The sequence below is a fragment of the Ambystoma mexicanum genome, chromosome 5q (genome assembly GCF_040938575.1).
Source record: "Ambystoma mexicanum isolate Mex_15411 chromosome 5q, UKY_AmexF1_1, whole genome shotgun sequence".
Taxonomy (NCBI): Eukaryota; Metazoa; Chordata; class Amphibia; order Caudata; family Ambystomatidae; genus Ambystoma; species Ambystoma mexicanum.
In genome coordinates, this window is record NC_090933.1 from 1,315,379,726 (window position 1) to 1,316,430,752 (window position 1,051,027).

A 1,051,027-nucleotide genomic window follows, 5' to 3' on the forward strand; every position below is an offset into this window, starting at 1 on the left:
AGAGATTCTCTGCACATGCGCAGAGTGTCTTCAGCAACTAGCTAGGCCGGATGCAGGGAAACGGCTTATCTGCACATGCGCGTTGCAACACACTTCCTACTAGCCATGTCATTTTCTGCATCCCCTCATGATCTTCCGAGGAAGTAATGCGCATTGTGTACCTTCAGCCAGGCTTCCTGCAGTAAACTGCTTCTCTGCACATGCATACTGTAACCCTACAGACTACTAAACACACTCACTGCAGAAACGCGAACAGAACAATCTACTGTCCCGGCTCATTTCTCTAATTTGCTTGTCTGCACATGCGCACTGTGCTTCTATAGCTACTTACCAGGCTCACTTCTCAAACACTGCTTCTTTGCAAATGCGCACTGTGCTTCTATAGCTACACTGCTTCTTTGCACATGCGCACTGTGCTTCTATAGCTACTTGCCAGGCTCACTTCTAAAGCACTGCTTCTCTGCACATGCGCACTTTACTTCCATAGCTACTTGCCAGGCTTCCTGCAGATAGACTGCTTCTCTGCACATGCGCAGTATGAACTCTTACCCGCGCTGTATTTGCAGGTCATCAGATTGAAGACCCAGGGCCATCTTGTTTGTTTCGAGACCTCTTCTTCGGCTCTGGAGTTTTTCCCGCCTTTGGACCTCGTGGTGCCATGAGAGAGGTGAGAGGTTTATCCCTGACTGTAGCCTGGGTCCTTTAGAACGAGGACGTGGCAAATGATCCTACACCACGCTCGGCATTTGTCATGGCATTTCTTCTAGCAGTGGGCTCAGAGGCAGTACTGAGAACTGGTGCAGGAGCCTTGCAATCATTAGGCACAGGAGCATTACAATCATTAGGTATGGCATTTGGCATGGCAATTGTGCTAGCAGTGGGCTCGCAGGCAGTACTGAGAACTGGTGCAGGAGCCTTGCCATCATTAGATATGGCATTCGGCATGGCAATTGTACTAGCAGTGGGCTCTCAGGCAGTACTGAGAACTGGTGCAGGAGCTTTGCAATCATTCGGTATGTCATTTGTACTAGCAGTGGACTCACAACCAGTACTGAGAACTGGTGCAGGAGCATTGCAATCATTAGGTATGTCATTTGACATGGCAATTGTACTAGTGTAAGTGAGAGGCCCCCAGAAATACAGTTAATTCTCCCAATGGAGTCAGTAAAAACGCATCCCAAGAGGGAATGAGACGAAGACCAAGTGCTGGTGGTATCAAAGGCTTTATCTAAAAGAGGGCAAGCAGAATCTGCTCTGCTTACGCCGAGAGCGCTCTGCAGAAAACATGTTACAATTCAATTTTATACAACAAAATCATCATCAAGCTGAGGGAAGGCCTAGGGGGCACATGAACAGTTGGGATTGGTTGCTAAGAGCGGGCACCTATAGGTGCCATAGGGATGGCGGCATTTGGTTGGCTTGAGGGCACGTGGTGAGACGATGACGTATCCTAGGTCAATCGGTCAGCTGGGATCATCAGATTGGCATGTGGAGTGGCGAGTTGTTGCGGTGTTGCATATTAAATAACCATTTAACATTTGCCCTGGTGGCCACACATTCCCATTCATTCACTACCATAATCAGCTTGTCCTGCAAGCTCAAAGACCTGTGATTTAAACACTTATACAAGCGTGGTTCAAATGCAGGTTAATTTACTATTGGGCCTAGGTTAAGATTCTTCCATTGAATACAGCGCTTAACCCAGGGGTCTCCAACCTTTGGCGTGAGCTACTTTCAGTGGAGGACCAACAGTGGAGAGCTAATTGCGGGCGATCAGGGGTGGGGATGTTCATAAACATTGGAACTTGTACACATTTTTTTTTTAGCGGTTCATGTTCTCTTTATAAATGGAGGGAATAACATATGCCTTCAGGATTATGTTAATAAAGGTCAAGCCCTGGTCATTTCCAAAGTGTTGCAGGCTAAATCAGTGCACGTGTGCAAGACAGTCACATGGACACCATTTCAGCTTGACACACTTAGGAAACGAGCAGATAGTCACTTGTTCAGGCTATGGCACAGCTGCGCTATAGCCAAATATTCCAAGTGCAGTAATTTTCATTTGCAATTGCGCGCCACTTTTTCTTTGGTGCATGTGTCGATTTTGGGCCTGATTCATGGAATATTTGCCCAGTTGAAAGTGAATTTGCACTGCTGACAAGTGCCTTTGCACTGCCAACACAAACCCTGATTCATGGAACTGCAGAGATTGTATTTTTGCAGCGCAAAGTCAGGGCAAAGTTATTTTGTACTGCAAAAATGATTATGCGCCGACTTTGCCCGGACTTGCACTGCAAAAATATATTTTGCACGGTGGCAAGAATCATGGTTTGCAGTGCAAAGTCACTTTTCAGCAGTGCAAATTCACATTGAAACTTGTGCCCTGCTGGTGGGAGACTTCAAAGTACAGCCACTGCTCATGTCAGTGAAGAGACACAGATGAGTGATAAGAAAGGCAGGTAAAATATGCTTTCTGGAATCTTGAAATGAAATAACAGGTTGACAGCGCTGAGTAGCATCAAAGTGGAATTTCATAAATATGTGAATAATGCCATGCTATGCGCCTCTTACATAGTATTACGCCAGCAGAAATGTGTGAATCTTTGGGATACCAGAAAGTTGATGGAAAACTTTTAGGATGATAGTAAAAACTCTCAAGGGAGCACATGCCTTATTTGCGAGGAATGAGTTTTGAAGAAAATAGTGAAAATAAAAGAAAAAGTAAAAGTAACTTGCTGGAGAATGCGGGCATCGATCCCACTACCTCTCGCATGCTAAGCGAGCACTCTATCATGTGAGCTAATCATCCTCCTGTTCAAACGTCCGTGACAGCTCCAGAGCTAAAGCACAGTAGACACTTGCTTGGCTGTCCAGGCACCCGTAGTGCATAAAGTCGCTTCCCCGTCTGCCGCAGGGGAAATCTCAATCGCACCCTTTTGCCCGAAACAAAATACCCATTACCTTGTTTTCAAAAGTCCAAATGGGGCTTCTGTAATACAAAATGAGCCCCGGGTCGAAACAGCGGCATCCAGCTATCATGCTGAATGTCTCTGCTTAGGTCTGGGTTTATTTGCAATCATATGAGTTACTATTAGAAACGGCAGGGCTCTGGCGAGGAAGTCCCGAGGGGACTTGCTCGGCCGGGACTTCCTCGCCAGAGCCCTGTCATCTAAAAATAGCTTACATGGTTGCTAATGAGCCCAGGGTGAGCGGAGACAGTAAGCATCATAGCTAAATGCTCCGTTTCACCCTGGGCTCTCTGCCGAGCTGACCACTCCTCCTCTGATGGCACAAACAGATGTGTACACATGAGAGGAGGGGCCGCAGTAAGGCACACAGATGCACAATAAAAACAATAAATCACAATCACCACCTCACCCGACCCACCCGACCTCAAATTCTGCTTCAGGCAGCTTACGTCCACACTTCAAAGCCCCAGGGCAGCTCCAACATGGGGAAAAGAAAATGTGCGCCGGTGCTTTTAAAAGAGAACGCCCGGGCTTACCAACACAGCACAAAAGGAAACAACTGTGGCCAATGGCAGAACAGCTTGCAGTAGCAAGGAACTTGCTCTGGCCAATCACAGGATGCATTCCATATGCTTACATATTTGCAGACCTGTGATTGGTCAGAGCACTTCCTTGCATTATTTTTTTTTCTTTTTGAAAGTCGAACGCAAGCGACTTCAGAGGCTCCAGCGAGCTACCAGTCGCTCGCGATCGACTGTTTGGAGACCCCTGGCTTAACCTGTTCAGACAATTTAAGAATATACTGGCTACGGGGCAGAGCTCTTGTGGTCATGGTATGGTCTGGGATGTCCATCTGACAAACAACACAGAGGGCTCTAAATCTATGACTGAAACAAATGGGTCACAGGAGGCACATACCATCATGGGCATATATTTCATTGTGGGGGTTTAGTGGCTGCTTGTCCAAACATCATTAAATCTCTGCTAACCTGTCTTGACACCATCAAGGGTAGCGGAAAATCGAAACCTCTTTGCAGTATAGTTCCTCGTTGTACATAGAAACAAGGCCTTCAGAAACAGATCTTACCTACAGGCCTTTACATGTGGCTTACTATATCACATTTAGGTTATACTGATTTAGAAGATACTAGGGGCCTCATTACGACCCTGGTGCTGACGGAATGAAGGGGGCCGGTACGGGACCGGCCCCCTTCATTCTGTCGGGGGCGATTACGAGGTTCCCTTTGCGGGACCCGGATCAGACGTCTGGTAAGGTCCCGCGAGGGGAAGAGGGAGCTAACAATGGGTCACTTGTAATGTGCCTGTTGTTACCTCCCTCCCCATTCCCATTGTGCCCTATGGGTGCTAAAATAGGAATGGGGAATGGTTCCTGCAAGGAGGAATTACCGGGTCCTCCTATGTCGGAATGGCCCGGTTATTCCTCATTGCAAGAACCCGGTAATGAGCCCGGTTTGGAGGCAGCCATGGAGCTAATAATGATGCCCTATGTTTTCTATCTGGCTAAATATTCTCATCGTAACAAAGAACTCCTCAAGAAATTAGAAACGTGTGTTTGAATCAGTGTTCATCTTTCATTAAGCGCAGTTCATGGCTCCGGGTCTGTGCATGCAGCCTCAGCAGATGTAACTTGGCGAGAGTGATTATCTGCTGTATTACGTTTACACGATATCGTACATATATTTACATTGGAACTTATGAAAATGAGGTAGCTTAGCGCTGGCGTGTACAGTATTATACTGGTTATGCATTGTTCTGTTGCAATCTATTTCTATGAGCATTTTTGTACCATATGTTAATATACATCACACTTTCATTATTAAGCTTAACATAAGAACTTCTGGTCACACATTTATGCTATATTGTTCACTTGTACACACATTGCCCCATTATTGAGTTTACATGATTTCACATGCAAAAAAGCACGTTGGCTCTGTCCTCATTAAGGCGTGAACAATCAAACGGACTCAAGGGTCACTTATTGCTGTTGACTCTGTTTTAAGGGGTATGGGGATTACATTCTTTATGGCCAGGGTCTGTTGGCTGTGGGGGCAGGTTTATAGAGACGGATAGCTTTTGCCCTGGACCCTGCTCAGGGCTGTATCTGGATCAGTGAAGTGAGACAGAAGACAGAAGATACAGTATGAATTTTGTTGCATTCTCGCAGCTAGTCTCTCATGGGAAACGTACCACTGCAGAGACGGCAATGGGAGGAGGTGGGGGAGGAACTTGCTCACTGTGCACGCGTGGCTGGGAGAGCTGCAGGCCTACGTTGAAACCTGACAACTATCCTACCATTACAAAATGGAGTCGGTGGCTTACAAAATGGAGTCTCGTTCAACTCTGGTCTTACACTGTTACAAGGGGGGGTCACAGTGCCTGAGGGTATTCCCGCACGAGTGCTCCGAGGCCGGGGCCCTGGAACCAAAGCAACCACAACTGGGTCTACCCAGTAAGTGTAGGAATGGGGTGAAGGGGGTTCAGAATGCCCTCTCCTTCCACTCATTCCCCCTTTCGTTACTTAAGTAACGAATATCGTAACTGCACCAATCTTTTACGTTCTTCTTCTTCTGCCACTGCTTCATCCCATGCAGGTGTCCCCTTTATTGGCATCCATACTCTGTATATCGCTCGGGGCCTTTCCCCCTTCTAGCATACTCATCTGGGGTACAGGTCATATAAATACACCCTCCCTCATTCTCCAAGTCCGCTCATACTTCCTTGTACCATTGTAACTCTCTAGGCTCCTTTATGGTTATGTGATATAAATTATCCACTCTGTGCCCTGTGTTGTATATAGCTGTCATTCTATATTTGGGCTCTGAATTATCTATTGTACTTCTGCCTCCTGTTTGATTTGCGCCACTCCATTTGCACGGCCCATTGTTACCATCACCAGCGCACCATTAGGTGCTGCATTTGCGCAGTATCAGAGTCCTAATTGGCACACAAAAAATGAGGAGCAAAAAGACGATGAGTGGTATGAGAAGTTTCATGGTCATTCCTAGCCAGGAAGGTACCCAGGAGAAACCATTATCAAACCAAGTGCTGGGCTGTGCCCCTCCTTCGTCCTTCATACGCTCTCCGAGCTCATGCACTGCTGCTATCTCATGTGAGAGGTACCCGTTCACCGCATCTGCAGAAGGTACAAATGTGCAACATGCGCCCCCCATTTTTCGGCAAACACCTCCATCGATTGCTGTTAACAGGTCTAGCACTTACCTGTTCTGCATGGTCATTAATCGCAGGGCTCGAAGTTCCACTTTGATGTCATTAAACCCTTCTTCAGTGTCGTTGGCCAATTGGATGAGCTCCCACCATGTGATATGGAGCCACTTGGCATTCGCTCTTGCCTGAATGCTAGGAATGAGGGACGCAAAGAATGTCTCGACAGAGCTGAACAGCCGGAATCGATCTGGTATTTGGGCCAGGAGCTCTAATGATTTGGCAGAGATATAATTTGATGATCGTTTCTTCCTCTGCATTGGATTTTGTGCACCTTCCTCGTATTTGGTATACACGGGAGCTGTTTCATGCGGCGTGTGTGACATTTTGTTTGGGGCCACCACGTGTGTGCTTCCTCCGTGGATGTGGCTTTCTGGGATCACCATTAGGGCGGAATGCAGCGTTGCCAATGAGCATGTGCCTCTCCATGATTGCGGGAGATGCAGGTATGCCATGTTGCCGCAAACCCAGTATGTATCCATCATTGCAGCAGTTCCTTTCTTCATGTCCTGTATTATGAGAGTTTTGCTGCAGTTTTTATTTTCCCCCATATCCTTTTTCCCTTCCCCACGGAAACAAAGTTCGTAAGAAATGTCTTTTTGTAGTTTAAAGGGTTTCTCGATGGCGGTGACCCAAGTGAGCTTTTTTATGTGTTCAGTGCATGTAGGAGCGCATGTTCTCTATACCCATGACAGCTTTTCTTCAGAGAACCCTCACAGCGCTTCCGCTTTGCATAGTACTTCTTCGTTTTGCCATTTATTGTCTGCATGAAATGTCCCTTTTATCACCAGGAAAGGCTCTTTTACACAAACTATTCCTTGCAGTCGGGAATAACATGTCTGCTCGTTCAGCAATAGTTCAAATGAAACTGTGTGCACTTGAAAAGTGTTTTTGATTCGACATAGTGCAATATGTAGGAGACACTGAGCCTCTGCAAATGGTACTTCTTGGGGCAATAGAACCTTTGGGGTACCTGAGGCATGAGGTGTAAGTGAGCATACGTAGCAACTTTCGTTAGTTGCTTGCTTTGCCGTGTTGCTCATGTCAGCATACCATTTGTTTGTCTGGTGTGGGTTGCTGGCGATCATCAACTGTGTCTAAGCCGAATTTATAATGCTCTTTCCATTTTCCTGTTGTGTTTCCCTCTTCTTCCTTCTGAGCCCACCTCCCCCGTTTCCCTGGGCTCGCTTGCCACCCTCCTCGCCTTCCCATCTTGTATATACATTATAGTAGGTGATGGTCATGCGTTTGTTATCACTTCTCCCTTCTCTGATGGTTGTGTTTCCTGATGTTGCAGTTTCTGAAACTGGCATGGTCGTTGGGTATGGGTGATTCTGTACCCACGTGAGTTCTGAAGGAGTTCTGTCATTCATTGTGTAGACATTAAAATCAGATTCATTTACGTATGAGGTCAGTGGGGTGACTTGCATTGTTGTGGTGTTTGTGATATTGGTGGTGCTGTTATATTCATCCCCATGGTTCTCGTGGGCCCATATTAACTTGACACATCCCAAATTGGATGGGTCCCTATCTTGATTGTTTTTATACCCACGCCCCCCTGGCTCACACCGATTGAAATATACGTGATAGTCCAATACAGGAACAGGCCAATTAACATTGAAAAGAATACCAATGCACACACAAACAGCACGCATTCATATGAATAACTAGGATAAGCATATCTCCTTCGTCTATTCCTATCTACACTATAATTTGCTGCTGCTGGGGCGTCGTCCATGCCCATTGTAGCTCCTGATAAATGAAATATAAGCATTTGTTAATCATGCACGTTACTCTTCCATCTTTTACACATCGTTTACTAGTGAATTAATTTCAGTTTTACTTTTTCATTTCTCATATGGTTAAGTATTATTATTATTTTTTTTTTCTCGCATCCTTCCGTTTCCCTACCCCACACCTCAAGTCTGGGGGAAGGGAACTGAGGGAGACAATTCACTGTCAGTTGGAGTCGTCAACGAGGAAGGAAAACATTATTGTCACGTATATTTTCAATTACATAATCAAAGAGGAAAAACAGAGAGCGAGAGAGAAGACATTTTATATTTATCTCATCTTGTCACACACATTACTAGTACTTGTTGACACTATAGATTTATTTACAAATCTTTATTTATTCTTTGTTTACTCTTAGTTCGTTCCTGGCACCTGTACTGTATTTCCACGTTTCCCACCCTCTATATTTTTGCACTCTGCTCCTTCCTGTTACTTTCGTTCTCTATGCAGTCTGTGCTCCCATGAGCCCTACGAACATCTGTTAAGTGCACCCAATATTTCAGGCCCTGTACCTTGACAGCTGTAGGCGGGCAGTATATTGCCTTGTATGAACCATGGAACCTTGGCCCTTTCCACCTACGAACAAAACTCCTCACGTATACCATGTCACCTGTCATCAACTGGCAATCTGGACTATCAGTGGCTGGGGTCATTGTATCAGTGGCGTTTTCCTGTGTGAATGGTGGTGCTATTTGTTTGGCTATGGCTCGTGCGGCTCTTGTCAAGTTCCTAAGATACTCATGGAATTCTTCTCCTAGAACTCCTGCACTTTGGTGTGCGTCTGATTGCATGCGCAAGGGTGAGTGGGCTGTGTGCATCCTCCTACCTGTCACAATTTCATGGGGTGACAGGTGGTGGTCCTTGCTAGGTTGGTTTCTCATTTCAAAAAGTGCAAGGGGTAAACAATGCATGTTCTTATTTAAATTGGAATTGCAAGTTAATGCTGGGTACTTGCACGAGGAGTCCATATCCTTGTATTTTTATCTTTTTTAGCTTCTTCTATATTCTTTGGCATATATTAAGATGTTTATTTTTCGAGAGGATGGAAACATTTGTACTTTTTATCAAAATTGTTTTGTTTTATTTTTCTCTTTCCTTTTTATGCAGTTGAGCAAGTTCTATGTAGTTATTTAATTTCTTCATTTGTCTTCAATTCTACAATTTAATATTACATGGTTTTATGCTATTTGTATTCTGTTTAAAAAGTCGAAATTTGTTTTGGCTAAGATGCACAATACAATAAAAAATAAATAAGTTAAATGCTCTGTTTATGGTGCAATGTATTTGTAATGTGTTTTTAAAGAATAGGTAAACTGGCCTAGTGGTAATGAAATGGCAGATTGTAGTTGGAGCAGTGTTTGGTGTCTAGCAGTAGTGGTTGGGAAGGAACAGTTCTTTATATGTAAGGTGAAGTGATCTATATAGACACTTGGCCAGTATACACACGTGTGAGCAGGTGGGAATGGTGGCACTGTAAGAGGTGCAATGAGAAAGCTTAGAAAGTATGATGTTTTATATGGACTGAAAAAGGAAAAGTGCATATGTGCATTTACAGCAGCACTGTGTCTAACCTTTTTCTAAAAAAGATAAAGCAGTGGCACTTGGTGTGTGGAAGTTTAATATGTTGACTGTACATGTAAGTAACTGGCCGTCTTCTCTGGGCCAGTTTTCTCAGCCGGTTTCCATGGTTAAGGACCTGGGGTTTAAACGTACCTCATCTTTGTCCATGAAGGCACAGGTTGGCACGGCCACTTCCAGCTCAGGCTCCTGCGACGGGTCATTCCCTATATTCCAGTGCGCCTATGTACTGGATCGTTTGCAAGTTCTTCAGAACTTTGCCACGCGGTTGTCACATTTATCCGTAAACTCAGTTGGCTGCCGGTTGCCAAACGTGTTCAGTTGAAGGCCCTTTGCCTGGTCCACCAGGCTTTTTATGGCCTGGGGCAGAATACCTTACGGCTAAATGTCTGCCTTATATTCCGAGTCGTGCCTTGGGGTTGAAAATAGTTTCCTTTGAGAATTAATTAAAATATGGCCATAAGTAACAGAGATATAGAAGATTTGATGAACTTTGTGTCCATCCTTGAAGACATCATCAGTACTACATGCCACACAGCAAGTGACGTTGTGGAAAGTATTCCTCCATAGCTAGTTTCTGATGATATGACACCTGCCTCACATTTTCCTCACTAAAACTACCACATAGTATATATGTTGTGCATATGATCTACACTACACATGCCACAACTGGAGCCAGTAATTTTTAGATGTCACCTGGAATTTTCAATAACCTGAGTTGGTCAGGGACTACATGATGTATCTGACCCCTTCATAACCAGCCCCGGCTTTCTTCGGTTTTTTCTGGAATGCATTGTATCTAAGGGGTGCCAGAAAAATCTCCTCTAGTCATTGATCTCTGACTCAATGCCTCAATCTAGACATCCAGATACTGCACTGGCTGTAGGTACAATTCTATTACAGCAGACACAAATGAAGTTCTACCATGATTAGGGACATGCATAACAAGGTGATTGTCATAAATGTCATCTTATTTGTGTCTCACATGCGTTTAGCTGAATGCATAAATATTTGCTGTTATGAAGGGAAAACTGCATATACATTAGAAAAAGAATATCCATATCAAAGGTGCTCCATGGTGTATAGGACAGGTCTACTGTGATGTTTCTTCGTCTCCAAGATTTAGGTAGCATAAACAGCACCTTCCTCGTATCCTTAAGCATGGCTGCATTCCTTAGACAGTATGTACCTTTAAATGGAGCCCTCCTGGTCTCAAGGTCTTTGTCCTCAGAAGTGCTGGGGAGTTCACTAGCTAAGGTGGTTGGTGGCTGATCTTTCTCACTTCAGGAAAGTTGTTTCCTCAAATCAGAAGACAGACACTCATGGTTGCTTCTCATACTGCACCGGCTCTCATGGACGACTTTCAGAGCTTGTGAAAGAAGATTGAGGAGGGTTTAGACTTAACTGCACATGTGGAGATAATGTTGCTATGAGGGCAGTTTCGTGATTCTATCCTGTAATGCACCGGATTCCAAATCGGCTCCCTTTTTTTAAGCATAACCTTGCGCTGATTATGCGATAGATCAGCAGGGGCTATTGCATCCCTCAAACCTCTTTGTTTCATTAGAGTTATCCCGCTGTTATATCACATCTTATAATCTTTGCTGTCAAAACACAGGTATACTCCTAGTGCAATAGTGATGTTTGGATTTGTAGGGATGCCAAGATGGGTATTCAAGACACATTTCAAAAGCCTTTTCTGGACCCGGATGGTTCTACTGATAAGCCCCAATTCATGTTGCAACCCATCACCCGGGGAACTAGTTGAGGGGGAACCCCTGACCCTCAAAAGCCCTGAGTTTTGGAGGCTTTCCAAGCATCCACATGGAGATGCCGCCAAACCATAGAGGATAACCATGTTCATTTTGGACTCCATCACTTGGAGACACTTATCCATGAGTTTTCCCAAATTGATGATAAAACTGAGAAAGCACTCTTAACCCATGGTTGCTTGCTTTGCCACCACATCTGCAGCCCCCCTCATGAGGAAAGGCCAAACCCAAATACCTGTATTCATCCACAACCCCAATTAATGAGTTATCCAGGATCCATTAAAAGGTTGACTTTAATTTGTTTTAAGAAGATTTGGTTTAAGACCATGCTTCAAAAAGTACTTATGAGAGTATTCTAAACTCTGTTGTCAAATAAATCACCTCGATACCCACGATCATATCCAAGGCCTTCTGCACTTCCTTTGACAAGCCCCTCTTTACGATAAAATAGAAAAGTGGTATTGACTGATCCCACGGCCCTCCCGTTTCAGCTCTACACATGTCTTGCATTTTAAGAATAAATCTAGCTGGGTCCTCATCATCACCCATAGTATACTGCATCAGGGACTGTAGATTGGGTATCTGGGATGGCCCTCCGTAGTGCATCCCATACCTGTGCTCTTACTCCATTGAACGCTGCTCCATCATGTGCATCTTCCCCAGGGTTACTCCCAGGTATCCGGCCTTAACCCACATATCCCCAGCCTGGTCCCCAATTATAGCAACCATCAAGCTATTAAAATTCCCTATTGCCAGTGGCACCCCTGCTGCTTGCTTTTTCTAATTCATATATCCACTTGCCCGCCACTGCTGTAAGCTGCGGGAGGGCCTTAATTACATTATTCGTATCCGTTTGGGGGAAGGGGACATACTGTGTCCTCCCTGCCCCCTTATGTGGGTCATCTGCATGAGGGTCATCTGCATCTTTGCCCTACTTCCTACACCCTTCTTCACAACTCCTCTTCTACTCTTTAGCAACGCCATGCGGCCGGCCGTGTTCCTCAACCTGTCCCCGGCCCACAGACATTCTACTTGAGGGGTATTCTCACCTGCCTCTTCACCCCTTCCTTCTCCTTTGCTCTGACCCTCTGCAAATGTATCATTGTCCTATTCCTCCACATTCTCTCCAAACACTGTATTTTCCTCTCCCAAGATTATCCACCCACCCGGGATTCTTCCTTTCTCAAGACCTACATGTCTTATTTCTTCAATGTCCATCCTAAGCAGCACTTCCCCTGATTTCCATTCTCCCGACACTTTTCTCGATGCCCCTATTTCCCTTACTGCTCTTGGGATCTATATCCTTCTTAGTTCTGTTAGCAAACCTGTCAGTCTATCCTCGAACTCCCTTGACCTGTAACCCACTGATGCCAGTTTTCCTCAGGCGGGTGAATATACAGAGGTGGGGGAGCGGTAGCCAGCATTGTTGCTGGTGCTGCAGAGGACCCTACCACAGCAGAAGGGTTCCCTATTGCAACGGGTACATAGCTTGGATTGGTGCACCCTTCTCTGGGATATGTTGTCAAGGGATATAATCCCCCACACACCAATGGCATCACGCCCTCTCCTTCTCGCTTCCTGCACTTTCCATCTTTGTCTTTCTGCCTCTACTCTGTTCCCTTGATCTTCTGCGTCTTCAAACATACGCCAGAGATCTAAATTTTATTTTCTATTCTGTAGCTGCTTTCCCTTATATTTTGCTAATAAAAATATGGACATGTGTTCCAAGATGATGCTGCTGTTGTGTGAGCCCGACCCTGGCCATGGGCAGAGCATCCCCCCCATGTCTCTGCAATCCACTGCTTATATTTTTCCACCCTGTCATGATACAGTGGCAGGGTTTATACATATGTTCTATTGGTGTTCCAGCCCCCCATGCTAGTGGTGTCTATCGCTTACTGACCCTGCAAAGTCGCACTAAGGCACCACGCACGCTGCCGCTTGCTTATAACAAGAAACACAAAGAAAATCAGCTTCAACCTTTTTCTATCCCCCTTCCTTACACAGATACACCACTCCACAAAACCATCCGATAACATACCATACCACACCGCGATGCACACACTTACCACCCCTTCTTGGGCCTACTCTTTATTCAATACAACAATAATACAATAAAATAAGCTAACAGGACGAACACTACTTCCAGGCCTATTATGAGACCACTGGTTTTATTTTTTTATTCCTCCTCTAAATAATATAATGTCTTGTGGTTCCACCTTCCCTCCCCTTCCGAGGAGGGGCTCCCTGCCTTACCTTTGCCTTACCGAGCACTCTCTTCATAGTACACATTTTAATCACAAATAACTCTGGCCTCATCCATGTCACATCGATGACCTCGCTCTCCATGTACTCAGGCCTTTCACACTTCCCCCATGCATCTGTCCACAATTTGTTTTCTCTTACAAGAGTCTACTCACGTGTGGCTCACCCAAACTCCTCAACAGGGTTCCAACACCGGCCTGCACTCTCCTCGGAGCCACGCCGCACTTCAAAGAACAGAGAGGACTTCTCTTAAAATGGCTCCTGCTAAACCGCTCGGAAGATGTGTTTTTTCGGGACCGGTCTCTGTAGGTAGACACAGCTCCTTCTGGAGAAGCGACATGGAAGCCTCTGCAGGTACCAGGGCACTGGGATCACGTCGAAGGTCATCAATTGAAGGCACGCTCACACCAGAGAGAATACAACCCACTAGGGAAGAAAGGCCCAAGTCGATCTTGTAAGGATAATACGTTTTAATCTCACAAGCAGATGAGAGCAAAAGCAAAGAACTCTGCTGCTAAGAACGTTCTACTGAAAGGTAGTACAAGCAGAATCTTATAAAGCAACACACCTATATAACACACTTAAGTAGGGTAAAATACTGCACAGCGGTTGGTGTGTGCCTATACAGAATCTCCCGACCCCATAAGGGATGGCAGGCTTTTGGTTCCAGCCCAGCCCAGACCGTCCGTCTTCCATCACGTGGGTGCTACGGTGAGCATCTTCTTCTCACGTCGAAGGTCAGAAAACATATTATACTCCTACCATACAACTATTTTATCACTCATACTGTGCACTTGACAGGTCTTAAGACGAGCACAAAGGAGGTTCTGGGGCACTCTAACATTCACACACACACATTTCACTCACTCCCATCCGTCTCCAAGCTCGCCACCCTCGTTTTAACCTATAATGTATCACTCCCAGCACCTCACAACATAAATCACACAATTGTCGCTCAATGATGTGCCCTGTCCGTCCTCTTTGAACATTTCAGGACTTGTTACTTTGGGGTTGGTGGTCAACGGGCACCTGGTGCCATGGAATTCAGGAATCTTAAGGTTTAGTCAGTTATGTGGGCTATAACGTATGGTCGCCTGAGGAAGGGCTGGGTCATGCTTTAGCCAGTGTGAGATAACATGCACGCCAGTTGCCAGTCTGTGATCACGGCCTTGTAGGACACATTCATCCCGAACATCTTTGCAACACTATTAGAACAATGAAGAGGCGTTGTGGTGATTGGGGGTGTGGGCTGTCCTCAGCAGAGCTCGGGCATGGCTGGAGATTTCTCTTGACTTGTGATTTTAGGCCTAGTGCATGCATTTCTGCATCTACTGTGTGGCTGTTCCTTCTACCTATAATTACTAATATCTACACAAAATAGCAATGCGCCTTATGCTGTTCTATGTGGATAGACTACATTTGGTTATATTGGAATATGGTCCTGTTAAACTGGTAGGTGTCCGCCCTCCCCCCTGGCCTATCATAGTGCTTTGAATGCTCGCCTCACTCTAAAGCGCCTAGGGGTTGTGGGATCGGGCTGTCCCCTTCCCAACACAACTGAGTGGCGCTTTAAGTCAAGTGCTGCTGTCGCTTTTGCTGCATGGTGCTTTCTTTTCTTTTCTTTTTTTCACTAGGCGCACGTTGCAATTGTTTTTTTGTGTATTTGTGCACCCTGACTACTGAGCACGCATTGCCATTTCCTTCTATGCCAGGTTTCCACATCCTGTGACACAGGACTGGGAGCCGGATGGCCATTCTGGCCGGATCACAACAACACCAAGCAGGAGCAGCTTGTATTGCCTTGTCCGGAAGCTCAAGATGACCATAACTACAGGCTAGCCAAGGTAAGCGCAAATGCTTACATTCACATCGATTTGGCAATATGACATTTTTATCATATTACAGTGATATCATAACCATATTTTTCTTAGTGTACTGATGAACCGTGCTTAATGCCAGTTCCTGTTTTGTCAAGGGGTGAAAGGTTGTGTACCATCACTTTCTGTGATTCCACTTGGGGGCGGGGTCAGATGACATCACTTCCTGTGATATTATCACAGGTCAACGTTCATGCGATGTCACTTCCGCTACCCCAATCATTTCGGTGAAATGACATCCCTTTACACGAAATATAGTAAAGTGCTCACACAAATATATAAATCCTTATAGAAATATGCTATGCAAAATGTTTACAATTGTCTCATTATTCCCCCGCCTTGAATGGAAGACTACAAATACCAGAATGCAATTTACCAGGAGGCACAAAATGGCCTATGTATTTTGAAAATGCACTTCAAGACTTAGGGCCTCATTACGAGTATGGAGATAGCCATGCCGCTTTTACCGGGTCCGGGTTCCTTGAATGGGGAAATACCGGGCCATTCCGACCTTGGAGGGCCCGGTATTTCCCCATTCAAGGAACCCGGACCTGGTACATCCCCCATTCTCATTTGAGCCCACATAGGGCTCAATGAGAATGGGGAGGATGCTAACAACGGGCCCGTTAATGACGGGGCCGTTGTTAGCATCCTGGTCTGCTCACGGGACCCACTAAGGATGCCTGGTTTTACCAGACGTCCTTAGCGGGTCCAGCGAACAGACCTCGTAATGAGGTGGGTAGAGGGTTAACGGTACCGGCAACTCTACCGGCGCCGTTAACCCTCTACCGCCTTCCTCGTAATGAGGCCCTTAGACTCCTAATAAAAGCTAATGTGTGAAAAGCTTACCTGTTTGTATTTCAATGTTCGAAAAGGACATGCTACATTAATGTCAGGCAAACGCCACATTCCACCTAAATTTTTTTTTTTGATGTGTTGAATATGAACATGTGAAAATAAGGCAGATAGTTTTAAACTGTTTTGTGTGTGCAATTGTCCTGGAGGATGGCATAGATTTAGGCTGCTCCACTGTCAGGCTTCATTGCAGCTTGGAATCCTGTTGGTTTTCATGCAGATAAAAAAGACTGAAATATGCACTTTACACTTGAGCCGAGCATGTGTGTCGCAGGAGGGAGCGAGCTCGGTTCCCAGGGGCAGTGGGCTCCTTCCTTTGGTGGGACTTAATGGAGGCCCTCAGCCCGTGCCGCGCCTGGCTCTCACACCTCTAGTAATGAGCACTCGAGGGAATGCTTCGTACACTCTCATATACAAAATACAGATTTGAATTAGAAGAAAAAGTAATAAAGAAACATTGCAACCATTATGGACACTATACACAATAAACTTAAAATGCAGAGAGTAATGAATGAATAAGCAGCTTTCCCTGCTATTGCCTCTATGCCTACTCGGGACTAAGACAGGTCAACCTTCTTTAAGATAGCCTAGTCACCTCCAAAACAACTGCCTGCTTTACCAGGCCTTGCTTGGCTTTCCTTATAGAGGCATCTGCCCTTCAGTATCTCAGTGCCTTTCTCAATATGATATCAATAATGGGCAAAACCTTCCGTACTCATGATCTGTTATCGGCAGTGTGAAAAACCTGAGGGCCTTTCCCTTCCCACTTCTGTGGGCTCCTCTAAACTGGTGGCCAGGGGAGGGCCATCGCTTTTGGATCCCGACCATGGGGGCGGACTAGCGAGGGAGGATCACCTGGGTAGAGGGTCCTATGGAATTGGGGAGGGAATACCCAAAAGCAAGACATGGTATCCCCCCCTTTTCAAATAGATCCCCTACCCGACATTCCCTCAGCCTGCATGGATTACGGTTTACCTGTTGCCCACTTAGAACAGAGAAACTACATTCAGAGGCACTCTACTATTTTCATGAATGTCCCACTAACGAGGTCAGGCGAAGTCAAGCAATGGGCGAAGATTGTATCCACCGGAGACCTTTTAATACTTCACAGGTGTAGAAAAAAGGAGTAGCGGCAACACACAGAATGAACGAGTTGGACGCCAGGAAGGAACCAGATTCAGAGAACAAGCTAACAGGCAAGTTGGAAAGCCTGAGCACACCGAGATCTGCTGTCAGAGAATGGAACGCTGAGACCCTGTGCTTTGAGAAGGGTAGAAAAAATGTGACAAGGGAGCCGTGTTTCTAAAGCGCCAGAAGGGGATTGCGTGGTATGCTAATCTCTGAAGAGAAGTCCTTGAAAAGGTGCTTGTTCACCTGAGCCAGCGTGGCAGCCCAGGAGTGTCTGAGAGGCAGTTTAGGAGCCCCTGACCTCTACACGACATAACCAAAAAAGCTAGGCTGAAGTAATCACAACTGGTGAGTTCAAAGTGAGATGGGAGCCTGGTTGGTGAAAGATGCGAAGCGTGAAAGATAATTTGTTGCAAGAGAAGGACAACCGTAGGATGAGAGACACACTGAAGAGAAAGCTTCAATTGTCCATTGTGAATTGTAATGTGTAAATTATAATTGTGAAAGCGAAGGAAACAAAGTGTACGTTTACACATTGTTGAAAGACGCTGTTGAAATCGACACACTCTCAAAGTGCAGGGGAGCTGTGCGAAGCTTGAGGTTTGAGCAAATTAGAGAGCATGAGAGGGGAGCTGCGCAAGACTGGAAGAGTTTGCTGAAACCATGAGAAGAAATAATGGTGGAAGTAAAAGTTAAGAGTGCCTGGGGCACAACCCAAATGGATAAAAGTTGAAGAGTTCCAGGGCCATGTCACCCAAAGTGTCAGAATGGTCCTGCACAGGGCTAAGTAAAACTGTACGCTCTCAAAAGTCTCTGATACGAAGATTTGTTGAAACTGTTGGGGAAGGGAACCCTGTTTTTGAACAAGAGAACCTAACGTGAAGAGTAATTATTGAACTGTCAAGTTGTTGGAATTGTAAGGGAAGGAAACCCCTATTGAAACCAGAGCAAGAGTCTTGTGAAAAAGAAATATTGTAAACTATGAACTTCCTGAGAGAAGGTGACAAGAAGGGCTTCTAACTCTGTGGAAAAAGTAAGCCCTTAGAAACCTTAAGGAACTTTGTGTGTACTACTTGAACCCAAGAAATGCTGCTGAAACTCAAGTGACTTAGCTTGGGGAAGGGAGCTATGGGACAGCTCCAGTGCCATCCTGATATTATTTTGACTCACTATTTTATTTTGATCCAATCCTGTACACATGAATGTTCTATAAGAAAGTGAGGGCAAGCATAGGTACAACACAGACATCTTTATTGTTCTGACTGACAGACACTGGGCGACCTTTTGACTTAGTTTAATGGTTGCGACTACTCCCATTTAGAAATAGGGCCAGTTAGAATGTGTAAACCCCTTCTCAAGTTAATAAAGGTTTTTTTCTTAAACTTTGGTTTTATTGGCATTTTTATCAAACAACATTCCCCCGCCCCCTTCCCCTCACCCTAACCCAATCCCCCCACCCCCCACTAGGGTTTCTTCAAACTGAAACCCTGAATGAGTGCTCTACAAACATGAACTGGTGTTAAGACGTTCACGGAAGGTTCTTCATCCGAGGCTGAGGACTTGGCCGTAAATAGGTCTTTTCGTGGTCTGTAAATCAATCACTGTATGCCGGGCAGTGGGCCCCTCACATGCTGTACTTTCAACCCAGACTCTGCATTCCAATCCATTCTATTCCATTCTCTGCGGCTCTCCTCCTCATTTCTCGTGACCTGGTAGGCCTTCATGCTTCAGTGTACTTCCCATCCTCACGCTTGCCTCACTCCCTCACAGTTTAGTTGAAACGTGCTGGAGTCATCATTAATCATAGCAGTAAGTTTATCCATGAGAAACATGTTCTTTCATTTCCTCTGCCAGTCCTCCTTGGAGGGGGGTACCGGGCTCTTCCACTTTTGCGTCAGAGCAACCTTCCCCGCCCTCAGCATTGTTTCCCATATTCTGGGGTTCTGGGGTATCTGTATACTTCCGAGTCTCTTGGGGGAAGGCCCAGGACGATCATCAGTGGGTCTTGCGGTAGAGGTTCCCCGGTGACTTCAGTAATCCATCCTCTCATGCTCGCCAAATATCTCTGAACCTGCTTGCACTGCCACCACATGTGTGCCCTCGTACCCACCAAACCGCAACCTACTCCATGCTTCTTCCGAGAGGACCTCCTCCGCCAATTTATTCCAGTAGTTACGAAACCCTCTCCTTTCCGGTAGGTTAAAGGTGTTCAATAATTTGTATACCTTAGATACCATCCCTCGTCTCGAATCTGCTGAGTCCAGCATTTTCTCAAAGGGGGTCAGGGATCTCTTGAACTTTTGCCCCCAGGTCTGTGCGCCCAGAATGCCTTTCAGCCTAATATATTCAAATATGGAGATTGTACCCTGTCCCAGAGTCTCCCTCATTTCCTCGTATGTTAGGAATACTCCCTCTTTAAACAATTGGCCTGCCCATTCCATGCCCTTATCCGACCAAACCTGAGCATTTTTGAATCCCTTGTTGCCCAATCCAAGTGGAAGACCCCAAAATGAAGTGAATGGGCAAGGCCACGTAGTCAAATGGTTGGTTTGGGTCCCCTCTTTCCAAATGGACCACAGCACCCCCAATGTCAGATGATTCCGTAACTTAAAGGTTTTTCATCTTGATTCTTTGTATCTTTTGATACCATGCTGCCTCACAACAGGTAGATGAGTGCTGGAGGAGCTTGAAGCCTGAAATGGTTTACACAATCCAAGAAATATGCCTAACATATCAATCATCAATACAAATCACTAGCCACTTCATCAAAAAAGCATAACAGAGATAAAATGATTCAAAAGGAGTTGATGCCAATTTGGGTTTGAGCATAGTGCCAGCATGTAGCCAATTAAAATTGAGGGTGTGAGCTCTTGTGCCTTGGGTGGAAAAGTAAAACATATTCCCCATACAGCTTAATCAAAATCAATAGTTCTGCTCAAAAGTCAATAGACTCTGGGGACTCCAATGTCTCAGAAAAGCCAAAAATCCAGTTTAGTGGCATTAAAATCCAGCCAGGAATTAGGAGGGACTTTTACCCCTCCCACCTGATCCAATGCTTTCTCTTCCAGCCTTCTGTTTTCTTGCCAGCCTACAGCAACATCTCCTCTGGCTTCCAAACTCAACGTTTTTCTATAGACTCTGTTCTCCTAAAGTTAACAACCACTATTAGCATAGCTATCAGACAGAAGCCAAAAGCTGCTCTGAACTCAAAAGCAGCTGATCACCAAAAGGCTGATGAGCTCACTTGTCTAGTATCAGTGATTAGCATCTTTCCTGTAAGTCAAAAAGTTTGTTGAAACTTACAAGCAAGGCTAACACATCTTTCGCCCACGTCCAAAAGCTGGTCGCCACCTAAAAACCCTTGTAGGAAGTTCTGTAGTTTTTCCATAGTTTTGTATTTCTTTCATGTCGCTATCTCGCTTTTATTTACCATTTATCGGAACACTTGGTGCTTGTCCCAGAAAGCCTAGGGACTGTTTACTCTAAGCGTGCATGGTGTAAACAGTCCATTTCCAGATACATTCTGGTTTCACCATCACCGTCTTGTGGCCAATGCAGGATTTGACTTTTATGGACTTCATTGATTCACGGTGCGTCACCCTTTCTCAACTCTCATGCTGGACTTCCTTTGTATCTTGTACTCATGTTGGCCCTGAATCATGCTGTTCCCAACTTCATTTTGTATCCTGGCTTGCAACATTATGTCTTACTACTGAACTCTGCACTTGTATTCGCTCTCTCCTCTTGCTTCTCTCTTTTTGACGGCTTACTCTCTGTTCTCCTCTCCTCCCTTACTTTCTTCTAGGCATTTACTCTAGCAGAATTGTCCCTGGACCTAGTATGCTAGCAACCTCGTCTGTCTCTTCCCCACTCCCCTTACTTGCCCTTCCCCTCCAGCACTATTTGAAATGTCATCAGGCCTGGTACGATAGTAGCTTGTTTCGTTCCTCCCCTCCCTTTCTGCGCCCCTCTCCCTCACCTTTTGTTTTTCTTCCGACTCTACCAGAATTGTCATCAGACCTAGTACGGTAGTCGCCTGACTGTTTCCATTTCCTTCCCACTCTCCCCCTCACTTCCTTATTTATGTCTTAGGTTTTGCACGAGTACGATTGTTAATTTCACATTCTTACTGTTCATGGGCTGTTCCCTCCCTTGCCTTGAAGCGCTTTTAAACACATTGGGCCTCATTACAACCCTGGCGGCCGCGGTATGAACAGTGCCGGTAAGGTACCGGCACCGTTTATGCCGGGCCGCCACAATACGAGTTTGCTCGCGGGTGGCGGTATGCACGTCTGGTCATTAACTGGTCCGTTGTTAGCATCCTCCCCATTCCCATTGAGCCCTATGGGGGCTCAAGTGGGAATGGGGACGTACCGGGGCCGGGTCCCGAAAATGGGAATTACCGGGCCCGCAAAAGTCAGAATGGCCCGGTAATTCCCTTTTTTCGGGACCCGGACACGAGTTTGGAGGTAGCCATGCCGGTAATGACGACATGGCTACCTCCAAACTTGTAATGAGGCCCATTGTGCATAGGCGCTATATAAATAAACTATCATATCAAGGTCACTTGGCGCCTGTCTCATATTTCTTGAATAAACATAGTTCTCGGGTCTTAATTGTGCATTCATGCACATTGCGTGGGCTCATTCCCATGTACAATATTGCTTGCTTTTTAAGCGATGTGTCGACACTATTTTGAACTATGCTCAATTAGTATCTACCCCCAGCATTTGCTGAATCCTGGTTTTCTTGAATATACATGACCAGAGTAAGGAGTCGGACAAAGGAGTGTGACATTTCAAGGTTTTATATTTATTGAAATAATAAAGAAAAGCCCTAAATCTCCCCTAGATAACCAAATAATAATTGGAATGCTTGTGGTCAGGGTGGAAGTCCTTCTTACAATGTCAGTCCTCTTTCCAGATCTCCTAACATAGCCCAGCCCCTAACAAAATACATAAACCTAAATAACACCTGGACAATTACTAGTTTCTTCTGGTCAAAAGGGGATCAGCCCAGGGGCAACTGCCAGTAGTGTTTAGCAACAGTTCCTCTTCATGGATAAGAGAAAACCAGGATAATGGGCTTAATTACGACCCTGGCACTGACGGAATGAAGGGGGCCGGTACGGGACCGGCCCCTTCATTCCATCAGGGCCGATTACGAGGTTCCCTTTGCGGGACCTGGATCAGACGTCTGGTAAAACCAGGCGTCTTTTCCGGGACCCGCGAGGGGAAGAGGGAGCTAATAACGGGCCAGATGTAATCTGCCTGTTATTACCCCCCTCCCCATTCCCATTGAGCCCTGTGGGGGCTCAAATGGGAATGGGGAATGACCCCTGCAAGGAGGAATTACTGGGTCCTCCTATGTCGGAATGACCCGATAAATCCCCATTGCAGGAACCCGGTAAAGGAGCCCGGTTTGGAGACAGCCATGGCTGCCTCCAAACTCGTAATGAGGCCCAATGCCTCTCTTCTCCTGGTTCAACACCAATTCAAGATTAAGAAACTTCGTCTCTTGATCAACTATATCAGCCTCCCGGGTGTGACATGACAACCTTTTACTTCAGCTTCTGATTCAACAAAGAAAACCAAGCAAATGACTTCCTTCTTCTTGCATTTCCCCCCAGTCTTCTCTTAGGGTTCCTTTTGAATGTTTTACAATTGTTCTTTCTCAGCTCATGAAAGTACAGAGGGAAGTTACTCGCAATATCTTCTTCCCTTTTCATATCTTGGGTATTACCACTGAGATGAGGAAGATCGCTCCTGAGGTAGTCTTCCTCCTTTGCATTTCGTAGCAGTACTGAGACGAGGGAAATTACTCCAGAAGCTCTGGTCACTTTTATTATTCTTGAGGCAATTACTGGGATGAGGGAGGTCACTCCAGTTATGTGCTGCATACAGCCCAAAACCACTACCAGGTCTACCAGGTCTCCCGTAGCTTCCATTAACTTAGTGCTGGTCTGGGTATGTTACCGGTTCATCCAAGGGTATTGGGTCATTGCATTTCCCGTGACATTCTTTTGACTTCTTTCTGTTCACCGCTATTTTGCTTTGACTCTGTGGATCATCCGGCCACTCTGTTTCAGCACCTCTCTTGGTTCGAACTTCCTGGGTCTGCCAGGCTCCACACCTGCTGCTCATCTTGTTGTATCCTTCTTCCATGTTCATATTGTTTTGCTGGGACCTCCCCAGCGGAGTGATATAGTCCTTCATTTGGCTCAACTGTGTAATTGTTATACCTCCTCTGGGCCACATCTTCCCGGTATCTGCTACACTTAAAGGGGGTGCAAGATGGCATAAGGCCTGCGCCTGGGAGGGTGATGCATTGGGGTGAAAGGGTACCCTGGGCTCTGCAGGGTTTCCTGGGGGTGCAAGATGGCGTAAGGCCTGCTTCTGGGAGGGCGGAGGCAAGGGTACCCTGGGCTCTGCAGGGGTTGCTGCGCCTGGGAGGGTGATGCATTGGGAGGCAAGGGTACCCTGGGCTCTGCAGGGGTTGCTGCGCCTGGGAGGGTGATGCATTGGGAGGCCAGGGTACCCTGGCCTCTGCAGGGGTTGCTGCGCCTGGGAGGGCGGATGCGAGAGTACCCTGGGGTCTGCAGGGGTTCCTGGGGGTGGGAGTGCAAGATGGCGAAAAAGGCCTGCTCCTAGGAGGGCGTAGGCAAGGGTACCCTGGGGTCTGCTGGGGTTCCTGGGGATGGGGGTGCAAGAAGGCGTAAGGCCTGTGCCTGGGAGGGCGGAGGCAAGGGTACCCTGGGCTCTGCAAGGGTTTCTGGGGGTGCAAGGTGGCGTAAGGCCCGCTCCAGGGAGGGCGGAGGCAAGTGTACCCTGGGCTCTGCAGGGGTTGCTGCGCTTGGAAGGGTGATGCATTGGGAGGCGAGGGTACCGTGGGCTCTGCAGGGGTTGTTGCTCCTGGGAGGGTGATGCAATGGGAGGCAAGGGGACCCTGGGGTCTGCAGGGGTTGCTGCTCCTTGGAGGATGATGCATTGGGAGGCCAGGGTACCCTGGGGTCTGGAAGGCAAGGGTACCCTGGGGTCTGCATGGGTTGCTGCGCCTGGGAGGGGTGATGCATTGGGTAGTAAGGGTACCCTGGGATCTGCAGGGGTTGCTGCTCCTCGGAGGGTGATGCATTGGGAGGCCAGAGTACCCAGATCTCTGCAGGGTTTGCTGCTCATGGGAGGGTGATGCATTGGGAGGCCAGGGTACCCTGGGGTCTGGAAGGCAAGGGTACCCTGGGGTCTGCATGGGTTGCTGTGCCTAGGAGGGGTGATGCATTGGGTAGTAAGGGTACCCTGGGGTCTGCAGGGGTTGGTGGTGGTGGTGTATCTGACAAGGGGTCCCTTAGGACTGGAGGGGGGAGCGCAAGTGGGAAGAAAAGTGGCAAGGGTGATGGCGGGAAAGGGAAATTGGCTGCGGGTGGTGGTTGCCAGTCTCTAGCAGAGTGTATGGTGGGAGGAGAAAGGGGGGGTCGCATGAGGATGTCAGGGGGGAGCTGCTTTGTAGTAGATCCTCCCCATCCTCACGTGTGGATCGGAGGGTGGAGGGCAGTGTGTGGGTGGGTGTGAGGCCGTGGTTGAATCCATAGAGGCAGAGTCGGGGTGGCAGGTGGTCATAAAGTCGGCGAAGCCCGATCAGGATCTTAATGGAGTTGGCCCTTTTGTGATGTCAGAGTAGGTTTGGAAAGGGATTGGTGCTGTGCACTCTGTCCAGGTATCAGTGGGGGGAGGGCATTTGTTGGTTAAGGGTATGGGTGAGCTGACCAGGAACAAGGCATTGGATTTGGGAAGTCTTGGGAAACATCCTGTTTCTGTGTCAGAACAGAGTGGTGCAGTGTGTAAGGGAGTGATTTATGGTGTAGCTCCTTTGTGTGCATGACAGGGACATTGTGAGTTTGTTGCAGTTGGGAGTTTTGGAGGTGTGACGGTTGGGTAGGAAAGATACTGATGGCGGTATAATTTCTACGACTGTGGCTATTCGGTTTAGGGGGAGTGAGGTGCCGGAGCATGTGTTTTTGGGGTTTCAGAGGTTTTGGGTGAAGCCTTATGTCCTAGCCCCCCTTAGGTGATCTAAGTGTCGGGAGTATGCTCACCTGGCGCGATCTTGTAGGAAGGAGAGAAGGTGTGGTAAGTGTGGTGGTCCCCATGATATTAAGGATTGTGTCTCTGTATGTACACCAAAGTTTTGTAATTGTGGTGGGGATCATGTTGCTTATTTTAGGGGGTGTGTTGCACAGGTGGAGGCCTGTAAGGTTTTGAGCACTAAGGTGAATCATAACATCAGCTGCAGCAGTTCAGAAGGTGCGGGCGGAGCGGGTGGATGTGGTGGTTAGTCCTGCTGTAGTGGTGAAGCGACTGGAGGTCGGGGAGGTTCAATCTTTGGCGGTTGAGAGGGTGATTGGAGGGGGTGTCACTATCAGAATGGCGGATTTGTTGTTTTATTATCGCAACTATTAATATGTTGGCAGAGTATCAGTCGAAATCGGACAGGTTACAAGCGGTGGTGAAGGCAGCGAAGATGTATTTAAGGATGTACATAGGATGATGAGTGGTGGTGTTTTTGTTCTCCCCTGACGTGCTCTGAAACACCTGGGTACGAGCGCGATACAAATAAAATATCAATATAAAAGTGGACCATAGTTGCAAAATGCAATTCATTCCTTTTGTGGCAGGCTATTTGAATAGTACCCAAATGAGGGGTGGGAGGTGTTGATCAAATGTATTGCAAATTGTGTACAATTTAAAGGATATTTATTCAGCAACAATGTTAAAAACTACTAGTTGCACAGTGAAGCAACTCATCAAAGTGTCGCACTTGGACTGAAAAAACTCCCACACTAGAATTTTGCATTTTTGCAAAGTTCTTGACTCGCAATGTAATAAAACCTGTTTTATTTGAATAGCAGTGATTTATTGTTATTGGGTAGGAGTTACTTAACTGTGGGGTGTAGTTTGGGAGTGGCGCGCATGCAGAGCACAGGGGGCGCATAGCAGCGTTTTGCCCTGAGCACCAACTGGGCTAGCAACTGTCCTGGGTGGATGGGCTCCTTTTGATCACCCTGGGACCTCAAATGCTACGTTTTTTAACGTGAAATATGTTTTAAAGAATCATTGGGGAATAATTTGCTGTGGGTGAGAGACCAGCGACTATTCACTACTCTTTTAGTGAGAAAGTGATCATCTGTTTTGGCCAAGTGTTATTTACGTTGCTTGTTCTTCATAAACCTCCAGTTAATCCTGTCTTCTGTATATGTGATGGAGGGTGCATTCCTGGGCGGGGAGAGAACGGAAACTCCTCTTTGGATGTTTCGATTCTATATTGTTATAGGATGTCTTGCATTTGTAGTATTTAATAATGTAATAATGTCTTCCATTTCTAGATCTAAACACAATATTGTGTCATCCTACTCTGCAAAGCGTAAGAAACACAGGCACCAAAAGGTAAATAACTGCTGTAGTTTTTGTCTGCACAGGTTGTTCTATGCTTCTGAGATAGCCGGTCTCCCACCCTGCGTTCCTGTACCCTTCATGTCTCCTTCTCTCCTGTCTTGTCTCCATACCTGCCTCTTCCTGAAACTGGTGTCCAGATCCAGGTTTAGCATCCAGGTCTGTGGCTCAGTGGATTAGTGCATTCTCTGCTAGGATCCATGGTTGTGTGATCTCATAGTCACTAGTTTGAATCCTGCAGGTCCACCCAGCCCTTCATCCATCCATCCAAGATTGACAGAATGAGCCTCTGAGTTTTGTAACAATGAAAATCTGTTACCTTCTGTCTAGGACACCAAAATACATCAGTGTGTGTGTGGGGGAGCGGGGTGCACTCTACAAATACACGTAGTATGTTATGTTAATCCTTTCCTCTGTGCCGTCCTATTAAACTCAATTGGTAATTCGCTATTGGACCTGTATGGTGGATCTCAGCACTTTTCTATGGGGGTGGAGGAGTGGAGTTGTAAAAGTGAGTTAAATAAGCACATTGGTAGCTACAACTAGTGTTGGTTGTCCTCTTTGCTGATCACCTGGGGAGCAAGGGATTGATGGTAAAACCTTAATCGGGAGGGGCTGAATGAAACAGAATACCAGATCTGCACTTTAGTGGGTGTTTTTGTGTTTCTAGGCATGAATGAGTGAGCGTTCTGGAGGGGAATTGAGGGCATGCTGTAGAGTCAATGGAACAGATGGTATGGAGTGCAGAGGTATCACAGACACACTCGCTCTCCTTGCCTGCCCACCCGCTAGAGGGGCCACAACATGAGGTGATTGAAACGGTCGCCCTCGTGATTGTGAAGGAAGCTGAGTCAAAGACAGTGACATGCCCACTTTCACACGTTTGTTAACTGTTAGCAAGTCAGGTGATCAGTATTGCAGGCTCCTGAAATCATCTGCATCCCTTATTTATTAACTTATTGTCGCCAGTTGTGGGATAAATGACGGCCTGTTCCTGTATGCGTTCCCTCCGTTGCTGTTGCTTCTACGACTAGTCAATCAACTCAGACGGTCCCGGTGCAGGATGATCCTCGTCTCACCGGGGTGGCCGAGACAGATATAGTGCCCGGACCTTCTGGACTTGTCAGCGTCCCCTCAAGTCAAGCTTCCAGCGGCTGCAGATCTTCTTGCCAGAAAAGTAGACCCGATTCTGCACCACGACCCAGGGTCGCTGAACTTGCAGGCCTGGCTCCTGCAGCACTAGAGTTTGGTGGATACGATCTTGCGCCGGACTGCAACGATGTGGTTGCCAATGACAGGGCTAAGTCTACACTGAAAGGCTACGGCCATAAGCGGAAGATGTTTGCCGTCTGGTGCCGTGCACAGAAGATCAACCCTCTACAAGTTACGGCCCCGCAGGTGCTGCCGTATTTGCTGTCGCTGGCCAAAGCGGGACTGGCTCATGCTTCCATCAAGGTTCATCTGGCATCTATCTCCCACTACACCAGAGCTCCGGGATGGTCATCATTGTGGTCACGCTGTCTGGTCAAGGAGTTTGTCAAAGGACTTCTCCGTTTGTTCCCGCCAGTGAAGGCCCCGGCGTGGGAACTCAATGTGGTTCTGACTAGGCTCATGGGTCCTCCATGCGAGCCTTTGCATTCAGCACCACTGAAGCTTTTATTGTGGAAGACAGCGTTCCTCATGGCCATCACCTCTGCATGACGAGTGGGAGGGAATAATGCCCTGTCCTGTAAGTCACCTTACTTGACTTTTCACGACATGAAGGTTGTGCTGAGGACGCACCCCTCCTTCATGCCCAAGGTGCCGTCGGACTTTCATCTCAACGAGCCCTTGGTGTTACCTGTGTTTTTTTTCCGACGCCTTTGTCGTTGGCTGAAAGTACTTTGCACTCGCTGGATGTGCCTAGAGCGCTGAAGTTCTTTGTGGAACGCACAAAGAGTTTCCGGAAGACGTCATAACTTTTTGTGAACTTTGGCCCTGTGAATACTGGGAAGGCCCTCTCCAAGGCTTCCATTTCCAGGTGGCTCTCCGGCTGCATCACTCATTGTCACTGGTTGGCAAAACGACAGTTGCCTGGTTTCCCGAGAGCCCATTCGACCAGAGCGATCGCTGCTACTACGGTGTTCCTGTCTGTTGTTCCCCTGCTGGACATCTGCAAGGCTGCTACGTGGAGGTCGATGCACACCTTCACAAGACTCTACTGCGTCAACTGGGATTCCAGGGAGGAGTCCAGAGTCGGCCAAGCAGTGCTGCGCAACCTGAAGGTTGTCCCCTGAGGTCAGGTAGAGGCTCCTCATGCTCCTGAGCAGAGGCTAGAAGCAAAGCTCCCAGTTCTGGTCTAGTGACATATGCCTTTAGTCGGTTGGTGTGAGACACTGGGGGCCTCCTTAGGGTTGCCCAAGTCCACCAAATAATAGACCTCTCCAAGTTTTCCCACAACCTTGAAGGGTCCAATCCATTTGTCCTGTAAGGCCCTCTACCTTGTAGGTACCATAACTAGAAGTAGCTGGTCTTGATTAAGCTCAACCATGATGGCCTTCTGTCATGCCAATGCTTCACCAGAGCCTGACCTCCTTTCAAGTTATCAGAAGCTTCTGTCATCATGTGTGTCATTCTCCTTTCGGAGACCTAACACATAGTCAGTGACTATCACTGGCTTAGGGGAAGGAGCACTCTCGAACCCCTCCTTGATTAGGGCCAATGGACCTCTAACTGGATGACCATAGAGATGCTCAAAAGGGCTGAAGCCAACCCCTTCTTGAGGGACTTCTCTATAAGCAAAGAGAAGGCATGGCACTAGAAGGTCCCACTTTCTTCTAAGAGGTTCTTGATTTCTCATTCCTTCAAAGGAGCTCACTCTGTAACCCTTAACCCAACTATCTTAACCCAACTATCTAAGTTTTTCAAACATTCACACGCCCAGGTAGCCCAAGGGGTACCATCAGTCTTTCTGAAGGTCCTGGGAGGGCTCTGGGATGTAAACATTTTCAAGAGACAATTTCTTAATTTCAAGAGCATGTTTCATTTCCATGTCCCTTAGTTTGATGTCCTGATGTTTGGTTTCAGCTTTGATTTGTAATCTTTTTTGAATTTTAACTCGAGTCTCAATTTCTCAAGAGACACACATTCAGGACTCAGTGATGGACCTTGTGGGGTGCCAGTGGCTAAAGGTTGAGACAAAGAGGGACTCAAGTTGGTGAAATAATTTTTGGATCTACACTTCAGCAGATCAACTTCAGCCATGTCAGGCGCCATGCACTTAAAGATGTCATCTAGCCGCTGAAGAAAATCCCATCAATCAGTGTCATAGGAATTGCAATATGATTCACAATTGATGGAGAAAATACCATTATTGTTGACAATGTTTTTCTGTGACTATGTACTGTGCTTTCTTATTATGGTGCTAGGTTCTCACTGAGAGGTGAATTGTCTTGTGATTGTTACATTAATATGATTCATCATTTGGTAAATTAGATGGATATGTAATGTTTTGCCATTTGATGGATTTATACGTTTTTGCATTTATTAAAATATAGCAATTTGCAAGTGCCTGCAGGTATATTTGTTTTCCTAAGACACCACTAGAAGTAAGGGTTACCAAAGTGTGTTTTCTGTGAATATTACGGTAACATTTCTAAAGTAATGGCTGTTGGATATATTATTCATGTTTGGGCCAAAACACATTTGCCCAAATGCAAAGAAGTCATCAGTGATTAATTACATAATAGACTGGTCAAACATGTGTCTGATTGGTGGCAAACTGCTGACCTAGTGTCAATCCCCTGCCTTTATTATTTGTATATGGAAATCGGGAGCTTCGATGTACTAATGTAGACATTGCTGAATAAATAAAATGTTAGAACGTATACACATATTCCTGATGATTAAAATATCCATTTAACATGTTTTTAACCCAGCCTGTTTTTTTTCCTAATGTTTTGGATGCTAACATTTTCTAAATAAAAATTAATCACACTATTCCTGCTGCATGTTACTTCTGTCCCGTTAAACTTTCTTATTGGAGCAACACTACTCTGCCATCTATTAGGAGTTAACATCAATACTAAGTAGAGTCTTCTTGTTACACGTGATGCCTGCAAATGTGAACGTGTTCAAACTAATCATGTGCATCTCCTTTTATGTTAATAGGTGGCTGATGCCCCAGAAATTCAACAACAGTGATTGTTATATTCTCTGGACTAATGCAGTGAAAAGCTTCATTGTTGGAATATGCAATTTCCAAGCATCAAAGAAGTGTGCACGTTTGGGGTCCAGTTGCCTTTTCAGAGTATTCAGGAACTGGGATTGTGAAACCTGTTGATACATGATGGCTTCCATCCATGCAACCACTTCATGGTAGCATCCAGTAACCAAGCATGTTCATTGTGTAAATCCTGGGGGAGAGGTATATCTAGCACCAAAATGACAATATGTTATGTGTAGTAAGAAAAGCATTTTTATTTGTGCTCTGAATTTGGAAAAGGTTCACTGAAAAGGGTTGTCTCATTAAGCACCTGTCAAGAAACTTTTACACATGCACAGAATGTGTGAACAATTGCCAACTCAAGAACATCCTTATTGGTCACATGAGGACATGGGTGAAAAACCTTATCAGTGCACTGAATTTGTGAATAGCGTCCATCTGTATGATACACTTATCTGCCACCAGCAAATGCATGCAGGCGATAAACCACATGTCTGCCTGCAATGTGGGAAAGGGTTTGCTGAGAAGGGAGATGATGTTAGCCTCCAGAGAAGACATACAGGTGAGCAACATTGAGTGCAGTGAATGTAGGAATGAGTTTGCACAGAAGCAATATCTTATTCGCCACCAGACAACACATACAGGTGAGATATTACATGCCTGCACTGAATGTGGGAAAGGTTTTGCTTGGAAACAACGTCTTATTAACCACCAGAGAACACATACAGGTGAGAAACCTTATGAGTGTACTGAATGTGGGAAAGGGTTTGCTCAGAAGGGATATCTTATTAGGCACCAGAGAACACATGCAGGTGTAAAATTACATGTCTGCAGTGAATGTGGGAAAGGATTTTCTACAAAGCGATATCTTATTATCCACCAGAGAGCACATACAGGTGAGAATCATTATGAGTGCACTGAATGTGGGAAAGGTTTTGCTTGGAAACAACTCCTTATTAACCACCAGAGAACACATACAGGTGAGAAACCTTATGAGTGCACTGAATGTGGGAAAGGGTTTGCTCAGAAGCAAACTCTTATTAGCCACCAGAGAACATATGCAGGCGAGAAATTACATGTCTGCAGTGAATGTGGGAAGGGATTTGCTACAAAGCAATATCTTATTAGCCACCAGAGAAAACATACAGGTGAGAATCATTATGAGTGCACTGAATGTGGGAAATGGTTTGCTTGGAAACAACTCCTTATTAACCACCAGAGAACACATACAGGCGAGAAACCTTATGAGTGCACTGAATGTGGGAAACGTTTTGCTTGGAAACACCACCTTATTAGCCACCAGAGAAATCATACAGGTGAGAAATCTTATGAGTGCACTGAATGTGGGAAAGGTTTTGCACAGAAGGGATATCTTATTAGCCACCAGAGAACACATACAGGTGAGAAACCTTATGAGTGCACTGAATGTGGGAAAGGGTTTGCTCAGAAGCCAAATCTTATTAGCCACCAGAGAACACATACTGGTGATACACCTTATGAGTGCACTGAATGTGGGAAAGGATTTGCACAGAAGCGAGATCTTGCTATCCACTACAGAACACATACAGGTGAGAAACCTTATGAGTGCACTGAATGTGGGAAAGGGTTTGCTCAGAAGCCAAATCTTATTAGCCACCAAAGAACACACGCTGGTGATAAATTCCATGCCTGCAGTGAATGTGGGAATGGATTTGCTACAAAGGCAAATCTTATTAGCCACCAGAGAACACATACGGGTTAGAAACCTTATGAGTGCACTGAATGTGGGAAAGGTTTTACACAGAAGCAAGCTCTTGCTATCCACTAGAGAAAGCGTACAGGTGAGAAAGCTTATGAATGCACTGAATGTGGGAAAGGGTTTGCTGCTCAAAATGGAGATTGTACTGTCCACCAGAAAACCCATACAGGTGAGACACCTTATGAGTGCATTGAATGTTAATGTTAAAAGTATTTATATAGCGCACCGTCACCAATGGAGTTGGTCTCCAGGTGCTCTGGCGGATCTGGAAACAAGAAGGAGGGTGGGTACATTAGTTGGGAGGTGGGGGGTAGGAGATTGGGAGAAGTGGTGTGCCGTTGGCGGCTTCAGTTCGGTATACACAGTACGCTGAGCTTTTGTTGTGGTTAGCGAACTGGGGAAGTTCACATGTGCTGTAGGTGCTGTTTGTGTGTTGTTGATGCAGTGTGGTAAAGTGTGTGTGGTTTGCTGTGCGAGAGATGGTTGTGTGACATTTTGTGTGGGATGGGTATGCAGAATTTTGGGAAGATTGGGTTAGTGGGGTCAGTATCCTGGTTCAAGTGCATCATCCTTGATTGGAGTTGTATTGCTGTGGGTGGGGGTTGTTGTTGAGGTGCAGGCCAGGGTGCTGTTAATGGAAGTCCCGGAACCTGGCTCTAGGTCTGTCTGTGTATTTAATGCGATCCTCCTATCTTGGCTCCCTCTCAGTCGGTCGTTTGGTATGTCGTGGAGAATCTACCTCGAGTTCTATGGTATAGTGGGAAAGGTTTTGCTTGGAAAAAACAACTTATTAACCACCAGAGAAGGCACACAGGTGGGAAACCTTATTGGGTCACTGAATGTAGAAAATGCTTGTCAGAACAGTCTGCTTATTAGGCACCAGAAAAAAACATGTATGCCTGGGTCTATTTCAGCGTAGTGAATATGGGAAATACTTACATAGGATGTTCACATCTGACAAGAGAGAGGGCATATTGGTGGTCTGCAATCGAAGGTGTTTCAGAAGTGCTTCTACAATGCTACCGAGTTTGGCATGGCTGACTAACACTGTGAAGAACCTGCTCCACAGCTGTTGTCCGTTTCCTTTGGCACACAAACGATGGCTGATTATGATTGTTTTCACAAAACAGAACGGCTTCAGGGAGAGAGGCATAATAATATGCATTACATAAGTGTTATCAATTATCATTTCACTATACCAACCACCGCATTTAAGGGTTGGCCCAATCATGAGTTCAGCAGTAAGTGGGAGTTTTACCTCCAGCATTTTGCCGGAGGTAACAATTTCCCTTACTGCCTGTTTTCGGCACTATTACCGCTGGCGCAATTACCGCTTGGTGGTAATAGCACCCCTAATCCCATTGGACCCAATGGGAACTTACCGCTGAACCGATACTTGTGCTACAGTGCTAATAGCGCTGGACCAAGTAGCGGTACCGCTATTTGCGCTGGCGGTATCCCGCCAGAATTACTGCCGGGATACCGCCAGACTCGTGATGAGGTCCTTCAGCATCAAGTTTCTTCTTCTATAATCAAATCAATCTACATCACGTCTTTAGTCAAGGGCATTCAAATGCATGTCAAGCATATAAAGCCTTGTCCAACCCCACCTTGGGTTTACATCACCTTTCTTCAGCATGGGATCTGGCATGGATTCACATGCTCATGAATATTCCCCGTCGTCAGGCTGGGATTCCTCGGTAAAGAACAAATCAGTTTCAGTTTGATTTCTGAACTGTCTTGCTCCTAACAACCAATCACTGAACTATGGGTCATACTGCCCACAGCCAATGACTGCCCTCTACCTAAACCCCTCCTCTGGCAGCCATCTTCAGATTTCTACAGCACATTCATGTCTTGGGAGTCATCGAGTTTAGCGTGCGAGCTTCACTGTGTTTTTTGGAATAGTTTTACTCTATTTTTCGGTCAATCGAGCCTTGTGCTCCATCGATCAACCCTCCGATTAACAGGGACCCGTTTTTCGGATTCTTCAGCACCCCTCAAGGGCAGATTACATCGAGTTTCTTTGTGGAGTATTCCAGAAGATTCTTCAGGCCTACGCCGTGTGGACCATGTCAGAGGAGAAGAAGGATTCAGCCCCGCTTTTCAAGCTTTGCTCCAACTGCAGCCAACGGAAATGCCTTTTCGGATGACAGGCATTCCCAGTGCTTTTACTAACTGTACTGGGTGCACAAGGAGGAGTATTGTGCGTTTTGCCAGGAGATGCTGCCTCGTACGCTGAAGGATCAACATAGGTGTTGAAGGAGTGGCTACAGGCCAAGGCCCCTGCTCTGGGTGGGTCTCAGCAGCATGCCTCTCCCGGTTCCAAGAAAGCTGAGCGGTCTTCTAAGACCTTTGAGGGTGCTCCTCCCACGGGGTCCAACAGAAGGCTAAGCACTGTGAGTCCACTGCCCCGGGAGCGCTGTTGCGGCAGGCTCCTCGGTGGCCAGGGCACATTCGATATCTCCAGCGACCTCAGTCGCCAGCCATGTTCAGGATCGTCAGCCAAGAGGAAGTCAGACCATCCGGGCAAACTCATGGAGAGGCCCTAGACCGACCTGCCGGAGAAGGCCAAGGGGGATCGGGGCTCGGACCCTCTCCCTAGGGAAAAGGCCAAGCAGAACAATGTGTCCGGAATGCCCAAGGCCAAACAGGACAAGGGGCCGGCCCTGACTGTGAAGGTCCAGGTACACCCGGTGAAGGCCCAGCCTTCCATCGAGGGGGGGAGCGTCTCTTGCGAAGACCGCCAAGGCGGCTCAGCAGGGCGCAACCCCGAAGGTGAGGGTATCCCTTCCTCTCAGGAGGAAGACTGTGTTCCGCCCCATATAGAACTCATCTGCCTTCAAACATCCAGGAGGAGGAAAACGTAGGGAGCCGGCCCTACGATGAGCGCGCTGACAAAGGCGACGACGGAGAGGATACCGTCAAGGAAGAGCAGCAAGGGGACGAGGACCTGGGCGCCCTACCGGTGCCCCAGCTGTCTTTTCCGCTTCCCCCTCAGCTGCCACCCCTGCCTCAGCTGCCACCTAGGGACCTCTCGGGGGACATTCTTTCGGCACTGCATACTCTGATCTCTGAGATACAGACAAGGATGCCTATCGGCCAAGAAGACTAAGATGAACCCTCCGCCTCCTTGCTACCCATCGCCACCCTCTCTCCCTCCGAGGGATGAGACGGACCCGGATAGATTTGCTCGTTTCACTCTACGATCTCCAGAGCTTCGGAGCTCTTCCAGCTCGCTACAGAGGAGAAGAAGGAGGGCTTCTTAAACCAGCACCACGAGGTGAAGAGAAAGACCATCCTCTCCGTCCCACTTCTGGATGATACTTGGGATGAAGACTTGTCCCTTATGAAGAACCCTTCTACAGCCCTAGCGAAGATGGATCCCCTTGAGAAGAAGTACAGGGTGTCGGACTCTACGTCCAAGTGCTTACGGGCCCAACCTTCGCTGGACTCCATTGTATCGGTAGCAGCCAAGAAGAAGTCATCTGGCACTTCTTCCTCTGCAGCGTCCACCCCTCTGGACAGTGAGGGGAAGAAGTTAGATGCCCTGGGATGACAGGTTATCTATTCTGCGGCCACTACCATCATGGCCACCAATGCTCTCACCATCATAGCACGCTACGACCAAGAGCTATGGTTCAAGATCCCTCCCATCCTGGACTTCCTTCCTGATGACAAGAGGTCAGAGGCGTTGGAGATTCTGCACGATGGTGGTGGCGTCGGAACCATGCCCTAACAGTGGCGACGGACATCGCCAACACAGGGTTCCGCCAGATGGGCAACAGCATTTGCTTTCGTCATGGTGGATGGCTCAGGACCACCAACTTTCGTCAGGATGTTCAGACGAGGGTGTTGGACATGCCCTTTAAAGGAGACAACCTCTTCAGGAAGGCCATAGATGAATCTCTAGAGACCATAGATGGGCACTCTTCAACAGCGGCGGCCATCCTTTCGACCCTCAGGAGGCAAGTCCCAAGGATCTTCCAAAGGTTTCGGCGGGAGCTCTTCTTCCTATCGCCAGCCCTCCCACTGCATGGCCCAGGAAACCAACAGGGGTCGTTCCAAGATCGGAGGAGGACGTCATCGTCGACAGGGACCCCAGGGCCGCCCTTCGACATCCAAGCAGGATGGAACCAGCCGTGGCGTCGGGCCCCCACCCCTGCACCCTGGTGGGATGCCGGCTGGCAAACTTCGTCAGCGTGTGGGAGTCCATCTCCACTGACCGTTGGGTGCTGGACGCTCTCGCCCACGGACACACCCTGGAATTTCAATGGAAGTGTCCTCGAATACCACCTGTGGCCCGGCAAGAAAACCAGGTCCCTCAGCCGCTGCTGGAGGTGTGTGCCATGCTCAACAAGAGCGCAATAGAGCTTGTTCCAAAGAGGCTCCGGAGTGTACTCAAGGTACTTCCTCATGAGAAAGAAGACCGGGGGCTGGAGGCCCATCCTGGACCTCTGGCGACTAAACAAGTACTTCAGGTCCCAAAAGTTCTGCATGTTCACTCTTCAGCATGTCCTCGGACAGCTCGAAGAGAGAGACATTCTGTCATCGCAGGAGTTGGATAATGCTTACTTTCACATTCCAATCCTCAAGGAACACTGCAAGTTTCTGCACTTCGTCGTTCATGGGAAACATTACCAATTCAAGACCCTTCCCTTCGGAATGAAGTCGGCGCCAAGGGTCTTCACCAAGTGCCTGGCGCCGGTGGTGTTGCATTTGCGACTACAAGGCAGTCGTGTCTACCCTTACTTGGATGACTGGCTCATCTGGGCCAATTCGAAGGACATCGCCGTCGACCACACGTCCTCCTACTGCCGGATCTGGGGTTCTGGTGAACTATGCAAAGTCTTGCTTGACTCCATCGCAGGACACACTGTTTCTGGGTTCCTGGTTCAACACAGTGACGTACCTGGCGTCACTGTCGGAATGAAATCATATGGATGTGTCCCAATTTTTTGTTTTAGAGGGGTCGGACTTCTGAGGGAGAGAGAGCAAACAGTGAGTTTAAGACCAACTACCCCCTTCTCAATCCGCTTGTATGTGTGGCAGACTTTCACAATTGAACTGTTTGCTCATTTTAGTCACAGTACATTTATCATTTCAATGCAGGAAGACTACTACAATTTCAACAAATTTTATTCAAAAGTCTCATATTTCAAAAATCAAAACCTGTTTAAGAACTTGTGTGCGCTTTCCACAAGGCACAGCAACATAAAACAAATTAGTAAATGACTTTTTGCAAAACTATATTTTGACCAGACTGAGGACGGGGAATATTCATGAGCATGTGAATCCATGCCAGATCCATGCTGGATCCATGCAGGTAACTTGTTTGTTCCATTGACAAAGAGACAAAAGTCCTGTCCAGCCTTATCCCTTCTGCTTCAGTCCAAATACTTACTCTATCACTGAAGCAATATTTATAAAATGGCATTGCATTTCTTAAGGCAAATCACAAAGGTTTAACCTCTAAAGTTATAGCTTGCATAGGCGTGTCAAACCTATTCTATGGCAAATCGTAATATACCAAGCAATGCATATCATAATGTTCAAATGCATAGCAAAATATCACTGCATCATCCGAAAAGACCAAATCTGGAGCACATTATTCAGTCAAACAATCCCATTGCAATTCTATCCCAATCATGACTGAAAGGGACAGCTTAAGACGTGCACCCCCTGCTCCTCTGACCAGATCTCAGCATAGCATTGCCTCAGCAAGTCAGCCAGCCCCTGTATAGATGCTGCAATGGTATTTAGAGAGTCTTCTATCTTGGAATAACCATGCTGTCATTCGGTGGGCAGAATTTCATCTTCTGTCCCTAACCTGTATAACATTGTAAGTCCCCCCCTTCATCTGTGATGTATTTAAGCAATCTGAGGGGTGCCTCCTCTTTAGCATGATTTATCAGTCCTTAGCAAGTTATTTATCAGCTCTTAGCACAATGCTAACTTATCAGTTCTTAGCTAGATGCTCCGAAGCCTCTTGGTGAAATATCTATGTAGGTCCTAAGTCGAGGACTCTACGTCATACTTGTTTTTGTCCTGGCCTAAGCAACCTGCTGCTTATTCACTTAGCACGGAAAATAAAATGGAGTTGACTTCACAGCCTGTGAGGTGAATGCATTTGAGGTTCATGCACTGCTCTTCTCAAAACGACATGTATAAACAAGTTTGCATGCCGGTATGAATGCATGCACTGTTTTAACTTGCTAAGCGCTTTTCTATAATAAATGGTTACCCATACAAGGTCACATCTTGCTGTGTAGCTACTTTTGCAATACAAGGCTATTATAGGCCTCTAGGAGCATAATGCATTTTAAGTATGCCCTGCTGGTTCATAGCGCTACTATAGTATAGACTGTTCTTTCTTCAAGGCACTACCTTTTACTTAGCTTTATCAAGCTAATGTTGGTGTACTGTTATGAGGGGAACTCTGACATGAAATGGTACCTCATGTGTTGCTCCTATCCTGCAGAGCAGAATGGGTGAAGTCCCATGGCGGGGGGGAACTGGTTTATGAATATTTGCCAAGACTGCCTACCACTTATGAATAATCGTGTGTATATGGTGCCAGAGAACATGTACAGATGTAAAACCGCATAAGCATAGTGAATGTGAAAAGCTTTTAGTATTCTCTTGGTTACCTGTGACAAAATTGACCATTCTATCCAACTTAGTCTAAGAGATGCCTGCATCAGGGACTCGGCCATTGACCATTAAATCCTACTTAGTCGAGAGGTCTGCATCAGGGTTCAGCCATTGACCATTAGATCTTCCTTGGTCTAAGCGATGCCTGCATCAGGAACTCAGCCATTAACCATTAGATCTTCCTTAGTCTAAGAGATGTCTGCATCAGGGACTCTGACTAATTAGGATCTAATGGTCAATGGCTAAGATATGGCTGCAACAGGAACTTCGGCATGGACCATTAAATCCTACTCAGTTGAGGAGATGTCTGCATCAGGGACTCGGCCGTGGACCATGAGCTCTTCTTTGGTCTAAGAGATCAGGGACTCGGGCATGGACCATTATTTCTTCATTGGTCTGAGAGATTCCTGCATCAGGGACTCGGCCTTTGACCATTAGAATTTCCTTGGTCTAAGAGATGCCGGCATCAGGGACTCCACCTTCTCCTTTTTACAATCCTTCCAGGCTAATGGTACATAAGCAGGAAAAATGCCTCATTTCATATCAGAGTCCCCGATTAACAGGGTGTGGCGTGCCCTAGGGTTCGGCCTGATCTCTCCTTAACATTGTATGTACTGCCTCTGGCCTGACTAATCTACTCCTACAGATTCCGATTCTACAGTTGCAACCCTCTGGTCATCTTGCACTTATTTGGGAGTGTAATATTTGAAATGTAGTACTCTTTCAAGGGCAACCGCTTCCAAATACCAGCTCAGTTGTTCCTTGTACGTTTTGATTTTTCCAGTACTAGTATCTTTGTTTTTGACCATTAAGATCATGTCATCTGCATACAACAAACGTGTTATTTTCTGCACGCCCATAGACAGTGGAAAGGAACGGATGGTCGATTCGGAGTCCTTGAAATCGCCGATATAAGTGATAAAAAAGGGCCGGGGCTAATGGACAGCCCTGCTTAACACCTCTGCCAGCTGGGATTTCATCAGAAAGTAAGCCACTTTGGTTATGTCTCACTCGCAGCCTGGTGTTTTTAAGAAGAGCGCGGATGGGTTGTACTATGTTGCTGGGGCAGTTCCAATGGCTCAGTTTTTCCCAAAGGGTCTCTCTATTGACCTGGTCAAAGGCTTGAGTCAGGTCAATGAAGGCCACAAAGAACGAGGGCCCCCGTCAATGACTTTGCTCTTCAGCGCGCTCAAATACATGATGTTGGTCGGCGTCCCATTATTTTTGGTGAATCCCGTTTGGAACGGGTTGGCACATGGGGCGTTTTTTGCCCATCGCTGGAAATGGAGTAGCAGTAGGGCCTCAAAGACCTTACCAATAGTGTCCAAGAGTGCGATGGGATGATAGTTCCTTGGCTCCTCTCTGCAGCCCTTTTTGAATATGGGGACCATGATGGAGGTGGTCCAAGAAGATGGGATTGACTTGGACTCTGTGCAGCGTTTGAAAATTGCACTGATCAACATCGACCATTCCTGCTGATTTTTTTTAAGGTCCAGATTGGTAATTCCATCAGGGCCGGGCGCTGTGGAGGGTTTGAGTCTGCGGAGAACCTTCCAGATCGCTACTTCTTTGCTCATATCTATCCAAGGTTTCAGCTGAATGTTTTCCTCTGTAATAGGGGACGCAGAAGGTGCCTGGAAGAGTTGCTTAAAAAAGTTTGTCCAGACTTCCTCACCAATGTTGTTTAAGGGAGCTTCCTCCGGGAATGTGGCCGTAGATCTGATAAGTGCCCAAAATTCTCGCAGATGGTGGCCACACACAAGCTTCAACATAGATTCCGTGTCCTGTTGGTATAGGTTTAGGCGATGATGCCTGATCCAGGACTTATAAGTTGTTTGTGCTGTACGGAAACGGTCTTGGGATTCTAACGAGGGCTGTACCAGCGCTAGCCGCTTCAATTTCCTCAGTTCTCGACGTTTCTCCACCAGTTTCGTGCAATATACATGGCTGTGAGGTCTGAGACTACGTCTGGCCTTGTTAACAGACGAGAAATACGGGACCAGGAGAGGTTGATAATCCGGGGGTGGTTTGACGTTCTTTAAGCGATTCTCTTCCCTGCCCCTTTGATAATGTTGGGTAATCTTTGCCAGTGCTTCCACAGATAGTTTGAGGCAATTTTATTGACTGTTGCTCTCCACTTGCGCTGGCATAAGGAATTTTCTAGCTGAACGTGAGTTCCACTTCAAAGCCAGCAAGTTGTGCTCGCTAGCCGTGCAATTGACTACTCCGAAATAGGTTGCTAGTGCTGCAAGATGACTGCTCACAAAAATGTGGTCAATGTTGGCACAAGAGCTGCCCCTCTCCCAGGTGGGGGCTTGGTTCTGCCTTTGGAAGAGGTCGCCTGCATTGAGTAAGGCTCTTGAGGCCATAAGAGCGAGCCACTTGTTGCCTCTCTCTTCTCTCGGGGAAGAGAGTGGTGGAAGCACGCTCATTTCGTTGTGTGAGTGACATATGGCGTTGAGGTCGCCACAAATGATCATGTGGACAGCCGGAGACTCCACAAGAGCGTCGTCGATGGCTTGCTCGATCGCTGAAAGAAAGGTATTGTCATTCATAGCTAGAGGGTTCCATTAGACGTTGATGATGATTAACGTCCAGATTGTTAATGGACCATTTTCTCCGGATTGCTTGTCCCAGCGAAGCTTGATTGCGAGCAAATAAGTGGATGATAGCAGCGTTTTCTTGAGGTGCAACCCGCTGCCGGAGCGAATAGCTGTTATGAGACCGGAGAATGGGCGGCCCAGTGCCCCTTTTTTTGCTGTTGCAAAAGTTATTACGTATCTGTCCATTGTTGGTTTCTCCACCAGCCAGGATTCCTGAACTCTTAAATACAAACTATATCGAAACGCCCTAGGTTTAGGTCCCCCTCCTTGGTCAAGTGATAGAAACCCCTTGTGTTCCAGGACCCCAGCAGCAGCGCTTCCTTCATTGGCATAGATCTTATGATGAGAGGGGACGGAGCGTGCCTAGCGCATTGCCATTGCTTCCTGTTGATGGTAAGGGCCTTCGGAATCCAGGACCATAGTTGGGCTAGAGGAGCTTGCTTGATGATTTGTTGCAGCTCAGGTTCCTTCATTGTTGGAGTTTGTGTAATGGTTTGCTGGATTTTGACCAGTGGACCTGCCGGGAATCGCCCTGTACCTAGTGGATCTTTGTAGACACGTTCACCCATGGGCTTTCCTTGCAGACATAGTTGGTTAGTTGTCACCTTGCGTAAGTACTGGGTGGGGCAGCGAGTAGGGCTTTCAGAATGATTGAGTCCTGTTTCTTTTGGTCCAGTGCTTGAATGGGTGGTCTCATTTGTCGCCCGTGAGGGCGGATCTTGACCGGGTGGTTTACGGGCAACACAATTTAGAGATTTTAGTTAGAAGTTACATAAAGGTATGCAGTCGCTGTTTTCCGCTCGTGAAAAGGCTCTACCAAGGCGATATTGTCGGTCCTCAGACGTCTGATCGACGGAACACATTTGAATAGGTTGAGCACGACACCCCGGTTCAAGACTACGTACTTTTTATTGTCCGGGAGTTGTTCCAGCTTGTATGTGCTCTCAGATTTGGCTCACATGGAAGGGATCCGGTGAGCCGACTTTGGGCTAGGTCTTGGGCGGCGGGGGCTTGTTTTCTCAAAATGAAAGGCTTTGGGATGACTCGTCTAGTCAGAGAGCCTGCGGTACAGAGTGGCATGGACCCATCAATTTTTGGTGGAGTTACGAGCCAGGGAGGGGGGGTAGGCTGTCACCTCCTCCTTTCTATGGGCTGTATGTGTGTGACATGAGTATTCTCCACCAGCCGATTTTCCGCCGGGCCCCAGGTGGGCCGCCTGATGAGCTTCTTACAATGATTTTCCAGAGTCTGGAAGTATGGGTCCTCCGCTTCCACAATTGTATGCGAGGCACTTTCCTCTTGGGTCTCAGGCGACGTGTACACACTTAAATTTAGTAACTCCTCATCGACATCAGCTTCTGCCGCCCTGGGTTGAGAAGAGCAGGCTGAAGAGCTTGCCCCGCCGGCTGATTTGGGGTTTGCAGGCCAACCTCTGGCTGCAACAGTTTTGGTACTTGAAACACTTCCTTCGCTCGCAGGCTTCGCAATCCAGATGGAAGGTCCTCCCTCTTTGTTTGACATGGCCTCGGCGCACGACCAGGACTGTGTGGTAGCTGAAAGAAGGTTTAATTTCAGGCTGTTAAAAATTGCGAATTCTTTGTTTAGGGATACTTTTGGCGGCCATTCAGGTTCGAGGATGTCCGCAAGGTCGGGAAGATTGAGAATCACCTCATTGTTGAAGGCCCCATTGATACTTTGGCCGCCTGGCTTGCTCTTGTTGCTTGCAAGCCCTGACCCTTTGGGCCCGGGCATGGACTTTTCGGTAGGAACCTTTGGTTTGATGGTTAACCAAGACTGTGGAGTCTGGGTACTCGATTCGGCGATCGTTGCTTGGGTAGAGGCGGAGGGAAGAGAAGTATTTTCCCGTGTTCCATGGCAAGGGTCTTTCGTCGACTCCTCTGCATCCCAAGGGCATTTTTCCACATGATTGTTTAGAGCATTTATGTACCCTTCAAGAAAGATCAAACGGTTGTTCATCATGGCCGAGACGGAAGTGTGATCTTTTAGAGTTTCGTTGATGGACAATTTGCAAAACAGAGCAAGGGCTATTAACACCGCTGACATAATTGACATTAAATCCACCTTTTCCCCGGCGAATCTTTAGGGATGTTTCCAGGTAGCTCGCTCAGTCGCCGGTTCCTAGGAGGGCTGTGCTGAGCCCGAAGGCCTTTGCTCTGGTCGGGAGGCAAAACGGTTCTTGGGCCAGTGGTTGCTTCAAATTGTGGAGCACAGCTTATGCCATGCGGCGGCGTGGCACTGGTATCAAGAGCCGACAAAGCAGAATTTGATCTAGAGTCCACTTCAGCATTCCCACCCGATTGAGAACCCCTCGTATCCCTCATCAAGGGGGGGGGACCGATGTGGGGCCAAAGGAGCAGGGAACTTCAGGTGTGCCGGCGATGCTGGCGAGGGCAGTGCTGTTATTTGCGGCTCTCCCTTTCCTTCTTTGCCGGTCTGTGATGCGTAAAGCTCCGTGAGTGTGCCGTTCACAGTTGAAATGTCTGAGGATTGCAGAGCGGCAGCAGATGGAAGGAAGGTGAAAGACGTCTCAGCGGCTAATGATGGTTTCGATGAGTTAAGGGCAGCCGCCGTAGGACCAAAAGGCAGCCCTGAGCTAGGCAGTGGTCTTTTCTCCACCTCTGACCGAAGGATGGAGGTGAACTGCCGCTGGAAAGGCGAAGAAACAGGACTTAGTGAGCCGAAAAGCCATCTAACTCTAGCAGTCGGCGAAGCACAGGTTTTAGGGCCTCCAGCCGGATCCGACACAAGAAGCCCCCCAACACACGAAGGGCCAGCCAGGATTTTACTCGATGGTGCTTGTTCAAGGACTGCTTTCAAAATCTCTGCATCAGAAAGCTCCTCAGAGACAATAGGTTTCCTTGTTAGGAATTTGGCAAAGAAGTTGTTATTAGTCAGAGTTAGTGCAGGCATTGTCAGTTCCCCCTTTGAAGGAGATCTTGTAGATTTGGTGGACGAATTCAGCAATCTGGGTCGTTGACTCAGCTGTGTTTTATTGCCCGATTTTTGTCTTAGGTGGGCACAGCGTTTTCTGCGAGCCGGTGCTGCCTTTATTTTCTGGTGGCACTGGTTTGTAGAGGCGTATTGTGCTTTTAGTTGGGTACCGTATGACGAGTCCTTAATAGCACTGATAGAGGAGGAGGCCTCGGAGCTTGCCAGCTCGTCCAATACTTCCAGCTGTGCCGCGGCCTCTGGCGGCAGGCACACAGTCGCGCCTGGCAGCGCCTCTGAAGATGTTGGACGGGGATGATGCAAGATGTGGACCACGGATTGATTGGAAGGCGTCAGGCAATGAGAAAAGGAGCTTGCAGACTCCCGTGGCGCTTCCCCAACCCCGTCCAAGCTGGTAGGCGGGGTTGATGGCAAGTGGGGAAGTACTACACCTCCGGTAGATGCGCTCACAGGCGACAGTAGCGCAGGCGGCGCCGGAGCCCGTTGCCCGACACCCACATTTCCCCACCCTCCCAGTCCGTCCCCTCACCTTGGACGGCCGACGTTGGACCCACTTCACTGTGCAAACTGACCATAAGCCCTTAAAGTGGCTAATGAACATGAAGGGAGAGAATCCAAAGTTGCCTCGGTGGTCCATAAGTCTGCAAGGCTTTGACTTCACTATTGAGCATAGGCCAGGTGTCCAACATAGCAATGCTGATGGGTTGTCCAGAATGTTTAACTGACCTGAACAAGAAACTCATCCAGGGGTGGATTAGTTCCCCCTGTCCTTAATCTGCGAGGGGCGAGTGTTAGGAAAGATCTCATAATTATATGTAATTCTCCCTCCATGTGTCAACCCCCAAACGTTTGCTGCTGTTTAGATACCATTGACTGAATTTGCCAGAGAAGCACAGCCTTCAGCTGCACTCCTCTGGGCTTTTGTTCGCTTCTTAAGGGGAAAATGGCATGCCCTTAAGACAGTCAGTACTGGGAGACTTTTTTTTTCCCTTAGTCCTTTCCTCATGTTGCAACTTTTGTGCAACATGTAACAAGCGTGCAATGTATCTTCCCATACAGCACAATTGGGTCTATACTAATTTCCAATTTCCCTAGATACTCTCGCTGGACTTTTTATGAACTGTGCAGATGTGTCATGGACAGGACTGGTGGCAGCTATATTTTTGCATGATTTTTAACCCTTTCCTGCCAAGTTGACCGCGTTAAACGCGTTTGGCACAAATATGTGGCCTGGCTCAAAAACAGCCATGCTGCAAGGTTTTTTGTCCTGTCCTTTGGCCATCTTGCCCCTTCACTTTACCCAGGTCGAGTCAACCAGGGACACTCCTTATTTGGTCATGCACTTTCCCACGAATTCCAATGCTTTCGAGGCCTTCTGCATGCGCCTCCAAGATGTGGGCCGGAACGTCTGGTTCCAATACACATCCTGGGTGCCAGAGAGTCTGTAATGCCATGAATGCATGGGACCACCGTGGTCCGTCATTGGTCCATGTATGGAGTGTGTGTTTGTGAGCAGATCTCCCATTGGGTCCTCTCCGTTTTGGCACGAAGGGACCTTTGGATAAGAGAAGGCTGAAAACACCACTACCATGTCGATCTCCTGAGTTCTCACTGAACAAAGGATAGGATCCAAGTATCCTGCAACACGATGCCGAGTAGAGGAACCGCTGGTGACCCACTGGAAGGTTTGGCATCCTGAGTCTGCTGTCGTCCCTTGGGACCCCTCTGCATCTGGTCGTCCTAGAAGGTCTGAGAAGATGCTTCGACCCATTGGAACAGTGGGACCAACTTTTCTCGGCATCTTCATCAAACTCTGCAAGTAAGCTTTCTCGGAAGTGTTCCTGGGCCAACCAGTGGACTGACCAGCTTACCCAGTTGCTTTGCTCTGTCACCTCTGCCGTTTTGAGGAGGCCCTCGAAACGTTTTATACTGCTAGCTCTGTGTCCCCGGCACACTCACATCGAATTTCGTACACTTGGCGTTCCCAGGTCTGAAGTGAGACGAGTGCGCCAGGACCCGAGTAAACACGGTTACCGTGTTGCCCTGCCACGGCAACGTCCTTTGCAAGTCCGCTGCATTTGTGACCCTCTTGCCCCTGAAGCCTGCTGCAGTGAAACTGGGTCGATTCATCCACCCGGAGAGGAGAAATCACCACTGTCCCGCTTGGGAATCATCGCTGTATCCCAGGAACTAAAAGGTGCCGAGATGGCCTTTTTGCCGCATTCGAACCTGCAAGCGAAGTGGACTGACCTGCTGAAGTTTGGGTCCGCTTGCCTCGGGGACCAGTGAGTACTCAATACCCCAACCAGTGGCCCCTAGAGCAAGAGCCCATTTTTATGCACGAGTGGCCCCTGAGACCCCTCTCCTTTACACTGCTATTGCGAAATAGTGACTCCATCCCGAACTCTTGAACTGCCTCTGCCTTCAAGTGGAGGTCCTTCTTGAATAGTGGGAACTTTTTCTGCATCGCCTCATCCACCTTCCTGAGCTGCTAGAGACCCCTGAAGAGATCCTATTCTGCCCTTTGGAGGCATGTACTATTGAGCACAAGGCTCCTCTCTTCTTAGGAGTTGGACTGCCTCTTAGTTAGGTGTATTTGCGATGTCGAATTGGGCCTAAAGATTATCTGCACTGCCTGTTTCCTTCCCATCTAGGTTGTTGACATATTTTGTGCATTTAACCCTTTGGACCACAATGGTCTTGTATATACATTGTATTGATAGTGATGTTTTGGTTTACTTAGTGTTACTGTGATTCTTTTGCTATGGTCTATGTTACAAAGGCCTTGTAATGTGTATATATTTTTGATATAACATCTGTCTGGAATAATTTGTAAGTGTCCTTGCTCTGTGTGCTCATTGAGGTCCTTCAGTCACCCACACCCCTCCTGAGAAAAGGGGGTCATTCCGAGGTTGGAGGTAGCCATGGTGCTATTTGCACCATGGCTAGCCCCATACCGCATACCGGGTCCGGGTTCCCTGAATGGGGAAATACTGGGCTATTCCAACCTTGGAGGACCGGTATTTCCCCATTCAGGGAACCCATCCCCATTCCCATTCGAGCCCCCATAGGGCTCAATGGGAATGGGGAGGGAGCTAACAATGGGCCTGTTAATAAGGGGCCCGTTGTTAGCTCCCTGGTCTGCTAGCAGGACCTGCTAAGGGCACCTGGTTTTACCAGGCGTTCTTTGCGGGTCCCGCGTGCAGACCTGTAATAGGGCGGTAAGGGGTTAACGATGCCAGCACCATTACCAGTGCCGTTAACCCCTTACCGCCCAGATCGGAATGAGGCCCTTAGTCTTGACCGCCTGCCATAGCTACCCTGATTGGTCTGGCTTGTCCAGAGGTTACCCTGTTCCAAGAAACTAGGCTGGCCTTCTGAACCTCTGCTCCTCCAGGATAGAGTTCAGAAATCCATCTTAACACTCTTTCTTTTGAACTCCAGCATGATGCTAGAGTGGATAGGGTCAATATGGTGGTGGTGACACTCAAATACGCTCCCGGTTTTGTGGTTATTTATTCCCTTTGTTTTGGTTGCATGTGCCACTTTGTATACATTTCCTCTGTGTGCATGACACTCTCAAACTATACTGAGATTGTTTTATTATATTCTTTAGGGTCCTTTAGTGGTTTGTCGGTCCTGAAGAAGGTGGCATAAAATCATCATATGTGCCGAAACACTAATGTGCATTCTGGTTACGCCTTAATTACTATGCAAATGTTTGTAAGCCTCATTCTCCTTTGGCGTATATGGCATTGACCTTAAGCATTACAATCAGTTTATTGTGACTAAGTGCAGTGCCACTTTTGTTCATCTACGATCAAATCAATTTGATTCATGCTATGTCTGCAACTACTTGACAGATGTTTTGAGAATGAATTAACTCAAATTAAGTCATTTGGTTTTGTAATCTAGTTACCTAGGTAAAGAACCTACTAGTGGTTTATCTTGTTTTTTTCATTCATTTTTTTCCTCTGTCAGTTTGCGTAACTTTGTTGTAGGGAATGTTCATCATTTTATTACTTTTGGAACCTTGTTCCCCCTACCAACCTTTGTTTAGCATTAATTTGTATATAGGCACTCTATTTTTCTGTGTTATTTTTGTGCGTAGATTAGTTCAATCAAACTTTTACACATATTACAAAAGCAGAAATCAAGCAATACAATACTAAGCATACTTTTAAAAAGAATATATGAATGAGATAAAACTTCAAATAACATTTCAATTAGACACCATGTAATACATATTACTCACCAGATAGCAGACAAAGTACCATCATAAAGGATAACAAAATCAAAGGGAAGATATAAAGATGAGAATGAATAACAGACATATCATCCTAGCTACTGTCTAGGCCAGTGGTCTTCATACTTTTTTGGCCGAGGCCCCCCTGAGCAAAATCTGGGCAGATCGGGACCTCCCAGAAATGCTAAATGGACAGTATGTATTGCGCGCCGTCACCTGCTCCCATCACAGTCGCTGGGCTCCCTCATCCCACTCCTACCCAGTCCCTGGTCTCTCCCCACCCCATCACACACCCTGGGCTCTCCCCACTCTGCTCCCACCACTATCCCATGGTTCCCACCCATTGTGCTCCCACCATAGTCCCTGGGTTCCCCCATCCCGTTCCCAACACAGTCTGTGGGCCAGTGGCGGCTGGTGATTTTTTTAAGTGGTGCGGCATAACTATTTCCCCCAAAAATGCCATAGCAACCAAGCATAGTGAGGGACCCTGAGCCAATAAACTGGGGCTCGGGGGGGTTCCCGGGATTTTTTTTAAAATAATGGGTTAAAATGTTGCATTGTAAATGGGTAAATAGCCAAACAGTTTGCAATTGGTGCTGGGGGGCCCAAGGGCAGGCATTACATTTTTTACTGGACATCTATGGTAGATGTCCAGTAAAAAGATACCATCCCTGTCCCCTGGGCCCCTCTGGGCCTTACACAATCAACATGATTATGTCTGTATGCAAGGCGCTGCACATTCATACAGCAATCACTCTATCATTCACACGAGCATCCATCACCATACACTCACTCGTAACATAAGCATACACGCATCCATACACATGTTTAAATAGAAACAATGAACATAAACGTACCTTCTGCATTGGCCTGCGTGTGGGTGCTGAAACGCCCTGCTCCAGGCTGCTCTGTCCGTATGTGCGAGGAGGCGCAGCAGCTCCCCCTCGGACATACGTACATGCAGTGCCCCAGCCAGCATTTCCAATGAGCATGCAATGCTGGCGAAGCAAAACGCCCCAGTACTTGCATGGCTCAGTGAGCATGTGCGGCTGGGGAATTGAACTGAACTGTCAAAGGGAAACAGTGTTTCCCTTTGACAGTTCAGCCAGCCCAGGAGCACTCCATCAGCTGGAAAAAGCAGCTGCGTGAGTGCTCACTGTTTCACTGGGCTGGCTCCTTAGTTCCTCCATAATGGGTTAGGGGCCACTGGGTGGGCGCCCCCTCACCATTATGGATGAGCCGCCATGCTCAGACTGGCCTATAAGGCAATGGCTGTACCAAAAATGTAAAATGCTAATGTGGGCCAGTCAAAATGACCCATTTTGGCCAATGTGGACCAGTTTGATGAGTTATTTAACTATGCAGTTAGTAATTTTGACCATTGTTGCTGAATATATCACAATTTACTTACATTTTAAAACAAAGCACCCCCTTTGGGTACTATTGAAACAGTGGGGTCTCATTACAAACCTGGCGGTAGCTATGCCTGTAAAACTGGTATGGCTGCCGCCGGAGTTGCATACGGGTCCGGCACCCGCGAATGGGCAATTACCGGGTCATGCTGAGTTAGGCGGACCTGATAATTGCCCTTTCGCGGGTGCCGGTACCGGTAGATCCCCATTCCCACTTGATGCCCATGGGGAGCTCAGATGCACCGGCATCGTTAATAACGGTGCCGGTGCATCCAACGAGCCCGCGAGCACAACTCGTACTATGGCGGTACGGTAGCAACGGTGCCGGTAGCTTACCATCACCGTAGTTACCATACCGCCATAGTTGTAATGAGGCCCAGTCTGTGACTAAAGGAATGAATATCCATTTACAACTGCGGGCCACTTTTTCATTGTTGCCGGAGACAGTTTCATGCTTCAGCCCGACGCCACCCCAGCCCATTTCTTCCAATCTAAATTTTTTTTTTATATTTCATGTTGAGCTCTCAGGGCCCCCCAGGGATGCACCCGCGGACCCCTCAGGGGTCACGACCCACAGTTTGAATACCGCTGGTCTAGGCCTACGTTAGAGATTTGCCACAAGTTTTACATCCTCAGCAAATGCTTTCTTACACTTTTCCATACCTGTGTGATTGCAATAGTTAGTCCATGAATATGACATGAGACACATCTGAGCCAAAATATTTCACTAGTAAGGGCTTCAGGATTCTTCACATAATGACTGAAATTGCACTCATAGTGGGCCCTCATAGTAGGACAAGAGGTAAGGACATGCCTAGATGACTCAATAGCTTGTGTGTCATTCCACATTCTACAGGTCCGCTTTGCCACCGCTAAGCCTGACCAAGCTCCCCGAACCTCAAGGACCTCCAATCTATTTAGACGTATATTCATACATATCCTCCGTGTATCCAGAGAGGGTAGAAGCCTGGGATAAACCTGGGGCTGTTTATAGGCAAATAACATCCGAGAGAATGTACTTGGAGACTGCATACTCGGAACCTTTTCATGACTCATCACCCAATCCCATTTTTCTGCACTGTTTTTCATTGCTTTTAGAGCAGCACCTTTGCCATATTCCCAGTGCGGTTGCCATCCAATCTTGACAAAAAACTTCTCATTTTTTATTTCACATTTCTGCAAGGTATCACACTTATTTTCATGCATAGCAGATTTCAGAATGGACAATAAAGCATTAGGATTGGCAAACATGATTCCCTATAGTTTTAAAAAGACTGAGGTTCCTCAAAGGGTTTGTAGGTCATATAGCTTGCAAAGGAAAACCTTTGATTTGACCATAGAACATAGGTCAGGGTGTCACCACTAAAATACTGATGGTCTCTCTAGGATGTATGTCATCGACTAGAGGTATGAGATTCATCCAGGAGTGGATTAAATCCTCCTGTCCCTTAGTCTGGTGGGAGGCGAGTGTTAGGGAGAATTCTCTGTTAAGTCTAATTTCCCAAACCTAGTGAGTCCCCCAGCAGCTTTGCTGGATTTTTGGGGTTTATTTTTTTCTCCTGCTAAGAATGAGACTCTTTTACTCCCACTCTTAGACATGATTTGAGATGTTCCTTTGACTTTTGCATGTGTTTTATGGCCTATGGGGTCTTTTACTCCATAGAGTTTCATGTGTTTTTGGTATGGGTGTTACACAGCACCCTCAGTGCAGGAACACAGGGGTGTCATAGTGACCCCCAAACATAGACTTCATACCCTGGGACTGACTATTGTCTCCCAGGGCATGAAAAATCACCAATGGCTTTACTAGTCATAAATTGTGAACGGAACCAGTACAAGCCATCATATTGTGGAAGTACTGGTAGGGGTAATTCGATTACCCCTGGGTCTGTGTTTCAAGGGGGCACTGCCCCGTCCCCCCTTGTCGAGTTTCTGGCTGGTGGCAGTGGTTACCACGCGAAATATTCCCTCGGAATATTTCCAATGGGGTTTTCCCATTGATTTTAAACGCACCACTTTTTGGTGCAATGTTAAAGATACCGCCGGTTTATTTATTTAATATTTATTTACTGGTTGAGATTTTTTGCCAGAACTCGGTTCCAAAATGGGGATAGTGTTCGCTTCTGTGACTCCAACCCAAGTCGAGCCCTTTGTTCCACTTTTGGCGGGCTTCTGCAGAGAAACCCTCCAAAGTGGTGCCACTCTGTCTGGGTCTACAGGATGTGTGGGAGGGGGGTTTAGGCACCCTGGACTGCGTTGCCTTGGCAACTCATGTCGCACTCTTGTGTGATTGGCCCAGTGGTGAGCCGTCCGGCTCACCACTTAGCATGTTTGAGTGACAGCTGGGACTGATGAATGGGGGTTTTCTGCATAAAAGCAGGGCTTTGGGGACTGGAACTTTAGAAGTCACCACAGGACCAAAGAATCCGAAGAGGGAGAAGCTGAGCCGACCTACCATGACGACACCACCGGTGGAGCCCTGCAGAATCGCCTCACCACTTCCCGACGACAGAGAAGATCTCCAGTCCAGAGAGTCTTCTTCCTTTGACTGGTGGGGATAACCAGTCTGCCTTCTTTTTTCGCCTTCCCAGATCATCTCGTGGCCGCCTTGCCTGTGCCAAGCACCCTGGCACTGGAATACCATGGTTTACCACTAACGCAAATAAAAGGGTAGTACCTTTTAACCGGAGAACTCTGCGGCTGGTTTCTTCCCTGGCAGTGCAACAACCTTCATCTTTCCTCCACGTCGAGACCTCCTCTTCCTCTGGACGAAACACCGACTTGCACCCGCTGCCAGGAACAACTGCCCCCGCTGGAGCGTTCTCACCATTTCAGGTACTGGGTCCCGCCTGGCTTCCCTTGCGACAGATTGCTCGGGGCACTATCTACAAAGACTCTTTGGGCATAACCCCACTGTGTGATCCTGGACACATTTTTTCCTTGCTCTCTCTAGAAGTGGGCCTGGCATTTGAACTTCCTTGCTCTCCAGTAGACTCTGCCTATCCTGCCTGACTGTGGTTATTCTAAAAGTATTGGTATGACATGTTTCCATAACTTCTGCCTTCTTTTCCCTCCCTGTTTATGAAACTTATTAGAGTGCCATCTTTAGTTAAGCGGTCACCTCTGTCTGAAAATAAGTGGTGCTTCTCACGAAGACTTGTCTAATAAGTAATCAGGGTTGTATATATAATAGTGACTGTGTGTTGAATTTACTTACCTTTTTGTGCTAGTGTAATTTACATGTGTGTCTTTAAATAAATAATTATATACTTTTACACCAAAGCTCTGGTCAGTGTTTGCTTGAGCTACTGTGTCCCTGTACCTATTGTGTATGCACTATATACTGCCTAACTCTTCTTGAGAGAAGTCTGACTGCTCAGCCACAGCTACCAAGTTAACTGGGTGGTACAGACTGCTACCAATTGGGTTTACTGCCAACCATCTGTAGTCCTAAATCTTTTGCAGTGGTCCCTAAGGGAACTGCACAGGTTTCTGCCTAACAGTTTGCCTCTGTTCATATAGTTGCGCTACTAAAAACCTATGAAATTCAGTAAAAAAACGTTGTTAAAGGGACGTTATGGTTCAAAGTAAAACCGAAAAACCCCTGAAATTCGGCAGTTATGGTAAGATAATCAACCATAACTTGCGCCACCGTGCAATGCTAACACTAACACCCAGGACATCAAAGAGGACATCACAAATGTCATTGATGACATCACTGATGACATCACATGTGCATTTACTTTTCATGAAAACTCTGTAGAAGGGATTCTTATAATGTTGACCAAAAAGTGTCAAGGATCATTTGAATAAATATCATGTGCTAATTAGTGCATTAAGCAAAGCATTGATATAAATAGCATTCTATTATGAAGTTCTATCCAGTATACTAAGCTACTCATGCAAAAACTTAGGCAGTGTGTGCAGTATACGTGATGAAGGTGCAATATTCATAATCTTGCCATGTTGTATAATGAAATAACTGCTTTCTTATTAGAGTTTTGCGTACTGTGAAACATGTAATAAGTAGCTAATAAATCCACTTAATACATAATTACATTATTACAGACAAAACACAAAGAGACAACAACACATACAAATATGAGTATATACAGGGAAAGTGAAGTAAGCAAAAAAGTAGATGTAGTAGCAGAAAGAGGTCATAACCTAAGTGATTGTCTTTATGCAGAGAAATGATTGCTCTGCTTTAAAGCTGATACTTACTGTTTGTATGTGTATCAAATGATGTCAGTGAACCCTAAGGAAAGGAGTGTGAGTACAATTTATAGAAATATGAGGTTATACAGGGAAAGTACAGTAGTAACCCTCATCATCTTCATGCACAGAAAGGACTGCTCTCTTTCAAGCCTGTGTCTTCCGCTATGTATATATTTCATATGATGTGACTTGACCCTAAGGGAATCACTGTAAGAACATACTTGAAGGATAAGTCTACAAATATAGTACCATTTCAATTTTGTTTTGTTCCTGACTGTTACTGAAGAAAACTATGTGGCCTACATATGTCAGTAAAGGGAAAAAAGGGCGAGCCAGACATGTGATGTCATCAGTGATGTCATCAATGACATTTGTGATGTCATCTTTGATGTCCTGGGTGTTAGTGTTAGCATTGCACGGTGGCGCGAGTTATGGTTGCTTATCTTACCCTAACTGCCGAAATTCAGGGGTTTTTCGGTTTTACTTTGAACCATAACGTCCCTTTAACAAAGTTTTTTTTACTGAATTTCATAGGTTTTTCGTAGCGCAACTTAACCATAACGTCCCTTTAACAATTTGTATATATATATATATATATATATATATATAATATGCTTGCAGTAGTTATGGTTAAATTGCTCAACCCATAGTAAGAGCAGTTTGACCTTTGACAAATCCTCTCCAAACTTTGCAAAAAAGTATATGGCGGTTTCATCAAGGGATGGCAAAGTTAGAGGTGGGGTCCCAAAACCTTTGAAATCCTCAGGCATAATGGCAGGAAATGCCTACAGCCCAAACTGCTGGACGGATTTGCACCAAACTTGTAGAAGAAGTGACAGCTTGGTCCCGAAAGCGTGCTTTTGCAAATTTGGTATACATCCGTCCAGTAGATAATATTAGAATGGACAAAAAGTAGGTAAAGTAAAATGTGTGATATCTGCATCCGGTCCTGCAGACTCGCTTCCTGATTCTGTGTCCACTGACACCTCTGGGCCAATCAGGACATCTGGTAACATTCTTGGACATCATACTCACCCACTGATTAATCAATTAAAAACATGATGCGTGTAAAAACAGATCGGTGTTGTTTTACAGAGGCTGAGTTGTTTGATGTTAGGCAGAATCCTGTGCAGTGCCCTTAGGGACCACTACACACAATTAAGACCACAGGTGGCAATACAAGTTTTACCTTTGGTACAAACCTGTACTACTAAGTTATAGTGGTAGCAGTAGCAGAGCAGCCAGGCTTATCTCAAGAGTATATGAGCAGTAGCAGAGATTACACAAAAGGACCACAATTACTGTGACTCAAGCAAACACTGACTCATGGTTTTAGGTAAAAAATATAAGTACATTTATTTTTAAACCGTCAGTTATAAACACAACACTTCTATTAAACTTTAAACAAAACCACACGTTAAATATACTACAACTAACCAATTCACTTTGTACAGTATGTCTCAAGGTAAGTACCTTGTGTTGGAATGAACTGGTGTTATGAACAAAACACGGTACCGCAGATATGGTTGCAATCACTTTTTGACAGTTCGGTCTACTAAATAAACGTGTATCCGTGACATGAAATGCTACCGGGGCAAAAACACACTTAGCACCTGAGATACCCAGAGGGAGTTGGAGGCAAAAATCACAGGCAATATTTTGGTTAGGCAGACATGATCGAGAAACACTCAGAAACAGGAGTTCAAAGGTCAAAGGGCCGGAGCCAGGGTTAAGTGACAGCGGAGACCTGTTGTCGAAGATCACACCATTAGACAGTTCATGATTCAGCAGAGCCAAGAGTACTTTGATATTGTCAATATTCGTAAGCAAAAGTTATAAGAAGGAGGGAAGACAAGGGCAAGCCTTGAAGGTGGAAAAAAAGGGATTCACCCAGTTTCCTCGAGCAGAACACAGTACCTTATTCCAATGGTGCAGCTGGTGCCCTGGCAGTTGTTCCTGTTGGTTTCCCACAGACCCACGATTCCTGGAGCTTCGTTGTGAAGGAGGACGTCTGAAGGGGGTCTGCACCACACAGGGATGAAGCCGGCAGCAGCGACAACAAATTAAAGGTGTGCTCCTTAAAAACAGGAGAGGCTCTTCAGGTGGCTATCTGGACCACTACAGCAGTGTGCAGCGATTTCGACCACGAAGGCGACCTCTGGCTGAATAAGATGAGCTGGTTATCCCCACTAGGCTCAAGGGAAGAAGACTCCGGACTGGATCTCCTCTTAGTCGTTGAAGGGTAGATAGCTCAGGACTGCAGCAGGGCTTCACCGGGATGGGGTAGTTGCAGCAGCCGTCATTCTCTCCGCTTCTCTTCGGTTCCTTGTAGTTCCAGAGGCGACTCTGACTTCTAGCCCAAGAGACCGGCCTTTTATGCGCAAAACCCCCATTCACACAGCATGGCTGTCAATCACGCAGCAGGGGGGTTGTCCCGCCGGGACAACCACCTCAGCCAATCATGGCAAAGTGAGACTTGGGTTTCCTAGGATATCCTGTGCAGGTGGTGACTACTCCCCTTCCCCACATTCAGTCTACCTAGACACCCAGGTGCCAAGAGGGGGGCTTCTCTGCAGAAGCCCGCCAAAAGATGGTGAACAAAGAAGGCGCACCTAGTTTACCGCGTAAGTAAAACACAAGAAGGATTTTAACAAAAAGAAATGGCGGATAAACCCAACTGGAGCCAAAAGAAAGACGATTTGGTCAAGCGGGTTTATGCTTAAGGCTGCTAAAATAGCCAAAAGTATTACCACGTTTATCTAATATAATCGCAGTAGAAAAGTTAGGGTAGATAACACTGCCACCAGCCAAGTCTAAATGTTAAAAGAGCAAAACAATGCTCAGGGAGGTACAGACAGAAAAGGGGTACAGATTAGCCCTTTCCAGTACTCCATGTAAGATGGTGTGTACTGGGTCTGTGGTAAAAAGTGACTATGTAAATGGCAACTTTACCTTTCTCTGGGGGACAGTAGTCAGCCCCAGCGAAATGGAGTCAGAGGGAAGTCTGAAAGACAACCCTGGGGTACTACACTAAAGGTGCTGTGTAACCCCTGCAAGAACATGGGGCACCTGGAGTGGTGTGCTCCAGTCCCCAGGATCACACAATGAGTAAAAACACATAAGCCAAAACACATGTAAGAGTGGAAAAAGATGTACACTCTTACCAGGTGGAAACAAATAAACTCCAGAAATCCAGCAAAGCTGCTGGGGTACTCACTAGGGGAGGGAAATTAGCCCTAGAAGGAGAATTCTCCCAAGCACTCGCCCTCCCCCCCCCCCAGACTAAGGGACAGGAGGATTTAATCCACTCCTGGATGGATCTCATACCTCTAGTCGGTTACCAACATCCTAGAGAGACCATTGGCATGTTGGTGGTGACCTCCTGCTCTGTGCTCAATAGGAAAATCAAATCCTTGCAGGCAGATTGACCATCTGAGTAATTTTGGCTTTTCCCCTTTCATTTGCATCAGCCATCTCAAGGGTTGGTGGTCAGTCTGAATGATGAAGGTAGTTCCAAACATGTATGGTCTAAACCTCTTCAGTGACCACACAAAAGCAAATCATTCTCTTTCTATTGTTTGCCACCTTGTTTCAGGATCCTTTAACTTCCTGCTGATGAAACAAATGGGGTGTTCCCTACCTTTCTCATCCAGTTGACTAAGGACTGCACCTATACCTACATTAAAAGCATCAGTTTGTACAATGAAGGGTTGGTGATAGTCGAGATCTTAGGACTGGAGCTTGACAAAGGGCTTTCTTTAGACCTTCAAAGGCTTGATGGCACTCCTCATTCCATCTGACCTTTTTAGGAAATGTTGGAGAGGATATGACATTCAAGGGAGAAGCTATGGTCCCATAGTTCTCTATGAAGTTCCTATAGTACCCAGTAAGACTTTTTTTTTCAAACATATTTTATTGGTATTTGGTGATAAAACACGTGCAGTACAAACTTGTGAATTGAACAGTGAGGTAAACAAGGGAGGAAGTAGTGAGGGGGGGAGGACAGAAGAAGGGGGGAAGAACAACAAAAAAAACCAAAAAAAAACAACAACAGTCTTCATGTAATAGCGAACGTTTCGGTGGGTGGATGGGTCGAGGGCCACGCCCCAGCGCCTCAGGAAGCAGGGGGGGTGGTCTCATACAGGGTCCTTCAGTTCAGGCCAGGTGCAGGGAGTTAGTGTCAGTGTGATGGCATGGTTATCAGGGGGGCTTGTGGTCAGCGCTGAAGCGAATGTCTCTCAGGAGGACCCTCCAAGAGTCCAAGGTGCCGCTCTCTATTTCACCGCTTGATGTTATTCCTTCTTGCCAGGCTCTAGTTTCAGCTGCCGTCCATCTCTCCATCTCTTTCAGCCAGCGTTCGTGCCTGGGGCCCGATGGTGTCTTCCAAGCCATCGCAATGGTTCTCTTGGCCAGAATGCATGAGATGTCCATTAACCTAACGGCATGCTTGAATTTGCTGGGTCTGGGGTAAATTCCCAGTAGGCATTCGCCGGGAGTCCATTCGTACCTCCGCATTCCGGCGTTCATGCAAGTCTGTTTAGCTTTGGACCATAGTGTCATTGCTCTAGTGCAAGTCCAGAACATGTGGATCATGTCCGCTTTATCGTTCCCACACCATGGGCATGCTGGGGAGGATGTCTTGTTGAAGGAGGCGACCCTATGTGGGGTCATGTATGTCCTGTACAGGACGTTGAACTGAATCTGGCCGAATCTAGCCAGACACTTTTTGGGGAATATTAACACTCTTTCCCATTCTTTGTCAGTGATTGGGGTCTCGAGGTCTTCCTCCCATCTTGACCTCAGAGCTTTGCCTTTAGGGTTGGGTTTGTCATATAGTCTGTTATAGAGTCTGGAGACTGGTCTCCAACCATCCGTAAGGTCGTGCATCTCTTGTAGTAGAGGGTCTGGGGTGGGTTCCTCTGGCTAGTTGTTCCATTGTTTCTTGGCGGTCTGCTTAAGGCGGTGGTACCAGAGAAACGGGCCTGGGGGTATTCCTTCGATGGCCTTTAGTGCCTCAAAGTCCCTGAATTCCCCTTCCTCAAACATGTCTCCCCACGTGTATACACTGGCTTCTTCCCACCTCCTTGCTGTGGATAGGTCTGCCTCCGTTCTGCAAGTGTCTGCCAAGATAGGATTATCCGGAGAGTACGGGTGTTTCACTCGCTTGATGTAACAGGACCTGGCCCATATCGTCCCTCCTAGCTCAATTACCTGTGGGGTGGCCGGGGATAGCCGCATGGGGTGCCATAGGGTTTCCTTGGGGGTTACGTTGATCGAGGATTGCCTCAGTAGTTCCGATTCAGCCGAAGGTTCGTCCGAGAGCCATTTCGTTATGTGGCTTAACTGGGCAGCCAGGTAGTATAACTGGAGATCTGGTAGCTTAATCCCCCCCCTCCTTATGTGGCAGGGATAGGATGGCTAGCGATAGTTTGTTTCCGTGGGGTCCCCACAATGAAGTCCTTGATGATTGCCTCCAGTCTCTTGAAGAAGGGCGGACGGACATAGTGACAAATGTTCAAGAAAAAGTATAGGAATCTGGGGAGTATGATCATCTTGACTATCGCTGCTCTGCCTACCATTGCCAGCGGGAGCTTGGACCAGAATTTTATAGAGCGTCGAAGACTTGTGGTTGCGACTTCTGTGTTGTGTTTGTGCGTGAGTAGCGGGGTGTGGCTCACGTTGATCCCTAGGTATCGGAACTTAACCAGTTGCCAACTTATTCCAACAGCCGGGAGATCATTTTCTGGTTTGCCGCGTAGGCCCGCCAGGGGGAACGCAGAGGACTTACTTCTGCTGAATCTGATCCCAGAGTATTTTGCGTAATTGTCGAGTACCTCTAGCGCAGTTGGTGCGTTGACCTCAGGGTTTCTCAAGGTGTAGAAGAACGTCGTCCGCGTATAGGGATATTATGTGGTGTACATTGCCCACCTTGATGCCAGCGTCGAAGAGCTGTTGCCTGAAATATAGTGCGATCGGCTCCAGGCCCAGAATGTACAGCATGGGCGATAGCGGGCACCCCTGTCTCGTTCCCCTTTGTATCTCCCAGGCAGCTGATACCATTCTTCCCGTTTTCACTCTTGCCATTGGGGAGTTATAGAGGACCTTGATCCACCTGATGAAGCCCCCTCCGAAGCTGAATCTCCTCAAGACCTCCCTAATCCACTCCTAATATATGGAGTCGAAATCCTTGATAGCGTCAAGCGACAATACTGCCAGGTCCTCATCTCTCTCGTATGTTTCGGCCATTATGTGTTGTAGCCTCTTAGGTTAGCTGTGGTGTTGCGCCCAGGCACAAATCCGTTCTGATCTTCGTGTATTATGGATCCCACCACTCTGGCCAGCTTGCTGGCTAGTATGGATGTGAGAATCTTAGTGTCATAATTTAGCATGGACAGGGGGCGATAGGATTCGCAATTGGTGGGTGATTTGTGTGGCTTGAGCATGGGAATGATTATGGTCTCTTTCATGGGTAGGACCCCGTTTGTGTATACCTCTTGGTAGACTTCATGGAGTACTGGGGTAAGGATGGGCTCGTACGTTTTGTAGAACTCAGGTGGGAGCCCGTCGCTGCCGGGGGCCTTGCTGTTGGAGAGGGACCTGATTGCCCCTTGCACGTCTTCAGGAGTGATCTCCATCTCCAGTTCTTCTCTCTGCTCGGCTGATATTCGGGGGAGGTCTATCTCCTCGAGTGTTTCTATGATGTCTTCCGTGGGAATTTGTGCCTCGTGGGCATACAATTTGGAATAGAATTTGGCAAATGCGTCATTGATCCCCCCGTTGTGTCATGTGGGATATCCCATCGGCATCCCGTATCTCCGTCGGGAGATGCTTGGGGTGTTCTCGCTTACAGAGCCAGGCTAGTAATCTCCCCGGTTTGTCCGATTCCTTGTGGGATCTGGCAGTGTATGTGGTGAAATCGAATTCATCCAGTCTTTCCCACGCTTGCTGACATTCCACGCGAGCTTCCTTCAATTTGCTCTCGGTCTCTGTGGAGTTGTCGAGGGCGGACTCTAGTCGCGAGATCTCCGATTCTTGTGCTTCGAGTGTTGTCTTCAATTGCCTGTGAATTCCGCCGGCTTTTGATATAATTTCTCCTCTGGTCACCAACTTCATGGCTTCCCATAATGTGCTCCAAGAGGATACCGAACCCTTGTTGATTTCCAGATATTCTTCCAGTCTTCCGGCGAGGTCTTCCCTGAACTCCGGGTCTTCGAGTGCCGCAGTCGGCATCCTCCACATAGGGATCGGGGGTCTGGGTCCCTTCTGTTGCCATAACATGGTTAGTGGGGAATGGTCGGAGATCGTCCTCCCCAGGTATTCTGTAGCAGCGGCTCTTGGGGCAAGCTCCTTGTCTATGAACAGATAAGCAATTCTTGTATGGACTCCGTGCGGGGCTGAGTAGCGGGTGTAGGTCCTCTCGGATGGGTGGTGCTCCCTCAAGATGTCCACCAAGTTGAGCTGCTCTAGTGTTTCCTTCAGGGCACGGGTTGTGAGGTTGCTCGAGTGGGGAGAAGGCAATGATCTGTCCATGCTTGCGTCAGCGACGCAATTGAAGTCGCCACCCCATATAAAGGTGCGGTCCCTGTGTTGAGTCAGCTTTGCGATCATTGTGGTGAGGTATGCCGGTATTCCGTGATGAGGGAAATATGAGTTGGCCAACTAAATCGGGGTCTGTTCCATTGTGCCCCAAATCACTACATATCTCCCTTCTTTGTCTAGTTCACACCCCTCCAGTTGGAAGGGCACATTCGGGCTTATCCATGTCAGCACGCCTCTCGCGTATTTGGAATAGGGGGACCCTCTCACAGTCCCGGCCCATCGGTCTGCAATCTTGGACATGGCCTCCGTCGTGAGGTGAGTTTCCTGTAGCAGTGCAATCGAGACTTTCTTCCTTTTGAGATAGGATTGTATGCGATTCCGTCTGAGGTATGAGCCCATACCCCTCACGTTCCACGTCATCACAGTAGGTTGTGCCGCCATCGGGTCCGAGTTTCAGGTCTGGCGCGGGACTCCGTCCCTGGGGTTTGGCTCTGCTTTAATCCGTGATGAGCAGAATGCAGGAGAGACACCGCCGTCTCCCGAGCTCCAGGGCCACGTCCCGGGCCAATCCCGGTCTTTATTAGCGAGAGAAATTTGAAGACTGTGTAACTAATGAAACTAATAAAACTCAAACTGGTGCGCCCAGCGACTACAACATTGTCGCGGTGCTCAGGCGCTTTCGAGCCGTCGAAGCCCATCCGGGAGTCAGGCGCGAGCTGGGTCAGGCGGGTGCCTGGCCTAACTGAATTCTACGCTGCGGGTAGGACTAGGGTCTGGCGGCGGAGCCGAACGAGGCTGTTTCCTTGTGGCAAACTGAGATTGGATTCCCTTCTGGTTTCCGGCGTCTTATTTACTGGTTCTTGACGGTTAAATGTGGTTACTTGTGAAATCTAAGAGAGTTAGGCCTCTGTCCGTGGATTGTCCTTGCCGTCGGCAAGATTATTGTCCTCTAGCCACATGTTGGCTGCATCTGGATTGTCAAGGAATACCACTCTCTCCTTATAAATGACCCTGAGGCGCGACGGGTAAAGTAGCCTCTATTTTAGGTTCAATTGGCGGAGCCTAGCTTTTATCGGGACAAATGAATTTCTCTCTCTTTGCACCTTCTGCGTATAGTCCGGGTAGATGGCGATTTTGGAGCCCCCCTTTCGATGGGGCCGCCCTCCCTAGAGTGTTTTAAGATAGTTTCTCTGTCCTGAAAGTTCAGTATCTTGGCTATTATTGGTCTAGGGTGCGAGCCCGGGGGGGGGGGGCGCTTCTGGAGGGACCTGTGGGCCCTTTCGACCGAAAATCCCTATGTCAGCTTGCCGGCCCCAATTTCTTGCAGCAGAAGGGTTTCGACGAAGGATGTGGTGTTTGCCCCTTCGCTTCCCTCAGGGACTCCCAGGATCCTGATGTTGCCCCGTCTGGCCCAGCCTTCGGCCTCTTCCGCCCTCTCTTCTAGGAAGGCTACTTTCCTCTTCAGGTGGGCGACCTCAGACTGTAGAGCTGAAGTGGCCCCAGATGTTTCCTCTGTTGATTGTTCGATGGTCGTTACCCTCTCCGCCAAGTTGCGTGCGTCTTGGCGAATGAGTTGAATGTCTATTTTAAATTCGTCGATCTTGGAAACTATGTCCGTTTTTAATGAGGCTATGGCTTCCAGTATTTGAGAGTGATTCTCAGCAGCTACCCCTTCGCTTGTCTGGGCGGTTTCTGGGGGGCTGGCCTTAGCTTGAGTAGGGGTCTTTACCTTGGTGGAGACAAAGGAGTCCATGGTGGCAGCTCTGGTTTTGTTCTTGGTGGCCATCATGAGGTGGTAGTTGTGGATGCCCTGGGCCTCAGGAGCTAGATAGCGTGCAGGGTTGTGATCGAATCGCCCTTCCGATACTGGGGTGGGGGGCCCAGGTCAATGTTTTGCTCGCCCTCAGTCTTAAGCATGCAGGCCCCTCAGGGTAGATGCAAGTAGAATCGGGGGCGCAGGGGTACCCTTACGCAGGTGTTGCGAGTTCTCACACACCTTGTCTTGTGGGTCCGTGCCGATGGGGTGTACCGCGGGGCGTCTATCTTCTCCTCCTGCGTACCGGGGTGCTGGGCAATCCGTGCCGGAATCGGGTCTGGCGTCGTCCCGGTGAGGTGAGCCGCAGTGCAGTCGGTTGCGGCCCAGGAAAACCCAGGATTGGGTATATCGTTGTGTCCTTGTCCACGCTCATCCAGCCGCAGAGGAGCTTGGGTCACCCCAACGTGTGTGATCCGGCCCAGGAGCCCCCACACTGTGCAACGGGGAGCGTTCAGGCCTAGCGTTCATACCAACTGGGCGACCCCCGTTGGGGGAGGGGTTGCCCTTGGAGGCTCCGCTATGTAGTACGAGGCGCCATCTTGGATTCAATCGGAGCGGAGGGGGGGAGAGCAGTCTTAGTGCTCCGGTAGTGTCTAGGAGGTCCGATTCAATGGGCCCGCCGGCAGTTCGGGTACGGGTCCGCTTCCCCCAACAGCACGTTCTACTCCTAGGGCTGGTGCTTCACATGAGCCAGAGAAAAGGATCAGGAAACGGCGTCTCGGCTGGAGCTCGGCAGATCAGCTACCGCTCGCCATCGGCGCCAAGCCACGCCCCTACCCAGTAAGACCTAGGAAGGCTCTTACTTGGGTCTGAGTAGTAGGGGTGGCCCACTTTTGTACAGCTTGTACTTTGCTAGGCAAGGGCCTTATTTCACCTCCTCCTACCTCATGTCCAAGGTAGACCACTGAACTCTGACCAATTTGACATTTGCTTGCCTTTATGGTCAGATGGGCCTGTTCCAGAGCCTGCAATTACATAACCTAGATGTTCAATATGTTCTTTCCATGTAGGCTGAACACTACAATGTCATCCAAGTATGCCATGCAGAAGTCCTCCATCCCATTCAGAACTTGATTGACCATCCTCTGAAATGTAGCAGGTGCATTCTTTAACACAAAAGGCATCACCTTGAATTGGTAGAGGCCAGCTGGAGTGGAGAATGCAGTTTTCTCCTTGGCATGGTCTGTCAGGGCTATTTGCCAATAGCCTGACGTTAGGTCAAATGTGCTGAGGTACTTGGCTGCACCAAGTTTGTCCACCAGCTCATCTGTCCTAGGCAAAGGATGGGCATCAGACGTGGTGACTGCATTTAGAGCTCTGTAGTCCACGCAGAATCTCAACTCCTTGGATCCTGCCTTTGGTACAAGCACAACTGGGCTAGACCATGGACTAGTAGAGGGCTCTATAACCCCGAGTTCAAGCATCTTGTTGACCTTATTCCTTATGTGGGATCTGGTATTGTCTGACATTCTGTACCCCTGCTTTTGACAGGTAAACAGTCACCAGTGAGTATGTCATGCTGGCCCCAAGTGGTCAAGCATGGTGAAAGTGAGAACAGTGAGGCAAACTGATTTAACAGCAACTTGCACTCATCCTGCTGGTCAGATGTGAGACAGGAAGAGAGATTGACTCCTTCCACTTGCTCATCTAAAGGTAGGCCTCTGAGGAGATCAGGCAGAGGTTCACTCTCCTCCTCCTCCTCCTGAGCTGAAGCTAGAAGCAGAGCTCCTACGTCAGGTCTAGAGACATAAGCCTTTAAACAGTTGGTGTGAAAGACTCTGGGAGCCTCCTTAGGGTTGCCTAAGTCCACCAGATAGTTCACCTCTCCCAGTTTACCCACAACCTTGAAGGGTTCTATCCATTTGTCATGCAAGACCCTCTGCCTTGTGGGGACCATAACAAGAACAAGCTGGTCTTGAGTAAACTCAACCATGTTAGCCTTCTGGTCATGCCAATGCTTGACCAGAGCTTGACCAGCCCTCAAGTTATCACTGGCTTCTGCCATCATGTGTGACATTCTCCTCCGGAGACCTATCACATAGTCAGTCACCCTGACTGGCTTGGGGGAAGGAGCACTCTCCAACCCCTCCTTAATCAGGACCTCTGACGGGATGGCCATAGAGAAGTTCGAAGGGACTAAATCCTACTCCCTCCTGAGGGACTTCTCTATAAGCAAAGAAAAGGCATGCAGTAGAAGATCCCAATTTCTTCTATGGGGTTCCTCTAAAGCACCTATCATGCTCTTCATAGTTCTGTTAAACCTCTCTACCAGCCCATTGGTTTGGGGTGGTAGGCAGTTGAGAACTTGTAGTTAACTCCACAGGTTTTCCACATGGTTTGCATGTAGTTGGACATAACATTTTATCCCCTGTCAGATATCACCTCCTTAGGAAAACCTACTCTGGTAAAAATACCAAGTAGGGCCTTAGCCACAGCCGGAGCTGTAACAGTCCTCATAGGTATGGCTTCAGGAAATCTAGTGGCATGGTCCACTACAACCAGGATAAACCTGTTGCCTGAAGATGTGGGAGGGTCAAGAGGACCAGCAATGTCAATCCCCACCCTCTCAAAAGGAATTCCCACCACTGGGAGAGGCACCAAGGGTGCCACATTCTTGGACCCACTCTTGCCAGAGGTTTGGCAAGTGTGGCAGCTTCTGCAGAATGTGTCTACTTCTGTACCTATCTTAGGCCTGTAGAAGTGCAGAGATAGCCTTTCTTTGGTCTTCTTAAAACTTAAGTGACCAGCCAAAGGTACCTCATGGGCTAACTGCAGAAACTGGAGTCGGTTCACTAGAGGTACTACAAGTCTTTTGTAGTCTCCAGGGGTTGACTCAGTTGGTTCACTGTAGAAGAGGCCATCTTCCCAGTGCAACCTATACTTACCAGGCTCAGTCCCATTGAGCTGAGAAGTGGCATGTTGGTGAAGACCTTCCAAGGTAGGACACTCTCTTTGTCCCTTGCTGAAATCTTCCCTGTTGGGTCCACCTTCTGCCAGTAAAGACTGCAGCTCAGGATGGTCAACAGGGTAAAGATCTCCTACCAAGGTAAGAACCTCTTCTAGATCTGATTCCTCAGTATTTAGTTTAACCATACAGGGTTGAACCTCACACTCAGCCTCAGCTGGTGTGGGAGTCACAGGTGTGACTTTGGACAGTCTCGGAGATGTCCTCCTGGGCACAGGCATGCTTGCTGGTTTCTTGCTGGGAGACTTAGGTTTCCCTTTTGTCTTTTCTTGCCCTGCAATGGCAGTAAGTAAGTCCTGTGAACTTGGGGTGATAGCTTCTTCTATCATGTCCCCAGGAGAGCCTCTTAAAGTTCTCTCCCTTGCAGACCTTGTGAGCTCCTGCTTCCTTCTACTGGGGGGACTGGGGGTACTAGACACAACTCCAAGAGTTTTCAGGTCATTACCCAACAGGACCCTCCCAGGTACGTTATTTTGCACACTTACAGGTATCTTGACAGTCATGTCATTACACTGGATGAGAGCTGGTAACTGGGGAACCATTTGCACAGGGCCTCCAGCTAACTTGGTTAGGTGTTTGGGTGCCTTAGCAGCATTCTCCACCTTGAAAAAACATTCATCAACCACAGTTATGCTGGCTCCAGTGTCTCTGATATGTTGTATGGAGATTGGGTTGCTTGTGGCTTTGGATAATCACCATAAACTATCAAGAAATGTACAAACATTACCAAGCCGTCGACTTGGGGCTATTGCATTTCACACAGATGGTGATATACAGTTGATGGATTAATGTATAAATGTGTATTAGATACAGACTGTGGTTTTCGACCGGAGAGCTTTACAAAACTGATGATATTTCCTTTGTATTCTTTACATTATAGTTTGTTTGTATGATTTATGGCTCATGAAGAAGAGAATTGGTATCACGAAACGCGTCAGCCATCAACAATGAACTCAACTTTCTCTACTATTTGCGTTTTGGAACAAATAACACTTGTTACTTACAGATTCTATTTCATCATTTAGAAAGGGCCAAACACACCTTCATATTGTAAAGTTTTTCTTTGAACTATGCATAAATTGTTTTGAACTAACATTTAGGCGTCATATCAAAGCAATTTAAAGGTGTGCAGGGGACGGGAGGGTTCCAGTCTGGATCCTCTTTTTCCCACTTTTCCAGTGTCTCTGATGGCAGGGGTCTCCTGACCATTCACAAGAACACTATCTTTGTAATACTCTTTAGTATTATCTGGGATTGAGTTATAGATATCTAAGTTTGGTTGTTCCCAAAGACCCAAGGACACTAAAAAAACACTAGCTGAGACTCGCATGGGCTCATCAGCTAGCAGCTGAATGTTTCCACTTGTCATAGGTACTTCATCCACCTGGGAGAAGGCTAAGGAGACAGTGTTGATTCCTGAAGGTTTACCCTTACACTTGGGATCTCCTTTCACATGGCCAGGCAATCCACAAACAAAGCATTTCCCAAATGCTCTCTGGAATGGGGGCTTGCTCTGACCTCCATCTGGTTTGGAACCAAGTGGTACACTAGCCTGATTCGGTTTACCTTTTGGCTTACCCTGGTTTTGTTTTTGGCCCTCTTTTGTATTGGAATTATTGGAATTCTCCTTGTTGTCCTTCTTGGACTGCTTTCCCTCTTCCTTCTTCTGAGTTGCCCCAGAATTCTTGTGAGTAGCCCTGCTGGCAACCCACTGGTCAGCAGCCTTAGCTAACTTCTTAGGATCTATCTCCTTTGAATCAGCCAAGTGCTGTCTAAGCTCAGGAGAGCAGGCATCAAAAATAGACTCCAACATTACAAGATTCCTCAAACCTTCATAAGTGTCCACTTTGTAACCCTTAACCCAACCATCTAAGTGTTTCAAACAGTCACACACCCAGGTAGCCAAAGGGGTACCATCATGCTTTATGAGGGTTCTAAACCTCTTAAGATACTGGGAAGGGGTTTTCTCAAACCTCGCTATTAATGCTAGTTTCACACACTCATAATCCTGCTTATCCTCCTCCCCCAACTCCATTACAGCATCATTTGCAACAGGGGGAAGCCTAGAGAAAACCCAAGGAATCAACTGATTCCATGAGATACCCTGAATCTCATGATTTTACTCAAACAGTGCTAACCAATCCAAAACATCAAGTTTAGTCTCATACATACCAATCATTTCTTTTGGCATACGGGGTCTCTTAGGGCTGGACGACCTAGAAGACTCTGGGAGAGAAGCATTTTCTAGAGACAGTTTCTTCATTTCCAGTTCATGATTCAGCTCCATTTCTCTGAGCCTTAATTCTTGATGTTTCATGGAAGTTTGTGCATCAATACGTTTCACTTCTAACTGAAGTCTCATTTTCTCAAGTGCAATAAATTCAGGAGTAAGTGTAGGACCTGTTGGGGGTCCCTGTGGACAGAGGTTGTGCATTCTGAGCAGGCAAAGAAGTTGTAGGGTTTCCTAACAAGGACTCATCTACTTCTTCTAAATTAGCACTCTCAGAATCAGAGACATCAAAATCCACATTGGCTTGAGTGATAGGCCCTTCTGACCCACTCTCCAGACTTTTTCCCATTAACTTTGCAACCAGTTCAGATTTCTTTCCTTTACCAGAGAGTTTCTCATCTTTATACTGCTGAGGTTCTCAGAACCATGTGTAGAGTAAAAGACTCTCTTCAGTGTAGTTTTCCATATTTGACATGATTTCTCAGTTAAATAGAATTAGTGGTGTTAGCCTTGTGGTTAGCTGAACCCAAGCAACAGCAGTACTCTAAGTGTAATCACTCTACTTCCAAATCCTCACCACTGTACACCAGTGTAAGGCAGAATCCTGTGCAGTGCCCTTAGGGACCACCACACACAATTAAGACCACAGGTGGCAATACAAGTTTTACCTTTGGTACAAGCCTGTACAAAGAGGTTATAGTGGTAGCAGTAGCAGAGCAGCCAGGCTTATCTCAAGAGTATATGAGCAGTAGCAGAGATTACACAAAGGGACCACAATTACTGTGACTCAAGCAAACACTGACTCAAGGTTTTAGGTAAAAAATATAAGTACATTTATTTTTAAACCGTCAGTTATAAACACAACACTTCTATTAAACTTTAAACAAAACCACACATTAAATATACTACAACTAACCAATTCACTTTGTACAGTATGTCTCAAGGTAAGTACCCTGTGTTGGAATGAACTGGTGTTATGAACAAAACACGATACCACGGATACGGTTGCAAACACTTTCTGACAGTTCGGTCTACTAAATAAACGTGTATCCGTGACATTAAATGCTACCGGGGCAAAAACACACTTAGCACCTGAGATACCCAGAGGGAGTTGGAAGCAAAAATCACAGACAATATTTAGGTTAGGCAGACAGGATCGAGAAACACTCAGAAACAGGCGTTCAAAAGTGCCGGAGCCAGGGTTAAGTGACACCGGAGACTTGTTGTCGAAGATCACACCGTTAGACAGTTTGCGATTCAGCGGAGCCAAGGGTACTTTGATATTGTCAATATTCGGAAGCAAAAGTTATAAGAAGGAGGGAAGACAAGGGCAAGCCTTGAAGGTGAAGAAAAGGGATTCACCCAGTTTCCTCGAGCAGAACACAGTACCTTATTCCAATGGTGCAGCTGGTGCTCTGGCAGTTGTTCCTGTTGGTTTCCCACAGACCCACGATTCCGGAGCTTCGTTGTGAAGGAGGACGTCTGAAGGTGGTCTGCACCACACAGGGATGAAGCCGGCAGCAGCGACAATGAATTAAAGGTGTGCTCCTTAAAAACAGGAGAGGCTCTTCAGGTGGCTATCCGGACCACTACAGCAGTGTGCAGCGATTTCGACCACGAAGGCGACCTCTAGCTGAAGAAGATGAGCTGGTTATCCTCACCAGGCTCAAGGGAAGAAGACTCCGGACTGGATCTCCTCTTAGTCATTGAAGGGTAGATCGCTCAGGACTGCAGCAGGGCTTCACCGGGATGGGGTAGTTGCAGCAGCTGTCATTCTCTCCGCTTCTCTTCGGTTCCTTGTAGTTCCAGAGGCGACTCTGACCTCTAGCCCAAGAGATCTGCCTTTTATGCGCAAAACCCCCATTCACACAGCATGGCTGTCAATCACGAAGCAGGTAGGTTGTCCCGCCGGGACAACCACCTCAGCCAATCATGGCAAAGTGCGACTTGGGTTTCCTAGGATACCCTGTGCAGGGGGTGACTACACCCCTTCCCCACATTCAGTCTACCTAGACACCCAGGCGCCAAGAGGGGGGCTTCTTTGCAGAAGCCCACCAAAAGACGGTGAACCAAGAAGGCAAACCTAGTTTGCAGCGCAAAGTAAAACACAAGAAGGATTTTAAAGAAAGAAATGGCAAATAAACCCAACCAGAGCCAAAAGAAAGACGATTTGGTCAAGCGGGTTTATGCTTAAGGCTGATAAAATAGCCAAAAGTATTACCACGTTAATCTAATATAATCGCGGTAGAAAAGCTAGGGTAGATACCACTGCCACCAGCCAAGTCTAAATGTTAAAAGAGCAAAACAATGCTCAGGGAGGTACAGACAGAAAATGGGTACAGATTAGCCCTTTCCAGCACTCCATATAAGATGGTGTGTACTGGGTCTGTGGTAAAAAGTGACTATGTAAAGTAAATGGCAACTTTACCTTTCTCTGGGGGACAGTAGTCAGCCCCAGCGAAATGGAGTCAGAGGGAAGTCTGAAAGACAACCCTGGGGTACTATACTAAAGGTGCTGTGTAACCCCACACATGAACAGGGGCACCTGGAGTGGTGTGCTCCAGTGCCCAAGATCACACAATGAGTAAATACACATAGGCCAAAACACATGTAAGAGTGAAAAAAGATGTACACTCTTACCAGGTGGAAATAAATAAACTCCAGAAATCCAGCAAAGCTGCTGGGGGACTCGCTAGGTGAGGGAAATTAGCCCTAGAAGGAGAATTCTCCCTAACACTTGAGACGGAAAAGACCACAGATTAACTGTTCGAAACAGCAATTAGTCACATTGAAGTAAATAATATGGTATTTGCCATATTACAAAGTAGAAAACAATCGGAGGTTTATATAATGAGTGTATATATTCTTATTAGCTAAATAAAGAGAAGACAAATAGCATTCGCAATGACTTCCTGAAACACGAGAAAACAGATGAGAACTGATTGGTATCTGCCATTTATTCTTTAATTTTATTGAATACCTCTCAGTAGCTTTTCTCTGTTCTGCGAGACATTAGGATGTTTACAAGTGGAAAAAACTCATATTCTATTTCTGCATGAATGCTGGATAATTGTGTGAATGGTTTTGGACAGCTTTTTAAAGGTGCCATCCATCATTCACTGTTCCCTTATTATCAGCCTTTGCAGATTTTGTTCACTAACGAACATCCGGTATTTGTCGTCAATGTTTTCACTTTCGTGATGTAAAAACGTTTCACCTTGTAGTGTAATTTTCCAGGTTACGTGGAAACTGCCTTTGATTGTTTTTTTTTGTGGCCCGCTCTGAGCAATACGGGAGCTTCCGTAGTCCTAAAACTCTCTGGTGCTCGCCTGCCTTACTTGGGCGGGAAGGCTTCTTGGCTTCATACTTGCCGCCGTGCTACCTCTGCAACCATGATCTTCAGGGGGAAAGCTTGTACTTGTAACACTTCCTGCTGCACGATCTCTGCACCTCAGGCCTCTGAAGGTAAAGACCCTCTCAAAATCGGCATTCGCAGTCCAAGCAACAGCATCTCTACGCTTCTTCAGCTGCAACCCCTGTAATGTGGAGTTCCCGCAGTCACTCCACCTTCCATTGCTACTCTTTTCTGTATGGTCTGCACCGGAGGGGACCGTTTATGCCTCCTAGCTTCCCTCAGGTGTGGGTCATTAACCCTATCAACTTGCAACTGGTAACCTAGGGCCTCTACATTCCTCTTCTTCATCCCAGTACTTTTAGCATTATGGGACTTGAAGTTCCCAATGTCAAATTGCTCCTTTTTAATGGGAAATGTATTCACACCTTTGACTGTATTCTTAATTATCCCTTTAAAATGAGTTTCACGGAATTCAACAGAATGGTTTGTTTCTCTAGGGGAATTAAGACTCTAAGGGCCTCATTACACGGTAGGCGGTAAGGGTTTACCGGTACCGGTATTTTACCGGTACCGGTAAATCCTTACCGCCTTACTACAAGGTCCCTTTGTGGGTTGGGGTATTTAATGCCTGCTTTTTGCAGGCATTAAAAACCAAACCACAAAGGGACCCAGGGAGCTAATTACGGTACCGCAATTTGCGGTGCCGTAATTAGCGCCTTACCCATTCCCATTATGCCCTATGGAGCAAAAATGGGAATGGGGAAGGGCAATGGGGGAAGGGGGAATTACCGCCCCGCCAACCTTGGAATAGGGCGGTAATTCCCCTTTCCTCCAAGGCGGTACCGGTAAATTACCGGCATGAACCATGGCGCTAATAGCGCCATGGTTTACCACCTACCGTGTAATGAGGCCCTAAGAATTTAATAAGGTAACATTTAAAGATTGAACTTTAATATTCCTCTGTTGGACATGGGAGCTTTAATCTTTACATTTGTGTTTAACTCTGGGAAGAAGATTTTTACTCTCAATACAGCTTTGGTGAGAACAGATTTTACCATCCCCAGGGTAATTAGTGTTGGGAAAGTGACTGTCCCTCTGACAGCAAGCCTTTAAAGATTTCAGGCATTACAGGTCCTTCCTCCTCTGAGGAAGAAGAATACTGCGTCTCTCCCAATGAAGTCCTCCAGTTCCCTTGGGGACCTTCTCCTCCCAGGTGATCCTCCCAGCTGATACCACCCCCAGGGTCAGGATCAGGTCACGGCTGCCTTCCCCATGCCACCTGAGAGGAGACTTAATTGGGTTTTTGCGAGGACTGCACAGGATTCATCACAAAACACATCATGAAAGAGGAGTCTCGCGAAGGATAAATGAGGACTAGTAAAAAGGCCTGTGTGAAGAGTGAAAACCTGGCAGGAGAGTCCACCAGGTATTCTCGCAAGAAAAAGTCAAAGAGCCAAGTTATTTTGTATATCATTTGTGTTATAGAACAAGAGAAGTTCAAAGACAAAGAGACAAGTTGATTTGTGTATCAGTTGTGTTGTGGAATAAGAGAAACCTAAGGAATTGATATCTTTGAATGTGAGGCCAGAATAGTGCTTTGAACACGGGGCATTTTTGCTTTGGACATTCTGACCATTGACCGATGCTTAGTTTTGGTTTTAGGTAGGGATATACACCACTAGGGCAGGGACAGAGAGGCATTTCCCCACCCATAAGTCTTACACAAAACCATAAACCCTTTGTGTCGGAGTCTCAATCCTGTTTCATCACAGCAGTCAAGAATGAGACAAGGGAGCATAGAAGTCAAATTGATTGTTATAGACTTTTATTGAAACACAAAGAGGTTGGAAAATGTCTCACTATCACTAATCTCGGAACCAATGCTTGACTCACGCATTGGTGTCTTTGCGAAGGCTAATCCAGATTAATGTAGAATGATCAGTGATTAATCTAAACATTCTGCCCTGAGATAGTATTTTCAGTACAAAACTGGCCATTTCATGATTAGGGACTCAAGATCAATTATGGCATAGGGGGTCATTTCGAGTTCGGAGGTAAGTAACGTCCCTTACCGGCATGGCGTAAATAGCATGTCCGTGCTGGCATCAGTCCGCTAATAGAGGACTATTACGACTTTGCGAGCACGAGCTTTATGCCATGCCGGTAAGGTATCTAGAGCCATGCCGCAAAAGGCTCCCAAAAAGCCCTTACCCCGGCATCAAGCGTAGCCCAGGTAACACTACCAACATTGTTCAATGCGTCATTAGCGGTGACCATAAATAGCAGTGACCGTAATTAGCAGTCACCGCTATTTACATTCACCACTAATAAGCGGAACCAGAAGTAGTGTCATCGCACAGGAACGGGAAGGAGCACAGCGGCCATCTTTAAAAACACAATCCATTGCCATCCTCAGCACACAGGACCCCTTGGACACGGATTGTCGTAAAACTTCCTCCTACAAGACCAGAATGCCTAAAGCCCTGAAGAAGGGAGCTGCCCGCCTGAGAAAGGAACGATTTAATGAGGACGAGCTCCAGATGCTTGTGGACACATTGCGTGAGCATGCAGGCACAGTCTTCTCCAGCAACATGAGGAAAGGGGCAGTGCTATGGAAAAAAGAGATCTGGGCACTTGTTGCCCAGAAGGTTAGTGCTGTGGGCAACACATCACGCATAGTGAAAGACTGCCGTAAGCGATGGCACGACCTGCGCCTAAGGGTGCGCAACATACTTTCCGTCAATCGCAGCCAGGCCATGGGAACAGGAGGAGGTCCTAGTTCCCCTATAAAGCTCACCACATGGGAGGACATATGCGCAAGCATGATTGGGACGGAATCCATTGAAGGTGTAGGCGAGATGGAGTGTGGCGCCACGATATCGGGCGATGGAGGTGAGTGTCCAAAGTAAACACTGTTATGCCAAATCTGATGAAAGTCAACCCAATGCCAGTCCGAAGAGTCACGCCATGGTCGCCCACACACACACACACACACACACACACACACACACACACACTCTCCCCATAAAGTAGGCTGAAGCATCACAGACACATGCTGATGCCTGGTGCAAGGCAATATCGTACATGACACATACCACACAAAGTAGGAAATTCCACGAGACACACAGCGTGCATGAGCAAAATAGTATGCATGTCAGACAGCACTGCTCCTGGCCAACATGAGTGACGCCGACATATGCCTGCATTTACCACCCATGTATCAAATGACGTGCCTTTCCAAACACAAATGCCTATTACCCCCAATTGTGTGGATGAGCAATTGTCCCAATGTATGTATGCCTATCAAAACATCACTCATGCAGTCCCTCTCTTCCACCCCCACAGGCAGTGACCATGACAGCGATGGGCAGGATGCTACCCCTGCACAGGCCACACCCCGGAAGAGGTCCCAGGAGGACAGCAACCGGCCGTCAACCTCCAGGGGGCGCCGTGTACCAGCATCCAAGCCAATGCAGGTACACATTGCACCTGTGCCATCAAGGCCCATGGAGGGCACAGCACCACCACCACCTCCACCCACTGGTCAGCCTGAAGACACATGTGAGACACCACATTCGGAGGAGTCGAGTTTGGCTGGGGAAGTGGCAGCCACAGCACCCCTGACTGTGGATGACACCCAGGAGCACATCTGGGGCACCATGGAGGATGATCTAATGAATGTGGTCCATACCCCAACCCAACTAGCATCCCCCCAAGTATCATCGTTCGATACCGGGGACGCCACCACCCCAGAGCAGTCCGGCCATGACCACACAGATGGACATCTCAGTCCAGTTTTCAGTGTTGGAGAGGCTAAGCAGGCTGGGCATGACAGCCAGGCGCCCAACACATCCACAGGTACACCCGCAGGGCCGTAGCGGGCTGACCTGCTCACTGCACTCTTTCATGAGTTTGTAAAGGACAACCATCAGGCCAGGGAGGAGTGGTGTACGGAGTTAGCTGCACTAGGCCGGTCCATTACAGACAACACTGCCTCCATGGTGAGATCCTTCTCGGACAACACCAGTCGCCTCTGCGAGGAGGTCTCAGCCCTCCGGTAGGTGCTAGGGCGTATTGCGGATGCCATGGAGCCAGGGCATCCCGCCACACAACCTCAGCAGGCGGCCACACCGTCATCCTGCAGTTCCACACAAACGAGCACGCTCAGCAGGTCGGCCCGTACACGGCACAGACAGGAGAAGCCGACCCCTGGGTCAGAGAGTGGCGAGTAATTGTTATGGCAGCCTCATGTAGGCTTCGGGGACCCAATGGGACTTGTGTTGGGGAGTTGTGGGGGGAGGCGGAGGGGGGAGGGTGTGTGAGGGAGTTGTGGGGGTGGGGGAGGGGTGGAGTGTTTGTGGGGGGTGACGGAGGGGGGTGAGGGTGGTTGAGGGTTTTGTCACTTAAGTTTACTTTGTTACATTTAATACACCGGTTGTTTAAAAAAAATACCTGAGTGGACATTCATCAATGCGCATGTGTCAATTATTCAGTTACAGTGCATGATGTAGATGTACCCCCACACCAGTGCCCTCTGTCCAACCATCATGTCACCCTCTGCTGCCATGTGTGTCACAAATATTGTGCAATCACAGATTTGCACACAGTACGGGCCTCCTGTGCATCGCCAACGCTATGTCCAGCCACTTGTTCTTCCTCCCGTTCATCATCACCAGGTGGTAGCAGTTCAATGTCAGGGGGCAGGGGCACGTTCTGGCGGATGCACATATCGTGCAGCTCCACACATGCCATGTTGATCTTGGTCACCTTCTCATGCCTGTAGCGGAGTGCCCCACCCGACCGGCTGAGGCAGTGAAATCGTGCCTTCAACAGGCCAAAGATATGCTCGATGTCCACACGGGTACAGGAATGGGAACAATTGTAGTCCTCGGCGTGCCTGTTATGTGGGTTACGGACAGGGGTGAGGAGCAACGGCTTCAAGGGATAGCCACTGTCACCTGAATGCGAGGCAATTATAGGTAAATGTCATGAGAATAGTGATGGACAGCTGTACTAGTCACACATGCCGGCAGATTATCGTTGGTCACATGCACATGTCCCTGGTTGTATGCAAGCATTTTTTGGTCCCTCAATGTGTCCTGTGCCATGGAATATTGGTGTGAGTAGCATCTTCAAGATGATACACAGTGTGTTCTGTCGTATTGTAGCTCATGCATTGTGTGCGCATATTGCTTTGTTTGTGTGACTTTGCTGATTTGCTGTGTTGTGTAGGATATTGTGATGCTGAGCGTTGGCAGTAGCCTCTGAAATTTTTGGCATTCTGTGCTGATTTTTCCCATGGTGAGATGCAGCATTCCTGTGGTTGATGCGGGATGATGTGCGCTACAATGTGTGATGATCGTGCTTGCATCCCCTTCCATCTCCACCTGTTTGTGTTGGTATATTTTGTGATTGTGTTAAACCACCTCCATGGCCACCTTTTGTTTCTAGTATGTCCTGGGAAGTCCGTGGTAGAGATATGTATTCCGTTGTGTGCTTGAGGTGGAGTACCGACAGTACCTTCAGTTGAGGGGGGCTGGCGGTGCATATTTCAATGAGACTGACAGTCATATACTGCTGTTGTCGTTGGTGTTGTTACTGGTGTTGCAATGCATGCATGTCCTCCAGCTGAAGTGTTGATGATGCTGTTGTATTGATCTTGGTGTGGTAAGGGGTGTGGTGTGTGCTCATTTTGTAGTGGGGCAAACTCCATTGCTTCCATCTGTGCTGATTGTGTGCACCTGTGGCATTTTGGATCACTGAACATGGCATTTTACAGTTGGTCTGTGATGCTGGTATTTACGGCATGCCGGTGGGCACTTTTAATGCCTTCATGAGGCCGTAATTTGCATGTCCGTTTACCTTGTGATCTACTCCACTTTACAGCATGCCGTTATTGCCGGCACGGTGGGTCGCGTGCCCATGCCCAGACCGCTATTTACGGCATCATACTTTACGATGCCGTTTATAGCGGTCAGGAAGGTCAGAATAGCCTGTAGCGGTATTCGATGCCAGTTACCGGCATTGTTCTTCCCTTAGCACCAACCTCGGAATGACCCCCATAGTTCCTTTCTCTAGGGTATAATTTCCTACTGCTATAAAGAATTGGATTTTTGATGCCATCGTGATCTTGGAAAAGAACAGCTCCTAACCTTACATGTGAGGCGTCTGTTTGTAAGATAAATTCTTTTTTTAAATTAGCTATTTTTAACATTAGTTCACGACACAGGATTTGTTTGTGTTTTGGTCTTCTGGGCTTCACTTTATCTTTTGCGGTCTGCATTTTTAAACTTGTCAGTGAGACAGGAAGCAATAGAGGAATAACTGGGGATGAATCACCTATAATACCCAACCAGTCCTAAAAAGGCTCCCGGATCTTTCTTTGTCTTAGGTACCAGGGTTTCTTGCACAGCTTTTACCTTTGTGGTTTGGGTTTGTACAAGTCAATTTCCCACAAAGAAACCGAGGTACTTGAATGCTGACTGTGCTAAGTGACATATTTGGGGGTTTGCGGTAAGTCCAGCTTCCCTCAAGTCTCTGATGACTAAATATAGATGGTGCAAACGTTCTTCCCATGTTCCACTATGAATGATTATATCATCGATATAACCGCCACAGTAAGAGGAGTATGGCCAAAAAACCTGGCCCATTCACCTTTGAAATAGGGCTGGTGCCCTGTGAAGCCCAGAGCATAATACTTTAAACTGGAATAGTCCAATAAGGGTTGAGAGGCAGTCTTCTCCTTGTCCTCTAGATTAATAGGAACTTGCCAGTAATCCTTTGTCAGATCAATCATGGAGAGGAAAACAGCAGCTTCCAATCAATCAATCAATCAATCAATCAGATCATCTATCCTTAGCATAGGGTCACTGTTGAATTGGGATACTGTGTTCACCTTTCCGAAGTCAATACAGAATCTCGATGACTGATCTGGCTTGGCAACGAGTACTATTGGGGAGCACCAAGGACTCTGGGATTGCTCAATAATGTCAGACTATAACATCTTCTCCACTTTCTCTGACTATTTCTTTTCTGACCTCATGGATTCAATATGGTTGTAAATGAACAACCTTCCCTGGGGGTGTGCGAATGTAATGAAAAACCCATTTTACTCTCCCTGGTTTGTTTTTGAAAATATCAGGAAATTGTTCTAACAAGTCTTGTAGATTTTGTTTCTAAGTGGGAAGGAATAAAGTTAAGTTCATCTGATTCTTCTGTTAAAAAAATTAGTTAGCACCGTGGTGGAGGTCTCTACTGGATCCTCTCTCCACTCCTTAAGGAGATTAATGTGATAGATAAGGATCTTGATTCACCTATGTGGTTGAGAAACACAATAGTTGTATGGACCAGTTTGTTCAATTACCTCATATGGCACATGCCATTTCGACAACATCTTATTGACAGGCATTGGCAAAAGAACCAGAACTTTCTGCCCAATTGAAAAAGACGAAAGTTAAGCTTTCTTATGAGAGGTTTTCTGGTTTTCTTGGGCTTTTGCTTGGTATGTCTGAGCTATCACTCTCACGGTACCCATGTGCTCTCTCAACTGCTAGGCGGTTTGTGAAAGTGGTAAAAGGACTACCTCTCTCTCCTCCCAAGTCTCCCTTAACATGTCAAGGACATCCCTTAGTTACCTTCCATATAATAATTCAAATGATGAAAACCCTGTTGAGGACTGGGGGGGGTTTCTGGATGGCAAAAAGGGCCCAAGGTTTCATAACATCCCAATTGTTGCCGTCAGCCTCAACCAATTTCCGAATTACATTTTTAAAGATTTTGTTGAAATGCTCTACTAATCTGTCTGTTTGCGGGTGGCAAACAGAGGTTCTAAGGGTAGTAACGTGTTGGATCTCCTTTACCTCTGCCATTAACCGACTCATGAAGATAGTCCCTTATTCCGTTAGGATCTCCTTAAGGGAACTAACTCATGAAAAAAATGATTAGGTGCTTCAAAGTCTGTTGGGACATATTACATAAGGGAAAATCCTCAGGATATCGAGTTGTGTATTCTACAGTAACCAAGATGTAACGATTCCCTAACCTGGCAGGCACAAGGGGCCCAATGATGTCATACCTATACAGGAAAAGGCCACATGAATGATTGGCAAAGGTTGGAGTGGAGCTGCAGGAGGTATTTGGGAGCTGGTCTTTTAACACAGAGCACAAGTAAGCACAATGTTGTTTACATCTGCATAGTTTCCTGGCCAGTAGAAGCAGCAAATAATATGTGCCTGTGTCTTGGTTGTTTTGTGTCTTGGTGATCGCTTTTAAGGGAGAGTGGGCAATCTCCACTACCATCCTCTTGTGACTTATAGTGACCATAATCTGAGATCTAGGAGTGGCATCAGGGCTAGTATCGCCCCTGTAGAATACTACATGTCTTAGAAAGCTTCTGCTAGCAAGGGGCCATTCTGGAGCAAATGCCAGATCAGGAATGATTTCAGCTTCTTCACCAATGGCTTTTAGTTGTAACACCTCAGATGTTATTGGGGAATCCTCATCTGCCACCCAAAGCCTTTTACCCCTCTCTGTTTGATCTGCTCCCCGTATTACTTCCATTTTGGGAAACAATGCCCTTTCCAGAATTCCCTGAGCTATCTTCTCTCCTGTGTTTATTTGATTTGCCGCTTTCCTACTGTTTTGAATTAAGACCTTCACATCACCTCTGTAGTCAGAGTCTATGATGCCTGCTTGGATGTCTAGAGCATATTGCCATGCTAAACCTGATTTGGAGGCTAACCTAATGTAAATCCCTGGGGGAGTTATCAGAACCAGGTCAGTGGGTATTAACATTCTGTCTCCCGGTTGTACCAACTCTACTCTGCTACTGCACAGGTCAAACCCATCAAAATATTCTGTGGCCACTGATGGATCAGAAGCTCGATTGCTCCGTTTTTCAAAACTTAAGGGTTCCCCAGTTTGTGTCAACTAAGCCCCGATCCCACCTCTGACACCATGTGTGAGGAGTAAGGGTTAGGGGATTGTGGCATGGACACATAGCGGTCATATTGATTGCTATAGACTTGTATTGAAACACAAAGGGACTGGAAAATGCCAGTCCCTAATCGATAAACTTGTTCCTTAGTGAAAGACACTCTAAAAATCTGTTGGGGGTACTGCATGCTCTAAGACAGTCCCAATTAAATATGGAGTTCCACACGGTGCCTGCATCTCTCCAGTCCTCTTCAAGTTATACATAAAGCCTTTGTATGACCAACACGAATCCAGGGGCCTGCAATTTACTAACTATGCAGATGATTTCCAGCTTCTAATTGACCTTAGCGGGGACTATGATACTGATTTAGCAAACTTAAACCTCCATTTATTCATCCATCCAGAAGTGGATGGTAAAAAAACTGGATGTGCCTTATTGGGTCAAAAAAGAAACAATGATTTTTTTGTTTAAAAATCTTGCAAGAAACAAGCTGGGTCCAGCATACTCCGAGTTCCAGATTGATAGCACTCATATCCCAGTGGTAAAAAAAGTGAAATCCCTGGGTACAGTGGTAGAAGCATTTATGAGTGCTGATGTGCACTTAAACATCGTTCGAAATGCTCAGTACCATCTAAAAATACTCTGCCAAATAAACCCACTAGTTTCCTGCTAAAATTGTGAAACCCTGGTTTGCGCAATCATCATGCCTCGGCTGGACTATTGTAATGCCCTCCTTAGGGGCAAATAAGGAGAGTATAAAAAGACTCCAGATTGTTCAAAATAACGCGGTAAGAGTAGTTTGTAAAATCCCCAAGAAAGAACATGTCTCCAGTTATAGGAGAGAACTCTACTGGCTGTCCAGGCTCTGAAAGGATCCGGTTTAAGATCCTTGCACTAACTCGGCAAGGCTCCAACATACCTTACACAAATGCTAACTAGGCATGTGGCGAGCAGAACATTGCGCACTAGCACAATGAACCGGCTCGCAGTCCCTCAGTGAGAACAGCAAGAGGCAAAGGCATTTCCTTCTCCGTTAAAGCATCCATGGCTTGGAACGCCGTCCTGGCGTTCCTCTACAAGGAAGACAATCTCGCCCCATTTAGAAGGAAGTTAAAAACGTTGTTGTTTAACTAATTGTGTTTGCACAGCTTTATGTTCTTGTAGGTGTTCTCTGTGGATTGCGTCCTGATGCCTGCGGTTTTCATTACAAATAAATAAATACAAATAATCTAAGAGGTATTTCCCTACATTAACCAAAACTAAGTGTCTGTCAAGCATCGGGCTGTCCAAAGCAAAAAATGTCCTGTGTACGTAAACCTATTCAGACCCTCACATTCTACAACAGAGTCTAAAATGTGTAGGGACAATGGGCCTCATTACAACTTTTACGGAATGGGTTAATGGGCTCCGTTAATGGAGGCGGACCCATTAAACCCATTCCGCAAGATTACGAGGTTCCCTCGTGGGACCCGGTAAGGACGCCTGGTAAAACCAGGTGTCCTTACCGGGTCCCGCGAGGGGTCCAGGGAGCTAACAACGGGCCCGTCGTAATCGGCCCGTTGTTAGCTCCCGCTCCCATTCCCATTGAGCCCTATGGGGGCTGAAATGAGAATGGGGAAGGTCCGGGCCCGGGTTCCCAGTAGGAGGAATTACCGGGCCCTCTGAACTCGGAATGGCCCGGTAATTCCCAATTCAGGGAACCCAGACCCGGACCCGATTTTGGAGGCAGCCATGGCGCTACTAGCGCCATGGCTGCCTCCAAAGTCGCAATGAGGCCCAATGTCTTTTTGCTCCAAAAGAAAGTGCACAAATGTTTACTATGATGTTGCGACCTACCACAAATAACCATGCTGACTCTTTGAATAAAATCAAAGGGTGTTTATTCAAATGCATTGTCAGAAAATCCATTTCTTGATTCCCTTTTGGGGTGTAAGGGACTGAGGATGGTTTACGCTTGGGCCGTCCCTTTCCTCTCTCGACTTTCCCGGGCTTGGGACCCACCTCCCAGCCACGGGGGTCCCTACTAGGTTGTTGGTGTCTATAGATAGGTAACCCCTAGCAGTCTCTCCACTCACTACAACTAATGGTGCTCTCCCTAAGTCATTGGCTAGCTGACTTCCTAGGGAACTTCTAACTCTCCCTCTCCTATCATTGGTTAGTTGTTGGGAAAATAGCAAATGGTGCCTTTGTTCACCTAGCATCACACTCGCACCTTTCACAGCCTCTCACTCCTGACCCTTTACTATAATGAACCTTTTATTTACTGTTCTCCTCCCACCACGTCACTAGCACTCCAATCTCACACTGCACCTTTCCACCTCCACCTCCACCCTTCGATCTTACTTTCTTTCCAACTCCTGTTGTTACCTCAAATGACATCTCCCACTAATTCTCTGTCTGTTCTGCCTTCTCCCTCCTTCCTCTCACCTCACTTTTCTGCTTCATACTATTCCTCTAATCCTTACTATTGTTCAACTCTAGATCAATAGCTAATCTTATCCTCCCACTCACTGTCACCCTTCTTGCTACTACCGATACCACTCTCTGTCTCTACTATTCTAAGGTAAGGTGCGCTGCGCACCACTCATACAGTTATAGACCCCAGGGATATGGTGCCTAGCTCACCCTCTGTACTAGCCCCTGTTTGACCCTCAGGTCACCCTTCTACTACTAACCTCACTCTACCACTAATGTCTTACATTGGCTACTCCCAACCACTACTACCCCTGTCAGTAGCACTACCTCACTCCACTACTCACTCTCCTCTCTCTCTCTCACACAAGCACTCCACAGACCCCCTCCTTAACAATATCCTCTGCACTCCAATTGCTCTCAACACCACTGGCCGCTCAGACGTCCCCCACTTTCTCCTGTCCTCACCCAACTATATATATATATATATATATATATATATATATATATATATATATAGAATCAACACCCCCCCCCCAGAGAAGGCTTAAAAGGGCTAGTAAGATAAGACGCGCCCCTCTTCCAACAGGTACCAAAATAATACTCCTTGGTGATGTGGTGGGTAAAGGTCTCAGTGGGGCCTTTATTCCATTGAACCCTGTTCCACAGACCCCCCCTCCTTAACAAGATCCTCTGCCCTCCAACGGTCTCTCACCTTCACTAGTCTCTCGGACGTCCTCCACCTCCTGTCCTCACTCAACTAACCCATACTTGCACACTCACACAATTTCCTTAAATACCAAACCCCCTCCCGGGGTTGGCTACTTACCCTGTCCAATTACTTATATGGATTCAGGGTTGTGACAGGGGATGGCCAGGCGAGGGCTTAAAAGGGCTAGTAAGCCTTGCCCTTTTTCTAACATGGACCCTGATGGGGTCCCGGGACACTGGAACATACAAGACCCTTCATGGGGCCTGTATTTATTAATTAAATCTCCCAGGTGGGTGTCATAATGCCTACCCCCGGGCATCCAGACCAAGTCCATCAACCCCGGAAGCAGGCATCATGTCATCTGGAACAACCCCAACAACCCCTGTTGGGGGCTATCTGGGTACAGTCCTGGTGCCTATGACGCCAGGCTCATATGGGACATCAGTCCTGGCGCCATAGGCGCCAGGCTCATATGTTAAAACTTACCTGATGCAGACCATGCTGCAAGGAATCCAAGCCCTAGGGAACTATTTTGTTACTTGGGTGTGGTTGTGGAGGAATACTTACCTGGGACTACTTTGGAGGCTATTTAAACCACGCCCGAAGAGCAGCACATGCTTCGCGTTATTCTGCATCTAGCAGCGTAACGCTCACCGTTTCTGCAGTCAGCATCCCGCATCCTGCCACGGCCACCTTGAGTCCAGAGCGCCTAGAAAGAAGGAAAAGAAGAACAAAGGTTAGAACAAGAACATTACTGGATTTCTTACCTGATTTTGGATCCAGCGCATCTTTGAACCGGAAAGCAGACTTCATTTGAAATGCGTCGCATCGCCTGCAGCAGCGCCGCGCCATACTCACCATTCCTCGCAGCACCTCTACGATCCGGTGCTGTCTCCATCACCAGGTTGCAGCATTCCAGCATCTAAGGGGAACAAGAAAAATAACAAGGTGAGCCAAGGGAACAAACAGGGACAATCTCTTGCCACCATCTGCTTACCTGACTTTACCGCAGGAGGTATTATCCACCAGCATGCCAATTCTTCATACGCTGCACCTGCAAGAAAAGGGAAAGCAGCGAGTTAAACCTCGGCATCATTTATCGGACAGTGTTAGAAAACACAGACTCTTACCTGAATGCTTTCAGCTGCCACAAGACGATCTTCGTTTGGGTCTAAGCTGCAAAAGAAACAAAGGAATTGAACAAGAGTGATTATTCGGACATTTTTGAACTCTTTAGAACTTTATACTTACGGCCTTTCGCCCGGAGGTTTGGAGTCAAGATTTGTCCAGAGCTCTTCCAATATCTTCAAGCCAGTGAAGTAACTGGCCATCAATGCGCCCCTGCATTCTTCGCAGGATGGAGCACTCATCATACAAAACTATAAGGTGAGCTTGGTGAAAGGGAACGTCAGAAGGGATAAGTGGGGACGCAGTGAGGGGTTACTACTCAAATCCACGGGTGGTTAATTCCATTTCCCCGTCTTTAGGAGACTACTTCTACGGGTCAAGCAGACGAAGCTAGGTGGGCCAGTCCAGTCAGTCATCTCTGCGCTACGCATCACGTTTGTGGAGACCGTGGCTGTCCAGTTCCAATCGACACCCCTGTGGGAGCCAGGTGAGCATAACAGAACGCAAAGCCTTCCTACAAATCCTCACCCAGGTGTGCTTGGAGACCTCAGAGACTGACCAATTGGCCCAATCATTAGGAGAACTTAGGGTAGAAGTACATGCCGCTCGCCAAGAAACTAATACCCTCACGAGAGAGTTGATTGATTCTAAGGAACGCATTGATGACCTTACTAGACAATTACTGCAAAACCAAGCGGGGCAAACCCCTCTACCGGGACTCGGGGGGGATGCCAACCCCTGTTACATCAAGAACCCCTGTGCAAGTGATTCTACCAGGAAATTTCCCTTTAGTCCCGCCAGAATGTTTTGCGGGGGATCCGAAAAGATTCGCCGTGTTTATGAACCAATGCCGTTTGCACTTTTTATGCAGACCCGGAGCCTTTCCAAACGATCAAGCCAAAGTAGCCTTCGTATTATCATATCTCAGCGGCAGTGCAGCGGATTGGTCAATCCCACTAGTCAATCAGGATGACCCAATTCTTCGGGATTTTCAGGGTTTTCAAATGAGCATGGAAAGACTATTTGCCCGACACTACCAAGGGCAGGCCCTGGATAACGAACTTTTGTCCCTACGACAGGGTAACCAGGATCTGCTAACCTACATCGCAACCTTTAATAGGCTGGTGGTGGAAACTGGATGGCCCGAGGAAAAAAAGAGTTACATTATTTCATTGTGGCCTTCGAGGAGAACTTAAAGATGTTTTGGCTCAAGTCGTGAACCCACCGCAAGACTGTGCTGAATACATAGACTTAGTGGTCCAGTTAGATCACAGACTTCAAAATCGAAAGGCTGATCGAGCCAAGTTCGAGAACCGGGTGTTGGTTAAACCCAATGCTAACCCCAAAGGAACAGAGGCCTCTGAACCCATGCAAATCGGAGGAGTTAAAGGACCCTTGATGCAAAAGGAAAGAGAAAAGAGGCGGCAAATGCAATTATGTCTATACTGTGGAAATTCAGGACATTTTCTACGGGATTGCCCTGTAAAACCACCCAAGAAATCGGTAGGAACGGCTGATAAAAACTACGAGGAGCCTGACTCGGGAAACAACCACACCCGACAAGCGTAGAGGTCCGCTTGCCGAGCTTGAAGAAGGATACTCAGACCTGGCATTTCATCATACCAATGGTCATTATGGATCCAAGGCAGCCATCACGTATGCACGCAGTAAGGGCATACATTGATAGCGGGGCCATAGGAAACTATTTGGACCACAAATTGGCTTCTGGGATGAATCTACCTCTATGCAAAAAGATCACTTCGGATTTCATCACCACAGTCGATGGAACTGAAATTGCCTCTGGGCCTGTAACCCATTCCACCGCTGAGATTACACTATTGGGTCAGGATGGGCACCGAGAGACGATTGTGTTTGTTTTAATCAAATCCCCGCAGTTTCAAATAATACTGGGGATACCTTGGTTGGAAACACATAATCCTTGTATTGATTGGCGCAAAAAGAGAATAACCTTCCCAGATTGTGCAAATACCTGTTATCTAAAACAAACCTTCAACAAGGACCTGGCCACCGTCGCTACTCCAGTCATGCAGTTACCTCACGAATATCTGGAATTTCAGGATGTTTTCCAAAAGGAGCAGGCAAACACCTTACCACCTCACAGGTCATACGACTGTCAAATTGATCTCATCCCTGGTGCACAACCTCCATGCAGTAGGATCTACGCCCTTACGGAACCCGAGAACCTTCACCTATGACAATACTTGGACCAATACCTTGCCAATGGCTTCATTCATCCATCCACGTCCCCTGCATCTTCAGCTTTGTTCTAAGTGCCAAAAAAGGAAGATGACCTTAGAACGTGCATAGACTACCGTGCATTAAATCAGATCCCGGTTAAAAACCGATACCCATTGCCTCTGATCCCCGAGTTACTGGACCAAGTAAAGGACGCTTGCATCTACAGAAAATTAGGTCTCCGAGGGGCATATCATCTGGTACGTATAAAGAAAGCCGACAAATGGAAGACTGCTTTTCGCATGAAGTACGGGTTATTCGAATACCAGGTGATGCCCTTCGGGTTGTGCAATGCACCAGCAGACTTCCAGTACTTTATGAACGATGCTGTGTTGTTGTATACATAGACAATATCCTAGTGTACTCCTCTTCAGAATCAGACCATGTGAAGCATGTTCGTGCAGTCCTCGAGAAACTACGCCAGCACAAGTTATATGCAAAATTGGAAAAATGCATTTTTCATACTACAGAAGTTGAATTTCTTGGATTTATCTTGACTCCAAAAGGAGTTCGAATGGACTCTCGAAAGGTGGACGCCATTCTCAAGTGGCCATCACCCAATTCAGTTAAAGGAGTACAAAGCATGCTCTGGTTTGCTAATTTCTACCGCAGATTTATTCCAGATTTCTCGCACGTTGTACATCCTATCGCAGGACTTTTGCAAAAAAACAAACGCTTCTTGTGGACTGAAGAAGCTGAGAATGCCTTCCAAGAACTGAAAACTAAATTCATGTCTGTACCTGTATTAAAGCATCCTCGCCCTGACCTTCCATACATAGTTGAAACCGACGCATCCAGTCTAGTCATGGGAGCAGTTCTGTCCCAGAAGGATCCTGAAACCGGTCAACTTCACCCAGTAGCATCTTGGTCCAGAAAGTTCTCGGCACCCGAGTTAAACTATGCGGTTACCGATAAGGAGTTATTAGCCATCAAATCTGCCTTCAAGGCTTGGCGGCACTATCTTCTCGGCGCCAGGCATACCATTACTGTAATCACTGATCGCCGGAACTTGCAGTATTTAAAGACAGCCAAGGCCCAATCGACTCGCCAACTTCGATGGGCATTGTTCTTTGCCGAGTTCGATTTTGTGATCACTTATCGACCAGGCAGTAGAAATGGCAAGGCAGATGCCTTATCCCGAATAGGAATGGGAGAAGCATATTCAAACCCAGAACCGGTGCCTATAATTTCAGAACAAAGAACTCTTGGCATAACTACTTCTCAAACACTAGAGGATATTCAGGTCAAGATTCAACAACTCTTCGATCCGACAGCCCTGCAGGACTGGGTAAAGAAAGGCTCAGACTACTCAGTCATCAATGACCTACCTTATTATCAAGGACAACTATTCCTACCACTCCAGGAACTACAAGAACTAGTCATCTCCAATTATCATGACACCCTGATGGAAGGGCACACAGGTATCGCAAAAACTGAAGCTAAAATTAAGAGACAATTCTGGTGGCCTACCTGGCGAAAAGACGTAAAGTCATTTGTACTGTTGTGTGGCATTTGCGCTCAAAACAAAAGTCAGAAGAAAAAGCCAGCTAGCCTTTTACAACCTTTGGATATTCCACCTACACCATGGCACACCTTATCGTTAGACTTTATTACAGATCTACCTCCATGTAATGGATTTAACACCATTCTGGTTATTGTGGATCTTTTTTCCAAGATGGCCCACTTTATTCCTTTAAAAGGATTACCTTCTGCTTCAATTTTGGCCAAGGAGTTTCTCGAAAACATTGTTAGAATACATGGATTTCCCTCCGTATTGGTCTCTGACCGAGGTAGTCAATTCATTTCACATTTTTGGAAGAAATATTGTCAATTGGCGCAAATCGACGTGAGATTGTCAACCAGTCACCATCTCCAGACCGATGGTCAAACAGAGAGGACCAGCCAGACTTGAACAGTACCTGCATTGTATGTTACACCAGACTGAAAGTAATTGGAAGGACATTCTATGGATTGCCGAATATGCATACAATAACTCTGTACATTCTGGAACTGGACAAAGCCCCTTTTATACCATATGCGGGCACCATCCTCGAACCTCAGCACTTAGAAATGCCCGCTGTGAACCATCTCCACGCTACTATTACACAAGCCTTCAAGGAAGCAACTGAACATTTGAAACAAGCAAAAGAAAAGTACAAGAAAAATGCTGATCAGCATGGAAGTGATGCTCCACAATACCAAATTGGGGATCAAGTTTGGTTGGCCACAAGACACATACCTCTAAAGGGAAAGCGGACCTTTAACCCTAGATATTTGGGACCTTACCCTATTAAGGCCATTATCAACCCGGTGGCCGTCAAATTGGAATTACCTGCTAGTATGCAAATTCACCTTGTCTTCCATGTGTCACTTCTGAAGCCAGTACAACCAGGGACAAAACTAACCAAGCCACCCAAGCCCGTCCTGATAGACGGGGAACCCGAATTCAAAGTGAAAAGTATCCTGGACTCCAAAATGGTTAAGTCAAGACTTTATTTAATTGACTGTAAAGGTGACAGACCACAAGAAAGGTCATGGGAACCCAGTGACCACGTTCATGCACCTAGGTTGGTGAGAAGATTCCACCGGAATTTCCCAGACAAACCAAGGCCAAGGGGAGGAACGACTCTAGGAGGGGCCTTGGGGGGGGGCGGGGGAGTGCTGTCATGATGCCTACCCCCGGCAACCGGACCAAGTCCATCAACCCCGGAAGCAGTCATCATGTCATCTGGAACAAGCCCAACAACCCCTGTTAGGGGCTATCTGGGTACAGTCCTGGTGCCTATGGCGCCAGGCCCATATGGGACATCAGTCCTGGCGCCATAGGCGCAGGCTCATATGTTAAAACTTACCTGATGCAGACCATGCTGCAAGGAATCCAAGCCCTTGTGAGGCTTGGAAGGGACTACTTTACCTAGGGAACTATTTTGTTACTTGGGTGTGCTTGTGGAGGAATACTTACCTGGGACTACTTTGGAGGCTATTTAAAACCACGCCCAAAGAGCAGCACATGCTTCGCGTTATTCTGCATCTAGCAGCGTAACGCTCACCGTTTCTGCAGTCAGCATCCAGCATCCTGCCACGCCCGCCTCGAGTCCAGAGCGCCTAGAAAGAAGGAAAAGATGAAGAAAGGTTAGAACAAGAACATTACTGGATTTCTTACCTGATTTTGGATACAGCGCATCTTCGAACCGGAAAACAGACTTAATTTGAAACGCGTCGCATCGCCTGCAGCAGCGCTGCGCCATACTCACCGTTCCTCGCAGCACCTCTACGATCCGGTGCTGTCTCCATCACCAGGTTGCAGCATTCCAGCATCTAAGGGGAACAAGAAAAACACCAAGGTGAACCAAGGGAACAAACGAGGACAATCTCTTGCCACCATCTGCTTACCTGATTTCACCGCAGGAGGTATTATCCACCAGCACTCCAATTCTTCATATGCTGCACCTGCAAGAAAAGGGAAAGCAGCGAGTTAAACCTCGGCATCATTTATCGGACAGTGTTAGAAAACACACTCTTACCTGAATGCTTTCAGCTGCCACAAGACGATCTTCGTTTGGGTCTAAGCTGCAAAAGAAACAAAGGAATTGAACAAGAGTGATTATTCAGACATTTTTGAACTCTTTAGAACTTTATACTTACGGCCTTTCGCCCGGAGGTTTGGAGTCAAGATTTGTCCAGAGCTCTTCCAATATCTTCAAGCCAGTGAAGTAACTGGCCATCAACGCGCCCCTGCATTCTTCGCAGGATGGAGAGCTCATCATACAAAACTATAAGGTGAGCTTGGTGAAAGGGAACGTCAGAAGGGATAAGTGGGGACGCAGTGAGGGGTTACTACTCAAATCCATGGGTGGCTAATTCCATTTCCCCGTCTTTAGGAGACTACTTCTATGGGTCAAGCACACGAAGCTAGGTGGGCCAGTCCAGTCAGTCATCTCTGCGCTACGCATCACGTTTGTGGAGACCGTGGCTGTCCAGTTCCGATCGACACCCCTGTGGGAGCCAGGTGAGCGTAACAGTGGGTTAGTGGTGGCTCTCTAGGGCTGCAGACTCCAGCAGACAGTCTGCTGGAGCCTGCCAGTGTTGTGAAGGATGTGGTACCCCTTGGTGCCATTTCTGCTCTTGCTGCTTCCTGCAGCCGGTGTTGTGATGTTCGCATCATCACATAGAAGGGATGCCATTGCTGCCTCGCGTCTTCCAGTGTTCTGCTGCTTTGTGTTTTCTGGTGCAGCTGTCTCGTCGGTGGTTCAGAGGCCACCTTAAATGTAGGTAAGAAGGGGTGTGGATGGGGTCTGCCTTCACTCAGGCACCCGTGGGTACTCCCCTCCCCCCTCACAGGGAAGCAATGCTGACCCTGTCACATAACGTTCAATCAAGATATAACTCCCAAAAAAGTTCCAATGCTCTATGTTCACAGTTCCAAAGGGGACGACTCGCTTGCCCAGGATTCTCTCCACACAATAAAAGTTCACAGAATAAGCAAGTTCTGAGGTTCAATAGGATATTTCTCCCCTCCTGTATTGCAATTCACTCCAGGGGAAATTACTCTGTTCCCCAGGATTTCACATTCAATACAGTTCCACTCTTAAGGGCATGTTTCATCCTTAGAATTCTCCTTTTCATAGACACATACTCTCAGACGACCTGGTATACTCTCCTGCCAGGAATTTATAACACAATCTCTCTCAGTCAGTACAAGTGACTTTGACAATTCTTGATGGGTGTGAAACCCAGATTCACTCTTCGCCTGGTATACTCGCCTGCCAGGACTTTATAATGCAACGTCTCTCCCTCCCTCTTTCTCTCTCATTCAGCACAAGGGACATGTGTCTTCCCTTAGTTACTTTATCAACAAGTAGTGGGATGATTGGGATGATGAAGATGGCACTGATTTCAGTGAGGATTATGTGACTCCCGCCCCAAATCTGGCAAGTAATTCCCCATTTCAGGGTCTCTTCGGCGTTCCCTTTTCCTAATTGAGTTGTCTGATAACTGCTGCGCTCTTTTTGACCATTTGTACTCGTTCGGGTACTTGCCTTGATGTCTGTTGTTGTTGAACGGCTTTCCCTCGTCAGTACAGAGCGTTCTTGCTCCGGCTGCTGGAACGCAGCCTGGCCTGGATTCCCATTCCTGCCACAACTTCTCTCTCTTGAAAGTTTCTCTTGTAGACTGGCATCCAGGGGTGTTGCTAGGTCAGGAAATGATCTGGGCCTACTCTAATAGCGTGTCTGTCAGGACTCTGGGCTAGCTGGTCTTTTGGTTGTAGTCCCTGAGATTCTATCTGTAGCTACACCCAACACATCCCACTACCCAGCAACACATCTGCCAGCACAGCTTTACTATGTGTTTGGTATGCATATCACATCTTCATGTCTTCACCTGTTGCTGACAGCACTCGGTAGCCATGATTCTCACTTCTTCCTGCTCCTAGATTTCCCTGGCTGGTGCAGTGTGCTGTGGTTGGCTCCCTTTCTCAGTATTCAATGAAAATACTGTATCTAAAATCCTGCATCACCCAAAGTCCCGCATTTTGTGACTACAAAATTCATGATATGATATGGCATTTGTAACGCGCCTATACACAAGTGTTTCAAGGCGCGACAAGGAAGGGGAGGGGAACAAAGGGGAGACAAGACAACAATCCTACTAGGCCAGGTGTCATTCATATCGCGCAAGTGCAAGGGTAGAGGGGAAGGGAAAAGTGCAAGGGGGAAGGGAGAGGGGAAAGTGCAGTACAGGGTTAGTAGAATAACAAGATAAATACTAAGGGCCTGCTGGTGGCAAGTGCAAGGTAAGTGCAGACAAGTGCTGGGAAGGGGGGGCTGTACGGATACAGAGACAGTCCCGCAGTGCAGGGGTTGCCAGGGAGGCAGTGCAGGGGGGAGTGGCTGGGCCAAGGACCGAGATCGGTGAGTGGCCCAGTTGCAGATTCAGTGCAGTTTCAGTAATTTTAGCAGGGGAGAGAGGGAGAGAAAGCGGAGGCAAAGAGGAAGGTTTTGAGGTGCTTCTGGAACCGGAGATGGTTCTCCTCAAGTTTCAGGGAGGCAGGAAGGCTGTTCCAGAGGGAGGCCCCTGCTACGGAGAGAGATCTACCCCCAACTCGTTACTTGGAGAAGCGGCTGACCCTGAGGGAGTTGGAGGCGTGTGAGCGAAGAACTCGAGAAGGAAGATATTTAGGAAGAGAGAGTTGAAGGTATTTTGGCCCAAGGTCCCAGAAGGCCCTGTGGACAATGCAGAGGGTTTTGAACTTAATCCTCGCAGCCACTGGGAGCCAGTGTAGCGATTGCAGTCCTGGAGAGATACGGTCCCTGGGCTTGAGGCCAAGGACAAGTCTCGCAGTCCTGTTCTGGATGAGTTGCAAAGGGCGGACAGTAGAGGCAGGCAGATTTAGATAGAGGCTGTTACAGTAGTCCAGCTTCGAGAGAACCAGGGCTCTAGAGACAGTGAGCTTCTGGGGGAAGGAGAGGAAAGGTAGGAACCTCTAAGGAGGTGTAGCTAGTAGTGTGACATCTTAGAGACGTCAGAAATGTGAGGAGAGAAAGAGAGTGTGGAGTCGAAGATGACCCTGAGGTTTTGTGCTTTACAGGTAGGAGCAGGAAGAGGGCCAAGAGAGGCCGGCCAGAGAGCTGCAGGTAAGGAGGGAGTGAGTGTGCCGATGAGTAGAATCTCAGTCTTACTGGCATTAAGGCAGAGGTCATTTGCGGCACACCATTCCTGGATAGCAGAAAGACAGTCGGAGATGAGGGAAGGAGAAGAGGAGGCTGAGGGTAGCCTAAAAATGAGCTGGGTATCATCCACATAGCACTGAAAGTTGGGGCAGAGAGCGGCGATGTGGTGGGCAAGAAGTGCCAGATACTGGTTGAACAGCCAGGGAGAGAGGTTAGATCCATAGAGGACACCACAGGTAGAGAAAAAGATGTCAGAGAGGAAGGACCCCAGTTGGACCTTGGAGGTTCGATCAGAGAGGAAAGAGGTCAGCCGCGCCAGAGCCTGACCAGTGATACCCAGGTTATCACAGAGACGGTTGAGCAGGATGGTATGGTTGACAGTATCAAAGGCATAAGAGAGATCAAAATGAGAGCACATGGAGTGTTAGAGTCAAGGTTCGAGAGCAGGTCCTCACGGATGTTCAGGAGAGCAGTTTCCGTGCTTCTGGCAGCTCTGAAGCCTGACTGATGGTTATGAAGACTACCAACAGATTCGGTATGGAGATTGTGCTGGGAGATGGCCAGTTTCTCCAGGAGCTTGCCCAGGAAGGGAGTGATAGAGATTGGACGATAGTTAGCCGGGCAGGAGGGGTCGGAAGAGGGTTTCTTAAGAAGGGGGTGCACAAGGGAAGACTCCAGAGGCGAAGGAGTGATTGCAGAAGTCAGCCAGGGCAGGACCCAAGGATGTGGTCCTTGATAGTTTTGGAGGAACAGGTGTGGTCCTGTTTTGATGAGACTTTCATAGATCGGTCTTGTCTCAAAACCTCATCAGCAGAAAAAAGAGGAAAGGCAGAGAAGGAGGGAGGAGTGGGGGCTGCAGAAGGGCCAGAGGAAGAGCAGGGAATAGAGTGGGGGTAGGTGGTAGGAGGAGAGTGAGGACAGGATGTCCTGAGTTTTTGAAATGAAGTGAGAGGCCAGTGCCGTGCAGAGGGCCTGGGAGGGGACAGGAGAAGTAGAGACAGCAGCAGGGTTGGCCAGCTACTTGCAGATTTTAGAGTTCAGCCGAATTGTTAGATGCCGCAGAGATGCGGGCTTGGATAAGAGCTCTCTTCTTGGTGAGAACGGAGAGCCGGTATTGCCTTTGGAGCAGGCGGCAGACCAGTTTGTCAGAGGATGAACATGAAGCACGCCATTTCCTCTCTGCCAGCCTGCACTTGCGTTTAAGGGTGACGAGATCCGAGTCATACCAGGAGTTACATTTGGCTTTGGGCTTCAGGCGGATTCTCATGACAGGGGCAAGGATATCAAGAGTATCAGATATAGCAGAGTGGAGCGCGGTGAGGGCTGTATCAGGGTGGGAGTCAGCCGAAGGGGGAGGGGGGGTGAGAAGATGGCAGCGAAAACCTCAACTGACACGCGCTTCATGGGTCGGATGACCGAGAAGGAGGGTCGCAGTGATGACGGTGGCTTTGCCTGTGGGGTAGGGAAGGTGAGGTGGGAGGATAGGAGAAAGTGATCACTCCAGGAGAGAGGAGTGGAGAGAGGGACAGAGAGGGGAAGGTCAGAAGAGATCATGTATTCCAAAATACCTAATTAAGGGAGCGGGGGTGTCCCCTGCTCCCTTAATTTGGTATTTTGGTCTGCGGGGGTCGCGTGGGTGTCCCCTGCATACACAACATGTGTTGTGGGGGGATAAATAAAAAAATCTCGAATTACAAAATGCAAACATATTGTGTTTGTGATTTTGTAGTTCGAGATTCTGGTTTTCGTGATATTAACGTACATCTCACCACCTCCTCTCGTCTGCCCTCTGGGTTCGCCTCCAGGTTGGGACACCGTCTGCTCTGCCCTGTACGCTGCGTCTCCTCTCGACTCCCAAACCGATGCTTGGAAAAGAACGCACACTCCATTTTCCTATGGCAGCTGATTTTAATCTCCGGCCTCCAAACAGGAAGGTCTTTAGGACCAGTTACATTCTTTCAAACACTGTTGTGGTTATCACTGCTGTTCATTACAGTCCTCTTCTTCATCTCAGTATATGTGGTTTCAGAAGATGATAAATATTCATGAATATTTATCATCAGCTATGGCAGGATATTGAAGGGACTTACCACAATATGCAATGAAGGCATTGGGAATGGAGGGGGCATTCCTGAATGGAAAGGGCAATACCATGTCTCCCCTGATGATGTCCAAGTCCCCGCCCCTGAGAGCTCCTCCCTCATATAGCCGCTGCAAGGGTCAGGATCAGGTAGTAGCTGCTGTCCCTGGCCTCATGAGGAGAGGCCACCTACGGGAAAGGAGTGATGACCTCATCAGATGTGTCCCATGACCTTCCCTTAATGCTGCTGGTTCTCTCAGCATCTATTGGGAAATGAGAAAGGAAGTCTACATTCCCCTGATCTCCTCCTTGTTGGATTTATCACAATATGCAATGAAGGCATTGGGAATGGACGGGGCATCCCTGAATGGAAAGGGCAATACCATGTCTCGTCTGATGATGTCCGAGTCCCCCCCTGAGAGATCCTCCCTCATATAGATACTGCAAGGGGCAGCATCAGGTAGTAGCTGCCGTCCACGGCCTCATGAGGAGAGGCCACCTACGGGAAAGGAGTGATGACCTCATCAGATTCGTCCCATGCCCTTCCCTTAATGCTGCTTAATGGTGTTCTCAGCATCTATTGGGAAATGAGAAAGGAAGTCTACATTCCCGTGATCTCCTCCTTGTTGGACTTATCACAATATGCAACGAAGGCATTGGGAATGGAGGGGGTTTCCCTGAATGGAAAGGGCTGTCTTGTCTGATGATGTCCGAGTCCCCGCCCCTGAGAGATCCTCCCGCATATAGCCGCTGCAAGGGTCAGCATCAGGTACTAGCTGCCGTCCCCTGGCCACACGAGGAGAGGCAACCTTCTGGAAAGGAGTGATGACCTCATCAGATTCATCACAACACACATAATGCCGTAATAAACTTGACAGCATTGGGAATGTAAATCTGTGATGGCATTTTCGCTACAGAGAACCAACTCATCTGCCCAAGTCTTTTCAGATTCTGCCTGTGCCTCCCCCACCCCCCGTACACTGCGGAATCCCACAGGGCTCGTGCACGGCCCCACGCTGTATAATATTTTCACCCACCCGCTCTTCAATTATCTGGACTGTCGTGACATAGCATGCACCAACTACGCTGATGACACTCAGGTACTACTCCCTCTAACCGGCATATACAAACAAGACACTGCAGCCATAACCAAAATGTACTCAGCTTTTCAAATTTGGATGGCGCCCAACGGCCTTTGCCTAAATGGGGACCAAACGTAGATCCTCATAGTAAGCACTAGGGAAACGCTCAACAAGCTCCCACCACAAAACAAAAACTTCACCATAGACAACTCCACCATCACAGACTCAGTAGCAGTAAAAACCCTAGGAGTATACCTTGACGCATCACAGTCCATGACACGCCAGGTCAATGCTATAGCCTCCTCTGCCGCACTAACCACCAAGGTGATCAATGCTGTGAAGCCCTTCCTCTCTACTAAAAACTGTATCTATTGCCAGAGCCACAGTAGGTACTAAACTGGACTACTGCAATGCATTATTCCTGGGCACCTCAGCAAAAAACCTTAACAAACTTCAAGTCACATAGACCGATGCCCTCATGGCAGCCCTGAGTATTCCTAAAAGGGACCACATCTCACAGGCCATGAAAGATGCACACTGGCTACCGGTAAAAGAATGCATACTTTTCAAAACATTGCCCATTACACACAGGTGCCTTTCCTCTGATGCCCCACCCTACCTATCAGAAAGAATCACCCTTAACCCATCCAAAATACCCATCAGATCTCATCTGACCAACCAGATCTATGGCACAGCCTTCAAAAGAACCAAAGCTGAAGGGTCCATTTTCCAACACCTGACACCCAAAAACTGGAACGCACTGCCCACAACCCTAAGAAACGAAAGATCCTATACTGCCTTCCGCAAAATGTTGAAACCCATACTGTTCCGCTAGAACTAACCAATATGTACAGTCACGCTGCTCAACTGTATCCTTAGTGACAGCTTAACATGCCACTCTCTGTACTATGGTGCTTGTTTCATATACACCGTCAGTTCTGCTTTATGATATCCTACTGCCAAGTGAATATGCTGTAACAGCGCCACGATGCCCCAGGGCTGATGTGTGCTTTATAAATGCAAATAAATAAATAAATAAAATACTGCAAGCCTCCATTCACTATTTTTATAAGGACAAGGTGGTCCTTAAGGTGAAACCCACCTTTTTACCCATAATTGTATCTGAATACCATCTGACTCGGAAAATAACATTATCATAATGTTACCCTCCTCCGCACCCTGAGAAGGAAGAGGAGAGGCGACAGGGGCTTGATCTTAAACATGCACTAAGCTTCTATATCACCAGAACGGCAAAAATAAGACAAGATGACCAACTGTTTGTTGGCAACTCAGGCCACTAGTTGGGTATGGTAATCACTGAACAGACATTATCCAGATGGATAATACTGGCAATATCTGAATGCTACTGACTCGTGGGAAAAGATCCTCCAGAGGGCCTTCCGGCACATTCGACCAGAAGCATGGTGACTTCCTCTGCATTACAGAGGGGAGTACCAGAAGAAGAAATGTGTGTGGCTGCCACATGATCGTCTGTACATATTTTCACCAAACATTACAGTTTGAACTCTTCTTCAGGCTGGGAAGGCTTATTTGGTAAGTCAGTGTTGCATTCTGTGCACACAGGCCCATGATAACTATTACATTGTCCTGAAGAATACTGACTCCCTCATCCAGAAATACTAGAAACTGCTTTGGGAGTCCATCATAGATAAGGCATACGTGGGAGGACACAATCCATTCGAAGAACAAGTTACTTACCCTTCTAACGTTCTTTCGACTGGATGTTCCTTCCACATATTCCCTATTGACCCTCCCAACCTACCCCACATAAGAATTTCCTTTGCTATTGCAGTCTGCGCTCTCTCAGGAGGAGTAACTGTCAGGTATGGGATAGATCCTACATTCGAAAAATGGAACTAAAGCCAAAGGACACTGGGCGCACTATATATGCCTTTGGTGACACTGACATCGAGACAGAGGCCTCCGAGGGACATCGAGTTGCCAGGCATTGACGCGCAGCGCCCTCTGCTGAAAATTCTTTTTTCCGAAGCAGCTAAACTGGATATTGGGATACAAGTACTAGAAACAAAGAACAGCCCTATAAATAAAATCTTCCAGATTTAATGCACATGGAAGCATACATGCACTCTCTGCAACCATGTTTCACAAGAGCACATGCCTAAGGAAGGATTTGTGTATGTATCCATACCAAACTGTGATTCCACTCCATTGCAACATCTTCTGCAGAATGCAAATCATGGCATGTTATGCTCTTTTTGCAATTGAGACAATCAATCCAGCATACAAATACATTTGCATGGCCAATATGTCATACTAATGCTACAATGCAGATGGTACAAAAATAACTGTAAACTTACAGGCTTCACACACGGTCAAGTACCTCTTAGCAAGAAAACCTTCACAACAATAGGCATACTCTACCACACTGATGCCACAACCACTTCAGGCCACTATGCTGCAAATGTGGCTGGTCTGAATGTAACACTTCCATTACTCAAAAACATAGGTTACCAGCAAATCTAACAAACGCCTACTTAATATTCCTTCCACCCAAATGTTCTCATTAAACTACACTAACAAATCTTAATGCCTACAATACACAGTTAGAATATGCCAATGGTTATCTAACTAATGTAAACATACCCTTAATTTCAATAAACTTAAAACATGCCTTCACACTTATAATTACATAATAGTACAATACTACTTTTAAAATCCAATATAGTTAGAATATGCCAATGAACATCTAACTGGTTCAAACACACACAAATACAATACAAATATTATTTTTTCATTGAACAAATCACCATAAAAGACAACATATGATACAGTCATAAAAACACAAAAGGACAATAAGTTGAAAGTGGCAATTACACCATTTGCTCTATAATTCACACCAAGGAACAGCTTATGAATATCATTACATGTTAGAAAGAATTCCTCTTTTCGTAAAATCGAGTTTAAAAAATGTCACGACTGCCACAGAAACTGCATGAATAGGACATTGCTTCATCACATCCAGCGCAGCACAGATAGTTCCTACATTGAGCTGAATCCACACTGTTCTGAGCAAGTAGGGCATCGCTTCATCACATCCAGCGCAGCACAGATAGTTCCTACATTGAGCTGAATCCACACTGGTCTGAGCGAGTAGGGCATCGCTTCATCACATCCAGCGCAGCACAGATAGTTCCTACATTGAGCTGAATCCACACTGGTCTGAGCGAGTAGGGCATCGCTTCATCACATCCAGCGCAGCACAGATAGTTCCTACATTGAGCTGAATCCACACTGTTCTGAGCGAGTAGGACATCGCTTCATCACATCCAGCGCAGCACAGATAGTTCCTACATTGAGCTGAATCCACACTGTTCTGAGCGAGTAGGACATCGCTTCATCACATCCAGCGCAGCACAGATAGTTCTTACATTGAGCTGAATCCACACTGGTCTGAGCGAGTAGGGCATTGCTTTATCACATCCAGCGCAGCACAGAGAGTTCCTACATTGAGCTGAATCCACACTGTTCTGAGCGAGTAGGGCATCGCTTCATCACATCCAGCGCAGCACAGATAGTTCCTACATTGAGCTGAATCCACACTGTTCTGAGCAAGTAGGGCATCGCTTCATCACATCCAGCGCAGCACAGATAGTTCCTACATTGAGCTGAATCCACACTGGTCTGAGCGAGTAGGGCATCGCTTCATCACATCCAGCGCAGCACAGATAGTTCCTACATTGAGCTGAATCCACACTGGTCTGAGCGAGTAGGGCATCGCTTCATCACATCCAGCACAGCACATATAGTTCCTACATTGATCTGCATCCACACTGGTCTGAGCGAGTAGGACATCCCTTCATCACATCCAGCGCAGCACAGATAGTTCCTACATTGAGCTGAATCCACACGCTGAATCCACAATGGTCTGAGCGAGTAGGGCATCGCTTCATCACATCCAGCGCAGCACAGATAGTTCCTACATTGAGCTGACTCCACACTGTTCTGAGCGAGTAGGGCATCGCTTCATCACATCCAGCGCAGCACAGATAGTTCCTACATTGAGCTGAATCCACACTGTTCTGAGCGAGTAGGGCATCGCTTCATCACATCCAGCGCAGCACAGATAGTTCCTACATTGATCTGAATCCACACTGGTCTGAGCGAGTAGGACATCCCTTCATCACATCCAGCGCAGCACAGATAGTTCCTACATTGAGCTGAATCCACACGCTGAATCCACACTGTTCTGAGCGAGTAGGGCATCGCTTCATCACATCCAGCGCAGCACAGATAGTTCCTACATTGAGCTGAATCCACACTGTTCTGAGCGAGTAGGGCATCGCTTCATCACATCCAGCGCAGCACAGATAGTTCCTACATTGAGCTGAATCCACACTGTTCTGAGCGAGTAGGACATCGCTTCATCACATCCAGCGCAGCACAGATAGTTCCTACATTGAGCTGAATCCACACTGGTCTGAGCGAGTAGGGCATCCCTTCATCACATCCAGCGCAGCACAGATAGTTCCTACATTGAGCTGAATCCACACTGGTCTGAGCGAGTAGGGCATCGCTTCATCACATCCAGCGCAGCACAGATAGTTCCTACATTGAGCTGAATCCACACTGTTCTGAGCGAGTAGGACATCGCTTCATCACATCCAGCGCAGCACAGATAGTTCCTACATTGAGCTGAATCCACACTGTTCTGAGCGAGTAGGACATCGCTTCATCACATCCAGCGCAGCACAGATGGTTCCTACATTGAGCTGAATCCACACTGGTCTCAGCGAGTAGGGCATCCCTTCATCACATCCAGCGCAGCACAGATAGTTCCTACATTGAGCTGAATCCACACTGGTCTGAGCGAGTAGGGCATCGCTTCATCACATCCAGTGCAGCACAGATAGTTCCTACATTGAGCTGAATCCACACTGTTCTGAGCGAGTAGGGCATCGCTTCATCACATCCAGCGCAGCACAGATAGTTCCTACATTGAGCTGAATCCACACTGGTCTGAGCGAGTAGGGCATCGCTTCATCACATCCAGCGCAGCACAGATAGTTCCTACATTGAGCTGAATCCACACTGGTCTGAGCGAGGAGGGCATCGCTTCATCACATCCAGCGCAGCACAGATAGTTCCTACATTGAGCTGAATCCACACTGTTCTGAGCGAGTAGGGAATCGCTTCATCACATCCAGCGCAGCACAGATAGTTCCTACATTGAGCTGAATCCACACTGGTCTGAGCGAGTAGGGCATCGCTTCATCACATCCAGCGCAGCACAGATAGTTCCTACATTGAGCTGAATCCACACTGGTCTGAGCGAGGAGGGCATCGCTTCATCACATCCAGCGCAGCACAGATAGTTCCTACATTGAGCTGAATCCACACTGTTCTGAGCGAGTAGGGAATCGCTTCATCACATCCAGCGCAGCACAGATAGTTCCTACATTGAGCTGAATCCACACTGGTCTGAGCGAGTAGGGCATCGCTTCATCACATCCAGCGCAGCACAGATAGTTCCTACATTGATCTGCATCGACACTGGTCTGAGCGAATAGGACATCGCTTCATCAAATCCAGCGCAGCACAGATAGTTCTTACATTGGTCTGCATCGACACTGGTCTGAGCAAATAGGACATCGCTTCATCAAATCCAGCGCAGCACAGATAGTTCCTACATTGATCTGAATCCACATTGGTCTGAGCCATTTGGACCTATCAGATAAATATGTGGGACAATGAAAAACAAAATGCACTCCCACCCTCGATCTTGCTGGGACAGAAAGGACATAAGGATGAGGATAAATAATTCTTGTCCAGTTTGGCAGTAAACTGAGCAGGTGGCAAGATTCCGAGGTGAAACTTGGTGAAAATGCTTTTCGACTTGAGTGATAATCAAGATACGATTCCAGGCCCCAATTTGTCTTGACTAACAAATAGTTTGTTTCCATGCTTCCTTCATAACAAGTGTCCATCATCTGTCCCCAAACCCAGCCATTGAAATGGTTCTTGACCCTACACACGTTCATGATGCCTGAGTAGCCAAGATCCGAAACTGCCATTAGCGATTCACTGGCATGAAGAACATCAGATGGGAAATAAGGCGGATATCCAATTCATTGGCCTTCAAAGAGCAAACTGGAACAGATGAGGTGGCGATCAATGGCATCGCCTGAGACAACTCGAATCATGGATGATATGTAGACTCAGATGCACATCTCGAGGCCTAAACAAAGAGCATGAAATGCATGTTCTTTTGTGACTTTAACACGTCTATCCAGTATTGACATGGCGATATGTGTATATTGCATGATTACTAGTCTCCCTAACTCATTATTGCATAGATTGTATCTTTTGTGACACTTCATCATAGTTTAGACAGAATGATGGTCCTTCATATTCACCAAAATATTTTATTTTACAAATGACTTAACACACAGGTTGAACCTGTGAGCAACATGAAGATTACATGTTGTAATTTAATCTGATGAGCGGTCTGATCTGAATGCAGGATCGTTCTTTAACCACATTTCCAAAATTAAATGCAAATGTTTCAGAGGAGGGCTGTTTACTACATGGCCATTCCTATATGGGTGGCCGAGGTTGACTGTATGCGCATGTCTTCATGCAGTAATTCATGGTGACAACCAGTCTTCTCACCACATTTTAAGAGCATTACTTATGCACTCACCACTTTCTAATAAAATGGCTAAACCAACCGCATTTCGAATGGAGTGGTTCCTCCAATGTATTGCTGCTTCGGAAGTTTTTTTGGTAGAGAGTGTCCTGCGTCGATGTCCCTCTAGGGCTTCTGTCAAAGGTGACGTCATCGGATGTTATAAGTAGGACGCAAGGCGCCCGTAGCCTCAGTGCTGTTTTTTCTGCAAACGTGTTTGCTTCGTGAAACTTGGCACGCCTCGAGTACTTACTTCGAGATGTCTTCATCTTCTACCCCTTCGACCCCGTGGTTGGGCTTTAAGCGGTGCAAGGACTGTACGTCCAAGATGTCCCTCACGGACCTGCAATGTGTCTGCTTGTGGTGTCTGGGTGAGAGCCACGACACCGACGACTGCGCGAAGTGCCAGTCGTTGACTGCTAAGGCCTTGCAGGAGCAGAAGGGGAAGTTGCAGGTAGGTCGGGCTCCCAAGCCCCGTAAATCTATTTCCAAAACAGGTCTTTCCACCGATGACTTGAGGGATGAATCTCCCCGTCGGTGGGAGTCCCGGGGATCTTGGTCCTGGAATGGGTCTCATCACTCATCCGCCTCGTCGCGGCATGCCCGGAAGCGGCGTCATCAGTCGCCTTCCCCTTTCTCGACGGATGATGGCTCCACGAGGAAGGTAGCTTTCCCAACGAAATCCTTCACCCCGGAGGAATGGAAGCGTTCAGGGAGCAGATGTTGGGCACTGCCCCGTCTGCGCCTTCGAAAGATCCAAAGTTCGTACGCCTTTAGGCTCGAGCGGTAGGCACGATAAGCATCGGGAACCATCTTGGTCCCCTTTGGAATAGGAACCCATTGATCTCCAGAGACGTGCCAGATTCAGGTCGCAGTCCTCGTCCCCGGCGAGACCGTCGAAGCCTGTGAAGGTGTTTAGAAAGGCGTCGGATCCATCTGGGGCTCCTGTTGGGGCGGTGCCCTCGGACCGGCCCTCGGTGCCGTTGTGAACGCCAAAACCCTTGTCGCCATTGTCGATGCCATCAGGGCCTGCAGGCCTGGCTTTGCTGGCAGAGGCTCCCAAGGCTGTGGAACCTGCGAGGAAGGCTCTGTCCAAGTCTATGAGGCCCTCTGTCGACTCCAAACCTACTGCCAGGCCCCAGAGAGAGTTCTTTCACTCTCTTCATGACATCTTTGAGGATGAGGAGAGGTGTGAGGTGAGGTTGGAGCCTTTTGAGGATCCTGATGTCATTCCTGAGGCTACTGATGTGGGTTCTCGGTGGACAGTCACTTGGAAGATCTGCGTCAGTCCTTGCATGACGCCAGTGGCCTGGATACGTCTCCAGAGATGGATTTTGGTAGGCCTGAGCCTGGAGCTGATGCAGAGTCCTCCTATTGGAGGTTGATGTCGAGGGTCACTGAGTACCTTGGGTGGTCATGCCCTCCAGTTGAGTTTGTTCAAGGCGACCTGACTGATATTTTGGATCAGGGTCCATCCTCTGACCTAGTTTTGCCTTTCCATGCTGCCTTTCAGAAGAGAGTGGCGGCGGCTTGGACCGCCCCGGTGTCTCTTTCGCCGGTGAATAAGTCGCTGGCTAAGAAATACCGCCCATCCAGTGGCGACCCCAGCTACCTATCCACTCACACCACTCCTGAGAGTTTGTGGGTTCAGGCAGCCACGGCCACCTCGAGGCAGGCTGTGTACCCTACCATCCTTCCGGATAGGGACGACAAGCGCTTTGATGGATGGGCACGCAAGGTGTTTTCTGCGGGGAGTATGGCCCTTAAATCGGCCAACTCCACATGTGCCTTAGCCAAGTTTACCCACACTCTGTGGAATTGTGTCTCTCTTTCGGCTGAGCATATTCCCAAGGGATGGCTTCCTTGCCCTTGTTCAAGATGGCAAGGATGCTATGTGTGAGTCCCTTCAGTCTGGGTTGGACACAGCAGATAGTGTGAGCCGGTCCATGGCTGCGAGCACCGCGATACGCAGGTTTGCGTGGTTGCGGAAGTCGGGGTTTGCACCGGATGTGCAGTCCCGTCTCCTCAACATGCCCTTTGACGGCTCTCATTTGTTTGGCAGCAAGGTTGACGAGAGCTTTGAGAGGTTGCAGACCTCCAAAGCAGCTGCTAAGTCTTTGGGCACTGCTGGGCGTCAATCTCCGCCTTTTCGTCCTAGGGGACAGCAGTGGAGGGGTTCCTTTCGTTACTACTCCTCTTTTGATAGAGCGAGAGGGGCAGCCGCTCAAAGGGGCCAACGTAAAGGTCCTCAAGGTGGAAAAGGACGTGGTGCCAAAGCTGCTCCAGCAGTTGCCTCTTTCCCCTCAGGTGCTGCCGCAGCCGCTCCAAAACTGCTATCAGGCCTTTTGCCATTGTTCGCCCGTTGGGGGCAGACTGGTACAGCATCTGACAGAATGGAGAGCCATTACTTCAGATGCATGGGTCCTGGAGACAGTTGCCCATGGATACTGCCTACCCTTCCAAACTTGGCCTCACACAATCCACCAGGGAAACTTTCTTTGAAGGTTCCCGACCCACTCCTTGTGCAGGAGATATTAACTCTGCTAGAGAAAGGCACTATAGAGGAAGGAGAGGGACAAGGGATGGTATTCCCCATATTTTTTGATTCCCAAGAAATACAGGGCACTGAGACCCATCTTGGACTTGCGTTTCTTGTACAAGTTCCTAAGGAAGGACAAGTTCAAGATGGTCACTCTTTCTCAGGTCCGTCAGGCCCTTCGACTACAGGGTTGGTTGGTGTCACTGGACCTCCAGGATGCTTATTTACATGTGCCGATCCATCTGAAGCACAGGAAATACCTGATGTTCGCCGTTGCCGACTCGCACTTTCAGTTTCTGGTTCTGCCGTTCAGATTGACCTCCGCACCGAGGGTCTTCACCAAGCTGATGGTGGTGGTGGCAGCATACCTCAGGAGGGGCGGGGGGGATTTAAGTCTACCCCTACCTGGACGATTGGCTGAACAGGGCGCGTTCTCCCTTGGATCATCTCAACGTCACCTGCCATTCCCTTCACAGGCTGGGTTTCTCCCTCAATTTCAAGATGTTGCACCTGACACCTTCCCAACAGCTCCAGTACATCAGGGCTGTGTTGGACACGTCCTTGGGGAAGTGCTCACCACCCAAGGTGAGGGCTCATCACATTGTACAGACGGTCCACAAGTTTTAACATGCCCAGAGTCTCGCGGCTTTCGAATTCTTAAGGTTGCTCGGCCTCATGGCATCCTGCATTTTCCTGATGCCAGAGGCGACTGCGGATGAGATCCCTTCAATGGGCGCTCCGGACGCAGTGGTCCCATGTCGGATTTCCTGCAGATTCGGTTGGCAGTCTCACAGTATCTTCTGTGGTGGGCCAGCGAAGTGAATCTGATGAAAGTGGAGCCGTTTTGGCAACCTTGGCCGGAGGGAACAGTGGTGACGGATGCTTCCCTCACAGGATGGGGGCCTCACACCAACAGGCTGACTGCTTGCGGTCACTGGTCTTCGTCAGAGTCCAGACTTCACATAAATATCTTGGAGCTGCGGGCAGTCAGGTTAGCCCTGCAGGTTTTTATGCCCTCGGTACGCGGGAAAAGTGTCCTGATCACGACGGACAACACAGTGTCCATGCATTACCTCAACAAGAAGGGGAGTGTAGGGTCTCTGCTGCTGTGCAGAGAGGCGATGCAGCTCTGGTTCTGGGTGATACAGCACAGCATCTCGCTCTCAGCAGTTCATCTGGCGGGCGACAAGAATGCAGCGGCAGACGCTCTGAGCAGGCAGGGCGTGGTCTCCCACGAGTGGGAGCTAGCTCAGGAAGTTATTCAAGAGATCTTCGCCCTTTGGGGAACCCCTCAAGTAGATCTGTTCATGACCGGTGCGAACCAGAAGTGCGAAGCATATTGCTCGATGACATTTCCTTAAAGAGGAGCTTTAGGGGATGCGTTCGTCATGGATTGGTCCTTCCCACTGCTGTACGCATTCCCTCCTGTCCCCGTCATTGCTCCAGTTCTACGGAGGTTGCGGAGGTTCGGGTCTCACATGATTCTCATTGCTCCGGATTGGGCCCGGAGAGCATGGTACCCGGACCTTCTGGAAATGTCCATCTGTCCTCCACGCAGTCTTCCATACAGGGAGGATCTTCTCTCGCAGGAGGGGGGTCAGGTTCTCCATCCAGAAGTCAGGACTCTCCACCTTCATGCTTGCTTTATGAAAGGTTGAGGCATAAGGATCGGGACCTCCCGGATTACGTGATGGAGGTGCTGCTTTTGGCCCGGCGGCCGGCAACCAAATCTCTGTACCATTGGCGTAGGTTCTGCGACTGGTGCAAGGAACGCAATGTTGATGCTTTTCAGTGTCCCATTCCGATAGTTCCTTCTTTCTTGCTTTTGTTGGCCTACAAGGGGCTACAAGTGGGTACCATTAAAGGTTACCTGGCGGCGCTGTCTATTTTCAAGGGGTCGTCTGACGAATGTTCTTACTTTAAGATTCCTTTGGTTGCCCAGTTTCTCAAAGTTTCTCAAAAGGCTACTGAACTTGTTCGTTCGCAAGGGCCAGTTCAAAATGGTCACTCTAGCCAAGATCCGGCAAGCGCTCGAGCTGCAGGACTGGTTGGTTTCTCTGGATCTTCAGGACACCTACTTCCATTTGCTTATTCATATCAAGCACAGGAAGTGCTTGAATTTCGTGGTGGGTCAAGAACATTACCAATTCAGGGTCCTGTCATTAGATCTTTCACCAGCACCCAGGGTTTTCACCAAGATGCTGGCAGTGGCTCTACTCAGGCAGGAGGGCATGCGTGTCTTTCCCTACCTGGACAACTGGAGTTAGTGTCGGAACATATACTCTGTACATGCACACACTTACACAGTTTGGGCTTTTCCCTGAACTTCAAAAAGTCTCAGGTTCTGCAGTCCCAGTCTCTCCGATTTATCGGGCAAGTCTTGGACACTCACCTGGGTAGGGATTTCCTGCCTGAAGATTGAGTAGCAATAAGTTTCTAGATGATCAATCTACTTCAATTACAGACACAAGTCTGAACATCTGCCTTCCTACACTTCTGGGCCTCCTAGTGGTACCAGAGTCAAGGCTGAGCATGAGATTGCATCAGTGGTTTCTTTATTGCCAATGGTCGCAGTTCCAGAGCCATACATCGGACCTGGTGGTCTTGAGTCAGTGGCTCAGGACCTAGCATGGTGGGCCAGGTGAGACAATTTGCTGAAACACGCATTGTTTCAGCAACCTTGGCCCCAGGTGACGATGGACACAGACACATCTCTGACCGGATGGGGTGCTCACTTGTCAGATCCTATGGTGAGCGGACTGTCTTCTGTGGATTCTCGGAAGCACATCAACTTGCTTGAGTTGGGAGTGATCAGGCGGGCCTTGGTCACTTTCTTCCCCTATGTAAAACACAAGACTGTGTTGATCCTGATGGACAACACAGTGGCCATGTATTACCTCAACAAACGAGGTGGCTTCAGTGGCGCTCGGTAATCCCAACCCCATGCAAGTGCTGATACTGACCCCACCAGCGTAAGTAGAGCCTCCAGGCTCGGTGCCGAAGAAGTTGGCCCAGTCTTCAAAACCAGGACCTTCCCGTGAGCCACAGGCCTTGATCCTTCTCGAGGCACCCTCAGCTCTCAACGCTCGACCAGCATCGGCAGCCACTCCGACGTCAAAGGATAAGCAACCGACATGAGTATCAGCAATCAACCCTTTGTCCTGCTTGCCCAGACTGATTTCTTCAGCTCCATGGCGCAGATATTGACGGGGACGATCATGGCGACATCGACCCTATATATTCATGGGCTAGTGCAGTTGTTTATTTTGACGACCAGGCAGACCTCCTGTCATTGGTTCAAGGGCTGCATGATGCCATTGGGTTTGACAAATCCCTGGATGCTGAGTTACAACAGACTCAGCCATACACTCATGGCCATGCTAAATTCAGGTTTCTGGTAGACAGAATGATTGACACTTCCGCAGTGCCAGACCAGGGGTATCAGTTGACTGATATCTTGGAAGAAGGTGCCACTATGCCACTGAAACAGGCTATAGCCGAACCAGTCACCTCCTTGTTCCAGCTGCCCTGCTCTATCCCTGCAGCTAGCTCTACGTTGACTGGCAAGTACAGGCCAGCAAGAGGATATCCATCCTTTTTGTTCTCTCATCCTTCCCCAGAGGGATTAGTTGTACAGGCGGCCATGGTCTCCACCAGGGCACTTTAGTATACCTCAAATCTGCCTCCTGACAGTGAGGGCATGAGAGTGGATGCGGTTGCTAAGAAAATATTCACCTCTGGCAGCATGGCCTTAAGGCCACTAATGTTTCATGTGGGTTTCCCAAATACTCCTTTGGCCTCTGGAAGGCGATGGAGCACACAGCCCAGTATATCCCTGAGGGGGAGCTGCAAGATGGTTTTACACAGCTGGTGGATGATGGGAAGGAGGTGGCCAAGCAGTTGTTACAAGGAGGCCTGGTCATGGCAGACAGCATTGGCAGATCCATGGGGTCGGCAGTGGTACTTAGGAGCAGGCCTACCTGTGCTCCTCGTGGTTTTTCCCTAATATCCAGAATAGGTTGCTGGATCCTTTTGACAGGGATTTCCTCTTCGGTTCAAAGGCAGATGAACCCCGGGAGATGTTCAAGGAGTCGAAGCTTGCCACAAAATCGCTGGGCCTAGCTGCGCAGCCGGCCAATCCTGCCTTTTGGCTTTGTTTCTAGGGGCAGGGGCTACATACATTATGTCACTTATGGCAGGAGGCGCAGCTCCCACAAACCAGGCAGGGGCAAAAGTATTTCTCACCCACAGGGGCAGAGGGGCTTCCAGAGAGCTCCATTCTCAAAGCAGTTTTGTTTCCCCTCCCAAAACTCGGTGGTTGGAGGACGGCTGTCCGAGCATTGGCCCCAATGGTGGGAGATTACCTCCAATGCCTGCGCCCTGGAGCTGGTGCAGTGGGGCTGTCTGCCCTTCTTAAGAAAACCTCCATGCCAACCGGAACAGGATCTCCAGGAAGAACAGTGGGCCCTGTTGTTGAAGGGTGCCGTGAAAGAGGTACCGTCCGAGCAGAGATCGTCAGGCTGGTATTCCCGGTATTTTCCTTTGTTACCCAAAAAGGGAGGAGGTCTCCGTCCCATTTTGGACCTCAAGGCCTTCAAGAAGTTCCTGAGGAAAGACATTCAAGATAGTGAAATTATGCACACTCGCTAGTTGGCTGGTGTCCATAGATCTTCAGGACACTTATTTCCATGTGCCCATATATCAGAAGCACAGGTGGTTCATGAGGTTCCTCATAGGAGACAAGCACTATCAGTTCAAGGTGCTCCCCTTAGGGTTGACCTACGCACCAAGGGTTTTCACTAAGCTCATGGCAGTAATCGCAGCTCACCTTAGGAGATCCAGTGTCCACGTATTCCCGTACTTGGATGACTGGCTGATCTGAGGGAGGTTGGCTGAGCAGATCTAGTCTCACCTCAGGGACACCACTCCACAGGTAGGGCTTCTCCAGGAACTTGCAGAAGTCTGTGAGAAACCTGAAGGTGTCTCCCTGGCCAAACAGCCCTGGTTTGGTTTACCTCTTTCCTCTCGGACCAACCCTCCTAGAACCAACTTGGGTCCTTCTCTCCTCTTTCTCACTCTCTACCTGTGGTGTTCCCCAAGGATCTAACCTTTATTCCAGGCTGTTCAACCAATACCTGGCATCTCTCGCCCACTACATTGCTGCTCTCTGCTTCAACTTTCAGTGCTATGCGGATGACACTAAGCTCGTTTTCAGGCTCCCCTCTACCGCCTCTTCTGCCTCTCTCACCTTGGATTGATCTTCCTACTCAAGCTCTTCGCCCCTCCACCTCCAACTCCTTGAGGGTCAGTCGCTTCTCCAAACAATGAGTTGGGAGTAGATCTCTTTCTTCGGCAGGCGCCTCCCTCTGGAACAGCCTCCCTGCCTCTCTCAAACTTGAGCAGAACCATCTCCGGTTCTGGAAGCACCTCAAGTCCTTCCTCTTTGCTTCCGCCGTTCTCTCTTGCTCTCCCCTGCTGATCTCCTGTCTGACACTGGACTGGTCACCTGGCTACCCTCAGAATGAATTCCGACCCAAGTCCCTGCCCGCCCAGTTGCACACGTGCACTGCCTCCTGGCATCCCTTGCACAAACAGTCCCATTACCTGCACTTATTGGACACCTGCTGTCTGCAGTTTAACCCTCGCACTTGCCACCTGCTGGCTGCACTACTTGTTGGTATTGATCCCTTGTAAGGCACTCTCCTATCCTCTCCTTCCCCTGGCACTCCTCCGCCCCCTGCCTTGCACTTGTGCAATCTCAATGTCACTAGGCCAAGTAAGATCGTTGTCTTTGTCCTCCCTCTGCTTCCCCTCCTTTGCCTCGCCGCACCTTGTGACACTTGTGTATAGGCGTGTTATAAATATCATATCAATGCAGAAAGGGGGGACGTTGGCCATAAAAGGCACAATGTGCTAGACAACACCTTAGACCCAATGTGAGAGGTCACAGGCAGCCATTGTGGACTGTAATGAAACAGTGTGATGTGGCCACATTTCTCAACGCCTGAAAGAAGCAGGAGGTTGGCACTTTCTGTGCCACCTGAAGTTAGTCACATATGCCAGGGAACTCGGAAAAAATTGAATTGCCATAATCTAATCTGGAAATAATTAGCGTTATAGCAACTGACATCAGAGTATAAAGGTTAAGAAAAGGGACGTTATTCTACAACTTAATGTGGAAATAAACTGGTGACCAACCTGGGGCGTCCGAGAGGCAAGTGAGAGCACACAGTCAATTCTGACACCCAGGTAAATGGCATGAGCGCCAAGCTCGGAGGAAGGACAGGGAAGCATGTCAAGTGCCTGGTGCAAACCCAACACCCAATATACAGATTTGGAAGAGCTCAGCTTAGTCAGTGAGAAACCAGTCACCTGTTCAGTTATCAGACAGCTCTGAAAGTTAGTGATACCTTTGCTGAGCTCCCAAATAAGTGTAAGAGGATCAGAGGGTTGCGACTGCAGAGTCGGAATCTGTAGGAGTAGATTAGTCAGGCCACAGGCAGAAGAGAACATGTCAAGGAGAGAGGATAAGGCCGAACCCTAGGGCACACCACATCCTGTTAATCAGGGACTCTGATATCAAATGACGCATCATACCTGCTTATGTTCCATTAGCTTGGAAGGATTGTAAAAAGGAAAAGGCAGAGTCCCTGAGGCAGGCATCTCTTAGACCAAGTAAGATTAATGGTCAAAGGCTGAGTCCCTGATGCAAGCATATCTTAGTCATTGACCATTAGATCCTAATTAGTCTGAGTCCCTGATGCAGGCATCTCTTAGCCATTGACCATTAGATCTTCCTTGGTCTGAGTTCCTGATGCAGGCATCTCTTAGACCAAGGAAGATCTAATGGTCAGTGGCTGAGTTCCTGATGCAGGCATCTCTTAGACCAAGGAAGATCTAATGGTTAAAGGCTGAGTCCCTGATGCAGGCATATCTTAGTCATTGACCATTAGATCCTAATTAGTCTGAGTCCCTGATGCAGGCATCTCTTAGACCAAGGAAGATCTAATGGTCAATGGCTGAGTTCCTGATGCAGGCATCTCTTAGACCAAGGAAGATCTAATGGTCAAAGGCTGAGTCCCTGATGCAGGCATATCTTAGTCATTGACCATTAGATCCTAATTAGTCTGAGTCCCTGATGCAGGCATCTCTTAGACCAAGGAAGATCTAATGGTCAATGGCTGAGTTCCTGATGCAGGCATCTCTTAGACCAAGGAAGATCTAATGGTCAAAGGCTGAGTCCCTGATGCAGGCATATCTTAGTCATTGACCATTAGATCCTAATTAGTCTGAGTCCCTGATGCAGGCATCTCTTAAACCAAGGAAGATCTAATGGTCAATGGCTGAGTTCCTGATGCAGGCATCTCTTAGACCAAGGAAAATCTAATGGTCAATGGCTGAGTCCCTGATGCAGACATATCTTAGCCATTGACCATTAGATCCTAATTAGTCTGAGTCCCTGATGCAGGCATCTCTTAGACCAAGGACGATCTAATGGTCAATGGTTGAGTTCCTGATGCCGGCATCTCTTACACCAAGGAATATATAATGGTCAATGGATGAAGCCCTGATGCAGGCATCTTTTAGACCAAAGTAGATCTAATGGTCAATGGCCGAGTCCCAGATGCAGAGATATCTTAGGCATTGACCATTAGATCCTAATTAGTCCGTGTCCCTGATGCAGGCATCTCTTAGACCAAGGTAGATCTAATGGTCAACGGATGAAGCCCTGATGCAGGCCTCTCTTAGACTAAGGAAGATGTAATGGTCAATAGTGAATTCCCTGATGCAGACATCTCTTAGACCAAGGAAGATCTAATGGTCAATTTTGTCACAGGCAACCAAGGGCTCCAAGAGGATACTAAAAGCTTCCCACATTCACTCTGCTTATGCAGTTTCACATCTGAATATTTCCTGAGGCACCAGATATACACATGATTACTCATTAATGATAGGCAATGTTGGCAAATCATTCATAGAACAGTTTCCCCCTGTAATGGGACTTCACCAATTCTACCCTGCAGGATAGGAGCTACCATTTCATGCCAGAGTTCCCCTAATAATAGTAAACCAACATTAGCGTGACAAGGGCAAGTAAAAGGTAGTGCACTGAAGAAAGGACATTCTATATTCTATTTTTATTTATTTGTGTGATTTAGTTTACAAAAAAAGAACCTTTACACACATGTCCACATAAAACAGTAAGCATAATAAAACAGTATTCCTCTTAAAATGTCAAAAGACATGCATACAGTTCAGAAAACCCATTTTAGAACAAAGACATATCAGTTAAAGGCAAAAGCGACTTTAAAAAATGCATCACAGTAATTTCCAAATGATCCTTCGGGTTTAATAATAAGTTGCACCACAGCATTTCACAAGTGATTGAAGTGCGACTAATAAAATATAGCGTAAAGGCTTCTTCGCGTACAGCAGTAAGAGTCAAGCAATCAACAATTAAATGTTTCAGGGTTTTACTAGTAGATCTACAGAAACGACACAGACGGTCTTCTGTAGTGTCGTGGATACAGCAACAATGAACATGAGAACGGAGACTGATCACGAAAGGATTTATTACTTGAAAGTAAGTTACTACTACACATATAAGGGGATATGAATGGTGGTCGACCACTCCTTCCCTTCACTCGTCCCTCAACAGTCTCTCCTTGCTCCTGCTTCCATCCATCGAATCCCCAGGAACTCTAATTCTCCATTCCATAGTATTACGCAATATTACATCTTCACTAGACGTAGAAGACCAAGTACCTAAAACATCATTTGTTGGAACCAAATTTAGTTTTATGCGCAGCCAAAACTTTGAGATTTATCAAGGCATGTTTTAAGATGAATTTCTGGGTGGAATTAAAGGGTTTAACATCCAAAGGGAAATGCTCAAAGATCCTTGTAACAGAGAGCAGCCTTTGCCTGTTTTCAATCCGGTCGCTTTCAAATAATGTCTTTTTTACCTTAGCTGGATTATGCTCTAATTATTTAAGCAAAACTGCTCTCACATTCAACATGGACAACACACAACTCACCCAATCTTAAGAGGCACACAATTGCCCAGATTATACAGTGCATTCCGTTGCACAAATAAGGTAGAGGCCAGTGTAAATATTGTGGATCGCAGAAGTAAAGTTATTCGCTAAAGGACCTTAGCCTCTAATGATGTCTGGCCCAAAATGTGCGGAACCGCAGGAAATGGAGTACCCATTGGAAGGGCCAAAAGTTGCTTACAAATAAGGGGCTGCGTCTTGTCCCACTCCAAGCCGTCCTCATGTACCTTGGCCCCATAGGTCAGCCTTGGAACAAGCACCTGATTATACATTTTGAGTGCCGGCAGTAGTGAAAAACAGCCGTATTTTCTGTCAAGCACGCGAAGCTGAGAGGCGGCCAAAATCATGTTGAGCTTCAAGGCCTGATTAGCCAGAGACAGGGACAGGTTGGCTTTAATCACAACCCCAAGATACCTAAACTCGCAAACCTCCTCCAATCTCTTACCATTAATGTGCCATCCGAAGTTAGGCCTACCAAACAAAATCTTCCTACGATTAATAATCAGGAACTTAGACTTGGTCATATTAATTTCCAGGCCGAGGTCCCTGAAGGAATCATACGCCAGTGCCAAAGATTTTTGAAGGCCTATTGCAGTATAATCAAGCAATACAAGGTCGTTGGCATGAAGAAGATAATGGATTTTAACAAGACCCAACCCCGGAGGATTGACCACAATGCCTGCTAATGCTGCCCTTATTCCAAAAATGTTTAACTTAAACAGAAAAGGTGCTAACACACACCCCTGGTCTAAGCCGCGGTCCACAGAGATCCACCCCGAGTAAGTACCATTTTGATCCAGCCTCACTTTTAGTCTGATGTCTTTGCCAAAAGCTCCAGCATGAGAACCAGGGCCTCCGGACAACTCCAGGACATAAGCATTCCCCAGAGCCTAGAGTGATCAACGCAATCAAACGCCTTAGATATGTCGGGAAAAGAGAGAAACAAAGTACGCTGGGACTTAAAGGCCTGGTTCATCATAAGCTGTATCAAAAGGCAGTTCAAAGCTGTACTCGTTCCCTTATGAAAGCCTGATTGATTGAGGTCCAGCTTATCGGCATCAACTGCCCATCTTTCGAGCTTGCAATAGAAAGCCTGAAAAGATCTTGTAGGTGGCATCCAACAGGGAGATGGGGCAGTAATTCCCCAGACCCGCCCTGCCGCCTTTTTCTTTTTTTTTAAATATAACCACTACAATAGCCTCCTTCCAAGTCAAGGGGCACCTGGCCTGCCCAACAATATTCCCAAACAATTGAAACAACACCTCAGCCCATAGTAACGGGTCTGATGTTAATCTAAAGTTGGAAAGGCCTTCAAGGCCAGGGGCATTCGAAGACGTAGCGTTCCTAATAGCCAGCTAGATCCCCACAAGGTCAATAGCCATCAGCTCCCAAGTCGCTGCACCTGAAAATGCCCCCGTACACGCAGGCACACAGTGCACTGGGAGACTTACGGGAGCATTCAAGTTACTAAAATAGGTCTCCCACAAATAGCCAGAAATCTGCTGATGCTGCAATGAAGATTGCACATTACCCCCTCGTATCATTTGCCCTAGATTGGCCGAATCTCTTAAGGCCAGGACTGCTGGCATGTCCTCTGCATCTTTTTGTAATAATAGGCACGATGGCCCTTTGCCCAATTTCTGTAAACCTGCTTCAGCTTAGATAGGACCGATGTTCGAGCTTTCCTAATCTCCCCTCTCAGCTTTTTCTTCCTGGCCCACACCACCGCACTGAACCTGTGAGAAAAGTCCAGATGGTTACGATCCGAATGTAGGCTTCTCAACAGGATCCATCCTACAAGGACATCCTGCATGTGAGGGGTGACGGAATGAGGACACGTCAATAAATACCCCCCATTAGATCGTGATCTATCTTAGTGTTAAAACGGGCAGCTAACTTGGGTCACCAAATTACAGCAGGATTATGGGGGCTCATTTCAATAGAGGTAAAAGTCTGAGCCAAGTGGCCAGTTATACAAATTCCTACGTAGCCTGCCCTAATCATCGAATGATCTCTAGAAGTCTTGGGACTTGCATCAAAATGGTCAAAATTGGGAAGCATGTAAGCAGAAATAAATATAAAATTCAAAGTAGATCTATGGGAGCCAACAGTCCAAGCAGTTAGGGGGGACGTCACCCGAGATGTTCCCCTTCAAAGGGACAAGATCCAAGCTATCAAGAAAATCACAAATCAGTAGCCCTCAGATTTTTGCAGATGCTGAAAAACATCTGGTGGACCCAGGTGGCTACCAATGGGCATCCAAACATTCCGAGTTAAAATCACCCATAATCAATCAACCCACATTTGGTAATAAAGGATAAAAGTCAAATACATTAGTAATAGAAAAGTCTGCCAACAGAGTCGACACAGGATTGTAATACATATTTAACACAATAAGCACCCTTGTAGCCTCATCAGAAGGGTTCAACCATGTCACTTTACAACCTAAAATGTCAGGATGTCCCACAAGCACATTTTCGACTGGAGCCAGGGGACACACGCCAGGCACTAATTAAACCACCATATGGCCTCCCATCCACGAGTGGGGTGTCTAACATAAACCATTCTTAGATACGAATCAAGTCAGCCTCTTTCCATAGGTCCTTGTTAGAGAGGAGATGGCAGAACCCACGGTTATTCCAGGAGACAATCCTGGCAGGGGCAATTCATTCAGGACCCCTTTGTGGTGGGTTATGCTCATGCAAAGAATGTATAATATGTGACCAATCATACATCACAACATGATTGTGTGACTGAGAAGAGCCAACATTGGATGCAGTTATGAGGGCCAATTTTACATTTATAGTTAGAGGTTCACGTGGATTAAGTTCAGGTCCACCATCTCGTCCCTGGGTAAGCCCCTTAGGAGTAGCGTATGACCAGTCCTCGCACAAGGAGTAGCCCATGTTTAACAAATATTCAGCTTCAGCCACAACAAGTTTTTTAATAAGCTTAGAGTAAAAGCCAATTTTTACCATGTCCACACGCCTAAAATCCAGAAAGGAAACTCTAGCAATGTCCTTTGAAGTCAGCGATTGTAGGCTTGTTATCTCACCAAACAGAGCTAAAATATACTGCCGATTCAACGGATAGAGCTCTTTGACCTTAAATGTGCGTTTCAGGCATGAGTGTAACAGCCGTCCTCAACCAATGGCACCAACCATAACGGCAGTCTAAAGAGAGAACCCCCAGATGGACCCTTAGGCGCCCTATCAAGCCCCATTGGCAAGCCTCTGGACCCGAACGGCTGCAACAAGAATACTCTCCTCGCTTCCATGGTAGAGAAATGTGCAGGTACCCCAGACAATAACTTGGAAGTTTCCATGGGTGGCTCAAAGGAGGGAGCAGTCGGCTGCAATCTAACAAGGACAGGTTTTAGGGACATCTACCTGTGGCCCTTACACTCTCCTTTTCTGATACCAAAGTCTGAGCCAGAGGCTCACATTCCTCCAGAATGAAGGAAAGCAGGGCCTACTCATCAGACTCAATTGACTATGTGGAAAAGGAGACAACATCCAACCTTCAAAGGCCACTGCTGCAGTTTTCGGTTTAAGATAAGATGTGTTCAGCGATTTTCTATTCACATCAGGGTTAGGAGGACAGGACTGGCCAGCAACAGCCTCCCGACCCTGAACATGGACCATACCTTTGCTTGCGCTTACCCTACACCTCAAGGGGGGATACATATGCCAAAGAATTTGAGGGCGTGCACAAGACCCTCTAGGGGACTCAAAATCATCAGAGAAGACTTCAGTCTGGGCCTTAATTGATCATAAGAACTTAAGAGAGCCTTTATTATTTAAAGGGGGCACTAGGCTAGATCTTTTAGTAGTCTTGGATTTCTTTTTTATTTTCCGACAAACCTCAACAGACGCTACTGGCTCACCAACATTAGCTACCATGGCAGAAGACAACAAGCCCCCTCACCCCCGATCTCTGGCAGAGGTGGCTGAACTAGTGCTTAAAACCCACAGGAGCTTGAGTTTCAATGAACTTGTGTGCTGGGCCTTGTGTGCTCGTGACCTCCACCTCAAACACAATTGGTGGCTCCCCCAACATTACCAAAGATGGACTAAGATCGGCCAGAGAGGTTTGAGCGGCAACAGAAACCAAGTTAGAAACTGTAAGAGCTCCTCCAATGAAGGAATTCTTACAAATAACTCTGGGGGCGCTTAAGCCTTAAGGCCAAAATAAAACCTTCAATAAAATTGACCTTTGCAAGTAAGACTTTTAAGGATGACCGCGCTTCTCTCAATTCATACATATTTAAATTGTGACCTTGGTCAATATTATCCAATATCTTGAAAGAACAGAAAAAGAAAAAGCATCGACTACTGGCTCCTCTTGAGCCTGATGATCATGTCTCAGAGTTAAACAATTTTTGAGGTCCTAGTTCAGCATCACATCAGAGGAAGGTGATGAACAGCGTGAGGTAGGGCCAGGCTGATTTTAAGGGTTATGGGCATCAGTCAAGTTAGGCGATTCATGACATATCGTAGGAAAAACATCACCCTCAGGCAGTAAGGACACACACTGTGGAGGGGGGCGCTTACAGAGCTGAATCTCATCAATTCCTTGTCTGGAGAGAAAGGGGCTTCCCAAATGAGGCTGCACTGAACGACCCCCCAGGGATAAGTGCACACTTTTAGTGAGCTCGGAAGAAACAACCGGAGGAAAAATTGAAACATCCGACACAAAGTTCGTACTCATGTGGTCTAATAGATCCTCTGGGTCCACGTGGGTAAATGAGCACGACCCATCAGCACTCTTTAGCCCGGTAGTATTACCAGCCGTCACAGATGCCCTGCGTGGGGCACACATGTGAGGGGAGTTCACAGCTGGCAAAGGATGGTCCCCTATAGGCATATTGCCCACCCTTATACATAATTTGAACATCCAACAGGGGGGACATTAGCTTTTCTGAGCTCAAAACGCCGTCCCCCAAAGACGCCCCAACTGCACTGAATTAAACCCTGTTAGTTTGCCGCTGAGTAGACCCTGCATAATGTACAGCAAGCAGCAAGCAGCGATAGAGCGGCCCCAGATTTAGCAGTCACTGAGCACTGTACCTTCAGCCAACAGGGCCTGTAAACCAGGCTAGGATCAATTTACGTCCCTCAACGTCCTCTGGCGGACCACGGCAGACCACTTCAACATGCAGCTTGACCGCCTATATTAAAGTAGTGCTAAGAACCAGTAGAGAGTAAACTTAAAATGCTTTATGCTCTAGTGGCCTATAATAGCCTTGTATTGCAAAAGTAGCTACACAGCAACATGTGAGCTTGTATGTGTAACCATTTATTATAGCAAAGCGCTTAGCAATTCAAAAGAGCTTATTCATTCATACATGCATGCAAACATGTTTATACATGTAGCTTTGAGAAGGGCAGTGCAGGAACCTCAAATGCATACACCCCACAGGCTGTGAAGTCAACTCCATTTTATTTTCTGTGTTAAAGGAATAAGCAGTAGGTTGCTTATGCCAGGACAAAAGCAAGTATGACGTAATAGAGTCCTTGACTTTGGACCTACATAGATATTTCAGCAAGTTGCTTCAGAGCATCTAGATAAGAACTGATAATTTAATTAACATCAAGTTAGGAACGAATAAATTATCATCTAGCTAAGAGCTGATAATTTAGTATCAAGCTAAGAACTGATAATTGAATTAACATCAAGTTAAGAATGGATAAGTTAGCATCTAGCTAAGAACTGATAATTTAGTATTGTGCTAAGAACTCATTATTCGAATGTCCTTGACTTAAGAAGTAGATAGATTGTTTTACAAACCTTTTTATTACAAACCTTTAAAAAAGAAAAGTCGATTGGTTTGATTAAATAAGATGAGACTTGATGCTTAACAGACAAACAAATGTGTTTGAATTCTACGTGAACTTGGAGAGTTGGAATATTGTGTTATTCTAGAGAGAATGCATGAGGGATTTTGATATGTGTAAATAAATACTTCCTTTTTTACATCGGTAGTCATTCTTGGCTTTAAGACGTTGGTACAATGAAATGTCAATCGATAACACTGTTATGTAATGCATATTATGCCTCTTTCACTGAAGCCTTTCTGTTTTGTGAAAACCTTCTATATCTCGATATATGTGCATTAGACGTGACAGGAACTGCCGTGGATGTGTTGTGAACCTGGGAGTAAGTAGTACGTTTTAAGGGTTGTACATTGATAGAGCTGTGCAATTAAGTTGGAAAAGGAAATGCACTCCGAGTCCCTCCGAATCCACGTTTAGAATCTATGTAGTAAGAGCATAATATTGGTACTGAAAGAGACGAGAGGAGACGTCCTCTGGGTTCCAGTTCAGTAGATGGGAGCTTCCCTGTCGCATAAGAAGGGCGCTAGACCTTAGCTAAGCCAAGAGCTTGGGGGGAGGGGGAATCATCACCTTAAGGTCAGAGCCCGGGTCCCAAGGGAAAGCCCATACATACAATGAGAGTCTATAGTTATTGACTCAACCAATAAGTCAATAAGCTTTTCCAAATGTTGGTGCCCATTAATTTGCAAGAGGTCCTCAGGCAAAGTGTTTCATAGATGGCTACCTTTGCACAGAAGGTAAAGTCTACCTTCTGAATATCCAGAAGAGAGTCATTTCAAACAGCAGTGATTCAACAATCATAATCAGCCAACATTGGTGTGCCAAAGGAAACTGAGAACAGCTGTGGAGGCAGGTTCTTCACAGTGTTCAGTGTAGTCAACAGCCATGCCAAACTCAGTAGCACTGTAGAAGCACTTCCTTCTCTCAGAAGTACCTTCAATTTCAGAAGAGATGTCACCATCTGCATGTCCTGTCTCATGGCAGATAACATCCTGTGCCACGATCACTACGCTGAAATAGACCCAGGCATGCATGTTTTGTCTGGTGCCTAATAAGGTGACTGTTCTGACTGAAGCATTTTCCACATTCAGTGCACCGATAAGGTTTCCCACCTGTATGTCTCCTATGGTGGTAAATAAGGTATTGTTTCCAAGCAAAACCTTTCCCACATTCAGTGCACTCATAAGGTTTCTCTCCTGTATGTGTTCTATGGTGGATAGTAAGCTCTCGCTTTGTAGCAGATCCTTTCCCACATTCACTGCAGACATGTAATTTCTCACCTGTATGTATTCTCTGGTGGTTAATAAGGAGCCCCTTCCGAACAAAACCTTTCCCACATTCAGTGCACTCGTAAGGCTTCCCACCTGTATGTGTTCTCCGGTGGATAGTAAGCTCTTGCTTTGTAGCAAACCCTTTTCCACATTCTGTTTCTCACCTGTATGTCTAATCTGGTGTCTAATAAGATACATCTTCCTAGTAAACCCCTTCACACATTCAATGCACCCATATGGTTTCTGACCTGTATGTGTTCTCTGGTGGTTAATAAGGACTTGTTTCCGAGCAAAACCTTTTCCACATTAAGTGCACTTATAAGGTTTGTCACCTGTAGGTGTTCTCTGATGGCTAATAAAATGTCCCTTATGAGTAAAATCTTTACCACATTCAGTGCACTCATAAGGTCTCTCACCTGTATGTGTTCTCTGGTGGATAGTAAGCTCTCCCTTTCTAGCAAAGCCTTTCCCACATTCACTGCAGGTATGTAATTTCTTGCATGTATGTGTTGTCTGGTGGCGGACAAGATGTGCCTTCCGAGCAAACCCTTTCCCACATTCAACACACTGTGTTCTTTGGTGGATAGTAAGGTGTGGTTTCTGAGCAAATCCTTTCCCACATTCAGTGCACTCATGAGGTTTCTCATCTGTATGCATTTGCTGCTGGCACATAGGTGGATTATGCAAATGGACGCTATTCTCTAATTCAGTGCACTGACAAGGTTTTTCACCTATGTCCTCATGTGGGCAATACGTAGGTTCTTGAGATGGCAATTGCTCCAACATTCTATGCATGTGTAAAGTTTTGTGCCAGTTTATTTTGTCAGGTGCTTAATGACAGGACCCTTTTAACTGAACCTTTTCCAAATTCAGAGCACAAATGAGAAATGCTTTTCTTACTGCACATAACACATTGTCATTTTAGTGCTAGCTATCCCTCTCCACAGGATTTACAGAATGATCTAGCTTGGTTACTGGATGTTACCACGAAGGGGTTGCATGGATGGAAGCCATCATGTATCCAACATGCTTCTCAATATCAATTCCTGAATACTCTGAAAAGACAACTGGACCACAAATTTGCACACTTCTAAGATGCCTGGAAATTGCATATTGTAACAATGAAGCTTTTCACTTAGATAGTCCAGGCAATCGAACAATCACTGTTGTATTTCTGGGGCATCAGTCACCTAATAACATAAAAGGAGATGCACATTATTAGTTTCAACACGTTCCCAATCGCAGGCATCACATGTAACAAGAAGACTACTCTGTAGCAGTGATGTTAACTTAATTAGTAAATTAAATGACTTTAAAGTGCCATCTATTCATTTTTATTTAGGACATTTTAGCATCCAAAACATTAGGAAAAAAACACAGGCTTGGTGAACAAACATTTTAAAATGGATATTCTAATCATCCGGAACATGTATATGTGTTCTACCATTTTATTCAGAAATGACTACATTAGTTACATGGAAGCTCCCGATTTCCATATACAAATGATAACGGCAGGGGTTTGACACTAGGTCAGCAGCTTGTCACCAATCAGACACATGCATGACCAGTCTATTATGTAATCACTGATGACTCCATTACATTTGGGCAAATCTGTTTTGGCCCAAACATGAATAATATATCCAACAGCCATTACTTTAGAAATGTGACCCGAGTATTCAGAGAGAACACCTTTTAGTAACCCTTACTCCTAGTGGTGTCTTAGGAAAACAAATGTACCTTCAGACACTTTTTTTTTCAATTGATTACAAAAAACCTAATGTAAAATATATTGTAATAAATGCAAAAATATATGAATCCATCAAATGGCAAAACAGGACATATCCATCTCATTTACCAAATGATAAATCACATTACTGTAACAATCACAAGACAATTCACCTCTCAGTGTGAAACCTAGCACCACAATAAGAAGGCACAGTACATAATCACAGAAACACATTGATTGTCAAAAATATAAATAGAAAAAAAGAAACTGTGGTAATTTTCCCCATCAATGGTGAATCATATTGCAATTCCTATGACACTGCTCGACATGTTTCAATCTCCAATCTGGTTGGGATTTTCTTCAGGGGCTAGATGAACTTTTAAAGTGCATGGTGCCTCACATCGCTGTCTTTATTTGTATTTATTTTATTTGTATAGCGCAAACCAGGCCCGTAGGCAACCGGGCACATAACTTTAGGATGACTTGTAAGTTGATCTGGTGAAGTGTAAATCCAAAATTTATTTCACCAACAGCCTTTCTTTTTCATTGGTGGGACACTCGTATGTATGTGGCAGCGATTCTACATATTACTACTGCAAGGTGAATATTTATTTTGCTGTCCTGTCTAGGTGACCCGAACCCCTAAAATGGGCAGGTGTGCTCCAATCGTTGAAGTGGTGTGCAATCCTGCAGAGCCTCTGGCGTCTTGTGAGAACACTGTCCATTTTCTCACACGAACAGTGTTCCCAAAAGCAACATTGAGGAAACAGGGACTGAATTGTGATTTAAAGGAAAAATGCCAATCGCTTCCCACAGTGAAACTGGCACCGGCCATGCTGTCACTACATTCAAATATTGACTTTAAACCTAGATAAACTCCAAACCCTTCCCTCTCCCCCAAAATTGACAGAAGAACAAGCTTATGTCAGAGACCAATAGGATGATATTCCTGGCAATGAGATAAAGCGTATAAGAGACTCCTCGAACTCCACAATATCGCCCCATTTGCCTTCCTAATTGCCAGGTCCTGAATTTAGTTTGCAAAAGGGCTTCCACTTCTGTTTCTCTGTTCAAAATATAACTTTAGTTCACAGGAGGGGGTACACACTCTGTTTTATTGCCAAGGAGTGTGTGTTACTCACCAGGCTCCCATAACCCGATCCAGACCCTCTTTTGAGGATTCTGATAATTGCACCCTAAGTTGAATCTCAGCATGCCCCTGTACCCTCTGTGCTGTGACCAGGAACTGCTTTCAACATTTCCCTAGTAACCAGTTGGGATGTTGCACCATCACTGCTAATATCCACAAATTGATTGCCACAATTAAGTGATAACACGCATGATTCCCATTGATCTACTGTGGAGATTCTTACCACCCTACTCCAGGGGAATCTGCTCAACAAATCTGAACGTGCGAGAATTTCATTGCCAGCATCTGTTGCAACCCATATGGCATCGACCCTGGAATAAGATGTATGTACGTGTGAATAGTATGCATAGTTAGTCACCCCAGGATGCGTGAGACACCATTCGTCCACCTGTTGGTCTGTCAGTCAGTCCTACCTTACATGTATTATGTAAGGGTTGGGTAGACCCTTTCTCGTGCTGGCTCCCAAACTGTGGAACAGCGTCCCTGAATCACTTAGGTCCGAAGCCAGTCTCCCAGTCTTCAGGAAGAGGCTGAAGACTTACCTCTTTAGATAAGAACCCGTGGGCGCAGGTCCTTAGTTAGAGTTCGTGAAGCTTATTAGCTAGCTGTACCGTTTGTTCGTCCCATACGTGTTGTCTGTCTTTGGTCTTGCAGTAGCAGTGTTTTATGTACAAGCGCCCTGATGCCTGCGGGCTACCGGCGCTATATAAAAACTAAATACATACATACATACATACATGTGTCTAGTGTAGGTAGCTATCACAACAGTATATGCAATAACTTTTGAACGTTTCAGTATGGGGGGCAAAACCAGTTTGCGGTGACCTGATTGAATCATGTTTTGTGAGTGCTGCATGTTCTGAGTGGATAATCCCTGGAAGGCAACCTCCGCCTCATCTGTCCTCAGCTGTGTCATCTGAGCAGCCACAACCTTAGGCTGTGTGAGCTTAACCACCCTTCAGAAGCAACACCTTTTAGGGTGTCGGGGTACACAATATTTAACAATCTTGGCATAACCATATCCCTGTGTGGCACGTATCAATCTCTAATCCCCTTTGAATCCATTTTCCGTGCTCCCCGAATGATGATCCATTTATCTGGCCACAATATACTATAATAAGCGATTGCAATAAAAAGTAGAATGCCCTGTTGTACCTCAACGCCCTCCATCCTAGTCTCTAAATGCATGCTTCTGAACTCACGAGTGAAAACTAATTAAAAACATCATTGAGGTTCTTTACTAAGAAGCAGAAGGAGCCAGATTCCTGCCCTTGACCCACTATCCCTCCCAACATACCAACTCCATTGGGTCATTCAAGAGATACTCATATCTTTGACATAAACTTCCTCTAACAAAAATGTAATTCACATTTTCCCAGATCCTTGCATTGTTCTATAGGTTGGTGAACTGCTTTCAGCAGGGCTTTCAGTATCCTACGGCTGAACACTCTCCCACAATTTGGAAATGTAATTCTAGCAGGGGTAAAGGCTGTGCTTGGCCCGGGCACTTTGCCTCGCTGCATCATTAATATCGCATCAGCCTGCAGTGATACTGTGAATGACTTTGCTTGCCAGTGCTTGGTTTATTAAACCACACCTTGCTGCCTTTGGCCATCCCCACCTCTCTGTACTCTAGGGCCTGGCTATCATCGTCAATGCTTCCCTTTCCCAGGTGGGCTGCCCAATGGACAATCCCACCATGGTAGGCCTGAACCTGCAGGAAGCCTGAGCAACTGGTTGGTGGGAGGACTCTGGAAAGCCTAGATATGGATATGGATTGCTCCTTACTTCTGTCCTCTGCCTCACAGGTGTTGTATTGTGCAGTTGACTTCCACAGCCTTCCTCCTCTACATGCGGTTGTTAGGGAGAATTCTCTGTTTAGGCTGAATTTCCCTACCTAGTGAGTCCCCCAGCAGCTTTGCTGGATTTCTGGGGTTTCTTTTTTTCTCCTGCCAAGAGTGGGACTCTTTTACCCCCACTCTTGGACATGTTGAAGTGTGTTTTCTTGGTTAAACCTTGTGTTGAATGGGCTATGGGGTCTTTTACTCCATAGGGCCTCATGTATTTTTGTGATGTGGGTTACACAGCACCCTCTGTGCCGTGACCCAGGGGTGTCCTAGGGACTCCCCAACATAGACTCCATACCCTGGGACTGACTACTGTCTCCCAGGGCATGTAAAGTCACCAAAGACTTTGCTAGTCTTGAATCCTGAACAGAACCAGTACAAACCATCATATTGTGGACGTACTGGCTGGGGCAATTCGATTGCCCCAGGGTCTGTTAGTCGAGGGGGCACGTCTCCGTCCCCCCTGATCGAGTTTTGGCTGGTGGCAGTGGAAACTACGTTTTATATTCAACCGCGAATATTTTCCTATGGGATTTCCCATTGTTTTAGGCTAACACATTTAATTATTTATTTACGGTAGCCTTAAACATACCGCCGGTTTATATATTTATTATTATGACTCCGGTTGGGACTTTTTGCAAAAACTTGATTCTAAAATGGCGTTGGCGTTCGCCTCTGTAACTCTGACCCAAAGTGGAGCCCTTTGTCCCACTTTTGGCGGGCTTCTCCACAGAAACCCTCCAAAGTGGTGCCACTCTGTCTGGGGTACTTAGGAGGGGTGGAGGGGGATTTAGGCACCCTGGACTGAGTTACCTTGGTAACTCAAGTCGCACTCCGTCCTGATTGGCCCAAGTGGTGAGCCGGCCGGCTCACCACTTAGCATGTTTGAGTGACAGCTAGGCTGGGTGAATGGGGGGTTTGCTGCATAAAAGCAGGGCTTTGGGGACTGGAACTTTAGAAGTCGCCACAGGACCAAGAATCCGACGAGGGAAGAGCTGAGCCGACCTGCTTCGACGACACCACCCGGTGGAGCCCTGCTGAACCGTCTCACCACTTTTCCCGACGACCGAGGAGAACTCTTAACGGAGTGGCTCCTTCCCTTGACTGGTGGGGACAACCAGTTTTCGCCTTCTTTTCGCTTCTCGAGGTATCTCGTGGCCGCCTTGCCAGTGCCAAGCACCCCGGCAACCGGAACCCCACCACTTTTTACCCCAACCACGAAAGTCGGTACAACCCTTTGACCAGGAGGACTCCGCGGCTGGTTTCTTCCCGGGCAGTGCAACGACCTCCTTCTTCTGCTCTTCTGCGAGAACTTCTTCTCCCCTGACCGACGTCGAGCCTTGCTGCCACTGCCTGGAACAACTGCCACCGCTGGAGGATCCTTTCCGCTTAAGGTACCGTGTTCCGCCTGGCCTCCCTTGCCACCGACTGTACGGGGTAGATTTAGCCCCCGGCTTTCGAACCTGGGAGTGCCTGGAATACCCTGGCTAAACTTCTAAGCCACTCTAAACTCTTTCTAACTCTTTGCAAGACTTTGAATCCCTAATAACAGTGTGATCTTGGGCACATTTTCGCTCCGGCTACTCTAAGAGTGGGCCCTGCCTAGTGACTTTTGCTCACCTGTGACTTTGTGCTTCTTTGAGCCTATTGCAAGTGTTCTGAACCTTAGAGTGGTGTGTTTAACCCATTTCTGTTTCTTTTTACCCCTTCCTTGAACCTACTAGAGTGTCATCTAACGTTAAGCGCTCACCTCTGTTTTAATTATGTGGAGTTAACTTAGAGTTGTCTAGATAGGAGTAAGGGTTGAAACTGCTTTCATTATAACTGTGTTTTAAGTGTTTTTACTATACTTTGCTAGAGTGTTTTCAACTTATGTGTTCTTAAAAAAATAAATAACTATATACTTTTGAAACCAAGCTCTGGTCAGTGTTTGCTTGTGCTATTGTGTCTGAGTACATACTGTGTATACTTTGCATACTGCCTAACTCTTCTTGAGGGAAGTCTGACTGCTCAGCCACAGCTACCAGGTAAATCTGGGTGGTGCAGACTGCTACCAAGTGGGTTTACTGCTATACCTGTAGTCTTAAATCTTTTGCAGTGCTCCCCAAGGGAACTGCACAGGTTTCTGCCTAACACTGGTGTACAGCGGTGGGATTTGTATTGAGTATACATTTTATTGTGCTTTAGATACCTTAGTGCAACTAACCACAAAGCTTAGCACTGTAAAAGTAATCCTCTAACATGTCAGTTATAGAAAGCTATAGTCAAGAGTCCCTTGCAGCCAAAACTGCTGATTGCTTAAGAGTGCTCTGTAAACATAAGGATCTCCTGACTAAGGGCAAGAAAATGGAGCTGATTGAAAGATTGTTAGCTAACCAAAGCCTGGGTGATGGTTCAGAGGAACCTACCACTCCAGTAACTGTAGATGACAGTATTGAAATTAACATGGAGCAAAATGTTGATGATTCTGAGGAAGAGTCAGAAGAGGAGGGTGAGGCTGTTGTGACTGTCCCCCCTAGGCCTCTGCCTGCTCTACCTGCTGTACCTACTGGACCTTTACCAGGTCCCACATTTAGTCCTCAATACTTCGAATTGGAGAAAATGAAACTAGAATTGGAGTATAAGAAACTTAATGCTCAAACTGACAAAGAACTAAGGCTAAGGGAAATGGAGCTCAAGTATGACTTAGAAATGAAGAAATTATCTGTTGAGAATGCTTCTCTCTCTGGCTCCTCTAGAAGTTCCAGTCCTAAAAGACCCCGGATGCCTAAAGAATTGGTTGGTATGTATGAGCCTAAGTTGGATGTGTTGGATTGGTTGTCTCTGTTTGAATATAATCATGGGCTCCAGAACATCACAGGAAATGACTTACTCACCTGGTTGTTCTCTAGGCTTCCCCCTGTTGCAACTGATGTGGTAATGGAGATGGGGGAGGAGGATAGGAAGGACTATGAATGTGTGAAACTAGCTTTGATAGCTAGGTTTGGGAAAACCCCTTCCCAGTATCTTAAGAGGTTTAGGAGCCTCAAAAAGCATGATGGTACCCCTTGGGCTACCTGGGTGAATGAATGTTTGAAAAACTTAGAGGGATGGATTAAGGGTTACAAGGTGAACACTTATGAAGGTATGAAGAATTTGTTTATGTTGGAGACTATTTATGATGCCTGCTCTCCTGAGCTCAGACAACACTTGGCTGATTCCAGGGAATTGGATTCCCGGAAACTAGCTAAGGCTGCTGACTTGTGGGTTGCCAACAGGGCCACTCACAAGGATTCTGGGGCCACTCAGAAGAAGGATGGGGAGAAACAGTCTAAAAAGGACTCTAAAGAGAATTCTAATACTACAAATTCCAAAGAGGGCCCCAAACAAAACTATAAGGGTAAGCCACCAGGGAAACCAAATCAGGCTAGTGTACCTCCTGGTCCCAGACCAGAAGGAGGTCAGAACAAGCCTCCATTCCAGCGAGCCTTTGGCTCATGCTTTGTTTGTAAGGCTACTGACCATGTGAAAGGAGATCCCAGATGTAAGGGTAAACCTTCAGGGGTCCAGCTTGCCTCCTTAGCCTTCGCTCCAGAAGAGGAAGTACATATGGCAAGTGGAAACATTCTATTACTAGCTGATGAACCCACTGGAGTCTCAGCTAGTGTTTCTTTAGTCTCTCTGGGGTTGTGGGAACAACAGAATTTAGATGTCTATAACTCTATCCCAGATAATACTAAAGAGTATTATAAGGACAGTGTCCAGGTGAATGGTCAGGAGACTCCTGCCATTAGGGACACTGGAGCCAGCATAACTGTGGTGGATGAATCATTTTTCAAGGCAGAGGATGTTGCTAAGGCACCCAAATGCCTCACCAGGTTAGCTGGTGGGCCTGTGCAGATGTGTCCCCAGTTACCAGTTCTCATCCAATGTAATGATATGGCTGTAAAAATACCTGTCAGTGTACAATGTGAAGTGCCAGGTAGGGTTCTGTTGGGTAATGACCTCAAAGCTCTTGGAGTTGTATCTCATACCCCCAGACCCCCTAGCAAAAGGTTACAGGAACTCACAAAACCTGCAAGAGAGAAAACCCTGAGAGGGTTATCTCAGGAGATGATGACAGAAATCACTCCTCTCCCACTGGAGCAACTTACTGCAGTAACTACCAGAGCAGGAGCAAAGGGGCAACCCAAGACTCCTAGGAAAAAGCCAGCAGCAAGCACCCCAGTGCTTCCAACAAGGACTTCCCCTAGGTTGTCCAAAGTTACACCTGTAACTCCACCTCCAGCTGAGGCTGAGAGGGAGGTACCACCCTGTGTGGTTGAGCTAGACTCTGAGGAAGAGCTAGAAGGAGGCCCCAACCTTATTGGAGATTTGGACCCTGAGGACCATCCTGAGCTGCAGTCTTTACTGGCAGAAGGTGGGCCTAGCAGGGCAGCTTTTCGTAAGGGGCAAAGAGAATGTCCAACTCTGGAGGGTCTCCGCCACCAGGCAGCTTCTCAAGCTGATGGGCAAGAGCCTGGGAAGTATAGGTTACACTGGGAAGATGGCCTCTTCTACAGTGAACCCACTGAGTCTGAACCTGGAGACTACAAACGCCTTGTAGTCCCACAAGAGAACAGACAACAGTTCTTACAACTAGCCCATGAGATACCTTTGGCTGGTCACTTGAGTTTCAAGAAGACCAAGGAAAGGCTCTCACTCTACTTTTATTGGCCAAAGATGGGGGCTGAAGTAGATAGATATTGTAAGAGCTGCCATACCTGCCAGACTTCTGGTAAGGTTGGTTCCAAGAATGTGGCACCTTTAGTGCCTCTCCCAGTTGTGGGAGTCCCATTTGAGAGGGTAGGGATTGATATTGTTGGTCCCCTTGATCCTCCAACCTCCTCAGGCAACAGGTTTATCCTTGTTGTAGTAGACCATGCTACTAGGTACCCTGAGGCAATTCCTATGAGGACTGTTACAGCTCCGGCTGTGGCTAAGGCCCTCCTCGGTATTTTTACCAGGGTTGGGTTTCCTAAGGAGGTAATCTCTGACAGAGGGTCAAACTTTATGTCCCACTACATGAAAGCCATGTGGAAAACCTGTGGAGTTACCTACAAGTTCTCAACCGCTTACCACCCTCAGACAAACGGGTTGGTTGAAAGGTTTAACAGAACCATGAAGAGCATGATAGGTGCTTTAGAAGAACCCCTTAAGAAAAAGTGGGACCTTCTACTGCCATGCCTTCTCTTTGCTTATAGAGAAGTCCCTCAGGAGGGAGTAGGTTATTCTCCCTTTGAGCTTCTCTATGGCCATCCAGTCAGAGGTCCATTGGCCCTGATTAAGGAGGGATTGGAAGGTGCTCCTCCCCTCAAGCCAGTCAGAGTGACTGACTATGTGATAGGTCTCCGGAGGAGAATGTCACACATGATGGCAGAAGCAAGTGACAACTTGAAAGCTGGTCAAGCTCTGGTCAAACATTGGCACGACCAGAAGGCTAACATGGTTGAGTTTACTCAAGACCAGCTAGTTCTAGTTATGCTCCCAACAAGGCAGAGGGCCTTGCAAGACAAATGGATGGGACCCTTCAAGATTGTGGGAAAACTTGGAGAGGTCAACTATCTGGTGGATCTGGGCAGACCCAGGGAAGCTCCTAGAGTCTTCCACACCAACCGACTAAAAGCATACATCTCCAGACCTGATGTAGGAGCCTTGCTTCTAGCTTCAGCTGCAGAGGAAGAAGAGAGTGAATCTCTCCCTGATCTCCTCAGAGGTGTGCCTTTAGACGAAAAAGTTGAAGGAGTCAATCTCTCTTCAGACCTGACACCTGAGCAACAAGAGGAGTGCAAATCTATGTTAAATCAGTTTGCCTCCCTGTTCTCACTGTCACCAGGCTTGACCCCTTGGGGTCAGCATGAGATACTCACTGGTGACTGTCTGCCAGTCAAAAGCAGAGGATACAGAATGTCAGAACATGTCAGAACCCACATCAAAGGAGAGGTCAAGAAGATGCTTGATCTCGGAGTAATAGAGCCCTCTACTAGTCCATGGTCTAGCCCAGTTGTGTTAGTACCAAAGGCAGGATCCAAAGACTTGAGATTCTGTGTGGACTATAGAGCTCTAAATGCAGTCACCAAGACTGATGCCCACCCTTTGCCCAGGACAGATGAGTTGGTGGATAAACTTGGTGCAGCCAAGTACCTCAGCACATTTGACCTGACGTCAGGCTATTGGCAAATAGCCCTGACAGACCATGCCAAGGAGAAAACTGCATTTTCAACCCCAGTTGGCTTGTACCAGTTTAAGGTCATGCCTTTTGGACTAAAAAATGCACCTGCCACATTCCAAAGGATGGTGAACCAGGTTCTGGCTGGGATGGAAGACTTCTGCATGGCATACTTGGATGACATTGCAGTCTTCAGCCACTCCTGGGAAGAACATGTGACCCACCTAGGACATGTGTTGCAGGCTCTGGAACAGGCCCATTTGACAATCAAAGCCAGTAAGTGCCAGATTGGTCAAAGTAAAGTGGTCTACCTTGGACATGAGGTAGGAGGTGGAGAAATAAGGCCTTTGCCCAGCAAGATTGAAGCTGTGCAAAATTGGACAACACCAACTACTCAAACCCAAGTGAGAGCTTTTCTAGGCCTCACTGGATATTACAGGAATTTCATTGAGAACTATGGGACCATAGCTTCTCCACTGAATGTAATCTCCTCTCCCAAATTCCCTAAAAAGGTAAAATGGAATGAGGAGTGCAATCAGGCCTTTGAAAAACTGAAGGGAGCTCTTTGCCAAGCTCCAGTCTTGAGAGCTCCTGACTACCACCAACCTTTCATTGTACAAACTGATGCTTCCAATGTAGGTATAGGTGCAGTTCTAAGCCAACTGGATGAGAAGGGTAGGGAGCACCCCATTTGCTTCATCAGTAGAAAACTGAAGGATCCTGAGACAAGGTGGGCAACTATCGAAAGAGAATGCTTTGCTATTGTGTGGGCACTGAAGAAGTTTAGGCCATACTTGTATGGTTCTACTTTTGTTATTCAGACTGACCACCAACCCTTGAGATGGTTAATGCAAATGAAAGGGGAAAATCCAAAACTATTGAGATGGTCAATCTGCCTGCAAGGGTTTGATTTCACCATTGAGCACAGGTCAGGGTGTCACCATCAAAATGCTGATGGACTCTCTAGGATGTATATCATCGACTAGAGGTATGAGGTTCATCCAGGAGTGGATTAAATCCTCCTGTCCCTTAGTCTGGGGGGGGCGAGTGTTAGGGAGAATTCTCTGTTTAGGCTGAATTTCCCTACCTAGTGAGTCCCCCAGCAGCTTTGCTGGATTTCTGGGGTTTCTTTTTTTCTCCTGCCAAGAGTGGGACTCTTTTACCCCCACTCTTGGACATGTTGAAGTGTGTTTTCTTGGTTAAACCTTGTGTTGAATGGGCTATGGGGTCTTTTACTCCATAGGGCCTCATGTATTTTTGTGATGTGGGTTACACAGCACCCTCTGTGCCGTGACCCAGGGGTGTCCTAGGGACTCCCCAACATAGACTCCATACCCTGGGACTGACTACTGTCTCCCAGGGCATGTAAAGTCACCAAAGACTTTGCTAGTCTTGAATCCTGAACAGAACCAGTACAAACCATCATATTGTGGACGTACTGGCTGGGGCAATTCGATTGCCCCAGGGTCTGTTAGTCGAGGGGGCACGTCTCCGTCCCCCCTGATCGAGTTTTGGCTGGTGGCAGTGGAAACTACGTTTTATATTCAACGTGAATATTTTCCTATGGGATTTCCCATTGTTTTAGGCTAACACATTTAATTATTTATTTACGGTAGCCTTAAACATACCGCCGGTTTATATATTTATTATTATGACTCCGGTTGGGACTTTTTGCCAAAACTTGATTCTAAAATGGCGTTGGCGTTCGCCTCTGTAACTCTGACCCAAAGTGGAGCCCTTTGTCCCACTTTTGGCGGGCTTCTCCACAGAAACCCTCCAAAGTGGTACCACTCTGTCTGGGGTACTTAGGAGGGGTGGAGGGGGATTTAGGCACCCTGGACTGAGTTACCTTGGTAACTCAAGTCGCACTCCGTCCTGATTGGCCCAAGTGGTGAGCCGGCCGGCTCACCACTTAGCATGTTTGAGTGACAGCTAGGCTGGGTGAATGGGGGGTTTGCTGCATAAAAGCAGGGCTTTGGGGACTGGAACTTTAGAAGTCGCCACAGGACCAAGAATCCGACGAGGGAAGAGCTGAGCCGACCTGCTTCGACGACACCACCCGGTGGAGCCCTGCTGAACCGTCTCACCACTTTTCCCGACGACCGAGGAGAACTCTTAACGGAGTGGCTCCTTCCCTTGACTGGTGGGGACAACCAGTTTTCGCCTTCTTTTCGCTTCTCGAGGTATCTCGTGGCCGCCTTGCCAGTGCCAAGCACCCCGGCAACCGGAACCCCACCACTTTTTACCCCAACCACGAAAGTCGGTACAACCCTTTGACCGGAGGACTCCGCGGCTGGTTTCTTCCCGGGCAGTGCAACGACCTCCTTCTTCTGCTCTTCTGCGAGAACTTCTTCTCCCCTGACCGACGTCGAGCCTTGCTGCCACTGCCTGGAACAACTGCCCCCGCTGGAGGATCCTTTCCGCTTAAGGTACCGTGTTCCGCCTGGCCTCCCTTGCCACCGACTGTACGGGGTAGATTTAGCCCCCGGCTTTCGAACCTGGGAGTGCCTGGAATACCCTGGCTAAACTTCTAAGCCACTCTAAACTCTTTCTAACTCTTTGCAAGACTTTGAATCCCTAATAACAGTGTGATCTTGGGCACATTTTCGCACCGGCTACTCTAAGAGTGGGCCCTGCCTAGTGACTTTTGCTCACCTGTGACTTTGTGCTTCTTTGAGCCTATTGCAAGTGTTCTGAACCTTAGAGTGGTGTGTTTAACCCATTTCTGTTTCTTTTTACCCCTTCCTTGAACCTACTAGAGTGTCATCTAACGTTAAGCGCTCACCTCTGTTTTAATTATGTGGAGTTAACTTAGAGCTGTCTAGATAGGAGTAAGGGTTGAAACTGCTTTCATTATAACTGTGTTTTAAGTGTTTTTACTATACTTTGCTAGAGTGTTTTCAACTTATGTGTTCTTAAAAAAATAAATAACTATATACTTTTGAAACCAAGCTCTGGTCAGTGTTTGCTTGTGCTATTGTGTCTGAGTACATACTGTGTATACTTTGCATACTGCCTAACTCTTCTTGAGGGAAGTCTGACTGCTCAGCCACAGCTACCAGGTAAATCTGGGTGGTGCAGACTGCTACCAAGTGGGTTTACTGCTATACCTGTAGTCTTAAATCTTTTGCAGTGCTCCCCAAGGGAACTGCACAGGTTTCTGCCTAACAGCGGTATGTGTGAGGAACGAAGCATACTACTCTCCAGTCCAGATGGTCCACGTCTGTTAAAATGGATTTCTAAACTCTGACCTGGTGGGCAGAAGTTTAGGAGGCCACCCTAGTTTAGTGGAACAAGTGAACCTTCTGGACAAACCAGACCAGCCTAAGGGGGTCATTACGAGGTAGGAGGTATCCATGCCGCTATTAGCGGCATGGCTACCCCCTTACCGGGTACCGGGTCCAGGTTCCTTGAATGAGGAATTACTGGGCCATTGCGACCTTGGCGGGCTCGGTAATTCCTCATTCAAGGAACCCATCCCCATTCCCATTCCCATTCCCATTTGAGCCCCCATAGGGCTCAATGGGAATGATGAGGGTGCTAACAACGGGCCCGTTGTTAGCACCCTGGTCTGCTCGCGGGAGCCGCTAAGGACGCCTGGTTTTACCCTTAGTGGGTCCTGAGAGCAGAACTCGTAATGAGGCAGTAAGGGGTTGACGGCTCTGGCACCTTTACTGGCACCGTTAACCCCTTACTGCCTACCTCATAATGACCCCTTAAGTCTCAGGTGGGGTGAGAGTGATCGGAAGCCCACAATGAGCACACACAGTAAAATTCCACAGATTACTCTTAGACAGATGTATATCAAAAAATACATGTATTATAGACCTTTATAACTAAACACAAATAAAGCACAGTAATAATAAAACAGTTACCATACACACTCTTCACTATGTATACAAGATGCATTTTCCTAATGCATATGAGGGGAGAAAATAACCACAATCTGCAACAGAAGAGGTAAGTTCCAACACAGATTGCATTAGGCCGTTCTTCAAAGTCAGTCCCTATCTCATGCAGTCCAGTTCTATGAAGTGAGGAGCCTTATGCTGAAAAGTACAGCAGTGTTTTAACAACACACAGTCGTGCGTAAAGCAAAAAGCAGGTTCTCTGCAGCTGTTCAGGAAGGGGGTTGGTGCGATGAAGAATAAAGCCATACTCCTTGAGGAGGATCTCCCCTTGCAGATAGAGTGACTTTCGTAGTTCGGGAATAGCTGGGGAGCGCAGGCTAGCCCAGTTAAGATGAGTATCTTTTCAGGGATTCTCGTACATAAACAATAAACAGATGGATGTGCTGGGGGACCACCGGTAAGTGATGCAAGTACTCACCGACCCTCGACACAGTCCGGGCCACACTTTGCCAGTCTAGTCCAAATCGCAAGTAGAGTTTACCACTACAGTTACAGGTCGCTCTGGCTCTCAGCGGCTGCTGGACGGGATGATCGTCCGTGGCGGGACAGTAGCCTTTTCTCAGCTCTTGAAGAAAGGAGAATTCAGGTGCAGCACATCTCAGGTCACGGAGGGGCAGCTCTGCAGGCAATTACAGCGACAGTCACCACAGTGGCGTGACACAGGGACTGCAAATGCTTGCTGTGTGGTGCAAGCTCATACATCGTGACCCAGAGGAGCTAGGACTACAAGCTTCGACGGGAGGGGGCCCAGGACCAAAAGTAAGCAATTCCTAAAGTGTCGAGTCTGAACGCGGGATGGCAGAGCTCCTATACGATAACCCATGTTCGAGCTGGTCAGTTCGCTGGATGGCCCAGGAACACTTCCGAAGAGGCTCTTTGCAAAGGTAAGCAGGAGGTGCCGAAATAAGTTAGTCCCACAACTCCAAAGGATTGAAGCACCCTTGCAGGCCTTCTTGGTACGATACAACAGCAGAGGTCAGGGTGCTAAACCTTCCTAGTACCTCTCCGGCAGTTCCACAGGTCTGTTTTTTCGTTCAGGATATATTTGGCTCCTTCTGTAGTGCAGTGTGAACTTCAGGTGATCGACCTGGAATGGATGCAGAGCCCCCTCTCTTATCCAAGATTCTTTTTGCGCTCAAATCTGGGTTAGCTAATTGAAGATCTACTCTCTTGCATGCACGCCAGGCATGGGCCAATTGTGGCCCACAGTGGTTCTGGTCATTCAGGCCTACCAGACATCCTGGCACCAGTGGTGTGGATTGGGACCAGACAGTCCCAACCCTCTTCCTGGGCACTAGCACACGTGATATGCAGGAGCCCACAAAAGATGCAGTTTTCATGGGAGGCTGCATGCTCAAATAAGGAATACCCGGGTCTCTTTACCTGGCAGAAGGCAAAGGGACAAAATGGCCAAAGGACAGAACAAAAGACTTAATGGCATGGCCATTTTTGTCACTGGCCACAGTCTTGGGCCAAACGTGGTAAACGTGCTATGGTCCCTAAAAACGAAGTAAAACTACATTAAAAGTAAACTGCTGCCACCAGTTCATCCTAGGCACACTTGCACACCAAAAAAATCCTTAGAGGGTATCTAGGGCCATAAAACAAAAGGACCCCTATGCACCGTACTGTAAGGTACTTGGCACATAGATAAAAAGTTACCAAGAAATGGCAACATAAATTAACATCGCGCACCGGCCAATCGGAGCAGCGTATAACTGGTACAGAAGATGGGCTGCGAGAGCTGCAGCACCAACTGGACGGAGTCAAATCGCGGCTAATAACAATGGAAGTAAGAGTGGACGAGAGTGAGGGTAGATCGACGTGCAACAACATCCGAATCCTCGGCCTGCCAGAAAACACAGAAGGTCCAAGCATGGAATTATTTCTGGAACCATGGATCACTGACATGTTTGAGCCCGACTCCTTCTCCAAGTTCTTCTCAATAGAAAGAGCCCACCGCATACCGTCAGGTTGTCCGGTGCCTGGCACTCCACCACGCACCGTGATCGCTAAACTCCTTAATTACAGGGACCGGGACCCACTACTCCAACGAGCACGGGCTAAAGGCACACTGACTTACAATGGTTCCAAAATCGCCTTCTTTCCAGACTATACCAGGGAGGTGCAAAAAGCGAGACAATCATTTGATCAACTTAAAAGACAACTGCAGACCCTGAATGTGAAGTATGGCCTGCTGTTCCTGGCCCAACTGAAAGTATACCACAAAGGCACCACTGTCCACTTCACAGACCCTAAGGAAGCTTGGAGATGGGTGTTAGGAAAGATTTCATAATTGTATGTAATTTTCCCTCCATCTGTCGACCCCCAAACTTTTTGCTGCTGTTTTACACCCTGATCTAGACTTTGCCAAAGAAGCACAGCCCTCAGCTGCACTCCTCTGGGCTTTCGCTCACTTTTTATGGGGGAAACTGAAGACAGTCAGCACTGGGAGACTTTGTTTCCCTTAGTCCTTTCCTCACGTTGCAACTTTGATGCAACATGTAACAAGAGTGCAATGTAACTTACTTTACAGCACCGTTGGGTCTTTAGTCTTTCCAAAGGCCCTAGAAACTCTCGCTGGACTTTTCCTGAACTGTGCAGATGTGTCATAGGCAGGACTGGTGGCAGCTATCGTTTTTATGTATTTTTCACCCTTTCTTGCCATGTTAACCGCGCTTACCGCGATTGGCACGAATAGGTGGCCTGGCTCCCAAAATGACCATGCCACAAGGTTCTTTGTCCTGTCTTTTGGCCATCTTGCCCCTTCACCTCCCCCAGGTCGAGCTGACCCGGGTAAGTCCTTATTTGGTCATGCACTTTCCCGCGAAACCCAAAGCTTTTGCGGGCTTCTGCATGCCTGGTGTGTGTGCCTCCCGGATGTGGGCTGGGATGTCTGGTCCCAATACACATCGTGGATGCCAGAGAGTCTGGAGTGTCCTGAATGCCTGGGACCACTGTGGTCAGTGATTGGTCCACGTATGGAGTGAGTGTTTTGGCGCGAAGGGAACTTTGGAAAAGAGGAGGCTGGAAACACCACTACCATGTCGATCTCCTGAGTTCACGCAAACAAAGGATAAGGAGCCAAGCATCCTGCAACAAGAAGCCGAGGAACCGCTGGTGACCCGCTGGAAGGTTTGGCACCCTGCGCCCACTGTCGTCCCATGGGACCCCTCTGCCTCTGATCGTCCTAGGTCTGCGAAGACGCTTCAACCCATTAGAATAGTGGGATCAACTATTCTCGGCACCTTCAACAAACCCTGCAAGCAAGCCTCTTCGGAAGTGTCTCTAGGCCAACCATTGGGCTGTCCAGCTTACACGGGACGTTTATGCTGATACGCCGCCGTTTTGAGGAGGCCCTCGAAACCTGGTATACTGCTTGTTCTGTGTCCATGGCACCCTCACACTGAATTTCGTGCACTTGGCATTCCCAGGTCTGAAGTGAGACGAGTGCGCCCAGACCAGAGTAAACCCGGTTACCGTGTTGCCCGGCTGTGGCAACGACCTGTGCATGTTCGCTGCCTTTGTGTGCTCATTGAGGTCTTTCAGTCACCCTCACCCCTCCTGGGACTTAGTCCTGACCGCCTGCCATAGCTACCCTGATTGGTCTGGCTTGTCCAGAGGTTACCCTGTTCCAAGAAACTAGGTTGGCCTTCTGAACCTCTGCCCCTCCTGGTCAGAGTTCAGAAATCCTTCTCAACAATGGGCAGAACAGCATATTGAGAAGGAACTGGAGAACAGCATGGAACCATAGGAATAGGAATCCCCGGGGCCCGTCCAGAACGAGAACCAATACCACCACAACCGTCACTGTGTGACCTAGAACCGCCACTCCGCGAGGCAGAGGGATGATAGTCAAAGGCGGACGATGGATATAATCTGGTACCTCCTCAAGCTGGAAAGGGAACAGCAAAAGAACGACAGGATGCGACATAAATAGAGAAACTGAGAATAGACAACAAATGTGCGGCTGTCGTCCACTGACCGCCCCTCCTCCTGGAGCACCCGTTAGAGATATTAATGGTTTTAGATCAGGAACTAACCTTACTCTGGGGTGCTTGGTGTGACCGGCACCCAGGAACTCTTACCCTCAGCAGGGACCATAAGTTGCGATAGAGCTGGGGTTGGGTACGTTTTGACTCTCAAGTTATGCTGATGCGGTAGTTTCAGATGTCAGCAGTTTTCGGGAGACAGATACTTCAAGTTGGGGTGGAGTATAGTGAGGGGGTGGTGTTAAGCAGACACCTGTGCAGTTCCCTTAGGGACCACTGCAAAAGATTTAGGACTACAGGTGTTGGCAGTAAACCCACTTGGTAGCAGTCTGTACCACCCAGATTTACCTGGTAGCTGTGGCTGAGCAGTCAGACTTCCCTCAAGAAGAGTTAGGCAGTATGTAAAGTATACACAATAGGCACTCAGACACAATAGCACAAGCACACACTGACCAGAGCTTTGGTATCAAGGTATATAATTATTTATTTAAAAACACACTTATTGAAACACTACAGCACTATTATTGTAAATCACCTCAAACACAGTTACTATTATTATATATACATCCCTTATTCCTTATCAGACAAGTCTTAGTTAACACCACTTATTTCCAGACAGAGGTGAGCGCTTAACTATAGATGGTACTCCAATCAGTTAATGAAAAAGGGAGGGAAAAAGGCAGAATGTAGGAAATGCACCACACTAATATTTAGGAACACTTAAGCAAGGCAGGAAAGTCAAAAGTTACTTGTGAGCCAGAGTTCATAGGACGGGCCCACTCTTGGAGAGAGCAGGGCACAAATGCACCCAAGATCACACAAATACAACAGGCTTGAAAAGTCTTGCAGAGAGTTCAGAAAGGGAATAGATAGGCTCAGAAAAGTTTAGCCAGGGTGTCCCAGGCTAACCCAGGTTCGAATGCCAGCGGCTAAATCTACTTCGTACAGTCGGTTGCAAGGGAAGCCAGACGGTAAACGGTACCTTATGTGGAAAGGATCCTCCAACGGGAGCAGTTGTTCCTGGCAGCGGGTGCAAGCCACGGCGTCGTCCAGAGGAAGAGAAGATCTCGATGTGGAGGAAAGATGAAGGTCGTTGCACTGCCAGGGAAGAAACCAGCCGCAGAGTTTTCCGGTTAAAGGTACCACCCTTTGTTTCGCGGTCGGGGTAAAACGTGGCATCCCGGTTGCCGGGGTGCTTGGCACAGGCAAGGTGGCCATGAGATGCTCCAGGAAGTGAAAAAGGAAGGCAGACTGGTTATCCCCACCAGTCGAAGGAAGAAGACTCTCCGGATTTGAGATCTCCTCTGTCGTTGGGAAGTGGTGAAACGGTTCAGCAGGGTTCCACCGGTGGTGTCGTCGTTGAAGGTCGGCTTAGCTTCTCCCTCTTCGGATTCTTAGGTCCTGTGGCGACTTCTGAAGATCCAGTCCCCAAGACCATGCTTTTATGCAGCAAACCCCCATTCATCAGTCCTAGCTGTCGCTCAAACATGCTAAGTGGTGAGCCGGGCGGCTCACCACTGGGCCAACCAGAGCAGAGTGCGACTTGCGTTGCGTGTGGAGTAAAAGACCCCATAGCCCATAGAACACATATAGATTCAAAGAAATACACTCAAATCATGTCCAAGAGTGAGGGTTAAAGAGTCTCACTCTTGACAGGACAAAAAAATAAACCCCAAAAATCCAGCAAAGCTGCTGGGGGACTCACTAGGTTTGGGAAATTAGCCTTTACAGAGAATTCTCCCTAACAGGTGGGGGTAGCGGGGGAAGGTTTAATGCTGTTTATGTACCGGCACAAGTTTAAAGGTCCACAAGATGTCGCCACCAGAGACATTTATCATGCATCGTTTTACATTAACATTAATCCACACTTAATGCCCGACATACTTACACATCTGACTCGATTCACTCACGCCTCTCAGGGACAGTCCAGAACCTCAATGCTATATGATAACCATGGCGCCAGTGGTAACCCTATTAATACCTGCAGATCGCCCTAGGTCCCTCAGGTTGATCACCTGGAATGTGAATGGAATGGACTCTGGAATCAAGCAACATGTTATCACTCAGTTCTTGAACAGACACTCCCTGGATGTAGCACTAATCACCGAAACACATCTAGCTTGATCGACTTGTACCCTGTTCCGTAGAACAAACTACCGCACTGCATTCCATGCAGGATACACAATGGGATCCCGAATTACCCTAATCTTGTTTCACTAGAGCATTCCTTTCACCCCGCTAACTGTGGAACAGGACCACAGGGGCTGCTACACGATGGTCCTTGGCACTCTCTGGGGGGGAAACCTTCAAATGGGTCACCATATACTCCCCACCGGGACTTGGTGATGAACTCCTAGACGATATTACCGCCCTTATAGCCAAACATCAGCCTGACATCTGGGTCCTTGGGGGGGGTTTTTAATGACATAAAATGTAACACCCTAGATCGTACCCACATTAGACATCGAAACCCGAATACCCCCACCAGATTGGCTACGTTTACCTCAGTGTTATGCCTTCGGGTTGTCTGGAGGGAGCTTCATCCCCAAAGCAGGGGTTACTCCTTTCATTCAGGGGCACATGGCTCCCTTTCTAGACTGGATCATTTTTTTCTCCCTGTCACAGATATTCACGGAGCATTTACCACAGTAATGCTGCCCCAGGGTATTTCGGATCACTCGCCAGTAATGATCGAGATACGAATGAATGGGCCAACCCCCCCCACCCCCTGTCATGGAGGCTAAATAGCTATTGTTTGGGTTTCCCGGATTTCATCGACCACCTCACAGAGATCTAATAAATATTTTGAAACTAACGCGGACACAGTCGACAGTTCCATCGTAGTATGGGAGGCTTATAAGGCAGTCCTTGGGTGGGTGGCGATCTCCTGGATCTCCAACAAAAAGAGAGAACATTTGAACGAACTGACAGAAGCCGAACAAGAAGTGGGGGAATGGGAAGCTAAATATATTACTGACACGACACCTGAAACCCACCGCTCCCTAGTTAAAGCCAGGGACCACCTCCGTACCGTCACATTGGATAATGCCAAACATGCACATAGGGAGTCCCGAGCCCGGATCTATGAATACGGGGATAAAGCAGGCAAGATGCTAGCTTGGCTAGAAAAGAGACGAGTCCCAGAGACACGTCAGGGAGATCTTAGACGAACATGGAAGGCTCACCCAATCAGACCAAGAAGTAGTAGAGGCCTTTGCCAGCTTTTATGCTGCCCTGTACCGTGGTCCTGTCTCCCCTCCGGACCTCGACTTCCTGGATAGCATTACTTTAGCAAGCCTCACAGAGCAGCAGTGGATGGACCTAGAGGCCGATATCACTGAGACCGAAATTGCCGAAGCCATAGCACAACTGCAATCGGGCAAAACGCTGGGCCCCAATGGGTTCCCAATCGAAACCTGGAAGAAACTGGATGGTGAGAGAATCATGACTCCCCTTCTGAAGATGTTCCTCTGGGCTCGAGAGGAAGGCATCCTCCCACCAGACCTACATAGTGTTAAGATCGTGGTCATCCCTAAACCGGCAAACCCCCCGAACAATGCACCTCATACAGGCCCATCTCCTTGATAAATGGGGAGGCGAAGATCCTCGCCAAACTCCTCGCCAATAGATAACAACGGGTCATCTCCACATTGGTCCATCCTGACCAATGTGGCTTTATGCCGCACAAATCAACGCAAATGAATATTCAATGGCTGTTACGCTCACCTGATATCCCCGGGGGCGTCTGGAAGGCTCTGAGATCTGGAACCCTGGATGAGTAGTTGCCCAGTGCTGAATAATGAATCTGCAATTACAGAAGGGAGGATTTGTGGTATCTGTCTCTAATGGGTGAATCTCCCACCTCCGTCTGGCCGATTCCCTTCCCACTGGGTTCTTTTCTCACCTTAGTTATTTGTAGGGTGAGCTATCTGTCCAGCATTTCTTGTGCAGGGGTGCCTGACATTTGTTGACGAGCTGCCCGAGACGCTTCACTGATGCAGTACGCCTTCCTTGGACCCAGGCCTGCTGTGACCCCGAATCTGCTGGTAGGCAGGTAGGTTTGTTAATTGTAAGTCTTTGTTCTGTTTATGGTGGGAATTTGTTAATGACTTTCTCTCCTTCTTTTCAGGTGCGAAGGTCTTGATGCTGGCGCGCCGGATGGAGAGGCAAGTTTCTAGGTAAGAGAAAGTGCGAAGAGTGGCACTTTTATTGTCTCTTAAAGCTAACCTGTGTTTTCTTCTTCTTCTCCTCACAGGCCGCTGTGGTGCTGCGATTGGATGAGAGCGCGATGAAAAACAGGCCCCTGGAATCCGTTAAGGTAAGTACAACCCTGTGCGGTTGTTTAATATTGAAAGCGAACCTGAATATGTCTCTTTTTGCTTTGCAGATGTTGCTGTGGTGCTCCAGATGGAAGCGTGGCGTAGCGCGGAAAGAGACAAGTCCCAGAGACACGTCAGGGAGATCTTAATTCAGGTAAGACTGATGGAATTTGATGTTTGTTGTTTTGGAAGCGCGCACGTTCTAATATTGTTTTTTCCTTTTCTCGTTATTTCAGGTCGTGATGTTCGAGCAGCAGCTGTGGTAGCTGTTCGCCGGATGTCCTTAAGCTAATATTCACAGTGATGTCTCTTCATCTCTCGGTTTCCACAGATTGCAGCCCAGTTGAGATGCTGAGTGCTGGATGGTGTTTTCTCAGGTAAAACAGAATAATCTTGTTCTTGTTCTTGCAGGACTACAGGAAGATGCTGAAGACCAGGAGCTGGACACGGTGAGTGCCACGCTGCTAGTTGCAGAATAATGCAAAGCGTGTTCTGCAGTCAGGGTGTGGTTTATATAGCCCAGGTAAAGTAGTACCAGGGAAAGTAGTTCCAGGCCTGCCACACCCAAAACACTAGACCGCATGGCTTGGTTCTTAGAACTAGGCTGTGTGGGTGCTTCCATGTTGGGTTTTAAGACTCATGTAGTCAATTGAAAGTAAGCCTGGTAAGTATCTCCTTACAGTATATGAGCCTGGTTCCAGATGTGCCAGGACTGGCTCCAGGAGCCTTTTTGCTGAAGTCTTGAGGCCCTTAGAGTAATTGTGGGAGCTTGCTTGTGGCACAGCTTGTGGCCCCCAACAGTGGTCATGGCAACGGCTCCACCTTTTGCTGGAGGGTGCCCCCATCATAGACAAGCCACTCGCATTGCTGGCAATCGATTTTGAAAAGGCATTTGACTCAGTATTGTGGGACAGCCTGTGGGAGACCATGAGATGGATGGGATTCGGTGAGGCTTTCCTTGGGTGGGTACAACTTCTATGTAAAGACCCACGTGCAGAAGTTAGAGTGAATGGTTGGCCCTCTAGCCCCTTCTCACTCAGGAGGGGCACTAGGCAGGGATGCCCCCTATCCCCTCTCCTATTTGCACTAGCAATTTAGTCTCTCTCTCTCTGCCAAAGCAGCGACTGGTCGGGATTTAAATGGCCGGATGGCACTAACGATAAAATTGCCCTATACGCCGATGATCTCCTGATATATTTGAGTGACCCGGTCCGAACTTGTCCAATAGTCACACAAATGCAGGCACACTTCACAAACTTCAGCGGACTCAGATTCAATTGAGGGAAATCAGTCCTTTTTCTGGTAAAGGGAGGGACGCAAGCCATCCCCCGACACTGCCCATATAAAATAGAAAATTAGGGCTTCCGATACTTGGGGATCTGGATTTCTGGAGACCTTTCAAAATACCTGGTCCACAACCTCCACCCGATCACAGACCGCTTTGCTGCTGATGTCCGACACTGGAGGCTCCTCCCCCTGACACTGATGGGAAGGGCCGCACTCTTCAAAATTATGACCCTACCGCGATATATATACATATTGCAGAATGCCCCGCTTAGTATCCCCGACTCGGAATTCAGCCCTACTGAACATCTCCTCAGAGAGCTGAAATGGGGTGTAGGACAGGCCCGAATTGCACTTGCAACACTGCAGGGATCAGTTTGGGAGGGGAGGATCAGGGTGCCGCGTCTCCAGACTTATTACTGGGCTAGCCAACTAGCAGTGGTTAATGACATACTTCCTGGGAATCGGGAATTGCCACATACCAGAGCCGAATTGGCCAACCTTCACGACACGCAGCCGGTCCACTTGCTCCATCAACCCCTTCCCATGTCACCGCCAAACACGATGAGTGTACACGTCACCTTAGTTTGGGGGCGAGCAAACGCCTTCACTGGGTGGAAACACAGGGTCACCATGGCACAACCCTTGTGGTCCAACAGTAACCTTACCGAGTTGGGCAAACTTAGGGCATGTCCTAAATGGACCGATGCAGGGATCACCAAGGTAGCTGACATTCTTGTCCATGGGGGCATTGCTCCGTTTGAAACCCTGCAACAGAAATTCCTACTCCCTGCTACCGAGAGATACCACTACACACAACTTACTCACGCCCTGAGGAAACATATCCCAGCTAATGGTACTGTGCCGGAATGTACTCCTTTAGAACATAATATGTTGGCAGTCGCCATCCCCACTAAGCTCATCTCTACTCTATGCAACGCTATGACGGCTTTTGCCACTCGGGAGCTAACTAATCTTAAGGAGAAATGGGAGACCGATGTGGGGACAATAGAACCGGAGGATTGGACACGAATACTAATGCACCCACGCGAAATAGCAATCTCCTCCAGACTCCGCCTGATCCAACTTAAAATATGACATTGTGTCTACTACCCCAGGAATTCGTTATATGGCTGGGGACGTGCCACAAACCCCAACTGTTTAAGATGTCGGGGGGAGGAGGGTTCCTTTATCCACATACTGTGGGAATGCCCCCGCATTAAAATCTTTTGGCGCAAATGCTGCAACAAACTGTCTGAAGTCCTCACCTGCACCATACCCATGGACCCCAAAATACATCTGTTGGGCGGTGCCTGGTGAAAACACTGCTAACAGATGGGAGGGACTGCTTCTGTCCACGGCCGCCGTCCTGATAAAGCGCAATATCACCCAAAAGTGGGGCATCTCGCAATGCCTGATGGTTGACCAATGGACGGCTGATATGGACATATGCGCCGCCATAGAGCATAGAGTATATGCAGCACGGGGCTGCCCGGCAAAAGCCGGGAAAATGGGAGGGGATGGATGAATAATGGACACAACAGAGTGGTGTATGAAAGGGCTTATGTGATATGTATGCTGTCAATTGAACGTCAAGCGACATCTATGAGACCAATATGTGCTGGGTAAGACGTAACCAATTGTATGTCTTTGTTCTTGTTTCTTTTTATTACTAAAACAATAAAACATTTAATTAAAAAAAAGTTTAGAAAAAAGAAATGGCAACGTAGTGAAAAACTAAGGGAAACAGATTCCCAATACTGACAGCTTGAAGGACCTGTCGGTTTCCCCATAACAAATGAGCAAAAGCCCAGAGGAGTGTAGCTGAAGGCTGTGCTCCACTGGAAAAAGGCATGTTAGGTAAGCCAAACAAAACCAAGAAGTTTGGGAGGTCCATCAATGGAGGGAAAATTGCACCTAAGGAAATCTTTCCTAGCACTGGCCACTTGCCTTTCTGACATTCATCTCCTCCTAGGAAGCGTTGGAAGGTGTGCGTCTGTGCAGGCTCACACATGATCTCCATTTTGGCAAGCATATAGTCTACTTTCAGCATAAAAAAATATATAAAGCTTTTAAGAGATGGTATATGCAGAACCGATCATAGTGTATAATAAGTGTTGTGAGAAACCTGAAAGTGTCTCACCCGCTAGTTCCCAGAGATCTGTCATCCAGGTGGCCAGGACATGGCCATCGCTATTGGATCCAGTTCCTGGGGGTGGACCAGTGGGGGAGGATCACCTGGATGGGGATCTTCGGGGAGTTGAAGTGAGACACCAATGGGTGAGACATGGTACCTCCTTGCTTATAACCTTTTCCCCATCCTACCCCATGGATATTTAGAAGCTCTACCCATCCCGTTTCCAAAATGAACACTTTCTTACACCGTGAAAGACAATGGACTAACACCAGAGCCATTAACCTGACGTGTCCCAACCCAACGGTCAGGCAGAGTCAGGCAATTGACATTAACTACACACACCCGACAGCAAATTACCTTCCCCACAGGGATAAAAGGCAGAGCATGAGAGCACACTTTGAGCAAGGACAAGCGCACAAGGAAGCAGTTATTCCAGGATGGCAATTCAAACAGAGAAGAAAGGCAGCAAGACTGGAAAAGACAACAAGGAGGGAAGTGCCCTTGCCCTTTTTCGACCCAAACCCGCAAAGCCTCTGTGAAAGGAATCATAAGACTGAGAAATACAACTGACGTGTGGTGTAACAGATGTCTACGGTGCACAAGACCCTCCCGCACAGATAACCAAGGCAGGGAGGCGCGCTTGCTTCCGTGGTACCGTCCCGAACTCCAGAAACAAGAAACGCCAAGGAGGTCAGCACAGCAGGTGAGTCGGAGAGAGAACCAATAGTAAACCGGACATCGCTGAGCGAAGGTTGCAAACAGCAACTTATTTTGAACAAAGAAACGTGTGTGCTATGTGAACTTTGAACACTAAATGGAAATACCAGCTGCAGAGTGGTCCGAAGCCACAGGGGCATCCATTTGAAAGACTCTGGCTGGTCCCCTTTTGTTAGGAATATTATATAACAAGAGGCAGTAGGAAAGGCTGGAATAAGGTTAAGGTTGTCATACAAGGGTTGAGCCAAAACCCGTTGTAAAATCGAAAGTCCTTAACCCATCACTAAAGTTTTGACATGGTGAAACAGGCATGTGTGCGCCAGGCTGAGGGAAACGCTGTACGTACAATAAATGTGGAAAATCAAACTAGGGGCTTAAGGAAAAGCCTGACTGGGGGCTAGAAAAAGCTAAAGGAAGTGAATCCCGCAAGATATTACAACTACGTGAACCATGTGAAACTGGCAAATGTGAACCCGACTGAAGGAAGCCAACGGTACAAAAAGCATTTGTTAGGCAGAAACCTGTGCAGTTCCCTTTGGGAACACTGCAAAAGATTTAGGACTACAGGTGTTAGCAGTAAACCCACTTGGTAGCAGTCTGTAACACCCAGATTTACCTGGTAGCTGTGACTGAGTAGTCAGACTTCCCTCAAGAAGAGTTAGGCAGTATGTAAAGTATACACAATAGGCACTCAGATACAATAGTACAAGCAAACACTGACCAGAGCTTTGGTATCAAGGTATATAATTATGTATTTAAAAACACACGTATTGAAACACTCCAGCACTACTATTGTTAATCACTTCAAAACACAGTTACTATTAATCTATATACATCCCTTATTCCTTATCAGACAAGTCTTAGTTAACACCATTTCTTTCCAGACAGAGGTGAGCGCTTAACTATACATGGCACTCCAATAAGTTAATGAAAAAGGGAGGGAAAAAGGCAGAATGTAGGCAAATACACCACACTAATATTTAGGAACACTTAAGCAAGGCAGGAAAGTCAAAAGTTACTTGTGAGCCAAAGTCCATAGGCCGGGCCCACTCTTAGAGAGAGCAGGGCACAAAGGCACCCAAGATGACACAATTACAAAAGGCCTAGGAAGTCTTGCAGGGAGTTCAAAAAGGATTTAGATAGGCTCAGAAAAGTTTAGCCAGGGTGTCCCAGGCTAACCCATGTTCGAAAGCCAGGGGCTGAATCTACCCCGTACAGTCGGTTGCAAGGGAAGCGAGGTGGAACACAGTACCTTAGGTGGAAAGGATCCTCCAGCGGGGGCAGTTGTTCCTGGCAGCGGGTGCAAGTTGAAGGTCGTTGCACTGCCAGGGAAGAAACCAGCCGCAGAGTTTTCCGGTTAAAGGTACTACCCTTGGTTTCGCGGTAGTAGAAAAACGTGGTATCCCGGTTGCCGGGGTGCTTGCCACAGGCAAGGCGGCCACGAAATGCTTCAGGAAGGCAAAAGGAAGGAGAAACTGGTTATCCCCTCTGTCGTCGGGAACAATGGTGAGACGGTTCAGCAGGGCTCCACCGGTGGTGTCGTCGTTGCAGGTCAGCTTGGCTTCTCCCCTCCTCGGATTCTTTAGGTCCTGTGGCGACTTCTGAAGTTCCAGTCCCCAAAGCCCTGCTTTTATGCAGAAAACCCCCATTCACTCAGCCTAGCTGTCACTCAAACATGCTAAGTGGTGAGCCGGCCGGCTCACCACTTGGGCCAATCAGGACGGAGTGTGACTTGAGTTGCCTAGGCAACTCAGTCCAGGGTGCCTATATCCCCCTCCATCCCTCCTAAATACCCCAGACAGAGTGGCATCACTCTGGAGGGCTTCTGTGGAGAAGCCCGACAAAATGTGGAACAAAGGGCTCGACTTGGGTTGGAGTCACAGAAGAGAACACAAACGCCATTTTAGAATCGAGTTCTGGCAAAAATTACCAACCAGTGAATTAATATTAAATAAATAAACCGGCAGTATGTTCGAGGCTATCAGAATTAACTAATTAAAGGTAGTAGCCTCGAACAATGGGAAAATCCCAAAGAGATATATTTGCGGTTGAATATAAAAAGTAGTATCCACTGCCACCAGCCAAAATTCGATCAGGGGGGACGGAGACGTGCCCCCCTTGACTAACAGACCCCGGGGCAATCGATTTGCCCCAGCCAGTACGTCCACAATATGATGGTTTGTACTGGTTTTGTTCAGAATTTGAGACTAGTAAAGTCAATGGTGACTTTAAATGCCCTGGGAGACGGTAGCCAGTCCCAGGGTATGGAGTCTATGTTGCTATGTTGGGGGGTCACCATGACACCCCTGTGATACTGCACTGAGGGTGCTGTGTAACACACATCACAAAAACACATGAAGCCCTATGGAGTAAAAGACCCCATAGACCATTAAACACATCTAGAGTCAAAGAAACACACTCAAATCATGTCAAGAGTGGGAGTAAAAGAGTCTCACTCTTGGCAGGAGAAAAAAATAAACCCCAAAAATCCGGCAAAGCTGCTGGGGGACTCACTAGGTTAGGAAATTCAGCCTAAACAGAGAATTCTCCCTAACAGCATTGGAGCCTTGTTGAGGGGGATCCACGGGTGAAGGGAAATCGCCCAATGGGAAGATTACTAAAGCACACTTTTTTGTGGTTTATAGCACATCAGGCTCTCTGATGCAAGAGACTTGGTGTAAAAGAGGCTTGGCCACAGAAGGCACTTGTAATTTGGAAACAAACTGTAAGCTTGTGCAGGAGAATCCCAGGAGTGTGCTGTGCTCGGGAGCCCCTCTTTGTCCCGTGCTAAAAACATGAGGAAGGGAGACCCCAATTATACTGTCCTGACTTATAATTTTGTGAACACTTCTTTCTTTTCTGGTGAACATTATCGCACACTATTTTGTAACTTAGCAGCAAGGTTTGGCAATATGTTTTTTAGTAAAGGTCCTTTTTATTTGACCCCGACGCCACTAGGACTGCCTTATTATTTGATGGTTGTAAGTTGCTTGCATCTTAGATTTAGATAAGGCATTTTTCTCACCCATTTATGCAGTTTATTAAACTCCCTTGAACTGTGATCACTTGTGTCTGTCTTTACTGTTGCCACCACAAGTTCCTTACAGTGGCGAGCACTAACGTTACTTGAGAAACTGTAAGATGTTAAACCAAACTGGGGTGACATCTGGAAAGCAAGTCTCATTAATGTTGGTCTCAGATGAATATATTGCTATGGGTCCAAAATCCTCCATTAATCCATCATTCGGGAATGAGCGAGATGAACCCTAATTTTCCAAAATAAAACACACACTTAATGCTAAGCAAATGACGCCAAATATGTCAGCACATCTCTAATACAAAAATATATATTTTATTTAGAACCAAACATTATGTTAAAATACAAAATCTCAACAATTCATATCGTTCAAATTCCATGTTTGCATCATCGTGACAGTTTAGCATAATATACTTCACTGCAAATTCAATATGGACACATTTGAGGACACCAATGAGATTGTCATATTTAATGTGACATAGATATCTAAGCTGTTGTCTGCTGACAGGCTGTGTTTCGGTCCATGATTAGATTAGTGCCTTATGGCTCTGGCTAGTAGGGGACCTTCATCAGGACAAAAAATGGAATATGTGACATAACAATGACCTCCCATTTGTGTTTTGTGAAGAATCACAGATTCCTGTCGGAATAATCAAAAATATATAATGTTTTAGAAAGTGTGCTGAACCATTATATTGATTAAAACATGAGAATGCACTTGATACTCCTCTTGAAAATACTCACCATTGGTGATTTCTTGTGGATTTCTTGTGGAAAATGTTTGTAAGTATACTTAGTCAGAAATTTTACCTACACGTAAATGTAAAAGCATTTTTTTTAGAATCCTATCTGATTTGTAATGTGACAATCATTCTAAATGTCACTTAAATACAAATGGTTTACTAACCTCCTCCGCTTAAAGCGACAAAACCCGGTGGGTTGTAGTTTCCCAGTGAACGCAGCTAAACTTTGGAACACCATGCCACTAGTAGTGAGATCAGATCCATCCCTCTGGTCCTTCCAGAAAGAACTCAAAACATGGCTTTTCAATCAAGGGAAATAGCTCTACCCGCTGACCACCCAACTGTACCTGCAATATGCAACGTCTACATATATTTGCTAAATGTATCCTAAGAACAACTGTTGATTAACTTGGTCCTCTGATGTAACCATGCTTTGAATGTAACCTAAGATAGTTAATATAACCACTACACTTGGTTGTCTGATGTAACCCTGCTTTGATTGTAACCTAAGATAATTAATGTAACCACCACGCTTAGTCGTCTGGTGTAACCCTGCTTCGATTGTGACCTAAGATAATTAATGTAACCACCATGCTTGGTCCTCTGATGTAACCCTGCTTTGAATGTAACCTAAGATAATTAATGTAGCCACCACGCTTGTTCGTCTGATGTAACCATGCTTTGATTGTGACCTAAGATAATTAATGTTGCCACCACGCTTAGTCGTCTGATGTAACCATTTTTTTATTGTTAGCTAGGATAATGAATGTAACCACCACGCTTGGTCCTCTGATGTAACCAGGCTCTAAATGTAACCTAAGATAATGAATATAACCACCATGCTTGGTCCTCTGATGTAACCCTGCTTTGAATCTAACCTAAGATAATTAATGTAGCCACCACGCTTGGTCGTCTGATGTAACCCTGCTTTGATTGTAACCTAAGATAACTACTGTAACCACTACACTTCTGTAACCAGCGCCTAGATTCCCCCGGGTTTAGTGCGCTTAGCAAATTTCAAAATAAATAAATAAATAAACCTTTGCCAAAAAGCTTTAGGTCAGCCAATTATGTCCTGTATTTCCACTAGTGACACAATTCAGTAGTATTACCCTCATGTCTGCAACATATAAGGATGTTTTCTGTGGCCCAAGATATCTATATACATTTTTTATTTTTTGGCTACCCCATGCTGGTATGGCAGTGGTGCTCAGTTGAAATCATTAACTCACACTTGTGTGTGCCCTCTCCGCTGTTCAGACGTGCAAAGAAATAAAAAAACTCAGAAACACCCCGGGCGGGGAATAAGGCACAGAGAGCCGGCTGCAAGTGTCCAAAAACAAAGGTTTTATAGATTAAATGCATTTAAAGATCTCTGAGAGCCCTCTGACAATGATAGAATTTCATCGTGTTATAGAGGGAATAGGGTGTTTAGCATATGACACTACGTTGGACCAGGATTGGTCACTTGAGGTGGTGCTGTTGGTGTGGGCATCATCTCTTCCTACTGGTTGGCTTGTTGGTTGGCGGGGAGGATGAACGTCAGCCATCTGTACCTTGGGCCGGGTGAAGGTCGGGGCACGATGATACATGATGATCCCTATCTAAGCTAAGACAATTCATTATTCTCAAACGTATACACTCTATTTTTGTAGTTCAACAAGGGCTTTGTTCAGACATTTAGTACATCGTTATACAAATCATTTACTCCTCTATGTTATCTAAGGTGTATGATTATACAAGTCATAGGTTACTGAAAAGTTATAGGTTCGGGGTCTTGACCACCATAATACAATAACCTGGGTTTAGGTGTGTGTTTACAAGACCCTTAGGTATGTGGCATTTGTTAGTGTTGTGCACGATATATTGCAGCAAGGGTCTGGTGTTAGTAGGGGGTCTACAAGGTGGTCATCCGAGCATGGTCAGCAATCTGGTACATGAAAGGAATATCTTACAGGGGCATGGGGTCGCAATGGCAGTAAGTTTCCACTGGCAAGGGTGTGGGGGCCAAGGCATGCTTTGTGGAGAAGGATGAGTTACAAGTTTAGTTTTATGCCGGTTCACATGCAGGACAATGATCTCAGAGGAAGAGTGATGTGATACATTTATTAGTTGTTGCGAATACCTCCGGCTTCAGCGTGAGAATGGTACTGCAAGGCTTTCCAGTCAAAGTGGGAACAAGGGTGGGGGCTATGTGTGTGTGTGTGTGTGTGCGCATTCTGGTTCTGCATGCAGCGGGGGAAAGCAATGGAGAGATGCATTTTGTACTATCGCAGTGAGGCCTGGTTACCAAGATGGAGTCGGAAAGGGGGCACAAAAATGGATGCCCTGTGTCCTGCTCAGTGGTCCCATCTACGCGAATGCCATCCAAGGTTGGCATCGCGTGAGGGCAAGGGGTGTACCCACTACTGGAGGCACCTGGTCCAAGTTTGTACTAGGAAGTAAAGGATGGGAGGGGTCTGAATGCCCCTCACTCCCTTACATTCCCCCCTTTTGTTACATCTAAAGTAACGAACAATCATTTTTTATTCTTTTCATTCTCCCTTTGGTAGTACTGAGCCTCTGCAACTGCCTCTTCCCAAGCGGGAGTTCCTTTTATTGGCATCCATGCCTTGAACACGCTTCTTAAGCTATTTCCCCTTCTAGCATACTCATCTGGTGTGCATGTCATGTATATTCCACCATCACCATCCAAGTCTACCCACACTTCCTTGTACCACTTTAGTTCTGTTGGCTCCTTAATAGTGGTGTGATATAAGTTATCCACTCTGCCCCCATACTGTCTATAGAGGGCAGTTAATCTATACTTGGGCGGTTTGTATTCCCCTGTTTGTATTTGTGCATCTATCATTGTTACTACCGTTGTCGGTCGGCCCATTGTTACCATCATCATCATGGTTGAGGTAGGAATGCTTTTTTCACAGCATCGAAGTCCGAGTTGGCACACACAGAAGTATAGGGGCATGAAGACAATGATGGGGATGAGTACTTTCATTGCTATACTCATCCAAGATGGTATCCAGCTGAGCATGTTATCGAACCAGGTGCTCTCTTTTGTTCCTGCTTCCGTTTTCATTCTTTCCCCCAGGCTGTGCACTGCTGTTATGACATGTGAGAGTGTACCGTTATCTGCATCTTCAGTTGTTATGAACGTGCAGCAAGCTCCTCCTATTTTTCGGCAAACACCACCGTCCATCGCTGTGAGGAGGTCTAGGACATATCTGTTTTGCATTGTCATTAGGCGTAATGCGCGGAGCTCTATTTTTATAACATTGAATCCTTCTTCAGTTTCGTTGGCCAGTTGGATGAGCTGCCAGTGCACTATTTGCAACCATTTGGCGTTCACTCGGGCTTGAAGTCCTGGAGCAAGCAGTGATGCGAAGAATGTCTCTGCAGATGAGAAGAGCTTATACTGCTGCGGAATTTCAGCAAGGAGGTTTGATGATTCGGATGAGATATAATTGGAGGACCTTTTATTTCGGGACAGTTTTTGTTGTAGTTCATTTCAGACATTATTTCATACGCAGGAGCTTCTGTGGTCATTGATGTGGGCGCTGTCGATGGTTCAGCCGATTGCCCTGCTGCCGATATGCCAGTCGATTTTCCTCCTGCTCCTTGGATGTGACTCTCTGGTATCACCATTAGCGCTGTGTGGAGAGTGGCTAAAGCGCATGTTCCTCTCCATGATGGGGGAAGGTGTAGGTAAGCCGCAAATCCAATATGTGTCCATGAGTGCAGCAGTACCTTTTTTCATGTCAGGTATTATTATTGTCTTGTTGCACTTTTACACCTCACCTAGGGTCACCTTCCCGTCTCCACGGAACCAAAGTTCATGTGGCATTTCTTTTTGCACTTTTATTGGTTTTTCTAATGCTGTTACCCAAGTCAGCTTTGTGATGTGCCGCAACCATACTGGGGCACATATTCTCTTTATCCATTGAAGAGAGTCCTCGGGCAAGCTTCGGTGTGCTTCTGCCTTGCATTCAATTGTCTCATCGTGCCATTCGTTTTCCGTATATCTCATCCCTCTGATCACTAGGAACGGCTCTTTGATGCATATTACTTGTCGTCGGCTTGTACACGTTTTCTCGTTTTCCAATTTTTCTAATGACACGGTGTGGGCTTAGAAAGTGTTCCTTATCCTGCACAGAACAAAATGAATTAAACACTGGGCCTCCGACAAGGGTACTTCCTGTGGTACTAACATTTTAGGTGTCCCTGATGCGTGTGGGATGAGTGAACACACGTAGCAACTCTCATTAGTTGCCTGCTTTGCTGTGGCGCTCATGTCAGAGTACCATTTGTTGGATTGTTCAGTGTGGCAGGGATCTTCTATCTCATCGAGCCCTAAATCGTGGTAAATGTCATAACTTTTTCACCCCGCCCCCCTTTTCCTCCTCCTCCTCCCTTTTTCGTTTGTACTCTTCACCTTCTGATAGTGTATTGGAAACATTCCAGCCCAGGCAGTATCACTGTTGTTAGTCATGGCATGCGTGTATTCATTAGCATCAAGATAATATGAGGTAGAATCTATGGTTGTCTGTGCATACATGCTAGTACCAGTTCGGTTGCTTGGCCAATAATAATTTCCATCATAGTCATTATTTTCATAATCAGCACTTATGGTTACATCATGGTGCATAAATGAGGCAATTGTTGTGTTCACAATATCATTTTCCAAGGGATATAGTGCATTTGTTCCATTAATGTCTCTGTAATATGTTTCAGCCCAGATTGTCTTGACACCAGTCCATATCAAATGAGAACCTTCTCGTATCATGTTAGCCCCACTCCCCCCCTTGTGCATGTCATTTACTAAGGATAAGAGTGTGTAGTACCAGACCGCAAATAATAACATTGCTGACATCAATACTGCAGTACATTTCAAAACACATTCAACATTACTAAACCTATTGGCCCTAATGGCATCCCTATTTCTATCTAACATTGCTTTATTTTTGACGATTGTTGGTATATCCGTCATCTTCACATGGGTGGGCGATATAAGAGTTGTTAAGTCACCATGTTATGTACATCAATTTGCATTTCCCAATCGACATTTCATAATATTTCTCTACTTTTTATCGAAACATATATAAATATTTTCTTTTTGTTTCAACTCTCATTTTCTTTGTGCAAAAAAGCAGTAAAGATAACTGAGGGAAATTTATTTGAAGGAGAAGAGGAAAAGGAAAGAAAGATAGGAAAAAACGAGAAAGTAAAAATAATGATAGGGGGAGAGTTGTCTTCAGCATAATCAGGCCATTATTTGCACGTTGCTTCCCAAGTCTTGCACTGCCCTTGTCATCTCTTTCAAACCTGGGTTATAGTATTGGTGGCAATTTCTTGCTCGCTTTGAAGAATTGCACTATCGCGTGCCCTTCTCACGTCAGAGAGGTGCACCCAATATTTCAATCCTTTTACCTTTACTGCGGTTGGTGTACTTTACACAACCTCATAGGGCCCGTGGAACCTGGGTGAATTCCACCTTCTCACAAAACTGCGCACATACACGTGTGTGCCAGGCATTAATGGACCATTCGGACTATCTGCAGCAGGCATGTTAGTATCAGTGGAAACGTTTTCTGTAAATGGTGGTGCCAATTGTCGCGATATGCTGCGAACTGCTCGCGTCCGCTGTGTTAAATAATCTCGAACCTTTTCCCCTAGTACTGTGGCAGCTCTGTGCGCATCCGATGCTCTCCTGATCGGAGATAAGGGTGTGTGTATTCGCCTCCCAGTCACAATTTCATGGGGGTTTAAATGATGATCCTTGCAAGGCTGCGTTCTGAGCTGGAACAGTGCCAGGGTCAGACAATACACCCAATTTTTCTTAAGGGTGTTACATAACTTCGACAGTTTGCTTTTAAGTAGGCCATTGATCCTCTCGACCACCCCGTTGGCCATCGGATGATAAATCGAACATAGTTTATGTTTCACCCCCAATAGTGCTGTTACTTCTTTGAAAAGGTCATTTACAAAATGGGTGCCGTTATCTGATCATATGACATCGCATATTCCCCATCGTGAAAAGACCTCTCTCATTAAGAATTTCACTGCGCATTTGGCATCTGGGTGGGAACAGGGGCCCGCTTCCACCCACCGTGAAAAGTGACATACTACCACAATGAGATATCGGGCTCCATTACATCTTTCTCCCATATCTGCATAATCAATATGCAGTTCTCTAAATGGTCCTGTTGGTCTTGGCAAGGTGCCGCGCAACGTCCTCAAAGTCATTCCTGAGTTGTATGTTTGGCATGTTATGCATTCGATAATGAACTTGGACAAGTGTTCTTGTAAATTAGGAACAAACCAATGTTCCTGATGTCTGCTGCAATGTGCTGTTTTGACACATGACTGGGAAAGTGTAATTGTTGAAATGCTATTTCAAGCAATGTTATGGGCATTACCACTTTTCCTGTTGTTTCTTGTCTGCAAATGAGATCGGTGGCGGATTGTTTACACCCTCGTTTGCTCCATAGTTCTTGTTCCTCCAGCGGAGTTTTCCGCTGTAGTTCAATTATCTGTGCCACTGCCGTGTTGCTGTATGCGTCTTCTGAGGGTTCTGTTGTTGCTGTTTTTACAACATACTCGGGTGTTGGCGTCATATTGAGATACGAGGCCTCCTTCACTTCCGCGTCGGCTGCTGCGTTCCCCAATGAGATTGCATCTGTTTTATTGGTATGGGCTTGGCATTTGACCACGGCCACCACTGAGGGTAATGCTAATGCATCTATCAGTTTGTTTAAAAGGTTTGCGTGTTGCACTGGGGAACCATCTGCTCTCCTGAACCCCCTTCTACGCCATCGGGACAACCCTGAATGTACTGTGGTGGTTGCTTATGCTGAGTCAGAGTAAATTGTTACTGCACACCCTTTAGCTGTGTATAACGCCTCGATCAAGGCTGTTAATTCTGCGGCCTGTGCAGAGTAATGGGATGGGAGACGTTTTTTAACAATTGTCTCATAGCCTTCTTCTTCCATGCGAACTACAGCAATCCCTACGTGTTTTTCCCCAGTCTCTGGATCTATCGATGCTGACCCATCTATGAAGTATATTTCTCCTTCCTTTAAGGCATTTTCGCTTGCCTTTGGTATGTCATCGCCCTCTCCCTCATATATGGTGCAATCACGTTCCTGTATGTCCTCTGTTGTGCATGGTTCTGTAATGAATGTTGCGGGGTTCACTGTTTTGCATCATACTACATGCACGTTGGGGCTTGAGATTATTATTTCATAAGCAGTTGCTCTCTGTGTGGTTAGGGTTGATTTTGTTAGCTCAAGGATGGCAAATAAGCAGTGTTCTGCATATAGTGTCACTGAGCATCCCATTATAATAGTGGCACTCTTTTCAATCGCGAAGGCAGCAGAAGCGAGAGCTTGTTCGCCTGCGAAATGCCCTTGCATTACTGCATCCAAGGTCCCACTGTAGTAGGCCAGGGGTTTATGGCCTAATGATGTTTTCTGCGTTAGCACTGCTGTCATTAGTGTTCCATTACAATCTGAAAACAGGAAAAATTCTCGTTCATAGTCTGGATTCGCGAGAACTGAGGCATCTGCAATTAAATTGTGCAGTTTGAAAAACTGCAACATCATCTCATGTGTCCGTTTTATGGGTGCTCTGGTTTTCTGGGCATCTTTTAATGCTTGCAATAGTGGTCTCGTGTATGTGGCATAATCTAGGATCCATGCTCAACAATAGTTACATATACCAAGAAACCTTTGCATGTCTTTCACTTTTTTTGGTATTATCATGTGGCGTATTGCTTCTGCTCTACCTGGGAGGATTCTTCTTCCATCTTTTGATATTAGTTGGCTTAGGTACAATACTTCGGCCAAGCAGTATTGCAGCTTTGCTTTGTCTACCTTGTATCCTTTTGCTGCTAGCACGTTCAGGAGTGTTATGGAGTCTTCTCTACACTTATCTTCGGTTTCACTGCAGATGAGTAAGTCGTCCACATATTGTATGATTGTGCTTTCTACATTTATATTTCCAATGTCTTCACGTAGCACCCTGTTGAATATGCTTGGGCTTTCACAGTACCTCTGTGGCAGTCTGCAGTGTTCATATCTGTTGTTCCCCAGTGTGAATGCAGTGAGGTATTGGGACTCTGGATCAAGTGGGATTAAAAAGAAGGCAGTCTTTAAATCAACCACAATGAAACCCGTGGATTCTTTTGGAATACTACACAATATTGCTGCTGGGTTCGGAACCAAAGGGAACTCTTTCTGAACTACGTCATTCAGTGGGCGGAGATCTTGGATCATCCTCCACGCCCCTCCCTTCGCTTTTTTGATAGGAAAGATAGCCGTATTACATGGAGAGGTTGATGGCGTACTGATTCCTTGTTTCAGTAATGCATTTATTGTCTCTTTGATTCCCTCTTCCGGCTCTCGGGATATTGGGTATTGCTTTACTCTTGGTGGGAGGGCTCCTGGTTTCAATTTTATCTTTATGGGTGTGACCTCATGTAATAATCCTACATTATGGGGACCAGTTGTCCAAATTTCTGGCGCTACCTTTGCTATGTCTTTGTGAAAAATGGTTGGGGGTGTGTTAACGCTAGCCATGAGGGGGTTATGTACTTCCCTGTACTGAATCATGATGTCACATGGTACGCTTATTTCCATTATTATTTCCCCATCCTCTTCATTATCAGTGAACAATTCTTCATCAGTTATTTCTCTCAACATTATCGTTGGGTCTATACATAAAACAGTTCTCCACTCGCACCCATGCGTGTCCATTCCTATGACCACAATGCGCTTGCCAGACACTTGTACTGCCTTGATGTCTATAGACATTATCGTGCCTGGCACAACATCTACGTTCGTTATGGGGCGGAATATAAAATCTGATGGTGTTCTCCACTCCTTCCTCGTAATTTCTGGCACTGCCCTCGCCAATAATTTTATGCCGTAAATGAACATGTCTACATCAATTGGCACCCCTCGCACTATGCTGTCATTAATGACTGTGGTGACCATTAGCATTGCTCGCACTGGGCACACTCCTGGGGTAGAACACACTATCCCTCTCTCTGTGAAGGAGATGGACATATTTAAATTGCTCATTAGGTCTCGGCCCAGTAAATTAATTGGTGTGTCTTCGTGGTACAGTAAGGGTGCGCGCACTGTTTTCCCTCCCACTGTTATGTCAAGATCTTTTGTATAAGGAACTTTTAAAATAGCCCCAGAGAACCCCTGCGTCTCCAAACTCCTGCCCGAGAGCAGAAACCGCCCTTCTGTAAGACACGATTTTGCTGCTCCTGAGTCTACCATGAAGATAAACTGCTTATTTCCTATCTCTGCCCCCACCAGTGATTCCTCATCTGCACATTGGGTAGTGGATAGGACTGGGCACGCAAGTGCTTCCTGTGGGCTGTCCTAATCTGAGTGTCTTTCCGGCCCTGGCACCGAAAAGACATTCTCACCCACCACGGTTACACCGCGGTATGGTGCGGGTGCACCATTGGCATCGTGTGCGAAACAATTACTGGCTGTATTTTGTCTTGCCATAGGCTGTGGTGGCAGTGGCTGTTGTCTCTGCTGTATCTGGGGTTCGTTACAACATTGTTCTTGTTGCCCTCCACTTCCCATTGGCAGTCCATAGGGGCTACCCGGGTGAGGACAACCCCATCCGTGTCCATTTTCTATAGGTGGTTGCCCCTGGAAATACCCTGAAGGCCGCATCCTGCAGTCCCTTGAATAATGTCCCCACCTCCCACAATTCCAGCATGACCCTTGCTGTCCCCCTCTCATACCCTGTCCACCAAATCCTCTATTTCCCATACCTCCAAAACCTCCTCTTTGGCCATGGTACCCACCTCTTCCTCTCGCTAGTCTCTCTTGCCACTGTTGCCCTCCGTATGGCTCGTCTTGATTCCACTGTGCTTGTCCTCCGATTGCTTGTAATGCTGCTATCGTGACTGGCCTGTTTCCTGCTCCTTCATCCCCCTCGCTGTTTCAGTCTGTAGCTACACTGGCGTTTATGGCGGCGACCTTCACTAATTTGTTCTGCACTAGCTTCGCTTCGTCTGCCAACCTTTTCTGTGCTATCTCCTTTTCCTTCTCTTTGATCCTCCTACAGTGATGCACAATTATGCTTTGAATCTCAGGCCAACCCTTGGCTTCTATCCCAGCTATTTTATCCAAGGCCTTCTGCACCTCCTTCGGGAGCCCTTTTTTGATAATAAAATAGAATAAGGCGGTGGACTGGTTCCACGCCGTGCCAGTTTCGCTTCTCCACAAATCTTGCACCCGTAATATGAACTGCGTAGGATCCTCGTTCTCCTCCATTGTGCACTGCATTACTAAATGTAAATCCGGGATATCTGGAAACGCTCGCTGCAACGCGTCCCACACTTGTGCTCGAACATTGTTAAAGGCTGACCCATCATGGCGGTCACAACTCGTTGTCACTCTGGGGAATCCTGCTTTTTCCCAAACTGAATCTGCTTGATCTCCAATTGCTGACACTAGTAAACTTTTTACATCCCCAATCGCTAATGGCACTCCTGCTGTGATCTTTTCAAAAGCATGTATCCATTTCCCGGCCCCTCCCGATAGTGGGGGGAGCACTTTCAGCAAATTGTTTTTGTCCATCTGTGCCCATGGGATGTAATGTGGCCTCCCTGCCCCTTTGTGTATTAATGGCATTTGTAACTTGTGTTTCTTTCCATTCTTACTTATTGTGCCCTTCCTTGCTCTGCTTACCATCATGTTCCCTCCTCTCTGTCTTAATCTTCCTTGCCATAAAGGTGGTGATGGATCGTCCGGGTATCGGCGTTTGGTAGTGGGGATCCCCTTTCTGCGGCTGCTTACTCATATTCATCTAAGTCACTCCATACTTCTTCAATCTCTGATTCTTGTTCATTATTCTCCTCATACCCTTCCCTTCTTTGGCTTTCCGGGGTGGGTGGGCGTATGATCCTTACGGGTTTATCGTTTAGATGGAACAGGAACTCCCCTGACTGCCACTCTTTTTCTTGTCTTTGTGTTATTCGTGTCCCCTGGCAGGATGTTGATCGTGCTGGTTCTGAGAGTGCTGGCGCCACCTCCCCTGTTATACTCACCGATGGTGTGAGGTCTGCCATGCTTAACGGTGATACTTCTCCTCCCCCAGGCAACATCTGGCCTCGATCGCATAATGCCCTTAATCGGGTTATCTCCATCTGAGCGTGTGCTAATTGGCGATCTAACTCTCCCGTTAGGTGTGCTAGGTTCATGGGGGGCGCACTTGTCGGGCCATACAAACCTCCTTTGTCATATGGTGGTGGTGCTGTCGCTATTGTGTTAGTTGGAGGAGTGAGGATGACGGATATGCAGGTACATATAAAGGTTCACAATATCCTACTGCTGGTCTCGACATTAGTGGGTATAATTTGGTGGTCTCACCTTCTGCTGTAGTGGTCGTACACTCTCCTTTGGGTGTTACATTCGCTTCCTCTCGTTTTTCTCGTGTATCATTTTGTTTTTCATTACCTACCTCTGCTGTGGGTATAACTTCCTTGAACATTCGCCATAGGTCTAATACTTCTCTTCTGTTCTGTAACTGTTTCCCCTTGTATTTCGCCAGTAGGTGGGTGGACACTAAATCTAGCACTCTTTTGTCGAACGACCCACCTTCTGGCCAAATTGGGGTTGCACTATCACTTTTTATCTCTGTCACCCACTGATCGTGGTCGTTTTTTATTTTTTCGCTGTATAGTGGAAGGTGCTGGCAAATGTGAGCTAAGGGCGTTATTCCTCCCATAGTTATACTTCTGCTTAAGTGCGTGTTTGTTTAACCTTATGTTTATACGTTTCCTTAACCTTGGGTATGTTATCTATTGTGCATCAAATACATTCAGTTATTCAAAGTTATTGTTTCATTGTGTGCGGTTGTACTTAAAACACTTTTAAAATTTGGGTACTCTTTCTTTACATATCTAAGCTATTATCAACAAGACGTTTCAATGCATTGATAAACAAACCAAAAACTGGAAACAAATGACAATTCACAAAATGCACACATATAACAAATATCATGCACATGCATTATCTGCGCGCGTTTCTCTTCGTTTTTTTGTTAAATGTCTTTCCTTATTTCACCTATTCTTCTCATTCACTCCCCCCCTCTTACACCCTGCTGTCTCAACCCAAGAATCCTCACTTATATGGAAAAAGAATATTCTAAATAACTACTCCGAGCCTACTAAATATACGAGACTCCTACTATTTTCTTTTTATCTCTATTCTGCACTTGGTCGGGACAAATGCTACGCGGCGCCGACTTCTACCCCATTCGGACTAGGATACCACTTCTCTTCTTCTTCTCACTTCTCACAATACCTAATGGCCATATAAAGGATAGATCAGGAAAGCCTCAACATCACTCACACAGGCCCTATTCTCCCCTTCATCTACTTCCCACCGGTTTCAAGTCCCCTTCCCTTTTTCCCCCCTTACCTTTCCTTAGGGACCTTCGCAACCGGCACTCACGTGTTCGAGCAGGTGCTCCGAGGGTCACCGTTCACGGTCTGACCCCAGTCAGGTTCTCACCCCAACCAATCTTTGGCCCGCCTTGGTGAGCAGTTCTTCTATTGGGTATTCGTCAACCGGGAACCCTGGACCCTTCTCTCGTGGTGCGCACAACTGGTCTGCCGTGGGGGCGATGGTTTTGCTGGGGAGTGTTCCGGATCTCGCCGTGCAGCGCGGCCTCAAGGCACCTCTCAATATCACGTCACAGGGGGTCACCAAATGTTTGTGCCCTCCCCGCTGTTCAGACGTGCAAAGAAATAAAGAACTCAGAAACTCCCCGGGCGGGGAATAAGGCACAGAGAGCCGGCTGCAAGTGTCCAAAAACAAAGGTTTTATAGATTAAATGCATTTAAAGATCTGTGAGAGGCCTCTGACAATGATAGAATTTCATTGTGTTATATAGGGAATAGGGTGTTTAGCATATGACACTATGTTGGACCAGGATTGGTCACTTGAGGTGGTGCTGTTGGTGTGGGCATCATCTCTTCCTCCTGGTTGGCTTGTTGGTTGGTGGGGAGGATGAACGTCAGCCATCTGTACCTTGGGCCGGGTGAAGGTCGGGGCACGATGATACATGATTATCCCTATCTAAGCTAAGACAATTCATTATTCTCAAACGTATACACTCTATTTTTGTAGTTCAACAAGGGCTTTGTTCAGACATTTAGTACATCGTTATACAAATCATTTACTCCTCTATGTTATCTAAGGTGTATGATTATACAAGTCATAGGTTACTGAAAAGTTATAGGTTCGGGGTCTTGACCACCATAATACAATAACCTGGGTTTAGGTGCGTGTTTACAAGACCCGTAGGTATGTGGCATTTGTTAGTGTTGTGCACGATATATTGCAGCGAGGGTCTGGTGTTAGTAGGGGGTCTACATGGTGGTCATCCGAGCATGGTCAGCAATCTGGTACATGAAAGGAATATCTAACAGGGGCATGGGGTCGCAATGGGCGTAAGTTTCCACTGGAAAGGGTGTGGGGGCCAAGGCATGCTTTGTGGAGAAGGATGAGTTACAAGTTTAGTTGTATGCCGGTTCACATGCAGGACAATGATCTCAGAGGAAGAGTGATGTGATACACTTATTAGTTGTTGCGAATACCTCCGGCTTCAGCGTGAGAATGGAACTGCGAGACTTTCCAGTCGAAGTGGGAACAAGGGGGGGTGGGGGGGGGGGGGGGTGGGGGGGGTGTGTGTGTGTGTGTGTGTGTGTGTGTGTGTGTGTGTGTGTGTGTGTGTGTGTGTGTGTGTGTGTGTGTGTGTGTGTGTGTGTGTGTGTGTGTGTGTGTGTGTGTGTGTGTGTGTGTGTGTGTGTGTGTGTGTGTGTGTGTGTGTGTGTGTGTGTGTGTGTGTGTGTGTGTGTGTGTGTGTGTGTGTGTGTGTGTGCGTGCGTGCGTGCGTGCGTGCGTGCGTGCGTGCGTGCGTGCGTGCGTGCGTGCGTGCGTGCGTGCGTGTGTGTGTGTGTGTGTTCGCTCTGGTTCTGCATGCAGCGGGGGAAAGCAATGGAGAGATGCATTTTGTACTATCGCAGTGAGGCCTGGTTACCAAGATGGAGTCGGAAAGGGGGCACAAAAATGGATGCCCTGTGTCCTGCTCAGTGGTCCCATCTACGCGAATGCCATCCAAGGCTGGCATTGTGTAAGGGCAAGGGGTGTACCCACTACTGGAGGCACCTGGTCCAAGTTTGTACTAGGAAGTAAAGGATGGGAGGGGTCTGAAGGCCCCTCACTCCCTTACACGCTCCAGCAAGCTACACCAGCAGGGTTCTGCAAGGCTGCACCATGCTTTTGTGGCACAGCAACCACTCATTTTGTGCCAGGAGCCCCCCTGTGCCCTTGGGTGGGGGTGCCAAATATATTTGTTTCTCAGGCGCTGCCAGGGCTAAGGCCGCCACTGTATGCAGGCGAAGGTGAGCAACTGTGCACGTACCCATGAACCCGGGGACCGCTGATTTGTCCGGATCAACCCACTCCTTCATAATCTCAGTCTTCATTTCAGAGAGAAGCAGGAGACCCTTCTTGAGAGTCCGTTCAAAAAAGTTGTAGATTTTGTCACAATTCAGATCTAGTCTCTGAAACATGTGATAATGGAATGTTCTGGAGTTAGGGCTCAGAGGGATCAACTATTGAAACCATTGATGAAAAACTTTCCCTCTATGTCTAATGGTCGGCACTGATGAACGGCGATAAAATCCCATGGATTATCGCCTTGCTGGCATTTATCAGAAAAGTGTAACCCCTGGAAAATCTTGAGACTTATAGTGACCAGATTTCCAGGGTTGGTTTAACTTGAAATGCTTTAATTTGAAATAGCGATTTGATGCTTTTGAAATTAAATATGGAGGAAATATGGAGGAATGGCCTCATGTTTTTTGTAAAAATTGCTTGCAATTAAATCAAATGAAAAATATATTTTTTTAAAAAGAGTTTGTTTTAAACTGGGTCAGAGGGGGCCAAACCCCTCCAGCCAGAGCAGACCGGGGTGCAGATTCCGGAAACCCCATATAATGGGACACCTGAAGAACAACATCCGCCGTGGCTTCTTTGTCCAGGTACTTGCCCTTGAAATCAGTCGACCTCGGGGAATCGCTCAGGCTGCAGGAAGAGCCGTCCAAGCATGAGAAAGAGGAAGGGGACACCCCCTGCCTCGAAGAAGCTGAATCCCCTCCTTGTGCAGGCTTCTCCGAAAAACATGCAGGAGTCGGACCTCTGGCACCCTACACCCACTCTGCCTCTTAGGAGGGGGATGGAAACAGGAAGAAGAGGAATAGGAAAGTGAAGGAGAGCGGGGCTCCACATGGCGAGACTTGGAGAAGCGCTTCCCCATAGCGCCAACAACCAGAAGCTGAGGCACGCAAGCAGAGAGGAGCAGCCACAGCGGAGAAAGGTAACAGAATCAACCGGAGGCCCCTGCACACAAATATACCACTGCAGCGCGGGAAAAAACAGGTGCTAGGCAACCACAAACCCAGCCCGGGAGGCTAGGTGCACACAATCACCAGCACAGAGCACGCCCTCCCTTGCTCCCACTTACCTCTGCCTGGGGTGTAGACCACCCCGGGCCATGCAGACATGGAGGGAGAGCCGCTCTGCGAAGCCCCACAGACCCCACCACCCTGACAGGGAAGGGCGACGTAGACCACCACCCCTGCCCGCACTCATGGGAGGTCCTGCTCAGCAGGAGCCCCCCTGGAGAACTCCTGCCAAACCGGACCCTCGAGGCGGCAGGAATGACAACAAAACCCCCCATGCCTTTGTCGAGGGGGGAGGCGGACAGAAGAAAACGGAGTCTCTGCCCACAGGCAGGAATAAACAAACTGTTAGGTCTTGGGGAAGGCAGGCTGTTATGCCTGGAGGCAGGAGGTGGAGGGGGCGGGGCCTGAGGAAATGAGAAGTAGAAAACTGGTTCCAGTATATAGGTGGGACACCTCATTGATAAGTGATGGGACGAGGAAGAGAAGGACTAGGAGTAATGAAGATTACCATTAAGTAATCTGAGCAGCATTTTTCCAGAATGCGACTCCTGTTTCTGTCGATCTAATATTCCTCAGGCGTCAGAGTTGCAACAATTAATGTCTCCTCAGGCTGGTGTAGCCGGGGCAAAATAGCAAAACGTATTTTATAGATTCCTCCAGGTTCCCACACACTTTACATTGTGCATCTGTTGCATTTGACCATCTTGCTGTAAAGTCAGCCACCTTAAGGGTATTATTGCGCAGTTGAATAAATAAGGCTCGGGCATATGCAGGGGCCACACAATCCAGATAAGGCTCCAAGCCATCTAGTTGCTTACACTATATATAGGGCACCCATTCTTAGTTCAGCACACGTCCTCTTCATTTCCCTAATGGTGGCTTCATGGCACTTTATCTTAACCATCACCTTGGAAATAAGTAATAGCCCCGCTGGGTTAGCCCATAGGCACGTCGAGTCCAGATCCTCAAAACACTTATGGACGAACCTAAACCATAGGACCGAGCCAAAAACCAGGTACAATCTGTAGACTTGTAAGCGCTGCTCTATACTTCACAGGTCCTGGCAGCGCTCCACAGTCTAATGCAATATTGTAGTGGCTTATTTGCTAATAGTTCGCTAATGGGCTTCAAATCTCAATGCCAGCGCAAGCTGGCCATAGGGGCAGCCTTGGATTGCATGAGTATACTGCGTAGAAAGTTAACTACACTTAACTCTGTAGTTTTACAATGTCCCCACAGCTCGGACCCATACAAAGAGGTTGCCGAACCTTGTGCTTTATACAGTGTTAGGGCTGGGTAAATAGCACCCCTTCCATGCCTAATATAAAAACTGGAAATTCCACCAATGTACTTTTCCAGGCTTGCCGTGGCCTTTGCAAGGTGGGCTGATCAAGTAAGATCATCCGTACCTGCTCTAATTCGTACTCATCTACCAAAATCCACAATTTAATCTTATTCCGACCCAATACCAGCCGCTTTGTTTTTTCTAGGTTGAGCCTCAACCCCATAGGGGTGGTGGGCACCAGCACAGCATCATCTGCATAAAGCAATACTGGGAATGTATTCTTGCCAAGCCGGGGGGAGTCTAGACCGGAGACCAACAGTTCCTCTATTATAGCGTTAATATACAGACAAAAAAGGAGGGGGGTGAGCACAAACCCATCTGGGACCCCCCTCACTACAACAAAGGAGTCTGTGATCTCACCGTCTAACCCCCATCTCACTGACACCCTAATGTCAGAGTAAAGGTTCTGAATGGCAGCCAGTAAAGACCCAGGAGCACCCTTCTCCCTCAGTACAGACCACAATTTGCAGCGAGAGACGCTGTCGAACACTATACAGAGATCTATGAATATTGCATAGACTCCAACTTGTTGCAGTGACACATATTTGGCCGGAAGTACGTTCAACCTAAAGCATTGGTCTACCATACTTATAGCAGGGAAGAGCCCCGCTTGGAGATGTTTGATAATACCATTCTCCAATGCCAAATCTTGTAGGTGGGTCAACAGCACTTTAGCATACACTTTGCCCACCGCATCCGAGAGCAAAGAGCGATATGGGTCTCTAGTTACCCAGGTTCCACTTTAGCATACACTTTGCCCACCGCATCCGAGAGCGAAGAGCGGTATGGGTCTCTAGTTACCCAGAATCCACTTTAGCATACACTTTGCCCACCGCATCCGAGAGCGAAGAGCGGTATGGGTCTCTAGTTACCCAGGTTCCACTTTAGCATACACTTTGCCCAGCGCATCCGAGAGCGAAGAGCGGTATGGGTCTCTAGTTACCCAGGTTCCACTTTAGCATACACTTTGCCCACCGCATCCGAGAGCGAAGAGCGGTATGGGTCTCTAGTTACCCAGGTTCCACTTTAGCATACACTTTGCCCACCGCATCTGAGAGTGAAGAGCGGTATGGGTCTCTAGTTACCCAGGTTCCACTTTAGCATACCCTTTGCCCACCGCATCCGAGTGTGAAGAGCGGTATGGGTCTCTAGTTACCCAGAATCCACTTTAGCATACACTTTGCCCACCGCATCCGAGTGTGAAGAGCGCTATGGGTCTCTAGTTACCCAGGTTCCACTTTAGCATACACTTTGCCCAGCGCATCCGAGAGCGAAGAGCGGTATGGGTCTCTAGTTACCCAGAATCCACTTTAGCATACACTTTGCCCACCGCATCCGAGAGCGAGGAGCGGTATGGGTCTCTAGTTACCCAGAATCCACTTTAGCATACACTTTGCCCACCGCATCCGAGAGCGAAGAGCGCTATGGGTCTCTAGTTACCCAGGTTCCACTTTAGCATACACTTTGCCCAGCGCATCCGAGAGCGAAGAGCGGTATGGGTCTCTAGTTACCCAGGTTCCACTTTAGCATACACTTTGCCCAGCGCATCCGAGTGTGAAGAGCGGTATGGGTCTCTAGTTACCCAGGTTCCACTTTAGCATACACTTTGCCCACCGCATCCGAGTGTGAAGAGCGGTATGGGTCTCTAGTTACCCAGGTTCTTGTTATCGCCCCTCTAATAGAAAGGAATAATTATGGCTTCACGCCAGGACTGTGGGACATGACCCTGTTCCTGCAACTAAATGAAACACACATTTCAACAGCGGGGACCAGACTCAGAGCTCATCTTTCAACAGGTATGTAGGAACGGCTCAGACCCGGGTGCCTTCCCACAACCTAATCCCTCAATGGCCTCTTCCAACTCGCCAAATGAAAAGGCTGCAGGAGTGCAGTGCACACTGTTGTATTGCTGAGGTGGTTATTGTTGTTTGCCCTGTTCCTTTTTATAGAGCATACTGAAATGTTTATACCATATACTGGGGGAGATGTTACATGAAATGGACCTCACTGACTTTGGTTTACCACCACTAACAACGTTCCAAAAGTTGACTTGGTCGCCCTTCTCACTGCAGGATAGCAGTTCCTCCCATTCATTAGCAGTGTACTGTCCCTTCTCACTACAGCATAGCAGTTCCTCCCATTCATTAGCAGTGTACTGTCCCTTCTCACTGCAGGAGAGCAGTTCCTCCCATTCATTAGCAGTGCACTGTCCCTTCTCACTGCAGGAGAGCAGTTCCTCCCATTTATTAGCAGCGTACTGTCCCTTCTCACTGCAGGAGAGCAGTCCCTCCCATTTATTAGCAGCGTACTGTCCCTTCTCACTGCAGGATAGCAGTACCTCCCATTCATTAGCAGTGCACTGTCCCTTCTCACTGCAGGATAGCAGTTCCTCTCATTCATTAGCAGTGCACTGTCCCTTCTCACTGCAGGAGAGCAGTTCCTCCCACTGTCCCTTCTCACTGCAGGATAGCAGTGTCTCCCATTTATTAGCAGCGTACTGTCCCTTCTCAATGCAGGATAGAAGTGCCTCCCATTTATTAGCAGCATACTGTCCTTTTTCACTGCAGGAGAGCAGTTCCTCCCATTTATTAGCAGCACACTGTCCCTTCTCACTGCAGGATAGCAGTGTCTCCCATTTATTAGCAGTGCACTGTCCCTTCTCACTGCAGGATAGCAGTGCCTCCCATTTATTAGCAGTGTACTGTCCCTTCTCACTGCAGAATAGCAGTTCCTCCCATTCATTAGCAATGCACTGTCCCTTCTCACAGCAGGATAGCAGTTCCTCCCATTTATTGGCAGTGCACTGTCCCTTCTCACTGCAGGATAGCAGTTCCTCCCATTCATTAGCAGTGCACTGTCCCTTCTCGCTGCAGGATAGCAGTTCCTCCCATTTATTAGCAGCACACTGTCCTTTCTCACTGCAGGAGAGCAGTTCCTCCCATTTATTAGCAGCATACTTTCCTTTCTCACTGCAGGAGAGCAGTTCCTCCCATTTATTAGCAGTGCACTGTCCCTTCTCACTGCAGGATAGCAGTTCCATTTATTAGCAGTGAACTGTCCCTTCTCGCTGCAGGATAGCAGTTCCTCCCATTTATTAGCAGCACACTGTCCTTTCTCACTGCAGGAGAGCAGTTCCTCCCATTTATTAGCAGCATACTTTCCTTTCTCACTGCAGGAGAGCAGTTCCTCCCATTTATTAGCAGTGCACTGTCCCTTCTCACTGCAGGATAGCAGTTCCATTTATTAGCAGTGAACTGTCCCTTCTCACTGCAGGATAGCAGTTCCTTCCATTTATTAGCAGTGCACTGTCCCTTCTCACTGCAGGATAGCAGTTCCTCCCATTTATTGGCAGTGCACTGTCCCTTCTCACTGCAGGATAGCAGTGTCTCCCATTTATTAGCAGCATACTGTCCCTTCACACTGCAGGATAGCAGTGCCTCCCATTTATTAGCAGCATACTGTCCTTTCTCACTGCAGGGGAGCCTTTCCTCTCATTTATTAGCAGTGCACTGTCCCTTCTCACTGCAGGATAGCAGTTCCATTTATTAGCAGTGAACTGTCCCTTCTCACTGCAGGATAGCAATTCCTCCCATTTATTAGCAGTGCACTGTCCCTTCTCACTGCAGGATAGCAGTTCCTCCCATTTATTGGCAGTGCACTGTCCCTTCTCACTGCAGGATAGCAGTGCCTCCCATTTGTTAGCAGCACACTGTTCCTTCTCATTGCAGGATAGCAGTGCCTCCCATTCATTAGCAGTGCACTGTCCCTTCTCACTGCAGGATAGCAGTTCCTCCCATTTATTATCAGCATACTGTCCTTTCTCACTGCAGGAGAGCAGTTCCTCCCATGTATTAGCAGTGCACTGTCCCTTCTCACTGCAGGATAGCAGTTCCATTTATTAGCAGTGAACTGTCCCTTCTCACTGCAGGATAGCGGTTCCTCCCATTTATTAGCAGTGCACTGTCCCTTCTCACTGCAGGATAGCAGTTCCTCCCATTTATTGGCAGTGCACTGTCCCTTCTCACTGCAGGATAGCAGTGTCTCCCATTTATTAGCAGCATACTGTCCCTTCACACTGCAGGATAGCAGTGCCTCCCATTTATTAGCAGCGTACTGTCCATTCTCACTGCAGGATAGCAGTGCCTCCCATTCATTAGCAGTGCACTGTCCCTTCTCACTGCAGGATAGCAGTTCCTCACATTCATTAGCAGTGCACTGTCCCTTCTCACTGCAGGATAGCAGTTCATCCCATTTATTAGCAGCGTACTGTCCCTTCTCACTACAGGAGAGCAGTTCCTCCCATTTATTAGCAGCGTACTGTCCCTTCTCACTGCAGGATAGCAGTTCTTCCCATTTATTGGCAGTGCACTGTCCCTTCTCACTGTAGGATAGCAGTGTCTCCCATTTATTAGCAGCATACTGTCCCGTCACACTGCAGGATAGCAGTGCCTCCCATTCATTAGCAGTGCACTGTCCCTTCTCACTGCAGGATAGTAGTTCCTCCCATTTATTAGCAGCGTACTGTCCCTTCTCACTGCAGGAGAGCAGTTCCTCCCATTTATTAGCAGCACACTGTCCTTTCTCACTGCAGGAGAGCAGTTCCTCCCATTTATTAGTAGCGCACTGTCCCTTCTCACTGCAGGATAGCAGTGCCTCCCCTTTATTAGCAGCCTACTGTCCCTTCTCACTGCAGGATAGCAGTGCCTCCCATTCATTAGCAGTGTACTGTCCCTTCTGACTGCAGGAGAGCAGTTCCTCCCATTTATTAGCAGCACACTGTCCTTTCTCACTGCAGGAGAGCAGTTCCTCCCATTTATTAGTAGCGCACTGTCCCTTCTCACTGCAGGATAGCAGTGCCTCCCCTTTATTATCAGTTCACTGTCCCTTCTCACTGCAGGATAGCAGTTCCTCCCATTTATTGGCAGAGCACTGCCCCTTCTCACTGCAGGATAGCAGTTCCTCCCATTCATTAGCAGTGCACTGTCCCTTCTCAATGCAGGATAGCAGTTCCTCCCATTTATTGGCAGTGCACTGTCCCTTCTCACTGCAGGATAGCAATTCCTCTCACTGTCCCTTCTCAAAGCAGGATAGCAGTGTCTTCCATTTATTAGCAGTTTACTGTCCCTTCTCACTGCAGGATAGCAGTGTCTCCCATTTATTAGCAGCGTACTGTCCCTTCTCACTGCTATCCATTTATTAGCAGCGCACTGTCCCTTCTCACTGCAGGATAGCAGTGTCTCCCATTTATTAGCAGCGTACTGTCCCTTCTCACTGCAGGATAGCAGTGCCTCCCATTTATTAGCAGCATACTGTCCCTTCTCACTGCAGGATAGCAGTTCATCCCAGTCATTAGCAGTGTACTGTCCCTTCTCACTGCAGGAGAGCAGTTCCTCCCATTCATTGGCAGTGCACTGTCCCTTCTCACTGCAGGATAGCAGTTCCTCCCATTTATTGGCAGTACACTGTCCCTTCTCACTGCAGAATAGCAGTTCCTCCCACTGTCCCTTCTCACTGCAGGATAGCAGTTCCTCCCATTCATTAGCAGGGCACTGTCCCTTCTCACTGCAGGATAGCAGTTCCTCCCACTTATTGGCAGTGCACTGTCCCTTCTCACTGCAGAATAGCAGTTCCTCCCACTGTCCCTTCTCACTGCAGGATAGCAGTTCCTCCCATTCATTAGCAGTGCACTGTCCCTTCTCACTGCAGGATAGCAGTTCCTCCCATTTATTAGCAGCGTACTGTCCCTTCTCACTGCAGGATAGCAGTTCCTCCCATTTATTAGCAGCGTACTGTCCCTTCTCACTGCAGGATAGCAGTTCCTCCCATTTATTGGCAGCGCACTATCGTTCTCACTGCAGGATAACAGTTCCTCCCACTGTCCCTTCTCACTGCAGGATAGCAGTGTCTTCCATTTATTAGCAGTTTACTGTCCATTCTCACTGCAGGATAGCAGTGTCTCCCATGTATTAGCAGCGTACTGTCCCTTCTCACTGCAGGATAGCAGTGTATCCCATTTATTAGCAGCGCACTGTCCCATCTCACTGCAGGATTGCAGTGTCTCCCATTTATTAGCAGTGCACTGTCCCTTCTCACTGCAGGATAGCAGTTCCTCCCATTTATTAGCAGCGTACTGTCCCTTCTCACTGCAGGATAGCAGTGCCCACAAAGTACTGTTTAAATTATTGTGTTATACGGTTTCTCTTCAGGACATTTCTTGCCATGGACGGATCATGTGTTAATCCCTTTTAAGATTGCTCTTCCTTCACCTATTAAAAGGCCGCCTCAGCCCAGAGTATTGCGGTGAGCTTGGCACCATATCCAACCGTTGGTGCTTGCACAACTGTTGACTTCAAATTACCACGTGGCAAAAATGATGGTCTACCCCAGCCACTACCATTGTCTCGGCCTATTACTGCTTGCTCAGCAGCTGCAAATGACTTGGCACCTTTAACATTGGCAAAGAAAGCTGCACGTTCCTCAGCTCCCTGGTTCTCATGGCGGGCAACTGTCCAAAGAGCTGAGCGGAAATGGCACATACATTTTGAAAATGCCTTGAAACTTTCTTTTAAGAAAGATGTAGCCTCATATAGCTTGGGATAAAGGCTGCAAAGAAAATCTTACTTTGGCAGCATTATTCAATCGGCTGTCAATACCCCAACACAACTTTTCCAGACAGTGAACAATCTTTCTGCTCCGGAACTGCCATTGGTAGCACTCGCTTCCCTGAACCTTTGCAACAATCGGTCTACAAATAAAATCCAGGTTATTAGGAATAACATCAGAAACCAAGTGTCCTCTACATCTGTGCTGTAGCCTCCTGCACCTCCTTCTGAGGTTCTGGTACTTTTAATGAGGTTTAAGTCTTTTCAGCTTATTATCCTCCCCTCTCCCTTACTGCAGTGAACTCTGTGCTTTGTCTAAAATTGGTCTCTCCTCTAAATGAGATCGCTCTTTCCATCTTTAAATCTATAACCAAGGAGATAGACAAGCTTCTGACTGAAGCCCTAAATTAACCTCTTGCGCATGGTTTCATTCCTACCACCCCAAAACATGCATTGGTTTTCCCACTATGGAAGAAACTATCTTTGGATCTCGGGAGGATAGCTCAGGGGCAAGTGCTCGCCTTGGGAGCAAGATGACACGGAGCAACACAGGTTCAATCCCCGGGTACTCACTTAGAAACCTCTGGGTATTAAGCATGTTAGAAATAAACTATCATACAATATCTACAGTGCTAGCAAAGTACAGCCCCATTTCTTTACTCCTTTTCTTAAAGAAATTGTTGGCAGTCAGTAGTCACTCCCCAGCTTAGGTGGATCCTGCAAAATTGGAGTTCAGCCCACTTATGAGCACTGAGTCTGTATTGGTCTCTGTCCTGGATGATCTAGCCAGAATTAAAAATCACAGCCTGGACCTGTCTGCTGCCTTCGATACCATTGATCGTGAAATCCTTTTAGCTAGACTCCGTTGCATCGGCATATCTGGTAATGTTTACGATTGATTAAAATCTTTGTTGAACTCCTGCAAACAGTCTGTCTCTCTGGCTTCCTGTAGGTAATCTCCAGTGGCTGTTTCTTGTGTGGTCCCTCATGGGTCTGCTCTTCTTCCCCTACTTTATAATATATATGTTCAACCTTTGGCTTCTCTGATCTGTTCTTTTGATTTGGATTTCTCGAGCGAGACAGCACTCATGACTGCTTAAAAACCTGTGTAACAACGGTCAGCAGCTGGATGGGCCAAAACTGGCTGAAGCCTAATGGAGGAACCAGAGATGCTAGTGGTGCCCCCTCCCCCTCAACCCAGTCATGAACATCAGACTTTTGGTCGTCTGATCTTGGCCCTCTGCCTTCTCCTGTGAAAGTTATTCAAAAACCAAGACATGAAGATCACAGCCTCCCTGTGGAGCACAACGGCCCAACCGTGCTGCCCGCATCCCGGGTAGCAGTGTGCGATGGTGCCGACTCTGTGCAGCGTGAGATGCAACTGGTACGCGGCGAATAGCATGGGTGGTACAGTGCAGCTTCCAAGGCAGCTCTTTTCTGGACTCCGGCCCTTGGGTCCTCCACAGAGATGCATTACATGTGTACAGACAATGAATATTACAAATTGAAACAATATACAAGAGATGACTCGTGTCAATGCAGGACGACCCCTTTACATTCTCTGGAGGCCGTATAGTAATATGTATGCTTAATCAAGCAGATAGTTCTAGAGTTTTGAAAATAGACTATGTTGGTATTGAGTTCAATACCAACACAGTGTCTATTTTCAACAGACATTACTATACAGCCCCCAGAAAATGTAAAGGGGTAGTCCTGCATTGACGCAAGTCATCTCTTGTAGATTGTATACATATAATGTATGTTATATATTTTCCTGTGCTATACTTTGGTTGTATTGTACCACATTCGTTGGTTGAAACTTCACGTTTACTTAAATGAAATTTAAAAAAAGGGTCACTTTATATTCAGGCTCGCCCGGATCCTTTCTCCGTTACATATATAGACTCGTCTACCTGGACAGATCAGGGAAGTGACAGGTGCCCCTTAATATAGTATCCCAAGAGGATGAACATTGAATTGAAAATTATGTGTTGCTACACTGAGCGGCAGATATTTGCAGTGGCCTGGGAAAGTCAGCATCATGTTGCCATGACATAGCAATTTAGGAGAGGGCTCTCTTAGAGGGTAACCATCCTGAATTTCTGGGATTTACACATTTTCTTGCAGGCGGTTGGTTCAACACTGGCCTTTTGGTTTGTCTTTATTGGGTACGTGGAAACCATGAGAAAATACCCCCTAATTACCAAGTGGCTAGGACTGCTTCTATTGCTCCTTTTTGTAGCAGCGTCTGGACCGCCTTGAGAAATGGTTGTGTAGAGGCAGGTCAAGTAATTCTCTGACCGTGCTTAACATCCACTTGTCTGACAATCCCCTCCCATTCGTGGGTGAATGTTGTTAATCGGTCCTAGGAACTGCCACTTAGCAGGACCCAATCCAGGGACTGAAAGTGACCACTGCATCTACGACACCTGGACCCTCTGCAACCGAAGCGATCCCAGTGAATTTATTAACCCTAGTGTTGGTTCTTAGCTTCATTGGAATAAGGGTGACAAGTGTGCACAGGAGTTTTACCACACACACCCACCCACAACAGAGCTTAAGCGGTGCCTGGAAATTAAGGGCACTGGGTCTACGTACTTTAACCGGGAAAGACTAAGTGATAGAGGGCTTATTGTATGATTGGGCATTAACGATGAATGGCTGAGCCCACAGAGTCTTCCCTGGCGAGTACACATGGTGCACCAGCACTAAAACCGCGACATTCAACTAGGTCTTTGTTAGCCACAATGCATTGCCTCTTGTATAAGGTTTAACGATCACCAAGAACAAGCATAGTGACCATTGCATCCTCAATCTAAGTATTGAGGGTTGGGGAGAGTCTAGCACACAGGATAGGATTGGCGACCTCGACATACATTGTGGTAGAAATAGGATTAGCTGGCGCACAGAAAACTTGGAGAAAGGACACAATCTTGTCAGTAATCTTAGCACCACTGATTTGGATCAGTTTGGCAGCTTTTCAGTGGATGGGACGGAAGATCGGTTAATAGAAACAGTGGGCGCGTTAGCAATACAAAAGGGTAGCTTCATAATATCATCCAAAGTCACTACTCAGTACTACTTCCAGAAGGAAGTCAGAGACGCGAAGAGGAAGACGCGAAAGGCCAATCAGGGCATTAAGCGCAATACTCCTATCAAAGTACACAGAGATCAAGGTGATCAGGTAGATCATCGTCATAAAAAGCTTTATTTTGACATACAAGCCATAAAAGCACATAGCAAAATTACAAACAATACAAAATGTAAAAAGAATAAAATAAAAGCACAATGAATCTCAACATTCATAAATATTACGCCCTATTGCATGGCATTGGTTTATTTTCTATTTATTGAGCATTTGTTAGGCACTTGTACAACAAGTAAATGATGTTTCAAAGCGCCCACAGGGCAACAGTGAGGGAACATGGGATAGAAAACAATACACTGGAGGATAAAGACAAACCTACTGGGCCTTGTGAGAATTCACAGCATGCAAGTGCAGAGAGGAGAGGGGAAGAGTGGGGTGGGGGATAAGTGTTGAAGTTCCAGTGCTCGTAAGTGAGCAGCAGGTGTAAAAGTGCAGGCCCACAGTGGCGAAGCCCGGTAAGTGTCAAGGCAAGTGCAGCGCCCCAGGGCCCCGAAGGACACCTAAGTGCCCTGAACACCAATCACAGCGACTGAAATTAGCAGAGGAGGGAAGAAGGGATGGAGGAGGTGAAAAGGAAAGTCTTGAGCAGCTTCCAGAATTAGAGGAGGTCTGACTCAAAACGAAGAGGAAGGGGAAGGCTATTGCATAAGAGGGAGCAGTTAGGTAAGAATTTCTGGTGTGGGACTACAAGACTTATCTTTTGGTATAAGGTAACCCACCTTTTCATATAGGCCTGTACTACACACGTTGGTAGAGTGACTGAGCAGCCAGGCTTATCTTAAGAGGGGTAATGTGATCTGTACTGTAGAACTGTACAATGAAATCAGTAAAAACAGATATCCAAGCAAGCAAACACTTACATACTTAAAGTTATAGTATAAATCTTTATTTGCACTTGGACCCCTACACCTCCCTTGCCCGGCCTTCACTTGCATGATCTGTATACAGCTCCGCCTGAAGATCGTTCTGTCTGTTCTCCCTTGTCTTCACCCCTTAATGTGCACTTGAGAAAAGAAAATGCAGAATCGCCGTCAGGCCTATTTGCTGTATCTAAACTTTTCAATGTATCATATTCATTTATTCTGCCTGTGCAGACCGCTATCGTCTCAGAAATTCATGGGCTCTAAGCGACTGTTGCTTTCCCCCCCCCCATGTTCCCACCCTCCTTGAGTGCTTTAAAACACTTGCCTGTGTATAGGCACTTTATAAATAAACATTACCATACCATTTATGTATACATACAAAAGGATAATTAGACAATCTTTAAAATGCAGCAACCAATAATAACATTAATCCCCAAGTTAGGATTCAATTCAACGAGCGCAATAAAGTAGGTGAGGAAACATTTCTTATGTCATGCATATTCCAGCACATTGAGTGAGGTCATTTGAGGTCAGTAATTACACTTATTTGTGATCACCATTACAATATTGAGTTTTAATGGGGGGGGGGGGGTTAAAGGCAGGTCAGTACTTACTTTGTAAATAGTAAAACTGATAGATTCTCCCAGAGGGATGTAGGCAGTATTTTATCCCAGCAAAAAGAGTGTTAAACAATTAAAACATGTAAGGAACAAGCCCTGCCAAAGCCAATATGTTGAGAGAGGGGGCTGTAGGGAGCCAGGACAGCCAAAGTCAACGGGCCACTTCAAGTTCTGATGCTCTCTCAGTAGTTCAGTAGAAAAATCACTGAAGCTCAAGGAGGAGCCACCTTGAAGCAGCACAAGCTGGGAGGCCAGTGTAGGTGAGTTGAGGTCAACTCAAAAAAGGTATAAGATTGTCTCCTACCCAAGCTAGGAGACAATGGGCAAAAAGTTGATGTACCCCACAGTTCACAGTACCTGTGAACTGAAGAATTTGCTCCAGCTGGGTACCTTCCTGTTGCAGTGCAGCAGACTCCTGTTCCTGGTCCTTGGTCATAGTGGCGAAAGGGAGGACGCCTGGCGGGCTCCTGCTGCAGCCCTCGAGAGAGGGACTCGGCAGCAATGGATTCTACGTGATTCATTGGCCTTTTGGGGTTTTGCCGCCTTTTTCTCGGCACCAAAGAACGACAAACAGCTCTGGTTGGAAGGTACTTGATCCATCGGTCCTGGATTCTGGTGAGAGGTCTCTGGATGAAGATGTCCTGCTTCTGTAGGTCCTCTGGATGCCCAAAAAGATTCAGGCCAGATTCGGACTTCCGAAGACAATGCACTCGATAATGGTCAGGGGTCCCCGGGCATGGGGATTTTGCAGCTTTGAAAGGTCACAGCAAGTCGTGCGTTGCACCAAAATTAAGCTTGTTTGGAGGCTAGTTGGTCCCACCAGCCCAAGGGATGAAGTCATCCATTGTGGGTCTTCCACATTGAAACAAAAATGGTGTCAGCACAGCTACAGGGCTTCAGCAGGCAATTTGCGATCCAGGGTGGTGCTGCTGGCATCTCTTCACGTCTTTATCAGATGTTGTCCTCCAGTGATCGGCTCTGCCTCTAGTCCCAAAACCCTCACCTTTTAAGCAAGTTCCCATTCATTCACAGCCCTAGGCTGTCAATCACCCAGCAGGGTTGCGTCCTCCCGGACAGCCAGCCGGCCAATCAGAACTGGTTTCACTCAGACACGCCTAGAGACAAAAGGACAGGGACGTTTCGGGACCCTCCCTCACTTACTGTCTCTCCAGACAGACTGGAGCCTGGGCGGACTTCAGGGGTAAAACCCGCTAAAGGCAAAATGCACAAATCACTCAAACCCGATTCAAACAACAGAGTTAAAAGCCTGGAAGAAATTAACTGACAAGAAATGGCGAAAAAATAAGACGGGCCATTTGGGGAAAAAGGTCTCCCTTGGGTGCTGTACTGCAGCTGAGGAATCAGCCTGCAGATACATGGCAGAAAGTAGTAAAAAAGGAAACCACTGCCACCAGACAGTCAAGTTAGTTAGTGTAACAGAATGTTGCATGAGAAGTGGGATAAAGGAGTTACTATGTAAACCCCCAGCACTCCACATAGGGTGGTGTGTGCTGGACCCACAAGAGAAAAGGTAAGTAAGAGAGGAGTCATCTTACTATTCTTGGGAACAGTGGTTCACCCAAGAAAGTGTATTTAAACATTAAGAGAAGTCTAAGGTACTTCCCAGTGCCACTGCACAAAAGGTGCTGTGCGTCAATGCAAAAAGCAGATGCCTATGGAGTTTACCAAACCCCATTAAACAGTAAGAAACACAAAAATCCTAGTCAGAAAAATACATGAGCGAGGGAGGAAAAGGTCCCCTCACTCAGGAGTTAAAAATAAAAAGCCCAGAGTCTAGCAAAAGAGCTGGGGTTCTTCAACGTTAAAGGGAATTAGCACATAAATGAAAATTCTCCCTAACAGGACCCAGCTGAGGAAAGAGATCGGCCTCCGGCATGCTGTTTAGCGTAACGCTTGATACACAGAGTTGGTACCCGAGGAACGTAGAGGTCGAGTATTTAGTAAGAGCAAGTTGCAGATAGCATGGTCACCAGACCCAATAGCCTTATGGGTGACGTAGAGGGATTTGAACTCGATCCTTGCAGCAACCAGGAGTCTGTGAAGAGTTTTTAGGGCAGGAGGGATGCAGTTCCTGGGCTTGAGGCCCAAGATAAGTCTCACTGCCCTATTCTGGATCAGCTGGAGGGGTCGTAGAGAGGAAGAGGGTAGATTCAAGAGAAGGCTGTTGCAGTAGTCTAGCCTACAGAGAACCAGAGCTCTTGTAACACTGAGCTTCTGTGGAAAAGGGAGAAAAGGGAGAATTCTTTTGAGAAGAAAGAGTTGAAAGTTGGACTTCTTGGCAATGTCCTGAATGTGAGGGAGGAAGGAAAGAGGAGTCGAGGATAACTCCAAGGTTTCTGGCTTTAGATGAAGTAGAAGGGGGAGAGCCCATAGAGGATGGCAGAGTGAGGGGAAGAAAGAGTGAGGATGGGTCCCAATAGGAAGGATCTCAGTCTTAGTGGCATTGAGGCAGAGATCGTTGGAAGTTCTCCAGGACTGGATGGAGGATGTTGGAAGATGAAAGAGGGTCAGCAGGAAGTTTGAAAAAAAGAGTTGTGCGACATCTGCGCATCACTGGAAGTTGGGGAAGGAGGAAATGAGGAGAGCCAGCTGAGCAAGGTAAGTGTTAAAGAGCCAGAGGGGAAGAGGTTGGAGCCCTGGGGGACACCACCGGTGGAGAAAGATAGGTGAAGAGAAGGTGCCCATAATAACCGCAGATGAACGATCAGTTATGAAGGAAATCAGCCAGTCCAGTGCCCGCTCAGAGATACCCAGGGTATCATGGAGCAGTTTTAGGAGGATGGAGTGGATGACTGTGTTCAAAGCAGAGGAGAGATTGAGTAGAATGAGGACAGCTCGAGAGTTAGAGTCAAGAAATGCGAGCAGTTCTTCACGGGTGTTCTGAAGAGCAGTTTCCGTGCCACTAGATGCTCGGAATCCAGATTGATGTTGTGGAAACCGCCAACAAGTTCAGTGTGTGAGGTAAGTTAGGGGAAGGCCAGCTTCTCCAGGAGTTTGCCCGAGGAATGGGGTGACATAAATAGGGAAGTAGTTGGCTGGACAGGTAGGGTCTGTTGAATATTTTTTCAGGAGGAGGCCCACAAGGGAGTGCTTGAGGGTGGAGGCGAAAGTACCAGTAGCAAAAGAGTGGTTGCAGAAATCAGCGAGAGTGCGGGCAAGAGAGCCAATGTTGTCCTTGATGTTTCTGAAGGAGCAAGGAGAAACCGGTTTGGATTAGACCTTCCTAGACCGGACAACTCTGGTGATCTCATCAGGTGTGACAGGGGAGAAGGAGCGAGAGAGGAAGAAGGAGGGGGGGAAGGGTTGGAGGAGAGGGCTGCAAGGGTGCTCAGGATGTCCAGAGTTTTAGTGGTGAAGTGTGCAGCCAGTGTGTTGCAGAGGGCCTGAGACGGAAGAGGGAAGGAGGAGACTGCAGAAGGCTTGGCTAGTTCCATGCAGATGTTAAAGAGTTCAGCCGTGTTGTTGGATGCCTGTGCCTGGATGTGGGCCCTTTTCTTGGCATGAGCGGAGAGTCTGTATTATCTATGTAGCAGGCAGCAGGCCATTTTGTCAGAGGGTGAGCCTAAGATTTGCCACTTCAGTTCCGCAGCTCTGCACTTGCGTTTCTGGGCTGCAAGTTGGGAGTCCTACCAGGTTTTCCGCTTGGAGGCAGATTTTAGGCGGATCCTCATGACTGGGGGCAAGAATGTCCAGAGTGTTAATAATGGCCAGATGGAGGTTGCTGAGAGCAGAGTCAGAGGTAGAGTCTGGGGTGGGGGAGACGGAGATGGAGGTGGAAGTGAAGACAGCAGCTGCCACTTGTTTTCATCGGACGGATGTTCGTGAACGGGATTGGCAGGGCTGGAGGAGGCACGGTCAGAGGGCCGGGGGGACCCAGGTAAGTAGAGAGGAGAGAGTGGCCTGACCAGGAAAGGGGTGTGATCAGTGCGGGGGGGAGATCAGAGTGGATGAGGGTGTCAAGAGTGTGTCCTGCTGTGTGGGTTATACCAGAAGGGAGAATGGAGAGGGACAGCGAGGTGCCGATGTCAAGTAAGAGAGTGAATGCTGTGATAGCGGTGTCCTAGTGGATGTTGAAGTCGTCCAAGAGAAGGAGCTTAAAGGAGGTTGAGAGGAGAGAGGAGCAGAAATCAGCCCATTCAGAGAGGACAGGATGGTCGGACGGGGGGCCTGCAGATTGTGGCAATGGTCAGAGAGGAGGAGAAGGGAGAGATGACCAACTTGCAAACAAGGCTCTCAAAGGAAGAGTAGAGCTGGATGGGCATGGGGGAAGATTAAGGCATCCCCACTGCCCGCACGGTTAGGTCATGGCTTGGAAATGATCTTGTAGCCATTAGCTGGTGAAATTCCCTCAGTCATAGCTGAGGGAATGCGCCAACGCTCACTCAAGCCAGGTACTCTCATTTCTACCTTAATATATATGAACCACGGCAGAGCCGCACCACCAGCCTGCGCCACACATCTTTCAATGCCTCTTTATACTTAACTAAAATTTAATTTGACCACAAGCAAACCCAGTAATAAATTGGCCAGTCGGCATGTAGATTCCAGACTTTGGATCCCTGTTTCCAACCAAACCGGTATATTCGGCATAGTCAAGGGGAGACCTAGCAGGTTTTTCAGATATTTATTTTCAATAGTAGTGAGCAGTTGGTATGCCCCCACACCTCTGCTCCGTAGATAGTAGCCTGCCTTGCTTGGGCTTTGTAGGCTTCCATAGATACCCGGACAGCATCATTGCCAAAGTCGCACGAAAACCTCGAGAGGGCCCCACTGTATGTAGCCAATGAGACCTGCTCCTTGGCCATGTGCAGATCCCAACGGTAGGACGATGCCACCCTCAAGCCTAGATAATCATAGTGGTTGACCCGATCTATGCAACCCTCTTCCAGTTCCAACCTTGGGGGATTTGGTTTCTTCTTTACCTCCACACTGAAGACCATGCTCTTAGTTGTTGAATCATTGATGGCTAGGCCATTTCCCCCACAGAAATCCTTGAAGAGCTCAAATTGTTTCTTGGTGCCTATCGGTTTAAGAGAGAGAAAGACTGCATCATCTGCGAACATTAAGACTGGGAAGTTATCACCAGCCAGTTTTGGGGCATCAGTACACGCAGACACCAAATAAGCAATAATCCCATTAATGGAAATGCAAAAGAGCTTGGGAGCCAGCACACAACCCTAGTGGACTCCCTTCTCAATACAAGTGGGTTGCGTTATGTTCCCATCAGTGCCCCAGCACCCCACAGCCGTGTTGCCTGATTAATGTATGTGAATGGCCGCAAGCAAATGCGATGGGATGTCTAAACTACGTAAAACTTCCCACAGACGGCTCCTTGGCACAGTATCAAAAGCCGTATGAAGGACTACAAAGATGGCATACATATTGATGTTCCTTGATACAGCGTACTTGTCACATATTAAGCGCAACCTCAAGCTTTGATCCACAGTGCTTAGTGCACTGCAGAAACCTGCCCGACGGTGACCAATAAGATTATTATCACTAATCCAAGATTCCAGGCGGCTCAATACTACTTTAGCATATATTTTGCCTCCTGAGGCGAGTAGAGATATGGGACAGTAGAACCCTATAGCCCTATTAAAAAAATAAAAATAATCAGCACAATCTCTGCCTGTATCCAAGAGACAGAAAAAACATGAGTTTGTACAACAGAGTTAAACAGCCTAGTCAAATATGGAACCCATATGCCAGGTTCTTAAAAATCAATAAGGACCCTTGGGCCCTGGGGCCTTGCCTAATTTCTGCTTCTGTAGAGCTCTTGTAACCTCCTCACAGGAGATGACAAGGATGTATCAGTGAGGTCAATCACGCATGGAGTGCCGGTCAGGGGACCTTGTGTATCCCGGACAAAAGATCTATTCTTGTATAGTTTAGAAAAATGATTGACCCACACAGATTCAGGAACACAGCCCTGCTGATTACTACTGATATTCTCGTGGCATAATCCCATGATTCCCGAGAAACCCTGTGAACCCCCCACCGCTGCTAATAGCTGTCAGCAGTTGGCTCCAAATATCTTCAACCAATGCTTGGTCTTTCTCTTTCAGGAGCAAATGGTAGGCTTTCCTGGTCTCTTGGATAATCGAGCTACCCACAGTGCGTTTGAGCCTAGGTTCTAGAATGAAAGCACTTTTTGCCACTCTGCAGTCAGCACCATACCAAGGGCGTCGAGCAATCGTAAGGAAAAGAACAGCTTTGCGATTTAGAGAAAAACGAGTCAGGGTTCCTCACCAGGTCTGCATTGACCTTCTGTCCCGTTAGATGTGCAGTACTCTCTAAAGTGGTGAAATGTTGTAAAAGAGGAAGAATGTCCCCATAATCCATTGGCGGGACCTGCCGTAGATGAACATTAGTCCACTTGACATTACACAGGGCATGGCCCACAAAAGCCAGCGGATCTCTCATGCCAGTAGAATCAGTCACTTTCAATGCCCAGAGCGGCTCTTAAGATTAACACCAGCGGATGATGTTCACTCTCGCTTCTGTGGTGTATGGAGAAATTAGCTACAGATAGCCACGCCTCTACATTTGCCAAGATATAGTCCATTCTACTGCGTCAGTGGACGTTATCGAATGTATCAATGACCAGCATATCCCCAGGAAAATTGCCATTACAGGCCCTGAGGTTAACTCCCACCCCCCTATCAGCACAATTGCAGCCTCCTCCACCAGCCTATACTGCATCCTGGGCTTGAATGAATTTAAAGCATTTATAACCCAATGGCGATCCTTCTCCTCCATTACCTCCACCATACTGTCTAAATGCTCATATTGCAGATGAAAATCCCCATTAAGATAGTTTGAAAGGAATTAGACCTCCAGGCATCAATTCTCTATATATCACTGCAGGGAAGATCAATACCTAGTCCCTGCAACTACCTAACATATAGGTATAGAAGAAGGATATTAGACCCATCAATGGATTTAAGACGTTGTTCCAGAAAGTCTATAGAGCCTGAATCCGTAACTCTAATTGACTTGCACATGGACACATTTACCATGTCAGCAACCCACCACTAGGGCGGTCATGTTGGCCCTGGTTGGTGGGAATCCCATACATGGCATATCCCTGGAAGTGGGGGCTTTAGCAGCCCACAGGTTTTGTAAGCTAATCACGTCAAAGGTGTGAATAAACCAAGCCATTTGTTGTCCACCAAATATTTGTTAACACCAGAAATATTCCAAGATGTGGTGCACACCCGATGCTCGTGTAGTACGATGGTTCCAATGAGTGACTCAACTACATCATCCTTCTGACACAGGATATCCTGTTTAACCAAAACATCAGCATTTGACAACACAACGATGGGGTGCCTGCCCCCTCAGTCTGCACGGTCCTGGGAGACACTCTTCCCCACGTCACCAGTGAGTCCCTCCAGTCTGAGCCCCAGTGTACCAACCATCCATCCATCCATCCCTCCCTCCCTTTCTGGTGCATGCCAGCAGCTCGCAAGGCACAAGGATCACCTGTCAAAGTGGGGTCAGTCTTGCACCCTCACCTTGTTGAAGTTGGGTGGAACCTCTAGATTGGGCATACCACAATGGGCATACCACAGTGTGTCCCACCCAATGGAACTCTTGCCCTCCCGTCTCCTCAACCAGTTGCTATTTTGGCGGTGAGAATATGATTGAGATTTCAAGATCATGCGGTCGTAGGGCTCTCTGCTCCATCAATAAAACATCTTGCACCATCCTGGGGTCACCTAGTTGGACTTTAATCATATCCCTCCCCGTCAACCCTGTCAACAGTTCACATACCACTATGTTGCTCCCAATTATGGAAAGGCATCCCTTTTGGGTCATACCCAGTGGATTACTTTATCCACAAGGCCATCTTTAGGTGGTCTCTGGCTCGGCAGCTTGGGCACATTCACCAAATAAAAGCAGTTCCAAGATGGTTTCAAGTCATTTCTGCTAGCCATATCAGAACCCCCAATCGTCAGGACACCGTGGGTCAGCCCCTGGATTACCTCCTCCGACCTCTGTGGTCCACCGGTCTATCAACAACACCATGCATGTTTCCCCTCAGTGCCGAAAAAACATGAACATTTGGTGGATTGGACAACATGCAGGGCAACTGTGCTTGCCCCCTCTAGAAGCTTGAAACTTGATCAGATCATCAACCACCTTATGCAAAGCTTTCAGTTTGAGTCTCATTATCCTTCCTTAAGTGTGCTACAGCAAACACAGCACTGATATAACCATCACATTGCCCAGACCCACGTGCCCCCCACTGCCCACCCCCAACCCCACGTTGCATACATTCTTACTGCTTCTTGGCACAAATATTATGGGGGAAACCGGTTACCAATGCTGACAGTATTAGGACCTGAAAGAGGTAGCCTGAAATAAAAAAAAAAGATGTGGATTGTGTAAACTATCCATTATGGGGGAAACAGCTCGGCATGCACTGGCAAAATGTAGGGAAAAGGGATCATTATACAGGTCTGTCCTGGGAGGATGTAGGGAAAATGGATCATTATACAGGTCTATCCTGGGAGGATGCAGGAAAAAGGGATCATTATACAGGTCTGTCCTGGGAGGATGTAGGGACAATTGATCATTACACAGGTCTGTCCTGGGAGGATGTAGGGAAAAGGGATCGTTATACAGGTCTGTCCTGGGAGGATGTAGGGAAAAGGGATCATTATACAGGTCTGTCCTTGGAGGATGTAGGGAAAAGGGATCATTATACAGGTCTTTCCTGGGAGGATGTAGGGAAAATGGATTATTATGCAGGTCTATCCTGGGAGGATGTAGGGAAAAGGGATCATTATACAGGTCTGTCCTGGGAGGATGTAGGGAAAGGGGATCATTATACAGGTCTGTCCTCGGAGGATGTAGGGAAAATCGATCATTATACAGGTCTATCCTGGGAGGATGTAGGGAAATGGGATCATTATACAGGTCTGTCCTGGGAGGATGTAGGGAAAAGGGATCATTATACAGGTCTGTCCTGGGAGGATGTAGGTAAAAGGGATCATTATACAGGTCTATCCTGGGAGGATGTAGGGAAAAGGGATCATTATACAGGTCTGTCCTGGGAGGATGTAGGGAAAGGGGATTATACAGGTCTGTAAAGGCAGAATGTAGGGAAAACGGATCATTATACAGGTCTGTCCTGGAAGGATTTGTTAATCGTTATGACAGTATCAGAGACGACAGTTTCTGGCAGCACTGCTTGAAAACCGAGAAGAAGGCACTGCACATTGCTTTACACTGTGAATGGAAGCTGATGATTTAGTAAGAGAACAGAATGACTTATCGTCTTGCTAATAATTAGCCTGCATCAATGGAAAAACAAATGTTAAGGTCAAAATGTTATGTTAGGAGCTCAAGTAGGAGCCATTAGGAATATTGCGGTAAGTTATGCTACATCATTAGTGATGAACTGCTTTTAGAATCGATGGAAATTAATGTTTATATTAGTTTACGATAAATTGTGTTATATGTTTTGTAATACATTTTTAATTGTGAAAAGTGTAATATGAACGCCTCACATTAATAAATAATTATTTCATAAGAAGGGTACAATTGTTTATTGCAGTTGTATTTCGTATTTGTAATTAATTTATTGAGCGTTTTCACCAAAGTGCTTTACAAACATTCGAAATGCAATGGTACAATGAAAATGAAGCACGATAAATCAGTGATCAAAGCTGATTAGAGGAAAGAGAAAGAAGGCGTTTTAATTGTGAACGAAAAAATCAGTTAGGTAGAGGGTGCACGGACAGAATGCGGAAGAGCGTTCCAATGCTTAGGTGCAAGAATAGGAAAAGAACGGCATCGAGAAGCACAGGGCGGCTGAGGAACAATGAGAGAGCAAAGCTCCCAAGATAGCAACACATTTTCCATAATAATCTGGATTTCGCCTGCTTGGAACGAGTAGGTTTATCTATCTTTGCTGCCCACTTTCACATGCAATTGAAGACATCATGATTTTACAGTGATGCGAGTGCAGGTATGTGTAAGAGAGGGAGATTATTCCCGAAAAGAAAATATCTCACTTCTAAAATATCTACGTTCCTCCTCAGCCGGTGATACCATAACACCAAAGGCAGGTTACTCTGGCCGAAAACCACAACCCTTAATGCTATATTTCACATAAAGGCTTCGTCACATCAGTGATTGAGGACTTAATGGATATGGTCCATTCCTCACCCGTCCTGCCAGGATGGTCCAATATCAGGATTTTAGATCCCTCACATAGCACGTCATGCAGAGCTCATTATGTGTTATGACTGAATCATGCTGCTGTTAGCAACAATATCTGCAGGGTGTGAGCTGTGAGGACTTGATGACGACCTAGGCCCAGTTGATGGAGCCACATCTTGGAGCTTCCCTCCCAGGGCAATGTGTGGGAGAGTGCTTCAAAGTGGGTCTTCTTCAGGAATGCACACGGGACGCTAGCCAATCGGGGGTCCCAACACCTAGCAATGCCAGTTGGTCATTATTTCCCATAATTGGCGACAGGAAGTTAATCAATAAGGGATACAGATGATTTCAGGAGCCTGCAATACTCAGATCACCTGACTTGCTAACCGTTCATGAACGGGTGCAAGCGGGCTTGTCACTGTCCTTGACTCACCTTCCTTCACAAGCATGAGGGCTTCCTTTTCAATCACCTCAGGTTGTGGCCCCTCTACTGGGTGGGCAGGCAAGGGGAGTGTGGGTCTGTCATACTTCTGCACACTATACCATCATTTCCATCCACTACCGCATGCTTTCACTTCCCCTCCAGAACGCTCACTCTTTCATGCCTAGACACAAAACTACACCCACCAAAGTGCAGATCTGGTGTTCTGTTTAATTCAGCCCCTCCCGATTAAGGCTTTACCATCAATCCCTTGCTCCCCAGGTGACCTGGAAAGATTACAACCAACACGAGGGGCCTCATTACGAGTTTGGAGGTAGCCATGGTGCTAATAGCGCCATGGCTGCCTCCAAAATCGTGTCCGGGTTCTGTGAATGAGGAATTACCTGGTCATTCTGAACTTGGAGGACCCGGTAATTCCCCATTCACAAAACCATTCCCCATTCCCATTTGAGCCACCATAGGGCTCAATGAGAATGGGGATGGAGCTAATAACGGGCCTGTTTATAACGGGCCTGTTATTAGCTCCTTGGTCCCCTTGCGGGACCCGAAAAGGACGTCTGGTCTGACCAGACGTTCTGAGCGGGTAACGCAAGGGAACCTCGTAATAGGGCGGAATGGGTTTACCAGCACCATTACCGTTGCCGGTAAACCCATTCCGCTAACCTCGTAATGAGGCCTTAGGTGTAGCGAATTGACAATTGAGTTTAATAGGACGGCACAGAGGAAAGGATTAACATAACATAATGGGCCTCATTAGGACTCCGCATGCCGGAGTCCGCCATGGCGGAATGGCGAATTAACACCCCATTCCGAGGTTGGTGGGGCGGTAATTCCCCATTCCCATTTTTGCCCCATAGGGCTCAATGGGAATGGGGAAGGCGGCAATAACGATACCGCAAATTGCGGTACCGTTATTGCCATCAAGGTCCCTTTGCGGTTAAGGTCGGGTCCCGCAATGGGACCTCATAATTAGGCGCAAAGTGTTTAACGGCGCCGCAGCCTTTTACGGCGCCGTTAAACACTTAGCGCCTGGGTCATAATGAGGCCCAATATGTTTATTTCTAGAGTGCACCCCGCTCCCCCACACACACTGGTGTATTTTGTTGTTATAAGCAGAAGGCAACAGATGTTCATTGTTACACAACTTAGCGGCTCATTCTGTCAATCTTGGATGGATGAAATGCTGGGTGGACCTTCAGGGATTCAAACCAGTGACTATGAGATCACACACACACACACACACAATTATTAAATCCATATCAATGATACACAGCATATAAAAACATTACATAGGTTGCATAAAACATTAATTGTATTTCCTGATTGTAACCTTCTGCAACTAAGCTTTTTATGTAACCAGCTCCCAGATGCCCCTGGGTTATCCTGAAACTGTGTATGAGCTGTACGAGACTGCCCATTTAACAAATGTCAAAATAAAATAAAAGGAATTACATAGAATGACATAAAATATTCTTCCAAATGTAATATGCTGCCCCTATATACACTTGAGAGTGTGCAGCATAAATAATAGCTCAGAATTGATCCGTAGTTCCCATTTCCAAATTGCATATCAGGTGAGAATATCCCTGGATATATAGCCCACCAGGTTTATTGCACCCACTGAGTAGATGTCTCAGTTTCTAGCCTCGACACCACAGTATCGACATGTCTTCAGTTCATACGGAACTGATCTCCAACCCTCAGTGTACTCTTTACAAGGAAGAATATTAAAACGTAAGAACATCATAAATCTCTTAAAATAAGCTTGTCCATGTTTTAACAGATAATCCCATGGCTCACCATTCCCAAATCCTTCTTTAATATAGGAGGCATATATTTTTTTGGTATTCAAGTACTACAGGCAATAGATCATATCCCAATCGGTAGCTTTCCTTTTCATTATATTATTAAAACGAAAGACCTCATTATTAAAATCAATATTGTTTAAGTTAATATTGAATAAAAAGGAATTTGGTCTTCTACAAAGTGCTCAGACGGTTATTCATGTGACCAGCGCAAATAGCATTTGCTATAATGCCAAAAAGGCTCACCGATTGAGATGGACGCATAATATTGTTATAAAGTTTGACACAGCGTGCTTTCCTCAATGAGGACAGTGAAACAATTTCTAGTTCACAACTAATTGCTTCTATCGGGGCAGCTCTGGCGGGTTTAAGAACTGGTTTCCAGAATTGCCATACAAGTTTATCGAGCCATTGCACATGTCATTTAGAACCTCCACTGCATACAGTACTCCAGGAATAATACTATATGTATATATTTCAATAAAGCCCTCAATGGAATAACCACGCCTTGCTGCGAGATATCTTCTGATAACATGCCAATGGTTAACCATCCTACCGGATATTTTATCATACATTTACAGAGCCGGATGGCTAACGACAGGCATGCCCAAATATGGGTAGTTATCCACAAGTTCCAGACATTTATTTATCTTACATAAATGTTCTTTTTTTTCCTGGATTGCACACCTACCATCATGACTCTAGTCTTTTGGGTGTTAATAATAAGATAATTGTTAGAGGCATATACACAGTGTCCAATAATCTTTGTAGGCCAATAGGGGTCTTATCCAAGACAACGGGTCATCCGCATAGGATAACAACCTTATTCCCACTTCACCTACCTTAGGAGGAAATTAACCAAGGACAAGGACTAGTATTCATGTCTGCAACGTACACATTATAAAATACAGGGGCGATAACACAGCCCTCCATTTGTGTGGACAGGGGGAGTGACAGTTCACTTCCATCAACACAAATTGTAACAGAAATTGCAGAATACATTGCTCTGATGAAATGCAGAAATGGGGCATTTGTCCGGCGGTGCTGCAACTTCACCCAAGGTTTTCCCCTATACACGCAATAAATGCTTCACTCAATGAAGCATAGGTAGAGATACTTTTTTGGAACCTTAGGGTGTCAGAGATGAGATCATTTAGTCCTGATCTAAAGCCAGTTCGCTGGTAGCGAATAATATTTTGCTCCACTATCCAAGTATTCATGGTTTTTGATTTTCATAGGTCGACAGGTGTTCTTACCTGCTTCTGTCCGCGCCCTGAGATCAACAGGGATCAGATCAGCACTCGCAGGCGCCCTTTGCCTCCACTCAGCGCGAGACAATGGGGCCCCGCCCGGGCTGCACGTGCACTGCGTAACGTACTTAAGAGGCAGCACCTGGAGCACCCACCGCTTGCGACCTCGGAGAGTGACTGCAGATTGCACGCCCAGGTCGCAAACCCAAAGAACAGACATGCACAGAGCTGAGATACTTCTCATCAGACAATGCGCGTGTGACACAAAACTAACTGCGAAGAGCTGAGATATGGCTTATCAAACAATGCGGATTGGAGCGAGTGCGTGGCACACAACAAACTGCGCACGCGCAGAGCTAAAATAGAGCTTATCAGAAAATACCCGGTAGAACGAGCGCGCGTGGGCACGCAACAAACTGCGCACGCGTACACCTGAGACTCGGTTGACACAACAAACTGCGCACGCGCAAAGGTAAGACACTGCTTCTCAGACAATGCGAGTGAGTGCGCGTCACACGCCTGCGCATGCGCAATGCTTACACCGGGAGGGTGGTGTCAGCTGTCTTCATTTCGAAATGCAAAACCCAGAGATCTGCATCCCGGAATGGCTCGACCACATGGACGCAAGGCCACACCGCTTCCGCGGGTCACATTCTCGCTGCTTTACTTCTTTATTTGCACCCACCTGGCAGGCAATATAAAATCCTCAAGCATAGCTCTCAACCATTTGTCTTGCAAAGGCGGGTGAAATCACCCGATTTTGTTTCTGGCGGGTGAGACGCCCATTGGAATGAATGGGCGTGCAGGAGGCCTGGCGGGTGAGTCAGCCCTTTGCAAGGCGGGTGACACCCGCCAAAAGCGGGTGAGTTGAGAGCTATGCCTCAAGACGTCTGCAACTGCTAAACCAGTGATGCAATCAGTGTCCGGCTGTGGTGATGCACGTCTCTTTCCTTGTGGCACTTTCTATGTTCCCATTGTTATGCAGGTCCTCTGAAACCACCAGGAACGACACCACATTGGCAATGAGTAGCGAAAAGGCCAAGAGTTCACCGTGGGCACCGGGCAGTGTGAGGGCCTCCCCCCTTTAACAAACTGCAATGGTCTATGATGGCGTCCTGCACAGAAGCGATCAATATGCAGCACGCCGAGACTCTTATCAGTGGAGCATGCGCAATGAAGGGCAAGAGGCATTCTCAGGGATAGCACAAGCGTAGACAGGAACACATTCACCAGAGCATGCGCAGTAAAGGACGGGAGGCATTCTCAGGGATAGTACTAGCCTAGACAGGAATGACAGCATGCGCAGTAAAGGACGAGAGGCATTCTCAGGGATAGCACAAGCCTAGACAGGAATACAATCACCAGAGCATGCGCAGTAAAGGACGGGAGGCATTCTCAGGGATAGTACTAGCCTAGACAGGAATTACAGCATGCGCAGTAAAGGACGAGAGGCATTCTCAGGGATAGCACAAGCGTAGACAGGAATACAATCACCAGAGCATGCGCAGTAAAGGACGGGAGGCATTCTCAGGGATAGTACTAGCCTAGACAGGAATTACAGCATGCGCAGTAAAGGACGAGAGGCATTCTCAGGGATAGCACAAACGTAGACAGGAATACAAATCACCAGAGCATGCGCAGTAAAGGACGGGAGGCATTCTCAGGGATAGTACTAGCCTAGACAGGAATGACAGCATGCGCAGTAAAGGACGAGAGGCATTCTCAGGGATAGCACAAGCATAGACAGGAATACAATCACCAGAGCATGCGCAGTAAAGGACGGGAGGCATTCTCAGGGATAGTACTAGCCTAGACAGGAATTACAGCATGCGCAGTAAAGGACGAGAGGCATTCTCAGGGATAGCACAAGCGTAGACAGGAATACAATCACCAGAGCATGCGCAGTAAAGGACGGGAGACATTCTCAGGGATAGCACTAGCCTAGACAGGAATTACAGCATGCGCAGTAAAGGACGAGAGGCATTCTCAGGGATAGCACAAACGTAGACAGGAATACAAATCACCAGAGCATGCGCAGTAAAGGACGGGAGGCATTCTCAGGGATAGTACTAGCCTAGACAGGAATTACAGCATGCGCAGTAAAGGACGAGAGGCATTCTCAGGGATAGCACAAGCATAGACAGGAATACAATCACCAGAGCATGCGCAGTAAAGGACGGGAGGCATTCTCAGGGATAGCACCAGCGTAGACAGGAACACATTCACCAGAGCATGCGCAGTAAAGGACGAGAGGCATTCTCAGGGATAGTACTAGCCTAGACAGGAATTACAGCATGCGCAGTAAAGGACGAGAGGCATTCTCAGGGATAGCACAAGCGTAGACAGGAATACAATCACCAGAGCATGCGCAGTAAAGGACGGGAGGTATTCTCAGGGATAGTACTAGCCTAGACAGGAATTACAGCATGCGCAGTAAAGGACGAGAGGCATTCTCAGGGATAGCACAAGCGTAGACAGGAATACAATCACCAGAGCATGCGCAGTAAAGGACGGGAGGCATTCTCAGGGATAGCACTAGCCTAGACAGGAATTACAGCATGCGCAGTAAAGGACGAGAGGCATTCTCAGGGATAGCACAAACGTAGACAGGAATACAAATCACCAGAGCATGCGCAGTAAAGGACGGGAGGCATTCTCAGGGATAGTACTAGCCTAGACAGGAATGACAGCATGCGCAGTAAAGGACGAGAGGCATTCTCAGGGATAGCACAAGCATAGACAGGAATACAATCACCAGAGCATGCGCAGTAAAGGACGGGAGGCATTCTCAGGGATAGTACTAGCCTAGACAGGAATTACAGCATGCGCAGTAAAGGACGAGAGGCATTCTCAGGGATAGCACAAGCGTAGACAGGAATACAATCACCAGAGCATGCGCAGTAAAGGACAGAGGCATTCTCAGGGATAGCACTAGCCTAGACAGGAATTACAGCATGCGCAGTAAAGGACGAGAGGCATTCTCAGGGATAGCACAAACGTAGACAGGAATACAAATCACCAGAGCATGCGCAGTAAAGGACGGGAGGCATTCTCAGGGATAGTACTAGCCTAGACAGGAATTACAGCATGCGCAGTAAAGGACGAGAGGCATTCTCAGGGATAGCACAAGCATAGACAGGAATACAATCACCAGAGCATGCGCAGTAAAGGACGGGAGGCATTCTCAGGGATAGCACCAGCGTAGACAGGAACACATTCACCAGAGCATGCGCAGTAAAGGACGAGAGGCATTCTCAGGGATAGTACTAGCCTAGACAGGAATTACAGCATGGGCAGTAAAGGACGAGAGGCATTCTCAGGGATAGCACAAGCGTAGACAGGAATACAATCACCAGAGCATGCGCAGTAAAGGACGGGAGGCATTCTCAGGGATAGCACCAGCATAGACATGAACACATTCACCAGAGCATGCGCAGTAAAGGACGAGAGGCATTCTCAGGGATAGCACAAGCGTAGACAGGAATACAATCACCAGAGCATGCACAGTAAAGGACGGGAGGCATTCTCAGGGATAGCACCAGCGTAAACAGGAATACAATCACCAGAGCATGCGCAGTAAAGGACGGGAGGCATTCTCAGGGATAGTACTAGCCTAGACAGGAATTACAGCATGCGCAGTAAAGGACAAGAGGCATTCTCAGGGATAGCATAAGCGTAGACAGGAATACAATCACCAGAGCATGCACAGTAAAGGACGGGAGGCATTCTCAGGGATAGCACTAGCCTAGACAGGAATTACAGCATGCGCAGTAAAGGACGAGAGGCATTCTCAGGGATTGCACAGACATAGACAGGAATACAAATCACCAGAGCATGCGCAGTAAAGGACGGGAGGCATTCTCAGGGATAGTACTAGCCTAGACAGGAATTACAGCATGCGCAGTAAAGGACGAGAGGCATTCTCAGGGATAGCACAAGCATAGACAGGAATACAATCACCAGAGCATGCGCAGTAAAGGACGGGAGGCATTCTCAGGGATAGCACCAGCGTAGACAGGAACACATTCACCAGAGCATGCGCAGTAAAGGACGAGAGGCATTCTCAGGGATAGTACTAGCCTAGACAGGAATTACAGCATGCGCAGTAAAGGACGAGAGGCATTCTCAGGGATAGCACCAGCGTAAACAGGAATACAATCACCAGAGCATGCGCAGTAAAGGACGGGAGGCATTCTCAGGGATAGTACTAGCCTAGACAGGAATTACAGCATGCGCAGTAAAGGACGAGAGGCATTCTCAGGGATAGCACAAGCGTAGACAGGAATACAATCACCAGAGCATGCGCAGTAAAGGACGGGAGGCATTCTCAGGGATAGCACCAGCGTAGACAGGAACACATTCACCAGAGCATGCGCAGTAAAGGACGAGAGGCATTCTCAGGGATAGCACAAGCGAAGACAGGATTACAATCACCAGAGCATGCGCAGGAAAAGGACGGGAGGCATTCTCAGGGATAGCACCAGCGTAAACAGGAACACAATCACCAGAGCATGCGCAGTAAAAGGATGGTCAGAATTAATGTTTTTTTTTTTAATACTTTTTTATTAATTTCAAATAAGAACACAATGATGTACAACAAATCGGTGAACTGAGAAAGTACATCAAATATTCAAAGAACATGTCAGAACCGAGTAAAACAGAGAGCTCCGAGACACTAATCAGTAGAGCATGCACAGGAAAGGAGAAGACGAATGCTCCAGAAGAACAACCAGCATAGACAGAAATAGGAATCACTGGAGCATGCACAGTAAAAGTATGTCAGGATTCATGTCTTACACAGAGGCGATAAACACGCAGAGCGCTGTTATACCAATCAATACAGCATGCACAGGAAAGGACGAGCGGCATGGTCCGGAATAGCCCCAGTATAGACAGAAATACTCAGATTACTTACTGGTAATCTTCATTACTCCTAGTCCTACTCTTCCTCACCACAGTACTTACCTCATGAGGATCCTGCCTCCGACACAGGACCTTCTTTTATTTCGTTTTATCCCTATAACTCCTCCCCCATAGCCATGTCACTCAGTTAAATTTTGGATTTTTTTTTCCCAGCATAGGGCGCTGGGGAGCGACGATTGCTGGACCCCTGGTGGGGCTGTGTGGCGGGGCCTTTGGCTTCCTCAGGTGCGACACCCCCCATAGCAACATTCACTGCACAGACATACAAATACAAACACCAATACAGACCAGACACCCCCCACCCCCGCATCTCAACATACACTGCAGACATATAAATACAAACACCCATACAAACCCGACACACACCCCACCCCCCATCTCAACATACACTGCACAGACATACAAATACAAACACCCATACAGACCCGACACCCCCCCCATAGCTTTCAACTCACACGCTTTTGGCGGGTGTCACCCGCCTTGTAAACAGCTGACTCACCCGCCAAGCCTCCTGCGCGCCCATTCATTTCAATGGGCCTCTCACCCACCAAAAATAAAATTGTGTGTTTTCACCCGCCTTTGCGACATAAATGGTTGAGAGCTATGCCCCCCATCTCAACATACACTGCACAGACATACATATACAAACACCCATACAGACCCCACACCCCCCCACTCCCGCATCTCAACATACACTGCAGACATATAAATACAAACACCCATACAGACCCGACACACACTCCACACCCCCCATAGCAACATTCACTGCACAGACATATAAATATAAACACCCATACAGACCCCACACCCCCGCATCTCAACATACACTGCAGACATATAAATACAAACACCCATACAGACCCCACACCCCCCCGCCCCCACATCTCAACATACACTGCAGACATATAAATACAAACCCCCATACAGACCCGACACACACTCCACTGCCCCCATAGCATCATTCACTGCACAGACATGTAAATACAAACACCCATACAGACCCGACACACACTCCACACCCCCCATAGCAACATTCACTGCACAGACATACAAATACAAACACCCATACAGACCCGACACACCCCCCATAGCTCTCAACTCACACGCTTTTGGCAGGTGTCACCCGCCTTGTAAACAGCTGACTCACCCACCAAGCCTCCTGCGCGCCCATTCATTTCAATGGGCCTCTCACCCGCCAAAAATAAAATTGTGTGTTTTCACCCGCCTTTGCGACATAAATGGTTGAGAGCTATGCCCCCATCTCAACATACACTGCACAGACATACAAATACAAACACCCATACAGAACCCACACCCCCACCACCCCCGCATCTCAACATACACTGCAGACATATAAATACAAACACCCATACAGACCCGACACACACTGAACACCCCCCATAGCAACATTCACTGCACAGACATATAAATACAAACACCCATACAGACCCGACACACACTCCACAACCCCCATAGCAACATTCACTGCACAGACATACAAATACAAACACCCATACAGACCCGACACACCCCCCATAGCTCTCAACTCACACGCTTTTGGCGGGTGTCACCCGCCTTGTAAACAGCTGACTCACCCGCCAAGCCTCCTGCGCGCCCATTCATTTCAATGGGCCTCTCACCCGCCAAAAATAAAATTGTGTGTTTTCACCCGCCTTTGCGACATAAATGGTTGAGAGCTATGCCCCCCCATCTCAACATACACTGCACAGACATACAAATACAAACACCCATACAGACCCGACACACCCCCACCCCCGCATCTCAACATACACTGCAGACATACAAATACAAACACCCATACAGGCCATATGACCCATAAGGCGACATGCTGTAAGGATAGCAGACTAGCAAAGCGATGCTATGGAAGGATAAGGCGACATGCTGCATGGATAACACACTAGCAAAGCAATGCTATGAAACGATAAGGTGATATGCTGTACGGATAGCACACTAGCAAAGCGATGCTATGAAAGGATAAGGCGACATGCTGCATGGATAGCACACTAGCAAAGCAATGCTATGAAAGGATAAGGCGAAATGCTGCATGGATAGCACACTAGCAAAGGGATGCTACGAAAGGATAAGGCGACATTCTGTACGGATAGCACACTAGCAAAGCAATGCTATGAAAGGATAAGGCGACATGCTGTAAGGATAGCACACTAGCAAAGCAGTGCTATGAAAGGATAAGGCGACATGCTGTATGGATAGCACACTAGCAAAGCGGTGCTATGAAAGGATAAGGCGACATGCAGTAAGGATGGCACACTAGCAAAGAAACACTCTGAAAGGATAAGGCAGCATGCTGTATAGATAGCACACTAGCAAAGCGATGCTATGAAAGGATAAGGCGACATGCTGTATGGATAGCACACTAGCAAAGCGATGCTATGAAAGGATAAGGCGACCTGCTGTATGGATAGCACACTAACAAAGTGATGCTATGAAAGGATACGGCGACATGCTGTACGGATAGCACACTAACAAAGTGATGCTATGAAAGGATATGGCGACATGCTGTATGGATAGCACACTAGCAAAGCAACACTATGGAAGGATAAGGCAACATGCTGTAAGGCTAGCAGGCTAGCAAAGCAATGCTATTAAAGGGTAAGGTGACATGCTGTATGGATAGCACACTAGCAAAGCGGTGCTATGAAAGGATAAGGCGACATGCAGTAAGGATGGCACACTAGCAAAGAAACACTCTGAAAGGATAAGGCAGCATGCTGTATAGATAGCACACTAGCAAAGCGATGCTATGAAAGGATAAGGCGACATGCTGTATGGATAGCACACTAACAAAGTGATGCTATGAAAGGATAAGTCGACATATGGTATGGATAGCACACTAGCAAAGCAGTGCTATGCAAGGATAAGGCGACATGCTGTATGGATAGCACACTAGCAAAGTGATGCTATGAAAGGATAAGGCGACATGCTGTGCGGATAGCACACTAACAAAGTGATGCTATGAAAGGATACGGCGACATGCTGTACGGATAGCACACTAACAAAGTGATGCTATGAAAGGATATGGCGACATGCTGTATGGATAGCACACTAGCAAAGCAACACTATGGAAGGATAAGGCAACATGCTGTAAGGCTAGCAGGCTAGCAAAGCAATGCTATTAAAGGGTAAGGTGACATGCTGTATGGATAGCACACTAGCAAAGCAACGCTATGAAAGGATAAGGTGACATCCTGTACGGATAGCACACTAGCAAAGCGATGCTACGAAAGGATAAGGTGACATGCTGTACGGATAGAAAACTAGCAAGGGGATGCTATGAAAATATAAGGCTACATTCTGTACAGATAGCACACTAGCAAAGCAACGCCATGAAAGGATAAGGCGACATGATGTACGGATAGCACACTAGCAAGGTGATGCTATGAAGGCATAAGGCAACATGCTGTACAGATAGCACACTAGCAAAACAGTGCTATGAAAGGATAAGGCGACATGTAGTACAGATAGCACACTAGAAAAGCAGTGCTATGAAAGGATAAGGTGACATGCTGTATGGATAGCACACTAGCAAAACAGTGCTATGAAAGGATAAGGCGACATGTAGTACAGATAGCACACTAGACAAGCACTGCTATGAAAGGATAAGGCGACATGCTGTATGGAGAGCACACTAGCAAAGCGTTGCTATGAATGGATAAGTCAACATACTGTACAGATAGCAAACTAGCAAAGCGATGCTATGAAAGGGTAAGTGACATGCTGTACAGATAGCCCACTAGCAAAGCGGTGCTATGAAAGGATAAAGTGGCATGCTGTACGGATAGCACACTAGCAAAGCGATGCTATGAAAGGATAAGGTGACATGTTGCATGGATAGCACACTAGCAAAGCGGTGCTATCAAAGGATAAAACGACATGCTGTAAGGCTAGCAGGCTAGCAAAGCAATGCTATTAAAGGATAAGACGACATGCTGCATGGATAGCACACTAACAAAGTGATACTATGAAAGGATAATGCGACATGCTGTATGGATAGCACACTAGCAAAGCAACGCTATGAAAGGATAAGGCGTCATGCTGTACGGATAGCACACTAGCAAAGCGATGCTATGAAAGGATAAGGTGACATGCTGTACAGATAGCACACTAGAAAAGCAGTGCTATGAAAGGATAAGGTGACATGCTGTACGAATAGCACACTAGCAAAGTGATGCTATGAAAGAATAAACGACATGCTACATGGATAGCACTCTAACAAAGTGATGCTATGAAAGGATAAGGCGACATGCTGTACGGAGAGCACACTACCAAAGTGATGCTATGAAGGGATAAGGCGACATGCTGTACGGAAAGCACACTAGCAAAGTGATGCTATGAAAGGATAAGGCGACATGCTGAACGGATAGCACACTAGCAAAGCGATGCTATAAAGGGATAAGGCGACATGCTGCATGGATATCACACTAACAAAGTGATGCTGTGAAAGGATAAACGACATGCTGCATGGATAGCACACTAACAAAGTGATGCTATGAAAGGATAAGGTGACATGCTGCACGGATAGCACACTAACAAAGTGATTCTATGAAAGGATAAGGCGACATAGTGCACGGATAGCACACTAACAAAGTGATGCTATGAAAGGATAAGGCGACATGCTGTACAGATAGGACACTAACAAAGTGATGCTATGAAAGGATAAGGCAACATGCTGTACAGATAGGACACTAACAAAGTGATGCTTGGAAAGGATAAGGCGACATGCTCTATGGATAGCACACTAACAAAGTGATGGCATGAAAGGATAAGGTGACATGCTGTACAGATAGCACACTAGCAAAGCAGTGCCATCAAAGGATAAGGTGACATGCTGTACGGATAGCACACTAGCAAAGTGATGCTATGAAAGGATAAACGACATGCTGCATGGATAGCACACTAACAAAGTGATGCTATGAAAGGATAAGGCGACATGCTGTACAGATAGGACACTAACAAAGTGATGCTATGAAAGGATAAGGCAACATGCTGTACAGATAGGACACTAACAAAGTGATGCTAGGAAAGGATAAGGCGACATGCTCTATGGATAGCACACTAACAAAGTGATGGCATGAAAGGATAAGGTGAGATGCTGTACAGATAGCACACTAGCAAAGCAGTGCCATTAAAGGATAAGGTGACATGCTGTACGGATAGCACACTAGCAAAGTGATGCTATGAAAGGATAAACGACATGCTGCATGGATAGCACACTAACAAAGTGATGCTATGAAAGGATAAGGCGACATGCTGTACGGATAGAACACTAACAAAGGGATGCTATGAAAGGATAAGGCGACATGCTGTACGGATAGCACACTAGCAAAGCGATGCTATGAAAGGATAAGGCGACATGCTGTATGGATAGCACACTAACTAACAAAGCGATTCTATGAAAGGATAAGGTGACATGCTGTACGGATAGCCCACTAGCAAAGCAATGCTATGAAAGGATAAGGCGCCATGCTGTACAGATAACACACTAGCAAAGTGATGCTATGAAAGGATAAGGCGACATGCTGTACGGATAGCACACTAGCAAAGCGATGCTATGAAAGGATATGGCGACATGCTGCATGGATAGCACACTAAGAAAGCGATGCTATGAAAGGATAAGGCGACATGCTGTATGGATAGCACACTAACTAACAAAGCGATTCTATGAAAGGATAAGGCGACATGCTGTACGGATAGCACACTAGCAAAGCAATGCTATGAAAGGATAAGGCGCCATGCTGTACAGATAACACACTAGCAAAGTGATGCTTTGAAAGGATAAGGTGACATGCTGTACGGATAGCACACTAGTAAAGCGATGCTTTGAAAGGATAAGGTGACATGATGTACGGATAGCACACTAACAAAGCAGTGCTATGAAAGGATAAGAAGACATGCAGTACATATAGCACACTAGCAAAGCATAGCTATGAAAGGATAAGGTGACATGCTGTATGGAAAGCACACGAGACAAGCGGTACTATGAAAGGATAAGGCGGCATGATGTATGGAGAGCACACTAGCAAAGTAATGCTATGAAAGGATAAGGTGACATTCTGTACAGATAGCACACTAGCAAAACAACGCTATGAAAGGATAAGGTAACATTCTGTACAGATAGCACACTAGCAAAAAACGCTATGAAAGGATAAAGTGACATGCTGTATGGATAGCACACTAGAAAAGCGATGCTATGAAAGGGTAAGGTGACATGCTGTACGGATAGCCCACTAGCAAAGCAGTGCTATGAAAGGATAAAGTGACATGCTGTACGGATAGCACACTAGCAAAGCGGTTCTATGAAAGGATAAGGCGACATGCTGTATGAAGAGCACACTAGCAAAGCAGTGCTATGAATGGATAAGTCAACATGCAGTACAGATAGCACACTAGAAAAGCGATGCTATGAAAGGGTAAGGTGACATGCTGTACAGATAGCACACTAGCAAAGGGATGCTACGAAAGGATAAGGCGACATTCTGTACGGATAGAACACTAGCCAAGCAATGCTATGAAAGTATAAGGTGACATGCTGTACGGATAGCACACTAGCAAAATTATGCTATGAAAGGATAAGGTGACATGCTGTACAGATAGCACACTAGCAAAGGGATGCTACGAAAGGATAAGGCGACATTCTGTACGGATAGAACACTAGCCAAGCAATGCTATGAAAGTATAAGGTGACATGCTGTACGGATAGCACACTAGCAAAATTATGCTATGAAAGGATAAGGTGACATTCTGTACGGATAGCACACTAGCAAAACAACGCTATGAAAGGATAAGCGACATGCTGTACAGATAGCCCACTAGCAAAGCGATGCTATGAAAGGATAAGGCGACATGCTGTATGGATAGCACACTAGCAAAGCGGTGCTATTAAAGGATAAAGTGACATGCTGTATGGATCGCACACTAGCAAAGCGGTGCTATGAAAGTATAAGGTGACATGCTGTACGGATAACACACTAGCAAAGCAACGCTATGAAAGGATAAGGCAGCATGCTGTATGGATAGCACACTAGCAAAGCAATGCTATGAAAGGATAAGGCGTCATGCTGTACAGATAGCACACTAGCAAAGCGATGTTATGAAAGGATAAGGCGACATGTTGCATGGATAGCAAACTAGCAAAGCGGTGCTATGAAAGGATAAAATAACATGCTGTATGGCTATGGCTAGCACACTAACAAAGTGATGCTATGAAAGGATAAGGCGACATGCTGTACGGATAGCACACTAGCAAAGTGATGCTATGAAAGGATAAACGACATGCTGCATGGATAGCACACTAACAAAGTGATGCCATGAAAGGATAAGGTAACATGCTGTACGGATAGTACACTAACAAAGTGATGTTATAAAAGGATAAGGCGACATGCTGTACGGATAGCACACTAGCAAAGCGATGCTAATAAAGGATAAGGCAACATGCTGCATGGATAGCACAATAAGAAAGTGGTGCTATGAAAGGATAAACGACATGCTGCATGGATAGCACACTAACAAAGTGATGCTATGAAAGGATAAGGCGACATGCTGCATGGATAGCACACTAACAAATTGATGCTATGAAAGGATAAGGCGACATAGTGTACGGATAGCAGACTAATAAAGTGATGCTATGAAAGGATAAGGCGACATGCTATACAGATAGCACACTAGCAAAGTGATGCTTTGAAAGTATAAGGCGACATGTTGTACGGATAGCACACTAGCAAAGTGATGCTATGAAAGGGTAAGGCGACATGCTGCATGGATAGCACACTAACAAAGCAATGATATGAAAGGATAAGACAACATGCTGTTTGGATAGCACACTAGTAAAGCGATGCTATGAAAGGATAAGGCGACATGCTGCATGGATAGCACACTAACAAAGTGATGCTATGAAAGGATAAGGTGACATGCTGTACAGATAGGACACTAACAAAGCAATACTATGAAAGGATAAGGCAACATGCTGTATGGATAGCACACTAGCAAAGCGATGCTATGAAAGGATAAGGCGACATGCTGCATGGATAGCACACTAACAAAGTGATGCTATAAAAGGATAAGGTGACATGCTGTACAGATAGCACACTAACAAAGTGATGCTTTGAAAGGATAAGGCGACATGCTGTATGGAGAGCACACTAACAAAGTGATGGTATGACAGGATAAGGTGACATGCTGTACAGATAGCACACTAGCAAAGCAGTGCTATGAAAGGATAAGGAGACATGCTGTATGGATAGCACACTAGCAAAGTGATGCTATGAAAGGATAAATGACATGCTGCATGGATAGCATACTAACAAAGTGATGCTATGAAAGGATAAGAAGACATGCTGTACGGATAGCACACTAACAAAGTGATGCTATGAAAGGATAAGGCGACATGCTGTACGGATAGCACACTAGCAGAGTGATGGTATGAAAGCATAAAGCGACATGCTGTATGGATAGCACACTAGCAAAGTGATGCTATGAAAGGATAAACAACATGCTGCATGGATAGCACACTACCAAAGTGATGCTATGAAAGGATAAGGTGACATGCTGTACGGATAGCACACTAACAAAGTGATGCTATGAAAGGATAAGACGACATGCTGTACGGATAGCACACTAGCAAAGTGATGCTATGAAAAGATAAGGCTACATGCTGTATGGATAGCACACTAGCAAAGCAATGCTATGAAAGGATAAGGCGACATGCTGTACGGATAGCACACTAGCAAAGCGGTGCTATGAAAGGATAAGGTGACATGCAGTACGGATCGCACACTAGCAAAGCGATGGTATGAAAGGATAAGGCGCCATGCTGTACAGATAACACACCAGCAAAGTGATGCTTTGAAAGTATAAGGCGACATGCTGTATGGATAGCACACTAGTAAAGTGATGCTATGAAAGGGTAAGGTGGTTTGGTGCGCAGAGACAAACTGTAGAAGGACCTTTCCAAAAAGAAATGGTGAAAAAAGCAGACCGGGACCTGCTTAAACAAAGGGGGCTCAGACGCCATCTTGAAAAACATGGCTCCCGTGATTTAACGCTACCGGTGCTACGAATAGTTCGCGATCGGGAAAAATCATGGTAGTTCGTTGTAAAACCACGGCCACCAGCCATTCTAAGAAGAAAGGGTAGCATTTGACTGCTACATGAGTATCTAGACACAGGGGATACTAAGTAACCCCTCCAGCATTCTATTTTAAGATAGGGTGTGCTGAGTCTGGGAATTTAAAAAGACTAGTAAAGTCAATTTCACTTTACTTTCTCTGGGAAACAGTAGTTTACCGAGAGAAGGTATTTAAACCTTGGGAAAGCCTGAAAGGCTTCCCTGTGCCACTGCACTGATGGTGCTGTGTGACACAAATGAAAAGATGATGCCTGTGGAGATTGTCTAAAACTCCATAATCAAGGAACACAAGAGTAAAACACACATCAGAATACATGAGAGCGTGGTAAAAGAAGGCTCACACTTTCCAGGTAAAATAATCAAGTCCTCAAAATCCAGCAAAGTTGCTGGGGGTCTCTAAGGTGAAGGGAATTAGCACATTTTTGAGAATTCTCCCTAACATGCCCATTGCTGCCGCCAACCTTCAAACCGTAGTGCAGGAGTCCCCGGACGTCCTCCCTCTTGTCCCCACGACTGAGGCCCAGGAACAACAGGATCTGCAGGACTACAACAGGAACAGAAGCCAGCTGGAACCTTTTCTTCAGACTCAAGGTACTGTGAACTAAGGAGTACTTACCTCTTGTTGTGTGCAGCTTCCTTGCTCTCACTGGAGACTTGCATTGGCTGCCCTTTGCAGAGTTGCTTACTGCTTACCCTTCACAAGCCTCCCAACTTGTGGCCCAACCAAGATTTCCTTTTACAACTAAACTCTCTTTAACATTGTGCAAGACTTTTGTGTTATCTTCATGAAGTGCCTCAGCTTCCCTAGACTTCGCTCAATTGATATTGTCCTGGCTCCCTGAAGACTCTTCTTACCCTCTGACGTTGTGTTGATCTGTCCCTCCAAAAAGTACATTTGTATAGCTGGGAAAGGGTTAACCTATACTCCATTGGGGGATTGAAAGGTGCTTTCCTGTTTGAAAAACTCGTTAACCTTTGTTTCCTTCCCTAACCTTTTGCTTTTTTCCACAACTTCAGTATTACCATTTAAGTGTGAAAAGTGATATATTAATGTCCACAGTGTCCTAACTATTGGAGTCACCTCAGGGTGTAGGAATATCTGTGTGACATCCCAAAAGGGTATCGACTTACTTTACTGAACTGGACAAGTGTATTGTTGAAGTATATTTAAGTGCTGCATATTGCTCCCTTCTAATGAAGGCTTATTTTAAAACTGACAGTTAAATTAATAAATATTTATTTTAATCAAGAAACCTTGCATATATATGTGTTATTTGAATACCTGTCACTGTGAATCTCTATGTTACAACCCTACAGCTCACATTGACCCCTCCTGAGATAGGCCTGGCTGTTCAGACACTCTATCAACTTGTGTAGTACAGGCCTATACCAAAGGTTGGATTACCTATTGCCAAGAGGACAATGCTGGCGTAGTCTCCCACAGGGTTGCTACATACAATCCTGCCTAACAATACCAATGTGGGGTTTGCCAGGTACAGTTTTACTGAATTAAAAGCAACTCCCTCCAGAAAGGAAGGAGTCAGTATCTACACCTCTCTCAACCCATACGACAGAGTGAAACCATGTTAGATTAAGATGACCGAGCAGCAGATATAGCAAAGAAAATTGCAAGTTAAAATGCTACATTCGAGTAGGGATTTTTTCTGCTTATTTAACCCTCCCTAGAGTGTGCAGCTAAATTGCAAAACAAAAATCAAACCACTGAATGATCTACTCATGTCGCCTTCATCTGGACCGTAGAATGACTGTCTTCATTCTTGGGTCTTATGAGCAACAAGCTCTTACGGTATAGGAATTCACAAGGGGACATACATAGAAAACAACACCATTTCTTATTGCCTCACTGTCATCAGTGCTTTCTGGGTCTCTTCAGGAAAAACAGCACTAGGTTTATTCAGAAATGCACACCTGCAGCACCATGGGAATATGTCACAGGTATGCTGTGGACGCCTTGTGTGTCCAAGACTATAATTTATAAGGGACGGGACGGAGGGTGGGGAGGGCGTTACCTGCAGCACCACGGGAATATGTCACAGGTATGCTGTGGATGTCTTGTGTGTCCAAGACTATAATTTATAAAGGGATGGGACTGGGGCGTTACCTGCATCATCCCAAACCAATTTTTGTATTAAAAAGGTAAGAACCACCAGATGTACATTTATTACTGCAGTTATCTCAGGTGTATAGCAGATAGTTAAAGGCTTTGCTACATGCTTCCTCCTGTGTTCTTTTTATAGTTTGTTGTTGCCTGGTTGATGTACGGATCACATGGCAGATGTCAAGAGTCCATATTGCGTAACTGCTATTCAATATATATATATATATATCAAATGCCTGTGTGACCTCCTCAAGTCTATGGGTGTGCAATTTGCCAACTATGCCGATGATACCCAGATAGTTGGTACACTATCTGGGATCTACGACGAGGACCTGGCTACTATCAATGAGATATTTGGGGCAATCCAGAAATGGATGGCCCTAAACTCTCTAGCTCTTAACGACAAGAAGACTGAGCTGCTTATCATTAGCACACCTTATAGAAAGAAGAACTTGGATACTCGATACAAAGCTTTCACACTATCCCGGTGTCCGACTATGTAAAAACTTTGGGAGTGTTTTTTGATGCCCATCTCTCTTTCCAGAAGGATGTGTCCAATCTTAAATCATCATGTGCCTTCTTTATACATCTCCTGTGGCAAATCCGTCCTTACTTGTCAGAACATAACAGAGCTTCAATTGCAGCAGATATAGTCAACACCAAGTTAGACCACTGCAATAGCCTCCTTATGGGAACAACCAAGGGCAATATTAGGAGACTGCAGGTCATATAAAACGGCGAGGTTCGGGCTGTCTGTGTGCTGAGTCGTCAAACATCACAGAATATAGGAAGAAACTACACTGGCTCTCCATAGAGCAACGACTTAACTTTAAAGGGTTAGTCATGGTTTTTAAATGCCTTTCAGGTGATGCACCGGATTACCTTAAAACTAGAATTTAAAAAAGTCACACCAAAGAGGACTCTGCGATCGAATAATCAGATGTTATTGACAACCTTGCACGACCCTGAAGAAATTGGGTGGAGGAAGCTTTACTGCATGGGTCCCTAAAAATTGGAATTTGATCCCGCTGCAAATAAAACAATGTTCGACCTAGCAGGAGTTCAGGAAACGTCTTAACACATTTCTCTTCAAAGCTTAAGTTAAAAAACAAACAACTAACAACCTCTGATACCTTGAAATGACTGTCAGTCACTACGTTTAGTGACTGTTTCCTACTCTCCTATCACCTCGGCCTGTTTATGTTTTCTGTTGTCTGTCTATGTGAGCGCCCCCAGACCTTCGGGTTAGTGTTGCACTATATAAGAATGTATTTAGTTAGTTACCCCGATCAGGTAGATACACAACAACATCAATAGCGTAACGCTATTACCGCTGCATTTAAGGGTCCGCCAAATCACAGGCTTGGGAGATTTTCCCCCAAGCTGAACTGGGGGCAAATCTGCCGTGATTTTGCTGAATTTCAGCGCTATTACTGCCGGCGGTAATAGCGCCGAACATTCCCCATTGGGAAAATTCCCGAATGTGCCCAATGGGGAATGGGGACTTACCAATCCGCCAAACCCATGATCTGGCGCTAATAGTGCCGGTGGGTTTGGCGGTAGGCTAATAGCCCCAGCGGTAATACCGCTGGGGTTAGCTCCCAACTCGTGATGAGGCCCTTTGTAAAGACTCTGGGTACCGACTTCAGTCTGGAGGAGAGCCTTGAACTGGTAGTGTTTCCTTTGTACGACGAATCGCAGGAACCTGCAATGTTTTTTGTGAATGGAGACATGGAAGTACGCGTCATGTAGATACAGTGACAACAGGAAGTCTCCCTCCTTCAGTAGGCCAAGCACATGCTGCAACGTGACCATCCTGAATTTTCGGAACTTGATGTACTTGTTGAGCCATCGTAGATCAAGGCTGGGCCTACAGCCCCCGGTCTCCTTTCTTATTAAGAAGTATCTGGAGTAAACTGCAGTGCCCCGGAGTCACTTCGGAACTAGCTCTATCGCCCCTTTTTAACATGGCCCGAACTTCCAGCCGCAGTTGAGGGATGTGGTGTTCCTGCCGGGCCACTGGTGCTATCCGAGGACACTTTCGCTGAAACTCCAAAGTGTGTCTGTGGGCGAGAGCATCCAGCACCCATCGATCGGTAGAGATGTTTTCCCACACGCTGATGAAGATCACCAGCCGGACTCCGACCGGGAAGCAGGGGTGGGGGCCCGACGTCTTGGCCAGTTCAGTCCTGCTTGGAGGCCGGTGCGCTGCCTTGGGAGCCATGACAACGCCGTCCTCCTCCAAAGGCCTAGGAACGGCCCCTCAAGGTCTGCTGGGTTGAGGAACGGGAGCGCTGGCAGTAAGAGGACGATCCTGTGCCGAAACCCTTCAAAGATCTGCCCGACTTCCCTCCTGAGGAACGAAAGGACGGACAGTGCTGTTGCAGTGTGCCCAGGGCACGGGCTGTCTCTGTTTCGGTCTTGATGGCCTGAAGAGATTCATTGACAGCCTTTCCGAAGAGATTGCCTCTGTCGAATGGCATGTCCAGGACCCTCGTCTGAACCTCTTGCCTAAAGTTGGTGGCCTTCAGCCAGCCACGACGACAGAGACAAACCCTGTTTCCGATCTGGCAGAACCCCATGTCTGCAATGTCCAGTGCCACAGTGATAACATGGTCTCACACCACCTCGCTGTCCTAAAGGATCTCAATCGCCTCGCTCTGTTTGTCCTCGGGGAGGAAATCCAGTATCAGGGCCATCTTGTACCATAACTCCCGGACGTACCTGGCCAGGATAACTAAAGCGTTCGCCACCTTGACCGTCGTTGCTGCTGAGTAGATGGCCTTTCTGCCTACGGCATCCAACTTCTTCCCCTCGTTGTCCGGGGGAACAGAGGCTGAGGAAGTCAAATTGGATGATTTCTTCCGTGCGGCCGCAGAGACCACCGAGTCCGGTGATGGCCGTGACCGCAGACACTTCGGGGCAGAATCCAGCATCTGGTATTTCTTCTCGAGCCGGTCTCTCTTCGCCAGGGCTGAGGTAGTGTTTGTCATGATCTCTGCTTCCAAAAGGTCAGGGTTTTCCCGACTCCCTTGGAAGCAGATCCATAACCCAGGTTCCGAGTGCCAACCAGTCCCAATTGGGACCTTTTGGACCCAGTCCTGGCGCCAGTGGCACCAGGCTCATAAATATGCCCAGTCCCAGTGCTGGAAGCGCCGGGCTCATAATGCTTGGGTGGACTTACCTGCAGCAGACCATGCTGCTTACTTGCCTGCCAGTTGAGCCTCTGATCCTCTTCTGTTTGGAACTACTTTTCCTGTTGGGTGGGGCAGGAGCCACTCCCTAGATTCAGAACACTGGAACTCTTCTGGAAAGCAGGAACTCTTTTCTTACCTAGGCGTGGCTGTGGAAGGAGACACCTAAGCACTACAGGAGGCTATTTAAACCACACCCGATGGATGAATCTTGCTTTGCGTTATTCTGCATCCTCTGCAGCAGAACGCTCATCGTGTCTTCTGCATCTGATCCTGGGCCTAAGGGAAAAGGCTTACCATCCTGAATCCAGTCTTCAGCAACACCTATAAAGACAAGAAAGAACAGGTTAGCATTACGGTTTTCAGTGACAGCTCTCCACTTACCTGGTCCATCGGCTGTCACCAACGCCTCGCGCTGCATTCCGGCATCTGAAAGACAAAGGCTTACCTAATCTTCGTGCGCTCCGGAGGTCTTCACTCTGCATTCCGGCATCTGAAAGACAAAACAAGGTGCGTTCAAAGACATTGGGGAACTTTAATACTCACGTGCCATTACTCCTTTCCACATCTAACCCAGTGGGTATTCCGGCACCCTGCAGTCGCTCCAAACTTGTACCTGCAAAATAAAAAGACAGTTAGAGCGCATCGGGAAGCAGGCAGCAAGCGCTTACTTACGTGCTTCCAGGCGCTTCTATTCATCACACGGGCTCCATTTTCAACTCACTTCAGCCATCGCCGGAACCCTGCAAAACAAAAGACATCATTATTAAAAACTTTAAAGACATTAGAATTACTCGAAACTTACCGTTCGTGCAGTAAACGACGGACAGCAGTCCTCTGAAGTCAAGAGGCCTGCTCCCCTTATCCAGTGAAGAAACTGGTTACAGCACCCTGCCCCGAGGCAGATGGAGAGCACGGCGTTCGCTTACCTAAGGTGAGAGCGTTAACCTTTGGGGTTCTACAGGAGAAGAGAAAGGGAAGAAGAGAGAGACATTCAATAACCCAGTTCCTTAATCCATATTTTCTATCTACAGACATCTTACCCTTCGAGTCAGACATACAGTGCACAGAGTTCCAGCCCAAAGAGCCAGCCGTGTGTTACACATCACCTTAGAAGATACGGTATACGCCCAGTCAAGACCGGCGCCTCTACGGGAATCAGGTGAGCGTTACAGGGTTCTTCAGCAGCGCCAGACCCTCTTCACAGACGTCGTCCAAGAGGGGCACCACTAGAATGGTCTTCCTTTTTGCCTCCCGGCGTTGATAAAGGAAGCCCTCCTTCGTCATCTCATCTGGCATGAGGTGGAAGAGTTCCAATGTGCGTGTGACCTTGAAGTGGAAGGAGCCCACTTCGTCCGGGGGAGAAGCCCTTGGAGGCGGAAAGATGCCGCTGTTGTCGTCGGTGTCTGTCGTCGCTGTGTCCGTCCCCGTACCACTAGGGGAGGGGAGGGCAATGGCAGCTGGAGCAGAGGTGTAGGCTGCCTCTTCCTTTTCTTCAGCGGTTCTGGCCCCAGTGTCAACAGGGTCATAGCTGGTGGTGCAGGTGGAGGTGCCGTCTGCATCCTCTTCTGTATCTCTGACATCAGTGTGTGGAGGGTCGAAAGAATGTCCTGCGACAGATCCCTGGGAGGTGCCTGGGGAGTAGAGAAGCTGGGCCCAGCGCCTATGTCATCATCCCCACGGTCGCCGTCAGCCTCTCTTGGGTGGACTACCTCCTTGACGTTCCATTCGTCATCCCCAACGTCTTCCAGGATGGTATGGATGGAAACCTCGTCGGCCTCGTAGGAAGAAGAAATATCCCTGCCCTGGAGCTCTTCTACCCCCCTTTTTTGGGTCCCGAGGTGTCAGTCTTGAGCTGAGCCTGCTTTGACTGGCCAGATCTGGATGAGGCATGCCCCTGTCAACCACAAGGGGTAGGGGCCTTGGATTTGAGCCACGCCGCCAGTCTGGTTTGCCGATTCTTCATAGTGTGCTTGGTAAAGCCATGATAGATCTTGCAATCTTCCTCCTTGTTTGTCGGGTGAAGACAATAAAGGCACTGGGAATGCTTGTCCTCCATGAAAACATTCCGGAAACCGCAGCTGGTGCAGAGCTTGAAGAGGGAAGCCCCGTCCTCCTCCACCGATATTACCCGGCATGCGGTGTAGGCCCGATGGGCTTCTGGAAACTTTGAAGAAGTAACATTCGATGATTCTGCCCTTGAGGGGCAATGAAATATGCCGACAAACGGAACCCCATTAGTCAGATGAAGAAACGATAGAGCAAATGGGCTCAATCGAACAAAAATAGGATTTTCCTAGCAAAAAAAACACGAAAAACGCAGAAAGCTTTAAGAGAGAAACACTAGGACTCCCAACACTTGGATGTGCAGTAAAAATCTGAAGATGGCTGCCAGAGGAGGAGCTTAGGGAGAGGGCAATCATTGGCTAGAGGCTGTATGACCCAGAGCTCAGTGATTGGTTTATAGGAGAAAGACAGTTTTTAAACGAAAGTGAAACTGTTTTTTAAGTTCCCGGCCTGACTACAGAGAATATTCATGAGCATGTGAATCCATGCCAGACCTGGAAAATATAAGGATGAACAAAAGAAAAAACATGGCAATGCAGGTCTAAATGAAGATGGGGGACAGAGGACAGCTTTCTGGTTGTAAGAAGTAGCCCTGGTGTCCTTTTGGTGGGCAGAGGCTTGGAAGCCTGAGTTCATTGCATGCTTAGGGAGAGCAGTGGCACTGTCTTGCTCTGCATTTCTCTTGCATACTTTCCTGAAACCAAGATGGAGAGTAGGTCCTTCGGATGAGTAAATGCATGCTACTTTGGCCTTGCAGTTCCTCCCCTTCAGGCATGCAGAATGCATTTAGGTTCAGCTTTTCTGCATGGGAATACCAGTGTAAGTACCTCCTCAAGTCATGCTACAGTGCTGAACATGGAGGGCGTCACAGGAACTGGAGGTGCAGAGGCGGGTGCCAGCAGCCAGGAGGCATGAGGTGAGTCAACCGCCCCCCGCATGTGCATGCATCAATGAAAGCCTAGCAGAAGATGCCCCAGTCAACAGAATCAGGAGCCAAGCATGGCAACAGGGTGCAGTGAGTGGGTACCACATCCACCACCTACCACAATAGCCATGCGAGTCTGAGAAGTGGGGAGGGGAGCGAAGGTACCCATCAAAGTGCCATGCAGTACATACCAATGCTGCCAGCACAGCAGTGCCATGTAGCAAGCCACCACCCTCACCCCCAATTTGAGTGGCACCCGTGGAGCGGGCCTGCGTGAATGGGGACCAGAAGCATGCATGCCAGACAACAGCTGCCCAGCACAGACTCCTTGCCATCCCCACACACAGGCCAACAACCAACTGCCCACGTGATACACACCCATATCCGCAGTCGTCCCCATCATTGTGAACACACATGTGTACACCCATGACCAACCATGCCCATCAGCCCAATTGTCTGGGGGTCCTACTCAGCACCATGTAATAAATGTCTTGTGTTAGGCAGAATCCAGTGTAGTTCCCCTAGGGAGCACTACACCAGATTAGGACTACGGGTGAGAGCAATAAATCCCCTTTGGTATCAGTCTGTACCACAACGATTTATTTGGTAGCTGTGGATGAGCAGTCAGACTTATCTCAAGAGGGAGGTGAGCAGTATTCAGGGTTTACACAATAGGCCTACTGTACTGTGGAACAAGCAAACACTGACCAAAGCTTTGTAGTTAAAAAGTAGATATATATTTATTTTATACACTTCTAAGCAAACACATGTATCACAAGTATCAAGCAAGTTAAATTAAGTCAATGGAAAAATATACACACTCCCTATATAAATTGTAGACCAAGTGAACCAGTGTGAAAACTGAGCAAAACGGCACAGTGACAACTACACATAAGGGATCCTCTAGCAATGTCTCACAAGGAAGGGAAAACACAAGTTATCTATAAATAGGTTGTTACAACCCCTAACAACGCTTCCCATCAGGTGTGAACCAGTTCAGTCAGACAGTACATCAGTATAGGCAATACTTTAAATGAAAACTGAGCAAAATGGCATTTCACAATGATTATGCAGTGGGAAGGAAAGGGTAGTTATAAGAGAGGGTTGCACCACACAGTTCGAATGGAGAATCAGTCTCGAGAAGGCAGGTCTAACAAATGTGACCAGAGTCAATAGGTCTGTGCCAGAGTTAATGGTACAGGGCAAGGGCCCAGGAGCAAAATGTTCTTGTAACTGCAGTCAAGTCTTTGGTTAACGATGTTGAAAACGTGGATGCAGAAAGCGAAAGACAATGTTAAGAGAGCGGGGCGGCCAACCCAACAGGTAGGCAAAGGATTTAAAACACCTTTAGCACTACCGCAAAGAAAGGGCGGCCTGGCAGAAAAATGTACCTTAAAAGTGGAGAAGTGGCTCCTGCGGTGGCGGTTGTTCCTGGTAGTTCCTGCAGTTCGGATGATCCAGCAGAGGAAGAGAGGCTCTCGTCATGGAGGAAGGTTCGAGGGACTGCCCTACCCAGGGATGAAACCAGCTGCCAAATGAAGTTAAAAGGCACGCTCCTTTTAATCGCGGTCTGGGTCGATAGCTGCTTGGCTATCTGGTCTCCAAGTGCAGGGCACTGGTGATTCGACGACCGCAGGTTCGGGAAGGCGATTGGCAAGCTGGTTGGCCCCACCAGCTCAAGGGAAGAAGGCTCTTTCAGATGAAAATCTCCTCTTGTTGTGTGGAGAAAAGTGGTGGGATGCTGCAGCAGGGCTTCACCGGTGGTGGTAGTCGTTGCAGGTGTTTTAGGATTCTCTCCTCTTCGGTTCCATAGTTCCAGTGGCAACATCTTACTCTTCCAGTCCTCAGGACCCTGCTTTTATGCAGAAAGAGACCCATTCATACAGCCTAACTGTCACTCACACAGTGGAGTGGTCTTCTTGGCGGGAGACCCTCCAGCCTATCAGGATAGAGTGCGACCTGAGTTGCTGCGGCAACTCTGTCCAGGGGTCCTACTCCCCCTCCCACACAATGGACCCACCCCAGACTCAGTGGCGCCGGAAGGAGGGCTTCTGGGCAGAAGCCCCCCAAACGGACTGTGATGCTGGAAATGCATCTGAGGGACAGGGCCTCTGAATCCTTGTCCTTTTTCTGTTTTTACCGTGTGTTCTGTCATGTTTTCTGCCCAGGAGTCCATGAGGGACTCCTGGCAGTGCAGCTCTCTTTTGGTTTGGTGAACAGACCCATGAGATACCCTTATGGCACCCATGGGTAGGGGTACAACCCTGTGCCCCTAGTGTATGTTTTTGGGCACCTGTGGGTGGCCCACAGAGCAGGGTATGGGCTGGTGGCAGCTCCATGCTGAACTTGACAGGTGCTCTGAGTGTCCTCCATTTTGGGATACCCAGGCCCTGCCATTGGGATCAGTTGATTCCTGATAGGAACAAGATGGCCCCTGTGGCCTCTTACTTTCTATTGCCTGTTGTCTTGTTTTTCCCAAAGTCCTGGGAAGCCCTGGCTCTGTCCCTTCCCCCTGACTGGCTGTTGGGTGGAAGTTCCATATATGGTGTTGTTGTGAAGGCCCAGCTAGACTGCCTGGAGCCTTCCCAGTGACTGTATGTTATGGGTACCTCCTGTGGGTGGGACCTGGGTGAATGGAGTGTGTGACCAATATACACTCCTTGTTGTGGTTGTCTGGTTTCTGGCATATGAGACAAAGACTGAGACAGCCCTGCCCGAAACTGGCCTGAATGCAGTGTGTAGTGTTGAATGGCTGGGTACTTGTCCCAATCCACATTCCTTGTTGTGAGTGTCTGAAAGGGAGGAGTGTGGCCTGAATGCACTGTGTGCCTGATTGGCTGACTGACTGCATGAATGCCCTTCTGTGTGATTGGCTGCTGTGTGTGTGCCAGCAGTGTGGATGAGAGACAGAATAGTATATCTGGGGACCTCTCACCACTGGAAATTGTTCAGAAGCATTCAGAAGCTGAGTCTCCACTCAAGAGTAACTGGATTTGCTGATCCTCGACGTCCAGCTGGAAGAAGAAGACTTGCTGTGGCATTCGCTTCGACGGAACTGAAGGTTGTCGAAATCGTCGAGGACAGACCCGAGAGAGGACCTGGCTAGGCGCCCTCTTCCCGTGCTCCGAGGGACCATCGAGCACCGCTGAATCTTCGCCGAAGCTCCCTGGACGCCAGACCATCGAAAGGCTGCCGACCGGAGAAGGGGACTGCCGAGGAGACCGAAGTAAAGCACCCGGACCTCGACGCTGTCGAAGTCCATTGCCGTCGACCAGGGTTCGCAGGTCTGTGCAACCGCTGGAGGCCCGTCGAAGTTGTGTTGCCCAGCCGTGGGAACCACTTGACGCCGAGCCGCCGACGACCGGAGCCGTCCGCTCCTTGCCTAAGAACATTTGACTCGAAGGACTCCCTCGTCCGCACCGTCGACCGCTTTTGTCCTGCCGGAGAAAGTCGAGGACGACCAACGCGCCGAGGAGAATCCGCCGGTGGGTTTCCCGCCACCCCACGACCCCAAAGACTCGAGCGACTCGACGCCCTTGTTGGGCTACCGTCATTCACAATCTTTGCGGTCCAGAACTAGTGTCGCCGAGGTGCCCCGAACGCCTCTTCCTCGCAGGACGCCGACGTCTCGACGCCGACGAGCACCGCTCGGATCGAAGCCTGCCGCCTCATCGACGCCGTTCTACCCTGTTTGTTGTCGGACGTTCGACGCCCCGTGTCTCCCGCTTGAAAGGGAAGGCATTCAAGAAGGGCCGTCGATTCCCCGACACCGAACACCGAGTTCCTCGACGCTTCTCGACGCCTCTCGACGATCCGTGACTCCTGCTTTAAAGGGGGTCATTCAAGAAGGATCTGTCGACGCCTCTTCGAAGAACTCGACTCCACCAGGTACATTGGGGGGGTAAAAACATTGTAGGAGAGAATAAGACTATTGAACAATATATGGACTGGGCTTGTGTTATATCTCTTTATTTTACAGGTTGCCCAGGTGGGGGGATCTCCACACAGAACTGTGTCCAGTGGTAGGGGCCAGTATTCTGCCTACTGTTTCAACCCTCTGTTATCTCTCCTCTCTCTATTGCTGGTTTCCTTCTTATTGATCTGTGTGCCATTTTAACAGTATTGTGAATGCACTTTAATGAGGTCTAATATTAGTGGTACCACTTTAGAATTGTAGATATTTACCATTATTGATTTTCCTGAGCACAAAGTGCGTTATTGTGATAAGTGTACATAACCTTTGAATATTAATTATATAAAGACTGTGTTTTCAGTAATACAGTGTGTGGACATTCCTTTGTGGGGGCTTGGGGGATACACTGTACTTAAGAACCAGCCTGCATCACCTCCTGAGAAGCTAGGCCTTGATTGCTCGTCCATCGCTACCGTAATAGAGAATCTTGGCTGGGGTCCTCTATGCCTCTCCTCTACCATATAGAGAGCGGAAGTACAGACCCCCCACCGGTCTAGACACGGACGAATAAAGGATCCCCAACCTGGGTTAGGATCGTAGAGAAAGACACGAGAAAGAAGTTATATTAAAGTTCTGGCAAATAAAACCTACTGGAGCAAAGTTAATTTTAAAATGCACCGGCGGTATGTTAGAGGCTGTCAGAGAAAGTGGTAGCCTCGAACAATCGGAAAATCCCATAGGGAAATATTCACGGTCCAATATTTATGGTAGTAACCACTGCCACCAGCCAGAAACTTTAGAGAGAGAGACTTTAAGGTACCCCCTCGAAAATGAACATAGGGGGAAAACTATTTACCCCTTCCAGTGCTTCCATAGTAAGATGGGTGGTACTGGTTAAGTTCATAAAAATCGACTAGTAAAGTCAATGGGGACTTTACATGCCCTGGGAGACAGTAGTCGGTCCCAGGGTATGGAGTCTATGTTTGGGGGTCGCTATGACACACCTGTGTCACTGCACTGAGGGTGCTGTGTAACACATGTGAATAAAGATTCCTATGGGGGAGAGGGAATCCCATAGGCATTAAACACAAAAATAGCATAGAACACACATAGCAAAAACGCCTAAGAGTGGGAAAAAGAGTCTCACTCCTAGCATGTAAAAAGAAACAAACCCTTCAAATCCAGCAAAGCTGCTGGGGGACTCTATAGGTAAGGGAAATTAGCCATAGAATGAGAATTCTCCCTAACACTCGCCCCCCCCCCCCCAGACTATGCGACAGGAGGATCTAATCCACTCCTGGATGAGTCTCTTACCTCTAGTCGGTTATAAACATCCTAGAGAGACCATGAGCATTTTGGTGGTGACATCCTGACCTGTGCTCAATGGTAAAATCAAACCCTTGGAGGCAGATTGACCATTTTAGCAGTTTTGGGTTTCCCCTTTCATTTGCATTAACCATCTCAAGGGTTGGTGGTCTGTTTGAATGATGAAAGTAGATCCATACAAGTATGGCCTAAACTTCTTCAACGCCCACACAATGGCAAACATTCTCTCTCTATAGTTGCCCACCTTGTTTCAGGTCCCTTCAGTTTCCTACTGATGAAGCAAATGGGGTGCTCCCTACCTTTCTCATCCAGTTGACTGAGTACTGCACCTATACCTATATTGGAAGCATCTGTCTGTACAATGAAGGGTTGGTGGTAGTCAGGAGCTCTGAGAACTGGAGCTTGACAAAGGGCTTTCTTCAGGCTTTCAAAGGCCTGATTGCACTCCTCATTCCATTTGACCTTTTTAGGGAACTTAGGAGAAGAGATTACATTCAGTGGAGAAGCTATGGATCCATGATCCATAGTTCTCAATGAAATTCCTGTAATACCCAGTGAGGCCTAGGAAGGCTCTCACTTGGGTTTGAGTAGAGGGGTTGTCCAATTTTGCACAGCTTCAATCCTGCTGAGCAAAGGCCTTATTTCACCACCTCCTACCTCATGCCCAAGGTAGACCACTTTACTCTGACCAATTTGACATTTGCTTGCCTTTATGGTCAGATGGGCCTGTTGCAGAGCCCGCAAAACATATACTAGGTGGTCAACATGTTCTTTCCAAGTAGGGCTGAACACTGCAATGTCATCCAAGTATGCCATGCAGAAGTCCTCCATCCCATTCAGAACCTGATTAACCATCCTTTGGAATGTAGCAGGTGCATTCTTTAATCCAAAAGCCATAACCTCAAATTGGTATAAGCCAACTGGGGTGGAGAATGCAGTTTTCTCCTTGGCATGGTCAGTCAGGGCTACTTGCCAATAGCCTGACGTGAGATCAAATGTGCTGAGGAACTTGGCTGAGCCAAGTCTATCCACCATCTCATCTGTCCTTGGCAAAGGATGGGCATCAGTCTTAGTGACTGCATTTAGGGCTCTATAGTCCACACAGAATCTCAACTCCTTGGGTCCTGCTTTTGGTACTAACACCACTGGGCTAGACCGTGGACTAGTAGAGGGCTCTATTACCCCGAGATCAAGCATCTTGTTCACCTCTCCTTTGATGTGGGTTCTTACATTTTCTGACATCCTGTAGCCCCTGCTGTTGACAGGTAAACAGTCACCAGTTTAAATATCATGCTGGTCCCAAGGGGTCAAGCTTGGTGTAGAGAAAACAGGGAGGCAAATTGATTCTACAAAACGTTGCACTCCTCTTGTTGCTCAGGTGTCAGATTAGAAGAGAGATTGACTCCTATTTTCTCATCTAAAGGTTTGCCTCTGAGGAGGTCAGGTAGAGGTTCGCTCTCCTCCTCCTCTTGAGCCGAAGCTAGAAGAAAAGCTCCCAGTTCTGGTCTCGAGATATAAGTTTTTAGACGGTTGATGTGAAAGACTCTAGGATCCTCCTTAGGATTGCCTAAGTCCACCAGATAGTTCACCTCTCCAAGTTTTCCCACAACCTTGAAGGGTCCCATCCATTTGTCCTGTAAGGCCCTCTGCCTTGTTGGGACCATAACAAGAACTAGCTGGTCTTGAGCGAAAACAAACATGTTGGCCTTCTGGTCATGCCAATGCTTGCCCAGAGCCTGACCTGCTTTCAAGTTATCACTTGCATCAGCCATCATGTGTGACATTCTCCTCCAGAGTCCGATCACATAGTCAGTGACTCTGACTGGGGTGGGGGAAGGAGCACTCTCCAACCCCTCCTTGATCAGGGCTAATGGACATCTGACCGGATGGCCATAGAGAAGTTCAAAGGGACTGTAACCCACTCCCTCCTGAGGGACTTCTCTATATGCAAAGAGAAGGCATGGCAGTAAAAGATCCCACTTTTTCTTAGGAGGGGCTTCTAAAGCTCCTATCATGCTCTTCATGGTTCTGTTAAAACTTTCTACCAACCCATTTGTCTGAGGGTGGTATGCTGTTGAGAACTTTTAGGTAACTCCACAGTTTTTCCACATGGGTTTCATGTAGTGGGACATAACATTTGATATTACCTCCTTAGGAAACCTAACCCTGGTAAAAATACCAAGGAGGGCCTTAGCTACAGCCGGAGCTGTAACAGTCCTTATAGGAATTGCTTCAGGGAACCTACTAGCATGGTCTACTACAACAACTAAAAACCTGTTGCCTGAAGAAGTTGGAGGATCAAGGGGACCAACAAAGTCGATTCCTACCCTGTCAAATGGTACTCCCACTACAGGGAGAGGCACTAAGGGTGCCACGTTCTTGGAGCCACTCTTACCAGAGGTCTGGCATGTGTGACAACTCTTGCAATACTTATCTACCTCAGCCCCCATTTTAGGCCAATAAAAGTAGAGAGAGAGAGCCCTTCCTTGGTCTTGTTGAAGCTCAAGTGACCAGCCAAAGGTATCTCATGGGCTAATTGCAAGAATTGGAGTCGGTTTGCTTGGGGTACTACAAGTCTCTTGTAGTCCCCAGGGAGTGACTCGGTTGGTTCACTATAGAAGAGGCCATCTTCCCAGTGTAAACTATACTTCCCAGGCTCTTCCCCTTCAAGCTGAGAAGCTGCCTGGTGGCGAAGACCTTCCCGAGTTGGACATTCTCTTTGTCCCTTACTGAAGTCTGCCCTTTGGGGTCCACCTTCTGCCAGTAAAGACTGCAGCTCAGGATGGTCCACAGGGTCAAGATCTCCAATGAGTTCATGGCCTCCTACTAGATCTGAATCTTCAGGTTCTAGTTCAACCACACAGGGTTGTACCTCACTCTCAGCCTCAGCTGGAGGGAGAATCACAGGTGTGATTTTTGACAAACTAAGAGATTTCCTGGTTGGCAGTACTGGAGTGCTTTCTGATAGTTTCTTCTTGGAAGTCTTGGGTTTCCCCTTTGCTTTTGGTTGCTTTGAAATAGCAGTTAGTAACTCCAATGGAGTAGGAGTGATTTCCTTTTCTATCATCTCCTCAGGAGAGCCCCTCAAGGTCCTCTCCCTTGCAGGTCTGGTAAGCTCCTGTAATCTCTTACTAGACTAGGAGGTCTGGGAGTACTTGACACTACTACCAGGTCTTTCAGATCATTGCCCAACAGCACCCTTCCTGGTACTTCAGATTGTACACTCACAGGTATCCTGACAGTCATTTCATTGCACTGGATGAGAGCTGGTAATTGGGGAAGCATCTGCACAGGCCCTCCAGCTAACTTGGTGAGGCGTTTGGGTGCCTTAGCAACATCCTCCACCTTGAAAAAAGATTTGTCCACCACAGTTATGCTGGCCCCAGTGTCTCTAATGGCAGGAGTCTCCTGACCATTGACTAGGACACTGTCTTTATAATACTCTTTAGTATTAGGAGGGATAGAATTATACACATCTAAATTCTGTTGTTCCCACAACCCTAGAGATACTAAAGATACACTAGCTGAGACGCCAATGGGATCATCAGCTAGTAGTTGAAAGTTTCCACTGGCCATATGTACTTCCTCCTCTGCAGCGAAGGCTAAGGAGACAGTGTGGACCCCTGAGGGTTTACCCTTACATCTGGGATCCCCTTTCACATGATCAGTAAAGCCACAAACATAACATTTTCCAAATGTCTTCATGAATGGTGGCTTGTTCTGACCTCCTGGTCTGGGACCAGCAGGTACACTAGCCTGATTAGGTTTCCCTTGTGGCTTACCCTTAGAATTGTGTTTGTGGCCCTCTTTGGAATTGGAATTATTTGAATTCTCTTTGTTGTCTTTCTTTGGCTTCTTTCCCTCATCCTTTTTCTGAGTTACCCCTGAATCCTTGTGAGTAGCCCTGTTGGCAACTCACAAGTCAGCAGCCTTAGCTAGTTTCTTAGAATCTAATTCTTTTGAATCCGCCAAGTGCTGTCTGAGCTCAGGAGAGCAGGCATCATAGATAGATTCCATCATAACAAGATTTCTAATTCCTTCATAAGTGTTAACTCTATAACCCATAATCCATCCCTCTAAGTTCTTCAAACACTCATTCACCCAAGTAGCCCAAGGGGTACTATAATGCTTTTTGAGGGTCTTAAACTTCTTAAGGTACTGGGAAGGAGTCTTCCCAAATATAGCTATTAAAGCTAGTTTTACACATTCATAATCCATCCTATCCACCTCCCCCAACTCCATTACCACATCAGATGCAACAGGGGGAGCCTAGAGAATAACCAGGGGATCATCTGATTCCCTGTAATAACCTGGAGCCCATGATTATACTCAAACATAGCAAGCCAATCTAATACATCCAATTTACCCACAATCTCTTTAGGCATCCGGGGTCTTTTTGGACTGAAAGATCTAGAGGATTCGGTGAGAAAAGCATTTTCCAGAGACAGTTTCTTCATCTCAAGCTCATGGTTGAGCTCCATTTTTTTGAGCCTTAGTTCTTGATGTCTCGGTTCAGTTTGGGCACATAATTATTTTGAATTCAAGTTCAAGTCTCATTTTTTCTAGAGAGATAAATTCAGGACTTAATGTGGGACCTGGTAAGGGTCCAGTAGCCAAAGTCTGAGGCCTTTGAGCAGGCAGAGGACCAGAGGGGGTGACATTGTTATCCTCCTCTTCCTTATCTGTCTCAACAATAACATCTTCAATATTATCCTCATTACTGTTTGCTACATTTGATGGAGTAGTGGACACTACAGCACCATTATCCAGACTTTGTTTCTCTAACAGTCTATCAATCATTTCTTGTTTCTTGCCTTTGACAGGAAGACCTTTCTGTCTACACAGATTCCTTAAATAATCAGCAGTATTAGTAAGGAGGGTCTCCTGGCTGTAACTTTCCATAATTTTCACTTTTGATAAAATAAACTTGTTGTGATAGTTAGCCTTGTGGTTATTTGAACCAAGGTACTAGCAGAACTCTAAAATGTAAATCCAATACTTTTATCCCACCGCTGTACACCAATGTTAGTCAGAATCCAGTGCAGTTCCCTTAGGGAGCACTACATCAGATTAGGACTACAGGTGAGAGCAATAAATCCCCTTTGGTATCAGTCTGTACCACAAAGATTTAGTTGGTAGCTGTGGCTGAGCAGTCAGACTTATCTCAAGAGGGAGGTGAGCAGTATTTAGAGTTTACACAATAGGCCTATTGTATTGTGGCACAAGGAAACACTGACCAAAGCTTTGTAGTTAAAAAGTATATATATATTTATTTTATACACTTCTAAGCAAACACATGTATCACAAGTATCAAGCAAGTTAAATTAAGTCAATGGAAAAATATACACACTCCTATATAAATTGTAGACCAAGGGAACCAGAGTGAAAACTGAGCAAAACGGCACAGTGACAACTACACATAAGGGATCCTCTAGCAATTTCTCACAAGGGAGGGAAAACACAAGTTATCTAGAAATAGGTTGTTACACCCCCTAGCAACGCTTCCCATCAAGTGTGAACCAGTTCAGCCAGACAGTACATCAGTATAGGCAATACTTCAAATGAAAACTGAGCACAATGGCATTTCACAATGATTATGCAGTGAGAAGGAAAGGGTAGTTATAAGAGAGGATTGCACCACACAGTTCAAATGGAGAATCAATCTCGAGAAAGTATGTCTAATAAATGTGACCAGAGTCAGTAGGCCTGTGCCAGAGTTAATGGTACAGGGCAAGGGCCCAGGAGCAAAATGTTCTTGTAACTGCAGTCAAGTCTTTGGTTAACGATGTTGAAAAGGTGGATGCAGAAAGCAAAAGACAATGTTAAGAGAACGGGGCGGCCAACCCAACAGGTAGGCAAAGGATTTAAAACACCTTTAGCTCTACCGCGAAGAAAGGGAGGCCTGGCGGAACAATGTACCTTAAAAGTGGAGAAGTGGCTCCTGCGGTGGCAGTTGTTCCTGGTAGTTCCTGCAGTTCGGGTGATCCAGCAGAGGAAGAGAGGCTCTCGCCATGGAGGAAGGTTCGAGGGACTGCACTACCCAGGGATGAAACCAGCCGCGGTGCTGCCAAACGAAGTTAAAAGGTACGCTCCTTTTAATCGTGGTCCGGGTCGATAGCTGCTTGGCTATCCGGTCTCCAAGTGCAGGGCATTGGCGATTCGACCACAGCAGGTTCAGGAAGGCGATTGGCAAGCAGGTTGGCCCCACCAGCTCAAGGGAAGAAGGCTCTTTCAGATGAAAATCTCCTCTCGTCGTGTGGAGAAAAGTGGTGGGACGATGCAGCAGGGCTTCACCGGTGGTGGTAGTCGTCGCAGGTGTCTTTGGCTTCTCTCCTCTTCGGTTCCGTAGTTCCAGTGGTGACGTCTTGCTCTTCCAGTCCTCAGGACCCTGCTTTTATGCAGAAAGAGACCCATTCATACAGCCTAGCTGTCACTCACACAATGGAGTGGTCTTCTTGGCGGGAGACCCTCCAGCCTATCAGGATAGAGTGTGACCTGAGTTGCTGCGGCAACTCTGTCCAGGGGTCCTACTCCCCCTCCCACACAATGGACCCACCCCAGACTCAGTGGCACCTGAAGGAGGGATACTGGGCAGAAGCCCACCAAACGGACAAACAAAGGATCCCCGACCTGGGTTAGGATCGTAGAGAAAGACACGAGAAAGAAGTTATATTAAAGTTCTGGCAAATAAAACCTACCGGAGCAAAGTTAATTTTAAAATGCACCGGCGGTATGTTAGAGGCTGTCAGAAAAAGTGGTAGCCTCGAACAATGGGAAAATCCCATAGGGAAATATTTGCGGCTGAATATTTATGGTAGTAACCACTGCCACCAGCCAGAAACTTTAGAGAGAGAGACTTTAAGGTACCCCCTCGAAAATGAACATAGGGGAAAACTATTAACCCCTTCCAGTACTTCCATAGTAAGATGGGTGGTACTGGTTAAGTTCATAAAAATCGACTAGTAAAGTCAATGGGGACTTTACATGCCCTGGGAGACAGTAGTCGGTCCCAGGGTATGGAGTCTATGTTTGGGGGTCGCTATGACACCCCTGTGTCACTGCACTGAGGGTGCTGTGTAACACATGTGAATAAAGATGGTTCCTATGGGGGAGAGGAAATCCCATAGGCATTAAACACAAAAATAGCCTAGAACACACATAGCAAAAATGCCTAAGAGTGTGAAAAAGAGTCTCACTCTTAGCAGGTAAAAAGAAACAAACCCTTCAAATCCAGCAAAGCTGCTGGGGGACTATAGGTAAGGAAAATTAGCCATAGTATGAGAATTCTCCCTAACATCTTGCATGCCAAAACACGTGGGGGAATGAAACCGGACGAAGTCTCCTATGTTCCCTACAGGCACACAAGCAATGCCAGAGGCATTCGAGGATGATGAGTTGACTGGTCCATCTGGGAGTGGGACGTCTCGACACTCAGGAACCGCCAATACTACCACCACCACCAACACCACCAGCAAAGGTGCATGTCCTGCCATGACACAACGCATCACAGCAGCACCAGGCCCACCCACAGCCCACCAGGAGCACAGTAATGCCAGCTGCACCTACTCCTGCAGCTATGGGCTCCGCCACAGATGCCACGTAACCTAGCGGAATGACTGTGGAAACATAGGGAGACAGCATCCTGGTCACAACACATGCGAAGTGCCACCAACTCCTGGATGCAGTCTCTGCCAGCCGCCTCCAACAACACCTGAGAGCTCACCCCGCCAGCAACAGTGTGGACAGACCCCATGAGAGCCCACCATGCCGGCAACAGCGTGGACAGATCCCTGAGTGCCCACCACACCATTGGAGCATGCATACACCCAAGCCGGACACTGACACACCATCATATGACTCCCCGGACAGATGCCCACGCCGATAGCGCACCCCCTCTCCAGCGCATCCTGCACCTACACTCAGCATGTTGCTGCAGAGGTTGGGGCACATGGAGCAGAGACAGAGGGAGATGGAGGCCATTGAGCATACCCACTCAGGACACCTGCAGGCCATACGCAACAGTATCCACGGGGACACATGCAGGATTGAGTGGGACAACGCAAGGAACCGGAGAGTGACACCTGCCAGTACGGCCACACTGTCGGCATTTGGCCAGAGGGTCAGGGAGATGACGCAAGGCATATAAGCACTTGCAGAGGCCATCCGCCAAAGGAATGAGTTGGTGCGCCAACATCTCCCGGGGCCTAGCTCCATCCCTTCAAGTTCCACTACCCCAACAGGGGACTCAAAGCAGAGCACACCGAGGCATCAGTCCCTGCGCCACCTCTCCTCCAGATCACCAGGTGCTGGGAGAGAGGGCCAGGGGGAGAGAGGCCACGGACATAATCAATGACGTGACACCAATTGCCCCTAGTGGCCATGCCGTGGAGTTGGTGGTGGGAGGGGGGATAGTTGGTGCACAATAATTCATTAAAACTGTTCAACTTCATAAATGCGAGGACATTCCTGATTGTGTTCATCTGCAATGTGTGTTGTTTGTTTGTTTATTTATTTATTTGGTAATGCGCACCAAACCCTAGGACAAGTATACTTAAAGCTTAGTTACAACCCATGCAGAGGGTACAGGCATACAATGATAACTTGCTACCACTTGCAGGTTACATTGGGGCATGGTGCAATGGTTACATATACATAACACGTGGTGTGTGGGCAATGGTTACAAATACATAATAGAGTTCTATAGACATAGATAGGGAGGCAGATAGCTGGAGCAGTGCTAGGGAGGTGAGGCGATTGTTAGCAGTCGTTAGTACGTAACCAGTTCAATATGTTACGTCTGAATTTAGGATAGGGTTGTTCAGTTCTAATGTCTAAAGGTAGTGCATTACAAGATATAGGTTCTTTGACCGGGAAGCTAGATCCGCCCGCTGTGGCTAACTTAAATCTTGGGATCTCTAGGAGATGGGCATTGGCAGATCTGGTTAGTCGTGTAGAGGTTCTCCTGATTATTCTTTCTGAAAGATATGGTGGTGCTATATTGTTCAGGCACTTAGATGTGAGTGAAGCTGTTTTGAGCAGGATTCTGTCCTTTATATTTAACCAGTGGGCATTTCTCCTGAAGTTAGTAATGTGCTCTCTATTGGGGATATTTAGGGCAGCTCTTATGGCATTGTTTTGCAGCCTTTGGATTTTATCAGTGATGTATTTGTTAGCACCCGAGTACAAGGCATTACAATAATCCAGACGTGACATTATAAGTGCGTTAGCCACGGTGATACAATTGGTTTCGGATAGAAAGGCTCTGCAGCCCCGGATAAGCGTACAAGTGTAGGCGGTTGAAGATACTAGTGTGTTGACTTGTTTCTTAAAGGTTAGTGTGGAATCAAGGTAGAAGCATAGCGTTTTCACTTCAGGCATCACCTTGATAGCATTACCGTCAATATTGAATGAGGCATAGCTAGGGCTGACATTTTTAGGTTCAACTCTGAGCCTAGGATCAGCATCTCAGTTTTATCGTCATTCAGGCAGATGCCATGTGATGCCATCCATGCCTGAATGAGGAGGTATATCCTGTTTACCAGAGCCGAAACCTCGAGAAAGTTGCCCGAAAGGGGAATAAGGATCTGGGTGTCATCTGCATAATTTGTGTAGGTGACACCCAGTCTGTCCAACTTGTTGAATAGGGGCCTAGTAAACATTGTATACCTACTAGGTTAGACACATGATCCCTGTGGCACACCGAAGAGTGTTTGTATAGGGTCAGCGGATGCTAAGGGGGAGAAGACTTTCATTGTACGGTTTGCTAGGAAGGACTGTACCCATAGTATGGCATCACTTGAGAATGGGCTGACGATCTGAGGTGATTGCATAAGACTGCATGATCCACCAGATCGAAGGCTGCCGATAGGTCAAGGAGGAGTAGCATAGCTGTCTTCCCATTATCCTTCAACTCGTCGATTTGATTCTATCATTAAAGGTGTTCTTTTTTGTGAGGATTATTTCTTTTTTTGTACAGCTTAGAGTGGTCAGTTAGCTTGGCTTTATTCTCAGAAGAACGGCGCAACCTGGATTGAAGCTTTCTTTTTTGGAGCCTTAGTTCTTTGAGGTGGGGTAAACCAGGCATTAAGGTGTGCTTTTTGTCTACCTTTGCGAAGTTTGGTAGGAGCAATAATGTCCAATGCATTGGTCATGGAATTGTTGAAGGCCTCCACTAAAAAGTTAGGGTCTGCATCACAGTGGTACTCATTCTGTTAATCTTGGAAGGATATAGGGCTGGGTGGCCCAGTGACTATGAGGACACAGACATAGATCCTTCTAGAGAATGCATTATTCCACTGAGCCACATGCATGGACCATAAACCTGGATCTGGACACCACTTCCAGGATGAGGCAGGAGGGAGGAATGCAGACAAGACAGGAGAGAAGGGGACATGAAGGGTCCAGGAACGCAGGGAGACAGGTTATCTCAGAAGCATCGAGCAACCTGTGCAGAGAAACAATCTACAACAGTTAGTTACCTTTTGGTGCCTGTGCTTCTCACGTTATGCAGAGTAGGATGACACAATAGTGTGTTTAGATCTAGAAATGGAAGAAATTCCATTATTAATTAAATACTACAAACACAAGACATCTCCACTCCCCACCAGTAATGCATCCTCCATCACATACACATAAGACAGGATTAACTGGAGGTTTATGAAGAACAAGCCGAGAAAACTTAACACATGGCCAAAAAAGATGATCGCTTTCTCACCAAGAGGAGGGAATAGTCGCAGGTCACGCACCTGCAGCAAATTATTCCCCAATTATTCCTTAAAAGATTGTGATGGATTCAGTGTCAAAATGTTTTTTAAAAGCGTGTGGAACTATGTTCCCTCACCCTGCCCCCATTTCTGCCCACTCCCCCATACTCATGGTTCCTTCCTGTCCTCCACTGCACCCTGCAACATTGTGTTTCACAACAGCTCTAGTAAAACTGAAGAAAACGGACGAAAATGGATTTAAATGACCACCATTAGTGTGTCATTGTCCCATTCAGCGTGCACCTTCATGCAGCCTCCCCTTCACTGGTCAAACCTCTTAAAAAACATGCCTAGCCACATGCATTCACACCCCCTCAACCCCCATTGCCTGCAAACAGGATCCTACAAGCATTCATACCCAGAACCAGATCACACTTGGCTTCTTGGCTGTTTGGGAATGGGTTTACATCCCAGTCTATTGAAATACATTATCCCTTTCAAACACGTGAGGGCTAGAGCAGTGCAATCTTGCACTGGCTTGATATCGGGAAGGCCAAGGTTCGAGTCGCCAGTAGGGATGAATTTAAAAACAAAGTATTCTTTAAAAAATAAGTTGCCGTCCTGGAACGGTATTCTGGGCTGCAGACAGTAAAGGGACGGCATACTCTCTAGTTCCCGCCCACTTTGACCGCTGGGTGTACTTCACATTTGAAAACGTATCATTTGATGTCCCAGGAAAACAAAAAGGAGACCATTCCGCACTCGGCCTGGCCGAGATAAAGATCTGCATTTGCAAAGCCGAGCCACGAACCCCGAAGAACAGACATGCGTACTGCCGAGATACTGATCACCTGAACGTGCTCATTGCTAAGATACTGATCACTTGAGCGCGCGCAGTGCTGCGACACGTATCCGGAGAGCATGCTCACTGCTGAGATACTGATCCCTAGAGCATGCGCTTGCGCATTGTGGAAATAGAGACCTACGGATTAAGGAGCTCCTCGGAGCATGCGTACTGATGAGCTACTGACCCCCGCGCATGCGCAGTAAACACATGATGAGATTGGCATGCGTACATTGTGGAACAGACTGTGCATGCTCAATGATCCAAATCTTTAAACAGACGTGTAAACATGCCGGGCGCTGAGACAGCAATAGCACGAGGGCGAATCAACAAAGTATTCGCAGGAAAAGGACCATGAGACGAGCTTGCCTAGTTACCATCAGAGAAAAGGACCATAGCAACGGCCCGCCCACTCTTCTCCACGTGACTTCCTACGCAGTCGTGGCTGGTGCCCATTAGAGAAAACGACCATAGCAACTGTCCGCCCACTCTTTTCCACGTGACTCAAAGTCATCAATGTGCTTTTCTGGAGTAATGAAGCGTTTCCGGGTTAATGTGAGTGAGCGCCTTTCGGGATTTGGGAAGCGGGACCGGGACTCTGGGTCCCTCTGGTTGTAGCTGGATCTCGTGAAGGCTCTGGGCGCCAGGCTGCAGGAGCAGCAGGAATCACGGGAAGGAAAGCTCTGGGCGCCAGGCTGCAGGAGCAGCAGGAATCGCGGGAAGGAAGGCTCTGGGCGCCAGGCTGCAGGAGCAGCAGGAATCGCGGGAAGGTAGGCGCTGGGCGCCAGGCTGCAGGAGCAGTAGGACTCGCGGGAAGGAAGGCTCTGGGCGCCAGGCTGCAGGAGCAGTAGGACTCGTGGGAAGGAAGGCTCTGGGCGCCAGGCTGCAGGAGCAGCAGGAAACAATCGCGGGAAGGAAGGCTCTGGGCGCCAGGCTGCAGGAGCGGCAGGAATCACGGGAAGGAAGGCTCTGGGCGCCAGGCTGCAGGAGCAGAAGGAATCACGGGAAGGAAGGCTCTGGGCGCCAGGCTGCAGGAGCAGCAGGAATCGCGGGACGGAAGGCTCTGGGCGCCAGGCTGCAGGAGCAGCAGGAATCGCGGGAAGGTAGGCGCTGGGCGCCAGGCTGCAGGAGCAGTAGGACTCGCGGGAAGGAAGGCTCTGGGCGCCAGGCTGCAGGAGCAGTAGGACTCGTGGGAAGGAAGGCTCTGGGCGCCAGGCTGCAGGAGCAGCAGGAAACAATCGCGGGAAGGAAGGCTCTGGGCGCCAGGCTGCAGGAGCGGCAGGAATCACGGGAAGGAAGGCTCTGGGCGCCAGGCTGCAGGAGCAGAAGGAATCACGGGAAGGAAGGCTCTGGGCGCCAGGCTGCAGGAGCAGCAGGAATCGCGGGACGGAAGGCTCTGGGCACCAGGCTGTAGGAGCAGAAGGAATCGTGGGAAGGAAGGCTCTGGGCGCCAGGCTGCAGGAGCAGAAGGAATCACGGGACGGAAGGCTCTGGGCACCAGGCTGCAGGAGCAGCAGGAATCGTGGGAAGGAAGACTCTGGGCGCCAGGCTGCAGGAGCAGCAGGAATTGCGGGAAGGAAGGCTCTGGGCGCCAGGCTGCAGGAGCAGCAGGAAACAATCGCGGGAAGGAAGGCTCTGGGTGCCAGGCTGCAGGAGCAGTAGGCCTCGTGGGAAGGAAGGCTCTGGGTGCGGCCAAAAGCAGGTAAGAAGCCACGTCTCACTGGATAGAATCAACATCCGGCGTGCGTTGCATTGTCCAGTGATAGGGTTCTACAGCTCTACATGGCGCTGTACTGTGGGCATCTGTACCCACCCACCTATGAGGTCCCTGGAAGCCTGAATGGGCTCGGCCAGGCCACTGCTCTGGCCTCTCCTGCTTCCTATCATCCGGCGTGCGTTGCATTGTCCTTTCATGGGGTCCTACAGCTCTACATGGGACTGTGCTGTTGGTGTCTTTCCCCACCCACCTGTGCGAGGTCCCCGGGAGGCCTGAATGGTGCCTGGGCCCGGCCAGGCCACTGCCCCGCCCTCTCCTGCTTCCTATCAGACATCCATGCGCTGCATTGCCCTTTCATAGGGTTCTCTAGCTCTACATGGGACTGTGCCATGGGCGACTGAACAGGGGGCTGAGAGATGGGCATATGTAGCTCCCACCTGTGAGGTCCCCTGGGGGCCTGAATGGTGCCTGGGCCCAGCCAGGCCACTGCCACGGCCTCTCCTGCTTCCTATCATACATCCATGCGTTGCATTGTCCTCTCACGGGGTACTACAGCTCTACATACAACTGTGCTCTGGGCGTCTGTTCCCATCCCCACCTGTGACTAGGTCCCCTGTCCCTGGAAGGCCTGAATGGTACCGGGGCCCAGCCAGGCCACTGCCCGGCCTCTCCTGCTTCCTATCATACATCCATGCGTTGCATTGTCCTTTAATAGGGTTCTACAGCTCTACATGGGACTATGCTGTGTACGTTTGTCCCCACCCACTTGTGAGGTCCCTGGGTGGCGTGGGTGGTGCCTGGACCAGGCCAGGCCATTGCCCCGGCCTCTCCTGCTTCCTATTAACCGACGTGCGTTGCATTGTCCTTTCATGGGGTTCGACAGCTCTAAATGGGACTGTGCTGTGGGCGTCTGTACCCACCCACTTGTAAGGTCCCCAGTAGGGTTGAAAGGTGCCTGGGCCTGCCTTTCTGGTCTATGGGAATAGCTACTGGTTCCAACCTATGTCTCGGGCTGTCCTAGTAGGACAGTAGATCGTCAGATGTAAAGTTGCCAGAATAATATGCATTGGACTGATTGTCAAAAATATTACCATCACTTGTGCTGTTTCGCTGTTGATTCTGATTCTGATTACCCTGGTTATTCTGAAACTGTGGCACTCTTTAGTTGCTATTTTGTCCTTGTATTCCCGACCTCTATTCTGTCTTCTCGGTAAAGTCCCATTTTGATTCTGTATATGCGGGCACTGTGCTCGCCAATGGCCTTCTTGTCTACAATATGCACACCGATTAATCCCTGTTGAATGCTAATCAAAATTGGACTCTGGATGGTGCATTCCCTTAGTTCCTTGTCCTTCTCTGAATTTACTCTATTCTCATAATACTGGGCCATATTTAATACTTCACTTTGTGTTTTTGCTTGCCATGCACTTTCAGATGTCATTATTAAACTTAAAATTTTCGGTAGCAACCCTTGCACAAATTTATCAACAAGCAATCTCTTCCCGGGTTCAGTACTTAAATCTTGTCCACTAAAATCTTAAATCTGCTAATACTACTTCAAATCGATTAAAATAATCTGTCGCTCCTTCCTCTTTGCCCTGCAAACAAGCAGTCAATTTATCCCAAACTATTCTCTTTTCGGGTACCTAAGTTTTCAATTTCTCTACTATTCGCGATGGTAACGCCAATATAACTTGCGGCGGCTTCTCTCCAGCCTTTCTCTCACTGTCAATTCTAGTCAAATTCTCCCATGTATCACCTAATATCGGCACGTCATTTATATTTCTAAACTGTTTCCATATGTCTACAGGAAGAATCACAGGAAACAATAAATCAATGTCACTCACTGTAAAAACAGACAAATTCGAAACAGATTCAATTTCTTTATAAAATCCTGGCAGGTTCTTCCTAATATCGGGGATCGTCTGCTTTATAGTATTTACCTCCTGCCTCGAAAATGAGACATGTACAATCTGTGCAATATAATGAGCTTCTATCGTTCGCGCTGGAGCTCCTCCAGAGGCAGCAACTTCTACCTTCGTGACAAATCTGGGAGGCACTTCCCTCATGGGTAATTGCAAACTAGGCAATTCTACATTTGTTCGCCTATTAAGCAACAAAGCTAAATCAAGAGAAAAAGCAGTCGTTCCCGGTGTAGGACGGAAAATCCTTTTCCAAGATGGCCACCATCGAAAGGGAAGGCGGGGTTCCATACAGGACCCCTCTTCGCTTTCCATGGAAGCCTGTTTCCAAAATGGCCACCATGGAAAGGGAAGGCGGGGTTCCATACAGGGCCCCTCTTCGCTTTGCATGGAAGCATGTGGAAGGTGAAAAGGGAACACTCTGACCTTATTACCACAAGCACACTTTTCTTCCCTTTCAAATCTATCCCAATTTCGAATAACTTCGCCACAAAGCCAGTCCCAGGTGGACATGGCTACTTTAACCCCATATGTTGTCCCTCGTGTCATGGCCAGTAGCCAGATTGTCCGGATAATGACCTTATTCCATGACCTGGACAATCTGGCCACTGCTCATGGCCACAGGCTACACCTCAGTCACCAGAGATATATCACTATTTTTTTGTACCTACATTATGACACTTGTCAAAAAATAAAACACGGTCACATTTGCAAAACCATGCTTTCAGGTCCTTGCCAATGCTCCTTACACAAGTTTGCTGGAAATCCACCCATGTTTTATTTTTTCAAAAGTGTCCAATGTATGCACATACAATTGTCATATAACCTAGCCACCACTTGACACAATCCATTCAGACTTTACGAGAACATTTATATCTAGATCTATAATCTTTTTGCAAACCTTTGTATAGATTTGTCAAATGGCACCACATTTATAAGCCTTTACAATATTTTGGGACCCCCTCTAATTTTGCCCCTCTTGACAAAATCCTACCAAACTTCACGAAAAAATGTATGTATCATCAGTTTGCCAAATTAGGTGTAGATTCGTCAAATGGCACCTCATTTATAAGCCTTTACATCATTTTGGGACCCCCCCCTCTACTTTTGCCCCCTCTTGACACAATTTCACCAAGCCTTGCAAACTCATCCAGGATCAGGTCAGGAATATAATTGCAAAATTTCATGCATTTTCATTAAGTAGTGCCAAAGTTATAAGCCATCCAAAAATTGGCCCCCAACATCTGAAGTGTCCCCGAACTTCTCAGGACTGTTCGCCAATATCCGAACTGTTCGCGGACTTTAAATTTGACAAGTGCAATGTTTTGTTTTTTAATCTGTTTTTACTGCGATGTCCGCGGACACCAGCCGATGTCTGCGAATTCAAGATGGCGGGCGTTTCCAAAACGCACCTCACGCTTCACGCCAACCAATCGGCGAACACGTTGTTTGTCTGCGGACATGACGCAAGTCTATCAGCCAATCGGGGTCCTGTCCACAGAGCGAACAGGGAAGTGTGTACGGGGAGCGGACATAAATATCACACATTTTTTTGCCTTACGTTTTGGTCATTTAAAAAAAACTACTGGGCGGATTTACACCAAATTAACAAAAGCACGCTTTTGGGACCAAGCCACCGCTCCTGTCACAAATTTGGTGAAAATCCGTCCAGCGGTTAGGGCTGTAGGCGTGGGCAACGTTTTTTCCCATTATGTCAATGGGAAAAAAATAAATTTTGGGACACCTCTATAACTTTGCCCCCCCTGGACCAAACCTCACCAAACTGCAAAACAATTCAGAGTGGGCCATATACATTTTTTGCAAAGTTTGGTGAGGATTCGTCCAGGGGGAGCGAAGCTATAAGCCACCCAAAAAGTGCTCTTCCTATGGGATTAGCAACTTAACCATAACTACATGGCCGCTACCGCAGGCCATGTAATAGATGGAGATATATATCTACACAAGCTAAAATAACAGAACATGACAAAGTACAAAGCACAAGACAAAGAACATGGATAAATCTGCTTTTAAATGTTCCTGAAGGCTTACAAAGAAGTTTACCCACCAACAGACAAAAAGCAACGATAGAAAACAGGAACGAGGTGCTTGGGAGAGGGGTCCAACCGCGGTTATGCAATATAGTGAACCAGAATGTGATTACCGGATGTGTGGGTATGTCCAAATGCAATGACGTATTCATGCTTAAATTATTGACCAATCGCTTAAATCAACGAGAAGATGCGCCTGCACATAGCCACGTCGAGGAAAGGCCCAATCACTTTAAAAGCTGCACTGACGCAGCTACGCGTCGGATTCTAACAATTAATCTGATCATGTAACAGTTTCTTGAATGTTTACATTTTTCAAATGTTATCCAAGTAGACGGTTTAAAGTACAATTAGTACCCATAACAAAGGGGGGGTCTGGGAATCTCTCTACCAGCACGAACACAGCCCAATGACCTGTTCTTGGGTGAGTAACCCCTAGGAGAGACTCTGCCAAGTCTTTAGCTCACACCTCACTGATGAAGCCCAACAAGGCTGACACGTGTATGGGGTTACTGTTGGTACTCTTATTCAGAGGAGAATTGCCTAGTATTTCGGTGCTGGACTGCCCCTGGGCAGGACAAAGACTGATATGCAGGGAAATGTCTTCTCTGTGAAAGGGACAGTGAGGTAAAGACTTGGTAGAGTCTCTCCCAGGGGTTATTCATGCAAGAACAGGTCATTGGGCTGTGTTCGTGCTGGTAGAGAGATTCCCAGACCCCCTTTGTTTTACAATTAGTATCCGACAAAGGATAATCAGATTGTTATAAACAATCTGATTAGCCCTTACCTAGTCCTTAGCATCCAGATAAGGCACCTGTCACCACTACATCCCTTGGTGTTTGTTCTGTGAGTGGCTGCTATGGAAAGATAGAAGAGACTACATATACTCCCTTCCCCCTTTCCACAGCAGCTATTTTCTTTGTTTTATTTCCTTCTATCATTTTATTTGCCATCATGGAAAGGGGAAAGAGACTATGTGTAGTCCCTTCTCCCGTGGGTGGAGGTTGATTCTGCACAACCAGTGCTCACAGCTACATTGAAGATATGAGACCACATATAAGCCAAAAAATGCTGTAGCCATGTATTGTCCAGACCATCTTATACAATTTCCAATACCCATCATCCACATCATCCCAGGAAACTTGCACCAAATGATTTATGATACTTGATGTTCCTAAGCTTCATATCCCATTCCATGGCAGACATCTTTTTTTTCTTTTTTCAGTTACGAAATGCCGGAGTGTCTTGAACCAAATAAAGACACTATTAGTATCCCAGGATGAAGTGGGTGAAGACTTCTGGCACGAGCATTGCATCAGGAGGAAAAGATCCTGGGAAGTCCACTCACTAATCCAAGTGGTACTGCTGGAGATAGGAGCAGCACATCTGTAGACACTTCATGAAAAGTCTCCTCTCTAAACCTCTGTAGCATTTCTAATAACTCTTCAAATAGAGTGTTCCAGTGCTACCAGCGTTTGAAGTCTCTGGCTGTTGCTAGCAGCACCTTTAATGGGTGAAGGTTGATTATGCACAACCACCGCTCACCTCTACAGTGAAGATGTAAGACCACATATAAGCCAAAAAATTATGCAGTGCAGTATGGTCCCGATCTTTTCATGCAATTTCCAAAACGCATATCCACATCATCACAATAAACTTGCACCAAATGGTTCATCATAATTGATGTTCCCAAGCATTCTGATGGAAAATTAGAAGGGGAACGTCTTACTGTTTCCTTGCACAATCTTAGACATGTTCAAATGTCAAACTGGTCAGCAAAACATAAAATAACAAAAATGGCATCTCTAAAAAGACAATGCCACAAAAAATGAAGCCTCCCCTCTGAACCTCTCTGGCATTTCTAATGAGTCTTCAAAAAGAGTGTTCCGGTGCTGCAGGTGTTTGAAGACTCTGGCTGCTGCTGGAAGCACCTTTAATCGGTGGAGGTTCATTCTGCACAACCACTGCTCACAGATACAGTAACGATATAGCACCACATATAAGCCAAAAAAGGCTACAGCCCAGTATGGTCTAGACCATCTCATGCAATTTCCAATACGCATCATGCACATCACCCCAGGAGACTCACACCAGATGATTTATCATCATTGATGTTCACAAGCTTTCTGACGGCCACATCTTAGTGTTTTCTTGGACAATGTTCGACATATTTAAATATCTAACTGGTGATGAAAATATAAAATAACATAAATTACAACTCTAAAAAGACAATGCCACAAAAAATGAAGCCTCCTCTCAGAACCTCTCTAGCATTTGTAATTACTCTTCACATAGAGTTTTCCAGTGCTGCCAGTGTTTGAAGACTCTGGCTGTTGCTAGCAGCATCTTTAATGGGTTGAGGTTGATTCTCCACAACCAGCAGTCATAGCAACAGTGAACCTGTAAGGCCACATATTTGTTTTGTTTTTTTATTTGTTATTGACTTTAGTTTGAGAAAATAAACTTTTTTTTGTCACAGTTTCATCATTACATTTCAAATTCCTAATTCCTTATGGGGGAGGAAAAAAAGGTACATTAATGGTGGGTAAGAAAAACAGCAAAACAAGAGCGGGTCCCTCAGATTGATCCTTTTTGGCTTTCCGCCATAGTTTATTTCTTCTTGTCGTCATCTTCCCACTCAATTTAAAATGTTAGAATTTTTGTTTTTCTTTTTTTTTCTCAAATTTCTTAGTCGATTTTCTTCTTCAGCTCCCCCTACTTAAATTTAGCGCTTCACATCTTGTTCTCGCTCAGCTTCTGTTGCCATGGAAGTATCATATCAACAAAATGGATGAGCGAGCATGTCAAGTCGGTGTTAATCCCTGATATAGCATAACTCCACCATTCAGCCATGTTTCCATTCTTTGGCGCAAAGCGCGACAGATGTAGTGAATGCTGGCTGGCAATCTTTGGGCATTTAATTATCAGATGTTTCAATGATTCGATCTCTATCAGACAATAGCGACAGATAGCACTTGTTGTCGCTGGATCGTTCCTTTTCATCAGGATCTCACGAGTGTGGTAAAGATTAAGCCGCAGTCTTAAGAATTGGTTTCTGTGGTATTGTGATGGAAATCTGGTAAGATACTTTGGTGGGTCTCCTACTTTAGTTGAAGACATACCTGGATCAATATTCATCGGCAATTCATCTTTCCTGTTGTTATTTATGATCCAGCTCCATTGGTTGAACTTGATTTTTGCCAATTGCGGAGTATTCATTACCATTTCCATTTTTATGTCTGCCACATCTAAAATGGCCAACAATTTCTCTTCCCGTTTGTTTAGCAATTCTGCGGACGGATCTTGACTCTTGTTATTTAAAATCAAATATTGTTTTGTTCCCGGTGTTAATCTCATTTTACGGAGCAAACATATTGACTTCCATAAAACTACTGAATACAAGGAGTTCAGTCCAAGCTCATTGTGGATTTTTACCATTGGGGTACATTGTGGTAGTTTGAGAACTTTATGCCAGAATTTGCCTTCCACTTGAGACCAAAAGCTTGCATTAATATTCCAACTTGTTTCGCTTCCAAAACATAGTATTGGGACCACTTTTTGGGCATAGAAAGTGATTAATGGTAATAATGAAAATTTCCCATAAGTCGCGTGTAATTTTGTTCCTTGTAGGGCTAAGATTTTCATTCTCGAAGTCACTTCATTTGTCCAGCTCCACTCCCTTATCGAGATATTGAACACAATTCCCAGATATCTGATTGTATCTGCCTTGCACAACACTTCATTATTTATTTTCCACGTGAATGTTTTAGCCTTGTTGTTTGTTTTTGGTCCCAGTGCAATGACTTGCGTCTTCTTTACATTTATTGTCATGTGATTTGCTGTTAGATAAGCTTGCAAGGACGATAACAGTCTTTGGAGTCCTATTTCCGTACTATCTAGTAGTACTATGTCATCAGCATATACTATATGGCTTATCTGATTTCCATTTACTTTTGGTGGAAAACATCTTGTTTGTCTTAGTACAGCTGGGAGATCGGCAATGAACAGTTTAAATAATAGGGCAGCTAGGGGACAGCCTTGTTTCACGCCCATTGAAGTTGATATTTCATCTGTTGGATCCCCTTCTCTATTTAAACGTACACAAATGCTAGTATTTGCATAAAGAGCCATTAGTGGAGCCAGTAGTTGATTTTGACATCCCGAATTTTTCAGTTTTTCCCAGAGGAGTTGGCGGTTGATACTGTCGAAAGCTTGTTTTAAATCGACAAATGCCAAAAAGAGCCTCTTTTTTTGTTTTAGCGCGTTCAGTTTGGCTATATTCAATATCACTAGATTCAATTCTACTCCAACGCCTTTGGTGAAACCTGTTTGTCTGTGGTCTGATATTAATGTGTTTTCCGCCCATTGGGTAATTTTCTTTTGAAGGAATGTGGCAAAGACTTTACCCATGGTGTCTAGCAGCGCAATGGGGCGGTTGTTCTCTGGATCACCACAATTTCCTTTTATGAAAATTGGAACTACCACCGCGCTTGTCCAAGATGTGGGTATCTTTTTTTGTCATTGCGATATGCTCAAATAGTATTTTAATAAATTTCGCCCAATTTTCTTTATGTGCTTTGAGCATTACATTTGAAATGCCATCTGGTCCGGCTGCTCGCGAGGTTGACAATTTTTGAATTGCTAATTCAATATCTTCTACGGTTTCGATGACGTTCCATGTTTCTGCTTCGACCCTTGGATCATTTAACTTCTCACTTTCCTGATCCTTAAATACTGTTGTAAAGTGATTTACCCAACTAGTTGCATTCACTCCATTGGCTAATATATCAGACTTCTTCAATTTCCAGTATTTATAATTTGCCAGATGTTACGGCTATCTTTTTGTATCAATAGACAGAGCATCAGTTTGGCTTATTCTTGAAATCGTATGTGATTAAATGACTTTAGCCAATTTCGATAGCGTTGTCGTCTTTTCTTCATAAGCGACTCTTTTTTTGATCCACCTTTTTTCTTATTTGCTTCAGATCTTTTTGGAGCTGTTTCTTTGCCTCATCTAAGGCAGGGCTGAATTGATGTATATTTGAGATGCATCCTGTTTTTGGATTATTTGTGTGGGAAAACTTTTTTAATAACGATATATATTCCACTTGCTTCTGCACTTTTTGCATTTGGGTATATCCTATTGTTTGTCAATTTGCTTGCTGTTAATTCGAATTCGATTTTGTGCATTATTTATTTCTAGTGGAATTATATATCTTTGCAACTGTTTTTTGTGCGGATCCTCCCATGACAATATTAGCGGATCATGGTCACTGTTTCCATTCTTCTTTATTACTAAAGTTGTGATATGCGAGTGAAGATTTTCGGAGGCCCAAATATAATCAAGGGTTTTTGACATGTCTCCTCGCTGCCACGTATCCGCTGCTGGGATGTCTCCCTCGATTTCACCATTCAACATTGTACATTGTTGCAGCATCAACTGGAATTCCCATTTTGTACTGCGATCGTCTGCTTCTGATGGACTTTTTAGTAATTTACCTGGTTTACGCATTTTGCTCTTATCAAACCATGTATAATTTAAATCTCCACATGCTATCACAAACGGGTCAGAGAAAATGCATAGCATTTATCTATTTCCATTGTGACAGCATCTAGAAAATCTTTTTCGGCAATCATCGCGGGATTCCAGTACAAGTTCAAAGTAATAGTTGTTGATTTTGAAATTTCTCATTCTGGGTTTCAGCTACTGTTTGCAATGTTAGAGCTTGAACAAACACATTTGGATTGTGAGTGTATAAAACTTCACAACCTGCCGAGTTCTTTACCATGGTTAGAAGGCCAGAGAAGGGTCATCCAAATATATTTTTTCCTGCTGTATTTAGAAATGTTGTGTATCCATCACTTGAAGGAAGTTCTCGCAGCCACGTTTCTTGCAGACAAATAAAGGTGCTTTTTAGATCTTGTATATTGAAGTCCTTAAATAAATGAGCAAAGCCACGGGTGTTCCAAGATGTTAGAAGTTGGGTCGCACCTCTTGACCCTACATGATCCTTCACATGGATCTTGTCGTCATGCGATCTAATTACATTAGACCCTTGCTGTTTCATTTGTTTCCATAAGTCATTTCTTTTGTTGTTATCTGAGGATCTGTTTTGCTTCTGCTCCTTTGCCTCATCTATTATTGACTGTTGGGTGTCACACACCGTCAGATCAAACCCAAAAACAAAAGGTCTTCTTTTGCCTCCAAAAGTGGTTTAGCTAAGTTCTTGGATTTCATATGGAGCACCACCCAATCTGTTCTGCTTTCAGATTTATATTCAACGATGGCAATGTCGTCTGATATTATGTTACGTAGTGCAGATACATAATGCAGTAATTTCATTACATTAGCCCTATTTAAATTTAAGTCACTGTTGTCGTCCAAAATGTTTTCCAATTCCAGTTTCCACCAACAGTTTTTTCCATGTGTATATACCGTCACCTTTTCATTTTGTGTTTTTTGCTCTTGTTTTTGCGCTTGCGCTGTGGTATGTTTAGGATTACACTTTAAGGGCGCATTTTGTAATGCTTCTTGCAAGTTCTTACTTGTTTTATCTCGGGCATCTGAGATGACTGAGTCTCTCTTGTTACTGTTTTGTGGTTGTTTCTTTGGGTGCAACTGCACATATCGGCTGTGCCACATCATTTTTCTTTTGAGATCTTTTCCGGTCTCATCTTCAGTCAGTGTTTCCTGGTCTTCATGCGACTTTATCATATTTTCTGAGTCAACTTCTTCATCAGTTGAGTAAGTCGATAAATCACATAAGTCTATTGAAATATTATCCACCTCTTCATCTTCAGATATTGTTTCTTCACGAGAACGTTTTGTTGCGAATTGTTGGATTTTCACTGTTTCCTTGGGTAGAATTAGGAGAGGATTAGACTCTTTGCCTGGATTCTTGCTTTGCACAGTTGATTTACTGCTTTTAGCACATTCCACTCGAGGAAGAGTTGTCAGATTTCGTATGAATTTTTTTGCGTCATTTGTGCGGGGACGTTTAGAGGCTGGCCCCTTGCCTTTTTTTGGTACAGTTTTTGCTGTTTTACTTTTTAGCGATTCTGACTTGGTAGCTACTAATTTAATAGATTTCGCGGTCCCCGAAAAGATTCCAAAGGAGGCTCATTGTTCCTCTACTAAGTCTGCACTCTTATGACTTAATTGTGGTATAATTACCACTTCAGTAGATGTACTACTCTGTTGCGGTTCAATTATCGTATTCTTACTTGCTTCTTGTGTGCCTGACGATTTAGAGTTCTCTACTTCTATGACCGCACTTTCATTAGTTTTTTGGATCTCCACCATGCGGCCATTCTTTTTTGCTGTTATTGTTAGCCTACTAGGCTCATTGTCTCTCGACTTCTCTTTGGGTGCCGCTACTTCTTTTGGTAAGACGTCCCTTGTGGATTCTGACATTGTGTTGCTTGTCTGCGTAAGAATCTCCAAGTCGTTAACATGTTACAGACTGCTACGTCTTGTTTCCTTGCAGCAGCCTATCGGCTGTACTGCCACATTGTGTCTGATCCACTTTGTACATTCTACAATGGCTTCCGTTAAATCAAACTTTTCATGGGCTTCACGCTTCGTTATTTCATTAATTCGCGAATGCCATTGACGCGAAGTCGCTGCTTCTGAGTCTAACCGTGAAATTAAATGCTCATTCAATTTCTCCATTGCCGAGATTTTGTTGTTTAAGGTTCCTAGAACAGAATTCTGGTCTCTCAGTGCATCGTTTAAAGATTCATATAGTTTCATGAACGGCATCATCGAGATGGATGTAGCCGCCAAAACGTTATTATGGATTTGGATCCCTGCGGCTATGGAGATGTTCGCCTTGGAGGATGCTGAATTTTCAAGTTGATGATTAGCTAGTTGCTGAGCATCATTCAAGCAATGTTTTTTTGTTTGACATCCTAACACTTGCTCTTCCTCCTCCTGATCCAAGGTCATTGCAGGGTTATTCTCACTTGTTTCTTGGTCCATATCTGTGGCTGATATCAAGGTTGATGGGGCATAATGTTATCAACGGGTTTTGCAGTGAGGATTCTTTCCCATTTCTGTATGTAATTTCCTTGGTCAGAGTGCTCACGTTTCGCTTAGCCCAAAGATGCTGCTCTTTTTTCTTAGGAAGGCTATCGTTGAGACGCTCTCTCATTTGGATTAAATCTGCTTTGAGCCGTTCGGTAAGGCGCGTTTCACGAGCCTCCACATCAAAGTTTGTTGTGGTATTTCCCACTGTTCTCGGATTGAGCCTTTGTGTCGGAGTATTTGCGGATTCTGCCTGAGCTGGTTTATTAATTTCTTTTTCCCTTGTCGGTTCGTTGTCTCCGCTGGATGCCTTTCCTTCAACCCATTTCTCCTTGGTCTTGGGGTCTGTATTTTCTTCCATATTAATGTGTACATCCTGTCTCACCTGCTTATTTGTAATTACCACTTCTGGGGTGGCAACAGCTTCTGCTATTTTACAAATTTTGTCAAATTCTATACAATGCTCGTTTTGTTGTTTATTAGAGCTTTCCTTGTGAAATAATATCAGGGGTACTTCCTCTGCTGGTGACCTGATCGCTAAAATATCTGCGTCTGTTATGTCAAACAGGAAGGTTGTCTCTGAGGCATCATGATATTCAGTAATTGGTGGAGGAGTATTCATTTCTGAAATTATTACAGGCTTAACTCGCAATGCTACATTCTCGCTTTGAATTATACATTGCTTTAATGAGTCATCATCTTGTCTCAATTTAGTATTCAACGGCAATAGATCAGCACCCGACTTAGAAAGAGCTAATGTTTTTTCTGATCCTGTGTTTCCCTCGTCTGTGATCTTTATATAGCTGCCTCTTTCGCTTTCAACATCTGCAATAGAATTCAACAACACTGCCTCTGAAGTGTCTCTGCCATTTACATTCAAATTGTTAATGTCAGTCAAGGCGGTGTTTGCGATAGACAGACTCTTTTGCGCCACATGGGGCTGATGTATCGCAGCTACCGCCATTACTGCAGCAGGAGTACACTCCGAGCTGCTTCTTAATTTAGGCGAGGAAACACACGTTTGTCCCGTCTCCCGCAGCTTACAGCTACCCGGGGGGGCCTAGATGACTTGCACGCCTCGCTTATCTTCGTTTTGTTGGATGCTTTAGTTTGAAGCCGCCGCAGTTGTTGTAGTAGACGGTTTCGCGTATGAAGACCGACTCCCGATGAGGATGCTTCTTGATCGTTGTAGGCATTCAGAACTGAGTCCATGGTGTCCCCTGCTTCAGACAGCGGCGGACTGAAAGTCTGCACCAAACTCCACCGAATTACTTGTTTATTCGAGGTGGTGAGTACAACCAGGCTCCTGTCTCCGCTCTGGATGAAAACACTGAGATGTTAGTTGTCCGCCAGCCAATTTCCTTTATATTGCGCTCCTCCAGTGCCAAAAAGCCACACAACAGCCAGTGGGGCTTGTCTCCACCGGGCTTAACGCCACAAGGGTGGTAGCATCGGACTCTTGAGGGAGTCCAAGATCACGTGACCACTACATGTGGTGGATTGCCCCGCCTCCTCCAGGAACACTGCTGCCGGCAAAATCCTTCACTCGCAATGAGTGAGTAAAAGTGAAGAGCAGCTTGCGCTGTAGAATAAATAAATGTTCTCCTGGTTAGAGCACAAACCAGACCACATATAAGCAAAACAATGCTGCAGCCCAGTATGGTCCAGACCATCTCATGCAATTTCTAATACGCATCACCACATCATCCCAGGAGACTCGCACCAGATGATTTATAATGATTGATGTTCTCAAGCTTTCTGACGGAACATTAGAAGGGCCACGTCTTAGTGTTTTCTTGTACAATGTTAGACATATTTAAATGTCCAAATGGTGACGAAAATATAAAATAACAAAAATTACAACTCCAAAAAGATAATGCAACAATGCCACAAAAAATGATGCTGCCTCTCTGAACTTCTCTAGCATTTCTAATAACCCTTCAAATACAGTGTTTCAATGCTGCAGATATTTGTAACAAACATTACAAGGGCCCCATCTTACTGTTGTCTTGCAAAAAGTGCACTGAACATACTGCGCCTCCCTTTTAAAGCATGGTGTATAATCTCTGCACAGAAATCTACTGTAAAAAAGCATCACTACTGCTGCTGTTCTCAACCAAATAAAGACACTATTACTACTCCAATATAATGAGCCACATTCCTAATAGAAATACGCCCAGAGCAAAGGGGGCATTCCTGTGTCCGGTAATGCCCAACAGCCTTTATTAAAGCCCTCACGTTGGTCAGACCTGTAACTATAAGCATGCTAAATATTCACCTCCATGGTAGAACCAGTGTGCCCGGTAAACTGGCTTTCTCAGCAGCCACTATTTCTGTATCAAGTAGCAGTAGAGTAACAATAACATTTAAAAAAATCAGTGTGTTTCCTATTTTAAACTGTTGCACATGAAAACCTCTAATAAACCATCCCAACACTTTACAACCTATAATTTGTGTAGTAAAAATTGGATTGCTAAGCACATACTGCACCTGCATTTATTAGAGCAATTTGCACCAGAAAATAGATACCATTTCTATTTTACACTAGCTGTCCCCGGCCACGCGTTGCTGTGGCTCAGTCTGGTTAAATGGAAAAGAAAGAAAAGAGAAAGTGCACGTTTGTAATATGTTTAATTTCACAATGCTTGTGCGTAGCTTTTAATGGCTCTGGCGGTTCTCCAAGTTGAGGAAGTTTAATTTTCCCGGTGGCGCAACACATTCCTTTCATTTATCCATTAAATTTCAGAGCCTTCCAATAAGGACACACTTCAGTCATGGTGCCGATGAGAACATCGCAGCTCAAACTATAATCATCAGCTGGGTTGTACCGGAATGCAAGGCAAATGTAATTGCGTGCTTGCTGAGCAAGGAGTCGTGTTTGACACTGACATGCTGTTTCTCGTTGACGTCTTTCAGCCACTCTCAGCCTGTCACATTCAAAGCAGATCTGAAGCTGCAGAACGTGATTGCCGTGCTCGCAACCGTGCATCCTAAAGTCTGGCTAGACGTCGCTCTGCTGCTTCCTCTGCACATATTTGATCCAGTATGTGTTGCTTTTACGTCCAACAGATGGTGCTGGTTTGCAGTAAAATGTTTAGTATAGCATGTGTTGCTTTTACGTCCAACAGATGGTGCTTTTTTTTCAGAAATAGCATGTTTTTACCTGTCACAGGTGTGACATCTATGTATAGTAGGTATATAAAAACGTGTGCCTATTAGAATGCAACGTTGTGTCAAAATTGGCAGGTATAGGTTTCCACCTCATATCATATTAGACCTGGTCACAGAGTGGGAAGATGACCTGACATCACCCACCCTGTGCTCCCAAGCACTGAGCCCCTTGGAAAAGGTGCTCAATGTACTGCATTTTTTGGCCACTGGGTCATTTCAGCGGACAACTGCCATAGTTTGGGGCATTTCACAGCCCATGCAGTCACGCTGCCTACACCAGGTGTTGGCAATAATTACTGCACGCCCCTCAGTCCGCAGGCACATATACATGCCCTGAAGACCTGCAGAAAGGCAGGATGTGGTCCAGGACTTTTATGGGGGTGGTGCACTGTTAGGGAGAATTCTCAGATGTGCTAATTCCCTCCACCTTGGAGACCCCCAGCATCTTTGCTGGATTTTGAGGACTTTATTTTTTAACCTGGAGAGAGTGTGACCTTTTTCCCACTCTCTCATGTGTTTTAATGTGATTTTTGTACACTCTGTTTCTTTTGGTTATGGAGTCTGACAAACTCCATAGGCATCATCTTTTACATTGTGTCACACAGCACCTTCAGTGCAGTGACACAGTGATGTCTTTCAGACCTGACAAAGGTTTAACTGCCTTCTCTGGGATAAACTACTGTTTCCCAGAGCAGTCAAGTGAAATTGACTTTACTTAGTGTGTATTGTAACTTGCTAGACCCAGCACACTCCATCTTACAATAGAGATCTGGAGGGGTTACTTAGTGTCCCGTTTGCCTAGCTCTCATGTAACATGTTTTGTTACCCTGTCCTCACCGAATGGCTGGTGGCAGTGGTTTTGTTTTAACTACCATGGTGTGTCTTTACCACAGGCTGCGTTCGCAGTTAAAGTAAAGCAACCGCGGGAGCCATCTTTGTCAAAATGGTGCCTGGTTGTATTTTTTCGCTATTTCTTTGTGGAAAGGTCCTTCTTGAGATTTTCTCTGCACGCCAAACCAGGTTTGGTCTCTTTGTTCAATTGTGCCTTTGGCAGGCTACAGGGATGAAACCTGCCTCTGGCTCCAGAATGTCAGGGGTAGGCAGGAAGTGAGGGAGGTGCCCGAAACTCACTGTGCTTAGTCTCCTAGGCGACCGAAATGCACTCTGCAGGGATTGATTGATTGATTGACTGGCTGACTATCCGGCAAGGACAGCCACCCTGCTAGGTGAGTGACAGCTAGGCTGGAATGAATGGGAGAGAACTGAATAAAAGGAGAGTCCTTTGGCTTGGAAGGCAGAGTTGAACACTGGACGAAGGAACCGAAGAAGAGCTTGAAGAGGACGCCTGCTGCAACTCCTGGACCGTTGGTTTGCCCAGTGAAGCACTGCTGCAGTGCTGAAACGCCAAGTTTGCATTGACAGAGAAGCCCCTGCAAGGACGACTTCTCCCCTTGAGTTGGTGGGACCAATCAACTCTAAAGTAAGCTACCTGGACGTCCATCTCTGAGCTGGTTGAATTTCCACAGAGTTGCTGCTGGAAACTTATAGCCAGAGAGAGGAACACCAGTTTGTGTGTTGCTTTTAAGCTGGCCTAGATCTTTTGGAAGATACTCCGGACTCCCAAGAAGCAGGACCGATCAAGCCTGAGCCCCCTCAGCCGAGTGTGGGACCCCAGAAGTGAGGAAAGTCCATCTCGACCGTCAGGAACAGTGGTGTTGTTAATTGTGGTAGACACGAGGAGCTGAAACACGAAACAGCCACTGCAAGTGAAGTTTGCCGGTTGCAGGCTTTGAGTGTCCCAGTGCATGGCAGGAGTCCTCTGACGTCCTCCCTCTTGTCCCCATGACTGAGGCCCAGGAACAGTGAGACCTGAAGAGCTGCACAGGAACAGAGGTCATCAGCTGCATCTTTTTCATCATTGCTAAGGTACTGTAACAAGTCTGAGAGAATTTACCTCTTAACTGTAGAGTGCTTGAAACTTCTACAAACTCACAAGCCTAATCAGCTTGTGGCCCTACATTTGATTCTTCTTTTTAGCAAAGACAAGAACTTGTGCCAAGACATTTCCATGTACTTATCAGAAGTGCTTTATCCTTTGGAAGACCTTTGCCTATTGACTGGCTTAGCCTACTGCATTTTATGACTCTTCGGGAGGGATCTGAAAGTATTTGCCTTCTTTTGGATATTTGTTGTCTCTTGTTGTTCTAATAACCTTTTCCTTTTACCAACTTCTAAATGCATTCTGAATGCCAACAGTAAGATATTATTGTCCCCAGCACCCTTGTTACTAAAGTCACCTGTGTGTAGGTTGTGTCTGTGGGCCATCTCAAAAGGGTCTTTACTGATTTGGAAACTAAGAGTATAAAGTATTGAAGTGTATTTGTGTGTTACTATTCTATTGCTCCCTTCTGTAGAAGGCTTTATAACTGACTGATCAATAATAATTGCTAATGCAAGAAACCTTGAGTATAAGAGTTTATTGTAAGTGTGAACCTCTGTGTAACTCCACTACTGCTCACATTTCCCCTCTTGAGATAAGCCTGGCTGCTCGACACGCTACCAAAACTGTGTAGTACAAGCTTATACCAAAGGTTGCTTTGCCTATACTTGTAGTCATAGTTGTGTGTTGTGTTCCCAGAGGGTACTGCATGCACTTCCCTAAAGTGCTTGGTGCCATCAATTGCACCCATGTGGCTCTATGTCCACCTAGGGCCACAGAGCACATATATCGCAAGCACTGGCATTCCATCAACGTGCAGGTTGTATGTGATGCCAAGGGTATCATTACCTCTGTATATGCAAACTATCCAGGGTCCACCCATGATAGTTTCATATTCAGAATGTCAGCCCTACACCGGGCCCTGGAAGCTGGGATGCATGGCAGCACATGGCGCATTGGTGAGTATTAATGCCTATGCGCATGCATGCATGTCACACACAGACAAATACACACCAATGACAAACAGGGGACAGTGCCTACCCTCTGAGCACCTACATGATGACGCCAATACGGAACCCTGCCACCCTACCCCAGGTAAGATACAACACAGCCCATATTGCAACTTGGGCCGTAGTGTAGCGCACACTAGGAGTGCTGAAGTCACGTTTTCACTCCCTTAACCACTCTGGTGGTGAGTTATTATATGCACCACAGCTAGTGTGCAGTATCATTGTGGCAGCATGTGTCCTGAACAATGTTGCAACATGGCGTGGCATACTGGTGGACATGGTGGTGCCCCCACATCCCCAACCACATGCACGCTGCTTATGTATGGTAGGGCAAAGGGTATGTGGCGAGGCTGCCCATACCCAGCTTGTGGCTACATTTTTCACCTAAAATCTAACCTCTGTGGAGTGCACACCGCCCTGGCACATGCCATGTGCCATTCAATGATGACAAAGGGCTAATCATCTGTGCCCATCAAACCACCCTGAGACTGTGTCCTTGGAAGTGCTACATTGTGTGCATTCCTTTGAACCAATTCAATCTGGTGTTTACAAAAGAAACACATAGAGGGAGTATGCTTTTACCACTATGCCAAAGTAGACATCAAATCGCCTGTGTGTCACATAAACCCTCCCATACGTCAAGTTAAAATATCACCACACCGTGCCATGGTATGTCAAATAAGATAGATAAGTGGGCAATACATAACACTAGTGTCTCAAAGCGCTCGACGATGTATGGAACAAGTAGAAAAATAACACCCGCTCATACATGACCATAATAATGTTGACAGAAACAGTAATTGCCTACTATACTATTATTTTATTTATTTCATTTTGTGTACACCCAAACCCTGGGGTATCACAGCGTATTTTGCGAGTATACCTAGTCTTAGTGGTCACACGCATTGCTTATACATAGGTTACATATACAGAAGGATATAATATTAACACTGGACCGAACAGTAAATCTGTCGGACAGTGAATCATCATATTTTCACAAGTGCCTCAAGGTGCCATCATGCAGGGAGCGAGGACAGGGTGGAACAGACAGAAACCGAACCTGCATGGTGCAATCGGAAGGAGCAAGTGCACAGATGTTTAGAGGGTGTGGTATTCTGAGGGTGGTAACAACTTCAGGGGTGGGTAAAGTGCAACCAGTTCAGTGGATGCCCGGGTAACTGCAGAGAGGTGCAACTCTCTCTGGTCATTCCCCAAGTCCACTACACTACTCCAGGTCACGGTAGGAAGAGCCCGACAAATTCCTGGGGTTGATGGGGGCGTGTGAGACCTTGAGGTACATCAAGCAGACAGTCATCAAGCACAAAAGGAATGGAGAGAGCAGAGGGAATGATTAGCAGGGAAGAAGGAGAGAGAAGAAAGAGTAGAAGATGAAACACATGGTAGTACATGTAAATTAAGGAAATGAGTCCCCAAACAGTGTATCCCAGAGGTTGGCCCCTACTGATGATAAAGATCCCCTTACAAAAATCTCCATCAATAACTGGCTCACCTGAAGAAGGTTGGAGGAACATGATGAAATGGCTTGTGAGGGACAGCAATCAGGAAAGAACATAAGCCTCACAAATCACAGTGCACAATGCATACTTCCTATGACTCGACACTGTCTGACATGGCTAGCCAGTGGAGGACAATCAGTGGCAGACAGATGTGGTGCCTGGCTTTGACGTCAAGCATAATACTTGGGTCTTGACCTGAATGAATAACGTAGAGTGTGGATTTTCAGAATAGAGTTTGTGCAATAGGCAGTAGCAGTACTGTAGCCTGGAGAGTACCACAGCATGCATAGGATTGCACTCCTTGAAGATGACCAGTGTTGGCCACCCTCCAACACTGGGGATTGAGGCACAGGCAAGTAAATCCAGAGTGAACACACACAGTTCCATGCACCCATGCAAACACCACCCAACTGTCAGCAAATGCCATGCAATCACCTGTACGTGGAACTCGTCTGCCTTGCATACGATGCACACCATCAGGAGACGCCTTACCTAAATGGAATGCAATGCAGAGTAACAGCACAAAGTACATGCACATACATAATCACAATTGACAACAGTTAAATAAATATGCATAACAGCGTGCAGGAGCAACACAGGGTGAATGGGCATTGATTATGATTTGAACAGGAATACAGTGTATCACACCAGGGAGAGGGGGACACAGAGTGAATAACAAGGAAGACCAATAAAGGAGTCCATGGCCTGGTTTACCAATGTAAAATGACCTGCTGCACAGCTCAGTCGGTGCCCCCATTGAGAAACCACATAGGTTGCTTACACAGTGGCACGAGCTCTAATCAAATCACAATGACAAACGACACATGCAGAAAAGATGCCCAACAATGAAGCATGCTCCACATACAAGACAGTACAAATGCTTAGCAAAAGACTGTCTGAATGTTGTAAATCTCACATGACCATCACCAATAATTGTGTTTCCTAATCCTTCAAAGGAAGGATAGTTTCTGGTGAAGGGCATGAGGAGTGTGGACTTTGAATCGTGCAGGATGTCTCACCCGGGACAGCAGTCACCGCAACATCACGGATTACTGGGAAGACATGGGAGAACATATTAAAACACTCATTGTGCACTATCATTGACACATCACACATGTGCCATGGAACAACAAACCTAATTACCTTCACATGCCATCATGTGCACCCCAATACAAGCATGCTAGTTTACTTAACTAGGCATGGCTGCACGTACAGCACTGCAAGTATAGCCCATGAGGAGTTAATGGCACACATCAAGTGCATTCAATACAAAAATTAACAAAGGGGGGTGTTCCACCCAGGAGGGGGAGAGGCAGGGTGCGCATCATGGGTAATGGGGGCTGGGTTCTCCCATGTGGAGGGCCCTGCCTGCCGGGTGGTGTCACGGGTGATTGGGGCGGGCTGGGTTCTCCCGTGCATGTGGAGGGAGCTGCCTGCAGGGAAGGTTCACAGGTGATGAGAGCTGCCTTCAGGGTGGTGTCACGGGGGGGCTGGGTCCACTGATGTGGAGGGGGCTGCCTGCAGGGTGGGGTGATTGAGGGCTCGGTTCTCCCATGTGGTTGGGGCTGCCTTCAGGGTGGTGTCACGGGGGATTGGGTTCTCCCTTCTGGAGGGAGCTGCATGCTGTGGATTGCGAGGTGTTCGGGCGCAATGTGGCTGGTGGTTGCCAGGCCTTGCATTGGAGGGCACAAGTTCCTATGAGGGGGTGGTGCATATGGGGATCGCGGAGTGGTTTTGCGCGATTACGCTGTTATGTTAAGAGAGTTTCTTGAGTGCATGGCCACCCTAAGGTATCTTGGCGCTAGAGAGTCAAGCATACATCCACAACCAGAAGACAACCAAGACCAGACCGCCAAGAAAAGGAGTCTTTACTGCCTTTCTAAAGGCCAGATGATTAGAGAGTGTCTTTATTGATAGTGGCAGCTTGTTCCATAGTATAGCAGCAGCAATGGAGAAAGCCCGACCTCCAATCCGCATGCATTGGTAAGAAGGCACGATCAGCAAATCAGCAGATGCGGAGCGCAACCAATGGTTAGGATGATTGCGTGCAAACTTAGCCCAAAGGAACTCGGCACCCCGATCATGCAGAGCCTAGGGGACTATACATGAAGCCTTAAACCTGATATGTTGTGTCACAGGCAGCCAATGAACGGATCGTAATACCGGAGATATGTGAGCTCCATAAGGGGTGCCGGTTGCCACCTGGGCTGCCAGGTTTTGCAGGCGTTGCAGTCGTTGAATGAGCCCCTTCAGTTGGGCCAGATAAAGAGAGTTGCAATAGTCCAGCCGGGATAGTACAAGAGCTGCTACCACCGCCGGATGAAGAGGTGCAGAGATCATAGGGAGCACCTTCTTCAGTACTTTCAACTGAAAGTGTCCTGCTTGACAAACGGCTGTAACTTGGCTATCCATAGATAGAGGCTGACAGTATTACACCCATGTTTTTCTCCTTCCCGGGTGGGGAGGGACCAAGAGAAGAAATAGAAAGTGAGGGAACAGGAGGGCACCCCACCACCAAGACCTCCGTCTTGTTTCCATTCAATTTGAGCCAATTGCGGATCGTCTGGTGTTTTCACGCAATTACGCTGGTTGCGGATGGGCATTGCGAGCTGTTTTTGCATGATTACGCTGGGGTGCGGACGGGGATCGTGGGGTGTTTAAGTGTGATTTTGCTGGGGGTGTGGGGACTGTGTGCTGGGCCAGGGATAGGGTGGAGGCTTGCACCGTGTTAGGCATTTCACTTTCTTTTTACTGTGCATGGGAGCGTTACTCATGCAGGTTGTTGTTACTTGCGCCAAGGCTACTGATGACTCTGGGATTCCATGAATACGCGTGCTGCGCAAAGATTTCTGTGTGCCGAGGCTGGCACGCACTCCTTCACAGTGCTTGTGCCTTTCCTGCGCCCAATTCTATGAATCGGGCCCTGAGATCGTGCACGTTCAGTAACCAGAAGTGCAGGAGGAGGTGTGAAGTGCTGGAACAGGGCAGTTGGGCCATTTAGGAGGCCAGGGCCCAGTAAGAGAAGGGGTAGGGGAAGGGGGAAAAAAGCTAAGTGCAATGGAGAGGGCGGGAATGGCTCTGGGCCATCCAGTCATGTGCAGGCAGAGTGACCCCGTGAGTGCAGAGGGAGGGGTTAGTCAGGTCAAGGGATACCAAGTGCAGGGGTAGACTGGACGGGGGTGGGTGGCGGAGGGCTGGTACCCTGTATGACTCTGAAGGAATCAGGCTGCCAACCAGGGCAGCTGGGTAAAATTGGCTGGGAAGAGGAGAAAAGGTAAGGTCTTGAGTCACTGTGGCAGGGGAGTGGGAGAGGGAGGGAAGAAGAACAGCAGGATCTGAGAAGCTTCTGGAACTTAAGGAGATATGGCTCATGCATGAGTGTGAGGCACCTGTGGAGGAGAGCTCTACCCCCTAGTGGGGTCCCAGGCCCCAGAAAACCTTGTGGGTGATGCAGAGAGGCTTGCATTTGATCCTTGAAGCAACCGAGAGCCAGTGGAGATTTTAGGGCTGTAGAGATGTTGGCCAAGGATCAATCTTGCAGTCCAATTCTGGTTTAGTTGAAGGGGGTGGAGGGCGCAGATTGAGAAAGAGGCTGTTAAAGTAGTCCAGCCAGGAAGGAACCAGAGCTCTGGAGACATTGAGTTTCTGGGGGAAGGTGAGGAAAGGGAGAATGCCTCTGAGAATGTGCAGTTGAAAGTGAGCCTTCTTAGCAAAGTCTGAGATGGAAAGGGAGGAGTCGAAGATTACACGAGGTGAGGTGAGGTGAGGGGGTCCGATGGATGGTGGCCAGAGTGTGGGAGAAATGGCCTGCCCGGCATTTCCTCTACAAAAGCCGAGGTGCTCTGTCATCTCCCTCACCCTCTGAGTGATGACAGTCAGGGTGGCAGATGTTACAGGTAACTGTCATCTGTCCCGGTCCCTGGCACTTGCTATCCTCCGTGTGGTGCCCTGAACACAGACACGGATGGCCTGAAGGTGTTGGACCTGTGTGTCTGCATGGGCCTCCAAGCGCACCTGGTGTTGCTCATTGCGTCCAGCCTCCTCCATATGGCAACCTGAAATGCATGGGTTGAGGGCTATGGGGAGTGCTGGGGCGGATGCAGCTTGAGCCGTACAACCTGCCATTGCTGTTACTTGGCCACAGTCACCCTGCAGCTGGGTGCCACACTCTGGTGACGAGGGGTATCGTGGGCCAGGTGCTTGGGTGCGTGTACAGTGACTTCTGTGTGACTGCCGTTCTCTGGCTCCCCTGTCATGACTGCAGTGGCTGGCTGTTGTTGTGGGATTGGGGGCAGGTGGTTGCAGGAGCCATACCTTCAGCTGTGTCATGATCGCTGCTCTCTGGTGCTGTGTCTGCGCTGGCATGTGCGGCTTGGCTGGGCCTTGCTGTCACAATTCTGCCAATTCCCTTCCCACCGAATGGCAGTACAGGGGTGGCGGCTTTTGGCGTTGCCCTGGACGCCTGTCCATGGGATGTAGATGAGCATGCATCTTCCTCCTCCTCCGTCACCTGTGAACCTGTTGGGTGAACAATGACATGTTAGTCATTTTGCGTACTTACACATCCGCTACATGGTGGGGGCATGTGGTTTGAATGGTATGGTTGATTGCAGGCCAATGCATATGGCCACAGCAAGGTGGTGCTAGTGTCTGCTGAGGCTGTACACCTCATTGGCATGTGCTGTTTGCCTCTGTGCTGCCAAGGTGGTCTGTATGTATGGGTGTGCTCGGTGGGGGCGAGGGGTGGTGGTAAGGTCCACTTTGGCACTTGTGCTTTCTCAGAGCACATGGGTGATGCATATAATTGCAAGTACTCCCATGCACATTCATGCTGCTGTTCATTGGTACCACCACCAAGGGAGGCACGTGGTCTTGGCACAATTTGTGGTTGCTGTGCCACAACTGCATAGGGCAGCCTTGCAGAGTCGTCCTGGTGTAGCTTGAGTGCCGTATTCCAGTGTAAAGCACCTAGCACCAATGCTGGAGCAGGAAGTTAATGATTTCAACTGAGCACCACTGTAATATCAGAAGGCTACCCCCATGCAGGTATGGCAGCGGTGCTCAGTTGCAATCAACTCCCCGCTCCAGCATGGGTTGTGGGTGCTTTCCATTGCAATTTGATGCCTTCACCACACCAGCAAGTGGTGCCTTGTGAGACCATGCCAATCTGTCGTGTTTGGTGCTGATGTGGTGCACCATGCGACTGCCCAGATCGCCCATGCCTGAACCCAGGTCTGCTTGAAAACGCATTGGATGGTGGTTCCTTTGGGAGCATTGCCATGTGGTGACAACTTTAACTGTCCATCAGGCCCATCTATGCTGAGAGCCGCGTGCTTGTTATGGTCGTTTGGCCAGTGTGTTGTGAGGGGAAGGGTTGGTGGGATGCATTCAAACTCATCAGATTTAACTTGGCTGCTGGCTGTAGGGTTTGGCACTCCCTTGATCCACTCAATGTGCAGGATGGAGCTGGCCTTCTCGCACGAGGGTCAGGTCAAGGGGATCCATGGTGCTGCCTCCGGTGTCTAATGATTACTGCTGGTGTTTGGACAGGAGGCTGTTGACGCTGCCCTTTAGGTCATTCTACTGCTTCCTGCAGTCCTCAGTGTCCTGTAGGACTGTGCACTCGGCTGTGACATTGTTGCAGATGCCTAACCAGATGGCTGCATTCCATTGCACTGATGGTTTTAAGGGGCCATCACCTTGTCAGCAAGGACCTGCAGCGCCACCTTTTAAAATGTTTGCTTTCTCAGCCTCTGATCAGGCACCTTCCCCTTGGACATGGTTTCTCTCTCCTGCTGGTCTAAATGGCTACAGGAACTGGTGAATTCGGAGCGGATCTAGTTTTTCAAAATGGCCACCGCTGTGCTTCCCGTTCTGGCAGTAATGGTAATTACACCAAATATGGGCCGAATTACTGCCATGGACTCGGTTTCGGCAATACTTCCGCTGGACGGAATTACTGTTACTGCCAATGGTGAGTGGACGCTCCCACCACTATTTAATGCAGCAGTGATCTGTTATGCAATGGACACAGCTTGTTAACAGGGCACGGTACTGTGCTGTTCTATTATAATTAATGGTGATGTTCTGTGAGGGTATAGAGCAGTGCTGTGAGGCAGTATCTTGTAGCGCTGTCAGTGCTTACCTGTGCCCACACTGTAGTTATGTCCCCAAGACTCTCCCTGATCAAAGCTCCCCCTAAGCTGTACCAGGTCATGCCAGTGCCCAGTAGAAGGCCGCCCACCAAGGGGGCCCTCTGCTCCAGGGCACTTTGGACTCTGGTGGCCCACATGCCAACTTGTGGCACGTGGGTACCAGCGCTCTCCAGCCTGCTGTTGCCATCTTCACGTGAGTTTTTGAGTTCTCGCGAGAAACAAATAATTGCTTATTCCTGACCCCTCAGGGCCATCCCATTCTCGTATCATGCCCCGCCTCTCAGCACTGGTGACCATGACTAGGTAAAGAGTGAGAGGCGTCCAAACGTGGTAATGAGTTTCAAGGCGCCAGCGAGAAAACGCATGCCAAATTGTGAGTACCTCGCACATAATAGCAATACCTGATAATGATATGAGTGCCTTCCATTTGCATGGACGCCTGATGTCTTTAACTTTCCATTTGATACCAATACCTGGAAAAAGAATTGTACTACCCAAAAGCAAAAGCTGTTGCCTTTTCTGTACTTTTCCCTATGCGGTTGACACACCAAGAATGTCACCCTGCCCTTTTATAGCACGCCTCCGTCACGTCTCGTGCAACAATCATCTTTGACAATTCAATAGTTGTACAACTGAACCAAACCTTAAAGGTTTAGCACCTCATTAGCAAACTATGGATACCACTTTAATTATTGACTAGCTCTCTCCTCTTAAGAAAAATATATCATTTCTCTTTCTTTACCTATATTGAATAATCATGAAGTGAAAACCGACCATCTTATTTCCCTTTATTGCTAAAGGAGGGAGACCAGATGATTGCATGTTATCTGTACACCCCTTCTTAGTTTTGGGAATTGGCTGCTGCTATAGGTCAAATGTTTTGCCTTTAGAATATCAATAAGACGGAGATCAGATGGAATAGAGGGACACACAGCTTGTCTGTGCTGTTTGGCATGTTACCGACCCAATTGACTGCCTATTGCCAGGCCAATCTCTATGGCCATTCCCACTCACTACCTACCCTTCCAAAACACATCCTTCTGAAACCTATTTGAGATGGCTGTGTCTAGCAGCAACATCAAACTTTGTGCTGTATATAGTGCTTGCCAGTGTTATTTTATTCTGAGAATGGCTAAGTTGCAGCTGCAAAGGAACCTTTGGTGTAATAAAGATATCATCACCTAGTGTGTCTTCAGCTGCTTGATTCATAAGCAATACGTCTTCTCACATCTGTTCCTTGCATTGACGTACTGTTAAAAAAAAAACACTGGCAAAGCCAACACTTTTGGCTTGTGTATAGGATAGACATTTGGCACACACTGACATGGTATGGCCAGGTACTCGCACCATTTTCCAGTGTTACCATCTTATGGCTTGGTACTAGTTTTATGGAAGGGCTTCGTAAATGCTGAGCCCTTGTCCACACAAAAGCCAAAACTATTGGCTTTGCCAGTGCTTGTTTTTGTCCTGATGATGGTTCCCCTACTAGCCAGAGCCATAAGACACTAAGCTCGAAGTGGACCGAAACACATCATGTCGACAGGCAGCCGATTATATTTCAATGTTACATTGAATATAATGATCTCATGAGTCTCCTCAAATGTGTCCATTGATTTACACTGAAGTCCATTATGGTGAACAGTTGGCACGATGATGATGATGATGATGATGATGATGATGCACACATAGGCACCCCTGGTATTTGAAGGATATTGATGAGATTTTGTATTTTTACATTGTTTTGTTCTAAATAAAATATGTATTTTTGTAATCAGGTGTGCTGACATATTAGGCATTATTTGATTAGCCTTAAGTGTGTGTCTTGTTTTTTTTTTGGGAAAGTTAGGGATGATCTAGCTCATCCCAGAATGATGGATTAAGGGAGGCTTTTGGGCCTGCTCTATTAAAGAAGGGTCATTTTGAATCGTTTCAGTGAAAATGTAGGTGTAGGCAAAATGGCAAATGTTACACGAGTTTACACAAGATGGACGCCCTATGGTTATGCTGACGAATCTGTGGTTGCAGCATTGGTTATGTGATGCGATTGGTTTATGGCCAACATAATATACTGTCTATACTTGGTTATGGTCGTTTTACAGATTTACATCTTGACTGTGTTTTACAAGTGGTTGGACCTGTGGCGTTGAGGTACTTCATTATCTTTGTTCTGAGTTTACCTTTTCTAGTGCGTATCAATTAGCAGGGATGATTTAGACAAAACACTGAGGTAATGTGGGTTTTTAGGTTATAGGAAATATTTGTATTAGTTATCTTGCATGCTTCTAACGTAAACACACAACAGTAATAAATTGTATGCAATAACCAGACAATTTGGGCTTAACAGAGCCAACGGAGAAGGTTTTGCATATGGGGTCCAAATAATTTTCATAAGAATACATACATTTGAGACAACATTAATAAGATTTGATTATCGTTTTTTAGTTAACGTTAGTTCTCGCCACTTATTGTATACTATGATCGGTTCTGCATATACACTGTCTCTTAGACTATATGCTTGCCAAAATGGCATCTCGTGTGAGTCTGCACAGACTCCCACATCTTCCAACACTACCCTGCAGATGAATGTCAGAAAGGCAAGTGGACATGAGAGGAGTATGCCTCGTTCCTCACGCATACCCCATGCATAGGAGGAGGGCGTGTGGAAGGCAACAGCACAATACATCACCTTCAAGGCAAAGGAGAGAACTAAGGAGCAATCCATATCTAGGCTTCCCAGAGTCCTCCCACCAATCAGTTGCTTGGGCCTCCTGCAGGTTCAGCCCTACCATGGTGCGATGGTCAGTCGGGCAGACCTCCTGGGAAAGGGAAGCATTGAGGATGATAGCCAGGTACTAGAGTACAGAGAGACGGGCATGGCTGAAGGCAGCAGCAAGGTGTGGTTTAATAGACCAAGCACTGGCAAAGTCATTCACACGATCATGGCAGGCTGATGTGATATTAATGATGCAGGGAGGCAGAGGGCCTGGGCCATGCACAGCCTTTACTCCTGCTAGAATTACATTGCCAACTTGTGGTAGTGTTCAGCTGTAGGTTCCTGACCGCCAAGCTGAAATCAGTTCACCAACGTGTGAAACAATGCAAGGATCTGGGAAAACATGTGCATTACATTTTTGGTAGAGGAAGATGATAAAGATATGTCTTGTGAATGCATCGATGGACTTTGCTATGTCGGGAGGGGTACTGGTCAAGGGCAGGACTCTGGCTCATTCTGCGTCTTAGTAAAGAACCTCAATGATGGAGTTTTTGATTAGTTTCAACTCAGCGAGTTCAGAAGCACGGATGTAGAGACTAGGATTGCGGGATTTGAGGTACGGCGGGATATTCTACGTTTTATTGCATTCGCTTATTGTAGCAAAATAAATGGATCAACTTTCGGGGAGCATGGACATTGGATTCAAAGGCGACTCTAGATTGATATGTGCCACACAAGGATATGGTTAGACCATGATTGCTAAATATTGTGGGCCTTGACATCCTAAATAAGAGTTGTCGCTTTTGGAGCGTTGTTAAGCTCACACAGCCTAAGGTGGTGGCTGCACAGACGACGCACCTGAGAACAGATGAGGGGGGATCTTGTCTTCTAAGGATTATCCACTCGGAACATGCCTAAAAAATTAGTTCATTGTGTCACCTCTAACTGGTGTTTGTCCCCCATACTGGACCGCTCAAAGGTTCTTGCATATATTGTTGTGACAGCTACCCACACAATAAATGTAGGACTTACAAACAGGTGGACAGTTGATGTCTTGCCCATTGTGGGGGTTAGGGGGGTACTATGCATACTATTCACATGTAAATGCATCTTTTTCCAGGGTTGCTGCGATATGGGTTGCAAGAGATGCTGGCAATGAAATTCTCACCCTTTCATATCATGGATCTGCAGGATTATGCTGAGCGGATTCCCCTGGAGTAGGGCGAGTAGAATCTCCACAGTAGATCATTGGGAATCATGTGTGGAATCACTAAATGGTGGCATCCATTTGTGGATATTGGCAGTGATTGGGCAACATCTCCATTGGTTCCTAGGGATGTGATGAAAGCAGTTCTTGGTCACATCACAGAGGGTACAGGGGCATGTTGAGATTCAACCTAAGGTGCAAGGACCAGAATCCACAAAAAGGGGTCTTGTTATGGGAGCTTGGTAAGTAACAGACCCATCTACACCCGTTCCTTAACAGTAAAACAGTTTGTGTACCACCTCCTGAAAACTACACTGGTATTTTGAACAGGGAAATAGAAGTGGGATCCTTCTGGCCAATTAAATTTAGTACCCAGCAATGGGCCATTTATGTGAACAATTAGGAAGACAAATGGGATGATATTGTGGAGTCTTTCATACAGTTTATTCTTTTGGTCTCTGATACAAACTCCAAACCATCCCTCATCTCCAGAAAAATAAGTTTATCTAGGTTTAAAGTCAATGTTTTAATGTAGTGGCAGCATGGCCTGTGCCATTCTCACCATGGGAAGAGATTGGCGCTTTCACTTTTAAATCACAGCTCTGTCCTGGTTTCCTCGATGGTGCTGTTGGTTATATCATTCATGTTTGGGCCAATACACAAGTCATCAGTGATTACACAATGGACTGGTCAAGCAGGCGTCCGATTGGTGGCAAACTCCTGCCTTTATCATTTGTGTCTGGAAATTGGGATCTTCCGTGTGCTAATGTAGCAATTTCAGAATAGATATATTGTTAGAACATATACATGTTCCTGTTGATGTGCATTTAAGATGTTTGTTCACCTAGCCTGCGTGTGTTTTGTCCCTAGCGTTGTGGATGCAAAACATTTCTAAATAAACACTAATCCCATTATTCCTGCTGCATGTTACCTCTGTTCCACTAAATGTTCCCATTGGAGCACCACTTCTCTGCCACCTATTAAGGCGCCTTTCCCCAATAGATGGCACTTAAAAGTCAAATAAGTTACTACATGAGGAGTTAACATCACTGCTACTGAGAACAGTCTTCTTGTTACATGTGATGCCTGCGATTGTGAACATGTTGAAACTAATAATGTGTGTCTCCTTTTATCTTAATAGGTGACTGATGCCCCAGAAATGCAACAGTGATTTAGATTCTCTGGACTATCGCAGTGAAAAGCTTCATTGTTAGAATATGCAATTTCGAAGCATGTTAGAAGAGTGCACGTTTGGAGTCCAGTTGCCTTTTCAGAGTATTCAGGAACTGGGATTGCGAAGCCTGTTAATTCATGATGGATTCCGTCCATGCAACCTCTTTGTGGTAGCAGCCAGTAACCAAGTGTGTTGATGCTGTAAATCCTGGGGGAGAGGGATATCTAGCACGACCATGACAATGTGTTATGTGCAGTAAGAAAAGCATTTCTCATTTGTGCTCTGAATTTGGGAAAAGGTTAATTGAAAAGGCTCTGCTTTAATCAAGGCACCTGACAAACTAAACTGGCAAGACACTTTGCAAGTGCACAAAATGTGGGAACAATTGCCATTTGAAGAAAATACTTATTGCCCGCATGAGGACATAGGTAAAAAATCTTATCAGTATACTGAATTAGATAATGGCGTCCATTTGCATGATACACTTAACAGCCAACACCAAATGAATAAAGGTGACAAACCTTATGAGTGCACTGAATGGGGAAAAGGGTTTGCTACAAAGCGAGTGCTTACTATCCACCACCAGCGAAAACATACAGGTGGGAAACCTTATGAGTGCACTGAATGTGGAAAAGGGTTTGCTACAAAGCGAGTGCTTACTATCCACCACCAGCGAAAACATACAGGTGAGAAACCTTATGAGTGCACTGAATGTGGGAAAGGGTTTGTTATAAAGGGAGAGCTTACTAGCCACCAGAGAAAACATACAGGTGAGATGTCTTATGAGTGCAGTGAATGCAGGAAAGGGTTTGCTACAAAAGGAGAGCTTACTAGCCACCAGAGAACACATACGGGGGAGAAACCTTATGTGTGCACTGAATGTGGGAAAGGGTTTGTTCAGAAGCAGCAGCTTATTAGTCACCAGAGAACACATACAGGTGAGAAACCGTATAGGTGCGCTGAATGTGGGAATGGGTTTGCTTCAAAGAGAGGCCTTACTAGCCACCAGAGAACACATACAGGTGAGAAACCTTATGAGTGCACTGAATGTGGGAATGGGTTTGCTACAAAGAAAGGCCTTACTAGCCACCAGAGAACACATACAGGTGAGAAACCTTATGGGTGCATTGAATGTGGGAAAGGGTTTGCCTGGAAGGGACATCTTATTAAACACCAGAGAACACATACAGGTGAGAAACCTTATGAGTGCATTGAATGTGGGAAAGGGTTTGTTACGAAGGGGTGTCTTACTATCCATCAGAGAACACATACAGGTGAGAAACCTTATGAGTGCACTGAATGTGGGAATGGGTTTGTTACAAAGGGGTGTCTTACTATCCATCAGAGAACACATACAGGTGAGAAACCTTATGGGTGCATTGAATGTGGGAAAGGGTTTGCTCAGAAGGGATGTCTTACTATTCACCAGAGAACACATACAGGTGAGAAACCTTATGGGTGCACTGAATGTGGGAATCGGTTTGCCCGGAAGGGACTTCTTATTAAACACCAGAGTACACATACAGGTGAGAAACCTTATGAGTGCATTGAATGTGGGAAAAAGTTTTCGTATAGGGCAAATCTTGTTGACCACCAGAGAACACATACGGGAGGGAAACCTTATTGGTGCACTGAATGTGGAAAATGCTTCACTCGGAAAAGTCACCTTATTAGGCACCAGACAAAACATGCATGTCTGGGTCTATTTCAGCATAGTGAATGTGGTGAATACTGCAGTACACAGGATGTTCTTATCTGCCATGAGACAGGACATGGAGGTGGTGAAATGTCTTCTACAATTGAAGGTGCTTCTGATATGAGGTGCTTCTACAATGCTACCGAATTTGGCATGGGTGACTAATGCTGTTAAGAACCTGCCTCCACAGTGGTTCTTGGTTTCCTTTGGCACACGAATGATGGCTGATTATGATTGTTGAATCACTGCTGTTTGAAATGATCCCTTCTGGAATATTCAGAAGGGAGACTGTACCTTCTGTATTAAGGTAACCATCCTATGAAACACTTTGCCTAAGGACCTCATGCAAATTTATGGGCACCAACGTTTTGGAAAAGCTTAAAGAGTCAGTGGTTGAATCAATAACTATAGACTCTCATAGGATATATGAGGTGTCGATTGGGACCCTGGCAGCTAGAAAGGGCTCTGACCTTAAGGGGAGGTCTCCCCCCATCTCTCGGCTTAGCTAAGGTCTAGCGCCCTCCTCATGCAACAGGGAAGCTCCCATCTACTGAAATGGAACCCAGAGGGCATCTTGTCTTTTTCAGTACTGATATTATGCTCATGCTACATAGATTCTAAAAGTGAATTCAGAGGGGCTCAGAGTGTATTTCCCTTCCCAACTCCATTGCGCAGCTCTATCAACGTACAACCCTTACAACGTACTCCCAGGTTCTGCAACACATCTGCGGCAGTTCCTGTTGCATCTCATGCACATATATAGGGATAGAGAAGGTTTTCACAAAACAGAAAGGCTTCAGGGAGAGAAGCATAATATGCATTACATAACTGTGTTATCAATTAGCATTTCACTGAACCACCTCTTAGAGCCAAGAATGTAAATAGGAAGTATTTGTTTACGCATATACAAATCCCCTCATACTTTCCCTCTAGAATAATACAATATTCCAACTTCCCACGTTCACGTAGAATTCAAACACATTTGTTTGTCTGATAAGAACTCTCATCTTCTCTAATCAAATCAATTTGCATCACGTCTTTAGTCAATGACATTCAAATACATGCCAAGCATATAAAACCCTGACCAACACCACCTGGGGTTTAAATGCCCTTTCCATTGACAAAGACACCAAAGTCCTGTCCAGCCTTATCCTTTCTGCTTCAGGATAATCATAGTCCCAATAGACCTGCACTATCACTGAATCAATATGTATAAACGGGCATTGCATTTCTAAAGGCAAAGCACAAAGTTTAAACCTAAAGTAATAGCTTGTATAGGCTCATCAAACCTATACAATGGCAAATCACCATATATCAAGCAATACATTTCAATTTATATCATAATGTTCAATGATTAGCGAAATTGGAGTACATTATTCAGTCAAGCAAACAACATTGCAATACTATCCCAATCATGACTCAAAAGGGCAGCTTAAGGCAAGCACCCTCAGCTCCCTCTGACAGGATCTCAGCGTAGCATCACCTCAGCAAGTCAGCCAGCCCTTGCATAGATGCTTCTCAACCATCATACTCTGATGTCAGTTGTTATAACACTAATTATTTCCCCATTTGACTATGGCAGTGGCTTTTTGTCTTGTGCTCCTTGGCAGAACATCTGATCTAAGGTCGTTTTATGGTTGAAAAGGTAGGCCTCAAACACCTCCAGCCTGCCATCTGTACATATTGTACTGCCTACTGCTTGTACGTACTGATGCCTATCTGTATATATGTATATAATCCTGAGATTACTTTTACTATGTGTATGCATATATTTTTTGTTGTTGTAACTAAGCTTTGCAATTTCATGTAAATGTTGCGCACTATTACCTGAGGGTATGCTCGCGCATTACAAATAATAAAACAAACACACACGTGTGACTAACTTCAGGTGGGGCAAAGTGCCAACCTGCTTTTTTCATCCATTAAGAAATGTGGATAAATCACTGTTTCATTACAATCCACACTGGCTTCCTGTGACCTCCTCTGATTGGGTTTAAGGTGCTTTGTCTAACTCATCCCTTTCTGCATTGGATCCTTCCACATTCCTAGATGAGGAGCTGGTGTCCTTTTTGTTTTGTTTTGTTTTTTGGCTTTTACTCTCTATATCTGCAATGCCCACCTGCTGTTAGAACCCATAAACCTTCAGGTGAATAAGTGCCATAGAGAAAGATTAAGGCAACTCTTAATGCCAACCCTACAGATAAGTGGTGTATTAAACATTTACTCCCCAAGATTTGGCAAACAATCCCTTCAAAAAAGTTGCCAATTCCCAACTGTAAAATTGGAAGCAATGGGCAAATTGGCACCAACCTTCCTGCTTTCTCCCACTCGGGTTCAAGAATATGTTCATCCCAGTGATACCAACCAGGCAGTACCAGTGGATGGTGGTTAACAGGGATTTCTGCTTGATATGTACACAAACTATAAAGTAATGTATATTTTATTTTACATGAATTGCTAGTCATAAAGAAGTGTGAATTAAAAAGTTGCAATTTCTTTCTACTTGAGTAAAAATAACAAATGACTTGCCTCTCTGTAATGCTTTTTTTTCTGATGGAAATACCTGCCATAGATTCCTCGTCTATGCTAACCATATCCTCGTACAGCTGTTCGCCAGAAACTTTTCTGCCGATAGGGGGTGCTGCACAAGCTCTGTATAGGTCCAACCCTCTTCGCACCTCGAACCAAAATTATGTCTGGGCCAGTATAAGTAGCGGTGCTGTGCCCCAGACCTCAGTTCCACCCTTCTTTCCTAGCACTCTTGATGCAGAGGGACTGTAGAACTGATGGTGTACTAGCTTCCCGCAAGAGGGGCAGGTAGGAAGTGCAATGAGGAATCCATGGCAGGAACATCCATCAGAAGGAACATTACTGAGATGAAAGTAATTTGTTGTACTAATGGATTCCTTCCTGCCACAGATTTCTCATCTTTGATGGACTCCCAATGCAGTACATAATCTGGAGGAGGGAGGAAAGCAAGGACACCACCTAAACCACAAAACTGAAGGACTGCCCTATCAAAATGGGCATCCTGACCCGCAAGGGAATCCAAGCAGTAATGCTTAGCGAGCGTGTGCAGAGATGCCCATGTTGCTGCCTGGCAAATGTCCAGGACAAGGGACCCCCCTCTGCAGGGCAAAGGTGGCAGGCCCTTCCTGGTAGACTGAGCCCAGAGACCATCGGCCACATCCTTCACCCCCAGATCATAGCATTCTGAGATGCAGAGAATGATCCATCTGGACAGAGTGCCCTGCCAGCATAGGCACCAGTGTAGCCAACAGAAATCTGGTCATCCTTCCTAGCCTCTCGAGTATGAGAGACATAGAAATGAAGGACCTGTATTGGGTCCAATCAATGTAATCTTTCCTCTGCCTTGGAAGGGTGAGGTGGAGGGAAGAACACAGGAAGAGGGATCTGAGAGACGGAAATCTGAGATCCCCTTTGGCATAATGGAGGGTCTCGCTCCCAGTCACCTTCTCTTTGGGAAAAAAAAAATGTGCAGGTAAAACAAAGCATGGAGCTCACTCGCCCATCTCGCGGACGTGATGACAATCAGGAAAACCACCCTTAAGGGTGAGCAATCTAACAGGAATGAAAGGGCCCAAATTGAAAGCTCATAAGAAAAGTTGAAACTAAATTCAAATCCCACACTGCAACTACAAACTGGCAGGGAGGTAACTGGTTACACCAACCCCACAAGAACTGCATAACAGTGTTGATTGTGAAAAACAAGCCCTTTTCTAGGGACCTCTTGAACACAGAAATAGTGGCAAGGTAACCTTCCAAGTGCCAATCTGCAGGCTCGCTTGGGCCAAGGAAAGCAGAAAATCCAACACATGGGGCAGAGGACAGGATAAAGGATCCAGGACCCTCTCCGGCACCAGTGAAAATGTATGCTGCCTGCAGGCATAAATGGATTTTGTAGCTGGCCTCAAAGTTGAAAGGAGCACTCCTTTTTATAATAGCACCTCAGTAATCCAGCATGAAAGTTAAGGCTGCTAAGGTTCAAGTGGAGAACCTGCCCTTCTGACTGGGAGAGCATGTCTTCTCATTGGCGCAAGGGATGGCAGATGGACCTGTCCAGCAACTCCGGCTACCACATTCTCTGGCCCAGTCCCGGCGATCAGGATCCAGTCTGTTCAAAACCACACAGATCTCCTGAGGGCCATCGGGATGACTGGGATCGGTCGGCACTCCATAAAGGAGGTCAAAAGTCTACTCGACGGTCAATGTGCCTCCTCCCCCCCAATAGCTCCCTACTGAGGAAATTCCCTGCAGTGGAACTCCCTTTCCGGTTGACACTGGAAGCGAAGAGGTCCACTTGATGAGTCACACCCCTAAAGAGAGATCTCCTGCAGAACTTCTTGACGGAGCTCCCATTTGTGGTAGGCCGAGGTCTGCCTGCTCAATGCATCTGCTGTGATGTTCTCCCATGTGGCCAGATGAGCCACCGTCGGGGACACCTGGCTCTCCAGAACCACAGTCTCCTTGCTTCTCTGCCCTCTGGAGCATGCTATGCCGCACCGACTACAGCCGACCAGAGGCCAAAGGAGAACTTCACCATGGCACAAGATGCATTCATGGCTTTCAGCACTAGGCTGCCTGATGCGAACACTTCCCTTGCCCCATGCGTCTAGCCTTTTGTTTTACCTGTCCAGTGTAAGGGAGGGAAAAGGTAGAGGTTTTTAGGCTCGCTGTAGTGGCCGTACCTCCAGGCTTTCAGGTAATGCGTGGGTGGGTCAGAAGGTGCAGGACAGTGCTTCCATGCTAGATCCGTGTCCATTGGGGGGGGCGACAGAGGTAGGTTTCTCCCACGCTCCCAACACTGGTGCCTCTACCACCACGTTGAAGGGCAGCAACGCCTCTTGGGTGCATTGTCCAGAATGTCACAGAGTTCGTATTGCACTCTGGACCTGGGCGGCACAGAGGAACCCAGGGTATGGGCCACCTTTTCCACGGGGCACTAAAAAGCAGCTTGAGTTTTACCTGGTGTTGGTGCTGGTAGAATGTCCAACTACAGGGAATTGTCCAGACCGCTTGCCCCAGGCAGGTTAGCTGCCAGGTCCAGCATGTCGCAACTCCCATAAAACTCCTCGGGAAGTGTCTCCTCTCTAGAATCCATGGGCTCCAAACCCAGGGGATCTCGTTGTAAATGTCATACTTTTTCGACATAAAAGTGTTGATGGGAAGTGAGACATATTCCTATGGAGATCATGGTGCGGTGTCGTTGAAGCGTGAATGCATGGAAAAAAGGAACTGAGATCATGTGGTGTGGCTCCACTACTTATATTGGCCTCAATGTTGTTTCTGGTGCATAGAGCATAGAGACTTTGGACGGACTCTACACAGAGCTGGGCCGAACCCCCTGACTGCAGAAATGTTTCTAGAGAACAGCTGTGCTAGAATATGTTAATGTTAAAGGATATTTGTACCGCACACTATCACCACCGGAGTGGTCCCCTGGCGGCTCTGAAAGAGGGGAAAAAAGAGAGGGTCAGTTAGTGGGAGGAAGTTGGAAAAGTGCAAGAGAGCAGTGATGTGGTGTTGGCGGCATCAGCCGGTGGGTTCGTTGGCTGGGCCTGGTGTGTATGTGGCCGGTAGTCGTCGTGTACTGTTGTGTGAGTCTGTGTGTTTTGTTTTGTTGTTGCAGTGAAGTTTGTGCAGTTTGTTGTTCTGTAGGTTTGTGGTTGTGTTTGGTTTAGTGTTTGAGAGCTGTATGCAGAGGGGGAAATTGTTAGTGGATTGGTTAGTTGTTATTTCTGTCTCGAAGTGAGGCGCTGGGTTTGCGTAATCTCCCCAGATGGGGTGTGGGAGCATTTCTGCGCCTCTATCCTGATCTGGATATGAATATCATAGATTAAGAATCCGTGGAAGGAAGGAATCCATTAGAAACAATTCTACTGGGAATTATTTTTGTACACCTTCATAAAGTAGTTTTACTTTAAACATCAACACATAGAGATTCTGGAGCCCTTATGTATACTAAAAATGGAGAAGTCCATATTCTCATATGGCAATTGGACTAAACTGGCACAACACATGTGCAAAGACTGTCTTGCAACGGTGAAAACATGGAGAGTGGCAGCCATAAAACTGCAATCTACAATATTACTCCAGAAGTCCGTTTCCAAGAAATGCATTCATCACCAGGAGTGCCATCCTCGCTGAATGCTGCAGTGTTGCGACTTTGTGTATCATGTTCTACAGCTCTAGTTTTCTTTTCTCCACAGTATCCTCTCTAGTGTATTACGCTATTGCCTATCTCTATTGGAACATTTAGGATTAGTAGATGGTTCCCTAGCCTGGGATCAACATGTGGAGGTGCAATTACACAAGGGAGGGTGCATGCCCACTATTAAAGCACTATTTTATAAGAAATTGGTTTGATGTGAAGGGCCCAGAGAAGATGTCAAGTGTTTGTTAAATTATGTGGACATGTATTTTAGAAAAGTGACATTTTGTGAATAGTCGAACGAGCAGGTGGAATAGAAATACCCTCTGTGGTGTGAGACGATAAAAGTCGTGCACATTTGGAAATGAAATGGTGCCTTTCTGTCTGAAATGAGAGTTGTGGGTGTAATGATATCAGAGCTGTTCTCTAAATTCCAAGAAGGAATAGTGGAATAAATGTTTACAAAATACAGCTGGTCTTGGATAAACTGACATGTCTAAAGTAAATGTCTCCCACCGGGATTCAAACGCTGAATGAAATGCTGATGAATTGAATATTGAGCTTCAGCCATTATGTCACTGTGTTAACATTAAAAATACATTGTTAGTAACTCCATTTGTGTTAAATCTTTTTTCCTGACTGCGTCCTGGAACAGAGGTGATTCATTTGTTTTAATTAGTGGGGTGACCACCTCTATTCCAGTTTTATGCTAGAATTCATGTTATTGTCCACTTTTTAAACTTTCCTGTCATGACCATGGATGGGGAGTGGGTAGAGACAGAGGAGGTGGGGTAGGAGGGGTGGGAAAGACGTTGTTAGGCAGAATCCTGTGCAGTTCCCTTAGGGAGCACTACAGAAGATTAAGACTACAGGTATGAGCAATAAATCCCCTTTGATATCAGTCTGTACCACAAAGATTTAGTTGGTAGCTGTGGCTAAGCAGTCGGATTTATCTCAAGAGGGAGATGAGCAGTATTCAGGGTTTACACAATAGGGCTATCATACTATGGCACAAGGAAACGCTGACCAACACTTTGTATTAAAAAGAATATATATATATATATATATATATATATATATATATATATATATATTTATTTATTACACCCTTCTAGTTCAACACATTAATCACAGTTATTAAAGCAAGTTAAAATCAGTCAAGAAAAGTATACACAACTCCCTAGTTAAATTGTAGACCAGTTTGAGTAAGAGTGAAAACTGAGCAAAACGGCACAGTGAAAATGAAACACAAATGGCACTCTAGCAATTTCTCACAAGGGAGGGGAAGCACAAGTTATACAGGAATATCTTCTAACACGTCCTAACAACACTTCCCGTAAATCTGTGAACAAGTTTAGGCAAGGCAGTACTTTAGCATGTACAATACTTAAATGAAAACCGAGCAAAATGGCACTTCACAAGTTTTAAAAATGGGAAGAAAAAGCTGATTATACGTAGTAGGTGCACCAACACAGTTCTAGTTGAGAAGCAATCTAGAGAAGGAAGTTCTAACAAATTTAGCTAGAGTCAATAGGCCTGTGCCAGAGTCAGTGGTACAGGGCAAACGGCTCAGGAGCAAAATGCTCTTGTAGCTGCAGTCAAGTCTTTGGTTAACAATTTGAAAAGGTGGGTGCAGAAGGTCAAAGACAATGTTAGAAGATAGGGACGGCCAACCCAACAGGTAAGTAAAGGATTTACAACACCTTTAGTGCTACCAATGAAAAAGGGCGGCCTGGCGGAACCAAGTACCTTAAAATGAAGAAGAGGCTCCTGCGGTGGCGGTTGTTCCTGGTAGTTCCTGCAGTTTGGGAGATCCAGCAGAGGAAGAGAGATTCTCGTCGTGGAGGAATGTTCGAGTCACTGCACTACCCAGGGATGAAACTAGCCGCGGTGCTGCCAAACTAAATAAAAGGTACGCTCCTTTAAATCACGGTCCTGGTGGACGGGTGCCTTGCTATCTGGTCTCCGAGTACAGGGTACTGGCGATTCGACCAAGGCCGGTCCAGGAAGGCGATTGGCAAACTGGTTGGCCCCACCAGTTCAAGGGAAGAAGGATCTTGCAGATGAAGATCGTCTCTCGTCGTGTGGAGAAAAGTAGTGAGACGCTGCAGCAGGGCTTCACCGGTGGTTTAGTCATTCCAGATGTCTTTGGCTTCTCTCCTCTTCGGCTTCTTAGTTCCAGTGGCAACGTCTTGCTCTTCCAGTACTCTGGACCCTGCTTTTATGCAAAAAGATCCCCATTCATACAGCCTAGCTGTCATTCACACCGTGGAGTGGTCATCCTGGCGGGAGACCCTCCAGCCTATCAGGACAGAGTGCGACATGGGTTGCTGAGGCAACCCTGTCCAGGGGTCCTACTCCCCCTCCCACACAATGGATCGACCCCAGACTCAGTGGCGCGGAAAGGAGGGCTTCTTGGCAGAAGCCCGCCAAAAGGACGAACAAAGGATCCCCGACCTGGGTTAGGAGTTTAGAGAAAGACACGAGAAAGAATTTATATCAAAGTTCTGGCAAATAAAACCTACTGGAGTAAAGTTAATATAAAAATAAACTGGCGGTATGTTAGAGGCTGTCAGTAAATGTGGTAGCCTCGAACAATGGGAAAATCCCATTGGTAAATATTCACGTTCGAATATTTTTGGTAGTAACCACTGCCACCTGCCATAAACATTTTAGACAGGGACTGTACGGTACCCTTTCGAAAAATGAACATAAGGGAAAAACTTTTAACCCTTGCCAGTACCGCCATAGTAAGATGGTTTGTACTGGTTTTGTTCACAAAGATTCACTAGTAAAGTCAATGGAGACTTTACATGCCCTGGGAGACAGTAGTCAGTCCTAGGGTATGGAATCTATGTTTGGGGGTCGCTACGACACCCCTGTGTCACTGCACCGAGGGTGCTGTGTAACAAATTTGGATAAAGATGGTTTCTATGGGGGTGAGATAAACCCCATAGACAATAAACACAAAACATAACCTAGAACACACATAGCAAATATGCCTAAGAGTGGGGAAAAAGTGTCACACTCTTAGCAAGAGAAAAAAACAAACCCTTCAAATCCAGCAAAGCTGCTGGGGGACTATATAGGTAAGGGAAATTAGCCATAAAATGAGAATTCTCCCTAACAGACGTGCACATGGAGGCAGCTGGTTGTGACTGGAGAGGTGGGGATAAAGAGAAAGAAGTAGTAATGGGTTCAGTAGATGGGTGGGAAAGGGGTTAACACGGTGGGAGGTGTTAGTGACAGAGGAGGTGGGGTAAAGAGAAGGAGGTTCTGGTGTTGAAATCTACAAAGAGTTCCCTTCCATACCTTAACCCTCAGCTAAATGGAATATGGCATTAAAGGAAAAATTGAGGAAATTAAGATGTGTTCATAAATTAATGGATTGATACAAAATTGAGTAATCGATCCAGTGAATTAAACCTACCTTCTACATTTCTTGTCTTTGTATAAACATTTGCTAGCATGACCTGTCACTTTTCTTATGACAAAAGTGATAGATGAACTTTCTTTTCCATAGGATTGTAATAACTGCAGGGTCAGGAATGATACTGGGACAAATGTTAGATAGGATTTTGCTGAAGAATTTTGTTTTAACACCAACTAAGTTTGGAAAAGGCCTCGCTGTCCCTGATCTAGTGTAGTTTTCCCTCCTAAACTCAGAACTAATGATCTGTCGGTGTCAGAAGTCCAAAACCAAACCATCCTATGTCCAAAGTACTATTCTGACCCTTGCACTCTAAACAAGTGAATTCTAAGGTGAAAAGGATAATGTGTTGTGGCCTTGAGTGTTTTATAAATGTTCAAAAGAAAGGAAAAATGGACAACCCCCAAAAAAAAGAAGCATTTCAAGTATGGACATCCTTGCTCCAGAGGGTTCTTCCCTTCCCTGGATTCTTCATCACTTTTTTGGGTTACACATATAGCTTTTACGCCCTGCCGCTAGGGCGGACGTGGCGTTTATGGCCCACCAGCCCGAGCTTTGTAGGCACAAGCTATGGGCCGTTAAACGGGGGTATGGATGGCCTTTTTTTTGCCTGACGGGAGATGCACTCTGAGGGAGCGCATTCCCTGAAGGAGAAAATAAAATGCCAGCCGGCCTTAAAATGGAAGATGGATTAGGTCCATTTTTGGATGGCGGCGGGCATTGAAAATATGTTAAAAAATGGCTGTGAGGCGAGAATCTCGCCCTGGCAAAAAAGGTGGATTCTGATTGGTCAGATAGTTTTTTCTGGGTGCGAAGAACAGTTCTTGGCGTTCCCTTGGGTCAACAACAAAAGTTCTCTTCAAACTGGTTGTCTCCTTTTTATGTCGGATTCGGATACCTGGTATGCTCTCCTGCTACGACTTTTCATATGTGAACTCCTGCCCACTCTCCCACCTTTTGATGGTTCCGCTTTTTAGCCTCCTTGGGTAATATAATTGATTCCTTATATATGATATTCTTGCAGCATGCATTGACAAACTTGAAAGTCTCTCCTCTTAGAAAACTGCCTGTTCAGTCTTTCTCTGGTTTTAGAAACCGTTCCTTTTCTCTCTTTCTTGTTTTCGCTATCAGTTAAGTTTGGTGCGGCCGCCAATACACCCCATTTTTCTCTGTCCCTTTATGGACACACCTGTTCTTGATGGCATCTCATTTCTTCTAAGGTCCGCTGTTGATGGTGGGTTGCTGCTTTCTGCTTGCAACCACAACCATTTCTCCACTGTTCTCATGCTTCCTGGCGCTTATGCTGGGCTTGTCTGCTTCGCATGGGATTCCGGCGAGCAAAGAGCTGTGTCTCATCCGCTTCTAGCAGCCTTCTCCCTTCAGGTTCCTGAGCAGGTTAGCTTCACCAACTTCCTTCCAGACCTCACTTTGCACGGAGATGATCAACTCTCTCCTGCCTGCAGCCTGCTTGCGTTTCTTGCTTCAGTGATTTAAATGTCCCGAACTGTGAGAAACCTGAAGGTGTCTCGCCTGCTATTCCCCTGGTATCTGTCTTCCACAGCCATCGCTATTGGATCCAGTTCCTGGGGGTGGACCAGTGCGGGAGAATCACCTGGATGGGGGGGGGGTCTTCATGGAGTGGAAGTGGGGCACTGAAGGGTGAGATGCGGTATCCCCTTCCTTATGACACCTTGTCTCCATCCTACCCCGTAGGATATGTTGAAGCTCTACCCCGCCCCCTCGTCCAACACAAACACTTTCAAACCCTGTGAAAGAAAACTAGACTAATACCGGAGCCGTTTACCTGACCTGTCCCAACACAAGGGTCTGGCAATTGCTGATAACTACACACACCTGACTGCCCTTTCCCTTCCCCACTGGGATAAAAGGCAGAGCACACTTGAGCAAGGTCGAACGCAGCCATTCCGGGACAGCAGTTAGAACGGAGGGGAAAGTCTTACAGATCTGAAAGGATGACCAGGACGGAGGAGAAAGGCTTACAGATCTGAAAGGATGACCAGGAGGGAATTACCCTTGCACTTTTCAACACAGACCTGCAAAGCCTTTGTGAAAGGAAACTTAAGACTGGGAATCACAGCTGGCGAGTGATGTCTGATGTCAGCGGTAGGTGGAAACCTCCCGCACTGTTTGCCAGGGTCGGGAGAAGTGGTTGCCATTGTGGAACCGTCCTTGACTCCAGTGGTGAAGGAAACCCCAACGAGTTCAGCACAGCCGGTGAGTCAGAAAAAGCTCATAGTAGACAGACTGTGTTCTGCTCAAGGTTGCAGTGGCAACAATGTATGTGAAGATAATAGACAGATGTCTTTTGTGTGTCCAATTGGTACCAGCAATAGAGTGGTCCGGTGCCACGTGGGTGCTCATTCGAAATACTCAAGCTGGTACCCCTCTCCTAAAAGAAAGAGAACGTATTGAACTAAGAACTTTTTTGGTTATTGAAACTACAGCGAACAGGTGGCCTAGGGGAGGCCAGCATGAAGTGTCAAAGTGGTCATACGAGGGTTGAGCCAAATCCCTCGTACAGTTGAAAGTCTTTGACACGTTTTGAAAACTAAGTGATCTGTTATAATTGGCAAACATGAACCCGACTGAGGGGTGCCTGGAATTGGGGTAAATAGTAAGATACCTGTGAAGCATCAACCCGACAAAGATGTTCACAGTGAGTTGATGGTCTCGGGCCGATCGAGGGAGGCTAATGTTGAGGAAAGGGTTTGGAGCCTGTGTGAGAGGGATCAAAGGGTGAAAAATAATCGCCCGACATGAAGATTAACAGAAGGAACTTTTGTTTTGTGTCTAACAGACCCTCTGAAGCAAGAGACTTTGTATGAGTGAGACTTGGATACAGAAGGTCCTGATAGTGTGGAAATGAATTGTAAGCTTGTGCCGGGGAAACCCTAAAGGAGGAAGAAAACTGGCATTTTAGTAAGTAGGTACCAATATAGGCTTGGGCACTGCCCTGCAATCTGTGGTGCAGCAGTGAAAAAGGAAGGTGGCAACAGTGCAGAAGGCATCAGAAAGCCAAGAGACTGGTGGGAGCGGTGAGGAGGTTTGAAGCATGGCCGAGTGCTGTTTCATTGTGGAATTCAAATGGGATTTGGGCGTTAATGTGCTGCTGAGTCCATGCATCACAATTTATGATGATGCAGCTGAGCACCTTGTGCTCATGAAATCTGAAATAGTTGAGAAGTGAGACACGACATGTTGAGCAGAGTTAATGGCATCAGCTGTTATATATTTACCCTTCCAACCCCCCCCAAATAGACCCCCATCAGAAGCATTAACAGATTAGAACAGCAGGCAACCTATTTTAGGTTAGGAAGATTTCAATGAACCGGAAGATGTTCAACACGTGAGAGCAGTAGGTGTAAGGCAGGGATGTCAGCACCTTACCTTAACTGATCCTAGTTTACAATGGATCGAAAGAAGCATGGGAAGTGTCAGCAGACCAAAGGACGAGTGCTGTTCCCGCTACAGTAGTGGGGGTAAAAAAGAGATTGGCAGAAATTAGAAGGGGGTGTGTAAGTGTGTTGGGGAGAGTGTGACTGATGTTTAGTAGAGTAGTAGACAATAATCGTGGGGAGGGGAGGGGAGGGGAGTAGAGAGCAGGCAATTGGGGTGGCAAAAATGGACTGGGGACCTTGATAACTTGCAAGGCTGGGAGAAAAGGGCTTGAAACACTTGTGTATAGGCTCGTTATTATATCATATTTCATATTATGTGGTAGTGCCTAACATACAAGCTGCATTTATCATACTGACTGTACCTAGCTGTGAAAAAATAACTCACGCTCTGCATGAGTACCGGCTAAACTGTCTACTCGGCCCGATATTGCTACTAAACCAGCAGTGATCCAAATGAAACAGGCACAGCCTTATAGGTATATCACCTTCACCTATTTTGTTAACGTGGCCTATAGATGGGCTTTATCTACAGGAGTGGTGTGAGCTGATGAAGTTGCAACACAAACAATATTACGATGGTGTCAAAATAAAAGAATGTAAATCAAGGGTCTGAAAATAGGAACTTTAGTAACAATGATCAATGGACACAACAAATTAAAACAGTTAGACCAGGGAGTGCTGCGAGTGGTTTACTGTTACTGTAGCTCTACACTGACAATCCAAACCAGAGTCTTTCTACAGTCTCCATCTCTGTTAAGGCGGAGCAACCACGCTAAAACCTGCAGCTACAGTGAAGCAGATTGCTGCCAGTGTGTTACCTGCTGGTTCCCTGATGTTGCCAGCCCTGCACTACGGAAAGGTTACATCACCCTAGGGGATATTTGAGCCAGTGTTGTCAAAGAGGCAGTGGACGGAAGCCAGGGGAGAGAAGGAGCGCTTGCTGGTGAGAAAAGTGAGTCACACGGGTACGCTGTGCCTGGTAAACGGTTCTTGTACTTGTAGCGTAGCGAGCACTCCTTGCATCGATATGAAGGTTGTAAACCAGAAGGGAGCGTTTATTTCTATTTTCTCCCTCTATATGGACTTGCTCAATCCACCCAGCATGTCACAAATGAGTATATACTCTTTAAGGGTGTCCAGTCATTTGGTCGACTACAAACTGGTCGACTGCAATTTGGTCGACGTCATTTGGTCGAAAACCAAATGGTCGAATTTTTTTTTTTTATTTATATATGTGTTTTGTGGGTTTTCGTGTTTAAAAAAAAAAAAAGGGGGTTGGGGGGGGACCCCCCCCAAAAAAAAAAAAAGGGTAAAAAAAAAAAAAAATTCGACCATTTGGTTTTCGACCAAATTGATTCGACCAGTTGTCCAGTCGACCAATTGATTTCGACCAAATGACTGGCAACCCTCTTTAAGTAGTGGTGCAAAGATCTCCCACACCAAAAACCTGGCTGCACTCATTGGGATAACCGATCAAGAGGCAGACTTTCAGAAACAAAGCCCCACTGTGTCTCCAGTGCTTCCCCCTTTTTACAGACACTGCGTTCCTACAACTATCTTGTATTATTACAAACGAAAATATGATAGAGACCCCCGCAGAGCCAGTGCAAGAAGGGATCAGCAGGAGAAAAAAAAAGCTTTGCTACATCAAGCTTTGCTCCAGAGCTGTCAGAGGCGCCCTCTGTTTGACAGAGACTAACTGAGAGGTGCGGCTTGACACTCCTTCACGTCACTCCTTCTCGTCACTCGGGAAGGCCTGCAGGAAGGCTCGCGGAAGGCTCAGTTGCGATTGCTTCCTGCTTCCTTTGCAGGAGTGCTGTGGGTCCGTTTCTCTAAACGCCGGCAGTGAGAGCGATAGGGAGAGCTCTTCGCTGTGCCGTGACCTGTTTCGGCGGCAGCAGGCATACTACTGCAGCGGCGACAAATGAATTACATCGAGCCATATTTCAATTTTAACAGCGAGCCCCTGACCTGGAGTCCGACACGGCTCGACAGCACGGCACCATAAGGTAGACATCGCTGAGTGAAGGTGGTGTGAGCTCACAGCAATCCCCCTGTAAAAATAGCAGTCAATGTTGTTTGCCCTTGTTGGCCATAATTGACTGACCTGGGCTGGTCACAAGGTTACCTAGGGATAAACCCTATTAAGGCATGGTATTATTTGACGGGGGTGATTTCCGGCTTTTTGCAGTTTACTTATTGCCTTTGTATTTCACCTTGTCTCCTGTTTATTGCCGTACTAGGCCGGTTGAAGCAGGTAGATGCACTTTTAAACTGATGTGCATGGGATAAAGTGTGCGAAACCACGGGGAGACTGTGGGAGATAGTCCTTTGATCCTCTGTGCTAATGAGTACAGTTGAACACGCTGCCTATCCCTTGCTACCTGTCCCTTACATGAGGCTGACTTAAGAACTGCGTTTAGCCAGTATAGCTTGTGTTCTTAACAGTTGAAGTCAACGGTACTATATAGTTAGAGGATATTCCTATTATCCTCTTGTGGACCATTTAAGGGAACTTTTGGAAAGATAATGAGTACCTGTTCTGCGGGGGCTGGTTATAATTTGCGTAAAACGAAAGAGATAGTACTGACAGTGGGAATGGACAATAAGATGGGCAAAGGTAAAAGCAAAAAACCTCTTCTTGTAACAACGGGAGCCGTTACTTCTTTCTTTCAACCCAACCCACAAGCAGAGGGCAACCTGACACAAGAACAGTTTGTGGTACCGCCCATCGATCTGGACAACCACTCCCTGGAGCAGACCATTAATGGAGAGATAGACAATAATTCCCTCCTGGATATGTGTCTCTCAATACAAAGGCAGATGACTCCAGCCGTGATGAGAATCCCGGAAGTTCATGTCTTGAATACCTTGTCCCTAATTCGACGCAACTATTGAATGTGGCAGCTAGGCTGTCTGCCTACCAAATTTGGAGGCACTTGTGGATCAGTCTGCAATGGACCCTACCAGTGACTCCTTTACCTCGTCGGGTGGGTTTAAGGAGTTACAAGCCTCAGTGGCGTCACTACAATTTGCGCTTAAAATATTATTAAAAATGTGTGGGCGTATTCTTGAAAATACCATTAATATGGCTGCGGCAAATGAGGCTAATTGCAACGTGACAGATGATGCGGAGAATAATCTTTCCATTGCTGCTGGTATGGTGGAGGCAGAGCCAGAGAATAAGGAGAACTCTGTTCAGGAAATCGAGGCTCCTACAAATTACGAGATTTTTTTTTCTCTCGTAAACAGAGGAGAATGGCTAGAAGGGCAACTATGAGGAAGAGACCGTGTGTTGAGGCCTCACTACTTCCATCAACTGCTGCACCTATCAAGACTGCAAAATAAGCTAAGAAAAAAGTGACACGAGCAAAGAAGCAAAAGTTGGTAAAAGAGGGGCGCTTAACCAGCTGGTTGATCAGTGAGAAGGTCAATGAAGTTAATAGTGCTGTGGAAAACTCGATTGCGCTCTCAGATTCATTTATGGAAGAAGACCCTGGCAATATCTCTTCCACTCACCGTAGTAGAAGTAAGACCTCCCCCACAAGAGACAATGTTAATTTAACTACGAAGGAGGCAGGTACGGGTCAGGTGGGGATTAAGAGGAATATATGTATTATTAAGAACCTATACCAAAAGAATGAATCTGACTGGCTCATAGGAACTGAACTCCTTACTAGATTGTATTCAATTCCTCAATTGAGAGTTTTAAGATCCAAGGAGTTTGAATTCATCGAACCTCTGACTTGTGTGAACACCATTGTCTCTGCTATCCATTGTAAATTTCAATCTACCATACAATTGATGAGATCATATAAAGACAATTTAGTTGAGGTGGACGTGCAATTGGATGCAGATCCTGAAAAGGAAGACCATATTTTCCCTAGGAAGAAGATTCCGGAGACCAAGAATAAGACTATGACGCCTTTGGTATCTAAAGAGAAATCTCCCCAGATAGAGGACTTTCAGAATGTTTTGAAGTGGCTGGTGGAAGCATTACCAGCGGTCTTCAATAAGGATTGAAATGTTGCTATTATGTCTTGGAACTGTAGGGGTTTTAACCATCTATTTCAAGCAGGATGTTCATTGTCTACAGTAACCAAGTACCCTTGTTTTTGTTTACAGGAAACATGGTTAACCTCTCAAGTTGTGCTAGATGGATACACAGTATATCAATCCATGGCTAATAAGGGACTTTGGGGAAGACCTTATGGGGGTCTGATTGTGGGAATCAAGCCTAATGTCAAATCTCGTCAGATTGAGACTAACTTAGACAAATTTTTTGTTGCAGTGGAATTTGAATTGTGGTCTGTGGATCACATAGAAAACATCTTGTTAATCACTCTCTACTCTCCACCTGGTGCGATCCATAATGAAGCAATCCAAGAATCTCTGCATGAGACTATGATAAAATGGTCCGTAAAGCAGGGAAACAAACTCATTGCGATTATGGGGGACTTTAATTGTCACATGTGGGGAGGGAAATGGCCTACAAGTGATCCTCTCTTAAGGGCCGAGGGTAACATGCGCCCAACGAGAACTGATATGGTGGACTACAATGGTTGAGTTTCTTCAAACTCTGGGACATGGAAATGATTAATGGAAGATCGTTGGGTGATAATCCTGGCAAAGAAACTTGGGTAAATGGTAAATGTAAGAGTACTCTTGATTATGCTTTTGCTACCCCAGAATTGGCTATCCTTGTTAGAGACTTTGTGGTGTTAGATAATAATTGGAGTGACCATACTTTACTCTCATTGACAGTTGCCCCGTACATTTCTAAACATGCTTGTAGTTCTCTGGGGACTCTGAGGGTAAATCATGCGGCCACACGTATCAGTTGGTCCGAGAAAAACATAGCTAAAGCGGCTCTGGATATAGCGAGACGTGTCATCCAGAGATAGGCATTTTCCAGGAAATGACAATAGATAACATTGAGAACTGGATATCTGCTTTTTCCATTGAACATGCTTCTTCCAGTATGGGACTAGCATGGACTGAGCAATTTAAGGTAAACAGGTATGATTTGGAAATTAGGGATGCTAAAAGATCACTTAGAACAGCAATCCGCAAAGCTAAGAAGTCTTGCCCCACTATACAGTCCTTCCATTCTCTGAGTAGATTGATTAAGAATAAGTACAAAACGTGGATTAAGCAAAAAAGATACCTAAATAAACTCAAGCAATGGCAGGACACGGTGCGTGTGTTATGCACTAAGAATACTCGTAATATATGGCAATGTTGGGGGATGCTTGGGGTAACAGGGAAACCCCCATTATCAATCCTATTGGTGCTCAGAAATGGGAAAGATTTCTGTCAGAACGTAATATCTATATGGGAGAGAAAAGCAGGTTCATAAGGAAGATTATTCCTCCTGTCCCTCCTTTCTTGATTACGGTTGACCAATTTATAAATAAAATAAAAAGAATTAAAATCATCCCGAGCACCGGGCCGAATAGTTTGGCTAATGTCACTCTGAAAAACAAGCCGAGGTTCTGGGCGGAGCTTCTGAAGATTCTGTTCGAAAAAGTCTTCTGTGAAGGGAAAATCCCAGACTCTTGGCGAAGGGCAATATTGATCCCTATACATAAAAAGGGAGACAAGTTAGAGCCTATTGTTATAAGTATCCCTTTTTGTAGCAGAATTTCTTCGTGTAGCTGGCTGTGATTTATGGAGGGGTTGTTTCTCCAGGATTTCTTGCATTTCTTTTTTCATTTCTTAAAGCTTTGAGTTTTGGGGTGAACCAAGAGTTCAGGTGTGCTTTAGGTTTGCATTTGCACATTTTTAAAGGAATAATGCTATCTAGCGCTGTAGTCAAGGTTTTGTTATAAAGGTCCACCAATTCTGATGGGTCAGAGGAGGCTAAGGAGGGCTTAAATAGGGGATGGAGGAAAGGCAAAAGTGTATTCGCTGTAATATTCTTTTTATTCCTGGTTGGCATGGAAGGGGCAGTAAGATTTTCTTTATTCAGTAGGGTACAGTCTTGAAGGTTAAAGGCCAGCAGGGCGTGGTCGGCCAGGGTTGTGGTTCAATAGAAGTTATGGTTGTGATACAGTTACGGTCTGCTATCCAATCAAGGATTCTTCCTTTGTTGTGGGTAGGGAGTAAGACTCTTTGAGTGAGGCCAAGTTCAGCTAAGGAATTGGCTACTGACACTGCAAGTTGGTTTGAGGGGTCATTGAGACCTAAGTTAAAATTGCCTCGTGTCAGGATTTGAGATGTAGGTTTTGTGTTTGTAGAAAGAAGTGTATCGATTTCTTCTTCGATGGAGCCTAAGGGTCCAGGGAGTCTGTACATTAGATGCATTTTTATGGTTCGAGAGTTTGTGAGGGGGGGTTTCAAAAATGATTATTAAATCATGCCTGTCCACATTGTTAGGAGCAATATGTAAATTTATTGATACCTCTTTGACAACCGGTATGGATCCCCAGGATCTAAAAAAGGCATGGCTGATGCCTATTATGAAAAAACCTGGATTGTCAACCAATTTGCCTAGTAGTTATCGGCCTATTGCTAATACAGCCTTTCCACTGAAAATCTTAGATTGTGTAGTGTACGAACAAATCTCAAACCATCTTAAAACCCATCCCTTCCTTAATGACCACCAATCGGGCTCTCGAGTGGGGTTTGGTACTGAGACTGCACTCTTTGAGCTTAAATCTAAGCTACTTACTCGTATGGACAGGAATGAAGCCTTATTACTAATGTTGCTGGTGGGCTATTCAATCATGTCTAACAGGTTAAAGGAAGTTGCAAACTTTTCACAACTTTCTATTCAATGGGTTTCCTCGTTTCTTGGCAATCGCGAAAGTAGGGTTTACTTTGGAGAAGCTGAATCAGTACCATTTAATGTTGGTTGTGGGGTCCTTCAAGGTGCATGTACCTCAACGTGTTTTTATAATATTTTCACTGTCCCACTGTTCGCTAGGCTGGTGCATGAGGGCATAGTTTTTACAAATTACTCTGACGAAACGCAATGTGTCGCCCCCCTTACCGGGAACCATGAATTGGATGAGACGGAAATTAACAAAGTATTTGACCTCATTGAGTCATGGATGATTCACAATAAATTAGCACTCAATAAGGACAAAACCGAGCTGATGGAAATTGGGTCTACTCGTATACTACAGAAACTAGGCATGGCATATGAAAGTTTTCATAGGGACAGAAATGATTGCTCCGCTGAAGAAAGTGAAAACTCTTGGAGTAGTACTTGACCAGCATTTTACCATGAGACCAAATGTCAGCAGCCTGGTGTTATCATGCACATATTATATAAAGTTGCTGGCTCACTTAAGACCCTTGATCTCCCAAGAGAATGTGGAAAGGATTGCGAGAGCAATCGTCGGGGCAAAAATTGATTACTGCTCCAGTTTACTCATAGGTATTGATAAAACTAGCCAGAACAAACTCCATGTTTGTCAGAATGGAGCTGTCAGAGTAGTGACAGGGCTCAAACGCAGGGACCATGTCACATCGACCATACGCTCTCTACACTGGCTACCGATTGAAGCGAGGCTACGTTTCCGAATCCTAACCATTGTTCAGAGGTGTAGATCCTATGACAGATTATTATGAGCTAACAATCTGAATCTTCTCACCACTCCCAAATGCTGTACTGTTAGAGTGTCTAACACAGCCTTCTCGGCAATTGCCCCAAAAGTATGTAATCATCTTCCTCCAGAGCTGAGATGCCTGGAATGCACTGAAACATTTAAAAAGAAACTGAAACCTCATCTGTTCACATAGGCAGCCTTTTTCGCCAGCTGAATATAGGATTCCCCAGGGCCTACCTGTTTTTATGTTTTATATGTCTTGTCACGCCCTCAAGCCCCCAGGGTCCATGGATCCGCGTAATAAATCTCTTAAAGTAAAAGTAAAGTAAAGAAGAAACAGCATGACAAGAGCAAAACACACACGATGTAGCGCAAGTGTAATGCAATGCCACAGATGTGACTCCCAGAAGACTAACAGCATACTCCTCTCACCCCAGCAGGCACAGCCTCTGACAGCGGTGCACCTGGCAGTCAATGTTAGGCTCAGCATGTGCAGGCAGGCCTGGGAAGGCCTCCCTGCCAGCACCACTGCCAGATGCCACCAGCATACCACCTGTGGTCAGTGGCTCCACTGTACCTCCTGTGCCCTCCACACCATCATGGGCACACCAGATACCAGGCCATTGTGGAAGGTACAACATGGAGCATGACCACCACACCCCCTACCCAACCCAGTTTCTTTAAGCCTGGCAACACTGCACAGCCCCCTCCTCCACCCATGCCCAGCATCCAGGACATGGATGTGTGACTATGTGCACTGGAGGACAGGTATGGGGCAATGACCACTCTCGCCCAGTAGCAGCTCACTGAGTTGAGGCTGCTGCGTGAGTGCACCCAGGCCAGCAGCCGCATGGGTGCACAGGCACAAGGCCGTACCACCTCTGCCCTAATCATCCTTCCACAAAGGGTCCATGAGGGAAATGAGGGGCTTTCAGCTATGTCTGAGTCCCTCGTGCACTCCCTGCAAGTTACTCTTGCACACTTGCGGGCCCAGGAGTTTGACCCACCATTGACCACCACTCCCCTGGGAGCTCGGAGCATGGAAGCCTAGGGCACCGCTCCCATCGGCTTTCATCAACATCTGGGCCAGCCAAGAACCATGTGCCAAAGAGGCAGCGCAAATGACACTTGGCCGAACACTCAAATTCACGTTATGCCTATGGGGTGTTTGGGGAGGGTGTGTGGGTGAACCTCCAATCTACTTGCTCAAAACAGACCCACCTCATAAGAAGCAAATGCACATTTGTCCATAAAGCAAGCTTATTCTAAAAATGGCTGGGAGAGGCTAGATGACGCTGTAGTCCACTAACCTGATTCTCTCTGAACCACACAAAGGTTGCACATTATATACATTTTGCAACATTTAACACACTCCGACATATTTTATTACAAAGTCATCCCTCCAAACATGATTGATCAAACCTGTACAAAAAACCTAATCCCCCCCAAGTTCCCATATTCTCATATTATAAATTCAACTTCTTTCAACACATGTTTGCATGAACTCATGAAAACAGCACACCCCTTTTTGGGATCTTTCTGTAGTCAGCAGGGACATCATTACATAGTTACATATTCACGAACAACAAACCTAATTTATTACAAGTTGCATCTTGTTGGGGACCTCTACCCCCGGTCTTGAAGCACATGGCTTGACAAGGACACTTCTAAAATATGAGGCGGGGGAGAAACAAACACTTTGAACTGATGGTAGCCATCTTGTCTGCCCAGACTTGCTGGCGTCCATGGGATCTCCTATTTCACGCTAATTTATTATGACTACCATTTCAGCACACATGGCCTCTGGCTACATCCTAGTAATTTCTAAGAACCTGATTGCCACCCATAAACAATTGACCAACTCTGCCCTAAGCACACCTTGCACCAGGTTTATTACCTGACTTCCATTGTCACTGAATACACAACTCCAATGTACTCAGGAAGATTACCTCTCCTCTCCAAAATAGCACCAAGTCGTTAACCCTTGCATGGCTGCAAGGGGCCATTTGATGTTCTCGCAAATGCCTCAATGCAGTTTGCCGCCTCCCCCCAGCCTTTGTACTTGATCAACCAGCATCCCAGATCACACAGAGTTTATCTCGCCACTCCAGGTTTCTGTGGCCTACACCAAATCCAATTATGGGGTAGTATACAAATTCATGCTTTCCCTATGTACCCCTTGTTTCCGCAACTGTCCCAATCTGTTCGCATATGAAGTTCCAAGCTTCCCATCTTTTAAGTTTTGCGTTTCACGCCACACTATTACATTATGTTGACATTGTATCAGCATACTTGTCATTATGTTGCTACATGCGGGTGAATCTAAAATGTATCATCTATATACAAAATAACACTAATAGTAGCACTCCTTTCATTCCAATTAAATACACTAGAAATGTGCCGCTAACATTGTGTCTACCCCAGTCACCAATATGGCATGTGCAATGCAAACCCTTCTTCCCTATTGAAACTTTATCGACCACCCCAACATTTACCCCATTAGTTAATTCATTAACTAACACACCAATCGCTTGCACTTCTAAAACATCTTCTTGGGGGAAACAAGACCCTACAAACATCTCTCATAATAGTCCCCCTATGGACATACTCCTCCACTGACCAAACCCAGCTCATCTCCTCCCCCCTGCGAGTTCCGCAATCTACACGCTGCTCGTGCCAATTTGTTAGAGGACTTAAGGCCGCTCCGGGAGTCCCAACCAACCCTGGGTCCATCTCAGACTCTGAGTACCCATGTGATATGGAATGGCAGTGGTCCTAGCCTTGCTCCTAGCCTTGGACAGTGTCACAGTCATAATGGCAGCTGTTGTTGTTATCTTAGCAGAGGAGCATCATAAGAGCATCTGCCAGGTATAAAAGATAATCAATAAAACAACAGAAATTGGCATGAGGATCTTCACAGCTATGCTCATCCATAATGGCGCCCAAGAGAAAAGAGAGTCCAATGAAGGGTAATGTGTGATTTCCGCTTCCTTCTCCATGACCCCCTTAGATAATGTAATGTAGCGATTGTCTATGTCTGAGATTTTCTGAATCGTTGGGAGACATGAAGGTACAGCACATGCTACCAATATTTTGGCACACCCCCCCCCTTCATAGCTGTGAGGAGGTCGAAGGTGTACCTGTTTTACAGAGCCATGAGCCTCAGGGCCCACAGTTCTTCTTTTATTGCACTGAAAGCTAATTCCAAAGAATTTACAAACAGTAAAAGTTGTAGCAGGTGACCTAAAGCCACTTTATATTTACAAATGATTGAACACCAAGAAAAGAACATCTCTGTTCTTCTGAATATTCGCCTCTTAGATGATACTGCTCAGGAATGTTCATCTCTTAGAGCGTTGCTGGAGAGATCAGCTCGACCGTGGGCCTGCAGATCAATCAGGTAGGAGCTGCGTCGGGCCCGGTGCCCTTATCTAAAATCTTCTGCTTATTTTATTTGTTTGCACTTTGAGCGTGTGTTGCTCCCTCCCCCACCCCCTACAGCCAGTTCCACACGCCCTCTCTATACCACCTCCCAGCCAGCCCTCCCTCCGCCCTGACTGGTTGTCCTCCTGCTCATTACTGACCATCCCTGGGCAGCTATCTTCCCGGCAGCCCCTGCGGCTAAGGGCCACTAGGCAAAAGGCAGCTCCCATCTGGCATCCCAGCCTGTGTCTGCAGGTGTCAGCAGGGGAAGCCCGTGGCCAGCTGTCCTCAGCCAGTTAGGAAGGTCCGGAGTGGCCCGGGTTGGGTAAAGACCCTCCACCACCCTGCAATCCTCTCCTCTCCTTCAGTCAACTCTCAATCCTTGGTGTATCTTTCTTCTGTTTAATATTGCACTGTCAAAGTGTTTAAAATATTGCATTGTGAAACCTAGGCCTTTTCCCCACTATTCAGGACTCTCAAACTTAGGTGTGTTGCTCTCCTTCTGAAAACTGCATTGTGTAAGTACTTAAATCTTAGTGCCAGTTCTCTTGTCCACTGTCAACTTTTCTCTTCCGCTTGACATTCTAGTCTGCGCTCTCTCTGTCCTTTCCCAGTGCTCTCCCGTTCCCACTCCCTCCCTTCTCTCTCTCTACCTATTCTATGGTGCTCTCTGTCTCTCCTATCTTTTCTAACTGCTTCTCTATCGACTATCCTGCTCTCCTCACTAAATCTGGTAGGAAGAAGTTTAAAAAGGACATCCTGGTCTCCAACCCAGGCCTCCCTAATGCGGACACCTATACCAGTGCCTCCTCCAGGAACTCTTTCACCGACATCCTCTTTGTTGTTCCCTCACCAGACTTATGGACTCTTCATATGGTCTCTGTGCTCTCTTCTTTCTCCTCCTCTTCCCCCATTAATGGTGGCACCCGTTGGGAGGCCCTCCTGGCCTCCTTCCTCTCTTCGAAGATCATCATTAATGTTTATGTGAATGGCACCGTCTTGGTCCAAGGCCCTTAGGCCAACCTTCTCCTCTTCGATAGACGCTTCCTGAATCTCAATTTTCTTTCTTCTTCTACTGTCCTCTCTCCCACCTCCATGGCCTCCTCACCTGCTCCCTCTTTCCTGGCTACCTTGCCATCTCCTCCTTCATTTTCTGCCCCCACTCAGGCATCCTCTACACCTCCGCAGGGGGTACCTCTAATTTGTGCCCCTCCTCGGAAGTCTTTCAAGCACGGCAACCTTCTCCACATTGCCACTCTTAACTCTTGCTCTGTTGTCAAACACTCCTCTGACATCTGCCACCTTCTGGAGGAACTTGTCCTCGGTCTCACAAGACATTGCTCACCGCCAGCTCTGTCACGTGCTTTGACACTCTCTGTCAAAGGTTTCCCCCCGGCTCACCTGAGTTCTCTTCTTGTGGCGTTCCGCGGAGGACTCCTTCTCCCGGCCGGACCGTGACTTGTATAAGTGCGCGCGAGTCGAGTCTGACTCCAGCGCGAGCGTTGAAAGTTCCAGGAAGTCGCGTGTTCCAGGGCGTCCAGGAAGAGGATCGAAGAAAGGTAAGAGATACTTAAAAGGGGGGAAAGAATAAGGGAGGTGGCCAGGAACTTGGAAGGGTAACGCCGAGCAGCACACACACGTCGAGACACTACCTAGAGATAGCATTGAGACGCGCGGAGGCGTGGTCCATTTATAGAACGTGCCGTGTCCGACGTACAGGCTAGTACAGAATACGGCAATGGGCACGGCCATGTTGGAAGTATCAAGGAGCACACTCTCCGTCTGGACCAGGACCAGGAAGACCAGAAGGGGCTATGTCCATGGTTCATGACAGCATGCCTCCTCCGAAACCCCGTCCCACCAGGCTTGCCAGGGTGTATGAGATGGAATCATCTCAGCAATCGAGGGGTGTTTAGGTTGGATAGTGGTTCCCATGTTCTCTCGCTAGGAGGATAGCCTTTCCACTCGACCAGGTATTGAAGCCGACCCTGTTTGTACCTGGAGTCACATATTCTGGATACTTCATATTCCAGCTGATTGTCCACAATCACAGGACTGGGTTTGCCGGTTTTCCGGGTGGAGTGGATGTAGGGTTTGAGTAGAGAAGTGTGAAAAACTGGATGTATTCTCTTCCAGGAGTCTGGTAGCTTGAGCCGATAAGAAACATGATTGATGATTTCTTTTATGGAAAATGAACCATAATATCGGGGGGCTAACTTGTTAGGGCGTAGATGTCGTGGTAATAGTTTCGAGGACAACCAGACCTGGTCACCAATAGAATAGGAGGGTGCTGGTCTTCTTTTGGAAATAGGCATATCGCTTAGTGCGAATCTGGGCCTTTCCCAATTGTTCCTTGGCTTCCTTGTGGATGTTGAGGAGAGTTTCAATCCAGGAATCAAGTGAAGGTACTGGAGTTGGATGTGGTAGAACTGAAGGTAACACAGAGGGATGAAAACCATGACTGCAATAGAAGGGGCTAACGTTGATCGCTGAGTGATCTGAATTGTTATAGGCAAATTGGGCCAAGGGTATAAGGAGGGACCAATCATCCTGTACCTTGGTTGCGAAACAACGAAGATATTGCTCCAGGGTTTGATTAACACGTTCTGTGGCCCCTTTGGTCTGTGGGTGATATCCAGATGAAAGAGCGCGTTGAATCCCTAGAACACGACAGAGATGTTTCCAGAATTGTGAAATATATTGCGGTCCTCGGTCCGATATGATCTTGGAAGGGAGTCCATGAAGACGGAAAATGTGTTCTAGGAAAATTCCTGCGAGCTCTGAAGAGGAAGGAAGTTTATAGAGAGGCGTGAAATGTGCCATATGAGTAAACAATTCTATGGTTACCATGATGGTCGGGTAACCCCAAGAAGGTGGTAATTCCACAATGAAGTCTGTAGCTATACATTCCCATGGTCTTGTTGGCAGTGTAGGTTGCAATAGAAGTCTCTTATTGTCGTGCTTATTCTGACTGCAGACAGTACAGGTCTTGATGTACTCTTGTACCTTGCATTTCATTTCCGGCCACCAAAACGGTCTTTGTATAAAACGGAGCGTGTTGGTTACACCACGATGTCCAGAATGAAAAGTATCATGGCAGAGAGTTATTATTTTATGTTGAAGTTTCGGTGTGGGAATGACCAAGGCATTGTCCTTGAATAAGTATCCTTCCTTGATTCTTAAGTTCCAGGGATTCTTCCTAGAGACGTCCTTCCAGAGGTCAGAGGACTGGGTTTTGGCTCGAATCTCTTCCAAGAGGTTGATCGCTTGAGCTATAAAGATTGTGTTGGGAAACATTGTAGGATAGGTCCTATCTTCAGTGGTTAAATAGTCAGGACAAGGCGTCCGCAATCACGTTTTGTGATCCAGAAACATAAGTGATTTGGAATTGGTACTGGGCGAAGAAGTAGGCCCAACGCGCCTGACGACTGTTCCTGCACTCCATAGATTGGAGAATTTGTAGATTTCGATGGTCCGTACGGACCTGGACTGGATATCTAGCACCCAGGAGTAAATGTCGCCATTCTGTGAAGGCTTGGCGGATTGCCAACAGCTCCTTTTCCAGGACGGAGTAATGGGTTTCGCTGGTTGTTAGGGTTCTAGAGAGGTAAGCCACTGGGTGGTCCATCTTGTCCTCAAGCACCTGTTTCAAGACTGCTCCTATGGCATGGTTGGAGGCATCCGTTTCCACTATGAAAGGGCGATCTAAGTCAGGCTGAGCCAGGACGGGGGCTTGCGTGAATCTTGTCTTCAAGCATTGAAAAGCCTTCTCTTGCGAGGAAGACCAGATGAAGGGAACATCCTTCTTCAGCAGAGCAACGATCGGTTGGACGAGCTCAGAAAAGGTAGGAATGAACTTTCGATAAAAGTTAGCAAGTCCCAAGAAAGACTGAACCTGTTTCACCGATGTAGGAGCAGGCCAGGCCAGTATGGCCTTTACCTTTGAAGGGTCCATTCCAACTCCTTCTGGGCTGAGGATGAATCCAAGGTAATGAACTGAAGTCACGTGAAAAAGACATTTCTCAGGTTAGACCAAGAGCTTGTTTTCACGGAGCCGTTGTAGTACCGCCATGACATGTTCTTCATGTTTCAAGGGATCATTGGAATAAATCAAAATGTCGTCTAAATAGACAATGACAAAGAGAAAAAGCATGTCAGAAAACACCCTATCCATGAAACGTTGAAAAACTGCAGGGGCATTAACTAATCCAAAGGGCATGACTAGATATTCAAAGTGACCAAAGGGCGTTCTAAAGGCGGTCTTCCATTCGTCCCCTTCCTGGATACGGATTAAGTGATAGGCACCCCGGAGGTCCAACTTCGTGAATATTACGGCGCCTCTGACAGCTTCCAGGATAACTGAAATCAGAGGCAGAGGGTACCGATCTTTGAGGGTGCATTGATTTAGGCCACGGTAGTCGAGGCAGGGTCTGAGTTCCTTGGAATCCTTCTTAGGAACGAAGAACAATGAGGCACCCGCTGGAGATTTTGAGGGTCTTATGGTGCCATTTTCCAAATTGATGTCCAGGTATTCTCGGAGGGCCTTTTTCTCAGGTTCTGAAAGGATAAACATTCTGCCAAAGGGAATTACTGCCGAGGGATCTGTCTCAATGGCACAATCTTCGGGTCTGTGAGGGGGTAAAGCCTGGAGTATGGCAGTCGAAAAGACATCAGTATATCCTTGGTAGACCTCTGGGACTTGTACAATGTTGGAAACCATGAGTGAGGTTTTTTGCTCTCCTCAATGTTCAATAGCTGGTGTTAAGGAGAGATCCAGGGATAAACAGTGGGACATATAAAACTCAGAGCCCAGAAACAATGACCCTGCTGTCCAATTAATGTGCGGATTATGTCTTTGAAGCCAGGGCATACCCAGAACCATTGGGTAATGGGCTGATTTGATGATGTCGAATGTAATCTGCTCTTGGTGGTGGTTTATGGAGAGACGGACCTCTTTTGTCTGTAGGGTTATGGGTCCTGAAGAGAGAGGTCTCCCATCAATTGCTTCTACCGGCTGTTTAATGTTCCGTGACTCATATGGTATTTTATGTCTGATAACCCAGTCTTGATCAATGAAAATTCCCATAGCTCCACAGTCCACCAGGGCCAGTAATGGGATAGGTCATGTGCTTGGAGGGCGATAGAAAGGCCTGTAGCACCACCAGGTTATTCTGTCCAGGATAGTTCAAGGATGTGATTGATGTGGAGCAGACATCTTTCTCCCGAAACCTCGCTCCATCTAGGGCCGGGAGCTGCCATTTCCCGAACGCCGTGGAGGGGCTAAAGGACATTCTCTAACAAGATGCTTGTCTGAGGCACAATACATACACAGGCCGGTGTGAATTCTTCTCATCCTTTCTTGTGGAGTAATTGGCCCACGAAAGGCGCCTATTTGCATTGGTTCGGAGTCGTGATCAGGGGTTGAGACAGGATCGGATTTCACAGTCGACTCCGGAGGGGTTCGTTGAAAGGCATTCTTAGCCTTTTTCCTTTCAGCCCTTCTTTCCTGGATACGAAAGTCTATTTGTAAGGCTAGATCTACCAAAGCCTGAAACGAACTGGGGCGAGCCACTCTGGCTAATTCATCCTTGATATCGTCATTTAGACCCCTGCGAAATAAGGTGAAACTCGCTTCAGGGCCCCAATCAGCCTCTTTACCAGCTGTTTGAATCTGGTAACGAACGTTAGCATATCCTGGGATCCTTGCCGAAAATCAAGTAGGCGTTCCTGGGCACTGAACACTTGTTCGGGGCGGTCAAACATAGACTTGAGCGCCTGGATAAATGCATCATAATCGTCCAGGAGGACGTCTCCAGAGTTCACTAGGGGAGTGGCCCAAGATAACGCATTCCCTGTAAGATGGGAGATTATGAAGCCCACCTTGGCCCTGGAAGTTGAAAAATAATAGGGCTTGAATGTAAAATGCACCAAGCAGGAATCCAGAAATCCACGTAAGGATTTTGGCGAGCCATCGTATTTGTCTACCACTCCACCCAGTATCACGCTTTCCTTATTGGCAGAGTCACGTGACAACACTTATTGTTTCAAGGCTGCGTTCTCTGCCTTTAAGTTCTGTACCTCGGTTGTTAGCTCCTGCATGCCGCGCATGAGGTCCTGGACCGCTTTCTCCATAGCGGTATCAGTGTTGATCGTTTGGGTGTCTCAATCTGTCAAAGGTTTCCCCCCGGCTCACCTGAGTTCTCTTCTTGTGGCGTTCCGCGGAGGACTCCTTCTTCCGGCCGGACCGGGACTTGTATAAGTGTCTGACTCCAGCGCGAGCGTTCAAAGTTCCAGGAAGTCGCGTGTTCCAGGACGTCCAGGAAGAGGATCGAAGAAAGGTAAGAGATACTGGAAACAGGGGAAAAGGGAAGAAAGAATAAGGGAGTTGGCCAGGAACTTGGAAGGGTAACGCCGAGCAGCACACACACGTCGAGACACTACCTAGAGATAGCGTTGAGACGCGCGGAGGTGCAGGGGCATGGCCCATTTATAGAACGTGCCGTGTCCGATGTACAGGCTAGTACGGAACACGTCACTGGGCACGGCCATGTTGGAAGTATCAAGGAGCACACTCTCTGTCTGGACCAGGACCAGGAAGACCAGAATGGGCTATGTCCATGGTTCATGACACTCTCCTCCCTGACAGCTACAAGATCCTCCCTGAGCCCAGGTCCAACTGTTCCGGAGGGGGTGTAGCCCTGATCTTCCCCAAGTGGATTCCTGCCTCTGTCATTTCTACGCAGGCCTACTCCTCTTCCGAATGCCTCGTCTGCAGGCTCTCTCTCTCTCTCCTAGCCATTCCCTTACTGTGGCTACTATCTATCGGCCACATGGTCAGATCTCCTCCTTCCTCTCTGAGCTGGCGGACCTCTTCTCCTCCCTCCTGGTCTCGACCACTCAACTCCTCCTTCTTGGAGATTTCAACATCCACCTGGATGCTTCCTGTCCCTCCTCTGGACTCTTTTGTGACATTTGCGACTCTCTCTCACACACTATTCTCCCCTCTGGCCCGACTCACTCTGCAGGGCACACTCTGGATGTTCTGATCTCCTCAGACCTTCCCCCTTTCTATCCCTCTCACCACACCGCTCTCCTGGAGTGATCACTTTCTAATTTCCTCCCATCTCACCCTCCCTACCCCCCATGCCAAGCCAACTCCAGCACTGCCACCCAACTACTCGGTTATCCGACCCATGAAGCATGTGTCAGTTGAGGCTTTCGCTGCTACCTTCTCTTGTCCCCCTCCCCCTTTGGCTGACTCACACCCTGACACAGCCCTCTTCATGCTACACTCTGCTATCTCTGATACCCTCAATGTTCTTGCCCCTGTCATGAGGATCCGCCTGATGCCCAAAGCCAAGTACAACTCTTGGAACGACTCAGACCTTGTCTCCCTTAAACACAAGTGCAGGGTGGCTGAGAGGAAATGGCGGGCTTCTGGTACATCCTCTGACAAACTGGCCTGCTGCCTGCTTCAAAGGCAATACCGTCTTTCTGTCCTCACCAAGAAGAGAGCTCTCATCCAAGCCCGTGTCTCTGTGGTATCCAACAACTTGGCTGAACTCTTCAAAATCTGCAAGGAACTGGCCAATCCTGCCGCAGTCTCTACCTCTCCTCTCCCTTCCCAAGCCTCTGCATGGCTCTGGCCGCTCACTTCATCTCTAAATCTCAAGACATCCTGTCCTCTCTCGCCCCCTCTACCCTTCCTCCCTCCGTGCCGTGCTCTTCCTCTGGCCCTTCTTCAGCCACCTCTCCTCCCTCCTTCTCTGCCTTTCCCCCGTTCTCCCCTGATGAAGTTTCCCGACAAATCTGATTGATGAAAATCTTGTCAAAAGAGGTTCACCCCTGCTCCTCCAAAACCATCAAGGACCACATTGACTCCCTGGCACCTGCCCTGGCCGACTTCTGCAACCATTCCTTTGCCACTGGAGTCTTCCCTTTCCCCCTGAAGCACTCCCTTGTGCACCCTCTTATTAATAAAACTTCTGCCGACCTATCTTGCCCGGCCAACTATCGCCCAATCTCCATCACTCCTTTCCTTGGCAAACGCCTGGAAAAGTTGCCCATCTCTCAGCTTAATCTCCACACTGAATCTGTTGTTTGCCTCCATGACCATCAGTCTGGCTTCAGAGCTGCCAGAAGCACGGAAACTGCTCTCCTGAACATCCGTGAAGACCTGCTCTCCAACCTTCACTCCAACACCCCCTGTGTCCTCATCTTACTTGATCTCTCTTCTGCCTTTGATACGGTCAACAATGCCATCCTGCTCAATCGTCTCCATGATAACCTGGGCATCACTGGGCAGGCCCTGGCGTGGCTGACTTCTTTCCTCTCTAATCGACCCTCCCAGGTTCAACTTGGGTCCTTCGTATCCTCTAGCTCTATCTCTACATGCTGCATTCTCCAGGGGTCTAACCTCTCTCCCTGGCTGTTCAACCAATACCTGGCATTTCTTGCCCACTGCATTGCCGCGCTCTGCCCCAATTTCCAGTGCTATGTGGATGACACTCAGCTCATTTTCAGGCTACCCTCAGCCACCTCTTCTCCCTCTCTCATCTCTGACTGTCTGTCCGCCATTCAGGAGTAGTGTGCTGCCAATGATCTCTGCTTTAATGCCAGTAAGACTGAGATTCTCCTCATCGGTACCCCCGCTCCCTCCTTTGCTGTCACTCTCTGGCCAGCCTCTCTTGGCCCTCTTCCTGCTCCCACCTGTGAGGCTAAAAACCTTGGGGTCATGTTCAACTCCACACTCTCCTTCTCTCGTCTCTAAGAAGTCACACTAGTAGCTGCACCTCCTCAGAGGTATTCTTCCTTTCCTCATTTCTACTATACATAAGGAAAGCAACAACCCCACTGAAAACCTAACTCTACGTCCGGGGCAAACCATAAGTATTTATACACAAAGAAAAAAAGGTACACAAAACCTAATCTGGTAAATAACTCATCTGTATAAAAGGAGGTGTTTTCAGAACCAATGGTTGTAGGTCATTTCTAAACACCTCCACCAACAGGCCCCACTAATACTAATAAGAAGAGGGTGCACTTTCGGAACACATCATATAGTTCCAGTGACGATAGAAGCACAGGCTCAAGTGGTCCAGGTAATCCACAGGGATCTAGTAGGGGTAGAGGACAACAATATCCCAATCGCCAGAGACAAGGTCGTCCTTTTTTAGGACAGGGGCCCAGCCGTGGAGACTGGGGAAATCAAATACAGACATGCAGCAGAGCAAGGAGTCAGTGATGATTAACCTCTCGTATTATATACTAAGTCAAAATGAAGAAAATGTGCTCAATAAGGGTCTACATTTTGTTACCACAAGGTTTCATGACCCTTTTGAATTTAGATCAGAGTTTCAAGCTTTATGCGTAAGCTACACCTCAACGAATTTTTTGAGACAGGGAATGACTATGTCAATCTCAACTGTACAGGTTTGAGGAATAAGTCCACCTTTAATGCTCCATCCCATAGTTTTTCCGCTGAATCACTTGTTTTTGAGAAACAGGTATTGTTGGAAGTGCACAAGTTGGAACAGTATAGTATTCCTAACCACTCCAACTTTAGTACCTCACAACGTACAGTGGTTTCTAGGTTAGCTAAAGATCACAATATTATTGTGAGACAGGCGGACAAAGGAGGCGCTATTGTGCTTCTTAATCGCTCTGACTATGTGAAAGAATGTTTACGACTTTTGAGTGACGAAACAAGCTATTGCCGTATCCCTAATGATCCATCTAAGGACCTTATTGAAGTCATAAAATCTAAAGTATCCAGAGCTCTTGAATTAGAAATGATCAGTAAACAAGAACATGATTATCTAATTCAAAACCGAGGTAGAGTTCCTGTCTTCTATATCTTGCCCAAAGTACATAAATGTCTCATTAATACCCCTGGAAGACTCATAGTATCGGGAGTTAGCTCTATTCTGGAACCACTATCCAAGTTTGTGGATTTCTACTTGAGACCTTTTGTCTTAAAGATGGACAGCTATGTAAGAGATACCACAGAGGCTATTAACAAGATGGAGAACCTTCCTTTTGTCCCTGGTGAAACTTTGTTGATTAGTTTGGATATTCAATCACTATACACAGTCATTCCGCAGAGAGCGACTCTGGCTGTTATTGAAGACATTTTGAACAGCAGAGAAGATGGCCATCTAGTTAGTAATGGTTTCATCATGTGGTGTGCAGAGTTTGCTATTACCAAAAACTTTTTTCAATTTCAGGGCACTTTTTATAAACAAACAGAGGGCACGGCCATGGGTGCTGCGATGCCACCTAACTTAGCCAATTTGTACGTTCAGTACTTTGAATTTATTTTTGTATATATTGACATAAATCCATTCAAATATTCAAATCAAATCTACTAAAGTGGTTTCGCTATATAGACAACATCTTTATTTTGTGGCATGGCACCAGAGAGGAGGCTAATTCTTTTGTTGATTGGCTGAACTCATGTAATCCTTTCTTAAAATTTACACGAGAAATTAGAGAGCAGGAAATACATTTTCTGGGTATTACCATTTTCCATCATATGGGGTCCTTGAAAGTTAAACCGTATAGTAAATGAACAGATAAGAATGCACTTTAGCATTATACTAGCCACCATGCCAATCACATTAACCTCCCCTTCGGCCAATTTCTTAGGATTAAATGGAACAGTAGTCGGAAGGAGGATTTCAGTGAAAGTGCTGTGATGCTGTCTAACACATTTTTGAATAAAGGTTATCCAGTGAAGCTAGTTAAACAATCACCTAAAAGAGCTTTCAATAACAATCGGGATGCTTTGTTAGAAAAGAAGGAAAGAGAAAGCAAAAAAACTGGCATTGTGTTTGTAAATACCTTTTCAAATTTGTCCTACAAAATAAAGGGAATTATAAAGAAAGTTTGGAAAAAGGTGTACAGAGATGGAGTCACTCCACCTCCTCTTATAGCTTTTAGAAAGATCCAAAATATAAGAAATATTCTCATTAGGAATGACATAATGGTGGAACAAACAACAGCATCTAGACAGACCGCTTTATGGGGCCTTCCATCTGTTAAAGGTCATTTTCCATGTGGTAATTGTTTGATGTGTGGCTACACAGAAGAGACCAAACAAATCAAGTTGAATCAATCTTGTACTTGGGTATTGAATGAAATGACCAATTGTAATTCAGAAAATGTGATTTATCTGATAACATGTCCTTGTGATTTGCAATATATTGGAAAACCAATAGGAAATGTAGGACACGAATGACAGAACATCAAATTTGTATCAAGAACCATGTCATTGCAGCCCCCATGGTAAAACATTTCTTAGAAATGAAATGCACACATGAAGAGTTTAGATGGGTCATTCTAAAAAAGATCCATGGTTCTACTAAACAGGAGACAGATCGCAGACTCTTACATTTTGAACAAAAGATGATTTTTAAATGCCAGAGTCACATTAGAGGTCTCAATGAGGAAGTGGAGTGGCATCATGTGAATTTATGAGTTGTTATCATGTGGTGCGAGCTCTAATTTGACTCTTGATAATCTTCCAAATACGAGCTCTTAGATACCCCTCGGATGTTCAGTGTCGTAACTGTATCAGTTGGTTATATTCATGTTAAACACCTTCGACACCAATTTGTTTGCTGGGATTAATATTTCAATGCATGGGATGCTAACATATATTGTTCTTTGCATTTGTGACATCCACTGACCTTGAGACGTGATGTTCTGATTTCAAGGCTTCTTGCAATTTTCATAAATTTTGTTTCCCAACGCATGTGTTTAAATTGCCATAATATCAATGTCCTAAATGAATTGTGATAACTATGTATTTTTGGGTGCACCAGTCTATATACATTTTTTTACCACCATGTAATCCATGCTCATTTTTCTACCGGTTCCTTGCACCAGTGATGTTTTTTCCTGTTCCAAAATGGTGCCCGTCTTGGTACGAGTTATTTTCCAACTGTTTCAGTGTGATTCTTTTTCCATTATCTTTGACTGGTGGCTGCGGCTATGTATACATTATCATCCTTTTGGATGCTAATAACCTTTTCAATAATAGGGTTATATAGCATTTCGTATTAGGTGAGCTAGTTAGTTAGTCTGTTGTTGGTGTTTACTTTTTCCACACGGCGTGTGTGCCCAATGGCGTTAGTCCATTGTTTGTGTTTATTTTCCTAATAATCACAGCGTGTGTGCCTAATGGCGCTGCCTCAGAATGCTCGCATTGATAGACATGAGATAGATCGGTGTCAGGAGAGTTCCACTCTGTGCACTTAAAGGTAATTAGATCATGTGGTTAAATGCTGGTGTCATCTACCGTGTGTTCAACTCAGACATTAGAAAACCTTTGTTCTTAGTAACGCTACATTTTGTGTTCTATACTTGCTCCCATAGAAACTATAGATTTCGTAGGATACCCTCCATGAACAAGTATTGTTAAGGTGCTGGTGTCAACTTAATAGTGAACATTGGAACTAGTTGTTCTTACGTGATTGAGGTAATTACACTTGGTGTGGTTACAGTATATATCACTAAAGGTGATGGCACTCGGTGTATGTTATAGACACTACACGGTGTGATATCGGGCTAATGTTGTTAATGGGCAACGGTTACATGTATAGGTGTATTAAAGGTGATGGGATTAATTCAGATCACTTCGATATAAGGGAGTGTTGGTATTTTCTACACGTTATACATCTTTTAACATGTTCTATTGTTGGATTTGTTTCCCTGTTTATTATTTTATTGTCTGTACAGATCTTGGAACCAGCAGGGCTACTTTGAGAACCCATATATAAATAGAAACTTGATTTAAGAAGTTTCTTGCTATTGTTTGGACTTTGACATTAGCGCTACTAAAGTCCCATTTAGAGGCATAGTAACTTTTCTTCCCAAGGACAGGGCTAGTTGACACCTGTACCTTAGTCCTTTAGACACCATTGTGGTGTAACCTCAAGGTTGTTTTTGGAGTTACTTTAAGAATGCGGCTCACTGTATTTTTTATTGGTGCTTGTTGTTGTTTTATGTAGGTGGCCCTATCGGTTGGATCGCCTCACCCTTAACCCGGGATTACATGGTGGTGAAAACTGGTGTGTAACGTTTTCCCCTGAAGAAAGTTCAAGCATTGAGAAGCTATAAAGAAATGAAACACGTCGGGATATGGTTTTATGAATCGACACTCTGTTTAAATGCATAGTGTATTGTAATTGTCATGTGTCTGTTGAATTTTATATGTTGTGAATTGTTGGTGTAATTTATCCCATTAGGTTGATGTTATACCCACCATGTGGGACATATCTTGGGTTATTCTGTATTTAAAAAAAATATTTTTAGTAGTGTTTTATTGATTTTGAGTATGATAATTAAAATGGTCAAATTTATGAAAGTTTGTTGTGCACCAAGTTCATTTTTTCAGGACCAATGGTTGTAGGTCATTTCTAAACACCTCCTTTTAGACAGATCAGTTATTTACCAGATTAGGTTTTGTGTACCTTTTCTCCTTTGTGTATAAATAATTCTTCCTTTCCTCTCCTTCCTTAGAAGCTCAGTCTCCAGAGCTCTGGTTCTCTCTAGGCTAGACTATTGCAACAGCCTCTTTCTAAATCTGCCTGCCTCTACTCTCCGCCCTCTACAACTTATCCAGGACAGGAGACTTGTCCTTGGCCTCAAGCCCATGGACAGTATCTCTCCAGGACTGAAATCTCTGCACTGGCTCCCAGGGGCTGCAAGGATTAAGTTCAAAACCCTCTGCATTGTCCACAAGGCCTCCTGGGTCCTGGAGCCTCAATACCTTCAACTCTCTCTCTTCCTAAATATCTACCTTCTCGAGCTCTTCGCGCCCCTGTCTCCAACTCCCTCAGGGTCAGCTGCTACTCCAAGCAACACGTGTGTGGTAGATCTCTTTCCTTGGGTGGGGCCTCCCTCTGGAACTGCCTCCCCGTCTCACTGAAACTTGATGAGAGCCATCTCCGGTTCCAGAAGTACCTCAAAGCCTTTCTCTTTGCTTCTACTTTTTCTCCTCTTCTCCCTTGCTGAATCCCTTGCTGAACCTGCCCTAGTTACCTGGCCACCCTCTGCTCTTGGGCCAGTTAGACTTCTGCACTGCCTTCCTGGCAACCCCCTGCACTCGGGAATGTCTCTATCTCCCTACAGTCCCATTACCAGCACTTGCCACCTGATTTCTGCACTTACCCTTGCACTTGCCACCTGCTTGCCGTACCTTACTTACTGTTATTATTCTTTATCCTATGTACTGCACTCCCCCCTCTCCCTCGCACTTTCCCCCTTCCCCATCCCATGCAATTGCGCGATCTTTGTGACTTGTGATTAAGAAGAGCATTCACTGACTATGACTTCGTACTATGGAGTTGTGAGCTGCCGGCCACAAGTAAGTCTGTTAACTTTGAGACTTTTTTGTCATTTTCTCCCATTTACGCTCCCAGTAAACTTTACTTTGACACTATTAGAGAGCCAGCCTATATTTTGTGACGAGAGACGATGGGACTATTTGTCCTGTATTTTGTTTATCTACAGGGCTTCATAAGGCGCTGACATTGAACATTCAAACAGCCTTTGAGGAGTGGTCTTACTGACACTAAGATACGGTAAGCATCTCCTAATACATCACAATATTGTTAATATTATTAATGTATTTTAGAGACCACATGTATTAATAAGGTGTGGTCTGTGTTTCTTTAAGGTTTGGTCTGGATATTCCCTTTGGGATTGAAACCATAAGGGTGAAGATAATTACGCATTAGAATTGCAATTTGGGAATCAACAAACCACCATCCGCACTGCTACGACAACGTCAACTTGTCAAGTTCTTCCTTAGAGATCACTGCAAGGCCGGTTTAAGGCGTTGTTACGCCCCGGTGTATCTATACCCCTGAAGAAGTTCCTTATAGTAATTCTAACCACTAGAGGAACGAAACATGTTGGGAAACTTGAGATACTAATATAAAGCATCAATAAAAGCTTAAGAATCTCGAATAGGTGAAACTCAGGTATTGACTAACCCAGACATCTAGACAGGAGGTACTCATTGTCAACAACACAGTATCACCTGTTGTAATATCAAGTGGTTCAATCCTATTGTAAAAATGGAGACTTGAATAACTGAAAGCTGTTCATATTTTTATGCACATTTGAATTGAGATCTCTAAAGGAGAGATACTGTGAAATTGCGTTTTTCGTACAATTGAAGCACATTTTGCACATTGGTATTGATGTGACGAACATCGCTATGCACTTTAGAGCACTGGACACTTTGTTATGTTTTATGTGATGATTTTAACAACTCTATTTATTAAAAACTGTTTATGTTATTATAATATTGTTCTATGAAGTCAGGTTGTATTTTGCTTGAACTTCTACTTGTCTTTGTTTGAATTGTCGTTCACTAATGTGTGGATCCCTAATTCATCCAGTGAACTACATGCCATAAACCTAATTTAGGTGTGGGAGCTTTGTTGTTCTAATTATATACAGGTCAGGTTTTCTCTCCCTTAGCCTATTATTATACCCGATTTCCCCCACTTTTTAAAGCGGTCTGAATGACACCTGGCCTAGTAAGATCGCTGTCTGTCTTCCCTCTGTTCCCCCTCCCTTGCCTCCTCGCACCTTGAAAAACTTGTGTATAGGCGTGTTATATCATATCATCAGAGCTTCTGTAGATGCTGGGGATATGTAATTTGATCTCTTAGTTTTAGTCAACAATTTCACTCCTCCACATTCAGGCAAAGTGAAAAAAGTGTCCATGTCTGGTGACGCAAGGGGTACAGGGGACAAAACAGGCACAGATGTAGCATTAGGGGTCGGGCGGGCAAGTGTCAGATTTTCGGAGGGAACAAAGGACAGGCACGTGTAATGTAGCGAGAATGCTCACCCCTCTCCAGGCTGGAGGTAATTGTTGATATGCAAACTGTAAATAAGACCAAAACACAACAAGGAGTGCTGATGTACCTCAAGCCAGATCAGCAATGCAAAGCGTGTGGCTGCAGTTCCCATTTTTAAAACAGATGTTTTATTGTGCATTAGTTACATGAGAGGACTTTTTACACATTCCTAAAACAAAACCAAGCATAAAACAAAAGATAAACCCTAGACAATTACGATCTTGTATGGCAAATGAAATGAAATCCAACAAAATAGGTTCACAAACAAGTTCAAGTTCCAACTTTCAATCACACAGACATACTGATGACATTCTGTTCATTAAGGAATTTTAGTAAAGCAATAGATAATGGAATCTTTTTGCCAGATGATATCCTGTACCAAAAATCTTGGGTAATAAGCCAGGTGGGGTCATGGACAAATTGTGCAAAGTATTTTACTCTCAGGGGGTAGGCGGCAGAGCAGGATATTGACAAATATCGAGAATCCTGTATCAACCCCTCAGAGCAGCGAGGGCATTCTGCAGCAGAAGGATCACATTTTTGCCAAATCCATTGCATTTTGTTGGTCTTAATCAAATTGAGTTGAAAACGTAACAATTCTGCTCGCCAAGCTGGATTTGGAAAGCGTCTGATGTAGGGGAGGACATATTTACTAGGTTTTTCACAGGGTGTGTATTGTTGGGTGTACTTCAGAGTGATGATTAGTGCTCTAGTATGAATCCAATCAGCACGCAGCAAGACGCGCTTCACCTTATCCAGATTTTCTGAGAGTGTCATGGGTACAATCACAGTTTTGGAGAATCATTTCGGCATTGTGTAAGGTTGTCCAATAAGTATTCTGATGTGTGAAAAGTTCCTCATGAATATTTGCATACAGAGAGCAGTCTTTTGGAATTAAGATGAGTCTATAAAGAGCGAGAATCTTCCAATAGTAATATGATTGCAGGGAGTGAAGACCCAACTCATATCTTAATTTTGCAATTGGTAAAGACATCGGTAGCAATAAAGAGTTCTTCCATATACAACCTTCTGGCCGATACCAATTGATTTGATTGGCACAGGGATTACATTCCATGCCGTTTAACATCGTGGGGAGCATCTTGCTATTGTAGAATCTAATAAGAGGCATTAAGGAGAATCTACAGAAGGATTTAAATAATTTCTTCATCTGACAAGTGAATTGTAAAACCTTACTCTCAAGTTCTCTAGTGAGGTCCAGCACAGAATGATTAGCTTGGATGTTAAATCCCAAATACTTAATGTGCTTCTCTATCGAGATTGTCTGGTGAATTGATGACCAGGGTAACTTGGGTGTCTTCTTACGAGGTTTGTCAAACACAAGTATGGCAGATTCGTTTGGATTAACACCAAGCTCGTTTTTAGTTGCTTACTCCTCGAGTGCATTAAGAAGATGTTGCAGCCATACAGGAGCATTATCAATGAGGGCAATATCATCGGCATATGCCAAGAAATGGATTTTGCATTAGACTATGATTGGGAACACAAAGGTGAGGTTTTGTAGAAAAGAAGCCAGATCAGATAGGAATAGATTGAAAAGAAGAGCAGCCAAAAGACATCCTTGCCCTACCCCTTTGGCTATGGGGATAGAGGAAGATAAATCAACCAGTTTTGATTTAGTAAGATCTTAATTGTGGTGTTCTCATGAAGGGCGCTTATGATTTGCAATAGAATGCCCCAAGATCATGATTTTCGCCAAAGTTTTGACCTATTGACCAGATCAAAGGCTTTCGATAAATCAGTGCGATGTATGTTGGTCGTGCATTTTTCATTTGGGACTGAGCTTTTAAGGTATTAGTTATTGTACCATTAAGCAGTGTGGAGAAGCCTTTCCGAAAACTGACTTGGTGTTTAGATAATATTCAAGCAATCGATCGCTAGTTTACAGGCTGTTCTAAGGCCCTTCTTATAGATAGGGATAATTATAGCTTGTTTCCAAGAAGTCAGGGATCGATGGGTCTCAACTAGCCGTCTAAAAAGATGACTAAGAATAAATGCCCAAATGGTTGGATCGGCTCGAAAGAAGACATTTGTGAGTCCGTTGGGACGCGCAGCGCGGGATTGAGATGAATGTATAATTATGCTCCTTATGTCTCCTTCTACAATCTTTAAGGACCACAGTTTTTTATGGTCATGGGTGATTTCGGAGGAGGAATCTGTGTATTATCAGTGAAATATGTCTCCCACATCTATGAGGAAATTATCGTTGTTTGGCGTGATCGTTGGGGCTCATATTTAGTATTAATCAGAGCCCAGAAATTCCTTGCATGCATGGGCAAAAGAGAAGTTAACATATTTTGCCCATCTTGGATATTATGTAATATTCTGTGGCCACGTGGCCACGTGACCAATGTTTGTAGTAGTTAGATAATTTAGACTTCTCAGAAAAATACATATTTTTATCATGCTTTGCAATTTTTAGGTCACACAGATTATTTTTCAAAGCTTTTTTTTATATGGGTCATTTCATCAAATGTGCGTATATGGGTTTTTACTGCACTAAATCTAGGTGGATTCAGGTGCCAAATAAAGTTCACAAAATCATCTGAGGAACACAACCTTTCCAAATCACATTCTTGCCTGTAATTTACAATGGAATCCAATTTGTCATTCAGCAACCAACCACATTTTATAAGACGAGCAACCCGATTCCCTTGCATATTCACAGATACTTTAGTATAATAAGATGTTAGAGGCTCATAAGGGTCAATCTAAAAAGCAGATTGCAAAGAAAAATGGTCACTGTATGAGATAGAAACCACATTTAACTGTTGGCAATGCTGAAACAGGTAATTGCAAACAATGATATAATCTATTGTGGACCAACTTTTAGAATTGGACCAAGTCCAAGCAGGAGGGCAATCAGAAGGAATGTTGCCATTAACAATGATCAAATTCCGTTCCTTAAACAAGTGGTCCCACATTTCTCCATTCATATTACTGAGCTTAGATTTAAATACACGCCTTACAGAAGGAACACAACCGGCATTAAAGTATCCTATAGAATTGCGAACAGCCATCAGAAGGGCGAGCACCATTAGGACAGATTGCTAAAAGAGAAAGAATAATACAGAGTCCCCAGAGTGTATTGTCAGAAACAATAAGATGTTGGAAAACCTCAGTAATAATGACCGGTAAAAAGGACATTAACTTGGGTTTATCGTTCTTTTCTGCCACTTTGTCTTTTACATGAGGACAAGCTGTTTCTATAACAGGAATCAGACTACCGGGGGGTACAGTTGATCTGCCTTTATCAAGCAAAGTGGTTGTACAAAGGAGATTTCCATTATGCGGCAAGAGTGGAAGAGTTGTAGATATCTCGATTCTTATTTTTTTAAGATCTATTGCTGCAGAAACTAGGGCTTGCACACCGACATTCAATTTTAAGATCAGTTCCACAATTTGTGTATTGTTCTCATTGTGGAATGACCGTCTGTCAATGTCATTTGAAGAGAACAAGTAAATATCTGACATCTGTTTGGTATGTGAAAATAGCACTTCGATTTAGTGCAGTCTGCCCTTTTTTCTGCTTACATTGTTTGAGCCATAATTTTGGGGAAGCAAATGGCGTTTCACACATTGATAGATCAGTTGTTTAGGAGTTTGTATGGGAGACAGTTTTGAGCTATTATTAGATACTTCAGGAAGAGAAGAGAAGAGATGAACGTTATTGCAGTGGACTCAGTTGTTGAATCAGATTTAACACATTTTTCTGTTGACTTCAAATGTTTTTTTGTACAAAGAAATTGAGCTACTTTCACAGGTTTAACAGGAGCTGGATCTTGAGGTGGGATTACATCATTCTGGGAAGCTGTTGTGGACTTAGCTCTTACGTTACTTGAATCAGATGCTGTAGGAAGACTAATACCCGGGTCAGACAACACAGGGGACTGTGCTTCCTTCGCCACTTGCTGGCTAACTTTCTTTACAGTCAATTTTGAACCTTTAGACTTTTTGATCTTTTTGACGGTTTCTTGAGAAATGTTACTAAGAGCTTTAAAAAAGGTTTTTTTGCAGCTTTCTTTTGTTTGCTATTTTTGAACTGACTTTGGGGATTTTGGTTTGATCCAAATCATCATTAATAGCTGATACTGGCTTGAGATTATTCATTTTCTTTTTTTTTTTTAATATTGGCAGTGAGAGAAGAGAAGGCTCGTCATCAACAAGTGCCAAATCAGATTGTAGGTTGGAACAGAATTTGATAAATCAGTACTTAACTGCCTGATTTTATCTTACGGTAGAGAAGAAGAAATCAAAATCTCTGATGACTTCATCTCAGGATCAGGACATGCCTCATCAGATAAAGCTTGCTCATCAACCGTCTGAGCCAAACGAATCAACTCTTCCATCACAGATGCAGATAACGGTGTGTCATCATTGAAAGATGACACCCGAGGAGGATGTGTCGAATGGACGTGAGAGCTGATGTCACAATTATTTTGGGCAAGAATTGTAGATTTAATTTCTGCCCATATAAAATCAGTGTTTAATTAGTAGGAATTGAAATCATTTGGCAGGTTGTTCATGCATTATGCGTGCACCTTTTCATCCACATAGACTTGCGACTCAATTTGCTGGAACTGGGTGAAAATAGCTCCTGAGATCTTGTCATGGCTCCACTAATGCCGAGCCCTCGAGGAACTCTTGCGGCTCCCCGCTGGGGTCCCCTGCTCCACGTCGGCTTCTGGACAGGATGCGGATCTTCTGCGTTGGAGATCACATACACCTGCTGCCTCCTTTTGGCTCGATTTGACAACTGGTCTAGTCCCTTGTCAACTTTATACCAAGATTGAAGTATTTCTTTGGCTTAAAGGGCAAGTCCTTCTTCTGTCGAGGCCAACTCATCTCTACAGCCACTTAAGTCTGGTATGTTCTTTTTCATCCCAGTACTTTCAAGATAGACAAGGGGCCTCGTTACGACCCTGGCGGAATGGGTTTAACGGCGCCGGTAAAGGTGCCGGTGCCATTAAACCCATTCCGCCCTATTATGAGGTCCTCTTGCGGGACCCGCTCTGGACGTCTGGTCAGACCAGACGTCCTTTGCGGGTCCTGCGAGGGGACTAGCATGTTAACAACGGGCCCGTCATTAACGGGCCCGTTGTTAACATGTTCCCCATTCCCATTGAGCTCTATGCAGGCTCAAATGGGAATGGGGATGGTCCGGGTTCCCTGAATGGGGAAATACCTGGCCATCCAAAGTCAGAATGGCCCAGTATTTCCCCATTCAGGGACCAGAGTCCCGGAACCGAGTTTGGAGGCAGCCAACCTCCAAACTCGTAATGAGGCCCAATGTCTTGAGTACTACAATAACATCTCTTTACTAGGTACAGATTTCTCAGGCGATAGAGAGGAGAGTGATGGTGTTTGGGTGTGTTGTGTTGTCCTGGGCCATACCCTAGATGGTTGTCCCTGTTGCCACGGGGGTTGCCCCATCCCATGAAATCCTCCCTCATTATACCACCCCCAGGTGGACTATTAGGTAGTGGCCTCACTACCCTGGCATCATGGGAAAGGAGTTCCAGTGACAACATTTAGGTATGCATGCAGAAATCCATGACATTGCCGACATTGCATTGCACTTATAATACAGAACTGCCAGGTGAGACTAATACTGCAATTTACCATTGAACAGGATCTGCTGGTTACATGTTCTGGGAGTCAGTTAAGGGAAACCATGGAAATAGCTCAACCCAAGTAAATGACACAACACCCTGGCAGTCTCAGCCTATCAGAAGGGGCAACACAATACCTGCATTGCTGAAACATTATGCAATAGGTTGGGTGATACTAGCAGTGGCAGCAGTAAACCAGGAAGGGGACAGCTGACACCTGTCGAGTTAGAGACTTGCTCACATGGTACAAGGAGGCCACTTTTCTGGAGATCAAACTTGCATCCTGGACCCTAAAACAAGGGTGTGACTACTGCCAGTGGTCTCGAAGAGACCCGACAAGTGAATGCTGACAAAGATGATGTCTACAGGAGACCTGCAAACTAAATACTTGGAAACCAGCAGTCTGGGAGAGACCCGAATACTACATTCTGAGAAACCAGAGACCATCCCTAAATGCTGATGATCCTGATATCTAAATAAAGACCCATATGGTATTCTGGTATTGTGAAGTGCAAGATGTTTGGGGAGTCCCAACAGTGCAACAAGAAGTGCTAGATGAATGCAGAGCTGTCGCAGATGCTGAAAGAGCGCTCTAACCCCTGGAGAAGGCTCAAGAATTTGTATTAAATGTTCAGGCAGAGCGCTAGGGCCATCCCTCACTCTCGTCTTGAGGAAGCCTTTTCCACCCTCACCCGGGCGTCCTTTTCCCCCAGGTTAGTATATAGAGTGTATTGCCCACCTACTGTCTAATTTCTACAGTAAGAGCCAAAAAGCAGTTGCCTCCTCTATCTAAGCCCCCTCCCGGGCTGGGCTATCTAAAGTGGCCCTACTCAATCCACGTAGCTAGTTGGATCTATCAGAATTCTCATAGTGAACTCTTCAAGGGGGGAATGATAATCCTCATAGGTATCACACCCTGGGTGCAATCAGAATCCTCATAGTGATCCCTTTCAGGGGGCAATGATAATCCTCACAGGGGCCCCACCCAGGGTGCAATCCCAATCTTCTCTTCTCAGGGAGCAATACTATTCTTCACAGGGATCCATCCTAGTGGGAGCAATCAAAATCATCACAGTGATAATTGCAAAGGGGCAATGATAATCCTCACAGATATACCACCTTGGGTACAATTGAATCCTCATTGTGATCCCTTTGAGTGGGCAATGATAATCCTCACAGGTATTCCTAGATATGCTATGCCGTGTAAATCACCAGCCCAGCCTTATCAAGGGAGGCACATCCCTATCAAGGCAAGCCCATCCCAATCACAGCACGCCCATCCCAATCACGGCAAGCCCATTCCAATCACGGCAAACCCATTCCAATCATGGCAAGCTCAGACCAATCAAGGCATGCTCACCCGTATAGAGGCGGGCTCAGGTTTATCAAGGTGAGCTTAGCACTATTAAAGAAAGCACAACCCGATTAAGGTAAATGTATGCCTATCCAGGCAATCTCAGCTCTATCAAGGCAAGCTCGGCCGTATAGAGGTAAGCCCATGCTTATCAAGGTGAGTTTAGCACTATTAAGGAAAGCACAACCCGATTAAGGTAAATGTATGCCTATCCAGGCAATCTCAGCTCTATCAAGGCAAGCTCGGCCGTATAGAGGTAAGCCCATGCTTATCAAGGTGAGTTTAGCACTATTAAGGAAAGCACAACCCAATTAAGGTAAGTCTATGCCTATCAAGGCAAGCTCAGCCCTATCAAGGCAAGCTCAACCCTATCAAGGCAAGTCCACCCCTATCAAGGCAAGCCCAAACTAATCAAGATAAACCCAGCCCTATCAAGGCCTGCCAGCCCTCTCAAGGCAACGTCATTAGAAGAAGACACTGAAAGTGCAGAGGGCTGAACACTGTAGGGGAAGGAAACCCCTAGAAACTAAACCAGTAAGAGAGGTGGCATGACCCGTTAATGATAGATTTGACAGTCTGTTAACAATGCCCAGACGGTTGTATCATTCATCCCGCTGAGCTGCGGATAGGAAGAAGAAACCAAAACGCAAGGAGAAGCAATCCTGATGAGGAGTAAAGCCCCTATCCTGAGAGCAGGTCCAGTGACGCCAATCTGTAGGAACAAAGGTAACGGGGACAGCAAAAGACCCGGGGTGGAAGCCTGAGAATAAAGAATACTATCAGTTTACCCATCCCAGTGACGCGGCAGTGATTAAGAAGGGTGGTAAGCACTGTGACCCTCAGCCTACTCATCCCACTGGAAAGAACACAATCCAAGAGAGTGGTCAGCATTTCAAACCTCAGCCAACTCATCCTAGTGGAAAGATCAGGGTGGTCAACACTCTGGCACTCAGCCTACTTATCCTATTGGAGAGATCTGGGTGGTCAAAACTCTGGGATTCAGCCTACTCGTCCCAGTGGAAAGAACAAGTTCCAAGAGAGTGGTCAGAGCTCTGGGACTCTGCCTACTCGTTCCAGTGAAAAGGTTGAAATTCAGAAAGCCATATACACTCTGGGACTCACCCTACTCGTCCCAGTAGAAAGTCTGAAAACTGAGAGAGTGATAAATGCTTGTGGAATCAGTCTATTCATCACAGTAATAAGAAAGAAAGCCAAGAAAGACATAGGTATTGGGAATTAAAATAAGAAGAGAAAGAGAGAACAAGAGAACCCCTCCTGTCTACCATAATAGTCCTGAGCAGAAAAATAGTATATCAAATTGGGTCTTCTGTTGTGAACTCAAGAACCAAAAGAATAAAGAGAAGATTCATTACGGAGAGATTTTCAGAGACACAGTAAAAAGATTGCAAGATGGATTACAAATACTAGAACCTGGAGGAGAAGAGGTTCATCAACAGACTTAAAAGGGGAGCCAACGTTGTGGGAAAATCCCCTAAATTAACTAAACCAACTGGCCCTAAAGTTAGCAGAAGACTATCTCAAGATTGTATACTGAGCCTGGGGAAGCCTATGCAGGAGTAGCAAGTCATTCTCCTGGACTTTATTTAATTCTATCTTAGTGGTAGGGTCAGGATAGATTTGTTTTCTTGGATGGAGGACAGACTATTTATTTGGACTTTCACCAAACGACAAGCACACCAGTGAGTTTTGGTTAGTTAGGGAAACCCATAGATTTCCTTAGTTAGGGAAACCCATAGATTAGGGATAGGTTTTGAATAAAACCTTGGTATGGATCAAGCATACTGGTCTGCCTCCGTCTTCTGACCTACCACACAAGTCAAGCTCAGCCCTATCAAGGCAACCTTAGCCCTATCAAGACAAGCTCAACCATGTTATGGCAGGTCTATCCCTATCAAGGCAGTCCCAGCCCTATCAAGGCGAGCCCAGCTCATTCAAGGTGTGCCCAGTACTATTAAGTCAAGCCCAGCATTAGCCAGGTGAGCCTATCCCTATCAAGGCAATCCCAGCCCTGTCAAGGCAGGCCCAGCCATATCAAGGCAGGCCCTGCCATATCAAGGCAAGCCTAGCCATATAAAGGCAAGCCCATCCCTATTAAGGCAAGGTCTGCTCTATTATGGCATGTCAAGTCATATCAAGGCAAGGCCATCCCTATCAATCTCAGCCAAGCCCTATCAAGGTGAGTCCACCCCTATTAAGTCAAGCCAATCAGGAAAAGCACAGCCATATCAAGGGAAGCCCAGACCTATTAATGGCAGCTCAGACCTATGAAAGCAAGCCCAATCTTATTAATGCAATCCAAGCTCATCCCTATCAAGAAAAGCACATCCCAATCAGGGAACGTCCATCCCTCCATCCCTCCATCCCTAACAATGCAAGCCCAGTCCCATTAAGTCAAGCTGAGTCCTATTAAGTCATGCTTGGTTCTATTAAGTCATGCTCTGCCCTATCAAGGAAATCCCAGCCTTATCAAGGCAAGCTCAGCCCTATTAAGTGAAGCTCAGGCCTGTTAAGGCAAGCTAAGACAAATTAAGGCATGCCTGGGCATGCCTGGGCCTACCAATGGCACCTCTTTTCGCTCCAAAAGTATTGTTGTGTCATCAACAAGTGGAAAATGCCCGCCCCTTCTTGAAATCTTCGGCACGCCACGTATTCAGCAATGGTGGAAGTTGTTGACGGAGAAGTAAAGCGACTGAAATAATTGATCACATTTTTGACTGGTTAATTCCTTAGCATTCTGTTTCTCTTAAAGATGAAAGGCACTTTTAGGGAAAATAATGGATTTATTTCCTATCCCCGGAGCGCACAGTATTTAAAAATGCTCTGGGCCAGAAATGGACCCCACTGGAACCATCCCAGTCCACCTGTTCTGGTGAGGCACGGAGCAACCTGCAAATAACAAGGATGTTAATTCAGGGGGGCGTGGCTAACCGCCATGTGAGGAAGACGTGTTTCAGACAGCTCCGTCGATACGTCCAATATTCTGCCGTAAATCTATAACTTTGCTCGACTAAATTCTCCTGGAAATCACCCCACATGTAGACGATAGCTGGCTACACCTTCGCCGGACGTTTCGGACAACTACAAAACACGCTGAGGCGGCACGTCGAGGATCGAGGCAGGGCGAGCCCTGGGGAAAATGGCACCCGCCATATAAACACACTGCCAGCCAGGCCCTGCAACCAGGAGTGACGGAGGCGCAAGTCCGGCACAACCCGCCGAGACTTCAAAGCCGCCTCTGTGGGGGAGCGGCCGTCAGGGCGGAGCACACCAAACAGCGGGAAGGAGAGAGTCTCGGCGAGCTACAGATCTGGATCCATGTGCCGGAGCCCTCCACAAGTGAGGATCCGTAAGATAGGAGCGAGAGGGAGGATCGAATGCCACTGAACCAACAGAGGAGTGGAAGTGGCTTGCCTCGCCGCAACTACTAGCGGAGCAGGTGGATACACACCCGCGTTGCGCTCGTGGGACGAGCATAAGTATACCAGGGAGTCGGAGAGCGCCCACTGACTGACACCGCCGCATCAAGATCCCAAGATCCGAGCCAAGATAACCCGGGGACGCGAGATAAGGAGCGGGAGGCGAGGGGGCCGGAGAACCTAGTCATCATAACACTGTACAGAAGCAGCGCCCCCCCATCTGCTCCCCCATTAACCCCTGTGAAGAATATTCAGCCTCCCGGGCCCGCACACAGAGCTTGACCCGCAGCAATCCACAACGGCTGGGCGCGCAGAAGGAGGGCTGGGCCGCCATGACACCCCCAGCTTGGTGCTAAAGTGGCGCTCTCCGACGGCACCCTTGGCTCCCCTGCACACGGCGGTGCTCGGCATCCCCTTGCTGGTGACCACAATCCTCCGGGCCCACTAAGCACTGGACAGCTTCCACGATAGCCACAACCCGTGAAACGCAGCTGCCTGACCCGGGCCCCAGACAACCGAGGGCCTGCCGAACCCAAAACGAGCACCGCAACACCAGTGCTAAGCCGACCACCACGGAAACTACATGGGCAGCCGGCGGGAAGATCTTGCAAGCCCACCTGCAAGCAAAGGGATGGCTACTAAAGGGGCCAGAAACAAACACAAGCAAAAGACAATGGAGACATACGTGGCCACAGGTGCCGCTAAGCCAGAGGCTACTTCCACCTCCACGACCGCTTTGGGTGCAGGTGCAAGTGGATCTAGGTCACCTGGCCTAAGCCCCGCCCACCTGGTGCCTTCCTGTTTGCCACTCTTATTCACCACTTAGCAAGCCCCGCCCACCTGGTGCCTTCCTGTTTGCCGCTCTTTTTCACCACTTAGCAAGCCCCGCCCACCTGGTGCCTTCCTGTTTGCCGCTCTTTTTCACCACTTAGCAAGCCCCGCCCACCTGGTGCCTTCCTGTTTGCCACTCCTTTTCCCTACTTAAGGAGCCCTCCAGCCTCTTTTCCTTTGCAGATGGGGAGCAGGTGCAAGTGGATCTAGGTCACCTGGCCTAAGCCCCGCCCACCTGGTACCTTCCTGTTTGCCGCTCTTTTTCACCACTTAGCAAGCACCACCCACATTCTTATCCCTGCCTCTTCCTTCCTGCTCTTAACTATTAGATCAAGGGTGTCTCTCGCCCGGGCATCCTAAGCGAAGGGCAGACGAAGAAAAGGGGAACTCCTGTTCGGACCAGGAGGACCCAGGGCCCCACCCCCTGCTCAGACAGCAGGTAGGCGTGCACCAACATGTGTTACTCCCTCTGGTCCCCCCGTGATGTTCCCTTGTGCCGCCCCATTCTTGCACACAGGTGTTGCCTGTTTTGCTTGATTCTTCTACCCTGCTCCCCCCTCACCCCACTCAAGCCTACTTCTGCAGGAGTCTGTCCTGATACATTCTGGTTTCACCATCACTGTCTTGTGGACAATGCTGGATTTGACTTTTATGGACTTCATTCATTCACGGTGCGTCACTCTTTCTCAACTCTCATGCTGAACTTCTTTTGGATCTTGTACTCATGGTGGCCCTGAATCATGCGGTTCCCATCTTCATCTTGTATCCTGGCTTGCAACATTATGCGTTACTACTGACTTCTGCAATTGTAGTCACTCTCCCCTCTTGCTTCTCCGCTCTTTTGACTGCTTACTCTCTGTTCTCTCCTCCTTTCCCTTCTTCCTTTTCCTATCTCCTCCCCTTACTTTCTGCTATGCACTTACTCTATCAGAATTGTCCCTGGACCTAGTATGATAGCAACCTCGTCTGTCTCCTCCTCCCTCCCCTTACTGGTTTTTCCTCCTCACCCCCCCTCCAGCACTATCTGATATGTTGTCAGGCCTAATATGATAGTCGCTTGTTTTGTTCCTCCCCTACCTATCTGCACCCCTCTCCCTCACCTCTTGTTTTTTTTCCGGCTCTACCAGAAATGTCATCAGGCCTAGCACGGTAGTCGCCCGTCTGTTTCCATTTCCTTCCCACTCTCCTCCTCCCTTCCTTATCTATGTTTTAGCTCTTGCACTATCTGAAATGTCGTCAGGCTGAGTACGATAGTTCATTTCACATCCTTACTGTTCATGGCCTGTAAGAATGTCATAGTTTTTTCCCTTGTTCCCTCCCTTGCCTTGAAGCGCTTTGAAACCCATTGTGTATAGGCGCTATATAAATTAACAATCATATCATATCATACCACACCTGGATGCACAATTAGCATAGACCCTTGAGGGACCTATCACCCCTAGGAGGTCATGGCTGTCATTAGATCACTGCCCTCCGGAAACACCAGGACCAGATGGACTCCCAGGAGAGTTCTATAAGACTTACGAAGATATACTCGCCCCACCATTAACCCAAGTATTTAATGAGGCATACAAACTAGGCCACCTCCCGGACACCATGAGGGAAGCCGTCATCATCCCATTACTAAAACCCAACAAAGACAGTACGGAGTGCGGCGCATACAGGCACTTGTCGTTGCTAAATGTGGATAACAAGATCCTGACAGCGCTGTTGGCAATGAGGCTGCGTAAAGCCATCCCTCTCCTAATCTACCATGACCAGACCGGATACGTGCCCGGTCGATCCATTACCGAAAATGTACGTAAGCTGCACCACGTTATATACAGTACAGAAATCAGACCGGAAGAGAGTGCAGTGGCGTCCTTAGACACCTCTAAAGCATTTGACTCGGTCCGGTCGAAATGGCTTCATGCCACTTTGATCAAGATTGGAATAGGGCCAAGCTTCATTAAATGGGTTATGCTCACCTACACCAACCCCGCTGCCAGAGTGCGCACCAACAACACCTTCTCTGACAAATGGAGTCTATTCCGGGGTACTCGGCAAGGATGCCCCCTATCCTCCATGTTATACATCATAGCTATAGAACCAGTAGCAGCATACCTCAGACAAGAGTACGGAGATGGAGGCATAGTAATAGACGGGGTAATTCACTTAGTCTCTATGTATGCCGATGACATGCTTCTATACCTTAGGGACCCCATGCACAAATTGCCCTACATATTGGAGACTTTAAGGGATTTTATAGGTATACTGGAATTCAGATCAACCACAATAAATCTTGCCTGTACCCCCTCCTGTACTCCCAACTCTAGACCTCAAATTGGAACCCATCTCTTTCAAATATCTAGGCATCACGATCCACCGAGACCTCAAGACAGAACACACGTTGAATACAGTAAGGGCAAAAGAAGGCTTAGAGAAATCAATGGACTTTTGGAGCAAACTACCGCTCTCTGTAGCAGGCAGAGCAAGTCTCCTCAAAATGGTTGCACTAGCTAGACTACTATATTTTTTCACGAATGTCCCTGTTAGGCAGAAACCTGTGCAGTTCCCTTAGGGAACACTGCAAAAAGTTTAAGACTACAGGTGTTGGCAGTAAACCCACTTGGTAGCAGTCTGCACCACCCAGATTTACCTGGTAGCTGTGGCTGAGCAGCCAGACTTCTCTCAAGAAGAGTTAGGCAGTATATAGAGCATACACAATAGGGCAAGAAACACAGTAGAACAAGCAAACACTGACCAGAGCTTTGGTATTAAAAGTATAGAGTTATTTATTTAAAACACACTTTGTAAAAATACACTGGCACTAATATGTCAAGCAAGTTCAAACACAGTCACTATAAGTATATACACCTCCCTGATTACTTATTCGACAAGTCTTAGAGAAAACACGCCACTTATTATTAAAACAGAGGTGAGCGCTTAACTAAGATGGCACTCCAATAATTTGGTTAAAAAGGGAGAGAAAAGGCAGAGTATGGAAATAACACAGTACCAACACTTTTAAGTAACCACAGATAGTTAGAAAGGCAGGGTCCACGGTAGAACCAAAGGTTCATAGGCCAGGCCTACTCTTGGAGAGAGCAAGGCGGAATGTGCCCAAGATCACACAGTGGAAATGCACTTTAAAAGTCTTTGTAGGAAGTTCAAAAAGGATTTGGATCAATTCAGAAAAGTTAGTTAACAGGTCTGGAGGCCAACCCAGTTGGAAGTCAAGGATTTACGGGACACGTTGGACAATCCGTTGCAAGGGAGGCCAGGCGGGACACAGTACCTTAAAGTGGTGAGAACGCTCAAGCGGGGGCAGTTGTGCCTGGCAGCAGGTACAAGTCATGGCTTCGGCTAGAGGAAGAGATGATCTCGACGTGGAGGAAAGCTGAAGGTCTTTGCACTGCCAGGGAAGAAACCAGCCGCAGAGTTCTCGGTATTAAAAGGTATGACCCTTTTATTCGCGGTCAGTGGTGAACGTGGCTATCCGGTTGCCGGGGTGCTTGGCACGGGCAATTCGACCACGAGACGTCCGGGAAGGCGAAAAAGGTGAACTGGTTGTGCCCACCAGTTCGAAGGGAAGATGACTCTCCTGGAAGAAGATCTCCTCTGTCGTTGGGGAAGCCCTGCTTTTATGCAGAAAACCCCCATTCATCAGTCCTAGTTGTCACTCAAACATGCTAAGTGGTGAGCCGGGCGGCTCACCACTGGGCCAATCACATAAGAGTGCGACTTGAGTTGCTGAGGCAACTAAGTCCAGGGTGCCTATTCCCCCTCCCACACATCCTGTAGACCCCAGACAGAGTGGCACCATTTGGAGGGCTTCTGGACAGATGCCCGCCAAAAAAGTGGAACAAAGGGCTCAACTTGGGTTAGAGCTACAGAGGCGAACACAAACGCCATTTTAAAACTGAGTTCTGGCAAAAAGACCCAACCGTGAATTTAATATTAAATAAATAAAGCAGCGGTAGCTTTAACATTGCACCAAAAAGTGGTGCTTTTAAAATCAATGGGCAAATCCCATAGTAAATATTCCGAAGGAATATTTCGCGTGGTAACCACTACCACAAGCCAGAAACTCGAAAAGGGGGGACTGCACAGTGCCCCCTCGACAAACAGACCCAGGGGCAATCTAATTACCCCTTTCCAGTACTTCCACAATATGATGGTTTGTACTGGTTCTGTTAATAATTTGAGACTAGTAAAGCCAATGGTGACTTTACATGCCCTGGAAGACAGTAATCGGTCCCAGGGTATGGAGTCTATGTTTGGGAGTCACTATGACCTCCCTGTGTTACTGCAGTGAGGGTGCTGTGTAACACACATACCAAAAACACATGAAGCCCTATGGAGTAAAAGACCCATAGCCCATATAACACATACAAAGTCAAAGGACATCCTCAAATCATGTCTAAGAGTGGGATAAAAAGAGTCTCACTCTTAGCAGGAGAAAAAAATAAACCCCAAAAATCCAGCTAAGCTGCTGGGGGACTCACTAGGTTTGGGAAATTAGCCTTTACAGAGAATTCTACCTAACAGTCCCATACACTATCCCACAACATTTCTTTAAGGACCTGAATAAGCTCTGCAGGAAATTCCTGTGGCAAGATGGAAGACACAGAGTTGCCTTGGAAACATTGCAAAGACCCTACGACAAAGGTGGCCTCAAGGTCCCCAACTTTGAACTCTACTATTTGGCTGGCCAATTGAAACATGTGATCCAGTGGATGGCTGATGACGCCTCATCTGACATTCGCCTACTACAGCCCACAAATGATACTCAGGGATCTGCTTTGGAGTGCACCCGGAACAAAACAACAATACATGCACCTAATCCAACTTGGAACCCAGATGTGGAAACGAGCCTGCAAAACTGTTAAATTGTCCGATCCCTACTCTCCACAGATCCCAATCGCAGCAATCATGCCTACCAGACTAGGAGACCAAAAGACGATCAGAGACATATGGGAGTCATTTGGCGTCGCTACCCTAGGAGATCTGGTGGATGCCCAGTGTATCCAAACGTTCACCGATCTCCAGGAGTCCTCGGGGATACCAACAGGACAGTTCCTACTGCACAATGCCGTAGTAAAGAAACTAGCAGGCCGCTGGCTCACAACAGAGAACCTTGACACAGGTCATGAGTGCATCGAGAACTTGCTGAGCACCGCAGAGGGGGGCCACGAACCCTCCATAATCGATGGAACACTGCTCGACTGCATCACCCAGCATGATCTGAAGTGCAAGGAGAATTGGGAACAGGAACTTAACCTGCAATTTGAAGACACAGAATGGGAAGCCATAATGTAGTACCATAATAAAATAACCAGAAATGCCCGGCTACAGCTTATACAATTCTACATAACCAATAGAGCATATCTCACCCCAGACATCATCTCCAGGTTCAGCGGAGCTGGAACCAAGGTGTGCCCCAAATGCTATGAACCCTGTGCTGGGATGACCCACATGTTCTGGGGATGCCCCGCAATACAAACATTTTGGACACAAATCAAAGCCAAGGTGGCTGAGGCGGACATCACCCTAGAAGTACAGACACCTAAAGCATGCATCCTGGGGAGATACCCTAGAAACAAAAAGAACAAGCCTTTAAACAAACTCAAGGACCTAATGTACATCCTTGCAAAAAGACGCATCGCCATGGCCTGGAAAAGCCCTAAAGCCCCAAGTGTAACACTATGGTGGGAAGACCTTCGGAGATGGTCGGCTGCCGAAACTGGGGCATGGGAGACCGCCCAACATCAACAAAAAACAGACACTTCTAACAACCTTCTCCAATGGGTGGCACTCACAGTGACTCTGTTCTGCCCGAAGGTGGATAGTTCCTCCTATGAGGATACAAATAGCCCATGAGAACCTTCGGGGCGCACAGTTTGCGGTGCAGTACCGTATGGTCTTGGAAAGATGGGGGGGAGGAGTGGAGGGGGTTATTTTGACTTGTTTGTTGTATTGTTAAGAAAATAATAAAGACATTTAAAAAATACAAAAAACAAGGATGTTAATTCAGGAGATGGGCCACGATCTCAAATAAGGCAACGTACACCAGAGAGGAGTTTTGGTGCCCTTACGGGCTTTCACATGAAACACGCCACTTCCCATCTTTCCTTCCCCATGTGAGTATGCCCCTTTCGTTTTCCCATTCAACTCGCTAGAAGATACCATGTGAAACCGCCCTCCAACATACGAATTTTGACCAGGTTCCTAATTATACATACCCTGGTCCTCACACCTCCATGCCAACCCTTCCATTAGCCCCTTGTCAACATGTCATGCATTTCCCCTTTTTTCACAAACCTGGCAGCTGCAGACTGCCATCACTTACATTAGAATCCCAGTCTTCGTGTCAGTCTGTATTAGTCAGTCACATAACGTAACAGCTCAATAGTGCGCAGTACCTTCTCGCAGCAGCATCCGTGCTGGGGTGGCTCCTGAGGTTTATCTCCAACCCCCACTGTGGGTGGCTGTCATGGGACATATGTCTGCACTTCCTGGGCTTTGGGAGCCCTGTCCCACATAGTGCTTTGGGAGCCCTGAGTCCTTATAGGGCTTCCGGAGCCCTGATTTCCTCTGTGGTGGTGGTGGTGTTGCCTCCAGGGCTTTGAAAGCCCCTCAGTCTGCTCCCCTCTGTGGTGGTGGCTTTAAACTGTTGCTTCCAGGGCTTTGAAAGACCCGGATTCTGCTTCCCTCTGTGGTGGTGGTTTTAAACCGTTGCTTCCAGTGCTTTGAAAGCCCCTCATTCTGCTCCCCTATGTGTTGGTGGCTTTAAACTGTTGTTCCAAGGGCTTTGAAAACCCCTCATTCTGCTTCCCTCTGTGGTGGTGGTTTTAAAACTGAAGGGGCTTGATGTGCCCCTTCGTCCTGTGGTGGCACCCTGCCACTTAATGCTGGCAGGGACGTTGCTTTCAGGCCCCTGGCAGCCAAGCGCGAGCCGTTGGGAGGAAACCTTGCTGCCATTTTTTCACCCAGGCCACACAGCACACGTTGCCCGGGGCTTTCACCTTCTCTGGTGTGCCCGGATTGGCGGCCGTGTACCCCATTCCCCTCAGGCAATGCTCCGGGTCGGGTCACAATGACCCGTGACCTCAGACTGGGGCATTCTCTTCACCCACGGCCCCAGGCACAGGCATTACTCTTCACCCAGGCCGCACCGCACACGCGGTCAGGGCTTTCACCTTCTCTGCTCTGGCCTGCAGCCCAGCTCGACCCCTTCAGGAGGCCCAGGGGTAGGGGAGCTCAAGGCTGTGACCCCCCCCCCCCCCCCCGGAGTACAGATTTTTCCTTTCTTTCTCTCCTTTTTACATTCGCCTTTGGTTTCTCTGCCTTTAAACTGTCACCTTCTAATGGTTCTTCCCTCTTCAGGAAATTCTAGTCCCTGTCTCTGGGCCTCATTACGACCCAGGCAGTAAGTTACCGCCTGGGCCGTGACTTTACCACCATGGCGTAAACTACGTTTACGCCATGGTGGTTGGCGGACTTACCGCCCCATTCCGACCTTGGCGGGGCGGTAAGTCCCCAATCCCCATTTACCCTTCCCCATTCCCATTTTTGCCCCATAGGGCATAATGGGAGTGGGGAAGGCGTTAATTACGCCACTGTAAATTACGGTGGCGTAATTAACACCAAGGTCCCTTAGCGCCATGGTTTTTTACACCTGCTAAAAGCAGGTGTAAAAACCGCCATGGCGCTAAGGGACCTCGTAATTGGCGGTAAGGGGTCGGCGCTGTTAACGCTGGCGCAGACCCCTTACCGCCAGGGTCGTAATGAGGCCCTCTGTCTGTTGGCAGGGGAGGCCTGCCCATTGTCCCTCAGCCTCAAGGTTCCATGTGTCTCCCATGGTGGGTAATGTGGTACAGTCAGGTAAATTCATGTTAAGCACATACACATTTAATAAAATACGCACATACACATTTAATAAAAGCTTTTGAACTTGTGGCTTGTCTTTTCTTATATATTTATTTATATATGTTTCCATAACCCCCTATCTGTAAGGGCCCCCTCTGGACCAGGGGTTACATTCATCTCATGTTTGCATTATTTTTAAATCCTTTTAAAGATGCACAAAATAAAAATGTAATTTGTCAAAGTTGGCATTTCCTACTGGAAAGAGTATTGCACACTTGCTATTTCCATGCAGAATGGGACTGAAATACCAGCTGTAACTGGCAAATCAATGTAATGACACTAGAGAAGGTTTTGCATGACAGAATGAAGCAATTGATGGATGCATTATGTGGCCATACATTGACACTGTTTAATACACTGCAGCACTCAAGATCCATGTCAGGGGTGGGCCGCTCATCCAGCCCTGGTTTTATTTGCATTCTAATTTTTAGGTTATCTGTACATGTTCTCCTCACTGCTTACTCCATGAGCCACCTGGGAATGGTGGGGTACTTTCCCCCCTTGAATGGATCTTCTGATGACGCCCAAAATCCCACCTCAGAGGCTTTTCTTATGTTCATACAAGTCATAGCTTGGAGAGGAACTTGTCTTCCATGTCATACGCTATCGAAGTTTCTCACTAGGAGTGATTGACAGCAGCACAGAGCAGACCTCTGAGCAAAGCTGTTCTTGCACTGTGTGCTCTGGTTCAGTTGCTCGCCAATGTGGACCTTTGATGTTTGTAGAGGTCGGAGCTTAGAGTGAAGCTTTGCATGCATGTTGTATGGTGTTTCAGTTTCTCTGCAGTATGTGATGCCTGTACAGATGGGAACTAGGACTGAAGCCGTTCTTGCACTGGTATGGTTTCACTCATGTATACAGCATCTGATTTGATAACAGTGAAGAGCTCATAGTGCAGCTTCTCTCACCCTTCGTACACTGTACGGTCACTCTCCAGTCTGCAGCTCTTATTGCATGGATAGATTAGAGCTGTAATTGAAGCTTTTCCTGCACTTTTTGCATTGGTATGGTCTCTATGGATCCTCTGATGTAATAACAGATTAGAGGTGCAAATGAAGGTTTTCTCAGACACTGTGCACTGGTGTGGTCTCCCCGCCCCCGGCACCCCTACTATGCAACATACGAGTCCTGGACAGAGAAGAGCTCTGAGTGAAGGTTTTTTCGCACTCGTTTTGGGGCAGACCCCTAATTGCCTCAGTCAAAACTGAGTTCACCACCTGAGGAACAAGTGCACGTTTTGTACGTAAAGCAAGGTTTATTGTACAAATATCCAGGGAGCACTTAGATGGTACTGTAGGACCAAACTAACCCCAGACTAAAAAAATTACATCAATTGATACATTTGTTTACATTTTAGAAACAGTTGAAACACGAAATCAAGATATTTTAGGACCACCCACCCCTCAAAGAGGATTCGACAAAACGTGTACAAAGAAGAACCATTGTTTGCCCAGTTCATTCTTTCTCATTGATCATTGACAATCTTTACTACCATCTTCTGATCGTTTTTGAAATCTGCCTTTACTGCGGATTGGTCTGTGGTAGGTCGTGACAGCATGGCACAATGAAACATTCACATATAACATTATTCATTATTCATTACTTGGTAACAACTGGCCTAGAGCCCTTTAACCTTAAGTGTGATTGCACATGGTCCATTTGGATATCTTAGCAATACGAGGATGGGCTCAACAAAGAGGTTCTCCTTGAACTACTGATTGCGATCTCATCTGCCCCAGCATCCCTGTTCCTCTTTAGACATTCTAATTTATGCAACTAATTCTCCAACATGTACACCCGCTAGTTTTACCCTGAGAAAACAATTGAACACTGGACACCCTGGCCTCGGGCCCTATCTATGTTGCTGGCCCAAACTCCTCTGCACGACTTCAATGCAATGGGCAAGATTGCATCTGTTACTTGTGGAACTGTTAAGCCAAAAACCATTATGTCCTGCTTGATGGTTGACTTTCTACTGGATTACTTATTCTTCCTCTGTCAACCCCCAAGCACAAGAAATTCAGCTGTGAGTCTTCATCCCAACTCCCCAGTTCTCATTTGTGCCAACAGGCACCGTGCTATCGCCTTTAAAACATGATCCCGTTGGGCTGTGGGTGGTAAATCGAGCACAACCTTTGCTTGAACTCTTTGAGCAAAGTAATTTCTACGAACGAAACATTAAAGAAGTGGGTTCCATTGTTGGATTGTAAGACCTCACAAATTCTCCACTGCGGAAACGCCTCTCTCACCAGAAATCTCGCTGCCAATTTAGCATCAGCATGTACACAGGGACCAACCTCCAGCCACCAGAAGAATGGACAAGCTACCATGATTAAATATCTGAAATGACTGCACCTCATATTCATGTCCACGATATTGATGTGGAACACCCTGAATGGACCAGAGGGCCTGGGCAAGTCCCCCCGTCTTTGACCCCATGGTATTTCTGCGATTGAACTCCTTGCACACTACACAATTCCCTATGAATCTAATTACCTGTTCTTGTAAGTTAGGGATAAACCAGTCCTCCGAGATCGCTACCGTGATTTGTTGGCGAAAAGTATGCAATGGGTAGTGCAGAGCCAAAAGAGGCAGCTCTACAGGCATTACTACCTTCCCCGTCACCCCCTGTCTCCACAGCAAATCCATGGGTGAGAGAACACATCTTTCCATTTTCCCGAGCTCCTGTTCTTCTATAGGGGCTTTCGCTTACATTTCTATAATCTAAAGCACTGGGATTGCAGTATATGGGGCTGGTAACCAAAAGTGTTGGGACACGGGTTCCATGTACTGGAAAAGGTAAATATGCCGCTTCCTTCACGGCCTTGTCTGCGGCATCATTCCCAAGAGCTATTCAACTAGTGAGGTTAGTATGGGCAGTGTATTTAACTAAATCTCGACTGGCAAAGTTATTGCTTCAATTAATCAGGATAGCAGCGCATCATGCTGGACAGGGAAGGTGTCACACCTCCTAAACCCTCTTCTCTGCAATCTTCATAACCGAGAATGGACAGTGGACGTGACATACTCGGAGTCAGGATAAACAGTGACTGCCTTCCCCTTACTAATTTCTAGTGCCTCAATGATTTCCACAAATTCCGCCACTTGCATAGAGTATGAGAAGGCAACCATCTTTTCAATCTGACCATGTGTTCCCCATCCACAAGACCCATGACAGCTGCACCCGTAAGCCTCTCACCCATCTCCTGGTTAATGGGTGAAGACCCAGCAACAAAAATCGAATCAAGCCCCTCCAGGAAATCCTCTTTCAGATTCACCCTCTCTTCCTCTTCTCCTTCATACATGGCAAAACTATGAACAATGTCTTCAGGCTGCAGTGGCTTGGCTACAAATGTTGCAGTATTTGGGATGAATCGATGCATTTGACAAATTAACTCATATCCTGAAACACGTTAAAGACGTTAACGTGGACTTAGACTTTTCAAAAATCACAAAAACTGCATGTTCCACTTACAATGTCACCGGCAACCATAGTAATGGTTGAAGACATTTGAATCGGAAAAGCCGCCGCTGCTTGAGCATGCTCACAATGGAAATGTCCCTGCATTACTGGATCTAGGAGTCTGCTGTAGTATGCTAAAGGTTTGTGGCTTAGCAATGTTTGCTGGGCCAGGACCACTGTCATCACCTGCCTGTTCGAATGCGAAAAAAGATCAAATGGCTTCGTGTAATTCAGGGTCACTAAAACCAGAGCATTGCTGATCGCAGCCTTGAGTTCCCACAAACTAGTCCCGTTTCTTCTGACCACTCTATCGGACCATTCTATTTTTTTTGGTATTATGTATGGTTCATTTCAAACCTTTCATACAGTATACATACACTTTAAAACTATTTTCATCATCTTCACAACCAAGAGTTTCAATGTTACTATTCTTTAACATCCACCCAAATAATGATACATTCTTTTTCAAACAAACAATTCACACAAAAAAGAAGAGGGGGTAAAACACAAACACAGGGGTGATTAGAAAATGAGCCTACGGATATCCTAAAGCAGATGTCGCAGATCCTCCAGCCAGTCCCTTTCAATGGAGGATCTGCAGCTCCTCTTCCACAAATTTCATTACCCCTATGATAGTTGATTTATTCTCCCCTATTAAAAACATAATCCACCATTCCATAGGTGACAATGACTTGCAGCCCTTGGTAATATCGCACATATATATTATCCTCATCATTTTTACAGAATTATATTCAGAGACCACATGCTCTAGAGATTCAATCATGGTCACATGGCCACAATCTCTACATTCTGGCCCCAGGTCACCCAGCAACCTTCCAGCGCCAAGAACCTCTCTTGTTGGTAAGATGTTGAATCTAAATCATAGTGTAGAATTAGGTTCTACTCGTATAGAGAGTGACTTGTCTTTGAAACAAGGTGCTACCAACCTTCTTTGAGTTTGGCTTCTATCTTCCATATTTTTATTCTTTGGTATTGGCGCCAGAGAGAACTTGTTGTTGACCTCACTAAGTCTTCTCTGCACTTCCATTGTTGTTTGGATATCTGCAATATCACGTGAAAGTCTGGCAGCGATAGCAGAGTGTTGCTTCTCCAGGCTACTTCGACTTGCACTTATAGACAACCCTACTCCTTGCATTACTGGATTTGCAGGAGAGTACATTCATGCATAATCTGGGGAGTCGGGATGAGTAAACACCTTCTCCAGAAATGTATAATCGTCCTCATAACCAGAAACTTCCTGCCACATTGGGAATGCTTGTTCGTTGTCTTCATTGTTGTCTTCATCTTCACGTTCATTAGAGCCCTCATTGGTGCCCTCGTTATCAGTGCGTATCTTCATCTGCTCTGAGATAAGCAGAAATTGTTAGGCAGAAACCTGTGCAGTTCCCTTAGGGAACACTGCAGAAAGTTTAAGACTACAGGAGTAAGCAGTAAACCCAATTGGTAGCAGTCTGTACCACCCAGATTTACCTGGTAGCTGTGGCTGAGCAGTGAGACTTCTCTCAAGAAGAGTTAGGCAGTATATAGAGCATACACAATAGGGCCAACAACACAGTAGAACAAGCAAACACTGACCAGAGCTTTGGTATTAAAAGTATAGAGTTATTTATTTAAAACACACTTTGTAAAAATACACTGGCACTAATATGGCAAGCAAGTTCAAAACACAGTCACTGAAAGTATATACACCTCCCTGATTAATTATTCGACAAGTCTTAGAGAAAACACCCCACTTATTATTAAAAAAGAGGTGAGCGCTTAACTAAGATGGCACTCCAATAATTTGATTAAAAAGGGGGAGAAAAGGCAGAGTATGAAAATAACACAGTACCAACACGTTTAAGTAACCACAGATAGTTAGAAAGGCAGGGTCTACTGTAGAGCAAAAAGTTAATAGGCCAGGCCCACTCTTGGAGAGAGCAAGGCGGAATGTGCCCAAGATCACACCGTTGAAGTACACTTTAAAGGTCTTTGCAGATAGTTCAAAAAGGAGTTGGCTCAGTTCAGAAAAGTTAGTTAACAGGTCTGGAGGCAACCCAGTTGGAGAGTCAAGGATTTACGGGACACCTTGAACAGTCAGTTGAAAGGGAGGCCAGGCGGGACACAGTACCTTAAAGTGGTGAGAAAGCTCCAGCGGAGGCAGTTGTTCCTGGCAGTTCTCGGTTAAAAGGTGCAACCCTTTTATTCGCGGTCAGTGGTGAGCGTGGCTATCCAGTTGCCGGGGTGCTTGGCATGGGCAATTCGACCACGAGACATCCTGGAAGGCGAATAAGGCGAACTGGTTGACCCCACCAGCTCAAAGGAAGAAGACTCTCCTGGTGGGAGATCCTCTCTGTCGTTGGGAAGTGGTGAGTTCGGTTCAGCAGGTCTCCACCGGTGGTGTCGTCATTGCAGGTCGGCTCAGCTTCTCCCTCTTCGGATTCTTTAGGTCCTGTGGCGACTTCTGAAGTTCCAGTCCCCAAAGCCCTGCTTTTATGCAGAAAACCCCCATTCATCAGTCCTAGCTGTCACTCAAACATGCTAATTAGTGAGCCGGGTGGCTCACCACTGGGCCCATCACACAAGAGTGCGACTTGAGTTGCCGAGGCAACTCAGTCCAGGGTGCCTAATCCCCCTCCCACACATCCTGTAGACCCCAGACAGAGTGGCACCATTTGGAAGGGCTTCTGTGCAGAAGACCGACAAAAAGTGGAACAAAGGGCTCAACTTGGGTTAGAGCTACAGAGGCGCACACAAATGGCATTTTGACACTGAGATCTGGCAAAAAGACCCAACCATGAATGTAATATTAAATAAATAAAGCAGCGGTATCTTTAACATTGCACCAAAAAGTGGCGCGTTTAAAATCAATGGGAAAATCCCATAGTAAATATTCCGAAGGAATATATCGCGTGGTAACCACTGCCACCAGCCACTCGACAAGGGGGGACTGCACAGTGCCCCCTCGAAAAACAGACCCAGGGGCAATCTCATTACCCCTGTCCAGTACTTCCACAATATGATGCTTTGTACTGGTTCTGTTAATAATATGACACTAGTAAAGTCAATGGTGACTTTACATGCCCTGGGAGACAGTAGTCAGTCCCAGGGTATGGAGTCTATGTTTGGAAGTCACTATGACATCCCTGTGTTACTGCACTGAGGGTGCTGTGTAACACACATACCAAAAACACATGAAGCCCTATGGAGTAAAAGACCCCATAGCCCATAGTCAAAAGGATATCTCAAATCATGTCTAAGAGTGGGAGAAAAAGAGTCTCACTCTTAGCAGGAGAAAAAAACAAACCCCAAAAATCCAGCAAAGCTGCTGGGGGACTCACTAGGTTTGGGAAATTAGCCTTAACCGAGAATTCTCCCTAACAGAAATGACTGAGGATCCCTTGTCATTCCCAAGGGAGTTTCTTCAAAAGCCATTGAGGTATAGCAAACCCTTATCCTCCCACATACCTCAGGTTCATTAGTCTCAAGTTTGAGTCTCCCATCACTGGGCGAGTTGAAATCAGGATGTAGGGTTGTATCTGTGGCACCCATTGTGTCAGGCGCCTCATGGGTGGGGGGGGCATAGGGTTCCGTGGCAGTGTTTGTGACCGACTCTATCGAGTCACTGGGCATATTCCCTGCGCTATCAAGGACAGTCAAATCAGCCGGGCCAGGACTGCCGAGGGAGGCGACGGGGGAAGTCTGGGCAGTAAGGTTTAAAGCTCTGAGGTAGAAGATGGCGCTTCCTCACGTTTTCTTCCCCGCTTGCGAGTGCACTGACCTTTTGGTGACATTTAAGTGTCAAATATTTATGGTAATGGCATATAGATAAAGGGAGATCGTATCCAGGTCGTACCTAGGGCAACAGAGACACAGATGGCACCAGTGAGCTTCCCATTCACACGAATGGTCTTCCGCTTCATTGGGTTTTGAAACCTGGTTAGACAGCTCACCGTGGCCCACATAGAGTACTGACAGTACTGGCCTTAACAGAGATAGTTTTTAGTGTCCTGGTATCTATATCGTCCAAATCCCGCCCTGAATGGAAGATTCCCATACAGCCACTGCCAGACTGCTCCACTCAGCACCACTCCATATCTCACTCCAAGAGGGGAATGCTGTTTTGAACCCTTTTTCTGCCTCCAAAGGATTAGAGAGAATGGACAGACTCTCAAACAGCAACTGCCAGACTGCTCCACTCAGCACCTTTCACCTTCTGCGCTTCCTTGAGTACTTGCAGTAAGGGCCTCAGATAACAAGAGTAATTGAAGAGCCATGAACTACAATAGTTACAGAGCCACAAAAACTGCTGCATCTGTTTCACTGTGACTTGCTGAGGCGTTTTCTGAACTGTGGTGGCCTTCTCCGGCATTACGTTCCTTCCTGCAGGCGATATTACTTGCCCGAAATATACAACCTCTGTCTATCAGTACTGCAATTTTTCTTTGCCCACTTTGTACCACTTACCCATAAGCAGGGTGAAGAGCGTTAATGAGTGTCCTCAACACTGCTCCTCTGAAGTGCTAAAGACTAATAAATCATCCACGTACTGAATTACGCAACTGGATACATGTAAATTCCCCAAATCCATCTGAACTACCCTGTTAAAGACACTCAGAGATTTGCAGTACCCTTGGAGCAACGTCGTGTGCTCAAATCTCTGACAATGATATGTGATGAATCAGCAATGATTCACCACATAAACCTATCCTGAGACCCGTCTCATGTGGCAAGTAAAGGCAGACGCTTCCTGATACCAACCCTGGAGGTGCTGTTCTGCAGGAGGATCACATGGGTGGGGGGAACAGGTCAGGAAGACTGGGAAATACCCCTGCTTAACTTTCACCGCAACTGCACCCTTTAAAAGAACACATGAGAAAACCTAATTTTGTTGTTAGGGACTACACGTCCCATAATCCCTGAAGTACTGGTACTAGGTAGAGGGCTCAAGAGCAATGTTGCAGGATTAGCCATCTAATTAAGCAAAATGACCCTAACCTGAGGGAAGCAGAGAGGCTTAAAAGGCACCCTCAGGTGTAGGCCATTGGATGGAGCTGTAGCTGGAGTGATTGCCGAAACAGAGCATAGTGTTGGCAATCCAAGCAGATGTGGGTGAAGAGAAGGGATGCCAGGACTTTGACCAAGCTGATTTTAGATTCCTGTCCTGAGAGGGTCCTGTTCCCCCAAAATCTGAGGTGCAGAGGTTGCGCAGCAGAAAGCACAAAGGAAGTCTGGTTATCCCCATGTGAACCTTATTGTGGAGATTGTGCAGCAGAAAGCGTGCCAGAGACCGTGACTGACAGAAGTTTTATGGCTGAGGGTCCTAGGAATCAGAGAGCTCCATAACGGCATGACAGGAATGAAGACACCTTCACAGAGGAGAAGGGTGTGTGCTCTTATGAAGCTAGAAGCCACTGAAGCCTGAAGCATGTAAAGGGAACAAGACAGAAGCCAGCGAGTGTTACTGAGCATTCTGATCCCTTGCACGAACAAAGGCAGGCAACTGCATCCAAGAAGAATCATTCACGTACGAGTGATAGCTATATTCAACCAACCATCGCTTGTCAGACAATGAGAAGTCTGAAAACTAGCACTCACGTATAATATATTTCATCCCTTTCACTCGTGTAACAGTTCAATGCTGTGAAATCAAGGCCCTCAGGCAAACCTTCTCTTTGACAGACACTTCCCACTCCTCATCTATTTCCTTTCCTCTCCTGCTGTCCTCTCTCTTCACCCCACAGCTTCCTTGTCTCACCCTACTGTCTCCTCCATGGCTACCTTACCCTCTCCTCCTTAATTCAGGCTTCTTTTATACCTCCGCAGGGTGGACCTCTGATTTGTACCCCTCCACGGAAGTCTTTCAAGGACAGCAACCTTCTCCATATTGCCACTCTCAACTTTCGCTTTGCTGTCAAACACTCATCTGACATCTGCGCCTCCTGGAAGAACTTGACCTTGATGTTATCGGCTTCAACGAGACATGGTTCACGGCCAATTCTGTCATGAGCTTCGACACTCTGCTCCCTGATGGCTACAAGATCACCTCAGTGCCCAGTTCCAACCATTCTGGTGGGAATGTAGCCCTGATCTTCCCTGAGTGTGTCCCTGCCTCTGTCATTCCTACTCAGGCCTACTCCTCTTTCGAATGCCTCATCTGCAGTCTCTCTCTCTCTCTCTATTGGCCATTCCCATACTGTGGCTACCATCTATCAGCCACTTGGTCAGATATCCTCCTTCCTCAATGAGTGGGTGGACCTCTCCTCCTTCCTCCTGGTCTCGACCACTCAACTCCTCTTTCTTGGAGACTTTAACATCCACCTGGATGCTTCCTGTCCTTCCTCTGGACTCTTTCGTGACCTTTGCAACTCTCTCTTACTCTCTATTCTCCTCTCTGGCCCGACTCACTCTGCAGGGCACATTCTGGATGTTCTGTTTCCTCCCAGCTCACCCTCTCTACCCCTCAGGCCAAGCCACTTCCAGCACTGCCACCTACCTTCTCAGTTATCTGACCCATGAAGCATGTGTCAGTTGAGAATTTCACTGCCACTTTCTCACCCTCCCCTGTTGGCTGACTCACGCCCTGACAGCCTTTTCCATGCTCCACTCGGCTATATCTGATCCTCTTGATGTTCTTGCCCCTGTCATGAGGATCTGTTTGCAGCCCAAAGTCAAGTGTAACTCCTGGTACGGCTCAGACATTGTCACCCTCAAATGCAAGTGCAGGGTGGCTGAAAGGAAATGGCGTGCTTCTGGTTCATCCTGTAACGATACCGGCTCTCTGTTCGCACCAAGAAGAGAGCTCACATCCAAGCCTGTGTCTGTGCAGCATCGAACAACTCGGCCGAACACTTTAAAACCTGCAAGCAACTGGCCAATCCTGCTGCAGTTTCTACCTCTCCTGTCCCCTCCCAGGCCCTCTGCATGGCCCTGGCTTCTCATTTCATCTCTAGAACTCAGGACATCCTCTCCTCTCTCTCTTCCTCTCCCACTCTCCCCTCTACTCCCTGCTCTTCTTCCGGCCCCTCTTCGGCCACTTCTCCTCCCTCCTTCTCTGCCTCTCCCATGTTCTCCCCAGACAAGGTTTCTAGACAAGTCCGATCTATGAAAGTCTCATCAAAACAGGTTCATCCCTGTTCCTCCAAAACCTTCAAGGACCACTTTGACACCCTGGCTCCTGCTCTGGCTGACTTCTGCAACCACTCCTTTGCCACTGGAGTCTACCCCCTTGTGCACCCTATTCTTAAGAAACCCTCTGCCGACCCTGCCCTGCCCAGCTAACTATTGCCCAATCTCCATCACTCCTTTCCTGGGCAAACTCCTGGAAAAGCTGGCCATATCCCTGCTTAATCTTCACACTGAATCTGTTGGTTGTCTCCATGACCATCAATCTGGTTTCAGAGCTACCAGAAGCACGGAAACTGCTCTCCGGCACATCCGTGAAGACCTGCTTGCTAACCTTGATTCCATCAAGTCCTTCCTGTCCCCTATCTCTATCTCTACCTGTGATGTTCCCCAGGGGTCTAACCTCTCTCCCTGGCTGTTCAACCAATAACTCGCACTTCTCGCTGCCCTAACTTTCAGTGCTATGCGCATGACACTAAGCTCATTTTCAGGCTCCTTTCAGCCACCTCTTCTCCTTAACTCATCTCTGACTGTCTGCTATCCAGGAATGGTGTGCCACCAATTATCTCTGTTGTAATGTCAGTAAGACTGAGATTCTCCTCATCGGCACACCCGCCCGCTCCTTTCCTGCCATGCTATGTTTTAGGGAAAATTCTCATAAATGGTTGATTTCCCTTACCTACTGAGTCCCTCAGCAGCTTTGCTGGATTTCTAGGATTATTTTTTTTCACCTGATAAGAGTGTGAGCCTTTTTTTCCACTCTTACGTGTGTTTTGCTATGTGTGTTTCTACTTTTTGTGTGATCTTGGGCACTGGAGCCCCACCTACTTTTTTCATGTGTGTTACACAGCACCTTCAGTGCAGTGACACAGGGTTGTCTTTTAGACTTCCCACCAACTCCATTTTCTGGGGCTGACTACAGTCCCCCAGACAAGGGTAAAGTTGCCATTAACTTTACCTTAGTCACTTTAAAAGACAGACCCAGTACACCCCATCTTCCATGGAGTATTGGAAAGGGTTAATTCTTATCTCTTGTTGTCTGTGTCTCTTGGAGCACTGTTTCACTCCCTTTACATTAAAACTTGGATGGTGGCAGTGGTATCTACCCTAATTTTTCTAGCTAGCTTTAATTGCTAGGTTTGGGAATACCCCTTCCCAGTACCTTAAGAGGTTTAGGACCCTCAAAAAGCATGATGGTACCCCTTGGGCTACCTGGGTATGTGACTGTTTGAAAAACTTAGATGGTTGGATTAAGGGTTACAAAGTAAACACTTATGAAGGAATGAGAAATCTTGTAATGTTGGAGTCTATTTTTGATGTCTGCTCTCCTGAGCTCAGACAGCACCTGGCTGATTCTAAGGAGATAGATCCAAAGAAGCTAGCTAAGGCTGCTGACTTGTGGGTCGCCAACATGGCTACTCACAAGGATTCTGGTGCTACTCAGAAAAAGGATGAGGGGAAAGAACCAAAGAAAGACAACTAAGAGAATTCTAGTACCTCCAATCCAAAAGATGACCACAAACAACAACATAAGGGTAAACCACAAGAGAAACCAAATCAGGCTAGTGCACCATCTGTACCCAAACCAGATGGAGGTCAGAACAAACCCCCATTCATTAAGACATTTGGGAAATGTTATGTTTGTGGGTCAACTGACCATGTGAAAGGGGATTCCAGGTGTAAGGGTAAACCTCCAGGGGTCCACACTGTCCCTTAGCCTTCTCCCCAGAGGAAGACGTACCTATGGCAAGTGGAAACTTTCACCTACTGGATGAAGAACCCATGAGAGTCTCAGCTAGTGTTTCTTTATTATCCCTGGGCTTGTGGGAACAACAGAATTTAGATGTCTATAATTCCATCCCAGATAATACTAAAGAGTATTATAAAGATAGTCTTCTTGTGAATGGTCAGGAAACCCCTGCCATCAGAGACACTGGACCCAGCATAACTGTGGTGGATGAAGCGTTTTTCAAGGTGGAGGATGTTGCTAATGCACCCAAACACCTCACCAAGCTAGCTGGAGGCCCTGTGCAAATGCTTCCCCAGTTACCAGCTCTCATCCGGTGTAATGATATGATTGTCAAAATACATGTTAGTGTGCTGAGTGAAGTACCTGGGAGAGTCCTTTTGGGTAATGACCTTAAAACTCTTGGAGTTGTGTCAAGCACCCCCAGGCCTCCCAGTAAGAGGAGACAGGAGCTCACTGGGTCTGCAAGGGAGAGAACCTTGAGAGGCTCTCCAGAGGAACTGATAGAGGAAACTATCACTCCCACTCCACAGGGGTTGCTCCCTGCTATTTCTAGAAAGAATGAGGCAAAGGGGAAACCCAAGACCTCAAGGAAAATGTCAGATAGCACCCCTGCGCTACCAACCCAGATATCTCCAAGATTGTCCAAAGTCACACCTGTGACTCCTACACCTGCTAAGGCAGAGTGTGAGGTGCAACCTTGTGTGGTTGAACTAGTATCTGCAGAGTCAGATCTGGAAGAAGACACTGTCTTAATGGAGATCTTGACCCTGTTGACCATCCTAAGCTACAGTCTTTACTGGCAGAAGGTGGACCCAACAGGGCAGACTTTAGCAAAGGACAGACAGAGTGTCCTACCCTTGAAAGTCTGTGACAACAGGCTGGTAACCAACTTGATGGGCAAGAAGTTGGGAAGCACAGGTTAAGCTGGGAAGATGGCCTCTTCTACAGTGAACCAACTGAGTCTACCCCTGGGGACTGCAAATGACTTGTAATGCCCCTTGCCAACAGACTGCAGTTTCTTCAGTTAGCCCACGAGATACCTTTGGCTGGTCATTTGAGTTTCAAAAAGACCAAGGAAAGGCTATCTCTTTACTTCTACTGGCCTAAGATGGGTTCAGAAGTTGACAAATTATGTAGGAGCTGTCACACTTGCCAAACCTCTGGCAAGAGTGGAACCAAGAATGTGGCACCCCTGGTGCCTCTCCCAGTGGTGGGAGTTCCTTATCAGAGCATGGGTATTGACATTGTTGGTCCCCTTGACCCTCCCACATCTTCAGGGAACAGGTTTATCCTGGTTGTAGTAGACCATTCTACAAGATACCCAGAAGCCCTACCTATGAGAACTGTTATGGCTCAGGCTGTGGCTAAGGCTCTACTTGGTAGGGTTTCCTAAGGAAGTGATATCCGACAGGGGATCCAATTTTATGTCCCACTACATGCAAACCATGTGTAAAAACTGTGGTGTCACAAGTTCTCTACAGCCTTTAATCCACAGACAAATGGACTGGTAGAGAGGTGTAATCGTACTAAGAAGAGCATGATAGGTGCTTTAGAGGAACCCCTTAAGAAAAAGTGGGACCTTCAACTGCCATGCCTTCTCTTTGCATATAGAGAAGTCCCTCAGGAGGGAGTTGGTTACAGTCACTTTGAACTTCTCTATGGCCATCCAGCAGGGGTCCATTGGCCCTGATCAAGGAGGGGTTGGAGAGTGCTCCTTCCCCCAAGCCAGTCAGAGTGACTGACTATGTGATAGGTCTCCAGAGGAGAATGTCACACATGATGGCAGAAGCAAGTGATAACTTGAAAGCAGGTCAGGATCTGGTCAAACATTGGCATGACCAGAAGGCCAACATGGTTGAGTTTGCTCAAGACCAGCATGTCCTAGTTATAGTGTCAACAAGGCAGAGGGCCTTGCAGGACAAATGGATAGGACCCTTCAAGGTTGTGGGCAAACTTGGAGAGGTGAACTATCTGGTGGACATAGGCAGACCTAAGGAGGCTCCTAGAGTCTTTCACACCAACCGTTTAAAGGCTTATGTCTCGAGACCAGAAGTAGGATCTTTGCTTCTAGCTTTAGCTCAAGAGGAAGAGGAGAGTGAACCTCTACCTGACCTCCTCAGAGGCCAACCTTTAGATGAGCAGATAGAAGGAGTTAATCTCTCTTCTCAGCTGACTTCTGAACAACAGGAGGAGTGCACAGTTCTGTTGAATCTGTATTCTCACTGGTGACTGTTCACCTGTAAAAAGCAGAGGTTTCAGAATGTCAGAACATGTGAGATCCCACATCAAAGGAGAGGTCAACAAGATTCTTGATCTCGGGGTTATATCTTGGGGTCCACCTAGGCTACTAGTGGCTCCGCCATTGACTGCATTCTCCTAGAAGATAGCCAATCATTAACCGGCTGGCGCAAGCCGGCATCAGCACGAAGGCGTGCACTAAGGTAAACTCCCTGTCCTTGCCTGTGTCTGATCACTCACACATGGACACCGAAGGACCAGGAGTCTCACCTTCACTGCAGGCGCAGTGCGTCATTGGGGAGTGAAGCTGGAGCTTCCTCTCTTACCAAGGTAGGCCCCTGGGCTTGCTGTACCTTTTCCTGAAGTAGGCGAATTTCCGTCTGAAACAGCGTGGTCGCATGCGTATTTTATCCCGTTTATTGATAATCACTACTGCTACCAGAAATTGCCCTCATTCTTCTGCGTTGCTCCTGAAGACACTCGTGTCCCCATTGTTTGAATATCGGGGCCGCCATTCCAAGATGGCCGCCCGCCGTGTCCAGGGATTGCCCTCCTCGGCTTGGTTCCACCTAGGCTACTAGTGGCTCTGCCATTGGCTGCATTCGCTTAGAAGATAGCCAATCATTAACCAGCTGGCGCAAGCCGGCATCAGCATGAAGGCGTGCACTAAGGTAAACTCCCTGTCCTTGCCTGTCACTGCCTGGCACCTGCCCCCTGCCCGAAACTTTGATCGTGATCCCCCCTGAAAACGTCCATAAGGTACTGTTGCCTCCGACTTTGCTCAAACTTGTCCTCCGCTCGCCCGCCATTACGTGCCCAGAACAGCTACAGGGCCATTCTGACACGTTTATTCTCACCGGCCTTAAGACATTCTAAAATTGTCTCAGAAAATTCCAATCCTGATAACCGTCACTTACTGCTTCTACTACGCATAACTGCTATGGTAAATGTAATGTGGCCTTGAAACATTATATGCACTTTAAACATGCTATGCTATATATCCGTATATATATACTGACATTGCACGCTATGACCCTAATCCGTGTAGCCTCTCTCGGAATCACCTTGCACCGCCCTATTAACTGTATGGCTCCTAAAGTTATACCTACCCAGGTTTAGTCCAAATGTATCTGTGTTGACTTGCCTAATTCCAATATACTAATATATTGCACAGTCTGCATTTGCCTATGACCATTTAGCTTCTAGCCTAAATTGTACTTGCCTAGTTTGCCTAACTACTAGCATACTGCCACTATCTGTCCATGTCTAAGCCTGCCTACCTAGGTCCTAGCCCAATTGTACTTGCCTAGTTTGCATAACTACTAGCACACTGCCACTATCTGTACATGTCTATACCTGCCTACCTAGGTCCTAGCCGAATTGTACTTGCCTAGTTTGCCTAACTACTAGCACACTGCCACTATCTGTAGATGTCTATGCCTGCCTACCTAGGTCCTAGCCCAATTGTACTTGCCTAGTTTGCCTAACTACTAGCACACTGCCACTATCTGTACATGTCTATGCCTGCCTACCTAGGTCCTAGCCCAATTATACCTGCCTAGTTTGCCTAACGACTAGCAATACTGCCACTATCTGTACATGTCTATGCCTGCCCATCTAGGCCCTAGCCCAACTGTACTTGCCTAGTTTGCCTAACTACTAGCATACTGCCACAATCTGTACGTGTCTATGCCCACCTAGCCCAATTGTATTTGCCTAGTCTGCCTAACTACTAGCATACTGCTACAACCCGTACATGTCTATGCCTGCCTAGGTCCTAGCACAACTGTACTTGCTTAGCCTGCCTAAAAACTAGCATACTGTTACATACTGTTACTAACTGCATTTGCTTACTACCTGAATTGCCACAACTAAAACACAGTTACTCGCCTTTGCACACGGCACTAGTCCATACCCATAGCCCAAACTTGGACTCGCCAATCACCAGCACCTCCCTGCCCATGACCATAATGAAAACCACTCAATACCAGACATTATACTTCGTATTGAGCCTCCTCACCACCATGGCACTTGCATCCGCTGCCTCATGCCCTTCTAAGGATAGAAATATGAGACTGAGGGCAAGACTGTCCCATCTCCATGAACCATCATCCTACCACACCTATAGAGGCTATATCAACCCAGCGAACAAACGCTCACAATACCTCAAGTCTAACCCTTTGCTTCCTGCCCTCACATCGACCAACCAGTCACCATCACAAAGAGTTACCCCAACTAAAAATAAACAACATCCCACTGCCATACCAACTAGCACCCTATCACTAGCTGGGTCACTCATCAATGCTAGATCCATGGTAGCCCACGCCACAGAGATCTCAGACACTCTAATTAACGAGAACTTGGACCTCTTGGTCGTAACCGAAACCTGGCTTCATGAGGCGGCTGGCCCCGCCATCATGCTAGCAATACCAGATGGCTACCAACTACTAAGAGTCGACAGCCCCAACACCAAAGGAGGTGGCCTAGCCATCATCCACAAATCCACCCTATCCATCAGACTAGCTACTACCCTGCTATTTCAATCCTGTGAACTCCTTACTGCTAAACTCCACCTTTCATGTAACCGCACCCTTACCATGTATGTCATCTATAGACCACCTGGACCACTAGGATCCTTCGAGGACGACCTAACTAGCATCCTAACTAATAACACGAAAGACCACGCTCAAATTCTACTACTGGGAGACTTTAACCTGGGCTTTAATGACTGTAATGACAAACATGCCCCATCTGTTGCCTCATTATTGAATGATTATGGCCTGATACAAAATGTCGCTACCCCTACTCACTCTAAAGGTAGGACCCTAGACTGGGTTGCTGATCTGAATTGCAACATCAGCATCACCAACATAATACCTCAATCATGGACGGACCACCACTTAATTTCATTCTCTGCCTCACTTGACCTTATCCGCCCTAAACCTATACTTATGGCCCCGCCACTCCCCACTAGAAATAAAAAAGACATCACAGCAGAACAACTCTTACCTCACCTCCTCCCCACTCTCGACAACTTAGACAATATTACAGACCCGACCCTACTCGTGGAAGCTTACAACAGCACCATGATTAAGGCACTTGACTCGATTGCCCCTACCAAAATCCGTAACAGCAAACAATTCTCTCATCTGAAAAATTGGTTCACACCACAACTGAAAGACCTCAGAATTCAAAAAAGAAAGTTGCAATCAATCTGGCGACATTCACCCACTGAGGAGAACAAAATAAAATTAGCCACTCTCTCCAAACGGTACGAAAAGGAAATCATTAGCACTAAAAAGAACACCTATAATGATAGAATATCTAAGGCTAAATCAGATACTAAGGAACTATTCTCCATCTTCCGTGAAATGGAATCACCCATACCTCTGATTGACAACATTCCTAAAAATAAGCTTTGGTGTACTAATATACAAAAAGCCCTGGTGGAAAAAATTAGCTCTCTCCAAACTAAAATTGCTAAAAAAAAAGCTTCCCTGATCTTGCCGGCGGAGCCCACACCTCAGTCACAGCTTTCTCTAAACCAGCCTAACAACACCCATCACCCCTTTAGCTTCAAACAAATAACCATATTAGAGACAGAAAAAATTATACTTTCTCTAAAGCCTTCTAACTCAAAGGAGACAATTGCCCTGCCCAAATAATAAAGGATGCAGCTAGAGATGTAGCTCCCTTTATCTCTAAGCTGATCAACGCGTCCTTTAAGTTTGACCTAGTGCCCAATAACCTAAAACAATCTTGGGTGCTTCCCTTGCTAAAAAAACAAACACTTGACCCCGCAATACCGACAAACTACAGACCTATTACCACCGTCCCATTCCTACTCAAAATCATTGACAGAGTAGCTTACTTGCAAATTCAGGACTACCTAGAAACCAACAACCTACTAGGCTCACATCTTTCCAGCTTCCGTCCCCTTCATGGTATTGAAACAGCCTTGATTGACCTAAAGACCCAAATTGACGAGTTGAAGGACAATGGCAAATCAGCTATGCTACTCTTCCTTGACCTATCAGCGGCCTTCGACCTGGTAGATCATGCAGTCTTATGCAATCATCTCAGCTCTGCTGCCCATTTTTCAAGTGATGCCATAACCTGGGTACAATCCTTCCTTGCAAACCGGACAATGAGAGTCTTCTCCCCCTTAGCAGCCGCCGATCCCATACAAGTTTCCTGCGGTGTCCCTGAATGGTCATGTGTATCTCCTACGATGTACAACATCTTTACTAAACCTTTGTTTGACAAGTTGGACAGACTGGGTGTCATCTACACCAATTACGCAGATGACACTCAGATCCTCATCCCCCTTTCGGGCAACTTCTTGGAAGACACAGCTTTAGTAAAAAAGATATATCTTCTCATTCAGGCATGGATGGTATCTCACGGCCTCTGCCTGAATGATGACAAAACGGACTTACTGATCCTTGGCTCAGAGATGGCGATTAAAAAACTTGACCCGAACTATGCCTCATTCAACATCGACAACAATGTCATCAAAGTGATCCCTGCAGTCAAAACCCTTGGGGTCTATCTCGCCTCAGCGCTCACCTTTAAGAAACAAACTAACTCCTTAGCATCCTCCACAGCATATACTTGCAAATTGATCCGAGCATGTAGACCATTCCTAACTGAGACTAGATGCATCACACTAGCCAACGCACTTATCATATCCAGGTTCGATTACTGTAATGCTCTATATGCGGGATCTAACAAGTACATTCTTGATAAACTCCAAACACATCCTAAATAACGCTCTTAGAGTAGCTTTAAATATTCCTAATAGAGCTCATATCTCCACCTCCAGAAGAAATATCCACTGGCTAAAAATTAAGGACAGGATTGCCCTTAAAACCCTCTCTCTCACTTCCAAATGTCTCAACAACATAGCTCCTCTCTACCTGGCAAATAGAGTCAACAAGAGAATCTCAAACCGTCCCACAAGAATGACCAATGCTTACACCTTAGTGGTGCCCAGACACAAAAAGAGCACAGCCGGAGGATCCAGCTTTCCGGTCATAGCTTCCCAAACTTGGAACAGACTCCCTTTTGATCTCAGAACGGACCAACCTTACCCTAGCTTCAGGCGGAAGGTCCTTGCCTGGATACGATCCAATGACACTTAACTCGACCACCTCTCCTTACTAGGACCCCTTGCCTTGCCACCTTTCTACCCGTTCCACTCTGCCCCAACCGAACTTACTTCTGGCATCCGCTGCTAGCATCTAGGAATGCCACTGGGTCCCACTTAGCCCTCGAGACCTCTGATGATTGTAACTATGTCACCTGGCTTCTGTTCAACCGGCTTTAACTGTATCTTCATATTCAGTTTGTACATGTACTCTGCTTCCTAATCATACTGCATGACCGTAACTGTGACTGTAACCAAGTTCTCAAATATCCTTGTAATGTCTGCGCCCAGCTACGCACGGGTTTGATCTTGCGCTATATCAAATAAACAAACAAACAAACAAACAAACAAACAAACATAGAGCCCTCTACATGTCCATGGTCTAGTCCAGTTGTTCTTGTATTAAAGGCAGGATCCAAGGAGTTGAGATTCTGTGTGGACTATAGAGCTCTAAATGCAGTCTCTAAGACGGATGCCCATCCTTTGCCAAGGACAGATGAACTGGTGGATAGACTTGGTTCAGCCAAGTACCTCAGTACATTTGACCTGACCTCAGGCTATTGGCAAATAGCCCTGACAGACCATGCCAAGGAGAAAACTGCATTCTCAACCCCAAAAGGACTCTACCAATTCAAGGTTATGCCTTTTGGACTAAAGAATGCACCTGCTACATTCCAAAGGATGGTTAATCAAGTTCTGAATGGGATGGAGGACCCCTGCATGGCATACTTGGATGACATTGCAGTGTTCAGCCTACATGGAAATAACATATTGACCACTTAGGATTTTTTTTGCAGGCTCTTGATCAGGCCCATCTGACCATAAAGGGAAGCAAATGTCAAATTGGTCAGAGCAAAGTGGTCTACCTTGGTCATGAGGTAGGAGGAGGTGAAATAAGGCCATTGCCTAGCAAGGTACTAGCTGTTCAAAACTGGGCCACCCCTACTACTCAAACCCAAGTGAGAGCTTTCCTAGGTCTCACTGGGTATTACAGGAATTTCATAGAGAACAATGGGACCCTTGAATGTGATCTCCTCTCCAAAATTCCCTAAAAAGTTTAGATGGAATGAGGAGTGCATTCAAGCCTTTGAAAACCTGAAGAAAGCCCTTTGTCAAGCTCCAGTCCTAAGAGCTCCTGATTATCACCAACCATTCATTGTGCAGTCAGATGCATCCAATACAGGTATAGGTGCAGTCATTAGTCAACTGGATGAGAAAGGTAGGGAGCACCCCATTTGCTTCATCAGTAGGAAACTGAAGGAACCAGAAACAAGGTGGGCAACCATAGAGCGTGAATGTTTTGCCATTGTGTGGTCTTTTAAGAAGTTTAGACCGTACTTGTATGGATCTACTTTTGTGATTCAAACTGACCACCAACCCCTGAATTGGTTAATGCAAATGAAAGGGGAGAACCCAAAACCTGTAAAATGGTCAATCTGCCTGCAAGGGTTTGATTTCACCATTGAGCACAGAGCAGGCTGTCACCACCAAAATGCTGATGGTCTCTTTAGGATGTTTTTAACCGCCTAGAGGTAGAGATTCATCCAGGAGTGGATTAAATCCTCCTGTCCCTTAGTCTGGGGCGGGGGGCGAGTGTTAGGGAGAATTCTCCAGAATGGCTAATTTCCCTTACCTACTGAGTCCCTCAGCAGCTTTGCTGGATTTCTGGGGTTTATTTTTTTCACCTGGTAAGAGTGTGAGCCTTTTACCCACTCTTACATGTGTTTTGCTGTGTGTATTCCTACTTTTTATGTGATCTTGGGCAATGGAGCCTCACCTACTCCATGGCATCATCTTTTTAATGTGTGTTACACAGTACCTTCAGTGCAGTGACACAGGGTTGTCTTTTAGACTTCCCACTGACTCCATTTTTCTGGGACTGACTACTGTCTCCCAGAAACATATAAAGTTACCATTAACTTTATTTTAGTCACTTTAAACCACAGACCCAGTACGCCCCATCTTACATGGAGTATTGGAAAGGGTTCAATCTTATTCCTTTTTATCTGTTTCTCTTGGAGAATTGTTTCGCTCCCTTTTCATCAAGACTTGGCTGGTGGCAGTGGTAACTACCCTATTTTTTATACTGCAGTTATCTTAAATAACCATGGTATTTTTTAGGCTATCTTGGTAGCCTCAAATTTAAATCCGCTTGACCATATACATTTGTACACGGCTCCGGCTGGGTTTATTCGCCAATTTCTTTTTGTAAAAGTCTTTCTCGTGTTTTACTCTGTGCGGCAAACCAGGTTTGGTCCCTTTGTTCGCCGTCTTTTTGCGGGCTTCTGCACAGAAGCCCTCCTTAAGGCACCTGAAAGTCTGGGTAGGCAGGATGTGAGGGAGGGGTCTTAGGACCCCTGCCATGGGTTGCCTTGGTAACCCAAGTCGTACTCCTGTTTGATTGGCTGGGTGACTGTCCTTGCCAGGACAGCCACCCTGCTCTGTGATTAACAGCCAGGCTGTATGAATGGGGGAAAACTGCATAAAAAGCAGGTATCTGGGTCTGGAAAGGCAGAGTCGCCACTGGAACGAAAGAACTGATGATGAGCTGACAGAAGAGGACCACTACCATGACTGAACCGCCTGGTGAAGCCCTGCTGCAGGTCAGAATCTTCAAACTCCAACGACAGAGATGATACTCCAGGAATATTTTTCCCTTGAGCTGGTGGGACCAACCAGTTCACCCAAACTTCAAGCTAGGACCCCTCCTCTGGTCGAATTTGCTATACAGAGCTACAGTGGGCTGGATAGCCAGGAAGGTCGGACCCTGCTTGGGTTTAAAGGAGTGCACCTTTTATTTGTTGTTTTGTTTTGCTGCTGGTTTCTTCCCTGGGTAGTGCAGGACCCTCCAGTCTTCCTACTTCTAGTCAGTTCGACAGTCGCTTCAAGAACCGTGAGCCTGCAGGAACTACCGTGAACGTCTGCCTCAGGTACAGCTCCCTCTCTGTTTTAAGGTACTGTGGAAATCCGGTTGTTCGTTTCATTCAGCCGCAGTGAAAGTGTGTAAAATCTTTCTCCAATCCGAGGGCTTGTCCTTCTCTTCTCTTAACACTAACTTTTCTGCCGACCAACTTCATCCGGAACTTGTGGCACAAACTTTACCGTGAACTACCCTGAACTGTGTGATCTTGAGCAAAAGACTTTTGACCTATTGACTTTGGCCCTAAGCTTTTTGTTACCTGATTCTATCACTGTAGTTCCTCTTGCTCAATTGCCTTGAGTAATTACCTGCTGGTGCGGTTCAATTTCTACTTAACTTTGTCTTTCCCTCCATTTTAAATTGCTGGAGTGCCATTTTGCTCCCACTTCATTTTGTGAGCTTAACTTGTCTGGAACTTATTGGGAGTTGTGTGGTGTATTAAGAGTGTGATTTTTAGACTGTTTTACTTTAGTGAAATGTTATACAACTGATGTGTAAATAAATGTATATTCTTTTACTCAGAAAACTTGAGTCAGTGTTTGTTTGAATCATAGTAATTGCTGTCCTTTGTGTAACTATTTGATACTGCTCACTTACTCTTGAGATAAGTCTGGCTGCTCAGCCATTGCTACCACTTTACTGTGTAGTACAGGTTTGTACCAAAGGGGAATTTGTACTGTCACTTGTAGTCTTAATTGTGTGTGGTGTTCCCAAAGGGTACTGCATATAATTCTGCCTAACACCCGTCAGCCAGGCTCAGAACCACTTTAACACAAAACCTTCTCGGGTGATTTACTGTTCACGCAGGGTCCCTCTCTGCTGGGCTCAGACCTACTTTAGCACAAAATCTTCAATTGGTCTCTCTCCGCCGGGCTCGGACCAAATTGATCTACTCTTCCAAACTTTCCTTATTCATCAAAATAGAGGACTTTTAACTGTGCGTGGGATTTTGCTCCACCCGTTGCAGGACAACTTTGATTCACAATTACTTGTTCTCTTCTTGATATAACCTTTTTCTCACTTATACTTTTGCCACTTCTCGGTTGGATACCTTACAAAGACCTTTGATTGAGCAACCATGTGGTGCCGGACCACTCTGTCAAAGGTATTATATCTTGCTTAGAAAGTTCAATCACTCATCAGCAGTTCAACTTTACTTGTATCTTTTATTACATGCATTTTAACAATGTTTGTTCCAGCGCTCGCCATACAATGTTGCTGCTTGCAAACTTGGCTTCAACACAGACCAGTCTTTTATCAGTCTCCCCAACTCACCGGCTCTGTTGTTTTCATTGATGCTGCTTTGATCTTGGAGCCAAGGACGATACCACGGCGGCTGGCACTTCTCCCCGCCTTGATTATTAATGCGGGAGGGCCCTGGGTATCTCCGACACACACTGTAGGATTCTTCAGGCTGGTTTCCTGGTCTTATACTTTATGTTCTCGAGGTTTCTGGAAAGTAACGGTTCCTTGTCAAAAAGTCACGGGAACTTCCCTTCTTGCGATCCCCTTCTGTTTTGCTTGCGATCCCCTTCTGTTTTGCCGTCTTTCTTCTCTCGTTAAACTGCTGTCTCGAAACTGATGTTTCCTTGTGTGCTTTGCCTCGCAGATAGTGTGCTTTCGTGCTCTGCCTATTATTCGTCTGGGGAAGCTTAATGGGAGTCAGGTGTGTGTGTGTGTGATGGCCAGTAGTTGACCTCGCCTGACCATTGTATTGGGACACGTCAGGTATACTGCTCTGTGTTAGTCTGTTTACTATCATAGCGGGCTGTCCGTGTGATAGTGTTCGTATTGTAAAACGGGGTGGGGGGAGTTCCTAAATATCCTACCTGGTAGGATGGGGTAAAGGTGTTATAGGGAAGGGGATACCGCGTCTCACCTTCCGGTGTCCCACTCCCATTCCCCGAAGACCCCTCACCCAGGTGATCCTCCCTCACTGGTCCACCCCCAGAAACTGGATCCAAAAGCAGTGACCGTGTCCTGGCCACCTGGATGACAGACCCCCGGAGACTAGTGGGTGAGACACCTTCTGGTTTCTCACATGCCCTTCCCCATGCGATGTAGCCACATCCGTTTCACAGGGAAACCGCAAAAGGAAATCAACATTCCTCATATCTTTTCATTTTCGGTGCTCCACAGTGAAATAGTAGTGTTGCGGGTCTAGGAACCATCGTATGACTCGAGGGTTGGAGTCCTTTCGCTGGCTTATCCACACTAATGGAGAATGATCTCTGATGAGTGTGAACTTCCTTCCAAGGAGATAGTATCTTAGATGGGTGATTTCCCATTTGATGGCAAGGGCCTCTAATTCTAACCTGGAGTCGTTTGTTTTCACGTGGGAAGAGTTTTCAATTAGTGAATAGGATAGGATGTTCTAATCCATGACAAACGTGTGACAAAACTACTCCTAACCCTGTAAGAGAAGCATCTGTCCTGTAGCCCTTACACCGGTGGGTCCTTTTTAAAAAAAAAAAGTTTTTTATTTACTATCCCCTGCTTCTCATAATGGTAAGCGGGAGACACCCCTGCAGCCCCTGACTCCTGTTAGTGCGGCCAAGGAGAGCGGGGCACACCCCCACAACCCCTGCTCCACTTGGAGGCAGTAATGGGAGTCAGTATTGTCCAAAATGCCGACAGTGCAGTAAAAGCGCAGTTGGCATTTTAGAGTCGCAGTGATAAGTCGGTTCTGGTAAAAGTGTGTACCAATGGGTGGGAATTTCTGTTAGACTTTGTAATGAGCTCCCATCGCTCCCTCCGGTCCCCAGAAGTTTGACTGCTGGACCTAGCAAGGAACACAAGGATAACACAGGCTGGGCTGGTATACCGTGGAGTGGTAGGGGTGCCGGGTACCCAAGATGCCATAAAGGAATACAGGGATGTAAGGGAGTAGTGCTTAATGGAGCCTGAGGTTCTGCATTCACTGGGACTGTAGCAAGGAGGGAGATGGGCTTGGGGGTTGGAGGGTTGTAGCAAAGAGAGCACTTGGCTCAGAGAATTGTAGCAAGGAGGAGGCTGGGTGCACCTGGATACTGTGAAAAAGACTGCTGGTACACTGGGATGTGACACGGTGTGCTGGGCATGGGGGTTCAAAGTAAAACCCTAATGCTGATAGTCAGACATGTAATTCATTCCCTGCCAGGCTCCTGCTGCCACACATTTTCCGGTGGGCGAGCGCAAAAATAACACCCCATCACCCTCTCCATGCAGTACAATAAATAATGGTCAGACACACAGACATACTTGCCAACCCTACAGATTTAGGCAGTAGGCTACTGCTTTTTAAGCAGTTCTACCGCCTACAGATTTGGGTGACAAATAGTACTGCTTTTTACAGTGGCAGGTAATTTATGTGACTCTAAGGCAGGCTTGTAAGTGATTACTTTGATTGGGCTCTGACCAATCCAGTGACCTGACAGCTACTTGACTCTGTTCTGCACACTTGCCGGTACAACCCATAGGTGAACCAGCAGTGAAGGCAAGTGGCAGAGTGTAACACCATCACACAACATCTGCCTGTCAGACTGAGGGGGGGGTATCCGTCGCCATGTCATTCAGGGTTCATCTTGCAATAAGTATGTATTGCCTGGGCTGCTGCTACAGAACAGTGGCAAACGTTGTCCACCAGCTCTGTGTGATTACCTTCTGTGTACTTGAATTTGGTGTTAATTTACCATTCAGAATTATACATTTTTAACATTTGAACAATATTCCATGTTGTGCTGTTTGATGGGATGAATATTTTAGAATGCTTCAATGGTGTCAACAATGTATGTTTTGTATTTTCCTGTGATGTCATTGCTACGCGAAGTATTATTTTTGAAACTTGAAAAATCCTACATCTTTTTGGTCAAAGAATGTTGGCAAGTATGCACAGATGGTTTTCTGGGTGCACAGTGATGCCATGGAGAGTCGCGACAGGGCTCTGCGACAGGGCTCTGCGACAGGGCTATAAGGGCTGTAGGGTACGTTAGGGGCAAAGATCACACAGGGGGATCTATAAGTAGGAAACTCTGCCTCTCTCCCTGAGGGTGAATGCCAGTCCTTACCTGCTGGGCACCTACCTAAGTCAAAAAGGAAGATCTTCCTGGAATCATTCTGCAGTCAAACAATGACTCCATCCTGGAGTCATCCATGGCTAATTCTGGGAGATCATCCGAAGCCAAGGGATAATTCATAAATACATATAAGTGCACATCTACACAACATCTACAGCATATGTGGTCATAAATAATAGACAACATGCTGCGTTTCCATCTCATGTGGAAGTTGGATTCGTGGAATGGTATGCACTAGCTCCTCGGTCTCTATTGGTAGCTCCTGACCACTGAGGAATGCTGGATACTCAGCCGCTGCTTTTAGCTCCTGCTTGTGCAATCTTAATTTTGAGCCCTGTTTGGCAAGCACACTCCTATTAATGAAAACCTATCCTTTATCAGGAAAAGGCCATATTGTCAGTACTCACCAAAATAAAACCCGGGGACCAACATAGCCTTCAGGATCAGCAGACTGGTAACTTGAGTCTAAGACCGGGTCCCCTCACTTGAGGGTGACCTTTCCCTTGATGTACCTTCTCGAATTGGCAATGTGTTACAAACAGAGATGTAGTTCAATTAAAAGAGCAGAATAACTACCACCAGGTAAACGCCAGACTGTGGATCAAAGAAAGATTTCACAACCCTTACTTCTGCTAGTTACTATAAACAGAGGCAGAGGGCAACACTAACATGATAGGTTATGATGGGCTGCCGGTATACCTAGGAGTCGGCCAGTGGCATAAAAAGCTCTTTTTACTCTTACGAGAAAAGAGTGAGGTTTGTGGCAGACGAGATCAAGGAAGTATCCAAGAGAACACAGAGGAATCCAAGAGGAGAGGAGGCATTAATAAGGTTAGTAGGGACCTACCCCCAGGCGGCACGAGGACACACTAAGGACTAGAGGATGCACAGAACAGTCTGCACTGCAGAGCATCCATGGATCATTGTAAGGAACTCAGGTTGGCAACAGTAAAGACAAACACAAGTGATCACAGTTCAAGGGTGTTTATTAAACTGTAAATACAGGGTGGAAATATGCCTATCCTAAACCTAAATCTATTATGGGAGCAAGATTTGACCATCAAATGAAAAAATAAGGCAGTCCTTGTGGTGTCTCTTCAAAGTAAAATGCCTATACTAAAAGAAACCTATTGCCAAATCCTTACAACTAATTACAGAAAGCGTGTGGGATAGGGTCTTTAATAAGGAAAGAAGTGTTCACAAATAATAAGTCAGGATGTGATTGCCAGTGGTCTCCCTTCCCCACGCTTTGAGCACGGGACAAAGTGGATCTCCCGAGCACAGAACACGCTCAGGATTTCCCAGCACGAGCCGGCAGTTCCGTACCAGCTATCAGGTTCTTCGATGGTTAAGTCTCTTTTTGATAAAAAAATGTCTCTTGCCTTCGAGGGCCTGATGTATTCAACAACAAAAAAACAAAGAGTTCCTTGGCAAATAGACTTTCGGTGATAACTTTTCACCCCTGAATCTCCCTCAGTTGGGCTCGGATCCACATGCCATGGGGGACAATCCACTTACCCTGGTCTTACAATCCTTCCTACATTCATAAATCTTAATGGGCCTCATTCCGAGGCTGGAGGTAAGGGTTAACGGTCACCGTTAATGGCAACGGTGACCGTTAACACTTACCTCCGTATTCCGAGTTCCCTTTGCGGGTCCCTCTTTACCTCCTGCTTTTAGCAGGAGTAAATAACGGGACCCGCAAAGTGACCTTGGAGTAAATTACGGCACTGTAATTTACGGTGCCGTAATTTACTCCTTCCCCATTCCCATTGAGCCCTATGGGGGCAGGAATGGGGATGGGGAACCGGTATGGTGAATGGGGACTTACCGGTCCCTCCAACCTTGGAATGGACCGGTAATTACTCCATTCACCATGCCGGATTTCCATGGAGTAAATAGCTCCATGGTTGCTTACCATGGAGCTATTTACTCCATGGTTACCTCCAACCTCGGAATGAGGCCCAATGTCTTTTCAAACAATTCACTGTGGACATCCCTTGGTCGTGTTCACTCCTGTCAACACACTGTTGATGCACTAATTTCACCAAGCGGGTTTCATTTCCCTTTGTTTCACAACCATCTGTCGGTCGAAGACTTTTGACGGTACAGAAGATTTTACAATACCGCTGTATAACCACTTTGACCTCTTTTTGCCTTTTTCCAAGATCTTTTGGTTACGGAAGCTTCTACCATCCAGTAATCACCCAGAGTTTCCTGAGTGAGCACCTACGTGGTGCCAGACTCCTCTGTTGCTGCTTTTCCCTGTTTCATCAATAGCTCTTTAGCCTTTCACAGTTCCAATTAGCCGTTTGCTACTTTTCGTTAAACACAGTTCGGTTTCTTATCGACTCTCTCCTCGACTCACCGGCTGTGATGAAACGCTTGGCTTTCTTTCTCCTTGGAGTCAGGGTTGGTACCACTGAGAGAAGCGTCTCACCCCAGCATGGTAATCAGCGGAGGGGGGTCTTGTGTACCGTTGACATCTGCTGGAACACATGCTAGTTCGGAAGAACGCTGTGACTGCTGGAAGCCAGTCAGAGCTTGTCATCCAGAAGTGGAGACACCTTGACGCTGTGCTGCTCGACACCTGGAGCTGAAAAGCTCCACTTTGCCTAAGATCATTTGCCATCACAGTTGACCAATTTGGCCCGCCGGAGAAAGTCTTGGTGGTCGGTCGCTGAGGAAAGGCCGCTGGTGGGTTTCCCACCACCTGAAGCTGACTAAGACATCCAAAAGACACTGATGGAGTGAAGATCCGAGATCCAGCTGGGGTTGAATCCCAATCGCCGAAGCTATCCCGAGGTACGTGCTGCGGTTGCAGCACAGACAGGCCAGAGGACCGCCAACCGTGACACTGACACCCGACGCCCAGGCCTGCATCCATCACAGAGACTTATTTGCAGCACCAAAACATTTTTCATCGAGGTTTACCGGACGCCTCATCTTCCCAGGACATCCAAGATCGATCTTCGAAGAACACCGCGAATGTCGAAGCTGCAACATCACCGCAAGTGTTCCACTTTTCTTCGAGGATCTCTATTCCCCGTGGCTCCCGCTTTAAAGGGAGTCCACCCTCGAGGGACACTGTCAATGAACCGGTGGGGGAAACTCTACCACTAGAGGTACATTGGGGTGGTTGAACTTTTGGACCAGGAAGCAAGACTTATTAAGCACTTATGTTATGTTACTTGGCATTTGTATAGCGCCTTATGTGTCATTAGTATGATCTCAAAGCGCTGACAGGTTGAACGGCCCTCGGGAACCATTGTTCAAGTCAGTAGAGAGAGAGAGAGTGTTGTACGGTGCATGGGTGCACCGGATATGTGTGCAGCTGGTGTAGTTGTTGGATGTTAGTGGCTTCCTAGCGATAGTTGTGGTGCAGAGGAAATCAGTTGGATGTGTTCAGCCTGGTGGGTGGACACCTAGACTGCGTTCTGGCTGTGTTAGGCCTGAGGGACACCTATGCGACCAACTGGCCGGAATGTGCTCAGCTAGCTGTGTTTTATTAGGGTGATGAGGTGATCATGGAGTCTTGTTTGTATGGGTACAGCTAGGCTGAATTAACAGGGGTATAGCTGTGTTCTGGTTGAATGATGGTGTATAGTAGAAAGTAGGCGTAGTGGTGTGACATGGTGGTTATCAGTATAAGCGCCTGAGACCAGGCACGTGAGCAGGACAGTGGGACGTACATAGCGCCATACAGATATATAGCGACAGGATGGATACAGGTTTGTCAATCAATCATTCAAAAAAGCCTATGTTCCCGCTGATCTTAAAGAAGCTTGGATCACGCCTCTTATAAAAAAAGAACATTTAGATTCGTCAATACCAGGTAATTATAAGCCTATAACTAATGTGACATTTTTACTTACAATTATTGATAAGTTTGCCTACTTGCAGTATCAGAAGTTTGTGGATGCAAATGAAATACTGGCAAATGAACAGTCCGGCTTCAGGGCCAATCACGGAATGGAGACTGCGCTCTGCGATCTTCAGGTTGAAAAAGGAAACCCTGCTCTACTTATGTTGCTCGACCTTTCCTCGGCATTTGATCTCATAGATCATGATCTCTTGGCCGAGAGACTAAGAACAACGGGCAAATGTTCCTCATCAGCCATAAACTGGTTTCAATCATTTTTGGGCCCAAGAATGGCTGCCATTGTGAAGGGTAATTTCAGCTCCCTGAAAACACTGTTGACATGTGGCGTCCCGCAGGGATCGTGCTTGTCACAGTTACTATTTAATATTTTTTCCATACTCTTATGTGACATGCTCAAAAATATTGGTGTACAGTTTACAAACTACGCTGATGACACCCAATTGGTTTTTGAACTGACAGGTTCTTACGAAAAGGATGTTCTGAGAGTAAACAAAGTGTTTAATGCCATACAAAAATGGATGGCCAACAACTCCCTTGCCCTAAACGAGGCCAAAACAGAATTGTTAATCCTTGGCACTCCTCAGAAAATAGGTAAGTTAAACCAGTACATTCAAAAACATTAATATTAATAATAGTTTTATTGAAGTGTCAGAGCATGTCAAGACCCTGGGGATCTTTATGGATTTTCATCTCTCCTATAAAAGACATGTCTCCCACCTAAAATCATCATGTGCATCTCACACCAATCTCATCCGGCTGATTCGACCTTACTTATCTGAGAAAAAATTAGCACTGATTGCAGGAGCAATAATTAATTCTAAATTAGATTATTGTAACAGCCTGTTAATGGGCACTTGCAAAAGTAACATCACTAAACTGCAGGCTATACAGAACGGTGTGGTTAGGGCGTATTTGGATTAAATAAACAAGAAAGAATCTCGGCAGCCATAAAAAAAACTTCACTGGCTACCAGTACGACAGAGAATAAAATTTAAGGGCTCGGTTAAGATCTATAAGTGCCTGGCTGGTTCGGCCCAAAACTATATGTCTAAGAGGCTAAACAAGGCCCCCGTATGAATACGTCTTCGATCAAACGGGAAACATAACTTACAACAACCATAGAAAATATTGACCAGAGTTGGCGGTACTAGCTTTGTTCACTGGGCCCCCACTATTTGGAACCATATGCCCCTTTGATTAAAAACAGTGCCTCTCTCACCTCCAAAAAACTACTCAAGATGCATCTATTTGATGAAGAGGACATTTAATAGCTCTGGATGCTGCATGGATGCTTGAGTCTTTCATGTTTCTTTTTTGTTGTCTGTTTCCGTGAACGCCTTGAGGCCTATGGGCAATAGGGTGCAATACAAGAATTAAAATAGATAGATAGATAGGTATATATGGGATACAGATATATATAGGTAGATATAGGTAGCTAGCATATATAGGGGATACAGATGTGTGGCAACATCATGGTGAACAGGTGTTGCCTCCATCCGCAACATCTGCACCATCTGTAACATCTGCACAATCCGCACCATCCGTATCATCCGCACCATCCGTAACATCCGCACCATCCGTATCATCCACACCATCCGCAACATCCGCACCATCCGTATCATCCACACCATCCTTAACATCCGTAACATCCTTGTATTGTTGTTTGTATTGTTTATTTATTTGTAGAGCGCGCTGGGCCATTAAGCAACTGGGCGCATGCAAGAAAATAGAATCTTAGGTTACAGGTACATAAATATTTTACATTTCTGATGTTACAAGATAGCATAGCAAGAATTTCTTATGTTACAGTATCACATAACTTACGAGTAGGATGTTACAATTTCAAATATTTACATTAAGTATACAGAATATTCAGTACAGTTGAGGCTTTAGCAGTCGTTGGTGTGCAGCCAGAGTTTGACATTAGCTTTGAACACATGGAAGGAAGGAGTAGCTCTAAGTGAGTCTGGGATGGAGTTCCAAAGATGAGCTGCTAGTACTGGGAAGCTGGACCCTCCAGTTCTTTTCAGTTTGATGCTATTTTATTGGGCCCTTCTGATGGGTCGTTCAGAGGTGTACTTTGTGAATTTCTCTGTGAGGTATGCAAGAGCTTTATTATTCAGACAGTTGTGTGTAATATTCAGAGTTTTAAGTTTGATACGGTCATTGATGGCCAGCCAGTTGACGGCTCTTCTTTGGTCAGATATGTGCTGTTCTTTGGGAATACCTAATGCTGTTCTAAGGGCATTGTTCTGCAGGGTTTGGAGTTTGTTGGTGTTGTGTTTACTTGTGCCTAGGTACAGTGCATTTCAGTAGTCTAATTTAGAGAGGATGAGGGCTCGTGCTATGGTGGTACAGCTGTCTGTGGACAGGTATGGTTTGCAGGTTTGAATAAGTTTGCAGGTATAGCTAGTTGCTGAGGCTGTAGCATTTACTTGCTTGTCGAGGGTGAGAGCTGAATCTAGGTAGAATCCTAGGGTTTTGACTTCCTTGGCTACCTTGATTTTGATGCCGTCAATAGTGATGGAATTGTAAAAATGGGATAATTTGTTAAGTTTACTGGTGGACCCGATGAGTAAGAGCTCGGTCTTGTCGTTGTTAAGACATAGGCCATGTGTGGCCATCCAGGTTTGGATGATTTGGTAGTTTTTATTTATGAGGTTGGTGTCATTGTCGTAGTCTCCTTGGATAGGGATAAGAATCTGGGTATCATCAGCGTAGTTGGTATATGAGACCCCTAGTTTGTGCAAGATATCAAAGAGAGGCTTTGTACAAAGTGGGGGAAACATATGACCCTTGAGGGACTCCACAGGTAATGGGGACTGGGTCCGCTGCTGACGTAGGTGAGAAGACTCTTATGGTTCTCTTTTCCAAGAATGAGTTTATCCATGCTGTGGCTTTTGTGGAGAAGTTGGCAGCCGATTTGAGGTGGTTACAGAGTACCTTGCAATCTACCAGGTGGAATGTGGCTGATAGGTCTAGGAGTAGGAGAATGGAAAGGTCTCCTCTATCTTTGCGCTCGTCTAGTTGGTTTTTGAGATAAAGGAGAGCCGTTTCGGTTCCATGTCTTGGTCTAAATCCTGTTTGTCTTGTCCCTAGTAGGTTGTTGATCGCCAAGTAAGATTGGATATGTAGATATGCAGCTTTATCTAAGATTTTGAGGAGGAACGGGACAGTTGTTATGGGCCTATAGTTCGTTGGGACATTAGGGTCCAGGTTTACTTTTTTTAGGAGAGGTAGTATCCAGGCATCTTTAAGGTTGGAAGGCACATAACATGATTTGAATGATGCGTTAATAAATGATGTGACAAAAGGGGCTAGTTCATGTGCAGCCTCTTTGATAATAGGGGCTGGACAGGTGTCACCAAGGCATTGAGAACATTTGAGAGACGTAATGATATTCTTTGTTTCCACAATAGAAATGGCTCTAAAACTGAATTGGTTAAGAGGTTTGGTTTGGTTGGTGGCAAGTTCCTGAAGGATGGTTTCTTGCGTAGAGAGGTGTTACGCTCACCTGGACCCCACAGGGGTGTCGATCGGACCCAGACAGCTGCGGTCTCCTTCAACGTGATGCGTAGTGCAGAGATGACTGTCTGGACTGGCCTGCCTAATCTTGTCTGCTGGACCCGAAGAAGTATTTCCCTGCAAGTGGAGACAGGGATTAACCACCTGTGGGTTTTAGTGATGGCCTCCCAACTGTTCTCACTCTCCCCCACTAATCACCTCCGATATCCCCTTAGAAACCTCACCTTATGTTTGTAAAAGATGAGCTCTCCATCCTGCGTGTCTTGCAGGGGCGCATAGATACCAGTTACTCCAATGTTTTGAAGGCGTTGGGAGAGTTCAGGTAAGTATTGACTCTGAAGTCTCTGGCGGGATCGGTAAGTATCAAGTTCAAAGAGTTCAATGTGCCCGATTTTCACTCTTGTCCCCTTCCTTCCTTAAGTTGCAACTGAGTTCGTGAGAAGAAGGTTTCGTAGCTGCTGCTGGCGGTCAGGTAAGAGTCTCTGTTACCCAACGCTGTCCGGTAACTATTGCATGCGTTAACGTGTTGTTTTTCTCCCTCTTTACAGATGCGGCATATGAAAATGTGGAGAGTTATGGAATAATACCGCCGGTGGTAAATCAGGTAAATCTATGGTGGTAAGAGGTTGTATTGGTTGATTCCCTTGGCTCACCTTGTTTTTTCTTGTGTCCCCTAGGTGCCGGATTATGGCGAAGAAATGATGGAGACAGTGCCGGATCGAAAGATGCTGTGAGAACTGGTGAGTATTGCGCCGTGCTGGAGCTGGCGAAGCGACACGTGCAGGACCGATGTACTTTCCAGGTCCGGAGATGAAATGGTTCCGGAATTAGGTGAGGAATTTGAAATAAGTTCATTTTCTAACCTTGTCCTTTTCTTCTTCTTTATTCTAGGAGCTCCGGATTCAAGGCAGGCGTGGCAGAAGACTGGATGCTGGCTGCAGGCACGCGGGTGTGGCAGAAGACTGGATGCTGCCTGCAGGCACGGTGAGCGTCACGCTGCTGGATGCAGGATAACGCGAAGCATGTGCTGCTGTTCGGGTGTGGTTTAAATAGCCTCCAAAGTAGTTCCAGGTAAGAAGTTCCCTGGAGCCACGCCCAAGTAAAAAATGGTGCCTGTAACAAAATAGTCCCATCCAGGCCTCATGTAGGCTTGGACTCTTTTGCAGCATGGTCTGCATCAGGTAAGTAAAGTCTATGAGCAGGCGCCAGGACTGATTTCTATGATGAGCCTAAGGCGCCAGGACTGAACCCAGACAGCCCCTAGCCGGGGCTGCTGAGGTTTAAACAAATGTCTGGATGCCTGCTCCCGGAGATGAGGGCCTTGTCCTGATGCCCGGGGGTAGGCATCATGACACGAGGGCAATGTTGTGGAGGGAGGATTTTTTGGCTGATATTTTATCTTGTAAAATTGTGATTTTGTTGCATAAGGCATTTTGAATGTTTGTGCACCAGGCTTTGTCTTTGGTACAAGAGTCTATGGGTGCAATTGGGGATTCTAATTCTCTCAGGATGGAGAAGATTTCCCTGGTATTAGAATTTGCTTTTTTGATTCTGACGTTGAAGGTCTCTTTTTTGCCTGAATGATTTGTTTTTTGTAACTGTAAGTGAGGGCTGTGAGGAGGTTTTTGTTGTGGGGAGAAGGTTTTTTTCATCAACATTCCTTAACATCCGGTACATCCTTAACATCCGTAACATCCGCACCATCTGTAACATCCGCACAATCCGTAACATCCTCAACATCTGTAACATCTGCAACATCCGCACCATCCGTAAAATCTGCACCGTCCGTAACATCTGCACCGTCTGTAACATCTGCACCATCCGTAACATCCGCATCGTCCGTAACATCCGCACCGTCCGTAACTTCCACACCATCTGTAACATCCGTCAAATCCGCACCTTCCGTAGGTAGATATATATAGGTAGATAGCATATATAGGGGATACAGATGTATGGCAACATCATGGTGAACAGGTGTTGCCTCCATCCGCACCATCTGTAACATCCGCACCATCCGTAACATCTGCACCATCCGTAACATCTGCAACATCCGTAACATCCGCACTTTCCGTAACATCCGCACCATCAGTAACATCCGTAACATCCGCACCATCTGGAATATCTGCACCATCCGTAACATCTGCACCATCTGTAACATCTGCACCGTCCATAACATCCGCACCGTCCGTAACATCCGCACCGTCCGTAACATCTGCATCGTCCATAACATTTGCACCGTCCGTAATAGCCGCGCCATCAGTTACATCCGCACCATCCTTGACATCCGCATAGAATGGTCTTGTTGCTACTTTTATTACAGGTTGCCCAGGTGGGGGGATCCTCACTCAGAATTGTGTCTCCATATCTAAAGAAACCATTCTGCCATTGCTTAACCTTAACCTGCCTTCCTTCCTACTATCTATGTTGATACACCTTGCTGTATTATTTGTATGCTCCATTATAACTGCCAGCGCTTGATGCATTTTAAAGGGATCTAAAGCCTAAGTGTGCTACTACATTGAAACTGTACATATTCGTCATTTTAGAATTACCAAAGTCTGGGGCGAGCGCCTAACTTGCTGACTTGCTGGGTGAGGGGTACCCCTAAGGAGGAAGTCAGGGGATGTGGTGCAATTGGCTAGAATGCAGGGAAAGTATGTTTGTTGTTTGGCAAATCTGTTTGGGGCCAAGTGACTGAATAAACCATGGTGGGTGAGAGCATTCAATGTCAGTCCTCCAATGTGTGCCTCTGGTTGTTTCACATATTGGGGGTACCACCTGCCCATTGCTTAGCACCCTTTGGGGGTAAGAGAGAAGTCTGGAAGCCGCCATTACAGGCAGAGTTATACTGCTTTCTCTGGTTCATCCGGTGCTAGTGCAGAGAACACAAGTGCTGGGGTGACCCTGCATCAGCCCCTGTGGGGTATAAACAGTGTGGTACTGTGCATCAGAGGGCAGGTCACACTGCTTGCTCTAGTTCTTAAACTGAGAAGTGCATTAGCAATGCGGTGCTGGTGACCCGCTCATCAGCAATCTCAGGTGTAAAGCAAGTGTAGACACAGCCATCAAAGGATAAGTTCGGCAGCTCCCCAGCTCATCTGCTGCTGGAGGTTCTACTCCAAAGTTCACCAGTGCTGCTGCTGCTGCTTTTAGAATAGGGTTATATATGATGAAGTGCCTAGTAGGCAAGAATGATGTGGATCGGCCCGAAACAGAGGAAGCTCACCTGCTGCTGGAGGTGGTTGTGCAGAGTTCATCAGTGATGCTGCTGGTGTGTTCATCATCTCTTTTAGCATAGGAGTATCGAGGGTGACGTGCCTAGTGTGCAGGAATGATGTGGATAGTCCTTGGGGGAGGAAGCTCACCTGCTGCTGGAGGTGGTTCTGCAGAGTTCACCAGTGCTGCTGCTGGTGTGTTCATCATCTCTTTTAGCATAAGAGTATCTAGGGTGGCGTGCCTAGTGGTCAGGAATCATGTTGATGGCCCTGGGGGAGGAAGCTCATGAGTGTTGTTAGAGGTGGAGGTGGTTCTGCAGAGTTGATCAGTGCTGCTGCTGATGTGTTTACCCTAGATACTCCTATTCTAAAATAGATTAAGTGCCTAGTGGGCAGGAATGATGTGGATGAGCCCAAAGGGAGGATTTTCACCTGCTGCTGCTGGTGTGTTTATCATCTCTTTTAGCATAGGAGTATCTAGGGTGAAGTGCCTAGTGGGCGGAAATGTGGATGGCCCCTGGGGGAGGAAGCTCACCTGCTGCTGGAGGGGGTTCTGCAGAGTTCACCTGCTGCTGCTGGTGTGTTCATCATCTCTTTTAGCATAGGAGTATCTAGGGTGAAGTGCCTAGTGGGTGGGAATGTGGATGGCCCCTGGGGGAGGAAGCTCACCTGCTGCTGGAGGGGGTTCTGCAGAGTTCTTCAGTGCTGCTGCTGCTGGTGTGCTAATCATCTCTTTTAGCATAGGTGTATCTAGGCTGACGTGCCTAGTGGGCAGGAATCATGTAGATGGCCCCTGGGAGAGGAAGGTCACCTGCTGCTGGAGGTGGTTATGCAGAGTTCATCAGTGCTGCTGGTGTGCTAATCTCTTTTAGCATAGGAGTATCCAAGGCAAAGTACCTTGTAAGCAGGATAGCTGTTGATAGTCCTTGGGGAGCGAGTGGATAGTTAATAGCCTTCCCTTAAGTTGCCATTAAGATTATTTGTTAAATAATAGTGGGGGTTTATCACCAGGTGATGAGGCCTGTGTCCTGCTCCACACTCCTGAGCCTCAGTATCCAGGATCCTCTGTACAGAACAGGTGAAATGCGCATACCTTATGTAAGGCACTCACAGTGGCAACAGTGAAGACAGACACAAGTGAACACAGTTCAAGGGTGTTTATTGAACTTTGTTATCTAAAGAATGCATTCTGCCATTGCTTAACCTGCCTTCCTTCCTTATTATCTATGTTGATACACCTTACTGCATGATTTGTATGCTCCATTATAACTGCCAGCAGTTGATGCAATGCATTTTAAAGGAATCTAAAGCCTAAGTATGGTACCACATCAAAACTGTAAAGTCCAAAGTGTGTTATGGAATTGTGTATATATCTCTGAACCTTATTTATATATAAAGAACTGTGTTAGCCCATAACACAGTGTGTGGACATTCCTTTGTGGGGGTTTGGGGACTCACTCTACTTACGTACCAGCCTGCATCACCTCCTGAGAGCTAACGCCTTGGTTGCTCGTCCATATCTACCATATAGAGAACCTTGGCTGGGGTGTTCTGTGCCTCTGCGCTCCCATATATAGGGCCAAAGTACAGATAACCCCTCCAGTCTTTACACCTGGGACCTCTGTGTTTACAGGTGAGGTATGTCTCACCCCTGAATGGATCTTCTGATGACGGCCTATATCCCACCTCAGAGGCTTGTCTGCTAGTGTTTGTAGAAGCCACAGCTCGGAGTGTCTCACTTGAATGGATCATCTGATGGCGCACAAAGCAGACTTCTGAGCAAAGCTTTTCTTGTGCACTGGTTCTGTTTCCCACCAGCGTGGCCCATATGAGATTTTTGCAGGTCAGAGGCCGGAGTGAAGCTCTGCATGCATTTTGTGCGCTGTTACAGTTTCGCCCCCAGTATGCTGCATCTGATGCCTGGAGAGAGAACTAGTAATGAAGCATTCCTCACACTTCATGCACGGGTACGGTCTCTTGCTAATATAGAACCTGTGAAGGCCAGAGCTCTGAGTGAAGCCTTCCTTGCACTGGTATGTTTTCAATCCAGTATGCACCCGCTGAGGCCTGGGCAGAAAAAAAAGAGTTCAGAGTGAAGCTTTCCTTGCAGTATTATGTTTTCACTCCAGTATGCAGCCACTGAGGCCTGACAGATAAGAGCTCAGAGTGAAGCTTTCCTTGCAGTGGTATGTTTTCATTCCAGTATGCAGCCGCTGTGGCCTGGCAGATAAGAGCTCAGAGTGAAGGTTTCCTTGCAGTGGTATGTTTTTAATCCAGTATGCAGCCACTGAGGCCTGGGCAGATGAGAGCTCAGAGTGAAGCTTTCCTTGCAGTGGTATGTTTTCATTCCAGTATGCAGCCGCTGTGGTCTGGCAGATAAGAGCTCAGAGTGAAGCTTTCCTTGCAGTGGTATGTTTTCATTCCAGTATGCAGCCGCTGTGGCCTGGCAGATAAGAGCTCAGAGTGAAGGTTTCCTTGCAGTGGTATGTTTTCAATCCAGTATGCAGCCACTGAGGCCTGGCAGATAAGAGCTCAGAGTGTAGCTTTCCTTGCAGTGGTATGTTTTCAATCCAGTATGCTGCCGCTGAGGCCTGGGGAGATAAGAGCTCAGAGTGACGCTTTCCTTGCAGTGGTATGTTTTCATTCCAGTATGCAGCCGCTGTGGCCTGGGCAGGTAAGAGTGAAGCTTTCCTTGCACTAGTATGTTTTCACTCCAGTATGCTGCCGCTAAGGCCTGGGGAGATAAGAGCTCAGAGTGAAGCTTTCCTTGCACTGGCATGTTTTCAATCCAGTATGCAGCCGCTGAGGCCTGGCAGATAAGAGCTCAGAGTGAAGCTTTCCTTGCAGTGGTAGGTGTTCAATCCAGTATGCAGCCACTGAGGCCTGGCAGATAAGAGCTCAGAGTGAAGCTTTCCTTGCAGTGGTATGTTTTCAATCCAGTATGCAGTCGCTGAGGCCTGGGCAGATAAGAGCTCAGAGTGAAGCTTTCCTTGCACTGGTATGTCTTCAATCCAGTATGCAGCCGATGAGGTCTGGGTAGATAAGAGCTCAGAATAAAGCTTTCCTTGCACTGGTATGTTTTCAATCCGGTATGCAGCCGCTGAGGCCTGGGCAGATAAGAGCTCAGAATGAAGCTTTCTTGCACTGGTATGTTTTCAATCCGGTATGCAGCTTCTGAGGCCTGGGCAGATAAGAGCTCAGAGTGAAGCTTTTCTCACACTTCCTGCACGGGCATGGCCTCTTGCTAATATAGAACCTGTGAAGGCCAGAGCTCCGAGTGAAGATTTCCTTCCACTCCATTCACTGGTATGGCTTCTCTCCAGTATGAATACTCTTATGTGATAACAGATGAGAGCTCTGGATGAAGCTTTTCTCGCACTCTCTGCACTGGTATGGCTTCTCTCCATTATGAATCCTCAGATGTAATAACAGATGAGAGCTCTGGATGAAGCTTTTCTCACACTCTCTGCACTGGTATGGCTTCTCTCCAGTATGAATCCTCTGATGTGATAACAAATGAGAGCTCTGGATGAAGCTTTTCTCGCACTCTCTGCACTGGTACGGTTTCACTCCAGTATGAATCCTCTGATGTGATAACAGTTGAGAGCTCTGGATGAAGCTTTTCTCGCACTCTCTGCACTGGTATGGCTTCCCTCCAGTATGAATCCTCTGATGTGATAACAGATGAGAGCTCTGGATGAAGCTTTTCTCGCACTCTCTTCACTGGTTTGGTTTCTCTCCGGTATGCAGCCTCTGATGCATAGACAGATTAGAGCTATGACTGAAGCTTTTCTTGCACTCCATGCACTGGTAAGGTTTCATTCCAGTATGGATCCTCTGATGTGATAACAGATTAGAGTTGTGGGTGAAGCTTTTCCCACACTCTGTGCACTGGTATGGTTTCTCCCCAGTATGGATCCTCTGATGTGATAACAGGTTAAAGTTGTGAGTAAAGCTTTTCCCACACTCCGTGCACTGGTGTGGTTTCTCCCCAGTGTGCAGCATCAGATGTTTGGACAGATCAGAACTATTACTGAAGCTTTTCTTGCACTCCGTGCACTGGTACGGTTTCTCTCCGGTATGCAGCCTCTGATGCATGGACAGATTAGAGCTCTGGGTAAAGCTTTTCTTGCACTCCGTGCACTGGTACGGTTTCTCTCCAGTATGGATCCTCTGATGTGCTAACAGATGAGAGCTTCGAGTGAAGCTTTTATTGCACTCCGTGCACTGGTATGGCCTCTCACCAGTATGGACCCTCTGGTGTAGTAACAGATTAGAGCTCTGGGTGAAGCTTTTCGCACACTCCGTGCACCGATATGGTTTCACCCCAGTATGGATCCTCTGATGTACTAACAGGTTAGAGTTGTGAGTAAAGCTTTTCCCACACACCATGCACTGGTATGGTTTCTCCCCAGTATGCAGCATTACATGTTTGGACAGATCAGTGCTATGACTGAAGCTTTTCTTGCACTCCGTGCACGGGTGTGGTTGCACCCCAGTCTGCAGCATCATATTCCTGGACAGGTGGGAGTTTGAATCAAGGTTTTCTCACACTCAGTATATTGCATAGTTTTCCCAGCAGGATGGTGTATTATTTGTACAAGTGTGAGCTTTGGGTGATGCCTTTTTGAACTCAACGCTCTTGTATTGGTTCTGTGTCTTTCTGTAAAGATCCTCTGATGGGATCACAGATGCAGGCTCAGAGCAAAGATGCTGTACAGAATGGATGCTCCAACAGATGTTTCATCACTTTCCAGCCGTCGACTCCTAGTGCTGTACTTCGCTGCGCGAGCTGCTGCAGTTATCGCTGCTGTGCACCTGTAAACGAGAAATAATTGCCAGTGAGTGCATGAATTAAGAAGGAGGGGCTTTCAGACTGTCAACCAAATCTTAGAAAAGGTGGTATATAAAAAATAAAATTGCTTTCACATTTCATATAGCGCTTAATGCCAGATTCCAAGTGCTGTAATAACAGATGGTATTTCACAATGTAAGGGTGCTCAATTGAATGAAACCAGGAAGGAAGAAATGCTGAGTCAGCACCACCGAGATTTGAGCCTGAGTCACGCAAGGTGAACACAGATGCCTGGGGCGAGCGCCTAACTTGCTGACTTGCAGGGTTAGGGTTACCCCGAAAGAGGAAGTCAGGGGATGTGGTGCAATTGGCTAGAATGCAGGGAAAGTATGTTTGTTGTTTGGCAAATCTGTTTGGGGCCAAGTGACTGAATAAACCATGGTGGGTGAGAGCATTCAATGTCAGTCCTCCAGTGTTTGCCTCTGGTTGTTTCACATATTGGGGGTACCGCCTGCCCATTGCTCACCACCCTTTGGGGGCAAGAGAGAAGTATGGAAGCTGCCATTACAGGCAGAGTTATACTGCTTTCTCTGGTTCATCGAACGCTAATGCGGAGATCACAAGTGCTGAGGTGCCCCTGTACTATCCCCCTGTGGGGTATAAACAGTGTGGTACTGTGCATCAGAGGGCAAGTCACACTGCTTGCTCTAGTTCTTAAACGGAAATGTGCATTAGCAATGAGGTGCTGGTGACCATTTTCCTCAGCAGCCTCAGGTGTAAAGCAAGTGTTGACACAGCCATCAAAAGCTACGTTAGGCAGATCCCCAGCTCACCTGCTGCTGGAGGTGGTTCTGCAGAGTTCACCAGTGCTGCTGCTGCTGGTGTGTTCATCATCTCTTTTAGCATAGGAGTATCAAGGGTGACGTGCCTAGTGTGCAAGAATGATGTGCATAGTCCTTGGGGGATGAAGCTCACCTGCTGCTGGAGGTGGTTCTGCAGAGTTCACCAGTGCTGCTGCTGCTGATGTGTTCATCTCTTTTAGAATATGAGTATATATAGTGATGTGCTTAGTGGGAAGGAATGATGTGGATTGTCCTTGGAGGAGGAAGCTCACCTGCTGCTGGAGGTGGTTCTGCAGAGTTCACCAGTGCTGCTGCTGCTGCTGGTGTGTTCATCATCTCTTTTAGCATAGGAGTATCTAGGGTGAAGTCCCTAATGTGCGGGAATCTGGATGGCCCCAGGCAGGAAGCTCACCTGCTGCTGGAGGTGGTTCTGCAGAGTTCACCAGCACTGCTGCTGCTGGTGTGTTCATCATCTCATTTAGCATAGAAGTATCTAGGGTGACATGCCTAGTGTGCAATAATGATGTGCATAGTCCTTGGGGGATGACGCTCACCTGCTGCTGGAGGTGGTTATGCAGAGTTCACCAGTGCTGCTGCTGCTGGTGTGTTCATCATCTCATTTAGCATAGAAGTATCTACAGTGATGTGCCTAGTGTGCAAGAATGATGTGGATAGTCCTTGGGAAAGGAATCTCACCTGCTTCTGGAGGTGGTTCTGAAGAGTTCACCAGTGCTGCTGCTGGTGTGCTCATCATCTCTTTTAGCATAGGAGTATCTAGGATGACGTGCCTAGTGGGCGGGAATTGGATGGCCCCTGGGGGAGGAAGATCACCTGCGGCTGTAGGTGGTTCTGCAGAGTTCATCAGTGATGCTGCTGGTGTGTTCATCATCTCTTTTTGCATTGGAGCATCTAGAGTGACGTGCCTAGTGTTCAGGAATGATGTGGATAGTCCTTAGGGGAGGAAGCTCACCTGCTGCTGGAGGTGGTTCTGCAGAGTTCACCAGCACTGCTGCTGCTGGTGTGTTCATCATCTCATTTAGCATAGATGTATCTAGGGTGACATGCCTAGTGTGCAATATGATGTGCATAGTCCTTGGGGGATGAAGCTCACCTGCTGCTGGAGGTGGTTATGCAGAGTTCACCAGTGCTGCTGCTGCTGGTGTGTTCATCATCTCATTTAGCATAGAAGTATCTACAGTGACGTGCCTAGTGTGCAAGAATGATGTGGATAGTCCTTGGGAAAGGAATCTCACCTGCTTCTGGAGGTGGTTCTGAAGAGTTCACCAGTGCTGCTGCTGGTGTGCTCATCATCTCTTTTAGCATAGGAGTATCTAGGATGACGTGCCTAGTGGGCGGGAATGTGGATGGCCCCTGGGGGAGGAAGATCACCTGCGGCAGTAGGTGGTTCTGCAGAGTTCATCAGTGATGCTGCTGGTGTGTTCATCATCTCTTTTAGCATAGTAGTATCTAGGGTGACGTGCCTAGTTGGAAGGAATGATGTGGATAGTTCTTGGGGGAGGAAGCTCACCTGCTGCTGGAGGTGGTTCTGCAGAGTTCACCTGTGCTGCTGCTGGTGTGTTCATCATCGCTTTTAGAATAGGAGTACCTAGGGTGAAGTGCCTAGTGGGTTGAACTGTGGATGGCCCCTGGGGGAGGAAGCTCACCTGCTGCTGGAGGTTGTTCTGCAGAGTTGATCAGTGCTGCTGCTGATGTGTTCATCTATTTTAGACTAGGGGTATCTAGGGTGAAGTCCTTAGTGGGCGGGAATTACGTGGATGGGCCCGAAGGGAGGATGTTCACCTGCTGCTGGGGGGTGGTTCTGCAGAGTTCACCTGCTGCTGCTGGTGGTGTGTTCATCATCTCTTTTAGCATAGGAGTATCTAGGGTGAAGTGCCTAGTGGGTTGAACTGTGGATGGCCCCTGGGGGAGGAAGCTCACCTGCTGCTGGAGGTTGTTCTGCAGAGTTGATCAGTGCTGCTGCTGATGTGTTCATCTATTTTAGACTAGGGGTATCTAGGGTGAAGTCCTTAGTGGGCGGGAATGTGGATGGCCCCTGGGGGAGGAAGCTCACCTGCTGCTGGAGGTGGTTCTGCAGAGTTCACCAGTGCTGCTGCTGGTGGTGAACGCACCCGTGCTGCTGCTGCTGGTGTGGTCATCATTTCTTTTAGCATAGGAGTATCTAGGGTGACGTGCCTAGTGTGCAAGAATGATGTGGATAGTCCTTGGGGGAGGAAGCTCACCTGCTGCTGGAGGTGGTTCTGCAGAGTTCATCAGTGATGCTGCTGGTGTGTTCATCATCTCTTTTAGCATAGGAGTATCTATGGTGAAATGCCTAGTGGGCGGGAATGTGGGTGGCCCATGGGGGAGGAAGCTCACCTGCTGCTGGAGGTGGTTCTGCAGAGTTCACCAGTGCTGCTGCTGGTGGTGAACGCACCCGTGCTGCTGCTGCTGGTGTGGTCATCATTTCTTTTAGCATAGGAGTATCTAGGGTGACGTGCCTAGTGTGCAAGAATGATGTGGATAGTCCTTGGGGGAGGAAGCTCACCTGCTGCTGGAGGTGGTTCTGCAGAGTTCATCAGTGATGCTGCTGGTGTGTTCATCATCTCTTTTAGCATAGGAGTATCTATGGTGAAATGCCTAGTGGGCGGGAATGTGGGTGGCCCATGGGGGAGGAAGCTCACCTGCTGCTGGAGGTGGTTCTGCAGAGTTGATCAGTGCTGCTGCTGATGTGTTCATCTATTTTAGAATAGGAGTATCTAGGGTGAAGTGCCTAGTGGGTGGGAATGTGGATGGCTCCTTGGGGAGGAAGCTCACCTGCTGCTGGAGGTGGTTCTGCAGAGTTCACCAGTGCTGCTGCTGGTGTGTTCATCATCTCTTTTAGCATAGGAGTATCTAGGGTGACATGCCTAGTGTGCAATAATGATGTGTATAGTCCTTGGGGGAGGAAGCACACCTGCTGCTGGAGGTGGTTCTGCATAATTCACCTGCTGCTGCTGGTGTGTTCATCATCTCTTTTAGCATAGAAGTATCTAGGGTGAAGTGCCTAGTGGGTGGGAATGTGGATAGCCCTTGGGGGAGGATGTTCACCTGCTGCTGGAGGTGGTTCTGCAGAGTTCACCAGTGCTGCTGTTGCCGTTTTCATCATCTCTTTTAGCATAGGAGCATCTAGGGTGAAGTGCCTAGTGGGCGGGAATGTGAATGGCCCCTGGGGGAGGATGTTCACCTGCTTCTGGAGGTGGTTCTGCAGAGTTCATCTGTGCTGCTGCTAGTGTGCTCATCATCTGTTTTAGCATAGGAGTATCAAAGGTGAAGACCCTATTGGCCGGGAATGTGGATGGCCCTTAGGGGAGGAAGCTCACCAGCTGCTGGAGGTGGTTCTGCAGAGTTCCCCAATGATGTTGCTGCTGGTGTGCTCATCGTCTCTTTTAGCAAAGGAACCTCAAAGGGAAAGTGGCTAGGGGCAGGAATGAGGTGATGGCCCATGGATGCCCCCTGGGGGAGGAAGCTCAGCTGCTGCTAGAGGTGGTTCTGCAGAGTTCATCAGTGCTGCTGCTGGTGTGTTCATCTCTTTTAGAATAGGAAAATCCAAGGCAAAGTGCCTTGTAGGCAGGATAGCTGTTGATAGTCCTTGGGGAGCGAGGGGATAGTTAATAGCCTTCCCTTAAGTTGCCATTAAGATTATTTGTTAAATAATAGTGGGGGTTTGTCACCAGGTGATAAGGCTTGTGTCCTGCTCCATACTCCTGAGCCTCAGTGTCCAAGATCCTCTGTACAGAACCGGTGAAATGCACATACCTTATGTAAGGCACTCATGGAGGTAACAGTAAAGACTAAGGGCCTCATTCCGAGGCTGGCGGTAAGGGTTAACGGTCACCGTTAATGGCAACGGTGACCGTTAACACTTACCACCATATTCCGAGTTCCCTTTTGCGGGTTGGCATTTAACGCCTGCTTTTAGCAGGCGTTAAAAATCCAACCCGCAAAGGGACCTTGGAGTAAATTACGGCACCGTAATTTACGGTGCCGTAATTTACTCCTTCCCCATTCCCATTGAGCCCTATGGGGGCAGGAATGGGGATGGGGAACCGGTATGGTGAATGGGGAATTACCGGTCCCTCCAACCTTGGAATGGACCGGTAATTACTCCATTCACCATGCCGGATTTCCATGGAGTAAATAGCTCCATGGTTGCTTACCATGGTGCTATTTACTCCATGGATAGCTCCAGCCTCGGAATGAGGCCCTAAGTCTCTTTCCTCAAAGTCTCTTGCCTTAGAAGGCCTGCTGGACCAAAAACAACAAGAGAAGGAGAACGGTTGTGCGATATGAACGAAAACGCAGAGGGTAGGAGAGGATCTAAAATAGTGATTGGAGAATTTCCAATATTTGGGGCTAAAAGTGGAAAGGATCGAAAGTGAGGTTGAGCGCATGGTGGTTTAGGGACTATGAGTAGGACCTTAGCTTGGGTGCAAATAGAAGAGAAAGAGACAGAGTAAGAAAGATGGAGCTAGACCGTGTTTAAAATGTTAAGACAACACATAGAAAGTGGAAGAGCAATCGAGATTCGAATGAACCCAAGAAAGGGAGAGGAGCAAAGGATATATAGAAGTGTGGGAGAAAGACAGCAGAGTGTGAATATAAGGGTTAAAGATAGAACATAGAAAGGCCAGGACGTAGGCAGGCCAATGACTAGTGCAGAATGGTAGTCCAGCTGAGAGAAGACTAGGGTCGAGATAAGCTAAACAGTATGAAAAGACAAGCCTTATTATAAAGTCGATGATGGCAACAGCGTGCAATGTTAGCAATGTGTGTAGAGAGAGAAGAGTCATGAATATGCCTAGATTATGTGCTGAAGTGGCGGGAGGGAGATCAGAAGGCAGAGGGAGATCAGAAGGGAGAGGAAGAGGTGAACTATAGATGTGGTCGGGAAGGGGAGCATCAAAGCTTTCGAGGCCTTGAGGAGTTGGAGATTGACGTGCATCCGAGAATGGATTGCAAGAAGACGTGCAGAGATGGTAGCGTGAAGGGAATCGGAAAACAAGGAAAAGAAAAACGTATCTGAGAATTGTCAGCATAGAAACAACTTTCATCAAAGATCCTAATCTACCAGCCAACGCGTTCTTTACGTTCTCTTGACCAACATGTGCTGGTGGTACCTCGTTCTAGATCAGTTTATTGGGTAACAGACGATTCTCTTCCAGGGGGGACCTCGGCTGTGGAATGACCTTCTTTTGGAACTCCGTCGAATAGACTCTTACAATTGTGTTAGAAAACATTTATAAACTAACTTGTTCAGCTGAGTTGGCTGTTGGTGGTGTTTTGTTATAACAGCTGCGTCCATATGCAGGTTCCCTGCTTGGTTCCCAGAGATATGCACTTCATAAATAATTAAATCAAATCAAATGAGTAGATAGCCCAAATGAAGAGGAAATATTAGCGTGACACAATTTAGTAGGGGAAAAGTGGAAGAACATTTCCTAGCCCAGGAAATTGAGAAAACATGATTAGATAGATAGAAGGAAGACCATTGCAGAAAGGACCCAAAGGAATCCTGCGACAATGAGTAAGAGTGGGAGTAGAGTGGTCAACAATATCAAATAGAGAAGAACGGTCAGGGAGAAAGTGAATAGAAGAAAGTTTGGAATGAGGAGCCGTTAGAAGTGAGTTAGATATGCTAAGGAGAGCAGTGTTAGTGAAGAGCAATGTTCAGTTGATGAGGTGTGGAAGAGTAGAGAAGGTGGGTCTCAGAGGAAGAGAGGGGAGGTGAATAGGTGTAACAGGACGTAAGGTTACCTTGTCAGCTTTGTTTGTTGGAAGGTTGTGGAAGAGATGGAGTAGTAGGAGGATCAGCAGGAGTGAACGCGTTATAGGTGTGTAGTACAGGGTGGAGAGACATAACAGTAATTAGGGAGTGTGGGGTACTCACAGATGCAACAGGGAGAAAGGCAAAGGCTCAAAGGCAAGGGCCTAGTTATGAGTCCGGCAGTAATCTGCTTGTGCTACCGGCAGGTTGCCAGTGGACTCATTACACAGTTTCCGCTGCCTGAGATCCCGGTGCCACTGTGACATTACAAGTCCCGGCGGCCGGGATATCAGGCAGCAGAAAGTGTAAGTCCCCATTCCCATGGAAACCGATAGGACTCCATGGGTCCTTGGGAATTTGGACACGGAAGCACCGGCACCGGTGCTAACGGTGCTGATGCTTCTGTAACAACTCTGCCTACCGCGACCGTTGTGCCCCGCAGGTCAGATCTGCCGGACGCAACAGCTCACGGAGGCAGAGTTGTAGTGTGGTGGTCCGGAAAGGGTGCTGGTACGGTGTGACTGGCACCCTTATTTCTGGACCACCTAATGAGGCCCAAATAGGCTGGTCAACAGCTGGTTTTCACCCTTCACGGTTCCCCCCTTAACTGGGACACCCATAGGTAGTTCAGAAGGGATGACACACACTCTTGTCCATCAGTGGCTGGTCTCTCTGATATTGTCCCTGCTGTTGCTGGGATGAGGCAATTTCTTCCTGATTGATGTTCCCAGAGGAGCCCCTTGTGGCCTTTAGCTTTTTTGCCAGTATTGCCAGTACAAAATGCAGGCCTAGAATGCAGTGCAATGGGAACCTAAAAATCTGGGACACTTCTGCCTCTCAAATGGGCTAACGAGAGATTTCTTTAAGAGATATGTGTGATAACATCACCTGATGTTAGTCATTGTTTGATAAAGAAGTGAGTGTTATTGTTGTGCATGGTGTGAAAACAAGTTGCATTCCCATATAAAACCTGAACATACAGTAAGTTACAGGAATCAAATGGTGTTTTCGACTTTTAGAATACGGTTTTACTTTGAGAGTTTAATTTAGGGAGAAATTAGAATTCTTTGTTATCAATACTGTAGATTGTTATTTTTGAAAAGCACATAAATAGCACAAGAACTTGAAGAAGAGTGAATACCTTTTATACACTGCAGTCCTCTTGAGATAAAAGTGTGTACCAATAGATGGGAATTTCACTTAGACTTGGTAATGAGCTCCCACTGCCATCTCCCCTCACCAGCAGTTGGACTGCTGGAGCTAGCTAGGAACACAAGGATAACACGTTCTGGGCTGGTATAATGTGGAGTGGTATTAGGTGCCGGGCACCCAGGGTGCCATAAAGGAATCCCGGCATCTAAGGGTGTAGTGCTGAGTAGAGCCTGAGGTGCTCCGTTCACTGGGACTGCAGCAAGGAGGGGGCTGGGCTCAGCAGGATTGCAGCAAGGAGGGGGCTGGGCTCCGCAGGATTGCAGCTAGGAGGGGGCTGGGCTCAGCAGGATTGCAGCAAGGAGGGTGCTGGACTCAGCAGGATTGCAGCAAGGAGGGGGCTGGGCTCAGCAGGACTACAGCTAGGAGCGGGCTGGGCTCAGCAGGATTGCAGCAAGGAGGGTGCTGGGCTCCGCAGGATTGCAGCTAGGAGGGGGCTGGGATCAGCAGGATTGCAGCAAGGAGGGGGCTGGGCTCCGCAGGATTGCAGCAAGGAGGGGGCTGGGCTCCGCAGGATTGCAGCTAGGAGGGGGCTGGGATCAGCAGGATTGCAGCAAGGAGGGTGCTGGACTCAGCAGGATTGCAGCAAGGAGTCGGCTGGGCTCAGCAGGACTGCAGCTAGGAGGGGGTTGGGCTCAACAGAATTACAGCTAGGAGGGGGCTGGGCTCAGCAGGATTGCAGCAAGGAGTGTGCTGGGCTAAGGATTGTAGCAAAGAGGGGGCTGGGCTCAGAGGATTGTAGCAAGGAGGGGACTGGGGTCAGAGGACTGTAGGTAGCAAGGAGGGTGCTGGGCTCAGGGGACTGAGCATGGAGGGGGCTGGACTCAGCGGGATTGTAGCAAGGAGGGTGCTGGGCTCAGCTGGATTGTAGCAAGGAGGAGACTGGGTGCACCTGGATACTGTGATAAGGCCTGCTGGCACACTCGGATGTGACAGGGTGCTGGGCATGGGGGAGTTAAGTCCTAATGACGCTCGTCAATACTGTATTTCATTCCCTGCCAGGCAAATGCTGCCAAAAAAATGTTTCAGGCCACAGCAAAATAAGGGCCAGACTCTTTAGTCATTTCAAAAATGTATATTTAACTTTGACTATCATGGCAATGCGGTTCACACAAGCATATGCTTTGTGAAAGAAACACTTAAAATACAAGTAAGAACATGTACATTTTGCCAGCACATGCACGGGGTGGGTCAGGGTGGGTGCATTGTAAAAATCTTTTTCTCCAAGAAAGTGCCTCTGCTAGTTAAAGCTCAATTTTTGGCTTTTCTGATGTATATTGTGTCAGTGGTGGAACATCCATCCCCCTGCAGGTCACCCAGCGGTTTAAGCATTCCAATGGATGTGTTGTCTTTTACATTTTGCTTTGTACATGCAGGTTGCTCCTCGTAGTTGGGGTCAGAGACCCAGAATTAATGTGTTTGAATTGAGCACTGCTGCAGGACCTTCACTCAAACCTTTAATGAAAGCATGCTCCGATGGTGCTGAGCTACCAATAGCGATGAGTATTCACTCGTCCCTTTAATGAAAGCGTGCTCCGATGGTGCTCAACTGCCAATAGCGATGAGTATTCACTCGTCCCTTTAATGAAAGCGTGCTCCGATGGTGCTGAGCTACCAATAGCCAGGATTATTCACTCGTCCCTTTAATGAAAGCGTGCTCCGATGGTGCTCAGCTACAAATAGCGATGAGTATTCACTCGTCCCTTTAATGAAAGCGTGCTCCGATGGTGCTGAGCTACCAATAGCGATGAGTATTCACTCGTCCCTTTAATGAAAGCGTGCTCCGATGGTGCTGAGCTACCAATAGCCATGATTATTCACTCGTCCCTTTAATGAAAGCGTGCTCCGATGGTGCTGAGCTACCAATAGCGATGAGTATTCACTCGTCCCTTTAATGAAAGCGTGCTCCGATGGTGCTCAGCTACCAATAGCGATGAGTATTCACTCGTCCCTTTAATGAAAGCGTGCTCCGATGGTGCTCAGCTACCAATAGCGACGAGTATTCACTCGTCCCTTTAATGAAAGCGTGCTCCGATGGTGCTCAGCTACAAATAGCGACGAGTATTCACTCGTCCCTTTAATGAAAGCGTGCTCCGATGATGCTCAGCTACCAATAGCGACGAGTATTCACTCGTCCCTTTAATGAAAGCATGCTCCGATGGTGCTCAGCTACCAATAGCCATGAGTATTCACTCGTCCCTTTAATGAATGCATGCTCCGGTGGTGCTCAGCTACCAATAGCCATGAGTATTCACTCGTCCCTTTAATGAAAGCCTGCTCCGATGGTGCTCAGCTACCAATTGCGATGAGTATTCATTCTTCTTGTGACACATTTATGCTGATTGTTTTAATTTGCAGAACGTTTTAAGTATTTGCAGCAAATTCAAATGTGTATCTTGTTCTCTTTTAAAGCACACTAGCTTTTATTCATCCGTTCCTTTGTGCCACTTAAAGTTGATCAATTCATTTGGATTTTATTTTGCGCAGACAGATAAATAATTTTCCTGATTGCATGTAGTTTGTGTCTGTTGCTGTACTGCCCAAGCCAACGTCGCCAGTGGCTGCTACAAAAAGTGGAAATGTGATTTGACCACGTATGTTCGGTGCAGCTGAACAACTTTACTTCAATACTTTGTGTTGTGGTATAATTTAACACGACACACATATGTGTCATGTTAAATTTACCGGCCAATAACGACAGTCCCCTTTCTACTCAAAATCATTGATAAAATAGCCTATAATCAAGTACAAACCCATTTAGAAAATAACCAACTTCTTGGCTCAAGACAATCCGGATTTAGGCCAAACCACAGCACCGAAACAGCTCTTCTGTACCTTCAAATCCAAATGGATACTATTAGAGACTCAGGCAAACTATGTATTCTCCTGCTATTAGACCTTTCTGCTGCCTTCGACTTAGTGGATCATGATAAACTCTGTGCTACCCTAGCTAATGACTTCAATTTTTCCACGGATGCGACCAGGTGGATTAAATCCTTCCTAGCTCACCGAACTTCTAGACTCACTATACGAAAGGAAGCAGCTGACCCAATCCCGTCCCCATTGGAGTGCCACAAGGCTCCTGCTGCTCACCCACACTTTACAATGCATACACTAAGCGCCTATTCTCAGCCTTAGATGATATGGGTGTCATCTACACCAACTTTGCGGATGACATCCAGATCATCATCCCTCTCTCAGGTACACCCACGACAATTTACTCATTAATAAAATATATGCTATCATCCAAAACTGGTTGGCTCTAAATAGCCTTTGTCTCAACGACGAGAAGAACAAAATTTGATAGTGGGCTCTCATTCCACCATTAGCACCCTCCACTCTGACTATGCATCCATCAACATTGATGGTACCAACAAAACAGTCTCAAAACAAGTAAAAACCCCAGGAGTTTACCTGGATGCCAATCTCTCCATGACTAAACCTATCAGTAATCTCTCGTCCACCACAGCATACACAGCGAAATTAATCTCACTAAGTAGACAATTCCTCACCCCTACCAACTGCGTCACCCTGGACAGAGCACTGATTCTTTCGCGACTCAACTATTGTAATGTTTTACTCTTAGATACCTCTAAATCTAACTTAAAGATCAGGAAATCACACCATATATCAAAGATCAGGAAAGACCACCACTGGCTTCCTGTTGCAGAAATAATCTTATTTAAGACACTCTGCATAACCTACAAATGCCAACCGGACACAGCTCCTAAGTACTTAAACCAGGGGTGCACAACTGATTTTGACAGAGGGCCGAAAGTACCTTACATGAGGGCTATAGTGGGCCGAAAAGTAAAAGTGGGCGGGGCGGTAGGCGGGGCGTGGCAGGAGGCTTTTTAAACCCCCAATTTGTACTAAACACATGGAAAAAGAATGTTTTTGAGGGGTAACGATTTTTATTTGCATTTCAAACTTACATTTTGTACTACACATTTTCCATTGTTATAATTTAGTTTAGTTTATTATTTGATAATGCGCTCCAAACCCAGGGGTAGCCGGGCGCAGCAGTTACAAGTATACTTGAGCTTGGTTACATACAATAATACAATAATACATAAAGAAAGTATAGTACAAGTGTTGTTAACGATTAACCAGCAGGTAAGAAGGTACAGGCCGACAGGCACTCTTATGCAGCGAAGGAGTAGGATCAGGGATCAGGAATATCATATCAGTTATTCACAGTGGTTAGTCAGTGGTAGGTCCAGGGAAGGAGAATTAGTGGTTAGTTGTCATTCGACCAGAGCCAGTTTTTCACGTGGCGTCTAAAGCTCGCGTATGGTAGATTAGCTCTAAATGCAGAGGGAAGGGCGTTCCATGCGCAGGCAGCTTTCACAGGGAAACTGGCTCCACCCGTTTTTTTTAGTTTAAATTTGGGAATTTCGAGTAAGAGGTGATTAGATGCTCTAGTGTTGTGGTAAGTAAAAGATTTTCTGGTTAGTCTAGCCGAAATGTATGGTGGTGCAGCGTTGTTCAGTCCTTTAGGAGTAAGGGATAATGTTTTGAGGAGGACTCTATCGCTGATTTTTAGCCAGTGGTGATCTTTCCTAGTGTTGGAGATGTGTGCTCTGTGGGGTATGTCCAGAGCTGCTCTAAGAGCATTGTTTTGTAGTGTTTGCAGTTTGTTTTCAGTAGTTTTGCTGGCGCCCGAGTAGAGGGCGTTACAGTAGTCTAATTTAGACATTACTAGGGCGTTGGCTAGCGTGATACAGTTGGTTTTGGAGAGGTAAGGTCTGCAGGCCCTGATTAATTTGCAAGTGTAGGCCGTGGAGGATGCAAGGGCATTGGTTTGTTTTTTGAGAAATAGTGTGGCATCCAGGTAGAAAGCTAGAGTTTTTACCTCGGTTGCCACTTTGATTACATTGCCATCTATGTTGAAGGCACGGTAATTAGGGCAGAGTTTTTTAAGGTTGGCATCGGAACCCAGGATCAGTATCTCAGTTTTGTCGTCATTCAGGCAGAGGCTGTGGGAGGCCATCCATGCCTGAATGAGGAGATAAATCTTGTTTACCAGAGCTGTGTCTTCGGCAAAGTTGCCAGAAAGTGGTATGAGGATCTGCGTATCGTCCGCATAGTTAGTGTATGTTATCCCCAGTCTGTCAAGTTTGTCGAAGAGGGGCTTAGTGAAGATATTGTTCATTGTGGGGGGGGGACACAAGAACCTTGTGGGACGCCACAGGTGATATGTATTGGGTCCGTGGAGGCTGAAGGGGAAAACACTCATCGTCCGGTTGGCAAGGAAGGATTGTACCCAGGCTATAGCTTCACTTGAGAAGTAGGCGGCAGATGCTAGGTGGTTGCATAACACTGCATGGTCCACCAAGTCAAAGGCCGCCGATAAGTCAAGGAGGAGGAGCATAGCTGTGTTGCCTTTATCCTTCAACTCGTCGATTTGAGTCTTGAGGTCAATTAGGGCCGTTTCAGTGCTGTGTAGTGGTCTGAATCCAGATTGGCGTGATCCTAGTAATTGGTTCGTCTCTAGTTTTGTATCTGGAGGTAGGCTACTCTGTCAATAATTTTGAGGAGGAATGGTACCGTGGTGATGGGCCAGTAATTGGTGGGGATGGCTGGGTCAAGGGGCTGTTTTTTTTAGGAGGGGTAGTACCCAGGATTCTTTAAGGTTGGTGGGTACCGTGTTAGTTCTAAAGGATGCGTTAATTAGCTTAGCTATGAAGGGTGCTAAGTCTCTGGCTGCATCCTTGATGACTTGGGCAGGGCAGCTGTCTCCTTGGCAATTGGTGGGTTACAGGGAGGATATCACCTTTTCAGTTTCCAATATGGATATGTTGTTAAATCTGAATGGTTCGCGATTGATTTGGGTAGCTATTCTAGGTGTATCAGACAGTTGGGTGGTCTGGGTTGCAGTAGCACTCAAGGATGCTTTTTTCTTGGCAATTTTGGATTGGAGAGTTATAATTTTGTTTGCTAGGGCATTTTGGATGATAGTGCACCATTGTTTGTCCTTGGGAACATTATCTATGGGATCGATCAGATTTTCCATTTCCCGAAGGATGGAAAAGAGTTATTTCGAATTATAATTCACTTTGCTGATTCTCTCGTTGAATGTGTCTTTTTTGGTTTGGATTATTTCCTTCTTGTATTGTTTAGCAAGGTTGTTGAGAAGAGTTTTATTCTCACCTGAAGGTGTGTGCCTCCAAATAGCTTGCAGTTTGCGTTTTTGGGTTTGTTATTCTTTGAGGTGGGGGTAAACCATGAGTTAAGGTGGGCTTTTCGTTTACTTTTGCGTTCTTTGATAGGAGCAATAGGATCCAAGGCTTTGGACATGGTATTGTTAAATGCCTCTACTAACGTATTTGGGTCAGGGTTAGTCGTGCTTGCTATGAGATCAGGTAGGAGAAGCAGAAGCAATTTTTCCCTCGTAATATCTTTTTTGTTTCTAGTAGGCATGGGTGGTACTGTTTCCAAATTGGCTGGTTTAGGTGGCTCTATAGTGGATGAGTAGCAGATGAGGTGGTGGTCTGTCCAGGTTTGTGGTAGTATATTAGTGATGGTAGTGGTGCAGTTTCTGTTAGCTATCCAGTCTAGTGTGCGTCCTTTCATGTGTGTGGGGGCTAAGACATTTTGGGTGAGGCCATGATCGGTTAGGATAGATTGGATGGAGTAGGCCTGTTTATCCTCATCATCATTGAAGCCCAGATTAAAGTCACCTAGTAGCAGGAGCTGGGTGGAGTCTTTGATGATATTGCTGAGGACGCTGGAAGGGTCTTCTTCGAAGCTGCCTAGTGGGCCTGGTGGTCTGTATATCAGCAGGACCGTTAGAGTGCTGTTATTTGAAATAGGAATTTTAGCTGAGAGGAGTTCACCTGAGGTGATTTCAGGGTGTGGGGAGAGTCTGGTAGCTAATTTAGTTTTGGCGATAATGGCGAAGTCACCTCCCCTAGAGTTGGGTCGATCGGCTCTTAGTATGTTGTAATTGTCAGGTATGCCAATCATGAGTGCGGGTCCTGCGGCATCATGGAGCCAGGTTTCAGTGATCGCAAGAAGATCTAGATTGTCTGAGGCAAGTATGTCCGCAATTTCCGTGTTGTGTGCTACGAGGGATCTCGCGTTGATGAGGGTTCCTAGCAAGGTGGAGGATGTAGTTTTTCCTTGTATTATTTCTATTTAGTTTTTGTATCTCGCCTGTTTAATTAACTTACATATATTTTATTGACCCTAGATTGGACATGCCGTTATTTTGGACTGCTACAGTTTGCTATTTGGGTTGCCCAAGAGGAGTATGGCCTTCGTTGAGTCAGGTTTCCTCAAAAAGCCAAAGATGAACATCTCCTAACTGTGCCTGTTTTAGCTTTATTATTGGGTTCACTCTTGGAGTGCAACACTATGCCCCATGGCCCCCTCACCCCCAACCAAACACTATGCCCCATGGCACCCTCACCCCAAACCAAACACTATGCCCCAGGGCCCCTTTACCCCCAACCAGACACTATGCCCCATGTCCCTCACATGTCCCTCACCCCCAACCAAACACTATGCCCCATGGCACCCTCACCCCCAACCAAACACTATGCCCCAAGCACCCATACAGACCCGAACCCCCACCCCACAACTCAGCACACACACAAATATGCACCCATACAGACCTGAACCCCCCACCCCCCAACTCTGCACACACACAAACATGCACCCAGACAGACCCGAACCCCCCACCCCCCAACTCAGCACACACACAAACAGGCACCCATAGAGACCCGAATCCCCCACCCCCCAACTCAGCACACAAAAAACATTCAAATCAAAACATTCATACACATCCGACACCCCCCCATCGCAACATACACATAAAATACATTCAAATCCAAACATTCATACACATCCAACACCCCCCCAGCCCCCATCGCAACATACACACACAAACATAAAGCAAAACAGACCCGACACACAAACACAAACAGACCACTTACCGTAGACGTGCTGGAAGGCAGGTAAGCTGGAATGCTGGAATCGTACTACGGCTGGCGTGGTCCAAGGCTGAAATGCCTTCCGGCATCAAGCCTTATGGACCACGCCAGCGGTAGTGCTGGCCCTCCATTGTTGCAGCACACACGCATTACGTGGCTCATAGGAGCGACGTGGTGCGTGTGTGTGCTGAGCCAATGAGGGCCAGTGTTTTGTCCAGCCCGGAAGACAACAAAGACTTTCCTAATGGAGGGCGGCCCCGGGCCGCCCTCCATTAGGAAAGTCTTTGTGCCTCGCGGGCCGGACAAAAGAGCATGGCGGGCCGCAACTGGCCCGCGGGCCGTATGTTGTTCACCCATGACTTAAACAAAGCCATTCAAAAAAATGTTTTCACTAGAATACTCAGTAATGACATAGATTTTGAGCGGGTTTAAAATATGCTTTATGTAATCTGTATCGTCCAATAGTGTGTAACTAAATGTAATCATGTTTTTTAATAACTGCACTGTGCAATATGTGACTTATTCTGTGTAATATGCTAAATTTGCGCTGTAACCTTGCCGTGATACCTACGGGTCTGGGCGTGTAAGAAATGTAATAAATAAAATAAATAAATATGTGACCACTGACTTAGACGTGTTATTCACACAGCCTTTTGCTCAGTTGAGTTGGGTAGGGTTGGTTGCTTTATGAAGCGTTTCGTGGTTTTGGATTTGTTACAGTGGCTGCGCATTAGAACATGACCAACTACTACCTAGTCCGGATCAAATCTAAGAACTGATTTACGTTGTTACTAAACTGCTGTGCATCGGTCTCTTGCGCTGTAAAAGCATGATTTCAGTACACCCCAAATGGCTCAAACAGCAGCTGCCTATCATTTCAGAAGATTAAAATGAGCACATTTATTACATCTGCAGACGGAAAGTCCCCCTGGGGCTGGACTCTGTTACTTTGAAGTGATCCGGCTGACTTGAATGCAGTGCACCCTCCATCGCTGAAGGATACATTGAACGTATTAAGTGAACAGAGGTAATTGGGCATGTTGTTTGTCCGTGTTTCAACAGGCCTTTTAAATTTGGTGTCTCCTGTTTGCCCTTTCTTGCTTTGCTGACTAAGCCAGGTTGGGTAACTTGGTAAATAGAGGTTGAAAGTTGGCCTCAGCCAAGTCTCTCCCCGGATTAAAAATTGTAACCCCAAGGTACTGTATTTTTTTCTGTCTCAACTTCCAACCCCAGGGCCAGCAGGATCTCCACCTCTCTTTGGCTTTCCCCCGCAAATATAAAGATAATGGATTTCCCCTTATTTACCATGAAGCTGGAATATCTTCTGTACTTTTCAAAAATGTCTAGGGCCGGCAGGACTGAGCTCGATGGATTCACCAGATGGAGCAGGACATCATCTGCAAATAGTCTTACCTTGAATTCCCTCTCCCCAACCCTAAACTCCTCCATCTGTGGGACCTGCTGGAGCTGCTCTTTGAGCAGTTACATTGACAGAGCGAAGGGAAGCAGTGATAGGGGACAGGCCTGCCTAGTGCCCCTCCACAATCTAATAGAATTAGATAGCCTTCCATTGGCTGCCACCCTCGCCACTGAGGAAGCATATAATGCTCTGATTCCCTTCAACAAATCCATATTTCTGCAGTACCCCATCAAGAAAGCCCCAATTCACCCGGTCGAAAGCCTTCTCGGTGTCAAGAGCCACCAGCACCGACTAACCTGTCCCCTTCCCCGCCTTCTCCATCAAGTGCCACGTTTTACGCAATGTGTGCCTCCTGCCTCCCCTGTATAAACCCCACCTGGTTAGAATGGACCAGGCGCAGCAAGTGTCATGATGCCTACCCCCGGGGACCCAGACCAAGTCCAGCAACCCCGGAAGCAGGCATCAAGTTATCCTAAGCAAGCCCAACAACCCCTGCTAGGGGCTATTTGGGTCCAGTCCTGGCACCTATGGCAGCAGGCTCATAGATTAAAACTTACCTGATGCAGACCATGCTGCAAACTTACCTGATGCAGACCATGCCGCAAGAGCTCCAAGCCAAAGGAGGCTTGGAAGGGACTACTTTACTTAGGGACTATTTTTTTACTCGGGCGGGGCTGGGGAGGAATACTTACCTGGGACTACTTTGGTGGCTATTTAAACCACGCCCGAAGAGCAGCACACGCTTCGTGTTATTCTGCATCCAGCAGCGTAACACTCACCGTGCCTGCAAGTTTGCATCCAGCCTTCTGCCACGCCCGCCTCGAATCCAGAGCTCCTAGAAAAAGGGAGAAAGAAGGAGAAAAGGTTAGAACAAGAGCAATACCTTTGATCCTTACCTGAATTCCCGATCCATCGCGCCTTCAAGCTGGAAGAAAGAAGTTATTTTATGCGCGTCTCCTCGCCTGCTGCAGCGCCGTGCTGAACCCTCCGGCCTTCACAGCATCTTCACATTCCACCGCATCCTCCTGCATGGTCCTGCCGCACTCCGGCACCTAAGGAAAAGACAAGAACAGCAAGGTGAGCCAAGGGAATACACAGAGGAATATTAGTTACCACCCCATAGACTTACCTGATTTTACCACCGGGGGTACTATTCCTCTTAACGGGTTGGCGCAGCTTCCACTGCATCTTCGCCAAACCCAGGCCCCTAAGGGGAAACAAAAGGACAGCAAGGTGAAACAAAGGGACTAACAAGGGGAACCCTCCTCAACACAATAGACTTACCTGATTTTACCGCCGGAGGTATTATTCCCCGAGACTTCATACTTTCTCTCAGCGCCTGAACAAGGGAGAAAGCAACAGGTTACATATTGACATTATTTTATCGAACTGTGTTGGAAAATACAAATCCTTACCAGAATACTACCGGTTGCCACGAGGAACTCTTCATTAGGGTCAAGCTGCAACCTGCAAGGAATCGGACAAGAGTGAAAGTCAGGCATTTGAACTCTTACGAACTTTATACTTACAGCGTCTTGCCGGGAATCTCTGAGTCAACATTGTTCTGGAACTCACCAATTCCTTCGAGCCAGTGAAGCAACTGGTTATCAACGCGCCCCTGCGCTCAAAGCAGGATGGAGAGCTAATCTTTTCAAACCATCAGGTGAGACTATAAGAGGGGACATCAAAGGTGATCTGTGGGGAGAACAGCGGGGTTGGGGGGATTTACGCTCAACTCTACGGGTGGGTAATTCCCTTTCTCCATTTGCAGAAGAATATTCCTATGGGCCAAGCAAACGAAGCTAGGTGGGCCAGTCCAGTCCGTCATCTCGGACCTACGCGTCACATTGGTGGAGACCGCAGCTGTCCAGTTCCGATCGATGCCTCCGTTGGAGCCAGGTGAGCGTAACAGCAAGTCCCCTTCCATCCGAGTGCCCAGTATTCTGGTGAAAATGTTGGCGTCCACATTTAAAAGCGATATTGGGTCTAGGGTCTTTCCCCTCCTTTGGTATAATTGTTTTCAACGCCCTACCAAAGGAGGCGGCCACCCTCCCTGTGAACAGGATTTGATTGAACAATCTAGTCATGCAGTACGCCAGGCTTGCTTAGAACACCTTATAAAATCCTGCTGTGTATTTGTCATCACCGGGGGCCTTCCCCACCTTCAACCAGTTTATTGCCTCAAGTACCTACTCCTGGGTGATAGGGGTCTCCATGTCTTCCAGCTCCTTCTCCCTCAATCGCGGAAGATAACTATTTCTTAAGAACCCCCCACCTCCTCCTCTTCCAAGCCCCCTTCTTTTCAGTATAACTGCTCATAGAATACCGCAAATCCGTACAAAACGGCCCCAACGCTTGTATGCAGGATCCCCCTTGCATCCTCAACAGCTGATACCCATCTGTCCACTTTCTGTCCCCGGAGCTTCCCTGCCAGATGGGCATCAGCTTTATCCCCTTCTCGTAATATCGCTGTCTCGATGATTGGAGGCCTAGGCCCACCCTCCCCACCTCGATTTCCCTCAACTCCTGCCATTTACCCCTGGCCACTTCCAGGTTCTCTCTGATGTTATCCCTCCACCCCTGGGTCTCCCGCCTCTGGGGTCCTGATTTCCCTCCTAAGTGTTTCCGCTCGATGTGTCTGGATTGTCTTTTTAGTTGAGCCCTCACGTATCAGAAGGCCCCGCCACGTGGCTTCAGCCGCATCTCAGACCATACCCAGATCCACTTCCCCTGTGTCATTGATTCTAAAGTATTCTCCTATGACAGCCTTCATTTCCTCGAGAAAGACTGCGTCTTTCAACAACATGTTTTTGCAGTGCCAGAGAGATTCCCTTGTTTGTAGGCCCAACAAAGACATTGACATGACGACTAATGGGGATATGTGTACTCATTACCACCCTCTGTCCCTGTGACCTTGGCATAAGCCAGTAACCAATCCGAGTCCTGGACCCATGAGATGAGGAAAAAAAGGTGTAGCTCCTGTCAGCCGTGTGACCTTCCCTCCACCCTCCACACATCCACCAAGTCCTGACGCCTCATAAGGTCCAGTAAGCTCTTCCATGCTCCCCCCATCCTCCCGCTCCCTTCGCTACCCCCCCCTGTGATCCATGCTCTGGTCCGCTCACATATTAGCCCCCAGTAGCAGTAACCCCACTGCCTGGCCCAGTATTTCGCCCATAACCTCCTGTAGAAACTGGGGCTGTCCCGTGTTCGGGCAATACATGGTAGCTAGAGACACTTGCACTCCTTCCAAGATCACCGAGACCACCATGGACCTTAGGTCCGCCCATTTCCACACCCGTGGCTCGCCCAAGCTGATTCTCGTATTGATGAGGATGCCCACTCCCCCTTTCTTAACCCCACTAGATGCCCAGAAGAACGGCCCGATCTGAGAACCTGGAATACGTCATTCTTCCCCCCGAACAGCCTCGTCTCCTGGACTACCAGCACATCCAACCCTCCATTACGGAATTCCCACCCAGTAATGGTGGTTTCCTTGGTGACTTCAGTCCTTTCACATTTAGGCTTCCCACCTTTAATACATCGGCCTGGCCACTGTTGTCATCCGTCACCATTCAAAGTTTCCTTCCAACCTTCCCAGCCCCTCCACTCCCTGCTGACCACTCACACAAAGCTGTTCACTATATTCTCTATTCTCCCCCCCCCTTCCAACTCCCTCCCCTTCCGCCCTCCCTTCCACACCTCCTCCTACCTCTGCCTCCTAACAGAGAACCACCTTCCTTTCAAGACGCCTACCTTGTGATAGGCCACCAGGGGTGACTATTTGCCTCGCCCCATCTCAACTAACCCCTCACTTCCCCCCAAAGTAACTTCAGTCTTTTCCGGCAAGATCTCTGCCCTTATGTGACTCAAAGTGTGGGTCCCCCCCTCTCAGGGGTCCATGTGCTTCATCTGTAGAGGGGAGTTAAGCTTTATTGAATTTTGTGCCACCCGGCATCTTCTTCTTTGTTCCCTGGGTTCCCTCCTGCCCTCGTTGCTCCACCACTCCAGCCACAGCCCCTTCCGGGCTTTCATTCGGGTCTTCTCGCTTTAGGACCTGCAGGACCTGCTGTGTCTCCTGGCCACCGGCCACCCGATTGTCCGCCTCACCTCTTTCGAAAGACAGGGAGAATGGAAAGGACCAAACGGTATCTGATACCCTTCTCCGTCAAACATTGCTTTAGGGGGCGACAAACTCTCCGGCGAGACATGGTGACGCCCGAAAGATCCTGGAAACCCCTGACCGTGTCCCCCTTGTATTGGAAGCTCCCCAGACGCATTGCCTTCTCCAGGACCTCCATATTTTCCCTATATTTTAGGAAGCGTACTACTTTTGACTTTGGCCCTCTTCCTCCACCACCTCTGCCTCTGTGTGCCCCCTCCAGTTGCACCTCCTTTCTGCCCTCCAGAACAAAAAACTAGTTGATCAGTCCTTGAACCTTTCTTCCCACCTCTTCCGCCATTTCTCCCTTCTGCTCTCTGACCCCAAAATGCGCAGATTATTCCGGTGCTCCCTGTTTTCCAAATCGTCCAATTTCAGCAGGGTTTCTTCTTCCCTTACATATGTGTCCGTCAGTCGTGCCTCGTATTTCAGGTCCAGGAGGTCCATCTGTAAGTGGTTATTCTCCATCCCCTCCATCTTATCCTCCAACTTATCCACTCGGCCCTTGAGATCACAAATTGACGCCTGGATGTCTGTCCGGATTGCCTTAATTTCTTGGAAGATGTCCTTTAAATCCTCCCTAGTCAGGGCTGGAGCCGGTGCGCCTTCGCCTGTCCCCATCTTGTTTTGGGGCGCGGGGGCTTCCCTTGGGCCACTGCCAGAGCTTCTCCTGAAGCGTGTGTAGGGACACGATCCCAGTCAATTCACTGCCTCTCAGTCTAAGGGGTCCCTGGGGCTTCTCCAGTGTGGTCGTGGGCAAAAGTCTGCTGGACACTGCCACCCCTAAAACACCTTCAAACTACCACAAAGTCACTCTTCAATCCCTCTTTTCCCCGTGGCCTACTGAGCACTTGCACCTCCTTTTCAGTTCAAACTCCGGGCCCTTCTGGATCCACTCCCACAGGCCTTTGTGTGGCCCCTTTAACCCCAATTTCTGTCCTCCTATTGCTCCTTCTGTATGTCCCTCAGCCCCTGTGTCCAATGCGCCTTGTCCTCCCTGGCTTGTTGACGCCGTCCGCTCCGTTCCTTCTCCCCTTTGTGACGGGGATCACCCATGTGATGTGGGCAAGCCTGTTGTTAGCCCGTCTGGTCTGCGCAAGCTCAGAGGGACCCCGGGCCTCCTGAGAACTGCTCCGGATCCCAGCTCTCTGGGCCCAACCGCTCACCTTCTCGCTTCTCTGTGGCCCGGCTCTCTGTGGCCCAGCACTGCTCCAGTGGAGGTACGGCCGGGTCTCCTCCTCTGCTTCACCCTTGTTTACAGGTCCGCTCCTTCCTCCCAGCACCATGCTGCTGGATTAGCTTGTCCGGGTACTCCTCTGCCCTCTCCAGCCTCCCCTGGGCGGCATGTCTTCTTGTCCAATCCGTGCCTTCCTCCAGTAGCCGGCTCGCCTCTTGCAGCTCTGCTGTGCTTCCCTGTCCTGGAATTCCTCTCACCACTCTGGCCTCGCCCGGCCCATAGTTCCTCTCCCGACGTCCGCTGCTCCCTCTCTGGCCCAGTGGGACCCGCTCAGCACTGCTGGGCTCCTCTGTCCGGGTGTGCTCACCACGACTCCTGCCTCACCTGTGCCGGGTCTCTACACCTCCCGTTGTGGGATGCAGCCAGCCACCACGGACCAAACATCTGCTGCACTGCGGCCTCGGACACTAGTACACCCCTCCGGGTGGCTCGGCAGGGACTGTGAGGAATCTAACTTTTTTAACTAACTAATCTAACTTTTCTCCCTGTGGACGGCCTGTGGCTGAGCACCGCCACTATGTGGCCATCTTGGTCCGCGCCCCCTGGTGGTCTCCAGTGTGTCTTTTTAATGTGGCTTTCTCAATGCACTCTAAAAACTTGCACTTTAAGTTCCAGAAAGCAGCATGGCTTTTCAGTGTGACTTTCTCAATGCCACACGCCATTTGTTTTTACATCATGTATTCCCCTCCGACGCCATGGGCCACCAGGTCTTTGCTCAGTCTCCTCTCCAGAGTAAATGCTAAGCCCAGGGACTCCGGGCGAGTTCTTGGTCTCAGCATTCATCCATGAGCCTTCCACCTTCCCTCGGTTCTCTCCTCCCCGTGCCCTCTTCTCCTTGTCCACATGTTAGGGCCCCCCTCTAGTGCCTCATACTTTTCCTTTACTCCCAGCTCTGGTCTTCTCTCTGAGTCACCATTATCTGCGCTGATCTGACAGGTGTTCTTGTCTCATCTTGAAATGTTGCTTAGGGACTCCCGGGAAGGCATTTGCCTACTCTATAGCACCTCAGCCCTTCTCCTTGGCCTCAGAGATGGAGTGTTTCCTGTTTACTGCCTAGAATACATCAGCGACAATGCCTCTCTTGCAGTTCCATGGGCCTTTACTGCTGGCCGCGGTGCCATGGCCTGGCTGGGCCTCCTGGTTACAGCAGTCAGGGAAGAGTGTGTGTACAAACACCACCATTACAACGACCATAAAGAAGCAGCAAATATTACACATATCATATATGTCAATGTGTTATGCGTGTTTTACACTGTGCCACTTTGCAGTAATTTTGGATGGTGGAAGAGCAGACCGCTTACGTCGACTCCTGAAAAAGTCATCATATAGGAATCTGTGCACCTCCGATGACCCTGGCTTGCCTCATGTTCTATAATGAGCTGGTAAATATGTCTTCAGTTTATCGTCCCACGGATGAAAGGACCCCTCTCGTCACATTTAGTAAACGCCAAACAAACTGTGACAAAAATGGCCTTTTGTATTTCAGAGTACCTTAACCAATGTCGTTTACTCCCATTTTTCCTCCAAAATGCTATCTCTGCTTTCATTTGTTTATGTTTGGGAGTTTGAATCGGATGACGCTGAAAGAATTGGGAAAGTTGATCTGTTTTTGGACGTTGAAAGTAATAGTCTGCCACCTGTGGATCATCTTTCCGTGGTCTGTGCTGCACACCCCAGTTCCCTGAGTCTTCAGTATGTGGTAACGCAGATAAAGATTCTACCGAATGACTAGTACCTGCCACTTCTTCTGGGGGCCAGGGGTGATGCCTCTATTCTTTCAGACAGACTGGTTTCTGCCATGTCGTCCTTGGGGGAATCTTCAATTGTTTGTGACAGCAGACTGGTCCCACTAACACCTGCCATTTTGTTAGGGATCATTTTTATTTCTGTGCAATTCCTCCGACCTTATAGACTCCCAGCTCTTTGGATGATATTAGGACTTTTTAATTTTAACTCCTGAGTGAGTGGGAACTTTTTATCACTCTCTCATGTGTTTTCCCTGATTTGGATTTTATGAGTTTGACAAACTCCATAGGCATCTGCTTTTTGTTTATTGACACACAGCACCTTCTGTGCAGTGTCACCGAGATGTCCTTTGGATTTCTCTTAAGGTGTAAATACCTTTTCTTGGGTAAACTACAGTTCCCAAGAATAGTAAAGTGACATTGATATTACTTACCTTTCTACTTTGCAGGTCCAGCACACACCACCGTATGTGGAATGCTGGGGGGTTACTTTGTAGCACCTTATCCTACTTTTTCCTGTAACATTTGTTGTTACCATCACTATTTTAAATGGCTGGTGGCAGTGGTTTAATTTTTACTCCCATTGTGCTTTTCTACCACAGACTGAATACTTGGCTGCAGTCCAGCACCCATGGGTGTCCATTTTGTCTTCATGGTTTGCCATTTTCTGTCTGTGAGGTCTTTTTTGGCTTTTACACTGTGCAGTGAAACAGATTTGAGTCCTTTGCGTGTTTTGCCTTTGGCGGGCTTCAGCCCTGAAGCCCGCCCCTGGCTCCAGTGTGTCTGGAAGGACAGGATGTGAGGGAGGATCCTGAAACTCAACTGTCATTTGTCTCTAGGAGAGCCAGAACAAAACCAGTCCTGATTGGCTGGCTGGCTGTCCTGAAAGGACAGTCACCCTACTGTGTGATTGACAGCCTAGGCTGTGCATGAATGGGAAAATGTGCTTAAAAGGCGAGGGTTTTGGGACTTGAGGCTGTTAAGGAGAATTCTCAGAAATTTGCTAATTCCTCTACCTTTGAGACCCCCAGCAACTTTTCTGGATTTTGTGAGACCCTTTTTCCCCACTCTCTCATGTATTTTAATGTGATTTCGTGCAGTGTGTTTCTTTTGGTAGTGGAGTCTGACAAACTATATAGGAATCATCTTTTACATTGTGTCACACAGCACCTTCAGTGCAGTGACACAGGGAAGTCTTTCAGATTTCCCCAAGGTTTAAATACCTTCTCTGGGATAAACTACTGTTTCCCAGAGCAGTACAGTGAAATTGACTTTACTTACATTTGTAACTGTCTAGGCCAAGCACACACTATTTTTCAATAGTAGCCACAGTAAAGCACTTATGGGTGTCATTTTTGTCAAAATGGCCCCAGTCTTCTTTTTACGCCATTTCTTTGTGGAAAGGTCCGTCTTGAGATTTACTCTGCGCACCAAACCAGGTTTGGTCCCTTTGTCCATTTTGCCTTTGGTGGGATTCCCGAGTGAAGCCTGCCTCTGGCTCCAGGGTGACTGGCGGGGGCAGGAAGCGAGGAAGGTGCCCGAAACTCCCTGTGCTTAGTCTCCTAGGAGACAGGTATGCACTCTTAGGTGATTGACCGGCTGGCTGTCCGGCAAGGACAGCCACCCTGCTGGGTGACTGACAGCTAGGCTGGAAAAGAATGTGAGAAACCGTCATAAAAGGCAAGGTTTCATGGCTTGGAAGGCAGAGTTGACCACTGGACGTAGGAATCTGAAGAAGAACTTGAAGAGGATGCCTGCTGCAACTCCTGGACCATTGGTTTGCCCGGTGAAGCCCTGCTGCTGTGCTGAAACTCCAAATTCGTATCGACAGAGAAGCCCCTGCATGGACGACTTCTCCCTTTGAGTTGGTGGAACCAATCAACTCCAAAGTAAGCCACCTGGACAGCCTCTCGGAGCTGGTTGAAATTCCACTGCAGTTGCTGCTGGAACCGAATAGCCAGGGAGAGGAACACCATATCGTTTGTGTTGCTTTTAAGCTGGCCAGAGCTCCAGGAAGATGCTCCGGACTCCCAGGAAGCAGGACTGACTGAGCCTGAGACCCCTCAACAGAGTGCGGGACCCCAGATGAAGGGAAAGCCCATCTGGATAGCCAGGAACCGCGGTGTTGCTATTTGCGGTAGACACGAGGAGCTGAAACACTGAAGTGCCACTGGTTTGAAGTTTGCCGGTTGCGTGTGGTGACCGCCCCATTGCAGTGCAGAAGTCCCCAGACGTCCTCCCGATTGTCCCCACGATTGAGGCCCAGGAACAACAGGATCTGCAGAGCTGCACAGGAACAGAAGTCATCTGCTGCATGTTTTCTTCAACCTAAAGGTACTGTAAAGTCTGAGAGAACTTACCTCTTGTTGTGCTACCTTGCTTGTCCTCACTGGAGACTTGTCTCGGTTGCTATTGTAGAGTTGCTTGCAGCTTCTCTACCTCTCACACCTAATCAGCTTGTGGCCCTACTTTGATTTCCTCTATTCTACAAAGACTTTTTAAACATTGTGAAAGACTTTCTCCTTACGTGCAAGAAGTGCTTCAGCTCACCTTGACTTTTGCTAACTTAACTTTGGCTGGCCTGGCTCCCTGAATGACTCTTCTCTCCCTTGCTTGTGTGTTTTGCCTTCCTTCCAGGAAAGCGTTAACTGACTTTGCATTGGGGGGTTATTTTGAAAGTACTTACTAGCTTAAGAATAACTGTGTGAATACTTGTTTTATTCTGAACTCTCTTTTCTTTGACACTCCTCTCAACCGTGATGCAGAGATGCTTCTACTGTTTCTGCTGTGTGGCCGCTGAACGCTTTCTTTTCTAAGTTCTGACTTTACATTTGCTCGCTGCACTATCACGCCTTCTGCGTTCTCTATTCCACATATCTTCATGTTCACTCTCTTTGCAGCTTATCTGTTTATCTTCCTCTCGCTATCTAGTTTTCTCTCTTACCCTTTCAAGGACTTATGTTGCTGCATCCTGAAGTATCGCTGTCTTCCGGAGCATCCAGATTGCCTTAGACCAACTCCAGATCCCTTATCGCATGCTCCATTAAGGATTTCCTGCTTCACCGTGTGCAGAGGTGAATTCGGACATCACTTCCCAGCGAAGCGACAAGCATTGACTGTTACTAATATACGATCTACATCTGGATGCAGACTTCAAGGCGAGCCTTCACTCTTCAAACTCCAGGGTTTTTTGGTGCCTCAGCACTTTTTCCCTGGTTGTTGGGCTAGCTCCTCAGGGTTCCCTTTGGCCTGGGTTTCGCTTCCTGCCAAGGTGGCCTCCGGGGGAGCTCGAACCTATTTATACGAGAAAAAGGAAAAGAAGGGCAAAGGCAAGCAGACCAAGGAGATGAGGAAGTCTCGAAGAAAGGAACAGTCTGAATCCCGAGACAGCTCTTCTGAGGACAGATGTGAGGAGGAGGCTCGGGAGGGTTCACCAATTCAGGACAGTATACAACACCAAGTGGAATCAACGGCTTCCCTAGAGCAGTACCATGAGTTGGTGGCCATTTACAGGGCTTTACGGCGGGATACAAACCCTCTGCTCAGAGAATGTCACCCTGTGTCAACATATGGTCACTCGAGAGGAAAACAGAGGGGATCTGCCCCCTTTACCACTTCCTCTTGGGAAGTACAACAGAAGCCCAAACTTATTGAAGGAATTCCTGGACGCCTGTCTGGTCTACTATGCTTTCAGGCCTCGGGCATATGAGACAGACAAGGTTTGGATCGGCTTCTTGATTTCTAATCTAGTAGGGAATGCCCTCGCCTGGGCACCAATAATGAACCGATGCTCAGTGACTTCGACCAGTTCATACAGTCGTTCAAAGCCCAGTTTGAGAGACCAGAGGTGATTTATTCTTCATACGAAGCTATGTTGGACCTAAGATAAGGGATGATGGACGTCCAATCCTATGTTTCCCGATTTCAGAAATTGGCAATCAATGCGGGATGGCCAGACTCCGCTCAACAGACTCTTTTCAGACATGGTCTTCATGAGGACCTTAAAGACGAGTTGGCAAGGATCGCACGACCCAACACTTTCTAGGAGCTGGTTACTCTGACTCTGCAGATAGACTACCGCTTGACAGAACTTCGCCTGTAAAAGAGACGCAATCGTTCATACCCTCCTTTGAGCGACCTCCCTCTAACGCCAAAGGATGACACCACCACTGAAGAACCTATGCAGATCAGAATAACCCGAGGACCATTGACTCCAGAAGAGCGTAAGAGGTGCTGTGACTTGGGATTATGTATGTACTCTGGATCCTCAAAACATACGTTGAAGAATTGCCCCGAATTGCCGCCTAGACGTAAGGGAAACGCTTCCCCTGTGTCCTCGTAGGGGAGATTTCGCGGGAAGCAGAACCAACCCCTGCAACTTTACACAAACAGTAGAAGAGACAGAAGACCCTTGGCTGATGGTTTTTCGGGTTCGGCTACAGTTCACCCCAGAGAAGACACTGGAGGTATTGGCGATGCTGGATTGTGGTGCAGCCGGCAATTTTGGCGACATAACCTGGGCAAATGAGAATAACGCACTATTTCAAGTTAAACAAAGACCCATCCCGGTGGAAGGGGTGGATGGAACGCCACTTTCTTCTGGTCCTATCATCAAGGAGACAGAGCCCATCCTTGTTCATTTAGATGGTCATCAAGAGACGATAGTGTTTGATATCATCAGAGCAGCACACTTCCCAGTGATATTTGGGATACCCTGGCTCCGTAAACATAATCCCAAGATCGATTGGAAGTTAAACACATTAAGCATTGAATCACCTTTCTGCCTTCAGAACTGCTTCCCACGGCCTGACGAAAGAGCACAGAAGGGAGAAGCAGTATATTTAGTTCAACAGACTATCTCCTCCATACCTCTCCAGGATTTTGAAGGATGTGCTACCCAGACTGATGCCTCCACACAGGCCAGAAGATTGCGCCATCAATGTGCAACTGGATAAGCCAGTTCCCTTTGGCCGCATGTTTCCTCTTTCGCTGCCAGAATGCCAGGCGCTCAAGGAATACCTAGAGGCAAATATGCAAAACGGGCTGGTCCAAGAATCGAAATCTTCAGGAGGGGCCTCACTATTTTTCATATCCAAGAAGGGGACATCCGAATTGCGTACGTGCATTGATTACCGTGGTCTCAACCACATCATGGTGCGCGATCGCTATCCCATGTCCTTAATACGGGACATTCTAGAAAGCGGTTCATGACTCCACGGTTTTCACTAAGCTCGACCTCAGGGGAGCGTACCACCGCCTAAGGATTAAAGAGGGGGATGAGTGGAAGACCGCCTTCAGAACCCCTCTGGGCCTTTACGAATATAGGGTAATGCCTTTTGGTCTGGTTAACACCCCAGCAATCTTTCAAGGGTTCATAGACAAGATCTTCTCTGACTTGTTGTATATCTCTGTAGTGGTATACCCAGATGACATTCTAGTATTTTCCCCCACTTTGTCTGAACATCGGAGACACGTCAGTGAAGTTCTCCGTCAGCTACAAGCCAACCAGTTGTATGCTAAGCCACAGAAATGTCAGTTTGAGAGGTCTTCAATCTCTTATTTGGGATATATACTGTTAAGGGATGGTGAACAGATTGATTCAGGGAAGGTGAAGGCAATCCTACAATGGCAGGAGCCCAAGAATGTGAAGGAAGTCCAAAGGTTTTTGGAACTAGCAAACTTCTATAGACGCTTCATACCAAACTTCTCAGAGATAGTTCTTCCCATTACTTCCCCTCTTAAGAAAGGGGTGAAGTTTGAGATGAACGATACAGCACAGCAAGCCTTTCGGCAATTGAAGACTGTTTTCACCACGGCTCCCATCCTCATTCAACCCAACCAGACCCAACAGTTTATCCTAGAGACTGATGCCTCTGATGGGGTCATAGGGGCGGTTCTCCTCCAAAAAAGCACCTGACCAACAGGAACATCCGGTGGCCTATTATTCACAAACTTTTACCTCAAGTGAACGCAACTACTCGGTACTCGAGAAAGAGCTGTTGGCAATCAAACAAACCTGTGGAGAATGGAGACACCTACTCCAAGGGGCAGCTCACCCGTTTTTGGTCCGCACTGACCATCAAAATCTAAAGGTTCTCCAACAAATGGAATGCACCAACTCCAGACATGCCCGTTGGGCTTATTTTTTCTTGCAGTACGATTTTGACATTACCTACATTCCGGGTTCGGCTAACATCCTCGCTGACACCGTTTCCAGAAGTCCGGAGCCAGATACCGAAACTCCTCACTGCAACGAGAAACTCCTTCCTTACAAGAGGTTTAGAGTCCTGCTTTCCACCTTCATTGAAACTTTGCGGAATGACATACAGAAGACAAGAACCTCTACTCTTCAGAGGTATCCGGTAAACCTGAAGAACGGTCTATACTACTACAGAGAGGCTATATACCTTCCCATGGAAGCACTACAAACTTAAGCCATCAATTGGTGTCATGACCTTCCTTTGGCAGGACATAAGGGACAGAAGGGCACACTAGAACTGGAAAAGACACTTCTGGTGGCTGTCTGTAAACAAGGACGTCAGACGCTATGTATCTTCTTGTCCGAAATGTGCTGCCAATAAGACTGCATCCGGTAAACCGATAGGTTTGCTTCAACAGGAGGTGTTACCCACTATTCCTTGGGAACACATGTCCACATATTTTATCATGGATCTTCCCCCTTCAAGAGGAATGTCGGCGATCATGTTGACCATGGACACTTATAGTACGATGGCCCACTTTTCGTTGCTTCCAGGACTTGAATCTGCTCCAGACACTGCCCCGCTGTTTATGAAGGACATCATCAGACTGCATGGTATTCCCAAGACCATAGTGTCAGACAGGGGTACCCAATTTACCTCTAAATTCTGGTCCTCTCTCTGTGCGCAGTTAGGCATTCAGAGAGCCTTATGATTTGGGTATCACCACCAGAGTAATGGCCAGACATAGCAACTCAATGCAACATTAGAAGAATACCTGAGATGTTACTGTAATAAGGAGCAAGATGACTGGGTGACTTTTCTCCCACTAGCGCAGTTCGCCTACAATAACACCCTTCACTCCGCAACCAAGATAAGCCCTTTCTTCTGTAACATGGATTTCATCCTTGACATCTCCTCTGGGCTGATTTCTCTCCTACCACTTCTCCTTCCATAGACAGCCACCTCTCTGATCTCAAGAGAATACAGATGGAAGCATTACAATCGATTGAAGACAGCCGCAAGGATATAAGAGGTGGGCAGACTCAAAGAGAGGACGGAATCCGGACTGGAAACCTGGAACTTTAGTGTGGTTATCCACCAAGTACCTGCCCCGATGGATACATATGGGAAAATGCATGCCCAGGTTTATTGGGCCTTATCCCATAACTGCACAGATAAACCTGGTAGCTTTCAGGCTACAGTTACCCAAGAACTTGAAGAAAATCCATCCAGTCTTCCATTCTTCATTATTGAAGGCATATGTCCAGGACCCTTTCCAGCGAAGACAGCCCAAACACCCAATACAAGCTACTCCGGAACCAGAGGAATATGAGGTGTCTCGCCTGGTGGACTCCCGGTACCGGAATGGTACTCTGCAATATCTGGTCCATTGGAAGGGGTACACAGAGGCAGAACGTACTTGGGAACCAAGGAACCATCTTAACGCACCCAAGCTGGTCTGGCGTGTCCATAGACTTCACCCAGGCAAGCCAGGGGGGGGATCCGCCGGGAAGGGGTCCTGCTGTCATGCGGCGACCCTGGAAACTTTGACAAAGATGGAGAAGTCAACACAGAGTATTGCATGCCCTCAGGTACACCCAAGAAGCGGTCCGATCCTTATCTAAGATGGCCGCTGCTGCAGTTTTCAGTCAACTACAGGACGCGCTCCAGACCTTCTCCAAGTTGGCCGCCGCTACTATAACAACACACTGGCCTATAGGAACGGTGCATTGTATCCATCCTTTTAGAGCTCGCTACTGTCTCGCACAGTAAACTACCTCTTGCTGGATTTGCTACTGCTGGCTCACCCGGTACTCTTCTGTCTTTCTCTTTGTACTTTCCCGCTTAGCCCTTGTGTCTGCTTCTCTTAGTAAACCTTCTCCTGGCGGGCTCGCTACTGTCAGCTTTCCCTTCCGCGTCACCGTGACACAGAGGTGCTTCTACTGTTTCTGCTGTGTGGCCGCTGAACGCTTTCTTTTCTAAGTTCTGACTTTACATTTTCTCACTGCACTATCGCGCCTTCTGCGTTCTCTATTCCACATATCTTCATGTTCACTCTACCTGCAAATTACCTGTTTATCTTCCTCTCGCTATCTAGTTTTCTCTCTTACCCTTTCAAGGACTTATGTTGCTGCGTCCTGAAGTATCGCTGTCTTCCAATACTTCCCGCTTGCCTTAGACGACTCCAGATCCCTTATCGCACGCTCTGTTAAGGATTTCCTGCTTCACCGGTGGCAGAGGTGTATTCGTACATCACTTACCAGCGAAGCGACAAGCATTGACTGTTACTCATATTCGATCTACATCTGGATACAGACTTCAAGGCGAGCCTTCACTCTTCAAACTCCAGGGTTTTTTGGTGCCTCAAAGCTTTTTCCCTGGTTGTAGGGCTAGCTCCTCGGGGTTCCCTTTGGCCTGAATTTTGCTCCCTGCCAAGATGGCCTCCGGGGGAGCTTGACCCTATTTACACAAGAAAAAAGAAAAGAAGGACAAAGACAAGAAGACCAAGGAGAAAAGGAAGTCTCGAAGAAGGGAACAGTCTGAATCCCGAGACAGCTCTTCTGAGGACAGAGGTGAGGAGGAGGCTCGGGAGGGTTCACCAATTCAGGACAGGGTTCTGGGTGACTGACAGCTAGGCTGGAATGAATGGGAGAAACCTGCATGAAAGGCGAGCCTTTTTGGCTTGGAATTCAGAGTCGACCACTGGACAAAGGAATCCAAAGAAGAACTTGAAGAGGACGCCTGCTGCAACTCCTGGACCATTGGTTTGCCCGGTGAAGCCCTGCTGCTGTGCTGAAACTCCAAATTCGTATCGACAGAGAAGCCCCTTCAAGGACGACTTCTCCCTTTGAGTTGGTGGGACCAATCAACTCCAAAGTAAGCCAACTGGCCATCCTCTTGGAGCTGGTTGAAATTCCACTGCAGTTGCTGCTGGAACTGAATAGCCAGGGAGAGGAACACTAGATCGTTTGCGTTGCTTTTAAGCTGGCCAAGAGCTCCAGGAAGATCCTCCAGACTCTCCGGATGCAGGACTGACCGTGCCTGAGCCTCCTCAACAGAGTTCGAGACCCCAGATGCAAGGAAAGCCCATCTCGACACCCAGGAACCGCAGTGTTGCTATTTGTGGTAGGCATAAGGAGCTGTAACACCGAAGTGCCACTTGTTTGAAGTTTGCCAGTTGCGAGCGATGACCGTCACATTACATTGCAGGAATCCCCAGACGTCCTCCCTCTTGTCCCCATGACCTAGGCCCAGGAACAACAGGATCTGCAGAGCTGCACAGGAACAGAAGTCATCTGCTGCACTTTTTCTTCAACCTAAAGGTACTGTAAAGTCTGAGAGAACTTACCTCTTGTTGTGCTACCTTGCTTGTCCTCGCTGGAGACTTGTCTCGGTTGCTATTGTAGAGTTGCTTGCAGCTTCACTACCTCACAAGCCTAATCAGCGTGTGGCCCTACTTTGATTTCCTCTGTTCTACAAAGGCTTTTTAAACATTGTGAAAGATTTTCTACTTACCTGCAAGAAGTGCTTCAGCTCACCTTGACTTTTGCTAACTTAACTTTGGCTGGCCTGGCTCCCTGAATGACTCTTCTCTCCCCTGCTTGTGTGTTTTGCCTTCCTTCCAGGAAAGGGTTAGCTGACTTATTTTGAAAGTACTTACTAGCTTAAGATAACTGTGTGAATACTTTTATTCTGAACTCTCTTTTCTTTGACACTCCTCTCAAGAATATTCTAAATGCAACAGTGATATATTAATGCCAACAGCACCCTAGCTATTGAAGTCACCTGAGGGTGTAGGTAGTGCCTGTATGCCATTCCAAATGGGTATTTGCTGATTTAGAAAACTAAGAGTGTGTATTTGGTGGAGTATATTTGGTTGTTGCTTTATATTGCTCTGTACTGACGAAGGCTTATTCAAACTGACTGATAAATAAATTAATACTTCTTTAATCAAGAAACCTTGTGTGTAAGAGTTTATTTGAATACTTGTCACTGTGATTCTCTGTGTAACTCCCCTACAGCTCACATCGACCCCTCTTGAGATAGGCCTGGCTACTCAACCACACTACCAACCTGTGTAGCACAGACTTATACCAAAGGTTGGGTTCCTACTGCCAGGAGGTCCGGGTTGTTGTAGTGAACCCAAAGGGTACTGCATACAATCTTGACTAACAGAGGCAGAGGGGACCACTGGAAGAAACATCCGAAGCAGAAATTGTGAAGAGAAGCATGCTGCAACTTCCTGGACCTCGAAGTACCAGTGAAGCGCTACTGTTGTGCGGACCTCCTTTTTCGAATCGACAGAGAAGCTCCGGAAGGGACGACTTCTTCTCTGTGCGTGGTAATGATGAAGCGAACTTGCGGCTTGTATTCAAGTGTCCATAACTTTGTGATGGATACTGAAAATGCACAATGCTGCCTGAAATTCCAGATTAGTAACTCTCTCGTTTTACCTCTTTTCCCTCCTTGCAGGTTGTCGGACCGCGGCTGGATGGTGGAGCAGTGCGAAAGAAGAAAGCCGACGTTCGAAAGGTTCACAGAAGCCAGCCCAGCTGCTCGAGCTGAAGAAGACACTGCTGCGGTACTGGTGAGTATTACTATGACTGTCTTTTGCTCAGAATAAAGTACTGACTTTGATTTTCCTCTCTTTTTCAGGACAGGACCGGGACTGTGGGTAAGCGTTGTACAGCGTACTGCTGGAAACAACGCGAAGCACGGGCTCAGTCTTGGGCGTGGCTCAAATAGGCAGCCACGCTCAATGACTAGAGCTTTCATTAGCAATGTCAGCAGCCAACTAGTCGGCCACCTTAGGAATACCAAGAAGTGCCTGATTCTCAATGTTAAAGGCCTTCTGAGACTAAAATAAATGCCAGGAGCACTAGGCTAACACCCAACTGGTCCCCATATTCTTGATCTGGTCCCCGATAAGACCCCGGTGGGAAGCATACCCTGGAAACTTGGTGGTGATCATGACAGTGCCCCCCACCCCCCAAAGCCCCTCCCAAAGATGAGTTACCTGAACCGGGTTTAGTTTGATGATTTCGATGGAATCATCTGAGAAATCGGGGGGGGGGGGGCATGAAAATTCTCGCTGGGTTCCCATGTTCTGTCTTGTGGCCCATACCCCTTCCAATCCACTAACTAAAACAGTTTTTTCCTCACTACCTTGGAGTCTAATATGTCTTTCACTTCGTATTCGGGTTGATCTCCTTCAACGGCTACTGGAGCTGGTGGTGTCTGCACTCGGGTATCTTCTGGGTGGACAGGTTTTAGTAGGGAGATGTGAAACACTGGGTGCATCTTCATATGGGCCAGTAACGCCAGTTTCATGGCCACCATAATGGCCACGGGATGGATCAACGCTACTATAGCGTATGGGCCCAAGAATTGTGGATGGAATTTCTGCTATCCTTTCAATGCAATGTGTTTCGAGGCTAACCAAACTGCATCACCCACTTGGTACCTCGGTGCTTCCCTGCGATTACGATCTGCAAACTTATTTTGTGTCTCTTTTGCTGCTGTAAAGTGTGCCCTGGCCTTCTGTACAGCTTGAGAAATGTCTTTGTGTAAGGTCTTCACTGCTGGCTTTTCCAGGGGTTTTGGAGGGTCATAGACTGAGGTTCATGGGTGTCATCCGTACAAGATATAGAAGGGGCTGAGTCCTGTAGATGCGTGCACTGAGTTGTTATAGGAGTACTCCGCCACCCATAGGATATACAACCACAAAGGTATTGCTCTAGCGTTTGATTGGTACGTTCTGTTTGCCCGTCCACCTAAGGATGATGACTCGTGGAGAGACGCACCTAAATCTTGGCCAGGTCACAGCATTTCCTCCAGAACCTTGATATGAACTGACTACCCCGATCCAACACCACAGCGGACTGGAAACCATGGAGCTTCACAATGCTTTCTAGGAAGGTTTTTGCCAGAATTGGGCCGTGGGGATTCCCTTCAGAGCCATGAAATGAGCCATTTTGGAAAACAAGTCTACCAAAATTAGGATGGTGTTAAATCCTGTGCAAGAGGGCAGATTGGTAATAAAATCCATGGAGACAGTGTGCCATGGTATCGGTGCCACCGTTAGAGGACGGAGTAGGCCTGCTGGTTTCTGTTTTTGGGCTTTGTTTTGGACGCAGATTCCGCATGTCTGAATTAAATGATTGAAGTCCTTGCGCCAGGTTGGCCACCAGTAAGACCGCTTGATCTTCTCCATTTTCTTTGCCACCCATGGGTGGCCTTCCATCAAGGCGCCATGATAATTGGCGATGACTCGCATCTGCCACCTTTTTGTGGGTAGGTACAGGCGCCCTTGATAATGCAGCAGATTGTCCTGAATAGAGCATTGGGTCTTCCTCGCAGCACAGGCTTGCTGTTCCACCGCTTGCATACTGTTTTTTCAATTCTTCTCTCAAGTCTTCAATGGGGGAGTCCATGGTTCCTAAGATTCAGAGCAAGTTTTTCCCCTGGAATTATGTCCACAGGGTCCAGTGTAACTTAAGCGTCTTCTCCTTTCCCGATGCGAGATAGCGCATCTGCCTCGCTTGTGTATCCCAGGCCAGAAGGTGATGACAAAGTCATGCTCTGCAAAGAATAATGCCCAGGGCAGCTACCGCGATGATTGGGCTTTCGCAGAACGTAGATACTGCCGATTCTGGTGGTCGGTGATGATCGTGATTGTGTGCAGGGCCCCCAACAAATAGTGTCTCCATTCCTTCAGCGCATTCTTAATTGCGAATATCTCCTCAGTTATAGTGTAGTTGAGGTCAGCTGCAGAACGTTTCCTTGACCAAAAGGCCACAGGGTGCAACAGATTGGTGTCCGGGTTTCTTTGTGACAACACTGCTCTCGTAGCGACACAAGATGCGTCATTCTCAACCACGAATGGGAGATCGGGCCGTGGATGCTGCAGAACAGGGGCCATGGTGAAGTTGCTTTTCAGTGCTTGGAACGCCCCTTCTGCTTCATTGGTCCATTCAAATTTTCGGTGTTTCCTAACCAGGGATGAGATGGGGTGCACTAACTGTGAAAATCCTGGCACAAATCGTCGATAGACGTTCGCGAAACCAAGGAAGCTTTGGACTCCTTTCACTGATGTGGGAGAAGGCCAGGTGAGAATGGCATCTACCTTACAGTGATCCATCTTTATGCCCTGAAGTGATAGTACGAACCCCAGGAACTCGAACCTCAGTGACATGACAGGAGCATTTTTTCAACTTAGCGTACAGATGGTTTTGCCGCAATTTTGTGACAAGGGCACGTATGTGGTCTATGTGCTCGTGGACCATAGCTGAATAGATCAGAAAGTCGTCAATGTAGACCACCGCACAAACATCCAACAACTTCTGCAACACGTTGTTCATGAAGCACTGAAATGCTGCAGGGGAATTGCACAGCCCGAAGGGCATCACTTGAAATTCGTAGAGTCCGTACCTGGTGTGAAAGGCGGTCTTCCAATCATCGCCCTCTTTTACGCGCACCAAATGGTACACCCCCTGAGGTCTCAATTGGTGAAGATTTGCGCCTGTTTGACTTGGCCCAGCAGAACCGGAATGAGTGGGAGCGGGTACCAGTTTACTCTGTCCAATCTGGCATTTACTTGCCTTTATGGTCAGATTGGCCTTTCCAAGAGCCTGCAAAACATATCTCAGGTGGTCCACATGTTCTTCCCAAGAATTGCTGAACACTGCTATGTCATCCAAGTATGCCATGCAGAAATCCTCCATCCCATTCAGAACCTGGTTTACCATCCTTTGAAAAGTAGCAGGTGCATTTTTCAATCCAAAAGGCATAACCTTAAACTGGTATAAACCAACTGGGGTAGAAAATGCAGTTGTATCCTTGGCATGGTCTGTCAGGGCTATTTGCCAATAGCCTGACATCAAGTCAAATGTGATGAGGAACTTGGCTGCACCAAGTCTATCCACCAACTCATCTGTCCTTGGCAAAGGGTGGGCATCAGTCTTAGTGACTGCATTAAGAGCTCTGTAATCCACACAGAATCTAAGTTCTTTAGATCCTGCCTTTGGTACTAACACAACTGGGCTAGACCATGGACTAGTAGAGGGCTCTATTACCCCGAGATCAAGCATCTTGTTGACCTCACCTTTGATGTGGGTTCTTACATTTTCTGACATTCGATATCCTCTGCTTTTGACTGGCAGACAGTCACCAGTGAGTATGTCATGCTGTCCCCAAGGGGTCAAGCCTAGTGAAAGTGAGAACAGAGAGGCAAACTGATTTAACATAGATTTGCACTCTTCCTGTTGTTCAGGTGTCAGATTTGAAGAGAGATTTACTCCTTCAATCTTTTCGTCTAAAGGTAAGCCTCTGAGGAGATCAGGAAGAACTTCACTCTCTTCTTCTTCCTCTGATGATGCTAGAAGCAGAGCTCCTACATCAGGTCTGGAGACATACGCTTTTAGTCTGTTGGTGTGGAAGACTGTTGGAGCCTCCTTGGGGTTGCCCTAGTCCACCAGATAGTTGACCTCTCCAAGTTTACCCACAACTTTGAAGGGTCCCATCCATTTGTCTTCCAAGGCCCTCTGCCTTGTGGGAATCATAACGACAACTAGCTGGTCCTGAGTAAACTCGAACATGTTAGCCTTTTGGTCATGCCAGTGCTTGACCAATGCTTGTCCAGCTTTCAAGTTATCACTTGCTTCTGCCATCATTTGTGACATTCTCCTTCGGAGACCTATCACATAGTCAGTCACTCTGACTGGCTTGGGGGAAGAAGCACTCTCCAACCCCTTCTTGATCAGGGCCAATGGACCTCTGACCGGATGACCATAAAGAAGTTCAAAGGGAGAATAACCTACTCCCTCCTGAGGGACTTCTCTATAAGCAAAGAGAAGGCATGGCAGTAGAAGGTCCCACTTTCTTTTAAGGGGGTCCTCTAAAGCACCTATCATGCTCTTCATGGTTCTGTTGAACCTTTCAACCATCCCATTTGTCTGAGGGTGGTATGCGGTTGAGAACTTGTAAGTAACTCCACAGGTTTTCCACATGGCTTTCATGTAGTGGGACATATAATTCGACCCCCTGTCAGAGATTACTTCCTGAGGAAACCCCACCCTGGTAAAAATACCAAGGAGGGCCTTAGCCACAGCCGGAGCTGTAACAGTCCTCATAGGAATTGCCTCAGGGTATCTAGTAGCATGGTCTACTACAACAAGTACACACCTGTTGCCTGAGGAAGTTGGAGGATCAAGGGGACCAACAATGTCAATCCTTACTCTCTCAAATGGGACTCCCACTACAGGGAGAGGCACTAAAGGTGCCACATTCTTGGAGCCAACCTTACCAGAAGTCTGGCAGGTGTGGCAGCTCCTGCAGTATTTGTCTACTTCAGCCCTCATCTTTGGCCAATAAAAGTAGAGTGATAGCCTTTCCTTAGTCTTCTTGAAACTCAAGTGACCAGCCAAAGGAATCTCATGGGCTAACTGCAAGAACTGTGGTCTGTTCTCTTGGGGTACTACAAGTTGTTTGTTGTCCCCAGGTGCAGACTCTGTTGGTTCACTGTAGAAGAGGCCATCTTCCCAGTGTAACCTATATATCCCAGGCGCTTGCCCTTCAGCCTGAGCATCTGCCTGGTGGCGAAGACCTTACTGAAGTCTGCCCTGTTGGGTCCACCTTCTGCCAGTAAAGACAGCAGCTCAGGATGGTCAACAGGATCCAGATCTCCAATGAGTTCCTGGCCTTCCACTAGCTCTTCTTCAGAGTCTAGTTCAACCACACAGGGTTGTACCTCCCTCTCAGCCTCAGCTGGAGGGGGAGTTACTGGTGTAACTTTGGAAAACCTAGGGGAAGTCCTTGTTGGCTGCACTGGAGTGCTGGCTGTGAGGTTCTTTGTAGAAGTTGTAGGTTTCCCTTTTTCTTCTAGTTTCTTAGAGACAGCAGCTGACATCACCAGTGGAGCAGGAGTGATCTCTTTCTTCATCATCTCCTTGGGAGTACCTCTCAGGGTTCTCTCCCTTGCAGGTCTGGTGAGCTCCTGTAACCTTTTACTAGGAGGTCTGGGGGTATGTGACACTACTCCAAGAGTTTTCAAGTCATTACCCAGCAGAACCCTTCCTGGCACCTCACTTTGTATGCTGACAGGTATCTTCACAGTCATGTCATTACACTGGATGAGAACTGGTAATTGGGGAAGCATCTGCACGGGCCCTCCAGCTAACTTGGTGAGGCGTTTGGGTGCCTTAGCAACATCCTCAGCCTGAAAAAATGATTTGTCCACCACAGTTATGCTGGCCCCAGTGTCCCTAATGGCAGGAGTCTCCTGATCGTTCACCTGGACACTGTCCTTATAATACTCTTTAGTATTATCTGGGATAGAATTATAGACATCTAAGTTCTGTTGTTCCCACAGACCCAGAGACACTAAATAAACACTGGCTGAGACTCCAATGGGTTCATCAGCCAGTAATAGAAGGTTTCCACTTGCCATTTGTACTTCCTCGTCTGGAGCGAAGGCTAAGGAGAAAAGCTGGACCCCTGAAGGTTTACCCTTACATCTGGGATCTCCTTTCACATGGTCGGTAGAGCCACAAACAAAGCATTTACCAAATGCTTTCTGGAATGGTGGCTTGTTCTGACCTCCTTCTGGTTTGGCACCAGGAGGTAAACTAGCCTGATTTGGTTTCCCTTTTGGCTTACCCTTTTGGTTTTGTTTGGGGCCCTCTTTGGAATTGGAATTATTAGAATTCTCTTTGGAGTCCTTTTTTGGCTGTTTTCCCTCATACTTTTTCTGAGTAGCCCCAGAACTTGTGAGTGGCCCTGTTGGCAACCCACAAGTCAGCAGCCTTAGCTAACTTCCTGGAATCTAATTCCTTTGAATCAGCCAAGTGCTGTCTGAGCTCAGGAGAGCAGGTATCATAAATTGACTCCAACATTACAAGATTCTTCATTCCTTCATAAGTGTTAACTCTGTGACCCTTAATCCATCCCTCTAAGTCTTTCAAACTTTCACTCACCCAGGTAGCCCAAGGGGTACCATCATGCATTTTGAGGGTCCTAAACCTCTTAAGGTACTGGGAAGGGGTCTTCCCAAATCTAACTATCAAAGCTAGTTTCACACATTCATAATCCTTCTTATCCACCTCCCCCAACTCCATTACCACATCAGTTGCAACAGGGGGAAGCCTAGAGAACAACCAGGGAAGTAACTCATTCCCTGTGATGTCCTGGAGCCCATGATTATACTCAAACATTTTCAACCAATCCAACACATCCAATCTAGGTGCATACATACCCACTAATTCCTTAGGCATCTGGGGTCTTTTGGGACTGGAACTCCTAGAGAAACCAGAGGAGAGAGAAGCATTTTCCACAGACAACTTTTTCATTTCTAGTTCATGATTAAGCTCTATTTCTCTGAGTCTTAACTCAGCTTGCTTCTGCTCAGCCTGGGCATTCATTCTTCTGAACTCTAGCTCTTGGTTTCTTTCAGATTGAGCAATAAAACGTTTGTACTCTAATTCAAACTTCATTTTTTCAAGTTCAAAATAAGCAGGGTTACATGTAGGACCTGGTATAGGCCCACTTGGTACAGTAGGTAAGGCAGACAGAGGCTCAGAGTGGCTAATTTCATTAGGTTTACTTTCCTCTTCTGTCTCATTATCAAGACTTTGATTCAGATCAATACAATCACGGTTTTCTACATTTGCTGGGGTGGGGGGGAGTAGATTCCTCTGTATCACCCAGACTTTGGTTTTCTAACAATCTTTTTATAAGTTCCATTTTCCTGCCCTTCTCAGAGAGATTCTTATGTCTACGCAATACTTTTAAGCAATCAGCAGTTTTGGCAGACAATGATTCTAGGGTATAACTCTCCATAGCAGACAGTTAGAAAATCAGCTTTTTAGTGCTAAGCTCTGTGGTTAGTTGTCCTAAAGTGTTCAAAAAGCACTCTAAAGTGTATACTCAATACAAATCCCACCGCTGTACACCAGTGTTAGGCAGAAACCTGTGCAGTTCCCTCTGGGACTACTGCAAAAGATTTAAGACTACAGGTGTTTGGCAGTAAACCCACTTGGTAGCAGTCTGTACCACACAGATTCACTTGGTAGCTGTGGCTGAGCAGTCAGACTTCCCTCAAGAAGAGTTAGGCAGTATACGGAGTATTCACAATAGGTCAAAAGAACACAGTAGAACAAGTAAACACTGACCAGGGCTTGGTGTAAAAGAGATATAATTATTTATTTAAAACCACATCTAGAAAAACACACAGGCACTAATAGTAAGCAATTCAAAAACACGGTCACTAAAAGATATACACTCCCTTAGAAGAATATTAGACAAGTCTTAAGTAAAGCCCCACTTATTTTCAGACAGCGGTGAGCGCTTAACGCAGATGGCACTCTAATAATTTGTTTTAAAAGGGAGAGAAAAACAGAGAATAAATTGAAACAGGTCCCAACACTTTTACAAGAACACAACAAGAGAGGAAGGCAAAGTAGAATTGTGAAGTTAGAGTTCAGTAGGCTGGATCCACTTTAAGAGAATCAAACTAAATGTGTCCAAGGTCACACGGTTGCAGTGCACAAAAGTCTTGAAAAGGTTGGACCAAAGAAAGGGACCAGTTAGAAGGTCAAGGCGGCCAGCCCAGTCCAGAAGGTTAAGGAGTTATTATTACCTTGTAGCAATCTTTAGAAAGGGAGGCCTGGCGGACATGGTCCCTTAAAGTGGTGAGAATACTCCAGCGGGGGCAGTTGTTCCTGGCAGCGGATGCAAGTCGGTGCTTCGTCCGGGGGAAGAGAGGATCTCGTCGGGGAGGAAGACAGGAGTCTGTTGCACTGCCAAGGAAGAAACCAGCCGCAGAGTTTCTCAGGTAAAAGGAGCGGTCCTTTGGTTCGCGGTCCAGTGGTAAGTGGCTATCCGGTTGCCGGGGTGCTTGGCAAGGGCAATTCGACCACAAGCCGGTCTGGGGTGCGAAGAGAAGAAGGTAAACTGGTTGTGCCCACCAGTCAGGGGAAGAAGCCTCTCCAGGTGGGAGATCTTCTCTGTCGTCGGGAAGTGGTGAGTCGGTTCCGCAGGGCTCCACCGGTGGTGTCGTCGTGTTAGGTCGGCTCAGCTTCTCCCTCGCCGGATTCTCAGGTCCTGTGGTGACTTCTGAAGTTCCAGTCCCCAAAGCCCTGTTTTTATGCAGCACACCCCCATTCACTCAGCCTAGCTGTCAATCAAACATGCTAAGTGGTGAGCCGGCCTTGGGCCAATCACACAAGAGTGCGACTTGAGTTACCAAGGTAACTCAGTCCAGGGTGCCTAAACCCCTCCCACACCCCCTGTGGTACCCAGACTGAGTGGCACCACTTTTGGAGGCTTCTGTGGAGAAGCCCGCCAAAAAGTGGAACAAAGGGCTCGACTTGGGTTGGAGTCACAGAAGAGAACACAAACGCCAATTTAGAATCGAGTCCTGGCAAAAAATACCAACCGGCAAATTAATATTAAATAAATAAACCGGCGGTATGTTCGAGGCTATGAGAATTAAATAATTAAAGTTGGTAGCCTCGAACAATGGGAAAATCCCATAGGGATATATTCGCGGTCGAATATAAAAAGTAGTATCCGCTGCCACCAGCCAAAACTCGATCAGGGGGGACGGAGACGTGCCCCCTCGACTAACAGACCCTGGGGCAATCGAATTGCCCCGACCAGTACGTCCACAATATGATGGTTTATACTGGTTTCTGTTAATAATTTGGGACTAGTAAAGCCAATGGTGACTTTACCTGCCCTGGGAGACAGTAGTCAGTCCCAGGGTATGGAGTCTATGGTGGGGTGTCACTATGCCACCCCTGTGTCACTGCACACAAACACATGAGACCCTATGCAGTAAAGGACCCCATAGCCCATAAAACACATTAACAGTCAAAGGAACACCATAAATTATGTCCAAGAGTGGGAGAAAAAAAGAGTCTCACTCTTGGCAGGAGAAAAAAACAAACTCCAGAAATCCAGCAAAGCTGCTGGGGGACTCACTAGGTTAGAAAATTCAGCCTAAAGAGAGAATTCTCCCTAACAGTGGCCACTTTCTCTTGGCTATCTTTAGAGAATCGTTCCACTGGCGGCCACTTCCTCTCGGCTATCCCAAGAGAATGGTACCACTGGCGGCCACTTCCCCTTGACTATCCTAAGAGAATGGTGCCACTGGCAGCCACTTTCTCTTGGCTATCCTAAGAGAATGGTGCCACTGGCGGCCACTTTCTCTTGGCTATCCTAAAAGAATGGTACCACTGGCGGCCACTTCCTCTTGGCTATCCCAAGAGAATATTGCCAGTGGTGGCCACTTCCTCGTAGCTATCCTAAGGGAATGGTACCACTGGTGGCCACTTCATCTTGCTTCCTCTTGGCTATCCTAAGAGAATGGTACCACTGGTGGTCATTTCCTCTTGGCTATCCTAAGGGAATGGTACCACGGGTGGCCACTTCCTCTTGGCTATCCTAAGGGAATGGTACCACTGGTGGCCACTTCCTCCTCGCTATCCCTCTGTTCTTTTTAACTGACTGGTATCTGCCTTTTGCTCTGTGGGGGAATGTTCATTTATTTGTTTTAAACTAGTATCACTGGTTCCCTTTTGATCTGGGGAGATGCCCTTGTTTGTTTGTGGCAGTCTGGTTTCTGCTGCTCCCTCTGTGGTGGGGGCATCTTCCAATCTTTCTAACAGACCAGTACCACTACATGACACTTCCTCTGGTGGAACGTTTAGTTTTTACCACTCCCTCTAAGGGGGCGCCTTCAATTATTTCTGACAGTTTAGTTGCTGCTGCATCTGCATCTGCTGAAATGTCCCCAATAACGGCAGAGACTCTGGCTTCTGTCCCCTCCTCTCTTCTCACATCTTGAGCTCTTGGTGATGGCTCCATTGAAGAACCAGGCTTAACACTTCTACCTGAAGAAGGTGCCTGGTCACCCTCCTCCACTGTTCTCCCAGCAATGCCACATGACATTTTGATGGTCTGAACTGTAAACAGATCTTCAGTTTTTGGGGTTTTGATGTACTTCCTCTTCAATCCGCTTTTTCTTCTTTTCTGCTCCTCCCTTTCTTTTTTTCTTTTAATCCATTTCTCTTCTAAAAAATATAATTACCTTAAATGGGCATTGGATTCCTGCCTTTATCACATTAGGTCTAAGTAACCTGGCTGGCAACATCCCAGATAGCATTACACTAAGAAGAAACAAGTGCTTTCCATTAGATCAATGTCAGCATTTTAGATTCGACTGGTCCCCAGCCTCACCGGAATCCCCCTCCCCAGAAATAGATCATTATCCAGTTGGGTCTATAACCTGCTCAGTGTTACAGTCATCCAGCACAATGGCATGGCACAGACCTGGATGCATGCATGTTATTTCTCCTGGCCAGTGGCCGGGACATTGTGTTATGGTCTGCCATCTCAGAAAAAATAGTAGCCAAAGAGGAAAGCTGCATTTTTATTATATTATGAAAAACACAAAGGGGCATGCAGCAATACATGCATGTATAGCAAGGGCATTCCTGCTGCATGCACACAAAGGGGCATACAGCATACATACATGTATAGCAAGGGAATTCCTGCTGCATGCACGCAAAGGGGCATGCAGCAATGCATACATGTATAGCAAGGGAATTCCTGCGCATGCAAACAAAGGGGCATGCAGCAATACATACATGTATAGCAAGAGAATTCCTGCCACATGCACACAAAGGGGCCTGCAGCGAAGCATACATGTATAGCAAGGGAATTCCTGTTGCATGCACACAAAGGGGCATGCAGCAATACATACATGTATAGCAAGGGAATTCCTGCTGCATGCACACAAAGGGGCATGCAGCAAAGCATACATGTATAGCAAGGGAATTCCTGCTGCATGCACACAAAGGGGCATGCAGCAAAGCATACATGTATAGCAAGGGAATTCCTGCTGCATGCACACAAAGGGGCATGCAGCAATACACACATGTATAGCAAGGGAATTCCTGCCGCATACACACAAAGGGGCATACAGCATACATACATGTATAGCAAGGGAATTCCTGCTGCATGCACGCAAAGGGGCATACAGCAAGGGAATTCCTGCCGCATACACACAAAGGGGCATACAGCATACATACATGTATAGTAAGCGAATTCCTGCCGCATGCACGCAAAGGGGCATGCAGCAATACATGCATGTATAGCAAGGGCATTCCTGCTGCATGCACACAAAGGGGCATACAGCATACATACATGTATAGCAAGGGAATTCCTGCTGCATGCACGCAAAGGGGCATACAGCATACATACATGTATAGCAAGGGAATTCCTGCCGCATGCACACAAAGGGGCATGCAGCAATACATACATGTATAGCAAGGGAATTCCTGCCGCATGCACACAAAGGGGCATGCAGCAAAGCATACATGTATAGCAAGGGAATTCCTGCTGCATGCACACAAAGGGGCATGCAGCAATGCATACATGTATAGCAAGGGAATTCCTGCCGCATGCACACAAAGGGGCATGCAGCAAAGCATACATGTATAGCAAGGGAATTCCTGCCGCATGCACGCAAAGGGGCATGCAGCAATACATACATGTATAGCAAGGGAATTCCTGCCGCATGCACGCAAAGGGGCATGCAGCAAAGCATACATGTATAGCAAGGGAATTCCTGCCGCATGCACGCAAAGGGGCATGCAGCAATGCATACATGTATAGCAAGGGAATTCCTGCCGCATGCACACAAAGGGGCATGCAGCAAAGCATACATGTATAGCAAGGGAATTCCTGCCGCATGCACACAAAGGGGCATGCAGCAAAGCATACATGTATAGCAAGGGAATTCCTGCTGCATGCACACAAAGGGGCATGCAGCAATACACACATGTATAGCAGGGGAATTCCTGCCGCATACACACAAAGGGGCATACAGCATACATACATGTATAGCAAGGGAATTCCTGCTGCATGCACGCAAAGGGGCATACAGCAAGGGAATTCCTGCCGCATACACACAAAGGGGCATACAGCATACATACATGTATAGCAAGGGAATTCCTGCTGCATGCACGCAAAGGGGCATGCAGCAATACATGCATGTATAGCAAGGGCATTCCTGCTGCATGCACACAAAGGGGCATACAGCATACATACATGTATAGCAAGGGAATTCCTGCCGCATGCACACAAAGGGGCATGCAGCAAAGCATACATGTACAGCAAGGGAATTCCTGCCGCATGCACGCAAAGGGGCATGCAGCAAAGCATACATGTACAGCAAGGGAATTCCTGCCGCATGCACGCAAAGGGGCATGCAGCAAAGCATACATGTATAGCAAGGGAATTCCTGCCGCATGCACGCAAAGGGGCCTGCAGCAATGCATACATGTATAGCAAGGGAATTCCTGCCGCATGCACGCAAAGGGGCCTGCAGCAAAGCATACATGTATAGCAAGGGAATTCCTGCCGCATGCACGCAAAGGGGCCTGCAGCAAAGCATACATGTATAGCAAGGGAATTCCTGCCGCATGCACGCAAAGGGGCCTGCAGCAAAGCATACATGTATAGCAAGGGAATTCCTGCCGCATGCACGCAAAGGGGCCTGCAGCAAAGCATACATGTATAGCAAGGGAATTCCTGCCGCATGCACGCAAAGGGGCATGCAGCAATGCATACATGTATAGCAAGGGAATTCCTGCCGCATGCACGCAAAGGGGCATGCAGCAAAGCATACATGTATAGCAAGGGAATTCCTGCCGCATGCACGCAAAGGGGCATGCAGCAATGCATACATGTATAGCAAGGGAATTCCTGCCGCATGCACGCAAAGGGGCATGCAGCAAAGCATACATGTATAGCAAGGGAATTCCTGCCGCATGCACGCAAAGGGGCATGCAGCAATACATACATGTATAGCAAGGGAATTCCTGCCGCATGCACGCAAAGGGGCATGCAGCAATACATACATGTATAGCAAGGGAATTCCTGCCGCATGCACGCAAAGGGGCATGCAGCAATACATACATGTATAGCAAGGGAATTCCTGCCGCATGCACGCAAAGGGGCATGCAGCAAAGCATACATGTATAGCAAGGGAATTCCTGCCGCATGCACGCAAAGGGGCATGCAGCAATGCATACATGTATAGCAAGGGAATTCCTGCCGCATGCACGCAAAGGGGCATGCAGCAATGCATACATGTATAGCAAGGGAATTCCTGCCGCATGCACGCAAAGGGGCATGCAGCAAAGCATACATGTATAGCAAGGGAATTCCTGCCGCATGCACGCAAAGGGGCATGCAGCAAAGCATACATGTATAGCAAGGGAATTCCTGCCGCATGCACGCAAAGGGGCATGCAGCAAAGCATACATGTATAGCAAGGGAATTCCTGCCGCATGCACGCAAAGGGGCATGCAGCAATGCATACATGTATAGCAAGGGAATTCCTGCCGCATGCACGCAAAGGGGAATGCAGCAAAGCATACATGTATAGCAAGGGAATTCCTGCCGCATGCACGCAAAGGGGCATGCAGCAATGCATACATGTATAGCAAGGGAATTCCTGCCGCATGCACGCAAAGGGGCCTGCAGCAAAGCATACATGTATAGCAAGGGAATTCCTGCCGCATGCACGCAAAGGGGCATGCAGCAAAGCATACATGTATAGCAAGGGAATTCCTGCCGCATGCACGCAAAGGGGCCTGCAGCAATGCATACATGTATAGCAAGGGAATTCCTGCTGCATGCACGCAAAGGGGCCTGCAGCAATGCATACATGTATAGCAAGGGAATTCCTGCCGCATGCACGCAAAGGGGCCTGCAGCAAAGCATACATGTATAGCAAGGGAATTCCTGCCGCATGCACGCAAAGGGGCATGCAGCAATACATACATGTATAGCAAGGGAATTCCTGCCGCATGCACGCAAAGGGGCATGCAGCAATACATACATGTATAGCAAGGGAATTCCTGCCGCATGCACGCAAAGGGGCATGCAGCAATACATACATGTATAGCAAGGGAATTCCTGCCGCATGCACGCAAAGGGGCATGCAGCAATGCATACATGTATAGCAAGGGAATTCCTGCCGCATGCACGCAAAGGGGCATGCAGCAAAGCATACATGTATAGCAAGGGAATTCCTGCCGCATGCACGCAAAGGGGCATGCAGCAAAGCATACATGTATAGCAAGGGAATTCCTGCCGCATGCACGCAAAGGGGCATGCAGCAATACATACATGTATAGCAAGGGAATTCCTGCCGCATGCACGCAAAGGGGCATGCAGCAATACATGTATAGCAAGGGAATTCCTGCCGCATGCACGCAAAGGGGCATGCAGCAATGCATACATGTATAGCAAGGGAATTCCTGCCGCATGCACGCAAAGGGGCATGCAGCAATGCATACATGTATAGCAAGGGAATTCCTGCCGCATGCACGCAAAGGGGCATGCAGCAATGCATACATGTATAGCAAGGGAATTCCTGCCGCATGCACGCAAAGGGGCATGCAGCAAAGCATACATGTATAGCAAGGGAATTCCTGCCGCATGCACGCAAAGGGGCATGCAGCAATGCATACATGTATAGCAAGGGAATTCCTGCCGCATGCACGCAAAGGGGCATGCAGCAATGCATACATGTATAGCAAGGGAATTCCTGCCGCATGCACGCAAAGGGGCATGCAGCAAAGCATACATGTATAGCAAGGGAATTCCTGCCGCATGCACGCAAAGGGGCATGCAGCAAAGCATACATGTATAGCAAGGGAATTCCTGCCGCATGCACGCAAAGGGGCCTGCAGCAATGCATACATGTATAGCAAGGGAATTCCTGCCGCATGCACGCAAAGGGGCCTGCAGCAATGCATACATGTATAGCAAGGGAATTCCTGCCGCATGCACGCAAAGGGGCATGCAGCAATGCATACATGTATAGCAAGGGAATTCCTGCCGCATGCACACAAAGGGGCATGCAGCAATACATACATGTATAGCAAGGGAATTCCTGCCGCATGCACACAAAGGGGCATGCAGCAATACATGCATGTATAGCAAGGGAATTCCTGCCGCATGCACACAAAGGGGCATGCAGCAATGCATGCATGTATAGCAAGGGAATTCCTGCCGCATGCACACAAAGGGGCATGCAGCAATGCATGCATGTATAGCAAGGGAATTCCTGCCGCATGCACACAAAGGGGCATGCAGCAATACACGCATGTATAGCAAGGGAATTCCTGCCGCATGCACACAAAGGGGCCTGCAGCAATACATACATGTATAGCAAGGGAATTCCTGCCGCATGCACACAAAGGGGCATGCAGCAAAGCATACATGTATAGCAAGGGAATTCCTGCTGCATGCACACAAAGGGGCTTGCAGCAATACACACATGTATAGCAAGACACAAAGGAGACATTTGTGTAATCATTCTACCCTCCACCCCAGTGTGTGCTCTGCAACAGGGCCTTTGAGAGAGGTATCATCCAGGTTTTTCTTCTGCCCTGGCACACATTAAGCCTGGATGCAAATTCCCAATAACAAAACAGATTAAAAGAGGAGAGAGACTCATCCTCTAACTCTAATGTGGGTGTGGAGGAATAGGATAGGAGTTCTGCCTAGTTACTGCTGCTTATAGACTGGACTGGAGCCTAGGGTGGCCGGGCTCCTGGGGGGAAGACAGAAGGTGTGCAAAATAAAGGCTGCCAAAGTGGCTGAAGTGTGCTATACAGGACCACCTTACATTACACTGCATTGAAGATTTGCAATTACTAGTGGTTACTTACCCACAGTGATGGCTTGTCTTGCTGGCTGTTGGTAGCTCTGCTAAAGCCTGGCTGGAGTGGATACTTGAACAGCAGCCTGCCTGCAAAAACAAACCAACTAAAGATGACGAAAACCCGATAAGCAGAGTATATATCACATAAATACAGTGCAGGGCGTGTAACAAAGATATGATGAGCACCACCTGGATATCAAGCATCACCCAATAACTAGGGCTAGCCATTTGGCTGCGGACCGGAGAACTACTCGAGCACAGCATGCAGGAAATCTAACTTCCACACAAGATGGAAACTCTTTTGCACTTTTAAATGAGCCTCAATGCTGCAACATTCCTGGGCTCGGCCATTTTACAGCTGCTACCATCGATGGCCAGTTAATAGCACTACAGCAGTGCCTGGCAAGTGCCTTTCCTGTGCCTTCTAGAACCAAAACTGTTGGCATTGCCAAAGCTTGCTGATATTACAACTAGAGGCTGTGATCTGCAGGCTAAAAGCAAACCTCTACAGCAGAGGTGCATTAACTCCAACCAAGCTCTATTGTTCCCCATATTACAACTAGAGGCTGTGATCTGCAGGCTGAATGCAAACCTCTACAGGAGAGGTGCATTAACTCCAACCCGCCAAGGCATTTCTGTGAATATTGAGGTATTTGATCACAGACCCTTCATTCTAACGAATAATAAAGCAATGCCTGCATGTGTGTTTTTATTCTCGTTCTTGTGTATGAATTATTCTTACAGCTGCTAGAGGATGATGGGCCAAAGAAACGTGAGCTTATGATGCACCCTTAGTTGGCTATTTGTTCAAGATGTTGTGCGTCCTGTGTGAGAACAAGGCATCTACTTATTCCTTAGATTTGAGATTTTCAGGCCATGTTCTGACTGGATATATACCGCTAAGAGCAGCGGACGAAGTGGGTGGGAGCAGTGCTCCTCTAATTTTTTTATTATATGTGACTAGGCAGGAAACAGGAAACACTCTGGGCCTCATTCCGAGTAGGGCGTAAAGGGATACCGGGCACCGTTAAGGACATCGGTGCCGGTAACCCCTTTGCGCCCTACTATGAGGTCCCTTTGCGGCCCCGTCCTTAACGCCTGCTTTTAACAGGAGGCGCTATAGAATAGGCAAATGTCTGCCCGGGAGTCCCTAAGCAACATTTCAAGATGAGACAAGAACACCTGTTGGAGCAGCGCAGATAATGGTGATGCAGAGAGAAGACCTGAGCAGGGAGCAAAGATAAGGTGTGAGGCACTAGAGGGGGGCTCTGTCATGTGGACAAGGAGAAGAGGGAGGGTGGCAAGGAGCTGGTGGAGGACAGAACTGAGGGAAGGTGGGAGGCTCATGGATAAATGCTGAAACTCGGCTGCGTCCCTGGGCTCAGCATTCACTCGGGAGAGGAGACTGAGCAAAGACCTGGTGACCCATGGTATAGGAAGGGAATACGTGAGGTAAAAACATATGGCATGTGGCATTGAGAAAGTCACACTGAAAAGCCATGATGCTTTCTGGAACTTAAAGTGCATGTTTTAGAGTAAATTAAAAGACACACTGCACGCTGGAACTTAGAACCAGGCTCTGACTGGCCTATAGGGCAACAGGGCAATACCCAAACTGTCACAAAAGGAATGAATTGCCATTTGCAACTGTGGGCCACTTTTTTTATTGGTGCCAGAGAGACAATTTTATACCCGGCCCAGTCCGACCCTGTCCACATCCATACTGTGTGAACGCTGACATTATTATTATTTTTTGAGTTTTACAAGGAAACGTCATAGATACTATTAAGCATTAAAAACTAACTGATTGAAATATAAACATTTGGCAATTAAATAGTTTGTTATAGTGACTTTGCCATTGCCATCATATAAGCATGCCAGGTTACCAAACCTGGCTTAAATCGGCAAAGCAAGAAAGGGCAAACAGGAGACACGGAATTTAGAAGGCCTGTTGAAACAAGGACTAAAAACATGCCCAATGACCTCTGTTCGCTTAATATATTTAATGTATCCTTCAGAGGGCAAAGCCAGTGCAAACCTCCCAGCGATGGAGGGTACGCTGCATTGAAGACAGCCGGATCACTTCAAAGTAACAGCATACAGCCCCAGCGGGACTTTCCGTCTGCAGATGTAATACATGTGCTCATTTTAATCATCTGAAACGATAGCCAGCTGCTGTTTGAGCCATTTGGGGTCTACTGAAATCATGCTTTTACGCGCAAGAGACCAATGCACTGCAGTTTAACGACAATGTAATTCAGTTCTTAGATTTGATCCGGACTAGTTAGTAGTCCGTCATGTTCTAAAGCACAGCCATGTTCAAGTTTTGCAGCCACTGTAACAAATCCGAAACCACAAAACGCTTCACAAAGCAACCAACCCTACCCAACTCAACTGCGCAAAAGGCTGAATACTCATCGCTATTGGTAGCCGAGCATGATTTCATTAAAGGAATGAGTGGGCCTGGAGCTGTGCTCAAAACATTCAAACACATTAATCCTGAGGCTCTGACCCCAACTAGAAAGCAACATGTAAAAGACAACATACCCATTGGAATGCTTAAACCGCTGGGTGACCTGCAGGGTGGTGGATGTTCCACCATTGACACAATATACATCGGAAAAGCCAAAAATTGAGGTTTAACTAGCAGAGGCACTTTCTTTGAGAAAAAGATTTTTACATCCTGACCCACCCCGTGCACAGGCTGGCAAAAATGCACACGTTTTTACATGTTTCGTTGACAAAGCATATGCACGTGTGAACCGCCTTGCCATGATAGTCAAAGTTAAATATACATTCATGAAGCGACTAAAGAATTAAAGTGTCAGGCCCTTATTTAGCTATGGCCTGAAACGTTCAGCTGTGGATTCGACACACAGCTTTTTGAAATGGTGGTGTACATGGCAGTGCAATGGGAAATTATAAATTGGCCAGCGCTTTAATGTCACTTGTGTGACTGAGTGCTACTAGTGGGTTTTGCTAGAATTATTGGTGTTTGAGGCATTTTGCTATGAATCGAAAATCAGACTTTGTATGCTAACTGTCGATTGAAAATGTGGGGAAACGTTGATTAGCATTGGAGTGGATTTGTTTTAACTGCTTCACATTATATTGACCTGAACGTGCTGAAACTGCGTTGATATTGGCTTCAAACTACATTTACCATCTTTCCCGACCTCCTTCAACACGTTGGCGGCGCGTTAGCAGCAGCACATTTGAAGAGGCCGGTTTTCGCCATACTTAAAGAGGATTCTCACCCTCAGCGGCTACTTGTGTGACAGTGAGTGCTACCAGTGTGTTTTGCTGGAATTATTGGTGTTTGAGGCATTATTTCGCTAGGAATTGACAATCAAAATTTCTATGCAAACTGTCCATTGAAATTGTGGGAAAACGACTAGAATCTGTGTGGATACGTTGTAACGGCTGCACATTATATTCATCTGAACGTGCTGAAACTACATTGATAGTTGCTTCAAACTACATTTACCAGCTTTCCTGACCATCTGCAACACGTGTGATTGAAGAGGCGGGTTTTCACTGCTTCTCGTTCGGAGCAAGTTAAGCAATGGCACGGTGGTGGAATTTCCCCAAACAATACGTATTTATAACCCACACGTTCGGTTAACTTCTACCCTTAAAATGCTACACACCACGATATTGAATAGCAACGTGACGGTAGAATCGGGTACCAGGAACCCAGCATCCTCTCTCTCGTGTTTTCTTATTAACACGAGATCTCTGATTAAGCATGCAGCAGACATTGAGGACTATTTGCTTGATAATGACCTTGATGTATGCGCAATTACAGAGACCTGGCTGCATGATGTGGCAGGCCCTGCTTTAACACATTTAAATCTACAAATTGAACGTCTGTACCTTTTTGAAGTTGTACACAATTGGCCTCTCCAGGCTCAGTGATTGCTTCACTGAGCAGTTTCTTCTCTGATTATATATTGTGATGAGGTGCACGTATTCCAGATGACACCTTGAATCTAAGAATCAACCAATATTAATATCACAAAATACTTTTGATGAATCTAAGTGGTGCCCGCCCCTTCCCCTTTTCAATTTTGTTAAACCCATTTGCTACAGTCCAGGGGTGAAGGCACACATCTCGATATGTCGTTTGAAGATATCTCTAGCATTACGAACAAACATGTAGAAACACTCGGTTTTTCTTCCGAAGAAGCAGAAGCCATATTGAACCTTATAGCAGATACAGGCTTGAATATACATCCTTCTGATCCTACAAAGAAGATTAAACAACTGGAATACCCGATTCAGAAAGAGAATAGAAAACGATATGCAGTTACATTACTAAATACTATCGGGCACAAAGGATACCTAGGGGACTCCACATGCCCCTGCACCCGACCTTGTGTAAAGAGAACAAAGAGTTTGTAAGGAAGTGGGAAAACATCCTGAATAAATGCTCCCTTGATTTGATACTCTTCACAAACCAAGAACTATCTAACAAATTGAAACTGATCACGGGAGAAACTGAAGAAATCAAAACTGAATTGATACAATCACTAAGTAAAGAAGAAATAGTAAAGACCCTCGAAGACATTAACAACAAGTTAAATAGCTATAATAAAAAGAACTTTAAAATAAGAAAGTGCATAAATTCAAACGCAATACATATGATTATCATATGGATGAAATCACCCTGGCCGACCACAGCGCAGAAATTCAACAGACCACTTTAACTCCAATTCTGACACATGGGCAGGAACACCATCAGTAGAAAAATCTGCACAGCGTTCTACTACGGAAAGTATTAGCACCAAATGATATGATATTTTATATTGCGCTCATACACAAGTGTTTCAGAAGTGACATTGAGAACGCACAAGTGCATGCGAAGGGAAAAAGGAGGAAAGTGCATCAAAGGGGGGGGAGTGGAAAGTGTGGAACAGAGGAGAAACATATAAATAGTAATAAATAAAATAAATAAGGCGGGTGAGGGTTTCGGAGTGGTGGATTTTAAAAGTACAGAGGCACTTGATACAACTAGTTGGGCCGGCATCCCCGTTTTCAGCGTGTACATTCGAACTTAAAGTTTACTTGAATGAGGTGCGAAGTGTAGAATTTGTGCTTTCAAAAACGAGTATCAAAAATAAAAAGGATAATCCAAGGCAACAGCAGCACGCTTAACAGCGTAACAGCAGACTTAGTAAGCAACTTCGTGAAGCGCACGCTCGAGAAGCGCTGCGTTCACGTAGATAAAAGGAACCTTGGGTAAGTGGGAGGAGTTTTTCCTTGGTTGAACTCCTACAAACTCCAAAGTCCACAAAGCATCGTTCCCAGCGTGACAGCAGATTTAGTAAGTGACTTTGTGAAGCCAAAAGATATACGATATTTTATTTTAGGAAAATATCTCATAACATATTAAGTACACAAATATGCTGATATGGTGTTCATGACGTCTTCATTCAGTTATATTCCAGAGGAGGCCAAAACGAAATTTGTGCTTGATAAATTTCGGGGGCGGAGGGTGTGTTCCCCTTCATCAGGAGAAAATCACACTATAGGGAAAAAACCCATATAGGGTGATAAGTTTAAAATGTCAATACTGCGGGTACATATGGTACTTTAAATACATTTCCACCATTTACAATTCCAATAAATCAAGGACTTGTGAAGGTTGCCACCACCACCTGTAACAACATGCCAAGATGTGCACAAGGAAGATAGGATCAACACAGCTAATGACGGATTCCTGTACGTTAGGAGGTCCACGTGTGTCCTGAGCGGGAGGTACAAGAGTAGCAGGAAATGGTGGGACCAGTGGAGTATTGATTAAACTACGCCTATCCGAATGCATTAACTAGCGAGAGGCTCTGGAATTAACTAGCAAGAGGCTCTGGAATTAACTAGCGAGAGGCTCTGGAATTAACTAGCAAGAGGCTCTGGGATTAACTAGCTAGAGGCTCTGGCATTAACTAGCAAGAGGCTCTGGGATTAACTAGCAAGTAAAGGCAACACAGCAGTAAAGAGCTGGAGGTTGTAACATGAACTGAGAGGCTCAGCAGGGGCAACACAGGATGCACAGGAGCAATAGTGCATGATGCACGCACTGCAATATGAAGGAACTGAGCGGAATAGCTGACACATGAATACCTTGTAAGGTCGGTCTGCAGATGCAGGTTTAGGGACTAGAATTACAGCAAAATGACAACAGGGAGATTGGGCCCTCCCTCGCCCATGTTATCCTTTTTCTGCGCATGCGCTGGTGAATAGTGTCTCAACGCTCTGCGTGTTTAACATCTGTGCGCAGATCATTGAATATGTTCTGAAATGTCCGCATGCGTGTCTCATGATGCTTTTCCTGCGCATACTTTGGTGATTCCCGCTCAGCATGTGTTATTGCTGTCTCAGCGCTCGGCATGTTTACCCCAATGCTGTAGATTTGTATCATTGAGCATGCGCAGTGTGTTCCTTGGCGTACAAATGCCCGGCTCATCATGGAGTTTACTGCACATGCGCTGGGGATTAGTATTTTATCATTGCGCATGCTCTCTAGATCAGTTCACAGCTCTGCGCATGTCTGTTCTTCGTGATTGGCGATGCAGATCATTGAGCATGCGCATGGTGGTCCTTTATCTGCATGTACTTTGGCGATTCTCTCTCAGCCTCAGCACTTGCTAGTGCTGTCTCTGCGGTACAGTTATATCCCTGAACATGCGCAGTGTGTTCCATGGAGTACAAATACCCAGCTCATCATGCATTTAATGCGCATGCTCTGAGGATCAGTATCTCAGCACGGTGCATGTCGGTTCTTCGGGTTTGCAGATGCATGGGGTCCATTTTATCTTTCTGGGAACTCAAATACTAAGCTCTGAAATGTGAAATACATCCAGCGTTGAAAGTGGGCAGGAACTAAAGAGCACGACGTTCCCTTACTTTGTGGGCTAACCCGTCATCCTTCCTTTACAGTAGTGGGTAGTTCCCATCCGAGCAACGGCTCGCCCACTATTCTCCACGTGGCTTCCTACGGTCGTGGCTGGTTCCCATTAGAGATGCGGATCTTAGCAATAGCCAATAGCCCGCCTGCTCTTTACGTCATCATTGTGCTTTTTCGGGACCGGTGAAGGAAGCGCTTCCGGGGCAGAGGTTGATTCCCTGAGGGGCGTGGTGCCGAGTTTATGTTACCGGCGGGAAAGGTGGCTCGCGCTTTCACACGTCATCTTAAAGGCGTGGGGATAGGAGCCGCGTGCAGGCGGCAGAGGCGGCTCGCGCGTTCACACGTCATCATACAGGCGCGGGGAGAGGAGCCGCGTGCAGGCGGCAGGGACGTCGCGCTTATGACGTTGTCATCCGGCGCGCGGAGAGGAGCCTTGCGGAGTAGGCGGTGGATGCAGACATTGATGCATTGCCGGAACTAGTTGAGACCTCGGCAGTGCAGATCTCGAGGAAGGAGGTAGGGGCGGAGGTGGGATGCGTTGAGGGGGCTACGGAAGTGGCGGCCGTTCTTGCACAGGCAGCGTGTGTTGCTGCTGGTGTGGGCTGTGTGCGTTCCATGCTGGGAGCGACATGAGTGGGCAGGGGAATACTCTGGAGGCTGCAGGGTGGGGGTGCAAGATGGCGTAAGGCCTGCGCCTGGGAGTGCGGAGGCAAGGGTACCCTGGGGTCTGGAGGGGTTCCTGGGGCTGGGGGTGCAGGATGGCGTAAGGCCTGCTCCTAGGAGGGCGGAGGCAAGGGTACCCTGGGGTCTGTAGGGGTTGCTATGGGGGTGGGAATACAAGGTGGTGTAAGGCCTGTTCCTGGGAGGGTGATGCATTGGGATGCAAGGGTACCCTGGGGTCTGCAGGGGGTCCTGGTGGTGAGGGTGCAAGATGGCGTAAGGCCTGCGCCTGGGAGGGTGATGCATTGGGTAGCAAGGGTACCCTGGGGTCTGCAGGGGTTCCTAGTGGTGGGAGTGCAAGATGGCCTAAGGCCTGCTCCTGGGAAGGTGACTATGGGGCATAGTGTTTGCATGAGGGGTGGGTGTCTTGGGGCATAGTGTTTGCATGAGGGGTCGGTGTCTTGGGGCATTGTGTTTGCATGAGGGGTGGGTGTCTTGGGACATAGTGTTTGCATGAAGGGTCGGTGTCTTGGGGCATAGTGTTTGCATGAGGGTTGGGTGTCTTGGGGCATAGTGTTTGGATGAGGGGTGGGGGCCATGGGGCATAGTGTTTGGTTGCGGGGTGGGTGTCTTGGGGCATAGTGTTTGCTTGAGGGGTGGGTGTCTTGGGGCATAGTGTTTGCTTGAGGGGTGGGTGTCTTGGGGCATAGTGTTTGCTTGAGGGGTGGGTGTCTTGGGACATAGTGTTTGCTTGAGGGGTGGGTGTCTTGGGACATAGTGTTTGCATGAGGGTGGGTGTCTTGGGACATAGTGTTTGCATGAGGGGTGGGTGTCATGGGGCATGGTGTTTGCATGAGGGGTGGGTGTCTTGGGACATAGTGTTTGCATGAGGGGTGGGTGTCTTGGGGCATGGTGTTTGCATGAGGGGTGGGTGTCATGGGGCATGGTGTTTGCATGAGGGGTGGGTGTCATGGGGCATGGTGTTTGCATGAGGGGTGGGTGTCATGGGGCATGGTGTTTGGTCGGGAGTGGGTGTCATGGGGCATGGTGTTTGGTCGGGAGTGGGTGTCATGGGGCATAGTGTTTGGTCGGGAGTGGGTGCAAAAAAGGTCAAACATACCAATGCCTGGTTCACCCAGGAGCTCTCACAGCTACGTCAAAAAAAAAGAGCTGCACTCTCTGCCTGGAAGAAAAACCCCAAAGACACCACTAAAGCAGCTTTTAAGGCCCTATCCACTGAATACAAAATCTCCATAATCAAGGCTAAGGCGTCTTCCTTCAACACTAGGATTTCAGAAGCCAAATCAGGGACCAAAGAAATCTTCTCCATCTTTAGAGAGCTTGAGACCCCTGCGTCCCCCCCTTCTACTCTCCTAAAAGATGAAGCCTGGTGCAACAAAATTCAATCCGCTATGCTGGATAAATTGGACACTCTACACGCCAAGATCCTTGCACATCAAAAAGCCCTCAACAACCTTCTAGCCAAACACATTGGCTACCCTGCTCCACTAGCTGACACCAGCCAAGCCCCTCTGAGTTCAAGGACATGACTGAAACCGAAGTCGCTGCCCTCCTTAGATCCATCAAGCCCTCCAATTGTAAAGGGGACGTCTGCCCAGCCCAGGTGATCAAGGACTGTGCCCCTGCCCTTGTCCCCCTCATCACTGCCTTCATTAATGCTTCATTCAAGTCTGACCATGTTCCAGCTGAGCTCAAGGAAGCATGGGTTCGTCCGCTCATCAAAAAACCCTCCTTAGACCCTTCGGTCCCAGGGAATTATAGACCCATTACCACTGTCCCATTTTTACTAAAAATCTTGGACAAAGCAGCTTACCTGCAAGTTCAAAAATTCCTCGAAGATAACCATCTTCTTGGTCTTCGGCAGTCAGGCTTCAGGCCAAGACATGGCACCGAAACGGCACTTCTTGACCTCAAAAACCAGATGGACGACCTCAGAGATGCAGGCAAACCTGCTCTACTCCTCCTTTTGGACCTATCGGCTGCATTCGATCTGGTGGATCACAAGACCCTATGCCACCATCTTGCCACCGCAGCCAACTTCTCCCCGACTGCCTGCAACTGGATAACCTCCTTCCTGCGGGACAGAGCAATGAAGGTCTTCTCCGACTCTTCCTGCGCTGACCCGAGCATCATCCAATGTGGCGTCCCACAGGGATCATGCATCGCCCCTACCCTCTACAACCTCTTCACGAGGCCGCTGTTCAAGATCCTTGACGCCCTGGGCATCTCATACACAAACTATGCTGATGACACTCAGGTGCTTATCCCCCTCTCTGGGGACTACCTGTCTGACCTGAACACGCTCAACTCCATTTACACCACAATCCAATCCTGGATGGCAGAAAACTGGTTATGCCTCAACAGCGAGAAAACCGAGCTTCTGCTGATTGGCTCCCCGTCCACCCTGGGCAAGCTGGACAAGCAATACAACTCCTTCACCATAGATAACATTCCTATCCCTGTCTCCCAAACAGTCAAGACCTTGGGTGTCTACCTGGACCCGAACTTGAATATGAACAGGCAGGTCAATGCCATTGCATCCTCCTCAGCCTACTACTCCAAACTGCTCAACGCAATCAGACCGTACCTCTCCCAACAGAATTGCCTAACTATCGCCAGGGCAATCATTGGCTCAAGAGTGGACTATTGCAACGCCCTTCTAATGGGACGTCAGGAAAAAACCTAGCTAAACTCCAACTAGTCCAAAGCAATGCCCTAAGGGCCGCCACTGGACTATCACGCAGGGACCACATCTCTGACCTCAGGCGTCAGGTCCATTGGCTCCCAGTCAAGGAAAGAATCCTGTTCAAAACCCTTGCCCTCACGCACAAATGTCTTCACGATCAGGCCCCTATATATCTCGTCCAGAGATTTTCTAAACCCTGTGCTTCCAGGCCCTCCAGAGTGGCCTATTCCAATTTACTAACTGTGCCAAAAACCCGCAGAGTGCGTGCTGGTGGCACAAGATTTCCCACCATGGCATCCACCCTCTGGAACTCCCTTCCACCGCACATCAGACGACTCGACTCTCACACTGCCTTTCGCAAGGCCATCAAGACTAGTCTCTTCAAATAATGTGCCTGTTCTTTGTTTCGCTACCCTGGACCTATGTATCTGTAACTCTGTTTGTATACTCTAAGAACTCCTCTGGGGTGGCTTTTTTGTAACCCTTAATCAAGCCTTCTTATGTACCACTTATCAGCGCCTCTATGCCTCAGGGCTGCAGTGCGCTTTACAAATGTAAAAAATAAAAATAAAAAAATAAAATAATGTTTGGTCAGGGAGTGGGTGTCATGGGGCATAGTGTTTGGTCGGGAGTGGGTGTCATGGGGCATAATGTTTGCTTGAGGGGTGGGTGTCATGGGACCTAGTGTTTGCATGAGGGGTGTGTGTCATGGGGCCTAGTGTTTGCATGAGGGGTGTGTGTCATGGGGCATAGGGTTTGCTTGAGGGGTGGGTGTCATGGGGCATAGGGTTTGCATGAGGGGTGGGTGTCATGGGGCATAGGGTTTGCATGAGGGGTGGGTGTCTTGGGGCATAGTGTTTGCATGAGGGGTGGGTGTCTTGGGGCATAGTGTTTGCATGAGGGGTGGGTGTCTTGGGGCATAGTGTTTGCATGAGGGGTGGGTGTCTTGGGGCAGTGTTTGCATGAGGGGTGGGTGTCTTGTGGCATAGTGTTTGCATGAGGGGTGGGTGTCTTGTGGCATAGTGTTTGCATGAGGCATAGTGTTTGGATGAGGGGTGGGTGTCTTGGGGCATATTGTTTGGATGAGGGGTGGGTGTCTTGGGGCATAGTGTTGGCATGAGGGGTGGGTGTCATGGGGCATAGTGTTTGCATGTTGGCATGAGGGGTGGGTGTCTTGGGGCATAGTGTTTGCATGAGGGGTGGGTGTCTTGGGGCATAGTGTTTGCATGAGGGGTGGGTGTCTTGGGGCCTAGTGTTTGCATGAGGGGTGGGTGTCTTGGGGCATAGTGTTTGCATGAGGGGTGGGTGTCATGGGGCATAGTGTTGGCATGAGGGGTGGGTGTCTTGGGGCATAGTGTTTGCATGAGGGGTGGGTGTCATGGGGAATAGTGTTGGCATGAGGGGTTGGTGTCATGGGGCATAGTGTTTGCATGAGGGGTGGGTGTCTTGGGGCATAGTGTGGTGGGTGTCTTGGGGCATAGTGTTTGCATGAGGGGTGGGTGTCTTGGGGCATAGTGTTTGCATGAGGGGTGGGTGTCTTGGGGCATAGTGTTTGCATGAGGGGTGGGTGTCTTGGGGCATAGTCGGGTGGGTGTCTTGGGGCATAGTGTGGTGGGTGTCTTGGGGCATAGTGTTTGCTTGAGGGGTGGGTGTCTTGGGGCATAGTGTTTGCATGAGGGGTGGGTGTCTTGGGGCATAGTGTTTGCATGAGGGGTGGGTGTCTTGGGGCATAGTGTTTGCATGAGGGGTGGGTGTCTTGGGGCATAGTGTTTGCATGAGGGGTGGGTGTCTTGGGGCATAGTGTTTGCATGAGGGGTGGGTGTCATGGGGCATAGTGTTTGCATGAGGGGTCGGTGTCATGGGCCATAGTGTTTGGTCAGAGAGTGGGTGTCATGGGGCATAGTGTTTGCATGAGGGGTCGGTGTCTTGGGGCATAGTGTTTGCATGAATAGTGGGTGTCTTGGGGCATAGTGTTTGCATGAATAGTGGGTGTCTTGGGGCCTAGTGTTTGCATGAGGGGTGGGTGTCTTGGGGCCTAGTGTTTGCATGAGGGGTGGGTGTCTTGGGGCCTAGTGTTTGCATGAGGGGTGGGTGTCTTGGGGCATAGTGTTTGCATGAGGGGTGGGTGTCATGGGGCATAGTGTTCTCATGAGGGGTTGGTGTCATGGGGCATAGTGTTTGCATGAGGGGTGGGTGTCTTGGGGCATAGTGTGGTGGGTGTCTTGGGGCATAGTGTTTGCATGAGGGGTGGGTGTCTTGGGGCATAGTGTTTGCATGAGGGGTGGGTGTCTTGGGGCATAGTGTTTGCATGAGGGGTGGGTGTCTTGGGGCATAGTGTTTGCATGAGGGGTGGGTGTCTTGGGGCATAGTGTTTGCATGAGGGGTGGGTGTCTTGGGGCATAGTGTGGTGGGTGTCTTGGGGCATAGTGTTTGCTTGAGGGGTGGGTGTCTTGGGGCATAGTGTTTGCATGAGGGGTGGGTGTCTTGGGGCATAGTGTTTGCATGAGGGGTGGGTGTCTTGGGGCATAGTGTTTGCATGAGGGGTGGGTCTCTTGGGGCATAGTGTTTGCATGAGGTGTGGGTGTCATGGGGCATAGTGTTTGCATGAGGGGTCGGTGTCATGGGGCATAGTGTTTGGTCAGAGAGTGGGTGTCATGGGGCATAGTGTTTGCATGAGGGGTCGGTGTCTTGGGGCATAGTGTTTGCATGAATAGTGGGTGTCTTGGGGCATAGTGTTTGCATGTATAGTGGGTGTCTTGGGGCATAGTGTTTGCATGAGGGGTGGGTGTCTTGGGGCATAGTGTTTGCATGAGGGGTGGGTGTCATGGGGCACAGTGTTTGCATGAGGGGTTCCTGTGGTATTTGAATGATATGAAGTGTTGAGATTTTGTTTGTTTACATAGTTGTGTTGTAAAATAAAATATGTAATTTTGTAATAGGTGTGCTGACATATTAGGCATTCTTTGATTAGCCTGAAATGTGTGTGTTTTTGGGAAAGTTAGGGTTGATCCAGCTCATCCCAGAATGATGGATTAAAGGAGGCTTGCGGGCCCTCTCTATTAAAGAAAGATCTTTGAATAATTCAGTAAAAATGCAGGTGTTCTTGACTTTGTGTTTTACAAGTTGTTGGTGGACCTGTGGCATCGAAGTTCTTCGATCTTTGTTCTGAGTTTACCTTTTCTAGTGTGTATCAATTAAAATGGATGATTTTAACAAAACACTGAGGTAATGTGGGTTTTTAGGTTGTATATGTGTATTAATTATCTTGCGTACTTCTAACATAAACTCACAACGGTAATAGATTGTAAGTAATAACCAGACAATTTGGGCTTAGCTAACAATTAGCCAACTGAGAACGCTTTGCGTATAACAAATTTGTGGATTCCATTTGCATAGAATATATTAATTTGAGACCAACATTAATGTGATTTGCTTCACAGATGTCACCCCAGTTTGGATTTTAGTTTCTCAAGTAACGTTGGTGCTCGCCACTTATCGTATGTTATGATAGCTTTGCATATACACTGTCTTAGACTATGTGCTTGCCAAAATGGCATCTCATGTGAGCCTACACAGACTCTAGACTCCCAAACCTTCCAACACTACCCAGCAGGGGAATGTCAGAAAGGCAAGTGGACAAGGATCATCCGGTCTTGAGAGGAGTATGCCTCGTTCCTCATGCATACCCAATGCAGAGTAGGAGGGCTGTGGAAGGCAACAGCGCAATGCAACACCTGTGAGGCCGAGGAGAGTACGAATGAGCAATCTCCCACCGACCCGTTCCTCAGGCTTCCTGCAGGGTTGCCCCTGCCATGGTGGGATGGGCCATTGGGCAGACATCCTGGGTAAGGAAGCATTGACGATGATAGCCAGGCACTAGAGTACAGAGAGACGGGCATGGCTGAAGGCAGCAGCAAGGTGCGGTTTAATAGACCAAGCACTGGCAGGCAAAGTTATTCACAGTATCACAGCAGGCGGTTGTGATATTAATGATGCAGGGAGGCAAATGGCCTGGGCCATGCACGGCCTTTACTCCTGCTAGAATAACATTGCCAACTTGTGGTGGTGTTCAGCTGTAGATTCCAGACAGCCCAGCTGAGAGCAGTTCACCAACTTGTGAAAAAACACTAGGGAAAAACACAGGCTTGGTGAACAAACCTAGAGTGCATAGAGCACTCCCAAAAAAATGATTTCTTTGTGTCACCTCAAACTGGTGTTTGTCCCCCATACTGTAGCACTCCAAGGTTCACGCATATACTGTGGCGATAGCTACCTACACTAGACCCGCAATAAATTTCGGTCTGGCAGAGAAACAGGTGGACAGTTGGGGTGACTATTCATACTATTAACACATACAAACATTTTATTCCAAGGTCGCTGCCATATGGGTTGCAAGAGATGCAGGCTTTAGAATTCTCACCCTTTCAGATTATGGATCTGAGGGATTATGTTGAGCAGATTCCCCTGGAGTAGGTTGAGTAGAATTTCCACAGTAGATCAACAGGAATAATGTGTGTAATCACTAAATGGGGCATCAATTTGTGGATATCAATGGTGATGGGCAACATCCCCATTAGTTACCAGGGATGTGATGAAAGCAGTTTTTGGTCACAGCACAGAGGATACAAGGGCATGCTGAAATTGGACCTAAGGTGCAAGGATCAGAATCCACAAAAAGGGGTCTGGGCCAGGTTAGGGGAGCCTGGTAAGTAACAGACCCATTTACACCCACTCCTTAACAGTAAAACAGAGTGTGTACCACCTCCTGAAAACAACACTGTGGTATTTCGAACAGGGAAACGGAAGTGGGATCCCTCTGGCCAATTAAATTTAGTACTTGGCAAGGGGGCATTTATATGAAAATTAGGAAGGCAAATGGGGTGATATTGTGGAGTTCAGTCTTTAATACACCTTTTATTCTTTTGGTCTCTGACACAAACTCCAAATCCATCCCTCATCTCCAGTTTATCTAGGTTTAAAGTCAATGGGCCTCATTACGGGTCCGGCAGTAACCGCGGTGGTAAAACCGCCTGGTTACCGTCGGACTCGTATTGCCATTCCGCCTCCGTGATTCCCGGAATTACCGGGGCATTACAAACCCGGTTTTCCGGGAATCAGAGGCGAAATGGTGTTAATCCCCATTCCCATTGAGTCCTATGGGACTCGATGGGAATGAGGATCAAGGAAACACCGGCAGCATCACATAATGCTGCCGGTGTTTCCTCGGCCGCCTGCAGGCGGGCAGTGTTAACCATGCCAGGTCAGACCTGCCGGGATCATCACCTCCCGCCTGCAGGACTCGGGGATCAGGCGGTCCGGAAACAACGGTGGCAGCGGGTTTACCGCCACCGTTATTTCCGGACCGCCTGAGTTATAATGAGGCCCAATGTTTTGAATGTAGTGACAGCATGGCCTGTGCCATTCTTACCATGGAAAGAGATTGGCGCTTTCCTTTTTTAAATCACAATTCTGTCCTTGTATCCTCGATAGTGCTGTTTGTTGGGTTATATTATTCATGTTTGGGCCAATACGCAAGTCATCAGTGATTACATAATGGACTGGTTAAGCACGGTCCGATTGGTGGCAAACGCCTGCCTTTTATCATTTGTGTGTGGAAAATGGGAGCAACCATGTGCTAATTTAGTCATTTCTGAATAAATATATAAAATATGCATTTAAAATGTTTGTTCACCAAGCCTGTGTTTTTCCTTAGTGTTTTGGATGCAAAACATTTCTAAATAAAAATGAATTGTATTATTCCTGCTGCATGTACCTCTGTTCCACTAAATGTTCCCCATTGAATCACCACTTCTCTGCCACCTATTAGGGTGCCTTTCCCCAATAGATGGCACTTCAAAGCCAAATAAGTTACTACGTGAGGAGTTAACATCACTACTACTGAGTAGAGTCTTATTAAATATGCTGCCTGCGATTGTGAACGTATTGAAACTAATAATGTGCTTCTCCTTTTATGTTAATAGGTGACTGCCCCAGAAATGCAAAAGCAATGATTGTGATTCTCTGGACTATCGCAGTGAAAAGCTTCATTGTTGGAATATGCAATTTCCAAACATCTTAGAAGTGCGAACATTTTGGGTCCAGTTGCCTTTTCAGAGTATTTAGGAACTGGGCTGCGAAGCATGTTGATACATGATGGCTTCCATCCATGCAACCACTTCTTGGTAACATCCAGTAACCAGTAACCGAGCGTGTTTGTTCTGTAAATCCTGGGGGAGAGGTATATCTAGCATGAAAAAGACAATGTGTTATGTGCAGTAAAGAAAGCATTTTTCATTTGAGCTCTGAATTTGGAAAAGGTTAATTGAAAAGGCTCCTCTTAAGAGAAAGCGCCTGACAAAATAAACTGGCAAGACACGTTACACGTGCACAAAATGTGTGAACAATTGCCATCTCAAGAGCATACTTACTGCCCACATGAGGACATAGGTGAAAAACCGTATCAGTGCACTGAATTTTATAATGCTGTCCATTTGCATGCTACAGTTATCAGCCACCAGCAAATGAACAAAGGTGAGAAACCGTGTGAGTGCATTCAATGTCAGAAAGGGTTTGCTACAAAGCAAGAGCTTACTGTCCACCAGAGAAGGCATACAGGTGAGAAGCCTTATGATTGCATTGAATGTGGAAAAGGATTTGCTCAGAAAGGAAAACTTATTAGGCACCAGAGAATGCATACAGGTGAGAAACCTTATGAGTGCACTGAATGTGGGAAAGGGTTTGCTACAAAGCAAGAGCTTACTAGCCACCAGAGAACACATACAGGTGGGAAGCCTTATGAGTGCATTGAATGTGGAAAAGGATTTGCTCGGAATGGGCACCTTATTAGGCACCAGATAACACATACAGGTGGGAAACCTTATGAGTGCAGTGAATGTGGAAAAGGGTTTGCTACAAAGGGAGCGCTTACTATCCACCAGAGAACACATACAGGTGAGAAACCTTATGAGTGCATGGAATGTGGAAAAGGGTTTGCTCAGAACGGAGATCTTACTATCCACCAGAGAACACATACAGGTGAGAAGCCTTATGAGTGCATTGAATGTGGGAAAGGGTTTGCTCAGATCGGAGGTTTTATTATCCACCAGAGAACACATACAGGTGAGAAGCCTTATGAGTGCACTGAATGTGGGAAAGGGTTTGCTACAAACAGATTTCTTACTATCCACCAAAGAACACATACAGGTGAGAAACCTTATGAGTGCACTGAATGTGGGAAAGGGTTTGCTACAAAGCAAGCGTTTACTGTCCACCAGAGAACGCATACAGGTGTGAAGCCTTATGAGTGCATTGAATGTGGAAAAGGATTTGCTTGGAAAGGACTACTTATTAGGCACCAGAGAATGCATACAGGTGAGAAGCCTTATGAGTGCATTGAATGTGGAAAAGGGTTTGCTTGGAAGGGAAACCTTACAATCCACCAGAGAACACATACAGGTGAGAAGCCTCATGAGTGCATTGAACTTGGAAAAGGGTTTGCTCAGAAAGGAAAACTTATTAGCAACCAGAGAACACATACAGGTGAGAAGCCTTATGAGTGCATTGAATGTGGTAAAGGGTTTGCTACAAAGCAAGAGCTTACTATCCACCAGAGCATGCATACAGGTGAGAAGCCTTATGAGTGCACTGCATGTGGACATGGCTTTTCTCGGAAAGAACATCTTATTAATCACCAGATAACACATACAGGTGAGAACCCTTATGAGTGCACTGAATATGGGAAAGGGTTTGCTACAAAGGGATTTCTTAGTAAGCACCAGAGAACACATACAGGTGGGAAACCGTAAGAATACATTGAATGTGGGAAAGGGTTTGGTTGGAAGGGACATCTTATTAGCCACCAGAGAACACATGCAGGTACAAAAAATGCATAACTGTGTTGTGTGGTAACTGGTTTGGTCATAAGGTACGTCTTATTTAACAGCACTGAATCAAAAATTGTCACATTTGTATACTCCCTTTTTGCAGTGATTCTTAATGGCCCCTCTTCAACTTTTCTCTTTCATGCAAACGCTTGGTAACTCTGCTGTGTAGTAGAATAGGGCCTCGTTACGAGGTTGGCGGTAGCCGTGCCTGTTTCGCATGCATGGCTACCGCCACCTGCGAATGGGCAATTACCGGCCCATTACGAGTTGAATGAGCCGGTAATTGCCCATTCGCGGTTGGCGGTGGAGATGGGGAGCATGGATGCACCGTTCACACCGTACCGCCGGAGTTATGAGGCCCATAGTCTTGATTCTAAAATAAATAAATGGGTGTGTCTTTAACTTATAACATTGTTCATGTGCTTACCAATACATACTAATGACTATGAATGGAACTGGATATCTGGTCTCTGGCGTGCTCACGTTTAGTCATGAATGAGGAAAAAGGAACAGAGGTCATGGGATCGTGGTTCCACTACTTACACTGGCCTCAATGTCTTTTCTGGTGCAAAGCGCATAGAGGCACAGAGCCGTGCCGAGCTCCCTGACTGCAGAAATGTTTCTAGAGAACAGCTGCACTGGGATATGGATATCATAAATGAGTAAACTGTGGCAGGAAGGAATCCATTAGACATTCCTCCACTGGTACACCCCCATAAAGTAATTTTACTTTCAACATCAACACATACTCAAAATTTCTATTATTTGGAGCCCTCCTGAATAAGAAAAATGGAGAAGGCTATATTCTCATATGACAGTTAGACTGAGCTTTGCACAACACGTGTGCAAAGACTGTTTTGCAAAGGGAAAACATGGATAATGGCATCCATAAAACTGGACTCTCCAATGTTACTCTAGAAGGCTGTTTTCAAGAAATGCATGCCTTACCAGGAGTGCCATCCTTGCTGAATGCTGCAGTGTTTCCACTGTTTGTAGCATGTTCTACAGTTTTCGTTTCTCCTCAGGATCCCCTGTACTGTATTACACTATTGCCTATCTCTGTTGGAGCATTTAGGATTAGTAGATGGTTCCCTTGCCTGGGATCGCCATGTGGGGGTGTGATTACACAAGGGGGGGGTGCATGCCCCCTATTAAAGCACTAACTTAAAAAAAATTGGTTTGATGAGCTGGGCACAGAGAAGATGTCAAATTATGTGGACATGTATTTTAGAAAAGTGACATTTTGTGAATAGAGTAGAAAGCACAAATGGAATAGAAATATCCTCTGTGTTGTGAGACAATAAAAGTCATGCAAATTTGGAAATGAAATGGTGCCTTTCTGTCTGAAAGGAGAGTTGTGGGTGTAATATCACAGCTGTTCTCTAAATTCCAAGAAGGAATAGTGGACATAAATGTTTATAAAAATAAAGCTGGTCTTGGATAAACTGACATGTCTAATGTAAATGTCTCCCACCAGGATTCATACACTGAGTGAAATGCTGATGAAATGAATATTGAGCTTCAGCTAGTATGTCAATGTGTTCACATTAAAAATAAATTGTTAGTAATTCCATTTGTTAAATCTTTTCCCCTGACTTTTTGTGTAAACTGCATCCTGAAACAGAGGCGATTAATTTGTCTTAATTAGTGGGACCACCTCTATTCCAGATTTATGCTACAATGTATTTATTTTATTTTTGGGTTTGTAGAGCAAGCTACAACCCACAAGCATCGAGGCGCTATAAGGACTTGTAAGAGAGCTTGCTTGATGGTTACAGGAGTGCATCCCATGGAGAAATGCGTAATACAATTTGCTTGTTTACAGGCTAATAAGTTACTTTACAGAACAAACAGTAAATGAGCGACGGGAAGAACACAGATAGAAGAATGCATAGCATGATGGGATGGGCCATTCAGACAAATAGCCTGGTTTAGAAGCTGCATGAGAATCAATCATCCTGATCGGGGCAGGGAGGGTGTTCCAAAATTTTGCGGCCATGGTTGGGGAAACTGGAACCCCCAGCACGTACTCTACGTGTGGGAGGTACAGTGATGCGATTGGCATAGGCAGACCTAGATGGTCTGGAGGAGGTCTGTTTGGTGATCCTGTGTGCTAAGAAGGGGCATGCCAGGCCATGAAGACATTTATGTGTGAGGGCCAGTCTTTTGAAGACAATCCTTTCCTTGACAGGTAGCCAGTGTACCTGCCTCCTGACCTCAGAAATGTCCCTGCGTGAAATGCCTGTTGCAGCCCTTAAGGCATTGCTGTGAGCTATTTTGAGTTTAGCCAGATTCTTCTGGGATGTCCCAGCAAAGAGGGCTTCACAGTCCAGCCTTGAACCACGGAGGAGGTGGGGTAAAGAGGAGGAGGTGGTGATGGGTTCAGTGGATGGGTGGGAAAGAGTTGATCATGTAGGGAGCTGATCGTGACTGGGGAGGTGGGGTAACGTGAAGGAGGTGGTAATGGTTTCAGTGGATGGGTGGGAAATAGGTGAATATGGTGGGAGGTGGTAGTGACGGAAGAGGTGGGGTAAAGCGAAGGAGGTGGTGATGGGTTCAGTGGATGGGTGGGAAAGGTGAACATGGAGGGAGGTGGTAGTGACGGAGGATGTGGGGTAAGGAGGAGGTGGTGCTTGTGTTCAAATCTGGAGGGTGTGCCCTTCCATACCTTAACCCTCATCGGCATTAAAGAAAAAATGGCAGAAATTAGTGTTTACAAATCAATGGATTGATATAAAATTGTGTAATCAATCCAGTCAAGTAAACCCGCACTCTACATTTGCTGTTTTTGTATAAACATTTGCTAGCATGACCTGCCACTTTTCTTACAACAAAAGCGATGGATGAACTTTCTTTTCCATAGGATTGCACTAACTGTGGAGTCCGGAATGATACAGGGACATAAGTTAGACTGGCTGAAGACTTTTGTTATAACACCAACTGGGTTGGGAAAAGGCCCTGCTGTCCCTGCATTAGCGGAGTATCCCTACCTAAACTCAAAACTAGGGATCCGCCTGTGTCCGAAGTCCAATACCAAACCATCCTGTGTCCAAAGTACTATTCTGACCCTCGCACTCTAAACAAATGAATTCTAAGGTCAAAAGGATTATGTCTTTGGCCATCAGTGTTTTTAATTGTTCAAAAGAAAGGAAACCTGCAGAACTCCCACAAAAAAAGAAGTCTTTCAAGTCTGGGCATCCTTGCTCCAGAGGTTCTTCCCTTCCCCTGGATTCTTCATCCCTTTTTTTGGGTTACAAATATAGATTTCCCCCCTCGCCACCCCCCCACCCCCCTGCCGTGGCGGACATGGCTTTTAACGGCCCACTAGCCTGAGCACTGTAGGCCCAAGCTGTGGGGCGTTAAACCTGGCTATGGATAGCTTTTTTTGATGTTTTTGCCTGATGGGGGATGCATTCAGCGTGAGCGCATCTCTTGACGGAGAAAAAAAATGACATACAAAATGACATCCGCCCTAATAATGGAAGATGGATTAGGTTCCTTTCGGATGACAGCGGCCATTGAAAATATGTATTTTAGAAAAATCTTGCCAGGGAAAGGTGGATTCTGATTGGTCGTAGGCAGATTTCTTTTGGCACAGAAGGAGCGGATTAGATAGTGGAGTTCTTAGGACTGGTGTGAGCGTGATCATTTTTCTGGAGGTGCGAGATAGTGGTTTTAGCTTCTCGCTTGCCATGGGAGGAGTATTTATCAACAGACCTAAAGAATCGGGCATGTTCGATTTCAAGGAGTACAAACTTCGTAGCATATACTCTTGTTGTCCCTCTCTTTAATCCACAACTTTCTTTCCCAAGGCACAAAATTCCCAATACACACCACAAAGACAGTTCCTACTACTACTTCTGATAGAATGAGTTAGTGAAATCTGGCAACACCCTGTATAAGTAGCTGTTTGAAAAAGGCGCAGAGCAGCAGCAAAGCAGCACCCCGCAGCAAAGCGGATAAGCAGTACTTGAAAGGTACTTGCTAGGTGCGCGCGCGTGCACAATATATAGTACGCCTCAAAAGGGGTGTGTCACTTGCCACAATGCCTACAGAAAAACAAGGAAAAGGTGCTGTATGTAAAATTTCCTTAGTGTAAATTGTAGGCAATAATGTCCTTTCAATTTGTTCGCCTTCTGGGGCAGTTAGTTGCAATCTAAAAGTCCAATAGTCTCGAGAATTGCAGCCGCCGTTTAATCGCACAGTCTCACTGTGGCACTTGAAAGGTACTTGCAACGTGCGATTCTATTCTCAAAGTCTGGATTGTCCAACCTAGAAACGTGTTGGTTTTTAATTCTGAATTGTGGGATCTCCTCCCTTTCCATTATTCGCTGAACTAGTTTCTCATTAATAAAACTCCTTTCTTGCTCAAGCGCTAACATGACTTATCAATTCAGAATGACCGTTTATACCAATATGGATCCATGGCTGTTCATCTCCCATGTGTATTTCAGAAAGGGTTGTAATATGTTTTCCTGTTGTCACCTCAGGGATAGTATTTTGCTTGCACTTCTCTTCTTTTAAGTAAAAGCGCAATGTGTGCTCATCTATTTCAGTCTGCCATTTTTTCCTAAGATCCAAATCAATCTCCATGGACTGTTTCTCTTTTTCACTTCGCATTTCACCCTGACACATCAGGATGACGATGACACTAGGCACACAACCATTTTGAAGATACGCTTCCACTGCATCATTTGATTTAGCAACAGTATGGCATTCCCTTACACTGTTGTTTTGTGATTTCATTTTCTTAGGCCTCAATCGTTTTTTTTTTTTTTTAGAGACCACAGGACTCTATTTACCCCATCAATGAGGGGCGACAACCTCTTCAGTCAATCTGTTTCCATCAAGAATGGGATTTCACTGATAGATGTGATTAACACTTCCTGTCTCATTCTGTGTTTTCCTATCTTTATGTTAACCTCAGTGACACCTTCGATAGGTATCTCCTCACCATTGACATTATGTACTGGGCCTTCATTTTGTCTGTCGTTGATGTTATTTTGTGACGATCTCCCTTCAGTGATACTTTTTACCAACTCTTTGGACATAATTGTGGCCTGTGTCAATCCTTGCAAATGCATGGCACTTCTCCTCCGCGGTAATGGAAGCATAATACCTGTCGTCAACTTCTTCTAATACACACAAAAAGTGAGAATTTTTGCTGATTTCAGGACCCACTTTTCTCAGACCCTTCTAATTTTTTGCTAAGCACAGGGGCAAGTGAAAGGATATCTTTCCCTCCTTTTTGCCCATTTCACTTTGAGAAACTTTGTTTATCTCTCCATGTTCAGAAGTCATCTGGAGTGTAGCCACTGTTCGTCCCTCCATCCGGGGACCATCGATGTTCACAAAAACTCTGATAAACATACAATGTTCTTGTCTGATTAAAACTATGAAGTGCTGTGCATCGCTTTCCTCAAGCCCCGCAAGTAATGCTTCTTTCCATACTTCTACTTATTTACCAGAATTCACTATGGAAGCACAACAAATTACATCTGAATTATTGGCTAAAGCCACAAACCAAAAGTCGTTTTACTCTGATATTGTAACTCCTGATATAATTAAACCTTTGCCTATAATACAAACAGTGGCAATTGATCCTCGCTTGCCTCAAGCTCCTCGCTTCCTCTACACAAAATTTTGATGCAAATACTTTGAATCAATTACCGATTCCAAATGAAGTGACAAATGCTTTGAACGCTTCGGTACCTATTAATACACCTGAGCTCTATAAAACAGATGTTCCTGATTATATCATCTCCCCAAATGAGTTGACAACTATTCCGAACACTTCTGCTCTCTCCAAGACACCGAAGCTCTATACAACAGATGCTCCAGATGACATCATTTCCCTAAATGAATCTCCTTCTTCCTTTGTTGCTTCGTTTTCCAAACCGTCAGCATGTCCATCGTTTGGCTTTCCTTCTGTTAACAATCCTTCACGGGATGCTGCTTTAACAGCTATTAACACAACTATTTTTTCACTAGTTAAGCTTTTTGAAGTGTTGGACCATAGATCGACAGGTCAGCAAGATTTTTTATCTCTTTTGCACAATAAAATAGACTGGATTGCAGCCTCAAGTATCAAGTGTACTTCTCCTGTGGAAAGAAATGAGCTTCAATCTGTGATGCCTTTGGAGAGTTCTGGCCCTGAATTACTAAGTGAAGATGTACATTCAAACCTTGACCCATTTCCAGCAATCAACGAAGATGATTTAATTATAAATTCCCCTGATGTGCAAATTGTTGAAAAACCTCTATATGAAGCTTTCAGTAAATCAGCTCAAATCTCCAAAAGAAGGAGAGGAAATAGGAAGCGCATATCACAAAATCTAAATTTCTCTGCTAGAAATCATGATATTGAACAAAGACCAACAAAAAAATCTCCGAAAAATAAAAAGAGCCAAAAAGCTAAAACAAAAAAGTTTCTTGCAAATTTAGCATCTGGGGATAAATTGTCTCATGATCTATCGAATCAAGATTTGGAAGAGCCAAATAAATGCCCTTTGCCTCCAAGTGCTGTTACATCGACTCTGTCTTCAGTTCCAGAAATATCTGAAGGTAAGAAGCCTATTCATCCTCAACCAAGCTGCACTGTAAGTGAAGATTCAAATGCAGTTGAGTCTAATGACATTCAAGATGAGCTTATGAATATGTCTGTGTACCCTAATGGTTCAATTACTGAAGTTGTTCACCACGGTTTACATAATCCTACATCTAACAAACAACAAGGGCTAACTACATTTCGTGTTAATTTTGATACTAACTCCATAACCGTCAAGTCTCTTGATCAAAGGTGGAAAGACTTGCAAGCAAACTCTCTATGTCTGCAGGATAATCAATCTTAATCAATCTTAAACATTGTGGAGATGTATCACAAAAAGGCTTAATCTCAGAGCAACCTTTGGCAAATACGGATATTATCCACGATGAGCATAGGCCAGACATATATCTTCCAAATCCTTCAATGCTACGAGACGAATGTTTGCAGATGACAATGTTTGATAGGATACACTCGGATCCATTCCCAAATCGTAAGACTATACTACATATATTCAATACAATACCTACACTATCCCAAGTTAACTCAAATTACATTGCTTCCCTATGGTACCCAATACCAGCACAACAAGATGTCAGTGCGATAGATGTGTACTTGGTAATTGTTAAAAACCTTATCTGGAATGAAAGACAGGAACTGTACAACAGAGGGTTAAAGATTGAAGCCTTCTTTCCTCCTCCTTGACTAAACTATGTCCAAACATGCTAATTCAAATATACCACATGCGCTCAATACTGAATTGACTTACTGTATGTGTCAACAGAAAAAGGCCCAAATCAAGGCCCTCCACCATCCAAATGGGACTGGCTTAAACATGACAAAAATGTCTCAAGCTTTCAACTAAATCACTAGACTAACCCTCCTAAACTATCTCATTCCTGCACTCTGGCATTGTGGAACACGAGAGGGTTTTCACACTTATTATCCACCAATAAATCGAATCTCAATTCTTATGACGTAGTTCTACTCCAGGAAACCTGGCTACAAACTAGTCCCTGTTGAATTGATCATCACCTTACCATTGTTCTGGCCTCTAAGCCAACTAGAGGGTGTCCTGCTGCTGGCCTCTTGGATGCTGTCCGGAATGATAGCCAGCTTACTCTTAAAGCTTGGCCATCACCTGACAGTGGAATTCAGGTTGCTCAATTATCAATGACAAATCACTCATCCTTTCTTTCCCTCTTGTTTGATACTCAATATCTATTGGAATCCGCTTTCTCCTTCTGAGTTTCGATTTGTGGATGAAATGGAAAATGTGTTAAATCAGGCTTTAGCCATTCCCAGTATTAGAACAGTGATTATCGCTGGTGATTTTAATTTAAATTGCTTGAGCACGAAGAGAAAATACAATTCAAGATCCTATAAGTGGTCCAAACTAATTGAAGAAAGAAAGATGTCTATGTTAAATGGATCCTTCTCTACCAATACTCCACCCAAACCGACGTGGGAAAGACACAATAGTAGTTCTATATTAGACTATGTTTTCGTATCTGTTGAGGCCATCCCCTTAATAATATCATTTAAGGTATTAATGACTGAACTCAGCGATCATAACATCCTAGAAGTCTCTTGGTCACCCCATGAGGTTAGAAGTCAGGATTACTATAACTTGACAATTGAAACAAATAATGAAGGTAACCGTCTCAAATGGTATCCTTCACAGATTGCTAAATTGGAGAAAAAAATATTTGAATTAGCAAATGATAATTCTACTATAGCTAATGTGTTTTATAGTGACTGAATTCAAATTTTAAATCAGGAAACAACTATACCACCACGTACGATATATTCACACAAATACCCGCGATTAACACAGGTAGCAAATTTAAAGAAAGCAATGAATAAGGAATTGAGATCCATAACTGCAAAGTCATGTAAAAATATCAAGAATCAAATAAGAAACCTCTATAAAAATCGAATTAAACAACTCTTGTACAATTATAATCAGGATAGAGCTGAAACTATGTTAAGAGCGTTAGTCTCCAAGTCTACTGGAGAGATCTGGAAAGTTCTAAATTCCACGCCTCGTAATGCCCACAGATCTATTTTGCTAAATCCTATTGATGAGTTATCATGGTCAATCCATTTTGAGTCACTGTTACAAGAAGCAAATCAGAACTGGGATTTACAATTTATACTGAATCCTCGTTTATCTGACTTTCTATTTGACGAAGTAGACATTTTACTGCTAATTAAAAAACTAAGTTAATCTCGAGCTCCTGGACCTCATTTACTCACAAACGCTATCTTAAAGAAAAATCCAGAACTGTGGGCTTATGTCTTAAAATCTATTTTTACGAGAGTCATCGATACAAACCAAATACCTCTGTCATGGCAACAAGCAATTATTATTCTGATATTCAAAAAAGGAAACAGATCAGACCCTGTGAACTATAGACCGATAGCACTGTTAGATGCTCCAGGGAACATTTTTGCTAAACTTATTCTTAGAGACTTCCCTAAATGGCTGAATAAAGAACGACTTTTCAACATCAATCAATCTGGTTTTGTGGCTGGTATCGGCACTGTTTTAAATCTTTTCATTTTATCAGTATTAAAATATCAAGCGATTTTAACCAAACAACTGGTTTTTATGGCTTTTATAGATTTTAAACAAGCTTTTGACTCCGTGTCAAGAGTAGTTTTATGGAAGAAACTCAGAGATATTAATTGCCATACATACATTAGATTCTAATTACTACATTTTACTCTGACACTTCTATAAGAATCAAGCTTACATTGAATGGACTATTATCAGAGCCAATTAGAACAAACTCTGGTTTAAAACAAGGATGTACTTTTGCGGCATTTCTTTTTAATCTGTATATTAATGATATTTGTACTGTTTTTAATTCTGTACGATCCTTTCCTCCAAAAATCGATGTCTGCGATATGTCATATTTATTATACGCTGATGATCTGGTGGTAACAGACAGAACCCCGATTGGGCTACATAGGAAATTAACAGCACTTTATGAGTATACATCAAAAAACGAATTAATAATCAATACCTCAAAATCTAATATTATGATGTTTCACCATGGTCGTTTGCCCGCCAAAACTAATTTTACCTGGAAACTAGGAAACTGTAACCTAGATGTGATTAAAGAATATAAATATCTTGGTGTTAATGTTAATTCGCACTTGCTTGACTTACCGTATCAAGATGAAATTGCTAGTAAAATGAAACTGCTTGCGATTCAAGGGAAAGCACTTCAAAAGAACTATGGACAATTTTCAATCATACCAGCAAGAATATTCTATCTACAGAAAGTGGTCCCAATAATAAGTTATGGTAGTCAAACTAAAATTAATCCAAAAGGTGTAAAATGGGACTATATCGAGGGCATATTCTGGAAACATATTTTACCAATACCAGTATGTACTCCTATCGCCCTCATTAGATTCGAACTAGGTCTTGTGTCACTAAATGCTACAGTCTTTTGGTTTATGTTATCTCTGTACCGAAAATGCCTAATTGCCACTGATTTAGATATGAACTTATTTCCAGTTCTAAAAAATGCTCTTGAGAAACCACTATATAAACCACTATTACAATGGAAAAAACTGCTGTTTGTCAATTCTCAATGATGCTGATATATCTCTAGATTTGTTACTAAATTTTCCTGACAAAGCCAAATTGAGACTTTGGAGAAGTGATTGGATCACTACTATCAAACAAATTAGTGCATATCAGGCTTACAAAAAAGGTGCCTTTCAATTATGAGCAGTCAATGTGCTTCCACAGTATCTAATCAAATTCCCTGATAGAAAATATACGGATGCATTCCTACGGTTTAGGTTTAACTTAATACCTACTAAAGATAAAATAGCTTCCCTTAACCACTTGGTTCCTCTATCTAGAATATGCTCTTATTGTACTGAAGTGATGTGGAAACAGAAAAATAATATGAGGCCGGGAAGCCCAGAAAGAAACACACCAACACAGGTTACAAAGAACATACAAGTGCTTTATTCAAAAGCTACAACAGTTACCAAAGTCAATTGACAAAAACGGATAGCTATTCGGGTCTCAGAGTAACGTAACGAACTTCAACGAGGGTTCGATGCATTAGTGAGAGAGACTGTACATTGGAATACTTGGATTTTTTATACTATTTGTCCAGCCCTTGGCCAACCCTCTCGCGGGTTAACCATTCTAGGAGTCGGGCCTATGGGTTCCTTGCCAGGTCAATCCTATAATATATGCATTTTGATTCGTTTCGCTGACATAGTTATATATTTACACACAGGTCAACAGTAGGACAAGGTCTCAGTTCGCGACCCCGACAAGTGGCCTGCAGGCATATTAATTATTCATGTGTACGGAGGTCACTACGGCCAGAAGTTTACTCAGAATGACATTCGGCCTCCATTTTGATGTTCAGGGTGACTTCCACATTACAAGAGAACCTAAAATGGCAGCTTAATCCAAGATGGCGACTTACATTACTTTTCTCTAAGGTCAAGACCTTGCCATGGAGTTTGTTCGCATATGATGTTTTTAGACAACTTGGCGTAGGCCAATACACATACAATTGTTGCGATAGGAGGCATAATATTGTTTCAATTCCGACAGTTATGCTATCGAAACTACAAGACACCTTCTGGTTGAATGTCCAGCACTTTGGATATTAGAACTCGGTATCTATAAAAACATTTTAAATACAGATTGTTAATATCAAAAGATGAACTATGGGATTCAATTTTTAATACTGCTAACACTTCTTTGATTATCGTTATTATTCAAATCCTGAAAGAGCTTAAATTGTTATCACTAGATTAACTATATTTTTATAACCATGAGTAATTAAGTTATAATTACATATATCGTGAAATTACTTTTTCTTCCGATTATTGTGAATTGATATTATTAAGATTTCATTTATATTTTTAAATAATTCTCAAATTGGATTTTATACAAATAACAAGTTTTATGTCTAGAAATGCAGTCTAATAATCAATTAATTTCGAATGTGTTTTGATATTATGGTATTTAAGGATGTTCAGTGATTCTAATTGATTATGAAATATTCTCTTATCTTGTGTAAATTCGAGTTGAATGATAAAGCGAAAAGTGAAATGTAAAATAATTGATAAAGTTGTAAACTCAATAAAACGATAAATACATTAAAACAAATATTCGGTTGTTCATTCTTCTTTTCAGGTGTATGGGACTGGTGGCAACCCCAATGGGTGAGACAAACCCCCCAAATGCGTTACAACCAGGCCCAGCCACCTGTATAGCCACTGGGACATTATTCCCCCGTGTAGAAACGGGGCTAACCTCAATCCCATTGAATGTGGCGTCTTGTTGCTTTTCCTGAGATCTGAAATTGCACGTTTGCTTTTCCAAATCTTTGAACTTTTTTTGAAGCCAGTCTGCCTCCTGACACAGGTCATTATTTACATCGCCCAATTTATTAATCTCATCCTGCATCTCACTTATTTTCATTTGGCATTGATTAAACTCCCTATTCTTTCTGTCCTTCTCTTGGAACATTTTAGCTATCTCTTGTTCAATAGCTTGGATCTCACCTTCCTTCTCCATGCTGTCCCTCTGGAGAGCTTGCATCTCTAAGATAACATCATCTTTATCTTGCCTAATGTCGCTTACCAACCCTTTTACGTCTTAGTTATTGCTCGCTGTCTTCAAATTGTTTCCTTCTCTGAGACACTTGTGTCTCTAATTCATTGCATTTTGACTGCATTTCTTTTTGACATAACTCTTATTCAGATTTTAGATTTTTCTCCTGCTCATCAGCTTCATCTAATTTGATCTGTAATCTGCTAATTATCTCAGCATCATTTTCCTGCATCCGTAAAGATCGATTCACAATGAACCAGATCTTGGCACAGAGCCTTGTCAGTCTTTTTCAGCATTTCTGTCAGTAGCTCTAAACAAACTCAAAAGACACACCTGGATTATACTGCCCTCTTCAAGGATGCTGTTCAGTGGTTCTTTCTGCACTTCTCCACAAACGCGGCCATGCTACTGTATGGCATTGTCTGATTACCACACCCCATGCGCATATAATTTTGCCTCTATGTATTTCACCAGTTCATGAAATGTGGACTCAATTTGAGACATATTGATACAGTGTGCAGCACTACTCTAATCTCACAGACTTAGTTCCCTTTAAATGCACGGATGACTGCATGGAACACACTTGCCATTAAATTCCCGGATGGCTGCATGGAACACACTTGCCACGCCCAGTAGCAGTCTATTCCCACCGGGCCAACGCACTAAAATATGTAGGAGGTTTTGGCGTTGGCCTGTTGTCAATGACTATCTACGCCACCAGCCTATATCCTTGGAGGTCTCAGTTCCACCTCACCATGCATGGAGGAACACACCCACACCAACACGCACATTTCCTAACTTGCCTTTGTATTACCCCTTTTTGTTTCTTACTTTTACCTCCAGCGGTAAACACATTTACCACTGTAAGGTGATCCCCAAGGTGCTTCCCAGTTATTTTCCCCCACTGAAATAGTGATCATCAGACATGTGAAAAGGAGAAAAAAATGACAACTTTGCTTCTGTTCATGGGTGTAGTTTTAGGGGGGGGACATGGGTGTTTGTCCCGTGGCACACCATTTTTCATGGCACACCATTTTGTTCCCATTCATTTGGCTGGGGCACCTTTTCTTCAGATGCCATGCCCCCCCAGCATTTTCAGCAAAGTTACTCCACTGCTTCTGTTATTGCAATTATTATTTCTGTAATTCAGCTAACTCCCAGCTCCGAGAGGCGGACGGTGGCTACAATCCAAATGGGTTCTGAAGATGGAAAAATAGACAACGATTCCCAAAATGAAATTGGGCAAAAAGGAGGGAAAGATATCATTTCACTTGCCCATGTGTTTGGCAAAAAATGAAAAGGGACTGAGAAAGGCGAGTCCTGAAATCAACAAAAATGCACACTTTTGTGTGTGCTGGAAGAAGTTGAGGACAGGTATTATGCTCCCATCACTGTGGAAGAGAAATGCAATGCATTTGCAATGATTGACACGGGTGCACAGGCCACATTCGTGTCCAAAGAGCCAGTGAAAAGTATCAATGAAGGGAGATCCCCACAAAATTACACCAAAGTGAGACAAAATGAAGGTCCGGTGCACAATTTTAATGGTGAGGAGATACCTACCAAAGGTGTCACTGAGGTTGACATAAAGATAGCGAAACACAGGATGAGACAGGAAGTATTGGTTACATCTCTCAGTGAAATCCTGTTTCTGATGGGAACAGATTGTCTGAAAAGGTTGTCGCCCCTCATTGATGGGGTAAATGGGGTCTTATGGTCCCTAACCAAAAAGCCTTTGAGGCCTAAGAAGGTGAGGTAACAAAACAACAGTATTAAAGAATGCCATACAGTGGCTAAATCAGATGATGCAGTGGAAGTGTATCTTCAGAATGGCTGTGTGTCTAGTATCACTGTCATTCTAATGTGTCAGGGTGAAATGTGGGGTGAAGAAGAGAAGCAGTCTCTAGAGATTTATTTGGACCCCAAGAAAAAATGACAAACAGAAATAGATGCAACACATTATGCTTTTTCTGGAAAGAAGAAAAATGTAAGCCACCTGTCATGCCAGAGATGAACACAGAGAAACACATTTCGACCCTTTCTGAAATACAAATGGGAGATGGGCAGCCATGGATCCCTATCCATGTAAATGGTCATTCTGAAATGATAGAAGCCACTTTAGCACTGGAGCAGGAAAGAAGCTTAATTAATGAGAAAATACTCCAGTGAATAATTGATTCCGAAATTCAGAATATAAAAACACATTTTTGTGTTGGATGATCCGGACTCAGGGAATAGAGTCATAGGAAGATGCATGTTAAAAATCACAATTGGTCCTAAAACTATCTGTCACAATGTGTGGATAGTGAGTGGGGCACAGAATACATTTTATTTGGGAAATGACATTATGCATAGAATTTGTATGGTGCTGGACTTCCAAAATCACAAAGTGTGGTCCAGATTGGGGGGACCTGCACCTGAATTTGAAGACAAGACAGGCTTATCATTGTGCACAGATGGTATCATATGCGATTGAGCTACAGGTGAAGAAGGATGTTACCATTCCTGCATTCACCAGGCAGGTTACCATGAAGCTAAAACACAGAAAGGGACAGCAGATGATGGATTCTGATGCATTTGTGTGTCTAAATGAATCTATGAGGCAGCAAGGGCTAGAATGTGAATATACACCACTGGTGGAGATTGGGGATGGACCCATTAAGATGCTGGTGGACAACTAAGGGTGCCAGGATATTAATTTAGAAGAGAATTCAGCATTAGGAATGGCAATACAAAAATCTCATTATACTGCAGATTTTAATAATGCAGTGATCGGGAACATCCCTGTAAAATATGTGAATGCACAGGATGAGTTGTCAGGGTATTTGGATTCTCAACCTAATGGAATATTTAAAATTCAATCTGTGTATCCTTATGAATCAAGTGAGACAGTGTGCCGTCACCAAGATTGCATCCTATTTGACTTAAATGAGACTGAAACAGGAAAACCGCATGTTGAACTGGAAGTCAAGATTCCAAAATATTTCAAATGTGTCAACTCTCCAAAGAGATACAGCCACACAGAGGAGAGCACAGAGGTTCCTCCATTGGAGGATGTCCCAGAATGTTCAAAAATGATAGAGGAACAGGTTCAAGCTGCAGATGCATGCACAAATGAAGAGGAGAGGGATCAGTTGAGAAAAATATTTATGGAGTTTAAAGAGGTTTTTGCTAAAGACGCGTATGATTGCGGCCTAACCGATCTGCATGTTGCCATATTACCGGAGGGACACGGTAGGGAACCAGTATTTGTGCTTCAATATCAGTTGCCCCTGGCATGTTTGGAATCATTAGCTGAGATAATTAAGAATTTAGAATCTAGAGGAATCATTAGGCCTATTCATAAGACATCAAATACTCCCATTTTGGCATGTTAAAACCTAATGGCCAGTGGCGTTTGTGTGCAAACTTACGAGAATTAAACAAAAAGCTGCCTGTTTCCTGGTGGCCACTCCCATGTATTGATCAGGGTCTCGCACAGGTACACAGTTCAAGGGTGTTTACCACATTGGATCTTACAACTGGATACTGGTGTGTGAAGCGCCACTGGCTGAAGATATACAAAATGTGTTTGCATTTTTGTTTGATAAATCCCAATATGCATGGTCCCGTACACCTTTCGAGCATGTCAATAGTGGGAGTGAATTCGGAATATTTTTGAGGAAGGCACTACCAGATGCTGCAGAGAAGGGGGACAATAGTTTATGGAGATGATGTGCTCATTAACCATGAGAATCTGGAAAGTCATTTTATTGAGATTAGACATGTGCTTGGCCAGTTACAGAAGGCGGGAGCCAAGGTACCTTTGCAAAAGGCAAAAAAAAAAAGTGAACTTCTTAGGCCACGAGGTGACTGAGAATGGGTTGAATCCAAAAAAGAAAAAGGTGGAGGCAATACAGAAGTTGAAAGATCCTACTAATTTGAAAGGATTAAAGAGTTTATTTGGGATGACAGGCTATAACAGAACATGTATTGAAAATTATGCAGAGATTACCCAAACATTAACTAGGTTATTGAAACAGGATGTACCCTGGAGGTGGTAAAAGGAGCAATGTGAAGCAGTGGCCAGGCTGAAAGAATGCCTCATGAAGGCACCATATTTGGCATATCCTATAAAGAACCAAGATTTCTTTGTAGATATAGGGTTCACTGATCAGTGTATGTCAGCAGTGTTATCTCAGAGGCATGATTTAAATATTAAGACTATTGCATATGCGAGCAAGGCATTATCTCAGGTTGAAACTAAATTCAGTGAATGTGAGAAAGCACTCCTGGGCACTGTCTGGGCATTGCAACATTTATGTCCCATCATTCAAAGGGAAAGAGTAATTATTAAAACGAATCACCAACCCTTACAGTTTCTGCAAAGTAAAAGAATTAAATCAGGGAATTTGGCACAGTCCGGTATTACTTCCTGGATGTTGACATTATAGGTGTTCCCTGTGGAAGTAAAATATGGATAGAATAAAAAGAGCCCAGTTGCCCAAGGGCTGGTGGATCTGCAAGATTGCACAGGTGAATGTGCACCTGATAAAGCAGAAATCCTTTTTTTTATTTGTTTATTGAAACTTCAGCCCAGTAAGCCTGGTAGCGAATTAACAGGCAACCAAACTTTTGTTACAGTAGGACATCATTGTTCCTTTGATAAAAAGACTTCTTTCCCATTGAAGACATTGTGTGACATTGTCATCTATTGCCATTTTGTTTTGCATGAATTCCTTAGTTATTTCCCATTTAGGTATAGAGAATCTACAAAGTTCGCAATGGCACAGGTCAACTTGAAGTTCTGCCCTGTTACCGCGTAAGACAACCAGTTCTGGGAATTGGAATCAACAGGTGTAAAGTCTCCTAGATTGCACACTCGTTGTGTGGTTGTGTGGTTATCGCAGGGCATCTTGTCATTAAATGTTCGATGGGTTCAATTTGGAGATTACAGAAGCGGCAAAGATTACCATTTATTTTGTCAATGTGTCGTAGAGATTGTATTTCTCTGGTGTGCAGGGCATTCAAACGCAGCCTAAAAAATTGGTCATGATGATGTTGTGATGGACACGTGACTAGATAACGACTTTGGACATTGAGTTTGTGCTCATCGATTCCTGATCTCAAGAACGTAGGTTTTGTTAGTAGCAAGTCGTAATCCTGAATCCACCACAATAATTCAAATTTCTTTTTGACACATTTCGGTCGGTTAAGTAGGTCATCTAGACTTAGATCTGCGTTGGTTAAGGCTGCTTCCAGGAGCTGTTGCCAGGTTTTAAGTAGGCTTGGTAGCCCGCTTCCCGATTGATGTTCAAATATTTTGTATGACGGGTTTAATGGATTCAGCTTCATCTTGCGTAGTAACATTAGGGACTTCCACATGACACAACTAAAGCCGAAATAGAATCCAATTTGAATTAATTTGAACAATCTTCCCACAAAGCATTTAATGAGGATGTGTGTAGGGATTTAACAGTGTATGTAGATGGGTGCGCATATCATGTGGAAAATAATACGGAAAAAGAGCTTGTGGCAGAAATAGGGAATATATGGTTGAGGTCTCCTTGAGGTGTCAGGATGAATCCGAGAAACTCAACTTCTGTGGTATGAAAAACGCATTTTTCGAGTTTTGCAAATAATCTGTGCTGGCGCAGTTTCTCAAGAACTGCCCTAACATGTTTTCGGTGATCAGATTCTGAAGAAGAGTACACCAGGATGTCGTCAATGCAAACAATGACACAGACATCGATAAGTTCCCGAAGAACATCATTCATAAAGTACTGAAAGGCGGCAGGTGCATTGCACAAACCGAAGGGCATCACCTGATATTCGAAGAGCCCAAACTTGGTGCGGAATGCAGTCTTCCATACGTCGCCTTCTTTTATGCGCACCAGGTGATAAGCTCCTCGGAGATCTAACTTGGTGTACACACAAGCGTCTTTCACCTGGTCGATAAGCTCAGGGATCAAGGGCAGGGGATAACGATTCTTAATCGTTATTTGATTTAGGGCGCGATAGTCTATACACGTTCTAAGGTCGCCTTCTTTTTTCGGCGCGAAGAACAGAGCTGAAGAGACAGGAGACTTGGACGGGCGAATAAAACCATTGGCTAGGTACTGATCTAAATACTGACGCAAATGCAGGTTCTCAGGTTCCGTAAGAGCATAAATCCTACTACAAGGTAGTTGAGCATTGGGTACCAGATCGATTTGGCAATCATAAGACCGATGGGGAGGTAACGTGTTAGCCTGTTCTTTCTGAAAAACGTCTTGGAATTCTTGGTATTCTGATGGTAGCTGTACAGGGGTGGAAGTTGCTGAGGCTAAACCCACAGCTGGATTTCTTGGATAACAAGTTGGTTCACAATCAGGAAAACTTATCTTCTTTGCTCGCCAGTCAATTCTGGGATTATGTGTTTCTAACCAAGGAATTCCAAGAATTACTTGAAATTGTGGGGCCTTGATCACATCAAACACGATTGCTTCCCAATGTCCATCCTGACCCACCAGTGTCACTTCAACAGTGGAATGCGTTACAGGCCCTGAGGCTATTTCGGTTCCATCTACTGTAGTAATGACATCTTGGGTTACTTTCGGGCGGAGAGGAAGCTTAATCCTGGAAGCCAATTCACGGTTTATGTAATTTCCAATAGCTCCACTGTCGATGTATGCTTTTATAGCATGCAACTGCTGAGGCTGTTTTGGGTCCACGAGCACCATTGGCATGACAAAATGCGAGGTCAAAGAGTTAGTTTTCAAGCTCGGCAAGCGGACCCCTACGCTTGCCGGGCTAGGTCGTTTCCCGAATCAGGTGTCACTAATTCGTTATCAGTTGCTCCAACCACCTTCTTAAGTGGTTTAACTGGACAATTTCGAAGAAAGTGACCGGAAGTCCCGCAATACAGACAAAGTTGCATTTGCCGCCTTCTCTCTCGTTCTTTCTGCGTTAATGGACCTTTAACACCACCGATTTGCATAGGTTCAGATACGTCGGTACTCTTGGAGTTAGCATGGGTTTTGATCGGTGCTCGGTTTTCATACTTGAACCGATCTGCTTTTCTATTTTGAAGTCTGTGATCAAGTTGAACCACCAAGTCAATGTAGTCTGCGCAGACCTGGGGTGGGTTTACTATCTGAGCTAGAACATCCTTAAGCTCTCCGCGCAGGCCTCGATGAAACAATGTGATCCTTTTGCTTTCTGGCCATCCAGTTTCCACAACCAGTCTGTTAAAGGTGGCTATGTAGGACAGAAGATCCTGATTACCTTGTCGTAAGGATAGCAGTTCGTTATCAAGGGCCTGTCCTTGAGAGTGTCGAGCGAACAATCTTTCCATGCTGGCCTGGATGCCCTGAAAATTCCGGAGAATGGGATCATCCTGATTTACCAATGGAATAGACCAATCGGCAGCACTGCCACTGAGGTAAGATAGTATAAAGGCTACCTTGGTCTGGTCGTTAGGGAAGGCTCCGGGTCGGCATAGAAAGTGTAAACGACATTGGTTCATAAAGACGGCATATTTCTTGGGATCCCCCGCAAAACGTTCAGGCGGGGCCAAAGGCATGTGTCCAGGTAGATTAATTTGCACCGGGTTACTCAAACCCATTGATGTGGAAATGTCTCCGGAATTAGGTAAAGGAGTGTGCCCTGCCTGGGCCTGTAATAACCTTTTGGCTAGGTCATCTGTTCTTTCCTTGGATAAGATCAGTTCTCTTTTGAGAGCGTTAGTCTCCTGGCGGGCTGAGTGCACCTCTGCCCGTAATTCCCCCAAAAGCTGGGCCAGCTGGTCAGTCTCGGAAGTCTCCATAGCGCCCGGGTGGGAAATTGTGGGTAGGCTTCGCGTTCTGTAACGCTCACCTGATTCCCAGGGAGGCGCAGGTCTGGCTTCGAGTGCTGATGCTTCTTCAATGGTGAAGCGCAGGGCTCTGAAGATGGACAGGAAGGGCCCTCTACTCTGGCTTCTCCGGCTCGCAGGAATATTCCCCTGTGCGTGAAAAGGGAGTATTACCTACTGACTGAGTTATGCTCGAGCCTCCCACTCTCTTCCAACTCTCCACGATACCCTTCCACGATTCCCCGTGAAGTCTCACCTTAGGGTCAGGAAGGATGAGCTCTCCATCCTGCTTCTGATGCAGGGGCGCGTTGAAACCCAGTTACTTCACTGGATTGAGGATTGGTGGGAGTTCAGGTAAGCTTGACTATTCAGGTAAGGCTTTGTAAAAGTTCTGTTGCAAGTTCAAAAGTCCAGCTTAATAATAATGTTCATTGTCTTTTGCAGCAAGCGCTAATGCTTATGTTTTTTTTCCCCATAGGGGCCGGGGTTCGGAATGCCGGAGATATGGCACCGACCCGAAATGAAACGTGCAGTTCCTGTTCCAGTAAATGGCAGGTTTGATCTGGATGAGCACTCGGGAACTGTCTTTGCTTACGCTCATTCGATGTCTTTGTCTTTTTTCCCCATAGGGGCCGGGGTCCGGAAAATGCCTGGAAGCGGCAAGACCCGAAATGAAATGGGAATGACCCAACAGGTAAGTCTTATTCCCTTCCTTCTCTCACCTCTTATTCTTGTCTTTTTCTCTAGGCTCTGGGAAGTGGCTGTGTATCCGGATGATCGCTGCTGAAGATGGAGGAACCCAGGAAAGGTGAGTGAAATGCAGCGCTGCAGCGATCGTAACGAAATGCTTTTAAAAAATAATGTCTTCCCTTTCAGGATCGTCGGTGATGTCTCTGTGGTGCAGATTCAGCTGGTAAGGACTCTTGTCTCCCTTTGCAGGTGATCCAGGATGCTTTTCCTTCTTCTGTTCTCTTGTTCCCTTCCTTTGCAGGTGATTCAGGATGCTGACAGGCGTGGCTGAAGTCCAGATGCAGAAGCTGACACGGTGAGCGTCCAGCTGCGAGGAGCAGAACAACGCGAAGCATGAGTTGCTGATCGGGTGTGGTTTAAATAGCTTTGGAAGAAGTTCCCAGTGTGTATCCTTCCACCGAACATGTATGTATCCTTCCCCGACCACACCCGGGTGGAAAGTAGTCCCACAGGTAAAGTAGTTCCATTCAGGCCTCAAGAGGGCCTGGATGTAGCAGCATGGTCTGCATCAGGTAAGTGCACATTAAAACGCTTGAACACATGCCTAGCTTTATGAGCCTGGCGCCCAACATGAGCCTGGCGCCTAAGGCGCCAGGACTGCGTCCAAAGGGCCCCAGCTTGGGCCCGCTGGCACTCTCCTGGGGGAAATGATGCCTGCCTCTGGGGTTGCTGGGTGGGACCTGGCTCCTTGGAGGTAGGCATCATGACAGGTATGTGACGAATCCCTAGAGGTCGTCACTTCTCCCCGGGGACAGTGTGGTGAGGCCTCTACCTGATAGTCCCCTCTGGGGTGGTATAATGAGGATGGGGAGAGACTTGATCTCTGAGAACAGAGACGACTATCTAGGGTATGGCCTGGGATAGCACAACAAAACCACACACCCTTACTCTCCTTTTCTATCTGCTGAGAACTCAGTATCTAGTACAAGAACAAGCAATTGATGTGTCAGTTAATGAATTAACTAAAGGGGGAAATGTTGGGGTGGTCAATAAAGGTTTCAATAGGGAAAAAGGGGTTTTGTTGCGCATGTTATATAGGTGACTGGGGTAGATACAATTTTAGCGGCATGTATCTAGTGTATATAATGGGAATGAAAGGAGTGCTACTATTAGTGTTATTTTGGGTATAGTTTATACATTTTAGATACACACGTGTGTAGCAACATAATGACTAGTCTGCTGATACAATGTCAACCTAATGTAATCGTGGGGCGTGCAACGCAGAACCTAAAAGATGGGAAGCGAAGAGCTTAATATGCGAACAGTTTGGGACAGTTGGGGAACAAGAGGGTACATAGTGAATGCATGAATCTGTATAACGCCCCATAATTGGGTTTGATTCAGGCCACAGAAACCTGGAGTGGTGAGATAAACTCTACATGACCTGGAATGCTGGTTGATTAAGTACAAAGGCTAGGGGAAGACGGCCAAACTGCATTCAGGCATTTGCGATAACATCAATGGTCAGTTGCGGCCAGGTAAGGGTTAACGACTTCGTGCTATTGTGGAGAGGAGATGTATTCTTCCTGAGTACATTGGAGTTTTTTATTCAGTGACCACGGAAGTCTGGCCACCTGGTAGGGTCGTCTTGAGGCCAGGTAACAAACCCGGTGCAAGGGGTGCTTAGTGGCAGAGTTGGTCAATGATTTATGGGTGGCAATCAGATTCTCAGAAATCACTAGGATGTGGTCAGAGGCCATGCGTGCTGAAATGGTAATCATATAATAGATTCGCGTGAAATAGGAGATCCCAGGGACGCCAGCAAGTCTGAGTGGATATGATGGCTACCATCAGTTCAAAGGGAACATGTTTGTCTCTCCCCCTCCTCATATTGTGGAATTGTCTTTGTCAAGCCATGTGCATCACAGCTGGGGTTAACGGTCCCCGACAAGATGGAACTTGTAATGAATTAGGTTTGTTGTATGTGAATATGTAACAATGTCCCTGCTGACTACAGAAAGATCCCAAAAAGGGGTTTGCTGTTAACATGATTTCATGCAAATATATGTGGAAAGGACTTGAATGTATCATATGGGAATATGAGAAGTAGATTTCTTTGTATAGGTTTGAACAATCATGTTTGGAGCGATCACTTTATAATAAATTATGTGAGAGTGTGTTAAATGTTGCAAAATGTATATAATGTGTAACCTTTGTGTGGTTAGGAGAGAATCGGGTTAGTTTGACACAGTGTCATCTAGCCCATCCCAGCCGTTTGTACAATAAACTTGCTTTACGGACAAACGTGCACTCACTACTTATGAGGTGGGTCTATTTTGAGCAAGGAGATCGGAGGTCCACCCACAAACCCTCCCCGTACACCCCATAGGCACAATGTGAATTTGAGTATTCGGCCAAGTGTCACCTGCACTGCCTCTTCGGCACAAGGCTCTTGGCTGGCCCAGGTGTCGTTGAAAGCCGATGGGAGCAGTGCCATTGTCTTCCCTGCTACAGGCTCCCGGGGGGAGTGGTGGTCAATGGTGGGTCAAACCCTTGGGCCTGTAAGTGCACAAGAGGAACTTGCAGGGAGTGCATGAGGGACTCAAACATTGCCAAAATACCCTCATTTCCCTTATGGACCTTTTGGGGCAGGATGATTAGGGAAGTGGTGGTACGGCCTTTTTAGTGTGTACTTCTGCGGCTGCTGGCCTGGATGCACTCATGCAGCAGCCTCAACTCAGTTAGCTGCTGCTGGGCAAGAGTGGTCATTGCCCCATGCCTTTCCTCCATTGCAAGTAGTCGCCCATCCATGTCTCCATGTCTTGGATGATGGGCATGGGTAGAGAAGGGGGCTGTGCAGTGTTGCCGGGCTGAAAGACAGAGTCGGGTAGGGGTTGTGGTGGTCATCCTCCATGCTGTACCTGCCACAACGACCTGGTGGCTAGTGTGCCCATGGTGGTTTGGAGGGCATAGGAGGTAGGGTGGAGCCACTGACCACAGGTGGTATGCTGGTGGCAGCTTGCAGTCGTCCTGGCACAGATGGCAGTGGGGCCTTCCCAGGCCTGCCTGCACATGCTGAGCCTAACATTGAACGCCAGACACACCGCTGTCTGAGGATGTGCCCATTGGGGTGAGAGGAGTATGGCGTTAGTCTTCTGCGAGTCACATCTGTAGCCTTGCATTACACTTGTACTACATTGTGTGTGTCCTGCTCTTGACATGCTGTTTCTTCAGTCTGTTTTCTCCGACTTGTGCTTCTACATGTGGGTGGCAGGAGTGCACATTGATGGTCTACCAAGATAGCTTGTTGTTGCATGTGCTGTGGACCTATGATTCCCGTCCTGTTTTCCCTTGGCACACATGGGCGCTTGTCATGTGTACATGTGTGAGGCTGTACATTTTGGCTACGCTGCTTGTGCATGGCTATATCTGCATGTGTGTGTGGGAATGGGCCATTTGCTGTGACTCACATGTGTTGGACCTGTTGCCTTGCCCATTTGGTGTTTCTGTGCCTGCTGATGCATGTATTTGGACTCAACATTTGCATTTACATGGTGTCTGTTGTACTTGCCACCATTGCCTTGGGTCCCAGCTCCTACCTCGGTCATCCCAACTTGCTCTATCCCCTCCGTGTGCATGATGGAGCTGCAAGTCTCCTCCCAGGGCATGTGGGTCACGGGTGCCCACATGCCTTTTAGCAGCCGTTAAAATCCATGGCGCTAACCTGCCATGATGCTAATTACGCCACCGTAATTTACGGTGGTGTAATTAGCGCCTTCCCCACTCCCATTATGCCCTATGGGGCAAAAATGGGAAATGGGGATTTACCGCCCCACTCACCTTGGAATGGGGCGGTAAATCCGCCATCCACCATGGTGCAAACATAGTTTACACCATGGTGGTAAAGTTGGCGCAATTAGCGCCTGGGTTGTAAAGACCCCCCCCGGACTTCCCATATTATCTCTTCTTACTCCCCTTACTCTTCCTCTCCCATTAATGTTGGCATCCGCCCTTTCTGTTTTTACGCGAATACTGACTGTTTGCTCTGTTGCCTGCCTTTTCCCTCCTCGACACTGTGCCTGTGCCACCCCTGACATTCTCATCACTGGTCTATCTCAGCTGGCACTTCTCTTTACTTCATGATCAAAAACACCTACATTGTCTTCCCTTCCTAATCTCTCACTCCCACTGCTTCCACTCCTGTACTGATGCTGTCCTGCAATGCATGTGTCTTAAAAATAGAATTTAGGTGTGCTCACATCCTGCACAGTTCTGCGGCTGTTACTCTTACCATCCACTTGTTGCCTGTGCATTGAGGTCACAACTGTGCACTGTGGCACCCAACCTCATTATCTCTCCACCTCTCCTTTCCTTCCTCCAAGAAGGCACTCTCCATTTCTCCAATCGACTCCAACTGCTTCACTATCAACTATACTCCCTCTCTCACAAAATCTGGATGAAAAAAACAGAAAGACATCTTTGCTGCAAATCCTGGTCTCCCAAATGCAGACACCTATGTCAGTGTATCCTCCAGAGAAATCTTCACTGACATCCTTTTCTCTGTCCCATCCCCAGACCTATGGACTTCCCATATAATCTCTACTTAATCCCCTTACTCTTCCTCTCCCATTAATGTCGGCACAAAGTGGGAAGTCCTCTTGGCGGGCTTCTTCTCATCTCGCTACTGCATTAATATCTACTTCACGGGCACCATCCTGGTTCAAGGCCCCAGGCCAACCTTCTCTTTGACCGGATCCTGCCGTCCCTCATCAACTTCCTTCCTTTTCCTGCTTCTCCCCCCAGTTCGGCCACCTCTTACTTTATTACCATGCCCCAGTACTCCACCTCAAAAGACGTTCAAAGGCAGCGATCGTCTCAACCTGGCGACCCTCAAAGCACGCTCAGCCAACAAACACTAAGCTGACAACTGCATTGTCTTTGAGGACACTGACCTTGACATACTCGCACTCAGTGAGACTTGGTTCAATGCCAGCTCTGTCACTTACTTGGACTCTCTCTTACCAAACGGCTTTAATATCACCTCCAAGCCTCGACCTCGCCGGGCTGGCGTTGCCTTAATCTTGCCTAAATTGATTACTTCTTCAATCCTTCCCACTCAGCCCCATTCGTCCTTCGAGAGCCTAGTATGCAAATTGGTCATCTCTCCCTCCAGACCATTGCCAGCATTTACTGGCCACCAGGTGCTTCATCTCTGTTTCTCTCGGAGTGGGCTGATTTCTGTTCCCCCCTACTCTCAATCACCTCCAACCTGCTACTCCTGGGTGACTTGAAATCCAATTAGACACCACTTGCACAGCATCCACCCTTTTCATTGACCTCTGCACCCCCTTATTGCTCTCCCTTCTTCCTTCTGGTCCAACCCACTCTGCCGGACACCATCCTCCATTCTGACCTCCTTCTCTCATCTCCTCTGGTCACCCCTCTATCTTGGTCTGACCACGCTCTTCCCTCCTCCCACCAGAGTCCCTACGGCCTTATGACAACTCCTTCGAAAGCCCTGCCAATCTCGTGCACAGAAATCTGTCCGATGAAACGAGTGTCAGCTGCTGCCTCCACTTCCACTTTCATTCCCACTTGCCCACCCAACTCAGACTCTACCTCTGACTCTTCTCTCTTCAACCTCTATCTTTCCATCACCAACACTCTTGACATCCTTGCCCCAGTCATGAGGATCCACCTGAAACCTGCCTCCAAGCATAACACCTGGTACGACTCCGAACTTGCAGACATGAAACGTAAGTGCAGGGCTGCAGAATGGAAGAGGCAAACCTTGGGTTCACCTTCTGACAAACTGGCCTGCCGCCTGTTCCAAAGGCATTATAGACTCTCTACCCGTACCAAGAAAAGGGCCGCCATTCAGGCAACAGTATCTGGCGCGTCCAACAACACGGCTGAACTCTTTAAAATATGCAGGGAACTTGCCAACCCGTCCGCAGTATCCTCTGCCCCTACTCCTTCCCAGGACCTCTGCAATGCACTCACCACTCATTTCACCTCCAAAACCCATGGCATACTGAACAGCCTTGTCACACACTCACCCAAACCAACCCCCCTGCATTTGCCAACCCTCCTCCTTTACCTCTGTCTCTCCGGAAGAAGTCACCAGAGTTGTCAATTCCATGAAGGTCTCTTCCAAACAGGTTGCCCCTTATCTAGAACCACCAAGGGCATTTTCTCTCTTGCTGATCTTTGTCATCCATTCCTTCACTACTGGTTCCTTTCCATCCTCCCTCAAGCACTCTTTTGTGTGCCCCCTCCTTAAAAAACATCAGAAGACCCTTTCTGCCCAGCCAACTATCGCCCTGCTTCATCACCCCTTTCCTGGGGAAACAGCTTGAGTAATTGGCCCTGCCACAACTTAACCTCCACACTGAACTTGTTGGCAGTCTCCATGCCCATCATTCTGGGTTCTGAGCAGCCAGAGGCACAGAAACTGCTCTTCAGAACACCAGTGAAGAACTGCTTGCATCCCTCGATTCCAACTCTCCTGCTGTCCTCATCCTCCTTGATCTTTCCTCTGCATTTGACACAGTGAACCACTCATAAAAAGGCTCCATGACACCCTTGGTATCTCGTTGCAGGCACGGGACTGGATGACTTCCTTCCTAACCAACCGCTCTTCCAAAGTCATACTGGGCACCTTCTCCTCCCATACTTCCATCTCCACCTGTGGCGTCCCCCAGGGCTCCATTCTTTCGCCTTGGCTCTATAACATATATCTTGCTCTGTGAGCCCACCTCATTTCCTCCTTCTTCTCCCCCAAATTCCAGTGCTTTGCTGATGACACCCAACTCTTCTTCCTACAGACGCCCATGCACCCTCCGTCATCCCAGACTGCCTCAGACATCTAGGCCTGGTGTACCTCCAATGACACTGCCTCAATGCCAGCAAAACAGAGATCCTCCCTATTGGGACCCCATGCACCCGACTTCTTACCTTCACTGTGGCCTTCTTCCTTGGGCTCTCCCCTTGCTCCCTCTTCAGAGGCCAGAAACGCTGGAGTAATTTCGCCTCCTCACTCTCCTTCCTCCCTTATACTCAGTACATTTCCAAGGAGTCCCACTTTCAGCTTTTCCTTCTACCTTTCCTCACCTTCCCCCAGAGATTCAAAGTTACACGGGCACTGCTTCTCTCTAGGCTTAACTATTGCAATAGCCTCCTCCTTAATCTACTTCAGTGTTAGTTGTTTTAAGAAAATCAAAAAGAAAGAGATAAAAACCACATTTTCAGGGTGTGGTGGCTTGCAGCAATGGACACTTCTGTGGGTTGGGGGTAGGGAGTCAAGGTCAGGTTTTTTTGTTTTCATTCATTCATTTTATTTACTTATTTATATACAGGAGGAACAATGCTCTTCTGATTACAAAAGAACATACAATAGATGAGAAATCAGATTTGGCTATAAGCAGTGAGCTTCTTACAATGGGGTGAGTTTGAGGGGCATTTCGACCAGTTTGTGGAGGGGAGTAAATGGAGCAGTCAACTGGGACAATGCATGTGTATACTTACATAGATTAAAGTCAACCAACATTTGACATTTTTAAGTTATGTTGATCAATACCACACACCTCTACCACCCAAGGCCCAGTCTCCAGGCACTCAAGTGTAGGTAGGCGGTAAGGCCAGCTACGCTCGGGACGCGAGCATGCTGGGTGAAGTGCTAGAGTGGAGGAAGAGAGGGACAGAGGCAGGTTAAGGGTGAGGGGGAAAACGTTTACTTTAAGCAGATGAAAGTTAGGTTAAGAGGATAACTTGGAGGCGAGCGCGAGGGGTCAGAAATGTGAGGCAGACAAATTTGTGAAGGTTTTTAAAAGATGCCATTTCATTAACTCAAATGGTTCTATAAACGCCTCACTATCCCTAACCTGACAAGGATTTCCCTGCCTAAAATAAACTAAAGGAAACCCTCTAACAAAAGGATTCTATCCCTCACGCTTGAGCATGCGTAACTTAACAAGGCAATATTTAGCGGTTAAACAGCAACAAATATAACCGATACATTCACATCATAACAAATGTTTCTCCTTCTAATCTGGGTGAATTCCCCTTTCCCAGATTAGAAGGAGAAAGCAGGATTTTGACAAACCGTTCCAAAAAAGGTTAAGGTAATCCTTCTCGTAACAAAGTTCCACTTAAGTTCTCCTTTTGGTTGCAACTTGAAAACAAAGTTCCAATATGTATTCATCCGACAATTGACAAGCATTCAACAAAAAAGTCGGATCATTACGACCCAGGCGGTAAGTAAACCAACTTTACCACCATGGTGTAAACTATGTTTACACCATGGTGGATGGCGGATTTACCGCCCCATTCCAAAGTGAGTGGGGTGGTAAATCCCCATTTCCCATTTACCCTTCCCCATTCCCATTTTTGCCCCATAGGGCATAATGGGAGTGGGGAAGGCGCTAATTACGGCACCGTAAATTACGGTGCCGTAATTAGCACCAAGGCGGTTTAGCGCCATGGATTTTAACGCCTGCTAAAAGCAGTCGTTAAAATTGGCCTTAACGCCTGAGTTGTAATGAGGCCCAAAGACTGCAAGAGATATATACGCAAAGGTGTAGACAGCGCCTGGCGGGGTTTCCAGGATAAGCTTCTCGACAAGGCGGGTCCATTAGCAAAGATAATGGACCTAGCGGCGAAGGCAAAGGACACGGGAACGCCACTAGACGCCTCCGCCCTAGCCAACTGGGCTCAAAGAGCTGTCTGCCTAATGGGCAATGCGAACTGTGCACTTTCCTCTGAGAGGAGAAGAGGAGTGCTTCTAAAGATTGTCAATAAATGAAGTGACTTAGCGTCGTATGAAGCAGGCAAAGGCGCCAAAGGCCTACTATTCGGCGAAGCATTCGCCAAAGAAATGTCACAGTTTGTGGGCACTTATTCAGCGCTGGAGAGAGCACAAAGTTCAATTAAGAAGATCTTTCCCGGTCAAGTTTTTTCCAGGACCGGACGTTACAGGGGTCGTACGTCCAGTCAGTTCAACTACCAGCAAAGACCCCAAGGGCCGAGGGCCCAGTACTGGGAAAGCAAACAAGACACCTTCTTTCCGTCCAGATCCAGGTTCCCCAGGGGCCATAGAGGAAGAGGTTCCTATCGCCAACCCAATGCCTCAGGAGGTGAGTGCAGTGAGCTTGAAAGTAGGAGGGGAAAACCCTTCAGTTGCTAAGCGCATGGCAGGCATTATCGCGCGATGCAGGGCTGAGACTAGAATTTATAGGGGACCCGGTACAGACCATAGAACCCCATCCCAAGTGGCAAGCGGGGAAGCAGCGTTATTACACAACGAATTGCTCAAACTGGTAGACAAAAACGCTATACAGAAAGACGTTCAGGGAGGACCAGGGTTCCTCAGCAATATGTTCCTCGTACACAGAGGGGACAAGAGACGACCTACGATAAATTTTAAAAACCTGAACGAATGGGTTGTGTACAACCACTTCAAGATGGAAGGAATCCATCTACTCCAAGATCTCCTCCAAGCAGGAGACTGGTTGCCACAACTAGATCTAAAAGACGCCTTATTTACAATCCCGATTGCGCTGGAGTTTCGAAAACACCTGCGATTTTGGTGGAGAGGCGAGACATGGCGTTTCTCATGTCTTCTATTCGGCCTGGCGTCAGCTCCTGGGGCTTTCACCAAACTAATGAGGCCTGTTGCATCAGCCATAAGGGAGAGGGGGGTTTGCATAATCATTTACCTGGACACATATTAGTCCTAGGTTCAAACATAACATAACATATCTTTACAAAAAATGTGCAGTGGATCTTCACGCTCTTGTCATCTCTAGGATTCTTGGTGAATTTAGACAAATCCCAGCGGATACCTGTTCAGAAGATATAATTCCTAGGTTTCGTTACAGATACCATCAAAGCGACCCTTGATCTCCTGCAGCACAAGGTGAGAATTATAAAGAAAGAGCTCAGCATAGTGATAGCTAGGAAGACTATCTCCCTACGAGCTCTCGCAAGAGTTGTAGGTCTGCTAGCAGCCTCGATTCAGGTGATATTTCCAGGCCCGCTCCATTATCGAGCGCTACAAAGGCTCAAGATAAGACATTTACAAGGAGGTCTCGGTTATCACCTGTTCATGATGCTAGATCAAGAAGCACTCTCGGAGTTACACTGGTGGCTTCACAACATGGAAGCCTGGAATGGCCGAGCAATCTTTGGGGACTCCCCGGACATCATCGTAGAATCAGTTGCGAGCCGGTCCCATTCCCTTATTCTCAGTCTACCCCTCAACCCCCTTCTTACAATAGCACAGTTTCCCAATCCTATCCCGTAGGACATTCCGAGATGTATTCTGCTTTACCGACTGGTAATAAAGCTGTTTACCTGACATGTCTCAACAAGAAGGTCAGGAAATTACTTCTTATAACACACACCTGATGGCCCTTCCTTTTCTCCGCAGGAATAAAAGGTGAACAAGAAGGTACAGGACGAGCAAGGTGAGTACAGAAGAAAGCACGTTGAGATGGCTAACACTCGGCAGTTCAAGAGAAGGAGAAAGACTGCAGGGAGCGAGAGGGTGACGAGGAGAGAAGACCCGCAAACAATAGCACAAGAGTCCTGCACCAGATGTCACTTTTACACGAGGCAAGCCTATGCCAATAGGCAGGAGCGAGGGAAGCTCCTGCGGCCACGGTACCGGCCTTAACTCCAGAGAGAAAAGTCAAACAGTTCATTACAACTAGTGGATCGAAGAGGGAACCAATAAGAACTGGGCTTTGTTGAATGAGAAGCGCAGAGTGGCTAATTTGAACTGTTTTCCAAGAAACCTTGAGTGAAATGTAAAGTGTTAAAGGGGAGACCAGCTACAGAGGGAATCCTGCACCACGTGGGTGCTAAATCAAGAGACTCTGGTCGATATCCCCATGTGAAAGAACTACAGAAACCAGTAGGCCATAGGAAGGCCACCAAGGGAATCAAGTGGTCATACGTGAGGGTCAAGCAAAATCCCTGTACAAGCGAAAGACTTTGATCTAAAAGTTGATTGAATGCAAGGGAAGTGAATCCCGTAAATATTGACGTGTATAAAAAGTAAAGAGGGGTGAACCACTATTGCCCTGCTCGAGAGCCAAAGAAGATTTGGTGAGAAGAGGCTAAAAATCGAGAAGGATCAGAGCCTGGCAGAGGGGGATCCAAGGGCAAAAGGTTGTTGCCCCGACATAAAAGAAGAGTAAAAGCTTTCACGTAAAGAAACAGCAAGAGTAAACCAGAGGGAGGGATGCCGCAGATGGAGCCATCACCCAAGTACTAACCGTCAAGAGGGGTCCAAGCACGAACGAGGGAGATCCAGGAAGGGTGGAGCTAGCATCCAAACTTCAAGCGAGAAAGAAACTGAAATATATATCTCATATGACAATCAATTATTTTTCTGCCCTCTGCACCTTTTTAAATCAACTTGGTTCACAACAGAAGAATGCTTTACATTATTGCAGTATTCAAAATGATTCTTCCCTTGATCACCCCTCCACCAGTAAGTAATACGTATCAGACATCCCCATATAGACCTCCCAAAATACTAACCATACAAGTTCAGGCATCATACCGATTGGCAACACTAATCACTCGTATGCGAACATAACCTCAATTGCCCATATGACGTTAGCATGCACAGAAATGTAAATACATTGAACACAGTCCCACATAAACAACAGGCGATCTAGGCACCACCCACTCTTAGAACAATCAACCATATCTACCTTTGCATAGTAGACCCGACCTTATACATGTCCTACTTTATGTACCCTCCGGAGCATGAATAAAAATAACCCAAAGTTCTCTTAAACACCCCAATATCCCCCATAAAAGCATACAGACACTTTCCTCTCAATTGACGATACCACAACCAGTTCACCACTTCATACTCCATTAAAATGAAACCCTTCATTGAAAGTGCTCAACAATTCATCCATCTGAGATTGCCTCAACTTATATCGCTTATATAATATAACTCTAACAACACATTAGGACCAGGCCCCATCCCAGAAAACAAGCAGTAGATAATAAATAGGCCTGGAAAATGGAGGACATGCAAGGAAAATGAATAACCAACTATTGAAAAGACAAGAGCACCCCAAGAAAAAATTGTATTATACAAATATACTGCATAGTTGGTGTAGGTACAACATCCCACTAACCTACAGACCCCCCATAGGTGACATAAACATGAAAATGAAATCAACATATATAATAGAACGAAGCCATCAGTACCTAAAAAGAAATCATGGATGTATACTTTGGGCCTCATTACGACCCAGGCGGAGAACCATGGTGCTATTAGCACCATGGTTCATGCCGGTAACTTACCGACTCCGCCATGGAGAAAGGGGGAATTACCATCCCATTCCGAGGTGAGCAGGGCGGTATTTCCCCCTTTCTCCATGGCCCTTCCCCATTCCCATGTTTGCCCCCTAGGGCTCAATGGGAATGGGGAAGGCGCTAAATACGGTACCGCAAATTGCGGAACCGTAATTAGCACCAAGGTCCCTTTGCGGTCGGGACCAGCCGTTAAGGTCGGGAGCCGCAAAGGGATCTCATAGTAAGGCGCTGAGAGGTTAACGGCACCGCAGCCTTTTACGGCGCCGTTAATCACTTAGCGCCTGGGTCGTAATGACCCCCTTTGTGTGTGGATTGCTCATGGTGATGTAGAGATTATTATGCATGATCTCTACAGATATTGAGGTGAGTGTCATGATGGAATTGTTTCTACATAAGGTAGCGTTTGGCTTGTTGGAATATTTTTGGGGGTTTGTTTTTAGAGAGTGTTCTTAGGCTTATAGGAGGGGTGTCCAGGACTCTGGACTATTTAGAATGTTAGATCTAGGGTACAGTCTTTATCTTTTGTTGCTGACTTGCTTCTATTTCAGAGGGGGGGGGGGGTTTGTTCACATCTTGTGGTTGTCTTTTGAGATTTTCTGGTTTAGTGGAGGATCCTGTTATTGATATATTTGTCATTGATAGTGGGTCAGAGAAAATGGCTAATGATTTACGTGTTCTTACGTGGAATGTAAATGGACTAAATAATTCAAAGAAAAGGATAAAGATCATGAGTCACATGAGAGAGCTGAAGTGCGACATTTGTTTTATTCAGGAGACTCATCTGCTTAAAGATGAGGTTGGTAACCTTAGAAAAGGTTGGTTTGGAAGGGTTTATGGCTCATGTTATTCCACTCGATCGAGAGGTGTGGCGATTTTGGTTAGGAGGAATTTTCCATTGAAGATTTTACGTGAAATGTCGGATGGTGAGGGCAGAATAGTGGCTTTGTTGGTTAATATTCAGGGTTGTTTGGTGATGCTATGCAATATTTATGCCCCTTCTATAGATGATGGTTCATTCTTTAGGAAGGTGGCTCAGACGCTTCAAGATTTGGGTTCGGATAACATCATTCTTGGTGGTGACTTTAATACTGTTTTGAATAAGGATTTGTATAGGAGTGTACCGGGAGATTTTAGACATAGTGATCGCCATTATGTTTCTCTTACGAATTTACTAGAAGAACACGCTTTGAGGGATTGTTGGAGGTTGCAGCACCCCCATGCTAGAGAATATAGTTTTTACTCAGGTGCACATTCGGTTTATTCCAGGCTGGACATGCTGTTGACGGCTGGACTAATGACAAAGAATTTTAAATCAAGCGAAATAGGCACAATCCTATTGACGGATCATGCACACGTGACGATGTGTATTGACTTGGGAGGTCCTGTTCAGAGACAATATACATGGAGAATGGATAATACGTATTTGAAAATGGATAAGGAAGTGGACAAGTTGAAGGCAGAAATTGATTTCTTTGTTTCAGTAAATCACAATGGCAACTTGAGGCCGGAGGTAGTTTGGGAGGCTTCAAAATGCACTATGAGGGGTTACTTGATCAATTTGACGTGTGGTTTGAAGAAGAAAAAAGCTAATAGGCAGAAGGAGCTTGACATAAGGACTGGTGATTTATCCAAGGTGGTCATGGCTGACCTGTTTAACAGAGATGGTCTAACTGTATTGAAGAAATTAAAGAAAGAACTTAATGATATAATTGAAGAAAAAATGGAAAAAAGATACTATAACCTAAAATGCGAATATTTTGAGAAAGGTGAGAAGTGTGATAAGTGGTTGGCATATAGGTTGAAAATGAGGGAATCTGAAAGGTCAATTGCATCTATTCAGGATATGGAAGGCCGACTCACATTAATGCTGAATGAAATTAATGATGTTTTTCGGGAATATACATGCATTTGTATACGAGTGAAATTGATGTGTCAATCGGGAGTGTGGACTGCCTGGAGAGAGCAAACCTTACTAGAGTTTCGAATTGTGATTCGCAGATATTGGAGGAAGATCTGACTGTGGATGAAATTAAGAAGGCTATCAGCAAATTGAATGTTGGGAAATCACCTTGGCCGGATGGCTTTCCGGTGGAATTCTACAAGATATTGCCAGATTCGGCACTGAATATACTTTAGGACATGTATGTGTCCTCTTTGGCCAGTGGGATGTTGCCGGCTTCGACTAGACATGCCATGATATCGGTCTTTCCGAAGAAGGGAAAGGATGAGACGCTCCCTGGGAGTTATCGACCGATTAGTCTAATTAACACGGACAATAACATTTTGGCTAAGATCTTGGCTGTACAGTTGGAGGGTCTTCTGCCAAAGTTGATCAATGAAAATCAGTCGGGTTTTGTGAAAGGGAGAAAGACATCCAGCAACATCATGCATTTATTCCATACTATTAATAAAGCTGCGGCCGAACCTGATGATGCAGCCGTTTTTTCATTGGAAGCGGAGAAGGCTTTTGATCGGGTGGAATGGAAGTTCTTGTTCTTAGTCCTCGAGAAATTGGGATTTGGAATGAATTTTAGATCATGGATAAAGCTCTTATATTTAGAGTCGACGGCAGATGTTAATACCAATGGGATTCGCTATACTCCTTTTAGACTAGAGAGGGGAACGCAACAAGATTGCCCGCTTTCGCCCTTGTTATTTGTTCTGGCGATTGAAGCTTTGGCGGCTGTCATACGAAATTAACTGGATGTGGAAGGTGTCTCGTGTTGGGGTTTACAACAGAAAATGTGGTTGTTTGCAGATGATGTACTTTTGATACTGCGGGACCTACATCTGTCTTTACCGACGTTAATGGATTTCTTAACTTCATTCCAGGGGATATCTGGTTATAGAGTAAATTGGAGCAAATCGGAAGTGATGCCGCTAGCTCCTGGGTGTAACAAAAAATATGTTACTGATCTAGGATTTTGATGGTGTCCGGATAAGATGTTGTATTTGGAGATTTGGATCACTCCAAAGATTTGAAACTTGGTAAGAGTGAACATGAATGTGATTATTGTGGCTTTCAGAAATTACGTGGAACGATGGAGATTGCTGAATCTGTCGCTTTGGGGGAAGGTCAATGCATTAAAAATGATGTCGGCCCCTAAAATCAACTATATTTTAAGCATGATCCCATTGAATATTAAGGCTTCTTATTGGAAAGAATTGGACGGGTTTATACAAGGATTCTTGTGGGACGGTAATCCGGCAAGACTGAGTTTGTGGAAGTTAGAATTACCTTTGGAGAAGGGCGGGTTAGGTGTACCAAATTTCAAGGCCTATCATCTAGCCTTTAGTTGTGCTTTCATGGTAGATTTCATGGAAATAATTCCTAGTGTGTGGGCTGTGGCCGAGGCTAGTGCTAATGGTCCTTTGTCACCTAGGACGTTGTTGACCACAGTATCGAAAGGTGTGAAAGATGTATTGACTACTTCATTGAGGAATTCATGGAAGAATTTGAATATCTTGTTGGGTGTGGCTGCATGCAGGGATCCAAATGCATCATTATGGATGAATCCGACTATTACATTGAATGGTAAATCGTTTTTCTGGACTGAATGGTTTTTGGGTGGTATCAGTTGGATTGGTGACCTCTTCACTGAGGGTGGATGGAAAAGCGCTAGAGATTTACAAAGGGAATTCTGCATTGAAGGTTTCAGATTCTCGGACTATCGAAAACTGAAGCAGGCTGTTGGTGAGATTGATTTTCAGAATAGTCTAAATCTGGGATTTCTTACAAGGAACTCATTGGTGAATGAAGGGGGCTTGGCGAGCCGGATATATCGGCAGATCCTACTTGAGTATAAAGGCAATGATTTGCTAAGAATTGAATGGGGTTGGAGAATTGGGGCGGACATTACTGTGGAAAGTTGGACTAGGATGCGTGAGAATGTCAAACTGTGTTCCTTGGGTTTGACAGAACGGACAAGACCAATTAAGATCCTAAATAGGCTCTATTGGACCCCAGAAAAATTGTGGAGAAGAGGCTTGAAGGACGGCCCAGAATGTTGGGCATGTATTCAGGAGGAGGGTACTATGGAACATATGATGTGGGATTGTGTGAAAGTTCGAGGGTTTTGGAGCGATGTTGGTGGAATTTATGATGAAATACTAGATGTGACAATTGATTTCAATTTTGAGACAATTATTCTGGGGAATGATTCAATATTGGATGATCTCTCTCAATGCCAAAACAAGTTGTTATTTAGAGGGGCTGCAATGGGTAAGAAAATTATCCTTTGAAATTGGAAATCTGTTGCTATGATAAATAAAGAAATGTGGCTGAGTGAAATGCAAGATTTGGCAGCTATGGAGGAATGTTTGTATAGGAGACAGAGCAAGGAAGGTTTGTTTGCAAAGATATGGGGGAAATTTGTGGAACTGTATTGATTGCTCAGTTTGTAGGTAATGAGATGTGAACAAAGGGTGCGGTGGGTTTCTGTGACTTTGTATTTACATTCTTTACTTTCTTATGTATATATGTTCTTGTATTATATGTTGATTTTCTGGATTTCTGCTTTGAAAATAAATTTTCAAAAAGATTCTTCCTCTTTAATGCTACTGTGTTTATCTCGTTTCTGTCGTTCAAATCAATGGACTTGGCCAGCGGAGAGTCACAGAGCGCTCTGGGGTCACAATGTAACAGTGAACTCACCGGGTCTGGCGGGCACATCCGTTCTCCTCGCTACCTCCAGGTCTTCTGCTCGAGTTTCCCTGCACAGCCCAGCAATATCTCCTTTGCAGTTTCTTCTGCTCTGCGTCTGCCAACCTCAGAGCTCTCCTGGCTCCCACTGCTTACCAGCCCTCGTCTGCCAATGGTGCTCATCTCACAGAGGGGAAAACTGTTAAATGGAGTGCTTGCCGCTGAGTGATCTCTAGTTGAAAACTCGAGAATAGGAGACCCTCTGAGGGACAGCATTCAAATTACACACCACGGTGGTCCCGGCATTTCGACTCACATACAACTTCTGTGTTAGATGAGGTGGGAAAACTACCCCACCTTCTTCCTTATGGCCTGCACCTGAGGGGGCTTTTTATGCCTCTCAGTCTCCATCAGGTGTGGGCCATTTTTCCTAATTGACTGCAACTTGCAGTCTTATGTCTCTGAAGTCCTCTTCTTCGTCCCAGTATTTTGGGAGTTATAAGGCTTAAAGCCCACAACGTCAAATTCAGCTTTTCCAATGAATTCATCATCACCAGGGTAATTACTCTCCTTATATATGTGTACTCCCCGAAGAAGTACCATAAGGATCTCATTAAGTATTACTCTCCTTATATATGTATACTCCCCCGAAGAAGTACCATAAGGATTCCATTAAGAATTACTCTCCTTAAATATGTACACTCCCCAAAGAAGTACCATAAGGATCTCATTAAGTATTACTCTCAGGAGTACCATACGGATCCCATTAAGCATTACTCTCCTTACATATGTATACTCCCCGAAGAAGTACCATAAGGATCCCATTAAGTATTACTCTCCTTACATATGTATACTCCCCGAAGGAGTACCATAAGGAGCCCATTAAGCATTACTCTCCTTACATATGTATACTCCCCGAAGGAGTACCATAAGGATCCCATGAAGTATTACTCTCCTTACATATGTATACTCCCCGAAGAAGTACCATAAGGATCCCATTAAGTATTACTCTCCTTACATATGTATACTCCCCGAAGGAGTACCATAAGGAGCCCATTAAGCATTACTCTCCTTACATATGTATACTCCCCGAAGGAGTACCATAAGGATCCCATGAAGTATTACTCTCCTTACATATGTATACTCCCCGAAGGAGTACCATAAGGATCCCATGAAGTATTACTCTCCTTACATATGAAAACTCCACGAAGGAGTACCATAAGGATCCCATTAAGTATTACTCTCCTTACATATGTATACACCCCAAAGAAGTACCATAAGGATCTCATTAAGTATTACTCTCCTTATATATGTATACTCCCCGAAGAAGTACCATAAGGATCCCATTAAGTATTACTCTCCTTATATATGTATACTCCCCAAAGAAGTACCATAAGGATCCCATTACGTATTACTCTCCTTATATAAGTATACTCCCCGAAGGAGTACCATAAGGATTCCATTAAGCATTACTCTCCTTATATATGTATACTCCCTGAAGAAGTACCATAAGGATCCCATTAAGCATTACTCTCCTTATATATGTACACTCCCCGAAGGAGTACCATAAGGATCCCATTAAGAATTTGGCTTTACAGAAAAATTGGGTTTTGCATAGTTTAAATTGGTAACGTTTAAAGACTCATCATCCTTATTTCTCAGGGACTCATAGGGCTTTTCATTTCTATGAATTTCATTAACTTTAAAAGGGGTTTTCTTCCTCCTAATACACGACGGATTATGACTGTCTTCACCCCCATTCTGACAGTCAGTTTGAGAAAACAAAAGCTCTCTCTGACAAGCCATTACCTATTTTGGCGTCAGGGATATTCTCTTCCTTGAGGAAGACTAATGCAGTGAAAGCCTCCTGTTCCCCTGGGGCCCTTCTCCTTCCAGTGATCCTCTGGGCCAATACCAATCCCGTGAAATCCTAGTTTTCCCCTGGGGCCCTTGTCCTCCAGGCTAATACTAATCCCGTGAAATTCTCCTGTTCCCCTGGGGCCTTTCTCCTCCAGGCTAATACTAATCCCGTGAAATCCTCCTGTTCCCCTGGGGCCTTTCTCCTCCAGGCTAATACTAATCCCGTGAAATCCTCCTGTTCGCCTGGGGCCCTCTCCTCCCAGTGATCCTCTGGGATAATACCGCCCTAGGGTCAGGAAGCATCTGCCTTTCACTGGCCTCCTGGGAGGATATTTTAGTGAGGGTTTTGTGAGTACTCTGCAGTATTCATCACATAGGGAGGTAGGCTTTTAATTTGCTTTTGAACAAATCCGTGTGGACTTTCTCAGATGTCCTGTGGAAGAGAATTCCATGCAAGTGAAGCACGAAAAGAGGTGAAGCAAAAGGTGGGTCAGGAGCCTCAAGGGTAATCAAGGATTCAGAAAAGAGATTGGAAGAAGGCTTGTAGAGTTGGATAGATACATGGTTGCCAGGAGAAACAATTTAAATCTGGTCCTGTTTGCATTAACAGCCATACAGCCTGGTGGCGGTATGAGGAAGTAGGTATGAAGTAGTTCAAAGAGAGTCCTGGTAGCAAAGTTAATGATATTGTCGAGTGTACAAAAAGCATAGTTGGGGAAACACACAAGGATGCTAGCACAGTTGTCTACTTTAAAGAAGGCACTCTCCCCAACACCCTTACAAACCACCTTCTCATTTCCACCAATCTCTTTTTTAACCCCCCTACCCTAGCAGGAACAGCACTGCTGACATTTTCCATGCTTCTTTCTATCCATTGTCACCCAGGATCAGTTAAGGTGCCAATACCCCTGCCTTGCACCTACTGCTCTCACATGTTCAACATTTTCCGGTTCACTGCAATCTTCCTAACCTACAATAGGTTGCCTGCTGTTCTACTCTGTCACTACTTCTGATAGGGGTGGGGGTGGTTGAGAGGCGAGGGGTGTAAGGGTAAATACATAACGGCTGATGCCATAAACTCTGCTTAACACATGTCTCACTTCTCAACCATTTCAGATTTCAGGAGCACATGGTGCCCAGCTGCATCGTCATAAATTGGGATGCATGGACTCAGCATCACCCCTCACATCAACACATTAACACCCGAATCCCACTTGAATTCCACAGTGAAACAGCACTCGCCCACGCTTCAATCCTCCTCACCACTCCCACCAGTCTCTCTGATTTCTGATGCCTTCTGCACTGTTGCCAACATCTTCCTTTTTGACTGTTGCACCACCTGGCTTGTATTGCTACCTAATTACTGGTCCTCATTACGAGGCGGGCAGAATGGGTTTAACAGCTCCGGGAATGGTGCCGGCGCCGTTAATCCCATTCCGCCCTATTATGAGGTTCCAGAGCGGGTCCCGGCAGGGGACCAGCGAGCTAACAATGGGCCTGTAATTAACAGACCTGTTATTAGTTCCAGTCCAATTCCCATTGAGCCCTATGGGGGCTCGAATGGGGAAGGTCCGGGTCCGGGTTCCCTGCAAGGGGAAATACCAGGCCCTTCTAGGTCGAAATGGCCCAGTATTTCCCCATTCAGGGAACCCAGACCCGGACCCAAGTTTGGAGGCAGCCATGCCCTTATTAAGGGCATGGCTGCCTCCAAACTCGTAATGAGGCCCACTGAAATGCCTGCTTTTCTCCTCCTTGCGTTTCGCAACATCCCCTTGATCCCCGCTATCAGAGGAGTTCCGCAAGTGTCTATTCTTTGACCTCTACAAGTTACTCTTTACAAGCAGCTCCTAAGCAAGCACATCTCCTGCTGTGGGTTCCCGTACCAGCTCTTATCCAAATACTTTTCTCTTTCCCTCTTTTAACCAGAGCGTTCTTCCCACAGCACTGATTATCGGTCTAAAATTCCCCAGTGTGCGACAATTTACCACCCGATACTCAATTTCTCAAAAACTCATGTCATCACCACCAGCACCTTTCCTCAAATTATCACCTCTTTCCCTCCACCATGACAGTTTCACTTTCCCCATGACTAGGAACCCATAATGACCTTTCTGACTCCAATAGGAAAACAGGTGGATTCTGGGTGGGCACAATGTTTTTATGCCCTGAATGAGGCAGGAGGCTGAAACTGTCACACTCACCTGTGTCTCTGCAGGAGCGATGGCCGAGTCTCCCTTGACCCAGAGTCTTCACTTCGCCTGTTTCACCCAGAGGAATACCTGTCAAATACAAGGTGTACACTCAGACCTGAATTCACCCGATTCCCCATGGCCCTTCCCTTCTCTTTACTGTGTGTTGTGATGTCCCCCTATGGGCTTAGCTTGATCGTTAGTAGGGTGTGCACTCCATCCTGCATTTGCAGGGGCGCGATTCACTCATGTGATTGGTGCCAATGTCTGTAGGCTGAGTTCAGATGCCAAACGCTGTTTTATGCCTTCACAGGCCGAGAGTTCAAGGTGCCAGTTTCTTCACTGGCTAGAAAGTCTTTCCCACAAGTGAACGTTGCGCGGAGAATGTCGAGTGTCCAAAATTGTCCGTATTGTCTTTGTTTGCAGGGTTTTTTGTGGGTGAGTAGCGCTGCGTATAGAAGCTAGCTGCTGGTAGGTTTGCGGAGCGCCTTCAATTCGAGTGTGCCTTGTAATGTCTCTCCCTTTCCCTTGCAGGAGAAATTATGTGGTATTAGCGCCTCGAGTCTGGGTTCAGCGCTACTGGAGACTTGGTGGTTAGGTGTGTTTGCAGAGGCTTTTGGTAAGTATGCACCGCGTAGAGAGAGAGAGCTGTTAGGCAGAAACCTGTGCAGTTCCCTCTGGGACCACTGCAAAAGATTTAAGACTACAGGTGTTTGGCAGTAAACCCACTTGGTAGCAGTCTGTACCACACAGATTCACTTGGTAGCTGTGGCTGAGCAGTCAGACTTCCCTCAAGAAGAGTTAGGCAGTATACAGAGTATTCACAGTAGGTCAAGAGAACACAATAGAACAAGTAAACGCTGACCAGGGCTTGATGTAAAAGAGATATCATTATTTATTTGTAAACCACATCTAGAAAAACACACAGGCACTAATAGTAAGCAATTCAAAAACACGATCACTAAAAGATATACACTCCCTTAATAGAATATTAGACAAGTCTTAAGTAAAGCCCCACTTATTTACAGACAGCGGTGAGCGCTTAACGTTGATGGCACTCTAATAGTTTGTTTTTAAAAGGGAGAGAAAAGCAGAGAACAAGTTGAAACAGATCCCAACACTTTTACAAGAACATAACAAGAGAGGAAGGCAAAGTAAAACCGTGAAGTTAGAGTTCAATAGGCCGGATCCACTGTAAGAGGATCAAACAAAATGTTTCCAAGGTCACACGGTTGCAGTGCACAAAAGTCTTGTAACGGTTCAAAAAGGAGTTTGACCAAAGAAAGGGACCAGTTAGGGGGTCAATGCGGCTAGCCCAGTCCAGAAGGTTAAGGAGTTATTATTACCTTGTAGCAATCTTTAGAAAGGGAGGCCTGGCAGACGCGGTACCTTAAAGTGGTGAGAACACTCCAGCGGGGGCAGTTGTTCCTGGCAGCGGGTGCAAGTCGGTGCTTCGTCCAGGGGAAGAGAGGATCTCATCGTGGAGGAAGACAGGGTACCGTTGCATTGCCAGGGAGGAAACCAGCCGCAGAGTTTCTCAGGTACAAGGAGCGGTCCGTTGATTCGCGGTCCAGTGGTGAGTGGCTATCTGGCCGCTGGCCAACGGGGTGCTTGGCACGGGCAGTTCGACCACAAACCGGTCTGGGGTGCGAAAAAGGAAGGTAAAACTGGTTGTGCCCACCAGTCAGGGGAAGAAGCCTCTCCAGCCAGGAGATCTTCTCTGTCGTCGGGAAATGGTGAGTCGGTTCCGCAGGGCTCCACCGGTGGTGTCGTCGTGGTAGGTCGGCTCAGCTTCTCCCTCGTCGGATTCTCAGGTCCTGTGGCGACTTCTGAAGTTCCAGTCCCCAAAGCCCTGCTTTTATGCAGCATACCCCCAAGGTAACTCAGTCCAGGGTGCCTAAACCCCCTCCCACACCCCCTGTTATACCAAGACAGAGTGGCACCACTTTTGGAGGCTTCTGTGGAGTCACAGAAGAGAACACAAACGCCATTTTAGAATCGAGTCCTCGCAAAAAATACCAACCGGCGAATTAATATTAATTAAATAAACCGGCGGTATGTTCGAGGCTATGAGAATTAAATAATTAAAGTTGGTAGCCTCGAACAATGGGAAAATCCCATAGGAAAATATTTGCTGTCGAATATAATCAGTAGTTTCCACTGCCACCAGCCAAAACTCGATCAGGGGGGACGGAGACGTTCCCCCTCGACTAACAGACCCCGGGGCAATCAAATTGCCCCGACCAGTACGTCCACAATATAATGGTTTGTACTGGTTTCTGTTAATAATTTGGGACTAGTAAAGCCAATGGTGACTTTACATGCCCTGGGAGACAGTAGTCAGTCCCAGGGTATGGAGTCTATGGTGGGGTGTCACTATGACACCCCTGTGTTACTGCACGGAGGGTGCTGTGTAACACACATAGTAAAAACACATGAGACCCTTTGGAGTAAAGGACCACATAGCCCATAAAACACATTGCCAGTCAAAGGAACACCATAAATCATGTCCAAGAGTGGGAGAAAAAGAGTCTCACTCTTGGCAGGAGGAAAGAACAAACTCCAGAAATCCAGCAAAGCTGCTGGGGGACTCACCAGGTTAGGAAATTCAGCCTAAAGAGAGAATTCTCCCTAACACTCGCCCCTGTCATAAATCACCAATGTATCAATTGAAAAGGATACGGTAACCAAAAAAGGATACAATTGGTAGGGCTCTTCCGGATCCTTTTTCACACGACTTGATTGTAGGTAGGTCAAATTAGACCTTCCAAATGATACAACTCTCTGACTGATGAAACAGGCAGAGAGATGGATGACTGGAAAGGGCGTGGGTATTGTATCGGAAGTACGCCTAGGATAGATAAAGTATCATAAGAAACTGTCCCAAACTCAAATCACTATGTTAGCACAGTATTAGCATTAATTCAAAACACTGACCTTATGGCAAAAAACTGAAGTATTCAACGAAAGTCTCTTGAAGAAAACCAGGAGTTGACCCAATGACAAAGGAGGGGAAGATTAGTAAGGGAGATTTATCCCGAACGGCACGAGGCTCACGCTAGATACCGGGTTGGTGCACCACAGGATAGCGTCCAAAGTACTGTGCACAATCACCTTCCAATAGTTCATGAAATACTTCTTTTCCCACGAAGAACAAAAATTAGAAGTTCACCTGTTAACTGTCACAGGTACCAAAGGTTCAAAGGTTCAAAGTAGTTCAGAAAACCACGTGCAGGATTGCACGCGACAGCGTACACGCAGCCCAGGACAGCCGCGCTTGAAAACAGTGTCCGCGTGTGGAGCTTTGGCACGTGAACAGGATACACGCAGCTCAGGACAGCCGTGCTTGCAGACAGCGTCCGTGTGGAGATTTGGCACACGAACAGGATACACGCAGCCCAGGAAAGCCGCGCTTGAAGACAGCGTCCGCGTGGAGATTTGACACACGAACAGGATACACGGCTCCAGGAATTAGCGTGTGCTGGAAAACACGCTCCAAAAGGCCAAAGAAGTTGCTGAAGGGAATGCGAGGACACAGGTCCGGAGTTCAGCTACAAAATGCCAAAAATGAATTAATCAGAAGCAGCGATCGACGTTTCCACGCTGCTTATGTACGTACTGCCATGATACACGTGACGGAACTAAGTCATGTGAATTTAACGAAGTGAAAAATGCAGACGTCGTTTTCCAGGCAATGCATCAAACAACCTCCATTTTGAATGGAATGGTCTAGCGGTTCTATGCGCGTAACTCATTTTGTATGGAGAAGTTGTTCCCGGTCCAGAGATATGTCCAGCAGGCATGACAGCCACCCACCCCAGACTAAGGAGGAGGACAGGAGGATTTAATCCACTCCTGGATGAATCTCATACCTCTAGTCGATGACATACATCCTAGAGAGACCATCAGCATTTTGGTGGTGACACCCTGACCTGTGCTCAATGGTGATATCAAACCCTTGCAGGCAGATTGACCATCCCAATAGTTTTGGGTTTTCCCCTTTCATTTGCATTAACCATCTCAAGGGTTGGTGGTCAGTCTGAATGACAAAAGTAGAACCATACAAGTATGGCCTAAACTTCTTCAGAGCCCACACAATAGCAAAACACTCTCGTTCAATGGTTGCCCACCTTGTTTCAGGATCCTTCAGTTTTCTACTGATGAAGCAAATGGGGTGCTCCCTACCTTTCCCATCCAGTTGACTGAGGACTGCACCTATTCCTACATTGGAAGCATCTGTTTTCACAATGAAAGTTTGGTGGTAGTCAGCAGCTCTGAGTACTGGGGCTTGGCAAAGAGCCTTTTTCAGGGTTTCAAAGGCCTGATTGCATTCCTCATTCCACCTAACCCTTTTAGGGAATTGAGGAGAGGAGATGACATTCAGTGGAGAAGCTATGGACCCATAGTTCTCAATGAAATTCCTGTAATAACCAGTGAGACCTAAGAAGGCTCTCACCTGGATCTGAGTAGTAGGTGTTGTCCAATTTTGCACAGCTTCAATCTTACTGGGCAAAGGCCTTATTTCTCCACCTCCTACTCTGTCCAATCTGGCATTTACTTGCCTTTATGGTCAGATTGGCCTTTCCAAGAGCCTGCAAAACATATCTCAGGTGGTCCACATGTTCTTCCCAGGAATTGCTGAACACTGCTATGTCATCCAAGTATGCCATGCAGAAGTCCTCCATCCCATTCAGAACCTGGTTTACCATCCTTTTAGGTACGAGTTCTGTCAGCAGGTGGAGCACCTTTATGAGAAGGTGCTGGGACAAGGAACTAATATTTTATTTATTGTTATCTTGTTAGGCGCTTTTAACCAGATTTAATTGGCTGTATAAGAGCCCACAGGGCAACAGCGGGGGGACATGGAATTGAAGTACATTAAAAACACAAATATAAATATAGTGGGGGAAGGAACGGTCAAACCTACGATGCCTTGTGAATATTTAGACTGTGCAAGTGCAGGAAGAGGGCAGCGTAGTAGGTGCTGGGCTGTCCGTGGTTATGGGTGTCTATATGGAAGTAATGCAGACTCCTGTGTAAAAAACAGAGGAATCACTGTCCCGTGCAAAGAACCAGCAGACGGATCAAAACCCTGTGCACAAAACAGAGGAATCACAATCCCATGCTAAAAGCATCAGTTATGTGATTCATTTGATGGTACCATCACTCCTTTACCAGCGGTGACCTCCTCCCATGTGGCCAGGGGATGGCTGTCAGTACCGGAGCCTGGGGGGCAGTTGTATGAGGGAAGATCACATGGGAGGGGGGGTGATAGCCTCCAGGAGAGGGTTATGGCATGATCGGGTGCGACATGGAACCCCCTTTAATTTCTGAAGATACACCTCCAATTCCCCATAGCCTATTGTAACACCTTTCCTCTTTCCCCCATGGAGAGTAGTACAAATCATGTTACACCCCGAAGGCCAACTCTCAAAATCTAAAGGGCCTTACAAAACACCTTTTCCAACTCCACCTACTCTTCTTCCAAACAGTCTGCCTTTAATACCCATTGCAAACATTCATACAGTGCATTCAGTAAGGCACTACTATTCCCACAACACTGGGATGAGGAAGAGGAGCGGAGTAATGCAGAGCACAGGTATCCACGAGCACAGGCAGCACTCTAGTGGCAGCAAGTGCACATCTGTGTCCTGTAAAGAAGGCACCACTATTCCCACAACACGGGGATGAGGAAGAGGAGCGGAGTAATGCAGAGCACAGGTATCCACGAGCACAAGCAGCGCTCTAGTGGCAGCAAGTGCACACCTGTGTCCTGTAAGGAAGGCACCACTATTCCCACAACACGGGGATGAGGAAGAGGAGCGGAGTAATGCAGAGCACAGGTATCCACGAGCACAGGCGGTGCTCTAGTGGCAGCAAGTGCACACCTGTGTCCTGTAAGGAAGGCACCACTATTCCCACAACACGGGGAGGAGGAAGAGGAGCGGAGTAATGGAGAGCACAGGTATCCATGAGCACAGGCAGCGCTCTAGTGGCAGCAAGTGCACACCTGTGTCCTGTAAGGAAGGCACCACTATTCCCACAACACTAGGATGAGGAAGAGGAGCGGAGTAATGCAGAGCACAGGTATCCACGAGCACAGGCAGCGCTCTAGTGGCAGCAAGTGCACACCTGTGTCCTGTAAGGAAGGCACCACTATTCCCACAACACTAGGATGAGGAAGAGGAGAGGAGTAATGCAGAGCACAGGTATCCACAAGCACAGGCAGCGCTCTAGTGGCAGCAAGTGCACACCTGCGTCCTTTAAGGAAGGCATGGGTTCAAAGTAAGACAGACACAAGTGATCACAGTTCAAAGGTGTTTATTGAACTGTAAAAAATGTGAGAGATAAATGCTTGATCTAATTCTAAGATGGGGGCAAGCTACAACCATCAAACAATAATAATAATAATAATACAGTCCTAGTGGAGTCTAATCAGATAAAAAAGGGCCTATACTAAAAAATAAAACTATTGCCAATCCTTACTGCTATGCTACAAGCTAGTGTGGGATAATGTTCACAAGAAAAGAAAGAGTGTTCACAAAATGATACGTCAGGATGCTACGTTCCGGGTCTCCCTTCACCACTTTTTTAGCACAGGACAAGGCGGGACTCTTGAGCACAGCACACTTTAGGGTTTCTCCAGCACAAGCGTAAATTTTCTTTCCACAATATCAGGGCCTCCTGTACCCAAGTCTCACTCAAGCAAACACTGTTGCTTCAGAGGACCTGATAGCTATAGACACAAAACAAAAGTTCCTTCTATTAATCTTCACGTCGGCCAATTATTCTTCACCCTTGGTCCCCCCTCAGCCGGGGTCCGATCCTTTTCTCAAAGTTAGCCTCCCTCGATCTGGCTCAAACCATAAACTCACTGTGGACATCCCTCAGTCGGGTTCATGCTTGTCATCACAATGCTCACGGGTATCTTACTATTTACCCCAATTGGCAGGCATCCCTCAGTCAGGTTCACGTTTTCCAATTATAACAGTTCACTTTGTTTTCACAACATGTCAAAGACTTTCCACTGTACGAGGGGCTTGGCTTGACCCTTGTATGACAACTTTGACACTTCACGCTCACCTCTGCTAGGCCTCTTGGTCTCTGTAGTTTCACTAACCAAAAGGTTCTTAGTTCAATACTTGCTCTATATTTCAGGTGAGGGGTGCCAGCTTGAGTCTTTCGAACGAGCACCCATGTGACACTGGACCACTCTATTGCTGGTACCGATTTCACTCACAAAATACCTCTATTATCCTCACATACAATGTTGCCACTGCAACCTTGAGCCGAACACAGTCTGGTCTACTATCCGCTTCTTCCGACTCACTGGCTGTGCTGAACTCATTGGCATTTCCTTCGCCTCTGGCTTCAAGGATGGTACCACGATGGAAACCACTTCTCCCCACCCTGGCAATCGGTGTGGGAGGGTTCCACATACTGCTGACATCTGACACCGCTCACCAGCTGCGATTCCCAGTGTTATGTTTCCTTTCACTGAGGTTTTGCAGGTCTGGGTTGAAAAGAGCAGGGGTAATTTCCTCCTTTCTCCATTTTAACTGCTGTCCCGGAATGGCTGCTTCCTCGTGCGTTCTGACTTGCTCAAGTGTGCTCTCGTGAGCCGCCTTTTATCCCAGTGGGGAAGGGAAAGGGCAGTCGGGTGTGTGCATTTATCGGCAATTGCCTGACCCTTGTGTTGGGACATGCCAGGAAAATGGCTCTGGTGTTTGTCCGTTGTTTTTCACAGTGTGAGAAAGGGTTTGTGTTGGAAAGGGGGCAAGGGTAGAGCTTCTACGTATCCTATAGGGGGGGTGGGGAGAAGGTGTCATAAGGAAGGGGATACCGCATCTCATCCTTCTGTGTTCAACTTCCACGCCCAAAGACCACCCCATCCATGAGATCCCCCACACTGGTCCACCCCTAGGAACTTGTTCCAAAAGTGTTGGCCATATCCTGGCCACCTGGAAGACAGATGCTCAGGGACTAACAGGTGAGACACCTTCAGATATCTCTCACAGTTTGGGATATTTGAATCACTCAAGCAAGAAACGCAAGCAGGCTGCTGGCAGGAGAGAGTTGCTAGTCTCCGTGCAAATTGAGGTTTGGAAGGAAGTTGGAGAAGCCAACTGTGTCAGAAGGGAGAAGGCTGCTGGAAGGGATGACACAGCTTGAACACCAAAAAGCCAGTAGAGTGCTCCTGGGCATAGCGCTTTGCTCACCGGAATCCCATGCAAAGCAGACAAGCACAGCAGAAGCTTCCGTAAGCATGAAAACAGCAGAGAAACGGTTGCAAGCAGAAAGCAGCAGGAGACCATCAACAGCAAACCATAGAAGAAACGAGATTCCATCAAGAACCGGTGCATCCATAAACCAGGGTGGATTGGCGGCCGCACCAAACTTAAATTACTGATAGCGGTGCCAAGAATGAGAAAAAAGGAATGGTTTCTAAAACCAGAGAAAGACTGAAAAAGCAGTTTTCTAAGAGGAGAGACTTTCAAGTTCGTCAATACATGCAAGCATTTAAGAGACAAAGACCATATATAAGAAACCAATTATATTTGCCAGTGAGGCTAAAAAGTGGGCAGAAGTTGACATATGAAAAGCCCTGGCAGGAGAGTGTACCAGGTTTCCGAATCACACATAAAAAGGAAGACAACCAGTTTGAAGAGAACTTTTGTTGTTGACCCAAGGGAACACCAAGAACTGTTCTTCGCACCCAGGAAAGACGGTCTGACCCATCAGAATCCATATTTCCCGGGCAAGATTTTTCTAAAATACATATTTTTCAATGGCTGCTGTCATCCAAAAGGGACCTAGTCCATCTTCCATTTTAAGGGCGGACAACATTTTTTATGTCATTTTTTTCCTCGGTCAAGAGATGCGCTCACGCAGAGTGCATCTCCCATCAGGCAAAAACAGAAAAAAAAGCCATCCATACCCAGGTTTAACACCCCACAGCTCGGGCCTACAAAGCTCAGGCTGGTGGCCCGTTAAACGCCACGTCCGCCCCGGCAGCGGAGTGTGAAAACTATATTTGTAACCTATAAAAAGGAATGAAGAATCCAGGGGAAGAGAAGAACCTCTGGAGCAAGGAGGCCCATACTTGAAAGACTTTTTTTTGTGGGACTTCTACAGGTTTCCTTTCTTTTGAACAAATAAAAAGCACTCAAGGCCAAAAGACATGATCCTTTTCACCTTAAAATTCATTTGTTTAGAGTTTGAGGGTGTGAATAGTACTTTGGACACAGGATGGTTTTGTTTTGGACTTCGGACACAGGCGGATCCCTAGTTTTGAGTTTAGGTAGGGATACTTCGCTAGTGCAGGGACAGCGAGGCCTTTTCCCAACCCAGTTGGTGTTATAACAAAAGTCTTCCGCAAGTCTAACTTATGTCCCAGTATCATTCCGGACTCCAGTTAGCGCAATCCTATGGAAAAGAAAGTTCATCCATCGCTTTTGTTGTAAGAAAAGTGGCAGGTCATGCTAGCAAATGTTTATACAAAAACAGCAAATGTAGAGTGTAGGTTTACTTGACTGGATTTATTACACTATTTTGTATCAATCCATTGATTTGTAAACACTTATCTTAATTTCCTTTCATGCCGATAAAGATTAAGGTATGGGCAAGGGCACACCCTGCAAATTTGAACACAAGCACCACCTCCTCTTTACCCCTCTTTACCTCTTTACCCCACCTCCTCCGTCACTACCACCTCCCACCATGTTCACCTCTTTCCCACCCATCCACTAAAACCATTACCATCTCTTTCACGTGACCCCACATCCTCAGTCACGATCAGCTCCCTTCATGATCACCTCTTTCCCACCCCCTATCCCCACCTCCTCTGTCACTACCCACTCCCCCCATGGTAATGACCAAGTTTAAGACAACATTCCCATCATAGTGTCTCAAGTAATCAAGACTCTGGGCATGTATCTCGAACCTAGCCTTACCATGGATAGGCAGGTCAATGCCATTGCATCCTCCACAGCCTATCACTCTACTGATCAATGCAATTAGGCCTCTCCTCTCCCAACAGAACTGCATCACCATTGCAAGGGCCATCATTGGTTCAAGGCCGGACTATTGCAATGCCCTCTTTGTTGGGACATCCCAGAAGAATCAGGCTAAACTCCAAATAGCTCAGAACAATGCCTTAAGGGCCGCAACAGACATCTCATGCAGGGACAACATTTCTGGGGTCAGGAGGCAGGTACACTGGCTACCTGTCAAGGAAAGGATTGTCTTTAAAGCACTGGCCCTCACACATAAAGATCTTCATGGCCTGGCACCCCCCTACTTAGCACACAGGATCACCAAACAGACCTCCTCCAGACCATCTAGGTCTGCTTATGACAATCGTATCACTGCACCTCCCTCACGTAGAGCACGTGCTGGGGGCTCCAGTTTCCCAACCATGGCTGCAACATTTTGGAACACCCTCCCAGCCCCGATCAGGATAATTGATTCTCATGCAGCTTACGGGCAGGCCATCAAAACCAGGCTATTTGTCTGAATGGCCCATCCCATCATGCTATGCATTCTCGTATCTGTGTTCTTTCTGTCACTCATTTACTGTTTGTTCTGTAAGGTAACTTATTAGCCTGTAACCAAGCAAATATGTATTAAGCATTTCTCCATGGGCCGCACTCCTATAACCCTCGAGCAAGCTCTCTTACATGTCCTTATAGCGCCTTGATGCCTGTGGGCTGTAGCGCACTCTCCAAATCCAAAAATAAATACATTCCAGCATAAATCTGGAATAGAGGTGATCCCACCAATTAAAACAAATGAATCACCTGTTTCAGGATGCAGTTTAAAGTAGGGGAAAAAGATTTAACACAAATGGAGCTACTAACAATTTATTTTTAATGTGAACACAGTGACATATAGGCTGAAGCTCAATATTAATTTCATCAGCAATGTATTCAGTGTATGAATCCCGGTGGGAGACATTTACATTAGACATGTCAGTTTATCCAAGACCAGCTTTATTTTATAAACATTTATGTCCACTATTCCTTTTTGGAATTTAGAGAACAGCTGTGATATCATTACACCCACAACTCTCATTTCAGACTGAAAGGCACCATTGCATTTCCAAATTTTCATGCTTTTTACTGTCTCACAACACAGAGGATATGTCTATTGCATTTGCCCTTTCTACTCTATTCACAAAATGTCACTTTTCTAAATTACATGTCCGCATAATTTGACACCTTCTCTGTGCCCTTCTCATCAAACCAATTTCTTTTAAGTTAGTGCTTTAATAGTGGGCATGCACCCTCACACCCCTACATGTCGACCTCAAGCTAGGGAACCATCTAATAATCCTAAATGCTCCGACAGAGATAGGCAAAGGGTAATACAGTACAAGGGATCCTGAGGAGAAAAGGAAACTATGGTGCTGTAGAACACGATACACAAAGTGGAAACACTGCAGCATTCAGCGAGGATGGCACTCCTTGTGAGGCCTGCATTTCTTGGAAACGGGCTTCTAGAGTAACATTGGAGATTCCAGTTTTATGGATGCCATTATCCATGTTTTCCCTTGGCAAAACAGTCTTTGCACATGTGTTGTGCCAAGCTTAGTCTAATTGCCGTGTGAGAATATAGCCTTCTGCATATTTATTATTCAGGAGGGCTCCAAATAATTGAAATGTGCAGCATTTTAATCCCTATGTGTTGATGTTGAATTTAAAATTACTTTATGGGGGTGTACCAGTGGAGGCATTTCTAATGGATTCCTTCCTGCCACAGTTTACTCATTTATGATATCCATATCCCAGTGCAGCTGTTCTCTAGAAACATTTCTGCAGTCAGGGAGCTCGGCACGGCTCTGTGCCTCTATGCGCTTTGCACCAGAAAAGACATTGAGGCCAGTGTAAGTAGTGGAACCACGATCCCATGACCTCTGTTCCTTTTTCCTCATTTATGACTAAACGTGAGCATGCCAGAGACCAGCTATCCAGTTCCATTCATAGTCATTAGTATGTATTGGTAAGCACATGAACAATGTTATAAGTTAGAGACACACCCATTTATTTATTTTAGAATCAAGACTATGGGCCTCATTATAACTTTGGCAGTACGGTGTGAACGGTTCATCCATGCTCCCCATCTCCATTCTGCCCAACAACGCCACCCGCAATTACCGGCCAATTCAACTCGTAATGGGACAGTAATTGCCCATTCGCTGGTGGCGGTAGCCATGCATGCCACACAGGGACGGCTACCGCCAACCTCGTAATGAGGCCCTATTCTACTACACAGCTGTTACCAGGCGTTTGCATGAAAGAGAAAAGTTGAAGAGGGGCCATTAAGAATCACTGCAAAAAGGGAGTATACAAATTTGACCATTTTTGATTCAGTGCTGGTAAACAAGACGTACCTTATGACTAAACCAGTTCCCGCACTCAATGCAGTTAGGCATTTTTTTTTTTACCTGCATGTGTTCTCTGGTGGCTAATAAGATGTCCCTGCCAAGCAAACCCTTTACCACATTCAATGCACTCATAAGGTTTCCCACCTGTGTATGTTCTCTGGTGCTTACTAAGAACTCCCTTTGTAGCAAACCCATTCCCACATTCATTGCATTAATAAGGTTTCTCGCCTGTATGTGTTCTCTGGTGCTTACTAAGAACTCCCTTTGTAACAAACCCATTCCCACATTCAGTGCATTAATGAGGTTTCACACCTGTATGTGTTCTCTGGTGATTAATTAGATGTTCTTTCTGAGCAAATCCTTTTCCACATTCAATGCACTCATAAGGTTTCTCACCTGTATGTGTTCTCTGGTGGATAGTAAGATTTCCACTCCAAGCAAACCCTTCCCCACATTCAGAGCACACATAGGGTTTCTCGCCTGTATGTGTTCTCTGGTGCTTACTAAGAACTCCCTTTGTAGCAAACCCTTTCCCACATTCAGTGCACTCATAAGGTCTCACACCCGTATGTGTTCTCTGGTGCCTAATAAGGTGTCCTTTCTGAGCAAACCGTTTTCCACATTCAATGCACTCATAAGGCTTCTCACCTGTATGTGTTCTCTGGTGGATAGTAAGCTCTTGCTTTGTAGTAAACCCTTTCCCACATTCAGTGCACTCATAAGGTTTCACACCTGTATGTGTTCTCTGGTGCCTAATAAGGTGTCCGTTCTGAGCAAACCGTTTTCCACATTCAGTGCACACATAAGGCTTCGCACCTGTATGGGTTCTCTGGTGGTCAGTAAGAGCTTCCTTTCTAGCAAACGCTTTCCCGCATTCAATGCACTCATAAGGTTTCTCACCTGTATGTATGTTCTGGTGGCTAGAAAGATTTCCCTTCCAAGCAAACCCTTTCCCACATTCAGTGCACTCATAAGGTTTCACACCTGTATGTGTTATCTGGTGATTAATAAGATGTTCTTTCTGAGCAAACCCTTTTCCACATTCAATGCACTCATACTGTTTCTCACCTGTATGTGTTCTCTGGTGGATAGTAAGCCTTCCTTTTGTAGTAAACCCTTTCCCACATTCAGTGCACCCATAAGGCTTCTCTCCTGTATGTGTTCTCTGGTGGATAGTAAGCGTTCCTTTTGTAGTAAACCCTTTCCCACATTCAGTGCACCCATAAGGCTTCTCTCCTGTATGTGTTCTCTGGTGGCTACTAAGCGCTCCCTTCTGAACAAACCCTTTCCCACATTCAACGCACTCATAAGGTTTCTCACCTTTATTCATTTGCTGGTGGCTGATAATGACGTCCATTTGCATGATGCCGTTATCAAATTCAGTGCACTGATAAGGTTTTTCACCTATGTCCTCATGTGGGCAGTAAGTATGCTCTTGAGATGGCAATTGTTCACACATTTTGTGCACGTGTAACGTGTCTTGCCAGTTTATTTTGTCAGGTGCCTTCTCTTAAGAGGAGCCTTTTCGATTAACCTTTTCCAAATTCAGAGCTCAAATGAAAAATGCTTTCCTTACTGCACATAACACATTATCATTTTCATGCTAGATATACCTCTCCCCAGGATTTACAGAAGGAACACGCTTGAATACTGGATGTTACCACAAAGTGGTTGCATGGATGGAAGCCATCAATGTATCAACAGACTTCGCAGCCCAGTTCCTAAATACTCTGAAAAGGTAACTGGAGCCCAAATTTGCGCACTTCTAAGATGCTTGGAAATTGCATATTCCAACAATGAGGCTTTTCACTGCAATAGTCCAGAGAATCGAACAATCACTGTTTTTGCATTTCTGGGGCAGTCACCTATTAACATAAAAGGAGAAGCACATTATTAGTTTCAATACGTTCACAATCGCAGGCAGCATATTTAATAACTCTACTCAGTAGTAGTGATGTTAACTCCTCACGTAGTAACTTATTTGACTTTGAAGTGCCATCTATTGGGGAAAGGCACCCTAATAGGTGGCAAAGAAGTGGTGCTCCAATGGGAACATTTAGTGGAACAGAGGTAACAGGCAGCAGGAATAATACGATTCATTTTTATTAAGAAATGTTTTGCATCCAAAACACTAGGGAAAAACACAGGCTTGGTGACAAACATTTTAAATGCATATTTTATATATTTATTCAGAAATGACAAAATTAGCACATGGAAGCGACCAAGTTTCCATACACAAATGATAAAAAGCAGGCGTTTGCCACTAATTGGTCACCTGCTTCACCAGTCCATAATGTAATCACTGATGACTTGTGTATTGGCCCAAACATGAAAAATATAACCCAACAAACAGCACTATCGAGGAAACAAGGACAGAATTGTGATTTAAAAAAGGAAAGCGCCAATCTCTTCCCATGGTGAGAATGGCACAGGCCATGCTGCCACTACATTCAAAACATTGACTTTAAACCTAGATAAACTGGAGATGAGGGATGGATTTGGAGTATGTGTCAGAGACCAAAGGAATAAAAAGTGTATGAAAGACTCTGAACTCCACAATATCACCCCATTTGCCTTCCTAATTTTTATATAAATGCCCCCTTGCTAAGTACTAAATTTAATTGGCCAGAGGGATCCCACGTCCGTTTCCCTGTTCAAAATACCACAGTGTTGTTTTCAGGAGGTGGTACACACTCCGTTTTACTGTTAAGGAGTGGGTGTAAATGGGTCTGTTACTTACCAGGCTCCCCCAACCTGACCCAGACCCCTTTTTGTGGATTCTGATCCTTGCATCGTAGGTCCAATTTCAGCATGCCCTTGTATCCTCTGTGCTGTGACCACAAACTGCTTTCATCACATCCCCGGTAACTAATGGGGATGTTGCCCCGTCACCATTGATATCCACAAATTGATGACATCATTTAGTGATGACACACATTATACCTGTTGATCTACTGTGGAAATTCTACTCAACCTACTCCAAGGGAATCTGCTCAACATAATCCCTCAGATCCATGACCTAAAAGGGATAATTCCAAAGCCTGCATCTCTTGCAACCCACGTGGCAGCAACCCTGGAATAAGATGTATGTACGTGTTAATAGTATGCATAGTCACCCCAACTGTCCACCTGTTTCTCTGCCAGACCTACATTTATTGTGGTTCTAGTGTAGGTATTGTGTGTCTAGTGTAGGTATTGTGTGTCTAGTGTAGGTAGCTATCACAACAGTATATGCGAGAACCTTTGAGCTTTCCAGTATGGGGGACAAACACCAGTTTGAGGTGACACAATGAAATCAGTTTTTGGGAGTGCTCTATGCTCAGAGTGGATAATCCTTAGAAGACAAGCTCCCCCTCATCTGTTCTCAGGTGTGTCATATGTGTAGCCACCACCTTAGCCTGTGTGAGCTTAACCACCCTCCAGAAGTAACACCTTTTTTTAGGCTGTCAAGGCCCACAATATTTAACAATCTTGGCATAACCATATCCTTGGTGGCACATATCAATCTTGAGTCCCCTTAATTCCAATTTCTGCACTCCCCGAATGTTGATCCATTTATCTGGCCACAATGTACTATAATAAGCGATTGCAATAAAAAGTAGAATGCCCTGCTGTACCTCAACACCCTCCGTCCTAGTCTCTACATGCAAGCTTCTGAACTCGCTTAGTGAAAACTAATTAAAAACTCCATCACTGAGGTTCTTTACTAAGAAGCAGAATGAGCCAGATTCCTGCCCTTGACCCAGTCCCCTCCCGACATAGCAAAGACCATTGATTCATTCACGAGACATATCTTTATCATCTTCCTCTACCACAAATGTAATGCACAGGTTTTCCCAGATCCTTGCATTGTTTCACAAGTTGGTGAACTGCTCTAAGCTGGGCTGTCAGGAATCTACAGCTGAACACTACCACAAGTTGGCAATGTAATTTTAGCAGGAGTAAAGGCGGTGCATGGCCCCGGTCATTTGCCTCCCTGCATCATTAATATCGCACCAGCCTGCCGTAATACTGCGAATAATTGGCCCGCTAGTGCTTGGTCTATTAAACCGCACCTTGCTGCTGCCTTCAGCCATGCCCATCTCTCTGTACTCTAGTGCCTGGCTATCACCATCAATGCTTCCTTTTCCCAGGACGTCTGCCCAATGGAGCATCCCACCAGGGTAGGGGCAATCCTGGAGGAAGCCTGAGCAACGGGTTGGTGGGAGGAGGACTCTGGGAAGCCTAGATATGGATTTCTCATTCGTTCTCTCCTCGGCCTCACAGGTGTTGTATTGTGCTGTTGCCTTCCACAGCCCTCTTACTCTGCATTGGGTATGCATAGAACGAGGCATACTCCTCTCCAGATCAGATGATCTATGTCCACTTGCCTTTCTGACATTCCCCTGCTGGGTAGTGTTGGAAGGTTTGGGAGTCTGTGTAGGCTCACATGAGATGCCATTTTGGCAAGCATATAGTCTAAGACGGTATATATGCAACGCTATCATAGTATACAATAAGTGGCGAGCACCAACGTTACTTGAGAAACTAAAAACCAAACTGGGGTGACATCTGTGAAGCAAATCACATTAATGTTGGTCTCAAATTAATGTATTCTATGCAAATGGACTCCATAAATTTGTTATAAGCAAATCTTTCTCTGTTGGCTAATTGTTAGCTAAGCCCAAATTGTTTGGTTATTACTTACAATCTATTACCGTTGTGTGTTTACGTTAGAAGTATGCAAGATAACTAATACACATATTTCCTATAACCTAAAAACCCACATTACATCAGTGTTTTGTTAAAATCATCCATTTTAATTGATACACACTAGAAAAAGTAAACACAGAACAAAGATCGAAGTACCTCGACGCCACAGGTCCACCAACCACTTGTAAAACACAAAGTCAAGACACCTGCATTTTTACTGAATGATTCAATGATCTTTCTTTAATAGAGAGGGCCCGAAAGCCTGCTTTAATCCATCATTCTAGGATGAGCTAGATCAACCCTAACTTTCTCAAAAACACACAAAGTCAAGGCTAATCAAATAATGCCTAATATGTCAGCAAACCTCTATTACAAAATTACATATTTTATTTTACAACAAAACAATGTAAACAAAAAATCTCCAAAATGTATATCATTCAAATACCACGGGATCCTGTGTGTGCGCATCATTGTGCCAACTGTTTAGCATAAACAGTTGGCACGATGAAATCTCTTGGCACGCTGAAATCTGCACCTCCCTGAAATCTCCTATTCTCCCTCCTACCCACGTTTCCTACCCTCTCCTTTCCCTCCTATGCCTCCTCCTACCCACTTGAAACTTCATCTATATTTCCCATATTGACTCCCTCTTCTGTTTCCTTACTCCTCACCCCTCCCTTCACCTTTCTACTACCTAGGTAAATTGTTCTACATATTGCTTCTTTGGTTTGTTTCACGTTTGTAAATATGCTTTTTTTTCATAATTTTTTGTGATCATGTTTTAATAAAGTAAAGCGCTTTGGATTAAAGTGCTATATAAACCTTATAAATACAAATAATAGACTTCATTGCAAATCAATGGACACATTTGAAGACACTAAGGAGGTTGTTATATCTAATGTGACATTTATATCTAAATCGGTTGTCTGTCGACACGCTGTGTTTCCGTCCACTTCGAACTTAGTGTCTTATGGCTATGGCTAGTAGGGTAGTAGGGGACCTTCATCAGGACAAAAACAAGCATTGGCAAAACCATTTGTTTTGGCTTTTGTATGGACAAGGGCTCATGATTTACCAGGCCCTAGTACCTGGCAATAAGATGATACCAGCTAGAACATGTTGTGAGTACCTGGCCATATGATGTCAGTGTGTGCCAAATGTTTGTTTGTTTTATTCACTTATAATGCGCACCAGACCCAAAGGTAGCCGGACGCAGCAGTACAGAAAATGCGAAGCTTAGGTTGCAGGGTGGGGTCATGGGATACATACACTGTACAAATACAAAATACAAAATATAGAATGCAAAATATCACAGGAAGGCAGCAGTTGCGGTTTACATGCAGAATAAATACAAAATATGATCAAGACAGTCTATGTACAGGTACTGTGTGGGCGAAAGCTCATCGGTCAGGTGGGCAAAGTGAGTGGGACCATAAGATCATGATGAAATGTATGTTCTAGGGTGGGGTGAAGGATAAGTGGGCGCCAATAGGCTATTCATTGGCAGTCCTTAGCAGATTGATGTAGTTAATTCTGAATTTAGGGAAGGGCTGTGCCTCGCGTAGAGGATTAGGCAATGAGTTCCATAATTGAGCTGCTTGCACCGGGAAGCTACTACCCCCCGCCTTAGATAACCTGAATCTAGGAATGATGAGGCTGTTGGCATTTGCAGTTCTGGCAGGGCGCGAGTGATTTCTTTTTGTGAGTTTATTGCGGAGATAGCTTGGTGCTGCATTGTTCAGGGCTTTATGAACCAGGGATGCTACTTTAAGGTGGATTTTGTTTTGGGAGGACAACCAGTTGTTTTGACGCCTGATGTTTGAAATATGTGATCTTTTAGGTACACCAAGGGCGGCTCGTAGGGCATTGTTTTGAAGAGTTTGAAGTCGGTGGGTAATGGATTTGTTTGCTCCGATGTAGAGGGCATTACAATAATCAAGCCTCGAAAGGATTAATGCTCTCGCTAGGATAAGGCAGTTGTTATCGGAGAGAAAATGCTTGCCTGCTCTAATGAGCTTGCATGTGTAGGCGGTGGCAGATGCCAATGACTTCACCTGCTTGTCGAAAGAGAGGGTGGCATCCAGATAGAAGCCAAGTGTCTTCACATCTTTGGAAACCTTGATAATGTTCCTGTCAATTTCAAATGAGGTATAGTCCTGACTAAGTTTCTTCATGTTAGAATGTGTCCCTAGGATGAGCAACTCTGTTTTGTCATCGTTCAGGCATAGACCGTGGGTTGCCATCCATGCCTGGACAATGATATACACCCTATTCACCAAGGCCAAATCCTTGTTGTAGTCCCCGGAAAGTGGGAGGAGAATCTGGGTATCATCTGCATAGTTGGTGTAGGTGATACCAAGATGGTCCAGATCATCAAAAAGGGGCTTAGTGAATATGTTGTAGAGAGTCGGGGAGACGCATGAGCCCTGAGGGACTCCACACCGGATGGGGATTGGGTCCGCCGCTGCCGAAGGGGAGAACACCCTCATGGTCCTATCACTGAGGAAGGATTCAATCCAAGATATGGCCTCTTTGGAAAAATGTGCGGCTGAGTCTAAATGGCTGCAAAGTACTCCATGGTCTACAAGGTTGAATGCCGCTGAGAGGTCCAGCAGCAAGAGGAGAGCCATTTTACCTTTATCTCTTATTTCATCTATTTGTGCCTTTAGGTCGATAAGGGCAGTCTCTGTACCATGTTGTGGACGGAATCCCGATTGGCGCACTCCTAAGAGTTTATGTTGTTCCAGGAAACTTTGGATTTGATTGCAGGCGATCTTATCCAGGATTTTGAGCAGGAAGGGGACTGTTGTAATGGGGCGGTAGTTTGTGGGTATAAGAGGGTCTAGCGTTTGCTTTTTAAGCAATGGTAGTACCCAGGATTGTTTTAAATTGGTGGGTACTGTGCCGGACGTGAATGAGGAGTTGACAAGTTTGGCAATGAACGGGGAGAGATCTCTAGCTGCGTCTTTTATAAGCTGGGCAGGGCAAGAATCGCCCTGGCAGTTAGACGGCTTAAGAGAGGATGACTATCTCCACCTCAAGAATCGATGTTTTGGAAAACATGAACCGTGTGGCTGTGTCCTGGGTCTTTGGGGTAGGGTCTGTAATGAGGTTGTTAGTCTTGGAATGATGAGTAAGGGAGGCTTTGTTTTTGGTTATTTTCGTTTGGAGTAGGGAGATTTTATTGGATAAGGCTAGCTGAATGTTGGAGCACCAAGTTTTGTCTTTGGTGCATGTATCCGGAATGGGGATGGGTGACTAGTTCTTTGAGGATGGTGAATAGTTCCCTCATGCTTGAATTGGCGCTGGAGATCCGCTTATTAAAGGAGTTCTGTTTGGCCAGATGGATTTCTTTTTTATATTGGGAGGAGATTTCTGTTAGTTTCATTTTATGGTCTACTGAGGGGGTGAGCCTCCATGCTGTTTCGCAGCTCCTCTTAAGTAGTCGCAAATCCTTTAGTTCGGGGGTAAACCATTTATTTAGGTGAGATTTGGGTTTACTTTTTCTGAGTTTCAAGGGTGCGATGTTGTCGAGGGTAGTTAGCATAATTTTGTTGTACTCGTTGACTAGTGTTTCTGGGTCTAGATGATCTGCTAATCCGTTAAGTGTAGGTAGAATGGCCGGGATCACTTTGTCTCTGGTGATGCTCTTTTTGTTTCTTGTTGGGCAGGGCGGGGCCATGATGGAGGCTGGTGGAGGTGGTCTGGAGGTAGATAGTTCAAATGACAGGAAGAAGTGGTCTGTCCAAGGTTGAGGGATAATAGCTTTGATATTGGCAGTCTACTAGCCAATCAAGGATTCTTCCCTTATTATGTGTAGGTTCAAGAGTTTTTTGCGTCATGCCCAGATTTGAGAGGGAATTGGCAATGATGGTGGCATTTTTATCTGAAGGGTCATTGAAGCCCAGATTGAAGTCCCCTAGGACAAGAAGTTGTGAAGAGGTTTTAAGGTTGTTGGAGAGTGAATTATGGAGATCCTCCTCGAAGGTCCCTAAGGGACCAGGTGGTCTGTAGATGAGGTGGATCGTCAAAGTTTGGGAGCTAGCTAGTGGAAGTTTGATAGTAAGTGATTCACATGAGTCAGCTGCTATTGTAGGTGAGATTCTCATATCCAAGCTGGTCTTTGCGATGATGGCAATGCCACCGCCGCGCGTGTTGGTTCTATCTTGCCTGAATATAGTAAAGTCTTCTGGGATGGCTAAGGAGAGTAGGGGTCCTGCTGCGTTGTGCAGCCAGGACTCGGTGATGGCGATGAAGTCCAGATTGTCGAGCACTATCAGATCACAGATATCTGTGGCATGTGCTATCAGGGATCTTGCATTTATTAGTCCTCCTTTGAGTAGGTGGTTTGACGGATGAGGTGGTACAGTTTTGGTCTGGGTAGTGGGAGGAAGTCTCCTGTTTTTTGGGGGGACGTTGGTGTTGGGCTTCTGGGTATTGGATCTTTTGTTGTTAGGAGGTAGGGTTCTAGTCAGAGGCTCATAGAGTTTCGACAGAGTAGACTACATGGGTTGCTAGGAAACTCGGACAGGGGATTCAGATCTGGGTGTTCTATCCTATACACAAGCCAAAAGTGTTGGCTTTGCCAGTGCTTTTTTAAACAAAACTTCAATGCAAGGAACAGATGTGAGGAGACGTATTGCTTATAAATCGAGCAGCTGAAGGCGCACTCAGTGATGGTATCTTTATTACACCAAAGGTTCCTTTACAGCTGCAATTGAGCCATTCTCAGACAAAAATAACATTGGTAGGCCCTATATACACAGCATAACGTTTGATGTTGCTGCTAGACAGAGCTAATTAAAATAGGTATCAGAAGGATGCGTTTTGGGTGGGGAAGGGTAGGTAGTGAGTGGGAATGGCCATAGAGATTGGCCTGGCAATAGGCTGTCAATTGAGTCAGTAAAATGCCAAACAAAGACAAGCTGTGTGTCCTTCACTCCTATCTGATCTCCCTCTTATCAATATTCTAAGGCAAAACATTTGGCTTCTAGCACCAGCTAATACCCAAAACTAAGAAGGGGTGTACAGATAACATGCAATCATCTGGTCACCTTCCTTTAGTAATAAAAGGGAAATAAGATGGTCGATTTTCACAAAATGATTGTTCAATATAGGTAAAGAAAGAGAAATTATTTTTCTCAGAGGAGAGAGCTAGTCAATAATTAAAGTGGTATCCATAGTTTGCTAATGAGGTGCTAAAACTTTAAGGTTTTATTCAGTTGTACAACTATTGAATAGTCAAAGATGATCGTTGCACGAGACGCGACGCAGGGCGTGCTATAAAAGGGCAGGGTGCCATTCTTGGTGTTCCAACTGCATCGGGAGAAGTACAGAAAAGCCAACTGCTTTTGGGTAGTACAATTCTTTTTACAGTTATTGGTATCAAATGGAAAGTTAAAGATAACAGGTGGTCAATTCAAATGGAAGACACTCAAATCATTTTCAGGCATTGCTATTATGTGCAAGGTACTTGCACAATATGGCACAAGTTTTCCTTGCTGGAGCCTTGACACTCCTTCCCACATTTGTACGCCTCTCACCCTTAACTAGTCATGGTCGCCATTGCTGAGAAGCGGGGGACGATGCGAGAAAAAGGATGGCCTTGAGGGGTCAGGAATAAGCAATTTTGTCTTGCACGAACCCAAGCACTACCACTGGCTCCCAGTTGCTGTAAGGATTACATTCAAGACCCTCTGCATGTTCCACAAGGCTTTCTGGGGCCTGTGAACCCACTACACCCAACTCTCTCTCCCGAAATATCTACATGCTAGAGCCCTTTGGTCACTGAGCTCCAACTCTCTGCAGAACAGATGTTTCTCCAAGCAGAGAGTAAGGGGAAAGAGCTCTCCTCCACAGCACAGGTGGCTTAAGCTGGAATGGCCTCGTGACCCGGATCGCCTTAAGTTCTGGAAGCTTCTCAAGACCCTCCTTTTCTTCTTCCCTCCCTCTCCTGCTCCCCTAGAACAGTGACTCAAGACCTTCCCTTTGATATTTTCCTTCCCTCTCCCCTGCCAATATTACCCCTCTGCCCTGGCATGGTTCCTTCAGAGTCTTACAGGGCACCAGCCCCCTTGTCCAGTCCACCCATGCCCTTGTTCTACCCGGACCCACCACGCCTTCCCTCCCTGGTCTCCCCCCCCCCGCCTGCACATGACTGGATGGCCATTCCTTTCCTCTCAATTGGACTTAGCTTTGTTCCCCTTCTCTTCCCCGGCCCTGTCCTCATCACGGGCCCAACTGCCCTGTTCCAGCACTTCGCCCCTCCTCCTGCACTTCTGGTTACTGCACTTGCATGATCTCAATGTCACATGGCCTAGTAAGATCACTTTTCGTCTCCCCTGTTTCCACCCCACCCCCCAGCCTTGTTGCACCTCAAAACACTTGTGTATAGGCGCATTACAAATAAACAATATCCAGAGCTACTGATTTGCTACCGCTATACTTACAGTTACATGAAACTACATAGGGAAATATGGTACCCCGACGTAACCAGACCAGCCAGGTCTGTGGCTCAGTGGACTAATGCATTCACTACAGGGGCCTTTGTTTGACCTCATGGTCACAAGTTCGAATCCTGGCAGGTTCGCTCAGCCCTTCTTCCTTCCGAGGTCGATAGGAGTACCATTAAGTTGGGTAACAATAAACAACTGCTATTAGCGCCAAGATGCCCCTACGGGGGTGAACGTGAGCTTTATAAATACACTGGTTATGTTACAGAGTTGCTAGCGCTATACTTAAGGTTACTTGGCACTACATAGTGAAATATGGTACCCAGCATAACCATAACTACCGAGTTGTGTGGTGGGTCGGAAGAAGGAATTGGACACACTGAGGACATTAATAAATATCTTTAATTAAATTATAAATAAAAGGCCCATCTTTCCCTATTGGTAGAGGGAATACTCTACCCATCTAAAGGAACGTGCTAGTCAGTTGTCAGGAAGTCCAAAGTAAACGTGTCCTCCTTCCAAACTAACTATCTGAAACTACCACTTTATCCAATGAATTTAATTAGGCCAGGAGAGTTTCTTATATTTGCCTGGTCTTCTCTTCAGATAGTCTCTTTATTTATAACTTTTCTCTGTGGTACAGATATTTCTTGACATGGTCTCCTTGAATCGTCTCCGAGATCAGTTCTTAGTTTTCGTGCTTTCTGTGGTCCTATATTTAGAATGTTTTCTCTGGCAGTGGTTCCTCACATTGTCGTCCCTTGTAGACACTTCCCAGTCTCCAATTTCAGGCTTTCGCGAGTTGAGGTATCTTGACCCCTTATCAGGCTTTCCTAGTTATGAATTGACGGTCTAAAACTCCCTCCTCTTTTATACTGTTCATACAGTGACTTCCCTACCGCCTAGGGGGACTCGTTTCCACTCTCGGTGTGTTCCCCCAACTGGTTTGGGTAATGCCCTTTTATATATTCTTTTCACTTCTCTTGTTAACAGGCTTCTTTTTACTATTTTGTCCTCAGGACTGGGACAGGATTCTCATCTGATAATAACCCTCTTTCCTAACCGCAAAGTATAAATTAGTTTTACATAATTGATTAGCAGAGCAGGCTTTTCTAATATGATAAGTCATTTATAACGCACCTGTACACAAGTGTTTCTAGGCACGAAAAGCCAAGGAAGGGAAGACAAAACAACAATCTTACTAGGCCTAGTGTCATTGAGAATGTGCAAGTGCAGGGGGAAGGGTGCGGGGCAAGTGCCAAGGGGGTTGGGGGGGCAAGAGGGAAGGAGAGTGCAAGTAACTAGTAAATGCTGCCAGGAAGTGGCTCATATGTGCAGGTGGTCAAGAGACTGTAGGGTTGCAGATACAGTCCCTTAAGTGGCTGGGTAGCACTGAGGCAGTGCAGGGGCAACTGATCATACAGGAGCCTGGACCCGTAATATCAGTGGGTGGCCAGATAGCCAGTATGCACAGCAGTCGGGACATCAGCAAAGGTGAGGTAGAGAGAAAGCAGAAGTGTAACATCCCCTTGTCTGACAATCCCCTCCCATTTGTGGGTGAATGTTGTTAATTAGTCCTAGGAACCGCCACTTAGGGGGACACAATCCAGGGACTGAAAGTGACCACTGCATCCACGACACCTGGACCCTCTGCAACCGAATTAAGGGATCCCAGTGAATTTAGGAACCCTAGTGGTGGTACTTAGCTTAATTGAAATAAGGGGGACAAGCTTGCATAGGAATCATACCGCACACACACCCATAACAGGGATTAAGGGGTGGAAGGTAGTCACCCTACCTCTTCCTTGCCCTATCATGATTGGTGCTTTTTTTTAAAGGATTAAGGTGACCACTTTTAATGGAAAATATAAGCAGTAGAACATCTGCTTACATTGTAAGGAGCATGGCCCCCCCTGGACATCTTTTCGGCCCCACCAAAGGGGAGGTGGGGGACCAACTTGTAGGTGGGGGGGCCAGAAACAATAGGTTTACTCAAAGTGGGGGTCGGAAGGGGGTAAGTATGAAAAAGTTTGGAGACCACTGCACTAGTGTGATCAGATTGGGAAAGGACACCTAATCTCCCACACTTCACTGGAACAATATACTCATCTGTTGGCTTTAAAGACTCTTGACTCACTACAAAACATTCTTCAAATTAAAGGCCACTGGGTCTACGTTCCTTAACAGGGAAAGGCTCCACGCTAGAGGGCTTAAAGGCCACTGGGTCTACGTACCTTAACAGGGAAAGACTCGAGCTAGAGGGCTTAAAGGCCACTGGGTCTACGTACCTTAACAGGGAAAGGATCCACGCTAGAGGGCTTAAAGGCCACTGGGTCTACGTACCTTAACAGGGGAAGGCTCCATGCTAGAAGGCTTAATGGCCACTGGGTCTACGTACCTTAACAGGGAAAGGCTCCACGCTAGAGGGCTTATGTGTATGATTGGAGGGTTTACCATGATGAATGGCTGAGCCCAGAGTCTGCTGAATAAAAGCAAGTATAGGAGATTGATTAAATTATCACCATAAAAGCTTTATTTTGACAGACAATGTCATAAAAGCACATGCAATACAAATTGTAAAAAGAATAAAATAAAAATACAATGAATTTCAACATTCATAAATATTACACCCTATTGCACAGCATTGTTTTATTTTTTATTTATTGAGAATTTGTTCGGCGCTTGTACAAGAAGTAAATTGTGTTTCAAAGCACCCACAGGGAAACAGGCAGGGAACATGGGAGAGAAAACAATACAATGGAGGCTAAAGACAAACCTACTAGGCCTTGTGAGCATTCAGAGCGTGCAAGTGCAGAGAGGAGAGTGGTAGAGTGGGGTGGGTTGGGGGGCTGGGGGGTAAGTGCTGAAGTGCTTGTGAGTGAGTAGCAGGCGTACAAGTGCAGGCCTACAGTGGCGAAGGCTGTTAAGTCTCAAGGCAAGTGCAGTGCGCAGGCAGTGGCGGAGCCGATTGGGTGTGGAAAGCCAGGGCCACTAACACCAATCACAGCGACTGAGATTAGCAGAGGAGGGAAGAAGGGATGGACGAGGTGAAAAGGAAAGTCTTGAGGAGCTTCTGGAATTTGAGGAGATCCGGCTCAAGAGGAAGGGGGAGGCTACTAAATAAGAGGGAGCCAACTGAGGAAAGAGATCCGCCTCCGGCCCTCTGTTTAGCGAAACGATTGACACGCAGATACTTGGTACCAGAGGAATGTAGAGGTCTAGAGGGTGAGTATTTGGCAAGAGCAAGTTGTAGATACCGTGGCCCCAGACATCCGTATTGGATGATAAAAAGGGATTTGGACTTGATCTTCATAGCAACTCATAGCCAGTGAAGAGTTTTTAGGGAAGGAGAGATGCGGTCCCTGGGCTTGAGGCCAAGGATAAGTGTTGCTGCCCTATTCTGGATTAGCTGCAGGGGTCATAGAGAGGATAAGGGTAGATTCAAGAGAAGGCTGTTGCAGTAGTCTAGCCTAGAGAGAACCAGAGCTTTGGTAACATTGAGCTTTTGTGGGAAAGTGAGAAATGGGAGAATTCCTTTGAGAAGGAAGAGTTGAAAGTTGAACTTCTTGGCAATGTCCTGAATGTGCGGGAGGAAGGAAAGAGGAGTTAAAGATAACTCCAAAGTTTGCGGCTTCACATGAAGAAGGGGGAGAGCCCATAAAGAATGGCCAGTCTTGCTGTCATTGAGGCAGAGATTGTTGGAAGTGCACCAGGACTGGGTGGCAGATAGGCAGTCTGCAAGAGGGTAGGCAGGAAGTTGGAAAAAGAATTGTGTCTCATCTGTGTAATACTGGAATCTGGGGGAGAAGGAGGAAATGAGGAGTGCCAGCAGAGAAAGTTAAATGTTAAAAAGCCAGGGGGAGAGATTGGAGCCCTGGGGGACACCACAGGTAGAGAATGATAGGTGAAGAGAAAGTGCCCAGATTAACTTGGACGAACAATCAGTTAGGAAGGCGGTCAGCCAGTCCAGAGCCTGCTCCAAGATATGAAGGGTTTCATGGGGCAGTTTTATGAGGATGGAGTGGTTGACTGTTTCCAAGGCAGAGGAGAGAGTGTCCAGAGATGGGAGCAGCTCTTCACAGGTGTTAAGATGCTCGGAATCCAGGTTGATGGTTGTGGAGACTGCCAACAAGTTGAATATGTGAGGTAAATTAGGGGAAGGCCAGCTTCTCCAGGAGTTTCCCAAGGAAGGGGTGACAGAAATGGATGGTAGTTGGCTGGACAGGTAGGGATCTGCTGAAGTTTTTTTTTCAGGAGGGGGTGCACAAGGGAGTGGTTAAGGGAGGAGGGGAAATTACCAGTAGCAAGAGTGAGAGAGTGAGAGAGGCTGGAGGAGATGGTAGCAAGGGTGCTCAGGATGTCCAGAGTTTTAGTGGTGAAGTGTGTGACCAATGCATTGCAGAGGTCCTTGGGACGAAAGAGAGAAGGAGGAGACTGCAGAAGGCTTGGCTAGTTCCCTGCAGATTTTAAAGAGTTCAGCCGTGTTGTTGGATGCACCAGATACCCATGCCTGGATGTGGGCCCTTTTGAAGCAGGCGGCAGGACGTTTGTCAGAGGGTGAACCCGAGGTTTGCCACTTCAGTTCTGCAGCTCTGCACTTGTGTTTCAGGGCTGCAAGTTCGGAGTCATACCAGGTATTGCGCTTGGGAAGCAGGATTCAGGCGGATCCTCATGACTGGGGCAAGAATGTCCAGAGTGTTAGTAATAGCCAGATGGAGGATGCTGAGAGCAGAGTCAGAGGTCGAGTCTGGGTTGGGGCAGAGGGGGATGAAGTTGGATGTGAAGACAGCACCTGACACTTGTTTCATTCGACAGATGTTTGTGAATGATATTGGCAGGGCTGGAGGAGATGCGGTTAAAGGGCCAAGGGGACCCAGGTAAGAAGGGAGGAGAGAGTGGTCTGACAAGGAAAGAGGTGTGATCAGTGGCGTGGGAGAGAGGGAAAGATCAGAATGGATGAGGGTGTCAAGAGTGTCCTGCTGTGTGGTTTGGACCCGAAGGGAAAATAAAGAAAGAGGGAGAGCGAGGTGAAGAGGTCAAGGAAGAGAGTGGATACTGTGACAGCAGAGTACAAGGGGATGTTGAAGTCACCCAAGAATGGAGTTTAGAGGAGGTTCAGAGGAGAGAGGAGCAGAAATCAGCCCATTCAGAGAGGGACAGGGTGGTAGCACCAGGGGGCCCGTAGACCGTGGCAATGGTCAGAGAGGAGGAGGGAGAGATGACCAACTTGCAAACCAAGCTCTCAAAGGGAGAGTAGAGCTGAGTGGGTAGGAGGGAGGAAGGAACCCACTCAGGGATAAGGGGCAACCCCACTGCCAGCACGGGTACGTCATGGCTTGGAAAAGATCTAGTAGCCATCAGGGAGAAGAGAGTCAAAAGCAGTGACTAAGCTGGCATTGAACCATGTTTCGGTAAGTGCGAGAATGTCGAGGTCAATGTCTTCAAGAAGGAGGCAGATGTCAGTGGAGTGTTTGATGGCTGACATATAGTGACTATAACATTTAGTGAATCATGTCAAAAATTCAAGACGTACTCTTTAGATGTATGCATACCCACTCATACCAAGGCATGGAACCTCCAATAGTGCAGATCAAAAACAACACAGGGTAAAACACCTCTGGCAATGGTGATTAATTAGTACAGTAAATTGTCTCCAGATATAATCAACATGGTCTTTTCCCTCTCAGTCTCAATGACCACACAAGATATTAACATGTTGAGAAAACTACTGGCACAGGGCTGGAATTGGAGCAGAAATCACAAATGCAAACACACAGTGGGGCAAGTCGAAAAAACAGAATGGTCCCACTTATTAGAGGCTAGTGATTGGTTGAGGCCCTATTAGAAATTTTGCATACAATGATCTTTCAAAGTTGGTGTTTACAAAACCCAGATACACTTCATAACCCATTTCTGCTTCATATTACAGTAGCACAGCAAGGCCTGCATAACCCATATTCTTCTTCATATTACAGTAGCACAGCAAGGCCTGCATAACCCATATTCTTCTTCATATTACAGTTGCACAGCAAGGCCCGCATAACCCATATTCTGCTCCATATTACAGTAGCGCAGCAAGGCCTGCATAACCCATATTCTGCTCCATATTACAGTAGCACAGTAAGGCAGTTGAACCTTCGGCTTTAGAAACAAAGTTGCATTTAAAATTCCTGGACTGCACCAGTAATAGCTGAGGGAATGCACCAAAGCTCACTCAAGCCCAGTACTCTCATTTCTACCTTAATATGTATGACCCACGTCAGAGCCGCAACCCCAGCCTGTGTCAACACATCTTTCACGGCCTCCCTATACTTAACTAAAAGTTAATTTGACCACAAGCAAACTCCGTAATAAATTGGCCGCTGTCGGCATGTAGACTTTGGATCCCCGTTTCCAACCAAACCGGTATATTCGGGGTAGCCAAATGTAAACCCAACATGTTTGAGATATTTATTTTCAATTGTGGTTAGTAGTGAGCAGTTTGTATTCCCCCACTGCTCCGCTCCGTAGATCATGCCTGCCTTGCTTGGGCTTTGTAGGATAGCAACATTGCCAAAGTTGCTCGAGAACCTCTAGAGTATGTAGCCAATGAGACCCTCGCCGTGGCCATGTGCAGATCCCAACAGCAGGACAACGCCACCTTCAAGCCTAGATAATCATAGTGGTTGACTCGATCTATGCAACCCACTTCTAACCTTAGGGGTTTCGGTTTCTTCTTTTCCCCCAACACTGAAGACCATGCTCCTTGTGTTTGCGGCATTGATAGCTAGGCCATTTCCCCCTTGGAAATCAGATTTTCATTGTTACAAAACTCAGCGGCTCATTCTGTCCATCTTGGATGGATGAAGGGCTGGGTGGACCTGCAGGATTCAAACTAGTGATTATAAGATCACACAACCAAGGATCCTACCAGAGAATGCACTAGTCCACTGAGCCACAGACCTGGATGCTAAACCTGATCTGGACACCAGTTTCAGGAAGAGGCAGGAATGGAGACAAGACAGGAGCGAAGGAGACATGAAGGGTACAGGAACGCAGGGTGGGAGACCGGCTATCTCAGAAGCATAGAACAACATGTGCAGACAAAAACTACAGCAGTTATTTACCTTTTGGTGCCTGTGCTTCTTACGTTTTGCAGAGTAGGATGACACAATATTGTGTTTAGATCTAGAAATGGAAGACATTATTACGTTAAAGACTACACACGCAAGACATCCTATAACAATATATAATCGAAACATCCAAAGAGGAGCTTCTGTTCTCTCCCCGCCCAGGAATGCACCCTCCATCACATACACAGAAGACAGGATTAACTGGAGGTTTATGAAGAACAAGCAGAGACAACGTAAATAACACTTGGCCAAAACAGATGATCACTTTCTCACTAAAAGAGGAGTGAATAGTCGCTGGTCTCTCACCCACAGCAAATGATACCCCAATGATTCCTTAAGACATATTTCACATTTAAAAAGATAGCATTTGAGGTCCCAGGGAAATTAAAAGGAGCCCATCTACCCAGGACAGTTACTTGTCCAGTTGGTGCCCAGGGAGAAACACTACCATGTGCCCCCTGCGCTCGGCATGCGCGCCACTCCCAAACTACACCCCACAGTTAAGTAACTCCTACCCAATATCAATAAATCACTGCTATTGAAATGAAACAGGTTTTATTACATTGTGAGTCAAGAACTTTGCAAAAACACTAAATGCTAGTGTGGGAGTTTTTTCAGTCCAAGTGTGAAAATTGAGCTTTTGTGGGAATTGTATTTTGCAACTATGGTCCACTTTAATATTGATATTTTATTTGTACTGCACTCGTACACAAAAGTGTTTCAGAGCGCGACAAGGGAGGGGGACATGGGAGCACAAAAACACCACCACTCATCATCCTATGTGCTTCCTTAAATACATCTTCGCTGCCTTCACCACCGCCTGTAACCCCGTCCGATCGACTGACACTCGGCCATCATATTAACAGTTACGATAATAAAACACAACAAATCCACCATTCTGATAGTGACACCCCCTCCAATCACCCTCTCAACCGCCAAAGACTGAACCTCCCCCACCTCCAGTCGCTTCACCACTACAGCTGGACTACCCACCACAACCACCTGCTCCGCCCGCACCTTCTGAACTCCTGCAGCTGATGTTATGATTCACCTTAGTGCTCAAAACCTTACAGGCCTCCACCTGTGCAACACACCCCCTAAAAGAAGCAACATGATCCCTACCACAATTGCAACACTTTGGTGTGCATACAGAGACACAATCCTTAATATCATGGGGACCCCCACACTTACCACACCTTCTCTTCTTCCTACAAGATCGCACCACGTGACCATACGCCCGACACTTATAGCACCCAAGGGGGGCTGGGACATAAGGCTTCAACCGAAACCCCAAAAACACATGCTCCGGCACCTCACTCACACTAAACCAAAAAGCCACAGTAGTAGAAATGATACCCCCATCAGGATCTTTCCTACCCAACAGTCACACCTCCAAAACCCCCAACTCTTGCAACAAACTCACAATGTCCCTGTCATGCACACAAAGAGGTACACCATAAATCACTCTCTTACACACCGCACCACCCTGTTCCGACACAGAAACAGGATGTCTCCCAAGATATCCCAAATCCAAAGCCTTGTTGCTGGTCAGCTCACCCACACCCTTAACCAACAAACGCCCCCCACTGATTACCTTGACAGACTGCACAGCACCAATCCCTTTCCAGACCCACTCTGACACCACAAAAGGGCCAACTCCATTGAGATCCTGATCGGGCTTCGCTGACTTTATGACCACCTGCCACCCCAACTCTGCCTCCATGGATTCAACCACAGCCTCAAACCCACCCACACACTGCTGTCCATCACCAGAACCCCCACTGCCCTCCAATCCACAGAGGAAGATGGGGGGGGGTCTACTACAAAGCAGCTCCCCCCTGACATCTTCATGCGACCCCCACGTTCAACTCCCACCATCAACACCGGCTCCCACCAAACCCTCTGCTAGAGACTGGCAACCACCACCCGCAGCCAATTTCCCTTTCCCACCATCACCCTTGCCACTTTTCTTCCCACTTGGGCTCCCCCCTCCAGTCCTACGGGACCCCTTGTGAGATACACCACCACCAACCCCTGCAGACCCCGTGTTACCCTTGCCTCCCAATGCATCACCCTCCCAGGAGCAGCAACCCCTGCAGACCCCAGGGTACCCTTGCCTCCCAATGCATCACCCTCTCAGGCGCAGGACTTAGGCCATCTTGCACCCCCTACCCCAGGGACCCCTGCAGACCCCAGGGTCCCCTTGCCTCCCAATGAATCACCCTCGAGCAGCAACCCCTGCAGAACCCAGGGTACCCTTGCCTCCCAATGCATCACGCCTCCCAGGCGCAGCAACCCCTGCAGAGCCCAGGGTACCCTTGCCTACCGATGCATCACCTTTCCAGGCGCAGGCCTCAGGCCATCTTCCACACCACCACCACCAGTCCCTACAGACCCCAGGGTACCCTGTCCTCCCAATGCATCACCTCTCCCAGGTGCAGCAGCCCCTGCAGACCCCAGGGTACCCTTGCCTCCCAATGCATCACCCTCCCAGGCGCAGGCCTTAGGCCATCTTGCAACCCCACTCTGCAGCCGCCTTCTCCAAAGTATTCCCCTGCTCACTCATATCGGCCCCCCAACGCATCGCACCTGAGCCCCTAACTACTTCTTCCAGATCTGCACCGCTGCAGGAGCCGCTCTCGGTGCTGAGAGTCTCAGTAGCTAGTTCCGCCCCCGGCAATGCATCAATCTCAGCATCAGCTGCCTGTTCCGGGCGGCAACTCTCCCTGCTCCTGTATGATGATGTGCAAACGCGCGCTCCACCCCTGCTGCCGGCAACATGAACTCGGCACCACGCCCCTAGCCGGATCCACCCTCTGCCCCGGAAGCGCTTCATTCATTGGCCCTGGAAAAGCACAATGATGACGTAGAGGTCACGTGAAGAAGAGCAGGAAGGCCATTGCTAAGGTCCCTTTCTCTAATGGGAACCAGCCACGACTGTAGGAAATCATGTGGAGAATAGTGGGCGGGCCGTTGCTATGGTCCGTTTCTCGGATGGGAACTATCCAGTACCGTAAGGGAAGGATGACGGGTTAGCACGAAAAGTAAGGGAACGTCATACTGTTTAGTTCCTGCCCGCTTTGACCGCTGGAATTAGTTGACATTTGAAAACATAGTATTTGTGGTCCCAGGAAAACGAACTGGACCCCATCCACCGCTCGGGACCTCGCACTAAAGATCTGCATCAGCAAAGCCGAGCCGCAAACCCAAAGAACAGACATGCGCAGTGCTGACAAACTGATCCTCAGAGCATGCGCAGTGCTGAGAGACAGCTTCACAGAGCATGTGCAGTAATCGCGTGATGCGCCGGGCATGCGTACATCGTAGAACAAACTGCGCATGCTCAAGAATCGGAGTCTTATGCAGGGGTGTAAACATGTCGAGCGCTGAGACAGCAATAACACGCTCTGAGAGAGAATCACCTAAGTATGCGCAGCAAAAGGACCATTAGACGCGCATGCGGACATTTCCAAACGTGTTCCGTGATCTGCGTCCTGCACAGAGGTGTTAAACATGCAGAGCGCTGACACACTATTCACTAGTGCATGTGCAGCAAAAAGGACAACAAGGGCAAGAAACCTGCAACTGCACCAACATTACAAGGTATTCATGTGTCAGCTATTCAGCCAGTTCCTTCATATTGCAGTGCATGCATGCATCATGCACTATTTCTCCTGTGCATCCTGTGTTGCCCCTGCTGGGCATCTCAGGTCATGTTACAGCCTGCAGCTCTTTACTGCTCTGCTGCCTTTACTTGCTAGTTAATCCCAGAGCCTCTCGCTAGTCAATGCCAGAGCCTCTTGCTAGTTAATCCCAGAGCCTGTTCTCCTTATGATATCTTCACATTGCAGTGCACGCGCGCTAATGACCAGCCCATCCTTCAACCACATGCTCATCCATCACACACACCCACCCTCTTGCACCCCGGGGCTCAACCTATCAATGCTTACCTCCAGAGTTCTGATGTCCCTTCAACACTCACACCTCACTTATCTTCTTATACCCATAAACACACAACACCGCTCTCTCATAATCACCCATTCAACTCACCCACCACTTTTCCCAGACTACAAACATACAAACATATCCACAGACCACAAAACATAGTTCTGCTGCTCCAACATATTTCAGATCCGTGCAGGAATGTTCTGCACACTAAGTGGTTTCCAACATGTGGCTCTCTATTCTATTGTTGACTTTTCTGCTAGACAAAGCCTGGGCATGTTCACCCATTGTTAAATGCGTGTGTACCTAAGAGTGCTGTTGTGCTGGACACGCTGCTGGATTAGCTCTCTCTTGCCTGCTTTGGACCTGGCTCCACGTTGCATGCCTAACAGGAAGACTCCAAGGCTGCCGTAACATGGACTATAAACAGCAGCATATGGACTTTGTTGCTCTGAGGTGAATCTTTGTTCTTACTTTGTTCACTCTTACGTGAACTTTGTTGTTTCGTCAACCCCTAACTCCACTGCTTCTTTAATTTTAGTGCCGCCTGCTCCTCTGCCCACCCACTCACAGAAACCCTACTTCAACTCTGTGCACGCGCACCCTTGCACACGCACCCAAAGTGCACCTAAGTGTGCTGTTGTACTGTTTGGGTGTGCGGGGTGCTGAGGCTTTGTGATAATGTTCTTTTTTGTCCGTGCCCTGATAAACACTGTAGGTTTTACATTTTTGAGTGCTAGTTCGTCTGGGCAATACGCTCAAGGACTTAAACTCAGCCCTTTTGTTGTGACGTTCCTACTGAAAATGGAACGGTCAAGTTTATTTTTCTCTCTATTAGTCACGCTGTTCAGTGGCTGTGAAATTCAAAGCACTACTTGCAGCCGAGCCTAGTTCTAACACTGCTACATGAAATACCTGCGCTTCCTGTATTTGTTTGAACGTGCTGCGCATTTGTTTTTCTCTGTTTTTAGTTGGAAATGTGCATTGCTTATGCATAATCTGTACAACTTCTTTTCTGTGCAATTAACTCTGCTGCCTGCGCTTGGGGGCGTATGGCATTGGTTTTTCCTTCCTGCTCTTTACTGAATGTGCATCGCTCTTCACCATTCTCCACTCAGCACATATGTTGCAGAGGGACTTGCTGTGTTAAACCCATTAGGTTTTGGTGCTTCCAATGAAACTCATATATGCATCTATGCCTGTGAATGGTGTGTCATTTAAGACTGGCAATATTCAACCTGTGGCTTACTCAAGCAACATCTTACAGGCAATACGTGTGCAGTTTGTCAACCGATTGCCTCACTACAGGCTCTGAAATTGCCGCTACATAGTGAACTTTTTTTAGTGAACCTATTAGGTCTGTGATGCTTCGAATGAAACTCATGTATGCATTTATACTAGCAAACGGTGTGTCATTTAAGTCTGGTAGCATTTAACCTGTGGCTTACTCACGCAACACCTTATAGGGCCTCATCACGAGTTGGGCGGTAACGCCGGAGCTATTACCGCCGGCGCTATTAGCCCTACTGCCAAACCCTCCGGCGCTATAAGCGCCGGATCACGGGTTTGGCGGAACGGTTAGTTTCCATTCCCCATTGGGCCCATTCAGGAATTCCTCATTTCCCATTGGGCCCAATGGGGAAAATTCGTGCTATTACCGCCAGTGGATTTCCCGCCGGCGGTAATAGCGCCGAAAATCGGCAAATTTGCTGCGGATTTCCCCCCAGCCCAGATCTGGGGGGAAATCCGCCAAAGCCATGATCTGGCAGACCCTTAAATGCGGCAGTAATAGCGCTACCGCCGCATTTAAGGGTTACCGCCAGACTCGTGATGAGGCCCATAGTCAGTACGTGTGCAGTTTGTCAACCGATTACCTCTCTACAAGCTTTGAAATTGCCTCTACATAGTGCGTTTGTTTTTTCTCTGCTTAATCTGGAATTGCCCTAGTCACTCTTGTCCTAAATAGGAACAATAGCTACACAGTCAATAAGCATCCTTTCATTACAAGCTTCCCAGTACTGATTTTTTCTCCATAAGGTTCCGGACCTGGCACTTCAGTTGGGACAACCGTTCAGGGTTCTCTGATCAAATCTAGGTGGATCACGGGAAGTGTAACTATCCCTTCTCCCGTAGTACCCTGGACATTGTGAATTTTGGTAACCCTCCACCCTTGGCCTCCCCTCTCCCGGATTGGGTTGTCTGGTTTCCTGAAACCGGGAAACGAAAGGAGGGTTGTGCTGCAGGTTGGGGTTTTGTGAATACTGTGGGAAGAAACTTAACCCAGCATTTGGGGGATTACTGCCCTCCTGGGGGAAGTTAGGAGGGCAGTTTCCCAGGGCAGTACTTACCTGATTGGATCCCCCCTTGAGCTGGGGGAGTCCATACATACCCCAAGATTGGTCGATTGCCCTTGTACCTGGGACTTATATAATCAGGGGAGTTAGGGTTCCCATTGGTGGGATTACCTCCCTGACTGCCACCTGTTTGTGATTGGCCTGAAGGTCTTCTGGGTCTCCGAATTTGCTGATTTTGTGTAGGTACATTTTTAGGCTCCCCCATCTCTAGGTCTAGAATGGGGGCAACCTTCACCTCCGCCACCTTAGCAGCAGCAGGGGTGGTGGCTGGTTCGGGGATTTTGGCCACATTTGTATTTTCAGCAGGTTTTGGACTTCATAAATGTGGGTCGCCTGCTCTATGACCCAGTCCAGAGATCTTTTATCGTGGAAGTCCTTCACCAGCTGGGTCATAATATACTTTGGGAGCGCATGAAAGAAGGCAGTTAAACTCCCTGCTATTCGTGCGCACCCCCCTTGTGGTTTGTGCAAAAGCGCGTTTTAGCTCATGCACAAATTCTCATGGGGCTTGATCTTCCCCGCACTCCAGATTGTAGGCCACTTTGCGAGCCTCTTGGGGTCTTCTGTGGGGGGAAAAGTGTTTCAAAATGGCCACCCTGTAGGTGGACCATCTTGACTGGTTCTGATCGTCCAGTGCAGCAAAGAAGCTGGAGTACTCAGGAGAGAAGGTCCATTTAACATACTCTATGCAGTTCTGGTTATCTTTGAGGTGAAAAGTATCCATCATCTGCTCACAGAGTTCCAAGTGTTCCCAAACAGAATATGTTGCGTTTTTTTTAGTATGGGATTATGAAACTCCTAATGGCCTTAATCTGCCTAATGGAGTCTTTTCTCATGACTCTCTTGAGTTTATTTGCCTTCTTTGGCTTAGTCACCCAAGTCCACTCGCCCTCAGACTCAGAGGCGTTGCTACTTGAGGTCCCCTCCTGATTATCTAGGCAGTCCCTTATTCTGTGAGCTTCAGAGGGGCTCGCAGAATGGTGGGACCTAGTTTCTCCACTCCTGTGGTGCCCAGGAGAGTAGTATTCTGACTCCTCCCTGCTCCCAGGTTTGGCAGAATATCCCCACCCACTGCCCTATTTGGGTAGAGGTCTTCAGGATGCTCTTTTTGGGCCTCATTTCATTCGGTTTTTCATCAAATTGAACCAACTGGCCTCCATGTTGTCCTGGGTTTTAAGACTTTAGTCCTCAAGACAGTTTTCTCTGGCACAATCATGAAAGTCAGCCAGACCTTGCGCGAGGGGGCTCTTCTTGTTTTGGCCATATCTGACCTCCACAGGAAAGCCTTGCATTGACAGAATCCAGGAAGTAATTCAGGAATTACTCACATTTCCGGCCCAGATTCTGTCACTTTGAAGATATTGCAGAGGCGGGTGTGGAGTCTCCACTATGATGTGTTCCCCCTGGATGAACGGGCGGTAATTCTTCAATGCCCACACCGTTGCCAGGAGTGCCTCCTCACAATCGTTGAATGGTTCCTTCCCAGAGGATAAAGTCTTACTTGCATAGGAGATGACTTTATTGACCTTGTCAAGCTTCTGATACAATACTGCTGTCAAGCATGTATTTGAGAACCATGTCTCCAAGACAAACTCCTTGTTTTTGACAGGGTAAGCTAGACAAGGCGCTTGTGAGAGGCTTCTTTTGAGTTGCTTTACTGCCTCGGCTTGTTTTGGACCCCACTCCCACTTGACCTCCCCACTTCAACAGGCGGATCAGGGGTCTTGTGACCTCTGCGTAATCCTCAATGAACTTCCTACTGTAATTAGTCAGTCCAAGGAGGCTTCTTAGCTCACGCAGAGTTGTGGGGTCTTACAGTTTTAGGAGTGCTTCCACTTTCTTTTCCTGGGGACAGCGACCCTCAAGAGTTATCTCATTCCCCAAGAAGTTGACACGGGTCCTGCACCACTGTGCCTTTTGGAAGGACATTTTTGCTCCGGCAACCCTCAACTGGGTCAGAACATAACGGATTTCCGCTATATGTTCCTCCACAGTTGAGCTATTTATCAGGACATCATCCACATAGGCCAGGCTACCCCTTTCACCCAAGTCGGGCATGGCCTCATGTAGGAAGATGTTGAATTTGTTGCCGGAGTTGATGTATCCGAAGGGAGTCCGGGTCCACGTGTACTGCTGCCCCCCGAAGGTAAAGGCCAGCTGTATTGGTCCTCCTACTGACAGGCACGGCCCAGTACCCATTGGTTAGGTCAATGGCAGTGTATACCTTTGACCCCTGGATCTGGGCCAGCCCCTGGTCACTGTAGGGGAGAGGCCATCTGGACATGTGGACCCATTTATTCAGCTTCCTCAGGTCAGCACAGAGTCTCCACTGGCCGTTCGGCTTTGTCACATCAGTGATTGAGGGATTAATGGATATGGTCAATCCCGCACCTCTCCTGCCAGGATGGGGCAAGATCAGGATTTTAGATCCCTCACATAGCACGTCATGCAGAGCTCCTTACGTGTTATGACTGAATCATGCTGCCGTTAGCAACAGTATCTTCAGGGTGTGAACCATGAGGACTTGATGAAGACTGAGGCCCAGTTGATGGAGCCACATCTTGGAGCTTCCCCCCCAGGGCAACGTGTGGGAGAGTGCTTCAAAGTGGGTCATCATCAGGAAAGCACATGGGACTCTAGCCAATAAAGGGTCCTATCACCTAACAATGTTACACAATTTAGTGGTACTCATTCAGTTAATCTTGTGTGGATGTAGTGCTGGGTGGACCTGCAGGGATTTAAACCATTGACTATGAGGTCACATGCATGAATCCTTCTAGAGAATGCACTAGTCCACTGGGCTACAGTCCTGGACCCTAAACCTGGATCTGGACGTCACTTCCAGGAAGAGGCAGGAAGGAGGAATGGAGACAAGACAGGAGAGAAGGAGACTTGAAGGGTCCAGGAACGCAGGGCGGGAGACAGATTATCTCAGAAGCAGAACAACCTGTGTAGAGAAACAAACTACAGTAGTTATTTACATTTTGGTGCCTGTGCTTCTTAGGCTTTGCAGAGTAGGATGACACAATAATGTGTTTAAATCTAGAAATGGAAGATATTATGTTATTAAATACTACAAACACAAGACATCATATAACGCCATATAATGGAAACATCCAAAGAGGAGCTGCCTGTCCACTCTCCCCGCCCAGTAATGCATCCTCCATCACATACCAAAGACAGGATTAACTGGAAGCTTATGAAGAACAAGCAAAAAAGATGATCACTTTCTGACCAAAAGAGGAGTGAATAGTCTCCAGTCACTCGCCTACAGCAAATGATTCCCCTAAAAGAAATATTTCATATTTAAAAACGTAGCATTTGAGGTCCCGGGGAGACAAAAATGAGCCCCTCCACCCAGGCGCAGCTTCTAGTCAATGTGGTGCCCAGGCTGAAACACTACAATGCACCCCCCCACGCGCGGCATGAGCGCCCCTCCCATACTACACTCAACGGTTAAGTAACTCCTACCCAATGTCAATAAATCACTGCTATACAAATGAAACAGGTTTTATTACATCGTGATTCAAGAACTTCGCAAAAACGCGAAATGCTAGTGTGGGGACGTTTTTTTTGGTTGAAGTACGCCACTTTATTTCTTTTTCTTTTTTTATTAAGCACTCACACAGCCCGCGGGCATCGAGGTGCTGTTACAGGAATTGTTTGTTAGTTGCGTAATTGTTTATTTTTTTGTCTTGGTTGCGTATTTATAACGCCCTTAAATACCCAGAGGTTTCAAAGCGCGGACCCGGGGATCAAACCTGTGTTGCTTTGTGTCGTCTTGCTTCCAAGGCGAACACGTTGCTGCTGAGCTATCCTCCCAGGACTTTGCGGAGTTAATTCACTATGCAACTAGTAGTTTTGACCATTGTTGCTGAATAAATATCCTTTAAAATCGCACAATTTGCATTACATTTGATCAAAAACGTAATGCAAATCGTGCAAGCCATTTGCAACTATGGGCCACGTTTTCATTGGTGCCTGAGAAAATGTTGTGCCGCTGTCCGACCCTGGTGGCTGCCTAAAGTGAGCCATTGAGGTTGTATTCCCAGGGCAGGTGCGGATGATGGGGAGCAACACGTGCAAAAAAGTCATCATAGAAAAAGGATCGGGAGCAGGAGAAGCCAGAGCCGTAGCCTGGCTGGGCCCAGGCCCCATTGAGGCCTCCCGAAGACCTCCCAGGTGGGTGCTGCAAATGCCCATCTCAGCCCCCTTTACAGACACCCCCTGCATAGCACCCATAGATGCACACTGCAGAGCCCCCATACAGATGCCCATGGCACAGCACCCGTACGGATGCCCACTGGAAAGCCCCATGTAGAGCTGTCCACTGCGTATGCCTCTTGCAGATGCCCACAGCACAGTCCTCTGCAAAGGCGCCCACTGCACAGCACCCGTACAGATGTCCGTACGGATACCCACTGCAGATTGCCTCCTTGCAGACACCCACAGCACAGCCCCATGTAGAGCTGCACTGCATAACCCCTTTTGCAGACATTCACTGCACAGCCCCCGTACAGATGCACACTGCACAGCCCCCGTACAGATGCACACTGCACAGCCCCCGTACACATGCCCACAGCACAGCCCCCTGCACAGTCCCCCACTGCACAGTCCACTGTACTGGTGCCCACTGCAAATCCCCCCCCTTGCAGACGCCCACAGCACAGACCCCTGTACACATGCACACAGCACAAACCCCTGTACAGATGCCCACAGGATATCCCCCTGTGTGAATGTCCATCTCACAGCACCAGTGGTGGAGTGGTCTACGGGGAACTCCTGCGATTTCCCAGTGGGTCTCTGTACCATGGGCCACTTTTGAGTGGGATGAAGTCAAGTTACAAAACCTCCAATATATGTTAACATGGGGCCACTTGGAAACACATTTCCAGGGCCACTTTCGGTTCCAGTGCCCTGTACTGGTGCCCAATACACCCCCACACCGTGCCCGTGCCCACTACACAGCCCTTTTGTAGATGCCCATTACACCCCCACCCTGAGCCGATGCCCACTGCGCAACTCTTGTGTACGTGCCCACTACACCTCCACCCCATGCAGATGGCCACTACACCCCCACCCCGTGCAGAGGCCCACTGCGCGGCCCTTGTGTAGATGCCCATTACACCCCCACCCCATGCAGATGCCCACTACACCCCCACCCCGTGCAGATGGCCACTACACCCCCACCCCCTGCATATCCCCACTGCACAGCCCTTGTGTAGATGCCTACTGCACAGCCCTTGTGTAGAGGCCCATTACACCCCCACCCTCTGGAGAAGGCCTCTCTAACACCCAGTGAGTGGGATCTGATGTTTGCATCGGAGAGCGGGAGGGAACCCAAAGATAATGTGAGCGATCGGAGCATTGCTGGAGAATTACCCGTTATTAATTGTACCTGCATGATGTATAGCGCTGTGATGCAACCACATCATGGTGCTTAAAGGCGCTGTAGAACCCTATGGAAGGTAATGTGCCCCCACCCAGGTTGAAGGTGCAATTCCATAATGTATGTAAGAGGCGGCACCTCAAGACAATGTGAGCTCCGGTAACTTGTGGAATGACTGCCGATTGCTGGGGCGATGGGGTGCAAACCCAAAGAACAGACATGAGACATTGCCCAGCAGAGCATGCGCAGTAAGGCACGCATGCACCATGGAACACGCTGCGAATGCCCAGTATTCGTGTCTTTCGTCACGGAACACATTGCACATGCTCAGTATTTGTGTCTTTCGCAGAGGTGATAACATGCCGAGCGCTGAGACACTCATCACAGAAGTCCGCGCAGGGAAAGTATGGTGAGAACGCGCATGCGTACATCGTGGCATGGACTGCGCATGCTCAGTGATCGCGTACTATGCAGACAGCGAGGGATTAATCACTTCAGCATGCGCAGGAGAGGACGCGAGGCATGCGCCGGGAGAGCACCTGCAAAGACATGAATACGAATCAGCAGAGCATGCGCAGTAAAAGGTTGCACAGTATTCATGGCTTACACAGAAGCGATAAACACTCAGAGCCCCGAGACACTAATCAGTGGCGCATACGCAGGAAAGGACGAGAGGTATACAGCAAGCCCTGTTAAAGGTCAACTCATGAGAACAATAAAAATGACTTTGTCAATGTGTAAGATTCAGGGAGTTCAAAAATCTGACGATTACAATCCTGAAGGCGTTTCTATTAGTAGCAAACGGCTCCTTCCACATTGTCTCCGACCCTTAAAATGCTTTCTAAAATATTGAGTTTGTTTGTTAATCAGACCGGGGCATTGCTTTGCTCGAGCAGTATGCCACTCTGTTTTCACTGACACCAGGCCTTACACCATGGTGTAGTCAGGAAATTGACACTGGTGACAGTGTGCATGTCAAAAGCAGGTGCTACCATATGTCAGATACAGTTAAAAACCACATCCAGGCTGAGGTCGCCAATATGTTGGATCTGGGAGTTATTGAACCCTCAACCAGTCCCTGGTCCAGTCCAGTGGTTCTTTGTCCCAAGGCAAGTTCACAGGGCGGTACCAAGGATTGGAGGTTCTGTGTGGACTACAGAGGGGTCAATGCCGTCACCAAAACTGACGCACACCCATTGGCCAGGGCTGATGAGCTTGTGGACACCATAGGTGCTGCCAAATTTGTGAGCACCTTTTGACCTTACCTCAGGCTATTGACAAATAGCTCTGACGGACCATGCCAAGGAAAAGACTGCATTCTCAACACCTGAGGGCCTCTACCAGTTTAGAGCCATGCCTTTTGGGTTGAAAAATGCACCTGCCACCTTCCAGAGATTGGCCAATCATGTGCTCAGTGGGCTGGAGGCCTTTTGTGTGGCCTACTTAGACATCATTGCCATCTACAGTTCCACCTGGGAAGAGCATTTGACACATCTGGATAAGGTGTTGCAGGCCTTGAAAAGGGCTAACCTCACTACCAAGGCCACCAAGTTGCAGATAGCTCAGGAGAAAAGTCACATATCTTGGTCATGAGGTAGGAGGGCGTCAAATCCAACCCCTCCCAAGTAAGGTACAGTATGTACATGACTGGGCAACTCCCACTACAAAAACCCAGGTGAGAGCCTTTTTGGGCCTCACTGGGTATTATCGCAACTTAATGGCAGACTATGTTTGTTTGTTTAGTATTTATTATGCGCACCAGACCCTAGGGTATAAGGGCGCAGGAGGTAATAAACCGTACAGCTTGGTGCAAAGTTACAGGTTACAGAGTGTCATACATGTGAAAGGTTAACAAGAGATAATTGGAAAAATAGCAGTCAGGGGATAACCATTGTGGCAGGCATGTCGGTAAGCAGACAGGAGCAGGTTCATTCATTCATTTAACATTTGTTACTATCAGCCAGCTAATCACATTTTGCCTGAATTTGGTAAAGGATTGTTCTGTTCTCAATGTGACAGGTAACTTGTTCCACAATTGCGCAGCTTTGACTGGGAAGCTAGTTCCGCCTATAGTGGTGAGTTTGAATCGGGGTACTTGGAGATGATTAGTGTTAGCTAGTCTAGTTTGACTAGTGGAGTTCGTTCTGGAGAATCTGTCGGCTAAGTATTGAGGGGCTTTGTTGTGTGTGAGTGACACAGTTTTAAGTCTAATTTTCTCATAAGTGGTAAGCCATTTGTGTTTCCTTCTTGTTTCCGAGATATGTTCTCTCTTAGGAATGTTCAGTGCTGCTCGAAGCGCATGGTTTTGCTGTATCTGAATTTTGTTGATGGTGGATTTAGTTGCTCCAATGTACAGGGCATTACAATAGTCTAGTTTGGAAAGGATTAAAGCTCTGGCTAGAGTTAGGCAGCTATTCTGAGATAGGAATTGTTTCCCCGCTCTAATTAGTTTACATGTGTAAGCTGTTGATGAGGCTAGAGTATTTACCTGTTTGGTAAATGATAGGGTACAGTCAAGGTATATGCCAAACGTTTTTACTTTCTTAGCTACTTGGATGCAATATTCGTCAATGATGAAGGAAGAGTAATTTGTACTTCGTTTGTTGATGAAGGAGGTGGTGCCCAGGACAAGGAGCTCTGTTTGGTCATCGTTCAGGCAGAGCCCATGAGTGGCCATCCATGCCTGAACGATGCTGTACATTCTGTTCACCATTGCTAGATCCTCATCGTAGTACCCTGTGAGAGGGAGGTGGATCTGGGTATCATCTGCATAATTGGTGTAGGTGATACCCAGATGGTCCAAGTCATCAAACAGGGGCTTAGTGAAGATGTTATATAGCGTTGGCAAAACGCACGAGCCATGTGGCACGCCGCAAGTGTTCGGGATGGGGTCAGCCGCTGCTGTAGGTGAGAAGACCCTCATGGTACAGTCACTAAGGAATGATTGGATCCACACTATTGCCTCAGTAGAGAAGTGTGCTGCTGTGTCTAGGTGGTTGCAGAGTATCTTGTGATCCACAAGGTCGAATGCGGCAGATAGGTCTAATAGAACGAGTAGTGCTGCTTTTCCAATGTCTCGTAGTTTATCAATTTGGGCTTTTAGATCGATAAGTGCGGTTTCTGTGCCGTGCAGTGGTTGGAAACCAGATTGACGAGAGCCTAGTAACTGGTTCAGTTCAAGGAAGTTCTGGATTTAGGTGTATACCACCTTGTCTAGAATCTTCAGGAGGAACGGCACAGTAGTGATTGGTTTATAATTGGTAGGTATAGCCGGGTCCAAGGTTTGCTTTTGAGGAGCGGGAGCACCCAAGATTCCTTGAGGTTGCTCGGGATGGTACCGGTGGTAAAGGAGGCATTAATCAGTTTAGTGATGAATGGTGCTAGGTCTCGTGCAGCGTCTTTGATCAGTTGTGCTGGGCAGAGATCTCCTTTACAGTTTGAAGGTTTGAGTCCAAGTATTGTTTTCTCCACCTCCATTATAGAGACTTTGGAGAAGTGGAATTGGGTGGAAGGTTTAGTTTTGGGAGATGTTATTATATTGGGCAATGTGGAAGTGGCTAGTGTCCCTCTCTTTAGTTCTGTTTTCTTTTGGAGGTTGAGGACTTTGTTGGATAATGCATACTGGATTTCAGAGCACCATTTTTTATCTTTAGTACAGTTGTCTTGAGGGGTTATGAGATTTTCTATCTCTCTAAGTATAGAGAATAACTCTTTCATGCTTGAGTTGGCTTGTGTAATTCTGTTATTGTAGGTCTCTTGCTTTGCCGAGAGGATCCCTTTTTTTAAATATTGGGATGAAATATTGATTAGATTCAATTTGTTTTCCGGCGTGGGTTGAAGTTTCCAAGTGTTTTCGCATTTTCTTTTTTTCTAGTCTGAGGTTTTTTAGGAGGGGGGTGAACCAATTGTTTAGATGGCTGTGTGGTTTACTATTTCTAAGATTTAGCGGGGCAATATTATCAAGAGTTATGTTCATGATTTTGTTGATTTCTTCGACTAGAATATTAAGATCTGAGTTGTCTGGTATAGCATTTAAAGGGGGCAGGATACCAGGGAGTAGTTTGTCTAATGTCATATTTTTTTAAATTTCTGGTAAGTGTAGGTGGTGCACAGAGTCGTTGGGGTTTAGGGATTTTTGTATCTAGTGAGAATGATATTAGATGATGATCTGTCTAAATGTGAGGTGAGATAGTTAGGGTAGAGATGTTGCAGTTGTGGTCAGCAACCCAGTCTAGGTAAGTTACCGCCTGGGCCGTCACTTTACCACCATGGCGTAAACTACGTTTACGCCATGGTGGTAGGCGGACTTACCGCCCCATTCCAACCTTGGCGGGGCGGTAAATCCCCATTTTCCCATTTTCCCTTCCCCATTCCCATTTTGCCCCATAGGGCATAATGGGAGTGGGGAAGGCGTTAATTACGCCACCGTAAATTACGGTGGCGTAATTAACTCCATGGTCCCTTAGCGCCATGGATTTTAACACCTGCTAAAAGCAGGTGTTAAGTCCGCCATGGCGCTAAGGGACCTCGTACTCAGGCGGTAAGGGTCGGCGCTGTTTACGCCGCCGTAAAACCCTTACCGCCTGAGTTGTAATGAGGCCCATTGAGAACAATGTCTTAGTGTAACCACTACTCGCACTCTACGGGTAGTGGGAATTTGAGTATGTCTGCCAGAATATTGAGATACCCTTGAACGTGTTGTGATAGGAGGAACATCTTGTGTTTGAGAGCCCATTTTGAAATGTTCTGTGACAGTCTGGATAGCCCTGGAGAGTGAGTACCCCCTTGTTTGTTTAGGTAATATATGGCCGTAATATTGTCTGTTAGGACTAGATCCGTCTTCCCCTGGAGGTGAGTCTGGAATGCCTTCAGGACTTTGAACACCGCTAGCAGTTCCAACAGACTTATGTGGTTGGTTACTACCTCTGGGGACCACACGCTGTGGGTCGTCTGATGGAGGAGGTGGGCCCCCACCCCATCAGAGATCTGTCTGTGGTGTGAGTGGCTTCTTTTTTTTTGGTTTGCACAAAACCTTTACAAAAAAGATTTAAGAGAATTACAAACAGATAAGATAAACAATTTAAAAGTAAAGGACACATACATTTATTTCCATATAAGTTAGTACTTTCCTTATACAAACATCATTAAAGGAAGGAATCAGTGCACAATCACATCGATAAGAGACTGTATGAAGCCCAATTTGTAGAAACTATACACAAAATACCAACAATGAGGGGTTTCCACTGCCAATTTAGTTTAAATAGCGCATGTTCATGTCCATCATCACTTGTGAGCATGTAGACATTAAAGCTTGAAACATTCCCAATGGGTTTATCATATGTAGAAAAGTTACACCTTGCATGAAGCACTAGATGGCTCATAGGAAAATGATGGAAAGAGAAAAATAAATGCAGCAGAGGACCTTCATTCCTGTAAAGTAACTTATTACAATATGTAGTGTATCAAGATTTCATCTGTCAAGGTTATAAAAAAAGTACAATTAGATTTTTAGAGGTTTAAGGCAGTTCTCTCAACCGTGATAAAGCAGTAGGCTGACAATTTGTTTTCATTTTATTTTAAGAAAACAACAATCTTCCCTCAATATTAATTAAGATCAGCCTTAATTGATGATCTCACTTTCAGTACTATTGGTGCAAATTCTTTGGGACACTTTTTTATAAAACTGAAGACAGCAGAAGCTTCCTTAATGGTCGCTGCCTTCCTGCCTCAGTGATTTCTTGAGTAGTGTCCAGGTGTGTGCTCCAAGAGGCCTTTAGATATTGGTTTACATTTCCAAGCAATGCTGTAATTATTATAAAACACAGGAGCATGTGACACACCTGTTGGCCGCTCCATATCCCATTTATTTCACTGCTGAGCCTAGAATGGATGAGGGTTTCAGCAATTGGCATACTCGTGCCTCATCTATTACTAGACCAGCAGAGTGCAACACCAGTGATGCTGAGGGGAGAACTCTGGAGCAATCAGTACCTGGCCTTCCTAAGTCCTCCCACCAACCAGTTGCTCAGGCTCCCTGCCAGGTCCTGCTTACCATGGTGGGTCGGTCTGGCGCTGTTGAGGGAAGCATCGAAGGTGACAGGCTGGCATTCATGTATGGAGAGATGGACAGTGGGGGGAGCGGGAAGGGTTGCAGGATGGGCGTGTCCTGGTGAAACACACCCTAAAATACATGCCCTAGAATGTCTTTACATAATTTATCAACTTAACCATCCAATCTAAAGAGCAACTGTGTAGATCAAGTGCTCTTTAGAGATCTTACTGTTCTTACTGTTAATTTGGAAACTATGGCCCTCATTTCAACTTTCCTGCAATAATGCTGGTAATTCCGGCATTCTGGTATTACCGTTTCCGGCAGGATGACAGCTGGAATTACCTGTACATTACAGGCCCTTAGGTGTGTGCACACCCCCGTGACACAAACTGTAATACCGGCAACACAGAATTACCGGTGACGACAGCAACACGCAAGTGTTTACCACAGAAATGTGCCTGAAAAGGCAATACTGGCACCCAAACTACCGGAATCACTGGAGCTGGTATTTCCAGCACTGGAAATGGCATCACCACAGGAACAAAAATCTTGCTGGTGGCCATTTTGAAAACTCAATCCACTTGAAATACCCCACTTCCTGCTGCCATCCAACAGAACCGGAAGTGCAGATACGCTTGGGAGTGGCAAATCGCGGGTCGCTGAGGTCTGGCTAAGGAAGAAGTTCGCTGAGCCAGAACTGGCTGAACTCACGGACAGATCTGTGATGCATGCCGAGGCCCTCTTTGGGGCTTGCAACTGGAGGATCCGCCAGAGGCGCATGACTAACATCTGGCAGGCGCTGGCAGACAAGGTCAGAGCTGTGGGAACTGTCCCACGCACACCACAGGACTGCCATAAGCAGTAAGACAATTTGTGGCGGAGGGTCCAAAACCTCCTGGCTACCCACAGGAGGAAAACTTCTGCAACAGGAGGAGGGCCGGTGGCACCCCTGACCCACATTCCCTGGGAGGAGACGTGCAGCTCAATCATGCACATGGAGGGCATAGAGGGAGTTGGGACGACTGAGGTAGGAGCTGGGACCCAAGGCGATGGTGGCAAGCACAACAAACACTGTGTAAATGCAAATGTTCCAAATACATGCATCTGCAAGCAGAGAAACACCAAATGGGCAAGGGAACAGGTCCAACATGTGTGAGTCACAGCAAATGGCCCATTCTCACACACACACATGCATATATAGCCATGCACAAGCAACGTAGCCAAAATGTACAGCCTCACATTTGGACACATGACAAGCGCCCATGTGTGTGCCAAGGGAGAACAGAACGGGAATCATAGGCCCACCGCACACGCAACAACAAGCTATCTTGGCAGACCGCCAATGTGCATTCCCGCCACCCACATGTAAAAGCACAAATCGGAGCAAACAGACATAAGACACAGCATGACAAGAGCAGGACACGCACAATGTAGCGCAAGTGTAATGCAAGGCCACATATGTGACTCCAAGAAGACTAACAACATATTCCTCTCACCCCAACAGGCACATCCTCGCACAGCAGTGCACCTGGCAGTCAAAGTTAGGCTCAGCATGAGCAGGCAGGCCTGGGACGGCCCCACTGCCAGCTGTGCCAGCACCACTGCCAGCTGCCACCAGCATACCACCCATGGTCAGTGGCTCCACTGTACCTCCTATGCCCTCCAAACCACCATAGGCACACCAGCCACCAGTCTGTTGTGGCAGGTACAGCATGGGGGATGACCACCACACCGCCTACCCAACCCTGTCTTTCAGCCCGGCAACACGGCACAGCACCCTTCTCTACCCATGCCCAGCATCTAGTACATGGATGCGCGACTAAGTGCAATGGATGACAGGCATGGGGCAATGACCACTCTCGCCCAGCAGCAGCTCACTGAGGTGATCGAGGCTGTTGCTTGAATGAAACCAGGACATCAGCTGCAGGAGTGCACAGCCACAAGGCCGTAGCACCACTGCCTTAATCATCCTGCCCCAAAGGGTCCATGAGGGAAACAAGGGGATTTCAGCTATGTGTGAGTCCCTTGTGCACTCCCTGCAAGTTACTCATGCGCACTTGCAGGCCCCTTGATTTGATCCACCATTGACCACTACTCCCCTCGGTAGCTTGTAGCAGGGCATCCCAAGGCGCCATTCCCACCTGCTTTCATTGACACCTGTGCAAGCCAAGAGCCACGTGCCGAAGAGGCAGCACAAATGACACTTGGTCGAAAACTCAAAGTCACATTGTGCCTATGGGGTGTTTGGGGAGGGTATGTGGGTGGACCTCCGATCTCCTTCCTCAAAATATACCCACCTTGTAAGAAGCAAGTGCACGTTTGTCCATAAAGCACATTTATTGTACAAACGGCTGGGATGGGCTAGATGATGCTGTAGTCAAGCTAACCCGATTCTCTCCGAACCACACAACGGTTGCACATTATATACATTATACAACATTTAACACACTCCCACAAATTTTATCACAACGTCATTCCTCCAAACATGATTGTTCAAACCTATACAAAGAAATCTAATCCCCCCCAAGTTCCCATATTCCCATTTGATACTTTTAACTCCTTTCAACAAATTCTGGCATGGACTCATATTAACAGCACACCCCTTTTTGAGATCTTTCCGTAGTCAGCAGGGACATCATTACATAGTTACATATTCACGCACAACAAACCTAATTTATTACAAGTTCCATCTGGTTGGGGACCTCTAACCCTGGTCATAATGCACATGGCTTGACAACGATACTTCCACAATATGAGGAGTGGAGAGACAAACAAGTTCCCTTTGAGCTGATGGTAGTCATCTTATCCGCTCAGTCTTGCAGGCGTCCCTGGGATCTCCTATTTCATGCTAATCTATTATGACTACCATTTCAGCACGCATGGCCTCTGGCCACATGCTAGTCATTTCTGAGAACCTGATTGCCACCCATAAATCATTGACTAACTCTGCCCTTAAGCACCCCTTGCACCGGGTTTATTATCTAGCATAAAGACGACCCTAGCAGGTGGCCAGACTTCCATGCTCACTGAATGAAAATCTCAGGACGATTACGTATCCTCTCCACAATAGCACCAAGTCGTTAACCCTTGCCTGCCCACAATTGACCATTTGATGTTATCGCAAATGCCTGAATGCAGTTTGCCGCCTTCCCCCAGCCTTCATACTCGATCAACCAGCATTGCAGGTCAAACATAGTTTATCTCACGACTCCAGGTTTCTGTGGCCTACACCAAACCCAATTATGGGGTGGTATACCGATTCATGCATTCACTATATACCCCTTGTTCCCCAACTGTCCCAAACTGTTTGCATATGAAGCTCCTCACTTCCTATCTTCTAGGTTATGCGTTGCACGCCACACAATTACATTATGTTGACATTGTATCAGCAGACTTGTCAATATGTTGCTACGTGCATGTGAATCTAATATGTATAAACTATACACAAGATAACAGTAATAGTAGCACTCCTTTCATTCCCATTAAATACACTAGATACATGCTGCGAACAATGGGCCTCATTACACGGTAGGCGGTAAGGGTTTACCGGTACCGGTATTTTACCGGTACCAGTAAATCCTTACCGCCTTACTACGAGGTCCTTTTGTGGGTTGGGGAATGTAACGCTTGCTTTTTGCAGGCGTTAAAAACCAACCCGCAAAGGGACCCAGGGAGCTTATTACGGTACCGCAATTTGCAGTGCCGTAATTAGCGCCTTCCCCATTCCCATTATGCCCTATGGGGCAAAAATGGGAATGGGGAAGGGCAATGGTGGAAGGGGGAATTACCGCCCCGCCAACCTTGGAATGGGGCGGTAATTCCCCTTTCCACCAAGGCAGTGCCGGTATTTTACCGGCATGAATCATGGCTCTAATAGCGCAATGGTTCTCCGCCTACCGTGTAATGAGGCCCATTGTGTCTCCCCAGTCCCCTATATGGCATGCGCAATGCAAACCCTTCTTCCCTATTGAAACCTTTATTGACCACCCCAACATTTCCCCCTTTAGTTAATTCATTAACTAACACACCAATTGCTTGTTCTTGTAAAACATCTTGGGGAAACAAGACCCTACAAACATCTCTCATACTATTCCCCCTATGGAATTACTCCTCCACTGAACAAACCCAGCTCACACACACACACCGCCAGTTCCGCAATCTACACGCTGCTCATGCCAATTTGGTCGAGGACATAGGGCTGCACCTGGAGTCCCAACCAACCCTGGATCCATCTCTGACTCTGTGATATGAAATGGCAGTGGTCCTAGCCTTGCTCTTAGCCTTAGACAGTGTTGCAGTCATCATGGCAGCTGCTGTTGGTATCTTAGCAGAACAGCATCGTAAGAGCTTCTGACAGGTACAAAAGAAGATCAATAAAAAGACAAATTGGCTTGAGGATCTTCACAGCTTTGCTTATCCACAATGCCACTGAACAGAAAAGAGAGTCCAACCAAGGGTCATTTGTGATGTATGCTTCCTTCTGCATGACCACCCTTAGATTATGTAATGCAACAACTGTCTATGTCAGAGTCCTATTTTCTGAATCGTTAGGAGGTTAGATGGTACAGCACATGCTCCCAAACTTTTGGCACACTCCCCCCTCCATAGCTGTGAGGAGGTCGAGGGTGTACCTGTTTCAAAGAGCCATGAGCCTCAGGGGCCGCAGTTCGTCTTTTATTGCACTGAAAGTTGACTCCGAAAAATGTACAAACACTAAAAGCTTGTAGCGGGTGACCTGAAGCCACTTTGTATTTGCAATTTCTTGTACCACCAGGGCCAAAAGAGAAGCAAAGAACATCTCAGTTCTACAGAATAATCGATGCTGCTCAAGAATGTTCAACAAAGCTCCTGTAGATACTGGGGATATGTAATTTGATCTCTTAGTTCTAGTCAACAATTTCACTCCTCCACGTTCAGGTAAAGTTAACAAGGTGTCCATGTCTGGTGACTCAAGGGGCACAGGGGACAAAACGGCACAAATGTAGCTTTAGGTGTAAGGCCGGTAAGTGTCAGATGTTTGGAGGGAACAATAAGGACAGGCATGTATAATGTAGTGAGACTGGACACGCCTCGCCAGGCTGGAGAAAATTGTTGATATGCGAACTGTACACAAGACCAAAACACATCAAGGAGTGCTGATGTACCTCAAGCCAGATCAGCAATGCGAAGTGTGTGGCTGCTGTTCCCATTCGTGCCAGTGCCCTTAAAACACAGAGAAAGAACATGCAATTAACTGGATCTTAACAGGTTTCTCTGGCTCCCTGAGCCACGTCAGACATTTTAGATATTTCTTCCAAACATTTCCACAATCTTTGTTGGTCTGTGCCACCCCTTGTTCCGAGAATCCCCTCATACTCTTCAAGGTTTACGTGGGGCCAACTTGTCTCAGTCCTAGATCCACTTAAGTCTGGTATGTTCTTTTTCATCCCAGCACTTTCAAGATAAACAATGTCTTGAGTATTAGAATAGCACATCTCTTTACTAGATACTGAGTTCTCAGGATATAGAAAAGGAGAGTAAGGGTGTGTGGTTTTGGTGTGTTGTCCCAGGCCATACCCAAGATAGTTGGCTCAGTTCTAAGAGGGAGAGTCCATCCCCATGAGATCCTCCCGTTTTATCCCACCCCCAGTGGGGACTATCAGGTAGCGGCCTCACCACCCTGGCCTTGGGGAGAAGTGACATCTTCTAGGGATTCGTTGCATACCCTTACCCTGATGCTGCTGGCATCCCCATCTCTCGCTTGATAGGAAATCAACAATCCCTTGATCTTTTTCCTTTCTATGTTCCACACTAAAGCAAAAGAGCTGCAGATCCAAAAAACAGTGCTTTATCTGCGGTTTGGTGTCCTTACTAAGACTGAGCCAAGTAAGGAGCCAATGGTCTGTGATTAATTTAAACATCCTACCAGTCAGATAGTACATCAAGTAATCTACTGCCCATTTTATCACTAGTGTCTCTAATTCGATGGTGGCATAATTCTGTTCCTGATGGAATGGTTCCCAGCTGATCTATAGCATGGGATGTTCCACGTCCTTGTACTCTTGTGAGAGAACGGCCCATATCCCCACCTTGGAGGCCTCTGTCTGGAGTATGATGTCCTTATTAAAGTTGGAAACCTTCAACACGGGCACACTACAAAGGATTGAATTTAAAGTGTCAAAACTAGCTTGGTCTTCTCTTTTCCATTGTATTTTTTGTCGTTCTATGTTCTTTAACTTATCGGTCAAACAGGAGGTGATGGCTGAATATGTTGGAATTAACTTCCTCTAATATTCAGTAAGCCATAAGAAGGCTCTCAGATCCTGCTTAGTCTTTGGTGCTGGTGTTTCTTGGACGGAACCAACCTTTTCTAGTTGGGGTTGGACTAATCCATTACCCACCAAAAAAACAAATATTTCACTGCCGACAGTGCCAAGTGGCATTTGTTGGGGTTGGCGTTTAGGCCTGCTCGTAACAGGGCTCTGGTTATTTAATACAGGTGGAACATATGCTCTTCCCAGGATTGGCTATGAATGACTATTTCATCCAGATATGCACTGCAAAAGCTGGAGTAGGGCTACAAAATCTGGTTAATTAATCTCTGGAAAATAGCAGGAGCACTAAAAAGCCCAAATGGAATGACTCTAAGGTGGAATAGTTGGAGAATGCAGTCTTTTCTTTGTCTGCTGGATTTAAGGGGACCTGCCAATAGCCCATGGTCAGATCAATAGTGGAGAGTTAGACAGGCGATTGCAGTTTGTTTGTTTGTTTGTTTGTTTTATTCACTTTTTATGCGCGCCAGACCCAGGGGTAGCAGGGCGCAGTGGCAAGAAAATGCAAAGCTTACAGGTTACATCAAAGCATAACGTACAATATAAATACAGTTGAAATTGACAAAGTATACAAGTTTGCGAAGGTTAATCCAATTACAGGTTGCAACCAGGCAGATGTACAGTAGAGAGAAGACTGTGTGGTCATGGGGCACATGTAATTACAAGTATAAATGGGAAACAGGTGATACAAAATATTCACAGGTTTGAGAGCGGGCAGTAGGGTAGTAGAAGGGGACACGGTCGAGTGAGATCAGCTGAGGTTAGTCAGGTGAGGAGTTGGATGACATTTTATGGATGACATTTTTTCTAAAGCGGAGGTAGGGTACGTCTGCTCTCAGGTCTTGAGGTAGTGAGTTCCAACTCTTTGCCGCCTTTACCTGAAAGCTATTACCACCTATCGTCTGTAGTCTAAAGTTAGGTATGGTCAGGCAGTTGGAGTTGACAGCTCTGGTCGGTCTGGAGGATGTTCTCCTATGGAATTTGTCAATCAGGTATTTGGGGGCGGAGTTATTGAGGGCTTTATGGGTCAGGGAAAGCATTTTAAGTGTTATTTTGTTCTCAATGGTCAGCCAGTTGTGACGGCGTCTGGCGGCAGAGATGTGGGATCTTTTGTTTATGCCTAGTGCTGCTCTCAGGGCATTGTTTTGTAATATTTGTAGTCTTTGCGTTATAGTTTTATTTGCTCCGGCGTAGAGAGCGTTGCAGTAGTCAATCCTGGATAGTATTAAAGCTCTAGCCAGGATTAGGCAGCTCTTGTTGGATAGGAACGGTTTACCGGCTCTTATTAGTTTGCACGTGTAAGCCGTGGAGGAGGCAAGGGATTTTAGCTGTTTGTCGAGAGATAGGGTGGAGTCAAGATAGAATCCCAGGGTTTTTACGTCCTTGGACACTTGGATGATATTCCCATCTATGTTAAATGAGGAGAATTCCTGACCTAATTTTTTAATATTAGTTTGAGTGCCCAGGATAATCAACTCTGTCTTATCATCGTTCAGACAGAGGCCATGGGTGGCCATCCAGGCCTGGATGATAAGATATACCTTGTTCACCAATTCCGTGTCTTTCGCATGATCCCCAGAAAGCGGGAGGAGGATCTGTGTATCATCTGCATAATTAGTGTAGGTGATACCGAGATGGTCCAGATCATCAAACAAGGGCTTGGTGAAAATGTTATATAGAGTAGGGGAGACACAGGAGCCCTGAGGGACACCGCATAGAATAGGGGTGGGATCAGCTGCTGCCGAGGGGGAGAAGACTCTCATTGTTCTTTCACTCAGAAATGACTCAATCCATCTGATGGCTTCCGGGGAGAAGTGGGCCGCGGAGTCCAGGTGACTGCAGAGGACTTTGTGGTCCACCAAATCAAAAGCGGCGGAAAGGTCAAGGAGTAACAGAAGTACTGTTCTTCCTTTGTCTCGAAGTTCGTCAATTTGGGATTTCAAGTCAATAAGGGCGGTTTCAGTTCCATGTAAGGGACGGAAGCCCGATTGTCTCTCACCTAGGAGGTTGTGTGATTCCAGATGTTTTTGAATTTGGTTATAAGCGGCTTTGTCCAGAATTTTGAGAAGAAATGGTACCGTGGTAATGGGGCGGTAGTTAGTAGGGATAAGGGGGTCTAGTGTCTGCTTTTTAAGTAGGGGAAGTACCCATGATTGTTTAAGGTTGGCCGGGATGGTGGCTGAGGTGAAGGAGGCGTTTATCAGTTTGGTGATAAAGGGCGATAATTCTCTGGCAGCGTCTTTTATTAATTGTGCTGGGCAGAGGTCACCTTTACAGTTAGATGGTTTAAGCGACAAGATAATTTTTTCTACTTCCATGGTGGTCAGTTTGGTGAAGTGGAAGGAGTCACTATGCGCCAGTAGATTAATGGTCTTGGGCATTTTTGGTGAGTCCTGAATTTTCAGTACTTCTTTTTTTTGCTGGATTTTATTTTGGAGAGTAATAATTTTGTGGGAGAGGGCTTGCTGGATGTCCGTGCACCAAGATTTGTCCTTGGTACAGGGGTCTGGTGTGGCGATCGGGGACTCAAGTTCCTTTAAAATAGAAAAGAGCTCTTTCATGCTGGAGTTAGAGTTGGCAATACGGTCATCATATGAGTTACGTTTTGCCTGGCAAACTTCTTTTTTGTAAGCTGATGAGAGAGAGGTAAGTTTGGCTTTATTGTCGACTGAGGGGCAGAGCCTCCACGTGGTTTCACTTTTTCTTTTCAAGATGCGCAAATCTCTCAATTGTGGAGTAAACCATTTGTTTAGGTGGGCTTTAGGTTTGCTTGGTCTGAGTTTGAGAGGTGCCAGTTTATCTAGTGTGGCGAGCATGATATTATTGAATTCTTGTACTAAGGTGCTGGGGCATAGATTAGCTGATAATGCATTGAGGGTCGGTAGTATAGCTGGGATTACTTTATCTGCCGTGATACATTTTTTATTTCTGGTTAAGCAAGGCGGTGCTATTGGGAGGATAGGAGGGTTGGGTCTAGACGTGGCTAGGTTAAAGGACACTAGAGAATGGTCTGTCCAAGGTAGGGGTCTTATGGATAGGATAGTGGCTGAGCAGTTGCAGTCAGCTATCCAGTCTAGCGTTCTTCCCTTCAGATGCGTAGGCCTGTCAACTCTTTGAGATAGGCCTAGAGCGTGAATAGTGTTGGCTACCGCTGTAGCATTGGTATCCATGGTATCAATCAGTTGATCAATGAGGTCTTCTATCCGAGGTATCGAGTAGTTATCAAACTGGGATATGGCATTGAGCTTTCCTAAAGTCTATGCAAAACCTCCACGATTAATCGGGTTTGGCTACCAGGACTACTGGCGAGGAGCAGGGACTTTGTGATGTTTCCATAATATCGGTGGACATTTTCTCCATTTCTTGGAGGACTCATTCTTTTCGGATCTCTGGGATCCTGTATGGTTTCAAATGCATAGATTAACCAGAGGGTGTGTGAATATGGTGGAAGATTCCTTAGACTCTCCCGGGTTCACCATAGAAGACATTGGGAAATTGTTCCAAGAGGTCTTGGATGTCTACTTGTTGGTGCAAGGGAAGGTCTGAGGGTACCAAGCTATTTCTGTCTTTCTCTTCTGACAACAAGCCAGCCATGACCACAGAGAAAGACTCAAGAGGGTCTTCTTTCCATTCCTTCAAGAGGTTAATGTGGTATATTGGGTCATAAGCCTTCTATCGAGTCGTGGAATCCGATAGTTGCACGGGCCAATTCTTTCTAATACCTCAAAGAGGCTATGCCAGAGAGCCAGCATTTTATGTTCTGAAGTGGGTAGTAGTTGTGGAGGAGCAGACATATACATCATCAGGGGACCCCACCCACTCACCTCTGATGTACTGGAGACACGAGACTGTACTGTGCCCGACACCTGCTTCAATGCCATTACCGCAGAAAGCTTTTGGGAGGCAGTTCCCAATGAGACAACCATATTTAATGTATCCCCGAGTTGATGCAAGCCTGCAAGAACTAATGCCTGAAGGAATATAAGAAGGAACCAAGCAAAAGGCCCAGTGATGTCATGAGAGGATGTGATACAAGCAAGCACAGATGACTCTGATGGTGAAGCAAGATGATACACTGAAGACGATGTATAAATATAGAAGTGACAATGAAAACAATGAAACCAAGTAAATACAGATGTAAAGCGAAAGAAGTATATACAAATAGAAGACAAATGACAAGAAGCATAATTGATGCACATACGCTGAAATGCAAGGTAGATAAAGTAATTTTAGAGGCTTGCTAAAGTAGTAAATAGAACACAGGCGAAGCCACCATTATTAGGAAGATGGACGTCGGTATCGTGAAAATAGTAAGCAAGAAAACATGAAGAGAAAAGCTGAGGATGCAGCAGTGGAATAACAGATCCATGGAAAAGACCAGGGGAGGCGGTCTGGCTCAAAGTCAAGACGGGCGCACCAGGCATGCTACCTACGCATTAAAGAAGACTTGTGCGTAAAACACATTGGGTCTCATTACGAATGTGGCGGTAAGGCAACAACGGCGCTGGTAGTGCTACCGGCGCCGTTGTTACCATACCGCCACATTACGAGTTCTGCTTGCGGGTGCCGCTCTGCGTGCCTGGTCAGACCAGGCGTGCAGAGCGGCACCCGCAAGCAGAACTTGTGATTGCACCAGCACTGTTATTAAATGTGCCGCTGCAACCATGCTCCCCACCTCCATTCTGCCCTATGGCAGAATGGGGATCGGCAGCCCGGCCATACCGGCACCTGCAAATGGCAAATTACCGGCCCATTCAACTCGTAATAGGCCGGTAATGGCCCATTCGCCGGTGCCGGTAGTGAGTTTGGCAGTAGCCGTGCCCTTATTAAGGGCACGGCTACTGCCAAACTCGTAATGAGGCACAATCTCTTGGATTAGGTGCAAGAAAGAACTGTTGGTGCCAGGTCCTGAACAATTAAAGACATGGAAAAGGCTTGCAAAATGGACAGAATCATGGTCTCTTACCATGCGACTTAAAGGCTGAAAATAGGATCTATTCCTAAACTCCAGACAAGATAGCGAGTACCTTCACTCCCATTGAATTCTGAAGAAGGAAACATTCTAGAATGCCGAACTACAAAGAGAAACTCTTAGCTTAAGGCATGGGAAATGAGAGAGGTTGGGTTAATTGGGTGGCAAGACGTGTTCTGTCTACACCTGGTTCCTTGGTTTACGTGCTGCTGACTAACCAAATTTTCTAGGTTGTGTACAAGCGTGCCAAGCTAATTAGAAGAGTCCATATAATGATGGACTGTATAGTATTGAAGGGCCAATCAGCTACTGAATAACTGATATTCCTTGTGCTTTGCATGTTGAGAGGTAGTCTCAGGATGCCCACGTGATAGGAGGCATCTACTTGCAAGACTAAGGGCCTCATTACACGGAAGGCGGTAATGGTTAACGGTCACCGTTAATGGTAACGGTGACCGTTAACCATTACCACCTTACTACGAGGTCCCTTAGCGGGTTGGTGCTTTAACGCCTGCTTTTTGCAGGCATTAAAAACCAACCCGCTAAGGGACCTTGGTGCTAATTACGGCACCGCAAAATTGCGGTGCCGTAATTGGCACCTTCCCCATTCCCATTATGCCCTATGGGGCGAAAATGGGAATGGGGAAGGGCAGTGGTGGAAGGGGGAATTACCGCCCTGCCAACCTTGGAATGGGGCGGTAATTCCCCTTTCTACCAAGGTGGTGCCGGTATTTTACCGGCATGGACCAAGGTGCTAATAGCACCTTGGTCCTCCGCCTTCTGTGTAATGAGGCCCTAACACTTATATGATTGTATACCTAGATGTATCCCATAACCAATCCGAAACAATGATATGTTTTGATATTTATAACCTAGGATGACATCACAATGATGTACATCAAGAATATAAAGGCTGTTCCGTTAATAAAGATCATTGAGAATGAGCGAGCATCCATCGTTGTCCGTTATATCTCCCTGTCTCAGATAATTGTTAATAAAATAGTATTTTGCCACCTTCTTGAGTCTGTCCGGTTATTTAGACTCAGAGGGCCTCATCACGACCCTGACGGAAAGGGGTTTGCGGCAGCGTTAGCTGCGCCAACCCCTTTCCGCCAATTACGAGGTCCCTTTCCGCCATGGCGGTTTTTACACCTGCTTTTAGCAGGTGTAAAGAACCATGGCGGTAAGGGACCATGGAGTTAATTACGCCACCGTAATTTACGGTGGCGTAATTAACGCCTTCCCCACTTCCATTATGCCCTATGGGGCAAAAATGGGAATGGGGAAGGGTAAATGGGGATTGGGGATTTACCGCCCCGCCAAGGTCGGAATGGGGCGGTAAATCCCCTTACCGCCATGGCGTAAACGTAGTTTGCGCCATGGCGGTAAAGTCACGGCCCTGGCGGTAACTTACCGCCAGGGTCGTGATGAGGCCCAGAGTGATTCTATGGTAATCCACCCACCACAGAAGTGCGCTTCCGAGGGCTACTGATGGTTAAAAGATCCAAACCAGTTTAGCTTTAGAGTTTTGAACAATCGAGTATCATTTACCATCCGCCAGAAGACCTCAGGGTTTCCTGTGGAGAGCAGCTGATGCAGCACGTGCAAGAATTCGAGATGCTGGGCAGGTCCCTCTTTGAAGAAATCCCTGCCCGGTTTCCATGGGCGCTATAGTGCCAGGGAGAAAGGTTAGAGTCCTCGGGCACACCGCAAGTGGAGATAGAGGTGAGGTGGAGAAAGAGCCCAGAATAACCTGGGTCAGACTGTCATTGTGGAGGGAGGTCAGCCAGTCCAGTGCCCGCTCCGAGATACCTAGGGTATTGTGGTGCCATTTTATGAGGGTGGGGTGGTTGTCCAAATCAAATGCAGAGGAGAGATCAAGTAGAATGTGAACAGCAGGAGAGTTGAATCAAGAGAGGCGAGCAGTTCCTTGATTCTAACAAATCTAAATACTGTGCCTTCTACTGTGTCTGACCCTAGGAATGCCAAGAAAAAAAGCAAGAGGCTTGTCTGCCCCCTTACGTATGCCGCTGGGAAATCCAACCTTTCAGAAATATGCCAAAAACATTTAAACACTCCAGAGTCAGCTGGCCTTGATAACCCTAGTAACCTTCCATCAGCATCGGGACTTCTGGGTCTGTCATGTGATGGTGTATGCAGACCCACCTTTACTGTCACTAACACTCTGGCTGACGGTACAATCCGCCAGGCTAATCTACGTGGCCCACTTGAAAGATAGCTGAAAGACGGCCAAAAAAACAAGCAGTCCACTAATATCTACGCCTGTACTTCGCATCTAACGAATCATCATTCCATACTGATTTCAAACTTTGAACCAACAACTGAGCAAGTCCCTTGTCTGACTTATCAGCAAGATTCTGAACCTGCCCTGGATTTGATGCAAACCTGGTGCAGGCCTCCTTTATCAGCTGCTCATAGTGGCCTTTGTAGAGAAACATCCAATTTTGGTCCTGTTGGGTCCAATGTGGGTCCTGTTGGAAAGACTTGATAATGGGGAAGGGGATACAATTTGAGGAATGTCTACCTTTATCAACCAGCCCTTACTTGAATAGAACCCAATTGATGTCTTTATTCCAACGCATTCCTGCACAAATATTTGTAGACATGACATCATAAGACTCATTCTGCTTGAGGCACACGGTGCGTCTAATTGGGTTATTGTTGAATTTGTCTCGCCAGCTATCACGGCTCTGTTGTGTTCTTATCAATCAGAGCTTAAGAAGATGGGTTTTTTCTTTGACTGTTTGCATGAAGAATCCAAATCTTGTGGCACATTCTAACTCCAATATTTGCCGGAATACTATACATTTCCTTGCCTCATCGTCATCCGATGTGCTTGGCCTTGACACACAAACATTCCCTTTTAGTACTGAGCATAGATCTCAAAATCCATGGGTACTGGATCCACCTATCTATCTTAGATTGCAGCCTATATGAATCCCTAAAGCTCAATCACAAATCATCCAGGTCTACTGGAATATGCAGGGTTTCAATTAATTCTTGAAGAACCTGTTATGTCAGCGTACCTTGATGTGCTATGACATTTGTTTGTTACAGGAGTCCTGTCTGACTGAGGATTTCTTATTCGATGGATGCAGGATCATCTGCTTCAGAGCTAAGCAGAATGGTAGAGGACGCCCTTCCGGTGTTCTTGCTATAGGATCCAGGACATGCATCTCAATGACAAGTCTGTCAATTGGCCCTACCTCTCTACGTACTAGCAGTAATTTTGTAGGACAACACTTTTTTCATCTCTCCTGTTCTGGTTATTAACATATATAATCCCCCGATGGGGAAATGTATTATTAAAAGAATATTACTGTGGTATTAACTTACTGGTACACTGATTCCCTTTGGGACAGGTGATAATTGGGGGGATTTCAATGATAACATCTTTTAGGAAATGAAGCATCACACACTTTTCATATGGACGTTCCTGTGGGCTCATTATACGATCTCACGGGCCCCATTTTCAGATATAACTGTTGGAGACATTGGGCCTCATCACATCACAAGTCTGGCGGTAACCCTTAAATGCAGTGGTAGCGTTATAACCGCCACATTTAAGGGTCCGCCAGATCATGGGCTTGGCAGATTTGGGGAAATCTGTGGCAAATTTGATGATTTTTGTCGCTATTACCGCCGGCGGGAAATCCGCCGGCGGTAATAGCGCAAATTTTCCCCATTGGACCCAATGGGGAATGAGGAATTCCCGAATGGGCCCAATGGGGAATGGGCACTAACAGTTCTGCCAAACCTGTGATCTGGCGCTAATAGCACCGGGAGGTTTGCCGGTAGGGCTAATAGCGCCGGCGGGAAAAGCGCCGGCGTTACCGCCCAACTCGTGATGAGGCCCATTGTATGGAAACATACTATTTGGTTTACCTCAATGCTAAGAGAAAAGTCTCTTCGCCATGGGGGAAAACCTGGACTAATGGAAGGTATTCCTCCTGTATTGATTATGTTTTGTCAGATACGAACTTTGGTCCCACCTGAGCTTCATTTATCTTGTCCAACATAATCTTTGCGATCGTCTGTTATTGACTTCGACAAGCCTGTTGGAGGATGGCGGGAACATTCTCTAGAGGAAACTTCATGTGAGGGTCTCAGTTAACCAGCAGGGAAACCGTATTTTTTGGTCGGGACTCAACATTGAAAAACTTAATTTATTTCTTTCCAAAAACCCTTTATGCTTTGAACATAGACTCATCCTTGGTGGTGGGGGCTGTAATTCAGCGTTCGCACAATTATTTGATCAATTAAAATTGCATAGAATGAAGGATGCATGACCTAGAACGATATGTAACCCCTTTGATGTTGCCATACAACAGAGAAAGAAAGCCTACTTAAGAGCTTGAGCGATCACTAGGAATCGTATTGACTTGTCGGCAACTTTGATTTCCTGAACTACCAAATATAAAAGCTGGGTGGTCAACCTTGTCATTCACTGCCCAGTGCCAAGTGGATACATATGTTTGAATTACTGCATACAAATGACAATAGAAAATGTTGGTCCTTTTTCAGATCTTATTTGGCAGGTGTTTCTACTCACGAGCTGAACCCTACTTCCGAAGTAGCTTGATCCACTTATATAACGTCTCTGTATAATAATAATGATATAAGGTATACTCCAACACCCACTGGTATAAATGTGTCAAGAAGATTGGAGGGTTTCGAAGCTGACGATATAGAGATGGTAATAAGGAGACAAAAAATCTCAAGGGCCCCCAGACCTGACACTATACCCAACATAGTATACAAAGTCAATCCGGCTATTTGGGAAAATGTATTGGTGGATTGGTTTGATAGAATATTTACCACAGGTCTGATGCCGGATAGCTGGAGGGACTCTGTACTGGTCCCCATCTACAAAAAGGGTGGACCAGGGGATCCCTCCAACTATAGATTATTGGCCATGCAAGTCACCAGTGGTAAAATCATTGTGTCACTCCTTTTAAAAAAGCTTAATAAATGGGCCGAGGAAACTACACATCTAAAAAAAAATCCAAATGGGTTTTTCGCAGTGGACACAGTACTATCCATAACAACTGGGCACCACAGTACCTGTTTTCGGACACCATTTTGTGGAAAAGCAAACTGTACCTATGTCTGATTGACTATTCTAAGGCATTTGATTCAGTTTGCCAGCAGAATCTTTGGAATAAATTGACGAATTGGGGTATCAACCCTGATTTACTATATTATATTAAGGCCCTTTATAGTGACACAACAGTGTCTATAAATCTGGCACAAGAGGGATCACTGTCTAACTCAATCAAAACTAATGTGGGATTAAAGCAGGGATGCACACTCTTCGCTATACTATGGGAGCTCAAATCCCCATCCCCATCTCCTGACCACTGTATCAAGGATCTACCCTGGTGTCTGACCATTCAAAATGCCCTCATCTGCAAAATCGCCCGACTCCAACAAAAAAATAAATGCTAAAAAAAAAAAAACTCATCCAGTCCCAAGACCCACCCCCTACGCCACCAAACGCCATTCCTAGATTCAAATTCACCCATGTTACCATCACTGAAACCACCAAAATCATCAAGGGACTTAAGCCCTCAAGATGTCAAGGAGATATCTGCCCAGCCTCTCTCATTAAAGACTGCGCTGAAGAGCTTGCTCCTTTCATGACAGCCTTGATCAACAACTCCTTCTCCTCCAGAAATGTTCCAGAAAACTTGAAAGAAGCCTGGGTACTCCCACTGATTAAAAAAACACATTGGACACAAATGTTCCCACCAATTACCGACTCATCACAACGGTACCCTTCCTCCTGAAAATATTCGACAGAGCCGCATATGTACAAATTCAAAAGTATCTGGAAACCCACAACCTCCTAGGCCTCGGTCACGTAACGGAAACCGCCCTCTTGGACCTCAAAATCCAAAAGGACCAGATTAAAGACAAGGGGGATTTGGCCATTCTCCTCCTACTTGTCCTCTCTGCAGTCTTCGACTGAGTGAACCATAATATACTAAAATGGATTGAATCCTTCCTTTCCAAACACACCACCAGTCTTCTCCACCTCTGCGTCAGCCACCCCAGCCCCCAGTCACCTGTGGAGTCCCCCAAGGCTCCTGTGTCTTGCCAACACTGTATAATGTGTTCACTAAGCCACTATTCGACCTCCTAGACAAACTGGGAGTCATGTATACCAATTATGCGAATGACAACCAAATACTTCTACCGATCATGGGAAACCACGACATTGGGCCTTATTACGAATTTGGCGGTAGCCGTGCCCTTAAAAAAGGGCACGGCTACCGCCAAACTCGCTAGCGGCACCGGCGAATGGGCCATTACCGACCCATTACGAGTTGAATGGGCCGGTAATTGCCCATTCACAGGCGCCGGTATGGCTGGGCTCCCGATCCCCATTCTGTCCCATAGGGCAGAATGGGGGTGGGGAGCATGGTGGCACCGGCACTGTTAATAACGGTGCCGGTGCAATCACGAGTTCTGCTTGCGGGTGCCGCTCTGCACGCCTGGTCTGACCAGCAGAACTCGTAATGTGGCGGTATGGTAATAACAGCGCTGGTAGCACTGCAGCCTACTGACTGACTCCAATTCACTGAACAAAATGTACCTTGCCATTCAAGCCTGGATGGCACACCATGAGCTCTGTCTTAATGACGAGAAAACTGAACTTCTCATCATTGGCAGTCAATCTAGGCTAAATAATCTACCTTAATCCTACAAATCCTTCACTTTTGATGGCAATATTATCACGGTAGTAAAAGAGTTAAAAACATTAGGAGTTTACTTGGACTCATTGCGCACCCTAACAAGGCAAGTCAACGCCAATGCGACAGCAGCAGCTTACACTGCCAAACTGATCATTGCCAGCAGACCTTTCCTGACCACTGACAACTGATTCACCCTCGCCAGAGCCCTCGTTCTATGAAGGAATGATTACTGCAACTCCCTCTTTTCAGAATCTAACGCTCGAAACATCGACAAACTACAAATAGTCCAGAACAATGCAGTAAGAGCCACCCTCAACATTCCTAAAAAACGAACATATCTCCTCAGCGAGACGTAATATCCACTGGCTGCCGGTCAGGACCCCATCAAATTGAAAACCTTATCATTAACCCACAAATGCCTGTCTAACAGAACCCCAATCCATATAGCTAGACACATCTCCAAAGCCCAGTCCAACAGACCCACCCGTTCTGCCTACTCCTGCCACCTTGCCATCCCTAGATTTAGACAGCAAAAAGCAGGAGGCTGCAGCTTCCCCGTGTTTGCGGGCAAACAATGGAATTCCATGCTCCTGGCCCTGAGATAAGACCCCTCCCTTTGGTCCTTCCGAAAGGCCTCAAAACCTGGCTCTTCTCCCAAGAACCCATTCTGCCCTATTACGAGGTTCCCTTGCGGGACCCGCTCCGAAACGTCTGGCCAAGAGAATGGGATAATGGAGTGGTCTGACTAGGGGATAGGGTGTGCAGAGAAAACATTAACATCAGATTTAGAAGCAAATAAAAGATCTAGTGTGGTTCCCAATCGACGAGAAGGGCCGCTAACCAGCTATGAAAAGGCCAGTTCATTCATGGCGGAAATAAATCTGACAGACTTACAGGCCGATTCATGGAATAAATGTGCGCCGAAAATTCCGGCGCAGAGGGGCCTATACGTGCGCTGCGCCGAAAAATAGCGAAAAGCGCAGGGAAACCAGCGCACGTCGATTCATGGAAGTCCGTGCGTAAGAAAAGCATAGGACGTGCGCTGAAAAAGTGCGCGGCGCACGCCGGCGCACAGGTCAACCAACGGCGTGCGCCACGGCCACTGCGCTATCACTCCGAGCGCAGCGCACAGCTCTAAAGTAGGCGGAACACAGGGCGGGACACTCGGAATGGGGAATAAAATGGGGCACAACACTCGGAATGGGGAAGAATGTGGGCGGCACGGGGAAGTACAGGAGGCAAGTGCGCGGAACGCCCACACGCTCTCCGGCAACACGTATTCATGGATTCGAACAGGGCAAAACAGCGCTCGATCAAACCAGCGCACAGGCCCAAAAACGTACGCCACAAGTAAGCAGGCGGTAGCGTCCCGACGCACTTAACGAAAGTGCGCCAAAACCTGCGCCAACAAATACCACCCACATACAGCAATGGGCCATACCGTGACCCCAAAGGACAAATGAGGTGTAAAGGTGTACGCCATTAACACGGACACCCACTGTTGAAAAATTCGCGCATGTGTGTACAACGGGTTGCGCGAGAAGTCACTCGCGCGATTGCCCTGGCCACGTCGATATCAGGGGTGCGTGTGAAGTTCCACACGCGAAAAGCCAGGGTACGTCAATTACAGGGGTGCGCGGGAAGTTTCACACGCGAAAAGCTAGGCTACGGGAATTCCAGGGGTGCGCGTGAAATCCTACACGCGAAAAACTAGGGTACGTCATTTACAGGGGTGCGCGGGAAGTTTCACACGCGGCTTTGCTGGGTGGGTCCTCACAGGTGTTCCATTCACACCCTCCACGTCCCCTGCATGCAACCCACACCACAGGGGACTACCCTGCACACCTGCTCATGCCTCCCACCACCCCCACCCCCCCCGCAGTCAGGGGCACCTGCCAGAAGGCCCCCACCCATGTCTACCACCACCCCCACCCCCCCCCCGCAGTCAGGGGCACCTTCCAGCAGGCCCCCACCCATGTCTACCACCACCCCCACCCCCCCAGCAGTCAGGGGCACCTTCCAGCAGGCCCCCACCCATGTCTACCACCACCCCCACCCCCCCAGCAGTCAGGGGCACCTTCCAGCAGGCCCCCACCCATGTCTACCACCACCCCCACCCCCCCCAGCAGTCAGGGGCACCTGCCAGAAGGCCCCCACCCATGTCTACCACCACCCCCACCCCCCCGCAGTCAGGGGCACCTGCCAGAAGGCCCCCACCCATGTCTACCACCACCCCCACCCCCCCAGCAGTCAGGGGCACCTTCCAGCAGGCCCCCACCCATGTCTACCACCACCCCCACCCCCCCCAGCAGTCAGGGGCACCTTCCAGCAGGCCCCCACCCATGTCTACCACCACCCCCACCCCCCCAGCAGTCAGGGGCACCTTCCAGCAGGCCCCCACCCATGTCTACCACCACCCCCACCCCCCCCGCAGTCAGGGGCACCTGCCAGAAGGCCCCCACCCATGTCTACCACCCCCCCCCCCCCCGCAGTCAGGGGCACCTACCAGAAGGCCCCCACCCATGTACCATCCATGTCCACCTTCACCTGGGTCACAACCCCACACAATCATGACCGTAATGGACAGTCTGCCCTGCAAGAATTCCCAAACAACTATCCCATCCACCCACATATCAAACACAATGACATGTGACACACCCAATGTAAATCATATGAATGAACACATGTCTGTCACACACAGATGTTGCAAGTGAATGTCCAAACACCCCACATGTCATGCATGAAAGCAATGAGATGATACAACACATTGAAGGATCAAATGAAAATGTATTAAAAATAAACAAGGATGGTAAAAATAAAAAATAACAATAAACATGCAATGCAAACTAAATAATAAAAAAGTACAACCAAAAAAATCAGGAACACTAATTAACAAAAATAAAGTAAAATAGGGGTCCAAAGTCAAAGTCCAAAATTAAATCCAAGTACAAATGAAAGAAGAAACACATTGCCTCATGTGAAAAATTAAAACAAATATTAACATCCCTCAAACTATCAACATGATGATCCGGGTCCATGAGCCCTAATAAATGAAACCTAACTATTTACACTAAGTAAGAAAATGTCTATATACAAAAATGTGGTGCATTGTCCTTTGGCAACCAAATAATAACATTAAAACAAAGGAAACCTAACTACAACTAAACTACAGAACTATATACAAAGGCGGCGGGCAAGTCCTGCGGCTCACTGATTGTTGTTCCGGGCCAGGGCATCATCGAACTCCTGCTCGATGTCCCGGAGGCGGCCCCGTTCCACAGCCCCGAGGGTCCGCAGGGACGCCGATGTACCCACCTCCAACTCCCTGCGGATGGCCTCGAGGCACTCGGCCCGCCTCAGGGCCCTCTGCATGGAGTTCTCCGCCCTGACCATAGCGAGCCGCGCCTCTTCCGCCCGCCGCCGCTCCGCATCTATGGCATGGCCCAACCGCTGCCACACGGAAGCCACTTGACGTCCAGGGTCCTCCTGCCCTCCGGCTGATGCCTGCCCCTCTGATGGTGATGGCCCCGAGCCATCAAGGCTCCCACCTTCTTCCTCCTGCTGCTGACGTGCTGGTGCCGGTGCCCTGACACCTGCTGCCTGCACATCCTCCATTGTTTGGGGTGCTGTTGTTGCGGTGGCCACCCCTGCTGGACTCACGACTCCCGACTGGGGCAGGGATGTGTCCTCCACCAGCCTGGCCCCATCGTCAGAGGCAGCTCCACAGGGCACCCAGGTGACAGGTGGGTAGGAAGATGGCACGGAGGACGACTGGCGCATAGGGGGTTCAGGTGAGGAGGGGGTCGGAACAAGGCCCAGTGTATGGAGGAACACAGCCTGGTCTCCCTGAGAATGGGTCCGGACGTGGGCAACCCTGCTGGTGCAAGATGATGCAGACACAGGACCGGGGACAGGATTACACACAGGCACCTCCGCAGCGGCCTGTGCTGCCTCCTGTCCCTGCCCCTGTGCTGCACCACTAGCACCAGTGGAATGCCCACCTCCAGACCCCATCTCAGTCCCTTGCACGGCCTCCTCCTCCACCAAACCCACCACCAACCTGGATGACTCCCTGCCATCTTCCGCCGCGGAACCCTGTGGGGTCTCAGCTGCCCCTTCTGCTGCCGAGGAGTCCAACTTCCTCCTGCGCCTCCTGGACCTCCCCTCGGCAGCTGCGACCTGGGACACAGCACCGGACTCCTCACTCCCCGACGAGATGACAACAGGGGAGGGGAGCCGGGCCTTGCGTCTCCGGCTGGCGGTGGCATCCCTGCCGCTGTGCTCCACAGCACCTTCTCCGCCCTCCACATCAGATGACGCTGCAGGGAGAGACAGGAGACAGGCATCAGGACACTGTACAATTGACTCACACACATAACAGTTGTACAAGAGTGGCATTGTCATACTCCAGACCTGGCATCACAATCCCCAACACACTTGTCTCCTCAACGCACACACATGAGTCATTCAACAGCCATATTGCTACAGCCCGTTACATACATTCACATACAGCAGCATGAGCAGACAAAGGTGAGCCACACATCACATGATACACACGGACTCAAATACACATGCACACATGCAAAGCACACATCCAAGCATGTGTACCACTCCGCAAACTGTCAGTCATGAGATGAACATCCATGTCACATTTGCAATTCACTCTCCAACATGACAGTGTCACCTGCATCCATGTAGCAACACTGTTGCACCCTTCACAACTACACACACGCACACGCTGCAGACTAATGCACCTGGAATCAACATCCATGTGTCACACCACAAGCATGCCAACTCACATGCACAGTCAAACACATGTGCCCACACACAAGCATTTGCACTGCAAGCACACACACACACACACACGCACCATCCTTGTCTCACACATCACAGGCACACATGTGCTTGTCTCACAGCCCTGCACACACACATTTATACATGGCCACACAAAGACATGTGCAACATGCACACTCCTGGCACACCACCACACACACAGCTTACAATCAGGATGCATGTACACTCACCGCTCGACTCCAGACGGGTCTGCCTCCCAAGGACCTGGACATGGAGCGCTGGGGATATGCGTTCCAGGACCCGAAGTTCATCTTGCGACAAGTGGCCCCGCCGCCCCTTGGCATCCACTGCCTTCACGAGGCGCCGGGCCTTGTTCAGGGTCCTGGACCTGTAGTCCTCCCAGCTCTTCTTGACTTGATGGAATTTTCGGACTGCCACCCCCTCTGCGTTGATGGCAGTCACAATGTCCGTCCAGATCCTGGTCCGTCCTTCCTTGTCGAGGCGCATCCGTCCGTAGAGGGCATCATACTGCCCCAGGACTCGCTCCACCAGGACACCAACTTCGGTGGCACTGAAGCTGGTGCCCCTCTGCCTCCCTGGCCGGGGGTTGCCAGTCGTGCCAGATGTTGTGCTCCCTGACATGGCAACCCCAGAGGCAGGAGTGGGTGGGCAACTGGGTCCTGGGGCTGGGCTGTGGAGCGATGGTACGGCTGTCGAGAGTCTTTGGTTCCAGCAGGGGTGGTCACAGCAACTGCACCCCTGGCTGATGTGCAGGCAGCAAACAGCAGGGCACGTGGGCAGCAGGCAGTCAGGCAGCAGCAGATGGCAGGTGGGAGCGTGCTCGGGGCTCTGGGGGGCAGGATTCCGGCCTTCGGGGCAGGAGCGTGGTCTTCCGTGTGTGAACACGTGGCCAGCTTGATACGGAGTGAATTGGCACGTGAAAATCATGCACGTCTGCGTGGAATCCGAGGAAAGGCCGCGTAAGCACGTCAGCATGCGTACGCGATTTCATTGGTCCAAAGGGCCAGGCGCGTAAGCGCGTCTATAACGCACGGCCGTTTCCCAACCCGCGTGATTGGTCCAAAGGGCCAGGCGCGTAAGCGCGTCTATAACGCACGGCCGTTTCCCAACCCGCGTGATTGGTCCAAAGGGCCAGGCGCGTAAGCGCATCTATAACGCACGGCCGTTTCCCAACCCGCGTGAAAAAATAAACCTCCCGCGCGAGCGCGTCAGCACGCGTACGCGATCTCATTGGTCCAAAGGGCCAGGCGCGTAAGCGCGCCTATGACGCACGGGTGTTTCCCAACCCACGTGAAAAAAATACACGTGCCGCGCGAGCGCGTCAGCACGCGTAGGCGATCTCATTGGTCCAAAGGGCCAGGCGCGTAAGCGCGCCTATGACGCACGGGTGTTTCCCAACCCACGTGAAAAAAATACACGTGCCGCGCGAGCGCGTCAGCACGCGTACCCGATTTCATTGGTCCAAAGGCACACAGCGAGTAATCGCATATTCAACAGCGCGCGTGAAAAACGCCCGGTTACCATTTACATCTGAATACAATTACAATATTAATAACGTACATTTAACCTGGTAAACCTCGAGCATGTAGTCACACACGCTCGGCCACGACACGTGCAAAATTACAACAGGCAATACGGAAAGACGTACGCCTGCAGGAAGCAGGCGTACGTGACCCGGCACGTCTAAATATTCACGTGAAAACATCCTACAAGCTCAGTGCAAAGATGAACATACCGTTCCTAGCAGCAGTGGCTGTGGGTTACCAAAGGAGGAGGAGGAGGAGAGTCAGGGCCAGAATTTTCTCACCCAGAACCAGCCTATTCGGGATGCCTGATGACCAGGTGTATGGGAGGTACAGGTTTCCAGCACACATCATACTGGACCTGGTCAGTGAGTGGGAGGATGACCTCACATCACCCACCTTGTGCTCCCAAGCACTCAGCCCCCTGCAGAAGGTCCTGAATGTACTGCACTTCTTGGGCACTGGATCTTTTCAGCGGACAAGTGCCATAGTGGGTGGTGTGTCACAGGCCACGCAGTCACGCTGTCTACACCAGGTCTTGAACATCATCACTGCACGGCCATCAGTCCGCAGGCACATATATCTCCCCAGGACTCCTGCAGAAAGGCGGGCGTGCATCCAGGAATTCTATGGTGTGGCTCAATTCCCCAAAGTGCTTGGTGCAATTGACTGCACCCATGTGGCTCTACGTCCCCCCAGGGCAACAGAGCACATCTATAGAAACCGCAAGCACTGGCATTCCATCAACGTGCAAGTTGTATGCAATGCCAAGGGAATCATCACATCAGTATATGCCAACTATCCCGGGTCCACCCACGACAGCTTCATCTACAGAATGTCTACCCTAAGCCGGGACCTAGAGGCTGGCCGGCATGGAGATACATGGCTGCTTGGTGAGCATGAATGCCACTGCACATGCATGCATGTCAGATACAGGGTCATGTCACAACACCACTAATGATACCCATCACCACCTCCGCAGGGGACAGTGCCTACCCTATCAGCCCCCACATGATGACCCCAATCCGGAACCCCACCACGCCACCCGAGGTAAGGTACAACACAGCCCACATTGCAACACGGGGCATAGTGGAGCGCACATTCGGAGTGCTGAAGTCACGCTTTCGCTCCCTTGACCGTTCTGGCGGGCAGCTGTTATATGCTCCCCCACTAGTGTGCAGGATCATAGTGGCAGCATGTGTCCTGCACAACGTTGCAACACGCCGGGGCCTGCCCGTGGACATGGTGGTGCCCCCACATCCACAACCACATGCACGCCCGCTGCGCATGGGAGGGGAAAGGGCACGGGGGGAGGCAGCCCGTACGCAACTGGTGGCCAACTTCTTCACCTAGGAATCACAGTGCTGGCTAGTGCACACTGCTCTGGCACATACCATCTGACGATCAATGATGACACTACCTGACAATGTCACAAAATTTCTTGACAATAAACTGTCAGAAACACATCAGCCTGAGATTGTTAACATGGAAGTGTCACTATGGGCCTCATTACGACCCTGGCGGTAAGGGGTTTACGCCAGCGTTAGCTGCGCCGACCCCTTACCGCCAATTACGAGGTCCCCTAGCGCCATGGTGCTTTTAACACCTGCTTTTAGCAGGTGTTAAAATCCATGGCGCTAAGGGACCATGGAGTTAATTACGCCACCGTAATTTACGGTGGCGTAATTAACGCCTTCCCCACTCCCATTATGCCCTATGGGGCAAAAATGGGAATGGGGAAGGGTAAATGGGGATTGGGGACTTACCGCCCCGCCAAGGTCGGAATGGGGCGGTAAGTCCGCCAACCACCATGGCGTAAACGTAGTTTACGCCATGGTGGTAAAGTCACGGCCCAGGCGGTAACTTACCGCCTGGGTCGTAATGAGGCCCTATGTGTGCACCCCTACCTACACATACACCAGCAATGCATAACTATGAAAAGACACAACTCCATTCATCAAATATGCATTGGCACAGGCGAATTGCTACATGACAACATTGCCATGTCACCCAATCCCTTCACAGTCCCGCCACAGAGGACACCATGTCATGGTATGTGAGAGCAAACAAACTGACCCTCACAACATGACACCGGTGTCACAAATTGCAGTGCCCCAAATGGAACATAGCCGCACTTGAACAGCTAACCGTGATGGAGGCACTACTACACACCTGTGTAAGAGTCATTTCAATCAAATTACACACCAACCCACCCTGAAGCCCACCAAAACAAGACACAATGCATGTAATCAATGGTAGTCTCAATACCTGATTGTGCTTGTATGTCCTCACCGTCCAGATGTACAGTGATGGCGCCACGCAAAAGTGTCAGTGCACATCTACCGACATGTAGTCTGACTCCAGAGAGTATGCCCGTGTGAAGAACTGTGTGAAATACCAGAAAAACATGAGTAACATATGTAAGTTGAGGCACATATCAAACCATCATGCATAGTTAGGTGCAACAACAATGTACACTATGAATGTCTACACAGTATTGACTATGGACTGCCCAACAGCTCATGGGAGTCCAATGTCACCGTGTAATTTGCTGTCACTTGGGCACACCCTTTGCAAGCCCATGGAAACGGAAGCAGGAGGGGTGTGGATGCCAGGTACCCAAGCATCGAAACCAAACTCAGGACAAGCCTGCATGTGCCCAGCCACAATACAGTGTATGCCCAGGTACCCACACAAGGCAACACACTTGAAAAAGAAAAATATGATAAGAAAAAATGGCCATGAAAGGGCCGGCGGGGAGGGGGGGGCCACCTATGAGGTCCGAGGACAGGATGCACGCCACAATCCACCTGTGTGGATCATGGGAAAAAAAAACACCCCATAGGCTCGTGGCCCACACGGCTACTCTGTTGTGGGAGATGAGTCGCTATCGCTCTGGCCAGACCCTGCAGCTGACTCAGGAGGTGGGGGAGCTGCCTCAGAAGATGGTGTGACAATGGGAGGCAGCCCACGCAAAGCCCGAGTTTGCTCCTCCATGGCTGCAAGCAGGCGGGTCTGGAAGGTCTGGTTCTGGATTATAATCATGCGGAGGTCCCCATGCAGTAACTTCCGGGATGACCTGACCTCCGCACGAGTTGCCTGCATCTCGGCCGAGAGCGTCCGTGTCAGACGCTCCAGCTGCTCCTCTGTCCTTCTATGGGATGAAGCCTCAAGCTCTGACAGGGTCGACCTGAGGTGATGGAATTCTTCCCTCAGGCCTTCCCTGTGGCGCTGGGACTCCATGGAAAGTGATTCCCGCAGAGTCGCCAGTCCTGCCCGCCTGTCCATGTTGGACGCCAACATGTCCTCCCTGTGTGCCTGGCAGATGGACTCTGTAGCCTGCTCCAGTCGCTCCATCAGCCTTTCTGGGGGGACAATGGAAGTGGCCACCCTATCCATGGCCTGTGCAATCATCTCGGATGATGCTGCCTGTTGGGTGGCCATACCGTAGATGGATTGCTCCCAAGCGGTATTGCCAGGTGGCATACGGCCACCACGTTGGCGGGCACCACACCTGCCTGGGGCAAGGCGGACTGCGCCTTGCTGTGCCGGCAAAGCCTCAGGCTGCAGGACTGCATTCCCTCTCTGATCTGCAGCCCCAGGAACAGGATCAGAGATTGTGTGGTGTGGCCCTGCATCCGCAACCACCGGAGGCTGAGCTGCCGACACTGACATCCCCATTGAGGGCAATAACCCGGCTGCAGGTGGGTCGGACAGAGGAGATTCTCTCCCAAGAACACTCACCTGCGACTGCACATAGGTGTCATCCTCCGAGTCTACACCTGAATACTGCTCGGGGGAGGAACCCCCAGAGACACCCCTCGACAGCACGACCTGCAGCACTTGTGGGTTTTCACCCACAAACACACCACGTCCCTCACTTGTGGAAGGTCGGCCCGGGTTGCCCTCCTGGGACGGCTCCACCACCACATCCCCAGCATCAACAAGTGCATCGTCCCCTGCAAAGACATGAAAGAGAGAAATGGAAACAGGCATTAGCACCATGGCATACAACAAGGGCTGATGAACAACAGAGCCAGTAGTTCAATGACACATGTCCCACATGACTGGGAAACCTCCTATGCATTCACCATCACTGGGTCTGGAGGGGAGGCTCAGGGCACACAATGATGACACAGAGAATGGAGAGCAACGCCTGCTCCCCATGCTGCCTAGCACTGGCATCACACACATGGCATGTGACATAGCCACCAGGTGAAGAGGGAGAGGAGGGCAACTAATTTGGATTTTGGCCACTCTGGTCCTGACATTGCTTCATCACATCAAGAAGTTAACATGTTGGACATGGATCTGCTAGTCCCAATTGGCCACGATGCACAGTGCCTTGTCAACATTAACAAAATGCAGTAAACAATGAGATTCCACCTCCCCATCACCTGTAATGGATTCATATAGCATTCGTGAAGCACCTGTACAGAAATGTATGAAGGTACAGCGGAGCACTGAGGGGTGGTGGGGCAGAAGGGGATGCCATTCAACAATCCTACTGGTGCTGGTGTCATTCATGTAACGCAAGTGCAGAGGTGGGTGGCACAATGAAGTGCAAGGGGAAGTTGCGGCTGGAAGTGCTGTACAAGGTAAGTAGGACTTAACGTCGAGGGCAGATGGTGGTAGGCGCAGACAAGTGCTGGGGAGGTGGCCTATAGGGGTACAGAGACAGTCATGCAGTGCTGTGGGCTCGGAGGGGACAGGGGAGGTACACACTGCATCTGGCTCGGCAAGGTCCTTGCAGATTTCAATGTGTCCTGCAGAGTTGTCAGATGCCGCAGATATGTGCCCTTGGATTGGGGCTCTCATCTTGGTGAGAAGGGTGAGACGCTATTGCCTTTGGAGCAGGCGGCAGGCCAGTTTGCCAGAGGATGAGCATGATGCAGGCCATTTCCTCTCTGCCACCCGGCACCTGTGTTTTGGGTTCACAAGATCCGAGTCATGCCAGGAGTCAGCATTGGCATGGGGCTTCAGGCGGATTGTCATGACCGTGGCAAAGACATCCAGTGTACCTGACATAGAGTGGAGCATGGAGTGGGCCCTGTCAGGATGGGAGTGAGCCTAAGGGGGAGCTGGATGGGGGGGAGATTTTGGCAGCATAAGCCTCGACTGACACACACTTCATGGGTTGGAATACCAAGAAGGTGTGTGACAGTGGTGAGGGTGGCTTTGCCTGTGGGGTGGTGAGGGTGAGGTGGGAGGAGAGGAGAAAGTGATCACTCCAGGAGAGAGGAGTGCAGAGAGGGATGGAGAGGGGAAGGTCAGATGAGATCAGAGCATCAAGAGTGTGCCCTGCAGAATGAGTAGGGACAGACGGGAGTTTAGAGGGTGATAGGGAGTTGCTGAGGTCACGGAAAAGTCACGTGGGGGGGACAACAAGCATGCAGGTGGATGCGTACATCACCAAGGAAGAGGATTTCAGTGTCTGGGGACATGAGTGAGGAGGAGAGGTGAGGCCACTCAGAAAGGAAGTAGTACATGTGGCCAGTTTTCCGATACACAGTACGCACAGTTTGTGAATGTCGAGGTGAGATGGAGAGAGACGTCACACAAGCCATTCCAGAGGGGAGTAGGTCTACGTAGGAGTGACAGTGGCAGGAATACCCTCAGGGAAGGCAAGGGCACACCCCCCCCTGCACAGTAGTGCCGGGCCAAGGAGAGGATCTCCTGAACGTCAGGGAGGAGTGTGTCAAAGATGCAGACAGAGCTGGCCGTCAGACATGTTTCCATGAGACCAAGGATGTCAAGGTGCATTACCTCATGTAAGTGACATATGTTGGAGGAATGCCTGATGCAGCGGCAGAGTAAGGAGTGTAAATGTGGAGGAGGTTGACAGCCTTGTAGGACTTACGGGGAGTGCTACAGATCAGAGGTGCAGCATGTGTAGGAGTTGGAGTGGGAGGCGGAGAAGGATCATGGGAGGGTGCAGGGAGGCAGTGCAGGATAGATGAGGAGAGAGGAGGGGGGACAGCAGGAGAGGAAAGGAAGTTGATGAGATGTGGGTAGCATTTGTCAAGGAGAATAAGGTTGGCCTGAGGGCCTTGGACTGAGATGCTCCCATTACCATACACATCAATTGTGGCCTCTGAGGATTGGAAGGAGGCCAAGAGTACACCCCAACGGGTCACACCATTGATGGTGGAAGAGGAGCAAGGAGAGAGGACTGGGACCATGTGAAGGGTCCATGGGACAGGCAAAGGCATGTATGAGCAGATGTCAGTGAGAGTTAACCTTGAGTAGGCTCAGATGTACTTGTCAGCAATAGGGTGGGTCGCATTGGAGGGCAGGGTGCCCTCATTTGACTGTTTGCAAGCAGGTGTCGTGAGTAGGGCACGATGGTCTGAACAGTAGAAGTCAGGGAAGATAGACCATGAAGAGCAGCATGGAGTGTGAGGGAATGGGGCTTGAAACCAGACGGAACAAGAGCACACAGGTAGGAGGTGGGTGTCAAGGCAAATTCCAGAGTATGACAGCATGTTGAGTGCCATGTATATACAGAGGACGCATTAGCATGTGGTATCATTGCATGTCAGGCATGTGACGATGGAACTTGAATGGCTGGGGGAAAGTGTAGGAATGGTATGTAAGACATAAGATGAATAGACAGGGGAGAATGAGCAACAATGTCGTGACAAAATGACAATTCAAGGGGAACTTCCATGGTGTAGGGCCATATGTGCACTGTTGGCAGTAGGGATAGTGGTGTGGGCACATGGTGTTGCACTGAACATACTGGATGTGGCACATGGGTGACACTATCAACTCTGCCACACACCCCCTTGACAGGCACCCAACATGAAGGCTTCGCACACACACCATGCACATGGATATAACACACATGCATGTGCACTCACCGGATGATGCCTCGTAATCAGGGAGATCTCCCACACCTTGGAGTTGTCCCTCGGTGACGTAGGATCCAGCTACGGACTCGTGTGGTGTGAGTTCTATTTCCTGTGCTGGGGACCCACCTCCAGTCACCAAGGTTGCGGCATGACTTGAGGCCAGCTTATCCTTTGCCCTGCGCTTAAGGTCATTCCAGCGCTTCTGGCAATCACTAACTGTGCACCTCACTACTCCAAGGGCACTTATTTTGTCGGCAATGGTCTGCCAGTGTGCCTGGCGTCTGGCATGTGTGGTCTTGGACCCTGCAACGATGACCATTTCCCTATCATGGTCTGACACATACTGAACAAGTGCATTCAGTTCGGCGTCTGTGAAGCTGGGCTTCCTTGATGGGCCGGACTGTGCAGCCGTGCCTGGGGCATCAGCCTGTGCCGGACGTGCACTCTTCCTCTTCCGCTTGGAAGGGGGTGGGGATCCAGAGTGTCCTACGCCGCTGTGGACACTAGGGGCAGGAGCCGTGGTGGACTCAGTACTGGGTGTGTGGGATTGCACACTCAGCATGGGAGTAGGTGCAGGCATTGGGGGTAGAGGGATAGGGTCAGGCCTGATCTGAGGTGCATGAACTAGGACCGACACAGTCTTGGCAGGGTGTATGAGAGGTGGGGTGGATGGAGCCACACCCTGCCCACGGGGGGCAGCAGATGACCTATCTGGCATAGATGCGCGTGTCCTGATGACACCAATGTGCACCGGTGCACGTGCAGTGGACCTGCTGACCTGGATGTCAGCGATGGAGTCACCCTCGGACAGGTCTGTTGCCACAATGGGCTGGTCCAACAAGGGCTGATCAGGGTTGGTATCAGCCACATGACCCTCAACCTGGGTGGGTGGGGGGGGGGGGGGGGGCAAGGGTGTCCCGGACTGGTCCTCCAGACTGGGGGGGGACAGGGGCACCCTGCAAGTCACAACCACGTCCCCTAGTGGATCCTCCACGGCCACCACGTGTGGCTCGGCCACCTTTGCCACCCTTACGGCTTGCACGCCTCCCAACCATGGCACTGATGTTATTGTGCGTATGGGAGTGGGTGTGCACAATTGTCCTGGGCAATTGGGTGTCAAAGGGGTTGGGTACCAGATGGTATTCGTACCCTAGTGCAGTGGCAAGGCTATATGACACCCCTGGGGAAAGATGACGGGTCACGCAACGCACAGGCACCCCAAAAAAGTTAAGGAACGTGCACGATACCCCTCCTAGACCACGTGTGCGTATAAAAAACCCTGCACTACGCTGTGGCATCCAGTAACACAAGAATGAACGTATGCGTGTCACACGCAGCCTAGATTGACCTCTGAAGAGGTACGTGACACACGGGGCAAGCACAGATGATAGATGCGTGCGCAACTCACCGTCTGCCAGGGAGAAATGCGTCAAAAAGACGCGCGTGTGCGCGTTGGCAACACCCCCGCCAAAAGAAGAATGGGACGCTGTCTGAGGAGACAGGACAACAGTAGAAGGGAACGCTGTGTGAGGAAACAGGCCCAGGAAAAAGAGCAAAAGAGAAAAAGCTGTCAGAGGTAACAGGGAGTACGACCTTTGAACGCCGTGAAGTAAATCGCGTGTCAACTGACAAGAAGTACAGAATACACCAACTCGCTCTCCACGAAAAGCACGTACAAGGAAATGGCGTTCTACATGTACCTTTTATGCAGGCCCACAGGTCCTGCGTCACTTCCGCGTGTAGGCGCTGAAGGGCCAGCCTCCAATCACACGCATTGACACTGGCTTGTGTTTCTTTCACGCGGGTTGGGAAACGGCCGTGCGTTATAGACGCGCTTACGCGCCTGGCCCTTTGGACCAATCACGCGGGTTGGGAAACACCCGTGCGTCATAGGCGCGCTTACGCGCCTGGCCCTTTGGACCAATGAAATCGGGTACGCGTGCTGACGCGCTCGCGCGGCACGTGTATTTTTTTCACGTGGGTTGGGAAACACCCGTGCGTCATAGGCGCGCTTACGCGCCTGGCCCTTTGGACCAATGAAATCGCGTACGCGTGCTGACGTGCTTACGCGCTGAGGGCCTTTCCTCGGATTCCACGCAGACGTGCATGATTTTCACGTGCCAATTCACTCCGTATCAAGCTGGCCACGCGTTCACACACGGAAGACCACGCTCCTGCCCAGAAGGCCGAGTTACTGCCCCCCAGTGCCCCGAGCAGCCTCCCACATGCCATCTGCTGCTGCCTGCCTGCCTGCCTGCCTGCTGCCACCGTGCCCTGCCATTTGGTGCCTGCACATCAGCCATCTGCAGGCGTACAGTTGCTGTGTCCACCCCTGCTGGAACTGAAGACTCCCGACTGGAAGAACACCACTCCACAGCCCAGCCCCAGGACCAAGTTGCCCACCCACTCCTGCCTCTGGGGTTGCCATGTCGGGCACTGAAACATCTGGCACCACTGGCAACCCCCAGCCAGAGAGGCAGAGGGGCCCCAGCTTCAGTGTCACCGAGGTTGGGGTCCTGGTGGAGCGAGTCCTGGGGCAGTATGATGCCCTCTTCGGAAGTAGCCGCGCCAACTATGAAGGACGGACTCGGATCTGGGACGACATCGTGACTGCCATTAACGCGGAGGGGGTGGCAGTCCGCGACAACCCACATGTCAGGAAGCGTTGGGGGGACTGCAGGTCCAGGACCCTCTCAAAGGCCCGGCGCCTCGTGGAGGGGGGCCGGGGCCACATGAGTTCGATCCAAATGAGGGTCCTGGCACGCATACACCCAGCGCTCCACTCCCAGGTCCTTGAGAGGGAGACCCGTCTGGAGTTGAGCGGTAAGTGTGCAGGCATTGCTGTGTGAGACAGTGCATGTTGCAGTGTGCTGGTTGTGTGATGCTGTATGTGTGGAATGGGCCTTGTAGGCATGTATGTGTGCAGTGTTGTCATGGCGATGCATGTGCGACCAGTAATTTGTGGATCACATGGTTGTTGTATGTGTTGCTATGCAACCTGAGGAGGCCTATGCAGATTGGACACATGTGAGCATGCAAGTGTATGTTCGTGGACATGGGTGTGGGTGAGGGATGGATGCTGATGCCAGGTACATGTATGGTGTCGAGGTCGGTGTGCTTGACCTGCATGTCTGTGACTTTTGAATGGCATGGATGCATGACACATGTCTGTGACACTGTACAGATTCACTGATGCTGCCTAATCATCCTTGTATCCAGTGTGTTTGTGATGTACGAGGCCACATGGATGTGACAGAGGTGAAGTGTGTGCGTGTGATTTGCATGACCAATGATGCATGTGAGTTCCATGACATCGTACTTTAGAAGAGTGCAGTGGACATGTATGTTGATGTGCATGCCATGGACCATGGGTGTTGCGTGTGTGTATTGCCTGACCCATGTGTTGTGGAGGGACATGATAGAAGTGTACTTTACCATTGCCAGTCATCTGATATTGCTTCCTGTGTAGGGGACCATTGTACAGTGCCCTGATGCTTGTGTTCTATGTCTCCCTCTATGCAGCGGCTAGTGATGGAGAGGGCGGAGACGGCGCTGTGGAGGTAGACGGCGGGGATGCCCCCACGGCTGCGGCGGAAGGGGTGGGTGAGCCCCCACAGGGGCCAGCTACAGCGGAAGAGGGCAAGGAGCCATCCAGGTTGGTGGTTTCTACAGAGGAGGAGGCGGCCGAGACTGAGGCACACCTGAGGCCTGGTGGGGGCATCCCTGCTGGTGCAAGTGGTGCAGTCCAGGGCCAGGGGCAGGAGGCAGCACAGGTCGCCGTGGAGGTGCCTGTGAATGTCGCTGTCCCTGACCCTGTGAGTGCACCACCATGCACCAGCATGGATGCCCCGTCCCAGGCCCGTCCGCAGGTGGAGGGGGTGTCTATGTCATCTGACTCCCCTCCACCTGCGGACGAGGGGACCCGTGGGCGCATGGAAAAGGTCCTGATTGGGGTCGCGTTGCGCACGGGGGTCATTCGTGATGACGTGCGTGCTTCCCGGGAGGAGCACGCACATCATCACGAAGAGCACCGTGCCGACGTGGCCCAGTTGGGATCTGCCATTGGCGCGGGTTTTCTGCAGGTGATGGCCAATGTGTCGGGCATCTCCTCCTCTGTGGAAAGTATGCGCCGGTCGTTCTCCTTGCCGTCTTCCGGCCCAGTTGACACCAGGGCCCCCTGTGGACCTGCCCCGACCAATGCAGCCGGCTCAGTGGGGATCCCATCCCTGCCACAGTCGGGAGTCGGTGGTCCAGCTGGTGTGGACACCATGGCAACTGGACCCCTGCAGGTGGAGGATGTGCCGGCATCATCAGGCAGGGCACGTGCACGACGGCGTCGGTGGATACCATCAGCCTGGATGCCGTCGTGCTGGCAGAGGCAGTGGCTGCAGAGGCAGCGGCAGCGACGTGGGAGGCGTCATGGCTCGGGGCCATCAACATCGGAGGGGCAGCCATCGGCTGGAGGGCAGGAGGACCCTGGACAGAATGTGTCTTCCGTGTGGCAGCGGTTAGGCCACGCAATAGATGCGGAGAGGCGGCGGGCAGAAGAGGGGCGGCTCGCTATGGTCAGGGCGGTGGACTCCATGCAGAGGGCCCTGAGGCGTGCCGAGTGCCTCGAGGAGATCCGCAGGGGCTTGGAGGTGGACACTGCGTCAGCCCTGCGGGCCCTCGGGGCCATTGAGGAGGAACGCCTCGGGGAGATAGAAAGGGAGTTCGATGATGCCCTGGCCCATAACATCTCTCAGTGAGCCGCAGGACTGGCCCGCCGCCTTTGTATATAGTTATGTAGATAGTAGGTTTCCTTTATTTTTATTTATTATTTGGGTTGATTGGACAATGGCCCACGTTTTTTGTATATAGTTAGCATTAGTTAGGTTTTGGGTAGGTTTCATTTTATGGTTTTTAGGGATATTGGACCCGGACAATCATCTTTGTACATAGTTTGTGGATATTTTCGATTTTATCAGTTGGACCATGGGGCAATGTGTTTGTTTTTGATTTCCATTTTGATTGACTTTGCACCCGTTCTTTTGGATTTCACCTTTCATTAGATTTTTTTTGTTTTTTACCTGTTACTTTGTGTATTCATTTAGGTGTTTCTTTTTTTTTCCTTCTTACATTTTAATACATTGTTCTTTTGATTCTATTGTGTGGACTTCTCTCATTGGTTTGTTGACTGTCACAATCTGGGTTTTCACAGTCATGTGTTGCCATTGTGTGAGTCTGACGGACTTGGACTCATGCGCATACTGCTCATTGGTTATGTATCATGTAATGGGTATTTGATTTTTGAATGGATGTGTACCTTGGATGTGTGTATGGACTGGGGTGACATGGGGTGGGATGTGGTTTCCCATGGGATCCTGGGATCTGTATTGTGATTTCCTATTGGCAGGGGAACATCTGTGTGGGCCTGGTGGAGGGTGCCCCATGACTGCTGGGGGGTGGGGTTGGTGGGAGACATGACTGGGACATAAGTGGGGGCCTGCTAGCAGGTGCCCCACAGTGCTGGGGGGTGGGGGTGGTGGGAGGCATGAGTGGGACATAAGTGGGGGCCTGCTGGCAGGTGCCCCACAGTGCTGGGGGGTGGGTGTGGTGGGAGGCATGAGTGGGACATAAGTGGGGGCCTGCTGGCAGGTGCCCCACAGTGCTGGGGGGTGGGGGTGGTGGGAGGCATGAGTGGGACATAAGTGGGGGCCTGCTGGCAGGTGCCCCACAGTGCTGGGGGGTGGGGGTGGTGGGAGGCATGAGTGGGACATAAGTGGGGGCCTGCTGGCAGGTGCCCCACAGTGCTGGGGGGTGGGTGTGGTGGGAGACATGAGTGGGACATAAGTGGGGGCCTGCTGGCAGGTGCCCCACAGTGCTGGGGGGTGGGGGTGGTGGGAGGCATGAGTGGGACATGGGTGGGGGCCTGGTGGAGGGTGCCCCATGACTGCTGGGGGGTGGGGTTGGTGGGAGACATGAGTGGGACATAAGTGGGGGCCTGCTGGCAGGTGCCCCACAGTGCTGGGGGGTGGGTGTGGTGGGAGGCATGAGTGGGACATAAGTGGGGGCCTGCTGGCAGGTGCCCCACAGTGCTGGGGGGTGGGGGTGGTGGGAGGCATGAGTGGGACATGGGTGGGGGCCTGGTGGAGGGTGCCCCATGACTGCTGGGGGGTGGGGGTGGTGGGAGACATGGGTGGGGGCCTGGTGGAGGGTGCCCCATGACTGCTGGGGGGTGGGAGTCATGAGCAGGTGTGCAGGGTAATCCCCTGTGTTGTGGACTGCATGCAGGGGACGTGGAGGCTGTAAAGGGAAGACCTGTGAAGACCCAACGATCGGAGTAGCGTGTTCAACTATCCACGCCCCCCTGAAATGGACGTAGCCTGGGATTTCGCGTGTGAAACGTTCCCGCGCACCCCTGAAATGGAAGTAGCCTGGGATTTCGCGTGTGAAACTTCCCCGCGCACCCCTGTAATGGACGTACCCTGGCTTTTCGCGTGTGAAACTTCCCGCAAACCCCTGTAATGGACGTACCCTGGCTTTTCGCGTGTGGGACTTCCCGCGCACCCCTGGTATTCCCGTAGCCTAGCTTTTCGCGTGTGAAACTTCCCGCGCACCCCTGTAATGGACGTACCCTGGCTTTTCGCGTGTGGGACTTCCCGCGCACCCCTGCAATTCCCGTAGCCTAGCTTTTCGCGTGTGAAACTTCCCGCGCACCCCTGTAATGGCTTTTCGCGTGTGGGACTTCCCGCGCACCCCTGCAATTCCCGTAGCCTAGCTTTTCGCGTGTGAAACTTCACGCGCACCCCTGTAATGGACGTACCCTGGCTTTTCGCGTGTGGGACTTCCCGCGCACCCCTGGTATTCCCGTAGCCTAGCTTTTCGCGTGTGAAACTTCCCACGCACCCCTGTAATGGACGTACCCTGGCTTTTCGCGTGTGGGACTTCCCGCGCACCCCTGCAATTCCCGTAGCCTAGCTTTTCGCGTGTGAAACTTCACGCGCACCCCTGTAATGGACGTACCCTGGCTTTTCGCGTGTGGGACTTCCCGCGCACCCCTGCAATTCCCGTAGCCTAGCTTTTCGCGTGTGAAACTTCCCACGAACCCCTGTAATGGACGTACCCTGGCTTTTCGCGTGTGGGACTTCCCGCGCACCCCTGCAATTCCCGTAGCCTAGCTTTTCGCGTGTGAAACTTCCCGCGCACCCCTGTAATGGACGTACCCTGGCTTTTCGCGTGTGGGACTTCTGCAATTCCCGTAGCCTAGCTTTTCGCGTGTGAAACTTCACGCGCACCCCTGAAATGGACGTAGCCTGGCTTTTCGCGTGTGGGACTTCCCGCGCACCCCTGGAATTCCCGTAGCCTAGCTTTTCGCGTGTGAAACTTCCCGCGCACCCCTGTAATTGACGTACCCTGGCTTTTCGCGTGTGGGACTTCCCGCGCACCCCTGCAATTCCCGTAGCCTAACTTTTCGCGTGTGAAACTTCCCGCGCACCCCTGAAATGGACCTAGCCTGGGATTTGACGTGTGAAACTTCCCGCGCACTCTTGAAAATCGCATGGGCCGCTTGCCGTGATGGTCCAGGGTTAGCGCAGCCCCTTGCGCTGGTTTGTGATTTTTATGAGATTTCCCAGCGCAAGGGGCGTTCCTGGGGGCGTAACTGGCGCTGCAGCGAGTCGCTGCGCCACTGTGCGCCACGGCTGCCTGGGGAAGCTAAAATCCATGAATACGCTGTGCGCCGGATTCGGTTTTGGCGCACGCGGCTGGCGCAGACTATCGCACGCGCACGCTGTGCGCCAGCCGCGTGCGCTACTTGTGCGCTGAATTCTATGAATTACCCTGTTAATGTCAACAGGATCATTAAAGTTAAGATTAAAATCACCAGCATACAAGAGGTGGGCATGCCAAAGTAGTAAATCACCGCTAATTCTCGAAAAGGTCACACAAAGTAAAGTCTGGCCCTGTAGGACGATAAAACAATACAATAAATGAATGGTCGGGGTGGAGGAAATAGTCAAGCGGGCAAACAGTGCCTCCATTTCAATATTATGATTAACAGTCAACAAAGTCCCATTAAAATGAGAATGAAAAATAATAGCTATTCTGCCACCAGGGCGGGATGAACTACGGTCCACATGGAGAATGCTAACGTTGGTAGGCAAGAGCTGATCAATGGCAGGACCAGAAGACTCACAGAACCACGTTTCAGTGACACAAATAACATCAGAACAATGGTCACTGTAAGGAAGGCATGGTATCAAGAATAGACAGACACAAGTGATCACAGTTCAAGGGTGTTTATTAAACTTTATAGGTTGTGTGGAAAAACGCCTAATCTAAACCTAAATCTAAGATAGGAGCAAGCATTGACCATCAAATGAAAATAAAGCAATCCTATTGGCATTGAGTCAAAATAAAAGGGCCTATGCTACAAAACCCATTGCCAAACCTTACAACTAAATACGAAAGAACAGTGTGGTATAGGATTCACAAGAAAGAAAGAAGTGTTCATAAATAATAAGTCAGGATGTGGTAGCTGGGGCTCCCTTCCCAACTTTTAGAGTGAGGGACACAGTGTGACTCCTGAGCACAGCACACACTCGAGGTTTCCCAGCACAAGATGACAGTTCCGATTCAGGTATCAGGGCTGTCGATGGTTAAGTCTTTTTTCTACTAAAAGGCTCTTGCCTCTGAGGATCTGATAGGCTCCAAAATAATCAACAAAAAGTTAATTTCAAATGTACACTGGGTGAGGCCTTGGGTCCCCCTCTTCCCGGGGCAGACCTCCCTCGACTGTTTGCTTCCTTCTTTCGGGTTCACTCTGGCTTTTGCAAATATATTTTCTCCTTGGCATGCACAAATCGTAATGTCTTTTTAAACAGTTCTCCGTGGACATCCCTCTTCCGGGTTCACTTTTGTCAACACACTGGGCCTCATTACGAATGTGGCAGAAAGGCAACAATGGCGCTGGTAGTGCTACCGGCGCCGTTGTTACCTCTCCGCCACATTACAAGTTCTGCTTGCCGTTGCCGGACTGCACGCGTGTTCTGACCAGGCGTACAGACCGGCACCTGCGAGCAGAACTCGTGATTGCACCGGCACCGTTATTAACAGTGCCGGTGCAACCATGCTCCCGACCTCCATTCTGCCCCATAGGGCAGAATGGGGATCAGGAGGCCGGCCATACTGGCACCCGCGAATGGGCATTTACCGGCCCATTCATCTTGTAATGGCCCCTTCGCAGGTGCCGGGCAGGTAGCACGGCTACCGCCAAACTTATAATGAGGCCCCCTGTTTCATGGGACTTTAGACTTCGCCCCTCTTTATTGGTATCCCTCCTTTGGGTTCACTCTTGCCACCTCTCAATTCATTTTGCTTTCTCTTACTGTGGGATTCACTTCCCTTGCGTTTTCAATGGTTTTTCGGTCAAAGACTTTTGACTGTACAGGGATTTTGCTTGACCGCTGTATGACCACTTTGACCTGTCTTGGCGGCTCTCCTATGGCCTTCTGGTATTAGCAGTTTCAACCAACACGGGATCAACCAGAGTCTTTTGAGTGAGCACCCACGTGGTGCCTAACCCCTCTGCAGCTGGTCTTCCCTTAACAATGTACAGTTCTTTGAACTTTTCTCAATGTGCTACTTTGTGACTTTCATTCATCAGAGTTCGGTTTCTTTATCGGTCCTCCCCTCGATTCACCGGCTGTGATGAACCGCTTTGCTTTCTTCGTATATGGAGTCAAGGCCGGTACCATGGGAGCAGGAGTCTCCCTCGGTCCTGCTTATCAGCGTAGGCATGCTTCGTGTACCGGTGACATCTGCTGCAACACACTGGAGCTATTGCTCGCAGTCTTACGATTCCTTCTGTGGAGATCTCATGGCCCTGGCTCGGAAAGGACAAGGTCGCTTCTCTCCTTGTCACCCTCTCGGTTCCCTAACCATAGAAAATCAAGACTTTGTCTGGACTCCTGAATTCGAGGCCGCCATCGCAGAAATTCATACATGCATTGCCTCAACCACTGACATGGCGTACTTCAGCTCTGCCAAAGACACGGAAGTGACAGTGGATGCAAGCCCGTTGGGACTAGGCACGATACTCGCACAATATGACCCCAGGACCCCACACATCAAGAAAGTGGTGTTGTATGCAAGCCGCAGCCTGGCCATCAACGAGCAGTAATACTTGCAGGCTGAAAAGGAAAGCCTAGCGGACACCTGGGCTTGCAAACATTTCCACTGGTTCCTGTTTGTGAAAGCCTTTACAGTGGTCACTGACCACCAGGCCCTTTTCACCATCTATGGTAACCCACAAGCCCGGATGTCACTGTGGATTGAAAGATGGGGACTTCATCTTCAAGACTACAAATTTACCATCTGACATAGGCCGTGCAAGGACAAAAACAAACCGACTATCTCTTGCGCCACTCTACAGGACCCCCACAACTTGAGCGCTCGATCGCAGATGCATATCTACAGTACATCATCCATCAAATGAAGCTGTTCGCCATAGCGTGGAAGATGCTTCAACAGAAATCAGCAGCTGACCCAGTACTGGCGATTGTCGCGCAATGCATCAGCCAAGGAAAAGTGAAACATTGTAATTGTTTATTTGAAAAGCGCTTATACAGTATGCAGTATTAAAATCGCAGAAAAATGTCACCTTTACAAAAAAATGCTGCAAAAATGCTGTGGTTTGACCCGGTAAAAGTGTACCCCATTACACCATTTAAGGGGAGCAGGGGTTGCAGGTTGCCCCCCCACTTCCCTTAAATGGTAAATGGGTCTGGGGGTTGCGGGGAGTTTCCCCCGCATCCTTTACATGTATTGAGGCGGCAAAACCACTGCCTTTTTGCAGTGATTTTTTGTGTAAACGGCCATTTTTGCCGTGACTTTACCACATGGAACCGCTTATACACAAGTGAAGTGCTTCAAAGCGCTTCAAGGCGGGAGGGGAAAAAGGGAATACAGTCATTCTTAGGCCTTGAAGTTTCCGAATGATCTAACAAAAAATTACTAGCATACTGGCCTGACGGTATTACTACTAGTGAAGTACATGACAGGAAGGAAGGAGAAAGGGGGAAGGAGAGGGAGAGGACATACAATCCATAGGCTACCATACTATGCAAGTGACGTTTCAGATAGTGCAAGTTCATGACAAAGAGTGAGGTGATAGGGGAGGGGGAGAAGGAGAAGAATATACAGAAACAAAAACAACCGTATAGGCCAGGCGAACTAGGCAGAGTGCATTCTAGGTAATTTAAGTGCGCAGACAGGACGTGTAAGGGGGGAGCGGAACAAGTGCGCACAGTCAGGCAGTGACCTGGGTTTAGTGCAGAGAGGTTTCCCTTCTCATGGAGCGAGTTCCAGAAGTGCAATAGTGGTGAACATAGTGCAGAGGCCCTGGGGCAAGTGCAAAGACTGGCGGGGAGGATGGGACCTGTGAGGTTCTGTAGGTGCACCAGTCATAGCCATGCAAAAGAAATGACCAGGCATCGTGACGAGACGATGCAGGGTGACATTAAAGCTTTGTCACTAGTTAAGGACAAGCTCACCACCACTGAGGATCAAATAGTCATGAAAGGCTACAGAATTGTTGTGCCCATGTCACTACGCTAGCAAGTGATCGATCTGGCTCATGAGGGACACAGAGGGGTGTCCTCTGCGACAGTATATCTGGTTCCCAGGTTTGTGCAAACAGGTAGAGGACACTCTAAAAAAGTGTGCCATTAGCAGCATGATAGCCACGTCCCCTCGCCCAAGCCCGCTGATGATGTCTCCACTTCCATGTGGGGTATGGGCAGAACTGGGATTTACTTTTTTAGGCCCCTTCGGGGCAGCATCTATGCATTAGTTGTAATCAGTGAATATTCAAGATACCCGGAGATACAAATGGTGTCGTCCACAGCGGCAACGGCAGTCATCCCGATCCTGAACCAAATACTTATGGCCTATGGTGTCCCCCAAGTAATCAAGTCCAACAACGGGCCGCCTTTCACCAGCGTGGACTTTGCAAACTTTGCCCAATACATGGAGTTCAAACATCGGCCCTAAGGGAACGGCATGGTTGAGCGCTTCATGGGAAACCTCAAGAGGGTGCTACAAGTGGCTCAGGTGGCCCACAAACCTTTCAAGCAGCTCCTACACGATTACCGCCACACTCCCCACAGCACTACTGGCAAGTTCCCTGCTGACCTCTTGTCCGGTCGCAAGTTGTGGACATGATTACCTGCTGCAGGGACACCCGGAGAACACCATACCGGAGGACGGGGAGGTCCGAATCAGAGCTGCAGAAGAAAAGTGGAAAATGAAAATTACAGCGGACGAGCGGAGAGAGGGGCTTGAGTGGACAACTTTGAGGAAGATTACACAGTAATAGTATGCCTGAATCAGAGAAGGAAAGAGAATTCCTGATTTGCACCCGGTCCTCTCACCATCACGAGAGAGAAAGGCACAATGATCACTACAGCAGATGGCAATGGTCGAGAATTCACAAGAAATGTGTTGCACTTCAAGGAATGCCTTGGTGATGTGACATCTTGGGAAATCGTGTGGGAAGACCCTGAGGACACCTGGGTCAGGGAAGATTCCGATGACTCATATTGGGGTAACAAGGAAGTCTTGAGAGAGGAAACCTCAGGTGACGACAACGGAGGAGCGTCAGACAGATCCCCTGACTGCAGTCCTAAGCCCACGAGGTAAGACGCCCAGTCAGAGCAAAGATTAAACCCAGAAGACTCATTGACGAGATGGACTAGCTTGTGACTAAGTATTTAAAAAGGGGGAAGGTTGTCATGTTTATGTTCAAGTTCAGTCCACATCGTTATGTGGAAGGCGGGGTTAGGGTGGGAGATGAGAGAAAGCGATGTGACATGAGACGGGGGAGTTAGTAAAGAATGAAGACAACGGGCCTCCCTTTATTCCAGAGCACACATCGCTCTGGGGCTACTGTGTCTGCATCACAGAGGAGTGCATTTACTCCATAACAGTATTGCAAATATGTGAAAGAAATAATTCCCTTCAAGTTTGCAAATACTTTCTTTAAGGTCATGCCACCAAAGCGTTGTATTATAAGTGTGCGAGGAACTTCGCTCGCGAGATCTCGGCCAGCGAAATCACGATGCAAAAAGTTCCCTGCGACGGATGCTGTGAGCAGACCAGGAGCCAAGAGGACTCTCCCCGGCGATGCTCCTGTAGTTAGGCCTGTACATATGACTGGACTTGGGCTCTTGCAACAGACCCCTGCTGCAGGCATAAACCCGCAGCTGCCAACACCACAGCAGTGGTTGCCACCTTCCATGCAACATGTCACACCTAGGTACACATAAGTCCATAGCCATAGCTCTCAACCATTTGTGTCGCAAAGGCGGGTGAAAAAACACGATTTTATTTTTGGCGGGTGAGAGGCTCATTGAAACGAATGGGCGTGCAGGAGGCTTGGCGAGTTAGTTGTTTACAAGGTCGGGTGACACCCGCCAAAAGCATGTGAGTTGAGAGGTATGCCATAGCAGTGAAGTAACCGCCATGTTTGTCTCTGTGACTCTCTGTGCACTAGTGTACCGCCTGTAAATAAATCTTTAATCTATCAGCAAGTAAATCTGATACCTCTCCACCTGGCGTCCTGTGCTTCTTTAAAGCCGCCACAGAGTGTCTCTTGTTGGAGCATGCTGTGCCCTTCGCGATTCGTATTCTATGCTGGTGATTTCCCGAAGCATGCCTCTCGTCCTTTGCTGCGCATGCTCTAGTGATTAGTGTCTCGCTGCGTGTTTATTGCCTCTGTGTAAAACTTGAATACTGAGCATCCGTTTACTGTGTATTCTCTGGTAATACGTATTACCTCTACGTCCACTCTTCCTCGTCCCAGTACTTACCTCATGAGGCCTCTGCCTCTGACACAGGACCTTCTTTTATTTCTTTTTATCCCTACAACTCCTCCCCCATAGCCATGTCACTCAGTTTAATTTTTTCCTGCGAACGGCAGGTTGCCCTTTTTTTTCCCAGCACAGGGCACTGGGGAGCGACGATTGCTGGCCCCTTGATGGGGCTCTGTGGTGGGGCCTTTGGCTTCCTCAGGTGCAGCAATACTTCCGGGTTCCCTGCGGGGTTTGGGACCAGGTCGGAGTTGGATGCCGCGTCTGGCTTCAGCGGGGCTATGGCCAGCGCAGGGTTTTCCGGCCCGGGTCCTGGAGAAGCGGGCTCGGGTGCAGGTAAGTAGTTTTGGGGAGGGGACTCTGGCGGCTGAAGCGGGAGTCAGCCGACTCCTCTCTCTGTTGGTGATGTTTTCCTCCTAAATGCAGTTTGTGTTGGTCTCTCTCTCTCCACGTTGCTCCAGAGGGGGTGGGCTCTGCCTCTGGTGCTATGAGTGGGGTTGCCATTGGGAGTGATGTGTTCCTATTGGTTGGCTGGCCTCTATTTAGGGGGCAGGTATCTCTAACGGCTGGTTGGCAATTAGTTTTGCATCGTTATTGAGAGGCCTGGGCATCCGTTGGTCACCTGTTTCTGTGAATATACGATAGGTAACCGTTCCACGAAGAGCAGGCATCAGGTCCTGTCCTCTTCCTCGTCATCTTCCTCTTCTCCTGTGGTCTGCAGATAGAAGCAGACGAGGGCTAAGTGTTTTTCCCTATCCAGGCAGGAGATGAAGAGGCTGCTTATACATCATGGGGTGAGGCGTGCACATGCACATGGACACAAGCGCTGGCGCCTGTCTTCCTCGTCATCTTCCTCTTCACCTGTGGTCTGCAGATAGAGACAGACGAGGGCTAAGTGTTTTTCCCTATCCAGGCAGGAGATGAAGAGGCTGCTTAAACATCATGGGGTGAGGCGTGCACATGCACATGGACACAAGCGCTGGCGCCTGTCTTCCTCGTCATCTTCCTCTTCTCCTGTGGTCTGCAGATAGAGACAGAAGAGGGCTAAGTGTTTTTCCCTATCCAGGCAGGAGATGAAGAGGATGCTTAAACATCATGGGGTGAGGCGTGCACATGCACATGGACACAAGCGCTGGCGCCTGTCTTCCTCGTCATCTTCCTCTTCTCCTGTGGTCGGCAGATAGAGGCAGACGAGGGCTAAGTGTTTTTCCCTATCCAGGCAGGAGATGAAGAGGCTGCTTATACATCATGGGGTGAGGCGTGCACATGCACATGGACACAAGCGCTGGCGCCTGTCTTCCTCGTCATCTTCCTCTTCTCCTGTGGTCTGCAGATAGTGGCAGACGAGGGCTAAGTGTTTTTCCCTATCCAGGCAGGAGATGAAGAGGCTGCTTATACATCATGGGGTGAGGCGTGCACATGCACATGGACACAAGCGCTGGCGCCTGTCTTCCTCGTCATCTTCCTCTTCTCCTGTGGTCTGCAGATAGAGGCAGACGAGGGCTAAGTGTTTTTCCCTATCCAGGCAGGAGATGAAGAGGCTGCTTATACATCATGGGGTGAGGCGTGCACATGCACATGGACACAAGCGCTGGCGCCTGTCTTCCTCGTCATCTTCCTCTTCTCCTGTGGTCTGCAGATAGAGACAGACGAGGGCTAAGTGTTTTTCCCTATCCAGGCAGGAGATGAAGAGGCTGCTTCTACATCATGGGGTGAGGCGTGCACATGCACATGGACACAAGCGCTGGCGCCTGTCTTCCTCGTCATCTTCCTCTTCTCCTGTGGTCTGCAGATGGAGGCAGACGAGGGCTAAGTGTTTTTCCCTATCCAGGCAGGAGATGAAGAGGCTGCTTAAACATCATGGGGTGAGGCGTGCACATGCACATGGACACAAGCGCTGGCGCCTGTCTTCCTCGTCATCTTCCTCTTCTCCTGTGGTCTGCAGATAGAGGCAGACAAGGGCTAAGTGTTTTTCCCTATCCAGGCAGGAGATGAAGAGGCTGCTTATACATCATGGGGTGAGGCGTGCACATGCACATGGACACAAGCGCTGGCGCCTGTCTTCCTCGTCATCTTCCTCTTCTCCTGTGGTCTGCAGATAGAGGCAGACAAGGGCTAAGTGTTTTTCCCTATCCAGGCAGGAGATGAAGAGGCTGCTTATACATCATGGGGTGAGGCGTGCACATGCACATGGACACAGGCGCTGGCGCCTGTCTTCCTCGTCATCTTCCTCTTCTCCTGTGGTCTGCAGATAGAGGCAGACGAGGGCTAAGTGTTTTTCCCTATCCAGGCAGGAGATGAAGAGGCTGCTTATACATCATGGGGTGAGGCGTGCACATGCACATGGACACAAGCGCTGGCGCCTGTCTTCCTCGTCATCTTCCTCTTCTCCTGTGGTCTGCAGATAGAGGCAGACGAGGGCTAAGTGTTTTTCCCTATCCAGGCAGGAGATGAAGAGGCTGCTTATACATCATGGGGTGAGGCATGCACATGCACATGGACACAAGCGCTGGCGCCTGTCTTCCTCGTCATCTTCCTCTTCTCCTGTGGTCTGCAGATAGAGGCAGACGAGGGCTAAGTGTTTTTCCCTATCCAGGCAGGAGATGAAGAGGCTGCTTATACATCATGGGGTGAGGCGTGCACATGCACATGGACACAAGCGCTGGCGCCTGTCTTCCTCGTCATCTTCCTCTTCTCCTGTGGTCTGCAGATAGAGGCAGACGAGGGCTAAGTGTTTTTCCCTATCCAGGCAGGAGATGAAGAGGCTGCTTATACATCATGGGGTGAGGCATGCACATGCACATGGACACAAGCGCTGGCGCCTGTCTTCCTCGTCATCTTCCTCTTCTCCTGTGGTCTGCAGATAGAGGCAGACGAGGGCTAAGTGTTTTTCCCTATCCAGGCAGGAGATGAAGAGGCTGCTTATACATCATGGGGTGAGGCGTGCACATGCACATGGACACAAGCGCTGGCGCCTGTCTTCCTCGTCATCTTCCTCTTCTCCTGTGGTCTGCAGATGGAGGCAGACGAGGGCTAAGTGTTTTTCCCTATCCAGGCAGGAGATGAAGAGGCTGCTTATACATCATGGGGTGAGGCGTGCACATGCACATGGACACAAGCGCTGGCGCCTGTCTTCCTCGTCATCTTCCTCTTCTTCTGTGGTCTGCAGCTAGAGGCAGAGGAGGGCTAAGTGTTTTTCCCTATCCAGGCAGGAGATGAAGAGGCTGCTTATACATCATGGGGTGAGGCGTGCACATGCACATGGACACAAGCGCTGGCGCCTGTCTTCCTCGTCATCTTCCTCTTCTCCTGTGGTCTGCAGCTAGAGGCAGAGGAGGGCTAAGTGTTTTTCCCTATCCAGGCAGGAGATGAAGAGGCTGCTTATACATCATGGGGTGAGGCGTGCACATGCACATGGACACAAGCGCTGGCGCCTGTCTTCCTCGTCATCTTCCTCTTCTCCTGTGGTCTGCAGATAGAGGCAGACGAGGGCTAAGTGTTTTTCCCTATCCAGGCAGGAGATGAAGAGGCTGCTTATACATCATGGGGTGAGGCGTGCACATGCACATGGACACAAGCGCTGGCGCCTGTCTTCCTCGTCATCTTCCTCTTCTCCTGTGGTCTGCAGATAGAGACAGAAGAAGGCTAAGTGTTTTTCCCTATCCAGGCAGGAGATGAAGAGGCTGCTTATACATCATGGGGTGAGGCGTGCACATGCACATGGACACAAGCGCTGGCGCCTGTCTTCCTCGTCATCTTCCTCTTCTCCTGTGGTCTGCAGATAGAGGCAGACGAGAGCTAAGTGTTTTTCCCTATCCAGGCAGGAGATGAAGAGGCTGCTTAAACATCATGGGGTGAGGCGTGCACATGCACATGGACACAAGCGCTGGCGCCTGTCTTCCTCGTCATCTTCCTCTTCAGCTGTGGTCTGCAGATAGAGACAGACGAGGGCTAAGTGTTTTTCCCTATCCAGGCAGGAGATGAAGAGGCTGCTTATACATCATGGGGTGAGGCGTGCACATGGACACAAGCGCTGGCGCCTGTCTTCCTCGTCATCTTCCTCTTCTCCTGTGGTCTGCAGATAGAGACAGACGAGGGCTAAGTGTTTTTCCCTATCCAGGCAGGAGATGAAGAGGCTGCTTATACATCATGGGGTGAGGCGTGCACATGCACATGGACACAAGCGCTGGCGCCTGTCTTCCTCGTCATCTTCCTCTTCTCCTGTGGTCTGCAGATAGAGGCAGACGAGGGCTAAGTGTTTTTCCCTATCCAGGCAGGATATGAAGAGGCTGCTTATACATCATGGGGTGAGGCGTGCACATGCACATGGACACAAGCGCTGTCGCCTGTCTTCCTCGTCATCTTCCTCTTCTCCTGTGGTCTGCAGCTAGAGGCAGAGGAGGGCTAAGTGTTTTTCCCTATCCAGGCAGGAGATGAAGAGGCTGCTTATACATCATGGGGTGAGGCGTGCACATGCACATGGACACAAGCGCTGGCGCCTGTCTTCCTCGTCATCTTCCTCTTCTCCTGTGGTCTGCAGATAGAGACAGAAGAAGGCTAAGTGTTTTTCCCTATCCAGGCAGGAGATGAAGAGGCTGCTTATACATCATGGGGTGAGGCGTGCGCATGCACATGGACACAAGCGCTGGCGCCTGTCTTCCTCGTCATCTTCCTCTTCTCCTGTGGTCTGCAGATAGAGGCAGACGAGGGCTAAGTGTTTTTCCCTATCCCGGCATTAGATGAAGAGGCTGCTTAAACATCATGGGGTGAGGCGTGCACATGCACATGGACACAAGCGCTGGCGCCTGTCTTCCTCGTCATCTTCCTCTTCTCCTGTGGTCTGCAGATAGAGGCAGACGAGGGCTAAGCGTTTTTCCCTATCCAGGCAGGAGATGAAGAGGCTGCTTATACATCATGGGGTGAGGCGTGCACATGCACATGGACACAAGCGCTGGCGCCTGTCTTCCTCGTCATCTTCCTCTTCTCCTGTGGTCTGCAGATAGAGACAGAAGAGGGCTAAGTGTTTTTCCCTATCCAGGCAGGAGATGAAGAGGATGCTTAAACATCATGGGGTGAGGCGTGCACATGCACATGGACACAAGCGCTGGCGCCTGTCTTCCTCGTCATCTTCCTCTTCTCCTGTGGTCGGCAGATAGAGGCAGACGAGGGCTAAGTGTTTTTCCCTATCCAGGCAGGAGATGAAGAGGCTGCTTATACATCATGGGGTGAGGCGTGCACATGCACATGGACACAAGCGCTGGCGCCTGTCTTCCTCGTCATCTTCCTCTTCTCCTGTGGTCTGCAGATAGAGACAGAAGAGGGCTAAGTGTTTTTCCCTATCCAGGCAGGAGATGAAGAGGCTGCTTCTACATCATGGGGTGAGGCGTGCACATGCACATGGACACAAGCGCTGGCGCCTGTCTTCCTCGTCATCTTCCTCTTCTCCTGTGGTCTGCAGATAGAGGCAGACGAGGGCTAAGTGTTTTTCCCTATCCAGGCAGGAGATGAAGAGGCTGCTTATACATCATGGGGTGAGGCGTGCACATGCACATGGACACAAGCGCTGGCGCCTGTCTTCCTCGTCATCTTCCTCTTCTCCTGTGGTCTGCAGATAGAGACAGACGAGGGCTAAGTGTTTTTCCCTATCCAGGCAGGAGATGAAGAGGCTGCTTCTACATCATGGGGTGAGGCGTGCACATGCACATGGACACAAGCGCTGGCGCCTGTCTTCCTCGTCATCTTCCTCTTCTCCTGTGGTCTGCAGCTAGAGACAGAAGAAGGCTAAGTGTTTTTCCCTATCCAGGCAGGAGATGAAGAGGCTGCTTATACATCATGGGGTGAGGCGTGCACATGCACATGGACACAAGCGCTGGCGCCTGTCTTCTTCCTTGTCATCTTCCTCTTCTCCTGTGGTCTGCAGATAGAGGCAGACGAGGGCTAAGTGTTTTTCCCTATCCAGGCAGGAGATGAAGAGGCTGCTTATACATCATGGGGTGAGGCGTGCACATGCACATGGACACAAGCGCTGGCGCCTGTCTTCCTCGTCATCTTCCTCTTCTCCTGTGGTCTGCAGATAGAGGCAGACGAGGGCTAAGTGTTTTTCCCTATCCAGGCAGGAGATGAAGAGGCTGCTTATACATCATGGGGTGAGGCGTGCACATGCACATGGACACAAGCGCTGGCGCCTGTCTTCCTCGTCATCTTCCTCTTCTCCTGTGGTCTGCAGATAGAGGCAGACAAGGGCTAAGTGTTTTTCCCTATCCAGGCAGGAGATGAAGAGGCTGCTTATACATCATGGGGTGAGGCGTGCACATGCACATGGACACAAGCGCTGGCGCCTGTCTTCCTCGTCATCTTCCTCTTCTCCTGTGGTCTGCAGATGGAGGCAGACGAGGGCTAAGTGTTTTTCCCTATCCAGGCAGGAGATGAAGAGGCTGCTTAAACATCATGGGGTGAGGCGTGCACATGCACATGGACACAAGCGCTGGCGCCTGTCTTCCTCGTCATCTTCCTCTTCTCCTGTGGTCTGCAGATAGAGGCAGACGAGGGCTAAGTGTTTTTCCCTATCCAGGCAAGAGATGAAGAGGCTGCTTATACATCATGGGGTGAGGCGTGCACATGCACATGGACACAAGCGCTGGCGCCTTTCTTCCTCGTCATCTTCCTCTTCTCCTGTGGTCTGCAGATAGAGGCAGACGAGGGCTAAGTGTTTTTCCCTATCCAGGCAGGAGATGAAGAGGCTGCTTATACATCATGGGGTGAGGCGTGCACATGCACATGGACACAAGCGCTGGCGCCTGTCTTCCTCGTCATCTTCCTCTTCTCCTGTGGTCTGCAGATAGAGGCAGACGAGGGCTAAGTGTTTTTCCCTATCCAGGCAGGAGATGAAGAGGCTGCTTATACATCATGGGGTGAGGCGTGCACATGCACATGGACACAAGCGCTGGCGCCTGTCTTCCTCGTCATCTTCCTCTTCTCCTGTGGTCTGCAGCTAGAGGCAGAGGAGGGCTAAGTGTTTTTCCCTATCCAGGCAGGAGATGAAGAGGCTGCTTATACATCATGGGGTGAGGCGTGCACATGCACATGGACACAAGCGCTGGCGCCTGTCTTCCTCGTCATCTTCCTCTTCTCCTGTGGTCTGCAGCTAGAGGCAGACGAGGGCTAAGTGTTTTTCCCTATCCAGGCAGGAGATGAAGAGGCTGCTTATACATCATGGGGTGAGGCGTGCACATGCACATGGAAACAAGCGCTGGCACCTGTCTTCCTCGTCATCTTCCTCTTCTCCTGTGGTCTGCAGATAGAGGCAGACGAGGGCTAAGTGTTTTTCCCTATCCAGGCAGGAGATGAAGAGGCTGCTTATACATCATGGGGTGAGGCGTGCACATGCACATGGACACAAGCGCTGGCGCCTGTCTTCCTCGTCATCTTCCTCTTCTCCTGTGGTCTGCAGATAGAGACAGAAGAAGGCTAAGTGTTTTTCCCTATCCAGGCAGGAGATGAAGAGGCTGCTTATACATCATGGGGTGAGGCGTGCACATGCACATGGACACAAGCGCTGGCGCCTGTCTTCCTCGTCATCTTCCTCTTCTCCTGTGGTCTGCAGATAGAGGCAGACAAGGGCTAAGTGTTTTTCCCTATCCAGGCAGGAGATGAAGAGGCTGCTTATACATCATGGGGTGAGGCGTGCACATGCACATGGACACAAGCGCTGGCGCCTGTCTTCCTCGTCCTCTTCCTCTTCTCCTGTGGTCTGCAGATAGAGGCAGACGAGGGCTAAGTGTTTTTCCCTATCCAGGCAGGAGATGAAGAGGCTGCTTATACATCATGGGGTGAGGCGTGCACATGCACATGGACACAAGCGCTGGCGCCTGTCTTCCTCGTCATCTTCCTCTTCTCCTGTGGTCTGCAGCTAGAGGCAGAGGAGGGCTAAGTGTTTTTCCCTATCCAGGCAGGAGATGAAGAGGCTGCTTATACATCATGGGGTGAGGCGTGCACATGCACATGGACACAAGCGCTGGCGCCTGTCTTCCTCGTCATCTTCCTCTTCTCCTGTGGTCTGCAGATAGAGGCAGACGAGGGCTAAGAGTTTTTCCCTATCCAGGCAGGAGATGAAGAGGCTGCTTAAACATCATGGGGTGAGGCGTGCACATGCACATGGACACAAGCGCTGGCGCCTGTCTTCCCCGTCATCTTCCTCTTCTCCTGTGGTCTGCAGATAGAGGCAGACGAGGGCTAAGTGTTTTTCCCTATCCAGGCAGGAGATGAAGAGGCTGCTTATACATCATGGGGTGAGGCGTGCACATGCACATGGACACAAGCGCTGGCGCCTGTCTTCCTCGTCATCTTCCTCTTCTCCTGTGGTCTGCAGATAGAGGCAGACGAGGGCTAAGCGTTTTTCCCTATCCGGGCATTAGATGAAGAGGCTGCTTAAACATCATGGGGTGAGGCGTGCACATGCACATGGACACAAGCGCTGGCGCCTGTCTTCCTCGTCATCTTCCTCTTCTCCTGTGGTCTGCAGATAGAGGCAGACGAGGGCTAAGTGTTTTTCCCTATCCAGGCAGGAGATGAAGAGGCTGCTTATACATCATGGGGTGAGGCGTGCACATGCACATGGACACAAGCGCTGGCGCCTGTCTTCCTCATCATCTTCCTCTTCTCCTGTGGTCTGCAGATAGAGGCAGACGAGGGCGAAGTGTTTTTCCCTATCCAGGCAGGAGATGAAGAGGCTGCTTATACATCATGGGGTGAGGCGTGCACATGCACATAGACACAAGCGGTGGCGCCTGTCTTCCTCGTCATCTTCCTCTTCTCCTGTGGTCTGCAGATAGAGGCAGACGAGGGCTAAGTGTTTTTCCCTATCCAGGCAGGAGATGAAGAGGCTGCTTATACATCATGGGGTGAGGCATGCACATGCACATGGACACAAGCGCTGGCGCCTGTCTTCCTCGTCATCTTCCTCTTCTCCTGTGGTCTGCAGATAGAGACAGACGAGGACTAAGTGTTTTTCCCTATCCAGGCAGGAGATGAAGAGGCTGCTTATACATCATGGGTTGAGGCGTGCACATGCACATGGACACAAGCGCTGGCGCCTGTCTTCCTCGTCATCTTCCTCTTCTCCTGTGGTCTGCAGATAGAGACAGAAGAGGGCTAAGTGTTTTTCCCTATCCAGGCAGGAGATGAAGAGGCTGCTTATACATCATGGGGTGAGGCGTGCACATGCACATGGACACAAGCGCTGGCGCCTGTCTTCCTCGTCATCTTCCTCTTCTCCTGTGGTCTGCAGATAGAGGCAGACGAGGGCTAAGTGTTTTTCCCTATCCAGGCAGGAGATGAAGAGGCTGCTTAAACATCATGGGGTGAGGCGTGCACATGCACATGGACACAAGCGCTGGCACCTGTATTCCTCGTCATCTTCTGGCAGTAGGTGTACGGCAGGCATTGGAGCCTTTTCCGGGACTGGTATGGGCGGTCTGGGATCCCTCCCCTAGGTTGTGACCTCCCCGCTATCCTTCAGTTCCTCTAGGAGGGGTTTGACAAGGGCCTGCCGGTTTCCACGCTTCGCTCTCAGCGGGCCTCCATTAAATTCCTTTTGGGGGACTCTGGTAGTCACTTGGATGGGGAGGTGTTGGTGAGGAAGTTGCTCTGGGGTTTTTTCTTCTTCCGTCCTTGTACTTATAAAGGGCTTTCCCCCTGGGTGCTCCCTATTGTCTTATGGTTCCTTCAAGGGCCTCCCTTTGAGGCCATTTCCGAGATTGATATAAAACATTGGACACTAAAGACTGTCTTTTTTGTTGATATCACTTCTGCCCGTAGTCTTGGGGGGATTGGGGCTCTGTTATGTCTCCCCCCTTTCCTGAGGGTGCTGCCTGACTCGGTGGTGCTGAGATGTGATCCGAGGTTTTCTCCCTATGGTTGTTTCTCGGTTTCACACCTCTCAGGATCTGGTTCTTCCTGCCTTTTTTCAGTATCCACAAAAGCCAGAGGAGGTGACTTGGCATAACATTGATGTTTGGAGGGCGGTGTTGGAGTATTTGGCTAGGGCTGCCCCTGCCACTCCGATGGTCTTCTGATTACTTTGGCCGGACTGGTGCTGGGCGTGAGGCATCAGTTGTGTCCGTTAGCCGATGTATCCGTGTTGTGGTCTCCATGGCCTATGTGGCTTCTGGTCTGCCTGTGCCTGCGCACATTCAGGGGCGGTCCACCAGGGGGTTGGCAGCCTCCTGGGCCGATACACAGAGGGGATTCTCTGCAGGAGATTTGTAGAGCTGCCACCTGGGCTGATAAAAACATTTTCATGAACCACTATAGGTTTAATGTCTCCCACTCAGGGGTTGGTTCCTTCGGGGTTGGAATTTTTGTCTGTGGGGATGTAAAATTGGAGTTCTTAAAGGGGTGTGGTTTTTCTGCACTGTTTTTGTCTATGTGTTTGTTTATTTATTTCTAATGCGCACCACCAAACCCAGAGGTAAAAGTGCGCAGCAGTAAGAAAATGCACTCATTGGGACCTTTTTCCCCATTGCTGCTTTGGTATACCTCATGAGGTAAGTACTGGGACAAGTAAGATTGGACGTGGAGGTAATACTCTGATTACTTACCGGTAATCTTCATTACTACTAGTCCTGAAGACCCTCCTCACCCTCATTGCAGAGAAGGTCCCATGCTCCGGCTTGGTAATATGATATTGAGTGACATGGCTATCGGGGATGAGTTATAGGGATAAAAAGAAATAAAAAAAGGTCCTGTGTCGGAGGCAGTTGCCTCATGAGGTAAGTATTGTGACGAGGAAGGGTAGGACTAGGAGTAATGAATATTACCAGTAAGTAATCAGTGCATTACCTCCACGTCCACTCTTCCTCGTCCCAGTACTTACCTCATGAGACACCCGCCTCCGACAGAGGACCTTCTTCTATTTCTTCTTATTTCTATAACTCTTCCCCCACATACACGTCATTTAGTTTAATTTTTCCTGCCTCCGGCAGGTTGGGCTTGTTTTCTTCCCGGCGTGGGGCGCTGGGGAGCTCCGAATGCTGGCCCCCTGGTGGCGCTGTGTGGCGGGCCTCCAGCTTCCTAAGGTGTGGCAAGACTCCTGGGTTCCCTGCGGGGCTTGGGACCCGGTCGAGTCAGGCTGCCTTGCCTGGTTTCTGCTGGGCTTTGGCCAGCGCAGGGCATCGTGGCCCGGGTTCTTGGAGAACGGCTGTGCACGGATTGGCGGCTCCTTTTTCTTGTGATCCACGTGCTCCGAGGTGGGTGGGCTCCTCCTCTGGTGCTGCAAGCAGTGTTGCCATAGGAATTAATTGATGTTATTCCTATTGGTTGTTGTTCTTTCTGGCCTCTATTTGAATGTGGGAGAGGCACGTTGGCAATTGTTTGTATGTGGAGCCTTGGTTCAGTGTGCAGTGGTCTTTGGTGAAGCAGGCTTCCTTGGTCACTGTTTTTGGGCTTACTCAACATGGGAAAACATTCTGCAAAGAGCAGGCATCTGCTCCTGTCTTCTTCTTCTTTGTCTTCCTCTTCTCCTGAGTTACACAGAACGAGAAAGAAGAAGGCTAAGCGTATTTTGCTGACCAGAAAGGAGTTGAAGAAGCTGCTTAAGCATCGTAGAGGGAGTTGCACACATGCTCATGGACACAAGCGCAGGCGTCTGTCTTCCTCATCCTCCTCTTCTTCTGGTGCTGAGTCATCGGCCTCTTCTTGTTCCACTTCGGCTGATGCTGAAGGGAAGTATCTGGACAGAGAGGGAGTGGAGGAGGTGCTGGCTCAAGTTGGGGATTGCATGGGATTTTCAGAGCCCCTGGTGCCGGTGGAGGGGGCTGACCCTTCTATTCGCCAGTATAGGCATACACCTAGGAAGGGGTTGCCATTGGTTTCCGATATCCGGGATAAAATCCTACGGGAATGGCATGACCCGGAGAAGATTGCAATGCCCTGCTTCATGTCCAAACTTTACCCGTTGAAGGGCGAGACTTTGCTGTCTGATCCAGTTGAGGTTGACGATATCCTCGCCAGCCTGGTGGGTCGCACCTCTATGTCGGCCGAGGAGGCGGCTGTCCGGGATCCAGTGGTCCACCGAGTTAATTCCGGCCTTAAGAAGGTCATTCAGGGGCGCATCTGGCCCTTCGATTAAATATCTATGGTTCCTACACAGCTGAAACTGTGTTGAATGGTTTCAGGGGGTTGAAAAAGGCTGTCAATAAAGGCTCTGATTGTGCCCCTTTGCTTACAGACATGCAGAGACAGGTTGAGCTTTTGGCCGATCTGGCTTTTGATGGGGTGCGTGGCTCAGCCATGGCCATGGGGGCTGGTGTATCTGCCCGGAGAAATTTGCACCTAAGGGACTGGAAGACTGATGGGTCTCGGAAGGTGGCTGCTCTGAAACTTCCTTTCACTGGGTCCAGGCTTTTTGGTGATTGCCTTGAGGATAGGGTGCACAAAGTTTTTAGGATGGACAAACATGCTGACAAACTTCGACGCAAGCCTCCTTCAACGGCCAAGAAGTCTTCCTCTGCGGCTGGTCCAGTGACCAGCAGGTCTTTTCCTGCACGGTTTCTGCTCAAGAGGTTGGCCATGGACGCCGCGCTCTCTCCGAATTAGTGTTGAAGGCGGCCATCATGCCCGTTCCTCTCCCTGTTCAGGGTCAGGGGTTCTACTCACGGGTGTTCCTGGGCCCCAAACCTTCGGGGAAGTACCGTCTAATTCTGGACCTCAAAGCCCTGAACTGCTTCGTCCAAAAGGAACACTTCAAGATGGAGACTTTACAGAACATTCTTCCGATGTTATTAAAGGGGGATTGGATGACATCTCTGGATCTCCAGGACGCTTATTACCATGTGGCTCTCCATCCCTGGCACATGCAGTTCTTCCGCTTTGCAGTGGGATCCCAACATTTTCAGTTCAGGGTGCTCCCGTTCGGACTGCGATCTGCCCCCAGAGTTTTCATCAAGCTGGTGGCTCCCCTGGTGTTGCACTTACATCTGCGGAGCATTCAGATATTTCCCTACCTGGACGATTGGTTGATCAAAGCGTCCTGCCGGCAGACTGTCATTTCTCATCTCTGATTGGTTGGCCAGGCATTGCAGGACTGGCGTTTCCTGGTGAACTGGCAGAAGTCTCAACTGGAGGCTTCTCAGGATCTAGTTTTCATGTTTGCACCAGGATGGGGAGGGTGTTCCTGTCCCTGGAGAGGGTCCGTCGCTTGCTGGCTGTTCTGGGCAGGGTTCTCAGCAGCCAGCATGTCCCGGCCCGCCTATTGCTGAAATTGCAGGGGCACATGGCTTCTTGCGTGTTTCTAGTTCCCTAGGCCCGTCTTCATCTCCGCCCCCTGGGGTCCTACCTTCTCTCCCACTGGCTCCCTTCATCTCAAGCTTTCGAGGCCTTGATTCCGGTGTCCCCAGCGCTGCGGGTCTCCCTGCAGTGGTGGTTGGGGGTTTCGAAACTACGGGCTGGGGTGTCCCTGATCATTCCTCCTGTGACCACACTTACTACCGACGTCAGTGGAAGGGGCTGGGGAGCTACGTTGGGGGTCCTCTCTGCTCAGGGGTTGTGGGATCAGGAAGAGAGCCATCGAACATCCAATTGGCGAGAGTTGTGTGCCATTCTCCGGGCTCTGGTTTGCTTCAGGAGGTTGCTGGTGGGCTGGGCAGTTTTGGTCCGGATGGACAATACGACAGCTGTGGCTTACGTCAACCGCCAAGGGGGTTCCGGCCGGTCCTTGAATGCCCTGGCAGCTCAGATAGGGGCATGGGGAGAATCACATCTGGTGTCCCTGGTGGCTTTGCATATCAGGGGGGTGGACAATGTTCGGGCAGATCTTCTCAGCCGCCGGTTTCCCTCCTCGGTGGAACTGGTCCTGTCGACTCAGGTTTTTTGCAGAGATCTGTGTCAGGTTCGGGACCCCTGTTCTGGACCTGTTTGCATCTCCAGCCTCAGCAAAAGTTCCCCTCTTCTGCTCTCGTTTTCAGGCAGAGGGTGCGTGGGGGGTGGACGCCCTCTCTGTGCAGTGGCCTCAGGGTCTCCTTTATCCCTTTCCACCTATTCCTCTTCTGACCCGGGTGGTTCAGCGCATCAGAGTGTCCAGGGTGACTGTATTGTTGTTGGCTCCATTCTGGCCCCGCCGGAGTTGGTTCCCCTCTCTGTTGGAGCTTCGGTGCCGGGAGCCTTGGCTGGTTCCGAAGTGGCCTTGTCCCCTTCTGGGGGAGCTGCGGTTGGGGGTCCGCCAGATACAATGGGCAGTGTGGATATTGCGCGGGCTAGACTGATATCTCAGGGGTTTTCTGGTCCTGTGGTAGTGTCCATAATGAATGCTCTTAGACCCTCCACTCTGAAGGCTTACGGCAGACATTGGAGCCATTTCCGGGACTGGTGTGGGCGGTCTGGGATACCTCCCCTGCGTTCTGGCCTCCCTGCTATCCTTCAATTCCTCCGGGATGGGTTTGACAAGGGCCTGCCGGTTTCCACGCTTCGCTCTCAGTGGGCCTCCATAAAATTCCTTTTGGGGGACTCTGATGGGCACTTGGATGGGGAGGTGTTGGTGGGGAAGTTGCTCAGGGGTTTTTCTTCTTCCCGTCCTTGTACTTATAAGGGGCTTCCTCCTTGGGATCTCCCTCTTGCTTCTTCAAGGGCCTCCCTTTGAGCCCATTTCCGAGATTGATATGAAACCTCTGACGCTGAAGACTGCCTTTCTGATTGCCATAACTTCTGCCCGTAGGCTTGGGGAGATTGGGGCTCTGTTATGTCACCCCCCTTTCCTGAGAGTTCTGCCGGACTCGGTGGTGCTGAGGTGTGATCCGAAGTTTCTCCCTAAAGTTGTTTCTCGTTTTCACACCTCTCAGGATCTGGTTCTCCCTGCCTTTTTTCAAAATCTGCAAATGCCAGAGGAAGTGGCTTGGCATAACATTGATGTGCGGCGGGCGGTGTTGGAGTACTTGGCTAGAACTGCCCCTTTCCGCCACTCTGACAGTCTTTTGATTACTTTTGGCCCGTCTGGGGCTGTGCGCAAGGCATCTGTAGTGTCCATTAGCCGATGGATCCGTGTTGTGGTCTCCATGGCCTATGTGGCTTCTGGCCTGCCTGTGCCTGCGCACGTTCAGGGGCGGTCCACCAGAGTTTTGGCAGCCTCATGGGCCGATGCAAGGGGGGGTTTCTCTACAGGAGATATGTAGAGCTGCCACTTGGGCTGATCAGAGCACCTTCATCAACCACTATAGGTTGAATGTCTCCCACTCAGGGGTTGGTTCCTTCGGGTTTGGAGTTTTGTCTGTGGGGATGTAAATTTGGAGTTATTAAAGGTGTGTGTTTCTGCACTGTTTTGACTCTGTGGGCCTCATTACACGGATGGCGGTAGGGATTTACCGGTACCGGTAAAATACCGGTACCGGTAAATCCCTACCGCCTTACTATGAGGTCCCTTTGTGGGTTGGGGGATTTAACGCCTGCTTTTTGCAGGCGTTAAATTCCAACCCGCTAAGGGACCTGGGAGCTAATTACGGCACCGCAAAATATCGGTGCCGTAATTAGCGCCTTCCCCATTCCCATAGAGCCCTATGGGGCAGAAATGGGAATGGGTAAGGGCAATGGCGGAAGGGGGATTTACCGCCCCTCCAACCTTGGAATGGGGCGGTAAATCCCCTTTCCGCCAAGGCGGTGCCGGTATTTTACCGGCATGAGCCCTGGCGCTAATAGCACTGTTAAGACGGATTTCTGAACTCTGTCCTGGTGGCGCAGAAGTTCAGAAGGCCAACCTAATTACTTGGAACAGGGTAACCTCTGGACGAGCCAGACCAATCAAGGTAGCGATCGCGGCGGTCAAGACTAGGTCTCAAGAGGGGTGAGGGTGACTGAAAGCCCGCAATGAGCACACAAAGCAAGAGCGCTTACAAACTACTCCAAACAGTTGTTATATCAAAAATATATACACATTTATTTTAAGGCCTTTAAAATAATGACCGTAGCGAGAAAATCACAATATCACAATACTAAACCAACACATACCATATCAACACAATATATATACAAATACAACAGTCGCTAGCGTTATAAGCACGAAATGTGTAGTCCACCTGAAAGGGAAGGAAAACAGGCAGTGCGATAACGCTTTAGACTCAGTTCGCCTTCAGAGGCACCTAACTAGATGGAAGTCCGAGCCCTGCGAAGAGTGGAGCCTTGTGCTCAAAGTACCTGCCACGCCGGTGCCAACGGGCAAAAGGGAAGCTCTTCGGAGGAAGTCAGGCAGTTCGGGTTAGTGCACAGCAGAAGGAGAACAGGTTCCGCAACTCAAGCGCAGCCTCCACAGCGGGCAGAAGCAGAGCGCGAGTACGGCCAAAAGGGTGCTGTTTTTACACAGCAGGGAAAAGCAATGGGATACTGCAGGAGGGCGACCAGATCCTAGCTAAACTACTCACCGGTCCCCGAAGCAAGCAGACCCAGGCCTCTCCACGTTCGTTTCAGCAGCTGGCAGGTTCAGAAGAGCAGGGAACGCCTCGTAGTCGTGTAGAGCAAAAAGACGTCCCAATCGACGAAACCAGCACAGTTTGTTGCCGCAGCAGGACAACGGAGCGGCCGTGTGTATTCGAGCCAAATGTACACTCCTCCCTTCAGACTTGGGAACGCCAAGTGTACGAAGCGTGGGAGAGTGACAAGGACTCGAAATACAACACAACCTGGCGGCGGTTACAGAGCAGGACTCCCTTGTAAGCTGGTCAGTCAACTGGATGGCCCAGAGACACTTCCGAAGGCTTACTTGGCAGGAGAGGATGAAGTCGCCGGGAATAGCTGTTCCTGCTATTCCAAAGGTCGAAGCACCAGTACAGGCCTTCTGGTTCGATCCAAGGAGGAAAGGGTTTCACAGGACGACAGCAGTGCAAAGGAGGATTCCTTCAGCGGGTCACCAGCGATTCCTCGGTCCAGCCTCTTGGTTGCAGGATACTTGGCTCCTGTATTCCTTTGTTCGTGAGAACTCAGGAGATCGACATGGTAGTGGTGTTTCCAGCCCCCTCTTATCCACGGTTCCCTTCGTGCCAAAACGGAGGGGAGCCAATGGGAGATCCGCTCATCAACACACATACCATAAGTGGACCAATCACGGACCACGGTGGTCCCAGGCATTCACACCACCCTAGACTCTCTGGCACCCAGGATGTGTATTGGGACCAGACATCCCAGCCCACACCCTGGAGGCACACAAACGACATGTAGAAGCCCGCGAAAGCAACCACGTTTCGCGGGAAAGTACATGCCCAAATAAGGAAGGCCCCGGGTCGCTCGACCTGGGGAAGGTGAAGGGAGCAAGACGGTCAGTGGACAAGACAAAGGAGCCTTGTGGTCTGGCCATTTTGGGAGCCAGGCCACCATTTTGGGTTCAGTGCGAAAAACGTGCTCAGAACGCCAAAAGGAGCTCAAAATAAACAAAACGATTGCTGCCACCATTCCAGTCCCTGAATGATTTGCACCGATCAAATACCATCCTAAAAGAGTATCTAGGGTCTGTAGAAGGCTAGAGACCAAAGAGAGCTGTAACTTAGCTTACAGTGCCCTCTTGTGTCATGTTGCACTAAAGCCGCAACATGATAAAGGAAACTACGGGAAACAGCGTTCCCCGGTACTGACTGTCTTAAGGGCATGTCAGTTTCCCCGTAAGAAAGGAGCGAAAGCCCAGAGGAGTGCGGCAGAAGGCTGCACTTCTCTGGCAAAGTCAAGAACAAGGTGTAAAACAACAGCAAAAAGTTTAGGGGTTGCTACATGGAAGGAAAATTCCCTACAATTATGAAATCTTTCCTAACACTCGCCCCTCCCAGACTATGGACAGGGGGAACTAATCCACCCCTGGATGAGTCTCTTGTTCAGGTCGGTTAAACATTCTGGACAACCCATTAGCATTGCTATGTTGGACACCTGGCCTATGCTCAATAGTGAAGTCGAAGCCTTGTAGACTTATGGACCACCTAAGCAACTTTGGATTCTCCCCCTTCATGTTCATTAGCCACTTTAACGGCTTATGGTCAGTTTGCACAGTGAAGTGGGTCCCATAGAGGTAGGGCCTCAGCTTCCTTAGGGCCCACACAACAGAGAAATATTCTTTCTCTACCGTGGACCATCTGAGCTCTCTGTCCTTAAGCTGGCGACTAATAAAACCGATAGGGTGTTCCTTACCCTTCTCATCTACTTGTGATAGTACAGCTCCTATCCCAGTGTCAGAGGCATCCGTCTGCACGATAAAAGGTCTTTGATAATCAGGGGCCCTGAGCACAGGGGCCTGGCACAAGGAGTCTTTTAAGCCATTGAAGGCCTTCTCACACTCGTCAGTCCAAGTTACCTTCTTGGGTTTCTTCGGAGTTGTGAGGGCAGTCAGAGGAGCAGCTGTGGTGCCATAGTCTGCCACAAAATTGCGATAATAACCCGTGAGTCCTAAGAAGGCTCTCACTTGGGTTTCCGTAGTGGGGGTAGGCCAGTCTTGTACTGCTTGTACTTTACTGGGTAGAGGCTGTATCCTCCCTCCACCTACTTCATGTCCAAGTAAACCACTGAGCCTTGTCCAATCTGGCATTTACTAGCCTTTATGGTCAAGGGGGCTTTCTGAAGAGCCTGGAGCACAATCCCGAGGTGTTTCACATGGTCTTCCCAGGTGGCACTGAAAACTGCTATATCTTCCAGATATGCAAGACAGAATTCGTCCAACCCATTCAACACATGATTCACAAGCCTCTGGAAAGTGGCAGGTGCATTCTTCAACCCGAACGGCATTACCCGGAATTGGTAAAGGCCGTCTGGCGTAGAAAATGTTGTCTTCTCCTTGGCATGTTCTGCTAAGGCTATTTGCCAATAGCCAGCAGTGAGGTCAAACGTGCTGAGGTACTTGGAGGCACCCAAAGTATCCACCAGCTCATATGTTCGAGGCAAGGGGTGTGCATCTGTCTTGGTGACAGCATTCAGAGCCCTGTAATCCACGCAGAACCTCAATTCAGAAGTGCCTGCTTTTGGAACCAACACCACAGGACTGGACCAAGGACTACTAGAGGGGTCAATCACCCCAAGGTCTAACATCTTGTTGACCTCGGTCTTAATATAAGACCGTACTTTATCTGACATCCTGTATCCCCTACTTTTGGTAGGTACACTGTCTCCTGTGTCAATGTTATGTTTGCACCAAGGTGTCAAACCAGGGGACTGTGAAAACAGGGGGGAAAACTGCCTAAGCAAACTTTTCACCTCAGCCTGCTGATCAGAAGTCAGGTGAGGGGCCACTCGGACACCCTCAACGGAGCTATCTGAAGGACCGCTTTGGATCAGGTCGGGGAGAGGTTCTGACTCCTCTTCCTCAACATCTGAAGCCAGTAGCAGTGCTGCGATTTCGACTCTCGGGACGAAAGCCTTCAGCCTATTCACGTGAAACACTTTTGGAGCCTGTCCAGGCCTTCCAAGGTCCACTAAATAGTTCACCTCACCCAGGGGCTCCACCACTGTGTAAGGGCCTGACCATTTGTCCTGTAAAGCTCGAGGCCTTATTGGATTCATGATCAGGACTTGCTGACCAGGTGTAAAGTTGATGAGGGAAGCTTTCTGGTCGCACCAATGTTTCACCAGCGCTTGCCCTGCCTTCAATTTATCACTAGCCAAGCCCATCAGAAGTACCATCCGTTTTCTGAGCCCTAGCACATAATCAACTACATTGGTAGTAACAGGGGGAGTGGGCATCTCCCATCCTTCTTTGACGATGGCTAAGGGTCCCCGTACGGGATGACCGAACAGAAGTTCGAAGGGGCTGAAGCCAACACCCTCCTGTGGTACCTCTCGGTAGGCAAACAGTAGGCATGGTAAAAGAAGATCCCATTTTCTTCTCTGGGGCTCCTCCAGAGCCCCAATCATGCTCTTTAACGTTCTGTTGAAACGTTCCACCAGACCATTGGTCTGGGGGTGGTATGCAGAAGAGAACTTGTAGGTGACCCCACATTCTTTCCACATAGCCTGCATATACTTCGACATAAAGTTGCTGCCACGATCTGACACAACTTCTTTAGGGAAGCCAACCCTAGTAAATATGCCGAGTAAAGCTTTTGCAACTGACTTGGCAGTTACAGTTTTCAATGGGATGGCCTCAGGATACCTGGTTGCATGGTCGACCAGCACCAGGATAAACCTATTGCCCGAGGATGTTTGCGGGTCAAGGGGACCAACGATGTCGATCCCTACCCTTTCAAATGGTACCCCCACAACTGGGAGCGGTACCAACGGAGCTTGGATTGTCGCGCCAACCTTACCAGACAACTGGCAGGAGGCACAACTCCTGCAGTGACTTTCTACTTGCACCCCCATCTTGGGCCAGTAGAAGTGCATGGATAACCTTTGCTTGGTCCTCTTCATACCAAGGTGACCAGCAAGGGGAACTTCATGCACCAACTGCAGGAGGAAGGGCCTAACAGCAAGGGGAACCACCAACCTCCTATGGTCTCCTTCTGTAGACTCAGTGGGCTCACTATACAGGAGTCCACCTTCCCAATAAATCCTATGCTTCCCAGGAGGTTCACCCTCAAGCTGGGAGCAGGCCTGTCTCCTTAGGCCTTCCAGAGATGGGCACTCACGTTGGCCTTTACTGAATTCGTCCCTATCAGGACCTCCTTCAACTAACAAGTCTTTTAGTTCAGGATGATCGTTGGGGTCGAATACTTCAGGCATCGCCACCTCCTCGTCAGGCCCGGGCGATTGACCAACTTCCTCCACCGCAGTGGTAGGCGAGCTCGGGGGAATATTCTCTTTCCCTCGTTTTGACTTGTAGACTCCTTTCGCCTTGGGTTTCCCCTTCGGCTGGGGCGGCGTATTGGGCTTGGCCAATGCTGCCCGTGCTTGAGACCGTGTGTAGGGTCTTTCGGCAGTGTCTCCTACGAGCCCTAAAGCTCTGAGATCATTACCTAACAAGACCTTTCCCGGGACGTTTCTCTGAATGCTCACTGGAATCCTGACTGCTGTACCATTTAAAGTAACATTTACAGGTATTACGGGAAACATACGGAGGGGGCCGTCAGCCAACTTAGTGGGCATCAGAGTAGCTCTGGCAACTTCCTCTGAGTCTACCAAGGTAGAATCCACTACAGTGCGACTGCACCCACTATCCCTAAGAGCTGGAGTATCCACTCCATTGATCAGCACACTGTCTTTAAAGTAGTGCTTGGTATTATCCGGAATCCTAGCATAAGCCTCTGCGACTTTAGGCTCCCAGGAACCCAGGGGCACTAAAACAACCTCAGCCTCTATCCCGCTGGGAAATGAGTCTGAGGAGAAGGATGCTCCTGTAATCTCTTCTTCCTCGTAGGAGGAGAAGGCCAGATTAGCGGAGTGGACCCCCAAAGGTCTAACCTTACAACGGGGATCCCCCTTTACGTGGTCAGTTGCTCCACAAGAAAAACAAGCCCCAGTGGGTCTGTTTACGTAGGGAGGCTTATTGTAACCCGAGTTCTGTTTCGGAGGCTGACCTCCACTACCCTGTGAGTTCTCTTGTGTCTTACCCTTGTTTTTCTTTTTGTGGCCCTTATGGGAAGAAGATTTAGCAGATTCCCCACCCTCCATATCTTTGGACTTTTTCCCTTCCTCCTGCTTACCAGGATGAGTTTTGTCCTTATGGGACACTCGATGTGACACCCATAAGTCTGCTGCAATGGCCAGCTTCTTAGGATCTATCTCCTTCGAATCGGCCAAATGCTGCTTAAGCTCCGGGGAAGAAGAAGCAAAAATGTGTTCCAGCATGACAAGATTTATCATGCCTTCAAAGGTAGAAACCTTATAACCTTCGACCCAGCCAGTTAAGTTTTTCAAAGATTCAGCGACATAAAATACCCAAGTACCACCTTCCTTTTTCTTATACTCTCGAAAACGCTTTAAATATTGGGCCGGAGTCTTCCCAAACTTTAAAATGAGAGTTTGCTTTAACATTGCGAAATCAGCCCGCTCAGCCTTCGACATTTCCATAATGGCACTACAGCCAGAATGGGGCAGTCTACTGAGCAACCACGCAATCTTATCAGCATTGTCAACTTCTTGAACTTCGCATGCATACTCAAACGCATTCAACCAGTCCATAATGTCATTCCTTTCTTCATACACACTGAGCAGATCTTTCGGAAACCGTGGATGAGAGGAAGCCCCAGACCCATGTCCAGGACCCTTGGACCCATTTGCAACCTGAAGCTTGGCCAGTTCCAACTGGTGATCCCTGTCTTTCTGTTTTTCTGCCTGTTCGATTTTTAGTTTGGCTATGCTGAATTCAAGCTCCTGCTGCCTAAACCGCAGCTCTTGCTTCTTGAATTCAAGCATAGCCTCCCCATCAACACTGGCAGAGGAAACATTAGACATCACATCCTCCCTGTCCTCGTGGTCGCGATGGATCAGTGCAGCGGCAGAACCGTCGGTTCTACCAGTGAGAGCAGCCCCACCACCTTCTGCACTGTCCTCAGAAGTTATAGCGTCAAGCTGCGCTTCTTGCCACGCCACGATTCTTTGGATCATTTCCAATTTCGTACCTTGAGAGGAAACACCTCTCTCCGCACACATCTTCTTCAATGTTTCTGATTTGGAAGCATTTAAAGTTAACAAGGTATTTGTTTCCATACTGTTTGATAGGACTATGGCCTTTTTAAAGTTATACTACAACAATTCACTACGTGTACTGGTTGGAATAACCTGAAATGCCTTAGTTCGAGCGCAACACTGGATACCTTCAGTCGTATCCCACCGCTGTACACCAATTTGTTAAGACGGATTTCTGAACTCTGTCCTGGTAGCGCAGAAGTTCAGAAGGCCAACCTAATTACTTGGAACAGGGTAACCTCTGGACGAGCCAGACCAATCAAGGTAGCGATCGCGGCGGTCAAGACTAGGTCTCAAGAAGGGTGAGGGTGACTGAAAGCCCGCAATGAGCACACAAAGCAAGAGCGCTTACAAACTACTCCAAACAGTTGTTATATCAAAAATATATACACATTTATTTTAAGGCCTTTAAAATAATGACCGTAGCGAGAAAATCACAATATCACAATACTAAACCAACACATACCATATCAACACAATATATATACAAATACAACAGTCGCTAGCGTTATAAGCACGAAATGTGTAGTCCACCTGAAAGGGAAGGAAAACAGGCAGTGCGATAACGCTTTAGACTCAGTTCGCCTTCAGAGGCACCTAACTAGATGGAAGTCCGAGCCCTGCGAAGAGTGGAGCCTTGTGCTCAAAGTACCTGCCACGCCGGTGCCAACGGGCAAAAGGGAAGCTCTTCGGAGGAAGTCAGGCAGTTCGGGTTAGTGCACAGCAGAAGGAGAACAGGTTCCGCAACTCAAGCGCAGCCTCCACAGCGGGCAGAAGCAGAGCGCGAGTACGGCCAAAAGGGTGCTGTTTTTACACAGCAGGGAAAAGCAATGGGATACTGCAGGAGGGCGACCAGATCCTAGCTAAACTACTCACCGGTCCCCGAAGCAAGCAGACCCAGGCCTCTCCACGTTCGTTTCAGCAGCTGGCAGGTTCAGAAGAGCAGGGAACGCCTCGTAGTCGTGTAGAGCAAAAAGACGTCCCAATCGACGAAACCAGCACAGTTTGTTGCCGCAGCAGGACAACGGAGCGGCCGTGTGTATTCGAGCCAAATGTACACTCCTCCCTTCAGACTTGGGAACGCCAAGTGTACGAAGCGTGGGAGAGTGACAAGGACTCGAAATACAACACAACCTGGCGGCGGTTACAGAGCAGGACTCCCTTGTAAGCTGGTCAGTCAACTGGATGGCCCAGAGACACTTCCGAAGGCTTACTTGGCAGGAGAGGATGAAGTCGCCGGGAATAGCTGTTCCTGCTATTCCAAAGGTCGAAGCACCAGTACAGGCCTTCTGGTTCGATCCAAGGAGGAAAGGGTTTCACAGGACGACAGCAGTGCAAAGGAGGATTCCTTCAGCGGGTCACCAGCGATTCCTCGGTCCAGCCTCTTGGTTGCAGGATACTTGGCTCCTGTATTCCTTTGTTCGTGAGAACTCAGGAGATCAACATGGTAGTGGTGTTTCCAGACCCCTCTTATCCACGGTTCCCTTCATGCCAAAACGGAGGGGAGCCAATGGGAGATCCGCTCATCAACCCACATACCATAAGTGGACCAATCACGGACCACGGTGGTCCCAGGCATTCACACCACCCTAGACTCTCTGGCACCCAGGATGTGTATTGGGACCAGACATCCCAGCCCACACCCTGGAGGCACACAAACGACATGTAGAAGCCCGCGAAAGCAACCACGTTTTGCGGGAAAGTACATGCCCAAATAAGGAAGGCCCCGGGTCGCTCGACCTGGGGAAGGTGAAGGGAGCAAGACGGTCAGTGGACAAGACAAAGGAGCCTTGTGGTCTGGCCATTTTGGGAGCCAGGCCACCTTTTTGGGTTCAGTGCGAAAAACGTGCTCAGAACGCCAAAAGGAGCTCAAAATAAACAAAACGATTGCTGCCACCATTCCAGTCCCTGAATGACTTGCACCGATCAAATACCATCCTAAAAGAGTATCTAGGGCCTGTAGAAGGCTAGAGACCCAAGAGAGCTGTAACTTATCTTACAGTGCCCTCTTGTGTCATGTTGCACTAAAGCCGCAACATGATAAAGGAAACTACGGGAAACAGCGTTCCCCGGTACTGACTGTCTTAAGGGCATGTCAGTTTCCCCGTAAGAAAGGAGCGAAAGCCCAGAGGAGTGCGGCAGAAGGCTGCACTTCTCTGGCTAAGTCAAGAACAAGGTGTAAAACAACAGCAAAAAGTTTAGGGGTTGCCACATGGAAGGAAAATTCCCTACAATTATGAAATCTTTCCTAACACTCGCCCCTCCCAGACTATGGACAGGGGGAACTAATCCACCCCTGGATGAGTCTCTTGTTCAGGTCAGTTAAACATTCTGGACAACCCATTAGCATTGCTATGTTGGACACCTGGCCTATGCTCAATAGTGAAGTCGAAGCCTTGTAGACTTATGGACCACCTAAGCAACTTTGGATTCTCCCCCTTCATGTTCATTAGCCACTTTAACGGCTTATGGTCAGTTTGCACAGTGAAGTGGGTCCCATAGAGGTAGGGCCTCAGCTTCCTTAGGGCTCACACAACAGAGAAACATTCTTTCTCTACCGTGGACCATCTGAGCTCTCTGTCCTTAAGCTGGCGACTAATAAAACCGATAGGGTGTTCCTTACCCTTCTCATCTACTTGTGATAGTACAGCTCCTATCCCAGTGTCAGAGGCATCCGTCTGCACGATAAAAGGTCTTTGATAATCAGGGGCCCTGAGCACAGGGGCCTGGCACAAGGAGTCTTTTAAGCCATTGAAGGCCTTCTCACACTCGTCAGTCCAAGTTACCTTCTTGGGTTTCTTCGGAGTTGTGAGGGCAGTCAGAGGAGCAGCTGTGGTGCCATAGTCTGCCACAAAATTGCGATAATAACCCGTGAGTCCTAAGAAGGCTCTCACTTGGGTTTCCGTAGTGGGGGTAGGCCAGTCTTGTACTGATTATACTTTACTGGGTAGAGGCTGTATCCTCCCTCCACCTACTTCATGTCCAAGTAAACCACTGAGCCTTGTCCAATCTGGCATTTACTAGCCTTTATGGTCAAGTGGGCTTTCTGAAGAGCCTGGAGCACAATCCCGAGGTGTTTCACATGGTCTTCCCAGGTGGCACTGAAAACTGCTATATCGTCCAGATATGCAAGACAGAATTCGTCCAACCCATTCAACACATGATTCACAAGCCTCTGGAAAGTGGCAGGTGCATTCTTCAACCCGAACGGCATTACCCGGAATTGGTAAAGGCCGTCTGGCGTAGAAAATGTTGTCTTCTCCTTGGCATGTTCTGCTAAGGCTATTTGCCAATAGCCAGCAGTGAGGTCAAACGTGCTGAGGTACTTGGAGGCACCCAAAGTATCCACCAGCTCATCTGTTCGAGGCAAGGGGTGTGCATCTGTCTTGGTGACAGCATTCAGAGCCCTGTAATCCACGCAGAACCTCAATTCAGAAGTGCCTGCTTTTGGAACCAACACCACAGGACTGGACCAAGGACTACTAGAGGGTTCAATCACCCCAAGGTCTAACATCTTGTTGACCTCGGTCTTAATATAAGACCGTACTTTATCTGACATCCTGTATCCCCTACTTTTGGTAGGTACACTGTCTCCTGTGTCAATGTTATGTTTGCACCAAGGTGTCAAACCAGGGGACTGTGAAAACAGGGGGGAAAACTGCCTAAGCAAACTTTTCACCTCAGCCTGCTGATCAGAAGTCAGGTGAGGGGCCACTCGGACACCCTCAACAGAGCTATCTGAAGGACCGCTTTGGATCAGGTCGGGGAGAGGTTCTGACTCCTCTTCCTCAACATCTGAAGCCAGTAGCAGTGCTGCGATTTCGACTCTTGGGACGAAAGCCTTCAGCCTATTCACATGAAACACTTTTGGAGCCTGTCCAGGCCTTCCAAGGTCCACTAAATAGTTCACCTCACCCAGGGGCTCCACCACTGTGTAAGGGCCTGACCATTTGTCCTGTAAAGCTCGAGGCCTTATTGGATTCATGATCAGGACTTGCTGACCAGGTGTAAAGTTGATGAGGGAAGCTTTCTGGTCGTACCAATGTTTCACCAGCGCTTGCCCTGCCTTCAATTTATCACTAGCCAAGCCCATCAGAAGTACCATCCGTTTTCTGAGCCCTAGCACATAATCAACTACATTGGTAGTAACAGGGGGAGTGGGCATCTCCCATCCCTCTTTGACGATGGCTAAGGGTCCCCGTACGGGATGACCGAACAGAAGTTCGAAGGGGCTGAAGCCAACACCCTCCTGTGGTACCTCTCGGTAGGCAAACAGTAGGCATGGTAAAAGAAGATCCCATTTTCTTCTCTGGGGCTCCTCCAGAGCCCCAATCATGCTCTTTAACGTTCTGTTGAAACGTTCCACCAGACCATTGGTCTGGGGGTGGTATGCAGAAGAGAACTTGTAGGTGACCCCACATTCTTTCCACATAGCCTGCATATACTTCGACATAAAGTTGCTGCCACGATCTGACACAACTTCTTTAGGGAAGCCAACCCTAGTAAATATGCCGAGTAAAGCTTTTGCAACTGACTTGGCAGTTACAGTTTTCAATGGGATGGCCTCAGGATACCTGGTTGCATGGTCGACCAGCACCAGGATAAACCTATTGCCCGAGGATGTTTGCGGGTCAGGGGGACCAACGATGTCGATCCCTACCCTTTCAAATGGTACCCCCACAACTGGGAGCGGTACCAACGGAGCTTGGATTGTCGCGCCAACCTTACCAGACAACTGGCAGGAGGCACAACTCCTGCAGTGACTTTCTACTTGCACCCCCATCTTGGGCCAGTAGAAGTGCATGGATAACCTTTGCTTGGTCCTCTTCATACCAAGGTGACCAGCAAGGGGAACTTCATGCGCCAACTGCAGGAGGAAGGGCCTAACAGCAAGGGGAACCACCAACCTCCTATGGTCTCCTTCTGTAGACTCAGTGGGCTCACTATACAGGAGTCCACCTTCCCAATAAATCCTATGCTTCCCAGGAGGTTCACCCTCAAGCTGGGAGCAGGCCTGTCTCCTTAGGCCTTTCAGAGATGGGCACTCACGTTGGCCTTTACTGAATTCGTCCCTATCAGGACCTCCTTCAACTAACAAGTCTTTTAGTTCAGGATGATCGTTGGGGTCGAATACTTCAGGCATCGCCACCTCCTCGTCAGGCCCGGGCGATTGACCAACTTCCTCCACCGCAGTGGTAGGCGAGCTCGGGGGAATATTCTCTTTCCCTCGTTTTGACTTGTAGACTCCTTTCGCCTTGGGTTTCCCCTTCGGCTGGGGCGGCGTATTGGGCTTGGCCAATGCTGCCCGTGCTTGAGACCGTGTGTAGGGTCTTTCGGCAGTGTCTCCTACGAGCCCTAAAGCTCTGAGATCATTACCTAACAAGACCTTTCCCGGGACGTTTCTCTGAATGCTCACTGGAATCCTGACTGCTGTACCATTTAAAGTAAGATTTACAGGTATTACGGGAAACATACGGAGGGGGCCGTCAGCCAACTTAGTGGGCATCAGAGTAGCTCTGGCAACTTCCTCTGAGTCTACCAAGGTAGAATCCACTACAGTGCGACTGCACCCACTATCCCTAAGAGCTGGAGTATCCACTCCATTGATCAGCACACTGTCTTTAAAGTAGTGCTTGGTATTATCCGGAATCCTAGCATAAGCCTCTGCGACTTTAGGCTCCCAGGAACCCAGGGACACTAAAACAACCTCAGCCTCTATCCCGCTGGGAAATGAGTCTGAGGAGAAGGATGCTCCTGTAATCTCTTCTTCCTCGTAGGAGGAGAAGGCCAGATTAGCGGAGTGGACCCCCAAAGGTCTAACCTTACAACGGGGATCCCCCTTTACGTGGTCAGTTGCTCCACAAGAAAAACAAGCCCCAGTGGGTCTGTTTACGTAGGGAGGCTTATTGTAACCCGAGTTCTGTTTCGGAGGCTGACCTCCACTACCCTGTGAGTTCTCTTGTGTCTTACCCTTGTTTTTCTTTTTGTGGCCCTTATGGGAAGAAGATTTAGCAGATTCCCCACCCTCCATATCTTTGGACTTTTTCCCTTCCTCCTGCTTACCAGGATGAGTTTTGTCCTTATGGGACACTCGATGTGACACCCATATGTCTGCTGCAATGGCCAGCTTCTTAGGATCTATCTCCTTCGAATCGGCCAAATGCTGCTTAAGCTCCGGGGAAGAAGAAGCAAAAATGTGTTCCAGCATGACAAGATTTATCATGCCTTCAAAGGTAGAAACCTTATAACCTTCGACCCAGCCAGTTAAGTTTTTCAAAGATTCAGCGACATAAAATACCCAAGTACCACCTTCCTTTTTCTTATACTCTCGAAAACGCTTTAAATATTGGGCCGGAGTCTTCCCAAACTTTAAAATGAGAGTTTGCTTTAACATTGCGAAATCAGCCCACTCAGCCTTCGACATTTCCATAATGGCACTACAGCCAGAATGGGGCAGTCTACTGAGCAACCACGCAATCTTATCAGCATTGTCAACTTCTTGAACTTCGCATGCATACTCAAACGCATTCAGCCAGTCCATAATGTCATTCCTTTCTTCAGACACACTGAGCAGATCTTTCGGAAACCGTGGATGAGAGGAAGCCCCAGACCCATGTCCAGGACCCTTGGACCCATTTGCAACCTGAAGCTTGGCCAGTTCCAACTGGTGATCCCTGTCTTTCTGTTTTTCTGCCTGTTCGATTTTTAGTTTGGCTATGCTGAATTCAAGCTCCTGCTGCCTAAACCGCAGCTCTTGCTTCTTGAATTCAAGCATAGCCTCCCCATCAACACTGGCAGAGGAAACATTAGACATCACATCCTCCCTGTCCTCGTGGTCGCGATGGATCAGTGCAGCGGCAGAACCGTCGGTTCTACCAGTGAGAGCAGCCCCACCACCTTCTGCACGGTCCTCAGAAGTTATAGCGTCAAGCTGCGCTTCTTGCCACGCCACGATTCTTTGGATCATTTCCAATTTCGTGCCTTGAGAGGAAACACCTCTCTCCGCACACATCTTCTTCAATGTTTCTGATTTGGAAGCATTTAAAGTTAACAAGGTATTTGTTTCCATACTGTTTGATAGGACTATGGCCTTTTTAAAGTTATACTACAACAATTCACTACGTGTACTGGTTGGAATAACCTGAAATGCCTTAGTTCGAGCGCAACACTGGATACCTTCAGTCGTATCCCACCGCTGTACACCAATTTGTTAAGACGGATTTCTGAACTCTGTCCTGGTGGCGCAGAAGTTCAGAAGGCCAACCTAATTACTTGGAACAGGGTAACCTCTGGACGAGCCAGACCAATCAAGGTAGCGATCGCGGCGGTCAAGACTAGGTCTCAAGAAGGGTGAGGGTGACTGAAAGCCCGCAATGAGCACACAAAGCAAGAGCGCTTACAAACTACTCCAAACAGTTGTTATATCAAAAATATATACACATTTATTTTAAGGCCTTTAAAATAATGACCGTAGCGAGAAAATCACAATATCACAATACTAAACCAACACATACCATATCAACACAATATATATACAAATACAACAGTCGCTAGCGTTATAAGCACGAAATGTGTAGTCCACCTGAAAGGGAAGGAAAACAGGCAGTGCGATAACGATAGACTCAGTTCGCCTTCAGAGGCACCTAACTAGATGGAAGTCCGAGCCCTGCGAAGAGTGGAGCCTTGTGCTCAAAGTACCTGCCACGCCGGTGCCAACGGGCAAAAGGGGAAGCTCTTCGGAGGAAGTCAGGCAGTTCGGGTTAGTGCACAGCAGAAGGAGAACAGGTTCCGCAACTCAAGCGCAGCCTCCACAGCGGGCAGAAGCAGAGCGCGAGTACGGCCAAAAGGGTGCTGTTTTTACACAGCAGGGAAAAGCAATGGGATACTGCAGGAGGGCGACCAGATCCTAGCTAAACTACTCACCGGTCCCCGAAGCAAGCAGACCCAGGCCTCTCCACGTTAGTTTCAGCAGCTGGCAGGTTCAGAAGAGCAGGGAACGCCTCGTCGTGTAGAGCAAAAAGACGTCCCAATCGACGAAACCAGCACAGTTTGTTGCCGCAGCAGGACAACGGAGCGGCCGTGTGTATTCGAGCCAAATGTACACTCCTCCCTTCAGACTTGGGAACGCCAAGTGTACGAAGCGTGGGAGAGTGACAAGGACTCGAAATACAACACAACCTGGCGGCGGTTACAGAGCAGGACTCCCTTGTAAGCTGGTCAGTCAACTGGATGGCCCAGAGACACTTCCGAAGGCTTACTTGGCAGGAGAGGATGAAGACGCCGGGAATAGCTGTTCCTGCTATTCCAAAGGTCGAAGCACCAGTACAGGCCTTCTGGTTCGATCCAAGGAGGAAAGGGTTTCACAGGACGACAGCAGTGCAAAGGAGGATTCCTTCAGCGGGTCACCAGCGATTCCTCGGTCCAGCCTCTTGGTTGCAGGATACTTGGCTCCTGTATTCCTTTGTTCGTGAGAACTCAGGAGATCGACATGGTAGTGGTGTTTCCAGCCCCCTCTTATCCACGGTTCCCTTCGCGCCAAAACGGAGGGGAGCCAATGGGAGATCCGCTCATCAACACACATACCATACGTGGACCAATCACGGACCACGGTGGTCCCAGGCATTCACACCACCCTAGACTCTCTGGCACCCAGGATGTGTATTGGGACCAGACATCCCAGCCCACACCCTGGAGGCACACAAACGACATGTAGAAGCCCGCGAAAGCAACCACGTTTCGCGGGAAAGTACATGCCCAAATAAGGAAGGCCCCGGGTCGTGAAGGGAGCAAGACGGTCAGTGGACAAGACAAAGGAGCCTCGTGGTCTGGCCATTTTGGGAGCCAGGCCACCATTTTGGGTTCAGTGCGAAAAACGTGCTCAGAACGCCAAAAGGAGCTCAAAATAAACAAAACGATCGCTGCCACCATTCCAGTCCCTGAATGACTTGCACCGATCAAATACCATCCTAAAAGAGTATCTAGGGCCTGTAGAAGGCTAGAGACCCAAGAGAGCTGTAACTTAGCTTACAGTGCCCTCTTGTGTCATATTGCACTAAAGCCGCAACATGATAAAGGAAACTACGGGAAACAGCGTTCCCCGGTACTGACTGTCTTAAGGGCATGTCAGTTTCCCCGTAAGAAAGGAGCGAAAGCCCAGAGGAGTGCGGCAGAAGGCTGCACTTCTCTGGCAAAGTCAAGAACAAGGTGTAAAACAACAGCAAAAAGTTTAGGGGTTGCCACATGGAAGGAAAATTCCCTACAATTATGAAATCTTTCCTAACAAGCACCATGGCTCACCGCCTACCGTGTAATGAGGCCCTGTGTCTCATTGGGACCTTTTTCCCCGTTTGTTGCTTTGGTATACCTTGTGAGGTAAGTACTGGGACGAGGAATAGTGGACGTGGAGCTAATGTTCTGATTACTTACTGGCAATCTTCATTACTCCTAGTCCTACTCTTCCTCGTCACAGTACAGACGACCCTCCTCACCCTCCCTGTGGGGAAGGTCCCATGCTACGGCTTGGTAATATAGAAATAAGAAGAAATAGAAGAAGGTTCTGTGTCGGAGGCGGGTGCGGGAGGAAGACTAGGAGTAATGAAGATTACCGGTAAGTAATCAGAACATTTCTGTCTATACTGGGGCTATCCCGGACCATGCCGCTCGTCCTTTCCTGCACATGCTCTATTGATTGGTATACTGCGCTCTGTGTGCTTATCGCCTCTGTGTAAGACATGAATCCTGACATCCTTTTACTGCCATGCTCCGCTGATTCGTATTTTCGTCTTTAGTGGTTGTTCTACCGGAGCATGCCTCTCCTTTCCTATGCAGGCTCTACTGACTAGTGTCTCGGAGCTCTGCATGTTTATCACCTATGCTTAAGACATGAATACTTCACACAGTTCTAATATGATTATTGACTTTGATTTAAATAACGCTTATTGACTCTCTGTTTTGCTCGGTTCTGACATATTCTTTGAATATTTTATGTACTTTTCTCAGTTCACCGATTTGTTGTACATTATTGGGATCGTATTTAAAATTAATAAAAAATTATAATAATTAAAAAAAGGCCATGAATACTGAGCATCCTTTTACTGCCCAGCACCTTGTGATATCCCTAAGAATGCCTCGCCTCCGTTCGTGCGCATGCTCTGCTGATTAGTGTCACGTTGCTCTGCGTGTGTATCTCTTTTGCTTAAGACTTGAATACCGAGTATCCTTTTACTGCGCATGTTCCAGTGATTGGTATTCCTGTCTACGAGTGTGCAATCCCTGAGAAAGCCTCTCGTCCTTTATTGCGCATGCTCTACTGATAAGTGTCTCGGAGCTCTGCGTGTTTATAACCTCACGTAAGACCTGAATACTGATCATCTTTTTACTGCACATGCTCCAGTGAATCGTACTCTTGTCGACGCTGGTGAAAGCTCGGCGCATGCCTCACGACCTATTGCGCATGCTCTACTGATAAGTGTCTCGGTGCTCTGCGATCACGCTTCTGCGCAGGACGCCATCATGGACCATGCGGTTTGTTAAAGAAGGGGGAGGCTGGCTCTCCATGGCGCACACTGCGTGAAACCAGTGCCTGGCTCTCTGGTGCCATCCACTCGCACTGCCCGGTGCCCACGGGGAACTTTTGGCTACTGATTGCCATGGTGGTGTCATTCCTGGTGGTTTCATAGGGCCTGCATAACAATGGGAACATAGAAAGTGCCACAAGGAAAGAGACGTGCATCGCCACAGCCGGACACTGATTGCATCGCTGGTTTAGCAGTTGCAGACGTCTTGAGGATTTTATATTTGTGTTTTGTCTGTTCTAGTTTGCTTGCCAGGTGGATGCATCTGTGCGTGCGCAGTTTTTTTGTGTGCTGCACGCTCTCTACTGGGTATTTTCTGAGCTGCGCATTGTCAGGAAAGCGGTGTCTCAGTTCTGCGCGTGCGCAGTTGTTGTGCGACAAACGCTCGCTCTACTGTGCACTAAGCAGTGTCTCAGCTCTGCGCAGTTAGTTGTGTGCCACACGCGCATTATCTACTAAGCAGTGTCTTAGCTGTGCGCATGTCTGTTCTTTGGGTTTGCGGCGCGGGCGGGCAATCTGGAGTCACTCGCTGAGGTCGCGAGCGGTGGGTGCTCCCAGGTGCTGCCTCTTAAGTACATTACGCAGTGCACGTGCAGCCCGGGCGGGGCCCCATTGTCTCACTCCGCTGCATGGGGGCAAAGGGCGCCTGATCTCAAGGCGTGGTCAGAAGCAGGTAAGAACACCTGCCCACATTTGCAAATAAAAACCACCAATACTTGGATAGTGGAGCAACATATTATTCCCTACCTGCAAACTGTCTTTAGATCAGGACTAAACGATCTCATCTCTGACACCCAAGTGATCCAGAAAAGAATCTCTACCTATGCTTCATTGAGTGGAGCATTTATTGCGTGAATAGGGGAAAACCTTGGGTGAAGTTGTAGCACCAACGGACAAATGCCCCATCTCTGCATTTCATCAGAGCACTGTATTCTGCAATTTCTGTTCCAATTTATGTTGATGGAAGTGAACTCTCACTCCCCCTGTCCACACAAATAGAGGGCTGTGCCCCTGTATTGTATAATGTGTATGTAGCAGACATGAATACTAGTCTGTCCTTGGTTAATTTCCTCCTAAGGTAGGTGAAATGGGAATAAGGTTGTTATCCTATGCGGATTACCCGTTGTCTTGGATAAGACCCCTATTGTCCTACAAAGATTATTGGACACTGTGTATATGCCTCTAACAATGATCTTATTATTAACACCCAAAAGACTAAAGTCATGATGGTAGGTGTGCAATCCAGGAAAAAAAGAACATTTATGGAAGATAAATAATAAACGTCTGGAACTTGTGGATATCTACCCATATTTGGGCATGCCTGTCGTTAGCCATCCGGCTCTGTTAATGTATGACAAAATATCCTGTAGGATGGTTAACCATTGGAATGTTATCAGAAGATATCTACAGCAAGTTATTCCATTGAGGGCTTTATTGAAATATATAGATATATTATTATTCCTGGAGTACTGTATGCAGTGGATGTTCTAAATGACATGTGCAATGGCTTGATAAACTTGAAGGGAAATTCTGTAAACCAGTTCTTAAACACCCTAGAGCTGCCCCGATAGAAGCAATTAGATGTGAACTAGGAATTGTTTCACTGTCCACATTGAGGAAAATACACAGTGTCAAAAACTTTATAACAGTGTTGTGCGTCCATCTAAATAGGGAGCCTTTTTGGCATTATAGCAAATGCTATTTGCGCTGGTCACACAAATAACCGTCTGAGTGCTTTGCAGAAGACGGGATTCCTGTTTATTCAATATTAACTTAAACAATATTGATTTCAATAACGAGGTCTTTCGTTTTAATAATATAATGAAAAGGAAGGCTACCGAATGGGATATGATTAATTGCCTGGAGTACTTGAATACCCAAAAAATATATGCCTTCTATATTAGAGAAGGATTTAGGCTTGGTGAGCCATGGGATTATCTGTTAAGACACAGACAAGCTTATTTTAAGAAATTTATGATGTTCTTATGTTTTAATATTCTTCCTTGTAAAGAGTACACTGAGGGTTGGAGATCAGTTCCGTATGAATTGAGGAAATGTCGATACTGAGGCTAGAAACGGTGAGACATCTGCTCAACGGGTGCTATAAACGTGGTGGGCTATATATCCAGGGATATTCTCACCTGGTATGCAATTTGGAAATGGGAACTACGGATCAATTCTGGGCTATTATTTATGCTGCACATTCTCAGGTGTATATTGGTGCAGCATATTACATTTGGAAGAAGATTTTATGTCATTATATGTAATTCCTTTTATTTTATTTTGACATTAGTGAAATGCTCAGTCTCATACAACTCATAGAAAGTTTCAGGATAACCCGGGGTCATCTGGGAGCTGGTTACATAGAAAGCTTAGTTGCAGATTGTTACAATCCGGAAATACAACATTAGTTAATAATAACCAGGTTACTCACCGTTGTGACCACCTTACTCCTAGCCCATAGTCCCCTTTCTTCCATACTTATGGGACATCTCTATGTGCTGTGGGACGGGACCAGAGCACTTTGTAAAAAGCATCCACATTTTTCCTCTCTTTCTTGCGCGGGGCCCGGCACGTGGCCGTAACCCCGCCCACCTTGGCTCCGCCCTGCGCATCTCCCATCAGTCCTTTTCTATTTCCAGGTCAGAGACCTATTAGCAATAACAGAAGAACCTTATTAGAGGGGACGGTGGGCGTATGGAGGAAAGGGGACTATGGACTAGGAGTAAGGTGGTCACTACGGTGAGTAACCTATACTCCTACGTCCGTCCCCTAGAGCGGGGAAGATACTCGTTGTCCTGATCGCCTTGGGCGTCATCTGACAGGTCAGGATCCTGCTGAGCCGTGTCAGGCGCTGCCTTGTCCACTGGGGACGGTGGAGGCAAAGGCAGAAGAGTCAGGGGAGGCACCGTAGACAAGGGAGGCGCCGGTGGAACCACCGGAGGAACTGGTGGAGCCGGAGGTGCAGGTGGACATATCTCCCTGAAAAGCCCTTTGAAGTATTCCCTCGTGGGGTCGGTACGCATAAGTGGTTGAAATTTACTGAAAAAGGCGTCCTCCGAGGACTGTTTCGGAACCTGAGGCGGCCTCTCATGAGGTGGACAAATCCAGGGACGTAACTGAGAAGGGTGCCACGCAGGCCCCTCCACCGACGTATCCACATAAATCAAAGGTGCCGACCCCACAGGCAACAAAACATTGTGCGGAAGAGGCATCTGGGCGTTCCAATCATAATCTGGCCGAAAATGATGCGCACAAGGGACTCTATGTTCACCCAAGGGACCAAGCCCTATACCAGAGTCCGATGATGTAGTTGTAGGGGTAGCACCTAAAATGGCCACCGCGATCATGGTGGGAACGGGTGCCATTTTGTCCTCATCTGAGGGGAACTGCGACACGTGAGGAAGTGAGGCAGGGGTCCCCGTCGATGGATCAGGGGTCTTAACTTTAGCCTTAACATAAGGAGCCTCGGCAGAGCCGGTACTGCGAGGCCTGGAATGTTTTTGTGACATACTAACCGCCAACTTAGCCTTCAAAGGAAGGACCTCGGCACTGCCGGTAAAAGAAGAACTTTGCTTCTTTGCCCCCTCAACAGGTCTGGTGTCGCCGGAAGAGCGGGAACGGTGAGAAACAGCTTTCACCGACAAGGCCTTCTCAGGCCTCTCAGAACTGTTGGTAGCTTTAGCCTCTGAACGAGGGACCTCGGACCCAGGCCCGGTAACAGCCTTATCTGCGGGGGCCTCGGACATCCGTTCGGTAACAGCAAGGCCTCGGGGCGCACCCCGGTCTTATTTTTGAGGGAAGCCGACAGAGATGCCTCAGAGCAAGCTCCGGTATCCCACGACTCAGTAGAACTGAGTCTAAAAACAGCCCCCACAGGAGGGGCCTCGGAGCATACTTCGGTATCCACAGGCCCCTTAAGGAGACCCTCAGAGAAAACTCTGGTAGAATTATTAGGCCCAACGGGCACCTCAGAGCGATCAACGTCCCTCCCGGTCCGAGAGGAATTGGAAAGGTATCCCCCGGCCGGGGTGCTCTGAAAAGTAAAGAACTTACCAGGCGTTTCTTCTTCTTGTCGATGAACGCCTGAAAATGCGAAGGAGGAGTTTGTCGGAACACCTCCTCCCACCGCTCCAACCGACGTTGAAATGCCCGGGCCAAAAGAGAGTCGCAGTAAAAAACAGGAGTCCCAACGGTGATCCGGTCCCAAGCACTCTAAACAAAGAGGATGGGTATCCGCCCTTGCGAAACGACGGTGACACGATGAAAAATCTGGAAAGTCTAGTTTGAAAGACAGAGACAGACTAGTACACGATCGCTAGCGAAAGCCAGAGAGGAAAAATGGGAAGAAAATCTTCTGAGGATGCAAGTGCCGAACGAGCGGAGAAAAGGACTGATGGGCGATGCACGGGGCGGAGCCAAGGTGGGCGGGGTTACGGCCGCATGCCGGGCTCCGCGCAAGAAAGAGAGGAAGGACACATTTTTGGAAACATTTGGATGCTTTTTACAAAGTGCTGCAGTCCCGTCCCACAGGACGGAGAGATGTCCCATAAGTATGGAGGAAAGGGGATGGGACCTAGGAGTACATATTTTTTATGCAACCTATGTAATGTTTTTATATGCTTTGAATCATTGATATGGTTTTAATAATGTTCTTAAACTGTGTGTATAAGGTTTTTAATTAACCAATTTGCAGAATAAAGATTTTTTTTTTTAAAAACGAGCTGCATAGTGAAGTAACTCAACCAAGTGGCACCCCTTGGCCAGAAAAGTGGCCCGCTTTGAATGAGAAAATGGACCTACACTAGCATTTAGCATTTTTGCAAAGTTCTTGAATCACAATGTAATAAAATATGTAAAGCTGTGAATTATTGACATTGAGTAGGAGTTACTTAACCGTGGCGTGTAGTTTGGGAGTGGCGCGCATGACTAGCACGGGGGGTGCATTGAGTGTGTTGCCCTAGGCACCAAATGGACTAGAAACTGCCCTGGGTGGATGGGCTCCTTTTTGTCTCCATGGGACCTCAAATGCTATCTTTTAAGTAATAATTGGGGAATCATTTGCTGTAGGTGAGTGACCAGTGACTATTCACTCCCACTGATCATCTGTTTTGGCCAAGTATTAGTTCCGTTGTCTCTGCTTGCTCTTCATAAACCTCCAGTTAATCCTGTCTTCTGTGTACAAGATGGAGGATGCATTACAGGGCGGGGAGTGGGGAAGGCAGCTCCACTTTGGATGCTTCGATTATGTATTGTTTTAGGATGTCTTGCATTTGTAGTATTTAATTAATAACATAAATATCTTCCATTTCCAGATCTAAACACAATATTGTGTCATCCTACTCTGCAAAACCTAAGAAGCCCAGGCACCAAAAGGTAGATAACTGCTGTAGTTTGTTTGTCTGCACCAGTTGTTCAATGCTTCTGAGATAGCCTGTCTCTCACCCTGCGTTCTTGGACCCTTCATGTCCCCTTTTCTCCTGTCTTTTCTCCATTCCTCCCTCCTGCCTCTTCCTGAAAGTGGTGTCCAGATCCAGGTTTAGCATCCAGGTCTGTGGCTCAGTGGACTAGTGCATTCTCTAGAAGGATCCTTGTGTGTGTGTGTGTGTGTGTGTGTGTGTGACCTCAAAGTCACTAGTTTGAATCCCTGCAAATCCACCCAGACCTTCAACCATGCAAGATTAACAGAATGAGGCGCTGAGTTGTGTAACAATGAACATCTGTTACCTTGTGTCTATAATGCAAAAATACACCAGTGCGTGTGGGGGGGGGGGTGCACTCTACATATAGAGACATTATGTTATGTTAATCCTCTACTCAGCGCTGTCCTATTAAACTTAATTGGTAATTCGCTAGTGGACCTGTATGGTGGATCACAGCACTTTGCTACTTTGCTATGGGGGTGGAGGAGCGGAGTTTTACAAGTGAATTAAATGGGCACATTGGTAATTACAATTAGTGTTGGTTGTTCTCTTTCCAGATCACCTGGGGAAGCAAGAGGTTGATGTAAAGCCTTCATCGGGAGCCACTGAATAAAACGGAACACAAGATCTGCACTTTGGTGGGTGTTGTTTTGTGTCTAGGCACGAAAGAATGAGCATTCTGGAGGGGAATTGAGAGCATGCAGTAGTCGATGGAAATGGTGGTATAGTGTGCAGAAGTATAACAGAACCACACTCCCCTTGCCTGCCCACCCACTGGAGGGGTCACAACATGAGGTGATATAAAAGGAAGCCCCCGCGCTTGTGAAGGAAGATGAGTCAAGGACAGTGACATGCCCACTTGCACCCGTTCATGAGCATTTAGCAAGTCAGGTGATCTAAGTATTGCAGCCTCCTGACATCATCTGCATCCCTTAATTATTAACTTATTGTCCCCAGTTATAGGAAATAATGACCCACTGGCATCGTTAGGTGCTGGGATCCCCTATTGGCTAGCATCCTGTGTGCATTCCTGATGAAGACCCACTTTGAAGCACTCTCCCACACATTGCCCTGGGAGGGAAGCTCCAAGATGTGGCTCCATCAACTGGGTCTAGATCTTCATCAAGTCCTCACAGCTCACACCCTGCAGATATTGTTGCTAACAACAGCATGATTCAGTCATAAACGTAGCGAACTCTGCATGACGTGCTATGTGTGGGATCTACATTCCAGATCTTGGCCCATCCTGGCAGGAGGGGTCAGGGATGGACCATATCCATTAATGCCTCAATCACTGATGTGACACAACCTTTATGTGAAATATAGCATTAAGAGTCTTGGTTTTAGGCCAGAGTAACCTGCCCTTGGTGTTATGGTACCACCTGCTGCGTAGGAACGTAGATATTTTAGAACCAATATATTTTGTTTTCAGGGATATCTCTCTTGCTCATACCCACACTCACCTGACTGTAAAATCATGATGTCATCTATTGCATGTGAAAGTGGGCAGCAAAGATAGGTAAACCTACTTGTTCCAAGGAGGCGGAATCCAGATTTTTCTTTTGGAAAATGTGTTGCTATCTTGGGAGCTTTGCTTAAACTCGATGCTGGTTATTGTCCTCATTATTCCTCAGCCTCCCTTTGCTTCTCGATGCCGTTCTTTTCCTCTTCTTGCACCTATACATTGGAACGCTCTTCCACATCTCTCCGTGCATCCTCTACCTAACTGAATTTTCTTTTCCAATTAAAAGCTCCTTCTTTCTCTTTCCCGTAGTCAGCTTTGATCACTAATTTGGTTATTTTGCTTCATTTTTATTGTACCATTGCATCTTAAATGTTTGTAAAGCTGTTTGGTGAACGCTCTCAATAAATGAATTACAAATACAAAATACAACTGCCTTAAAAACAGATATAAACAATTGTACCCTTCTTATGAAATAATTATTTATTAATGTGATGAGTTCATATTACACTTTGCACATTTAAACATGTATTACAAAACATATAACACAATTTATCGTAAAACTACAAATCAATAATATATACATTAATTTCCATTGAATCTAAATAGCAATTCATCACTAATAATGTAGCATAACCTTCTGCAATATTCATGACGGCTCCTACTTGAGCTCCTAAAATAACATTTGGACCTTAACATTTTTTTGTTTTATTGATTCAGGCTCATTCTGAGCAAGACAATAAGTCATTATGTTCTCTTACTAAATCATCATCTTCCATACACAGTGTAAAGCAACGTGCAGTGCCTTATTCTCGGTTTTCAAGCAGTGCTGCCAGAAACTGTCATCTCTTATCCCGTCCTAACGATTAACCAAGCCTCCCAGGACAGACCTGTATTATGATCCCTTTTCCCTACATCCTCCCAGGACAGACCTATATAATCCCTTTTCCCTACATTCTGCCTGTACAGACCTGAGATAATGATCCCTTTTCCCTACATCCTCCCAGGACAGACCTGTATAATGATCCCTTTTCCCTACATCCTCCCAGGACAGACCTGTATAATGATCCCTTTTCCCTACATCCTCCCAGGACAGACCTGTATAATGATCCCTTTCCCTACTCCTCTGAGGACAGACCTGAATAATGATCCCTTTTCCCTACATTCTGCCAGTACATGCTAAGCTGTTTCCCCCATAATCGATAGTTTACACAATCCACATGTTCTTTTTGATTTCGGGCTACCTCTTTTAGGTCCTATTACTGTCAGCGTTGATAAACTGTTTGTGTCAAGAAGCATAGAAGAATGTATGCAACGTGGGGGTGGGAGGGTCAGAGGGGGACACATGGCTCTGGGCAAGGTGATGGTTGTAGCGGTGCCGTGTTCACTGTAGCACACCTAAGGAAGGATAATGAGGCTTGAACTTAAGGCTTTGCATAAGGTGGTTGATGATCTGATGAAGTGTTTAGCTTCTAAAGGGGGCAAGCACAGTTTCCCCGCATGTAGTCAGTCCACCAAATGTTCATGTTTTTTCGGCACTGAGGGGAAACATGCATGGTGTTGTTGATAGACTGGTGGACCACAGAGGTCGGAGGAGGTAATCCAGGGGCTGACCCACAGTGTCCTGACGATTGGGGGTTCTGATATGGCTAGCTGAAATGGTATGTCTATGACTTGAAACAATCTTGGAACTGCATTTTCCTGGTGAATGTGCCCAAGCTGCTGACAGTGACATGAACCTAAAGATGACCTAGTGAATAAAGTAATCCACTGGGTAAGGGCCAAAAGGGATGCCTTTCCATAATTTGGAGCGACATAGTGGTATGCGAATGGTTGCCAGGCAGGGAGGGATTTGATGTCCAACTAGCTGACCCCAGGATGGTGCGAGATGTTTCATTGATGGAGCAGAGAGCCCTACAACCGCATGATCTTGAAATGTCAATTAAATTCTCACCGCCGAATGAGCAACTGGGTGAGGGAGACGAAAGGGTAGGAGTTCCATTGGGTGGGACACACTGTGATATGCCCATTGTGATATGTCCAATCTAGAGGTTCCACCCAACTTCAACGAGGTGAGGCCACAAGACTGACCCCGCTTTGACAGGTGCTCCTTGTGCCTTGTGAGCTGCTGGCATGCACCAGAGGGATGGAGGGATGGATGGTCGGTACACTGGGGCTCATAATGGAGGTACTATCGTTACCAGCTGAGGGACTCTCTGGTGATGTGGGGAAGGGTGTCTCCCAGGACCGTGCAGACTGAGGGGGCGGGCACCCCATCGTTGTGTTGTCAAATGCTGATGTTTTGGTTAAACAGGATATCCTGGATCAGAAGGATGATGCAGTTGAGTTACCCATTGGAACCATCGTACAACACGGGCATCAGATGTGCACCACATCTTGGAATATTGCTGATGTTAACAAATATTTGGTGGACAACAAATGGCTTGGTTTATTCACACATTTGAGGTGATTAGTTTACAAAACGTGTGGGCTGCTGAAGCCCCCACTTCCAGGGGTATGCCATGTATGGGATTCCCACCAACCAGGGCCAACATGACCGCCATAATGGTGGGTTGCTGACATGGTAAATGAGTCCATGTGCAAGTCAATTAGAGTTACGGATTCAGGCTCTATAGACTCTTTGGAACAACATCTTAAATCTCTAGATGGGTCTAATATCCTTCTTCTAAAACTATATGTTAGGTAGTCGCAGGGACTAGGTATTGATCTTCTCCGCAGTGCTACGGAGAGAATTGATGCCTGAAGGTCTAATCCAGCTAATTCCTTGCAAACTATCTTAATGGTGATTTTCATCTGCAATACGAGCCTTTAGACAGTATGGTGGAGATAATGGAGGAGGAGGATCACCATTGGGTTATGAATGTTTTAAATTCAATCAAGTCCAAGATGCAGTATAGGCTGGTGGAGGAGGCTGCAATGTTGCTGATGGGGGGTTAACCCTAGGGCCTGTAATGGCCGTTTTCCTAGGTATGTGCTGGCCATTGACACATTCGATAATGTCCACTTGCGCAGTAAAATAGACCATCTTGGCAAATCTAGAGGCTTGGCAATCTGTAGCTAATTTCTCCATACACCAGAGAAGCGAGAGTGATCATCATCCGTTCTGGGCATTGAAAGTGACTGATTCTACTGAGTGTTCCGCTGGCTTTAGTGGGCCATGCCCAGCGCAATATCAAGTGGACTCATGTTCATCTACCAATGGTCCTGCCATTGGATTATGGGGACATTCTTCCTCTTTTACAACATTTCACCACTTTAGAGAGTACTGCACATCTAACGGGACAGAAGGTCACTGCAGACCTGCTGAGGAACCCTGACTCGTTTTTCTCTAAATCACAAAGCCGTTACTTTCCTTATGATTGCCTGAACCCCTTGGTATGGTGCCGACTGTAGAGCAGCAAAACTAGCTTTAATTCTACAAGCAAGGCTCCAACGTGCTGTGGGTATCTCGATTATCCAAGAGACCAGGAAAGCCTACCATTTGCTCCTGAAAGAGAAAGACCAAGCATGGACTGAAGATATTTGGAGCCAACTGCTGACAGCTATTAGCAGTGGTGGGGGGTTCACAGGGTTTCTGAGGAATCATGGGATTATGCCACGAGAATACCAGTAGTGATCAGCAAGGCTGTGTTCCTGAATCTGTGTGGGTCGTTCAGTTTTCAGAACTATACAAGGAGAATAGATCTTTTGTTCGGAATACACAAGGCCCCCTGACCGGCACTCCATGTGTGATTGACCTCACTGATCCATCCTTCCTCATCTCTTGTGAGGAGGTTGGAGAATAGGTCTCTTGTCTGGGATACACAAGGCCCCCTGGCCCGCACTCCATGTGTGATTGACCTCACTGATGCATCCTTCCTCATCTCTTGTGAGGAGGTTGGAGAATAGGTCTCTTGTCTGGGATACACAAGGCCCCCTGGCCCGCACTCCATGTGTGATTGACCTCACTGATGCATCCTTCCTCATCTCTTGTGAGGAGGTTGGAGAATAGGTCTCTTGTCTGGGATACACAAGGCCCCCTGGCCCGCACTCCATGCGTGATTGACCTCACTGATCCATCCTTCCTCATCTCTTGTGAGGAGGTTGGAGACTAGGTCTCTTGTCTGGGATACACAAGGCCCCCTGACCGGCACTCCATGCGTGATTGACCTCACTGATCCATCCTTCGTCATCTCTTGTGAGGAGGTTGGAGAATAGGTCTCTTGTCTGGGATACACCAGGCCCCCTGGCCGGCACTCCATGCGTGATTGACCTCACTGATGCATCCTTCCTCATCTCTTGTGAGGAGGTTGGAGAATAGGTCTCTTGTCTGGGATACACAAGGCCCCCTGGCCCGCACTCCATGCGTGATTGACCTCACTGATCCATCCTTCCTCATCTCTTGTCTGGGATACACAAGGCCCCCTGGCCCGCACTCCATGTGTGATTGACCTCACTGATGCATCCTTCCTCATCTCTTGTGAGGAGGTTGGAGAATAGGTCTCTTGTCTGGGATACACAAGGCCCCCTGGCCCGCACTCCATGCGTGATTGACCTCACTGATGCATCCTTTGTCATCAACTGTGAGGAAGTTAGCAGAGCTCTACAGAAGCAGAAATTGGGCATGTCCACAGGGCCGGATAGGGTCCCTATTCATTTTCACATGTCAGAACCTGGCATATGGGTTCCATATTTGACTAGGCTGTTTAACTCTGTTGTACAAACTAATGTTGTTTCTGTCTCTTGGACACAGGCAGAGATTGTGCAGATTTTTTTGTTATTTAAAAAAAAGGCTTGAGGGATCTACTGAGGATCTGCCATCCTCGACTCAGGGGGCAAAATATATGCCAAATAGTATTGAGCCACCTGGAAGCCTGAATTAGTAATAATTGTATTGGTCACCGTCAGGCAGGTTTCTGCAGTGCCCTAAGCACTGTGGATCAAAACTTGAGGTTGCGCTTAATATGTGACAAGTATGCTGTATTAAGGACAATTAAAGTGCATGCCATCTTTGTAATCCTTCGTACGGCTTCTAATACTGTGCCAAGGAGCCGCCTGTGGGAAATTTTACATAGTTTAGACATCCCATCGCATTTGCTGCAGCCATTCAGATACTTTATTCAGGCAACACGGCTGTGGGGCGCTGGGGCACTGATGGGAGCACAACGCAACCCATTAGCATTGAGAAGGGAGTCCGCCAGGGTTGTCTGCTGGCTCCCAAACTCTTTTGCATTTTCCTCAATGGGATTATTGCTGATTGGGTGTCTGTGTGTACTGATGCCCCAAAACTGGCCGGTGATGAAATCCCAGTCTTAATGTTTGCAGATGATGCGGTCCTTCTTTCTTACACTGATAGGCACCAAGAAACAATTTCAGCTCTTCGAGGATTTCTGTGGTCGGAAATGGCCTAGCCATCAATGATGGAAAAACCAAGAGCGTGGTCTTCAGTGTGGGGGTAACGAAGAAACCGAAACCCCCAAGGTTGGAACTGGAAGACGGTTGCATAATCGGGTCGACCACTAGGATTATCTAGGCTTGAAGGTGGCGTCATCCTGCCATTGGGATCTGCACATGGCCAAGGAGCAGGTCTCATTGGCTACATACAGTGGGGCCCTCTAGAGGTTCTCGTGCGACTTTGGCAATGGTGCTGTCTGGGTATCTTTGGAAGCCTACAAAGCCCAAGCAAGGCAGGCTACTATTGACCGAGCAGAGCTGTGGGGATATGCAAACTGCTCACTACTATTGAAAATAAATATCCGAAAAACTTGCTTCGTCTCCCTTTGACTGTTATGTTATGTTATTGTGCTTGTAACGTGCCAAAGCCCATAGGCATCCAGGCGCCGAGAGAACAAAATACAGAGAACAAAATGCGGTAAAAGATTACTGCAGAAGTTTACACTAACACTAATTGAAAAGGTACATTTTTAGTTGTCTTCGGAAGGCAAGAAGGTCTTCTGTTTAACACAGGGATGCAGGCAGTGCATTCCATGCTTTGGCTGCCTGAGTGTGGAAAGCCCTTCCCGAACCTCGGGAGCGTTTCACCCGGTGCTGTACCAGTAAATAGCCTTCAGCCGACCTAAGATTCCTTTTATGCTGGTAGATGCCAATGACATCCTTTAGGTAAGCAGGAGCATTTCCAAAGATGCATTTATGACATATTATTATCAGTTTAAATTGAATTTTGCTTTCCACGGGAAGCCAGTGCAATTTTTTTCTGGCTGCAGTAGTGGGTTCAGAACAGTTCATTTGAAAAATGATGCGGATAGCCTTGTTTTGGATTTTTTGTAGATCCTGAATTTGGGCTTTACCTGCACCACCTAGAAGTGCATTACAGTACTCTACCCGTTGCAAGATGACACCTCTCACAAGTTTAATACGATTTTCGACTGAGACTAGAGGTGCGACCTGCCTGAGCACTTTAAGATGATAGTTAGTGCTAGTGCCAATTACTGCAACATGGCCTCCACAGTCTAAACTGGATTCCATGAAGGTGCCCAAGGTTTTAACTTTCTGCACAACGTTAATAAAACTACCATCAATCCTGAAGTCGGTATACTCCTGGCCCAACTTGATTTGTGCCCGACGTGGGGCAAAAACCACGAGCTCGGTCTTTGTGGCACTCAGGCACAGCCAATTGGTGGACATCCACTGTTTTATCAGTTGATAAACCGCATTTACTGTGATTTGATCCGTATCATAATCGCCGGTGATGTTGATGACAAACTGGAAGTCGTCAGCATAGTTACAAAAGAAGGTCTAAAAAAGATCTAATTCGTAGCAGAGTGGATAAATGTAGATATTGAATAACAATGGGGAAAGGCATGCCTCCTGGGGCACTCCACACGTTATAATTTGTGACCCAGAGGCACTGTCCCCCCAATGCACCTGTGACCGATGGCCCTCAAAAAATGCTGTCAACCAGACTATAGCATGATCGAAGAGGCCTCCAACAGTCTGCATTCTTTCAAGTAGGATTTTATGATCTAGTAAGTCAAAGGCTGCTGATAAATCCAACAACATCAACAGCCCTGACTTGCTATCTTCCAGCCTAGAGAGCATATAAGTCTGTAGGTCCAGAAGAGCAATCTCTATGCCATGATAACTTCTGAACCCTGACTGCTTGGCATGCAAAATGCCTACTATCTGGACATGGACCTGAAGCTGGATAGTTGCTGTCTTATCTATGAGCTTGAGGAAGAACAAGGTGTCGGTGATTGGTCTAAGGTTTGCTGCATTAGTGGGATCAAGGCCCACTTTTTTTAGTAGCGGTGAAACTGCTACATTCTTTATTGATTGAGGAATGACACCTGTTCGAAAGGAAGCAGTGGCAAATCTACAAAGAAAAGGCGCAAAGAGTTCCTTATGTTCCAAAATAAGTTTGGATGGAAGCAGTTCACCCGGACAATTGGTAGGATGCATAGACTTGAGAATTTTCAAAATGTCAGCAGTAGTAGATGCTCGGAAAGTAAAACCTGCTACAGAACCTGGAAGAGTATCACTACTTGATATGGAAGCTGGCTGGGTTTGTGACGTCCTTGTACAAGTATGATGTGTCTCAAAGGGTAATGGAGTAGGTTTTAGTATGGGCGACGGGGCTGCTAGTGCTTCTAATTTGATTTTATCTTGGGCTTTTGATAGTTTATCTGCAAAAGCCTCTGTACCCGATTGCATTCATCATCTGTCGGTTTTATAGTAGGACAACAAGCGGTAGGTTTCTCCCAAGATCTAAAAAGGCAGAAAAGTTCCCTGGTCTCATCTCCAGCTGAACTAATTTGATTGTTGTAAAAGGTTTTCTTAGCCTCAACAATTTCTGCTTTATACTGTTTCTCTTTGCATTTCCAAACTGACAAATTAGCAATAGATCTATCCTTCTGCCAGGGATGTTCGGCCTGCCTTTTGCTAGCTCTAAGTTCTGCCAGGGAAGAGGAGAACCATTTGTGGCCATTTGGTAGATCTCTAACTAGTTTATCTTTCAAGGGTGCACATTTATCGAGCATTTCAGTAGTCTCCTGATTATAATTATTTATGAGCATCTCCGGATCATCGGAGTCAGTTGTTTTAGTCATCAAGGTTTGCATATACTTAACCAGGATGGACGAGGTAACATTTTTAAAATTACAGGCTTTGACTGTGTGTTTGGGTACATGCACTATACGTGCTACAGCGGGAAGCTGCAAAGTACACGAAATAAAAAAGTGATCAGACCAAATACATGGTTGACTACACCGAATATACCGGTTTGGTTGGAAACGGGATCCAAAGTCTGGAATCTACATGCTGACTGGCCAATTTATTAATGGGTTTGCTTGTGGTTAAATTAACTTTTAGTTAAGAATAGGGAGGCCGTGAAAGATGTTATGGCGCAGGCTGGGGGTGCGTGCCGGCCGTGGTTCATATATATTGAGGTAGAAATGAGAGTACCTGGCTTGAGTGAGCTTTGGTGCATTCCCTCAGCTATGACTAGTGCAGTCGAGGCAGAGGTGAAATCGGTGGCGTTGATGAATTTTGAAAGCAACATTGTTGCTAAAACTGAAGTTTTAGCTACCTTTCTGCGTTACTGGAATATGAAGCAGAATATGGGTTATGAGGTGCATCTAGGTTTTGTAAACCCCAAATATGAAAGATCATTGTATGCTAAATTTCTAATAATAATCACTAGCCTCTGTAATAAGTTGGACCATTCTGTTTCTGAGACTTGCCCCCTGTATATCTGCATTTGTGAAACTTTGACTAATTTTATGTTAATTTGCCCAGCTACCTTACGGGCTAGGAAGCGTTATTTGAAGTCGTTGTTTCTGGCTAGTAGAATACAAACCACCATTGGCATTGTTGCTCTGCTCCGATTCTAGCGATGTGCCATTGGTTTTCTCAACGTGTAAATATCTTGTGTGGGCATGGAGACTGAGAAGGAAAAGACCATGTTGATTATATCTGGGGACAATTTACTGTACTAATGTTCACCATTGCAGAGGTGTTATCCTTTGTGTGTGGTTTTTGATCTGCACTATTGGAGGTTTCATGCCTTGGTATGAGTGCGTATGCATACATCTAAAGAGTACTTATTGAATTGTTGACATGATTCACTGAATGTTATATTCACTTCATGTCAGCCAACAAACACTCTACTGACATCTGCCTCCTTCTTGAAGACATTGGGCCTCATTACACGGATGGCGGAGAACATTAGTGCCATGGTTCATGCCGATAAGATACCGGCACCGCCTTGGCGGAAAGGGGAATTATCGCCCCATTCCAAGATTGGCGGGGCGGTAATTCCCCCTTCCACCATTGCCCTTCCCCATTCCCATTTTTGCCCCATAGGGGCATAGGGGAAGGTGCTAATTACGGTACCGCAAATTGCGGTACCGTAATTAGCTCCCTGGGTCCCTTTGCGGGTTGGTTTTTAACGCCTGCAAAAAGCAGGTGTTGAATTCCCCAACCCGCAAAGGGACCTCGTAGTAAGGCGGTAAGGATTTACCGGTACCGGTATAATACCGATACCGGTAAACCCTTACCGCCATCCGTGTAATGAGGCCAATTGACTTTGACATTCTCGCACTTACCGAAACATGGTTCAATGCCAGCTCAGTCAATGCTTTTGACTCTCTTCTCCCTGGTGGCTACAAGAGCATTTCCAAGCCATGACCTAACCGGGCTGGCGGTGGGGATGCCTTAATCTTCCCTGAGTGGGTTCCTTCCTCCTTCCTACCCACTCAGCTCTACTCTTCCTTTGAGAGCCTGGTTTGCAAGTTGGCCATCTCTCCCTTCTCCTCCTCTCTGACCATTGCTCCGATCTACATGCTCCCTGGCCCTACCACCCTCTTCCTCTCTGAATGGGCTGTTTTCTGCTCCTCTCTCCTCAATCTCCTCTATTCTACTTCTCCTGGGTGACTTCAACATCCACTTGGACACCGCTATCACAGCATTCACACTCTTTCTTGACCTCTGCACCTCGCTCTCCCTCTCCATTCTCCCTTCTGGACCAACCCACACGGCAGGACACTCTTGACGCCCTCATCCACTTTGATCTCCCCCCCGCCCGACTCCCAACTTGCAGCCCTGAAATGTAAGTGCAGAGCTGCAGAAATGAAGTGGCAAATCTTAGGCTCACCCTCTGACAAAATGGCCTGCTGCATGCTCCATAGACAATACAGATTCTCCATCTGTGCCAAGAAAAGGGCCCACATCCAGGCACAGGTATCTGGTGCATCCAACAACATGGCTGAACTCTTTAAAATCTGCATGAACCAAGCCTTCAGCAGTCTCCTCCTTCCCTCTTCCGTCTCAGGCCCTCTGCAACCCACTGGCCACACACGTGACCACTACAACTCTGGACATCCTGAGCACCCTTGCAACCCTCTCCTCCAACCCCTCCCACCCTCCTCCTTCCTCTCTCTCTCCATCTCCCCTGTCACACCTGATGAGATCACCAGAGTGGTCCGCTCTAAGAAGGTCTAATCCAAACCGGTTTCTCCTTGCTCTTCCAGAACCATCAAGGACAACATTGGCTCCCTTGCCCGCACTCTCACAGATTTCTGCAACCACTCTTTTGCTACTGGTACTTTTCCCTCCACCCTCAAGCACTCACTTGTGTGCCCTCTCCTGAAAAAATCTTCAGCAGATTCTACCTGTCCAGCCAAGTACTGCCCTATTTCTGTCACCCCATTCCTTGGGCAAACTCCTGGAGAAGCCGGCCTTCCCCTAACTTACCGCACACACTGAACTTGTTGGCGGTTTCCACAACATCAATCTGGATTCTAAGCATCCAGGGGCACGGAAACTGCTCTTCTGAACACCCTTGAAGAATTGCTCGCATCTCTTGACTCTAACTCTCGAGCTGTCCTCATTCTACTCGATCTCTCCTCTGCTTTCGACACAGTCATCCACTCCATCCTCCTAAAACTGCTCCATGATACTGGATATCTCTGAGCGGGCACTGGACTGGCTGATTCCTTTCATAACTGATCGTTCATCCGCGGTTATTATGGGCACCTTCTCTTCACCTGTCTTTCTCCACCGGTGGTGTCCCCCAGGGCTCCAACCTCTTCCCCACTGGCTCTTTAACACTTACCTGGCTCAGCTGGCTCTCCTCATTTCCTCCTTCTCCAACTTCCAGTGATGCGCAGATGACGCACAACTCTTTTTCCAACGTCCTGCTGACCCTCTTTCATCTTCCCTCATCCGCCATCCAGTCCTGGAGCACTTCCAACGACCTCCGCCTTAATGTCAGCAAGACTGAGATCCTTCCTATTGGGACCCATGCTCACTCTTTCTTCCCCTCACTCTGGCCATCCTCGATGGGCTCTCCCCTTCTACTTCATCTGAAGCCAGAAACCTTGGAGTTATCCTCGACTCCTCTTTCCTTCCTTCCTCACATTCAGGACATTGCCAAGAAGTCCAACTTCCAAGTTCCAAATCCCCAGTGAGCTGGAGCTCTTCGCAATACTGCTAGAGCAGTATCCGCTCTTGTCGGAGGAGAGCAGTGCTTCCAGGTAAGCCCGTAGACCCTGGGCACACTCAAAGGTGAAATCTTTCACCTCCGAAATTATGCGATGCTAAATTGCTTCTTTTAGAAACATTTGTCCATATTATCTTCCGACCCATTTGCCTGCCACAACAGCTCTAGAATAGGCTGATTTGCCTGATTACTGCAATCCTGGCACTTGCCGCCATTGAGAACCACGAGGATCTACACATTCGAAGATGGCCGCCCCTACAGTTGCCTGAGGCCTTCTGCACCTAATCGTGGCCTGCATCCCACCCCCGACATCAGATTTGTGCCTTGCTTCTTTTGCACCAACCAGGACGCCGGGAGGCGTAGCCAGCTCATCTCACGAAGGCGATGCACAAAGGCGCCTGTCGTGAGCCTGTCTGTAGTCAGTCTGGAACTAGATGGAAGTACAACAGTTCTACTCCATTGAAATAACATTCCAGGTTTCATGTAAACGCTAACTTTTAAACCATTGCTCAGCCGAGCATCACACTCGCCTGTATCATCATCTCAATTGAGCCTCTCTTATCCGCTGAAACGCCACTTGTCTGTTACCGATACTACGCCAAATGAACATATTACCCTACGCCCTACCATGCAACGTGTATACTTACAACACTAGTCTGATCGCCTTAAACCTTTACATCCAGTCCACCCCTCCAGTACTCTGTGGCTAGCCCACTACTGACTTTACCTTTGCTAACCTGCAAACAGCCCATCGCTAATGTGCAATCACCCCACTGTTGCAGAATTAGCTTCCTTGTTTTAACTGCATCTTTGCTAATAGTGAGACTAGCCTATTTGTTTGATCCTACTTTGCAAATGTGTGACCAGTCTATCACTGATCTGTGCTACTGCCTCATTGCCACTGAACTAGCCTAATTGAATTGTTACTGCCCCACCATTATTGAACTAGCCTGCTTTGAACTGCCTTTGCCCCAATGCTATTGAGCTAGGCTATTTTGACTTGCTATTACCCCACTGAACTAGCCTATTTCTTGAATTGTTACTGCCCCACTGCTAGTGAACTAGCCTATTTTGAATTGTTACTGCCCCACTGCTATTGAATTAGCCTATTTTGATTTGCTATTGCCCCATTGCTATTGAACTAGCCTATTTTGAATTGTTACTGCCCCACTGCTATTGAACCAGCCTATTTTGATTTGCTATTGCCCCACTGCTATAGAACTAGCCTATTTTGAATTGTTACTGCCCCACTGCTATTGAACTAGCCTAATTCTGATTTGCTATTTCCCCACTGCTAGTGAACTAGCCTATTTCTTGAATTGTTACTGCCCCACTGCTAGTGAACCAGCCTATTTTGAATTGTTACTGCCTCACTGCTAGTGAACTAGCCTATTATGAACTGTTACTGCCCCACTGCTAGTGAACCAGCCTATTTTGAATTGTTACTGCCTCACTGCTAGTGAACTAGCCTATTATGAACTGTTACTGCCCCACTGCTATTGAATTAGCCTATTTTTTAATTTTTTTTATTTATATAGTGCTAAAGCCCGCAGGCATCGAGCGCTTACAAAGAGACGGGACATATAGTGGCAGAGGACAGAACAAAGTGTAGTTACATGTAGTGAAAACTTCGCGGGTGCTGAAAATGTATTAAATCAAGGTCTATTTAAATAGTGTTTTTAGATTCTTTCTGAATTGGATATAGTTAGTTTCTAGCTTCAAAGATGTAGGTAGTTCATTCCATTTTTGAATGCTTCTGGTCGGGAAGTCTCTGCCAAGGCCGTTTGCCTTTTTTGTTGGAATGATTTGTAGAAGGCCTTTGTTAGATGATCTTAAGCATCTGGTGAGTGTGCGCCATTTAAACTGTTTCTTTAGGTATTCAGGGGCCTTTCGATATAGGCATCGATGGACCATGGTGAGGGATTTAAATGTGATTCTCTCTTCCATGGCCAGCCAATGTAGCTCTTTTCTAAAACCAGTGATATGGTCTCTTCTTGACCTGCCTGTGATTGTTCTAATAGCGTTATTTGGAATAACCTGGCATTGCTTCAGACATTTACTGCTTGCTCCAAGCAGCAGGGAATTGCCATAATCAAGTCTTGATAGTATAGTTGCCCTGGCTATAGTAGTGCTGTTCTTCTGGTTGAGCAGGGGTCTGATTTTTTTTCAAGAGCCTCTGGTGGTACTAACCATTTCTTTTTAAATAGGCTGTGTGAGCCTCGGCACCTAATGAGGCTTGCAAGTAAACGCCTAGTGTCTTTACTTTCTCAGATTATTGAGATGGGAGTGTTTTTGATGTTGAATGAGGAGTAAGAGGAGTTTAGTTGTTTTCTGGCGTGTGGTGAACCAAAAATCATTAGCTCTGTCTTTGTGCCGTTGAGGCACATCCAATTGTCCTTCATCCAGCTTTTGATGAAGTTGTATATAGTTGATAATATCTCGCTGTCTTGTTTGTAATCTCTGCAGAGCTCGAAGACCAGCTGGGTATCGTCAGCAAAGTTATTAAAGAATATTCCCATTTGGGACAGCATGGTGCAAAGGCATTGCATGTACAAGTTAAACAGTAGTTTGATTTGCTATTTCCCACTGCTATTGAATTAGCCTATTTTGAATTGTTACTGCCCCACTGCTATTTAACTTGCCTAATTTTGATTTGCTATTGCCCCACTGCTAGTGTACTAGCCTATTTCTTGAATTGGTACTGCCCCACTGCTAGTGAACTAGCCTATTTTGAATTGTTACTGCCCCACTGCTATTGAATTAGCCTATATTGATTTGCTATTGCCCCACTGCTATTGAACTAGCCTATTTTAAATTGTTACTGCCCCTCTGCTATTGAATTAGCCTATGTGAAATTACCAATGCCACACTGCCATTGAAACTGCCCACTGTGAACTGCTACTGCCTTATTGCTGTCGAACTAGCATATATATCACTATGACTACTAAATCAGACTAACAAGCTCCATACTAGCACTTAACTCTACTTTGTCATTATATTGCACAAATATATCCACCTACATCCTGCCACACAGCATCATCAGCCACCTCCCCTCACCCACTTCGCCCGCTCACTTATCACTCTCGCCCTCTGGTCCATCTGCAGTATGCCCTCTTCGCTCACAGATTTAGCTCCTCCACCACACCACAATCACTGCATTCTGCACCCACCACAGCATACCCAGCCCAGCTTGCACACTCTCAAGCTCCATTGCCAACCCCTCCTTACCCCTAGCCTTTGCAGACTTAGAGCCCGCACCAAGTTACATGTCACTCTCTGTAGGACACCACCCACTCTAGACATCAGAAACTCCAGACGTAGCTCTCGCACCCCTACACAGTCCACACGAACATACACCCCATACCACCAGGTGCCCAACACCCACTCCCAATGCTCTGAGCTTAACCCCAGCCCGTCTCATCCCCACAATCACCCACTCAATACACCCCCAGGCCCAAACCCCAGCACCTACTGCCTTAAACCACTCACATAATATTGCCCAGAACTGAAATGTGTGCTCATCAATGCCAGATTCCTCCCTGCACATGCATTGGAGATTAATGACCTCATCACCACCCTTAATCTCGACCTACTAGCCATCTCTGAAACCTGGCTACATGAAGCATCAGGCCTCACTCTTTCCCTCGCCCTCCTCCAAGGTTACACTATCCTAAAACAGGACCGTAAAAACTCTAAAGGTGGTGGCGTAGCCCTCTTTTTCAAAGATGCCTACTCCATTAGACTGCAACCAACAACGGGAAAACAATTCGGAATTCCTCTTTGCCAAACTATCTTTCTCCCCCAACTGCACCATAAGCATCCTAATCACCTACAGGCCACCTGGCTCACCATTAGACTACCAAAAACCCCTCCTCCAAATCATAGGGAACCACATAAAAAGCTTGACCTATTAGGTGACCTCAACCTAGGCCTACACGATCCCAAGGACAAAGGAGCCGCATCCCTAGCTAAAGAACTCTCCAACATGGGTTTTGAACTTAAAATCAATGTTCCCACCCACTGCAAAGGCCGATACATCGACTGGATCGCAGAACACAATTGCTCATCTTCCATCACTAACATCTCAGCCCTCCCGTGGACAGACCACCACCTCATCCAAATTGCTATTGCCACCCTTCCCACATGCAAGATACTCTGGCGTGCCCCTCCCACCAAAGTCAGAAGCTCTAAAAAACAAACTAAAACCAACCTAGCACCGCTCCTAGACCTCCCCGAATTAAAGCCCTCGTTTACCAAAACCCCCATCTCACTGGCCAACACCTATACTCAGATGCTCACCCAAGCAAGCCATTGAGTCCATAGCTCCCCTAGAAGATAAAAAAGCAATAAAATCTATGCACTCTAATTCCTGGTTCATAGAAGAGCTATCTACTCTACAAACCAACAAGCGCCGAGTGCTAGCCAACTGACAATCCTCGCCCAACCAGTCTTCCCTCAATCTTCCCTCAATGAGATTAAAGAGATCTCATCTGTATCTAAAAAGGCCATCTTCCTAGCCAAATCTGAATCATTCAACCATAGAATCACTAATGCTAAATCTTCACCAAGATCTCACCACCCCCGTTACTGCCCCGTATGAAATAACCAAAGACAAAGCTTGCTGCTCCAGCATCCAGGGCGCTCTCATCAACAACATCAAAATGCTCCAAGACAAAATATTAACCCAGCGCAAAGCCCTTCCAACCAGGACACGCCACACCTGCCCTCTCCACCTAAACCTTTTCCTCAAATACCTCTTTTGTCTTTAGAGACGTCACAGAATTGGAAGTCACCAACCTCCTCAAAAATATCAAACCTTCCACTTGTAAGGGTGACATTTGTCCCCCGACTATCATCGAAGAATGTGCAGACTCACTCACCCCCATCATCACTGCATTTATCAATGCATCCTTCTCCACTGGCATCGTACCTCAAAGCCTAAAAGAAGCATGTGTTCGTCCACTCATAAAAAAAAAACACACCATAGACCCCACTTGCCCCAACAACTACCACCCCATTACTACTGTTCCCTTCCTCCTCAAAATTCTGGATAAAGCCGCCCACAACCAAATCCAACAATATCTGGAATCCAATGCCATCCTTGGTAGAAGACAATCAGGTTTCCGCAAAGGCCATGGCACAGAAACCGCCCTCCTAGATCTGAAGAACCAAATCACCAAAATAATGGATAACGGTAAACCTGCTATCTTGCTTCTCCTCGATTTCTCCACTGCGTTTGATCTTGTAGACCACGATATCCTCCACGCCCCCACTTGTCCAATGCACCCACTTGTACAGCTCCCACACACTACAACCTGTTCACCAAACCACTCTTTGACTTGCTGGATGCGCTCGGCATGGCATAAGTCAGCTGAAGATACCCAAGTCGTCCTCCTCTCACCAGAGATTACGACCATGACGCGGCAGCACTCCTCCAGATCTATGCCGCCATCCACACCTGGATGTCAATCAATGGTCTCTGCTTAAACCGGGATAAAATCAACATCATCATCCTTGGTCCCAAGGAAACTCTCTCTAAACTTAACACTAAATACTCTCAATTCACCATTGACCATACTAACATAACAGTCTCATCTTTGGTAAAGACCCTTGGTGTGGACCTAGACTCCACACTCTCAATGACATGACAAGTCAGCGCCTTCTCCTCTGCCACCGCTCACACCACCAAACTTATAACTGCCATAAAACCCTTTCTAACCACTCAAAATTGCCTATTCATAGCCAGAGTCACAATAGGAGCTAGACTCGACTACTGCAACGCCCTCCTGGCAGGCACTTCCACAAAAAACACAAATGGGCTCCAAATAATACCAAACAACGTGCTCCGCGTAGCCCTACACATTCCTAAAAGGGACCACACATACCAGATCAGAGGCGATGCCCACTGGCATCCAGAAAGGAAAGGATCAACTTCGAAAATCCTCACCCTGACGCAGAAATGCACTAACCTCTATGCCCCATCCTACCTATCGGAAACCATATCCAAAAACACCTCTGCCCACCCCACCAGAAGGCACCTTGCTAACCAAATCTGTGTACCGCTCATAAAAAGAGCTAATGCCGGCTGCATAGGCTTCCCTCACATAGCACCTAAACTCTGGAATGCCCTCGCGAATACACTCAGAGCAGAACACTCCCTGTTCGCCTATCGCAAATCGCTCAAAACCCCACTATTCATATAATCCTCACCTCCCCATCGCTACGACTATCCGATAACGCTCTGTACCTCCCACAGTCCTGGCACTATGTCCCCCAAATAATCTGTAAAGTTAAACATATGTAACCCTAAATTGAATCTGTAACTGTTTCATGTAACCACCATGTATTTTCTTGTATTCCTTGTAACCAGCAATGTATATCCTGTAACAGCGCCACAATGCCCTTGGGCTGATGTGCGCTTAAAAAATATGAATAAATTAATAAATACATTTTCAACTCTTCCTTCTCAAAGGAATTCTCCCTTTTCTCACTTTCCCACAGAAGCTCAATGTTACAAGAGCTCTGGTTCTCTGTAGGCTAGACTACTGCAACAGCCCTCTCTTGAATCTACCCTCTTCCTCTCTACGACCCCTCCAGCTAATCCAGAATAGGGCAATGAGACTTATCTTGGGCCTCAAGCCCAGGAACTGCATCTCTCCTGCCCTAAAACTCTTCACGGACTCCTGGTTGCTGCAAGGATCAAGTTCACATCACTGCATCACCTGGGGCTGGTGACCACGCTATCTGCAACTTGCTCTTAGTAAATACTCACCCTCTAGACCTCTACATTCCTCAGGTACCAACTCTGTGTATCAAGTGTTTCGCTAAACAGAGGGCCGGAGGCCGATCTCTTTTCTCAGCTGGGTCCTGTTAAGGAGAATTTTCATTTCTGTGGCAATTCCCTTTAACCTTGGCGAACCCCAGCTCTTTTGCTAGACTCTGGGCTTTTTAACTTTAACTCCTGAGTGAGTGGGACCTTTTCCTCCCTCGCTCATGTATTTTTCTGACTAGGATTTTTGTGTTTCTTACTGTTTAATGGGGTTTGGGAAACTCCATAGGCATCTGCTTTTTGCATTGAGGCACAGCGCCTTTTGTGCAGTGGCACTGGGAAGTCCCTTGGACTTCTCTTAATGTGTAAATACATTTACGTGGGTGAACTACTGCTCCCAAGAATAGTAAAATGACTCCTCTCTTACTTACCTTTTCTCTTGTGGGTCCAGCACACACCACCCTATGTGGAGTGCTGGGGGTTTACATAGTAACTCCTTTATCCCACTTCTCATGTAACATTCTGTTACACTAACTAACTTGACTGTCTGGTGGCAGTGGTTTCCTTTTTAACTACCTTGTTCCATGTATCTGCAGGCTGATTCCTCAGCTGCAGTACAGCACCCAAGGGTGACCATTTTCCCCAAATGGCCCATCTTATTTTTTTCTGTCATTTATTGTCAGTTAATTTCTTCCAGGCTTTTTACTCTGTTGTTTGAATCGGGTTTGAGTGATTTGTGCATTTTGCCTTTAGCGGGCTTCAGCCCTGAAGCCCGCCCAGTCTCCAGTCTGTCTGGAGAAGCAGTAAGTGAGGGAGGGTCCCGAAACGTCCCAGTCCTTTTGTCCTTTTGTCCTTTTATCTCTAGGCGTGCCTGAGTGAAACCAGTTCTGATTGGCCAGCTGGCTGTTCGGGAGGACGCCACCCTGCTGGGTGATTGACAGCCTAGGGCTGTGAATGAATGGGAACTTGCTTAAAAGGCAAGGTTTTTGGGACTAGAGGCTGAGCCGATCACTGGAGGACAACATCTGAAGACGTGAAGAGATGCCAGCAGCACCGTGTGGGATGTTTTTACCCACGCATCCAAGCCCTACAACAGAACTGTGCATTACTGGCATTGAGACAGGAGGTTCTCCGTGTTCGGCCCCAAGCTGTGGAATCAGCTGCCTTTTGGCATTCGTTCATGCACTACACTGGCAACGTTCAGAAAGGAATTAAAAACATTCCTATTCAAATGAACTTAAGTAACCATGGTGACCCTAAGCCTCCACAGCTAAACATATAACATATAGTTAACATCTGCGCCCGAATGCAAATCCTTGCTTAGTGCGCGTAAGAAATGAATCAAAATCAAAAATCATTGAAAACACCAGAAAATGTACAGGGAAAACATCCAAAATAGGTTGCCATCCATTTTTGCCTCTGTCAATATTAATACAAGAGACCATTGCCAGGCCCTATCCTTTGGCTACACACAGAGCAAAACCAGTGCTAAGGAATATGGTGCTGTTCAAAATCCGTTTTTATTAATGTCAAAAATTGCTAAAATCATGGGCACAAAATTACTCTACTGCAGAATCCACATCAATACCATGTTAGCAAGGATCTTATGCTATCAAGTGTAATCCTTTTTTTGAAATGTATTAATTCAAGACAACTCCCAAAAATGGGCGCAGTACCGGCGCTTGACACTAACCGGCGCTAGTGATCTAAACTCTGTCAGGAAACTGGTATTTCAGGAGCTGAAAAGGAACCTAAGCCAGCTGGGACTTCAAAACCTTGCTGGTTAATGAGCATTCTTTACACCTACTGTTCCCGGGCCCTATACTAGAAGGCAATCTGAGTTAATTAAAAGTTCAAGAGGCCTCTGTCTATGGGAAGCTGTCACACCTCAGAACTCCACACCAGAAGGCAGGAAATCACAAGTTTCTGTTAATCAAATGGAGAGTGGCACCCTGGACTGATGCCCTGCTACCAGGAAAAAACAGACAAAGGATGCCTTCAGCTGAATGGGATATGCTGATTTGAGGTGTAATTGTCAACAGTTGCTCTGGGGAAGGCAAGACACATGATCTCTGAGTCAAGCCAAGTTCCCGGGGGCGGGGGCAAACAAAGGGGTGTACTGAATTGAGAGCAAATGTATGTTTTATTAAATTGCTTATAGAATATTGTATTAAGCTGACAGAAATGTACAGTTTGGGGATTCTTAATATGAGAAATGTCCCCACAATTTGAGACTAAGCTCAACTCTGTGTGATGTTCTGAGACCGAACCCCGCGATTATATATACTACAGACACTGTGCTTACACTAGATAATTGAAAACTTATTGGGCCTCATTCCGACCCTGGCGTTAACCAAGGCGCTATTAGCGCCTTGGTTGATGCCGTTATCTTTCTGACTCCGCCATGGAGAATGGCGGAATTACCGCCCCATTCCAAGGTTGGCGGGGTCGGTAATTCCCCATTCACCATGGGCCCTTCCCCATTCCCATTTTTGCCCCATAGGGCTCAATGGGAATGGGGAAGGTGCTAATTATGGCACTGTAAATTACGGTGCCGTAATTAGCTCCAAGGTCCCTTTGCGGGTTGGTTTTCTAACGCCTGCAAAAAGCAGGTGTTAAGTTCCAACCCGCAAAGGGAACTCGGAATAGGGCGGTAAGGGTTTAACGGCACCGGTCTCGTTACCGGTGACCATTAACCCTTACCGCCCGACTCGGAATGAGGCCCATTGTAATGTGCTCAGGGAGGGATTGCAGGTCTGCGTTAAATTTGATGCCGAACCGACCATGGCAAAACCCACTAAAAGCGCAAAATGTTGTCGTTTCTGAACCCAAGCTCTTAGAAAGACCAGGCTTGAAAAGAGACCTGTCTTAATTCATCTGTGATGTGTATCTGGGAAACCTGTTTGTTATGAAAAATGCATTTTCTAAGTAAAAGCAAAGGGGTGTTTCTTCAGTAGATTGTAAAAGGGTAGCATCACTCTGACTCACAACTCAGTTAAAGGACAGAAAATCCTCTAGCCTATCAGGATCCTTAGTGGGTTGGGCATAGAAAGTTAGCCTTCCCACCCATTTTCAAAAGACATAAAAAGAGACTGCTCTTTCCACTTTCTTGCGAAGCACTTTGAAGGATGACTTCAAATTCAGGCAATATTCAGAGACCAGAACTTAGAAAACCAGACTCCAGATTCCAGAACTTTGAAGCAGAAGGCCTACTGCAAGCTAAAAGTATTCTCAGCTGGCCTTACAATTTGCAAACTGATTTACCCCAGACTTCCAAGGGGCACATCAGAATAAAACAGCCGGGCTGTGCTGTTTGATTCTTTGGCCAAGAACTTTTGCCAGAACCAGACCCAGAGAGCAGTGCTGTATCCAGAACCGCAGACCAGACCAGACCGCTGTGCAGTGCCAAGAACTTTTGCCAGAACCAGAGTTCCAGACCAGCAGAGCAGAGGGAACTGCAGCTAAACCTGTTGACCAGATCTGTGACGAGGCCCATTCCTTCCAAAATTAGGAGTGAGTATCCAGCCAGAGTTGTGCAAAACCAATCTCTTAGTTTAAAATAATCTAATTCAAACCATTTCCACCTATTTAGAACTGCATAGAAATCGTGTGTCCATTCTGTGATTTCAAACCCGTGAAAGTGTCATTTGTCATTTTAATCTTACTTTATTTCTGAGAATCTACCTCCACTAAATCGTCCGTATCTTTTGAACTGCATGTCCTAGGAGCGAGATTTAACTTTCATTTTAAAGCTAAGTACATAAGCTTTCCAACAAGCCCAGACTTTCTACTCCTTTATAGTTTTCCCGTAATCGCGATTGACGCACTCGGAAAAAGTGCTGCGAATTGCAATTTGACTCAATTTCTCCACCTGTCAAAAATAGCTGTCTTTTGCTTGCAACTGCTGAAATTTGTTTTCAATCTGATAATAATTCCTGAATAATTGATAGTGTTGACCTGAGCCAATCTTAAGTAGCTATCACCTACCCTGACTCTTCTATAGGGAATTAAAATCATTTTTAGCATAATTTTCACTTCATTGCAAATCACATTTAAAAGTATTTCTGCCTGTTTTAAAGCATACCGGTTGCTCTAAGCTTGCTAGGGGGGAACTGGAATTTGTATTGCATTTTGTTTGCATTCCTGAAAACTGTGTGCTCTCTTTTCCATCTCTTTATATTGCATAGGGGGGGAGTGAATTGTCACGTGGAAAAGTGATCATATTATCTCTTGTTGAAACCACATCAGTTTATTTCTGTGCTGCATTCTTTCCATCATTGCTTTTCCTTGAAACCATAGAAGTATTCTCTTCTCCCTTATCCTTTCTATACTAACTCCTCACTGATTAAAAAGAGTGTGCAATTGTAACATTGTAATATTACCCATTGTTGATGAACATTATATTCATAAGTGTGCTATCAAATATTAATTTATTCATAAAAGGTGTGATGTATATATATTGTTTAATTTTTCAAATAAATCTTTTAATTTGTAATGTAATGTAATTTGCAAAACAAACCTACTTCTTGGCTCAGTGAGGTCAGGGGGATTCAAAGAGAGGGGCGTTATACAAGGGTTTATCATCCAGATCTATGAACTTGTCATAAAAATATATAAATAAGGGCTTCCCTTGGGCATCCCAGAATAGGCATTGACTTAGTTGGAGTGCCAAATTGAAGTCACTTAACAGAGTGGGGGCTCGTCCCGGATGTCGGGATTAGATCTACGATTTGTGCAGCTTAATATACAGTGTGCTAACTGACAGGATACATAAATCCTGTTGGATCACCACGCTGTGTTACACTGTAAAAGCACCCCTCAAAAGAAGGACACTCTAAGGAGACGGTCTGTTTTCAAAAGAAAATACTAACTTCTGTAAGTCAGGAAGGAAATCAATTTCCAGAATGATGACCTTGGTAGATATCAAAATAGCCAGAGAGCACCTCTTACATAAGCTATTTGTGAGAGGCGAATGGACGGAACAGGACCAGACGGTGTGGTTGCAGGCAATCGCACCCCAGATCACTGCAACAGGGTCAGACATATGGAGAGATCAGGGTCCATTTCATGTGGCCCTGAGTGAACTATATATGGCCCCTAAAGCCAAAGATGAGCACAACAAGATTGTCAGGATAGCGGCATATTTATATTTATATATGGGAGCCATACAGGACAAATGTGCTGAAGGCCAAGATCTGGCAAATAGGCAACAGATGGCATTAGAGAAGGCCCAATCTGACCTGGTCTCTTCTGAGCAGAGGCTGCACAGGAGCCAGGAGTCAGAAAATGAGAGTAGACAGTATCTCATTAAAATAAAAGAGGATATGGGGATACTGCAACAGGAAAAGACAGACCAGGATACCAGATTTCTGGCCTTGCAGAAGGAGTACCAAGAAGGTTTGGGCTCCCTACTGCCGAGCCAGAAAAAGCTGGAGCAACAACTGGACTTCAATAGGGCATGCGCAGAGCAGGTAGTCACCCTGCAAAGCCACCTAGATAGGGAGAAGGCAGAGAGCAACAAACTGATTCTGAAAGACCTTGATACCCAGATAGAATTTGAGAAAGAGCGCCAGAAAGCTGGTGCCCTTCAAAGGCAGAGGTACGACCTGGCGGCACAGAGGCAGGCTCTTAGTCAGGAAAGGGACACCTTAGGCCAGGAAGTCTGCCACTTAAAAAGAAAAATGAAAGAAAATCACCTGGCCCTCCAGTGACTGGGTGACCTCCAAAAAGAGCATCCAAACTTGTTGGAGCACACCGGGAGGGTGGAAGATGCTCTGGCAAGAAAGGAGCAGGCCAGTAGGGATGGCACTCAGGAGGCAACCCTCTTGCAGCAAAGACTGGCCCAGTATTCCAGGACAAACCAGGAAGCACAGAGAGAGAATGAGGCTCTCTGTCAGCACAATGATAGGCTCCAGCAACTGGTAGCCATGCAGGAGAGACTGATCGAGTCTAGTAAGGCCTTGGTTGAGGAACTGAAAGCACAGGCTCTTGCATTGCAACAGGGATCAGGGGCTGATAGAGGTGAGGTTCACTGGAAAGGGAAACACCTGAGCATAACCACAGGAGCCCTAGTACCAGGGGCCTTCACCTCTCCCAGTCCCTGGACTCTGCCACCCCCATGTCCCCTGGCGCACATGAGCAGAGGGATGGCAGATTACTATCCAGCCAAAAGTATGGGGCTCATAGGCCAGTACCACCCAGGAATGGCTGGGCGGGCATCCGGGTATGGGCACCCAAGTACAGCGCAATTTTGTGGGGAACTCTGGGAAAGTAGTCCCTCTAAGGGCATTCTGTAAACCTCTGCCCAGTTAGGTCAGTGGGGGGGGTACCTATCAAATCCGGGCAGCAAGGAGGAATCTGAAGACTCCTCTGAGTGTCCCAGGACACAAGAGACTAGGTCCCCACATTCTGCCAGCCATTCCCAGGCTCGCAGAATTTGGGAAAACCGGGAAGATCAGACGGTGTAAGAGGATTCAATTCAACACTACAGCTAAGTCAATGCCTAGTCTGGGATACTGAATGGAAACCCTTATTAATATATCTTTATGTCCAGTTCATGCGTTCTGGATGACTACCCCTATATAACACCCCTCTCTTGGAATCCCCCTGACCCCACTGAGCCAAGAAGTAGTTCTGTTTTACAAGTTAAAAGGTGTATTTGAGAATTTAAACAATATATATATATATATCACACTTATAACTATAACAAATTAATAATTGAATATCACACTTAATCTGAGCAGTAATCAATAATGGATAGTCTGGCACTAGCACACTTGTGAATAGGAACAGAAGAATAAGGTGGTAGAGAATGCTTTATATAAATTCAGATGGATGCAATGTTGAATGAAAATGCAATACAGAAAATACTCAATATGATTTCAACAAAACAATGTAATCACTTTTCTCTGGCAATCCACTCCCCCCTTTATGCAATGCAAGGAAATGGAAGGAAAGCACACAGGTAAATAGGGACAGAAGAATAATGTGGTAGAGAATGCTTTATAGGGTTCAAGGAAATGCAAGGTTGAATGAATGAAATGCAGTATAGAAGATAAACTGATATGGTTTCACAAAAGACAAGGGGCCTCATTACGACTCAGGCGGTAAGGGGTTTACGGCAGCGTAAACAGCGCCGACCCTTACCGCCTGATTCCGAGGTCCCTTAGCGCCATGGCGGATTTAACACCTGCTTTTAGCAGGTGTTAAAATCCATGGCGCTAAGGGACCATGTTGTTAATTACGCCACCGTAATTTACGGTGGCGTAATTAACGCCTTCCCCACTCCCATTATGCCCTATGGGGCAAAAATGGGAATGGGGAAGGGTAAATGGGGATTGGGGACTTACCGCCCCGCCGACCTCGGAATGGGGCGGTAAGTCCGCCAACCACCATGGCGTAAACGTAGGTTAAGCCATGGTGGTAAAGGTACGACCCAGGCGGTAACTTACCGCCTGGGTCGTAATGAGGCACAAGGTAATCACTTTCCCTTTGTGGCAATTCACCCCCCCTATACAATGTAAGGAGATGGAAGGAAGAGCACGCAGTTCAGGTATACAATCACAATGGCCCTCATTACGACCTTGGCGGAGGACCATGGTGCTATTAGCACCATGGTCCATGGCGCTAAGGTTGCAATTCCGCCATGGTGGTTGGCGGACTTACCGACCTTGGCGGGGCGGTAAGTCCCCAATCCCCATTTATTGGAAATTGTATAGATAGACCCGGTCCCCCACCTGATATTCCTTCCCGGAAGTCTTCAGGTCATAGTGGGTCTTCATGCTATCAGCTGATCTTTCTAGATTCCGCTGAGCATAAGCAAAAGCATGCTGAAGGTGTTTCCTTAAATTCTCCACATACTCATGAGTTGTGGAGGCATTTATCAGTGTCTGCTCTTGGGTCCTGTAGAGCAAATGCTGAGGAGGCACCATCTTGCGCCCAGTCAAAATGGTGACATTTTGGTTGCAGATGAAGGGGTAGATCTGATGGCCATTAGGACCAGAGGTAATCGGATATCCCAACTTGGCCCAGAATCTGCCACAAACATTTTTAAGATGCTCACAATGGTTCGGTTATATCTCTCTACTGCCCCAGAAGAAGCTGGCCGGTAAGCAATATGCAACTTCCTTTTGACCCCCACTATCTCCCACATCTTTGTCATTACTTCACTGGTGAAGTGGCTACCCCTGTCTGACTCAATCCTTTGAGGTAGACCGAAACGGGAAAAGATGTGGTTAATCATCAGGGCAGCTGCAGTTTCTGCCTTGCAATTTGGGGCTGGGAGACATTCCACCCACTTGGTAAACAAGCATGTAACGGTCAACATGTACTTGTTTCCTCTAGACGAGCGAATCACAGGGCCTACAAAGTCGATTTGCAAATCTGACCATGGCAGTGTCATCCCCCGCTTTTGGAGAGGCGCGCGGTGTGTGAGGGACGTCGGCTGAAATTGCGCACACACAAGACACCCCTTCAAGTATTGGTCAAGGTCCTGCCCCATGTGTGGCCAGTATGCAACCTCTCTTAAGATTTCCAGTGTTGTGTGAAACCCCCTATGACGGGCGGTGGCCGCATCATGGGCGTGACTTAACATCAGGCTTCGGAATGAGGTAGGAACCACCCACTGATCGTGGCCAGCTTTGGATTTCCTTACCAGCAAACCGTCTTGGATTCGGAACATTTTTGGACATTTCATCAACATTCTTAGGTCCTCTTTCCCAATATAATCGGTATCCGTCAGGGGAAAGTTCTCAGGGTCCTCAAGGTGTTGGTAAAACTTACCAATAATTGGATCCCCCTTCTGAGCGGTAATCAAATCAGCATCAGGGGTCTCCTTACTCCATTGTGCAATTGAAAGGTCATTGTGAGCGTTTGTCTGGGACCTAGTGATAGCAGTGACCTGGATTTCCCCCAACAGGGACTCTATTTCGATTAGATCCCCTTGGATGGCCCCGGTTTTGGCCAGCTGATCAGCTAAGTCATTTCCAGTTTTGTCTGGTCCCTCTACTTTGGAATGACCCTTGATCTTTTTCCAATAAATGGTCACCTCATTTGAGGTGACCAGATCATCATTGTTTTGGATCAACTTCCCATGTTTCAAGGGTTTGTTATTAGCACATAACATGCCTCTGGTTTTCCAATTAACCAGGTGCTCCACGAACCCGTTCCGCACATAATCTGAATCTGTGATTATGACCAGTTTGTGGAGTTGATGTTGGACAGCAGTGAGGATGGCTTGATGCACAGCCATCAATTCTGCCACCTGACTACTTCGGGGACCAATTTTGTATCCAGCGGAGGGTTCTGGGAACTCCTTCATCCATGCATTCCCTACGCCAGCTGTCATGATCTCTGCTTCCAAAAGGTCAGGGTTTTCCCAACTCCCTTGGAAGCAGATCCATAACCCAGGTTTAGAGTGCCAACCAGTCCCAATTGGGACCTTTTGGACCCAGTCCTGGCGCCAGTGGCACCAGGCTCATAAATATGCCCAGTCCCAGCGCTGGAAGCGCCGGGCTCATAATGCTTGGGTGGACTTACCTGCAGCAGACCATGCTGCTTACTTGCCTGCCAGTTGAGCCTCTGATCCTCTTCTGTTTGGAACTACTTTTCCTGTTGGGTGGGGCAGGAGCCACTCCCTAGATACAGAACACTGGAACTCTTCTGGAAAGCAGGAACTCTTTTCTTACCTAGGCGTGGCTGTGGAAGGAGACACCCAAGCACTACAGGAGGCTATTTAAACCACACCCAATGGATGAATCTTGCTTTGCGTTATTCTGCATCCTCTGCAGCAGAACGCTCATCGTGTCTTCTGCATCTGATCCTGGGCCTAAGGAAAAAGGCTTACCATCCTGAATCCAGTCTTCAGCAACACCTATAAAGACAAGAAAGAACAGGTTAGCATTACGGTCTTCAGTGACAGCTCTTCACTTACCTGGTCCATCGGCTGTCACCAACGCCTCGCGCTGCATTCCGGCATCTGAAAGACAAAGGCTTACCTACTCTTCGTGCGCTCCGGAGGTCTTCACACTGCATTCCGGCATCTGAAAGACAAAAGCTTACCAACTCTTCGCACGCTCCGGAGGCCTTCGGCGCTGCATCCCGCATCTGAAAGACAAAACAAGGTGCGTTTAAAGACATTGGGGAACTTTAATACTCATGTGCCATTACTCCTTTCCACATCTAACCCAGTGGGTATTCCGGCACCCTGCAGCCGCTCCGAACTTGTACCTGCAAAATAAAAAGACAGTTAGAGCGCATCGTGAAGCAGGCAACAAGCGCTTACTTACGTGCTTCCAGGCGCTTCTATTCATCACACGGGCTCCATCTCCAACTCACTTCAGCCCGTCATCCGCCATCGCCGGAACCCTGCAAAACAAGAGACATCATTACTAAAGACTTTAAAGACATTAGAATTACTCGAAACTTACCGTCCGTGCAGTAAACGACGGACAGCAGTCCTCTGAAGTCAAGAGGCCTGCTCCCCTTATCCAGTGAAGAAACTGGTTACAGCACCCTGCCCCGAGGCAGATGGAGAGCACAGCATTCACTTACCTAAGACATCTTACCCTTCGAGTCAAACATACAGTGCACAGAGGTCCAGCCCAAAGAGCCAGCCGTGTGTTACACATCACCTTTGAAGATACGGTATACGCCCAGTCAAGACCGGCGCCTCTACGGGAATCAGGTGAGCGTTACACCAGCCACCAGTTCTTTCTCCCCGTCGTTGTCAACATGGTACGAGCATCCATCCACATAGACAGTGGGCATTCCCTCACACATGTCCTCTTCAAAGACTTTGTGTGGGGAATTAAGGTATGCCTCCGTGTTGTCCTTGATTTTTAGACTTTCGTCCTCGAGACAGTTTTCTCTGGCACAATCATGCAAGTCAGCCAGACCTTGCGCGAGGGGACTCTTCTTGTTTTGGCCATATCTGACCTCCACAGGAAAGCCTTGCATTGATAGAATCCAGGAAGTAATTCGGGAATTACTCACATTTCCGGCCCGGATTCTGTCACTTTGGAGATATTGCAGAGGCTGGTGTGGAGTCTCCACTATGATGTGTTCCCCATGGATAAACGGGCGGTAATTCTTCAATGCCCACACTGTTGCCAGGAGTGCCTTCTCACAATCGTTGAATTTTTCCTCCACAGAGGATAAAGTTTTGCTCGCATAGGAGATTACTTTATTGACCTTGTCATGCTTTTGGTATAATACTGCCGTCAAGCACGTATTAGAGAACCCCGTCTCCAGGAAGAACTCCTTGTTTCTGACAGGGTAAGCTAGGCAGGGCGCTTGTAAGAGGCTTCTTTTGAGTTGTCTTACTGCCTCGGCTTGTTCTGGACCCCATTCTCACTTGACCCCCCCCCTTCAGGAGATGAATCAGGGGTCTGGTGATTTCTGCGTAGCCCTCAATGAACTTTATGCTGTAATTAGTCAGTCCAAGGAGGCTCCTTAGTTCCCGCAGAGTTGTGGGGTCTTTCAGTTTCTGAAGTGCTTCCACTTTCTTTTCCTGGGGACAGAGACCCTGAGGAGTAATCTCATGCCCCAAGAAATTAACACGGGTTCTACACCACTGTGCTTTCTGAAAGGAAAGTTTTGCTCCGGCGGCCCTCAACTGGGTCAGAACATAACGGATCTCCGCTATGTGTTCCTCCACAGATGAACTTTTGATGAGGACATCATCTACATAAGCCAGGTTACCCCTTGCACCCAGGTCGGGCATGGCCTTGTGTAGGAAAATGTTGAATTCATTGCCGGAGTTGAGGTATCGGAAGGGAGTCCGCGTCCATGTGTATTGCTGGCCCCCAAAGGTAAAAGCCAGCTTGCATTGGTCCTCCCTACTGACCGGCACGGTCCTGTATCCATTGGTCAGGTCTATTGCAGTGAATACCTGTGACCCCTGAATCTGGGCCAGCCCTTGGTCAATGTAGGGCAGAGGCCATCGGGAAGTATGGACCCGTTTGTTGAGCTCCCTGAGGTCCGCGCAGAGTCTCCACTGGCCGTTTGGCTTCAATATTCCCAGCACCGGATTATTGAAGGTGCTGTGAACTGGACGGATTATTCCCCGGGACTCAAGGTTCTTAATTATTTCAGTAAGGGACTCCATTGATGCGAGAGGCAAGCAATATTGCTTCACAAACACAGGAGTCATGCCAGGGTCCGTGGGGATTGTTGTTGTTTGGATGTCGGTGCGGCCGCAGTCATAAGAGTCTACTGCAAAGAGATCTTGGAAATCCAAGAAAACCAGTTTCAACTTTTGCTTTTGTTCCAGGGTCACACAGGCATCAGCTAGGTTGACTCTCTCTTCCACCATCTGCCTGAAGCCTGGAAAGACTTCTGGTTTGGCTATCTCAGCGGCCTCCTCCAGCTGGGTGGAGAAGTCCCTGGTCAGAGTGCTGATTTGGACTTGAGGCTTCAGGTGGGAAAGGCAGCCCTCATGGACCTGTCAAATCACCTCATCCCTCCTGAAGTCACAGGTCACATCTTCCTTACCATAAGGGCAAGAAGTGTACACCAGGAAGTTCCCCCCATGCCGGGTAAAAATCCTGTCTGGTGTTGTATTGTCCTCACTGTCACCGTCAAAACAGTCCTTGGGGATTGGTCCTAACAGTTCATTACCTAAATCGATGGAAAAATGTTGGTCATCAACCGTCATTCCAATAATGGTGCCTGCGGCTAGAGTAATACTCTTTAAGTCGCTGTTATCCACCTCTATTAGCATGGTGTCATGTTCTATGTTGACTAATGGAGTTGGGTTTACCCCCAACCCTTGCTGTTGGAGAGAAGCGTTTAGATGTATGTAAGCATCAGGTTTTTGCAAATATTGTCCTCTTTTAACTTTCACTTCCAGGGAGAATTGTCGGGTCCTTTCTGGGATGGTGACTTCCTCTTTAATCTGAATTTCAACTGCATAAGGTAGCAATTGAGCTGACCTAAATGCTTTTTCTGGATCATCAAAGCCCATGGGATTATCCGCTAATCGGGACCAAGCTTTGAAGTTTATTAGGTCCAAACTAATGGCAAAACGATTGAGAATGTCACTGCCTAAGTAAAAGGCGGCAGTGACGTCTCGCACAACCCAACAATTATGGACTCTGCTCTTGTTGCCAATGGAGATTTTGAGCATACACCTGCTTGGCATTAGATGTTTGGAATTGGGTGCTTCCAGGTCCATTTCCCATTTCTCTATCAGTTTGAATGTGGGAATGTCTGGATCTTTTGGGAGTTGGCGGAACATGGCTTCGCTGATGAAGCTCTTACCGTTGCTCACACACACTTGGGCGAGAACAGAGTCCTTCCCATCGTTTAACTGAACAGGGATGAACAACTGCTCTCCAATTTGCTGAATATCAGCCAGGCTCTGAGCTGATTTCACACCTTTCTGGACTATAGGAGTGGGAGTTTCTGATTGTGAATTTGTATAGAATTTCAGAGTGTTTCCTTCCAGCGTGGAATACCACTTTAGACTGGAAGGAAGGTTGATTTTCAGAAATAGAGAGGACCCCCCATCACCAGTCTGTTGTCCTACTGCTATTACTGTCACGTCTGGAATCTGGTTGTTCTGGAAGTGAAATTCTACTTGGTCAGATTTTTGTTCAACCATGTGGCATGTGCCGTTTAAACTAACATGGTTGACACTCTGTTTTAATTTTATGGGTCGTCTAGTCTGGGTCCAGAGGACCTTGTTTATGCAATCTATTAGGGGTGACAACCTTCTCAGGAGGTCATTCCCTAGTAAACAAGGGGTGCCCTCTGGAGTCACAACTATGACCGGGTGTTTCAACTTGTGTCGCCCAATTTTAATGTCCAAGTCTGCAGTCCCCTCAACGGGAATTTCCTTCCCGTCAAAGTTCTGCAGTTATCCAGGAAGAGAGGTGAGAGGAATTTGGTAATTCTCTCCCCTTCCTGCATTCAGTCTGTCAAAGGCCCTTCTGGACAGAAGGGTAGCTTGAGATCCAGTGTCCACCAGTGCCAAAAGTGTACCCTGCCCCTGTACTTGTACCGGGGCATAGTATCTTCCCTCCTTCTCCTCAAGGGGGCACAGATAATGCACATTTTTGGCAACTGGTGGGCTAACTGTCTGGTTTTGGACATCGCTAGCGAAGAGATTTGAGCAGAATTCTGTGGAGAGCCTTGGGAATCTGACAGAAAAAGTTGGCGACTGGAGATCAGAGCCATTGTGGGTTCCCCTGGCTCCGGTTCTGGGCCGCTACCCCTTTTTGGAGGCAGTCATCAGGATGGGTTTGAACCAGGGGATTTTCTTGCTGTTGGTTCTGGGATGAGATGGTGGGCGGCGGTAGCTCAGTCTCCACATCTCCCCAGTCTGGATTTGCATCCCTAGGGACCCATTTTTCTTTGGGAGGAGTTCCCCCCCCCTCTCTGAAGGAGAAGATCCTTTTCCCAGGATCCTCTGAGGATCCCTCTCCCTCAAATTGGAAGATCTGTACCTCCTCCTCAAACTGAGTCTGTTTGGGTCTTTTGTTTCTCCTACCCCCCTCTGCTCCTTAGGAGGCAGACTTTCAGGGGCAAGAGATTTTGTTTCCGGTTCCTGGGTTTCCAGGGGCTGTTTACAAGTGGGGAAGGAAGCTTCCTCCAAGGCTTTACACGCCCCTTCCCCTTGTGCCTCCTCCCTGGGAACCGGTGTGTTATTGGGGTGCTGCCCCCGTCATTGCTCTGGAGCACCAGGTCCAGAGTTGGGTGCGTTCTGCGCCGGCATGCCGATCTGAGGGTTCTGCTGAGCCCTCAGTATGTGACCCAGATCCCGCGCCATGTTTTGAACCTGGCGCTCTAACTGGGAAATCCGCTCAGGCTGATACGGGGCCCTGTTTTCTCCCCTGTGCTGATTTGGATACCCCTCCACCCTTGGCCTCCCCTCTCCCGGATTAGGTTGTCTGGGCTCAGGGAATTGGGGAAAGAAGGATGGATGATTTTGGGGCTGGAAATTGGGTGGATACCTGGGGAAAAAGTTCTGCCCAGGATTTGGAGAATTTCTGCCCTCCAGTGGGAAGTTAGGAGGGAAGTTCCCTGGGTTAGGTGCTTGGCTGGATCCCCCCCCTTGGGCTGGAGGAGTCCACACATAACCCAGGATGGGCCGATTTCCCTTGTAACGGGGACTTACATAATCAGGAGAGCGAGGGACCCCATTTGTGGGGCTACCTCCTTGGCTCCCTCTCTGTGACTGGCCCGAGGACCTTCTGGGCCTAGCATTATTAGGTGCAGGTAGGTTTTTAGGCCCCCCCATCTCCAAATCCAAAACGGGGCAACCTTTACCTCTGCCACCTTGGCAGCAGCAGGGGTGCTGTTGGTTTTGGGGTTTTTAGGCTGGTTTTTGTTTTCCACCGGTTTCTGCACCTCGTAGATGCGGGTGGCTTGTTCAATGACCCATTCTAAAGATCTTTTCTCATGAAATCTCTCACGAGCTGGGTCATTATGTATTTGGGCAAGGCATGGAAAAAAGTATTAACAAATTCTCTGCTGTCTGTGCGCACCCTTCTGGTGGTCTGCGCAAAGGCACGTTTCAGTTCTTGCACGAATTCCTGTGGGGCCTGATCCTCCCCACATTGCAAATTGTAAGCTGCCTTGCAAGCCTCTTGAGGATTTCTGTGAACAGAAAAATGTTTCAAGATGGCCGCCTTATAGGTGGACCATCTTAAATGATTTTGGTCCTCCAGCCCCGCAAAGAAACTGGAGTATTTTGGTGAGAATGTCCATTTGACGTACTGGATGCAGCTACTGCTGTCCTTCAAATGGAAAGTCTCCATCATTTGCTCATAGAGCTCCAAGTGTTCCCATACAGAATACTTGGCGTTCTTATGATAAGGCGTGATAACACTCCTTATTGCCTTTATTTGCTTCAATGGGTCCTTAAGCAAGGCCCTTTTTGCCTTATTGGCCTTTTTGGTTCGGGTAACCCTGGTCCATTCATCCTCTGACTCAGAGGCACTGCTCCCAGAGGTTCCTGTCTGATCTTCCAGGTTTTCCCGGATTCTGCGAGCCTGGGAATGGCTGGCAGAATGTGGGGACCTGGTCTCCTGTGTCCTGCGCCGTTCAGAGGAGTCTTCAGATTCCTCTTTGCTGCCAGGATTTGATGGGTACCCCTTCCCCCACTGACCTAACTGGGCAGAAGTTTTCAGGATGCCCTTAATGGGCCTATTCTCCTGGGGTTCCCCACTAAATTGCACTGTGCTTGGGTGCCCATACCCGGATGCCCGCCCATCCATTCCTGGGAGGTACTGGCCTATGAGCCCCATGCTTCTGGCTGGATAGTAATCTGCCATCCCTGTGGCCCGGTGCTCATGCGCGCCAGGGGACATGGGGGTGGCAGAGTCCAGGGACTGAGAGAGCTAAAGGCCTCTGGTACTAGGGCTCCTGAGGTTATGCTCAGGAGTTTCCCTTTCCCAGCGAACCTGGTCTCTATCCGCCCCTGCTCCCTGTTGCAATGCAAGAGCCTGCGCCTTCAGTTCCTCAGTTAAGGCCTTACTAGACTCTATCAGTCTCTCCTGTATCGCTACCTGTTGTTGGAGCCTATCATTGTGCTGGCAGAGAGCCTCATTCTCTCTCTGCGTTTCCTGATTGGTCCTGGAGCACTGGGCCAGTCTTTGCTGCAGGAGGGTTACCTCCTGAGCTGTGTCCCTATTGGCCTGCTCCTGTCTTGCCAGAGCCTCCTCCACCCTCCTGGTGTTCTTTTTGGAGGTCACCCAGTCCCTGGTGGGCCAGGTGATGTTCTTCCATTTTTCTCCTTAAGTGGCAGACTTCCTGGCCTAAGGTGTCCCTTTCCTGACCAAGAGCTTGAATTTGTGACGCCAGGTCGTCCCTTTGCCTTTGGAAGGCACCAGCTTTCTGGCGCTCCTGATCAAACTCTGCCTGGGTAGGGATCCTTTCAGGATCAGTTTATTGCTCTCCTCTTTCTCTCTGTCTAGTTGGGTTTGCAGGGTGGCTACCTGCTCTGTGCATGCCCTGTTGAAATTGATCTGTTGCTCCAGCTTTTTCTGGCTCTGCAGTAGGGAGTCCAAACTGTCTTGGTGTTCCTTCTGCAAAGCCAGAATTCTGGTATCCTGGTCAGCCTTTTCCTGTTGCAGGATATCCATATCCTTCTTTATTTTAATGATGTGCTGTCTACTCTCATTTTCTGACTCCTGGCTCCCCTGCAGCCTCTGCTCAGAAGAGACCAGGTCAGATAGGACCTTCTCTAACACCATCTGTCGCTTATTCGCCAGGTCTTGGCTTTCAGTACATTTATCCTGCATGTCTCCCATGTATAGGTACAGGTATGCCGCTATCCTAACCATCTTGTCTTGTTCATCCTTAGCTTAAGGAGCCATGTATAGTTCACTCAGGGCCACATGTAAGGGACCCTGATCTCTCCATATATCTGACCCTGTTTCAGTGACCTGTTTCGTGATGGCCTGCAACCAGAACATGCGGTCCTGGTGAGTCCACTCACCTCTCACAAATAACTTATGTAAGAAGTGCTCTCTGGCTATTTTCATGTCTACTAAGGTCGTCATTCTAGAGATTGGTCTCTGTCCTGACTTACAGAAGTTTATATTTTATTTTTGCAAAACAGACCTTTTCCTTAGAGCGTATCTTTGAGGAGTGCTTTACAGCGTAACACAGCGTGGTGATCCGACTGGATATGTGTATCTGGTCAGCTGGCACACTGTATTAATCTGCACAAGTGATAGATCTAATCCAAACGTCCTGCTCGAGCCCCCAATTTGTAAGAGGATTCAATTCAACACTACAGCTAAGTCAATGCCTAGTCTGGGATACTGAATGGAAACCCTTATTAATATATCTTTATGTCCAGTTCATGCGTTCTGGATGACTACCCCTATATAACACCCCTCTCTTGGAATCCCCCTGACCCCACTGAGCCAAGAAGTAGTTCTGTTTTGCAAGTTAAAAGGTTTATTTGAGAATTTAAACAATATATATATATATCACACTTTATAATAAATTAATAATTGAATATCACACTTAATCTGAGCAGTAATCAATAATGGATAGTCTGGCACAAGCACACTTGTGAATAGGAACAGAAGAATAAGGTGGTAGAGAATGCTTTATATAAGTTCAGATGGATGCAATGTTGAATGAAAATGCAATACAGAAAATACTCAATATGATTTCAACAAAACAATGTAATCACTTTTCTCTGGCAATCCACTCCCCCCCTTTATGCAATGCAAGGAAATGGAAGGAAAGCACACAGGTAAATAGGGACAGAAGAATAATGTGGTAGAGAATGCTTTATAGGGTTCAAGGAAATGCAAGGTTGAATGAATGAAATGCAGTATAGAAGATAAACTGATAAGGTTTCACAAAAGACAAGGTAATCACTTTCCCTTTGTGGCAATTCACCCCCACTATACAATGTAAGGAGATGGAAGGAAGAGCACACAGTTCAGGTATACAATCACAATGTAATACAGAGTTCCAGTTTCCCAGCAAGCTTAGAGGAGAATAGAATGAGTTTTACACAGGCTCAAAATGCTTTAAAATGTGATAGCAATATATTGGAAAATGTGCTAAAATGATTTTAATTCCCTCTGGAGGTTCAGGTTGAGGATTAGTTGGTTTAAATTAGTTCAGGCTTACTTTAGCAATGTTCTAGGAATGATTGGCAGGTTAAACACATTTTTGGAAAATGAAAGCAAGGAAGCTGCTGTTTTCACACGTGGAGAAAGTTGCAAATCGCAGTAAAATTTGCGAGTGCGTTTTTCGCGATTGCGGCAGACGTATAGGGAATAGGAATGCGGTTCTAGGTTCATTGAAAAGCCAAGATTCCCAGCTTTCGGAGGAAAGTTACTGCAAGTCTCTAAGACAAACGGTCACAGAGATATGAGCGATATGGTAAAGGTCGTTTTTCAGATTTGAAATTTTAAAAGTTCAAAGTGACAAGTTACAGCTAGCAACTAGAAATGACAGGTGACAGCTTTGCAAATGACAGGTGACAGTTAGGAGACAGTTCTGGTTAGATTAAAATAGATTGAATTATATTATTTTAACTAAGAGATTGGTTCTGCACAGTTCTGCTAGGTACTCACAATATATTTAGAAATAGAATGGGCCTCGCCACGGATCTGGTCAGGGTTTCTTCACTCGCCACGGACGGTCTCTGCGCACAGCGTCTGGGTCAGCTCTCTAGTTCTGCGAACAGCGGTCTGGGTCAGCTCTGCTCTGCCTCTGGTTCTGGATACTGCTCTGCTTTCTCTGGGTACAGCACTGCTTCTGGATCTTTCTGCACAGCTTTCTCTGGACCCAGCGCTGATCTGCACGGCTCCTGGATGCTGCTATCGCTGTTAGGTTTGCTGGATGCTGAGGCCCACTGAGAAGAGTTCTCACTTTGTGGGTTTAGGCCCTTGCTTTGAGTTCTGAATCAAGTTCTTTGGAGTTTTAAAGTCTAAGTGTTGAATCTAGTATCTTCTGGATGTTGTGTGGTCCGGCAGAGCGCGTTGCAGCAAATGGAATTGAATGTCCCTATCTGTCCTGACTGTCTGCTTTTATGTGTTTTGAAAGTGGGTGGAGAGGCTAGCTTCCTAGGCCCTACCCCTCTCCACTTGTCATTGGCCACTTCCTCCTCTTCCCCTTGATTGGGGGAATGAAATGAAGTGTCATCATGATGAGGTCTGTTTATGATACAGAGAACCCACCCCTGTCAACTTGACACCCAAATCTATATCTGATCCAAATACATATTTACACAGGTACACATCTGTTTAAAATTACATGCACCCATCACATATCACATGAGGTATACTCTGTCCAAATCTGCTCTTCCTGAGAGCTTGCATTCAAAAATGGCAACATATTTCACTTTTTGGTCAGGTTACCAATATTGGATTTGCCCCCGCATTTACACAGATGTGCCCATGGTGTGTGGGCATTAGGTGGTGGAGTGTCAGATTTTTAACATAGATACATTTAGAGTAATATCCTCTTTTCCGCTAAAACCCCCCTGAACATACCGCCGGGTCCTACCACGTCTTCAAATGTGCACAGAAAAATCACAAGAATTATGGTATCATTTAAATGATTATGACAAGTCCGTACTATGAGTTATTCATCTTTTTCTAAAACCATATTCTGGCTAGAGAGGTGTGTCTTTTCAGGTCACATGGTACAGAAACCAGTCTTTCCACTTCCTTCAAGCTCAGCCTCTGTCTCCAGTTTCTCCCCCTCCACGTTTCTGCCAAGAGGAAGCCATTTTTACAACACCCCCAATAAAACATTTGCCTGAGTCAGGACAGGGCTTTGTTCAATTTCCTGCAGAGCCCAGGTAATTCAATCAGAGAAGTGTCATATCCCTTTTGGTGGGAACAGCAAAAGGCAGCTAAGCCTGGGAACACAGCTGTTGTGCAAGTCTCAACTCCTGTCGGGGGTAGCTGGTGGGCAGAATTCAGTTCCTTAAGCCAGGCCCCAGCTAATGTCATTTCTAGTTACCCAGTTTTCTGCATTCAAATAAACTAACAATTTTTACACATGCAGCTAGAATGCTGATTCTAAGTTTAAAACTATGACATTTAAACAATTGCAACCTATGTGACACTCAAAAGTAGGTCACTCATTTCTTTTAAACATTTAGATTTTTAGTGTCTTTCAGTCCAAATTTACTTAAACTGCTGAAATCCACAGCTCAGCCAGTCTTGTTATAAACCTTCAAGTCACTTCAGAATATAACTTTACATTGTATCCACCTCTCAGTAAGTCTTTCTTTGGCCTGCTTTGGGTTCATTTATTCAGTTTTACACAAATGTCTGGTGTTGTTTTAAAACGCCGGCTTTCTGATAGTGGTGAGTACTGGTAATGCAACCATTTTGGGGATTTTTCTTGGATTAATGCATTCCAAACGGGAATGGTTCTTACATGGTAGTAAATCCTTGCTTAACATTGTTTTGATGGGGCTCCTTACAGTAAAATGGTTATGTGGAACCCCACAAAAGGGTTGCATCTTTAAAGTGGTCTGTTGAGCCACGATTTCAGCAACCTTTTGACATCAGTGACAGTGGATTTTGTCAACAAAGATCTTTCTTTACACTGGTGGGTGGCAAGTTAGGTAACCATTTTGGTGTGCGCACAAACTGCGTGGTTCTCCTGGATTCTGGCGCACTTGTGGGCTTTTTGGCCATTTTGGATTTTCTAAGCCCACAGCACCAAATGTTGCAGCATGATAGCTCAAACGTGGGTCAGGACACCCAACAACGGGCACCTCTGGGAGCAGTGCTTCTGAGTCAGAGGATGAATGGACCAGGGTTACCCGAACCAAGAAGGCCAATAAGGCAAAAAGGGCCTTGCTTAAGGACCCCTTAAAACAAATTAAGGCAATAAGGAGTGTCATCACGCCTTATCACAAGAACGCCAAGTATTCTGTGTGGGAACACTTGAAGCTCTTTGAGCAAATGATGGAGACTTTCCATTTGAAAGACAGCAGTAGCTGCATGCAGTACATCAAATGGACATTCTCCCCAGAATACTCCAGTTTCTTTGCGGGGCTGGAGGACCAAAACCATTCAAGATGGTACACATATAGGGCGGCCATCTTGAAACATTTTTCTGTTGACCGGAACCCCCAAGAGCCTCGCAAGGCAGCCTATAATTTGCAATGTGGGGAGGATCGGGCCCCACAAGAATTTGTGCAGGAGTTGAAGCATGCCTTTGCACAGACTACCAGAAGGGTGCGCATGGATAGTAAAGAGTTTGTAAATACGTTTTTCCATGCCTTACCCAAATACATAATGACCCAGCTAGTGAGAGATTTTCACGGGAAAAGGTCACTAGACTGGGTCATTGAACAGGCTACCCAGATCTATGAGGTGCAGAAGCCCATAGAAAATATAAATTACGCCCAGAAAAGCCCCAAATTAACCAGCACCCCTGCTGCTGCTAAGGTGGCAGAGGTAAAGGTTGCCCCATTTTAGATTTGGAGATGGGGGGGGGGGCTAAAAACTTGCCTGCGCAGAATGACTAGGCCCAGAAGGCCCTCGGGCCAGTCACAAAAAGGGAGTCAAGGAGTTAGTCCCACAAATGGGATCCCTCATTCCCCTGATTCTGTAATTCCCTGTTACAAGGGAAACCGACCCATCCTGGGTTATGTGTGGACTCCTCCGGCCCAAGGGGGGGGATCCAGCCAAGCACCTAACCCAGGGAACTCCCCTCCTAACTTCCCACAGGAGGGCAGAAATTCCCCAAATACTTGGCAGAACTTTTTTCCCAGGTATCCACCCAATTTCCAACTCCAAAATCATCCATCCTTCTTTCCCCAATTCCCTGAGCCCAGACCACTTAATCCGGGAGAGGGGAGGCCAAGGGTGGAGGGGTACCCAAATCTTCCCAACCCGGGGTACTACCAGAGAAGGGATAGCTACCCTTCCCGGGATCAGCCCAGGGGAGAAAACCGAACCCCGTATCAGCCTGAGCGGGCTTCACAGTTAGAGCGCCAGGTCCAAAATATGGCACGAGATCTGGGTCACATGCTGAGGGCTCAACAGAACCCTCAGATGAGCATGCCGGCGCAGAATGCCCCAAACACTGGGCCTCGTGCTCCAGAACAATGATGGGGGCAGCACCCTGATAACCCACCGGTTCCCAGGGAGGAGGCACAAGGGGAAGGGGGGTGTAAAGCCTTGGAGGAAGCTTCCTTCCCCACTTGTAAACAGCCCCTGGAAACCCAGGAACCAGAAACAAAATCTCCTACTCCTGAAAGTCTGCCACCCAAGGAGCAGAGAGGAGGTAGGAGAAACAAAGGACCCACACATACGCATTTTGTGGAGGAGGTACATATCTTCCAATTTGAGGGAGAGGGATCCTCAGAGGATCCTGAGAAAAGGATCTTCTCCTTCACAGATGGGGGAACACCTTCCAAAGAAAATGGGTCCCAAGGGATCCAAATCCAGACTGGGTAGATGTGGGGCCTGAGCTAGCGCCGCCCATCATCTCACCCCAGAGCCAACATCAAAATCCCCTGGTTCAAACCCATTCTGGTGACTGCCTCCAAAAGGGGGGGGCGGCCCAGAACCGGAACCAGGGGAACCCACAACGGCTCTGATTTCAAGTTGCCAACTTTTTCTTTCAGATTCTCATGACTCTCCACAGAATTCTGCCCAGATCTCTTCTCTCGCAATGTCCAAAACGAAAAAATTAGCCCACCAGTTGTCCAAAAAATGTCCATTATCTGTGCCCCCTTGAGGAGAAGGAGGGAAGATGCTATGCCCCGGTACAAGTACAGGGGCAGGGTACAATTTTGGCACTGGTGGACCCTGGATCCCAAGCTACCCTTTTGTCCAAAAGGGCCTTTGATGAACTAAATGCAGGAAGGGGGAAGAATTACCGTATTCCTCTCACCTCTCTTCCTGGACAACTTCAGAACTTTGACGGGAAGGAAATTCCCGTCGAGTGCACTGCAGATCTGGACATTAAAATTGGGCGACACAAGGTGAAACACCCGGTCATAGTAGTGACTCCAGAGGGCACCCCTTGTTTACTAGGGAATGACCTCCTGAGAAGGTTGCCATCCCTAATAGATTGCGTAAACAAGGTCCTCTGGACCCAGACTAGCCGACCAATAAAATTAAAACAGTGTGTCAACCATGTTAGTTTAACCGGCACATGCCACATGGTTGAACAAAAATCTGACCAAGTAGAATTTCACTTCCAGAACAACCAAATTCCAGACGTGACAGTAATAGGAGTAGGACAACAGACCGGTGATGGGGGGTCCTCTCTATTTCTGAAAATCAACCTTCCTTCCAGTTTAAGGTGGTATTCCACACTGGAAGGAAACACAATCAGACATTCCCACTCCAATAGTTCCTAAAGATGTGAAATCAGCTCCGAGCAAGGCTGATATTCAGCAAATTGGAGAGCAGGTGTTCATCCCCGTTCAGTTAAATGATGGGAAGGACTCTGTTCTCACCCGAGTGTGTGTGAACAATGGTAAGAGCTTCATCAGTGAAGCCATGTTCCGCCAACTCCCAAAAGATCCAGCCATTCCCACATTTAAACTGATAGACAAATGGGAAATGGATCTGGAAACACCCAATTCCAAACATCTCCTGCCAAGCAGGTGTATTCTCAAAATCTCCATTGGCAACAAGAGCATAGTCCATAATTGTTGGGTCGTGCGAGACATCACTGCCGCCTTTTACTTAGGCAGTGACATTCTCAATCGCTTTGCCATTAGTTTGGACCTAATAAACCTCAAAGCGTGGTCCCGATTAGCGGATAATCCCATGGGCTTTGATGATCAAGAAAAAGCATTTAGTTCAGTTCAATTGCTACCTTATGCAGTTGAAATTCAAATTAAAGAAGAAGTCACCATCCCAGAAAGGACCCGACAATTCTCCCTGGAAGTGAAAGTTAAAAGAGGACAAAAATTAAAAAACCCTGTTTACTTCTATTCATCTAAATGCTTCTCTCCAACAGCAAGTGTTGGGGGTAAACCCAACACCATTAGTCAACATAAACATGACACCATTCCAATAGAGGTGGATAACAGCGACTTAAAGAGTATTACTCTAGCCGCAGGCACCATTATTGGAATTGCAGTTGATGACCGACATTTTTCCATTGATTTAGGAAATTAACTGTTAGGACCAATCCCCAAGGACTGTTTTGACAGTGACAGTGATGACAACACAACACCAGACAGGATCTTTAACCGGCATGGGGGGAACTTCATGGTGTACACTTCCTGCCCTTATGGAAAGGAATACGTGACTTGTGATTTCAGAAGGGATGAGGTGATTTTCCAGGACCATGAGGGCTGCCTTTCCCACCGGAAGCCTCCAGTCCAAATCAGCACCCTGACCAGGGAATTCTCCCCCCTGCTGGAGGAGGCCGCCGAGATAGCAAAACTAGAAGTCTTTCCAGGCTTCAGGCATATGGTGGAAGAGAGAGTCAACCTAGCTGATACCTGTGTGACTCTGGAACAGAAGCAAAAGTTGAAACAAGTTTTCTTGGATTTCCAAGATCTCTTTGCGGTAGACTCATATGACTGTGGTTACACCGACATCCACACAACAATTATTCCCAAGGACCCTGGCATGACCCCAGTGTTGGTGAAGCAATATCGCTTGCCTCTCGCATCCATGGAGTCCCTTACTGAAATAATTAAGAACCTTGAGTCCTGGGGAATAATCCGCCCAGTTCACAGCACCTTCGGTAATCCGGTGCTGGGAATATTGAAGCGAAACAGCCAGTGGAGAGACTGTGCCGACCTTAGGGAGCTCAACAAACGGGTCCATACTTCCCGATGGCCTCTTCCCTACATTGACCAAGGGCTGGCCCAGATCCAGGGGTCACAGGTATTCACTGCAATAGACCTGACCAATGGATACTGGACTGTGCCTGTCAGTAGGGAGGACCAATACAAGCTGGCTTTTACCTTTGGGGGGGCCAGCAGTACACATGGACCCGGACTCCCTTCAGATACCTCAACTCCAGCAATGAATTCAACATTTTCCTACACAAGGCCATGCCCGACCTGGGTGCAAGGGGTAACCTGGCTTATGTAGATGATGTCCTCATCAAAAGTTCATCCGTGGAGGAACACATAGCGGAGATCCGTTATGTTCTGACACAGTTGAGGGCCGCCGGAGCAAAACTTCCCTTTCAGAAAGCACAGTGGTGTAGAACCCGTGTTCATTTCTTGGGGCATGAGATTACTCCTCAGGGTCTCTGTCCCCAGGAAAAGAAAGTGGAAGCACTTCAGAAACTGAAAGACCCCACAACTCTGTGGGAACTAAGGAGCCTCCTTAGACTGACTAATTACAGCAGAAAGTTCATTGAGGGCTACGCAGAGATCACCAGACTCCTAATTCATCTCTTGAAGGTGGGGGTCAAGTGGGAATGGGGTCCAGAACAATCTGAGGCAGTAAGACTGCTCAAAAGAAGCCTCTCACAAGCACCCTGCTAGCTTACCCTGTCAGAAACAAGGAGTTTTTCTTGGAGACAGGGTTCTCTAATACATGCTTGACTACAGTATTATATCAAAAGCATGACAAGGTCAATAAAGTAATCTCCTATGCGAGCAAAACTTTATCCTCTGTGGAGGAAAAATTCAACGATTGTGAGAAGGCACTCCTGGCAACGGTGTGGGCATTGAAGAATTACCACCCGTTTATCCAGGGGGAACACATCATAGTGGAGACTCCACACCAGCCTCTGCAATATCTCCAAAGTGACAGAATGCGGGCCGGAAATGTGAGTAATTCTCGAATTATTTCCTGGATTCTGTCAATGCAAGGCTTTCCTGTGGAGGTCAGATATGGCCAAAACAAGAAGAGTCCCCTCGCGCAAGGGCTGGCTAACTTGCATGATTGTGCCAGAGAAAAATGTCTCGAGGACGAAAGTCTAAAGATGAAGGACAACATGGAGGCATACCTTAATTCCCCACACAAAGTTTTTGAAGAAGACAAGTGTGAGTGAATGCCCACTGTCTATGTGGATGGATGCTCTTACCATGTTGACAACAAAGGAGCGAAAAGGTGGCCGGCTTAGGGAATGCATGGGTGAATGAGTCCCCAGAACCCTCCGCTGGATACAAGATTGGTCCCCGAAGTAGTCAGGTGGCAGAGTTGATGGCTGTGTGTCAAGCCATCCTCACTGCTGTCCAACATCAACTCCACGAACTGGTCATAATCACAGATTCAGATTATGTCCGTAACGGGTTCGTGGAGCACCTGGTTAATTGGAAAACCAGAGGCATGTTATGTGCTAATAACAAACCCTTGAAACATGGGAAGTTGATCCAAAACAATGATGATCTGGTCACCTCGAATGAGATGACCATCTATTGGAAAAAGATCAAGGGTCATTCCAAAGTAGAGGGACCAGCCAAAACTGGAAATGATTTCGCTGATCAGCAGGCCAAAACCGGGGCGATCCAAGGGAATCTGTTGGGGGAAATCCAGGTCACTGCTATCACTAGGTCCCAGACAAATGCTCACAATGTTGATCTTTCAACTGCACAATGGAGTAAGGAGACCCCAGATGCTGATTTGATTACGGCTCAGAAGAGGGATCCAATAATTGGTAAGTTTTACCAACACCTTGAGGACCCTGAGAACTTTCCCCTGACGGATACCGAATACATTGGGAAAGAGGACCTTAGAGTGTTGATGAAATGTCCAAAAATGTTCCGGATCCAAGACGGTTTGTTGCTAAGGAAATCCCAAGCTGGCCATGATCAGTGGGTGGTTCCTACCTCATTCCGTAGCCTGATGTTAAGTCACGCCAATGATGCGGCCACCACCGGTCATAGGGGGTTTCATACAACACTTGAGATCTTAAGAGAGGTTGCATACTGGCCACACATGGGGTAGGACCTTGACCAATACTTGAAGGGGTGTCTTGTGTGTGCACAATTTCAGCCAACATCCCTCACACACTGTGCGCCTCTCTAAAAGAGGGGGATGAAACTACCATGGTCAGATTTTCAAGTCGACTTTATAGGCCCCGTGATTCACACCCCTCTAGGGGAAATAAGTACATGTTGACGGTGACATGCTTATTTACTAAATGGTTGAATGTCTCCCGGCCCCAAACTGCAAGGCAGAAACAACAGCTGCCCTGTTGATCAACCACATCTTTTCGCGTTTTGGTCTACCCCAAAGGATTGAGTCAGACAGAGGTAGCCATTTTACCAGTGAAGTAATCACTAAGATGTGGGAGATACTGGTGGTTAAAAGGAAGCTACACATTGCTTACCGGCCAGCCTCTTCTGGTGCAGTAGAACGTTACAACCGAACCATTGTGAGCATCTTAAAAAAGTTTGTGGCAGATTCTAGGCCAAGTTGGGATATCCGATTACCTCTGGTCCTAATGGCCATCAGATCTACCCCTTCATCTGCAACTAAAATGTCACAGTTTGAGCTGATGACTGGACGCAGGATGGTGTTTCCCCCAGCATTTGCTTTACAGGACCCAAGAGCAAACATTGATCAATGCCTCCACAACTCATGAGTATGTTGAAAATTTAAGGAAACCCCTTCAGCATGCTTTTGCCTATGCTCAGCGAAACCTAGAAAGATCAGCCGATAGCATGAAGACTCATTATGATTTAAAGACTACTAGGAAAGAATACAATGTGGGAGACCGGGTCTATCTATACAATTTCCAAAGGAACCAGGCCAAACAGCGGAAATTTCTGCCTACATAGAAGGGACCTTTTAAAATTGTAGACAAGATCTCACCAGTCGCCTACAAGATCCGCATCCCCAAAGGCAGTTTGGCGGAAGGGGAAGACAAGTGTGTCCATATAAATCAGCTAAAGTGTTGCCATCCCAGGCACACTCTGCAGCAACTGGAGGAGTCCTCTGCAATCCCAGAGGGGGCCGCTCCAGCGTAATACAAGTCCAACCCTAAAATATTCCACATATACCCTATAAAATTCTATGATTCTTGAATGCAAATGCCTCCTGATTTAAAACATGTATATGTTCGCCCCACCATTAATAGTGGTGGGGAAATGTCTACGAATATGTTTCTGCCGCTTTGCTTTGTCATCCTAGGAGAAATAAACCATGGAGACTGACCAAGGAGGATGACCCGGGGACCGGGAGCAAAGATCCGAGGGGCCCGAGGTACCGCCCGAAACTTCCATCAGGACCGGCGAGGAGAACTGACCGATCCACCCTGAGGGAGGAAAAGATGCTGAACTTTGCCATCGGCGGATTCAGAAGAAGATGAGGCGAACATCCCAGATCTTGCGAGTTCCATCAGTGAAAGATCAGAATGGCCATCGCAAGAGGGGGTGGCTTGTGGGATGTTTTTACCCACGCATCCAAGCCCTACAACAGAACTGTGTATTACTGGCATTGAAAACATCATGATGGCTAGAAATCACCAGGAAATGCACAGGGAAAACATGAAAAATAGGTTGCCATCCATTTTTGCCGCTGTCAATGTTAATACAAGAGATCATTGTCAGGCCCTATCCTTTGGCTACACACAGAGCAAAACCAGCACCAAGGAATATGGTGCTGTTCAAAATCTGTTTTAATTAATGTCAAAAATTGCTAAAATTATGGGCACAAAATTACTCTACTGCAGAATCCACATCAATACCATGTTAGCAAGGATCATATGCAATCAAGTAAAATCCTTTTTTTGAAATGTATTAATTCAAGACAACTCCCAAAAATGGGTGCAGTACCGGCGCTTGACACTAACCAGCGCTAGCGATCTAAACTCTGACAGGAGACCGGTATTTCATGAGCTAAAAAGGAACCTAAGCTGGGACTTCAAAGCCTTGCTGGTAAATGAGAATTCTTAACAGCTACTTTCCCGGGCCCTATACTAGAAGGCAGTCTGAGTTAATTAAAAGTTCAAGAGCCTCTGTCTATGGGAATCTGTCACACCTCGGAACTCCACACCAGAAGGCAGGAAATCACAAGTTTCTGTTAATCAAATGTAGAGTGGCACCCTGGACTGATGCCCTGCTAGCAGGAAAAACCAGACAAAGGTGCCTTCAGCTGAATGGGATATGCTGATTTGAGGTGTAATTGTCAACAGTTGCTCTGGGGAAGGCAAGACACATGATCCCTGAGTCAAGGCAAGTTCCCGGGGCCGGGGGCAAACAAAGGGGTGTGCTGAATTGAGAGCAAATGCATGTTTTATTAAATTGCTTATAGAATATTGTATTAAGCTGACACAAATGTACAATTTGGGGATTCTTAATATGAGAAATGTACCCACAATTTGAGACTAAGCTGAACTCTGTGTGATGTTCTGAGACCGAACCCTGCGATTATAAATACTACAGACACTGTGCTTACACTAGAGAATTGAAAACCTATTGTAATGTGCTCAGGGAGGGGTTGCAGGTCTGCGTTAAATTTGATGCTGAACCGACCATGGCAAAACCCACTAAAAGTGCAAAATGTTGTTGTTTCTGAACCCACGCTCTTAGAAAGACCAGGCTTGAACAGAGACCTGTCTTAATTCATCTGTGGTGTGCAATTGTATTATGAAACACGTGTCTATCTTGGAAACCTGTTTGTTATGAAAAATTCCTTTTCTAAGTAAAAGCAAAGGGGTGTTTCTTCAATGGATTGTAAAAGGGTAGCATCACTCTGACTCAAAACTCAGTTATCCAGTCAAAGGACAGAAAATCCTCTAGCCTATCAGGATCCTTAGTGGGTTGGGCATAGAAAGTTAGCCTTCCCATCCATTTTCAAAAGACATAAAAAGAACCACCGAGACCTAGGTGGGGACTGCTCTTTCCACTTTTTGGCGAAGCACTTTGACGGACGACTTCAAATTCAGGCAATATTCAGAGACCAGAACTTAGACAACCAGACTCCAGATTCCAGAACTTTGAAGCAGAAGGCCTACTGCAAGCTAAAAGTATTCTCAGCTGGCCATACGATTTTGCAAACTGATTTACCCCAGACTTCCAAGGGGCACATCAGAATAAAACAACCGGGCTGTGTTGTTTGATTCTTTGGCCAAGAACTTTTGCCAGAACCAGACCCAGAGAGCAGTGCTGTATCCAGAACCGCAGACCAGACCAGACCGCTGTGCAGTGCCAAGAACTTTTGCCAGAACCAGAGATCCAGACCAGCAGAGCAGAGAGAACCGCAGCTAAACCTGTTGACCAGATCTGTGACGAGGCCCATTCCTTCCAAAATTAGGAGTGAGTATCCAGCCAGAGCTGTGCAAAACCAATCTCTTAGTTTAAAATAATCTAATTCAAACCATTTCCACCTATTTAGAACTGCATAGAAATCGTGTGTCCATTATGTGATTTCAAACCTGTGAAAGTGCCATTTGTCATTTGAATCTCGCTTTATTTCTGAGAATCTACCTCCACTAAATTTTCCGTATCATTTGAACCGCATGTCCTAGGAGCGAGATTTAACTTTCATTTTAAAGCTAAGAACCTACTCCTTATAGTTTTTCTGTAATCGCGATCGACGCACTCGGAAAAAGTGCCACGAATTGCAATTTGACTCAATTTCTCCACCTGTCAAAAAAAGATGTCTTTTGCTTGCAATTGCTGAAATGCGTTTTCAATCTGATAATCATTCCTGAATAATTGATAGTGTTGACCTGAACCAATCTTAAGTAGCTATCACCTACCCTGAATCTTCTATAGGGAATTAAAATAATTTTTAGCATAATTTTCACTTCATTGCAAATCACATTTAAAAGTATTTCTGCCTGTTTTAAAGCATACCGGTTGCTCTAAGCTTGCTGGGGGGGGGGGGACTGGAATTTGTATTGCATTTTGTTTGAATTCCTGAAAACTGTGTGCTCTCTTTTCCATCTCTTATATTGCATGGAGGGGGGGGTGAATTTTCGCAAGGAAAAGTGATCATATTATCTCTTGTTGAAACCATATCAGTTTATTTCTGTGCTGCATTCTTTCCATCATTGCTTTTCCTTGAAAACATAAAAGTATTCTCTGCTCCCTTATCCTTTCTATACTAACTCCTCACTGATTGAAAAGAGTGTGCAATTTTAACATTACCCATTGTTGATCAACATTATATTCATAAGTGTGCTATCAAATATTAATTTATTCATAAAAGGTGTGAGATATATATATATATATATATATGTATATACATAGTTTAATTTTTCAAATAAATCTTTTAATTTGCAAAACAAACCTACTTCTTGGCTCAGTGAGGTCAGGGGGATTCAAAGAGAGGGGCGTTATACAAGGGTTTATCATCCAGATCTATGAACTTTTTCATAAAAATATATAAATAAGGGCTTACCTTGGGTATCCCAGACTAGGCATTGACTTAGTTGGAGTGCTGAATTGAAGTCACTTAACAACCGTCCTGGACCGCAAATTGCCTGGTGAAGCCCTGTAGCTGTGGTGACACCATTTTCGTTTCAATTTGGAAGACCCAAAATGGATGACTTCCTCCCTTGTTCTGGTGGGACCTATTTTCCAAACAAGCTTCATTTTGGCACAACGTCTAACTTAGTGTGACTTTTCAAAGCTGCAGAATCCCAATGCTCTGGGACCCCTGACCATTATCGAATGCATTGTCTTCGGAAGTCTGAATCTGGCCAGATCTTTGTGGGCATCCAGAGGACCCTACAGAATCAGGAAATCTTCATCCAGAGTCTTCTCACCAGAATCCAGGACTGATGGATCAAGTACCTTCCAACCGGAGCTGTTCGTCGTTCTTCGGTGCAGAGAAAAAGGCAGCAAACCCCCAAAAGGCCACTGAATCAAAGAGAATCCATTGCTGCCAGGCGTCCTCCCTTTCGCCATCATGACCAAGGACCAGGAACAGGGGTCTGCTGCACTGCAACAGGAAGGCACTGTCAAGTTGGGAAGCACGAGAGGGCTGCGTACCTGGTTTCTTGGTCTTTGATCTTGCCGAGGTCGCCAGTCTGTATCCAGTCGAAAGATGAGCTTGTGGCACGAGAGACCAGCCTCTCCGCCACCCAAAAACTGATACTGGGTGGAGGATGGGCCGATTCCCAATGTCACGGAAAGCACTCTCCTGATTAACGTGACGAAGGGACTGTGCAAGCACAGGCAGGAGAGGCTACGGTCTTGTTGCAGATCACGGGCTGGGATGGAGTCCGTTGGAATAAAGTCCAAAGTACTTGAACTGAAGCAGAGGTCTAAGATTCAGGCATGACGGGTATATTCTTGGTCCACAGGAACGGATGAAGAGGGTAAGGCCGGACAGGAAAGGAAGGAACCAAGGCTGAGCAGGAGATCTAACTGAAGGAGCCCGAAAGGTTACTCTAGGGCAGCAATTGCTGAGGACCTTGGTCAGTGTATGCTGGCAGACCCAGGGAGGTCCAGGTAAAAGTATGCCGGCAAATCCTGAGTTTATTCTGGTAAGTTGCTGGCAGAGCCAGAGGAACCCAAGTATGGTAAGCTGGCAGGCCCGGGGAGAACCCATGTAAGGTAAGCTGGCAGGCCCGGGGAGAACCCAGGTAAGGTAAGCTGGCAGGCCCAGGGAGAACCCAGGTAAGGTAAGCTGGCAGGCCCAGGGAGAACCCAGGTAAGGTAAGCTGGCAGGCCCAGGGAGAACCCAGGTAAGGTAAGCTGGCAGGCCCAGGGAGAACCCAGGTAAGGTAAGCTGGCAGGCCCAGGGAGAACCCAGGTAAGGTAAGCTGGCAGGCCCAGGGAGAACCCAGGTAAGGTAAGCTGGCAGGCCCAGGGAGAAATTCTGGTAAGATATGATGCAGGCCCAGGGAGGAACTCAGGTAAGGTAGACTGCAGGCCCAGGGAGGAATTCAGGAAAGGTAGCAGGCAGCCCCAGGGAGGAACTTGGGTAAGGCAGACTGCAGGCCCAGGGAGGAATTCAGGTAAAAGTAGCAGGCAGCCCCAGGGAGGAACTCAGGTAAGGTAGACCGCAGGCCCAGGGAGGAATTCAGGTAAGGTAGCAGGCAGCCCAGAGCGGGCTCAGGTGAGTGGCAGGTAGCCCAAGTAGGAAGCTTGCAGAATGTAGCAAACCGCGTTGAGACGCGGCTTGCCTCGAACTGCGGCTCCTTTTATGGGTCGCCGGTGCCCGTGAGGCTTGGAACGCAAGCCGCTTCACCTCCGGGCGCCGGCGTATCCAAAGCGAGTCCTTCCTAGGGCTCGAGCCCAGTCCACGGCGCATGCGCGGAACTGAGACAGAGGTCTTCCGCGCATGCGCCGTAGCCCTCCGGCCCCGACACCCGGAAGTGCGGGTAGACTCGCCAGGACGTGAAGGGACGAGCGGGCGCGGTGGACCCCGGTCTCCAATGTGGCATGACACTATGCCCCCTCCCAGGAAGGCCCGGGGCCCCGGGTTTCCAAGGAAACTGTCTATAGAACTCACGCACCAAGCGGGGAGCGTGAACATGCCGATGTGGTTCCCAAGTACGATCACAAGCTGGGTACCCTTTCCAATCCACCAAATAGTGGAGCACCCCCTGCGATAACGAGCATCGCAGATCTCTTGAACCTCAAATTCCGGGACACTGTGCACAATGACTGAGGTTGGGCGAGGGCAGGAGCGGCCGTAGGTATCGACAACATAAGGTTTCAACAAGGAGACATGGAAAACTGGGTGTACATGCCAAGAGGGGGGTAACTGGAGACGGAATGCTACTGAGGACAGCCGCTTGGTAATAGTGAATGGACCAAAATAACGGGGAGCCAGTTTGGTAGGCAAATTGCGAAGCGGCAGGTTCCTAGAGGATAACCAAACCTTGTCCCCGACTTGAAAATCTGGTTCCCCACTCCTCTTCCTGTCCGCCTGAGCCTTCATTCGATCCTTGGTTTCTCTCAGGATCTTGCGTGCCAACTCCTGTTGCTGTTGGATGCTTGAGACCAGGGCATCAGCAGATGGAACAGTACTGGTGGGTACGGGATGGAAGGGCAGCACTTTGGGATGGTGGCCAGTTGAGCAGAAGAATGGACTGACCCCAATGGAGGCATGAACAGTATTGTTATAGGATACTTCAGCAAGGTCTAACCCAGCCTTCCAGTTGGACTGAGTAGCGTTAGCAAAACAGCAGAGGTACTCCTCCAACGTCTGATTAGTCCTTTCGGTGAGCCCATTGGTCTGTGGGTGATAACCCGAGCTTAGAGCTCTATGAATTCCTAGATGGCCACACTCCTTAATCCAAAAAGAAGAGATGAACTGGGAGCCACGGTCTGAAATGATCTTTTCCGGAAGGCCATGTAACCTATAGATGTCATGCAGAAACGCAGAAGCCATTTGGGTCGCCGTAGGAATCTTGTTAAATGGAATGAAATGAGCTAATTTGGTGAAACCATCCACAACAACCATTATGCAGGTAAATCCTTCGGAAGGGGGCAGATCCACAATGAAGTCCGTGGCGATGGTATGCCACGGGTAGGGTGCCACTTCAGTAGGTACCAGCAATCCCAACGGCCGTCTTCTCGGAATCTTGCACTGGGCACAAACAGGACAGCTTTCGACGTATTTCTGAACTTCGGTAGCCCATCCAGGCCACCAAAACTGTCGGGATATCAATTCTCGAGTAGCTCTCATTCCTCGATGTCCTCCGATAGGTGAATCGTGAAATCCATGCAATATGCTTTCTCGGATTGTTCCCTTAGGAATGTACAGCCGTTTCCGGAAATACAAGAGCCCATCATGTTCGTACACTGACCGACGTCTAAGAAGGGCCGACCTTTCAGGATCCGTCCGGGTGGCGTCATCGATTGACTCAAGGTGAGGTGACAGTCAGTAAAAAATGCTGAGGGGAAATCAGTGGCTGATTCGGACAGGCCGTCTCTACCTCTTTCTCCAGGGACCGGGAGAGAGCATCTGCTTTCAGGTTGGAGGTTCCCGGAACGTAAGTGACATGTAACACAAACGGAGAGAAAAAGAAAGGCCCACCTGGCTTGACGAGGCGTTCGACATTGCAAGGAGCGTAGGTACTGCAAATTGCGATGATCAGTCCGAACTTCCACTGAAAAACGAGCTCCGAGTAGATGATGTCTCCATTCCTCAAAAGCGGTCTTAATAGCCAACAGTTCCTTTTCAATAACCGCGTAGTTTCTCTCGCTGGGATTCAATTTGCGAGAGAAATAGGCTACTGGATGTTCTACTGACGTTGCTGGATCTTTCTGTAGGAGAACAGCTCCGACAGCGAAGTTGGAAGCGTTGGCCTCCACAATGTAGGGTAGATCATCCTGTGGATGGTGCAGAATCGGGGCTGCCATAAAAGCTGACTTCAAGGTGTCAAAAGCCTGAGAAGCAGAGGAATCCCACTTGAAAACCACTTTACTACTGGTCAGCCTGGTAAGGGGCGCTGAGATCTGAGAGAACTATGGAATGAAGCACCTGTAGAAATTGGCAAATCCCAGAAAGCGTTGAAGAGATTTCACGTTGTGGGGTGGTTTCCACTCTTGTATTGCTTGCACCTTCTTAGGATCCATCTCTATCCCATCCTGGTTAATCACAAATCCTAAAAACTCGATACTAGGTTGATGAAAGCAGCATTTTTCCGCCTTTGCGAATAGATGATTACAGGACAACCGGCGAAAGACCTCCCGAACTTGTTCCACATGCTCTTCAAAGGATTTGAGAAAACCAGGATATCATCCAAATACACCCAAACTGACAAACCAATTAGATCACCAAAGATGTTATCCATAAACCGTTGGAAGATAGCGGGGGCATTGCATAGACCGAATGGCATAACTCTATATTCATAATGCCCAAGGTCTAAGATTCCGGCGTGGCAGGTATATTCTTGGTCCACAAGAACGGATGAAGAGGGTAAGGCCAGACAGGAAAGGAAGGAACCAAGGCTGATCTAACTGAACCAAGGAGATCTAACTGAAGGAGCCCGAAAGGTTACTCTAGGGCAGCAATTGCTGGGGACCTTGGTCAGTGTATGCTGGCAGACCCAGGGAGGTCCAGGTAAAAGTATGCCGGCAAATCCTGAGTTTATTCTGGTAAGTTGCTGGCAGAGCCAGGGGAACCCAAGTATGGTAAGCTGGCAGGCCCAGGGAGAACCCAGGTAAGGTAAGGTAAGCTGGTTGGCCCAGGGAGAACCCAGGTAAGGTAAGCTGGCAGGCCCAGGAGATCCCAGGTAAGGTAAGCTGGCAGGCCCAGGGAGAACCCAGGTAAGGTAAGCTGGCAGGCCCAGGGAGAACCCAGGTAAGGTAAGCTGGCAGGCCCAGGGAGAACCCAGGTAAGGTAAGCTGGCAGGCCCAGGGAGTAATTCTGGTAAGATATGCTGCAGGCCCAGGGAGGAATTCAGGTAAGGTAGCAGGCAGCCCCAGGGAGGAACTCAGGTAAGGCAGACTGCAGGCCCAGGGAGGAATTCAGGTAAAAGTAGCAGGCAGCCCCAGGGAGGAACTCGGGTAAGGTTGACTGCAGGCCCAGGGAGGAATTCAGGAAAGGTAGCAGGCAGCCCAGAGCGGGCTCAGGTGAGTGGCAGGCAGCCCAGGTAGGAAACTCGCTGAACGAAGCAAACCGCGTTGAGACGCGGCTTGCCTCGAACTGCGGCTCCTTTTATGGGTCGCCGGCGCCCCTGAGGCTTGGAACGCAAGCCGCTTCACCTCCGGGCGCCGGCGTATCCAAAGCGAGTCCTGGAAGGCAAGCCCTTCCTAGGGCTCGAGCCCAGTCCACGGCGCATGCGCGGAACCGAGACAGAGGTCTTCCGCGCATGCGCCGTAGCCCTCCGGCCCCGACACCCAACGCTCTGCCTCTTGCGAGCCCCCAAGCGCGGAAGCGCGGAAGCGCGGGTAGACTCGCCAGGAGGTGAAGGGACGAGGGGGCGTGGCGGACCCCGGTCTCCAATGTGGCGTGACAGGCACCCAGTTGGAGCAAATTCTTCAGTTCACAGGTACTGTGGGGTTTGGGTTACATCTACTCTTTGCCAATTCTCATGCTTCCTAGCTTGGGGAGTGCCATCTTATACCTATTTTTGAGTTGACCACAACTCCCCGGCACTGGCCTCCCCAGCTTGTGCTTCTTCAAGGTGGCTCCACTTGAGCTTCTGTGGTTTTCTACTGAACTACTGACTATTTCTAAAACATGTTCTAAGAAGAGAGCATCAGAACTTTGAACTGGCCTATTGACTTTGGCTATACTGGCTCCCTACAGGCCCCTCTGAACATATTGGCTTTGGCAGTGCTTGTTCCTTGCGGGTTTTAATTGTTGAACACTCTTATTTCTGGGATAAAATACTGCCTACATCCCTCTGGGACAATCTATCTGTTTTACTATTTAGAAAGTATGTTCTGACCTGACTTCAACTCCCCTTTCCCCCCAGCTCCCTTTTTTAAAACTCAATATTGCAATGGTGATCACAAATAAGTGTTATTACTGACATCAAATGACCTCACTCAATGTGCTGGAATATGTATGACATAAGAAATGTTTACTCACCTACTTTATTGCGCTTGTTGAATTGAATCCTAACTTTGGGATTAATGTTATTATTGGTTGCTGCATTTTTAAGATCGTCTAATTACCTTGTGTATGCATACATAAATGGTATGGTAATGTTTATTTATAAAGCACATATACACAGGCAAGTGTTTTAAAGCGCTCAAGGAAGGTGGGAACACGGGGGGGGGGGAAACAATAGTCGCACAGAGCCCTTGAATTTCTGAGACGATAACGGTCTGCACAGGCAGCGTAAGTGAATATGATACATTTAAAAGTTTAGATACGGCAAATTGGCCTTTTTTTTCTCAAGTGCACATTAAGGGGTGAAGACAAGGGAGAACAGACAGAACGATCTTCAGGTGAAGCTGTATACAGATCATGCAAGTGAAGGCAGGGCCAGGGAGGGGTAGGGGTCCAAGTGCAAATAAAGATTTATACTATAACTTTAAGTGTGTAAGTGTTTGCTTGCTTGGATATCTGTTTTTACTGATTTCATTGTACATTTCTACAGTACAGCTCACATTACCCCTCTTAGTACCCAGCGAGAGTCAAGCAGAATACAACACGCATTCTGATTGGCTCTCTTTGGGTCGTTACCCAGCCGAGAATTGAGGGATTCTCGGCCAGGATTCCAGCCTCCTTGTCCATGGCCGGGGACGTGGCAGCCCCTCAGCCAATGAGTAAGCTCGAAGCGGGGCCATCTCCGCACCTCCACACGGCTGGAGGATTCCATCATCCACGCCCGGGACGCAGGTAGTTTTTTAAAAACATTTTGTTAATTTTATTTTTTTTCCTCCCTCCCTTCCGCCGATTGGGTCCCGCTAAGTGGCGTTTCCTACGACCGATTAACAACATTCACCCACTCATGTGAGGGGTTTATGTCAGACAAGTGGGTGTTCGGTGCAGTCAGAGAATTAGTTGGATCTGCCTCCACACAATCATTTCTTACTGCTCCAACTAGAGGCCAAGACACAGCTACTAAAAGGAGCAATAGAACCAGTGCCAGCCACTTGGTAAGTAGGGGACATTTTCCTCACGATTTCCTTGTACCCAATAAAAACAAACCAAAAGGCCAGTGTTGAACCAACCGCCTACAAGAAAATTAGTAAATCCCAGAAATTCAGGATGGTTACCCTCCAAGATATCCCTCTGCAGAAGAAGGGCGATGTCATTGCACCATGATGCATACTTTCCCAATGTAGCAACACATTTTCAATTCAATGTGCTTCCTCTTGGGATGATATATTAAGGGGCACCTGGCACTTCCCTGATCTGTCCAGGTAGACTAGTCTATATGTAACAGAGAAAGGATCCGGGCAAGCCGGAATATACAGTGGCACTTTTTTTTATTTTATTTCATTTAAGTAAACGTGAAGTTTCAACAAACGAATGTGGTACAATACAACCAAAGTGTTGCACAGGAAAATATATAACATACATTATATGTGTACAATTTACAAGAGATGACTTGTGTCAATGCAGGACGACCCCTTTACAGTCTCTGGGGGCTGTATAGTAATGTGTTGAAAATAGACTGTGTTGATATGGAGTTCCATACCAACATAGTCTATTTTCAACACTCTAGAACTATCTGCTTGATTAAGCATACATATTACTATACGGACCCTAGAGAATGTAAAGGGGTCGTCCTGCATTAATACGAGTCATCTCTTGTATATTGTTTCAATATGTAATGTTCATTGTTTGTACACATGTAATGCATCTTGGCTGAGAACCCAAGGGCCGGAGACCAGAAAAGAGCTGCCTTGGAAGCTGCACTGTACCACCCATGCTATTCGCTGCTTACCAGATGCGTCTCGCGCTGCACACAGTTGGCACCGCCACACACTTCTACCCGGGATGCGGGCAGCACCGTCGCGCTGGTGTGCTCCACCCTGAAAGTCACCTCGCCATCATGGGGGCCATGGGCAGTTCCGTCTAGCCGCTGCTCTCTGCTCCTGATGCCGCCCCTTTCACCAGTCGGACCCTAGCTCCACATAGCGGAGATGATCCAGAGCTCACAGCTGCCCTCCTTTTGGCATCCGCCATTTTACTCCACTGTGGTGGTCCCGGCCAAATCGAGTCTGCTCTAAATCAGAACGATGCCATGCACCTTGGGTCAAACGTAGTGGGATTCAAGTGGATCTCTGCTTCATAGTCCAGATCCCCAATGCTTCGGCTGTGCATTAGGAGGCTGCAAAAGCAGTTCATTTGCCACAGGGTTTCAGAGCTATGGTGTTACACCGCCATTGTCATCCAGCCAGGCCACACCTCCCACCCCTTTAGAGATCTTAATCTTCAATTGGAAACTACATGTCCGCTATTGTGGACCAATCGTTTTATCAGAAGGCTTTTGAAGTTAAGAAAACTTCCTTTTCTTGGTATTCTCGAAAACGTAGCCTCAGTTAAAGCAAATAAAGATCTACAAAATCGTGATGTTTGTGTGCCGAAAAGCTTTCTTCGAGTTAAAGATTGAACAAACTATATCTTAAACTATTTATTGTTCCACCCCCCAGTCCGTCATATGGTCAATCATCACTTCCTTTTGAGCATTCAGAAGTATTCCATTCCTTATTTTACTAGATAATACTTATTGTAAATGAAACTTGCATTAACATGTCAATTGTTCCACTTCGGTACCCCTATCTGTGTTTTATATAAAAATGAATCTCTGCTGCTTATAAATAGCTTTGTGGCCTAGTTGCAGATTGGAGGATGCCCTCCACATGCTCTTACTTGTCTCTCATGCTGAGCCGCTAGCCATGGAGGATTCCCACCCCATGCTCGTACCTAGCGCTCATGCTGAGCTGCTAGCCATGGTGGATTCCCTCCCCATGCTCATACCTATCTCTCATGCTGAACTGCTAGCCATGGATTATTCCCTCCCCATGCTTGTACCTAGCTCTCATGATGGGCTGCTAGCCATTGGGCATTTCCTCTCCATGCTCGTTCCTAGCTCTCATGCTGAGCCGCTAGCCATGGATGATTCCCTCGCCAGGCTCATACCTAGCTCTCATGCTGAGTTGCTAACCATGGAGGATTCCCTCCCCATGCTCTTACCTAGCTCTCAGTCTGAGCTGCTAGCCATGGTGGATTACCGACCCATGCTCGTACCTAGCTCTCATCCTGGGCTGGTAGCCACAGAGGATTCCCTCCCCATGCTCGTAACACAGCTCTCATGTTTGGATGCTAGCCATGGAGGATTCCCTCCCCATGCAATTTGTGAAATTTGGTGTCATTCTGAGCCGATATTGGATTTGAGTTCCAACGAGTGGGTGTGACACAAGAGATGGATTGTCTGTGGGTCCTCTCTTTGCAGACGAGTTGAGATTTAAGCTGGTTGATGGATTTGCTGCACAAGTGTGTGCCATCAGATATACGGCGCTCAGCCACTAGGTACACTAATGTGCTACTCGTGACTGCTTTGTAGGTGATAGATGCAGTGGATGTGTCTGAGTCTTGAACAGATCCTGGCCTGGAGAGGAAGCAATGCAGTTTGCATAGGGCAAAATGATTCGGTCAAATTTACATACACCCGTAATAAGCTGCAGCATGGTGGGCTGCTTTTAGGTGAGCCAAGTGAGCAACTGGGAGCACCATCAGGAGGGCATTGCTCCATCAATGTGAGAGACCACAAGGGCGTGCAGTGGGTTGAAGTTTGATTTTTGCAAAGGGTGGAGATTTAGAGCCAGGCTGTTTGTGCCTTCTTGGCTATGTTTCTGGAAGGGCAGGCTGCTGTCAATTGTGAAGTTGAAGGATTTTGATGAATCCAAAAGTTGTGGATCACTTCCCTCTAGGTGTATATTATTGAACTATTTATGGACAGGTTGTTGGCTAGCGGGGGGACCGATAAGGACGATATCAGTCTTGGAAGGGTTAAGTTTGAGGTAGGCGGTTGACATCCAGGATTGGTTTATATCTATGTATCTGGGGAGACAAGTGATGTCCTGTGGACTTTTTACTCTCCTGTACAACTGAGTATCATCTGAGTACTGGTGGATGGCTGTATTGGGATATTTGATGAGTGACCAGGTGGTTCAAGTAAATATTGGATAGTATTGCTTAGTGGATGGAGCAAAGATCTTCACCCAGTCCTGTTGGAGGTTGCGAAGACACGCCGATCCAAAGGGGAGATCACTTTGATCAGGGAAATGTGGAAAGAGAAGAAGCACTGCAAAAGGTCTCATTCTCCCAGTGGAGCTTCACACCAGCATTCTTCTTCCTTGAAAAAAATGAGTCGACATTCCTAGGAATCCCCGAGGATTTGGCACTGATGGCTTTGGTTACAGAGCCAACAGCTACGGCACCAAGGACACCTCTTGCATAGACATGACCCACTGTGTCTTCTGGGTCTGGCAGGGTACCTGCAAGGGAACACTCCCGCACGCTGCTAGTCCTGGTCCCAAAATGGGATTAAGTCTCCCGTCACCGGGTGTCATGGGCTTGGTGCCAGTTCCGACCTAGTCAAGGACAACGGGTGGTCCCTTCGAATATGTCCCTCTCCCTATGAAACAGTTTGTCAAACACATACCAGATCTAATAGCAGAATAGGAAATACGAGGCTATGAGTGTCAGTCTCCGGCTAGGTATCTCCTACATTTATACATGCAGTGTCACAGTATCTATCCACAATAAGGGTAACCCCTATATACCTCTCAGACTTGAAATAGGTCTATATTTACAAAAACTATTTATAGATTATGATGCAGAGTCATGGATAAAGAATTATAAATCTGAACAAATCAGCCACCAATTGAATATTTCCTTCTTTTTAAAAAAGGTTTTTATTATTGTTTAATCAAAAATAAGATTTTTACAATACTGTCTGAACATTCACGATGTTCATTGTTTCCTTGTGTGGTGCAGTGTGTCATGAGCAGAACCAATTGATGTTGTTGTGCATAACTTTCTTCTTGTGGTCGGGGATGGACATTGAGCAGATTGTTGTCGATATATTCTAGCATTTTAGCATTATTTCCTTCTTATGTTTTACTCAATGAATCTCTTACACCTTTTGCACTAATATTAGTATGTACGTTCCTCTTAAGTTGGCATAAATCGAGTCATCTTCCCATTTCTATGACAGGGGTGGAAATTGGGATTTGTGGAATGGGGGCTTACAATTAGCTCCTGGAGGCATGGTTTGAAATTGCCAGGAGCTGGGGTAATTTACCTAGCATATTAGAAAGATCTGTCTCAAACCATTTTTCTATGAACTGGATGATGCACACCAACTGGACACTACTGGGCTGCATGTACCCTCTCGGTTTTATCCTCCTCCTCAGAGTATACACAAGACTCGCTAACCTTTGAGCAGGCGATTTACAAAAAACAGGAAGAACTAGAGGAACAACGATTTGTGATTAAACCAGCAGATAAGGGAGCTGCAACAGTGATAACGAACAGCTCAGACTACTATAACATGGTACAGAAATTGCCAGTCATCCGCTCTAGCTATCTCTAAAGAGTAACTGATCTGACTAAAGAACTGCGATCACTGATCGCAGCAATTATTGAGGAAGCTGTATCAGAAGGCTGTGTCAGTCCTAAGGAAGCAGTTTCTTGCACCAAAATTCCCAAGAATTCCAGCATTTTACATGCTACCTAAAATACACAAAGGTATAACATCACCACCAGGACTTCTGAATGTATCCGTCATTGGTTCAGTCCTACAACCCTTATCCCAATATGTAGACTTTATCATACGGTTGGAAATTCCAAAAATGAAGTTGTATGGGAAAGACTCAACGGCCATGCTCAATCTACTTAAGACATCCTTTAGGAAGCCACACTCCTGGCCATTCAGAAACTCCTCTAAGCATGAGTTAAGAATGTGGAGGTACCATCCACATTAATTCTCTACCTGGTAGAAATAGCACTGTCTAAGAACTTTATCTACCAGGATTATGTTTTGAACAGATTTTGGGAGCCGCTATGGGGGCTACTTTCACGCCAAGTCTGGCAAATATTTATGTCACTGAATTTGACGAGACACATAACTATGCAGAGAATAATCCCTTCAAACAGCAGATTGGGATTTGGTGGAGATGCATTGATGATCATTCCTTGATCTTCAATGGAGATGCAAGAGAACTCTCGTCTTTCTGCATCTGGCACAATGGAGGAAACACGTTTCTGAAATTCACGTATTCATTCTTTGACCAAGAAATCAACTTTTTAGACCTGAATATCAGGCATAATATCAATGTTCAAATTAAACTTATCTCTGACCCTCCATCTTTCACAATAGACTCTACAGGGATTGCCAGAGACCTTCCTGTATTTTCCTTCAAAATAGTGTCTACAGAAGAAGTTATTGATACTGTTTCTAAACGTAAACCTACTTCTTGTAAAGGGGAAGTTTTCCCGGCTACTCTATTTAAAGAACATATTCAAACCCTTGCCCCATGCATCACCAGGTTTGTAAACCGATCCTTTCAAGAGTCATGTGTTCCTGAGAATATAAAGGAGGCCTGGGTTACTCCCCGGCTTAAGAAGGAAAACTTAGATCCTGCTGAAGCAGGGAATTATCGCCCCATTACAAATGTTCCTTTTATATTGAAAGTTTTGGATAAAATTGCCTACTGCCAATACCAAGCCTTTGTCGATGAGCATGATATATTAGCTACCCAGCAGTCCAGTTTCCGTCTTAATTATGGGACCGAGACTGCACTGTTGGACTTGAAATCATGTATCACGGGTCTTATCGATGAAGGCAATACAGTTCTGCTGCTGCTTTTAGACCTGTCGGCGGCGTTTGATTTAGTTGATCATCAACTCTTGGCGGATAGGCTGATCTCAATTGGCCAATGCTCCACAGAAGCATCTACATGGTTTAAATCTTTTCTGGGTCCACGGAACATGAAAGTGACTAAAGACAGTGCTCATTCCATTGCCTCTATATTACTCTTTGGTGTTCCGCAGGGTTCATGTCTCTCACCCTTGCTTTTTAACATTTATTCACGTCTTCTCTGCGCTCTTCTGTCAGCTATGGGCATTTATTTTGCCAATTATGCTGACGACACGCAGATTGTTATTAAACTCACTGATGAAAACCAAAAAGACCTAGAGCTCATTAATCACATCTTTTCTGAAATTCAGAAATGGATGGCATTAGACTCTTTGGCCCTTAACGGCAAAACTGAGTTACTGATTTTGGCCGCACTCTGCAGAGGTTCAAGACATTGGATGTAAAATATGACGACCAATCAAAAAGTTAACACGTTATTCACATATTGAAATCTGTAAAAACCTTGGGGGTCTTTTTTGACCCTCAACTGTCCTTTAACCGACAGACTAGTTATCTAAAATCCTCTTGCCAGTACTATATCCAGCTCTTGTGGCAGATACGCCCATAACTATCCAAAGACAATTTTGCACTGATCGCAGCCGCGATTTTGAACTGTAAATTGGACTACTGTAACAGTCTCTTGATTGGTACTTCTCATGCCAACCTCAAGACATTACAGGTGATTCAGAACAGTGCAGTACGAGCTGTGATGGGACTTGAGCATAATATGCATGTTTCTGAGGTGTGGCGCAGCCTGCATTGGCTGCCGGTTCAACAGCGGCTACATCACAAAGGGTTGACCCTCGTGTATAAATGCCTGTACGGTAAAGCTCTATCATATCTCACTGCTAGGATAAAAAAGAAACCGGTTGCGCTCTAGTAATAACACCACTCTAGTTCAACCACAGCCCACTCTGAAGAGATTTGGGGGTACTAGCTTTGATTCCTGGGCTCCCGCTTTATGGAACTCTATGCCCAAATATCTTGTAGATAGTAGTTCTCTAAGTATTTTCAAGAAAAAACTAAAAACATTCCTGTTTGATATAGGTCAAGGTTAGTACTTTCCTTCTCATGAGATCTGAGTATTTGTTCCTGTACTCCAACCGTATGTAGTTTACGTCTGTCTTCTGTTGCTGGACTACTTGATGAAAGTCTGTCGTTCTTTTGTGCCGCTTCTGCTTTCTTTCTTTTAGAATCCACTCTCTTTTCATGTTTTTTGTCGTCTTGTCTTTTCTCTCTCCTGTGTGCGCCCGGAGGCCTCCGGCTTAGTGGTGCGATACAAGAACATAGATAGATAGATCAGTAATCAACCACGTGGTCCCTAAAACCTACCAACTCAATGCTCTCCTCTTATATAGTAGTTATCATCAGAAGACCCTGCAAATCAACTTACTTTTTGGGCAATTTCTATGATATAGGAGAACGCGCGCTAACTTACTAACTTGCAAGCAACAAGCCAATTCCCTGACTGAACAACTGATAAGCAGAGTTTATCCCAGGAAGATCCTCAGGCAGGCCTCAAAGAGAGCCCAAAATATTCCTAGAGAGCCAACACTACTCCAGACACAGAGCAAGACGGGAACAGATAAAATCACAGCAGTATTCAGTTATCCTTGATAAACTATGGCACATCTTGAACATGGGAAAGGCACCTATTTAAAGACTACACTTTGCTGTTAAATGAAGACAATATATCTGTAACAGAGTGGAAAGAGAATTGTGGAATCCAAGACACATTTTAGGCCAATCGCGATGCATGACGTGCTCAGTCTGTAAACAGACGACACGCGGCAACTCAATTGACATAGGGTGTCACTCATCGTAATTCCAAAGACTCTTTACAAATTGTAATTCCTAAAGTATTATCCATCCATCAATCCAACACTTATATAGTGCTAAAAATCTTCACCATATGCATCGGGGCGCTAAAAAGAGTGCTGGAATAAGGATGAGAAAAAAACTCAGGCAAACAGATATGTCTTCAATTTGAGAAAGCCTGCACTGCAAATGGAACTGAACTGAGCCTCCATTGACAGGGAGGCTGTGATCTTCATGTCTAGGTTTTGTATGACTTTCACAGGAGAAGGCAGTGGGCCAAGGTCAGACGACCAAAAGTCTGATGTCCAGGACTGGGTTGTGGCAGAAGGGGCACCACTAGCACCTCTGGGTTTCCTCCATTAGGCTTGAGCCAGTTTTGGCCCATCCAGCTGCTGACCGTTGTTACACAGGTTTTTAAGCAGTCATGAGTGCTGTCTCGCTCGAGATCCAATTGAAATAGGATCTGAGTGTCGTCAGCATAACAAAAAAAAAGGGAAATCAAAAGAACAGATCAGAGAAGCCAAAGGTTGAACATATATATTAAAAAATAGGGGAGGAAGAGCAGACCCATGAGGGACCACACAGGAAACAGCCACTGAAGATGACCTACAGGAAGCCAGCGAGATCGTCTGTTTGAAGGAGTTCAAAAAAGATTTGAATCAATCGTAAACTTTACCAGATATGCCGATGCAACAGAGTCTTGCTAAAAGGATTTCACGATCAATGGTATTGAAGGCAGCAGACAGGTTCAGGCTGTGATCTTTAATTCTGGCTAGATCATCCAGGACAGAGACGAATACAGACTCAGTGCTCGTAAGTGGGCAGAAACCCAATTTTGCAGGATCCACCTAAACTGGGGAGTGACTACTGACTGCCAACAATTTCTTTAAGAAAAGGAGTAAAGAAATGGGGCTGTACTTTGCTAGCACTGTAGATATTGTATGATAGTTTATTTCTAACATGCTTAATACCCAGAGGTTTCTGTGTGAGCACCCGGGGATCAAACCTGTGTTTCTCCGTGTCGTCTTGCTTCCAAGGAGAGGACGATTTTAGACAATGCACAGCTTTTACTGCTGGAGGGGGAAGGGGAGGATAATAAGCTGGAAAGACTTAAACCGCTCTAAAAGTACCACAACCCCGGAAGGAGGTGCAGGAGGCTACAGCACAGATGTTTAGGACACACCACACCCTGGGAAGGAGGTGCAGGAGGCTACAGCACATATGTATAGGACACACCACACCCTGGGAAGGAGGTGCAGGAGGCTACAGCACAGATGTGGAGGACACACCACACCCTGGGAAGGAGGTGCAGGAGGCTACAGCACAGATGTGGAGGACACACCACACCCTGGGAAGGAGGTGCAGGAGGCTACAGCACAGATGTAGAGGACACACCACACCCTGGGAAGGAGGTGCAGGAGGCTACAGCACAGGTGTAGAGGACACACCACACCCTGGGAAGGAGGTGCAGGAGGCTACAGCACAGATGTGGAGGACACACCACACCCTGAGAAGGAGGTGCAGGAGGCTACAGCACAGATGTGGAGGACACACTGCACCATAGGAAGGAAGTGCAGGAGGCTACAGCACAGATGTGGAGGACACACCACACCATGGGAAGGAGGTGCAGGAGGCTACAGCACAGATGTAGAGGACACACCAAACCCTGGGAAGGAGGGGCAGGAGGCTACAGCACAGATGTGGAGGACACACCGCACCCTGGGAAGGAGGTGCAGGAGGCTACAGCACAGATGTAGAGGACACACCGCACCCTGGGGAAGGAGGTGCAGGAGGCTACAGCACAGATGTAGAGGACACACCAAACCCTGGGAAGGAGGGGCAGGAGGCTACAGCACAGATGTGGAGGACACACCACACCCTGGGAAGGAGGTGCAGGAGGCTACAGCACAGATGTAGAGGACACACCGCACCCTGGGGAAGGAGGTGCAGGAGGCTACAGCACAGATGTAGAGGACACACCACACCCTGGGAAGGAGGTGCAGGAGGCTACAGCACAGATGTAGAGGACACTTGGTTTCTGATGTTATTCCTAATAACCTGGATTTTATTTGTAGACCGATTGTTGCAAAGGTTCAGGGAAGCGAGTGCTACCAATGGCAGTTCCGGAGCAGAAAGATTGTTCACTGTCTGGAAAAGTTGTGTTGGGGTATTGTCAGACGATTGAATAATGCTGCCAAAGTAAGATTTTCTTTGCAGCCTTTATCCCAAGCTATATGAGGCTAAATCTTTCTTAAAAGAAAGTTTCAAGGCATTTTCAAAATGCATGTGCCATTTCCGCTCAGCTCTTTGCACAGTTGCCCGCCAAGAGAACCAGGAGCTGAGGAACGTGCAGCTTTCTTTGCCAATGTTAAAGGTGCCAAGTCATTTGCAGCTGCTGAGCAAGCAGTAATAAGCCTAGACAATGGTAGAGGCAGGGGGAGACCATCATTTTTGCCATGTGGTCATTTGAAGTCCACAGTTGTGCAAGCACCAACGGTTGGATATGGTGCCAAGCTCACCGCAATACTCTGGGCTGAGGCGGCCTTTTAATAGGTGAAGGAAGAGCAATCTTAAAAGGTATTAACAAATGATCCGTCCATGGCAAGAAATGTCCTGAACAAGAACAGCATAAAACCATAGTTTAAACAGTGCTTTGTGGGCATCTGCTTGTGAGATCGGGTTGGCAGCTTGGCGGGGGGAGGAAGGGTGGTGGGAAAGTTACCTGTCCATCTAGGATGTATAGAACCTGTTTATCCAAAGGGAGGAAAGATGCCTCATTTAAGTCACAGCCCCTGAGCCTATCAAGCAGCAGCAAGAACACAGGCACTGAATGTATATGCAATGGCTGGAATCCTTGCAAAATAATGGCAGCCTCAAGTAAAATCACTAAAGAACTAATCAAATTACAGAGCCAAGTGGCCAAACTGGTCAAAGCCTCTGAGGCTGGGTCTTGCCCGGGGCACTGCAAACTTGACAGAGATCCAGTAAAATCTGTCTCCAGGGCGGGGGACAGAATGTGCGAGAGCACGTGCATCAGTCACAAAGCAGCTCCAAGAGCCGACACAGTGAAGGGCCGGCCCCACTCTGAGAAACCAACTATGGGTACATGTCCCAGGAATGATAGAACAGCGGGCCATAATAATAATGGTAGTGTTGGGGGTGTTTTACTTCCGGTGTTGGCTGTCCCGCCTGTCCATGTCTATAGGACCAAAGGCACTGGATGGACAACTAATAGCCAAGAGGATGTGCATAGGAACAAGCAGTATATGCATAGAGCTGATGGTAACACAGAACCAAGTGGGGGTATCACATCTGGGGGTGACGGCAGAAATGTGTATTTGTACAACGTCCCAAAATTAAACACTGGATTTGTTGAAGTTCAGTCATTAGTGAACAAAATCACCCATTGGCTGCGCAGTGTAAGAGGGTGTATGTCTGTGATTAGAGAGGATATACTGCGCTGCGTGAGGGGCAGGATGCCTAATGGAGACAGGGACTTTGTCCAAGTCTCTCTGAGCCATCCACGTTTAGTTGAGGGACTCCTGTCTATCAAACCACGGTCTTATCTCCCTGCATGCACAATAATTTCTATCCGACCAAGAGCAGAGCACGTCTGTTAGATCATAACATAAGTGTCTTCTAATGGGTTGAGCGAGATCTCCGAGCCTGTACCTGGAAGGATGGTGGGACTTACTGCCTAGCGTCGGTAACATGAACCCCTCTTACCCCCCCAGGAGCATAAATGGTCGGTAGAGGTTATTTATAAAACAGGTTTAAAGTTATTATCTTGGAATGTGGCAGGGGTTAACACGTTATTGGTGGACTCCGTTTGGGTTAGATTTATCCACCAATTTGACCTTGTTTGCCTTCAGGAAGCATGGGCATTGAGCTGTTTGAACTACAGGGGTTTGGTACCTTTGCCTGAACGCTAACAAAGGCCTTAGAGGAAGGCCGAAGGAAGGGTTGGCTATTTTGATCAGCCCTGCTGTGTATCTCGCAGCCGAAGTGATTCCATTTTCTCTGATGATCTATTGTGCATAGAGCTGACTAGAAGAAATGGGAGGCCTTTGTTGATATTCAACATTTTACGATAGGCTTGGTGGAAACGCCCTTTTGGAAAGCCTCAATGTAATGTGCCACCACATTAGACTCTCAGGCTTTTAGTAGCCACCTGCCAGTGGTTTTGGCAATGGGGGATTTGAATGTTCAATTTGAACCTGTGGAAGAACGGACTGGTTTGTGGGACAACCAGGACGCAGTGTTCGGGACCACCATATTAGAACCAGCTAAGCCTGCTAGGACACATCCTGGTGATCTAGAGGTAGTAAGGTTAATGTATGAGGTGGGTTTGCGCTCTTGTAATGGGAGGGTTTCACTAGATAAGCCAGCAGGAGTGACTTATGCAGGCAATCGGGGAAGCTTGAGGATAGACTATGTCCTAATCAGTATGGTCCATTGGGACATGGTAACAAGCATGGAGGTGATCGTTCGAAGTGATAGTGACCATTACCCAATAAGTTGTGCCCTAACTCTTGACCTGGGGTGGGGTATTAAATCGGGTGGTCTAAGGAGTGGGAGTGTGCTTACGGTCTCGGGACAATCCAAAAAGGTGGTAAAATGGTTGTCACTAGATCTGGGAGTGATCAAGCCATGTATTTATGCAAACATTGAACCTCATGTGGAGGGCATTTGTATGGCAGACAGAACCCCCTCTAGTATTGGGGAACTGTTTACAGATATGATGATGATTGTGTTACACTGCTTTGTTAAGCCAGTGGGGAAACCAAGAAAACACAATGTGGGTAACAAAGGCTGGTCCGATGATGAATGTCAGCAGGCCAAGAACGACCTCTTATCGTACCTTAAAAACCTAGATGTGATTGACAAAGCGCGTTTAAGGACTCTTTGGGCTAAATATAAATCAATGGTGGCATCAGAAAAGCCACAGTGCACTGCTAATGAATGGGAGGCACTGCTACCCTGCAGTGAGAAGGGACAGTGCACTGCTAATAAATGGGAGACACTGCAATCCTGCAGTGAGAAGGGACTGTGCACTGCTAATAAATGGGAGACACTGCAATCCTGCAGTGAGAAGGGACAGTGCACAGCCAAGAAATGGAAGGAACTACTACCCTGCAGTGAGAAGGGACAGTGCACTGCTAATGAATGGGAAGAACTGCTATCCTGCAGTGAGAAGGGACAGTGCACAGCCAAGAAATGGGAGGAACTGCTATCCTGCAGTGAGAAGGGACAGTGCACAGCCAAGAAATGGGAGGAACTGCTATCCTGCAATGAGAAGGGACAGTGCACTGCCAATAAATGGGGGAACTGCTCTCCTGCAGTGAGAAGGGACAGTGCACTGCTAATGCATGGGAGGAACTGCTATCCTGCAGTGAGAAGGGACAGGGCTTTACTAATGAATGGGAGGCACTGCTATCCTGCAGTGAGAAGGGACAGTGCACAGCCAAGAAATGGGAGGAACTGCTATCCTGCTGTGAGAAGGGACCGTGCACTGCTAATGAATGGGAGGAACTGCTATCCTGCAGTGAGAAGGGACAGTGCACTGCCAATAAATGGGGGGAACTGCTATCCTGCAGTGAGAAGGGACAGTGCACTGCTAATGAATGGGGGGAACTGCTATCCTGCAGTGAGAAGAAGGGACAGTGCACTGCTAATGAATGGGAGGAACTGCTATCCTGCAGTGAGAAGGGACAGTGCACTGCCAATAAATGAGAGGAACTGCTATCCTGCAGCGAGAAGGGTCAGTACACTGCTAATGAATGGGAGGACCTGCTATCCTGCAGCGAGAAGGGACAGTTCACTGCCAATAAATGGGGGGAACTGCTATCCTGCAGTGAGAAGGGACAGTGCAATGCCAATAAATGGGAGGAACTGCTATCCTGCAGTGAGAAGGGACAGTGCACTGCTAATGAATGGGAGGACCTTCTATCCTGCAGTGATAAGGGACAGTGCACTGCCAATAAATAGGAGGCACTGCTATCCTGCAGTGAGAAGGGACAGTACGCTGCTAATAAATGGGAGGAACTGCTATCCTGCAGTGAGAAAGGACAGTACGCTGCTAATAAATGGGAGGAACTGCTATCCTGCAGTGAGAAGGGACAGTACGCTGCTAATAAATGGGAGGCACTGCTATCCTGCAGTGAGAAGAGACAGTACACTGCTAATAAATGGGAGGAACTGCTATCCTGCAGTGAGAAGGGACAGTACGCTGCTAATAAATGGGAGGCACTGCAATCCTGCAGTGAGAAGGGACAGTGTACTGCTAATGTTGGGAGGAACTGCTATCCTGCAGCGAGAAGTGTCAGTGCACTGCCAATAAATGGGAGGAACTGCTATCCTGCAGTGAGAACAGACAGTGCACTGCCAATAAATAGGAGGAACTGCTATCCTGCAGTGAGAAGGGACAGCACACTGCTAATAAATGGGAGACACTGCAATCCTTCAGTGAGAAGGGACAGTGCACTGCCAATAAATGGGAGGATCTGCTATCCTGCAGTGAGAAGGGGCAGTGTACTGCTAATAAACGGGAGACACTGCTATCCTGCAGTGAGAAGGGACATTACACTGCTAATAAATGGGAGGAACTGCTCTCCTGCAGTGAGAAGGGCGACCAAGTCAACTTTTGGAACATTGTTAGTGGTGGTGAACCAAAATCAGTGAGGTCCATTTCATGTAACATCTCCCCCAGTATATGGTATAAACATTTCAGTGTGCTCTACAAAATGGAACAGGTCGAACAACAAGAAGCACCTCAGCAATACAACTGTGTGCACTGCACTCCTGCAGCCTTTTCATTTGGTGAGGTGGAAGAGGCCATTAAGGGATTAGGTTGTGGGAAGGCACCTGGGTCTGAGGAGTTCCTACTGACCTGTTGAAAGATGAGCTCTGAGTCTAGTCCCCGCTGTTGAAATGTGTGTTTGATTTAGTTGCAGGAACAGGGTCATGTCCCACAGTCCTGGCGTGAAGCCATAATTATTCCTTTCTATAAGAGGGGCGATAACAAGAACCTGGGTAACTAGAGACCCATACTGCTCTTCGCTCTCGGATGCGCTGGGCTAAGTGTATGCTAAAGTGGAACCTGGGTAACTAGAGACCCATAGCGCTCTTCGCTCTCGGATGCGGTGGGCAAAGTGTATGCTAAAGTGGAACCTGGGTAACTAGAGACCCATACCGCTCTTCACACTCGGATGCGGTGGGCAAAGTGTATGCTAAAGTGGAACCTGGGTAACTAGAGACCCATACCGCTCTTCGCTCTCGGATGCGCTGGGCTAAGTGTATGCTAAAGTGGAACCTGGGTAACTAGAGACCCATACCGCTCTTCGCTCTCGGATGCGGTGGGCAAAGTGTATGCTAAAGTGGAACCTGGGTAACTAGAGACCCATACCGCTCTTCACACTCAGATGCGGTGGGCAAGGTGTATGCTAAAGTGGAACCTGGGTAACTAGAGACCCATACCGCTCTTCGCTCTCGGATGCAGTGGGCAAAGTGTATGCTAAAGTGGAACCTGGGTAACTAGAGACCCATACCGCTCTTCGCTCTCGGATGCGGTGGGCAAAGTGTATGCTAAAGTGGAACCTGGGTAACTAGAGACCCATAGCGCTCTTCGCTCTCGGATGCGGTGGGCAAAGTGTATGCTAAAGTGGAACCTGGGTAACTAGAGACCCATACCGCTCTTCGCTCTCGGATGCGGTGGGCAAAGTGTATGCTAAAGTGGAACCTGGGTAACTAGAGACCCATACCGCTCTTCGCTCTCGGATGCGGTGGGCAAAGTGTATGCTAAAGTGGAACCTGGGTAACTAGAGACCCATAGCGCTCTTCGCTCTCGGATGCGGTGGGCAAAGTGTATGCTAAAGTGGAACCTGGGTAACTAGAGACCCATAGCGCTCTTCGCTCTCGGATGCGGTGGGCTAAGTGTATGCTAAAGTGGAACCTGGGTAAGTACAGACCCATACCGCTCTTCACACTCGGATGCGGTGGGCAAAGTGTATGCTAAAGTGGAACCTGGGTAACTCTAGACCCATACCGCTCTTCGCTCTCGGATGCAGTGGGCAAAGTGTATGCTAAAGTGGAACCTGGGTAACTAGAGACCCATACCGCTCTTCGCTCTCGGATGCGGTGGGCAAAGTGTATGCTAAAGTGGAACCTGGGTAACTAGAGACCCATACCGCTCTTCGCTCTCGGATGCGGTGGGAAAAGTGTATGCTAAAGTGGAACCTGGGTAACTAGAGACCCATACCGCTCTTCGCTCTCGGATGCGGTGGGCAAAGTGTATGCTAAAGTGGAACCTGGGTAACTAGAGACCCATACCGCTCTTCGCTCTCGGATGCAGTGGGCAAAGTGTATGCTAAAGTGGAACCTGGGTAACTAGAGACCCATACCGCTCTTCGCTCTCGGATGCAGTGGGCAAAGTGTATGCTAAAGTGGAACCTGGGTAACTAGAGACCCATACCGCTCTTCGCTCTCGGATGCGGTGGGCAAAGTGTATGCTGAAGTGGAACCTGGGTAACTAGAGACCCATACCGCTCTTCACACTCGGATGCGGTGGGCAAAGTGTATGCTAAAGTGGAACCTGGGTAACTAGAGACCCATACCGCTCTTCGCTCTCGGATGCGGTGGGCAAAGTGTATGCTAAAGTGGAACCTGGGTAACTAGAGACCCATACCGCTCTTCGCTCTCGGATGCAGTGGGCAAAGTGTATACTAAAGTGGAACCTGGGTAACTAGAGACCCATACCGCTCTTCGCTCTCGGATGCAGTGGGCAAAGTGTATGCTAAAGTGGAACCTGGGTAACTAGAGACCCATAGCGCTCTTCGCTCTCGGATGCGGTGGGCAAAGTGTATGCTAAAGTGGAACCTGGGTAACTAGAGACCCATACCGCTCTTCACACTCGGATGCGGTGGGCAAAGTGTATGCTAAAGTGGAACCTGGGTAACTAGAGACCCATACCGCTCTTCGCTCTCGGATGCGGTGGGCAAAGTGTATGCTAAAGTGGAACCTGGGTAACTAGAGACCCATACCGGTCTTCGCTCTCGGATGCGCTGGGCAAAGTGTATGCTAAAGTGGAACCTGGGTAACTAGAGACCCATACCGCTCTTCACACTCGGATGCAGTGGGCAAAGGGTATGCTAAAGTGGAACCTGGGTAACTAGAGACCCATACCGCTCTTCGCTCTCGGATGCGCTGGGCTAAGTGTATGCTAAAGTGCTGTTGACCCGCCTACAAGATTGGCCATTGGAGAATGGCATTATCAAACATCTCCAAGCGGGGTTCTTCCCCACCATAAGTATGGGAGACCATTTCTTTAGGTTGAATGTACTACTGGCCAAATATGTGTCACTGCAACAAGTTAGAGTCTATGAAATATTCGTAGATCTCCGTATAGTGTTCGACACCGTCTCTCGCTACCAATTGTAGAGGAGGGTGCTCCCGGGTCTTTACAGGCTGCCATTCAGAACCTTTACTCTGACATTAGGGTGTCAGTGAGATGGGGGTTAGATGGTGAGATCACAGACTCCTTTGTTGTAGTGAGGGGGGTCCCACATGGGTTTGTGCTGACCCCCCTCCTTTTTTGTCTGCATATTAACGCTATAATAGAGGTAATGTTGGTCTCGGGTCTAGACTCCCCGAGGCCTGGCAAGGATACATTCCCAGTATTGCTTTATGCAGATGATGCTGTGCTGGTGCCCACCACCCCTATGGGGTTGAGGCTCAACCTAGGAAAAAAAAAAGGTGCTGGTATTTGGTCGGGAAAGTCGGAATAAGTTTAAATTGTGGATTTTGGTACATGAGTACGAATTGGAGTAGGTACGGATGATCTTACTTGATCAGCCCACCTTGCAAAGGCCATGGCAAGCTTGGAAAAGTACATTGGTGGAATTTCCAGTTTTTATAATGGACATGGAAGGTGTGCTATTTCTCCAGCCCTAAAACTGTATAAAGCCCAAGGTTCGGCGACCTCTTCGTATGGGGCAGAGCTGTGGGGACATTGTAGAACTACAGAGTTAAATGTAGTTCTCAACTTTCTACTCATGCTATAGTATACTCATGCACTCCAAGGCTGCCCCTATGGCCAGCTTGCGCTGGGATTGAGATTTGAAGCCCATTAGCGAAGTATTAGCAGGTAAGCCACTACAATATTGCATTAGACTGTGGAGCGCTGCCAGGACCTGTGAAGTATAGAGAAGTGCTTACAAGTCTACAGAATGTACCTGGTTTAGGCTCGCTCCTATGGTTTCGGTTCGTCCATAAGTGTTTTGAGGAACTGGACTCGACTAGCCTATGCCCCCCCCCCCCCCAGCAGGGCTATTACTTAGTTCCAAGGTGATGGTTAAGATAAAGTGCCATGAAGCCACCATTAGGAAAAGGAAGAGGGTGTGTGCTGAGCTAAGAATGGGTGCCCTATCTATAGAGTAAGCTACTAGAAGGCTTGGAGCCTTATCTGGATTGTGTGGTCCCTGCATATGCCCGAGCCTTATTTATTCAAATGTGCGTGAGAACCTGGAGGAATCTATAAAACACGTTTTGCTATTTTGCCCTGGCTATACCAGGCTGAGGAGACATTACTTGCTGCCACTCTGACGCCTGAGGGATATTAGATCGACTGAAACAGGAGTCACATTCTGGAAAAGTGCTACGCAGATTACTTAATGGTAATCCCCATTACTCCTAGTCATCCTCTTCCTCGTCCCATCACTTATCAATGAGGTGTCCCACCTACATACAGGAACCCTTTTTCTACTTCTAATTTCCTCAGGCCCCGCCCCTCCACCTCCTGCCTCCAGGCATAACAGCCTGCCTTCCCCAAGACCTAGCAGTTTGTTTTTTCCTGCCTGTGGGCATGGACTCCGTTTTCTTCTGTCCGCTTCCCCCCTCGGCATAGGCATGGGGGTGGAGGGGGTTGTTGTCATTCCTGCCACCTCGAGGGTCCCTTCGGTTTGGAGGGAGTTGTCCATGGGGGCTCCTGCTGAGCAGGGCCCCCATGAGTGCGGGCAAGGGTGGTGGTCGAGGTCGCCCTTCCCTGTCAGGGTGGTGGGGTCTGTGGGGCTCTGCATGGCCCGGGGTGGTCTTCGCCCCAGGCAGAGGTAAGTGGGAGCAAGGGAGGGCGTGCCCTGTGCTGGTGATTGTGTGCACCTGACCTCCCGGGCTGGGTTTGCGGTTGCCTAGCACCTGTTTTTTTTCCCCGCTGCAGTGATATATTTGTGTGCAGGGGCCTTGGGTTGATTCTGTTAACTTCCTCCTCTGTGGCTGCTCCTCTCTGCTCGCGTGCCTCAGTTTCTGGTTGCTGGCGCCATGGGGAAGCACTCCTCCAAGTCTCGCCATGTGGAGCCCCGCTCTCCTTCGCCTTCCTCTTCCTCTTCTTCCCTTTCCCCTCTCACTCCTAAGAGGCAGAGGGGATGTAGGGTGCCAGAGGACTGGCTCCTGCGTGTTTTTCGGAGAACCCTACAGGAGGAGGGGAATTCAGCCTCATCATAGCAGGGGGTGTCCCCTTCCTCTTCCTCTTTCTCTTGCTCGGACGGCTCTTCCTGCAGCCTGGGCGATTCCCTGAGGTCGACTGATTTCAAGGGCAAGTAGCTGGACAAAGAAGCCACGGCGGATGTTCTTCTTCAGGTGTCCCATTATATGGGGTTTCCGGAATCTGCACCCAGCTCTACTCTGGCTGGAGGGGTTTGGCCCCCTCCACCCCAGTTTAGAACGCACTTTCTTTAAAAAAAAACATTTTGTTTGATTTGATTGCAAGCAATTTTTCCAAAAATCATGAGGCCATTCCTCCATATTTCATTTCATAAGGATCATTTCAAATTAAACTGTTTCAAGTTAAACGAACCCTGGAAATCTGGTCACTATGAGTCTCAAGATTTTCCAGGGGTTACACTTTTCTGATGAATGCCAGCAAGGCGATAATCCATGGGATTTTATCGCCGTTCATCAGTGCCGAGCAACGGAGCCCATTAGACATAGAGGGAAAGTTTTTCATCAATGGTTTCAATAGTTGATTCCTCTGAGCCGTAACTCCAGAACATTCCATTATCACATGCTTCAGAGACTACAACTGAATTCTGACAAAATATACACATTTTTGAGCGCTCTCTCAAGAAGGGTCTCCCGCTTCACTCTGAAATGAAGACTGAAATTTTGAAGGAGTGGGTTGATCCGGACAAATCAGCAGTCCCCAGGGCCATGGGTATGTGCACAGTTGCTCACCTACACCTGCATACAGTGCCGGCCTTAGCCCTGGCAGCTCCTGAGGAACAAATATATTTGGCACCCCACCCAAGGGCACAGGGGGGCTCCTGGCACAAAATGGGTGGTTGCTGTGCCACAAAAGCATGGCGCAGCCTTGCAGAACCCTGCTGGTGTAGCTTGCTGGAGCGAGGGTTAATGATTTCAATGGAGCACCACTGCCATACTAGCATGGGGTAGCCAAAAAATAAAATGCAAAAAATAAAAGATCTTGGGCAACAGAAAACATCCTTATTTGTTGCAGAGACGTGGAATTTTCAGACATGAGGGTAACAGTAGTGAATCATGTCACTAGTGGAAATGCAGGACATCATTGGCTGACCTGAAGCTTTTTGGCAAAAGTGTATGTATTTATTTATTTTGCCATTTGTTAAGCGCACTAAGCCCGGGGGCATCTAGGCGCCGGTTACAGAAGTGTGGTGGTTACAGTAGTTATCTTAGGTTACATTCAAAGCAGGTTACATCAGACAACCAAGCGTGGTGGTTACATTAATTATCTTAGGTCACCATCAAAGCAGGTTTACATCAGACGACCAAGCGTTACATTCATTATCCTAGGTAACAATAAAAAAAAAGGGGTTACATCAGACGACCAAGCGTGGTGGCTACATTAATTATCTTATGTCACAATCAAAGCAGGTTTACATCAGACGACCAAGCGTAGTGGTTATATTAATGATCTTAGGTTACATTCTAAGCATGGTTACATCAGAGGACCAACTTAATCAACAGTTGTTCTTAGGATACATTTAGCAAATACATGTAGAGGTTGCATATTGCAGGTACAGTTGGGTGGTCAGCGGGTAGAGCTATTTCCCTTGATTGAAAAGCCATGTTTTGAGTTCTTTCCAGAAGGACCAGAGGGATGGATCTGATCTCACTACTAGAGGCATGGTGTTCCAAAGTTTAGCTGCGATCACTGGGAAGCTACAACCAACTGTTTTTTGTCGCTTTAAGCGGGGGAGGTTAGTAAAACGTTTGTATTTAAGTGATATTTAGAATGATTGTCACATTACAAATTAGATAGGATTATAAAAAAAATGCTTTTACGTTTAGGTCAAATTTCTGATGAAGTATACCTACAAACATTTCCCACAAGAAATCACCAATGGTGAGTATTTTCAAGAGGAGTTTCAAGTGCATTCTCATGTTTTAATCAATATAATGGTTCAGCACACTTTCTAAAACATTATATATTTTTGATTATTCCGACAGGAATCTGTGATTCTTCACAAAACACAAATGGGAGGTCATTGCTATGTCACATATTCCATTTTTTGTCCCGATGAAGGTCCCCTACTTGGCCGGAGCCATAAGACACTAAGCCCATCATGGACCGAAACACAGCCTGTCAGCTGAAAACAGATTAGATATCAATGTCCCATTAAATATGACAATCTCATTGGTGTCCTCAAATGTGTCCATATTGAATTTGCAGTGAAGTCTATTATGCTAAACAATTGTCACGATGATGCAAACATAGGTTCCCATGGTATTTGAACGATATGAATTGTTGAGATTTTGTATTTTAACATAATGTTTGGTTCTAAATAAAATATATATTTTTGTATTAGAGATGTGCTGACATATTAGGTGTCATTTGCTTAGCATTAAGTGTGTGTGTGTTTTTTTTGGAAAGTTAGGGTTGATCTAGCTCATTCCCGAATGACGGATTAATGGAGGATTTTGGACCCAATATATTAAAGGAAGGTCAGTGAAGCATTTTGGTAAAAAATGTAGGTGTCAAGACAGGTTACAATGTACATCATCGATCTTCGTTCTGAGCTTACATTTTATAGTACATATCAATTGAAATTGATGTTTCAAACAAAAAACTGAGGTAATGTGGGTTTTTAGGTTATAGGAAATATTTGTATTAATTATCTTTCATATGTGTAACTTAAACACAAAACAGTAATAGATTGTGTGCAATAACGAACCAATTTGGGCTTGACAGAGGCAACAATTAGCCAACGGAGAAAGATTTTCTCTTAACAATTGATATGGGGTTCATGTAATTTGAATGCGAATACATTCATTTGAGACCAACATTAATGAGTTTTGCTTTCCAGATGTCGTCCCAGTTTGGTTTAACATCTTACAGTTTTACAAGTAACATTACTGTTGCCACCACGAGTGGCAAGCACTAAAGACAGACACAAGTGATCACAGTTCAAGGGTGTTTATTAAACTGCATAAATGGGTGAGGAAAATGCCTTATCTAAACCTAAATATAAGATGCGAGCAAGTTACAACCATCAAATAATAAGGCAGTCCTAGTGGCGTCGGGTCAAATAAAAAAGGGCCTTCACTAAAAAACCTATTGCCAAACCTTGATGCTAAGTTACAAAATAGTGTGCAATAAGGTACACCAGAAAAGAAAGAAGTGTTCACAAAATAATAAGTCACAATGGTATAATTGGGGTCTCCCTTCCCCACGTTTTTAGCACGGGACAAAGAGGGACTCTCAAGCACAGCACACTCCTGGGCTTCTCCTGCACAAGCTTACAGTTTGTTTCCAAATTATAAGAGCCTTCTGTGGCCAAGTCTCTTTTACACCAAGTCTCATGCCTCAGAGAGCCTGACGTGCTATAAACAACAAAAAAAGTGTGTTTCAGTAATCTTCCCATTGGGCAATTTCCCTTCACCTGTGGATCCCCCTCAACCGGGCTCCGATGCTTTTTGTACCGTTGGCTTCCTTCAGTCGGGTTGACATTTGCCAGATTCACATGGTTCACGTATTTGTAATATCTTGCAGGATTCACTTTCTTTAGCTTTTTCTAGCCCCCAGTCAGGGTTTTCCTTAAGATCCAAGCCTGACTTTCCACATTTATTGTTCGTACAGCGTTTCCCTCAACCTGGCGCACATGCCTGTTTAACAATGTCAAAACTTTAATGATGGGTTAAGGCCTTTCAATTTAACAAGGGGTTTTGGCTCGACCTTTGTATGATGACCTTAACCTCATTCCAGCCTTTCCTATGGCCTCTTGTTATATAATATTCCTAACAAAAGGAGACCAGCCAGAGTCTTTCGAATGGATGCCCCTGTGGCGTCCGACCACTCTGCAGCTGGTATTTCCGTTTAGTGTTCAAAGTTCACAAGTTTCTTTGTTCAAAATAAGTTGCTGTTTGCAACCTTCGCGTAGCACTGTCTGGTTTACTATCGGTTCTCCCTCTGACTCACCTGCTGTGCTGACCTCCTTGGAGTTTCTTGTTTCTGGAGTTCAGGATGGTACCATGGTAGAAAGCGCGCCTCCCTGCCTTGGTTATCTGTGCGGGAGGGTCTTTTGCACCGTAGACATATGTTACACCACAGTTGTATTTCGCAGTCTTATGTTTCCCTTCACAGAGGCTTTGCGGGTTTGGGTCGAAAAGAGCAAGGGCACTTCCCTCCTTGTTGTCTTTTCCGGTCTTGCTGCCTTTCTTCTCTGTTTGAATTGCCATCCTGGAATAACTGCTTCCTTGTGTGTTTGTCCTTGCTCAGTGTGCTCTCATGCTCTGCCTTTTATCCCTGTGGGGAAGGTAATGGGCCATCGGGTGTGTGTAGTTATTGTCAATTGCCTGACTCTGGACTAACAGCAGAGCCGTTTACCTGACGTGTCCCAACTCAAGGGGCAGGCATTGTCTTTCATGATGTAAGAAAGTGTTCATTTTGGAAACGGGATGGGTAGAGCTTCTAAATATACTATGGGGTAGGATGGGGAAAAGGTGTTATAAGCAAGGGGGTACTGTGTCTCACCCATCGCTGTCCCATTACGACTCCCCGAAGATCCCTATCCAGGTGATCCTCCCCCACTGGTCCACCCCCAGGAACTGGACCCAATGGAGATGGCCATGTCCTGGCCACCTGGATGACAGATCTCCGGGGACTAGCGGGTGAGACACCTTCAGGTTTCTCACACCACTTATTGCATACTATGATAGGTTCTGCATATACCATCTCTTAAAAGCTTTATATATTTTTGATGCTGAAAGTAGACTATATGCCTGCCAAAATGGAGATCATGTGTGAGCCTGCACAGACTCCCACACCTTGCAACGCTTCCTAGGAGGCGATGAATGTCAGAAAGGCAAGTGGACAGTGCTAGGAAAGATTTCCTTAGGTGCAATTTTCCCTCCATTGATGGACCTCCCAAACTTTTTAGTTTTGTTTGGCTTACCTAACATGCCTTTTTCCAGTGGAGCGAGCACATCCTTCAGCTACACTCCTCTGGGATTTTGCTCATTTGTTATGGGGAAACTGACACGTCCTTCAGGCTGTCAGTACTGGGAATCTGTAGTCTTTGACTATGTTGCCATTTCTTTTTTTTTTTTTTTACTTTTTTTTTTTATTACATGTTTTATTGTTTTAGTAATAAAAAGAAACAAGAACATAGACATACAATTGGTTACAAAACTTACCCAGCCCATAATGGTCTCATAGATGTCACCCGACGTTCAATTGACAGCATACATATCACATAAGCCCTGCCATACACCACTCTGTTGTATCCATTATTCGTCCATCCCCTCCCATTTTCCCCATATTTTCCTGGCTTTTGCCGGGCAGCCCCGTGCTGCATATACTCTATGCTCTATGGCGGCGCACATGTCCATATCAGCCGTCCATTGGTCAACCATCAGGCATTCCGAGACGCCCTACTTTTGGGCGATATTGCGCTTTATCAGGACGGCGGCCGTGGATAGAAGCAGTCCCTCCCATCTGTTAGCAGTGTTTTCATCAAGCATGCTCAACAGAAGTATTTTGGGGTCCATAGGTATGGTGCGGGTGAGGACTTCAGACAGTTTGTTGCAGAATTTGCACCAAAAGGTTTTAATGTGGGGGCCTTCCCACAGTATGTGGATAAAGGAACCCTCCTCCCCACGACATCTTAAACAGTTGGGGTTTGTGGCGCGTCCCCAGCCATATAGCGAAGTCCTGGGGTAGTAGACACATTGTAATATTTTAAGTTGGATCGGGCGCAGTCTGGAGGAGATTGCTATGTCGCATGGGTGCATTAGTAATCGTATCCAATCCTCCGGTTCTATTGTCCCCACATCGGTCTCCCATTTCTCCTTAAGATTAGTTAGCTCTGGAGTGGCGAAAGCCGACATAGCATTGTATAGAGTAGAGATGAGCTTAGTGGGGATGGAGGCTGCCAACATATTATGTTCTAAAGGAGTACATTCCGGCACGGTACCATTAGCTGGGATATGTTTCCTCAGGGCGTGAGTAAGTTGCATGTAGTGGTAGCTCTTAGTAGCAGGGAGTAGGAATTTCTGTTGCAGGGTTTCAAACGGAGCAATGCTCCCCTGGACAAAAATTCAGCTACCTTGGTGATCCGCGCATTGGTCCATTTAGGCCATGCCCTAAGTTTTCCCAACTCGGTAAGGTTACTGTTGGACCACACGGGTTGTGCCATGGTGACCCTATGTTTCCACCAAGTGAAGGCGTTTGCTCGCCCCCAAACTAAGGTGAAGTGTACACTCATCGTGTGTGGCGGTGACCTGGGAAGGGGTTGATAGAGCAGGTGGACTGGCTGTGTGTCGTGAAGGTTGGCTAATTCGGCTCCGATAAGTGGCAATTCCCAATTCCCATGAAGTATGTCGTTAACCACTGCTAGTTGGCCAGCCCAGTAATAAGTCTGGAGATGCGGCACCCCAATCCCCCCTCCCAAACTGATCTCTGCAGTGTTGCAAGTGCAGTTCGGGCCTGTCATCCACCCCATATCAGCTCTCTGAAGAGACGTTCAGTACGGCTGAAGTGGACACTAAGCGGGGCGTTCTGCAGTATGTATATATATATTGCAGTAGGGTCATCATTTTGAAGAGTGTGGCCCTTCTCATCAGTGTCAGGGGGAGGAGCCTCCAGTGTCAGACATCAACAGCAAAACGGTCTTTGATCGGGTGGAGGTTGTGGTCCAGATATTTTGAAAGGTCTCCAAAAATCCAGATCTCCAAGTATCGGAAGCCCTCATTTTCTATTTTATATGGGCAGTGTCGGGGGATGGCTTGCGTCCCTCCCTTTACCGGAAAAAGGACCCATTTCCCCCAATTGACTCTGAGTCCGCTGAAGTTTGTGAAGTGTACCAGCATTTGTGTGACTATTTGAAATGTTCGGACCGGGTCACTGAAATATATCAGATCATCAACGTATAGGGATATTTTATCGTCAGTGCCATCCAGCCATTTAAATCCCGACCAGTCGCTGCTTTGGCAGAGCCACAGAGAGAGAGAGACTCAATTGCTAGCGCAAATAGGAGAGGGGATAGGGGGCTAGAGAGCCAACCATTCACTCTAACTTCTGCATGTGGGTCTTTGTATAGAAGTTGTACCCACCCAAGGAAAGCCTCACCGAATCCCATCCATTTCATGGTCTCCCACAGGCTGTCCCACAATACCGAGTCAAATGCCTTTTCAAAATCGATTGCCAGTGTCGCGAGTGGCTTGTCTATGATGGGGGCACACTCCAGCAAACGGTGGAGCCGTTGAATATTCATTTGCATTGATTTGTGTGGCATTAAGCCACATTGGTCGGGATGGACCAATGTGGAGATGACCCATTGTAATCTATTGGCGAGGATCTTCGCCTCCCCATTTATCAAGGAGATGGGCCTGTATGACGTGCATTGTTCAGTAAGTTTGCCCAGTTTAGGGATGACCACGATCATTGCACTATGTAGGTCTGGTGGGAGGATGCCTTCCTCCCTAGCCGGGAGGAACATCTTCAGAAGGGGAGTTGCGATTCTTTTACCACCCAGTTTCTTCCAGGTTTTGATTGGGAACCCGTTGGGGCCCAGCGTTTGGCCGATTGCAGTTGTGCAATGGCTTCGGCCATTTTGGTCTCAGTGATATCGGCCTCTAGGTCCTTCAGCTGCTGCTCTCTGAGGATTGGTAAAGTAACGCTATCCAGGAAGCCGAGGTCCGGAGGGGAGACCGGACCACAGTACAGGGCAGCATAAAAGCTGGCGAAGGCCTCTGCTACTTCTTGGTCTGATTGGGTGAGCCCTCCATGTTCTTCTAAGATCTCCCTGGCGTGTCTCTGGGACTCATCTGTCTTTTCTAGCCAAGCTAGCATCTTGCCTGCTTTATACCCATATTCATCGATCCAGGCTCGGGACTTCCTATGTGCATGTTTGGCATTATCCAATGTGACGGTGCAGAGGTGGTCCCTGGCTTTAACTAGGGGTAGGTGGGTTTCAGGAGTCATGTCGGTAATATATTTAGCTTCCCATTCCCCCACTTCTTGTTCGGCTTCTGTCAGTTTGCTCAAATGTTCTCTCTTTTTGTTGGAGATCCAGGAGATCGCCACCCCCCTGAGGACTGCCTTATAAGCCTCCCACACTACGATGGGACTGTCTACTGTGTTCGCGTTAGTTTCAAAATATTCATTAGATCTCTCAGTGAGGTGGTCGATGAAATCCGGGAAACCCAAATAATAGCTATTTAGCCTCCATGATGGGGGGCGGGGGAGTTGGCCCATTCATTCGTATCTCGATCATTACTGGCGAGCGATCCGAAATACCACGGGGCAGCATTACTGCGGTAAATGCTCTGTGGATATATGTGACAGGGAGAAAAAAAAGATCCAGTCTAGAAAGGGAGCCATGTACCCCTGAACGAAAGGAGTAACCCTTGCTTTGGAGATGAAGCTCCCTCCAGACATCCCGAAGGCCTAACGTGGCCAATCTGGTGGAGGTATTCGGGTTTCGGTGTTTAATGTGGGTACGATCTAGGGTGTTACACATTATGTCATTAAAATGTCAGGCTGATGTTTGGCTATAAGGGCGGTATTATCGTCTAGGAGTTCATCCCCAAGTCCCGGTGGGGAGATATGGCAACCCATGCAAAGGATTCCCCCCAGAGAGTGCCAAGGACCATTGTGTAGCAGCCCCTGGGGCCCTGTTCCACAGTTAGTGGGGTGAAAGGAATGCTCTTGTAAAACAAGATCAGAGTACCTCGCGATCCCATTGTGTATCCTGCATGGAATGCAGTGCAGTAGTTCATTCTACGGAACAGGGTACAAGCCTATCACGCTAGATGTGTTTCGGTGATTAGTGCTAAATCCGGGGAGTTTCTGTTCAAGAACTGAGTGATAACGCGTCGCTTGATTCCAGAGCCCATTCCATTCACATTCTAGGTGATCAACCGGAGGGACCTAGGGTGATCTGCAGGTATTAATCGCGTTACCACTGGCGCCATGGTTATCATATAGCATTGCGATTCAGGACTGTCCCCGAGAGGCGTGATTGAATCGAGTCAGATGTGCAAGTATGTCAGACATTAGGTGTGGATTAATGTTAATGTAAAATGATGCATGATAAATGTCTCTGGTGGCGACATCTTGTGGACCTTTAAACTTGTGCCGGTACATAAACAGCAATAACCTTTCCCTGCTACCCCCAGCCCCTCCCTATACTCCACCCCAACTTGAAGTATCTGTCACCCGAAAATTGCTGACATCTAAAACTACAGCATCTGCATAACTTGAGAGTCAAACTAACCCAACCGCAGCTCTATCGCAATTTACGGTCCTTGCTGAAGGTAAGAGTTCCTGGGTGCCGATCACACCAAGCACCCCAGAGTGAGTTTAGTTCCTGATCTAAAACTATTAATATCTCTAACAGGTTCTCCTGGAGGAGGGGCGGTCAGTGGATGACTGCCGCACAAATGTCTATTCTCAGTTTCTTCATTTGTGTCGCATCCAGACATTCTTTTGCTGTTACCTTTCCAGCTTGAGGAGGTACCAGATTATATCCATCGTCCGCCTTTGACTATCTTCCCTCTGCCTCGCGGAGTGGCAGTTCTCGGTCACGCGGTGGCGGTTGTGGTGGTATTGGTTCTCATTCTGGACGGGCCTAGGGATTCCTATTCCTATTGTTCCGAGCTTTTCTCCAGTCCCCTTTAATATGCTGTTCTGCCCATCTCCAAGCTTCCTTAGGGTCTGTGAAGTGGACAGTGGTGCCTTTGTGGTATACTTTCAGTTGGGCCGGGAACAGCAGGCCATACTTCACATTCAGGGTCTGCAGTTGTCTTTTAAGTTGATCAAACGATTGTCTCGCTTTTTGCACCTCCCTGGTATAGTCTGGAAAGAAGGCGATTTTGGACCCATTGTAAGTCAGTGTGCCTTTAGCCCGTGCTCATTGGAGTAGCACGTCCCGGTCCCTGTAATTAAGGAGTTTAGCGATCACCGTGCGTGGTGGAGCGCCAGGTACCGGACAACCTGACGGTATGCGGTGGGCCCTTTCTATTGAAAAGAACTTGGAGAAGGAGTCGGGCTCAAACATGTCAGTGATCCATTGATCCAGAAATAATTCCATGCTTGGAGCTTCTGTGTTTTCTGGCAGGCCGAGGATTCGGACATTGTTGCGCCTCGATCTACCTTGACTCTCGTCCACTCTTATTTCCATTGTTTTTAGCTGCGATTTGACTCTGTCCAGTTGGTGCTGTAGTTCTCGCAGCCCATTTTCTGTACCAGTTATACGCTGCTCCGCCTCACAGGTGCACAATGTTAATTTATGTTGCCATTTCTTGGTAACTTTTTATCTATGTGCCAAGTACCTTACAGTACGGCGCATAGGGGTCCTTTTGTTTTGTGGCCCTCGATACCCTCTAAGGATTTGGTGTGCAAATGTGCCTAGGATGAACTGGTGGCAGCAGTTTACTTTTAATGTAGTTTTACTTCGTTTTTAGGGACCATATGGCGTTTACCACGTTTGGCCCAAGACTGTGGCCAGTGCCGAAAATGGACTTTGCCACTAAGTCTTTTGTTCTGTCCTTTGGCCATTTTGTCCCTTTGCCTTCTCCCAGGTCAAGAGACCTTAGTATTCCTTATTTGAGCATGCGGCCTCCCACGAAAACTGCATCTTTTGTGGGCTCCTGCATATCACGTGTGCTAGTGCCCAGGAAGAGGGTTGGGACTGTCTGGTCCCAATCCACACCACTGGTGCCAGGATGTCTGGTAGGCCTGAATGACCGGAACCACTGTGGGCCATGATTGGCCCATGACTGGCGTGCATACAAGAGAGCAGATCTTCAATTGGCTAACCCAGATTTGAGCGCAAAATAAATCTTGGATAAGAGGGGGTGCTCTGCATCCATTCCAGGTCGATCACCTGAAGTTCACACTGCACTACAGAAGGAGCCAAATATTCTGAATGAAAAAACAGAGCTGTGGAACTGCCGGAGAGGTACTAGGAAGGTTTAGCACCCTGACCTCTGCTGTTGTACTGTTGTATCGTACCAAGAAGGCCTGCAAGGGTGCTTCAATCCTTTGAAGTTGTGAGACTAACTTCTTTCGGCACCTCCTGCTTACCTTTGCAAAGAGCCTCTTCGGAAGTGTTCCTGGGCCATCCAGCAAACTGACCAGCTCGAACCTGGGGTATCATATAGGAGCTCTGCCATCCCGCGTTCAGACTCGACACTTTAGGAATTGCTTACTTGTGGTCCTGGGCCCTCTCCTGCCAAAGCTTGTTGTCCTAGCTTCTCTGGGTCATGATGTATGAGAGTGCACCACACAGCAAGCATTTGCGGTCCCTGTGTCACCCCACTGTGGTGACTTTCGCTGTAATTGCCTGCAGAGCTGCCCCTCCGTGACCTGAGATGTGCTGCACCTGAACTCTCCGTCTCCTTTCTTCAAGAGCTGAGGAAAGGCTACTGTCCTGCCACGGACGATCATCCCGTCCCGCAGCCGCTGAGAGCCGGAGCAAGCTGTAACTGCAGGCGGTAAACTCTACAGTCAATTTACACTAGACTGGCAAAGTTTGGCCCGGACTTTGTCGGTGGTCGGTGAGTACTTGCATCACTTACCAGTGGTCCCCCGGCACATCCATCTGTTTTTATGTACGAGAATCCCTGAAAAGATACTCATCTTAACTGGGCTAGCCTGCGCTCCCCAGCTATTCCCGAACTACGAAAGTCACTCTATCTGCAAGGGTAGATCCTCCTCAAGGAGTATTGCTTTATTCTTCATCGCACCAACCCCCTTCCCAAACAGCTGCAGCTCCCTGAAGAGAACCTGCTTTTTGCTTTACGCATGACTGTGTGTTGTTAACACACTGCTGTACTTTTGAGCATAAGGCTCCTCACTTCATAGAACTGGACTGCATGAGATAGGGACTGACTTTTAAGAACGGCCTAATGCAATCTGTGTTGGAACTTACCTCTTCTGTTGCAGATTGTGGTTATTTTGTCCCTTCTTATGTATTAGGAAAACACATCTTGTATACATAGTGAAGAGTGTGTATGGTAACTGTTTTATTATTACTGTGGTTTATTCGTGTTTAGTTATAAAGGCCTATAATAAATGTATTTTTGATATACATCTATCTAAGAGTAATCTGTGGAATTTGACTGTCTGTGCTCATTGTGGGCTTCCGATCACTCTCACCTCTCCTGAGACTTGGTCTTGACCGCCTGCCAAGCTACCGTAGATTGGTCTGGTTTGTCCAGAAGGTTCACCTGTTCCACTAAATTAGGGTGGCCTCCTAAACCTCTGCCCAGCAGGTCAGAGTTTAGAAAACCATCTTAACAGATGTGGACCATCTGGACTGGAGAGGAGTATGCCTCGTTGCTCACAAATATCGCATGTAGAGGAGGAAGGCTTTGGAAAGCAAATGCACAATACAACACCTGCGAGGCAGAGGACAGAAGTAAGGAGCAATCCATATCCGTATCTAGGCTTTCCAGAGTCCTCCCAGCAACCAGTTGCTCAGGCTTCCTGCAGGTTCAGCCCTACCATGGTGGGATGGTCCGTTGGGCAGCCCTCTTGGGAAAGGGAAGCATTGACGATGATATGCACTAGAGTAAGGGAGAGGTGGGGATGGCCAAAGGCAGCAAGGTGTGGTTTAATAAACCAAGCACTGGCAGGCAAAGTCATTCACAGTATCACGGCAGGCTGATGCGATATTAATGATGTAGCGAGACAAAGTGCCTGCGGCAAGCACAGCTTTTATCCCTGCTAGAATTACATTTCCAAATTGTGGGAGAGTATTCAGCTGTAGGACACTGAAAGCCCTGCTGAAAACAGTTCACCAACTTGTAGAACAATGCAGGGATCTGGGAAAACGTGCATTACATTTTTGGCAGAGGAAGTTGATGGCAAAGATATAAGTATCTCTTGAATGAACCAATGGACTTGGCTATGTTGGGAGGGGTACTGGGTCAAGGGCAGGAATCTGGCTCCTTCTGCTTCTTAGTAAAGAACCTCAATGATGTTTTTAATTTGTTTTCACTCAGCGACTTCAGAAGCACGCATGTAGAGTCTAGGATGGAGGGCGTTGAGGTACAGCAGGGCATTCTACTTTTTATTGCAATCACTTATTGTAGTATATTGTGGCCAGATAAATGGATCAACATTCAGGAAGCACGGAAATTGGATTCAAAGGGGATTAGAGATTGATACGTGCCACACAAGGATGTGGTTAGGCCAAGATTGTTAAATATTGTGCACCCCGACACCTTAAAAGGTGTTGCTTCTGAAGGGTGGTTAAGCTCACACAACCTAAGGTGGTGGCTGCTCAGATGACACAGCTGAGGACAGAGGAGGCGGAGGTTGCCTTCTAGGGATTATCCACTCAGAACATGCAGCACTCACAAAACATGATACAATCAGGTCACCGCAAACTGGTTATGCCCTCTATACTGAAACGTTCAAAAGTTATTGCATATACTGCTGTGATAGCTACCTACACTAGACACATAATACATGTAAGGTAGGACTGACTGACAGACCAACAGGTGGACGAATGGTGTCTCACGCATCCTGGGGTGACTAACTATGCATACTATTCACACGTACATACATCTTATTCCAGGGTCGATGCCATATGGGTTGCAACAGATGCTGGTAATGACATTCTCGTTCGTTCAGATCATGGATCTGTGCGATTATGTTGAGCAGATTCCCCTGGAGTAGGGTGGCAAGAATCTCCACAGTAGATCAACAGGGATTATGTGTGTAAATCACTAAATTGTTGCAATCAATTCATGGATATAAGAAGAGATGGTGCAACATCCCAACTGTGATGAAAGCAGTTCCTGGTCACAGCACAGAGGGTACAGGGGCATGCTGAGATTCAACCTAGGGGGCAAGGATCAGAATCCACAAAAGAGAGTCTGGATCAGGTTATGGGAGCCAGGTGAGTAACACACACTCCTTGGCAATAAAACAGAGTGTGTACCCCCTCCTGAGAACTACACAGTTATATTTTGAACAGAGAAACAGAAGTGGGAGCCCTCTTGCAAATTAAATTCAGGACCTGGCAATAGGGCATTTGTATGAACAATTAGGAAGGCAAATGGGGTGATATTGTGAAGTTCGGGGAGTCTCTTATACGCTTTATCTCTTTGCCAGAAATATCATCCTATTGGTCTATGGCACAAGCTTGTTCTTTCTGTCAATTTTGTGGGAGAGGGATGGGTTTGGAGTTTATCTAGGTTTAAAGTCAATGTTAGAATGTAGTGGCTGCATGGCCGGTGCCAGTTTCACCGTGGGGAGAGATTGGCGCGCTTCCTTTAAATCACAATTCAGTCCTTGTTTCCTCAATGATGCTTTTGGGAACACTGTTCGTGTGAGAAAACGGACAGTGTTCTCACAAGACGCCAGAGGCTCTGCAGGATTGCACACCACTTCAACGATTGGAGCACACCTGCCCATTTTAGGGGTTCGGGTCACCTAGACAGGACAGCAAAATAAATATTCACCTTGCAGTAGTAATATGTAGAATCGCTGCCACATACATACGAGTGTCCCACCAATGAAAAAGAAAGGCTGTTGGTGAAATAAATTTTGGATTTACACTTCACCAGATCAACTTACAAGTCATCCTAAAGTTATGTGCCCGGTTGCCTACGGGCCTGGTTTGCGCTATACAAATAAAATAAATACAAATAAAGACAGCGATGTGAGGCACCATGCACTTTAAAAGTTCATCTAGCCCCTGAAGAAAATCCCAACCAGATTGGGGATTGAAACATGTCGAGCAGTGTCATAGGAATTGCAATATGATTCACCATTGATGGGGAAAATTACCACAGTTTCTTTTTTTCTATTTATATTTTTGACAATCAATGTGTTTCTGTGATTATGTACTGTGCCTTCTTATTGTGGTGCTAGGTTTCACACTGAGAGGTGAATTGTCTTGTGATTGTTACAGTAATGTGATTTATCATTTGGTAAATGAGATGGATATGTCCTGTTTTGCCATTTGATGGATTCATATATTTTTGCATTTATTACAATATATTTTACATTAGGTTTTTTGTAATCAATTGAAAAAAAAGTGTCTGAAGGTACATTTGTTTTCCTAAGACACCACTAGGAGTAAGGGTTACTAAAAGGTGTTCTCTCTGAATACTCGGGTCACATTTCTAAAGTAATGGCTGTTGGATATATTATTCATGTTTGGGCCAAAACAGATTTGCCCAAATGTAATGGAGTCATCAGTGATTACATAATAGACTGGTCAAGCATGTGTCTGATTGGTGACAAGCTGCTGACCTAGTGTCAAACCCCTGCCGTTATCATTTGTATATGGAAATCGGGAGCTTCCATGTAACTAATGTAGTCATTTCTGTATAAAATGGTAGAACACATATACATGTTCCGGATGATTAGAATATCCATTTAAAATGTTTGTTCACCAAGCCTGTGTTTTTTTCCTAATGTTTTGGATGCTAAAATGTCCTAAATAAAAATGAATAGATGGCACTTTAAAGTCATTTAATTTACTAATTAAGTTAACATCACTGCTACAGAGTAGAGTCTTCTTGTTACATGTGATGCCTGCGATTGGGAACGTGTTGAAACTAATAATGTGCATCTCCTTTTATGTTATTAGGTGACTGATGCCCCAGAAATACAACAGTGATTGTTCGATTGCCTGGACTATCTAAGTGAAAAGCTTCATTGTTACAATATGCAATTTCCAGGCATCTTAGAAGTGTGCAAATTTGTGGTCCAGTTGTCTTTTCAGAGTATTCAGGAATTGATATTGAGAAGCATGTTGGATACATGATGGCTTCCATCCATGCAACCCCTTCGTGGTAACATCCAGTAACCAAGCTAGATCATTCTGTAAATCCTGTGGAGAGGGATAGCTAGCTCTAAAATGACAATCTGTTATGTGCAGTAAGAAAAGCATTTCTCATTTGTGCTCTGAATTTGGAAAAGGTTCAGTTAAAAGGGTCCTGTCATTAAGCACCTGACAAAATAAACTGGCACAAAACTTTACACATGCATAGAATGTTGGAGCAATTGCCATCTCAAGAACCTACGTATTGCCCACATGAGGACATAGGTGAAAAACCTTGTCAGTGCACTGAATTAGAGAATAGCGTCCATTTGCATAATCCACCTATGTGCCAGCAGCAAATGCATACAGATGAGAAACCTCATGAGTGCACTGAATGTGGGAAAGGATTTGCTCAGAAACCACACCTTACTATTCACCAGAGAACACATACAGTTGTGAAACGTTATGAGTGTGTTGAATGTGGGAAAGGGTTTGCTCGGAAGGCACATCTTGTCCGCCACCAGACAACACATACATGCGAGAAATTACATGTCTGCAGTGAATGTGGGAAAGCATTTGCTACAAAGGGCGAGCTTACTATCCACCAGAGAACACATACAGGTGTAAAACCTTATCAGTGCACTGAATGTGGGAAAGGGTTTGCTCAAAAGGGAGATCTTACTATACACCAGAGAACACATACAGGTGAGAGACCTTATGAGTGCACTGAATGTGGGAAAGGGTTTACTCATAAGGGACATCTTATCAGCCACCAGAGAACACACACAGGTGTGAAACCACATGAATGCACTGAATGTGGGAAAGGGTTTGCTCATAAGGGAGAGCTTATTAGCCACCAGAGAACACATACAGGTGAGAAGCCTTATGAGTGCACTGAATGTGGGAAAGGGTTTGCTCAGAAGGGAGAGCTTACTATCCACCAGAGAACACATACAGGTGAGAAACCCTATGAGTGCACTGAATGTGGTAAAGATTTTACTCATAAGGGACACCTTATTAGCCACCAGAGAACACATACAGGTGAGAAACCTTATGAGTGCACTGAATGTGGAACAGGTTTTGCTCGGAAACAACTCCTTATTAACCACCAGAGAACACATACAGGTCAAAAACCATATGAGTGCATTGAATGTGGGAAGGGGTTTACTAGGAAGATGCATCTTATTAGACACCAGAGTAGACATACAGGTGAGAAACCGAATGTGTGCACTGAATGTGGGAAAGGGTTTGCTGCAAAGGGAGAACTTACTATCCACCAGAGAAAACATACAGGTGAGAAGCCTTATGAGTGCACTGAATGTGGGAAAGGTTTTGGTCGGAAGGGACTCCTTATTAACCACCAGAGAATACATACAGGTGAGAAATTACATGTCTGCAGTGAATGTGGGAAAGGATCTGCTACAAAGCGAGAGCTTACTATCCATCATAGAACACATACTGGTGAGAAACCTCATGAGTGCACTGAATGTGGGAAAGGGTTTGCTCAAAAGGGAGGTCTTACTATCCACCAGAGAACACATACAGGAGAGAAACCTTATGAGTGCACTGAATGTGGGAAAGGTTTTGCTCGGAAACAATACCTTATTTACCACCATAGAAGACATACAGGTGAGAAACCTTACCGGTGCACTGAATGTGGAAAATGCTTCAGTCTGAACAGTCACCTTATTAGGCACCAGACAAAACATGCATGCCTGGATCTATTTCAGCTAAGTGAATGTGGCACAGGATGTTGTTATCTGCCATAAGACAGGACATGCAGGTGGTGACATCTCTTCTGCAATTGAAGGTGCTTCTGAGAGAAGGAAGTGCTTCTACGGTGCTACTGAGTTTGGCATGGTTGTTGACACACCAATGACGGCTGATTATGATTGTTGAATCACTGCTGTTTGAAATGACTCCCTTCTGGATAGTCAGAAGGTAGACTGTACCTTCTGATGCGAAGGTAGCCATCTATGAAGCACTTTGCCTGAGGACCTCATGCAAATTAATGGGCACCAACATTTTGGAAAAGCTTATTGACTCGATGGTTGAGTCAATAACTATAGACTCTCATTGTATGTATGGGCTTTCCCTTGGGACCCGGGCTCTGACCTTAAGGTGATGATCCCCCCTACCCCCAAGCTCACGGCTTAGCTATGGTCTAGCGCCCTTCTTATGCGACTGGGAAGCTCCCATCTACTGAAATGGAACCCAGAGGACGTGGACTCGGAGTGCATTTCCCTTTCCAACTCTATTGTACAGCTCTATCAATGTACAACCCTTAAAACGTACTACTTACTCCCAGGTTCACAACACATCCACGGCAGTTCCTGTCACATCTAATGTACACATATCGAGATATAGAAGGTTTTAACAAAACAGAAAGGCTTCAGGGAAAGAAGCATAATATGCATTACATAACAGTGTTATCAATTGACATTTCACTGCACAAACGTCTTAAAGCCAAGAATGACTAACGATGTAAAAAGGAAGTATTTATTTACACATATCAAAATCCCTCATAAGTTCTCTCTAGAATAACGCAATATTCCATCTCTCCAAGTTCACGTAGAATTCAAACACATTTGTTTGTTAAGCATCAAGTCTCATCTTATTTAATCAAATCAATCTACTTCTTAAGTCAATGACATTCAAATAATGAGTTCTTAGCACAATGCTAAATTATCAGCTCTTAGCTAGATGCTAATTTATCCGTTCTTAACTTGATGTTAATTAAATTATCAGTTCTTATCTAGATACTCTGAAGCAACTTGCTGAAATATCTATGTAGGTTCTAAGTCAAGGACTCTACTACGTCATACTTGCGTTTGTCCTGGCCTAAGCAATCTGATGCTTATTCGCTTAACACAGAAAATGAAATGGAGTTGACTTCACAGCCTGTGGGGTGTATGCATTTGAGGTTCATGCACTGCCCTTCTCAAAACTACATGGATAAACATGTTTGAATGCATGCATGTATGAATGAATAAGCTGTTTTTAATTGCTAAGCGCTGTGCTATAATATATGGTTACACATACAAGCTCACAGCTTGCTGTGTAGCTACTTTTGCAATACAAGGCTAGTATAGGCCTCTAGAGCATAACGCATTTTAAGTTTGGTTCTTAGCACTACTTTAATATAGGTGGTCAAGTTGCACATTGAAGTGGTCTGCCGTGGTCAGCCAGAGGACGTTGATGGACGTAAATTGATCCCAGCCTGGCTTACAGGCCCTGTTGGCTGAAGGTACAGTGCTCAGTGACTGCTAAATTTGAGGCCGCTCTATCGCTGTTTGCTGCTTGCTGTACATTATGCAGGGTCTACTCAGCAGCAAACTAACAGGGTTTAATTCAGTGCAGTTGGGGGCATCTTTGTGGGATGGCGCTTTGAGCTCAGAAAAGCTAATGTCCCCCCGTTGGATGTTCAAATGATGTATAAGGGGGGGCAATATGCCTATAAGGGGCCATCCTTTGATAGCTGTGAACTCCCTTCACACGTGTGTCCCACGCAGGGTGTCTGTGACGGCTGGTAATACTACCGGGCTGACGAGTGCTGATGGGTCGTGCTCATTAACCCAAGCGGATCCAGAGGATTTATTAGACCGTATGGGTACGAACTTTGTGTCGGATGTGTTAATTTTGGCTCTGGTTGTTTCTTCTGAGCTCACGAAAAGTGTGCACTTATCCCTGGGGGGTCATTCAGCGCAGCGTAATTTGGGAAGCCCCTTTCTCTCCAGACAAGGAATTGATGAGATTCAGCTCTTTAAGCACCCCACTCTTCAATGTGTGTCCTTACTGCCTGAGGGTGATGTTTTTCCTACGATATGTCATGAATCGCCTAACTTGACTGATTCCCATAAACTTTAAAATCAGCCTGACCCTACCTCAGCACGCTGTTCATCACCTTCCTCTGATGTGATGTTGAACTACGACCTCAAAAATTGTTTAACTCTGAGACATGATCATCAGGCTCAGGAGGAGCCAGTAGTCGATCCTTTTTCTTTTCCTGTTCTTTCAAGATATTGGATCATATTGATTTAAATATGTCACGATTTAAATATGTATGAATTTAGAGAAGATCGGTCATCCTTAAAAGACTTACTTGCAAAGGTCAATTTTATTGAAGGCTTTATTTTGGCCTTAAGCGCACCCAGTTATTAGTAAGAATTCCTTCATTAGGGGAGCTCCTACTGTTTCTAACTTGGTTTCTGTTGCTGCTCAAACCTCTCTGGCCGATCCTAGTCCATCTTTGGTAATGTTGGGGGAGCCACCAATTGCGGTTGAGGTGGAGGTCACCAGCACACAAGGCCCAGCACACAAGTTCATTGAAACTCAAGCTTCTGTGGGTTTTAAGCACTATTTCAGCCGCCTCCGCCAGAGATCCGCCAGAGATCATGGGGGGTGGGGAGGAGTGTCTTCTGCCATGGTAGCTACTGTTGGTGAGCCAGTAGCGTCTGTTGAGGTTTGTCGCAAAATAAAAAAGAAATCCAAGAACTGCTAAAAGATCTAGCTCGGTGCCCCCTTTAAATAATAAAGGCTCTCTTAAGTTCTTATGATCAATTAAGGCCCAGACTGAAGTCTTCTCTGATGACTTTGGGTCCCCTACAGGGTTTGGTGAGGCCCACCCAAATTCCTTTGCATGCATATCCGCCCTTAAGGTGGAGGGTAAGTGCAAGCAACGCTGACACATCTAATCTTAAACCGAAAACTGCAGCAGTGGTCGTTGAAGGGTTAGACGTTTCCTCCTTTTCCACCTACTCAATTGTGTCTGATGAGTAGGCCCTGCTTTCCTTCCTTCCGGAGCTCTGGCTCAGACTTTGGTATCAGGAAAGGAGAGTGTAAGGGCCGCAGGCAATCAGACGTCCCTAAAACCTGTCCTTGTGAGACTGCTCCCTCCTATGAGCCGACCATGGTAACTTCCAAGTTATTGGCCCTCATTACGACCCAGGCGGTAAGTTACCGCCTGGGTCGTACCCTTACCACCATGGCGTAAACTATGTTTACGCCATGGTGGTTGGCGGATTTACCGCCCCATTCCAAGGTGAGTGGGGCGGTAAATTCCCATTACCCTTTCCCATTCCCATTTTCGCCCCATAGGGCATAATGGGAATGGGGAAAGGCGATAATTACGGCACCGTAAATTACGGTGCCGTAATTATCGCCAAGGTTCCTTTGCGGCATGGATTTTAACGGCTGCAAAAAAGCAGCCGTTAAAAGCCATCCCGCAAAGGGAACCTTGTAATCAGGCGTTAAGGGTCGGCGCCGTTTACGGCGCCGTAAACCCCTTAACGCCTGAGTCAGAATGAGGGCCATTGTTTTGGGTACCGGCACATTTCTCTACCATGGAAGCGAGGAGAGTATTCTAGTTACGGCCGTTCAAGTTCAAAGGCTTGCCAATGGGGCTAGATAGAGCACCTAAGGGTCCATCTGGGGGTTCTCTCTTTAGACTGCCGTTATGGTTGGTGCAATTGGTTGAGGACGGGCTGTTACACTTGTGCCTGAAATGCACATTTAAGGTCAAAGAGCTCTATCCGTTGAATCAGCAGTATATTTTAGCTCTGTTTGGTGAGATAACAGGCCTACAATCGCTGACTTCAAAGGACATCGCTGGAGTTTCCTTTCTGGATTTTAGGCGTGTGGACATGGTAAAAATTGGCTTTTACTCTAAGCTTATTAAAAGCTGAAGCTGGCTGAAGCTGAATATTTGTTAAACATGGGCTACTCCTTGTGCGAGGACTGGTCATACGCTACTCCTAAGGGGCTTACCCAGGGAGGAGATGGTGGACCTGAACTTAATCCACGTGAACCTCTAACTATAAATGTAAAATTGGCCCTCACAACTGCGTCCACTGTTGGCTCTTCTCAGTCACACAAACGTGTTGTGACGTTTGATTGGTCACATATTATAAATTCTTTACATGAGCATAACCCACCACAAAGGGGTCCTGAATGAATTGCCCCTGCCAGGATTGTCTCCTGGAATACGCGTGGGTTCTGCCATCTCCTCTCTAACGAGGACCTATGGAAAGAGGCTGACTTGATTCGTATCTAAGAATGGTTTATGTTAGACACCCCACTCGTGGATGGGAGGCCATATGGTGGTTTAATTAGTGCCTGGCGTGTGTCCCCTGGCTCCAATCGAAAATGTGCTTGTGGGACATCCTGACATTTTAGGTTGTAAAGTGACATGGCTGAACCCTTCTGATGAGGTTACAAGGGTGCTTATTGTCTTAAATATACATTACAATCCTGTGTCGACTCTATGGGCAGAGTTTTCTGTTACTAATGTATTTGACTTTTATTCTTTATTACCAAATTGGGTTTATTGATTATGGGTGATTTTAACTCGGAATGTTTGGATGCCCATTGGTAGCCGCCTGGGTCCACCAGATGTTTTTCGGTATCTGCAAGAATCTGAGGGCTACTGATTTGTGATTTTCTTGATAGCTTGGATCTTGTCCCTTTGAAGGAGAATATCTCGGGTGACGTCCCCCCTAACTATGCTTGGACTGATGGCTCCCATAGATCTACTTTGAATTTTATATTTATTTTTGCTTACATGCTTCCCAATTTTGACTATTTTGATGTAAGTCCCAAGACTTCTAGAGATCATTCGATGATTAGGGCAGGCTACGTAGGCATTTGTATAACTGGCCACTTGGCTCAGACTTTTACCTCTATTGAAATTAGCCCCCCTAATCATGCTGTAATTTGGTGTCCCAAGTTAGCTGCCCGTTTTAACACTAAGATAGATCACGATCTAGTGGGGGGTATTTATTGACATGTCCCCATTCCTTCACCCCTCGCATGCAGGATGTCCTTGTAGGATGGATCCTGTTGAGCCTACATTTGGATCGTAACCGTCTGGACTTTTCTCACAGGTTCAGTGCAGCAGTGTGGGCCAGGAAGAAAAAGCTGAGAGGGGAGATTGGGAAAGCTCAAACATTGGTCCTATCTAAGCTGAAGCAGGTTTACAGAAATTGGGCAAAGGGCCATTGTGCCTTATTGTTACAAAAAGATGCAGAGGACATGCCAGCAGTCCTGGCCTTAAGAGATTCGGCCAATCTTTGGCAAATGATACGAGGGGGTAATGTGCAATCTTCATTGCAGCATCAGCCGATTTCTGGCTATTTGTGGGAGACCTATTTTAGTAACTTGAACACTCCCGTAAGTCTCCCAGTGCACTGTGTACGGTGGCATTTTCAGGTGCAGAGACTTGGGAGCTGATGGCTATTGACCTTGTGGGGATCTAGCTGGCTATTAGGAAGGCTAAGTCTTCGAATGCCCCTGGCCCTGATGGCCTTTCCAACTTTAGATTAAAATCAGACCCGTTACTATGGGCTGAGGTGTTATTTCAATTGTTTGGGAATGTTTTTGGGCAGGCCAGGTGCCCCTTGACTTGGAAGGAGGCTATTGTAGTGGTTATATTTAAAAAAAAGAAAAAGGTGACAGGGCGAGTCTGGGGAATTACTTCCCCATCTCCCTGTTGGATGCCACCTACAAGATCTTTTCAGGCTTTCTATTGCAAGCTCGAAAGATGGGCAGTTGATGCCGAAAAGCTGGACCTCAATCAATCAGGCTTTCGTAAGGGAACGAGTACAGCTTTGAACTGCCTTTTGATACAGCTTATGATGAACAGGCCTTTAAGTCCCAGCGTACTTTGTTTCTCTCTTTTCCCAACATATCTAAGGTGTTTGATTGCGTTGATCGCGCTTGGCTCTGGGGAATTCCTATGTCCTGGAGTTGTCTGGAGTCCCTGGTTCTCATGCTGGAGCTTTTGGCAAAGACATCAGACTAAAAGTGAGGCTGGATCAAAATGGTACTTTCTCAGGGTGGATCTCTGTGGACCGCGGCTTAGACCAGGGGTGTGTGTTAGCACCTTTTCTGTTTAAGTTAAACATTTTTGGAATAAGGGCAGCATTAGCAGGCATTGTGGTCAATCCTCCGGGGTTGGGTCTTGTTAAAATCCATTATCTTCTTCATGCCAACGACCTTGTGTTGCTTGATTATACTGCAATAGGCCTTCAAAAATCTTTGGCACTGGCGTATGATTCCTTCAGGGACCTCGGCCTGAAAATTAATATGACCAAGTCTAGGTTCCTGGTTATTAATCGTAGGAAGATTTTGTTGGGTAGGCCTAACTTCGGATGGTACATTAATGGTAAGAGATTGGAGGAGGTCTGCGAGTTTAGGTATCTTGGGGTTGTGATTAAAGCCAACCTGTCCCTGTCTCTGGCTAATCAGGCCTTGAAGCTCAACATGATTTTGGCCGCCTCTCAGCTTTGCGTGCTTGACAGAAAATACGTCCGTTTTCCACTACTGCCGGCACTCAAAATGTATAATCAGGTGCTTTTTCCAAGGCTGACCTATGGGGCCAAGGTACATGAGGACGGCTTGGAGTGGGACAAGACGCAGCCCCTTATATGTAAGCAACTTTTGTCCCTTCCAATGGGTACTCCATTTCCTGCGGTTCGGCACATTTTGGGCCATACATCAGAAGAGGCTAAGGTCCCTTGGCGAATAACTTTACTTCTGTGATCCACAATATTTACACTGGCCTCTACCCTATTTGTGCAACGGAATTCACTGTGTAATCTGGGCAATTGTGTGCCTCTTAAGATTGGGTGAGTTGTGTGTTGGCCATGTTGAATGGGAGAGCAGTTTCGCTTCAAGAATTTGCTCGTAATCCAGCTAAGGCAAAAAAGACATTATTTGAAAGCGACTGGATTGAAAACAGGCAAAGGCTGCTCTCTGTTACAAGGATTTTTCAGCATTTCCCTTTGGATGTTAAACCCTTTAATTCCACCAAGAAATTCTTGTTAAAACATGGCTCAATAAATCTGAAAGTTTTGGCTACGCATAAAACTAAATTTCGTTCCAACAAATGATGTTTTAGGTACTTGGTCTTCTACGTCTAGTGAAGATGTAATATTGCGTAATACTATGGAATGGAGAATTAGAGTTCCTGGTGATTCGATGGATGGAAGCAGGAGCAAGGAGAGACTGTTGAGGGACGAGAGAAGGGAAGGAGTGGTCGACCACCATTCATATCCCCTTATATGTTTGTTAGTAACTTACTTTCAAGTAATAAATCCTTTCGTGATCAGTCTCCGTTCTCATGTTCCTTCTTGCTGTATCCACAACACTACTGAAGACCATCTGTGTCGTTTCTGTAGATCTACTAGTAAAACCCTGAAACATTTAATTGTTGATTGCTTGACTCTTACTGCTGTACGCGAAGAAGCCTTTACGCTATATTTTATTAGTCACACTTCAATCACTTGTGAAATGCTGTGGTGGAACTTATTATTAAACCCGAATGATCATTTGGTAATTACTGTGATGCATTTTTTAAAGTTGCTTTTGCCTTTAACTGATGTCTTTGTTCTAAGTTTTTTTTTTATTTAAAAAGAATATCATTTTATATTTAGTTTTACAAAAGAAAACTTTTACAAAACATGATTTTTAGAACATACTTTCAAGGTTTCAGACTTAGGGCCTCATTACACGGAAGGCGGTGGTCCAGGGTGCTATTAGCACCCTGGACCATGCCAGTAAATTACCGGCACCGCCTTGGCGGAAAGGGGATTTACCGCCCCATTCCAAGGTTGGTGGGGCGGTAAATCCCCCTTCCGCCATTGCCCTTCCCCATTCCCTTTTCTGCCCCATAGGGCTCTATGGGAATGGGGAAGGCGCTAATTAAGGCACCGCAATTTTGCGGTGCCGTAATTAGCTCCGAGGTCCCTTAGCGGGTTGGTTATTAACGCCTGCAAAAAGCAGGCGTTAAAACACCAACCCGCTAAGGGACCTCGTAGTAAGGCGGTAATGGTTAACGGCCACCGTTACCATTAACGGTGGCCGTTAACCATTACCACCTTCCGTGTAATGAGGCCCATAGTCATTAAAATTACAATTGACAAGAGGATAGTTATACAATTAAATTCATCAACCATTCCTTTGTAGAGATTAAAATTTAACATTGCTAATGAAGAAAATGTACATAGTTATCTTTATAATTTGTTTCTTTGGACATGCTTTTCATAACCATAACATGTGTAGCCTACCCCAAACTTACCAAAAATTCAATAGACATCACTTTGAAAGCCATAAGTTTAGCTAGGAGTGGTTGAGTTAACATTTACACTTTCCAGAGCAGTTTCGATCTTACCCAGCAGACGTATTAACGAGATGACAAGTACCATGCTCCCCCCATACATACAACTGTCCCATAGAGAAGATTTCGAGATATCCGTGTCTTTTGGAGCAAATTTCCCCAAAGAGTTTTTTCTGTCTTGTTCAAAAAAAGATACAGTCAACTACAAGATGTTTCAAAGTTTCAGTGGTGCCACAATCACAAAATCGACAGTGCTGATTAGAAAAAACACTGTTAAAGATTCGCCAATGATAAATTGTTTCAAGTGTGTGGTATTGATTTAACTTGAACCTTACGTATGCTCTACGTATCTTACTTGATGGACATAACACCAGATACGAAGGTCTTAACTCTCTTCTTCGTGGCCTTCTAGCATATTCCACATATAGATTATAAGAATTGTTGCAATCTAAGGTAGTTGACCAATCCCGATCAAAAAGATTCCTTTTAACTTTGGGAAGCTTCATAACAAGGTCTGAAATCGTGCAATCACAGTCATCCAGGGTGTGCTTCATTTGATTAACAAATACACGTATAGATTTTAGTTTAGACGACACAACAAGCCCATATAAGTCCACGTACAAGGAGTTCTTGTGGGGGCCATGATATCAGCATATCGTGATAATTTTCTCCAAGCCCATCTGGCTGCTAGAGAAACTAGACCAAGTTCATGTCTAATAATAGCATTAGGAACTGATATAGATAGCCCCAATACACTTTTCCATAAATTATCCTGTATTTGATTTAATATGACCCCTACATCATGAAGACACATGTCCAACCCAAATAGAAGGATCGGTTCCACTTTCAGCAGATAGAAATTAATCAAAGGTTGCAATGAAATTTCGCAGATTGTTCTTAGCATAACCTTCATCATCGATATTAATGGACGGACCTTCAACTTTAAGTGTGACTGCCAAAATTTGAGAGAGTACTGGATATTTAGGGGATACCCCAGATATCAAATAGAATGTTCACATTCAATACCAATGCCATTTAGTTGCCACTTGTACGATTTGATTTTTCTAAAATTTCAGAATACAACAATTTGTGATTTTGAAGAATTTGGTGATAAGTTGTGAGTTGCTGCATATTTATCAAATTGGTCCAGTTTTAATTGTAGTCCACTAGGAGTTCAATCAAATAATAAGATATCATCTGCAAAACATAACCATGAAATTTTCAATTCCCCTAATTTCACAGGAAACATGCCAGATTCATTCCACAACATATCCATGTCACAGAGATATAGGTTAAACAATGTGGTGGCCATATTGCAGCCTTGCTTGACTCCTATCATGGTCAAAATAGGAGCTGTGAGACTGCCGTCTCTGTTTACCCTTATTTGATATGTCGTATTATTATGCAGCAATGCAACCAATTGAATCATTCTTTTAGGGAAGCCAAGTTTTAAAAGTTTTGTCCATAATACCTCTCTTATAACTGAGTCAAACGCACTGCTCATGTCACGTGCTGCCATATAGACAGCACCAGACTCTGGTGTTTTAGTTTGGGCAAAAATGTGTGAGATAATGAGCGCATTTAGCGAGGTCCACATATGCTTACGAAACCCTGTTTGAAACTTGGAGAATATATTCTTGGTTTCAATAAAGTTTTGGAGACGCTGGAGTAAAATTATAGAGAAGACCTTTTCTGAGGCATCCATTAGTGCGATTGGCCTGAAATTTGAAGGTAATTTTGGATTACCCTTCTTATATAAAGGAATGATTATGGCATTGAGCCAAGATTTTGGGATGAAATTAGTAGATAGAACATAGGGAAATTCAGTGTAAAGAATGGCGCCCCAAAAGTAGGGGTCATCTTTTAAAATACAGGCAGGCAGGCCATCAGGCCCAGCCGCTTTGGAGTAATTAAGCCGGTTGATGGCATCAACAATTTCGTTCAAAGAAAAGATAAGATGATCCTTACAATTATACTCAAGTATGCCAGAGATGCACGTTTTAAATTGCACAGGCAAACTGTATTTACATTTAAAATAGTCAATCCATGTACTTGAAGCAATTGGAGAACCAAAATCATGCAACAGCACCCCCTTTTTGTTGTTTAGTATTACCCATATGTTCCTGGTGTCATGAGTAATGAGGTATTTCATCATTTGTTGATTTGCTGAAAGATTCACTTGAAACTATAGATTTTATTTTTTGCCTATAATCGTTTATGATTTTTTTTTGGCGAGGTGATAAAGTGATTGATGCAAATGTTTCTGCTTTAATGCACGTAGAGATCGATTTTTATCCCTCTTAACCACTGCTATTTCCAGATTATACCCACTCTCTCCAGTAGAGTTAAAGATTTTAGCTTTTTGAACTAGATATTCAATATGTTCTTTAATTATAAACAAATTCCATTATTCTCTTCTGCGTGCATTAGGAAGCAGATTGCCAGTATTAGACACCCGAATCGCATCTCTGTGAACCAGGAAAGAGACCTCTCTACACATTTTTGGATGCCATCCCACAGAATTCTGTGCTCGATGGAGAGTCACCAATCCCAGAGTGGCATCTTTATTTAAGGATGCCAAATCGCATCTTATACTTGTGCTTAATCGATAATGGTCGCTCAAAGTTTGTTTGTGGATTACTACATTGTTTACCAAAGGCATACAGATAGATGAGACAAAAAAATAATCAATGTACGAGGAGTGAAGCCCCCTCTTCCAAGTTCCTTTGTGATCACCAGTATGATATTCCAGCAATTGAATATTCCAATCTTTAAAATAGGAGACCCATAGTTTCTGAGGTACTTGAGGAAGGCTTACACTTATGAATTACCTTAGATGTTGGGGATAAACAAACAGCATTTAAGTCACCCCCAATGACAATCATCTAACCATGGCCTCCTCGAGTAACTCATCCATATTATCCAATGCAGCTTCAATGGAAAGATTGGCGGGATTGTAGTACACACATACAAATAGCAATACACAGGACGCTACACCTGTAAAGACAGACTCAACTGCCAACATTCCATGTTTCGCTAAAATGACCTTTGATTTGTGATTCATGGCATTATTAATAAGTATAGTAATGCCCCCATGCGGCTGACCAGCTACACCTCTTACAGCTGGTACACAAAAGTTGGAGAAGCCCTCAATATTCAAATCATTGACACACATGGTTTCCTGTAGTAATGTGATTGTCTGAGATCCCATTGATGCATAATGAGAGGACCAATTCTCTAAATTCCTTTTCCCACAACAATTCCAAGATAGTATTTTAAGATTCTGTACATTTGAGGCTATAACATTATTTATCTATTGTTTACTTTGCTTATTAGAGAATTCAAGAATAGAGGACATTAGAGGAGCTAACCAAGAAATGTTCGAGGTGGCTCCCACCAGTTCAGATATTTTTGATTTTGATGGGGTTTATGAGCATGTCTTTTGACATTTTAAGAGGAATACTGTTTTATTATGCTTACTGTTTTATGTCGACATGTGTGTAAAGGTTCTTTTTTTTGTAAACAAAATCACACAAATAAAATTAAAAAAAAATAGGATGTCCTTTCTTCAGTGCACTACCTTTTACTTGCCCTTGTCACGCTAATGTTGGTTTACTATTATTAGGGGAACTCTGGCATGAAATGGTAGCTCCTATCCTGCAGGGTAGAATGGGTGAAGTCCCATTACAGGGGGAAACTGTTCTATGAATGATTTGCCAACATTGCCTATCACTAATGAGTAATCATGTGTATATCTGGTGCCTGAGGAAATATTCAGATGTATAACTGCATAAGCATAGTGAATGTGGGAAGCTTTTAGTATTCTCTTGGATCCCTTGGTTGCCTGTGACAAAACTGACCATTAGATCTTCCTTGGTCTAAGAGATGCCTGTATCAGGGCTTCTTCCATTGACCATTAGATCTACCTTGGTCTAAGAGATGCCTGCATCAGGGCTTCATCCATTGACCATTAGATCTACCTTGGTCTAAGAGATGCCTGCATCAGGGCGTCATCCATTGACCATTAGATCTACCTTGGTCTAAGAGATGCCTGTATCAGGGCTTCATCCATTGACCATTAGATCCTCCTTGGTCTAAGAGATGCCTGCATCAGGGACTCAGACTAATTAGGATCTAATGGTCATTAGGATCTAATGGATAAGGTATGCCTGCACCAGGGACTCAGCCATTGACCATTAGATCTTCCTTGGTCTAACATATGCCTGCATCAGGGCTTCATCCATTGACTATTAGATCTACCTTCGTCTAAGGGATGCCTGCATCAGGGCTTCATCCATTGACCATTAGATCTACCTTGGTCTAAGAGATGCCTGCATCAGGGCTTCATCCATTGACCATTAGATCTTCCTTGGTCTAACATATGCCTGCATCAGGGCTTCATCCATTGACCATTAGATCTTACTTGGTCTAAGAGATGCCTGCATCAGGGACTCAGCCATTGACCATTAGATCTTCCTTGGTCTAAGAGATGCCTGCATCAGGGACTCAGCCATTGACCATTAGATCTTCCTTGGTCTAAGAGATGCCTGCATCAGGGACTCAGCCATTGACCATTAGATCTTCCTTGGTCTAAGAGATGCCTGCCTCAGGGACTCTGCCTTTTCCTTTTTACAATCCTTCCAGGCTAATAGAACATAAGCAGGTATGATGCGTCATTTGATATCAGAGTCCCTGATTAACAGGATGTGGTGTGCCCTAGGGTCCGGCCTTATCCTCTCTCCTTGACATGTTCTCTTCTGCCTGTGGCCTGGCTAATCTACTCCTACAGATTCCGACTCTACAGTCGCAACCCTCTGATCCTCTTACACTTATTTGGGAGCTCAGCAAAGGTATCACTAACTTTCAGAGCTGTCTGATAACTGAACAGGTGACTGGTTTCTCACTGACTAAGCTGAGCTCTTCCAAAACTGTATATTGGGTGTTGGGTTTGCACCAGGCCCTTGACATGCTTCCCTGTCCTTCCTCCAAGCTTGGCGCTCATGCCATTTACCTGGGTGTCAGAATTGACTGTGTGCTCTCACTTGCCTCTCGGACGCCCCAGGTTGGTCAGTAGTTTATTTCCACATTAAGTTGTAGAATAACCTCCCTTTTCTTAACCTTTATACTCTGATGTCAGGTGCTATAACGCTAATTATTTCCAGATTTGACTATGGCAATTCCATGTTTTCTGAGTTCCCTGGCATATGTGACTAACTTCAGGTGGCACAGAAAGTGCCAACCTGCTGCTTCTTTCAGGCGTTAAGAAATGTGGCCACATCACACTGTTTCATTACAATCCACACTGGCTTCCTGTGACCTCTCACATTGGGTTTAAGGTGTTGTCTAGCCCATTGTGCCCTTTATGGCCAACGTCCCCCCTTTTTGCATTGATATCTTATTTATAACACGCCTATACACAAGTGTCACAAGGTGCGGCGAGGCAAAGGAGGGGAAGCAGAGGGAGGACAAAGACAACGATCTTACTAGGCCTAGTGACAGGGAGGGGGCGGGGGAGTGCCAGGGGAAGGAGAGGATAGGAGAGTGCTATACAAGGCATCAATACCAACAAGTAGTGCAGCCAGCAGGTGGCAAGTGCGAGGGTTAATGTGCAGACAACAGGTGTCCAATAAGTGCAGGTAATGGGACTGTTTGTGCAAGGGATGCCATGAGGCAGTGCACGTGTGCAACTGGGCGGGCAGGGAGACCTGGGCCGGAATTCATTCTGAGGGTAGCCAGGTGACCAGTCCAGTGTCAGACAGGAGATTAGCTGGGGAGAGGAAGAGAGAAGGTGGAATCAAAGAGGAAGGACTTGAGGTGCTTCCAGAACCGGAGATGGTTCTGCTCAAGTTTGACAGAGGCAGGGAGGCAGTTCCTGATGGAGGCGCCTGCCAAAGAAATAGATCTACTCCCAACTCATTGCTTGGAGAAGCGACTGACCCTCAAGGAGTTGGAGGTAGAGGGGCGAAGAGCTTGAGTAGAAAGATATTTCCGAAGACGGAGTTGAAGGTATTGCGGTCCCAGGCCCCAGAAGGCCATGTGGACAATGCAGAGGATCTTGATCCTTGTAGCCACTGGAGCCAATGGAGACATTTCAGGGCTGGAGAGATACAATCCCTGGGCTTGAGGCAAAGGACAAGCCTTGGAGTCCTGTTTTGGATGAGTTGTAGAGGGTGGAGCATAGAGGCAGGCAGATTTAAAAAAGAGGCTGTTGCAGTAGTCCAGCCTAGAGAGAACCATAACTCTACAGACAGTGAGTTTCTGGGGGAAGGTCAGAAAAAGGAAGAATACCTCTGAGGAGGTGCAGTTGGTAGTATGACTTCTTACAGATGTCAGAGATGTGAGGAGAGAAGGAGAGTGTGGAGTCGAAGATGACCCTGAGGTTTTTAGCCTCGCAGGTGGGAGCAGAAAGAGGGCCAAGGGAGGCCAGCCAGAGAGTGACAGGAAAGGAAGGTGCAGGTGTGCCAATGAGGAGGATCTCCATCTTACTGGCATTAAGGCAGAGATCATTGGCGCCACACCACTCCTGGATTGCAGACAGACAATCCAAGATGACAGAGGCAGAGGGGAGCCTGAAAACGAGCTAATTGTCATCTGCATAGCACTGAAAGTTGGAGCAGAGAGCAGCAATGTAGTGGGTGAGAGGTGCCAGGTATTGGTTGAACAGCCAGGAAGAAAGGTTAGATCCCTGGGGAACACCACAGGTAGAGAGTGAGAAAAAGGAGAGAAGGACACAAGTTGGACCTAGGAGGGTTGGTCCGAGGGGAAAGAGGTAAGCCAAGCCAGGGCTGTTGGGCCAGGGAGACACCTTCAGGTTTCTCACATACTTCTGCAAGTTCCTGGAGAAGCCCAACCTGTGGAGTGGTGTCCCCAAGGTGAGACTAGATCTGCTCCACCAACCTCCCTCAGATCAGCCAGTCATCCAAGTACAGTTATACATGGACACTGGATCTCCTGAGGTGAGCTGCGATTACTGCCATGAGCTTGGTAAAACCCTTGGTGCGTAGGGCAACCCTAAGGGGAGCACCTTGAACTGATGGTGCTCGTCTCCTATGAGGAACCTCATGAACCACCTGTGCTTCTGATATGTGGGCACATGGAAATAAGTGTCCCGAAGATCTATGGACACCAGCCAACTCGGAATGTGTGCCGAATGTCAGCATCTTGAATGTCTTTCCTCATGAACTTGAAGGCCCTGAGGTCCAAAATGGGACAGATACCTCCTCCCTTTTTTTTCGGTAACAGGAAATACCGGGAATACCAGCCTGACAATCTCGTCTCGGACGGTACCTCTTCCACGGCACCCTTCAACAACAGGGCCCACTGTTCTTCCTGGAGATCCTGTTCCGGTTGGCATGGAGGTTTTCTTAAGAAGGGCAGACAACCCCACTGCAACAGCTTCAGGGTGCAGGCATTGGAGGTAATCTCCCACCATTGGGGCAAATGCTCAGACATCCATCCTCCAACCTCTGAGTTGTGGGAGGGGAAACAAAAGAGGCTTTGAGGACGGAGCTCTCTGGAAGCCCCTCTGCCCCTGCGTGTGAGAAATGCTTCTGCCCCAGCCTGGCTGGTGGGAGCTGCGCCTTCCTGCCATAAATGACATAATGTATATAGCCCCCTGCCCCTAGAAACAAAGCCAATAGGTAGGATTCGCCGGCTGCGCAGCTAGGCCCAGCGATTTTGTGGCAAGCTTCGACTCCTTGAACATCTCCCGGTGGTCGTCTGCCTTTGAACCAAAGAGGGATTCCCTGTCAAAAGGCTCCAGCAACCTATTCTGGTTATTAGGGAAAAACCACGAGGAGCGCAGGTAGGCCTGCTCCCAAGTACGACTGCCCATCCCATGGATCGGCCAATGCTGTACGCCATTACCAGGCCTCCTTATAACAACTGCTTGGCCACCTCCTTCCCATCATCCACCAGCTGTGTAAAACCATCTTGCAGCTCCCCCTCAGGGATATACTGGGCTGTGTGCTCCATCGCCTTCCAGAGGCCAAAGGAGTATTTGGCAAACCCACATGAAACACTAGAGGCCTTTAAGGCCATGCTGCCAGAGGTGAGGATTTTCTTAGCAACCACATCCACTCTCGTGCCCTCACTGTCAGGAGGCAGATTGGAGGTAGACTAAGGTGCCCTGGTGGAGACCATGGCCGCCTGTACTACTAATCCATCTGGGGAAGGATGAGAGGACAAAAAGGATGGATATCGTCTTGCTGGCCTGTACTTGCCAGTCAACGTAGAGCTGGCCGGATGAATAGAGCAGGACCGCTGCAACAAGTAGGTGACTGGTTTGACTATAGCCTGATTCAGTGGCATATGCTTCTCCATAGTGGGACCTTCTTCCAAGATATCGGTCAACTGATACCCCTGGTCTGGCACTGCGGAAGTGTCGATCATTCTGTCTACCAGAAACCTGAATTTAGCATGAGTCTGTTGTGACTCAGCATCCAGGGATTTGTCAAGTCCACTGGCATCATGCAGCCCTTGAACCAATGACAGGAGCTCTGCCTGGTCGTCAAAATAAACGACTGCACTAGCCCCTGAATATATAGGGTAGATGTCGTTGATCGTCCCCGTCAAGGAGCTGAAGAAATCAGTCTGGGCAAGAAGGACAAAGGGTTGATCGCTGATACTCATGTCGGTTGCTTATCCTTTGACGTCGGAGTGGCTGCCGATGCTGGTCGAGCGTTGAGAGCTGAGGGTGCCTCGAGAAGGATCGAGCCCTGTGGCTCACGGGAAGGTCCTGGTTTTGAAGGCTGGGCCACCTTCTTCGGCGCCGAGCATGCAGGCTCTCCTTACACTGGTGGGGTCGGTATCAGCGCTTTCATGGGGTTGAGATTACCGAGCGCCACTGAATCCACCTCGTTTGTTGAGGTAGTGCATGGCCACTGTGGTGTCCATCAGGATCACAACATAGTCTTGCGTTTTAAAGAGGGGAAGAAAGTGACCAAGGCCCACCTGATCGCTCCCAACTCAAGCAAGTTGATGTGCTTCCGAGAATCCACGGAAGACAGTTCGCTCACCATAGGATCTGTCAAGTGAGCACCCTAACCCGTCAGAGATGTGTCCGTGTCCATCGTCACCTGGGGCCAAGGTTGCTGAAACAATGCGTGTTTTAGCAAATTGTCTCACCTGGCCCACCATGCTAGGTCCTGAGCCACCGACTCAAGACTACCAGGTCCGATGTATGGCTCTGGAATGCAACCATTGGCAATAAAGAAACCACTGATGCAATCTCATGCTCAGCCTTGACTCTGGTACCACTAGGAGGCCCAGAAGGTGTAGGAAGACAGGTTCAGACTTGTGTCTGTAATTGAAGTAGATTGATCATCTAGAAACTTATTGCTACTCAATCTTCAGGCAGGAAATCCCTGCCCAGGTGAGTGTCCAAGACTTGCCTGATATATTGGAGAGACTGGGACGGCAAAACCTGAGACTTTTTGAAGTTCAGAGAAAAGCCCAAACTGTGTAAGAGTGTGCATGTACAGAGTATATGTTCTGACACTAACTCCGGTGAGAGTGCTCAGATGAGCTAGTTGTCCAGGTAGGGGAAGACACGCATGCCCTCCCGCCTGAGTAGAGCCACTGCCAGCAGCTTGGTGAAAACCCTGGTTGCTGATGAAAGACCTAATGACAGGACCCTGAATTGGTAATGTTGTTGACCCACCACGAAATTCAAGCACTTCCTGTGCTTGAGATGAATCAGCAAATGGAAGTAGGTGTCTTGAAGATCCAGAGAAACCAACCAGTCCTGCAGCTCGAGCGCTTGCAGGATCTTGGCTAGAGTGACCATTTTGAACTTGCCCTTGCGAACGAACAAGTTCAGTAGCCTTTTGAGAAACTGGGCAACCAAAGGAATCTTAAAGTAAGAACATTCGTCAGACGACCCCTTGAAAATAGACAGCACCGCCAGGTAACCTTTAACGGTACCCACTTGTAGCCAACAAAAGCAAGAAAGAAGGAACCATCGGAATGGGACACTGAAAAGGATCAACATTGCGTTCCCTGCACCAGTCGCAGAACCTACGCCAACGGTACAGAGATTTGGTTGCCGGCTGCCGGGCCGAAAGCAACACCTCCATCATGTCATCTGGGAGGTCCCGATCCTTATACCTCAACCTTTCAGAAACCAAGCGTGAAGGTTGAGAGTCCTGACCTCTGGATGGAGAACCTAACCCCCCTCCTGCGAGAGAAGATGTTCCCTGTATGGAAGACTGCGTGGAGGACAGATTAACATTTCCAGAAGGTCCAGGTACCATGCTCTCCGGGCCCAATCCGGGGCAATGAGAATCATGTGAGACCCGAACCTCCGCAACCTCCGTAGAACTGGAGGAATGACGGGGACAGGAGGGAATGCGTACAGCAGTGGGAAGGACCAATCCATGACAAACGCGTCCCCTAAAGCTCCGCTTTAAGGAAATGTCGTCGAGCAGTATGCTTCGCCCTTCCGATTTGCACCGGTCGTGAACAGATCTACTTGAGGGGTTCCCCAAAGGGCAAAGATCTCTAGAACAACTTCCTGAGCTAGCTCCCACTTGTGGGAGACCATGCCTTGCCTGCTCAGAGCGTCTGCCGCTGCATTCTTGTCGCCCGCCAGATGAACTGCTGAGAGCGAGATGCCGTGCTGTATCGCCCAGAACCAGAGCTGCATCGCCTCTCTGCACAGCAACAATGACCCTACACCCCCCTTATTGTTGAGGTAATGCATGGCCACCGTGTTGTCCGTCATGATCAGGACACTTTTCCCGCGTAAAAACCTGCAGGGCTAACCTGACTGCCCGCAGCTCCAAGATGTTTATGTGAAGTCTGGACTCCGACGAAGACCAACGACCACAAGCAGTCAGCCTGTTGGCGTGAGTCCCCCATCCTGTGAGGGAAGCATCCGTCACTACCGTTCCCTCCGGCCAAGGTTGCCAAAGCGGCTCCCCTTTCATCAGATTCACTTCGCTGGCCCACCACAGAAGATCCTGTGAGACTGCCAATGGAATCTGCAGGAGATCCGACATGTTGCCTGAGAATTGGGACCACTGCGTCCGGAGTGCCCATTGAAGGGATCTCATCCACAGTTGCCTCTGGCATCAGGAAAATACAGGATGCCATGAGGCCGAGCAACCTTAAGAATTCGAAAGCCGGGAGACTCTGGGCATGTTGAAACTTGTCGACCATCTGTACAATGTGATGAGCCCTCACCTTGGGTGGCAAGCACTTCCCCAAGGACGTGTCCAATACAGCCCCGATGTACTGGAGCTGTTGGGAAGGTGTCAGGTGCGACATCTTGAAATTGAGGGAGAAACCCAGCCTGTGAAGGGAATGGCAGGTGACGTTGAGATGATCCAAGGCTTGTCCAGGAGAACGTGCCCTGTTCAGCCAATCGTCCAGGTTGGGGTAGACGTAAATACCCCCCCTCCTGAGGTACACTGCCACCACCACCATCAGCTTGGTGAAGACCCTCGGTGCGGAGGTCAATCTGAACGGCAGAAACTGAAAGTGCGAGTCGGCAACGGCAAACTTCGGGTATTTCCTGTGCTTCAGATGGATCGGCACATGAAAATAAGCATCCTGGAGGTCCAGTGACCCCAACCAACCCTGAAGTCGAAGGGCCTGAAGGACCTGAGAAAGATTGACCATCTTGAACTTGTCCTTCCTTAGAAACTTGTACAAGCGACGCAAGTCCAAGATGGGTCTCAGTGCCGCGTCTTTCTTGGGAATCAAAAAATATGGGGAATACCATCCCTTGTCCCTCTCCTTCTTCTATAGTGCCTTTCTCTAGCAGGGTTAATATCTCCTGTACAAGGAGCGGGTCCGGAACCTTCAAAGAGAGTTTCCCTGGTGGATTGTGTGAGGCCAAGTTTGGAAGGGTAGGCATTATCCGTGGGCAACTGTCTCCAGGACCCGCACATCTGAAGTAATGGCTCTCCATTCTGTCAGATGCTGTACCAGTCTCCCCCAAAGGGCGAACAATGGCACAAGGCCTGATAGCAGTTTTGGAGCGGCTGCGGCAGCACCTGAGGGAAAAGAGGCAACTGCTGGAGCGGCTTTTGCACCACGTCCTTTTCCATATTGAGGTCCTTTACGTTGGCCCCTTTGAGCGGCTGCCCCTCTCGCTCTATCAAAAGAGGAGTAGTAATGAAAGGAACCCCTCCACTGCTGTCCCTGTTAGGGAGAATTCTCTGTAAAGGCTAATTTCCCAAACCTACTGAGTCCCCCAGCAGCTTTGCTGGATTTTTTTCTCCTGCTAAGAGTGAGACTCTTTTACTCCCACTCTTGGGCATGATTTGAGTGTATTCCTTTGATTTAGATGTGTTTAATGGGCTATGGGGTCTTCTACTCCATAGGGTTTTGTGTGTTTTTGGTATGTGTGTTACACAGCACCCTCAGTGCAGTAACACAGGGGTGTCATAGTGACTCCCCAACATAGACTCCATACCCTGGGACTGACTACAGAACCAGTACAAACCATCATATTGTGGACGTACTGGTCAAGGCAATTCGATTGCCCCGGGGTCTGTTAGTCGAGGGGGCATGTCTCCGTCCCCCCTGATCAGATTTTGGCTGGTGGCAGTGGATATTACTTTTTATATTCGACCGCGAATATATCCCTATGGGATTTTCCCATTGTTCGAGGCTACCAACTTTAATAATTAATTAATATAGCCTCGAACATACCGCTGGTTTATTTATTTAATATTAATTCACCGGTTGGTATTTTTTGCCAGAACTCGGTTGTAAAATGGCGTTTGTGTTTGCTTCTCTAACTCCAACCCAAGTTGAGCCCTTTGTTCCACTTTTTGGCGGGCTTCTCCACAGAAGCCCTCCAAAGTAGTGCCACTCTGTCTGGGTTAGCAGGATGTGCGGGAGGGGGGGTTTAGGCACCCTGGACTGAGTTGCCTTGCCAACTCAAGTCGCACTCTTGTGTGATTGGCCCAAGTGGTGAGCCGGCCGGCTCACCACTTAGCATGTTTGAGTGATAGCTAGGCTGGGTGAATGGGGGTTTTCTGCATAAAAGCAGGGCTTTGGGGACTGGAATTTTAGAAGTCGCCACAGGACCAAAGAATCTGATGAGGGAGAAGCTGAGCCGACCTGCAACGACGACACCACCGGTGGAGCCCTGCTGAATTGTCTCACCACTTCCCAACGACAGAGGAGATCTCCAGCCCGGAGAATCTTCTTCCTTCGACTGGTGGGGATAACCAGTCTACTTTCTTTTCCACCTTCCTGGAGCATCTTGTGGCCGCCTTACCCGTGCCAAGCACCCCGGCAACCGGGATACCACGTTTTCACCACTACCACGAATCAAAAGGGTAGTACCTTTGTACCGGAGAAATCTGCGGCTGGTTTCTTCCCTGGCAGTGCAATGACCTTCATGTTTCCTCCACGGCGAGATCTTCTCTTCCTCTGGACGATGCAGCAACTTGCACCCACTGCCAGGAACAACTGCCCCCGCTGGAGGATCCTCTCCATTTAAGGTACCGTGTTCCGCCTGGCTGCCCTTGCAACCGACTGTACGGGGTGCGTTAAATCGTCGTCTCTCGAACCTGGGTTAACCTGGCACACCTTAACTAACTTATCGTGAACTAATCCTATCCTTTTCTGAACTATCTGCCAAGACTTTTGGGCATAACCCCACTGTGTGATCCTGGACACTTGCGCCTGTCTTTCTCTAAGAGTGGGCCTGGCAATTGAACTTCCTTGCTATCCAGTAGCCTCTGCCTAATCTGACTTTACTGTGGTTCTTTTGAAAAGTACTAAGATTGTTTGCTGATTACACGTCGGAAGCGGCTGCTCTCGAACGCTATTGCGCGTAGATTGCAGCATCGGTTTGATGTGAGCCTGTGAGCGCGGGTCCCTTACTCGAATCACTCGAATTGGGAGAGTGGGTGAGAGTGGAGCTTGGAGCAGCTGTGCTGAGCAGCTGAGCGGTGCGGCGCAGAGAGCTCAGAGAGGTGCCGGGTGAGGGAAGGTGCTGCTGGCTACGGATCGACAGCTAATTTGGTCCCGAGGCGACGGTAAGCACGAACCCACGAACCCGGAACATGCAAGCCCTTTGAGTATATAGGGCTGTGGGAAGCCTGTGTTGTTTTTTGTACACTTAGCTCTGGCCCCATCTCTCCGGCTATAAAACAAGGAACGGAGTAGGAGGTTTCCGTGGAGAAGAAGAGAAGTGTGGTATCTCCTAGTACCTGCTGGCATAATTGTGGCATATGGTGGCATTTGTGGCAGCTGTTGGCACGAGTTTAGGAACGGTTTTCCTCTAGAAGCAGGGCTGCCATCCTGATTTGATATTAGTGCCACTGTGTGAATAAAAAGTTTGCAAGGCACCAGCATAAGGCACTGGAAAATATCCCCCAACTATAACACTTTGTAGATTGCCTGGGCTGGGGGAAAGAGTGTGATTGCGAGCTATACTTTACTTTACTCCTTATATACAGCCAGCCAGTGAGGACTGCGGGCAACGCCTTTGACACACTAGGCTGTGGCTTGTGCCATTTTGGAGAGTTTACTTTCCCCTTTTTGTTCCGGCTGCGCTACTTGTTTTACTTGTCGAGCAGTTGAGAGGCGCGAGTGGTGTTGGGTTTACGGAGCCCTATCTCTGGAAATTGTAACATGCCTCCGAATAAAAAGGCATCTCAAACCAAATATAATCTACGCAAGGGTAAGGAGGGGGCAGAAACAGATGTCAACTTGGGTGATGATGCTAATAAGAAAGAGAAACAACAAAAACAAAAATTGAACAGTAAAGGCACGATACCTCCCTTTTTTCCCCCCAATGTTGTAGTGGAGGTGATCCCTAATACCCTGGCACAGGAGCCGGTGGTTAACTTGAGTACCAGTAACACACTTGACAACACCAATGGGATCATGATTGATAATAAGTCACTGCTGGAGCTATGCCTCTCAGTCTAAAGATCATTGACTCCAGCCGTAGCCACTTCACCAATGGTTAGGGGTGGAGGAGACATAGCGGACGAGGCAACATATCCAACGGTAAGCCAAGAGAGATTATCGATGTCTCCGAACCTTATGATCCACTCGGATATTTCCGAATCTGAGCAAAATGGAGGCTCCTCTGCTGAAAAATCTATCCTGGCAGAACTACAATCTTCCATGGCATCATTACAGTTTGCTTTAAAAATTCTGCTAAAGATGTGTGGCCGTATCCTTGAAAATACAATCAACGAGGTCAACGAAGGGAGAGTCAAAGAAAGTGATCATAATCTATCAGAAGCCATCCAGATGATCACTGAACCTTCACCCCTCGAGGATCCAGATAACAGTGTGTCTAATGGTTCAGAAATGTATTTCTCTTGTAAACAACGAAGACTAACCAAAAGGGCCCAAAATAAAAATATAGTATCAAATGTGGCCCACCCATCCTCAGAATCTGCCCAAGCTCCAAAAAACACTAAAAAAATAAGAAAAAAAGTTGCGAGGGCAAGAAAGAGAAGGATGGAAAGAGAAGGCAGCCTAACCAGTTGGCTTATTACAGATAAAAACAAAGAAGTCTCTGAGGTCGAGGAAGATGTCCCTCCACCCATAATATCACCAAAGGAACAGGTTATTGGCAATCCTTCATCAACTCCTAACAGAGCTGGGGACATCTAAGGGGGGAGACCTTGAGATTACCGACCCACAGTTGGTAATTAATCTAATAGGACATGTCTTATTAAGAACCTGTATCAAAGGCATGATCGGGATTGGCTACCGCGATCAAGCTTTCTGACTCGTCTGCATTCCATCGCCCAGTTAAGAGTACTCTCATCTGATGACTTTGAATATATTGAGCCTTTGAAGGTACAAAACACCAATATCTCGGCGGTTCATTGTAAATTTCAGACTACGGCTGACTTGCTTCGTGCCCTCAAACTAAATTTGCTCCAGGTGGATGTGGAAATTGACGCAGATCCTGGGAAAACAGATTTGGAGTGTCCCAGGAAAGCGGTAATTGAAACTAAGAGTATGACTCATATCCCGCAATCACCAAGTAATGCAGTACAAATGGCCGACATACAGAATATTCTAAAATGGTTGGCTGATTCTCTTCCTATAGTTCTCAAGAAAGACTGAGTAATCCCATTTCTTTCATGGAATAGCAGGGGTTTCAGCCATATAATTATCCAGAAGGGATCATTACCCTATATTAATAACTTTATGTGCATAGGTTTACAAGGGGTCTGGCTGACTTCCCCGGTATTGCTAGAAGGATTCACAGTGTATCAATCATTGGCTAAAAAGGGGGAACGGGGCAGACCGTACGGTGGATTATTAATTGGCATACAACATAACATCAAGTCGCGTCAAATCTCTGCTATAGTTGAGGACTGTGTGATTGCTGTTTAATTGACACTGTATGTTGAGAACAAGGTAGAGAATATTTTGCTGATCAATGTGTATAACCCACCGGGGGAAACCCAAACCGAAAAGATTCAAGAGGCCTTACATGATATTATGATAAAATGGACTACTAGTGAAGGAAATAGATCAATTATGATTATGGGGGATTTCAACTGTCATATGACGGGGGGTTGGCACCTCGGGTAATCCTCATTTAAAACCAAAATGTATAATGTCCCATAAGAAAGTTGAGGCAAAGGGCCTATATTGCTTGAGCTTTTTCAAACTTTGGGACATGGACATGTTGAATGGAAGATCTAATAGTGACTGCCCTGGACAATATACCCTGGAGGGTAATGGGGCCAAGAGTACTCTAGATTATATATTTGCAACTTCTGATATTGCAATGTGTGTTAATGACCTGAAAGTGACTATTAACAGCTGGAGTGATCATGCTGCGCTTGAATTATCTATATCAGCCACTACTGTAACTACAGCCACAAAATGCATGGGAGACTTAAGGATTAACCACGCTGCAACCTGTATCTCTTGGTCTGAACATAACATAGCAAATGCAAAGTCTCATTCGACCATAGATTCTTATGGAGATATAGCGATTTTACAGTCTCTGTCAATTGAGGAGTTCGAGCAGTGGATCTCTTCCTTTGCCAATACACACGCCTCTACAAGGCCGGGCGGGACGGTGATTAGCAAGGGAATGAGAAACCCTTATGACTGGGAGGTAAGAGACACCAAAAGGCGACTGAGAGCGGACATTAGGAAAGCGAAGAACACTTCCTCCTCCTTTAAATGCTATTTGATCTTAAGAAAACAATTGAAGAATAACTATCATGCATGGTTAAGACAAAAGAAATATCTCAAAAAGCTTAATCAGTGGCAAGAGACCCTTAAGACTTTGGGCCTCATTACGACCCTTGCGGAAATGGAAAAATGATGGCGGAAATGCAATACCGCCATCGAACACCGCTCGTTGCGATCATGACCCGTCACCGTAAAGTACGATGCCATTAGCGACACCGCAGTGAACGGCAACGCTAACTGCACCAAGTACGCGCACGCGCGCCTTGCAAAACCGGAATCACCGCCATGGCGCAACGGTACGCGAATTCTGACCCTAGCGGACATGTACTGAACGCCATCAAGCACGTCGTAAAGTACCATTCCGCCATGGCGAGAAATACGGCAACGTGAACCAACCGTAAATGGCCCACTGAGTGCCTGTACTCCACTCCCTGGCCACATTGCACAACTCCTGGCAGGCGCAATGTACTCACACTATGCAACCAGTGAAATCCACAATTCACCCATGCATGCCAACGTAGAAAAGCATGCAGGGGCTCAAAGCGCCCCGTGAGTGGGCATCCATGTACGGCATGTCACCATAGCCGTACTGACGCAGCACAGGCATGTGAAGGTACAATACATCAAAATGAAAATCAAGAACACATGACACAAAACAACAGTAGTCCCCCATCGCTTGCCACCAGCGCAAGGCAACATCCAAAACAGCATCCTGAGGGGGATTGCACCAGCCCTGTACTCATGCCAGTAAACAAACCAACCATCAGCAGAAGCATGTACCACACAAGTTGGCAGAGTGACTGAGCAGCCAGGCTCATCCCAAGAGGGGCCGATGGGAGCTGCAGGGCACAGATGGCATCAATACAGAAGCTATTCCAATGGACATGACCCCAGTCCCCCTCCAACAAACGCACGCAAACACAGTCACCTGTGACCAGCCACATTCTGAACATCCCATCATTCCACCAATCGACCTGGCTGACAGGCACCAGTCGGCCAAAAGCCAATCCCCCGCCCCTGAACAGCACATCATGTAAACAGTCACAATGGCAGCCCCTATCCGTGACCATACTGTGCTACGTAGGCAAACGCGGCCAGTACTGTACCACACAACTCAACTCAGAAGGCGGAACACAATGCAGATCATCTCGCAATACATACCGCCACAAAGCGAAAATCGCCACATCACCTGCAAAGAACAACGCAACACGACAAATATCGGAATACAATTTAAATGCACATCCAAATGACAAAGGCCCCACAGCAATTTGCAAAATAACACCAAAACAACCATCATCACCGAGGTCTGCATCTGCAATAATTGACCAGCTTCCACTTGTGTGACGCCCTGTACCATCATGGCACACAGGGCCTACATCAACGTTCCAAAAGGCAACATGGAAGCGGCAAGAACCGCAGGTCCGTCCCATGAGGCAGGCACTAGTCGAGCTGAAAGGCCGAAATGTTGCACCTAGCCACCAGTACAGCGTAAGGGCATGTGGCCCATTGGCGATCGTCCCATAAGATCGAAATGGTGCTCCACTGATTCACCCGAAGCTGCAGGAGTCGAGAGTAAAAACCATCTGGAGGAGTGGCGTAGAGATGGCATCTGCAATAGGGCAGGAGATACCTGTCACCCAAAAGAAACACAAATTAACCGATTGCATTACGGGACTCATGATGCATTACAATCTTCATTCAACACACCAAATCCACACCCATATGCATGCTAGCCCACTCCAAAGGAATATACACACCCCTAAATCAGTATCGAATCATAACGAAATCAATCGAGCTAAATACACCATTGGCAACGTCGGTTACTGTGCATGCGTCCGTCAAGATAGAACCCATGACATGGGATTAGTAACGTGCCTAGACACAAGTGTATGAAGGCGCGTCGAGACAGGGAGGATCCGACAAGGGCAGATAGACGTATGTCCCACTATGGCAGCCTTGCATCACATAGCGCAGGGGAAGGGGAGTGAATCAAAAAACCCATGTACATGGCAGACCCTAAACGGAATCATCAGTCCATGCATCCATTCATCATTCCCTCATCCCGCAATGAAAACGCATGAATATTCACTCACATAATATGTGAAACTTCCATCGCGTCTGTGCGTAATGCAGTCCGCAAAAACCACTGTGCCCCTGGCCGGATCTGTAGTGTTGTGAAGCAAGATGGATTTGGGAACGTCCTGCCTTATCGTCCACTACGCTATTGCGCATCCCATTCAATTCATATCATTCATTGCCTGCTCGTTATGGGCCATGTCCCAAGGACATTCTACAATAGAACGTTACATTTCCAGCCAGACCTGTGGGCGTATCCTCGCCGCTACTTCAAAACCCAAAATGCTGGCCTTCGAATTCCTCACTTGCAACATTACGTCGAAAAGGCTTCTGTGAACGCTTGCATTCACAATTACATCAATGTAGTGCGGCTGTGTGTCATGATGCTAACTGGCTGCAATCACAAATGGGACGCCACGCCCGTCGGTGAAGTACGTTACTGTGCTGCATGAGGGTCGGCCATCGATCGAGCCCTACATACCACTGACTCTTCACAGGTATGTAAGCGGCTGCAATCATAGCATGTGTAACAATGGGAGCATACCATGAAAATCAGTCAAAGTACATCACACTGCCATCGGGATTAGATACATGATTCCAATCCCAAGATGCCATGCGGCCAAATGCAGCCTTACGTGCGGGACGTGCTCGGCCAGAAGGGATAGCATCTGCCACAGAATCATTCAATCAGCACAGGTGGAGGCCATACAGGCCGACAGCACATATATAGCAGACCCAAACCCCTCCCACAACCACTCCCACTCCAAAATGCTACCGGCAGGACTAGCGATGTTGGGCCTGGGGGACCAGATAGCACTGCAAGTGCTACAACTACAAGAAGACGACGAACAACAACAGGTACAACAACCGGGCGCACAGGGGAGACGGAGGAGAAGGAGGAGGAGGAGGGCAAGGCAGGGTCAGCAAGGCCCACAAGCACTGCCACTACCACCACGCAGGCGGCCCGCAATCCCACGCCTCCGAGCCGATCCGTTCAACCTCACTGCTGAGCAGATCCACACCCTCTACCGTTTGGACCGGGACACCATAATCGCCATTGTGGACATGACACATGCTGACCTCGTGAGCATGATAGATAGCCCAACCGCCATCCCACCCCTACTGAAGGTGGTGTCTGCACTCCACTTCCTGGCCACAGGCACCTACCAGCACACAGTGGGACAGTTGCATGGCATTTCACAGCCACTGTTCTCACGGACACTCTTCCAAGTGCACGATGCCCTCCTGAAGCACGCCGACGACCACATCACACTACCACGCACGTACCAGGAGATTACCAACGCAAAAGTGGGATTCCATGCACTTGGCGGCATCCCGGGTTGCATTGGTGCCATCGACTGCACCCATGTTGAATTGGTTGTCCCACATGCCATGGAGGTCCAGTACCGCAACCGGAAACAATTTCATTCAATCAATGTGCAAATGGTGTGTGACTCCAACAAGATATTTACGCATTGTTGTGCCAGATTTCCAGGATCTACCCATGATTCTATGGTCCTGAGGAACACAAGAATACCACGCTACATGGAGCGACACGCAGGGCACAGATCCTGGCTACTCGGTGAGTCTCATTCCATGCATGACATCGTGGCCCATTTGATGCGTCAATGACCTTGCAGGAGGGGGGGGGGGCTACTTAGCACTATCATTCCACTGACACCCTTTATTCGTCTCATACAGGTGATGCCGGGTATCCACTGAAGAGATGGCTCCTTACACCAATCCGTAGCCCACAGAACGAGCATGAGGAGGACTACAACCATGCCCACTCACGTACCCGTGTGGTCATTGAACAGGCATTCGGCCTACTGAAGGCTCGTTTCCGCAGCCTCAGCAGGTCTGGCGGGGCACTCATGTACAGCCATGAGAAGGTTTCTAAGATGGTCATGGCATGTGTCATGCTGCACAACATGTGCATACGTAGGAATGTGCCCATGCCCCCTGACGCTGTACTGCATGCACCTGAAGATGATGATGATGATGAGGGTGGGGATGTGGAGGCACCTCAAGGAGTCCATGAGGCACAGGATGCACGTGCAATCCGACAGAGCATCATAGATGCATGCTTCTAGCAACCACGCATGGTGCCTATTACACGGAAAGGGGACCTGTGGCACTGTGTGTGTGTAGTACAGGCACATTGTGGACTGTACGCCTATGAAGGCCTCGTACGCAAATATCAATGTCCACACATGTCATTGGATGATTATGAGATGCTGTATTGTTAATGTGATTTGATTTATACACCCTATGGACCCGCCACCCAGTGAAGCCCAACACACCCCCTCCACCCTACTACCTCCCCCCCCAACACCAGTGTCCAAATATGCATGCTGTCCGTGGTTGGACGCTATTGCAAGCCCCCTCTACGGGTATCAGGGGCACCCCTGCCCGTGGAGCGCAGGTTCCTGCCAGATCTGCGTTGGGGGCTGCCCTGGACGGAACTTGCCACGGATGATGTCTCTGCCTGCTCGCGTCCATGCATGTCTCTGAGGGTTTGTGAGAGCTCCGAGAGCACACGGCGCACAGCAGCAAGTTCAGCACAAACGTCTTTGGACGTCGCATGCAGTTCCCCCCTCAGGCTCTCGGTGCTTTTCTCCATTTGTGCTCTCAGGCTCTCGGTGCTTTTCTCCATTTGTGCTCTCAGGCTCTCGGTGCTTCTCTCCATTTCTCCCCTGAGGCTCTCACTACTTTTCTCTATTTGTGCCCTGAGTGTCTCGGTGGATGTTTCCATGGCTGCCCTGGAACCCCCGCATTCATTTGCATGGTCCTTGAGTAGCGTGGACACTTCCTGCTGTTGCTCGATCAGCAGGTCGAGGGACTGTTGCCTCTGCTGGGCCATGGACATTTGCGGTGGTGTGACAGGGGGGCTGCTCAACACATGTTGCCTTGGCACAGGACTTGTGGGGGTTGGCCAGTCGTCGTCTTCAGGGTGCCCCTGCGTGGTTTCGTCATGGTGTAGGGGATGGAACATGCAGGGGGATTGGGAAAGGTCGTGGATGGTACCTACGTCGCCAGCACTGTTTTCCGTGTCGGAGCATGCTGGCATGACAGCTGTGTCACCTATGGTGCTGCTACCACCAGAGGCAGTGCCATCAGATACGTTCTTTGGGGGGACCTGTGGTGCTGGGGTTGTGGACTTGCTGGCTGCTGGGGTGCCTGTTGCAGTCCCCTCCAGTGTGCTGCCACTTGATTCCTGCTGCTGCCGTGTCTTGATCCTTGCACCTGAGGTGGAGGCTCTTGGGACGTTGGTCCTGGCCCTCTTTGCAGGCGTGCTGGTAGGGGTGTCCTGCAGCTCGTCGTTGGTATCGGACCCTGTGGTGGAGTAAAGAGGGGCGAGCGTTAGTTATGGGTCTGTCGGATTTGGAATGGCAACGTATCAAATGCATTGGGGTGGTACATGAGGCTGATTTGGGACTGGGCCTTGGAGGTGGTCTCATTTTCGTGTGGATTGAGGATGCATTCATTTGGCTGCCTGCAGTTAGGGGGTGCATGCTGCACATGTAGGGGTTGTTTATGGCATCTTGATTGATTTGTTTATTCATTCTGACTTTTAGAGGGCGCTGTCAGGGCAAAGTATGTATTGCACTATGGGGTCACATGGTACTGCACATGTTCGTGGTTTGTGGATTTCGCATTGTTTCTCTTGGCCAACCTACCTGATTCTCCGGATGTCGGCACTCCTTTCTCCATCCCTCCGACTCCCTCTATGCTCTCCATTCCTATGGTGGAGGCGCAGATTTCCTCCCAGGGGGTCAACTTGATGGGAGACTCTGAACCCCCCCCGGTAGCTGTGGCGATGTTCCTGTTCGCAGAAAGTATGCTGCGTACGCGGATCCGCAGGTCGTCCCACCGCTTGCGACATTGCTGTGGCGTGCGGGGTGTTGTCCCCACCGCACTTACGCGCTGTGCCACCAGGGCCCATATGGCCTTCTTGTTGGCAAGGGCCGTCCTGGTCATTTGACTGGAGAAGACGACGGCGGCATTTTCCTGGAGGGTCTCGGTGAGCACGGTCAGTTCCTCTCGGGAGAAGTGTACCTGCCGCTTGCGGTCACACGCTTTCTTGGCTACCTTTCCCATATTTATTTTTTTAACTGGGGTTGCTAACGGGTTGGGATGTGTGTCAGGGTCGGATTTTTAATGGTTGTGTTGGGATTCGGATTTTATAGTTGTGCGGCGTGCTGTTTCCCGTTCCGGCCACATGCTTTTACTTCCGTTTCCGTATATTTACGGTGGCCGTAATTTGCGGTGCCCGCTCGTTACGGTGACCGCTCATTACGGTGACCGCTAAGATGGGTGGCGGTATTGCCCCTGGTGCAGCGTACGGCGGCGGTAAGGGCCGTTTTGGGGTCATTTCCGCCATCGCAGCCTTTCGGATTCCGCCATGGCGTAATGCTCGTGCCCGATGGGTCGTGATTAGCCGCACTTTGCTCCTTCGTGCAATGGCGGAAACGCTATTTACGCTGTTGCGGTCCGGTCAGTCACTTTCCGCCAGGGTCGTAATGAGGGCCTTTGTGTTCTAAGAATTCTCAGAACATGTGGGCGTTACTAGGTGAGGTTAGAGGAAATAGAACCAATGCTATGGTAAATCCGATAGGTGCAGAAAGTTGGGAACATTTTTTAAAGGAACGGAATACACTGAAGGTAGATACATACCAAGAGTCGAATTACTATAATCAACCTGGGCCACCTATCTCATATACGGTTGAAAGTCTTATTGAGAAAATTAATAAGCTAAAATCCTCAAGGGCACCTGGCCCCAATGGTATTGCTCATGTTGTTTTAAAAAGTAGCCCGGCCTTCTGGGCGGACATTCTAAAAATCTTATTTGATAAAGTCCTATTTGAAGGCCGTATACCACGAACATGGCAAACATCCATTCTTATCCCAGTGTACAAGAAGGGCGACAAATATGACCCTGGCAACTACAGGCTATTGTCAATGCTCGATTGCACCGGTAAGCTTTTTGCTAGATTAATCCTAGAAAAAGTTCAGGAAGGGGCTGAGAAAGAACGGGTTTTTAACTGCTTTCAATCTGGTTTTCGAAGAGGTTTCTCCACATCCCATAATTTAGTTATTTTAGATGCGCTGCGCAATGAGGCTAGGAAAAAGGAAAGTCCCCCGTGTATATACTCTTTGTAGATTTTAAGGCGGCTTTTGACCTGGTACAAAGAGATATTTTATGGTCTAAACTTGAGTCCCTTGGGTGCCCTAAAGGGCTGTTATACTACTTAAAACTTTTTCACCAGAATAACACCTATTCTCTTAAACTGGATCCAAAAGGTAACCTGACAGAACAAGTTATGCAAAGTAGGGGCGTAAAGCAGGGTTGCGTTACTGCTCCTACCTTATATAATCTTTTTACGTATGATTTGCCCCAGGCAATTGGTAAGGCTCATAATTGTCCTACGAAGATTGGCGATAAGCATTGTCCAGTCCTCGCGTACGCTGATGACCTGGTAGTACTAGATCACACCATCAGCGGGTTGAGGAGATCTGCAGATGCCCTATGGACATACGCTCTTCGCAATGGTCTTGAAATAAACTGACAGAAAACCCAAGCAATAGTGTTTTCTAATAAAAAGAATAGCTTGCATCAGATTGTTCATCCAGAACGTTGAAATTCTGTACACTCCAAATTATAGGTACCTAGGAATTGATGTTGAAACGGTAGGGGATTATGTGTATTGTAAACAGCATAGGAAAATCAGAGCGGCCCAAATAACTTCGTTGGTCTACCGTTTTGTCACCACTCAGTCAGGGTTCTCAGTCTGGGCAGCACGGCTTCTATACCAACAGGTCTTGGTTCCGATGATGATATATGGTATTGAAGCTCTTTTAAATATGGATTTGAACTGGCTGCAGGTTGTGGAAGGGAAATGTTGGAGAAAGATCTTAGGTCTTCCAACCCGCATACCGATGGCCATTATTAGGCAGGAACTCGGGCTAATTTCTTTAAAATCCTTAGTACTGAAAAAAAGGGCTGAACTATATCTACTGATGGAGAGTAAAATGGGAAATCCTTTGGTTACCACCTTGAGAGTGGAATCTCTCAAAGAGGCTGGCATCCTTCCGCTTAAGGAAAAGGTCGACCGATACTTGAGTGACATTGGATGGTATGTTCAATCTGATGGGTTCTCCTTTGAAACTAAGAGGGCACTTACAAAAAAATCAGAGTTGCATGACTGGGTATCAAATTTTGCTCACTTAGAGAAATTAAAGTCCTACCAATTCACTAAGTACATACTGTATTCATATAAAGAACGGCAGTCTTACCTTAATATCTGCCCAGCAGTCAGACTTAGACGATTCATTGTGTTACTTAGGATGAATCATCTACCCGTTCTGGCGTGTACAGGCATTATTAACCAGGTATCACAGTCGGAAAGATATTGCAGAATATGTCAAAATCAGTTGGTGGTTGAGTCAGGGAGGCATGTATTAACTGGTTGCCCTGAGCTATTGTCCATATACCAGGTTTACTACGGGAAATATGTACATAATCACAAATGTATTTCTGAATTGGCTTTCTGGTGGAGTAGCGTAAATTCACAGCACATGGGGCCCCTATTATCAATGTATAATGTCTGGCTGGTGGTCGAAAAACGACTGGCTATCACCATTTAAGTACCATTTAAGTATCAGTATGTTAAGAGCTACCATTTTAATCATATTTGGTTTTGTACAGTTCGTTGGGACTAATATATGTTATATGTTTTATATTTTTTTCATATTATTGGTTTGATTTTTATATTATTGGTTTGATTCTCTTGAATATATTACTGAAGTATTGATGTATTTTATATTATTATATGTGTAAAGTTTATCTATAAACTGTATCACATTAAAATAAAATAAGTATTTAGAGTGCCATCTTAGGTTAAGCGCTCACCTCTGTCTGAAAATAAGTGGTGTTTCTCACTAAGAATGGTCTAAATGCTTAATCAGGGTTGTATATTTATAATAGTGACTGTGTGTTGAATTTACTGACTTTCTACTGCTAGTGTGATTTTCAAGTGTGCCTTTTTATAAATAAATAAGTATATACTTTTCACATCAAAGCTCTGGTCAGTGTTTGCTTGTGCTACTGTGTCTCTGTACCTATTGTGTATACTTTATATACTGCCTAACTCTTCTTGAGGGAAGTCTGACTGCTCAGCCACAGCTACCAAGTGAATCTATGTGGTGCAGACTGCTACCAAGTGGGTTTACTGCTAATACCTGTAGTCCTAAATCTTTTGCAGTGGTCCCTAAGGGAACTGCACAGGTTTCTGCCTAACAGTCCCCTAGGACGAAAAGGCAGAGATTGACGCAGAGCAGTGCCCAAAGAGTTAGCAGCTGCTTTGGAGGTCTGCAACCTCTCAAAGCTCTCGTCAGCCTTGCTGCCAAACAAATGAGAGCTGTCAAAGTGCATTTTGAGGAGACGGGACTGCACGTCCGGTTCAAACCCCGACTTCCGCAACCACGCAAACCTGCATAACACGGTGCTCACAGCCATGGACCGGCTAACACCATCTGCTGTGTCCAACCCAGACTGAAGGGACTCACACATAGCATCCTTGCCATCCTGCACAAGAGCAGGGAAGCTGTCCCTCGGGAATATGCTCAGCCGCCAGAGAGACACAATTCCACAGAGTGTGCGTAAACTTGGCTAAGGCACAAGTGGAGTTGGCTGATTTAAGGGCCATACTCCCCGCAGAAAACACCTTACATGCCCATCCATCAAAGCGCTCGTCATCCCTATCCGGAAGGATGGTAGGGTACGCAGCCTGCCTCGAGGTGGCTGTGGCCGCCTGAACCCACAAACTCTCAGGAGTGGTGTGAGTGGATAGGTAGCTGGGGTCGCCAGTGGATGGGCGGTATTTCTTAGCCAGCGACTTATTGACCACCGAAAGAGACACCGGGGTGGTCCAAGCCGCCTCCCGACTCTTCTGAAAGGCAGCATGGAAAGGCAAAACTAGGTCAGAGGACGGACCATGATCCAAAATATCAGTCAGGTCGCCTTGAACAAACTCAACTGGAGGGCACGACCACCCAAGGTACTCAGTGACCCTCAACATCAACCTCCAATAGGAGGAATCTGCATGAGCCCCAGGCTCAGGCCTACCAAAATCCATCTCTGGAGACATATCCAGGCCACTGGCGTCATGCAAGGACTGACGTAGATCTTCCAAGTGACTGTCCACCAAGAACCCACATCAGGAGCCTCAGGAATGACATCAGGATCCTCAAAGGGCTCCAACTCCACCTCAGACCTCTTCTCATCCTCAAAGATGTCATGAAGAGAGTGAAAGAACTCTCTCTGGGGCCTGGCAGTAGGTTTGGAGTTGACAGAGGGCCTCATAGACTTGGACAGAGCCTTCCTTGCAGGTTCCACAGCCTTGGGAGCCTCCGCCTGCAGGCCCTGATGGCGTCGACAATGGTGACGAGGGCGTTGGCGTCGACAACGGCACCGAGGGCAACGCCCCAACAGGAGCTCCTGATGGATCCAACGCCTTCCTCAACACCTTCACAGGCTTTGACGGTCTCGCCGGGGATGAGGACCGCGACCTGGCACGTCTCTGGCGATCAATGGGTTCCTTGTCTGAACGGGACCGATATGGTTCCCGATGCTTATGTGCCGACCGCTCGAGCCTAAAGGCGTACGAACTTTGGATCTTTTGAAGGCACAGATGGGGCAGTGACCAACATCTGCTCCCTGAACGCTTCCCATTCCTCCGGGGTGGAGGATTTTGTTGGGCAAGCTACCTTCCTCGTGGAGCCATAATCCGAGGAGATAGGGGAAGGCGACTGATTACGCTGCTTCTGGGCGTGCCGCGACGAAGTGGATGAGTAACGAGACCCATTCCAGGACCGAGATCCCCGGGACTCCCGCCGACGGGGAGATTCACCCCTCGAATCATCGGTGGAAAGACCTGTTTTGGAAATAGATTTACGGATCCCGACCTACCTGCAACTTCCCCTTCTGCTCCTGCAAGGCCTTAGCAGTCAACGACTGGCACTTCGCGCAGTCGTCGGTGTCGTGGCTCTCACCCAGACACCTCAAGCAGACACAGTGCAGGTCCGTGATGGACATCTTGGACTTACAGTCCTTGCACCGCTTAAAGCCCGACCCGGGATCCGAGGGGTAGAAGATGAAGATATCTCGAAGTAAGTACACAAGGCACACCAAGTTTCACGAAGCAAACACATTTGCGGAAAAAACAGCACTGAGGCTACAGGCGCTGTGCGTCCTACTTATAACATCCGATGACGTCACCCTCGACGGAAGCCCTCGAGGGGCATCGACCCGACGCCATTGACGCAGAACACTCTCTACCGAAAAAATTTCCGAAGCAGCAATACATTGGAGGAACCACTCCATTTGAAATGCGGTTGGTTTAGCCATTTTATTAGAAAGTGGTGAGTGCATAAGTAATGCTCTTAAAATGTGGTGAGAAGACTGGATGTCACCATGAATTACTGCATGAAGACATGCGCATACAGTCAACCTTGGCCACCCATATAGAATGGCCATGTAGTAAACAGCCCTCCTCTGAAACATTTGCATTTAATTTTGGAAATGTGGTTAAAGAACGATCCTGCATTCAGATAAGACAGCTCATAAGAATAAATTACAACATGTAATCTTCATGTTGCTCACAGGTCTAACCTGTGTATTAAGTCATTTGTAAAATAAAATATTTTGGCGAATATGAAGGACCATCATTCTGTCTAAACTATGATGAAGTGTCACAAAAGATACAATGTATGCAATAATGAGTTGGGGAGACTAGTAATCATGCAATATACACATATCGACATGTCGATACTGGATAGACGTGTTAAAGTCACAAAAGAACATGCATTTCATGCTCTTTGTTTAGGCCTCGAGATGTGCATCTGAGTCTACATATCATCCGTGATTCGAGTCGTCTCAGGCGATGCAGTTGATCGCCACCTCTTCTGTCCCAGTGTGCTCTTTGAAGGCCAATGAATTGGATATCCGCCTTATTTCCCATCTGATGTTCTTCTTGCCAGTGAATCGCTAATGGCGGTTTCGGATCTTGGCTACTCGGGCATCATGTACGTATGTAGGATCAAGAACCATTTCAATGACTGGGTTTGGGGACAGATGATGGACACTTGTTATGAATGAAGCATGGAAACGAACTATTTGTTAGTCAAGACAATTTGGGGCCTGGAATCTTATCTTGATTATCACTCAAGTTTCAAGTCGAAAAACATTTTCACCAAGTTTCACCTAGGAATCTTGCCACCTGCTCAGTTTACTGCCAAACTGGACAAGAATTATTCATCCTCATCATTATGTCATTTCTGTCCCAGCAAGATCAAGGGCGGAGTGCATTTTGTTTTTCATTGTCCCACATATCTATCCGATGGGACCAAATGGCTCAGACCAGTGTGGATTCAGATTAATGTAAGAACTATCTGTGCTGCGCTGGATGTGATGAAGCGATGCCCTACTCGCTCAGAACAGTGTGGATTCAGCTCAATGTAGGAACTATCTGTGCTGCGCTGGATGTGATGAAGCGATGTCCTACTCGCTCAGAACAGTGTGGATTCAGCTCAATGTAGGAACTATCTGTGCTGCGCTGGATGTGATGAAGCGATGCCCTACTCGCTCAGACCAGTGTGGATTCAGCTCAATGTAGGAACTATCTGTGCTGCGCTGGATGTGATGAAGCGATGCCCTACTCGCTCAGAACAGTGTGGATTCAGCTCAATGTAGGAACTATCTGTGCTGCGCTGGATGTGATGAAGCGATGCCCTACTCGCTCAGACCAGTGTGGATTCAGCTCAATGTAGGAACTATCTGTGCTGCGCTGGATGTGATGAAGCGATGTCCTACTCGCTCAGACCAGTGTCGATGCAGATCAATGTAGGAACTATCTGTGCTGCGCTGGATGTGATGAAGCGATGCCCTACTCGCTCAGACCAGTGTGGATTCAGCTCAATGTAGGAACTATCTGTGCTGCGCTGGATGTGATGAAGCGATGCCCTACTCGCTCAGACCAGTGTGGATTCAGCTCAATGTAGGAACTATCTGTGCTGCGCTGGATGTGATGAAGCGATGCCCTACTCGCTCAGAACAGTGTGGATTCAGCTCAATGTAGGAACTATCTGTGCTGCGCTGGATGTGATGAAGCAATGCCCTACTCGCTCAGACCAGTGTGGATTCAGCTCAATGTAGGAACTATCTGTGCTGCGCTGGATGTGATGAAGCGATGCCCTACTCGCTCAGACCAGTGTGGATTCAGCTCAATGTAGGAACTATCTGTGCTGCGCTGGATGTGATGAAGCGATGCCCTACTCGCTCAGACCAGTGTCGATGCAGATCAATGTAGGAACTATCTGTGCTGCGCTGGATGTGATGAAGCGATGCCCTACTCGCTCAGACCAGTGTGGATTCAGATTAATGTAGGAACTATCTGTGCTGCGCTGGATGTGATGAAGCAATGTCCTATTCATGCAGTTTCTGTGGCAGTCGTGACATTTTTTAAACTCGATTTTAAGAAAAGAGGAATTCTTTCTAACTTGTAATGATATTCATAAGCTGTTCCTTGGTGTGAATTATAGAGCAAATGGTGTAATTGCCACTTTCAACTTATTGTCCTTTTGTGTTTTTATGACTGTATGATATGTTGTCTTTTATGGTGATTTCTTTAATGAAAAAAGAATATTTGTATTGTATTTGTGTGTTTGAACCAGTTAGATGTCCATTGGCATATTCTAACTATATTGGATTTTAAAAGTAGTATTGTACTAGTATGTAATTATAAGTGTGAAGGCATGTTTTAAGTATATTTAAATTAAGGGTATATTTACATTAGTTAGATAACCATTGGCATATTCTAACTGTGTATTGTAGACATTAAGATTTGTTAGTGTAGTTTAATGAGAACATTTGGGTGGAAGGAATATTAAGTAGGCACATGTTAGATTTGCTGGTTTTGAGTAATGGAAGTTTTAGATTCAAACCAGCCACATATGCAGCATAGTTGCCTGAAGTGATATCATCATTGTGGTATAGAGTATGCCTACTGTTGTGAATGTTTTCTTGCCAAGAGGTACTTGGCCGTGTGTGAAGCCTGTAGGTTTACAGTTATGTTTGTACCATCTGCATTGTAGCATTAGTATGACATATTGGCCATGCACATGTATTTGTATGCTGGATCGATTGTCTGAATAGCAAAAAGAGCATAACATGCCATGATTTGCATTCTGCAGAAGATGTTGCAATGGAGTGGAATCACAGTTTGGTATGGATACATACACAAATCCTTCCTTAGGCATGTGCTCTTGCGAAACATGGTTGCAGAGAGTGCATGTATGCTTCCATGTGTATTAAATCTGGAAGATTTTATTCATAGGGCTGTTCTTTGTTTTTAGTACTTGTAGTAAGTACATTAGGAATTCTTGTAGATCTTCCTGTGCGTTTATGATGAATTTAATAATTCCTATCCAGTGGTCTAATTCTTGCCTTATATCTGAGACACTGTAGGTGCTGACAGGATTATTTGTGGCATTTCTGTGAAGCACGAACATTTGCAAACACAACTGGTCTGATCCGTTAAAGTAAATGTACTCAAAATAGGTGGGTTGGAAGAGAAGATTGATTGCTACATTTGCATAGCAATTTACTTCAGTTGTGTTGCAGAATTTAAATCGACCAGAGAATTTTGCCTCTGTCTCTTTTGATGGGCAGTTTATAAAAAAAGGGGAAGGGGGGATCCTCTTTGTATTTTATAGAGGGGCCTGAGTCTGGAGGACAGATTAATACTGCAAAGAGAGGGGGTTGGACTCTGGCTGCCTCTTCCTCTGAGACACTAACAGGTGTCGCGCTAGCATACATGAAACTAAGTCTACGCTAGTAAGACTTGTGTTTTTTGTAATAGAACCCAACAACAATTTTTCACGGGTGCTTAAGAATTTTTATTTGGGACACACCCCCAAAAAATTTTTTTAAAAACATAGACAAACTAAAAGTCCATTGTCACAAATTGTATTATTCATTATATTGTATCGGCATATAATGTCAACAACACTTCGTCGTTAATACAACAAAAATTATCAAATGCAATATTATTGTTCATGCACTGAGAAGGAGTCGACACTTAGATGTGTTTCCAGCTATATAACAACGCAGATGTGGATGGTGGGTTGTTGTATAGCTTTCCTCAGGTCTGTGAAATCGGGTAGTCTTGTGTGTGTTTCTCTGACCAAGCTGTGAATGGGGAACAAGAAAAAAGGGGGGGAAATGTGCTGTTTAAAAGGGTTCCATGGAATAGGGAACTACAAAGGTAAAAAAGCATGATGCTAGGCTCAGACATACCTGTCTTCAACAGTGTTTTGTCTCAGGGCAGGGTGGTGCGTAGGGAATGGCGAATCCGAGTGTGCCAGACCAAATTTTGATTGTTCTCTGGAGTTGCAGGAGAGTTATCTGCTGCAATATATAGGACATAGCGTGAGTTAGATGCAAGTGTCCTATTTTGGTATTAATACTTGTAAAACCCCGGAAGAGAGGGCGAGATGCTTACCTTCTCGTACTGGGGAGAGCTCCTGAAGTGAGCTGTGTCGCTGACCGTGCTCCGCGCATGCGTGGTGTTGCGTCGGTGAGGCGGGCAACCCAAAAACGAGAATCAAACTAGTTTGCCCATGCGTGAGTGAATAGTGGTGGAGTTACCGCGCATGTGTGGGGAAAGAAAGTGTACGTGCGTTCATGGCTGGGACACTGTTGCTATGTCACGTCAGAGATGGGCGTACACAGTGGGTTAGTCTCGTGTTTTACATTATATATAGGTGGGCTGTGTAGTCCATATGTTTTCAACAGTACAGTACAGTCTGCATTTCATACATTTTTGATTGAATTTCAATAATACAGCGCACGTACGAGTGTATTTTGATTAATATAAACATGCGGACATTAACATACATAGCAATTTGCCTCATTCTATCCTATGCCACATGGTAATTGGTAGAAGAGGAGAGTAGGGAAGAATACTGATGGGAGGTAAATTAAGGTGCAGTTAGAAAAAAAGGTTCCACTCTATGTAGATGTTTAGTCCATTCTTCACCGTATCTAATCTGTGGATCCATTTCTGTTCCGATTTCCTCAGGGCTAGGTCTCTGTCCCCTCCTCGCTCCTTTTCATCTATGGTTTGGATGATCGCCCATTGAAAGTCTGTATATTTGTGTTTAAGTTTGCTGAAGTGGGCCACTAAAGGTTTGTCCTCAACAGCGTTTTTTAAGCATGATCTGTGTTCGCAAATGCGTTGCCTCACTTCTCTTTTACTTTTGCCGATGTATAATAGATCACAGGGGCACCGTATTACGTAAATACTCCACTTGGTACGGCAGTTGGTGAAGGTTTTGAGCTTCCATTCCAGGCCATTAAGTGAGATGGTTTTTTGATCCTTCGTCAAATTGCATACTGAGCAGTTGCCACATCTGTGATGTCCAATGACAGGGGGGAGGTCCCATAGGTTGGTCTGACTGGATTTTTTTGTGGAGTCTGGGTATGTGTGTACTAGGCGATCCTTTATGTTCTTGCTTCTTTTAAATGCGAATCTGGGCTTTTCGGGGCTAAAATCTTCTGTTTGTAGAAGTTTCAAATTTGATAGCACCGATTTTCGAATGCAGTTACTTATTGGGGTAAAAGTGGTGACACATGTCATTTTTTCAACGTGTTCCACTCTAGGTCTCTTCGTAAGACATGTTTCCCTGCTCATATGCCTTGCTGTCCTACGTGCTCTACGTATAATATTGGGTGGGTACCCTCTTGCTTTTAGACGAAATTCTAGGTCCTTTCCATTTTTGTCAAATTCTGGTAGGGTGGTACAGTTTCTCCGTATCCTGAGGAATTGACCAAAAGGGAGGTTTTCTCTGAGTGATTGTGGATGAAAGCTTTCAAAATTTAACAGTGTGTTTTTGTCTGTTGGTTTTCTGTAGAGGGTAGTGACGAGATTACCTTCTTCTGTAGTTTGAATGTTGAGATCCAGGAAAGGTATACTTTCGTGGTTTGACTTCATGGTGAATTTGATGCACGGGTCTACGGTGTTGAGCCAGGTGTGGAAAGTTTCTAATTCCGCACTGGTGCCTCTCCAGACGGTGAAAACATCGTCGATGTATCTGACCCAACCGATAAGATTTTGTTTGTATGCGTTGTCTACGTTGTAAATGTACTTGCTTTCCAAATTGTCCATGTATAGGTTTGCTATATCCGGAGCGAATGTTGAACCCATACTGGTTCCTCTTATTTGTTGAAAATATTTGCCTTGGCACATGAAGAAGTTTTCTGTGAGAGCTATCCGTATACATTCTAGAATGAAGGATGTCGGTGTTGATTGATCTCGTCTGTTGTCCAGGTAGGTCTTTAGTATTTCCAAGCATTCTCTTTGTGGAATGCTGGTATATAGGGCTTCTACGTCGAAAGTGACCAAGATGTCATTTTGTTCTGTTCTGATACTGGCGAGATGATGTATCATAGCTGTTGTATCTTGTATGTATGATTTCATTTTCTGGACAAAGGGTCGTAGGAAGACGTCTGTATATATTGATAAAGGTTCTAGAAGTGAGCCTATTCCAGACACTATCGGTCTCCCCGGTGGTACTGTGGTATTCTTGTGTATTTTGGGGATGCAGTAGAAGGCCGGGGTGATCGGGTGTTCTGTTGTGAGAAACATTTTTTCATCGTTGTCGATCCAGCCCTGGGATTCTGCAAAAAGCATAAGACTCTTGATTTCATCCATTAGACGTGTTGTTGGGTTATGATCTAGTTTCTTGTAGAACCGTCCGTCTTGAAGGTGTTTCTGTAGTTCATTGTCGTAGAGATTGTTACCCCAGAGTACAATGCCTCCTCCTTTGTCTGCTGGTTTGATACAAAATGTTTTTTGGTTTTCTAGGTGTTGTAGTGCCAGTCTTTCCTGTTTTGTGAGATTGTCCCTTTTGTGATTTTTTGTTTTGAAAAAGGTGTCCATGTCTCTTAGGATTTTATTTTCAAATGCCAGTATTTCTGGGCAGATCATTGATGATATAGGGGTAAACGTGGATTTCGGTTTTAGGCCCGTTGTGGTCGTGTCTTTGGGTTCATTTTGTGTGGAATTCCGGAAGAAGTATCTTAAGCGTATCGTTCTGAAGAACTTTCTTAATTCTACTTCTGTGGTGAATCGATCTGCTCTGTTTGTAGGTACAAAACTCAGTCCTTTGCTGAGAATGTTCACATCTTCAGGAGTGAGTGTGTAGTCGCTCAAATTGAAGATTGGTATTACCATTGTTGCTGTGGTGTTTGTTGTGGGGTCCATTGGCGTGTTCTCATCCCGTGGTACCCTTGTTGGCGTATTCTGCCTTGCTTCCCGCGTCCTTGAAAAAACTGACCTCGTTGTTGTCCTGTGCCCGATGTTGACGGGCCACTAGCGGAAGAGTCTGATTCACTGCTGTTGGAGGAATTCGAAAAAGATACGTATTTTTTGGGAAACCGTTGTTGAGTGCCTCTTCTCGTATTGTTGCCTGTGTTTTGTTGTTGGTAGAATCCTGGAACAAGGTAAGGGTACGTTTTTTCTTCTTGGTAGTTCTGGATGTCTTTTTTCAGTTTCCAAATTTTCTTATCCAGAGTGAATTCTTTGAATTTCTTTATTTCTTCTTCTATCTTTTCCAATTGTGTTTTGATATCTGGTATGACTGAGTCTACAATGATTTTTTCTTCAAGATCCTTGAGTTCTTCTGTTTGTTTTTTCGCTTCCTCTTCAGCTGTTTCTATTATCAATATAATCCAATCTCTGGAGCATTTGTTTCCTACGCCGCTGAATTTTGCCTGAAACCTGGGGTTATCCAAAAATACCCTCGGTATGTTTTTAATTTGCAGGCCTTCTGGTATAACTCCGTTTTTTAGATACTCTAGCATGAGCAGTCCATGAGATTCTGTGCGGACCAGTTTTTTCTTTTTTTGCAACAGAGTGTCTAAGTCTGAGGTAGAAGTTGTTTTAGCTGCTGGTGTTGTTTGTGGTGTTTGTCCCAGCAGTGAAGGTTTTTCTAAAAGTTTCCGATATAGATCATCTGGGAATGATACAATATTTACATTCTCCATTGGTTATTTTGCTAGTCTTTTTTCCACCAACCGTTGGGTTGTCCGACTAAAGTTTATAAAAAAAGGGGAAGGGGGGATCCTCTTTGTATTTTATAGAGGGGCCTGAGTCTGGAGGACAGATTAATACTGCAAAGAGAGGGGGTTGGACTCTGGCTGCCTCTTCCTCTGAGACACTAACAGGTGTCGCGCTAGCATACATGAAACTAAGTCTACGCTAGTAAGACTTGTGTTTTTTGTAATAGAACCCAACAACAATTTTTCACGGGTGCTTAAGAATTTTTATTTGGGACACACCCCCAAAAATTTTTTTTAAAAACATAGACAAACTAAAAGTCCATTGTCACAAATTGTATTATTCATTATATTGTATCGGCATATAATGTCAACAACACTTCGTCGTTAATACAACAAAAATTATCAAATGCAATATTATTGTTCATGCACTGAGAAGGAGTCGACACTTAGATGTGTTTCCAGCTATATAACAACGCAGATGTGGATGGTGGGTTGTTGTATAGCTTTCCTCAGGTCTGTGAAATCGGGTAGTCTTGTGTGTGTTTCTCTGACCAAGCTGTGAATGGGGAACAAGAAAAAAGGGGGGGAAATGTGCTGTTTAAAAGGGTTCCATGGAATAGGGAACTACAAAGGTAAAAAAGCATGATGCTAGGCTCAGACATACCTGTCTTCAACAGTGTTTTGTCTCAGGGCAGGGTGGTGCGTAGGGAATGGCGAATCCGAGTGTGCCAGACCAAATTTTGATTGATCTCTGGAGTTGCAGGAGAGTTATCTGCTGCAATATATAGGACATAGCGTGAGTTAGATGCAAGTGTCCTATTTTGGTATTAATACTTGTAAAACCCCGGAAGAGAGGGCGAGATGCTTACCTTCTCGTACTGGGGAGAGCTCCTGAAGTGAGCTGTGTCGCTGACCGTGCTCCGCGCATGCGTGGTGTTGCGTCGGTGAGGCGGGCAACCCAAAAACGAGAATCAAACTAGTTTGCCCATGCGTGAGTGAATAGTGGTGGAGTTACCGCGCATGTGTGGGGAAAGAAAGTGTACGTGCGTTCATGGCTGGGACACTGTTGCTATGTCACGTCAGAGATGGGCGTACACAGTGGGTTAGTCTCGTGTTTTACATTATATATAGGTGGGCTGTGTAGTCCATATGTTTTCAACAGTACAGTACAGTCTGCATTTCATACATTTTTGATTGAATTTCAATAATACAGCGCACGTACGAGTGTATTTTGATTAATATAAACATGCGGACATTAACATACATAGCAATTTGCCTCATTCTATCCTATGCCACATGGTAATTGGTAGAAGAGGAGAGTAGGGAAGAATACTGATGGGAGGTAAATTAAGGTGCAGTTAGAAAAAAAGGTTCCACTCTATGTAGATGTTTAGTCCATTCTTCACCGTATCTAATCTGTGGATCCATTTCTGTTCCAATTTCCTCAGGGCTAGGTCTCTGTCCCCTCCTCGCTCCTTTTCATCTATGGTTTGGATGATCGCCCATTGAAAGTCTGTATATTTGTGTTTAAGTTTGCTGAAGTGGGCCACTAAAGGTTTGTCCTCAACAGCGTTTTTTAAGCATGATCTGTGTTCGCAAATGCGTTGCCTCACTTCTCTTTTACTTTTGCCGATGTATAATAGATCACAGGGGCACCGTATTACGTAAATACTCCACTTGGTACGGCAGTTGGTGAAGGTTTTGAGCTTCCATTCCAGGCCATTAAGTGAGATGGTTTTTTGATCCTTCGTCAAATTGCATACTGAGCAGTTGCCACATCTGTGATGTCCAATGACAGGGGGGAGGTCCCATAGGTTGGTCTGACTGGATTTTTTTGTGGAGTCTGGGTATGTGTGTACTAGGCGATCCTTTATGTTCTTGCTTCTTTTTCTTTTGCGAACACAGATCATGCTTAAAAAACGCTGTTGAGGACAAACCTTTAGTGGCCCACTTCAGCAAACTTAAACACAAATATACAGACTTTCAATGGGCGATCATCCAAACCATAGATGAAAAGGAGCGAGGAGGGGACAGAGACCTAGCCCTGAGGAAATTGGAACAGAAATGGATCCACAGATTAGATACGGTGAAGAATGGACTAAACATCTACATAGAGTGGAACCTTTTTTTCTAACTGCACCTTAATTTACCTCCCATCAGTATTCTTCCCTACTCTCCTCTTCTACCAATTACCATGTGGCATAGGATAGAATGAGGCAAATTGCTATGTATGTTAATGTCCGCATGTTTATATTAATCAAAATACACTCGTACGTGCGCTGTATTATTGAAATTCAATCAAAAATGTATGAAATGCAGACTGTACTGTACTGTTGAAAACATATGGACTACACAGCCCACCTATATATAATGTAAAACACGAGACTAACCCACTGTGTACGCCCATCTCTGACGTGACATAGCAACAGTGTCCCAGCCATGAACGCACGTACACTCTTTCCCCACACATGCGCGGTAACTCCACCACTATTCACTCACGCATGGGCAAACTAGTTTGATTCTCGTTTTTGGGTTGCCCGCCTCACCGACGCAACACCACGCATGCGCGGAGCACGGTCAGCGACACAGCTCACTTCAGGAGCTCTCCCCAGTACGAGAAGGTAAGCATCTCGCCCTCTCTTCCGGGGTTTTACAAGTATTAATACCAAAATAGGACACTTGCATCTAACTCACGCTATGTCCTATATATTGCAGCAGATAACTCTCCTGCAACTCCAGAGAACAATCAAAATTTGGTCTGGCACACTCGGATTCGCCATTCCCTACGCACCACCCTGCCCTGAGACAAAACACTGTTGAAGACAGGTATGTCTGAGCCTAGCATCATGCTTTTTTACCTTTGTAGTTCCCTATTCCATGGAACCCTTTTAAACAGCACATTTCCCCCCCTTTTTTCTTGTTCCCCATTCACAGCTTGGTCAGAGAAACACACACAAGACTACCCGATTTCACAGTCCTGAGGAAAGCTATACAACAACCCACCATCCACATCTGCGTTGTTATATAGCTGGAAACACATCTAAGTGTCGACTCCTTCTCAGTGCATGAACAATAATATTGCATTTGATAATTTTTGTTGTATTAACGACGAAGTGTTGTTGACATTATATGCCGATACAATATAATGAATAATACAATTTGTGACAATGGACTTTTAGTTTGTCTATGTTTTTAAAAAAAATTTTTGGGGGTGTGTCCCAAATAAAAATTCTTAAGCACCCGTGAAAAATTGTTGTTGGGTTCTATTACAAAAAACACAAGTCTTACTAGCGTAGACTTAGTTTCATGTATGCTAGCGCGACACCTGTTAGTGTCTCAGAGGAAGAGGCAGCCAGAGTCCAACCCCCTCTCTTTGCAGTCTTTTGATGGGCATGCAGTTGTTTATGGACTAGAGAGCTTTGTGTTTCTATCATGTGAAGGACCTGCAGTTCTTTGTTTTTTGGATGGAATTGCAGGGAGATCTGCTATAGCTTCTATTTTTAGTAGTCGTCTTTTTTGTGGTACAGGGTACATATCTAGATAGTGGGAGTACATGCAGGGAATGTCAGCGTTGACTTTGTTTGCATCAACGTTAACTAGGAATAAATTGAGTGTACGAAGACGTGAACGTGCTACGTCAGTCATACCTTCTTTGAAGACTGTGTTGCTAATGTCGATCAGTACGGCATCCAGAGTTAGACCTTGTGAATCGTGACAACATATCCAAGTGAGAGAGAGAATTGGTCTCTGCTTACAAACATGTCTTTGAAAAGAAGGAAACATGCTATTCTGTGGCCGATTTTAACTTCTGCAAGTTTGTCAAAGTGGAAATTAACAAACTGAAGATTGTTCTCATATGCATATGTTTGGAAGCCAACAACTGTACCAATTGCTCTATTGGTTAAACATTGTTTTACGTGAAGGTTTTGTTTTAGAATTACTCTGCAGTTTAGACACAGAGTTAACCGTTTTCCTAATCCAGATGTGTTGGAGATGAGCAAATTACTTATGTAACGTTCTTTCGACTGGATGTTCCTCCCACTTATTCCTTATCTTATGATATTCCCCAATATCCAGCTTGGCTGCTTCGGAAAAAAGAATTTTCAGCAGAGGGTGCTGCGCGTCAATGCCTGTCGACTCGATGTCCCTTGGAGGCTTCTGTCTCGATGTCAATGTCACCAAAGGCATATATAGTGGCTTTAGTTCTGTTTTTCGAATGTAGGATCTATCCCATACCTGACAGTTACTCCTCCTGAGAGAGCGCAGACTGCAATAGCAAAGGAAATTCTTCTGTGGGGTAGGTTGGGAGAGTCAATAGGGAATATGTGGAAGGAAAATCCAGTTGAAAGAATGTTACAAGGGTAAGTAACTTGTTCTTCGAATGGATTGTGTCCTCCCACGTATGCCTTATATTATGATGGACTCCCAAAGCAGTTTCTAGTATTTCTGGATGAGGGAGTCAGTATTCTTCAGGACAATGTAATAGTTCTCATGGGACTGTGTGCACAGAATGCAACACTGCCTTACCAAATAAGCCTTCCCAGCCTGAAGAAGAGTTCAAACTGTAATGTTTGGTGAAAATATGTACAGACGCTCATGTGGCAGCCACACACATTTCTTCTACTGGTACTCCCCTCTGTAATGCAGAGGAAGTCACCATGCTTCTGGTCGAATGTGCCGGAAGGCCCTCTGGAGGATCTTTTCCCACGAGTCAGTAGCATTCAGATATTGCCAGTATTATCCATCTGGATAATGTCTGTTTAGTGATTACTGTTAGGGAGAATTCTCTGTTTGGGCTGAATTTCCCTACCTAGTGAGTCCCCCAGCAGCTTTGCTGGATTTCTGGGGTTTCTTTTTTTCTCCTGCCAAGAGTGAGACTCTTTTACCCTCACTCTTGGACATGTTGAAGTGTGTTTTCTTGATTAAACCTTGTGTGGAATGGGCTGTGGGGTCTTTTACTCCATAGGGCCTCATGTATTTTTGTGATGTGGGTTACACAGCACCCTCTGTGCCGTGACCCAGGGGTGTCCTAGGGACTCCCCAACATAGACTCCATACCCTGGGACTGACTACTGTCTCCCAGGGCATGTAAAGTCACCAAAGACTTTGCTAGTCTTGAATCCTGAACAGAACCAGTATAAACCATCATATTGTGGACGTACTGGCTGGGGCAATTCGATTGCCCCAGGGTCTGTTAGTCGAGGGGGCACGTCTCCGTCCCCCCTGATCGAGTTTTGGCTGGTGGCAGTGGAAACTACTTTTTATATTCGACCGCAAATATTTCCCTATGGGATTTCCCATTGTTTTAGGCTAACACATTTAATTATTTATTTACGGTAGCCTTAAACATACCGCCGGTTTATATATTTATTATTATAACTCCGGTTGGGACTCTTTGCCAAAACTTGATTCTAAAATGGCGTTGGCGTTCGCCTCTGTAACTCTGACCCAAAGTGGAGCCCTTTGTTCCACTTTTGGCGGGCTTCTCCACAGAAGCCCTCCAAAGTGGTGCCACTCTGTCTGGGGTACTTAAGAGGGGTGGAGGGGGATTTAGGCACCCTGGACTGAGTTACCTTGGTAACTCAAGTCGCACTCCGTCCTGATTGGCCCAAGTGGTGAGCCGGCCGGCTCACCACTTAGCATGTTTGAGTGACAGCTAGGCTGGGTGAATGGGGGTTTGCTGCATAAAAGCAGGGCTTTGGGGACTGGAACTTCAGAAGTCGCCACAGGACCAAGAATCCGACGAGGGAAGAGCTGAGCCGACCTGCTTCGACGACACCAACCGGTGGAGCCCTGCGGAACTGTCTCACCACCTTTCCCGACGACCGAGGAGAACTCTTAACGGAGTGGCTCCTTCCCTTGACTGGTGGGGACAACCAGTTTTCACCTTCTTTCCGCTTCTCGAGGTATCTCGTGGCCGCCTTGCCTGTGCCAAGCACCCCGGCAACCGGAATACCACACTTTTACCCCTAACCGCGAAAGTCGGTACAACCCTTTAACCGGAGGACTCCGCGGCTGGTTTCTTCCCGGGCAGTGCAACGACCTTCCTCTTCTGCTCTTCAGCGAGAACTTCTTCTCCCCTGACCGACGTCGAGCCTTGCTGCCACTGCCTGGAACAACTGCCACCGCCGGAGGATCCTTTCCGCTTAAGGTACCGTGTTCCGCCTGGCTTCCCTTGCCACCGACTGTACGGGGTAGTTTTAGCCCCCGGCTTTCGAACCTGGGAGTGCCTGGGACACCCTGGCTAAACTTTTTAAGCCACTCTAAACTCTTTCTAACTCTTTGCAAGACTTTGAATCCCTACTAACAGTGTGATCTTGGGCACATTTTCGCTCCGGCTACTCTAAGAGTGGGCCCTGCCTAGTGACTTTTGCTCACCTGTGACTTTGTACTTCTTTGAGCCTATTGCAAGTGTTCTGGACCTTAGAGTGGTGTGTTTAACCTATCTCTGTTTCTTTTATCCCTTTCTTGAACCTACTAGAGTGTCATCTAACGTTAAGCACTCACCTCTGTTCGAATTATGTGGTGTTAACCTAGAGTTGTCTAGATAGGAGTAAGGGATGAAACTGCTTTCATTATAACTGTGTTTGAAGAGTTTTTACTATATTTTTTGCTAGAGTGATTTCAATTTATGTGTGTTTAATAAATAAATAACTATATACTTTTGAAACCAAGCTCTGGTCAGTGTTTGCTTGTGCTATTGTATTTGAGTACCTATGGTGTATACTTTACATACTGCCTAACTCTTCTTGAGGGAAGTCTGACTGCTCAGCCACAGCTACCAAGTAAATCTGGGTGGTGCAGACTGCTACCAAGTGGGTTTACTGCTATACCTGTAGTCTTAAATCTTTTGCAGTGTTCCCCAAGGGAACTGCACAGGTTTCTGCCTAACAATTACCATACCCAACTAGTGGCCTGAATTGCCAACAAACAGTTGGTCATCTTGTCTTATTTTTTCCGTTCTGGTGATATAGAAGCTTAGTGCATGTTTAGGATCAAGCCCCTGTTGCCTCTCCTCTTCCTTCTCAGGGTGCGGAGGAGGGTAACATTATGATAATGTTATTTTCTGAGTCAGATGGAATTCAGATACAATTTTGGGTAAAAAGGTGGGTTTCACCTTACGGACCACCTTGTCCTTATAAAAATAGTGAATGGAGGCTTGCAGGATTTTATTTATTCATTCATTTATTTGCATTTATTAAGCACACATCAGCCCTGGGGCATCGTGGTGCTGTTACAGAATATTCACTTGGCAGCAGGCATATCATAAAGCATAATTGACGGTGTATATGAAATGAGCACCATAGTACAGAGAGTGGCATGTTAAGCTGTCACTCTACATATTGGTTAGTTCTAGCGGAACAGTATGGGTTTCAACATTTTGCGGAAGGCAGTATAGGATCTTTTGTGTCTTATGGTTGTGGGCAGTGCATTCCAGTTTTTGGGTGCAGGTGTTGGAAACTGGACCCTCCAGCTTTGGTTCTTTTGAAGGCTGTGCCATAGATCTGGTTGGTCAGGTGAGATGTGATGGGTGTTTTGGATGGCTTGAGGGTGATTCTTTCTGAAAGGTAGGGTGGGGCATCAGAGGAGAGGTACCTGTGTGTAATGGCCAGTGTTTTGAAAAGTATGCGTTCTTTTACCGGTAGCCAGTGTGCATCTTTCATTGCCTGTGAGATGTGGTCCCTTTTATGAATACTCAGGGCTGCCATAAGGGCATCGTTCTATGTGACTTGAAGTTTGTTAAGGTTTTTTTGCTGAGGTGCCCAGGAATAATGCATTGCAGTAGTCCAGTTTAGTACCTAATGTGGCTCTGGCAACAGATAGACAGTTTTTAGTAGAGAGGAAGGGCTTCACAGCATTGATCACCTTGGTGGTGAGTGCGGCGGAGAAGGCTATAGCATTGACCTGGCTTTTCATGAACAGTGATGCGTCAAGGTATACTCCTAGGGTTTTTACTGCTTCTGTGACTGATGGTGGTGTTGTCTATTGTGAAGGTTTTGTATTGTGGTGGGAGCTTGTTGAGTGTTTCCCTAGTGCTTACTATGAGGATCTCCGTTTGGTCCCCATTTAGGCAAAGGCCATTGGCTGCCATCCAAGTTTGAATAGCTGAGTAAATTTTGGTTAGGGCTGCAGTGTCTTGTTTGTATATGCCGGTTAGAGGGAGTAGTACTTGAATGTCGTCAGCGTAGTTGGTGCATGCTATGTCACGACAGTCCAGATAATTGAAGAGTGGGAGGGTGAAAATATTATACAGCATGGGGGCCGTGCACGAGCCTTGTAGGATTCCGCAGTGTATGGTGGTGGGGGAGGCACAGGCAGAATCTGAAAAGACTTTCATGAGTCTTCCATTTAGGAATGAGGCCACCCAGACTATTGCTTCTGGTGAGAAGTGGAATTTGATTTTTAGGTGCATAACTAGGATATCATGGTTGACAAGGTTGAAGGCGGTGGACAGATCTAAAAGGAGGAGACGGGCCGGTTTGCCTTTGTCCATGATATCGCTGAGTTGTATTTTAAGATCGAGTAGTGCAGACTCTGTTCCATGTCCAGGGCGGAAGCCAGACTGTCTTTTGTCTAGGATGTGTTTTTTTTCAAGATATTTCTGGATTTGTGTGTATTCAACTTTGTCCAGTATTTTAAGCAGAAAAGGGACGGTGGTGATGGGCCTGTAATTATTGGCCACTTCTGGATCCAGAGTGTTTTTTTTTAGAAGGGGGCGCATCTACGCTTCTTTCAGGATAAAGTCTGAAGTTCCTTCACCCTTTGGGCAGATGTAATGGCCACTAAGAAGATTGTTTTTAAGGTTAGTAACCTAAAAGGACAGGATTGTATAGGCTCAAAAGGAGCACACATCATGAATTTCAACACCAAGTTGAGATCCCAAACCAGGACTTGAAAAGAGATCAGAGGGAAGACATTTGTCAATCCTTTTAGGAATTGTATTATTAGAGGAATTTTGAATTAAGATACCTCCTCCGAAGTGCGCTTAAATATAGAAAGCGCCGCAAGATATCCTTTAATAGTAGCAATATGGAGCCCCAGATTAGCTAGGTGTAATTAAAAGGATAACACCATAGGTGTATTACATGTAAATGGATCAACATTCTTATCGGTACACCAGCTGCAGAATTTGTTCCAACGGCAGCGGTACAAAGACTTAGTTGCTGTCTGCCTGGCTGAAAGCAAAATATCCATAGCATCATCAGGGAGGTCCCAATCCTTGTATCTCAGCCTCTCAGAAACCATGCGCTAAGGGAGAGTGTGGATCTCTGGATAGAGAACCCGACCCTCCTCTCGTGACAGAAGGTCGTCTGTTTGTGGAGCACATATTGGAGGGCAGATGGACATGTCCAGAAGGTCCGGGTACCATGTCCTCCTCGGCCAATCCCGAGGAATTAGGATCATGGATTTCCCAAACTTTCTCAACCTCCTGATGACTTGAGGAATGACGGGGACTGGAGGAAATGCTTACAGGAGTGGAAATGCCCAGCCAACCACGAATGCGTCTCCTAGAGCTCCTCTTGGGGAGCAATTAGGATCATGGATTTCCCAAATTTTCTCAACCTCCTGATGACTTGAGGAATGACGGGGACTGGAGGAAATGTGTACAGGAGTGGAAATGCCCAGTCCACCACAAACGCGTCTCCTAGAGCTCCTCTTGGGGGGAAATTCCCTGGAGCAATACAGTTGGCACTTACGGTTGACACTGGTTGCAAACAGATCCACTTGAGGGGTTCCTCAAAGGGTGAAGATTTCTGAAGGATTTCCTGAGCTAGTTTTGAAATCACAGAATGGACACACGATTTCTATGCGGTTCTGGACAGGTTGAAATGGTTGAATCAGATTATTTTAAACTAAGAGATTGGTTCTGTACAGATTTTTTTTGGACCGGAATGGGCCTTTGACTGCACTCTCGCCACGGGACGGTCTCTGCCACTGGTTCTGCTCACAGCGTGGCCTCTGGTCTGGGTCTGGCACTGCACAGCGGTCTGGTCTGGTCTGGTCTGCTATCGGCACTGCACAGCGGTCTGGTCTGCGGTTCTGGATACAGCTCTGCTTTCTGGGTCTCGGTTCTGGTACGGATTCTGGGCCAGAAGCGAACAGCACAGTCGGGCTGTTGAATAGTTTAGTTAGGTTGCTGGATTCTGGGGCCTCTGAAAAGGATTCAGCTTGTGGCCTAGGCCTCTCTGATACAAGTTCTAGCTTGGTTCTGGATCTATCTGGAGTCTGAGTTCTGGATCTGGAGTCTTCTGGCAAAGCGCTTCGCAAGAAATCAGGTTGAAATGGAAAATGAATGTCCCTATCTGGGTCTCAGTGGCTCTTTTATGTCTTTTGAAAGTTGGTGGGAAGGCTGACTTTCTATGCCCAACCCACTAAGGATTCTGATAGGTTAGAGGATTTTCTGTCCTCTGACTGGAGAACAGAGTTAGTGAGTCATCAGGTGTCATTTTTATGGCCTACAGAAAGAACACTCCCCCTTGCATTTACTTAGAAAACAATTTTTCATAACCACACATGCTTCCCAGATACACACGTGGTTCATAATACATGTACACCTCACAGATGAATTAAGACAGGTCTCTGTCCAACCCTGATCTTTCTAAGAGCTTGTGTTCAGAAACAACGATATATTTGCGTTTTTAATGGGTTTCGCAATTTTGGTTTTTCATCAAATCCTCCATTGAGGTACACCCCCTCTTTCTGCATATTACAATAAGTTTTCATTTTCCTAGCATAAGCACAGCACTGGCAATATTAATAATTATTGGGTTTTAGCCTCAGAACATCGTACAGAGTTCAGCTTAGTCCCGAATTGTGGGTGAATTTTTCATATTAAGAATCTCCAAATTGTACATTTCTGTCAGCTCAATACAATATTTTATAAGTAATTTAATAAAACATACATTTGCCTCCACTGCAGTACACCACTAGGCTTGTCCCCGCCCCTAGAAACTTGGCTTGACTCAGAGATGAGATGTCTTGCCTTCCCCAGAGCAGTGTTGACAGTTCACTCCCAAAATCAGCATATTCTGTTCAATGGAAAGAGCCTATTTTCTTGACTGAGGTCAGCAGACCAGGGTGCCAATCTGCATCCGGTTAACATGACCATGTGATCTCCTGTGCTGTTGGTGGTAAGCAGGTGTGAAGGCTTCCCATGGACAGAAGGCCTCTTGAACTTTTAATTAAATCAGACTGCCTTCTAGTATAGGGCCTGGGAACAGTAGGTGTTAAGAATTCTCATTGACAAGCAAGGCTTTGAAGTCCCAGCTAACTCAAGTCCCTTTTCAGCTCCTGGAATACAGGTCTCCTGTCAAAGTTTACACCGCTAGCGCCTGTCAGTGGCGGGCACCGGTATTGCACTCCTTTTTGACAACTGCCTTAGCAGCAAGCAATCCTCAAAATATACCTTGTTCAAATATAGATGCACTTCTGTGGACTTCAGATTGTCTTGTAGATTCTTGCGGGAGAATGATGTTGACCCCCCCCCCCACAAGAAGGTGGAACCTTTTTAGTGGTTCTGTGAGCCATGATTTTAGCAATTTTTGACATCAATTAAAACGGATTTTAAACAGCACTATATTCCTTTGCACTGGTTTTGCTCTGTGTGCAGCCAAAGGATAGGGCTGGCAATGGTCTCCTGTATTAACACTGACAGAGGCAAAAGAAGATGGTGGCCTATCTGTCAGGTTTTCACTGTGCATCTTTGGATGATTTCTGGCCAGCATCATGTTTTCCGGTGCCCATTCTGATGTTTTCAATGCCAGTAATGCACAGTTCTATTGTAGGGCTTGGATATGTGGGTAACAACATCCCACAAGCCCCCCTCTTGCGATGGCATTGATTTTCCATCAATGGAGCTCGCAAGACTGGGATGTTCGCATCTTCTTCTGATTCCGCAGGTGGCAAAGTTCATCATCTTTTCCTCCATCAGGGGTGGATCGATCGGTTCTCCTCGCCGGTCCTGAAAGGAGTATTAGGCGGTACTCCGGGTGCCTCGGATCTTTGCTCCCGGTCCCCGGGTCATCCTCCTTGGTCAGTCTCCATGGTTTATCTCTCCTAGGATGACAAAGCAAAGCGGCAGAAACATATTCGTAGACATTTCCCCACCACTATTAATGGTGGTGCGGACATATACATTTTATACATCAGGAGACATTTGCATTCTTTTCATAGTATTTTAGAGACTATGTGCCTCATCACAACTTGAGCGGTAACGCCGGCGGTATTACTGCATGCGGTATTCACCCTACCGCCGAACTCCCCGGCGCTAATAGCACCGGATCACGAGCGCGGCGGTAATGTCAATCCCCATTCCCCATTGAGCCCATTCGGGAATGCCCCATTCCCCATTGGGCTCAATGGGGAAATTTCACGCTAATACCGCCGGCGGATTTCCCGCCGGCGGTAATGGCGCGAATTTTAAGCGGATTTCCTCCCAGCTCAGAGCTGGTTACTGCCAAAGTCGTGATGAGGCCCTATATGTGGGATATTTTAGGGTTGGAAATGTATCAGTCTGGAGCGGCCCCCTCTGGGATTGCAGAGGACTCCTCCAGTTGCTGCAGAGTGTGCCTGGGATGGCAACACTTTAGCTGATTTATATGGACCCACTTGTCTTCGCCTCCGCCAAACTGCCCTTGGGGATGTGGATCTTGTAGGCGAATGGTGAGATCTTTTCTACAATTTCAAAAGGTCCCTTCCATGTAGGCAGAAATTTCCGCTGTTTGGCCTGGTTCCTTTGGAAATTGTATAGATAGACACGGTATCCTACATTGTATTCTTTCCTAGTAGTCTTTAAATCATAGTGAGTCTTCATGCTGTCGGCTGATCTTTCTAGGTTTCACTGAGCATAGGCAAAAGCATGTTGGAGGTGTTTCCTTAAATTTTCAACATACTCATGAGTTGTGGAGGCATTGATCAATGTTTGCTCTTGGGTACTGTAAAGCAAATGCTGGGGAAGCACCATCCTGCGTCCAGTCATCAGCTCAAACGGTGACATTTTAGTTGCAGATGAAGGGGTAGATCTGATGGCCATTAGGACAAGAGGTAATCGAATATCCCAACTTGGCCCAGAATCTGCCACAAACTTTTTTAAGATGCTCACAATGGTTTGGTTGTAACGTTCTACTGCACCAGAAGAAGCTGGCCGGTAAGCAATATGTAGCTTCCTTTTAACCCCCAGTATCTCCCACATCTTTGTCATTACTTCGCTGGTGAAATGGCTACCTCTGTCTGACTCAATCCTTTGGGGCAGTCCAAACCGCGAAAAGATGTAGTTGATCATCAGGGCAGCTGCTGTTTCTGCCTTGCAGTTTGGGGCCGGAAGACATTCCACCCATTTAGTAAATAAGCATGTCACCATCAACATGTACTTATTTCCCCTAGAGGAGCGAATCACGGGGCCTATGAAGTCGACTTGCAAATCTGACCATGGCAGTGTCATCCCCCTCTTTTGGAGAGGCGCACAGTGTGTGAGGGATGTTGGCTGAAATTGTGCACACACAAGACACCCCTTCAAGTATTGGTCGAGGTCCTGCCCCATGTGTGGCCAGTATGCAACCTCTCTTAAGATTTTAAGTGTTGTATGAAACCCCCTATGACCGGCAGTGGCCGCATCATGGGCATGACTTAACATCAGGCTTCGGAATGAGGCAGGAAACACCCACTGATCATGGCCAGCTTGGGATTTCCTTACCAACAAACCGTCTTGGATTCGGAACATTTTTGGACATTTCATCAACACTCTGAGGTCCTCTTTCCCAATGTAATCGGTATCCGTCAGGGGAAAGTTCTCAGGGTCCTCAATGTGTTGGTAAAACTTACCAATTATTGGATCCCTCTTCTGAGCCGTAATCAAATCAGCATCTGGGGTCTCCTTACTCCATTGTGCAGTTGAAAGATCAACATTGTGAGCATTTGTCTGGGACCTAGTGATCGCAGTGACCTGGATTTCCCCCAACAGGGTCTCAATCTCTATTAAGTTCCCTTGGATGGCCCTGGTTTTGGCCAGCTGATCAGCTAAGTCATTTCCAGTTTTGTCTGGTCCCTCTACCTTCGAATGACTCTTGATCTTCTTCCAGTAGATGGTCATCCCATTCATGGTGACCAGATTATCAATATTTTGAATTAACTTCCCATGTTTCAAGGGTTTGTTATTTGCACATAACATGCCTCTGGTTTTCCAATTAACCAGGTGCTCCACAAACCCATTCCGTACATAATCTGAATCTGTGATTATGACCAGTTCGTGGAGTTGATGTTGGATAGCAGTGAGGATGGCTTGATGCACAGCCATCAACTCTGCTACTTGACTACTTCGGGGACCAATCTTGTACCCAGCGGAGGGTTCTGGGGACTCATTCACCCATGCATTCCCTTCACCGGCCACAAGCTCTTTTTCCCCATTGTTGTCAACATGGAAAGAGCATCCATCCACATAAACAGTGGGCATTTCCTCACACTTGTCCTCTTCAAAGACTTTGTGTGGGGAATTGAGGTATGCATCCATGTTGTGCTCGAGACAGTTTTCTCCGGCACAATCATGCAAGTCAGCCAGACCTTGCGCGAGGGGACCCTTCTTGTTTTGGCCATATCCGACCCCCACAGGAAAGCCTTGCATTGACAGAATCCAGGAAGTAATTCGGGAATTACTCACATTTCCGGCCCGGATTCTGTCACTTTGTAGATATTGCAGAGGCTGGTGTGGAATCTCCACTATGATGTGTTGTCCCTGGATAAACGGGTGGTAATTCTTCAATGCCCACACCGTTGCCAGAAGTGCCTTCTCACAATCGTTGAATTTTTTCTCCACAGAGGATAAAGTTTTGCTCGCATAGGAGATTACTTTATTGACCCTGTCATGCTTTTGATATAACACTGCAGTCAAGCATGTATTAGAGAACCCTGTCTCCAAGAAAAATTCCTTGTTTCTCACAGGGTAAGCTAGGCAAGGCGCTTGTGAGAGGCTTCTTTTGAGTTGTCTTACTGCCTCGGATTGTTCTGGACCCCATTCCCACTTGACCCCCCTTCAGGAGATGAATCAGGGGTCTAGTGATCTCTGCGTAGCCCTCAATGAACTTTCTGCTGTAATTAGTCAGTCCAAGGAGGCTCCTTAGTTCCCGCAGAGTTGTGGGGTCTTTCAGTTTCTGAAGTGCTTCCACTTTCTTTTCCTGGGGACAGAGACCCTGAGGAGTAATCTCATGCCCCAAGAAATTAACACGGGTTCTTCACCACTGTGCTTTCTGAAAGGAAGGTTTTGCTCCGGCGGCCCTCAACTGTGTCAGAACATAACGGATCTCCGCTATGTGTTCCTCCACAGTTAAGCTTTTTATGAGGACGTCATCTACATGAACCAGGTGACCTCTCCCACCCAGGTCGGGCATGGCCTTGTGTAGGAAAATGTTCAATTCATTGCCGGAGTTGAGGTATCCTAAGGGAGTCCGAGTCCATGTGTACTGCTGGCCCCCAAAGGTAAAAGCCAGCTTATATTGGTCCTCCCTACTGACAGGCACAGTCCAGTATCTATTGGTCATGTCTATTGCAGTGAATACCTGTGACCCCTGGATCTGGACCAGCCCTTGGTCAATGTAGGGAAGAGGCCATCAGGAAGTATGGACCCGTTTGTTGAGCTCCCTAAGGTCGGCGCAGAGTCTCCACTGGCCGTTTGGCTTCAATATTCCCAGCACTAGATTATTGAAGGTGCTGTGGACTGGACGGATTATCCCCCGGGACTCAAGGTTCTTAATTATTTCAGTAAGGGACTCCATGGATGCGATAGGCAAGCAATATTGCTTCACAAACACTGGAGTCATGCCAGGGTCCATGGGAATTGTTGTTGTGTGGATGTCGGTGCGACCACAGTCATATGAGTCCACCGCAAAGAGATCCTGAAAATCCAAGAAAACTTGTTTCAACTTTTGCTTCTGCTCCAGAGTCACACAGGCATCAGCTAGGTTGACTCTCTCTTCAACCATCTGCCTGAAGCCTGGAAAGACTTCTGGTTTTGCTATCTCAGCGGCCTCCTCCAGCGGGGTGGAGAAGTCCCTGGTCAGAGTGCTGATTTGGACTGGAGGCTTTTGTGGAAGCGATTGAGAATGTCACTGCCTAGGTAAAAGGCGGCAGTGACGTCTGGCACGACCCAACAATTATGGACTGCCAATGGAGATTTTGAGCATACACCTGCTTGGCAGGAGATGTTTGGAATTGTGTGCTTCCAAATCCATTTCCCATTTCTCTATCAGTTTGAATGTGGGAATGGCTGGATCTTTTGGGAGTTGGCGGAACATGGCTTCGCTGATGAAGCTCTTACCGTTGTTCACACACACTCGGGCGAGAACAGAGTCCTTCCCATCATTTAACTGAACAGGGATGAACAACTGCTCTCCAATTTGCTGAATATCAGCCAGGCTGTGAGCTGATTTTACATCCTTCTGGACTATAGGAGTGGGAATGTCTGATTGTGGATTAGTAAAGAATTTCAGAGTGTTTCATTCCAGTGTGGAATACCACCTTAAACTGGAAGGAAGGTTGATTTTCAGAAATAGAGAGGACCCCCCCCCATCACCAGTCTGTTGTCCTACTGCTATTACTGTCACGGCTGGAATTTGGTTGTTCTGGAAGTGAAATTCTACTTGGTCAGATTTTTGTTCAACCATGTGGCATGTGCCGTTTAAACTAACATGGTTGACGCTCTGTTTCAATTTTATTGGTCGGCTAGTCTGGGTCCAATCTATTAGGGGTAACAACCTTCTCAGGTGGTCATTCCCTAGTAAACAAGGGGTGCCCTCTGGAGTCACGAATATGACCGGGTGTTTCACCTTGTGTCGCCCAATTTTAATGTTCAAATCCGCAGTCCCCTCGACGGGAATTTCCTTCCTGTCAAAGTTCTGAAGTTGTCCAGGAAGAGAGGTGAGAGGAATTCAGTAATTCTCCCCCCATCCTGCATTTAGTTCATCAAAGGCCCTTTTGGACAAAAGGGTAGCTTGAGATCCAGTGTCCACCAGTGCCAAAATTGTACCCTGCCCCTGTACTTGTACTTGTACCGGGGCATAGTATCTTCCCTCCTTCTCCTCAAAGGGGCACAGATAATGCACATTTTTGGACAACTGGTGGTCTAATTTTCTGGTTTTGGACATTGAGAGAGAAGAGATCTGGGCAGAATTCTGTGGAGAGTCATGGGAATCTGCAAGAAAAAGTTGGCAACTGGAAATCAGGGAGGTTTTGGATTCCCCTGGTTCCGATTCTGGGCCGCCCCCCACCCTTTTTGGAGGCAGTCACCAGGATGGGTTTGAACCAGGGGATTTTCTGACTGTTGGTTCTGGGAGGGGATGATGGGCGGCGCTAACTCAGTCCCCACATCTACCCAGTCTGGATGTTAATCCCATGGGACCCATTTTTCTTTGGGAGGAGTTCCCCCATCTCTGAAGGAGAAAATCCTTTACCCAGGATCCTCTGAGGATCCCTCTCCCTCATGTTGGAAGATCCGTACCTCCTCCACAAACTGGGTCTGTTTGGGTCCTTTATTTCTCCTACCTCCTCTCTGCTCCTTGGGTGGCAGACTTTCAGGGGTAGGAGATTTTGTTTCCGATCCTGGGTTTCCAGGGGCTGTTTACAAGTGGGGAAGGAAGCTTCCTCCAAGGCTTTACACCCCCCTTCCCCTTGTGCCTCCTCCCTGGGAACCGGTGGGTTATCGGGGTGCTGCCCCCGTCATTGTTCTGGAGCACCAGGTCCAGAGTTTGGGGCATTCTGCGCCGGCATTCCCATCTGAGGGTTATGCCCCGCCCTCAGCATGCGACCCAGATCATGTTCCATATTTTGGACCTGGCGTTCTAACTGTGAAACCCGCTCAGGCTGATACGGGGTTCTGTTTTTTCTCCCCTGGGCTGATCCCGGGAAGGGTAGCTATCCCTTCTCTGGTAGTACCCCGGGGTGGGAAGATTAGGGTACCCCTCCACCCTTGGCCTCCCCTCTCCCGGATTAGGTGGTCTGGACTCAGGGACTTGGGGAAAGAAGGATGGATGATTTTGGGGTTTGAAGTTAGTGGATACCTGGGGAAAAAGTTCTGCCTAGAATTTGGGGAATTTCTGTCCTCCTGTGGGAAGTTAGGAGGGAAGTTCCCTGGGTTAGGTGCTTGGCTGGACCCCCCCTTGGGCTTGAGGAGTCCACACATAACCCAGGATGGGTTGGCTTCCCTTGTAGCGGGGGCTTACATAGTCAGGGGAGTGAGGGACCCCATTTGTGGGACTACCTCCTTGACTCCCTGTCTGTGACTGGCCCGAGGGCCTCCTGGGCTTAGAATTATTCTGTGCAGGCAAGTTTTTAGGCCCCCCCATCTCCAAATCTAAAATGGGGGCAACCTTTACCTCTGCCACCTTGGTAACAGCAGGAGGCTGGTCGGTTTGGGGCTTTTCTGTGCATTACTTTTATTTTCTATGGGCTTCTGCACCTCATAGATTGGGGTGGCCTGTTCAATGACCCAGTCTAGTGATCTTTTCTCATGAAAATCTCTCACTAGCTGGGTCATGATGTATTTGGGCAAGGCATGGAAAAAAGTGTTAACAAATTCTTTACTGTCCGTGCACACCCTTTTGGTAGTCTGCACAAAGGCACACTTTAATTCCTGCACAAATTCTTGTGGCGCCTGATCCTCCCCACATTGCAAATTGTAGGCTGCCTTGCGAGCCTCTTGGGGATTTATGTGAACAGAAAAGTGCTTTAAGATGGCCACCCTGTAGGTGGACCATCTTACATGATTTTGGTCCTCCAGCCCCGCGAAGAAACTGAGTATTCTGGGGAGAATGTCCATTTTACATACTGAATGCAGCTACTGCTGTCTTTCAAATGGAAAGTGTCCATCATTTGCTCAAAGAGCTCCAAGTGTTTCCAAACAGAACACTTGGAGTTGTAATGATAAGGAGTGATGATGCTCCTTATCGCTTTGATCTGTTTTAAGGGGTCCTTTAGCAAGGCCCTTTTTGCCTTATTGGCCTTCTTGGTTTGGGTAACCCTGGTCCATTCATCCTCTGACTGAGAGGCGCTGCTCCCAGAGGTGCCTGTCTGCTCTTCCAGGTTTTCCCAGATTCTGCGAGCCTGGGAATGGATGGCAGAATGCGGGGGCCTGGTCTCCTGTGTCCTGGGGCGCTCAGAGGAGTCTTCTGATTCCCCTTTGCTCCCAGGATTTGATGGGTACCCCCCCACTGACCTAACTGGGCAGAGGTTTTCAGGATGCCCTTAGTGTGCCTACTCTCCTGTGGTTCCCCACTAAATTGCACTATACTTGGGTGCCCATGCCCGGATGCCCGCCCGTCCATTCCTGGCAGGTACTGGCCTATGAGCCCCATATTTCTGCCTGGATAGTAATCTGCCATACTCGTGGCCCTCAGCTCATGCGCGCCAGGGGACATGGAGGTGGCAGAGTTCAGGGACTGGGAGAGATGAAGGCCTCTGGTACTAGGGCTCCTGAGGTTATGCTCAGGTGTTTCGCTTTCCCAGAGAACCTCATCTCTAACAGCCCCTGCTCCCTGTTGCCATGCAAGAGCCTTTGCTTTCAGTTCCTCAACCCAGGCCTTACTAGACTATCAGATTCTCCTGCATGGCTACCTGTTGTTGGAGCCTACCATTGTGCTGACAGAGAGCCTCATTTTCTCTCTGTGCCTCCTGATTAGTCTTGGGGTATTGGGACAGTCTTTGCTTCAGGAGGGTTACCTCCCGAGTCTGTTCCTTTCTAGCCAGTGCATCTTCCACCCTCCTGGTGTGCTCTAACAAGTTCTGATGCTCTTTTTGGAGGTCACCCAGTCCCTGGAGGGCCAGGTGATTGTCTTCCATTTTCCATTTTTAAGTGGCAGACTTCCCGTGCTAAGGTGTCCCTTTCCTGAGAAAGAGCCTGCATCTGTGCCACCAGGTCATCCCTCTGCCTTTGAAGGGCACCAGCTTTCTGGTGCTCTTCCTCAAATTCTGCCTGGGTGTCCACGTCTTTCAGAAATAATTTGTTGCTCTCTTCCTTCTCCCTATCTAGGTGGCTTTGCAGGGTGACTACCTGCTCTGCGCATGCCCTGTTGAAGTCTAGTTGTTGCTCCAGATTTTTCTGGCTCTGCAGTAGGGAGTGTAAACCTTCTTGGTACTCCCTCTGCAAGGCCAGAAATCTGGTATCCTAGTCTGCCTTTTCCTGTTGCAGGATACACATATGCACTTTTATTTTAATGACATACTGTCTACTATCATTTTCTGACTACTGGCTCCTGTGCAGCCTCTGCTCAGAAGAGTCCAGGTCAGATTGGGCCTTCTCTAATGCCATCAGTTGCCTATTTGCCAGATCTTGGCCTTCAGCACATTTGTCCTGTATGGCTCCCATATATAAATACAAATATGCCGCTAGCCTAACAATCTTGTTGTGCTCATCTTTGGCCTTAGGGTCCATGTATAGTTCACTCAGGATCACATGTAAGGGACCCTGGTCTCTCCAGTTATCTAACCCAGTCGCAGTGACCTGTTGTGTGAACATCTGCAACCACGTATTCTGGTCCTGCTCAGACCATTCACCTCTCACAAACAGTTTATGTAAGAGGTGCTCTCTAACTATCTTAATATCTACCGGTGTCGTCATTCTGGAAATTGATTTCCTTCCTGATTTACAGAAGTTATTATTTTATTTTGCAAAACAGACCGTTTCCTTAGAGTGTCCTTCTTTGAGGGGTGCCTTTACAGTGTAACACAGCGTGGTGATCCAACAGGATTTATGTATAATCTCAGTTAGCACACTGTATTAAGCTGCACAAGTGGTAGATCTAATCCAGAATCCCCTGCTCGGAGCCCCCACTCTGTAAAGTGACTCCAATTCAGCACTCCAACTAAGTCAATGGCCCTCATTACAACTGAGGTGCTAAGTGCACCAACTTTACCACCATGGTGTAAACTACGTTTACACCATGGTGGATGGCGGATTTACCGCCCCATTACAAGGTGAGTGGGGCGGTAAATCCCCATTTCCCATTTTCCCTTCCCCATTCCCATTTTTGCCCCATAGGGCATAATGGGAGTGGGGAAGGAACTAATTACGGCACCGTAAATTACGGTGCCGTAATTAGCACCAAGGTGCCTTAGCACCATGGAACTTAACGCCTGCAAAAAGCAGGCGTTAAGGTGGGAATCAGGCGTTAAGGGTTAAAGGTGGCGTTAACCCTTAACGCCTGAGTTGTAATGAGGGCCAATGCCTAGTCTGGGATGCCCAATGGAATCCCTTATTTATATATTTTTATGACAAGTTCGTAAATCTGGATGATAAACCCTTATATAACGCCCCTCTCTTTGAATCCCCCTGACCTCACTGAGCCAAGAAGTAAGTTTGTTTTGCAAATTAAATGGTTTATTGGAAACATTAAACAATATATATATATATATATATATATATATATATATATATCACACTTTTATGAATAAATTAATATTTGATAGCACACTTATGAATATGACAGTGATCAACAATGGATAATATTACACTTTTCAATCAGTGAGGAGTTGGTATAGAAAGGATAAGGTAGCAGAGAATACTTTGTGTGGTTTCAAGGAAAGGCAATGATGGGAAAGAATGCAGCACATAAATAAACTGATATGGCTTCAACAAGAGATAATATGATCACTTTTTCCCTTGTGAAAACTCACTCCACCACTTATGCAATATAAAGAGATGGAAGGAAGAGCACACAGTTTCAGGAATACAATCAAAATGCAGTTCAAACTCCAGTTCCCCCCCAGCACGCTTAGAGAAACAAGGATGATTTTAAACAGGCAAAACTACTTTTAAATGTGATTTGCAATGAAGTGAAAATATGCTAAAAATGATTTTAATTCACTAAAGGAGATTCAGGGCAGGTGATAGTGACTTTGAATTGGTACAGGTCAACACTAGCAATGATTCAGGAGTGATTATCAGAGTGAAAATGAATTTCAGCAGTGGAAAGCAAGAAGCAGCTATTTTTTTACAAGTGGTGAAATGGAGCCAAATTACAATTCGCGGCACTTTTTCTGACTGCGTCAATTGCGATTAGTATAAGGAGTAGGGATGTAATTTGTTGGAAAGCATAGGATCTTAGCTTTAAAATAAAAGTTAAATCTTGTTCCTAGCACGTACGGTTCAAAGGATACAGACGTTTTTGTGGAGGTAGATTTTCAGAAGTAAATTTAAAGTTTCAGAATGACAGATGACACTTTTGCAGCTTTTGAAATCACAGAATGGACACACAATTTCTATGCGGTTCTGGACAGGTTGAAATGGTTTGAATCAGATTATTTTAAACTAAGAGATTGGTTCTGTACAGATCTGGCTGGATACTCACTCCGAGTTTTAGACCGGAATGGGCCTTGGACTGCACTCTCGCCACGGGACGGTTCTGCTCACAGTGTGGCCTCTAGTTTGGGTCTGGCACTGCACAGCGGTCTGCTCTGGTCTGCTATCGGCACAGCACAGCGGTCTGGTCTGCGGTTCTGGTACAGCTCTGCTTTCTGGGTCTCGGTTCTGGCACGGATTCTGGGCCAGAAGCGAACAGCACAGCCCAGCTGTTGAATAGTCTAGTTAGGTTGCTGGATTCTGGGGCCACTGAAAATGATTCAGCTTGTGGACTAGGCTTCTCTGCTACAAGTTCTAGCTTGGTTATGGATCTATTTGGAGTCTTCTGGCAAAGTGCTTCGCAAGAAATAAGGTTGAAATGGAAAATGAATGTCCCTATCTGGGTCTCAGTGGCTCTTTTTATGTCTTTTGAAAGTGGGTGGGAAGGCTGACTTTCTATGCCCAACCCACTAAGGATTCTGATAGGTTAGAGGATTTTCTGTCCTCTGACTGGAGAACAGAGTTAGTGAGTCATCAGGTGTCATTTTTGTGGTCTACAGAAAGAACACTCCCCCTTGCATTTACTTAGAAAACAATTTTTCATAACCAGACATGCTTTCCAGATACACACGTGGTTCATAATACATGTACACCTCACAGATGAATTGAGACAGGTCTCTGTCCAACCCTGATCTTTCTAAGAGCTTGTGTTCAGAAACGATGATATATTTGCGTTTTTAATGGGTTTCGCAATATTGGTTTTTCATCAAATTTTCCATGGAGGTACACCCCCTCTTTGTGCATATTACAATAGGTTTTCATTTTCCTAGCATAAGCACAGCACTGGCAATATTAATAATTATTGGGTTTTAGCCTCAGAACATCGTACAGAGTTCAGCTTAGTCTTGAATTGTGGGTGAATTTTTCATATTAAGAATCTCCACATTGTACATTTCTGTCAGCTTGATACAATATTTTATAAGCAATTTAATAAAACATACATTTGGCCCCACTGCAGTACACCACTTGGCGTGTCCCCGTCCCTAGAAACTTGGCTTGACTCAGAGATTGGATGTCTTGCCTTCTCCAGAGCAGTGTTGACAGTTCACTCCCAAATCAGCATATTCTGTTCAATGGAAAGAGCCTATTGTCTTGACTGAGATCAGCAGACCAGGGTGCCACTCTGCATCTGGTTAACATGACCATGTGATCTCCTGTGCTGTTGGTGGTAAGCAGATGTGAAGGCTTCCCATGGACAGAAGGCCTCTTGAACTTTTAATTAAATCAGACTGCCTTCTAGTATAGGGCCTGGGAACAGGCCTGGGAACAGTAGGTGTTAAGAATTCTCACTGACAAGCAAGGCTTTGAAGTCCCAGCTAACTCAAGTCCCTTTTCAGCTCCTGGAATACAGGTCTCCTGTCTGAGTTTAGACCACTAGCACCGGTCAGTGGCAGGCACCGGTATTGCACTTATTTTTGACAACTGCCTTACCAGTAAGCAATCCTCAAAATATACTTTGTTCAAATATAGATGCACATTTGTGGACTTCAGATTCTCTTGTAGATTCTTGTGGGAGAATGATGTCGACCCCCCCACAAGGAGGTGGAACCTTTTTAGTGGTTCTGGGAGCCATGATTTTAGCAATTTTTGACATCAATTAAAACGGATTTTGAACAGCACTATATTCCTTTGCACTGGTTTTGCTCTGTGTGCAGCCAAAGGATAGGGCTGGCAATGGTCTCCTGTATTAACACTGACAGAGGCAAAAGAAGATGGTGGCCTATCTGTCAGGTTTTCACTGTGCATCTTTGGATGATTTCTGGCCAGCATCATGCTTTTCGGTGGCCATTCTGATGTTTTCAATGCCAGTAATGACCAGTTCTGTTGTAGGGCTTGGATGCGTGGGTAAAAACATCCCACAGCATTTCAGGACGTTTAAGAAAATGCCGGATGTTGCAGGGCCACTTACCCGGCAGAAACTACATCAGCGTCTTCGCTTGGAACCTGACACAGTTACATCCCCCGTAACACGCATCAATAGAGGTGAGTGTGAATTGGAATCTGAACTCTAACTGATTAACCGAGATGGCGAGTCCGTTCCAACCCCCTTCCCTTTTGTGTTTCCCCCTTCCTCATTGCCCGCCTTGACACCCTGGGCCTCATTAGGACCCAGGCGGATTTCGCGGTGCTAAATGCACCGCGAAGCATGGCGGAAAGCCGCCGATAGCGCCATGGGGGTTGGCGGATTTACCGCCCCATTCCGACCTCGGCGGAGCGGTAAATCCCCAATCCCCATTCTGCCCTTCCCCATTCCCATTCTTGCCCCATAGGGTATAATGGGAGTGGGGAAGGAGTTAATTACGCCACCGTAAAATACGGTGGCGTAATTAACAACGAGGTCCCGTAGCGCCATGGTTTTCTCCGGCTGGTAAAACCAGGCGGAGAAAACCTCCATGGCGCTACGGGAACTCGTAGTATGGCGGAGAGGTACGCCATGCACTACGCTGGCGTAACACCCTCTCCGCCAGGGTCCTAATGAGGCCCCCTGTATTAAGTCCGCTCCACTTCCTTCACAAATCACTTCGCTCATACAAAAAAAAAGAAGTTGTTTTATCCATCATACCACAACAAAAATTAGATTCTTCTTCTAGAAACAAACTCAAGATTCAATATCACTGATTTAGAATTAATGGAAATGGGGGAGCCTGCTGAGTCAAATCAAAGAAGGGGGGGGGCGAACAGAGGACATGAAGCGAATAACAAATGCTGAGGTGATCGTGTTTTCCTCAATTTAACAATTAGCAAACGCTTCAAGGACTGATGTAGATGTCGATACATTGGATGTGGATACGGCTATCACACCTACTATAAAAAATTTAATGAATAAAGCCTCAATTGATGTCCTGACAAAAGATCAAGAAAACAATCAAGTCATTGAAGTGGTTAAAATGTATCAAAATATTGATAATGAGAAACCCAGTCATGAATTGTCACACAAAGAAAGGATAAGCTTAGTTGAGTCTAAAATGAGCGACAAGCTGCCGAATGTAATGGACAGAAATGACAGGCATTGGCAAAGATATAAGTTCATTGAGAGAGATGCTATCTCTGCTGTAATTACAAAGGCGAAAGTCAGACTTGATTTGACGACATCTCGTCACAATTATTCCGATCTGGCTGCAAGAGAAGCCCGTCTGACAGAATGCCTCAAGCCTGACTTCTTGAATTTAAAGGAAAAGCTCAATGCCAGTTGCGTGATTTCAGCTGCCGCAAGATAGCACAGCGCTTTTGCTGGCAGTATCTCACTCTCATCAGGCATAAAAATACCAGAGCTAGATATGCTGAATAGGAATAAGCCAGAGTTATCACGGCCACATAAGGACTTGACAAGTACGCCACAGCCAGGGAAATTCATTCATGCGGCTAAAACGTGTAGACCGGCGTCATCGCCTGAATAAATTACAAAAGCAAATGTAAACATCAGAAAAGGCAGATCTCAGAGAGAGGAATGTCTTTGTGCGAAAATTGTCTATCCAATTCAAACACACAATTGCTAATTGAAGACGACAGCGAACCAAATAACAAACCCCATTTGTCGATGGCAGCTGGTCTCCAAATTCATAACAACGTGTTGGCAGTCACATCAATCTCTATGATACCATTTGTTAAACTATATGAGTCGCTCAATGAAACACTGAAGGATCAGGGTTCATTGCTTGCGACGATCATCTCCAAACATTGCATTGGAGACATTTACCGAACACATCCATAAAAGGCTTGACTGAGAAGTCGAAACGTCTTCTAAAGGGCAGAACAGATTAAGTGGCCTAGAAAGGAATGAGACAGTCAAAACAATCCAAGCTAATAGAAGCTGTAATTAACTGTACAAATTGGATGAGGCATAACTTCCACAAAATGTTGCCAAATGTTGAGACAATTTCCTGTAATTACAGAAAGAAGGTGAGTCTAGAAGTGGGCGAATGTAATAAGTCCCCCAATTAATTATCCAAAATGTTTTCATCTGACAAACTGGTCTTGGAGGAGCCGCGAGACAAAGAAAAATGTAAAGCTGAGATACACTCCACAAAGGACACTTTTGGAAGTTTATGTCAACCAATGCCGGAGGTGGTAGAAAATGCAATAAAACTTGCTGGATTGCATCCAGCCGGAACATTGAAGGTTTCTTGACAAACACAAGGCAATGAAATCACCCAAAAAGTCAACATATTTTCGCTTGGAAAACTCATAGCGCCTCAAACGAAGTCCAGAAGCCCTTTGCCGTCAAATGTGACAATAAAAATAACTGCGTTTGGAATTTATACTGTATCAAAAAAGCCACTGGCGATTCAAGGCATTCAAGGCACTCATATCAAGATTCCCTCGCAAACTAAAGGTCCAACTAAGGCGAGAACCGGGAAAATAGATGCGAGAGCAAAGTGCAAATCCAACAGCTCAAAAATGTTTATCAGAAACCTAATGACCCCTCCACCAACGTCAAAATTTGAACGAGCTACTCAAAAAAGGAAAAGTGACAAAAACAAGCCTCCTTAGGAGATAGAGATAACGTCAAAAGTGTCACCAAAACTGACTAGTAATGCCAATTAACATCCAAGAGTAGACATCGATGAGCCGGAACATAGTGACACATCGGCCAACTTGTCTACATGTTTCATCAAAGACGATGAGTGGAACACCTCTGTTTATGAGTTGCAAGATGGTCTTGAGAAAAGTGCTACATCCTTGGAAGCCTCACTTGACTTTGGTAAGGACAAGGAGGTGGATAGTCCTCCACTAACCAAGTTTGGGATTGGAATCCGTAAACTTGACGTTAAAGTCTTCAACGGTAAGACATCGCCCGAACACAAAAGAAAAACCCCAAGATAACCAAAGGAAGCTCAAACGATTGATCTCATCTCAAAGCAGAACCCTAAATTTAACTCTGCGCAGGCGCTGAAGAAAGGAGTAAAACATGTCCACATGAATTCTTCAAGAAGAGACAAACCATATTCTTCCAGGAAATTACAACTGGAAAATGTCCTGCGTGAAAACAATGAGGTAAATCTTAAAAGAAGAAACACCATGAGACTTCTCCACTGCATGTCTTCATTGAGTACAATCAAAATGGAAGACATTGACATAGTGGAATACGCATCTGTAAATTGGTCTGACTGGGTGATCCTTCATATACACTCTCAATTGATTGGGAATGCATTAAGAGCTGCCAGAAACTAACTGTTAAAAATTGGTTACAAGCTAAGTGGCTATATTGAGTCCGAAAAGCGACAAACAATAGAAGTTCTGAGCACCAGAGCATTAAATGCAAACAAGTCGACTGAGAATGAACAAAGAAGACAAAATCTCAAGGATAGGTATGAGAGTAAAAGAACTGAGCACATTGTTGACAGCTTCTAGGATGAAAAGCTGCAAAGATAAACCGTCTTGAAACAAAGACGATTAGACCAACATTAGCCAAAAACATCTATCTTTCATGATGAGTGTTCACTAATATCCTGCAACATGCAAGGTTTCTTGCATTTATTTCAAGATGACGAATTAAAGAAAGAAAACTATTCACTAATATGCCTCCGGGAAACTTGGTTGTGCGAAACCCCTGTCTGTGATGGTTACACATTCTTCCGTAATGCAGCAATGAAAAACATGACCGGCCATCCCTTATCTGGTCTCTTGACCATCATAAAAAATAACGTGAATTGTGAAGTCATCAAATTGTCAAACCCAAACATATTTGTCCAAGGAACGACATTACAAATCAACCAATCATGGTAATATCAAAATTGAACAGCTTCTGGTGGTGAACACTTATTGGATTCTAAAATATCATCTGGGAAGTTCATCTCTGCAGTCATGTCATTGATCCACGATTGCATGCTGGAATTCCACAATCCACATATTATTGTATGAGGAGACTTGAATTTTCATGGGTCGACGATAACGGGCTTCTAAAATATATGAATAGAAACCAGCAAGATGGTTGTGGTAAACGTTGGATGCATGCATTTGCCACAAGGAACTGTGAAATGTTGAACAGCCAGACAAGAGGCGTTATTCCAGCAAGGCACACTTGGCACAGGAATGGAAGCCATAAAACACTCGATTACATTTGGTCTTCAAGAAACTTTTCTCACAAAATTAAAAAAGTTGGTAATAATTGATATGAAAAACAGTGACCAAAAGGAGATCATACAGATCCAACCAACTACCATCCGATTTCCCTGCTCGACGTCACTGGCAAGATTTTTGCCTCATTCTTACAAAAAAGATTAGCCAAATGGGCTAATGAGGTTGGAATTATAGACGCCAAACAAACAGGATTCACTAAGGGAGTTGGGGTTGAACCTGACTCTGTTAAATCTGCTGAAACTTGAAACGATCAAAGGAGGCTGAAATCTATTCATGGCATTCGTTGATCTACGTCAGGCCTTCGACAGTGTGAACAGAACCATTATGTGGCAAAAACTAAGGAAATGGCATTGTCCCTTGGACCTATCACAAGCCATTAAATTACTCCACTCTGACACATCAATTCGAGTGAGAATTAACACCGAAGGTGAATTGACAGATAAAATAACAACCAAAAAATGTTTTAAGCAGGGATGCCCACTGGCAGCATTAATGTTCAAATTGTATATTGCGGATCTGCCAGCAGCACTACTGGAGTGTAACTTCTTTCCTCCAAGAGTAAATGGACACCAGATAAGCTGGGCAACATACGCCGACGATTTGGTGCTTGTCGAGACCACACAAGTAGGCCTTCAGCTACTGTTGAACAACTTCGAGGCACATTTTCAAAAAAATTATCTGGTCGAAAAGTCTAAAATGATCACCTTCGGCTCGCATCTTGGAAAGAAAGGTAAAAACTATAAATGGTATACAGCTGGCAAACTAGAAAGCACAGATATCATTAGATATCTGGGCATTCTCTTTAATAGATCAATAAGAGAATGCCAATGGACTGAAGACCTGAAAAGAAGAATGAAGACCCTAATGTTACAAGGTGCAAAATTACACGCAGAGTTTGGCAAATTCACACTTAAACCAGTGATAATGTTCTACCGGCAAAAGGTAGTGGCTGCGATAACCTTTGGGAGTGAAGATGGCTTTAACATCAGTAGAGCCACCTGGAATGAGTTAGAAGGGCAATTCTGACATTTTTTGGCAAGCAAAGAAACAAGGTTCTTTGCTTGCCAAAAAATGTATCGATCTTTGCCATCCGCTACAAACTCGCGTTGCAGTCCTTGTTTGCCACAATACTTTGGAAATCAGTTGCAATGATGAGGAAAATGACATTGAAGCCATCAGCTATTCCTTATCAAATCCTGAACACAACTCCCGGAAAGCCTTATCAAGGCCTTCTGATGGAATAGTCAGAAAAGATTTCCACTTATTTGGCGTATGCCGGAACCAATATAGAGACACTCTGGACTAATCCATGTGCTGAAAAGAAAAGGTTCACATACAGTGACTGCATCAACACGGTCAACAGCAGATTTAAACATGCCTCCAGTTTAGATCTTGCTGGCGAAGCCCGTGGAGTAAATCATATCTCGCAATATCTGACAAAGTTCCCATCGAGATACCATTGAGATGAATTTTTGCGACTGCGTTGAAACTTGCTTCCAATTAAGGAGATGTTAATCCTGAAACACTATGAGAAAACCTTAGACAACCATTGCCGGTTTTGTAACACCACAGTTGAGACTTTAAAACATTTGGTTATCGAATGTGTGGTTTTAAAAAACCAAAGAAGTGTCTTTTTAGGGAAGTTTGCTCCCTTAAATGGAAACGTGGAGGAGTGGTTGTATGCTCTCTTGACTGGCAAGAACTTTATGTTGATTTGTGCAGGATTTGATTATTTGGATACACTTTTAAAAAGATGACATGAAATTGAAAGAGGTGGCAGTAAGGAAACACATCTATGGAAATGTAAAATAAAGTTTGGAATAAACTGAAATTTACAATAAAATAAAAATGTTTAAAAACGCAAGGGTCAATCTCAACACTTGTCATTAGGGTAGTCCATTTTTTTGAAGATTATCGAATTCTCATGAACACAAAGAATGTTTGGGAGGCAACTGAACTGAATGAGTGTCTGAGAATGAAAGTGACAATGTTCTCTTTTGATTTTTTATGGTTGTATTATAAACTTGTATTTAAAAGGATGACGATTATCATTAGGTGGGTGGTTGCAATTATGAACTATACATTTTAAATGTAAACATTATTTTATGAGTTATTAGATGATGAATTATGTGTTTTAACATGGATCGAGTTGTATAAGGTTTGTAATACACCATTTTTACAATACATTTAAAAATAAAATAACTATTACTTCTACTACTAATGAATCACAGGCATAAGGTAAGTTAATACCAAAATCCTCTTGTAAAAGGGAATTTTGTTTTCATGGTAAGAAGGAATTTAGTGACCTAACCAGTCTCTAGGGCCCAAACTGAAGAGTCAATAGTACTTTCTAAGGTTTATTGTCTGTGCGATAGCATCAAACCAGGTTTTGTGTGCTGTTCCAGCAGTTCAACCTGTGTTCGACTGAATTGGCGGTTTTGTTCCAGTCCGGCAGTAGGTGTCATCTGCTTATGAAGATTTGCAGTGGAAATGCTCACAGTTGAAGGAGGAGGTTTTAAGAAAGTGGGTACAACAAGGAGCTCCATGTTCTAGCCGGGCCGTGACACGCTCAACTGGCGAAGTACGATGGTGAACAGGTTTGAGGACGCAGTTCAGAAGTTCACTAGCAGCAGTCACATTGTTCTAGGCAAGGAGCGGTGTTCAGCTGCAGTTGAACAGGGGCGCTCTGCATTTTGAACACAATGCTTGAGAAGGGTGAATAGGACGTGCCACCAGGGCAGGTTCAACAGTTGGTTCTATTTCAAAGATGCTAGGGACCGGATCCGCATTTCTCCTTGATCAGTTTGATCAAGCACTTGAGGAGCTGTGGATGGTAAGGGCCTCCAGGGTTAGTTTGATGGCTGGTTTGTCGGCAAAGATGGTGGAGACTGGATTCACAGTACTTTTTGAGCAGCGTACAATGGTAATGACTCGAGCCACCAGGGTCGGGTCCATGACAATGGCAATTGACAGCGAAGATGCTTATGGTTTGATCAGTGGTTCAAAGGCAGCAGATGCAATTATGGGCAAAAGACACACTTGGCTAACTTGTTGTGGCACTTAACAGATTCAAACATGCGGGACAGTGGTTCAATGAGGTAGAGTGCCAACAGCAGCTTGATGGGTCGTATGGATTTGAGGGAATATAAGGTCTTGAGTCACAGCTCTAATTGGTTCAACGTTATGAACGCAGGTTTCCTGGCTGTCTTGTTCCACTGGTTTCTGTGAGTCCATGGCTCAAGGATAAGGTTAGGGCCTTGTTTTTGTACTTCCAAGCACTAGGGATACTGGTCAACAACTTTAGGAGTCCTACAATGCGGTGAGGTCATGGGTACTGTCTTGGCTGGAAGAGATGCAGGTCTTACCCCAGCAGCATATCATCCCCAGTGGTTCTTTGTTTTGGTTAGAGGACAGCGCTCGACTCTGAATTGGATGCTCAATCCTCACCTAACTGGCAGAAGACTTGAGGGTTCAACTCTCTCAAGAGATGTCAAATTTATTCTATGTCAGGTATATGTTCAAAAGCGAATCAAAGATTTGGCGGGAAACCCCTTCTCTTAAAAGTAAACATCTACAGGTGATTGGATTAAAGCTAGCCCTCCTTAGCAGTCCAAACACTGTTTGTGAAATCAGTTGACTTTGCCTTTGTAACATCAAACCCAAAGTACTTTGCTCTAGAAGAAGAGGAAGGGACAGGAAGGGGAGAGAGAGGGAGAGGAAAACAAGATGGTGGAAGTATTCCACCACTGTACACAGCCGTCCTGTCTACTCTCACTCCATCCTATTTGTTCTCACTAGGATGGAAAGACCTTTAGAAAGGAAGCAGCCTGCTGTGAGGATACCCCCTTTGAATGGGTGTGCTCCTTTGATGGCTTGGTCCAGCATAGCTGACTGGGGTGCAGCTAACTCTGGGTGAGGGTGTTACCTACCCTCAGCAAGAGCAGAAAGAAGTGTCATGGCCATTCACGTTCCTGTCCTGTCAGTTGGTAGGCTCAGCCTATCTGGCCAGAATACACATCACCTTCCACACCGAGCTGGCTAGCAGGAGCTGACACACATATGATATCAAATTGAACGTGGCTGCAATAATCATGAGTAGTAGCATGCCTTAACATATGCATAGCATATCTTTAAAGTTTATCATGCCACCAGCCTGGGCTACTTATGATCATCATAGTTTTGGTACAGGAGTGCATGTCTTAAACCCATCCCCTGTGCTGTGTCTGCAGCTGTCAAATCGGCACCTGTGAAGTCTGAACCTGCTCACTCGTACTGGTAGAGCACGCGCTGCAGAACAAGATACGGATGCATCATGCCACAGATACACACTATGCTTTTGGCGTTGAGCTCATGAAGGGGGAATCTCATCAGCAGGTTGAATTACCTGCATCATTTTATTAAGTAATACACATCTAAAAAGGCAGGGCTTTTACACACTTGCCAAATGATAATCTGTCGCACAGGCCCACATTGAGTCCCCAGACTAATACTGTTTGTCCCCTACTGACGCAGTCCCACAATGAGTCCCCAGACCAGTCCTGTGTGTCCTCACAGTCCCACATCGAGTCCCCAGACCAGTCCTGTGTGTCCCCACAGTCCCGTATTGAGTCCCCAGATCAGTCCTGTGTGTCTCCTACTGACACAGTCCCACATTGGGTCCCCAGACCAGTCCTGCGTGTCCTCTACTGACACAGTCCCACATTGAGTCCCCAGACCAGTCGTGTGTGTCCCCTACTGACACAGTCCCACACTGAGTCCCCAGACCAGTCGTGGATCCCCTACTGACACAGTCCCACACTGAGTCCCAAGAGCAGTCTTGTGTGTCCCCACAGTCCAACATTGAGTCCCCAGAGCAGTCCTGTGTGTCCCCTACTGACAGAGTCCCTCATTGAGTCCCCAGACCAGTCCTGTGTGTTCCCTACTGACACAGTCCCACCTTGAGTCCCAAGACCAGTCCTTTGTGTCCCCTACTGACACAGTCCCACATTGAGTCCCCAGACCAGTCCTGTGTGTCCCCTACTGACACAGTCCCACATTGAGTCCCAAGATCAGTCCTTTGTGTCCCCTACTGACACAGTCCCACATTGAGTCCCCAGAGCAGTCCTGTGTGCCCCCTACGGACACAGCCCCAGATTGAGTCCCCACACCAGTCCTGTGTGTCCCCTACTGACACAGTCCCACAATGAGTCCCCAGACCAGTCCTGTGTGTCCCCTACTGACACAGTCCCACATTGAGTCCCCAGACCAGTTGTCAATGTCTCACCGTATAGGGGAAGAGAGATCGACACTCCCCCCCTAACCACAGAAGCCGAATGAATTCGACCCTCCCACTGTGGTTGGCACAGGCACCTGATAGATATTAAACAGGTCACCATGTGGCAGCCAATGGGGGGGAAGAGGAGTTAGGGAGAGGTTGTGGGTAGGGTAGGGTAAATTAGGAACACTGGATAGAGGTTAAGGGAAAACCTAAGTTGGATAGGGAAGGGGAAGCACAGGGAAAAAAAACCCTAACCTATCTAAGCATATGCCTAACGTTTCCCTGAACTTAATTACTAAGAAACTAGTAGTCCTGACCTAAACATACACCATATACCTGCACCCTGCCTGTACCTGATTAAGCACACCTTAATATGTGTACTAGACCATAACAACAAACATAATGAACATATTTTGCAGAAAGCATGATTAAACAAACAAATGGGAATCTTCCCAAAATTGTAGAAAAAACGCATGGCCATTGGGCAAGCATAAGCAACATGTACTGAACAAACAGAACAGTCATAAACCCTAACTAGTTTGCAGCACTAGTTGGAGTTGAATGGATTCACACGTGTCTTTTTGCTCCCATACTCTCTTGGGCCGCGGATTGCTTACACCGTGTGTGAGCACTGAATAATTTAACTTTTAGCAATATGCCCACTCCATGTTGGCCAGCAAGGTTCTTAGTAATCACAGCAGACAATAGAACAGAACCGGGTCCTCGGACCGTGAAAATAACAATCCAGGTAGCACAAAACCCCTCAAATCCCTCCTGTACTTATCTGAAGTCCGGGAAGCCCCACAGGTTTTCCCAGATGAAGATCGCATTGCGATAAGGCAGCCTGTTAGCATCTTCGCCCCACCGAGTCACAATCAATCAGGCAAGTCAGCAAACTAGAACGCCGGGAAGCGCACAGACCTCTCCTTCCTGGTCCACACCAACAGCTCCATAGTAACAATAAGCCACACCTGCCTCACACCGTTTCCTGCTAATAAGCTGTCCTTAATCAGAGTCAGCTGGAAACATGCACGCGGCTAGAAACGACACCATTCCCTAGTGCTGCTGGAAAATATAGTCTTTAGCCTTTCCCCAGCTCCTTGTCCTTAGTAAGCAAATTTGAGCACTCCACGCCTGCTCCAGCCCTTATTCCTGACACCAGTCCTGTGTGTTCCCTACTGACACAGTCCCACATTGAGTGCCCAGAGCAGTCCTGTGTGTCCCCTACTGACACAGTCCCACATTGAGTCCCCAGAGCAGTCTTGTGTGTCCCCTACTGGACTCACTAAAGCACATTTGCAGCCCTTTGCATGGCCACATTTTAATTTAAACCCCAATAACTTAACTTTATGCAAAACTCGCCTTACAAAATGCACCGTAGACGGCGCCACACTACAATACTGCATGACCATATATTGAATCCCATAATGTTGGGCTCCCAGTTCTATTTTGTCCATCTCAATGGTTGCGTTTCATTTCATTTCCACTCAGCCAGGGAGGGAACTCTATTCCCACTTTAACGTCCAGAGACGTAATACTCTCTTGGAACACGGTCTACTGCTCTCTATGATTGGCATCCATTTACCGTATTCACTCTTGCCTTGCCACTTCTCAATTTCCATTTACTTTTTATGATTGCGGGATTCACTTCCCTTGCTTTGTTAATAGTTTCCCAGTCAAAAACTTTCCATTACACAGGGATTTGCTAAACCTCCTGTATGATCACTTTGACCTCTTTTCGCCTCTTCCCAAGGACTTCTGGATACAGTAGTTTCTACCATCGGGTAATCACACATGGTTTCCTGCTTGAGCATACACGTGGTGCCGGCCTCCTCTGTCGCTGGCTTTCTCACTCTTTATTCAATCGTATCTTTACAGTTTCAAAGTTCAAATTAGCTGTTGGCTACTTTTCGTTCAAGACAGTTTGGTTTCTGATAATTCACCCCTCGACTCACCAGCTGTGATGATTGCCTATCTTTGTCCTTGAATTCAAGGTCGGTACCTCTGAGATCAGCGTCCTTCCCCGGGTTAATTATCAGCTGAGGAGGGTCTTGCGTACCGTAGAGATATGCTGCAACACACGCTGGCTATTGTTTGCGGTCTTATATTTTCTACAGAGTTTTCACAGGCCGTGGTAAGAATGGGCAATGTCACTTCTCTCCTTGTCACCCTCTCTGTCTGCGCCGTCTTTCTCCTCCTTTTGATCTGATGTGCTGAGTTAGCTCTCAGGTCGTGCGGTCTGCCTTGCTCGTCTTGTACTCTTGTGTTGCACTTTTTTTTTGCTGTGGGGAAGGTGAAGGCCGTCAGGTGTCTGTGATTCTGGTGAATTGCCTGTCTTTGCCTGACCCTTGTATTGGGAGAAGTTGGGTAAATGGCTCTGGTGTTAGTCCGTTGTCTTCGGTGCTGTGGGAAAGTGTTTGAGTCAGGAAAGGGAGGGGCAGTGTTTTAGAATATCCCAAGTGGTAGGATGGGGAAAAGGTGTCGAAAGAAGGGGGATACCTCATCTCACCCGTCAGTGTTCCACTCCTACTCCCCAAGGACCCCTCATCCAGGTGATCCTCCCTCACTAGTCCACCCCATGAACTGAATCCAATAGCGATGGCCTTGTCCTGGCCACCTGGATGACAGATCCCTGGTGGCTAGCCGGGGAGACACCTTCAGGTTTCTCACATATCCTTCCCCTATGCGAGGTGGATATACCTGGTTTTTGGTTGGATTTTCTGTTAAGATTGGCCAAAGAACAGGGGTGAGAGATGTCCAGGCACTCTCGCATTTTCCACTGATCGATTTAATCTGGATGGCAGATCTCCGGGGACTAGCCAGGGAGACACCTTCAGGTTTCTCACATGAGTCATATGTACACGTTGTTGACAGCTAAAAATACGGGAAGAAAACTGAAGAATAGAAGGGAAGTATTACAATTATGGAAAATGGTTGAAGACTTAGAGGATGGGTCCACCAATTTGCCGAGGACGGTATGTGAAGAGATTACTCTGTGTAGTACAACTACTACTGTGGCTAGTGTCCCAAGTGCCAGTGAGGCCCCTATTGAAACAGATTGGTGTTCCCTGTTGCGGTGTTACCCTACGCGTACTGCATCAGGATATACAAATCCTATATATGTTCCATTTCCTGCCACGGCTCCCCCGCCACACACGCCGGCACAATACCAGAATCTCCCTAACACCACTGTGCGAGCCGCTGTGTCATCAAAGGGATCGGAGGGAAATGATACAAAGCCACAAAAAAAAGTTGATATATGCATTAAGGAAGGTGGAGTGTGAATTGGCGTGACTAAAAGTAGAGAGGAGGGATGGACAGCAGACTTTTGTACGGGTGGATGAACGGAGAGCAGGAGATATTTTATTATGGATAGATAGTGCAGCTATCAAGGATGTGCATATTTAGAAGTAAAGGGGAGATAGAAGGGAAGAGGACAGTGTGGAGTATGGCACGAGGTCAGAGGAAGAGTATAATTATACACACGATGAAGACGAGGAGTGGGATACAGTAGATGAGTTAGAAGGGGAAGAACAGCCACCTGTGATTTCCCCACGAGTAGAAAGTTTATGGGGACCTAGGTAACGGAATAGGTTTGGGTGGATGGCAGTAACCAAGAGATTGGTGGTGGGAAAGAAGAAAGCTGGGAAAGCGGTAGGAGCACAGTTTCCATTACTACAAAAGGGACTGGGGAGAGCGCAGTATATACCATGGGCACATATGGACAAAAATAACCATATACAGGTACTCCCATCCCTCACAGTTAGGGCGGGTACATGGAAATACGCATTTGAGAAGTATACAGTGGGTACTACCTTGGTTGTAGGCGATTTGAAATGTTTTTTGTTTCAATTCTGGGAGATCAGGCCAATGACATCTGGGCTATAGCAGGGTATCTGGGTGTGAAGTTGGGTGATGATAGTTATGATGGGGGCACATTTTAACGACATCAGGCCTCAAGTATGGGCGGTATTAAGATGTGCATGCCCGGATATGCCGGATCTACAGTCAATCATGCAAAGAGCAATGCGTGATTATGAGGACCCTGCTCAATATAAACTGCACATACAAGAGATGTGGTAGGCAGAGACGGGAGAATCATGGGACCATGGGACTGCGGGATTCAATTTTTGTATTTTGTGGTCAAAAGAGGCCTTCCAAAAGCGGTACACAAGGTGCTCGACAAGATAGTGGGTATTGAAATGAAGGGTTGGGCATAAATTCAGTCTATTATTATACATCACTGTAAACGGTTGAAGAAGACAGAAACTGTGCGGCGAGTGCAAGCAAAGAAAGCAAAACTGGTCCAAAAGAAGTTAGCAAACATTGCGTTGGAAGGGGCCCTAGCAACAGTTCAAATGGAAGGGTTGGTTGATTTGAGGGAAATTCAGGCTGACGTGCGAGCAGCACCTGCCCCTACGTGGGGAGGAAAAAATGATTGCGTAGGTGAATATCAACCTCAGTACCAAGGAGGATTTCCGGGGGGGGGGGTTGCAGGGAAGAGGGGGGTTTTGGGGTGCCAGAGGAGGGTTCCAATGCATGGGGCCATGAGGAGTTGGTCGGTTCTGGATGTGTGGGAGAATGGGTCATTTCCAAGGGAATGTAGGAGTAGACAAGTATATGAATAACGTCAACAACAGATGTACCACTATTCTCAGGGAGGTCTGGTCTCATATCCCCAGCAGTATGGACAGTTACCTCTGGCAGCCCCTTACGGTGCGCATGCGCCTGGGACTCCACCTGCTCCCACGCCATCTTTTCCACAGTTACTACCTCCCAGTTCCAGCAATGTACCATTTTATGCAGTACATCAAGGGCAACAACCAGACCCCCATATTCCAAACAACACTACTGTCCTGGGCGGCATGGTAACACAGTATCAGGGGGCCAGAGTGGTCGGAGGCAACCCCTTCATCTTTCCAGGGACAAATACGTATCCAGACTAGGACAGCCCACAGAGAGCTTTAGCATGTCTAGTCCTATCTGTCACTACCGACCAAGAAGTGGAACCCTTGGTGGGCATGGAGAAAGGAAATAAACCAATAATGTTTATGGTGGATACAGGTGTGACCAAATTGTGTATCAGTGAGGGAGGATTGCCTTTATCAGATGAGGTCATGGAAACACAGGGCTTCCCTCGGGCAGGTCAATTGGTTCCTTTTACAAAGAAATTACCCATCAAGATGGGGGGCATAGAGCTGTGGGCCCCTTTGTTGTACTCTACCACAACTCCAATCAACTTGTTAGGGCAGGAAATTTTGAGTAAATATTGGTGGGTACCTTCCGAGTTTCTGTTCAGGCCCACCCACCCCAAAGAGATTGTCTTTTCACCCATTATTAAGCTTGATATAGAGGGAGCGCTAGTGGCGGAAGACAGGATTGTGCTGATAGCTGTTGATTCAAATAAAGGAGAGTGGCTTACAGATCTGGTGTATTGACCTGACAATTTCAATGAAAACATTTTCAGAAGAAGGCTTATTTGAAAATAGACAGAACAAACAGGAAATAATTTTGGAAGGGTGTGTGTTCCATCTGAAATTTTGATACAATACAGACATGTCACATGCCCATGTTACTGGTAGGGAATGTTCCCTCTTCTGCAGATTTGTCTCAAATACCTGAGAAGTTGTGGATGAGTAATCCGCATGATGTGGGCCTTTTACAAAGTGTCACAAAGATACGTATCACTCTGAAACCTGGCGCTGTGCTGCCTCGAGTGAAGCAATATCCTTTATCAAAAGCAGCAGAAGAGGAAATCCATGACACTATCATGGCTCTTTTGCATCAGGGTATAATAGTACCATTTAATGCCACTCACTTCAGTGTAGTGGACTTGAGGAATGCCTTCTTCCCAGTGCCCCTGCATCCTCATTCACAGTATCTTACCATGTATACTTTTGCCGGGAGCAGATTTCAAAACACTAGACACCCTCAAGGGTACTGTGAGTCCCAGAGTATTTTCAACAGAGTGCTACATGTAGAATTGGGCAATATTGTTGTTCCCAATACTATAAGTCAATATGTGGATGATTTGTTGGTATGCAGCACTACAGAACAGCAGTGTTGGGAGGATTATGTTACCCTGTTGAGATTGTTGGATGACAAGGGGTATAAGGTGGAGAGAGCAAAATTGCAATATTCTCAGCAAGAGGAGTTGTATTTGGGACAATTCAGTCAACGGTAACAGAGTAACCCCTGAGCATGCAGTAGCAGTAGACGCTACCCCTCAACCAATGACGGTTAAGGATACATAGACATTTCTGGGCTTGTGTACAATGGGTCACAAACCTTTGGCCTATTATATTGGCACGTTAGATTCTGTCACGCAGGTACAATGTCTGTGCAAACAGGCATTGGCTTCTGCTGCCTTTGCCATTGAGAAATCTGCAGTCATTTTCATGGGGTGTTCATAAACATTGTATGTAGAACACACTGTTTTTGAAATATTAGAGAGGTCCAAATCAACCTTGACTACACAGAGGGATTCTGCATATGAAGGGATTCTTTCAAGCCTGTCTATTCATATTGTCTGCTGCAAGACAGTGAATTCAGCAACCTTTTTGATTTAGCCCATTACTGACAATGGGCCTCATTACGACCCAGGCGGTAAGTTACCACCTGGGCCGTGACTTTACCACCATGGCGTAAACTACGTTTACGCCATGGTGGTAGGCGGATTTACCGCCCCATTCCGAGGTCGGCGGGGTGGTAAGTCCCCAATCCCCATTCACCCTTCCCCATTCTTGCCTCATAGGGCATAATGGGAGTGGGGAAGGCGTTAATTACGCCACCGTAAATTACGGTGGCGTAATTAACTCCATGGTCCCTTAGCGCCATGGATTTTAACACCTGCTAAAAGCAGGTGTTAAAACCTCCATGGCGCTAAGGGACCTCGTACTCAGGCGGTAAGGGTCGGCGCTGTTTACGCCACCGTAAAACCCTTACCGCCTGAGTCGTAATGAGGCCCAATGATAAGGTGCATGACTGAATTATTTTTATATATAAAAACTATATATATATGTATATTAATTTTATATTTATTTTTGTGTGCATTTGTAAGGTGTTTATACATTACGTAAATTGTGTTTCAAAGCACCGAAAGGACAACAGAGAGAAAATGGGGGAAAACAGCAAATATGACAATGAAAGATAGAGGGGGACCTACTAGGCCATGTGAGCATTCAGAACATGCAAGTGCAGTGATTACCTATGAGGGCCTTTAGGGTGGTATTCTCATGGTACGTGATTATGCCCTGGATGATGGAGAAGTATTTTCTATTGAAGGTTCATCAACTATTGATCTAGAGACAGGCAGAGACATACTGCGGTGGCAGTGGTGCCGTTAGTAGATGGGGAATATGAGGTATTTTTGACTCTGAGGCTTCCCGATCAATACTCTGCACAACCAGCAGAATTAATTGCTCCGATTTAAGCACTTGAGGGAGCGCAATGGTCCTGAGTGACAATTTATTCTGACTCAGCATATTTAACAAGAACTGTTCATTCCGGATTGTCAAAATGGATGAGGAGAGGATTCCGTAGGGCTGATGGGTCTCCGGTGCATAATGCAGCTTAGATTGATTATAGCTCTTTCTGAGCCTTTGCTTGCTGCAGTGGTTAGGCGCACCACCCACACTAGTGGTATAGACTTCGTCCTGTCAGGAACCAAGCAGCAGATTAAGCGGCCAAACAAGCTGCATATTTACCGCTTCAAGAAATCCCTGAACATCCTGTTTTTGCAGAAATGCAGTTGCAGTTGCAAGTACCATTACCAGCCCTTCCTGTGGCCGAAATTATTAAGATTCAGGGCCAGGCTCCACAAAACGAGCATTTGGTGTGGCAAAGAAGAGTGCATGTGCAGTCTCCAACTGATTTAAGATGGAGGCTGATGAGTACAGGAAAGGTAGTGATGCCTCAATCTTTGGCGTTAGTGGCATTTTACCAACTTCACTAACATGCCTGTCATGGGTATCAGGCAGGTAGTTGGGGCAAGCTGGGTGGAGGCTTGGCAGGCCTGGCATAGGCACACAAAGAACCCATAACAAATCCCTCCTTTCTTTCCTTCCTAGTGTTTGTAGTAACTTCCTGGTTACCACTTCCTGTTGCCAAACAGGAAGTGCATGATAACTCATGAGCTCTCTAGTGTTTGGGTGTGGCTGGCTATATAAGACACACCCAAGATTCTTCCAGTGCTTCGTGTTGCTTACTGTGAGCTGTATCAGCAACACACTTGCCGTGCTCTGGATCAGCCAGCATCTGCTTACCTGCTCCGGGTCATCCTGTTTCTGCTTACTTGCTCCGGATCATCCTGCTTCTGCTTACCTGCTCCGGTTCATCCTGCTTCTGCTTACCCACTCCGGATCATTCAGCTTCAGCTTACCTGGTTCTTACTCCACACCGCAGCTATCTCCAGTCAAGAGGGGACTTCTACCCCGGCACCTGTAAGAACAAAGAAGAACAGCGTTAACACGCGCACATCAGTAATGCTACGCATACTCACCGAATCCGCGACGCTGGAATCCAGGTTAGTTGCACGAGCACACAAACCCCTGTAAGAAAGAAGAGACATTATTCATTGCGCTCGCTCCAATAACGCGGACACTTATTTCACTGCGCTCTCTTTCTCTACGCGGTGCATACTTAGCAAAAGCCTCCGTGCAAACTTACCTAACCACCAAGTCTCCAGTACCGCTGAATCAAGACTCAAGGCGCTGATACCACATAATTTCTCCTGCAAGGGAAATGGAGAGACATTACCAGGCGCTCTCGAATTGAAGGCGCTGCGCAAACCTACCAGCAGCTAGCTTCTACACGCAGCGCTACTCACCCACAAAAATACCGGCAAACAAAGACAATACGGACAATTTTGGACACTCAACATTCTCTGCGCAATGTTCACTCGCGGGAAGGACTTTCTAGCCAGTGAAGAAAATGGTGCCTTGAACTCTCGGCCTCGCTGTGAAGGCATAAAACAGCGTTTGGCATCTGAACTCAGCCTACAGATATTAGCACCAATCACATGAGTGAATCACGCTCCTGCAAATGCAGGATGGAGTGCACACCCTACTAAAGATCAGCTAAGCCCATAGGGGGACATCACAGCACACAGTAAAGAGAAGGGAAGGGCCCAGGGGAATCGGGTGAATTCAGGTCTGAGTGTACACCTTGTAATTGACAGGTATTCCTCCGGGTGAAACAGGGGAAGTGAAGGCTCGGGGTCAAGGGAGGCTCGTCCATCGCTCCTGCAGAGACACAGGTGAGTGTAACACTGCCCATGGATCTAAACAACATATTCTACCGACCTCCAAGAGGATTGGTATGTACCTAACATTCCGGAATTATTATCTTTGTTTACATCTAGCTGCGTAGTGTGTCGGACATACAGTACGGGGCAGACACTAAAGACGTTGAGGGGTACTTTGCATCATCCAATTGGCCCATTTCGCAATGTACATATTGCTTTTGCTGACATGGGTCAAAGATGTATCTTATCGCTATTGGTAGTTTGTCCTTTCTCACATTGGATTGAGGCTGGTCCGTGTACACATCCTGATGATAAATCGCCTGCCAGGTTTTTGGTGAGACGAGTGTTTCCATGACGGGGATTGTGCCATACTATTAGAAGTGACAATGACACCCACTTCTTCAATGAGCTGCTTAGGAAGATTACAGTTCTTTTGGGAATAAATAATAAGTTGTGTTCTATTTATCATTGTAGAAAGGATAAATGGATTGCTTAAAACAAAGTTGCTGAAGCTCTGTGTCACACCTTTACCTTGTTCAGTTTGAGGACTCAGCCCTGTAAGGACCATCACCGCTCCCCTAATCAAATAGTGATGGGGAGACGTATGCACACGCCACTTTCCCCCGTGCAGAGTGCTTCAGGTGCTCACAGGGCTGCGTCGATTCTGGTGGATGAGTTCCATTCGTATTTAACCCAGTTAACAAAGTGTATTAAATACCTTTCCCAACAGATAGAATTTTGTGCAGAGGTGGAGTGAACCTCATTACAATGGTCCTTACATCGTTGTGTATGCTACTCCACTTGAAGTGCGTTATTTGGTTTATTTGTCTGATGTTAGAAAAGCACCACTAACACTGCCCCCAACTATCAGTATTTTCTCTGAGTGATTTTAATTCCAGAACATCATTTTAAAATATTGTTTTAGGATACTATAGTGAGAACTGCATTTTAGTGTTCATTAAGTGGTGTTCCATGTGACGTTTGTAGTTAATTCATGATCGGCGGTGGCTGTGGGTTCTTAAGTTGATTTATTTGATAAGAACACTTGTAGATATTAAGTTAAGTGCACGAGAATAAAACATCCACCAGCCCCGGTGGAAAGCTGGCCCCAACTGTCACCATTCGAATTCCCAGCTTTAGAATGTAAACACCACATTCCAAAAGATTACATCAAAGTCAGACTGACACACACACTCACTTAGCCAGACCAGATCACTCATATATCTTCCAGATCACTAGAACGATGTGACACCAAGGAAAAACCAACCATTTAGAAAAGACAATCACCTAAACAAAAAATTAGATACCACCAATAAAAACAGCCTTAAGCAGAAATCACCTTTCAAACCACCACTCAATGTGCCACAATGCACTCCTAAAACCCTGACCATCAATACTTGCTGTTGGCCAAACAGCTAACACTAACCAAAGGGAACCAGCCCCTACCAACCAAACATCAAACAAAACTCCCAAAACCACTCACCTGTATTCAACCACAAAGCTCTGCCTTAGACCCGACAGCATACCTAAGACAGAAAAGCATTTACTAAGCAAGGACACAGTGTAGACTTCCAACCCAGTCATTCACGCACCTACTCCAAAATGAACATTGTTTGTACACCTCAACCAGTGACTCCTAACCACATCATACACCCAACACGCTTGCCAAACACTCCATAGTGCCATGGCATGCGTTCAGCACAAACAAAATAACATAGTGCTGTGCTATGTACTCAGCATAAATGCTGATCTCCGAAATACCACAATAAACCCATGGTGCCTTGCCATGTCCTCAGCACCATGCTGAACTCAGAACACCAAAAACAAACCACATAGCACCATACTATGTGCTCAGCAACAACGCTGATCTCCCAAAAACCGCAATAACTAAACTGACCACAGCGCAGGGAACCCATGGCTCACAATTGCAACCCACCCATTGCATAACTCTCTGGGAAGAGTCCCTATCCCATTGCATAACTCTCTGGGAAGAGTCCCTATCCCATCGCATAACTTTCTGGGAAGAGTCCCTATCCCATTGCATAACTCTCTGGAAAGAGTCCCTATCCCATTGCATAACTCTCTGAGATAGGCATAGGCCCCTAATGATCAATGTCCTCACATATTTTGGCAAACTCACCCATCACATATCTCTCTGGAATGAGCCCCTAACCCATCGCATAACTCTCTGGGAAGAGGCCACATCCCATGGCATAACTATCTGGGAAGAGTCCCTATCCCATTGCATAACTCTCTGGGAAGAGTCACTATCCCATCGCATAACTCTCTGGGAAGAGTCACTATCCTATCGCATAACTCTCTGGGAAGAGTCCCTATCCCATTGCATAACTCCCTGGGAAGAGTCCCTATCCCATTGCATAACTCTCTGAGATAGGCATAGGCCCCTGAAGCCCGCGTGGAGGAAAGGGTGCGCTGTTAACTGCTGTTGTGGCTGGAGTCCCCTTGGAGTGCCCCTTCTTACCTTTGTCTATTTGAAATTGTTGCCGCTCCGCATCGCGTGAGTCTGCCTGCATCCATCAGCTGGCAGCAGTTGAAGAGAGCGGCCCGCAAAGCAGGCTGAATTTTGCTCTCACGTGACCCGTGTCACGTGACATCTTGAAGACACGCCCCCTGGACAATCCTATTTCAGCATAACAGCGCGACCCTTGCGGCGTGAAGCCCGCGTGGAGGAAAGGGCGCGCTGTTAACTGCTGTTGTGGCTGGAGTCCCCTTGGAGTGCCCCTTCTTACCTTTGTCTATTTGAAATTGTTGCCGCTCCGCATCGCGTGAGTCTGCCTGCATCCATCAGCTGGCAGCAGTTGAAGAGAGCGGCCCGCAAAGCAGGCTGAATTTTGCTCTCACGTGACCCGTGTCACGTGACATCTTGAAGACACGCCCCCTGGACTATCCTATTTCAGCATAACAGCGCGACCCTTGCGGCGTGAAGCCCGCGTGGAGGAAAGGGCGCGCTGTTAACTGCTGTTCACGGCTGGAGACGGCGTTATCAACTGGTAAGCGTTCATCATTTGTACCCTAAAATTGATAGAGGTGTTATTTGACTTACTAGTTGTTTTCAATAACAGTCAAAGATGGAGTCTACTAAACCTCGTACGAGACTCCAAGAGAAAAGTGAAGAATCTATAGCCTTAGAGCATGCTAGTATCAAATCTCCTACTGCTACTTTATCCATAGAGGAGAAGTCTAGATCAGCTAAAAGCAAAGTAAATCTTGTCCAGAAACGAGATATAAAACATACAACGATTGATCAAGCTCTGAAGACACAGAACCCTCTGACCAATAACATCGATGAACAGATTCATTCTATAACTGGAAATCCTGCGGAGATGATATCTATTCATCCTATCGAAATCACATCCAAAGAGAACACCTTAGAAGTAGATCTTACAACACGTACTTTGTCTCCAATCCAAAAGAAATCCGAAAACAATAAAACGCAAAAAAACAGATTTGAAGATTCCTGCTTTACACCATCTCTTAAAGAGCGAGCAAGGTTAGCAAAACAACAGTGGCAATCAACTTATTGTCCTACCAACTCTATCTGTGATAACAATATGCAGACCCAACCAATTAGGATTGCACGGCTGTCGCTTGATATCACTGAAATAGAAGCAATAATGGATTCACAAGTGAAGAGAAATGAAGTACCCAAGGGAATTTGTCCACCAGTACAAACGAATCAAATAAATACATCGACACCAATACTACACAAAGAAAGACAGAAGAAATCTAATTCATCCATGGAAAAATCGGCTGATCTTGCAAATAGACAAAGAACAGGGACCCTAGAACACTCTGAGCCAACGAGAGATTCATTTAAATCTCCACAAAGACTGCCCACCACAATGCTAGATTTACAAAATACTCTGGTTGCAGTATTATCTAATGCAATGATTAGATTCTTGAAAATACAGGAATCCATGGTTGATGCAACGAAAGACCAAGCGACACTTCTAGCAAGGATTATGACGAAACAAACTCAGTTTGAATCTTTCACTAACGCTATACAAGAGCGAATAAAATATGAAGCTGAAACATACAGAACTTGGCAAGCACGCCTAGCCAACATGGCAAGAGTAGACCGCATTGATAAACAGAACCTAATGGAAACTGTGTCAACTATAACTAAAAAACTAATAGATGAAAAAGGGAAGAAACAGCTCTATACGACACCACAAACGCAAGCAATAACAAAAGAAACGCAAACTGATGAAGAAAATATCATCACCAGCGCAAACATTAACCAGTCAACACAATACGAAATGCAAACATATGCGTCTGAAACAAATAATCCTTACAGTCGATAGTTACAGCCACTAATGAACCATCGACGTGTCCACCTTTTGACATATTTGATCTATCTAAACGAGGAACGGTAGCACACGATGTTCCAAATAAGCCTCTACATAGAAAAGCGATTAAGAAATCGCAAACAGAATCACGTGCGTTCTTGAGAAAAATACAAATGATTCAAAAATCCTTAGGTGAAAAAACAAAGTCTACTGATCAACAAAAACTATCTAATACCTTAGTGCACAAAGATTCTACTAACAAACCGGCAACGTCAAGTACACTGCAAATAATACCACAAATTGCCAAACAACCACTACCTGAACCGTTGGATGACCTATTAGCAGAAATTAATCTTGATGTACCAAATTTGACATCAGGCAGGAATCCACTGCCAGGGACTCTGATCAGTGAGGAATCGTCGATGGATAATTCAATTTACATTAATTAACAAGATGAGGATTTGATAGTGATTGATGAATGTGATGAAACAACCCTATGCTCCTCAACACTAACACAAAGGTCGGATGAACAAGACCACAACCTCAGCATCACCTACTCAATGATATCAGATGATGAAACTTGGTTATCTGTTGAAAGACAGAAAAGTGCAAAAAACCACATTGTCAAACCAATCCCATCTGGGAGTCCTCTAATCACGAGACCCAAATTTCAAAACCCATTGAGTACTACGTATGCATATAGAGTAGCATTATTTCCATCGATGCAATCCGAAGAAGTGCCAGTGATGTTGAACAGAGCTAACATGTTACGCTTATTCAAAGTCATACCTGAACTCAAAACAATTGGATCGTCTGATATTGAAGTTATAATCTTCCCGAACAAAAATCATATGGAAGAAGCACACATAGACTTCTACACAGAAGACATTGTGCAACGCGTTCTAGAGGCAAATTACCAGCTTGGAAAACTTGGATTTAAAACTGAAGAAATAATGGTAACAAGAATGATGGCCGAAAAAAAAATCAAAGGGCCTCATTACGACTCAGGCGGTAAGGGTTTTACGGCGGCGTAAACAGCGCCGACCCTTACCGCCTGAGTACGAGGTCCCTTAGCGCCATGGCGGATTTAACACCTGCTTTTAGCAGGTGTTAAAATCCATGGCGCTAAGGGACCATGGAGTTAATTACGCCACCGTAATTTACGGTGGCGTAATTAACGCCTTCCCCACTCCCATTATGCCCTATGGGGCAAAAATGGGAATGGGGAAGGGTAAATGGGGATTGGGGACTTACCGCCCCGCCGACCTCGGAATGGGGTGGTAAGTCCGCCTACCACCATGGCGTAAACATAGTTTGAGGCCCAAAGAACATTGCTCTGTTTGACCAAAATAAAAAGAAACATACAATGATTGAAACAACTAGAAATCCAATATGGAGAAATACCACACATTCTCCAAAACAAAGATATGAACGAGAATGAGACACTCAAACTCAAATGACCAAAAAAACATACCTATAACAATCAAAGGTTAAAGAAGTTGCTATAAACAAAATATCCCTTACATCATGGAATACAAGGGGCCATAAACATCTTTTAGAAAATCCATCTACCACTCTTGCGGAATGAGAAATAATTTGTCTACAAGAGACTTGGTTGACTGAAGAGATAATTTGTGAGGGATATATAACTTGGTTGAACCCCGCAATACCCTCGATTTTAGGCAGACCAGCATCAGGACCACTAACCCCAATAAAAATCCATGCTACCTGGTCAATAACGGCAAGAAAGAACTTCAACCCGTGGGCACAATATATTACCATCTGTATGCCAGCCTTTAATTCTGTACCAAACGAAAACAAGGTGACCAAGCATTTGGAAAATTGTTGTATTTCAATCTTCAACATATACTGGAACCCTATGGCAATCAGCGATAATACATTAATAGATGCTATTTGTGACGAAATTGATGCCATCGCACTTTTGAACAGCGACAATGAATTCATCATAGCAGGGGATCTCAATATCCATCTCTTCAACAAAAAAGGCCAGAAAGTCACAGAACAACAAATGTCGCCACGTGCATGTAAATGGATGAACGAAATGAGAATTTGCAACATTACCTTAACAGAGCAACCTACAAATGAGGCAGGACTACCATACTCGACTTGGACTAGTGAAACCTCCAGCTCAATTATTGATTACATCTTTGCCTCGGAAACCTTACAAAATTCAATAATTGCAACTAAAACATTCAACATAGTGCAAGTGATCACCATCAAGTTTCAATCTCATGGGCAGCTCAAAAGTCTATTGTGGAACAAATAATTTTACCAGACTTGGAAGTATCTAATGGGCTAAACAAACTAAGAATTCGAAACCATCAAGTACCAGAATTGCTTGCATCATTCCAAGAAGCCCCATTGAATGATCATGTAAAGCTGAATTATGGATGGATACTTGAAAAATATAAACTGAAACAAACGAGATCCATGTCTAATGTAAAGACCATCCATGATCATCAATATAACCCTGAAATCAAGAAACAAGATCACCAGAAGAGGTTACGGTAATTGAAAAAAAACAAACAACCCGATTTTGAAATACAAATGAAAAAAGAAAAACAAAAATATTCGAATTTCCTAAAAGCAAACAAGGCGATGATAAAACAATGTGATGCTGAAGCAATTTTGAAGGCCCTACAAAAGACAAATACGAGAAATCTATGGTCAATGATGAATGCAAGTTCAAAACAACAAACACTTATACAGGAAGTGGAATCTCATAAATGGGTCGAGCACTTCGCAGAAGTTTACAATAACAAAATATCAAATTTTTCAAACAACAGAGGAAATGACAAATGCATCTGGAACTTTGAGTGGGATGTTGATGACATAACCAACCAAATCAAGGCACTCAATTCATCTAGAGCACCAGGCCCGGATGGCCTGTCAAATGCAACCCTCAAAGAAAGACCGGAGGAATGGGCAAAATTCTTTTTCCATCTGTTACTTCTTATAGAAAAAAGAAGGGAAATTCCAACAACCTGGACAGTTGCGATTTTGGTACCAATATACAAAACAGGGGATCGAAAGAATCCTGGTAATTACAGACCTATAGCATTGCTTGATCCGCTGGGCAAACTTTTCGCAAACTATCTGCAAAAACAACTCAACAACTGGGCAGCAACCAACAAAAGACAAGCGAAAAGACAAACAGGTTTTGTGACCAAGATTGGAACTAACGTCAATCTATTGCTCCTGAACATGGTAAAAGCAGAAGCCATTGCAAAAAAACAACAAGTCTATGCCATTTTCATAGATCTTAAAATGGCGTTTGACTCCGTAAATAGGGGTAAACTCTGGACGAAATTAACATCATGGGGTTGCCCTTCTTGTATCCTGAATCCAATAATACAACTATATTCAAATACATCAGTTAGAGTTCATCTAACAAAGGATGGCAGAGTGACAGAATCCATTCCAACCCAGAATGGGTTGAAACAAGGATGTCCTCTGGCCGCCTGCTTATACAATCTTTACACGAACGACTTTGAAGAACAAATACAAAATCCATCAGCAAATCCACCAAAGATTAACAGTGAGCCAATCCAAACATTAATCTATGCTGATGATATCATCGTACTTGACAAAACCATAAAAGGCTTACAAAAAACCCTGGACAAAACACAAATGTATATGTGCGAAAATGATCTACAAATCAACACGTCTAAAACAAAGGTAATGAAACTCTTGACGCAGAATAAGAAAACTCAACATCCTATAAAAATCTTGCTAGAAAGTCAAGAAATCACTGTCATGCCTGCCGGACATACCTCTGGACCAAGAACAACTTCTCCATACAAGATGAGTTACGCCCATAGAACCAGTAGACCTTTTTACTCAAAATGGAGGTTGTTCGATACATTGCCCGGAAAGCGACGTCTGCATTTTTCACGTCGTTAATTTTCACGTGACTTAGGTCCGTCACGTGTATCACGGCAGTGCGTGCATAAGCAGCGTGGAAACTCCATTTGCTGCTTCTGATTAAGTCAATTTTGGCGTTTGTAGCTGAACTCCGGACCTGCGATCTCGCATTCCTTTCAGCAATCTTCTTTGGCCTAATTTGAGCTTGTTTTCCTTCACACGCTAATTCCTGGGTTGCGTGTATCCTGTTCGCGTGCCAAATCTCCACGTGGACGCTGTCTGCAAGCGCGGCTGTCCTGAGCCGCGTGAATCCAGTTCGCGTGCCAAATCTCCACGCGGACGCTGTCTGCTAACGCGGCTGTCCTGAGCTGCGTGAATCCAGTTTGCGTGCCAAATCTCCACGCGGACGCTGTCTGCTAACGCGGCTGTCCTGAGCTGCGTGAATCCAGTTTGTGTGCCAAATCTCCACGCGGACGCTCTCTGCAAGCGCGGCTGTCCTGAGCTGCGTGAATCCAGTTCGCGTGCCAAATCTCCACACGGACGCTGTCTGCTAACGCGGCTGTCCTGAGCTGCGTGAATCCTGTTCGCGTGTCTAATTCTTCACGCGGAAACGCTGTCTACAAGCGTGGCTGGCTTGGCTGCGTGTATGCTTTCGTGTGCAATCCTGCACGTGTTTTTCTGAACTACTTCGAACTTTTGGTACCTGTGACAGTCAACAGGTGAGATTCTTATTTTGTTCTTTGTGGGAAAGGAAGTATTTCATGAACTATTGGAAGGTGAATGTGCACAGTACATTGGACGCTATCCTGTGGTGCACCAACCCGGTATCTAGCGAGAGCCTCGTGCCGTTCGGGATAAGTCTCCCTTACTAATCTTCCCTTCCTTTGTCATTTGTTCAACTCTTGGGACTCTTCAAGAAACTGTCCTGGAATTCTTCAGTTTAGCCTTAAGGTCAGTGTCTGAATTAATCCCAATTCTGTGTTTCTTAGTATATAACTTAGGACAGTGTCTTATGATACTTATCTATTCTAGGCATACTACCTGTACAATTCCCACGCCCTTTCCAGTGATCCATCTCTCTGCCTGTTTTATTCAGTCAGAGAGTTGTATCATTTGGAAGGTCTAATTTGACCTGCCTACAATCAAGTCGTGTGAAGATAGGATCCGGAAAAGCCCTACCAAATTGTATCCTTTTTGGTTACTGTATCCTTTTCAGTTGATACTTGGGTGATTTATGACAGAATCAGAAGCCATGGAGGGTATGGATCCTATAACTGTTTTGACTCAGTTGATTTCTGACTTGAGAAATGAAATGATTACGGCACAGGATATGCTACGGCATCGAATGGATGTTATGCAAGATGCCATGCATGTCACTCCTGAGGGAGTACAGATTCCAGCAGCCATTGCGTCTGGATCTGGGACTACGACACCATCATTATCACAGGAAACTCTTAAAGTGGTTATGCCCACAAAGTTTCCCTTGGCTCCTCCGGAAAGGTTCACAGGTGATCCTAAAACCTATAGGACCTTTGTTAATCAGTGCCGACTTCATTTCCTTTGCCGGCCTAATTCATTTCCTGATCTTACTACTAAAGCAGCATTCGTGCTTTCTCATTTGGGGGTACAGCTGCTGCTTGGGCAAATCCTTTATGGGAGTCAAATAGCCCCTTGTTGTACGATTGCGATGATCTTCTGGCGGCTATGAACAAAGTCTTTGATATGCGCTATGCTACTCAAGCCACAGATCTGGAGTTGTTGAATTTACAACAAGGTACTCAACCTCTGTTGGCTTACATTGCGCGATTTAACCAATTAACGGCCGAAACCCGAAGGCCGGAAGACAAGAAGACGGCTGTTTTCTACAAGGGTCTTTCAGAAGAACTCAAGGACGCTTTGTCCACGGTTCCAGTGGTTCCTACAGGTTTTTCAGAATTTCTTGATTTAATTTTACAAATTGATGCCCGAAGAAATGCCTGCAAAGGAGAGAAAAAACCTTTTCTTCCGGCATCAGTTTGTTCTGATACACCGGCACATTCTTCGAATGATCCTGAACCAATGCAAATTGGCGCGGTGAGAGGCCGGTTGTCTAAAGCCGAAAGAGAGAACTGAAAGAGAAATAACTTATGTATGTATTGCGGTTCTTCTGAGCATTTATTGGCGGCATGTCCTAAAAGACCAAATAACCTTTTTGTTAAGGTTGAGAAATGTGTTTTTCATACACAAGAAGTGGAATTTCTGGGTTATGACATTACCAATCATGGTGTTCGAATGAGTCATTCTAAAGTGAAAGCTATATTGAATTGGCCTATCCCACACAATGTCAAGTCACTAAAGTCATTTCTAGGATTTGCGAATTTTTATTGCAGATTTATTCGTTCTTTCTCCAAAACAGTGGCCCCATTGACAGCTTTAACTAGCTCTAAAATTCCATTCTGTTGGAACCAGAATGCTCAAGCTTCCTTTGAGAAGTTAAAAGAAGCATTTACAACTGCACCTGTACTTCAGCATCCTGATCCGGATGGTCAGTTTATCGTTGAAGCAGATGCATCCAGTGTCGCTACAGGAGCGCTACTCTCGCAGGTTTGTGCAGAAACTAAGGAGGAGCATCCAGTTGCTTTCTTCTCACGTAAACTTACCCCTTATGCACAGAACTATACTGTCACTGAGCGTGAATTACTTGCAATCAAAGATGCTTTCCGAGAGTGGAGACATCATCTTCTTGGGGCCAAACATCAGGTGATGGTGTATTCGGATCATAGAAATCTTCAGTCATTCAAAACTATGAAATTTCTTACTGCTAGACAGGCCAGATGGCATGTTTTCTTTGCTCAATACGATTTTCAAATTACTTATCGCCCTGCCAGACAACATGTCAAATCTGATGCTTTGTCTCGCATCGGTGAAGAGGTGAAAGAAGAATCATCGGTACAAAATAAGCTGTTGGCAGATCACGTGATATGTAGTTGTTCTGCACAACCTTCTCTAAAAAACGACTTACAGGAGTGGGTGAAACTAAATCCACAATTGATCCAAGAATTGAACATTGATTTATACAATGGTTTGCCTTTTAAAAAAGGAGTACTCTATCTACCAACTGATACCATTCAGAAAAAAGCCCTCAGTTGGGGTCATGATTCTTTGATTGCCGCCCATCCTGGACAGAAGAAGACTCTAGAGCTATTGAAAAGATGGTGTTGGTGGCCGTCTATAACACAAGATGTTATAAATTATGTGTCAACATGTTCGGTATGCAGTCAATGCAAGACTACTCCTGGCAAACCAGTGGGTTTACTCCAGTCTCTACCAGTTCCCAAAAAACCATGGGACATGATATCAATGGATTTTGTGGTTGAACTTCCAAGAAATAAAGGCTATGATACCATATGGGTGGTGGTGGACTACTTTACAAAATTGGCGCTTTTCATTCCCTGTATTGGTGTACCAACAGCTGCTGGTCTGGCTGATCTATTCATCCGGCATATATTCCGTTTTTTTGGTCTACCTTCAGTGATCATCACTGAAAGGGGATCACAATTTGCGTCACGTTTTTGGAAGGCACTAAATTCGGCATTATTAATTGATGACAGGTTGTCTAGTGCTTATCACCCTCAAACGGATGGAGACTGAGAGAGTCAATAGCACTATGGAACAATATCTGCGATGTTTGTGCTTGCAGTTTCTGTCAGATTGGCTCAATGTTCTGCCGGCAGCAGAGTTCGCCTATAACAATTCCTATCATAGTGCTATAGGTACTTCACCTTTCTATGCTTTGTATGGGCAACACCCACGTTCCATTCCTTTTGACTCCAGTTTGTCTTTGGATACTCCTGCAGCAGGACGTACTTTTAGGGATCTTAAAAGTCTACAGAAGAAAGTTGAGCAGCAATTGGAACAAGCTAAAAAACGAGACAAGTACTATGCCGACGCTCATAGAATTCCTGCACCTGTCTACAAAGCAGGAATGAAGGTATGGCTGTTCACAAAAAACTTGAGAATACCCGGCAAAAGGAAATTGTTGCCTAAATACATTGGGCCATATGAAGTTCTCCAAGTTATAAATCCGGCTGCTGTCCGTCTGGCTTTGCCACAACGATGGCGAGTGCATCCCGTTTTCCACGTATCGCTCATCAAACCGTGTTCAGATGCTACTAGATTACCTATACGGCCTGTTGCTATTTCAGTGAAAGGGTCAGACGAATATGAAGTGCATGACATTCTGGTCATGAGGTTGCGGTCTGGAAAACCATTTTATCTGGTAGATTGGAAAGGTTATGGTCCCGAGGATAAATCCTGGGAACCTCTGTCGAACATTCATGCTCCTGCTTTATTAAGGCGATTCCACTCGAAAAGGGGAGAAGCTGCTCCTTTGGGGGGTGGCACTGTCATGCCTGCCGGTCATACCTCTGGACCAGGAACAACTTCTCCATACAAGATGAGTTACGCCCATAGAACCAGTAGACCTTTTTACTCAAAATGGAGGTTGTTCGATACATTGCCTGGAAAACGACGTCTGCATCTGCAGACGTCGTTAATTTTCACGTGACTTAGGTCCGTCACGTGTATCACGGCAGTGCGTAAATAAGCAGCGTGGAAACTCCATTCGCTGCTTCTGATTAAGTCAATTTTGGCGTTTGTAGCTGAACTCCGGACCTGCGATCTCGCATTCCTTTCAGCAATCTTCTTTGGCCTAATTTGAGCTTGTTTTCCTTCACACGCTAATTCCTGGGTTGCGTGTATCCTGTTCGCGTGCCAAATCTCCACGCAGACGCTGTCTGCAAGCGCGGCTGTCCTGAGCCGCGTGAATCCAGTTCGCGTGCCAAATCTCCACGCGGACGCTGTCTGCTAACGCGGCTGTCCTGAGCTGCGTGAATCCAGTTCGCGTGCCAAATCTCCACGCGGACGCTGTCTGCAAGCGCGGCTGTCTTGAGCTGCGTGAATCCAGTTTGCGTGCCAAAACTCCACGCGGACGCTGTCTGCAAGCGCGGCTGTCCTGAGCTGCATGAATCCAGTTCGCGTGCCGAATCTCCACGCGGATGCTGTCTGCAAGCGCGGCTGTCCTGAGCTGCGTGAATCCAGTTCGCGTGCCAAATCTCCACGCGGACGCTGTCTGCAAGCGCGGCTGTCCTGAGCTGCGTGAATCCAGTTCGCGTGCCAAATCTCCACGCGGGCACTGTCTGTTAACACGGCTGTCCTGAGCTGCGTGAATCCAGTTCGCGTGCCAAATCTCCACGCGGACGCTGTCTGCTAACGTGGCTGGCTTGGCTGCGTGTATGCTGTCGTGTGCAATCCTGCATGTGTTTTTCTGAACTACTTCGAACTTTTGGTACCTGTGACAGTCAACAGATGAGATTCTTATTTTGTTCTTTGTGGGAAAGGAAGTATTTCATGAACTATTGGAAGGTGAATGTGCACAGTACATTGGACGCTATCCTGTGGTGCACCAACCCGGTATCTAGCGAGAGCCTCGTGCCGTTCGGGATAAGTCTCCCTTACTAATCTTCCCTTCCTTTGTCGTTTGTTCAACTCTTGGGACTCTTCAAGAAACTGTCCTGGAATTCTTCAGTTTAGCCTTAAGGTCAGTGTCTTAATTAATCCCAATTCTGTGTTTCTTAGTATATAACTTAGGACAGTGTCTTATGATACTTATCTATTCTAGGCATACTACCTGTACAATTCCCACGCCCTTTCCAGTGATCCATCTCTCTGCCTGTTTTATTCAGTCAGAGAGTTGTATCATTTGGAAGGTCTAATTTGACCTGCCTACAATCAAGTCGTGTGAAGATAGGATCCGGAAAAGCCCTACCAAATTGTATCCTTTTTGGTTACTGTATCCTTTTCAGTTGATACTTTGGTGATTTATGACAATCACTTGTATGAAAACAATAAAATACCTGAGTGTTTTGATAAACGCTTCAGAAAATGAAAAAGAATGGTGCAATCATATAGAGAGCAAGATAAGATCATTGGCAAGACAAGGCAGATTTTTTCACTTGAAATACGGAACCTACTCAGCAAAGGCAACTACTTTGTTATACAAACAAAAGGTAGTCCCAATAATAGCGTATGCTTGCGAAACCTTAATAAACCAGAAAGTTGTTAATTGGCCTTATCTTGAAGGGCTATACTGGCGGAAAACATTAGCTCTTCCAAAATCATTCCCTATTGCAAGGATACGTTTTGAACTAGGACTACAGTCGATCCAATCAATAGTTTCATGGAAGCAGATGGATCTCTATAGAAAAATAATCTCAGATGACAATATCCCATCACTGGAAATTCTAAAAAGAAAGGATCTGGATATGCATACTTCAGCTCTTTCTACATGGTCTATGAATATAAAAACAAACATGCAAATGGAAGAAATATCGGATGACATGCTGATTAAGAGACCACAGCAGGCATAACAAAAATTAAAAAATAACGACTGGATAAAAACTGTAGAGATTCAAACAACCTACAAACGTTATCTCAAATGTGACATTGAGACAAGAGCTCTTAACGAATTACCTCGTTATTTAATGCAATTTCCAGACAGAATGATCCGTGATTTGTTTCTACGATTCAGGTTGAATATACTCCCAACCAGAGACTATTTAGCGATGATAAACAAAACAGATAATACATCCCCAGTCTGTAGATTTTGTAAAGGAGACCAAACAATAGAAACATCATTTCACTTGATCATGGTGTGTCCTCTGCTAAAAGAAAAAAGAGATCTATTCAGAGACGCTTTCAAGATATCGAAAAAAGCAATGACAACTGAGGAAAGATGGGCTACCTTGCTACAAGGAAATGACCAGTGGCTTATTATCACAATAATAAAATTTTGGATGGAAATTATGAAAGAGACTTAATGAACTAAAACCTGTGAAATAAATATGAGTAAATGTAAGGGATTTTTAAATGAAAAGTTTGTAAAAATCAAACAAAACATTTTAAATAAAAAAAAAAAAAAATAGGCCCCTAATGATCAATGTCATCACGCGCGCAACTCACGTCCATCTCCTCACACACAAGAACATCCCACATATTCCCCTCTCGCACCCCACACCCATCGCATAACTCTCTGGGTTAGGGTAAATTTCAATGAAATCGGAAAAAACTTAGAAACAGTGCATATATGGATTAAAACCTTATTTGCGTGTGAGCATAACCTGATGCTATTAAGCCAGTAACAAAGAACTCACTCTGCATAAACACAAAAAATTCACTATTGCTACCGGACTAACGGAGGCCACGACAGGTCAATCCTAACCTCACACTCACTCGGCCTCACATGACCTACTGCTAATATTCCCTGTCATAACAGAAAGGTGGAGATCAGGTAGGCTCGGGGGGCATGGTAGATGTTGAAGTGCTATGGTGCATGGCTATTACATGGACGACACACAGCTCTCTTTTATGAATCCCTCCACTTCTTCTTTTTCCTCATTTCTGACTGCAATTCAGGCATGGGTTGCTGCTAACGATCTTTGCCTTAATGCCAGTAAGACTGAGATCCTTCTGATCAGGACCCCTGCTTTCCCCTTGCCTCCTACTCTCTGACCGCCCTCCATGGCTCCCCTCCCCTGACCCTCTTGTGAGGCTAAAAACCTTGGTGCCATCTTCGACCCATCTCTCTCCTTCTCTCGTCACATTGCAGACCTTGGCAAGAAGGACCACTTTAAGTTGCACCTCCTCAGAGGCATTCTCCCTTTCCTCACCTTCCCCTTTAACTCAATGTCTCAAGCACTCTGGTCCTTTCTAAGCTGAACTACTGCAGCAGCCCCTTTCTCAATCTACCTGTATCCTCCATTTGCCCCTGAAACTCCCTCTCAGGCTTGCGTTGGGTCTCCTTAAGTTCCGGAAACTTCTCAAGATCCTCCTTTTTTCTTCTTCCTTCTCTCTCCCCGTCCCATGCTAATGCCCCCTTCTGCCGCATTGACGGGCTGCCTGGTCCCTTCTGAGTCCTACAGGGCACCAGGCTCTCCTCGTCCAGTCTATCCCAGCACCCCAGTCTACCCCTGCACCATGGTCTACCTGCCTCTCCCCCTTAACCTACACTTGCCCTTCTGGCCCCCCTTCCTCCTGATTAGCCTGCAGGGTGTGCATCCCTACAGAGTGTGGTCCACCCCGTCCTCGCACTTAGCATGTGGTCCTCACACCCGACCCTCCCAGGAACCCCTGGCAATTGCCACCTCCCCTTAGCACTTCCCTTCCCTCCGGGGGCCTCATCCTCCCCTCCTGCACCCCCTGCACTTGTATTCTGCCACGTTTGCCCCCCCACTTTCCTCCCATCCTAGCATTTTTCCCTTCCACCCCGAATGGCACTCCCCTCCACCACTGTACCTCTTCTTACTGCACTTGCACGGTCCGATTGACACAAGGCCTAGTAGGATTGTTATTGTTGATTGTTATTTCCTCCCCTTGCCCTCCACCTTTTTGTGTCTTGTGGTGCCTTAAAACACTATTTGATGTGCATGCGCTTTATAAATGCCCAATAAATTATACAGAGGTAAGTAGAGGTGGGGAGGTGGGTGGAGGGTACAACTGAATGTTAAGGTCATTTAAGGAGCAAGTTTTACCAAAGTAAAAATCTAGAAGTATGTAGATATAAAATAAGTGTTCAAAGTTATCTTTAAACATGCATATTGCATTATGAGTTGAGGGCGAACTGTCTTATGTGAGGGCCACTTATTAATGAGGGGGCAAGGCAGGGATCTCAGGGACAGTTTGGGGTGTTCAAAGTAGGAGGGATCTGAAGACGGCCATCATTGGTTACAACGCGGAGTGGGAAGGGGCGTCGGAGCCCACTTGCTGCTAAAAAGGGGTAGGAGATTCACAGTGCTGCCAGCCGCTGCAAGCAGAGGAGGGGTCACCCGAGGAAGGAGCCACCAGCAGAGGTGGGGTGCCCACTGCCCAACAGCAGAGAGGGGGGCGCAGAGGAAGGAGGCTAGCAGCAAAAGAGGGGTGCCCAGGAAAGTGCCCACTGGCCAGCAGTAGAGGAGGGGGCCAGAGGAAGGAGGCTAGCAGCAGGTAAGGACTGGCATTAGCCCGCAGGTTGGAGGGCAGAGTTTTCAACTCATAGATCCCTGTGTGACCTTTGCCCATAATGTACCATCTCCCTACAGCACCAGAGCCCTTCTACAGAGCATTAAGAGAGTGTCTCCATGGGCCAAACACCCACTATCCATAGCCTCACTATGTGCCCAGGACAATGCCTGTATGTAAGTCCACTCTTTATTGTACTGCGCGGTGGAGGAGTGAGAGACATTTGTATGTCAGCATCAGCCTGGCAGAGAATGAATTACATGACTGACTAGCGGACTTAGGTTTGCGCCCCCAGGCCCAGCACACCCTGTCACATGTGCCAGCAGGCCTTTACACAGTATCCAGTTGCACCCAGCCTCCTCCTTGCTACAATCCCGCTGAGCCCAGCCCCCTCCATGCCACAGTCCCGCTGAGCCCAGCCTCCTCCTTGTAAAACCCCACTGAGCCAGCCCCATCCTTGGTACAATTCCACTGAGCCCAGCCCCCTCCATGCTACAATCCCATGAGCTCAGCCCCCTTTCTTGCTAAATCCCACTGAGCCCAGCCCCATCCTTGCTACAATCCCATGAGCTCAGCCCCCTTTCTTGCTAAATCACACTGAGCCCAGTCTCCTCCTTGCTACAATCCTCTCAGCCCAGCCACCTCCTTGCTACAATTCCGCTGAGCCCAGCCTCCTCCATGCTACAATTCCATGAGCTCAGCCCCCTTTCTTGCTAAATCCCACTGAGCCCAGCCCCATCCTTGCTACAATCTGCCTGAGCCCAGCACCCTCCTTGCTACAATCCTGCTGAGCCCACCATTGTGGTACCAGCACCAGCAGACCCAAGTGCTGGTGGAGGGAGGGGGCAGGTAGAGTTCATTACCAAGTCTGAGTGAAATTCCCACCCATTTGTACACATGTTTACCTGCAGTGGACTCCGTACAAGTGTATAAAAGGAATTTACACTCAAGTGCTTGTGCTTTTTCTGTGCTTTTCAAAAATAACAATTTACGGTATTGATAACAAGGAATTCCAATTTCTCCCAAAAATAAACTCTCAAAGTAAAACTGTATTATGAGGGGTTCCCTTCCCCCAAGCTTCATGCCTTGATTCACAAAACAACAATGTTCCACAGGAGCTCAGCAGTTCTCTTCCCCAAACTTCATGGTGTTTAAAAGTTGTTTTCACGCTTCTCCTGGTTTCGTTGGGCCACCCTGTTCCCGGCGCAGTTAACAGGCAGCACGGCCCACCCGCTACAGGTCACGCCACCAGTTGCCCAGCTTTCTGCCACAGACCATGCTCATAGTTAGAATACATTACCCTATTGGAAGGAGTATTTGGAAAAAATGCCAGACCATTTGCAGACCACTAATCCTTATGATGTGGGGCTGCTAAAGAGTGTTGTAGCTGTGAGGATGACATTGAAAAACGGTGCAATCTTACTGGAGGTTAAGCAGTATCCCATGTCCAGGGAGGCGAACAAAGGGATTTACGAGAGCCTTATGGCACTGTTAACCGCTTAAGTGCCAGCGACGAGCCGGCTCGTCAGTAGAAACCCCTCCAGGTTGCCACCGACGAGCCGGCTCGTCGCTTCTGGCACTCTGTTTTGCTCGATCCCTGCAACGCAGGGATCGAGCAAAACTCTAATCCAGCCCCCGGGCCATGTGAGGGGGAGGTCTCCTCACATGGCCCGGGGGCTAGATTACCTTCAGTTTCACGTCGGCGTGCGTAAAGCACGTCGGCGTGAAAGTAATTTTCCCCGCAGCAACCATTTCGGGCTGCTGCGGGGAAAACACCAGGTGAGTCTCCACCTTTGACCGCCTCGATCTCTGGCTGTATTTCAAGCCGGAGATCGAGGCGGGTATCGTTGGAAAGGGGAGATTCTCTTCTTTCCAGCGATACCCATTGTGTGGCATTGCTGCCCGCGGATAGGGCGCAGGGCGCGCAATCCGCGGGCAGCAATGCCACTGAATCAATACAGATCTGTTTGTGACGTGGGGGGAGGAGGGGCTGCTTACTAGGTGAGCAGCTCCCTTCCCCCTGTGGCCCCAAAGCATGGGGCCACAGCGCCAGAGACCCCGGGGGGCAGATGATCACTGCCCCCAGGGGTGGGAGAAAAAAAACGAGGGATGGGGAGGTGGGAGGGGTTTTGGGGCCCTGGGGCCCACTAGACCACCAGGGATATGGCAAAAAGTGGTGTTCCTGGAAAGGGGAGGTTGTACCCTTTCCAGGGACACCACTGATATGAGCATTGCTGGTCACGTCGCCGGTCGCCAGAGCGTCTGACATTCCGCTCTGAAAACAGACTTGGGGTTACTTGTGTTTTAGGCTTTCCCTTGGCGGCCAGGTAGGTGCACCCACACATGTGAGGTACCGTTTTCATCGGGACACCTGTGGGAACGTGGGACTATAGGCCATCTGTTGTGTTTGTGTGGTTTTCATAACGTTTTGACCCATTTGCTGGTGCCCTTTGTCACACAACCCTTTCATTTCCCAAATGTGACCTACATTTAGTCGCTGCGTTAGCCACCATACACTTTTGTAACCAGCACAAGTCACCTACCCTTGAAAAGGTCTGCCTGTGCTCTTTCAAAAAATGTATGCTTGCCGTTCCTCGCCACATTGGTTTTCCCGATTTACACATGCTAAGTGCGTCTGTTCAGGCCGTGAGCGTAAAACTCCTGTGTACCATGGCTCAGTGTTTGGCTTGTGGTATTGCTTGTTTTGTAAAACACTACAAAAAAATATGTGCTCTCCTAACTGCAAGAGTCTGTGGAATGTAGCGGAGCATTGCTTTTCTCAAAATTCATAGAAGCCATTGCCGTACCAAGCCAACCATGTCCAACACATACCTTTTTTCGGTCATTTTCCCACTTTTCCCCCAATCTATGGCAGTTTCCCCTACCTAGTTGTTGCCTGACCTACGCAAATCACCCCTTCCTGAACTTGGAATTTTGTCTACTTTTCATAAATATATGCCTTTCTGTCCTCCAATTCGGCTTTCCTACCCTTTTCTTCCGTTCCGTCCATGCATGTCCATTTGGCAAAAATGGCCAAAATCGCCTACCTCTCACAAAACGGTTGGTAACCACATCAAAATAATTTTTTTTCGTTTCCACTCAACCTGTTCTTGAAAGCCACGAAATTGGGGAACTCAGCACAGCAAACCATTTGTTCCTAGCTCTTACAAGGAAAAAAACCACAGGCTTCTATGTACATCATTTTATTGGCATTTTTTGAAAAAAAAAATGTTTTGCCCTTTTTGCTTGTTTTCTCTCACCCCCCTACAGCAACCTAGGATTCCTGGATGGCGTTACGACCGCATACATGTGGGAAAAAAAGGAGCCAAATTTGGCCAAGATATCTCATGTGACAAAAAAGTTACAAGCCATTGAATGGCCACATACCGAAATCACCAAAAAAGGCCTTGGCACTGGGGAGGAAAACCCATGGCACTTAAAGGTTTAAAGCAAGGCATAATACAGTCTTCTGTGTCCCCGTGCAATACTGCTATCTACCCTGTGAAGAAATTGAAGCGGTCCAGGTGGCAGATGGTCCAGTATTTGTGCCCCCTCAATAATATTTTTGAGGTGGAATTGAGGTGGAATTTCCAGTGGTACTGAATCCTGCCACCATTCACTTTAGCATGCCTACTGGGTCGACCCACTTCACGGTAATTGATTTAAAAAATGCATTTTTCTGTGTTCCCTTACACCCTGATTCTCAGTAGCTCACAGAGTTCACGTATCTGTGAGGGGTCAGAAATGTGAGATGGACAACTTTTGGATGATTTCTCAAATGGTGCCATTTTATTAAATTATAAAGTTCGACAAACGCCTCACTATCCCTACCCTGATGAGGATCTCCCTGCCTGTCAAAACTAAAGTAAACACTCAAACAAGGGATATCTGGCCCTCACACTTGAACATAAAATATACGAGAAAATATATATGGCACTTCACAACAAATATCAACAATGTTATTTACAACATATTTACAGTCTTTCTCAGTAATCTGGGAGAACTCCCCTTCCCCGGGTTTCAAGGTAGATTAAACTCCAATGTTCAACAAAAAGAAACAAGGAAATAAGGGTGCACAATAAAGTTTCAATTCGGTTCTTGGCTCCCTAACTTTGTCAAAAGACATTTCTGTCAACCAATGTTCATCCAACAGAAAGGTTTTGCTTGTTCCTTGAACTATGACTTTCTACTTCATTAAATAGCACCAATGATGTGATGTTCCTGGTCAAGATACTTTGCCACAACTTATAAATGTCAAAGAAGAATCACAGTTCTTGTCAGTTTCAAAGTAACACAACTTCTGGCAAGGTCAAAGAAACAAAGCTTCTCGGTAGCACTTCTTAAGTTTCTCTTTACAGCATTATGTGTCACCGTTTATATGTTTGTCATGATGACTTTACAGTACAACTGCTTCTAGCTAGGCAACTTTCATACCAGGTTAACGTCTGAAAGGATTCAACATGCGGGCCTACTCACCTGCCAGATAGTGTTCTATATTCAGCTGGGCTTCTGAAGTTTTAAATCTACTGACAACCAAATGTTTTATCAAAGCTTCAACAATCTATACTTTTATGATTAGTAACTTCTGCCGAATAGACAATATTCACATCAGTGATCCACAACACCTTCATGTAGGCAAGGCACTCTTCATCTGAACATTCACCTTTCAGAAGGGCAACCTCTTTGCTACTGGTCTTAGAGCACCATCAACATTGACTACAGCTTCAGCAGTTTGTATTTATGGGACTTTGAACAACTTTTCAGAAAACACAAGATTCACTTTAGTGCCTTTGAGACACATCCAAGTAGGCAAGGCACTCTTCTTCTGAACATTCACTTTCCAGAAGGGCAGCCTCTTTGTCACTCTTGTCTTTCTGCATCATCAACAACCAACATGCCCTTGAGGATATAATTATACCTTTGCTCCCTGTGGCTTTGGTAATGTGAGTTACAACAACCTTTAGGGAATAATCAACACTCTTCACCTTTTTACAGCCTTGCATTCACCTCTTTGCTTCCTGTCAACCAGAATAGCTTAACTGTATGCTGTGTTGTTAGTCTCCTTTGGCTTTTAACAATGTTTTACCAACTCTTAGCTCTGGCAATACTTGTATCTTTCTTGGCCTTTGAGAAATGATTGCTTCACTCCTGGTTTAGGCAATGCTTGCTCCCAAAACTCACAATTAGCAATGTTCAGTCACTTAACTTCAGTGTCACATTGTTTTCCACTGCTTCACAATTGATTCCTAGGTTAACCTTTACCTCAGAATCATGTATAGGCACATTCGACCAGTCTTTCATCTGTTTTCACACGTTTTACCATTGAATTAATGTGTTATGATATCATAAAATATTGCATTTATAATGCGCCTATACACAAGTGTTTCAAGGCGCGACGAGGCAAAGGATGGGAACAGAGGGATGACAGATAGCGATCTTACTAGGCTAGGTGACATTGAGATTGCACAAGTGCAGGGGAGGAGGGAAGTGGAAAAGTGCAAAGGGAAAAGGGGAGGGAAGTGCAGTACATGGGATAAACAGAGAATAAATAAAAACAATAAATAAGAACAATAAATAAGAAGCACAGCCAGCTGGTGGCAGGGGTAAGTGCAGACATCTGGTGTCAAGTACTGGTAGGGGGCTGTAGGGATACAGAAACAGCCCCAGACTGCATAGATTGCCAGGGGGCAGTGCAGGTGTGTAACTGGCGGGGAGGGGACCTGGGCCCGAGAGTAGAGGGTAGCCAGGTGAACAGTGCAGTTTCAGTTTCAGCCAGAAGTTCAGCAGGGGACTGGAGGAGAGAAAGCAGAAGCAAAGAGGAAGGTCTTGAGGTGCTTCCGGAACTGGAGATGGTTCTCCTAAATGTTCAGAGAGGCAGAGAGGCTGTTCCGGAGGGAGGCCCCAGCCAAAGAAAGATCTACCACCAACTCATTACTTGGATAAGCGACTGACCCTGAGAGAGTTGGGGGCGGCGAGTGAAGAGCTTGAGAAGGAAGATATTTAGGAAGAGAGACTTGAAGGCCCCAGAATACCTTGTGGATAATACCTTGTGGACAATGCAGAGGGTTTTGAACTTAATCCTCTCAGCCCCTCGGAGCCAGTGCAGAGATTTCAGTCCTGGAGAGATACAATCCCTGGGCTTGAGGCCAAGGACAAGTCTGGCAGTTATGTTTTGGATGAGTTGGAGAGGGTGGAGGATTGAGGCAGGCAGATTTAGAAAGACGCTGTTGCAGTAGTCCAGCCTAGAGAGAACCAGAGCTCTGGAGACAGTGAGGTTCTGGGGGAAGGAGAGGAAAGAGAGTACCTCTGAGGAGGTGCAGCTGCTAGTGTGACTTCTTAGAGACCTCTGAGATGTGAGGAGAGAAGGAGAGTGTGGAATCGAAGATGACCCTGAGGTTTATAGCCTCACAGGTGGGAGCAGGAAGAGGGCCAAGAGAGGCCGGCCATAGCATGACAGGAAAGGAGGGAGCAGGTGTGCCGATGAGGAGAATCTCAGTCTTACTGTCGTTAAAGCAGAGAACATTGATGGCACACCACTCCTGGATAGCAGACAGACAGTCAGAGATGAGTGAAGGAGAAGAGGTGGCTGAAAGGAGCCTGAAAATGAGCTGAGTGTCATGCGCATAGCACTGAAAGTTAGGGCAGCGAGCGGCAATGCGGTGGGCAAGAAGTGCCAGTTATTGGTTGAACAGCCAGGGAGAGAGGTTAGACCCCTGGGGAACACCACAGGTAGATAGGACAGGAAGTACCCAAGTTGGTACTGGGATGGTCGATCAGAGAGGAAAGAAGTCAGCCATGCCAGGGTCTGATAGGTGATACCCAGGTTATCGCAGAGACGGTTGAGCAGGATGGCATGGTTGACCGTGTCAAAGGCAGAAAAGAGAGCAAGTAAGATGAGGACACAGGGGGTGATGGAATCAATGTTAGCAAGCAGGTTTTCACGGATGTGCAGGAGAGCAGTTTCTGTGCTTCTGGTAGCTCTGAAACCAGACTGATGGTCAAGGAGACAACCAACTGATTCAGTGTGAAGATTAAGCTGGGGGATGGCCAGCTTTTCCAGGAGTTTGCCCAGGAAAGGAGTCATGGAGATTGGGCGATAGTTAGCTGGGCAGGACAGGGTCGGCAGAGGGTTTCTTAAGAATAGGGTGCACAAGGGTGTGCTCCCGGGGGTGAGGGTGTAGACTCCAGTGGCAAAGGAGTGGTTGCAGAAGTCAGCCAGAGCAGGAGCCAGGGTGTCAAAATGGTCCATGAAGGTTTTGGAGGAACAGGGGTGAACCTGTTTTGATGAGACTTTCATAGATCGGACTTGTCTAGAAACCTTGTCTGGGGAGAACATGGGAGAGGCAGAGAAGGAGGGAGGAGAGGTGGCTGAAGAGGGGCCAGAAGAACAGCAGGGAGTAGAGAGGGGAGTGGGAGAGGAAGAGAGAGAGGAGAGGATGTCCTGAGTTCTGGAGATGAAATGAGAAGCCAGGACCATGCAGAGGGCCTGGGAGGGGACAGGAGAGGTAGAGACGGCAGCAGGATTGACCAGTTCCTTGCAGGTTTTAAAGAGTTCTGCCGAGTTGTTAGATGCTGCATTGATGCAGGCTTGGATGTGAGCTCTCTTCTTGGTGCGGACAGAGAGCCGGTATTGCCTTTGGAGCAGGCGGCAGGCCAGTCTCTTAGAGGATGTACCAGAAACACGCCATTTCCTTTCAGCCACCCTGCACTTGCGTTTGAGGGTGACAAGTTCTGAATCGTACCAGGAGTTGCACTTGGCTTTGGGCTTCAAGCAGATCCTCCTGACAGGGGCAAGAACATCAAGAGTATCAGATATAGCAGAGTGGAGCATGGAAAGGGCTGTGTCAGGGTGTGAGTCAGCCAAAAGGGGAGGGTGAGAAACAGGCAGTGAAATCCTCAACTGACACATGCTTCATGGGTCAGGTAACCGAGAAGGTAGGTGTGGCAGTGCTGGAGGTGGCTTGGCATGAGGGGAAGTGAGGGTGAGCTGGCAGGAAACAGAACATCCAGAATGTGCCCTGCAGAGTGAGTCGGGCCAGAGAGGAGAATAGAGAGTGAGAGGGAGTTGCAGAGGAAGGACAGGAAGCACCCAGATGGATGTTAAAGTCTCCAAGAAGGAGGAGTTGAGTGGTTGAGACCAGGAGGAAGGAGGAGAGGTCCGCCCACTCATAGAGGAAGGAGGAGATCTGACCAGGTGGCCGATAGATGGTAGCCACTGTATGGGAATGGCCAAGAGAGAGAGAGAGACTGCAGATGAGGCATTCGAAATAGGAGTAGGCCTGAATAGGAATGACAGAGGCAGGGATACCCTCAGGGAGATCATGGCTACATTCCCTCCAGAACAGTTGGATCTGGGTGCAGAGAGGATCTTGTAGCCATCAGGGAGCAGAGTGTCGAAGCTCGTGACAGAGCTGGCCGTGAACATCAAGGTCAAGTTCTTCCAGGAGGCACAGATGTCAGAGGAGTGTTTGACAGAAGAGTGAAATTTGAGAATGGCAATGTGGAGAAGGTTGCTGTCCTTGAAAGACTTCTGTGGAGGGGTACAAATCAGAGATACGCCCTGCGGAGGTATAGAAGAAGCCTAAAGGAAGGAGGAGAGGGCAAGGTAGCCAAGGAGGAGACAGTAGGGTGAGACAAGGAAGCTGTCGGGGGGAAGAGAGAGGACAGCAGGAGAGGAAAGGAAATTTATGAGGCGTGGGAAGTGAATGCAAGTGTCCCCAGAAACGCACCCCCCTTAGTGAGAGGCAATAATGGACACCCCAGGAGGGGAATGAGGCCAGGCCCTCTTCCCCTCCCACCCCAAATGGAGGTGGGGTGTACCTCACGCAGCCGTTTGTTGGAGGCCCGGGGAGGCCTGCATGAGGTGTTCCTGCCACCCATTTGGGGTGGGGGGGGAGAGGGCCACCACAAAAGGTGGGGCAGGACCCCCAATAGATGGGGCCGTAGGGTTTGGGCACCCTGGGGGCAGATTGCCACACTAATGTGGCCATCTGCACCAAGCGAAGTTGGGTAAACAAAAAAAATAATACAAAATCATAGGCTGCTTTTTAGGGGGGGCTGAGGGGCACCCTAAATTGGCAGCGAATGATGTACTGCAACGGGGGGGTGGCCCTCAGCCCCCGCCACCCCCAATTTCAGAGACATTTCCCTGTGTCCACTCACCGAAACACGCCGCCAACAGCAGATGTCATACCTTCTCGTGTTCCCACAGGTGCCCCGACAAAAAAGGTACCTCGCATGTGTGGGTGCACCTACTGGGGGCGCAAAAGGAAAAGGGTAACCCGCTGGTAACACCAAGCCTTTAGCCACAGCACAATTTGTTCATGTGGGCAACCTACAGATTTGGGCCTAGGGTGTCGAAGCCAGCAAGGAAAACAGGGAACCCCATGCATTTCCCAAAAGAGGACACCCGTGGGAATGCACAGAGGTCTGACTTGCGCGGCCCAGAATTTATTACCCAGAACCCCAGACAAAGTGAACATTGTGTTTTTTTCCCACCAAATATCACACTTTGTCGGGGATTGTGGCTCATAAAAACTGGGGCAATTTGCGCAAGGCAGACCTCTGTGGATTCCCACGGGTGTCCTCTTTTGGGAAATGCATGGGGTTCCCTGTTTTCCTCGGTGGCTTGGACACCCGAGGCCCATATCTGTACGTTGTGCCGGTCGGCAGAATGTCTGAGATTTCGCTCTGAAAACAGACTTGGGGTTACTTGTGTTTTAGGCTTTCCCACTTGGTAGCCAGGTAGGTGCACCCACACATGTGAGGTACCATTTTCATTGGGACACCTGTGGGAACGCGTGACGGTAGGCCATGTGTTGTTGTGGGGCGTGTTTCGATGGGTGCGTCGAGCGAAATGTGCGGAAAAGGCATTTTTTTCCCGACATTTCGGACTTTGCGGGGCTGTCTGGGTAATAAAATCTGGGGCGATGTGCGCAAATCATACCTCTGCGTATTCCCACGGGTGTCCTCTTTTCAGAAATGCATGGGGTTCCCTGTTTTCCTCGGTGGCTTGGACACCCGAGGCCCATATGTGTACGTTGTGCCGGTCGGCAGAATGTCTGAGATTTCGCTCTGAAAACAGACTTGGGGTTACTTGTGTTTTAGGCTTTCCCCTTGGTGGCCAGGTAGGTGCACCCACACATGCGGGGTACCGTTTTCATCGGGGCACCTGTGGGAACGCGGGACGGTAGGCCATGTGTGGTTTTCATAACGTTTTGACCCATTTGCTGGTGCCCTTTGTCTCACAACCCTTTCTTTTCCCAAATGTGACCTACATTTAGTCGCTGCTTTAGCCACCATACACTTTTGTAACCTGCACCTACCCTTGAAAAGGTCTGCCTGTGCTCTTTCAAGAAATGTATGGCTGCCGTTCCTCACCACATTTGGTTTTCCCAATTTACACATGCTAAGTGCGTCTGGTGAGGCCGTGAGCGTAAAACTCCTGTGTACCATGGCTCAGTGTTTGGCTTGTGGTATTGCTTGTTTCGTAAAAACACTACAAAAATGGTATGCTCTCCTAACTGCAAGAGTCGGGGGAATGTAGCGGAGCATTGCTTTTCTCAAAATTCATAGAAGCCATTGCCGTACCAAGCCAACCATGTCCAACACATACCTTTTTTTTCAGTAATTTTCCCGCTTTTCCCCCATTCGATGGCAGTTTCCCCTACCTAGTTGTTGCCTGACCTATGCAAATCACCCCTTCCTAAACTTGGAATTTTGGCTACTTTTCAGAAATATATGCCTTTCTGTCCTCCAATTTGGCTTTCCTGCCCTTTTCTTCCATTCCGTCCATGCATGTCCAATTGGCAAAAATGGCAAAAATCGCCTACCTCTCACAAAACGGTTGATAACCACATCAAAATATTTTTTTTCCATTTCCACTCAACCTGTTCCTGAAAGCCACGAAATTGGGGAACTCAGCACAGCAAACCATTTGTTCCTAGCTCTTACAAGGAAAAAACCACAGGCTTCTTTGTACATCATTATATTGGCATTTTTTGAAAAAACCCAAAATGTTCTCACTTTTTCCTTATTTTCTCTCACCCCCCTACAGCAACCTGGGATTCCTGGGATGGCGTTACGACCACCTACATGTGGAAAAAAAAGGAGCCAAATTTGGCCGAGATATCTCATGTAACAAAAAAGTTACAAGCCATTGAATGGCCACATACCAAAATCACCAAAAAAGGCCCTGGCACTGGGGAGAAATACTCATGGCACTTAAAGGGTTAAGAGAGCAACACAAGTTATTGTTCACAGTTATCAGCTGTCCACTCTTTGTATATCTCGTCATTACATGTAATATCGGTTGCACAACTTTCTCTTTACCCATTCTTCTTTATATTAGCAGCAAACGTTAGTCAACAAGGCACATATTACATAAATGGTTCCTGCACGTTGCAAGGGCTTTCGGGGTGGGTATGGGTGCAAGGCGCAACGCTGTCTATAGCTGGGGGCTCGGTACAGGGGTCAGGGCCTTCAGGGTTTAGGCATATCTCAGTTACATCCTAGTATTCTCGTTCATAGCTGGGGCAATGATGTACTGCGGAAGGTTAACAGTTACAGTGTTTTATTTTGTTGTTTGCTCGTGTCTGGTGACTCGTGAGAACAAGTCTTCAGCGGATCTGCCATGCAGTGGGAGGTGGGGGAAGTGTGGGCCTCTGTGAGCGCGGTCAAGTGGGGGTCACTCCGCAGCGTTCAGTGTTTCTGCCTTGGGTTAGATATGCACGTTTCTAGCAAGATGGAGAGGGCTTAATACAAGATGGCTTCTATTCTCTGCCACATAACGTGATGGTGCAGCCGCCCTGCTGCCTGGGCCCGGGAGGCCGGGGGGCCGCCGACGAGTCATGGGTCTCAACCAAGGTGGGACATGTAGTGGGAAGGGGGGTCCTATTGACCTACCCTTCCATACAGAAGCGTCTATCAAAGAGAAGGTTTGCCTGAGTGACTTAATTTCACAGCATTTAACTGTTACACAAGTGAAAGGGATGAAGTTCATTTATACGTGAGTGCTACTTTTCAGACTTCTCATTGTCGACAAGTGATGGTCGGTTGAATATAGCTATCGGTCGTACCGAATGATTCTTCTTGGATGCAGTTGCCTGCAAGGGATCAGAATGCTCAGTAACACTCGCTCAGTAACACTCGCCGGTTTCTGTCTTGCTCCCTTTGCATGCTGCAGGCTTCAGTGGCTTCTAGCTTTGTATGAGCACACACCCTTCTCCTCTTTGAAGACATTCCTGTCATGCCGTTATGGAGCTCTCTCACTCCTAGGACCCTCAGCCATACAACTTCTGTCAGTCACAGTTTCTGGCATGCTTTCTGCTGCGCAACCTCTGCACCTCAGATTTTGGGGGAACAGGACCGTCTCAGGACAGGAATCTAAAATCGGCTTTTAAGCCTCTCTGCTTCCCTCAGGTTAGGGTCATTTTGCTTAATTAGCTGGCTACTCCTGCAACATTGCTCTTGAGCCCTCTACCTAGTCCCAGTACTTCAGGGATTATGGGACATGTAGTCCCTAACAACAAAATTAGGTCTTCTCATTTCTTCTACTTGGCAATATGCCTTTAAAAGAATGCAGTTGCGGTGAAAGTTAAGCAGGGGTTTTTCCCAGTCTTCCTGAACTGTTCCCTCCACCCATGTGATCCTCCTGCAGAACAGCACCTCCAGGGTTGGGATCAGGAAGCTTCTTCCCTTTCCTGGCCAAAGGAGACGGGTCTCATGTCAGGTTTATGTGGTGAATCATTGCTGATTCATCACATATCATTTTTAGAGATTTGAGCACACGACGTTGCTCCAGGGGTACTGCGAATCTCTGAGTGTCTTTAACAGGGTGGTTCAGATGGATTTGGGGAATTTACATGTATCCAGTTGCGCAATTCAGAACGTGGATGATTTATTTGTTTTTAGCACTTCAGAGGAGCAGTGTCGAGGACACTCAATAACGCCCTTCACCCTGCTTATGGGTAAGGGGTACAACGTGGGCAAAGAAAATTGCAGTACTGATAGACAGAGGTAGTATATTTGGGGCAAGTAAAATCACCTGCAGGAAGGAACGTAATGCCGGAGAAGGCCACTGCAGTTCAGAAAATGCCTCAGCAAGTCACAGTGAAACAGATGCAGCAGTTTTTGTGGCTCTGTAACTATTATAGGTCATGGATCTTCAATTACTCTTGTTATCTGAGGCCCTTACTGCAAGTACTCAAGGAAGCGCAGAATGTGAAAGGTGCTGAGTGGAGCAGTGTGGCAGTGGCTGTTTGACAGTTTGTCTATTCTCTCTAATCCTTTGGAGGCAGAGCAATTGTTCAAAACAGCATTCCCCTCTTGGACTGATCCGTGGAATGGTGCTGAGTTGAGCAGTATGGCAGTGGCCGTTTCAGAATCTTCCATTCAGGGTGGGATTTGGACGATATACATCCCAGGACACTAAAAACTATCTCTGGTAAGTCCAGTACTGTCAGTTCGCTCTGTGGGCCATGGTGAGCTGTCTAACTAGGTTCAAAAACCAAATGGAGCCGAAGACCATTCGTGTGAGTGGGAAGCTCATTGGTGCCATCTGTGTCTCTGTTGCCCTGCGTACGGCCTGGATATGATCTCCCTTTATCTATATTACACTACCATAGATATTTGACACTAAATGTCACCGAAAGGTCTGTGCACTCACAAGCAGGGAAGACAATGTGAGGAAGCGCCATCTTCTACCTCAGAGCTTTAAACCCTGCTGCCCAGACTTCACCGATCCCCCTGCCTCGGCAGTCCTGGCCTGGCTGATTTGACTGTTCTTGAGGGCGCAGGGAATATGCCCAGTGACTCGATAGAGTCGGTCACGAACACTGCCATGGAACCCTTTGCCCCCTTCATGAGGCGCCTGACACAATGGGTGCCACAGAGAGAACCCTACATCCCGATGTGAACTCGCCCAGTGATGGGAGACTCAAACATGAGACAAATGTACCCACGTTAAGTGGGAGGATAAGGGTTTGCTATACCACAACGGCTTTTGGAGAAACTCCCATGGGAATGACAAGGGATCCTCAGTCATTTCCACCTACCTCAGAGCAGATGAAGATACACGCTAACGAGGGCACAAATGAGGGCTCTAATGAACGTGAAGATGAAGACAATGAACATTCCCACTGTGGCAGGAAGTTTCTGGTTAGGACGACGATTATACATTTCTGGAGAAGGTGTTTAGACGTCCCGACTCCCCAGATTATGCATGAATGTACTCTCGTGCAAATCCAGTAATGCAAGGAGTAGGGTTGTCCATAAGTGCAAGTCGAAGTAGTTTGGAGAGGCAACACTCTGCTATTGCTGCCAGACTTTCAAATGATATTTCAGATATCCAAACAACAATGGAAGTGCAGAGAAGACCTAGTGAAGACACCAAAAGTTCTCTCTGGCACCAATACCAAAGAATAAAAATATGGAAGATGGAAGCCAAATTGAAAGAAGGTTGGTAGCACCTTGTTTCAAAGACAAGTCACTCTCTATACGAGTAGAACTTAATACTACACTAAGATTTAGATTCAACATCTTACCAACAAGAGAAGTTCTTGGCGCTAGAAGGTTGCTGGGTGACCTGGGGCCAGAATGGAGATTTTGTGGCCATGTGACCATGATTGAATCTCTAGAGCATGTGGTCTCTGAATATAATTCTATAAAAATGATGAGGATCACATATATGTGCGATATTACCAAGGGCTGCAAGTCATTGTCACCTAAAGAATGGTAGATTATGTTTTTAATAGGGGAGAATAAATCAACTATCATAGGGGTAATGAAATTTGTGGAAGAGGAGCTGCAGATCCTCCATTGAAAGGGACTGGCTGGAGGATCTGCGTCATCTGCTTTAGGATATCCATAGGCTGATTTTGTAATCATCCCTGTGTTTGTGTTTTACCACCTCTTCTTTTTTGTATGGATTGTTTGTTTGAAAAAGAATGTATCATTATTTGGGTGGATGTTAAAGAATAGTAACATTGAAACTCTTGGTTGTGAAGATGATGAAAATATTTTTAAAGTGTATGGATAATGTATGAAAGGTTTGAAATGAACCATACATAATACAATAAAAAAAAGAATGGTCCGATAGAGTGGTCAGAAGAAACGGTGACTTGTTTGTGGGAACTCAAGGCTGCAATCAGCAATGCTCTGGTTTTATTGACCCTGAATTACAAGAAGCCATTTGATCTTTTCTCACATTCATGTTTCAGGATATGAGGTCATTTGTCAAATGCATCGATTCCTCCTGAATCCTTCAACATTTGTAGCCGAGCCACTGCAGCCTGAAGATATTGTTCCTGGTTGTGCCATGTATGAGGGAGAAGAGGAAGAGAAGGTGAATGTGAAAGAGGATTCCCTGGAGGGGCTCGAGTTGATTTTTGTTGCGGGGACTTTACCCATCAACCAGGAGATGGGTGAGAGGCTTACGGGTGCAGCTGTCATAGGTCTTGTGGATGGGGAACGCATGGTCAGATTGAAGAGATGGTTGCCTTCTCATACTCTATGCAAGCGGCGGAATTAGTGGCAATCATAGAGGCACTAGAAATTAGTAAGGGGAAGGCAGTCACCGTTTATTCTGGCTCCGAGTATGTCACGTCCACTGTCCATGCTCGGTTATCAAGATTGTAGAGAAGAGGGGTTAGGAGGCGTGACACCTTTTCTGTCCAGCATGCTGCGCTGCTATCCCAATTAATTGAAGCAATAACTTTGCCAGTAGAGATAGGTTTCGTTAAATACATTGCCCATACTAACCGCACAGGTTCAATAGCTCTTGGGAATGATGTCGCAGACAAGGCCGTGAAGGAAGCAGCATATTTACATTTTCCAGTACATGGAACCCGTGTCCCAACACATTCGGTTACCAGCCTCATATACTGCAGTCCCGGTGCTTTAGATTACAGAAATGTAAGAGAAAACCCCTATAGAAGAACAGGAGCTCTGGAAAAAGGAAAGATGTGTTCTCTCGCACACGGATTTGCTGTGAAGACAGGGGGTGACGGGGAACGTAGTAATGCCTGTAGAGCTGCCTCTTTTGGCTCTGCACTACCCATTGCATACTTCTCTACAACAAACTGCAGTGGCGAGGCAGGAGGACTGGTTTATCCCTAATTTACAAGAACAGGTAAATAGATTCATAAGGAATTGTGTAGTGCACAAGGAGTTCAATCCCAGAAATACCATGGGGTCAATGATGGGGGGCCTTTCCCAGGCCCTCTGGTCCATTCAAGGAGCTCCACATCACTATCGTGGACATGATCATGCAGTGCAGTCATTTCATATATTTAACCATGGTAGCTTGTCCATTCTCCTGGTGGCTTGAGGTTGGTCCCTTTGTACATGCTGATGCTAAATTGGCAGCAAGATTTCTGGTGAGAGAGGCGTTTCCGCAGTGGGGAATTTGTGAGATCTTATAATCCGACAATGGAACCCACTTCTTTAATGTTTTGTTCAAAGAAATTACTTTGCTCAAAGAGATCAAGCAAAGGTTGTGCTCGTTTTACCACCCATAGCCCAACGGGATCATGTTTTAAGGGCAATAGCACAGTGCCTGATGGCACAAATGAGAACTGCAGCTGCTTGCTTTTCATTGCAGATATGTCTCGATGTGTGGCTGCTCTTCCAGATAACTTCTAGACCTGTGGACAAAACGCATACAGGCAGTTGCCTCCAGCCTGGTGAGGGTGTGTGCAGTTCCTCTACCCTTTATGTGGCCTTTCTTGTAACACCTGAGGAACATCTAATTTTGGTCCATTGTTATGTGAATGGGGGCACTTGGGGCAACATCTAGGGTCTCCTATGGCCAGAGCCACCAAGCGCAGGCTAACGAGCCCTTGAGGTGTCTTGCGCTGGGGCCCAAACTGTTCTGGTGGCGAGAAACTACAATTTCCTTAATGCTATGGGAAGTACGTGCGCACGCAGCATGTGCATATATCGGGTTTCATAAGGGAGCCGTCCTGCCGTGTCAGGTGCTGGTAATTATTGCTATGAGGCACGGGCGAGACAGCGTGTTATGTGCATTCCCAGGCAGCAGCAGTGATTCCTCTTAGAACGGATAATCCCGGGCAGCGGCTGTAACAGGCACTGCATTAGAATGTCCTACACTTGCGGTCAGTGTGAAGGAAGTCCCCAGTTCCCTAAAGGACTGGGGAGTTGGGATGAAGACTCACAGCTGAATTTCTTCTGCTTTCTTCTTCGGATTGATAGGGGAAGAATAAGTAATCCAGTAGAAGGTCAACCATCAAGCAGGACGTAATGGTTTATGGCTTAACAGTTCCACAAATAACAGATGCAATCTTGCCCATTGCACTGAAGTTGTGCAGAGGAGTTTGGGCCAGCAATAAAGATAGGGCCTAAGGCCAGGGTGTCCCATGTTCAATTGTTTTCTCAGGGTAAAACTAGCGGGTGTACATGTTGGAGTATTAGTTGCATACATTAGAATGTCTAAAGAGGAACAGGGATGGTAGGGCAGATGAAATCGCAATCAGTTGGTCAAAGAGAACCTGTTTGTTGAGCCCTTCCTCGTATTGCTAAAATATCCGAGTTGACTATGTGCAATCACACACTTAAAGGGCTCTAGGCCAGTTGTTACCAAGTAATGAATAATGTTGTACGTGAATGTTTCATTGTGCCATGATGTCAAGACCTACCACAGACCAATCCCCCAGTAAAGGCAGATTTCGAACACGATCAGAAGATGGTAGTAAAGATTGTCAATGATCAATGAGAAAGAATGAACTGGGCAAAAGATGGTACTTCTTTGTAAATGTTTTGTCCAATCATGTTTGAAGGGTGGGTGGTCATAAAATATCTTGGAGTGTTTCAACTGTTGCTAAAATGTATACAAATATATCAACTGATGTAATTTTCTGAGACTTGGGTTTGTTTGGTCCTATAGTACCATCTAAGTGCTCCCTGGATATGTTTACAATAAACCTTGCTTTACGTACAAAAAGTGCACTGAGGTAATTTGGGGTCTGCCCCAACAGGAGTGCGAATAAACCTTCAGTCAGAGCTCTTCTTTGTCCAGGACTCGTATGTTGTATACAGGGGGGGGGGGCAGGAACCACACCAGTGCACAGTGTGTGAGAAAAATTTCACTTGGAGCTCAAATCTGTTATTACATCAGAGGATCCATACTGGGGGGAGGCCATACCAATGCACAAAGCGCAGGAAAAGCTTCAAATACAGCCCTAATCTATGCAGGCATCAAAAGCTGCATACCAGAGAGTGAGGGAAGCTGCATTCAGAGCTCTCCGCTGTCATCACATCAGATGCTGTATATATGGGTGAAACCATACCAGTGCAAGAAAGGGTTCAGTCCCAGTTCTCATCTGTACAGGCATCACACACTGAAGAGAAACAGCATACAACCTGCATGCAAAGCTTCACTCTGGGCTCTGACCTGTAAAAAGTGCAAGAAAAACTTTGCTCAGAGGTCTGCTCTGTGCCACTGTCAGACAATCACTCCTAGGAAGAAACACCACCACCACGGAGGGGAGCAAAATAAGGGGCTTTCAAAGCCCTGGGAGCAACACCACCACCACCCCCACCACAGAGGGGAGCAGAATGAGGGGCTTTGAAAGCCCTGGATGCAACACCACTACCACCATGGAGGAAACCAGGACGCAAACAGCCCTAAAGGGACTCAGGGCTCCCAAAGCACTGTGTGGGCACAGCGCTCCCAATGCCCAGGAAGTGCAGACAAGTGCCCCATGACAGCCACCCGCAGTGGAGTGGGGGTTGGAGATAAACCTCAGAGTCACCCTAGCACGGATGCTGCGCAAAGAAGGTATTGCGCAAAATTGAGCTGTTATGTTACGTGACTGACTAATACAGACTGACAAGAAGACTGGGATTTAAATGTAAGTGATGGCAGTCTGCAGCTGCCAGGTTTGTGAAAAAAGGGGAAATGCATGAAATGTTGGCAAGGGGCTAATGGAAGGGTTGGCATGGGGGTCTGAGACCCAGAGTCTGTACAATTAGGAACCTGGTCAAAGTTCATTTGTTGCAGGGATGTTTCACATAGTATCTTCTAGCGAGTTGAATGGTTAAATGAAAGGGACAAGCTCACATGGGGAAGGAAAGATGGGAAGTGGCATGTTTTATGTGAAAGCCTGTGAGGGCACCAGAACTCCCCTCTGGTGTACGTTGCCTTATTTGAGATCGTGGCCCATCTCCTGAATTAACATCTTGTTATTTGTAGGTTGCTCAGTGCCTCACCAGAACAGGTGGACTGGGATGGTTCCAGTGGGTCCATCAGTGCCTCACCAGAACAGGTAGACTTGGATGGTTCCAGTGGGGTCCATCTCTGGCCCAGAGCATTTTTAAATACTGTGCGCTCCTGGGTTAGGAAATAAATCCATTATTTTCCCTGAAAGTGCCTTTCATCTTTAAGAGAAACAGGGAATGCCAAGGAATTAACCAGTCAAAAATGTGATCAATTATTTCAGTCGCTTTACTTCTCCGTCAACAACTTCCACCATTGCTGAATACGTGGCATGCTGAAGATTTCAAGAAGGGCCGGGCATTCTCCACTTGTTGAGGACACAATAAATACTTTTGGAGGGAAAAGAGGTGCCATTGGTAGGCCCAGCCTTGTATTGGAAGGATTGGGGTTGCCTTAATTAGTCTTAGCTTGCCTTAACAGGCCTGAGCTTTCCTTAATAGAGCTGACCTTGACTTAATACGACTGGTTGTGCCTTGTTAGGGCTGGGCTTGCCTTAATAGGGCTGGGATTGCCTTAATAGGGCTGAGCTTGCCTTGATAAGGCTGAGCTTGCCTTGATAAGGCTGGGATTTCCTTGATAGGGCAGAGCATGACTTAATAGAACCAAGCTTGACTTAATAGGACTCAGCTTGACTTAATGGGGCTGGGCTTGCATTGTTAGGGATGGAGGGATGGGCTTGCCCTGATTGGGATGAGCTTGGAGTGCATAAATAAGATTGTGCTTGCTTTCATAGGTCTGAGCTGCCATTAATAGGGCTGGGCTTCCCTTGCTAGGGCTGTGCTTTTGTGGAAGGGATGTATGGATTGGCTTGACTTAATAGGGGACAACTCACCTTGATAAGGCTTGGTTGAGATTGATATGGATGGTCTTGCCTTGATATGGCTTGACATGCCATAATAGGGCAGACATTGCCTTAATAGGGATGGGCTCACCTTTATATGGCTAGGCTTGCCTTGATATGGCTGGGCCTACCTTGACAGGGCTGGGCTCACCTTTATATGGCTAGGCTTGCCTTGACATGGCTGGGCTTGGCTTAATAGTACTGGGCTCACCTTGAATGAGCTGGGCTCGCCTTGATAGGGCTGGGACTGCCTTGATAGGGATGGACCTGTCATAACATGGTTGAGCTTGTCTTGATAGGGCTAAGGTTGCCTTGATAGGGCTGAGCGTGCCTTGTGTGGTAGGTCAGAAGAAGGAGGCAACCATTATTCTTGATCCATACCAAGGTTTTATTCAAAACCTATCCCTAATCTATGGGTTTCCCTAACTAACCAAATCTATGGGTTTCCCTAACTAACCAAAACTCACTAGTGTGCTCGTCATCTGGTGAAAGTCCAAATAAATAGTCTGTCCTCCATCCAAGAAAACTAATCTATCCTGACCCTACCACTAAGATGGAATAAAATAAAGTTCAAGAGAATGACTCGCTTCTTCTGGATAGGCTTCCCCAGCCTCAGTATACAATCTTGAGATAGTTTTCTGCTATATTTAGGACCAGTCGGTTTAGTTCCTTTAGAGGATGTTCCCACAACGTTGGCTCCCCTTTTAAGTTTGTTGATGAACCTCTTCTCCTCCAGGTTCTAGTATTTGTAATCCTTCTTGCAATCTTTTCACTGTGTTTCTGAAAATCTGTCTGTATCGAATGTCCTTACAGATATTGCATCTTTCTTCTCTTCATTCTTTTGGTTCTTGCGTTCACAACAGAAGACCCAATTTCATATAGATTTTCTTTTCTCCACTGTTTTTCTGCTCGGGACTATTACGGTAGATAAAAGGGGTTCTCTTTTTCTCTCCTTCTCTTCTTATTTTAATTCCCAATACCTGTGTCTTTCTTGGCTTTCTTTCTTATTACTGTGATGAATAGACTGATTCCCCAAGCATGTATCACTCTCTCAGTTTTCAGACTTTCTACTGGGACGAGTAGGCTGAATCCCATAGTGTTGACCACCCAGATCTCTCCACTAGGATGAGTGGGCTGAGGTGTGAAATGCTGACCACTCTCTTGGATTGTGTTCTTTCCACTGGGATGAGTAGGCTGAGGGTCACAGTGCTCACCACCCTTCTTAATCACTGCCCCATCCCTGGGACGGGTAGGCTGATGGTATTCTTTATTCTCTTTCTTCCTCCCGGATCTACTGCCGTCCCGGTACCTTTGTTCCTACAGGTTGGCGTCACTGGACCTGCTCTCAGGATCGGGACCTTACTCCTCATCAGGATTGCTTCTACTTGCATTTCGGTTTCTTCTTCGCAGCTCAGCAGGATGAAGAGACAACCGTCTCAGCATTGTTAACAGACTGTCAAATCTATCCTTAAAGGGTCATGCCACCTCTCAACTGGTTTAGTTTCTAGGGGTTTCCTTCCCCTCCAGTCTTCAGCCCTCTGTACATTCAGTGTCTTCTTCTAATGGCGTTGCCTTGATAGGGCTGGCATGCCTTGATAGGGCTGGCATTGCCTTGATAGGGCTGGCATTGCCTTGATAGGGCTGAGCTTGCCTTGATAGGCATAAACTTACCTTAATCAGTTTGGGCTTTCCTTAATAGTGCTAACCTCACCTTGATAAGCCTCGGCTTGCCTTGATACGGCTGAGCTTGCCTTGATTGGGCTGAGCTTGCTGGGATTGGGATGGGTTTACCGGGATTGGTGGGATGGGCTTTCCTTGATAGGGATGTGCCTCCCTTGATAAGGCTGGGCTGGCGATTTACACTGCATAGCAGATCTAGGGATACCTGTGAGAATTATCATTGCCCCCTCAAAGGGATCACAATGAGGATTCCAAATGCACCTAAGGTGTTATATATGTGTGGATTATCATTGCCCCCTTTGAAATGATCACTGTGAGGATGTTGATTGCTCCCACTAGGAAGGAGCCCTGTGAAGAGTAGGATTGGTCCCTGAGAAGAGACGATTGTGATTGCACCCAGGGTGGGGCACCTGTGAGGATTATCATGCCCCCCTTGAAGAGTTCACTATGAGAATTCTGATAGATCCAACTAGCTACGTGGATGGAGTAGGACCACTTTAGATAGCCCGAGAGGCGACTGCTTTTTGGCCCTTAATGTAGAAATTAGACAGTAGGGGGGCAATACACTCTATATACTAACCTGGGGGATAAGGACGCCTGGGCGAGGGTGGAAAAGGCTTCCTCAAAACGAGAGCGAGGGATGGCCCTAGCTCTGCCTGAACATTTAATAGAAACCCTTGAACCTTCTCTGGGAGTTAGAGCGCTCTTTCAGCATCTGTGACAGCTGTGCATTCATCTAGCACTTCATGTTGCACTGTTGGGACTCTCCAAACATCTTGCACTTCACAATACCAGAATCCCAGATGGGTCTTTATTTAGATGTCAGGATCCTCAGCATTCAGGAAGGCCTCTGGCTGCTCAGAATGTAGTATTCGGGTCTCTCCCATCCCGCTGGTTTCCAGGTATTTAGTTTGCAGGTCTCCTCTAGACATCTTTGGCAGCATTCACTTGTAGGGTCTTGTCTAGACCACTGGCAGTAGTCACTCCCTTGTTTCAGGGCCCAGGATGCGAGTTTCATCTCCAGCAAAGTGGCCTCCTTGTACCATGTGAGCAAGTCTCTAACTCGCCAGGTGTCAGCTGCCCCTTCCTGGTTTCCTGCTGCCACTGCTAGCATCACCCAACCTATTGCATAATGTTTCAGCCATGCATGTATTGTGTTGCCCCTTCTGATAGGCTGAGACTGCCAGGGTGTTGTGTCATTTACTTGGGTTGGGCTATTTCTAGGGTTTCCCTTAACTGCACCCCAACACTTGTAACCAGCAACTCCTCTTCAATGGTAAATTGCTGTATTAGTCTCACCTGGCAGTTCCGTGTTATAAGTGCACTGCAATGTCGGCAAAGTCATGGATTTCTGCTTGCATCCCTAAATGTTGTCACTGGAACTCCTTTCCCATGATGCTAGGGTAGTGAGGCCACTACCTAATAGTACTCCTGGGGGTGGTATAATGAGGGAGGATTTCATGGGAAGGGGCACCTCCCGTGGGAGCAGGGACAACCATCTAGGGCAGAGGTCGCCAAACAGTCGATCGCGAGCTACCAGTAGCTCACCTGAGCCTCTTCAGTCGCCCGCGCTGGAGATTCTGAAAAATAAACACTATCTGAAATGCAATTGTTTTCTGGTGTGTTTTGCAGTTACTGTCTATGCTCTGGATCCGAACCCTGGTCCTCCCCACTTGCAGGCGAGAAGCGTGCCTGCTGTGCCACTGGAGCTGCTTGTGAATTCACTGACAGATGTTAGTATCACATTCTGCTACTGTGGCCGCCTGTAGTACCACAGATGGCCTTGTGCGCCCCCTCAACACAGTGTTGATTGAGCGAGCTCGCTCTTGTTTGCAGAGATGTCCGAGGGGATGGGGCAGGATCAGTGTGAGCCACACATTGTCAGGTAGATGGAATCGATTAAGGACGAGACATCTAGATTTACAAGGTTTACAAGTCATGCTGCGAAAGATTGCCGTGGCCACGGCTTCTAAACCGGCAGTGGAGATCAAGCAAAATGGTGAGAATTTCTACATAAAAACCTACACAACTGTCCACACAACCGAAATCAACTTCAAAGTCGACCAGGAATTTGAGGAATGAGACTGTGGATGGCAGGCCCTGCAAGGTAAATAGACATCATCTTCTCCTCTGTTTATGCATCAGAAAAACAAGCCTGCTTGCCACCATACCCTCTGACCCGAACATGCAGCAGCAAGACTAATTGGTGGCACGGAATCCCTCTTGAAACCTGTGCTCCTGTGAATGCTTTGTGATTCCAGGGAGCTAATATGACCCTCAAAACTCTGAGGAAGGTTCTGGGCTCTATAAAATGGCCCTCCTTCCTAGGATTCCCTCATCCAAAATGCCAAGCGGGCGTACCACACTCTTATAAAGGTTATGTCTGGTGTGCATCAAACTCAAGTCAGTCACTTATTTTCTACATTCATACCCCAAGAAATCACATGTGCATCACATTGAAGACACGCGCTGTGATTGTATACTTGCTCACCCAAATAGTTATGAGTATCACACTTAAGCAGGTCACTGTGATTTTCTGCACCTGTATCCTAAGTCCAGACAATGTGATTTTCTGCTTCCACAGACCAAAAACACCACATGGGTATCGCATGCAAGTGACCCACTGAGACTCTGTTCTCCTCGACCCATAAAAGTCACATGTGTAAATTACACTCAAGACAGTAGCTGATTTTCTACTCCAACGCCCAAAAAGTAATACCTGTTTATCAATCCAACCAAATACTATGATTTCCTGCTCCCACGCTCCCACGCTCCCAAACAATTATTGCTTTATACTCAACCTAATCATTGTGCTCTTTGCATCTCACATTCATACCCTGTGCACCACTGCATGCAAGTCCCCTGATTCGTAGAGGGAACTCTGCACAGGAATAGACTTGGTAAGATTGTGAAATTCTGTTCCGCCAGCTGCGTAAGCAAAATAGGTAAGATTTCGATTTGTTTCACCACAATCCACCGTTCCACAACCACTGCATCTCAAAAAGAGCGGCACAACATTTGTTGTACCATCTCATGAACTGAAACAAGCTGTGCAAAGTTTCTCATGCGGCTCTGTGTACCTAGCACAGAACGAAATGAGCAGCACAACGTTTCTCGTGCCACTGGGCAAACCTAGCACAAATCTAAAAGAGCGGCACAAAGTTTCTTGTGACGCTGCGCGAACCTAACACAAATTGAAAAGAGCATCAAAATGTTTCTCATGCCGCTCCGTGAGCCTAGCATGAATTGAAAAGAACAGAATGGTGGGGGTCACTCCCTCACCACATGGATTAAAGAGGTGGCATATGTTAGAAGATGTGAGGGATTTGAGGATGCAAACATTGGATGGCTGGCTTCTCAGGTTGCTTGGACTTCAACTCCACTGCTGGGTACAAAACATGTAAACTAGTGTGCCAGCAATAGCTTTATATTGGAATTTGCAGATGGAAAGGAGGTTGGTTGAAGTGTATCAGATGATCGCCCCAGACCTATAAGGTAGGTCTCGATGGTTGAACTATTTGGGGGGCGCTTTATAGAGTTGTTTCTGTAGCGGGCACATGATATTGAGTTTCAGATAACCAATTGAGTGAAGGCCTGGTAGCAGTGACATGTTCACCTCTCTTAAGGCTGTGATTAACCAGTTTGACAAGCATATAACATCTTTATAAATATAACCTGTGCTAAAACACAGAGGGGCACACAAATAACAGAGTATGTGTGGTGTCTGACAAAAAAAGCATTTCAAAGAAAACTAGTGAACGCAAGCAGCATTATTCAGTTTGGAAATTACTTTTGTTTTTTTATGGAAGTTTGAAATGCGCGTTTGGAAAACAATAGCCTGCCCAGCATGTAGAGAGCCTGCATAACAGACAAAGGAAGGGGCACATAAATTATAGGATATTTGTGTGGTAGTCCAACAAATATCTGTCTTTTTATGAGACAGCTACTAATAAATAATAATGCAACAAAGAGGTTTATGAAGTTCTTAATATAATCGTGAAGGCATATGTTATTCCATCTATTTATAGAGGGGAAATAATCAGGCCCAAAAAATATTTGTACAAATTCTGAGGTTTATAAATATCCCCAACCCGATACCGCCCGCTGGTAGCTCTCCACTGTTGGCCTCCACTACAAGTAGCTCTAGCTAACGTAAAGGTTAGAGACCCCTGATCTAGGGTATGGCCCGGGACAACAACACACCCAAACACCATCACTCTCCTCTCTATCGCCTGAGAAATCTGTACCTAGTAAAGAGATGTGTTATTGTAATACTCAAGAACTTGTCTATATTGAAAGTAGTGGGATAAAAAAGAACATACCAGACTTAAGTGGATCTAGAGATGAGTTGGCCCCGCAGAACCATGAAGATCACACCCGGGAGACAGAAGAAGGACTTGCCTTTTAAGCCAAACCAATACTTCAATCTTGGTATAAACGTTGACAAGGGACTAGACCAGTTGTCAAATCCAGCCAAAGGCGGCAGCAGGTGTACATGATCTCCAACGCAGAAGATAAGCATCCTGTCCAGAAGCCGACATGGAGCGGGGGACCACAGCAGAGACGTGCGAGTTCCTGGAGGGCTCGGCGTTAGTGGAGCCATGACAAGAGCTCAGGAGCTATTTTCACCCAGTTCCAGCACATTGAGTCACAAGTCTCTGTGAATGAAAAAGGTGCACACAGAATGCATGAATAACCTGCCAAATGGTTTCAATTCCTACAAATTAAACACTGCTCTTACATGGGCAGAAATTAAATCTACAATTCTTACCCAAAATAATTGTGACATCAACTCTCGAGTCCATTCGACACATCCTCCTCGGGTGTTATCTTTCAATGATGACACACCATTATCTGCCTCTGTGATGGAAGAGTTTATTCGTTTGGCTCAGACGGTTGATGAGCAAGCTTTATCTGATGAGGCATGTCCTCATCCTGAGATGAAGGCATCAGAGATTTTGATTTCTTCTTCTCTACCGAAAGATAAAATCAGGCAGTTAAGTTCCAATTTATCAAATTCTGTTCCCAACCTGCAATCTGATTTGGCACTTGTTGATGATCAGCCTTCTCTCACTGCCAATATTTAAAAAGAACAAAGAAAAAGAATAATCTCAAGCCAGTATCCGCTATCAATGATTATTTGGATACTAAACAAAATCCCAACCGTCAGTTCAAAAATAGCAAACGAAAGAAAGCTGGAAAAAAATAACCTTTTTAAAGCTCTTGATAACATTTCTCAAGAAGCCGTCAAAAAGATCAAAAAGTCTAAAGGTTCAAAATGGACTATAAAGCAAGTTAGCCAGCAAGTGGAGAAGGAAGTTCAGTCCCCTGTGTTGTCTGACCTGGGTATTAGTTTTCCCACAGCATCTGATTCAGGTAATGTAAGAGCTAAATCCACAACAGCTTCCCAGACTGATACAATCCCACCTCAAGATCCAGCTTCTGTTAAACCTGTGAAATTAGCTCAATTTTTTGTAGAAAAAAAAAACATTTGAAGTTGACAGACAAATTTGTGAAATCAGATTCAACAACTGAGTCCACTGCAATACCGTTCATCTCTTCTCTGCCTGAAGTATCTAATAATAGCTCACAACCGTCTCCCATACAAACTCCTAAACCAACTGATCTATCAATGTGTGAAACGCCATCTGCTTTTTCACTAAATTGAAGTGCTATTCTTTCAATTACCAAACAGATGTCAGATATTTACTTGTTCTCTTCAAATGACAGACGGTCATTCCACAATGAGAACAATACACAAATTGTGGAACTGATCTTAAAATCGAATGTCGGTGTGCAAGCCCTAGTTTCTGCAGCAATGGATCCTAAAAAAATAGGAATCAAGGTATTTCCAACTCTTCTACTCTTGCTGCATAATGGAAATCTCCATGGTACAACCACTTCGCTTGATAAAGGCAGATCAACTGTACCCCCCGGTAGTCTGATTCCTGTTATAGACACAGTTTACCCTCAAGTCAAAGACAAAGTGGCAGAAAAGAACGATAAGTCCAAGTTAATGTCCTTGTTACCAGACATTATTACTGAGGTTTTCTAACGTCTTATTGTTTCAGACAATACACTCTAGGCAAAAGAGCGGATAAAGTTCTTCAGTTGGAACACTCGCGGCCCCCCGTCATTCAGACATGGGGCCACAAGGGAGCTGATCTTTGCAGACTTGGATTTAGTTTTCTTTCAGGAGACTTGGCTTATAACTGAGATATACCTGGATGGTTTTACTATTCTTTATCCATTAGCAATCTGTCCTAATGGTGTTCGCCGTTCTGGTGGCCTTATGATCGCTGTTCACAATTCTATAGGATCTCACGTTCTGTGCTTGAGTAATGACATCCGTGGTATCTTAGTCCTGAGATGTACGGTTGGATGGGGTTCAGCTACTCGCGGCTTACTTTTATGAAATATATACTGGAATCTGCAATTCATGGAATAATTTTCGGCCATTTTGACCGACCTGAAAATCTGTTTCCCTGCTGACCTTTTATTTATTTGGGGGAGACTTTAATGTCCCTTCTGTAAGGCGTGTATCTAAATCTAAGCTCAGTAATAGTAATGGAGAAATGTGCGATCACTTGTTTAAGGAATGGAATTTAATCATTGTTAATGGCAACCTTCCTTCTGATTGCCCTCCTGCTTGGCCTTGGTCTAATTCTAAAAGTTCCTCCACAATAGATTATATCACTGTGTGCACTGACCTGTTTCAGCATTGCCAATAGTTAAATGTGGTTTTCTATGTCACACAGTGACCATTTTTCTGCAATCTGCTTTTTCGATTGACCCTTAAGAGCCTATAGCATCTTATGATACTAAAGTATCTGTGAATATGAAAGGGAACCTGGTTGCTTGTTTAAAAAAATGTGGTTGTTTGCTGAATGACAAATTGGATTCCATTGTATATTACGGCCAAGAATGTGATTTGGAAAGGTTGTGTTCCTCAGATGATTTTGTGAACTTCATTTGGCACCTGAATCCAGCTAAATTTATTGCAGTGACTGATGTAAAAATCCATATACACACACATTTGATGAAATGACCCATATAAAAAGAAAGCTTTGACAAAGAATCTGCGTGACCTAAAAATTGCACAGTATGATAAAAATATGTACTTTTCTGATAAGTCTAAATTATTTAACTACTACAAACATTGGTCATATGGCCACAGAATATTACGTATTATCCGAGATGGGCAAAATATGTTAACTTCTCTTTTGCCCATGCATGCAAGGAAATTCTGGGCACTGATTAATACTAAAAATTAGCCCCAAAGTTCACGCCAAACAATTATCATTTATTCATAGATGTGGGAGACATATTTCACTGATAATACACAGATTCCTCATCAGAAAACACCCATGAGCATAAAACACTGTGGTCCTTAAATACTGTTGAAGACGACATAAGGAGCATAATTATACATTCATCTCAATCCTGCGCTGTACGTCCCAACGGACTTACAAATGTCATCTTTCGAGCCGATCCAACCATTTGGGCAGTCATATTTAGTCATCTTTTTAGACAGATAGTTGAGAATCAGCGATTCCTGACTCCTTGGAAACAGGCTAGAATTATCCCTAGCTATAAGAAGGGCCTTAGAATAGATCCTGCAAACTACCGACTGACTATATTAGACTGAATATTGTCTAAACACCAAGTCAGTTTTCACAAAGGCCTGTCCACACGGCTTCATGGTACAAGATCTAATACCTTAAAGGCCAATGCACGACCAACATACATCTCACTAATTTATCGAAAGCCTTTGATCTGGTCAATAGGTCAAAACTTTGGCAAAAATCACGATCTTGGGACATTCCTGAGGACCTATTACAAATCATAAGCGCCCTTCATGAGATCTTACTAAATCAAAACAGGTCGATTTATCTTCCCCTATCCCCATGGCCAAAGGCGTAAGGCAAGGATGTCTTTTGGCTGCTCTTCTTTTCAATCTATACCTATCTGATCTGGCTTCTTTTCTACAAAACTTCACCTTTGTGTTGCCCATCATGGTCAAATGCAAAATCCATTTCCTGGCATATGCCGATGATATTGCCCTCATTGATAATACTCCTGTATGGCTGCAACATCTTCTTAATGCACTCGAGGAGTACGTAACTAAAAACAAGCTTGGTGTTAATCCAAACAAATCTGCCATACTTGTGTTTGACAAAGCTCGTAAGAAGACACCCAAGTTACCCTGGTCATTAATTCACCAGACAATCTCGATAGAGAAGCAGGAGAAGTGGCCGGGTCTGGAAAGAAGACCAGCAAGGAAACTGATTCAGATGAAAATCAGTGACCACTTTTGGGAGAAAGGAAGGATTTGTCCGAAGAACAACCTTATCCTTATGAAAAACCAGGAAATGATGTTCTACTGACAAGGCTTGGAGCTCACTCACCGCCTTGCCGAAGTCACAGCAATCAAAAAGGACACTTTCCACAAAAGGTACTAAAAATCAACAGTAGCCATGGGCTCAAAAGGATTATGGCACAAGGCCGTAAGGACCACATTCAAATACCACCTTGGATGCAGGTTGCGAACAGGAGAGTTAAGATGCACGAGGCCTGCAAAGTGTCTTTTAATGACTAGATTTGTCTGTGAAAACGAGCACTGGTCCGTGGACAAATAAGCGGCAACAGCCGATAAATAAGTCCTGCAGGACAAGACATGAATGCCAGACTTTGCCAGGTGGGAGACAAAAGACAGAATCATGTCGATAGTAGCCTCCCTGGGTCCAGCTGCCTAGCCAAACACCAGTGGCAGAGCCATAGCCATTTACTTCTATACTGAGCTCTTGTTGAGGGTTTCCTGGCCACCTGAATAATGCGCATGTTATCCGCGGACAAATTGAAACGCTCTAAAGATCTGAACTCAGGCACTAGGCCACCAAGCTGAACGATTGTGGGGTGGGGTTCCATAGCTACTGACCGCTCTGGTGAAGCAGATCGGGGACCAGCAGAAGCTTGAGTGGCGGGCACACCGACAGATGCTCAAGCTCTGAAAAACAAAACCTGGCCGGCCACCAACGGGCTATGAACAGCAGGGAGCAATTCTGCGTGTTCCTCAGCTTGCAAAGCACCCAATGGATCAGAGGAAGAGGCGGAAAAGCGTAAGCCCTCATGTTGTGCCATGGAATCTCGAGAGCAGCCCCCACTGAAGAAGCTCCGAGCCCGTTCCTGGAGGCATACAGGGGAAGCTTGCTGTTCGTAGAAGTCGCAAAGAGGTCCACTTCTGGGGTGTCCCAACAGCAAAAAATATCCAAGAGGATCTCTGTGTTCAGTTCCCATTTGTAGCTGACAATTGACCATCAGCTGAGGGCATCTGCAGTGACATTCAGCTGGCCCGGGATGTGTACTGCTACTAGCCAGATACCATGCTGAATGGCCCATTCCCAAATCTGAATGGCAAGATCCACAAGAGGAGGAGACCTTGTACCCCCCCGCTTGTTGATATAGAACATGGACACTGCATTGTCCGTGCGAAAACGGACCACCTTGTTGACAATGCCTGGTTTGAATACTTTCAGCGCCAGGAATATCGGCAGGAGCTCCAGATAGTTTATATGAAGCGGTCTGTCCTGTGGCGACCAAAGATCTGAACCCTGAAGAAGATCCAATGTCGCACCCCAACCCTGAAGGGAGGAATCCGTCTTGACAGTCAACAGTGGACAGGGGTCCTGAAAAGGAGTGCCCATCGACAGATTTCTGAGAGACGACCACCACATGAGGTCTGTCCTCATGAAAGGTGGAACCAATATTATTTTGGAATCTGGATCCACTACTTGAAGCCACGAGCTCATAAGAGCCATCTGCGTTCTCCTCATCTTGAGACGAGCAAGAGGAAAGGCCAGCACGCACAAGGAAGAACACTGGACTGGCTCACTAACCTCAACTGCTCTATTGATCTCTTATCAAATGATCCTTGTATCTGGTCGGATCATCATAAAATAACCTTTTCAATCAAAGCCAACACACAACACCCGACTCCTATCATCGCTCCAGCTACCAGCACGAGAAACAAGAAAGACATTACACTGGATACACTCCTACCGCTATTACTCCCCCTTCTCAACAACATTGACTCTGACTCTAACCCTACAGTCTTAGTGGATATGTACAATCAGGCAATTCTTAAAGCACTGAATACCATCGTCCCCCTAAAATTGCGGAAATCTAAACCACAACATCACTTGAATACATGGTTCACGCCGTATCTAAGAGAACTACGCAAAACTAAGAGAACTGCAGAAGCACATTGGAAAAAGTGCCCTACAGTAACCAACAAGATTGCGCTAGCCTTAGCATCCTCTAGCTATAAAGAAGCCATCTTACTCGCTAAAAAAAGACACCTACAACAAAAAGATTACGCAAGCGGAATCCAATACAAAAGAACTTTTCAAGATTCTAAAAGAATTAGAATCCCCTATTGCCCCTATTGACAAATGTGGCACAGATGCACTATGGTGCAGTAACATTCAGAAAGCCTGATTAGATAAAATAGCTTGCTTACAATCTAAAATCAATGCAAACATCAATGACATTTGTGATGTCATCTTTGATGTCCTAGGTATTAGTCTTAGCAGTGCACGGTGGCGGCGCAAGTTATGGTTGCTTAGCTTACCATAACTGCCGAATTTCAAGGGTTTTTTGGTTTTACTTGGAACCATAACGTCCCTTTAACAAAGTTTTTTTCACTGAATTTCATAGGTTTTTAGTAGCGCAACTTAACCATAATGTCCCTTTAACAAAGTTTTTTCACTGAATTTCATAGTTTTTTAGTAGCACAACATAACAATAATGACTTTGACTTTATATACATGTCATATGGAACTGACTAGATCTCTTCTTATGAACTTGATGTCCGCGAACTTATTTAATGTTCGCGGACATGTTTGGAGAACAGTACCACCACCTAAAAACTCTGGGGAGGTATGTTTAATAGTTATATCATAACATAGGAATATTTAACAAATTCACAAAGCAGCACACATACAAAGTATATGTAGTAATACTTAAAAAATGTTACCCATATATGTAACACACTAACCATTCATGTAAATACAATATGTTTTAAAATAAAATATACCAAAAGAAGATAAAGTGGCTTCCACCATAATTACCTCACAGACGCTCCACAACCAACAGCAAGACCTGACGTATACACTACTGATTACATATCTCACCAGACATAGTAAGTGCACTTCTCTTTACTCATATTTATAAACTTTCTATATTAGAAAAAAAAACATATTACTTTTTTGTTTTCTCACAGAAATGTGTAGTACTCTCGACTGGCTAGAGGAGCATTTCCCACAAGAGGAAATGTTAGAAAATAGTCCACCTAATGGTACACATTTTACTATATAAACCAATTAATAAATATTATTTTGTATACATTTAACATAAACATTTTCTTTTTATTACAGACCATACAAAAATTCCAAGCATCTCACAACAACAATCAGAGGATATCACTCTACAGCAGATTCATCAAAAAATGGACGACCTTATGCAAAATTTTATGGATTTGAAAAACTTTGTGGAAAATTATGTGAAACCCCCAACAGCACACCATTGTCCAACCTGCACTTGTCCCCCCTCACCTTATCCCATACAGTTAACCCCAAACCCTGTCTATGGACCAAAGCGTTTCGATGAGATTTCCTTCCCTTCTTCACCTGATCCCAGTTATCTAGAAATCCCTAATTCTCCTGTGTTTGTTTCCGTTTCTGCCCCACCTTCCCAGTCATAATTGTATATATATATATATATATATATATATATATATATGAAATAAAGTTACTTTTCTTATATTGTGTTGGTTTTATCACAAGGACCTTTCAGTTCCTTGTGATAAAACCAATTTAGGTGTCCACAGACACCACGGTTGTTCGGAAATGTTCGTAAAGAAACAAAAATGTAACTGTCCTGAGGACACTACATCTGTCCGTAATGTTCTCATGCAAGTTCAAAATGTTCTAAGAACACTCGTAGTGTCCTGAAATGTTCATAAAGAAACAAAAATGAAAGTGTTCTAAAGAACACTATATCCGTCCGTAATGTTCGCTATCAACTTAAAACTGTCCTAAGAACACAATTGGTGTCCTGAAATGTTTGTACATAAACTAAATTACACGTGTCCTGAAGAACACTATATCTGTCCTTACTGTTCGCTACCAAGTTTAAACTGTTCTAAGAACACACGCAGTGTCCTGAAATGTTCGTTTCACGTGTGATGCACTTTTAATTACTTCAGAACCCGAACAGTGTCCGTAGGACATCAATGCGCTAACCAATCTCCATGCACTTGGTGTCCTGCGGACAGGCGCTTCCTTCGCAGACTAGTTCGCAAACAGATCATATGACCGCCCCCACGCTCATCGTGTGTCCTGAAATGCGCACACTGTTTGTGTCCCTGAACAATTTAAAAGTACATTTTCAGTTAATCCATAATACTTTTCAATAAAATCTCACCATGCCACAAGTCCCACATAGCAATCTTGAGTTTCTATATACCTTTTGAAACTTTCTGATCCTTTTTTTGTGTTCGATCTGTCCGCGCACAGTGCGCATGTCCGCGGACAGCGCACAAGCACCAATATAAAAGACCACGCCCAATAGCTTATTCCCATTGTGTTTCTGGCTATTCTTCAGAACACAGTGATTTTTGCTGCCACCTGCAGACTACACCATCATCGACATGGCATCCTTGGCTGCTGAACTGCCACTTGGTGCTGCACCTGCTTCAGCACCACCACCACCCCCTCCACCACCACCACCTCCCCAAGGGCCTGAAGAGGGGAACAGGACTGAGGATGCGGAGGAGGAAGAAGAGGATGATGAGAATGAGGTAGAGGAAATCCCTACTACCCGCACTAGGCGTGAGTCTTGGGTGTGGTGGTTATTTACCATTCATGGGAATGGTCCTAAGGCTCGTGCGAACCATGTTACCTGCAATGAGTGCAAAATGATACTCAGTCGCGGGAAGCACGGTAACTACAGCTTTGGGACCACTACTATGAAGCGACACCTGAGGTCATTTCACTCTGGGGCTATTCGCAGGGTTGTACCTTGCGAAGAACGTAGCAGGTTGATTTCCTCTACTTCATCCTCTGTTTCTGATCCTGTCACCACAAGGACCACCTCTGTGGGACAGCGTCTTTCTCAAGCTGCCTCACAGGCCATACAGAATGCTGATGACCCTTACCTTTCGAGGGTCACAGTTGTATGTATGTACTGTGACACAGTACTCTGCAGGGGGGAGCGACTTCGGAGTGCTTTTGAGACTATTGTCTCAGAGCACGAGAAGACCTGCTCACTACCCAAATAAAACCAACTCTACATCTTCCTCTCTCAGCTCGCCCTTTCTTATCCCTGTGGTTGGTGTCCCCCCTTTACCCTCCTTTACCCTCCTCTCCTAGTGTGTTGTGTCTGAAAAACCAAAAAAAATACAAAATTACAAAAATCAAAAATAAAAATAAGGCTCTTTTCAGAGCCGCCTTTCCCAGTTAAAAAATAGAAGTGAAAATAAATGAAGCAGGGCTCTTTGTATTTTTTAGAGGTCCGCGGACAGTTCGCGAACATTAAAAGAATTGCATTGCTACTCCATCACAAACATTGTAATTTTCTCTGGAAAGAAGTGGTGGCTCTGAAAAGAGCCTTTGGGTGGTGTTTGTAAGTCAAAAATTGTAAATGCTTAACATCTACTTCAAAATCGTTGTTGTAATTCCAAAAAAGGTTGCAATGCATTTTGTACATTTCTCAGAAAAATCTGATTGCCAGCATAAGTAAGATGGACTCCATCTCTGCGAAAAATGTGTGTACTACAAAACATAATATTTTCATTGTGAAAAGAAGACATGCCAAAATCTCTTAGAAAGCCACAAACAGCCTTTTTAACATTGCGCTTTGCTTTTTCCATTTGTGGACCAAATGAAGAAGAACGAAGCCACATTTGTCTCTGCGCAATCCGTGAAAATATCACTTGAGAATTAGGAAACATGTCCATAACCTTCCTCAGTCCTTCTTTCATAGCAAATTGCAAAAAAATTCCAGTCACATGTCCTAAACTGTTCCCTCCACAATGAATTACAATTATGTCTGGATGTTGATCTGTCTCCAAAGTAGCACAGAGAGGTAGCAAGTCCAACCACTTCATTCCACGTACTCCATGCCAGTGTACTTTCACATGTGGGAATCCAAGATCTACAGCTACTCCACAGCTTTCTGCATGCACCTTCAACCAATGTATCCACGAATCTCCTAAAATCCAAACAATCTGTTTTCTGAAACACACAGCCATAGCTATCTTTTGTTCTCTCAGCAAAAAGAGTATCTGAGAAAATCTATCCTGGCACAACACACCCACCAAACTTTCCTGACCAATCCCTTTCAGTGCTTATTCTCATTTGCATGACTTCTGAACCCAAAAATCCCCAGATGTAACTCCCGATGTCCGGGAACTACCTCCATGTCCGCGGACATATTGTAACATGAACAGCCCTTCTACCATTTCCACTACACCCTCTCTGCCATTCCCTCATTGGATGTACCTCAAAAATCACATGACCATGCACCGATCACATTCAAGACCTATACATCTAACTGCATCATCATAGATCAGCACTGCAAATGTACTCTGAATCTCTGAGTACAAGTGTCATATCATTGGCAAGCAGCATCTACCACAAATACTGTACAAGTCTTCAAGATTTCTACTTGCAGCTCCATGCATATCCATATGCATGAACACAAACTTCAGGTATGCATATTTTCTGTATAGTAGATGACATAGCTCTCAACCATTTTTTGTTTTACAGGCGGGTAAAATCACCCGATTTTGTTTTTGGCGGGTGAGACGCCCATTGGAATGAATGGGCGTGCAGGAGGCTTGGCGGTTGAGTCTGCCCTTTACAAGGCGTGTGACACCCGCCAAAAGCGTGCGAGTTGAGAGCTATGGTAGATGAACACATTTTCAAACAGACTTTTACCTTGTAAAATCTGTAAAATGAATTTACTGTACTTTTTTCAATTTCCTAAAATCAACTATCACTTATACACCTTTATACTTTTTACTTTCTTTATACACACACACACTCAAATCATGTTAAACTAACATTTTTTAAATGAAATATATAGACTTCATATATTCAAACAAAAATGCATGCAAACACAATCTATGTTTAAACCTTTATAAAAATACTTATACAATTTCATATGTTTTGTTTTTATTTATTTATTTACTTAATTACTTTAAATTAGACATGACATTGAGGCGCTATTACCTAGAACAGTTTACTTACAGAAATAGTGGTATTCACTAATATATTATAAATTTCACAAGACATAGTAAAGATATTTTATTTTTGCTACAGTTAGTCATTCAATACAATTTGTTCATTAAGAACATATCATATGAACTGAACTGATGCAATGTATCTTATGTAAATAAATTAGTTTAATGGTTTTACAGAAGGCACTGAGGATTTCAATTAAAAAAATCAATATCTAAATTAAAAACAGTGCTATATACAAACAAAGTTACTAATTTGAAGCTTTTACAGTTGCAGTGAAGACCAGTTTCCTGAAAAGAAGCAGCCGAATTAGAAGAAGAAAGAAAAACTAAGTAGTTACCTGTTAATTTAAAAAAAAACAAAAAGGAAAATATCACCATAATATTTATATTATTAATCAAATATACTATAACATTAATACGAGCTATTTTGGTTTCTTAAAATAGAGATTTTGTACCATTTTGTCCAAAAATGTCCATGTCTTAAACAGCGATTTACAACCAGAATGGCCCACAAATTTCTATTTTTGGACACACAAATTAGCCAACTGACCTACTACAATTTTCATGTTATGGAACAAACAACTATTTTAATTGTATACATTAGATTTACTATTTGTACTTTTCCACACCACTAGCTTTCTTTTTTTTGTCATCTGAACCCCAGTTTAGTAACACATAAATTCAAGAATACCTATCCCTACTGGTTTTAGTTCCCAATGCACAATCACACACCATTACATACATCTTTATCATCTTACTCAAACACTCATGCACACAGCACACATACATTCCAGAACACCCCAACCCATATCTTCTTTATTTTTTTCAACAGACCCTAAAGAATGCCTACCAAAAGACAACTCCGTAGAAAGCAACGCAAAATTAGAGCAAATGAAAATAAAGGTGTCCAACATAAGCATCCATCTCTAGCAGAATTTGTAAAAAAAGTTGAAACAAAACAGCTAATACAATCATTTAGTGAAACACAAGAAGTTTCAAGTACAACAACTTCGCTTCCTCTATCAAAATGTAAATCAAACCAAAAAACAATTAACAGAAAATCAGCTATCAGTACAGATAAAACTACTTCTTCAAATTTTAATATAGTGCAAAGTAAGCATACCAAGAAAAGTATTTTAGCCAAAATATACCGTCACAAAGTCCTTCAAAATCTTATAAAAACAGGAGAGAAATCAGGTTCAAAGCTTAAAACCTATCGTCGGAAATTAATCTTAGAAGCATTGATGGACAGTGCAATTCTTCTCAAAAGAAATTTAATTTATTTTACTGTTAAACAAAATGAAACCACTAACAAAACTAATAACTAAATTACAAAAAAGACTTCTCAATAAGCGAAATGTCAACAGAAAGAACTTCTTAAGCATCTGCAGAGGTGAATGGAATCACACTACGAGCACAGAACCATATTTTAATGAAGAAGCGTACAAACAAAAGCAAACTAATACAATTGCCATAAATAGCAGTGGTCGAGGTTATGAAAAAGTGAATAATACCATAATGGAACAAGAAGTACTCCTTACAAAAATATGCCCTGAAAACTTAGAATTACCCTTCCATTCAAATGAATCAGAATGTCTAGTGTACAAATGGCCATGCACGTCAATGTGTAACATTCCCAAACAATGTTTCAAATCTTTACACCAATTCCTCAATAAATATGTAAAAAGCAAAGACAAAATCAAAATTAAATTACTGCAAAATATGGATACCTGTCCAGTGCGCAAGTACACAGGACTACAAGGACATTCATTGGCCTGCATTACAGGACCTACTTGTAAAACCACTTTCCATGATATCAAAAGGATATCAACACATCATTCAACTATAAGAAATCTAGTCTATAAACTGTACTATGCTAAAAGTCCTGCTTTAGCACTAGCAAAGTTAAATAACATCCTTCTACATGGTACAGCAAAAGACCTACTTGAAGAAATTCACTACATCCAGAAAAAATATTTTGGAAGTGAAAGCCATTTACAGAATGAAATAGCTTTAAACCAATTAAGCAACAATTCTACACATGGCAACCTTTTGCTAAACACATACAAAAAAGAAATACTAAAATTTAAAAGTACATCAGCTGAAGTACCAAACCATGTATGTGTATGTTGCCGTAGAATTTTTTATAAAAGTAACACAAAAACTGTGGACCTATCATACAAAATAGAAGACAATGAAGATTCTAAATGGTTTGAATTAGCTCTCTACCTTGTAGCAGAAAACAAATATGAAATAACTGAGCCCTTAATACTTTGCAGTTATTGCACTACAAAACTTGACAACAAACTCCTTCACATTCTATCACAAATAATTTGGAATTATACCCAGTACCGAAACCTCTACAACAACTTAATTTATATGAGAGCATCATAATTCAAACAGTACACCCATTTCAAGCAATAATACGCCTTCAACCAAAAACAGCAAACTTACCTCCCTCTGAATTGGTAAAAGGCATTAGTGGAAAAGTAGTTTATTTACCATTACATCTAAAAGAAAATGTGCATACTCTAGGAGTGCAACGTCCAATGCAGCAATCTTTAATTATATTAGTAAATGGAGTACCTACAAAAGACAAAAAAATATGGCAACAGCTGGTAGATTTATATAAAGTTAGACAAGCCTTCCAATATCTTAAAGAGAATAATGAATATTACAAAGAAATTAATATTGAAGAAAACTTGAAAGATACAACTGAATTAATTCAAGAAACACAAGAAGCTGGTCAATTTGAGCTACTAGATCCTGCTACAATATCAAATACTTTAGACCATTATACAATTCATCCTTTGCACTGTAATGACACCATACAAGATGTACTAGAAACTTACCAAATGCATCAAACAAAAGGATCGCCAATCAGTATATGGGAAAAAAGTGTAGAAGCACATGCTTTTCCTCTACTCTTTCCTACTGGCAAAGGAGGAAGGTATGATGATAGACCTATTCAAATATCAGCTTCAGAATACCGCTCATTACGGATGTATTCTGAAGATCCCAGATTTAGACAAAATGTGGAATACATATTCCACCTACTCTTTGAAAGTGAACTAGCAACTTTATGTCACGGGGTTGCACACATATTAAAATCAGGATCACACTTTCAAAATATGACAGCTACACAATTATTAGAGAAAGTGCAACAAAAGGATGAGGTTTTACAATCAAATATTACAAATCTATTAGCAAATATGCTTGGTACTAAAGAGTACTGGTTTCGACCTCATGGAGATGAACGTTGTATGATCAGAAACCTTGGCCCACCCACTTGGTTTGTTACATTAAGTTGTGCAGAATAAGCATGGGAAGATTTACATGATTTCCTACGCATATCAAATAAAAACAAAACAAACATAGATATTCTAACACCTGGAGAACTTTGTTCTTTGGATCCTGTTAATGTTTCAAGATATTTTCACCATCGCTTCATTGCTATGCTACATTTTATTTGTAATAAAACTGTTCCTCCCCTTGGAGAAGTGCAACACTTCTTTTGGAGAAAAGAATACCAAGCCAGAGGAGCACCACATATCCACATGCTTTTATGGATTAAAGATGCTCCTAAATTTGGTCAAGACAGTGATGCCACTGTTTTACAGTTTATTGAAAAATATGTCACTTGTGAAATTCCATCAGAAGCCACAAATAGTGATCTTCGTGCACAAATTTTACAATTTCAAAGACACAAATGTAGAAAATATTGTCGTCGCAAATACAAAAACAAAGGCAAATACTACACCAAATGCCGATTTGGTTTCCCTAGACCAGTTACAAATACAGGTCAAGTAAACAACCTCATGTCTTCAGTTAGACATAGTGTTAAAGGAAAGTCACCTAAAAATACATATTACATAAAAAGAAAAGAAGAAGAAAAATATATCAATGATTATAATGCAATCATTGCCCACTTATGGAATGCAAACATAGATGTGCAGTACATTGCAGACAATTCTACTGCAGTTGCACGATATGTCACAGCATACTTAACTAAAGCAGAAAAGACAGAGCTCCAAGACCTCTGGAATCACCTGTCATAAGATAAAACAGTATCTCAGAAATTTTACAGCTTGGGCATAAAAATGCTCACCCATAGAGAATGTGGATCTTATGAAGCAGCTGATCGTTTAACTGGTACTTCATTGTATGGTAAATCTTAAAATATAGTATGGCTAAGTCTAGAAAAAGAGTTCTAAAATCATTTTTAAAAAACAATTTATTGGACACATACTACCCAAACAGAAGTAATACTTTGGAAAACATGTGTCTATACCAAATAGCCCAAAACTACACATACAAAACTACACATACAGAACTACCTGGACCATTTAAATTCTCAAATACAGTTGGTGTAAGTTGCTATGCAAATGTAGCAATGAATATTCTATTTCAATTACCACCAATTGTTGACAACATTTACTTACACAGTACAGACCCATTGTGTTTGCAAATGTTAGTACTTCACAGAAATGCAGCAAACAATCCTGACAACACATATACAGGCCGATTCATGGAATAATTAGCGCGGCGCAAGTGGGCAAAAACGTGCGAATCGCAGTGGAATAGCGAAAATCGCAGTGCAATTGCGAAAATCGCACGAAAAGCAGCGCACGTCGATTCATGGAAGGCCGTGCGCGAGAAAACCAGCGCATGTGCGATAAAAAAGTGCGCGGCGCACGTTGGCGCACAGGCCATCTAACAGCGTGCGCCAGGTCACAGCGAAAATTGCACAGGCCACAGCGAAATTCGCACATAGCGCGGCGCACGCAACAAAAGTAGGCGGAACACGGGCGTAACACTCGGAATGGGGAACAACTTGCCAAAACGTGGGCGTCACGGGGGAAGTACAGGGCACAAGTGCGCGGAACGCCCACACGCTCGCCTACAACACGTATTCATGGAATAGAATAGGGGAAAAAAGCGCACGCTCAAACCAGCGCACAGGCACAAACACGACCGCCACAAGAAAGCAGGCGGTAGCGTCTCTGCGGCTGTAAGAAATGTGCGCCAAAAGGTGCGCCAACAAATAGCACCTATATACTGCCATGATGAATGTCCCATACTGTGGCCCTCCAGGAAAAATGACGTGCAAAGGGGTACCCACAAACACGGACACCCGCTGACAAAAAATACGTGTGCGTGTATACCGGGGTGCGCGGGAAGTCTAACACGCGATTTCAGCAGGGTACGTGCATCACAGGGGTTCGCGTGAAGTTATTCACGCGATCGGGCCTGGGGGAGCGGGCTACGTGTATTTCAGGGGTTCGCGTGAAGTTTCACACGCGATCGGGTCTGGGGGAGCGGGCTACGTGTATTACAGGGGTTCGCGTGAAGTCCCTCACGCGATCGGGCCTGGGGGAGCATGCTACGTGTATTACAGGGGTTCGCGTGAAGTCCCTCACGCGATCGGGCCTGGGGGAGCGGGCTACGTGTATTACAGGGGTTCGCGTGAAGTTCCTCACGCGATCGGGCCTGGGGGAGCGGGCTACGTGTATTCCAGGGGTGCGCGGGAAGTTCCACACGCGAATAGCCTGGGTGCGTGTATTCCAGGGGTGCGCGGGAAGTTCCACACGCGAATAGCCTGGGTGCGCGTGTATTTCAGGGGTGCGCGGGGAGTTCCACACGCGAATAGCCTGGGTGCGTGTATTTCAGGGGTGCGCGGGAAGTTCCACACGCGAATAGCCTGGGCGCGTGTATTTCAGGGGTGCGCGGGAAGTTCCACACGCGAATAGCCTGGGTGCGCGTGTATTTCAGGGGTGCGCGGGAAGTTCCACACGCGAATAGCCTGGGTGCGCGTGTATTTCAGGGGTGCGCGGGAAGTTCCACATGTGATTTGACAGTGTGGGTCCTCCCAGGTGTACTCTGTACACCCTCCACGGCCCCTGCAGGCAGCCCACACCACAGGGGACTTCCCTGCATCCCTGGTCATGTCCTGCAGGCAGCCCACCCAACATGGGCATGCCCCCCAGCAAAGGCACATGTCTCCTTGAACTAATGAACACCAACTCATGTCCCCTTGCACCCCCACCCCCCAGCACTGTGGGGCACCTGCCAGCAGGCCCCCACCCATGTCCAACTCAAGTCTCCCACCACCCCCACACCCCAGCCACCAGGGGCACCCTCCACCAGGCCCCCACTCATGTCTCCCACCACCCCCACACCCCAGCAGTGCAGGGGCAGCCTCCACCAGGCCCCCACTCATGTCACCCACCACCCCCACCCCCCAGCACTGTGGGGCACCTGCCAGCAGGCCCCCACCCATGTCCAACTCATGTCTCCCACCACCCCCACACCCCAGCCACCAGGGGCACCCTCCACCAGGCCCCCACTCATGTCTCCCACCACCCCCACACCCCAGCAGTGCAGGGGCAGCCTCCACCAGGCCCCCACTCATGTCACCCACCACCCCCACCCCCCAGCACTGTGGGGCACCTGCCAGCAGGCCCCCACCCATGTCCAACTCATGTCTCCCACCACCCCCACACCCCAGCCACCAGGGGCACCCTCCACCAGGCCCCCACTCATGTCTCCCACCACCCCCACACCCCAGCAGTGCAGGGGCAGCCTCCACCAGGCCCCCACTCATGTCACCCACCACCCCCACCCCCCAGCCACCAGGGGCACCCTCCACCAGGCCCCCACTCATGTCACCCACCACCCCCACCCCCCAGCCACCAGGGGCACCCTCCACCAGGCCCCCACTCATGTCTCCCACCACCCCCACACCCCAGCCACCAGGGGCACCCTCCATCAGGCCCCCACTCATGTCTCCCACCACCCCCACACCCCAGCAGTGCAGGGGCAGCCTCCACCAGGCCCCCACTCATGTCACCCACCACCCCCACCCCCCAGCCACCAGGGGCACCCTCCACCAGGCCCCCACTCATGTCTCCCACCACCCCCACACCCCAGCAGTGCAGGGTCACCCTCCACCAGGCCCCCACTCATGTCTCCCACCACCCCCACACCCCAGCAGTGCAGGGGCAGCCTCCACCAGGCCCCCACTCATGTCACCCACCACCCCCACCCCCCAGCACTGTGGGGCACCTGCCAGCAGGCCCCCACACATGTCCAACTCATGTCTCCCACCACCCCCACACCCCAGCCACCAGGGGCACCCTCCACCAGGCCCCCACTCATGTCTCCCACCACCCCCACACCCCAGCAGTGCAGGGGCAGCCTCCACCAGGCCCCCACTCATGTCACCCACCACCCCCACCCCCCAGCCACCAGGGGCACCCTCCATCAGGCCCCCACTCATGTCTCCCACCACCCCCACACCCCAGCAGTGCAGGGGCAGCCTCCACCAGGCCCCCACTCATGTCTCCCACCACCCCCACACCCCAGCCACCAGGGGCACCCTCCACCAGGCCCCCACTCATGTCTCCCACCACCCCCATACCCCAGCAGTGCAGGGGCAGCCTCCACCAGGCCCCCACTCATGTCTCCCACCACCCCCACACCCCAGCCACTAGGGGCACCCTCCACCAGGCCCTCACTCATGTCTCCCACCACCCCCACACCCCAGCAGTGCAGGGGCAGCCTCCACCAGGCCCCCACTCATGTCACCCACCACCCCCACACCCCAGCAGTGCAGGGGCAGCCTCCACCAGGCCCCCACTCATGTCTCCCACCACCCCCACACCCCAGCAGTGCAGGGGCAGCCTCCACCAGGCCCCCACTCATGTCTCCCACCACCCCCACACCCCAGCAGTGCAGGGGCAGCCTCCACCAGGCCCCCACTCATGTCACCCACCACCCCCACCCCCCATCACTGTGGGGCACCTGCCAGCAGGCCCCCACCCATGTCCAACTCATGTCTCCCACCACCCCCACACCCCAGCAGTGCAGGGGCAGCCTCCACCAGGCCCCCACTCATGTCACCCACCACCCCCACCCCCCAGCACTGTGGGGCACCTGCCAGCAGGCCCCCACACATGTCCAACTCATGTCTCCCACCACCCCCACACCCCAGCCACCAGGGGCAGCCTCCACCAGGCCTCCACTCATGTCACCCACCACCCCCACCCCCCAGCACTGTGGGGCACCTGCCAGCAGGCCCCCACCCATGTCCAACTCATGTCTCCCACCACCCCCACACCCCAGCCACCAGGGGCACCCTCCACCAGGCCCCCACTCATGTCTCCCACCACCCCCACACCCCAGCCACCAGGGGCACCCTCCACCAGGCCCCCACTCATGTCTCCCACCACCCCCACACCCCAGCAGTGCAGGGGCAGCCTCCACCAGGCCCCCACTCATGTCTCCCACCACCCCCACACCCCAGCCACCAGGGGCACCCTCCACCAGGCCCCCACTCATGTCTCCCACCACCCCCACACCCCAGCAGTGCAGGGGCACCCTCCACCAGGCCCCCACTCATGTCTCCCACAACCCCCACACCCCAGCCACCAGGGGCACCCTCCACCAGGCCCCCACTCATGTCTCCCACCACCCCCACACCCCAGCAGTGCAGGGGCAGCCTCCACCAGGCCCCCACTCATGTCTCCCACCACCCCCACACCCCAGCAGTGCAGGGGAAGCCTCCACCAGGCCCCCACTCATGTCCCCCTGCCCCCAGGTCCTGACGATACACAATCATGGCAGTAATGGGCAGCATACCCAGCACAAACACCCAGGCAAGGATTGCATCCACCCACATAGTGAATGCAATTACATGACACAACCCCAATGGCAAGTATGTAAATGAACACATGTCCGTCACACACACATACACAATGGCTGCAAGTGAATGTCAAAACCCATATCATGACATGTATGAAACCAAAGACAAAATAAGACAAGTGGAAGTAAAAATAAAAAATGTATTAAAGATTAAAAATAAGTAAACAAATCAAACATACAACTATGTGGATAACAAAATAAATGGTCCATGTTGGAGAACAAAAGTAAAAATCAAAAAACGAAAAAGGAATAAAAAAACAAATGTTGACCAAAGCAATATCAAGTAGAAGCAAAAGAATGAAAAACCATTTCCACATGGTGAACACAATAATGAAAAAAAGAAAATGTTCCTTCAAAAAACAAACTAAATACAGGAATGTACCAGGGTCCATGAGCCCAACACCATAAAGGAAACCTACTACTACCTAATGAAAAAAATATATACAAAAAAGTGGCCATTGTCCGAGCGGTCCAAAATAATAAAAACAAATAAAGGAAACCTAACACTAACTAACTATATAACTATATACAAAGGCAGCGGGCAAGTCCTGCGGCTCACTTGTTGATGTTGCTGGCCAGGGCATCATCGAACTCCATGTCGATGTCCTGGAGGCGGGACTCTGTCCTGGCCCCGAGGTCTCGCAGGGATAACCCCATGTTCAACTCAAACTCCCTGCGAGCTTCCTCGAGGCACTCAGCCCGCCTCAACGCCCGACGCATGGAGAACTCCGCCCTGACCATGGCGAGCCGCTCCTCTGCCGCCCGCTGCCGCTCCGCACCTATCCGCTGGACCAACTGCTCCCACACGGAAGACACCACAATCCCAGGGTTGCCCTGCCCTCCGGCCGATGCCTGCCCCTCTGATCTTGATGGCCCCGAGCCATGATGCCTCCCACGTCAAGCCCGCTGCTGCCTCCGACGCCACTGCCTCTGCCAGCACGACGGCATCCAGGCTGATGGAAACCACCGACGCCGTCGTGCACGTGCCCTGCCTGATGATGCTGTCACATCTTCCATCTGCTGGGGTCCAGTTGCTGTGTTGTCCACCCCTGCTGGACCTCCGACTCCCAACTGTGGCAGGGATGGGATCCCCACCGAGCTGGCTGCATTGGTCGGGGCAGGTCCACAGGGGGCCCTGGTGGCATCTGGGCTGGAAGACGGCAAGGGGAACGACTGGTGGATAGCCTGCACAGAGGAGGAGAGGGCCGCCACATTGGCCAACACATGCAGGAAACCCCCGAACATGGCCGATCCCAATTGGGCCACGTCGGCACGGTGCACTTCGTGATGACGTGCGTGCTCCTCCCGGGAAGCACGCACGGCATCACGAATCACAGCCGTGCGCATCGCGACCCCAATCAGGACCTTCTCCGCACGGCCAGGGGTTCCCACGTCCGCAGGTGGAGTGGAGTCAGGTGACATGGACATCCCCTCTACCTGCGGACAGGCCTGGGACGGGGCATCCCTGCTGGTGCATGGTGGTGCACTCACAGGGTCAGGGACAGCGACATGCACAGGCCCCTCCACGGTGACCTGTGCTGCCTCCTGCCCCTGGCCCTGGACTGCACCACTTGCACCAGCAGGGATGCCCCCACCAGGCCCCATGTGTGCCCCAGTGGCGGCCTCCTCCTCCTCTGTGCAAACCACCAACCTGGATGGCTCCTCACCGTCTCCCACCGTAGCAGGCCCCTGTGGGGGCTCACCCACCCCTTCCGCTTCAGCCGTGGGGGCATCCCCGCCGCCTTGCTCCACAGCGCCGTCTCCGCCCTCTTCTTCACTAGCCGCTGCGTAGAGGGAGACAAAGAACACAAGCATCAGGGCACTGTACAATGGTCCCCTAGACAGGAAGCAATAGCAGATGAGCACCACTGTCAAAGTACACTTCCATCATGTCCCTCCACAACACATGGGTCAGTCCAGGCAAAACACACACAGTAACAGGCATGGTGCATGCCATGGACATTTCCATGCATGTCCAATGGACTCTTGAAACATTCAATGATATGTAACTCACATGCATCATGGCTCATGCCTATCACATGCACACACTTCGCCTCAGTCACATCCATCTGGCCACAAACACACCAAACACAGCGGATACAAGGGTAATTTGGCGGCTTCACTGAATCTGTGCATTGTCACACACATGTGTCATGCATCCATGGCATGCACAAGTCACAGACACGCAGGTCAGGCACACAGACATGGCTACCATATATGTACCTGGCATCAGCACCCATCCCTCACCCCCACCCATGTCCAGGTACAGAGACTGGCATGCTCTCATGTTCAAAATCTGCATAGGGCTCCCCATGCGGCATTTCAACACATGCAACAACCATGTGGATCACACATCACTGGTTGCACTTGCATTACCATGATGTCCCTGCACACATACATGCATACATGGCCTATGGCACACATACAGGCAAGTATCATAGAACCAGCACACCGCAACATGCCCTGTCTCACACAGTAATGCTTGGACACTTACCGCTCAACTCCAGACGGGCCTCCCTCTCAAGGATCTGGGCGTGGAGCGCTGGGCGTACACGTTCCAGGACCCTCATCTGGATGGAACTCATGCGGCCCCGGCCCCCCTCCACGAGGCGCCGGGCCTTCACAAGGGTCCTGGACCTCAAGTCCTCCCAGCGCTTCTTGATCTTCAGGACGTCGCGGGTTGCCACCCCCTCCGCGTTGATGGCAACCACACAGTCGGCCCAGATCCTCTGCCGTCCTTCCTTGCTGGCGCGGGACGATCCAAAGAGGGCATCATACTGCCCCAGGACATGCTCCACCAGGACACCAACTTCGGTGACAGTGAAGCTGGTGCCCCTCTGGCCTGGGGTTGCCACTGGTGCCAGATGTGGAAGTGCCCGACATGGCAACCCCAGAGGCAGGTGTGGGTGGGCAACTGGGTCCTGGGGCTGGGCTGTGGAGCGATGTAATCCCAGTCGGGAGTCTTCAGTTCCAGCAGGGGTGGACACAGCAACTGGACCCCTGCAGATGGCTGATGTGCAGGCACCAAATGGCAGGGCACGGTGGCGGCAGGCAGGCAGGCAGGCAGGCAGGCAGGCAGCAGCAGATGGCACGTGGGAGGCTGCTCGGGGCACTGGGGGGCAGTAACTCGGCCTTCTGGGCAGGAGCGTGGTCTTCCGTGTGTTTTCGCGTGGCCAGCTTGATATGGAGTGATTTGGCACGTGAAAATCCTGCACGTCAGCGTGAAATCCGAGGGAAGGCCCTTAGCACGTAAGCGCGTCAGCACGCATACGCGATTCTATTGGACCAGAGTCCCTCAGCGCGTAAGCGCGTCTGTGACGTGACCCGCACGGGTGTTCCCCACTCAGCACGTGATGACGGGGCACACGTGGAAATACTGCACGTCAGCGTGTAATTGGACAAAAGTGCGCGTACACGCGATTGGCCTATGTATGTGTATTTAATGGGTGCGCGGGCACTTACACACGCAAGTACGCCAGCGAACCTGTATCCCGTGGTGCGTGTGAATTTCCACACGCTATTGGACTGGGAACTGGATTCCAGGGGTGCGCGGGTCACACGCTGTATCCCGTGGTGCGTGTGAATTTCCACACGCTATTGGACTGGGAACTGGATTCCAGGGGTGCGCGGGTCACACGCTCGCCTAGAACACGCGCAAAGCATAAATTTGCGGACTTTTACAATAACAAGCTCAGACGCCAGGATGAACATACCGTTCCTAGCAGCAGTGGGCTACCAAAGGAGGAGGAGGAGGATAGTCAGGGCCAGAATATTCACACCCAGAACCAGCCTTTTCGGGATGCCTGATGACCAGGTGTATGGGAGGTACAGGTTTCCACCACACATTATACTGGACCTGGTGAGTGAGTGGGAGGATGAACTCACATCACCCACCCTGTGCTCCCAAGCACTCAGCCCCCTGGAGAAGGTCCTCAATGTACTGCACTTCTTAGCCACTGGATCATTTCAGCGGACAAGTGCCATAGTGGGTGGGGTGTCACAGGCCACCCAGTCACGCTGCCTACACCAGGTCTTGAACATCATCACTGCACGCCCATCAGTCCGCAGGCACATATACCTGCCCAGAACACCTGCAGAAAGGCATGCTGCCGCCCTGGATTTTTATGCTGTGGCACGATTCCCCAAAGTGCTAGGTGCCATCGACTGCACCCATGTGGCTCTACGTCCCCCCAGGGCATCTGAGCACATCTATAGGAACCGCAAGCACTGGCATTCCATCAACGTGTAGGTAGCATGTAATTCCAAGGGAATCATCACCTCAGTATATGCCAACTATCCCGGCTCCACCCACGACAGCTTCATTTACCGAATATCCACCCTAAGCCGGGACCTAGAAGCTGGGCGGCATGGCGATACATGGCTACTTGGTGAGTATGTATGCCACTGCACATGCATGCATGTTGGATACTGAGCAAGGTCACAACCCCACCAATGATACCAATCCCCACCTCCACAGGGGACAGTGCCTACCCTCTCAGCCCACACATGATGACGCCAATTCGGAACCCCACCACGCCACCCCAGGTAAGATATAACACAGCCCACATTACAACCAGGGGCATAGTGGAGCGCACATTCGGAGTGCTAAAGTCACACTTTCGCTCCCTTGACCGTTCTGGCGGGCAGCTGTTATACGCTCCCCCAGTAGTGTGCAGGATCATAGTGGCAGCATGTGTCCTGCACAACGTTGCAACACGCCGGGGCCTGGCCGTGGACATGGTGGTGGCCCCACATCCCCAACCACATGCACAGCCGCTGCGCATGGGAGGGGAAAGGGCACGGGGGGAGGCAGCCCGTACACAGCTAGTGGCTAATTACTTTGCATAGAAATCACACCCCTGTGGAGTGAACACTGCCCTGGCACATTCCATCTGACAATCAATGATGACTCAACCTGACACTGATCCTGAATGTCTGGAGAATTAACCTGGAATACCATGTCAGCCTGAGATTGTTCACCTGGAAGTGTCACAATGTGTGCATCCCTACCCACACAGACACCACCAATGCAGTTTTGTGAAGTTACACATTGAAGCAGCTAAAATGAATACCCACTTGCAAAATGCAACAAGAGGACAGTGCCATGTCAGCCAACCCAACCCCAGCACCGCCACACGACACACCGTGCCATGTCATGCTAATTGCAGGTAAACAAAGTAATCCCCACAACATGACATCAGTCTCACTATGTACAGTGTCCCTATTAGAAACCTGCAACACCTGAAATGCTCACAGCAATGCCAGACCAACAACATAGTTGAGCACGTACTACCATTAACATGACATCACAAATGTTACATATTAGTAGTCTCACCACCTGGAAATGCCTGCACTCCCACCACTACCAACTGTGCAGTGTTGTCGCCATGTAGAGTTGTAGGTGCACTGCTGCCAACATGGCCCCCATCTCCAGACTAGAGGTCCTTGTGTGGACATGAGGAAGGGAACTGCAAATTGGGAGGTAGACACAGAAGAAGAGTTACACATCAATGCAACATGCAGTGTACAACACAACAGCAATATGCACTAGGAATGTATACACAGTATTGACTACAGACTGGCCACACAGCTCATGGGAGTCCAACGTCACTGTGTAATTCACTGTCACTTGGGCACACCCTTTGCAAGCCCATGGAAACGGGAAGCAGGAGGGGTGTGTGTGACTCAAACCCAAGCATCTGAACCAAATACATTACAAGCCTGTATGTGCCCAGCCACAATGCAGCGTATGCCCACAGGAACCACGGAAGCCAACAGATCGTCCCAAAAAAATTGGGAATAAAAGAAATCAAAATAAAAATAAAAATAAGAAACAATCAAAAATGGCCATTGATGGGCCCGGGGGGTTTGGGGAGGCCACCCAGGAGGTCCGAGGACAGGATGCACACCAGAACCCACCTGCGTGGATCCTGGGAAGATAAAACACCTCCATGGGCTCATGGCCCACACGGCTACCCTATTGTGGGAGTATCACTACTGTCGCTATTATCACCCTGTGCAGCTGCATCCGGAGGTGGTTGCACTATGGGAGGCACCCCACGCAAGGCCCTAGTCTGCTCCTCCATGGCTGCAAGCATGCGGGTGTGGTAGGTCTGGTTCTGGAGGATGAGTGTGCGGAGGTCCCCATGCAACAACTCACGGGATGCCCGGACCTCTGCCCTCGTTGCCTGCATCTCAGCTGAGAGCATACGGGTGAGACGCTCCAGCTGCTGTTCTGTCCTTTGGTGTGTTGAAGCCTCAAGCTCAACAAGAGTCGTCCTGAGGTGAAGGAGCTCCTGCCTCAGGGCTTCCCTGTGGCCCTGGGACTCAATGGAGATGGCCTCCTGCAGAGTCGCCAGTGCCGCCCGCCTGTCCCTGTTGGACCCCAACATGTCCTCCCTGTGTGACTGGCAGATGGAGTCGGTTGCATGCTCTAGTCGCTCCATCAGCCTTTCTGGGGGGACAATGGAAGTGGCCACCCTATCCATGGCCTGAGCCATCATCTCGGATGATGCAGCCTGTTGGGTTGCCATACCGTAAATGATTGCTCCCATGCGGTATTGCCGGGTGGCGTACGGCCACCACGTCGGCGGGCACCACACCTGTCTGGGGCAAGGCGAACTGCGCCTTGCTGTGCCGGCACTGCCTGAGGCTGCAGGACTGCATTCCCCCTCTGATCTGCTGGCCCAGGAACAGGATCAGATGTCGCGGAGTGTGACCCTGCATCCGTAACCACCGAAGGCGTAGCTGCCAACACTGACATCCCCATGGAGGGTTCTGACGCTGGTGCAGGTGGGTGAGACAGAACAGAATCCCTCCCTGGAACACTCACCTGCAACGGCACGTAGGTCTCATCCGAATCAACACCTGAGTACAGCTCGGGGGAGGTGCAGCCAGAGACACCCCTTGAGAGCACGACCTGCAGCACTTGTGGGTTCTCCCCCACCACCACACCACGTCCCTCACTGGTGGTTGGTCGGCCCTCGGACCCCTCCTGGGTCTGCACCATCTCCACAACCCCAGCAGTATCAGGTGCGTCTTCCCCTGCAAAGACATGAAAACAAAGAAATGGAAACAGGCATTAGCACCATGGCACACAATGAGGGCTGAGAAGCAAGAGAACCAGTACTTGATTGACACATGTCCCACATGACTAAAACCCTCCCATGCATGCACCCTCACTGCGTATGAAGTGCAGGCAAATGGCACACACTGATGACACCAAGATGGAAGATGAACACATTTTCTGCATGCTGCCTGGCAGTGGCATCACACATTGGCCTGTGATTGCCAGGTGAAACACACATGCCATCACACAGATGGCATGTACCATTGCTATTGAGTGAAGATGGAGAGGAGGGCAGCACCTATTTATTCAGTCCAGTTCCCGCATGTAATTGCTTTTCTAATTCTAACAGGTCAGATTTTTCACCTGGAGCTGCCAGTCTGAAATGGTCCAATTGCACAGGGACATGTGTGTACAAATGATATCCAGGTAACAAAGTCACTCCAATTTACCATACCCATGTCGGACATGTGACTAGTGGACAGCGACATGCCTAGTGAAAGTGGTGGAATGCAAACAAACTGACTGAATGAACAGTGAAAAATAAGCAAATATGTTGTGGCAAGGTGACACTTCAAGGGCAACTGGCGTGCAGTTGGGCTAGATGTCTACTGTTGGCAGAAGGGATACTGCTATGGCCAAATGCAGCTGCACAGGAAGGATTGCATGAAGCACATGGCTGACCCATACGACTCAGGCGCACACACTCTCACCTGGCACACAAACAGAAGCACTCACACACACACCATGCACATGGATGACACACACATGCATGTGCACTCACCGGACAATGCCTCGTAATCAGCCAGATCTCCCACGCCTTGGATCTGTTCCTCCGTGACGTAGGTCCCAGCGACTGACTCATGTGGAGTGAGTTCCATGTCTACTACTGGAGACCCACCTCCAGTCACTAGAGTTGCGGCATGACTTGAGGCCAGCTTACTCTTTGCCCTGCGCTTTAGGTCATTCCAGCGCTTATAGCAATCATTGGCTGTGCGCCTCACAATTCCAAGGGCACTTACGATGTCCGCAACGGTCTGCCAGTGTGCCTAGCGTTGTGCAGGTGTGGTCTTGGATCCTGCAACAATGACCATCTCGTTGTCATGTCCGGACACATACTCGACAAGTGCATTCAGTTCGTCATCCGTGAAGCTGGGCTTCCTGGACGGGCCGGACTGTGTAGCCGTGTCTGGGGCATCAGCCTGTGCCGGACGAGCACTCTTCCTCTTCCGCTTGGAAGGTGGTGGTGATCCTGAGTGTCCTGCGCTGCTCTGGACACTAGGGGCAGGAGCCCTGGTGGACTCTGTATCAGGAGTGTGGGATTGCACACTCAGCATGGGAGTTGGTGCAGGCATAGGCTTTAGTGTGATGGTGTCAGGGGGAATGTCAGCAGCATGGACTAGGACCGACACTGTCCTGGCTGGGTGTGTGAGGGCTGAGGTGGATGGAGCCACAGCTGCCCCTGCAGCCTCTCCGCCCTGCCTCCTTGGTGCAGCAGATGCCCTTGCTGCCCCAGATCCACGTGGCATGATGGCATCAACGTGCACCAGCGCACGTGTCGTAGCCCTGCTGACCTGGAAGTCAGCCATGGAGTCAGCCAGGTCTGGTGCCACAATGGGCTGGTCCAACAAGGGCTGAGCATGGATGGTGTCAGCCACATCAGCCTCAATGGGAGGGGGGGAGGGGGGGATTATGGGTGCCCGTGACTGGTCCTCCACACATGGGGGGACAGGCTCACCCTGCAAGTTACGACCACGTCCCCTACCGGATCCACCACGGCCACCACTTGTGGCTCTTCCACCTTTGCCACCCTTACGGAATCCTCGCCTCCCAGCCATGGCACTGATGTTAATGTGCGTATGGGAGTGGATGTAGACTATTGTCCTGGGCAATTGGGGGTCAAAGGGGTTGGGTACCAGATGGTAACTGTACCCTAGTGCTCTAGCAAGGCTGAATGTAACCCCTGGGGAAGGATGACGGGTCACGCAACGCACAGGAGGCCCAAAAAAGGGAGATGACGTGCACGCAACCCCTCCTAGACCACGTGTGCAGAAAGAAAAACCTGCACTACGCTGTGGCACCCAGAAACACAAGAATGAACGTATGCGTGTCACATGCAGCCTAGAATGACCTCTGAAGGGGTAGGCTACACACGGGGCAAGCACAGATGTTAGATACGTGCATGACTCACCGTCTGCCTGGTAAACGAGCGTGTAAAAGGAGCACGTTTGGTTGGCAACACCCCCGCCAAAAGAAGATTTGTACGCTGTCTGAGGAGACAGGACAACAGTAGAAGGGAACACTGTTTGAGGGAACAGGCCCAGGTAAACCAGTAAAAGCGAAAGAAGAGAAAAAGCTGTCAGAGGTAACAGGGAATACGAACTTGAAACGCCGTGAAGTAAATCGCGTGTGAAACGACAAGAAGTACAGAATTCACCCACTCGCTCTCCACGAAAAGCATGTACAAGGAAGTGGTGTTCTACGCGTACCTTTTATACAGGCCCACACGTCCAGCGTCACTTACGCGGCGTGTACGCGCTAGGGCCATTTCCACCAATTACACGCTTTGTCACTTCTGCGTGTAGGGACATTTCCTCCAATTACACGCTTTGTCACTTCTGCGTGTAGGGACATTTCCTCCAATTACACGCTTTGTCACTTCTGCGTGTAGGGACATTTCCTCCAATTACACGCTTTGTCACTTCTGCGTGTAGGGCCATTTCCACCAATCACACGCGATGAGACTCTGACGTGCAGTCTTTCCACGTGTGCTCTGTCATCACGTGCTGTGTGGGAAACACCCGTGCGGGTCACGTCACAGACGCGCTTACGCGCTGAGGGCCTTTGGTCCAATAGAATCGCGTATGCGTGCTGACGCGCTTACGCGCTAAGGGCCTTTCCTCGATTTTCACGCTGACGTGCAGGATTTTCACGTGCCAAATCACTCCGTACAAAGCTGGCCACGCGTAAGCACACGGAAGACCACGCTCCTGCCCAGAAGGCCGAACTACTGCCCCCCAGAGCCCCGAGCACGCTCCCACCTACCATCTGCTGCTGCCTGACTGCCTGCTGCCCACGTGCACTGCCATTTGCTGCCTGCACATCAGCCAGGGGTGCTGTTGCTGTGACCACCCCTGCTGGTACCGAAGACTCCCGACTGGAATTCCATCGCTCCACAGCCCAGCCTCAGGACCCAGTTGCCCACCCACTCCTGCCTCTGGGGTTGTCATGTCGGGGCAAACACCATCTGTGACCACTGACAACCCCCGGCCAGAGAGGCAGAGGGGCACCAGCTTCAGTGCCACCGAAGTTGGTGTCCTGGTGGAGCAAGTCCTGGGGCAGTATGATGCCCTCTTCGGAAGTTCCCGCGCCGACAAGGAAGGACGGACTCGGATCTGGACTGACAATGTGACTGCCATCAACGCGGAGGGGGTGGCAGTCCGGGACTTACAACATGTCAGGAAGCGCTGGGAGGACTTCAGGTCCAGGACCCTGAACAAGGCCCGGCGCCTCTTGAAGGCAGCGGATGCCAAGGGGCGCCGGGGCCACTTGTCGGAAGAACAGATGGGGGTCCTGGAACGCATATTCCCAGCGCTCCACGTCCAGGTCCTGGAGAAGCAGACCCGTCTGGAGTCGAGCGGTGAGTGTACATGCATCCTGATTGTGAGCAGTGCGTGTGGTGATTATTCGGTATTGTGCAGGTTGCACATCTGTTTGTATGGGGTCGAGTATGGGTGGGGGTGTACATGGCCGTGGGGCTGACACATGCAAGGGCTGTAATGTGTGAGACATGGATGGTGCTTGTGTGTGTAGGCTTGCATGGCAAATGCAGTTGTGCGTGCACACATGTTTGTATGTATGTGTATGTAAGTAGACATGTCCGTGATGTCACGCATGTATGTTGTATTGGGCTGCATGTATGAGCACTGTGTACATGTGCATGTGTGTGTATACAAGGGTGCAACAGTGATGCAACATGGATGCATGTGACTGCGGTATGTGTAAGCCTGATTGGCAGATGTGACATGGATGCCCGTCTGAACAGTGCAACACTTGGCCGAGGTGTACACATGCATGCAAGTGTGGTGGTGTGTGTACATGTGTGGTGCACTTCCTGTGTTGCATGTGATGTCTGGGTCACCTTTGGCTGCTCATGCTGTTGTATGTGTATGGATGGTGGTGGCAGTTGCGATATGGCTGTGGTATGGCTCATGTGTGCGAGTTGCAATGACATGTGTGTTGGGGATTGTGATGACATGTCTGAGGTTTGCCAATGCCACTCATGTGCAACTGTCATGTGTGTATGTGTCCATTGTACAGTGCCCTGATGCCTGTGTTTTGTTTCTCCCTGTCTGCAACGTCAACTGATGAAGAGGGCGGAGAAGGTGCTGTGGAGCACAGCGGCGGGGATCCGACCGCCAGCCGGAGACGCAAGGCCCGGCTCCCCTCCCGTGTTGTCATCTCGTCGGGGAGTGAGGAGTCTGGTGCCGCATCCCAGGCCGCAGCTGCCGGGGGGAGGTCCAAGAGGCGGAGGTTGGAGTTGGACTCCTCGGCAGCAGAAGGGGCAGCTGGGACCCCACAGGGCCCAACAGGGGAAGATGGCACGGAGTCATCCAGGTTGGTGGGGGGTCTGGTGGAGGAGGAGGCCGTGCAAGCACCAGAGATGGGGTCTGGAGGTGGGGATCCCACTGGTGCTAGTGGTGCAGTCCAGGACCAGGGACAGGAGGCAGCACAGGCCGCCGCGGAGGTGCCTGTGTGCAATCCTGTCCCCGATCCTGTCCCTGCATCATCTTGCACCAGCAGGGATGCCTACGTCCAGACCCGTTTCCAGGCAGGGGATGAGCTGACGTCAACTGGCCTTCCTCTGCCTGCGGACGTGGCTATCCAGGTCCGGGTTGAGCCTGTCCTGGCTGGTGTGGCGTTGCGTCAACGGGCCATGCGAGGTGACCTGCAGTCTTTTCATGGAGAGACTGCACGTCATCTCGAATGGCTCGTTGACCACGTCAGCCTGCTGGGACAGGTCACCCAGACCGGATTCCTCCGTCTGATGGGGCCTTTTCCGACCCCCTCCTCAACTGGACCCCCTACGCGCCAGTCGTCCTCTGTGCCATCTTGCCACCCATCAGTCACCTGGGTGCCCTGTGGAGCTGCCTCTGACAGTGCGGCCAGGCTGGTCGAGGAGGCATCCCTGCCACAGTCGGGAGTCGGACGTCCAGCAGGGGTGGCCACATCAACAACTGCACCCCAGCCGGCGGAGGATGTGCAGGCAACAGGAGGCAGTGCACGGGCAGAGGCAGAGCAGCAGCAGCAACATGGTGGGAGCCATGAAGGCTCGGGGCCTTCGACATCGGAGGGGCAGGCATCGGCCGGAGGGCAGGAGGACCCAGGACAGAGAGTGTCTTCCGTGTGGCAGCGGTTGGGCCACGCCATAGGTGCGGAGCGGCGGCGCGCGGAAGAGGCGTGGCTCACAATGGTCAGGGCGGAGAACTCCATGCAGAGGGCCCTGAGGCGGGCCGAGTGCCTCGAGGCAATCCGCAGGGGGTTGGAGGAGGACACGGCGTCGTCCCTGCGGACCCTCGGGGCCATGGAACTGGACCGCCTCCGGGACATCGAACAGGAGTTCGATGATGCCCTGGCCCGGAACACCACGGAGTGAGCCGCTGGACTTGCCCGCCGCCTTTGTATATAGTTCTTTAGTTTTAGGTTTCCTTTGTTTTTTCTTATGATTTGGAGTCGACGGACACTGCTCCACTTTTTGTATATAGTTGATATTTAGGTAGGTTTTTTAGGAGGTTTCCTTAGTTCAGTTGTGATGATGGACCCTTGTTATTTTTGTACATAGTTCTTTGTTGCATGGAGAGTTTTTACATTTCACTTTGGACAATATTTTATGGATTTGATTTTCTACTTTTGTGTTTTTATGCGGACATGCAGCTTATTTTTTCACATTTACATTGTAGTTATTTTTCTTTCATTACCATTTGTATTTTTGTCCAATACATTTTTTTTTCCATTGTTCACTGTGTGGTTTCATCTCATTGGTTTCATGCATGTAATGTTGTGTGTTTTCCTATTCAATTTGAAAATCTGTGTGTGACGGACATGGGTTCATTTGCTTCATGAACATTGGGGGTGTAACATGTGTTTTCATTTCCATTTGGGTGAATGGGTTACTTGGTAGGGCTTTTTGGCTGTGGAGGCTGACCATTACGCACATGATTGGGGATTGTGAGGACCTGGTGGGGGCTGCACATGGTGGCAGGGGGGTGGGGGTGGTGGGAGACATGAGTGGGGGCCTGGTGGGGGCTGCCCATGGTGGCAGGGGGGTGGGGGTGGTGGGAGACATGAGTGGGGGCCTGGTGGAGGGTGCCCCTGCACTGCTGGGGGGTGGGGGTGGTGGGAGACATGAGTGGGGGCTGCCCATGGTGGCAGGGGGGTGGGGGTGGTGGGAGACATGAGTGGGGGCCTGGTGGGGGCTGCCCATGGTGGCAGGGGGGTGGGGGTGGCGGGAGACATGAGTGGGGGCCTGGTGGAGGTTGACCCTGCACTGCTGGGGGGTGGGGGTGGTGGGAGACATGAGTGGGGGCCTGGTGGGGGCTGCCCATGGTGGCAGGGGGGTGGGGGTGGTGGGAGACATGAGTGGGGGCCTGGTGGAGGGTGCCCCTGCACTGCTGGCGGGTGGGGGTGGTGGGAGACATGGGTGGGGGCCTGGTGGGGGCTGCCCATGGTGGCAGGGGGGTGGGGGTGGTGGGAGACATGAGTGGGGGCCTGGTGGAGGGTGCCCCTGCACTGCTGGGGGGTGGGGGTGGTGGGAGACATGAGTGGGGGCCTGGTGGAGGGTGACCCTGCACTGCTGGGGGGTGGGGGTGGTGGGAGACATGAGTGGGGGCCTGGTGGGGGCTGCCCATGTTGGCAGGGGGGTGGGGGTGGTGGGAGACATGAGTGGGGGCCTGGTGGGGGCTGCCCATGGTGGCAGGGGGGTGGGGGTGCAGGGGGACATGAGTGGGGGCCTAGTGGAGGGTGACCCTGCACTGCTGGGGGGTGGGGGTGCAGGGGGACATGAGTGGGGGCCTGGTGGAGGTTGACCCTGCACTGCTGGGGGGTGGGGGTGGTGGGAGACATGAGTGGGGGCCTGGTGGAGGGTTACCCTGCACTGCTGGGGGGTGGGGGTGGTGGAAGACATGAGTGGGGGCCTGGTGGGGGCTGCCCATGGTGGCAGGGGGGTGGGGGTGCAGGGGGACATGAGTGGGGGCCTGGTGGAGGGTGACCCTGCACTGCTGGGGGGTGGGGGTGCAGGGGGACATGAGTGGGGGCCTGGTGGAGGTTGACCCTGCACTGCTGGGAGGTGGGGGTGGTGGGAGACATGAGTGGGGGCCTGGTGGAGGGTGACCCTGGACTGCTGGGGGTGGGGGTGGTGGGAGACATGAGTGGGGGCCTGGTGGAGGGTGACCCTGCACTGCTGGGGGGTGGGGGTGCAGGGGGAAATGAGTGGGGGCCTGGTGGAGGTTGACCCTGCACTGCTGGGGGGTGGGGGTGGTGGGAGACATGAGTGGGGGCCTGGTGGAGGGTGACCCTGCACTGCTGGGGGGTGGGGGTGGTGGGAGACATGAGTGGGGGCCTGGTGGAGGGTGACCCTGCACTGCTGGGGGGTGGGGGTGGTGGGAGACATGAGTGGGGGCCTGGTGGGGGCTGCCCATGGTGGCAGGGGGGTGGGGGTGGGGGGAGACATGAGTGGGGGCCTGGTGGAGGGTGACCCTGCACTGCTGGGGGGTGGGGGTGCAGGGGGACATGAGTGGGGGCCTGGTGGAGGTTGACCCTGCACTGCTGGGAGGTGGGGGTGGTGGGAGACATGAGTGGGGGCCTGGTGGAGGGTGACCCTGGACTGCTGGGGGTGGGGGTGGTGGGAGACATGAGTGGGGGCCTGGTGGAGGGTGACCCTGCACTGCTGGGGGGTGGGGGTGCAGGGGGAAATGAGTGGGGGCCTGGTGGAGGTTGACCCTGCACTGCTGGGGGGTGGAGGTGGTGGGAGACATGAGTGGGGGCCTGGTGGAGGGTGACCCTGCACTGCTGGGGGGTGGGGGTGGTGGGAGACATGAGTGGGGGCCTGGTGGAGGGTGACCCTGCACTGCTGGGGGGTGGGGGTGGTGGGAGACATGAGTGGGGGCCTGGTGGGGGCTGCCCATGGTGGCAGGGGGGTGGGGGTGGGGGGAGACATGAGTGGGGGCCTGGTGGAGGGTGACCCTGCACTGCTGGGGGGTGGGGGTGGTGGGAGACATGAGTGGGGGCCTGGTGGAGGGTGACCCTGCACTGCTGGGGGGTGGGGGTGGTGGGAGACATGAGTGGGGGCCTGGTGGGGGCTGCCCATGGTGGCAGGGGGGTGGGGGTGGTGGGAGACATGAGTGGGGGCCTGGTGGAGGGTGCCCCTGCACTGCTGGGGGGTGGGGGTGGTGGGAGACATGAGTGGGGGCCTGGTGGAGGGTGACCCTGCACTGCTGGGGGGTGGGGGTGGTGGGAGACATGAGTGGGGGCCTGGTGGGGGCTGCCCATGGTGGCAGGGGGGTGGGGGTGGGGGGAGACATGAGTGGGGGCCTGGTGGAGGTTGACCCTGCACTGCTGGGGGGTGGGGGTGGTGGGAGACATGAGTGGGGGCCTGGTGGGGGCTGCCCATGGTGGCAGGGGGGTGGGGGTGGTGGGAGACATGAGTGGGGGCCTGGTGGAGGGTGCCCCTGCACTGCTCGGGGGTGGGGGTGGTGGGAGACATGAGTGGGGGCCTGGTGGAGGGTGACCCTGCACTGCTTGGGGCTGGGGGTGCAGGGGGACATGAGCAGGTGTGCAGGGTAGTCCCCTGTTTTGTGGGCTGCCTGCTGGGGCCGTGGAGGGTGTACAGGGAACACCTGTGAGGACCCACCCAGCCTAATTGCGTGTGATAATTCCCGCACACCCCTGTAATACACTTACCTGGCCAAATCGCATGTGAGAATTCCCACGTACCCCTGTAATACACGTACCCTGGCCAATCGCGTGTAGAACTTCCCACGCACCCCTGTAATACACGTACCAAGCCAAATCGCGTCTGATCATTACCACGCACCCCTGTAATACATGTACCAGGCCAAATCGCGTGTGTTATAATTCCCACGTACCCCTGTAATACACGTACCCTGGCTAATCGCGTGTATAACTTCACGCGTACCCCTGTATTACACGTGCCCTGGTTAATCGCATGTAAGACTTCCCGCGTACCCCTGTAATACACGTTCCCTGGACAATCGCGTGTTGAACTTCCCGCGTACCCCTGTAATACACGTTCCCTGGACAATCGCGTGTTGAACTTCCCGCGTACCCCTGTAATACACGTTCCCTGGACTATCGCGTGTTGAACTTCCCGCGCACCCCTGAAATACACGTACCCTGGCAGCCTGGCTAATCGCGTGTATAACTTCACGCGTACCCCTGAGATGCACGTTACCCGCTTTGCGTTCCTTGTTTGGCAGCCCTGTAAACTGGTCCAGGGTTAGCGCAGCCCTTTGCGATGATTTAGCGATTTTGATGGCTTTCCTTGCGCGAGGGCGTTCTTGGGGGCGTTACTGGCGCTGCTGCAGGGTCGCTGTGATACTCTGCGCCACGGCTGGTTTGAGAGCCTAAAATCCATGAATACGCTGTGCGCGGAAATCGGTTTTAGCGCACGTGCCTGGCGCAGACAATCGCACGCGGACACTCTGCGCCAGCCGCTTGCGACACTTTTCTGCGAAATTCTATGAATTACCCTCATAGTGTTTTTGGAATAAGACGACAATTGGACTACTGTGCTGGAATGGTGAAATTCACTATAAACTCACAGGAAGATCCACAATAATTTCTAATGTACTTACTACAAGTACTGGAAAACAAAAACATACCTATAAATGAAATCTTTCAGATTTCATACATGTGGAAACATACATGCACTCTCTGCAACAATGTGACACAAGAAGAAATCCCCAATGAACGCTTCATATATATATCAATACCAAATTGTGAATCCATCCCATTTCAGCAACTTGTACAAAATGCAAACCATGGTAGATTATGCTCTACCTGCAATTCAGATAATCGCTCCACGTTAGTAATACAAACACATAGTAAATACGTAATACTAATGCTTCTACGTTACAATGCAGATGGTACCAAAAACAACTGCAAGCTGACTGGATTCACACGTGGTCAAATATCACTTGGCAAGAAAACCTTCACAACAATAGGTATAATCTACCACGCAGGAGCCACAACCAATTCAGGGCACTACACTGCATATATAAAAAAGAAATGTGGATGGTTTGAATGTAATGATAGTACCATTACTCTAAAGCAGAGATTACCAGGAAATCTTACAAATGCTTATTTGATGTTCTTAAAACCAAAATTTGATAAATAAACTGTATTTAAACCTTTAAGTAAATTTGTGTTACAAAAATATAAACTGTTACTCCAAAAGCTATCTAACTGCTCAAAGATTCTACAACAACTAATCAGATAAATGAATACCACTAAATTAGGCCAAAAAAATACACAGTTAGAATACGCCAATTGGTATCTAACTACTCCAAAATTTTATAATATCAAAACAAATGAAGAATCTGCTACTGCTCCAAAAAAATACAACAAAGCAAAGTATAAAGCGTTAGCCAGAAACAACAGGTGAACACTGAAAACAAACAAACAAATAAACTGTAGCATAACAGAAAAAGGTTTTTTTTTTAATCCAACATGGATTTTTTTTTCTCCCACAGACCCAATGATTTTAGCAACAAATACAGAAACTGAGCAAATTGCAAAGTACTCTGATTTGTACTCTACTAAATATGAGGGTCGAAAAAAAATAAAAGTATATTGCTTATACAATGTAATAAGTCATTACAAAATACTAATACTAACATGCTATTTACTTTTATCACAGAAATGAAGAAGAAAAACATGGACTCCCATTACTAGACCAAACAGTAAGTATACAATAATAAGGACAACCATAGCAGCATATCACATCCATAGTATCTAATACCTTTGTTCCTTATACATTTGATTTTCACCCAAAGATATAAGCAAATATGAATGTGATATGCTGCGGTGGTTGTTGCCAGGGCATACAATCTTGGGTGCATGGCCAAATGGCCATACACCCAAGACTCTATGCCCTGGCAACAACCACCGCAGCATATCACATCCATAGAGTCAAACATTTCAACTATGATCTATGGGAATCTTTTAATGTCCGCGAACAATGTGAGTGTTCTTAGAACACTTTGAACTTGCCAGCGAACAATACGGACACCGTTTTCAGGACACCCCCTACGAACATTTCAGAACAACGTGATAGTTCTTACAACACTTTCAACTTAACAACGAACAATACAGACAGCGTCCTAAGGACACCCCCTACGAACATTCCAGGACACCGGGAGTGTTCTTAGATGCGTCTTCAGAACACCACCATCTTGTTTATTTGCGAACATTTCAGGACACCGCGAGTGTTCTTAGGACACATTCAACTTGACAGAGAACAATAGGGACAGCGTCCTCAGGACACCCCCTACGAACACTCCCCGGACACCGCGAGTGTTCTTAGAAGCGTCTTCTAAACCCCCCCATTTTGTTTATTTGCGAACATTTCAGGACACCGCAAGTGTTCTTAGAACACATTCAACTTGACAGAGAACAATACGGACAGCGTCCTCAGAACAACCCCTACGAACACTCCCCGGACACCGCGAGTGTTCTTAGAACAGTTTCACTTTGCTTGCGAACAAAACGGACACATATTGACTCCTTAGAACACCCCCTAGTCAGTTTATTTAGAACATTTCAGAACACCCGTGATGGCCGCAAACAAATCGAACACAAAAAGAACGTCTAACACATAAAAAACACAACTTTCATCCTATCTCATACACTCCCACCCTCCCCAAACACTCCTACACACCAACACACTCTACAAAATACACATTTTGAACAAAGTTTCACCGCGCTGTCCGGGGACATCCGCGAATCCAAGATGGCGGGCGCTACCGAAAAATCTGACGCGCTTCACGCTCCACACCGTCCAATCAGCGAACACTTTGCATGTCCGCGAACATCACGCAAGACGATTGGCCAATCAGGACACTTTCCGCAGAGCGAACAGGGAAGTGTATCTGCAAACCGAACACAGATATCACTAATTTTTTTTTACCTACTTTTTGGTCATTTTAAAAAAAACTACTGGATGGATTTTCACCAAATTTGCAAAAGCACGCTTTTGGGACCAAGCCGCTGCTCCTGGTCCAAATTTGGTGGAAATCCGTCCAGCGGTTTGGGCTCTATGCGCGAGCAACATTTTTTTCCCATTCACTCTATGGAGAGTGAGTATAATGTATACAAATATGAGCATATAGAGGGAAGGTAGAGTAATAAAAATAAAACTATGAGAAAGTGCTGATAACCATAATGATTATCTTCAGGCACAGTAAGGATTGCTGTCTTTCAAGCCTGTATCTTCCGCTATGTATATGTTTCATATGATGTGACAGGACCCTAAGTCTACAAATATAGTACCTTTTAAATTTTTACTTCCTGACTGTTACTGAAGAAAACTATGTGGCTTCGATATGTCAGTAAAGGATAAAAAGGGAGAGCCAGCCATGTGATGTCATCAGTGATGTCATCAATGACATTTGTGATGTCATCTTTGATGTCCTGGGTGTTAGTGTTAGCAGTGCACAGTGGCGCGAGTTATGGTTGCTTAAGTTACCATAACTGGCGAATTTCAGGGGTTTTACGGTTTTACTTTGAGCCATAACGTCCCTTTAACAAAGTTTTTTCACTGAATTTCATAGGTTTTTAGTAGCGCAACTTAACCATAACGTCCCTTTAACAAAGTTCTTTTAATATCACGCAAACAATATACAAACATGGCGTGCAAAAACCAACTTCTACAGATGGCTTTACACAGAATGTTGCAAAGTAAGAATTTATGCTCGTTCACAGTGAAGGTCAGCTGCTTCCACAACTTCTACAGATGGCTTTACACAGAATGTTGCAAAGTAGGAATTTATGCTCGTTCACAGTGAAGGTCAGCTGCTTCCATTTTTTTCTCGGGCCCCGGAGAGGCTCACGAAGCGGACTATAAGGTTGTATTGTGTTTTGACCTTGACAGACAGAGATTGTGATGAAAGACTTCTCTTGAAGGAGTGTTGCTAAAACGTAAGAGAAGATAAAGATGAAATTTCTGAAACGAAACCACTTTTATATATTATATCACTATGCGAAAGATCGTTGGCACACGCAGAGTCGTATTTTGGGACTGCACCACTCGTAGGCAATCAAATGGAAATTGCAATTGTACTGTAAGTAACCCTTTAGATTACTTTATACCAAATATAATTACAATAGCGTAGCATTAAAGACCGCTCAAGTTGAACTTGTTAGTTGAAAGTGGCATAATGTTTTCTACCGCACACTATCACCGCCGAATTGATCCCCTGTCGTTTAGAGGGCTCTGAAAAAGGCAGACGACACAGGGTGGGTTAATAGAAATAATTTAACCGGTCTATAGGCGGTCAAGCGCTCTACTCGCTGTGCCACTTCACTGTAGCCTGTCAAGTGGCACAGCGAGTACAGCGCTCGCTTTGACATCCGTGCACAGCTTGCTAACGCAAGTTTGAATCCCGGCAAGGCCAAACTCAGCCTTTCATCCTTCCGTGGTCGATAAATGAGCACCACACACCGTGGTTAATAATAAACACCGCTTACATACCTCACGGTTCTTAGCGCTATATGAATGGGAAAATATTATTATTATATTATTAACATACTCTGTTGCACTATCTTCGATAGCAAATAGTTTCACACCCTAATAAATAAAATGATGATTTTTAATGAAGATCGGCTGGTGAGACTAATTTATGTTTTTTAAAACAGGTACGTGGCCCCATTTTGTCTATGTCACGATTTACAGACTCCAGCGGATGGGGTCTGCAACTGCCAGGTGCAGGTCCAAATATGCAACTTCATGACCCTCACCATTTTATGGGACAATCGCCAAGGACCAATATGCCCTTACGCAGTACTAGCGGCTACAAACAACATACCAACCAATAGGGTGGTCTAATGGCTCGTTGTTGGAGTAACCTTCCGATTATCAGAGCGACCATTTACTGCTTTTATCATAAACCAACAGCCTATCTACCGCAAAGGAACAATGCGTGGCTCCAAATAAACTTTTGCTGATCGATAGCAGAGACAATAGCAAATCGCTGAATATTCACTAAACATTTCATGTGAAATAAATGTACTTTACCAAATGTACAATCCTGCTGTTTACTTTTAAACCACAGTTTCATATTCCGAATTGTGGCACACTGAGTTGTAAGCTGATCTAACACTCTCTGTACCGCAAAGGAACATCGCGTGTCTCAAAATGAACTTTTGCGGATCGACAACAAAGACAAATGCAAATTGCTGAATATTCTCTAAACATTTGATGTCAAATAAATGTACTTTACAACATTTACAATCTTGCTCTTTGCTTTTAAATCACAGTTTCATATTCCGAATTGTGGCGCGCTGTGTTGTGACATAATGTGTGTTGTCTTCCGGGTTCTGTGTAAAGTTGCGTAGTACTGGAAACGACTGGGCGCGTTTCATTACGCACCCTGTAACATCACGGAGAGAGGCGGGGAATATGAATGCTTTGATAATATCAGGCTTAGGGGCGGAAGATATGATTTAGTGTCGCAAAAGCAAGTCAGCCAGGTCAATAGCGCCAGTCATAGGATTATCACATAATGTCAGCGCACACCAGCCGGATTTATCGTTTCTTTAGTGGACAAAAAGTCGGTTGACGCCCCTAGGAAATTGTACTATTAGCGAACAAAAGGAGTGCTCTTAAAACACTTTCACCCTGACAACGAACAATACAAACAATGTTCTCAGAACACCCCCATTTTGTGTAATTGCAACCATTTCGGGACACTGCGAGTGTTCTTAAAACACATTCAACTAGACTGATTACAATACGGACAGCGTCCTGAGGACACCCCCAGTTTGTGTATTTACGAACAATTAAGTACACCGCGAGTGTTCATAGCTCATTTTTACCTTCCTTGCGAACAAAAATGACACATACTCCGTCCTCTAAACACCCCACCATTTAGTTTATTTACAAAATGTCAGAACAGCCGTGTTCTCCGCGGACAAATCAAACGCAACAAAAAGGTCTAGCACATAAAAAAACAAAACATTGAACCTATCTCGTACTCCCCCACCCTCCCCAAACACTCTTACACACCAACACACGGCACTAAATACAATTTTTTATCCACGTTTCACTGCGCTGTACGCGGTCGACTGCGAATACAAGATGGCGGGCGCCACAGAAAATCTGACGTGCTCCACGCCCCTCGCCGTCCAATCAGCGAACACGTCGCATGTCCGCGGACATGACGCAAGGCCATAGGCCAATCGGGGTGCTGTCCGCGGAGCGAACAGGGAAGTCCGTCCGCGAAGCGAACGCAGAGATCACTAATTTTTTTGCCTTACATTTTGGTCATTTTTAAAAAAACTACTGGACAGATTTACACCAAATTTACAAAAGCTCGCTTTTGGGACCAGGCCGCCGCTCCTGCCGCAAATTTGGTGTAAATCCATCCAGCGGTTCGGGCTGTAGCCGTGCGCAAAGTTTTTTCCCATTCAGTCTATGGGAAAAAAAAAAGTTTTGGGACCCCCCCTATAACTTTTCCCCCCTTGACGAATCCTCACCAAACTTTGCAAAAAAATTCAGAGTGACCCAACTACTTTTTTTGCAAAGTTTGGTGAGGATCCGTCCAGGGAGAGCGAAGTTATAAGCCGCCCAAAAAGTGCTCTTCCTATGGAAACAGCAACTTAACCATAACTACATGGCCACTACCGTGGCCATGTAATATAACCTGGATCGTGATCAAAATATAGTTAATTTATCCACGAAAGTTAACAGCGGATTATACCTAGAATTTTCTTCTAATACATTAGGCAAACCAGCTTATCAGATGGCATACCCTGATAGTCGAAGTATGCAGAGATATCTATTGTTTAAATGCAATCAGTGTTAAGAGGTGTTGGGACCCAAAGTTGATTAGCATGATTAGTGTTTTTAAATCAAATGTATCATGTGATAGAAGATGGATTTTGAATGTTTATGTATTATATTTAAAGCCTTGGTGGCTGAATGCAATATATATATATATATATATATATATATATATATATATATATATATAGTGAAAAAATGAAAAAAACTTTGTTAAAGGGACGTTATGGTTAAGTTGCGCTACTAAAAACCTATGAAATTCAGTGAAAAAAACTTTGTCAAAGGGACGTTATGGTTCCAAGTAAAACCGAAAAACCCTTGAAATTCGCCAGTCATGATAAGCTAAGCAACCATAACTCGCACCACCACTGTGCACAGCTAAGACTAACACCCAGGACATCAAAGATGACATCACAAATGTCATTGATGACATCACTGATGACATCACATGTCTAGCTCACTCTTTTTTCTTTTGCTGACATATCTAGGCCACATGGTTTTCTTCAGTAACAGTCAGAAACTAAACATTTTATTTTATTTGTAGACGTATCCTTCAAGTAGGTTCTTACAGTAATTCCCTTAGAGTCCAGTCACATCATATGAAACATACATACGGGAAGACACAAGCTTGAAAGAAAGCAATCCTTTTTGTGCATAAAGATAATCTATAGACTAATGAGCACTTTCTGATAGTTCTGTTTTTTTTTTAATGGCTGTACTTTCCCTGTATATGGTCATATTTGTATACATTGTACTCACACCACTTTCCTTAGGGTCCATTCACATCAAGTGATACATATACATAGGGTAAATAGCAGCTTTGAAACAGAGCAATCATTTATTTGCATGAAAATAATCAGTTAAGTTATGAATTGTTTCTGCTTCTACTTGTGCTTTTTTGCTAACTTCACTTTCCCTGTATATACCCATATTGGTATGTGTTCTTGTGTCTTTGTGTTTTGTCTATAGTAATGCAATTATGTAATACATGTGTTTTATTAGCTACTTATTACATATTTCACAGTACACACAAATCTATTATCAACACATTAACATTACGAATATTATACCTTCATCTTGTACGCTAAACACAATGTTATGTTTCTGTATGAGTAGCTTAGTATACTAGATAGAACCCCATAATAGAATGCTATTTATATCAATGCATCGTTCAATGCACTAATTAGGGTATGATATTTATTGCAATAATCCTTGACACTTGTTTTGTAACATTATGATAAGAATCCCTTGTACACATATTTCATGAAAAGTACATACACATGTGATGTCATCAGTGATGTCATCAATGACATTTGTGATGTCATCTTTGATGTCCTGGGTATTAGTCTTAGCAGTGCACGGTGGTGGCGCGAGTTGTGGTGGCGCGAGTTATGGTTGCTTAGCTTACCATAACTGGCAAATTTCAAGGGTTTTTCGTTTTTACTTGGAATCATAACGTCCCTTTGACAACATTTTTTCACTGAATTTCATAGGTTTTTAGTAGCAAAGCTTAACAATAGTAACTTTGACTTTATGTACATGTAATATGGAACATACTGAACCACTTCTACTGAATGTAATGTCCGCGAACATTTTTGATGTCCGCGGACATATTCGGACAACAGTACCACTACCTGAAAAGTCTGGGGGGGGGGGGGTATGTTTACTTGTTATATTACAACATGATAACATTTAAATAATTCACAAAGTAGTACACATACATATTATATGTAGTAATACATAAGAAATGTAACCCATATATGTACCGCACTAACCATTCATTTCAATACAATATATTCTAAAATGGAATATACCAAGAGAAGATAAATAGGCTTCCAACATAATTACCTCACAGACACTCCACAACTAAGACCAAGACCAGACCTACAGAGTACTCAGAACATATCTTACCTGAAATAGTAAGTGTACATCATTTTACTCATATCTTTATACACTCTCTGTATTAGATTAAAAAAAAAAGTATATATTTTTTTTTTCCCTCACAGAAATGTCTAGTACTCTGGAATGGCTAGAGGAGCACTTCCCACATGACGAAATGTCAGATAATAGTGAAGCTAAATGGTACACACTTTACTATATAAACCATTTAATTGTTATTATTTTATATATATTTAACATATATATTTCTTTTTATACAGAGCATACCAAAATAGAAAATATGTCTGAAGAAACTGTTATGGAAAACACGCTTGACAGCTTAAAAGAAAAAATGGATTTATTATTGAGCAATTTTAATAATTTGAAAACTTTTGTTGAGGATCATTTTAAAACAAAACCCTCATACCATTGTCCCACATGTACTTGTCCCCCTCACCATATCCCAGTCAATTATCCCCAAACCCTCTCCATAATCCATGAGACTTCCATCCCTTCTTCACCTGATACCAAATCATGTTGAAACCCCTAATTCTCCTGTTTTTGTTTGTTTCTGCCTCACCTTCCCCGTCATAAATTATTAATATATGTGAAATAAAGTTACATTTTTATATTGTGTTGTAATTACTTCCCATTTTTTATTTTTTTTAAAAAACAATGTAGATGTCCGCGGACAGCGCGGGTGTTCTGAAATGTTCGTAATTAAACTAAAATGGAGGTGTCCTAAAGAACACTATACCTGTCCACACTGTTCGCTAGCAAGTTGAAACTGTTCTAAGAACACAAGCGGTGTCCTGAAATGTTCGTAATTAAACGGAAATGGAGGTGTCCTAAAGAACACTATACCTGTCCGTAATGTTTGCTAGCAAGTTAAACTGTTCTAAGAACACAATTGATGCCCTGAAAAGTTTGTAATCAAACGAAAATGGAGGTGTCCTAAAGAACACTATCTCTGTCCGTAGTGTTCGCTAGCAAGTTTAAACTGTTCTAGAACATACGCGATGTCCAGAAATGTTTGTTTGATGTGTGACGCACTTTTAATTAAATCAGGACCCGAACACTGTCCGTAGAACATCAACGCGCATGCGCAAACCAATGTCAGTGCATTTGGTGTCCTGCGGACAGGAGCTTCCTTCGCAGACCTGTTCGTGAAGGGATCATGTGACCACGCCCATGCTGATTGCGTGTTCTGAATGCGGACACTGTTCGTGTCCCCGAACAATTTAAAAGTACATTTTCGAGTAATCCACAATATTTTTCCATAAAAACTCATCATGGCACAAGTCCCACATAGTAATCCAGAGTTTCTACATATCTTTTGAAACTTTTTGAACCCTTTTTTGTGTTCGATCTGTCCGCGGACAGCGCGCATGTCCGCGAACTCCGTACAAGCACCCCTATAAAAGACCACGCCCTAGAGCTTATTCTCATTGTGTTCTGGCTATTCTTCAGAGTACAGCTAGTTCTCCAGCAACTTGCTGATTCCACCATTGAGATGTCATCCCTGGCTGCAGAACTGCCACCTGGTGCTGCACCTGCTTCAGCACCACCCCCACCCCCTCCACCACAACCACCTTCCCAAGGGCCTGAAGAGGGGAACAGGAGTGATGATGCAGAGGAGGAAGAAGAGGATGACGAGAATGAGGTAGAGGAAATCCCTACTACCCGCACTAGACGTGAGTCTTGGGTGTGGCAGTTATTTTCCATTTATGGGAATAGTCCTAAGGCTCGTGCGAACCGTGTTATCTGCAATGAGTGCAAAAAGATACTCAGTCGCGGGAAGCACGGTTCATACATCTTTGGGACCATGACCATGAAGCGACACCTGAGGTCATTTCACTCTGGGGCTATTCGCAAGGTTGTACCTTGCAAAGAACGTAGTAGGTTGATTTCCTCTACTTCATCCTCTGTTTCTGATCCTGTCACCACAAGGATCACCACTGTGGGACAGCGTCTTCCTCAAGCTGCCTCACAGGCCATACAGAATTCTGATGACCCTTACCTTTCGAGGGGCACAGTTGTATGTATGTACTGTGGCACAGTACTCTGCAGGGGGGAGCGACTTCGGAGTGCTTTTGAGACCATCGTCTCAGAGCACGAGAAGACCTGCTCACTACCCAAATAAAACCCACTCTACATCTTCCTCTCTCAGCTCGCCCTTTCTTATCCCTGTGGTTGGTGTCCCCCCCTTCACCCTCCTTTCCCCTCCTCTCCTAGTGTGTCATGTCTAAAAAAAAAAACAAAAATGCAAAATTACAAAAATCAAAACAATAAGGCTCTTTTCAGAGCCGCCTTTCACAGTTAAAAAATAGAAGTGAAGATAAATAAAGCAGGGCCCTTTGTATTTCTTAAAAGTCTGCGGATAGTTCGCGAACATTTAAAAAAATTGGGGTGCTACCCTATTGTTAACATTTCATTTTTCTCTGGGAGGAAGTGGTGGCTCTGAAAAGAGCCTTTGGGAGGTGTTTGTATGTCAAAAATTATAAATACTTAACACCTACTTCAAGGTCGCAATGCATTTTGCACATTTCTCAGAAAAATCTGATTGCCAGCATAAGTAAGATGGACTCCATCCCTGTGAAAAATGTATGTACTACGAAACATAATATTTTCATTGTGAATAGAGGACATGCCAAAATCTCTTAGAAATGCACAAACAGCCTTATTAACATTGTGCCTTGCTTTTTCCATGTGTGGACCAAATGAAGAAGAACGAAGAAGAACGAAGCCACATTTGTCCCTGCGCAATCCGTGAAAATATTACTTGAGAATTAGGAAACATGTCCATTACTTTCCCAAGTCCTTCTTTCATAGCAAATTGCAAAGAAATTCCAGACACATGTCCTAAACTGTTCCCTCCACAATGAATTACAATTATGTCTGGATGTTGCTTTGTTTCCAAAGTTGCACAGAGAGGTAGCAAGTCCAACCACTTCATTCCATGTACTCCATGCCAGTGTACTTCCACATGTGGAAATCCAAGATCTACAGCTACTCCACAGCTTTCTGCATGCACCTTCAACCAATGTATCCACGAATCTCCCAAAATCCAAACAATCTGTTTTCTGAAACACACAGCCATAGCCATCTGTTCTTCTCTCAGCAAAAAGAGTATCTGAGAAAATCTCTCCTGGCACAACACACCCACTAAACCTTCCTGACCAATCCCTTTCACCGCTCATTCTCATTTGCATGACTTCTGAACCCAAAAATCCCTGGATGTAACTCCCGATGTCCGCGGACATATCGTAACATGAACAGCCCTTCTAACATTTCCACTTCACTCTCTGTGCCATTCCTTCATTGGATGTAGCTAAGAAATCACATGACCATGCACCAATCACATTCAAGACCTCTACATCTAACTGCATCATCATAGATCAGCACTGCAAATGTACTGTGAATCTCTCTGAGTTCAAGTGTCATATCATTGGCAAGCAGCATCTACCACAAATACTGTACAAGTCTCCAAGATTTCTACTTGCAGCTCCATGCATATCCATATGCATGAACACAGACTACAGGTATGCATATTTTCTGTACAGTACATGAACACATTTTCAAACTGACTTTTAGCTTGTGTAATCTGTAAAATTAATCTACTGTCTTTTTCCAATTTCCTAAAATCAACTATCACTTATAAACCTTTACACTATTTACTTTCTTTAAACACACACTATCACATCATGTTAAACTAACATTTTTTAAATGAAATTTATAGACTACATATATTCAAACAAAATTGCATGCATGCACACTCTATGTTCCAATCTCAAAAAATAATACTTATACAATTACATATTTTTATTTATTTATTTGATTACTTTAATTTAAGCATGACATTAAGGCACTATTACCTAGAACAGCTTAGTTACAGAAATGGTGGTATTCAGTGGTACATTATGAATTTCACAAGACATACTAAAGATATTTTGTTTGTTACAGTTACTCATTGCAATACAATTTGTTCATTAAGAACATATCATACGTATTGAACTGGTGCGACGTATCTTATGTGATTAAGATAGTTTTAATGGTTTTAAGGAAGGCGCTGAGGATTTCAATTAAAAAAAATCAATATCTAAATTAAAAACAATGCCATATAGAAACAAAATTACTAATTTGTTTCTTTTACAATTGCAGTGAAGACCAGTCTCCTGAAAAGAAGCAGCCGAATTTCAAGAACAAAGAACTAAGAATTAAACTGCTCATTTTAGAAAAAAGTAAGTAGAATATCACCATAATATTTGTATTATTACTCAAACATACTGTAAAGTTAATTCATGCTATTTCTGTGCCTAAAAATAGAGATTGTGCACCATTCTGTCCAAAAATCCCCATGTCTTAAATAGCGATTTACAGCCAGAACGGCGCACAAATTCCTACTTTTGGACACACAAATTACCCAACTCAACCGCTAGAATTTTCATATTATAGAACAAACAACTGTTTTTATTGTATACATTAGATTTACTATTTGTACTTCTCCACACCACTAGCTTATTTCTTTCTGTCATTTGAACCTGAGTTTAGTAACATTAATTAGAGAATACACATCCCTACTAGTTGTAGTTCCCAATGCACAATCGGACACCATTACATACATCATCTTACTCAAACACTCATGCACACATACATTGCAGAACACCCCAACCCATACCTTCTTTATTTTTTTCAACAGACCCTAAAGAATGCCTACCAAAGGTCAAGTCCGTAGAAAGTAAAGCAGAAGTAGAGCAAATGAAAATAAAAGTGTCCAACATAAGCATCCATCTCTAGCAGAATTTGTAAAAAAAGTTGAAACAAAACAACTAATACAGTCATTTAGTGAAACACAAGAAGTTTCAAGTACAAAAACTTTTCCTCCTCTATCAAAATGTAAAACAAACCAAAAAACAATTAACAGAAAATCAGCTATCAATACAGATAAAACTACTTCTTCACATTTTAATATAGTGCAAAGTAAGCATACCAAGAAAAGTATTTTAGCCAAAATGTTCCATCACAAAGTCCTTCAAAATCTTATAAAAACAGGAGAGAAATCAGGTTCAATGCCTAAAACCTATCGTAGGAAATTAATTTTAGAAGCGTTGATAGATAGTGCAATTCTTCTAAAAAGAAAGTTATTTATTTTAGTGTTAAACAAAATGAAACCACTAACAAAACTAATAACTAAATTACAAAAAAGACTTCTCAATAAACGAAATGTCAACAGAAAGAACTTCTTAAGTATCTGCGCAGATGAATGGAGTCACACTACGAGCACAGAACCATACTTTAATGAAGAAGCGTACAAACAAAAGCAAACAAATACAATTGCCATACATAGCAGTGGTCGAGGTATGAAAAAGTTAATAATACCATAATGGAACAAGAAGTACTCCTTACAAAAATATGCCCTGAAAACTTAGAATTACCCCTCCAATCAACTGAATCAGAAGGTCTAGTGTACAAATGGCCATGCACGTCAATATGTAACATTCCTAAACAATTGTTCAAGTCTTTACGCCAATTCCTCAATCAATATGTAAAAAAACAAAGACAAAATCAAAATTAAACAACTGCAATATATGGATACCTGTCCAGTGCGCAAATACACAGGACTACAAGGACATTCATTGGCCTGCATTACAGGACCTACTTGTAAAACCACCTTCCATGATATCAAAAGAATATCAACATATCATTCAACTATAATAAATCTAGTCTATAAACTGTACTATGCTAAAAGTCCTGCTTTAGCACTAGCAAATTTAAATAACATTCTTCTACATGGTACAGCGAAAGACCTACTTGAAGAAATTGACTATATCCAGAAAAAATATTTTGGAAGTGAAAGCCATTTACAGAATGAAATAGCTTTAAACCAAATTAGCAACAATTCTACACATGGCAACCTTTTGCTAAACACATACAAAAAAGAAATACTAAAATTTAAAAGTACATCAGCTGAAGTACCAAACCATGTATGTGTATGTTGCCGCAGAACTTTTTATAAACGTAACACGAAAACTGTAGACCTATCATATAAAATAGAAGACAATGAAGATTCTAAATGGTTTGAATTAGCTCTCTACCTTGTAGCAGAAAACAAATACGAAATAAGTGACCCCTTAATACTTTGCAGTTACTGCACTACAAAACTTGACAACAACCAAACTCCTTCACGTGCTATCACAAATAATTTGGAATTATACCCACTACCAAAACCCCTACAACAACTTAATTTATATGAGAGAATCGTAATTCAAACAGTACACCCATTTCAAGCAATAATACGCCTTTGACCAAAAACAGTAAAATTACCTCCTTCTGAATTGGTAAAAGGCATTAGTGGAAAAGTAGTTTATTTACCATTAGATCTAAAAGAAAATGTGCATACTCTAGGAGTGCAACGTCCAATGCAGCAATCTTTAATTATGTTAGTAAATGGAGTACCTACAAAAGACAAAAAAATATGGCAACAGCTGGTAGATTTACATAAAGTTAGACAAGCCTTACAATATCTTAAAGAGAATAATTAATATTACAAAGAACTTACAGGGTAATTCATAGAATTTCGCAGAAAAGTGTCGCAATCGGCTGGCGCAGAGTGTCCGCGTGCGATTGACTGCGCCAGGCACGTGCGATAAAACCGATTTCCGCGCACAGCGTATTCATGGATTACATGCTCCCAAACCAGCCGTGGCGCAGAGTATCGCAGCGACCCTGCAGCAGCGCCAGTAACGCCCCCAAGAACGCCCTCTCGCAAGGAAAAGCCAGCAAAATCGCTAAATCATCGCAAAGGGCTGCGTTAACTCTGGACCAGTTTACAGGGCAGCCAAACAAGGAACGCAAAGCGGGTAACGTGCATATCAGGGGTACACGTGAAGTCATACACGCGATTAGCCAGGGTACGTGTATTACAGGGGTACGTGGGAAGTTTAACACGCGATTGGCCAGGGTACGTGTATTACAGGGGTACGCGGGAAGTTCAACACGCAATTAGCCAGGGTACGTGTATTACAGGGGTACGCGGGAAGTTTAACACGCGATTGGCCAGGGTACGTGTATTACAGGGGTACGCGGGAAGTTTAACACGCGATTGGCCAGGGTACGTGTATTACAGGGGTACGCGGGAAGTTTAACACGCGATTGGCCAGGGTACGTGTATTACAGGGGTACGCGGGAAGTCTAACACGCGATTGGCCAGGGTACGTGTATTACAGGGGTACGCGGGAAGTTCAACACGCGATTAGCCAGGGTAAGTGTATTACAGGGGTACGCGTGAAGTCATACACGCGATTAGCCAGGGTACGTGTATTACATGGGTACGCGGGAAGTTTAACACGCGATTGGCCAGGGTACGTGTATTACAGGGGTACGCGGGAAGTTTAACAGGCGATTAGCCAGGGTACGTGTATTACAGGGGTACGCGGGAAGTTTAAAACGCGATTGGCCAGGGTACGTGTATTACAGGGGTACGCGGGAAGTTCAACACGCAATTAGCCAGGGTACGTGTATTACAGGGGTACGCGGGAAGTTTAACACGCGATTGGCCAGGGTACGTGTATTACAGGGGTACGCGGGAAGTTCAACACGCGATTGGCCAGGGTACGTGTATTACAGGGGTACGCGGGAAGTTTAACACGCGATTAGCCAGGGTACGTGTATTACAGGGGTACGCGGGAAGTTTAACACGCGATTAGCCAGGGTAAGTGTATTACAGGGGTACGCGGGAAGTTCAACACGCAATTAGCCAGGGTACGTGTATTACAGGGGTACGCGGGAAGTTTAACACGCGATTGGCCAGGGTACGTGTATTACAGGGGTACGCGGGAAGTTTAACACGCGATTGGCCAGGGTACGTGTATTACAGGGGTACGCGGGAAGTTTAACACGCGATTGGCCAGGGTACGTGTATTACAGGGGTACGCGGGAAGTTATACACGCGATTAGCCAGGGTACGTGTATTACAGGGGTACGCGGGAAGTTTAACACGCGATTGGCCAGGGTACGTGTATTACAGGGGTACGCGGGAAGTTTAACACGCGATTGGCCAGGGTACGTGTATTACAGGGGTACGCGGGAAGTTATACACGCGATTAGCCAGGGTACGTGTATTACAGGGGTGCGTGGGAATCATCACACGCGATTAGGCTGGGTGGGTCCTCACAGGTGTTCCCTGTACACCCTCCACGGCCCCTGCAGGCAGTCTACAAAACAGGGGACTACCCTGCACACCTGTTCATGTCCCCCTGCACCCCCACCCCCCCAGCAGTGCAGGGGCAGCCTCCACCAGGCCCCCACTCATGTCTCCCACCACCCCCACCCTCCCGCCACCAGGGGCAGCCTCCACCAGGCCCCCACCCATGTCTCCCACCACCCCCCGCCACCAGGGGCACTCTCCACCAAGCCCCCACCCATGTCTCCCACCACCCCCACCAGTGCAGGGGCACCCTCCACCAGGCCCCCACCCATGTCTCCCAACACCCCCACCCACCAGCACTGTGGGGCACGTGGCCAGCAGGCAGTCAGGCAGCAGCAGATGGCAGGTGGGAGCGTGCTCAGGGCTCTGTGGGGCAGTAATTTCGCCTCCTGGCCAGGAGCGTGGTCTCTCGTGTGTGAACGCGTGGACAGCCTGATAGGTAGTGAAATCCCACACGTCAGCAAAGGCCCTTAGCGCGTAAACCCGTCAACAGCATATGCGCGCCTCTAGTCACCTGCACGTGCAGGAAATTGTTGCGTGACACGTCCCAGTGTCAAAGCGTGTGATTGGTGAAAATGGATGTACACGTAGAAGTGACAAAGCGTGTGATTGGTGAAAATGGATCTACACGCAGGAGTGACAAAGCGTGTGATTGTTGAACGTACACGCCGCGTAAGTGACGCTGTACGTGTGGGCCTGTATATAAGGTACATGTAGAACACCATTTCCTTGTACGTGCTTTTCGTGGAGAGCGAGTGGGTGAAATCTGTACTTCTTGTCGTTTCACACGCGATTTACTTCACGGCGTTTCCAGTTCGTATTCCCTGTTACCTCTGACAGCTTTTTCTCTTTTTTCTCTTTTACTGGTTTACCTGGGCCTGTTCCCTCAAACAGTGTCCCCTTCTACTGTTGTCCTGTCTTCTCAGACAGCGTACACATCTTCTTTTGGCGGGGGTTTAGCCAGCCAAACGCGCTCATTCTTCACGCTCTTTTACCTGGCAGACGGTGAGTCACGCACGTATCCAACTTCTGTGCTTGCCCCGTGTGTTGCCTACCCCTTCAGAGGTCATTCTAGGCTGCGTGTGACACGCATACGTTCATTCTTGTGTTACTGGGTGCCACAGCGTAGTGCAGGTTTTTCTTTCTGCACACGTGGTCTAGGAGGGGTTGCGTGCACGTCATCTCCCTTTTTTGGGCCTCCTGTGCGTTGCGTGACCCGTCATCTTTCCCCAGGGGTTACAATCAGCCGTGCTAGAGCACTAGGGTACAATTACCATCTGGTACCCAACCCCTTTGACCCCCAATTGCCCAGGACAATTGTCTACAGCCACTCCCATACGCACATTAATATCAGTGCCATGGCTGGGAGGCGAGGATTCCGTAAGGGTGGCAAAGGTGGAAGAGCCACAAGTGGTGGCCGTGGTGGATCCGGTAGGGGACGTGGTCGTAACTTGCAGGGTGAGCCTGTCCCCCCATGTGTGGAGGACCAGTCAAGGGCACCCATCATCCCCCCCCCTCCCCCCCCTCCCCCCCTCCCGTTGAGGCTGAAGTGGCTGACACCATCCATGCTCAGCCCTTGTTGGACCAGCCCATTGTGGCACCAGACCTGGCTGACTCCATGGCTGACTTCCAGGTCAGCAGGGCTACGACACGTGCGCTGGTGCACGTTGATGCCATCATGCCACGTGGATCTGGGGCAGCAAGGTCATCTACTGCACCAAGGAGGCAGGGCGGAGTGGCTGCAGGGGCAGCTGCGGCTCCATCCACCCCAGCCCTCACACACCCAGCCAGGACAGTGTCGGTCCTAGTCCATGCTGCTGAGATTCCCCCTGACACCATCACACTCGAGCCAATGCCTGCACCAACTCCCATGCTGAGTGTGCAATCCCACACTCCTGATACAGAGTCCACCAGGGCTCCTGCCCCTAGTGTCCAGAGCGGCGCAGGACACTCAGGATCACCACCACCTTCCAAGCGGAAGAGGAAGAGTGCTTGTCCGGCACAGGCTGATGCCCCAGACACGGCTACACAGTCCGGCCCGTCCAGGAAGCCCAGCTTCACGGATGACGAACTGAATGCACTTGTCGAGTATGTGTCCGGACATGACAACGAGATGGTCATTGTTGCAGGATCCAAGACCACACCTGCACAACGCCAGGCACACTGGCAGACCGTTGCGGACATCGTAAGTGCCCTTTGAATCGTGAGGCGCACAGCCAATGATTGCTATAAGCGCTGGAATGACCTAAAGCGCAGGGCAAAGAGTAAGCTGGCCTCAAGTCATGCCGCAACTCTAGTGACTGGAGGTGGGTCTCCAGTAGTAGACATGGAACGCACTCCACATGAGTCAGTCGCTGGGACCTACGTCACGGAGGAACAGATCCAAGGCGTGGGAGATCTGGCTGATTACGAGGCATTGTCCGGTGAGTGCACATGCATGTGTGTGTCATACATGTGCATGGTGTGTGTGTGAGGGCTTCTGTTTGGGTGCCAGGAGAGAGTGTGTGCGCCTCAGTCGTATGGGTCAGCCATGTGCTTCATGCAATACTTCCTGCGCAGCTGCATTTGGCCATAGCAGTATCCCTTCTGCCAACAGTAGACATCTAGCACAACTGCACGCCAGTTGCCCTTGAAGTGTCACCTTGACACAACAGATTTCCTTATTTTTCACTGTTCATTCAGTCAGTTTGTTTGCATTCCACCACTTTCACTAGGCATGTCGCTGTCCACTAGTCACATGTCTGACATGGGTATGGTAAAGGGGAGTGACTTTGTTACCTGGATATCATTTGTACACACATGTCCCTGTGCAATTTGACCATTACAGACTGGCAGCTCCAGGTGAAAAATCTGACCTGTTAGAATCAGAAAAGCTATTACATGCGGGAACTGGACTGAATGAATAGGTGCTGCTCTCCTCTCCATCTTCACTCAATAGCAATGGTACATGCCATCTGTGTGATGGCATGTGTGTTTCACCTGCCAATCACAGGCCAATGTGTGATGCCACTGCCAGGCAGCATGCAGAAAATTTGTTCTTCTTCCATCTTGGTGTCATCAGTGTGTGCCGTTTGCCTGCACTTCATACGCAGTGAGGGTGCATGCATGGGAGGGTTTTAGTCATGTGGGACATGTCAATCAAGTACTGGTTCTCTTGCTTCTCAGCCCTCAATGTGTGCCATGGTGCTAATGCCTGTTTCCATTACTTTGTTTTCATGTCTTTGCAGGGGAAGACGGACCTGATACTTCTGGGGTTGTGGAGATGGTGCAGACCCAGGAGGTGTCCCAGGGCCGACCAACCACCAGTGAGGGACGTGGTGTGGTGGTGGGGGAGAACCCACAAGTGCTGCAGGTCGTGCTCTCAAGGGGTGTCTCTGGCTGCACCTCCCCCGAGCTGTACTCAGGTGTTGATTCGGATGAGACCTACGTGCCGTCGCTGGTGAGTGTTCCAGGGAGGGATTCTGTTCTGTCTCACCCACCTGCACCAGGGTCAGTACCCTCCATGGGGATGTCAGTGTTGGCAGCTACGCCTTTGGTGGTTACGGATGCAGGGTCACACTCCGCGACATCTGATCCTCTTCCTGGGCCAGCAGATCAGAGGGGGAATGCAGTCCTGCAGCCTCAGGCAGTGCCGGCACAGCAAGGCGCAGTTCGCCTTGCCCCAGACAGGTGTGGTGCCCGCCGACGTGGTGGCCGTACGCCACCTGGCAATACCGCATGGGAGCAATCCATTTACGGTATGGCTACCCAACAGGCTGCATCATCCGAGATGATGGCTCAGGCCATGGATAGGGTGGCCACTTCCATTGTCCCCCCAGAAAGGCTGATGGAGCGACTAGAGCAGGCAACTGACTCCATCTGCCAGTCACACAGGGAGGACATGTTGGGGTCCAACAGGGACAGGCGGGCGGCACTGGCGACTCTGCAGGAGGCCATCTCCATTGAGTCCCAGGGCCACAGGGAAGCCCTGAGGCAGGAGCTCCTACACCTCAGGACGACTCTTGTTGAGCTTGAGGCTTCAACACACCAAAGGTCAGAACAGCAGCTGGAGCGTCTCACCCGTACGCTCTCAGCTGAGATGCAGGCAACGAGGGCGGAGGTCCGGGCATCCCGTGAGTTGTTGCATGGGGACCTCCGCACACTCATCCTCCAGAACCAGACCTACCACACCCGCATGCTTGCAGCCATGGAGGAGCAGACTAGGGCCTTGCGTGGGCTGCCTCCCATAGTGCAACCACCTCCGGATGCAGCTGCACAGGGTGATAATAGCGACAGCAGTGACACTCCCACAATAGGGTAGCCGTGTGGGCCATGAGCCCATGGAGGTGTTTTATTTTCCCAGGATCCACGCAGGTGGGTTCTGGTGTGCATCCTGTCCTCGGACCTCCTGGGTGGCCTCCCCAACCCCCCCGGGCCCATCAATGGCCATTTTTGATTTTTTCTTAATTTTATTTTTATTTTGATTTCTTTTATTCCCAATTTTTTTGGGAGGATCTGTTGGCTCCGATCTGTTGGCTCCGATCTGTTGGCTCCGATCTGTTGGCTCCGATCTGTTGGCTCCGATCTGTTGGCTCCGATCTGTTGGCTCCGATCTGTTGGCTTCCGTGGTTCCTGTGGGCATACGCTGCATTGTGGCTGGGCACATGCAGGCTTGTAATGTATTTGGTTCAGATGCTTGGGTTTGAGTCACACACACCCCTCCTGCTTCCCGTTTCCATGGGCTTGCAAAGGGTGTGCCCAAGTGACAGTGAATTACACAGTGACGTTGGACTCCCATGACCTGTGTGGCCAGTCTGTAGTCAATACTGTGTATACATTCCTAGTGCATATTGCTGTTGTGTTGTACACTGCATGTTGCATTGATGTGTAACTCTTCTTCTGTGTCTACCTCCCAATTTGCAGGTCCCTTCCTCAAGTCCACACAAGGACCTCTAGTCTGGCGATGGGGACCATGTTGGCAGCAGTGCACCTACAACTCTACATGGCGCCAACACTGCACAGTTGGTAGTGGTGGGAGTGCAGGCATTTCCAGGTGGTGAGACTACTAATATGTTACATTTTTGATGTCATGTTAATGGTACTACGTGCTCAAGTATGTTGTTGGTCCGGCATTGCTGTGAGCATTTCAGGTGTTGCAGGTTTCTAATAGTGCCACTGTACATAGTGAGAGTGATGTCATGTTGTGGGGATTACTTTGTTTACCTGCAATTAGCATGACATGGCACGGTGTGTCGTGTGGCAGTGCTGGGGTTGGGTTGGCTGACATGGCACTGTCCTCTTGTTGCATTTTGCAAGTGGGTATTCATTTTAGCTGCTTCAATGTGTAACTTCACAAAACTGCATTGGTGGTGTCTGTGTGGGTAGGGATGCACACATTGTGACACTTCCAGGTGAACAATCTCAGGCTGACATGGAATTCCCGGTTCATTCTCCACACATTCAGGATCAGTGTCAGGTTGAGTCATCATTGATTGTCAGATGGAATGTGCCAGGGCAGTGTGCACTCCACAGGGGTGTGATTTCTATGTGAAGTAATTAGCCACTAGCTGTGTACGGGCTGCCTCCCCCCGTGCCCTTTCCCCTCCCATGCGCAGCAGCTGTGCATGTGGTTGGGGATGTGGGGCCACCACCATGTCCACGGCCAGGCCCCGGCGTGTTGCAACGTTGTGCAGGACACATGCTGCCACTATGATCCTGCACACTACTGGGGGAGCGTATAACAGCTGCCCGCCAGAACGGTCAAGGGAGCGAAAGCGTGACTTCAGCACTCCGAATGTGCGCTCCACTATGCCCCTGGTTGTAATGTGGGCTGTGTTAAATCTTACCTGGGGTGGCGTGGTGGGGTTCCGAATTGGCGTCATCATGTGGGGGCTGAGAGGGTAGGCACTGTCCCCTGTGGAGGTGGGGATTGGTATCATTGGTGAGGTTGTGACCTTGCTCAGTATCCAACATGCATGCATGTGCAGTGGCATACATACTCACCAAGCAGCCATGTATCGCCATGCCGCCCAGCTTCTAGGTCCCGGCTTAGGGTGGACATTCGGTAAATGAAGCTGTCGTGGGTGGAGCCGGGATAGTTGGCATATACTGAGGTGATGATTCCCTTGGCCTTACATGCTACCTGCACGTTGATGGAATGCCAGTGCTTGCGGTTCCTATAGATGTGCTCAGATGCCCTGGGGGGACGTAGAGCCACATGGGTGCAGTCGATGGCACCTAGCACTTTGGGGAATCGTGCCACTGCGTAAAAATCCAGGGCGGCAGCATGCCTTTCTGCAGGTGTTCTGGGCAGGTATATGTGCCTGCGGACTGATGGGCGTGCAGTCATGATGTTCAAGACCTGGTGTAGGCAGCGTGACTGGGTGGCCTGTGACACCCCACCCACTATGGCACTTGTCCGCTGAAATGATCCAGTGGCTAAGAAGTGCAGTACATTGAGGACCTTCTCCAGGGGGCTGAGTGCTTGGGAGCACAGGGTGGGTGATGTGAGGTCATCCTCCCACTCAGTCACCAGGTCCAGTATGATGTGTGGTGGAAACCTGTACCTCCCATACACCTGGTCATCAGGCATCCCGAAAAGGCTGGTTCTGGGTGTGAATATTCTGGCCCTGACTATCCTCCTCCTCCTCCTTTGGTAGCCCACTGCCACTGCTGCTAGGAACGGTATGTTCATCCTGGCGTCTGAGCTTGTTATTGTTAAAGTCCGCAATTTATGCTTAGCGCGTGTTCTAGGCGAGCGTGTGACCCGCGCAGCCCTGGAATCCTGTTGCCAGTCCAATAGCGTGTGGAAATTCACACGCACCACGGGATACAGCGTGTGACCCGCGCAGCCCTGGAATCCAGTTCCCAGTCCAATAGCGTGTGGAAATTCACACGCACCACGGGATACAGCGTGTGACCCGCGCAGCCCTGGAATCCAGTTCCCAGTCCAATAGCGTGTGGAAATTCACACGCACCACGGGATACAGCGTGTGACCCGCGCAGCCCTGGAATCCTGTTCCCAGTCCAATAGCGTGTGGAAATTCACACGCACCACGGGATACAGGTTCGCAGACGTACTTGCGTGTGTAAGTGGCCGCGCACCCATTAAATACACGTACATAGGCCAATCGCGTGTACGCGCACTTTTGTCCAATTACACGCGATGACACTCTGACGTGCAGTATCTCCACGTGTGCCCCGTCATCACGTCCTGAGTGGGGAACACCCGTGCGGGTCACGTCACAGACGCGCTTACGCGCTGAGGGACTCTGGTCCAATAGAATCGCGTATGCGTGCTGACGCGCTTACGCGCTAAGGGCCTTTCCTCGGATTTCACGCTGACGTGCAGGATTTTCACGTGCCAAATCACTCCGTATCAAGCTGGCCACGCGAAAACACACGGAAGCCCACGCTCCTGCCCAGAAGGCCGAGTTACTGCCCCCCAGTGCCCCGAGCAGCCTCCCACGTGCCATCTGCTGCTGCCTGCCTGCCTGCCTGCTGCCACCGTGCCCTGCCATTTGGTGCCTGCACATCAGCCATCTGCAGGGGTCCAGTTGCTGTGTCCACCCCTGCTGGAACTGAAGACTCCCGACTGGTATTACATCGCTCCACAGCCCAGCCCCAGGACCCAGTTGCCCACCCACACCTGCCTCTGGGGTTGCCATGTCGGGCACTTCCACATCTGGCACCAGTGGCAACCCCAGGCCAGAGGGGCAGAGGGGCACCAGCTTCACTGTCACCGAAGTTGGTGTCCTGGTGGAGCATGTCCTGGGGCAGTATGATGCCCTCTTTGGATCGTCCCGCGCCAGCAAGGAAGGACGGCAGAGGATCTGGGCCGACTGTGTGGTTGCCATCAACGCGGAGGGGGTGGCAACCCGCGACGTCCTGAAGATCAAGAAGCGCTGGGAGGACTTGAGGTCCAGGACCCTTGTGAAGGCCCGGCGCCTCGTGGAGGGGGGCCGGGGCCGCATGAGTACCATCCAGATGAGGGTCCTGGAACGCGTACGCCCAGCGCTCCACGCCCAGATCCTTGAGAGGGAGGCCCGTCTGGAGTTGAGCGGTAAGTGTCCATGCATTACTGTGTGAGACAGGGCATGTTGCGGTGTGCTGGTTCTATGATACTTGCCTGTATGTGTGCCATAGCCCATGTATGCATGTATGTGTGCAGGGACATCATGGTAATGCATGTGCGACCAGTGATGTGTGATGCACATGGTTGTTGCATGTGTTGAAATGCCGCATGGGGAGCCCTAATCAGATTATGAACATGAGAGCATGCCAGTCTCTGTACCTGAACATGGGTGGGGGTGAGGGATGGGTGCTGATGCCAGGTACATATATGGTAGCCATGTCTGTGTGCCTGACCTGCGTGTCTGTGACTTGTGCATGCCATGGATGCATGACACATGTGTGTGACAATGCAGAGATTCAGTAAAGCAGCAAAATTACCCTTGTATCCGCTGTGTTTGGTGTGTTTGGGGCCAGATGGATGTGACTGAGGTGATGTGTGTGCATGTGATGGGCATGAGCCATGATGCATGTGAATTACATATCATTGAATGTTTCAAGAGTCCATTGGACATGCATGGAAATGTCCATGGCATGCACCATGCCTGTTACTGTGTGTGTTTTGCCTGGACTGGCCCATGTGTTGTGGAGGGACATGATGGAAGTGTACTTTGACAGTGGTGCTCATCTGCTATTGCTTCCTGTCTAGGGGACCATTGTACAGTGCCCTGATGCTTGTGTTCTTTGTCTCCCTCTACGCAGCGGCTAGTGAAGAAGAGGGCGGAGACGGCGCTGTGGAGCAAGGCGGCGGGGATGCCCCCACGGCTGCAGCGGAAGGGGTGGGTGAGCCCCCACAGGGGCCTGCTACGGTGGGAGACGGTGAGGAGCCATCCAGGTTGGTGGTTTGCACAGAGGAGGAGGAGGCCGCCACTGGGGCACACATGGGGCCTGATGGGGGCATCCCTGCTGGTGCAAGTGGTGCAGTCCAGGGCCAGGGGCAGGAGGCAGCACAGGTCACCGTGGAGGGGCCTGTGCATGTCGCTGTCCCTGACCCTGTGAGTGCACCACCATGCACCAGCAGGGATGCCCCGTCCCAGGCCTGTCCGCAGGTAGAGGGGATGTCCATGTCACCTGACTCCCCTCCACCTGCGGACGTGGGAACCCCTGGCCGTGCGGAGAAGGTCCTGATTGGGGTCGCGTTGCGCACGGCTGCGATTCGTGATGCCGTGCGTGCTTCCCGGGAGGAGCACGCACGTCATCACGAAGTGCACCGTGCCGACGTGGCCCAATTGGGATCGGCCATGTTCGGGGGTTTCCTGCATGTGTTGGCCAATGTGGCGGCCCTCTCCTCCTCTGTGCAGGCTATCCACCAGTCGTTCTCCTTGCCGTCTTCCAGCCCAGATGCCACCAGGGCCCCCTGTGGACCTGCCCCGACCAATGCAGCCAGCTCGGTGGGGATCCCATCCCTGCCACAGTCGGGAGTCAGAGATCCAGCAGGGGTGGACACCAGAGCAACTGGACCCCAGCAGATGGCGGATGTGACGGCATCATCGGGCAGGGCACGTGCACGACGGCGTCGGTGGTTTCCATCAGCCTGGATGCCGTCGTGCTGGCACAGGCAGTTGCGTCGGAGGCAGCAGCAGGCTCAACGTGGGAGGCATCATGGCTCGGGGCCATCAACATCAGGGGTGCAGGCATCGGCCGGAGGGCAGGAGAACCCTGGAATGGGAGTGGCTTCCGTGTGGGAGAGGTTGTGCCAGCGGATAGGTGCGGAGCGGCAGCGGGCAGAGGAGGAACGGCTCACGATGGTCAGGGCGGAGGACTCCATGCGGAGGGCGCTGAGGCGGGCTGAGTGCCTCGAGGGTCTTCGCAGGGAGTTTGAGCTTGACACTGCGTTATCCCTGCGGGACCTCGGGGCCAGGGAACATGCCCGCCTCCAAGCCATTGAGCAGGAGTTCGAGGATGCCCTGGCCCATGACAACAACCAGTGAGCCATCCAAATAGCCCGCTGCCTTTGTATATAGTTGTATAGTTAGGGTTAGGTTTCCTTTGTTTTTTTGAATTTTTTTTGGGTTGCGATTGGACAATGCACCACTTTTTTGTATATAGTTCCCTTTTTAGTTAGTAGTCAGTTAGGTTTAATTTGGTAGGGCTCATGGACCCAGGATTATCTTCTTGATTGGCTTATTTTATTTTTTCATAATTTTTTCATGGACATTCATCTTGTTTTGTTTGATTTGCTTTGTGTTTTTTCTTATTTGCTGTTCAATACATATTATTTTTTTAATCTTCAATGTGTCGTATCATCTCATTGCTTTCAGGCATGTCATGTTGGGTGTTTTGTCATTCACTTGCAGCCATTGTGTGTGACAGACATGTGTTAAATTGCATTATTTACATTGGGGGTGTAACATGTAATTGCCTTTGATATGTGGGTGGGTGTGATAGTTGGTTGGGCCTTTTGGCAGGGGAGGATGGGCATTACGGACATGATTGGGGAATGTTGGGACCCAGGTGCAGGGGGGCATGGATTGGACATGGGTGGGGGCCTGCTGGCAGGTGCCCCACAGTGCTGGGGGGTGGGGGTGGTGAGAGACATGAGTTGGACATGGGTGGGGGCCTGCTGGCAGGTGCCCCACAGTGCTGGGGGGTGGGGGTGGTGGGAGACATGAGTGGGGCCCTGGTGGAGGGTGACCCTGGTGGCTGGGGTTTGGGGGTGGTGGGAGACATGAGTTGGACATGGGTGGGGGCCTGCTGGCAGGTGCCCCACAGTGCTGGGGGGTGGGGGTGGTGGGAGACATGAGTGGGGCCCTGGTGGAGGGTGACCCTGGTGGCTGGGGTTTGGGGGTGGTGGGAGACATGAGTTGGACATGGGTGGGGGGCTGCTGGCAGGTGCCCCACTGTGCTGGGGGGTGGGGGTGGTGGGAGACATGAGTGGGGCCCTGGTGGAGGGTGACCCTGGTGGCTGGGGTTTGGGGGTGGTGGGTGACATGAGTTGGACATGGGTGGGGGCCTGCTGGCAGGTGCCCCACAGTGCTGGGGGGTGGGGGTGGTGGGAGACATGAGTGGGGCCCTGGTGGAGGGTGACCCTGGTGGCTGGGGTTTGGGGGTGGTGGGAGACATGAGTTGGACATGGGTGGGGGCCTGCTGGCAGGTGCCCCACAGTGCTGGGGGGTGGGGGTGGTGGGAGACATGAGTGGGGCCCTGGTGGAGGGTGACCCTGGTGGCTGGGGTTTGGGGGTGGTGGGAGACATGAGTTGGACATGGGTGGGGGCCTGCTGGCAGGTGCCCCACAGTGCTGGGGGGTGGGGGTGGTGGGAGACATGAGTGGGGCCCTGGTGGAGGGTGACCCTGGTGGCTGGGGTTTGGGGGTGGTGGGAGACATGAGTTGGACATGGGTGGGGGGCTGCTGGCAGGTGCCCCACAGTGCTGGGGGGTGGGGGTGGTGGGAGACATGAGTGGGGCCCTGGTGGAGGGTGACCCTGGTGGCTGGGGTTTGGGGGTGGTGGGTGACATGAGTTGGACATGGGTGGGGGCCTGCTGGCAGGTGCCCCACAGTGCTGGGGGGTGGGGGTGGTGGGAGACATGAGTGGGGCCCTGGTGGAGGGTGACCCTGGTGGCTGGGGTTTGGGGGTGGTGGGAGACATGAGTTGGACATGGGTGGGGTCCTGCTGGCAGGTGCCCCACAGTGCTGGGGGGTGGGGGTGCAAGGGGACATGTGTTGGTGTTCATTAGTTCAAGGAGACATGTGCCTTTGCTGGGGGGCATGCCCATGTTGGGTGGGCTGCCTGCGGGACATGACCAGGGATGCAGGGTAGTCCCCTGTGGTGTGGGCTGCCTGCAGGGGCCGTGGAGGGTGTACAGGGTACACCTGGGAGGAGCCACACTGTCAAATCACATGTGGAACTTCCCGCGCACCCCTGAAATACACGCGCCCAGGCTATTCGCGTGTGGAACTTCCCGCGCACCCCTGAAATACACGCGCCCAGGCTATTCGCGTGTGGAACTTCCCGCGCACCCCTGAAATACACGCGGCCAGGCTATTCGCGTGTGGAACTTCCCGCGCACCCCTGAAATACACGCGCCCAGGCTATTCGCGTGTGGAACTTCCCGCGAACCCCTGAAATACACGCGCCCAGGCTATTCGCGTGTGGAACTTCCCGCGAACCCCTGAAATAGACGCGCCCAGGCTATTCGCGTGTGGAACTTCCCGCGCACCCCTCAAATTCACGCGCCCAGGCTATTCGCGTGTGGAACTTCCCGCGCACCCCTGAAATACACGCGCCCAGGCTATTCGCGTGTGGAACTTCCCGCGCACCCCTGAAATACACGCGCCCAGGCTATTCGCGTGTGGAACTTCCCGCGCACCCCTGAAATACACGCGGCCAGGCTATTCGCGTGTGGAACTTCCCGCGCACCCCTGAAATACACGCGCCCAGGCTATTCGCGTGTGGAACTTCCCGCGAACCCCTGAAATACACGCGCCCAGGCTATTCGCGTGTGGAACTTCCCGCGAACCCCTGAAATACATGCGCCCAGGCTATTCGCGTGTGGAACTTCCCGCGCACCCCTCAAATTCACGCGCCAAGGCTATTCGCGTGTGGAACTTCCCGCGCACCCCTGAAATACACGCGCCCCGGCTATTCGCGTGTGGAACTTCCCGCGAACCCCTGTAATACACGTAGCCCGCTCCCCCAGGCCCGATCGCGTGAGGAACTTCCCGCGCACCCCTCAAATTCACGCGCCCAGGCTATTCGCGTGTGGAACTTCCCGCGCACCCCTGAAATACACGCGGCCAGGCTATTCGCGTGTGGAACTTCCCGCGCACCCCTGAAATACACGCGCCCAGGCTATTCGCGTGAGGAACTTCACAGGAAGCCCTGTAATACACGTAGCCCGCTCCCCCAGGCCCGATCGCGTGAGGAACTTCACGCGAACCCCTGTTATACACGTAGCCCGCTCCCCCAGGCCCGATCGCGTGAGGAACTTCCCGCGCACCCCTCAAATTCACGCGCCCAGGCTATTCGCGTGTGAAACTTCACGCGAACCCCTGAAATATACGTAGCACGCTCCCCCAGGCCCGATCGCGTGTGGAACTTCACGCGAACCCCTGTAATACACGAAGCCCGCTCCCCCAGGACCCATCGCGTGAGGAACTTCACGCGAACCCCTGTAATACACGTAGCCCGCTCCCCCAGGCCCGATCGCGTGAGGAACTTCACGCGAACCCCTGTAATACACGTAGCCCGCTCCCCCAGGCCCGATCGCGTGAGGAACTTCCCGCGCACCCCTCAAATTCACGCGCCCAGGCTATTCGCGTGTGAAACTTCACGCGAACCCCTGAAATATACGTAGCACGCTCCCCCAGGCCCGATCGCGTGTGGAACTTCACGCGAACCCCTGTAATACACGAAGGCCGCTCCCCCAGGCCCGATCGCGTGAGGAACTTCACGCGAACCCCTGTAATACACGTAGCCCGCTCCCCCAGGCCCGATCGCGTGAGGAACTTCACGCGAACCCCTGTTATACACGTAGCCCGCTCCCCCAGGCCCGATCGCGTGAGGAACTTCACGCGAACCCCTGTAATACACGAAGCCCGCTCCCCCAGGCCCGATCGCGTGTGGAACTTCACGCGAACCCCTGTAATACACGTAGCCCGCTCCCCCAGGCCCGATCGCGTGAATAACTTCACGCGAACCCCTGTGATGCACGTACCCTGCAAATCGCGTGTGACACTTCCCGCGCACCCCGGTATACATGCACACGTATTTTTTGTCAGCGGGTGTCCGTGTTTGTGGGTACCCCTTTGCACGTCATTTTTCCTGGAGGGCCACAGTATGGGACATTCATCATGGCAGTATATAGGTGCTATTTGTTGGCGCACCTTTTGGCGCACATTTCTTACAGCCGCAGAGACGCTACCGCCTCCTTTCTTGTGGCGGTCGTGTTTGTGCCTGTGCGCTGGTTTGAGCGTGCGCTTTTTTCCCCTATTCTATTCCATGAATACGTGTTGTAGGCGAGCGTGTGGGCGTTCCGCGCACTTGTGCCCTGTACTTCCCCCGTGACGCCCACGTTTTGGCAAGTTGTTCCCCATTCCGAGTGTTACGCCCGTGTTCCGCCTACTTTTATTGCGTGCGCCGCGCTATGTGCGATTTTCGCTGTGGCCTGTGCGATTTTTGCTGTGACCTGGCGCACGCTGTTAGATGGCCTGTGCGCTAACGTGCGCCGCGCACTTTTTATCGCACATCCGCTGGTTTTCTCGCGCACGGACTTCCATGAATCGACGTGCGCTGCTTTTCGTGCGATTTTCGCACGTTCACTGCGATTTTCGCTATTCCACTGCGAATCGCACGTTTTTGCCCACTTGCGCCGCGCTAATTATTCCATGAATCGGCCTCTTAATATTGAAGAAAACTTGAAAGATACAACTGAAATAATTCAAGAAACACAAGAAGCTGGTCAATTTGAGCTACTAGATCCTGCTACAATATCAAATACTTTAGACCATTATACAATTCATCCTTTGCACTCTAATGACACCATAGAAGATGCACTGGAAACGTACCAAATGCGTCAAACAAAAGGATCACCAATCAGCATATGGGAAAAAAGCACATGCTTTTCCTCTACTCTTTCCTACTGGCAAAGGAGGAAAGTAGGATGACAGACCTATTCAAATATCAGCTTCAGAATACCTCTCATTACGGATGTAATCTCAAGATCCAAATTTTGTCTAAATCTGGGAATACATATTCCACCTACTCATTGAAAGTGAACTAGCAACTTTCAGGGTAATTCATAGAATTTCGCAGAAAAGTGTCGCAAGCGGCTGGCGCAGAGTGTCCGCGTGCGATTGACTGCGCCAGGCACGTGCGCTAAAACCGATTTCCGCGCACAGCGTATTCATGGATTTCAGGCTCCCAAACCAGCCGTGGCGCAGAGTATCGCAGCGACCCTGCAGCAGCGCCAGTAACGCCCCCAAGAACGCCCTCGCGCAAGGAAAAGCCATCAAAATCGCTAAATCATCGCAAAGGGCAGCGCTAACCCTGGACCAGTCCACAGGGCTGCCAAACAAGGAACGCAAAGCGGGTAACGTGCATATCAGGGGTACGCGTGAAGTTTTACACGCGATTAGCCAGGGCACGTGTATCACAGGGGTACGCAGGAATTATCACACGCGATTTGGCTGGGTACGTATATTACAGGGGTGCGCGGGAATTATCACACGCGATTTGGCTGGGTACGTGTATTCCAGGGGTGCGCGGGAATTATCACACGCGATTTGGCTGGGTACGTGTATTCCAGGGGTGCGCGGGAATTATCACACGCGATTTGGCTGGGTAGGTGTATTTCAGGGGTACACGGGAAGTTCTACACGCGATTCGGCTGGGTACGTGTATTACAGGGGTGCGCGGGAATTCTCACATGCGATTTGGCCAGGTACGTGTATTACAGGGGTGCGTGGGAATTATCACACGCGATTTGGCTTGGTACGTGTATTACAGGGGTGCGTGGGAAGTTCTACACGCGATTGGCCAGGGTACGTGTATTACAGGGGTATGTGGGAATGATCACACGCGATTTGGCTGGGTACGTGTATTACAGGGGTACACGGGAAGTTCTACACGCGATTCGGCTGGGTACGTGTATTACAGGGGTGCGCGGGAATTCCCACATGCGATTTGGCCAGGTACGTGTATTACAGGGGTGTGCGGGAATTATCACACGCAATTAGGCTGGGTGGGTCCTCACAGGTGTTCCCTGTACACCCTCCACAGCCCCTGCAGGCAGCCCACAAAACAGGGGACTACCCTGCACACCTGCTCATGTCCCCCTGCACCCCCACCCCCCAGCCACCAGGGTCACCCTCCACCAGGCCCCCACTCATGTCACCCACCACCCCCACCCCCCAGCCACCAGGGTCACCCTCCACCAGGCCCCCACTCATGTCTCCCACCACCCCCACCCCCCAGCAGTGCAGGGGCAGCCTCCACCAGGCCCCCACTCATGTCACCCACCACCCCCACCCCCCAGCCACCAGGGTCACCCTCCACCAGGCCCCCACTCATGTCACCCACCAACCCCACCCCCCAGCCACCAGGGGCAGCCTCCACCAGGCCCCCACTCATGTCTCCCACCACCCCCACCCCCCAGCAGTGCAGGGGCACCCTCCACCAGGCCCCCACTCATGTCTACCACCACCCCCACCCCCCCGCCACCAGGGGCACCCTCCACCAGGCCCCCACTCATGTCTCCCACCACCCCCACCCCCCAGCCACCAGGGTCACCCTCCACCAGGCCCCCACTCATGTCTCCCACCACCCCCACACCCCAGCAGTGCAGGGTCACCCTCCACCAGGCCCCCACTCATGTCTCCCACCACCCCCACCACCCAGCAGTGCAGGGGCAGCCTCCACCAGGCCCCCACTCATGTCACCCACCACCCCCACCCCCCAGCCACCAGGGTCACCCTTCACCAGGCCCCCACTCATGTCTCCCACCACCCCCACTCCCCAGCAGTGCAGGGGCAGCCTCCACCAGGCCCCCACTCATGTCTCCCACCACCCCCACCCCCCAGCCACCAGGGTCACCCTCCACCAGGCCCCCACTCATGTCACCCACCACCCCCACCCCCCAGCCACCAGGGTCACCCTCCACCAGGCCCCCACTCATGTCTCCCACCACCCCCACCCCCCAGCAGTGCAGGGGCAGCCTCCACCAGGCCCCCACTCATGTCACCCACCACCCCCACCCCCCAGCCACCAGGGTCACCCTCCACCAGGCCCCCACTCATGTCACCCACCACCCCCACCCCCCAGCCGCCAGGGTCACCCTCCACCAGGCCCCCACTCATGTCTCCCACCACCCCCACCCCCCAGCAGTGCAGGGTCACCCTCCACCAGGCCCCCACTCATGTCACCCACCACCCCCACCCCCCAGCCACCAGGGTCACCCTCCACCAGGCCCCCACTCATGTCACCCCCACCCCCACCCCCCAGCCACCAGGGTCACCCTCCACCAGGCCCCCACTCATGTCTCCCACCACCCCCACCCCCCAGCAGTGCAGGGGCAGCCTCCACCAGGCCCCCACTCATGTCACCCACCACCCCCACCCCCCAGCCACCAGGGTCACCCTCCACCAGGCCCCCACTCATGTCACCCACCACCCCCACCCCCCAGCCACCAGGGTCACCCTCCACCAGGCCCCCACTCATGTCCCCTATCACCCCCACCCCCCGCCACCAGGGGCACCCTCCACCAGGCCCCCACTAATGTCTCCCACCACCCCCACCCCCCAGCAGTGCAGGGGCAGCCTCCACCAGGCCCCCACTCATGTCCCCTATCACCCCCACCCCCCCGCCACCAGGGGCACCCTCCACCAGGCCCCCACTCATGTCTCCCACCACCCCCACCCCCCAGCCACCAGGGTCACCCTCCACCAGGCCCCCTCTCATGTCACCCACCACCCCCACCCCCCAGCCACCAGGGTCACCCTCCACCAGGCCCCCACTCATGTCTCCCACCACCCCCACCCCCCAGCAGTGCAGGGGCAGCCTCCACCAGGCCCCCACTCATGTCACCCACCACCCCCACCCCCCAGCCACCAGGGTCACCCTCCACCAGGCCCCCACTCATGTCACCCACCACCCCCACCCCCCAGCCACCAGGGTCACCCTCCACCAGGCCCCCACTCATGTCTCCCACCACCCCCACCCCCCAGCCACCAGGGTCACCCTCCACCAGGCCCCCACTCATGTCTCCCACCACCCCCACCCCCCAGCAGTGCAGGGGCAGCCTCCACCAGGCCCCCACTCATGTCCCCTATCACCCCCACCCCCCCGCCACCAGGGGCACCCTCCACCAGGCCCCCACTCATGTCTCCCACCACCCCCACCCCCCAGCAGTGCAGGGGCAGCCTCCACCAGGCCCCCACTCATGTCCCCTATCACCCCCACCCCCCCGCCACCAGGGGCACCCTCCACCAGGCCCCCACTCATGTCTCCCACCACCCCCACCCCCCAGCCACCAGGGTCACCCTCCACCAGGCCCCCTCTCATGTCACCCACCACCCCCACCCCCCAGCCACCAGGGTCACCCTCCACCAGGCCCCCACTCATGTCTCCCACCACCCCCACCCCCCAGCCACCAGGGTCACCCTCCACCAGGCCCCCACTCATGTCTCCCACCACCCCCACCCCCCAGCCACCAGGGTCACCCTCCACCAGGCCCCCACTCATGTCTCCCACCACCCCCACCCCCCAGCCACCAGGGTCACCCTCCACCAGGCCCCCACTCATGTCTCCCACCACCCCCACCCCCCAGCCACCAGGGTCACCCTCCACCAGGCCCCCACTCATGTCAACCACCACCCCCACCCCCCAGCAGTGCAGGGGCAGCCTCCACCAGGCCCCCACTCATGTCCCCTATCACCCCCACCCCCCCGCCACCAGGGGCACCCTCCACCAGGCCCCCACTCATGTCTCCCACCACCCCCACCCCCCAGCAGTGCAGGGGCAGCCTCCACCAGGCCCCCACTCATGTCCCCTATCACACCCACCCCCCCGCCACCAGGGGCACCCTCCACCAGGCCCCCACTCATGTCTCCCACCACCCCCACCCCCCAGCCACCAGAGTCACCCTCCACCAGGCCCCCGCTCAGGTCACCCACCACCCCCACCCCCCAGCCACCAGGGTCACCCTCCACCAGGCCCCCACTCATGTCTCCCACCACCCCCACCCCCCAGCCACCAGGGGCACCCTCCACCAGGCCCCCACTCATGTCTCCCACAACCCCCACCCCCCAGCCACCAGGCTCACCCTCCACCAGGCCCCCACTCATGTCTCCCACCACCCCCACCCCCCAGCAGTGCAGGGGCAGCCTCCACCAGGCCCCCACTCATGTCTCCCACCACCCCCACCCCCCAGCAGTGCAGGGGCAGCCTCCACCAGGCCCCCACTCATGTCACCCACCACCCCCACCCCCCAGCCACCAGGGTCACCCTCCACCAGGCCCCCACTCATGTCACCCACCACCCCCACCCCCCAGCCACCAGGGGCAGCCTCCACCAGGCCCCCACTCATGTCTCCCACCACCCCCACCCCCCAGCAGTGCAGGGGCACCCTCCACCAGGCCCCCACTCATGTCTACCACCACCCCCACCCCCCCGCCACCAGGGGCACCCTCCACCAGGCCCCCACTCATGTCTCCCACCACCCCCACCCCCCAGCCACCAGGGTCACCCTCCACCAGGCCCCCACTCATGTCTCCCACCACCCCCACACCCCAGCAGTGCAGGGTCACCCTCCACCAGGCCCCCACTCATGTCTCCCACCACCCCCACCCCCCAGCAGTGCAGGGGCAGCCTCCACCAGGCCCCCACTCATGTCACCCACCACCCCCACCCCCCAGCCACCAGGGTCACCCTCCACCAGGCCCCCACTCATGTCTCCCACCACCCCCACCCCCCAGCAGTGCAGGGGCAGCCTCCACCAGGCCCCCACTCATGTCTCCCACCACCCCCACCCCCCAGCCACCAGGGTCACCCTCCACCAGGCCCCCACTCATGTCACCCACCACCCCCACCCCCCAGCCACCAGGGTCACCCTCCACCAGGCCCCCACTCATGTCTCCCACCACCCCCACCCCCCAGCAGTGCAGGGGCAGCCTCCACCAGGCCCCCACTCATGTCTCCCACCACCCCCACCCCCCAGCCACCAGGGTCACCCTCCACCAGGCCCCCACTCATGTCACCCACCACCCCCACCCCCCAGCCACCAGGGTCACCCTCCACCAGGCCCCCACTCATGTCTCCCACCACCCCCACCTTCCAGCAGTGCAGGGGCAGCCTCCACCAGGCCCCCACTCATGTCACCCACCACCCCCACCCCCCAGCCACCAGGGTCACCCTCCACCAGGCCCCCACTCATGTCACCCACCACCCCCACCCCCCAGCCACCAGGGTCACCCTCCACCAGGCCCCCACTCATGTCTCCCACCACCCCCACCCCCCAGCAGTGCAGGGTCACCCTCCACCAGGCCCCCACTCATGTCAACCACCACCCCCACCCCCCAGCCACCAGGGTCACCCTCCACCAGGCCCCCACTCATGTCACCCACCACCCCCACCCCCCAGCCACCAGGGTCACCCTCCACCAGGCCCCCACTCATGTCACCCACCACCCCCACCCCCCAGCCACCAGGGTCACCCTCCACCAGGCCCCCACTCATGTCCCCTATCACCCCCACCCCCCCGCCACCAGGGGCACCCTCCACCAGGCCCCCACTCATGTCTCCCACCACCCCCACCCCCCAGCCACCAGGGGCACCCTCCACCAGGCCCCCACTCATGTCTCCCACCACCCCCACCCCCCTGCCACCATGTGCAGCCCCCACCAGGTCCTCACAATGTGCGTAATGGTCAGCCTCCACAGCCAAAAAGCCCTACCAAGTAACCCATTCACCCACATGGAAATGGAAATCACATGTTACACCCCCAATGTTCATGAAGCAAATGAACCCATGTCCGTCACACACATATTTTCCAATTGAATGGGAAAACACACAACATGACATGCATGAAACCAATGAGATGAAACCACACAGTGAACAATGTAAAAAAAAATGTATTAGAAAAAAATACGAATGCTAAAGAAAGAAAACTAACTACAATGTAAATGTGAAAAAAGAAGCTGCATGTCCGCATAAAAACACAAAACTAGAAAATCTAATCCAAAAAATTTTGTCCAAAGTCAAATGTCAAAACTCTCCGTGCAACAAAGAACTATGTACAAAAATAACAAGGGTCCATCATCACAACAGAACTAAGGAAACCTCCTAAAAAACCTACCTAAATATCAACTATATACAAAAAGTGGAGCAGTGTCCGTCGACTCCAAATCATAAGAAAAAACAAAGGAAACCTAAAACTAAAGAACTATATACAAAGGCGGCGGGCAAGTCCAGCGGCTCACTCTGTGGTGTTCCGGGCCAGGGCATCATCGAACTCCTGTTCGATGTCCCGGAGGCGGTCCAGTTCCATGGCCCCGAGGGTCCGCAGGGACGACGCCGTGTCCTCCTCCAACCCCCTGCGGATAGCCTCGAGGCACTCGGCCCGCCTCAGGGCCCTCCGCATGGAGTTCTCCGCCCTGACCATTGTGAGCCGCGCCTCTTCCGCCCGCCGCCGCTCCGCACCTATGGCGTGGCCCAACCGCTGCCACACGGAAGACACTCTCTGTCCTGGGTCCTCCTGCCCTCCGGCCGATGCCTGCCCCTCCGATGTCGAAGGCCCCGAGCCTTCATGGCTCCCACCATCTTGCTGCTGCTGCTGCTCTGCCTCTGCCCGTGCACTGCCTCCTGCTGCCTGCACATCCTCCGCCGGCTGGGGTGCACCTGTTGATGTGGCCACCCCTGCTGGACGTCCGACTCCCGACTGTGGCAGGGATGCCTCCTCCACCAGCCTGGCCGCACTGTCAGAGGCAGCTCCACAGGGCACCCAGGTGACTGATGGGTGGGAAGATGGCACAGAGGACGACTGGCGCGTAGGGGGTCCAGTTGAGGAGGGGGTCGGAACAAGCCCCATCAGACGGAGGAATCCGGTCTGGGTGACCTGTCCCAGCAGGCTGACGTGGTCAACGAGCCATTCGAGATGACGTGCAGTCTCTCCATGAAAAGACTGCAGGTCACCTCGCATGGCCCGTTGACGCAACGCCACACCAGCCAGGACAGGCTCAACCCGGACCTGGATAGCCACGTCCGCAGGCAGAGGAAGGCCAGTTGACGTCAGCTCATCCCCTGCCTGAAAACGGGTCTGGACATAGGCATCCCTGCTGGTGCAAGATGATGCAGGGACAGGATCGGGGACAGGATTGCACACAGGCACCTCCGCGGCCGCCTGTGCTGCCTCCTGTCCCTGGTCCTGGACTGCACCACTAGCACCAGTGGGATCCCCACCTCCAGACCCCGTCTCTGGTGCTTGCACGGCCTCCTCCTCCACCAGACCCCCCACCAACCTGGATGACTCCGTGCCATCTTCCCCTGTTGGGCCCTGTGGGGTCCCAGCTGCCCCTTCTGCTGCCGAGGAGTCCAACTGCAACCTCCGCCTCTTGGACCTCCCCCCGGCAGCTGCGGCCTGGGACGCGGCACCGGACTCCTCACTCCCCGACGAGATGACAACACGGGAGGGGAGCCGGGCCTTGCGTCTCCGGCTGGCGGTCGGATCCCCGCCGCTGTGCTCCACAGCACCTTCTCCGCCCTCTTCATCAGTTGACGCTGCAGACAGGGAGAAACAAAACACAGGCATCAGGGCACTGTACAATGGACACATACACGCATGACAGTTGCACATGAGTGGCATTGGCAAACCTCAGACATGTCATCACAATCCCCAACACACATGTCATTGCAACTGGCACACATGAGCCATACCACAGCCATATCGCAACTGCCACCACCATCCCTACACATACAACAGCATCAGCAGCCAAAGGGGAGCCATACATCACATGCAACACAGGAAGTGCACCACACATGTACACACACCACCACACTTGCATGCATGTCTACACCTCTGCCAAGTGTCGCACTGTTCAGACGGGCATCCATGTCACATCTGCCAATCAGGCTTCCACATACCGCTGTCACATGCATCCATGTAGCATCACTGTTGCACCTTTGACAAATACACACACATGCACATGTACACAGTGCTCATACATGCAGCCGAAAACAACATACATGCCTGACATCACGGACATGTCTACTTACATACACATTCATCCAAACATGTGTGCACGCACAACTGCATTTGCCATGCAAGCCCACACACACAAGCACCATCCATGTCTCACACATTACAGCCCTCGCATGTGTCAGCCCCACGGCCCTGTACACCCCCACCCATACTCCACCCCATACAAACAGATGTGCAACCGGCACAATGGGGGATGATCACCACACGCCCTGCTCACAACCAGGATGCATGTACACTCACCGCTCGACTCCAGACGGCTCTGCTTCTCTAGGACCTGGACGTGGAGCGCTGGGGATATGCGTTCCAGGACCCCCATCTGTTCTTCCGACAAGTGGCCCCGGCGCCCCTTGGCATCCGCTGCCTTCAAGAGGCGCCGGGCCTTGTTCAGGGTCCTGGACCTGAAGTCCTCCCAGCGCTTCCTGACATGTTGTAAGTCCCGGACTGCCACCCCCTCCGCGTTGATGGCAGTCACGATGTCAGTCCAGATCCGAGTCCGTCCTTCCTTGTCGGTGCGGGAACTTCCAAAGAGGGCATCATACTGCCCCAGGACTTGCTCCACCAGGACACCAACTTCGGTGGCACTGAAGCTGGTGCCCCTCTGCCTCTCTGGCCGGGGGTTGTCAGTGGTCGCAGATGGTGTTAGCCCCGACATGACAACCCCAGAGGCAGGAGTGGGTGGGCAACTGGGTCCTGGGGCTGGGCTGTGGAGCGATGGAATTCCAGTCGGGAGTCTTCTGTTCCAGCAGGGGTGGTCACAGCAACAGCACCCCTGGCTGATGTGCAGGCAGCAAATGGCAGTGCACGTGGGCAGCAGGCAGTCAGGCAGCAGCAGATAGCAGGTGGGTGCGTGCTCGGGGCTCTGGGGGGGCAGTAATTCGGCCTTCTGGGCAGGAGCGTGGTCTCCCGTGTGCTCACGCGTGGCCAGCTTGGTACGGAGTGAATTGGCACGTGAAAATCCTGCACGTCAGCGTGAAAACCGAGGAAAGGCCCTTAGCGCGTAAGCGCATCAGCACGCATACGCGATTCCATTGGACCAAAGGCCCTCAGCGCGTAGGCGCGTCTGTGACGTGACCCGCACGGGTGTTTCCCACACAGCACGTGATGACAGCACACGTGGAAAGACTGCACGTCAGAGTCTCATTGCGTGTGATTGGTGGAAATGGCCGTACACCGGGATACAGGTGCGCTGACGTACTTGCGTGTGTAAGTGTCCGCGCACACCTCATATACACGTACATAGGCCAATCGCGTGTACACGCACTTTTGTCCAATTACACGCGATGAGACTCTGACCTGCAGTCTTTCCACGTGTGCTCTGTCATCACGTGCTGTGTGGGAAACACCCGTGCGGGTCACGTCACAGACGCGCCTACGCGCTGAGGGCCTTTGGTCCAATGGAATCGCGTATGCGTGCTGACGCGCTTACGCGCTAAGGGCCTTTCCTCGGTTTTCACGCTGACGTGCAGGATTTTCACGTGCCAATTCACTCCGTACCAAGCTGGCCACGCGTGAGCACACGGGAGATCACGCTCCTGCCCAGAAGGCCGAATTACTGCCCCCCAGAGCCCCGAGCACGCTCCCACCTGCTATCTGCTGCTGCCTGACTGCCTGCTGCCCACGTGCACTGCCATTTGCTGCCTGCACATCAGCCAGGGGTGCTGTTGCTGTGACCACCCCTGCTGGAACAGAAGACTCCCGACTGGAATTCCATCGCTCCACAGCCCAGCCCCAGGACCCAGTTGCCCACCCACTCCTGCCTCTGGGGTTGTCATGTCGGGGCTAACACCATCTGTGACCACTGACAACCCCCGGCCAGAGAGGCAGAGGGGCACCAGCTTCAGTGCCACCGAAGTTGGTGTCCTGGTGGAGCAAGTCCTGGGGCAGTATGATGCCCTCTTTGGAAGTTCCCGCGCCGACAAGGAAGGACGGACTCGGATCTGGACTGACATCGTGACTGCCATCAACGCGGAGGGGGTGGCAGTCCGGGACTTACAACATGTCAGGAAGCGCTGGGAGGACTTCAGGTCCAGGACCCTGAACAAGGCCCGGCGCCTCTTGAAGGCAGCGGATGCCAAGGGGCGCCGGGGCCACTTGTCGGAAGAACAGATGGGGGTCCTGGAACGCATATCCCCAGCGCTCCACGTCCAGGTCCTAGAGAAGCAGAGCCGTCTGGAGTCGAGCGGTGAGTGTACATGCATCCTGGTTGTGAGCAGGGCGTGTGGTGATCATTCCCCATTGTGCCGGTTGCACATCTGTTTGTATGGGGTGGAGTATGGGTGGGGGTGTACAGGGCCGTGGGGCTGACACATGCGAGGGCTGTAATGTGTGAGACATGGATGGTGCTTGTGTGTGTGGGCTTGCATGGCAAATGCAGTTGTGCGTGCACACATGTTTGGATGAATGTGTATGTAAGTAGACATGTCCGTGATGTCAGGCATGTATGTTGTTTTCGGCTGCATGTATGAGCACTGTGTACATGTGCATGTGTGTGTATTTGTCAAAGGTGCAACAGTGATGCTACATGGATGCATGTGACAGCGGTATGTGGAAGCCTGATTGGCAGATGTGACATGGATGCCCGTCTGAACAGTGCGACACTTGGCAGAGGTGTAGACATGCATGCAAGTGTGGTGGTGTGTGTACATGTGTGGTGCACTTCCTGTGTTGCATGTGATGTATGGCTCCCCTTTGGCTGCTGATGCTGTTGTATGTGTAGGGATGGTGGTGGCAGTTGCGATATGGCTGTGGTATGGCTCATGTGTGCCAGTTGCAATGACATGTGTGTTGGGGATTGTGATGACATGTCTGAGGTTTGCCAATGCCACTCATGTGCAACTGTCGTGCGTGTATGTGTCCATTGTACAGTGCCCTGATGCCTGTGTTTTGTTTCTCCCTGTCTGCAGCGTCAACTGATGAAGAGGGCGGAGAAGGTGCTGTGGAGCACAGCGGCGGGGATCCGACCGCCAGCCGGAGACGCAAGGCCCGGCTCCCCTCCCGTGTTGTCATCTCGTCGGGGAGTGAGGAGTCCGGTGCCGCGTCCCAGGCCGCAGCTGCCGGGGGGAGGTCCAAGAGGCGGAGGTTGCAGTTGGACTCCTCGGCAGCAGAAGGGGCAGCTGGGACCCCACAGGGCCCAACAGGGGAAGATGGCACGGAGTCATCCAGGTTGGTGGGGGGTTTGGTGGAGGAGGGGGCCGTGCAAGCACCAGAGACAGGGTCTGGAGGTGGGGATCCCACTGGTGCTAGTGGTGCAGTGCAGGACCAGGGACAGGAGGCAGCACAGGCGGCCGCGGAGGTGCCTGTGTGCAATCCTGTCCCCGATCCTGTCCCTGCATCATCTTGCACCAGCAGGGATGCCTACGTCCAGACCCGTTTTCAGGCAGGGGATGAGCTGACGTCAACTGGCGTTCCTCTGCCTGCGGACGTGGCCATCCAGGTCCGGGTTGAGCCTGTCCTGGCTGGTGTGGCGTTGCGTCAACGGGCCATGCGAGGTGACCTGCAGTCTTTTCATGGAGAGACTGCACGTCATCTCGAATGGCTCGTTGACCACGTCAGCCTGCTGGGACAGGTCACCCAGGCCGGATTCCGCTGTCTGATGGGGCTTGCTCCGACCCCCTCCTCAACTGGACCCCCTACGCGCCAGTCGTCCTCTGTGCCATCTTCCCACCCATCAGTCACCTGGGTGCCCTGTGGAGCTGCCTCTGACAGTGCGGCCAGGCTGGTGGAGGAGGCATCCCTGCCACAGTCGGGAGTCGGACGTCCAGCAGGGGTGGCCACATCAACAGGTGCACCCCAGCCGGCGGAGGATGTGCAGGCAGCAGGAGGCAGTGCACGGGCAGAGGCAGAGCAGCAGCAGCAGCAAGATGGTGGGAGCCATGAAGGCTCGGGGCCTTCGACATCGGAGGGGCAGGCATCGGCCGGAGGGCAGGAGGACCCAGGACAGAGAGTGTCTTCCGTGTGGCAGCGGTTGGGCCACGCCATAGGTGCGGAGCGGCGGCGGGCGGAAGAGGCGCGGCTCACAATGGTCAGGGCGGAGAACTCCATGCGGAGGGCCCTGAGGCGGGCCGAGTGCCTCGAGGCAATCCGCAGGGGGTTGGAGGAGGACACGGCGTCGTCCCTGCGGACCCTCGGGGCCATGGAACTGGACCGCCTCCGGGACATCGAACAGGAGTTCGATGATGCCCTGGCCCGGAACACCACAGAGTGAGCCGCTGGACTTGCCCGCCGCCTTTGTATATAGTTCTTTAGTTTTAGGTTTCCTTTCGTTCTTATTATTATTTGGAGTCGACGGACACTGCTCCACTTTTTGTATATAGTTGATATTTAGGTAGGTTTTTTAGGAGGTTTCCTTAGTTCAGTTGTGATGATGGACCCTTGTTATTTTTGTACATAGTTCTTTGTTGCATGGAGAGTTTTTACATTTCACTTTGGACATAATTTTTTTGATTTGATTTTCTAGTTTTGTGTTATTATGCGGACATGCAGCTTATTTTTTCACATTTACATTGTAGTTAGTTTTCTTTCTTTGGCATTTGTATTTTTTTCAATACATTTTTTTTTCCATTGTTCACTGTGTGGTTTCATCTCATTGGTTTCATGCATGTCATGTTGTGTGTTTTCCCATTCAATTTGAAAATATGTGTGTGACGGACATGGGTTCATTTGCTTCATGTACATTGGGGGTGTAACATGTGATTTCCATTTCCATGTGGGTGAATGGGTTACTTGGTAGGGCTTTTTGGCTGTGGAGGCTGACCATTACGCACATAATTGGGGATTGTGAGGACCTGGTGGGGGCTGCACATGGTGGCAGGGGGGTGGGGGTGCAGGGGGACATGAGTGGGGGCCTGGTGGAGGTTGAGCCTGCACTGCTGGGGGGTGGGGGTGGTGGGAGACATGAGTGGGGGCCTGGTGGAGGCTGCCCCTGGTGGCTGGGGGGTGGGGGTGGTGGGTGACATGAGTGGGGGCCTGGTGGAGGGTGCCCCTGGTGGCTGGGGGGTGGGGGTGGTGGGAGACATGAGTGGGGGCCTGGTGGAGGGTGACCCTGCACTGCTGCGGTGTGGGGGTGATGGGAGACATGAGTGGGGGCCTGGTGGAGGGTGACCCTGGTGGCTGGGGGTGATAGGGGACATGAGTGGGGGCCTGGTGGAGGGTGACCCTGGTGGCTGGGGGGTGGGGGTGGTGGTAGACATGAGTGGGGGCCTGGTGGAGGGTGACCCTGCACTGCTGGGGTGTGGGGGTGGTGGGAGACATGAGTGGGGCCCTGGTGGAGGGTGACCCTGCACTGCTGGGGGATGGGGGTGGTGGTAGACATGAGTGGGGGCCTGCTGGAGGGTGACCCTGCACTGCTGGGGTGTGGGGGTGGTGGGTGACATGAGTTGGACATGGGTGGGGGCCTGCTGGCAGGTGCCCCACAGTACTGGGTGGTGGGGGTGGTGGGAGACATGAGTTGGACATGGGTGGGGGCCTACTGGCAGGTGCCCCACAGTGCTGGGGGGTGGGGGTGGTGGGGGACATGAGTTGGACATGGGTGGGGGCCTACTGGCAGGTGCCCCACAGTGCTGGGGGGTGGGGGTGGTGGGGGACATGAGTTGGACATGGGTGGGGGACTGCTGGCAGGTGCCCCACAGTGCTGGGGGGTGGGGGTGGTGGGAGACATGAGTTGGACATGGGTGGGGGCCTGCTGGCAGGTGCCCCACAGTGCTGGGGGGTGGGGGTGGTGGGAGACATGAGTGGGGCCCTGGTGGAGGGTGACCCTGGTGGCTGGGGGGTGGGGGTGGTGGGAGACATGAGTTGGACATGGGTGGGGGCCTACTGGCAGGTGCCCCACAGTGCTGGGGGGTGGGGGTGGTGGGAGACATGAGTTGGACATGGGTGGGGGCCTACTGGCAGGTGCCCCACAGTGCTGGGGGGTGGGGGTGGTGGGAGACATGAGTTGGACATGGGTGGGGGCCTGCTGGCAGGTGCCCCACAGTGCTGGGGGGTGGGGGTGGTGGGAGACATGAGTGGGGCCCTGGTGGAGGGTGACCCTGGTGGCTGGGGGGTGGGGGTGGTGGGAGACATGAGTTGGACATGGGTGGGGGCCTACTGGCAGGTGCCCCACAGTGCTGGGGGGTGGGGGTGGTGGGGGACATGAGTTGGACATGGGTGGGGGACTGCTGGCATGTGCCCCACAGTGCTGGGGGGTGGGGGTGCAAGGGGACATGTGTTGGTGTTCATTAGTTCAAGGAGACATGTGCCTTTGCTGGGGGGCATGCCCATGTTGGGTGGGCTGCCTGCGGGACATGACCAGGGATGCAGGGTAGTCCCCTGTGGTGTGGGCTGCCTGCAGGGGCCGTGGAGGGTGTACAGGGTACACCTGGGAGGACCCACACTGTCAAATCACATGTGGGACTCCCCGGCACCCCTGAAATACACGTACCGTGCAGAAATCGCGTGTAAGACTTCCCGCGCACCCCTGAAATACACGCGCCCAGGCTATTTGCGTGTAAAACTTCCCGCGCACCCCTGAAATACACGCGCCCAGGCTATTCGCGTGTAAAACTTCCCGCGCACCCCTGAAATACACGCGCCCAGGCTATTCGCGTGTGGAACTTCCCGCGCACCCCTGAAATGCACGGGCCCAGGCTATTCGCGTGTGGAACTCCCCGCGCACCCCTGAAATACACGCGCCCAGGCTATTCGCGTGTGGAACTTCCCGCGCACCCCTGAAATACACGCGCCCAGGCTATTCGCGTGTGGAACTTCCCGCGCACCCCTGAAATACACGCGCCCAGGCTATTCGCGTGTGGAACTTCCCGCGCACCCCTCAAATTCACGCGCCCAGGCTATTCGCGTGTGGAACTTCCCGCGAACCCCTGAAATACACGCGCCCAGGCTATTCGCGTGTGGAACTTCCCGCGCACCCCTGAAATACACGCGCCCAGGCTATTCGCGTGTGGAACTTCCCGCGCACCCCTGAAATACACGCGCCCAGGCTATTCGCGTGTGGAACTTCCCGCGCACCCCTGAAATACACGCGCCCAGGCTATTCGCGTGTGGAACTTCCCGCGCACCCCTCAAATTCACGCGCCCAGGCTATTCGCGTGTGGAACTTCCCGCGAACCCCTGAAATACACGCGCCCAGGCTATTCGCGTGTGGAACTTCCCGCGCACCCCTGAAATACACGCGCCCAGGCTATTCGCGTGTGGAACTTCCCGCGCACCCCTGAAATTCACGCGCCCAGGCTATTCGCGTGTGGAACTTCCCGCGAACCCCTGAAATACACGCGCCCAGGCTATTCGCGTGTGGAACTTCCCGCGCACCCCTGAAATACACGCGCCCAGGCTATTCGCGTGTGGAACTTCCCGCGCACCCCTGAAATACACGCGCCCAGGCTATTCGCGTGTGGAACTTCCCGCGAACCCCTGAAATACACGCGCCCAGGCTATTCACGTGTGGAACTTCCCGCGAACCCCTGTAATACACGTAGCCCGCTCCCCCAGGCCCGATCGCGTGAGGAACTTCCCGCGCACCCCTCAAATTCACGCGCCCAGGCTATTCGCGTGTGAAACTTCACGTGAACCCCTGAAATACACGTAGCACGCTCCCCCAGGCCCGATCGCGTGAGGAACTTCACGCGAACCCCTGTAATACACGTAGCCCGCTCCCCCAGGCCCGATCGCGTGTGGAACTTCCCGCGCACCCCTCAAATTCACGCGCCCAGGCTATTCGCGTGTGAAACTTCACGCGAACCCCTGAAATACACGTAGCACGCTCCCCCAGGCCCGATCGCGTGAGGGACTTCACGCGAACCCCTGTAATACACGTAGCCCGCTCCCCCAGGCCCGATCGCGTGTGGAACTTCACGCGAACCCCTGAAATACACGTAGCCCGCTCCCCCAGGCCCGATCGCGTGAGGAACTTCACGCGAACCCCTGTAATACACGTAGCCCGCTCCCCCAGGCCCGATCGCGTGTGGAACTTCCCGCGCACCCCTCAAATTCACGTCCCCAGGCTATTCGCGTGTGAAACTTCACGCGAACCCCTGAAATACACGTAGCACGCTCCCCCAGGCCCGATCGCGTGAGGAACTTCACGCGAACCCCTGTAATACACGTAGCCCGCTCCCCCAGGCCCGATCGCGTGTGAAACTTCACGCGAACCCCTGAAATACACGTAGCCCGCTCCCCCAGGCCCGATCGCGTGAGGAACTTCACGCGAACCCCTGTAATACACGTAGCCCGCTCCCCCAGGCCCGATCGCGTGAGGAACTTCACGCGAACCCCTGTAATACACGTAGCCCGCTCCCCCAGGCCCGATCGCGTGAGGAACTTCACGCGAACCCCTGTAATACACGTAGCCCGCTCCCCCAGGCCCGATCGCGTGAGGAACTTCACGCGAACCCCTGTAATACACGTAGCCCGCTCCCCCAGGCCCGATCGCGTGAATAACTTCACGCGAACCCCTGTGATGCACGTACCCTGCAAATCGCGTGTGACACTTCCCGCGCACCCCGGTATACATGCACACGTATTTTTTGTCAGCGGGTGTCCGTGTTTGTGGGTACCCCTTTGCACGTCATTTTTCCTGGAGGGCCACAGTATGGGACATTCATCATGGCAGTATATAGGTGCTATTTGTTGGAGCACCTTTTGGCGCACATTTCTTACAGCCGCAGAGACGCTACCGCCTCCTTTCTTGTGGCGGTCGTGTTTGTGCCTGTGCGCTGGTTTGAGCGTGCGCTTTTTTCCCCTATTCTATTCCATGAATACGTGTTGTAGGCGAGCGTGTGGGCGTTCCGCGCACTTGTGCCCTGTACTTCCCCCGTGACGCCCACGTTTTGGCAAGTTGTTCCCCATTCCGAGTGTTACGCCCGTGTTCCGCCTACTTATATTGCGTGCGCTGCGCTATGTGCGAATTTCGCTGTGGCCTGTGCGATTTTCGCTGTGACCTGGCGCACGCTGTTAGATGGCCTGTGCGCCAACGTGCGCCAACGTGCGCCGCGCACTTTTTTATCGCACATCCGCTGGTTTTCTCGCGCACGGCCTTCCATGAATCGACGTGCGCTGCTTTTCGTGCGATTTTCGCACTTGCACTGCGATTTTCGCTATTCCACTGCGATTCGCACGTTTTTGCCCACTTGCGCCGCGCTAATTATTCCATGAATCGGCCTCTTAATATTGAAGAAAACTTGAAAGATACAACTGAAATAATTCAAGAAACACAAGAAGCTGGTCAATTTGAGCTACTAGATCCTGCTACAATATCAAATACTTTAGACCATTATACAATTCATCCTTTGCACTCTAATGACACCATAGAAGATGCACTGGAAACGTACCAAATGCGTCAAACAAAAGGATCACCAATCAGCATATAGGAAAAAAGCACATGCTTTTCCTCTACTCTTTCCTACTGGCAAAGGAGGAAAGTAGGATGACAGACCTATTCAAATATCAGCTTCAGAATACCTCTCATTACGGATGTAATCTCAAGATCCAAATTTTGTCTAAATCTGGGAATACATATTCCACCTACTCATTGAAAGTGAACTAGCAACTTTATGTTACGGAGTTGCACACATATTAAAATCAGGATCCCACTTTCAAAATATGACAGCTACACAATTATTACAAAAAGTGCAACAAAAGGATGAGGTTTTACAATCAAATATTACAAATCTATTAGCAAATATGCGTGGTACTAAACAGTACTGGTTTCGACGTCATGGAGATGTACGTTGTATGATCAGAAACCTTGGCCCACCCACTTGGTTTGTTACATTAAGTTGTGCAGAATATGCATGGGGAGATTTACATGATTTCCTACGCAAATAAAAACAAAACAAACATAGATATCCTAACACCAGGAGAATTTTGTTCTTTGGATCCTGTTAATGTTTCAAGATATTTTCACGATTGCTTCATTGCTATGCTACATTTTATTTGTAATAAAACTGTTCCTCCCCTTGGAGAAGTGCAACACTTCTTTTGGAGAAAAGAATACCAAGCCAGAGGAGCACCACATATCCACATTCTTTTATGGATTAAAGATGCTCCTAACTTTGGTCAAGACAGTGATGCCACTGTTTTACAGTTTATTGAAAAATATGTCACTTGTGAAATTCCATCAGAATCCACAAATAGTGATCTTCATGCACACATTTTACAATTTCAAAGACATAAATGTGGCAAATATTGTTGTCACAAATACAAAAACAAAGGGAAATACTACACCAAATGCTGATTTGGTTTCCCTAGACCAGTTACAAATGCAGGTCAAGTGAACAACCTCATGTCTTCAGTTAGACATAGTGTTAAAGGTAAGTCACCTACAAATACATATTACATAAAAAGAAAAGAAGAAGAAAAATATATCAATGATTATAATGCAATCATTGCCCACTTATGGAATACAAACATAGATGTGCAGTACATTGCAGACAATTCTACTGCAGTTGCACGATATGTCACAGCATACTTAACCAAAGCAGAAAAGACAGAGCTCCAAGACCTCTGGAATGACCGGTCATCAGATAATACAGCGTCTCAGAAATTATACAGCTTGGGCATAAAAATGCTCTCCCATAGAGAATGTGGATCATATGAAGCAGTTGATCGTTTAACTGGTACTGCATTGTATGGTAAATCTGAAGATATAGTATGGCTAAGTATTGGTCCAGCTAAATCTAGAAAAAGAGTTCTAAAAAACATACAAAGATATAGAAACAATAGCCAAACATGATCCCAACAGCCAAGCATTTTAAAAAACAATTTATTGGACACATACTACCCAAACAGAAGTAACACTTTGGAAACCATGCATCTATACCACATAGCCCAAAACTACACATACAAAAATAATATAAAACCTGATGAAAAAAAGGTAAATACAGAGTGAGAAACTGTGAAGGCAGCTTAGTTAAACTCACTAAACCAAATTTAATTAATCATATTAAATTGTCATTGAAGACTACTCAAAATAAAGAAATATATTACATGTCCCTGCTACAACCCTTTAAACCATGGAGAAAAAAAGAAATACTAGAACCTATGACTCATATGAAGATGCTTTCAAAGCAAATGAAAGCACTATAACTGATGTAAACTTTACACAATACAAAACAATGTTGCACAATGAACAGCAACACGAAGAAGAACTCCAGGCCCAACTAGATAAAGACACTTCTGACAGTAGTCAACCTTCTGTAACAGGAAGCCAAGAACCACTGGGAGAACCACTAATAATAAATGAGGCAGAATTAGCTATGATAGAAGTAGAAAACACCATGTGGCAGTATGAAGATAAAGAAGACTTAACTATATTACAATCAAAACTAAACAACGTGGCATTTTTGAAGAAGTAACAAAACAAATTGCACATTGTGTACAACATGAAAATAAAGAATGTTCCTGCCATAATTATAAACCTATACTACTGTACGTCAGTGGTGAAGCTGGTTCTGGCAAAATATTCCTAATCAAAATCATAAGTAAATTCCTTCAACAATTGACAAACAACAAACTGTCAGCTGTTGTCACTGCCCCCACAGGTTTAGCTGTCTACAACATAGGTGGTGTCACTTTACACTGATTACTACTCCTGCCAGTAGAACACCAGAACAAATTAGACTATTACAAACTTTCTGCAGAAGCTGCAAAGGAACTACACAGAGTATTGAAACAAATGAAAATGCTACTAATAGATGAAGTGAGCATGGTCTCCAACCTAATGTTGGCTTTGATTCACCTCAGATTACAAGAAGTACTCAAAACAAACTACGAAGAGCTCTTTGCAGGAAAACACATTATTGTTTTCGGAGATCTTCTTCAATTGACACAAGTAAAAGGTGAGCCTATTTTTAAAACATTAGGACACAAACTCTGCCGTAAAACTTTTGGCAGCATTGGAAAGGCCAACCTTTGGCAGCATTTCCAATACAGAGAATTAACAGAAAACAATCTCACTTATGCCAACATTCTAAAAAGTATCAGAGTTGGAATACTCTCTAAAGAAGCAGAAACAATATTGAAAACCCAGCAAATTAATGCACTTTATGGAGATATGCATGTGCTACAGATGTTATGGAACAATTAGCCCACAAAAATGTCAATTGTATGGCCTTAATGCCAACTCTTGCAAGCTGTTTCAAATTCAATTAAATAATGTTAAGTAAAGAAATGCAACCAATAATGGAAATTAGCGCCACAGACAAACTAGATGTACATGGTATAACACTACCTATGTGTGACCAAGACACAACAAGACTAAATAATTTAGAAAAATCAATCTCAAACACAGCGGGCTTAGAAAAGATGTTCAAATTATCCTTAAATTGCAGAGTAATGCTTAAACGTAACCTTGACGTGGACCAAGGACTAGTTAACGGAGCACTGGGTACAGTTGTTGGCGTTCAAACATACCCACGTGACAACAAAATTCAGTTTGTCAATACTTTGACAAACTTTCAGAAGTTAAAAGGATAGGACGCTCAACAAGAGATATGTATGTACGCAGAGAACAATTTTCTCTAACTCTTGCATACGCAGTCACGATTCATAAATCACAAGGTCTTACCCTAGAAAAAGCAATGATAGATATTGGCAACACAGTCTTTAAAGAAGGCATGAGCTACGTAGCACTATCACGCTTACGTACACTTGACAGTCTATTTCTAATCATCTTTGATGCAAGTAAAATAAACGCTGATATTCCTTGCATTTTAGAATACAATAGACTTCGCTCACTATACACTCCCCATCCAAACACATATTCTGTTCCACAAAAAGTAAAACATTATAAAAGAAAAATAAATCAAACAGAAAAGCAACAGGACGTCACTGCAAATCCTCCAAAGAGAGTAAAAGAAAGTAATACTTCATCAAGTACCACAAGCAAAAAAGAATCATTTAGGGAAAGTAAACCAGGTACTTCTTCAAAGAAGGAAGACAAACTCCAAAAAAAGCAGTCAGATACAGAACTGCCTGGTCCATTTAAACTCTCAAATATAGTTGGTGTAAGTTGCTACGCAAATGTAGCAATGAATATTCTATTTCAATTACCACCAATTGTTGACAACATTTACTTACACAGTACAGACCCATTGTGTTTGCAAATGTTAGTACCTCACAGAAATGCAGCAAACAATCCTGACAACACGTATAGTGTTTATGGAATAAGACAACAATTAGACTACTGTGCTGGAATGGTGAAATTCACTATAAACTCACAGGAAGATCCACAAGATTTTATAATGTACTTACTACAAGTACTGGAAAACAAAAACATACCTATAAATGAAATCTTCCAGATTTCATACATTTGGAAACATACATGCACTCTCTGCAACAATGTGACACAAGAAGAAATCCCCAATGAATGCTTTGTATATATATCAATACCTAATTGTGAATCCATTCCATTACAGCAAATGTACAAAATGCAAACCATGGTAGATTATGTTCTACCTGCAATTCAGATAATCGCTCCACGTTATTAATACAAACACATAGTAAATACGTAATACTAATGCTTCTACGTTACAATGCAGATTGTACCAAAAACAACTGCAAGCTGACTGGATTCACACATGGTCAAATATCACTTGGTAAGAAAACCTTCACAACAACAGGTATAATCTACCACGCAGGAGCCACAACCAATTCAGGGCATTACACTACATATATAAAAAAAGAAATGTGGATGGTGTGAATGTAATGATAGTACCATTACTCTAAAGCAGAGATTACCAGCAAATCTTACGAACGCTTATTTGATGTTCTTAAAACCAAAATTTGATAACTAAACTGTACTTAAACCTTAAGTAAACTTGTAGTAAGAATTATAAACTGTTAGAATATTCCAAAAGCTATCTAACTGCCCAAAGATTCTACAACAATTAATCACATAAATGAATACCACTAAATTAGAGCAAAAAATAGACAATTAGAATACGCCAATTGGCATCTAACTGCTCCAAAAATTCATAATATCCAAACAAATAAATAATATGTTACTGCTCCCAAAAAAATGTAACAACCCAATGTATAAAGCATTATCCAGAAACAACAAATGAACACTGAAAACAAATAAACTGTAGCATAACAGAAAAAGGTTCTTTTTTTAATCCAACATGGATTTTTTTTTCTCCCACAGACCCAATGATTTTAGCAACAAACACAGAAACTGAGCAAATTGCACAGTACTCTGGTTTGTAATCTACTAAATAGGAGGACCAAAAAAAAAATTGGTTTATACAATGTAAAAAGTCATTACAAAATACTAATACTAACATGCTATTTTCTTTTATCACAGAAATTAACAAGAAAAACATGTACTCCAGTTACTAAACCAAACAGTAAGCATATTATACACTCTATGCCCTGGCCACAACCATCACAGCATATCACACCCATAGTATCTTATAACTTTGTTCCTTATAAATTTGTTTTTGACCCAAAGTTATAAGCAACTATAAATGCGATATGCTGCGGTGGTTGTGGCCAGGGCATAGAGTGTTTGATACTAGATTTGGATTGTGATATTCTGTTATAATACATCTCCTGTTTAGCTAGGAGGATGTCTTTCTTATATTGGATTGAGATGTTGGCAAGGTTTAATTTGTTTTCTGTTGAGGGTGAGAGTCTCCAAGCAGTTCAGGTTTTCTTTCACGTAGTCTAATGTTTTTTAGATGAGGGGTGAACCAGGTGTTAAGGTGTTTTTTGTGTTTGCTCTTCCTTAATTTGAGAGGTGCAATATTGCCAAGGGCAGAGTTCATGATTGCGTTATACTGTTCAACTAAGGAATTGGGGTCCAAGTTGTCTGGTAAAGAATTAAGATTAGGTAATATGTGGGGCAGCAGTTTGTCAACTGTCATACATATTTTATTTCTCGTAAAGGTAGGTGGAGCAAGCGGGGAGGTCTGGACTGTGGCTATATTATTTGCCAATGTAAATGCTAGGAGATGGTGGTCCGTCCAGATCTGGGGAGCAATGGCCGTGATGTTGACATTACAGTTGTACTCTGCGATCCAGTCGAGAGTTCGACCTTTGTCGTGCGTGGGTAGGTTTACTTTCTCAGTGAAGCCAAGTTCTGTCAGTATTGTGGCAATGACAGAGTGGGTGTCCTTGATATAATTGTAACCCAAGTTAAAATCACCTAGCACTAAGGTGTGGGAGGTGTTTTTAAGTTGTTGGATAAGGAACAAGTTACTTACCTATAACTGTTGTTCTCCAGCATGGGTCTGGCATGGATTCACATGCGAACCCTCCCTCCGTTTTTTAAGTTGTTGGATAAGGAACAAGTTACTTACCTGTAACTGTTGTTCTCCAGCATGGGTCTGGCATGGATTCACATGCGAACCCTCCCTCCTTTCCCTCTGCGGCTCTTCACTTGGTCATACTGCCACTTTACGTGCTACCAAATCTGAGGATGGCTGCCAGGGAAGGGGCTTAGGGAGAGGGCAGTCATTGTCTGGGGGCAGTATGACCCAGAGACCAGTGATTGGTTACTACTAAGAAAGACAGATCAGAAATTAAACTGATACTGATTTTTTTCTTTACCGAGGATTCCCAGCCTGACGACAGGGAATATTTATGAGCATGTGAATCCATGCCACACCCCATGCTGGAGAAGGCCGAGGATATGTCTTCCGAGAAGGTTCCAATAGGGCCTGGCGGTCTATAGATAAGACAGATATTCAACGTTTGGGAGTTAGCAGTGGGTAATTTGACCGTGAGGCATTTGCAAGATTTCATAGTGGGTGTTACAACTACTCTCATAACCTAGTGTGTCTAGTCAAAGGATCGACACCAAAGGGTCGACAGGTCAAAGGATCACATTTTTTTAAAACTATATATATTTGTTTAGGTTTTCGTTTAGGGAAAAAAGTGGTTTTTAGAAAAAAAGGAGGTTGGGGGGAAACCCCCCCCCACCCCCCAAAAAAAATGTGAAAAAAAATTCAATCCTTTGACGTGTCGATCCTTTGACCTGTCGACCCGTTAAATTTGATCCTTTGACTGTCAACCATCTAGGTTGGTCTTAGCTATAATTGCTAATCGTCCACCTCGAGAACTATATCTATCTGCTCGCAGGATGGTATAGTTATCAGCGACTGCCAGAGATAGGGCAGGGCCTGCAGCATCATGCAACCATGATTCTGAAATGGCCAAGAAGTCAAGGTTATCTGTTAGGATAATCTCCGATATTTCAGTTGCATGAGCAACTAAAGACCTGGCATTTATGAGAGCACCTTTAATATTTAGTGGGTGGCTTTCCGATGCAGAAATGGCACTGGGACTGTCTTGAGTCGCCTGTCTAGGATGGTTGGATGCTCAATCTTGTTTGCCGGTAGTTCATATAGTTTAGATAGGCGAGCACGCAATCTTAGGTTTCTATCAGCAGTGCTGCATGGAGCCTGTGCGATACAGTATTCTTGTTGCAGGCTAGTTTTGTATGCAGTTTTGTGTGTCTGTCATTATGGGGCAGGTTTGAGTATTGTATGGGGTCGTTGTACAGGAGAACATAATGGTGCGAGTGTTGGTGACAGGGCTATTGGTCTGTGATGCTGAGAGGAAGGAGAAGGCAACATGAAGCGTTAGCCAAGCTAACTTGGGTAGGGCACCGGTTAGGAGTTTGTATGAACAATGGGGGTACATAATGACAATAGGTTATAAGCCTGTGTCCTGATTGGGCCTGAAAGGCTGATAGTAGGCTAATTCAAAGGTAGGTGCAAATGAAGTGCAGAGTGGGCAAGCTACAGTAGGGTTCAGCAGTTTAGACTAGGCTAATACTATGCAGCGCAGCCGATGCTGGTGCAGTAGGTAAACACGGCATTAGGTTGCAGGCTAATGTAGTGCCAACAACAATCATGAGAGGGCAAGGCTAATGCAGTGGCAGCAACAATCATGAGAGGGCAAGGCTAATGCAGTGGCAATAACAATCATGAGAGGGCAAGGCTAATTCAGTGGCAGCAGCAATCATGAGAGGGCAAGGCTAATGCAGTGGCAACAACAATCATGAGAGGGCAAGGCTAATGCAGAGGCAACAAACAAGAGGCAAAGCTAGTGCAAAGAGGCCTTAGCAAACATATGGCTGGACAATTGTAGTGATAAGGCGCAGCGATTAGCATGAGGCAGGGTTAAAACAATGGCTGCAACAAACATGAGGCAGGCTGTTACAATGAGGCACAGCGACTAGCGTGTACATTATGGCCATAGTAATCATGGTGGAAGTGGTATGCACCTGTAAATGGTGCAGACTGAGTTTCATATAATGCATAATAGTACTAATGTATTCCATGTAATATAAAGCAGGATAGAGTGTAGGCAAGTATGCAGTATTCAGAATCTTAAAAAGTGGCCTGCGGATACGCTTACCAAGTCTCAGAGTTCATGTTGAAGATGTCCTGAACAAGCGGGTGCAGCACTGCTTTGCTGGCGATCTAAGTTGCAAGGACTGGCGGGTAGGCAGGGGCACGGAGTAGGACTCGTGGCCCAAGGCACAGAGAGGCACTCACACAGGCTCACGACAGGCGTTGTGCCTTTGTGAGTGCCTTAGTGTGGGCCGGCTCTCGAGCCGGCCGGCTCACTATTGGATGAATAAGAGGGGCTGATGGCCAATAGGCACGGGAGGATGAGGCTAGGTGCACTTAAATCACAACAAAGCCATCAGGCACAGATGCAGACTGCCATTTTGTAATGGCTATTTCCTCGTGGTGAGGAATAGTGCAGATGGTTGTGGCGCTGTCTGCGCGCTGTTAGGGGCATGCAAAGGGGTGCAAAGTGAAGATAATGGTGGCCAGTAAATTTAGATTGAATTTACCGGGGTCGGGCGACGCTCCTCGTGAAGCGTCACAGATGGGCGGGCACTTACCGGCGGTCCACTGCTCCTGAAGTGGGAAGGGAGCTCCAGCTCTTGCTGATGAAGGCAATGCTGTGTGGCCCACCCAGTGGTTGAACTGGGAAAGGTCTAGGATGGTGCGCAGGCCAGCCTGGTTGGATTTGGGCACTGTAAACAGACAGGAGTAGAAGCCATCCCCTCATTCCCATATGGGAACGGGTTCCACCGGCTTGAGATCCAGAAGCTTCTGGACCTCGGCTCTGAGGGAGGGCGTCCCAGACTGATGGAAGGGAGGATTGATGGCTGGGGTAGGGGGAATGGGCAAGCAGAAGCCTGCCGAGCAACGGACAAGACCCACTGGTCCTCGTGATAGTCTGCCACGCCTCCCAGTGAGACTAAATGTGCCCTCCCACCTGGGTCTGGTGCGAGCGTCAAAAACTCTCATTTAGCAGGTTTCTCGGTGGCGGGACCACCTGATCCTGAGGAGGAGGCAGAGGATCGAGAGAAAAAACTGCCTCAATGCTGATGGGAGTTTCCAGCTGCAGGGTCGACTCTACGTGTCTTTTGATCGAGACACCCCCGAAAACCAGAGGAGAGCCAAGGCTGTTTGGGCGTTCTCTGAGCCCTGAAAGGTGGTTTCACCAGAACGGACAGGGACTTGGCTGTCTGAGTGCTGTCCTTAGTCTTGGTCAGCTCTACATCTGTTGACAAATGGAACAGTTCTTTACCGTCAAAAGGCAGGTCCAGAACTTTATCCTGAACCTCCTTGGAAAACTTTGTGGCATGAAGCCAAGCCTGACGAGAGGTGTCCACGCCAAGCATGAGGCCCGAGCCGAGGTCTCGAAATGATGCGCCTGCAGCCTCAAGCATATCCTGCGCCAGGACTTTGGCATCTGACATGCCAGCCTTAAAAATCGTCCAGCTTGTCAGCGGGAAAACTCCTCAAATTCCGACAGACCTTTCCACATATTCATATTTGCCCCCTCCAACATGAGCTCTGCGTTCACCCGACGCAACTGCAGGGCCGAATTAGCAAAGATCTTCCTCCCCAAAGAGTCAATAAGCGTGTCCTCTTTGGCCAGGACCTGGGCCGCCGCTTTAGACGACGCTGAAGCCGGTCTGTATTGTAGCGTGGCAGCTGCCACCACCGTGGAGGAAGGGAGCGGGCAAGACTATAAGGCTACCTCCTCCAAAGTATGAAGCCTATAACGAGCGTCAATCTTTTTGTTTACGATCAGTCCAGAGTGTGGTTTATCCCAGACCTTGCGGACTTTGGCAAACATCCTTCTGGAAGAACAAGCCGCTACGCTCCTGAGGAAACAAGGTGAACGTCACAGAGAGCACCCCTTCTTGCAGAGTGGTTGCCTGAGGTACTGGAACATCCAGAAGACACATGTCCAGCACCCGGTCATGGAACGCCCTAACAGAGCGGGGCTGGTAATCGCTATCCTGATCTCCCTGCGTGTCATCCAATGCGTCCGTATCGACCTGCATCACATCTGGCTCTGCTGAAGACTTGTCTACTGGAGACAAGGGAGGCAGGGGCGGAAGGGCTGGAGGTGGGCCAACCGTTAGAGGTGGCACAGCTGTCAGGACAACCAGTGCCACAGTAGGAACCGTCGGCACAGGAGACGGCACCGGAGGGTAGATGTACCTTAAAAGACCTCAGATACTACTTCATGGAGTCAGAATGCATAAGCTTCTGAAATTTTCTAAAAAAGGCATTGCTTCCTCTGCCGAAGACTCAGACACTAGGGCGGGCAGATGTCTTTCATGAGAGGAGTAGCTCCACGGCCGTAAGGGAGAGGCCTGCCAAGAAGGGCCCTCACCAGCTGGATTAACGTAGATCAAGGGCGCAGATGCGGCAGGAAGCGAAACCGTGTGCGGCAAAGGCAACCGAGCATTCCAGTCATAAACTGGACAAAAGGGATTCGCACAAGGAAATCGATGTTCACCTGAAAAAAACACTCCCAGCACCTAAAGCCGATGGCGTAGGTGTAAGGGAGGAATCCAAAATGGCCATCGTTGTCTTGGTGGGAACGTCCGCCATTTTGTCAGCGCCTGAGGAGAACTGCGTCACATGTGGGAGTGAGGCAGGGGTCTCCACAGAAGGGTCAGGGGTCTTCATTTTAGCCTTGAGACAAGGAACCTCAGCAGAGCCAGTACTATGTGGCCTAGGACGTTTCCGAGACATACTATCCTATTATCCTCCAACAGAGGAACCTCGGCAACACCGGTAAAAGATGAATTACGGTCAGCAACCTCACTCTGTGCCCCCTCGACAGAACCGGTATCACCGCAAGCGTGGGAACGATGAGGAATCTACCTCACCGACAAGACCTTAACAGGCCTCTCAGTTCTGTCGGTCACCTTAGCCTCAGATAGAGGAACCTTGGACCAGAGTCCGGTAATAGTTTGCTCACGAGGGGCTTCAAACCTTGGTTCTGTACAGAAAGCCTCTGCCGAGGCCTTGGGGCACGCCCCGGTGTCTGTATGGGAAGCTCCAGATAAGGAGACCTCGAAGCAAGCTCTGGTACCCACCGCCTCAGTAGAACTGGGCCGTTGAATATCCCCCACAGAAGGGGCCTCAGATTGGAATCCGGTGCAGGCAGGCCCCTTACGGAGGAGAAAATTCTGGTACCTTTTTTTAGGCCTGAAAGGCACCTCATGGGAAACCCGGTAACAGAGTTTTTGAGTTGGGGTGCCCTAAAAACTAAAGAACTAACCGGGCATCGCTTCTTTTCATTGATGACTCTGAAAATGCGGGGGAGGAACGCGCTGAAACACCTCCCACCGCTCCAGACGACGTTGAAGTGACCGGACCAAAAGGGAATTGCAGTAGAAGCACGAGTCCCACCCGTGATCCGGACCCAAACACCCTAAACAAAGAGGATGGGGATCCGCCCTAGTGAAGCGTCGCTCGCAGGAAGAACAAGAAGGAAAATCTAATCGAACCAGCATAGACGGGACTACTACGCGACTGCTAAACCGGAGCAGGAGAGAAGGACACTGGAAGGAAAAAATCTTCCGAAGATGCAAGTGCGTCCATTCCCGATTGTGCAGAGAAAAGGACTGATGGGCGATGTGCTGGGCGGAGCTAAGGAGGGCAGGGTTACAGCCGCGATCGGTACCGCGTAAAAAGAGAGGAAGGACATATTTTTTAAAAAATGTGATGCTTTTTACAAAGTGCTCCGGTCCCGTCCCACAGGAAGGAGGAATGTCCCTTAAGTATGGATGAAAGGGGACGATACGTAGGAGTATAGCCTTCTCCGTTTGTATTATACATGAGTGCTCGCTCCAGATAATTTAAATTTGGGGTATTGTAATCTCTATGTGTTGATGTTTAAAGTAAAACTACTTTATGGGGGTGTACAAATAGAATTCCCAGTAGAGGCATTTCTAATGGATTCCTTCCTTCCACGGATTCCTCATCTATGATATCCATATCCTAGCACAGCTGTTCTCTAGAAACATTTCTGCAGTCAGGGGGTTTGTCCCGGCTCTGTGTCGGGTCAGTCCAAAGCCTCTACGCGCTTTGCACCAGAAACGACATTGAGGCCAGTATAAGTAGTGGAGCCACACTCCATGACCTCAGTTCCTTTTTTCCACGCATTCACACTTTAACAACACCACACCATGTACTCCGCAGGAATATGTGCCACTTCCCATGGACACTTTCATGTAAAAAAAGTAAGACATTTACAACGAGATCCCCTGGGTTGGAGCCCATGGATTCTAGAGAGGAGTCACTTCCCCGAGTAGTTCTATGGGAGTGGTGCTATGCTGGACCTGGCAGCTAACATGCCAGGGGCAAGCAGTCTGGACAATTCCCTGTAGTTGGACATTCTACCAGCACTAACACCAGGTAAACCTCAATCTGCTTTTTAGTGCATGTTGGCAAAGGTGGTCGATACCCTGGGTTCCTCTGTGCCGCCCAGGTCCAGAGAGCAATACGAACTCTGCAACATTCTGGACGATGCACCAAAGAGGCACTGCTGCCCTTCAATGTGGTGGTAGAGGCACCAGTGTTAGCAGCATGGGAGAAATCTGCCTCAGTCACCCCCGATGGACACAGACCTAGCATGGAAGCATTGTCCGGCACCTTCGGACCCAGCTTTCCTCTCCACTCACACTACCTAAAAGCATGGTGGTACAGGTCACTACAGTGAGCCTGAAAACCTCTACCTTAGCCCTCCTCTGCACCACAAAGGTGAAGCAAAAGGCTGGACGCATGAGGCAAGGAAGGGTTCGCGTCGGGCAGCCTAGTGGTGAAAGCCATGAATGCATCTTGTGCCATGGTGAACTTCTCCTTTGGCCTCTGGTCAGCTGTAGTCAGTGTGGCAGAGCATGCTCCAGAGGGCAGAAAAGCAAGGAGACTGTGGTTCTGGAGAACTAGGTGTCCCCAACAGCGGCTCATCAGGCCACACGGGAGAACATCACAGCAGATGCATTGAGCAGCCAGACCTCAGCCTACCACAAATGGGAGCTGCGTCAAGAAGTTCTGGAGGAGATCTCGCTTAATGGGCGGGGGGAGGCAACTCATCAATTGGACCTCTTCGCTTCCAGAGTCAATCGGAAGTGAGTTCTACTGCAGGAATTTACTACGTAGGGAGCTTTGGGGGGCGCATTTACCGTCAAGTGGACTTTTGACCTCCTTTATGAGTACCCACCGATCCCAGTCATCCCACTGGTCCTCAGGAGATCCAGTCTGTTCAAAACCACACTGATCCCGATCGCCCTGGACTGGGCTGGGCTAGAGAACGTGCTATCCAGAGTTGATGGACAGGCCCATCTACCCTCCATTGCGCCAATGCGCCAGTCAGAGGGGCGTGGTCTCCACCTGAACCTCAGCAGCCTTAACCTTCATGCTGGACTACTGAGGTGCTATGATACAAGGAGGAGTCCTTTCAACTCTGAGGCCAGCTACAAACTCCATTTATGCCTGTCAGAGAAGGTCATGGATCCTTTATCCTGTCCACTGCCCCATGTGCTGGATTTTCTGCTTTCCTTGGCCCAAAAAAGCCTGCAGATTGACACTTGGAAGGGTTACCTTGCCACCATTTTTGTGTTCAAGAGGTCCCTAGAAAAGGGCTTGTTTTTCACAATCAACACTGTTATGCAGTTCTTGTGGGGTTGGTATAATCAGTTACCTCCCTACCAGTTCGTAGTTCCAGTGTGGAATTTGAATTTAGTTTCAAGTTTTCTTATGGGCGCTCCATTTGGGCCCTTTCATTCCTGTACCATTGCTCACCCTTATGTGATTTTCCTGGTTGCCATCACATCCGCGAGATGGGTGAGTGAGCTCCATACTTTACCTCTGCATTTGTTTCCCTCTCCCCACCCCCCAAGGTGAAGGTGACTGGGAGTAAGACCCTCCTTTCTGCCAAAGAGGGTCTCAGATTTCCATCTTTCAGATCCATCTGCTTGCGTTCTTCCCTCCACCTCCCCCTTCCAAGGCAGAGGAAAGATTTCATTGATTGGACCCAATACGGGTCCTTAATTTCAATGTCTCTCATACTCGAGAGGCTAGGAAGGATGACCAGATTTTTGTTGGCTGCGCTGGTGCGGGTAGTGCTGTGACCAAACAGACCCTGTCCAGGTGGATCATTCTCTGCATCTTAGAATGCTATGATCTGGGTGTGAAGGATGTGGGGTAAGGGTATCTGGGCTCATTCTACCAGGAGGGGCTGCCACCTTTGCCCTGCAGGCATTTGCCAGGCAGCAACATGGGCGTCTCTGCACACGCTCGATAAGAATTATTGCTTGGATTCCCTTCCGGGCCAGGATCCCAGTTTGGATAGGTCAGTCCTTCAGAGTTTTGAGGTTTAGGTGGTGTGCTTGCTTTCCTCCCTCCCCCAGATTACGTACTGCTTTGGGAATCCATCATAGATGAGGAATCCATGGCAGGAAGGAATCCATTAGTAGAACACTACTTTCCTCTCAGTAATGTTCCTTCAGAAGGATGTTCCTCATTGCACTTCCTATCTGCCCCTTTCCTGGGTAACTAGTGCACCATCAGTTCCACAGTCCCTCAGCATCAAGAGTGCTAGGAAATGAGGGTGGAACTGAGGTCTGGGGCACAGCACCGCTACTTATACTGGCCCAGACATAATTTTGGTGCAAGGTGCGAAGTGGGTTGGACTGATACAGAGCTGTGCAGCACCCCCTATCAGCAGAATGGTTTCTGGATAACAGCTGCACAAGGATATGGATATCAAAGATGAGGAATCTATGGCAGGTATAACCATCAGAAAAAAGAGAGGCAAGTCCTTTGTTCTTTGTACTTAAGTAGAAAGAAATTGCAACTTTTTTAATTCACACTTCTTTATGATTAGCAATTATTGTAAAATAAAATATACATTACTTTATAGCTTCTCTACATATCCAGCGGAAATCCCTGTAAACCACCATCCACTGGTACTGCCTTGCATGTATCACTGGGCTGAACATATTCATGAACCTGAGTGGGAGAAAGCAGGAAGGTTGGCACCAATTTGTCCATTGTTTCCAATTTTACAGTTGGGAGTTTGGCTACTTTTTTGAAGGGAGTGTTTGCTAATTCTTGGGGAGTAAATGGTTAATACACTGCTTATCTCTAGGGTTGCATTAAGAGTTGCCTTTTTTTATTAAGAATATTTCCCTATGGCACTTATTCACCTAAAGGTTTATGGGTTCTGACAGCAAGATGGCATTGAAACATAAGACAATCTACAGAAATGAAGGAAAGACAAACCAGCGAGCTTAGACAGAGGGCGTTCCAGATATAGGGAGCAAATAAATAAAATAAAGGTACACCACCTCCTCATCTAGAGGAATGATTTAAAGGTACAGGGAGGACCAGGATGGAAGGATCCAATGCAGAAAGGGGAGACCTTTGCCATAAAAAGCACAATGAGTTAGACAGAGCACCTTAAACCCATTCTGAGAGGTCACATGAAGCCAGTGCAGATTGTAATGAAACCGTGGTATGGCCCCATGTCTCAATGCCTGAAAGAAGCGTGTTGGCACTTTGTGCCATCTGATGTTCGTCACACGTTCCAAGGAGCACAAAAAAATGGCACTGCCATATTCAAATGTGGAAATAATTGGAGTTATAACAACTGACAGAGTATGAAGGTTGAGAAGCATTTAGACAAGGGCTGGCTGACTTGCTGAGGCGATGCTATGCTGGGATCCTGTCAGAGGGCGTCAGGATTGGGTTAGTATTGCAGTGGGGTTTGCTTGACTGAATAATGTACTCCAATTTTCCTATGCATTGAACATTACGATATACAATGAAATGTGTTGCTTGATATATGGTTATTTGCCATTGGATAGGTTTAACGAGCCTATACAAGCTATTACTTTAGGTTAACACTTTGTGATGTGCCTTTAGAAATGCAATGCCTTTTATACATATTGATTCAGTGATAGAACAGGTCTATTGGGACTATGATTTTCCTGAAGCAGAACGGATAAGGCTGGACAGGACTTGTGTCTTTGTCAATGGAAAGGGCATTTAAAACCCAGGTGGTGTTGGACAGGGGTTTATATGCTATGTAGTTGAGTGTCCTTGACAAAAGAAGTGATATAATTTAATTTGATTACAGAATATGAGAATTATTATCAGACAAACAAATGTGTGTGAATTCTATGTGAACGTGGAAAGTTGGAATATTGTGTTACTCTAGAAGGAAAGTATGAGGGGATTTGTCCCTTTTTACATTCTTGGCTCCAAGACGTTGGTACAGTAAAATGCTAATCGATAACACTTATGTAATGAATATTATGCTTCACTCCCGGAAGCCTTTCTGTTTTGTGAAAACCTTCTCTATCCCTATATACGTGCATTAGATGCAACAGGAACTGCAGTGGAGGTGTTGCAGAGTAAGTTGTAAGGGTTGTACGTTGCTAGAGCTGTGCAATGGAGTTGGGAAGGGAAATGCACTCTGAGCCCCTCCGAATCCACTTTTATAATCTATGTAGCAAGAGCATAATATCAGTACTGAAAAAGACAAGATGTGCTCTCGGGTCCATTTCAGTAGATGGGAGCATGAGGAGGGCGCTAGACCTTAGCTGAGCCAAGAGCTGGGGCGGAGACCTCCACTTAAGGTCAGAGTCCTTACTAGCTGCCGGGGTCCCCAGGGGCACCTCATATATCCTACGAGAACCGCTGTGGAGGCAGGTTCTTCACAGTATTAGTCAGCCATGCCAAACTCAGTAGCATTGTAGAAGCACCTCCTATCGGAAGCACCTTCAATTGTAGAAGAGATTTCACCACCTACACGTCCTCTCTCATTGCAGATAAGAACATCCTGGGTACTGAACTATTCACTGAACTGAAATAGACCCAGGCATGCATGTTCTGTCTGGTGCATACCAAGTTGACTGTTCTGACTGAAGCATTTTCCACATTCAGTGCACTAATAAGGTTTCTCACCTGTATGTGTTCTCAGGTGGATAATAAGAGGTCTCTTCTGAACAAACCTTTTCCCACATTCAGTGCACGCATAAGGTTTCTCACCTGTATGTGTTCTCAGGTGGATAATAAGAGGTCTCTTCTGAACAAACCCTTTCCCACATTGAGTGCACGCATAAGGTTTCTCACCTGTATTTTATTTTTATTTATATAGCGCACAAACAGCCCAGGGGCATTGAGGCGCTGTTACTTGCAGGAGCTTAGTTACAGGTGTACAGGAATGGTAGCAGTCATTGGCACATTATGATTGCTACAAACATAGTTGTCATTTCAGCTTATGCATTTGATCATTACAATGCAGTTTATGCAGTGGGACATTTCATTAGTATTCATGGTGCTGAGAGAAAACTTATGTGAAGAGGATGGTTTTCATAGCTTTATGGAAAGCATCTATGTGTGCTCCGGTGGCTAGTAAGAGCTCCCTTCTGAACAAACCCTTTCCCACATTCAACACACTCATAAGGTTTCACACCTGTATGAGTTCTCTGGTGGATAGTAAGCTTTTGCTTTGTAGAAAACCCTTTCCCACATTCAGTGCACTCATACGGTTTCTTACCCGTATGTGTTCTCTGGTGGATAGTAAGAACTCCCTTTCTAGCAAACCCTTTCCCACACTCAGTGCACTCATACGGTTTCTCACCTGTATGTTTTCTCTGGAGGTGTGTTAGATTTCCCTTCTGAACAAACCCTTTCCCACATTCAGTGCACTCATAAGGTTTCTCACCTGTATGTGTGCTCTGGTGGCTAGTAAGCTTTTGCTTACTAGCAAACCCTTTCCCACACTCAGTGCACTCATAAGGCTTCACACCTGTATGTGTTCTCTGGTGGAAAGTAAGCTCTTGCTTTGTAGCAAACCTATTACCACATTCAGTGCACGTATAGGGTTTCTCACCTGTATGTGTTCTCTGGTGGGTAGTAAGGTCTCCCTTCCGAGCAAAACCTTTCCCACATTCAATGCACCCATAAGGTTTCTCACCTGTATGTGTTCTCTGGTGACTACTAAGAACTCCCGTTGTAGCAAACCCTTTCCCACATTCAATGCACCCATAAGGTTTCTCACCTGTATGTGTTCTCTGGTGGGTAAGAAGATGTCCTTTCTCAGCAAATCCTTTCCCACATTCAGTGCACACATAAGGTTTCTCACCTGTATGTGTTCTCTGGTGGATAATAAGACCTCCCTTTCTAGCAAACCCTTTCCCACATTCAGTGCACTCATAAGGTTTCTCACCTGTATGTTTTCTCTGGTGGCATGTAAGATGCAACTTCCAAACAAACCCTTTCCCACACTCAGCGCACACATAAGGTTTCTCACCTGTATGTGTTCTCTGGTGGCTAGTAAGCTCGTGCTTTGTGGAAAACCCTTTCCCACACCCAATGCACTCATAAGGTTTCTCACCTGTATGTTTTCTCTGGTGGCGTGCAAGATTTCCCTTCTGAACAAACCCTTTCCCACATTCAGTGCACTCATAAGGTTTCTCACCGGTATGTGTTCTCTGGTGGATATTAAGAACTCCCTTTCTAGCAAACCCTTTCCCACATTCAGTGCACATATAAGGGTTCTCACCTGTATGTGTTCTCTGGTGGTGGATAGTAAGCTCTTGCTTTGTAGCAAACCTGTTCCCACACTCAGTGCACTCATAAGGTTTCACACCTGTATGTGTTCTCTGGTGGATATTAAGAACTCCCTTTCTAGCAAACCCTTTCCCACATTCAGTGCACACATAAGGTTTCTCACCTTTATGTGTTCTCTGGTGGTGGATAGTAAGCTCTTGCTTTGTAGCAAACCCGTTCCCACACTCAGTGCACTCATAAGGTTTCTCACCTTTATTCATTTGCTGGTGGCCGATAACTGTATCATGCAAATGGATGACATTATCAAATTCAGTGCACTGATATGGGTTGTCACCCATGTCCTCATGTGGGCAAGAAGTATGTTCTTGAGATGGCAATTGTTCCCACATTTTGTGCACGTGTAAAGTGCCTTGCCAGTTTATTGTCAGGTGCCTTGACTTAAGAGAAGCCTTTTCAATTAACCTTTTCCCAAATTCAGAGCACAAACGAGAAATGCTTTTCTTACTGCACATAAAACATTGTCATGTTGTGCTAGATATCCCCCTCCCCCAGGATTTACAGCATCGACATGCTTGGTTACTGGATGCTACCACAAAGAGGTTGCATGGACGGAAGGCATCGTGTATCAACAGGCTTCGCAATCCCAGATCCTGAATACTCTGAAAAGGCAACTGGACACCAAACGTGCACTCTTCTAGGATGCTTGGAAATTGCACATTCTAACAATGAAGCTTTTCCCTGCGATAGTCCAGGGAATCTAAATCACTGTTGCATTTCTGGGGCATCAGTCACCTATTAAGATAAAAGGAGAGACACATTATTAGTTTCAACATGTTCACAATCACAGGCAGCACACGTCATAAGACTACTCAGTAGTAACTCCTCACATAGTAACTTATTTGACTTTGAAGTGCCATCTATTGGGGAAAGGCACCCTAATCGGTGGCAGAGAAGTGGTGCTCCAATGGGAACACTTGGTGGAACAGAGGTAACATGCAGCAGGAATAATGCGTTTCATTTTTATTTAGAAATGTTTTGCATCCAAAACACTAGGAAGAAACATTTTAAATGCATATTTTAATCATCAGGAACATGTATATATGTTCTACCAATATATCTATTCTGAAATGACTAAATAGCACACGGATGCTCCCAATTTCCATACACAACTGATAAAGGCAGGAGTTTGCCACCAATCGAGCGCCTGCTTGACCAGTCCATTGTGTAATCACTGATGACGGGTGTATTGGCCAACATCTGAACAATATAATTAACAGCACCATTGAGGAAACCGGGACAGAACTGTGATTTAAAGGTAAAGCACCAATCTCTTCCCATGGTGAGAACGGCACAGGCCACGCTGCCACTACATTCAAACATCGACTTTAAACCTAGATAAGCTTGTTTTTCTGTCAATCCTGGAGGTGAGGGATGAGTTTGGAGTTCGTGTCAGAGACCACAAGAATAAAGTGTAGGAGAGACTCCACAAACTCCACATTACCCCATTTGCCTTACTAATTTATAAGTGCCCCATCTCCAGGTACTAAATTTAATTGGCCAGAGGGATCCCACTTCACTTCTGTTTCCCTGTTCAAAATACCACAGTGCAGTTTTCTGGAGGTGGCACACCCTAGGTTTTACTGTTAAGCAGTGGGTGTAAATGGGTCTGTTACTTACCAAACTCCATAACATGACATCTTTTTGAGGATTCTGATCCTTGCACCTTAGGTTGAATCTCAGCGCGTCCCTGTACCCTCTGCGCTGTGACCAAGAACTACTCTCATCACATCCCTAGTAACCAATGGGGATGTTGCCCCATCTCTACAAACAACCACAAATTGATGCTGCCATTTAGGGATAACACATGATTCCCAATGATCTACTGTGGAGACTCTACTCACCCTACTCGAGGGGAATCCGCTCAACATAATCCCACAGATCCATGATCCGAAAGGTTGAGAATTCCACTGGCAGCATCTCTTGCAACCGATATGGCAGCGACCCTGAAATAAGATGCATTTACATGTGAATAGTATGCATAGACGACCCACCACAATGCGCAACTGTCCACCTGTTCATCCGTCAGTCCTACATTTATTGTATGTCTAGTGTAGGTAGCTATAAACAGTATATGCGAGTACCTTTCATCGGTCCAGTATGGGGGACAAACACCAGTTTGAGGTGACACAAGGAACACATTTTTTTGGAAGTGCTCCATGTTCTGAGGGGATAATCCTTAGAAGACAAGCTCCCCTCAACAGTTCTCCATGTGTCGTCTGTGCAGCCACCACTCATGGTTGTGTGAACGTAACCACCCTCCAGAAGCAACAACTCTTTTAGGATTTCAAGGCCCACAATATTTAACAATCTTGGTCTAACCATATCCTTGTGTGGCGCATATTGATCTCGAGTCCCCTTTGAATCCAATTTCCGTGCTCCCCGAATGTTGATCCATTTATCTGGCCACAATGTACTATAATAAGCGATTGCAATAAAAAGTAGAATGCGCTGCTGTACAACACCCCCCATCCTAGTCTCTACATCTGTGCTTCTGAACTCGCTTAGTGAAGACCGATTAAAAACTCCATCATTCAGTTTCTTTACTAAGAAGCAGAATGAGCCAGAGTCCAGCCCTTGACCCAGTCCCCTCCCAACATAGCAAAGACCATCGATTAATTCATATCTTTATCATCTTCCTCTACCAAAAATGTAATGCACAGGTTTTCCCAGATCCTTGCATTGTTTCACAAGTTGGTGAACTGTTTCAGCTGGGCTGTCAGGAACCTACAGCTGAACACTACCACGCGTTGGCAATGTAATTCTTGCAGGAGTAAAGGCTGTGCATGGCCCAGGCCCTCCACTTCCCCGCATCATTAATATTGCATCAGCCTGCTGTGATATTGTGAATGACTTTGCCTGCCCGTGCTTGGTCTATTAAACCACACCTTGCTGCTGCCTTCACTACTCTAGTACCTGGCTATCATCCTCAATGCTTCCCTTTCCCTGGTGGTCTGCCCAAAGGACCATCCCACCATGGTAGGGCTGAACCTGCAGGAGGCCCTAGCAACTGGTTGGTGGGAGGACTCAAGAAGGCCAGACATGGATTGCTTCTTGGTTCATTCCTCTGCCTCGAAGGTATCGTGTTGTGCTGTGCTGTTGCCTTCCACACGCCCTCCTCCTCTGCATGGGGTATGCGTGAGGCACGAGGCATACTCCTCTCCAGTCCAGATGAACCATGTTCACTTGCCTTTCCGACATGCATCTGCTGGGTAGTGATGGAAAGTTTGGGAGTCTGTGCCGACTCACATGAGATGCCATTTTGGCAAGCATATGGTCTAAGGGACGGTGTATATGATGAACCTATCAGAGTATACAATAGGTGGCAAGCACTAACGTTACTTGAGAAACTAAAAACCAAACTGGGGTGACATTAATGAGCAAATCATATTAATGTTGGTCTCAAATTAATGTATTCTAATGCAAATTAGATGGACCCCATTTGCAAAACCTTCTCCGTTGGCTAACTGTTGGCTCTGTTAAGACCAAATTGTCGGGTGATTGCATACAATCTATTACTGTTGTGTGTTTACATTAGAAGTATGTAAGATAATGAGTACATATATTTCCTATAACCTAAAAACCCACATTATCTCAGTGTTTTGTCTAAATCACCCATGTTAATTGATACGCACTACAAAAGGTAAACTCAGAACAAAGCTCGATGAAGTACCTTGAAGCCACAGGTCCAACCACTCGTAAAACACTAAGTCAAGACACCTGCATTTTTACTGAATGAGTCAATGATCTTTCTTTAATAGAGAAGGCCCGAAAGCCTCCTTTAATCCATCATTCTAGGATGAGCTAGATCAATCCTAACTTTCCCAAAAACACACACACTTAAGGCTAATCAAATAATGCCCAATATGTCAGCACACCTCTATTACAAAAATACATATTTTATTTAGAACAAAACAATGTAAAAATATAAAATCCCAACAACATCATTTAAATACCATAGGAATCTATGTGTGCATCATCGTGCCAACAGTTTGTCAGAATGGACTTCAGCCGCTGCAAGGTCCGATCGTCCACACGCTGAACTTCAGTGTATCCAAGCGTGTCATTCACCGCCGCATTCACCTGTTATTACTCTGCATGTTTTCTTGGCTCTTCCTCATCTCAGTTATATAAAATCTAGGTGAAGAGATCTTACAATAACAACCAGTAGTATTCTTAGGTTGAATTTCAGAGGTATTCAAAAGATCCTAAATTCTGGGTAAACCGGTTCAGGGAGTTAGTCCTTAATCCCACATAGGGACTATTAGGTGGCGGCCACAACTCTCTAACCTCACAGGGAAGGGCTCCCCTCTGGGAAGAACTGACGAGAACCTGTGAATCTTCACAGTATGTAGTATGGTGTTGCAGTAGGCATGGTAATTGTCAACTTCAGGTAGACAAGATGGCTCTTGCCCGTCATTGATCTCAACTATTTTCAATTCAGCATTAAATACCACATTTGGGTGAAGGAAGACCTGGTAACGGCGCTCAAACCCAAGTCAGGAAGGCCAAAGTGCAGCATTTCAGCTCTACGCCCCCAGGAAAGAGTATATATATTTCTATTAGCCCACCGAGCTGCCTTCTGGATACGGATACCTTTTCTTTTTTTTACAGGGACCAAGCTTTGCGCAATTCATGCTACTCTTAAAAAGATACTACGCATGTCTGCAATTAAAACAAATATTTATAGGACTGGATGTGGACCAGGAGGTGTGCAGGTTAGTGGTAACAGGGGCTGTGTGGGTGCCTCTGGTGGGACGGTGGAGGGGTTGAGGTGATGCACTCTAGTGGAGACTCGACCTGGGGCACCACCTCGAAAGACAAGGGTGTAAGCGTCAGAGTCCTATAGGGTGCTGCACCAAGGCAAAATGCCCTGCTTTGGAGTGCCAGACTGTGGGCTACTGCCCCCACCCTCCCAACCCCCACTGTGGGTCTGGATGTTAGCGGGTTCCTTGCAAACCTGAGAATTACAGCGGCCAGATGTCCTTGTAGCAGAATCAACACTGAAAGACAACACCTGCTCTGGCTGTGAGCTGCAAGTAAAAACTGCATCCCTGAGCAATGAACCTGGTAGGAGGAGAACACCAGTGGCCGAATAGGTGAAAATAAATATATATGGGAAACATTACTCGCCATAATTGTATTTCTGATGCTTGTATCTGCTTAGATGCACATGCTTTCCATAGGCCGACATCCAGCGGAAGCTGGAGTAATGCACAAAGGTTTTTCGAAGTTTGAAAAGGGACATCGGCAGGGCATGACTAATACCATCCCTTGTACCACGATCCCCTCACGCGTCGAAGTCCCTCAGATTGTTCCTGACAAGAGGGAAGTTTAAGCATGAAGTGAAAGAAGAATCATGAGGTGTGACAGATCCATGGTTCTAATACCCAGGCGCCTTCTACTCCAAGAGGGAAGGGCGGGTGCATGTGAATCTAAGCAGATCCATGATTACTCTGTATCCCTTCTGAGGCTTGTAGATCTGCTTAGAATCACATGCTTTGCGTAGATTAGCAAGCACTACTAGAAGGAGGTGGGTTATTAGAAGGCAGCGCTGCAAAAAGAGATGTTTCAGCACCGCTTGTCCTACCTGTGTGTCACCACTAGACTGTCCAGACACTAGTGTTGGGTGAAGGTGTGTACTGAACTTCAAGCGGCAGCCTTGCAAATGGCATCTAGAGGAACGTCTGCTATGAAGGCTAAAGTTGCCCCGGTGCCTCGAGTGGAGTGTGCTCTGGGTTTAAAGGGCAATGTTCTCTTGGCAAGAGTGTAACAGAGTTGGATGAAGTTGACAATCCATTTAGAAATTGCCGCTTCAGAGATAGGGTCCACTTCTCTTCCAGCGGCTACTGGTACAAAGAACCGATCTTTCTTCCTGATCGACTTTGTCTTTTGAAGGTAGAACATGACAGCTCTGCATGCATCCAGTGTACGTAGACTTCTTTCTGCTGTGTTTGTTCGGTTTTGGAAAAATGCAGGAAGCTCCATCGTTTGATGGACATGCAATTTTGATATATGTGAGAAGCTAGGGTTTGTGCGTAGCATTACCTTGTCTTTGTGTAGGACTAGGAATGGATCTTGTACTGGCAGAGCTTGTAGTTTGCTAACCCTTCTGATAGAGTAACAGCTATGAGGAAGGAAGGCTGTCTTGTATTTAAGGTGGTTAAGGCTGGCTTTGTGCCTAGGCCAAAGGCCCACCCCCGCCCCCTTCACCATGAGCCTTGCGAGTACGACACAGGAGCTGTACCAATCTCCGGGTAGGCCCCCCCCTCTCACAATTAAGGCCCACACTACTACGATTTGGAGACAGGCACACGTGTTTGTTGGGTGGAAGGATAAAATAACAGCAGCGCAACCCTTATGGCACAACAACAATCTGAAGGAAATCGAGAAACTGAACCATGGCCGCGCTGGGTATGAGCTGGAATCCTGAGAATTAAAGATATCCTAAAAGATGGGAAACTAACCTCATTTGAAGACATGCAGGGTAGATTCCAACTGCCCAACACCGAGCGATATCACTTCACGCAATTGATCCATGCCCTCCGAACCCATATACCCCAAGGTGATTCAGTCCCCGACTATACTCCGATAGAACGCAATATGCTACCCCAGTATATCCCCAGCAAATGTACATCCACTCTCTATAATGCTATCACCTCCTTCGCAACCCCCGAGCTATTGGGATTAAAGCCAAATGGGAAAGGGAGGTGGGGGAAATAGACCCTGAGGACTGGATCCAGGTCCTAATGCACCCACGGGAGGCAGCCATCTCCTCCAGACTTAGATTGGTGCAACTTAAAATCCTGCATAGGGTGTACTACCCTTGAACTCTCTTATATGGCTGGAAGAGGGCAGTGAGTGTGAACTGTCTCCGCTGTGGAGAGGAGGAAGGCACCTTCTATCATATCCTCTGGACATGCCCTCGGATCCGTGACTATTGGACTGCATGCTGTACGGAATTGTCCAGAGCCCTTACTTGTCCTATTGAACTAGATCCGAAGGTCTTAATATTGGGTGTACCGGACATGTCTGAATCTAATAAATGGGAAAAACTGCTATTGAACACTGCGATGGCCCTAGGGAAACGCAGCATTGCGCAAAAATGGGGAGTGCCTGACCCTCCGACATTGGAACAATGGATACTCGACATGGACTCATGTGCCATGACGGAGCACCGAGTCTATGGCACAAGAGGATGCCCGAATAAAGCATCCAAGATATGGGGAAAATGGGAAGAAACTGGGCCTTGACGTCCTGATGCAGTGGTGGCCTCCACATGAACAGAAGGTGGGTGGGACGGGTAGCCCGTGACCTATGGCGATGAGAGAAACTATAATACTATGTAAACATGTGACTGAAGATGCTGTACTGGAGTGCTTTTCATTTGTTGTCCCCTCTTTTTTCGTTGTTTTGTTGTTCTTGGCCCCTGATTCAGTGGCCGCTTTGGTTATGTCACAAAATACAATAACAATATTTTATCCAAAAAAAAAAAAAAAAAAGGACAGACTCGAGATGCTTATGCCCAAAGGCCAGAAAATGAATTGAATGTGACCGGCGAAGCAGGCAAAATATTTTTGGACCATTGCTACAATGTGAGAACTCGACAAGATGAAGAAACTGATTATAAGGAAGATGCTTTTAAATTACTCAGTGACCACTTCACACAATCTACAGTCGCAAAAAAGGCCACCCAATAAACAATCGACATTGATGGTTTCTCCAATTCATGTTCAAATAAGACACGCTGAAATAACAGACGTTGAAGCCTCAATGCAATTGACCGAGGAACTTGCCAAAGATCTCGACTTCAGCGGGTCCTGTTCGGCCGATACAAGGCATAAAATAACCAGTATCGCATCGCAATTCACTAGACAAGAATGATCAATTGCTTTTCATTGTATAAATCATGTCGCACTAACTGCGATTTAATTTCAGAGAAGGTGAGCATGTTTATTATTCTTTGTACCAGGCTCCAGGACAGTACAGGGCCTATACAAAAGGAAAGCAGAGCTACAGGCTGACCCCAAAGTTCACATTTAATGAGCACTTTGGCTGATGGAAACTGCAGATAATGGTGACTGTGTGGGAGCTTGTCTACCTTCCACTGTAAATATAGGAGGGATGCAGGATGGCACTAAACAAGTTAGCCCTTTCTCTCCGATAGTCATTGCTTCCACCTCTGTACCCCAGCATTTTTCTATTTCATAATTTGTTTGCTCACTTTTGCATCCTGAAAAGGTCTTCCCTTTTTTTGGTCCCTTTCCTCTCATGTATCCACCGACCCTATAACTTTCTCTTGCCCATCTCCCCTCACCACTTTGGAGAGGCTCTTATTTTATCTATTTTTTTTCTCAAACATCGTGCTTCCTAAATCAATTGTCCAATTCCCCTTTCTTCGCTGTCCACCTTTGCAGAGCTGTATATTCAACTCAGACTGCAATGGCCTTAAGCATGATGGGCTTTCATGTGCGCATGCATCTGAAAGGATGTGAAAGGCTGAGTGTGCACATGTGCATTTTTGGTGTGCATGCATGTGAAAGGCTACAGTTTATGCCTGAAAAGCTATGCGGCATATGAAAGGCTAGGTGTGCACACGTAATGCTGAGGTCTGTGGGCATGTGAAAGTCTGCATTGCTTATGAAAAGCTGCAGTGCCTGGTATGTGTTGCTGTGGCTATTGTACATGTTACCATTTGGACACCATCTTAATGCAAAAGGTAAGATTATGGTTAACCCATCCATGACCAGGTTCTATAGTCCGAACCAATCAAGCGAAGCGTAGCTAGTCTTTTTTAATTAATGTCCATGTTACGTGATGGGAACTTGCTATGCATGCTGGCATTAAACTCATGACAAACATGAACTTTGCTTCCCATTGAAAGTTGCCTGGTTTATAATTTAAGTGGCTGTGCAATACATGAAGCCTCCCCTAATGTGCATATCCATTGACATCGCTGGAAGTGATACCACAGAAAATTAGCTCATATTTAGCATTGGATACTAAATGTGATGATGGTAAGTTACATTACAAACCTTTTTTATAAGTAAGCCAAGAGACAAATAACTTTGCTGTGCAGATTAAGTGGCATTATCATTATATATGAAGCAGTTCCTTGAGTGATCTTTTGTGTGTAGCATACACATGTCAACTGACTGGTTTGTGGGCACTTCTGTGAGATCAAATGATTTGCCAAGGATCACACACTTTAGTTAATTGTGAAGCCGGGATTTGAGACCATCTGCAATATAAGGCCCTTAACCAAACATCTTCCCAGCTTTAGTTGGTAGAAATAGTACTTTGGTTTTAAATAACACTCTGTTTTGTAGAGAGGTTTTGAAACTTACAAAGAAATCATCCAAGCTGAAAAATATATAAATCCATGTTGAGAATAAACACTATGGTCGTAGCTTTATTTACTACATGTATGTAACCTAAGCTTAAGTATTCTTGCTACTGCTGCGCCCGGCTACCCCTGGGTTTTGGAGTGCATTATCAAATAATAAACTAAACTAATTCTTGAATGGAAAATTACAAGAACACAAAGTAATGTTAAGCTAAAAAACATCCTATGAGTTTGGTAAATGCACGTTTAAGACACACATAAATAGGTATTGTACGACGAGTTCACCTTCTCATAGGCATTGTATGACGGAATCATGCTTGCTACTGCATATCATGTGATGGGAAAGTGAACACTTGTCAGACAATGGTTCATCAATGAACCACCACTAATAAGGAACGTGCCATTAGATAAGTGTGTTTTTTTATTTATTTTTACATTTGTATAGCGCCTGAAGCCCAAGAGCATCAAAGCACTGTTGCATGACAAGTTACTTAGAAATGTACAGACCTGGGGAGTTATTCAGTAAAAGCTACTGTAGTTTCAAAGTTCAGACCAGGTAAGGGCATGTGTACAGCATTAGGCAAACAGTAGTGCTTTTAGAGTTCTTCAGAAAGTCCAGTAGGAGAGCTCAGCACGTAGGGTGCGAGGGAGGAGGTTGCAGTGTTTGGCAGCTGTGGCTGGGAAACTAGAGCCTCCAGCTTTGGTCCTCTTGAATTTAGACGGAGTGATGCGTTTGGTGTAGGCTGCACTGGGAATTGTTGACTACTTGCCAGGCGCTAGTGGGAAGCCCTGTTGAATTTGTATGGGTAGCAGTATCCAGTCACATGTCCAACAAAAGGCATCCTAATTGTAGCACCAGTGGTGAATCAAGACTGCAAGGTCCTTCGGGCCTCTGCTGCCGTACAGGGGAAACATGTCTTGCATTGGCCCCGATTGAAAGTAAGGATATACACATTTGATAATCATACACGTTGAATTGCTAATCAAAATATTTTTATTTAGCAGTCTCGACTAATCAATTTTGCTAGACTAATTTATGCCTTGCGATATGCCCACCACAGTTGAGTCAAACCACATTCATGCAGGACGATAGTCTAATACAGGAGCCCAAATACATTCTATTCGACAACTACCTGATACTGATGCTGAAATGTGTCCATCCAGTGTGTGAGGTGGATGGAGGGGGTGGAGTATGTGGACAGCCATTGGTGAATGTGACTCGTCTATCACAAGGCACTAACCTGAAAATCCAAGCCACCAGTGGCCAGCTCCAGGCTACATTTTCATGGTCATCTCAACCGATGCTGGGCAAAGTGCCAGCTGGAAATCTACTGTGTGAAGCAGCTTTTGGGCTCTACTTTTAGTAAGTTCTCCAGTTTCTGTCAATTTGTGGGACTCAAGTTCCTTTCTAAAATGCAGTATTACAAATATCAACGAGAATATTTATTCCCTGCTATTAGTGAAGCTTGGATAATTGAACAAATGTCAATTGAAAGGACATTCTCTGACAAACGGTTCAGGTTAGCTGGCGATGGACAGTGCGACAGCCCCAGATTTTCAACAAAGTACTGCACATACCACTTTCAGGACATGGAAACAAAAAACAAAAATTGTGAGTTTGGTGGTCAAATGTAAATTCTCAGTGGCCATGGAGAAACATGGTTTTATAAAATCTCTGGAAGATCTCCAATCGAGGGGAATGCAAACAGACCTCATAGCCACCGACAGACATGTTTCAAGAGCCAAGGCCATGCGAGAGCCGTTTCCAAACATTTGCCATCAATGTGATGTATGGCACGTTGCCAAATCAAATTATAAAAAATTATTTTAAAAATAAACAAAAAGGGGCTCTGAAAATATTTCACAGTGGTCCCAGTCTTTGAGCAACCATCTTTGGCGGGGCTCAAAAACTTGGTGGGTTTGTGGAAATTCTACTTGAAAAATGGCACTCATTAATGCACCACTGTTCCAAAGTTCACTCTTGGGACAGAAAACATACATTTTCACCAATGTGCACATGGACCTTTATCGGAGGAGCAGGAACACAAGAAGAAGTGGTTGGTTCCATCTTCACCTCCACACAAAGCTCTTGAATAGATTGTGTTTGATAAAACTCTAATAAGAGATCTGTTGGTACTCACAGAATTCTGTCACACAGGAGATTTGGAGGTTTTCCACAATATGTGCCTAAAGTACAGGCCCAAGAGATTGCATTTCGGCATAGATGGGATGCAATATCGAATATTACTAGCGTTATTAGCGCATAACGAGAACTTTGGGAGAGAACAATCTAGGACTGCAGGAAACTTTGGGTTGCTTTTCGTTACACAATGGCCTTTACAAAAAGAAGCAAAAAAATGGGTGGTCAAGCCAATATACCAGGAAATGGAATTCAATTTTGTGAAAGATCTCACTTTGACTGTGTTGGACATGCATACTCATGGAATCGCTCACGATTTTGTTCCTAGAACACATACATTGCCAAAAAACATTGCAAACGTGTCCTGTCCACCGAAAGCACACCTTGTGTAACAGTTCACTTCCCGGTTCAAATGATTACAGCTATTTATAACAATGTTTATATAAATTGTCCAAATAAAGCATCCAAATTGTCTTTAGAAACGTATCCTCTTTGTCCAATTTTTTGTTGTTGCAAGAAGTGCCTTTTTGAAAATGCCATACAGTGTAACGCTGTGTTTTCACACTTCTCGCTTTCGTCAAGCTCTTGTGGGTCCTTCACTGATCGGAGGAGGGTCAGATGGACATCAGCATGAAAGCAACTTTGGGGTTCTGCAGTTGCCTTACCAAATATGTGTTCAAAGAGCTGAATAAATATGCGTCCCACAAAGGAATGAGACCCAGGCTAGATAAGAAACCTGGCACACAAGAACTACTGACTGTAAGCAAAACGATGCATGAAAGGGGGTTGTTGGTGAGAAATAGCTGCATTCTGGGGTGAAATCCGCCGAAGCCCTGATTTGGCGGACCCTTAAATCCGGCGGTATTAGTGCTCCCGCCGGATTTAAGGGTTACCGCCAAAGTCGTGATCAGGCCCACTGAGTTCTCAGGAGATAGAAAAGGAGAGTGAGGGTGTGTGGTTTTGGTGTGTTGTCCCGGGCCATACCCAAGATAGTCGTCTCAGTTCCAAGAGGGATAGTCCATCCCCATGAGATCCGCCCGTATTATCCCACCCCCAGGGGGGAAAATCAGGTAGCGGCCTCACCACCCTGGTCTCGGGGAGAAGTGACGACCTCTAGGGATTTGTTGCATACCCTTACCCAGATGCTGCTGGCGTCCCCATCTCTCGCTTGATAGGAAATCAACGATCCCTTGATCTTTTATCCTTTCTATGTTCCACACTAAAGGAAAAGAGCTGCAGATCTAAAAGCAAGTGCTTTATCTACGGTTTGGTGTCCTTTCTAAGACTGAGCCAAGTAAGGAGCGAATGGTCTGTGATGAATTTAAACTTCCTACTAGTCAGGTAGTACTTCAAGTAATCTACGGCCCATTTTATCACTAGTGCCTCTAATTCGAGGGTGGCATAATTCCGTTCCAGAGGGAATAGTACCCGGCTGATCTATAGCAGAAGTCATTCCACGCCCTTGTGTTCTTGTGAGAGAACGACCCCTACCCCCTTGGAGGCATCCGTCTTGAGTATGAAGTCCTTATTAAAGTTGGAACTCCAGACAGCGAGTACCTTCACTCCCACTGAATTCTGAAGAAGGAAACATTCTGCAATGCCGAACTACAAGGAGAAACTCTTGGCTTAAGGCATGGGAAATGAAAGAGGTTGGGTTAATTGGGTGGCAAAATGTGTTCTGTTCACTCCTGGTTCCTTGGCGTACGTGCTGCTGACTAACCAAATGTCCTAGGTTGGGTACAAGCATGCCAATCCAATTATCAGAGTACATATAATGATGGACTATGTAGTATTGAAGGGCCAATCAGCTACTGAATAACTGATATTCCTTGTGCTTTGCGTGTTGAGAGGTAGTCTCAGGCTGCCCACATGATAAGAGGCAGCCACTTGCAAGACTAACATTTATATGATTGTATACCTAGATGTATCCCATAACCAATCCGAAACAATGATAGGTTTTGGTTTTTGCAACCTAGGATGACGTCACAATGACGTACATCAAGAATATAAAGGCTGTTCCTTAAATAAAGATCATTGACAATGAGCAAGCGTCCATTGATGTCCGTTATATCTCCCTGTTTCAGATACTTGTTAATAAAATTGTATTTTGCCACCTTCTTGAGTCTGTCCGGTTATTTGGACTCAGAGTTATTCTATGGTTATTCTACATCTACCACAGAAGTGCGCTTCCGAGGGCTACTGCTCATGTGGTAGTGGTGGGGATGGTTAAAAGATCCAAACCAGTTTAGCTTTAGAGTTTTGAACAATTGAATATTCTTCACCATCAGCAAGAAGACAGCAGGGTTTCCTGTGGAGAGCAGCCGATGCAGCACGTGCAAGAATTCAAGTTGCTGGGCAGATCCCTCTTTGAAGAAATCCCTGCCCGGTGTCCATGGGTGCTATAGTGCCAGGGAGAAAGGTTAGAGCCCTGGGGCACACCACAGGTGGAAATAGAGGTGGGGGGGAGAAATGGCCCCGAAAAACCTGGGACAGACAGTCATTGAGGAGGGAAGTCAGCCAGTCCAGTGCTCGTTCCGAGATACCTAGGGTATCGTGCAGCCATTTTATGAGGATGGGGTGGTTGTCCAAATCAAATGCAGAGGAGAGATCAAGTAGAAAGTGAACAGCAGGAGAGTTGAATCAAGAGAGGCAAGCAGTTCCTTGATTCAAACAAGTCTACATATTGTGCCTTCTACTGTGTCCAACCCTAGGAATGCCAGGAAAAAAAGCAAGAGGCTTGTGGCCCCCTTACGTATGCCGCCGGGAAATCCAACCTTTCAGAAATACAACAAACACATTTAAACACTCCAGAGTCAGCTGGCCTTGATAACCCTAGTATTCCCCGAGAGACTTTGCTCCAACCCAAAAATAAAACCACAGAAACTAACAGGATAACCTGCGTGACCACCTTTGGACCCAACACCAATAGGATAAAGAGCATTATTAAACAATTTTGGCCACTTATCCACCAGATACTCCCTGACGAACCACCCCCCCGCATGGCCCTTAAACAGTCTAAAAACATTAGTGAATGGCTTACACATGCCAGGCTACCGAAAAAAACTCTCAGAACAGGTCTATGGAACCTCAGAGAGGTCACAGGACATTACTCATGTGGTTCCTGTACAGTATGTCGGTTTACCAGCAAAATCAAAACTTTTGAAATTGAAGGCAGAGACTGGACGTTACGCCAATTCACTAACTGCAAAACACCTAACGTGGTCTATGCAATTGAATGCCTGTGCGGCCTGAGATACGTGGGCCAGACTACCAGACCAATACATAAGCGCATCGTTGAACATCGGTCCAAAATCAGATGTCGGACTCTAACAGCTCCACTTGTACCCCACTTTGTAGAATTCCAACATAATCTAGACCAAATTAAGTGGTGGGTTCTTGAGAAAATCCAAAATACAGTGAATATAAGAAATACTCTCAACTACAAAGAAGCATGGTGGGTCTTTAAGCTGCGATCCATTGAGAAAGGACTGAATGAAGCTATGCCCCTGGACAGTCGTTATTACTAAATCCTCTTCTGGCCCCCAGATCTTCTGGCCTTTTATTCTGTGTTCTGATTTGTGATCTGTTTCACTTTTTTAGCCTACCAGGAGTCGCATTATATACTATCTCAGTCTCCCCATCTTTTTATCTGAGCCCTGCCACTTTCCAGTCATAGTGTTCGCTGGCACCGATGTGAGCCATGTGCACAGGCTCAGTTTTGGTTCCTACACATTTCTTCCTCCATGCCCCTAGTCTCGCAATCCATTAAGACCGCCCTGTCTATTCACTGAATTTTCTGCACTTCCCTCAGTGCAATCTTCACTAGTTATGCCCTTTGAGCGCCTTTGCCGCTCAGCCGGTAATCTGCTCCGCCGTGTTTGGGTCTGCAGGGACGGCGGCCACGTTGCTATAACAACGGGCCGCCGCCCTGTCTACACCCAGCACCGTTCAGGCTGCTGACGCGTATGCAGCTGGGCTCACTTTCCCTGCTGCATCCACCGCCTGTACTTCATTCAGGCCATATATACGCATGCGCCGGGGAACAGTATTCGTTCCCCGAGCATGCGCGTTTATATCTCCGTGCCGGCATACATAGTTTAGTGCCGTACTGTGGAGTGAGCCGCTCCAGCCCATTCGTAGGCAACGTACCCGTGAGGTAAGCAGCCAGTGGACGTGGCCCCCTGCTAGCATCACCTTTGTGCTCCTCTGCACTCTACCTAGCGCCCCCCCCCTGCTTCACCTTAGGGAACGTCCTCACAGGCGCTCCACTCGTGGACCCTACTAATATCCACATTTATGTGCTCTTCACCCACAGCACTGCGCCTATCCATTGGGCGCCAAGGGCTCGTGAACTCATCTATGTCTCCTCATCACCTGGCGTGCCATCCTGCGTAGGCTCTACTTCATGGACACGCTGGATGCCTACCCACTGGCCGCACCTTAACTGCACCCTGTTAAGTTCTTCTATATGATCAGTACATATAGGTAAGCACTCCATCTCCTGTCATTTTTTCGCCATTGAAATTATTACAATGCTGTTTAGCATTTTGCAAACATTGACAGGGGGATCCTGTTTTTCTTCCCCCCCACCCCCTTTGCTCACTTCTGGTTACAGCTACTTCCAGAAGAGATGCCCGCCACCTGGTCCCTTTAACTCATGTTGCATCTACCTCTTCACTGATGCCCGCACTAGGATTCAGCAGAACACATCACTACTGAGTCTCCTCCCCTCCCCCTGGACACAAGCTCAAGGTTGGCTTGCTTTTTTGTTTTTAAGTTGACATTTGATTGCTTTTAACTACACAGTTCTGTGCATTTGACACTTCCTGTGACACCATCGCACTTCGTGCTAAGTCTAACACTCCCTCACCTTGTGTTTACCACCCATAGAGAGACACAATCCTTTGGCCCAGAAGAAGGCACCAAATCCTGGAAGCCGAAACGTCCATGGGTCCAGCTTCAATCGTGTTGGCCCCAAGTACACCTTTGGGAAGTTCTTCTGTTCCCGACGTAGACCAAGGATTGGTCACCTATAGCCAATAGACTAATATCCAGATACATATAGGTTTTTGCTCTGATTATATAAGGACAAGCACCTTCTCTACATGCTCGCGCTTGCACTAAAGAAAAGCGCCCATTAGACATGTTCTTGCTTCACTACAGTCTATCACCACACTTCACTGCACTTAACTTTTTGTAAATGAATCTCATGTTTTCTCTTGTATTTAATTGTTTATTTTTCTATTTTGCATTTATACTCATCAGTTTACAAATAATGTGATGCTTTGATGGAATATATATATCTGTGAACGACCTATACCTCTGTAAACTTTTCGCTGCGGAAGGTTCTGTAGGGCTTTTTGTTCCTAGAAAATGTTACTTGATTACTCTTGTAAGCATCCAATTCTTTTACCTTGATTAAATCCTGGAGAATATATATTTTTTGTAATAAACTTACACCATGTACAAATTTTGTGTCTACATGCACGAATGAATATGCATTATACTCCTTTCCCTGTTGGGATTCTTTAGACTTTGACACAAGTTCAGAACAGTGATGATCTTTGTAAACACCAACTAATCCCCTTGTGTTTTGAATAATGGCATATAGCATTCAAAATATGCATGAATTATCGTCAGGCGGCTACCTCTGTTTGTGATATACTGTTACCTCAGCCTTAGGTTCCGCCAGTTAGGCTGTCCCTCCAGTTAATATACCTTGATAACCCTAGTAACCTTCCTGCAGCATCGGGACTTCCGGGTCTGTCATGTGATGGTGTATGCAGACCCACCTTTACCGTCACTAACACTCTGGCTGACGGTACAATCCGCCAGGTTAATCTACGTGGCCCACTTGAAAGATAGCTGCATGACGGCCAAAAAAACAAGCAGTCCACCAATATCTACGCCTCTACTTCGCATCTAGCGAATCATCATTCCATACTGATTTCAAACTTTGAACCAACAACTGAGCAAGTCCCTGACTTATCAGCAAGATTCTGAACCTGCCCTGGATATGATGCAAACCTGGTGCAGGTCTCCTTTATCGGCTACTCATAGTGGCCTTTGTAGAGAAACATCCAATTTGGGACCTGTTGGAAAGTCTTGATAATGGGGAAGAGGATACAATTTAAGGAATGTCTACCTTTATCGACCTGCCCTTACTTGAATAGAACCCAATTGATTTCTATATTCCAACGCATTCCTGCACAAATATTTGGAGACATGACATCATAAGACTCATTCTGCGTGAGGCACACGTGCGTCTAATTGGGTTATTGTTGAATTTGTCTCACCAGCTATCACGGCACTGTTGTGTTCCTATCAATCAGAGCTTAAGAAGATGGGTTTTTTCTTTGACTGTTTGCTGGAAGAATCCAAATCTTGTGGCACATTCTAACTCCGATATTTGCAGGAATACTATACATTTTCTTGCCTCATCGTCATCCGATGTGCTTGGCCTTGACACGCAAACATTCCCTTTTAGTACTGAGCATAGATCTCAAAATCCATGGGTACTGGATCCACCTATCTATCTTAGATCACAGCCAATATGAATCCCTAAAGCTCAATCACAAATCATCCGGGTCTCCTGGAATATGCAGGGTTTCAATTAATTCTTGAAAAACCTGTTATGTCAGCGTACCTTGATGTGCTATAGCATTTTTTTGTTACAAGAGTCCTGGCTGACTGAGGATTTCTTATTTGATGGATACAGGATCATCTTCTTCAGAGCTAAGCAGAATGGTAGAGGACCATAGAGGCGGGTGAAAACACCAGATTTTATTTTTGGCGGGTGAGAGACCCATTGAAACGAATGGGCTTGCAGGAGGCTTGGCGGGTGAGTCAGCTGTTTACAAGGCGGGTGACACCCGCCAAAAGCGTGAGTTGAGAGCTATGCCATAGCAGTGAAGTAACTGCCATGTTTGTCTCTGTGTACTAATGTCCAGCCTGTAAATAAATCTTTAATCTATCTGCAAGTAAATCTGATACCTCTCCACCTGGCATCCTGTGCTTCTTTAAAGCTGCCACAGAGTGTCTCTTGTTGGAGCATGCTGTGCCCTTCACGATTCGTCTTCTATGCTGGTGCTTTCCCGGAGCATGCCTCTCGTCCTTTGCTGCGCATGCTCTAGTGATTAGTGTCTCGCTGCGTGTTTATTGCCTCTGCGTAAAACATGAATACTGAGCATCCTTTTACTGCGTATTCTCTAGTAATACGCATTAACCTCCACGTCCACTCTTCTTCGTCCCAGTACTTACCTCATGAGGCCCCTTCCTCCAACACAGGACCTACTTTTATTTCTTTTTATCCCTATAACTCCTCCCCCATAGCCATGTCACTCAGTTTAATTTTTTCCTGCGAACGGCAGGTTGCCCTTTTTTTTCCCAGCACAGGGCGCTGGGAAGCGACGATTGCTGGCCCCCTGATGGGGCTCTGTGGTGGGGCCTTTGGCTTCCTCAGGTGCAGCAATACTTCCGGGTTCCCTGCGGGGTTTGGGACCCGGTCGGAGTTGGATGCCTCGCCTGGCTTCAGCGGGGCTATGGCCAGCGCAGGGTTTTCCGGCCCGGGTCCTGGAGAAGCGGGCTCGGGTGCAGGTAAGTAGTTTTGGGGAGGGGACTCTGGCGGCTGAAGCGCGAGTCAGCCGACTCCTCTCTCTGTTAGTGATGTTTTCCTCCTAAATGCAGCTTGTGTTGGTCTCTCTCTCTCCACGTTGCTCCAGAGGGGTTGGGCTCTGCCTCTGGTGCTATGAGTGGGGTTGCCATTGGGAGTGATGTGTTCCTATTGGTTGGCTGGCCTCTATTTAGGGGGCAGGCATCTCTAACGGCTGGTTGGCGATTAGTTTTGCATCATTATTGAGAGGCCTGGGCATCCGTTGGTCACCCGTTCTGTTAATATTCGATAGTAACCGTTCCATGAAGAGCAGGCATCTGGTCCTGTCCTCTTCCTCGTCATCTTCCTCTTCTCCTATGGTCTGCAGATAGAGACAGGCGAGGGCTAAGTGTTTTTCCCTATCCAGGCAGGAGATGAAGAGGCTGCTTATACATCATGGGGTGAGGCGTGCACATGCACATGGACACAAGCGCTGGCGCCTGTCTTCCTCGTCATCTTCCTCTTCTCCTGTGGTCTGCAGATAGAGGCAGACGAGAGCTAAGTGTTTTTCCCTATCCAGGCAGGAGATGAAGAGGCTGCTTAAACATCATGGGGTGAGGCGTGCACATGCACATGGACACAAGCGCTGGCGCCTGTCTTCCTCGTCATCTTCCTCTTCAGCTGTGGTCTGCAGATAGAGACAGACGAGGGCTAAGTGTTTTTCCCTATCCAGGCAGGAGATGAAGAGGCTGCTTATACACATCATGGGGTGAGGCGTGCACATGGACACAAGCGCTGGCGCCTGTCTTCCTCGTCATCTTCCTCTTCTCCTGTGGTCTGCAGATAGAGACAGACGAGGGCTAAGTGTTTTTCCCTATCCAGGCAGGAGATGAAGAGGCTGCTTATACATCATGGGGTGAGGCGTGCACATGCACATGGACACAAGCGCTGGCGCCTGTCTTCCTCGTCATCTTCCTCTTCTCCTGTGGTCTGCAGATAGAGGCAGACGAGGGCTAAGTGTTTTTCCCTATCCAGGCAGGATATGAAGAGGCTGCTTATACATCATGGGGTGAGGCGTGCACATGCACATGGACACAAGCGCTGTCGCCTGTCTTCCTCGTCATCTTCCTCTTCTCCTGTGGTCTGCAGATAGAGGCAGACGAGGGCTAAGTGTTTTTCCCTATCCAGGCAGGATATGAAGAGGCTGCTTATACATCATGGGGTGAGGCGTGCACATGCACATGGACACAAGCGCTGTCGCCTGTCTTCCTCGTCATCTTCCTCTTCTCCTGTGGTCGGCAGATAGAGGCAGACGAGGGCTAAGTGTTTTTCCCTATCCAGGCAGGAGATGAAGAGGCTGCTTATACATCATGGGGTGAGGCGTGCACATGCACATGGACACAAGCGCTGGCGCCTGTCTTCCTCGTCATCTTCCTCTTCTCCTGTGGTCTGCAGATAGTGGCAGACGAGGGCTAAGTGTTTTTCCCTATCCAGGCAGGAGATGAAGAGGCTGCTTATACATCATGGGGTGAGGCGTGCACATGCACATGGACACAAGCGCTGGCGCCTGTCTTCCTCGTCATCTTCCTCTTCTCCTGTGGTCTGCAGATAGAGGCAGACGAGGGCTAAGTGTTTTTCCCTATCCAGGCAGGAGATGAAGAGGCTGCTTAAACATCATGGGGTGAGGCGTGCACATGCACATGGACACAAGCGCTGGCGCCTGTCTTCCTCGTCATCTTCCTCGTCTCCTGTGGTCTGCAGATAGAGGCAGACGAGGGCTAAGTGTTTTTCCCTATCCAGGCAGGAGATGAAGAGGCTGCTTATACATCATGGGGTGAGGCGTGCACATGCACATGGACACAAGCGCTGGCACCTGTCTTCCTCTTCATCTTCTGGCAGTAGGTGTACAGCAGGCATTGGAGCCTTTTCCGGGACTGGTATGGGCGGTCTGGGATCCCTCCCCTAGGTTCTGACCTCCCTGCTATCCTTCAGTTCCTCCAGGAGGGGTTTGACAAGGGCCTGCCGGTTTCCATGCTTCGCTCTCAATGGGCCTCCATTAAATTCCTTTTGGGGGACTTTGGTGGTCACTTGGATGGGGAGGTGTTGGTGGGGAAGTTGCTCTGGGGTTTTTTCTTCTTCCCGTCCTTGTACTTATAAAGGGCTTTCCCCCTGGGTGCTCCCTATTGTCATATGGTTCCTTCAAGGGCCTCCCTTTGAGGCCATTTCCGAGATTGATATAAAACATTGGACACTAAAGACTGTCTTTCTTGTTGCTATTACTTCTGCCCGTAGTCTTGGGGAGATTGGGGCTCTGTTATGTCTCCCCCCTTTCCTGAGGGTGCTGCCGGACTCGGTGGTGCTGAGTTGTGATCCGAGGTTTTCTCCCTATGGTTGTTTCTCGGTTTCACACCTCTCAGGATCTGGTTCTTCCTGCCTTTTTTCAGAATCTGCAAATGCCAGAGGAGGTGGCTTGGCATAACATTGATGTTCGGAGGGCGGTGTTGGAGTATTTGGCAAGGGCTGCCACTTTCCGTCACTCCAATGGTCTTCTGATTACTTTTGGCCCGCTGGTGCTGGGCGTGAGGCATCACTGGTGTCCGTTAGCCTATGGATCCGTGTTGTGGTCTCCATGGCCTATGTGGCTTAGGGTCTGCCTCAACAGGGTAAGTACGGTAATGGCCAGTTCTTCTTGTTAGGGCGACTCTAGAAACACAGAGCCTGCAATTTCCATCCAACTAGATGAGCAGGAGAGGCTGGGGCAGTAGCCGGCCCGAGGCACCATTCAGGCCTCCATGGGACCTCACAGGGGGCAGGGACAGACACCCACAGCACAGTCGCATGTAGAGCTGTCAAACCCTATGAAAGGACAATGCAAGGCATGCTGGATGTTGTTTCTACGCGCCCTGAGATCAACAGGGTAAGTACGGTAATGACCAGTTCTTATTGTTAGGGTGACTTCAGAAACCTGGTGCCGGCGATTTCCATCCAACTAGATGATGTTTACCAAAATAAGCACCAATCAGCCAACCATTCCCACTAGGTCTCGTCCCACTTCCCCGTTTCCTGCACAAACTGAAGCAGGAACCTACACTGTTCATCCACCACCCCTCTTTTACAACTCAAATGATAGGTAACCCCCGTGCAACCACCCCATTGCCACTCATCCTGACTCTAAACGATTCCTGCTGCCCATGAAACCTCACACAGTCCAACATACAATGAGACACCGTCTCCGGGCACCCGCAGGCCTCACATGCAGCCGATACAACTCTACCCATCATACTCTTCCAACCAGCCAACCCTGCCTGACCCACCCTAAGGTGATTCAAATTAGTTGCCTCCCTTCATGCCAACTCTACACCCCCCCAAATGTCCGAACCCGCACCTCCCTGCCCACTGCATACAGCTGCCACCCTTTCGAACCCATATCCCACTGATCCTGCCACATATCCTTAATCTTTCCATGCACCATCACCTGTACCTCAGTCACACTCAATGGAAGTTCCACACCCACCTCCCCTCTCAATGTGGCCCCATACGCAGCCTGATCCACCAACTCATTACCTAAGACCCCACAATGACTAAGGGCCTAAGCCAACTCCACCACCGTACCCCCTGCAACACACTCCTCTAATCACTGTCTAATGAGCACAACTATATCCCTCCCATCACAATTCCGCTCCTTGATAGCCAACGACACACTCATCGAATCCACAAACACCACCACCATAGCCAACTGTTTCCCCATAATCCGAAGCACTGCCATATTAACAACCATCAACTGTGCCGTGCAGATGGATACATCATCTGATAACCTAGCCACCCAAAACCCCTCACCCGCATAAAAATAGCAGGCCATACCAAACCCGTTCCTCTCCGGATCCCTGGAACCATCCGTATATACCTGAGCGCCAACTTCCTCCTCCACATACTGCACCGTCAATCTCCGACCACCACCCTTCTTGATCACTGGAATGTACTTGAGATCCAAACTGACACCACTATGTCGCCTGTTAAACAGCATACACACCGTTTTGGAGGATACCTTAAAACCCCCAGCCTGACAACACTGTTCCATTACCTCCAAAGCCTCCTTCAACCTTCCTTTAATCACTCCACCCACCTTACCCACAACCCAAATCACTCCATCATCTGCACAGAATCCCACCCGATAACCACACTGCCGAACGTTCTCTATAAGGCCATCCACCGCTACAAGAAACAAAATAGAGATGACAACACTACCCTGGGGTGTCACATTTTCCATCAAAAACTCGGGACGACAAATCCCCAACATGCACCCGAAACACCCTATTCATCAGAAAAGCTTTAATCCAAAAAAACATCTTCCCCTTAACACCTTTCTCTCGCAGCACAAAAACCATGTCTCCTGCACACACACACACACACACACACAGCATCAACATCACCCACCCTCAACAACTCCTTCTTCAACCCCTGCCCATTCGCCAACAAACTCCTCGCATTCCATTGCCACAACCTCAGACCCCTGAACCCTCACGGGGAACGTCACCACCACTCACCAACCTATGAACATCCGTATCTGTGATATTTCCAATCCTTAAATACATCTTTGCTGCCTTCACCACCGCCTGCAACCTGTCCGATTTTGACTGACACTCGGCCATCATATTAATAGTTGCGATAATAAAACACAACAAATCCAGCATTCTGATAGTGACACCCGTGCCAATCACCCCCTCAACCCCCAAAGACTGAACCTCCACCTGCTTCACCACTCCAGCAGGACTATCCAATACAACCACCTGATTCGCCCGCACCTTCTGAACTGCTGCAGCATAACTGATGTTATGGGCCACCTTCGTACTCACAAACGTACAGGCCTGCACCTGCACAACACATCCCCCAAAGGAAGCAACATGATCCCCACCACAATTACAAAACTTCGGTATACATACAGAGACACAATCCTTAATATCATGGGGACCACCACACTTACCACACCTTCTCTCCTTCATACAAGATTGCGCCACGTGACCAGACTCCTGACACTTATAGCATCGAAGAGGGGCTGGAACATAAGGCTTCAGCCTAAAACGATGAAACCGCAAAAACACGTGCTCCGACACTTCACTCCGCCTAAACCGAATAGCCATCATTGTAGAAATTAAGCCCCCATCTGGACTTTTCCTACCCAACCGTCACACCTCCAACTCCTGCAAGGAACTCACAATATCCTTGTCATGCACACAGAGGTACCCCACAAATCACCCCCTTAGACACCGCACTGCCCTGTTCCAACACAGAAACAGGATGTCTCCCAAGACAACCCAAATCTAATGCCTTGTTCCTGGTCACCTCACCCACACCTTTAACCAACAAACGCCCCCCACTGATTACCTTGAAAGACTGCACAGCACCCGCCCCTTTCCGGACCCACTCGGACACCACAAAAGGGCTAACCCCAATGAGATGCTGATCGGGCTTTGTCAACTTGATAACCACCTGCCAACCCAACTCTGCCTCCATGGGTGCAACCCCAAACTCACACACTGCTGTCTGTCCACCACCAGAACCCCCACCGCCATCCACCCTCCGATCCACAGGGGAGGACGAAGCAGCGCCCCAATGTCATCCCCATGCGGCCCCCCTTCCTCCTCCCACCATCAACACCGGCTCCCACCAAACCCTCCGCCAAATATGATATGATATTGTATTTATATGGCACTCAATACACAAGTGTTTCAGAGCGCGACCAAGCAAAGGGAGGGCAACAGGGGAGAACGAAAATAGCAATCTTACTATGCCCAGTGACATTAAGAGCGCACACGTCCATGGAAAAGGGAGTGAGGGAAAGTGAGGAACAGAGGCGGGAAAAGAATAATAAGTGAAATAAATTTCAGTGAAAAAGGTAGTGCAGCCAGCAAGTGCATGATTAGTCAGGGTATATCTGATAAGTGCAGAAGAAGAGTGGGGGGCTGTATGGGTACAGATACAGATCCCAGTGCCAGGGGTTGATCAGCGGCAGTTCAGAAGGGAGGCAGGGTGAGTGGTATCTGTGCCCGAAGGACAGATGGTGGCAAGGTGCACGGTGCCACGAGAGATAAGCAGATCAACAGGGGAGAAGAGGGGCAAAGGCAGAAGCGAAGAAGAAGGTCTTGAGGGGCTCCCGGAACCAGAGGTCGTGGACCTCAAGTTTCAAGATGGTCGGGAGGCTGTTCCAGAGGGAGGCGCCAGCCAACAACAGATATCTGCCCCCTGCTCGTTTCTTTGAAAAAGGACCGAACCTGAGGCAGTTAGAAGTAGAGGAGCGAAGGGCTTGAGAGGGGAGGTATTTACAGAGGGATAGTTGAAGGTATTTTGGGCCCAGGCCCCAGAGAGCCTTGTGGACAATGCAGAGAGTTTTAAATGTAATACCTGCATCCACTGGGAGGCAACAAAGGGATTTCAAAGCTGCAAAGGTGGGTGAGGTGACCAGGGCTTGAGGCCAAGGACAGGCTTTGCAGTTTTGTTCTGGATTAGATGTAGAGGTCGGAGAGTGGAGGCAGGTAGATTTAGAAAGAGACTGTTACAGTAGCCCACCCTAGAGGGAACCAGATCTTAGGAGAAAGTGAGCTTCTGAGGGAAGGAGAGGAAAGGCAGAGTACCTCTAAGGAGGTGCAGTAGGAAGTTTGACTTTTTAGAGACGTCAGAGATGTGAGCAGAGAAGTAAAGTGTGGAGTCAAAGATGACCCTGAGATTCTTAGCCTCGCTGGTAGGAGTAGGAGGAGGGCCAAGGGAGGCCAGCCAGAGAGTGAGGGGAAAGAATGGTGAAGGTGTACCAACGAGGAGGATCTCAGTCTTATTGGCATTTAGACAAAGATCATTGGCAGCACCACAATTTTGAATGACGATTAGGCAGTCTTAGATAAGGGGTTGGCAGTGGAGGTGCCTGAAGGAAGCCTGAAAATGAGTTGGGTGTCATCAGCATAGCATTGGAAGTTGGAACAGAAAATGGAAATGCAGTAGGCGAGAGTTGCCAAGCATTGGTTGAAAAGTCAGGGCTTGAGGTTAGACCCCGGGGGAACACCACAGGTAGAGAGAGAGAGATAGAGGATAGGAAGGACCCAAGTGTTACCTGGGAAGGTCGATCAGAAAGGAAAGAGGTCAGCCAGGTCAGAGCCTGATCGGTGAAACCCAGGTTGTCACAGAGACGATTGTGCAGGATGGTATGGTTGTCAAGAGGAGAGATCAAGTAGGATGAGGATGGAGGCAATGTTAGAGTCAAGATTAGAAAGCAGGTCTTCACAGATGTTCAGGAGAGCAGTTTCTGTGCTTCTGGCAGCTCTGAATCCAGATTGGTGGTCATGGAGAGAGCCAACAGCGTCAGAACGAAGGTTAAGCTGGGAGATGGCCAGCTTTTCCAGGAGCTTCTCCAAAAAGGGAGTAATGGAAATTGGGCGGTAGTTAGCCGGACAGGAGGGTTCAGCTGTGGGTTTCTTGAGGAGAGGATGCACAAGGGAGTGCTTCGAGGGGCTGGTGGGAGATTCAGATGCCGGAGCGAGGGCATCGATGTGGTCCTTAATGGTTTTAGAGGTTTTCATAGATCGGTTTCATTAATCGTTAGGACAGTATCAAAGATGAGTTTCTGGCAGCACTGCTTGAAAACCGAGAATAAGACACTGCACATTGCTTTACAGTGTGTATGGAAGTTGATGATTTAGTAAGAGAACATAATGACTTATCGTCTTGCTCAGAATTATCCTGAATCAATGGAAAAACAAATGTTATGGTCATAATGATGTTTTATGAGCTCAGGTAGGAGCGATTGTGAATATTGCGGAAAGTTATGCTACATCATTAGTGATGAATTGCTATTTAGTTTTGATGGAAATTACTGTATACATTAGTGATTTGTAGTTTTATGATGAATTGTATTACATATGTTTTGTAACCGTTTTCATATGTGTATGTGAAAAGTGTAATATGAACTGATCACATGAATACATTATTTCATAAGAAGGGTACAATTGTTTACAAAAATTCGAAATACAATTGCACAATAAAAAGGAAGCACAATAAAACTAATGATCAAAGCTGATTAGAGGAAAGAGAAAGAAGAGAAGTTTTTAATTAGGAACGAAAAATACGATAGGTGACCTGAAATGCACAGATAGAATGAGGTACAGGATGCACGGATAGAATGTGGAGAGCATTCCAATGGTTAGGTGCAAGAAGAAGAAAAGAACGGCATCGAGAAGCACAGGGCAGCCGAGCTACGACATGGACAATGAGATGACAGAAAACCAGCGTCCATTTGAAGCAAAGATCTCAAGATAGCAACACATTTTCCAAAATAAAAAAATGGGTCCTTGGAAGGAGTAGGTTTACCTATATTTGCTGCCCACTTTCATGTAATTTAACACATCATGATTTTACAGTGAGGCGAGTGTGGGTATGAGCAAGAGAGATTATTTCTGAAAACCCCTGCAGGTGGTACCATAACACAAACGTCAGGAGTGATGCGTCCCAGTGTTGTCTGGGAGTCATTGAAATGTATGATACAGGGCCATTTAATTGGTGTATCGATTGGGCTGAGGAAAAAGAGCGTTGAAAGGGAGGCATGGTTGGAGACTAAACTTACCGAATTGTCAAGGAGGGTGATGGTGGATCCTGTTTGTGGAGAGGCGGTGGGTGAACTTAAAAGGGTAAGGAGAGAATTGAACTCACTCATTGATGAACGTAATGATCGGTCGGAGTAACTTCTATTTGAAATGTGCGTATTATAAGAAGGGTGAAAAATGCAACAGGTGGTTGGCTTATAGGCTGAGGAAGCAGGAGGCGGAGCGGTCTATTCCGTCGATTTGTACGCATGACGGCAGTATAATTTATCATCCGGGTGAGATAAACAACATTTTCAGAGACTTTTATGAAGAACTTTACAAGAATGAGCCGGAGGTATCAGGTGAGGGTACAGAATTTCTGGATAAGGTGGGCCTATCTAGGATTAATGTGGATGATTCAGAGTTGTTGGAGGAGGATTTTTTGTTGGATGAGGTTAGGATGGCGATTGGTAAGTTGAATGCTGGGAAGGCCCCAGGACCGGATGGGTTCCCGGCGGAGTTTTATAAGATGCTGCCGGATTCGACTTTACGATTGTTGCTAGATATATATGTGGAGTTGTTGACCATCGGATTACTTCTTGAGACTACTCGACATGCTCTAATATCAGTTTTCTTGAAAGGAGGGAGGGATGTCACTCTGCCTTCCAGTTATAGGCCCATTAGTCTTGTTAATGTTGATAATAAGATTCTGGCGAAAATGCTGGCTTGCAGGTTGGAGCATCTGCTTCTGTCCATGATACATGTGGATCAATCTGGTGTTGTGAAGGGTAGGAAGAGCTCCAGTAACATTAGGAAGATTTTGAGTATTGTATCGAAAGCGAGTGTTCAGGAGGGGGATAGTGCTGTTTTGTCATTGGACGCAGAGAAAGCGTTTGATAGAGTGAATTGGGAATTCCTCTACGCGGTTTTGGGCAAGATGGGTTTTGGTATGAGGTTTATTTCATGGATCAGGTTGCTATATAGTGAGCTGACTCTGGAGGTGGTCACCAATGGTATGAGATTGAGGAGGATTAAGATGGAGAGAGGTACGAGGCAGGGGTGCCCTCTGTCACCTCTTCTGTTTTTGTTGGCTTTGGAACCACTGGCCAAGTTTATCAGGAGGGCGGAGGACGTGGTTGGTCATTCCTGCTGGGGGATAGTGCAGAAGATTTGGCTGTTTGCGGATGACATGCTCTTAGTCCTTAGTGATTTTAAGAAATCTATACCGGCATTGATGGATGTTATGGCGGAGTTTCATCATTGTTCTGGATACAATATTATTTGGATGAAATCAGAGATTATGCCTTTGACACATTCTGTTGATAGGAGGTTTGTGGTGGACTTGGGCTTCAGGTTGTGTCCAGATAAATTGCTGTACTTGGGGGTTTGGTTTACTCAGGAGATAGGGGACATGGTTAAGGAAAATGTGCGGGTCATGTGTAGTGGTTTGCGGACGGACCTTGAGAGATGGAGTCTTTTGAATCTTTCTTTGTGGGGTAAGGTGAATGCCTTAAAGATGATATCTACCCCGAGAATTACTTATGTTTTGAGTATGGTCCCTTTGATGTTCCCTGAGACTTTTTGGAGAGAGTTGGACAGGATGCTGCAGGAGTTCCTGTGGGATAGGAAGCCCCCGAGGGGGCCATTGCATAGGGGTGGTCTTGGGGTGCCGAATTTCAGGGCATACCACCTGGCTTTCTTTTCAGAATTTTCGGTTCCATTTGTGGAGGACTTGCAGGATGTCTGGGTAGAGGCTGAAACCAGTTTCCATGGGCCTCTTACTCCAAGAGCTGTGTTGACTTCGATCTCTAGACAGAGTTGTGGACATGATTTGCTGATGGATAACGTGAGGAGCGCCTGGAAGGGCTTGTGTCGTTATTTGAAGGTGGACGCTTTGAGGGAGCCTGGTGCCTCGGTGTGGCTAAATCCTGCTATCAAAATAGATGGCAAGGTGGTCTTTTGGGCAGATTGGTTTCTGGGTGGGGTGAGGTGGGTTGCTGATCTGTTTACAAATGGTCGTTGGATGAATGCAAGGCAATTGCAGCAACAATATGGTATTGAAAACTTTAGACCCTCTGATTTTGTGAAGCTTAAACGTGCGATTGGAGTTGTGGATTTGGAGAGGAAAATTGCATTAGATCTGTTTGCAAGGAATTTGGTGGGATCGGGTGGGGGACTGGCCAGTCGCCTGTATAAAGCAATTGTGTCGTGTTATCAGGGGAATGATTCTTTAAGAGAGGAATGGGGCAGGAGAATCGGATTGGATATCACAGAGGGCTTACGGCAAAACATGTGTATGAATGTGAAGTTGAGCTCGCTGGGACTCACGGAAAGATCGAGACAGATTAAAATTCTTAATCAAATTTATTGGACGCCTGAGAGAATGTGTAAAAGAGGGTTGTTGGAGAGTGCAGATTGTTGGAGATGTTCATTTGAGATTGGTACGATGGAACATCTGCTATGGGATTGTAGGCTGGTGAGACTGTTTTGGGGTGAGATTGGACGTGTCTGTGATGAAGTGATTGTTGGTCTCCCGGTCTTGGATTTTAGTGTGATCATATTTGGGAGTGATGAGTCTTTGGATGATCTCACTCAAAGTGATAAGAAGTGGTTGTTCAGAGGGGCAATGACTGGTAAAAGAATTATATTGAGGAACTGGAAAAATGCTTTGACATTGAATGTGGAGACGTGGTTGTCTGAGATGCATGAATTGGCAAATATGGAGAGAGTGATGTATAGGAGCCTTGGTAAATTGGCTTTGTTTGAGAAAATATGTGGTAGATTTTTGCAGTTGTTTTAAATTGACATTATAATTGTTGGTTGGGGGGTAATTGAGAGATGTATTTGAGATGTTGGGGATTTAGGGTATTGTATATCTCGCTGTGTACATAGTACTGTGTAAAATGTTGTGCTTTTCTTGTGATTTTTTTCATGTGTTATTTGAAATACGCTGATTGTATTGGGATTTGCTATGGATGTTGTGTAAATAAAGTTTAAAAAAAAAAAACGTCAGGTTACTCTGGCCTAAAACTACGACTCTTAATGCTATATTTCACATAAAGGCTTTGTCACATCAGTGATTGAGGCATTAACGGATGAGCTCCATCCCTCAACCCTCCTGCCAGGATGGTCCAATATCAGGATTTTAGATCCCTCACATAGCACGTCATGCAGAGCTCGGCACGCGTCGTGACTGAATCATGCTGCTGTTCGGAACAGTATCTGCAGGGTGTGAGATGCGAGGACTTGATGAAGACCTAGGCCCAGTTGATGGAGCCACATCTTGGAGATTCCCTCCCAGGTCAATTTGTGGGAAAAGTGCTTCAAAGTGGGTCATCAGGAATGCACACAGGCTGCTAGCCAATAGGGGATACCAACACCTAACAATGCCAGTTGGTCATTTTATCCCACAACTGGTGACAATAAGTTAATAAATAAGGGATGCAGATGATTCCGGACCCTGCAATACTCAGATCACCTGACTTGCTAACAGTTAACAAGCGTGTGCAAGTGGGCATGTCACTGTCCTTTTCTCAGCTTCCTTCATTATCATGAGGGCGAAAGTTTCAATCACCTCATGTTGTGACTGCTCTAGCGGGTGGGCAGGCAAGGGGAGTGTGTGTGTCTGTGATACTTCCGCACTCCATATCATCCTTTCCATTGACTCTACCGCATGCCCTCAATTCCCCTCCAGAACGCTCACTCATTCATGAATAGCAACATAAAAACACCCACCAAAGTGCAGATCTGGTGTTCTGTTTCATTCAGCCCCTCCCGATAAAGGTTTTACCATCAATCCCTTGCTCCCCAGGTGATCAGCAAAGAGGACAACCAACACTAGGTGTAGCTACCAATGTGCTTATTTAACTCACTTTTACAACTCCACTCCTCCGCCCCCCTATAGAAAAGTACTGAGATACACCATACAGGTCCAAAAGAAAATTACCAATTGAGTTTAATAGAACAGCATAGAGGAAAGGATTAACATAACATGCTATGTGTATTTGTAGAGTGCAACCCGCTCCCCCCCCACACACACACACACACACACACACTGATGTATTTTGGTGTCCTAGACAGAAGGCAATACATTTTCATTGTTACAAAACTCAGAGGCTCATTCTGTCAATCTTGGATGGATGAAGGGCTGGGTGGACCTGCAGGATTCAAACTAGTGACTATGAGATCCTACCAGCGAATGCCCTAGTCCACTGAGCAACAGACCTGGATGCTAAACTTGGATCTGGACACCAGTTTTAGGAAGAGGCAGGAATGGAGACAAGACAGGAGAGAAGGAGACATGAAGGGTACAGGAACGCAGGGTGGGAGACTGGCTATATCAGAAGCATAGAACAACCTGTGCAGACAAAATCTACAGCAGTTATTTACCTTTTGGTGCCTGTGCTTCTTACGTTTTGCAGAGTAGGAGGATGCAATATTGTGTTTAGATCTATAAATTGAAGACATTGGGCCTCATTCCGAGTATGGCGGTAAGGGATAGCGGCCACCGCTAACGAGAGCGGTGGCGGTAATCCCTTACCGCCATACTCCGAGTTCCCTTAGCGCCATGGTGCTTTTAACACCTGCTTTTAGCAGGCGTTAAATACCATGGCGCTAAGGGACCTTGATGTTAATTACGCCACCGTAATTTACGGTGGCGTAATTGACGCCTTCCCCACTCCCATCATGCCCTATGGGGCAGGAATGGGAATGGGGAAGGGTAAATGGGGATTGGGGAATTACCGCCCCGCCAACCTTGGAATGGGGCGGTAATTCCGCCAACCACCAAGGCGCTGCCGGTCCGGGTACGGCGTCAACCAAGGCGTTAATAGCGCCATTGGTTAGCGCCGTACTCGGAATGAGGCCCATTATTACGTTATTAAATACTATAAACGCATGACATCCCATAACGATAAATAATGGAAACATCCAAAGAGGAGCTTTCCGTTCTCTCCACGCCCAGAAATGCACTCTCGATCACATACACAGAAGACAGGATTAACTGGAGGTTTATGAAGAACAAGCAGGTCAAACGTAAATAACACTTGGCCAAAACAGAAGATCACTTTCTCACTAAAAGAGGAGTGAATAGTCGCTGGTCTCACCCACAGCAAATGATTGCCCAATGATTCCTTAAGACATATTTCACATTTAAAAACGTAGCATTTGAGGTCCCAGGGAGATTAAAAGGAGCCCATCCACTCAGGACAGTTACTAGTCCAGTTGGTGACCAGGGCGAAACACTATCATGCGCCCCCTGTGCTCGGCATGCGCGCCACTCCCAAACTACACCCCACAGTTAAGTAACTCCTACCCAATATCAATAATTCACTGCTATTCAAATGAAACAGGTTTTATTACATTGCAAGTCAAGAACTTTGCAAAAACTGGAAAATGCTACACATAGATTTGGTGATCAGCTGCTCTTGAGTTCAGAGCAGCTTTTGGCTTCTGTCTCATAGCTGTGCTAATAGTGGTTGTTAACTTTAGGAGACCAGAGTATATAAAAAAAGAGTCGAGTTTGGGAGCCAGAAGAGATGTTGCTTTAGGCTGGCAAGAAAACAGAAGGCTGGAAGAGAAGGCACTGGATCAGGTGGGAGGGGTCAAAGTCCCTCCTAATTCCTGGCTGGATTTTAATGCCACTAAACTGGATTTTTGGCTTTTCTGAGACATTAGAGTCCCCAGAGGACTGTCTATTGGCTTTTGAGCAGAAGTATTGATTTTGATTGAGCTGTATGGGGAATATGTTTTACTTTTCCACCCAAGGCACAAGAGCTCACACCCTCAATTTTAATTGGCTACATGCTGGCACTATGCTCAAACCCAAATTGGCATCAACTCCTTTTGAATCATTTTATCTCTGTTATGCTTTTTTGATGAAGTGGCTAGTGATTTGTATTGATGATTGATATGTTAGGCATATTGCTTGGATTGTATAAACCATTTCAGGCTTCAAGCTCCTCCAGCTCTCATCTACCTGTTGTGAGGCAGCATGGTATCAAAAGACACAAAGAATCAAGATTTAAAACTTTTAAGCTATGGAATCATCCGAAATTGGGGGTGCTGTGGTCCATTTGGAAAGAGGGGACCCAAACCAACCATTTGACAACATGGCCTTCTCCATTTCACTTTGGGGTCCTCCACTTGGATTGGGCAACAAGGGATTCAAAAATGCTCAGGTTTGGTCGGATAAGGGCATGGAATGGGCGGGCCAATTGTTTAAAGAGGGAGTATTTCTAACATAGGAGGAAATGAGGGAGACTCTGGGACAGGGTACAATCTCCATATTTGAAAATATTAGGCTGAAAGGCATTTTGGGCACACAAACCTGGGGGCAAAAATTCAAGAGATCCCTGACCCCCATTGCGAAAATGCTGGACTCAGCAGACTCGAGATGAGGGATGGTATCTAAGATATACAAATTATTGAACACCATTAATCTACCAGAAAGGAGAGGGTTTTGTAACTACTGGAATAAATTGGCAGGGGAGGAGCTATGGGAAGAAGCATGTAGTAAGATTTTCAAAATAGCCTTCCAGAGCAACCTGTTTACATCAGACATGGAGCACAACTTAAAGATCATAGTGGTTTGGCATAGGGACCCGCTGAAGTTATCAAAAATGTTCCCGGGGGTCTCTCCCAAATGTCCAAGAGGTTGCGGTTTGGTGAGTACGAGGGCACACCTGTGGTGGCAGTGCCCGCAGGTTCAGACATATTTGGAGAGCATGAGAGGATGGATTACTGAAGTCACCGGGGAACCTCTACCGCAAGACCCACTGACGATCCTCCTGGGCCTTCCCCCAAGAGACTCGGAAGTATACAGATACCCCAGAATATGGGAAAAGATTCTGAGGGTGGGGAGGGTTGCCCTAGTGCAAAAGTGGAAGAGCCCGGTACACCCCTCCAAGGAGGACTGGCAGAGGAAATTAAAGAACATGTTTCTCATGGATAAACTTACTGCTATGGTTAATGATGCCTCCAGCACGTTTCAACTGAACTGGGAGGGAGTGAGGCAAGCATGGGGATGGGAAGTACACTGAAGCATGAGGGCCGATCAGGTCACGAGAAATGAGGAGGAGAGCCTCAGAGAATGGAATAGAATGGATTGGAACGCAGAGTCTGGGTTGAAAGTACAGCACATGAGGGGCCCACTGTCTGGCATACAGTGATTGATTTACAGACCATGAAAAGACCTATTTACGGCCAAGTCCTCAGCCGCAGATGAAGAACCTTCCGTGAACGTCTTAACACCAGTTCATGTTTGTAGAGCACTCATTCAGGGTTTCAGTTTGAGGAAACTCTAGTGGGGGGGTTGGATTAGGGTGAGGGGAAGGGGTGTGGGGGAAATGTTGTTGTTTGATGAAAATGCCAATAGAACCAAAGTTTAAAAAAAAAAAAAAACCTTTATTAACTTGAGAAGGAGTTTAGACTTTTTAACTGGCCCTATTTCTAAATGTGAGCAGAACTGCCTGCGAGCCGACTCCTAATACAAATGCCATGTCAAATGCCTACCCAATGATTGTAATGCTCCTGCACCAGTTCTCAGTACTGCCTGCGAGCCCACTGCTAATACAACTGCCATGCCAAATGCCTACCCAATGATTGTAATGCTCCTGTGCCTAATGATTCCAAGGCTCCTACACCAGTTCTCAGTACTGCCTCCGAGCCCACTGCTAGTACAATTGCCATGCCAAAAGCCATACCTAATGATTGTAATGCTCCTGTGCCTAATGATTGCATTGCTCTTGCACCAGTTCTCAGTACTGCCTGCGAGCCCCCTGCTAGCACAATTGCCATGCCAATTGCCATACCTAATGATTGCAAAGCTCCTGCGCCAGTTCTCAGTACAGCCTGCAAGCCCACTGCTAGTAAACTTGCCATGACAAATGCATACCTAATGATTGTAATGCTCCTGTGCCTAATGATTGCAATGCTACTGCACCAATTCTCAGTAGTGCCTACAAGCCCACTGCTAACACGACTGCCATGCAAAATGCCATACTTAATGATTGCAAAGCTCCTGCACCAGTTCTCAATACTGCCTCCGAACCCACTGCTAGTACAACTGACATGCCAAATGCCATACCTAATGATTATAATGTTCCTGCACCAGTTCTCAGTACTGCCTGCGAGCCCAATGCTAGCGCAATTGCCATGCCAAATGCCGTGCCTAATGATTGCAAAGCTCCTGCACCAGTTCTCAGTACTGCCTGCGAGCCCACTGCTAGCAAAATTGCCATGCCAAATGCCTACCCAATGATTGTAATGCTCCTGTGCCTAATGATTTTAATGCTCTTGCACCAGTTCTCAGTACTGCCTATGAGCCCACTGCTAGTACAATTGCCATACCAAATGACATACCTAATGATTGGAATGCTTGTGTGCCTAATGATTGCAAGGCTTCTGCACCAGTTCTCAGTACTGCCTGCGAGCCCACTGCTAGTACATATGCCATGCCAAAAGCCATACCTAATGATTGCAAGGCCCCTGAACCTATTCAGTACTGCCTCCGAACCCACTGCTAGCACAATTGCCATGCCAAATGCTGTGCCTAATGATTGCAATGCTGCTGTGCCTAATGATTGCAATACTCCTGCACCAGTTCTCTGAACTGCCTCTGAGCCCACTGCTAGTACAATTGCCATGCCAAAAGCCATACCTAATGATTGCAAGGCCCCTGCACCTGGTCAGTACTGCCTCCGAACCCACTGCTAGTACAATTGCCAGGCCAAAGGCCTACCTAATGATTGCAAAGCTCCTGCACCAGTTCTCAGTACTGCCTCTGAGCCCACTGCTTGCACAATTGCCATGCCAAATGCTGTGCCTAATGATTGTAATGCTCCTGCACCAGTTCTCAGTACTGCCTGCAAGCCTACTGCTAGCACAATTGCCATGACAAATGCCATACCTAATGATTGTAATGCTCCTGTGCCTAATGATTGCAAGGCTCCTGCGCCTAATGATTGCAAGGCTCCTGCACCAGTTCTCAGTACTTCCTCTGAGCCCACTGCTTGCACAATCGCCATGCCAAATGCTGTGCCTAATGATTGTAATGCTCCTGCACCAGTTCTCAGTGCTGCCTGCGAGTCCACTGCTAGTACAATTGCCATGCCAAATGCCTACCTAAAGATTGCAAAGCTCCTGCACCAGTTCTCAGTACTGCCTGCGAGCCCACTGCTAGTACAATTGCCATGCCAAATGCCTACCCAATGATTGCCATGGTCCTGTACCAGTTCTCAGTACTGCCTGCGAGCCCACTGCTAGCACAAATGCCATGACAAATGCCTACCTAATGATTGTAATGCTTCTGGTGCCTAATGATTGTAAGGCTCCTGTACCAGTTCTCAGTACTTCCTGCGAGCCCACTGCTAGTACAATTGCCATGCCAAATGCCTACCCAATGACTGCATGGCTCCTGCACCAGTTCTCAGTACTGCCTCTGCGCCTACTGCTAGCACAATTGCCATGCCAAATGCCTACCTAATGATTGTAATGCTTCTGGTGCCTAATGATTGCAAGGCTCCTGCACCAGTTCTCAGTACTGCCTCTGAGCCCACTGCTAGCACAATTGCCATGCCAAATGCCATACCTAATGATTGTAATGCTCCTGTGCCTAATGATTGCAATGCTACTGCACCAATTCTCAGTAGTGCCTACAAGCCCACTGCTAACACGATTGCCATGCCAAATGCCATACCTAATGATTGCAAAGCTCCTGCACCAGTTCTCAATACTGCCTCCGAACCCACTGCTAGTACAACTGCCATGCCAAATGCCATACCTAATGATTATAATGTTCCTGCACCAGTTCTCAGTACTGCCTGCGAGCCCAATGCTAGCACAATTGCCATGCCAAATGGCGTACCTAATTATTGTAATGCTCCTGCACCAGTTCTCAGTACTGCCTGCGAGCCCACTGCTAGCACAATTGCCATGCCAAATGCCTACCCAATGATTGTAATGCTCCTGTGCCTAATGATTGCAAGGCTTCTGCACCAGTTCTCAGTACTGCCTGCGAGCCCACTGCTAGTACAAATGCCATGCCAAAAGCCATACCTAATGATTGCAAGGCCCCTGCACCTGTTCAGTACTGCCTCCGAACCCACTGCTAGTACAATTGCCAGGCCAAAGGCCTACCTAATGATTGCAAAGCTCCTGCACCAGTTCTCAGTGCTGCCCGCAAGTCCACTGCTAGTACAATTGCCATGCCAAATGCTGTGCCTAATGATTGTAATGCTCCTGCACCAGTTCTCAGTACTGCCTCTGCGCCTACTACTAGTACAATTGCCATGACAAATGCCTACCTAATGATTGTAATGCTCCTGCACCAGTTCTCAGTACTGCCTCTGCGCCTACTGCTAGCACAACTGCCATGCCAAATGCCTACCCAATGATTGTAATGCTTCTGATGCCTAATGATTGCAAGGCTCCTGCACCAGTTCTCAGTACTGCCTGTGAGCCCACTGCTAGAAGAAATGCCATGACAAATGCCGAGCTGGTGGAGGATCATTTGCCACGTCCTCCGTTTTAAAGGACCCAAGCTACAGTCAGGGATAAACCTCTCACCTCTCTCATGTCACCACGAGGTCCACAGGCGGGAAAAATTCCAAAACCGAAGAAGAGGTCTCAAGGCAAACAAGAGAGACTGGCAAGTAGGTAAAGAAACACAGTGCGCATGCGCACAGAAGCAGTGTTTTAGAAGTGAGCCTGACAAGTAGCCGTGGAAGCACAGTGCGCATGCGTATAAAAGAAGTGTTTTAAAAGTGAGCCTGGCAAGAGCCACAGAAGCACAGTACGCATGTGGAGAGAATCCGTGTAATAGCATCAGCACAGAAGCAGTAGTTTAGAAATGAGCCTGGCAAGGAGCTATAGAGGCACAGTGCGCATGTGCAGAGAAGCAGTGTTTTAGAAGTGAGCCTGGCAAGTAGATTGTTCTGATCGTGTCTCTGCAGTGAGTGTGTTTAGAAGTCTGTAGGGTTACAGTATGCATGTGCAAAGAAGCAGTTTACAGCAGGAAGCCTGGCTGAAGGTACACAATGCACATTACCTTCTCGGAAGATCATGAGTGAATGCAGAAAATTAACCTGGCTAGTAGGATGTGGGTTGCACCGCGCATGTGCAGATAAGTCGTTTCTCTGCATCCGGCCTGGTTAGTTGCTGAAGACACTCTGCGCATGTGCAGAAGATCCTATCTCCACAGAGCGCCTGGCTAGTAATCTGTAGGGTTACAATTTGCATGTCGGTGTGTGCTCAGCCGTGAAGTGCTGCTGTTCACGCATGCCCCGGACTGTACACAGGGAGTGAGTGACCTGTGTGCACACAGATGGGAAGTGGTGCTGTGTACTGTATATACAGGGATGGGTGCTGTGTTCACGCATGGTCCCCAGACTGTACACAGGGAGTGAGTGACCCGTGTGCACACAGATGTGAAGTGGTGCTGTGTACTGTATATACAGGGGGGGTGCTGTGTTCATGCATGGTCCCCGGACTGTACACAGGGAGTGAGTGACTTGTGTGCACACAGATGAGAAGTGGTGCTGTGTACTGTATATACAGGGAGGGGTGCTGTGTTCACGCATGGTTCCCGGACTGAACACAGGGAGTGAGTGACCTGTGTGCACACAGATGTGAAGTACTGCTGTGTACTGTATATACAGGGAGGGGTGCTGTGTTCACATATGGCCGCAGACTGTACACAGGGAGTGAGTGACCCGTGTGCACACAGATGTGAAGTGCTGCTGTATACTCGGTGTATACGGAGCTGATGCTGCCACAGCACACCACTTCTCCCACTCTCCTTCTCCCCTCTTCCTGACTAACCATACCCACCCTACCTGTTTACAGATCCGCCAGAGCGCCTGGGGACCAATTCCATTGGTGACGGTGCGCTATACAAGTACCGCTAACATAACATAACATCTCCCCAAGAGTGCTCCCACAACCCTGCTGTGCTCCTAGATCAAGGCAGAGCACAGAGACAGAAAAGAAATCCCAGCAAATTTGCAGACTTTGTCATGGAATGACCATCCATCCTTTTCTCATCAAAGGAGGTGTGTGGAGACGACGCGAGATCTCGGGAGCGCGGTCTTGCGAGATCTCGGGGCCAACGAGATCGAGAGGACCTGCGCTCCGAGTAGAACATTGGCAGAGCGCCAGGGAAGCGGTCAGTTCCAGTGCTGCTCCTGATAAGGAGACGTCTAAATAACAGATCACAAAGGCTATGGAGCCTGGCTTCCAGGAGCGTAAGCTCAATGCCATAGGAGGCCTCATGAGCAGACATGCCAACCCTCCCGATTTAGGCGGGAGACTCCCGATTTTTAAATGAAAATGTTTGCAAAATATTGCTATTTTTCACGTTCTCCCGCCTAAAATCATTCTATCCCCAATGCGTTCCTATGAGGAAATTAATTTATCCCAAATTCTCTCGTGAAATCTCCCTCCCAGTTACCTTGAAATGTATGCACGAGTGCCCTGGAAGCCTACAGCTTGCTATCCATGTACACACCCTGCCGCCAGTGAAGTAACTGGGAGGCCCCTGACTGCAACTGTGAGTACTGCCCCTGCCCTATACATGGACAACAAATATCCACCTTTTGTACTCCTTCAATAAATACAGTTACAACCTCTCCAGGCGTCCTATTGTCCTTCAAGTCCACCACACATGTGCTATTGCTGTATAGCTTTCAACCGTTTGTGTCACAAAGGCAGGTGAAAACACACGGTTTTATTTTTGGCGGGTGAGAGGCCAATTGCAACGAATGGGCATGCTGGAGGACTGGCGGGTGAGTCAGCTGTTACAAGGCGGGTGACACGGCAAAAGCTTGTGATTTGGGAGCTAGGTTCCTTTTCCCGAGCATACAACTCTCTCAGCGCTCAGCACGTGCATGGCTGATCTTTGAGCATGCGCAGTATGTTCCTTTTCCCGAGCATACTTTGGGGATTCTCTCAGCACCTGCTATTGCTGTCTCAGCGCGCGGCACGTTTACTCCTCTTCGTGATCCTTGTTCATACGCAGTTTGTTCCGCGAATGACGCAGGCACGGCTCTGCGTGCGTTTACTGCGCATGCACAAAAGATCAGTATCTCAGCTCAACGCACGCTCTGAGGATCAGTATCTGACCAGTGCGCATGTCTGTTCTTCTGGTTTGTGGCTCGGCTTGGCCGATGCAGATCTTTATCTCGGCCAATCAGCAGTCACTCCTCGAGGTCCTGAGCGGGGGATGGGCTCCTTTTCGTCTTCCTGGGACATCAAACACTACGTTTTCAAATGTGAAATATATCCAGCAGTCAAAGTGGGCGGGAACTAAAGGGTACGCCGTTACCTTTTTTTTTAAAGAATACTTTGTTTTTAAATGCATCCCTACTGGAGTACTGTATATACAGTAGTATTGGAGACTCGAACCTGGGCCTTCCCGGTATCAAGCCAGTGTAGCTTTGCACTGCTCTATCTCTCAAGTGTTTGAAAGGGATAAGTTATTTCGATAGACTGCGATGTAAACCCATTGCCAAACAGCCAAGAAGCCCAGTTTGACAGTGATCTGGATATGCCTATGAATGATTGTGGGATCTTGTTTGCAGGCAATGGGAAGGGTGTGTGTGTGTGTGTGCATGTGGCTAGGCATGTTCCGAAGAGGTGTGACCTGTGAAGGGGATGCTGCATGGAGGTGCAGGCTGAATGGGACAATGACACACTAATGGTGGTCATTTAAATCCATTTTCTTTCATTTTCTTCACTTTTACTAGAACTGTTGTAAAACACAATGTTGCAGGGTGCAGTGGAGGACAGGAAGGACCCATGAGTATGGGGGAGTTAGCAGAAATGGAGGCAGGGTGAGGGAACATCGTTCCAGACATTTTTTTAAAACATTTTGACCACTGAATCCTTCACAATCTTTTAAGGAATAATTGGGGAATAATTTGCTGTAGGTGAGTGACCAGCGACTATTCACTCCTCTTGGTGAGAAAGCAATCATCTTTTTTGGCTACGTGTTAAGTTGTCTCTACTTGTTCTTCATAAACCTCCAGTTAATCCTGTCTTCTGTGTATGTGATGGAGGATGCATTACTGGTGGGGAGTGGAGATGTCTTATGTTTGTAGTATTTAATTACTAACGTAAGAATGTCTTCCATTTCTAGATCTAAACACACTATTGTGTCATCCTACTCTGCACAACGTAAGAAGCACAGGCACTGAAAAGGTAAATAACTCCTGTAGTTTGTTTCTCTGCACAGGTTGCTCTATGCTTCTGAGATAGCCTGTCTCTCACCCTGCGTTCCTGGACCCTTCATGTGCCCTTCTCTCCTGTCTTGTCTCTATTTCTCTTTCCTGCCTGGAAGTGGTGTCCAGATCCAGGTTTAGGGTCCATATATGTGGCTCAGTGGACTAATGCATTCTCTAGAAGGATCCATGTGTGTGTCCTCATAGTCACTGGTCCACTCAGCCCTTCATCCATCCAAGATTAACAGAATGAGTACCGCTGAGTTGTGTAACAATGAACATCGGTTAGCATCTGTCTATAACACCAAAATACACCAGTGGGGCGGGGGGCAGGGGGTTGCACTCTACTAATGCACCTATTATTTTATGTTAATACATTCCTCTGCTGTCCTGTTAATTAGTAATTCGCTATTGAACCTGTATGGTGGATCACAGCACTTTGCTATAGGGGTGGAGGAGTGGAGCTCTACAAGTGAATTAAATAGGCACATTGGTAGCTACAAGTAGTGTTGGTTGTTCTCCTTCCAGATCACCTAGGGAGCAACGGAACGCCGGATCTGCACTTGGACATCTATCTGGGTGTTGTTTCGTGTCTAGGCATGAATGAGGGAGCATTCTGGAGTGGAATTGAGAGCATGAGGTAGAGTCGATGGAAAGGATGGTATGGAGTGCGGAAGTATGACTGACCCACACTCCCCTTGCCTGCACAGCTTCAGGTGATTGAAAAGGAAGCCGTTTTTCACACTTGTGAAGGGAGGTGTGTCAAGGACAGTGAAATGCACACTTACACGCGTTCATGAACGGTTAGGCATTCAGGTGATCAGAGTATTACAGGCTCCTGAAATTATCTGTGTCCCTTATTTATTAACTTCTTGTCTCCAGTTATTGGAAATAATGACCAACTGGCATTGTTAGGTGTAAGGACCCCCTATTGGCTAGCATCCCGTGTGCATTCCCGATGAAGACTCACTTTGAAGTACTTTCCCACACATTGTCCTGTGAGGGACGCTCCAAGATGTGGCTCCCTCAATTGGGCCTAGGTCTTCATCAAGCCCCCGCAGCTCACACCCTGCAGATATTGTTGCTGACAGCAGCATGATTCAGTCATAACACGTAACAAGCTCTACATGATGTGCAATGTGAGTGATCTAAAATCCTGATATTGGACCATCCTGGCAGGAGGGGTGAGGGATGGACCTCATCCGTTAAGGCCTCAATCACTGATGTGACAAAGGCTTTATGTGAAATATAGCATTAAGGGTTTTGGTTTTAGGCCAGATTAACCTGACCTTGTTGTTATGGTACCACCTGCTGGGGGGAACGTGGATATTTTAGAACCAAAATATTTTGTTTTCAGGAATAATCTCTCTCTCTCTCTCTCTCTCTCTCTCTCTCTCTCTCCCTCTCTCTCTCTCACACATACCCACACTCGCCTTACTGTAAATCATGCTGCTGTCAATAACATGTAAAAGTGGGCAGCAAAGATAGGTACCCTACTCATTCCAAAGAGAGGAAATCCAGATTTTTATTATGGAAAATGTGTTGCTATCTTGGGAACTTTGTTTAAAATGCCTGCCGGATTTCTGTCCTCTCATTGTCCCTCTTGTCGTTCCTCAGCTGCCCTGGACTTTTCGGTTCCCTTCTTTTACTCTTCTTACACTTCAGCATTGGAATGCGCTTCCACATTATATCCGTGCATCCTCTACCTCATTCTGTCTGTCCTTCCTCTTCCTCATTCTGTCTGTGCACCCTCTACCTCATTCTTTCGGTGCATCCTCTAGGTATCAGATTTTTTTATTCCCAATTAAAAACTCCTCTTCTTCTCTTTCCTTTAATCAGCCAGCTTTGGTTATTGATTTGGTTATCATGCTTCATTTTATTGGACCATTGTATTTTGAATTTTTGGAATTGGCGAAAGTGCTCAATAAATTAAATACAAAATACAAAAACTGCCTTAAAAAAGCAAACATACAGTTGTACCCTTCTTATGGAATAAGGCCTCTAGCGCTTAGTCTTTCCCTGTTAAGGTAAGTTGACCCAGCGCCCTTCGGTTATGATATGATATGATATAGCATTTATTATGCGCCTATACACAAGTTGTTACACCGTGGCGACACTGGTCTCTTTGGCAGCGCCGCCGTGTGTACGGAGCGATACGATCCAATACGTCCAAGATGGCCGCGGATGTCCGTGCCGTTGTCCCCAGAGACACGGATGGCTGTTCACGTGATCACATATAGTGAAGGAAGTACTGCTACCCACCGCGTCGCTACTGCTGATTTCGGCGCTCCGTAAGTTCGCTGCTAGGAAATTCCTCGCTTACCTTGTCAATTTCTTGCTCTCCCTAACTGCTACCTATTGACTCTCTTCTGTTTAGACTCTCCTCTCCTTTCTCATCTCGGCCCCATTCCGGGTCTGGTTTTCCCAAACACCCGTTCCCCGCGTTACTTGTTCCCATTGGCTGAAGTTTAACCTCTTTTTCTATAAGGGAGGGCTTAATTTACTGTTCTCGGACTACAATATTGGCAACTGGTATCCCCGGTCGCCTTACTGTTCTTTGTAACCTCAGCATAATCCTACATTAAGTTCCAGCCTGTGAGTGTTACCTCTCCTGAGTCTTTCAGCCTGTCCTTCACTATTGAATACTTATCTGTCTTTTCTGCTCATGTAGAGAGTTCATCTCCATTACAAGTTGTCAGCTACACCGAAGACCTCTACTACCTCAAGACCTCTTCACCTGTGAGCGACATCGTCCAGGGTTTTCTTCCCCAGAGGGTTTCCCTGAGGGTTTTGCTCCTTCCCACACTGGTTCTGGATTGTTCCCAGTGTGGGGGGAGTAGAGCTGTCTGGGGGTACTTTCATTTCAGCATTTGTATCCTCCAAGGGAAGTCGCTGTTAAATCAGGTTAGTGATAATTTCAAGATTGAATGTTGTCAAAGAAGTTACCATCTAACAGATAGCGACACCATAGAATTAGGAACTATACTTGAGCTTTCAGCCTTCCCATGGAGCAACAAATGCAGCAGCTTATGGCTGCGATGCAAGCCATGTCCCTCGAGGTACAGTCTCTTAAGCAAGATAATGCCCAACTTAAGCAACAGGTAGCTAGAGCTTTCTCTGAGTCACCTCCAGTCACTTTACAAATGGGCAAATTTGATGGGGATCCTCACAAGTTGAAGGAATTTCTGGATAGCTGTACCATCCAATTTACCTTCAAGTCTCGTTTTTTTCCCACTGATAAGGACAAGGTGGGGTTCTTAATATCCCATTTGGCTGGGCCTGCATTAGCCTGGGCTACCCCGTTGGTCACTTACGCTAATGCCATTCTTGATTCTTATCTAGCCTTTACTAATAGTCTAAAGTCCATGTTTAGCCGACAAGAGGTCGCTGTTACCACTCAGGAAAAATGACTTGATTTGAGACAGGGCTCTAAAGACCTTATGTCCTACATCACTCAGTTTAAACAATTATCCGCCGAGACAGGTTGGCCTGATGATGGTCTCCTCACACTTTTCCGACGAGGACTGTCTGAAGATCTTAAAGATGAGATTGCCAAAGTTCCTCGCCCAGCCAACCTGGCAGATATGATTACTCTCACAATGCAGATAGACTACCGTCTGCACGAACGCTCCCATGAGAAAAGGAAGGGAAAGAGTGTTCGGTCAATACAAGAATACCATCCTCCCGCTAACAAGCCCTCATCAGGGGATGAACCGATGCAAATCAGATCGGTTCAAGCCCCCCTCTCTAGTATTGAGAGAGAAAAACGAAAGACCCTTGGCTTATGTATGTATTGTGGATCGTCTTCACACATTTTACACGATTGTCCCATAGTTGTCCCATAGTTCCACCTCGCCGGGCACCAATCTCGGTGACGGGAAACGCCAGGGTCCTGCCATAGGGGGGAAAATGGCAGGATTACAGACACAGAGTTCCCCACACAGATTCGGATTATCTTTAGAACCAACTTCCGATAACCAGACAATGGTAGTTCTCTCCCTAACCATAGTGTTACCAGACGTAACATTAAGGGGCATACCGGCATTAGTTGATTGCGGGGCAGCAGGGAACTTTTTGGATGATCGATGGGCTGCAGATAGAGGGATCGCTAGAGAGGCCAAATCTTTGGCCACATCTATTCAAGGGGTAGATGATAATCCCTTAAGCTCTGGACCCATACGAGAACAGACTAGACCAGTAACCTGCATGATCGCTTCCCACAGAGAATCTATGGTGTTTGATCTGATCAAGACCGCCCATTTCCCGGTCATATTAGGTCTTCCTTGGCTGCGGGTCCATAACCCATACATTAATTGGGCAGCTGGTACATTATTTTTAGGCTCGGAACATTGTGTGAATAATTGCCTTTCTCATGATACTGTTGGAGTTCAGGTCCCTTCGGAGATAGTTAGCCCTCTCTCGGCACCGCTGGTCAGTCAGCTCGACTTATCCCAGAATGCCATCAATCTTACCACACAGTGTTTGCAGCACCCGAATATCCGACGCTACCACCCCATCGGAGAGACGACTGCCATATAGACCTATTACCTGACACTCCTCTCCCTTTCGGACGCATGTATGTACTATCTCAGCGAGAAAAGAAGGCCCTCAAAGAATATCTACATGCAAACATTCAGAATGGACTCATAACAGAATCCAAATCCCCGGCAGGAGCCTCATTATTTTTTATTCCAAAGAAGGAATCTGAAGAACTCAGGCCCTGCATCGATTATCGGGGCCTCAATAAGATCACTGTGCCCGATAAATATCCGATGCCGTTGATAACTGATATACTAGAAGCAGTTCAGGGGGCTTCTGTCTACACAAAACTGGATCTCAGAGGTGCGTACCATTTGAAACGGATAGCTCCAGGTGACGAGTGGAAAACGGCTTTTCGGACACCGTTTGGCCATTATGAATATCGAGTGATGCCATTTGGTCTGGTCAACGCTCCCGCTGTTTTCCAGCGATTCATGGATCATTTGTTTGCTGACATGCTCCTCCATTTTGTTGTCATATATCTGGACGATATTCTGGTCTTTTCATCAAATAAGGAAGAACATATTCGACATGTCAACATAGTCTTAGAACGCTTTACAATCCAACCTCTTATATTGCAAAGCCGAGAAGTGTGCCTTCCACCAAGATAGTATTACCTATTTGGGATTTGTACTGTCTGCACAAGGAATCTCCATGGATCCTAAGAAGGCCTCTGCGGTATTGGAGTGGCCTTCTCTGACGAGTATAAAGGACATACAACATTTTCTTGGTTTCGCGAACTTCTATCGGAAATTTATTCCCAATTTCTCAGAGATCATTCTTCCCATCACCAGACTACTAAAGAAGGGAGTTGTTTTTACATGGGACAAGCAAGCCCAAGAAGCCTTTGAAACCTTGAAAGGATTATTCACATCGACTCCCGTATTGTCAACTCCAGATCAGTCTCGGCAATTCATAGTAGAAACTGACGCCTCTCATCACGCATTAGGGGCCGTTCTGTTACAAACTTCAGAAGAAAGGGAGGAAAGACCAGTGGCCTACTTATCCAAGACCTTTAATCCTTCGGAAATAAACTACTCAGTTCTGGAGAAGGAGCTTTTAGCTATAAAGAGAGCTTTTGAAGAATGGAGACACCTTCTCCTAGGCTCTCCCTTTCTGGTCCAGGTACGCACTGATCATCATAACCTCAAAGTTCTTCAGCAAGCCCAGACTACCAATAGCAGACAAGCAAGGTGGGCTCATTTCTTCCTACCATTCCGGATTGAATTCACGTTCCTACCGGGATGTCAAAATCTACAAGCAGACGCCTTGTCTCGAAAGGACACACCCATTCACAACTTTCGTTCGGAAAGGCTATTTCCAAAAGCTCAATTCATCGCGGTACTTAAAGAATTTCTTCAAAAGCTACATCAAGACACAACTCAACACAGGCAATTATGTGAGAGTCTGGAAGCAGCTCACCATCTCACAAAGGATCAAGGGTATTTCTTCTATGGGGAACAGGTCCTGGTTCCTACACCTTCCCTGCAAAAGGAAGTCCTACAGATGTGCCACGACTCCCGGGCAGCCGGGCATCGCGGCTATCAAACTACTCTTAATTTTATTAAGCAACATTTCTGGTGGCCCACCTTATGCTCTGATGTCAGGGACTACGTAGCAGCATGCACCGTATGTATACAATCCAAAACTCCTCGATCTCCACCATTCGGTTTACTGGCTCGCATGCCCATCCCGGAGAAACCCTGGCAGGTGATTTCCACAGATTTTATTGTGGATCTCCCCTCTTCCTCTAAATACACTACCATTATGGTCACTATTGACTATTTTTCCAAACTGGCACATTTTACACCGTTAATCAAGATCCCAGGAGCTTCTCACATGGCCAAGCTGTTTATTACAGAGGTATTTTCTCGACATGGTCTACCAGACACCATAGTATCGGGTCGAGGCCCTCAATATGCCTCTCGTTTTTGGAAAGAAGTCTGTCACGCATTGGGAATCAAGAGGGCTCTTAGCTCGGGATACCACCCCCAGACCAACGGACAGACTGAACGCCTCAACCAAACCTTAGAGTGTTACTTACAATGTTTTGTTTCAGCGGCTCAGGACATTTGGGTCGATCTACTTCCATTAGCGGAATTCGCTTACAACAACTCTATCCATTCTGCGTTGAAGACTAGCCCTTTCCACTGTTCATATGGCTATCACCCTTCCTTTGTTCCTACGGTATCCCCTTCCTCTACCAGTTGCCCAGGGGTCGATGATCTTATATCAAACATACAGAAGGGCCATCAGATCGCTCGTTTATCCCTCCAAGCTGCACAAGACAGAACCAAACGGTTTGCTGATCGTCATCGCCGTGTGATGCCGGAACTAAAGGTGGGAGATTCAGTTTGGCAAGTCGCACGGTTCCTCCCAAGGCACTTAACTCCATCTAAACTATCTCCGAAATTCTTTGGCCCTTTCAAGGTGAGAAAATTAATAGGAAATACAGCGGTTCGTCTGACTTTGCCCCTATCATGGTTTCGTATACATCCAGTCTTTCATGTCTCTCAAATCAAGATGTCTGTAAAGGATCGTTTTCTACGTTCTAATAAGGCACATCCTCCCCCGGTTATGACAAACACCGGCCCAGAATATGAGGTGGCCAGTATCGTTGATTCTCGTTATTATAGGGGCCGCCTTCAATTTCTGATAGACTGGAAAGGCTACTCTCCTGCTGCGAGAACATGGGAACCTGCTTCGGGGGTTCACGCCCCTAGACTCATACAACGATTTTTCCGGTTCCATCCTGGGAAGCCGGGTTCACCCCCTTTGAGGAGGGGGCATACTGTTACACCGTGGCAACACTGGTCTCTTTGGCAACCCCGCCGTGTGTACGGAGCGATATGATCCAATATGTCCAAGATGGCCGCGGATGTCCGTGCCGTTGTTACAGAAAACGCTATCGACCTTGCACGCTCCCCAGAGACACGGATGGCTGTTCACGTGATCACATATAGTGAAGGAAGTACTGCTACCTGCCGCGTCGCTACTGCTGATTTCGGTGCTCCGTAAGTTCGCTGCTAGGAAATTCCTTGCTTACCTTGTGAATTTCTTGCTCTCCCTAACTGCTACCTATTGACTCTCTTCCATTTAGACTCTCCTCTCCTTTCTCATCTCGGCCCCATTCCGGGTCTGGTTTTTCACCGGCAAGTTATCGCTCCCAACATCCATTCAGGCTGTCTTCACTTTCTGCTTTCCCATCCAAAGTAAGTTAGCGTGTTTTCCCAAACACCCGTTCCCCGCGTTACTTGTTCCCATTGGCTGAAGTTTAACCTCTTTTTCTATAAGGGAGGGCTTATGTTACTGTTCGCGGACTACATTATTGGAAACTGGTATCCCCGGTCACCTTACTGTTCTTTGTAACCTCAGCATAATCCTACAGTAAGTTCCAGCCTGTTACCTCTCCTGAGTCCTTCAGCCTGTCCTTCACTATTGAATACTTATCTGTCTGTTCTGCTCCTGTAGAGAGTTCATCTCCATTACGAGTTGTCAGCTACACCGAAGACCTCTACTACCTCAAGACCTCTTCACCTGTGAGCGACATCGTCCAGGGTTTTCTTCCCCAGAGGGTTTTCCTGAGGGTTTTGCTCCTTCCCACACTGGTTCTGGATAGTTCCCGGTGTGGGGGGAGTAGAGCTGTCTGGGGGTACTTTCATTTCAGCGTTTGTATCCTCCAGGGGAAGTCGCTGTTAAATCAGGTTAGTGATAATTTCAAGATTGAATGTTGTCAAAGAAGTTACCATCTAACACAAGTGTTTCAAGGCGCGACGAGGCAAGGGATGGGGAACAAAGGGAAGACAGAACAACGATCCTACTAGGCCAGGTATCATTCAGATCGCAAAGGGCATGGGGAGAGGGAAAGGGAAAAGTGCGTGGGGAAGGGAGAGGGGAAAGTGCAGTACATGGGATAATAGAATAAAATAAGATATATAAAAATGCCACTGGTGTCAAGTGCAAGGTAAGTGCAGTCATAAGTGCTAGTAGGGGGACTGTAGGGATACAGAAAACAGTCCCCAGTTGCAGGGGTTACCAGGGAGGCAGTGCAGGTGGGCAACTGGCAGGGCCTGGGCCTGGGCCTGAGAATCAGAAAAGGTGGCCAGGTAACCAGTGCCGTTTCAGCCAGGAATCTAGCAGGGGAGAGGGGGAGAAAAAGCAGAGGCAAAGAGGAAGGTTTTGAGGTGCTTCCGGAACCGAAGATGGTTCTCCTCAAGTTTCAGGGAGGCTGGAAGGTTGTTCCAGAGGGAGGCCCCTGCTGAAGAGAGAGATCTACCACCAACTCGTTGCTTGGAGAAGCGACTGACCCTGCAGGAGTTGGATGCGGACGAGCGAAGAGCTCGAGAAGGAAGATATTTAGGAAGAGAGAGTTGAAGGTATTGCGGCCCCAGAAGGCCTTGTGGACAATGCAGAGGGTTTTGAACTTAATCCTCGTAGCCACTGGGAGCCAGTGAAGAGATTTCAGTCCTGGAGAGATACAATCCCTAGGCTTGAGGCCAAGTACAAGTCTCGCAGTCCTGTTCTGGATCAGTTGCAGAGGGCGGAGAGTAGAGGCAGGCAGATTTAGATAGAGGCTGTTACAATAGTCCAGCTTGGAGAGAACCAGGGCTCTGGAGACAGTGAGCTTCTGGGGGAAGGAGAGGAAAGGAAGTATACCTCTGAGGAGATGGTAGTGTGACTTCTTAGAGACGTCGGAGATGTGAGGCGAGAAGGAGAGGGTGGAGTCAAAGAAGGCTGCAAGGTTTTTTGCCTTGCAGGTGGGAGTAGAAAAAGGGCCAAGAGAGGCCGGCCAGAGAGCTGCAGGGAAGGAGGGAGCGGGTGTGCTGATGAGTAGAATCTCAGTTTTACTGGCATTAAGGCAAAGGTCAATGGCGGCACACCACTCATGGATGGCAGACAGACAATTGGAGATGAGGGAAGGAGAGGAGGAGGCCGAGGGTAGGCTGATAATGAGCTGGGTTCCAAGAATATATGTTTTGTAGTGAGTCACAAGTCTTTAAAGTGAAGAAACAAGGGGTGCAAAGCCAGCATATGAGTAAACAGTTCCAGTGATGAATGAACAAGTTAAGTGTGAATGATTAGGCGTCCTTTCCCAATCCCATCACTCTAGTACAGTGGTCATCAAACTTTTTCTTACTGAGCCTGTCCCCACACTCCTTGAGTAAAAATATTGGTTCTGGGCCCACACATACCGGTTGCCCCTGCTGCCCGGGGGACCACAGGATGTCTAGGGGGCCCACATATTAGAAGATTTTTTTTACTGCTTATAGTTTCCATTAAAAACAGTCCCCTTATCCTTTTTTCTATTAAACCAGTCATCTTAATCCCGTTTTTAAGATGCTGGTGCCCCCCTTGGAAATCCTTCACACCCCCGGGGGCCAGCCCTCAGTTTGAAGACCGCTGTTCTGAAGGCCAGTGGAGTACCCTTTGCCAGAACTACAGCAATCATATCAGGCAAGGCAGAGGTAGAGGTCAAAAGCCAAAAAGCCCTCCAAGTGACATTTGTCAAAAAAGAGATAACACAGAGCGTGGTATGCTAAATGCAAGGTAACCCAGTTTATTACAATACCCTGGGAAAAATCAAGATAAAAAGCCAAACTCTCACTCCAGAATTCTCCAATGTTTGACAGAAAACAGGAGGTTATATAACATGAATGAGTCACTGCGATGTCGAAGTTATGAAAACATATTGCTCCTGCTCATTGGCTCCCTCTACTAAGCTACATATGTGTTAGGAAGAATTCTCTGTTTAGGCTGAATTTCCTAACCTAGTGAGTCCCCCAGCAGCTTTGCTGGATTTTGTGGGGTTTATGTTTTTCTCCTGCCAAGAGTGAGACTCTTTTATCCTCACTCTTGGACATGACTTGAGAGTGTTCTCTGTGACTTGCTATGTGCTTATGGGCTGGGGGGGTAATTTTCCCCATAGGCCATCATTGGTTTTTGAATATGTGTTACACAGCACCCTCAGTGCAGTAGCACAGGGGTGTCTTAGAGACCCCCAAACATAGACTCCACACCCTGGGACTGACTACTGTCTCCCTGGGTCTGTAAAGTTACCATTGACTTTACTAGTCTTAATTTAGGAACTTAACCAGTACAAACCATCTTACTGTGGAAGTACTGGTAGGGGCAATTAGATTGCCCCTGGGTCTGTTGTCGAGGGGGTACTGTCCCGTCCCCCCTCGCCAAGTTCTGGCTGGTGGCAGTGGATACCACGGAAATATTCCACCGGAATATTTCCCAATGGGATTTCCCATTGGTTTTTGATGCACCACTTTTTGGTGCAATGTTAAATATACCGCCGGTTTATTTATTTAATATAAATTCACCGGTTGGGATTTTTTGCCGGAACTCACCGCCAAAATGGCGTCTAGGTTCACTTCAGTAACCCTGAACCCGAGTCGAGCCTTTGTTCCACTTTTGGCGGGCTTCTGCACAGAAGCCCTCCAAAGTGGTGCCATTCTGTCTGGGTACCACAGGGGGTGTGGGAGGGGGTTTAGGCACCCTGGACCGAGTTGCCTTGCCAACTCAGGTCGCACTCTAGTGTGATTGGCCCAAGTGGTGAGCCACCCCGCTCACCACTTAGCATGTTTGAGTGACAGCTAGGCTGTATAAATGGGGGTTTGCTGCATAAAAGCAGGGTTTTTGGGACTGGTTCTTCGGAAGTCGCCACAGGACCTAAGAAGCCGAAGAGGGAGAAGCCGAGCCGACCTGCCAAGACGACACCACCGGTGAAGCCCTGCAGAATCGTCTCACCACTTTTCCCGACGACAGAGGAGATCTCCCGCCGGAGAGTCTTCTTCCCTTAACTGGTGGGGACAACCAGTTGCTGCCTTCTTTTTGCCGTCCCGAAGCATCTCGTGGCCGCCTTGCCTGTGCCAAGCACCCCGGCAACCGGGATACCACTTTTTACCTCAACCGCGAAAGAGGGGTAAAAATCCTTTGTGACCGGAGAACTCCACGGCTGGCCTCATCCCTGGTAGTGCAACGACCTGCAGCCTTCCTCCCCGTCGAGATCACCTCTTCCTCGGGACGACGCCGCGACTTGCACCCACTACCAGGAACGACTACCACCGCTGGAGGAATCTTTCCACTTTTAAAGGTACTGTGATCCGCCCGGCCTCCCTTGCCACCGATTGTACGGGGTAGATTTAGCCCTCGGCTCTCGAACCTGGGTAGGTCTGGGACACCCTAACTAAACTTTTCAGAACCATAGTAAAACCGTTTTCTACTCACCTGCAAAGACTTGTGACATTGTGTGATCTTGGGCACATTTTCGCCTGGCTCCCTCTAACGCGGGCCCCAAACTAATTCCCCTTGTTCCACTATTGACTGTCTTTGCCAACCTTATGTGAAAAGTGTTTTACCTAACTGCTCTCTTTATTTCTGCCTTTTCCCTCCCTTTTGGTAATACTTGTTGGAGTACCATCTAACGTTAAGCGCTCACCTCTGGTTGGAAATAAGTGGTGTTAACTTAGAATTGTCCAGCAAACGATTAGGGATGTACATATGAGTAATAGTAACTGTGTTTGACTTTCTTATCTTTTCTAAATGTGCTAGTGTAATTTATGAGTGTACCTTTAATAAATAAGTTTATACTTTTACACTTAGCTCTGGTCAGTGTTTGCTTATGCTATTGTACCTCTGTACCTATTATGTATCCTCTGTATACTGCCTAACTCTTCTTGAGGGAAGTCTGACTGCTCAGCCACAGCTACCACAGTGAATCTGTGCGGTGCAGACTGCTACCAAGTGGGTTTACTGCCAACACCTGTAGTCTTAAATCTTTTGCAGTGGTCCCAGAGGGAACTGCACAGGTTTCTGCCTAACAATATGGAACCTATATGTGCACAACTATGGATTGGACAACCTTTATCTAAGATCCCACCCCTCTACCTTCCCCTAAAAAAGTGCTACATCATCATGTATGGAAATCAATTTGTAGGCCCTAAATTACTTCTGCAGTGAAAAAAGATATGTGCTAATGGGGTACAATGTGATCACACTATCCATGAACTGGCTGCATGCTGACATGTGTATCTAGGTACAAGAGAGGGAGAGACAAGCATGTTGCTTTATTTTAATTAAATCAAATTGCCCATGTTTAACCTCCCATGCCATGAGTGCCAAGGCTTAAGGCCTTCGTACGCCATCCCATTCTTGACAGATTTATGGATAATTATTTTGCGAGTCATACTATTAAGTTTTCATCGCTGGATTTTAGTTGTTTTTTCTTAAGCCGCTTCTTGCTCTTCCCTTCACGCCTGGCCGGGAAGAATGCATTAATCTTGTCACCTCCTTCTGATATCCTGGGATGCTATAAACTTGAAACGGTTTGCTGCATCTTTGCATCTCGTTTTATCTGACAGCTTGACCGCACACAATAATATCTTATTCGACGATGTACGCTTCCTGCATGGCTCGGCCTTGACATACCTTTGGGTAGTCATCATCAAGCCTGCAACAGCATTTTTCCTGATTTGTTGAAGCGTGTTCAACTGGTCCTTCCTAAAGTTGCAGGGTTGAATTCTCTGCTGGTGCAATCTTTAAAATGGCATTTTGTGTTTCCTCTACAGCACACATTAGCTCTGCATTTATTTGCTGCCTACTATCCTGGTGCATGACTGGCACATCTCAGTTCTCCATATGGGTACGCTGCAACATAACCCTACCTATTATAGCCATGCTGCACCTACATGTGTAGTGAGACCATCTCTTGGTATGCGCTTTTCTGGTATTTTCTATTTAAAAAGACACACTAATTGTGCCAGCTAATGTCCCTACTTGTGTAGCGAACCTAACTATTCATTGTGCCAGCTGCATTTCCTGGAGGAGTTTATGTGCAGTTTCAAATGTGTTCTTTCTGATTTCTAGGGTTTCTAAATTCACTAGGATTGCTTAATTAGGTTGCAGAGGGTCCAGGTGTCATGGATGCAGTTGTCACTTTCAGTCTCTGGATTGGGTCCGGCTAAGTGGGGGTTGCTAGCACTGATTAACAGCATTCACCCATGAATGGGAGGGGATTATGTCAGACAAGTGGGTGTTGAACACGGCCCAAGAATTAGTTGGACCTGCCTCCACGCAATCCTTTCTCAAAGCTCCATAAAGAGGTCCAGGCGCTGCTACGAAAAGGAGCAGTAGAACCATCACCAGCCACTTGGTAAGTAGGGGGGAGTTTCACACGATTCCATTGTACCCAATGAACACACACCAAAAGACCAGTGTTAGGCCTACAGCCAGCAAGAAAATATGTAAAATCCCTGACATTCAGGATGGTTACCCTCCAAGATATTGTTCTTCAAAAGAACGGCGATTACATGGCAACACAATGCATACTTTCCTTTTTTAATGTTCCCAGGTCACTGCAAATATTTGCAGCTTAATGTAGCAAACCATAATTTTCAATTCAAGGTTTTCACCACTTTTTTGTGTAAAAGACCCGGCCCATTCCACATACCTGTAGACCTCCAGACCCCTCCCCTGTCCTTTTCCCATCCTCTTCCCACCTCCCCTGCCTGTGACTGGTTGTCTTCCCCCGATAGCTGTCCTCTTAGTAGAGGAACCCAGTGCAACCGTGCCCGTGCAGCTGGCTAAGGACCAGAGACAAAAGGCAACTCCCTATTGGGCAGCTCCCATCTGTGTTTGCCCCTGTTTTCCAATTGGACGCATGACAAACCAACCTACAGCAACAACTAAGGTAAGGTGTTATGGGCGGTGAGCACAGCCATTACAAAACCCTGCCGCTTTTTCATTGCTACCATCAAATCTGAGCATTGTGTAGATTGCCTGCTGGTCACCTCGACTAGCCCGGTAGATGTACCTGGAGGGCAGCCGTTGTGATGCACTTAGATGTATTTTTGAGGATGGAAATGTGTTGTTACGGGTTCCTTATTTCCGGACCGGCAAACTCCCAATGAGCCTCAATCTGTTGAACTTAAATGTATTTTGGGGGCAGATAATGTGTTGCCCTTAGATGTTTTTTAGGGGGCCGACGTTGTGTTGCAAATTGATGTATTTTGGGGGCAGGAAATGAGTTAGACAGAATTGTGAAGATTAGCCATGTGTCTTGCTTCGAATGAATTGTGAAGATTAGCCATGCATTACATTTAGATGGATTATGAAGACCATCCATGCATCACATTAAAACAAATTATGAGGATTAGCCATGCGTCACATGAGATAGAATTGTGAAGATTGGTCATGCGTCACATGAGATAGAATTGTGAAGATTAGCCATGCGTCACATGAGATAGAATTGTGGAGATTAGTCATGATTCACATGAGATAGAATTGTGAAGATTAGCCATGCATCACATTAGATAGAATTGTGGAAATTAGCCATGCGTCACATTTACAAAGATTTGTAAAGACTAGCCATGCGTCTCACTTTGAAAGAATTGTGAAGATTAGTTATGCAACACATTAGACAGATTTGTGAAGACTAGCCAGGTGTCACATTAGGTGGGATTGTGAAGAATATGCCATGCGTCACATTAGCTATTTAATCTTACTGCACTCCGAAGCACACAGTGTGTCTGGTAGTTCTTGCTGCGCAGAGATGGGCTAGTGGGAGTAGCAATGTATTGCACCTAAAAGCATTTGTGGTAGTGAAACACTAGTTAAGCTTGGGGAGGAGGCGGGGCAGCCAGTGTATTGCACTTGGAAGAATTGGAGGGTATCGTTGGGCTCTTGGGACACACTTGGAAGAACTTTGAGTAGCCAATGGATTAACCATTCTGCTCCCCTCCATCATACCTCCCAAGTACTATTCACGCCCTAGGGGCTAGCCAAATTACACACACCCAGAGTATCAGGTGACATGCTTGTAGAGATGGTCTTGGGATAGCTAGTTAGGTTTGTGTGCAGGTGGTGCTTTCTTTTCCTACAGTCTCCCATACCTATCCAATGTACTTTCCCTAACCCTCTTTCCAGTTTCCCTATTTCCAGTTTTCTAATTTCCCTGTGGCTATCCACAAATTCTTTCTAACCCTCTTCGTTGGTTGAATCGATGTGGCCTGTGAATCTATGGCATCTCTTACCAACCAAGGGGGGAGGGTCGTGTCAATGCAACCTCTGTGGTTACGGCGAGAGCGTGAATCACACCTACGACAAAAGGGCGCAGCTTATTTTGGCAATGAGGCATTTTCTTTTGTTGAGGAAGGGCCTTGGCATGTGAAATCGGGAAAGGACATGGTCTTGTGTTGTTGCTATACCCTGATATACAGTAGTCACATTTGCACATGCGTGGATTCCATCACTTCTTTCTGAAACATGCGATGGATCAGCACTTGATGACAATCCTTACCATTGGCCTTTGGATTTGGCTGCACACGATAAAGGAGCCCACATTTTCTAGAAAACATGGGTCCAGGTGGCCCCTTCATGCAACCTCTGGGATGCCTTTCTGGTGTGATTCTTTTCACCTCTGCCTCACAGAGATTTTCGTCCACCCCAAGGGGAGTGTGCTTGAACCCACCCCGCTCCTCAAGCAGGGGCTATGGCAGGAATAGCAGTAGAGAAAAGCAGAGACCTGAGAGAGTAGGCGACACACCCCTGCAATAGTGGGTTAGCCACCCTCCCCATCTACACAGGACTGATTTACTAATGCCATGTAATTTATTGAGGATCTTCTGTTCAAATCCATTCCTTATCAAAACCTGCACCATATACATTAAGACAATATACAGTACTTTATATAGATGCCCCACACTTAATACGCATTCATCAACACTTCTGACTCGATTCTCTATAAAGAACACTCGATGAATGCTCTCACAGTGTCCTTTGAAGTGAAATGATTTTATTAGGAGAAATTAGTAATAAAAACACATTGCCACTATTATTGTAACTACACATAAAACACTCCATATGCAAAAGGTTATGAATGGAATTACAGCTATCTTTGTCTACCCTGTAGGTCTAATCAAGATGGGTCAACCATCTCAAAAACATAAAACCTCCATAAAAGTAATTGACTACCCCCAATTCCCACTAAAGGGCCTCATAAACTGAACGAGATTGTCAATACCTCTCCTCTTTCCCGGAGTGTTACGGAGGATTCTCCAGAATGGCTAATTTCCTTTAACTACTGAGTCCCTCAGCAGCTTTGCTGGATTTCTAGGATTTATTTGTTTCACCTGGTAAGAGTGTGAGCATTGTTTCCTTCTCTTACATGTGTTTTTGGACTGTGGAGCCTCACCTACTCCATAGGCATCATCTTTTTACTGTGTGTCACACAGCACCTTTAGTGCAGTGACACAGGGTTGTCTTTTTTAGACTTCCCAACTCAGACTCAGTTTTCTGGGACTGACTACCGTCTCCAAGAACATGTAAAGCTGCCATTGACTTTATTTAGTCTTTTTAAATTCACAGACCCAGTACAAACTATACATAGAGTACTGGAAAGGGTTAATAGTTATCCCTTTTTGTCTGTCTCTCATGGAACATTATTTCGTTCCCCTTTCTTTAAGATTTGGCTGGTGGCAGTGGTACCTACCCTATTTTTCCTACCACAGTCTATTTAAATAGCCTTGGTACTGTTTTAGGCTAAGTTAGTAGCCTCGAACATAAACCCGCTGAACCCCTTTTTTAATTTTTTTTCAACTTTATTTAACATATTTACAAAAAATTACAAATCTTAAGAACATACATGTGAGAATGGATTAGCCGACAGTTCCATTAAATCAATTTCTAAATAATACATGCCATTACCAATTGCCATTTTACATTACCATAAGATACCCACCCCCACATCACATTACAACTACAAGTCATAGCAGAGAGGACACAGTACACAAGACAAACACACCCCCACCACCCAATCCCCGATATCATTATCACACCTACAGAGTCCTACATTTCAATCAAACAAACTATTAAATGATCCCCACATCTCATCATATTCAATCACCCTATCACGCTTCAGAGCTTGTGTCTTTTCATACCATGAAAGTGGTCGCAAATCTGATATCCAATTTTCATAGTGTGGTTTTTTCCTAGATTTCCACACCTTCATTATATGTTTGATAGCCATCAACAATGCCCTGTCAATCCAATCGAAAGATTCACATATCCCTCTACTGCTACTATCAACCGAGAGAAATATTACTGACTTAAAAGTCTGAGGGAACAAATCATTTGCCACCAAATCAACCCGATCCAAAACATCCTTCCAACAATCTAACACCCTACTTCACTCCCGAAGCATATGTTGGAAGGTCTCTCTTGAGCAATTACACCCCAGCACAAATCCTCTCCTATTCATCCTCACAGGCATCCAATAAATGCAACCTAAAATATGCTGATGCATCTATCTCAGTTTCAGATCAACTTTGGCCTTCACCGCTACTCCCCAAGCATAATTCCATGATTCTTCAGACAACACCATTCCCATTCCATTCTCAGCTTGTCCCAAGAGTTCCACATACATTCCTGCAAAGGCATCAACTTAATAAAGGTCGAAACCGGCCCTGGTGGAATGGTAAATAAATCACAGATTTGAGGTCTACTACTCAAAGGTCCATTCAACATCTGTAATCTCTCTCTCAACAACTGCTCCAAAGACCTATATCTCCTGAACTCCCTATTGTTCAAACCATAACAACTACGGAACCATCATTCCTTCCCTCCAAACATCTTCTATCTTTAAAATACCTTTGTTGGCCCAAACTCTCCAATTAAGCATTTTTTTTTTTCAATTTGCAAACCTGGATTCAGCCAAATAGACACCGAACCATAAAAAACAAAGACTGTCCACAACCCCACAACCTTCAATCCAAGAAACAAGAGTAGATTTCGAAACTACCATTGTTTCAACTTTGTCCCAGATTTTGATATTCTTCAATAGGAATATAAACAATTCACAGAAAAAGGATATAATCTCTGCCGCTCCATCAAAAGCCAATAAAGGTCCAAGTCCCTACTTTCCCTAAAGTAATAGGAAGCCTTCTTTAATAGGAAACCCTGATAATAATTTTCCAACACTGGGTAGCCAAAACCCCCATCTTTAACTCCACGTATCATAATAAATTGTGGAATCTTCGGCCTATTTCCCTTCCCCCATAAGAAATCTATAAAAAACCTATCAATACTCTTGAGCACCTTCTTAGTAAACCTGAGGGGGAGAGACTGAATGTAATATAAAACCTTTGGCAGTAACATCATTTTTATTGCATTTACTTTAGCCCAAACGCCCAAAGACAACCTATCCCATCGCTGTATGTCCTTAATCATCACCTCCTTTAATCTATCCACATTATACTCAACCATTCTTCTAATGTCACACATTAAATAGATACCTAAGTATTTCACTGAAACATCAGCCCAATGACAGTCCCAATCCAATGATCTTCCATTAAGTGGATTCATCTTAAGTGGAACGACCACAGTTTTCCCCCAATTCACCTTATACCCAGACAATGCCCCAACTTCCTGTAGCATATCTTTAAGTAACGGTCCCCCCATCTCCGGATTTGTCAAAACCACTGTCAGATCATCAGCATATGCCAGAACCTTTACCTCTCCATCTCTTCGCTTCCATCCACCGATATTCTGTTCCTGTTTAAGATATATCAATAGTGGTTCAAGAACCAAATTAAATAAGAAGGGCGAAAGTGGGCAACCCTGTCTAGTTCCTCTGAATAACCGAAAAGCCTGAGACAGAACATCGCTAACCCAAATTTTAGCTGAAATATTACACTGCAAAGCGCCTATTGCATTTAAGATTTGCAGATTAAAGCCCATCCGAAGTAATGTAAAATTAAGAAACGACCAATTCACGCAATCAAACGCTTTCTCAGCATCAAAGAAAATAAGGAGTATTTCTTCCACCTTCTCACAAGACAAACCGATCATATTCAACAATGTCATAATGTTATCATATCCATGCCTGTTGTCCATAAACCCCACTTATGAACCACCAATTAAGTCTCCTGTATATTTTTGTAACCTCTTAGCCATGACTTTTGCAAAAACTTTTACATCTATGTTTAACAAAGAAATAGGACGATAATTAGCACATTTTGAAGAATATTTCCCCTGTTTTAGAATTAATGTAATAATCGCCTCCTGCATCGAGGTACATAACACCCCATCCGAGAGAAACCAATTAAATAAAACACACAACTTGGGCGCTAGAACTGAATCAAAGGACTTATAAAACTCCACGGGCGATCTGTCTGAACCCGGAGACTTACCCAAATTGAGTTGACAAATAGCATCCCCTACTTCCATTTATGAAATCTGAGCATCAAGTGCCTCCCTACCTTCCTCAGTCAAACAAGGAATGTCAATTTTAGCAAACAACTCTGTCAATTTGTCTTCCTGAACCTGTGACGCATCCGAGTAAAGAGAAACATAGAAAAGTCTGAAGCATTCACAAATATCAACGCTTTTAATCTTTAACCCTCCCGTTTCATCCTCAATCTTTTGTATGAACAATTTCTCTGACAAACTCTTCAGCTTTCTAGCCAATAGTCGTCCAACCCTATCCCCCTCCTCCCAAAACATCTGCCGCATAAAATATAACCCTTTGTCAGTTTGTTCATCCAAGGTTTTCTTTAATCTATCCCTAACGCACTCCATCGTTAACCTATCCGCACCTTTACCAGATAAGGCATACAACGGCTGCAATTTCTTTAGGTCAAGTTCCAGATCTTTAACTTTCATCTCACCCTCCCTCCTCGCTCTGGCTGTCCAGTTAATCAATTCTCCACGTACAGTTGTTTTAAAGGCATCCCACACCACCAAACAATCAGCATAGTCCACATTATCCTGAAAGAAATGGACAATGGAAGCATTGATTGCAGCACGTATTTTCTCCTCTTGTAATATAAACGTTTTAAGCCTCCATTTAATATTAGTAGGTCTGAACATACTCCGATTCATGATCAATTTCACTGATGAATGATCAGAGATGCACCGTTCCCCTATTACCACATCAGTTACCACATCAACCAATCTTTCCGAAATCAATAAGTAATCCAACCTAGAATGGGAGTTATGAACCAAAGATAAAAAGGAGAATCCTTTCTCGGCTGGGTGCAACAATCTCCAACTGTCTACCAAGGCAAAAGTATCAATAAATTCACGAAAAGCACGACTTAACCCATGACCTGTAAACCTGCACAAAGATAGCCTATCTAAAGTGGCATCTAGAATACAATTAAAATCCCCTCCAAGATCATTGTGTTCACCACTCATGTTTCTTAGAGAATCCTTCAGCTCCTCAAAAAAACTAATGCCATTAGAGCATGGACTATATATCGACCCCAACGTCAATACTTTCCCTTCATGTTTAACGTCTGGTAATAAAAAACGACCATCCGCATCCATAATCACATTCTCAACATCCATACATAGGCCCTCATTACGAGTCGGGCGGTACGGGTCAACCCTGTACCGCCCGATTACGAGTTCCCCTCGCGGGAACCGTTCTGCACGTCTGGTTTTACCAGACGTGCAGAGCGGGTCCCGCGGGGGAAAGAGGGAGCAAACAACAGGCCCTCTCGTAATGGCCCGTTGTTTGCTCTCTCTCCCATTCCCATTCAGCCCTATGGGGGCTGAAATGGGAATGGGGAAGGACCGTGTCCGGGTCCTTGGATGGAGGAATTACCGGGCCTTCCGAACTCGGAATGGCCCGGTAAATCCTCATTCCGAGGACCTGGACACACACGCGATTTTGGCGCAGCCATGCCGCCAATAGCGGCATGGCTACCGCCAAACTCGTAATGAGGCCCATAGTCTTTTCCCAATAAATAAACCCACTCCTCTCGAACTTCCTGAATAACAATTTAACAGAACCTTCATGGACTTGGATGCCTCATAAAATGTATCTGGATTATCTGTCAAATGAGTTTCTTGCAAGAACATTACATCTGCTTTCTCACGGCGTAATCAAGCCATTACATTTCAACCTTTCTTAGGGCAATTTAGCCCGTTTACATTCCACGTAATAAACTTCAAAGAACCAATCCATAAAAAATAATAAAAGAGTAAAATAAAATAAAACCCATTGAATGCAATCCAATTAATGAATCATTGGAATTTAAATCTTGCATCCTCAAATTCCCAAATATCGTAAGAAAGGAGAATCTCACAATAACAATTCTGTAGGATACTGAGGTCACCCCCCACACATATAAAACACCACACACATATACACAACATTTTACAATTTCCAACCCCTTTTATTTTATTTCAGTTCCGGCTGGCTTTATTTGCAATTTCTTTTTGTAAAGGTCTTTCTCGTGTTTTACTCCAGGTTTGGTTCATTTGTTTGCCGTCCTTTGGCAGGCTTCTGCACAGAATCCCTCCTTAGGTGCCTGAATGTCTGAGAGGGACAGGATGTGAGGGAGGGGTTGGAGACTCCCTGCACAGGGTCTCCTTGGAGACCCATGTCGCACTCTGTATGATTGGCTTAGGTGACTGTACCACCAGGACAGCCAGCCTGCTGTGTGATTGACAGCCAGGCTGTGTGAAAGGGGGAAAACTGCATAAAAAGCAGGTCTCAGTGGCTTTGAAGGCAGAGTCACCACTGGATCAAGAGAACCGAAGATAAGCTGAAAGAAGAGAACCACTACCACGACTGAACCTCACGGTGAAGCTCTGCTGCGGGTCCGAATCTCCAAACTTCGACAACAGGGAAGATCTGTAAGGAATCTTCTCCCCTTGAGCTGGTGGGAACAACCAGTTCACCAAACTCCAAGCCAGGCCTCCCTCTTCTGGTCGAATTTGCTGTGCACAGCTACAGTGAAACGGATAGCCAGGGGGACCGGACCCTGCTTGGATTTTGAGGAGCGCACCTTTTATTTGTCGCTTTGCTCCGCTGCTGGTTTCTTCCCTGGGCAGTGCAGGACCCTCCAGTCTTCCTCCTTCGTGTCAGTCTGGCAGTCGCTTCAGGAACCGTGAACCTGCAGGATCTGCCAGGAACGTCTGCCTCAGCTACAGCATTCTTCTGCTCTAAAGGTACTGTGCTAGCCCGGTTGTTCGTTGCGTCCAACCGCGGTGAAAGTGTTTGAAATCTTTCACCAATCCAAGGGCTTGTCCTTCTCTACTCTTTAAAGTAACTTTTCTTCCAATCAACTTCATTTCAAACTCTTGGCAAAGACTTAACCGCAAACTATTCCTAACTGTGTGATCCTCTGCAAAGACTCTGGCCCATTGACTTTGGCTCAGGCCTCTTGTTTGTATTTCCTCACCGTAGTTGCCTTTTCTAGATTGCCCTGCTTACTTACTTGTTGGTGCTGCTTACCTTTTGTCTAACCTTCTCTTTCTCCCCCTTTTAAATTGCTGGAGTGCCATTTTGCTCTCACTTCATTTTGAGCTTAACTTGTCCAGAATCTATAGGGTGGTGTGTATTATATTAAGAGTGTGATTTCTCAACTGCTTTACTTTAGTGAATTGTTTTATAAATGTTGTGTAAATAAATGTATTGTCTTTTACTCAGAAACATTGAGTCAGTGTTTGTTTGAACCATAGTAATTGTTGTCCTTTTTGTAACTACTGTTACTGCTCACTTTACTCTTGAGATAAGTCTTGCTGCTCAGCCATCGCTACCACTTTACTGTGTAGTACAGGCTTGTACCAAAGGTGGATTTGTAATGTCACTTGTAATCTTAATTGTGTGTGGTGTTTCCAAAGGGTACTGCATGTCATTCTGCCTAACACTGGTGTACAGCAGTGAGGATCACGTATAGTGATTACACTTAGAGTGCTGCTATTACCCTGGATCAACTAACCACAATGCTAAACATCACTAAAAAGCAATTTTAATCATGTCTGATATGGAAAGCTACAGTCGGGAGACCCTCCTTAGTTACACTGTGGATTATCTGAAAAATCTGTGTAGAGATAGGAATCTCTCTGTTAAAGGCAAAAAGTCAGAATTAATTGAAAGGTTGTTAGAGAAGCAAAGTCTGGAGAGTGGGTCTGAAATACCTAACCCAGTACCTTAAGAGGTTTAGGACCCTCAAAAAGCATGACGGTACCCCTTGGGATACCTGGGTATGTGAATGTTTGAAAAACTTAGATGGTTGGGTTAAGGGTTACAGAGTAAACACCTATGAAGGTATGTATGAGAAATCTTATGCTGGAGTCAATGTATGATGCCTGCTCTCCTGAGCTCAGACAGCACTTGGCTGATTCTAAGGTGATAGATCCAAAAAAGTTAGCTAAGGCTGCTGACTTGTGGTTTGCCAACAGGGCCACTCACAAGGATTCTGGGGCAACTCAGAAAAAGGATGAGGGAAAGCAGCCAAAGAAAGATAGCAAGGAGAATTCTAATACCTCCAATCCAAAAGAGCGCCACAAACAGCAACATAAGGGTAAACAACAAGGGCAACTGAATCAGGCTAGTACACCATCTGGACCCAAACCAGATGGAGGTCAGAACAAACCCCCATTCATCAAAACATTTGGGAAATGTTATGTTTGTGGGTCAACGGACCATGTGAAAGGGGATCCCAGATGTAAGGATAAACCTTCAGGGTTCCACACTGTCTCCTTAGCCTTCTCCCCAGAGGAAGAAGTACCTATGGCAAGTGGAAACTTTCACCTACTGGCTGATGAACCCATGAGAGTCTCAGCTAGTGTTTCTTTAGTGTCCCTGGCTTTGTGGGAACAACAGAATTTAGATGTCTATAATTCCATCCCAGATAATACTAAAGAGTATTATAAAGATAGTGTTCTTGTGAATGGCCAGGAGACTCCTGCCATCAGAGACAGTGGAGCCAGCATAACTGTGGTTGATGAAACATTTTTCAAGGTGGACGATGTTGCTAAGACACCCACATGCCTAACCAAGTTAGCTGGAGGCCCTGTGCAAATGCTTCCCCAGTTACCAGCTCTCATACAGTGTGATGATATGACTGTCAAAATACCTGTTAGTGTGCAGAGTGAAGTTCCTGGGAGAGTCCTGGTGGGTAGTGACCTGAAAACCCTTGGAGTTGTGTCAGTACCCCCAGGCCTCCCACTAAAAGGAAACATGAGCTCACTAGGCCTGCTAGGGAGAGGACCTTGAGAGGCTCTCCAGGGGAAGAGATAGAGGAAGCTATCACCCCCACTCCACAGGAGTTGCTCACTGCTATCTCTGGAAAGAAAGAGGAAAAGGGGAAACCAAAGACCTCCAAGAAGAAGACAGATGGCACCCCTGTGCTTCCAACAAGCACATCCCCAAGATTGTCCAAAGTCACACCTGTGACTCCTCCTCCACCTGCTGAGGCAGAGTGTGAGGTACAACCCTGTGTGGTTGATCCAGTTTCTCAAGAGTCAGATCTGGAAGAAGACTTTGGCTTAGTTGGAGATTGTCACAACCCTTACCGCAAACCCACCACTGGCAAGTCCACTTGCCAGGTAGGATCAGGGCTCTGGGCTCCATTAAGGCCTTGAAGGCCTGGCACCCACTCCCAAGACTCTCTTGGAGCCAGTCCTGGCTCCTCAGGGGCCAGGCTCATACTCTTTGAAGAACGTGTGTAAAAGGGGACTACTTTTTTCATTTGGGCCTGCAGCTAACATGGAGGGACCCACATAGCTTGGTTCCTAGGAACTAAGCTATGCGGTATATTGTTTTGGGTGTGGCAAACCTGCAGAGGAGACAAAAGGGACATTGTTAGCAGCATCTTACCTGCAATCTCCATCCTGTCAACCCCTCCCAGCTCCAGTGAACAGCTTCTTCTGGACACCGCATAACTTCCGAAAAACCTGAAAGAGAAAAGGAGAAGACAATATTAGAAAAGGCATACTCTGGCATTGCTAAGCTACGAACAGTACAAGAAACTTACCTGGCTGGTCGCCTCCTGGCCGCACCGCTCAGGAGTTCCACACACGCTGGAGAAGCACCGCGACCTGTAGGGAAGAAAGAAAACAGGTTAGCAAAGGCAAGACAAAGCAGCGCCGCGCATTGCACTTACTTACCTCATTACAGCGCTCATCACACGCCATCATTTATCAGCGAGGCCCAACTTGACCAGTTTGTCACGCTGAAGCTCAGCACACCTAGGGAGAAAGAAAGACATTATTAATCAAAAGAAAGGCATGCAAGTATAACAACGCTATACCGAACTGCTGCAATAAGACCAACCTGAGAGACACTTGAACAGGCACGCGCCAGTGAAGTAACTTGGTCGCCCACGCCCGCTGAAGACAACGCCGGCAGGCGGAAGAGCCGGCCAGCATCAAAGGCCATTCTAAGGCCCTGTTTGCCCCTGTTCGCTGCGTTCGGCGCATGGCGAGTTGTCTAGGATGCCCACAAACGAACTTTGCATCATCATGGACAAACTCCGCTGTGAGTACCATTATGCCATTCTACGATGCATTACAGAGCATCCATATGCGCATTCAAATGTACGCTGCTCCTTAGATTGACATTCGTATCTGCTCTCCCGATTGACTAAGCGCTGGCGTAACTCCTAGCCGCTGCCCAGAAATGTTAGTGATTTGCTGTATTGCATTGCCACTACTGTAAGGCACACCCCTGTGCCCCACACTGCTAGTAAACTGCCGCATTGTGCCTGTGCCCTACACTGCTAGTGAACCGCAGCATTGTGCCCAAACCTCTGTTACCGGATTGCCACACTGTGCCCTAAATGACTGCTCCCACGGATGACTGCTACCCTGTGCTCACCCATCATGGCCAACATCACACCCCCACCATCCGCACTCATCCCGCCTACGCCTTTCCTCCCATCATTTTTCACCAAACCCACAGAACACAAACCCAACCATCTCTCAACACGCCCCAGAACCACGAACTCTAGAAATCTAAAATTAGGCCTCCGCTCCAGACATTCACAGCAAACCCCTCAAAGCAGATTTGAAAACAAAGCTACACCTGAACACAAGAAACTGTCCACTCCCAAGAAAGTAGCCAAAAGGCCCAATACCACTCCCACACCCTGCCCAGACTTACAGTGTGCATTAATTAATGCCAGATCCCTCCCCGCCCACGCCACCGAAATCCATGACCTTCTCACCAACCTTGACCTCGACATTCTCGCCATCACCGAAACCTGGCTACACATCGCCGCCGGCCCAGCAATCTCACTAGCCATCCCACCTGGATACTCCATCCTCAGACAGGACAGAACATCATCCACAGGTGGAGGAGTGGCACTCATAGTCAAAGACCACCTTGAATTAAGACAAAGTCCCTCCAAACTAGGGGACAACATTGACTCGCTATCAGCCAAGATCTCCCAACACCACTATCACTCTTAATCTAGTATATCGCCCACCAGGCCCGTTACTGGACTTCCAGGACAACCTCACACACCTGCTAGGTGAAAACCTTAAAACCACCACCAAAACCATTCTCCTAGGAGACCTTAACCTGGGGCTCCACGACCAGAAAGATAAACCATCCACCAAGCTAGCACAAGCTCTCCAAGAAATGGGCTTTGTACAAAAAGTTCTCCATCCTACCCACAGTAAAGGGCGCACTCTTGACTTGGTAGCTGACCACAACTGCGGCATTGACATCAGCTCCACCACGCCTACCCCATGGTCCGACCACTTTCTCATTCACTTCTTCATCCCCTTACCTAACAACTCGGAAAGAAAACTTACGCCCGCACCCCCAGCCATGGCCAGGAGCGCCAAGAACCTCACCAAAGAAAGCATCTCACCCTATCTAGTCCCTCTCACGAACAACCTCCCTGCCTCATCTGACCCAGCTGCACTGGCAGATATCTACAAATACTACCATTAGCACTGCCATAGACATCATCGCCCCCCTACAAAAGAAAAAATCCAAAAACTCCAAACACTCCAATACCTGGTTCTCAGCAGAACTAAAAGAACTACGAACCAAAAAACGCAAAGCCCTAAACTTAGGGCAAAAAGCGCCTCCTCACTATCGTCCTAAAAATCACTGGCCACCCAATACAAAAAAAGCCTCATAGCAGCCAAATCTGCATCATATAATGATAGAATCTCCAACGCCACCTCAGAATCCAAAGAGCTCTTCGCTATATTCAAGGAACTCTCCACACCGGCCACCAAGTCCCAAGAGATTATCAAAGACCAAGCCTGGTGTAACACCATACAATCAGCCCTTCTAAAACAAATCAAACTCCTCCAAGCTAAAATCTTAAACCATCACAAAAATCTCACTCAGGAAATCTTAGCTGCATCCCTAAAGGAAACAGTGATTGAGAACAAAAAGATAAGCCACATTACATTACAATCTTCAAATTTAGAGAAGTCTCAGATAAAGAGGTAATCGGTATCGTCAACAGAATCAAACCCTCCAATTGCAAAGGCGACGCCTGCCCCGCCAAACTAGTCAAAGACTGCGTTGAAACACTAGCACCATTCCTCAAATCCTTCATCAATGCTTCCTTCAACTCAAACTCAGTCCCTACCAGCCTAAAAGAAGCCTGGGTGCGCCCTCTTGTAAAGAAACCCACTCTAGATCCAGAAAACGCCAACAACTATAGACCCATCACAACAGTTCCCTTCCTGCTCAAGATCCTCGACAAAGTCGCCTACTCACAAATACAGCACTACCTCGAAAAAAATCGCATCTTAGGCAAAAGGCAATCGGGCTTCCGCCCGGGGCATGGGACCGAATCAGCCCTATTAGACCTTAAAATCCAACTTAACGACATCATGGACAAAGGCAAACCGGCTCTCCTCCTTCTATTAGACCTATCTGCTGCCTTCAACCTGGTCAACCATGACATCCTAGGCACGCAATTCAAAAATGAAGCTCACTTCTCGCCTGAAGCCTTCTCCTGGGTCAAGTCCTTCCTCGAGGGTCGACTTATGAAAGTCTTTTCTGATTCGGCAAACGCTACCCCAACCACTATCCATTGTGGCGTCCCACAGGTATCCTGCACTGCACCCACCTTATACAACATTTTGACCCTCCCACTGTTCAATGACCTCGACCATCGCCACATAGCCTACACCAACTATGCTGACGACACACAAGTCCTGCTTCCCCTTACTGGGGTATATGAACAAGACGCCGCAGCACTAACAAAAATATACACAGCCATTCAAACCTGGATGGCAGCCAATGGACTTTGCCTTAACGGGGACAAAACAGAGATCCTACTAGTTGGCACCAAAGAAACACTAAACAAACTCCCGCCTCTATACAAATCCTTTAACGTTGATAACTCCACCATCACAGTCTCCACTGCAGTAAAAACACTAGGAGTATATCTTGACTCCACTCTCTCTATGACACGGCAAGTCAATGCCGTAGCCTCCTCTGCTGCACTCACCACTAAGATAATCAACGCCGTTAAACCCTTCCTATCCTCGAAAAACTGCTTGAATGTAGCCAGAGCCACAGTAGGTACCAAACTGGACTACTGCAACGCCCTCTTCCTGGGCACGTCTGCACAAAACATTAAAAAAATGCAAGTCACACAAAGCAATGCCCTAAGAGCAGCCCTAAGCATTCCAAAAAGGGAGCACATCTCCCAAGCCAGAAAAGAAGCACACTGGTTACCTATAAAAGAGCGCATACTATTCAAATCCATGGCCATCACCCACAGATGCCTCTCTGCCAATGCCCCACCCTATCTTTCTGAAAGGATCACCCCCCATACTTCCACTAGACCCACCAGGTCACACATGACCAACCAGACCTATGTACCCACCTTTAAAAGAAGCAAAGCCGGAGGGTCCAGCTTTCAACATCTAGCACCCAAAAACTGAACGCACTCCCCACCGCCTTAAGGAACGAAAAATCATACCATGCCTTCCGTAGACTACTCAAAACCACGCTGTTCAACTAACCCTGCCTCACCTGTATTCTCACCACTGTATGTTTGGAAATAACAGCAAACGTATGAAAATATGCTTCTATGCAAATCTGTGTATCTGTATATTCACTATGCATGCCTGTAACAAGTAAGACTTCTTTAGCGCCACGATGCCCCCGGGCAGATGTGCGCTCTACAAATCCAAATAAATAAATAAATAAAATAAATAACGTGCCCCTGCCAAGAAGGCAGGATGGAGAGCATGCCTAATTCCACAACAAAGTGAGGAGAGGGCCCAGAAGGGCTGAAGCCAAAGGGGCGGTGGGAGGATACTTACCTCAGTTGGCCAGTCTTGAACCCAGCCCTCCTGTATCTTCAGGCTGAACATCCTCCGTAGACAACATCCAGGGAAACTGGGGAGAAGGTTCCAGCAACCAACCCGGGCTGAGTGGCGTCCCCGTGGATACCAGGTGAGCGTAACAGAACACAAAGCCTGCCATAACTAATCCACCTGGGTGCCATAAAGACATCCAAAATCGACCACTTGGCTCAATTGTTAGGACAACTACGTGCCGAAGTTCATTCTGCCAGGCAAGAGACTAATGCTCTCCGGAGGGACCTAGTAGTAACCAAGGATCGCACTGAAGAGATCGGTAGGCAGTTCTTGCAATCATAGGCAGGGCAGACTCCTCTGCCCGGAAACAACCCATTGGCACAAGATCCCACCTTATCATCCACTCCCACTCCAGTACAAACTACGCTACCCGGAACAGTTCCCCTAGCACCACCAGAACGGTTCTCAGGCGACCCAAGGAAGTATGTGGCATTCATGAATCAGTGTCGCCTTCACTTTCTTTGTAGGCCTGGGGCATTTCCAAACGACCAAGCTTGGGTAGCTTTTGTTTTGTCATACCTGAGTGGTAGCGCAGCAGACTGGTCGGTGCCACTGGTAATCCATGATGATCCTTTGTTACATGACTTTGGGGGGTTCCAGAGGGAAATGGAAAAACATTTTGCTCGCCATACCCAAGAACAAGCAGTAGACAACAAACTCTTGTCACTCCAACAGGGGAATCAAGACTTGTTAACGTACATTACCACCTTCAATAGACTGGTTGCTGAAGCTAGGTGGCCTGAAAACAAAAGAACCACGTTATTTCACCGGGGCCTACGAGGTGAATTGAAGGACGTTCTAGCCCAGGTGGTTGACCCACCCAGAGACTGTACCGAATTTATCAATTTGGTTGTGCAACTAGATCACTGATTGCAGGATCGAAAAGCAGATCAGTCTAGGACGGACACTCGGGCCGTGTATGTTCAATGGGCTTAGGGAGTGATGGCAGGTGTGTTTGATCTGTTAAATGGTGTGATATAAAGGGAGGAGAGGGGTTAGGTGTGGGTGTGGTGTGTCCCTGGGGTAGAATGTGTTTAGTAGAGATGTGGTGATGTGAGAGCAGATATTTGTGGCAGAATCTTGAGCCTAATCTGCTATTCCTAAGCGTGAGAGAACATGGTTGGTTAGGTGTTGGCTTGGTGGGGAAGTGTTTCAACCAGAAGGCAGGTGAGTTCAAGTAAGGGTTGGTAAGGGGCAATGTGCAATGGTTTTGAAGAAGTGGGTGCTGTGTGGAGGCAAGTATGGTAAGAACTGGGGTGTGGCTGTAGTTGGCAGTCACATTCGTAGTGTTACGGTGGCGTAACGTGGTATATTGTGTGATGTCTGAGTAAACTAGTGTCACATGTTTAGGGCTATTGGATGTGGCCAGTGGGAGAAATATGCTGCAGAATGAAGTAGCAATACATATTTAGTATTTGGCTAAATGCAGGTTACAGCGAAGGCGCTGGGTATGATAAGGTGAGTGCCAATTCTTGTAGGGTGCAACCGATGCCTACTTTGATCTGAGTAGTGGGTAGAGAATGGCATTAATACACAACGAAGATCACGTTGTGTTTGTTTTGCGAGAGTTGGCTTAGTGTTCTTACAAGGTGCTTGTTAAGCATAGGCTAGGCTAACGTGATGAGCAAAGGCAAAGGGGTGGGCGTTAGATGATGTGCCTATGGTGCGCTAGACAGTGGCAACAGTTAGCAGTAATGTGTGATCAAAGAAGGGCATAGACAATGCAACAATAAATGCAGTAGTCCCGAGATGATAGTTGTAATCACATAGGAAAATCTACACATGAAAGGAAGGAGCACGATACCATGCAGACAGTTGCAATTAATTGACGTAAATATGGGTGTGCCAAGTAATCATGGGCAGATGCGCAGGACTGAGTACTGTGAACGTACGGCGCGAGTTACAATGGCAGTGTTAGTGCTCAGCAGTACTAACAAGTATTAGCGGTTTACAAATATAAACTTAAGCTTTCAGTCACTGCAAAAAACTTGGGAGGTGAGCTAGCATGGTCAGTGTAATAACAGCAAATGGAAAGAAGCCAAAGTAAATAACTTCAATGATTGCTCAGTAGGAATCATATGGTGAAAAGCCTGAGGTAGTACATGGCGGTTGGTAGCAAGTAAGTTTGAGAGGCAGTTCGTACCTTAATAGCTGGCTGGTGGCAAAGTCAGTTTTCATGAGCTCATTAGCGAATGTCTTTTGGCGTGCACACCATCGCACAACAGGCGCAAAACAGGGCCTTTACCGTGGACCTTCCCCGGATGGGCCGCAGCCGGCGACTTCCGCCTGCCGGCGTGTAGGCGTGGCAAAGTAGAGATTGGTTGCTAGGCAACGTGGTTGTACACCATAGGGGCCGCAATTTTGAGATCAGGCCATGCGGGCTGCGTGAAAAGGAAACAAAATGGCAATGATACATGGCTAGCAGGCAGCATCAAAGGCGGATGGCAGGGGTGCTGTGCCACGATCGTGTTGGAGGCACATGGTGGGTGTAGATGTGAGGCAAGTGCTCACCTTCGAAGTGATTGCAGCGGAATGGCAATCAGAGACTGCTGCTGAAGTGGATCAGCTGGTGTGGATGTCTCTGCAGCTGGGGAGTAGGGCTCCTGCCCTCTCCAGGCATCTAGCACGACTGCAGTGGGGGCGCAAAACAGGGCCTTATCCCGAGACCAGAAGTTAGAGCTTTGCTTCTAGCTTCAGCTCAAGAGGAGGAGGAGAGTGAACCTCTACCTGACCTTCTCAGAGGCCAACCTTTAGATGAGAACATAGAAGGAGTTAATCTATTTTCTAACTTGACATCTGAACAACAGGATGAGTTCAAGTTTCTGTTAAATCAGTTTGCCTCCCTGTTTTCACTTTCACCAGGCTTGACCCCTTGGGGCCATCATGCTATTCTCACTGGTGACTGTTTACCTGTGAAAAGCAGAGGTTACAGAATTTCAGAACATGTAAGATCCCAAATAAAGGAAGAGGTCAACAAGATGCTTGATCTCGGGGTTATAGAGCCATCTACAAGTCCATGATCTAGTCCAGTTGTTTTAGTACCAAAGGCAGGATCCAAAGAGTTGAGATTCTGTGTGGACTATAGAGCACTAAATGCAGTCACTAAGACGTTTCTTTACCAAGGACAGATGAACTGGTGTTAGGAAGAATTATATGCAGTACTCTTTGGGAACACCACACACAATTAAGACTGCAAGTGACAGTACAATTTCAGCTTTGATACAAGCCTGTACTACACAGTTAGAGTGGTAGCAGTAGCAGAGCGGACAGACTTATCTCAAGAGTAAGTGAGCAGTATCAAATAGTTACACAAAGGACAGCAATTACTATGATTCAGGCAAACGCTGACTCAAGGTTTTCAAGCAAAAGAATATACATTTATTTCACTCTTCAGTTGTATAACATTACACTATTATAAGCAGTCTAAAAATCACACTCTTAATACACCACACCACTTCCCTTAGATTCCAGACAAGTTAAGCTCACAAAATGAAGTGGGAGCAAAATGGCACTCCAGCAATTTAAAAGGGAGGGAAAGACAGAAGTTAACAGAAATTGAATCACACCAACAGTAAGTACTCGGGGCAATTGAACAAGAGAGACTGCAATGATAAAATCAGAGAGAAAAGGCTTAGGGCCAAAGTCAATAGGTCAAAAGTCTTTTGCTCAAGATAATACAGTTCAGTGTAGTTTGCGGTAAAGTTCGTGCCACAGATTCCGGAAAAGGTTGGTTGGTAGAAAAGTTAGTTCAAAGAGAAGAGAAGGACAAGCCCTCAGATTGGAAAAAGATTTCAAACACTTTCACCGCGGCTGAACAAAACAAATAACCGGATTTGCACAGTACCTTAAAATGGCGAGGGAGCTGTAGCAGAGGCAGACGATCCTGGTAGTTCCTGCAGGCTCACGGTTCCTGAAGCGACTGTCGGACTGATCAGAAGTAGGAAGACTGGAGGGTCCTGCACTACCCAGGGAAGAAACCAGCAGCAGAGCAAAGCAACGAATAAAAGGTGCGCTCCGTAAAACACAAGCAGGGTTCGACCTAACTGGCTATCCGGCCCACTGTAACTCAGTACAGCGAATTCGACCAGAGGAGGAGTTCTGGCTTGCAGTTTGGGCAAACTGGTTGGTCCCACCAGCTCAAGGGAAGACGTTTCCTGGAGGATCTTCTCTGTCGTAGGATTCTGAAGAGTCGGACCCGCAGCAGGGCTTTGTAGGGGTCCTCTTCCATCAGTTCCTCGTAGGTTCTTTCGTTCCAGTGACGACTCTGCCTTTCCAGTCCCAGAGACCTGCTTTTTATGCAGTTTTCCCCCATTGATACAGCCTGGCTGTCAATCACACAGCAGGGTGGCTGTCCTGGCAAGGACAGGCCCCTCAGCCAATCAAACAGGAGTGCGACTTGGGTTACCAAGGGAACCCATGGCAGGGGTCCAAAGATCCCTCCCTCACTTCCTGCCTAGACTTTCAGGTACCTTAAGGAGGGCTTCTGTGCAGAAGCCCGCGAAAAGACGGCGAACAAAGGGATCAAACCTGGTTTGGCGTGCAGAGTAAAACACGAGAAAGACATTTACAAAAAGAAATGGCGAAGAAACCCAGCTGGAACCGTAATAAAACATATACGGCCGAGCGGGTTTATGTTTGAGGCTAATATAATAGCCTAAAACAATACCATGGTTATTTAAGATAACCGCGGTATATAAAATAGGGTAGATACGACTGCCATCAGCCAAGTCTTAGTGTAAAGGGAGCGAAACAATGCTCCAAGAGACACTGACAAAAAGGGATAAGAATTAACCCTTTCCAATACTCCATGTAAGCTGGGGTGTACTGGGTCTGTGGTTAAAGTGACTAAATAAAGTTAATGGCAACTTTATCTTTTCTGGGGGACAGTAGTCAGCCCCAGAAAATGGAGTCACGGGGAAGTCTAAAAGAAAAACATGGTGCCATAGAGTAGGTGAGGCTCCAGTGCCCAACATCACCCATGAAGTAGAAATACGCACAGCAAAATGCATGTAAGAATGGGAAAAAGGCTCACACTCTTACCGGGTGAAACAAATAAACCCTAGAAATCCAGCAAAGCTGCTGAGGGACTCAGTAGGTAAGGGAAATTAGCCAATTTTGAGAATTCTCCCTAACAACTTTTGGATAAACTTGGTGTAGCCAAGTACCTCAGTACATTTGATCTGACATCAGGCTAGTGGCAAATAGCCCTGACAGACCATGCCAAGGAGAAAACTGCAGTTTCAACCCCAGCAAGCCTCCACCAGTTTAAGGTTATGCCTTTTGGATTAAAGAATGCACCTAGTACATTCCAAAGGATGGTCAATCAAGTTCTGAATGGGATGGAGGACTTCTGCATGGCATACTTGGATGACATTGCAGTGTTCAGCCCTACTTGGAAATAACATGTTGATCACTTAGGATATGTTTTGCAGGCTCTTGAGCAGGCCCATCTGACCATAAAGGCAAGCAAATGTCAAATTGATCAGAGTAAAGTGGTCTACCTTGGTCATGAGGTAGAGGTAGGAGGAGGTGAAATAGTTGCCTAGCAAAGTACAAGCTGTACAAAGCTGAGCCTCCCCTACTACTCAAACCCAAGTGAGAGCCTTCCTTGGCGCACTGGGTACTAAAGGAATTTCATCGAGAACTATGGGACCATAGCTTCTCCTTTGAATATAGTCTCCTCTCCAAAATTCCCTAAAAAGGTTAGATGGAAGGAGGAGTGCACTCAAGCCTTTGAAAACCTGAATAAAGCCCTTTGTCAAGCTCCAGTCCTAAGAGCTCCTAATAATCACCAACCCTTCATTGTGCCGACAGATGCATCCAATACAGGTATAGGTGCAGTCCTTAGTCAACTGGATGAGAAAGGTAGGGAGCACCCCATTTGCTTCATCAGCGGGAAACTGAAGGAACCAGAAACAAGGTGGGCAACCATAGAGCGGGAATGTTTTGCCATTGTGTGGTCTCTGAAGAAGTTTAGACCATACTTGCATGGATCTACTTTTGTGATTCAGACTGACCACCAACCCTTGAGATGGTTAATGTAAATGAAAGGGGAGAACCCACAACTCCTAAGATGGTCAATCTGCCTGCAAGGGTTTGATTTCACCATTGAGCACAGGTCAAGATGTCACCACCAAAATGCTGATGGTCTCTCTAGGATGTTTATAACCGACTAGAGTGAAGAGATTCATCCAGGAGTGGATTAAATCATCCTGTCCCTTAGTGTCTGGGGGGGGGGGAGTGTTAGGGAGAATTCTCCAGAATGGCTAATTTCCCTTACCTACTGAGACCCTCAGCAGCTTTGCTGGATTTCTAGGATTTATTTTGTTCACCTGCTAAGAGTGTGAGCCTTTTTTCCCACTCTTACATGTGTTTTTGGCTATGTGTTGTAAATGTGTATGTGTTCATGGACTGTGGAGCATCACCTACTCCATAGGCATCATCATTTTACTGTGTGTCACACAGCACCGTTAGTGCAGTGACACATGGTTGTCTTTTTTAGACTTCCGAACTCAGACTCAATTTTCTGGGACTGACTATTATCTCCCAGAACATGTAAAGTTGCCATTGACTTTTTAAATTCACAGACCCAGTACAAACTATCTTACATAGAGTACTGGAAAGGGTTAATAGTTATACCTTTTTGTCTGTCTCTCAAGGAACATTATTTCGTTCCCCTCTCTTTAAGATTTGGCTGGTGGCAGTGGTATCTACCCTATTTTTCCTACTGCTGTCTATTTGAATAGCCTTGGTACTGTTTTAGGCTAAGTTAGTAGCCTCAAACATAAACCCGCTGGAACCCTTTTATTTTATTTAGGTTCCGGCTGGGTTTATTCGCCATTTCTTTTTGTAAAGGTCTTTCCTGTGTTTTACTCTGCGCGCCAAACCAGGTTTGGTTCCTTTGTTCACCGTCCTTTGGCAGGCTTCTGCACAGAAGCCCTCCTTAGGCACCTGAATGTCTGAGTGGGACAGGATGTGAGGGAGGCGTTTGAGACTCCCTGCACAGGGTCTGCTTGGAGACCCATGTCGCACTCTGTATAATTGGCTGAGGTGACTGTCCCGCCAGGACAACCACCATGCTGTGTGATTGACAGCCAGGCTATGTGAATGGGGGAAAACTACATAAAAAGCAGGTCTCTGGGGCTTGGAAGGCAGAGTCGCCACTGGATCGTGAGAACCGAAGAGAAGCTGAAAGAAGTGGACCACTGCCACGAATGAACCTCCCGGTGAAGCCCTGCTGCGGTCCGAATCTCCAACCTTCGACGACAGGGAAGATCTGCAAGGAATCTTCTCCCCTTTAGCTGGTGGGACCAACCAGTTCACCAAACTCCAAGCCAGGCCTCCCTCTTCTGGTCGAATTTGCTGTGCACAGCTACAGTGAACCAGATAGCCAGGAGGACCGGACCCTGCTTGCATTTTAAGGAGCACACATTTTATTTGTCGCTTTGCTCTGCTGCTGGTTTCTTCCCTGGGCAGTGCAGGACCCTCCAGTCTTCCTCCTTCATGTCAGTCCAACAGTCACTTCAGGAACCATGAGCCTGCAGGATCTGCCAGGAACGTCTGCCTCAGCTACAGCATTCTTCTGCTCTAAAGGTACCTTGATTCAGTGTTTGTTTGAACCATAGTAATTGCTGTCCTTTGTGTAACTACTGATACTGCTCACTTTACTCTTGAGATAAGTCTGGCTGCTCAGCCATCGCTACCACTTTACTGTGTAGTACAGGCTTGTACCAAAGGTGAATTTGTACTGTCACTTGTCTTAATTGTGTGTGGTGTTCCCAAAGGGCTCTGCATATGATTCTGCCTAACACAGAGTGATATTGAAAATGGTTAAAACTATCTCTAATACTCAATACAGTCCACTGATAGTAGGCAGAAGAGAGCTGGAGGCTGGATGCCTGGAGCCTGGGTCCTTGTTGAAGGTGTTGGGATGGTGTTGAATGCACGTACAGAATCCCAGGCAGGCAAAAAGGTTCCGGTTGAGAAAAATATATCAGTGATCCACCTTGTGGGAGCAGAGTGAAGGGTGTGCCATGGACAGAGTATACATTGTCTTAGTTTGGTCCGATACATTTAGATGCCCACATATAGCAACACAGTAAGAGCAACAAATGTATTAATGTTGCAGTTGCAGAGGTTATAGATAGGGCACCTTTATGGGCTGGTGTTTAGTTGTTGTGTTATTAGTATGTATTGATGTGCGATATGGGGTAAGAAGCAGACGAAGGTGGAAGATGGAGTCAGTAGGGTAGTGTGGTAGAAACAAGGTCAGTGTGGTAAAAGTGACAGGAGTAACGCCATTTTGGATGTTAATGCCTAGCACACGATGAACAGATGAGAATGCTGGACTTAGTGTGGATCTGCTGCTCGGTAAGTCCAGCTCCAAAAACAAAGCCCTTTTTCCATTCCCCCAGGAGAGAAGCCGAGGTCAGAGGCATTCATTGTACGCAGATAAGCACTAATTGTATTCAACTGCAGGGCCTGGATGTGATGGGAACGGAATGTTAGTCGGTAAAAGAGCAGTAAGGGATGTGCCCTTTGAAAGACAAATTCATGAGACTAGTGCACGTGGCTGTGTAATGCCAACGAGCCAGCCGATGATTTAGAACACTACTGCCCTCACCCTGGGATGGACACCCCATATGAATTGCACCTAGACGCACAACTTAAGCAAACAAATCCTTGAAATTCAGACTTGAGAATGGTGCCCTTGTCCATATCATCCATGGGCACCTGGGGTTGTGAGATAAGTGCAGGGAGCTGTGTCTAGAAAGTCTTGTGATTCGGGACAGGGGTCGCAGAGTTGATGCCAATACATTTTGTTCAAATTAGGGGCGCAGCTCACATGCGCCATGGCATCTGGTTTCATGAGGAAGCCTACTGTCTCATCAAAAGCAGAGTTTGGCCTTGCAAAGTTTCTTTGATTGTGCCTGGAACAGGAGGGTGAACATCACGTGATGGACCCAAATTAACGAGCTTATCGATAAGGACACACCAATCACACATTTGGGTTCGGCAGTGACTATGTAGGGGACCAGGTGTCTATGGAAATGGGGGCAGCGTAGATGTGGCCAATCGGTCATGGGACTACAGGGTGGGCGATTAGCATGTTCTCTAGATGGTAGCCAATGAGGGTGGTGGGATTATGTTGTACTCATTAAGCATAGTATTGTTAATTTGCGCTTTTTCTTCTATATAAGGTGTAACGTCTTGAGATGAGACCTGTGTCATGTTCGGTTTATAGTCAAAAAATCGAAAACAAAAAGGTCGAAAGTCAAAATATCAAAAAAAAAGTGGAAAAAAAGTCACATTTCTTTTTTGTTACATTTTTTATTCGAAATGGGGAGGTTCCCCCCCAACCTCCCTTTTATTATTATTTTTACCTTTTTTTTTACATGCGAGAGCCAAAAAAAATAAATAAATAAAAAATAAATTATTCTACCTTTTTTTTGTCGTTATGTTTTCGGTTTGTCTTTCGACATTTTTTTTCTCGATATTTTGACTGGACACCGTCATGTTCGTTCTATGGAACTGTCTGAGACCCTTTTGCATATAATAAACCTTGTTGTTACTTGCAAAGAGGTGTAGTGATTGTATTGGTCATTTGGATTGGTTTTATTCTACGTTTTCTGTCTGCCATCCTTTCAAAGGCATGTGGTTTGTACATCCAAACATTCCAAAATATTAAATCCAGTTGGATAAACCGCCTATCTAAACATCATGGTCGCTTTGCAAAATGCATCAAAAAGGTGCCTTAAAAAATGTAGTGTCAATTGGAATTGACCATGATGCAAAGATAAGCCAAATATGAATAAAATGGTTCCATGGGTAGTGAGCTGATTACCATAGGTAGGATTACTTCCCTATGCAGCTAAGTCAAATATAGTAGTTCTTGCAAAAAGAAAAGTGTTGAGTCTCTAGAGCCCAAACATTCAGTTCCAAAAGCTTCAACATCCAAGCAGAATAAAGGTGTGCCAATTAATCCCTCCCCTATGGCCATAATGGAGGAAGTTGTCCCAGCTCAATGCTCGTCCTCCAGCTCTGCTCTCCAGTCAAATGGCATTCCTTCAGGATTCACAAACAGCACTGTGTGACTCCTCCTAGAAACTGGCTTTTTATAGCTTTAGCACAGTTGTTTATCAAAAGCCTGAAGATTTTTATCTATAAAAGCCGAAGGTTTTATATGTCTAAAAGCCTGATGCTCTTTTTCTCTCCATGCCCGTCAGTTGTAACACCTTACCTGAGGTCCTGTGGGGTTGGCATGGATTTCCCAGGGAAAGCAGAGGCACAAGTGATGATAGCACACAGACTCCAAAGCGGGACTGGATAGCAACACTGGAATGAAACAGCCCCTCTACCCAGGTCCCCCAAAAGAAATGGGTTTCTATGTGCTGAACCTTCTTGTGGCGGAATCAACCCGTCATGTAGTCTGTAATCCCTGGTTGTGAATTGCACTGCCTGCATGGAGGAGAGAGAGCGGTAAAAGCAATGAGTGTGTAACCTAGGCTCCAACCCTTGTCTTCCCCTCCTTTCCCTGGTTTCTTTCCCCTCCCATCACTGATCTTTACCTGGTGTTTTTGCAAGGGGCTCACAGCGTGGTTGGATAGGTTATTGATGAAAAGTTCTCTGGTTGCGTACAAACGGGGCTGCCGCGATGTTAGCGCCACTCTTCATTAGCTTTGCTATATCGGCACCCTTCCATAAGCACACTGTTACTTCACACCGAGCATTTTTTAACAGACAAAGTATTAGCGCAATGATCAAATGCACTTCTGGCAGTCAACAGGTCTCCAGCATAGTTTTACAGATAAGAAGGTACTGCCCAAGTGCCCGACATACTACTGCATTCAACAGGTCTTTCAGATATTATAATGGATTCAACTTGCATGCACATGCTGCTCCGTAACACTTAGCTGCTACTTTTCTTCTTTCAGGTCCAGAACCTGTGCAGAGGGCAGGGGTTCATCCTGAAGCCAGATGGTAGCCCAACAAATGAAAAACATCCAGGAAGAAACAAGGAGGCAATGACGTAGGAAGAAAACACGCCACCTGGACCGTGTTGCTAACAGGTAAGCATTACTCACTTGAACTGCGAACGTCGAGCATGGATTGCAGAGTGGCATGACCTTTTATAGGCTTTGTTTCCCAAGATGATGGCACGGCTGGACATTCTGGAAAAGGTAGTTTTTTGTCTGCACAGAACGCAGCCTTCCAGGACAAACCAAGCACACAGAGCCCAGGTGTGATATTGCTAAATACATATACAATAGGGCTTCCTTTGTGAGTAAGGAGTGTACTGTGCCTCCCCTTCCTGGTGTTTTTATGTTGGCTTGGGGTCAGTGTTACTTAGAACCTGCCCCTCTTTTGCTGTTCAATCCTGACATCAGTCAACAATCTCCCTCATATCCGGCCTAGCCCAGAAGCCTGGTAGTCCATTGTAGTCTTTCAGGACTTAATTATTGTTATCAGAACATTGGATACTATTAACCAAAACAAAAAGAACTATTGAACTATTGGAACACATCCCAGACCATTGCGTTGCAGCCCAGAAGCTACACTAGCCATAGTGTACCTGGTTGTTCCAAAACTACTGATTAGCCTGGCACACAACCCAGACTTCCACAGTAAATAATAATGGGTCTAATCACGAGTTGGGCAGTAGCCCTTAAATGGAGTGGTAATGGAATTAGCACAGGCAATACCACTCCGCTGGATCACAAGTCAGAGGTAATTCTTTCAGCCACAAAACAAATTGGTGCTATTGTCACTAGCGCTAATAGCCCTGACAACACAAAGCGCAATTACAGCCATATCAAGTCCATGTATGGCGGTATTAGCGCCGGAAACAGCCGAGATTTATTTCCAGCCTCCAGCTGGAGGTAAATGAACACAGGTGCTAGAAATAAAACCACAGGTGCATCCAATGTACTCCAGAGGGCTACATAAGGCACACCCCTACCCCAAACATTGTTTCCAATACCATGCTGCCATTATTTTCTGCAAGCTGGAACAGCCAGCTGCTTGGTGCTGCGTCTGATTCTTGAGAAGTTTGACAACCAGGCTAGGGCACAGTGAGCGCAGGGTGGCATAGGTGGAGGAGAATTTTTCAAGCTAGGCGAGCACCCATCCCTAGGGGTAAGCCATTACCCTGGGCCCTCACTGACACCCAGTTGGTCACCCTGTACCGCATGAACCGGGAGACCATCACCAAACTGCTGGCCTCAATCCAGGAGGACATTGGGAGCAGTATTAACATCTGCACAGCTGTGCCCCCACTGGTCAAGCTGGTTCCATGGTCCTACACTACAGCACACTGCTGGGATACATGGAGAGGTACAGAGGACAGCAGACTTGGATATTGGGTGAGTCCAATCGGCTCCACATATGCACAGTGAAGCCCCTGACAAAAAATTGGGGGTGGGTTAACACTGAAACAAAGCATGGCATGGCAAGTGAATGCACTAGCAGCACCCGACAAGCACCCACACCAACAACAGGGGAGAGCAAAGGGTGCATGCACATGTTGGACACACCTGGGCACACAAGCTGACGTACACATACTGCAGCAATTACAACACACATGACCACATGTACCACAACCACACTACAGCAGCCAATAGCAGGCTATCCAACCCAGCATGTCCCATGCACGACTCCATCACACAAAGCAGACATTAACCCTCACTGTGCATAGCAGAGTGCATGGAACACAGCAGAACAGGTTAGATTAATTCAAAGTAACTCAAAAAAGGAATTGTGTGCACCAAATCCACAAAACTGAGATGGGGCCCTTTCTCGTCTTTGTGAAACACCAGACAAGGCACACAGCCACCAGGGACACACCACTGAACAACCGCCACAACGATACAGGGTGCATGTACAGGCAAAGGAATGCATGACACAATTGACAAAGGCTGCACAGACATCACACAGACATCACACTTGAACCAGTGTAAGTTGCCTTTTTGTGTTGACCACACCCACCTATGGAGGAATGAAACCCATTTCAATTCAGGCCACCTTGCTCTTTTCTTCTGATATTAGTCACATCGTACACCCAGTCATTGATTCTGGTGCCACAGGTAATTACATATACATCTCCCTCACAGCCTCCTTGAACCTGCCCTTACAGAACAAGAGCCGGCCCGAACCAGTTCAGGCAGTTGATGGAACATTGTTAATTTCTGGTCCCATAAAACAACAAACGGCCCCTTTGACACTGTTACTTCAGGACACACACAAAGAGACTATATCCTTCAATTTGATCACAATACCCAATTCGGACTCATCCTTGGTATTCCATGTTTACGGGTTCACAATCCTGTCGTGGACTGGGCCTCCGGTCGCTTGTACTTCGAGTCCACATATTGACAATCCTCTTGCCTTGCCCAGTCTGCTGTACCTGACTCTCCGTCGCAGTTATTAGGGGCCGTCGCTCAACTCACACCGAATGACACCCTCCCCATGGAGCTTGATCCACCCCGGCACATAGTGGGTTCCATAGCTTCAGGCATTCCTCCGGAATATCAGGACTTCCAGGAAGTGTTTGATAAGGGTTGTGCAGAATCCCTTCGTCCACACAGGCTTTATGATTGTCCCATTGACCTCTTACCTAATGTTAGCATACCTTCCGGGAGGATGTATTCCTTGTCTCCCTCAGAAGACCTGGCTCTCAAGGAATATATACAGAATGCCTTACGCCTGGGCCATATCCGGCAATCCACGTCATATTTTAGACCATTATACAAATCATCCTTTACACTTTAAAGACAATATAGATGATGCCCTGGAAACGTACTAAATGCGACAAGCCAAAGGATCTCCAATCAGCATATGGGAAAAAAGTATAGAAGCACAGACCTTTCCTCTACTCTTTCCTACTGGAAACGTAGGACGGTACGATGATAGACCCACACAGATAACAGCATCAGAATATCGCTCTTTACGAATGTATTCAGATGACCCCAGATTCAGACAAAACGTGATATACATATTCCACCTTCTCTCTGAAAGTGAACTAGCAACTTTATGCTACGGAGTTGCACACACATTAAAATCAAGTACCCATTTTCAAAATATGTCAGCTATGCAATTATTATAAAAAGTGCAAGAAAAAGATGAGGTTTTACAGTCAAGTATTACAAATCTTTTAGCAAACATGCGTGGTACAAAAGAATACTGGTTCCGACGTCACGGAGATGTACGCTGTATGATAAGAATCCTTGGCCCACCCACTTGGTTTGTTACATTAAGTTGTGCAGAATATGCATGGGAAGATTTACATGATTTCCTACGCCTAGCAAACAAAAAAAAAACATAGATATAAAAACACCAGGAGAACTCTGCTCTCTAGATTCTATAAATGTATCAAGATATTTCCATCATCGCTTCATTGCTATGCTACACTTTGTTTGTAATAAGACTGTTCCTCCCCTCGGAGAAGTTCAACACTTCTCCTAAATTTGGTCAGGACAGTGATGCCACTGTTTTGCAGTTCATCCAAAAATATGTTTGTTTGTTTGTTTGTTTGTTTATTTATATAGCGCTCTTGACCCGGGGGTATATGTGCGCTTTGAACATCAGGTTACAGGTAAATGACAATAATACAGTATTAATAGGGCATAGATAATAGTATTCAAACAATATACATAAAATAGGACAATCGGAGTGCATACATATGTGGTAGGGCGGTTATTTGTTGATTAACCAGGAGATGACCTTGGTTCTGAAGGGTTGGAAAGTGGGTGTAGATTTAATATCCAATGGGATGGAATTCCAGAGTTGTGATGCCAAAGCTGGGAAGCTGGATCCGCCGGCTCTTTTGAGGGAGTATTTGGGAACTATTAGTTGTAGTGAGTTGGACGATCTGGTGGTTCTAGTGTTCTGTCTTAATGTAAATTTGTTCGAGAGGTAGGGCGGGGCAAGGTGATTGAGGGCTTTGTATGTAAGGCATATGGTTTTCAGGTCTATTTTCTGTTGGATGGACAGCCATTTGCAGGCAGTTCTGGTGGCGGAGATGTGTTCCCTTCTAGGAATGTTGAGGGCGGCACGGAGTGCGTTGTTTTGTAGGACTTGCAATTTATTGATTACTGTTTTGTTGGCACCTACATAGAGGCTATTACAGTAATCTAGTTTAGATTGAATGAGTGCTCTGGCTAGGATGAGACAGTTGCTAGGGGAGATCAGTGGTCTGCAGGCCCTGATAAGTTTACCAGTGTAGGCAGTGGCTGAGGCGGTCATATTGATTTGTTTAGCTAGGTTAGTGTTAGTGTCTAGGTAGAAACCGAGGGTTTTTACACTCTTGGCGATGGGTATAGTGTTACCGTCAATAGTGAAGCTAGTGTAGCCGGGACAGAGTTTACTGATGGTGTTAGGTGAGCCGACAAGAAGCAGTTCAGTCTTGTCATCATTCAGGCAGAGGCCATGTGTGGCCATCCATGCCTGAATGATGGAGAAGACTTCATTGATCCATTTGGTGTCCTTGTTGTGGTTACCTGATAGGGTGAGGAGTATCTGGGTGTCATCTGCGTAGTTGGTGTAGGTGACACCCAGATTGTCCAGCTTGTCGAATAAGGGCTTGGTGAAAATACCTAAGGGTAGGTGAGACACAGGATCCTTGTGGGACACCGCAGGTGATGGGGATGGGGTCAGCCGCTGCTAGGGGAGAGAAGACCCGCCTGGTTCTGTTGTCCAGGAAAGATTGGATCCATGTGACCGCAGAGTGGGAGAAGTGTGCTGCCAGAGACAAGTGGTTGCACAGGATTTTATGGTCGACCAGGTCAAAGGCAGCGGAGAGGTCAAGGAGTAGAAGGATGGCAGCCTTGTTTTTGTCTTTGAGTTCATCTATCTGGCATTTGAGATCAACAAGGGCAGTTTCTGTCCCATGTTGTGGTCGAAAGCCAGATTGGCGAGTTCCTAGTAGGTGATTGGCCTCGAGGTAGTCCTGGATTTGTAAATAAGCCACTCTATCCAGGATTTTTAGTAGGAATGGGACGGTGGTAATAGGTCTGTAGTTCGTGGGGATGTCAGGGTTGAGAGTAGTTTTTTTTAGTAGAGGTAGGACCCAGGACTGTTTCAGATTGTTGGGGACCATGTTATTGGCGAAGGACAGGTTTATTAATTTAGTGATAAATGGGGAGAGATCCCTAGCTGCATCTTTTATGATCTGTGCGGGGCAGCTGTCCCCCTTACAGTTCGATGGTTTCAGGGATGCTATAATTTTCTGAACCTCCAATATAGATACCTTTTTGAAGGTGAAGCCTGAACTAGTGGCAGTAGGTGGAGGGGGCATGGGGATGGAAGTGGGATCGAGAGTGAGTTGTTGTCGTTTGTTGTTAATTTTGGTTTGGAGCCCTGAGATTTTGTTAGCTAGAGCATTCTGGATCCCTGTGCACCAAGGTTTATCCTTAGTGCAAGAGTCGGTGGGGGTAATGGGGTTTTCTAATTCCTTTAGTATGTTAAAGAGCTCCTTAGTACTGGAGCTTGCCTGGGATATCCTAGTATTGAGAGATTCTTTCTTGGCACGTATAATCTCGTTTTTGTAGAGGGTGGAGATGTTAGTGAGATTGGTTCTGTTATTTACAGAAGGCACTGATTTCCAAAGTACTTCAAGTTTGTTTTTTTGTTGACGAAGGGTTTTGAGCTCCGGGGTGAACCATGTGTTCAGGTGCGCTTTGGGTATCCCTTTGCGCAGTTTCAGTGGGGCAATGATGTCGATGGCTTTGGCCATGGACTCATTGTAGACATTGACCAGTTGGTTCAAGTCCGTTGTAGCGGGTAGTGCGTTCAAAGTAGGGATCACCAGAGGTATTAAGGCTTCCGCTGTGATATTGCTCTTTTTCTTAGTAGGGCAGGCAGGTGCAATGATGGGCCTTTTATGTGCTGAATTGCTGGTAAGAATGTCGAAAGGGAGGAGGTAGTGGTCAGTCCAGATAAGTTGTGTGGGATCTTTCATAGTAATGTTGCAATTAAGGGTAGTTATCCAGTCGAGGATTCTACCTTTCGAGTGGGTGGGTTTAGAACAGAGTTGTAGGAGGCCATGCTCCTCTAAAGCCGTGGCCAGGGCAGTGGCAGGGGTGTCTAGGGGGTCGTTAAACCCAAGATTAAAGTCTCCAAGTATAATCATTTGTGCTGATGGTTTGGAGCTTTCAGCAACTAGTGAGGTGATGTCTTCCTCAAATGAGCCAGGAGGGCCCGGGGGTCGGTAAATTAAGTGCAGCGTAATAGTGCTTTTAGGGGAGGTTTGAAATTTGACTGTAATGTGTTCACAGGATTTGAGTGGGGGAGCAGAGGATAGTCTGATGTCAAGCGTGGACTTAAAGATAATAGCTACACCGCCTCCTCGAGCGTTCGGTCTATCTGCTCTAAGGATGGTGTAGTTGTCAGGTATGGCTAGGGTGAGAGATGGACCTGCAGCATCATGCAGCCAGGTTTCGGTTACCGCAAGGAAGTCCAGGTTGTTTGTTAGAATAATGTCTGCGACTTCTGTGGCGTGGGCGACTAATGATCTGACATTTAGGAGGGCTCCTTTAGGATTGGGATGGATGGTGTTGATGGGTGTTACAGTGTGAGGGTTGGTCTTATTGAGTGATTTGGCTGGGCCTTTGCTGGGTCTGTGGTGGGTTCTGGCGCCAAGTCTAGAGTTCCGAGCGGAGGGGATGAGGGTGGTGTTACGGGAGTTAGTTGGGTTAGCTAATGAGGAGGTGTTGTAGTCGATGGTAGGGCGTGATGCTCTCGTGTTGATGGGGTTCTGCTTATAGACAGCTAGGTGTGTATTAGCTGTGACATGCGGGGCGTGTCTATGGGTGGGATGGGCGGATTTGGTATCCGGGAGGAAGGCTGGTGTGGTGGGCAGGAAAGGTGTAGGGCAGGTGATCGGATGGTGTCTTGGGCAGGCGGGTCTGACTAAACCATTATTATGGGCTAGGTAGCTATTGCCAGTGCAGGGTATGTTACTTTGCATGACACAGAAAGGGAACATGATCGCAGTCAGGCGGAGTAGCATGCTAGGGCTAAGGTGATGTACAGAGGAGTGGCGTGTAGGGGGCATTGGCGATATAGGTGGGGCACAACACAATGTGAATGAGGTCTAGGCGACCATAGGGCACAACACAATGCAAGTGGGGTCTAGGCGACCATAGGGCATAACACAAGGCAAGTGGGGTCTGGGCGACCATAGGGCACAACACAATGCAAGTGGGGTCTAGGCGACCATAGGGCACAACACAATGCAAGTGGGGTCTAGGCGACCATAGGGCACAACACAATACAAGTGGGGTCTAGGCGACCATAGGGCACAACACAATACAAGTGGGGTCTAGGCGACCATAGGGCACAACACAATACAAGTGGGGTCTAGGCGACCATAGGGCACAACACAATGCAAGTGGGGTCTAGGCGACCATGGGCACAACACAATACAAGTGGGGTCTAGGCGACCATAGGGCACAATACAGTGCGAATGCGAGTGTAATTAAGGTAGATTGTGAGCTCTGTGGAGCGTGGATATTGCAGGTACAGTGTTACCTTGGCCAGTGAGTACAATGGTCCAGGGGGTCTGGCAGAGGGCAGAGTCGGCAGTTAACAGGCAGAGAACAGGCTCCGGCCTTGTTCCCGTGGGCCTTGGAAGGAGGGGGCCGGCTTCGCCTGCCGGCGCCCAATGGCAGGAGTTGTGTATGCTTGTAGCCAATCAGGCAGGACAGGCTACTGATGTGTGCCTGGTAAGGCACAGAGTGAAACAGGCCTGAATACGGCGGCCATCTTAGAAGGGGGAGCCTCGTGTGCTTCGGTGCAGGAAACGGGGCAAAATAAGCTTTTGCAGGTGCGGAGCAAGTGCAGGTTGCCTGGGACCTTAAAGGGGCAACTCAGAGCACTTGTGAGCAATTATTTAGTAATTTAGCAAAATCGAACTTAGATAGTTTCAGAACGAGCGCAATGTGGCAGCGCTTACCGGATGGCAACAGCTGATCCTGGATGTCTTCCTGGCCCGCTGCTCCTGCAGTGTCGGGGCCTTGAGGGATGAGCTCCTGCTCATGTCACTTGTGAAATCTCTTCACAAACAACACATAGTGACCTTCATGCACACATTTTACAATTTCAAAGACACAAATGTGGGAAATATTGTTGTTGCAAATATAAAAACAAAGGGAAATACTACACCAAATGCCGCTTTGGTTTCCCTATACCAGCTTCAGCAACAGGTCACGTAAACAACTTCATGTCTTCAGTCAGACATAGTGGCAAAGGTAAATCACCTAAGAACACATATTACATAAAAAGAACAGAAGAATCAAAATACATCAATGATTACAATGCAATCATTGCCCTCCTATGGAATGCAAACATAGATGTGCAGTACATTGCAAACAATTCCACTGCAGTTGCATGATATGCCACAGCCTACTTAACCGAAAAAAAGAGCTTCAGGACCTCTGGGATGACATATCATCTGACAAAACACTATCACAGAAATTGTACAGCTTAGGCATACAAATGCTCTCTCTTAGAGAATGTGGCTGCTATGAAGCTGCAGACCGTTTAACCGGTACTGCCTTTGTCGGAAAATCTTACAATATAGTATGGCTAAGTCTTGGTCCTGCTAAATCTAGAAAGAGTTCTCACATCATATGAGGACATAGAAACAATAGCCAAAAATGATCCCAACATTCAAGACATTTTGAAAAACAATTTCTAAGACACATACTACCCAAACAGGAGTACCACTTTTTGAAACCATGGGCCTCATTACAAGTCCGGCGGTAACCGAGGCGGTAAAACCGACTGGTTACCGCCGGACTCATATTACCATTCCACCTCTGTGGTTCCCAGAATTACCGGGGCATTACAACCCCGGTGACCCGGGAATTCCGGAGGCGGAATGGTGTAAATCCCCATTCCCATTGAGTCCTATAGGACTCAATGGGAATGGGGACCATGGAAACACCGGCCCCATCTCGTGATAGTGCCGGTGTTTCCACGTCCGCCTGCAGGCGGGCGGTGGTAAACCCGCTAGGTCAGACCTGGCGGGAACGCCACCTCCCGCCTTCAGGACTCGAGTTCGGGCGGTCCGGAATTAACAGTGGCGATGGGTTTACCGCCACTGTTATTTCCAGACCGCCCGATCTGTAATGAGGCCCCATGTGTCTCTACCACGTAGCCCAAAACTTCACATACATAAATAATATTAAACCAGATGAAAAGAAAGGTAGATACAGAGTAGTAAATTGTGAAGGCAGCTTAGTGAAACTTACCAAATGCAGCTTAATTAATCATATCAAATTGTCATTAAAAAGTCTTCAACATAAAGAACTGTATTACATGTCCCTGTTACAATTTTTTAAACCATGGAGAAAAGAAGAAGAGTTACTGGATACATATGACTCCTATGAATTTGCTTTCAAAGCAAATGAAAGCACTATAACAGATGTAAACTTTACACAGTACCAAACAATGTTGCACAATGAACAGCAACACGAAGAAGAACTCCAGGCCCAACTAGAAGTGGACACTCCCGACAGTAGTCAACCTTCTGTAACAGAAAGCCAAGAACCACTTGGACAGCCACTAATACCAAATGAGGCAGAATTAGCAATGACAGAAGTAGAAAACACCATGTGTCAGTATGAACAAGCTACAGAAGACTTTGCTATACTGAAATCACAACTGAACAATGAACAGCATAGCATTTTCCAAGAAGTATCAAAACAAATTAAACATGGTGTGCAACATGAACATAGAAACGGTACCTGCCAAGACTACAAACCTATACTGCTATACGTGAGTGGTCAAGCTGGTTCAGGAAAAACATTCTTAATCAAAATCATCAGCAAGTTCCTCCAACAATTGACAAACAACAAACTGTCAGCTGTTGTAACTGCCCCCACAGGTTTAGCTGCCTGCAACATAGGCGGTGTCACTTTACACCGATTACTACTCCTTCCAGTAGAACACGAAAACAAATTAGACTATTACAAACTTTCTACAGAAGCTGCAATGGAACTAGGCAAAGTTTTGAAACAAATGAAAATGCTACTAATAGATGAGGTGAGCATGGTCTTCAAACTAATGTTGGCTTTCATTCACCTCAAATTACAAGCGGTACTCAAAACAGACTATGAAGAGCTCTTTGGAGGAAAACACATTATTGTTTTCTGAGATCTTCAATTGACACCAGTGAAAGGTGAACCTATTTTTAAAACCTTAGGTCACAAACTGTGCCATAAACTTCTTGGCAGCATGGGAAATGTCAACCTTTGGCAACATTTCCAATACAGAGAATTAACAGAAAACATGTGCCAGAAAACATGTTGGGCCTCCTCAGTGAGGTGCAGCTTGGTTCCCTATGGCGCAGCGAGCAAGGGACTCACGTCTGTGCATACCCTCTCTCACATAGTGAGACAAACAGTAAGCACAAAAGTGATGGGTGGAAGGTTTTGAATGAATCTGAACCACTAGCATTGCTCTGGGCAACCTTCCACACCACCGTTTTTTAGCCCGTCTGCGCCATTGCAAAAGAGGTCCAGCCATATGCAAGTCAGTCAGGTACTGCCACCAATGGTAGCAGCCCAGCCCGAACTGCTAGGCCAGGTCCCCTCTGCATGGAAACACAAGCAACCCCAGACATGTTTTGGCCTTGTTGGGCCTCCTCAGTGAGGTGCACTTTGGTTCCCTATGGCGCAGCGAGCAAGGGACCCACGTCTGGGCATACCCTCTCTCACATAGTGAGACAAACAGTAAGCACAAAAGTGATGGGTGGAAGGTTTTGAATTAATCTGAACCACTAGCATTGCTCTGGGCAAACTTCCACACCACTGTTTTTTAGCCTGTCTGCGCCTTTGCAAAAGGGGTCCAGCCATATGCAAGTCAGTCAGGTACTGCCACCAATGATAGCAGCCCAGCCCGAACTGCTAGGCCAGGTCCCCTCTGCACGGAAACACAAGCAACCCCAGACATGTTTCGGCCTTGTTGGGCCTCCTCAGTGAGGTGCAGCTTGGTTCCCTATGGCGCAGCGAGCAAAGGACCCACGTCTGGGCATACCCTCTCTCACATAGTGAGACAAACAGTAAGCACAAAAGTGATGGGTGGAAGGTATTCCTACGCATATATGTACCCAGACTCCGAACATTCCATGTCAATACCTTAACTTCATTAGCCATACCAATATGTGAATTACCCACCCCCCCCGCCACCCTGCCCCTCAGGTCCCAAACTCCCAGTTTAAGCTTGCCCAAATGCTCCACACCCCAGGCAGCCCCTGCCCCTTCTAATCACACAAAACACATACGCACACTCCTTGGCACATATCTCACCTCGTGTAGGTTTCAAAGCGTTACTCCGAACCAAACCAAAACATGAAAACTGCGCTCATCAGCCACGGTCCAACCGTGACACTCAAGCGCCCCTGCATCTGCTTGACCCATCTGGGCCACGGTGTGCGGGCTATACTGCGTCAGCAACTGGCCAACGCTGAACAATTTGTAGGGTGTGTATGTTCGCCCTGATCGAGGTTCCTACCTCGCTCCTGCCGTATGACAGAACAAAATACTCCATTGTTTCTTAGTGCTCACCCGCAGGCCCTTCTGTTGCCGTGTTCATCCCTCACCCCATTCCCCCTTTGGGCCGGCCACTCCTCATCTCACCGCCTCTTTTCCTTCATCCAAGTTATTATGTTCCAACCACATTGTGGCCGCTGCCGGCGTTTCCAAGAAAACAGCCCATCCTTGATAAAGTACTTTAAGCCTGGATGGGTACATCAACATGTACTTGACGTTCAGTTTCCTGAGCTTTAACTTAATTGGCACAAATAAGTTCCTTGCCCTTTGCACTGCAGGTGTATAGTCCGGATATATGGCTATGTTGGCGTTATCCCGACGGATCGCCCCCCTTCCCTGGAAAATTTCAAGATAGTCTCTCTGTTGGGAAAGTTTAATATTTTTGCTATCATGTGGCGAGGGTGTGAGCCCGGCGGCGGTCTTTTCTGCAAGGATCTGTGAGCCCTCTCTACTACAAACCCCTGTGATAGTACTCCTGCCCCAATTTCCTGCAGTATCCGATTTTCAACAAAATCCGTTGGGTTGGATCCTTCCATCCCTTCTGGGATTCCCGGCAGACATACGTTGTTGTGCCGGGCGTGTCCTTATGCATCCTCCGCCCGGGCCTCTAGTGACGCATTTCTCCTGTCTAGCTCCGTCAGCCGCTTCTCCAGCTCTTTGGTGGTTTCTGTCATCACTTTTAGCTCTGTTTCAGCCGTTGTGACTCTCTCTGTGAGGTTGTGGACATCTTGCCTCATCAGTTGCACATCAGCTTTGACCTCCTCAAATTTCGTATCTATGAAGGATCTTTGGGCTGCAATCGCATCTAGCACTTGATCCTCTTTAGTGGCGGTCTCCTTGTCTGATTACTCAATTTGTCCCTCTGAGGCATTTGTGGCTACCCTTTATGTATGGCAGCGTTGAAGGAGTCCATGATCGTTGGGTCCTTCTTGTTTTTAGTTGAGGGCAGTCTTCGGTAGCACCTGGCTATTCAGTGAGTGCAGTCTGTTTGGTGATCGCACTATTGGTTTTATGTTGTTGTCCCTCTCGTGGAGGGGTCCCTCAGATCAGTTCAGCGATTTGCCACCAGGCTTCCGATTTATGTTTCTTTGGGCCTATATTTCCTTTCGCCAACCGCTATTATGGGGGCTTGTCCCTCTTGAGTGGAGTCACAGCGTTTCACTGATGGCGTTATTTGTGCCCGCCTCCACTTTGTGTTTGGGTTGTGTTATGATTCCCACGGAGCAGTGGGTCGTGGTTTCCCTCTCTTAGGCCAGAGCAGCGACCCTTCTCTGCCCAACACTCCACTTGTTTGAACTGTGCCCTTGAGGTGGTGTCCCAGTGTCAGTGTATGACTATCGCTGTGTCTGTCCCTCGCCTCTGTGGTCTGCCTTTCTTGTCGTGCTACCCCAGCTCCCCACTTGATCTTGGGCCTGACCTGTTATTCGCAGGTTTCCCGCGGGTCGTGGCACGGTTGGCGTTTTCCTGTTGTTGTGACCTGGCTTCGCACCCCCAGTCCCAATTCAATGCGGTCTGTAGGGAGCCTTCACTGCAACCCCACTGACTTGTATTCCTTCGCCTCTAGATACCGCAGCCCTACCTTCTGCTAGTCTCAAGAGTCTTCTTCGGGACCCTGCCTTGACAGTTGAGCGTTTCCAGGCCTGTGTTTTCGCTTCCCTGCTCACGTTGGTCTCTGTGCTCCCTGGTATACCCTTTCATCGAGCCACGCCTCCAACGGGCGCCCGCTATCCGAGTTGATGTGCCGTTGTCTTCACCTTTTCGCTTGCGTGTACTGTCAGCTTGGTAGGGCTGCCCGCTGATTTGTGCAGCTGCTCTCACCTTCCAGTCTACTGGTTGCCCGGTGCGTGACTCCGGGTCAGTACGTCCGCCCTCTTGCGTCGCTGCCTGTGCTCCATCTCTTGTGTCTGATCCGTCTCAGTATTTGCGGCGTTCAGACAGGCTTCTCTGCTGCCTCGTTCCGTCCTCTGTGCGGAACCGTGCCACCGGCCACTGTCGGTCCGCTGTGTTGGAGCACCCAGCATTGTCTTGCATCTTCGCCTTCACCAGTCACTCTTCCTTCTCAGTGCCGGGACGCAGCAGCATCCACCATCTTGGTTGAGCAGGGGTCCCACTGTCTCACCCAGCAGCCGTCCTCAGATTGTCAGCTGTATTTCGCCCCAGGGTCAGGGAATCAGTCACGTTGTCCGCAGGTATGCGTATATCTGCTCAAGTCGTCTTTTAGATAATTAGTTTTATAGGATCTTAAAAGGATTTCTGCAGGAGCTCTGGTCGAACGCAGCCTCACACCATGAGCTCAGACCACGCCCCCCTTCTGTATAGTTGAGACATACAGAACAACTTTATCAAGTAATTGCTCCTCTGGGAACTCTATCAAGTAAAGGTCTGACAATTTTAGACATTTTAGCAGATGTACACAATGCAGGAAGCGTAGTGTATTTGCCCTGTTTAGAATCAGATCATCCTTAAATAGCATGATTTCTTTGGAGGAGCAAACAGTGGACAGTATGATCTTTAGTTCTTCACCTTAAGTCTTTGCCTTCTATCGTCTGTCCTGCCCACCTTTTGGGCCGGCCAAGTGTCTCGATTTCCATGAATACCTTTCTTAGGCTATTTCTTTTTTGATCTGTTTGAAATCGCTGGGACAATGTTTCAGTCAACCTAGGGTATTTTAACAGAATAAAGGGGGAAGGTGGTTCATCTGCATCTTCTTACGTGGCCGATGAGAGGTGCCTCCTTTTTTTTTACCTTGTGTTGCCAAAGAGAGATCAAGCTTAATGATTTTCCTATTAGGAGTGCCCCTCCTGGGAGCAACCCTGTGGAATGGTGATAGCTCTTCCTCATCCACTAGGGTCGCTTCCTCTCCTGCAACTTCGATTTGCTCAACCTTACGGGAAATGAGTGTCTTTTCACAGGTGTCTGCTTCCAGTGTGCTATTCTCACTTTCCGTAATGGTATATGTCGAAAGATTAGTCATGTCGTCTTCAGCATTGGTATGCTCTATCGGCGTCTGATGTTGGGGTATAAGGACCTCCCGTGTGCCGCCTGTTCGGGAGGACCTTTATCTGGACCTTTAGCTTGCATCAACACACCACTTGTATTTGGAACAATGATGTTTCTAATTGCCCGTTTTTGGCTACCTGCACTTTTAATCTGTCCTCTTTTACAGGGCGGTTTTGCTGTTTTGTGTCGCTCAGAGTGCTTAGTCAAGGTTTTTTTTTTAGAAGTGATATTTTAGTTTGGGTGAATGTCCCTTATTTGCCTGCGAGCCTAATTTAGAGAAGATGTCATATTTCTTCAAGGGTTTGCTTGAGCCCATAACCTTATTACCTTATTACTCACAGCCTTCACCAGTTCATAGTTATTAAAGACAGATAATGGAAGCACCAAGGGTATCCTTATGTGTGCAGGCCCCCTCCTGAGTCACTGGGCCTCATTAGGAGTGTTGCAGGAAGGGAACAACGGCACCGGTAGTGCTACTGGCCCTGTTGTTACCTCACCGTAACATTCTGAGTTTGCTCACAGGGGCCGCTCTGCACACCTGGTCGGACCAGACGTGCAGAGCGGTACCCGCGAGTAGTACCGGATCGTAGCAACGGCCCCGTTACTAACGGCGCCGTTGTTACCATCCTCCCCATTCCCATTGAGCCCTATGGTCTCGGTCCTAGTCCCGCGAATGGGAATTACCGGGCCCGAGGTCAGATGGCCCTGTAAATCCCCTTTCGCGGGACGTAATGAGGCCCACTGTCTAAGTACAGTGGCAGTTCAGCTTCTCCCCCTGTTTGTGTGTCCGTGGGAAATTGCCCATTCTCTTCTTGGGTGTTTTGGATCCTTGTTCCTTTAGTACTTGATGCTCCGTAGTGGGATCAGAGAGGCAACCAGTTACCACCTCTGCCTCCTTGGCCGCATCATGCAACTTTTCGAAATTGGCCTGTCTCTTTAATTCATCTTGGATAATCAGGTCTATGAATCTCTGCGATGTTTTCTGTGTTTTTAACTAAATTGGATTGTTTTGCAGTTACAAAGCCTTCTAAAATCACCATCTTGGAATTGATCATCGCTAAAACGTTGATTGGTCCCTAATTTGATCATTTAGGGACACGTGCAATTTCATATATGGCAGAACTGTTAGAGTAAGAGTCGCTATTAAGTTAGTATCTACCTGCACCTTAGTCGATGCCTGGTCCTCCATTTGTGCCACAGCCATCTCCATTAGAAGATCTTCATTGGTTAACGGTTTTTCTCGCTAATGGAGTAGAGACAGAATCGTTGGATTTCGCAGATTTCCGCTTCTTTGAGCAAATCGAGCTCGCTGGTTGCTCTTGTTGTGGGCTCTTTTCATCATATGATCCTCTATCTCCATTACTCATGGCCCACCCGACATGAGAAGTTCCATTTATCTCCTTACTGGGGTCGTTAGTAAAAGTATCCAAACCCCTTTCGGTAGGTCTTCCCGTTGACCTAGCAGTTGCCTCTCGTCTCTCAATCATGTCTTCTGAAGGACTCTATAGTATCATCAGGGTTCTGGTAAAATAACCTTTGTTTGGAGACCAAGGAGGCTGGAGCGAGGCTTGGGGATTCCAGATTGATTTCATGGGGGGTTGATTCAACCTTTTGGTAGACAGGTCATTGTGTGGTTTACCAAACCTATAGATCGTGTGAGGTTTAGTATGGGGAGCTACGTGCACCCTCCTAAGGATTGAAAGGTTTTCTGCTACCAAACCCCTTCCCTCCACGTCCTCTCCTGCTCCATTCCCTACACCTTCAATGGGTGAGGGGTAGGGCTTCAACTGGACTGGCCCCTGCATCCTTTTCAGGGTTACAGCGGCAGTTGGCTCCTCGAGTTCTGGTGCGAGTTGAGATTGTTTTCCAACTGCAGTATATTGTCGGCGGAGGTCGTAGAACGATTTCCACAACTATAGGTAAATAAGGAATCGCTGCCTCCATTATGTTCAACGACCTTCCAGCCGACGCTGCTCCCTCAATTGTGCAGTCCGAGCCTATAAGCTCCTGATTTGTATCAGCCTCCCCGTTCCCTGAATGATGTAATATGTATATCCGCTCGCTCTGCTGATAGGATTTCCCTAATGCTTACTTCAGTTTTTGCCATAGTTGTAGCCAAGGCTTCTCTGCGCCCTTGGTTCAAGTAGCACTGATGAAGGTTCCAGATGGCGGCCGGAGGTAACAATTGAAACCCCTTCCTTCCTAACGGTATATTATACCAGGTTGTTTAGTTTGAATTTGAAGGTATTCCCAACATCATTGAGTGTGCCCTATTAGCGTCACTGCGTTAAAGTTGAATTTAGAAAGTGTGTCCAAGAGCGTCACTGTTAAAAGTTTGAATTCAGAAACTTTTAGAAACACATCATTGAGTGTGCCCTAATAGCGTCACTGTATTTAATCTTGCATCTAGACTGTGTTACTTACATTTTGAGCTTAGAAAGTGTGCCCGAGATCATTGTGTGCCCAAATTGTTTCACTGTGGTGAGCTTTACATCCAGATAGTGTGCCCAAATTGCTTCACTGTGTTTCAATTTGATATTAGAAAGTGCACCCAGCATTATTGAGTGTGCCCTAATAGTGTCACCGTATTGAATCTTGCATCTAGATTGTGTTAAAGTTTAAATTCAGAAAGTGCACCCAACAGTACTGAGTGTACCCTAGTAACACCACTGTGTTGTACCCTAGTAACGTCACTGTGTTGAAACGTGCATTTAGGAAGTGTGCCCAACGACATTAGGTGTACCCTGATTGCACTAAACTTTACTGTATTGAAATGAGCAGCTATTTATAGGAGTGAACGATATTGAGTGCACCCCATTAACTTCACTCTACAGTGAATCCACTGTGTTGAACTCCACCTCTTGATATTACAAACAAGCCTTAACTCTGCCCTCGCCACACCATGAGTCCATTCCACCCAGCTAGGTCCAGGGTAGGAGCCTCACTCTGGTGCGCCTCCTTCCCCCCTTCCTTCCCCCTCCCATCTTACCCCCACACCACGCTCTCACCCCACCCCCTATCCAATCCCCAAGCCACAGGAGCCTGATGGCGCGCAAGCCATCCTAAGACCCCTGTTCCTCCCTTCCCGAAACCAACCCACCCCCCAGCATGCCCGCCCTCCCTGCCACACCAATAAACCGGCCATTCACCCTCCCAGGCCCACCCCGTCCCGCAACAACCACCTCCCCTGCCTCCCATTTCCTTGCGTCAACTCCCACTAACATCCACCACTGACCACATCCCTTCCCCTCCCTAAAAACTGCACGTCTCGCCCTGGCAAGAACAGTGGCCGCATCTCCATTACCCTCCGACACCCTCTACCCTCTCAATCCCACCAACTGCAAAAGAAAACGGGAAAAAAGAAAACGGGCCTGGTCTCCATCAATCTCCCACTACTCCTCGCCCTTCCTGCCTAAACCCACCCCCTCAATCTCTCACCCTCCACCATCACCAATCCCCCCCTCAACCCGCTTCAACCCCTCTCCCTTGACTTCTCACCAACCACACCTAGAACCCCTAACCCCATGCGCTTCACCCTTGAATCCCCAGCCCCAAATTCGTCTGCCCAACTGACCACCCACACACACCCGTCCAACCCCATCCTCCACACACCCACCCCCTCCTCCGCCCGCCTACTCTTCCAACCACCCTCAACCGGTCTGCTTCTTTCACCTCCCAGATCCCACTCACGCCCCACCACCCCCTCCTACAGCTGACCCGTCACCCTCCACAGCCACTCACCCACTCCACCACCACCCCTACACCATCCACAACATCCCCCTGTTCCGAAGTAAGAGACATCCTTTTTAATGCCCGCTCTGTAGCAAGAAACAGACACAGCATCTTTGACCTCCTCGCCTCAGACAATCCAGACCTAGTATTTATCACGGAAACCTGGTTCGCCGACGACTTTGCCCCTATTGCCCATGAAGCCTTCCCCCTGGACTACTCCCTCATCCCACTCAACTGACCCTCTAGAGGAGGAGGAGTAGCAATCGTTTTCAAGTCACACTTCTCTGCCTCAATTACCGACAGTCAGACAATCAACACTTCCTGTGAATCGCTTCTCGTCAAACTATCCCTCCCCCGGACGTTCTCCTACAGTGTCCTTATCATCTACAGACCCCCTGGCTATGAAAGACATTTCTCAAGCAACCTCTGTGATTCGAAAGCCACCATCCAAATGAACCATCCCGCCCTCACTCTTCTAGGGGATTTCAATATCTGGCTTGACATTACCACCAACCCCATGACCCACTCACTGGTCGACTACCTAGATGTGCTTAACCTTCGTCTTCACATGAACGGCCCAACTCACTCTAAAGGACACACCCTTGATGCCATCTTTAGCTCCCACAACCAGATACATTTCAAAGCCCCCCTGTACCGATCATCTAGTCTGACCACTTCATTGTGCTTTTCACCATTCGATCACCCGCCACCATCCCCATACCTGAACAAGACCCCCCCCAATCAACACAAATGCTGGAAACAACTAAAGATCATCCCTGACCTAGCCAAAGCCCTGCTTCAAACTCCTCCCTCAACCATCCCACGTAATGAACCCTTAACCATCGACTCCTTTGACTCTTGGCTCAATATCTCACTAATCCTGCTCACCTGCACTTGCCAATCCTCTGCTCGCTGTGGCCCTTATCCCAGATGGTTTACACCAGAACTGAAGAATGCAAAAGAACTGTATAAATCCCTCGAACGCAAATGGCGGAATGATAAAAACAACCTGAGTAGATCCACCCTGGCGCGGCACCATCGCCACTACAAAGCCGAAATCCGTAAAGCAAAAAAAGTCCACTACAATTCTCGAATTCTCAACTGTAAAAACCTCAGCAAGGAACTCCACAAAATAATTTCTGAATTCACCAAACCAACCTGTACCTCCGCCCAATCCACCTCATCTCAGTCACTCTGCGACTCGCTCTCTCTCCACTTCTACACCACTGCTCTCGACAGAACAACTTCTCTTAACAACAAACTGGCCCTCCTGTCCCCGCCAAGTAATGCATCCGCCCTACCAGTCACCCCCCTGCCTGCCACGGCAACACCAACCCAACCCACCTTTGACTTGTTCACACCAATATCGAGAGACTAAGTTCTCAACCTTCTCTCTGCTCGGAAACCATGTGGCTCACCCCTTAACCTCTGCCCCGCCTCAATCCTCAAAGAAATATTGAGGCTCACAAAATTCAAAATGCTGTACCCCAGAAACTTTATTGGAACGGCGACAAAGAAGTATGCTATAACCTCCTAAAGCAGACTCTATGCCAGAACCCACTCCTGAAGGTAGTCTACTTCTCAAAGAAATGTGTGTTATAGATGGACGCCTCCCTTACAGGGTTAGGAGCTGTCCTGTCCCAAATTTGCGATGGTCTTGAACATCCCATACTATATACCAGTGGTAAGTTGTTCCCATGTGAAAAAGATGACTCTGTGGTGGAACTAGAGGCCCTAACAATCAAGTGGGCCATTATCCATGTTAGGTACTACCTAATGGGACGAAAGTTCACACTTGTTATAGCCCACTCACCCCTAGTTTGGATTAGCCAATGCAAAGAGTACAACCCTCGGGTCATGCAATGGTTTCTAGACCTACAACCCTATTGTTTCACAGTGGAACACTGGACGGGAAAAGACTAGGGAAATGTGTATTTTCTTTCCCATTTTCCCCTGTGAACAAATATGGCTACAGTTAGGCTCACAAAATGAAGTGGGAGCGAAATGGCACTCCAGCAATTTAAAAGGGAGGCAAAGACAAAGTTATCAGCAATTAGGTCAAACCAACAGGTAAGTATTCTGAGCAGTTGAACAAGAGAGACTACAGTGAGAAGTTCAGCTAGAAAAGGCTTAGGGCCAAAGTCAATAGGTCAAAAGTCTTTTGCTCAAGATCACACAGTTCAGGGTAGTTTACGGTAAAGTTCGTGGCACAGATTCCGGACGAGGTTGGTTGGTAGAAAAGATAGTTCAAAGAGAAGAGAAGGACAAGCACTCGGATTGGAGAAAGATTTCAAACACTTTCACCGAGGCTGAGCAAAACGCACAAACGGATTTGCACAGTACCTTAAAACGGAGAGGGGACTGTAGCTGAGGCAGACATTCCTGGTAGTTCCTGCAGGCTCACGGTTCCTGAAGAACTGACAAACTGATCAGAAGTAGGAAGACTGGAGGGTCCTGCAGTACCCAGGGAAGAAACCAGCATCAGCGCCAAACAACGAATAAAAGGTGCGCTCCTTAAAACCCAAGCAGGGTCCGACCTTCCTGGCTATCCGGCCCACTGTAGCTCTGTACAGCGAATTCGACCACAGGAGGGGTCCTGGCTTGTAGTTGGGAGAACGGGTTGGTCCAACCAGCTCAAGGGAAGAAGTTTCCTGGAGGATCTTCTCTGTCATCGGATTTGGAGATTCGGACCTGCAGCAAGGCTTCAGCGGGCGGTTCAGTCGTGGTAGGGGTCCTCTTCTTCCAGTTCCTCGTTAGTTCTTTCGTTCCAGTGGCGACTCTGCTCTTCCAGTCCCAGAGCACTGCTTTTTATGCAGTTTTCCCCCATTCATACAGCCTGGCTGTCAATCACACAGCAGGGTGGCTGGCTTGGCAAGGCCAGTCCCCTTAGCCAATCAGACAAGAGTGCAACTTGGGTTACTGCAGCAACCCGTGGCAAGGGTCCGAAGATCCCTCTCTCACATCCTGCCTACCTAGACTATCAGGCGCCTTAAGGAGGGCTTCTGTGCAGAAGCCTGCGAAAAGACAGCGAACAAAGGAATCATCCCCGGTTTGGCGCGCAGAGAAAAACACGAGAAAGACTTTAACAAAAAGAAATGGCGAATAAACCCAGCCGGAACCAAAATAAAATGTATTTGGTCAAGCGGGTTTATGTTCGAGGCTAATATAGCCTAAGACATTACCACGTTATATAAGATAATTGCGGTAGGAAAGTTAGGGTAGATACCACTGCCACCAGCCAAGTCTTAATGTTAAGGGAGCGAAACAAAGCTCCAAGAGGTACAGACAAAAAGGGATAAGAGTTAACCCTTTCCAATACTCCATGTAGATGGGGGTGTACTGGGTCTGTGGTTTAAAGTGACTATATAAAGTTAATGTCAACTTTACCTGTTTCTGGGGGACAGTAGTCCGCCCCATAAAAATTGAGTCAGTGGGACGTCTCAAAGACAACAATGTGTCACTGCACTGAAGGTGCTGTGTAACACACACTAAAAGTGGTGCACATGAAGTAGGTGAGGCTCCAGTGCCCAAGATTACACAAACAGTAGAAATACACATAGCAAAACACTTGTAAGAGTGGGAAAAAGGCTCACACACTTACCAGGTGAAAAAATAAATCCTAGAAATCCAGAAAATCTGCTGGGGGACTCTTTAGGTAAGGGAAATCAACCATTTATGTGAATTCTCCCTAACACCCGGTACAGATCCCAAAGCAACCTGGAATTTTTGGGCTTTTCCCGAGTCCTTGTTACATATTCCAGTGAAGCCAGGACCCAGGCCGGGGGGGACCAACCAGACCTTGCTGATTGCCGAGGAGGCAATATTGTTAAGGGGGAGGTTGCGGGAGGGGGGGGCTTCATTGTTGCTTTCGAACTTAAGTGGCTCATGGTAGCCCTCATGGGGGTTTCCTTAACCATGATGTGTGTGAGGAGGGCAGGTATGATATGGGTAGAAAATACTGCAGGTACACTGTACACAATAAGGAATATACATGTACACGATAAGGAATGTCTTAGCATTGCTTCAAGTGAACTATTATTTAATTGTGAAATGTGTGAAAACCCTCCCCACCCCCCCCCCCCCCAGACGGAGAACTGGTCTGACTCAGACCCCTGGATGCATTGCATTGTTCAGAGCATACTGGCCTGCATAGCCTCTACAAAAGCAGAGGCGCTCTGACATCTCCCCCACCCTCTGTGTGATGACAGTCAGGGTGGCAGATGTTACAGGTAACTGTTGTCTGTCCTGGTCCTTTGCACTTGCTATCCTCCGTGAGGTGCCCTGAACACATACACGGATGGCCTGAAGGTGTTGGACCTGTGTGTCCGCATGGGTCTTCAAGCGCACCTGGTGCTGCTCATAGCGACGGCCTCCTCCATATGGCATCCTGAGATGCTTGGGCTGAGGGCTATGGGGTGTGCTGGGGTGGATGCAGCCTGAGCCGTATGACCTGCCATTGCTGTCACTTGGCCCCAGTGACAATGCAGCTGGGTGCCCCACTCAGGTGATGAGGGGGTATCGTGGGCCAGGTGGATGGGTGCGTGCACAGTGTCTTCTGTGTGACTGCCAGCCTCTGGCTCCCCTGTCATGACGGCAGTGGCTGGCTGTTGGTGTGGGATTGGGGGCGGGTGGTTGCAGGAGCCATACCTTCAGCTGTGTCATGATCGCTGCTCTCTGGTGCTGTGTCTGCGCTGGCATGTGCGGATTGGCTGGACCTTGCTGTCACAATTCTGCCAATTCCCTTCCCACCGAATGGCGGCACAGGGGTGGTGGCTGTTGGCATGGCCAAGGGATGTAGATGAGCATGCATCTTCCTCCTCCTCCGTCGCCTGTGAACCTGACATGATTTTAGTCATTTTGCATACTTACACATGTGCTACATGGTTAGGGTTCGAGGGGGGCATCCTACATGTGATCTGAATGGTATGGTTCATTGCAGGCCAATGCATATGGCCACAGCAATGTGGTGCTAGTGTCTGCTGAGGCTGTACACCTCATTGGCATGTGCTCTTTGCCTCTGTGCTGCCAAGGTGGTCTGTATGTACGGGTGTCCTGGGGGGTTCCACTTTGGAACTTGTCCTTTCTCAGAGCACATGGGTGCTGCATATAATTGCAAGTGCTTCCATGCACATTCATACTGCTGTTCATTGGTACCACCACCAAGGGAGGCACGTGGTCTTGGCACAATTTGTGGTTGCTGTGCCACAACGGCATAGGGCAGCCTTGCAGACTCGTGCTGGTGTAGCTTGAGTGCCATATTGGCCAGTGTGTTGTGAGGGGAAGGGTTGGGGGGATGCATTCAAACTCATCAGATTTAACTTGGCTGCTGGCTCTAGGGGTTGACACTTCCTTGATCCTCTCCATGTGGAGGATGGAGCTGGCCTTTTCCCACGAGGGTCATGTCAAGGGGGTCCAACGTGCTGCCTCCGGTGTCTAATGATTACTGCTTGTGTTTGGAAAGGGGGCTCCGGTCGCTGCCCTTTAGGTCATTCTTCCGCTTCCTGCAGTCCTCCGCGTCCTGTGGGACTGTGCCCTCAGCTGTGACATTGTTGCAGATGCCTAACCAGATGGCTGCATTCCATTGCACTGATGTTTTTAAGGTGCTGGGAGCCATATAGCTCCTCGGCATGGGCCATCACCTTGTCAGCAAGGACCTGCAGCTCCACCTCACAAAGTGTTTGCTTTCTCAGCCTCTGACCAGGCACCTTCCCCTTGGACATGGTTTCTCTCTCTCCTGCGGGTCTAGATGGCTACAGGTAGCGGTGGATTCGGAGCAGATCAAGTTTTTCAAAATGGCCGCAGCTGTGCTTCCCGTTCTGGCAGTAACGGTAATTCCACCAAATATGGGCAGAATTACTGCCATGGGCTCTGTTTCGGCAGAAATTCCGCTGGACGGAATTACCGTTACTGCCAATGGTGAGTGGGTGCTCCCATCAAGTCTTAATGCAGCAGTGGTATGTTATGATGCATCGGACACACCTTGTTAACAGGGCATGGTACTGTGCTGTTCTATTATAATTTATGGTGATGTTCTGTGAGGGTATAGAGCAGTGCTGTGAGGCAGTATCTTGTAGCGCTGTCAGTCGCTTACCTGTGCCCACACTGTAGTTATGTCTCCAAGACTCTCCCTGATCCAAGTTCTCCCTAAACTGTAGCAGGTCACGCCAGTGCCCAGTAGAAGGCCGCCCACCAAGAAGGCCCTCTGCCCCAGGGCATTTGGGCCCTGGTTGCCCTCATGCCAACTTGTGGCATGTGGGTACCAGCACTCTCCAGCCTGTTGTTGCCATCTTCACATGAGTTTTTGAGTTCTCGCGAGAAACAAAGAATTGCTTATTCCTGACACCTCAGGGCCATCCTATTCTCACATCGTGCCCCGCCTCTCAGCACTGGTGACCATGACTAGGTAAAGGGTGAGAGGCGTCCAAACGTGGTAATGAGTTTCAAGGCGCCAGCGAGAAAACGCAT

The 1,051,027-nt window shown here is 47.3% G+C and overlaps 3 protein-coding genes and 2 pseudogenes across 9 annotated transcripts in view; 2 read left to right on the top strand and 3 right to left on the bottom strand.

Annotated features, from left to right (window-relative positions):
- Positions 1–539: 539 nt before the first annotated feature.
- LOC138498499 (zinc finger protein 850-like) lies at positions 540–442,015 on the top strand. 2 transcript variants are annotated; one of them, XR_011278723.1, is made up of 4 exons: positions 540–667; positions 15,334–15,465; positions 26,858–26,918; positions 30,042–30,866. XR_011278723.1 is itself a non-coding variant. In XM_069622262.1 (4 exons), exons 3-4 carry the CDS (start codon positions 268,494–268,496, stop codon positions 440,353–440,355), a joined length of 2,427 nt encoding a protein of 808 aa, XP_069478363.1. In that variant the 5' UTR covers positions 540–667; positions 15,334–15,465; positions 268,088–268,493; the 3' UTR covers positions 440,356–442,015. The 2 variants fall into 2 exon arrangements, 1 of the variants encoding a protein (XP_069478363.1); XM_069622262.1 differs by lacking the exons at positions 26,858–26,918; positions 30,042–30,866 and adding exons at positions 268,088–269,781; positions 439,217–442,015.
- Positions 115,511–196,567, bottom strand: LOC138498490 (zinc finger protein 84-like; annotated as a pseudogene).
- Positions 367,326–515,572, bottom strand: LOC138498497 (zinc finger protein 850-like; annotated as a pseudogene).
- A 93,625-nt stretch (positions 515,573–609,197) lies between these two features.
- Positions 609,198–1,051,027, top strand: part of LOC138498471 (zinc finger protein 84-like) — a 762,144-nt gene continuing 320,314 nt past the window's right edge. Inside the window, exons 1-4 of one of the 4 annotated variants that reach the window (XR_011278720.1) lie at positions 609,198–609,365; positions 614,008–614,068; positions 614,673–614,753; positions 720,040–721,163. The gene's annotated coding sequence lies outside the window, so the exon portion shown is untranslated. Of the gene's footprint in view, positions 609,366–614,007; positions 614,069–614,672; positions 614,754–693,354; positions 693,460–720,039; positions 721,164–984,640; positions 984,728–985,552; positions 985,615–1,026,214; positions 1,026,350–1,051,027 lie in introns of those variants that run through there. The other 3 variants (XR_011278721.1, XM_069622218.1, XM_069622220.1) reach the window with 3 other exon arrangements.
- On the bottom strand, positions 942,265–982,115 carry LOC138498475 (zinc finger protein 615-like). Of its 3 annotated transcripts, XM_069622225.1 has the most exons (4): positions 981,985–982,088; positions 975,808–975,868; positions 945,622–945,723; positions 942,265–944,512 (listed from the first exon to the last, which is right to left on the bottom strand). In XM_069622225.1, the coding sequence occupies exon 4, from the start codon at positions 944,230–944,232 to the stop codon at positions 942,526–942,528; it is 1,707 nt and encodes a 568-aa protein (XP_069478326.1). In that variant the 5' UTR covers positions 944,233–944,512; positions 945,622–945,723; positions 975,808–975,868; positions 981,985–982,088; the 3' UTR covers positions 942,265–942,525. The 3 variants fall into 3 exon arrangements, with proteins under 3 accessions (XP_069478326.1, XP_069478327.1, XP_069478328.1); XM_069622226.1 differs by lacking the exon at positions 975,808–975,868 and having other exon boundaries at positions 981,985–982,115; XM_069622227.1 differs by lacking the exon at positions 945,622–945,723.

Bases quoted from the DNA above. Each gene is read 5' to 3' on its own strand.
- LOC138498499 (XM_069622262.1), top strand. From the start codon at position 268,494: ATGTGGGAACAATTGCCATTTGAAGAAAATACTTATTGCCCGCATGAG. The intron at 269,782-439,216 runs GTCACCTTATTA...TTGCTCAGAAAG, and splicing joins AAAATGCTTCACTCGGAAAA to GAAAACTTATTAGGCACCAG.
- LOC138498475 (XM_069622226.1), bottom strand. From the start codon at position 944,232: ATGTGCAGTAAGAAAAGCATTTCTCGTTTGTGCTCTGAATTTGGGAAA.